The sequence below is a fragment of the Doryrhamphus excisus genome, linkage group LG15, assembly GCF_037039965.1.
Source record: "Doryrhamphus excisus strain RoL-2023G ecotype Guam linkage group LG15, RoL_Dexc_Guam_v1.1, whole genome shotgun sequence".
Taxonomy (NCBI): Eukaryota; Metazoa; Chordata; class Actinopteri; order Syngnathiformes; family Syngnathidae; genus Doryrhamphus; species Doryrhamphus excisus.
Genome location: NC_136371.1, coordinates 5488267 through 6457500, shown reverse-complemented (window position 1 = coordinate 6457500; position 969234 = coordinate 5488267). Strand labels below are relative to the sequence as shown.

Sequence of the window (969234 nt, the reverse complement as noted above, 5' to 3'; positions counted from 1 at the left end):
TCATTGACTAATATTTCAATTTGTTTGATGATCTGAAACATTTAAGTGTGACAAAAAAAAACTAACGTCACTGTATATTATATACACCATATTCCCATGAACAAGCCGCATAACAGGGGCTACTAAAAGTAGAGATGTTCGACTTACTATCCTCTCCAGGGCACGGCATTCCAGGCTGCTCCGGAATACTTGGGAAGACTGTGTCAAGACAACAAGCATGAGTGAGAAGATTATGATTAATTTGCTTTTCCTCTTTATCCACAACAGGTGTACATCATAATAAATATTTACTTTACCCGAGCTAGATTGGATGTAAATTGTGTGATGCTAATATCTGATGCTAATAAAATGACAAAAAGGAATGCTAAAATACCATGCAGCAGCAGTCCAGATCTTTTTGTTCGGTTGTATATACGAAACGCCTCCTCCAGCTCCATCTGAGATGATATGGTACAAGGGTCTCCTGCAGACATACAAAGACACTTAAATCCTGTAAATTATGATTGATGTAAAAAGGTCATTCATAATTTGTTTGCTTAATCACTTCAAACTTGGGGAGTCGCAAGCATCTTTGTTTATACTGTATGTGATGTAAAAGGGCAAACCTGTATGCCATGCAGCCTTTTTGGAGGGAAACAGCCCATGGCGGATTATCACAGTAGAGATATAAACAGAGATGCCATGCTGAGGTGTGAAAACTGGAGAAACCAGATTATTTCAATAATCGGACTAATTTAGAGCATGGAAACGTACTGAGTGACTTTCAACCATGAACGCTATTTTCCTGTGAGGCACACACCCACCTTCATCATCAATCCACTTGAGTGTGATGGGCTGTTGTTTGGTAAGACAGCACATCGTTCTCACCTCCTCGCAAAGCTCGGCGAAGGTTAAAGTGGAAGTCAGGTCTGTGATCAACATGTCTCTGAATATGGACACACACACACAATGGACTATATCAAGGTTGGGTCACTTGGTTGAATGGAGCAGAACCAACAAAGCTTGAACTTCAAGTAATCTTCCCGTATTCTGCATTATATATTTTTTGACACTGTAAGTTATATATCAAATAAACCAATTTAGAATACAGTGGAACCTTGAGTTTGGTGACTGTTCTCTTTAAGAACTATGGGAAAAGTCTAACAATTTCCACTAAAAGGTGGGCAGGAGTAACAATATGACCCTTGCACTGTTTGTTGACTCTACTGTATTTAAGGGTGTGCAGCACTCAAAGATATTTGTCATGCATAAGGATGTTATGGATCTTTGATCCCTGCAATCCAAATATTTCTTTTACTTTGAGCTCAACCAGTGCCGATTCACATAGAACGCTACGAGTCACTCACTACAGCAGAAACACAGCAGCACTGCACAGAATACCAACAACTGTTTTAAAACCAGAATAATAAAAGTCAACATATTGACTTGACATTCAAATCTCTGCTCGGATCTCTGTGTGAAGTATACTTGTTGTCCCTTTCATTACATGGCTTTTCTCCGGGTATGCCCTTTTCCTACCACAGTGCAATAATCCATCCATCCATTTGCTATGCCGCTTCTCCTCACTAGGGTATTATGCTGGAGCCTATCCCAGCTGTCTTCAGCTGAGAGGTGGGATACACCCTGGTGGTTAGCATGCTGGCCACACAGTCAGGAGATTGGGAAAAAAACATTTGTTTAATTGTTAGTTTAATTGGCGACTCCAAATTGTCCATAGGTATGAATGTGAGTGTGAATGGTTGTTTGTCTATATGTGCCCTGTGATTGGCTGGCGACCAGTCCAGGGTGTACCCCGCCTCTCGCCCAAAAGACAGCTGGGATGGGCTCCAGCAGCCCTCGTGGGGAAAAAGCGGTAGAAAATGAATGACTGAATGAATGTTAGCTTAATCGGTGACTCCAAATTGTCCATAAGTATGAATATGAGTTTGAATGGTTGTTTGTCTATATGTGCCTTGTGATTGGCTGGCAAGCAATCAATGGTGTACCCCACCTCTTGCTCAGAGACAGTTGGGATAGTCTCCAGTATACATTATTTATATATTTTACATTCTGTCTATCTATTACAATACGTGGACTCAGTGGTGTTTCTGGCCAGAATTACAAGATTTGAACTCTCGACCTTCTGACTGTGTGAAGTACATGCTAACCACCTGTCCACCATACAACCTTTGCAGCAGTGGTTACTAATCTTTGTTGTGGCACGAATATCTTAAGTTATATTGAAAAAAACTAAATAATATACTAATATATTGATGGCGGTACCAATGGCAATGCACTTCCTGAATTGGGACAGCTTCATTTCCTGTATTGATGGTTCACTCCTTTGTGTGCACCTCTGATGAAAGTATAGTGCATCACTGAAACAAATATAAATAAATATAAATGGGTTCCTGTCATTCATGTATGGAAAACAGCAAGTGAGTGATGAAAATATTGTGAGGCAAAGATGCTGCACTAATAATGAAGATCAAATATGATCTGTGATGTATGACAACTGCAATACAGTACAGTATTTCTTTCCACTACAGTAGTATGCTACTGTATATAGTTTTATACAATTCTAAAGTTCCCGCAGCATGCTTGTAATGTGTGTGTTTAGAGCAAAGTAGCAACTCACAGGCAATGACACAGCAAAAAGAAGAAGCTCAAAAGAAAGTTTATAAGTAATCCGACCCTTGAATCCACATAACAATTGTGGGGAGGGAATAACAGCGCCTCTACACACGGCCTGCCACCACTGTGTGTTAAACAGGTGTCCTACTATTGTTCCTGTACCACTAAATCATGGATGTTGTTATTTTTCTTACCGATTTATTTCGTATTGCTACTTACCCGCAGTAGTGCGCTTTAATTTTCACCAACTCCGACTCCAGGTCCATTACGGATCCGTTGGACTCTAGCATATGCATAGTACAGCTTTGACACCCTCCCAGAAGACTTATTCGATACTCTCTCAGTCCCAAATTAACAGTCCGGTAGCTTTCGGCGGTGAACAGCCGTTCTAATGACACGTCGGGAAGAAAACTTATCGCACGACTTGGAAGTTTCTTGTGTTGAGATAACATTGGGAGTTTCTCAGGAGTCGGCGTCAAGTTTCTCTGAATTAGTAAAACAACTTCCGCTTTTGCCTTTCAAACTAAAAACACACTCAGTGTGAATTTTGAATTTTAAACCATTGGCAAAACTTTTAATTTGTAGAACTACTTGAATGTTTCATCATTACTCGATCTGCTGAAAATAACTTGACAATTTCTTACAGCTCACTATGGTTACCAGACAGAAATCACCTGCCCCTTTTTTTTTACTCCAAGCAAAGCCTACAACAGGTATTCACTAGTGGTTAAAGTAAGTATTTGAGGCGTTCGTGCACAGACAAATCACTTTATTTCACAATAATAATAATACAGGTCCAGTGTTCAATGTTAATCATACAAGATATATATTTTAATCAAGGCTGCCTTCCCACTTCATAATTTAATATTTTAAAAGGCAAACATTAAAAAAAAACAATCAGTGGTATGGCATGGTATTTAAAAAAGGGGCACTTAAAACAGGCAAAGTTAACAAAACATACTAGTACAGGTGTACTAGTCCTGGCCCTCAAAAAACAAAACAACAAACAAAACAAAAAAACACTGAACTAAATGAACTAAATAAAAAAATAAAATCCTAATGTTAAAGTTGAAATATTAGTTACCAAAGTATGTATTTTTTTTAAAATATAAAAAATATATAACATGACAAAATTAGGTTAGGAAAAACTCATGATATAACAATATTATGAAATTATTATTCCTTGAATTGAAGGGTGTTTCTCACCTCAATAACCCAAAATCAAGCAAAAAAAAAAGGTGCTCATGCAACAAAGCCGTTTTTTGAAAAACCCATTAAAAACACATTTGGACTGAAGTGTGCAATAATAACACATCAAGAATGGTGGCGTGCATTCTAAACAGACAAATATTCTAACCAGGGCGACCACTAACCAAGGTTCCACTGTACTGTATATCTCAGGAGTTGAATCAAAGCACTGGAGGAGAGCTAAAACATCAAGAAAATCAAGCGAGTCCGGTTACTGTGATTCAACTCTTCAGACAAACAAAATTCAATTCACCCAAGACCATTCCATGGAAGAGTGTGACTTGATGTCAAGTTCCTTTGTCTTTGACAGTTTGAATCACAGAGCTAAGAGACATTACAACATGGTGGCAGTCTAATTCTGTGGGGAATAGAGCATCAGTTAGATTACAAAATGCAGCTCGCTCATATTTCAGTGAAAGAAAAGTATGTTTCTAGGTCAATTGTTTTTCATTTCTGAAATAAGAATACAGTAAGAAAGCCGAGATACATAAAAAACTGAACGCACATGTGAAAATGATCCCTGTGCGATTACGATTTTCTCCACATACGGCATCAGCTGATGCAGTTCCTGGTGTTATCACACAGAGCTTTTTGGATTCACAACTGGAATCATAGATGGGGACAACACATTATAGAGATTGTGTTGTACCAAATCAGGAGTATGACATGAAGCTTCACTTACTTTGTGTGTGGCTGACATGTTGTAAGTGTTCCATTTGAAAAGCTTTGACCAGCACAGTCTGAGCATTCAGTGTCTGCAAGGGCTGTTCCTGTAAAAGTAAATCAATCACGCTGTTTGAATGAAAAATAGAAGTGGTAACAGTAACAGTTAGTCATAAAAAATCTACGCTGGTGAATAACTGCTTCATAACCCTGAAGTCACTGTTGGAATATAACCTTTTTGGCTGATGTATTGTCCTGGTAGACAATCTGTATGTTTCCGTGCTTCTTGACAACCATTCTCAACAGGGTCCAGACAGTAGAATCCCTCAAGTGGTTCACACTCTGTGTCTGAGATCCTGGTGCACATCTTCTTTATCTGGAGACCAGAAACTAGAAATACAGTAAACAATGTTACACAGGTAAAGCAAAAACACACGTGACTGTACCAGGATCAGCGGTGGTTCTACAGTAAATGAAGAGTGTTTATTGTGCTCTCAGACATGAAAGTACCAAAAGATGAAGCAGTTAAATGAATTACATTGCTAAAGTCCAACGCAATGTCATAATCGCATACATACAAAATGATCCAACACTGGCGGACGTAACCATCTGAATTAAATAGTCCCCTATACTCTGCAACCATACACAACAGGAAAAGGAAATAGTGAAATAAGTCTCAAACAAGAAGTCATGGTAGAAAAAAAGGCGGATATATCCAAAGTTCCAAAGTTCTCTTTGCTATAGAACCAAATGAGTGTTATTGATGTAAATGGATGGGAAGTGTAGGTGCACCTCCTAGACTCTGGAAGACTCTGGAATGCCATGCATTATAATGAATGTTTCATCGTTATATTATTGGCAATATGCTGGCAGACATCATGAACCAATTTAGTGCCGTCACTTTTCTTGGGTTTTTGCTTTGTATTTGACCAGGAAATGTGCAAATTCAGTAATTTTTACTTCAGAAAATGATAAAAATGATTGGAATCATACAGAAGACGAAGGCAAAGTCAATTAAATTGGATTCCTAACAAGTCAAACTGTGACCACTATTTAGTGTCTCCCAAATAAAATGCCAATTTAACAATGTAACAATCTATTACATTTAACAATACAATTAATGCATTTTGAATAGTAAGAAATAAAATAAGACCTTTGTGACGTGACTTAGTCACAGAAAAAGAGTGCTGACAAGATTAATTAGCGCACAGAAATGTGATCCACTTAAACCTCTTCTTAAACCTGAAGGGAAAATATGTTGACTTGCTGGAAATTTCATAATAACAATTGAATATATGAATACTTTGAATGGGGGAACATTTCACTCAACACATTTCAAGCCATCAGACTAAATTCTGAGTCAATGACCATCTGAATTAAATAGTCCCCTATACTCTGCAACCATACACAACAGGAAAAGGAAATAGTGAAATAAGTCTCAAACAAGAAGTCATGGTAGAAAAAAAGGCGGATATATCCAAAGTTCCAAAGTTCTCTTTGCTATAGAACCAAATGAGTGTTATTGATGTAAATGGATGGGAAGTGTAGGTGCACCTCCTTTTTCCGATTTTTCCTAAAATTTTCAATCAGATTAAAATCTGGGCTCTGTCTGAGCCACTTATGTATATGCAGAGTTGTCACTCCTTTGAGATCTTGCCTGCGTGCTTAGGATTGTTGTTCTGCTGAAAGTGGGGTTCGGCAGTAGTCCAGAAGTCCTCAGGAGCGCTCGGGAGTTTGAGCAATCACATCAGAGCAGAGGTGCCCGGAGGCGGGCCCTGGGTGGAATAAATGTTGGAAGCCAAGGAAATAAGTGTAGATTCTGGAAGATCTAGAAAGCTGTCTGTGCTGATTATTGGGTGTAGCTGCTCTATAGAGGTCCACTGAAAGGTTTGCATAATAGGTCCCCTTTAAGATATATTTTTATTGATATTGTGAACTACTCTACATTTCCGAGATACTGATTTGGGGGTTTTCATTACCTGTAAGCATCATCAGCAAACAAACCTTTAACCGGTTACAGAAACATGTTGAAAGACAAACAGCATCATCTGCTGGGTGGATAGCAACACATGCAGCCCCACCCATAGACAGAATTTATCAATCCACAAGGGAAATGACTTGGTTGGAGTAGCTCCATTGCTGAAGAAGAATGAACGCACTTGTGAATAAAATACCACAAAATAGAAAGAATATATTAGATGTGCATATTTCCAAAAAGTAAATAAAAGTAAACTATATACAACGGAGTACAGAAAGTACAGCGTAACAATGTGAATGAATAATGAATAACACAGGATTATCTTACAGACAGGTTAGGTATTGTACATGGGTGACATGTGGACTGAATGAAGTCCTGTAGTGTTCACTGCAGGACAGAGGGAGTCTGTTGGAGAATAAAAGCTCTGCTGCCCCCCCCCTTTATTGTTTCTATGGTCCACTACTGCCACCCCCAGGTCCTGAATGGTGATGGGCTCAGCTGAGTCATCTGAGACTGAAAGTCCATCATCAACTCTTTGGTATTATCCACATTCAGGTGCATGTGGTCTGCAAGTGACGTGGTGAGGCACTGACTTCTTTGCAGTTATTTGATAATACATTAAGATTAATTAATTTGGAGGATGAAGAAAAAGAAATAATTAATACAAAAAATATCTAAACTAAAAATATGTGTTTTTCTACTTTTTGTCTGTTGTCCGTCTCCACTCGCTTTGACTTCAGCACGTACTACAAGTGCCTCCCATATGACATTTCTCTGTATTTTATTGGCCGATTAGCAATAGTAATGATGTTAGACTTACATTAAAAAAGACATTACATAGACTCTGGAATGCCATGCATTATAATGAATGTTTCATCGTTATATTATTGGCAATATGCTGGCAGACATCATGAACCAATTTAGTGCCGTCACTTTTCTTGGGTTTTTGCTTTTTATTTGACCAGGAAATGTGCAAATTCAGTAATTTTTACTTCAGAAAATGATAAAAATGATTGGAATCATACAGAAGACGAAGGCAAAGTCAATTAAATTGGATTCCTAACAAGTCAAACTGTGACCACTATTTAGTGTCTCCCAAATAAAATGCCAATTTAACAATGTAACAATCTATTAAATTTAACAATACAATTAATGCATTTTGAATAGTAAGAAATAAAATAAGACCTTTGTGACGTGACTTAGTCACAGAAAAAGAGTGCTGACAAGATTAATTAGCGCACAGAAATGTGATCCACTTAAACCTCTTCTTAAACCTGAAGGGAAAATATGTTGACTTGCTGGAAATTTCATAATAACAATTGAATATATGAATACTTTGAATGGGGGAACATTTCACTCAACACATTTCAAGTCATCAGACTAAATTCTGAGTCAATGTCCAAGTCGAGTTGCAAGTATTTGGAGAGTTAAGTCAAACCAAAGTCATCAAAATTGTGACTTGAGTCTGACTTATGTCCACACCTGAAATACTGTATATGTAAAAAATATATATGTGGTTTACCTGCATGGCAAATTGTGCACGGAAAACACTTTTTTTGCCCAGTTGGTATATGCATGTAGGTTCCCTTCACGCAGGCCCTGCAAGTTGTGCCGCTGATTTTGGTGCAATCATCCCTAACATGACTTCCTGTTGGAGAAAAAAAACTAAAGTTGTACAGTCCACTACAATGAATACGTCACTAACATTCATTTACTATACTGCTTATCCTCACGAGGGTTGCGGGCATGCTGGAGCCTATCCCAGCTGTCTTCAGGCGGGGTACACACTGGACTGGTCGCCAGCCAATCACAGGGCACATACAGTATAGACAAACAACCATTCACACTCACATTCATACCTACGGACAATTTGGAGTCGCCAATTAACCTAACATGAAATAGTGCATTAGCATTAAAAAATAGTCACTCAAAAACTATGGTATTTCCTGAAATAGCACCCAGGGCCATATGTGTGTGCAAACTATTTATTAAAAAATGGATTCACAGCTAGACAAAGCCAGTCTAAGATGCCTGTATTTTTGTCTGTGCTGGATTACAATATTTTTTTTTATAAATTACTCCTGCATCTTCCAGTCTTACCAGGCAAACACTTGGGACAACATTGCTCCCCTATCAGGTACTCAGTGGGATGGCATTGTAGTGCATGTCCTCTGAAGACATGAAGTACAATCACCTGCACAGAGAAGACAACGTGAATGGTAGTGTGGACTCACCAACACAGCAATTAACCAGTCATAACCTTCTTTTTATTGTTTTCATTTGATAAGCAGTCGACCTTTAGAACTTGGATCGTCAAAGCAAAGCATCCGGGAAGTGACATGCATGCACTTAAGGATGATATCACATCCATTTGTGTCTTTCTGATCCACTACTGTCATGTCCATTACCCTGACCTGAAAGTAGGGCCTGGGCTTTGGTCTCTTGCATGGCCCCCACGTTAGCACTTCTTGAGGACACGTCTGGCATCCGGACTCTCCTGGTGAGCATTTCTAGGTCACTTTTGCCAAGCCTCCTAACCTGTTCACATTGGCCCTGAAGTCTGGTCACTTATCCATTAGAGTAGTGAATCCAGTCCTGTACTCTTTGTTACTAACCAGAGTTACCATGCTCTAATGCAGAGCTGTTTGGACCCCCATTCAGGCATGTACCCCAAATGGAAAACATGGAATTGTTTCAAAAAAGAAACAAAACCTATGCAAAGCAGTCTTAACGACACCAACACTTCAATTAGCCAACAACAGGACAAATATAATGTGAAAATGAGGACATGTCTCACACCTTGCCTACACTGTTTAACTGTGCAGCTCATACTGTATAGTTGAAGCGCCACTCAGTGGAACTGCGGAGTACTGCAGGTGTTAAAAAACGAAAGCGGAAGCACAACTGTTATGTGTAACTGTACTATGTTAAAATAAATACCACGTGAATTACGTTATAACAAAATGTGTCATATTAACAAATATGAATTCGTTTTGGTTTTGTTATTTGTTTTACCAGCAAATGATGAGTTGTCAGCGGGTAATTTCCGAACATCATCCTGTTTGGACAGCTGGATATGTAGTGGGATTATGGCGACATATTTCATCGGTGGAGATGCGCGTTCAAAATCATTGGAATAATACCTACAAAGAAGAGAAACTTTTTGCAAAGTGTACTTTTCACTTAGAAACATTTTAGCATAGAAACGGGATTAGATTGAAATTATAATCTTAATTTAAAATAGTGTGCATGAGAAAGGCTGATTATTATCACCTAATTAATAATATAATTTGCTACTTTCAATAATAAAGTTTGAGGATTCAGTCCAATCAATGCACGGCCAGTACCTGAACTGGACCAATCAGTAAATCAGATATAACGAAGTCCAAGACTTGCCTGTTGCTGCTGAGTCACGTGACGGTAAACTGTAAACACAAGAAAGGGAGGGGAAACATGAAGCCCAGGTATCGATCTTTTTACATTGGTATCGATCAATATTGATACAAATGTTGGGATCCATATTTACATCGATCCGGCCACCACCGCCATGCAGTTTAGTTATGCATATAATATATGATTATTCACATACCATGCTTGTATGACTGGTCACTGTATAAAAGATCCATGACGTCTGTTGACTTGAAATACTGTACTGAATTGCTGAAGTTCACTGTAAAAAAAAGCGTTGTCACAAATAAGAAAAAAAAACCATATAGTTTTCTGAAAATGTTTCCGTTACACTATCAGCCTCGTAAAAGCGGAGTGTATACAGATAGTTTATTTCGATTCGATGTTTTGTCGTTGTACCTAAATTTTTAAGGTGCACTGACTGTTTTCGACCGGGGATACTCTTCTAAGGCAGTTAACATGACTACGGTAGGTTTCCGTAACTCCTCACTGACTTTTTTGTGGCTCCGGGTTATGTTTTCTTATAAGACAGCTAATGTACTGCGTTTCTTCTACAACATATCCTAACAAGGAAGCCATTTCTCCTCCACTCAAGAACAGCTGCGTTGTGCTCATGTTTTCGACGGTTATTTCTTTTTAAGACAGTTAACACGACTAAGCTTCCTCTTTAAACAAACAAAACGTATACTCAGAGCAACAAAGATACTTACTTGTTTTTGTTGAGCAAAAATGAATGAAAGAATTAACATTTTGTCCGTTAACCACCCTGTCGAGTCATATTTACTTTCACTTTAGGCTACTGCTACCAGTCTAGCGTGACGTGCTAGCAGCAACTGTTGATAGGAAGGGAAAATGTAAATTAAATTAAATTATTATATTATCTAAACGGCTTCAAGTGCCTCGTATATCTATAAAAGTACAGCTGTTTTTACTGTGACATAATTAAGCGTAGGTATTTAACAGGAAACACTCTTAATTTGGGAAAATCCAAATTCAAACAAGCAAAGAGAGGTGACGGTAGAATGCAGCTCAAAAAAGTTTAATTTAAAAAACTGGGGAAACCCCCCCAAAAGTAAAACTATACATTTATTAATTTAAAAAAGTACAGTATGTGTAGGAGACAGGTTAGGTGGTCACGTGACAGGTTTAGGCGGCTGTCCTTAGAGAGGTGGAGAGCGTGGTCACGTGGTCACTGGTACGCGTCATCATAATTTTATATTCTCAGTTTTCCCCAGGTATCATACCTGGTCTCAACCAATAAATCATTAGAAAGCTTTCTAGACTTTACGTCTCTGCTGAGCTCAAACACGTAGGATAGAAAAAGAAAGTGTGACATAATTTCATATTACCACGCTCACATACGTATAACACATAACTTAAAAACACCAGACACAATACACTCTGTCGTGTTTATTTGTTTGTGTTGACGTAATGCGTTGATAGAAACACAAAGCCAACATTTCTTTCAGCATCACAACTGCCATCTCTTCCAATATGGAAGATAATGTTCACAATTCACAAACTTTAGTTTAGAATAGAATATCTACTAATAGACGCATGATAAAATACAATAATGCAGAACAACCAGTGCATTCAGTATAAAAATGAAACCATCCATCCATCAATTTTCTATGCCGCTTATCCTCATCAGAGTCACGGGGTATGCTGGAGCCTATCCCAGCTGACTTAGCATGAATAAAAATGAAACATTTATATGAAAAAACAGTTTAAAAATACAATAAACACATGCATATTGCTATTTCAATCAATAATACAAAAATCCTGATTGTAAAAACAGTCTCACAGATTGTAACACAGTATCAGTTCTCTAATGAAAAAATATCATTCTTACCTTGAGGTCAATGCAAAATAAACTGTGAGGTTAGAGTTGTTGCAAAGTTTTAACTAACTTGCTTATACTGAGGATTTAGGCCTGTGATGATCATTTTGCTGGTTGATAATTGTGCTACAAAATATTTATACCATGCTGCACGGTGTGCAAGTGGTTAGCGCGGAGGCCGAACAGCTAGGAGACCCGAGTTCAATTCCACTCTCAGCCATCTCTGTGTGGCGTTTGCATGTTCTCCCCGTGCATGCATGGGTTTTCTCCAGGTACTCCGGTTTCCTCCCACATTCCAAAAACATGCTAGGTTAATTAACGACTCCAAATTGTCCATAGGTATGAATGTGAGTGTGAATGGTTGTTTGTCTATATGTGCCCTGTGATTGGCTGGCGACCAGTCCACAGTGTACCCCGCCTCTTGCCCGAAGACAGCTGGGATAGGCTCCAGTACATACTATATATATATATATATCAATTTATCGAGGTCATCATAATTATCGACCAGTTTTTTTTGTTGGTTTATCATGACAGGCCCAGGCATGTTTTATGCATGGCACTTCCTGAATATCGTTTCACTCTTGAACTCAGCAGGTATAGCATACAGTAACGATTAAAGATATGTTTTGTTTCCTTTCCTGTACTCCACCACCTGTTCCACAGGAGTCCATTCCAACGGGGTTTTTTCATCTGGATATGAATATAAGAAGTGCGATGAGGAAGAGGCTGAAGGAGAGTTTTGTTGTGCTGTTCTTCAGTAGGACCTCGACAGGATAATGGTCACTGACCATGAGTGCCTGAATGCAACAGAAACACTTCAGAACAAGTATGTGGTAGTTTCGCTTTCAATTTCTGTCAATTGGAAACCACCAACAGGACTAGAGAGGAACTGCATCAACTATAACTCATAACTAAGAGTGTAACTGTACATGCGCTCCTTTCTTCCCCAGAAAGAGCTTTTCCTTATTTCTGTCATCAAGTCCTTGCTCATGTGGGGTTCAGTTGGTTTCTCTTATTTATTAGGAGCATGACCATAGATCAACCTCATGTGTAAAGCGCCTTGAGATAATTTTTGTTATGATTTTTGCTCTATAAATAACATAGTATTGAAAATTTAACTGACTTGAGTGAAATTCTTGTTGTAATTTTGACATTAGCTCAAAGGCCGACTTGTATTTCCACGTAGAAACATGCATCATGTTACCTGCTCCTCTGTGAGTTGGTATTCCAATTGGAAGTCAAATGGCTTGGCAGAAAATGGCACAACTGCATTGACGAATGCATCACCGTGCACGACGATCCTGGTGAAACACAAACGAAAGACACATAAACAAAAGTAAACATTTGCATCACAAAACCGTTGATAACAAAATAGTCAGACTTCTCAGTCACTCAGTGTCTTTGTTCCTATCACTACACACTCTCATCTGTCCATTGTTGTGTATGTGTTCCGCAATGTTTACATGCATTTGACTGACACAATTTATATTCTGGTAATTTTTGAATAATAAGCAATACATACAGCAATTTCATGCACTCATGGTAATTACCTGTCATAAGTGCATGAGGTGGTTGAACGAACAGTAGTGTCGGTCTTATCTTTAATCAGCCAGGACAGACTCTTATCTGTAAGCAAGCGCAACTTCTCCCGGTTCCTCTTGGATAGGTAGGCACAATCGGCATTGAAGTCCCCAAGAAGCATTATATTCTGTTGCAGTGGACAATGTAAACAATATTCAATGGGCTACACATCTTGATTGATTGTTGACATTATGTCAAATGTGTTACTTGCATATTGACATTCATTCATTCATTCATATTCTACTATTATATTTCTTTAATTAATATTAATAATATTTGTATGATGATCTGACACATTTAAGTGTGACAAATATGCAATCAAATAATAAGTCAGGAAGTGGGCAAACACTTTTACTGTAACAACATTAACACTGTTACTCAATCCTGTCAGTGACGCTGTTCAAAACACTGCAATAGCAGTCATAGGTGCAAAAAATGTTTTTACCTCCGTTTTCCACATCTTTCTCACATGTTGCAAAACATCATACAGTGCGTCAAGCTCTTTAGTCGTGTTAGCTGGACTGGTGTGTTGCGGGATGAGAACAAACTCTTTAAGAGCTGAAGATAAAAGAAGGGAATGGGTGTCGTACGCATAAAGACACTTTGTGATACCACATGAATTTGATCAAGATGTTCCAAGAGTTGGAAGAGTTTAGGAAGACAGACCTGTCTTTGGAGCTTTGAAGCGGACAACAAACGGCTCTCTGGAGAATGCATCGACATCTCCTGGCCTGTTGTCAGGGTACTGATACTGGCCTGTGACTGATACTGTATCGGTCCTGCATAGAGTACGTCACACATTTGGAACATTACACTGTATATGATCATTATAGGTTATCACATGGTTTGTCTGGTATCAGGCCAGGTATCATGCCCCTGCGTGCCAGTATCAGCCCGAGACCGAAGGGCCTGATACCAGACAAACCATGTGATGATCTTATTATCACATACTATTTAATCATGAGCTTATTATCACATACTATTTAATCAAAAGACCATTTTGTTTCCAGAAAATGTTCAGTTTATTACATGTATTATATCTAAACAGTGTAAACACAATAATTGCAAAAATATTTCAACAATAATATTTTATCAACGGTCTTATCTTATCAATGTCTGACAATTAAAGTTCCATTTATCAAGTTTGGGTTTTTTGGTGACTGGAGAAGCACTAGGAATATTTATAGTTACAGTGACATTTCCTGTCACATGCGCAGAGTTTAGAAAGTTAAGCCCAGGAGCCCGCTTCATGACCTGGGAGTTTTGTTGGGCATAGTTGCAGACAGGAGACTTTCCTCCTCATTAATGGTGATAAAACGTTCCATTTCTAATATTCTGTTTGCTATTTTCCCTATTTGTCTTTCGCCGGGAGTGTCAACCACTGACATGTTGACAGAGCACAGACGGCAGCAAAACAAACGCTGTGTGTTCGCGCTTGTGCGCTGTTCTCTGATTGGTTGTTTCACGGGCACGATACTGTATCATTCATGGGCAGTTTCTAGGGTACAGGGCCAATTAATACTGTAGTATGTGATAAGAAATGATATCATATTTATTGCTTACCTGTAGACAAACACGTACTGCTCCTGGTATGTTTCAGATCGACCTAGTCTCTCACTCGCCACAGCGGCATACTTGTGATAATTATCATACCTGAATATTGAGGAAAAAAACGGTTTCATCCAAGTAGAACGTATGTGTATTTGTGTGTGTGTGTAAAAGTTTTTAATCACTTGTTAAGACGCTCAAGCAATTGGGGTAAAGCTTTTTGTTTGCTATCTCTCACTTCCTGAAGTAGACACACGTCACATCGGGTGATGATCTGAAAGAGACGGCAACACACAGCCTAGTAAATACCAAACTTACAAACAGGATACTTTGGACATGCGTTATTGGGACACAGAGGATGATCATTATAGGTTATCACATGATGTTATTATCACATACTATTTAATCAAAAGACCATTTCGTTTCCAGAAAATGTTCAGTTTATTACATGTATTATATCTAAACAGTGTAAACACAATAATTGCAAAAAATATTTCAACAATAATATTTTATCAACAGTCTTATCTTATCAATGTCTGACAATTAAAGTTCCATTAATCAAAGTTTGGGTTTTTTGGTGACTGGAGAAGCACTAGGAATATTTATAGTGTGTGTTCACGCTTGTGCGCTGTTCTCTGATTGGTTGTTTCACGAGCACGATACTAGAGCAGCGCGGGGGGCTGATACTGGACATGGTTAAACTCTATATTTTATCAGTATCACTGCCCTGGGCTTTGACACTGTATCATTTCAGCCTTTTCCCGTATCATTCATGGGCGGTTTCTAGGGTACAGGGCCAATTAATACTGTAGATAATTTGACAGTTTGGTGGCTTACTAAATGGCACGTCCATACTTTGGATGATACTGGGACTTGAACTCGACATCATGCGGACCACAAGCCACGTTCTTTAGTCGCCTCTGGATGCCTTACCTTGGCAAGTGTATGCATGACATCTTCTTTCTTGGCTTTGGATTCCCCAAAATGTTGAAGGTTGAAGGCACAGATCTTAAACTCTGAAGCCCCCCGAACACCACACACCCCGATATAGGCGAGCAGGAGTTGAAGTAGGAAAGGGTGCCTCATTTCCACTGCTGTAAGAGATCGTAATCATGTTACAGTTGTAAAACACAAAGTTGATCTCACATATTTAATCATGTTGTGAACAATGTGATTGTGACTGGGCTCCACCTTAAATATAGAACTTGTGCTGGGTGATGTCAGCCACATCAATACATGCATTACATTGTCTGGAATGAATAACAAAATGTAGACGAAATGCAACACCGACATCACACACACAACCAGAGGAAGCAGGGAAAACAAGCAAGGAAGCTCACAGCAGCGTTGAAGCTACTATGAGGTAACATCCCAGAGGATCCTTGTTTTTCTCATTTAAAATGGGCATATTTCAGACAGTTGCTAATGGTGATTAATCATGATTAATTAGTTAAAATGGTGATTAATCCGATTTAAAAAAAATTACTCGGCTGCACGGCGGTCGAGTGGTTAGCGCGCAGACCTCACAGAGAGGAGACCAGGGTTCAATTCCACCCTCGGCCATCTCTGTGTGGAGTTTGCATGTTCTCCCCGTGCATGCGTGGGTTTTCTCCGGGTACTCCGGTTTCCTCCCACATTCCAAAAACATGCTAGGTTAATTAGCGACTCCAAATTGTCCATAGGTATGAATGTGAGTGTGAATGGTTGTTTGTCTATATGTGCCCTGTGATTGGCTGCCGACCAGTCCAGGGTGTACCCCGCCTCTTGCCCAAAGACAGCTGGGATAGGAACCAGCACCCCCGTGACACTCGTGAGGATAAGCGGTAGAAAATGAATGAATGAAATTGTTACTCTTTAGACAGCCTTAATTTTAGTGTTTTGTTGCCCATTCAATTAACGACCTTGGATTTTCTATGCCCTTGTTTACCGGCTATACGTCTTCCACTATTCCCCCTCCATGGGCACACCACCCCTCCATGAGGGGCACCAGATGCCAGCATCTGTCTCTCAAAGTCGATCTTCTGACTATGACATATCTCTAGAGAGTCAGTATATACAGTATATAGAATACTGTATGCATAGCAGTTTTAATAATCGTTATTCTACACCATACATGGTGACTGTATGTAAACAATGATATCCTTATTTGTTATCAGTGTGGGCACAGAAATTCCATTTGGTCTATTCTTAGTCTGGGTTAGGGCCATAATATGACAGATATTCACCAACATTAGACTAAGAGTACTGTTTAACAAACAGTCATAATGAGTTTATTCACAGGTCAATATCTGTTAAGGTAGATGCCTATATAGTTGTCATATGGCACACAAACATTAACAAATGGAACAGTTGTGAGACAGTTCATGCTAATACTGAGCTGACTATTTTTATACACCCAATTCTTGTTTGAACTGTTCTCCAATGTCTCTACCAACCACACACACACATATATTCAGAAATTCCCTGGTGTGAATTTACCAGTTTTTCTATGAATCCTACAACAAAAGTAGTTTAAAACAGCAGCTTACCAGCTTGTTCTTTGACCCGCCCGCTTGTGTTTTTTCTGACTGCTTCCTCTTTTGTGAAATATGACGCCAGACCAGCTGACTGTTTCCTGTGGGAGGGACTTCCTGCTGCATGTCAAGTCTAAATAGGGATACAGATGACTTGTTTCTGTGACTGTGGGGAGGAGCTCGGTAGTTTTCTCTCCCCCCACGTCCATTTTAATTTAGTGAGGTATTTTCCAGCAAAGTTTGTAAAAGCAAGTCATTCGTGACAGCATAATTAATTTACATTTGCATATAAATTCTGAAATGCAAATGAAAAAGTTTATAGGATTTACCAGAAAATAGGGGATGGGAGCAAATGGGTGAGTCACTATTGATGCACTACACTGCTGATGGGGATGTCATACAAGTTCATTTTAAAAAAAATCCAAACTATCCCTTTAAGCCCCCAGGAGAGGGACACACGCAATGTACTCGACTTAAACCGGTCGAACAATATCACACTGTTCATTTTCTTATGTCAACCAATTATGTTGTAAACACGGACAGTTTCACTCAAGTTTCTTTAGTAAAACACAAAAATTCAAGATCCAAGACACACAGCAGCAAAATTAATTTCCACTCTCTCCACAATGTGATTATAATAAACAGTATAGGAAGAGATTTTTTTTAATGTAGTAGGGGAAATATCTTTGTGGATTCCACACACATCAAATGTTATTTAAAGGGTTATTAATTTAGGATATTCTAATTCTATTTCTTTGACGGTCAATGAATGCACCATTTATGTTGTGACATGCATAGATTGGTGTATTTTTGATGTATTTAGATGTATTTTCCCACCTTTTTCTTTCACCTGTTATTCATTAGAGTTGTTTTGTAGAAATGTGTGCCAGAGGTGCACTGCCAAAGAGCGCGGATAGGAGGCAGCAGAGCATGAAACAGACTGCAACAGTTGTGTATTAATTGTAAATCAACTATTTACAATGAAACAAAACATTACACAACCCAGTACAAGTTAAAATGTGCAAAACTAAAAGAAAAACAGCATCCAGGTAACAATTTTTGCTAGTCTTTCATTAAGATTGGTAGTTTCAGAAAAACAGAAACAGAACACGAACAGAAAGGTGACCAGTAAAAACGACGTTCACTTCAAAGATCCGCCTCCAAGAGCTGTTTCATTCACAATGACTAGTTTACTAGTATTTACAATATGTAGTCAAGTCAGGTTTAGTTACTTTATATAGCCCTTCGTCACAAAAGAGCCTCGAAGGGCTTAACAAGGAGGCAACAGAAGATAAACTACATCCAAGCTAGGATGGCGGTTCATATGTACAATGAACACAAAATTGTGCAAACACTACAAATGTGTAAAATATGGAATAGATACAAGAGTATGAGGTAGATAGAACTATTATGCTTTTTCCACTTTTCTGACATACGTATAAATGTTAGAATGTTGTATTCTCGTAAAAAAAACAAAAAAAATACAGCTGAATAGGTGCAGATTCTGGAAGAACTAGAACGCTTTCCATGCTGGTTATCGTGTGTGCTCTATAGGAGTCCACAACTCAATACAAAGGGCCATAAAAATTAGCATAATAGGTCCCCTTGAACGCCAAAATCAAGGACAAAAAAAGAAAAAGTTTTTAACGTCCGACAAATAACAAAAAGTGCATTATCTTAAAATTGGCATCATAGCTGCTGCTTGCTAACTTGCCAAACCTGAAGGCACTTTTTTGAGCAGGACTGCATTTCTTCCGGTTACTGTGACAGTTTGTGTGAGTAGAAGAAAAACACTGATGTGTTTTTTTTGGCCCCGCTGTTGGTTAGCATGTAAAACTATCAACCCTGAAAAATATTTTTTTTTATTTTTTTTCTGTGGGGAAAAAAAAATTCTAATACCCGGGTAAATCTGCTACTTCTGCTTTTTGATCTAAATTGCTCCTAATGGATACCGTATAACTCATTCATTCATTCATTTTCTACCGCTTTTTCCTCACAAGGGTCGCGGGGGGTGCTGGAGCCTATCCCAGCTGTCTTCGGACGAGAGGCGGGTTTGGACTGGTTGCCAGCCAATCACAGGGCAAACAACCATTCACACTCACATTCATACCTATGGACAAGTTACCAGTTAACCTAGCATGTTTTTTGGAATGTGGGAGGAAACCGGAGTACCCGGAGAAAACCCCACGCATGCACGGGGAGAACATGCGAACTCCACACAGAGATGGCCGAGGGTGGAATTGAACCCAGGTCTCCGAACTGTGAGGTCTGCGCGCTAACCACTAGAACGCCGTGCCGCCCTACCGTATAACTGTCTTACCCAAATCATATTGGTGAACACACACAAAGTACATATATCTGATACTACAGTACCTCATGGCTGTTACATATTTATGAAATGCAGTACAATGGTTATGAATGAACTTATTTTAACAAATGTTTGACATTGGTTTTGACTCATACAGGTCAACCTGTTGAGAATTGTTAATAAATATTCTATTAAATATCGGAGAAAGATGATTGACTTAGGTCAAAGTAATGGGAATCCTTATCCCACAAGATAAGTAGCCATTTTTTTTTACTCGGGTCTATCATTGACCGGCGGACTACATGCACACTCCTTGCAGAAGGGTTTGTCTTCAGTGTTTGCCGGAGCTAACAGGTGATCTTGATCAGCCTCTTCATCTACGGTGGTCTGGTAGGTGCATCTAGCAGACAGTTTACTGTCAAATATCCTGGAAAGATTGACATAGAGGAGTTAGTGCTACTCACTGCACATATACGTACTATATGGCTTATAGATATATTTTGGTATTGACAACTAGGCTATCATTACTGATTAATTGATTCATATCCAGTATGTCCGTTTATACTATGCAATATTTTATTTAATGTGTGTTTCTACAAAGGCTGCAGGCTACCTTATTGGTACGATCGTCAGGGTGGACATAATGCTGGAGAGCATTAGCACAAAACCAGGAAACCAACTGAGAGTCTGCTGGTAAATCTTGGCGTAGAGAAGGTTTGAACCCGCACTGGAGACTTTCAAAGAAATCTGCAGTGAGGTGAGGACTTTACCTGGAAAATGAAAGCAACCAAGATGATTATTAATAAACATTATGTTCAACTTTAGAATTTAGTAAAGGAACGCTAACTTTTTGCAACGTCATTATCAGTTCCATTAGCCAATAAATAAGTTTAATGTGACAAATATTTATAAAATGTGTATTTTTTTTCATATAACTGAACTCACCGTATGAAGAACTGTGCACCTGCTGGGACAGTTGAGAACAGATCAGGACAACGGGCATCAGAGAGAAGAGGGTCAGAGCACGGGCTAAAGAGAACGTGATATTAACATTTTGGCATCCCAATATTTTTGGCCATCTATAATGCTATTTAACAAAAACAAATCAACCAGATTAAAAAAAAAAAATTACCCAAGAAGAACATGTATGTAGTGGTGACGAAGGCCATGAGAAGCATGCCAGCTGCATTGGAGATCAGGCCGATGGTGATGAGCGTGCGATCGCTGAACCACCTTGATAAGATCACCGTACTCAGGAAGCTTGACAGCATAACAAGGAAGCCAGCGGCATTCCCATAGCCAACCTGAAGGAGTCAAAAAAAAAGGCATCATTACAATGTTGTTACATCATAACATAAAGCATGGTGGTCTGACTTTAATGGTTCTAACATTTTTAGGTTATCCAAGATTTTGGTTTTCATTCATCGCAAACCACTTTGAATGACCTTGTTTACCAATTGGGCTCAAAATGTACTTGCTTTTGTCTTATTTTTATCCTCTTCTGTCTTTCTTTCCTGCCCCACCCTCATGTGAGTCACCTTTGTCTACTTTTGTTTTGTCTCTCGCCTTTTGTACTTGCTTTGTCATTGCCACATCTCCTCCATTTCTTGGCTCCTTGTGTTTATCATTTGGAGTTAAATAATTGGGTCTATAATTGCTATTGTTTTGTACTTTTTTCCACTAATTCCAACTCAAAACTAAAACAAACAGCCAAAATGGAAAAATCACTAACGAGTGGTTAGCACGCAGACCTCACAGCTAGGAGACCTGAGTTCAATTCCACCCTCGGCCATCTCTGTGTGGAGTTTGCATGTTCTCCCCGTGCATGTGTGGGTTTTCTCCGGTTTCCTCCCACATTCCAAAAACATGCTAGGTTAATTAGTGACTCCAAATTGTCCATAGGTATGAATGTGAGTGTGAATGGTTGTTTGTCTATATGTGCCCTGTGATTGGCTGGCGACCAGTCCAGGGTGTACCCCGCCGCTCGCCCGAAGACAGCTGGGATAGTCTCCAGCAGCCACCCCCCCCCCCACGACCCTCATGAGGATAAGCGGTAGAAAATGAATGAATTATTAATGAATGAAAAGCCAAAATATTAAGAGGAAAGAGTCATAATTTTACAAGAATGAACATCTTAGTAGCATGAAGTTGAAATATTGCGGAAAATGTTTGGAGACCCTTGCACTATAATATATATATATATATATATATATATATATATATATATATATATATATATATATCCAGCAATTAATATATATCATTACTTGCTGGGGTTACTTCTTAGGATGGACATAACATTCGATTTATTGAATTCCTATGTTTCCCTATGGGATTCACACTCCATCCATGCAGACCTCATATTCTGCCATCCAACTAGAGGCATTACATTTATTTTTTTAATTGTCCACATAATTGAGAAAATGTAGTCAAAATAACATGGCTAGTGACGTGATCACAGTTTGTTGACATTTAACTCGTAAAATTAGTTTGAATGCTTCGGGCTCTGTCCCACCTCACCTTTAATGAAGGAATCATATCTACCAAAAGGCAGAGAGCACTTGCTGTTCTAAACATTAAAAATTCAGAAATAGGGATGTCCGGATTCCAATATTTATACATTTCTGTGGCTTTTTTTTTTCTTTTTTGCTGTTTGATACTCAGGTGGAATTTTACTGCTTTTTACACATTTTTACAGCCTAAAAATGACACAATGGGTACTATAGTAACTGTCAATATAAATATCACTATGGTACTCATTATGTCATTGTATGGTCATATCACCTTGTACTTCGGTACGAGGTGCATTATTAAAAAAACAAACAAAAAAAAACCTTAAACTGTATTATGGAAAGCAGGAAGTGAACAAATGTAACAATTACTGATTGTAAAAGTACCAGATGGAGGGGTAGGATTTAATAAGCTTTGCTTCTTCCTACTCCTTTTGGACATGTGGAACTGTGAACTGATTATGTGATGCATTCAATTGTAATCTGACGCATGTTCAAATGAAATAAAACCCTTACCATAAAGTGGGTGGCTATAGTAAAGTACGTTACAGGAAGTGACATCTACTTGGGGTAGCCGACTGTGACAGACGGTTATCAGCTTGATTCTCTTGAGTGGAAACTGACTGTCTGCTACCGTGGGTGACAAAGGTGGTATGCGCTTGTGTTCGTGACTGGGATGGGCTGAAAGAAGAGGTGTGCGTGTGATTGTAGTGTTCCACACAGTAATGTTGGTACAGTCCAGTGTTTATATCACCAGACGTGACCAGACTTTCTGGTTTGCCGTAAGGAAAAAAAATCTTTATGAACGGTTCAAAAGGTCTGACATTCGTATATTATGAAAACAGAGGGCCGATGCTATCTTTGTTTAATGTGACCGTGTATTTACCGACGGTACACAAGTGGCAAAAACAGCTTTGATTTAATTTGATAAAATCTATGTAAAATCTTCTGTTGGCCTAGTAGTTAATATATATTTGGTGGAAGTATTTACATCCTTCAAACGTCCCTGGGCCATGCACTCATGGCGCTATTCTTGTGTTCAGGTTGTGTAAAAATGCGTTTACTTGTGCAAATGTATGCCGAGGTTTCGCTTATAAAGGGTCATCTCTACTCTATAACATCAATAGTATCTTAGTAGACTCGTGTTTTCTGTTGAGCAGGTAAATTCAAGTTAATCCTCAGGTTTAAAAAAAAAAAAAAATCATTCAGAACAAATGAACATCTTGCAGAGTCTTCGTACCGATGTTGGGTCTAAGTTGCTAGCTGCTATCTTTCAGTCTGTCCTGTTTTGTTGATAACTTATGGAATCTCAAACTATTCATCTTTTTGCCACAACCTTCAACAATATGAGACTTCTAACCTAGCGTTAACTTTTCAAAACTAACAATACAGTACATTAAGCGCCAAAGAACCCATGTCCCAATAACGTTCAATCCCCCTGCTTTGTGTAAAATGACTCACCTGGGTCACATTCCAGTGGAGAGGCTCCATCAGCTGAAACAAGACCAGAATGTTCCTTGTCGAGGAATCCACAGCATTGTAGAGGATCCCCGCCACCCATAGAAGAACTATGTTGGCGATGTGTGGATGGGCAGATGGGCTGGCGTTGCTGAGTTTTTGCAAGCTTTCCGTGTCACACAGTGCTTTTACCTGTGTGGAATACATATACATACTATGTATTAGTGATAACTGAAACAAGTACAAGCAGAAGGTATCCTGTGTAGTACGTTTATATTAAAAGCAATTAAACTGTTACATTCTGGCCAAATGCGGCCCGCAGGACACTAGTTTGAGGCCCCCGCCTTGATATGAAAGTTTAATGTTAGTGCGGCCCGCGCAAGTTTGATATGGATGCTGTATGGTATCATGTACCCAGAAAAAATTAATACGTTTGATTAATGTTCATGTTAAAGGTTAAATAACTGTTAATAGTTATCCTCCCTATCCGTGTGGAAGTGGTAAGTTTTTGGATATTTAAGTTTAAAGGAAATAACTTGAAGGCTAGGGCGGCACGGCGGTCTAGTGGTTAGTGCGCAGACCTCACAGCTAGGGTTCAATTCCCACCCTCGGCCATCTCTGTGTGGAGTTTGCATGTTCTCCCCGTGCATGCGTGGGTTTTCTCCGGGTACTCCGGTTTCCTCCCACATTCCAAAAACATGCTAGGTTAATTGGCCTCTCCAAATTGTCCATGAATGTGAGTGTGAATGGTTGTTTGTCTATATGTGCCCCGCCTCTCGCCCGAAGACAGCTGGGATAGGCTCCAGTACCCCCCGCGACCCTCGTGAGGAAAAAGCGGTAGAAAATGAATGAATGAATGAACTTGAAGGCTACCGTTTAGGTCGCTAGCTCTCTAGTTTGCGAGTTTGCGTGTGTCTCAAGACCCTGCAGTTGCGCAATATGTTGTAAATAAAAAAAGTATAAATGTGACTATAGTCGTGTTTTGTCATGTCTACAGGGCTCTAATAATGCTTTGTTCATTTTAATCTGAAAAAAATAATTTTTATGTGGTTTCTTGAGTTTTTATTATTTGGTGTTTTATTATTATTATATTTATTACTGATTGATTTTCTTTATTCTTGATTTGTTTATTTTTCATCTTATTTTGTGTAGAGAAATAAAAATTAAGATATTTGTGAACAGTGGGAAAACAATGAGAAAAGTTTATTAATTTTTCTGTGTTTTTCTGGGGGGAAAACCTGATGCGTCCCAGCCCCGCCCTGACCCTAGCTCCAGTGGCCCCCCAAGTAAATTGAGTTTGAGACCCCTGCCCTAGAGTGTGCTGACTGTTTCAACTGTACATTATTCCTGCTCACCCAGAAAGTTTGCTCACTTTGTCATCAAGGAGTTTATTTGCTCCGATTGGGCTCGTAACAAGGCCCTTCCATCAGGCCCCTGGGGGGGGGCCGCTCCATCCCATGCCCATTCTATTGCACCAATGGTCCCATGTTGCTTTGGACTATTTTACTTATGACATATATATGTGGTATATCATATATTGCTGATATGGTGCCAAATCGGGGGTTGCTTTTTCTACCCTTCACTACTTTGCTCAGAGCTAATTTTGCTAACTTTATTGGCAAGTGTCACTAAATAAGCGCAACTAAGCGTCAGCTAAATATTGACAGCCTTCTCTGCACATGGTTTTGCACCAGCAGCTATTTATATTGTACTTTCAGTTTTCTTGTAGACACTGCATGTTTTTCCTCTTCACCGTTGTCAATTTTGTCACTGTAACAGAAACTTAAACATAAACCCTCACCTTCCAATATTACATTTTTGGAGCAAAATATGTCAGTTTCAACATAGCCTATTATCTGTCATGTCATGTGTCTGTTAATTGTCATTTGTTTATATACGGTTCCATCATTAGAGCTGTCAGGTCTCAAAGCTGAGGCATCATACAGGAGTGTCTTTGTGTTGACTGAAATGTTATGTCATTACCATTGACTCAAAGTTGTGTTGTTGTAAGTTGTGAATGCCAAATATCCAGTACATTACATCAGAGTCGGTGTAGCAATAATTTTACAGTGTAAGCTCGGTAGGGTTCAACCCCATCAGTGAACTTGCCACCTTAAAAAAATTCTGAAGTCCTAAAGTTGCTGAAATAATCAACGATTTATAAATGGTTCAAGGTTACAAATCTAAGCTACGGTAATGATATTGAATAAAAAAAACTCACCTGCAAGAAGAAGATAATGTAGACCATGCAGAAGGCATGAAGCAGCAAACACACCAGCAAGGTAATGGCACCTGGCCTCAGGGTCGGACTGGATAAATCATACAAGTGTCCACCTGTCATACAGCCAACAACACCAGATATTCCATTGATAAGTTCTGCTCTCATTAAAAGTTTGGACCGATCCTGTCCTGTGGAGCTCAGAGACAACAATGTCATGATTCCACTCCAGAACACAGTGGAACCGCCACACAACGCAGTGATGATGACCTCCACCCACAAGACCTCGAGAGGCCAGTCCAGTATCAACATGAGCAGCAGCACAAGCCTGGACAGAATGAGACCCAGCAGTGGGACCGCAATGGGGCTTTTCCTCCAGCCCATGTCGCCAAGCCATGCTAGAAAAAAGCCTGGAAGGATGGGAACCAGTTGACTCAGCACCCTGTAAGTCATGAAGAAGCTGGACACGGAGATCTGCCAGTTGTCCTCCATCTGTGTGGCGTTGGAAGCTATGATGTATCGCTCCTTAACTACTATTGGAAGAACAGTCAAGAAGAAAGAGTTCCCCAGTTGAACACCAGTTGCCACCAGTTGAATTCCCCATAGCGAGTGGTCGCAGTGCATATTGATGACTCTGTGAGCGATGGCTGTCAGGTGCAGCCTTTATCCACCCCCCCATGTACAGTGAACTTGGGCTGTCAGGTTCCGCTCCTCCCTCCAACACCTGTGGCGTAGCATAACCACGCCTTTTTTCTCCTACGGCAGGTATGTACAGTGCATAAGATAATGATGTTCACTTCTGCTAATGACTTTTTCCATCCTCTTTAAACGCAATGACATTTTCGAACTCTTCTTAGAGCATCTTTAAGATCCAAAAGTATGATTAATAAATGAAGTGTGCTTTTGTGGTCATTGCCTCTTTGTGATTTTATCTTATTTGCTTGTATCTATACCTTTATAGCATGAAGTTTTGTTTATTTTTAGTATTATATGTTCAAACACTTCCAGGGTAATAGTTTCCTGTGGCGGTCTGCGACGGCAGAGGTCTCACAAGCATAGATCTGCAGCTAGACCAGGGGTCTCAAACACGCGGCCCGCAGGACACTAGTTTGAGGCCCCCGCCTTGATATGAAAGTTTAATGTCAGTGCAGTCCGCGCAAGTTTGATATGGATGCTGTATGGTATCATGTACCCAGAATTTTTTTTTTACGTTTGATTAATGTTCATGTTAAAGGTTAAATAACTGTTAATAGTTATCCTCCTTATCTGTGTGGAAGTGGTACGTTTTTGGCTATTTAAGTTTAAAGGAAATAACTTGAAGGCTACCGTTTAGGTCGCTAGCTCTCTAGTTTGCGAGTTAGCATGTGTCTCAAGACCCTGCAGTTGCGCAATATGTTGTAAATAAAAAAAATGTAAAAAAAAAAGTATAAATGTGACTATAGTGGTGTTTTGTCATGTCTACAGGGTTCTAATAATCCTTTAATTTTAATCTGAAAAAAATAATTGTCTACCCACCAACTATGTGGTTTCTTAAGTTATTATTTGCCGTTTTATATTATATTTATTACTGATTTTCTTTATTTTTCATCTTATTTTGTGCAGGAAAAATAAAAATTAAGATATTTGAGAACAGTGGAATGTTTTAGCAGAGCTTTTATTGTAGAAAATTGGAACCAAAGCACTGAAAAAGTTTGTATATTTTTCTGTTTTTAATAAAAATTTTTTTTTTTTTTGGAAAACCTGATGCGGCCCAGCCTTGCTCAGACCCTAGCTCCAATGGCCCTCAGGTAAATTGAGTTTGAGACCCCTGAGCTAGTCTCATTTGTGTGTGCCTTAGGCCAATGATATACGAGCCAGAGGCTGCAGGCGGCCCCCGTGGGCAACTGAGCAAACCTCCATTTTGTTTGTGGCATTTCTAACAGTTGGTTTCATTTGAAACGACAGGCCAAAATGTGTCATGTGCATTCAGATCCTCGCAAATGAAACCAATGCTTAATTAACTGTTAGGAAAACAGAATTCGGGCCTGTTGACTTAAGGGCACAAAGCAGTCACCTAAGAAACGGCCCTGATTGAGACTCGGCACGACTCATGTCCTCAAACTGTCCGCATACAGTACTCACCCTCGTGACTTGCTTCTTGTGGTAGTACATCCTGTCATCTGTCATCCACTCATCTGGTTCCAATGACAACGCATCATGTCCTCGGGATTCTGGAATTTCCTCGTTAAAGTTTCCTGGAATAATCAATGCTCTGAACCTTACTATAGTATATGTACACTAATGGTATTGCCTTTGTGCCTGGCCTTATGCGATCACACTTGTATGACCTATGGGTTGACAAGGTAGACATGCAAGACATTCATTTTATCAGAGATGTGTCCTCCACCTCAAAGGAATGACTTGTGGGAGAATTGTGAATGTTCACCATTATCCAACCTGTACTGTTCTCATGCACACATCTGGCATTACCACTTTCCCTTAATTACAGCAAGTCTCTGCATTACCATATTTAATTGGAAATATGACAATTATAAGTGATTCAGATTCGACTAAGTCTCAACTTGTATTTTCATGCAATATTTGTGTTCCATTTCCTAGTCTTCTATTCACCTGACAAATTAAGATCCCCTCCAATCAACTATTTGTGATTAGTGAATAGACGGGACACAGTATTAATGAAAGCCACTTTGTATTGTATTGTTTGTAGTCATTGAGAGGCTACAGACACTACACAGCATGGAGGGCCTTCCAGCGAGAGAGGGGGCCTTTACTGGGGATGTATTTCACCCCACAACCATCAGGAATGACGCGCTTCTCAGCCATCATGTCATCAAAGTCGCATGCGTTGAACTTGGTGAAGCCATACTTCTTGGAGATATGGATCTGAAAGGGGAAATTAAAACATGGCCGTAATGCTTGCATGATTGCACAATGTGAGAAGGTTGAATTAAAATTAATTAAATTCTGATGTTTCATTGGTCCCTTAATGAACTCAGCACCTCACAGCTGAGGACATACACACCAAAGAATTCATGTCTGCAGCTTTTGCACACTAGAAACACACGGCAGCAAAACTAGTCGGCTTAATAAGCTGCAAAGCTCTAATGAATGCATGCATTGTAGATCAGTCGAAGATGCTTCCTGTACAATAAAAAAAGGGACATGTACCTTCTGGCGTCCAGGGAACTTGAACTTGGCTCTACGCAGGGCCTCGACCACATGCTCCTTGTTCTGGGCCTTGGTACGCACAGACATGATCACCTGGCCAATGTGCACACGGGCCACGGTGCCCTGTGGCTTGCCAAAAGCACCACGCATTCCGGTCTGGAGCCTAAGAACCGGGTGAGAGGACCATTTAGTTTTGAGGTGATTTGGGCGGCTTGGAATACGACAAGGCACACTCACCTATCAGCTCCGGCACACGATAACATTTTGTTGATGCGGATGACATGGAAGGGATGCAGACGCATGCGGATGTGGAAACCATCTTTTCCGCAGGTCTTCACCATGTACTTGTTAGCACAAATACGGGCTGCCTCCAGAGCTGCACAAATAGCCCAGGTGATACTTCATAGCCTCATGAATGGTATGCATTAAAACAACAACCCCCCCCCTCCTTTTCCTCACTTTGTTTCGAATAAAAAGATGAATTAAACAGCAACACAATTTGTAGATATGTGATATAGTTTGTAAACAGTTGGACTTTCACAGGGTATCCATGTGGCACAGACTTCTTTTGGGCCAGATGCAGAAGTACACTTTGGATAAAACCGTAAATAAACCTATTTAAGTGATTTTTCACATTTTTGGATAGAGTGGGGTAGAGTGCAGGTGATTGGTATCAGAATCCAATATAGAATTACATTCTGGACATTCCGGACTGTGTAAGTGTACTTACAATATTCTTTGCCCACAACATACAGCCATACTAGTGTAACACTTGTTTATTTTTTAAGTGCTAAGGCGTCTCTTTACAAGTAACAGAGAAACGTGACAGAGTGACAAAGTAAATAAGGCATGACCATTTCGTACCTTCCGAGGACAGCTGCTCGTATTCATCAGAGACCATGTGGCCACACAGAGGGAACTCATCTACTTTGGCCTTCTTCCTGCCCAAGTCGAAGATCCTGATCTTGGGATCTTAAACAAAAAATGTTACAGAATTACAAAAAAGCTACAAAAAACTTGTCACATTTGGTGATTACACAAACATGTCTTAGTGGTCCCTTAAAAGAACTCAGCACTTCGCAGCTGAGGTCATACACAACCAAAACATTTATGTCTGCAGCCTTTGCACACCAGAAATGCACTGCAGCAAGACTAGTCGGCTTAATAGACTGCAGGATGGTCAGCTAAAGGGATAATTTAGATAATTCAGACAAACTAAGACTACTTTTGACACCAAAACCAACTCTTTAGGAAAGCGAAAAACACTCACCAGGCACACCTCTACAGAAGCGGGACTTTGGGTAGGGTTTATTCTTGCAGTATCGGTAGCTGTGGAGAAGACATTTTTACGCATGTCATTGCAGTTAATAAAATTGTATTGTAGTAATCCTCAGGCCCAAAGCAAAAAAAAAAAAACTAGTTCATTTGATTCTTTATTCATGTGACATTTACTCCAATGGAATTTCCTAAAAGCATTTATTACTACTGTCAACTTGTCAAACGTAGCCACCAAACTACTATATACTTTTCCTACTGCTGTAGTTCCACACTTAATCTTTTCCACTGGCTAGTGGAACAGCAATCACGCCTGTAGCATGTATGTAGTAATGTTACAAAACCCATATTTTAGCAATCTTTTCCACTGGTTAGTGGTACAGCAATTACGCCTGTAGCATGTATGTAGTAATGTTACAAAACCCATATTTTAGCAATCAAAAAAATATGACTGAGCATGCACACCCTATAAGGAAAGTCCTTAATCTTTTTTTACTGTCCACGTCAGAATGAGAGTTTATAATTAGCCTTAATGTAAACCATTACTAAACTATTACTCAAGCAAGTTAGGTACATTTCAGAAAACTTACTCCTTACTGAAACGTACTTAAAGTGAACTTAATTTGAGCTTCTATAGTTTTTGACGCACACCTTGTTCTCTAACATAAGCTGTGTATATCTCTAACTTTGAGCGAGTAGTACAAGAGCTTTTACCGTCACCGGTATGCTAAGCTAGTACTAGCTTTGAGCTAATGGCGTTAGTCAAAGGGCGTCAAGCACTAAAGCAATGTACAGTGATATAGTAGCATGACTAACAACAAAATATAACAGCCTAAAAATTCCGAGAAATGTAGCAAAACAAAGTTAATGCTAATTTGTCAAAGGCCCTGCTCGATAGTACAGCCCGCATGTTACGGGATGGAGGCTGCTGCCATTTTACTCTGCCTCGAAACAACTTGGCAGGATTAAATAAGATAACTTACCAGCGGGCTGGTCGGCGGCCCATGGTTGCAATCTGTAAATTAACAAACAAACAAGCGTTAGATGAATTAGAGTTGTTTCTGTGTTTTAAAAAACGACATTAAATCACACAATTTTATCTCGCGTCAAAGAAAATGTGGCAGACCACGCACTCACCGAATGGAGGAAAGGAAGTTGTAGGCACTTCCGCTTCGTTATGTCGACACTAGAGGTGCGGCTATTTAATCTTCTTTTTGACAAAAACGTTATTTTCTGATATAAAATCACCCGTATTGTGAGGAAATTGGATAAAAATGTGCTCAAAAAATAATGTGTTGTATGAAACGTATGTCGCTTTGTTTTAATGGACGTCTGGGTAATGTAGTTTGGCGTAGACCGGATGACGTCCGCCATATTTATTCATAGTGACGTCAGTAGTCAATACCAGATTTGGCTCTTCTAAAACTGCAGTTTTAGAAATGCACGATCACAGCAGATACTGACTGTTTTTTGAACACACCCGAACTACCTTAATACAGTTAAACCGCACATTTTGAAGGAGCCTTTTATTGTGGCCCCGCCTATATACAATAAATATGCTGTCTCATCAGCATCCACCGTTTGAGGTGGATAGATTAAAAATAATGAACACAAATTCAGACAGATGTATGAACAAAATTTGAGAGAGATGGTCTTTAAAATAAGTTTTGTGTTTATATTTTTGTTGAATGAATTAAAATTATATTGTATGCATCAATCATGGCTACTTTTGGGTTGATAAAACACATAAAAAGTACATGTTTTAATTCCTATTTAGTATTCAATTTTGAATTTCAAGTAAAATGCTATGCATCAAAACTCAAGGACTTGAAAATTGCAGGTTCGTTCTACAGCATGACCACTAGGAGTCACTATTGTACAGTAGTAGAAAGATATTTGTAAGCTTTGATACACAACTTTTTTTTGTGCCCCACATTTCTTGTGCAAAAATGATTTGAATTCGTGGTAACAATAGAGTGCTTCTGAACGGGGAATGCAAGGAATTTGCAACTCTAAAAATAATATCACTCATCAGCCTACCGGTTGTTGCCCCGTGATCCCAGAGAATAGATTATTTTTGCATGCCCAGATGTTGTTTTCTTTCAATGTCTGGTAAGCACAACATGGCTCGATGTCAGTTGTGGAATAACAATTCAGCCTCCAGAGTGAGTCACAACATTTGTTATCTCAATCATAGCGGCCAGTGAACTCTGACTGCGATCCCTGTGAAGCTTCATGTGAAGGTCAGCTATCATCTTCAGGACGCTGCCGTATCTTGTCTATATTCCTGTTTTGTCTGAAACATTCCAGACTTTCCTGTGTCTGAAGGGTAAGGATGACATTAAAAGGAGCCCAAAGACCAAAAATGGTTCTTCAGCGAGTGTTTGTTTTTTGTGACCAATGACACCCACACATGCACACATCAGGGTGTGCCTGCTAACACCTCATGTGAAAGGAAACGCATGCAGTTGGTGAATGTGGTCTGAGCCAGGGTGTGTTATTTGCTTGGAACAATGGGTGGTGGAGTTGGTGGGTCAAGGTCACTTTCAGTATGTGAGTGTCTGTCCACATGGAAACATCTATGACATTTTTTATTTAGTTTTTGCTGTGTTGAAAAAAAATGCATCCACACTGTGGCAGATTAGGAAATACAGTAAACCTCGGATATATCGGATTCAATTGTTCCCACTGGTTTTGTCCGATATAAGCGAAATCCGTTATATGCGTATACTGGAAAATGTCCGTTTTACGCATATATCGGATTTTATTCGTTATAAAAAGGCACTTCCTTGACTATGTTTCCAATGTACCTGGACTGGGCAATGAAAAGAGACGTAAGGTAATGAGAATTTAACTTTATTGGACTCTGAGCATAACAAATTGTTAATTAAGCTAGGCCCTGTTACGCCCGTCAGGCCTACGTTATTTTTAATAGTGAGGTTAAGATCTCATTCACTGCTGTGCTAGTATTATTGACGTCACTCACTTTTATATTTGTCCTAAATCTGGAGCCAGGAGAAAGACACGATGCGGCCATCCGATATATGCGAGGGAAATTGGAACGGGACTGGAGATTTTGTCCGAAATAGGCGAAATCCGTTATAAGAAATCCGATATATGCAATGAATTTTTATTGGAAATGCATTACAGAAAAATTGGTTCTTTTTTATCTGTCCGTTGTGAGCGAATTTCCGATATATCCGAGGTTTACTGTAGTTGCATCCAGACGGGAACAGACCACTGGTAGCTGTGATCCCCATTTTAGTGTTCTTCCACAGATAGACATAGTAAGCTATCTACATGGAAAGAATGACAATGTCATCAACAGATAGAGGAAGTGATGAACAAAAGACCAGACTAGTTTCTGTGCTTTTGCTTGGTTATACAGTCACCCCTCACTACTTTGAGGTTCAACTTTGTCAGTATCGATAATGTTAATGTAAGACACACACACACGAGACTTGATCACCCAAACAACAGGCTTTAATTGCAGGTTTGAATGTGGCTGTGGCTGTAACCCAGGCCAAGCTAAAACGCAACACAACACTACAAACATGAGCATGAGTGTCTTATTTATGTCTTAAATTGCTTATTTTCTGTTATTATGTGTACTATATTGGGTAATACGAGTGTAGAGATGACTATAGGGGTGTTATTTCATGTTTAGAGGGCACTAATAATGTTTTTAAGAAGGTCATAAACAAGTTTTGTATGGTCTAAAAAACGGAACATTTACATACGGTCGGGTCTACAACCAATTGACCGTGATGAATGAGAGATTACTGTATCACTGACTGAGGAGATTTCTATAGGTTTTTGTGGGTTTTACTAACATTATATGCAATGAAAGTCCTTAAGCACACCCACTCATACACTGAGAGCAATAGCAAAGTAGCTGGGAAGTATTGGAATCTGGGTTAACATGATTTTCACTAAAAGAAAAAAAAAACACCAAGTTCAGGTCAAGTCCAGGTTAGAAGTGTCAATCACATAGCTCTGCAGGGGAGGAAGACAAAGAAACATATGGAAGTCATTTAAGTCTTTGTGTCTGTCACTGATTTGGATGACACTGACTTTTTTTTCGGAATAAAAGTATCAATAAGACCAATGTTATTAACAAATGCTGAGTGGACTTTTCTAACCATAACTGTGAATCAGGAAGTGTAGATTCTACTTTACCATGGAAACGTAAGCCCTATGAAAACAAACAAAGGAGTATAACATACTTACTTCTACTATGTTCCTGATTCATGTCATGACGTGGTGCCAAGGCAAATGTAGGGATAATAAAAAGGAGTACAAAATTGCAGTTCTTTTTAAAATGTATGTGAACGCAAAAAATTCTGTCACCATACTATAAAAAAAAAACAGAATCACTGAAGAATGGGGTTGTCAACTGCCCTGTTTTACCGGGACCATCCCTTATATTATCCCTATACTCCAGTACTCCAGTACTCGGGTTGAAACGCGGTCCTTCATTGAATAGAGAAAAAGAAAAGACTGAGATTCAACAGAACCAGGTCTGGTTCACCAGACTCTCAATTCTGTGATGTTATCCCGAACCCTAGCAGAGGACCAGGCCCAAAGCAGGATGTTTTCCACCTCCATGTTGGACATTAAGTCAGTGTTATTGGGGTCATATTCAGCATTTCTTTGCTTCCAAACACAGCAAGTCCAGTTAATGCCAAAGAGCTTAAGTTTGATGTTTTTATTTGTTGATATTGTGTCTTTTTCTGTTCAAATAAACCTACAATAACATTATGGGATGTTCCCATCTTTGTAAGGGGATAAACAAGGGGATTATACCATTATTTGTCCCACTATCAAAGCAACGCTAAGCAAAATTGCAAGAAATACAAAGACACCAAAGAAATTCCATAAAATATAAAATATTATACTACATAACACTATGCTTTGTCCAACCATGTGTCGTGTCCTTGTCTCCCACTGTGCCGGTCTTGTCTCTGCAGGTCCGCACTGAGCTCAACTGCTTTAGTCATGAGATCATATGATGTCATCCTCTTCCTGCTGAACCTTGTGTGAGTGCAGAGAGCGAGGGAACAACTAGTGAGAATTATATAAATATAATTTATGACTGATTGGAAACCACCATTTGTGAAAAGCTCCCTTATAGAATTAGGCTGATTTTTTTCCAGCCAATACAGCATAGAGTAGAACCAAAGTCAGGTTTAACTAATACAATCAATCATTAAAAAAAAGCTAAAAAATTTGTGATGGAGTGTCATATTTGAAGTTTTCACTTTCAAATATAGAAGAAGCCAGCCATTAAAAAAACATGGTAAAAATAGCTGGGCACAGCACAGTTGCTGTGAACTAATGCACCAGTTCCTTTCAATAACAAGGACAAGCCAGTACACTCCCATTGCTGCCTGCCATGCAGAACAGAACACGGGGCAGTGCCACATATTACCAGCATATTCTCCAAGCTTTGTTAGGATTACATATGCTCATATTTTTGATATTTACTGTATAGTTGTGTTTCATAGAATTTGGCAAATGCACAGTATTTATAGGTCAGTGTGAGCAAAGGAATAGTGTCCAACAGAATATTTTGAATGTGGATGGTAATCAAAAATATTTTAAACTAACCTGGGCTAGACCAGCCAATCGTTGGGCACGTAGACAAACAAAGTTTCACATTTATATTCATACCTATAGATAATTTAGAGTAGCCAACTCACCCAACATGCAGGAGAACATGGAAACTGCACACAAGTATGATTTGAACCCAATCTTCAAACATCTGAAATCTGGTAAAAGAAACAGCCCAATTGCTAATAGCTGCCTGGGATCTGTCGGGGTATTGCATACTCTATTCTGGGACCCGGGGCCTGTTTCTCTTTGCGTCTCTATATTGTGGTGTTTCTCCTTGGGCTGCTGTGGTGATGTGTGTGTGTTGCGTGGGGGATGGTTCCTGTTTTTGTGGAGGTCAGGGCTGTCTTGGTCCATGGCGTGTGGCGGCTTTGGGTGGTGTCGTGGGCGCTATCGCCAGTGGGGACTCCTGTGTTGGGGGTTCCGGGGACTAAGACACCCATACTTTGTGGTTTGAATCCATTATTAGAATTGCAAGTAATTCAGACAGTGTGTCAGTGTCAAGTTATATACCACTTTGGTTGCTGTCAGGGCTGCCTGCACACACACACACACACACACACACACACACACACACACACAAACAGACAGTTCATCACATCCAGACGTTTTCACTCCATGCTTCCGTTAATCTCACATGAGGTCATTATGTGTTCCCCTTCATAGAGCTTCCAGTGAATCCAGATGCAAGCAAGACGATTTGGTGTCAACTTACATTTCATCACACACTGCTATGGATGGCCAGACTGTTTCAAAGGTCGTCTGGAAGCACACACACGCTCCAGACACAATGTTCATGTGCAACAGTTGAGTCACACAGGTGTGTTTTGTTTGCACCTCTATTTGTCATCATGTGTGACACACAGTGCACATAAATCACCGTCTCTAATGCATGCAAGCGGAAAGATGCTCACACACACAATTGATGTACCGGTGGGGGTCATGCATGATGTCACTGTGTCTGAAACACTATCCATATGTCGGTCTGTTTACACAGAGCATGTATGACATAAGTGTACTATGCACACACATGTGCTGCACAAATGAACACAACAAAGGAAATGGGCTGATTGTGGAAGAATTGAAACAAGATAGATTCACAGGAGGTGAGAGGAGGGGAGGGAGGGAGGGGTGGCATTAGAGGGAGCTCAGTCATTCATAGCTGCTGTCTGCATTCCTCCCCCCTTAAAAGGACAAAACTACTGAAGCTCATCTCTCCATCCATATCTTGGTGCTCCTCATCATCAATATCAGCCTGTGAGTAAATTGAAGGGTATATATATATATATATATATATACGTAGGTATGTTCTACCCAGGATCCTTACAACACATTATTATTAATTATTAATTATTAATGTCGAGAAACCAGCACAAACCAACATTTTCCATACTATTACATTGACATGATCTCTGTTTGGTCTCTCCTCCGTTCACAGACCTCCTGGTCTACTCGGTTCAACAAGACCCGAGAGGGGCAAGCTGGTCAAGAGGGAATTCAACACTGCTTACTTGGGGAAAGAGCCAAAGACAAGAAAAAAATAAGAAAACACACACACAGGGAAGTGCATGGGGGGGGGTGGGAGTGGGGGTGAAATGAACAGCAAGCAATAGGAGGAAAGACAGGCAAAGAGAGGGGAAGGGAAAGCTTTCCTTAAAAGGCTGTGTTTGTAGATAGAGAAGGGCGTCTCGGTGTTTAAATGTACTTGTGAGTGTGCATTCCCAAGTTATTCTCTAATCGGTTTGTTAACAGGTGGGTGGAGGGCATCAACATCGGATTTGCTTACATGTATTTATATGATTTTTTCCAATTAAGATCATTTCTGTGTTTGGATGTGTTTGGCGTAGCCTGACTACTTCTATTGTACAAACACAAATACGTACATGCACATGTTTGCATAAACACGAACGCATCACGCTGATATATACTCAATGCCTCAACTAAAGTGGGCAGAGATTCAGATTTCTCTCCCTCCCAATTTGTCAACACTCTTGTCCAATCTGTGTGATTTTCTTAATATGGCCAGGAAGCAGTAAGAACCACATGTAAGAGTCCCCTTGTCCCTCTGATCCCCGTCTCTTATTCCAAACAAGAGTCAACGTGTTTATTTAACCTTTGAAATGTAACGTTGAGATGTGAGGTTTTGGTTGATACTAGAAAATATATTGAAAGATGATGCAGTTTTGTCTTTTGCAGTATATATACAGTATAACATGGTACGATCTTTCTTTTTCAATGAGTGTGGAGTGTGTTCATCAACCTTGATCGTATTGTTTTTTGTTATGCACACAAGCTACTGGACGATTAACTCGGGTCTCTTAGCTGTGAGGCCTGCATGCTCACCACTCATCCACTGTGCAGCCCTCAATCAGATATTCATCCATTCATTCATTTTCTACCGCTTTTCCTCACGAGGGTCGCGGGGGGTGCTGGAGCCTATCCCAGCTGTCTTCGGGCGAGAGGTGGGGTACACCCTGGACTGGTCGCCAGCCAATCACAGGGCACATATAGACAAACAACCATTCACACTCACATTCATACCTGAATCCCATAGGGAAACATAGGAATTCAATAAATCGAATGTTATGTCCATCCTAAGAAGTAACCCCAGCAAGTAATGATATATATTAATTGCTGGATATATATATATATGTATATATATATGTATATATATATATATATATATATACAGTGAAGAAAATAAGTATTTGAACACCCTGCTATTTTGCTATTTCTCCCACTTAGAAATCATGGAGGGGTCTGAAATTTTCATCGTAGGTGCATGTCCACTGTGAGAGAGATAAACTAAAAAGAAAAATCCAGAAATCACAATGCATGATTTTTTAACAATTTATTTGTGTGATACAGCTGCAAATAAGTATTTGAACACCTGTGTATCATCTAGAATTCTGACCCTGAAAGACCTGTTAGTCTGCCCATTAGAAGTCCACCTGCACTCCATGTATCATCCTGAATCAGATGCACCTGTTTGAGGTCGTTAGCTGCATAAAGACACCTGTCCACCCCATACAATCAGTAAGACTTTAACTTGTAACATGGCGAAGACCAAAGAGCTGTCCAAAGACACCAGAGACAAAATTGTACACCTCCACAAGGCTGGAAAGGGCTACGGAGCAATTACCAAGCAGCTTGGTGAAAAAAGGTCCACTGTTGGAGCTATCATTAGAAAATGGAAGAAGCTAAACATGACGGTCAATCTCAATCGGAGTGGAGCCCCATGCAAGATATCACCTCGTGGGGTCTCAATGATTCTAAGAAAGGTGAGGAATCAGCCCAGAACTACACGACAGGACTTGGTCAATGACCTGAAAAGAGCTGGGACCACCGTTTCCAAGGTTACTGTAGGTAATACACTAAGACGTCATGATGTGAAATCATGCATGGCACGAAAGGTTCCCCTGCTTAAACCAGCACATGTCAAGGCCCGTCTTAAGTTTGCATATGACCATTTGGATGATACAGAGGAGTCATGGGAGAAAGTTTTATGGTCAGATGAGACCAAAATAGAACTTTTTGGTCATAATTCCAATAAGCGTGTTTGGAGGAAGAAGAATGAAGAGTACAATCCGAAGAACACCATCCCTACTGTGAAGCATGGGGGTGGTAGCATCATGCTTTGGGGGTGTTTTTCTGCACATGGGACAGGACGAGTGCACTGCATTAAAGAGAGGATGACTGGGGCCGTGTATTGTGAGATTTTGGGGAACAACCTCCTTCCCTCTGTCAGAGCATTGAAGATGGGTCGTGGCTGGGTCTTCCAACACGACAACGACCCGAAGCACACAGCCAGGAAAACCAAGGAGTGGCTCCGTAAGAAGCATATCAAGGTTCTAGCATGGCCCAGCCAGTCTCCAGACCTGAACCCAATCGAAAATCTTTGGAGGGAGCTCAAACTCCGTGTTTCTCAGCGACAGCCCAGAAACCTGACTGATCTAGAGAAGATCTGTGTGGAGGAGTGGGCCAAGATCCCTCCTGCAGTGTGTGCAAACCTGGTGAAAAACTACAGGAAACGTTTGACCTCTGTAATAGCAAACAAAGGCTACTGTACCAAATATTAACATTCATTTTCTCAGGTGTTCAAATACTTATTTGCAGCTGTATCACACAAATAAATTGTTAAAAAATCATGCATTGTGATTTCTGGATTTTTCTTTTTAGTTTATCTCTCTCACAGTGGACATGCACCTACGATGAAAATTTCAGACCCCTCCATGATTTCTAAGTGGGAGAAATAGCAAAATAGCAGGGTGTTCAAATACTTATTTTCTTCACTGTATTATAGTGCAAGGGTCTCCAAACATTTTCCGCAATATTTCAACTTCATGCTACTAAGATGTTCATTCTTGTAAAATTATGACTCTTTCCTCTTAATATTTTGGCTTTTCATTCATTAATAATTCATTCATTTTCTACCGCTTATCCTCATGAGGGTCGTGGGGGGGGTGGCTGCTGGAGACTATCCCAGCTGTCTTCGGGCGAGCGCCGGGGTACACCCTGGACTGGTCGCCAGCCAATCACAGGGCACATATAGACAAACAACCATTCACACTCACATTCATACCTATGGACAATTTGGAGTCACTAATTAACCTAGCATGTTTTTGGAATGTGGGAGGAAACCGGAGTACCCGGAGAAAAGCCACGCATGCACGGGGAGAACATGCAAACTCCACACAGAGACGGCTGAGGGTGGAATTGAACTTGGGTTTCCTAGCTGTGAGGCCTGCATGCTCACCACTCATTGACCGTGCAGCCCTCAATCAGATATATTCAAGTATTTTCTAATTGGTTCAGTTCAATAAAATGTCCTCAAGCAAAGGTCCGTGACATCATAATGTCTAAGCTCAGTTCAGACTTGAGTCGTTATACATTCATTTTCTATGGAACCCCCACTGCATCTCTGTGTGGAGTTAGCATGTTCTCCCCGTGCATGCATGGGTTTTCTCCGGGTACTCCGGTTTCCTCCCACATTCCAAAAACATACATGTTAGGCTAATTGGGGAATCCAAATTGTCCATAGGTATGAATGTGAGCATTTGAATGATTGTTTGTCTATATGTGCCCCGTGTTTGGATGGCGACCAGTCAGCTCGAAGTCAGCTGGGATAGGCTCCAGCACACCCCTGCAACCTTAATGAGGATAAGCCTCATATAATATGAATGGATGGAGCTCCCATTGAGAGTAGTTGACTGAAACTGTTGAAAATAAAGTGCAGCTCACACATATGCGCACTGACCACAGTCCACATGAACAAAGTACACAAGGAGGAGATCGGAAGTCTTTAGAAATTGTGACCCAGTCCGAAGGAGACATCAGAAGCTTCTATGTGGTGAGTCACTGTAATTACTGCTCTCACTCTCCTTTAGAATGCTAAATCCTCTTTGCATAGTACCCACTGTTCCTGTGGTAAGAGTTGATATAAAGTTAGCTGAAGGAATGTAGGTGTGGAGGTGAAGTGTGTATTGTGTATTTTGGTTTCACGACAAGGGGTTATTGTTGTATAGCTACAACCTCACAGACCTCACAGCTAGGAGACCAGGGTTCAATTCCCACCCTCGGCCATCTCTGTGTGGAGTTTGCATGTTCTCCCTGTGCATGCGTGGGTTTTCTCCGGGTACTCCGGTTTCCTCCCACATTCCAAAAACATGCTAGGTTAATTGGCCACTCCAAATTGTCCATAGGTATGAATGTGAGTGTGAATGGTTGTTTGTCTATATGTGCCCTGTGATTGGCTGGCGACCACTCGTGAGGAAAAAGCGGTAGAAAATGAATGAATTAACGAATTGTTTGGTTTGTTCAGCATTATACTGACTATCTACTGCTCTGTCATGTCATTTTAATCGTGTAGTGTCAGCCTCATGTCACTAAGGATTTGTGAACTGACAGCACCATTGCAGGCCTTCAGTTTGTGCTGGCACTGCAATCAAAGTGAAAAGAATGCTTTGTCACGGTGGATGCACTAATTCCTTGTTTTCAAAATGTCATGTGATGAGGCAGTGGTTGGCGCAAGAAAAAAAAAAAATACACCTGAGATTCCCTGCTACAAAGCATGCTAAATTAGTGCTGCGTTCACTAAATCAGTAATGACTGATTGATTCATGTTGAGTGCAACTGTCCAAAGGACATTTTAGTCACATGTATACTTGTGTGAAAAGTCTTTCTGTGCACTTATTCAAGTGGCCATAAAACTCCTTTATATTTCACATCTAAAAATGGACCCCACTCTGTTTTTTACGAGTGACATTTTTCCACATTTACTCCAGTTACTTATACGAGATCAAGGTTTGATGGCGTGAGGAGTGCCTTCAACTCTTTGAGTCAGATGGGGTGCTTAGATGAAAGAAAAGCAAGGAAAGAGAAAGTAACACATTGGTTAAAGTGCGTGCATGCAAGAGGATAAATTACAAGCTTGAGTCATATAATGCGCATGTGTGCAGTTTTATGTCATATTTGTGTGCATGACAGTGAACAAGAGGCAGAAAGGCAAAAGGCTGAGGAGCAGTTTAAACAACCTCGTCCATCAACCCAAGTCAAACACTGAACCGCTTTAGTTTCCTTAACAGGCTAAGAGAGAGGGGCTTTGTTTTGGAGCTAAGTTGGAGACATGTTACTATGGCTTTTAACTGACTCTTAAACTGTTAAAACACTGCCATTATGAACAAATCTGCATTTAACTTTCACTGTCTCAAGCTTTATACCCAAGTAATAGTCTATAGGCAAAAAAGAAAGATTAAGATTAAGATATGCCTTTATTCGTCCCTCAGTGGGGAAATTTGCATTGCACAGCAGCAAGAGTACATAAATCAGTTAAGCAGTACAAAAATACACAATATAGAAAAATAAACAATATAAACAACCCAAGTATTAACAAAATCAACAGTTTTTCCCAGAGTTATATACAATACAGTATGTAGATAATATGAAACGAGATGAGATATATGACCAGTCTATACACTGAGATCTTGTTAGAGAGTTAATATGAGACATTATGGAAATACTTCACATAGAACATTCTTACATCACGTTTTACATGTAATAAAGTGCTTTTCCCCCTAAGAGTGGAGTGTCCTTTTAACCTGATTACATCAAAGATGGCTGATATCAAAGCTTTTTGACTGTGGACTGACAGATTTAACTAAAAGTTAAAATTCACATGGCAGCATCGTTGAGCTTTATTTGTTTATTTGAGCCTTTCTGCATGTTCTGCGGTTCTCTGAGGACTCTAAATTGTTCAATGGTGTGAATGTGAATGTCTGGCTCTGTGTGTCTTGTGATTGATCAGCCTAGGGTGTACCCTAGCCCTCTAGCCCAAAGGCAGCTTGGATAGATTAAGAGGTATTGGAGATAAGTGATGTGGATGAACGAATAACCTCACGTCTGGTTGAGATACAGAATTTAGTCTGATAGTCCAGAATGAGGCCTGAGCTATGAATTGCAAATTGAAGATAAAAGTGTTGAAGATAAAGTGTGTATATTAATAAAATACAGGATCAATCCAGTAATTGTTTTGAGTTTCCCTACGCAGATACTGTACACCTGCGTATGTGCCATCATATCTCACAAACCTGAGTAAACCACATTTCAGCAACCAATTTATTACATCATCTCAAGGGACAAAAGAGTGTGCAACTTGGAAAACCAACTAATACGCTAAAATATAGGTGGCCACTCCATCACCTTCACCTTCACCTTCCTCAGCATGCCATGAGTCTCCTTGTTTGGGCTCCTTCAAGTTGGAGGTGAGAACATGCTGGATTTCTTTATGGTAAAATTATCTGTAGTACACTGACTACTACAGCATCACCAAGTTTCATTACTTTAAAACAGTACTTTTATCATGTGATTAAAATGGTTGCTGAAATGTGAGGGATGTTTTCCCTGAGAGGGGTCTCAAACTCAATTTACTTGGGGGCCACTGGAGTTCGGGTCTGGGTGAGACTGGGCCGCATCAGGTTTTCCAAAAAACCCCCCCCCCCAAAAACGCATTTATTAAAAACATTTTTTTTTTTAAATTCGCTTTGGTTCCAATTGTCTACAAGAAAAGCTCTGATAAAACATTCCACTCAAATATCTTACTTTTTATTTTTCTACACAAAATAAGATGAAAAATAAACAAATCAAGAATAAAGAAAATCAATCAATCAGTAATAAATAAATATAATAATAATAAAACGGCAAATAATAAAAACTTAAGAAACCACATATAGTTGGTGGGTAGACAAATTATTTTTTTCAGATTAAAATGAACAAAGCATTATTAGAGCCCTGTAGACATGACAAAACACGACTATAGTCACATTTATACTTTTTTTATTTACAACATATTACGCAACTGCAGGGTCTTGAGACACATGCTAACTCGCAAACTAGAGAGCTAGCGACCTAAACGGTAGCCTTCAATTATTTCCTTTAAACTTAAATAGCCAAAAACGTACCACTTCCACACGGATAGGGAGGATAACTATTAAGAGTTATTTAACCTTTAACATGAACATTAATCAAACGTAATAATTTTTTCTGGGTACATGATACCATACAGCATCCATATCAAACTTGCGCGGGCCGCACTAACATTAAACTTTCATATCAAGGCAGGGGCCTCAAACTAGTGTCCTACAGGCCACATTTGTGTTTGAGACCCCTGTCTTACGGCAATACCGAGGGAGACAGTGGCATATTCTTAGGGACTTGATATTCTGACTTCACATGTGTGCATTTTGATCTTGGTATAGTCATTATATAGATTTCTTTGAGCCATTTTACTATTTGTTAGTATTTCCCGGAAAAAGCCACATCAGTCTGAAAATATTGTGTGTGAGATCTGGTAATGTAACTTCTACCAGCTCCACATGGATGATGTCACTGACCGCCTGGCTCACAAGCCCAACAGCAAACATCTGTCTGTAATTAATACAACACACACACACACACACACACACACACACACACACATGCACACCAAAAAGCTGGTTTATAAGTAGAAGTTTTCATAGCGTTTCCAGAGTCATCAATTCTTTCTCCTTCCTAGTTCTTCTTCTCTTTATCTTTTTTCTTTCATGCTCCATCCGTCCTCTCTTCCTTTCTCCACTCCTCCTCTGCTTCTGTCCTCCCACCACTGATGAATTGTAAGCAGAACATTCTTGCCTCCTGAGCAAGGCACACTCAGCTGGGGGGGGGGGGGGGTTGGGGGTGTCTAGGTCTCTTGCACGCACACACACACACACCACAGGGTCACGATAAAGGTAACGTGTACCGCATGACGCGATGACATCACTCCTTTGAGAGCCTTTAGGCGCGGCTGTGACGTCACTTGCGAAAGAAGAGGCGCGGTACAGAGGAAGAGTTGGAGCAATCGGTCTCGGTCACACCCCCACAGCCCATCTGATGCACCACACGTCCACCAATTAAAGCACTGGACCTCAGAAGAGTGGAGGGACTATTTCTTCGTCTTTGGAGGCCTTTAACTTTTAAACAAGTCCTTATTACCCCCTGCTGAGAGTTCGCGTGGGGAGGAGGACCCGCGAAGGACAGGGGAGACACGTACACACACGTAAGTTTTCCTTTTAAAAACAATTTTTTTGGTCTTGTGTGAATAACTTTACAAACGAGTTGGGGATCGTTGCTTTGAAATTCTGGCGTGAGTCACTGCGACTGTGTGACGCGACCCCAAAACACCAACCCACGCGCAGGTGATCACGGCGTGGATTTCGTTCCCTGCAGGCTGATGCTTTAGGACCGTTCGCGCTCTTGCTACAAGTATATCGTCTCTGCTGCGGTATGTTAACCAGGCTTCATTTATGGCTGCTCACCAAATAAGGTAATCCACGGGCAGTGATCTCGGACGCGCGCTTTTCAGCCTGGTGGTATTAAAAATTGTATGTTGTGCAAATATGCGTAATGTATGACTACAGAGGTCCATATATTTTAAATGCACCATTGTGGATGAAAATGAGCTGGCCTATATGAGTCATAGGTCAGATTAAAGGTGGGTTTCTGCTTAATCTCAGGTATGGGGCTCCTTTTGCAGTAGACACACAATTCATTCATTTTATTACGTGGTTTTCACACATGGGTGGTTTGTTGGACGTGGTTCATCACAGGCATTTGCTGTGTTCATCACTTCTGCTGGCTGTGTGGCAGATTGGGTGTGGTTGGCCCGCTGGCACTTTTTAACTGCATCACAAGGGAAAGGATGTAAGGTATATAAGGACTGAGGAGGTATTTTAAAAAAAATTAACTGTTCAATTATGTGCACTACAGGATCACATATATTGCCTAATGGAACTGAGAAATGTGACCATTGTGTTCAATAATTGACATTTCCACCAAGTTGCACCTTTATGCACACACTTGCTTTCAGAAAGTCAATAAGCCTTGTGGAGAATCTCCTACCCAGATGATCATTTACTGCATTTATTCAATTACAAATCAATTTGTACTGGTAGTAAAGTAGAAGGAAATAGGTATTTCAAAGGAAATATGCTGGATGAAGTCGTCAGTTAAATTTGAGGTATTTGTAATATCTGATAAACTAAGTATAATTGAAATTGTGCCCATTTGTTAGTGTTAGGGCGTATGTTGTATGTCTGTATGTTATATCTTGTTGCATTCATACATCATACTGCTTATAATTTATATAATCTGCAATAGCCATACTCTAGTCACTTCATTGCAATACTGTACATATTACTGTTATTATAAATTGTCACATCCATACTGTGCATACTGTTTATAATCTGCAATAGCCATATTATAGTCATTTATATCTCTGTACATATCCTCACTGTATTATAGTCATAGCCTGTTATAGTTTGTATATAGATCTGTCCATTTTTCTACATTTACTTACTACTAAGGTACTTATAAAATTGCACTTCTGGTTGGATGCTAACTGCATTTTGTTGCCCTGTACCAGTGACATGAGCAATAACAATAAAGTTGAATCTAATCTAATCTAATCTAATGGAGTTAAACACGTTTTGAATGGCAAAATGAGAAGTAGTCACTAGAGGGAGACAAAAACCAAGGCAAATGCTATATAGAGGGCCCTTGCTCCGCCCAGTTTGCTGTTTATTACTAAAATTAATCTGAAAATTAGGTTAAAAACAAGTCACTCTTTGGGGAACGTTTTTTTAAATGTATCTGCAAAATATATTACAGCTTCTTATTCAGTTTGCAATTACAAAACACTGTTTTTGAATCAGTCATTGTGGCAATGAAAGAAAAAGTGAGACTAAACATTCTTGGGCCCCTCTTAATTTGTTTTGGGGTTTTTTTTGTAGTGTGCACACAATAGTATAAAAGGATGGTGTTAGATTATGTGTGCATGTGAGTAATAATACGTGGGTTTTATTGGGCAGTTATTGAGGACGGGGGTGTTGGAGGGGGGGTCCTGTGCAGCTTCTCTGGGATTGTTATGGGGTGAGGGGCATTCCTCAGATTCTCCCTAGACCAGACACACACACACACACACACACACAGACTAAGGCAAAGCATTCTTAATGGCTGAAGGCCACACTGAGCCTGCCAGCATGGAGCTCCTTATTTAGTCAAAAAGCTGCAGTCACATCCCTCCCTGTCTTTACAGCCACTACTGCCTTCTTCCTCAAATATCAATCCAAATACTTGAACTTGTGTGACTACTGTAAGTGTGTTCATAAGGTGTGGGGGGTCTTGCAAGAGTTAGTGCAGAGGCACGACAGGGGGAGTGACACAGAATCTTACATGCCACAGCTTTGATGCACCTTTGAGCGCCAGTGGGTCTAATCTGTCCCAATGCCCACTCTGTCAACTAGTATTAATTTTCAGAGGGCAAACAGCTGATATAGAAATATACTATAGTGTCATCCTGATCAGGTTATACTGTTCTTCTAGTTCAAGTGTGTGTTCCCTTTACAGAAAACAGCGGGGATGGTTGAGGTTGGTGTTGAGTAACCTCTGTAATGTCCCACAACAAAGGTTACATCACATCACACAAACGGACAATTCTGACTGCTGTCACATAAAAATATACATGACTGGACAAGAGAATGAAAGTTGAACCAGATTATTCCGGGTGAACATGCTAATAAATCAGTAGTTCTCAACTGGTTTGACTGCGGGACCCACCATGACCCAAATCAACTATCCATCCATAAATCTTCTTTGCCGCTTATCCTTATTAGGGTCACGGGGGTATGCTGGAGCCTATCCCAGGCGAGGTACAGCCTGGACTGATCGCCAGCCAATCACAGTTGGCACATGTTGACAAATTACCATTCACACTCACATTCATGGACAATGTGGAGTCACCAATTAACCTGACATGTTTTTGAAATGTGGGAGGAAACCGGAGTACCTGGAGAAAACCCACACACGCGAACTCCACAGCAAACTCCAGAGATCCCCAAGATGAGATTCGAACACTGACTGTGTGGCCAACATGCTAACCACCCAACCACCATGCAGCCCAAATCAACTAAAATATGTTATGTTTAATGAAAATAAATTCCGCATGACTTCCACATGATTTAAGTGTGCCAATACAAAGCAAGCTTAATGAACATTTCAGAACACATTTTTTTAATCCACAAATTCTAAATAGGTCAAATGTTTGTGCATGTCTGACGTAACGATCATTTAAAAAAAAATCAGTTTTCATGAGCTGTACATAAAAGGAACAGGGATTATGGCGTCACATAGGTTGCGGAAGTGTGCAATTGTCAATCATGTATGTATGAAGGACAATAATAATAATAATAATAAAGTAGATTTAGCTAGACGTGATTAAAATGTTTTTAGCACGGTTGGCTAGCACACGTTCGTATTTAAATTGTGTATTGGCAAGTGAGAAATCGCGCCTACCTCAATTACAAGTTTTGATTCTTTGATTCTTCTAGGAAGGATGCGTTAGTCACTTGGGGTGGGAAAATGTCAGTTAATCGGGTCACGAATGGCAGCTGTGGATATGAAACTAATAGTCTAATAGGCTTATGTTTCACAGTTAGCTAGCGGGAGAATACGCACCTGGGTTGATAAGGTAGACTGTCATGTTTGCTTGAGGAATTTTAATGTTCGCTGGTGCACTTTCGTCAAGGTAGACTGTCATGTTTGCTTGAGGAATTTTAATGTTCGCTGGTGCACTTTCGTCAAAAATGTTTGTCGTTCGATTTTATAAAATGTGCTCCACGTTATAATAACTCTTCCCTGCGGTGTTCATCGTCTTCAACTTGATTGTTTTCTGTCAAACAGACGAGGCGAGTGGCAGCGAGAAAGAAAAGTTGAAACAGACTCCACCCAGAAACAAGTCAGCGAACCGAGAGACAGCCGACACCATAAAAATGAGTGGTTCCCACCCCCGACTCCACCAGAGCGCCGCGCCCGCTCCCAACGCTCTCTCCACGGATAAGGACGTAGAGATGCCCGCCACGGAGAAAGACCTGGCCGAGGACGCCCCGTGGAAGAAGATCCAGCAAAACACATTCACTCGCTGGTGTAACGAGCACCTGAAATGCGTCAACAAGCGTATTGGCAACTTGCAGACGGACCTCAGCGATGGGCTGCGACTCATCGGACTTCTGGAGGTCCTGTCCCAGAAGAAGATGTTTCGAAAGTACAACCAGAGGCCCACCTTCCGTCAGATGCAGCTGGAGAACGTGTCCGTGGCCTTGGAGTTCCTGGACAAGGAGAACATCAAGTTGGTGTCCATAGGTGGGTCACTTTTTTGCACGTAGGAGCATGTTGGGTACAATGAATGGACAGTACATTTTGTATCTAGTTTTTCAACTTCGCTGAACAGAAATACTTTGATCAGTTTAATGGCAGAAAGTGCAAGTAGATACAGAAAACTAAGTGTCATCGTGCAGGTTAGATGAGGCAACAGCATAGTGTTGGGGGTTCTTAACATATGTCAGTGTTGAGTGAAAAAGCAGGCTTGTGTCTAATCTACAAGTGTGCATTGCATTTGTCCCCTCCTCCTCCTCTCCCATTTGAGGCGCTTTGATTTGAGAAAGAATGGGCCCCGGTTTTTCACTGCCTAGGCTGGGCTCAGGAACTCCCAAGTTCAGTCTGTGTGGTTCAGGATGTAGTTAGACATTTTAGCAGTGAGGAACACAGACACAGGCCTATTGTTTGTGCTCATGTCGTGCAGTGGGCAGGGGTTCCATGGCTCCATAGTAATTAAAACATTAGCTTTGGTGACACCAAACTGTGTTGAATGGGCTTTTCCTGGAAACAAGAGCTAATGGTGCAATATGAGTTGGTGTTGTAACATCACAGAGCGAATACTATTGTTTGATGGCACTTTGAAGGAACAAGATGGCGCACCTCTGAAGACCAGGGGTTGGTACAGTCCCCTCACCTAGCATAGCGGCTAATTTAAATGGGAGAAGTGGAGCAAGAAACAGTATGTAATGACATCACAGAGTGAATACTATTGTTTGATGGCACTTTGAAGGAACAAGATGGCGCACCTCTGAAGGCCAGGAGCTGGTACAGTCCTCTCACCTAGCATAGCGGCTAATTTAAATTTGAGAACTGGAGCAAGAAACACTATGTAATGACTTTTTCTTAATGGCCAAGCCCAATGGTACATTTGGTACTTTCTATACTGTTGCACCCCAGTCCAACAGGTGGCATAAATGCATTTCGTTATTGAAACGGCGTGGTGAGAATGTCTCCAAAGGCGCACTGGTTTGGAGCGGTCAAAGGTATAAGGGGGGTGAGTTCAAGTCAAGCCTCTGTTTGGTGGATTTATTAAGGTTTTATTCTGTGGTACTGTGATAACATACAAGACAAATACACAAATAAATGATAAGTAAAGTAATGTAACTCATATTACATAAACATACCGATGAGCCAAAGGCATATTACATACAGAAATCAATAAGGAACTTCAGTTGGTCATACAGTTAGCTTGAATGCTAATATTAGCACCAATGAATAAAGGAGCCATAATGAACAAAGGAACAAAGTAAATTGTATTTGTCAATGTTCTGGCAAAACAAAGTTATTCACTTTGTATGGCTTGAAAGAAGCTATGAAAACCCATTACAAAAATTGTTAGGTCTCGGACATTTATTTTGTTAATAGCTCTGGATGTTGGAGACTCCTGCTATACATTCAATGGTAGCTAATACTAGCAGCTAAACTTGCCAAATCGCAATCAATAGCTGACAAATATAACTATTTCATGTGTGTTTATTAAATGGAGTGTAGTATATGGACTCATTATGGCTCTTTTAGATATGTAAATTATGGCTCCTTTAGATATATGGGCTTTCTAAAAACTATCTTTTATGAAATTACATTTTTAAGATCTCCCTTCTAACAATATGCTGAAGATGGATGAATGCTTCGTAGTGACATTCACATCATTGTGGTCTGTCCGCAAGCCTTGAAGGTGGTGCTATATTTCATTACAAATTGGTTGACAACGGCCAAAGACAAGCTGGGGTAGGCTCCAGCATAGCCGTGACCCCCAGTGAAAATAAGAGGCATAGAAAATGGATGAATGAATGGGATGGTTGCCAAGTGCCCCACATCTACATGATCAATGAACAGACTTGGATCCTCGATCTGGATTATCGCCACATACTGCACCTTCACAAAGACAAAACATGTTTTTGTGAGTTATGCTAATAAACAAGTGAAAACATGCATCAGGCTTTGTACTTGGCTATGGTAAATATCAGTAGTTTAGTCACCCAAGGTGCGGTTCTGTAGTAGTTCACCTTCCATCTTTTGCTCTGTCTACAGAACATCTGTGGAGAGAGAAAGGCAGGAATAGGTTGGTGACTTGAGCAGCTGTGAATCAGACGCAAGTGACATCCCTGAGGGGAATGTCTGGCTCATGTTGTGGTTTCCATATGCATGTTAACTGTTTCCAGCAGGCAGCAGGTGAGACTGCACGCTCCGAGCCTCAAACCTGGACATAGTCGTTATTTTACCAGCATACCCTTGATGTAAATTTAATTTAAAGAAACCGTTGTTGTTTCTCGCTTTATTCAAAAGGAATCTCACCCACTTGTATTCTACTCACATTTTCCTCCCATACCGTTGGGGGTCACTGGTTGGTTTTTAGGGGCGTTGACTATCAGCTTACTCACCCAAACCCAGTTTCTCCTTTTCTTGACTCGTCTCATCTGAAGATGAGAGAGAACCGTGCTTAGCTCTTGTACTTCCTCCTTTCATTGCAGAAAACGGACACACCCTTCCAGCCACCCTTGGCCACAACTTAGCACAAAACTGCCATCAGAACTCTGCATGATGCTTTTGAGGTCTCTTTCCTTTTCTTCACCACTGTCCTAGTTTTAATCCTGGTGTGCCTTTTTTATCTGTAGGTTATTATGCAGCACTGCCCTTAAGCAAGAGTTGCTCAAACCAAGTCAGTAACACAGGATTATCCAAGTCAATGTGGCTGATCCTACTAACATCAAACATTAGAAATGAAGTCATTGTTTGTCAATATTTATATTTTGCATGCATTACCAATAATTCTGTGCTGTGCAGGATAGCTTAAGATTGAAGGATGAGCAAAATAATAATTTTAAAGGGTCTGTATGGGAGTTTCCCAGGTGCCAGGACGTCACTAATATTTGAATATGCTGCAGTGTTGAAATGAACTGAACATTGAATTAAAATTGAAATGTTATGAACATGAACTATTCATATTTACACTGTGTGAACTGAACTTTGAACTACAGTAGTTCATGAGAACCTTGCACAACACTGATGCTGCGGGCATTAAACATCCCGCCCTTTTCCCGATATGAGTCCGTATACTACACCGCATTTAATAAGCACACATGCAATAGTTATATTTGTCAGCTATTGATTGCGATTTGGCAAGTTTAGCTACTAGTATTAGCTACCATTGAATGTATACAGGAGTCTTTAACATCGAGAGCTATTTTTAACAAAATAAATGGGCGAGACCTAACATTTTTTGTAATGGGTTTTCATAGCTTCTTTCAAACCATACGAAGTGAATAACTTTTTGCCAGAACATTGACAAATATATTTTGTATTAAAACATCAACAAAAAAATCTGTATTTTGTATTCCAGACTGCATTTCTTGGTAGTGCATCAGTTGTTAACTGGAAACCTGAATGAAAACTATGCTCGAGGGGGTCGCCTCGTGGTCATGGGGGGGCTACCTGTTGCTCTGCATTGGCGATCCTTGGCCTATGACTGCAAATTGTTGATTGCCTCTATGGGACTGCTATTATCTATGTGGAAATCGTGAATACCAGCCAGGCGTGACTGATCAATCATCATATTCGGGCCTGTTGACAATTTTTTGGCCAGTCAGTTCTTTGAAACCACTAGTGATAACATACTAACTGGTGGTGGTGGTATTTTTATGGTTGGGAAAAAAATGCAATCTTGAGCTAGCTGCATAGTCTGTTTTTTATTAGAAGAATTGATTGTTGTAGAATTGACTGATTTATTGTGTTTTCAAGTAGTTTGCGGTGTAAATAAGAAATGTGATACCCGTATATATCTGATATGTGGGCTTGAGTTATATCCATGCACTTTTGCTTTAATAGACAACATTTATCTGATATAATATGTGATATTTCATCACTCAATCAAGGAACTGTAATCAAATGCCAACCCCTGATAGGATCGTCTCACTTTGATGTCACAGTGAGCCGGCCTTCCTTATACGGGCGTGCTGGGGTACCAGTTGTAGGCTTCCTGTACTGTTTTGTCAGATTTCATTGTGTTGGCACGGACCAACGACTTCCAGGACATGTCTGAAGGAATGCTAACTTGCCTAAAGAAGCACAAAATGATTGGAGTTGCAAATTCCAGGTCAAGACAAACATATTGGTCTGTTTTGTGAGTACGGCGGAAGCTGACAATACCCCAAACTGTTGAAGTCCAATGCCTTTCCAACATTACCTGACCATTTTGAAGACACCAAAGAGAAGAATTTATCAGTGTCTTAACTGTATTTTGTGTAAGTAAGCGGCTGCCATTATAGAGAGGGAAAATTACAAGCTCATCAATATCTGGTTGACACTCCTACATTAATCTTTGAGTTCATACACGGTAAATCAGGTCTCCAACCAGTAGCTCATGAGCGACCAGTAGCTCCTAACCATTTTTCAAGTAGCTCTCCAAAGATGTATTTATCATGAACTCCTATATCGACAAAATTAGAAAGAGGGTTTGGTAGTTGTCCGGACATTCTTTGGAGCGCTTGGGAATGTTACCAGTCTCAGCGGAGTGGGCATCCCTGTAGGTGGGCCATGGGCGGAATAAATTAAAACAGACCGTTTTGGAAATACATCTGGAATAGGTGCAGATTGAGGCTTGAGTCGAGACATATTTTGATATGTCAAATGATATTTGTCAAACCGAGATTCCGCTGTATTTCTCATCCAAGCATCTGCAAGTTTGGTGCAGTTGGACCTGCTGCCATGACACACACTGTGTGTGTCAGTCTGTGCTGTCCATATTGTCTGGCTACGATATCCTGTGTGCACATTACCACCACCTCATCACACCCATGTTTGACTAAGCTTAATCATTCCCACTCAGGCATCATCCTGCCTGTGTAAGTTAGTTGACTAATTAAATCATAATCACCAATGTGCTGTCTTTGCAAATTTTCTGTCGCCACAATCGTCTCAATTATATATATATTAAAAAAAAACTTGGTAACATTTTATGTGGTTTGGCCTGCATGCAGGATGTGAAATAAACACAAGCGTGGTGTAACTTGGTGACTGGTTGTTCTCTTGTTGATCGCCTCGAGCACAGCGTGCAGGTTGAGACACATGCATGTGTGGCAATAGCCTGCTTGTTTCGCAATGGTGAAATGTGGAGTACATTTCTGAAGTGATGGAAACAATGATACATGTGGTTACTAAAATGTCCATGACATTTTAAAGGGGCTGGGTGCTATTCAAGATGGAGAAATAGGGCGTGGCCTTAAGTGGAAATTTGACTATTTGTTAAAATAATTTGGAGGTCAATAATGCAGTACTTGACAGTATAGTTTTGTATTACGCTCCAGTGTGCTATCTCTTGAAGAATTGAATTATAATTTGCAATAAATAGTTGGCAAATTGTGGTTTATTTATGATCATATGCATAGGGCTGGGCAATATGGACCAAAAACTCATATCCCAATATATTTTCCACAAAGCCAACTATGCTCAACAAGTTGTTTTATTAAAATAATACTTGTGAATCCAGTCTATATCGATATCAACAATATTTTTATCCTGCTTAAAGTAAATATCAATATATCACCAAGCCCTAATAAAGGATATATTCTAACATACTATATTCTGGTAAAATTTGTCACAGCAGAGAAGAATGAGTTTTGCTATTCTAGTCCAAATGGATCACTTCCTGCCAGCTCCTTATCACCGGCGTAGCTTCCTGTCTGCAAAAGTGAAGACGGGGGGGTGGATTGGTCAATGGTGTAGTGAGAATAAGCAAAATGTGTATTCTCCTTTAGAATACATTAGAGTTGGAAACATGCCTACACTCACAAAGGCATTTTTACTGTTATGTCATGTAATCATCTTCTACAGACTCTATGGAACATAAGCAGGGCACTCGGCTGGAAATAATGTTGTGCTTTTTGGGCTCATCAATGACTTTTATTTGCAAACTGTGCTCCTCTGGTTTGCTCAGTGTTCCCAGATGCTTCCATGAAAAACCACCTGATTGAAGACACATGGTATTTATTAAAGCCCCTTGTTCATCATTTTATGCCCCCCCCACCCCGCCTCCGCCTGTTCAGTTCATCTTAGCTAGTTTGCGGCACACTTTTGTCCAAAATCTCACCCTTTTGCCCCCCTAACACAACCTTCCATTTTCCTTTTAGTCTGCCCACTCACTAGAAGGGAACATATCTTGGCTTGTGAAAAAAAAATCCTTCACCGCACTTACTCTACCTTTTTCATCTTTAGACTTTCCTCCCTCTCTGCTTCCCAATCTTCCCAAATCCCTCCTCCCTCCTATGTAACCAGAGCCCAGGGAATGGGAGGGCCGCCAAGATCCAGTTGCTTCTGCCCTTTTAAGGCTATAAAACCAGGGGGAACTTTTTTTCCAGTCAGAGGGAGTGAAGAAAAGGAGAGGGTAGGGAGGGCGGGTGGTAAGAAAGGAAGAGGAGGAAGTGTAGTAGCTCCACTGCGGCTTGTTTAGTCGAGGGAGGTGGAGGGTTGGGGAGGGAAGGAGGGAACGACCTGAGCGAGCAGGTCAAAGCGTGAGGCTGCAAATTACTCTTGTTACACCATATTATACCATAGTGTAACATCACATTTTTTTCCTAAAAGAGCAAATTGTACAATAAATCTATTGTTCACAAATGCAAATTAAACTGCATAAAAATCATCAGGCACTTAAAAGTGCTGCGATTGACTGACAACCACTTGGTAGCACTAGATTCTTTACTTTTACATTAAAAGAACTATGGTTCCCAAGATGCTTAAGAGTGCAGTAAGTAGTGAATTTCAGAAAATCACGTTTTAGTATATCTCATATGCAGAATTCGTGTTTTGATCTGACAAATCTTAAGTAACTTTGATCAAATGTACAATTGCTACGTCTCTGCTTGGACATTAACACAGCGGCAGCAATCTGATTTGGCATCTGGCTGTGCTGACGGCTTTTCTCACTCCACATTTTAATCTCCATCTCATGACACCCCAGTAAAAATCCCTATTGTGCAGTGCCAGCATCAGCTTCTAATGTCAAGTCAAGGACGTCCACTCAGTGAGAGCAGTGTAAGATATGGATGATCTCTTTGTGCAGTACACCAGAATATTATCCAGAACTTTTCATCCTCGCTGCAATTTTCTCCTGCCTCTCCCTTTTGGGTCAGGTCAGACTGGGTCAAGGGTTGCAATGATGTCATTGCTGTGACGCTCGAGTGGAGTCTGCAGAAACAACCCAACCTTGAGTCATGGGAGTTTTTTGGAGTGGTATGGGACGATGATGCACGATCACAAACGCATGCACACAGGGGGGTATGAATCAGCACAGGGGAGCGCGCGGTAGTCTGTGTCCGTATATGGGCTCTGTCTGAACTGGTGTGGTCTGCCGGGAATGCTGGCACATTCCTAGCATGTTTAGTGGAGAGAGAGGTATGTATCAAAGAACAAGGCAGATTAAGGAAAGTGTGATCTGCTTTTACTTAACAAAAGATGGATGATGGTTAATGACAGTTGCATCAAAACACCAAAGCACATGATTTTGATCTGGAGAAAAAACAAGAAATTATTTTTATATAATGGAAACACCTCTTAAGTACTTTGACCAATGAGGTTTTAGTAGTAACATTGAAAGTTTACGGCAAAATTGTTAGTGTACAATATGGCGCTGGTCATACTAATACATTGCGTGAGTCCAAATGTGTATTTTCATTACAAAACATCCTTGTTAGCCTTTTATATACTGTACATCAGGGGTCTCAAACTCAATTTACTTGGGGGCCACTGGAGCTAGGGTCTGGGCGAGACTGGGCCGCATCAGGTTTTCCAAAAAACAAAAAAAATGCATTTATTAAAAACAGAAAATTGAATAAACTTAAATATAATTAAAGCTCTGATAAAACATTCTCCTGTTCTCAAATATCTTACTTTTTATTTTTCTACACAAAATAAGATGAAAAATAAATAAACAAATCAAGAATAAAGAAAATCAATCAGTAATAAATAAATAAATATAATAATAATAAAACGGCAAATAATAAAAACTTAAGAAACCACATATAGTTGGTGGGTAGACAAATTATTTTTTTCAGATTAAAATGAACAAAGCATTATTAGAGCCCTGTAGACATGACAAAACACGACTATAGTCACATTTATACTCTTTTTATTTACAATATATTGCACAACTGCAGGGTCTTGAGACACATGCTAACTCGCACACTCGAAAGCTAGCGACCTAAACGGTAGCCTTCAAGTTATTTCCTTTAAACTTAAATAGCCAAAAACTTACCACTTCCACACAGATAGGGAGGATAACTATGAAGTTATTTAACCTTTAACATGAACATTAATCAAACGTAACATTAAACTTTCATATCAAGGTGGGGGCCTCAAACTAGTGTCCTGCGGGCCACATTTGGCCCGTGGGCCGCATGTTTGAGACCCATGCTGTACACCATTCACACCTATGGACAAATTATAGTCTGCAATTAACCTAAAATGCATTTTTTTGGAATGTGGGAGGAAGCCAAAGTACCTGGAGAAAATCCATGCACATTTGGAAAACATGCAAACTTCACACAGATGCCCAAGAACCTTGATTGTCCTGACCGTGAGGCCAACATGGTAACCACTCGTTTTTTGTTTTTTTTTCTAAATAACTTTAATATGTTGACCCTTGGACGCCTTTATAGTGGTTATGTTTCTGTCTTCTGTCGGAGGTGGTGATGGTGTGACACACTCTTCTTTTGCCTATCAGCATTCCTACTACTTGTTACAACGCGTGGTATACTTTTCTGCACACAACCTTTCATCAGTACAAAGTTTTTCTATTTTTTTTTATGACTGTTCATCACTATTCCATTTTTTTTTTACTTGTGTCATTTTTTTGCCTCTTGGCTTCTGTGTCATCACTTCATGTTTTGTACCACCAGTGAATTTCCACAAGGTTACTATGGCGATCCGCTCATTCAGAGTTCCCATGGTGAAGGCTTACTCAAGCGGGCCTCTTTGTCTAACTCTGCTCTAATTTATCACCATGCCGAGCGTATTTTTCCACTGAGGGAGTTGACTAGGAGTAACTACGCAATTGGTACCTACCTCTGTTTTAAAGTCAAATTTTGTTAATTTTCTGTTCCGTTCCACATTTAATAGGGACAATTATATACATTTTGTGTTGTTGCTGCTGCTAAACTAATTTTTTTCCCCCCTCACAATTTTAGTCATCTGCTGCCATATTTAATTTTATAAACACACAGTTGTCTCATGTCTGTATTAACAGAACTATCTTCTAATAACGTCTGCAGTGGTATCACAACTTGCACTTTAAAACCTTATGTACACCACACTGTGTGATCAACATCATTTCGGACAAACACACACAATGCCCCACCCTTTCCTCAAGGTTTGGCCTAAGTTTTGAGATCAACCCTCCTGATCAAGCTACTCAGCATGTACACACATGTTTCACAAGCGTGTGTGTGTGATTTATATTTCTTTAGCAACATGATTGAGGTTTTAATAAGGGCTGGTGCAACACTTTTACTCTGTGCATGTGGCAAAATGTACAAAAAAGTCAAAATATGTTTTGAGAATGATGTTGTTCTATCTGTGTAACCCTCCTGGATCCGCCAGCCTTGCGTTCCACGCAGGGTGTGAACCTAGGTCAACTAAACAAACGCTTAGAACGCTAGCCGTCGAGCTAAAAGCTTCCACTGTCAACTTGACGTCTTTGCCGTCTCTAGATGTTTTTGTAAAACATGACAAGGATTTGTCAACCAGGACTTATGTTTTGTTTTTATGGATTTCAGACTCCAAAGCCATCGTTGATGGGAATCTGAAGCTCATCCTCGGTCTGATCTGGACCTTGATCCTGCACTACTCCATCTCCATGCCCATGTGGGATGAGGAGGAAGAGGCAGATGACGGCAAGCAAAAGACCCCCAAGCAGAGGTTGTTGGGATGGATTCAGAACAAACTACCCGAGCTTCCCATCACCAATTTCAACCGGGACTGGCAAACTGGTCGGGCTTTGGGAGCTCTGGTTGACAGCTGTGCTCCAGGTGAGTGTGTTGAACCTATTATGTATCAAGTGCCCCGCCTATGAATAGAACACCGAACAACTGGATATGAAGCACATATTAAAATGAACACGTTGAATTGTACTCCTTGTTCGCCTTTTTGTAATGTCGGCCTGTGGCAAGGCGTCATCAGTTGACTCCACATTTTACAGACTATTAGTCATAAGGGACAATGTCTGCTCCTCGTACAGGACACATTGTACTTTTATTTGTACATTGAGTCGTACATGTGCAAGTACATGAAAAATGTACTGTGTCGCAGTGCGGAGCGCTGATGAGCTCTGTAAATGTTTGGGATATTTGGCATACCTACGGATCACTAACAGCCTCAACTTGCAGATAAGGTGTTAATCTTTTTGTTGCCCTGCAGCAAAGAAAAATGGCAAATAACTGACAAATAACCTGCACACCAGGGAATATGTATTCACTTTGTAAAATGTAATAATTAAAATTACTAACCTCTCATCCATATAAGTACATTTGATGCATATACTGCGTGACCTATTGAACCTCTGCTTCTCAACCTCAGGTCTGTGTCCTGACTGGGACCAGTGGGATCAGACCAAACCAGTGGACAATGCTCGTGAGGCCATGCAGCAAGCTGATGATTGGCTGGGTATACCACAGGTAAAGTATAGCCTTGCAAGCTACATGTATTATTTCTCACACACTATTATATGAGCAAGAAAACACACCCTTGCATAATTTGTCGCTGGGGCTACGACTGACTGACTGTTGCATTGTGTTGACTGGCACAGAGCTAGCTACTGGCAAACCTTAGCGTGCTCACATTTGGCTCTGTGGTTCACTGCCATTTCCGCCCACTGCCATGCTTCTGCTAAGAAGAGCCCTTTTGTGTCTAGTCTTTGTAGACTGTCACATAAAAGACAAAAGAGCATGTGTTTGAATGGGTGCCTTCTGGTTTGCATGATAGCATGTTGCAGGTGCTTCCCGCTAAAGTGCAGCTATTTACTTTTGATCAGTGAATCACAACATGTCTAACCCACCACCCCACCCACCCAAACACACTCATTAAGTTGTTTTGTGGCTATACAGGCTTTGATATTCTCACGTCATGGTAAAAACATCTTTTGGTTCCTCTTAGGTTATAACCCCTGAGGAAATTGTGGACCCCAATGTGGACGAGCATTCAGTCATGACCTACCTGTCCCAGTTCCCGAAGGCTAAACTGAAGCCTGGTGCACCACTACGACCCAAACTCAACCCCAAAAAGGCTCGCGCTTATGGGCCAGGTAAATGTGCATATAATGAAGTATACAGTACATGTACTTGATTCCATAACAAAGCTAATGAAGACCACTTCTTTTTTCTGCAGGAATCGAACCAGTTGGCAATGTTGTGATGAAAAAGGCTGTATTCACCGTGGAGACAATCAGTGCAGGAATGGGAGAAGTGTTAGTTTACGTCGAGGACCCTGCAGGACACAGAGAGGAGGTGAGACACTTGTACCTTGAATCACATGACATCATGTGGTTGTGTATTATTTTTGAAGAACCTTTATTATCTTCAACTTCCAGGCCAAAGTGACAGCCAACAATGACAAGAATCGCACATACTCTGTCTTCTATGTCCCTAAAGTCACTGGCACACACAAGGTAAGTTACATTGTTGACGTCGGCAACTTTAATTTTTTATAGCACTTATGTTTGGAGTCACATGGTCTATCCCAGTCACACATACACAACCGGTTTTCCCTATCACAGTCACAGTATTCACATATACTTTTTGCTTTCACACTTCGCAGGTGACCGTGTTGTTTGCAGGACAGCACATCTCCAAGAGCCCCTTCGAGGTGGAGATCGGCATGGCTCAGGGAGACTCCAGCAAAGCGACAGCCCAAGGACCCGGTTTGGAGCCCACAGGGAACATTGCCAACAAGTCCACTTACTTTGACACCTACACGGCAGGTAATAGATAAAACGGACTGGGAGTAACATAGAGTCAGGTGAAGGTTGTGACCTTTTTCCACCCCCGTTCCAACAGGTGCTGGTGTGGGTGAGGTGGAGGTTGTGATCATGGACCCTGCAGGGAAAAAGAACACAGTAACTTGCAACATCGAGGACAAGGGCAACAGTAGCTACCGCTGCACCTACAAACCGACCCAGGAGGGCCAACACACCATCTATGTCACCTTTGCTGGTGGTCAGATCAGTAAAAGTCCCTTCACAGTCAACATTGGGGAAGGTAAGATCCAAAAGTCAAGGCTATACATTACATATCAGTTTTTACACTGTCATCACTATATATTGCTTCAGCATCTTTTGTGATTTGAAATGTTTGTGATCGCTATGCAAGGACTATCATCTGCAACAAATGGAATACATATTCACTCTGCAGTTGTCTCTTTTTTTTCCTGCTTTGCTGTCTCCCTCCTGCTTATGTGCTGGATCTTCCCTGGCCGCTTCTCTCTATTAGAGTCCTGGTGGCATATGTCCTCTCACAGGAGTCGCCCCTTCCTTCTGCTGTCATTTCCTGTTTCCCGGGATGTCTCTGGGGTACTCAAATGTTTCTGTGTGTGTATATGTGTCTTTTTGTATCACTGTTTTTATAAGAAATCAAAATTAAAACAGGACTATTTGACAGAGAAATTGGTCTCAAAGATGACTTAAAAAATTAAGACACTTCAATTGTTAAGGTGCAGGGCACTAAGATAACAATGCTTAATAATGTTGCATGCACGAGTGCTTAAGTTGCATGCGGAATTGCATGTCTTGTCACGTTTTCAATATAAGCTATCTGCCTATAAAGCAAGCTCTAAATTCACTATGGCTCCTTTAACCTTCCTTGAGAGAATTCTACACCTCCATGAGGAAGTACATGCAACAGACTGTCGTTAGTAGGACACTCTCCATTAAACAGTTGGAATTCTATTTGTTCCAGCTCTGTCAGCACTTCACATAATGGCATTAGTCACTGTTATGTACCCACCCTCTAACAAGCCTCTAATCCTTTTCTATCATCTATTTCAAGGTTCAATGCACGTTAGTCCAAAACAAAGGATGTCTTCAAGTATATTGTAATGAATTAAACACACTAGAATTTCCAAGCTATGACTATACTGTGATTATACTGTTGTGTGTACAACCTTGCATGTACAGTCTTGTATCGTCCGAACTGCACAACTATACCAAAACAACTTAAGCAGTGGTCAAGAGATAACTGCATATTGTATATGCGTTCTCCATTATGTTAAACAGATCATCACTATACATAATGAACAACAAGAAGACTCAGTGGAAATATAAACGAGGCTATCTGCTCCTTTTATCATATACAGTAGCTTGACTTCCTGTGGTTTTTCCTCTAATCCCTGGAGAGACATCCGTCTGTGAGTCAGCCGTCATTATTTTGTACATCCCTACGAGATATGAAGGGTGCTCTGTTTCCTGTGTGATGATCAGGAGAGCCGTGGAGGGCGGACAGAAAGAGAAAAGGCACAATTCCAAAGCTTTCCAGCCGCGGGACAGCATTATCAAAACACAGAGGAGGCAGAAATATGTTTTGATGCAAAAGTAAATAAGCCATATCCATATGACACTTAAAAAGGACATGCTGTAAATGTTTTCACAAGGGGGCAAGAGTGAGCGGCGGACAGGAAGTGATGCGTTTCAGGTTGCTGTGGTTTACGGCTGCAATATTGGCCTGTTTTTTGGGTTGTTTTTTTTTGCTCAAGATTTTTAGAAGGGAATATTGTGCATGTAGTGTGGTAATTCAAACCTGCAATAAAATACTATTGTTCCAGCAATCAAGTCTGTCCTGTCCAGCTATTGGGGCAGATAGATTTACTGATATAAATGCCTTTACATGGGAAAAGTGTACCCTACACTTTCCCTGGATTATTATTTGATTTTATTTAATATTTTGTCAGGCAAAGTTGAAGCGGCCGGAGCAGGAGAGGATAGAAAAGAAGAAAAAGGAAATGCAACATCAGCATCTTTTGAATATATCTGTTTGAATACCTTTTTTATTTACTTCATTTAGCCATTTTATGCTTGAAAGTGCTTAAATTAGAGCATCAGATGTGAGACGCTGTCTCTCTCAGTGCGCTCTTGTCCCACAGACGCTTGCAGCTCCCCATCTTTTTGTGAGCCACAAACGGCAAGTCCCCATGCAATGTACTTCCCTTCCTGCTCCAGCTTGATACGATGCCGCCTGTAAACATGGCATGCACTTTACGGCAGCATAGAAAGCAAATAGAAATGAGAACATGAGGTGCATTCACGAACATCGGACAATACCCACTAAAAACAGGTCCTCACCAGTTGAGATTTAAAGTCCTCAAGGGTCTCTGACCTCAGGCAGCCAAGTTATCTTAAATGAGATTGGTAAGTACACTTTCTCACCAACAAACAAACCCAGGAATCCTAAAATACACTAAGATTACTTTAGAATGCAATTTGCAAGAGGTCCAATACAACATTGTCTGAGGTAGCTGAGGTTCAACGTCAAATTGGCATCAGAAAAAATAACCCAATGTTTTTTGTCTAAACAAGACATGGGTCAAAAGTTACATAAAAACATTTATTTAACATCTGTGCTATTTACGGTGTAGTTTTACAGGAATCATGCACTTTTTTTTTTCTCACGGATGCATTCATCTACATCTGTCAGAATACCCAAGAGCTTCTCTCACTTCGTATGTGTGTCTTTGCAGCATGCAACCCCAGCCTCTGCAAAGCTAAGGGCCGTGGTCTGCAGCCGAAGGGCTTGAGGATAAAGGAGACTGCAGACTTTAAAGTTTATACCAAAGGCGCCGGCACTGGAGAACTCAAAGTCACCATTAAGGGTCCCAGTGAGTTGTTGAAAAAACCTTTTAATATACAATTTAAGATGAAGTACTTGTAACTAGTACTGATATCACTTGTTTGCAGAGGGGCTTGAGGAGCCATGTAAAAGGAAAGATTTGGGAGATGGTATTTATGGATTTGAGTATTACCCCACCACTCCTGGAACATATTCTATCACCATCACCTGGGGAGGACAGCACATCCCCCGCAGGTACACATTTGCACTGAAACAAATCCTACTATCGACTGTATGGGATTGAAGATATTTACTAAGATGTTCTGCTCTTCAGTCCCATTGAAGTCAAGATCGGTCCTGAGGCTGGCCAGCAGAAGGTGAGAGCTTGGGGTCCAGGCCTAGAGGGCGGTGTGATTGGCAAGTCTGCTGACTTTGTAGTGGAGGCTGTAGGAGGCAACGTTGGCACACTGGGTATGTTTTTTTTTTTGTTGTTTTTTTTTGCATTTCTGAAAAAGTTCATCACATACTATTTTGGTAGCACTGCTAAACTCTTTTCTTCTATTCAGGTTTCTCTGTGGAGGGTCCATCACAAGCCAAGATTGAATGTGACGACAAGGGCGATGGTTCTTGTGATGTGCGCTACTGGCCCACAGAGCCCGGCGAGTATGCGGTACATGTGCTTTGCAACAATGAGGACATTCAGCACTCCCCGTTCATGGCTGAAATTGTCAACCCACCTGGAAAAGACTTCTATCCTGACAAGGTTAGCATATCTCTGGAGACACAAGCAGATCAATACAATAGTCACCGCTAGAGTTTGTAACTATTTTTACATTACATCCATAGTTTCCCTTCATTTATATTCCTCCTATTCCAGGTTAAAGCGTATGGTCCAGGTCTTCAGAGCAGTGGTTTGGCTGTTGGTAAGCCTACTGAGTTCACAGTGGATGCCAAGCAGGGTGGAAAAGCTCCTTTGAAGATTGTGGCACAGGTAGAGGTGCATCATGTTGTAATGCTGCCTAAAGGACGTAAATATTGAAACGTATGTTTTTGTTTGTTCTCTGCAGGATGGGGAAGGCACTCCTCTGGATGTGCATGTTAAAGATAATGGCAACGGCACTTACACCTGTACTTACACACCACGGAAACCTTTGAAACACACCGTCATGGTCTCCTGGGGCGGCGTGAACATCCCCGACAGCCCTTTTAGGGTAAGTACACATATTATGTATAACAATTTCCATTGATTTCTTCAAAAGACTCACAAAATGGTCTCCTTTCCTTTGCACTGGTCAACAGATGAACGTTGGGGCAGGCTGTCACCCAAACAAGGTCAAGGTATCAGGACCTGGGGTGGCTAAGACCGGTCTCAAGGCCTTTGAACCAACATATTTCACCGTTGACTGTGCCGAGGCTGGGCAAGGTAAGATTGGACATCTTCCACAAGACTAATTTGAGGATAAGAATGTCATCATTTCATACATTCTGTTATCTGTAGGTGACATAAGCATAGGAATTAAGTGCGCCCCTGGCGTGGTGGGACCTGCAGAAGCTGACATTGACTTTGACATTATTCGGAATGATAATGATACATTCACTGTCAAATATACTCCTCCTGGAGCCGGGAGCTACACCATCATGGTTCTCTTTGCTGATCAAGTGAGTTGCATTCACACATTTAAGATAGAGTAAGAAGTATCACTATGTGACTATACTGACTTTATTCCGCTTCATGTTTTTACTTTTCAGGCTATTCCAATGACGCCAATCAGGGTAAAGGTGGATCCTGCTCATGATGCCAGTAAAGTCAAGGCAGAAGGACCAGGACTCAGCCGCAGTGGTAAGAGACCATTTCATTTCAATGTGCTGTTAATTAATTTTCCATTAGATTTTGTGGATTAACTAAATAATACATATATGGTCTGAAATTTGTATTATGCATTAATGTATGCTTTTGCATGTTGCAAACATTGCCCACTAACTGATGTTTATCTAAAGGGACCAAATGTTTCAATAGTGAATATTGATGTGTATTTATTTCTAATTCATATCTATAAATAGCATTTCCATTAACAGAATTGTTATCTGGTTGCACTTTCTGCTGCTTTTGTAGGTGTTGAATTACACAAGCCCACCCATTTCACCGTGAACACTAAAGGAGCAGGAAAAGCAAACCTGGACTGCAACTTCAGCGGTCCCATCAAAGCAGAGGCTGTGAAAGATTTTGAAATTATCAACAACCACGACAACACACACACTGTGAAATACACTCCTGTGCAGCAGGTAAGGCATGACAAATAATATGCACAACCATTCAAAACATTAGGAAACAAATCTGGTTCATAACCAAGCCAAATAAGAAATGATTTAATTGTAATTATTTCATTACATAGCTCTTACACTGTATCTCAATTCCCTCCTGACATCAGGGTCCTCTGGGGCTTGCTGTGACCTATGGTGGTGATCATATACCCAAGAGTCCCTTCAATGTTGCTGTGGCACCTTCACTGGACCTCAGCAAGATCAATGTCACAGGCCTGGGGGATAGTATGTGATAAGCCGTACTAAAAAAAAAAAATCACACAGCTGAAAATTGTTTCTACACAGCATTGTTTACATTTACTCTCAATATGCTTGTGGTGTTTGTAGAGATGACTGTAGGCAAAGACCAAGAGGTGAATGTAAAATCAAAGGGCGCTGGAGGTCAGGGAAAAGTGGCGGCCAAGGTGACCGCACCCTCAGGAAAACCAGTGGCCAGCAAGGTGGAGCACATTATTATTATTATTACAATAAAATATAATCTCTTGTTATTGTATGTACATACTGCAGAGTTAGTGTTGGTTTATAAAATCATGTGTCCTAACTCAGGTGGAGCCCGGGCTAAGCCCAGAAACCAGTCAAGTGAAGTTTATCCCACGAGAGGCAGGGCCGTACCAGGTTGAACTGACTTATGATGGCGTCCAGATCCCTGGATCACCTTTCACCCCCATAGCTTACCCTTCCACCGACCCATCCAAGGTACACCTGATATCTACACAGGTTTTAAAAGCGAGTGCCTTTTGTTGTGATATGATAGTGAACAAAAACATTCTTCTGTCAGGTACGCTGCTCTGGCCCAGGCTTGGAGCGTGCCAAGGTTGGGGAGACCGGGGAATTCATCGTGGACTGTACCAATGCTGGCCCAGCTGAACTGACTATAGAGATTATTTCTGACAGTGGAACAGAGGCTGAAGTTCATATTCAGGATAACGGCGATGGCACTTACACCATCACTTACATTCCCCTCTATCCCGGATCATACACTCTGACCATCCGCTACGGTGGCCAGGATGTGCCCAACTTCCCAGCTCGGCTCACTGTGGAACCAGCCATCGATGCCAGTGGAGTCCGTGTGTTTGGACCAGGAGTGGAAGGCAAAGGTGAAATTTAATGTCTTATATTGACATTGTTGTTCTTTTGTTTATTGCGTGTGTGTCTGTGTGTATCTACAGTGAATGTCGTCACATTTATCCAATAGATAATCGCGCTTTTTGGCCAGAGGTTTTGAAAACCTTTGTTTTTAGTGCCAAATATCTCTGTGTGTGTGTGTGTGTGTGTGTGTGTGTGTGTGTGTGTGTGTGTGTGTGTGTGTGTGTGTGTGTGTGTGTGTGTGTGTGTGTGGAAAAATCGTGGAAAAAATAACTTATGATATACCCGCCTAGGTGTTACTACTACTACTACTACAGTTACATAAACAGTAATTCATAGATTAGATTGGTTTGGCAGGCTTGCATTGCTGAAATCGCTCAGTTTAAAAATGAGCTCTGCATTTTCTGGTTGTCTCATCCCTACAGCCGCAGATTTCCTTCTTACCACTTACATTTTTGAATAAGAATAACGGAAAAACAGTTTGACTCTCCAGTGATGTAATTATCTGACCACATTTTTTCCCTTTGGCCCCTTTTTTGAAGTAAGTGGAGTAACCACTAACTGCCATAGATGAGCATACTGAGTCATTCGGTCGAGGAGGTTGGGGGGGGGGGGCGGGGGTGGTTACTTAGCAAGGACCCTGGTACAAAAAAGACATAGCATCAAGTAGTGTACTGTCATTGACTTGCATGTAACTTATATATCTGCAGTGTATCATCAGGGAATTACAACATTGAATTTAAAACATGCAAATAATTACACCCACTGTGCTGTTTTTTTGTTTTTTTTTTTAAGGTATTTTCCGTGAAGCAACCACAGACTTCACGGTAGATGCTCGAGCTCTCACTCTGTCCGGAGGTGATCACATCAAAACTGTCATCAGCAACCCATCTGGCAGCCACACTGACAGCCTGATCACTGACCTTGGGGATGGAACCTACAATGTAGAGTACACTCCCTATGAGGAGGGTGAGTATCAAATGCCCAATTTGGTGATGCAGTGCATATTTGTGGTACACAAGGTTTTGAACCTGCTTCCATGTCTATGCTTCAGGCCCGCACAGTGTTGAGGTCTGCTATGACGGCACTCCAGTGCCCAAGAGTCCATTCCATGTTGCCGTCACCGAAGGGTGTGATCCTGCCCGAGTGCGCGTTCATGGTCCTGGTCTGAAGAGCGGCACTACCAACAAACCCAATAAGTTCACAGTGGAGACACGGTAAACGAGAAGTTGCTCAAGATCTCAGCAAGCACACAGCTAAATAGTAAAGGTTCTCATTGTTTTCTATTGTTACTTACAGTGGAGCAGGTACTGGTGGTCTTGGGTTGGCGATGGAAGGTCCTTCAGAGGCCAAAATGTCCTGCACTGATAACAAAGACGGTAGCTGCAGTGTTGAGTACGTGCCCTATGAGCCAGGGACGTACAACCTCAACATAACTTATGGAGGACAGCCCATCAACGGTAATCATTTTGTGAACTTTAACGTCCAACCAAGTGTTATTGTGGCAATGCTGTTTGTAGGTTGAGACTTGGAAGATACACTGCGAAGCACAATGAGGCCCCCGACCACTCTTGACCCTCATTAAGAGAACATAAAAAATGGTTCAAATAAATAAATGAATTAATTTTGCTTGTAATGTAACTGCAGTTATCCTAGCAGGTTTGAAAAGGGGGTTATTTCTCCCAAGCGGCTGTGCTCTCCTGATGCTTCCTCCCTTATGGGAAGCTTGTCAGACCGCCAGTCTAAACCAACGTTTTCTTGGCAGGAAGTCCTTTCTCTGTGCCAGTCAACGACACCGTGGACAGTTCCAAGGTGAAATGCCAAGGTCCAGGGCTGGGTAATAATGTCAGGGCCAATATTCCTCAGGCCTTCACAGTGGATGCGTCCAAAGCTGGAGTGGCTCCACTGCAGGTTCGCGTGCAGGGACCCAAAGGTGTGTTCTCAAGTGTACATGAATTGTTAACACTTTGCTTGAATTATAATGTTTTGCGGTTATGCTTGTTAGGTGTGGTGGAACCTGCAGAAATTTTGGATAATGGTGACCAAACTCATACAGTCAACTATATTCCTACTAGAGAGGGTCCATATTCCATTAATGTCTTATATGCGGATGAAGAGATCCCACGCAGGTACGACACATGCACACAGCCTGTAATTACATTGGTTGACATTGCATGACACCAAAATATATTGTCAGCCCCTATAAGGTCAAGGTGCTTCCCACCCACGATGCCAGTAAAGTGCGTGCTAGTGGACCTGGTCTTAACACCACGGGTGTTCCTGCCTCTCTGCCTGTGGAGTTCACCATCGATGCCAAAGACGCAGGAGAGGGACTACTAGCTGTCCAGATCACCGTGAGTCTCTCAGCATGCAAGGTATATTGTCTAATTAAACTAAACCCTATTTAATGAAAAACAACTGAGTTCAGGACCCAGAAGGAAAGCTAAAGAAGGCCAACATCCGTGACAACCATGACGGAACCTACCTGGTGTCCTATGTTCCGGACATGACTGGCCGATACACTATCTTGATTAAGTATGGGGGAGACGAGATCCCATATTCACCGTATCGCATCCGGGCCCTACCCACCGGAGATGCCAGCAAATGCACTGTCACAGGTATGCACTGGACGGTGACCCTCATGCTTGTATTTGGAGTTTAAACCTCCCTGCAAATATGTGAACCACACATACCAAATTCCCCCCATACGAAACACAATTTTTGGTACTGTCTTTCAAACTCATTTTTTTAAATTCAATGCTGTATTTTCCCCAGAAATACACCTTTTCTTGACAAGTGCTACTGTTAAAGGAAGACATGTGAATTACATGACAGTACGCATCACTTCATCTTAATCTGTGGTAAAGGTCACTAACTGGGGGCATGAGATTACTCAGAAAAGTAGTTCCCACCATAAAATGGCTGGTTTGGACCGTTGCTCCCTGCTACTGTGTATTTTCATCACCAAAAAAATGGGACCAGAGCCACAGAATTTTGTTTTAACCTCTTTGAGATTTGAATCAGCATATGAATTCCGCTTATCGTCATCTTTTACATGCTCACTCTAAAAACCTCTTGGATTTAAGTGAAACTCAGTTCTGCTGCTGTTTTTTATTTTATTTTTGAACTTTCTCAGCATTGATTTGCCGTGTTCCTGTCACTGTGCTCTAGTTACACCCCTCCTTGGTTCATTCCCTGCTCCACACATACACATTGCCATGCACACACACACACACACACACACACACACACACGCCACTCTGCCCTGCTTCACATGGCACCATCACTGTTTTGTTTTTCATTCGTGTTTTTTGGAGCACACAGATTTTGCCTTCTACCACCCGCACCCCCACCTGACTATCTTGTGTTTGTCACTTTTGTCTCTTGTTCATCCTGTCCCTTGTCACCGCTCCTACTATCAGTGTCAATCGGCGGTCACGGTTTAGGTAAGCCCACTGAACTGAACTGTGTGTCTTTGAGCATGGACCAGAGTGGCACCTGCTTTAAACCTGGGTTCTAATTCGCTCTCCTTTTTAACTTTGATGTGTTATTGCCCACAGAGCAAAACCTCCTTTGTATTTTGCCCACATGTTCATTTGGATACACTAATACTAACTAAAACAAGAGGACAGCATGCTGGAATGGTACTTTGGCTAATCAGGCTTCCAGTTCTATAAATAATAACAAATGGTGGGCAAGTACTGTAGATTCCTGATTTAACATGATTAGATTTTATCTTTAACTCGTGCTCTTGGTTGTGGAATGTGCATGCTAAATGTGTATAGTAATAGTACCTCCTGAAATCTATAAATCCTTTTTATCTAATTGGCAACGTTTAAATTCCGTAGGTGCAGGTGTTGGCCCAACCATCCAGATCGGCGAACAGACGGTCATTACAGTGGATGCAAAAGCTGCTGGGAAAGGCAAGGTCACCTGCAGCGTTTGCACGCCAGAGGGAGCAGAACTGGACGTAGACGTTGTAGAAAATGAGGACGGAACATTCGACATTTTTTACACCGCACCACAGCCTGGCGAGTATGTCATCTGCGTCCGTTTTGGAGGCGAGCACATCCCCAACAGTCCCTTCCAAGTCACGGTGAGTACATTTGCAGGCTGAGTAAACGGTGTAAGGTTTTATGTAAGCACAACAAATTGCTGATTAAATTAGACTGTGGAGGTTGGTTGAGAGCACAATGCACACAATGTTAGTCAGTAAACTCCACAGTATAGTTTGGAGGCAAAAGTGCCTAATGTGTCCCCCAGAAAGAAGAGATAAACTCAACAGTTTCTCTCTCCAGAAACTTCAACATTGGATCCTGCTGGTGTCACGCAATGTTTCATTTCCCTACAACTTGTCTATTTTTTCCCCCAACCTCTCGCCCCCTCAGGCACTGGAGGGAGCTCCATCAGACCAACTCATGCAGCAGAGCCAAATGCCCCAGTACTACGCTCAACAGCCCTGGGTACCTAAAAACTCTGCGTCCCACATTTTTCTCATGTTTTCCCCCAATTTGTCTCCTTTCTTTCATTTGCTCGGCACCGTCAAACATGGCCTGCATCAGTGTTTGCGTTCTCATTACAGGTGTTTCACCTCTGAGAGGACTTTCTCTCCTTTTTCCTTCATTTCATTAACAGGGTTCCTCACATGGACAATGCAAATAAAGCTGCTCAGTAACAAAAAGGCTAGTGCGTATAGTAAAAAGTTAACAATCAATTTATGTAATGATGGGGTCCAATTCATAGAATATAAAATATTGCATTTCCCAAGGCTCTTTGACAACTTACTGTGCGGACAAATGATCTGTGTTGACAATCATCCATGTGGGCGTGTTTGCTGAATGACTTGTTCTTAGACCTTCCAGTGTTTGTCTTCATCTCATTCTAACAGTTTGTGTTGGTGTCATCATCATCATCATGACCATCATTGTCTTGTCAGTCATCTCATTGTCTCAAAAGTTTGCCTCTCTTGTATTGTGTTCTGGTAGTATCGTTACTATGCTGCGTCTTCCAGTACTGTGTAGTAGAACTGTGCACTCTGTCTCCTAGGCAACAGACAGGCCATTGGGAATGAATGGTCTAGATGTGACAGGGCTCAGGCCGTTTGACCTAGTCATCCCGTTCACCATTCAGAAGGGAGAGATCACAGGTATGAAAGGCTGTAAAGGTTGTCTGGGGATGACCTTTGGGTTCTGTGTAACTCATCGTGTGCTCTTTTTTCTAAACTTGAAGGCGAGGTCAGAATGCCATCGGGCAAAGTTGCCAAACCTGACATCACAGACAACAAAGACGGCACAGTTACTGTCAAGTACGCTCCAATTGAGGCGGGGCTACATGAGATGGACATTAAATATGATGGCATTCACATCCCTGGTATGACTTTTGTCTTTGAGGCATTACATCACATGAGTGAGAAGATAGTGCTTTAATTCTTCTACCATCTGGTCTTTATTGATATTCATAGGGAGTCCCTTACAGTTTTATGTGGACTACATGAACAGTGGGAATGTCAGCGCCTATGGTCCTGGCCTCATTCATGGCACTGTCAACAAGCCTGCTGTCTTCACTGTCAACACCAAAGATGCTGGAGAGGGTATGTGGTTCACATTGTGTAAAACAGGGGTCTCAAACACGCGGGCCAAATGTGGCCCGCAGGTCACTAGTTTGAGGCCCCCGCCTTGATATGAAAGTTTAATGTTAGTGCGGCCCGCGCAAGTTTGATATGGATGCTGTATGGTATCGTGTACCCAGAAAAAATTATTACGTTTGATTAATGTTCATGTTAAAGGTTAAATAACTGTTAATAGTTATCCTCCCTATCCGTGTGGAAGTGGTAAGTTTTTGGCTATTTTAAGTTTAAAGGAAATAACTTGAAGGCTACCTTTTATTCTTGATTTGTTTGTTTATTTTTCATCTTACTTTTTATTTTTCTACACAAAATAAGATGTTTGAGAACAGTGGAATGTTTTATCAGAGCTTTTCTTGTAGAAAATTGAAACCAAAGCAAAGTTTATTCATTCTGTTTTTAATAAATGCGTTTTTTTATTTTTTGGAAAACCTGATGTGGCCCAGTCTCGCCCAGACCCTAGCTCCAGTGGCCCCCAAGTAAATTGAGTTTGAGACCCCTGGTGTAAAAGAAAAGCTACAGGGCTAGTCTATCAAAATGGGTGCTTCCCATATGGAGAGTCTATTAAAAATAGTCTTTCTTTATCTAGGTGGGCTCTCTCTGGCTATTGAGGGGCCATCCAAGGCGGACATCAGCTGTGTGGACAACCAGGATGGGACATGCACTGTGTCCTACCTGCCTGTTCTGCCTGGAGACTACAGCATCCTCGTCAAATATAATGACAAGCATATTCCTGGCAGCCCCTTCTCTGCTAGGATTACTGGTAAAGTATCATGACTCATGAATATGTTAGTCAATTTTGGTTTGGACTGGTATCCCAGAATCTTAAATTTTCATCCTATCAAGACATTTTTGACAATTCTGAGCCTCAACTTTGTGGGAAGAGTTAAGGTTGTTGGGGGGGATCAACTGGAAATAGCGAAAGATAAATCCTTCAATAAAATAAATTCTACATATGTTATTATTTACTGAGGTACCGTTTGTAGAGGTGTGCACCCTAATAATCCTCTTCCTGTCTCCAGGCGACGACTCCATGAGAATGTCCCATCTGAAGGTTGGCTCGGCTGCTGACATTCCTTTGGACATTGGAGAGTTTGACCTGAGCCAGCTGACGGCCTCACTCACCACGCCTTGTGGTCGTGAGGAACCTTGCCTCCTTAAGATGCTGCGGAATGGCCACGTCGGTGAGTGTGATAGATGTCAAAAGATCCAAGATTTGAATCTCCTGACTTAGTGGATTGGTATGTCTTTGTTGCAGGCATCTCATTTGTTCCAAAGGAGATTGGAGAGCATTTAGTGAACATCAAGAAGAATGGGCGCCACATTCCCAGCAGCCCCATCGCTGTCATGATTACGCAATCAGAGATCGGAGACGCCAGTCGCGTTCATGTTAGCGGGCAGGGGCTGAGTGAGGCAAGGACCTTTGAGCCTGCGGAGTTCATCATTGACACTCGGGATGCAGGTAGATGCTGGATTCAATGACTCTTGTTCTTATCTCAGTCCTCAAGAAAGGAACCACTCACATATTTGGTCTATGTAGGCTACGGTGGCTTAAGCTTATCCATTGAGGGACCCAGTAAAGTTGACATCAACACAGAGGACCAGGAAGACGGCACCTGTAAAGTCACATACTGCCCCACTGAACCTGGAAATTACATCATAAACATCAAATTTGCTGACCAACACATTCCAGGTATTTATCTGAAAGTAGCGGCCACGACCACAACAGGGATTTTGGAAATTAAGAAATCTTGTTTTTTTTTGTGTACAGGGAGCGCATTCACAGTGAAGGTTACAGGTGAGGGCAGGATGAAGGAGAGCATTACCAGGAAGAAGAGAGCAGCATCAGTGGCCAATGTTGGCAGCCAGTGTGACCTCAGTCTTAAGATCCCAGGTGACAAAAGAATACTGTACTTTGCTTGTGTCTTGTTTTTTATTGGTAACCACTTTTCCCATCACTGAATAAATGTGTTTTGCCATTCATTCCAACACTCCAACTCCATGTTTCTTCAGAGATCAGCATCGCTGATATGACCGCACAGGTGACCAGCCCCTCTGGTCAGGTTCACCAGGCCGACATAATGGAAGGAGAGAACAACACCTATTGCATCCGTTTCATCCCCACCGAGACGGGTGTCCACACCGTATGTGTAAAATACAACGGTATGCACGTACCCGGCAGCCCGTTCCAGTTTACTGTTGGACCCCTTGGAGAGGGTGGGGCACATAAGGTCCGTGCTGGAGGGCCTGGACTGGAGAGAGCAGAGGCTGGCGTGCCAGGTAGGTGTGGTGGCTGTGTGATTTGTTTATGCTGAGATAATGCGACATCTTTAACTCGGCGTGTCTTCATATGAAGCTGAATTCAGCATCTGGACAAGGGAGGCTGGCGCTGGAGGGCTCAGTATTGCCGTAGAGGGTCCGAGCAAGGCTGAAATTGCGTTTGAGGACCGTAAGGATGGATCCAGTGGAGTGTCTTATATAGTGCAAGAACCAGGTGAGACGGGAGATGCTATATTTGCATGTTATTTTTACATAACAGCATCTGGATGAGGTTAAAAGTCTCAACTGGATCAGAGTAGGATGATATGCATCACACAGTTCCTCCCCAAGCAACAGATGTACACTAAAAAATGGTTGGTTCTTGATTGATTAAAATCAAATGTCTAGATGATGCAAACACTGTCATATCAACAATGTATGTATCAACAATATGTGTTTTCCTTTTTCAATGCAAATCTTTTCTGTGTGTGTACAGGAGACTATGAGGTGTCGATTCGTTTCAATGACGAGCACATCCCCGACAGCCCCTTCATCGTTCCAGTGGCCTCGCCATCAGATGACGCCCGACGCCTCACTGTTGCCAGTCTTCAGGTGAGGCTCTGAGACATACACACATGTCCGTGCGCAAGCACCCACCAGGCCGCAGTTCACTGCCCAAAATGCAGCTGTTTGTAGATTGTAAACTTTTATAAAATAGTGCTTTAAGGTAAGGATTTCATAAGTGTGTGTAACAGGAAAATGCAACATTTTTGAGTTTTGTTATTTAGCAAAATTGTACTTCTTATCATGGATAAAGTACAGCTGGATACTTACAAGTTGATACAAGGGTAGATGAAATTGTGAGCAGCTGCTGCATTGTTGGGCAGTGCAAGGGCTTCTGGCATACAAGAGGATTGTGTGTGTTTCTCGTGCCTCATTCTAAAGGCTCCCAACAGCCTCCCCTCTCTAAAGTCATGTGAGGGGCTAATGGGTTAAAGAGGTCTGACATGGGCTGTTTTTTTTCCTCTCTGTTCACGTACAGTACAGTACAGTACATTACACAACAAGCAGTATACTGTACATGACTGTACTATGTTTCAGAATGGAATATACATACATAAATACAGGTGGTACGTACGTGCTCACGTAAATGAATCCAAAAAAAAATTTTTCGTCTGTAATACTCTCTCTGAAAAACCAACACTAAGCAACATTAAGGATAAAATCGTATTTGTAACCTCTACCTGGATGTTGTAAGAATATGATGATGAGGTGGTTGATCTCTATACAAAAAAGACGCTACTTTCGGACGCATCCATGCCAAACCAATCAGGAAACTCAACTCAAAGCAGATGTCAAGCATGCATACACATAGACTCGTGTCACGTTTGAATCTAAACACTACACGTAACTAACAGGTCACTACAGTATCCTTCAGCAAGTTAAAGTATCAGCCACTATAAACCTTGCAATCCAAATTACTTTGGTGTTCCCATCAGACTTCAGCTTTGTCAGATGAAAATGTGATTGATGCATATGACCTCTGGCAAAACAGGATACTTTGGGAAATTTAGTATACCCTGGAATCAATCTGTAATCTACTATGTGTTGTTTCGTAACTACACATTAACATAAATAAGTAGCATCGAAGTGCTGTCACTGTGTACGTCACTTGGCTAAATTTTAAAAGGTTTGTTTGTCCAGTCCTACATTTTGTCATTTTTTAAAATAATGTTAAACTATCTAGTTTCTGATCCCGGTACTGTTTCGTCAAATCCCTGCTTTTTTTGCATTTGTACTATACAGCCCTCCTCTTTAGCCTTGTTAGCGACCTCCAGGTAAGGTAGAGTATTTATGTAAATATCTATATATATCAATATATGTTTTATATATACGTATATATTATACAACATATATATGTTGTATAATGTTTACGAAGGTTTACAAAATACACTGAATTGAGTGTGTGAGTGTGATTTGTCGAGCAGGAATCAGGCTTGAAGGTGAACCAGCCGGCATCATTTGCAGTCAGCCTGAATGGAGCAAAGGGTGTGATCGATGCAAAGGTTCACAGCCCCTCGGGGGCTCTGGAGGAGTGTTGCGTTACTGAAATTGACCAAGGTAACTGCAAAAATGATACCTGAACAACTTGCAGCGATGGAGTCTGAATTTGGGGGAAAAGTCTTACTTGATTTTTTTTTTTTACTTTTGTCTAGATAAATACGCAGTGCGCTTCATCCCAAGAGAAAATGGTCTCTATTTAATTGATGTTAAGTTCAATGGAAGTCACATCCCAGGTAGTCCATTTAAGATCCGTGTTGGAGAGACGGGGCAGGCTGGAGACCCTGGCATGGTGTCGGCCTATGGACCAGGGTTAGAAGGAGGCAACACCGGTAACATTCTGATTCGTCTTTCATCATACCCAAATAATTATTCATTATAACCTTATTTGTTTTCATTTCCTTCCCTGTAGGAACGGCTTGTGAATTTGTGGTCAACACAAGCAATGCAGGCCCAGGTGCTTTGGCTGTGACCATCGACGGTCCCTCCAAGGTGAAGATGGACTGTGTTGAGTGCTCTGAGGGCTACAAGGTCACATACACCCCTATGGCACCTGGCAGTTATCTCATATCTATTAAATACGGTGGACCCTACCACATTGTGGGAAGCCCCTTCAAGGCAAAGATCACTGGTGAGAAAGACCAGTAGCAAACCCTGTACTATGAAAACATGATGCTGGAGTGTAGCTAACATTGTCCTACCCTGCTCCAGGTTCCAAGCTCGTTTCCAGCCACAGTATGCACGAAACCTCCTCTGTCATGGTTGACCCTGTGACCCGTGCCATCAGCTCCACACAGCAGGCTGCTCCTACCAAATCAGATGCCAGTAAGGTGGCGGCTAAAGGCCTGGGGCTCACCAAAGGCTTTGTTGGTCAGAAGAACAGCTTCACTGTTGACTGCAGCAAAGCAGGTGTGTAACATTAATATGTCTTTAACATAAGAGATGATTATCCTCTCTCCCAAACATCCACCATATATTATTTTTCTAGTTTTCAGACTGCTTTGGTCATCAAGAACAGTGGATCCAATTGTAACTCCACTTAACAGTACAAACAGTACAATATATGAATATTTACATTGAAAGCAATGACGACGATAAGAAAAACACTCCCAAACGTCAGTAGGCAGTATATGCCAATCAATGTCAAGCCACACTTTGACATCACAGACACAACAAGCCCTAAGCCAGGGGTCTAATTTACCTGGGGGCCACTGGAGCTAGGGTCTGGGCAAGGCTGGGCTGCATCAGGTTTTCAAAAAAAAAAAAACGCATCTATTAAAAACAGAAAAATATACAAACTTTTTCAGTGCTTTGGTTACGATTTTCTACAATAAAAGCTCTGATAAAACATTCCACTGTTCTCAAATATCTTAATTTTTATTTTTCTGCACAAAATAAGATGAAAAATAAATTAAAAAATCAAGAATAAAGACAATCAATCAGTAATAAATAAATATAATAATGATAATAAAACGGCAAATAATAAAAAAACTTTTAAACCACATATAGTTGGTGGGTAGACAAATGATTTTTTTCAGATTAAAATTACCAAAGCATTATTAGAGCCCTGTAGACATGACAAAACACGACTATAGTCACAAGTATACTTTTTTTTTTTTTTTTTTTTTTTACAACATATTGCGCAACTGCAGGGTCTTGAGACACATTCTCAAACTAGAGAGCTAGCGACCTAAACGATAGCCTTCAAGTTATTTCCTTTAAACTTAAATAGCCAAAAACTTACCACTTCCACACGGATAGGGAGGATAACTATTAACAGTTATTCAACCTTTAACATGAACATTAATCAAACGTAATAATTTTTTACGGGTACATGATACCATACAGCATCCATATCAAACTTGCGCGGGCCGCACTAACATTAAACTTTCATATCAAGGCGGGGGCCTCAAACTACCTGCGGGCCACATTTGGCCCAAGGGCCGCGTGTTTGAGACCCCTGCCCTAAGCCTTAGTTTAGACTGATACGTTTACATGTGTGTCCTCAGGTCGTAACATGTTGCTGGTCGGGGTTGACGGCCCCAAAGTCCCCTGTGAGGAGATCCTGGTGAAACATTTGGGCAACCGCCTGTATAACGTCAGCTACCAGCTCAAAGACAAGGGAGAGTACATCCTGGTGGTGAAATGGGGGAATGATCACATTCCCGGCAGCCCCTTCCATGTCATTGTCTAAGAAAAAAAAAAAAAAATCTGCTCCACATTCAGCAACTTCTCTTACCACTGTTGTAATTGTTTACAGCTCCAAGTCCCATGCACGTTATACATTGCTGTTTTTCTTTTGTTTTTTTTTTATGTTTGCACCAACTACAAAGCAAACGCTGACATTTTTCATTCTGATATTAGATTATCCATAACCATCTCCCAAAGATGCAAATATTCCTCTGTTTTCAGCAGTGGAATCCATGTTCTCGTATATTTCAAATAAGCAACAAGTCTCGGGAGGAGGATAACGCACCTTTTGTAATGATTGTAAACCAGCCGTGAATTTAGCCTTGTGATTTTGCATTTTTCAAGCATGGGGGGATACATGGGTTAAGTCCTATCCAGTACGTTACGGACCCCCTCCAGGCCAAACTATATGGAAATTGAGCATTTATATGTCAGGAAACATGTAACACATGTCACCTTTTTGGCGTATAAAATGTAAATTAGCTCAGCTAGATAATAAACGGGGTTATTTGTAGCAGTGGTGATTGGCAAATGCCTCTTCCACTTAATATGTGTTGTCCATGATGCTTTTTGACTAACACGGTTGTTTTACCTGCTGATAGTGTGACTTCGTAAAATTGTTATGCGCGTTAGACTAGATAATTAATATCGAATAAAAAGCAGGGGCAGGATTACGTGAACGGTTAACACGCTTGGCTGTAGTTAACTTGTCACATGCTTGCGAACGACACCAACGCTTTTCTGTGTGTGTTTTTTTTTTCATGTGTGATGTTGGATTCTCTCTAAAACACACCCCAACCCGACGTGGTCTTTGTGTTGGGACACGTGAGCATTTCTTTTCAAAAGGGAAGTTTATAAAACGATGCTGGACAAAAGGGCTAAAGATGTTGTGGTTCAACACATCTTTCCAAGAGCGACCAAAAATACAAAAAGAACATGTTGCTTTTCTTCTCAGTGTTTGTATTTCACCATTTTTGAACTGCCTCCCATTCCATCCCTTTTTTTTTCTCTCAGCATCTACAAAAAAATATCTTGTCCGAAATAAAATGCTTTAAATGTGTTTGTAAGACAGTATTTTGATACACAATAAATGTTGTCTAATATTTTTCTGTTACGGCTTTGTGTTATTTATCCAATGCAAAAAGAACCTGGTTGAACACTCATAATTGTAGTCGGTACAGCTTGTATGTACCTCACAGTGAACATGTCAAAATTGTGTTCAAAGTCCTAATTTGTGATCACCATTGGTACGTCGTATTGCCTTAATCCTCTTGGGCATACCAGAGCTGCACATGTGATCCTCTACTCCCATTTATGACGACACTGATGAATGTCCTACCCAGCTTTGTGCTCTTCACCATGTTGGAGAACTGCCACGCCGTCAGGATCATGCTCTGCTGCACAATGTCGCAGTATATGTTGGAATTCATGTCTCAGCAAAAGCTCACCAGTGCCGGTAGCACTCATGCAGCCCCAGAATATGATGCTACCACTACTGTGCATGTCACAATCGTCTTGATGCCGGCTATGACAATGTTGTTTTCAGGGGATGATATGTAAAAATACACTGCTATGCAAGCTGTGCATATACGAAATATAGATAGTAAATCTACACTGCTATGCAAGCTGTACATATACTAAATATAGATAGTAAATCTACACTGCTATGCAAGCTGTACATATACTAAATATAGATAGTAAATCTACACTGCTATGCAAGCTGTGCGTATAGTAAATATATAAACACTGCTATCCAAACTGCTATCCACCAACCCCAAAACATTCATTTTCTACTGCTTTTCCTTACGACAGTTGCGGGGTGTGCTGGAGCCTATCCCAGCTGTCTTTGGGCGAGAGGCGGGGTACACACTGGATTGGTCGCCGGCCAATCACAGGGCACATATAGAAAAACAACCATTCACACTCACATTCATACCTATGGACAATGTGGAGTCGCCAATTAACCTAGCATGTTTTTGGAATGTGGGAGGAAACCGGAGTACCTGGAGAAAACCCACGCATGCATGAGGAGAACATGCAAACTCCACACAGAAAGGTCAAGAGTGGAATTGAACTCGGATCTCCTGTGAGGCCTGCGTGCTAACCACTTATTGCGCCGTGCACCCCAAAACATTATTCAGATTGGGGAAATTACAACATAATCAACCCTTTTAATACCATATAGTACAATTTATAAGCCGTCTTTTCTTGGTTCCATAAATGATTTTACGTTTGTATCGTATGTAGCTGCTCTTTTGGAACAAAGGGCCGAAAATGAGCATAATAGGTCCCCTGACACACAGCCAGGTTGCATCTTGAACGAAACCCCTGCAATCGGACATGAAACAACTGAAGCCCAAGTATCGAGGTTTTCCCCCGTTGATATCGATAATGTCGATATTTGGGTCGATCCGCCCGCCACTAGGTGACGCCCTCTTTTCCAAGTCTTTCAACGAACTTGACCGGACGCTTTTTTTTTTGTACAACCCGGAAGTCTTTCCTGTATCAAATGTAAGTTTGAATCTTTTCATGTGGGTTTCTAATACGTTGTTTTTGTTTCTTTCGCGTCTCTTCGAGCTTCTAAACTCGACTGTTTACGCGTAACTCTCTGTTTACACATCTATCTACACAGATGTCTTTGAGTAGAAAAAGTGACGAAGAGCTCAGCAAGATGCTCTCCGACTACGGAATTAAACACGGACCTATAGTTGGTGAGAAATACAAATACATTCAACTCAAACTCGTTAGTTATTACCTGTTTTTTTGCTAGCCAGAACCTCTGTATTCATGTTTAAGAAATTGAATACTAAAAATGGCATTGTTGTAAACGAATGGCATAGTTTCATACTACGTCACGTGTTATGCCCATATAATTCAACTTCATTGCATAGTTAGGTTGCAGAGTGATGGGTCTTCGTGGAGATGAACTTTTCTGGTGATAATGTGACCATAGACTCCACTCGTAAGCTGTATCTAAAGAAGCTTGAGAAGGCCATGGGACAACACCCAGGACAAGCCTCCTCTGATAGGACTTACTACAGGGAGGAAGGTAGGATGCTTCACTTTTATTTCCTGCCTACGACACCCATAATAGGTCATTTCAATTCCATGGGGGGATTTATGTGTTGAGATCTTGGCTTTGCATGTTCCGCTTGTGTGGGAGGCTTCATCCCAATTTCCAGTTTGTTTGTATGATTAAACCTCCTCCAGGCTATGGTCGCTTTTATCAAAGTGTTTAGTCTTTTATACTGCAGATATACCTGTAGATTTGTTACAATACTAAACTGTGATATAAACAGCAATTGACCTGAAGACAGCTGGGATAGGCTCCAGCATGCCCACAACCCTTGTGAGGATCAGCTGTACTGAAAATGGATGGATGGACTTATTTATACACTTGTTTGACAGTTAATACAACAATATCTCCATAGTTGACAAAGGTTCTATTATCAATGCGACAATTTAACACTGCAACGGGTTACAGTGGAATGAATAAATAGGTGATAATACAGGTAAAATGTACAGTACACATGTACCACTGCTGAAAGAGCCCACTTTTTTACATGTTTTTGTCTTCATGCTTCATCCATCATGTTTTTTTTTTTTAATCAAGTAGCGATATCTCGTGCTTTGTTTGGCCGTCCTTGAAAAACTATTCATATTTGCTGTGAGACGCGCAAGCCTGCGTCTTTGATTCACCTCTTCTAACCATCATCATTATCATTTATTTACGGTGAGTACTGATACATTTTAGCATTTTAAATGTGTTTCATGAGGCATATTTAGGGCGATTTCAGAGATAATCTAATCTACTTTAATAGGTTGCTATTATTGCAAATGAGGATCCAAAATCGGAGCGGAACATCAACATCTAGGTAGCAGAAAGGCGTGCATGGCCGTGCGTTAAAAAGAGTGTGACTTAATTTTTGTCAAGTACTGACAGGCGTGGAAAAGCGGGAATATACTACACTCCTATTTTTATTATTCCCTACAAGAAGAATTGAGAACAAACTGTCCTAGAATTGAGTCATGAAGTTATATGTGAGAATGTATGTGTTGCAAAATACTAAATATTTAGTATTTATTTTGCTTTGTTCATAGCCATTATATTTACTGAAATAGTATTCCAATACTATACTTTCTACAATTCACAGTTTGTTATTAGTGTTATATCACATTAACACAGTTTTTGCTGCGTTTAACACAAAATCTAAACTTGAAATTGTAGAAAGAGAGACCATGTTGATGTACACTATAAGTATTACATGTTCCAAATAAACATGTGACTTAAATAAATATTGTATAAAAATCTCCAAACACAGCCAGAAAAGCAGTGAAGTGTACTTATCAGTTTTGTGTCTTTACAGAAGAAGAAATTACGTACATAACGTACCACAACCCGGTGAGTATTTGGTTCTCACTTTAAACGGAGCCTAAAGACTTATTTACAAAGGCCTTTTGTTAGCCTTTTTAAAATATATATATACCTTTTGTTGTGTTGTTTTATCGCTTCACTGTAGGTTTTATGCTTTCTTTGTAGCACTTTGAGATTTCTGTAATGTAAAGTACAATATAAATAAAATGTATTATTATTATTATCACTTTTCTGCTTAAAGTAAATCATCTCTCATTCCATCCTGCTTTCATTTTCTCAGGTCAAACATGAAGGTTACACAAACACGTGAGTGCAATGTTCCTACACATGTGACATTTGTAGTAGTAGTTATCACATAGTTATTACGACCACTTATTGTCTACTACTTTGGCTATATTACCGGGCTTTGGACTAAGTGAAGTATTTCTCTACCCAGGCTGATGAGGAGACGTGACCCTGCCAATGAAGATGAGGAGTCAGATGAAGAGATACAGTGAGTGTGTCATCTTGTCTTATAAAAAAAACAAAAGAAATGTATCCAAACATGGTACTCCCTTCTGGAATCAAGGCCCATCCAGTGTGGTGTAAGAGCCGGTAACCAGAACGCAGTATATTCCAAGGAGGGGGCCAAGTCTGGATGCAGCATGTGGAGAGCCATAAAGATACTACTCCTGATAGCAGTGTTAGCAGCTGCATACTACATGTATTGTCAAATCGTCAACAAGGACGAAAATCCTTTCAGGCTGGATTAACGTGTAGGATAACACGTTGATATTTTTCTACGGTCTTTAAATTTTGTGAATGCTGTATGCAAAGCCAAATAAAAGATGTACTGATATAGTAGTACAAAGTGGGACGTTTCAACACTATGAGAGATTTGCTTTAGTAAAGTGAACATCCACTAACTAAATGTCATGTACTTCGAGGGTTGCCAACTGAAAAAAACAAAAGCCTAAAAAGGACCTTCTACGTATGTCCCTTATTAGTTGGAGAATGTTGCTTTATATGAAACTTTATAGCAGAAGTACCTGCCTTTTGTGGAACACTAAATCATCATGTTTTACTGTAGCGACCCTATTATAGTCTACTAGTTACTTTTCAGTCAAACAACATACATCTAATTAAATCCAGGTTAGGGTTACTCAAATAGTATAAAAATCAGGGTGTGGAATCAGATTTTATATTTAAGGGAGTTGGCAATCCTATTCCAGACTCAGTATGACCACAAATTAAGAACCCTGTGTGAAACTGTGCAATTTACAAACATACTGAGCCTTTAAGGAAATATTGCTTGTGTTTTTTCTTAGCTTTCTTGCACATGCTAATCATTTTTAGATAAAGGTGTTCATCATTGCTTTTTTTTTTTGCTGGATTTCACGGTTTGATTTCCGTACTTTTTAATGCATGTTTCCGTTCATTATGTATATGATGATGGAATAGGAAATATGAATGTTTTTTTTTTAAATAAATACTTTGATATACATCCAAATGTGCCTCCTTGTTCACGTCAAACCAAACACTCAATTTTTTTCTGCATGAATGGACACAAACAAAGATATTGTAGAAACTCTTACCAGGGGAGACCAACTATATTTGTTTCATATAGTCTCCTAGAATATTGCAATGAAGTTAACATTGAAGATTACAAAAGATATAAGTGAGTATAGAAACATTTGGAATAAAGCCATATAAAGTAGTACTATACTGTATATATTTACATGTATAAAATTATAAATAACATAGTATGTGCAAACATTGCATTCAACATGACATGAAAATGCAGCATCATCACACTTAAAAAGTGCCATAAGTCAATGCAGTGAACATGCAAGACTGTACAATGGAACACTTGGAGATAACGTTCACTGCCGACTTAAAGGCCAGTTATGTTGAGGTCAGCAGGCTGAGTGGATGTATGACGTGCTGCTTCTAACATCATGGGCTCAGCGGCTGACCTTAGAACATAAGAACAAACTAGTTAGCCTTTTAAAATCCCCTTTCATGTTCTGTGTAAACGGCACCGACACAGAATGGGTGGAATTTGAAGCGAGATGCATGCAGTCCGTTTTAGATGCTATAATGTTGAAGTACGACATCGTGTGCATTTATTTACCTGACAGCATGACCCTCAAAGCCCATCGCTGTGATGAAGATGTTAATGAGGACGGTGAAGAAGACGAACACCGTCGCCATATTGTTCATCCTGTTCAGTTTGCCGTGTTTACGCACGTCATTCAGATCATACTTTACTGTTGGAGCAGAAACAAAAGAAAAACATGATTTATGATTTTACGATATATAATAATATAACATACACCAACTAAGATGCTCTAACCCAGGGGTCTCAAACACGTGGCCCGTGGGCCAAATGTGGCCCGCAGGACACTAGTTTGAGGCCCCCGCTTTGATATGAAAGTTTAATGTTAGTGTGGCCCGCGCAAGTTTGATATGGATGCTGTATGGTATCATGTACCCAGAAAAAATTATTACTTTTGATTAATGTTCATGTTAAAGGTTAAATAACTTAATAGCTATCCTCCCTATCCGTGTGGAAGTGGTAAGTTTTTGGCTATTTAAGTTTAAAGGAAATAACTTGGAGGCTACTGTTTAGGTCGCTAGCGCCCACCAACTATATGTGGTTTCTTAAGTTTTTATTATTTGCCGTTTTATTATTATTATTATTATATTTATTTATTACTGATTGATTGATTTTTTTTATTCTTGATGAGTTTATTTATTTTTCATCTTATTTTGTGCAGAAAAATAAAAATTAAGATATTTGAGAACAGTGGAATGTTTTATCAGAGCTTTTATTGTAGAAAATCGGAACCAAAGCACTGAAAAGGTTTGTATATTTTTCTGTTTTTAATAAATGCGTTTTTTTTTTTTTTTGGAAAACCTGATGCGGCCCAGCCTTGCCCAGACCCTAGCTCCAGTGGCCCCCAGGTAAATTGAGTTTGAGACCCCTGCTCTAACCTTTTCCAACATCAAGTGTGACTACCGATGTTTGACTGGTTTGACTGGTTTTTATTAGTACTCCGAAATAAATCTATTCATTGGTAATTATGACGTGGAGAAAAACAATTTTTCTTTTTGGACTTTAGAAACAGTTTGTTCCCACACTGTAAAAAAGTGTCAAGGGGACTAAACTTGTAGGATATACTTCAGCCACTTGCCTATAAAGACAAGTAGTAGACCCACGATGACTTGCAGTGTAATGGACACGGACAGTAAGACAATGAGGGGGATGTAGAAACGGTACTGCGGCCCCACATAGAGAACCGTCTTTAGCTGCGACGAGTTGGCCATCAGCAAAGCGACGTCCAGCATGCTCTGAGCCGCGCTCTTCTTGGTGGCATAGTGGTTGATGTTGATGGGCCGATACACTTTGCCTGAGGGTGACGTCATTGCCTATTGGAAGACACAAGAGGTTACACCGTAAACAGTATTTTTTTCTTTGCTTTGTTTACAGGTAAATGAAGGGTAACTAGGAAGACTGGGAAGAAAAATTAACAATTTTTTTTGCCAAACACGTGCTGCAAGGTATGCTGGGAAGTATGCCCAGCAAAGCTACAATATGTAATATTTGTAAATGTATGTTTTCTATTTTATATTCCCATATTTACAAGCACAAGGCTATTGACCCTATATAAAAATGTATTTTTCCTCCATACTTTAAAGTTTTAAATCACGTTTTCCTTCACAGACCTGCTAAGCCTTGGGAACCCCCATCCCAAACCACAGAGATGTGTTTGTTTGTTTTGTCACTAGGCACTCAGGTGTGTCAAGAGAAAGGAGTGTCAGTGACTCACCTGGTCATAGAGACAGATTTCAACGTGTTGCCACATTAGTAGTTTCACCATAACTCCAGACAAAGTACCGCTAAATATTCAACATGAGGGTTTTTTTTTTGCATGCTAGAGTGACAATAGCAGTGCAGAAAAGGTGTAAGGTTTAGTTATGTTGTCTTTTCTGTACATCACATCTTCCAAAAATCCAGTTCCACAAGTAGGTGAGAGATGACACTTACACTGCAACTCTTGAGTAACAAAGCTCTCATTCATGTCTGTTTGAACACGTGTATCACCGGCATTCTTTTTAAAAAAAACATAGTTTTCATATAATATCTATATCAGTGTGGCCTTACCTCTATATCGGAGGGTTTATTATTCAGAGCGATGTCCTCTCTGTAGAGTGTGTTCCCTCGGTCCATATTTTGTTCCTTCTTGCTGTTGTTTCCTTACGTCTGATGAGAGGCGGTGTCAGAAGTACACTCCCGGGCTCCTCAGAGAAAGCCGAGGGGGATAGACAGGAATAACAAGTCAGGAAACTGGAGTTACACTGACAAGAGAGATACCCCTCCCACTGTGTGGCTCACAGGATGACAACATAAAATGTACCATATGTTTCAGTCCTTCCTCCCGGGATGTGACTCCTCCTCATTTTGTTGGTCCAAACATAATAATTATATGTCTTCATAGTTCCTGCTCTATGCAAAATGATTTCTTGGGGGGGGAAATTTTATAATAAGCACCTGATTGTCAGAGGTTGTCCATACCATCCCCAACTAGTGAATCCTGGTTGTCAGAAAGCCCATACTCCACTCTAGCAGCACCTACACAATGCAAGAATAATATGCATATAAGAATAATATGTCCTATTGTCCATTATATTATCCATTATTATCTAAATTGAAAAGGAATCTCCTTAAAAGATTATCCAATCCAATGATTAAGTATGCGAATATGGGATTTTATATATATATTTTAAATACATTCTGTAACTAAATCCAATTAGTGTCATTTGAGGTATAGTGCAAGGGGCAACCGCCGACCAGCAGGTGGCGGTGTTTCTTCCTGGTGGCAACTCAACGTCAAATATGCCACTTTACTACTTCCGCCGCCCTCACCTCGTTTAATCATGGCGGTCCACTACAACTTTGGCTCCATGTTTCTACGCGGGGCGCTGCGTGGAGCCTTTCGTTTCCACAATTGGACACCAGGATCCTCAGCTGCCGTTGTAGGTCGAAGGGCCGTTTGTGACACGGTACCGAAAGACACTAATGCGGTAATAGAAGAGTCAACTGAAGAATATACCTTTGTCGAGCGTCTCATCCCGCCGACACGGGTCCCCTCTCCGCCCAAGCACGCAGGGCCAACCCCGTCTGGATGGATACCTCCGGCACAGTTACCACCGTCTCTTCCTTACATGATTCGCCGCTCCCGCATGCACAACATACCGGTCTACACGGACCTGACCCACGGAAACCGGAAGATGACATTGGTCCGGAAGGTCGAGGGTGACATCTGGGCTTTGGAGAAAGACGTCAAACAGTACTTGAAGGACGTGACTGGCAAAGACCTGCCCACTCAGGTCAATGAGGTGACGATGACCCTGAAGGTGAAAGGTCATTTTGATAAGGAGCTGAAGGAGTGGTTCACTACAAAAGGCTTCTGAAGGAGGCAGACTCCAGAACTCTTTCTGACACCAAACATACTGTGTGGAGTCTATGGACTTTATCAAGCGTGTCTACATTTATATATATATAACATCAGCATTGTCAAATATTCAATCCCAGCCTACTAGCAATTGCTATTTTCCTGTTTGTTCATTTCCACACATGTATATACATGTATAACTCTCATTACTTGTGTCCAGTACACTGAGTAGAGATGATGTTGCTGCATTGTTGTGGCTTCATAAAGATACTGCATAGAGTCAAGTATGTAGGACTATTAATCTTTAATTTCAAAATAATAAATACAGTACAGAGTAGAATAAGTTTGTTGAAAAAGAACAAACCGATTTCATGATGCAGTCAGTGTGATAGTATGAATTAATTTGAGGGTGTGCACCAATATGCACAATAGCACTGAATATAGTAGTATTACAACATGGTATCAACATTTAAGACCAAATATAAAGGTGAAAGGAAAAACTGTAAAAATACAGTATAGTGGTGTGGAAGAAAGTTGGCCCACGCAATGTTTTTATTTTTTTAGCCATCTTTTTTGTCAAAAGTGTTGGCTCTGCAGAATTAGCTAGCTGACTATTTCATTAAAAGGAGGGAAGTTTACTTCTTCACTTCTCAATAACACGCATTATCCAGTAATGGCATTTTGGTGTCTTACCAGGAAAAAAAACTGCTTTTCCTTGATGAAATACTGCATAATGAAACCGGTTTAATCTTTTTCAATAAGCCTGCATGACATGAGGATGGAGCCATTTATTGGTGTATCGTTTGCTGCATTGGCTGCACCGAGGAATGAAGGCGGGAGACAAAATCTTTGTAGCGCCTGGTTAGTTCATCCAGTTGCTCAGCTAGGAAACAGAAGGGGGAAAAAGCAATGCATGAGACTGCCGCCTGATTCATTCCAGTGTAAAGTTGTGTCTCGTAAATAGACAATGATATGATCATAACTGTCTTAATCTACAGTTAAGTACACAATTATTATATACTACATTAAAGTATATGTATAGTATTTGGTGAATGAGTATCAGATAAAAAAAATATTCGCCCAAAACTGGGAGTATCCCTAGTTACTCTCCAATTTACGTACCATGGGTACCACAAAATGTCATAACTCAGAACGCCGTGGACCACCTGTATATATATTCAAATATGTTTAACATTAATATTTCCTTCCAGAAGATACCCATTCAACAAATGATTAACAAAAACAACTGTAAATTTGTTAAGAGGACGTAGAAGCAGAATAAGAGAGCAGGGACTCACATAGATTGCTTTTCTTTCCCTGACTCCCACAGCAGAGTTTTGTTTGCAGCTGGCTTACTTGGTCGCTCATACATGCTGATGCATCAGACACTTCCTTTAGCATTTCCAACTCCTGCACAATGAGACACAAGCAGTTGTAGCCTGGTGTGTTCACATAGCTCTACAAACAATAAGTGTGTCAGTGTATGAATGTACTGTATTGCAGGCCAGCAGCAGATCGTATACTCTCTGGAAGACTTCGGTCTCTGTGCTAAAACCCGGTGGCTCTCGCGTGCAGCAAGCACTCAGGTCTGTCTCATACACGTGGCAGAAAGTAGTCATCAACTGCTGGAGGTCGCCAATTGCCAAATTCAGTGCGCTGGGAGTGAAGACACCGGCACTCGGCACCTCATTTTTCAGGAACTCGCACTTAAGCAGAGCAGACCACACTTTTTAGCATTCTGGGAAACATATATTAAGTTATATTGAGTAAAATATTGCTAGTATAACTAGTTGACTAAATGTCACACCTCAGACTGTAGCTTCTCCAGCACGGTGCGAGTAGACTGAACAAGGGCAGCAATGTTCTCAGCATCGTCTCTTCTTGGCTTGTGATTTGATTTGGCACTGTTGTGTAAACCCCTGTGATAAAGAAGTGGAGGGTGAAGAAAATGTACTAAAAGACCAACAGAGTTGGGTTTTGGGGGGAAAGTGTATAACATACATGTTTGAAGGCCACGGGTCCAGGGAGGGTGTGAGCATTTGAGTGAGATGAGGCAGACTCTCAGCAGCAAATAGCGTGTTCAGCAGCATCTCTGCACCATGCTCAGTGGTCGCACTGGAATCTAGAACCACGGCGAGAAGTTGCTCGAAAAACTGAAGCTGCTGCCGGCAATTTGCATCCCCCTTGACGGAATAATAATAATAGAGACTATCAACAATGGATGGTTTGAGTGGCTGGCTAATACTGTGTATATTAGATGCCCTCTAGTGGGCAAGACTAAGGACAGCCTAACTCTGAAAGGTACTGTTGGCTATAGCTTTGACCCAGTGTTAGCAGTTATACGTATCTATTCCAATACCACTTATGCATCATTCTACCTTTATCAAGTCCAGGTTGTCTCCTTTGCACAGCATCAAGTCCCGGCCAAGTGCAGCAATCCCTGTTTAAATCGACAAAATAGAACCACATCTGTGCATTGCATCCACCACAATTTATATTACCACAACTGTATCAACTTGAGGCTTGAACACATGACTATTTCAACAATTGTCCCCTCAGACTCCCCATAACAATCCATTAAAAGATGTATTACCTTTTATCAAAATATCTGGGTTGCTGATCTTCGATGCCTTCTCTTTCAAACTGGCAAAGTGTGGGTCTATACTGCAAGCAGGAAAAATGTGGTCCTTTTAATACATGTTTATATTGAACTTGCTGCATGCTGTGTATGAGTCTGCTTATTCCAAACCTGCAGCAGATCCAGGTCAGTATGTCAGTGCGAAATTGGGATGGAGTGCATAGGAGCTGCAGCATGTCCTCAGAATCCTGCAAGCACCCATCTTCTAACAAGGGACAGTGTGCAGCCTAAAGACAAATATTTCATAAAGTCAGCTATGTTGAGTTTTAGTACTAATGCAAAAACAGCAATACAGAACTTGGGCTTGTAATGAAACTGCCTTTGTGTCTAAGTAGAATAATGATTGAAACAGTGACTTAATTTTCAAAACACCGTGATGGTATTCTTCTTATATTATCAACATGTACTGTATCTCGCTTCACCTTTCCATTCCAAAAATTCTCAGTGTCCAACTTACATCCTATAATAATTGGAAAGCTGTGATATAGTACTCTTATTCATTGGCGATAAAGCTTAAAACTATTTTTGGCCCAGACATTGCTACTTTAAACGGAACTGAAATATTACCGCCTTAACTAAAGAAACGGAAGACAGGAAGTGATAAACAAACAAACACGGTATTTTGTTTGTTTAACAAACAATTAAATTAAATAACACAATACTACCAGAAGACTTGTATAAATGCGATGGGCGACCACTGTATCATTTGAAGCATCCGCCATTTTCTTCTTCTTCTGTTGACAGTGCCACAGAGGCGGCAACTTTCTTCTTCTTGTCTTTAATGGCGGATGCAGACTATATTAGTGATTTACCGCCACCCTCCGGATGTAAATGGTTTTACGCTATACATTCGCTCTGTACATTCTTTTGGAGTATTACAATTTATATTACCAATTGACAAAGTAACGGAATAATGGTCACTTCCTATTGTTGTATCTTTAACGACTTCCAATATAATATTTTCTGCTATTGTCTGAGATACCAAGGTCAAGTTTATACTGACTGCACTGTCAAACCTATTCTCATGGATGTGCGGCAACTGTTGTTACTTTCGGGAGAATTTGTGGGATTTTAAAATATAAAAATAAAAAAAACATTTCCTAATACGTACAATATCTTATTCATTTCACTTATTCCCCTGCTTCTAAAATAAACTACAATCTATGGCCACTAGGTGGCGACATTGAGGTATAGAGTTCATAATGTACCATAAATTAAAAAGAAGAAAAAGAAAATACATTTCCGGCCGAGGTCTTTCCGCTCCTTGGAAAATAGCTGAAAGTTTGTAACCTCTGATCGCTTTTCATTCTCGTTTAAAACAGCATTTGCAATCCTCGGTTGAGTTCTTGCCATTTAAATGAATTACTGAATTATCTACACGACCGCCGCACACCTATTTTGTCTTTAAAATGAAGAAGAAGGGCTCCGTGAAGACGCGCCATGTGGTAGCATGGATCAACAAAGCTGAGTGGGATCAAGTACGGGAATATCTGTACTCCAAAGATTCCGCCTTACAGAGGAATGCTCTTCATAGGATATCGGCGTGGAAAGCCAGGTATGCTAACAGCACTCCTGTGGCAATGGACTGCACCGCGGACCTGGTGAGGTGTCAGGTTCTGGATCGGTCCGGGAAGCTGGACTCTCACGATCTGGTTCTGCTTTACGGCGCGGCTTTGGTCAGGTTTACTAACTTGATCACCGAACGCCAGCAGGGCAAAATTGCCCGTCCCTTGAGGGCACTTGCTGGAAACTTGAACATCCCTGAATGGATCATTGATTTGCGGCATGACGTCACTCACCGTAGACTCCCTACCTTGAAATTGTGCAGAAAGGGATGTGATGTGGTTCTGGAGTGGCTCCAGCACGAATATTGGTCCAGACAATTGGGAGGAGGTCTGAGTGAGGACTGGGAGTCAGATGCAGAGGATGGGGAGGTAGACCAGAAGCAAAAAGACGAAGAACTCATTGCAAGGCAAAAAGAAATGGAAGCTTACAAGAACGGAAGGGAACTTCTGATATCGTTTGAAAAGGAACAGTACCTCATTTATGGGGGGCTACATGATGAAAATCTTGAGAACTCATGTCCAGACCCTTTGGCTAATATGAACTGGATACTCGGTGAGATTAAGCAGTTTTCTGTGGAGTGGAGTGATTTGCTGATTGAGATCCTCCTAGAAGATGGCTTCCTAATTCCAACAGCTGAACAACTGTCATCATTAGGCTGTGACACATCTGACAATGTTTACCTTTCACTCATCGAACCAAAACTCCCTCAAAGTTTCCTGCTGTTTTGGCTTCCGCTCCTGAAGGTACTTAACTCCCCATCTCTTATTCATCTCTTACTGGAGAAACTTTTTGCTGAATTGAAGCTGCTCTCCGCGGAGCCGTGTAAACACAGGCTGTACTACATTTCTGCTTGGATCTCAGAAGTCATGCTCTGTAACAGTACCAAATGTGACTACCACTACGAAACAAAACAACAGAAGAAAGCCAGACTGAAGGACAGGATATTTTCCAATCGCATCCAGTTCCGGTGGCAGCAACTGCTTTCGGCTTGTTTGGATGCACCATGTGTCAGCACCCGATATCTGCTCTATTTAATCCTGGAGGACATGGAGCATCCGCTTCCTCTGGAAACCCAGCAAAGCCTGTTGAAGCTCTGCACCATCTACACTCAAGCAGAACGCTCCGAGTCGCACCCAGAACAGAAACGACAGCCTATTTACACACTGGAGAGTTTGCACGACAAGCTGCAGCGTTCAAAGCATCACGTCCGTTCATCTGTGCTTCAATCCGACAGGAGCAACTCGTCGGAGAACAAATTATCAGGTGCTGATGCTGAGAAAGCTAACATGCTCCAAGGTTCCTCCTGGCAGGTGTGCCCCGATAAGGTTTTGTGGAAGAATTACCCCCTTGGCAGAGTCCCCGGCCAGTCAGATGACCCATCGTGCCTCCTGGTGGACAACTACACACCGATGACTGTGTTTGACCAGCCAGTGGAGATGGAGAGCAGCACACAGCACAAGGTTTCTGGTCCGTCTGCTTCCACAAAGACGGCAGAAGGCTTTCTTTGGAGTCACAGTGACTTCAACAAGCTCAAGTGTGGACTGCAACTTTTTTGAGTCTGTATAAAAATGTATAAAATATACGAGCTTGTTGTTGAATGCACATTGTTTAGTGGACAAAACAGTCTTGTCTGTTTAATAGAATCAGCATTCATCACATTTTAATGGGGATAAGTATGAACATGAAGTCTGAAAAGAATGAAATCTGCCAGAAGCAACAATGCGATCAGTCAAAGATTACAGTCTAAAGTAAAGTTTAACGATCACAAAAATACACTTTTCATTTAAGGCACTTTTTGCAATGACAAAATGACAAGGAAATGTGTGGTAACATTTGCTGTTATACTATTATGCTCAATAAAACTTCTGAATATATTATGGTATTTGTTGCCGTAGCACTCATGGGGGGTATTGTGCAAAACTAGTTTAGTGGGTTGTACTTCTGTGTTCAGCAAAGGTAGCTCTTTTAAAGCTGTATCGCCATGGCAACTTAAAAATACAAGATAAAACAACAAAAGCAGCAAAATTAAAAGAATATATAAATACACCAAGTTGAATCAAACATAGAGGGAAATACATGTACATTACGCCATGTTAAATGTATTAATTGCATCATGCATAAGCAAACATATTTGATATTATTATGCTAATTATTGCACACATTCTCCGAAACACATAATTGTATTGTGTCAATGGAGCATTGTTGTGAGCAATTTTTGCCCAGCATACTCCTTGAGTTGGAGTCTATTCGTAGCAATTTTTTAAACTTCAGTTTGTATCTTGCATTATGTGTCTCTGTGTTTGCGCTTTTGCATTTGGACGCTGTTTTGCGTTTGCTCTTATCCGCCACTGTTATGGCTGTAGCACACGCAATAAAGTAACCACGTACAAATAAGCACCCGATTTACATATACATTGTCGTAAAATCGTATATTTTCATCTTGTGGTTAACAACACACCAAACAACGTCATTAGAAAAAGTAAAAAGAATACAAATATCAAACAGTTTAACCACCATCGCTTCCGCTTTATAGCTGGAAAATCCGCCATCTTGACAGTTGAGGTGGTCCACTTCCGAGATTGCCCGCACAGTATCCCCGCTACGCCTGTTTGCAGGTTGTAGGCTGCTAAAGGAATATCGTGACGTCGTGGAATTTCTGTCCTGTCCACCGTCGCCACTCGTGTTAGTTCGCTGTACCTTTCACTTTTCAGCAGCGTGGTAAGTTGACTTTAGAGTTATTTGAAATTGTTACGTCATACTGACTGTAGCTCATAACGCTGTTAGCTAGCTTTAGTAAACGTTAACGAACAATGCGCGCTGGAAGCAAACTAACTGTTTCAAAGATCCTTTAGATAGTGTTATATGTATCATGTAACTAAGCAATTGACGAAAATATATATGTAGGTACAATTTCAAGTCACTTTACTGGCCTCTTAACGACATTCTGTGGTCTGGGCCTTGTTAGCAAGGCTACAGGCGCCTCGTGATTAGTGTACGACAAACACACATATTTTAAGATTATATTTCCACGGAAAAAAAATCCACAGCACTAACAACTTTTTGTTTCTGATCATTTACATTGTCTAAAGCGGTTTGTGTGCTAATGCAATAAGTTCCGGTCAAAGTTCAGGGAGACGTTGGTGAGACGTTAGTCTGTCAAGATGGTGGATACTCATAAAAGCTAGCATAGCGTCACTGCACTGTTGTGGAACACGTTTGTGTTTTTGTTTTGTTTTCTTAGTAATTGAGAACCACTGCCCTACCACACAATTATTTTGACACCTACATTGCATTTAAAAGAAAATGGGATCAAATTATTTACATTGTCATAACGTGATGCATCCCAAAAATCTTGTGATCTATGCTAAGGTCCATATCGCCCAACCCTGTTGAATAAACGTCTATAATAGATAAACTACAACAGTACATTGTTTACCTTTTGGGTAAGATTCAGCAACTGTCCCGTCAGCAATAATTATGTTCTTTTTGCTTCAATATCCATGCAATCTTTAGTAAAGATCAATTTGCATGTTGCTGTGATGTAAATTAATATGCTATGACTATTTTAGGTTTTTCATACTGGTTGCTACAGTTTACACGAGACTGCGGTTTGGCACTGGATTAATTTTTGGTCTTTTTACATATAAATGTTAGGTTTTGTACCTTTTGAGCAAGCTGTGTTTCTTTTAGATTAATTCTATTAGACAGCATAGGAAATGGATGGATGACGTGTCCCCCTGCAAGTAAACAGACTATTTCATTGACTCATTTTCAGTGACAACACTTTTTTTTGTCACGTTAACTGCAATAGCTGACGTTGTGATTGTGTGAAAAATGTCTGTCCCTTGTGGCCACATGATGGACAGTAATTGAGAAGCACAGTATTACCATTTTCTGTATGACTCTGTTCATGCTGTTCGGTGGAACCAATGCTGAAACTGATGCACAGAGTGAACTCTCTTCCTGCCTGAGTGCCTGAGACGAGACTTTTTTTTTTTTTCGTGTATGAGAAATGGTGTCACATTTTAATCTTGGCTATTTAGTGACATATCATCTTGTGACACTCCTATTACAAAGCACAGTGTTTTTACCAAACTGAGAAGTTGCTTCACAATGAAACACTAAATATCTACTTTGTTCCTCTTCACAGGAGTAAGTTCCACATCGTTTGGAACCTCACTCTCAGCCAACACAATGATCACCAGAAGAAGAGGCCTCTGCAATACTGAGCTGAAATCCCTAGAGGTCGAAGTGAGCAGTGCTGTGAAGACTATAGAAGATTTCCCAAATCTCCCCGAGGATTTCCCAGCCGATGACTTTGACAGTGCTGGAATCGAGCTGGATGACTTGTTTGCAATTGAAGGCCTAAAATGGACTCTTGAGCGAGACACAACCCCCCCCCTCTTTGACACAGAGCTCGGTGAGTACAGTGGCAAGAAACAAGATTGTGGAGCTGAAGTCTCAACTGCCTCCTCTCCAGAGAGCGTGTCGTCTGCCTTGAAGATGAGGAACAAGCAGCAGCATTCCCTCAATCTTATAAACAAAAACGCCATTGCCGCTAGGTTGAATCGCCTCAAAAAGAAGGAGTATGTTAACAGCCTGGAAAAGAAAGTGGGTATGATGTCCACAGAAAACAACATGCTCAAAGTGGAAAACTCTCAGTTGACCAAAAGAGTGGAGGAACTAGAAGATGAGACCAGGTACCTGCGAGCTGTGCTGGCCAATGAGAGCATGTTAGCTCAGCTGTTGTCACGGCTGAGCGGTGTGAGTGGCATGAAATTATCCTCCTCACTTTTCCAGGGCGCCGACTCAAACGAGCACGACTACGCGCTCCCAAGGAAACGTGTGAAAGTGGAGGAGAAAGAGACATCGGGCGGCGTGTGCCTCCATGTGGACAAGAACCATGTGTCAGTGGAGTTCTGCACTAAGTGTGCAGAGAGTGCAAGCACATCTCTTAAAATGTAGGGTCAAGTACTTAACTGTTTTCAACTATTGAGACAGAACTTGATATGTGGCTCAATGTACTGACCATCTTGATGGTGGAGCAAGACTGTTAATGAATGTTTATACATAAGAACTTGCTGACTGTGCATGTATTTAATGGCAAAATGGTTTTGAGTGATCGTTACTGCTAAACCTTGTTGACAGTTTCTTCTAGGTAATGGTTGATCTACAATGAAGGATGAGTGGCTTTCTGAACACCTTAACCTGCTTGACTCCATGGTAAGGATCAGACTAGACCGTGCTCATTTTTCTTGCCCCATAAGATTTAAGACATCCAGCATTGACAACGCTACTTTTACTTTAAAAATAATTTTGGTATGACAACAGTTTGAGCATGAATTATTTTTGGTAGCTTTTTTTTTTTTTTTTTTTTTAGAGTTTGGTTATAGCTAAAGTGTAAAAGCTATTTGAGTGAAATAAACTTCAAAGCAATGGCTTTGGTAGAAGATTTAAAAATGGCGGTGAAGGTCCACACAGAGTCGTATTTAATTGGCTTTTAAAACACAACATATGAGTAATCCAAATTGAATGTTTACTTTTGCTACAGGATCTCTTTGTGAACCAGCACCATTATAAGTAAGAATACTTTGATTTAGCGCCACTTGTTTTTCTTTATTGCTAAAGTGGAGTCTGCTGTTGGAGGTTGAAGAGACTGGACAAGCTGCTTCCAACGTGGCCTGGTATTTTTAATTTTTTTTTTTTTTTTTAAAGGTAGTATCGGTAACAATGGTATATGTGACTTTATTTACCTGTTCACCACTATTTCTTTGGATGTTGTCTGCGTTTTGTTGTGCACTTCAGACAAAAGTTTTTGGGCGTTCAGTACAGCCGCACCAATACTTTTTTTCCTCCATTTGAGTTCATTGGATTATTGCATCCAGAATTACCTACTTTAGGAAATTACCGATTGCCATCAAGTGTAATGAAAAGTAAATGTGTACATAACATGGAATATGTGTCTTTTGACCATTGTTGGACAAATAAATCTTATTTTTAATGGTTTCATTTGTAAATGTGCTTTGGACCTGTTGATATTAATGCATCTCTCTTTTTCTTTCTAAACAGCAAGCTCTCTGCTGATAAAGATCTTACTTTTCCTCAACATTTGGGTCAAGTCTGGTAAAGGTTGGCTGTACAAAGCACACAGTGAAAAAAGGCCGTCACAGGTTATTTCCTTAAATAGTAACTGCCCCTTTCTATACATACAATAGAGCCGTACTATTTGTGGGGTTACTTTCCAAGACCACCCACAGATTGCGAAAATATGCAAGTAATTGAGACACAACACCCACCGGACCCCCAAAACCATCCTGATACAGAGCCATGTCAAAAGTTTTCAGAGAACCAAATTTAAACTAAGCCAAAAAATGGTTTGGAAAGTTCACTGCATGCACAATGAACCTAGAAAAATTGATTTTACAGAAGAAGATGAACTTTTGCACAACTTTTAAATATATTTATTTTTTTTACATCGCTCTGTAGCTAGATGTTCAAGTTCTCTGATTTCGGATGAACATTTGCAGAAGAGGCTGGAGAATTTTTTTTATTCTGTTTTTAATGTTTTTTTTTTTTTTTTTAAACCTGATGCGGCCCAGCCTCAAACAGACCCTAGCTCCAGTGGCCCCCAGGTAAATTGAGTTTGAGACCCCTGTCTTATTTGGAATCCAAACAAAGAAGCCCAGACCTCCCTCTCTCCAGTCTCCTGAGACCGTGTCCTGGGTCTTTCTCAGGTGTCCGACAAGTCTTATTACCTCCCTCACAAGCCTAGTGTTTGAGCATGAACTGATTAGAGCAGTGATTCTTAACCATAGGGCCGCCCTCAAGCGCCACCTATCGGGCCACAAAAACTTTAGAATTGTCCACCATTGAGACTGTGTAGTAGGTTATCAACTGAAGACTCCATAGGTAGGCTAGCCGCTATGTTATCCGCTAGACGCTCAGTTGCAGTGCAGCTTCCGACCACATGGTGGTGGTAATGTGTCAGTCAGTTTAACAAGCTCACAGATGATCAGAAGAAGACATTCTACTACAGCTAGCAATGGAGAAGTTTTTAAAATGGAAAAAAATGAAGATAAAAGTGGTGCCAGTCCCCCCCAAAAGACTCGTTTTTTACGTAAGTACAATACTGACTTCACGTACGGCTTTTAAAATGGAGGAAGCGAGGCTGAGCCTCGAGCCCAGTGTGTGTAGTCTGACGCTATCTAACGCTTAAAAGTAAAATCTAAATATTGGTCTTTTTTTAATTAATAAGCCCGACTTAACCCGTCACATTTTTCTTGCTTTATTTGTTCCATGAATTGTTAGCAAAAGTTAAGTTAGGTTTAATAAAAATCTTTGTGATGACCACATTTTATCATGTCATATTATTATTCATTAAACTTTATTCAGGTTTTAGCTTGTTAAGCTGTGAGTGGATTTGAATTATTATTGAAAACAAATTAATGAGATCAATTCAACGTCAAAAAGGCTAAGAACACCTGGATTAGAGAACCTGAACAGTCCAGCAATTAAAAGTTATCAGCGTGTTCTGCTATGGCATGAAATGGCGGACAATGGTGTGCTTTGGCATGAACTACATTGCTCCTAAACAACTTATTTACCAAAACCTCCAGAGTGTTTGTGAATGAGGCCCAGTCCATGCTACTGTGGAGTGAACAAACAACACAGGACCACACAGACTTTGTCAAAGTTATTATTGTAGAATACTTTGATGTATTTTTTTTTCTCTTTCATACAGACAAAAGGTGTTGGACTTAATTCCCGATAAATTATCTTAGATTTCCATACAGTTTTAGTCTACAGTATACAGGTGTGTTCTTTCTCATATATAGATATTTATTCGTTTAAATAACAGGCAGGTAACTCTTTAATATATTCAAGTCTTTATGTTTTTTTTTTTTTGGTCTTTTTTTTCATTTCAGCACAGTTCAGGCTGTATTTTCTGTCGGCAGAATAGTTCTGCAGTGTGCAAGAAAGGGAGGAGGGGGGGACCAGTCCACGCACAAAATATACAACATGTATAATGAATAATGTAAAAGCCTCCATTTCTCCCCGGCCCTGAATACTTGCAGATCTAAAAGCGCAGCCTAAACAATGCACACGATGCATTGCACTTCTGCAGTCTCTAGCTCTGTGCCACCCTCCAAGTCGTCCGGCCTCGTTTTTTTTATCCAGTCCTTCATCTCATAATGAGGTACGTTTGTATCTCCTGTTTGTCTATTTACAGAGTCACGTTTCAGGTCTTTAAAGAGACTGAACTGCACACTTCAGGGGCTGTTCCATGGACAGAAAACACAGCCCTCAGAATATGCTCAGGAGAATGTGCAACGTCTTGTTTTCCATCAGTGGGAGCACCGGTGGAGAAAACCAGTAACCATAGTAATATACAAGTGCTTCCATTTTCTTGTTCCTCCTTAGAAAAAGCAAAAGGACTAAAAGAAAAGAACAGCATAAAAAAAGTAACAGGAACATAGTACCTGTAAATTAAAATTGCGCGTGTGCACATTTTGGGGCGATCTGTACAGTTTGGATGCAGTCGTACAAGTTTCTAATTTTGGATAAATATATTCTTTGTCACATTCTGCTTTGCCTTCCGTTAAAAGTATCTCACAACATTATGATGTAACATGGCTGGACGGATGGACAGAGATGCCTGGAACTGGACCGTCTAATTTACAACACTGTAAGATTCATCAGGATGTCTTTTTCTTCTTTTTGTGTACTGTAAGAGAGCTGTGCTACGAGGCGTTGAAATAGACAAGGTTAGACTTGAACAGGAGTGTGTGTGTGTGTGTGTGTGTGTGTGAGAGACAGAGCTAACGTGGAGAGTTCATAGCACACAGTCGTGACAGTAGCCTAAATGATTCACCTACACATAAAGAGTGACATTAATGATACCAAAATGCATGCTTCCAAACAGACAGAGCAACACAATGCTACCACCCGGGTGTCGGTGGCGGCCATGATGATGATGAGCATTCAAGAAGACAAAGAGTTCTGTACAGTTAAGGATGTTCCCAGAGAGCCTTGCGCCCATCCTGAAACAGAACTCACAGGACACGCGTGTTCCTGCGCTGTTTTTGCATGAGTTAGCATCCCTGTTACACTGCATTTCTAATCTGGGTTTACACGCGATGACATGTCAAGTCAGTTGCATATTATCCACCCTTTCCTGTTTCCTGTGATGGGGTCCGGTCAGGAAGTCAACAGGAGAAAACTGCGGTAGGGGTCCGTGTGTGTGGGAGAGAGAGAGAGGGGGGGGGGGGGGGTAGGCGGGGTGATGCTGGAGGACGATGGTGTTTTGGAGGGCAGGGGGCGGCGAGATTGTTGATTTGCATCACGTTGCAGTCGCGCTCCGAGGCGACATGAAGTCAGCAGTTCACGCACACACCCGCCGTAACGTGGGACACTCTCCTGTGTTGGCACGATGGATGTGGAGGAACGTGATGCCGACAGCTCACATGGCGCCCACTGTTATTCCGTCAAAACTTGTGCTCATGCGGCTCTGCCCCTGAACGTTACATCTTCAAACACTTCATGAGGTGATTAATAGGGCAAACTAAGGGCGTGTTATTCAGTTTTTGTATCATGCAAAAGAAGAAAAAAAGAAGCACTCCATAAGCCTGGTGGTGTAATGGTACAGCTGCTGCCTTTTTGCCTTTTGCATGGATTCTGATTTTTTTTCCATATAACAAGTGCATAAGAGTCACACTGGACATAAATTAGACTTTTGGCTCAACGGTTAGTGCACTGAACTCTTCCGTGGAACCCGGAGGTACCTACTTTTATTTTTAGTCTTAGTCTGTAGTGTGACTCTACTCTTTGTTTGCAACAATTATGGAGCAAGGAACCATATTTGGTACCATCCACCGAGTTAACAATGGACTACCAGGCAGTATAATCACATATCATGTCCTCAATGCCCTTGGTTTGCCCTATAGCACTATCAACTGCTTCTTTAGCTTTTCAACATGATGACAGTGAATGCATCGCCATCGACATGACATGATGTGTATCTAACACTGTAGGTAACGCGAAGCCTTGTGGCAACCAACCAATCAACTCAACCATGTATCTACACCACATCATTGGAGGGGGTGTTGGTCTGGTTCGTGATGGGAGACGAGCCGATGTCATGTGAGCAGGAGCAGGTTTGAGGTGAGTGCATGTTTGGTCTTAAAGGGCCATAGTCTGTGCATTGTGACCTGATGCCATTTAAAGGGATAATGCTTCACAAGCATTCAGCTTTTTTCCTCTCAAAAAAGGAAAGAAGATTAGGGAAAGCGAGGCAAAGCAACGAGTGGGATGACGAGCCAAGAGAGAGAATATCATATAGAGACATATGCCATACATCAGTTCATTATTTGCATGGGCCCAGTGTACTGTGTGTGTGTGTGTGTGTGAATTCCCCCCCACCCCCCCACACACACACGCACACAACATAGCATTCGGGCAGCATTCAAGGATTGGCGACTTGATGGCAAGTTCAGTGTTGTCGCTTCCCAATTATTCCAAAAATAACATATATATATATATATTCATATATACATATGTATATACTGTATAGCCTTCATTTACTATTAGGCTTCAATGAATAGTATTTGTTGGAATTTTTGTTACAATTTTGTTTTTTTTTCTCCCCCCAAGAAGAGACAAGACACTACACACACACACGCACATTGCGAGAGGGGTGGGGTGAGGAGATAACAGGAAGTCAAATAAAAAAAAAAAAAACAACATGCGGGAGGAGAACCGAAGCAGTGTGAGAAACAATGAGCACCGTTATGTTGAGAAATGGCAAGTTAAAGCTTGAAAGATGAGACGGTAAGCCAAATGGGGGTGGGGGGGGTTGGAGAAGCAGAGTGGGGTCAAGGGGGGGCGGGTCGTAGTTTGAGGGCTTGAAGTGAGTGGAGCTAGAAGTAGCAATCTGGGGCCATTGTCCTATCTTCTGCATGCCCCCCCCCCCCCCCTCCGATGACAAGAGAGACTGGATGAAAATGTCACATGTGCGTCCTCAAGCTCTCTCCTCCGCTCCCGTCCCCCCCCCCCACCTACTCAGTCATAAGGTGGTCTCCACACAGTAGAGGTGGGCTAGGTGAGGGGTCGGGGGTTTCCCCAGCCGGTCCCTGGTGTGATGGTTGCAGTGTTGATGATGGTGATGATGGAGATGGTGGTTGTCGGGGGTAACAGCGATGATGCTTTCGATGTCGTCAGGGGCGAGTGATGAAGTGCTGCTGCTGCTGTTGTTGTTATTTCGGTTGCACTGGGTGACCGGGAGGCTATACTGGCGGTATGGGCGGGTGGGACGGGTGCGGGATGTGGCCTGGGGCTGAGCGGGAGGGGGTGGAGGCTTGCGAAGGGCTGGGTGCACGTGCTGGTATCTGCTGAGCTCGGATTCGTCATCCACATCGGTGTCATCAATCAGCGGGATGTTGTGGATGAGGTCATTGATGAGGAACTCCGGGTGGGCCATGAAGTTGTGGATGGAGTTGCGGGATTCTGGTTTCTCCCGGCCCTCGTACAGCGAACTACGGAATGCTTTCACCACTCGCATCTGCCGGATGAGAGGGAAGGTGTGGGGGGGGGGGACCACAAGAAAAAGAGAAGAGGAAGTCAGCCACAAGAAATGGAAAACAGCCAAGGGAAACCCATGGAGACGGACTCGTCTCCTCCAGAAGACAGACAGACACAAAGAGACAAGCACTCAGGGCCAGGTGGCTTCATGGGAACTGCTAATGACTTTAGCTTTAACAAATCGGTTAAGTGACTCTCAGCCTTATGAGAAGCAGTCATGAATTTAGGACCTTTGCAAAATGGGGCTTTAAGACGCCATCTTCCCGCTTTTAACTGCTCTATTTCTCTAATGTGCATTACACCAGCCGCTAAGCTACACAACATCATCGGACGTTGACATCCAAATAAAAGTAATGAGGCTCCGTTAAGGAGGGAGCGATGTTAAAGACACGGGCAAGACCTTCAATCTTAGCCACTTAAGGGACGACTGCAGAACATCACTCTGACTAATTGATGCTGGACGCTTATCTCTGTACGTTTTTCAAGTGACAACATTAAACACGTCATATTATTGTCAAATATTGGCATAAAAATGACAAATCAGATAATATCGGTAGTGCTTTTTTCTGATCAACGACAAGCTAATTATCAACGTATGTGGAATTACTTCCTAGTTGTAACTAAAGTCTTTAGATTAACTGGTGCCACACCTGACAGCGACAAGTAGGATTCCTTATTTATAAACTGAATATTTTCATATTTTCATAGTTAGAGCAAAGAAAACCTCTTCATTTTTAGCATTACGAGAGCCCTCAAGACATAAAATAACACCCCTATATCATATTTACACTTGTATTACCCAATATAGTAGACATAATAAATGTAAAACTCATGCTTGAGTATGTTTCTGTAAATATTTTCCGGTGCTATGTGAACTGAGTGGCGAACAGGAAGTGGCGTCAGAGGTTCAGAGTTGAGTTTTAGCTTCCCGTGATTTACGGCTATAACAGTAGCCTGTGATGGGGATTATTGCGCCTGTTGTGAGATAATTCAAACCTACCATAAAAGCCTGCTATTCCCGCAATCAACGTTTTAGCTTGTTGATGGAATTAGCGCTATTATATTATTATATGTTGCATGATCACAGCATGTATATAAAACCATGATAGGTGTGTCTCAATGATGTGCATTGTTAGCTAGCTCATATTAACTAATTCCCTGGTGTTATAATGCACAGAAAAGGATTGTGAATGATGGGCAAAATTTAAAAAAAAGTGCAGTTCCTCTTTAAATGTGCACGTATTTTGATTATTAATAGGCTGTATTCAACTATGTTTATTATGGTAGAGTTCCATCCATCCATCATTTTTTTTTATACCGCTTATCCTCACGAGGGTTGTACAAAAACGGTTGTTTTAAAAAAGGGGCCTTTTTTTTGGTAATAATTCTAATCTCCCACCTTGAGAAGAATCACTCTTGGAACTTAACACTTGTTATTTTGCATTGAGAGTACAAAGGAAGTACAAAGGCTGTCCACCTGATCTCGTGTGCCGTCAAATGATTTAAAAAACAAAACAAAAAAAAGGTTGAAATGAGTTTGTTATTGACACACAGTTATGTCAGTTCTTACACACCAAACAGACTTTGCAGCATCCACATAGACCACAGAAGCGGCAGACACCTCACTCAATACACACCTGACATGTGTATGTGTATGTGTGTGCATGTACATATGTGTATGTGTGTGTGATCCAACACTCGCACCGCCGGCATGCACACACACACACACACACACACAGGTGAAGCTGGTTGTCAGGCACAGATGGAGAAAAAGCAGGAGTAGTAAGTTGAATGTACAAGTTACATAAGAAAACACAACGTGACCTCGCTTGGACGCACACACACACACACACACACACACACACACGAAAACATGCAGAAGCCGTTGTAACAGTCAGATTTCTCCATGTAGTTTTGGACATCTGCATGCATTGTAAAGTTAGGCACTGTGAGCTGTGAGTCAGTCAGTTAGCATCTCCACACACACACACACACACACACACACACACACACACACACACACACACACACACACACACACACACATACAGTTGCTACATGTCCTGCAGCCATGCAACAGTGAGAAGTGGAGAGTGGAATCAGGATGATGCTGATGAGAAAGGTTGCTGCGGGACATAAAAAAAAAAATCAAGAGTTGCAAAAAAAAAAAAACCACATCACAGCGAATCAGCAGGTTAGAAGAGCAACGTGATTGGTTAGATTATTTCAAACAAGAGGTGACTGGTTCAAAGTCAGCCCTGTCACACATAGACAGGCAGTTGGGTCATGCTGAATCAGATCTTTGTCACTCACAGTCTGTCTCTCTCTCTCTCTCACACACACACACACACACACACACACACCAGAGTGTTCATTATGCAGTGTATGGTGTTATGCGTGCAGAAAGACATTCCTTTGCCATGGCAGTTGTTCCATGCACCCTTCCCTCAAGACCAAAACAGAGGAAAAAGCAGTATGAGCTCAAAGAAAAAGGAGACACTTCAATGCAAAAAAAGTACAGACAGGCACAGGCAGACAGAGACTTACATAGAGACAGTTTGGCCAAAAGGCACTAAGTCAACTGCAACACCGACTGCGCTTTTCAAAGGTGCACAATCAAGACAGCTGAGAATGGTGGTGGTGGTGGTGGTGGTGGCGTGGCACGATGCTGCAGTTGGCCAAACTAGGACGAGTCTCTACACATGACTCTGGCGTATACGTATGTGACAGAAGGACAGACAGACAAACGAACAGACAGACAGACGGTCAAGCAGTAGGTTCAGTGCTTATCTGTTTTTCCAAAGAGCCTGTCCGACAGCAGAAAAACACTTCATGCAGACTGAGAAGGTTTCAAAAAATGTTACTTTCTCACTTTTGGCAGCATTTTGGTTTGTTTTCATTTTTCATCCCCATATAGGTTGAGTAAACGTTCGAGTATATGTCGCCCCCACAGTGTGACCTGAGAGGCCTTCGAGGGTTAGGGCACTGCTGGGTTTGTTACTGCTACCCTCTTTCCTTCCTTCCTTCCTTCCTTCCTCACTTCCTTCATCCCTCCCTGCGGCTCACTCAGTAGCGCTTGATAAAAAAACGATGACGATTAAAAGTACAAGGATAGAGGCGCTTGAAGGTTGAGATTGCTGTGTGAAAAAAAAAAACAAACAAAAAACTGATGGGAAGAAACTGCAACATAAATACAGAAGAGCTATGAGGTACATGACTTGGTTTTATATAGCAAAAAATAATAGAACACCGTCCTTTTTAGCAGGCTTCGTTCCAATTAAATCTCATTTTATCTCTACGCAGAAAATGAAGGCTAACAAGTAACAAGTCAAATATGCAAGAACACAAAAAACAATTGAGGAGGAGCAACTTCCCTGACTTTTTTGTCTGTAATTTGGTGTATCGATGGAACCGGTCTAGCATGAAATGAAAACAAACTGGATCCACAGGGATCACCAAGGTCCAGCACAGCTCAGGTGGATGAAAGCATGGAACACAAACACATCTTATACATCTAGTATCTCGCAAATTTGTTGGTTGAAAGGTTGTTTTGGTTTTCTAGCACAAGTACCAAGAAGAATATGTCTGAATTTGTCAATATATTTCATGGCTTTCTATCGCATTGGAAATGTGGTCGTCTATGTCACAATTTTTATAGTCTACTCAAAGCTCCAGCTTGGACCACAGACTTTCACTTTCACTATCCCAGCATTAAACAAGTGATAAAAAGATGGCCGACGCAGTGATACGAAAGGTGACAAAACAGCGCACCACTTTACTTTTGTGACTCCACCAACTAAGTTCTCTAACACCAAAACCAGACCAGGACACTGTTCACATCACTGTTGATGCACTACACCGCAAATGGGGATGTCATACAACTTCATGGTAAAAAAAAAATCAAACTACTCTGAATGATGTTGTAATGTAGAGGTTTGGTGTTATTAATTTTACATGATCTGGAATTAACATCTTACTGATTTTCTTTATATCATTTGCCAGCATAACAGTTTTTTAATAGATAATTGACACAAACATAAAACTAAATACTATGGTATTGTCACACAGTAAAGGTATCACAGTTCTGATGCAGGCATACCAAATTACCCTGAAATTACTTAATTTAAAAATAAATAATTAATAAAAATAATTATTAATAATTAATACAAAAATTAATAATAATAAATAATAACATAAAATAAGTTTTAAATTACCCTTTTAAAAATATAAATAATTCAATAGATGAAATTACTTAATTAAAAAATAAATAATTAATAAAAAATTGTAATAATTAATAATAAAAATAAATAATAAAATAAAATAATTTTAAAATTACCTTTTAAAAAAAATATAAATAATTCAATAGATAAACAGGCAAAGATTGGTAGACCAAAAGTTACGACCATCCAGAAACGGAAGTGGTGTGTTTCATACTACTGTAGTTCGTATGTGTTGAAATAACAGGTAATAAATGGCAGCCAGGTCATTGCACACAGCTTCATGTTTTTCTGGGCCTTGGCTTGATGCAATACAATTTCATGATATATCGCAATCATGACGGAAAGACAGATGCTTTCCTAAAGAAAAAGACAACTCAGGGAAGTCCTGGTGTCGGGAAAAGGAAAACGACTACAGTCAACAAAGCGGCGTGGGCAGCGCAGCCTCTCTATATCGCTATTACCTACATCACAACAGGTGATGGAGCAAAATGGAGAAGGAGGCGGGACTTAAAAAGGGGGGGGCATGAGGGAAGGAGCAAGGTAGGAAAGGAGAAGCAACTGAGAAGACTAATGATGAGACAGCACAGGCATGCACACACACACACACACAGACACGTCAAAGCACTGGTGCACGCATTGCCATATGCACAAGTGCACTCTTACACACACACACACACACACACACTTACACACACACACAGACTGAGAAACAGGGATACATACATCACGGCTCCAGGATACGTCAGCAAGAACACACACAAACACAGACGCTCGCAGAACTGACATACAGGGAAATCAAGAGGAAACATGAGGGGGGGGGGTGGCGCTACCCTCTACAACAGATGGGACAATGACAAAAAAAGGGGGGATGAAGTCCAGGACAAAGTAAATGACAAAAAAAAAAAAATGAGGAGAAAATCTAAAGAAATCTTATCAATTATTCTATAGAACAAGAGCCTGTATTTAGATCTTGTATAATCCAAATACATAAAAAAAAAATCACAACTCTACTTATAAATGAATTAGTGTACATTTAAGTGAACGTTGAGCAAACAGGAAACCTGTAATGTCTCAGAAATACACAGAAAAGAGAGAGAGAGCCGCATTGGAGAAAGAGAGAGAGTTAACAAAGGGAGAGAAAGCACAACTTTTCGGAGATCTCAAACGTGACGTTGGGAGCTGGAAGTGTTGGAAGGAATAATCAAACAACAAAAAAATACTGAACAAAAATGAGTATAAGGCGGCAAGAAGGGAAGGGAGGGGAGAGGCGGGGCGGGGGGAGGCAAGGATACTTCACATAGAACGTCAGGTTAGGAAACAGCAGTGTGATTTTGGGGCTTTTATACTCGAAGGTTTACAGTTTATGAAGCATTTTTGGCTCAAAAAACACAATTTGTAGCTTTTTTCAAGAATATGACTTAGTGGATTATTGTTACAGGTTTTTTTTTTTGAACACAGTAACCTCGCTTGACCTCATTGACAAAACAGGAAGTAACACATGGTGCAGCAGGAGCCGGTCTTTTAACTGTCAACTTTTAATCCTTTAAGCCTTCTGCCCGGAATCATGAATAATAATCACTTGAATTTGTTTTTTTTTTTTTAAATTAGCCTTTCCTTTTTCCCAGATGGAACGCTAAGCAACCTCCTGCACCACATCGACACTCAACACAATTATACCAAACAGACTCTGGACTGGCACCAGACCTGGATTTGGACCAGACCAGATCAGACCAGAATTGCACAGCTGGTCAGGACCGGGTGCTGTTTGAAAGGGAGAATAAGAGAAAAGAATAGAGGATACATTGTACACGAACGAGCAGCGAGCGAGCTGGAGGGGGGTACAACCATAGACAGTAAAATACTGCAAGTCCACGTGCCGTGCAGCAGTGTGTGTTTGTGCATGTATGTGTATTGTGTGTGTGTGTATGTAAGACTGTGTGTGCATGCTTTCGGCGGACTCACTCCCGGGGGCTGGGCTGGTATTGGCTGTTGCGGTGGATAGAGCTACGTGAGAGGGGGTAGATATTGTGTTTACGTCGTGGAGCTGACTGAGCACGGAGGAGCGCCTTCTCACTGCTCCTTGAAACGAGCCGCTTCGCTTGAATGTGCTCACTACCTCCATCTGTAGGACAGAGATAAAACAGCAGCGCTCAGTGACGACAAGAGGTCAGACTGAGTGCGGAACCCCCCTGTAAGTGGCGATTGGACACAAAAATGAACGACAGGGACGACCTTACTTTGCCTTGTCTGGTCTGCACACTTAGCACACAATTTAGCAACCGAGACAGACATCGTATTTTCTGTAACGCAGCTTTGAGTCTGTTAATATTGCTCAAATATAATAATAACCAATGATGATGTTTCTAATCTTAATCACAAAGCCAAGAACCGTTGAAGAGATGAAAACTGCTTGGTGCAAAATAGAAAAGAAAACACAGAGTGAGAAAATGAGACATATAATCTTGAGAGGGGGGAGGGGGGGCGGGGTTTAGACTGTGAGTTCGTCGAATAAACAGTACCTGAGTCTGGATGCGGTTGAGGCCTCTGAACCAGAGGATCTGTCCGCGACGCAACTCCCTCTCAGCACAGTCAATCTCCTCTTCATCCTCTGCAAGCTCCTCCCCTTCCTCTTCCCCTGGCTCCAGACCAAGCCCCGCCTCCTTCAGGCACGGCAGCCGCTCCGCCGGCACGGTGGCAATTACCTGCACGGAAGGTTCGGTGTGCATTTCCCTGACAATCAGCTCGTACTTGTACTGCACTACACATTGAAAAAAGGCACATTTTCACATTCAAGTCGGAAACAACAGTGTCACCCATGGTTCCACCTCATGGGAAATTCCACCTGTTTGGACTCAACAAGCTGAAGAGGTGCTTACCTGACCCCAGAGCAGCTCTCCGACTCCCACAAACAGACACCAAAGCCACTGCTCCATGTTGAGCGGTGCACAGCTGAACGGCTTCCCTCCCCACTGCACAATCACTATCTGCGGTGGAGATGCACAAAAAGGACTTTACTGGATGACCGTCACACACTACATGCACCGGTAAAAAAAAAAAAAAACAAAAAAAAACACAAGCGTGTCAAGAACTCTTATCTAAATGCTAGTTGTGACAAAACAGAAGGTCTCCTATATCAAGTGGAGAGAGTAACGTAAAGGAATCATCTGAAGGTTGTGACGTCTGTCCTATAAGCAACAACAAATGTCCTGATATGACCTTTGCAACATCACACAATAAGAGCCAGGACTTCCAAAAGCCTATAAAAGTCATCCTAACAGCAAAGTCTACTCTAAATTATATTCCTACAAAAAGTTATCTTCCGCTTCCATGCCTTTTCTTGTCAAAAGCTACGACCTTTCTCTTATAATCCTACGGTTTTGCCACACTAAATCATTCTGAACTGGTGGGTAAAGACCCAAAAGTGAATTTTTTTAAATTTCTGAAATTATCTTCCTCATTGGTTGTATTTAATTTTTAATTTTTAATTTTTAATTTTTAATTTTTAATTTTTAATTTTTAATTTTGTGTGTCTTCTACTCTGTTTACTTGCTTTTATTCAACTGCATTCTTCTGTAAAGTGTCTTTCAGTATTTTGAAAAGCGCTATACAAATAAAATGTATTATTATTATTATTATTATTATTATATACAAATTGCATTATTTGTATGCATGCAGTTAACATTCATTCATTCATTCATTTTCTACCGCTTATCCTCACAAGGGTTGCGGGGGGTGCTGGAGCCTATCCCAGCTGTCTTCAGGCGAAAGGCGAGGTACACCCTGGACTGGTCGCCAGCCAATCACAGGGCACATATAGACAAACAACCATTCACACTCACATTCTTACCTATGGACAATTTGGAGTCGCTAATTAACCTAGCATGTTTTTGGAATGTGGGAGGAAACGGAGTCCCCCGAGAAAACAAAATCCACGCATGCACGGGGAGAACATGCAAACTCCACAAAGATGGCCGAGGGTGGAATTGAACTCGGGTCTCCCAGCTGTGTGGCCCGCACGCTAACCACTTAGTTAATGTTCCTCCTTATTTCCTGACTAAAATAATTTCCTCTAAAATGCACTTTGAATGTGTGATTATGCGTATTCATGTTTCAAAATACGACATAGGTGATTTGCTTGGTTTAACTCCAATAAAGATGGGTCAGGACTTAACTATTATTGGAAAAACTGGGGGACCCGGTTTGAAACCATGAGAGAACCATAGCTCTAATAATCATTGCCACATCCCTCCACTCACTTGCTCATTTCCTGCTTCTCCTGGGAGAGCCAATAAGCGGTGGAGCGTTTTGTAAAATACCCTACTTACTCACTCAACCTCTCGCTTTGTCTTCTTCATTTGCACATGAACGAGCATCTGACAAAGCGCAAGACTGAAATGGCCAAGAAAACACAGGATCTGAGAAAGCAGGGAAGGATCCAAGATACTTAGGAATGCCGACTGATACATTTCCATCAAGCTAAATGGCGGTTACAAAGATGATGACGCTTTCAAGAAGGATCTAGAACAGGTGTCTCAAACACGCGGCCCGCGGCCCAAATGTGGCCTGCAGGACACTAGTTTGAGGCCCCCGCCTTGATATGAAAGTTTAATGTTAGTGCGGCCCGCGCAAGTTTGATATGGATGCTGTATGGTATCATGTACCCAGAAAACATTATTACTTTTGATTAATGTTCATGTTAAAGGTTAAATAACTGGTAATAGCTATCCTCCCTATCCGTGTGGAAGTGGTAAGTTTTTGGCTATTTAAGTTTAAAGGAAATAACTTGAAGGCTACCGTTTAGGTCGCTAGCTCTCTAGTTTGCGAGTTAGCATGTGTCTCAAGACCCTGCAGTTGCGCAATATGTTGTAAATAAAAAAAGTATAAATGTGACTATAGTCATGTTTTGTCATGTCTACAGGGCTCTAATAATGCTTTGTTCATTTTAATCTGAAAAAATAATTTGTCTACCCACCAACTATATGTGGCTTCTTAAGTTTTTATTATTTGCCCTTTTATTATTATTATTATATTTATTTATTACTGATTGATTGATTTTCTTTATTCTTGATTTGTTTATTTATTTTTCATCTTATTTTGTGTAGAAAAATAAAAAATAAGATATTTGAGAACAGTGGAATGTTTTATCAGAGCTTTTATTATATAAAATATAATAATATATATAATATATATAATATATATATTATTTATTATTCATTATAGTGAATTTTTTTGTTTTTAATAAATGCGTTGTTTTTTTGTTTGGAAAACCTGATGCGGCCCAGTCTCACCCAGATCCGAGCTCCAGTGGCCCCTAAGTAAATTGAGTTTGAGACCCCTGATCTAGAAGAATAAAAATGGGAGCGTGTGCATATTGCTAACGATGTGGATAAAGCATATGGACTTATATGAAGCTCTATGATAAGAACTGTCCATGGACAGAAATGTCTAATAAGCAATGGAAAAATATGGGAATAAAAAGGGACTAAAAAAGCCTGTAAGAAGAAGAACAACAACAAAAAACATCAAATGTATATCAATAAGTTGATACTGGTTATAAATGAGTATCCGTTACAGATAATGCATTTTTTACTCATACATGAGTATGAAACGAGTACATTTTGTCATTATCCATATTCGTGTTTAAGTGGTTAAATGATCATTATGTATTCACTCGTTACCCTCTGTGATTGGCTAGTCAACTCAAGCCAGCTGTATTACAGTCGTTTTTTTTTACATAGAAAGTAGCACACTTTCTATGTGCTAATGTGTGTCTAAGATGTATTATTTTTCTTATTATATCAACTATATTGCGTAATATGAGTTTAAGAGTGACTATAGGGATGTTATTTAATGTCCAGAGGGCTCTAATAATGCTAAAAACTTGTTTTAGAAGGTCATAAGCAGGTTTTCTATGCTCTAACGATGAAAATATTCCATTTATAAATAAGGAAGTCAACTTTTCACCACTTTTCCCCACAAAGCTCTCCTGTATTTTTCATAATGTATTTTGACATATGAGTTATTTTTTCCCTTATGTGGAGTTATGACCTTTTTTTTTTAAGATTTCTTATTTTTCTTTCATACAGTTTTTTTTTAGAACCTTCTATTTTTATACCCTGTTTTGCACCGTCGACCTCTGTTTTTGTATTTTTATTTTTTAACAAGCGCCATTTTTGTATGCTGTTGGCTTTTTTTCCCCCATTGCTGTGAATATTAAAATACCTTTTTTTTCAGAACTGGGACTTTAGCTCTGCATATGGGACCCACACAGGATTAAACGTGACAGTGGACCTTTTTAAATAATTCACCTCAAATTACTCTGCTGCTCAAGTATGATTTATTAATAAGCAAACTCATTATGATGCTACATTTTTTTTCCCCACCATGCACAATAACACTGAAGTTAGTGTGAACTGTTTCTGGTCTATATATACGTATATAATACCACCAACGTCTATCTTAAATAACATAAAACTGAAATATGTATCATAAGTTTACACACCATATATAAAAGAGTTTATCGTACCTGCACTGCAAAGGTCCCCAGAACGATGGAGCAAAAGATGGGGTTGGAAAATATGCCATCAAAGACGTTTCTCTCCCCGTGGATCTTGCGTGCGTTGATCTCATTGAACAGCTGCATGAGGACAAATGTGTTGAAGATGATGGTGTAGTGCTCGGACGGCGGAGAGTGGAGCGGAGCGTTGCGGCCGCTGTCGATGTTGAACATGCGCTCGCCTGGAAAACAGGGAAGAGAAGAAGACATGAGCATCCTGATGTGCTCACTGGTGCGTGCTCATGTTACGTTGTACAACCTAAACGTATGAAACGTATGAAAAAAGCACCTATGAAGAGCAGCGTGAAGATGATGACGAGTTGGTACACGCCGTGGCCCAGGATGTTTTTCATCATGGTGAGCGAAATGAGCGGGTTGTTACGACCGTAAGGTTTCCTTAGCAACAGTGCCTCAGTTGGGGGCTCGGTGGCCAGAGCCAGAGAAGCAAACGTGTCCATGATGAGGTTCACCCACAGCATTTGCACTGCCTTCAGAGGTGAGTCCTGCACACAAATACACAGCAATCACAATGATTACTGTTATTCTTATATAAAAACATGGTACCCTACTGTACTACAACCACAATGTATCCCAACCGACATCATCCTGGTGTACCTGAGTGATGCAGGCCCCGGTGAAAGCCACGATGACGGCCACCACGTTCACCGTGAGCTGGAACTGCAGGAACTTGGAGATGCTATCGTAGACGTTTCGTCCCCACATCACCGCCTTGACAATGCTGCTGAAGTTGTCATCAGTCAGGATGATGTCAGATGCCTCTTTAGCCACGTCTGTCCCCGCGATGCCCTGGGAAAAGATCAAGACCGTGAGGAGGACATGCACAGAGTCACGGCAGGGATGCTCGGATTCATCGGCCACCAATCAAAAACGATCGTCACGTGTGCTGTCTCAGGTAAGATTTATTATTATGAGTGTTGAATTTGCTGGTGAATACCATATAAATACATTGGAAAAGCAAATGTTAATCCATGTGATCACTCATGGATGATTGGAATCGGGAGCATGAAACCCTAATTAGAATAATTTGAGTTATCGCCTCAATGCTATGTTGTCCTCCTTCAAATCTTCGAAGCGGGCATGAGTAAAAGAAAAATGCACGCTACTCCAACTAAGATTTTTAGGCATGCCCACGTCTTGCCAACCATTGTGGATAATAAGGCTGAGTCATTGTGGGTCACATTAATTCAATGACATACAGGTATCACAGTTTAGTAGAATTTAATACATAAACTCCAAAGATTAATTCCTGTTACCATGGCAAAGCCAACATCAGCCTTCTTCAAAGCTGGTCCGTCATTGGTCCCATCGCCGGTGACTGCGACCACTTGCCTCTGTTCTATAATGCTACTGTCAATGATACCTAAGGGAGGACAGAGACTGAAGGTTAAATTCTGCATTAATGTGTGTTTGTTTCGTAGACTTATAACTCACCTTTAACAAGAGTATGTTTGTCTGTCGGTGAAGACCGAGCCAACACACGCAGTTTGGGCCAAATTTTATCAATCCGTTCTTGTTCAATCTGCATACAGAGGAAAAAAAAAAACAAAAAACCAGAATGACTAATGACTCCTACTATCAACTCAACTCTATAGGGCTCTTGAAAAATAATGACTTGAACCGAATGTAGTGAAAAGAGCGCAAATCAGACTCTGTTCCGCCCATTATGATTGTGCTAAGCTGTAGCCTTTCAAAGAACACACTTGGGTGAATATTGCTATTTCCGAGGTAGCGTGACATTGGTCTATTCAAATAATAAATGGAAGGACGTTCAACATCTGAACACACTGTGGCATTGTGCAGTTAATAGAAACATAATGGTCAGGTGAAGGAAATTAATAATTGTGTGGTCTTTTGTGGTTTTGTGACAAGTGGAGGTGGGTTAAATACCGGGTACATTTGTTCCAATGAACAGAACAGGATGCACCATTAATTCCTTTCAAAAGGTCGTACAAAAATCAATCAATCAATGTCCGAACACTCAAAAATATTGATGACATATGGGTGGAACTTATTGTTGACTTTCTGGAAATCCTTGTGAGATCAAAATTAATAGTTTTTCTCATCTTTTTGTCAAATTTCTGGTGCTTGCAACTTTATTTGACTCCATGGAAGGCTAGCAGTAGCACTCAATAAACAAATACATAGGGTGGTTTGTTTAGCTGAATGAAACTATACAGGACAAACTGACTTGTTTTGTGCAATACTGTATGAAAAACTATCCAATATTTTAACAAAACATTTCCAATAAAAACCAAACTAGGGTGTCCAAAAACCGAAGTTTGATACCAGTGACGACTACGTTACTGATGTTAGGTGTATCGTACGTACTGTATGTGCTAAACCTGAACAAAAGTCTTCATCAATACAATGTCGTTTTCAGTAAATCTTGCAGAATAAAACTCATTGTAATTGTGAATGTATTATTCTACATTGGCCACTAGATGTCAGTAATTGTTTGGTGAGACAGGCAGTGTTGAGCATTCATTCATTCATTTTCTACCGCTTTTTCCTCACAAGGGTAGCAGGGGTGCTGGAGCCTATCCCAGCTGTCTTCGGGCGAGAGGCGGGGTACACCCTGGACTGGTCGCCAGCCAATCACAGGGCACATATAGACAAACAAGTGATGGCTGAGGGTGGAATCGAACCCTGGTCAGTGTTGAGCATGTTACTTTAAAAAAGTAATTACTTATAGTAACTAGTTACGTCTCCAAGGTTACTCCACTACAAAAGTAATTAGTTACCAGTAAAAGTAACTATTGCATTACTCACCCCTGGTTTGAATTTATTGTAGTCGACATGTTTTTCTGTGGATTTGAGTTGCTCACAAAAAACGTGGACAATTTATTTTTTTTTTCGGGAACATAATATACATTTTACCTTTGACATCAAGGACGTTAAAGTAGTATAGTAGTATGCTGTCTTCTCACTAGAGTCGTCCTCGCTCGCTAACTCTCGCTATGCTGTATATTTGGATGTGCTCTAAACACCCGCCCACCCAAGTTCTCTGATTGGCTGAGGACACAATCTTACTAAACTTTAGCCAATCCTCATTGCTTATGTGGTTATCTCATTCTGCAACACTCTCACACTGCAGATTAGTTATGAAGCTGGTGATATATTTTTAGGCGGCTAACCGGGTGTCGAAAATGGTAACGGAGTTATGCTAACAGTAAAAGTAATTAGTTAGATTACCCGTTACTAAAAAAAAGTAAGAATCTTAGTAATGCTGTTTATTTAAAAGCCGTTATTCCCATCACTGGAGACAGGAAATAGAGACATGCTAGCTACAGTGAGGCAGTGAGAGCCAGGAAAAATGTGTAAACAAAGATGCCAGGAAATACAATGGGAATGGAATATTCCTGGCATAGATAAGCTTCACAATGTGACACTTATCACACTGGTTCTGGAATTAATTAAGAAGACTGCATTCATATTCCACACGTGAGACCCCCCCTTGGACTCACCTCTCCTTTCTCGTTCCTGATTCTTCGGTTGAAGTCTTTGCCCTCGAGACAGATAAAGTCATCCCCAGGGTGGATGATTCCACATTTGGCAGCGATGGCCCTGGCTGTGTTAATGTTATCACCGGTCACCATCCGCACAGTTATTCCCGCCCGCTGACACTTTCGGATGGCATCAGGTACCTTGGAAAAAAAATTGGTTTCCACAGGAACAATGAGGGTTTATCTCTTTAAAAAATGCATTTTTATTCACTTCCTGCATTACAGGGTCACTCATGCTACCTCAGGTCGTACTGGATCTTCAATCCCAACCACAGTGATGCAGGTCAACTCTGTCACTATTTCTGCCTCGTTATCCCAGTCTGGCTCTGGATTGGAAGGCAGGTCACGATAGGCGATGCAGATGGTCCTCAGTCCCTCACATGCCATCGGCTCAATCACCTGTAATTCATCATTAGTTTTAATCAGGAAGAAGCACACAAAAAAATTTGTACCAATTCTTTGTCTGTTGACCTTTTGAATATTTTGCAGGGATTCATTCTGATAACGCTAAAGGGAAAAGCCCCCCCCCCCCCCCCCCACACCCCATGCAGCATGGTTTGGACAGCAACATGATGAAGAGCAGAGGTGGCATAAAGCTGCCACAATGCAAGCGGAATAAGTGAGCCGGAATACAGTTGTGTAAGGAGAAGAGCTATTTTTCCTCATGGCATAAGCTGAGGTCGCCATGAGGCAGATTTAGGTCAGTCAGCCTGTCAGTCAAGGAAGGGCTCCGCTCACACTGCATAAACAAATCTGTTTGTGGAGCAAATAGTTGCGCTTGACTGGTGAATGCTTTTTGACTGATGTAGCAATTGTGCTGCAACTATAACAAATTGGATAAATGCTGATGGCAACATTCGCATTCCAGCCTCTGTAATACGTGTCATGTTTAATGTGATTACAGCGGCGTCGCTTATCTTTGATGGCAATTGGGCGGATATTATTTCAGGTGAAAGTAGCCATCAGCAGACATTTGTCTTGGTGTATTGGTAGATTTGATAATAATGTTATTAAAGCTAAGCTGGCACAGCATAGCTGCAGACAGGACAGCTTCGGGATGTGACAGTGGGAATTTTGCAATGATTTTTTTTCTTCTCTTCTTTGTACTCTTGTATTTTCTCCTCTGCGTAATGTGCAAATGTGGTTATTTTTGTCCTTAAATTTGATCTATTATGCTCATTTTCTTCAATTCCACCCTCGGCCATCTCTGTGTGGAGTTTGCATGTTCTCCCCGTGCATGCAAGGGTTTTCTCCGGGTACTCCGGTTTCCTCCCACATTCCAAAAACATGCTAGGCAACCACCAGGCGCTCGCCTGCGTGCCCCTCCCCCGGGCCTGGCTCCAAGGTGAGGCCCCAGTTATCCCACATCCGGGAAAGGTACGGTTCCTCTTGTTTTTCTTCATAAGGGTATTCTGAAGTTCTTGTCCGGATGCCTCCCGGACGCCTCCCTGGTGACGTGTTCCGGGCATGCCCAGCCGGGTAAAGGCCCCGGGGCAGACCTAGGACACGCTGGAGGGATTATGTCTCACAGCTGGCCTGGGAACGCCTTGGTGTCCTCCCGGTGGAGCTGGAGGAGGTGGCCGGGGACCGGGAAGTCTGGGCTTCCCTACTAAGACTGCTGTCCCGCGACCCGGACCCGGATAAGCGGAGGAAAATGGATGGGTGGATGGACTCCTATAGAGCAGCTACTGTACTGTACCCGCCTCCAGGCACGCCCACTCTGCTGTGATTGGTCACACTCCCAAGCGCTCCCGAGGACTTCCAGATACGTAGGTTCGCATTTACTGAATGCAGGCAATCTGCAGGGCTCACTTCCAAATGATCAAACCTCTTTATCTGTCGCTATGGCATCATTTAACACAAAAATACAACATTTATAGGTCAGAAAAAAACCTTAAAAACAGACTTTTTAGAAAACGTACCCAAATCACTTGAACCCATGAGGTGAAACCAACCCTTTGCACGTACAGTACGCAACATGTCCACCTACTTGACTCACTAAAGCCATGAGCCCACGTCAGGTTCCCGATTCACTTGTCAGCCCCCCCATGCCACCGTTGGAAAGTGAGTCTGACGAGTGTAGCTTTGTCAGTGCCTGGATTTTTCGATTGCTCAGCTCGGACAGGAACAGTATGTGGAAAGGGGAGTTGATTTATGGCAAGGATTATGTCTGTTTTTGTTTTTATCCAAGGGATTAATACATTTATACAAAATCTATAGTAGCTTTTTCAGCCTTCTGATTGGTCAAAATGCACAAAGCAAAATGATACTGGCCTTGGAATTACAGACTCAAAATCATAAATAGGGTCAGTCAGGCTGTTTAATACGGAGAATGCTGCCTTGAATAATAATAAAAAAAACTGTTCCAGCATTTGCTGTTGAGTTTCCCTCAAGAGCAAAGATTTGTTATCACAAGCCTCGAGCGTGATAACAACAGCGTGAGGAATTGAGTCTGCAATTACAAACTGTGCAAGATTCTATTAATACTGTATATATACGTGGAGCTGTAAAATTGATTCCACTCTAAATTGTAACATGAAACATTCAATTTAAACTGTATGCATGTTCAAAATAAATTCAACAATAACCATTGCCATAAATATGAAAACATGTTTACACGTTTTCACAAAATCTCTCACCTGTTTGACCATCTCATCTCTGTCACGTGGGCGGAAACTCCGAGATTCTCCATTGGCATCGAGTATGTAAGAACACCTAGGGGGGGAGAAAACGGATACCAAATTGGATCACAGGAAATCAAAATTCCGGTCTATAAGCCGCTACTTTTTTTCCCAAACTTTCAACCCTGCGGCTTATTCAGTGATGCGGCCAATTTATGTAATTTTTCTAACGGCCGCCAGGGGCTCTCGAGTAGAAAAGGTAAGATTAAGACCGGTGGAATATATGCGTCGAGGAAGACTGCAACTTCTTGTCTTGTGCATAAATGAAATTAGCGTGAACATACCCTCGTCGTGGACAATGCAAAAAGAAAGGCATATATGACGCAGCTTTCAAGCTAAAAGCAATCGAGCTGTCCAATAAAGAATGATGACTTTGATGGCTTCAGTTCAAAGGAGGAAGATGAAGACCGCTTACCGTGATTTTTACCAGTATGTTCTTTTTACCAGACCTGTTATACTGTGTTGCTATTGTGTTGCTAGCGTGTTGTTACCATGTTGCTACCGTTTTACTGCCGCGTCACAGGCACCGTTTGTGAAGAAAGTTATATTATTATTATTATTATTGTTAAGTTATATTATTAAAACTTTGAAAACTCTCTCTGTGTACCGTCTTTCTTTGTAAATATGTCTACATGTTTTAATGTAGTGTGTATGTACAAAATCGGTTTTCCTCTAAAAATGTAATGGGTGAGGCTTATAATCAGGTGCGCGCTATAGTCTAGGAAATTACGGTAATTATTGACAAATACATTCCAGTGTTAGTTATTATTTCCTGGTTTGGGTTACCTTCCCTTCCACTCACTTTTTCAGCATGATCTCCGAGGCTCCCTTGCTGTAGAGACGGAACGAACCATCCGGCAACTTGATCACTGTGCTCATGGATTTACGCACTGAGTTGAAGGTATACACCTGAGGAAAAAAAGGAGGAGTCTTATTGTCAAAGGTGGACAGATGCAAAATTATAACACTTTCCGTTAAAGCAATAGGGAGCAAAGGCGCTATTTAGTGGTATAAAGTATCCTAAATTCATGGTTAGGATAAATGAAAACAAGGAAATTAGAGCACCTAGTAAAATAATAGATATGCTTCCCTACCTTGTAGAGTCTTTCCTCAGGGATCTGCTCTCTGACCGGGGTGTAGTCTTGTTGCAGGTCTAACACGAATCCAAGCAGGCCGCACTCGGTCTTGTTCCCCACCTGCTTAGCCAGACCTCCCTCCACATCTGGTGGCTGAAAGACAAGCAGATATTATTATTGTCTGAAAAGGGATCACGGAAGTATGTGGGAAAAGTCAGTGTTATTCCGCAAAACAATTCCATCTCTATCAATAGATGACTCACTAAGATCTTGGAGGTGTAGGCACTGTTGATGGCGATAGCGTTGACTAATAGATCCAGTGTCCGGGGGTTGATCTGACCAGGGTCTGGGATCACACGGTGGTGTACATCACCTAGGCAACAACATATGAACACATGATTAAAAAACGCTGGCGTGTAGACGACAACAACAGCGTATGCCAGTAGCTTCCTATTGTATTTTGCACATCACTCACCTACATAAGCCTGTACTACGGTCATTCGGTTGGTGGTGAGGGTGCCGGTCTTGTCAGAGCAGATGGCTGTAGCGTTGCCCATGGTCTCACATGCATCCAGGTGGCGGACGAGGTTGTTGTCCTTCATCATTTTCTACATAAGATCATGGATTAAAGCACAGGTTTATGTTTAATTCCCCATTCCCTTTCGAACATTCATTCATTCATTTTCTACCGCTTATCCTCACGAGGGTCGTGGGGGTGCTGGAGCCTATCCCTGCTGTCTTCGGGCCAGAGGCGGGGTACACCCTGGACTGGCCGCCAGCCAATCACAGGGCACATATAGACAAACAACCATTCACACTCACATTCATACCTATGGACAATTTGGAGTCACCAATTAACCTAGCATGTTTTTGGAATGTGGGAGGAAACCGGAGTACCCGGAGAAAACCCACGCATGCACGGGGAGAACATGCAAACTCCACACAGAGATGGTCGAGGGTGGAATTGAACCCTGGTCTCCTCGCTGTGAGGTCTGCGCGCTAACCACTAGACCACCCCGTTTCGAACATGTGTATGTTTATATGTACATAGTATTTTTATTGTGTTGATTTATGTTTGGTTTGTTGTGCTTTGGATGATGTTCGAAATAAAGAAGTAAAAAAATAAATATATATAATAATAATAATAATTGCCGATTAATAATACATTGTAGGGCGGCACGGCGGTCTTGTGGTTAGTATGGAGTTTGCATGTTCTCCCCGTGCATGCGTGGGTTTTCTCCGGGTACTCCGGTTTCCTCCCACATTCCAAAAACATGCTAGGTTAATTGGCGACTCCAAATTGTCCATAGGTATGAATGTGAGTGTGAATGGTTGTTTGTCTATACGTGCCCTGTGATTGGCTGGCGACCAGTCCAGAGACAGCTGGGATAGGCTCCAGCACCCCCGCGAATGAATAATAACACATTGTACACTGTTTGATGCAAACATCAAAAACTGATTCATTTGACGTGAAACCACATAAATAAAACCAGTATGTGTCCTTTGGGATCGGTATCACCTGATCGTACTGCTTCACAGTGAGGCTATTTTGGCAAAAGTAAAATTGAGTGATGCAAGCCATGCTAACCCTTAAAATATAACTCTCACGCCAATGTCAGTCATGGACATTTACAATCGTTATCACCTTGACTTGGGCACTCTTTCCATAAAAGTCCATTTATGGCGCAGCCTACCTTGACGGAGTAAGCCAGAGAGATGGTGACAGCGAGAGGTAAACCCTCCGGTACAGCTACCACCAACACAGTGACTCCAATGATGAAGAACTTGACAAAGTATTGAATGTAGACCGGAGTGCATTCTGTCACCCATGCATGACCTGCGACAAAAAAAACACACCACACAACATGATGAGCAACCAGTTTTATGACTTGTTTCTCAACTCTTGACCCGATGTAGTCTGACAAGATTCACACACACACACTGACCTTCGACGACAAAGGTGTCGATGACAAAGTAGAGCACCAAGATGATGACAGTGATGGCAGACATCACTAAACCTGTAGAGGGATGAAAAAAAAATGACAATTTGTTCAGATTTCCTAAATAGTATCAGAAGCACTGACCTACATTTACTTCAATTTTAGTTCTTGTCTAATTATATTTGGGCCATGAAACGTTCTTCATTTATTCCCAACAGCTTAGGAAGTATTATCTAGCGTTTTTTCTTTCCTGCACTACCTCCAGTAAGATGTTCAAAGTTTTTTATCCAATCAGTTTGCAGCTCAAAGTAATTGTGCCTTCAGAATCAGTAGTGCTGGCCCCATGTCACATACACACTATTTGCAATGTGGTTGTTTCCTTAACCAATCAGATGTCAGATTCCTCTCACAGGGTCAGCTAGCAGGTGTATGATGACGTCAGCATTTTTTATTCTCTGATTTTTATCGTTATATAACGTTATATATAACGCACGGCGGTCTAGTGGTTAAGCGCGCAGACCTCACAGCTAGGAGACCAGGGTTCAATTCCACCCTCGGGCATCTCTGTGTGGAGTTTGCATGTTCTCCCCGGTTTTCTCCGGGTACTCCGGTTTCCTCCCACATTCCAAAAACATGCTAGGTTAACTGACGACTCCAAATTGTCCATAGGTATGAATGTGAGTGTGAATGGTTGTTTGTCTATATGTGCCCTGTGATTGGCTAGCGACCAGTCCAGGGTGTACCCCGCCTCTCGCCCCAAGACAGCTGGGATAGGCTCCAGCAACCCCCGCGACCCTTCGTGAGGAAAAACCGGTAGAAAATGAATGAATGAATGAATAACATTATACAAATAAACAAGTGAGTTCTTATAGTTTATATGCAAGTCAACCCAGGAAAAGGTTTTGTTGGCCACTTCCAAAGGAAGTCTTCCAGACCAGTGCTTACCAATGAGTGGTGAGTGTGATGCATTTTATTTAATTTATTATGTTTTTATCATGTTATTAGATAAATATTGATTGTGAACTGCTCCAGATGATGTTGTACTGTAGCGGTGTGTAGTTAGGAGTTGTTTAGAGACAATGTATTTGATGATAAAGTGTAAACTGGTTATTTGATTTCATAATAATGGTGTTCATTGTCAATTATGTAATGGCACATATTGTTATGTTGTGTTTTTTGTATATTATTGATGGTTTGTATAATTGTGACATGACAGTGGTGGTATTAAGAGGTGGATTGGGTTCTTTAGAAGTTCTTTAGAATATTTGAGGACAAATGGTATTAAAACGCTTGACAAAACCCACAAATTGTTTTTCATGTACCTGCTTTCCCAATTTGAACGGCCAGTTTGGTGAGCTTGCCCTGCAAGACACTCTTCTCCTTCTTCGGTACGTTGGTCTTCTTCTTCTCTCTGTCCTCCACTTCTCCTCCCTCTGCGCTCTTTAAGGGCTGCATCTCCATGGCGACACCCCCATCCTGTTTCTTGGCTAAATCATGCACACAAAATCAGCTCCCGCATTTGCAAATCGAAGCTCTGGCAGACCTCAAACAAATCAAAGTTTTTACCTTTGTTCTGGTTGTTCTCCACAGCGCCATCGGGTTGTTTTCCTGTGGAAAAGAACAAAGAAGATGAATTACGTGTCACTCTTATGTTTACAGGCACAGCCAACAGCACAATTCCAACCCACAAAGAAACAATATGGAAAGGGAAGAGTGATAAAGACACATGTTGTCCAACACTGGTTGAAAAAGACACTATTACAGTATGTCCTTCATTGAGCACGGACACGGTCACACCACTCTCCACTGGGCAGGGCAGGACAGACAACTGTGTGCTCACATACCATTGGTGACTGTGCTGTAACTTGCATCTGTGGTGATGAGCAACTGAGTACTGTCCTCTGTTTGGGGATTTATGTGGGGAAAGAAGGTTTTGAGGATGCATGAGAGAAAAAAGGGGGGAAAAACAAAAGAGAGCAAAAAGGGAAGGATAATAAAGCTCAAATGGAATCAAGAATGAGTCTGTCTGTAGATTAAATTTAACTCCCAAAAAGTGCTTGAATAAAACATAAACATGAGCAACGAAAAGGCAAAAGCATGAAGAAAAAAACAAAACAATTCAGGTTATGAAATTTAATAAATAATACATTAGCTCCAGTAAATTGCTGCCTGAATGGTCGGAGCAGCAACAGCCGCTGTCACATCACAGCCAGCAAACACAATCACACAACAAATCGTTAGCTTCCATTGTTGCTGTCCATGAATCCATTCCACAGCCAGTATTTTCCAATGCTAATTCCTTTGCAGAACTGAAAACAGCACTTTCTGAAGTATGGATAAAGATAAGGAGTAATGACTCTATTGCGGGGTCTCAAACTCAATTTACTTGGGGGCCACTGGAGCTAGGGTCTGGGCGAGACTGGGCCGCATAAAAAAAAACCCAACAAAAAATGCATTTATTAAAAACAGAAAAATGAATAAACTTGGCTCTGGTTTCGATTTTCTACAAGAAAAGCTCTAAAATATTCCACTGTTCTCAAATATCTTACTTTTTATTTTTCTACACAAAATAAGATGAAAAATAAATAAACAAATCAAGAATAAAGAAAATCAATCAATCAGTAATAAATAAATAAATATAACAATAATAATAAAACACCAAATAATAAAAACTTAAGAAACCACATATAGTTGGTGGGTAGACAAATTATTTTTTTCAGATTAAAATGAACAAAGCATTATTAGAGCCCTGTAGACATGACAAAACACGACTATAGTCACATTTATACTTTTATTTACAACATATTGCGCAACTGCAGGGTCTTGAGACACATGCTAACTCGCAAACTAGAGCGCTATCGACCTAAACGGTAGCCTTCAAGTTATTTCCTTTAAACTTAAATAGCCAAAAACTTACCACTTCCACACGGATAGGGAGGATAACTATTAACAGTTATTTAACCTTTAACATGAACATTAATCAAACCTAATAAAAAAAAATAGCCAAAAACTTACCACTTCCACACGGATAGGGAGGATAACAGTTATTTAATCTTTAACATGAACATTAATCAAAAGTAATAATTTTTTCTGGGTACATGATACCATACAGCATCCATATCAAACTTGCGCGGGCCGCACTAACATTAAACTTTCATATCAAGGCGGGGGCCTCAAACTAGTGTCCTGCGGGCCACATTTGGCCCGCGGGCCGCGTGTTTGAGACCCCCTGCTCTACTGAATGCTTCTGAAAGTATGTGTAGCCTCTGCCGGCCTGCCTATACGCAACAAATTTGCTTCACTTCTTGACCAACATAACACTCTTCCCTGAGTGTCTCTGGCTCGCTCTGCTCTTCACTGCTCCTTGAATAATTGATTCAATCTACAGCCTTTCTCTTGGATTAGGGGAGGCAAGCAGGGGAGAAAGTGAAAGAGGGTAGGAGTGGTGGTAAACAAGTAAGAGCAAGTAAGAGTTATAGAGAAAGATGGATAAGCAGCGAGAAAGGGCATGACGACGTGATGGCAGCAAAGAGGGAAAAGAGGGAGTGGAGAGGATGTGGGCTAAATTATCTATGAGGTCAAACGGGTGTGTTTCCTGTTGAAGCTCTTATCTGAAATCAGCTACGCATCTTCCTTAGTCTTTCTCGCTCTCTCACACACACACACACACACACAAGCACACGCAATGAGATTCAGACCAGGTTTAAGTATTCATACATGCAGACCGAGTAACTGTTACATCAGTCGTCTACCAGTCGGCAGATAACCAGAATACTTTCTTTTTCCACATACCTTTCTTTTCTTTACCATCTTCCTCCACATCTCCAGCCCCGAGCAGAGTAAAGATGATGCCTGTTTGCGAGTTGACGCCGACAGCCGTCACCAACATGCGGCCTGAACCCTCCATCACGTGGGTACCTACATAGCCAAAGATAGCATCCTCAATCTCTCTCTTGATTCCGACACAATTTCATCCGGTGCTGTGGAGCCGACACGCCCATTCAAGGTGTTCCTTTACGACACTTTATAAATAGCACATTTTTCATTGAATAACAAGTCGGAAAACCAACCTGAAAGTAGCATGGGGTCCTTGTCCACAGATTTGCGTACGTGGTCAGACTCTCCTGTTAGAGAGCTCTCGTCTATCTTCAGATCGTTAGCCTGGACTAAGATACCATCGGCTGGTAGCAGGTCCCCTGCACAGAAACAAGCACCCATCATTTGTACTTGCTTGGGCCTTTTGTATTTTTATATTTTTGTTGAGTTAGCCTTGGTGAGCTCAGGCACTTTTAGTGAAATCGGTTTTGGATAATAAAGACCTTTAAGACAGCTGGCACGGCACGGCGGTCTAGTGGTTAGCGCGCAGACCTCACAGCTAGGAGACCAGGGTTCAATTCCACCCTCGGCCATCTCTGTGTGGAGTTTGCATGTTCTCCCCGTGCATGTGTGGGTTTTCTCCGGGTACTCCGGTTTCCTCCCACATTCCAAAAACATGCTAGGTTAATTGATGACTCCAAATTGTCCATAGGTATGAATGTGAGTGTGAATGGTTGTTTGTCTATATGTGCCCTGTGATTGGCTGGCGACCAGGGTGTACCCCATCTCTCGCCCGAAGACAGCTGGGATAGGCTCCAGCACCCTTTGCGACCCTCTTGAGGAAAAAGCGGTAGAAAATGAATGAATGAAAGACAGCTGGCAGAATGGTCCAGCTATATATTAACCCTGCAAAGACAGTTCGGACTTGTTTTTTGGAAATGGCTGCCTGGAGCCAGAAGCTGGGTGAAGTAAATGAGGCTTGGGTCTACCAGAAACTGCAGTCTGGTCGCCGTCGCCCTCCGGTGGCTCCTACGACCAAAGCTAAAGCCTGTGTTGCCTTCAACTCCTGCTGAGATCCACCTTAAGGTGAGTCGCTTACATGCAGATATTTTCTGGAGTTAACCCGGTGCTGATTATTTTTTATTATTATTAGTTGGTGACTATTTAGTTCAGCTGGTGCCTCTGGCTAGTTTCCAGTTACTCGGTTAAGGCTTTAACTCAGGGGTCTCAAAGTCAATTTACTTGGGGGCCACTGGAGCTAGGGTCTGGGCGAGACTGGGCCGCATCAGGTTTTCCAAAAAACAAAAACAAAAAAAAAAAACGCATTTATTAAAAACTGAAAAATGAATAAACTTTGCTTTGGTTTTGATTTTCTACAAGAAAAGCTCTGATAAAACATTCCACTGTTCTCAAATATCTTATTTTTTATTTTTCTACACAAAATAAGATGAAAAATAAATAAACAAATCAAGAACAAAGAAAATCAATCAATCAGTAATAAATAAATATCATAATAATAATAAAACTAACTAACTAACTAACTAATTAACTGTTTTCCTGGACTTGTTTGGGCACAAACTCAGTGAAATACAGTAAAACTATTATGTTTTACTGTATTTCACTGATAGAATCAGTTGTCTGCCTTAACTTCAAGAAATGCAGTTTCAATGAATATAACACTGACAATTCCGTCTTCAAGTTTCTTACCGTATTTGACCTGGGCCATGTCCCCGACCACCATGTCAGCCACAGGAATCTGGATGACATTTCCTTTCCGTACCACGGTGAACTTTTGTTCTTGCTCGATTCGACTCTGTAGACCCCGGAACTGCTTCTCTTTGGACCAGTCATTGAATGCCGTCACCAGGACAACACAGGCAACTGACAGCAGAATGGCAGCACCCTCGATCCAATTGGCCTCTCCCTCGCCTTCATCCTCTGTTCCCGCTGACACGTTGCCACATGCTGAGGAGAGGAAATACGTGGTTTATTGGAGAGGTGGAAATCAAACAACGGGTGCGTATACTAACCTTACATGAGCTGTGACGGACAAACCTCAGTGTGTATGTGCTACTGTTGTGTGTGTTGCATTAAAAACTGGTTCTTTGGAATATTTTCCAGAAGACCCGAGGTGAGCTCATGCATCATGAGCAGTGATGTCATTGCCAGAAACCGAGCCCAGTGAGATCTTGATATAGTCTCTGTTATTATATAGTACATATGCTATGATATTTTTTTTTTCTTCCAATTATGTTATACGCTACATATGAAATAGTACCCATCTTGTAATATGACACAGTGATAACATCCACTAATTAAATTTTCCTGTCATCCTGACCTTGGCACCATAACCTCCATTTTGCTGTCATCCTGACCTTGGCAAAGAAAGTGTTGGACCCTATTAACACACATGTATCCCGTCCCGTTCCGTTCCATCCCTCCCCCAACCACCAACGATCCCCTTCTTCTTACACTCGGTTTCGTCTCCAGGAGGCTGGTAGAAAGAGAGGGCGAGGGAGATGATGGCAGCAATCTCCAAAATGATAAGCGTGACATCTTGCAGGGCCTCCCACACAAGCTCAAGAAAGGTCTTGGGCTTCTTTGGGGGAATAAAGTTTTGGCCGTAGGTCTGACCGCGACGCTCCAAGTCTGCAGGGTCCCCGCTGAGACCTGACAGAGGAAGAGAGGGGAAAGTTTATTTTTCACTCCTAAATCTATATAAAATCCCATATGATGTGGTTTAGCATACACTAATTGGGTCACACAGTAATATTCATTCATTCATTCATTTTCTACCGCTTTTTCCTCACGAGGGTTGTCGGGGGTACACCCTGGACTGGTGGCCAGCCAATCACAGGGCACATATAGACAAACAACCATTCACACTCACATTCATACCTATGGACAATTTGGAGTCGCCAATTAACCTAGCATGTTTTTGGATTGTGGGAGCAAACCGGAGTACCCGGAGAAAACCCACGCATGCACGGGGAGAACATGCAAACTCCACACAGTGTGTAGAGCCGAGGGTGGAATTGAACCCTACAACGCCCTGAACGCCCTACAATGTGTTATTAATCGGCAATTATTATTATTCATTCATTCATTCATTCATTTTCTACCGCTTATCCTCACGAGGGTCGCGGGGGTGCTGGAGCCTATCCCAGCTGTCTTCGGGCGAGAGGCGGGGTACACCCTGGACTGGTCGCCAGCCAATCACAGGGCACATATAGACAAACAACCATTCACACTCACATTCATACATATGGACAATTTGGAGTCGCTAATTAATGGGGAGAACATGCAAACTCCACACAGAGATGACCGAGGGTGGAATTGAACCCTGGTCTCCTAGCTGTGAGGTCTGCACGCTTATCCACTACACCACCGTGCCGCCCACACAGTAATAATCATTAAAAAAATATTTTGGTGAAACTTTTCTACTTTTAAAACAACCATTTCAAGTCTACAGTACTTTCCCTTCATCAAACTTTCAAATCATCATCACACTCCTCTCCACTTCAAACTCCCACCTAAATGATGCAGTTTCCATGGTGATCAGGATATCAGGTCCAGGGCTTCCTGTCTCTAACAGGTTCCTGCCCAGCAACAGGTGATGTCATTCCTCCAGTGTGCAACGTTTGGATGTTTTTTTTTTTTTTTGGTGCGTGCTGTATTTTTTGATTGGCTGTCAGGGAAAGAGAACAGCAATGTGCCTGCAGTGGTTGGCTTAAAATGGTTACACTCTTTATGTACGTGCGCTGTTTGCAGATAGTGTGCGCTTGCTGCAGCGACTGTTGCTCCCGGCCTCACACACAAATGCGTGACAATATGACATCCAACAGGGTTCAGGCCAAGGCGACATACAGGAAGAGAGAGAGAGAGAGAGAAAACAGGTGATGCTGAGTAATGGTAGCATAGCCCGTATTCTCCTTCGCTGTGGTCTATCCCTCCACCTCTCTCTTTTTCTTTCACATCTATCCCTCCATCCCTCTCTTCCAACACAACCTCTCTTTCCTCCCTCTCTCAATATCCCCTTGATGTGTCCTTGACAATGCGGCAAGCTGTTCTAGCTTTCTCTCCGCACCCCCCCCCCTCTCGCACACACGCTTCTTTCTCTCCCTGTTTTTTCCATAATTGCGCCTCATCCTTCTCGTGCTCTTTTCAGCGTGGATATAATGGTCTCATACTGCAGTGCTCTGTGTCCATATCAGAGAGAGAGAGAGAGCGTGTGTGTGTGTGTTTAACCCCCCCACTCTGCTCTTCCTTTCTGGTTCATATTACAGATGATGTTGTGAATCATAATGTATACATGCAAGGATATCCTCACCCTCTGGCTGCAAATGCAAATGTTTTCATGTTCAGATCCATTTAGTCATCTATTATACAGGTAATTGGATGATTCCTAATTCCTTTCTGTGATTGATGCTATTGTGGCCATTTCCGTTTCAGTTTCAGAGTAAGATCTGGAATGAAAAAAACTGATTTAGCTGAATGGTTGGTTTGAAGTTTGTGCGTACATAATGTACATGCATGTGACAATAAAGCAGATATACACTTTTCGCCAGAGAATGCCACAAAAAATGCCGGTAATTGATTAAACGCCAGTAAAAATGTTGCTTCTCTGCTTTGAAATCCAGATCCAAGCTCAAATTTTGCAACATTTGCAATAAAATCGCTACTGCTACAATTAGGAGTGTGACAATATGGCGAAAAGGCATTATATCGTGATGTTTTATCTCTTGATCGATTATTGATATGCGCCTGTATAGTATTAATACTTTTGATTTACATATGGGAGCAGTGGGAAAGTCCGCAGGTGAAAAAGATACATAAAACTGGACCCAGTTTTCCTGGGTTCAGTTCTGCACTTGGGTATCTCTGTGTAGAGTTTGCATGTTCTCCCCGTGCGTCCCCGTTTGTCCGGGACTTCCAAAAAAATGCATGTTAGGTTAATTGGCGAATAGGCTACCCCTGCAACCCTAAATGGAACAATTCTGTCCCTTAGGGGGCCATGATAGAAAATGACCCTGGTTTTTAATCTGACCAGGCTTTTCAGTATCATGGGTGTTGGTCCATGTCCCATACGTTACAAACACTATTAGCAATAGGGATGTTTTTGGGGTTTTTTTGCCAATCAGACTTCAAATTCACTTCTCACAGTGACATCTGGTTAATCAGAGCAAAAATATGCAAGCCAAATTACACCCACAATTGTGTGGAGAAGGATGGTAATTTTGCAAGGCACTTAACATGTTCAACCGTGAATTGGGCTTTTTGTCAATCAGTGTCCAGGTATCAAATGCACCGCCTTCACTGTGCCAGTAATGTTACTTTGATGACACAGTGGCCACCACAGGAATGACTCTACACTTATCATAGTTGGATCCGGAACTACCGTAATTAACCACGGTAAATGAGGGATTACCGGACGGGGTTCTGCTGCTCTCCAGGCCGCTGGGTCATCACGGCTAGCTGTCGTTGAAAGGATTTCTTAAAACCGCGTCTACATAATTGACACTGCTTGTCTGTTGTAATTCCACTAACGACTTATGACCATGTATTAACATGTATACACCTCGCTGTACATCACATTAGTACTTCACACCACTCCTGGAGGAATTGACTGACCAAAACCCATACATCAACTGGAACCATAACAAAAAAAATGTCCCAAAGCTATATTGATGACAACTGATTAAAAAGAGAAAGGGGAGGAAACGTCATTGATGGTTGTCAGGAGAAGTCCTGAGTTGGACATCATAAAATGGTGTGACAGCAAAGCAGTGATGATGGTGTCTACTGCACATGGGAAAAATACTGAAGATGTCTGCACCAGATTTTCAAAAAATTGTTTTGGTCAGACAATCGCAGCAAAGTAGTGACTGTACGATGACACTATGGTAGGTGTGGACCTCTGTGACGACATTTTGAGCATCTATTGCATGACAAGCAGAGCCGGATGTCCTGAAATCAAAGTTACAAGGGCAAAACATACACACGTGATAAACCCCACTATTTGAGAAGTACTGAGTTAGAGTAGTGAATACTGCAGGCTGGTCCAAACAATGTAGACCACCAGAGACCACTGCACATCAGATACACATATTTAATTGATTGAGACCCCTCTGGACAAATAATAATACAAAAGACACACCTCCCACAAACCTAAACTCTTCTTCCTTCTTTCATCCATCATCCATCCTCTCCTTTTTCATCTCACACTTCATTTTTGTTTCTGTCTTTCTGACTTTCCAAGCCGGCTTGGTTCTGCGGTTGTGTTGCTAGGCTACAAACTAGTTGAAGAAGTGTAGGCGTACCCAGTGGCGGTTCTAGCTTCAACAGCGCCCCCCCCCCCCCCCCCTCCTTTCTCCCCAGGACACTGCCGTATTGCACCCTCTCTTTGAAATAGTTATTATGGATATTTTGCTGACACTCGTCTTCTTCTCTCACCGTCGACACCTCAACTAGCAGTCAGTCAAGGCTAAACAAATTTATATTGACTCACAATGTGCCTGTTTTGGTTATTTTTGCAGTAAAATAACATGTTTGATAATACACAGATTGTCAGCAACACAGTTCGGAGATCTGGAATTTTCTCCACGAAATCCGGTTACCTTACATCAGGAGTGCTCACACTTTTTCAGCATGCGAGCTACTTTTAAAATGACCGAGTCAAAATGATCTACCCACTACAAAAATGCAAAACATTTATTTATTTTCAAATGTATTGAGGATTATTTGTACGTACAATGTATGTTGATGTACCTTACATAACCAAATGAGCCAATATTGCAAAACACACATAATTAACTATTAACATTTTTTGTAATTACCTGAGTTTACTTTGATGACTTGCACTGAATTGAATCAGCCAGGGATGCATAGTCCGGACAGTAGCTGCTGATAGCCATGTTAGCCAGGCAAACGCACTTCGAAAAAGACATTTTGAAAAAAAAAGTCCACCTCCCATTCCGTATGGAAGTGATATGTTTTTGCCTTTTTACTTGGTCCAGCTACTTCACTCATTTTAGTGACCATAAACTTTAGCGAGGGCTTAAAATCTGACGCGATTCGCCGACTAGCTTAGCACTTTGCATTGTTGTTTACGCATGAGCGGTGACCCAAAGGTCAAAATTCAGTTGTCATCTGACTGGTTGTCCTGTATGTCAATCAAGTAACGGGGATGGATGATAGGCTGACATCGTAAGTTCTGCTGCACTTAGAGACGTTGTTTGATATGATTGGTCACCCGAAGGGCAACATTCAGTTGTCATCTGAATGGCTCCCCTGTATATCAATCAAGTGACGGCATTGATGCTAGGATGATATTTTTTTAATGTCACGCCGCGATCGACCAGCGATCGACCAGTACCACCTCCGCGATTGACCGGTAGATCGCGATCGACTTAATGAGCACCTCTGCCTTACATATTCCCAAAAGGCGAATGTTAGGTTAATTGGTGACTAAATTGATATAAATGTGAGTGGTTGTTTGTCTATATGTGCTCCGTGTACCCCTCCTCTTGTCCAAAGTTAGCTGGGATAGGCTCCAGCATACCCCCATAACCCTAGTGAGGGTGACCGGCATAGAAGATTGATGGTTACATGGACGGATAGATGCGATATTTCAATAGTTATGACATAGAAACCCTGTTTAGGATCTCCTAAGTATGGTTTGTAACGGTATTAGAGCCCTCTAAACATGAAATAACACCCCTATAGTTAACTTTATATTTGTACAACCAAATATTGTAGATATGATCACCAAAAGTAAGACATATTAGAAATAAATCACATAACATAAACCTATATATTAGCAGTTCCTTGTTGTTTTTTTTCTGGACAACGTAGTTCCTGCGATGGCTATGGTTTCATCAGTTGTAATGGCAGCTTTAAACAGCTTTAAAACCCTCTCTCACACACACACAAATCTATCTAAATCTGTTATTGAGCGTTCATCATTGATCAGCCTCACAGCATGATTTTTGCACAGGCGTGAGGTAGGTTTGTCACAGTAAAAGTTCACTCCAAAATGTGCAGTTCAGCTATATTGGAGGTGGTCCGGAGGGGTCCGAAAACCAGTCAGTATCTACTGTGACCACCATTTAGCTGTAAAACTGTAGACTTCCATCCAGACCATCCCAAACATCCTATATGGCTGACATATCGGTTGAGTACACTGGTACATGCAAGTACCGGGATGTTTTCAGCTTCCAGGGGGATCCCTGCAACATGGGGGCCGTGCAATGGGTCTCATCACAGTATCTCTATGCATCCAAATGACATCAATACAGTAAAAAGCACCTCCAGTGTGGATGGTATGGTCCATGGGAGCAGTGGGGTCATGGTATGGGCAGGGGCGTTTGTTATGGACAACAAAAAACTGGTACATTTTACAGCATTGATGGCATTTTGAAGTTAGCGGGCATGTTTGAAATGGTGGTTGCTGGTTTTAGGACCCCTCGGACCACCCCCAATACAGTTGAAGTGCACATTTCGGAGTGGCCAGGCAGCTCTCTCAGAAGTTGCAGGTCATTACTCAATATAGCGTCATACAGCTTCATCTTAGACCGAATGCTAAAATCATCACACAGTAACTTAACACTATAAGGATGGCCAGCTGCCGACTCTGCTGGCACAAAATGCATTACCGGATGAAGTTAAACTATTTTTTTTTAATTTTGGTACTTGTCTTGTATATTTCTTAGGTATATATTTTGAGTGTATTGACCTCCTGCGACATCTGATGGATATCATGGATAAGGGGAAGCAACCAGAGTACCCAGAGTAGACAAGAAGAACACACAATAACAGCTATTGGAATTCATACAGGTAAAAATCAGTAACGTCCTCCGACAATTGCAGACGTGAAATCCGAGCAGTGGCGCTCCCTCACTGCACACTCTCACTTCTCCATTTATTGATTTAGTCGATCAGCTTTCCATTACTAAAAACCCCTTCATCCATTCATCACTCCATGCGCTCTCAGTGTGTCCTCTGCGCATCCGACTCAGCTAAAGCTGCTTTCTCTTGTCTGGATTACTCTGTCAGTGTGATGAGGTGTTTTGATTATTTTATTATGGTGTTTTCATTCACCATGTGTTTATCTGTACATTTGTAATAATGGGTTTTCAATGGCTCCAAAGACCATATTTCACCAAGCATCTGGTAGGATAAGAACACTTTCCACTGGAATTGTTGTTTTTTTTTTTTACTTTGACACATTTGATTTTAAAGGGAACATCTTATGGAAAAGTGACTTTTTAATTTCTTGTATACACATTCAATATTTAGATGTCTGGAGTGCCTGACATTACACAACCAAGTCATATTTGTTAGCCACTTTCATCAAGCCCTTCAGATTTTTGGCCCGAGTGTGATGTAACATTCAGGGCTAATTTACATAAGAGCACGATCACACCAAGTTTTTTCGGAAATTACTTGTGTGAAACAAGTACACTAACCACTCTCTCGTCAAAAAGATCAATATATTGCAATGTTGTTGGATGCACAGATTGTATGTGAGTAAAATGGATGACTTTTATATACACTCTAAAAATTAATTCAGAGTATCTGTTGACACCACTTGATTTAATACATAAATGCAATGTAAAAAATGTAATTAATTATTATTTTTTTTAAGTTATGTTCAAATAATAATGTTGGCTATTACATGAACTTAATTTAGCATGTATAAATTTTATTGTTGGTAAGCTTAGAACAAAATTCAAGTTGCTTAATAAGTGACTTAATAAAATTAGCTTTGTAACAATTTTTCTCAACATTAACCTTTCCATTTGTAAGTTCCATCTCCTACAAGACAAGACAAGTGCAGGAGGCTGAAGCAACATTTCACGGTGAGTCAAATGTATTTCTATTTGTTCTACTGAAGTGATGGGTTTAAATTAGTCACATTAGACTTTCATTGAGATTTCTGAAATTTAGCTTGTTTAACCATGTGACTGCCAGCTTCTACATAGCACTGTTACCACATGTTCGTTGTATATTCTTCCCCTGTGTAACTGGTACCTACAGTAGCATTAAGTTAGTGCTACTTAAAAAGCTGTGTGCATTGTTATTATTATAATTAAGTAGACTACAAATTAAACTACTTTGAATAAAATGATTAAGTCAGTTGACTTAACATATTTTTTTGAGTTACGAACTTAAAAACTTGTCCCTATGACAACAATTATTCAGTAAGCATTACTTAAAATAAGCGTTGAGTGAAGAGGAAAAGATAATTCGTGCAATGCAATATTGTTTGTTGGTTCAAAGCAATTTCAAATTAAGTTGTCATAACTAAGAAAGACTAATGGAAATTGTTGCATTGATTTTTTTTGTTGAGGCTAAACATTTATTTTTTGAGTGTATACGATTGCTGGTGGCACCTGTTGGGGCTACTGACAAAAAAGGCCTGTTTGGAGACGGTTTTGGACTTTCATCATATTTTGGACATGTGATAAAGAACCATCCAGCTCTTTTCATACCTTTACCTCCATTCATACTTCACCAGTACAGCAGCCCATTCAAACCGTGTGTTGTCCATGTCTACTCACCGTCAGTTGTGCTGGACTGTAGTCTCTGGCAGAGCCCCTCTGTGTCTCCGTAGCTGTCCTGGATTTTTTGCAGGGCATCAGCCCCCCTGAGCTCCATCAGCTCCCTCAGTTCCTTCACCGTAACCCCAAAGTCTCCGGCTCCGTGGCTGCCATCCTCCCTTCCTCCTCCCCGATTTCCTTTGGGGTAAAACTCCACTGCGCTGTTTGCCATTTCGCCCATTGTCGCTGTTGTTGACATGACACAAGGTTGACGTATGTTGTGTTCCTCCTTCCCCACCTCCTTCCTTGTCTGTCCTCAACTCAGTGACCCGCTCGTGTGCTCCCTGACAGCTTGTTCATGTGCTCAACAGCACTGTCTCACCCCTTCTTTGATATCTTATTCAAAAACCGTATAATTATTCTCATACACTTCAACAGCCTTTTGTTGAACAAAAGTGGCGCTGGTTGTGTTTTCTCCTCGTCTCAGTCTAGCCTTCCTCTGCTCCTTCACTTCTCCATCACTGGAGGAGGAGGAGGAGGGTGAGGGGGATGAAAAACAGTGAGCAGCAGCACTTCAGAAGCGTGATATCTGAACCAATCCAGCTTTGTTCGCCTTCGTCTCGCCTGTCCCCCCTCCCTCCAGGTTCACAGCCAGTCCATGGATGGCAGGCTGATGCGCAAGTGGGCGGGACTAAAACGATGATTGACAGATGGAGAGGGGGATGTCAGCTGATAGACACAGGGAGTGGATGCAGATCCAAGGTAGCTGGTGCTACTACTCCACGGTGACCTGGGGAGAAAAGAAGGGAAAATACATTAATAACAAAAACTCACTCAGCATCTCTAATTATAGCTCAGATATGTTAAAATGCTGGATGATGACCTTTTAAACATTAAGCAGCATGAAGATGAATGAAGACAAAATAAGCTTCAGTCTGTGACTATCTGTAGTGATAATAACACTTTGCCACTTGAGGGCAGTGTAAACTAATGGCATTGACACCATTTTAAAATTGTACTTGATAATCTTTAGACAATTATGATTATTACAGTATACATTATTAGAATTAAAAAAACAATTCTATAACACAGTTCATCAGTGATTATTATATAATGTTCATTACTATGAGAAATCATCAGGCAAGTGGGTTCCTTTATGAACACCCACTGAAGTCATTTTAAAACAAGTTGAAAAATTGCAAACATTAAGAAGGAAAAGTACACTTTGGGGGGAATTTTGGAATTCAGCATTCCGGGAAAATGGGCATGTTAGGAAAAGTGGGAAATTTGGTGCTCAGCACGAATGTCCTGACTTTGTTGAATGAGTTGATGTTGGAATGAGGTCAATCGGATTAGAAATGTAGAAGTAGTACCGTTCCTTAAGAGGTAGTTGGGTTTTTCGTAATTAGCTTTTTTTTTGTTGCAATTTTGGGAAACTAGGAAAATAGGTAGACTTAAGGTCTGGATTGTGTTGAACAATTTGATGTTGGAATTGTTTGAAATATGTACGATGTAGTTAATAAAGATTGAAGGAAAAATTAGTGTTTGGCAAAAGTGGGAATGTCGGGAAGATTTAGAACTTTTCCAATGTGAAAAATTGTTATATTTGATGCCCCGGATGTGTGGAATGTTTCATGGTAGAATTGTATGAATTGATTGAGAAACGTTTAAATGGTTTGAAAAATGGCCCATTCATTTTCAATGAGAAAAATCTAGTATCTGGGAATTGGGAACTCTGGGAATTTTATAAAAATCTGTATAGATAGCACACTGTTCCCAAATGAGCAGAACAATTTGATGCTTGAATGGTTTGAATCGGTTGAAAAATGAAATAAAATGAAAATGAATAATACATTGATGAAAAATGGCAAAAATGGCAAAATGGATTTTTGAGGTGCTTTCAGAAGGATTTATAGGCGTGCATTCTTAGCTGCCTCTTTTTTGCCTGTTTTTATATCTTTAGAACGCACAGAGAAAGACGTGTGTTCACGTTTCACATCGGAATTGTGGATGACGCGCAAAATTCCAATAAAAGAGAGCAGCTTTCCTTTAAGGAAAGTGTTCAAAATGCAAAAAGAAGAAATGGTAGTCAAACAAAAACAATTATTTGCAAACAAACTGAAATAGGCTGTGCTGCAACTGATCAAAAGTTTAAGTCCATAGCACAAAAAAACCCTAATCCCTCCTAAAATAGAAATAACGACTCAGAGTAGCCGCACCATTCTTGTTATCACCCTAAAATTGTTGACTTGATGCCACTGTTTCCAGGATGCGAGTGGTAACGTTCTAGCTGGTGAAGATGGCTTCACGGAGGGCGTCCATTGTCTGGAACTGATGTCCAATTTAGTAAACTTCCCTTACCATCCATCCTCAAATGTTCCCAGTTGGATTTAAATCAGAGTAACACACAAATAGTCTAATACTCTCAAATAGTAACATTATTCCTCTGGAAGAGGTCGTTTGTCAGGCGGGATGTACTCTGCCGTTTGACGCCCATGCACAACCTGAAGCTCAATTGTTCCACTGAAGGACCATGATCACTGTTGCCGTCAAGCTCCAATGCAAAATCTCAATTCTTTAACACAGGGGTGGGCAAACTTTTTTGATATGACAAAATTTCCGGGGGGGGGGGGGGGGGGGGCAGGCTATATATTTTACACGTAACAGTCCACCTGGTATTATTGTATCTGTAAAATTGTCATGCAATCTGCTATTATTATTTATTATTTTATATTTATATTTAAATATTTTAAAAATAATAAAATATTATAATAATTACAATAAAATTTAAATAATAATAATTATATTATTATTATGTAAAATATGCAAATATAAAAATAATATTATATATAATTAATATAATAATTAGCATTAATATAATAATTATAATAATCATAATAGTTCTAATAATAATTATAATAATCTAATAATAAGAATAAGAATAATTATTATTATTATTATGTGCTTGTGTCCCTTTTTTCAGGAGCACTTTGTAAACAACAGACCATGTCAAAAAACAAAATTGATAAAACCATCAAAAGGTTGGCTCAGGCCATGATGCCAGGTTGTATGTTGAGTTTAAATGAAATACTTTGGAAAGATTGGGTGGGCCGTATTCAAACACTTGGCGGGCCGGATGTGGCCCCCGGGCCGTAGTTTGCCCACCCCTGGTCTAACATGTACTGCTATATGGATTAGAATAAAGACTTCCGGCTGTTTAGATGGACACAAATATTAGAATGGAAAATTCTTCATTCCAGCCACTGAGCAGCCTCCAAGCATCCATCCATCCATTTGGGGCCGTGTTATTCCCATGGGACTACTATGGGTCCAAAAAACATCTATGCAATTACACCATGTATCACCATAATCACAGGTTGGTCACTAATATTGTCAGGTGGTTCTTGTTATCGCACTGAGCTTGCATGCATTTGGTTTTTAGAACTCCCTGCTGTACCTAACAACACTGAGCAGAGCACTAAAAGGCAAATCAAAACAGTAATGCTGCACACTCATAAGAAACATTGGAAATGCAGTATTCTCAAAAGTAAATACATATACTTAACAAAAAAGTATGCAACACAAAATTCAACACTTTTTCAATGAGCTGAACTCAAAGATATAAAACATCTGTGTACACAAAATCCCTAGCTCTCCCAAACATTTTTCATAAATCTGTCTGAATCTGTGTTAGTGAGCATTCATAATTAATCACCACACAGATTATATGCATGATTATTGCACAGGTGTGCCTTAGGTTGGACACAATTAAAGGCCACTCCATTATGTGCCCTTTAACTGCAATGGGAGGAGGTTCGGGGGGGGGGGGGGGGGGGATACGCATTGCAACGATCCTTGCAACATGGGACCGTGCATTATATGTGCTGTCAAAATGTCATCAATGAAAACAATAGTAATTCATTAATTTTCTACCGCTTATCCTCACGAGGGTTGCGGGGGTGCTGGAGCCAACCCCAGCTGTCTTCGGGCGTGAGGCGAGGTACACCCTGGACTGGTCGCCAGCCAATCACAGGGCACATATAGACAAACAACCATTCACACTCACATTCATACCTATGGACAATTTGGAGTCGCCAATTAACCTAGCATGTTTTTGGAATGTGGGAGGAAACCGGAGTACCCGGAGAAAACCCACGCATGCACGGGGAGAACATGCAAACTCCACACAGAGATGGCCAAGGGTGGAATTGAACCCTGGTCTCGTAGCTGTGAGGTCTGTGCGCTAACCACTAGACCGCCGTGCAGCCCAACAATAGTAATGTGTTTATTGAGTGTACTTATAAAGTACAATAAATGATCAGCTTATTCATTTTATAGTGTTCATCCTGCATGTTCAGGGTCATGAACTGGAGCTTATCCCAGTTGACTAAAAGCAAGAGGTGGGGTAGGCTCTGGACTGCTCACCAGTCAATTTACAGGACACTTATAGAAAAACAACTTTTTCATTATTATTATCAAATGTCTTCACTGATTGGCTGGGAGAATTAACAGAATTTTACTACTTTATAGTGAGATGAGTCTGCATGGTGGTGGTTAGCATGCAGGCCTCACAGCTAGGAGACCCGAGTTAAATTCCACCCTCGGCCATCTCTGTGTGGAGTTTGCATGTTCTCCCCGTGCATGTGTGGGTTTTCTCCCTGTACTACGGTTTCCTCCCACATTCCAAAAAACATGCTAGGTTAATTGACATAAACATAGACTTTCTTTACTGTCATTGCACAATAACACAGCAGCGAAATTGCCAACGAAATGTCATTGCCTGGCTCCTGTGTAATAATAAATAATAAATAATAATGTGGAGAATAAATAGATTACATCAAATATGAACAATAATGCACAGCGTAAACAGTAATTTGTACAAATAATTTAAATAATTTAGAATAAATAACAATAATTTAAAGTTTTTGGTTGTGCGAATGGTTGTTTGTCTATATGTGCCCTGTGATTGGCTGGTGATGAGATGAATGTGCTTCAAACACATGGTTCTTTTGTCGGTGCATGTATATTGCAGTTGTGGATATTATACAGTATAATAGATTAATATTGCTTGAAACAGCTTTTGTATGACAGGGTGTGTCCACTTTCTATGAACTTTACGAAGCCTTGCAAAGGAGCAATGCTTCTGACGCAAGCAGCTCTCGTTGAACCCGCTTTACATAATTTCCTAATTGCGGAATTCATGTTCATGTTTCAAACCATCTCTGGAGATGATTTAATTAAAATAAATCTGACATCAACAGTGTCTGCAGCAGCAGCAGCAGCCCTGGAGCTTGCATTGCTTCTAGTATCCTGAAACCCGCTTCCATCCCACGTGAGCAATTAACGCAGGCTGTGACTGTACTGAATACTGTCAGCATCACACAAGAAAGACACATATTATACTATTACATACTATTCTGATGAGGCTAGATGATACCAGGAGGAGTATAAAAGGCAAAAAAACACATAATTCATTCTCTGTATCCTCCATCCTTTCCACTCCTGCATCTCCTCGTTTCCTCCCTGCCCTGCTATGCCTCCATCCTGACTGTGAGTGTTAGTTTATGACTGAGTCACTCTGCTCTCTTATCCACGCTTCCTCTCTTACAGTACCTGCTCCTGCTTACGCACATATATGCGCATCAATCTATAGTACATAGCTTACTCATCTCTTCGTTTGAATTCCTCCTTTCTCCTCCCGCGACCCCCAGCCCCATCTATGCGGCGCCTGCCATTGCAATCATTTATTTACTCAGCCTGTCACACTCTTTCTTTCCAGCCTGCTCTCTTACTCACTGATTCTGTCAGATTTTATGAAGCTCACAAAAGAAAAGGAGCTCCGGCTGCAGCTATCGCCAACCGCAGTTTTCCGTTGGGCGCACTCTGAGCTTTGACATGCGTAATTGCACATGTACAGTATGTACATGTGCACACATCAAGGACCCCAGGAAGAAAAAAAAAAAAAAAAAAAAAAAGACAAAACATACACAATATTGTTGCTCATGCTTCGCTTTCAAATTGTGGTTGCACGCACACAGCCCATTTCACTTATGCAACTGCATGCATCACCGCTATACACACTCATGCCCGGAGACATCGCTTACACTATCTCTGTCATCACACATACACACTAATGTGTCTTACACCGCAGACCTTTCACAATAAGAGACAAGGGAGAAAAAGACAAGCGAGAACCTCTGTGGCTAAAAATGTGTTTGAACACAAAAAGTGAAAAACATTCCGCCACCCAGTTATTCTGATCATACATCTTTCGCTAACACAGTCACAGCAAATTACTTAGACATGAAATTTCACCCCAGGAATTGTTGTCATATAAATATTTTAGGAAGCTACTACAGAATTGGAATAATTATTTGATTAATAATGACATACCAGTATAATGGTATAAAGCAGGGGTCTCAAACACGCGGTTTTGAGGCCCCCGCCTTGATATGAAAGTTTAATGTTAGTGCGGCCCGCGCAAGTTTGATATGGATGCTGTATGGTATCATGTACCCAGAAAAAATTATTATGTTTGAATAATGTTCATGTTAAAGGTTAAATAACTGTTCATAGATATCCTCCCTATCCGTGTGGAAGTGGTAAGTTTTTGGCTATTTAAGTTTAAAGGAAAATAACTTGAAGGCTACCGTTTAGGTCGCTAGCTCTCTAGTTTGCGAGTTAGCGTGTGTCTCAAGACCCTGCAGTTGCGCAATATGTTGTAAATAAAAAGAGTATAAATGTGACTATAGTTGTTTTGTCATGTCTACAGGGCTCTAATAATGCTTTGTTCATTTTAATCTGAAAAAAATAATTTGTCTACCCAGCAACTATATGTGGTTTCTTAAGTTTTTATTATTTGCCGTTTTATTATTATTATATTTATTTATTACTGATTGATTGATTTTCTTTATTCTTGATTTGTTTATTTATTTTTCATCTTATTTTGCGCAGAAAAATTAAGATATTTGAGAACGGTGGAATGTTTTATCAGAGCTTTTATTGTAGAAAATCAGAATCAAAGCACTGAAAAAAATTGTATATTTTTCTGGGGTTTTTTTTGTTGTTTTTTGGAAAACCTGATGCGGCCCAGCCTTGCCCAGACCCTAGCTCCAGTGGCCCCCAGGTAAATTGAGTTTGAGACCCCTGGTATAAAGTAAACACATGACTTAGTGTTCCTATCCATATAGAATGACAACACTTATTTCTCTTCCACACAGGCTTGTTGATGCATGAGAGAGGAGAAGGTTCTCATGGGATTTAATCCCAGCCCAGTAGGGCTCTATGATAGTGTGTGTGTGTGTGTGTGCATCACACGGGTCAATCCAGGCTACATACACACATACCTGAGCACATGTGACTAAACAAATGTGCGTGCATACTCTATCCTGCGCGTCGTTTCTTGCAGTGTTTTTTTTTTTTTCCAATTTGTGTTGCTTTCTGATTCTCCTGAAGTGACCTCTTAGCGTCACATTTGTCCCAGTTTGTACACACATGTCAGTCACGTGTGTGTGTGTGGGTTTTTTTTAAAGGTCGCACTAATTCCTTTTTGGAGATAAATACATATTTTTAAAAGCAATGCTGCATGCCACATGTGAAGTTTGTGACCGATACATGAAGGGGTCACCTCTGATTTGACCCACACGCACACACACACACCTCGAAGCCCACATATTGCAGACATTAAGGATGAGTTGACACAAAAAGCTGCATGACTGTGTTGGGATTGAAACTGTTTTGTGGGCATTCATTCCCATACAGTGTAAACACTCATTGTCACTGCAGTGAGTAACTTAGGTTACCCTACAGGGGGTCAAGCCAGATAGTTTAAAAGATACACACACACACACACACATAAAGACAATACACAAACAGCCTACATCCTATTTTTTCCTCTGCACGTGACTCCCTGTCCACCTCCATCCAATGACACACACTCTAAAAAACACACTTAATACTTGCAAATGCTCAAGTCGACTACATGCTCTTTTGTGCAGCAATACTCCAATTCAATACACAAAATGACCTTTGCTGGTCACCTTCAGACGTGCCTGAGCATCATCATCATCATCCTGTGGCTGCTGCTACTGCTACTGCTGCTGCTGCTCCACATTCTCACTACATGAATATAAAAGTACCACATTAACCGTGTCCTATATAGCCACCTTCAAATTCAACCTGATGGGCTAAAGGCGCGCCACTAACCTACGCCTCCCCCTGCAAGGTTACTTGGTCCGGCCAGACCAGTGGCTACCGGCCAGAGATCATTACTGGATCGAACCCACACCCCCGTGGCCGTGGGTGGACGCAGCAGGTGCGACGCGCAGTGGAAAAAACAAGACGAAGGAAGGATGAAGGGGATGGAGGAGGGATGCTGGTGCTCATAGTGCAGCACAGAGGGTTAGCTCGTCTCCGTTCGGACTGCATCCGCGGAAGGATGTGATGTGCATCAGCGTGGGGCTCCGCACACACACACACACACACACACACACACGCACTCACAATGTCATATGGCTGTTTATCAGGATACTACGGTATGTCCTTTACTGTAAAGGCTATTACTGTAGTTCTGCTTGGCCCGCGATGCTACACCAGGCCCAAGCTCCTTTTTTTTTTTAAACCATAAAATAACAAAACCTCCACGCCTGTTCGTACACAATCACAGCACGAGACACACGCGCGGGGTAAACAGGAGTCACGCACCCATGCACGCACGCCAAACACGGCGACTCACCGTGCAGGCCGAGCTCAAGGACATCAGCATCAGTGGGCGGTCGGGCGCGGAGCCACAATCCCCAGTTAATCTTGCGTGTGCGTGGAGCGGAGAATGTCCCGGCCCGGATGAGAGAGGATGCACAGGAGGGCGGGAGGAGAGAAGGGGTCGTGGCGGCTGTGGAGGAGGAGGAGGAGGAGGTGCTGGTGAAGGACCGTGCGCGGGCTGCTGCAGCAGCCTACAGTCCGATGGAGGAAAGGGGATGAAAGACGAGGACGGTGCTGATGAATATTCCACTCCGCGCTGTCACCTGACCGTGGGTCGGCCGAGTTCTGCGGCTGAAGCAGGGAGAGAGAGAGAGAGAGAGAGAGAGAGAGAGAGAGAGGGAGAGAGAGAGAGAGAATGCGCCGGTTGAGGTTTAAACACCTCTCCTGCAGAAGGGAGGCATCGGCGGGGGGAGGGTGGGGGTGGGGAGGGGGGGGTGCAGTCCACGCCGGTGCTTACCGCCTGTGATGACGATGAGGCTGCTGATGCTGATGCTTAAAATGACGGGGCCCAATGCGGTAAAGTGTCAAAGAAAAGAAAAGGAGCAAAGAAAGGCCGCGCTGACAGGAGATGCTCCTGCGACATCTCTGGAGGAGGAGCCCGCGCGCGCACAGGAACCTGCTCGCAGCATCCAGGCAAGAGGAGGAGGAGGAAGGGTGCATACGTCACTCCACCCCCCCTCCTCTTTCAACAACACTCCTCTGCGTGGTGACGACAGCGGACACACCGCAGCACAGTGAAGGGTATTGCCGGTTAGGGCCATCTTTTTTGTTTTATTATTATTTTTTTTTAAATCAACACCCACAACAAAAGCATGATGTGCGCCTCTTCCTCAGTATTCCATCCTTCTGATGGTGCATGCATACATTTCATGTTGTTTTCAAGTCAGGGCATGACAAATATGATTGTTACCACATGTTATATATTAGTGGTGACCCCATATACAGATATTATCAATATTTTATACCCATTACCAAATGGTCAAGGACTTTTGGCCAACTACGTCCTGCACATGTTCCTCTGAAGACATTTTCCTTCAAGGCAGCCATGTTTTTCAACCAATGTTGCACAAATTTGTCGAGTGGTTAGGGTTCAATTCCACCCTCGGCCATCTCCCCGTGGGTTTTCTCCAGGTACTCCGGTTTCCTCCCACATTCCAAAAACATGCTAGGTTAATTGGCGACTCCAAATTGTCCATAGGTATGAATGTGAGTGTGAATGGTTGTTTGTCTATATGTGCCCTGTGATTGGCTGGCCACCAGTCCAGGGTGTACCCCGCCTCTCGCCCAAAGACAGCTGGGCTCTGCAGGAGGAAAAGCGGTAGAAAATGAATGAATGAATGTTGCACAAATTTTACAGACATCCTTCAAGGTTAGGGTTGGCTGTGTACCAAATTTTGATGAGTCGCCTAAACACCCTAACAACCCGAGCTGTGTGTGAAATGTAATCACCATCATGTCATATTTGCCAGAATAAAATGATCTCACAGGCAACTCAGGAGCAGCCATACATTTGTGGAGAGAGATTTTGGTTTGGAGGTTGGGGCTCACCGGCTGGGGGCTCAGTGGCGGTGCACCGCTGCAGCGCAGTGGGTCCTCTGCCTACCTGTTGTTTGGTGGGCCCCTGAGTTGCGGTATTCTGGCCTGGGCCGTAGAAAGCCCCCAGTGCAGATGGCAGCGCTTCCTGATCTGGTTCCTCTGTAACTCAGGCAAACAAACATCATGTATGTGTGTCTTGTTGTTTTTTTAACATATAAAGCACTTTGTGCTACATTTTATGCATGAAAAGTGTTCTACAAATAAAGTTTGAATGATTGATTGATTTGGGTCTGGTTGCATGGTTCTGACTGATGCAGAGCCTTCCTCCTTCTCGGTGCAATTTAACAAAGCAGGGGCCCAAGGCACTGTTAATAGCATTGAAAGCCAGTGCACGCTATTGCTGAAAGTCAAGGAACCGACATTTACTCCTTTCATACTTACCCGACTCCCATCCCCCCCACTAATACACACATTGACGAACAACTAACCCCCCCCCCCCCACCATGTATGGCGATACTGAACTAGACACTGTCAAAGCTTATAATGCAGTGAAAAGAAAGTGGAGACATGTATTTATAGATGAATCAGATGAACTTATAAATAGATATCCTCTCCTCAGGACCACACACACACACACACACACATCTTGATGAAAAGCTTTGTTGCTGATTTGATCTTTCCCTCGTCTTATCTTTAGCTGCGCGGCATCGTCATCCCAGCGGCGGACTAAAATGTCTGACTGACATACTTTCATTACCAATGAGCATTCATCAGTTTCAATAGTTCCGTAAATAAGAACAAAAAAGTCTTATGTTTCCTTCTTATGGAGTAAAAGGTGGAATCTTGAGATAATATACTTTAAGTTGCACATGATGGTAAAATTACATGCAGTAGATTCAAATTACAAGCTCAACAATGTCTGGAGTTGCTAGTATCCTTTTTACACCCCAAAAAGTATTTTTAAACACGGGTAGTCCCGCAAAAGATATGTAATAACCACATTGTGTAAAGATTGTCTGCAGGCAGTAAAGGCGGACCTACGTTACCGTTCTTTTGAGTTTATACATGGAAAGTTAGGGGTCTCCAACCAGTAGCTCATGAGCTACAGGCTCCTAACCACTTTAAGTAGCTCTCCAAAGGATTTATTTATTTATTATCAACTCCTATTGTGACAATATTGAGACAAAATTAGAAAGTGGGGTGCGGCAGTAGTCTCGAAGTCCTCTGGAGCATTTTGTAATGGGACCAATCACAGTGGAGTGGGTGTACCTGGAGGCGGGCCATAGATGGGATAAATTAAAACAGATGGAAAACGTTTTGGCAATTTAAGGAAATACAGCTGAATAAGTGCAGATCCTGGAAGAACTAAAAAGCTTTCTGTGCTGTTATTGTGTGTAGCTGCTTTATAAGAGTCCACAACTTAATACTAAGGGCCAAAAAATTTGCATTTCAACTCACTGCATGTGAAGTATTGGATGACATTTTTAGGTAATTGGTTATTTTTAGCCTTATGCATTATTTTAGCTGTTTGAAGATGAACTATATCAGCAAGTTTAAGTATTTGTGATTTTAGAAATAAGGAGTTAGTATGTTCTCTGTAGGCGGCATTATGAATTACCCTTACTGACCTTTTTTGCAGTACATTTAGCGAGTGGAGATTGCTTTTATAGTGATTACCCCACATTTCCACACAATAAGTAAGATATGGTAGAACCAGAGAGCAATAAAGAGTGTGGAGTGATTTCTGATTGAGAACAAATTTTGCTTTGTTCAATACTGAAATATTTCTGGCCACCTTATGTTGTATATTTGTAATATGAGGTTCATCATTTACCCTATATAGTTAATTGGTTCCAGACCTGACCGAGAAGCAAATTCCCACAAAGTATGATTCCTCATTTTGAATTTTTTTCATAACATAAAAACGGGTTAGACATGAAAACATAAAAACGTAAGCATAAAAACCCGCTTACAGCCTGCTGAATACGTTTTTTAACATAGAGCCCTCCAGACATCTTAGTAAACCTTTACATTCACATAACCAAATATAGTAGACATAATAACAGAAAATAAGCCATTAGACTCGTTACAATGTTTGTCAGACTGTCTCTTAAATCTACTGCGTATGAGGCATTTCTAATGTTTAGAGGAAACTTGGTCAGTGTCTGTCTATCATGCTGCAGTGCTTTTATAAGCTCAAGGGCATTCTGCTGTTAAGACTGCAGCCCTGATGCAACATTAACATGCTAAACTGTCATTTTAACATAACACACACACACAATGCTGTGTGCAACTTTTTGACTTGCCCGCATGCCCCGAATACAAGACTGGAAGTTATGTGTGAGTGGAGTTAAGCATCCACCACAGATGACTGGCTGCCTATGTGTGATACAAAGACTAAACCTCCCGCTTTTACTCATCTTTTCCCCTCTCAAACGTTTTCTTCACCTCTTTCTTAACGCCCTATAAAGCCCATCCATTCATATCACTGTTTCCTTCCCTGCTCCTGACTCCCCCCCCCAGTTCTCCTTCCCATCTGATGGTTAATTCATGGAGTCTGGCTGAACATGCTTCCTCTCCATTATTAATATAACATTAGGGAGACAAGAGGGAGGAGGAGAGAGGAAGAAGAGGCCGGAAATGGGGTGGCCAGGAACACAAGGAATATGGAGAAGGACAAGTGATAAAAAAAAGAGAGATAGGGCATCTGGAACAGCAAGGTGGACAGATGAGAAGGTAGGGAATATACTGAGAAGAGGAATGGAATACTGTGTGGCTCGTGATGTTGGCTCGTGATGTGACTGCAAGACACGCAATGTCTACTGTCCCATGAAGACAAGCTCAAAGCATGTGGAGGACAATGGGAGAAGGGAGAATTTGACAAAAAAAAACTTGGTTCTTTTCTCATACATGCACACGTGTATAAGGGAAATGTTTTTTGAAAGATAAATACAGAAAGGTGTAAATAGTTTTTGTGTGTTTGTCACACTAAAATGTTTCATATCATCAGAAACAATTATTGGTCAATGACAACACAACAGAAGACAAAATGCAGTTTTTGAATAATCTTCTTTAGCATTAAGGGAGAAAAAAAATCCCAAACATTCATGGACCTGTATGAAAAGGTAACCCCCCCTGTTAACTGAGAGTAAGTGAGAGCTATCAGTCTAGAAAAGGTTATAAAGCCATTTCTAAAGGTTTTGTACTCCAGCAAACCACAGCGAGAGCCATTATCCACATATGACAAAAACACAAAAGTCCCCAAGAACACATTGACGACTCAACCAAGGGGTCCCAAAAGCCCCACAACAACATCCAAAAACTGCAGGCCTCTCCTGCCTCAGTTAAGGTCAGTGTTCATGAAGGGGTAAACATTTCTTCACACCACTGTATACTGTACATGTACATATCAGTAAAATAATGCCTTTGCCAGTGTGTCAGTACTCTCAACAAAAGCCATGGCACACAACAGGAGGGCTTACACTTGAGATTCTGTGTATTTTCCCCTAACATGCAGAGTAGAGTATCCTCGAGTAACCTGCATGCTGACATCATCCTCACACTCCACTCATTTGACTGTTGAGTGTGAGGGAGGACCACTCCAGGCTACAGCCCTGGAGCACACAGCATAGTGTACAAATGCATTTCATCTTTGCAAGTGAAGCATAGCATTTTATTTAAATTTTTTACCAACAACTCCCTTGGTAAAAAAAAATAAATAAATCTTGAAATCATGTCAAGACATTTATTTCCCAAATCATGCCCAAGTATTTTCATGCCCAGATCATTTTTACTGCATATTTTAATTGTAATTGGAGTTGTAGTTTGCAGCACTGCAAGTGTTTTCGAATCAAATTACAGCCTTTAATTGACATCATGACAGGCACAGAAGTGCCATTCTTTTCTTAGAAGCACCATTGGAGGTTAATAAAAAAAATTGCATGCTGTCACCATAGAGGGTCAGCGATTATATCTGGTTAAAAAAGTAGATTTGGATCTGTTAAAAGTTCTGGAGGTCAGTCATTCGAGCACTCAAGTAAGTGGAGGCCTTTTATTATTGTTTAAATGGACAATTAAATACAAAGATCAAACTTTGCATTATCTTTGTAAGTAAACAATGAAGCACATGAATAGTTTGTTTGGTGCCAATGATACCAATCCGCAAAGCTTGTTTGCTGCAGAGCCAGTGATCTGCAACCAGGAAGCAGGAAATGAAGAAATGTCTCCCCAGGGTGTTGAGCCTAGGTAGTGCAGTTGTCTCAGCTAGTCTCTCTCTCAAACACACAACACACACACACACACACACACACACAGACAGTACAAATTCCCTTACGCACACATGCACACATACACACTGTTACCGGCAGAAATGACACACTTGTGATCACAAATACGCAGCTGAATCATCAACTGTGCGCAAGCCTGGCGTGAGTGTCCTCAGATACACTTGGCCTCCATGTCGTACAGTTGTAGAAGGTCCGAGATCACAGCATCTATGTCCGCTTTGGTCACATCCTCGCAAAGCACCTGCACACACAGGCACACACGGGCTCAAACAATGGACTTCAAACGACTACGATTTGAATGCCTTGAGTGCTAAAGTTGAAACCATAACAAATCCTGACTTTTTTTAAGAATTTGCATTTGAATAGAATGTCTTGTGAAGCAGAGTTTCAACAAAAGAGACATCATTAGTCAACTTGCTTGACAATGGAAAAATGACTAGTGCACCATCCTTCAATTAAAACAAGAGATTTGAACACTTTGAAGACTACCGGAGCTAGATACTGTAGGTAGGTGGTAATGCCACTTATAAGTCCAGTTTCAATCATGTCTAGCCTCCAGATATTTTACCCCTGCATCACAACACTAGTGCATCATACCATCATATATCTAGTAGTCAATGCTCAAATGAGTAAAAACCCACATTCACACACAGATTCAAAAGTTACAGCTGCTCTCTCCACTTCTGTGCCCTAACTGTCTATATAAATATTTTTGCAGGAATGGCCGGGATACGGGTGGGCGTGGTGCATCCTCCAAAATACAGGAAAAAGCCGGCTTTCTTTGCAAGTTGTATTTAAAGGAGCCTTCAAATCAAGGTGTGTTAAAATGCTGGATTAATGTTGTTTTGGTGGTATGCCGATAAAAACTTGACAATGTTTAGATATGAGCACAATGTATCTCACTGGACATTTCGAATGACTATGAATTGGGCTCAAAATGCATTGGAAATCATGCTAGCATGTATATACCGTAGTTTCCTAATTATACTTTGTAATAGTTTGGCTGGTCCTGCAACTTAAATATCAACATATAGATCATAATTTAAACCGTGATAACTGTCAATAGTCACGAGAGGGCGCTATAGTCTAGCGATACCAAGGATGAAGATTTCGATGGTCTCGGTGATGTCAAATGAGATCGAGAGCTTGGTGAACTTTCATCCTAGTTCAGCCACTTCTTTATGTTACCGTGAAGCTGAATAACTGTTGACATACCGGACACCTATGTAGCCTATTGTTGTGTGTGCTCTTCTTGTGCAGTTGAATAACTTGTCTTTCCAGATAAAATGTCTGTTCTTAGCCTTGAATTTTGTGACAAATTCTAAATGACTTACAGACCAGTGTGACTTGTGTTTTTTCTTCTTCATGATGCATTTTTTAAAAAGATGTTACTTGTGCTTAGACAATAAAAAACAATGCAAAAGAGGAATGACGTTTCTGTAAAAAAAAATCTGTATAAATACAAGAGTACATACACACCTGCCACCACTGTTTCTCCCCAACAGGGAGCTCCACACCATAGCTGTTCAGAGCCAAGTACAGTGTCGCTATAGCGATGTGCTGGGGCATGTGGCGGATACACATGGCCCCATGGTAGCTGTCTCTAAGCAATGCCCAGGAAGTCTCAGCCACAGGGCATCGAGACCAAGCGTGGCGGTTCACCAGCGACTTCACAGACAACAAGTAGTGGAGTAGATACTGGAAAAAAAGGAGACCCATAATGCGTGCATTAAAGATACAACTTCATGTATAGGTTTAGCTAGGAGAAGTAAATAGTCAAGAGATTTCTGCACATGAAACGGTTCTATCTGGACTGTAACTATGCACACAAACATTCTGGGACAAGCGTGACAACATCTCACAATGTCAAAGCAAGACGGTTGGATGCTAATTAGGAGAGACATGATTACTCACTCCAAGACAGACACACAGACACAAACACACACACCTTGTGTGGGTGTTCATAGGAGACATGGAAGTTCAGCTGCCGCAGGATGAGGAGCTCACACTGCACCACACTGTCCCTCAGGTCCCAGAACTCCTTGTCACATTCTAATGGGGCACTGCCACTGTTGAAGTACCTGGAAGGCGGGACAGCATTAATCAACTGTGACTTAAATATGTACGATTTATATTTGTTGCACTGATGCAAGCTCCTCTTTAAATCTGTACAAAAATTAAAGCATTGTACTGGACAACTATAATATATATATATTTTCAATCTTGCAGGAATGTAGACTGGGTAGAAAGTACTTTGTTAAGCTAAGGTTTTTAATTAAAATTGCATAAGGTCAGTTAATGCAATTTTTTCACAGCGAAGGTCCAGATGTGGATTTTGTCCGACAGACTAGCTCATATGAATATCAAATGTAATTAAATCTGGCGCGGCGAACAATCTAAATTGTCATACTCAGCATGCAATTTGAATACGCTTATTTTTAAGTTCAATGAAACTACACCGGTTTCTCTGAAGAATTAATTGATTAATTAATTAATTGAATAAGTGTCTCTAACAGAAAAGCTGCAACAGTACCTTACCTTTGGGTAGGATCTCTGCAGCAGAACACTCCCGTCAGCAAAAGATGTTGTTGTTTTGCTCCAATATCCATACAATCCTAAGTGAAGACTCATTTGCACGTTGCTGTGCTGTAAATTAATGTGCTACTGAAACTGGGTTTCAGAGCAAGTGAGAGACAGTGCTTTGGCACTGGATCCTGGAAGAATGAACTTTCACTTTTAAATATTCGTTTTTCTTGATAAACATCTTTTTGAAGATTAGCACCATAGTGCAAGTAAAGCAAGTAAAGAAACAATTTCATTGGCTCATTTTGAGTGACGTTGCTGCATCTGCTGTTGCTTTTACCGTAATAACTGAAGTAATTAAGCCCGCAAACAGCAGCTGCAATCGGTCCGTGAGCATGAGCATATGTTATTGTATTTACAATTCAGTTTCATTGGTCACAGGTCCGTAAAGGGCCATCACTGGGTCCAGATCCAGACCAAGGTCCGCCATTTCGTGATGGCTATAGAACATCAACAGCCTGCAAAATGTCTTGTTTCATTCGATATGTGCAGCAATGTACTGTATACAAAACAATTTCACAAACAAAACTTACCTATGGCTTACATTGATGATATCACGGGTCCTTATGTGCTGCTCCTCCACTTTGCCGGCCAGGTACACACAGCTCATGGCCACCAGGTAAGGCTCATATGCACAAATGCTGACACGTTTCATGAAGTTGTGGTACAAAACACAAGCTGTAGCCACTGGCACAGAGCGCATTCCCAGCTTCACTCCTAAGCAAGACATGTGATAGAACATATTTTTACATACTTCACTCATTTATTGTGTTTATTACTCAAAGCATAGCCCAACATGCCTCAGACTAATACAAAACATTTATTTAAATGGAAAGAAACTGATTTAGGTTTGACACGGTGCACAAAAGTGTGTCAGTATTGCCTATACGTTCATTTATCTGTGGTGGCCGACCATTAATGAATTCTAACCGCTACAGGTTGCTAAGGATTAAGAATTATTTTGAAACATTTCTCTTTGAAAGGGTAGCTTCTGTTTCTAGTTTTCGTGTGAGGTACAATTGGCAATGCTATTTTGAATTCCACAAATAAAGTTGCTGAGTCCCCCCATAGATAAATATATAGGCACGTGGCAAATTATGCAAATTATACAATGAGGTCATCTCCACCATATGATACAGTCTTATGGGAAACAGTTGTGTCCGTTCAGGACCTGAGAGATGAGCTGTTAAGTTACCTGTTTCCATAATGAAGCGACACACACGAAAGTGTGTTTTCGTGTCCCGGGAAAGGTTTGCCTCTCCATCCCCAACAGACGTTGTCTTGTTGGCCGGAGCTAGTGGCTCACCCTGGGTATCAGGGCGAGAGGACGGACCCTCCATGCGTTCTAGAGCATTAGCACAGCATTAGCTTACTAATAATTAGCTTTATACATTTTACGAGCGATTACAAGAGCGAGAGGGGAAAAGAAAAACTTTGTTGCAACATGTCGCGCAGTTAGTCTATGCTAATATAGTGAACAGGAAACCAATGAAGAATAAACGCTTAGACAAGCTAACACCAAGCTACAGCTACTAGTCACGGGACGTAAATACTTTCCGGAAGTAAATAATATTACGTCCGGAAAACGCCGAGGAAGTTAACGTATTAACTTATGCTTTGTCAATTATATTAGATACTGGAGGGTCATATTTCTATTAAAGAACTAGTGTCTTTTACTACAAGAATAACAGCGTATCTTTATGCCGACGTGTTTTTTCTTAAAACGTCAACCTAACATAAGTCACGTGACTGGGTTGCTATGCAACGAGCGAGTCAAACACAGGCTGTAAACTAGAAATATGTCCTTCAGTTTCTCAGCGAACCAAGTAAATATCGGTAGTTTGACAATGAATTTTACTTTTTTGGATGTACATTGTGACAATTGTTTCCATTCTTTAGTATGACGATGCTTTCAAGCCAAAGAGGCTGCAGAACTGGTGTAAGCCGAAGCAAATCACCAACCAGGTCCGTAACGTTTTATCTATTTTATGCATCATGCATGTCTTGTCGTATTTTTACTGGCAAAAAATGTGCGCCCTCTCTCTCTCTGTTAAGTCACCCAAAGCACAAAAGGGCCACACCACCTTTGTTGCAGATAACAGAGGACATCTACTTCCTGGAGTTGTGAAGGTAAACTCCTAAAAAAATGTTTTTTTGAGTATGTTTCCGAAACATCACCTCCAGTCCCTTTATGTTTGTCATATTCCAGAAAGGCAGTGCTTGGCCTGACTTTAAAGGGACCTGGGATCTCCCTGCTTGTGTACCACCTCGAAACCCTCAAAACACAGGCACATGTGAGCCACCAAGAGGCAGCAAAAACCCTGATGGAAGACATGATGCTGGAAAACAGGTTAGGATCACTCACACGCCTCATGTTTGGTTACTTTGAGTTTAATATTTAGCCACTGCTATCTTCCTTTACTATCCACATACCAGATGGCATTATTAAAATGAATGTAAAAACAATAAATCATAAAAAATCAAAAGACATTGGTCAGTCATTAACACACACAACCTTTGGGCTCTGCACATAATTTGAAAGACTTATGGATAATATGGATAAACAGTATGATCACTCAGCTCTAATAATACACAAAGTAATGTCCGGAGAGTATATTTAGCCACAATAAAATAATAAATAAAAATCCCCATAATGAGCATGGCACAAGAAGCTAAACTCTATGGGCTCTATTTTCGTGACGCAGTGCAGCGCACCCGGTGCAGTGGAAATTTCATCCAGCACGCCACTGTACGCTGCGAATTTGGTAATCTGGTAGACCCTTTTTGCAACTCGTTCCGATGGGACGGACAAAACAATCGCACATTTAGAGTTTACTGCTTCCTTTGAACTATTCCAATGTCTATTCAAATCATTCATTTTCTACCGCTTTTCCTCACAAGGGTTGTGGGGGTGCTGGAGCCTATCCCAGCGTACACCCTGGACTGGTCGCCAGCCAATCACAGGGCACATATAGACAAACAACCATTCACACTCACATTCATACCTATGGACAATTTGGAGTCGCCAATTAACCTAGCATGTATTTTGGAATGTGGGAGGAAACCGGAGTACCCGGAGAAAACCCACGCATGCACGGGAAGAACATGCAAGCTCCACACAGAGATGGCCGAGGGTGGAATTGAACCCGGATCTCCTAGTTGTGAGGTCTGCGCGCTAACCATTAGACCGCCGTGCCGCCCCTGTTCAAATCAGAGTTTCTATATACTTTATATATATACTTCATTTCAGAACACTGGGGATGTACAGCGAGACTATGCTGTCTCACCCCCCCTGCCCGGCGCAGAATCCCGGCCAGCATCCCAGAACCGCCCCATTTCTGCAGATGACAAAACCGGAAGCCAGAACAAGGACACGCGGGTGGATGAGGCATCATCTGTCACTTTGCCTGCAGGTGAAGGACAAACTCCTGGGGAGACTGTGATGAGCAGGCCGCAAAGCCAGAGAGAGTCAGCTTTAACGTCCTTGACAGGAGAGGGAGCCAGTACAAGGCCAAATACCGGCAACACTAATTCAACAAGCCCCTCATTATCAAGACAGGTATAAAAGAAAGAAAAGTATATAGATAACTTATTCTCTGCATGATTGTACTGAAGCACCAAATTAGACACAAATCAAAATATGGCTTTGTAAGGACACAAAAGTATTGTTGCACCAAAACTATTACCAGTATATTGTCTTGCATGTCAAATGTAGTACATCCTAATTCAGCACAACAAAAATAAATTGCGACATCTAAGAACACTTTTTTTTTCTTCTGTGGCTGAAGAATTAGCAGTTTTCTGTGGTGACATCTACAGTTGCAAAAAGGAAACATTGACTAGCTGCGAGGCCCTCTGTGTTGACCTACTTGTGTATTTGAGTGCACCGTGTTTCACAATAAATCCATCTTAAAGAACTTTGAGAAAAACAGAACAATCCCCTCAGCACAGATTGGCTCCAACCCATGACTTGTGACTCAACTCTAAAAAACCTCATGAAGCCCGCTGAGTCACTACAGCTTCACCATTATCCAGATTTACAACTACATTTTTTATGGTAGCTGTAATGATTATTAGACAATTCCAACAGATTGTGGTTGTTTTTTTTTTAAGATTGCAATAGAAAACTGCTGTATAAAAGAGCTTGCTCAATACACTATCTGTAGAGATATCGGGGGGATTTTTTTTTTTTGTGGTTGTGACGCCAGAAGAGGAACCTTTAGAGAACATCCTCAGCTGCTGTCAGAAATCCCCGGGTGAAGGGTGCTACCGCTGGCGATACAACCAGGTCCTGAGAACCATAGCGAATGCTATCTGCAGTGGAATCAGCCTCAGCAAGAGTCTTCGCCCAGTAAATAACACCAACGATTTTGTCAGAGCTTGGGAAGGAGCCTGTTGCAGAACTGAAAGTTGATCTGGAGAAGTAGCTAAAGGTCCCAGTAGCAGTTGCTACAACAACACTGAGCCCAGATATCGTGCCCACTTCGGCAGCATCCGAGGGTTTACGGGTCAAGACGCTGGGTAGGACCATCAAATTGGCCACCTACGCAGCAGAAGTGACATCAAAGTGGTTGCGGATCAACCCCGGCTGGGTCGCCTTGGGAATAGGGTCTGTTTTTTGAAAGACCCAAAACCCCTACATGATCCTATGTTACATGATGTATCTAAAAAGCCCCAAAAGTCCCCAAAAGATGGTGCAGCTGAATACAAAATTTGCCATGTACGAGTTCCCGTTGTGGCATAGAACCAGGAAAATACGACCAACCTCATCGCAGCGTGGGGATGGAAGCTAACAAAAAAACCTCTGGCTCAATCAACCAACCAATGCTGAATGGCAATCTGTGAGAATGCAGAGAGTAATTAGCTAAAAAGGACAAGGCAGGGCAATTTATTGCATTTGATAGGCCAGTTTATTGTGTTTGATGGAAAGTAGCTTGAACACTTTGTGCCTTGGGAGTCGCTACATTACGCTTAGCCGATGACACTTTTCCAAACATCCCATGTCTTGGTCAACAAACGTGGGTGTCTAGCATTGTTGCGGCAGAATAGAATCATCTGGATCAGTCCACAAAAATGCAAACATATGCAAATATAGTTAAAGTATTTTGCGCCTGAGTCTTCTGGCAATCCCCAGGTAAAGCATCCATGAAAAAATATCCTGATATGAAAATGTTTCACTGTTAAGGTGCGCTTGGCTTTGTTGAGATCCTAATTTTATTAATTATCACCCACTCCTTCTGCCCCGCAGTGACTCGTATTCTCAGGCATGAAGAGGCGTCGCCATAGTTTTTGTCTATCTGCTGCTTCTCAAACCTACCATTCTCAATAGAGCCCACCATATGGAAATTCTTGCAGGTTTTCTCCTTGTCCGCTGTGGTGATCACACCGTGTCCTATTTCCACCAGTGCTGAGCCCAACATGTCTTTGCCCTCTCTCCCGGTCTCTACGGATATTCCCGCCACCACTCTGGGTTCTGTGAACACCACAGTCAAATAGTTGCCTTCCACGGGGGAGCGACCCCAGAAGAATCCCTCCCCGGCATTCCAAGCCAGCTTGGGAAAGTATTTCTCATAGGAAGACATATCGGAGTAAACATCAGCTGCAGGATTTGTGTCGAAACTCTCCCGAAAGTCCTTATCTTTTAGCTTGTTATAAGTCCCTTGGAATGACGAGAAGGTCCCCATGTGCTGGAATAGCGAAGGCTTGAAAAGGATAGGCTCCTTCTGAGTCAACAGCAATCGGAAGTGAGACATTAACCAGTCGCAGGGCATTTCTTGATAGAAGAGGAAGAGAAATCGAGCTAGAAGAGGGAGGTTAGCCGAGTTGTAGAGTTTCCCGATGTAGCCGAGGCTGGAAAATTCCAGCATTGCCCAGGTTGTCTTTTTAGCTTCTTGCTTGTCAACATGCCTCTTGATTGTGGTTAGAAAATTCTTTGCAGACAAGACATCATCCTCCAGCTGAAGGTAGTATCTACCAAGGCCTGAGCTGTAGTGCATCAGGAAAGCGTAATCCAAGTTTTGCTTGGAGCGGAATGACACTCTTTCTGGAGGATCATTGTAGTTCCTCTTCAGACCTGTGGGGAGACAAAGAGACAGAAAGCAATTTGAGTTGAAGTGTGACTCAATTGTACCAAATCCCTGAGCAGTAGATGCTTCAATGGTACTTTAGCGATGCTTTCAAAGCAATACTCCATACTCCAGTACTAGTTCCAGCTGATAAAATAATGTATTTGTGCATGAAGGCAGCTCATGTTTGCGCTTTACCTGTAACAGGTGGATACCATTCCTCAGGGACATGAATGACCAACAGGTGACCTTGCTCTAGCTCGGAAGAGAATCCCGTTTTGATGTTCATCACTGTGGTCATTCTCCAGCTGACATCAAAATCTGCAAGCAGCACTACAACCACCATGGAAGAGAGTTCTTCAGGTGACGACTGCTGGAAGAGGGACTCTAATGTGGAGATCAGATAGCTGCCCTTCTTCCTCTTCACTGATGATAGTCCAATGGATAAATACCCTGTTATGGGAAGGGCCGGGGAAAAAAGTTACTGTATGTGCTTTGAGGCTATTTCAAATCAAATCAACTTTATTTGTATAGCACTTTTTCTGCAAAGACATGCAACACAAAGTGCTTTACAGAATTAAAACAATTACCACAATTAAAAGGAAAAAACAAAGAAAAAAAAAAAAGCCCCTCCTTCCCACCCTCCATACTAGACACACACACAGTAGGGAGACATGGCATGGCACTGGGTATCAAGGAAACGCCACATTTGGGGCTGTCCACACTGGGAGGAGCCGCAGGCCATGCCATCGGGGGACCAGCACCACCCGGCCCCCCCGATTCCGACAGACAAGCGGACCCCCACATTAAAAGGGAGGAACCCCCAGTCGGCCGGGTCGAAGGGACCCAAGGATGGCACCCCCTCAGCAGACCCGACACAGCCGCCAGTGTGGAGGGCCCCCCCCTGAGGAAACACTGGAGTTAAAAGCTATAAGACTAAAAGCATAAAATAGGACTAAAAAGATAAAAACATAACACTGGAGTTAAAAGCTGAAGACTAAGAGCATAAAATAGGACTAAAAAGATAAAAACATAAGAAAAGTTGAAAAATATTATTTTTATTTATACTATTTACTGATGTCCTTGCTAAACCCATTTCCATGTTTCATCTGTGCTCTTGTTGCTTCAAAATACTATATACAAATAAGTAGCAGTCATGTGGTCTCAATATTCTTCAAGATATTAGACGGACATACTTGATTGAGTGGATGGTACCCCTGCAAGCACCTGATAGGTGACATTGAGGGGCAGGTAATCTCCCTGGTCCAACCAGGACTCCGTACTGACAGACCTTCCTCCCATCCATTTTATATCCATCAACACTGGATCCTCTGACTCTTTCCAGCCCTACACAACAAATATCCATTTTATTTCTATTCAAGTTGGACAATAACTATAACATTATTTTATCTGAGTGGCTAAAATATCAATTCACTCACAGTGATGTGTTTGACGGAATGGCTAATGAAGTAGATGCCACCAGAAAGAAGCAGTAATAGCAACACTGCATGTTTCTTCTTTGTATGACGTCGCATTCCGTGTAATATACCTATAAACAAACACACAAGCAAAAAAAAAACAAAAACACACAGTCATTGTCCAGATGTGATGCTCTGTCAGCACAACAGTGAATAATTCAGCTACTAGTCAATGAATGTTTCAGAGGGCTCAGAGGCAAACGCTGTGCTAAAAACAAGCTGCCTGTGTATTTTCACTTCAAAAATAACACACAGTCCATGTCAATGGACAAAGACAAGGTGCGCTATACTTACTGTACTTCCTCCGTGTTGTCTTGTACTGGATTAAACCAACAACAGCCTCATAAATACATTTAAAATCAAAAGAAAATCATGTAGTATCGTATTAAACACATGGGGGGGTGAATTCAGTGTGCAAATGTGTCTTTAACTGTCCCTTGGTTACACCCCTCAGATCTGTTTACCCTCACCGACAACTGTTTTATATATATAGTCCAGGAATCCTGTTTACATGAGCTCCAGATAACTACACACGTGAAATACAAATGGAGCTCAAATGGAGCACAGTAGAAAAGACATGTACGAGTAAATACAAATAGGGGGATCATGTGCTGGAAACTTCATATTACAAATATATACTGCAAAAAAAGATCAGTAATAATAATCCATAATGCCACCTGTAGAGAACATACAAACTCCTTCTAAAATCACAAATACTAGCACTTGCTGATATAGCTAAAATAATTCATAAAGCTAAGATTTGATTTAAAACTGACACACACACAGGTTCATTGAGTTCAATAAAAAAAACATTCACAGCGTCCATAGGTATGAATGTGAGTGTGAATGGTTGTTTGTCTATATGTGCCCTGTGATTGGCTGGCCACCAGTCTAGGGTGTACCCCGCCTCTCGCCCGAAGACCGCTAGGATAGGCTCCAGCACCCCCCCCCCCCCGTGAGGAAAAAGCGGTAGAAAATGAATGAATGAATAAATGAATATAATATTTTACACTTCACTCAGTAATATTGAATACATTGTAATACATTGTAAATTATTGTCCGCCTAGCCCCGCCCACCGCTCAATCAGTTCCATTCATTTCCGGTAAATATACCGTCCTATTTAACTCTAGTGTCCTTGGCCGACACTAAAACGTAAAAGGTAATTAAAGCAGTTAAAGCAAAACAGAAACAAAGAGTTAATAATTTAACAAAATAGTTAACATAATTCTAGCGCCAGTTGACACGTTAAGGTAAATGGCTTAAGTTGTTTAATTTAGCACATAAATGTATGACTATGTATAGCTCAAAATGAGTATCTATATGTATTATTTCTTCTGTACCCTCATTGGAACAACGAATACTTAAGAAAAACTTAAGTAAACCGTCAATTCCAGACCTTAATTTCAACAGAGCCGATATAGTTGCGTAAAATGAGACTTTAGAATCATGCTGAATCGAAACTACACCCTGTTCATAATGAATTGGAAATAAGCACAACGAGACAACGAGGCGAGGGGATGCCCACAGGTGATATTGACGAGACATAATCCATTGTAGACGTTCGTCTGCAACAAAATAAAAAGTTAAGTGGATATGCAAATACGGTCACCTGTGTCGTGGCGTGTTTTTCAAGCAGGAGAAAAGACGAGCAGGCGAGAACTTGACTGTGACATTCTCCTCATGTCATTTCATGGGGAGTGATCGGCATCAGGAAGCACGCTTGACACCCACTCTTGTTTCCACTGGAAGACACCCACTTTGACTCCTCATTAAAACGTCCACACCACTCCCAAGGCTTTCCTGCACTTTTATTAATTGTGTGTCTTACTATTGAGTGTCTTCCACTCAATAGTTTGAAGATAATTCTCATACCGCCCAGAATAGGTGTAAACTTTGTCACAGGTGAGCATGCATATTGTGCAGCGCCCCCGTCAGGCCAGCAATAGTAACACAACCTTCTGATGGTAGCTCCCAGCATCTTTTTCAGGAACTCCGTGGGGGAAAATGTGTGCTGATGTTGTATATTTACACGGTCTCGGAGGACAGTGTGTGGAGTATAGTAGTGAGTATGGAGAGAAACCCCCCAAGAGCGTTGGCATCTCTCGGTTTCTGCTTTAAAGTCACTTTTATGGCCTTTGTGTGTCTAGTTTTCCTTGCCAACTCGCTGTTGTTCCTCTGTGCCAATGTGGCTTTTTCTTCTACCGCGGTTTCATTTGCATTCTCTGTATCTCCGGTGCTATCATATGCCCCTCCTTCCTCATTTGTCTCTCCGGTATAGAGCAGCTCTGCCAGGATGAGCGTACTGCGGGGAGTGACTGCAACGTGCGTGTACAGGTAGACCCTCCAGGGGAGCACGTGGGGCGGCGTGAAGGCCAGCGTCTGGATGTTGAGCAGCTGCATTGCAGCCTGAAAGCTTTGTGGCAAAATGTGAGTCACATCTGGACATTGGATGTGTTCTGTCTTGCACATATAATCCTTATTCTCCTCCTCAGCATGCTCAGCACCTAATAGCAAAAAAAAAAAGAATGAAAAACAGGTTCTACACTAAAAATGGAAATTATATAACATTGTGGAAAAAATGGGATTTGTTCTGAGTGCAGACTTGTTCAACAAATAACAGCCATAACATCAGGTGTACCTGTTCTATCTTTCATTAAAGATTGACAGAGGGACCGAGGTGCCACAAACAAAAGGTTGGCTCATCTGAAACTCAATCCTACAAGCTGATGATTAACTCGGGTTATGAGATTTCACCATGGAGTTAAGAGTTATTATACACTTCTTGTGTTACCTTGCAGCCACAAACGCTCAAAGTCCTCTGGGCTGAGAGTCGGGAACAAACTAAGAGGGACAACTGCACTGGTCGCCAAGGCGTCTGTCGGTGTTTGTGGACACTCACCACCACTGTCTGGAGGACACATATAATCAGAGAGGAGAGGAGGGGCTGGATAGAGACAATATGGAGCCATTGAATGCAACATATACTCTAAGTCAGTGTTTTTCAACCTTTTTTGAGCCACGGCACGTTTGTTACGTTGGAAAAATTTTGCGGCACACCAATAACCAACGTTATTTGCTTCTTTCAGCTTTTTCCTGATTACGGACTCGCCACAGCAGATCCTTCTGATCCGCATACTAATTTAACCAACAATGTTACAAAATGTCACCACTACTTCTCACGTGCATCACTAAGTCTATTAGAGGAATGAGGCAATCAGCTACGTGTTGCCACACGGACAAATATTACATTACTCTGCCAGTCTTTACACCAATGACACGCGACAATGACATAATATTTGAAGAAAATGATTAATACATGTTAATTAAAAAAAGTAATATTGAATAATTCCTCACGGCACACTTGTGTGCCGCGGCACAATTGTTGAAAATCACTGCTATAAGTAGTAGGCAATGAGATTTCGAAACCATATAATCCCTATTTTTGAAAAAAAAATCCACAGTTCTTCATATTTCTGCCCTGTAAAGCATCACTGCAACCAATCAGTCGAGTTGCCCCCTAGTGGTTGGTTACAAAACAGGCCATACTAATAATAGAGGATTGAGTGATTTGTTTTGGCATTAAAACCACTACAATATATATTATATTATGTTTTAAACTCACCTGTCAAAACACTTTCAACCTGACATGAGTTCAGAGTTTCCGAGAGGTCAGAGGTGGGGTCAGACACTTTGTGTTCAAGGTTGTCGCTGTTGACCGATTCGGTCTCTGCGGGGTTCTGCCAGAGAGGCTTCAGTGTGTTGAAACTGTGAGCCCACTGGCTTACAGGCTCTGCGGAACGGCCGATAAGAACCCCTAAGGACGGGTCTGACCTCCGACCTTGGAGGACCTTGCGTGTCTCGTCCACCCCGCATTGTAAAAGGCGGTAGTAGAGAAGCGCTTGATCACGTACACACATATCTGTCTCCTCGCCTGTAAAAACAAAACTGATTATAATATATTAATTATAAAAATATATTTCTGTATAAGATGAATAAGATTTCATCTTTCTGTCTGTTGCAGACAGGCAAACACACCTATACAGTAGTGCAGCAGTCTACCGAGCATGTCCTGAGTCTCGGCAGGGCTACACAAAAACAATCTCAAAGAAGCAGTCAGTAGCTCCATCTTGACTCTTGAAGAGTTCTCACACCTCACACCGTCAATGAATACCTCCAATGTGTAGGGGGCGCTGGAGACTCTATCACCATATGCTCCCAGGAACCACAGCAAAGCCTGCTTGCCCTGGTAGTGGAAAGAGAGCAACACAAATATTTAGGTGGTCATTCTTTACACTGAAGTCCTTTAAGAGACGACCACTAAGTCATTGGTGCAGACATATGGATAAGAACCAAACTAACACACACACAGTAGAGGCCTCACTCATTTTGCACCAGTTTTCTTGTCAGTAGTAAGTGGCTGGACAGCAGTCTCAGACTCACCTGGCTGTCCTGGAGTATCTCCTCACACCCTTCCAAAGCAGAACACACTGTTTCACTACACTGAGGACACACCCAGACAAGATCACGCATCGTCTGCACCACAGCTGCACACAGTGGGGTAAGGGAGGGGACCATAGATGGAGATAATAAGTTGCATAATGTGACAGACATGATAGAAATCCTAAATAAGGATATAAATATTACCAGACGTGATGTGCTCTTGTTTGAGCCCAAGCAGGTCAGTAAGGATTTTTAGACATCTGTCACTGTAGCTCCTCCCAATACGACCTGTGAGGTACCACAACTTGGGTCAGAGTGTCCTGCAATTGTTTATAATGCTGTATATTTCTTTGGATTACAAACAATGTTTAAAAACACCTACCCGGCCTGCACACAGAGGGGATACATTAATTTATTATGAGTTAAGATGGGCTAATTTTTGTCAAGCAACAAAGACAGCAGTGTAAACAAACCGTTTAAAGCCAATGTGAACGTTACACAGTCAACAGCATTAACGTTGGCAAGCTAATGCTAACAGAGACACTTACTATGGTACCCATTATGTCATTGGATGGTCATATCACCTCGTACTTCGGTACGAGATGCATTATTAAAAAAAAGAAACCTTAAACTGTATTATGGAAAGCAGGAAGTGAACAAATGTAACAGTTACTGATTGTAAAAGTACCAGATGGAGGGGTAGGATTTGATAAGCTTTGCTTCTTCCTACTCCTTTTGGACATGTGGAACTGTGACCTAATTATGGGATGCATTCAATTGTAATCTGATGCATGTTCAAATGAAATAAAACCATTACCATGTACTGAGACTATACAATAGGTCTTTACCAATTGATGATATCGCAGCCTGGGCAGTGTCAGTGTTGACATCAGTGCAGTATTCCTTCAGCTCATCTAGTATCATTGCTACATTCTCATCATTTACCAGCTCTACCAGCACCTGCAAACACAACGGTACTCATATTACTGTTATCAAAGGTCTGCCTCGCATACATGAAATAGTATCCTGAGCAGCGACATAAAAGAGAAACAAACATTTGTAGACAGACATGCATCAAAGTCACCTGCATCTTCCTCTGCTTGATAAAGGCCGGCTCGGCATAGCCACAGAAGAAACGTTTGTAGTGTGCCCCCATCATGCCAGGGACTGACCGTAGCAGCAACTGCATGGTAAATAAATTGCAACAATGACATCATGTAAATAACTGATGAAATTAATCGTAACGTAGCTCATACAAAGGATTACATATATGTATATTTCCCCAAAACACGCTCACCTGGATGTGGCATAACGCAGTGAACCTCATCTCTCTGGACGGACTGCCACAGGCGGCCAGTAGGGGACCCTGTACTCGTTCCAGAGCTGCCAAGCTGACTGCAGGCAAGGCAGAGCAGAGACTGAGGAAAAGGCTCAGCGTGGCAGCCATGATTGGAGGGTGGGTGCTAACTAAGGAGGCGTCCAGCAGGGAGAGGATGTCAAAGAGCTCATCGTCAGAATGAGGTTGGTAGCGCTGGAGGATCTTCAGGACTTCACTCTGACCCCACACATCACATTCCTTCAGCCTATATTGACACAAGCAAAGAAGTTGAACAACACAAGTTCACAAAACATAGGTAGGGAGCTTTTTTATGAGCAATAAAGAAATTCATTCATTCATTTTTTACCACTTTTCCTCACAAGGGTCGTGGGGGGTGCTGGAGCCTATCCCAGCTGTCTTCGGGCGAGAGGCGGGGTACACCCTGGACTGGTCGCCAGCCAATCACAGGGCACATATAGACAAACAACCATTCACACTCACATTCATACCTATGGACAATTTGGAGTGGCCAATTAACCTAGCATGTTTTTGGAATGTAGGAGGAAACCGGAGTACCCGGAGAAAACCCACGCATGCACGGGGAGAACATGCAAACTCCACACAGAGATGGCTGAGGGTGGAATTGAACCCTGGTCTCCTAGCTGTGAGGTCTGCGCGCTAACCACTAGACCGCCATGCCGCCCCCACTAAATATTAAAGAAATAGAAATATTAAAACATTTTCTATATTATACTTTATCTGTTCAAAGTCACAGGAGAGACTGGGATCCTAGCTCCCTATAAGGGAGACCTTATAATACCTGTTGAGGAGGTGATGAGCAATGGGTTTGTTGATGGTGACCCCTCCTTCCTCCTTAAGGATCTCCTCCAGAGCACGAAGGCAGTTGACCATCACAACCGGATCTGGGTCCCTGAGAAGGCTGTACAGCTCATTCACCACTTTCACATCTGCAAAATTTTAAAAATAAAGCATTCGCTGGTTGATCTTGACAAGAACAAATTGTATTCATATACTGTATGCTGGTGGCTGTTGTATTACAAATAGATAGATGAGATGAGATCTCAGCCACTCACCTATCTCAGAATTCGGTTGAAGATTGTGCAGTTTAGCCCAGCCGAGGACAGCGACCCGTCGCACACAAGCAGCTCTGTCCCTCAGTCCTGCTGTCAGAGGCTGCTCCACGTACTCCATCAAACTGGGTAACCTGGAACACAGACGCATCGTCAAACCCAGAAGGTAAAGGTTTAGAAGATCATCGCACCGACAACTAAAGTGTGAACGGGTTACCTCAGGTTGGTCATGTTCCTCAACGCCAGGCTGCGCACCATGGGGTTTGGATCCTGACAGTCTTTCCTCAGTGTGTTGATAACCAGCAGAGACAACTCTGGGTTTAAAGCGGCGTAGGAGCACAAGAAGACATAGACCAGCTTCTTCTGGACAATGTCTACTGTGGCACACGCTTTGACCATCTCGCTGAACAGGCTCGATACATCTACACCCTGTGACATCAGCCTGAGACAAGTGTTTAGAAGACGAATGGGGAAAAGAGGTGACAAATTTAATATTCAGTTGACTGGCAATTTATGGAACATTTGATTAGTGTGGACTGTAGATGAAATGTAAAACTTTGTAAATTAGGTATATATAGTATGCCTACCTGATCACTTTGAGGATGATGTTCCTGTAACGAAGATGATCAGACTGGACATGAGGGTTGGACAGAGCTCTCCTCAGGTCCTTCACAATGTCTTCATTGCCTAGATATGGCATGGTGGTTACTCTGCCAAATACCGTCATAAATACAGTATATAGTTAAGTTCATATTTCATACATACATTTCATATTTATTTGGTAGATATTGTAATTACAATGCTCCAAACATCTATTTTCCATACCGTTTCTCCTCACAAGGGTCGCGGGTATGCTGGAGCCTATTCCAGGTGTCTTGCTAAACCCTGGACTGGTGCAGGCGACACACATAAAAATATCTTTTATTTATTCAATTAATCGAGTGTCATATTTAATCTAAATCCTATCCGCTATAACGCTTCAGTTGAGACGCTATTGTAGGTGGTCTCTCACACGGTATTTGTCCACTCCTTGGATGACAAGTTATATTTACTTTCTCATCAACACCATCACTTCCGGGTCTCTTCTTCGGTATTTAGACGTGTGCTGCCCCTAGTGGTAGGAGGACAAATTGTTTAGCCACAAGCGTTATCAATCTCAGTTTACCTATTTAAAACGTGATTATTGTGGCTGTGATACAGTGGAACTGCATCATACCGAGTGATATACAAAACTGTACGTTTGTGACTGTATTTATTGGTAAAATACGAGCATTTTGTTGATGACTGAGTGCCAGTCGACTAGCAAGGCGTTGTGTCAGTCCACCAGATACAATAACAATTTAGCTGTAGCTTGGTTAATATACAATTCAGCTATGTCTGTTGTTAGCTAGCTCAAACTAATTTTTATTTAGCTAAAACACACGGGAAAAATTAAATAGGTGTGCTGTTTTACATTACGATTGTGAATGACAAAGTTGTTCCTTAAAATGTATTATTTGCTAGTAAATGTGTGTGACTGATTCAAATATATTGACATGTGGTATCTGCAGGACAAACTGTTTCTGGGTACCAAATGCGATGTATATATCTATTGAGTGAAGGCTCAAAAACAGACATTGCACACAAAATTTATGTTTTTTTTAATTGTGTGATAAACAGGAAATCTACTGCTTTAGCCATCCAGCAAGCCAAGTCCATACCCCTCCCAAGAAAAACATCGACTCCACCTGGCCCCATTTGCAGGGGTTTATCGGGTGGAGCTTCATAAAGTGGAAGACATAAGTGACTTGGAGCTGGATGACCAATCAGCTAATACAGATCATCTGGAAACAGTAATTTGTCCAGAGGAAGCTGCTCAAAACCTTCCTCTGGACTGAACTGAGCCAGATGCAACAATGAACTATTGGATTTCCATGGTATAAAGTCATTCACACATCATCTCCTTTCCAAATGCAGACAACAAAACAGGGCAGGCCCAGTCACCTTCACATACACACCTACTGAATTTGTAGCAGAATTAGGGATGACTCATTTGGAATGTTTTCCTCTTCACAGTATAGTACTCGGTCACTCAATCTGCACTTTTTGTTTATTACGTTATATTTGTTGAAGAATTAGAGTCAAGCATTACAGCCTAAAATCTAACAAGGTGAATTTCATTAGAAAGCCTTTGTTTAGGTAACCAACAGGACAACACACACACACACACACCCCAATGAAACAAGTCTATGACAAATTGGGGAGAGGCACAGGGCTTGCTGAGCTGTTCTCCCGGTTGGTTACTTGGCTTCCTCGTGGTGGAACTTCGATGATGCGGGGCTTGTCGATGATGCGAGCATGGCGGTCTCCTTTCTCTACAATTCCAATGATCCAGGCACCCTGACCTCCGAGCCCCGAGCCTTGGCTCTTCATCTCAGAACAGAACTTGGCGGCCTGCTCTCTGGGCAGACAAACCAAGAGTCCACCTGAAGAGAGAGCAAGAAGATGTCATGACGACGCTTTCATTTTTCCCTATCGCGTCTTTATTGTGCAGCAGTTTTCATTGACAAAAATGAAACTATGAGTTTTTTTGTGTGTAAATTGTCCTACCTGATGTCTCTGATGATGTGCCCTGAACAAGATTGAATATGTTTCCGCATGCTTTACTGACGGCAGTCATCTTGGCTATAATTGGCAAGTTGTGAATAACAAAGGCCACCTCGTTGCGTTGTTGTCCTGCCAGGTTATTGGCGTGCCCCAACAGACCGAAGCCTGTCACGTCAGTTGCTGCATGGGCTTGGAACTTGTGCATGAGTCCTGCCGCTGGGAGTGGGGGCACAAGCATAATTACCAGATAAGCTTGTATTCAGATACACACACACATAACATAAAGCCCACAAATGTGAAGGATGCGCTCAGAATATTGTCTGACTGTCAACCAAGGGTGTGTTGCATACCTGTTCGGTTTAGTGTTGCCATGGAGAACATAGCTTCCTGATAGGCCTCTTTAACTTCCTGCTTGGTAATGACAAGCTTGATCTTGTTCCAACGATCAGGCTAATCAGGCCGTCAAAATGAGTAGGGAGGGAAAAAAAAAAGTGTTTGTCGAGGGCTCCAAATCGCACTGGAGTGTACACAATGGCAGTCACTGACCTGTTCGAGCCACTGGTGAGCATTGACAGCCACCTGTGTTCCCAGAGGTTTGGTTAGGACCAAGACATCTCCTGGAACAGCTCCATCCGGCCTGGAGAAAATAAAAAGAAAGTTAAAATTAAGAAAAAAATGAGTTGAAGTACTCATAAAACTTACATGATGAACTCGCTGGGCTGGCAGACGACTGTGGCCACTCCTCCTATAATAATCCACGGATTGATCACCGTCTGGCCACCTGTAACCGAAGTCCCTCCCTCCTCGGCAGCATCACGAAAACCTTGAATCATTAGTGGCATGACACGCTCGCGATCCTGTGACGTGATTATATAAGAATCCCACTTAGATCATCTCAAAGACCGTTTAACACACAAATGATAAATATTACCTTCTCATTCATCTTCTGACTGACACTGAGCAGCATCAACATGTTGTCACACTCAGTGATACCCATGGCATAAAGGTCACTGAGGACATTAGCACATGCTATCTTGCCCTAGGAGACAATGAGAAGACAGTAATAACTCACACAGTAAAGATAACAAGGCGTGTCATGAGACACTCGGTTCACTAGATGATAAATATGACTGGATGTATGACAGTATAACAAAAAAAGTCTGAACTCCTGACGTCCACCATTGAGTCTGTTCTCCTACAAGGTATACCGTATAAAATTGCTTTTCTCTGATATTAGGTAATATGAATGTAAATGTGACTATTCGGGTGTTATTTTGTGTCAAGGTGGATCCATTGATGGTACAAAATGGATTTAGAAGATCATAAAGAGGCTTTATATGCCATAAATACAAAAATATTAAATGTATAAAGGAATCCTGCATTGCGGAAATGCACTTAGGTGTCCAGTCTAATGTTATTTTCTTGCAAATCCAGCTGTGTCAATGATCACTTGAAGGGAGACAGAGCTGTTCCTCACCATCATGTAAGGATCCTCCACCAGGGGGTAGAAAAAGTCTGTTGTCTGGACTAATGAGAGCCCTCCGTGCCTCAGAGGGATCACACAGCAGTCCATTCCCACTCCTGGAAGAACACAGTCAAAATAAATGTGATCACGGCATTTTTTCATAATCTGTCGTTACTTTCCATGTTACTCCCAGGAGAAAATAAAACGCATGATGCAGAGCAACTTTTGCCTTCAAAGCCTCAAGATATGCTGAATCATACTACATTGTGATTTGTTGTAAGCGTTCCCAAGTCTGTTTTTTCCTGTTTAATTTAATTTAGTTATTGTCTTAGCGCTTGGGTAAATGTCAAGGGTTATGAAGAAATGCATATTCATTCATACATGCTTGGGATTATTTGTGACAGCGGCTGTCATAACAACACGCGTTAGCTAGCAGTTTAGCAACCCTTGCTAACAACGCCGGGCGTCAGCTAGCTTGCCAAGACAACACAAATATTTTCCCTACCAAGCCGAGGGCCGGGCAACTGTTGCGTGAACTCAGGTGCGTGGTCTCCGTCCTTCCCTGGACCGTCGGTTCGGTCTGGCTCAAGTCCCGCCAGGAGTTTGAGCAGAGCCTCCTGCGGGACTTTGCAGCCTCATCCTTTCATGTCCGAGTAGGACGTGAGACGAAACCCGCGCTCCAGGCCATGTTCCTCGGGGTTGAAAGGCTTGTACCCAGGGGGAAAACACCCCTCAGTTCCCACCGCTTCTGTTTGGGAAGGCGGAGAGGTTGAGTCCGACATGGCTGCGAGGGGGAGCCTTCAAGAGGACAACGCGGGAGAAAACACCACACTGCCTGAAGAGAAAGCTCGACGTTGAATGGAGTCCTCAGCCGGAGCTGCTCTAAATAGGAAACGCTACACTTTTGACCCTGCCAAAATAAAACAAACGCGGCCTGAACCTGAGCAGTTTTACTGTTTTGTGTTTCAAAAGTATCATTATGTTTCTCATAATTCGTAGACAAAACAAATTTAGTGGCATATAGCAAGATAAGTTGGCGTAGTCTTGTTCATTTTGTTTACATTACCTTTATTTTGAATATAACGTGTGTAATTTCCTATTTCTGTCTTTGAGCCAACCACCAATGCATTGGCGTCACAACTACTACAAACTATGTTGCCAGGTCTGCTTATAATTTCATAAAGATTGCGATAATTCTATTGTTTAACTGGCGAGACATGGCAACGTACAAATACAAATAACACCCCCATAATAAATTCTCAACAATTAATGTCGTCAAACGTGGGCAGGGGATATGTGATTTATTTCGGAACGCGTCAACAGATTTAAACAATTTTCTTTGCACCAACAGAGCAGCCATTATTACAGACAATAATCACACAAACGTTGACCTCAATGTTCTTACATTCATAATAATAGCTACAGGAAGTACGCAATAAAGGGCCTCAGTGATAAAGCACTGCAGTGACGTAGTATACACAGACACAGAACACAGAGAATGGTTACTTTGTTCAATAAGAGTAAAACCATCTCTAATACATACTGTAAGTTTTGAGGTAATGTAGACTTGCAACATTTATGTCCAAATATTTGAATATACATTTTATTATTTAAAGCTCACTAGGGTATTTTCCCACTTTTAGGGAAATCGGAATACCATTACATGTTTTTCTTAATTTTTTTTCAGAATATATCATAGGTCCAAAAATTAACTACTGTTACAAACAGTGGAATATGCAATCAAAGACTACGTTCTCATTCCAAAGTTCAGCCATTCCCTAACTTATACCACTATCTTTGCAGAGTAGAGGGACAAGTAAAAAAACACAGATCATTGATTGTGTACAAAGTCTGACAAAATGCACATATTTTTGCCATGACATAGGAAAATATGAAATATGAAAAAGGTGGCTCTCGGGAAAGCAACAAAAAAAGGAAAAGGAACTTTAGAATGGTACAGCTACAGCAGAAAGTGAGTCGGTGGATCAGGTCAAGAGGAATAGTCTTTCATTTGCAAAAAGTCCTTGATTCCATCATAATCACTTTAATCCCCATGTTATGCTTACTTAATCGTGAATGTGTGTGCAAGTAAGATGCAACTACAAAAAAAACTTTTTCTTAACTGTGTACAGAGCTGAGTGCAGACACCCTGACTACACTGATCAGCCATACCACTATAATCTCCTTAATACTGTATAGGAACTATAACAGCTCTGACATGGGACTCCACAAGACCTCTGACTTGAGTGTTGGGCTATCTGACACCAAAGTGTAAACATTAGACCCATGAAGTCATGAGATTGGGTTGCCCCCCCCATGACATTGGCTCTAAATGTAAATTAGATTGAAATGTATAGACTTTGGAGATTGTTATACACTAAAGATCCCACATGTCTGTAGTGTGGTAATTCACATTGGCCCGCTGAAAGGGGGCCATTGTCCCGAAGCAATATTGTCTCCAAAAAAGGATATACTTTGTGTGCAAATCATTCTGTAGGGTACAATTGCCAAATGACAATCATATAAATGACAAAACCCCGGAATTGCATTTTTTTAAAAAGCATCACAATGCAGATATTAACCGGTTTTTGTAAGAGAAAACAAGACTCATCACAACATTGTCTAGTTCTGAAGCTGACTACTGGAGGCACTTTGGACCATCAACTACGCTGTCAACCGTTCTGACCCCCCCATTCACTATTAGAACCAGCGTGAACTTTATTGTAGGAATTTATGCTTCAGCACCCTTCTGGGGATTCCAACAACATGGGAAATTAGCTGCTGCCAAGATATCAATTACCCTTATCAACCATTATTACCCTGTTGTTGCATCACTGGTTGTCCTTCTCTTGCACAGATCCACTTTGAAGAAAAAGTGTTAATTGTAAAAAATGTCATTCAATTCACCTACAAAGGATTATAATGATACGGCTGGTCAGTGTATGTGTATTGTGGTTTCATGGCAAGATGAACTCTGCATCGGTTACTGTATACAGTCCATGACATGAATTTGCAGGGTGTCCATATCTGGAGCCTGGTACTGGCACTTTGGACAACATAAATCTGGCAGATCCTCAACTCCTGCTGCTCCTTGATCACCGACCTGCACCAAAGCTTGACTGCGGTACAATGATGGAGGGGGTGCCGTATTGAAAGCTCCAGCAGAAAATCCACCTGAGAAAAGGTTAAATGATGGTAATGGTTTTATTTTAGTTGAAAATGCGTATGAGTTTCAAAGAAATACTTCACACAATTCGATTCACAGTTCCACATGTCCAAAGGGAGTAGGAAGTAGGAATCTGTTGCAGTACATCTATTCACTTCCTGTTGTCCATATGCGATTTTTTTTTAATACATAGAAAAGTGATAGCCTATTCCAGCTGTCTTCGGGCAAGAGGCGGGGTACACCCTGGACTGGTCGCCAGCCAATCACAGGGCACATATAGACAATAACCATTCACACTCACATTTGTGCCTATGGACAATTTGGAGTCGCCAATTAACCTAGCATGTTTTTAGAATATGGGAGGAAACCCTGAGAAAACCCACGCATGCACGGGGAGAACATGGCCGAAGGTGGAATTGAACTCGGGTCTCCTAGCTGTAAGGCCTGCGCGCTAATCACTCGTCTACCGTGCAGCCGGAAATATTAATTAATTTTGTGGCCTTTGTATATCCTCTACACGCGGCATTATGCATTATCCTCACTGATCTGTTTTTAGCAGTACATTTAGCAAGTGCAGATTGCTTTTCCAATTATTACTCTATATCTACGTAAAACCAAAGAGCAGTAAAAAGTATGAAGTGATTTTTGATCAAGAACAAACTTTGCTTAATTCAATATTGAAGTGTTTCTCGCCACCTTATGCTGTATATTTATAATGTTCTGATTTGCAGAAATATATTTTTTCATTCACCATGTCAATGTTCACTGCGTCTATTTGTTTTTGCTTATATGGCTCCTTTCTATTATTGCTAAATAGTTGCTTTACTTAGGTTCAAATACACATTACATTTTCTCTATTAAAGCAAACCACCATTGTCAAGTGCTAAAATGTGTGAAAAGCAACTAAACTTTTTTTTAGTTCACCCTCTGTTAGCATACCATAGCTTGTCAGTGATGTACCTTGTGGAGGTGGAATATGTGAGACTCGTGCCGTAAAGTCCTCCTGGTGTCTTAGCTTCATTTGCTCCATACGTGCCCTGAAACAGTTCAAGATTCTTCATGAATTTGCTTAAATGCCAATTTGCCAATCAAATATTTCTTTTTCAACATAACAGGGCCAGATCTAATCTTGACTATGTACCAAGATGCCTGCTTGGCCGCTGCTGTAAACATCATCTCTCCTCCAGATTCTGGTACAACATCATATTAATTCAGGCCACAGGGACAACATCTGGATCACTAACAATCATAAAGGAAGATCCTTGACTTCCTCAAATGGAATTTGTATACAGTCACTGCTTACAGGGCGACAACTGTCTCCTCCTCATGACCAGATTCACAGAGGAGTTAAGCAGACTTTATGCATTTGACTATATGATATTGGAAGAGCAAATTTTTTATAAAAAACATTTACCGGGATGTTGCTTCCTGTTTGAGCCTGTCAATCTCAGCCACGGCTTGAGTTAACTGATCCTGCAGTTCCTCTTTTTTCTGGTTCAGCTTTTCCCTTGCTTCTCGTTCTGCTAGAAAGTCTGCCTTGTAGATCTCAGCCTGAAAACAAAAGCAATGACAAGTGACTCACATACGACAGGTTTAGGGTTAGAAAAGTGGAAAAAGTATAATAGGCCCACACTTGCATTTTTTCTTATTTCCTTACACAAGTATTTAGAAATGTAAGGTTGTCTCATGTTGACCAGCAATCGTGTTCAGACTGATAACCACACAAAGTATAGTATAGCTACTTCAGTATACAACAGAATCACTGCCAAATATCTTCATTACAGGAAGTCAATAGATGAAGTCAATGTGTTGCATTCTGTTGCACTTTTAATGAACTGATGAAGAACCCCATCCGAAGTAAAGTAACATTTGCATTTGATAGCTTATAACAATGTGTCGAATCAGTGAAAACAATGCAGTCATGTGTGACACACTTACAGGAATGCAAAACTAACCGATCATTTATAGTAATATGATCGTTGAGTTGTGCACAGACTGCATGTCTGCTCAGTTGATGAGACAAACATTGCAGGAAGCAGTTTGTATTTTTGATCCTCATGTCACCCAGCAACCATACCTGTGCAGTGAGGACAGGAACGGTTTCCAGTGAGCCTTTTTGTTGCTCTGCCTCCTCTTTCAGCTTGTCAATCAGGTCCTGCTTTAGGGCGAGTGCTCTCTCTGCTTCCTCTAGTCGGCTGCACAAATCTCCTCCCTGAAAACAGGAACCCCATAAAAGTTAAGTTACGAACCTGTTTGGGTGGGAGTTAATCAGTCATTAAATGTATTTTTACCTCACTCTTCAGTTTAGAATCATAGTCTCTAAAGAGACACGTGTAGGCATGCTGAAGCTGTGTCAGTTTTTTTCTAAGAAATAAGAATGGAAACAAAAGGGCACTATTGAGTGAATTATACCAAAGTAATCATTCAGTAACAATTTATATAAATAACAGAATTGGTCACAAAATAGTCATAGCTCACCATAGTAATAACAATAATCGTACTTGTAAATTAGCAATAAAGGCAGTTTTCATAACCGTGAGTTAGATGAAAAAGAAACACATTATAATGAATTCTCCTAGTAACAATAGTGAAGACGTGTGTGTGTGTGTTGCCCCACTTTTCCTCTGTGACAACATGTCTCTCGGCCTTCAGTGCTTGCTCCAAGCTCTGAATCTGCAACAGAAGTTTGTCCATATTCACGTGATGCTGACTCCTCTGCTGCTCCAGTTCTTGTTCTGCCACCTGCAGGGCTTTCACCTTACTACACAGCCTACACACAGGTACAGAAAAGTAACATAAATAAGCACATGGAGACTCATTTTTAAATACAGTGGAACCTCGGATAGCATCCGTCCCCCACTTACCATGTTTTTTTTTTTTTAAGGTTGAAAACTTGCACCTTTGTTTGTATGCATTCTCTGGTTCAATATGTACAATATGGCAAGCGTCTTAATACACCGCGTCCAGCTATATTCCTAATTTTTTTTTTCATTCAGAAAAAAACCCCTTCTTTATTAAAGGGATAGTTCAGATTTTTTTTAACATGAAATTGTATGGGGCGGCACTGTGATCAAGTGGTTAGCGTGCAGACCTCACAGCAAGGAGACCAGGGTTCAATTCCACCCTCGGCCATCTCTGTGTGGAGTTTGCATGTTTCCCCGTGCATGCGTGGGTTTTATTCCGGGTACTTCGGTTTCCTGCCACATTCCAAAAACATGCTAGGTTAATTGGCGACTCCAAATTGTCCATAGGTATGAATGTGAGTGTGAATGGTTGTTTGTCTATATGTGCCCTGTGATTGACTGGCGACCAGTCCAGGGTGTACCCCGCCTCTCGCCCGAAGACAGCTGGGATAGGTTGAATGAAATTGTATGAAACCCAGCAACTCAATACCTACTTCCTGCGCCGAGTTCTGGTCGGATTTCTATGCTGAGGTAGTTTCATAGTCATGTTTACTTTCACTATCCCATCAGTAAACACTGAAACTGGTGAAGTGAATGTGCGAATGAAAGGTCTAAATGGACACTTAATGTTACTTTTGCATTCATTTGAAGACTGCTGTGTCAGGAAGGTGGTGGTGATGGTTGATCTTGCTGTCACATTGTGTCTTTGGGGAGAATCCTCAAGAATCACGTATTGAATGAAAGTAAAAGTAAACTTAAATGTTCATTTATCCCTTTCATTCGTCCTTTATAAGTATCTGTTGCCATTTTTTAATAGTTTTCTGCATGTCAAACTATACTTGTGAAACTACAAAAACATGTTTTGTGTTAACACCTTTGGCTTTCTGGAACAAGTTAATTGGATTTACATTATTTCTTATGGGAAAAATTTAGTCGGTTAGCGTATGTCTCGGTTATAGGCAGACCTTCTAGAACAAATTAAATACGCTAACCAAGATTCCACTGTATCATTTTTAGGCAGTGGATACTTACTTGTCCTCTAGCATTTTGCGTTCATGCTCGCTTTTGTCGAGGGAGCTCTGCCGCTCATTCAGTTCTGCTAAAAGGGAAGTTGCCTGAGCTTTCAGAGCCTCACAGTCCTTGTCTTTTTGCTTGAGAAGGGCCTCAGTTCTGTCTCGCTGAGCAGAACTCTTCTGCAGGTAGTCAAGTTTCTCCTCCAGCTCACGATACCTATCAATTAAAGACAGACTTGTGATTAATTTGGAATAATTCTGTATAATAAAGCCTTTTTGTTTAAAGGAGCTCTATTACGCTTTTTCCACTTTTACCATGCATCCATTTTCTATATGGCTAATCCTCTGACCTATAAATGTAATTGGAAATATTTGTTCAGGTTTGAAGGACAGCTAACTTGCCTAAAGAAGTGGTTGGAGTTGCAGATTCCAGGTGAAGAGAAAAATATAGGGCTGTTTTGTGAACATGGGCAAAGCTGGACTATCCGCCAAACTGTTATTGAAGGCTGATGGCTTTCCAACGTTATTTGGTCATGTTGAAGAGTCAGAAGCGCAGGCTGTCAGTAACAATTCATCAGTGTCCTAACTGTGTTTATTTTGTGTAAGCAAGCAGATGTCTGTGTAGCATTACAGAGTATGCATACAAGGAGCGTCTTACCTGTATGCATGCAAAGTACAAGCTCACAGATGTCTGGAATTGCTAATGGCTTTCTCACCACAAACGGTGTATCAGTTTTTTTTAAACATGTGTAGTCCGGTAGTCATTTCTTATCAGCTCGTATACGATAAAATTACAAAACTGGGGCTCAGCAGGAGTCTGGAAGTCCTTGGGAGCACTTTGGAGTGGGACTGTCACTACGCAATCCCAACATTTTAGATATGTAATACACGCCTTATACACACAGCAATATTTACCCCGCCAAGATTTGAGAAATTACAACATAATCGACCAATTTAATACCATCTCTATAGTACAGTTTATAAGCCCTCTTTTCTCGGTTCCATAAATTATTTTACGTTTGTATCGTGTGTAGCTGCTCTTTAGAACTCCCCAACAAACGGACGAAATGAGCGTAATAGGTCCCCTTTAACAACTAAATATATTTTTCACAACTACTGTACACCACATTGGCAAAAAACAGACAAAAGAGGTTATAGGCAAGTCATGTCAGCAACAGCCACAGTACTGAACAGAGAGGATATTAGTGAAAGAAAGAAAAGCCACACAGAGCTGTGGGCTCACCTGCCCTGTGTGGCCTGAAGCTGTTCTGTGAGTTTAGCCAAGCTAGAGCTGGAAAAGGGAACAAAGAAGAAGAAGGAGAGAGATGGAAATACAAAATAAGGCTGTGATTGGGAGAAGAAGACCTCTCTCTAAGCCTAAAGGCTGGGTTATACTTTCTGCAAGAACAAACCACGCAGAAATCAGCTTGAGAGTCCGTGTGTCTTTCTACTCTGTGCAGTATCTGCTCCCAAACTGCATCTACTATGGTACTATGCTAGAGCGGAAGAAGTTTGCCATTGTTTACTCCACTTTCAGAATAGCAATATTTGCCTGTTTACATCTTGAAGAAGAGTAATTGTGTTGTATTTATTTGTTGTTGCAGCAGAAAAGGAAGAAAAGGTGGTGCACTCGTCATTAGAAGAGAGCTATTCGTCATTCTTCCCACCACAAGGACTTGTACCCTGGCAGGAGAATGTGCTCACAACCTTGCGGATGCGTTTTAAGATGACAGGCTTAAGAAGACAATGCATCTATAGTGAGATAATTTAACAGCGTTACTTAGTCATGCTGCAGTTGACACACTGGGAATTTAGTAGTGTTAGCAGTCCAACAATGGAAATTTGAGAGAGCGGACAATATGTTATACCAGTCAGATGAATGCTGGGCCTCAGAACGATGTTGACCAACCTCCTCCGGAGCATTGCTTGCCTATCAAAGAGATTCATGTCAGCCTTTTGGATGACACGATCCATCAAACAATTGTGTCAATTACCTACCTGTGCCTGGGCCAGTTTAGCCCACAGCTGGTCAATGCAGCGACGCATTCGCTCTCTGTCTTTTTCACCCTCATCCCTCTCCCTCTCCAGCTCTTCATTCTTTTTTTTCAACTCCTGCATACCTTCTTCCAGCTTTTCTTTGTGGCTGTTCAGTATTTGCAGGAAGTCGTTTCCACCCTCGGCGGGCTGTGGGGAGAGGTGTACAATGTGACCGTGTGAGGAAATATTACTAAAGAACAAAAATGGAGGATTATCTAAATACAATATTATATTATGTGGTTCGATTCTCCATGGGAAGTTTGCATGTTCTCCCTGTGCGTGTGTGTTGGTTTACTCCTGGTACTCTGGTTTCCTCCCACATTCCAAAAACATGCATGTTCGGTTCTTTGGCGACGCCATTGGCGTTCATTGTTCATTGGCAAAATTGTCCATAGGTATGAATGTGAGCTCCAAATTGTCCATAGGTATGATTGTGAGTGTGAATGGTTGTTTGTCTATATGTGCCCCGTGATTGACTGGCGACCAGTCCAGGGTGTATCCCGCCTCTCGCCCAAAGACAGCTGGGATAGGCTCCAGCAAACATACCCACAACCCTAGTGAGGATAAGCGGTATAGAAGACGGATGGATGTGTTCTATACTGTACATTAGAATAACATTGCATGCCGCTGGTGTCAATATCTACAATTAAACCTTACCAAGCTGCGCGGCGGAGTTGTCTGTGTGTGCTGATCTGCTTCTTCTGCTCTCTTCCTGTCCCGCTGGTCCACTGTCTGAAAATCATACAACAAATTCACATGTTGCTTGTTTATATTCTAAATATTGTAGCATTCCATAGCATGGTTGGGTTGCTTTAGTTTCTATTTATTCACTGTCTCTGAGGTACAGCAGGCAGGGAACTTGTGTCAGCCCTCTATGGCCATCCCTTGGCAATGTATGCCATAGATACTGCATTTAATTAGCATTAGTAAGATATTGCAGGGGTTCCCTCGAGGTAAGCTGAACCAATGATGCATGCATGTAATTCAGGTGATGATTTTCAGTTCAGTTAATGAACCAACCAACCTGCGATGCATCTAGGGGTCCATTCTTGGTTGGAATAGGCCCTTCGGTCTGATTGGAGCTACAGCAGTGGTTAGATAAGGAAGGTGGCCCATTCACCAGGCCCTGTAGAGAGTGGTTCTCCTGAGCCAACCTCTCTACGAGGGCCCGGGCTTCCTGGAAACGACAGCTAAGAAATTCTCTCTCTTCCCGTGTCTTTCGCTGCCAGCCCTCCATCTCTTCACAGCGCTGACGCAAGGCTAGGTTGCTCCGCCGCAAGGCCTCTGGGTGAAGAGAAAAAAGGGGCAAGTTGTCAAACAAATGTACACAAACTCATTTTTACAATAAAAGGTGAGAGGTCAACACATCAATTCCTTAAAGACATTAAATAAATAATAAAATCCAGTATGCTGGTCTAAGTTGCATGTTCATTTTTTTCATGGTTTTACAGGAATACAATTAAAACTGGTGAAAATTGATGTAATTTTACTGTCCCTATTGTCTGGTGATATGACAGATTATAATACAAGCAGGCCATCTGCCACAATAATGATTAATTATGTGTACATCTTTTGTAATCCACTATACACACACACACAAGTACACAGTACCTCTGAGTTGCTGATTGTCTCCGAGCAACCGGGTCACCACTTCATTGCCTGCCAGCTCCGGTGGGACCCTGAGGGCCCCCCCACTGTCCTCTCCTGACATGTCCCACTGCAGTGGACTGTCAGGCTGGGGCTGCACCATCCCTGGAAGCACATGTATATGAGTACATATACATAAACACACACTAACAGTAGATACATGCACACACACAATATGCGCCTATCTCCTTCATACAAACAAAGGACGTTACCCGACACAAGCATGTTCGTTTAGTTTCATTTGAAACCTTCGATGACAACGGTTCCGTCCATGAGTGCCATACCTTTGTGCCACTAACATCTGTACCACACGAACATGGATAGAACCTCGTAGGTTACTGCAGGAAAACATTACGTCATCCAAAAAGGATGGGTCTAAACGCGGGACGTACGATGTGAAAATGCCTGTTCACATTATTATTATTATTATTATTGTTATTATTTTCAAGCATGTTAATCGCGTAAAATGTATTTAACACAGTCGACATTTTCACTGTCTATTGAATACGAGAATTAGTCGTGTTTTGTTATACAGCTCGATATTTATCATGCTTCCACACGGTACTGATACAATGTACAAACAATTAACAAACCAAAATCAAATGTATTATACCTTTTATAAGCAGATATGAAATACAGTGTTACCTTTTATTATTTTCCAGTGTTGTTATCCGGACAAACGGGCAGCCAAGCAGTCGCTGGCTAACAACCTGAGAGTGAACCCAGCTAGGTAGCCACTTACACAGGCTAATGCTCCACAGCTAGCAACTTAGCTTGGTCAGCTAGCTAGAAAATGATTATTTGGGCTCTCACAAGCACTTGTTGACAACCATAGATATTGACAGCGTCAACCTTGAATACTTCAGCGACTGGGTTGTTCCTATATTTTCAGGTTTTCCTGAAACGTTATGCGTGGGTTGAAGTTAACTGTCAAATCCATGACGAAGAGAGTGTTGTTAGCATGTTACGAACACGTAAACCCCGTGTTTACGCTCTCAGGCAGAAGGTCCTAAATTCAATAATAACAATAAAGCTATCAAACATATCTGGGATTAACAAAAGCAATTATGATAAAGCAGATGCTCTGAAATACTCAAACAAATCTGTCAAAAGCCAATTTATTATTTGTTTTTTTATTCATGAAATATTAATTTTGTTTGTGCTTCCCTGACGAAATTCCTGCCAATGTCACACATTCCATATTGTTATTGTTAGCATTAATAACACACAACTGTTTTGCAGTGCGCAATGTGATGTTTTCTAATACATATGGTTGTTTTTACAAACATTAAAATTTAATTATTTAGAACCCTGCTCCTCATCGACTTTGATACAATTCAAGAGAGACAAAACTCAGGGGAAAATTAAAAGCAAACTGTATACAGGAAATCCCCATCCCTTTTCCGCATTGGGTGATGACGTCGCTTGGTCACAGCTACAGTGGCGCTGTGTACTTTTAGCTAATGTGTGGTAGGTAGTGGAAGAGGCTTCAATATGCTGGTCATCCCAACAGCTGGCGTTATTTTGATAGCAGTTTGTATTCATTCAAGTTACGCACTCTACTTCCACATAGGAGAGACTGAGAAAAAATGCTTGATTGAAGAAATTCCAGACGACACCAGAGTTGTCGGTAAGCAGTGCAGGGCAAATTACTTTCAAAAAGTAGTTACAGAACGGAATTACCTCTTCTTATATATATATAGGTTATCAGGAAAAGTAATCATGTTATTGTGAAAAACATTCAAATATACGTGTGCCGTTGAGCGCTTACAGTATCAGTTAATATAGGAAGGATTTGTCTTCACTGTTGCCAACTCCTCAGTAAGTGTTGATGACGTCATCAGCGGTGGTAGAAGTCGGTAGATGACGTCATCGGTTAATTTGCATATGACATAAGAAATGCTGTAGGGAAAAAAAAACCTAACCTCCTCGGAGAGACAAAAAAGTGAGTAAAAACACCTTTATTATGTTTACAACTATACATAAACTTGATTATTGGTCTAAACTTGATTTTTTTTTATTTTAAATTGGCCAACAACAATTAAATTATTTTAATATTTTATCCCGGCGACTACCTCTTAAAGTATTGCTAAGTATTGCTAATTTCCAACGTAAAAATTACATCCGGACTCGCCTCCACCCTTTATCTTTAGGACTACTTGTTAAACTTTTAACACATTACTCCATCGCATGTTCTGACACACTGGCAGGTAGGTAACGGAGTCCGATTGAGGCTTCATTGTGATGATTAGTCATTTAATGACGATTAAGACAAATTTCTGTTTTAGATTCCGCTCTATAAAACCAGAATGTTGCCAGATTTAGCTACAAAGTCGCCAAGTTGGCAACACTGTCTGTGTTTTGTGATGTTTGGATTTCCAAAGCCCATGAATACACCTCATCTGGGTTTGATCGGTGGAACTGTTGTCATGTGAGTATGGGGAGGAAGCGGCCATTCTACTACACTATAATGACTTTTGCCTCTTTACAGGTCAGTACAGAACTCAGCTTTGGAACAAACCAACCAACTCTTTTCTCCAGTCCGCCCCCAGTATTGGAATGCATGTTGAAATTAAGGATACCGATTCAAAGGTACAGTGAAGAAAATAAGTATTTGAACACCCTGCTATTTTGCTATTTCTCCCACTTAGAAATCATGGAGGGGTCTGAAAATTTCATCGTAGGTGCATGTCCACTGTGAGAGAGATAAACTAAAAAGAAAAATCCAGAAATCACAATGCATGATTTTTTAACAATTTATTTGTGTGATACAGCTGCAAATAAGTATTTGAACACCTGAGAAAATGAATGTTAATATTTGGTACAGTAGCCTTTGTTTGCTATTACAGAGGTCAAACGTTTCCTGTAGTTTTTCACCAGGTTTGCACACACTGCAGGAGGGATCTTGGCCCACTCCTCCACACAGATCTTCTCTAGATCAGTCAGGTTTCTGGGCTGTCGCTGAGAAACACGGAGTTTGAGCTCCCTCCAAAGATTTTCGATTGGGTTCAGGTCTGGAGACTGGCTGGGCCATGCTAGAACCTTGATATGCTTCTTACGGAGCCACTCCTTGGTTTTCCTGGCTGTGTGCTTCGGGTCGTTGTCGTGTTGGAAGACCCAGCCACGACCCATCTTCAATGCTCTGACAGAGGGAAGGAGGTTGTTCCCCAAAATCTCACAATACACGGCCCCAGTCATCCTCTCTTTAATGCAGTGCACTCGTCCTGTCCCATGTGCAGAAAAACACCCCCAAAGCATGATGCTACCACCCCCATGCTTCACAGTAGGGATGGTGTTCTTCGTATTGTACTCTTCATTCTTCTTCCTCCAAACACGCTTATTGGAATTATGACCAAAAAGTTCTATTTTGGTCTCATCTGACCATAAAACTTTCTCCCATGACTCCTCTGTATCATCCAAATGGTCATATGCAAACTTAAGACGGGCCTTGACATGTGCTGGTTTAAGCAGGGGAACCTTTCGTGCCATGCATGATTTCACATCATGACGTCTTAGTGTATTACCTACAGTAACCTTGGAAACGGTGGTCCCAGCTCTTTTCAGGTCATTGACCAAGTCCTGTCGTGTAGTTCTGGGCTGATTCCTCACCTTTCTTAGAATCATTGAGACCCCACGAGGTGATATCTTGCATGGGGCTCCACTCCGATTGAGATTGACCGCCATGTTTAGCTTCTTCCATTTTCTAATGATAGCTCCAACAGTGGACCTTTTTTCACCAAGCTGCTTGGTAATTGCTCCGTAGCCCTTTCCAGCCTTGTGGAGGTGTACAATTTTGTCTCTGGTGTCTTTGGACAGCTCTTTGGTCTTCGCCATGTTACAAGTTAAAGTCTTACTGATTGTATGGGGTGGACAGGTGTCTTTATGCAGCTAACGACCTCAAACAGGTGCATCTGATTCAGGATGATACATGGAGTGCAGGTGGACTTCTAATGGGCAGACTAACAGGTCTTTCAGGGTCAGAATTCTAGATGATACACAGGTGTTCAAATACTTATTAGCAGCTGTATCACACAAATAAATTGTTAAAAAATCATGCATTGTGATTTCTGGATTTTTCTTTTTAGTTTATCTCTCTCACAGTGGACATGCACCTACGATGAAAATTTCAGACCCCTCCATGATTTCTAAGTGGGAGAAATATCAAAATAGCAGGGTGTTCAAATACTTATTTTCTTCACTGTATGTATGAAATGCTTAAACAGGAGATGTGGCTGTCAAACACAGCTCCAGTACATACAGTATAGAGAAAATCTAAGGATTTGACTTTCTCTGGCCCTTTCAGGTCATCCTGTCTCGTCAGTATGGATCTGATGGCCGGTTCATCTTCACATCTCATACTCCTGGAGAACACAACATCTGTCTGCACTCTAATGCTACAAAGACAGAACTCTTTTCTGGAGGGAAACTGGTAGGACCTTAGTTGCTGGCATAGGGGTACTGATAAAGCAATTATAAATGATGCTAATGATAAAGCAAAGCTGCCAGACCTGACTTTTGTCACTAAGGCATAAACAATGACATACAATATACACCAACTTTGATTGATTGGATATTCCATACCATTTAGTTGGACGAGACTGACCATTTGATCTGTCAGGTTAAATGTAGATACCATTGCCATTACTCCCCTCACTGCACTTAGTTTGACATAGTTTTATTTAGTGGTCTATGCACCTTTTATTTACTGGGAATCACATCGACAGGGCAAATCTAACCTCTTCACATACATTGCAGTCACACTGGCAGATGTAAATGTTGAAGTTTTGTCCACACTCTCAGGTCGGATTTTTTTAAATCTAATTCCAAGTAGAAGTATTTCAGCATTTCAATAGTTTCAGTCTCTATGGTTGTTTGTGAGCATGAGGTGGCTGAATGTAATGTTGCATTTACAATGGGAAATATACAGTATCATTTTGCCTTAGCAGACACAGTAGTACAATAATCAAAGTGTACTGATGTGAATATGTCCAGCACAAGTCCACATTCAGCCCTTGAACCACCTGCTTGCCTGCTATGTTGCAGAGACTGCACCTGGATATTCAGGTTGGAGAACATACCAATAACTACACAAATATTGCAGCCGTGGACAATCTGACTGAGCTGCAGCTGCATGTAAGACAGCTTCGGGATCAGGTAGAACAGATCCAGAAGGAGCAAAATTACCAGAGGGTGAGTAACACTTAAAAACTGCATTCTTTTGTGCTACGGTGGCTGAATGTTGTCTTTTCCTAGTTTCGAGAGAAGCACTTCCGTATGATCAGCGAGAGCACCAACCAACGCGTCCGCTGGTGGTCCATCACCCTGATCTTGTGGTCCATCGCACAGATGCTAACTCTCATCATCACAGACGTATGGCTGAAAAAACACCAGAAAAGTGTCTTTGAAGATGAGGAACAGGTTTATTTTATTAATATTGATTCTCCAAATGACTATTAACGTCATGTGGCAATAGAATCTAAAGGCAAGGGCAACACAAACGAGGTTTCCAAGATTAGATTGTCAGCAATCTCACTTGGTCATTTTTCCTGCCTATTCAGAAATGTATAAATGATTGCTGTTTCGTGGTAGACTGTGGTCTATTATTACTCATATCCTCAGTACATATTTAACTGGAAATCATTACACATTACAACATTTATTTCAGTAATGACATTGCTAATACATTTGATAGACTATAGTCTAAATCATTCTTATCATTGACTTGCCATGAATTCAACTAATCACCCAGATAAACAAATTTTAAGCTGTGATGTTTGGTAGTCCCAAACCATATGCACTTTAAGCAACTTTAAACAGTGCTATTAATCTATGTTGTTAAGACACATACCTGTGCTTGTTTTGGGGGGAATCTGAAAAAAGATAAATCCAGGTCTTTTGAATCGTTTATTAGAGCAATTACAATTTACAATGTATTGTTTCTGGATCTTGCTCACCATCATGGCGGCCAAACCTGCGCGGGTCATAATACGGAAGTCATTGTAACTCTAGACTCCTTGGTTTCAACATACCTGTCAACCCCGCTTTTGGACTCTCAGGCAGAACTTCCTCAAACCCAAAACAAGCATGGGATGAACTACTACAAAAATATTGACCAATCTGATAGTTTTGAGGTCTTGACCGTGGATTTGATTGTAATGTATTTTTTTAAAGAAGCAATTTATGATTTCATTTGTATTTATCAAAATTATATTTTCATACTATGTATTACACAAGCCATTTTATTAATTTCTAGCATTGATATAACAGTTTTTTGCAATGTACATTGTGATATTTACGAATACATAAAGTTGTTTTCAATAAAAGATATTGTTTTGAATATTCGATGTTCTCGTCGACTTTGATACAACTTGGGAGATACAAAAATCAGGGCGAAATTAGACTCTACAACTCTTCCTTGTTTCGCATTGGGTGATGACGTTGCTTGGTCATAGCTACACTGACTGTGCTTTTGGCTAATTTGGAGGAAGCCTCATGATGCTATCTGTCGCTACAGCTGGAGTAATTTTGCTAGCAGTGTGTATTTATCCAGGTTACGCACTCTACTTTCACATAGGAGAGACTGAGAAAAAATGTTTCATTGAAGAAATTCCAGACGAGACCATGGTTATCGGTAAGACGTCGGCACGTTAGCTTAAGAAAGCTAGCTAGCTATATACGCTGTCAGCCGGTTCCATTCAAGGCGTCGAATATCTCCCATTTTCCCATTTCACAGTTTAAAGAACGGAATACAAACTATCCGTTCCACTACATTTCATTTTAGAGACGTGAATTATCAATCTGACGTATATTAAGTAAAACGCTGTAAACGCGGTGCTGCTCAGTATTACTCATACTTCAATATGTCAGAAAAATGTTTACTTTTGGTACTTGTTGAAACTAACTAAGTTGTAGAGTCAAAGAAATATATGCTGTAGGCATATATTAAAAGTATAGGTTATGTTCGATAATAACACGGTTGAGTTTGCAGCAGCTACAGTGTAATATTTCCACAGTGAAATGAAATGAGGAAACTCTATAACCAGCAATTATAAAGTAAGGGTATTTTCTGTAGAAAAGTTAATTTTATTAAAAACGCGACAGGATATTTCTTTACCCCTCATTACTTTGTACAGCATCTTTATGTCCCAAAAAGTACTGTTGCTCTTATTAATATGCAGTGGCAGTTATTTATGTCATCATCGGTTTATATTGTAATAACTTGTGTCTCTTTACAGGAAAGTACAAAACTCAGCTTTGGGACAAACAGACCAATTCCTTCCTCCCGTCCACTCCTGGTCTTGGAATGCATGTTGAAATCAAGGATCCAGATGCAAGGGTGTGTATGGAATGCCGTGGCTCTAAAAATACGTTCCAGTACATATAGAGAAAATGTAAAGACTTGCTTTTCTTTGACACTTTCAGGTCATCCTGTCTCGTCAATACGGATCTGATGGCCGGTTCACCTTCACATCTCATACACCTGGAGAACATCAGATTTGTCTGCACTCCAACTCTACGAAGATGGCTCTGTTTGCTGGAGGGAAACTGGTAGGACCTTAGTTGTCGGAATACGGGGCACTTTGATAAAGCAAGGATGCCAGACCTGTTTTTTTTTTGTTTGTTTTTACCGTGTGCTCACATTATTGTAGACAATAAATAATCTACACCAGTACATTCACACATTCATCCCTTGAAATGCCTGATTTGCAATGTTGCAGAGAGTGCACCTGGATATCCAGGTTGGAGAACACACCAATAATTACCCTGAAATTGCAGCAAAGGACAAACTGACTGAGTTGCAGCTTCGTGCCAGACAGCTTCTGGATCAGGTGGAACAAATCCAGAAGGAACAAAATTACCAGAGGGTGAGTAACATTTAAAAGTGTACTTTCTGCGGGCCCAAGTAGCTGAACGTTGTCTTTGCGTAGTATCGAGAGGAACGCTTCCGTATGACCAGCGAGAGCACCAACCAACGCGTCCTCTGGTGGTCCATCGCCCAGACGATTATTCTCATCATGACGGGCATATGGCAGATGAAGCACCTCAAGAGCTTTTTTGAAGCTAAGAAACTGGTTTAACCGGAGTGTGGAGAGGAGACAGACAGACTTGAATGACTGGAACGAAGCCTTGCCCCCCCCCCCCCTCCACCTCCCTCCAAGAATTCAGGTGACTTTTTGTCGGCCATGGATGATGAAGGGAGTTTTAGTACAACATCCCAGTTGCCTTTCTCGTTTGTTGTATTTGCCTGACATCCGTGCACATCTTTTGGTTGTACAGCAGCAGATACGCAACACAATGACACCCATCTTTCATTTCGAGTGGGGTTTCGTCACTGGTAACCATTGGCTTCACCATTGCCAACACGTCGTCCCTTATTTAGACACTAAATGAATGATAAGTTTATAATTTTATAGAATGTTTGTTCACACATAGCCACACCCCGTGATTCTTGTAGTTGCAAGAACATTGGAGATTTTTTTTCCAATATTGTAACAATATTTATAAATGTCAAAGAACTGTGAGATTTTTCTTATTGTATTGCTTTATTGGAGCTAGCATTCATTTACTTGGTGTTCATGAGGTTTTTCGTGATGTGATATAAGGGGCTTTAAACATGGATGTTTGGGTGCCAGGCTTTATTTATTATTGGAATGTGACCATATTCTGTATACAAGTACAGTTCATCCAGTTTAATACTGAAGGCTTCAGTCATGCATGTATGGGTTGTTGATTGAGATTTTTCTCTTATTTTGTGAAAATGTCCGCTTCTTGATGCACTACTGTCAGACATTATCTTCATGAAGAAATGTGGAATTGCCATAAAATGTTCCAGCATTGATGTCGTGTGGATGTCACCTCCCTGAGCTTTGTAAAGACAATTGCTTCCATCTTTTTTTAAGTCACTACATCATACCCAGCAACTCCAGGTATTTTACAGTTCAGAGCAAGACGCTAAATATTGAAAGTCTATGACATTTTTTGTGGAGACTTGCAGAAATTTAGCATAGACTGCCTTTCATCTCCACATCATCTCATTCTATAATTCACTCTTGGCTAAGGAGGCAGAGAACGGAGAAGAGTACCACAAAAAACAAACACTAATTGCATGAAAAGTCCTCATAAACGCTAAGTGATTTATTAAATCAAGTATTTGTTTCACCTGCACAACAAAAAGGTACGTTGACGTGAGACAGTCAAGCACGTTGGGTTAGACTGATAAAAAAAAAAAGTACAACGCGACAAATTACCTGAAATGGTTGGTCTATCTTGTAGCACAGCTCAAAGTACCAAAGGTTAGCAACACCTGTTAAATGGAACTATTTTTTTTAGTGACTAAAAGACCCCCCCACCCCAAAAAAAAAAATGATTCCACTTGTGTGAGGAGTCTTCTGTACCGCTGTTACTTTCACAAGATGAAAAGTTTCATTATTTCTCTTACGAATGTAGCAGATGAGAGTTGTTAGTGTTCAGATACTGTGAGGTGCTGCATTTTCTTGGCGGCCTCTTCTGACACCAGTTTGGAGGTTTTCTCAGGGCTGGGAGCGGGACTGGGAACTGGAGTGTTTGCTGCGCTGTTGGGATATTCCCTATTGCCGAAGATGATGCTTCCCACGCGCACGTTAGTGGACCCCACCTCGATCTGCAACACAGCAGCACTGCAATGTAGCAAACTTCCTACTACGTTTGTTTTTGCAAACAACAAAACAAAGAGATTGTTCATTCATTCATTCATTTTCTACCGCTTATTCCTCATGAGGGTCACGGGGGTGCTGGAGCCTATCCCAGCTGTCTTCGAGCAAGAGGCGGGGTACACCCTGGACTGGTTGCCAGCCAATCACAGGGCACATATAGACAAACAACCATTCACACTCACATTCATACCTATCAACCACATAATATCTTTACCATTAATAATAATCGGTAGCATGGCTGTGCTTATGCTACACAAAGTATTTCCATTCTAACTCGTCCTCAAGCAAGTCTAATGTTTACGATCCTTATTATACTCATTTTTCTGCCTGTGTGTTGAGTTGTGGACTCCTATAGAGCCGCTACACACAATAACCAGCAAAGAAAGCTTTCTAGATCTTCCAGAACCTGCACCTATTCCAGCTATATTTCTTTGGATTTCGTGCTTCCCGCGAACACGGTCTGTTTTAATTTCTTCCACCCATGCCCACCCCTCATCAAAGCACGCCCACTCAAATTTCTACTTGATTGCATATCTTGTGGCGGCTCTTGGGAGTGCTTTGACGCAGCGTTAAAATGCTATTACACGACAAGACATCAAGCAAAAAGAGTTTGCTACTCACCGCATGTTCGAAGTCTGTGGACATACCCATGCTTAGCTCCACCTCCTGCAGTGGCAGCTTCAGACCATCACAAACCTCCTGCCGCTGAGTCAGAAGCATCTACATGGAAGTAAACATACTTTAGTGCAGTGTTTTTCAACCTTTTTTGACCCACGGCACGGGCACACCACTAACCAAAAATGTTACAAAATGTCACCACAACCTCACACGTGCATCAATAAGTCTATGGGAGGAACAAGGTAGGTGTTGCCACACGGACCAATATTACATTGCTCTGCCAGTCTTTACGCCACAGACACTCCACAGTAGCCACGTTTTTACATGACCACTTTTTCTCTTTCCGAATGACCTTTCAGGAAACAATGGTATCCATAGAAAGGAATATTCCAATCTCTTGTCTACATGCGCCGTGAAAATCAAACAGAATAGTCGATAGGGCATGCCCAGTAAAACGTAAACATCAACATCACGTGATACCGGCTTCCCCGAGTTTTTCTTTCACTTGTTGGAATAACTCCATATTGCCAGTTTTTCGTCTGTCCAGTCTTGAAATTTAGTTTGAATCAAAAACAAACTTTAGTATAGAAAAAATAAAGTATAGAAGGGTTTAAATTCTGTTTCACAGATGGCAGTAATGCACACGAAAGTTGCTTGCCAACCGCCAATAAACAACAGAAGAAAAAAAACACCACGAAGAAGGCGGCACCCTGACAACTTTCTGTTTGAGCGGGCACAAGATACCTCAATCGGATTGGTTAAAGGAATATTCCATCCCTGTTCAATTCTTTCCGTTTGAGCAAATAAACCAAATGCAATTGGAATATTTGGGTCCATGTATACTATTGACATAATATTTGCAAATGATGATTATTCATTCATTCATTTTCTACCGCTCACCCCTCGCGAGGGTCGCGGGGGGTGCTGGAGCCTATCCTAGCTGTCTTTCGGGCGAGAGGCGGGGTACACCCTGGACTGGTCGCCAGCCAAATCACAGGGCACATATAGGCAAACAACCATTCACACTCACATTCATACCTATGGACAATTTGGAGTCGCCAATTAACCTAGCATGTTTTTGGAATGTGGGAGGAAACCGGAGTACCCGGAGGAAAACCCACACATGCACAGGGAGAACATGCAAACTCCACACAGAGATGGCCGAGGGTGGAATTGAACCCTGGTCTCCTAGCTGTGAGGTCTGCGCGCTAACCACTCGACCGCTGTGGATTTAATCCTAACAAGATTCTAAACAGCCTGAAAAAAAATCATAATGTTTGTTTGTACCTGGAAGTCTGGATTTGGGCCCAGGGTGAGGTTGTAGCCGTAGCGCCCAATGGTCATAAGTCCTGAGAACTGCAGGGCGGAGCATTTAGACATGATGTGCTTCACAGTGTCGACGGTCTCCTCCGGCGGGAGGCCGTGTTTACCTACAGTTTGCATGTAAAACAGCGTGTGAACACACACTATTCAAATCTGGTTCGAAAATGCAACGCTGGAGTCAACACAAACTCTGTTCGCCGCTGGTGTTGAGCTGCACCATGATCTTTAACCTCTGTGTGCTCGCTCCTCTGATGCGCTGCCAAGAGTTGTTGACCTTATCGGCTAGTTTGGCCGAATCGACCGTCTCCACCAGGAACAAGTTGGGCACGCCTGGGGAGAGGAAGAAGACCAAACCTGGTGTACCTTTCTAAACATGTGGTTGTTAGCAGGCCAGCTTGCACTGACTCACCCAAAAGTTTGTTGACATTATTCTTCTGTAGATGACCGATGAAATGCCACTTGATTTCTGGGCATGATTCTAAAATCTAAAAGAAAGATGATTTATAAATTATTATTTCTGATGTCTTGGCTTTTGCTAACATTGAACAAATTTGCAAACAACAAAACAAAGAGATTGTTCATCAACCACATAATATTATCTTTACCATTAATAATAATAATCGGTAGCATGGCTGTGCTTATGCTACACAAAGTATTTCCATTCTAACTTGTCCTCAAGCAAGTCTCATGTTTATTAAATTATGCTCATTTTTCTGCCTTTGTGTTGAGTTGTGGACTCCTATAGAGCAGCTACACACAATAACCAGCAAAGCAAGCATTCTAGATCTTCCAGAATCTGCACCTATTCCAGCTATATTTCTTTGGATTTCGTGCTTCCTGCGAACGCGGTCTGTTTTAATTTCTTCCACCCTTGCCCACCCCTCATCAAGGCATGCTCACTCAAATTTCGACTTGATTGCCATCTTGTGGCAATTCTTCTGTAGATGACCGATGAAATGCCACTTGATTTCTGGGCATGATTCTAAAATCTAAAAGGAAGATGATTTATAAAACAGGAAGACAGTATTTGCCCTTTTTCTGATGTCTTGGTTTTTGATAACATTGAACAAATTTGAATATTAGTCAATGTCAAAATACTTACTACGTTAAAAAGCCATAGCATTTCAGTATGTGGAATCAAACTATGGAATGGATTGAGTAAGGACCTCAAACAATGCACAACGATGAGCCAATTCAAGAAACAATACAAGCAGTTGATGTTTGCTAAATACAAGGATGAAGAGTCTTGAACCAGTCATGATGTGCTATATATATCACTATATTGACACTTACTATGGTACCCATTATGTCATTGGATGGTCATATCACCTTGTACTTCGGTACGAGGTGCATTATAAAAAAAAACAAAAAAAAAACCTTAAACTGTATTATGGACAGCAGGAAGTGAACAAATGTAACAGTTACTGATTGTAAAAGTACCAGATGGTGGGGTAGGATTTAATAAGCTTTGCTTCTTCCTACTCCTTTTGGACATGTGGAACTGTGAACTGATTATGTGATGCATTCAATTGTAATCTGATGCATGTTCAAATGAAATAAAACCATAACCAAAACAACTGAACAAAGTTGAACCATCACACTACCTCCACCATATTTTACTGTTAGACATGATGTTTTGTAGTTTTGTTGTCATTGACTTTTGATGATCTGAACATTTGAGCGGGAGAATATATCAGGAAACAGACAAACCCTTTAACCACCCCACTGTAGAAAACGTGTCAACTCACCACAGGATCTGAAGCTTTGTCCAGAAGTTCATTAACCTGGTGTTGAGACACAAGCATGTAGTTTACACCAGGGAGATTTTGAGATGCGGTGATCGCATCATTTCCCCACATGAACTCTTCCTAACCAATCAAATTTGACCCTGAGCAGTGCCGAAATGGGCATGTCAACTCCCTAACCAATCACCTGCATCCTCACTTCCTTGTTGACATTGACAGGGATGTCTTTGATAACCTCCTGTATTAGAGAAACATCAGCACACATACAATATACTCACATAATTTTCCCCAAAGTTACGCTGTCCTTGTCTGTAAGCTTCCACCACCATCTCTGGAGGTTTGGTTTTGCTGACTGCGACCAGGCGGGGCGGCACATCTGGTAATGTCTGAAAGAAAAACAACATCCTGTCATTTTTTTGTCATATCAATTAATAGAATCCAATATAACAACAACTCCTGAATCAGACTTGACAAAGATCATAATAGTCATTATTAACTGTCACTGTCAGAAGGTTTGTGATTGAACAATGTGTTTATTTTATGTATAAAGATTGCATTGTGTGATAATATTAGAAGCACCATGCTTTGGCCAGAAATAGCACACTTGATGAGAAGAGGGAACAGCATGGTGAAATGTTGTTGTGTTCCAGACATAGTAAATAGTAGCCTACAAATACACAAACGTGCACGATATTACGATGCATGCAGACACAGCATAAAGGAGCCAGGAATAGACCACGCATTATGTTATGAGACCCACTCTCTCGCATCCAAAGGTTGCCTGTTTGACAACCTTACATAACAGATCGTGTTTCAAACGCACCACGTTCAACACCGGCGTCCGAGGCTTTACATCAGCGGTGTTTTGGGGCAGAAGTCCCCGTGTTCTAACCTTACCTTGGGCCGCCGTGACGCCGCCTGGTTCACTCGCTCCACCACGGACTGTAGCGCCTTGCCTACCTCCTCCGACATTGCTACTCTCCACATATTAAGTCAAGAGGCTGCAGCGTGCTACGTCTCATGTGACGACAATCACCTTTCAAAATAAAATACAATCGGAACGGGAAGCTGGTTTCCGGTTAAACTACAATTCATTCACACCAATATAACAATAATCTATTTTATGTAATACAACAGAAAAATAATTGACGCAGAAAGTTATGCAGAAGGATTAGGCAATGAAAATAATTATAGTTCAGTCAACTAAAATATCGACACTTTAGATATCAACTCTTCACAACATAAAATTAGGCCTGGGTGATAAACAGTTACTAAAATGTACAACAATAACCAACGTAATTTTACCCATGTCGATGAAAAAAAAGAAAATGTATTTTTGTGTGCCGGTATGCTATGTTCTTTCCCCTTTAAGACCAGATACAGCATGGGTAGTCACGTGACTCTAACCACCCAATCTGAACAAAAAGGGAAGTAGACAACGAGGAAATTAAGCGGCTATAGTATGCTAGCACTGTATATTACTGTATTTCACGCGTAGAAATACAAGCTCCTGTAAGTCCATATCATAAGTAAATATAAAATGAATTAAATTTCAGGAACATTTTGGCGCCTTGCCTTGTATATAAATCTACAAGGAAAACGATTGGACACAAAACTTCTAAATGGGATACACTTGGCTTTTGTATCAGCTTCATAGGAATTCTACATACATTTCATTTGATACAATCACTTTTAAATGCAGTGATCCGGCTAGAACGCTGGATTTACGAGAATTAGCTGTAGCACATCCTGATCCATGAGAAATGCATTTTTGTTCCTGACAAAGTGAACATGGATGAAAACAAATACAGATTTAAGCGAAAATATACTACACTACAGTCATGGCAAGGTAAAATTAAATTACTATGCGAAGAAGCGAGGCAAGTTAACTGACAATTCAACACTAGCACACATAGTACAAATGAATGTTTTTATTCACAAACAAGCCTTTCCTTTTACACAAAACAGTCATTTTACTTGTTGAACAAAAAGTATAAAAAAACCCATTAGAATCAAAACAGACAGGCCCTCCTGTTTCATCTCAGACTCTCTCCAAGGCCTCTAACATGATGATGCTGTTGCCTCTGATGACCTACAACATAAAAACAAACAATTTAGCTCTCCAACAGTAATCTTTTTTCAAGAAGTATTGTAGTCATCCTTGAAGGAACTCCCCTTTTACTGATACTCCAGGTTAGCCTCTTAAAAAAACAGCACAGCAACATTTTATTACCATTGTACTGTACCAGGGTGAGAGTCACAGAGTTAAAGCATGCAAATATGGTTTTGGTTCTAATGGTGATAGCTAATTTAACACTTAACAGTGAAAGATATACTGACCACCATGCCGATGGTATGCTGTTGTCCCCCTGGTCCCATTTCCAGACAGTCATCCACCACAAGATTCATAAAGGGGTCAAATCCTCGAAGGATGCCTTGCACGTGTCTGCCTCCGTTCAACTTTACTAAAGGCAACATATAAAAACACCATTGTTATTATTCTACAGCGATACAGTGTAATTGGGTTCGTATTAGTGCATAATCAGTTGTGGCTGTTGAAGTAAAAGCGACGGTGAGTACTCACATGAAAGCTTCTTGTCCATGAACCTGTAATAAAAACATAATTGAATAGTTATATTAAGATCTCAGAGATTACAGATGCTAAGACAACGTATAGGCTAACAACTGCTAGCTTGTTTCAGGGTAACTGAAAACAACGTGCGCGCGATACGGCCATTGTTAGCCAATTACAAACACACCCGTGTGGCAAAATGAGATGTGAATGTTGCTTTTGAAATAACTTACTTTTTCAGCTCTGGGGGGTGTGCTTTGCTCATTTTTTCTTTTGATTCTTCACCGCTAAATACGGACGATCGTTGCCTTTTCGTTAGACAGACCCGCCGAAGGAAACGTGTAGTGAGGAACCGGAAGTTCTTGTTTCTTCTTCTAAATTCAATTTGAATGGCTGCCCCCTACTGGATTTAATCGAGCACTACCTTACCTCGCTATAGCTGACGCAGTTGGGGAAATAGTCAAACGAGAGCATACTATTAACTGCTTGTTCACATTTCCCGTTCATTTCATACTTAACAAGTTTATGTTAGTGAATATAATATTACTGCACAATACATTTCAAGGTAAAGTAAAAGCTAAGCATATTAGCTATTATCCCATTCGAAAATAATTATACAACAAGAGTCTTTTCAGGCTGTTTAATTATGCCTTCTTTGAACAACCCAAACATGTATAAATCACTTTAGAAAATCAAATGGAAGTTTCAAAAGTGTAGAAAAACAATTCACAGCAGATTTTGTTTTAAAAAAACTAGCAGAAAAATAAAGAAAAACTCACATCAAAATTTGAAGTGGCCAACCACACTTGTACAAAGTTACTGATGAGTTCATAAAAAGGCATGTATTTGGGTAGGACTATCGAAAGATGCAAGGGGACATGTTGAAACCCTAATTTGTATTACCCTATATGTGTCAGATGTCTAATCTTACAGTTCAAGTGTAAGAAATAAACACGATTTTCCACTCGCTGACACACAAAATGTGTCGTTTTGGTGAGCTAGGCAAATGAGATTCTGCTGGCCATGCTAGTCCTCCTCCTCTTCCCTGGTTTCCAGGTGCTTCTGACAGTGTTCCAAGAAGGAATCCAGTGTGGAGAAGCCCTCCTGGCAGGGAACACAGTGGTAGAACCTCTGCCTTTTCGAAGCCGGCCACTTGAAAGTGTGCATCTCTTCTGTGCAAACGCTGCACTCTCTGCTCACCTCGGAGGAGTCGTGGAGCTCCATGTGCTCCCTCAGCTGGGACTGCAGGGAAAAAACCTCCGTACACGAGGGGCAGGGGAATTCTCCCTCCGTATCCACCTTGTCCTCCTCTTCTTCTTTCATAGGCCTCCCTGGGCCAGCTCGGACGGTCTTGCCTTGTGCCAGGCTGGTCTTCACTTTCTCATTTGGTCTGTGCTCTGGTGACTGGGGATCTTTGGTGGCACTTCCTGTGACTTTACCTTTTTTGAATGCACCGAGACATGAAGGTCCAGTGTAGTGTGCATTCAGAGAGAGATGATGTAGAAAGAGCTTGCCACAGTTTCGACATGGGTACACATTTTTTTGCCTGCGCTTGTCCGCCACAGGCTGGCTCTCACTGACAAATTTTCTCTTTGTGTGCGATTTTATGCTTTGCTTCTCTTTGCGGTGCATACACAGCTTGGAGGTGTGCCTAAAGACCATGCCGCTGGAAGCACCGCCCACTGTCTGTTTTTTGGACTTGATTAGCTGATTTGTAGCAAGACTCCTTCCCCTTTGGGCCTTCAACAGCTCCTTTCCGTGACTGTACTTCATATGGCGTTGCACCCCTACTTGTGTGTGGAAGGTTCTTGAACAGATCTGACACACAAGATTAGGTATCCCGGGTCCTGAGACAAAGTGCTTCATGTTAGCCTCACAAACTGGTGGTGAAAGGACTAATAGGCTAGCATACAATATACCTGAACGAGATGGCTAATTGAAGTGATGCTAATGCATCAGTGCCTGAGTATGGGTAAAACATCTCCAACAATTCTGTAGGTTAGCATCTACAAGGGAAGGATGGCCATGGGGCGACTGTGGCTTCACTGGGGGGGGGGGTTGAACATGGAAATGGAAATAAAGTCTGATGCACTTGTGTAGCTGCAGAGACGAACCAAGGGAAGGTGAACTTCCTGGTGGATCAGCAGTTCTGTGGCATCATTGAAGCTTAGGCCACATTCTTCACAAACACAATGAGCGAACAAGCCTTCACTTTGTTACTGGCGAATGACCCCCGGGCCTTTGTTGTGCTCCAGCTGATTCCATCCATGCTTCGTCCACAGCGTCTCTCCTGCTGCGATATAGCATCACCAAAGCATAAGAAACCAATAAAATGATTTGGTAGCCATAAAATTAAAGTTACACTAGTTTAGCACATTTGCAAGCTTCAGTTTTTCCCTAATGTATATCACTTAATTAACATAAAAATTAGCAAATCCAGTGGAAAAGTATAAAATGCCTCAACCACTATCGGGAAGTTTAAGCAACTGCCGCTGACATCGCGGCTGCTAACACTAGCGCGTGGCTAACGCTAGCAAAACAAACACGTTGGGATTAACACAGTCTTCCTTTAAAAAAACACATAAATAAAACACCCTACCTTGCCACCTAAACACACGTTATTCGACAGTTGTGTGGTCAGATAGAAGAGCTCATTCTGAAAGTCCAAAACACGGCTATTGGCTGGCGAAAACAACCACTTCTCCTTCCCCTTAAATGAACGCAAACTTTAAGGGGGCGTTTCTAGTGCGGACAGCTTCCGTGACGCCAATATCTAACAACCAATCAGCTTTGGGCGTTTCTAGTGCGGACAGCTTCCGTGACGTCATTATCCAACAACCAATCAGCTTTGGGTTTTTCTAGTGCGGACAGCTTCCGCAACCAATCAGCTTTTGAGATTCCCATATCTTACTTACGTACGCTCACCTGTACAGATCCAATCAAATGTTTGGGCGCTTTCTCACTGAAAAACACGACAAACTGTGTCTCACAAACGTTCGACTGTAACTGTTCATTGTCACCTGTAATGCATTTTTATTTATGACCTCTAACATATCAAGACAACCACATGAAATGAAATGAAAACCACAGACAACATGATTGCCCAAAAAAAAATTATCGTTTAATATAAACAAACATAATATACAGCAGATACTGTAATAATTAAAACACTCCCTTTAAGGCTGAAGTAACTGTCTACAGACTTATTCTAAACCAGCTTGCATTGGCCCAAAGAAAGATTTGGCATATATTGATTAAACAACAACACACATTCATTAGTACGTTTTTTTTAGTAATCAGGTAAAACAACACCATGTATTGAATAAGTACGAAAAAACAAATAAATGTGGAAATAACACAGAGGCATGAGTGAAACTGCACCTGAATGAAGAAGCAAGGAAATATACTACCACATATATAAACAAAAGAAAACTGACAAAATAAAAACATTGATGGACAACAAAGCAGATTTTTTTCTGCTCCAAATTAGGTACATGGTAGTACCTAATATCAGCACCTTATTTACTATAAATACTGTACTCTATCAGTAGCTATGCCTTATTATGGATGAAGTGATATTTTAGAATAAAATAAAATGAATCCTGCACATCAATTTTGTTATATAGCTGCCATACAAGCCAGGCATGAGATACATACACAGCATGCCATAGCATTCAGTTGCTCTACATTACTATTACCTGCTCCCATTTATGGAAAATATCATTATCATCATTAAGTTTATGATTGTCAAATCTTCCAATTGTAAAATGTTTCATTTCATGTTTCTTGTCATAAGATTAAATGGGAGATTGCTCCCTTATACCAATCACCATATCTCATTCGTTATTTCCAATGTTGCAAATACGAATCAAACAAAGACATAAAAAGCGGAGCTGATGACGAAGCATTTATGTTACATCGTAAAAGACAGGAGCACATCTTCACAAAGGCATAATCATATACTTTTTTAGCTGCGATGCTTGTACAGGACTGTCTGACATACTTTGAATTGAATTAAAATACTCACCATTGTCCTTCAATACCACTGACTAAATCATGAAGTACATAGAACACGCTTTACACAGTCAATACTGTTGGAGCAAAACTAATCTAGTAATGACTATAAATTATTTATCTGTGTATCAAATCAAGGATCAGAACTCTGAAATACCAACTCCTGAAGTAATCACATGAGCTATATCTTGACCTTAACTGAAATATTAAAATATTCAATTTAAACCAATTGGTGTGACGTCTATAATAAAATAAGCTCAATATGAGTTCTAAAGCTACATTGACCTGGTGAGCCATTTCTCCTCAAGCTGTGGGACACTACAAGTCACCTCCTAACATTAACAAGCTTAATCTTTTTGCTACTTTTTGTACTTCTCTGAAAACACAATGAAATAAAGTAGGGGGTTCAGCATAATCCATAAACTATTGAGATTAAGTGGACCTTTCTCTGGAGCAGAGTAGTCTGATTGGCTGATTGTGCGGTGCGGGGCATTCTAATTACATCTGGCAACTTGTGTCTAAAGGGAGGGGACGCAGGTTTTACTTTATTTGTGGTACAGCTTTAAACTGTTAAAACTACATCCACGTACTGTATTGTACTTCTCCGTGTCCTTGCAGCTCCTTAAAAACAACTTCAAAATCAATAAAAATAAACTATGTTTAACCAGGATGATCTCACAGACATTCATCATCCCTTTAAATCACAAAATGTTCTTCTGAAAATACATTAGACAGGAGAAACAATCACTTGCATGACTGGAGCAAGATGGCATAGGCATGTGCTTTATAGTGTAACAGTCCAGTCCAGTCCAAACGGTCCTTATTCACTGTGTGGACCTCCGTACTCCAGTGTGACCTTCATCATGAGGTTCCTTATCACAGGACTGTCTTAGTAGGCTAATTCGAAGGCTCAGAGACAACACTGTCTTTGAGGGAACGTCTAAGACGTAGAGAGTTCAAGTGAGTTGAAGAATCAAGTCCACATCTTTAAGCACAGAATGCCTATCTCTTGTAGTGACTGGGCGCATCTGCAAACATGTACTTCAGTCTATAAGCTTCAGCCAACAGGAGGCCTACTTCTTCATTACCCCAGTGGATTGTGGGAAGGTTCTGCAGTAGTATAAGAAGGCCCTGAAGAGCAAAGGAAAATCAATCCCCAACAAGGAACACTGATGTGAAAGTCAGTTAGAAAGATCCTGCTGGGCATTCAAAGTCCTGGTGGTTAAAAGGACAGTACCCAATGGGATCCCTAATATGAGCCAGCTAACAATGCACGTCATTGGGACGCACCTATTTTGACTCTGAAACTCCTCTTACAGCGTTTTATCATTTTATATACATGCTGTGTCCATGTAAGAACGAGTACATTGATGGACTTGTACTCACACTCCGCTGTGATTAGTCACAATCTTAAGCTCTCCTGAGGACTTCAGGGTACGGAGGTTTGCGTTTACTGAGTGCAGGCAATCTGCCACTGCTTGAAGTATGATCACAACACGAGCCTAAAAAACTTACCGCACCCTGCCAAGTGCTCGCCACCCCGAATGCTGCACCAATCTAAAGCTCTTTAACGCGCCACCCCGATGAGATATTTTTTGTGGCAGGTTTTGCAGGGTGCAAAACTTGCTAAACTGTGTGTGAAAATCGAATAAACCAATAAAAAGGATATTGTATTACATGTGGTTACTAAATTTTACTTAAGTAAATTTACTTAAGTCATGCACGATTAATAGGTCAGTTGGTCTACAGGGAAGCCTAGAAAAATCCCATAAATAAGCAATGCCAGGAAGACCAAGGCTTGTTTACTGTAAATCAGCCTTGGTGTTTGGGGTTCAAAATGAACATATTATCAAGTATGGTGACTAAGACTATGACTATGCATACCTGAAAGTCGATCATAGACAGAATTTCTTTGCGCCATTCAATGAGGAATGCGGCGCAGACGTATAAGTGAAAGTGGGAGAATCCTTCTGCTTCAGCCTGTGAAAAGACAAATGAAGCATAATGAACCCAATACAACACAAACATAGTTCCAAAGTTTGAACTAAACATACCAAAACAACAAAAAAAACATTTGCGCATTCTTGGGTAATTTTGCTCCTATTCAAGACTCTATATACTTAAGTCTGGAACATGGTGCATACGCCACCTGGTAGGTGTCCCAGAGACGGATCGTGCAACGCAGTGGAAGCTCCCTCATCAACAGATTGTTCATCCAGCGGAAAGCAAACTGTAGGTACTCCACCTCATACTTTTTGAAATGATTGTGAATGTCCTCTGGAGACAGAAACACGTACACACCAAAAAATCCAAAATGTGTTCTTTCACTTTCTGCATGAATTAGCTTCTATATGAAGAATGGGATTTCTGGGTATGTTTTAAAGTCAGTGGATGAACAAAGGACAGGCTTACCATCGATCCGACTGACAAGCTCCTCTAAAGCTTTGACTTTGTTCTGGATTCCCGGCTGAGCAAAGGTGTAATTGTCCTAAAATAACAGTAGTTTCACAAACCCAGCACATTTTAAGAATATTAGTCATGCATACAGTATATGCATACAGACCTGTATTCCATCCAGCAGCTTGCTCATACACCAGAAACTGTCAGCCTCAATGTTTCTTTGAGTGTCCAGCGGCAGGGCAGCTACCTCAAAGTTCTCCATGTCCTCCACTGGAAGAGCAAATAACTAAGTGAGAGTGTAACACTGGGAATGATGACATCAACTGACAATGGATAAAGAAATACAAATATATATATATATGTATACTTGTCTGATTTTCCCACTAGCAACTTACTGACAAACTCGGAGAGGAAGACAACAAAAAAGGGTGTGACTAGATCATTGATTCCCTGGACATAACCACTGGCCGGGTGTCGAATTGCCCAGATGAAGAGAATACGTTCGAACACCTAAAAGGAAGAGACAACAACACTACTTTTAAGTAACATCTAAATAACATCCACGTCAAACTTATAAAAAGGTATGTGTTTAAAATAAAAAATCACTGGTTTACTGAGTGTTAGGAGTTGGTGTATACACTCTGGTTTACACTCCGGTTGTGTATAAAAAGGAAGTGTGTGATATCTGTCACTGTTTTGCTTGAACTATAGATGAAACGGATCAGAGAAGTTATTGTATTGCTTATTCAGCTGTTACCTCTTGCACAACGGGCTGCTGAAACAATGGAATGAGAGGGTTGGTCCTTGGAATGTCGATGTGAATCTACAGAAAAGGGACAATTAATGCCCAAGCTTCCTTTTTAGATCATATTACGGTGTCAACTGTAAAATCACCTGTCGGTATGTGTCTTTGTAGTGTTCATCTGTTCTGGAGTGATAATATTGCACAATGAAGCCGAAGTATTCCTCTCGCTTCCTTTTGAGTACTAGCTCCCTGCGCTCCTTATTGGCTGGCAGGTAGCCCTGATGGGGAGCAGAGAGGAGAGGTGATGGAGGGTATGAGGAAAGCAACGAGCTACACAGACTCAGTTAAAGTAAATTATGGAGTAGAACTTCAGAACTGTGTATAATGAAACTTACAGAGAGAAGCCTCCATGTGATTGGACGGACTTCCCTTGGTATACCTGACCAGCTGTGCTTCCGGAGCTCCTCTGAAATCCATGAGAATGTGCACAATTAGTACCATCACAACTAGTACTTACAAAATGTACATATACATATATGTACATGTACATATATGTGCTGTGTCCTACCAAGGTCAGTATTGGCACTAGCCAGCAGCTGCTTGAATTTGTCCAGCCGGCTCTTCTCCCTCACTGTCATGGGAGGGGCTCCTGACGCGTTCTGGTCTGAAATGCGCGCCACAAGTGGGATGATGGGTCGAACCGGGAGAGACTTCTGCTTCTGCAGTGTGGAGCGAACTGTCGAAGGCCAGACAAGCAAATGGAAAACATCCAAGATGATTGGTCGGATATTGCGATGTGGTATCAGAGGTGGGACATTTTAAGCATAGCTCAGTTAACTTGATACATCTTAATCAAGAGTCAATCGATACAGCTCGATAGCATTGCAGAACTGGGACATGCATTGTAGGAAAATATTAAACAAACATTTTAAACCTGTGTGACAATTAAGAAGAGAAAATTTGGTTAAATGGGGGCAAATCACCTTATTATTTGACCTAATATTGGTCATAACAATGTTTTGAGTGGTTTAGCGTTTTTACTAGAGCTGTCAATGAATTAAAATATTTAATCACAATTAATTATAGTTTGTCCATAGTTAACTAGTTAATTGATCACAGATAAAGAAGATGGTATCTATATAAGTGTACCTTTGAAAGTTTTTTTATAAACCTATCAACATGAGATTGGATAACATGTTTTTGTTTATTAAACAATCTGTTTTTTTTAAGCATTGCAACACAAAATGGACCTTCATGTATAAAAAAAAAAAACACATCAAGAGGAACCAGTTGAGGTGGCTCGGGTATGTAGTCTACTTTGGGAACCAATCATCTATTGTATAGACTCAAAATAAGATGCTAGATGTAATCCTAACAACCTCAAATCTATAATTACCTTTCCCATGAGCCACTTCATAAGATGCTCAATGGTTAGTCACGCAGTAGGACCTTCAGCACGATATTAGTCTCCTACCTGAGGACGTGCAGAGGTGGACCTCGCTGTTTGACTTGACAACTTTGCCATTGATGTGCTTGTGCTCCGTGTCCTCCTCTGTTGAGTGTGACATTCCACTATGTGTGACCCCAGTCATGCCTTGCTGCTCAGCAGAAAAGAAGCAGCGTATCACTTAAATTTCTTTATTTGGTCACTGAAAATTGTTGTTCATATGTTGCGACTGCTCTAAATGCTCTCCACATTATTATTATTATTATACAGGAGACAGGTAACGACATTTTGTTGGCAATTTCACTGCTGTGTTATTGTGTAATGACAATAAAGGAAGTCTATCGATCTAAATGAAATCACATCAAGCTTCTTCTTAGTAGTTACCTGCTTTTGAGTGAACACAGAGTGTGGGCCAGACGGCAGGGAAGAACAGAGGGCGGGCCCGCCAAGGAAATCGTCATCTCCCTCATCGTCATCAATGTCCCAAGCATCGTTTGTGCTGCGAGCAAACTCATGAAAGCTTGACGTCTTTTTAGACTTGAGATTGTTGAACTTCAGCTTTGCGTCTTTGGGATATCTGCATCAGCAAAGGCAGGAAACCAACAAGAAACAAACCATTCGTTTTTTTTATTGAGGGGTGGTGTGGGTAGTATACAATCATACAATACAACATAAATGTGGGAAAAATAATGTGGGAAACGATCTGGCTGCACACCAAATCAAACTGAAGGAAATGAAAGGCATCCATGCAGACAACATGATTGCATGCAGTCCACAGCCTGTGAGCACTTACAGGCGTCGCAGTCGCGGGTCCAGGGGAGGATGCTGTGCTCCATAAACAGGCTGCACACTGAAGAAGACCACATGTGAACTACATATGCCTACAAATACATCACTACCTTTTCTTCTCTGTGCATTCTATGAGTCATGGGTGAGGGCTTTCATTATTATTATTTAAAAAATGCCCAACCAGTGGTTTTGACAGACGTGGTCTGCTGTCACTGTAAGGATGACAAGTTTGTTCCTGTCGTTTGCATAAGTCAACTGAAAGGATAAAGTTGTTGCCTCGGAACTGGGCTGGCTCATTATCTAACCACACCAGAGTCTGTCAGACTTGTTTTATCAGGAGCAAGTCAAGAACAGGCAAGATGCTGGTGTCCCCTTTCAAACATACAGTAACGTAGAGCTGCAACTAGTGATTACTTTCATAATTGATTAATCTGAAAGTTGTTGCTTTGCTTAGTCAATCAACCAGGCCCTGGACAGACCACATCAACATGAAGCAGTCTGGTCCACAGCGTATCAGAAAAGAGTCGTTTGAAGATGTTTGCTTTTAGATTTAACTGTCAAAACGACTTCTTTCTTCTTCCTCTTCTTCCATGTCCATTATGTCATTCCAGTTTGTTTTTGATTGGAAACTACTAAAGTAAAACAACAATAAAATTGCCTTCCATGATATAACCATGTCAATGATACTTAGCTTTCAAGATTATTTAAAAAGGTCTGGGTCAGGGGTGTGGAAAGTGCAGCCTGGGGGCCATTTTCAGCCTTCACCTTGTTGTTTTACTGACTCTTAGCATATTGTAAATTAAAATTATTAGAAAGATTATTAATTTGATAAACTCCAGTTCACAGCTAACCTGGGTTGAGAATGGTAACATTACCAATATACAAGGTACACGTTGTTGTGTTATTTGTAATGAATCTGAAACCAAATGCAGATGGTTTCATTTTGGCTACTTCTATCACTAAATGGTGCTACATACTTGTGTTGTGAGTTCAACTGACATGCCATTACAATGACATTCATACGTAGCCACTATTAGGAGGCAAGTGCTATTGGGCTTATGCTAATTAGCAGAACTACTTAGCCAGAGTCGGTTAGCCTTTGCTAGCACTCCACCCGCCAGCACAAGCAGCATATGGCGGGGCTACATGCGAGTACTAACAGATGCCTATCTGGGCGTCTAACAACGAAACCCAGGAATATATATTCACTATTATCAGACAAATATGTAAACATATGTAAAAAAATAAAAAATAAAAATCCACAACTATGACAGCTCATTTGCTGCCACACTGAGCCAGATAACTCACCTTACATGTTATGTTCAAGGTCTGGTACAAGGTCTTCCAGACAACATCAAGACTATCAGTAAAAGCTAGCAGGGGAAGTCCTACCTTCCGGGAACCTTTGCGCTTCTCCTCCAAAAATTTATCCTGTTTTCAGTGGCCATACTCGGATATGACAGCACTCCCTCAGGCCGACACTAAGACCGGTTCCCTGCACAGAACAACCATGAGGAAACGGCTTATGCCAGTCATTCGAGTCCATTCAGGTCAGGTCCTGTTGACTCTGTCTGTTTCCCGCCTTGGCATGAGTTTATACTACCAATAGAAACACTGTTTATCGTTTAAAAGCAACCGCAGAGATAATACGAGTCGATGGAAGTCGCCATCTTGAGACACACTGAATCCAAGAATGTGATTGGTGAAAAGGACAAACAGGTGCAGGGGGAGTAGCCAATAGGGGGAGCGCGAGGGAGGGTCCTGGATGTCGTTATAAACGCGCAGCGCGGAGACGTTAGAAACTTTGTTGTTGTTGGAAACTTTGTTGTTTCCCTGTTTTTGGCTCACTTTCACACTGTTCAACGGCCTGCTGCGTTGTTTATATGTGCCTTCAAAATTTACCAGGTAGGAATCACAAACTTTTAAAAAAAAGGAGAGCAACCAAAACCCACAAACAAATTAACTTTGTTGACCACAACTAGATCCATACGCTTAATAGCCAATTTGGAATATTAGAGCTGAAACACGATCATAAAAGGAAGGAAATGAAAACAAAATTAATGCATTGTTAAAGTTGACTCACAAAATAATTCGTAAATCAAAACATTTCTTCTGCATTTGGACCTTTTATCTGATGAGCATAGTACTTCTCTTTTTTGTGCTGTATTTAAAGCCTCCTTTCACTAGAGGGCAGACTTTCTTCTTTCTCAATGAAACCTGTTAAGCCACCCATTATTTACTGTAAATACTCTATATGTTGCATGTCTTAAGATCATAAGCAAGCAAATAAAACTGAAAGTAATTTAAAACAATATGACTCAGTCCAGTTGAAGACACACTGACAATTTCTATGTATTCAAATGCTGGCAAATGGGATGTGACTTTTCATGGTGTGCCTGTGTTTGAATTGCAGGTGCTCTCGTCTTTGTTTATTTAGTGAAATCACTGCAACACCTGTCTTCACATAGTCCAGTAGCCAACGAACTTTAACTGACAACATCCAGGTGAGTGTTGATATTTGGGACTCAATTCCCATTCACTCTTAACAGAGGATAGCTCCATTCACTCATTTTGTTGGACGCACCATAGCTTAGTGGTAAAAAAGAGATTTTCAACATGGCCTTAAGATGACCTTGTGTGCTGTGCTGTGCTGTGAAGTGGTCACTTCAGAGAAAACAAGAGCTGGCTGAGAGGGGATACATGAAGACAAGTCACACAGCAGGACGATGCTGAACTCTCCGTAAACCGCTAGAATGGCTCCACGCATAACATTTTACCAAACAAGATCCTGCATTGACTTTGAACTTTTTCCTAGCTGTTGGACAACTATCAAGGAGATTCCTCTTCTCAGCAGATTCACTTTAAACCTGACCTTGTCCAGTAATATTTCTGTCCCTAGTGTGTACAGAAGAGACTAGGTTTGTATGTCAACATGGTACATACTCAGTGTAGTTAAGGCCAGCGGTTATTTTATATTTTGCTGAATGTATAGCATTATAGTTTAAAAAAAAAAGTGAAGATGAACCTCTGCTTTGTGACCTTGTCATCTTGAGATCTTTTTTCATCTTTTGTGTTATAGTTACATAGGATTTTGCACTTTGATGTTGTTTGCGTGAATGAATACAAAAATCGTTCAAATAATGCTAATTTTTAGTTTTTCTCCAGGCATATGGTGATGTATGAAGGCAGCGGGTCACCAATCACCTTTCTACCACTCTTTTATTGTGATCAGGCCATGAAGGATTGCCAGTTTTTTGAGAAAGGTAAGAAAGCAACACTGCACTATAGCTGGAAATGAACTTGTGTTGTTTTGTTGTGGGCCTGTGACTATATTGCAAATGGGAAATATATGTTGTCAATTATGTCAGTTTATTTCATAACACAGAATCCTTCCTGCATATGCTTATTTCTTATTCTTATATCTTATGAACCCTATAGATTGACATCAATTGCATATTAAAGAGACTGTATGCAACCGGATGCTCAAGATTACAATTATGTCAACCACTACCAGCAAGCACATGTTCCCAATAGTGGTTGAAAATAGATTGTACAAAATTTTCTGTTTGACCGAATTAAAAACAGTAGAATGTTAGTGCCCTCAAGGCAGCTGGGCAACCCGTTGCAAACTGTCCCTTTAAATCAGTGCTTCTCAAATAGTGGGGCGGGGCCACCTGGGGGAGAGTGGGGGGAGGCGTGGTTAATGGAGTGCCTAGAGCAGGGGTCTCAAACTCAATTTACCTGGGGGCCACTGGAGCTAGGGTCTGGGCAAGGCTGGGCCGCATCAGGTTTTCCAAAAAAAAAAACACATTTATTAAACACCAAAAAATATACAAACTTTTTCAGTGCTTTGGTTCCGATTTTCTACAAGAAAAGCTCTGATAAAACATTCCACTGTTCTCAAATATCTTAATTTTTATTTTTATGCACAAAATAAGATGAAAAATAAATAAACAAATCAAGATTAAAGAAAATTAATCAACCAGTAATAATAAATATAATAATAATAAAACGGCAAATAATTAAAAATTAAGAAACCACATATAGTTGGTGGGTAGACAAATTATTTTTTTCAGATTAAAATTAACAAAGCATTATTAGAGCCCTGTAGACATGACAAAACACGACTATAGTCACATTTATACTCTTTATTTACAACATATTGTGCAACTGCAGGGTCTTGAGACACATGCTAACTCGCAAACTAGAGAGCTAGCGACCTAAAAGGTAGCTTTCAAGTTATTTTCTTTAAACTTAAATAGCCAAAAACTTACCACTTCCACACGGATAGAGAGGATAACTATTAACAGTTATTTAACCTTTAACATGAACATTAATCAAACATAATAATTTTTTCTGGGTACATGATACCATACAGCATCCATATCAAACTTTCAACTTTCATTAAACTTTCATATCAAGGCGGGGGCCTCAAACTAGTGTCCTGCGGGCCACATTTGGCCCGCGGGCCGCGTGTTTGAGACCCCTGACCTAATGTTACTGCAGACAAACATGTTCACGTTGTGAATTTGATTCCCGGTCAGTGAGCACTTGGAACTCTCCAATGACAAGCCCTAATTATTATTTTTTTTTTTACTTTACTTTTTATTATTTTTTTAAGTTAAGATAAGTAACATTTATTCATAACAAATCCTTTTTAATGTGTGCATATTCTGCTGCCATGCACAGTGCATGCAGAGTGTAGCTTCAATATCCTTTCACTAATTTGTGACGGGGAGATGCATATGGCAATGTAGAAAGTCACAATAAATTTGCAATAAATCATCAAGCATATGCCGCAAGATGTTAGTCCGAGTTAGCAAATTTTCCAGTTGTGTTAATGACTGTTAACGCCCATAAATTATTACCATAACTTTTAATTAGTCAACATTTCCACTCCATCTGCAAATCAGCGCACTGATCAATAGCTTGGTAATAACACTAACTGTCAAAGATGAAGCCAGTAAATAACAGTGTTAGTGTCACAATACTGGCAACATATTAGCTTTACATGTGAGGGAATGGGTTATCATTGGGGATATCCTTTGTAGAATACTCTTTTGTGATGTGCATGGATAGATATTTAGATAATATTGTCTTGTGGGTATGAAGATGAAAGTGTCATCTTTGACCGACAGTCAATAGACTTCTACTTATAGAAGGGTTGTAATCATACCTTGCATGTGGATTTATTGCTGACTTATGCTTATTTATTTATTATCATGTCATGAAAACCTGGTGTCATGGGAAAAAAACTAAATAAAGAAATAATAATACACAGTGTGCCACTGTATAGTAGAGTAGCAGTGGTGATTTTGAAGCAAATATTCATCTTTACCTTTTACCTCTGTGACATTATCATGATTAGCATCTTTATAACCATCCTAGTTTACATGCTCGGTTTAACTTTGTGAGAGGTTGTGTGCAATTGTAATGTCAACGCCGAGTGTGTGCCCGGGTAGATTGACTTATGAGCGTGAATGGAGTGAGTTGTATTTGACCATGTGCATTGTGTTTTATGAGATGAACAGGCTTTAATGACTCTGTCACCAGTAAATGGGCTCTGATTTGTAGCGCAGCTGTCGCCCCTGCACCATGATCAACTCGGCCTTCTGGAAAAAAAACAAGCACATATTTTCATACTAAACCATGCACAGCGCAAGCTAACGTAGATTGGTATTCTGCCACAAATTGTCTCATTAAAGTGTGCTATTGATACAGAGAGTAATTGCAATTTGAAGTCTAATCAGAGAGAAATCACAGCTGTTCAGATGCAGGTGCCAGTTAGACCCTACATTTTACATCCAATCAATGTACCTATTCCTCTGAGATCCCCGCTTTTCTATTATTTTATATTGGTAATGTGGATTTGGTCCCATTCATGTGAATGCCATGCAGATGGAGTTAGGAGTGTTATTCATTAACCAACTGTGCAGATGCAGCAGGGAGATTCTGGTATATAGGGGCACTGGAATGGTGCATGGAGGGACCTTTCAGTTAGACTATCATCTTTATTTAGCTATACACAGCATGTCTACCCTATTAATATACACAAGAGGCCTTGGGGCAGCAATTATATATCACTGTGCAAAACGATTAATGTATAACATTTATGAAATATCACACATAACCAAAATGTGTTCGCTTAACGCTGTCTATCTGTTTGTGCAGTTGTAGTTTTGACCAGCAGATGTCACTGTTGCAGAGGATTCACGTTTGTTGCAATTGCACTTCACCAACTTGAATACATACAAATCTTTTTGGCATTTGTGTTATTTTTAATAACGATTGTCACTGCAACTTGATTATGTTTGAAATGATTTCCTATTAGGACCTTCTCCGGGTCGTTTGTGGTTTTGTGTTGTCTACTCCTCTCTGCTCATTTCTAGTTATTATCCTCAGCAGCCTTTCCACTCATGTGTGCTGCACCTTGTTGACTTTAGCCTCATTAGAGGGCCAAATGAATATGACAAGTTGTGACATTAGGCTACAGCTGGAACGAATGTGCCAGCCCCTCAGTCTCCTGCATGTCTAATTTTTCTCTCCTGGCTTCCCACTCACACATTCATTTGTTGCTTACTTATTTTTACGGCGAAGGGTATGTCGGTGTTGATTTGTTTGTGGCAATATGGGTATGTGTTTTGAATTGGATTGCACGCTTTGATGCAGCGATAGATTGTAAACTGTGATTTTATTAAATCCTTCATTAGGATTCATCAGCAAGATTGAATCAGAGAAAGGTCACTGTGCAGATGCACCCCCCACCCCTCTCCTTATGCGCCCTTGTTTACTCCAACTCCCCCCTCCTTCCACTTGGTACAGCAAAGTGGACTGCATGGTTCTCAAACATCATTCTCCCTCATGCGCTCTTGAGCACACTCTTCTCTTGGTGGCCCTTGCCTGTGAAACACATTTGCGATGAAATTGGGTAAAAATGATCATCATGGACCTGCTAGAGAAACACAAGGTGAAAGGGACATTAGTGTCCCCCTCAACACCCACCCATCCCCACCGTGAACGTCCACACGCATCTTCAGACTCACCGAGGCTGGCGCCATGTGGGACGCCTATGCCACAAATCATTTGTATACTCTCATTTCTGCAAGCGGCCCGTGATGTTGCTTACTGCTTAGTGAGCAGATGACTTTCAGAAAGAGGAGAGAATTGGAAGAGATGGGGACACGAGGAACGAGAATAGGGCGGGGGGGGGGGGGGGGGACTGATGAAGGGAGGTGTGGCAATTTGCCGGCATGTGAGGAGTGGGATCTGACATTGAGAGAGAAAATGTGTGCACCATATGTCAAGTTCTGGAAAAAAAGACATTCATTGTGCACCTATTCTTCAAGTGTCCTGGCACCATTTTTACTTTTCACAATAAAAGCATTTTAGTTGTTTATTGAATCCTATTTACTAAACCCACATTCCGGCAATGATCATTGCGGCCCCCCCTTAAAACAAGAAATCTGGAGAACATATTGTCTGTAGCTAGTGTTTGGTCATCTTTGTCTCCCTCACATGTACACACACACACACACACACACCCTTCCCCCACCCGTGCCCAGTGTGAGACATCATGATTCTTCTGGTACGCTGAATACATTCTTCATGCAGGCTGAGCATTGGTCCATGCAGGTGAACATGTGACATTATATGAAAAGATTATTTCACCTCCACACACACACACACACACACACACACACACACACACACACACACACACACACACACACACATGAAGCACCAGGTTCATAAAATAACCATAATTATTTATCAGGACATACATACATACATACCACATGCGCCCACCCCCACGTGCACTTAAATGCATACACAGAGATTTGCACATAAATATGCGCATACACACATACATATGTACATATATATACAAACATCTTTCTGCATACAAATGCTCTTTTATTCCACGACCGCCCCCCCACCCCACTACACACGCCTACACGCGCACATGGATAGACAGGTTGATGTCGAGTAAATATAGCGCAGAGACACTTTGGCACAGTGACCTGCAGAGGAACCCACACACTGAGTTTGCTAGTTCCACAGGGCTTTGTGTTTTCAGGAAATCCATGAAGTATTCATGGCCCAGTCACAGGAATCTGTAAGGCAGGATATTAGAAACCGCACCGTAGTGCAAGTCCACGCCGAGCGGCTCAGTGGGACGCTTTTAGTGTTAAACAAGACACTCTGGATTTGTTTTTTTTTGTGTGAACCTACATACGCTATTATCTTACCCACGTTCCTTTTACTCTGTTATTGTGTTTCTGTAGTATTTTTTGCTATGTCACTAGGGTAGGGTTACATGCTGAGGGTGCTAATGGTCATGCTTGACTACACGCTTTGAGAAATAAGTCTTTTTTTCGTCATTATATGAATGCCGTCTGAGACTTGACTGTCTTGAGTACACACACACACATTCTCTTGCACACACTCACACACAAAGCTCTATGTGACCCACATTTATTAGGGCCTCCAGGGAGTTCCAGGGGTGGGGTGCCCCCATCACGGTGCATCATGGCTGGCTCTTGATTGTGAACTTTGCAACCCCTGAAGTGTAGATTTTCCATCCTTTACAGCAGGGTTACAGCTAGCTTATATATTTTGGAAGGTATCTCTTGGCATGCCTTCCTCTGACAGTCTGACAATGGATCTTTATATTTATATTAAGTTTGTGTTTATGTGACATGAGCCAACACCTCTGATTCCAAAGGCCTTGGACAGATTATATTGATATGGCAACACATTGAAGCTGAAATCTGATTGGACCAAAAAAAAAAAAACATACACAGATGACTTACTGGAAGCACCGCAGCCAAGAAACAAGCTACAAAATGACTGTTTGGGATAAATCAATACAATGTAATGGAACACATTTAAGTTTAAAATGTTGGTCAGAAAAGGAAAATGTGAAGCTCAGGACGTGGTCTCCTTGCGTTTGAATTTTATGCTGCCAAAATTTGGAACAGTCTTCCTAAAGATGTGCGACAATCATCAAAATTGGTAATGTTGAAATCCAGTTCTGTATCTGCATTCTTCATTTTGAATTCATTTTGAATATTCTGGTTTTATTGAATGATTTTAGGGCTGCACGGTGGTCTAGTGATTAGCACGCAAACCTCACAGCTAGGAGACCAGGGTTCAATTCCACCCTTGGCCATCTCTGTGTGGAGTTTGCATGTTCTCCCCGTGCATGCGTGGGTTTTCTCCGGGTACTCCGGTTTCCTCCCACATTCCAAAAACATGCTAGGTTAATTGGTGACTCCAAATTGTCCATAGGTATGAATGTGAGTGTGAATGGTTGTTTGTCTATATGTGCCCTGTGATTGGCTGGCGACCAGTCCAGGGTGTACCCTGCCTCTCGCTTGAAGACAGCTGGGATAGGCTCCAGCACCCCGCGACCCTTGTGAAGAAAAAGCGGTAGAAAATGAATGAATGAATGAATGAATGAATGATTTTAGGGCTGCACGGCAGATGAGTGGTTAGCGCGCAGACCTCACAACTAGGAGACCAGGGTTCAATTCCACCCTCGGTCATCTCTGTGTGGAGTTTGCATGTTCTCCCTGTGCATGCGTGGGTTTTCTCCGGGTACTCCGGTTTCCTCCCACATTCCAAAAACATGCTAGGTTAATTAGCGACTCCAAATTGTCCATAGGTATGAATGTGAGTGTGAATGGTTGTTTGTCTATATGTGCTCTGTGATTGGCTGGCGACCAGTCCAGGGTGTACCCTGCCTCTCGCTTGAAGACAGCTGGGATAGGCTCCAGCACCCCCATGACCTTCGAGAGGAAAAAGCGGTAGAAAATGAATGGATGAATGAATGTTGGTCAGTCCTTGTAATAGTTAGGCCCGCAGTTAAGGCCTTGCTGGCCCTGACTGCACACCGCTGATCCAGATACAGCCCCGAAAATCATAACATTACCCACTGTTATATGTGATCTTCCATAAATCTAGTAGTAGGCTCCTCTGCTCCTCTGCAGAAGTGTCTCAAGAGGTCTTTAACTGTGTCCCTAACTGGTCTGGGAGCGCCTTGAGATCAGCCGGGAAGAGCTGGACTAAGTAGCTGAGGTGATGGATGTCTGGGCTTCTCTGGTCCTCGGATAAGCGACCTCATCTCTTTTCACCCTGTTAAAAATACTATCTGAACCTGTTTATATTAAATAGTGTTTTTTCACAGTACAAATAAAGTACATTTGCATTTGAGTGAGTTAACAAGTCATTTTAAAAACTGATGACAGTTGGTGTGATTGAGGCAGGTTTGTCATGAAAAGCTTACTGCCTGCACAGGAACTGTTTACACCAAGTAACAGAGTTTCACTGAGTGACAGGTTAGTGTAGCGCCTCGATGTGAAAAGCATCGCCCACCAGCACACAAAGTTGACTTGTTTGCACATCAACAGAGCACCGTTTGTGACAAACTGCAAACTTTTCAAAACCAAATTGGAGAATAGACACTATGATACACAGAGCTTTAGTTTGGCTTCTTCCTTTCTCAGGCCAGGTGGGTAAAGTTTTGGGTAGTAACTCACAAACGGGATGGCTTTGAAAAGCAACCCTGACTTTAATAGACAGTGTGCTCTTCAGTCTTCATGAATAATTCTGCAGTGTTGCTTTTCACTGTTGCTGTTGCTGTCAGCCGTGGTGTCACTCCTGTCTGAGAGAGGCAGTGGAGACAGATGACTCTTTACACTTCAGTCTCCTCTGCACTTCCTTTCATTCAGAGGCACAGGAAGAGAGCAGGAGAGAGAGGGAAGTCATGTCTCCCCCCGTCTGGCATAATGGCCTGTTTGTGCCCTTGGTAGTGAGGAGGGGCAGCCGAGGCAGGCAAACAGAGCGCAGCGGAAGTCGGCACTAAGTTCAAGCTATCCAAAAAAACTTAACAAAAGAAAATGGCACCTGCCAAAGTCACAACAGTCAATACCGGGTCGACTTTCTCTCTTCTCAGACTAGCCACGTATACATGGACCCAAATACTCTAATTGCATTTGGTTTATTTGCTCAAAAGGAAAGAATTTAACACTTCATTCCGAAAGAAAAGTGCCAGTCCGAATGAATAATCGGATTCACAGGGGTGGAATATTCCTAATCCTTTACCCGCTCAAATGGAAAGTTGTCATGGTGCGTTCTTCTTCATTGTGTTTTTCTTCGGTGTGCATTACCGCCATCTGTGGAACAGAATCTAAACCCTTCTATACTTTATTCACGTTTGTCCAGTTTGTCTTTAAAAAGAAAATATATATCTATATAAAACATATCCCAAATTTAATTATTCATTTTCTACCGCTTTTCCTCACAAGGGTCACGGGGGTGATGGAGCCTATCCCAGCTGTCTTTGGGCGAGAGGCAGGGTACACCCTGGACTGGTCGCCAGCCAATCACAGGGCACATATAGACAAACAACCATTCACACTCACATTCATACCTATGGACAATTTGGAGTCGCCAATTAATCCAGCATGTTTTTGGAATGTGGGAGGAAACCGGAGTACCCGGAGAAAACCCACACATGCACGGGGAGAACATGCAAACTGAGATGGCCGAGGGTGGAATTGAACCCTGGTCTCCTAGCTGTGAGGTCTGCGCGCTAACCACTCGACCGCCGTGCCACCCTAATTATAAAATATTAGCAATATTATCTTTTCCTGTTTAAATGTATCCCGGGTGCGCTCTTTCATTCTTTTCATTCTTTTTTTATGACGTAACACACAGCTCGAGACGTTCTCAATAGTTCTCTCAAAAGTTTGTTTTTGATCCAAATTAAAATTTCAATACTGGACAAACAAAAAACTCACAATACGGAGTTATTCCAACAAGTGAAAGAAAAACTCGGGGAAGTTGGTATCACATGATGTTGATGTTTACTCTTTACTGCGCATGCCCCATTGACTCTTCTGTTTGATTATAGCGGTGCATGTAGACTAGAGACTGGAATATTCCTTTCCATGTATACCATGTTTTCGGAAAAGTCATTCGGAAAGAGGAAAAACTTCTGGCTAATGACATAATTTCATTCACAAGAATCCGTTTTCATTGGCCAATTCCGTGATTCCGTTAATGCAGAAAGCCCTATACCCTCCGTATGCCAATACAGCAACATCCAATACCAATCTGTTTTGCTTACTTCATTTTTCTTCATTTTTCTTTATTCAATCAATGTCCCTCACAAAGGCCCTTTTGCCCTTCCTTCCCGAATCCACTTATTCTCCTCTTCTCCCTCACAAACACTATCTCCCTTACTGCCCACCCCAATTCTTCCAGCCGTCTCTATCTTCTCCATCTTTCTATGCACTTTGCCTCGCATCCTCTGCTATTTCCCATAACTCTGTTTTACGTCCACCCTATCCTTCCCCTCCCCCTCTATTCTCTTCTTCGATTTCCCCGGTGGACTCTTACAGTAAACTGCCTTGTGTAATTTAAATGCAGGGCCTTCTTTCAAATAGATGGCGTGGAGGACGTAGGGATAGGAGAAAAATAGCACAAAGGGGAAGGGCTCGGAATGAATCCATTATCACCAGTGTTGGAAAGACTCAGAAAGACAGCACTCAGTATACTAAGTATATAGAACGTGGTTGGATGTCCTGCTGCTTAACATTTAAAGGATAGGCAAGGCTCAATACGTACACAAGGTATTTCATTCTAAAATCATTAATTCATTCATTCATTCATTTTCTACCACTTATCCTCACGAGGGTCGCGAGGGGTGCTGGAGCCTATCCCAGCTGTCTTTGGGCATGAGAGGCGGGGTACACCCCGGACTGGTGGCCAGTCAATCACACTCACATTCATACCTATGGACAATTTGGAGTCGCCAATTAACCTAGCATGTTTTTGGAATGTGGGAGGAAACCGGAGTACCCGGAGAAAACCCACGCATGCACGGGGAGAACATGCAAACTCCACACAGAGATGGCTGAGGGTGGAATTGAACCCTGGTCTCCTAGCTGTGAGTTCTGCGCGCTAACCACTCGTTCGCCGTGCAGCCCTAAAATCATTACAATAAAACCAAAACATTCAAAATGAAATCAAAGTGAAGAATGCAGATACAGAACTGGATTTCAACATTACCAATTTTGATGATTGTCACACATCTTTAGGAAGACTGTTCCAAATTTTGGCAGCATAAAATTCAAACGCAAGGAGACCACGCCCTGAGCTTCTTAAGAGCCTTTGCTCCATTTCCCTTTTCTGTGCCGTGACCGAGTATTCTTTTCTCCACGAGGCCTTTTACCTACTTGGAACCACTCTAACCAATGGCATCCACAACACTTTATGTTGAAGAGTTCAACAGGTCATCAAAGTGAGAACACATTGCCGTGACCTCCTCTCCAGACCGGCTGCACACATTGAAATAGCTCTTACTGGCATAAATTGAACTTTATGCAAGTGTTTGTGAGCCGGTCTGCATTTCCCATTGATCTCAACTCTCAATCTCGTCTCTCTGTTTCTGTTTTGCCTTTGACATAAACTCTGCTGGTCTTTTGAAGCACTTTTCTATTTATCGTAACTAAATGAATTCTGTTATTGCCCCACTCAAAGTCATTTAGCTACTGTCTTGTAATTGTTTCACTTTTCAGTTGTCTATATTGTATTGGTGCAGGATCATTAATTTTCCTTTCTCAATGTGTTTTTCGTCCCTTAAGGACTAATTAGTCTACTTGTACTCGCAACTGCAGGGCTTATAAAACATACAGTATAGCGTACACACATTATTTATGCTACCAGGCGCTCAACATTTGCAAAATATTTATTCATCAATGGAACTATGGATTCAGAATGATACCTTTCTATACAACAAGTGCAGAGGAAATTTACCACAGATTTAGCTTGTAACCTTCAAGGCTTTTTTTGACATTGGATTAGCATCTTTTAGCATAACGTTTTAATGTTTTAGTATGTTATCTTTTTTTTTTTTTCCCTTTCTGACCTTAATACTATGTAGCTTTGAGGAAAATTACAACCTGCATGGTGCCTGAGAGGAAATGTTAAATTGATGATAGATAATGTAATTCAAGTAGTGCATTAATGATGATTGAATTACATTACATTAAATTGTATGTCATATTTTGAAAACCTGTTTAGGAATTTGGGAAAAAAAATGGCAGACATCTTTGATTCATTTCAGTTCAATTCACAGTTAATAAATTCCAACATTAGTTCAGTTCAGTTTGACTATCTTCTCAGAAATTCTTCAAACAACAGGATGGTGTTAAGCCTGGCTATGTGTGTTTTGGTCAATACGAGCTGCTCCTTTTAAAATACACATGGTCAACTTGTCTATGGTGACATATGATCGATATGGCAAATAAGATGTGTGTGTTCGCTTTTCTTCACTGTACATCAGGGGTCTCAAACTCAATTTACTTGGGGGCCACTGGAGCTCGGGTCTGGGTGAGACTGGGCCGCATCAGGTTTTAAAAAAAAAAAATGTAAAAAACTTCGCTTTGGTTCCAATTTTCTACAAGAAAAGCTCTGATAAAACATTCCACTGTAATCAAATATCTTACTTTTTATTTTTCTACACAAAATAAGATGAAAAATAAATAAACAAATCAAGAATAAAGAAAATCAATCAGTAATAAATAAATAAATATAATAATAATAAAACGGCAAATAATAAAAACTTAAGAAACCACATATAGTTGGTGGGTAGACAAATTATGTTTTTCAGATTAAAATGAACAAAGCATTATTAGAGCCCTGTAGACATGACAAAACACGACTATAGTCACATTTATACTCTTTTTATTTACAACATATTGCGCAACTGCAGGGTCTTGAGACACATGCTAACTCGCAAACTAGAGAGCTAGCGACCTAAACGGTAGCCTTCAAGTTATTTCCTTTAAACTTAAATAGCCAAAAACTTACCACTTCCACACGGATAGGGAGGATAACTATTAACAGTTATTTAACCTTTAACATGAACATTAATCAAACGTAATAATTTTTTCTGGGTACATGATACCATACAGCATCCATATCAAACTTGCGCGGGCCGCACTAACATTAAACTTTCATATCAAAGCGGGGGCCTCAAACTCGTGTCATGCGGGCCACATTTGGCCCGCGGGCCGCGTGTTTGAGACCCCTGCTATACATACATTTAATTTTTTTGTCTTGTTTACAGTGGTGTGAAATAAGATCAGGTTAGGTCTGATGATTTCTATGGTATCATTTAAAGTGACAATGGTAATATTGTTAGAATGTGTAACTGGAGTACTTATAACAGTGTTTTCAAAACCGAGTGTATTTATTCTGTATTCAGGCCACTAAAAGGGTTGATCCTGAAAGGGGCTTAACAGTATGTCGGTTGAAATGCCTCCTGATGGCATTATTGCATGGACATATTGGACTGACGGTATGGGGTCTGCTCCCCTCATGTGGTTTGAGTAAGCAAGAGTTCCAGTAAGTATGAAAAGGTTTGTGTGTGAGTGTCAGGGTTTGTGTGTGTGTGCTCTGCTTCATCTCATTAGTGTTAGTTACTATCTATTTTTATAATAATAAAAATATAGAAAGTGACGTATATTACAATTGTGCTAACTAAAAAAACTGTTGAGTCTCACAAGCCGGATCCATCCACTAGCTCTGTGTTACGTTGGTGTGTATTCTCTCCTGACACCTCATCATTACCAGAAGGACTGACCTACTTAAATTGTAGTATTTCTTCCATTTAAATTGCATAAATGTATTCCCAACAGTATTATCTTCATTTTGTCGCTTGTTGTTTGGTTGGAGTGCTTCCACTAGTGTATGTGTATGGTTTTTCTGTCCAATCAGATTTTAGCTTCTATGCGTTGTTGCCATATCAATGTATTCTGCCCAGGGCCTTCAGTATATATTAGAAGTGTTGTCCTTATAGGTTATCACATGGTTTGTCTTAGCTTATTATCACGTACTATTTAATCAGAAGACCATTTTGTTTCCAGAAAATTTTCAGTTTATTACATGTATTATATCTAAACAGTGTAAACACAGGAAGTTTAGCTTTCGTTTTTCCATCAGGTAACAGGCTCGTATTCACCCCCATTTTCTTTTCTGATTGATAAAATAAACATAGACACGTATTTGTCTAACTCAGGCGGGGGAATACTTTCTACCAGTCCTCGTTCGTTCTTGCAGTTGATGAGCCATTCAGAAAAAAGCTCGAGGTCGCTATATTTTATCAGTATCACTGCCCTGGGCTTTGACACAGTATCATTTCGGCCTTTTCCCGTATCATTCATGGGCTGTTTCTAGGGTACAGGGCCAATTAATACTGTAGTAGGTGATAATTATAGGTTATGGTTTGTCTGGTATCAGGCCAGGTATCATGCCCCCAAGTGTCCTTTGGTCTCGGGCTGATACTGGCACGCAGGGGGCATGATACTGGGCCTGATACCAGACAAACCATGTGATGATCTTATTATCACATACTATTTAATCATGATCTTATTATCACGTACTATTTAATCAAAAGACCATTTTGTTTCCAGAAAATGTTCAGTTTATTACATGTATTATATCTAAACAGTGTAAACACAATAATTGCAAAAATATTTCAACAATAATATTTTATCAACAGTCTTATCTTATCAATGTCTGACAATTAAAGTTCCATTAATCAAGTTTGGGTTTTTTGGTGACTGGAGAAGCACTAGGCACTAAGCACTTGTGTGCTGTTCTCTGATTGGTTGTTTCACGGGCACGATACCAGAGCAGCGCGCTCTGAGTGGACAGCTACAGGGGCTGATACTGGACATGGTTAAACTCTATATTTTATCAGTATCACTGCCCTGGGCTTTGACACAGTATCATTTCGGCCTTTTCCCGTATCATTCATGGGCGGTTTCTAGAGTACAGGGCCAATTAATACTGTAGTATGTGATAACCTGTCATATTGTCTGTTTTCTTTAACCAATCAGACTTCTAAGTTGTTTTTCAGGGCCGCAAAATTCTGATTGGTTGATCACTACAAAGAGGCAGGTCCCCAGTCCTGATTGGTTGATCAGAGCAAAACTGTTAGACGATGTCGGTACCCCATTCAGGAGAAGGATCCGTATGCAAACCACTGTTGCCCCAACATGCCATATGGTCGAATCCTAATCTGAGCCTCATCCTGCTGATAGCACAGTGATTGACTTCTGTAACTAAATCTCATCTTTGTCACATTGAGAGAGACAATGATGGGCTGCAAGTAGATTTTAACCAAGTTAAAGTCAAAAGCACAAATACAATTTGAGCACATTTCTATCACAACCTGATGTATTAAGTGAAATTTGATGCCACAGTCAAATGCAAGTCGTCACATGACAAGCACATTATTGGATGAGTCCCGCTAATGACTTCTCACTAAGATCTAATATTCGAATTCCAAATTGCTGCACAGCAGTAAACCTTTCCTCTCACCTGTCAAGACCGCAGAGTAAGCTCTGCCTGCCCTCTAGCCATTTTTTCATTGTGTCTTCACCTTGATTGTTCCTCCATCTTTACAACCTCTGCAGTGAATAGCGGCACTAGTTATTGCCGTTGCACTCCAGGGGGCTTTTCTCATTTCTCTACTGCCTGCATTTAGATCAAAACTTCTGACACACTCTTTGTCAGTCATTCTGGATTCCTTATTTGTGGTCCTGTGTATGGTGCTCTTCTCTTTCTTCCTCTCATCCCACTCAACTAAATTCTTATTAAAATTGTGTGTGTGTACAGTGGCACTGCACCAGTTTGACCATATAAACAAATTTTACTTGATAGGGGTTGCTTTTTCTTCAAACAGAGCTTGTCTCATATGCCTGCTTCTCTTTTTCGGTGCACCAAGGGTGGGTGAGGAGACTTAGAATGACACTTGAGCTGTATCCATGTGTGTGTGTGTGTGTGTGTGTGTGTGTGTTTCAGGGTATGATATGCTGCGGACCATGTCAAAAGTCACTTCACCCCTGGGGTCTTCCTTACAGCAATCCCTTGCGTCCTTCTGCTAGTTTTGGGTGTGCGATGGTGCATGCGCTTGTGCATTGTCTCAAGCCAACTCTTCATTTCTCTCTGCGTTTGAGAGATAACGACCCCTGGGCTGTAAAACCATACACACACACCAAACATACACACACAGAGATGCACATAAAGTTCCCAGCAACGATTAACAAAAAAAAAAAAAAACCCAACCCAAATCTTTCAGAGTTGGACCTAAAAAAGAGTTGCAGCCTGTGACACTTGTCTTTATAGCACTTTGCGGTTGTGCAAGTGTCCCTCTTTCCTAATCTCCGGGGTATTGTCCAGAAAGACATCACAGATTCTCTAATACAATCAGCAGAACCACAGCTGCACAACTACCATGCTTAATTGCATCATGGAGTCAGTGATAAAGTCTGGAGTGGCCTGCTGTTGTTTCTGGGAGGTTGAGTTGCCGGTTATGGCCTCGAAGCTTTTCTTGTTTTTTAAAAAAAAGATATCTTTGAAGATGAAGCGGGAAAGCCATTAATGGATTTATTGTGTGGGTTCTCTCCGGACAGGAAGTCATTGGGCAATCAATGTTTTTTCTCCGGAAATAATGAACTATGTCATCCTTAGGTTAAGAGTAAGGCATCTAAGTAATGAAGTAAAATAGTACAGGAAAGAGTATGAAACTACACTTTTTGTATAGTTACACTATTATGTACACTATTATGTTTCCTTTGTTCACATTTTCAACACTTTAATTGGTAATGGTAATGGTTTTATTTCATTTGAACATGCATCAGATTACAATTGAGTGCATCCCATAATCAGTTCACAGTTCCACATGTCCAAAAGGAGTAGGAAGAAGCAAAGCTTATTAAATCCTACCCCTCCATCTGGTACTTTTACAATCAGTAACTGTTACATTTGTTCACTTCCTGCTTTCCGTAATACAGTTTAAGGTTTTTTTTGTTTTTTTTTTAATAATGTACATTTAATAATGTACCGAAGTACGAGGTGATATGACCATACAATGACATAATGGGTACCATAGTAAGTGTCAATATAGTGATATATATAGCACATTTGTTTGGTTGTTTTTAGCCTTTTGCATTATTTTAGCTGTTTGAAGATGAACTATATCAGCAAACAGCTAAAATTATCCAACAAAAGGTAAAAACAATAAAAAGCTATTCTTACATTGTATGTTTAAGTTTTTTTTTGAAAGCCAATTAAGTCATTTCAACTCATGAGCTTAGATACTAAATATTATCACTAATGGATCAAATAGCCCATCATTTTAAAGCATACTGGAAGATTTCACCACATTGAGGGACATATGAACAGATTTATTTGCCATAGATTTCTTAGGACTTGATGTATTGTTATACATACATATTTCATAATTGGTAAGAGCACATGTTGAATACAAGAAGTGAACAGAAGAGGTAGGATTAAATAAGCCTTGCTTCTTCTTACTCCTTTTTGCACACGAGGAATTGGGAATTTGTAATATGTGATGTACTCAGTGGCGGAGCTACATGGTGGCCAGGGTGGCCGTGACCACCCTTGGTCATTCTCTGGCCGCTCCAGTCGCTACCCCCAGAGCTGCGGGACAATTGTGAAAACCACAGCTCTGTGGTTTGAAAACATTAGTTCAGTCTAACTGCCATTTCCGAGTTGGACACATTTCACTGTAGCACACAACTTTCCGTGAGAGAGAGCAGAAGAGAGCTGCCTATTTTGTAGAGGAGCTGTCAATAAAACCGTATCTTGCATGAACGGCAAGCGGTAGGTAAGTTTTCTATGATTTCTTGGTCAATTACGAGTTTTCTCACGACGTTGACTTTGACTGAAATTGTGAAGCATGATCCAGCACATAAATCTGTTTAACATTGGAAGCTCTCTGTAGCTGCATGAGGCAGTGGCAGAGCTATGGGGTGGCAGTGGCCACCCCTGGCCACTCTCCGCCTATCCCACTGGCCTTCTAGACATTTCAGGTATCAACTTATTGCCACCCCTATGTCAGTAATGGTCTCACCGTGGCCACCCTAATCAAACATTTCTGATTCTATTCTCTTCCACTGTATACTACTACAGTAAACCTCGGATATATCGGACTCGGATATATCGGAAATTTGCTCACAACGGACAGATAAAAAAGAACCAATTTTTCTGTAATGCATTTCCAATAAAAATTCATTGCATATATCGGATTTTTTATAACGGAGTTCGCCTATTTCGGACAAAATCTCCAGTCCCGTTCCAATTTCCCTCGCATATATCAGATGGCTGCATCGTGTCTTTCTCCTGGCTCCAGATTTAGGACAAATATAAAAGTGAGTGACGTCAATAATACTAGCACAGCAGTGAATGAGATCTTAACCTCACTATTGGAAATAACGTAGGCCTGACGGGCATAACAGGGCCTAGCTTAATTAACAATTTGTTATGCTCAGACGCCAATAAAGTTAAATTCTCATTACCTTACGTCTCTTTTCATTGCCCAGTCCAGGTACATTGGAAACATAGTCAAGGAAGTGCCTTTTTATAACGGATAAAATCCGATTTACGCATATACCGGATATAAATCCGATATATGCGTAAAACGGACATTTTCCGGTATACGCATATAACGGATTTCGCTTATATCGGACAAAACCAGTGGGAACTATTGAATCCGATATATCCGAGGTTTACTGTATTATTTTCTTTATGGGTGCATGTATTTTGAAATCCTGCAAAAAGGACATCCTACTGTAAATATGGAAGGATGAAACATTGCAGTGACAATGAAAAGTGGAGGAGCTGAGCTTCTCACTGACTCTTCCCGTGCATAGAGATGGAGTGAGTGGTATCCTACATGATGATATTCCATACTGAGAGGATTTTTCCTTCCAAGCAACTGGAGGCTAAAAGGCCAGATCAAATCAGGAGATGTATTGATTTGGTCAGCAGGGACACGATCTGGTGTCTTTGTAATCATTGATGAAGCTCTCTTGGCTATGGAATTTCTAATAGGGGAGAAGGACCAATCGAAGAGGGCACTGCCTCATATGAAATTCATCTTTAATCCTTATGAATTATGAATTGAACACTTGGTTTTGGGGGGGAAAGTACATTTACATAACCCTTTTGACCAACAGTGTTTTATGTGTGTGCTTATCATTCCTCACGTTGGATTTCACAACAAATAAATCATTTCTCCATATTTATCCAATTTGTAAACAGATTCAATGCTAAACTATTTTTTCAAAAAGGTGCTTCATTTTTGAGAGTGGGGTTAATACGGAGACCCCACACATCCGTGGAGGTTTTCATTCCTCCCCCTCCAACTCTTCCATATCTTTACTCTTCCCTGCTTTCTCTCTCGCCCTCTCTTCTTATCAACCTTTTCAAAACATATCTATATTCTCACGCCAGGCTCTAGGGGCATGTTGTCATGTTGCTATGCTGCCTGAATGTCAAGCAGAATGTCAGAGTGATGGCAATGTGAATGTACAATAAAGATGAAGGTTCTCCTGACCACAGTGCCAGGCATCGGACAAAGTAGGAGAGGAGATGGTGTCTATCCTGCAAACTGAACATCCTGTTCAGAGACACACCCGCCACCTTATATTGTGCTATTATCTCATTTCATTTATTCCATTAAATTCTAACACAAGGTCATGTGAACGCTGATGAGAGAGATATTCATTACTCTGACATTAATGCTCATAATTATTATCACCGCTGTTACTTATTCCTTTTATTTCATTCTCTATACAAACCCAGTTATACGGCAAGAGCTTACGACTATGACCAACATTTCATTGGAATTAATTGAAAAGTTACAGTTACCTGCAGCCTTTATAGTCATTACAGTAGTTGCATTGGTGATCAGAGATGCCGGGTGATTGAAAGCATTCTGTCACACTGACCTCTTCCAGGCTTCTGACATACTGTAAGGTCAGGCTGTGCTGCAGAATCAGCTTTAGTGTATGGAAGTATGCTTCCATAAACAATGTAGAAGTAGTGTATATCTTGTAGCGCTGCAGGCAGGTTTTACATTTCACAATTTTATAGGAGTAGAACCATGCATAATAAAGTATAATGAAGTCCAGGGTGAATACGTACAGCTCACCCAGAGGCGTTTTTTTTAAGACACAGAGGGCTCATTTCATAGCTATTTGCCACATTCTATGCATTATCTGTATGTGACAACATGGGCTGTTAATCAATGGAAAATATTTCATTGTGATTAATGGCATTTTGTCAGATAACCAAAATAAAAGAAAAAAATAAAGACGCGAGATTACCCATGGGTGGGTTAATACGAGCAAATCATAGCATACATTTTTTGTGACATGCTTCAAATGTCTCCAGAATGGAAGACATTTTGCCAAATGCTCTGCAGACATTCTGCAATGAGGGGAAAAAAAAAGCGTCAACACATTAACCCTTATCAGCCACCTGAAATTCCAGCATCGCTACGTCGCCCGGGCCTTGTTCCTATTGCTGCAACTATTGAAAAATGCAGTAAAATTTGTGAAAATTTTGTGAAAATAGATATAAAAAATTACCATATCGGATTGCAAAAATAATTATTGTGCACTGTCAAAAATTAGGAAGTTACGGTAATTTTTCTAAATGAAGTTTCAGCCTAGTGGATTTTTACAGTAGGCCTGCACGTTGACTAGAGATTCAGACTGATGGAGATAAAAGTGGGAGAGAGTTGACGAGAGAAGGTCTGTCAGTTAAAATGAAAAAGATGGAGGAGATATTGGCTTTAAGGTTGGGTGTGGGGTAGCCTTCTGTAGAGTGATACTGTGTTGAGATGGCTGTTGTTCATTTTCGAGAATGTATGGGGAAAAAAAAAAAATATGGAAGGAGTGGATGAGGATTCGATTTTATATAGCACTTTTCAAGGTAGTGAACTTGCTATTCATTCACTCATCAGTCACACACTGGTAGTAATCTACATCTGCGTTTGCTGCCGATTCACACCTACGGCCTCTCGGACCTACACCAAACATTCAGTCATATTCATACACCAGTGTGGGCAGCACCGGAAGACAATGAGTGGAGTGTACAGTGTCCAGTTTTTGGACAACCTGCTTTACCTCCCAACATCCAAAATAGGATGCCTTTCTAGACACCGCATTCCCATACAGACAAACTTATTGAGACTTTTGCTTATTGATTTTTGACATTGTGGCTTAAAGATCCCCAACTTTGTCACCCGCAGCTAAATGGAACCCATATACAGTAGATTGCATTTGAATGGCGTACGGCTGCACTTCAGTCATGCTGTAATTCGTCGAAGCAAAGAAGAGAAACCTGCAAAGTGAATTCATCACACCATTATTCACACTCAGCATTACATACGCTCGCTGTAGGCTTCACTAGTTGCATTAAATTGTAGGAGGATTGGATTGAAAACCGATTCTCCCTCTTATCTCAAGCTAATTATCAACACTTCATGTCATGGAAAAATTACATATTCCCCCCACCTCCGAAAACCCTCCATTCATGTCTTGCTTTTCCTTCCATTTTATTTTGTTTTATGTAGCATCAAGGACCTCAATCTCATTTTCTGCTCCGAATTACAGAGTAATGAATGTATGGTTTTGGATTTGCAGACAAGCACACTAGTTAATGGGTTTGTTAGTTTGTTGAGTAGCATACCACTCACATTATTGCTTTCAGTGCTTCGATTAGCTTGATTTGCAGGGCAAATCCATCAAATCACACAATTTAATTCGCTATTACTGCAGTTTGTACGAAAGAGACATGACGTTAAGACATAGACAACTCCTGATTTAATTAAATGCAGAAGGGCTAAGTGAAATGCATCATTATAGTAATGTTAGCCACCAATTAATTAAAAGGAAATAAAAACAAAAAACAATGGTATTCTAAGAAGATTTCAACTCCAGGATATACATACTGCTTGTTATTATTCATTCATTTTTTACCGCTTTTCCTCACGAGGGTCACGGGGGGTGCTGGAGCCTATCCCAGCTGTCTTTGGACGAGAGGCCAATTAACCTAGCATGTTTTTAGAATGTGGGAGGAAACCGGAGTACCCGGAGAAAACCCACGCATGCACGGGGAGAACATGCAAACTCCACACAGAGATGGCCGAGAGTGGAATTGAACCCTGGTCTCCTAGCTGTGAGGTCTGCACGCTAACCACTCGACCGCCGTGCCGCCACTGCTTGTTATTATTCCAATTAAAATATTCGACTGATGTGAGAATGTTATGCAAAACAAAGACTTGCGAGCCATTTATAGTAGGCCTTGTGGAATCATCCTTTGTGGATGAAGAGAAACATCAGTCAGAGGTGAGATATGAGCAAACCAGAGGCTGAAGTCATATTCGGTGTTCGTCAGTGTGTTGTTGCTTAGGGAGGATATAGTGTTACTGTTACCAGCACACTGTCAGCCACCATGATGGAAGCAGCTTCTTAATGTTATCTACTGAGAAGAAACGATGATGCGGTGTTTCAGTCATCCCTTTTCATCTTTAGATGTCTGAGGGAGGTCCCTAAATGTCGCCTTAATGGTGTCACCGTGGTGATTACCAACCATCCTTGCTTCTTTGCCAAGCTTCAGGCTGTCACCGGAAATGTCAGATGTATCCCATGTTAGGAGTCATCAAATGAGTTGTGGGACCGAGCACAGCTGTGGAGTGCTGTCTTTAAGAATAGCCATCTGGACCAAGTCACTGTCTGCCTCTGCACAAATAGTGTTGTTTGTGAGACTACCTGAGACCCGACCGCCATACACTGCTAAGGTCAAAGGTCATGGCATATTGCATATCTAACTCACAAGCTTCCATATGAATTTGCATATCCCATATGTTTAGTGCTGGCTGCAAATATGTAAAGGAGATGACATCAGAACATCCTGATTGGGTGGAGTGAGAAGGTGGTCCCAAGATGTATAATGCCTGACATCATTGCTGAGACATTGATTATTCATGTAACACTAAAGTGCTTCAGTCATTTGGTCACTGACAGTATATTGCAGCTATCGCTATCCTGCCTCCAGAATGAACCTTGTGTCCATTGTTCCTTACTGTGGGCGGGGTTGGTGTTGATGACTGAGGTTCTTGAGGTTCTGTTACATTGCCACATCATGAAAAACCTGTAAACAGATAACTGTACAATGTTCATTCATTCATTCATTTTCTACCGCTTTTCCTCACGAGGGTCGCGGGGGTGCTGGAGCCTATCCCAGCTGTCTTTGGGCGCCAGCCAATCACAGGGCACATATAGACAAACAACCATTCACACTCACATTCATACCTATGGACAATTTGGAGTCGCCAATTAACCTAGCATGTTTTTGGAATGTGGGAGGAAACCGGAGTACCCGGAGAAAACCCACGCATGCACATGCAAACTCCACACAGAGATGGCCGAGGGTGGAATTGAACCCTGGTCTCCTAGCTGTGAGGTTTGCGCGCTAACCACTCGTCCGCCATGCCGCCCCTGTACAATGTTATGTCATGAAATATATTGGCAAATAAAACCTCACACCCACCAAAATATACAGCAATATAACAGTTGTGATGGTTTGGACACCAAATTAGTTTTAGATTCAATATCAATGCATAATTAACATTTTGGCACGGCGGTCGAGTGGTTAGCGCGCAGACCTCACAGCTAGGAGACCAGGGTTCAATTCCACCCTCGGCCATCTCTGTGTGGAGTTTGCATGTTCTCCCCGTGCATGCGTGGCTTTTCTCCGGGTACTCTGGTTTCCTCCCACATTCCAAAAACATGCTAGGTTAATTGGCGACTCCAAATTGTCCATAGGTATGAATGTGAGTGTGAATGGTTGTTTGTCTATATGTGCCCTGTGATTGGGTGGCGATCAGTCCAGGGTGTACCGCCTCGCCTGAAGACAGCTGGGATAGGCTCCAGCACCCCCGCGACTGGAATGAATGAATTATGTTGTGCTGGAAGACACAGCCATCCCAATGACAGCGGACATCGGAAGTGTTGTAGCTGTTTCTATGCTGTTGCTGATGGACTTGTATGTGAATATCAGTGTGCATAGGAAATATGTTTTAAATCATCAAAATATGGTAAAATAATATAAGATAAGATGAAATGGTAAGATAATATTACATGTTATCATCAATGTACTTATTAATGCCTGATCACAGCATGTGAGGAAAAAGCGGTAGAAAATGAATAAATGAATGAATTAACATTTTGCACTTTATTGTTAATATTTGCCGGCCAAATGCCTCACTGCACGACACTTCCCATACTACTGTACTTATCGTTCGTGATGTGGCAGGCACGAAAAATAAAAAAAAGATGGATCCACCTTGAATTGATCACCCGTCAGTCACAGGCCTGAAAACCATTCACACTCACATTTACACCTACGGACAATTAAGAGTCTTCAGTGAACCTATACAGCATATCGAATTAGACTGGGGGAGGAAGTACACATGTACAAATGAGCTGACACCCACACACACACACACACACACAGCTTTGTACTCTTGTATTATTAACGTCATCTATGGTAGGTCAAAGGTTGTACAATGTCCTTTTCAGTACACTAATGGTTTTACTTACTGCAAAGCAATGTTTGTTTGGCATTGACTGCTTCTGCTACAGTCTCTTTTTTTCTGAATTCAAGTAGATAATTACTTTTACTAAAATTATTTATGAATCATATATGTGTTCCTTTCCCTGTGTTCATTAGTAAAACATGACATCCATCACGCACAACACACATACACAACAAAACCTGCAGCACTTTGTGAGTCTACAGCAGTCATTGTTGACGGCTGGACATGCTAATAAGTCAACACCCTCTTCGACACAGCGACCACAGCCTCAACACCTGCCTGCTTGAAGTACATGAAGGTCACATGGAGGGTGATGTGCGTCAGTGTGACAGTATAAATACAATCTTTGTCATGTCAGGATTTGCCTATGATTCCCAAATGATTCGGATACCTTAATGCTCCCCACAAATGTAAGTTTTAAGCAAGTCAAGTAGCTTTTCTTTCTCAACCTGTCACCTTTCATTCGACTAAGCATCGCAACTCTGACCTTGTTTGTCTTTGAAAGGGTTGCTGTGCTTTGTTTGTGTGTGCGTGTGTATGTGTGTGTCATTCAGGGGCCGGGGCCCGCCTCGCCCTAATGATGTGGCTGTGAAATCAGGCCGGAGCCCAGCGCCGTCTCTCATTATGGCCCTCCAAATTCATTTTCTACATTGGTTCTGCCTGCTCATGCATGCGATGCACGCCGCCTGCCCATGTGCTTTCACTTGTACCTGCTGTTTGTCTACAACGCATACAGAAGCCAGAACGCTCCATCAGACATGGGCACGGGCAGAAGTGCATGGTTAATCACCTGTATATTGTTGTTGATCAGTCAAATTAAGCACATGGATTGATGACTGTGTGCGTCTATTCATTCATTCATTCATTTTCTACCGCTTTTTCCTTACAAGGGTCGCTGGGGTGTACTGGAGCCTATCCCAGCTGTCTTTGGGCGAGAGGCGGGGTACACCCTGGACTGGTGGCCAGCCAATCACAGGGCACATATAGACAAAACACCATTCACACTCACATTCATTCCTATGGACAATTTGGAGTTGCCAATTAACCTAGCATGTTTTTGGAATGTTGGAGGAAGCCGGAGTACCCGGAGAAAACCCAGGAGCCAATGATTAATCATGATTCAATGAGATGAATTGTGATTAATCACGTTTACCGCAGACTAAATTAATCGTGATTAATCACAATTTGCAACCATGTCTAACTAAAAACATCTGAAAATGCATTTACCCAGTAATGTTACCTTAATAGTAGCAAAACATTTGAATCACACTTTAACTGTGTTATTATGAGCAATGAGGGCTTTTATTCAAACACACGTCATTTCGGCAAGATGTCATTTAACTTGAATTCATAAGTTTTAAGTGTGTTGTCTGGGATTTCCGAGCATACTTAAATGCAGCAAATTGTACGTCCGCGTTAAGAGTTACAAAGCACTAACAAGAATATTCACTTAATTATATTATTTGTATTGCTGTTTATTTAGACCACACATACACGAGAGGCGGGGTACACCCTGGACTGGTGGCCAGCCAATCACAGAGCACATATAGACAAACAACCATTCACACTCACGTTCATACCTATGGACAATTTGGAGTCGCCAATTAACCTAGCATGTTTTTGGAATGTGGGAGGAAACCGGAGTACCCGGAGAAAACCCATGCATGCACGGGGAGAACATGCAAACTCCACACAGAGATGGCCGAGGGTGGAATTGAACCCTGGTCTCCTAGCTGTGAGGTCTGTGCGCTAACCACTCGTCCACCGTGCTGCCTTGTGTGCTTCTACAACTGCAAAAAATATACATTTTGTCTTTTAACAGTAACAAAAGTTATTGCATATTCCAACTCAGGGCTCGACAATAACAATGTACCGATGGCCCGGGTGAAAGTTAAAACAAAATTCGGGCAAGTAAATCCAATCAGTGATATTCCCGTCGGGCAAGTGCACTTTGGCATGCCATACTGCCAAGAGTTTTTTTAAAAGCGGTTCTTGTTGGGTGTTGGTAAAACACGGACTGCGTAATTCCGGTGGTCATTTGCAAACCAATCTTTGCAAATCTTGAAATGGACCAATCAGAATCGTTTATTTAGACCGCGGTCCGCGTTTTACCCACACCCGTTCTTGTTCGCGATCAACCAATCAGCGATCCTTCGACTACGAAAACAGCTATCATGGCGTCCCTGCCAACATGGTCTAATTCTTCAACAACTTCTGAAGGAAAACAGCAAAAAGTGATGAACCAGTGCCTCCAAAACGAGTATTTTATTAGCGGCAGCAAATCAAAGGATGGCACAGGTGAGTGAATCACATTGCTGTGACAATTTGAAGTGGTCATAATGAAACACCACCGATTAGATCCAATACCAAGTGCTGATTTTGCACAAGCTACAAAACCTAGCGCTTCCATTTCTCTCTGTATTTTTTTATAAATTATTGTTTGACCATTGAGCATTTTTTTTCTGGATTAAAAACACTTTACTAGTACACAAATGTGTCTATTCAATAATGTTTCATTGTGGTGCACAACTTATAAATATCACAGCGACTACGATGTGTAAGGTAGTATGGCATGTCATGTTAACATACGTTTCAGACATTCCTCCAAATACAATGCATCAGTACTATTATCTGATGAATTATCAGCATATATTGATATATGATATCATTATGGCAGTCTTTTCATTTTACATGAGGCAAGTTCGGGCAAGTAGTTCTCACCTTAAGGATTCCCCATGGGCAAGTCATTTTGGTTTTTAACGTAGAGCCCTGCATACGTTTCAGATATTCCTCCAAATACAATGCGTCAGTACTATTATCTGATGAATTATCAGCATATATTGATATATGATATCATTATGGCAGTCTTCATTTTACATGGGGCAAGTTCGGACAAGTACTTCTCACCTTAAGGGTTCCCCATGGGCAAGTCATTTTTGTTTTTAATGTAGAGCCCTGCAACTATACACTGCCCAGAGCATTTGTTCAGAAGGAAAATGTACAATGATGATTGAACCCACCAATTGCGCCCTGTGTGAATGTGTACCTCTAAAGCACATTTGGTCACAGCCCCCATCTCCTATGTGTCATGTCATATATGACTCATGTGCTGGCCACAAGAGCAGATGACAAAGGTGTAGAAATAGTGGTTAGGGTGAGGCTCCGTCCTTGTCTAGATGGGGGAGGGGGATTGGCAGGCATCCGCATCAAGCATCTTCTCTTATGACCTTGACAGCCGCAGTGTTCTTCTCACTAAGTGCAGTATGTAGCCTTTGAACGGCAAAGGCAACTGTTCAATGCCGACCCTCCTTTTTGATCCTGAGAGGCAAAGCCGCCTGCAGCGTAACAATCACCTTTACTCAACATTTAGCATGCACCAGGACCGCAAGGTCCAGTTTTACACACACGGGGTACACTTGGCAAATGTCATAGGTTCTCTCTCCCTCTCTGCATGTTATCTGATCTGCCATCACGTGCACACCCCTGTGTTCAAATGTGCGCTGCGTCTGCCATTGCAGCAAGCAGATGGTATCATAATGACATCATTGCACACTGGGGTTATGTTCTCTGATGCTCGGAGCAGGAGGAAGAAATTAGGAAGAGTGATGAGTGTTTGTCAATTAATCTAAAACACACACACACACACACACACATATGCACATGCGCACACCCTGCAGACCCAGAGAGCATCAGAACATTTAGCTTCAGTTTGCCCTACTAAACGCCAACCTGCCTTTTAACAAATGTCACTGCTCCCTGTTAGCTGGACTTGAAATGGGTCTGCCTCTTCTCTCTGTCATGTTCTCCTTCATTTGCAGAGAGAGCCCTGAGCACCTGAGTTTCTTTTTAAGATCATCTCCTTTCTTCCCCTTCCTCCTCTGTTCTTGAGATCTCTCATCTCACTGAGCCGGGAGTAACCTGTCACCACACAACATTAGTATGCTCTTTTCATATCTGTGCCTCTTGTGTCTTTTTTTTTTCTTCTCTCCTTTTCTTCCCTGTCCTTTTCCCCCACTTCTTTTTTTCCTGTGTACATAAAAATAGTTTACGCCTCTGACAAGAAAATGCCTCTAATCCCGAGGTTTGTTGGATAGTAAACAGACACAATTGGCCACTTATTATTCTGCATAGAATTTTCTTTGTGGGGTGTTTGTGGTATCCGTGGCAACAAAGTAGGGTGCCCATACCCCCCCCCCCTGTCAAGGAGCAGAATGGGAGGGTGGAGGATGAAATGAGATGATAAAATAACACACTGAGATACACAAGGCAAGAATAGAACTCCTGTTCAGTAGATGGTGTGTATGTGTATCACTTTCGAGCGTGTGATGATATTTGCACTTCAGAAAGGAATTTCTCTGATTATAACTTTGTTTGTAATGTCTGTATATGCAAGAGAAAGAGACAGGTGTACGTACATTTGCGTCATAATGCATGCAGATCCACATATTGTATAGCTTCAGGTGTCATTATAACCAAAGTGGCTCTCCAGCCGAGTCAGATGGCATGTGTGTGTGTGTGTGTGTGTGTCACAGGAAGATAATCATCGCTCTAACAAGTCTTTCACACTGGCACCTTCTCTTCATTGGTCCAAACGGACCCAAGCACTGTGAAAATGCATGGAAATCAATGTGAGAGCGTCACATTGGTATGACCACTAAGCTGTGCTCAAAATGCCATCAAAATGAAAGGACAGAGAGACTGTGGTGTAGGTGTGAGGGCGGGGGGGGGGGGGGGGGGTTTGCAATGTGACTATAGTATGACACATTTACTGCACTGAAGGGAAGACATTCTGTTTACAACTGTCAGTTTATTGAAATATACCTTGTAGTATTGCGTTATACATCATTTTCTTCCATAATATCATTCAAGTTTGCATGTTCTCCCCGTGTGTGCGTGGGTTTCCTCCCCAGGACAAGAGTGGACCAACACCAGCAGATGACATAGCACCCCAGATCATAACAGATAAAATTATTCCAGCTGGATGAACTCCAAAGCTGGTGAACAGACAATGTGTCATTAATTAATTAATCCATTCATTCATTAATTTTCTACCGCTTATCCTCACAAGGGTTGCGGGGGTGCTGGAGCCTATCCCAGCTGTCTTCGGGCGAGAGGTGGGGTACACCCTGGACTGGTCGCCAGCCAATCACAGGGCACATATAGACAAACAACCATTCACACTCACATTCATACCTATGGACAATTTGGGGTGCATGTTTTTGGAATGTGGGAGGAAACCGGAGTACCCGGAGAAAACCCACACATGCACGGGGAGAACATGCAAACTCCACACAAAGATGGCCGAGGGTGGAATTAAACTCGGGTGTCCTAGCTGTGAGGCCTGCGTGCTAACCACTCGTCCATCATGCAGCCCCAGACAGTGTTTCTTTCCACTGTTTAAATGAATGGATCAAACATGAACAAGTCCACACAGATTTAGTTTTCAGCTACTTCCCTCATATCAGGGCTGCAATCAGCGTGCACATCACATAGCCTTTGAGCGTGGAGTGTGACATTGTGAAAAGTCAGATGGCAATGTTGTGTTGACACTCCCAGGTGATTTCTCCAGCTGTGCCTCTTCTCCAGGAACCGCACAGCACGTTCCTCTGTTTCTGCTTGTTCCATTCTTTTCTGGCTATCATCCTTTTTTTTCCTGAAAAGGAGATGAATGGAGGCATAATCATTGGGACCAAGTGACCAATTTTATAATGCTCTCTGTTCATGCCCGTTTTAGAGCCTGACTGATGATAAGGAACTGCTGCTGATACAATATCATGTATATACAGGGTATATACTGAACATGAATATATATTCTTATAAGACCCCCTAACAAACAGAAAACTAAAAGTCACTGGAAAGTGAAAAGCACATGTCACATCATACTTTAATCGGCACCCTGCAGAGCAGATATAAACAGAGCAACTCAAAATAAACCACACAAATCAGAAAGCTGCAGTAACAGAATGATGAATACACTTTCACTGTTACATGGTACATGAAGCAATTTCAAATTTGTCTTTTAAAGGCAGTAAAAATTTATCCTCATTTCTGCAAACCTTGGTAGCTCAGAGACCCGAAAAGATGGTTGGTAATTACCATTGTGTTATGCTAACTACTAACACAATAACCAGCCAGATTTATTTATTTTTTTACTACTCTTGGTGTTGTTTAACGTGTCAATGAAGATTAACAAAAAGTTTTAAAAATCACTTTTTAATGAACATTTGTGCATGGTCTTTATGACACTATTCATTACACTTTTAATATATTGCATACATAATTATAAATATTATTATGTTAATTATTATTAACATTAATTATTATTAATTATTATTTCTTACTAAATGTTTAAATGGGGGTCCTAAAAGTTTGGCTCACCTGCAAAATTTACATCTGGTGGTCCCGTGCCCTTGTTTTCACCCCTGCATGTAACCCAGAGCCCCCCCCCATTAAAGCTGTGAAGTTTCCTGCAACACAGTACATGAATCAATAAGTGAATTACACTCCACTTTTAGCTTCCTCTCGAGCCAGCCGGCCCCAAAACCAGCTGCCCCAGATAATGAGCCTGTGTGGGGGCGGGGGGCAGTGAGGGTGGAGGACGCAAGTGGGGACAAAGAGGCTTTAAGGTGCTGTGATATATACTGCTGTGCCACATTGTCCTGCTGAGAACACAAAGCCATAACACGACTGCAGCGACTCGTTAGAACAAACTGAAATGCTCGCCAAGGTGCTTTATGTCATCATTGAATTCAATTGATATAGTACTATAGTGATCTGTACCGTGGTCTTCACACATTAAATACTACCAACTGATACCCACCCGCCTCATGGACGCTGTTTCACTGTAGACCAGGGGTCTCAAACACGTGGCCCGCGGGCCATATGTGGCCCGCAGGACACTAGTTTATTACGTTTGATTAATGTTCATGTTAAAGGTTAAATAACTGTTAATAGTTATCCTCCCTATCCGTGTGGAAGTGGTAAGTTTTTGGCTATTTAAGTCTAAAGGAAATAACTTGAAGGCTACCGTTAGGTCACTAGCTCTCTAGTTTGCGAGTTAGCATGTGTCTCAAGACCCTGCAGTTGCGCAATATGTTGTAAATAAAAAGAGTATAAATGTGACTATAGTCGTGTTTTGTCATGTCTACAGGGCTCTAATAATGCTTTGTTCATTTTAATCTGAAAAAAATAATTTGTCTACCCACCAACTATATGTGGTTTCTTAAGTTTTTATTATTTGCCATTTTATTATTATTATTATATTTATTTATTACTGATTGATTGATTTTCTTTATTCTTGATTTGTTTATTTATTTATCATCTTATTTTGTGCAGAAAAATAAAAATCAAGATATTTGAGAACAGTAGAATGTTTTATCAGAGCTTTAATTGTAGAAAATCGAAACCAAAGCAAAGTTCATTCATTTTTCTGTTTTTAATAAATGCGTTTTTTTTTTTTTTTGGAAAACCTGATGCGGCCCTAGCTCCAGTGGCCCCCAAGTAAATTGAGTTTGAGACCCCTGCTGTAGACTTAAAATAAACTTAAAATAGTGGACTGTGTGGAGTTTGCATGTTCTACCCGTGCATGCGTGGGTTTTCTCCAGGTTCTCCGGTTTCCTCCCACATTCCAAAAACATGCTAGGTTAATTGGCCACTCCAAATTGTCCATAGGTATGAATGTGAGTGTGAATAGTTGTTTGTCTATATGTGCCCTGTGATTGCCTGGCGACCAATCCAAGGTGTAATCCGCCCCTCATGAGGATAAGCAGTAGAAAATGAATAATTAAACATGAGATGTCATTTCATCTTCCTGTATATTTTTGACAAAGAGCAAAATCACATATACACCTCCATTCAAGCTTGTAGGCAGTGTGATCTGAGAAAATATTTGTATGATACAAAACAGGAACATCACACTGTAGAATGACTCAATACATGTTGTGTTCTCGTTCGAATGTCGTGTTTTTGTGTGTAGCGCTTTGAAAAGTTTTTGTTACCTGATTTGAGGTCTCACGTTCACAGAGTTCTGTCAATAAATAAATATCACCTTATGTTCCAAAATCCAAACTATCCCAGTTAGTGTGCTAAGTAATAGTCTGTGAGTATTTCAAGGATGTGCTCCTCATAGCCTCCTCCGTCTTGGCGGCCTGATGTGGTTATTCTAACGTGACTGACAGCATTAACGGAGTTCTCCATAGCAAAATCAAAAGCGAAAATAAAAAGTCAAGTACTGAACCATTGATGAAAAAAAATCCTGAATCTTGCCTGTCGTCTGGAACATTTCTAACTTGAACCGTGTGTTAGAGCCATGCTGCTTCCTCGGGTTGGCAGTTGCCTGGCTGTGTTTGTGCCACGCTCTTAGCAGGGGTGTGATGTCATACCACAGCGCCATGCTCTGATGCCACAATGGTGCATCTGCTGTTTGATACCCCTCATTGTAAGGTTTCTAGAAACTGGATCCACTTGCCCTGAGACTTATATTTTTTTGGTGCACGTTGTAGCTGACATAAATGAGATGTGCTTTACACTTCACACCTATAAGAAACTAGCACGCTAAAGAACAAAGTATGAACCCAAATTCACACTTTTGCATAAGACCAGACAGAAAAACAGTTGGTTCATCCCTGAGTAGTTTCTTCTGTGTTTTCAGGCATTTTAGTGACTTTCAATTTTAAGAATACACAAAACAAACCCACCTGTTTTTGTTTTGATTCTTCTTAGGCAGACAGCCCCCAAGTCACGCCAAGATTTCCCTTCCGCTTTTATAATTTACCGGTGTAATTAGGCAGTGTGCTTTGTCTCCGTTTTTTTGGCTTGTAAACTTTGCTTCCCGAGGAGCAGCAGGCTGTGGCAAAAGTACAGCTAGATAGCATACTTGTTCTCTTTCATCCCCTCAGTCAGTTTATTTTTTTTTTCTGACTTCAGAGCGAAAAGATATAAGCCTCAGCGTGGCTGACATTTCACAACATGCAAAACCGCTGATGATTTTCTTGTGATCTCTTGAGCAACACATGCACAACCAGGAGAGGAGGCATCAGTGAATAAATGGAGATGAGCCTGCAGCGAGAGAGCAGTGGGCTCTGCACTGCGTTCATTTGCGTCAAGTATTTCTCAACTACATGCGCCTTGATGTTGTTGTATGTATGAATTATATACCGTATAAAGGTAGTCTTGACGGTGAAAATTGCAGAAAGTCATCATACGGTACATCCCTTCCCCCACGTCACACCTGTCAGATTTCACTTGAACTCATCCTTCAGCTCTATCGACAAAAGATACTACACCGAACCTACTTACTGTTTAACACGAGGCTACACTACTTTTATTTTCTTTCTGCTCTCTCTTGTGTGAATTGGCATGCAGAGTTTGTTTATTCTTGTTATGTGCACACAAGATTGTGAAGAAATGTTAATTTAGTGTTTGTATTGTGAGATAATTACGTCTCCCATATATTTACTTGTGCATGTTTGTACAAACATAATGTATGTTTGGTGTGGAAAAAGCAAGTACAGTATTAATGTGTACAATATGTGATATTTGGGGATTTGTATGCGTACTTATGGCTTCAGTATTTTTCTGTTGCTGTCCCTGAACCTATCATTCTTTATCTGCAACCCTGTGTTTGTGTAGTATTGTAATAGTTGAGATTTTGATAGATAGTTTGATAGACACAGCAACCGGCACTCTCAGCACCATGATAAATAAATAAATAAATGGAAATCATCCTTTCAAGCAGCAAATGCTTTCAGATTTTGAACGTTTTGCTTCACCGGAGTGCAAGTGAAGCACACAGCAGCACCTTTTTTTTTTTGGGCTGGACGTAAATGCCTACAAACTCAGAAGTGAGATGGTATTAGGGATGGGCACTGAAATTCGGTACTGAGGTAAACGGTTGTAATCATTAATAGTACCTCATTTTAGTACTAAATGAATAGTATTCAATTAGTACCACTAAAATGAGGTATTCCGCGAGTAAACAGTTGTGACAATAGTTTTCAACTTGTGTACCTGAACTGATCCATCCATCCCCACGTCCAGCCCTGGGCTGAACAAAGTACCACAGAATGAGATTTAAGTGCGCTAGCTGTCGAGCCAAAAGTCCTGGACTATCAACTCAACGTCCAGCATTCGGCCCTGGGCTCAAACCAAGTTCCTCAGAACAAGAAGTGAGGTTTACTAACGTACATTTGCACAGCCACACTGACCCCCCCCTACCAACTGAACCCCCCCACCGACCACCAAACCTCCCTCTCATTTAGGTTATGGCACCAATGTAATCTATCTGATTCAGCCAGCCTTTCCGTCTGCCTTGGTTTCAAACCTACATCTGCAGACTGAGAATTGATAGTAGTAGCTGTTGAGCCTGTTAACTCGATGTCTAGCGTAACTTTGAAACCTGAGGTAGTGAGGTTTACCAATGTACGTTTGCACATTGAAGGTGAGCATCTTCATCCAGACCAAAACACTCCAATGTTTGGTTGTACTGAAAAGTGATTATAGTAAACATTGTAGTAGTAGTAGGAGTAGTGGTAGCAGCGCGTGTTAGGGAGAAGTAGTACAGTTTGAGAAGATGTTTTCTCAAAATACCTGAAACCACAGGCATTAATATTAGTGGTAGTATTAGGATTGTTGTGGAAGTGGTACAGTAAAAAAAGAGTACTAATGGCAAACTCCAATGTTTGGTTGTACTTCACATAAATAATGGAGACAGCCATCTGCATAATGTGCTTATATTGTGTTCAATGTTCAATTTGCATGTCAAATGTAAAAAGTGATTATAGTAAACATTGTAGTAGTAGTAGTAGGAGTAGTGGTAGCAGCGCGTGTAAGGGAGAAGTAGTACAGTTTTAGAAGATGTTTTTCTCAAAATACCTGAAACCACTGGCATTGATATTAGTGGTAGTATTAGGATTGTTGTGGAAGTGGTACAGTAAAAAAGAGTACTAATGGCAAACTCCAATGTTTGGTTGTACTTCACATAAATAATGGAGACAGCCATCTGCATAATGTGCTTATATTGTGTTCAATGTTCAATTTGCATGTCAAATGTATTTTTTTCCTTATTCTAGTACTCTTCGGGCTCGGTTTCAAAAGTTCTGATGACTCTGGTATTATATAATATGTAAACATTACGTATCCAGTTTTGATCTGGCTCAACTAGTTCAATTAGTAAACACGGTTGAAAAGAATGATCATTTGAAAATAGTTGGCAAAATGGTCGGGTCAATGAGAAAACAAGTATTTTTTTTCTAATTTGTATGCAGGAGCCTTTCAGCTCCTTAAACTTTCAATCTTTCCAGTTGAGATCTCAATGCACATACTTGGCAGACAAGAGACAAGCTCCGAGGAATACCAAGTGGCTTTGCATGTTCATATTAGCACACAATGTATATATAATATATACACACACACACACTCGCACAAATCATCCCCAAGCTCTTGCCACTTACGCACAAATCACACACTTCTACACACATACATCCATTACACAACCGGTTGTCACTCACAAACACACATATTAACATTCATGCTCACACCAAGCTCCCCTCTCACATAATCACTCGAATGCACAAACATACATGCATTCGAACATAAACAGATGCAAATTCCTCCTTCAATCTCACAAAGGCAGATAGATATCATAAACATTAACTATTCAAACATGAGGAAGAAAGAATGAATCTTAAAGATACATAGAAATGCACTTTTTTTTTTGTCCTAATCTCGGACACACAATACGTCCTTTGTATGTTTTTGTATCAGGTGCACAAACACACCGGTGCAAACAGAGACGTGTATTCTACTAAATGCTTCCTTCTCCTCGATGCTTATGAATAATACAATCATCTCTCGGGAACTTTTTGCTTCACATAAATAAGAATCCAGATAGAATTAAATTATTAATCTGAGGCTTATGGTGTAAAGATTCCATACTGTCTTGAAGAAACTGGTGGCTGATGTCTAACTGACATCATCTATCTCATCGATAATCATGGCAGTAATCATAAGAGTGCTGTAATAATGGCTGTCGTCGTAGTAACAATAATAACGGTAGCAGTGATAAAAGTTGTGAACATAGAAAGTAATAGTAGCCGTATACTTAGATATTAGCAACTGTTGTAGTATTTCTAGAGATGGTGGAAGTATTTTAGTTGTAGTAGTAGTAGTGATAGAAGTCATATTTGGTTGGTATTTAGTAAATGTATTTTCTCTGTTAATTTACGGAGAACGCCTTCATGTATACATTGTGTGAACGAGAATAACAGCACATTTGTAGTAGCTGAAAAGTGATTATAGTAAACATTGTAGTAGTAGTAGGAGTAGTGGTAGCAGTGGGAGTAAGGGAGAAGTAGTACAGTTTTAGATGTTTTCTCAAAATACCTGAAACCACTGGCATTAATATTAGTGGTAGTATTAGGATTATTGTGGAAGTGGTACAGTAAAAAAAAAGTACTATGGTTTTATTTCATTTTTTTACTGTCTTTTTTTACTTAATACTTCCACTGTTTAGTTTTACTGGTGCAACATTAACATGTACTTATGTTTTAACAATGTGTGTGTGTCTTTTGTACTAAAAATGATGTTCTCACAGCACTCACAACAAGAGTGTTCCGCAGAGAGGTGCAAATGATGTTAACATGAGGTGTGAATGGACCCTGGCGATGGATGTGTGGGCAAACAAAAGAACAACCTGTGTTTGTGCTGACAACGGATGCTCCTCAAAAGAATTGCTGTCTAACTAAACACTTCAGATGTTAGTCGGAATTTCATTTTTATGATAGATTTTCAGGATTACACAAGTGTTGTTGGGAATTGCAGCACAATCTCTTCAAACATTGTTGACTTCTTCTCGACTGTAACTGGTCCTTGTCAAAGATTCCACCGTGTGTCTTCTGTCTTTCCATCTTTACTCGAACCCCCCCTCCACTCATTGGATGAATTTAGATGAAAAAAAGCCATTTGTGTGGCCTTGCTACTCAGGGGCCGCTATAAAGAACCTGTCACTGAAGTGTCTCTATTTATATGCCTCGTGTGAGTGCTGTCACACTTTTACGGCTGTCAGTCCCATCTACACATAAAACCCAACTGCCTTGATACTTATTGAAATGCATGTGGTTGAACACACTGCAGTGGATTTGTCTTCCTATTTGTGCATGTGTCAAAGAGAAAAAGAAAAAAAACAATAATGACCAAATAGGAAATGGTTTCACCTTACGGAACAGCCTTTCTCCGTGCATAAGCAGTAAACCCTCGTTTATCACTGTTAATAGGTTCCAGACCCAACTGTGATAAGTGAATTTCCTCAAAGCAGAATTCTTTATTCATAAATTGAATATTTTCATTACTAGAGCATAGAAAATCTGTTTTTGACCTTCAAAATAATTTTTTTTAACATTTTTAGAGCCCTCACGACATAAAATAAAACTCCTATAGTCACCTTTACACTCCTATTACAGAATATACGTAGTAGCTACAATAACAGTAATAACACTTTTCAGAGAGAAGAGAGAAGAAATATTTTCAACTAAAATCCCTGCAATTTACAGCCTTTAATTTCTTTCTATAATATTAGGCTCTAATTTATTAGGCCAGCACACCTTGCAATTTTGCAGAATTCTTTATTCATAAATTGAATATTTTCATTACTAGAGCATAGAAAATCTGTTTTTGACCTTCAAAATAATTTTTTAACATTATTAGAGCCCTCAGGACATAAAATAAAACTCCTATAGTCACCTTTACACTCCTATTACAGAATATACGTAGTAGCTATAATAACAGTAATAACAATTTTCAGAGAGAACAGAAGAGAGAAGAAATATTTTAAACTAAAATCCCTGCAATTTACAGCCTTTAATTTCTTTCTATAATATTAGGCTTTAATTTATTAGGCCAGCGTACTTTGCAACTTTTGTGAGCAGCGCAGTCTGGCGCAGCGTAGTCTGGCGCAGCGTAGTCCGGCGCAGCGCAGTCCGGCGCAGCGCAGTCCGGCACAGCGCAGTCCGAGTCCGGCGCAGTCCGAGTCGGGTGCAGCGCAGTCCGGCGCAGCGCAGTCCGGCGCATCGAGGCGCACCCACGCCTCCCACCAGCGCAAGTGGCAAAAATGGAGGAGAGAAGGAGTGACAGGGTCTCATAGATCTCATAGATCCCATCTTATGTATCAGCCTGTATCTGGGGACACTCCAGATAGGCGATAGTATGCTTTAATTAAAAGTCCGGTGCAGCGCAGTCCGGCGCACCCACGCCTCCCACCAGCGCAAGTGGCAAAAATGGAGGAGAGAAGGAGTGACAGGGTCTCCTAGATCTCGTAGATCCCATTTTATGTATCATCCCGTATCTGGGGACACCCCAGATAGGCGGTAGTGTGCTTTAATTAAAATAATCGACTCAAGGTTGCAAAAGCAAAAGTGAAAAAAGACACTCAATAAACAGACACAAAACAACAACACATTTATGAATAATTCAGTTGACCACACTGTAATCCAGTATCCACTTCCAGATACAATTGGGTTAGTTTTGATATATACGCTTCCTCATTCGTGAACTTTGTCTCCTTTTTTTTTCTGCCCTTCACACGATGAGGCTTTCAAGCACACTGCGTAACTTTGAGTGTTAGGCACTAATATACAAGTAGTCACGCTGTTTTTACATAGCTTTACATACTCCCATTACACTTTGTGTTTCAGTATAAATAAATCTCTTTGATGAACTCCCATTTGGCCCGGTAATCTGTGACTAGGATGTAGTGGGGACAGAAATGAACAAGCTACAAGTAGAAATATTTTATGACTAGACCATATTTATTTTATAATAATCTGGCATGAAATAATTTTGAATATTTATCTTTCCCTTATGTACATGGTCACTGCTGAAATGTTGCCATGGAAACAGAGTCGTTTGCAGTCAAATTAGATCGTGGAAGGAGTTGAATGTAATACTTTGCAGTGAGTAGTATTCTGCAGTACAAAGTAGAGGAATTCAGTGATTGAATGTGACTTTTCTCACATGTCGGAATGCTCCTCTTTCTTCTCCAATCCCCTCTGCTGGTGGCCCGTTTGTTTAACACTCTGGTCATATAGGCCCTCCTCGCTTGGCTACGTATTGGCTGGACAGGGTTCTGCTATTTTATGTCTGAAATTGTTGTGCGATATCGAGGAGTGAGAGATTATGCTGTTAAAAGAGTCGATATTGCCTAGTGGTTTTGTCATTGAAACTAACAGAAGAGTGACTACATAAAAATGCATGTTGCATCAAACTGCAAGGCAGATATGATGAATTATAATGATCCAAATGTTATGATCCAGTAACTGTTTCATCTTAAAAATGTTTTAGAAGATTCACAGATAAACACAATACCTACACAAAGTGAACATGAGGGGGTTGTGGTATGTCTTATTCATAGACACAAAGCCTTCGGCAGGTGCTCCCTCCCTGTCTGTCTTTACCGCTTTGTGCTGTTTATTTGTTCTACACATATAGGGAATTGTCCTCTCCTTAGGCTTTAGGCCACTGCACCCTGGAATGGAAAGGACAGGTGTTCCATGGACGGGAAAACTGGAGGCCAACTTTTCCATCCTTGTAATAAACTGTTAAGAAGTATGAGTTCTTAACATGAACCAAATATGCAAATTACCACTACAATTTTTTTTAAGAATATTCAAATTAAGACAATGGGAGATGGGGCGGCACGGCGGTCGAGTGGTTAGTGCAAAGACCTCACAGCTAGGAGACCAGGGTTCAATTCCACCCTCAGCCATCTCTGTGTGGAGTTTGCATGTTCTCCCCGTGCATGCGTGGGTTTTCTCCGGGTACTCCGGTTTCCTCCCACATTCCAAAAACATGCTAGGTTAATTGGTGACTCCAAATTGTCCATAGGTATGAATGTGAGTGTGAATGGTTGTTTGTCTATATGTGCCCTGTGATTGGCTGGTGACCAGTCCAGGGTGTACCCCGCCACTCGCCCAAAGACAGCTGGGATAGACACCCCCGCGACCCTCGTGAGGAAAAGCGGTAAAAAATGAATGAATGAACAATGGCAGATGAAGAGGACAAGTAAAAAGCAAAAGCAATAGTACATGCAATCCACAAAAGTTTCAGAAACTTCCCCAAAAGCTCCTGAATCCTGTCCGGAACTATAGACTGGAAAAGCGGTTTCTTCAAGCCGCCGCTCAATGTTTTTACAGCATCTGTAACATTTATTGTTTGTTTGCGGGAGTACCAGTGTTTAAAAAACTTGGGTGGAGCCATTGATTGGTGTGGGAAACAGCTATTAACAACCCCGCTTCCTGTATGCACACTCTATAATGCTACACATACTTTTGCTCCATGACTTACACAAAATAAACACAGGACACTGATAAACTGTTACTTACTGCTTGCTCTTGTGACTCTTCCACACGACCAAGTAACGTTGGAAAGGCGTCAGCCTTCAGCAGCAGTTTGTCGGCTAGTCCAACTGCATACTGGCCCATGCTCACGAAACAGTCCATTGTGAAATGTCATTGACAGATTAAAATACATTTATTTTGCTGGTAGGAAATTGTCTTTAGGAATCGTAAACAAATACAGTAAAGTCTCGTTATATCGATATCGGTTATAACGAATTACTGCTTATTACGATACTATTTAATTTCCCGGCAAATTTCTAGTCTTTTATGATATAATTAGTTCTGTTAATACGATACCCGGTTATTATGATAATCCGGTTACTACGATGCCCTTTTCATCTCCCGCCAGCCAATTTGGTCTGCTTATATCGATACAAAAGCAGCTTAAATCAATCTTTGCTTAAGGATTTCAATACCAAAAAAGAACACGGCAAACGGCTGCTTCCAGTCAACTTTATTTTTCACACTTCCACCACCAGAGCGCAGCACACACACCGATTCCCGCACTTCCTGGTTCACAGGTCATGCTCAACCCGCCCCACATAGCTGGCCAAACACATGCCTGCAACAGAAGAACCAACTGACATAGCATACACACCTATTCCAACGAAGACACAAGCGTACAAATACATGTATTTAATTGTGTTGTATTCAGATATCTTTTTATCGCTTGCAATAATCGCTGTTTTTCATATGTACATGCTGGCGTTCGTGGTTTGTATAGAATCTATACACACGAGAGAAACCACAAACGCAGTTGGTTCTTCTGTTGCAGGCATGTGTTTGGCCAGCTATGTGGGGCGGGTTGAGCATGACCTGTGAACCAGGAAGTGCGGGAATCGGTGTGTGTGCTGTACTCGGATATATCGACAGTCCGGTTATATCGATATTTTTTCCGACTCCCGACAATATCGATATAACGAGACTTTACTGTATGTCTTTCCCTTACATCCTAAGAAACACTTTAGGAATGTAAACACAGAAGCAAAGCTTGGGGGAGGCCAGAAAGTGTATCTGGCCTGCAGCCAAGCCTGCTCCTCTGTGACATCACAAAGGAACAGTTTTGCAACGTCCTCTGAAACTGAGCCATTTGAAACTTCTTTCAGGGCTCATTTCCAAATGTGCAGACCTCGTTATCTAAAACTTTACGTTTAACACGAGAATACAACATTCTAAGGACATTTATAGATCAGAAAAGTGGAAAAAGCATAATAGGTCCTCTTTACCTTTATCAATGGTATTCTTGTCATAATCGTTCTTGTTTTTATTTTTTGGGTAGTTTTCTCTTTTTGTTTGTCTTGTGTGGCTTTCTGTCCCTTTGGGTGTTTTGGAGCTGGACTGGCGTGAAGCTGGGGTTGTTGTTTCCTTTTTTTGTCTTTTGTTAATTAAGTAAATAAATGTTTTTTGTTTTTTTTTAAAGAATGTATGAACATTACTTGCACCCTCGTTTGCATGATATCATACTGTTGCAAATGCTGCACTGAGCGGACTAGTCTTTTTTATGAAGTTACTTTTTATCTGCTTCTTCTTCCCAGGAGAATCGGAATGATAGTCCTGGTTCCCATGGATGCTCGAGACTCAATGCCCAACCCTCATTATTAGTATCAACATCTCAGCTTTTTCTTCTTCACATTTTATGTGGTTTAATTTTACTTCTACAATGTACCCCAGACTCGTTTTGGTATTACATCACTTTTGTTTATGTTTGTCCCTGGAAGGTGTTTTGGTGTTAAAACACCTTGGCTAATTATTGAAAAAATCAGCACTTGTGATTTAACACATGGACCAGAATGATATTTCTGACATTAGAGCCTTGTCAATACGGACTAATACACCCAGGATCAATACTTGGTCAATATTTGTTTTCTTGAAATGCATTTGTGTGTGTGTGTTCGACTGTTGGTGTGAGAGGGCTGCCTGCCAGCTGTGCAATCTGTTCAGTAATCTCAGGTCTGGTCTGTGCACACACTCCACAATCTGCTCCAGTAAAAACTGGCTCTGCACTCACACACACATACATAAACATACACATACACGCACATATGTATATTCCAATGTGGGCCATAATATTTTCAATTAAAGATAAAAGAATAAGTATGCACACAGAGTTATATTCTGTATTCTAATTCAGCACTTATGTGAAGCGAGAAAAAAATGGCAGATCATTATTTTCTTTTTCCTCTTTTGATGTGAGTGCTGTCGTTCTCAAAGATATGTCAAGAATATAAAAATCACTGTTTCTCCCTGCACACAGATACTTCTCAGACCCCTAGTCTTCCAGAATCACAATATACCTATCAGCCCAATTTCCCTTCTCTCTTCCCTTGACCAATTTTAACATGACGCCCTGTTTGTTGTTTAAATGGAAGGCAGAGAAAATTGGCCATTTTTGCTGTTCAGAAACTCCTGCAGCTGCTGGTAATTGCTGCTTGTGTGTGTGTGTGTGTGAGCTTGGTAATGTGCAGTTACCACAGTAGGGGTATATGAAGCAGGGGGTGTGGAGAGTCGGGTCATGGCGTTTTAAAAAAGCGCTGTTAGGAGAAAATGATAGGCCAGTCCCTGAAAACTCCATTACACACCAAACCCTTACAAGAGTGGATGCACTTTATTCCGGGGCAACATGAACCATGTAGCACTCACACACACAAGCAACTGGCCTCTCTGTGCAGCCCACTCTCTCCCCCAGCACACAGCCTTCTGTTTAAACTGGAGGATGGCCAGACAAGCCAGGGTGCAAGGGAGCTGAAGAGGATTCTTCGTTGCCTCTGGGCCAAGCCCATTTGCCTCAGGTCTGACAAACAAGTGGAGAACAGAGAGGAGCAAAGAACAGAAAATAAGTGGCGGCGAGAGAGCGGCAGATGAGATTTGAAGTAGCTGAAGTAGGGCTAGAGGAAATACAAGAAGAAGTAAAGGAAAGGGGGGGGGGCAGTTAAGGGAAGGAGATGAGACGAGGGAAGATGAGAAATTGAAGAGTATGAAGAGATATGAAAAAGCGATTAAAGGAAAATTGCACTTTGTTTGGAATTTTGCCCACCATCCTTATGGTAAACATGAACACATATTTATTTCTCTTTTCTGTGCATTCTAACGAAAGAAAACAAATTAATATGGGAGGTAACTATTTCAACTATGAAGCCCTTTAACAACGTTGTATTGTTTGATATACAGGCTGTGATCAGGCATTAATAAGTACATTGATGATAACATGTAATATTAACTTACCATTTTATCTTATCTTATATTATCTTACCATATTTTGATTATTATTCCCTATGCACATTGATATTCACATACAAGTCCGTAAGCAACAGCATAGAAACAGCTACAACACTTCCGATGTCCGCTTTCATTGGGATGGCTGTGTCTTCCAGCACATCATTCATTCATTCATTCATTTTCTACCGCTTTCTACCGGTTGTGGGGGGTGCTGGATCCCAGCTGTCTTTGGGCAAGAGGCGGGGTACACCCTGGACTGGTCGCCAGCCAATCACAGGGCACATATAGACAAACAACCATTCACACTCACACTCATACCTATGGACAACCAATTAATCAATTAACCTAGCATGTTTTTGGAATGTGGGAGGAAACCCGGAGTAAACCCACGCATGCACAGGGAGAACATGCAAACCCCACACAGAGATGGCCAAGGGTGGAATTGAACCCTGGTCTCCTAGCTGTGAGGTCTGCGTGCTAACCACTTGACCACCCCTAGCACAACACCATTCCTCAGGAAAAAATACTGACGGCAAACAAGCATCTTGAGTCTTCATAATTTTGTAATTGAAACCTAGGTATTCCACTCTTGCCATTTTTTCCATTTTCTCTCGATAGAACGAGCAGTAAAGCGAAATAACTATGCGTTCATGTTTCACATAACGATTGTGAATGATCGACAAAATTCCAGTTTTCTTTTAAATTTGGGTGAGGAAGAATGGGGGAGATATAAAAACCAGTGGCATGTTGGGGCATGCAGTCATCCATAATGGGAAATAATGAAAATGTTCTTTATGTGTGTGTGTGTGTGTTGCCATGTGTCACTTTGTAAATAAAGGAAGCTTGATTGTGTGGCAAGCATGTCTGTGCACGCTTGTATGCATGGAGAGCATGTGCTTGCTATTATTATGCATGTGTGTGAAGTGAACATTTGGTTTTTTGTGTCGTGTGTGTGTGTGTGTGTGTGTGTGTGTGCGGTGTGTGTGCATGCGTCACAGTAAGGTGCCAGTGAGCTACGAGCCAGACCCATGGCACAGCATGACACAGCGTCCCGATATGTGTTATGACTGCTTCAATTACCCATCAGTCTGATGCAGAGGAGTGTGTGTAAATATAATAGAGTATAACATATGCTAATATATAACAGCTTTAAGTTTGCAGTAACATAACAAAGTAATGGCTTCTTATAGATGAAATCATTTAAGCCCACTTTATTGGATGACAATTTCACAACTTGCCGTGGACTGTCAATCAACACAGTGTATGTGAACAACCGATAGAACTGGAATGGAAGGGGTCAGCCATCTTGGATAATAAATGTATTGTTTTGAGCAGATGATTGACATTAACTGGCAGTGATTAATGCATTCTGTGAAGATTGTAGCTATTTAGCTATTTTAGTGGAAATTATTATTTTGTTTTCACTCATATTGACAACTTGAATATGTCAAACAACTCATCAAAACACTCAAAAGGGTCATTTGTCCCAGTCCAACATTAATATCAGTAATCTAAAATGTTTGATATCCGCACCCCGATACAAGCAGTCCATTCCAGACTCCTCTCCAGCACTTCTAATCCACCACGTGATCACGTGCTAACGATCTAGCTAGAGCGTCATCACTGAGTGCAAAACCCGCCATGCACAAGCCCGGCACGATAGCACAGAACTATGAAAGTTCAACACGACCGACTCCATCGCACCACAAAAAAATAGCATGAGCATTCTCACATGACCATGACCAAACAAAAACAAACCTCCGGCCCTCCTCAAACCATCAAAAGTGTCCGAAAAGCGTGACAAAATGAATTGTTGATTATTCTCTGTTTGAGTGACATTGCTTGATTAAGCCTTTTTTAACCTTGCACACAACAAACGGTTCAGTCAAATACAGCTTTTGTTTACAAGAACTTCCTGTATACAAGGCGAGTTATCGGGTGAACCTCTGCCAGTGTGAACGGCACTTTGCAGCAACCCGGACTGGATCAGTAACGAAGCCGCAATTGATTAATTGTAACATTGTGGCAGCATGACTTGCTGCATGAGCCGACAAAAGCTATGCGTTCAAGACTGGTTTCCCATTCACGAATGGTATGTGATGGACAGTTGTAGAAAGCTTATTAACATGTTATTAACATATTATTGTATCTCAGAAATTCATGTTTATTTCTAGCAAAGCGCACAAAAAAAAATCACAGAAATACGACACCACAACTTAGTTTCTATATTTTTTGCAAATAAGCAAGACTAACTAGAACTACATTTCACACCTGTCATTTCAACTTTGCCCTTTTCCTTTTTTTGAGTCCAAGTTATTGTTAGCGTGGCATTGTCATATAAGACATCTGCAAAGCAGTCACTGGAAAAGTTAATTTATGCTATTCAGGATCTGGATCTTCCCACACTAGTTTGACTCACAGAACACACGGGAAGTTATTTGCCATTTGCTGAGATTTGTTAGATAATTTCCTTGGTTTTAAGGTCAATTTTCGTATTGACTTTATAGTATATCCTTCATTTTAGAATGAGTGATTACTTTTTGTTTAGTTTAGTTCAGAAGTGTTAAAATTAAGCAAATCATGAACAATATCAGATTTTCTAGAGCAACTTGGTATTGTAGGCGGCACGGCGGTCTAGTGGTTAGCGCGCAGACCTCACAGCTAGGAGACCAGGGTTCAATTCCCACCCTCGGCCATCTCTGTGTGGAGTTTGCGGGCATCTCTGTATGCGCATGGGTTTTCTCCGGGTACTCCGGTTTCCTCCCACATTCCAAAAACATGCTAGGTTAATTGGCGACTCCAAATTGTCCATAGGTATGAATGTGAGTGTGAATGGTTATTTGTCTATATGTGCCCTGTGATTGGCTGGCGACCAGTACCCCCGTCTCGCCCGAAGACAGCTGGGATAGGCTCCAGCACCCCCGCGACCCCCGTGAGGAAAAAGCGGTAGAAAATGAATGAATGAACTTGGTATTGTGTGTCAAGAAAATAAATATTGATGATGGAGCGGCGGTAGAATGATTGCCTCCCAACCTGAAATTTTTGGGTTTGATCCTCCTGTCGCGCTGCACGGCGGTCTAGTGGTTAGCGTGCAGACCTCACAGCTAGGAGACCCGAGTTCAATCCCACCCTCGGCCATCTCTGTGTGGAGTTTGCATGTTCTCCCCGTGCATGTTTTCTCCGGGTACTCCGGTTTCCTCCCACATTCCAAAAACATGCTAGGTTAATTGGCGACTCCAAATTGTCCATAGATATGAATGTGAGTGTGAATGGTTGTTTGTCTATATGTGCCCTGTGATTGGCTGGCGACCAGTCCAGGGTGTACCCCGCCTCTTGCCCAAAGACAGCTGGGATAGGCTCCAGCACCCCCCACGACCCTCGTGAGGAAAAAGCGGTAGAAAATGAATGAATGAATGTTGGTCAGTCCTTGTAATAGTTAGGCCCGCAGGTAAGGCCTTGCTGGCCCTGACTGCACACCGCTGATCCAGATATAGCCCCCAAAATCATAACATTACCCACTGTTATATGTGATCTTCCATAAATCTAGAAGTAGGCTCCTCTGCTCCTCTGCAGAAGTGGCTCAAGAGGTCTTTAACTGTGTCCCTAACTGGTCTGGGAGCGCCTCGAGATCAGCCGGGAAGAGCTGGACTAAGTAGCTGAGGTGATGGATGTCCAAATTGTCCATAGGTATGAATGTGAGTGTGAATGGTTGTTTGTCTATATGTGCCTTGTGATTGGCTGGCGACCAGTTCAGTGTGTACACCGCCTCTCACCCAAAGACAGCTGGGATAGGCTCCAGCACCCCCGTGGCCCTTGTAAGTAAAAAGCGGTAGAAAATGAAAGAATGAATGAATGATCCTCCTGTTATCATGTGGAAGTACAGTAACTTTGGCCAAGATAGTGAAGCCTCAGTTGGTCCTGATGCTGCGTCATGTCATCAGTAGGTAAATGTGCAAGGCACCTTAAGTGCCATTTACCACCTTATCTACCATCTTATCAATGCTTTGGTTGCTTTGGTTTTAATGCTTTGAGGAGCTATTTGTGGCTTGTTCACATGTGGCAACCTCATCTTAGGTTTTACTTGATCAAGATCAGTAAAAGCTATTCTTTCTGTTTCGCTTTATTCATTTATTCAGCTGAACATAACAATGTCTTGAAAGAATGAGATGTTCCTTTATTGATCTTGTCACTTCTACACAAGTACAGCAAACTTGTACAATCATCCATCCATACATACACAACATAGTATACAGTGAGACAAGGGGTGGACAGTACAGTCTGATTGGGCGATGAAGGAGGGGGAATAAGGGGAACAACAAGAGGAGAGGGAAGGGAAAAAAAATGCAATTCCAAACTAGACTCCTAATGAAGGAGCACAGTGTGGGACTGTTAAAAAACCTCGGCATACATAATGCATTTGACATGTTGCTGACTCTAGCTGATGCTACTGTGTGTGTATTTCAATAAGGTTAAAAAAAACCCCTGGTGCTGGCTTTTCCTGTCTGTAGAAGAATGTCAGCTACAAACACCTTCCGATTCACGCACGCCCCCGCTCCTTCATGGTGAGGTAGTAACTCCACAACTTGGAACACCTATAATAATTATCATAGGCAGTTAGGGTAAGGCTTGATCAACATCTATTTCTGCAGAACAGCCATTTTGAAGTCCCTGAAACAGACCTTCTTGCATTATTTTCAAATACTGTACACATTATTATTATTATTGGGCCGAGTAGTTAGCACGCAGGCCTCACAGCTAGAAGACCCGAGTTCAATTCCAACCTCGGGCATCTCTGTGTGGAGTTTGCATGTTCTCCCCGTGCATGCGCGTGGGTTTTCTTTGGGTACTCCGGCTTCCTCCCACATTCCAAAAACATGCTCCGAAGTGTCCATAGTCATGAATGTGAGTGTGAATGGTTGTTTGTCTATATGTGCCCTGTGATTGGCTGGTGACCAGTCCAGAGTGTACCCCGCCGCTCGCTCGAAGATGGCTGGGATAGGCTCCAGCACCCCCACGACCCTAGTCAGGATAAGCGGTAGAAAATGAATGAATGAATTTTTTTTTTTGATAACCTTCTCTTTTTTTTTTAGCCTTTTTAGCCACTTACCTTTTTTACCATTTCAGGACTTGAACGACTTGAATTTTGATGAATAACAAACCTGTCTGCACTTTAATGGTAGGTGATGGTAGGCTCAGTTTGCGTACTTAAGTGAGAGGAGAGACTTGCTCCAGCCTTGCTTTACATTTCTCCCCTGTATTTCATCAGGATATGTGAAAATTCAGCAATGTTATCTTAATAAAATGTTTAAAATGATTTCAGTCATACAGAAAATAAATGTATAAAACCGTCCAATGGACATATATTAATATTTTATGTTATTGTTATTCATTTTTTATTTCTGCCTCACCATCTATCAACATCACCACATGTCACTTATTTGTACCTACCCCAGGGCCTTTGAGTGACTTTTTGCTTGAACATGTCACTGTCTTCCTGATTGAGTAAAACAAGCACACATCTGGAGAAAAGGACACAAGATGACAGCATTACTGACTTGGGTTACTTGGTTGCTATGGATACCATACATATATGCACTCACTCCTGACACACACAGTCCTTCAGTCTGACCTCCTTCAGCATTGCCTTCACTATCATAGCATCAGTCACCCACTCTCAAGCCTTCTCTCCAGCAGCGTAATGATATTTGCATACAGATGTCTTACTTGCTTTGGTAATGCATGCAACACTTAAATATATATTCATATATGTGTGTGTTGAATCTATTCTAAGAAAATAAACTTATTGGCACCATCTGCTGTATGCTACGCCAGCAACTTTTAGGGCGTCTTTGCAGAAAAGTGACAGGTTTGGGTGAATTTAGTGTACTGGAACAAGAGTGCCTGTCAGAATGAAGTAAAAATGGTGTTTTGAGTTGAACTCACCATCGCTCCATTCCAAAAGTGTCGCCCCTGCCCCCCACCGTCACACTTTTCCTTCTTTTTCTCGTAAGCGTTTTCTTCTCGAGCCTCATGAAACAAGCCACCTACACTTTAGGACATCTGCTAAGCTGATTTTCTGGGGCTTAGCAGCACCACAGTGGTATCAAAGAGATTAGGTGAAACAACATCCAACTCTGGCTTTGTGCGCTGTTTCTATAACTCAGCCCTCTGCAAATGTGTATGTGTGTGTGTTTGACTCCAGTGAGCTTTCAGCTGTGCACAAGCTGTGTCTGTGCGTGGGTGCGTGTATTATGCTGCGTGTTACAGTGCCGTAGAGTCACAGAGCTGGTGTAATACCGCTGGATCTGGAGTGTGAGTGCTTCTTTGCAAACAAGAAAATCAGAATGCATAAACACGGAGCGGCTTCAGAGTATCTTGCAGCCTTTGCTTTTAAGCCAAACCTATTTTCACTAGAAAAAAAAAAAAAGACTACTATCCTCTATAACCAATATCGCTGTTAAAGTGTACTTATTTCCTTTATTTTTCTCACTTTCTATTGGCTGGGCAGCAGTTATTTTGCTTTTCAGCATGACACTTCATAAAGGGCACTTTATGAAGGGTACTTTATGAAGCGAAGTGACTATATCTTGCCATATTATGCATGCATGCTGGTTAACGCTCAGTAACTATCCACACAGATAATTAAGTAGTGAAATGTAATAATGTAATTTATCCCTGTAGGTTAAGGGTTTGAATAATTGCTGCAGTCAGCCTTCTGTGTGTGTGTGTGTGTGTGTGTGTGTGTGTGTGTGTGTGACCACGACTGCACGCTTGCCTCCATACCCCTTGTGCGAGATCAAGAGAGTGAGTCTCATTTGTGTGTGTTTTTTTTTTTTGTTTCTTCTCAACAGCTTTCACTTTTTTGTGCCCGCTAACTAGAGAAAAAAGAAAGGAGAGAAGCGGAGGGAGGGTATTTGAAGGAAGAAAAGAGTGCAATCCAAAGAGCATCGGGTGCTGTATCAGTCTGATATTTTCCATAGTGACAGCTGGGCCCAAAAGCTCAGACCCTTTTCTTCTGGCACACAAAGCCCATTAAGTATGCCACTCGCTCAATGGCCCCCGCAGCCTCTAAATTGCTCCAAGCTCCTCCCAAAAGTGTGGCAGTCTTTGTCATTGTAATCAGGCCTTGTTTGTGAAGTGTTGCCTGTATTTACCGCCGCCATGGGTGCACATTTGCCCAGCCTGCTGCTGCTGCTGCTGTGAGTGCAAGAGGAGAGAGGGGACACACAGTGAAAGTGTGAGAGTTGGGGAGGTGGGAAAAAAAAATATGGAGAATGGAAGAGTGGAAGAAGACTCTGGGGGGGGCAAGTATGGGCAGAGGGTGCGCTAAAACAAAATAAAGAAATCAGGACAGAATTTGACTCTAGAACTTTGCAAGGTGACAATGGTCACAGCAGGAGGGTGAGACCTTACGGCGTCCGTCTGGACCATGGGGTGGAAAAGTAGGGGTTCAACCAGGGTGATGCCACGTGGCTGCAGGCGTGGCCATGCAGATGAAGATATCCATCCACCAAAAAAGTCCACTCAAGCCTTGCTTAACTGACAGACCCACTGACATCACGGTACAGACGATGTAGAGTATTGGGGCCACATGATGCCTTTTGGCAGAGCTGACCCCATTCCACTTGTCACCCTGTTCTCCCCCCCCCCCCAAACCTCACCCCAATCTGTGTATCGGGTGGGGTAAGCAGGAAGGAGAGCCGACAGGGAGGGGTGGGTCTCCAGAGATGATGGTCATCCATAGTGGCATCCAGACCAAACTTTGTCTCTTGGCTTTTCTCCCCCCCCCCCCCCCTTTCACTTTGAGCCTGTGTACACATGCCTGTTAAGAATTCATAAGTCTCACCCATAGAGTTGACGCAGTGTAATAAGTGAGTAATAAAGAGCCAGAGGCACTTTGAGCTTTTATCATATTAAAAAGAGCAGCACTTATTTTTGGAACACGGTTGATGTTACCAGCACACATGGTAACTTGGATGGATATTCAAATGAAAAGCAAAAGTCCAAATCCATACCAAATACATTACTGTGTGAAATGCATTGCTGTGGCTAATGGGAGCTGACAGATATGGGCGATATCATGCTGCATGGATGTGGGGGGAGAGAGTAAGGTTGAGGGTGTGAAAGTGTGTGTGTGTGTGTGTGTGTGTCTTGGTAGGGGGGAGGTATTTGATGTCTAATAGCCATCTGTAGATGAGTTTCACTGGTCTCCAACAAAAAGTCAATTCAAATTTAAGTCTTTTCACTTGTCAACTCCAGTTTCTTTTGCACAAATCCTCAATTTGACTACTTTTTAATAGAATTTAAAAACCCACCAGCTTATTTAAAATCTAATAATATAATGATATAAAGGTTGTCCTTGGTTTATGCCATTTTGTCATTGCATACACATTGGCTGACTGAAGAAGAAGGCTTCGTTCTTTTTGGTTTTTAGGTATAGTTTGGATTTTTTTTAACATGAAGTTGTATGACACTCACAGTTGTATCCCACTTACATACGTTCCATAGAGGAAACAGTGTCAAACGTGGACAGTTCCATCACCTTGGCTGAGGTATCTGGGGTAGTCAAAACGATTCCTAGTGGCGAATCCGCCGATGATGAACGAGTTTTTGCCCTGAATTCCTCAAGACTCTGGATGTTGAGACACTGTCTTGACTGACATCTTCAACATTGCGCGGAAGTTGGGAATAGTATCTCTGGATTGGCTGACCGTGGTGGTTGTGCCCCTTTTCAAGAAGTGTGACCAGAGGGTGTGTTTCAACTATGGGGGGATCCCAGTCCTCAGGGTCCTTGGGAAAGTATTCTACGCTGGAGAGAAGAGTACGATTGTTAGTCGAACCTCTGAAGGTGAAGTGTTGTTTTGTGGAACATTGGACCAGTGACCTACAAGCAGACCAAGGCTATCATTTGTCACAGAATGTGTTCATAATTTTCCTGGACAGCATTTCTAGGCGCAGCCAAGGTATCGAGAGAGTCCAGGTTGCGGGCCTGAGGATCTCATCTCTGCTATTTAGAGACGTTGTCATCGGACTTTGATGTTCAGCCTTTGCATCTGAGTGTGAAGCTTCTGAAATGAGACTCAACAGCTCCAACTCCGAGGCCATGGTTTTCAGTTCTCAGGGATTGCTCCCTGGGTTGGGAATGAGGTTCTTTCCCAGGTGCAGGAGTTCTCGGGATCTTGTTCAACGAGTGAGGGAAGGTTGGAGTGTGATATTACGGCATCTGCAGTAATGCTGTACCGCTTTACTGGACTGTCGTGGCGAAGAGAGAGCTGAACCGGCAAGCAAAGCTCTCAATTTACCGGTCGATCTATGTTTCCACGCTCACCTGAGGTCATTAGCTTTGTGTCGTGCCTGAAAGAACGAGATCGCGGATACAAGTGGCTGAAATGATTTTCCTCCGTAGAGCTACTGGTCCTCAGAGAAACCAGTTGAGGTGGCTTGGGCATGTAGTCCGGACGCCTTCCGGATCACTTGATGGTGAGGTGTTCCGGGCATGCCCAGTCGGGAGAAGTCCTGGGACTGTCACTGTTCATGTACTACACAGCTGTTGGGGATGTCATACTTATTGTAATACAATTACAAGTCGTAAGATCATAAAATCCACATGTCCAGTCCAATCATCCAACCATCATGAAGGATAAAGATGGTATTCTTGAACATGTGAAAGGGTCTGCTGCCATTCACTTTTTTAAACTGTATTTTATTGTATGTGTCTAGTGTGAGTGACGTATGTGTTAATTTAGGTATATCAAACTTATATCAAAACTGGACTTACATAAAAATACAACTTGAACAGAGGACCACCTGCATTTGTCAAGACTTTGGAATAGCAAAGATGATTAAGAGTGAGTGAAATTTTCTTTAATTAGCTCAGACGGGTCATTTTCTCAACAAGGTTTTGTTTTCTACTCTCGAGTGTGTGCATGTGTGTGCATATTTGTTGAAACTTTATTGTCACCCCCGTCTCCAAGACAGCTGGAGCCTGTGTCAGAGTTCAGCTGCCTGCTCTACAGAGCGAAGAATAAAGGGGTTGACATTGGTGGGGGGGGGGGGTTGTCTTTACTATGTGTGTATTCATTTCGGTGTGTTTGCATATGGCTGAACGTGCAGAATGTGTATGCTTGGTCCTCTCTGCCGGCTGGAGCATAAGGGTGCGGCCTGTGGGGGTGAAGAGTGAGAGAGCCGTGATCAGAGGCTGTCTGCCATCCTCAGATAAGCAGTCGATTCATTATTGGTGTTCTTGCTCTCACTTTTTAATGCCAATAAATGTGGAATAGAAATGGCAAGGTGGTGTGTCGGGGATTTGTTTACTAGAACTATCACTGGATACCTGCACCATGTTGCACACATCATACTTAGTAAAAGTGAACTTTCTTTATTAACTTTACCTTTGCTAAGTTCATCTTTCATATTGCGAGATTACGAATACGACCAGAATGCTTGTTTTTGGTCAACTCTTATAAACAAAGAAGTAAATATTCATATACTTTTTTTAAAAGTGAATGAATGGAGATGAAATGAAATGAAGAAAAAAAGCGTTAGGTTGTGAGTTGATGGTGGAATACCCCCCGTTCCATCTTGGTGAGATGAGGATAATGGGAGCAAGCAATGGGAGAGCTCATTATCTGGCCGACCATCTGCTATTGAGAGGGAGGAACTGTCTGTCTGTCCCAGACACACACACACACACACACACATATTGTGAAAAGGCCTGGAGTTAGAGTGAAAATGTTTCTCCAACTTACCCAAATTAGCTGTACATCTGCTACGTGTGGCCTAAAGAGTGGGGTTGAAGCTTATTAGTAAATATAACTTAAAAAAAGTAATAAATACCAAGATAATTAAAATATGTTTGCCATATTTTTTTTTACAAAAATACATAATGAACTCTAGCTTTGGCTGTTATGATATGTTATAATGGACAGCACTTAGGAGAACTTTTTAACATTTAACTTTTTAACTTTTTGTACTAAATTTGAGTCACCGAATTAAGATAATTTTCTGTTTCTCCCAAGTAGAAATGCTCAGATATGCTTTTAATGTTGTGAAATTAAATTGCTGAAGGAGCCAAGTGTGAGAAGTTGTCGGCCATAGCAGATGCTCTTTGTTGCTGTGCAGGCTATTGTTGTTGAAAGCTGAGACTTGTGTGTGTGTGTGTGGGGGGGGGGGGTGATTAGGATGACTGTGTTGTGTGTGTGTGTGTGTGTGTATGTGTTGGGGTGTGGTAAGGGGGGTTTTTCAGGCCCTCGGCCAGCTCCGGGCAGTAAGAACACACGACGTCCTTCCTATTGGCTCTCCTCAGCTGTCAATCACAATCACCCCACCCACCCGGCCCGGCAAGTTGTAGTAAAGTTTGAGCAAGTTTGAGCACCACTAGTTCAAACTTGGCGGCAGCACTTGACGCTCGGGGCAGACACGATGGTCGCAAAGATGAAGCTGTGTCGCACTTTTCTAGGTTCGTATCACTAACCTTTATTCGTTGGCGGCAAACTTTACGAAGATGACAGAACTTGACTCTTTAAACTTTTTCACGTTTGTGTTTGCTGGCTTGAATGAGTTACATTAGCGTATGTCGAACACTTGACGGAATATTTCGTGTTAAGTTTAGTAGAAAGTATGTGTGTTTATGTTTGAAATACCTCTTAATGACGTCACAGAGGGATTAAGTAGAGATTACAGTCGAGCCCCCGTTGTGCAAGTTTAGTGTCAACAATATATGAAGACATTTGAAAATAAACTTTACTCCATCCTATAGTCTCAACGTCCACCCCGTAGTGGAACTTCCCAGACAAAGGACAGTTGATCCCCTAGGGGACCTTGTGGCCCTGTGGTACCGTGGGGACAATGCGAAGCTGCGGACTGATTAGAAACTTTTTTTTTTGTTGAGGTAGTCTGTCGGCTTGTTCCATCTGTCGAGGGCCCATAGGGGCCTCCCCCGGTCCCAACCTTAGCACTCAGTCAGCTGCTGCCCCATGTAATATTTATGCACAATATAGCCACCATGCAACTTCATTCATAAAGTGGAAGGAGGCCTCTGTGCCATCTGCACCTAAACACAGCAGGGAAAGTTTACCATTTTGCATCTAAAATTACAAGTAAACAGTTTACATTTAAATTAGTTTGATCATTTTTGTCATTTTGTCTTCTCCCTAATCTGGATTGAAAAATATTTCACTTATTTAAAAAAATTGAATTACTTTTTAAATTAAAAAACATTATTAATTAATGATGATATTTACAACATCACAACATTTCTTTACAGATGTTTATTTTGTTTTATTGGCTTTGAAAAAAGAAATCATGGAAAAAGCCACACGCCTCACTATGAAGGCCTATGAAGACCAAACAAAGTTCTGAAAAAATATTTACAATTTGAGCTAAACTTCACTGATGATGACCAAATGTAAAAGTGGGGGATTAACTTGAGCTATATTTTGATTACTTTTGTAATCTTTTATGTAGGCGTATACACAAAAGTTCAGCAGCTGCCTCGTCCTTCAGCAACACAGCGAGGAATACTGACATAGGGTTGAAAATGAAATGCTCATTAAGTCTTTTTCTACACTTACTGAGAGAAATACTGAAATTTATGTTACATCCCCAATAATCTCATGCCAGGTAGTGTGCTGCAATGAGAGCTGTCCATGGTTCTGATACATACTTAAAGGGGAACAACTGTGGAGCTCTCCACAAGCTGCATGATCAACCTCAAACTAAAGTAACAAGTTTATTTTAAGGCAGTTGTGTCCAAACTTTATCCACCGAGGACAATGTACAGAAAAATTGAAGTATTTGATACATTATAGATGCTAAAACTAATCCAATGTAAGCCTTGGAGGTATCTGAGTAATCATATTAGCTTTGTGGTGTAGGTGACACATGCAGTATATTAGTGTGATATGAAACAATATATTGCATATTGCATTAGTAATTAATTAATGTGATAGAGTATGTTGGAAATGTGGCATTGACATTTTAAGTTTAAGCTATGAAGTCTTGTTCACTTCCACTAACTTTTCACATAGCCCCCCCCCCCCCCCCGCACCCTCCAGCTGGATCAAGGTTTGGGAGAATTCATAACCCCCCCCCCCCCATTCTTCCCTCCACCCGTCTTGTTTATTTGATTGTTGCCCCTGTGTGAGTCCCCTCTCCTACGCAGGCAGCCATAGTCTGAAATCATACTGATGCGACGTGCACGGCCGGTGATTGATTTCAGCTCCAATGCATAACAATGGGATTGCACAAAAAGAGCCTGCTGCAAGGAGATAAGAATTTAATAGAATTTCTGAAAGCTGAAGGTTGGGCTTTTTGAATATTCCCTGCGTGAGCAGCGTGGAGACAGCAGATAAAGAATGGCATTTGTGGGGACTATTCTCAAATGGCTTGTAATGAATGGTTGTCATTTCCACTAATGGTTTCAAAACAGCCAAGGGAAAAAAAAAACATTTTGGAGTGACTCTAAGTAACACTCTTAAGACTGGTTCTAGGAACTGGCATTATTCTGTCATGTGAGACTTATCAGCACATCTCTTATAAGGCAGTGGTCTCATGGCCAACATGTCATATTATGATTTGAAGCATCATATTTGTAAATGGAGAATTTCATTTATCTGGCAAAGTCCATAACTGCAGGGAAACGAATATAGCTTGAATGAAACATTGGGTCATACCACTATCAAGTAGGCACGGGGGTGGATAATACCTGAAGTATGACTCTACCATAAGTAGTTATGATTTAGTGACACATGTTGATGCTTGTTCTGACTAGCCTTGACATTTGGGAGTGTGGGGGCACTTTCAATGTGTGCTTAAAAATTAAAATGTAATTTTCCTCAGCTTCATTGGCTGGGATGATGCATGTGTTGGGGGGGGGAGAGAGAGAGAGAGACACAGAGAGAGAGAGAGCGAGATGTGGGCGTGTTCATGTACGACGGAGCGCGTCGTGAGGGGTGTGTGGAACTGGGGGTGGGGGTTGTGGGGGTGGTCCTCAAGCCCTGCCCATGTGATGCTCGAGGTTTTACTACAGCTTCCGTGATGTCATGGCAAAGGGCGGAGGGAGGAGAGTGGGGGGGTGGTGGAGGGGAGGTGGGGGCTACAATGGCTCATGAGGGAAAGGTAAGTCAATATTAGGTTTTTTTTTCTCGCTGACAAAGGCAAATGAAGCCATGTTTTTGCTTACAAACAAGTAACATCCCTCACGCCTCGATCCGGGAGCCCCTAGGCCGGTGCTACGCGTGACCGAGGCCGTTCTCTTCCTTACCACATCTGGACCTTTTGGACCGGGATACAAAAAAAATCATCTTTAAGCATTCACTTGGATATTGTTATGATTATAATTACTGCTACTATTATTACCTAAAGAAAACTTCATCTTCAATTCTTAAAACACAACGAGGACGCAGCGACGAAATATTGTTCATTGCAGGTAACGATATTTTTTAATATACATTTTATTTATGACTTCATTTATTTCCTTACATCTATAAATTCAAACTTTCTTGTGTAAAGTCCGCATGTCTTATTACGACGCGTGTGTGTATGTATACACTTCTTATCCTCTATCCTTCATCAGTGTGTATTTGATGTGCGTGTGTTTACAAATAGTACTTCTCTAATACTCCTTTATGGAACTGTGCAGGATACTTAAGGTGTATCCTTCGCTCCGTCCTCTAGTTTCACCTTTGCTATCTTCCAGGAATCGATGCATCCGTTTTACGCAACACCACCGCCAATCAGCGTACATATAGGAGACATATTGTTTTGTTTCCAATGTGCAAAGTGTGTGCAATTCAATGTGCGGAGTTTAGGCTGTAAATCTCGCTGTTGTTGCGATGTGTTTGTGAGGACGGACGGATGGATGAAAAGATGGAGTGAGTGTGTTAAAAGAGGGAGGGGTTGGCCATTTGATCCTCTGCAGCGGAGAAAAATAGAGATGCTCTTTTCAAATGTCAGCCGCCTTTAATGTTGTGGAGATCCTTTTTTTTTTTTAAGTTTTAAAAGCGTACTGGAAAATAACAAGCAGTGTTGAGGAAACAGGCTGCACGTTATTTTTTCATGTCGGATTCTATCCCGCGGTGCATAATGTGGACCTGTGTGTTGTGTTTGCACAATCCTCCCCTCCTTCTCTTTGCTTTGCTTACATGGCCACGAAATGTGCATGTGTGTGTGTGTGTGTGTGTGTGTGCGGCCCTCCGGTCTGTCAATGCACCTGCGTCCTAAGATGGAGGAAAGAGATGAGGGATGTTGATGTTGATGATGATGATGATGAGGCACACTACAACTACTATGTGTCCCTTAGAATCTTTAGTATATGTTGCTATTTACTTCCATTAACTATTTTAAGTTGTGCTACTATTGTTGTGATAGCTTATAGCTTATTTAATGTTTGTTTTCACAGCATATGTGAGTTTCTAAGTCTAGAAACTTTATTTAGTAATTCAAGCATTGTGGTGAGGTCTTTAAAAAAACTTTTATTTTCTAATTTTTAAATTTTTAATTTCTTCTTCTGGCTCTGGAGAGTGGAATGGAATGGAATGGAATGGCCTTTATTATCATTATACAAGATGTACAACGAGATTGGAGAGCTTCTCCTTTCAGTGCAGTAGTCAAGTTTAAAAAAAAAGTATATAAAAGTACAGTAAAAAAGACAATTTAACAAGATATATACAAGATATCCAAAATATACACATAGTATTGCACAGGAGCAGATATATCCAATTTAAACACCTCGAGGAAACGATACTAACTTTCAACTTATGAGAACACTTTTTGTTTCCCTCTGCTGACTTTTCCTGTGAAATATATAGCCCAGATTCGGGGGATTACAGAATTAGGTTATTGGTGCCCTTATGTTGCCACGGAGACTATAGAGCTGAGTTTAGCGTACACCAAGCTTGCTTCATGTTTTTTTAGTTACCTAAATGGCAAACCTTTCTATTTATTAGGGACTGAATAGCCCGCGGCGAGGACAGCAGGTGCCAGAGGAGGGAGCGTAATAAACATGTTGGCGGAGCAGCTGGGGCCAAATTGCACCCTTGTCATTCAAAGCCTATCAGAAATCTAAGCTATACAAGCAAAGGTCAGGGTCCTGGAGGCTTTCAATAGAAAGAGAGACATTTCAAATGAGAGGCCTGGAAATAATGAATTTCATGCCCTGTTTTTGAAAGGAATAAACTTAGATGTATGATGATGATTCTAAACAATACTAAACGTACCAACTTGGACCAGTGCAGCGCCAGTGGGACACACATTTTTTTAAGCAGCAGTGGCACGTTTGTTGTTTCTCAGACGTAGAGGTCAGGGTGGCCCTCAGGGTGAGCTCCTCCAAAAGCTGCTGCTTTGCTTTCCCCTTATTTATTCCCCTCTGCTTCTGCCCCGAAACTATACCAGGCGTTGGTTCTAACCCCTGTTCTCTTTACACAGTATTTAACCTATACTATGTTGCACCTTTTTTTAGAATGCAAATAGAAGTATTCAGTTTAATTTTACTCTCTCTTTAACTCCCAACACTTTTGATTTGTGATTCTCTTGTGTTTGGTTGACCGTCTAATCACATTGCGTTGTGACTAAATCCTTCTTTACAGGAGCTGGAGCCTACAGCTGGCCCAGCTCCGTATGTAAACTTAATACCGTTACAGTCGGCCCACTCTGGTATTTAATCTAACTATGGATTTAGGGCTCTTTGCCCCATTGTCCCAATACAGTAAGCTGCGAGTATAATGGTATTAAGATAGAGCTTCAACTTTTTGTGTATATGTATATATATATATATGTATATAATTGTATTTGTATATACACAGTTCTGGCTTTGCAATAATACTTTTTTGATTGACACTCATTATGTTGCTTAATGCTCGTTATTGTGGTTTTAGATTGCAGTCTAGAGAGCTGTGTCTAGTATTTCTTTCATCCCCTTCATGTTCAAAATGTTAGAAACACCCCTTAAGGAAGCAATACTGTCATTCTGTAACAGTGTCAATCAAAACTGAGCATTATTATTGAAGACTCTTTGATACAGATCTCGTATTGGAATGATTCACAAGCTTGTGTGTGAACCTTTATGAAATGTCAGTGAGTGACGTATTTTGGACAGGAACTGAAGAAAAAAAAATCTTTTTTTTATCCATTCACTTTGCATTAATGTGTTTGCTCGGTAGTCAACAGAGAACAGTAGCTCTGACCTGAGGCCAGAAAGTATCCTTGCAGAAAGCTGTTATATATTTGGCATTTAGGAAGTACTCTCAGCTACTTGGCCTCCAAACTAACAATACAGGACAGATGCTCACTTCACTTCCCTTTTAAAAGAAGGAATGGTGGGAAGGGGGAGGGAAGAAGCAAAAGGAGACAGGAGAGTTTTCATGGATGTTGTATGTGTGGAGACAGCTGAGACAGAGATGCAGACCAACAGTATTGCTGCTGTCATCACTTTTCTTGCTGGGGGGGGGGGGGTAAAAGTTGATAAACAAGCATTTTTCAAAGTGCTGGCTGGGCGTTGGCGGGTTCTGCATGTAATGGGCAAAGTAGAGATGGGAAGTGCAGGGGGGACTTTGGAGGTGAAGAGGTGGGCATGGGCTGTGGTCCAGGATCTCTCAGTTTTTCAAATCTGCTTTTAGTCTGCACTGCAGCTTCAGTCTGAATTTCCAGGTGTGTGTTGACCCAAACCTCGGCCATTTAAGTGTTAACAAATTAATGTGCAATAGGAATCATTTCATAGACAAGACAAGAGATCATCTGCCTTTATAATATCAGGTTTCACCTGATATTCACTATAGGATAAAACCTGATTCTCAGCCTTAGGGCTATAATAAAAAGTACATCTGTTTAGCCTTGAGCACTGATATAAAAAAAAAAAACACCTCGCTCTCCTTATTAATACATCCCTTTAAACATGACAAGTTGTGTTATAGTGTAGGAAGAATCTAGTGGGGATTTAAAATAGACTTAAAGTTTCTCTTGGGTGATCAGGGCAATGAAGTGAGGAGCTATTACCTTAATGAAAAAAAAGGGGGAGAGAAAAAAAGAAGGCTGATTTATGGAAGATTCATTATTTACTGACCATTCATTCCTCTCATCCTCCCCCACTCTCTTCTACATGTGCCCTGAAAAGCTCGATAAAAATGCGCAAATTTGATTGATTCTATTAGTCAACTGACAGAGACCCCAGCTGCAGCACTTAACCGTGTATGTGTGTGTGTTGTTCCTTTAAACATAAAGTAGTAAAGTACCATCACCCCACCCCCTTAATATTCTCCTCTCTAACCACACCCGCTCCTCGAACCACCACCCCTTCACTGGTACTGATTATTCAAAATATTTTTTTTTTTGCCTTAATTTTTGGCTCCTTCTAGCCCCACAAATTGTAAATCCTCACCCCCGCTTCATTTCTTCCTCTGTTCCTTGCACTAGAAAATGAGTTTCGGGGCGAGCTGGTGAACCAGCGGTGGACACGAGGCGAGAGGACCAGCAGCCGCTGTCAGGCCTCCCTGAGACTGCAGAGCCGTCGACCAATCATGGTGAGTGACAGGGCCCTGCAGCAGCAAGCCCCCCACCCCACGGCCCTCAACTCCCCTTCACCACCCCACCAACAACTTCATTCTGCTTCCTGGGCATTTCCTCATTTCATAACTCAGCAGGGACAGTAAGAAAGAAGGGGGCAGTATGAAGGAGAGGTCTGTGTGTGTGTGTGTTGGGTGAGGGAGGGGGGGGGTCAGGTGATGGAAGACTGGAAAACATAATCAAACAGCACATCAAATGTCTTGCAAAGCCCCACCCATCTTCCTCTCTAACCCAGTTCAGCTTATCTGAGTTTAGTTAAGCTCAGCGTTTTGCCTCGGCTGCATTCACTTCTCGCCACAGCATTTTTTTTTATTGTACTGAAACACAATAAAAAAAAAGGATGGTCTTGAGCTGCTCATATTTGTATCAGCAGAAAAGGATACTCCATTTCCAAAACTAACTCCGCTGCTATGATCATTTTTTGAGGTTATTTCTGGAAGCTGAAAACAGTTTGTGCTTTTCCCTTTTTTTTTTTTTGAGGCGACACGCAACAAAGAGATGAGATGAGATGACTGTGGGGTGGGTGGGTGGGGGGGTGAGGACAAGGAGGAGGAGGTGAGTGGGGGTGGGTGGCTTCCCCCATGGGCCCAGTAAAAGTAGTTTTGCTCCCCCCTTGATGGCTCAGGTTCATCTAAGAAGATGACATTTATTGATTTGGGTTGATTTCTACTACTGGGGGCCCCGAGGAGAAACACCCCCCCCTGTATGGCACCTGTCATAATAGAACCTTTTTTATCAGAAGTGGAACATAGATATGCTGTGGTCAAAAACCCATCATTAAGTGTAGAGCCAGGATTTTTATGTTTTTTTTTTTTTTTACTTTTTATTTTACTTTACTTTCACTGTAGGCTTTGGGGGATCTCTGGTTCTGCCAGGTAATTGAACATGTGTAGACCATTAGGAAAACCCACTTAGATTCCAATATGGATCCTTAGGCCATGTAGGGCTAGTTTGGCCTTGGTTAAGGCTTGCTCTTGTGCTCGTCTTGTTCATGTATGTAGAGCGAAAAACACACCTCCCCCTCCTCCCACCTCTCCATGGTACTCCTGTGTGAATTATTAAAATGAAACCATGAATAGGCTTGCCGTGCACACTAATCCAACATGGAGGTTTGCCCGGCGTGGTCAGTCTGCGGAGAGAGGTGTTAAGCCCACCTCTTAATTGGCAGCTGCTGCCTGCAGGTCATTTTCAGGGATGTCAGTCTTCCGTCATTTGCTCCACTGACTCCTTGCAACTTTCTCCCTCGCTTTTGTAAAAACTAAAAATGAATGAAAGCGTCATTAATGTGAGCCAAGAGACGAGGGGTGACCTTCTCTCTGAAGTCAGCGCCCCCCAGCCAGACATTTACATAGAGCTGTCACAATGCACAGCAGCACCCTCCTATACCAAAGCATCACACGTAAAAAAACATAATTGAGAATGTACAACACAGCCCGTAGGGATGAGCTGTGTGCATCCCACCTTTTGCTTTTATTCTTTTTCCCCTCCACCACCATTTCACGTTACATTTCACACTAGTTTAAATCACACACAATACACATTCACGCTGCGAGTGTCACACACTTTTATTCACACATGGACACAATACTAGCACCTCTCTTGTATTGCTAATCATGTGCACACTCCACAAGGAGTCTTGCTTAAAAGACAACAAGTCTGAACATAAATTCCAAGTGCGCCTTTCAAAGAGATTATGAAAATCAGGTGATGGCTTGCCTTTCCGGGTTTGCTTCCACTCGCTGTGACTTTGTGCACATACAAATTTAATGAGTTGGAATTGAGAAAAGGGACAGGAAGAAAGAGAAGGATGTGGTTACCAATTTACAAATGTGTAGCTATGGTTACACAAACATAAAAAAACCCTGTGCTCAAGCTGTAATGTAAGTTTAATTTATATTTACGCGCTCATGTGCCATTTGAGCATGTGCACATTCATACAATTAATTACAGAATTAATTAGCGGGAAAGCATTGTGTACATATATACTCATGTATCTTATTTTGTTTGGGGTCGTACATCATTTGATTCATCATCTGCTTTTAACCTCCATCGCCAAGCCCAGCAAATTGATTGGATGTATATACACACACAGCAAGCCATTAGTGTGAGGGAGCACACTCCTATTCATAGAAAACTCTTCACACTGCACTCTTCTTATATCCACTCAGCTCCACGTTGCAAGTAGAGTGCAGAAGGAGTCGACGACTTCCTTCAGGCAAGGGTACAAAGCTGCGGCTTGTTGCACAACTTCTACACTAACAGAGCCTGATCTAAAGAGTTGCAAAGGCCCGCACACACAGAAAGGGAGGGTCTTTTTCTGCCTGCACCTGTACCTCCGGCCTGACACTAAAGGCTAGTGAATGAAGCGTACGGAAAAAAAAAAGTCCTTATCGACAACAACAACATGCTTCATCTTCCTCTCATCCCTCGTTCTCTCATTCTAAGTCTATTAACAGGAAAGGGACTTTGCCAAAAGAGAGAAGGAAAGGAAAGGGGGGTAAACTAAAAGGAGAAACAGGGGCCTTGTGTTCGAATCCCACTGTGGTGATGCCAGCTTGACTATAGAGAGAACATAAAGCAGTTAAGTGGCTGGGCAAGAAAGCTGTTGGGGTGTGGTGTGGTGTGGGGTCGGGTGGGGCACTTACAGGAGGGAGGAAGTGTGTGAAACATAATGGGAGAAAAAAAAGGGAGAAAGCTGTGATAAAATAAAGTCCAGTAATCAAAGCTAAAAGCTCCATTGTGAAAAGAAAAAAAAAACATCTGATAGCTTTAGAGTGCAGCGCAAAGGAGGCGTGGCCCTGCTTAGTGTGTGTGTGTGTGTGTGTGTGTCTATGAATGAGTGTTGCAGCCAGGTTAACACCTGCTCTTTTGAGGCTCTCCTTTGCCCATACACACACAAATACACACATATGTACATACATATATGTTCGCTTCAAGTGTTGTTACAGCAGCCATTTTAGAGGCCATATGATTTTTCCTCATTATTATAGTATTCAAAGTTATGATTTCCAATCCTTCCTCTCGGTAATGGCTCTGGCTGCTGTACAGCCAGGGCGCATTGCAGCTGTATAATATACAATCATGTTCAACCACTCAGGCACTGCAAATTACAGGTGGTGTAATGGAGGGTGTGGAAGGGGAGGGGATTTTAAAAGCAGCTTGAGCCTCCTCTCCGTAAAGCCCGTCAATTCATGTTGTGAGTCACTACATCAGTATTTGTCATATTTTTTTTTTCTCTGCTATTTTTAAGAGAAAGCGATGGAGGAGGAGGACCTCCATAAACTTTCAGTGTCTCACTTTCTTTGTTTGTCTTCTCTCAGATGAGTGTAGAAAGTGATGACAAGCGGACTCGCACTCGTTCGAAGGGAATCAGAGGTAAGGGAATACATTGTGTCGGGTAATATCCAATTTGCATTGAAAACATGAATGTTTTGCTGTGGAGATCGATGTAGATCAGGGGTCTCAAACTCAATTTACCTGGGGGCCACTGGAGCTAGGGTCTGGGCGAGGCTGGGCCGCATCAGATTTTCAAAAAAAAAAAAAAACGCATTTATTAAAAACAGAAAAATATACAAACTTTTTCAGTGCTTTTGTTCCGATTTTCTACAATAAAAGCATTCCACTGTTCTCAAATATCTTAATTTTTATTTTTCTGCACAAAATAAGATGAAAAATAAATAAACAAATCAAGAATAAGGAAAATCAGTAATAAATAAATATAATAATAATAATAATAAAATGGCAAATAATAAAAACTTAAGAAACCACATATAGTTGGTGGGTAGACAAATTATTTTTTTCAGATTAAAATGAACAAAGCATTATTAGAGCCCTGTAGACATGACAAAACACGACTATAGTCACATTTATACTCTTTTTATTTACAACATATTGCGCAACTGCAGGGTCTTGAGACACATGCTAACTCGCAAACTAGAGAGCTAGTGACCTAAACAGTAGCCTTCAAGTTATTTCCTTCAAACTTAAATAGCCAAAAACATACCACTTCCACACGGATAGGGAGGATAACTATTAACAGTTATTTAACCTTTAACATGAACATTAATCAAACGTAATAATTTTTTCTGGGTAACTGATACCATACAACATCCATATCTAACTTGCGCGGGCCGCACTAACATTAAACTTTCATATCAAGGCAGGGGCCTCAAACTAGTGTCCTGCGGGCCACATTTGCCCCACGGGCCGCATGTTTGAGACCCCTGATGTAGATGATATGGGGTTTTCAGAACCGATACCGGTTATTAGTAGTTAATGAGCCGTTAGTAAGTTAAGAGGTTCAGCAACAGCCCTTGTAAAGTTAGATCATAGCTCTCAGTGTTTTCAACCTTGATCTTAGCATACTTCCCTGCAACAAAACAAGACTCAATTGAATTTCTTTACTCTCACTCACAATCACTCTGCCACTAAGGCTTGCTTAACCAATCAGATGGCGCCGTGGGTGGAGCAATGCTGGAGACAGAAGTCCACAGCAGGGAGTGAAAGAGGCACGGCTGAATCTGAACCGAAATAACCCAGTGTTAAAGCAATTTCTTGATTCTTGACAGATTTATTGCAAATTAGGTCAACCGCTAGTTCTCTCTCCTGTGTTTATTTATTCTCTGAAAAATACAAATCTTTTCACTTGAATTGCATTCATACGTGAAAGGATTAGTGCTACTAGTCAAGTTTTTGTTTCGAAGCAATGTTGCTGATCCGCAGTTGAGATTCATTCCAACTGAGTGATGAAAGAAGAAGAAACCAAGATACTTCTTACACACACACTTTTATGTGCGGTTAGTGTATCTGTGTATCTTGATATGTGGGGGTATGTCTGACATGTGATTAATGCATGAGATATTGGAGCCCTGGCTTGATTCTCCAGGGTTGTATTGTTTTCTCATTTGCTCCAAATGAAAATAGAATATTTCTCCAACTCATTCTGTTGCTAAACTCCCAATCGATGCCAGCCAGCCGGTGGACAGTGATGTGTGTGTGCTGATGGGGGAGCTCAGCTTGATTTATGTTTTTGAGGCAATTACTTTAAGTTGACCCTGGAAAAAAAAAAAAGTGATGCTTTATTCTTAAGGCAGTTGTGCTGTGGATTTAATTTCCCCCCCATGCTAAATAAAGTGTGAGAATTCATCTTGTTTTATTGCTGATGTCTGCATATGATTGTCACCATTATGCTTTTTCCTGTTTTCTCATACGTATTTGTTTTTGTGTGTGTTTATACGTGAACTTGGGGTGTGTAGGTGTTTCCCTCCCGTGCAGTCAGTGGTGTGTAAGCTTCTATTGTGGAAGCCTCATGGGATTTGTTTGCATTTGTGATTTATTGATCTGAATTTCTTTTAGCAGCACCGATTTCAGAACGCTAGCTCACCTTTATTCTCTCCTTTCACCTCCCCCCCTCTTCTCTGTTCTCTCTCAGTTCCCATTGAGCTCATTGGACACGAGTTGAGGTAAGAAAACACCTTCATCTTCATCTCCCATAAAGTTCTTTTATGTGCACCCCCCCCCCTTGACACTTATAGACACGCTATTGGTGCTTCTTTAAGTGAAGCTCAATATTAGTATTTTTTTTTAGTTCCCATCTCTCCTCAGCTTGGGCTCAGTGCCTCAAACTGGGTATTGATTTCACTCAGCCTTTTTCTATTTCCTGCTATGAACACACGCAGGAGATCCGATGTAAGGGGACTATGATATTTTTGCAAAAGAACTGAAGGTTTAAGAAAATCGGGACCGTCCAGGGTCATACAGTCATATACTGTAAATAGTCCATAAAGTCAAATACTCTTTGTAGCTCATTGTGCTTTGTCCATTTCTGACCTGCTTTGTCAGTTCTCGCCCCAAGCACTAATGTGCTCAGAACTGCAAAACCAATAAACAGTAGGAACACATTATGCAAATGCAGCATTTTGGTGAATTGAAATTAATAGTAAGGATAATCAGAGTAATAAAGGGCAATAGGTGAGTAATGTTAATGAGAATGGAAATGAGCTGTCCGTAGGGGTCATAGAAACCTGAATCAGACAAGGCTCGTGAGGAGGACAGAGATAGAGTGAAGTGAGGGGGGGTGTTGGTGCCTGGTGATGATGGTGATGATGACTGTGACGAGAGCGGAGCAGGGGAAATTACAGAAGGTCTTGACTGATCATTATCGCTCATGGTAACAGGATATAGGCCAGGCTTGATGTACGACACACAATATTATATTCTCCCCGGCTTGGTGCCACCTGCATTCAAGCATCATGTGGATACATATCAGCAACCACGTGCGTCTTTGTGCATGTGCTTCTGTGTGAAATGTGTGCTCAATTTGCATGCTTTTCTTTGATTTTTGCTGCGGGCGGCTATTATTTTTGCTTAACTACTGTGCGCCATGTTTGAAACGTTATCTTTAACCTCCATCCATCCCATCCAGCTGCCCCACACCTGGATGCAATGGCTCCGGCCATATCAGTGGGAGATACTCACGACACAGAAGGTAGGGCAGATCAAAAAGCTTCTGTCTGTCCTTCTTTGTCTGTTTGTCTGTCCTTGTCATGTCTTGACCCATACCCATTACGCTTCTTGCAAAATGATTGTTTTTGGAAGAAAACAAGGAAACAAAAGCTCATTTTGGAAGTTATGCCGTCTTGCCGAGAGTTGTGCTTGCATAAATCGCATCATACACAGTCAGGAGTACATTTTCATTCCTCAAAGTACTGTACGCCTTTAGAATTTGTGTTTGTATCCCTAAAGGTATTTTTTTTAATGTATCATAAATAGTAATAAAACTCATAGTATTGTTTACAGTACTCTGGCTTCAAAATTGCATGTGGCATCAATTCAAAACCACGGTTCTCAAACCCTGAGGTCACACTTGAGTAATTATTTGAGCTGCTGAAGGAGCTTATATGCCATAAATCTGAAACCTGAAAAAGGAACACAAAAGCTCCAGCTGGTGTGAAGGGATTTCTTCAGGTTCCATCCAGCAGCTGCCATCCTCCTCGTGTGTGTGGCTCACTCTTAGAGTAAGGCAGCTTACCGGCTTGCGACTCCTCTTTATTGTGTTGCAAACATTAGCTATCTGTTTACATGTGTAGTCATTCAGCAGGCAATTTTCGGATGCACTTTGTTTATAGATCCTCCTTCAATCTCCCTCGCCGTCTCCCAGGTGAGAAGAATAGGGAGTTTATTGGATTTCACTCTCCGTTGCCTCATGTGCCATGCTCTCCATACAAGTTGTTCATTAAACGATCTACTCAATTGGCTGAGATTGGTTGCAATGTTTGAGTGAGCATGGCGCCCTCCTCAGGCTATGGCTCCTTGCACCGTTTCCCTAACACTATAATGAGCACTCGTGTATTTATAAGATGTTCTAGTTTATGCGTGTTGTTTCCGATGATATCCCTCTTTTATTATACACACTTGGGTTCAGTTTTTCCTTTCTTCTCTTGTGTCAGCATTCTGGGCTGCCCCATAGCCAGAAAGCGCCGCCTAGAGGAGGCAGAGGCAGAACAAGAACAGGAGCAGGAAACAGAGCGTCCAGCATCCAAGAGGAAGTCCCATCCCTTGAAACTAGCTCTAGACGAGGGCTTCAGTGCAGAAAGTGATGCCAGTAGTGAGGCTGACGGAGAGGGTGACAGGGATGGAGAGAACGGAGGCCAGACCATGGAAAATGAGGATCTGGATGCTGTTGCAGAGGAAGAGAGGATGACCATGGAAGACCTGATAGATGAAGGACAAATGAATAGAAAGGTAGAAGCGACACAGAGTCAACATAAGACGGAAGAGGAGAGGGAAGAAGAAAGCAATCAGAAGGACATATCTGCATCCGATGAAGGTTAGCCCTTTCTTTTGTTTTCTTTTATCCATCCATTTTCTATAGCGCTTAACCTCATACATGCAAACTCCACACAGAGATGCCCAAGTGGAGATTCGAACCCGGCCTCGGTGCGGCCTAGGTTTTTTTTTTTTTACAGTTTCATTAAATAGATTAATAAATTAAATCACCGCGCAGACCTCACAGCTAGGAGGACCAGGGTTCGATTCCACCCTCGGCCATCTCTGTGTGGAGTTTGCATGTTCTCCCCGTGCATGCGTGGGTTTTCTCCGGGTACTCCGGTTTTCTCCCACATTCCAAAAACATGCTAGGTTAATTGGCCACTCCAAATTGTCCATAGGTATGAATGTGAGTGTGAATGGTTGTTTGTCTATATGTGCCCTGTGATTGGCTGGCGAACAGTCCAGGGTGTACCCCGCCTCTCCGCCCAAAGACAGCTGGGATAGGCTCCAGCACCCCCGCAACCCTCGTGAGGAAAAAGCAGTAGAAAATGAATGAATGAATGAAATTAAATCACCATGACATCATTAGAGTTACTTTTAGTCCTTCAGTCTTCCAAAAGGCTTCCATTCACTATTTCATAATAAACGATAACCTTTATTTCTCACACTGTTTTGGCAGACAGAGTACAGTTGTCTTTGTTTCCACAGAAGAAGAGTGTGTCATCATTGAGCCTCCAGTGACGCAGGAATGTCAGTCCTCTTCTCAGAATGCTGAAGAAGTTGCCAGCTCTCTACTCCATCTCGGCGAAGTCCCTGCTACCAGCAACAACAATGATGCTCCATCTGTGGCTGCCCCGCCACCTGTTGCTATGGAGACTGAGAGGGATGTCACGGTGGCTGCTGAACAGGGTGAAAAAGTAGAGGAGCAGAATGGGGATATGGCGGAAACAGAGGAAGGCGTGGTAGGTCCTGACATGGAAGAGGAAACTGAAGGAGTAGAGGAGGATGACAGAGGAGAGCTTGACGATCTCACCAAGGACGTCCACCATGATCCCATACCAGATGAAGAAGAAGAAGAGACAGCAGTGCCAGCACAGCAGAGGTCGATCACTCCAAAAGAGGAGAAGGATGAGGAGGTGAACCCCAATGTGCCAACTGCTGTCCGCACCATCACCAGCATCACAGCAGCTCAGGGAACACACATCAAGACTGAAGACCACAGGGTCAGTCCTCTGGAGGACTACAACTCCAATGAAGATTATAGCATGACTAGGACCAGTCCACTTGAAATAAATGACTCTCATAAACTCAGCGCACTTCAAAACTACAAGGCCAGCCCTCTTTTAAAATACATCTCCCACATGGTCAGTCCTCTTGAGGACTACTCACCAAACAGCAGAGGTGACAACTTCCAAATTCACAAAATCTCGCCTTCTACGTCTCCTGAAATTATTGAGGTACATTCCGACAAGTCAGAGGAGAAAGACTTTGATGACGTTGACGGCGATGATGAGCGTGACGACGACGACAGCCTCTCCCAACGCTCCACAATCACAGACGAGTCTGAGATGTTCGACATGACACGAGGCAACCTGGGCCTTCTCGAGCAAGCCATTGCCCTCAAAGCAGAGCAAGTGAAGCCGGCCGGGCCCAGGGAGCTGCTGGGTGTGCCCAATATCCAACACCAGAGATACTTCACCATGGAAGACCGGCCCAAGCACCTTGATGTCATCAGAAAGAGCTACTTTAAAGGTAGGACCGAATGCGCAAAGAGAGCGGGAACTTTATTGGACTATAATCTTCCAGTTGAGGTTGTTTGGTTTCATTTGAAGAGGGGACAGACGTAGAGGAAGGTAAGATAGAGTAATAGAGAATAGAAGCAGGCACAGGAAGACTGGCTGGGATTGTAGGGAGACAAATTGGGGTAAAATGCAGCAAGGGATGGTGGGAGCATCCGTTTCATCACCTGGCTGCATCTAGTTATGGACATCGAACGAGAATAGGTCGGAGCAACTGTTTCTTGTTCATAGAAATGACAGGTTATGACAACCATAATACTAATAGACATAATGATAAAGGGTAATAATATTAGTAATAAAGAAATTCATTCATTTTCTACCACTTTTTCCTCACGGGGGTGCTGGAGCCTATCCCAGCTGTCGCCAGCCAATCACAGGGCACATATAGACAAACAACCATTCACACTCACATTCATACCTATGGACAATTTGGAGTTGCCAATTAACCTAGCATGTTTTTGGAATGTGGGAGGAAACCGGAGTACCCGGAGAAAACCCACGCATGCACGGGGAGAACATGCAAACTCCACACAGAGATGGCCGAGGGTGGAATTGAACCCTGGTTTCCTACCTGTGAGGTCTGCGCGCTAACCACTTAAGCGCCGTCTCGCCCAATAAAGAAATTCTGATTTGTATTTTGATAGGAACTATGGTGTTAAAAAAAATTCACGATATATACTTTTTCACACTTTTCCAACTGCTACATACTTGAGTAGACACTATTAGATTATTAAATGCAAAAGTATTTTATATTGAAAAACGGGATTCATGTACACCATGAAAACAGTGTGTCATAAGCTGACTGACCTAGAAGAGCCGCCATGAATCACAACGATCAACCCTGCTCTACTATAAAAAGAAAAGAAAACAAGAAAGGAGTCAGCAGGAGGGAGTACAAGCGAGGCAGCCACATTTCAGCAAGAGAGAAAGTATGATTGTTTGTTTACGTGTTTCTCCATTGGCATGTTGCCTGCTTGTCATGCTCCTCGCACTATCAGCAGTAGTGTGATTACATGCCTGCTCGTGATGCCCTCTCCTTGGCCTCCCCTCCCTCCTGTGGTGACGTTCTTGTTCTTGCTCAACCTTAATTAGGAGATGCATGTCTCATTAACATTCAATTTGAAGGCCAATCGAGCATTGCACCACCTTCTTGCTGCTTTTTTTCCTCTCTACGGCGCCAAATGATGGTGCGCTTTTTTAGCTCCAACAACATTGTGTAATATGTTGTGGAGAGATTGCTACTCTCTCACCGTGCATATTATTAGGTACGCTTTCTCTATTAGGTGCAGGAGATTCTGTACAAGCCATGAATCATAACACATACATGCACTATAAATATACCTTAACATAATAATGCTCACTTTTAGTTCACACTGTGAGAAATCTATCATTTTATTATCATTAGTTTGTATCTGAATTGGTTTACAGTTGTGTACAACGATACTGCAGCATACCTAATGGTGTGTCTAATATTTTAATAATGTATTGAGCAACATGGGAGGTGAAAGATATTATAAGCATCTCTCAGTTTGAGTAACTATGTAATACAATGAGTGTATTGACATAATAACAACTACAGTAAATGATCAAACCATACAAATACATCCATGATATTTCACACACATATCACTATTATGCTATTAAAGACAGTCAAATGTCGCATTTTCTTTTAACACAGCCGTATTAGACAAGAGTAACCGATGCCTTTACACATGGTGCCTTTGCAGTCCAAATACTAAATATGTCTAGATTTCATGCTCAGTCAAGCAGACTGTCTGATGGCATTAACCACTTGCTTTTGTCCTCCTTTCTCTTTCCATCCTCCTTCCTCCTCCCATCTCGCCTTCCCTTTTCCCTGTCACTCCGACCTCCCATCATCTATCTAGAGAGTAGTAGGCCAGAGAAGAGAGAGATCAAGTGTCCCACCCCAGGGTGTGACGGGACAGGTCATGTGACCGGCCTTTACCCCCACCACCGTAGCCTGTCAGGCTGTCCTCACAAGGACAGGATCCCCCCTGAAAGTGAGTTTTCTTCAACATGGAGTGAAATATACAGAACTGGGAACAGTTGTCTTACGTGATTGAAAGACACTTTTCCCAATGTTGACACCGAAGTGTATTTATTTCCAAGTGGGCTTCTCCAGCATTGGTTTTACTTGCAGAGAACAAAATAATTATAAATGATGAATAGATGGAACTTATTGACCCTTTTGTCCCTAAGGTGGCTCATTTAGCAGTCATGAGCCATAGGGTCCTTTCTTTGGCCACTCGATTTTGTGATAAAGTTCAGGGCAAATAGACAAATTTTTACGTGAAATATTGTATGAAAATTTTACAAACAATTTTATTAAAACCAAATTATTTGAAAATTTAGGTTTGACTGTATGTTGTCCCCATCCTATTGTTACTGTATAATATAATACTGTATTTGAAAACTAAATCATAGGTATTCCTGCAATACAAAAGCTCAGCATTATTGCTAGATAGTGGTACATTTCTAACCTCCTCGTGTTATAGCTTGTGTAATATTTTTACACTTACTGGAAATCAGTTCAGAAAGTCATTAGAGCATTTTTTTTGCCCCTCGTTTCCCACTACAATTGTGAAATGTGCTTCTTATTACCCTATATTATCAGATACAATCATCTGGAGAGGTGGGGGAATTAAAATATGGGGAAATGTCCATCCATCCATTATGTATGCTGTCCTAACTTGGGTCGCAAAGTATGCTGGACGCTGCAGCTGACTTGAGCAAGAGGAAAGGGTACTGGTCGCCAGCCAATCACAGGGCACATATAGACAAACAACCATTCACACTCACATTCATACCTATGGACAATTTGGAGTGTCTAATTAACCTAACATGTTTTTGGAATTTGGGAGGAGTACGCAGAGAAAACACGCACACACAGAAAACATGCAAACTCCACACAGAGATGCCCAAATGGAGATTTGAACACAGATCTTGCAAGTCTGCTGACTGTGTGGCCAAAATGCTAACCACTAAATCACCGTGCAGCCCTAAAAATGAAGCCTTTTCATGTTTCATTGTGCATGTGTGCTTATATCTCCTCAGTTCTGGCCATGCATGAGAATGTGCTGAAGTGTCCAACTCCTGGCTGCACCGGTCAGGGCCATGTTAACAGCAACCGTAACACACACCGCAGGTATGCATACATAACAACACAATTTGTGTGTGTGTGTGTGTCTGTTTTGGTTCCACACGGGCCATTTTTTTCTGCTTTTCTGATATTTGCAAGCTCATATATTTATGTATGCAGAACAGCAGTTGTGTCAGTCCACATCAGTGTGCTGCACATTTCCACGGTCAGCAGACTCTCCCTAAATATGCCTCTTTCTTCTTTCTGCTCCTCCGACTTCTCAAGTCTTTCGGGATGTCCCATTGCGGCGGCGGAGAAGCTGTCCAAGAACCATGACAAGCAGCTCTCTCAACCTGGCAGCGACCTCCTCAAAGGCAGTCCCAATGACAGAGTGTTGAGGTGTGTGGTTTATAGTTTATTTTCAAGTAAATGGTACACTTAATCTTATTATACAAGACCTTTATGACGATGTCGAACTACACTGATTTACACTGCATCTTACAAAATAATATACTCAATGTTAAAATTCATTCATTCATTTTCTACCGCTTTTTCCTCACGAGGGTCGCGGGGGTGCTGGAGCCTATCCCAGCTGTCTTTGGGCGAGAGGCGGGGTACACCCTGGACTGGTCGCCAGCCAATCACAGGGCACATATAGACAAACAACCATTCACACTCACATTCATACCTATGGACAATTTGGAGTCACCAATTAACCTAGCATGTTTTTGGAATGTGGGAGGAAACCGGAGTACCCGGAGAAAACCCACGCATGCACGGGGAGAACATGCAAACTCCACACAGAGATGTGCCCAGGGTGGAATTGAACCCTGGTCTCCTAGCTGTGAGGTCTGTGCGCTAACCACTCCACCGCCGTGCTTCCCAATGTTAAAATTGTGTGTTATTATTTTTTGTAAAGACGACAACAATCATGAGGTTGGTTGTTGTGATCCTAAAAACCTCCGGAGCTAGCTTGTGGATTGTTGAATGCACGAAACTCTTGAAGCATCCACTCTGGTGGTCTAATCATTAGCGTCAGTCTGTTAACATGCACGTCTCTTTCTCGCCATTAATCTCCCCAGCTGGCCAGGCACCCTCATTATGGCCCAAAGAATGATAATTAGCACAAATGAGACATCTGTATTATGCTAAGTCTGTGCACTTCCTCATTGGTATTTTAATTAATAATACAGCAACGACGCTAATTATTCAAGCTAAAGGGGGCATTGTTGGGGTCACATTAAAGTCTCGTCTTCCTTTGGTGTGAAGAGAGTATACGTGGAACTGAAGAATCCACGTTCTTATGGATCCCATGTTAAATGTATAAAAAGGATAAATATGTCATGAAACATTTTACACGTGAAAAGCATTTTGTACAGCAGGTCATCTTTGTTAATTAGCATATGATGCCAGACCACAGACTGATTATGGAATGGAGATGAAGAGGCAAAGAGGGGGGCTTGGCCAAAGGGGGGAAAGAAAAAAAAAAACGATGAGGAAGGTGACCCCCACCCCCACAGTGCGTCCCTCCCACTTCCCCCGACCACCTCCTCCTTTTCTTTCCTCATCTCCCTTTCTCCTTACCCTTCCGCTTCTTTCTGCTCTATCAGTGGATTTACGCCAGCAGGTCTGACAAAAGCGCTGGCTCTTTAGGAAAACGAGAGGGCTTAAAGCTCATAAATTCCATGCTGTACAACATGCAAATGTGCCCTCTGCTGATAAGAGAGCTTTTAATCCTGCAGCACTCCTGCTAAGTACACTGTTGCCCCTATCTTTACTCTTTTACTGTCACTCTATATTTCCATCTCTTGTGCTGTTATTCATTTAATCATTTGTTTATTCTATGTACTGATTGTGTGGCACTTTAACTTCATCTCCTCGTCTGTTCTGACGTTTATGTTCACCCTGACACACGCTCCCTGTCATCCTCGCAGGCCCATGTGCTTCGTGAAACAGCTGGAGGTGCCCCAGTATGGCTACAAGCCTAACGTGGCACCAACGACACCCCGTGCCAATCTGGCCAAGGAGCTGGAGAAGTATTCCAAGGTGTCTTTTGATTATGCAAGCTTTGACGCTCAAGTGTTCGGGAAGCGCATGCTTGCGCCGAAGATGCCTTCCAGCGAAACCTCACCCAAAGCCTTCAAAAGTAAGAGAGGATGTACTTTTCACGGTCACAACATGAACAACACCAACACGGATAACAAATAAGATCCAACACACATGCTGTAATAAAATGTTTGTTACACTCCTAAAGTTTTTCAATGTTAAAAAAAAGTTAAGATATTTAAATAAGATACAGTCGGGTTTTGTGACTGCTAAATAACCCACCATGGGGCCAAAGAAAGGTGCAAGTGCAGGCAATTTGATATAGGTGAGAAACATTATTAAATTCAATCTCACCACAATGTACAGGAAGTCTGCATCAGCAATAATTTCCATCCATTTTTCAATAAGAATTATTTTTGCATTATTTTCTAATTTTTGAACTTATTAATGATGAAATTCAGGGTCCCACTGCTTTCCTCTGACTTTCTGACTTATTGCTTGCAGCTAAGCCGTCATTCCCCAGGTCATCATCGCCCACCCTCACACTCCATGGTTACGGCAAGCCCTCCTCCATGGCCTATGACTACTCCCATGATGCTGAGGCCGCCCACATGGCTGCTACCGCTATCCTCAACCTGTCTACACGGTGCTGGGAGAAGCCCGAGAACCTTAGCACCAAACTGCAAACCAAGGTATGTTCACTAGCTATTCCACTCATTTAAGTCAAGAATCCAAAAATAAACCAATATGAGCAACTCATGTCATCATTGTAACAATGACTCCTTTGATCTCCAACTTAACGCTCAGAAATGATGAATGCATTGTAGCACAAGGCATAGCAAGGGGCACAACAGTCTCCTCTTCATATTTCTGCCCTCCCACCATTTGTGTATCACGGAATCAGGCACTGACTCACAGCAACAGGCTGCGGTTGAGATGCACTTGCATCACCTATCCCGCTCTCTTTCATCCTTACATCCCACACACTTTTCATGTTGTTATTGAATTTGGTGCACAGCCAGTTCCATGGATTACTTCTCCACCACCAGGAAGCCTTTTTTTTATTAAATAATCTGTAGGACAGATCTTCCACACTTTTTTTTCCCTTAATTTTCCCTTTTTATTCTCTCTTCTGTTTACCATCTCCACTCTGCCAATACTCCGTAATGTTCTTTTCCTCTCTGAGGGACCAGGAGGCGTAATTGGAACACCACTTTGGCCCATATTGTGATTCTTAAAAGCCATTTTTCCTTCACAGGAGGGGGAGAATGACTGCTTTATCATTTTTCAATTTCCTGACATGGTTTTAGGAGGATGTATTGTAAGAAAATGAATGTCCAGAGAGACACGGCAGATCAGGGTGTTTTTCCTCATTGTCATGTGACCTCGCCGTGTAGTACAATGGGGCACATTAAGTGGGATCAAGAGGCTGATCCAGCTCAAATCCAATATTGAAACACTGGAACAATGAGATCATCAACCTCGGACATTTTTGGGGAACGGTTCCCATTTCTCTCCTCTTAAATACTCTTAAAAATTTACTTCACATTTTCACCATCGAGAACCACGAAAGAACACAGCTCAAGAACAGTGAGACCCAAAGTTGGAGTCACTTGTCCAAACAAAGTGAAAGTATTACTTCACAAAGTATATCTTGTAATGCAGGGGTGCACAAATGTTGAAAAGTTAATTTTGCATATTGAAAAGTTAATTTCTTCTTTACTTGCAGCCTTCTCTACTCAGTTGGATGACAATAAGACCATAATAATGATATATTTACTCTAAAATGATGCATTTCTCCGCAGGAAATGGATATTGAGGTAGATGAGAATGGTACTCTGGACCTGAGTATGAAGAAGCCCATCAAACGTGAAGGCAGCCTGTCTGGCACCAGCCCAGGGGTTCGGTCCCCAGACCCGTCTTCTTCCTCCTCTTCCTCTTTGCATCACAGTGGAAGCAGCGGGATGACATCACCAAACTTACAGAACTACAAGCAGGAGGAGTGGGAGGGGCCTCTGGATTTCACCAAACACAACCGCCAAAGGGAGGAGGAAATGGATGAGGTCAGTATGCTGCCGTCGTGCAAAAAAACACAAACAAACAACAAGTGGTATTTCCTGTGTTGTGATCACAGAGGAGCTGTTGCAAAATAATGAATTCCCTGAAGACGGTTGAACAAAAAAATTCGGGTTGTTTATTTCCCGTAGCACTTTACACTTTCTATTATTCATTTATGTCACAGAAATGAGGAAGTTACGGCACAGTTAAAACATGGCACTGAGAAACAGAGGTGGTGTGTCAGGTGCATTGCACCATCCTGCCGTATGCTAATCCCTACTCCTTTGAACTTTTTCAAAAGAAATATAAAGGGCCTGGAATGTTATTTTTTTATGACAATACTCTGCAATGAGGGGAAAAAAATCCTGTTGGAAAAAAGGAATCCAAGTTCAATCTGTGGACTCCCAACGATTTGTTAACTTTAACAGAAGGGATTTTTGCATGCAACTTTAAGATGACTTTAGACCAGGGATATTCAAAGAGGGCCACAGTTTCACAAACATCATTATGCTAACTTGGCATTTGTAACCTTTTTTTATGACTTACAAATATAGCAAAATAAATTGCATCACCCCAGTATTTTAAGTAAAATGTCTAGTAAAGGGTTTCTCAACTGATCTTGTCCCGGGACTCACATTTTCCCATGGCCATTAAATGGATACCCACTTTTACAAAGTTAAAAGCAAGGTTGTTTATTTTTTTAACTAAAAAAAATACCCTTCACAACACATGGATGTCATATTTTTGAACCAAAATACTCACAAAATTAAAACTAAAATGACTCGAGGGCACAAGGCCTGGGGCCATAATAAATGAATTAATTCATCACACAGCAAATGAAAATGAACTTGATCATTTTGCCGGCTTCAATAAATTACCACATGCATGTGTGTTTGTTTTCTTTATCTCCTGCTTCCAAACAGAAGACAGAGAGAGAGTTCAGTCTGTGCACTGGTTTCAGCATCTTGGTGTATTTGTTCTATAGAACAACGGCATGATTGGAGTGAGCCCTTTTGTCAGTCACACACTCTTTTTGTCTCGGTGGATGGAGGCAGTGTTGCTAGCATATGTACAGTGCAGAAGAGTATATTGAAGTAGAAATTAAGCATTTTATTTTTGAAATTTGTTCATTGTAGTTATAAATATTTTAATCTAATTTTGTGCCTTTTTTTTCTTTAGAGGTGATTTAAATGAAAGTTGTTTTCTACTCAGGGGCGGCACGACCATGGTTCAATTCCACCCTCGGGCATCTCTGTGTGGAGTTTGCATGTTCTCCCCGTTTTCTCCGGGTACTCCGGTTTCCTCTCACATTCCAAAAACATGCTAGGTTAATTGGCGACTCCAAATTGTCCATAGGTATGAATGTGAGTGTGAATGGTTGTTTGTCTATATGTGCCCCGTGATTGGCTGGCGACCAGTCCAGGGTGTACCCCGCCTCTCGCCCGAAGACGGCTGGGATAGGCTCCAGCACCCCCCGTGACACTTGTGAGAAAAACCGGTAGAAAATGAATGAATGAATGTTTTCTAAATCCACAGCTGCTTCATTGTGACAATACACCTCGCTGCTGCTCCCTGCAGAACGGTGGAAGTACTGCATGAATGAGCACCTCTAGTTTGACTGAATGGTTTCATTATTTGGGTGATGTTTGGCGGGCCAAATGTGGCCCACAGGTTTATAATTCTCCCAAATCTATATCTCACCAGTATTCAAACTGATGAATTGTTGGTGGTTTCGTTGTGGTTGAAAGTGACTGCAAGCAATACAAAACAATATCTAACAGTGGATGAAAGTTGAATAAAACACAGATTACTACTACTATTACAGCTTACTTCTGCCAAAAGTTGCCATGTTGTCATTTTAGTTAGGATGCAAGAATATTATCTGGAGGGGAACTATTTTAAAATATGCACTTTGTCCGCATTTTCCAGATGGATCACGCCGGACAGTCATACGTGTCATCTGACCCAGAGGACAGCGACATGATGCAGGACTGTATGGAGGACAGGAAGTACCCTGGAGAAGTCACAACCCCAAGCTTCAAGGTCAAATTCCAGCCCAAGGACACCAAGAAGGAGCTGCTATCGTAAGTAGCAAGTGGGGCATCACCATATTGCTATGAGAAGCAGAATCAGCTTTATTTACCATTTGACTCCATTCAACATCACTCTCTATTACAACAATTGTCAATACGTTTATATTTAAGGAGAAACACTATCATACGCACAATGGCAACACTTTTCCACGTTACGCTGTTTTCTATTCTGTTTGCAACGCTTTTTTAAGTCTCTTTTTTGCCTGTTCATTCTGTGCAGATGCCCAACACCTGGCTGTGATGGCAGTGGTCACATCACCGGGAACTATGCATCCCATCGCAGGTATACATTTGTGCAGTGTGTACACTTTACCTGTGCCCCAAGAAACGATATATGTTCATTTAAATTTAAATAATAAGGTATTTCAAATTTCTCATCCAACTGCAGTGGTAAAATTGTTGAAAAAAAATCTACTTAGAATTCTAAATGGCAGATGGTGGCCAGGAAGTGCAAAAAAACAAACACTTTTAGATAACGAACACAAATCAAAACATTCATCCATCCATTATCTATACCGCTTATCCTCATTAGGGTGGCGGGGGTGGGTGCTGGAGCCTATCCCAGCTGACTTTGGGCGACAGGTCGCCATCCAATCACAGGGCACATATACTCAAACAACCATTCACACTCACATTCATACCTATGGACAATTTGGAGTCACCAATTAACCTAGCATGTTTTTGGAATGTGGGAGGAAAACGAAATACCCGGAGAACATGCAAACTCCACACGGAGATGTTTTGCACTTCCTGACCATCACAGTGGCTCCTTGTTGCTAGGCAGAATGTGTGCGGACCCATTTATCCCAGAAGACACAAAAAACAAACAAAAAACAACAAACTATGGACCAGAGCACCATAAAGAAAATGGGTGGTTGTATTATACAAATTTGTATTAAATACATAAAGCGGAATTCACACTTACATGCATTTTGCCTCCACGTTGTCCCGCAATTTGCCATGATAATGTGTGTCATTTATTGACTACTTTTGCGCATTCTTTGCGTTCTTTTTACATAGAACTAACACACTTGGCATGCAATTTGTGACTGAAAATGGTGCGCATTGGCATTAAAAGATGCAAATTATTTACACTAAGTATTATTTATATCTAATGCTTAACAATAGTAGGTGCAATGTGCATTATTCCCGCCTGGGTGTGAATTTTCACCACCACTTCCCGCTCTGTGAAGTAGTTGTGGCTTTATTCGGTCCTGATGCGGCGTTACCACCAAAGACATTGATATGCATCAGTGATTTACTTCTTGCAGACTGTCCTCTTTTTTCCTAAATGACCTTGGTATGCCTTGCGATCTTGATTCCCCTTCACTCATGTCCTTTTCCTCTCACTTCCTTCTGTCTTCATCCTCTTCTTCTGCCTGTCCTTCACTGGCTCTCCCCCTTCAGTCTATCTGGGTGTCCTCTTGCTGATAAGAGTCTCCGGTCCCTCATGGCGGCCCACACCCCTGAACTCAAGTATGTCTGCGCTACACTTTCTCACAGCATTGTTACTGGTACACCCAACGCCACACGGCTTTTGATTCTGCTTGTCTTTTGTTGCTTGCTGCTGCTTCTGCTCAATTTGGGGGTTTTCCTGTATCTGGGCTTGGACTATGCTTACTTTGATTGAATTTATGACTCATTAAATAGGGATGATGAAATGGCAGCAAACTCTAAAAAAGTGTGGATGACATTGTACATGATGCATTTGAAGCAGTTCCTCTTGTTTTCTTGTCTAACGTTGTTGTATTTTTTTTTTTCTGAAGATGTCCCACCCCAGGATGTGACGGCTCAGGTCATATCACAGGAAACTACGCCTCCCATAGAAGGTAACACACAAACAAAAAAAAGGCTCACGCAAACATGTGCACAGACATGATCACGCACACACGCAGTCAGTCAGAGAGGCTCAGTGAGAGTTCATAGTGGAATTAGACAGAGACGACACACACACACACACACACACACACATTGCCACAATTCCATGATTTCGTCCATTTTTGGCGTTTGAGTGAAATTGGTTTGTGATTTGGTTGAAGAACCTCTGTGAAATTGTTCTCTCTCTGGTGACCACGCCTTTCTCAACCTTATGTTATCAACTCCATACTTTCTGTTTTCAGTCTCTCTGGGTGCCCACGTGCCAAGAAAAGTGGAATTAAAACTCCTACCAAGGACAACCAGGAGGACTCGGAGCTTTTAAAGTTCGTACCGCTCAGAAAGCCTTAATGTCTGCTTTTAGCAAGACTGACGGTAAACGTAAAAAAATGCAATAAAGAGAGAGCGAGGAAAAGTCACTGTGAATCATATCCAGAGGTAGCGACCTGTCCACGTGACTGTTATCAGTCAGGCCCCCGACTCATGGGGGAAAAGACACTGAGCTGCACATACTGACTGTGAAAGTCAAATAATGTAGCCTAGATTCAGTATGAAATACATGAGCTTCATGTTGCATTTGCACACAAAACCGTAAAGTCAACATGATGATGAGTAGCTCATCTGTCCAGTAGTCTTATTGTTTGCATGCTATAATGTAAATGACTGATCTAAGTAATGCATTTTCGCCCTAGGAGAGTGTGTAACCTCAATCTTCTCAACGATGCCTTCCCTTTGTCTAACCTTCGTGCCCTCTTTTCTTCTTCTCTCTTCCTCCAATTCTCTCTTTCTTCCTTCTTGTTCCTCCTGTTTAATCCATACAGATGTCCCGTGCCGGGCTGTGACAGCCTGGGCCACATTAGCGGCAAGTACGCCACGCACCGTAGCGCCTACGGGTGCCCGCTGGCAGCCCGAAGGCAGAAAGAGGGTCTCCTTAATGGAACACCCTTCAATTGGAAAGCCTTCAAGACAGAGGGACCCACATGTCCGACTCCAGGCTGTGACGGTTCTGGACACGCTAACGGCAGCTTCCTCACACATCGAAGGTAGTATGAAAACAGACTTTTTTTATACATATATAAAAAGTGTATAATCACTTCACACACGTGTGGTGCACCACAGTACTTAACTTATGATGCATTTACAGCCTCTCAGGATGCCCCAGAGCTTTGTATGCCAAGAAAAAGGCCAAGTTTCCCACAGAGGACTATCTCAGCGCCAAGTTCAGAGCCAGTGATGGTAAGACATCTTGGAAAAACACAAGAATGTACACAAACAATACACTTTCTTTATAGAGCGATTCTCAGTGGAAATCAGTAATGTGCTCTAAAAAGAAAAAAAATATATATATATATATCGTGCTGTTAAGAGATTAAAAAAGAGAGATTAATTAATTATAATCTGTCATTAATTGATTGAATTCATGTCTATTAATCCCACCTAAAAATTGCTGAGAAAAGAGTTAATTTTTCCTTAAAATTGACTACATTATTGTAGCAGATGAAAGAGTACAACTACATGCTTGATGTTGATGTGGCGGCTAAACTCGAGCTGCTTCAGTGGTAAACAAACTCCTTACAACGAAGGCGTATCACTCTGCCTTTACCAACTGCATTTTTCAGTCATTGGACTGACAACTCTCACGTGCGCGTCCATTTTCACGTCTCCTCTCCGCTCCTCACCTTGCCCTCCCAACTACAACGGGAGCCTATGCTAAACAAGCCCAAATGAGTCACTATATTGACAGTTACTATGGTACTCATTATGTCATCGTATGATCATATCACCTCGTACTTTGGTATGTGACAAAAAATAAATAAAAATACAAAAAAAATAATAATAAAATAAAAAAAAAATACAATAAAAATACAAAAATAATAATAATAAAATTTTAAAAAATACAAAAAAAACTTTATCATTAAACTATATTATGGAAAGCAGGAAGTGAACAAATGTAACAGTTACTGATTGTAAAAGTACCAGATGGAGGGGTTAGGATTTAATAAGCTTTGCTTCTTCCTACTCCTTTTGGACATGTGGAACTGTGAACTGATTATGTGATGCATTCAATTGTAATCTGATGCATGTTCAAATGAAATAAAACCATTACCATTACCATAACCAAATACAATGACAATCAATCAATTTCCACTTCACCGTATACATACAGAAACTGTAAAGTTAGAGAATAAAAATAAGATCACGCAGTAAACATGACTGTAATGAATTGTTTCACTCAAAACAAAAAACTAGCTAGCATATGTTACCATGTGTACGTACTACTCAGAAAAGCTACCAACAATTAGCTATATAGTAATATAGCTATATAGTAAGATGGCACGCCAATTATAATACCAAACAAGGACAGACCTTTAATATTCGTTCACTGAAGTGTTAGAATGTGGTGGTAGCATTGGTGGACCAGCCAGGCCACCATTATTACTTAATGTTTCTTTAAGTGTTGTTTTAACCAAAAAAAAAAAAATGTAACCAACTATGGAAGGCGGATGGATGATGGATGTTGTTTTCATGTTCAGTTCTTGACAGCGACGAGGACATCAAGCAGCTCAACAAAGAGATTAATGACCTCAATGAGTCCAACAACGAAATGGAAGCCGACATGGTCAACCTGCAGACTCAGGTGTGTGCGTGTGACTGTTTTTATGAGTTTCTAGGTTAGTTTTCTAGATATTTATCAAACAAGTGTGAAATAGCTTTTTTTGTATGGATGCTTTTATTAGTACCTACACAGTTCATAACAATATTTCCCTTCATATCAATACAATAAAACACTCCAATCCAACAGCAATGAGTAATATATGACCAACAGCTGATATGACGCTGTTTGTTTTACAGATCACCTCAATGGAGAAGAACCTGAAGAGCATCGAGCATGAGAACAAGATGATCGAGGAGCAGAACGAGGCTCTGTTCATGGAGCTGTCCGGTCTCAGTCGGGCCCTGATCCGCAGCTTAGCCAACATACGCCTGCCGCACTTGGTGAGTTCTCGTCCACATCTGCCCGGGCGTGGATTTTCTTGTTTCGAGAATTTAGCTGTTGCGTCATCTCGCTAGTTTTCCCTCAGTCTCAGTCGAGATTGGTTGTTGTTTGCATCACAGCAGGAGCCCATCACGGAGCAGAACTTCGACAGCTACGTGAGCACCTTGACTGACATGTACACCAACAAAGACCGCTTCCAGAGCCCTGAGAACAAGGCTCTACTGGAGAGCATCAACAAAGCTGTGAAGGGCATCAAAGTCTGAAACACAAAAGAAGAGTGAAAGCTGTCCTAAAAAAAAAAAGCATGACAAGAGTCGCAGGGATGTTGAAATACATATTATACATGTAATTCAAAAACAACAAAAAAAAAGGGAATTCAGGTTATTTTAATACACACAACCCAGGGAGCAATCTGTCAGAAGAAAAAAGTGACGCGGACCAAAACCCCCCATCATGCTGCTTCTTGGGATCAGTGAGGATGTATGAAGAAGAAAGAAGTGGATATAAAGACGACGGATGATTTTTTTTTTTCCTTTTTCACCTTATTGGAGGATGACACACTTGGACAAAAAAAAAGGAAGACGCTGAGCGTTAGTTCTGTAGCATTCACTGTGGCTAGTGCGTGTGTGTGTTCACCAGCTCTTAACAACCCTGCGACCACACACACACACACACACGTACACACACACACACACACCCCAGCAATATGAAGCATGCACTAAACGGAATGTGTTTGCTTTGCAAAAGTCAACGGCGCAATTTTTTTGTGTAAAATGGCGAGCTCATCCAGGACCAGCAGAGGGTTGTGTTCATCCGGATTCCATGTTTTTTGAAAACGCAAGCGGATAAACCTTTTTTTTTGTTTTGTTTATTGACAGACATGCACCTCGTCATAGTGTGCACACTTGAGTTAGTCATATCAATAGTATTTATATCCACATAGGAATTGCACTTGCTTTCAAAGAATAGTTTTGTGGTACAATAATTGTTATATATGAATTATTTAAATTTGTGAACATTTCAATTGTAACTTATTGACATTTATGTTATTGAGGTTTATTTATTTGAAACAATTTATTTATTGACTTTGTAACACACACACACAAATGCATCTTTACTGATTTAATATGGAAACAATTCATATGTTGAGATTCTATATTGTATTTTCCTTTTTGAGTACTTTTTAAAACAAATGTTTTATAAAAAAAAAAAAATTGGGGGATATTTTTTGCAAATGCGCTTGTTTTTTTTGTTTTTTTTGTGACTGGTACGGTTAAAAACTCACTACTGAAAAAAAAGTAAGAAAATGTGTATTTATTATTTATTTAATATGAAAGAAATTGACTGATGGCTGTATATTTATTTTGTTATTTATGTGCGTGATGTGACGATGATGAGTCTGAGTAGTCTTAAAAGATCCACTGCTAATATTTAAATAAAGAAGATCAGCACAGATATTGTTTTGATTACTTAGGCCAATATGCATAGTTCTACCAGCAGCTGATTGGAAAGACTGAAAGCAATCACTGTTGTGTTGCGACATTTTCTTCTCTGTATTGTTTAATCCAGCTCATGTTTGCTCTGTGGCAGAAAAAAAACCAAGGAAATTCAACAAAAAAGTGACCTCCCCCAAGCATAGTGTAGCAAACCTCTGTAATGTATTTCATTTGTATTTATATTTTTATTTCCAGTCCAATGATACATTTATGGGGCTTAACTATTCAGTTGGCTTTCAAACACACACACACACACACACATGCATGCATACACAAACTGTAGGATGGCTTCGTTTGACAAAAACACACACCCTTGTAGCCTTACTGTAGAAATTTAATTTTTTGATGCACAAAGTGCCACTAAAAACAAAGGAAAAAAAACTCTCTTTATTTCCTGATTCTTGGCATTTCTGCAATGTTCCAATGTCTGGTCCCGGGAAGACCACAGCATCAAGAGAGTGGTGATTGTTTCAGATGCCTTTATTTCTCTGCCAAGATGGCCATAAGTACACTATATATTCATTCTGTATAAATAGATTTTAAAGATACTATATATAAGAATATAAACATACATATATTTTTCCAGTGTAATTGTGGACTTGCTCTTCTAACTCCTTATCAAAAGCATCGCTAGTCTTAGAAGGGATGCGAGGGCTGTTACCAATCGGAGGCAGTTACACTAAGACCTGCTCAACTGTGGCTTTAAAACAGAAGGCAAGTAGGCAAATGTTAAATGCTACATTCACTGTTTTATTTCATTTGTTTGTCCTTAATGCAGAAATCCCAATACATCAATCTGAGATGCTTGGCTCTTTATTTGTAAGTGTCATGTGAGTTACCGTAGAGTTAAAAAAAGACTGAAAAATATGAAAAAAAAAACCAAAAACGATGATGGCTCTGAATAATGTTCTGCACATCGTGTTTGGCTACATTGTGCAGTTATATTGTATTGTTACTGCTCAACACCAGCTGGTCCTCTTCACTCAATTAGGAGACTTTAAGTGTTCAAACCTGCCTTTTGAGTGGCTACTGTGGTGTCGAGTTTGATCCCCGTGTGTAATTCTAATGTCCAAGGCATGTTGTCTGTGTGCTTCTTATGAAACTTCTTATGTGCACTTTCTTTAAAAAACATTGAAAATGCCAGCATAAGGAGAGTCCTCCTTGATTTTGTGGCCTGTTCTGTCAAAAAAAGCCCCCCCCTCTAAAAAAAATAAAATAAACAATAATAGAAATAGAGATTGGCAGCTAACAGGTCAGCGGTCGGCTGAATTGTGTGTGGGAGTTGGACATTGATTTGCCAGTCTACACAATCTCTCTTGGAAGTGTTGCATAAATATATGTCCATCACTCCAAAGAATGTCAAAAAGCGTTTTTTCGAGTACTCCTTCCATGCCCCCCCTGCCCCCCTCCTCCCCTCCCCACGTCTTGTGTAACCTTTCCTCAGGAAAGCATTTGGTTAACAAAGTAGCATATTCTCTCTCTCTTTCTTTCTCTTTTGAAATGCACGACAACACCATCCAAGACTGTGAATATTCTCCTAACTTATTTGATATGGCATGACCCCTTTTAAACTGCTTGATGAAAATGTCTAGCGAGATATGTAAATGATTATCACAGAGGCCGTAAAAGCGGAGCATTTTCCAAAAAAAAAAATGTCAGAACGGTAGCCTAAGGGTGATGCTTCTGTGCCCACACTGTGTTTTCTTATTTACATAAAATGGCCAAGTGATGGGAGTCAGGAGCTGCATTATTCTTATTGTTGTAAATGTGGGAAAAGTCATTATAAAAAAACATTAAATTAAAACGCAGTCGGGACCCAGCATTTCCCATATGGAATTTATTTGACACTATTTGTGTCATTTTCAGGGAAAACCAGCCCGCACCAAAATCCAGAAGAAATAAAAGGGCACACTTTTGCATCCCGGTTTGATGTGTGTCAATTTCCATCAAGCTGACTAAAACCAAAAGACACCAACCCCCCCGCATCCCAACTCCAACGCTGTAGTTTCAAGCTGTGTGGTCTTATATCATGTGTGCCTTTCTCATGCCACTCATTCAAAAAAAAAAAAAAAAAAAAAAAAAGATGCTATGTTTACACTGCTTCAAAAACAGTTTGGACTGGAGAGGAAGTACTACTATAACATGAGTTTGGGGAAATAAGACTCTTTTTCTTAAAGAGATACAAACAGGCAACAAAGAAACTGTGATTTCATTCAGTTGATTCAGGTACCAAACTGCATGGACATTCTCTGTGAAGGGAAAAGAAAAAAAAAAATAAAGAAAAAAAATACCCCCCCTCCCCGCCCCCCTAGATACTGCATCAATGTGCAGGGCATTATTTTGAAAGTCTCTGTACATATTTCTATTAAGAGCAAACAGTGTTCTAGTTGTTGTATTGAAGACTATTTGAAAATGGTTTTAAAAACAAAAGAAAATGCATCCACAGCCAAGGTTTGTCCTGCTAACGCATTTTTACAGAGATGAGCTATTTTTACTGCTGATTTTCTAGGCATTGATATTGATATCCTTTTAAAAATAAGTGCAAAACTTCCAAACTTACAATCACTTCCACAATGATAGATTGTATGGTATTTTTTGTTACTTTTGTAGATGTGGTTGTTCCTTTGCTACTGCACCATTTTTGTAAAGCGGGACAGGCCTTGGCTGTGTGTCCTCGGGTCTTTTTTTTTTTTTTTTTTTCTTTATTGTCTCAACAATATGATTGCCTTTTATTTATTTTTTTTGGAAAGTAAGACGCTGTAGTTTGGCCGAATTTGTGACTGTGTGTTTGTGTACTCGTGTACATGTTCCCCTGTTCCTGTGTCAGTGTTCTAACCCAGAGAAGTGATGTCAGTTATTGTGGGCGTATGAATCCTTTCAATGTTCTCTATGAAACACGCAAATAAAGAATCATAGACAAGGACTATTCCGTCCTAGCAGTGGTTTTTGAGTGCTTGTGTTGGTATTTGACGAAGGCATATGTTTTTTAGTCGTTTTGGACTTTGGTCATTCGTTTTTTAGTTGCTACTTTCCCCAAAATAGATGAAATATTAGACGACTTCTCGAGAAAATGTCAGACTTTTCATGCAGACAATGTTCGTCAGACTCACATGCCCAAACACAAACGTTTTCATGTGCAAGGACATATTATAGGTTAATCATACATGGAAGTGGACTTGTTTTGGAGACAAGAGGCCTCAAGCCAGATATATAGAAACCTATAGAAACCGGATATTGATAGCAAATCAGTGTAACAATGTATATCTTAGCAGAAATATAAAAAAAAACTAATGCAATTATATATACAAAAACGTTTAATAAGTGCAATAACAAACCATTGTTTATATGTTTCATACGCACCATGACAACAGTTTGAAAACAATAAGCAACCATTACTGTAGATGTTAAAAAACAGTCATCCCTTGACACCGTTTGACGCCCCTGCACCACATGAAGCTCCAGTGTTCCACTGATGCATGAAAAATCCCCCCAGATCATCATTATGCTGGGGAGAACACCTAAGTTGGGATCTCCTTGTCATGCCAGAAACGTTGGAAGCCATCTGGCTTTTCCATCCATCCATCCATTTTCCTCCGCTTATCCGGGTCCGGGTCGCGGGGGCAGCAGACTTAGTAGGGAAGCCCAGACTTCCCGGTCCCCGGCCACCTCCTCCAGCTCCACCGGGAGGACACCAAGGCGTTCCCAGGCCAGCTGTGAGACATAATCCCTCCAGCGTGTCCTAGGTCTGCCCCGGGGCCTTTTCCCGACTGGGCATGCCCGGAACACCTCACCAGGGAGGCGTCCGGGACCAGGGAGGTGTCCGGGTATCTGGCTTTTCTCAAAACTTTATTCCACCTTTCAATGTCCCATGTTTGATGCTCCCTGGCAAAGTCTCAACCGGCGGTTTTGTGGTTTTGTGACCCTTTTCCAGCAGATGACGTCTGGTGGTTATTGCACTGCAATTGGCACTGGTAAGGGCTTTAATTGGGCTTGATAGACAGCCAATCGGATCCTCCGGCTCACCTTGTGTACATGAACTGCCTTCTTCCATGACAACATGGTGTTCACAGACCATCAAGCAGTAAGACAAAGGACACTGTCCTCAACAAAATGGGGGACTTCCATGCAGCTTTTATGTTGAACACTACTGACCTCTGCTGGAAAATAAACTAAAAAAAAAAGGCAAACAGTGACAATTTATCATAACAAAGGGCATGCCAGCAAGCCGAGAGGTCAGCCACAGACAATCAGTCAAATTCTACATACTTAAAGGTCATTATTTATATAAAAATATTATGTTATTCATAGAAAAAGACACACAACAAATACACATTTCCACTCATGGGTGACAACATTGATCCAATTAATGTTATAACCCTGTCTTATGATCCCTTTGGTGTTGTTTTTGGAATCATTCATTAGTATGTGGCTGTTTAACTTCCTGTCTCTGTCGGGTTCTCTATCCAGGGGCGCCGTTTTATTGTTTTTGTTCCCATGCATTCATTGCATCAGCTCACTCTGTAGAGCTTAATGGTTTCATTTGATTTAACATGCATCAAGTTATAATGGAATATGTCCAAAAGCTTATTAAATCCCCCATCTGTTTCTATTGCAATACATTTTTTTTTACATTTATCCACTTCCTGTATTCCAGATGTGATTTTTGTAATATACAAAGAAGTGATAAGGTAGTGTTACCATATGTAATACTTACTATACTTAATAATGGTCATAAATATTAGAATAAAATAGTCAACTGCTGGTATTGTTTGTTGAATTCGCTAATCGCAGTGCATTGTTTAAGTTCCTCACTCGATCCGTTACATAGATTGATTCCACTTGTGGCTTTTTAACGTTGTTCTCATTTAAGAGTGTTTTAAGTTAGTGGTTGTTAGCTGTTGTACACCCCCGTGTCACGTCCTAGCACTCCTCCTTATATCCTTGCCTGGTTTTCAACCCCTTCTGCTGCCTGCTGTTTTTGATATTGTTGTCTTATTGGATTGACTTCCTGTGTACCGACCCCTGCTAATGTATGGAAACTTACCTTATGAGGTGCCTGACAACTCTGAGTCCTCCTCCACGCGTCGAGTTTTGACAAATAGTGCAGCAGAGCGGTGTGAAGGCAAGCCTCAAGTTTGTACATGGGAACGCCCATATAAGGAAGTCCAGCTCACTGTGACATCACAGGGAGACAATGTTAGAAAAAACACTGTGAAACCAGAGCGTCTGAAACGTCTTTCAGGGTTCACATCCAAATTGCAACATTGTTACATTTAAGTGTATTTTGTGTGTCTTGCTAACACATTGTTTTTGTTTAGTTAGCACACAGATTTTAACAAATGCTAACAAATGCTAAACAAATGCTAACAAATATACAACATATTTAAATAATATAAATATATAATAACAAATGAAAAAGGAATAGAAGGATTAGATTTAGACATAAATAAAGTACAGGGAAAAAATATAAAATGTAAATAAATAAATAAAAAGAAAATGTTCTTAATATTTCAATTTAGGCATATTGCTAGGGGTTTTCCATGAGATTAAATCTTGAGGAATTTCACAGCAATCTTTCTTTTTCATGGTGTAGATCCTCCCAAAGGGCATAACTGTACATACATTGGTAGAATATGTGCTCTGTAGTTTCTACAAATTGGCTACAGAATGAGTAATTATTGCATTCAAATCCAAATCGTTTGCATAGAAAATTAGCAGATGGGTATATTCCAGAGAATTTTAAAATTATTCACTTTGGCTTTTGGTGGAATGGGAAATTTGTATTGTGGATACAGTGTTTTGTAAAATGTATATAGAATAACAAAGTTGTGTATTTTACAATCACCAGTCTCCCCTGCTGGTAGAGAATTTGTTTCCGTGTATTGTAATGTCCCCCTCTGATTGGCCACATCACACACATGTGACTTGTTCACGTGACTCATGCAACGCCTACAACCTCTAGCTAACCCGGATTTAATAGAGTAGTGAAATGGACAGAAAACACATACTCGACCGTGATTAGTGCTGTTTAACTATGAAACTAGAAAGGAGGAACAAAGGAATTGTACTACTGACGCGAGTGGCTGCCAATCACGAGCAAAAGGAATGCGCTTAAACGGGCGCTGCTTGAGACGTTAAATCCGGAAACGTCTGAGCTGTACGTGCTGTACGTATGACGTCACGGCGTCAGCTGGCCCAATGTTTACATCCGGCAGTGGTGTGTTACTGACTGGATCCCCGAAAAAAACAAGAGGCTGGTCACAAAGGAAACCACTGCCACAGACGAGATCCATCAGCGGTTCGTTAAGGTATACTCTAACATGCTTTGTCATTTCACACCACCATATTGTGCTTGTTCGTGTTTCTCACCTTCTTTCTCGCTGGGTTACTTCTTTTGTAATTCTCATTGAAATGCAGTCTGTTGTGGAGATTATTTGTGCTGTTCAACCTGTGTGGTTTGGTTACAGAGAGCTTCGTTGTAAATGTGGTCTTAGATTAACTGCGGCGGAGGTCGTACATGTGAAAATAAAGCCCAGTTAAAAAAAAACAGTGCGTTAATTAGGACCTATTCATGAGAAATGTAAATGAAGGACGCAAATGGTATGGAGTTTTACAGGAAGTGGTTCTCCTACTAGCCTACTAAACCAAATATTGTGCTAGCGAAATGTGACACAGCGCCTCCTAGTGGCCTCTCCAATAATATAATATTACAGGAGTTTCTCAACGCTGCAGTCTATAAATGGATACCAGATGAAGGATGCTTATCCTGCCGTTTTCAGCATCTACTACATATACGTGGAATCAACAGGAGAGCATGTTTATTCCCATGTGTGTTGTTTCTTTTTACGGCATTGATCTTTGTCCTGTTGTCCAGGCCTCTGCTGCTGTTTTTAACACCACTGGGAACCACAAAGGCTGCATTCACACCTAGCTGGGCTGCCAAAAGCAGGATTTCAACAGCCCCAGATTAAAAGCACCACATTTGTTAACTACAGAAAAGCAACAAAGCACTGTTAAGAGTGAGAAACCACTTTACTCAAGTTAGAGACCCTGTTAAGTTTGGACAGTAAACTACAATAATTTGGTTTCTCTCCATCTTTAAGCATCATGGGTGGAGCTGTCAGTGCCGGGGAGGACAATGATGATTTGATTGACAACCTGAAGGAGGCTTATTACATCCGCTCAGACCTGGTAGAGCGGGCTTTCCGTGCCATTGACCGTGCGGACTATTACCTGGATGAATACAGGGAGAACGCCTACAAGGTGAGAAATGCAATGTCATGGTATCATTGTAGGGTCATGTTTGTACACATAAGTGGGAAGATGGAGGTGTCTTGTTATCTAAATGGTGTGACTACATTACATTACATTAGTAGAAAAACTCAGAGAGCGCAGAAACATGTTGTGATTCACACCAAAGTAATAACTCTAACCTAACATGCATGTTTTTGGAATGTGGGAGGAAACCGGACTACCCAGAGAAAACACACACACACACAGATTTTGGTAATGGTAATGGTTTTATTTCATTTGAACATGCATCAAATTACAATTGAATGCATCCCATAATCAGTTCACAGTTCCACATGTCCAAAAGGAGTAGGAAGAAGCAAAGCTTATTAAATCCTACCCCTCCATCTGGTACTTTTACAATCAGTAACTGTTACATTTGTTCACTTCCTGCTTTCCATAATACAGTTTAAGGTTTTTTTTGTTTTTTTAATAATGCACTTCGTACCAAAGTACGAGGTGATATGACCATCCAATGACATAATGGGTACCATAGTAACCATCAATATAGTGATATATATAGCACATCATGACTGGTTCAAGACTCTTCATCCTTGTATTTAGCAAACATCAACTGCTTGTTTCTTGAATTGGCTCATCGTTGTGCATTGTTTGAGGTCCTTACTCAATCCATTCCATAGTTTGATTCCACATACTGAAATGCTATGGCTTTTTAGCATATAAGTGTTTCACATTTACTTCTTAAGTTCTGAGATCATATTTCTCCTCTCTTGTAGAGAAGTATTGGATGACATTTTTAGGTAATTGGTTGTTTTTAGCCTTATGAATTATTTTAGCTGTTTGAAGATGAACTATATCAGCAAGTTTAAGTATTTGTAATTTTAGCATTGAAAGTTTAAAAAGTTTAAAAAATATTAAAATATGACTTACTTATATACTCTTTATGGGCGTGGCCAAAGCGATCCAACTGAGACTTGGTGTGATTGAAAAGAAAATGATTCTTACTTATGTTTTGTTGGTATTAGGACTTGGCCTGGCGACATGGGAACATTCACCTATCAGCTCCATGTATCTACTCAGAGGTGATGGAGGCCTTGGACCTCCACCCTCGTCTCTCATTCCTTAACCTTGGCAGCGGGACCGGCTATCTGAGCACCATGGTTGGCCTCATACTGGGTAGGTGCTTAGGAACATTTTCCTGAATGAACAAGAAGGATGAAGATATGACATTTTCTTGGGATTGAGGTTGTGCACCAAACAATATATGAACTCGAACTGGAACAATACAGTATTAATAACCGTGGGAGAAAGTTCAAGGACCAAAGCTGTGGGATTTCTAACTATATCTTATTATTTCATTAAAATAATGTAATATAATGCCTTGAACGTTTCCGTGTGGACTGTGTGGCTTTAATGTAGTGTGTTGATTATTCCAGGACCATTTGGAGTGAATCATGGTGTGGAGTTACATGCTGATGTCATAGAATACGCCTACCAGAAGCTTGACTCTTTCATCAAAACGAGTGACAGTTTTGACAAGTGGGTATCTAACCGTGTGTGTATACTAGTTGACCTGTGTACAAGGGTTTTTTTTATATTGTTATTGTTGTGCCTTTGAGCAGATTTGAGTTCTGCGAGCCATCCTTTGTGGTGGGCAACTGTCTGGAGATCCCGCCGGAGAGCCGCCAGTATGACAGAGTGTACTGTGGGGCAGGGGTGCAGAAGGACCATGAGGAATATATGAAGAACCTGATCAAGGTTGGGGGCATTCTGGTGATGCCTCTTGAGGAAAAGGTTAGTGAAGTTATTCCATATGGATTACAGCAAATTAAATGAAGTGGTTGAAGGAAAGTTCATCTTCCTTTATTTTCTGCAGTTGACCAAGATCACTCGTACAGGACCAAACAGCTGGGAGACCAAAAAGATCATTTCAGTATCCTTTGCTCCTCTAGTGCTGCCCAAACTCAACATGAATGGCAAACCCAAAGCTGTCCCGTTACGTGAGTCTAACTTTTATTCTCTTTATTGACACAAATAACACGGGAGGAGACATTAAAAAAAAAAAGAGGTTAGAATGATGTGGTTGTGTTCTGTGTAATTAAATCCAATCCTCAAACTGTGGTACAAGTCCCACTGGTGGTATCAATGTTCCATTTAGTAGTACTACATTAAAAAAAACAAGATTGTACTGAAAACATACACATGTATTAATCAAAGAAAACACCAATTAATTAAGCCAATTATTCATTCATTCTGGAGCCTATCCCAGCTGTCTTCAGGCGAGAGGCGGGGTACACCCTGGACTGGTCGCCAGCCAATCACAGGGCACATATAGACAAACAACCATTCACACTCACATTCATACCTATGGACAATTTGGAGTCGCCAATTAACCTAGCATGTTTTTGGAATGTGGGAGGAAACCCACGCATGCACGGGGAGAACATGCAAACTCCACACAGAGATGGCCGAAGGTGGGATTGAACCCTGGTCTAAGCCAATTATCAGTAGGGAAAAAATCTTTCCTGAACTATGTACACAGAACACATAAAAGACACTTGTAATATGACAATTCCAAGTATAAATAGTAATAAAAAGAGTAAAACTCCTTACTTTCCTCTCTGTGGTCTTACAGGCCTTTCTACTTTCTTAAAATGTCTGCAAAGATGACTGCAAGATCTCTTTGTAGTAGCGCACTGAATCCATGACCCCTCTAATATTTGATATCGCCAGAATGTACAGGAAGTCCGCATCAACAATGAATTAATGGTTAAAACCGAGGGTCCATTGTACTTTGGTTACCGTCCTTACTTCCTGTCTTTGCTCTGTTTTGTTCTTCAACTTTACAGCAAAGTATGAAGTGCAGACATTACAGGAGCTCGCTCGCTTCTGCATCCGACACACTCTGCAAGTGACCACAGATCGAGAAAACCAATCCCAGACCCGTGGCTCCTCCTTCAGCGTGGGCAGGGGTCTGGCTGTGGCCGGGCTACACAAGTACGGCCCTCGCTTCAAACGCCGCCGCGTTCATCGACGCCGCTGCAACGCCCTCGTCTTGGCCACCCGTCAGGTCGTTGGCAGCAGTATGAGCCCTGCATCTCTGGACAGCAACAATAACCAAGGAGGCAGGATGGAAGATGAAGAGGAGGCGAGGAGAGAAATTAGGGGGAGCAGGAGGGTGGCTAGAGCATCACGAGGGGTGATGGTGGAGGAAGAGATGGTGGAAGAAGAGGTTGAAGAGCAGGAGGAGGAGAAAGAGACGGGAGAGCTTCTTCGAGTCCAGCCTGCGATTAATGTGCTGAGAGAGAGGATCTTGGGCCTGCCGTTGCCCGAGCCTCTGAAGAGGTTCCTCTTGTACTACAGAAACAAGTGATCTGATCCTGAGTCAGCGCAAACAAGCCAGCAGAGACTGAAGCATCCCTCCCACTTATAGAAGGTAGGACAACATGTCTTCACTTCACCTGTCTGCCTGATGGATCTATGTGTAGATTATTCCTATATCCAACATGTTTGATCATTGTGAAGTTGTGATTTGCTGCTGAATGTATATAATCATGGACATTTTGTATGAAGCATCAAGCTTTGGTGTGAATAAATAGTGTTTTTTTTGTAAATTGATCGGTATTATTGACTGCTGTAATAAAATGGATAATACTAAAGACAGTCCAGCAAAAGTGACTATTTTCATTGTTGAAGTCTGCAATTATATGCAAGTATATGAAATTATGGACCAGTGATGAAGACAAACTCACCGTTTTATTTTGACATTCATTTATGTTTTCATTGCCAGCATACAAAATACATTTGAGCTTATACCAAAATCAAAATTATGCAGTATTAAGTAAAGTGACACAAGCAAAGGCTTGCAGGAAGCTAACCTCGATATTGTTACATCTTCGTGTTTACATAACAACTACATTACAATCTCTCAATTACAGAGCCATGTATCCAGCTCTGTTGGAATGTCTGGAGGAATATTAGAGCGGGAAAAGCTTAACATAACACGGGAATCAGCAGTCTCAATTTATTGCTTCTGAAATATCCTTTTTAAAGAACTCAACCACACTGCAGAGCAGAGATCTAGAATGGAAATCGAATAATATATGTGTAGCGTTCTCGGTTTTGTGTGTTGTTTGTCATTGGAAGCTTCATTGCAGGCCATTTAGCTGGATTGCATGGTAATGTTAGTATTTAAACATATATAAAGTGAATGTACACTGAGCAGCCATGTTGTTATAACCACAGATAAAGTAAATAACTTTTATCATCTTATTACAATTACACCTGTCAATGCACAGCAAGTGAATTATATCCGCTTAAGTTGCAGTTATGAAAAAAAAATAACAAAGAAATGATGATTTGCCTGCTGGACAACTGGGTGACAACATCTACTAAAAGTGTAGGTCAGCCGTGGCTGGTACCTACTGAAAGTAGTCTGAGGTAGGACAACTAGTGACGAGCGCTAAGCCTCACTAATGTGTGCAGGAAGTTAAGGCGATGCTGTGTTGATGGATCCCACACGTTCCTGAAAATGTTGGTTGCTTGTAGTACAAAGGTGACAGAAAGTGCATCACAGCTTGGGGGAGGCCATCCTATCAACAGCTATAGGTGCAACTGGGAAACCTTTGGTCCATATTTGAATGTATGCTCGTTACTTTGACATGCAAACGATGTTGCAGACAAAGTACACACCTCCATGGCCGCTTTCAGCGTGATTAACTTTGTAGGTGTTGATTTTGCCTCCATGCTCTCCATCTAAGTCTAATTCAATGATCTTTGTAATGTTCTGGACAGGGCTCCACATTAGAGTGGTTTTGGTGTCCTGTGGACCTGTACATTATTTAGGTAGGTCGGGCTTTTAGCTCTTATACCTGATTGGTGTATGTTCTGTACGCATTAAGAACATTATAACATACAATATGGTGTGTGTGCATATACTATATATATATATATATGTATCTTTATTATATAACATACAGTGAAGAAAATAAGTATTTGAACACCCTGCTATTTTGCTATTTCTCCCACTTAGAAATCATGGAGGGGTCTGAAATTTTCATCGTAGGTGCATGTCCACTGTGAGAGAGATAAACTAAAAAGAAAAATCCAGAAATCACAATGCATGATTTTTTAACAATTTATTTGTGTGATACAGCTGCAAATAAGTATTTGAACACCTGAGAAAATGAAGGTTAATATTTGGTACAGTAGCCTTTGTTTGCTATTACAGAGGTCAAACGTTTCCTGTAGTTTTTCACCAGGTTTGCACACACTGCAGGAGGGATCTTGGCCCACTCCTCCACACAGATCTTCTCTAGATCAGTCAGGTTTCTGGGCTGTCGCTGAGAAACACGGAGTTTGAGCTCCCTCCAAAGATTTTCGATTGGGTTCAGGTCTGGAGACTGGCTGGGCCATGCTAGAACCTTGATATGCTTCTTACGGAGCCACTCCTTGGTTTTCCTGGCTGTGTGCTTCGGGTCGTTGTCGTGTTGGAAGACCCAGCCACGACCCATCTTCAATGCTCTGACAGAGGGAAGGAGGTTGTTCCCCAAAATCTCACAATACACGGCCCCAGTCATCCTCTCTTTAATGCAGTGCACTCGTCCTGTCCCATGTGCAGAAAAACACCCCCAAAGCATGATGCTACCACCCCCATGCTTCACAGTAGGGATGGTGTTCTTCGGATTGTACTCTTCATTCTTCTTCCTCCAAACACGCTTATTGGAATTATGACCAAAAAGTTCTATTTTGGTCTCATCTGACCATAAAACTTTCTCCCATGACTCCTCTGTATCATCCAAATGGTCATATGCAAACTTAAGACGGGCCTTGACATGTGCTGGTTTAAGCAGGGGAACCTTTCGTGCCATGCATGATTTCACATCATGACGTCTTAGTGTATTACCTACAGTAACCTTGGAAACGGTGGTCCCAGCTCTTTTCAGGTCATTGACCAAGTCCTGTCGTGTAGTTCTGGGCTGATTCCTCACCTTTCTTAGAATCATTGAGACCCCACGAGGTGATATCTTGCATGGGGCTCCACTCCGATTGAGATTGACCGTCATGTTTAGCTTCTTCCATTTTCTAATGATAGCTCCAACAGTGGACCTTTTTTCACCAAGCTGCTTGGTAATTGCTCCGTAGCCCTTTCCAGCCTTGTGGAGGTGTACAATTTTGTCTCTGGTGTCTTTGGACAGCTCTTTGGTCTTCGCCATGTTACAAGTTAAAGTCTTACTGATTGTATGGGGTGGACAGGTGTCTTTATGCAGCTAACGACCTCAAACAGGTGCATCTGATTCAGGATGATACATGGAGTGCAGGTGGACTTCTAATGGGCAGACTAACAGGTCTTTCAGGGTCAGAATTCTAGATGATACACAGGTGTTCAAATACTTATTTGCAGCTGTATCACACAAATAAATTGTTAAAAAATCATGCATTGTGATTTCTGGATTTTTCTTTTTAGTTTATCTCTCTCACAGTGGACATGCACCTACGATGAAAATTTCAGACCCCTCCATGATTTCTAAGTGGGAGAAATAGCAAAATAGCAGGGTGTTCAAATACTTATTTTCTTCACTGTAATGTCAGCCAAATTCAAAAGAATGAGTGCTAAGTGACATGAGTCATGATAAAGGTGCCTGAAGTATACTCTTAAGAAAGCACCTGACAGTAGCAAATAGTGCGAATTAAAATAATTCATTGTATTTCTACAAAGCAGCATTAAGCCTTACAATTTATTTTGCCTTTTGCAGATCTTGTGAAGTCTTGGGCAAAATAAGAGTAGAACTCCAGCTTGGGAAGGTGCACAGGGACGATGTTGTTGGCAGATTGCAGCTTTCACTTGGGCACCAGCCCGCGGGATTGTGGGTACATAGGGGTTGCTGGATTGTGAGCACTGAATGAAGACGTCCAAGTGTTTGATTGCTTGCTTGTTCTTGGTCGCCTGAATGATCAACACACATACAAAACAATTAAAATGCAACGCAGTGGACTGAAGCGGAGCAAAAGAGGGCTCTTGTTTGTTTCACTTACCCAGACTTTGGTTTCCTGAGGCTGCCGCTGGCACTGGCTAGAGGTGCAAAGCTGCCATTAAATCCTGACGCATCTACTTGAAGATCATCCTCATTCTTTAGTGCATCCTCCAGAGCTGCTGCTACCTTTGGGGCGATAACCGGCCGCTGATAGTCTTTGGTGGTCCGAGACGGCATTTCCATACCAAGAAGCAGGATGTTCTCAGCCTGGTGGGCGTGACAAAGACCAGCCAGGTAGTATAAATGTTTTGTGCAAAAACATCCTTATTCCATTACAGTTTTTGAATTGCAATTTTCGTTAAAATCCAAAGAGGGCGGCACGGCGGTCGAGTGGTTAGCACGCAGACCTCACAGCTAGGACACCAGGGTTCAATTCCACCCTCGGCCATCCCTGTGTGGAGTTTGCATGTTCTCCCCGTGCATGCGTGGGTTTTCTCCGGGTACTCCGGTTTCCTCCCACATTCCAAAAAACATGCTAGGTTAATTGGCGACTCCAAATTGTCCATAGGTATGAATGTGAGTGTGAATGGTTGTTTGTCTATATGTGCCCTGTGATTGGCTGGCGACCAGTCCAGAGTGTACCCCGCCTCTCGCCCCAAGACAGCTGGGATAGGCTCCAGCACCCCCGCGACCCTTGTGAGGAAAAAGTGGTAGAACATGAATGAATGAATTAAAATCCAACGAATGAATAGATAACTTCTACTGCCTCAAGCATCTTCAATCTCATCCCATCCGCTCATAAAGCATAAAAATACTATTCATACTTGAAATTTTACTTGTGATTTTACTTTACTTTTGTTTTAATAAACAAAAGAGCATGAAGAAAAAGTACAACTTACTTTGTATCTCATGTCAGGACTATCTTTCATGGCCGTGCGGGCATGGTTGCTGAGAGGCCTTCTGAATCCGATGGCAGACTGAGGCCTGCTCATCATTTGATGATCACTGAGCACAAAAAACATACACAATGTGAGATTATGTATTGCGCAGGGCAAATGGGCTGTTCTACATGTTTAATCTTTTTTTGTACAATCTTTTCTTTTACACCGCTAATGGGAACATATGCTAGCCGGTGGTGGTGTTCTTATATTTTTGCGTAGTCTAAAAATAAAAAGGAAAAAGAAATGTAGTGCCACTTGCATACAGTCCTGTTAGAAGTGTATTCACACAGTGCGACACTTACTCCTCTATGTGTGTGATGGGCCTCATTTTCCAATATTCATCCTCCTCGTCGAAATAAGCTCTGTTGACTATTTTGCTCTTCTCTTCCGAAGGAATGAAATTCTCAATAATGAGATGCCTACAAGACAAAGGTTAGACACGGACACTGTCAGCATGTGCGTTACAAAAGGAGCACCAGGAAACAAGGGCCAAATATGGATAGCATTTTTTCTAATAAGTGTGTACATTCGTGTTAGAAAACAATACAAAAACATGCTGTTTGTAGCAGCACACAGTGTGAGCCAATAGTTCATTTACCAAAGATTTCATAATAATGACTAATGAACTTGATTGAGCAGATAGGAAACAGCATGCAGTCATTGTTTGGGGTCGGTGGCGTGATGTGCAAGATGCATACTTTAGCTTAAGGTCTCTGGTGAGCTCATTCTGGGTCTGTTCCAGCTCCTGGCGCTCATTGATGTGCGCTTCCTGGATGTCATGAATTTCAGCCTTCACTGCCTGCAGTTTGGCAAACAACTAGAGAAGAGAAACATAAGGGGAGAAGGGAATGAGGCTGCTTGTTTAAGAGTGCATACAAAAAAAACTAATAAAAACTCAAATGTTATGGCCAATTAAATTGAATAGGAAATTTAATGACATATAATCATGTTACGGTTAACGTGACTGCAAAAACGATGATGTCACCCATTATGAGCCAATGAAATTGTTTACTGCTCCATCCTTCCATTTCATATGCCGCTAGTCTTCAAATGGAACCACGGCTCAGAAGTAAGAATTTGATTAGAAAAGCCAACATTTAAAAGTGCAAGACGGACCAAAATGTGTTCATTGACTGAAAACAGGAAAAAGCAACAAAATGGAGAGTTGTGAAGCACACAAGCATATTCAAAAGTCAGCTTGCATGTTGAGTAAATGTCTACATGTTGGCTGGTCTAATAATAATAATCATGAATGCATTGATTTGAGGAAAGAGCTGAATGTCAATATCGGTATTAGCTTATATTGGTATTGGTAATAAAGTACAGGACAATATCGGTACATTGTATATGAGTAGGGCGGCACGGCGGTCGAGTGGTTAGCGTGCAGACCTCACAGCTAGGAGACCAGGGTTCAATTCCACCCTCGGCCATCTCTGTGTGGAGTTTGCATGTTCTCTCCGTGCATGTGTGGGTTTTCTCCGGCTACTCCGGTTTCCTCCCACATTCCAAAAACATGCTAGGTTAATTGGCGACTCCAAATTGTCCATAGGTATGAATGTGAGTGTGAATGGTTGTTTGCCCGAAGACAGCTGGAATAAGCTCAAGCACCCCCCGCAACCCTCGTGAGGAAAAGCGGTAGAAAATGAATGAATTAATTAATGTATATGAGTCGCTCTCTTGTCGCTACCTTTTTCAATTTCTTGGTTTTAATGTCTACTTCCTGTTGTAGAGAACTGTAGGTCTCCTTCAGCTCCAGGGTCTCTTCATCACGACACTCCATTTGCTGTTGCATCTCTCGCTCTCTCCTTTTCTAGAAACACAAAAACATCAGGACCAAATGTAGACATCTTGGATTTTAAGACGGCAGTGGATCACATGATGCAGTGAATGATTACAGCACTCAAATGATCAGGAGTCATGAGATGTTTTGTGATATTCAAGGTCATAAATATAAAAATGTCCAATAGGTTTCTCATGAAATCTAAGCTTTATGGAGACAGGCACTGTGAAAGGAACCCCTGAGTTATAAACGGATTATTAGCCCATTAACAGTACAGAGATTTAGTACCTGTTCAGCAATTTCATGCCTTTTCTGCTCCAGCATCTTCTGCTGCTCGTTGGTATGATCCACAATGTTCTTCCCCCCAACTAGAAGTTTACTCTCCATTGCCTGGAAAGAGATGAAACAGAAGATACAGCTTAGTTAAAGCCCTCACGTACTGTATGCGCTGTGATTCGCTCTGCCGCTCACCTTAACTTTGGCTGCCAACATTTCTCCAGCCTCCTGCTCCTTCTTCAGGTCTTCCATTTTCCTCTCCTTCTCCTGAAGGAGTTGAGCTTTCTCATCAGCCACCAGGCTGTGGTCCTCCATGATAGCTCTCCTCTCTCTCTCTAGCTTCTCTTGCTGCTCCCTCCAATAATCAACTCTGTTGTCGCCGTCTTCATCGTCCTCGCTCCCGTCATCCCAACCATCCCCATTGCTACAATCCCCGGCCCTCCTCCTTTGCCTCCTCTTATTTTTCTTTCCTGTACGCTTCTCCAGCTGCGCCTTCAGCTTGGCAATCTCCTCCTGAAACTTCCTGAGTAGAGCATCCTTGGGGTCCTCATTCACACGAGGCTTATTTTTTATGTTCTTCGCTCTGTTGGAGTATCGCAGCGTCGTTAAAGTCTCTTCGACATTGTAAGATGCCGGGCCAATGTTAGCCACCATGACAGTGCGGGCATTGCCCCCAAGAGAGTCCTGTAAAAGGCGTGTCAGTTTCGAATCTCTGTAAGGGATATGACTGCTCCTGCCATCCACCAGAGCGGATATGACATTCCCCAACGCAGAAAGTGACAGATTGATTTTAGTCGCTTCTTTCAGTCTCTCGCCCTGAGCTCCCGTCTTGGTTTGCCTTTCACTGCCAGCTAGATCCACCAGATTGAGTTTGCCAACTCGGATATGGTTCTCGCCATCCACCCCGAGTTCGCTGCATTCTACAGTGATTACAAAGATAGCATGAGAGCGAGAGCTGTGTTCATTCATGTTGGTGGCGCCCACTGAACGATTCTGATTGCCCACATTCATAACATTTTCAATTTCCCGCACACTCTTGGTGACAAATGATGACAGGTCCTTAACATAAACACCCGTGTCCGGCCTCTCTCTCAGCTCAAGACGACGCAATTGGTCCTTAGAGAGTAAATCTCTGATCTCCTCCTGATAAATTTCTAAATAAGACGCTCGGACTAGGTACTGCTGATTCTGAGACCTTGAAATATGAGTGAAGATGTGGTCAAAAGAGTTGGGGATAACGCCTCTCCTCTCTGGGTCATTCTTTACACCCTCCATGGTGTATGTTTTCCCTGTGCCTGTTTGTCCATATGCAAAGATGGTTCCGTTAAATCCTTGAAGAACTGAATCCACAAGTGGCCTAAAGGTTTCATCGTATAGATCTATTTGCTTTGAGTTCCAGTCATACACCGAATCAAATGTGAAAACTTTGGGGAGTTCACCAGCAGAAGCTTCCCTAGGGTTCCTGACAATAATTTGTCCAAATTTGACATCAACAGACACCACACACTCGAATGCGGCTGCCCGTTCCTTCTCATTCATAGGACGACAACGGACCACTACTTTCACTGACTCGGAGCTCTTGCTTTTGGACATGTTGTGGACCGGAGGCTTACACACATACAGTTTGACAAGAGGTGCTCTCCAACCGGGGATTCAAGGAAAACCTACAAACAGAACCACCCACATCAGAACCTGCTGGAGAAAAAAAACAATTAATTAAGAACCAATACAATTAACATACAAGTGCATCACCCATAATAGAAGACAATAAATGGTTCATTTTGTTTCTGGTTTGATTTCCCAGGTTGTTGCATGTAGAATCATTTCTAGTGCCATAGAAGACCATCGCAGCATACAGTAACCATTGATGATGGTTAAAGTTAGGTTGTAAAGTCAATAGCATTGATAGTTAAACTACAATCAGCCTCTAAAACACCGACCACTTGCTAGCTACAGTAATCCCTTAATGTTGGACCTGCGGGTTAAGAAGTCGTCGGCGTTAAGATAACCAGCATTCACAGCACGTTATTAAATGTTACTTTGATTGTATCGATTTGTGGTTGGCAACATTGCATCAATATTCCCGGATGACTGAAATAATCTAAATCCCACAACGAGACCACAACATTGAACAATCAACAGCAAACACACTGGTAACCAAGGCTACAAGTATTATAGCATATTCTACCTGGCTAACCTTAGTTACGAGGCTTCAAATGAAATCACGATAGCACCAAACACCTTTTTAAAATGTACAGTGCGTATGTCAAATGTGTTACATACGTACCTATTCATAAGACATCCAGCAAACTGGATAAAATGTAGCGTCGAACATTAGCTAATCCGACACTCAGCTAACCACTGGCTCATCGCTACAACGGTGCGGCTCCGGGACTGAGTTGCCAGATTGTATATTTACATCCCCCATCTGAAGAAAGGGAACATTGTCAACTGTAGGTGAATTATACAGTTGTAATCGGGGAACTTTGTTCCACGTTTGCATCCAGATGCAAATCAGCATTATTGATAAAAATGTCGTAAATTCGTATTTCCGAGGAAAATATTAATCCATATTAATAACAAAGTTGTTTTTCTCTATTTGGCAACTAGGTATGAGCAGACTGTCAGCTGGTTTTGTCTGCGTCCGGGAAACGAAAAAAAAAGGCCAACAGTCTCAGACTCCTGTTACTTAAAATACCAATGTTATGCACTGAACATCACAACAGAGGCATGGAGACAAAAATACACATGAAAATCGAATTCAAATTCCACAGAGGAACTGTGATGTATTTTTTATGATGTTACCTACAGATGTCACACTGTACAGACATTGTTCTCTATTTGGACTTTGTTTCTTTTGGCTTTTTCCTGATTACGGAGTCGCCACATATGATACTTAAATCACAACTGATTACAAATACACGAAATTGCACAAAAAATCACCCAAGCATGTGCAAAATGTGTCATTTTCTAAAACATCCACACATCCATCCTTTTGCTATATTGCTTGTCCTCATTCAGGTCCTAGCTGAGCAGGAGTCTACCCCAGCGGACATCTTCTGCGTTAGGCGTGGGGTACACCCTGTAGTGATCACCGCTAAATCAAAAGACACCAACCTAAAATCGGCTTTTAATGAAAGTAATAAGAATTGGCAGCGGCAATAGCAACCCAAGACTGTTTTGGATTGATACCAAAATCAGCAGTATCACCCAATCAGTGCGTTCAATATCGGTGTGGGCGGGACTCGAACCGGAAGTGAATTACGACCCATACAATATTTTCTGAACTATTGTATTTAGCGCCGGGCTCTTATGTCAGCATCGATGAGTAACTTAACCAAACATTGAGGAATGACGTTTTGTTACAATGAAAGACAGACGTCAGAAACACCCACGTTAACATTTTAAACGGTCTTTTAATTTGGACTAATGAATGCAGCCGAACAACATATCACACAAGGCAATGGGGTCACGTGGGTGACTGGCTCTACTACGTAGACAGTGTTTGGTTTTTCGCCGGGTGAAATGTAAGTTTCAAGTTTTGTGATCATGAATTTTGGCACGACGTCGAGTAAACAAGTGTACCAAAAATTTGACACGACGTCGAGTAAACAAGTGTACCGAAAATGGCAGGTAAGCACAAGCCAATGTTAGTTAACTAGCATAATTCATAGCATACAGTACGTGGTTACAGGTTACATTGCTATTGTTAACTAGAAAAGCATCCGACAATGCTGACATAGAAAGCTACATGCACATTTCCCTCAACTTTTTTTTTACTGAATAATTAAATTTAATTCGAAACCAACGGTGGAATACTTCTATTTGACACTACGCTGTGTAAATGGGCCAATCTCGCCAAGTGGTGCAAAACAACAAACTTGCATGTATATGAAAAAGTACGTTCAGTGAGGGTAAAAAAAAGTTTTTTAAAAAAAGAGGCGTTACATGTCTTTGGACACACCTGTTAACATGTTATATGACACAGGAAGAAGTTTTATTTATTTTTATTCATTTCTCCAACAGGTTCTGCGCTGTGCATTCAGTTGGTGAAGCATTACTAGAAAGGTCATCCTAGCCTGAACAAAATGTCCAGTAACTGTGAGTCTATAAAGGTTGTGGTCCGTTGTCGTCCTATGAATGAGAAGGAACGGGCAGCCACATTTGAGAGTGTGGTCTCAGTTGATGTGAAGTTGGGACAAATTATTGTCAGGAACCCTAGGGATCCTTCAACCTCAAAAGTTTTCACATTTGATTCAGTGTATGACTGGAAGTCAAAGCAAATTGAGCTTTACAATGAAAGCTTTAGACCCCTTGTGGATTCAGTTCTTCGAGGATTTAACGGAACCATCTTTGCATATGGACAAACAGGCACAGGGAAAACATACACCATGGAGGGTGTAAGAAACAACCCCGAGAGGAGAGGCGTTATCCCCAACTCTTTTGACCACATCTTTGGTCACATTTCAAGATCTCAAAATCAGCAGTACATGGTGAGAGCATCATATCTAGAAATTTATCAAGAGGAAATGAGAGATTTACTCTCTAAGGACCAATCACGTCCTCTCGAGCTGCGAGAAAGGCCGGACACTGGTGTTTACGTTAAAAATCTGTCATCGTTTGTCACTCGAAGTAAAGAGGAGATTGAAAATGTTATGAATGTGGGCAATCAGAATCGTTCAGTGGGCGCCACCAACATGAATGAACACAGCTCTCGCTCTCATGCTATCTTTGTAATCACTGTAGAATGCAGCGAACAGAAGGTGGATGGCGAGAACCATATCCGAGTTGGCAAACTCAATCTGGTGGATCTAGCTGGCAGTGAAAGGCAAACCAAGACGGGAGCTCAGGGCGAGAGACTGAAAGAAGCGACTAAAATCAATCTGTCACTTTCTGCGTTGGGGAATGTTATATCGGCTCTGGTGGATGGCAGGAGCAGTCATATCCCTTACAGAGATTCGAAACTGACACGCCTTTTACAGGACTCTCTTGGGGGCAATGCCCGCACTGTCATGGTGGCCAACATTGGCCCGGCATCTTACAATGTCGAAGAGACTTTAACGACGCTGCAGTATTCCAACCGAGCTAAGAACATCCAGAATACACCGTGCGTCAATGAGGACCCCAAAGATGCCCAGCTTAGGCGGTTTCAGGAGGAGATTGCCAGGCTGAAGGAACAGCTGGAGAAGCGTTTAGGAAAGAAAAACAAAAGGAGGGAAAGAAGGAGAGCCGGGGATTGTAGCAAAGATGATGGTCAGGAAGAAGAAAGTGATGATGAAGGTGAGGACAACAAAGACAATTATTGGAGGGAGCAGACGGAGAAATTGGAAAGAGAGAGGAGAGCCATCATGGAGGATCACAGCCTGGTGGCCGAGGAAAAAGCTCAACTTCTTCTCGAGAAGGAGAGGAAAATGGGAGACCTGAGGAAGGAGCAGAAAGAGGGAGAGCTACTGGCAGCCAAAATTAAGGTAATCACCACCCCGGCAGTATGATTTATTGTAGTATTACAACACTATGATGTAAAGATACAATGATAATCATTGATAAATAATGTGACAGTAAGAACAAAGCAGACAGTGGTCTCGTATTTTTTTCTATTTCACTGTAGAGATGTACCTCTTATTTCCCCACTGCAGACAATGGAGAGTAAACTTCTAGTTGGGGGGAAGAACATTGTGGATCACACCAACGAGCAGCAGAAGATGCTGGAGCAAAAAAGACAAGAAATTGCTGAGCAGGTACGACTGAGTGGTTAGAAGATTGTAGGTAAAATCCCAAGGTCTTGTGTTAAAGAGGCTTTGCAAGTGTTTGGATGCGGTTGGGTATCTTGTATTGTAGCATCAATTAGTGTATTTCCTGTTTCTATATTGTTGCAAATCACTGACTTGTTTTGCATTTATAGTTCAGTTTGAGGTGATTAAGCAATCACGTTGTCCTTCCAGAAATGTCGAGAGCGAGAGATGCGACAACAGATGGAGTGTCAAGATGAAGAGACTCTAGAACTAAAGGGGACCTACAGTTCACTGCAGCAGGAAGTCGATGTTAAAACCAAGAAAGTCAATAAGGTAATTAAATCATTGTGATGCTAGCACTGGCTGATCTCATAATTTTGGTGAAGTGGAGTTTCTTTGTGTTAATTTTTCTTCTTCGTTTTCTAGTTGTTTGCCAAACTGGAGGCGGTAAAGGCAGAAATCCATGACGTACAAGAGGCACACATCAGTTCACGGCAGGAATTAGAACAGACCCAGAACGAACTCACCAAGGATCTTAAACTCAAGTATGATGCCTGCCTACTAAAGTCAAGTATTTCACCCTAAAAAGACTGATGTGATCACGTTATCGATTGTGTGCATGATTTCATCTGAATATTGTCTGAATATAACACCAATTGACTCACATTTACTTACATTCATTGGTTCATCATACTGATCAATCCATCCATCCATTTACCCATACCGCTCAAGCTGGAGCCTATGACAGCTGGCTTTGGGCAAGAGGCATGGTACACCCTGGACTGGTCGCCAGCCAGTCACAGAGCACATGTAGTCAAACAACCATTCAAACTCAATTTAGAGTCTCCAATGACCCTAACATGCAAATTTTTGGGATGTCAGAGAGATGACCAAACAGCTCGCTCATCATGCTATTATTATTTCATTTTGGAGGTTGGTATGCTGTCATATTTATTTTAATCCAACAGACTCTGTTAAATAAAATAACTCATTGAGGCATGTTGTGCACATTTCACATTCTCACTTTTAGTTGTTGTTCTTTTTTTAGGTCTCTGCTGATTGACAATTTTATTCCGTTGGAAGACAAGAAAAAAATTGTGAACAGGGCTTATTTTGACGAGAAGGATGAATGCTGGAACATGAGGCCCATTACACGTATTGAGACGTAAGTCCAATGTTTTTATGGTACTTGGACTGCCTTACTCGAGGGTACCTTGGCAGTGGTCAGAAAGCAGACAAGAAACTCTTGTAATTTTCAGTTTCTATCCAGCAATACCACAATGGTGCTTCAGCAGATGGAGAAATTAGATTTTCTTTGTCATTCTGAGGCCGTTCTGTGCATATTTTCTCATGTGTTCAGTGATCGTGAGGTGCTGAGCAGGCCTCAGTCAGCTATTGGATTCAGACGGCCTCTCAGTCATCATGCTCGCATGGCCATGATGATTAGTCTTGACATGAGATACAAAGTAAGCTGGATTGATTCAGAATTAGATACCATTGTTTTGCAGGTTAGCTCTGCTCTTATGATGTGAATAGTTTCAGAGTTCAAACTAAATATTTACCTGTTTTGGTTCTCAGGCAGAAAACCTCCTGTTGTTGGACATGGACCTTCCATCTCGGACCACCAAAAACTATCAGCAGCCAGTTATCGCTCCAAAGGTTGTGGCAGCTCTGAAGGATGCTCTTAAGGATGAGGAGGATCTTGAGGTTGATGCGTCAGAATTTAATGATTGCTTTGCACAACTAACCAGTACCAGTGGCAGTCTGAAGAAACAAAAGTCATGGTAAGTTTTAACAAACTGTACTTCACTTAAACACACTTATGTTGAAGTGCAGATGCTGGTTTGGTTTGGCTGTAGTCAAAATATCAGAATTCTTTTAATTGTTTGTCATGGATTTTATCATTCAGTCGGTCAAGAACAGACAAGCAGTCCCGCACCGCTTCATGCAGCCCTCATAATCTTACTTCCCCAATTTACCCACAATCCCGTGGGCTGGTGCCCAAGTGAAAGGTTCTATGAAAGCATATTTTGGGGACTGAAATATGTGCCAGGAGAGACTGAAATTGTATGCACATTAATAATATGTTAATATGTTTTTTTAGAATGTGTAAACATGTTTGAACATTCTCTGTGAATATCTCATGTGTCGAATTACATTGCTAAATGCTGTAACTGCCACATACATTTGAACTATGTATTATAATATAGTAAAATAATTCACTTGTGAATTTTACATGTTTTTTCTTAGATGTATTTGTAATAAAAAAAACTTGGGGCTTAGTGGTTTCCATTCATGTTTTATTTTATTTCGCCACGAGGGGGCAGAGTTGTGTCGTAGAAATGTTACTTGAAACAGGCGCAAGGCTGCCAAAAAACACTTCTATTGGGAGCGGCATATTTTTCTCGTTATAATTTAATTCTTTAATTTGTAAACCAAACAAAAAACCAATCAAACCATTTCTACAAATCCTAAAAATCTACAACTTTCTTTCTCTTTGCCCCTACATGCCATCATCAGTAGATGTTGACGCGTGACAGTTTATCATAAAAGAAATGAACACAATGGATTTAAAACATCTGGGGGTGTAGATGGAGAAACCCAATACCCAAAACACTTCAAACCTTTACAGCCATCTCAGCCCTGAAGCATGAATCACTTTAACATCTTTAACAGCCAACTAATCAGAGCCAATTTGTGTGTGAAACACTCCCAAGATTCTGTTGTGTGATTTTTCTAACCATTTATCTCATTTACAAGACAGGGTGGCTGTTTTATTGTTGCCTCCCTGGCCGATAGGGACTGCCTTGAAGTCTCGGAGAAATTGAATTAAGGGTATTTTTGTTTTGGTGTGTTTATGACTGCATGTACAGCATTGTTTTGTGAAATTTGACAGGATTTGGAGTGAAAGTATGGCCTGTAATGTGTCATTTCCTGTGACTGTTGATATCCTTTTTGCCAGGGTCATAATGTTATGGCGTACCTTGAGAATTGCTTTTGTTTTTATTTTGTTTCCTTTATCGGCACAATCATTCATATAAAAAAAGGCAAATATTAATTTTTTTCTCCTTTGCTCTTCTGTTTTGAATTGTCAGTAGGTTACATGACTGTTCACTGATAACACAAATACTAGTAAGTACCTTTTGAAGGAAATGGGATTATACTGTACTTTCAACAATGACACTGAAGATGTGGTGAGAAGGTATTGCATTGTATTGAGGAACATGCGGGATGGTCCAAAAGAGTGATGTTATTCTCCCTGAAGAAGTCCTTGATGACACCAGTATTGTGAACTGCAGCGTTGTCCTGTTACAAAACCCAGCTGTTACTACACAGATGAGGGCCCTCAGTCATGAGGGATGCCCTGCTGCAACATCTGCACGTAATCAGCTGCCGTTTGACGACCCTGCACCACCTGAAACCCCAGTGTTCCACTGAATGAAAAAGGAACCCACATCACGATGGACCCCTCTCTTCTATGCCGGGTAGAAAACATCTAAGGTGGGATCTCCTTGTCATGCCATCTGGATTGTCAAGGTTTTCCACCTTTCAATGTCCCATGTTTGATGCTCCCTGGCAAAGTCTAAAGAGCCATTTTTGTGGCGTTGTAGGAAACGAGGTCTTAGAATTTGTTTTATGTTTTTGAAACCGTTTTCCTGCAGATGCCGTTTGATGGTTATTGCGCTACAGTCGGCACCAGTAAGGGTCTTCATTTGGGTCGAGGACCGCCCTGTGTCTTGACAGCCAATCGGATCTTCCGGCTCAGGGTAAGTGTCATTTTTTTTGGGTCCACCACTTAACTTTTTTGTTCTGTAATGCTCAGGATCTTTCAAAAAATGTAGAATGAGTCATTTGTCTGTTCAAAATGTTTTTGTCTTGTTTTTGCATATTGTAGCTCTACTTAAAATCTCAAAAATGCACTAGCAATTGCAATGTAGCCATTTTTCTTAAGATTTTGATAATGGCTGTACATTTCCATGTTTGTCTTCCAGAGGTTTGAGGTAGTTTCTGGGCCTGTCTGTGTAGATATGTTATGCCGGAGGAGAAAAGCAGGAAACAGAAGAGGAACTGGATGCGGGAGTGGCGATCGATGGGTAAGTCAACAGGATGATGAGGTTGCGGAGGACCTCATGTTGCCGCATATCAACCTTCTTTGTCACTCATGTACTGGTCAAATCCTTACTGGTGATGTCCATGCTAGGAAAGCTTACAGACATTACACTGATATTACAAGCTGCTAAGGGCGGCGCTGGGTGGTTAAGAATGTGTCTGATCACCAAAGGGCCATAGGCTTGGTTACCCTGAGCAGCACTTGGATATGGGTGGAGGGAGCATGAGCATGGCCCACCCAAATTGCTGCTTGTGTGAACAAATGCAAAAAGTCATGAAGTAACGCAAAGTTAACTTTTTTGTTGCACATTTTACTTATTGGAAATATTTTTGTTGCGCATGGGATTGTTGGTGTTAAGTATATTCAAATTACTGTAGTTAATGATGTTATTGTGGCCTCCTCCTAATAGGAGACCTATTATGCTCATTTTCAAACTCCTATAGAGCAGCTACACAAGATAACCCGCACAGGAAGCTTTCCAGTTCTTACAGATTCTGCACCTCTTTCTGCAGTGTTTTTCTGTGGACTTCCTGCTTCCGACCCAAACGGTCTGTTTAATTTGCTCCACCCCCGGCCTTCTAGGTATGCCCACTCCGCTGACTTCTGGCAGGCAATCGGTTAGCCCATATAAGGATGCCTGGATTACATTGACATCAGTAGAACTCAGTGTTAGAAAAATCTCACTCTCTAATATTTTCTATGTTAGAAAAATCTCACTCTCTAATATTTTCTATGCCGCATGCCCTTATGAAAGTCGTGGACTGGTCACCAGCCTATCGCAGGAGAGTGGTACTAAAAAACTTTTTTCTAAATAACCATAAATGCCTAAACTGAACTTGTCAAATGCTGTTAATTAATAGTGACTTGTGCAATACTTCCTTCAGAAGTTGCAAATGAAAAGAAGGGACCACACCCCCACAAAAAGTCATATATGTATATATATACTGCTTATGCTAAGAGTCCACTGGGCCGGCGCCAGTTGGTGCTAGTGTCGCCAATAAGGTGCCTAGTGGCGTGCAGTGGCTCAAACTGCCTCCCAACTGCTAACTACGGCGGCAAAAATTGAGTTTGGCGGCAAGAAAATTTCAAAATGTTTAAAATCTTTGTCCACCAAGTGAAACCAAATTTCACAAACAATCCACCTATTGGAATCCACTGGAATGTAATGGCTCGAGCCAAGGTGCGCCAATGATATTTGGCGCGAACTGGCACCAACTGGTGCCAGCCCAGTGGACTCCTAGCATTAGATGAGCAAAATCTCTAATTCATGTTTTTGGCAAATAAACCTTTACAAACTAGATATAAAACAATGAAATTAGAACTGGGTTCTCAGACACCATTTTGATGTGTTTCATATGGTTGCTTTGTTCGACTCCATGCAGGCCTGAAAAAAAAAACAACAAAAAACAGCAACAAGCCAGCAGTGGTTCCAGATGTGGTCTGCCAGAAGGTCAGGATAGAACATCTGTGTGAACATAAGTTGTGAACACCCAGCACGGAATGCCTGTAACACACCAGACATCAACTATTGCCATTTTCTGCTGGTGTAGCACAATCGGCCAGGTGCTACAGCACGTTATTTTCAATTTTGTTGCTTTCAAAAGAAAAAAAAACACTTCTAGTGCGTGTAACGTAGTGGGTGATTCATAGTAGTCTGCCTGTGTGACTCATCATTCGAGGGACGCACAAAGCCAGGCAGAGTGTTGTGTATGTCGTCATGAGCTTTTACAGGCCTCTCAACCATGTACACTACATAGGGAGGCACTTCCTGTTTACCAGTGTAACTCAAGAAAACAAATCCACTTAGTGAGCTCTGGGCTTTTTCATGGTTTAAAAAAAGTCTGTATTTGATGTGAAGCCTTGAAGCATGAGAGATACAGGGTGTGTTTGAAGATTGCTCTTCTGCATTGAGCGCCACATAAGGCATCATTGTCCAATGACTGCATCTGCTGAGATTTTCATTGGCCTTAAGCCTTCGTATGCATCATATGCATTCCTATTATGTTGAAACATACTTAGTTCTCCCCAATTGCACACGCTTGCTTTCCCTGAGACCCCCGCCCAAAAAAAATCACAAAATCCTACGATCGATTCCCACATTTAACCCACGTTAACTACAGTATATGACCAGTAAATGATCCGTTTTGCCTGAAAGGTTTGTTGTGATCCAAACTGTATTCATGGCTATAAAAAGTTTCCATAGAGGAAACTCAGCAAGGACGCACACTTTATCTTTTGGACTCACGCTGAATATGATGGGAGGAAGCAGGGACAGTTGGACTGAGGGTAAACGGTCTAACTGAAAATGGGTGTGAACAGAGCACAGAGAGAGAGAGAGAGACAAAAAGAGAGAGAGTGAGAGCGGGGGGGGATAAAAAGACCTGCACGACACAAGGAAGACTTTATCCAACTTTGTCTGTCCCACTTACTCAGACCTCACAGGAAACTCCCAACTCCCTGCCCATTCACTCACTCAGCCTCACTGCAGCACACCTCCTTCAGCACGCGCTCCCATCTTGTTTGACCATGTGGAGGATGAACAGCATGGCTTTAGTCCTGGTGCTCTGCACATTGTTGCTACGCAGTAAGTTACCAATTATATGGTATATTTTGAAATGCGACTTGTTATTCTAAATGTTATTCTCTTTTGTCTGTTTGGGTTTGTTATTCATGCATGTGGAGCTGGGGCTCCTTCTAGAAGGTGTGTAAAAAAGAAAATGAAGTTGTTCTTAAAGTGTGCACAGTAATTGAGGCAGGGTCACAGGTTAAAGACCAGCTGCAAAGAGTAAAACTTGGAAACTTGAAATTGGGACTTGTTGCAGGAGAGGGTGGTATGATTCCACTAAGAACAAAATCTCCAAACTGTCTGATACATACCCTCAAAGTTTAAAGACTAAGTCTATAAGTGTAAAGTATAAAAGAGGTTGGGGGGGTGAAATGACGACTTTTGACGGCATAGTAGCCTGAGACAAAAGGTCTGTTCAGGAATGGAAAGTTGCAGTGGAGAATAATTCTGTGCTTTTGTGTGTGTGTGTGTGTTTGTCAGACCTAATCATAATTATGTGGTGATAATGCATGGCTTTGGCTCAGCTGCCGCCCCCAAAGTTGGACTTGTCCTCATTAAGGCCCAGATCAGTGACTTGTGGAGAGTAACATTTGTCGTGACCTTGACCAGTGCGCCAGACTGATGAAAATAGCTCAAGAGTCAATGTTGAAAGGAGAAAAGATCAGGAGATGATAGAGCATGCCGCGCGTTTGCAGAATAATGAGGGGTACTGTTTACATTCTATTCACATGGAAATCCAGATACTGTTACCACTTCCCGACACAATGTAGTAGTCGATATCAGACGTGCTTTTACTGCATATGACATGCAGGTTCCATGTGTCTGTTTGCAAAAAGTTAATGAGGGATTGCCTGCTTGTAACAAGTGCACATCCTTTTTTTTCAACTACAGATGACTTTCAGAGGCCAGTCCCTGTTCTTTAGTGGCACATGATCACACAGACCTGCCACATTGTTCACACTTGAGTTTATCAGGCAATGTGCATATACATACAGTTGCAGACTATAATGTATCAAAGCCAGCGTGATGTTTGAGGTTACAGGTGAATGTGAAGTGAAAGGCATTTATGATGCATCCTCATCATGTCCTTAACTCCAATATGTGACTTGTCTTGGTACTTTCTCTTGGCATGGAAATGATGATCAGGAGTAATCTTTGTTGTATTCACGCAAAAAGGCGCAGAATATGCAATTCCCAAACTGAATGAACCACTAAGTACATTCAGAAATTCAAGTAACAGTCCACACATCTTGGTTTAGTACAGCGACAGACAAATGTAAGAAAGCGTCCCAGGGGTCACAGGGTGGGACACGGGGCAAGTGCCTTTTCAGACTACTGTGTTTTACTAGCACAAACATGGCTGCAATGCAAGAACAGGCCAATCACAACTATATGTAGCACTACAAGGGCAATTGACTGTTGGGTGATGTCATTCAACACCTCCTTGAGAAGTTTTGTCACACTTAATTTTTTTTAGGGGGGTGGGAGGGTGTCAAAACTTTTTGGCACTAAGAGGGGGGAGGTTATGTCTACCCTCCCACTGTTCGTAATCTACAATGACTTCTCTGTGATGAAGTCAAGGCCTTAGGCAGCTGTGACAATGAGTGGTAGAAAGAACCACACAACACCAAGATATCGCCTCGTGGGTAAGGGAGATTCCAAAATTTGTAGTTCATGTGATTCTGTGAGGACCCTTGCCAGTGTTCACTATGTCCTTTGTCCATGGAATGTCTGCCATGTGATGCAGGGATGATGATGATGATAGTATAAACTATGCAGACTTAGATACATGAAAACAGAAGGAAATGAGCCTCTTTAGTGGAATTTACTCGGAAACTGTAACTCTCATGACACGTGTATGCAAAACAGAAAGTGAAATGACTGGTACCAACACCGAAACACACAAAGCCATCTGACAAAAAAAGGCATTAGAACACATTTGGGAAAAAAATTGTAAGGTGACTTAATGAGCCTTTGTCTCTGTCACACCCATTAGGGATGAAGATCAGCATGTAGAGGAGTCAGCGACAGTATGAGAGCTGTCTCTTGCTGAAGTCAATGAGTGGGAACTTCCGATAAAACTGCTGCTTTGTCAGTGCAAAGTTCTCACATTGTTCAGTTATTTTGCATTTTGAGTTTTAACCACACAATTGAGGCATGGGATTGTTTTTGCAGTAAACATCATTACTATGTATTATTTCCCTTTTTGTGTTTTCATGTCAGTACACCACTATTGAAGACAAATGTGTAACATTTTGAGTCTGATTCAGTCTCTTCCAAAACCATAAACATGAGCAGAATCCTTTTCTTCTGCTATTGACCAACATTCTTTAGGCCTCAAGTTTTGATTAACTTGTATTCACGGCAGCTTCTCGAGGGTGTGGGTCTGTTATGTAAGGCCTGGCAGCTGGCAGTCTTAGGTCAGGCCAGGGTGTGGGTTCACTTGAGCCCAAAGTTATGGTAATTTTGCTAAGTAATTAAACTTGGAGCCTGCACTCTTGCAATGTGCCAATTTGCTGCTATAAGAGTGAACTGAACGCATTAAGCAAAAACAATAAAATAAACATGGCCTACCATCAAATGTCTACTCTTTACTTAATCTACCAGCCCTCACAGACAAAGGGGTGGACGTGGAGAAGTAAATAATTTAGTAACAACATTTACCCAGTGAAACAAGCCTAATTAATAGCAGACCAATGCGATAACGTTTAAACCTTCCTGTTCTAATTACTGCTGTTCTGGTGGACTTCATTGTTCTTTGTTTTCCAAGCACCCTGCAGCACAACCATGGGATTGAAATAGTTTATAATAATACAAAAGAAAACAACACTCTTTCCTTAACCTTCCAAAGACAATTTGATGGGCCAGGCAGCGTTTGGACTGAGCTCACAATCAGCCGCAGATAATGAGCAGCATAAAATCCAAAACATGAACTTGGAAGTGTGTCATTCCCACTTCACATTGACTTCATCTGCGGTTACATCAGCCACTTCACTGATTTCATTCATTTGGACAAACAGGAAGGGTCAAAAGAAAGTGTTCTGGGGTGAAAACCCCAGGATATACGTATTTGTTCTGTGAATGCATTTTGTCTAAACCATACTTAGTGCTTCCTAGTCGCTTTCCCAAAGATGGCTCTTGTATTAGCTTGACATCCACAGTCATATCACAGCCTGACCGTTACCAAGACTACAGGTCTTTGCTTTACCTCCACCACCCACATCAACTCAGTTTCGTGTAAGAACAGCAGCTGGAATCGGTCACATCTGCTGCCTCTGACAAAGCTGGCGTTTCCACTTTCTTGTCCTCTAACAAAGTGGACAGGCTATTTTGGAAACACTGGTTTTGAATTCCACCACCATCCTGAAACTATTTGAATGAGTGAATTAGGGGTTGAGTAAAAACATTGGTCACTTTACGTTCACCAACTTTTAATTTTAGCAGTTTTTTGTTGAATTTCCAAATGCAAAGCAATATTATTAGCAGTTATTTTCTAGTAGTGGAAGAAAAAAGTAAAGTAGTTGGCTACAAAACTACAGTATTGTGTCTAAATTTTCCAACACTTCCTAGCCTAACAGTGTTTTTTTGTAATTATTTTTCTGTTTGTCCAGGCACTTGTTGCTAGGCAGAATGAATGGCCCACAATTATCTGTGCCTGAAAACCATCCAAAATTTGACATCCCAATTCTGAATGGCAGGGGGCTGAAGTCTGCCCTAAGTCAGACGTTAACAAAGGGATGTTCATGCAGTACTATATTGTAAATGAAAGAAATTTATTTCTACACATTCATTTCACATTTGAGTAAATGTTGTCCATTAAAACTAATATAGGTGGGCCACTGTCCCAAATGCCTGTGAGTGTTATCTGTGGTCCGCACTGTTCACCTCTGCAGGTCAATACAACTTGGCTGTGTGCCCACAGCTGTGACAGACACATCCTGTCGAAGGATGTGCATGTAATACATTCCAAATCCAGTTGTTGGTAATTCCTTTCATTTTTTTCTCCACTCCAAATTGTCTTGTGTTTGGTTTAAAAACACTAAGGGTGTGGACTGGGTGGAAAAAGTCAACTTTTACTATCCTTCTACGAGGGAACAAAAATAGTTGTCAAATACATGCACGTAAACTAAGGAAGCAGTAGTGTCGATCTTTTAATTTCTTCCTACAACTCCAAGACGTTGGTCAGTGTGATATTTATAGAGCGTAATGGGACCACAAAGGCCACCTTAGAAATGGTGCCTCTATTAAGGTACCTGAGCATATAGCAATAATTGCAGCAGTAATTGCTGGTTAGGTGGTTCTTGAGGTCTTTCTCAGACAGCGCTCTGTTACTTCCATCATCATGAACTATTGAAAAGAAATTCAGAAATAGTGCAGATTATTTTTTCTACTACGAAAAAAGTTGCTTAAAGGGGAACTGCAATTTTTTTTCCCATTTTGCCCATCCACAATCCTTATGTGAAACATGAACACATATTTCTTTCCCTTTTCTCTGCATTCTAGCATGAGAAAAGTAGTCAATATGAGCTAGCTAACAACGGACATCATGGTAAATACCTATTTTAAAGCCCTCACAAAAAAACAACAACAGTGTTCCATTTACATAACTGACTTAAAGCTACAACGATATTATAATAGCAGCTAACATGAAAAACTATGTTTATCTGGCGGACTAACATGACACCTTGCTAGCCGCTAGCCTCAGCATCATTCACAGACCGAAGAGTGGATACCTAGCTCTCAATTTTGAGTCCAAAGACTCTATAAGATGCTTGTTTGCTGTCAGCATTTTTTTAAACTGAGGACTAGAGCACACGTCTTGTGCTGGAAGACACAGCCATCCCGATGAGTCGAGATCATAAGTGTGGTCACTGTATCTATGCTGCTGTTACTGACAGAACTAGCATAAATATGTGTAAGACGTTTCGGTAGTGTTTTAAATAATCAAAATATGGCAAGAAACTGCAACTATTACATGTTATCATCACTGTGCGTGCTAATGCATGATCATGGCATGTATATCGCTGTTAAAGGTTTTTTTAGACGGCTTCAAAGTCAGAATAGGTGTGTCCCAATGATGTGCATTGTTTGCTAGATCATATTAACTAGTTTTCTTATCTTATAATGCACAAAAAGGGAAAAATATGTGTTCATGTTTCACATAAGGATTCTGAATGATGGGCAACATTTAAAAAAAATGAAGTTCCCCTTTAAACCCTTTTGACAAATTAATTTTCGCCTGTAAAAAAAAAAAACAAATAAAAAACAAATAATATACAGTATCTGTTCAGTATGTGTGGAACATTTTCATTATGAAAGCAAGCTGAAAGGAACAATAAAAGCATTGGAGGACCGAATGAGCCAAAATACAACATCAAGGAACTTGGCAAATATTGAAGATGACATCATTTGATGACAAGGAAATTAAAGTCTCAACTCAGCGTCTTCAAGTCAACAACAATCGACAATAACAACCCTCCAGTAACAAACGTTATACCAAATTCAACAATACTATTGTTGATTATCACCAAAGTCGTTGCTCAATTTATGAATGGAAATATATGTAAGCATATCTAAATTATAAAATCAAGAGATGAAGAGTTCTGACTTAAAATTTCTGACTTAAAAAAGTATTTTTCCAGAGCCAGGAATTTTTCTAATGTTTGATGATCCTCAGAGGACATCGGGAATTGACTCAACTGACAGGACACAGTTGTTCAGCCTGGACGGAGGTCTGCACTGCCTCAACCATAACACAACATAGCACTTGTAGAACAGACACAACAACAACTACTTGCAGCAAAGCCAGAAGATTTGACTTTGGAACTCTGTTTAAGTGGTCAAACTTGTTGTGTTCTGAGCTGACAGAAAGCTAAGCAACCAACATTGTGGGTACTTGGACCTTTGTTGAGAGTCAAGTTGTATAAGAGCTAACCATGTACGTAGTGGCCGCAGCCTCTAAAATTGGATGGGTCAAAGGAGTTGGACACTTTGATTCCACGTCTGCTTGTCTTGTCATTTAAACGAGGACGTCATTGCAGACATCGCTTTTTTTGTGTGTGTTTTGTTCAGTTATTTGATACTTTAAAAAGACAAGATGAAGGGATGACCAAAGTGACCTTGAGGGTTTGTCTAATTGGTTCCTGACTTTCATGATGAGGTATTCACAAATAAGGAAGGAAGGTCGACTTAAGGGTCTTCTCTGGACATCTGGAAGTAACACGGGTGTGGCACAGACTGAGAGCCAGGGCGTTGTCTCTATATGGTCTGGGTGGAGGTCAAACACAAATGCTTACGGCTGCTGCTGAAGCTTCCCCCTCCAGAATGATGTCACAGCTTTCACATCTTCCTGACAATCCAACTGACGTGAAAGAGGAGCGACAGCTGCACCACCTCCCCCCCACCCCGCCCCCCTGTACTCGAACCTCCTTGCACCACCCCCGAGAGAGGAAGCTGGCTTCCTCTGTTTAACACCACCACTGCCGGTGTCCCCTGGTCAAACTTTCTGGCTGTGACCGTTTAATCAGGTGTGACAGTGTTTGCTTTTGCTGGAATTTCCGTGAGGTTTCCCACCCTGGATCCAAACACTGGCATTGCAGTGTGAGGATGCTAGTTGTACCCCTTTTGTTGAAGAATAGAAAGGGATTGGTGGAACGCTGATTAAAAATGCAAACTGACAATCCATCTTCAACAACACATATCGATTCCATTTGCTTTGCATTGTATTGCTTTTCATAAATCCTATAGCCATGTGGCCATACGACAGGGTGAACTAGAGAAGCTCAGACCACCACCAAGCGCCATAAGATCAGTCTTTGATGGTCTGTAGAACCTGTTGGGAACTTATCCTGTATTTTTCTTTCCAAGTACGCTGACCATTTTTTGTGGCATTAAATGCCAATAATTGTCCTATGTAATATGTCCTATGTTAAACAATATGTTTCAAAAATTCCTGGATCCAGGCGGTGATCCGGATCACCCCCCAACATGTAATCATTTCTTCCATATCCCATTTCCGACAATTTCATCCAAATCTATCCAGAACTTTTCAAGTTATTTTGAACACAAACAAACAACATCGACCCTGGCAATAGACCACCATCCATCCATCTGTTTTCTATGCCGCTTATCCTCACCAGTCTGACCCTAGACTGATCAGTAAATAGACACATACACATATATCAATATATATATCATATATATCATATACATCAACAATGTGGATGACATATGTTATACATGCACTCTTCAGACAAAACTATACAGTGAGTTTGAGTTTTACAAGGATCTGATTAACGACAGGCACATTAAACAGTGTGTAGGAACAACACGTCTGACTCAGGGCCCACACACGGCAGCTTTGTTTAGTCCTGTTGCACTGAACCCTATAGAGTTTATCCCACTGGCACAGTCCACTCGGGTGACTGTGAATGCATGAACTATACCATCATTCAGTATGTTTTTGTCCAGACAAAGTAAAAACACGCAATATGTAGCCCTCCACACGCCATCATGGATCCATTCTTTATTCTGTCTTCTACTTATGGTCTGTGGTGTGCCACATTAAAGAACGGAACATCAGGCTTTGAGCTCCGTGGCACTCATGCCGGAAATCTGCTCCGTGTTTCCAGTAGGGAAGAGAAGAGAAGAGGAGGTTACATGATGAATCTGCAGCATCCACCCTTTTCTCTCCATGCCCAATACTGGCCAGTGTTTTGTTTACATGGAGTAGAAAGTGTTAATTCATTTAATTGAATGTGCCTGACATTGTATGATGAGTGTGTGCATTCACAGGAAGGAAATATTTGTGTGACTTTTGTCATTATTAACATGTTTAAACACTATAAGCATGCTTACCAATCCTAAAAGTATTAAATAAAACAATTTGAGGTGCTGGCACCATTTTGCACTGGTGAAAATAACAATTCCCCCACGTTATTGCACTATTAAACCACTAAGACAATTATCTTAAGACTATAATAGCCCCGTTAAACCATTTATGCCCACTTAAACCTGTTTGCATGCAGTTAGGCTACATCTGATTCAGCTGGTTAAACCCAGATTGAAAAGGCTACTTATTACTATGATGCAGTAGTAGCCTTCTGATACAGTCACACATTTTTCAATGTTTTACAGTTTTACTTTGATGGTTCATATCCAGTATGCATGTCCAATCTGGGGGGAAAATAGTTTGGAGTTGGGATTTTATTGCAGTGATTTAGCCTTTGTGAACATTTCATTTGAGTATATTTATGAGAAAGTTCCACTTTATGGCTCCTTAGCTGGCTGTGTTTATGTTTGTGCAAAGGACAACCGAAACCTAAATTGCCAGCCCTATAACTTTTCTAGACTGAACATTCCTTGTGGATGGGATTCGCTCGTCACTAAAGCAAATGTGAAGGGGCAGCACAGTGGTTGGTGTTGTTTTGCATATTCTCCCTGTGTTTGTGTAGGTTTTGTCTTATTACCACAGTCCAAAACACATCTATATTTAGCATTATTGGTGTGAATGTTGTTTGTCTCTGTTTCAGTACAGGCTGTACTCCGAATTACATTCTAAATTAACTGGAATAGACTCCAGCTTCCTTGTAACCTTAAAAGGTATGAGCAGTAGATAGAAAATGCATTGAAGATCTGGAATAGGTGCAGATTGTGGAAGATCTAGAAAGCTTCCTGTGTGGGTTATGTGTAGCTGCTCTATATGGGTCCACAACTCAATACAAAAGGGTTGAAAATGAGCATAAAAGGTTCCCTTTGACATTAATGTGGTGACTCGGTATTGCAGTACTGCACAGTCAAAATGTCATACCGAGTTTTAAAGTTGATTTCCATTTGCAGATGGTGTGATGGGCCAAGATGATGACACAGCTACTGATGCACCGGCAGGTGATGCAGCCAATGAAGGTAGACAAATCTTGTTGTTATTGTTAAGATACTTGACTTATTACTGAAAAATATGCATGTTTAATGAAATTATACACATTTTAGGCCAGAATTAAGCATTTTTAAGCACGGAAATTACTGAATGAAAGAAAATATACAATTGTCAAAAGACAACCTAAACAGTCCAGTTACGATTGATTCAGTGTCCTGAGTATACAATGACTTGGATATTATGGATAATATTAACTGGCATATATTGGCTAATATGAGTGTATAAGTCACTATAGGGGTGTTATTTAATATCCAGAAAGCTCTAATAATGTTGAAAACTGTATTTAGAAGGCCGTTTACAGGTTTTCTATGCTCAAACTGTGAAACGGTGGATTAATTAATCCAATTGCAACTACATGTCCATCTCCTTCATATTCTGTATGAAGGTTTGTGTGGTTTTGCATGATGAACATGCATTTAATAATCTTCATCTCTGAACTTTCAGTGACTCCCACTGTGATAGTCCTGGATTCCCAGCAGGACACCACCAATGCACCAGATTCTGGAGCCTCTCCAGGGGCTGGAGGAGATTCTGACACACCTTCTGAAATGACCACCCCTTCCGTGACGGGCTCACCCAATCACAACCAGGACGGTGACACCGCAGGGACCACTGCTGGCCCTAGTGGTCTTGGTGACGATGGCGCCGTGGTTGTGGATCATTCCAACACCGTTAAAACAAAGGTGGAGAATATATTTATTGAAGAGATTGTAATTACTGATCATTTTTGTATTGTGCTCTAAATCTGATGTCATTTCCTGTCCCTACAGCCCTTGGTGGAATGCGTCGGGAAGGAGGAGATTGAGGAGAGTAATGCTGTCAAGGCTGTGGTCACCACAACTAACTGTGTGGGTACCCGACACTCATCTTTTATGCAATTTGACAAAACCACAAGTGTACTGTACGTATGACTCAGTTTTACTTGACCGACATTAGTGGGATGGAACAGGGGCCCGTAGCACAAAACTAGGCTAAGGGAGGAAGCCGGGATATCTTGGTTATCCTGGCTCGATTTATGTAGGATACACAGAAGTGAGATAATGGAAAGAGGGATATGTTTTGACATAAGTTACCATGAAGATTTATTCTGTGGATTTAGCCTGCTCCGGATCAGGCTAAGGTCAAGGATCTATTTAATCTTATCCCGTATAAACCAATAATTATTGGTTTACAACAAACAGTCATTTTCTACCGCTTATCCTCACGAGGGGGTGCTGGAGCCTATCCCAGATGTCTTCCAGCGAGAGGCGGGGTACACCCTGTACATGTTGCCAGCCAATCACAGGGCACATATAGACAAACAACCACTCACATTCATACCTATGGACAATTTGGAGTCACCAATTTTGGAATGTGGGAGGAAACCGGAGTACCCGGAAAAAACCCACGTATGCACGGGGAGAACATGCAAACGCCACACAGAAATGGCCGAGGGTGGGATTGAACTAGGGTCTCCTAGCTGTGAGGTCTGCGCGCTAACCACTTGGTCGCCGTGCAGCCCTAGCAACAAACATAACATTATTTATTTATACATATATATTGTAGTACAAATTATCTTTGTAATACTTTGCCATGCTTTCTGTCTTTGTTTTGGTGTTGCCTTTCTTTTTTTTATTTGCTCTTATGCGTCTTTTGTTTGACTATTTCACAGTATGTCTCAGATAGCGATGCTTACTGTAAAAACAGACACTTTTGTAAAGCATCTCTGAAATTCCTCAAACATTGTAAATCATTGGCAAAAAGGGACTAATATCTCTTGTCTTTGTCATAAGTCAAAAGGGGAAGAACATGGGTGCGGCTCATTTTGGGTGTTTAATCTCCGCCAAAAATGTGTTGTTTTGTTTGTCATAGTAACACACTTAATAAGTAATTGTATCTGAACAGAGTAATGAGGCGGCCGTTAACCTGAAAATAATATAAAGAGTCATATGACACCTGAAAATACTGAGTTATTTAAATAAATGGCGGGTTTCTGATGGGTCCAGGTGCACAGAGCTGAACATGTGAACCCCACTTGGGTCTTTACTGTAACATTAACAAAGCCAGAGGACCATCTGAAGAAGTCATCTGCTGCACTCAACCTAAAGCTACACATGAACTGAGCTGCCAGAGAAGAGGGATTGTTTGGAATTACTTGCACAAAAACGTTGAAATCCTGCTCTGAACTATGAATCATCTCTATAGCACATAGCACAACGGCAAATTCCTTATCAGTCGCACGTCCAAGAAGCCACATGAGCCAATCTGCGTCCTTTAGACATGTGATGCTTCACATGTGACACAAGCAGATGGAGCAGAGCATGGCTTCCAAGGGAGTGAGTACATATCACAAATTCAGCCCTCATGAGTTTTTTTTTTTTTGTCCTCCCCGCCTCAAAAAATCTGGATTGTGCAGCTGCAGGCTCCATCCCAATTAGCTGTGATTCAGGGTTTGCTCACAAGGATCTCCTGGGAACAGAGAGAGACGTCTGGATCACATTATAGAAAATGAAGAGTGATCCCAAGTCAGAAAGTCTTCAGTTGTGCAATGAGGTGATATCATAGTTCAGTATTAAGGCGGAGGAAAGTCAGCAAGAATTCCATACAGCTGCGGTCTGCGTCCATTACGCACACAAAGGCATTCGTGCACTGAGAACATTCCGGAACTCACATTTGTTTTTTGGGCCTCAAACCCCACCCAGGGCGGCAAATGTTTTTGAAAAGTATTCTTTGCATAAATCAGGGAGTGAATGTTGTGCAAAGTTGTGTTGGTTACCCAAGCCAGTTAAATACATGTCCGCATATCAGAAAGGAATCTGTCATTTCAAATATTCTCCATTTACAGGAAGACACTAAAGCACACATTCAGGGCAGCAGCGTCCTGTGGTGCCACACTGAAAACTGTCGTATCAAAGTCTACCAGGAGGGAAACAACATAAGGATGGTCAGGGATGATGGTGGGTACCGATTGTGTTGCGTTTGAACACACACAGTTCATTGTTGGTGTTTGGGTATTATTTATGATTTCTACATTCTGTTTCCCCTACATGCAGCTAAACAGCATACTCTGGCTGATGCCCTCAAGGGTGAATTAAAGGATAAGGTAAGCGATCAATATACACTAAGGGTGTGGAAAATAATTGATATTAATCGATACATTGATGTGCATGCGCTCATTCACTGGGTATGGATGCAGTTGACGGGGGAAATCGAGATTCATCGCGATGCAAGCGCCGTTTTATTAATGTTCACTGTGTACTTCTTCACTCCATATGCTGTTCCCCAGGTGCTATGAATGCACCATCATTATTTCACGTTTCGTATTGAATAGTGACGTATCGACGTTCGCACGTAAGCAGCAGCGAGGAAGTTTCTATATTTAACCCACCCACAACTTTTAAATAGTATGTTTGGAAACACTACGGATTCTCAAAGAACGGCGGAAAGCTTGACAAAATGTCCGTCATTTGCAAAGAATGCCGTACAACGGCAGAACTACAAACATGCAGACTCCCCCCTTAAAAAGTCTCAGCCACCTTCCCGTCTAGTTCCTCGTCGGACACCGGGGGAAGAACCAAGCAAAAAACAGGTTCAGCACAGCAGGTGACATTAGAACAGCAGAGCAGTCGGCTTCTTCCTGAATTTTGAAAGAATTTTAAAAGGGTATAAGTTGTTTTCCACTTTCTGCTCCCCACTACTGTATTAGCCAACCTCCTAGTGCATTCATATTGGCAGTATGTTTTAAAGACAGGAATATAAACAAAATGCATTGATTGCACTGTTGAAAGTGTCACTTTAACTTTGCTGTACTGTATTTTATACAGCAGTAATTATTGTTTAATTGTTTTTACTCCAAGTGTGAGGAACGTTGTTTTTGAAAAGTTGTTGCTGTTTTAATATGGCAAAAAGAATGATCAAAAAGTGGTGCATAGTAAAAAAGACAAACAGCACTTTAGTTGAATTTACTGCCAAGTGCCAAAAAGGAATAAAAGCCAAATCCTTTTTGTAGGACCATACTGAATTCCATTTTTTCCCTTTGCTTATTTGCATCATGTTGAATTGCACCATAATATATCGGATTGCATTGATTTGAACTAAATGATTATCTCATTGTATTGTGAAGAGGGTGAATCGTATCATATCGTATCACCAGAAAATTCCATGTATCGTATTGTATCATGTGTATCCAATCGTCCTCAGTGCTGAGATTCACACCCCAATAGACACTATAAGAGGACCAGGACTTTTAAACTGATTAAACTGCATTATCTTCCATTGCATGTTTATGTATGATTTCACAGACATTCTTACGCCAGGTTGTGTTTTTATAGGTGACATACTTTGCATCAAAAACGGCATACGCAGCTTTTCGCCACCGTTTTGTGTGTATACAAGCTTTATAGCTGAGGCCCCAGGACTTGTTAAAGAGACTTCCTAGGATTTGGTCCTTAAGTAACGGATGCCAGCCTGGTGTGGTTGTGCGAGTGTACGTTAGTAAACCTCACTCGGTGTACTTTATAAGAGTCGTGCTGGGCATTGAACCGACTGTCTGGCATTTAGCGGAAATATAGCGGAAATAAAGCACTCTTGGCTCTCATTGCAATGGGTTCGAACCAGGCAGGTCACACTTATCCACAACAGGTTAAGATCCCTGGTGCTTTGGTAATGGTAATGGTAATGGTTTTATTTCATTTGAACATGCATCAGATTACAATTGAATGCATCACATAATCAGTTCACAGTTCCACATGTCCAAAAGGAGTAGGAAGAAGCAAAGCTTATTAAATCCTACCCCTCCATCTGGTACTTTTACAATCAGTAACTGTTACATTTGTTCACTTCCTGCTTTCCATAATACAGTTTTTAAAAAGTTTTTTTTTTTTTTTTTAATAATGCACCTCGCACCGAAGTACAAGGTGATATGACCATCCAATGACATAATGTGTACCATAGTAAGTGTCAATATAGTGATATATATAGCACATCATGACTGGTTCAAGACTCTTCATCCTTGTATTTAGCAAACATCAACTGCTTGTATTGTTTCTTGAATTGGCTCATCGTTGTGCATTGTTTGAGGGCCTTACTCAATCCATTCCATAGTTTGATTCCACATACTGAAATGCTATGGCTAGCATAACGTAGTCCTAGCATATAAGTGTTTCAAATTTTGTTCTTCCCTGAGATCATATTTCTCCTCTCTTGTAGAGAAGTATTGGATGACATTTTTAGGGAATTGGTTATTTTTGAATCATTTTTTACAGTTTTCAAACCACATATTATATCTGTTTGTTAGAGCAGTCATAACAAATTTTCCATGCTGCATATTTTTTAATTTGACACTCTACTTCGACTCCAGTGTCTCATCTGCGATTTACACTTCTGTGTTTGCAGCTGGGTGTGGCAAATGTGGAGGCTCCATCCTCTTCATCATCCTCAAACCGTTCTGTATTTGTGGGGATCCTGATCACCGGTCTGCTGGTTGCAGCCGCCATTGTTGCTGCTTACTGCAAATGCCAGCGCCGAACTGACAGCAAAGGAGTGAAACTGGTGAGCAGTTTGTGACATTTTCCCTATGGATATATATACCCCACAGCAAATGCATGTGACCCACTCTCACAACAGACCAATTTAATAGATTTGGACTACATAGCTAGAAATGACATCACATGTATGATTTATCTAAATGCTAAATCGACTGATTGATTATCTGTCCAGAGTGTAGCCAAAAGATGCAGAAAGTCTCTGAAGAATATAAAGCATTGAAATAGGGCGTGTCTGTTTTTAAATCCTTTAGAGCTGAGTCATATCCAGTTCATGTTGTCTGAATCAGATGACTTTGTTGACGGGTACATGAAAGACATTTCTTATTAACATAATCTGCAAGGAAATCGGTTTCACAAGAATCTTAAATGAGAATTGGTTATTTGTGTTCCTGACAGACAAACTTTGGAACAAGTATTATAGTGTGGTATCAAATCTGGATAACGATAGATTTCTAGACATTGGTGGTTGCAGATGTAATATAATTGAGCGCTGCAAAAAAATGACAAATACTGAAATATGTAATGCAATGTAATGTGGTTAGCGCGTAGACCTCACAGCTAGGAGACCAGGGTTCAATTCCATGCATGTTCTCCCCATGCATGCGTGGGTTTTCTCCGGGTACTCCGGTTTCCTCCCACATTCCAAAAACATGCTAGGTTAATTAGCGACTCCAAATTGTCCATAGGTATGAATGTGAGTGTGAATGGTTGTTTGTCTATATGTGCCCTGTGATTGGCTGGCGACCAGTTCAGGGTGTACCCCGCCTCTCGCCCGAAGACAGCTGGGATAGGCTCCAGCACCCCCGTGACCCTCGTGAGGAAAAAGCAGTAGAAAATGAATGAATGAATGAATGAAATATGTAATGCAATAAAATGTGGTTAGCGCGTAGACCTCACAGCTAGGAGACCAGGGTTCAATTCCACCCTTGGGCATCTCTGTGTGGAGTTTGCATGTTCTCCCCGTTCATGCGTGGGTTTTCTCCGGGTACTCCAGTTTCCTCCCACATTCCAAAAACATGCTAGGTTAATTGGCCACTCCAAATTGTCCATAGGTATGAATGTGAGTGTGAATGGTTGTTTGTCTATATGTGCCCTGTGATTGGCTGGCCACCAGTCCAGGGTGTACCCCGCCTCTCGCCTGAAGACAGCTGGGATAGGCTCCAGCACCCCCTCTACCCTTGTGAGGAAAAAGCAGTAGAAAATGAATGAATGTAATGCATAAGAAATTATATATGATAGAAAAGGGCCATATTTATTTTAAACATTGTGTCTCAAAAAAAGGACCAGAAGTCAACTAAACATGTAACATGTAAGACAAACTAAAATCCCAAAAAGTGGATGCGGGTAACTATAGATTTTAAAAAATGTAATATTTCCATGTGGCACAAACATTTGTATAAGAACAAAGTACAGTTTATGTCTTGCAAAAAAAATCTTTCTTAGCGTACTCTTACACAGATGTGCATGTTTCTCCCTTGTATTTGATATGTTCAGCATGTGTTTATGCTCCGCTTGCAGGCAGAGGAAGCTTATCCAGTGGATCAGGAGAACCAGGGGAACACCCTTGTGTCTGTGGCCCCCCTAAACCCCCCGGCAGAAACCCAGGAGAAACCCAATGTGAACGGGGAGTCTCCTGAAGCTGCCAAAACTGAGCCGACTCCGCCCACCAACGGTCACTCCGCCACCAAGACTGCAGACACCGAGCTGTGAACCCCTTTCACACAAACACACACATGCATGCACACACACACACACACACCACACACACATAGTCATCAGGGACAAAAAGAATATCCCTCATGGACACGACTGTGGCTCACTTGCTCCTCTCGCTCCCATTCTTTGGCTTCATGCTGAAACATCAGGAAAACTAGTCGGATCATGATGATGACGATGATGAAGGTGTCCATGGTGTATGTTAACGACGGCTCATTCCCTGACTTGTTGACTGCACTCGAGCTGGAGATGGGAGGTGTGCGCTTTTGGGTGGGAAGAAAATATATTTCAGCATGACTCACCCATGATGGGGTCCCATAAGGGCCGCAGCGGCTCCAAACCGTCAACACCCATCAGCCTGAGTCCCATGTCATCAGGTTCAGCGCTCCACCCTTCTTGATAGAACATACGACACTTGCACATGTTCCACAGTCGGTAGAAAAGCTCTGTCCACTTGAATTGTGAAAGTGCGCATGTATCCCTCCTGCAGGCTTCTTCTGTATGCATGACTTTGTGTGATTTTTTTTTTTTTTTTTACCACTAAAAATGCAAAATTGTACATTTTTCCATCATCACAAGGAAGCTGAAGTTCAACCATCACCGAAGTGCCTTCAAAGTGCCGGGCTGAAGACCATCTAACTCAGCAGTGCTACCCATCAGTGTTATTTGCTTCATTATACTGTGTATGCTATTTTATATTAGTATTCTATTGAGCTGTGTGTTATTTTTTTTCTTGTTATGTATCAAATTTGTGTTGCTTTGCTTAGATGTGCCACAGTTTTGTGTCGGACTAACATATGAACTCTGTGGCACTTTTTTACAGAGCAAGAAAAGTACACAGTGGTGCAAATGTGTGATACTTTTTATTTTTGTTTGTTTTGAGTAGCAAAGACATTCAACACAAAGAAACTACTGTTAAAATGCTAAACTGGAACCCAATATGACCGGATTGAATTTTTGTATCACGTTATTACTCACATTCCACGGGGACTGTTTATGTTTTTCAAGCAGTCAAACATTCAAACATCAAAATGATCAAATAAAAATGATTTTTTTTTGTACAATCTTGTGTTTTTCATATTTTTTCATGTGTTAAGATGGTCTGTTGATTAAAGGTTCTCCTTGCGCTCCACTGAGTCGAGTGAAAATTGTCTTGAAGAGGAGCACTAAGACTACCCGACTCGTTCACTAACTGCCCGCATGATACATACAAGGCAACCCTCCAGTCCAAGGTCATTGCTTAATGTGGATGTAAAGAGTACCTTCACCCCTGAAACATGGAAAGACGTGTACTCATTGCTGATCAATGCTCTAACACACTTGGTATTTAAAGCCCATACAGCCCATAAGGTTCCCAGCTGCCTTGCATAACTGATGACATCACTTCGCGCTCGTTTGTTAGGGCGGGGCAGCGGCAACATCCACCAGCTGTGTTTTCTACATACACACGTGACGTGTTCACTTCAGCCCTTACTTATAGTTTCCTTATTTACTATCGCCTTGCTTTGTGGACATGCTGCCCCTGTGGCAACAATCTGACAACGTGAATTCCAGCCCTTCGACGCCCCTCACAATAACTATACCACCAGCACAAGAAGCACGTTCAGATAAATATGTGCATCTATAGTCTGCAGTGATCAGATGCCACAGCGGTCATGTTTAAACGGTGTAAATCTCCTGTGGACCTTAATGTATTTGGAGTACAGCATGTGACCTTGACTTCTGACGGATATGGTCCCGACTCCGCCCATGTCGAGAGTTTGTGTCGCATTCCACTTTAGGTCTCCCCCCCTCAAACTGACACAAATGACATTACACCCCAATGGCGACTGGCCAAGCACAGCATTGAACCCTTAATGGTAATGGTAATGGTTTTATTTCATTTGAACATGCATCAGATTACAATTGAATGCATCACATAATCAGTTCACAGTTCCACATGTCCAAAAGGAGTAGGGAGAAGCAAAGCTTATTAAATCCTACCCCTCCATTTTGTACTTTTACAATCAGTAACTGTTACATTTGTTCACTTCCTGCTTTCCATAATTTTTTTCATAATTTTTTTTTTAACATTTTGGGTTTTTTTTTAAAACATTTTGGTATCTTTCGTACAGCTGAGTGTTTCAATGATTACGTTTTTGCAAAAACGTGCCTCATTTTTCATACACTCAGTTTTTGTACAGTATTGCACGCAAATATCCTACACTTTACTGTACATTTAGTTTTGGAGTGCAACTGCTAATAACTTGCCATGGGGCCAAAGAAAGTTGTTGCTAACTATTTGAAGATGATCAACACTATTTAATTTGATCTCGCAAGGATGTCAACACAAAGTTACATTCATGTGTCAGTTATTATGTGCATAGTTTTATGCCATTTTTTAAAATATTATTTATTGTATTATTATTACAGGCTGCACGGTGGTTGTGTGGTTAGCGCGCGGAGACCAGAGTTCAATCCCACCCTCGGCCATCTCTGTTTGGAGTTTGCATGTTCTCCCCGTGCATGCGTGGGCTTTCTCCGGGTACTCCGGTTTCCTCCCACATTCCAAAAACATGCTAGGTTAATTGGCCACTCCAAATTGTCCATAGGTATGAATGTGAGTGTGAATGGTTGTTTGTCTATATGTGCCCTGTGATTGGCTGGCGACCAGTCCAGGGTGTACCCAAAGACAGCTGGGATAGGCTCCAGCACGCCCGCAACCCTCGTGAGGATAAGCGGTAGAAAATGAATGAATGAATGAATATTATTATTACAGATTACAGATCTGATATGTGATATAACTTCATGTCTTATGTTAGACGAGTAATTCATTCAAATCTTATCACTTCACCAGTTTTTCTTCCAAGTCACAAAGGTCCCACAAGTCAGTCCTCCCTGGGACGCCGCCCTGCTCCCTCACTCCACCCCTCCACTTCGTATGCGGAGTGGAATCTGGGATTATCAACAAAACTCAGCTGGTTCTTTTTTTTCTTTTCTTTGTTTTAGTGTGTCCTGCCCCTTAGCGTAGCAACAGCTGCCAAATGCGTCATGTTTTTCTTCCATGTGCCAAAACACCCCCCCCCCCCCACCCCCTTCCTTCTTAACGCATCTCTATGGTAAGATAATATTGGCGGAGGATGTAGTCCAAGCGGGACCTTGAGGTCAAAAGGCGGGGGACCATTTTTTGAGTCTCTGATGAAAATCAAAAGCTGAAACAAAAATGCAGTTCATGCAAAGGTTATATGAATGTCACTTGGTATGGGCTTTACTTTTTGGGCGTCTATCCCAGTTGATTTCGTGCAAGAATGCGGGGTACACCCTGGAATGGTCACTAGCCAATCACAGGGCACATATACACTAAAAAAAATTTTTTTTGCCCTGTAATTATTACCTCAAATATTAATTTAAGGATTTTTTTATTCACTTCTTTTACTCTAAAATCTCAATCTTTATTTAATGCCTTATTTGATGATTGCCTAGAATATTGTATCCTCACATTTATATGTAAATTTGATCATTGACACCAAGTAATATTTACATAACTAATGTATTTTAACCAATAATCATCATCTTCCTAGACACTGTAGTACTTTTTCCATGGTTGATATTCCCATGTGTTTCCTGCACATTGCTTCATGATGCCATTGTGTATTTCATAACAGGAGGAAACAATCTGGAAGGCATTGTGTCTTTCCAGCTTTTACTGTCCAAATCACATCATAACCTGGACTCCATTCAGCTCCACTCACACTAATGATTACCGTTTACAATAGCTGCTCAAAAATGAAATAAAAAATTCTGAACAAATGATAGTAGACAGATCCCGAATGAAGACGAGTATGCGAACAACAGGATGGTTGGGTTGACGGACCATGTGACCCATCTGTCGCCAGATGTTTGGAGAGAATGAAGTCATAATGGGTCTGCTTACAAAGCAACAGCGGCCTCTAGTGCTAATCTACGGCAATACAGGCAATAAGCAAAGTTGGATGGAGGGATGCTAGGACGCCCCCTGCTGTTGGTGGTGGTCAAAATTGAGGCCCTCAGACGTTCAGCAAATAGAAAATGTTGAAGGTGTGTGAGGTTCCCACTGTGTTATTGACCAGAGAAGTGCATTAGAGGACGTTGAAAAAAAACGGACAAAAAAGACATACTGACCCCTTACGATTTTTGTCAAAAATAACTGCCCTCAAACACAGGCATTTTGTACCCATTTTGGACGCTTCTGGGTCCCCTGTTGAGTGTGTGTGATGTTTCCCCTGTTCTTTTGACCAGAAAAGTGCATTAGAAGCAAGTTGAAAAAACAGAAAAAAACGACATACATTTTTTTCAAAAATCACCAAATTCAAAATCTGGCATTTTATGCCGTTTTTGGGTGCTTCTGGGGCCCCTGTTGAGTGTGTGTGATGTTTCCCCTGTTCTTTTGACCAGAAAAGTGCATTAGAAGCAAGTTGAAAAACAAAAAAACCCGGCATACTAACTTAACTTTGACAGCCTTAGTTTTCATGTTATTTTTTAAACGTGTACAAATGATATGCAGTACTGCATCGTTTAAGCAATTACACATTTGAACCACATTTATGCTCTGTTTGCACAAACTTGATATATAAGTATTGATTGTACATAATATAGATTCAGCAGAAGGCTGTATTTTTTTACATTTTCTTTCTTGCATTCACGTTTTTATTATTATTTTCCTTTTACTTTGTATTTGAATATTTGTTGTACAATGCTGTCAGTACATGTGGCTGCTTTAGCAAAGTAATATCAAAGCGTAGCTATTGCTAAATCAATAGTCCGTTCACCTTTAATTCCAAGATTCTTTGACCCAAACAAAGAGCCGGAAGTCAATGTCGAGCAGAGCAAAAGCGGAAGTGAGCTAGAGTGAACCGTTCGCTCCATTTTCATCTTTGTGGTGCTCCCGCCAGCACTGCGCCTGTTTGTAAACATTTACGTCAAAAGCACGTGACAGCGGCGACGCATTTCGTCTCAAGGTCCAATCAGAAAGCGGAGGTGTGTTCCTCTGGGCGTGGCCTGCTGGTGTTGCCGTGAAAATGTCGTTGCGTGGACTTTTTCGTCGAGGCAGGGAGCCACAGTGGAGTCGCTTGGAGCCGGATGGCAGCTTCTGGAATCCATGTCGTAATACTTGGTAAGTCGCCCTGTTTGAAAAGAAGAACGATGCGTCCATTTATAACACCCATTGTCAAAATGTGAACTTATTTGGCGGCCAGAAAGCTATTTAGATGTTTTCAATTGACGGTATTATACTCGATAAATATGACGCCATAAGACGTTCACTTGTAGCATTTACTTTAAATTGTCCTAATATGTGTTATGAAAGCGTAACCCATATTCCTCATGGCCCATACAGCGAAGTGCGCAGTTCCCCCCCCCCCCCCCCCCCCAGCCTTCTTACCCGGAAAATAATGTAACATATTCGCGCTCAGCTGTTTGCCTTAAAACATGTAAGCAGATTAGTTCCCTTTGGAGGCTGAGAGGAGGAGCAGGTTGAGATGAGGAGGTGATAGATGCTTGCTGCAGGAGGATGTTGCGCACTTGTATTTACTTCAGGAGTGGAGAAGGTTGGTGAACCCTGCGGCACTGCGTAATGATTTAATTGCTGATGCTGATTCGTGTCTTTATTGAATTTTACCAATGAACTTAAAAATACAAAATGGCGTTTGAGTTTCAATAAAAAAATGACACCCTGAAGGTTAGTTTTCAGGAATATCTGTTTGTGATTCAATGACACCTGTCCCAGTGTGGTATTGTTTGTGTCATTTTATAAAGATACAAACATGCTATAGATCAGGTTCCAAAGCATATGCTATTGTATTAAATTGACTTTGAGTGACTATATATGGTTATGAAAGATTTTCCCCCACACTTACTCGGATTAATTACTCCCAAAGTTGTTATTTTATGTTGTATTCCCCGTCCCCCGTGGGCGATTTTGGTTGTGGATAAACCTAAAAACTGCAGTGTCCGGGCCTTGGCTGGACTCCACGCATCCATCCAGACGTTTCTATGTCATACGCACTTTTTATTCCTGATGTAAACAAACCCCCCTCGTGTGCAGTACCTCTAATGAACACAGGACGGCACTGTTCAGCATTCGCTTTGAACACAGCCCGAATCTGTTTGAAATGAGTCTTATTATTTTATTGGTTAGGATTAGGAAGTTTGAAAAATATGTATGACGTCATAACCCGAAGTCATGCCAATAAGTCGACAACTCCACACAGTAACAATGAAAAAAAATCATTATTAAATAATTATGCTCGATTATGAGTCTGTTTCTCACCACTTTTTTTAAAAAAAATTTGAGCTAGACTAAAGGTGGTATTGATGCTAAATATGAATTAAGTGCAAGCACCTCATTTTCAAAGCCGACAATGCTCTTGTATCAAGAAAAGTTTTGCTTTGAGGCCACAAGGTGCTAAGCTGTGAAGAAATGTTGGAATCCATTGCACAGTGTTTTGACACGTCTTGCAATAATAACCGGGTTTTCCTCTGGAATCTGCTCAGGGGTTGAGGGTGAGTTGGGGAAAGGGGGGGGAGGGGGGTACTATACCTGTTTTTCATCCACAGTGTGAGCATAAAAATTGGAATTAAATTCCCAACCAGAATAAGGTAATAGCATTTTTTGTTGTTGTTTTAAGACCTTCTGGTCATCCAATGTTGTTGATTGAAATATGCTGCTTGTATGTCTTTTAGTAAATGGGCCTGGTCACTGGGTGTGGAGTGGAGTGGCATTGGCACAGCTGATGGATGGATGACGTGGCTCAAGCTAATGCAACGTGCACTGAATGGAGAGGAAAACTCAAAACAGGTAGAAAGCTGTGCCTTAAAAAAAAAACAAACTTTTATAATTTCCAGAAAATCCTGATGATTAATCACCTCCCACCCCCTCACCACCATCATTACCGTTTGTCCTTACTGTTGTTTTGCCATATGGAGGTTTCCTGTCAGCGTATGGGTTGCTGGGGGAACAGGCTCTCTAACAGAGGGAAGTGTAACATGCTAGCTGATATAAATCTATTAAATAGAGCACAGCTCGGCTTTGGAAACACCTTCTGCTGTGTCAAGCTCGTCTCAACTCACCATAAGGTATGATTTGATGCAATTTTTCATTGTATATAATTCCCATAATATATTGTTTCTTTCTTCTCTTTGTGTAGGTGACAGGAGGAATCAGCTGTCTTTGGTATGTGGATAATATGATCAAACTGCACATAACATCAACATTCACTCCCGAACCTGTTCATATACATTTCATTGCGTCTATTCTACAAAAACAAGAAAAGCAGCATGTAGGGTTGCATGGAGAGCAGAGCAGAGCAGAGCGGCGGTGGGAAGCATGTCATTAACAAATACAGAAATAGATAAGAATCACACAAGGCCATATTGAGCAAGCGCATAGATTAGTAGAATGACACATTTAAAGAGGCAAACGTACACGTCTAAGTCCAGCCGGTAATGTCTCTTTAAAAGCAGCCTGCTGTCAGGTGATGGAGTCGGCTCAGCTTTACTTCCGAGTCGGATTGTGTCTCTTGCAACATGAGGGAGAGGGAGACAATTCTAATGTGGTGAAGGGGGGGAGAAATGGGGACAGCTAAAAGTATGGCAAATGTGATGCTTGGGTCCGCTTTCAGGCCCTCTGCTCCTTTCACCGCTAGCGATTTTTGTCTTAGCTTGGTGGAGAGGCTAAGAGTGATACAGAAGCACAGTGAATTAAATGCTGCGTCACACTCAGGAAGAAGAACAGCGTGAGCGTGCGCAAGGCCGTGCGTGCACGCACGCGCGCACGCATCTGTGTGGGGTCTGATCACTTTCTGTGTATTTGTACTGGAAGTGGCAGGCTAATAGCAGTCGGGTTGTTTGCGAGCGGATGAAAATAGAGCCAGCAGAGACGGCGAGGGAGTGAGATGCAATGGAGGGAGGGCGAGCAAGTCAGACACAGGAGAGAGATTTTTTTTTTGGATTAGTTGCTACGTCACTTTTTCATGTCCGGACACAACAAAAAAAAAGCTGAGCGCCCACAGTCATGGAGTTTGCCTCCTGAAGTGGACACTGTGGTTTCGGACAGCAGAGGCTTCCTCATCTTCTTCCTACTTGGTAGTTGTCATTTGCTCTTCCTGTCAGTAGCTACTAAACAAGCCTGCATATATATATATATATATATATATGTGTGTGTGTGTGTGTGTGTGTGTGTGCGCACATTGGTCTGTGTGTGTGTGCTTTGCAGCTGCAACTGGCCGACCAAAAGGAGCTTCAACATGGATGCAGAAGATGCACCACAGTTGTTATGATAAGATGATGAGGTGCGACCCAAGGGTTAACGACACTATTCTGGAAGGTTCTTATACGGTGGCGAAGCCTGATCTGTGACGTTTTGTCGAGCATTGTCGAGGTGTTGGAGCGGCATCATCCGAAAAGGATGCATACGGTCATATATGACACCTGGCTGCCTTTGGTGAAGCCATATTTGTTTACGCCACCATCGTGTGGGCGTGTCTGGCGAGAGTGGAAGGGCAGAGGGAGTCAAGCATGTGTGACGACAGACGCTTGTTGGGGTCCAGCTGTGCAATTAAGAGAATAGTTTGCCGTCTGTGGTCATGTGATGTGTTTCCACCCTGCGGGCCCGCTGAGATTTGGCCAAATTCTCCTTAAGACATTCACTCCTGCGTAGTTAGGAGAGGCAGAGGTGGTGACGCAGTTCTTTCTGGGCTGGACTTCTCGTCACCTCGTTTTGATCTCTCCCACTTCCTCTCTCTCGCTCTCGCTCTCTCTCTCTCTCTCTGTGTCATGGAGAGAAGGAGCAGTGGGAGGGGCTAAATGTCACAGGATGAGAGCGACAGGACAGGAGATAAGCAAAAGAGAGGGAGGTTGTTTGCTCCCCTGGTCACTCTGCGTTGGCTCCACTCCAGTTTACTTCCACTGGACTTCAAGTTGCTGCATCACACGCCATCGTGCCAAATGGTGTTCTTATTAAATGGGAGGAGCTATACTGGCTTCCCAAGATACATAGCGCAAACTGATTGGCTGGCAACTGGAGCTCAGGAGCTCATTGGTCCGGGAATCAGTCGGTCTTTGGAAGAAGGGAGAGATGCCTCCTGGTGCTGTCGTTGTTATAATTGCTTATTTGGGCTAACGTGTTGTTTCTCTTTGGGTTTTGTAGTCAAAAGTCAAACTTAAAGGAGCATCTATTCCTTTTTCTGTTACAGTATTACATCATCCACACATACAGGGAACATCCCTTTCTGTCCACAGAACCAAAAGTCACAACTAGCTTTGCTGTTGAAGGCTTTGGCAGTGTAGTGGTTCACATAGCTGGCCTTGGATGAGAATGGTGCTCTTTCCTCCGTGGAGATGCTTTTCTAGGCTTGAGTTGCCTTAACTGTACGTGTAGGGCGGGGGTGGGCAAACACTTTCACTTGCAGGCTGCATTGGGTTAAACCATTTGGCGGAGGGGCCGTCTATATATAGGTGGCGTCAACTCGAACTACTTGCTCACGTTGCAACGAAACAAAAACAACAGTTTGACCTGTTCCTAGCGAGATGAACGCCCATCACTTCATGGAGGACAGTGTTTTTAAAAAGCAGGCTTCGCTACATGTCTTAAAGCCTAGATCTCCGCTATCTATCTGTCTCTCAGCTACAAATGTGGGGGCTTTATGTTTTGTTTTTCTGCAAAGAATATGTGATATATGGCATATATACGTAAAAACTCACAAAAAAACCTTACATGCATTAAAGCTACGTACAAAGTGTTTTTATACAACCTAAAATTCGACCTATTGTGGACCTCCGAGATGAAAAATAGAACACAATAGTGTTGCTAATTGTGTTGCTGATGCTGCTACACTGAATGTGGTTGGTGATTGTCCTCCCGACATTCTATCCACCGTTTGTCCATCTGTCTTTGGAAGATGTGTATGTTGGATCTAATCACAGTACATCCATACTCTTACAGTTACCGATCATTTTTCCTGTTTTAAGTACACATTCATACTATTATGTCACACGTTCATTCATCCAAACATAATTCCCTATTTGTGCACATCCAGGAATGTCAATATGCAAATGAGGACTGTAGATTTCGAGTGGCGGTTAATAAGTGAACACCCCTTTTCATGATGTAATGACTTCATCTAAATGCAGGAGGTGTGCACCCCCACCTCCGTTACAGAATGACTGCTATCCCTAACAGGACCTAACTGACCTGTTATTTCTACACTATTGGACTTGAACCTGAATTTTGTTAGTTGTTTTGGAATAGTATGAGGAAACAAATTGTTCAATTGCCTTAAAAGGCAGCAGCTGTACCATGACACCAATTCAAAATTAAGAGAATAGTTTGAACTGGTTCATTGCTTGACTATGTTGCCTTTGGGTTTAATTCTGCATGTAGAGATGGACGGCCCTATGTACACCTTAGAAAATACAAATGTTAGAATTTTTTTTGTTTAGCTTTAGCGGTCAAGACGCTCATCTGCGATTCAATGGCAAAGTTGACAACACGACACATAAATATTGCACAAGGGATAGAAAGAAACTGGTGTCGGCTTAACAGAGTGATTTGCCTCGACATTTATCATTCAGAAGCTTTGCCGTTTGCCATAATCTTAATTTCACTCATGCCCAAAAGAACAGAAACGAAGGGTACAGTAATTACTGACTTGCAACTAAGAGAGGTTAAGGACTTGTTAAAAAAAAAGACTGCCTTTGCCCATCAATATATAGTACATATACAATGTACATATATATATATATATATATATATATATATATATATATATATATATTCGTTTCTATCCCATTCTTATTGGCTGCTCTTAAGAAGGCCTGCTGTCCCTTTAAATGTTTTATAAGCGTTACACAACAGGTCCAGTGGCACACAAACAGCAAGCTGGAAGAGAGAACAAGGTAGTCGTGTCGAGCCACCCTTACGGACATTAAAGCCGTCTAATCTGAAGTGTCTGTGGCAATTGTGTAAACACAAGTACATGACCTCACACTTTCAACTCATACCAAAAAAAAAAAAAATCCTGATTCGCGGTCGTTTATCAAAGATATTTGAACACTCGCAAACAAGAAAACGCAGGCATGTGGGAGAGTGGTGTGTTGTGGAGGGATTTATCCAATAGTGCTTGTGGAGAGTTGAGTTGATTTCCACTTGGCAGCCAGTCAGAGTGCTTATGTTACCTGTCCTGCCCCCCCCCCTGCGTCTTAGCTAACTATTGCCAGCCATTGATTTTCTACTTCCTTGTGATCAAGTGCCTGGAGACTTTCCCTTGTTGGTCTTTGACTCACTACAGACTAATGGACACGTGACGCACAGTGTTTTGTTTTTGCTGCGTGTTGTTTGGGCCTTTGCATGACTTGGACCCAGTTTTGGTGTGTAAGATGTGGGTGTGTTACACCAGTGGGAGGTGTTCTGGTGCCTTCTCAGTAGTTCTCCATGCCACCTCTCTCTCTCTCTCTCTCTTTATCCCCCTGACGCTGCCTCTTGACTAGAACTACGATGGTGAATCACGGCACCCCTCCCTTTCCAACCGTAACATAACGTGGTACAGTATACCCTGATAAACAATAGCTGGAAGGTGTTTCACATTTTGGTTCATCTATTTATGAACATGACAGGAACATCTTGGAATATAACATTCTTTGTGTCCAAGGAGTCAGATATTACAGAAGGTACACAAAGTATCATTATGGTCTAGCTAAGAAGCAGCAGCAGCAGGCGGTGCATTTCATGGGGACTTAAGCTACCTAATCCACCCCCTAATACCACCAGTATCATGTCACAATTACACAAACCATTAAAAAAACTGCAATATAACAACAATGCATGGCATTACAGAATTGGGGATGAATATCATTAGTCTTTAAACAGCTCCCCCTTATTTAGGTGGATGTTGCTCCCCTTGCCCTAGCGTAATGCCGGACCCGATGTTTATTCTTAACGTGATGTGAAAAGATGGGAGTAAATGCAAAGAGGATGAGGAGATCCCGACCACATACCATCAAAGGTTCTCCTATTTGGTGACGACAAGCACGATGCCTGGATTAGCCTGCTGCTGTGTTTAAGCTGACTGTCAGGAACAGAGGTGGTCTACATGGTGATGTGCATCGTGGCCTCTGATGTGCAGTCCAGTGGGCCCTGTGTATTTAAAGGCAATGCGAGGTGTTAATTTGATTTGTTATGATTGCACTCTGCTGTGTTAAGCCCTCTTTGCCTATTTTCCAACAGTCGGAGTGATGGAGGCGCGGGTGAGCTGCTCACAAAAATTGCAAAGTGCGCTGGCCACACCCCGTTGGCACGGCGCAGGCGCAATGCAGGGCAGGTGTGCCAACCAATCGCAATCATGTCGCCTCCCACGTGTGGCGCCCACCACAGTTCAGTCCTAACAATCAAGGAAGATTACCTCCGCAAATACCTGAGATCTACAGAACGTTGCTTTATCTAATTCTGTCCTCTTATTCTATAGGAATTCCCACCCACACCTCCAAAAGTATATTTTGCGAGATTCTGTAATTTCAGAATTTCCCCTCCTCCCAGCAAGCCAACAAGAAATAGCCCCCTTTGGAAGCTGGTTTCAGATGGTGGCTTAGAGTATCGTCATCTATCTAGCACCATTTGAAATCAGTGTTCTTGGGGTGGGAGGTATGAGACTCACCTGCCAGTAAACTGCAACGCTGGAGGAAGTCCCGGCCAATGTTCCGCTCCATCATCATCATCATCATCATCTACAAGTGGCTGGTGGTGTTTTGTCCTTTCTCCAAGGTTGACCGATTTCTTCTGGCGCTCAGAGTCTGCTTGTATTTCTAGCACCATTTGAAATCGGTTACAGTGAAGGACGTATCTCATCTGACCAGTCATTGGAATCTGCTACTCAGAAAAGTGATTAAGTGTGAGATTTGCAGAACGTGGATTAAACGACAAATTGAGACACATTCAGTAGGCTTAGGTATGAAGCAGTTAGCGACCCTCCCACAAGGGGGTGCTCTGGTAACCTATAAAGGGAACGTGTTTTACTTTTATAGGTTTTATGAATGTAATTAAAGTCTTTCAAATGAACAACTAAATGTCAGTCTTATCAAACACTAACGTCCCAGTAATTTCCTCAATGCATTTGTTTTCTCAGGTTTGTATGGGTCATTGTGATAAATGCTGATACATTGTTTTAAAGCCTACCTTGCAATGAAAACAATGTGATTATTTTAGATTAAAACTGTGACTCCATCCAATCAAGATTGTATCAAAAAAGACGTGTTACTGCAATAGGCAACTTTTCTAAATAATAGTGAACAAAGTGCATACGCTTAATTTTTATTTCATTGTTTAGCTTAAAAAACAAACAGTGCAATGCAAAAGTATGCTGATCCATTTACCAGGCCAGCAGCATGACTAACATGACACACATTCAATATGCAGAGCCTCCTATTGGCACTCCAGCAGTGACAAAGAATGCTGGCATACAAACCCCCACCAACACTTCTATTGCCCGCTAAGCTGCCTGCAGGCACACAAATCAACCAACAGACATTAAATATGATTTTTTTTTTTTAAAGCAAAAAGTGCAGGTCATATGTTACACTGCATGGTGCACATATTCAACCATGAAGAAACAAAGCATGTTTCTTAGATTATTTCTTTACATTCAAGATGTATATGTAAAGGGATATCATTAAATTATTTTCATGAATATTTGTGGGTTCACAATAATGCAATCTTGGTAAAAAAAAACAAACAAACAAAAAAAAAAAACCACAAGCTAATACACAAAGTGCATGAATACAAATGGTACCACCTCCTCAGAGATCTCATTGAAGCTCTGCTAAGTAAAGCAAAATCTTCTAACCAGAAGCACGAGGCCACTGGCTGCAAAGCCCTTCTAATTAAATATGAGCATGAGAGTTCCATCAGCGGCCGCTCAGTCTAGATAGAAGGACTAGGACTTTGGAAACAAAGGGTCTTCGTTGACATAACTAATTGTTGTTGAGATGCTCGCTTCCTGAGGTGCTCGAGAGCAAGCCACTTAAACCCCCCCCCATCCCCAACCTTAGCTCCAAGACAAACCTGTTTGGGTGGCCCATCAGTGGGACATCATTCCTGCATGTGTGTGGTGTGCCACAGAGTGGAAATAGAATTTATCTTGAGGACATACAACCAGTATAATTAAATTAAAATGAGATGACTTCTGTATGCAAGTGAAGAAAAAAAATGGCAGCTAGAAAGAATCAGAGTGAGGAAAATTGTACTGAAATGCCTTACAGCTTGAAGCCCAGACACGAGGAATCTCTCGATAGCAGATGCTCCTCCAAGCATAGGTGAGATTTACTGAACTATCAAAGAGTCTCACAAGACCCTCAGATGTGTAGTCCACGTAGGGGTCTAGCGGAAAAGAGGGGGGGGAGTGCACTGGTCACTAGACACCAGTTAAGAGTCCTCTTCCCGTTTCTAGTAATGCTGCTCCAACAGGACGGCCACACTCACTGTGAGAAAAGGAAAACGATACATTTCAATGACAACATTTGAAACATGGGTGTGCAGCCCTGTGAAAAAGGAGCAATAAACAATGTTTTATCAGGGACAAAACATGAAAGTGTACGAGGGGAGAGATACTAATATTGCACATTCATTTGGAATAAACAAGTTCTCCACACCTAGCTTCTTACCGACAGCACCACTCCCTCCCCATCTTTGGTAGCCTCATTGTTGGAGTGACCCTTCCGATAGCTGTAATCCATAAGCGTGTAGGTGTGAGCAGGCAGACAAGAAGCCCGCAAAATAATAACAATAATAATAATAATAATGGGCCTCACAGGCCTCTATTGACAGACAGCACATAGCAAACTATGTCATAGCCACCATCACCAATTAGTAGTGTGGACAGAAATGCTAATAGGCCTGCAGAAAGCTGACAAAAACCATGCATAGCAAGCTCGAGAGCACACAGTATGAAGAATGCACAGCCACTGTGGATTGCTGCTGCCTTTTCCGGCTTCTGATTGGCTAATAGTGCTCAGCAGCTTGCAATGCATACGCTACACAACTTTTATAATGTTCTCTTAGGGAATTGAATGAATGGCAACTGGACTATTCAGGTTGTGTTCGAAAATGTTCTTTACATGTTCATGCTCAAAAGACTGGGTAGGACAGCTCTGTCCTATCTAGTCAGACTCAAGCTGTCCTAACTAGTCATTGTGCATGAACAGAGGAGCGGAACAGTTCAGCTGCGATCCATTCAATGCCCTGAGAATACAAAAAACTGGATGAATGAGAATTCATCATAGGCATGTTTTAATATGTTCCAACATCCATTTGGAACATCAAACTTTTAGCAAAACAACCCTGGACCAAAAAGGCACACAACACCACCATGCAATGTTTAAACTATTCAGTCAACACACTGTCAACTAAAAAGCACCAAAATGTAAAAAGCAAGGTAAAGCTGTGGCATAGTTGGAGAAAAAGTCTCGAATTCCATGAGAAGAAGAAAGTCCCTGATGGTGTCTGCACAGTTTACCCATTTGTTTTCTTTTTGCTGATGAAGGAGAATCCTCCGAAGTGATAGCATGCAGCAATAATGACAGCTATTGCAATGATAACTATGGTGAGAGAGGGAGAAAACAATCATCAATAAAAAGGAGGTGGGGGGGATACAGTATATGTAACTAAATGTGATGATTTCTCACAGGACTACAACAGTACAGTGGAACCTCAGTTTTCAGTTTTAACCCATTCCATTCATTCATTTTCTACCGCTTATCCTCACTAGGGTGGCAGGGGGTGCTGGAGCCTATCCCAGTTGTCTTCAGGCGAGAGGTGGGGTACACCCTGGACTGGTCGCCAGCCAATCACAGGGCACATATAGACAAACAACCATTCACACTCACATTCATACCTATGGACAATTTGGAGTCACCAATTAACCTAGCATGTTTTTGGAATGTGGGAGGAAGCCGCAGTCCCTGGAGAAAACCCAAGCATGCACGGGGAGAACATGCAAACTCCACACAGACATGGCTGAGGGTGGAATTGAACTCAGGTCTCCAAGCTGTGAGGTCTGCGCGCTAAGACACACAAGACATTTTATAGAGATTTTTCAATAAAACAATTTCCCCAGCAACCTGTGCAAGATGTGTAACATTCAGAAAAACGCAAATGGTCTTGAGCACAGATACGGAGTTGTTCACCATTCTGTGTGCATTCTATAAGTAACACATGCACACGCATAATAAAGATGATTTCAGGATTCCCTGACCGGAATCTGTCTACAGCGTCCCAAATCCAAAACAACCACTGTCTATTCTTGACAGGGACTCGTGGACACGTGGATGCTTTGTTTGGGCACTTGACTAGTTCTTAGGCGCATTGTTTGACCGTACCACCCCCCCCCCCCCAAAATGTTTTCATCCAAAACAGAGGTTCCACTATACTGTATATGCCTTTCCCTCAAAGAATGAACGATAGGCAACTGATTTATTCTGGCTTTGTCCACAAATACAACTCTTCAGATGAAGAGAAACTGTTGAAATGTTGTGCTATGTTTTAAAAGAAGGTATATGCTTATGATTATGATGGCATCATAGAAAATAAGAGAATATTCAACTATGCATGGTTGACACACAAATGAGTTGCTATGCCCATACCATAACAACAATCAATACAGATAACTACAATGTCACACAGTGGCAGGTACACTTTCATTAAAAAAGGTGAACAAACATTTTGGAGAGCTGAGCCGGGTTTGTTCCATATGTTTGTTAGCCAGCAGCTACTTCCTAGATCATTAAGGACAATGACCAATGAGCACTGCCAATGCTGTACTATTTCTGGGACATTGGACATTTTCAATTCCTTTATCTACGTCTTTAGTTTTACTCTTCTGAGACTGCGCTACAAAGTTTTGTGAAAACCAATCTGGAATCAGCACACTAGTGGTGAGCTAGAAAAAAAAATTGCACAGTACTATATCATATTGAATGGTTAATCGATATGTCATCAAACACTGTGAGGATATCTAATTTAACAGAAGTGGCATGTCACACTGAAGACTGATCAAGGATGAAAAGGACACCTACCCGCAACAGCGATGCCCACAGACATCCACACGTTATTCCCACTATTTTCTAAAAGAAACAAAGCATTGTGTCAGAAGTGTCAAAGGAAATTGATCATTTCTTCTTTTCTACTTAAATATTTCCATTCATACTTAAAAGGGATTACTTACGATTATTGTCGTCTGGTGTAGGAGAGGCTAAAACAGATCAATGATGCATGTTACACAAAAGATAAACTCCTCGAGCATTGTTATTGAAAAATGTATTTGGGGCATGTCTAAATAGTGGCTGGAATTTAGAGCATTATATTGAACAAAACGAAACATAACATGACTGTTGTTGTATGACTGATTTATTATTAAAATGGGTTCAACATACCTGTTGGTGTCTCCTTGTCCTGAGATGGCGTGGTTTGTTTTCCTGTAGGATCATAAATAGGGTAGAATTTTTTAAATCACACAACCCCTTTAATCATGTCACTACCCCTTTAACACTGCATACTGCACACAGAACATATTCATTCATTTCTTATGCCGTTTAATTCAATATTCATTCTTAGAATTAAAGGAAACAGTAATTAAAAAAAAGGACAAAAGCTAAAAAAAACACTGTGCTTTTTAGTTGTTACTGTCACTTTCATAGGAGCAGATTCTTTAACATGCTCACGGACACTGTAGTGACCCGGCAGTTATGTGTAGTGTTAGAGTTTAGTGATTCTGGACTGTTTGTACAACGACAGGTGAGTTTGCTGATGTTTTGCCAAGACCGCATCCATTTTTATTCATGTTTTCAAACACGTCTACTTTCAGAGATCGTTTTAAATATTTCGATTTTTTGGCTCCAAAACTACGACATTGTCACATGAACAAACATCAAACAACAAGCAAATAAACATTGAGAATCTGAGATGAACAGTTGAATACTGCACCCAATTGCATACATTCATAACAATGGTTGTGCTGTTAATGAAGGCCCACATGGAGCTGAAGTGCAACTGTAGTGTATCAACCGTAAATATAGAACTAAGTTTACCTAAAACACAAGCAGCTAGATGGTTTGCTAGAACAGCAGCAATTGAATGAGAAAATAACTTCATGCCAGGTAATAGCCAGAATGGAATAACAACTGAAGGACTTACGCTCACAACGTGGAGGTTCTGGTGACCAGCGACTGTTGATGTCACATGTCAGGGAGGCAGAGCCAATCATCGTGTATCCAGATACGCACTGCAATGTCACCGATGCCCTGTATCCATATGGGGGTCTTGAACCTCCTACCCATTCAAGAATATCAGATGTGATTTCTGGGCAGTTAACCTCTGCAGGAAAGATGAAAAAAGACAAAATCAGATTATGAAGTCATGAGGAAGACCGGTGAGTAGGTGGTAGCAAGGAGATACTTACTGACACAAACTGGAGGATCAGGTTGGAATTTTGCATTTTCTGAGCATGACAATATAGTGGATCCGTTGAGAGTATAATCTTTTTGACAGCTGTACTGTACCGCAGCTCTATAGTCATAGATTTCTAAGACAGGACTGAAGAAGCCGTTTTCCAGTTGCGATGGAGGCTCGCAGGTCACAACTGCAAACAAAAATGGCCAAGAGTAAAAAGTCACTGGCACTTCTAATTTAGGCTATGTTCACACCGCAGGTCAATTCCAATTTATTTGCCCATATGCAACCTGTATCTGATTTTTTCATGTCAGTGATTGTGTCCTTTGTCCTTAAATCACCCCACTACCTCGGTATACATTAGGGTTTAAAATACATCAATTAGTGACTATGATGTATTGTATTCCTTATGCTATGATTTGAAACACTGTACACTACTTTTTAAAATTTAACAAAGACGTTAAATGAATTTGCACAAAGAACTGGATCGGTACCGCCAATACTAGTCAAAATTTTTACCATGTATCGACTCGGAAATGAAATCAATTGTATCGCATATCACTGTTTACCTCCGTAAACACACAGCAAGGTGAGTGATGTCGTGCTTTTGCGCATTCATGTCACTTTTCAGACGCTTTGCGTTCATATTAGCATGTCTGATGTGTGGTAATGTGAACGACCACAAAAAAAATCAGAATTGTGAATCATACCCTGCAGTGTGAACATAGCCTTAAGTCATGTGTTGCTTGTCAACCAACCAAGGTTACCGACCTTCACATGATGGCAAGCGGCCCATCCACCCATTGGCCCCACAATAGAGTTCATTTTTACCAACCAATATGTAACTAATAAAGAGAAGAAAATGTGAATTACATGAGTTTGTCCTGAAGAAACTTGTGCATGACACAAGTCATTTGCAGTATTATGGTCAGTAGACATCAGCAGTGGTACACTGATAAGACATTACATTAACGTAACACGGAATGGAAGTAAACCATGGCATGTCTGACATGACAGAGTGGGGAAAAAAAGTTTTCCTCCCATTTTTTGGCTTCTTACTTTGTCCTTCCTCACTCCATTTGAAACACTTTTAGAACAAATAAATTGGAGTCTAGTCGTTGGCTTGGTAGCTTGCCATATGCTACAAGCGACGGCTGTTTGTTTTGTCCCTGCAGTGATCCCATGGCCTGCGCATTAAGTGTTACGCAATGTGGTGTAAACAAAGAATGACCGGTAGGTAAACGTGCACATACTACAAACTACAAAACTATGTACTATGTACAAACTACATAAATATTATTATTATTATATTATATATTATTATATCTACTGTGACAAACTTTCCACAGCTAGCCACTCTGCTACCATGCTGTCCACAAAGTACTAACCAGGCCATTTACTGCTTAGCTTCCGAAACCAAAAAAAGATGGGTTCTATGTCCACAAGACAGACAGATAACAAATGGATGCTAATCATCACAGTACTCAAAAGCCATTCTTACCCTTTGTTGCAAGTGATATATATCTTATCACCAAATTCAATCCCTTCTGGAAAATGAATTTGTCCATTCGCCACATCTCCCGGTGAGCCACAGCTCTTCCCTACAAAAAAAAATCATATTGGTTAATAACTACACATGATCAGAATAGACTAAAATACAGAGCAATTGTCCCTTGCCAAATTGTGGTTCCAATTTAATGGATTCACTCCAAGTTTTGTCAGAAATATATTAATAAATCATGGTGTTTCATGGTTGAATGTGGCCTCTTAAGTCATAACGTGCATATTTAAGAAGATGTTACATTTCTCTAAGCATTATCAATCACAGAACTGGCTAAATTAACTAAAATATAAATAAGGCATTCAAAAGATTATTCATTCATTTATTCATAGAGAGCATATGTAATATTCTCCACTGGTCACTAGGTGTCAGTAATGATCCTGCAATGTTTGGGTCAGACCTTTTATTGCAGGCTTAAATTATTTGCCAACCGGCCCAAGAATTATAATAACAACAACACAAGCTATTGTTGCAGATTCACATACGTATCACGGTCAAGTCTAGAGACAATTAACCACAATAAACGGAGCATCACTACATAATAATACTATTATGAATTGAATTCAAATATGAAAGGCTTACGCTTGCATTTCAGCGTCAGAGGGCTCCAGGTGCCAGCTGTACATGTGACGGTTGGAACCCCTTCTGCCCGACTGTAACCAATGTTACAAACAAAAGTAGCTTTGCTCCCATCTGGAAATGTCTCTTGAAGAATATCTGCGTCACTCAAACCCATGTTGGCACCTCCAGTCGGTTTCGAACAGTCTTGAGCTGTCATGGAAAATAAAAGATAAGATGACTTCATCAATGTATTACATCAACTGCCTTCCAGGTCTCTGCAACTCACCTTGAGCAATCATGGCAAGTCCAAAACAGCTTAGTAGCAGAAATAAAGAGATGTCCATGGCAGGGTCAGGATGGCGCTGATGAATGCGGTATCTGGTAAAAATATTTATATTTTTTTAACTCAACAAGGTCTGAATATACAGTGATAAGAATATTCACAGGCATGTGTTTATGTGGTTTTAGATCATTTCTGTGTTTGGACTTTGCCATGCATTTGCCCCTTTCCGCTACCATAAAAAAACGCCAAGTTGAACTTTAGAAACACAATAGCGGAATTAAAAGGAACTTGCATCAATACTTATTTTATTGTGTAGGAAAAATACAGAATATACCTCCTAAAAAACATCTTTCAAACAATCAATAAAATAAAATATTATAAAAAGGACAAATAGACTAAAATTTTCAAACATTAATCCCATTGTTTTAAATAAAATGCTGCTTAAATGTCAACAGCAACAAATTGAAGTCAAACCAAAATGTAAATGAACATTGGTCCATGCACCAGTGTTTTATTATGTTGATTATACGTTATCAAACACGGCATACACAACTAATCGTAGGGGTAAACTAGACATTTATGAACCAAGTCCAAACAACCTGTCCCTTTTGACTGGCGAGCATTTTATTGCTTGGATACCACAAGCAATAGCGTTATTTCATAGAAAAACTCAATAGAAACACAGTTTCAAGTCAGTTTTGTTATTAAATGTAAACTTACAAGATTACAATCAAGATTACAAACCTTTTAACTTGCTAAACTAGCGACTGTTGCTGACCATTTCAACTGCTAAGATAAGGAACTTTTGACAAAAAGACGTGTACTTACTGTAAATGATGATACTAAACGTCACTTCGTTACGTACGAGATTATCTTTTAATCACATACGAAGTTAGTTTGTGTTAGCTAGCTAACAGTAACAATCGTTGAAGCTTGTGGGCGCCATATTACTGCGGTATGTTCAGCAACGATGCCGGAAATGTATTTAACAACAGAGTTTTGCTAAATGGAAAGTGAAACGACTTTTAACTCACCTTTAAATAATAAACGGAATGAAACGTCCCAGTACGAAATGCTGCTTCCAATATTGTGAATTTAAAACTGGAAGTTGTTTGACAGGAAGAGGCGTGGCTACCATGATCACCACGTGACTCAACTCACTTGACTTCGCCCCTTACCCTTGGAACTTATGACTTCCCGCAATCTCAATATACCTCATTATTTGATTATTTGATTCTTTATGCTGGCATAGAAAATAAATTAATTAATAAACAAATAAATGTATTATTTATGCTATGATTTGCAATGCAATACGTAAAAAAATGTTCCAGACACATTAGGTATATCGGTATCAGATCGATTTTGATATCGCTGATATCAGCCAAACGCACGTCACTAATTTTTTCCCTCTGTTGTAAATAAATGCTGAGGTACGCCTGAAGGCTAATCTACAACATGACACGTAACCAATATAACACCATATTGTCTAATATAAATACACACCCTTTTAATCTGTGACTGAGGAGTGATTAGCTGCCCCAAACCAAGAAAGGCTGGAGCCAGTTTCCTGGATCCTAACAAATGTTTACAGTTCACAACCATCACACCAACTCTTTGACAAAGGTTATATAAGAAATAATCTCTCTCTCTCTCGATTGTTTATATCTACTCCTGTTTCAACTCAACTGTAAACTGTCCTTGAAACTCCCAGACTCATTTAACAAGAATTAGGGTGGATTAGGGTGGATTTTCACCCTGTAAAAAGGCCGGTTGGATGAGAAAGAATAAATATTGTGTCAAAACAGATTAAAAAAAGATTAACAATAATACTGTAGTGTTTGATAAACTCTCCAATGTGATAGGCTGATCAACAATTTGTAGTTAGTCATACATTATGACCTGGTTGTTATCTAGGAAGCATTATAAACTATAAAACCAAACCAGGGTCACAACGGCTAATTCCATAGAATTAAACTTATTATATTGTATTTTATTATTGTATTTGAGCATGGTATAAAAATGATACCAAAGAGGAGCGACCAACAGGATGTGTCACTCTGTGCCAACTCATTTAGGGTAGGGCAGAGGGTTACAAAAAAAGTTATTGCACCGTGTAAATTGCAAAGATTGCTCAATATCCTCAACTCACTACAGCAAACATGATTTTGTTTAGAATTTCAACACAGTGTAGTCATATAAGAAGAACATAACCATGCAATGTAACCCCTTTCAGTAAATATTCCAGATACGTCCAACTGATTGAAAACATCTGAGATATTTAGGGCTTGACGAGTTGAAAGTGACTCAAAGAAACAAGATTTCCCGTACAGCTTTGCAAATTATGCAAGCAGACAGTTTATTTTTAGCGTTTCAACCTCACCTCCCTGGTTGTAGCACAGATCTAGCACTAGATGTCGCCAAAGTGATGTACTGCATACACAATCAATGTGAAGCCTTTTTAAAAAGAATCAGTATAGTGGTCAAGCGTATTTACCCAGCACATAACCCTTTCAACTCAAGAATCATCATTAAGTGTGGCAGTCATTTTCACACATGCAATGTTTTGAAATTAACATTCAATATTACATTAATATTGCATTGCATTAAACTTGAGCTTTTAGCTCAATTCTTAGTACTCTTGACTCTCATGCGATGCACATGGGTGGACCAGAAGGGTGACACTAATACATCAATCACTAAAGAAGACATAAAAATGATGCCTACAAATGTTTGAAAGAGGAGTGACAAGAAAAATGGAAACAATGACAATGAACACCACATGCACTGCATATGGAGACAAATCTAAAGTGAACTAAAATAGTTGAAAGTTGGAAGGCAGTTGAAAAGGATGACAATAGAGAAAGATTCACCAAAGTCATGTATAAACATTTGAACTTTTCAAAGCATGTCTACAGGCAGACTTTGTAACTCCCCCTTTCCGGTGAAAACCACAACTCAAACCTAACGCATATCTGAAGAGTTCAAAGTGACATTATCTTTATACGAAAGGAATAATATGTACAACTGTGTATTTATGCAAGCACTATCACAACCCCCCCCCCCACACGTGTCATTAAACGTTACATAAGCAGTTATAAATATTTTATTTATTACAGTGGTTTGCGAGTGATTAGATTTCAAATGTTTATATAAGCTATAACATACACACAACAAATATATAAACACTGTCAGTTGCTCCCAGAGCGAAAACTTTATTCTATGTACAGGCCTGATGAAAATCTTAAGTAGCTAGTAGCTAGTATTTACCATTTCCTTGTACATTCTTACGTAATGACAATCAAAGCTTTCTATTCAATTGCATTGTAAAACATGAGATTGGGGCCTCGTCATGTGGTCAAGTTTGACAAAAATCTCAACATTCAACACACGCGACGCCAACTGCAACTGACTTTAGGACCCAGTGAGAGATACGCACAGAACATGTGAACTTCCTCGTTTTCTCACCATAGTTCCTTGATGTGATAATTGCAATACAGAAGTGCAGCAGAGACAGTGGGCCTGAGTCCTCACTTAATGTCCCTAGTTTTGGACATGTAGATTGGGACCCGGGTGTCCTGACATGAAAGGTAACCTGTTCAGAACGGAGAGCACCCAGCCATGGAGCAACAACAGGCCGGCATTGTGAGGAACTTGCTGACTCAGCTAGAGAGACAAGATACAGAGGACAAGGAGGTGCAACACAGCATTCATGGGGAGTTTATGGTGAGCAAGACAATAAATTGTACTTGTATTACTTTAACATGGCAGCCAGATAGCAAAGTAACGTGAATGACTTCAGGGAAGTAACTATTGTAGATACTACTGGGCTCTTCCTGTTCATATTGATGCTTGTCAGAGAAGGATGTGCCGGAATACCACCATGTTTTCATGTTTCGTAACAACATTTACTAAATGACAAATAAAAAAGATACTTGTTGAACGTTGGGATCATATTTCATGCCAGACAATAAATGAATGAAATATATTGTCAGATATGAAAGTGGTAACAAAAAGGAAAGCCCAGAAGCCTTTCAAAAGTAGATTTTAGGGTAGACCTAATACTTATACCTAATACATAGAATAGACATCCACAAAGCGCAGCATGCAAAGAAAAAAAACAAACTCCCTCTGAAGAGTCAAAAGATGACGTAATTGGTGAGCTGTTGCCCTGACAACAAGTGACATGCCAGAGTCGGAGGATGTCACGACCGCTCCGTAGAAAAGGGCTACATTATTAAATCCTTCCTTTTGTGAGTTCAATCCTAAACCTGCAGACTGTGGAAGTGAAACGGCTACCCGACTAGGACAGTGACTTTTCAAATCTCTCAGAAACATGATCCTTCTCGCGAAATGTGAAACAGTTTAGAATTTCTGCCAGAGATTGCTTTCTTACCAATACCAATATTGACAGTCATTAGAAACTTTGATGTAGAAATGTACAGTATGTACTATATTTGTACTCATAGGAGGGTTGTAATTATACCTTGTGGATTAATTGATGACTTAGTGCTCACGTAGTTGAGATAATATTGAGTTGTCATGTTGTCACAGTTGCATATGAGTTGCAAAGGGGCCTATATATTAAGGCCCAAAAAAGGCCAGCATTGTTAATCCAGTGAACGGCATCATGCTACATCTATTATGTGAATCTCTGGGCACTGGGTATGAGCTAGAGTGATAGATTTCGGTGTGCCAGTCATATAGCAAGGGAAACACCCGTGAAGAACAACACCCGGGTCAACAATAACTGTGTTTGCCAGGTGCCAATGTTAGATTTATGTTTCTGTATGTTTAGGGCTTCAAAATAATTATGTTGAAAAATATGGTCTCAAAGTTTGTATTGACTGCCAGTGTACAATAAACTATAGTCAATGAAATTACAGTAATCCCTACATTATCTCCCTCATCTTATGCAGCGGGGCGGCACGGCGGTCCAGTGGTTAGCGCGCAGACCTCACAGCTAGGAGACCAGGGTTCAATTCCACCCTCGGCCATCTCTGTGTGGAGTTTGCATGTTCTCCCCGTGCATTTCCTCCCACATTCCAAAAACATGCGAGGTTAATTGGCGACTCCAAATTGTCCATAGGTATAAATGTGAGTGTGAATGGTTGTTTGTCTATATGTGCCCTGTGATTGGCTGGCCACCAGTCCAGGGTGTACCCCACCTCTCGCCCAAAGACATCTGGGATAGGCTCCAGCACCCCCCGCGACCCTCGTGAGGAAAAAGCGGTAGAAAATGAATGAATGAATGAATCTTATGCAGTGTTTTTTTTGTTTTTTTTTTACAGAGGTTGAAAAACCAATCAATTAGGTATCGCAATGATAAGACATACCCCACCAAATCAGCAGAAACTCAGGAAAACATCAAGAAGAACAGATACAAGGACATTCTTCCATGTAAGCTTCACTTAAGGAACATTTGTGAATCCTTAGTCTGACTAAATTGATTCTATGTTGACATTTTCTAGACAAAGGTAAAAGTGCCTAAAGATGTGAATTTGACTGGATTGTTACGGCATCAGAAAAGTTGTATGATTTTGTTCAATATCGTCCCGATACTTTTCCAGTTGATCACACCAGAGTGAAGCTCACACTCACCACCTCTAAAGCTGACACTGACTACATTAATGCCAATTTCATAAAGGTAAACAATGTTCTCATTATGTGGATTGTATTTAGCAGCAAAGACGCAACCCCTATATGACGCTGCTGTTTTGTGTGCAGGGAGTGACAGGCTCCCAGGCCTACATTGCTACTCAGGGGCCACTTCATCACACAGTACTGGACTTCCTGAGAATGCTATGGGAGTATGAGATACATGTATGAGTTGCTTATTATCTGTCGACACAGCAATATCAATATCATGATTGGATTTTTGTTATTGTCGATTGTTGTTGACTTCCAAGTCTTTGCGTCTTATGTCTCCTTGGAGACCTTGGAGTTCCTTGTCATTAATATTTGTCCCCTTTATCTACTTTGACTTCCTCTGATACGCCATTTAACTTGATGTATATTTGCTTGTATATTTGAAGTTTGCTTTCTTAGCGATATTGGCTTTCCATTTTTTCAGATTAGAATGGTAAAGACTACGACCAAATCCGATGTCGGACCGTTTGAGTTTTATCCAATCATGTAATTCCAGGGCGATCCTGTTCCACTCCAGTCCTATAGGTGGCAGAAATCTGCATTTCAAAGTCGGTTACAACTGACTTTTTTATGGTAGTTCTCTCTGGTGGCAGTGGTTGGTCACTGCCACAGTGGGCCCCGATGCAAGTGGAACCCTATACTATGTTACAGGCATCACACTTTAAACTATTGTAGAATTTTCATGCTTGGTGGAGGTAATACTCACACCAATAACCAGCATACCTACTCTTTTTCCTTAGGTCATAGTCATGGCTTGCCGGGAATTTGAAATGGGAAAGGTAAAGAACAAAAAAAAAATCTCAATGATCAACAAACATTTATCATTCAACCAACACACATATACCCATTTTCCAATCTTTGTAGAAAAAGTGTGAGCGCTACTGGCCGCAGAAGGAGGAAGAGCCATTTGTATGTGGACCTTTTATTGTTCATTGTGTGAGTATTTTTCCCACTATTTACTGGTCCCTAAAAAATAATAGTTTTCTTTCTTATTTCACCCAACAAAAAGAAAAAACTCTTGCTTTTTGCACAGGACTGTGAGGAGGATAAAGGAGCCTATCTGACAAGGACATTAAAACTGACGTATGACAATGTAAGACATTGATGACAAACAATGGTAATCAGAAAGACTAGATATCAGTGTCTTCTCCCTAAAATCCAAGTGGTTTACCTGGTAAATACAACCCTGATATGCTCTACATTGTGGATTGCAATGTTTTTTGTCTTCTGTCTTAACTTTCTCCAGTGTTGCCGAACTATAAAGCAGCTGCATTATGTTAACTGGCCAGACCATGGAGTACCCAATTTCATCCTCCCCATTTTAGACATGATGGAGGAGATGCGTACCTATCAGTCTCATGATGACATCCCCATCTGCATCCACTGCAGGTCCATTTTTTTTTAACTTCTACAACCCTATTCTCGAGAAATGTATTATAGTTGTAATGTAAATAAGAGTTATGAAGATTGAACTGAACTAATGAGCTAATGAGGTCTAAAAACGGAACTTGATCAACTCTTGATCAACCCTTTAATAACAGGTTGTATGTCCTTGTAGGTCTTCAATTATGAGAATCCTATTATGTAGGTTACATGGTGCCCTATTGTCTCAGACTCAGAGGTAAAGAACCTCCAGGAAGTATGCATAGGCAAGAAGTCAACAACCCACTAGGTTTCCCCTCAGGTGTTTCCACATTACTGCTTACAGCATAGATCCGATATCGTCCAGCACTTCATTTGCAATACCGATACAGACAGCAGATTTTCAATATTATATACAAAGTAAAGTCAAAGCTAAAACATTATTTGTCAGACACAAAGTTCATAGCTGAAATGCCATGCTGTGGTTTCAGTGCTGGATGTGGTAGAACAGGAGCCCTTTGTGTCATCGATTATACTTGGAATCTACTCAGGAAACAGGTGAGAAATGTCCCATATCTTTATTTATTTCATCATTACAGAACTGAACTGGTGGAAATTTTTTTTTTTTTTTAGTTGATCACTTCAGATTTCAATGTCTGTGACATAGTTCACACCATGAGAACCCAACGACCCTCTGTAGTGCAAACCAAGGTAGCATCCCGTGTTTCTTTCTTATGCATAAGTCTTCCTTTGAAAGTTTGAATATGAATTTACATTTTCACACAGCAGCTATCTTGATTTTGTTATCAGGAACAATATGAGCTGGTCTACAGCATCATCAGGTTACTGTTCCAGAGATACCTGCAGTCCATGAATGTGCAGAACTGCTCAAACCAGGTGATCAACATCTAACAGAGTTTACATTATTTTCAGCCTTATTTCTGACTTACGGTATATCCTTCTGTCAAATTACCAAGGGGAAAATTGGTACATCAACGACAGAGCAAGAGGATCAAAGTGAGAAGTCACAGCTACTTCAGCACATCTGTGATGAGGAAATGAACACCCTAACACAGGACCAGAAAACACTGCCATCTGGTCTTGTTGCATCCAAGACAGACGAGGAGAAAGGGCTCCATAGCAGCCAAGAAGTGGCTGCAGTAGAGGGAATACAGCAGGGTGATGATGCATTGACATCTGCAGATTCAACTATTGCTGCAGAAGACATCTGTTTCGCCGTGGAGGATCCCTACTTTCACACCGGCCTATTTGACAATCTACCACGAGCGAACAAGCGATGGACAGTTGGTCCAATCATCAGCAGCAAGTCCTCATTGTCTCCGTATGACAATGACCACACAATGGAGTCTCACTCTTCTCTCGTCACAGGTGAGTGTTCAAATCCTCTTTAAGTCTCACATGAATCCACGTAGACAACACGGGATGTTGACCCAGTCCACAAGTCCACTATTGGGGGCCTGTCAGCATCCTATTGGTTGCTATGCTCAACCCATCTTGAAAGGATTACAGGCGGTCCTCGCTATATCGTGTTTCTATCTATCACTCCCTCACTATACTATGGTTTTCCAAAAAATAATAAATGATCACTGTTTAGTGGTTGACTGTGGCATATTATTAGTCACGGTTAAATCTGTGCCAGGGTTCCAATGTTATAAATGTGAATAGCAGGGGAACCTATTAAAGCGCAAACCTATTTAAAGGGGACCTATTATGCTGTTTACACTTTTCTGACCTATAAATGTAGTTAGAATGTTGTATTATTGTGTTTAACAATGCCAAAGTTTCAGATAATGAGGTTTGCGCATTTGGATGTGAGCCCTGAAAGAAGTTTGGGATGGCTCAAAACGCTCTGTTTCAGAGGGCGTTGCAAAAGTGTGCCTTTGTGATGTCACAGATGAGCGAGTTTCCTTATGGGCATGTCTGTATGTGCTATACACTCTCTGCCCTAACCCAAGCTCCGCTTCTCTGTTTCTGAGGCAAACTCAGGCAGAAATTATTGGAGCTACATAAAAATATTTTCATCTATCAACAACATTTCACACGGGACTGTTTTTGTGAACATGAACGTCAAAAGTGTCACTCAAGCTAGAAGCAGCGCACTCTCGCCTGGAAAGGGGCATTAATATCGAACACACTGTGCATCCACAGAGGTTTGAGAGAACCACAGTGCTCACTGTCTGGAACACGATAGTCCTGCCAAAAACATGTAATGACCACATTTCCTTTAGCGGTGTTGTGTTCCACGGCACGGCGCAGTGGTGCATTTGACAAAGTGTGTCCGACAATGAGTGCTGGATGTGCTAGACGCACACAGCTATATATAGCAGCCACCATGAAGTTCGTGTGGGCACATCAACACTCGGGGCTAAACAGTTAGAGTGACATCAACTCCCGAAGCTAGCAGCTACAGCGGCGCGTTCAGGTACCCGATTAAACCAGAACAGAACAGGGTATAACAAGGAGTCTTTTGTACAATACCAGTGGTCTCTCTAGTACAATCACCTTGCATGATATCATGTATGTCACATAGGTATCAAACACGTCAATTTTGCATCATATTTGTATTAGAGATTTGAAAGACGTGCATTTTTAGCATCATAATCGGCTTTAGAATTGTCATACTATTTGATGAAAACAAGTAGATACAATAACAATATTTTCTCAAATAGTCAAATTTACTATCACATCGTCCACAGATTACTTCAATCATTTCTGCCTGAGTCACAGTATCTTGTGACTCCTTTGTTAGGTTCAAAAGGAGCACATACTGATGTGGACACACCTCCTCCTCTACCTGAACGAACCCCTGAATCCTATCAACTGGCCGTTGATACAGGTTGGTATCAGCTTTCCAAAGATCATCATCCTATGGATAATTCAGTGTGTATGTTTTTGGACTGTGGGGGGTAACCAGAATATCCAAAGGAGGAAATGAAATGGAATCATCTTATGAAATTCTTATAAGCGTTACTAAAAATCTAAACAATAATTTGTGTGGGTCCTAGGCAGTCCTGTGTCACCCATCCCATCGCTTCCAGATAGAACCCCAGAATCGTACGAGATGGCCGTTTATCAAGGTGAGCATCACGAAACATCTGTTGGATAAATACATAAAATAGCATTGGATTCCTGTTTTAAATGATGAATTTCTCATGGGCGTTGCAGCGCCTGCCGACAGTCAGCGAGAGGTCACACCGACAGTGAAGTGGAACAAAATCGGGATGTCTTCAGAGTGGTCAGGCACCTCAAAGCAAGTCTGCGCCGCTCATGAGCGAGAAACAAAACCATGGGTGAGAAGTAAGGTAAGTGGCTTACGAGTTTGACTGAGATTGAATAGTTTACAAATATTTTACACACAAATCACTCTTAATGCCTTTTGTTGTTTTTTTTTTTTGCAGAGTCTGAGATCAAAAATGACCTTCACAGGTAAACTTGTGGTTGAAGTCCTCCACACTGGTGATGTTAGCATTGCATAGGCGTGTTGATTTTGTGTCTTTTATGTAAAATCAACAGAGGTAGCAGGATAGCAAAGGTTTTTCAGAAGCTTTTCCTCACATCGCAAGTCCTTCCTCAGCTTGTTAGCATCACCGAGTACTTCATGGCTAGAGTATACTTATTATACTTGGTGTTCTCCATCAAGTTTATATTGTCCGTCATTTTTGCCCATCATAATGTAAAACATGGGGGATAGGGTATCCCACCCTGATTAAATAAGCTCTGCCTCTTCCTGCCCCTCCGTGAGGAAAACCCATTTTAATGTAACTTGTTAAGCTGTCCGTCATAAATAAAATAAAAAGTAACAGGTAGTGTTTTGTCTACAGAGCCACTGACTCCATTGTGGCTGCCCTCTCCACCTCCTGTTGCTGAAGGAGGAAGTGGTGAGTACAGCCTCAGCCTTAAAGGGACTGCACACCAGACTGCAGTCACCTGTAACAATACCACATTGAGTTTTTATGACAGCATCCCAACATAATACTAAATAAATGCATGTAGAAATAAAAAAGCTTAATGTAATCAATGTAATTTACTTTGTTTCTGCAGCATCAGCAGAAGTGAGTAGCATGTGTGATGGAAACCAAAAGGCCTCCCTCTCTGACTGTGGGGCGTCAGGAGACAAAGCGGACAAAAATGACGACAAGCCACCATCCAGAAAAAAGGTATCAGATGTTTCTATACCAAAGCATGGATTCTGACTCAACGTGAATATTTTTGTCTCCGTCAGAGTCTGAATTTTTTCAGAGACAAACAGAAATGTGAGTCATGCTCTTTCCTGTCCTCATTTTCCTGTCCATACAAGAAAGACTAACATGTCAAAAATATGTCTCCAGTAAAGCCAAGGACTGCTGCTCTTCCTACGTTGTCCCCATCCTCCAATGGGGTCTTAATGTCGTTGTTCAAATTTGGTAATCATCTGTACACTTAACTCATCAGCACATCTTTGGCTCAATTCAAATCATGCAAATTGTGTTGTACTCTGTTTTCCACAGGATTTGGGAACAGGATAGGAAAGCCAAAAGGACCCAGGAATTACCCACAAAATTGGTTCTAAAAATGTATGTCTCCAGATTTGAACGGAAGATTTATCATCTCATAAAGATCTTCTATCACTAGTGGTTGCTTAGAGCCTCCTTGTGGACGTATGCTGAACTTCACCTCACAAAGCCATAACATGGAAGCTCTACTGTCAATTTCTACTCTACTGTAAATCAGTAGCCGCTGAGGGCCTTTTAATCCCTTTGATACTTTGATGTTTATTTATTTTGTAAAAATAGTCAGAAGATCCGGGTTTTGGAGCATGTATTGTTTGCATGTTCCAAAAATATCACCTAATGAGGATAAATCATATAGAATATGGATGGATGGCATTTTCTCCTTATGATGTGCTTTTTTGTTTAATTTTTCCAATTTTGGTTTAATTTTATTTTTACAATGTTACATTCATTCATTTTCTACCGCGGTCTGCACTTTGAACACCAATGCCCTAAATGAAGGAATTGGGATGTTCATTGTTAATAACATAGATTTGTACACACTGATTTAAGAACATTACATTATGTAACCTGATGGCAAAGTTACAATCTGTTGTAGTATTTCTTTTGTCCTTTCAACCAGAGATTTTTGATCTGTCTACATCCAAGATGGTTAAGATGACAGAAATCAACGGTTACGCCATTGGCAGATTTTCTTTTTCAACTCTTTGTTCTTTGCCACGATTTTGTAATAAAAAGTAAACATCAATGTCGCAGAGCTGGGAGTGTACGTAGAGGATGCCTTCCCTTCTCAGCCGGTTAAGCTTGGTGTCATCAACATTCACTAATTAAGATTCCTGTCACATCAAAACATCACCTCATTATGACAAAGTAATTGTAGGTCCTACTTGAAAACTACCTGAGATACCGGAGGCTCGTACAGATCCAGCTGCAGTTGTTGGATAACCTTATTGAAGTCACCAGCATGGAAACACACAACCCGTGGTTGATTAGTCCTGTTGAAGAGAATAAGACAAAATTGACCTGTCAATCCTCAGCAAAAAGCCTACACATGATCATAAAGCTACCAGCTACCTAGTATTCTCCAAAGTGAACAGCCTTCAGCACTCCCACAGCAGCAGTCAGACCTCTGGCCCACGTGGTCAGCATGGGCCTTGGTGCGGTCCTCAAACAAAACCACATGGGGTTCGCTTGCCCTTGGCAGGTAGTGCAGATTTTTTATGTCAATCATGGACCTGCATGAAAAAATGTACAGAATATCACATATAAAAATGATGGTAATATCACGTTCCACTGTGGCAGAACTGTTGACTCCCCACCATAGTTGGGCCCACACCACACACATGTACTAGCTGCTGGATTGTACCTGCGATGTTTCAAAGTGGAACTGGAACAATTTGCATTTGGCACTATTTGTTCTCCTGGTCGCACCCACATGATGGGCCCGTCATCATTCTAAGAGTGACATTCCAGCTTCAGAATGGACAGGCTTCCCCATGGCAGGGTCCTCCAACATGTCCAGGAATTCTGTGAAATAATCTCCAACTTCCTCATCCACAGCTCCAACCAAGCTAATTTGCAACCCGATAAGTTCCGGAACATTATGTGCAGTTCACCTGTGGAAGTGACTGAATGTTCTGCATGTCTGTGTCCATGTCCACTTGGCCCCGCCTCTCACCTGAAGTCAGCTGGGACTCCAGCATACCCCGTGAGGATAATCTACATAGAAAAGTGAAAGTAAAAGTGAAAATGGCAGGTGTTTCGGAAAACAAGCGTCCTTGATGAAGACAAGAATGAGGGGGCAGGTTCTTCTTGGTGAGACTGTGGCTGCGATGATGATGATGATAATGGTGTTGGAGGTGATGTAGCTTCACTTTCTTCTCTGTGGCAAATCCCTCTTCTTTTTTCTCACACTTCACACAGCAATGGAGAAAACTGGTCCACCATATTTCCAGCTACTTTGAGTGGAAGTGATTCGGCTGGTTGTGCCATATTAGCATGTATTTAAAGCACCTGGCGGGGTCACAGTTGAAGTCCTGTCGTCAGTTAACTCCTTCAAGTCCACCGGTTGTTGTTCTTTGCGCATGCGTGGCACGCGCATCTTTGGGCTGTTGTAGTCTAGTGAAATGCATCACGGGAGTTGGCGTTTCCACTCAATTGCCTGCGTGCTGTCGCTCACGTTCGCACTAAGATGACGTCATTTTGAGAAGGAAGAGGGGAAAAATCCTCTCCGGTGTAGTGTTGTACAGTAAGTACTTTTGGCGACACCTGGTGGCCACAATAATTCTTCCTACTGCTGGCCATAACATACTGGACAACTTTTGTTACTCAGTACTTTCTAATACGCTTGTTTTGTGTTTGTGATTTGAAATTTCACACATTGAAACACACGCTCGTGTTTATTCAGTAAACCTTTATTTATCAGTGCATGATCAGAATGCAAGATTATTTATTTTCACCAATTTTCATGTCAGTTCCCTTAATAAAAAAATAATGAAACAATTTACAGAGGATTGTTTTTCTGCATGAATATTTATACAGGTGCTGTACAAGTTGGAAACATTTACAACTAACTGTGATGTTAAAACTACACATTTTGTCATACGTTTTGGAACAATGCAAGGCCACAGTATCATACATGATAATGGAATGCACAGTAAACAGTACAGTGGTCAATCATATCAACAATAAAGTGGACAAAAAAAAAATAGCAAGCGATGTCTCGAGAGAGACAGTTTCTTCTGTACATACTTCGACAGGCAGTCTGATGCTTCACATGGAAACAAGCGTGTGAATAAAGGACATTACTGTGCTCTACAACAGCAATATCAGTGCAGGTCTAATGTCATCCCAAAAAAGTCCAAAAATAGGTTATTTTAAAAAATAGGGGCTATGAATGACTTCATTTATGACACCCAGTCATTTTTATACAAAAACATTGGAGTCCCCAAACCGCCAACACCTTATTGAATTGTAATCAACCCGATTTTGTGATAATAAATATTATTTTAAAATACACCGATAAGGGCAATGAAGTCCTCTACAAAATAGAAATATGCATTTAACCAAATACAGTAATTTTTTATCCTAACCCCTCAAATGTAACTGTAATGTTGTCCCCACCGTTTGATGCCAGTGAGGAATAGCAACAGATAATACGTCGTGGTATCTGAGGCCATGGAGCTCACAAATACTGTAAGTCAACATCCACAGGGCATTTATGAATATGGTAAAAAAAAAAAAACAATGACTGCATACTTATTTCACCTTTGAGCACACACACCACTGTGTATTTGTGTCAAATATTCTTAGACTTTTTGGAACATCAGACCTATCAATTTGATGTGAACTTTGACCTGAGATACCTCTAAGGGCTTTTGACAGATATCACTGACATGAAAAGGATGCTTAGTCAGAATCTGAATCCCAATTATTGTCATTTTGAGGACTGGTAGAGCAAAATCAAAGATATGAGAATCATGAGATATATTTTTTTGGGGAGGGGGGTGATAAAAATATAAGCATCTTTTTAAGAATGCTGAAGGCTCTCACATCTTACAATCAACGTCCCATCTGAAGTCTGTGTCAATATATACGCTTTGATAAGTAATGCTCAGATTGAGTATATTAAGTCAATGCTACAGCAATATGAAACAGCACACAATAGCCACATGACTTAAAACACAGAGCTGTATAAGCGGACCATCACAGACCACAAAATCATAGAAATAGAGTGTATAGATTGTGCAGTTCTTACAGTGGCAGGACCTTCAGAGCTGCATCCGAGGCATTCAATCAGTTCAATCCACTTTCATGACATTTAGAAGAGGATACGCCAAGGAAACCCCTCAAATGTAGGCAGCTCTACCAAGTATAGATATTTTTTCCATTGCTAAGGCTTTTTGCTGTTGATGAACTGTGACGTTATCTACACATTCTCTTTCTATCTTTAAGACATGACGCATGAAATGCGTATCTACAACTGACAGTTATAATTTCAATAAATTACATTATTATTGTTATTATTATTAACACAAACACAATAACAATAAGCACAAGTGTCCGGTCTGCTGAGTGGTGTGTCAAAAGCTCCACGACATGCTGATAAGATCATGAGAGTCGAAATCTCAGCTCATGAATCTGAATATGTTGTGTAAAAAAAAAAAAAAAAAAAAAAAAAAAAAAATCAAATGATCTATCCAAGGACATGAACACGTCTTCAACAGACAAACATTCCATGAATGTGCCTCAAACCTTCACAGTGAAAAAAAATCAGCTCCTTCATCCAAGTCTCACAGTGAATGGTGTTCCTTCAAATCGGAGTCACACGCGGCATCAAACATCAAACACAGCCTGACGGAGCGACACGACAGCTCCCTGCCTATCTGAACCGGGCAAACTTGGTGAAAAGAAATCAAACAAAGAATATTACGACTTATGCATTCTATACTGTGTCCACCTGGGACTGAATCTTACTAGAACTGGGAACCTTCCATGGGCCAGGTGTGATGGGGGCCTTCTTGCTGGTGGAGTTTGCATTGTGGCCGGGGTCCTGGATGCTACTGCTGGACCCCCTGGGGTCCTTTTTATTCACATCTTCAGGAATCCTGTGGGACCTACTGTCCTTCTCTCTTGCGCTCCGTCGGCCCAATGTGTCAGCGTCGGACCCTGACCTCTCCCTTTGCACGTGCACTTGTGTGTCTTGTTCCGTCCATTTTCCTTTCTTGTGACGATCGCTCTCTGCAACGGCTCTGTAATAAGCGTCTTCATCCTTGTGTCGTCTCCCTTCTGCAGGGGGCTGCTGGCCTGCTGGGCGTCTCGGGCTTTGGGGCTCCTCTTGTTCCCTCTTGGAGCTCTTCCTGGGGCTGGAGGAGCGACGGTCTCTCTGCCCTTCTTGCTTCCTATCCCTGCTCATATCCTCTGATGATCCCCGCTCTTTCTTTCTGGGGCTCTGGGAGCTATCGACATGATCTGCCTTGTTTTCAGTGGCTCTCTTGGGACTGGTAGCCTTGGAGTCACTCTTGCTGGTGGTGCGCTTGGTGGAAACCTGCTGCCCTCTTACTCTGTTTGGTTGACGTGCACGCTCCGGACCAGTGCTCGGTGATCCAACAGACCCGACTACAGTGGAGAATTCATCAGGGGTGGTTACCAGGGGTGACGCGGGGGACATTTCCGAGGTAGAGATGGAGACAGAAGATGGAGAGGCTGGAGGTAACAATGGCCCATCAGTTACAGAATGCTTGGGGAAGCTTGAGGTTGGAATGGTTACTTTGTCCTTAGAACCTAGGAAACAAGCAGTGAAGAGTCAGGAAGCTGCTAAGCTAACATGATCCTTTACTGTGGGTATTTTGCACATTAAATTGAAAATAAACATGCAGTATCCTCGATGCTTGTTTTTTTTGTACGGCACTAATGTTTAGCTTTGTAGAGATAAGTACTGCATATTATCACATACTACAGTATTAATTGGCCCTGTACCCTAGAAACCGTCCATGAATGATACGGGAAAAGGCCGAAATGATACTGTGTCAAAGCCCAGGGCAGTGATACTGATAAAATATAGAGTTTAACCATGTCCAGTATCAGCCCCCGTAGCTGTCCACTCAGAGCGCGCTGCTCTGGTATCGTGCCCGTGAAACAACCAATCAGAGAACAGCACACGAGTGCTTAGTGCCTAGTGCTTCTCCAGTCACCAAAAAACCCAAACTTTGATTAATGGAACTTTAATTGTCAGACATTGATAAGATAAGACTGTTGATAAAATATTATTGTTGAAATATTTTTGCAATTATTGTGTTTACACTGTTTAGATATAATACATGTAATAAAATGAACATTTTCTGGAAACAAAATCTTTTGATTAAATAGTATGTGATAAGGGAGATCAGGGTTCAATTCCACCCTTGGGCATCTCTGTGTGGAGTTTGCATGTTGCGTGGGTTTTCTCCGGGTACTCCGGTTTCCTCCCACATTCCAAAAACATGCTAGGTTAATTGGCCACTCCAAATTGTCCATAGGTATGAATGTGAGTGTGAATGGTTGTTTGTCTATATGTTTTGTCTATATGTGCCCTGTGATTGGCTGCCGCCCAAAGACAGCTAGGACCCCCGCGACCCTCGTGAGGAAAAAGCGGTAGAAAATGAATGAATGAATGAGTACGTGATAATAATCTCATGATTAAATAGTATGTGATAATAAGATCATCACATGGTTTGTCTGGTATCAGGCCCACCTTCGTTCTCGGGCTGATACTGACACTTGGGGGCATGATACCTGGCCTGATACCAGACAAACCATGTGATAACCTATAAGTACAGCATCATAGCTAGCTTTGGCCACTTCAGGTTTGCTTTAAGTTGATAACATAAGTGCGGTTATGCACGCAGCAGAGAGAAAAGCCGTTATTAGATTTCTAGAACAAGTCATAGAAAGTGATCCTTATTTGATTTTGTGGCAAGAGGTCAATGCCAGTGAACACACACACACACACACACAAGGGAGAGACAGCTAGGTGTTTTATAAGCTAAGAAAGAGCCCGTAAAGTTTGGTGTGTATGTATATAGATAAAAGGTTTGCACAATACATCTGTTGTTCTACTTAAACCACAAAAGTAGCCTTATATATACGTATATAAAGACATTATATTTCATCCTAATCGCCGTTTCTTACAACTGTATTCCCCCTCCAGGGCAAGGCATGTGTTCAGTGGCATCCGAAATAACAACTTCATAACTCCTGCAGGTCTGTTTTGTTCTTCTAGGACTCACTGCTTTGGTTTAGCCCTCCTCAAGTACTCAAACTAATTACATGTGCTGTCACCGGTCTACCATTTTGATAGTTGGGTGATAGGAAAGAGCGGAAAACAACACTTAAATCTGACAGCAGATGGATCACTTGGAAAAAGAAGGAGAGGAGCACAAGGTTTTACCACAGTTATTTAGGGACAGACCAAGAAAAGCAGTGAGGCCTTTAGTGATGCTCTGGTTTCATGTAGAAGCACAGGGTGGAAGAAGAGCTCAGACCTATAGGAGGAAGAGATAAATAGAAACAGACAGCCGTGCCGATGCAGAAAACAGAGAAGGCAAGTCAGATAAGAGCATGAGAGATAGAGAGAGAGAGAGAACTCAAGATATAAGAGCTGAGAGAGAAAAGCTTGCAACACATGCATGAGGACACACAAAGCTTATGGCAACTGAACACTACATATATCGTATGTGCATGTTTGGGTGTGTGCAAGTGCTTCTCCGGAGTCACTCACTGTGATCGGGAACCAAACCCTGGCCGGGTCGGAGCAACAAATGAACTTTATTGCCACCCGCTTGGATCAGCTCGATGGCTCGTGTGTGAGTGATGCCCTGGGTGGCCTCGCCGTTTATCTCGACGATCTGATCGCCGACCTGCCAAGCATATTAAACGCATTTACAGTAAAGTCTCGTTATATCGATATTCTCGGGAGTCGGAAAAAATACCGATATAACCGGACTATCCATATATCCGATCCTGCGCCGAACTGCATTAAAAGTGGGCGGATCTTTGATATGGCATGTAATTTTCTTCTTGAGTTCATGGATTGCGTATCTAGCATGCTTTTGTACTACAATACATTTTGTACTACAGTAAATAAAAATAAACTTACGCTGTAGTGATTACTGGTTACCGGGACATAATTCACCCCGGAACTATCGATAGGGAAGGTGTTGCCACCCGGAGGGGTAGGCTCGAGGGACGGGTGTTTTCTGCTGTGTGTGCTGCACTCTGGTGGTGGAAGTGTGAAAAGTTGACTGGAAGCAGCCGTTCGCCGTGTTCTTTTTTGGTATTGAAATCCTTAAGCAAAGATTGATTTAAGCTGCTTTTGTATCGATATAAGCAGACCAAATTGGCTGGCGGGAGATGAAAAGGGCATCGTAGTAACCGGATTATCATAATAACCGTGTATCGTACTAACGGAGCTAATTATATCATAAAAGACTAGAAATTTGCCGGGAAATGAAAATAGTATCGTAATAAGTAGTAATTCGTTTTAACCGATATCGATATAATGAGACTTTACTGTAGTTTGGTCTGATGGCAGAATTTACAAATGGCAAAAACTCACGTGTATCCGTCCGTCTTTAAGTGCGGGCCCGTCCTCAGCCAGGCGCAGAATGAACAAGCCCATGTTGTACTCTTTTCCTCCCCTCAGACTGAAGCCAAAGCCCCTCTGGCTACGGTCCAGCTCCACCACAAAACAGTCCTTTAGAAAACAGATTGGAACAACAACAGGCTTCAAAATGGATGACAGGTATCCAAGAAATAGTTGTTTTCAACAAAAAAAAAGTAGACAACAATGCAAATAATCACAAAGGCACTCTTACATGTTTGAGGACCGATGGGCTGAGTATTCCCATGTCACCATTCCTGATCCAGACAAGAGAATAAAAAACATTAAAATATGACATTAAACATACAAGTAGTTATTCTTGGAGTATTGTCATGAAGTATTACACTTTCATCAAAATGATTGAAGTGTTATGTATACAGTTTAGTCACAAGTTTCTCTCCATTAACAACATGAGGAAGTACTCCATATAAGGCACCTATCAACCATCTGGTTCGTAAAAGGACCATCATTTTATTATGGGTGCACCCTAATAGATTTTTTTCCCACTCTGCAGTCCAGAGAGAGCTGATATAGACAAAATTATACATGCAAACCAAGTGAGGACAAGTAGTATAGAAAACGGATGGATTTCTATATTTCTATTGTTTTTTTGTTTATTTTTTTTGGTACAACCTGCAATACCACAGATCACCACTAGAGGTTCCTCTAATTCCATTTTAGAAACTGACTGAACACTTTCCCCTCTGTTACATAATAGAAATAAGAACATTGATGATCCTGTTGTTGTAAGTATAAAGCCTTTATTATATACACATGTAAATTGTGATGTCAAAGTTCAATTAAATGCTCCAAAGGGCTGTACTAGTTTATTAGTCCAGTGCTTAATTTCAGTGCAGTGTGACTTGTCTTGTTTTGCAGATGTTGTTGTGATGATTTGATTAACTATAAACGGTGTAGACTTTTCTTAGTGGTGTTGGTGGAGAGTTTAAAGGGTAGAAATTGAGTGCTTAGCAAGTGAGGTGGAGAGGAAGGAGAAGAGAGGATTAAAAAGTGCCACATGAAAAGAAGCCTGACTGTTTTGTAATCTTTTTTTTCTTTGCTCCACCATTCAAGTAGTGACTGCAGGGGATTTTCCTTATATATATGTGTGTGTGTGTGTGTGTGTGTGACCACAATGTAGCTGATCTCAGAAGAGTGGACCTAATTGGGATGAATTTTCCTGCAATGGTGTGTACCTGTCGGCATAGTTGGGAGGCTGCTGGCCAACAGCTCGATGCTGCATTGATGGACTCTGCTTGGCTGAGTTTGTTGTGGACGGAGGTGCACTGTCTGTAAGAGCAAAGGTCACATTCATGTTCAATATTCCACAAATAACGTCGTCAGTGCTGAATTTTGCTGAAATGCACAAACATACCATCTTCAGGTACAACAGTGAGTGTAACAGATGTTCCGGCTTCCTTGATGAGCTGGACAATGTCGTTGTGTGACAGCTCCATGATGGACTGACCGTTGACCGCAGAGATTCGATCACCCACCTTCATCTGACCCATACGGTCTGTGGGGCTGCCTTCAATGATGCGGCCAATCTTGTGAGGTATTACTGCAATGAACAACATCCAGTTGTTAATAGCATTAAAACAATTACAATAATTATCACATTGATTCACAGCTATCTTAGCTCAGATTGACCCCTACAGATGTGTGAGCCGCTACGCTCATCTAGCCAACCAAAGCATGCTGCTGTTTCCTTTCCTTCGCCTAAAAAAAGCATGATAATCTAACCTCCAGGTGGGGGCTTGTTCTTAGAGGTGAGAATGACAAAGCCGAAGCCTTCGTTGTCTTTGCGCTGAAGTGTGACATCAAAGGATTCCTGACGAGAGGGATGGGCGGCCTTCAGTGGTTCACCTCGGGGTGTCTTAGGGGAGCTGCTGACAACTGCTGATGCTACCTGCAGGGGCTGCTGCCCGCCCTCCTCCTCCCTTCCACCGCCAACGTCTGACACGTATACAAACACATGCTTAGAAACACGCTTGGGCTAGTTTACACTTTGAATATATTGACAATTTGCGGTGGTAAAAACACAATGTGCTTCTCCTTAAAGGAGACCTTAAAATTATACTGTATCCCAGTGGGACACTATATGAATAATAATAATAATACATTTTATTTGTATAGCACTTTTCAAAATACTCAAAGACACTTTACAGAAGAATGAAGTTGAATAAAGCAAGTAAACGGAATAGAAGACACACCAAAATACAACATTCATTGGTTAATACACAGTTAAAACATAGTAAAAGTGGGGCGGGGCACAGCAGTTAGATATAAAAGGTTAGACATTAAAAACAGATTTAAAGAGGCGGGTTTTGAGTTGTTTTTTGAAGGTGGGAAGGTCAGGGCAAGCACGGAGTGAATGGGGCAAAGAGTTCCAGACGGGGGCAGCGATGGAGAAGGCTCTGTCTCCCCAGGTTCGTAGTTCATAGTGGGGTTCGTTTTAAAAGTTCCTTTTAATAAAATACTCCATAAATCTCAAATTGTGTGCATGCTAAATCTACATCATCCATCTGCACATTTGGAAGTGAGCCCTGAAAGAAGTTTGGGATGGCTCAAAACACTCGGTTTCAGAAGGCGTGGTACAACTGCCCCTTTGTGATGTCACAGAGGAAAGGACTTCCTTATATGGGCATGGCTGTAAGCTAGATAAGCTCTTGGCCATCCCCCGTGCTCTGCTACTCTGTTTACAAACAAGCTAGAAGTTATTGTATTTGGTGATTCCCAGCAAGGGAAAAATATTTTCATCTGTCAACGGCATTTCAAAGAGGACTGTTTTTGTGAACATTAATGGGGCGGGGAGGGGGGGGCGTGAATGGAATAAATTAAAACAGACCGTTTTGACGGGTAGCACAAATCCAAGGGAATACAGCTGGAATAGGTGCATATTCTGGAAGATCTAGAAGGTTTTCTGTGTCGGTTATTGTGTATAGCTGCTCTATAGGAGTCAACAACTTAATTCAAAGGGGTGAAAAATTAGCACAGTAGGTCCCCTTTAAAGTAGTTGACATAAAAATCGACTTTTCGAGCTGATGCACGACTTTGTTTGCCTGCTATGCTATTTGTTAGTGCAATTACAGGAAATACAATTTTGATACTTCCAGTTGATTTAAAGCGACAGAGACAAAGTTGTTTAACAATAACAATAAACCTTCTCTTGTCCATAATAATTGGCAGAAATATGTCTCAGAATGCACTTCATGACCCACCTGAATGTGTCAATTTCCTGCGGACTGTGAGCATAACCTGGCCGTTGCGGGCAGCGTTTGTCATCAATTCTAGTACTTGTTTGTGGGATTTGCCCTTGACTGGCACACCATCTATGCACAGAAGCTCATCACCCGCCCGCAGGCGTCCATCCTTCTCAGCTGCACCCAGCGGGACGATGGCGCCAATGTACACCTACGGACAAAAGACAAATTATTACAAAGATGAATACATGCATGTTTCCCTTTCAACCTGCAGAAAATGGGACACATGGGACAAACACTAATTTGTCATGATATGTTTTTTCATAATACTCTACACCAAGTACAGGAAGGTCTTGCTTAAGCTCCTGCTTACCGGTTGCTCTGGTCCCTCGCCTCCAAGGACACGGAAGCCAAAACCTGACTCTTGATTTCTCTTAATGAAGACATCCAGGTCCTTGGTGTTTGCAGCTGCAAATAATTATACTCAAAATAAGTTTTATGACAGAAACTCACAGATCTAAATCAACCACAAAACATAACACTTCACAACAATGTATTTGTTGCTTCTTTATCTGATATGAAAAAGGTTATATGGCACAGTCCGTACAGTAATTATACAATGGGAAGCTTTGCTTGTTGACACCTGATTTCAGAGGGTATCAATTTTCCAGGAATGTAGCAAATACAATAGATAATATCTGAATATTATCTAAGTACCCAGTTTTGAGTTTGTAATTCCGGAATATTAGCGTTAATCCTCAAAATTGGGTATCTCTTGCTTGAGTAGTGTTCATGTTATTGAAGTTAAAACGTTACCGTAGAACATTATACGTAGACAAGGAGATTTAAATGGCCTTTAAATAATTACTAGATGTAACAAAAGATAATTGCACACGTACGCTGGCTATCCAACATGGCCTTGGACTTGAGGTAGAGTTCCGAAGCGTCCGGTTTGGGAGAAGATGAGCGCATGGTGTTGGCAGGAAAGGAGAGCGGATTGGGAGGCACCTCTGCATGGCCGAGGGCCTCAACGCTGTTGTTTAGCTCTGGTTGCTGCAATGGTGTGACAGGGGAAGAGTGGCTATGGTGGGTGTGGTGAGGTGTGTGCTGGGACGCGGGCTGGGACGCAGGCTGGGATGCAGGTGGGAATATTGGTTGCGATGCATGCTGGGAAGCAGGCTGAGACGTTGGCGCCGTGCACTGGAACAGAGGAATGAGATAGGATTGTTTTAAATAAAGTGTGTATAACATACATGATCTAACAATGTGCTCTATGTCAACAGTAGGAAGAACCAGTAACTTACACACCAAAGTGCAAACAAACCTTTTACACTGAATCACGAAACCAGTATGAAAAAAAGCCTGTTGCTGCTTCAGCTGCTGCTATTTTAAGAGTGCAGCACAGAGGAGCAATGCAGGAGCAAGCTGTTAAATAAGGCATATCCTCTTGAATAGCTGAGCACGGGGGATGCTAAAATCGCTGTTTGTCAGAAAGCAGCATACTTCTTTGTAAACCAGAGCTCAGAGTTTTGAGCTCACTGCGTGAATAATAAAGCGGACACCTTTCACATCCGCTGACTGTTGCTTGTAGCAAGTGTACTCTTTATTTAAGCCCCCCGGCCTTGAGCTTGCCAGATAAAGACATATAAAAAATAAATACATGTGTGCATCTGCAAGGTCTACGTGGATGATCTTCATCCTAGAAATCAATCATGACATACGCTGCTTGATTGTTTCGACATTTATCCAAGAAAGTGTTTGTGTTTTGAACTTTCTTCTATTTTATGAAAATAAGTTTGGTTGAGCGTTTAGAGAACATTTTACCAGTTACATGGACGTCCATCTCTCTGCGGTGCCACTTATCCTCACTAGGGTCACAAGGTATGCAACAGGTGGGGTACCCCCTGGACTGGCCAGCCAATCACAGAGCACATATAGACAAACAACCATTCACACTCACATTCATACCTATGGGCAATTTCATTCATTCATTCATTTTCTGCCGCTTTTCCTCACGAGGGTCGCGGGGGTTGCTGGAGCCTATCCCAGCTGTCTTTGGGCGAGAGGCGGGGTACACCCTGGACTGGTCGCCAGCCAATCACAGGGCACATATAGACAAACAACCATTCACACTCACATTCATACCTATGTGCAATTTAGAGTGGCCAATTAACCTAGCATGTTTTTGGAATGTGAGTACCCCGACACAACCAACGCACGGGGAGACCATTCAAGCACCACACAAACGGGGATTCAAACCCAAATCTTCCTCATCTCCTGACTGTGTGGCCAACTTTCTAACCACTAGCCCAGGGGTGGGCAAACTTTTTGACTCGCGGGCCGCATTGATTTAAAAAAAATTGGGGGGGGGGGGCAGACTATATGTAAAGTATATGTGTAAAGTACATGTGTAAAGTGTGTTATAAATTAAATGTATTATTATTATTCATTAATTTTCTACCGCTTTTTCCTCACGAGGGTCGCTGGAGCCTATCCCAGCTGTCTTTGGGCGAGAGGCGGGGTACACCCTGGACTGGTCGCCAGCCAATCACAGGGCACATATAGACAAACAACCATTCACACTCACATTCACATTGGAATTGAACCCAGGTCTCCTAGCTGTGAGGTCTGCGCAATAACCACTCGACCTCCATGCCATTATTATAATTATTATTATTATGTGCTTGTGTCCCTTTTTTCAGGAGCACTTTGTAAACAACAGACCACATCAAATAACAACATTTATAATACTTTGGAAAGAACGGGCGGGCCGTATTCAAACACTTAGCGGGCCGGATGTGGCCCCCGGGCCGTAGTTTGCCCACCCCTGCACTAGGCCAATGTCTGACCCATTATGCGGACGTGGTGAATGTAAATAATGATACGAGCGTCATAGCAGTTACCATGGAAACACAAATGCAACCACAATGTGGGTTTGTCAAAGTAATTTATCATTTATTTTCTTCAGCATGACTTTCTGACTAAACACACGTGTTTTGACTTACCGGTTTCAATGATTTCACAGGTGATGTCTGACCTAGAAGCAGAAAGAAAAAAGGTAAATACTTTTGATAATTACAGCAGTGCTACTGTATTTGTATTCACAATGTCTTGTTGTCTTTTTGACAAGTGCATCTTTACTGTAAAGCCATTTTGGAGGGAAATTGGTTGAGAATTTGAACCTCTGACAAAGACAGAACCTTCAACTAATCGGTTGATAACTGTGGCCTTCATGTGATAAAACCAGTAGGAGGCAGTATTAGGCAAGGTGTCTCTACAGCATGTGGAAATATGTCCCCCCCCCCCCAAGAACCTAACCTACTAGCGTTGTTTCTCCAGCTTCCACTATCACAAGACAAGCTGCTCAATAATTGAAGTAGAAACTTGCATTCAACTACTGTACTACGTGTACTATGTGTAGAACTGATCTATTGAATCCTCACTATGCACAGCCTGAATGACGGACCACTTTTGCATCATACGTAGTGAGTAGAAGGTTCAAATTCCCCAATGGCTGACCAGTCTTTCTATTGAGCAGCAAATGAATAACAGTGAGCACCACCTTTGTGCGGCGTCACACTACAGCTCACTGTGTGACCAAGCATGACTTACTCCTTGCATGGACGCTTCATTGTCACATGTTGCAGTGCAAGTCAGCTTGTTTCCAACAGACTCCATGATATGTCTATCTTCTTCTATCTTCACTGTCTCGGACTTATTTTCCCCTTTCAAAGCTATATGATATTCTGTGATTCTTTACTGGAAGAGGTGGTTCTTTTGATGGTCAATAAGGTTCTCCTTATTTCTAAAATCACAAATACTTAAACTTGCTCATATAGTTAATCTTCAAACAGCTAAAATAATGCATAAGGCTAAAAATAACCAATTACCTAAAAATGTCATCCAATACTCTACAAGAGAGGAGAAATATGATCTCAGGGAAGAACTACATTTGAAACACTTATATGCTAGGACTACGTTAAAAAGCCATAGCATTTCAGTATGTGGAATCAAACTATGGAATGGATTGAGTAAGGACCTCAAACAATGCACAACGATGAGCCAATTCAAGAAACAATACAAGCAGTTGATGTTTGCTAAATACAAGGATGAAGAGTCTTGAACCAGTCATGATGTGCTATACATATCACTATATTGACACTTACTATGGTACCCATTATGTCATTGGATGGTCATATCACCTCGTACTTCGGTACGTAACAAAAAAAAAAAAAAAATAACCTCAAACTATATTAGGAAAGCAGGAAGTGAACAAATGTAACAGTTACTGATTGTAAAAGTACCAGATGGAGGGGTAGGATTTAATAAGCTTTGCTTCTTCCTACTCCTTTTGGACATGTGGAACTGTGAACTGATTATGTGATGCATTCAATTGTAATCTGATGCATGTTCAAATGAAATAAAACCATTACCATTATTACCAATCAATACTGCATATTTGCAATTTAATACAGAGCAGTATTTGAATCATATCAATATTGTGTATTGATTGTGTATTCATCCGTGGAGAGTAATTGATGTTAGTGTGTGGCTGGTGTTTGCCACTTATTTCAATGAGCTTCGGGGCATAATAAACTTGATTTATGTTGGTTTATCACAAAAATGATGTGTTGTCTTTGTCACTTATTTATACCGTGGATGGAAGCAAAATGGGGATTTAAATATCATACAGCGGCATTTATTTTCCCAGATTCGTAGCCAACTGTTTTTTTTTCATTCAGCAATGCCACTGGTCAACTCACCTCCACGGAGCACCAGCACGTTGACCTCGCTGCCTACTGGCAAGTCTTTGAGGATGTCCACCACCTGAGAGTGACTCAACATCTGTACATTCTGTCTGTTAATCTCCTTAATGACATCCCCCTTCAGCAAGCCACGGCACCACTGCGCGTCGAGAATCATCTTCACCTTTTGGCCCAGTGGGCAGTCAGCAATGGCGAAACCGAAACCTCCTGGTCCTTTCACTAAGGGCACGCTTATTAGCTCAGGTTGGAGCAGCGTGGGATCTGGGCCATCCTGGTTGTGGGAGTGAGAAGCGGGTTGGTGATGGTGGTGTGATTGATGATAGTGGTAATGGCGCCCCCCATTTGCCATGGGAGGTACAGCAGCAGTCTGCCTGGGTAGAGTTCCTACATCCTGGACCTTGTGATAAGGGTCCTGAGGCGTTGACGCAGCAGGAGAAGAGCTTGTGTCCTTTGATGTATCTTCGCCGCTTCCAGAGTCTTCAGGTAGCGGGTAACCACGGCACAGGACCATGTCGACATACTGGTTGATAGGGATGGACTGGAACATCTGCACCACATCAGCATGAGTCTTCCCCAGCACACACGTCCTGTTGATGTCAACAATAACATCACCTGGAAGAGAGAATTCAAAAGAATGCTAAAAACATCACGTCAGGTTCTTCAAGGGGGTGGGAGGAGAGCTGACTCATTGGTTCGGCGCTCCAGCTTTTTCACTGACTCACTAGCCTCGAACTGCCCACGCAATCAATACTATTCTCTGGCAACCACAGATCAGGTTTTCCCTATCAAAGCAGGTTCAATAGCCCCAGGGATCCGTTATGACGCTGCAAGTATACATACTGTATAAATACTGCGAGTTTGACTTCCTTAAAATGAAAATCAGCTTTACAACCAAATTAAAACCTTTATTCATTTTCTACGTCCTATACAGTTAAGGATCAAGAGCGAGCTGGAGCCTATCCCAGATGACGAGAGACGGGGTACACCCCAGAATGGTTACTCTTCAGTGAAACACAGACAACCATTCACACATACAGTATAATAGAAGTAATAATAATAATTATTATTTTATAATGAACTTTTCACGTACACACTTTTATGCATTTTTCAGTGTTAAAATGCTATTTTTAGATCTGCTCCACACAACGTTTGTCCTCTCGTTATCATACAATGTGACTTTCACAGCAAATACGTTTGTTTGTGTGTACTCAGGGTACATAAACCTGCCTTGTGAATGTGAACGCTGATGCCAAACTGAGTGGCACGCAAAACAGCCTGCATGTCACTCAGAATACAATACAATATACAATACAGTATATAATACAGTATATAAACACAACTAAACAGCTATGGCACGATAATATACAGGCTGATCAGACAGATTAAACAAGGAGTTGATCATGTGACTGAGGTAAGACCTTTGGCACCAGCCACTTCAAGCATCTTCATTCACAAGGGTCGCAAGGATGCTGGAGCCTATCCCAGCTGTCTTCGGGCGAGAGGCGGGGTACACCCTGGACTGGTCGCCAGCCAATCACAGGGCACATATAGACAAACAACCATTCACACTCACATTCATACCTATGGACAATTTGGAGTCGCGAATTAACCTAGCATGTTTTTGGAATGTGGGAGGAAACCGGAGTACCTGGAGAAAACCCACGCATGCACGGGGAGAACATGCAAACTCCACACAGAGATGGCCATCACTTAGATGTAGAACTATAAAAAGAGGTAGTAACCATGTTGTACCACAACAACAAAGCAACAGGTTATACTATCAGGTCTGTTGCTGTAATATCGAATATCAGCAGAGGTTTTTAAAAAAAACTGCAGTGTCATATGGGAGGACTCTTACCTGAGGCAATCTTCTTGTCGTGTGCGGCGGGCCCATCAGGCAGGACATTTTTGACCTGAAGAAACTCGTCTGGGCGATCTCCTCCGATGATGGTGAAGCCAAAGCCCTGGGGGCTTTTTCGAAGTGCGGTCTGAAGGAGGGAGCCCTGTAGCTGCGATGGGTCTCGTGTGAAGCCCCGTACTCCCTGTACAGATTCCTCTGCAACAGGAACAACATTTTCTAGTCTCTTTCTCTCTCTATATAGAAGTTATAGATAAGATTATTCAGCAAGGGGAAAGCAATGGCTTCTTACACGATGGCCCTGAATCTAGCCATGAAAAGAAGTGAGAGAGGTGGCTGATACACCCAAATCATGTTTACATGGTGGAAATTAAAATATGGGCCTCGGAGGTACAGTCTCTCGGGTGAAGTCATTATATAAAATGTCAGACAGGATTGTCAGTGGTATAATTATGGCGGAGTGGAGTGTTGTTTTGCCTGATAAGTCAGGTTTGGCTGTCCTGCCAGAAAACGGTTTGGAAGCCACTTTACTTTCACGAGCACGCTACTTATTATTCATTCTCATTAACAAGGGCAGGAAGGTGGATGTGTGAAAGCAGGGGTTGGATACTGGATGTTATTTCATCTACAGACTACAGAGACAGAGGCTACTTAGAGTACTGGAATACTTAATGTTTCATGTGCGCAGAGATAATAAGCATTTGCATTCATATCACAAAAACACCCTTCAGATTGTCACATCGAGCAGCAGCATTCACTTATGGCGGCAAATGAAGAGATAATCCACTGGAAATACAATTTATGATCATCCATCACTTAACTGCTGGGACTCAAATTGGGACTACGTAAAAACAAGCCCTCGGAATTTCGTATCTGCCTGCCAAGATGAATTCTGCCACGCCATGCAGAGCTACTGTATTATTGAAATTGACATCTCATATTTTGCCGTGCTATCAGCAGCCTGTGCACTAAGAGATGAAGAAACAGTGAGAGTACAGTGCATGGATAACCATATTTTGGATTCTAACATTCACAGGCATACCATGTTAAAGCAATATAACCTGTTGATGGCATTGAAAAAAAAGTCATGAATTTACCATCAAATCAACAATCATAGGTGTGCTCACCTGATGGTGTGGCTGTTGCCGAGGATACTGCAGTTGGCATCTCAACGCTCACCTTCCTTTTTGCTTCCATCACCGGATTCTCAAACTGAGTCTTCTGGTTGATGTGGCTGGAAGATGGTACAAAAACTAATAGTAACTGACATTGCATGGTTGAAAAATGTTTCTTCCAATTTGTCCTCATGGAGGCAGCACATAACTAATATTGCTACCATTGTAGGCGTTTGGACCTTTTTTTTTTTTTTGCCTGTCATGCAAACTGATGTTTTGTCTTGTCTCAGTGGGTACAATTGAACATGCAACTGTTGTGGCACTACAACACTGAAGCCACACCTGTGTGTTTACACATATAACACTTGCACATCGACATGAATTATGACGGCAGATTCAAATGACTGTTCAACGCATGTCATGGTAAACAGTCTCCTAACTTGCCACTTGGGAAGTAACAAACTGTAAGAGACGTCGAATCAGATCTGCAGCTGACTGACTTCAGGGTGACAAGCGCTCCAGACTAACTTTTTTTTATTATGGGCTTGCTCAGTAATGCAAGCCCCATAGACTATGGGGCTTGCATTACTGAGCAAGCCCCATGCGCGTAATGCGGCCAAAACCGCAAAAAGGACCCCTACACATGTTACACCGTCGGAATCGTGAGGCTCGGGACTACAGCGGTATTTATTTTTTGGAATGTTTTGTGTAACTATGGCGACGCTATAAACCAAAACGTTCAAAAATGGGCCACTAGATTAGGTACAACTGTTCTATTTTTAGAACAGCACATTCCAGAGAAATCGAGAATTTACAGACTTTTCACAGCCTTGTAGCTCAGCAATACGGCCATGATTTACGGCTCATTTTTTAGATAAACTTCTCAACTCTCTCTGTGGCTAAATGCTAATTGCTAGCATGTTAGCATGTTAGCATCTAAGCTACTTTACGCATGTCTAAAGGCAAATACACACATGGCATGATGTAGGGAAGTTATAGGACAACCTTGGCACTTTCTAAACTTGAGGCCCTATTGCTAGGTGCTAGCATGATGACTGTTAGCATGTTAGCATGTAAGCTAATTTACTCATGTCTAAAGGCAAATGCACACATGGCATGATATAGGGAAGTTATAGGACAACCTTGGCACTTTCTAAACTTGAGGCCCTCTTGCTAGGTGCTAGCATGATGACTGTTAGCATGTTAGCATGTAAGCTAATTTACTCATGTCTAAAGGCAAATACACACATGGCATGATGTAGGGAAGTTATAGGACAACCTTGGTACTTTCTAAACTTGAGGCCCTCTTGCTAGGTGCTAGCATGATGACTGTTAGCATGTTAGCATTTAAGCTAATTTATTCATGTCTAAAGGCAAATACACACGTGGCATGATGTGGAGACACTATGGGACTGCCCCAAACTTTTCATGACCTGAGGCTGTCTTGCTAGGTGCTAGCTTGGTAGCCGTTAGCATGCTAGCATTTAAGCTAATTTACTAATGTCTAAATGCAAATAGACACATGGCATGATGTGGGGACACGATGGGACTGCATCTACCTTTTCCGTACTTGAGGTGTTCTTGCTAGGTGCTAGCATGGTAACCAAGCATGGTTTGCACACCGGGCCCGAGGTTCACAGCACAGGTGGCAAGCCCATCAAAATTTCCGCTGGAATTTTCTAGTTGTAACTTAAAATTTAAGGAGCGCAAACAGAAAAATTGCTACCCTTTCTGTCAAGGCCCCTCACTTCCTCCTCCATTATCTTCCCTCACTCCCTTTCCACCATCACTGCATCACTCCCATTTGAAAATGATGAGATGTCACATAGTTGACTAACAAAGCGGCAGAGAAATGGGAGATGCAGCCTCTCATTGACCCTCTTGCATAAACAAGACACACCGATCCTCCCCCTACATCCCTTTGTCCGCTGTAATGGGAGCAAAATAAAACATTGAGGTCTATTTGTATTCTTGATCAAAAAGGAACCTCGCCTTTGTTTCCCATGCAGGGCCCCCAACACTTTAATTGCCTCTTGTATTTGCTGCTTTGAGGGGCTGTGGGAAACAACAGTACAGGCTATAGCCTCGCGTCACATCTTCTACATGAGAGCCAACATGTCTGTGACTTTGTCGTTATCGTAAAAATAAGTGTTCTAAATATTGCTGATAATTATAGTCTTTGACTTTATCAAATCCCGTTTTTTTAATAGCCCCTCTGGGTGTCTCTTTCACCTAGATGTTTACTCACTCTACATAGTAGGTGCCGTACTGCGGGTCCTCAATCCTCTCCCAGCCGTAGGGCAGCTCTAGGGGGGGGGAAGGAAACAGATAAATTCACTCCAAAGGAACAAAAATGTGCTCTTCTTGAGAATTGATGGGTTGTTTTATTTGCTGTGTCTTCAATTGAGAGATGAAGTAAGGACTGACGGGAGGAGAGAAATGCTGACTTGTTACACAGCTTGAAAAATAATAGACTTGGTTTCAGCTCGTGCGTACGTGAGCTCCATCACAAGATCCTGCTCACAGATGCAAGAGAGGCCTTGGAGATATTGTCTGGTGTTATATGGCGCATTAATATGCCCTTTGGATGTATTCCACATGTGAAACATGCTCAGCTATTCATTCACTGTCTATTTAGCCGGCTCACCCATCAGCAAGGCAAGCGAGTGGATGGTTTGGAGCCAAGGTGAAGCCTAAAGAATTAAAAGTCACCTGCCAAATAATGTCTCACCTCCTTCCTCGCATTTCTCAGGAGCTTTGGCCTTCTTGGCGAGCCGTGGGTCCAGCCAGGTTGTGGTTTTGCTGTTATGGCTGTGCAAAGACAAATTTGACTTTAGGAAGGCTCATTGTAGAACATTAATTTTGATGAAAATAAATCTTTAAGGAAGGATGACGAAAGTGAGTGAAAGAACGTTGCTATATGAGGTGCTCCCACGCCAGTTAAGAGACATAGTCTCTCCAACGCATCCTGGATCTTCCCTTAGGCCTCCGACTGGTTGAACATGCCAAGAACAGTTCCTGGAGGCATTAGATGCCCGAGCCACCTTTTCTGGCTCCTCTCAATCCGGAGGAATAGTGGTTTTACTCCGAATTTTTGTCCACACTACACAATGCCCATGACCATAGATGAGGTATTTATTTTCCTATTTCATAATTTGTTTTTGTAGCAATCTGTTCCATGTTGACCATATAAAAAAGCCATATAAATAGTAAATAATGTAATTATTTTATATTATGTAATTATTTATATGGGGCTGCACGGTGGTCGAGTGGTTAGCGTGCAGGCCTCACAGCTAGGAGACCAGGGTTCAATTCCACCCTCGGCCATCTCTGTGTGGACTTTGCATGTTCTCCCCGTGCATGCGTGGGTTTTCTCCGGGTACTCCGGTTTCCTCCCACATTCCAAAAACATGCTAGGTTAATTAGCGACTCCAAATTGTCCATAGGTATGAATGTGAGTGTGAATGGTTGTTTGTCTATATGTGCCCTGTGATTGGCTGGCGACCAGTCCAGGGTGTACCCCGCCTCTCGCCCAAAGAAAGCTGGGATCGGCTCCAGCCCCCCCCCGCAATTCTTGTGAGGAAAAGCGGTAGAAAATGAATGAATAATTATTTATATATATTTATATTACAAATTAATTTGACATATATTTTGTTCATAAATCAATTTAAGCAACAGAAAAATCTGAAGAGCCTAGAGGTCCAAGACCAGCTTTCTTAAACGAGGCAACATTCCCATCGCTAATTCAAAATACAGTTGTGATTCTAAACTCCCTAGACACTTCCAGGCACAAGTGAAAGAGCAGAGGGAAAGAAGTGGAGTGGGGGGGGGGGGGGGCAAAGTATAGTTCACCTTTTGTCGATTGAAAAGTGATGCACGCCTGCTGCATTTAGCACCAGCCAAAAAAAAAACCTCCACAGACTTCCACCACAGGGCAAATAAAATAAAAACAGAACTGCTGAGCCTGCAGATACCTTCAGCGGTTTGATACAGGAGTGTTTTGGCCAGAACTCCAATGGCTTATTGTGTTGTAAATAAAGTACTGAGTGAGTACCGGGAGAACAATTGAGAAGAATTAGGAGAGGATAAGTTAGGAGTCAGGAGACTGCTGGTGGGGGCTCATGCGATGGGAGAGTAAGTGGACCAAAAACCAGGCAGTGTTAAGTCTACTCACTCTATAAAATAGACCATGCCGGTCTCTGTGTAGGCCATCTCCCAGTTCTTTGGAAGGGGCTCCTGATTTTCGTCCTGTGTCATTGCGCTCCATGCTCTCGGGTCCATGGCCCCGGCTGACTGGTTGTAGCTGGGCACCGTCCTCCTCCATTCCGCCTTGTCCATGTGGTCTGCTGCAACCCGGCATGCCGCCAGGGACACAGGTACAGAGACAGAGATGGGAATGGGTTGGGTATAAGGGTATGGGAGGTGGTAGAAAGAGAAGGAGACAGGAGGTGAGAACGTGGAACCATTGGACCTTCTATGGGCTCCCTGCATGGTGCCCTGATGCTGCTTGAGTTGCTCTTCCTTTTCACAACTGGCTGGACGGTTTCATCCAAGCAAAAGAGGAAAGCGTAGAGAGAGCGAGAGAGGGCGAGAGAAGGAGGAGGCAGAGGGAGTACACAGAGAAGAGCGTAGCAATTGCCATAGAATTTACATGTCAGCAGTGATATACTGGGATCTGCCTTGCGGGGCAATGGCAGATCGGACCAATGCTTCAGCCCAGCCGTCAGCGCCACATCCCAACTCTGTTAGTATCATGTGTGAGTGAGGATCTTATCCCCAGGTTTTCATCTGTGCGGCTTCATTCGGTCATTGATTGCTCAGTTTGCTTATCGGCATCTTTCATAGAGATGTAATATGACAAGACAAGCGTTATGCTGACATTTGGGCCTCATTTTTAAACAAAACACATAGAAACGTCTACGCTCACAGTCTCAATAAATGACGTATACTCATTGACCTGAGACTGGAATAGAATCTGCATTCTTACTAATGATGTTTTTTTATTACTGAATGAGCTCAACATTACCTTCTTTACCACCCTCTGATAATGTATAACTTGCAAAATAGAATGACCAGCTTCATGCTCAATTAACTTTGCTTATACCAGCAGCAAACCTCCTAAACAGGGCTTGCCTCAGTATCTTCCATGGTGTGTCATCATTTCCTTGATACTGCATTACTATCAAAAACTCTCCAATTCAAACACTGGGTAAGGATTCGACACTTTACATGAGGGGTGTGTCCAGACCTTTTTCCAGCAAAGGCCGCATACATAAAAAAAACTAAAAGGATGCAGGGAGGCCAATTTGATGTGATTTGTGGCTCACCAGCTTGTCCATTCACCATTGGCGGCCTCTCATCCTCCTCCTCCTCTTCTGGGGCTGCACTATCCTTCCTGTCCATCTTACTGACTGAGGTTGTGCGCTTTCGTTGGACTTCGGTGTCAAATTCTTCATCAAACAAGACTTGGTCCACCAAGTCCGGCTGCACGGGACTCGGTTCTGCAGGTGGTTTCGGCGTCCCATAGTAGTTACCTTAAAAGAACAGACAGATAAACATACACATGTAAAACTTGGATTCTCGTGTTTAAGTCTAGTCACAGTAACCTCACTTACAGAGACACTCTTTCCACATTTAGACAAACGTGTCATTTCGTGACTCACGTTTCACAATAAGTGCCTGCTGTGCTCTGCCGTGCCGTGCCCAATTCCCAAAACCTAAAACTGTTGACCTTATTCCTCCATCGCTACATTTATAAGGTATTTAAAAGGGTATCGTTCCAGTTTATTATGAACAAAACTCAACAAAGTATAATGCAGAAGAGCAATGTTTATTAAAAAGTTCTCAAAGCATGTGATCTCCACTTTAAGTCCATCAAGCCTTTGCTGTCATATTGTTGCCCAAGGCAGCACGCAGCTAACTGCACGGAGCGAGTGTGCACTGTGCAGCAAGAGCTCCACTCATTTTCATCCTTCCTCAACTATAGGAGGGGATTGATAAGATGAGATGAGGACTCAGAAAGATAAAAGGATGGAGGATATAGTATTGACCAGTGGGTACAAAAATGTGAAGACAGCTTTTTAATATATTTATTATTTCAGTGCCATTTTAATGATATCTCTTATTAAGTCAACAATAGATGCATATAGCTATCAAAGAGACAAGTGAATTGGACTGCTGTAACATCATTAGTCTCCGCGTAAATTGTAGCTTTATGATGTCTTCGAGGAAAGTCGCTAAATCATACTCTCTTTTACAATAAAAAAAAAAGGACCACAGTAGAGATGCTGCGGGGCAGTTGTTTTTAGTGATTTAATGAGCGCACAGTGTCTGTTTTGTTAAATTTGCTAATTCCACAGGGCCTCTGTGTTTTGTGTGGCTTTCAGATAGTTCACTCATGGCCTCGACAAGTTTTACAATATCATATCCGCCTCATATGGCATATTATCTATATTATATTATAAATATAATACAGTGAAATATACTCCTGTCCAAAAGTTGTACATTACTCCTGCTAATTTGCAGTTAAAATTTCACAAATTTCAATTTTTTTTCAGAAAAAAATGTATGAATTATAGCTGTTTCGGAGTAGTAATATGAAGTTAGAATGTTGTACTATTGTGTTAAACAATGCCAAAGTTTCAGATAGTGAGTTTTAGTGAAGGCTCATTGTGAGTCCTCATATGGGCATGCCTGGGCACAAGCTGTACAAACTGAGACCAATCACAGCGGAGTGGCTGTGCCCAGAGACGGGCTAAGGGTGGAATAAATTAAAACCAGACGGTTTTCCAGCTGGAATAGGTGCAGATTCTGGAAGATCTAGACAGTTTTCTGTGTGGGTTATTGTGTGTAGCTGCGCTACAGGAGTCCAAAATTCAATACAAAGGGCCCAAAATGAGCATAATAGGTCCACTTTAAGCACTTTCAAACATAAAAATTGCTACAGGAACAAAAATACAAATAGAAGGCATTCAGAAACGCATTCAATCATGTGATATATAGCATATATATATGTATGTATATATAGTATTCCATATATAGTATTCCATACTGTACGTATGTCCAATATTTCTTATTTTGCTGATATTACTGTGTACAATATTAGGCAATACATGTGTAAAGGTGACTACTAAGTGTTATTTAATGTCTAGAGGGCTCTCATAAAATGAAATACTGCATTTAAAGGCTTATTCCATTAATAAAAAGTAATCCTAATTTGCGCGAGTCTGTTAACATGCTGTTAAAATTCTGTTCTGGCGATATTCATAGCCCCATCTTCTTCACACTTTTAGGAGTCATTACATCACAAAGCACACCACTTAATCTTCAAAGCTTTTCAGTCATTATTTCAGCACGTCAGTAAAAAAAAGGTCTATATTGATTGGGATTATATTAGACATAAGACGGTTTTAGTCATTGCCAGTTTAGATCATTTTTCCTCAGGACTGAACATGTTGAAGGAAACCAGCAGAGAAAGCCAATTTAAACTGTTTCCACATGGTTATCACACGCCATTTTCGCAGCTCTCTGACTGTGGTGCTAGTGAAACGCGTCATATGAATAACACACTGGGAGTCCATTGTACTGCTGTTCATTTAGTTAGCTTTGATACCAGTTTGGAGTGAAGCAGCATTTTAAAGGCCATAACTCATGTAAAGCAGAGACGAAATCACAAATAATCACATTGACCAAGAACCATTCTGAAATTAGGTCCTCAAAGTGAATGTGCTTGGCCTTGTATGTGGATGTCAACGGATTGATTGTCATGGTCACGGTCATGTGATTGTCAACTGATCATCACTACAGACAGTATTCTCTCACCTGCTGTGATACACTACACTCCAACTTCAATGTCACCTTGAACCGGATAAGTGGTAGAGAAAATAGACAAAAGGACAGCTCAGGTCTCACAAAGTATTCTTTCATTCGTTCATTTTCTACCGCTTTTCCTCACAAGGGTTGCGGGGGGTGCTGGAGCCTATCCCAGCTGTCTTTGGGCAAGAGGCCGGGTACACCCTGAACTGGTCGCCAGCCAATCACAGGGCACATATAGACAAACAACCATTCACACTCACATTCATACCTATGGACAATTTGGAGTCGCCAATTAACCTAGCATGTTTTTGGAATGTGGGAGGAAACCAGAGTACCCGGAGAAAACCCACACATGCACAGGGAGAACATGCAAACTGAGGGTGGAATTGAACCCTGGTCTCCTAGCTGTGAGGTCTGCGTGCTAACCACTCGTCCACCGTGCAGCCCTCCCTCTCAGAACTATGGAACACATTGGTTTCATATTGTTCTGGTGCATTTTGTGTGGATTTTCAATTATCGAACACCAGAACAGACAAAGCAAGCCTGTTCACATTCCCAAAAGACGCCATTCACAGCGTCAGGCTCTTCAACATGATGTCATCAGCCATCAAAGATGGCCGAGGGTGGAATCGAACCCTGGTCTCCTAGCTGTGAGGTCTGCGCGCTAACCACTAGAACGCCGTGCCGCCTCTCACAAAGTATTTTCTCACTATTTGGAACCAACCAGTAAAACTCTAAAATGGATATAGTATACTGTATATATTATGTAGTATACTGTATATTGAAGCCACATATTAAAACAAAGCCATTTGTGAAATTAACCATTATGAAAATCAATGAACGGTAATGTTTCAACCATAAATACAATAATGTTCACTGAAGGGTTTATGCATCCATCCAAGCCAGTGACCCCCATTAATCACTGAGAATGGGCCTCCAATACATAGTGTGTGACTCCCATAGCCTCTTGTGTGAACTCCAGCTTTGGAACAGAGCTGTTTGGCATGAACGGACACAATCAAGAGCAACCCTTGCGTTCCTCCCTCCAATCAAAAGAGAGACATCTCATTAAAAGTCCTTCATTCGACACTTTATTTTCTTCTTCATTTAGCAAGCATCATAATCTTTGAGAATCCATTTTGTCGTCTCAAAGCAGACAGTGTTTGCCAAGAAGTGCACCTCCGCACCCTCCTAAGTCTGTGACTTCTGGCTCGCTGCCCCATCACTATCTAATAAACAGCCAAGCAGCTTTGCCTCGCTGGTCCTACTTAGAAATAGTTGTGGGCTTTGCAGCCCAGCAAAAAAAAAAAAAAACGTGGGTGTGGAAAATTGCAATTTCATTTCCAGTGAAGTCCATGATTGTCAGGGGGAGGATGAATTCTGTGTTTTTGCGCAAACAAAGGGGATTTCATAATCTTCATTTACTGACTGTCCCCTTGCAGACAACATAAGCATGGATTGTTGGTTCGCCCAAAAATAATCTCTGCTTTAGCTGCCATTCTACTTGGATAGGGTATAGTATAGAATTTAACATTTAGGAACTTTATGTCCACCGTATCATACATACAGTCATATGCTGTCTATATATTATGTCTGTCACAATAATGTAACCGTACGACAAAGACAATTAATTAAGACAATCAGAAATATGACATCAATACATTTGGGGAACTATTTTATTGTTGTAATAAACTAAAGTTTATTACAAGGGCTGTACAGTGGTCTAGTGGTTAGCACGCAGGCTCCACAGCTAGGAGACCCAAGTTCGATTCCACCCTCGGCCATCTCTGTGTGGAGTTTGCATGTTCTCTGTGTGGGTTTTCCCCGGGTACTCCGGTTTCCTCCCACATTCCAAAAACATGCTAGGTTAATTGGCGACTCCAAATTGTGAGTGTGAATGGTTGTTTGCCTATATGTGCCCTGTGATTGGCTGGCGACCAGTCCAGGGTGTACCCCGCCTCTCGCCTGAAGACAGCTGGGATAGGCTTCAACACCTATGTGACCCTTGTGAGAATAAGCAGTAGAAAATTAAAGAATATCATTACATTTGTGAAAAATAGTCTGAAAATAATGTTGACAATAATATTGTTTATCAGCAATAACTTGTAGGACAATTATGGTCCTGTTATTGTGAACTGTCAATGCAATGTGTACACTACATGTACTTGATATGTAACTTTGTTTACAATAATAAAACATGGTTGTTTTTCTGTAGTGCTGATTTTTAAGGTTATATGACTTAATTACTTGTTCCTTGTTTTGCTTTTGTATTTTTATTCCTCTGATATTATATAGTATATATACTGTACCATTGTACTGGAGGACAATGGTAGGATAGAAGTAAAAAAAGACATTCATTCATTCAGACATTCATTCATTCATTCAGACATTCAGAATTATGCTAATCCACGTCAGCTCCACCTCTGTCATGAATGACTCATACAACCGCACGGGACAAAGAATTGGTTATGACCTGATTCACATACGTGCACACATCTAAATCCACAGAGATTCTCCCTGCATAGCATTGTTCTATAAAACCCAAAACAGGTGGAGTCTTTCTCTATTCCTTTCTGTATAGTTACTGGGTCATTTCATTCATTTTGCAAAACAGAGAAAATGTAATTAACTCATTAACTATGCAGAGTGATCTACATACTACTACTCATACTTCCCGAAAATCTACTGCAAAATATGTGTATTATTCCTGAGAATTATTAAAGTCCATCCATCAACCTCTCATTTGTATGCATTTGGATAACCTCTGGCAACCTCTGGCTCAAGTGGCTCTTTGAGATACTTTTAGCTTGTGTTAAGATGTAGAAAAGTACACGCTTTGACCATTTTCTGTTCTTTTCTGGTGGACTGAATGAACAAGCATCACAAACATTCACTGTGAGGCTCAGACATGAGGTCAATGACTCACCTAACATAGTCAATTATGAATATATATAGTATATACATATATATACCTTTTCTTTTGTGCTGCTTTAGCAGAATATGCAGTAGTGCATGTTTGGCAAGTCAGAATGTCAGAAGTCTGGACATTCATAATTAAGCCTCTGGGAGGTTGCGTATTTGTGCTATCAATATAGAAAGGAATCGCTGTGCTGCATTATGAAGGGCAGGGCAGAACGACTCCATTACTCATCTTGCTGACTGGTTTATGACTCCAAGGTTGAAGGGCCGGTCACCTGGGGCCCATCCGGGGGAGACAGTTGGCGACAGTGCTCTTACACACATGTTGCATGCACAAGGCAACCAAATCAACCGGGAGCAAATTAACTTGGCTTCTTTCACATTTAAAGTAGATGTAGAATGACCGTGTTTTGACTTCACCTGAAGACCTTAATGATACACAGGGCAGGAGAACTAAAATCCAAGGCTGTAATCTTGTTCACGGGTGCGAGAGTGATCTGGTGGGATAGCCTTATACACTACTATATACTATAATTTATTCATAGATTGGTTGATGACTCTATGTATCTATCCTAAGTTACCTCAGCAGTTTTATCTCTAGCATTGTGCTTGATGAAGATTCCTTATAAGAAATACTATAAATATGGAATATTTAAATTCCTTCTAAAGGTCATATGCTGTATTCATTCATTCATTTTCTACCGCTTTTTCCTCACGAGGGTCGCGGGGGATGCTGGAGCCTATCCCAGCTGTCTATGGGCGAGAGGCGGGGTACACCCTGGATGGGTCGCCAGCCAATCACAGGGCACATATAGACAAACAACCATTCACACTCACATTCATACCTATGGACAATTTGGAGTGGCCAATTAGCCTAGCATGTTTTTGGAATGTGGCAGGAAACCGGAGTACCCGGAGAAAACCCACGCATGCACGGGGAGAACATGCAAACTCCACACAGAGATGGCCGAGGGTGGAATTGAACCCTGGTCTCCTAGCTGTGAGGTCTGCGCACTAACCACTAGAGCGCCGTGCCGCCCGTCATATGCTGTAATTTCTGGACTATAAGTCGCTCCGGAGTATAAGTTGCACAATGCTAAAAATTCATAATTAGGTAAAAAAAAACATACATAAGTATAAGTCGCATTTTTTGCGGGTTATTTATTTTACAAACTACTTGACCAAAACAGACATGACATCCTTTTGGAAGGCAAGTTCTAACAATAAAAGAATAGAGAACAGGCTGAATAGGTGTAAGATATGCTAACACAATGGTTATTCAGCTAATGTAACATTAACAGTTTTTGCATTTATAAGTCGCTCTGGAGTATAAGTCACAGGAACAGCCAACCTATTGAAAAAAAGTGCGACTTATAGTCTGGAAAATACGGTAATTAGAAATTCAAGCCAAGTTCTCGGGTGGTCAAACTGTCACTGACATGGCAGTGTACCTCACGGGTGAAGAGTATGTGGTGAAAACATATGAAAAGCACAATATTACTGTTGACACTGGCCTTTTTGTGTCAGATAATATCACTGAATAGCGTAGTTGTTCTTACAAAAATAATAAAAAACGTACTCCCATGTAGAACCATGCCGTCTCGAGTCTTTGCAGGGGTATGTGGGAAACTTAAACGCTAATTGCCCATGAGTCACTGACTATTTGTTGAATGATATTTATACTGTATCTGTATGTAGTTATCAAAGTGTCCTTGAAAAGAAGAGCATGAATCCACATTCCTAAATATACTCATACACTCATAATGTAGTGTTTGCACAAATACCATCATAGGTTCCACTCTCTAGCAGGAGTCCACATTCTTCAAGGTTACGAAACTCTTCCACGCTGATAAAGTTGTAATCCACTCCAGGAACCTCCCCCTCTCTCGGTTGCCGAGTGGTACCTGCCAACAATGACACACTTTAAGAAGAGAGAACATCTTTACACAGGTGGGAATACTCTGTGACCCTGCAGCCAACACACTTTCAGTCATATGATATCCACTATGGAATGTCGGTGCTTATAGAATAAATAGTTAACAAAATTAAGGCATAAATATAACGGCCCATAAAATGCAGACAATTACAATTGCACACTTTCTTTACTGAAATATGATCAAAAACATATAGGGTATAACACTTTTTCCGTGTTTACATGGACAAGAAAAGCTACAAACATTCAGGAAAATATATTCACACTTGTCTGTCAAAGTTTTGGGAGTAAAAAAAAAAAAAGTCTCTCTCAAGTGAATGCCAGCGGCTGATAACGTGAAACAATGTTGAAGCAACTGTTCAAAGCAAAGACTCCCAACCCCCCCCCTCCTAAAATAACTTCCTCAACCTACAATACAAGGTGTTGTTTCTAGTCCCGCGCTTTAAGATTCCCTTTAGTTCTACTTTCATAAAACATCGATGCTCCCAAACTGCTGTATCTCGTTAAGAAAAATGCCATGTTTTTGCCTTCTTGCTGGTGCTCTCATCTGTGAGATGCTGGAAAACACATTGTTATGGAAAAGACTTCACGCTCCTTAACGCGCCAACTCTGCTTAGCATCATCTTAGCTGTAATCAGGGCTTTTACAGAGCCTCAGCCGAGTCGCTCTGCTATCTGGCTGCTCCGCACACGCTAGGGATTTTAACTTTTAACTAAACTAACATTAGGTGTTTAATGTCCCCATTTTTTCATTTTCTTTCAGGGTGTCCTCCTGTCTTCCTAATTTATTTTTTATTTCCGTTATCTACATCAAAGTCCATGTCATTCGGTGTATTTTCACTTCACATCATACTTCAGCCTGTTATGATAATGGATATATCAATTTATCAAACATTCATTCATTTTCTAACGCTTTTTCCTCACGATGGTCGCAGGGGTGCTGGAGCCTATCCCAGCTGTCTTCGGATGAGAGGCGGGGGTACACCCTAGACTGGTCGCCAGCCAGCCAATCACAGGGCACATATAGACAAACAACCATTCACACTCACATTCATACCTATGGACAATTAAGTCACCAATTAACCTGGAGTACCTGGAGAAAACACACGCATGCACGGGGAGAACATGCAAACTCCACACAAGAGATGGCCGAGGATGGAATTGAACCCTGGTCTGCTAGCTGTGAGGTCTGCGCGTTAACCACTCGATCACCGTGCCGCCCGGATTTATCGAAAACAATAAAAAAAAAAGGTTGGTAATTATGAGCCCTCGATAAATTGACACAAGTGTATGTCCATCTTTCTGTGGTACACAGGCTGGATGAGAAGAGACTTCTTCACACAGCATGTGTCTGTTAGCATTGGCTCTATATAAAATGAACATAAAAGAGACTTAGCATCCTCTCAAGTAGTGCACGGAACATCCAGAACAAAATTTGAAGTGCATCTTTATCCGGGTTCTATACTTCACTGCTCCACAAGGTTTCTGGAACATCGGCTGTGTGGATTTTGTGCAACCGTAACCTCACAAATAAACAAAAATCCAAACAAAACAGCAAACAAAACAATGCCCCCCTTATTTTTGTGCTTGCCTGAGGTAAAAATGACCACAAAAGCGCCACTGCTGAATACTGTTGCTTTGCACTGAGGTATTTTGAAGAATTTTTGTGTCGGTTTATAGCATGTATGCCAACAGTATCCCACTCACATACGTTTTATAGTCGACATCTGACAATTAAGAAACAATGTATTCACCACAGTAAGCTTGTCTTTGTCTCTGTGGTGGTAAGTGTGACTTAATGGTTAAATGTTGAACTGTGTCATTGCAAGACTACATTCCTGCAGAGTGCTGCAGCTTGGAAACTTAAAAAGGGGGCTGTCGTCTCTATAAGAAGACCAGTTTCCAGGATTAAAAACCTGGGGCTCCATTTTAACATTTCTGCTACTTCTCTTCATCCCTTATCTTTCAGTGAGACGTGCTGATGCCACCGCCCGTGATGGATATATAATGCCTGAAAATGGGAAGATGGGGTTGGCTCTGAGGGTGGGGTTTGGGATTCAGCCAAGATGTTATGGATTACCTGGTGCCCCGGACCACTGGCACTGTTGAGCTCCTGTCATCTTTTACAGGAGGCAAGTACAGCATTTATTTAGGCTTCAGTGTGGCTGTCGGTAGTGAAAAAGTCAAGCTCTACCAGAGCAGAGATGGGACTACTCAAGCCAGACTGACAGATTTTTTGGCGTTAAAATTGCAAAAAAATCTGCACAGACTGTCTTTATCTATAGATTATATGTGGAAAATTATTGTTTGAGAAGGTTGGTCCTGGCTGATCCAGAAGTGATGTAGGCGATGGCCAGGGGAACAGATACTATTCTTCTTTTTACAAGCAAGTACAATCAATATAATGCAGATTTCAAAGGAATAAATATTCATGTTATAATCATTCATTCATTCATTTTCTACCGCTTTTTCCTCACGAGGGTTGCTGGAGCCTATCCCAGCTGTCTTCGGGCGAGAGGCGGGGTACACCCTGGACTGGTCGCCAGCCAATCACAGGGCACATATAGACAAACAACCATTCACACTCACATTCATACCTATGGACAATTTGGAGTCGCCGATTAACCTAGCATGTTTTTGGAATGTGGGAGGAAACCGGAGAAAACCCACGCATGCACGGGGAGAACATGCAAACTCCACAAAGAGATGGCCGAGAGTGGAATTGAACCTTGGTCTCCTAGCTGTCTGCGCGCTAACCACTCGACCGCCGTGCCGCCCTAATGTTATAATATTAATTATAATTATTAATATTAATATCTATGCCTTACAACCCCAAGAAAAATTCTGCACCCCCAACAAAAGTAACAACTCATATGTTGGCACGTTTCAAAATGAAACATACAAATATGTCTTCAAACAAAACATAATTTTTGAATGTCATCAAAATCAAATAAAAATGATCAAATTTAAGTCATGTGATTAAGCGAAACATTTTGATAATTTCAAAATTGCCAAATAAGAAGCATCGATTCACAAATGACTGAGCAGCAAAGTGTGAAATTCTCATTATAGGACATTTTTTCTTTATCTATGCCCTGTATAAATTAAAGCGGTATTGCTGCAGTAATGGAAATACTCACAGGGAATGGTGCGCAGGTACAAGTTGTCCCTGATCACCTGCTGGAGCTTGTGGTCCAGAGAACCCTTTTGGAATTGCAGACTGAGGTAGTGATGCAAATCAGCATTCAGGACCTTCCCTAAGTGAAGAAAGACAAAGGGTATGGATGTTAAATTAACTGTAGCTTCAAAATTGCTCATGGGTGTCAATGTAAGTGTGTCTGTCTACAGTATCAAAATATTTGATAGATGCAGGAATAAAATGCGTGATTGCAGTAGGAGTTCAAATTCAAATAAAAACCAGAAATAACAAAAGTAATGTTTCATAGTCAACATGTTCTCAGACATGTGATACTCACATTTCATTTTGACTTTTAACCAAATTGTGCGTCTCTGCTCTTAACTGTGCAATAACTGCTCTATGACCGGTGCAACAGACACACAACTCACTGTTATGCAACTCTGTGGACTTTTAACCAGAACAATGCGAGTGAGGAATTTAGGTCAAGGGAATAAAAGCTGGGTCTCGATTCACATTGCACATCACAAGCCACAAAGCTGCGGTCTGTGTTCCCAGAAGCAGAGATCTGGAGAACAAATATTCTAACAAACATTGCAGACTATAGCCCCACTTCAGAGACGTTCTTATTTACCCTGGTAGTTTGAAAATACTGCGTTTCCACCCAAATCTACCTGGGTAAAAAGATTGTGGTTGAAAAAGTACTTCCTGGTCACTAAGTTCTTTTGGAAAAGGATTATGGGGAGCTTCAGGAGAAAGAAAGGTTTTTCTTCACTGTGGACATGTTTACAGACACTTGGACTAAAAGGGCGGGACCAGAGACCCACTGACAATGGCACTGCGACCAACTTTTGAGTCGCGACCCACCAGTTGACAATCATTCATCAATGTAGAAATAAACCAGTCCCCCAAATATCATCAGCCTGTTTTGAATAAATTACCCTAAACTTTCAAATGTGGTGGAAACACAAACCACACAGTGCCACAGGAACCTTTTAGTTCCAGGAACTAAACTTCCCACTTACCAGAAATAAAAAACATCCAGAATTTTTGCGGTGAAAAGTGGCTAATTAAGGTTATTAATTGCCACCACCACAAGATTACACAGAGTAGACGTCCCATAGTATGGACAAATGTATTCACAAACACATGCAAATCACCTCCCTTGTCTAAAGCAAACTCCCACTGTGGTGCATAGAACAGGGCAGTCTTTGTGGCCTGCCTGTCAGGTTGGGTTAGCACACCACATCATATCTCCATAGACGAGGACAGGCAGAGAAAAAAAGAAAAAGGGAGGGAGCGGTACCTCAGCTTCCCGCTAGCTTACAAGGCAAGCACATCACTAGCCTGCCAGGGTCATAGTTTGAGGCATGTGGGACACAATGGGTGTCTTTGTGCGTTGTCATTTGGCTATTAGACACATACAGTGAGAGTGTGAGGGGTGCACTTTAGGATAGAGAATCATTAAAAACTGAGGGAGCGCAGGGAGCAGAGAGTTTTGTTGCACAGAGGAGTAATGATGACGCATGGAAGCGTACATGAAAACATGGCCAGTCCAGCGATTCGTCTCATCATTACTCCATCGCTTCATCTCTGGCTGCGGAGATTTATTGTCCTTGGCGGATCCCCACAGGGGCTGCTCGCACCTCTGTTTGAGATCACTTTCAGGAATATCTATCAAGCACATCTCACCTCTCTTCTGCATTTTCTTCGACTGCACATGACCCCGATTTCTCTCGAATTAAAGGTCTCAGCTCCTAGGTGGCATGAGAATCTAACTTTTACTGCCCCCGTGAGGAGGATGTATGAGCAAGCAAACTCTTGCTTTGAAAACAAAACTTATAAACACTGACCTCAAACAAATTAGATATTAGATATCATTCAAAAGGGGGCGGCGCGGTGGGCGAGTGGTTAGCGCGCAGACCTCACAGCTAGGAGACCAGGGTTCAATCCCACCCTCGGCCATCTCTGTGTGGAATTTACATGTTCTCCTCGTGCATGCATGGGTTTTCTCCGGGTACTTCGGTTAATTGGTGACTCCAAATTGTCCATAGGTATGAATGTGAGTGTGAATGGTTGTTTGTCTATATGTGCCCTGTGATTGGCTGGCGACCAGTCCAGGGTGTACCCCGCCTCTCGCCCAAAGACAGCTGGGATAGGTAGAAAATGAATGAATGAATATCATTCACACTTGGTGGGTATGACAGAAATAGATTCACTGGAATTAAGTTGCTATCCATGCCAATGTTTCTCTTAGGTTACACTGCATGCACAGCCACATAACGCAAATGAACATAGTTAGGGCGTTGCAAAGACACAAAGCTTTTCCTAATGATAGAGTAAGCAAAACAGACAGCAGTGGGTGTCTAATCAGGTGTTCCTCTCATTCTGGCACCTGTGGTAACGAGAATGCCTCAGCCATCTGCCAATTACCACCTTATTAGGCTTATTTGGCAAGTCAAGGCTGCAGGAAATGTCGCCTCATTCCGTCTCCGGGGTACACAGGCAGATAATTAGGTTATTGGAATTCAAAGGACGACCAGTTTTCACTTTTTTTAAAAAAAATTGGGAAGTTTTGCTTCCATAAAAAGGAGCAGATACAGGAAGATTCCCCACAATCAACAGGATTCATTCATTCATTCATTTTCTACCGCTTAACGGGGGTGCTGGAGCCTACCCCAGCTGTCTTTGGGCGAGAGGCGGGGTACACCCTGGAATGGTCGGCAGCCAATCACAGGGCACATATAGACAAACAACCATTCACACTCACATTCATACCTATGGACAATTTGGAGTCGCCAATTAACCTAGCATGTTTTTGGAATGTGGGAGGAAACCGGAGTACCCGGAGAAAACCCACGCATGCACAGGGAGAACATGCAAACTCCACACAGAGATGGCAGAGGGTGGGATTGAACTCTGGTCTCCTAGCTGTGAGGTCTGCACGCTAACCACTAGACCGCTGTGCAGCCATCAGTAAAATTCATTCATTCATTTTCTACCGCTTTTCCTCACAAGGGTCACAGGGGGTGCTGGAGCCTATCCCAGCTGTCTTTGGGCGAGAGGCGGGGTATACCCTGGACTGGTTAGCAGCCAATCACAGGGCACATATAGACAAACAACCATTCACACTCACATTCATACCTATGAATGTGGGAAAAAAACAGCGCAAGAGGACTCCACACAGAGATGGCCGAGGGTGGGATTGAACTCTGGTCTCCTAGCTGTGAGGTCTGCACGCTAACCACTCGTCCACCGTGCAGCCATCAGTAAAATCATTAATCAATTATTCTGCCAGTCTGAATATCTGGATTTGAATAATTTGCATGTTCTCCCCATGATTGTGTGGGTTTACACCGCATACTCCAGCTTCCTCCTTCATCCCAAAAACATGCATCCATTAGTGTGCATAAAATTGTCAATGGCTAGTTGTCTATATGTGTCCTGTGAATGAGTGGTGACCAGTCAAGGGTGTATTCGTCCTGCTCGAAATCAGCTAAAGTAGGCTCCAGCTCACTTTTGACTCTAATAAGAACAAGTGGTACAGAAAATGGATGGATGGATGAATGGATCCATGTCTAGTTCATAGAAAATGAAAAATGTCTAGAGGATCTTTCCAATACTCTGTAGGGTTTTCCTGGCCACACGGGCACTGACATTATTCATGTACCCTTGGCAGAACTGCACTGTCAACTCATTCAGGAGATAATTGAACACAGTGGGATTTCTGTGTTTTGTACACAGCCCTTAATGTTGCATACTGTCTCTCAGGCCAACTTTTGGCTGACTGTTCAGGATGATGGTTATTAGTCTCACTCATGTATTGGCTTATTGGCTTGCACCTTTCAAGAACCCAATAAGGTGATTGTATCACATATCACAGCATCACACATGCAAGGATCACAAAAAAAGAGATACGTATGACTTTGACAGGCATCCTCTCTAATCCTATTGTGACTTGGCCATTGAACTAAATGAAATGATACTAAACTTGTCCTATCTTGGCTGTCCCTCACGGAGGTGATGGCCACCTTGTGGTCATCCCGAGGAGGCCGTCCATCCGTGGATTAGACACAGACTGGCCTGATACCATTCCCAATCAATACTCTGCCGCTAGAGAAAAACTATGTTGCTTCTACAAAATAACAATTTAACAAGCATCTAGTTTAGTTTACTTCAAGTGGTGTTTTGTCTTGTCAGGCCACCTGTAAGATTGTTCCAGATTGAGATGTCAACATCTATGCAGAGAAAAACATTTCACTGCAGTCTTTTCTCTTTGTGATGCTGAGAGCAGCTATGACACTAAATGCTTCTGATTCTATAAAGGAGCGCTGATAATTCACTGCGAAGAAAAATGTGTTCATACATGTCCTGAGCAGCTGTGTGGTATATTTTATTTTGCATTGCAGAGGGTTCCTTATGGAAGTCGCAATTGCGGGTGCACTGGCAAAGACATGCACCCAGTAGTAGTCACCATATTGCTGACATTGTGCTTTAAAACGATACAGATACCTTTGATTTTAAATCATTTATTATGAACAAGAATTTATCAAGTTCTATTGAAGCTTTAGTAAGTTTCACATCCAGATCGCAAAAAAACAAAACAAAACAGTGGCTTAATCCCTGGCAAAGGCACACAACTAGAGGAAAGTAACGAGCAAATTAAAAAGGGCGGCAGCGTGATTATTTTTGTTTGTGCTTTGGCATGAGCCCATCAGCCATGTTTCCTTTCTGCTCCATTGTTCATCTGTTGGGTTGGAGGCCGTCTGGATGTGACATAAAAAGAGAAGATCCATTGTGCACTGTGTATCATCCAAAGCCTTCTGTTGTTTGCTGTAGTTGTGCCTTGAGAAGCCTCCGTCTGTCTTGTTTATTTTATTTTAAACCCATCTGGAAGCTGTCATTTTTATATAAAGTAAAATGAAATCATTCATAATATGTTGTAAAATGTTTCACTGAAGAGCTGGGTTTGAATCTTCTAGTTTACTCGCACATTCCAAAAACATGCATGTAAGGTTAATTTGTGACTCCAAATTGTCCATAGGTATGAATGTGAGTGTGAATGGTTGTTTGTCTATATGTGCCCTGTGATTGGCTGCTAACCAGTCCAGGGTGTACCCCTCCTATCGGCGGCATAGAACATTGATGGATGGATGTTTCAGTGAAGATCCCTGCACAACAAAGTGTCTAGTCAAGGTTAATTTTGTGTTGCTGTCACTCCTGAATGTAATTCTCCTTCACCTCAGGTCAGACTATTACTGACTAGTCCACAACATATTTACCAGCTCTTGAAATATGTTGTTCATATGTATATGACTCTACAACTGCAATGTTGCGCTTCGAGAAAGAACCTCTTTTTTGTTTACGTCGTCTCATATCAATTATTTATATCTTACCATTAGCAATTCCCACATGCACTTTATTGGTCTGCCTTTCGAATATCTATTTATTACTGGAAGACAAACACACGTATACCGCAGAAACACCCACTCATATTTCCCCTCCCATCCACATACATATACACAAAAGAGACTGAGATCAGAGAAAAGACCGTGTTCCATCACGGATACGCAACAGAACGTGATCTTTACATCCACTGTCACAGGTGGATCACACACAATGCAAAGGCATAGAGTACGGCGAAATCAATGTGCCTTCAAGGATTCTGGGAGATACAGCCTGAGATAAAATACACTTTGCTGCACTGCATCCATAAATAGTCAATCACATTTCAAACAGAGCTTGACTGCTCATTCACTGAATGCCCAGATGGTGACACAATGGATGAATAATACAGTGGTCTCAAAACTATTCGGATGTGTATCACCTCAAAAAAAAAAAAAAAAAAAAAAAGACTTAAAAGGAGTACTAAGCATTCAGTGATGTTTTAAGCATGCGTTCTAATAATATGCACAACTGAGCAGAAGCATTGTCGGAAAGCACACCCGGGAGAGCTGCTGTTGCTCATTTGTATGTGATGACCCATATGCTGGCTCACTCACCAGCTCTCCCATCTTCACGTTGCATCACAGGATTAGCATGCATTAAGGCAAAATTCACCTATAAGTCTGTGAGCTAAACTGAACTAATTAAAAGACTAATCGTTACATTGTTTATTAATTTCATATTTTATTGTGTGAGCGAGCAAGATGTAGTCCGAGTCTCACTAAGTAGCAGAAATCCATGTAACTGTATTTGTGGAATGAAGAGATGCAGTAGCAACCAAAGGGATTGTTGTCACATGCATGTGGTGGTGGAGCATAAACATTAATATCCCCCACACCCCACAGTCACACAGTGTGGTCGGGTGATCTGACAGTGGGGTCGTTAGCAGCTCTCCTACCGACCCACTGCTGTGGCACATTTTCCTTGTGGGATTATGTTAAAGACAAAGTTTATGTTCCGCCACTTCCAGCTAATATGGATGACATGAAAGATCGAATAACAGCTGCAATCAACACGGTGGACGGCGACATCCTGAGGCGTATTTGGGAAGAATTCTCATATCGGCTTGATGTTGGTGGCCACATTTAGCTCTAGTAAAACATGAAATAAAAACTTGTATGCACAACACATGTCCAAGAGGTTGGGCACGTGTCCACCTTTTTATTTTTTAATAATTAACAATTTTTGGGGCCATTGACCTGAATTATTGTTTTAATAAATAGAAAATTATCCAGTAAATCAATGTGATTGGCCGATCTCAGTAATAGAACCAGCGCCATAAAACCCTGATTGACGCACCCCTAATAATTATATGTGCAGCATTGTCATTGTCATTGTAGAGCCTATGACTAAGTCCTACATTTCAGGTAGCCTATCAGCGCATCGACCTTGGGCGAAGCCAACAAAGCATGACCACAATCTAGTAAACAATGAAGTCGCTCAACACAAACATTTCATAACACAATCCATCCATCGTCTGTCCCATGCAAGCCAAAATAACATTGCATCTATTCATCATATGCAGATACACAGTATCAGCTCCTAAGCCTGACGACTGCCGTCCATCCTACTCAAGTTGAATTCAGTTTGAACAAACCCACAGTTTAATTATATAGTTCCCTTGAAGACAATCAGACGTGAGATAGAAATACAGTGTAGTCTGCAGTTTGATCTCCCATATATACACACATATCACGTTCATGCAAGACTGCTGTCCTTTAGAGAATCGACATTTCAGGAAACTCGTAGTGGCACAAATGGGTAAAGCTGTCTGGTCAGGCTTTGTTATTGTTTTACTTCTACCCACACACACGTCTAATATTGGATTGCCCGCAAGCAGATGGTCTCCCAACACTTTGGAGTCCTTTTCAAGGTTTCTTTCCTTGGCATGCTGGTTCATCTGAGGACTTGACTTGTCTTTTATTTACTATTTGATATGATAAGTACCTTTGTTGTCATTTGGCACTATAACAGTTACAATAATGGACCCAATTTTATTTTTGTAACTCTGCAAATACTGGACATAAAACTGCCTCCTTTTGAATTGCATTGCTGTTTCAAAAAGGAGGTCTAATGGACAAAGTAGGAATTTGTTAAATCCAAAGCCAAATGTCAAAATGATCCAGCAAATATTGAAAATATGTGTTTTTTTTTCTTCCTCTGGGGGAATAAAGAGCATGTGGCAAAAGCGTGGAGGAAGCAACATTCAGCCTGCGAAGGTGAGTCATACTGTTGTGTTGCTCAGAAACCGATGTAGGCAGAGCAGAGTCTTCTCCCTGATGATACGTATGTCTTTGCCATCACCACAAGAGATGACTCGCTGGAGGTTTACATGCAAAAGTGTGAGAATGTGCGAGTCTGAGTAGTTCAGAACAAACAAGATGAAGATGAAGAGTGCCTGAAATGTATCAAAGCCATAAAATGTTGTTATTTAATCTCACAATAACATTGTAAGAATACTTTGGATGCTACACTGACTAAATTTATAAATATTAAAGTTCATCATCTCTAACAAGTGTGAATATGAAAACAAATCTTCCATTACCTAAACTAGATAAAGTCCTTCAAATCCTCATGAGAGATTATTACTACCTAACAAGTAAATCATCTCAACAATTTTACTGTAATTGATAAAAACATGAAGTAACATTTAATATAATCTACCACTTTGTGATGAAAAGCATCACTCTCAGCTTCTGCTCTAGAACTACTGCATTCTCTGGGAATTAGGTTTAATTACTCAATCAGGTCATATTTTTTTTATTAGAGCACAAACAATGGAACATGTAATTAACTACAGATACAACTAACTGTATGTGACCGTGCTCCAAAATCCGCTTTCCCTAAGAATGTTTCTAAACTGGATCAACAATGGGCGTGTTGATGCTAGAGGCTGCTGTTCTGCCTGGTAGAAGGGAATTCATTGAAGGAAGCTGGCCTATTTAAGGACAACAGTAACAATGTTTCCCCTACCATTATATTATGGGGGTCGCAACACCCCCAAATGGCACCCAGAAGTTCATTTTATTCCAAATTTAATGTTATTTTCGATATCCATTTCATTCATTCATTCATTTTCTACCGCTTTTCCTCACGTTGCGGGGGGTGCTGGAGCCTATCCCAGCTGTCTTCGGGGGAGAGGCGGGGTACACCCTGGACTGGTCGCCAGCCAAACACAGGGCACATATAGACAAACAACCATTCACACTCACATTCATACCTATGGACAATTTAGAGTGGCCAATTAACCTAGCATGTTTTTGGAATGTGGGAGGAAACCGGAGTACCTGGAGAAAACCCACACAGAGAACATGCAAACCTCACACAGAGATGGCTGAGGGTGGAATCGAACTCGGGATATTTGTGGCCGATACTGCTTTTGCTCCCTCAATGAAAATGAAAAAGAAGGGCTTGTGATTCACCGCTCTTGCAGTGGGAGAGGGATACCGCGACTGCATGTGTTGCAGTGTCTTCCGGCAACACAAAGCTGCCCGGCGGATGCCTGTCTGTAAATTATGCGGAGGAAAAATACATCGGCAAACCCAGGCGCGTATCGGCCGATACTGATTCAAGTAAAGAACGCAAATATCGGCCTGATATATCGGCCGACCGATGTATCGGTCGATCCTTAGTCTGGAGTCTTTAATCCCAAGTCTCAAGTGAAAACATGCAAGTCGTGTTTTCATTCATTCATTCATTCATTTTCTACCGCTTTTTCCTCACGAGGGTCGCGGTGCGCGGTACACCCTGGACTGGTCGCCAGCCAATCACAGGGCACATATAGACAAACAACCATTCACACTCATATTCATACCTATGGACAATTTGGAGTGGCCAATTAACCTAGCATGTTTTTGGAATGTGGGAGGAAACCGGAGTACCCGGAGAAAACCCACACATGCACGGGGAGAACATGCAAACTCCACACAGAGATGGCCGAGGGTGGAATTGAACCCTGGTCTCCTAGCTGTGAGGTCTGCGCGCTTACCACTCGATCGCCGTGCTCGTTATCCATTATATTTGTTATTATAATGGAGTCTTTCTGTTGTTCTCCATTGTGAAACGTAACAGCGGAGGAGTGATTGCATTAGGTTTGCTATGCTACGCATACATGCACATCAACACGTCCTGATGTGTGAACTCCAAATTTAATTATAGAGAAACCTTAGCATTAAATTTGGTTCTGCTTTGAGTGCGGCATGTGTCCTTGTCCGTCAACCAATTGTGAGACACCAATAACCCCTCACTATTAAACTAATACCAAAACAAAGAATTGTACCAGCAGGATCATATCCAGTATAATTGCCCACATATTAAACCCTTGTTCAAATTCCCTCATCTTCATGATGGAAGTGTGGAGGCAAGGCTGCCACACTTGTACTATATGTTCCCGAGAGTGGTGCCTGCATGTAAATGCTGCCCTTTCTCTGTGTAACGGAGATTAAATAGCATCGCTGGAGACAGAATGATGTCAATCACAGTGCTGGTGTTTTTTGCAGATGTACACCTCAAGGAATGATGCTGCAACATTGCTGGAGTGTGACTGACACAGGTGGAAGCAATAATGCGGGGCTGATGAAGAATGTGCATCATTTTTTAATTACTTGAGTGGACTGAAGCCAACTACTGGGTGGCATCTGTGATAACGAACCGTTAAAAGATGTGAGAGAACGGCACAAAACCTAGTGTAGTTCAACTCCCAGCTTGACCATGTACTTGTTTGGTCAAAGGCAGCAAAGTACTGGAATCCATGGAAAAAAAGACCAATTGAGGCAACTTACAAAGTAAACTCTCAGAAGTCAAACTTGTGAGGGTTTTTTTTTTTTCCCCTCAATCCTTTCCCTTGTCCGTAGAACCAATTTCCTAAGGGAAGGAAATGAAGGAGAGCTGAGAGAAGGCACTAATTTGAACACATAAATTAATTTTCAATTAGCCAGCTGAGAAGATAGCATTACGCAGCAGTTTTTACCAAGTTCCCTGGCTCACATTTAATCATTGTTGTGTTTTAATTAATGACCTCCTGTCCACAGGGTTGCTTTGACTTTGCACCCTGAGATCTAACGGACATAAAAAAAAAACACAAAGTTAGTGTATATGTACGATGTACAGGTGGTATAATACTGCAAATCCCCATACAAAACATTCATTGTTTATCTGGGTAATCTGCATTGATTAATGAAGTACATGAAGTATGTACATAAGTACTGTATGTATCTATGTTTTAACATAACATATAGCGAGCTGGGCCAGTGTAATGATGATTGTACCTGCTGCTGAAGTTCACAATAAAGTTAAAGCGATCATATAAAGCAAAATTATTTTCTTTTTTGTCAAGTAAACAAAGCAAATGTAAATAAAAGATCATTTTCAAAATAGAGCTATGGAGATACCATCAAATTACGCCATATGCTATATGCCATATGCTTTCTGAAAAATGATCAAAAGCCGAATTTGGGTCTTTGGATGAATGAGACAAAAGAGACAAGAGCGAGAGAGAGAGGGTAAGGAGAAATCTGTAATTGAATTCTGCAAGAATAAATGTTGAATACAGGCCCGTATTAGAGGCAGCTTACCGTCTGGTCGTTCTAAATTAAAATGATAATGAAGAAGAATGAAACACAGACAAAAGTAGGGAGGCAGGAGGAAGCAAATCAATGAATGGTATGTGCAGGACGATGGCTCAATGCATCAAAACGAGCGTACATGCACGGTTAAATTCAATCAAACCTCGACAGTGGTTTACACATGGTGTTCAGCTGCCTGGCATGCCATCCCCCCCATCACAGTCCTGATATCAGTAGTATGCGAACACTGTACAAGGACTGAACTGTGCTGCAAAACTACCCGAACAAAGGCTGATGTCAAGTCATCAGAATAGCAGAACCAACCATTTGTTCTTTTTTTTTTGCCAAACCTCTGATGTGCTTGATGTGTTGCAGTGAGGTTGTGATTTAAATGAACGTCATAGGAAATTACGACAATACTCAAGTAACACCAAAATTCATGTGAATGTTTGGCCATTGTGGGTATGATCGCTAACATCAATATGGTTCTCCATTTTCTGTAAGAGTTACAACAGCACTCAAAATTATTCAAAGATGACTATATTAATTTATTATGTCAGCAAGCTTTGTCTGTCCTTTATTATAGTCCTATTAAAAAAATAAAACAATAGTTACATTGTTAAAATGACATTTTATTTGGTAAACACAAAACACGACTTGGGCGGCACGGCGGTCTAGTGATTAGCGCACAGACCTCACAGCTAGGAGGACCAGGGTTCAATTCCCACCCTCGGCCATCTCTGTGTGGAGTTTGCATGTTCTCCCCGTGCATGCGTGGGCTTTTCTCCGGGTACGCCGGTTTCCTCCCACATTCCAAAAACATGCTAGGTTAATTGGCCACTCCAAATTGTCCATAGGTATGAATGTGAGTGTGAATGGTTGTTTGTCTATATGTGCCCTGTGATTGGCTGGCGACCAGTCCAGGGTGTACCGCGCACCGCGACCCTCGTGAGGAAAAAGCGGTAGAAAATGAATGAATGAATGAAAACACGACTTGCATGTTTTCACTTGAGACTTGGGATTAAAGACTCCAGACTAAGGATCGACCGATACATCGGCCGGCCGATATATCAGGCCGATATTTGCGTTCTTTACTTGAATCAGTATCAGCCGATACGTGCATGCGTTCACCGATGTATTTTTCCTCCGCATAATTTACAGACAGGCATCCGCCGGGCAGCTTTGTGTTGCCGGAAGACCCTGCAACACATGCAGTCGCGGTATCCCTCTCCCACTGCAAGAGCGGTGAATCACAAGCCCTTCTTTTTCATGTAAATTGAGGGAGCAAAAGCAGTATCGACCACAAATATGGGCCTAAGCTAAATCGCCATCGGCTAAGGGTGATGGGAAAAAAATTGGTTTGAATGTGAGTGTGAATGGTTGTTTGTCTATATGTGCCCTGTGATTGGCTGGCGACCAGTCCAGGGTGTACCCCGCCTCTCGCCCGAAGACAGCTGGGATAGGCTCCAGCACCCTCGTGAGGAAAAAGCGGTAGAAAATGAATGAATGAATGAATGAAAACACGACTTGCATGTTTTCACTTGAGACTTGGGATTAAAGATTCCAGACTAAGGATCGACCGATACATCGGTCGGCCGATACGTATATCAGGCCGATATTTGCGTTCTTTACTTGAATCAGTATCAGCCGATACGCGCATGCGTTCACCGATGTATTTTTCCTCCGCATAATTTACAGACAGGCATCCGCCGGGCAGCTTTGTGTTGCCAGAAGACCCTGCAACACATGCAGTCGCGGTATCCCTCTCCCACTGCAAGAGCGGTGAATCACAAGCCCTTCTTTTTCATGTAAATTGAGGGAGCAAAAGCAGTATCGACCACAAATATCGGCCTAAGCTAAATCGGCCATCGGCTAAGGGTGATGGGAAAAAAATTGTTTTCGGCTCGAAAAAAAAAACATATCGGTCGATCTCTACTCCAGACTTATTTGAAAAACTGACTTTCTCATTTTCTCTTTCACATTTTGACCACTGAGTACGCCAGGATGCTTTGCTGCTCTCCAGTCACGCCACCCACACGCAACCGCAAGCAAAAGAAATTGTGGTTGTAATGTGCATAAACTGGAAGGAGGACTATCAGTGGTACAGCATATCGGAGGTAACGTTCCAGAATTACACTGGCAAACGCACAAAATCTGAAAGTAATGGAGAAGCCCATAAAATGTTTATTTATGACACACAAGGCAAGGAATGCGGGGCACGGTGGTCGAGTGGTTAGTGCACAGACCTCACAGCTAGGAGGACCAGGGTTCGATTCCACCCTCGGCCATCTCTGTGTGGATTTTGCATGTTCTCCCCGTGCATGTGTGGGTTTTCTCCGGGTACTCCGGTTTCCTCCCACATTCCAAAAACATGCTAGGTTAATTGGCGACTCCAAATTGTCCATAGGTATGAATGTGAGTGTGAATGGTTGTTTGTCTATATGTGCCCTGTGATTGGCTGGCGACCAGTCCAGGGTGTGCCCAGCTCCAGCACCCCCGCGACCCTCGTGAGGAAAAAGCGGTAGAAAATTAATGAATGAATGAAGGCAAGGAATGCTGAATTGTGAAGTGCGGGGAACCACTTTATAAAATTTCGGTTATTAACTTACAATATGTGTAATTCATCTGTATAAGAGATGGATCTCATGCACAAAAAATATTGAATGTTGAACTTTTTTTAGATGCACCTGTACTGTTAAAAGAATAGAAACCTATTACCATTAAAGTAGTTCCATGCCTGTTCACAGGTGCGACTGTTTTATTGGCCTTATCTGCACTCAGCTAGTCACATACTTTCCCAGACCATGACTGGTGACCTACAGTTCTGTATGTCTGCAGCTGGCAACTTTTAATCCACAAATCTGTCATCATGCAATTTGGCTTTTGTCAATTTTCAGCAGATAGAAAAAAAAGAGGCCATCTGTGCCAAAAGACTGTGGCGTTTGTGTAGACTTTGTCTAGGAGTGGACAGCTCCAAACAATCACTCAGGTTGTAGACAGCCTTTTCTTTGCAATTACTTTCTCTGAGAGAGTCTCCGCTTTCAACCAGCGGGAGTTCTCGGTACATACACTTGTCTCAGAGCTCTTGCTCGCACCCATCCATCTGCTGACCATCCTTCACACCCATTAATTCTGCCGTCTCCAGGTGGCGGCTAGTTGCAGAAGTGTCATTAAGCTTAAATGAATCAACAAGCATAAATAGAAGCATGAGCCTCTCATGAGTAAGCTGGGGCCAGTTAAGAGGGGGAATGCTGACAGATGTTTCTATCACAGTGTAAGACATTGCAGTGGCGGACAAGATTGATGAATGAAAAATGAATGGGGAGAACACTTTGACAGACACCAGTGTCCTCAGCAGGCAGGAAATATCATGGATCCCCGCATTGTCGGGATTCAGAATTCAGGGCCCTGCAAATTCCCACATTTTTGGTGCAAATTTTTTTTACTCTAAAAATGGGCAGTTTTTACCACACAACACACATCTCATTCATCCTAAGACAATAATAACTGCCAAATTCCCACATTTTTTATGCAATTTTTTTTTCCTCTAAAAATGGGCAGTTTTTACCACACAAAACACACATCTCATTCATCCTAAGACAATAATAACTGCCAAATTCCCACATTTTTGGTGCAATTTTTTTTCCTCTAAAAATGGGCAGTTTTTACCACACAAAACACATCTCATTCATCCTAAGACAATAATAACTGCCAAATTCCCACATTTTTTATGCAATTTTTTTTCCTCTAAAAATGGGCAGTTTTTACCACACAAAACACATCTCATTCATCCTAAGACAATAATAACTGCCAAATTCCCACATTTTTGGTGCAAATTTTTTTTTTCCTCTAAAAATGGGCAGTTTTTACCACACAAAACACATCTCATTCATCCTAAGACAATAATAACTGCCAAATTCCCACATTTTTGGTGCAAATTTTTTTTTCCTCTAAAAATGGGCAGTTTTTACCACACAAAACACATCTCATTCATCCTAAGACAATAATAACTGCCAAATTCCCACATTTTTGGTGCAAATTTTTTTTTTCCTCTAAAAATGGGCAGTTTTTACCACACAAAACACATCTCATTCATCCTAAGACAATAATAACTGCCATAACAAAAACATCAAATGACGGCAAATAAAATTTCATGGTACAGGGAAGTTGAAGCTTACACCTTTCCTGACACAGAGCAAATCTGTTTAGCATGTAAGGGCATTTAGATCAACAATACTATCTACCTCAATGGCTGGACGGGATAAATAAATAAATAAATAAAAATTAAAATAAATAAATACATTTAAATAAAATAAATTTAAATAAATAAAACAAAATAAATTAAATTAAAATACATTTAATTAAATTAAAATAAAATATAAGACAATAATAACTTAAACACACAAGAGTAAAGCATAACATGTACATGAAATACAGAACACGTATGCTGAATTAAAACATGTGATATCATTCTAAGAAGGCGACGCTGTTCATGTGTGTGTGGCTTCAGCAAGATTAGCTTGTGCAGTGAACTTCCTGAAAACCTGCAGCAAGGTGAACACAAGTTAATATATGACTGGAACTACACCAGGCAGGCAGTATGGACACGGCTTAGGAGTGTGCTCCTTAAGAGGAAATTTGGACAAAAGCATCAAAAATTCTTGTGATGTAATGTAACCATGTAAGCGACAGTAGAACGGAGTGCAAGTGCAACACATAGAAGTGCCAAATTATGTAAGCCAAAACCTGCAAATGTGTGTCAGTTGATACGTGTGAAGTCATTAACATGGAATTCCTCTGGACTTCAACACATAGTCTATAATGACATGTGGACAAACATGTTCTGGATAAACATTGATACCAAACCTGTCAAAATCCTGTTTTTCTGAGCTATTTCTCACTGATAGCTGCTACTGAAGCACACTCCAACCGAGGTCCTTTTTTTTTACTGAGACTGCTCGACTTTCAAAAGCCTGTCGATTGCTCGTGTGACTCAGACAAGCTGTCAGCACGGCCAATGGGAGCACACATACTGCACATGTGATGAAAATGCTATCAAGATAAGCCATCTGTCCTGTGGACTACAAACTGTATGCATCTATAAAGCAAGGAAGGGATATTGCTTAAAAGCTGCAATGCTATGCATTCCTACCAATCACATACAGAGAACTCATCTCTCCACTGAGGTTTTTAGCTGAATGCATCCCACTTTGGTGCCATTCTTTCAGGCGATCCAAACACCCGCTAGTAAAAACAGATTCACATAGAGTCATCCCTGATTTATCACGGTTAATTGGTTCCAGACCTGACTGTGATAAGTGAATTTCTGCAAAGTAGAATTCAAAAATAATAAATTGAATATTTTCGTACAGTTACAGCATAGAAAACCTGTTTATGACTTTCTAAAAGCGTTGTTTTACCATTATTACAGCTCTGTGGATGTGAAATAACACCCCTAAAGTCACATGTACACTTGTATTACCTAATAAATTGACATAATAATGAAAAATGGGCCACCTTAAACATAAATAAATAAGATAGACCAGGGGTCTCAAACTCAATTTACCTGGGGGCCACTGGAGCTAGGGTCTGGGCAAGGCTGGGCCGCATCAGGTTTTACAAAAAAAAAATGTATTTATTAAAACCAGAAAAATATACAAACTTTTTCAGTGCTTTGGTTACGATTTTCTACAATAAAAGCTCTGATAAAACATTCCACTGTTCTCAAATATCTTAATTTTTATTTTTCTGCACAAAATAAAATGAAAAAAATAAACAAATCAAGAATAAAGAAAATCAATCAATCAGTAATAAATAAATATAATAATAATAATAAAACGGCAAATAATAAAAACTTAAGAAACCACATATAGTTGGTTGGTAGACAAATTATTTTTTTCTGATTAAAATTAACAAAGCATTATTAGAGCCCTGTAGACATGACAAAACACGACTATAGTCACATTTATACTTTTTTTATTTACAACATATTGCGCAACTGCAGGGTCTTGAGACACATGCTAACTCGCAAACTAGAGAGCTAGCGACCTAAACAGTAGCCTTCAAGTTATTTCCTTTAAACTTAAATAGCCAAAAATTCACCACTTCCACACGAATAGGGAGGATAACTATTAACAGTTATTTAACCTTTAACATGAACATTAATCAAACGTAATAATTTTTTTCTGGGTACATGATACAATACAGCATCCATATCAAACTTGCGTGTAATTAACAAAATTATTTTAATTAACTCAATTAACAAGGGACAAAAGTATTTGTAAACAACACTCTCATGAACCAATATTCTCCCAATCAGATCTGTATTATCTGTGTCTATGAATAATATATATGAATCTGTATATAACTAAACCAAAGCTTTTTATCCTTTTGTGCTTCTCTGTCAAACCACAAATATATTTCTGACAATATAAATATAGTAGGTCACAAACTGCCTGTGAATTGCCCCCTGTGCACTCACATGCAATATGCATTGTTAATAATATTGGTTGTGCATTGCAATTAATCTCGGAAGCTGAACGCTAACGTGGTCACAGAAACAAATGGATCGTAGACCCACAATGCATTACCAGATACATATCCTCTGATGGAATCCATTATTGCGCTCCCAAGTCTCAAAACGTTGTCATGATTTTTAATTTAAAATAAATCGCACAAAGCTATGACGTGTGTCCTTGTAAGAAAGCACTACAGTCGTATTGTTTATGCCTCTGTGGTCGTATATGAAACCCAAACAACAAAATTGCATGCACAAAACTGGGGCAGAACATCCCGGCTGGCCTCTCAACCCACGCACACGCTCAAAAACCATGACCTGTAGGTATCAGGAAGCACATTCCAGCGCTTGTGCAAATCTATGCGGCACAAATTCTGCAATAAATCATATGGGAGGTCGGGACATTTACTTTACAGACCTTATTTATGCCAGCATGCCTGTCCTCTGCACATCCGAGCTCAGAAGCAGAAAAACACAGCCCGCATAATGTGCACATATTTATTTTGTTTGTTTTTTTGTTTTTTTTTTAAATCTGAGGAGGCAGGAGGGCTCATAACATTTCACCCCAGTGCTCGCACTTCTTAGCTTCTTGACTTAAACAGCATGCTAAATAGGTGGTGATGAATACCAGCAATTACAACACATCATTAATCACACCTCTTTTTCTGCACTGATGGGAACACAGCAGATCTGGACGCAATAGAGCTCATAACCAAATGCAGCACAAAACGTATAATAAATGCTACTTTCATAAACAATACATTTTGTAGTGCTGAAACAAAAAGCATGATTCTGTTCTCAACACTTAAGCGTGCTTCCAACACTTCTGCCACAGAGGAGGTGTGCGTGCCACTTTATTTTTGTATGCTGTGCAGTCGAGGGGTTGGTGTGATGGGAGGTGGGAGGATAAAAAAAAAAGATCTTGCTGTGTTTTTCTTCTTCAAGCACTTTTTCTTAAAAAAAGGTTTGGTATAGGATCATGCTCTGTGCTCATGCTCATTAAAGAAAGCCAACAGATTCCCCCATGAGCTACAACAGATCCCTGAGACAGAAAGAAACCTGGCTCAGTGTGGTGGTGCAGCCAATGGGCTTGCCTGGTTGGTGTTAAGACATCAAATCATCATAATGCCGGCTGTAAATATATAACTATAAATATTACAAATACTACAAATTATAATAATGATGACACATGTAATGATATTAGCTCTGCAGGCAGGAGCACCTACCCATTCAGTTAATAAAATAAAAGCTGTACAGATGACTGTATTACAACTCAGAGTAATTAGTGTCAAGAATCTATTTAATGACAGTCAGTATTCTGCAGTTCTGCACATCATTAGGCTGTTTGTACTTTGGGAGAGAGAGGAGCAGAGCAAAGAGCAAGACACGGGGGTGTTTGTTCATGGACAAACGGCAAAGTTTGACCTTTTTAAAAAAAACCTTGATCAGCTTGGCTGTTGATATGAGCAAGAGATTGATGCCACCATGTTGATTTATACTTCTTTACCATGGAGTTGTTTTTGCAAGGTCGGATTCGTGGCAAATAGGCAGAATGATATGCGTGTTCAACTTTTTGGTGGCCAAGTGGTTAACATGTTGGCCACACAGTCAGAAGATCGAGAAAGACCTGGGTTTGAATCATAATGTTAATGAATGTTAGTTTAATTGGCGACTCCAAATTGTCCATAGGTATGAATGTGAGTGTGAATGGTTGTTTGTACATATGTGCCCTGTGATTGGCTGGTGACCTGTGCAGGGTGTACCCTGCTTTTAACCCAAAGACAGCTGGAATAGGCTCCATCATACCCCCAAAAACATATTTTGCACAAATTTATTGGACCCAAAATGATTGAGTCCCTCAGTATTGATCATAAATTACAAAGGCAACCACATACAGTATATTATACTACTCTACATATGCAGTATGAGGACTTATTATATGTATAATACGTCACATACAGTATATGTGATGCATCATGCATCATATTCTGAGTAACCTAAAAAGTCGCAACACTGAAATACATAAAAAAGGTTACATTTCCATCCTCTCATTGGTGGTCTTTAAAATGGAACGGAAGACTATTTGGAGGTGATTAATTGACGATTAGTGCAGCAACCATGGCGTTCGTAAGGAGGGCTGTGCGATACAAATACATTTTCCAGTGACATTTTACCATGACTATCAGGAGCAGAAGTAAATTTGCTTATTGAGTCCTTAAGTGTTTTTTAATTAATTGTCGAGTATCCCTATTTAGCTAATGAATGACTACAGACGCCGTCATTAAGCAAGTTGCAGCTCTGGTCAGCCAAGGAGGCTACAATTCGACATATTCCTGTCAGAGTGGTTATTAATACAACCTGATGGTTCTTCACATGTGTGCTACAATTTTCCGGTTCCATAAACAAATGTTTATAATGTGGTTTTTGATGCCGTTTCACCGACATTGTAACAAGGTTTTTTTTTTTTTTTTTGGCTAACCTTGGTTAGCATTAATCTGAAGGTCCGACTCTAACCGAAACATACACTAACTAATAATATTTTTCAGATTATTAATACGAAATAATGTTATTTTCCAAATGCTAGCATTTGTCTCCATTGTGGGTTATTGTGACTTATGACGTAACTGTGTTACTTAGCAAAAGAACTACAGAGTCAACTGTTGATGACATCATAGACAAGCGACAGAGGTGATTTAGGGTTGCTGTTTCATCTGTTAGCAAGCTAACTGGCTGCTAGCAAGGCAATACGGGCAAAATAGGCTAATACAGTTGAATTCAGGCAGTGTCACCACATGATGCTCAACATATTGTACGCAAACTGGAAAATGTACGCAAACGGAGGCAAAATATGGGCGTGTTTAAAATTAACCATAGAAAACGCTAACCCGGCCTTTGCTAACCTAGCTTCCATGTCATTTTTGTTTAGCAATTCACATCAATAAAGTTAAATTAAGACCTTATAATATTCTCAGAGACCTTTTTACAGAGATTATTCCAAGTAAAGGTCACTTTTTTCCCGTGTATTCTTTAGTTCACATTGTTCTATGCCTCTGGTATAGCATAAATAAATAAAGGGTAATATTCTCTTGCAGAGGTGAAAAGGTCACTGGAATTGGACAGCATTTGATCCATAGTCTAATTAATTGCCTGGTTTAATTAAAGGGTGGCTGCTTCATAAAGTAGTGGTTTCTTGATAATTAATGGCTCGCCTTGGAAGGAATCAGTGACTGTAGATGTGATTGAGGTTGTCTGACTCAATATATAATCTGAAGTATGTTTCAACGGAACAGGAAAAAAAAAAAAAAAAAAAGAACAGCGGTCGGAAAAAATAATACTCGTAATATCCCTTTCCTCAGCTCATGTAACCACACACAAACACTCTCATGTACACAAGTGGTGCCGAGGAGACTTCACTAACTTCTGAGTGGCATTTGAGATGGCTCGCTCCCCCCCCCCACTCCCCAAGACCACATTTCTGAGCTGAGGCGCTTCCTTTCCTTCAGGACATCAAACCTTGCATTCCAGTCCCAATATGAAATGATAATGGAATATTTATATGACCAGCATGGGATGTCTGAAGTCACATGTTGAGGTTGCTGGCGATGGCAACTGGAAAATTCCATAGATTTACTCACAACACAGATATGTTAAAATAAATAAAATGCATATCAGAGCAATTTGATGAATAAAGCATTGAATAATAAAGCATTGCTTGAAGCGCTGGGGGCAATAGCATAACTGTGCTGATTGATAACGCCTTAGATCAGGGGTCTCAAACTCAATTTATCTGGGGGCCACTGGAGCTCAGGTCTGGGTGAGGCTGGGGCGCAGCAGGTCTTCCAAAAAAAATTAAATAAAACGCATTTATTAAAAACAGAAAAATAAGTAAACTTTGCTTTGGTTTTGATTTTCTACAATTAAAGCTCTGATAAAACATTCCACTGTTCTCAAATATCTTAATTTTTATTTTTCTACACAAAATAAGATGAAAAATAAATCAAGAATAAAAAAAATCAATCAATCAGTAATAAATAAATAAATATAATAATAATAATAAAACGGCAAACAATAACAACTTAAGAAACCACATATAGTTGGTGGGTAGACAAATTATTTTTTTCAGATTAAAATGAACAAAGCATTATTAGAGCCCTGTAGACATGACAAAACACGACTATAGTCACATTTATACTCTTTTTATTTAACATATTGCGCAACTGCAGGGTCAGGAGACACATGCTAACTTGCAAACTAGAGAGCTAGCGACCTAAACGGTAGCCTCCATGTTATTTCCTTTAAAATTAAAAAGCCAAAAACTTACCACTTCCACATGGATAGGGAGGATAACTATGAACAGTTATTTAACCTTTAACATGAACATTAATCAAACGTAATAATTTTTTCTGGGTACATGATACCATACAGCATCCATATCAAACTTGCGCGGGCCGCACTAACATTAAACTTTCATATCAAGGCGGGGGCCTCAAACTAGCATCCTGCGGGCCACATTTGCCCCGTGGGACGCGTGTTTGAGACCCCTGCCTTAGATAAAGATTGTTTATTTAGCAGCTCTTTTACAACTGGCAGGAAACTGAATATCTGTACAAATGTAATTGTTTCTACAAATATGAATGATTTCCAGCTGCTTTTTCCCCCTTTGGCAACATGATAAGTCATTACAATTCCCTTATTAAAACCATGAACCACATGGTTACCATTTCTAAACCCAAATGCGGTCAGCCAAAGCCGTTTCGATTGCTGCTCTGACACATAGTTGGAAAGTGTAATCATCCTGTTTACATCACATGTTGGAGAAACTGGGTTGTTTGTTGTCACCTATTTTGAAAGTGTAGCTACTTTAACATTGCGCCCACATTCCTGACTCTACATAGCAGAACAAAATCCAAGTTTTGTTTTTCCCTGCAGCGAGCCAACACAGCGATTGTCACCTTTCCGACTGCCTGTGCCACAAGGCCTCTTGGGCGGCCTCATTTGGCATCATCTGAATATTTACGAATGCTGTTGAGCAGCCACATTCCATTAACAAGAATAGCTCCCACATCTAGCCCCTGCTGTCTGCTTGACGTTTCATCCAAGCTCTCCCTGTTTTTCAGCACAAAATATCTTTCACCACGCTGCATTTGAGGTAGGAAAAGAGGCAAAAAAAAAAACATAACCTCATGATTGGCAGGTGGTGAGCATCCATTCATCCATGCTATGCAGAGTCACATGACATTACTATCACTCTCAGATTAGCAGGAACTGCACAGCACATTTAAAAGAAACATGCTATACACGAGAAACACAATGTAGTTTATAATACAGACCAGAACCGCCTCACCCGTCAATAATCGGAGCTTTTGGAAGAATAGACTGCCTGAAAGTTGTGCCTCCCTTTACATGTGTACTTGATATAATGTGTACAGCAGGGGTCTCAAACACGTGGCCAAATGTGGCCCGCAGGCCCCCGCCTTGATATGAAAGTTTAATGTTAGTGCGGCCCGTGCAAGTTTGATATGGATGCTGTATGGTATCATGTACCCAGAAAAAATTATTACGTTTGATTAATGTTCATGTTAAAGGTTAAATAACTGTTAATAGTTATCCTCCCTGTCCGTGTGGAAGTGGTACGTTTTTGGCTGTTTAAGTTTAAAGGAAATAACTTGAAGGCTACCGTTTAGGTCGCTAGCTCTCTAGTTTGCGAGTTAGCATGTGTCTCAAGACCCTGCAGTTGCGCAATATGTTGTAAATAAAAAGAGTATAAATGTGACTATAGTCGTGTTTTGTCATGTCTACAGGGCTCTAATAATGCTTTGTTCATTTTAATCTGAAAAAATAATTTGTCTACCCACCAACTGTATGTGGTTTCTTAAGTTTTTATTATTTGCTGTTTTATTATTATAATTATATTTATTTATTTATTACTGATTGATTTTCTTTATTCTTGTTTTGTTTATTTATTTTTCATCTTATTTTGTGTAGAAAAATAAAAAGTAAGATATTTGAATGTTTTATCAGAGCTTTTCTTGTAGAAAATTGGATAAATGCGTTTTTTTTTTTGTTTTTTTTTTTGTAAAAACCTGATGCGGCCCAGTCTCACCCAGACCCTAGCTCCAGTGGCCCCCAAGTAAATTGAGTTTGAGACCCCTGCTGTACAGCATACAAACACTTGCTCTGACACATATCGACAGAATGGAATGAAGCTCAAGAATGGCAAAGCAGTCATCTTGACACTTGGTTGCCTGGACCCTACCTGAGGGCTCTCAGGAGCTGTGTTTAATTGGTGTACAAAGACTCAGCAGTGCATGACACAGCATGGCCTTTCACTGTGTGTCACTCGCCTTTGTTTGGACTCTTTGAGGAATGACCTTCCCTGAAAATGCCACAACTGTCTGATGAGCCCTTGTGCCAAAGTGAGATACGACATAACAATGTGGTAATGAATGTTTCAAGTGAGGCAGATGTGGGGAGAATTTTTTTACCATATACAAAGGGCAGGGGGATGTTAGTGGAGGTGATGTTTGCAGAGAAGAACCTCAAAGACAAGACAAAAGACCAGAATGTAGGCAGATGTCTAACTAGGCTGTGTCAAATGTATGTATTTATGCCATGGCACTGCAGCTTTAAATACAACGCCTCACTGATACTCAATCAAAAACCCTTAGCAGTTAGGGTCAGAGAGACTACCTGCTGTGAAGGTCTTTCTCCTCCTCGACTTCTATGTCTTTGAGAACAAATTTGAGAAGCACAGAGATGTTGCACCAGGACTCTTCTGCAGTATGCGGCACTGCTGACTCAGATGGGAACGATCAAAGAGGCTCACTGCCTGTATGTCAGCGTGTGGAGACGGCAACAAGGCTCTTCGCCATCTCTCGTTCCTTCCCCGAGAGTCAGGTTATTTATGTAAAGCCCCATGGCAACACTCTGCCCCGCTCGCTAGAGAGGAGATAATATACAGTATATTATCCTGCTCAAAGGAGAACCCCCCCCCCCTCTTAATTAGTTTGATGCGATATGCGTTTCTTTCTCCATATTTTGTTGCTTTGATTTTCATTCCATGTGTCATCCACCAGCAGCAGCCATTCTACTTTCATTCATTCATTCATTTTCTACCGCTTTTCCTCACGAGGGTCGCGGGGGGTGCTGGAGCGAGAGGCGGGGTACACCCTGGACTGGTTGCCAGCCAATCACAGGGCACATATAGACAAACAACCATTCACACTCACATTCATACCTATGGATAATTTGGAGTCGCCAATTAACCTAGCATGTTTTTTTGGAATGTGGGAGGAAACCGGAGTACCCGGAGAAAACCCACGCATGCACGGGGAGAAGATGCAAACTCCACACAGAAATGGCTGAGGGTGGAATTGAACCCTGGTCTCCTAGCTGTGAGGTCTGCGCGCTAACCACTCGACCGCCGTGCCGCCCCCATTCTACTTTTGACTTCATAAATGCAACTAATTGGCAGGAGAGTTTAGACCTGCCATTGAAACAAACACGTGGATTTGAGTCCCAGTAGTGAAAAATTGTGAAGGCGGGGCGACGGGTTTACAGGGTGGAAGGCGTGGAAATCAAGGGAGGAATGTGAAGCACAGATGCTGAGTGTAATTAACAAAAGGTTGCCATGACACAGAAAGACATTGAAACCATTTCCGCATGGATGAAATTAAACATTGGCTGTGATTAGAAGCACACCAGCCGTCATATAGTAAATCTGATAACAGAGTACTTAAAAAGCCTACAGAGATTCATGCAAGTGCAGGAGCCACGTCATTATTTCAGTCAAGTTAATCATGTCAATAAATGTGTTTTCATTTATTTCAGTCATATCGGTATCAGTAAAGAATTACCCTTCTTACATCACCATTGTGTCACTTGTCGAGTGCTGGCTGCCTGATTACATTATATTAGATGGAAGTGTCATGAACAGGCCCCCGGTTTTGAGGTGACGACAAAAGTGCTGTCAAATGTGTCTGCGTGTGGTCAAAAAGGACAATGTGTCACATGAGATTAATTAAAAGAACATATCCTAATGGATTTATTGGGGGATTAGGCCAATTTCCTTACAAAACGCCAATAATCCCTTGGGGGTACGCAGATTTTAAGCCGTTTGGAGGCTGCACAGACACAATCTGGTCAACATCACTTCCCCATCTGTGGTTCGGCCTCGTCTACAAGCTGGAAGCTCCAACATGATTCACAAAGAGACAACAAGAGCAGATGCAAGCTGGGCAGACTTTACAACACATCTGCTGTTGCCTGTATTGTTATGCTTTATGTCCTTTTTGCCTGCAAGAGCATCAAGAGACATACAGTACACCACACCATTGATGCTTGTTTAGTGTGATGCCCAACATGTATTATTGGCAGATGGCTTCATAGTGACCAGTACATGATGATTAGGGATGGGGCATAATAATCAAGTAATTGGTCATTAAGAGTTAATTAAATGTGTAAAAGGCATTGATTCATCTTAATCAGGGTAAACTATTTATCGCGCTTGCCAACTACTCAGGGATGCTTCGATCGGGCTTTTATGCTGCCGATTCCGATATCAACCATTCTTGAGTGATATCATCCGAAAAGGATACCAATCATATAGATTAACTGTACATTCATTCATTCATTTTCTACCGCTTATCCTCACAAGGGTCGCGGCGGTGCTGGAGCCTATCCCAGCTGTCTTCGGGCCAGAGGCGGGGTACACCCTGGACTGGTGGCCAGCCAATCACAGGGCACATATAGACAAACAACCATTCACACTCACATTCATACCTATGGACAATTTGGAGTCGCCAATTAATGTTTTTGGAATGTGGGAGGAATAACTGTACATTTTTCAATTTATTTATGATGAGTGCTATTGGGCCCTGTGATTGGCTGGCCACCAGTCCAGGGTGTACCCCGCCTCTCGCCCAAAGACAGCTGGGATAGGCTCCAGCACCCCCCGCGACCCTCGTGAGGAAAAGCGGTAGAAAATGAATTAATGAGTGCTATTGGTCAGGGACACCATACAAATATTAAAATGTTTTTGTAATATTTAAACAAACTGAATTTAAAGAAGATTTCCTTCACTCAGTAAACATGGACCTACGTATTCAGAATTCATCGGGAGTGCTTGGGAATGTGACCAATAACATCAGTGGAGTAAATTATAGACATTGTTTGGGTAGGAAGCAGGAAATCAAACAAAACACTGCAGAAAGAGGTACAGAATATGGAAGATCTAGAAAGCTTTCTGTGCGGGTTATTGTGTGTAGCTACTCTATAGGTGTCGACAGCTCCATACAAAGGGCCAAGAATTTGCATAATACGTCCCTTTAATGGTGAGCACCTATAAATTGAATCATTTAAATTATAATAAATACAAGGATTAGGCATTTAGCTTGTTAGCATCCATAAACAATGGCAATTTAAGGGTTCTCATCTGAATCTAATCTAACAATTCCAGTCATTTTTATTGCAAAATGACATCAATAAATATTTTCAAGTTACTCACAAGTTTCAACAGTCCCCGGTAGGCTGAGAACATAAAAAAAAGCAAAGCTCTACTGTCTTAACAACAACATGATATCATCTTTGTAAACCTCTGCTATGGTATAAAATCCTCCTTAATCAGTCCACAAAATGATGTTGAATAGCCATTCTGAACAGTTCCACTCTCATCATCGATAATTGTCTAAATTTTTCTGTCACCACAGATCGGCAACACTGACCACCCATGCCTCATTTGGATTCTTGGCATCGATACTAGATTATAATCATCACCCACCTACATTCATTTCAGTGATGCAGCAGCACAATGATTTTGCATGCTTAATAGGGACATTTGACTTCACAGTGCATCCACCTGATCACTATTTTGGGTATAATGAAGGCTGTAAACGTGACAAATCCCAAGTTAACAGCCTGGTCAAATTTCGAGTTAAACATTTTGCTAAGAAATATTCATAGAAAAAATATTGCAAATAATGTAATATGTTGGCCGCAGGGTGGGATTTAGCATGCAGGCCACATAGTCAGGAGATCAGGAAGACCAGGTACTACAGTTTCCTCCCACATTCCAAAAACATGCTAGGTTAATTGGCGACTCCAAATTGTCCATAGGTATGAATGTGAGTGTGAATGGTTGTTTGTCTATATGTGCCCTGTGATTGGCTGGCGACCAGTCCAGGGTGTACCGTCTTCGCCCTAAGTCAGCTGGGATAGGCTCCAGCATACCCGCGACCCTCGTGAGAATAAGAGGTAGAAAATGAATGAATGAAAGGATGTAAACTGTTTTGCACTGACACATTGTGTAGTGAGGAGGGGGAACAAGAGAGAAAAATGTTTTTCTGAAAAAGTTATAAACCAACATTTGCTTGCTTTTAAGTTAATTCAATAAGGATGTGCCATTTATTGACAGATCAATTTGTAAAGATTTTTTTTCTCTGGCAAAATAATTATGAATCCCCTTCATTCCAGCTTGACAGTAAGGAACATTTTTCCTGTTATATACGTAAATAAAAATATATAAAACAATGAAACATCTCGACAGACTATGATGGCTTCAAACAGATTTGATACATAACATTTGCTCATATCCTGCACAGGACATGGCAGCTCTACATCCAAATAAGATAAACCATGCTTAAAGCCTCACATCTTCAAACACACATGGAAGGTAACTGTTCAATACATCATCGATGTAGCCTCCTCTGATGGACCGCTAATGGGCACACGTAACCCAATCCCCCCCACCCTGACGTCCAGTAGGTCACCTGCTGGAAGCATCCTGTTGATGAGGTCAGAGAGGATGCACTCAGCTGTCAGACCTCTCGCGCTGTCAGTCCTCTCTCATCACTGGTATAAAGATAAGAAAAGGCCAGGAGCATGGAATGATGGGTAATTGCTTTGTTTTGACTTTTCAATCTCTGACTTCTTTCTATCGCTCCTTTCCCTAAATTATATGCCATTCACTTCCTACTCTTCGGCATTTCGCTCACCTTTTGGCTCAGGCAACACCATCTCTGACATTGTTTACACTGCGTCTTCCACCTTGCCCCAAAGTACGTCCCTCACACGTGTTCCACATATGTTGTAGATGACGTGTGCTTCCAGTGCCATAATAAAGGCTTCATCAAGTCATACTGCATGATGGAAGAGCAGTGATTGTGGTGTGTGCTGTTTGTGTTCTGTGACCTTAAAGTCTGCAGTGTTGACCTTCATGTGGTGCAGATAGCAGAGATATATTATCTCTCACTCGGAAGCTCCCTCTATTGTTCCCAAAGCGGGGTACAGATTACCGTAGGGGGTACGTGAATACAAATTAAAAACAGCTTGACTACATGAAACAACTTCTTTAAGGAGATTTTGGACGTGAGAGTACATTGTTGGAGAACGAACAGGACTTCCAGGCAGCACGAAGGTAGGTTCCAAATGAGAGAGAGCAGTCGGTGAACCCGGTGTCATCCATCAATGACACAGGCTGCTCATCTCGACTAATGAATTCAATTATTTTAAGTTATTTGCTTAGCCTTCTGACTGTCACAGGCAAGTGTTGTCCAGCATATTAGCTGCCTTAGCTGCTGTTTGACTGATGGTCAAGACGGTCAGTCTCGAAAACTCACTATACTTTGCTAAGTGTTTGTTTTTCAAATGCCATTTTAAACTACATAGTTTTCGTGACATGTGTTGGCACGTAAGTTCTACACAGCAGACATGAAAGTGAGAGGAGGATCCAAGAAACGACACTGCATGTGGTATCACTACAGGCTGTAATAGTACGAGCCACAGGTGATCTGCATTGAAGGAAATTATCAGCATATTTACCAGCAGTGGTCCTCAACAGCTTTTCATTTGGCCCGCTAAACATTACCCGAATAATATAAACCATTCAGTTTAACTAGAAAAGTGCTCATTCATGCAGTACTTCCTCCACTCTGCAGGGGGCAACAGCGAGGCAGCAGTACAAGACTGCTGGCATTTAAACAAACACAAAGCTGTCAACGGTAAAAAAAAAGAAAAGAAAAGAAAGGTAGACACTGACTTTCAACTGCGACTAGACAAACTACAAACTATGTCTGAGTGAACTTTAAAAGACAATGTGAAGACCTGAGTTGTATGTATATTTGTGCTGATGCTGCCTTCACCTCGCTACTATTGCTATACTTATAGGTTATGATACTGGGCATGATACTGGGCCTGATACCAGACAAACCATGTGATGATCTTATTATCACATACTATTTAATCATGAGCTTACTATCACGTACTATTTAATCAAAAGACCATTTTGTTTCCAGAAAATGTTCAGTTTATTACATGTATTATATCTAAACAGTGTAAAGACAACAATTGCAAAAATATTTCAACAATAATATTTTATCAACAGTCTTATCTTATCAATGTCTGACAATTAAAGTTCCATTAATCAAAGTTTGGGTTTTTTGGTGACTGGAGAAGCACTAGGCACTAAGCACTCGTGCGCTGTTCTCTGATTGGTTGTTTCACGGGCACGATACCTGAATGGACAGCTACGGGGGGCTGATACTGGACATGGTTAAACTCTATATTTTATCAGTATCACTGCCCTGGGCTTTGACACAGTATCATTTCGGCCTTTTGCCGTATCATTCATGGACGGTTTCTAGGGTACAGGGCCAATTAATACTGTAGTATGTGATAATATTATATACATAGCTGCTGTGAACATCTCATGACAAGCAGAGCCTACTGAAACTCTGCATGGGACATCGAAACCATACAAGCAACTTTTGTTGATTGGCACATTTGATTGTTGGGGAAGTGGAGGCTGGGGGTAAAGGAGACAGCTCTGGAAATTGGCTGTCAAAATAAAAGGCTGCCATAACTTTGGCTGCTGGCTTGTATCTGAATAAACCTTCAATCAGGTTGATTACACAAGTCACGTAGATCCATTTGTCGGCAAACGCACACACAAATGCTGGGCGACATTGGCGGGGGGCACTCACGACTACCGCTATAAGGGTTTGTGACAACACCTAACTGACTGAGTGGAGTCTGAGTGGGAATAAGAGTGGTTGGGATAGTCAGGGAATGTGGAAATGGTTGAATCAGGGAAAATGGCAGGACTGCTGATTTACTGAAGGGGTAAGTATGTGTGAATGTAATCGATTCAAAAGGTTCCAGTATTATACAAATGAATATAAAGCGATGGTATAGCTGGTATACAAATGAGGTGATACACTTTTATAATCTTTATTTCCTTGATTTGCATGAAAAAAAAATCAATCAAATGCATGTGGCCCTTACTTTAGCCAGCAACTGTATTTGCATTTTACTGGCATCAAAGGCCAGCTTGCAAATGAGTTTGCACTCATTACAATACACTTGAAAAGCACTGAAAAATCAATGGTGGCTGTGTTACATTCTGAATGACTTATTATATTCTAGATATGTTGGTCTTGCTTAAAAATGCATGCATAAAATTGTATTCAGTGTAAATAAATATTATATGACTCTCACGGTCATACAGCTTATAATACATGTCTTTTAATGGCCCAACCCCTGCTATAACTGTTCAGTGGTCACATTGTAAGAGTCGGTAAGCTTAGACAATCATGGCATGTCATCACAAGAATTCTAAAAGCCTCTCCCAGTCATTGTTACACATTTTGTCTCTCCAGCAGAATGAGCAAAGAGCTGCAAGGTTGATATCCAATCAGGACAGAAGCTTGACAGAGGAAGCTGTCTGTGCTAAAGCTTGGGCTATAAAACCTGCTGCACGGTTACATAAAGCAGGCAGGCAGGCAGCAGACGGACCAAACAAACAATATTGGGCTACATGCAATTCATGGAGCATTTGTCTGATTTTTAGGTGCTAAATAAACATGAATGAATATTAACAAGGCGATTAGATTAAAGGCAAGTTTTTTCTGCAAGCATAATTCTCGAGCTCTGGAGTGGAATGCCGTTTATAAGGATTGGACACAATTTAAAAAACATTGGACAACAATATTCATTCATTCATTCATTCATTCATTTTCTACTGCTTTTCCTCACGAGGGTCGCGGGGGGTGATGGGCACATATAGACAAACAACCATTCACACTCACATTCATACCTATGGACAATTTGGAGTCACCAATTAACCTAGCATGTTTTTGGAATGTGGGAGGAAACCGGAGTACCCGGAGAAAACCCACGCATGCACGGGGAGAACATGCAAACTCCACACAAAGATGGCCGAGGGTGGATTGACAACAATATAAGAGGATTTATTTATATGAAAATTTAAAAAAAAGTCAACCATCAACATTCATATGGACTATAACAAATGCTCCATGGAAACTCACTATGACATACACATTTATATTTTCATGTTTGACAGCAGATGACTGATGAGCCCGAGTTGATATATGATCGCCTCCCTGGTTGAGGTGTGTGCACACAACGTGTCAACATTGGACTGCAGCATTTTTTTTTGATACACCCCAAGAGAGGGAGCACATCTGGCACCTCGAAAAACGCTGACTGAATCCACAACAGTCATGAAGAGAGAATGCAATATGTAACTCTTGATAACCTCTGTTCCTGTTCACATCTTTACTAAAACTCAATGGAGAATCTGATGTGCATACAAAGAGGAAGAGGAAAAGCAGATGGTGATGGGGATGAACAACAAATGAGTGCCTCTGATGTGAAAAAAAATATTATGCTGTTATGTTGCTCAGATGAAGGAAAGTTGGAATAGTGGTCGACCAAATGATTAAAACAAATTTATTGTGTTGAAATGACCTCAAAGTTTAAATCCAGAGTTAAACACATCACTGGGGATGATAATTAAACATCAAGATGATCATAGTTCAAAACTAACAACTCTCTTGCTATTACTCTGTAGCAGCCAGGGAATGGCAGGGAATGACACAGCACTGAGGCATGCATGGAAAAAAAAGGCCTTGAAATTGGAGGCCTACAATAAATCTGGCTGGTTTTAAAACTACTTGAAATGTTGAGATGTTTCATTGTCTGCAGCTGTCTCTTCGAAACATGTACAAGTGGATCATAACTGAATGATGCAGCAGAACCAGAACCGATCAGGCGCACACACACCTACTGTTGCATTGAGATAGAGTCAAAATACCCTCTGTGGCCTTTATTGGATTGCAAGGCAGCAGGAAAAATGAAGCAGTGAGATAAGAGACGAAAACAGACAGGGAGCAGAGAGCGTGCATCCAACGTGAACGCTTGGCTTCACAAACGAGGGTCCGACTTGAAACATGCAGACACAAGGCTGCTCACAGGAGCAGGAAATCCCAACAAATAGACGCAAGTGCGTGTCTACTCACACACTAATCCATAGTTCACTTAACAATGACTTGGCACTGTGCTCAGTGAACTACAAAATGAGTGAGCATGTGCATGTTCTGCATGTGTGTGCTTGTGTATTCATAATGCCTCAGCTGGGTTCCAGAAGAGTTCAGCAAAAACACCCCTTGTTGTTCTACTGACTCTCAAGATGAGGCTCGGCAAGGAACACCAGCTCCTGACAAAACCCCCAAGCTGTCACAGTGTACACACATACACCCCCTCTTCCCCCCTGAATATACACACAAACACGCCCCTGAAGTGCCTTCTCTCTCCCAGAAGTCTAAATATGGAGAATATCATGAGAACAATGGCTCTATTAGCACACCCCTCAAGTCCTTCTCTATCTCCGGAGCGATATTTCTTGCAGTTGAGTAATGATTCCAAATGAATGATACCACTCCTGAGAACTACGAGCGGTGTAACTTCACCTCAGGGGAGAGATGTTGCCCAGAGGCTGCAGCGATAGTGGTTTTGGCTGGTGAGAGACACACACACACACACACACATCTCTTGGCTTGTGTAAAGTCTTCATATCATTAGGATGGTACTGCAAGCATGGCAGGTAAAAACCTTTTCAATGTAAAAGTTTTCTTCTTAATCTTACACATTTGTCCAGAATGAGATATTATTACAAAATTCATTCATTCATTCATTCATTTTCTACCGCTTATCCTCACAAGGGTCGTGGGGGGGGTGCTGGAGCCTATCCCAGCTGTCTTTGGGCGAGAGGCGGGGTACACCCTGGACTGGTCGCCAGCCAATCACAGGGCACATATAGACAAACAACCATTCACACTCACATTCATACATACCTATGGACAATTTGGAGTCGCCAATTAACCTAGCATGTTTTTGGAATGTGGGAGGAAAACCGGAGTACCCGGAGAAATATTACAAAATTGCTTTTTTTTTAAATTTCAGAGTTATTCAAACACAGACAGTTCCATCACTGTGGCTGAGGTACATATCTGGGGTGGTCAAATTGCTCCTCAGTGGCTATAGGAGGAATCACACTCCCTGGAAAAGTATATTCCAGGGTACGACCGGTGGTCGAACAAGCCTCTGCTACAACAGATTCAATGCGGTTTTCATCCCAATCGTGAAAGACTCTCGCAAAAGGTGCTGGAGGGTGCGTGGGAGTTTGCTCAACTGGTCTACATGTACTTTGTGGACTTGGAAAAAAGCATCCGGCCGTGTCCCTTTCTGCATTTTTTGGGGGGGTGCTCCGGGAGTTTGGGATTGGTGACGTGGTACTACGTGCCATTTGGTCCTTGTACAACCGGTGCAGGAGCTTGGTATGAATTGTCAGCAGTAAGTCCAGACTTGGCGGCACGGCGGTCTAGTGGTTAGCGCACAGACCTCACAGCTAGGAGATTCCACCCTCGGCCATCTCTGTGTGGAGTTTGCATGTTCTCCCCGTGCATGCGTGGGTTTTCTCCGGGTACTCCGGTTTCCTCCCACATTCCAAAAACATGCTAGGTTAATTGGTATGAATGTGAGTGTGAATGGTTGTTTGTCTATATGTGCCCTGTGATTGGCTGGCGACCGGTCCAGGGTGTACCCTGCCTCTCGCCCGAAGACAGCTGGGATAGGCTCCAGCACCCCCGCAACCCTTGTGAGGAAAAGCGGTAGAAAATGAATGAATGAATGAAAGTCCAAGGCTGTAATTTGTCACGGATTCTGTTTTCATGCACAGAGTTTCTAGTTTCTAGGCGTTGAGGGAGTCCTGGAGGAGATGGCTGGGGACCGGGAAGTCTGAGCTTCCCTACTGAGACTGCTGCCCCCGCAAACCGTACCCGGATAAGCGGAGGATAATGGAATGAAACATGTTAAAATAGAATTTCAAATCAAAATCAAATGAAACAAGAACTAATTGCATTGACAGGCATACGTATGTTTTCAAGAAGAGGCCATTGTTGGCTTTGGCATCGAGTCGACACAAACTGAAGCACAATGCAAAGCATGTGACCCGCACACATGGAGCGCATGTCCTAAACCATCACATGCTTAATATTTGCCTGGCCAGTCAGAGGTAATCTGGTAGGATTGTCAGACACATCAAATTGTATCTGTGCTTTAAAATCACATGCTGCTATGGTGCAGGCTAATCCCAAAACCACTGATGCCAAACAGGAGGTTGGCTCTCTAGCAGATGAGGGAAGCATACCCCCCCCAAAGGAATGTGAAAGAAAATACTGTACAAATCATGTATATTATCAACACCACTTACATAGCAAGTGGCACGAAGACACAACCGCAACTGCAGTTACGAAAACTGATTTCAAATGAAGCTTCTAGAATGACTACAGTTCATAATGAAAATAGGCCGCTAAGCACCTGGCATGACACTAATCAACACACAATTGTTGTGACATTTATGACACCCTATTATCTACAATTGGCCATAATTCAGTAGCGCTATTGATTAGGTAATTTACTCCTCCCCACAAATGATCCTCCGACCAATGTACAGCTTGGCTCATCTCTTCCCAGACAGGGTACAGGGCTTAACACGGAACTCCTTTCCTCCTAATCCGCACCTTTTTTTTTGCTCTTTCTCCCTCTGTCTGGCTGTCCGAAACTCAGCGAAACACAGAATTAGACGTCCTCACTGAGTGTCTGCAGCTATATTGTTAACTAACATTAATATGCCACTTTTGTAAACAAACAAACTATAATACATAAATATAAGGTAGGTAAATGTAAATATATGTCTACATTTTTAGAAGTGTAAAATGTTACAGGGCGTAGTGCAGGCGCAACTACCCTGCGCCACACCAACGGGGTGCACTTTTGTGAGCGGCGCAGTCCGGCGCAGTCCGGCGCAGTCCGGCGCAGTGCACCTACGCCTAACAGTAAAATAAAATATCCTGCGGTCAGATTTAACCAAACCAAAACCAAATTTGCATTCATCTTTGTTTTTAGTTATTGTTTTCTTAACTCTCTTACTCTCCCCTCCCAAGTAAAAAAGGCCCCCAACATTGAAAGCTTTAAGTCTCGTCTTAGAAGCCACTTTTATTCTCTGGCTTTTAACTCGGAGTGAGTCGTATGGTGCTGTGTCTTTTAGTTCTTCGTTTTTATTGTAATTGTTTTTATTTTTTATACTTGTATTGCTTTGTTTCTTGTTTTTAATATTTTAATATCTATTTTACTATTTTATTTCTTAAATGATCTTTTAGTTTTGGATTATTGCTTTTAAATTTTACTAGTCTGTGCAGCACTTTGGAAACTCTGTTTATAAAATGTGCTATATAAATAAAGTGGATTGGATTGGTTTAGTTGCGCTGCAGATTGTGGCTCATTTGCATACTAACAGTGATTGGATGTTTATTGAGGGGAGGGGAGGGGCGATCTGGGCTGTGAAGAAGCACAGCCACAGAGATGACCGATGAATGGCGCTGTCTTGTGCTTTTTCTGGCGGACTTTTCACTTCTAAAATGTTGATTTGGGCGGGGGTAAGCCATTAATTTAATGTGTAGAGCCGACCCCGGTTGGGATCATACTTTCAGCTGCCGTCAGGTTGAGTTTCCATTATGCGTGACATCTTTGACATCTTCTGTATCAAAGAAGAGAGACTTTTTGTGAGACTGTACACAAGGAGCACAACTGTCTGGGTATGCGTATGGCACTTCTACATAGATACTATACACCTACCAAATCACATAAACTGACATCTTCGATAAGAGTAGCTATGTTGGAATGGGAGCAAACGAACTAAGGATGCCAAAGTTCTCACCGAGACCTGACAAGTCATCACACAATGAAAAACTGAAAGCGTTAGGGTTGCTTCATTTGACAGAATGACATCGCTTGCTGCACCCAGCTTGTGTGCACGATGCCGCAGTGCTGCATTGCCAGTGCTCTTCTTGCAAAGAGATCCCCTGTAGGGCGCGGGATCAAGGAATCAACTAATTGGTCTCACTGCAGCGTCTTCCGCGTCTATTCTTGAACACTAGTGCACACACACACCGTCAAAATGTCTCATCCTGCGTGCGCCAAGAACTTTTCCCCCTTATCTGCGCTTGCTTGCAGGATCACGTTGAGAATGCTGAATGTACCTGCACGAGCTGCTCTCGTGAAAGTTTAAACGAGAGAAAGAAAATACCCTTTCAGCAAGTGTAAATCGATAGCGTCTGGTAGCTGGGCACCAGGGTGCCATATTTTCATCCATTATGGTGTCCTAGACAGCAGTGGTGGTAAAACGAAACAGCTACGTATCTTTCAATCAACTGGAAGTGCAACAACAAACATCGTCTTTCATGCTGGAAATACAATCCAATCTAGAAACTCCATCGAAACCAACAAACAAGTGTGGCGGGTTTTTACGAGCGCTGCGTGACAAAGGCATTTCGGTGAAGAGGTTAACCTGGGCCCTTCTTATTGAGGCCTGATATGAATTGTTAATAACAATGTTGTTTCATTTCTTTGTCTCCAGAATTGACCCTCTTTTCTAATGATGCAATGAATAGAACCTGCTCCACTTTACCCGTATCTTATCCGGAGATAAGTGAGAGGAAGACATAAAGGGAAGAAGAGGGATAAGGTGCTTTTGACAGAGGGAAAAGCGGCGCCTATTTTGCGCTCTGTCGATTTGCATTACCACACAGCCAATGATGCCTGAATAGGCAGGAGCGTAGAAGTAAATTTGTAACCAGGCTAGATCATTAGATGAGTCTCTACAGGCATTTAGGGAATCATCTGAGTAAATATGTAATAATATATCAAGTTGGTTTTGTTTCTTCTGGGAATGAAGCATTGATAACGCTGGAAAACGGGGAGAAAACTGCAACTGCAACACTTAACTTCTCGGTCATGTCAGATGTTAGGCTCACGCTGCTATTTGCTTGCGATAACGCTGGTTATAAATTGTCATGTTGTGGCAACAGCTCACGCTGTAGCACCGTGATAAAATGGACAATAAAGTGGGTTAAACAAACAGATGGCTTGGTACAAACGGAGCACCGAGACAACACAGAGAAGGAGAAGGGACCTGCCGAGTCTGATGAACATGCTGTGTTTTTTCATAAAAGGTTTGAAAAATTAATCATCCTGCTTTAATTTTTGGATATAGTGTAGTTAGTCAGTGTGTGGTATCTGACTCAAAAAGATAAACATCAAAAAAGTTTATTTGGTGTTGTGATATTCATTTATTCATTCATTCATTTTCTACCGCTTTTTCCTCACAAGGGTCGCGGGGGTGCTGGAGCCTATCCCAGCTGTCTTTGTGCAAGAGGCGGGGTACACTCTGGACTGGTCGCCAGCCAATCACAGGGCACATATAGACAAACAACCATTCACACTCACATTCATACCTATGGACAATTTGGAGTCGCCAGGGAGGGAGGAAACCGGAGTACCCGGAGAAAACCCACGCATGCACGGGGAGAACATGCAAACTCCACACAGAGATGGCCGAGGGTGGAATTGAACCCTAGTCTCCTTGCTGTGAGGTCTGCACGCTAACCACTCGACCACCGTGTTGTGATATTACATCATAAATACAAAGCAATGCAGCATAGACTCATAGAATGATGTACGCATGAAAGCAGTGTGAAAATCAAACTGATTATACGCTTGTGTTTTTGAAGGTGGCGTGTTTCTGGTTTCAGTGACATGATGAAAGAAGATTACAAGCTGCAAGCTGAGAGTTCCACTAAGGCAGAATGCCGGGGAGTTAGTACAAAGGACAAAGATTCATTGGTATGTGACTCACAGCCGAGGTTAATAAGTCATCGAATGCATCACTCGAAAGCCACAGTAAGCTTTTTAAGAGGCAACAACACCGCGATTGTTTATGTGACTGAATGTCTGTGTATGATTTTAAAATTTAGATGATTGGCACCTTTCCTTTATGTTTAATTGATCTTTAGAAAAAATGATCAGTGTTGCATATGGTTGCTGGTTAATTTTGCTTTGGAATTACAATGGAGTACGACGCACACTGGGATCATTTTCACACATAATGTCAACAGTGTATCCAAATTGTTCACATTATTTTTTTTATTGCTGTTGAGTGAGTCACAACACCATGTGCAACTGCTGGTCGTGCAACAAGACTACACTTTTAAGTCTAGACCAGGGGTGGGCAAACTACGGCCCGGGGGCCACGTGCGGCCCACTAAGCGATTGAATCCTGCCCGCCTGTTGCTTTTTAAGTATTTCAAATTTTAACATACAATCTCGCAACATAACTTGCAAGTCGGACGTCTTATTTAGTAAAAAAAAACCAAAAAAATTACAAATTAAATGAAAATAAATAACAAGAAAAAATATATATATTAACAATATATATATATAAATAAATGTATGATATATTAAATGACTGATGTTTAAAGTGCTCCTGAAAAAGTTTTACAGATAAAATTAGACCAAAAAAATCTAGAAAAATTATAAGTATAAAATAGTGTGTATGTTAAATATATGTTATGGCCCCCCCGGACAATTTTGTTAACTCAATGCGGCCCACCAGTCAAAATATTTGCCCACCCCTGGTCTAGACTGACAATAACAAGAGCAATCTATAAAGTATATCTCGCCAAGCGTAGCATATACTGCACTCAATTCAGGTTAAATCCTTGCCTGCTGCAGTGTTCACAGTCGGAAACGTCAGTGACAATTCCTTTGGATTTTACATGATATTTTGTACCCTGCTTCTCATTTATCATTCACATTCATATTATGCCTGGCGCTTTAGACCATGCACTATGAATTCCTAAACAAAAGGACTACTACCTCAACTACAAAAGTCAAGCAAACTCAGCTACTGTGATTGATTATTTATAGCAACATTTGAATCCAATAGAGACGTCATTATATTATCTTATGCCAGAACCACATGTGTAAAAAAAAAAAAAAACACAACATAACACACGCATGTTGTGACATTGTCGCCACGAGACAGCAGATCTTTTTATTCTGGCTCCCATATGTCCACTCTTTGAGCCATCTCGTGCTTCACTACTGTGAGTGGGGGGGGGGGGGTCATGTAGGTCAACCGACATGCGCGTGTGCGAGAGTGTGTTCACTCTTGCGCTTGTAAACAGAACTGTTGAATTAGAGTGAGCTGCACGACTCAGCCAGTTTCTAAAGAGCCCCCTGACGCAGGCTTACAGGCTGCCTGGGCATGCAGACGGCAGCGATCCACTGTTGTCCCAGTCCGGCTCTGCAAAGCCCCGTGGCAGTCAAGTGAAAGTCTGATGTCATGAAAGCCAGATAAGCTGTTTCGCACCCGACCAACTCGAGGGAACTCAAATCAACAGATTGGAATGTTTTTTTTTTAGTACATAATCTGTAAAGAAACTGGGGACGGGTATAACAAACCCACTGCTTGATTATTGATTTTATGATGCTTATATTCATGTTATGAGCGCTCATGACATCACACAATATTTTGCTGCACAAAATAACCTTGAAAGGCATATGTCCTGTGTTGGTACCCTTTTTCTAGTAGGCATCACTGAAAAACAATCGCGCCAGAAACTGGAGAAGAATAAGGAGGACGTGACGTCACTTTGTGAAAACTCCCTCTCAGAACTCTTTCATTCATTCATTTTCTACTGCTTATCCTCACGAGGGGTGCTGGAGCCTATCCCAGCCGTCTTCGGGCGGGAGGCGCGGTACTGGACTGGTTCGCCAGCCAATCACAGGGCACATATAGACAAACAACCATTCACACTCACATTCATACCTATGGACAATTTGGAATCGCCAATTAACCTAGCATGTTTTTGGAATGTGGGAGGAAACCGGAAGGGGTACCCGGAGAAAAACCACGCATGCACTGGGAGAACATGCAAACTCCACACACAGATAGCCGAGGGTGGAATTGAACCCTGGTCTCCTAGCTAACCACTCGACCGCCATGCAGCCCTCCCTCTCAGAACTATGCATGGAATACATTAGTTTCATATTGTTCTGGTGCATTTTGTGTGGATTTTCAATTATCGAACAGACGGAGCGAGCCTGTTCACATTCCCAAAAAACGCCATTCGCAGCGTCAGGCTCTTCAACATGATGTCATCAGCACTTTCAAGTTATGTTTTTCACTTAACACATCTTGAAGCAATGGAAGAATTGGAATCGGTGGATTTAACTACTTAGTTGCAACCAGCAGAGGATGCAAATCATTCAGGTCCAACTCGTTAGCTCCCTGCTGACAAAATCAAAAGATACTGTAAAGTGCATGTTCTGTCATGGCAGAGCAACTACTGCATGTTATAAACATAAAAACAATCAAGTTTGTAGTAAATAGTGCAACACTCGATATACCTAAAATGCAAAGCATTAAATGAACATACTTTAAATACCAAACATGTTTGTTTTCAGTTTCATCTGTACCACCTTATTCCTATTAAACTGCTTTATAATCACACTGGAATGATTTTCCCCAATGTAATCATCAGATACAGAAAACATTTTCCAATTAAATTAGACTGTTTTAAATTAGCTTTATTAAAAAGGGGACCTATTATGCTAATTTTAGGCGGTTTGTATCGAGTTGTGAACCCTATAGAGCAGCTACTCATAATAACCTGCACAGAAAGCTTCCTGGATCTTCCAGATTCTGCACCTCTTTATGCTGTTTTTCCATGGACTTCCTGCTTCCGACCCAAACGGTCTGTTTAATTTACACCACCCACGGCCCTCCTCTTTATTAGGTACGCCTAATCTGCTGTGATTGGTCACACTTTGACATCTTTTAAACCGAGAATACCAACATTGTAACAAGATATATATGTCAGAAAAGTGAAAAAAAGCATAATAGGCTCCCTTTAAGTTTTTACAATACAAAAATTCATTCATTCATTCATTTTCTAGCGCTTTTTCCTCACAAGGGTCGCAGGGGGTGCTGGAGCCTATCCCGGCTGTCTTCGGGCGAGAGGCGGGGTACACCCTGGACTGATGGCCAGCCAATCACAGGGCACATATAGACAAACAACCATTCACACTCACATTCATACCTATGGACAATTTGGAGTCGCCAATTAACCTAGCATGTTTTTGGAATGTGGGAGGAAACCGGAGTACCCAGAGAAAACCCACGCATGCACGGGGAGAACATGCAAACTCCACACAGAGATGTGCCGAGGGTGGAATTGAACTATGGTCTCCGAGCTGTCAATACAAAAATATACCTTTTTATATACATAGAAGCTGTGTTAAATAAAGCACAACATGTGATAAATCAAAATCTATGAACATATTGGCTTAGGCGAAGTAACATAGCTTTACTTTACATAACACCACATTTTGCAAAGTTTAACTCCGCCAGCTGCTTAGAAGACGCTGACACCGAATTACAAGCCATGAACTAGTGAACTAGCCAGTGATAGTTGCCTTATATTTTTTGGCTTGTAAAAATTGTATTGTATACAGTAACTTTATATTACTCTGTGATATATTGTCCGGACACACTTTCCCATGCTATTGAATGAGAAACTGAACAGAAACTGTTACTTAGTGAAAGAATGAGAACTAACTCCCTTAAGCAGCACCTGTTGGCAACAATACACTGTTGGAGTTGTGCAGCCAGTCTCGTTCTGCTCAATGAATCCAAAATAACTGCATTCCACACATTGTTCTAATTCCCACATGGATACTCAAAGCATTCACAAAGGAGCCACGGAGTGACAGGTGAGTAACTTGTAAAGGCGCTGCTACATGACTCATGAAATGTTTGAAACCGACCGGTGGCCCTTGCAGGTCACATGAATCAGATTTTTAAAAACACGCATAAAATCGCGCAACACAATGAATGAATGAATATTGATTTTATCGATTTGTTGTTGCGGCACTGTGATCAACTAATCAAAAGTTTAAGACCATAGCCTTTAAAAGCTAAAATCTGTTGTGTGATGAACACAATACATGACATGGAACTGTTAATACACAGATTGAGGACTGAATAAGACATATGTGGAGAAAAATGGGTAAAATGGACACTGTTCACGGACAAAAATCACGGAAATTACTCGAATTGCACCATGACAGGGAATGTGGGATAACCAAATTGTGTGCTGTGTATGTCCAGTGCCCCCTTTTTGTTTTTGATTGTGTTTGTATTGCTGTTTATGTTTTGTTTAGAAAAATATAAAAAATAAATAAAAATAAAGTATTAAAAAAAAAAAAAAAAAAGCTAAAATCTGGGCAAAATGGAGATTCACAGTGTCGGGAAAATTGATAGTTCCGTAGTATTCTTTACCATTTCTGCTGATATTGGACTTCTTCAGAGATTCTTAGGATTATGGAACAAAAAAGTCAAGTGGTAGACCCAAAAACATGTCACTGCCAAGTATTGGATGATCCGATTGGCTGTCCGTCAAGACAAAGGATGACGCTTGTCCCAAATGAAGGTTGTTACTGGCGTAGAGGGCAGTCCAATAACAATCAGATGACATCTCCAAGATAAGGGTTTCCCAGTATTTGGATTTCTTAAAAATACAGTAGGGAAGCCTTTGTCTTTACTTTGTAACAAAGTAAACGCAGTTTCAAAGGATTATAACCCACGGAGGCACTTCCAGACGAAACATCTCAGTCCATCCTCACCCATCTCCAGCCGCTCTCCATCCTTTTCTTAAATTATTATTTATATTCTATGTTTTAACTACACCATTTTGGCCCTCGGGGTCTGCCAAGAAAAAATGCTGGCCCGTGGACAAATGGAATTGAGGTCCTCGGTTTTACACCGTGTCAACATGAGCGCTCGACTCATTCAGCAATAAAACCGGATACATATTGAAGAGCTTTGTTCATTCGGCTGAACAAAAGAGGAGATGAGATCCAAAAGATGAAAGTTAAAACCACTAGAAAAAGATGTACTGATAATCCAGTCAGAGAGACGTGACAATGAAAGAGTTGTATGACTCGAACTAAGGAAGGATCCTTCACTGATTGTACTATGATGACGTACGGATTGCTGGAGTGACATTTCCTCCCGCTCACTTGAAACAGTGACTAATAAACATGTGATCTTCTGTGTCAATTTGTTCAAAGTCCTCTGGGAGCTGGCGACGAGCTGGCTGCTATCAAAGCCTCGGGACAAAGTCATTCTGTGTGTGTATGTGTGTGTGTGTGTGTGTGTCACCTTTAAAATTAAATAACAGGAGTCACTTCCCCAAGTGACGGGCATGATAGTTTTGGGAATGGCTTGATTAATACCAAATGAGAAAGTTGGTTGCTAGTTGCCAGTCAATGTGATCTCATTTCCACACTCCACATCTGCAAGATGTCAGTGATGTAAAAGTCAAAACAAAATGGCCTTGTGGCTTCCTTGCTTTTCTCCTCAGGCTCGCCTCACATTGGACGCGACGGCGGACTTCAACAGGGGTGAGATTGAACGTGATCAATAACCTGTTAGTGACACTCAGAGGCAAAACAAGCTCAATTGGCCATAGTGAGGTCTTACTCTCATGAATTCTAATGAGGCCACTCAGGAGCCTCATTTCCAGCAAGCATGACGTGTCGCCATTGAAGAGGGGCAGACTTTGCATTCATATTATGCAGAGGAAAAAATAGCTGCAACCTATTTCTCCCAACAGAACAATGTGGCTTGGATCGGCTTTGTGGTCGTAAAAAATACAGTCATCCCTCGTTTATTGCGGTAAAATGGTTCCAGACACGGCCACGATAAGTTTAAGTTTAAGTGCATCTTCTATTTCTGTCCCAGCAGGGGGGCAACAGTTCATTTTCCTCCAATAGGCAGCAACAGCTTTGCTATAAGACATTCATTCATTCATTCATTTTCTACCGCTTTTTCCTCACGAGGGTCGTGGGGGGTGCTGGAGCCTATCCCAGCTGTCTTCAGGCGAGAGGCGGGGTACACCCTGGACTGGTCGCCAGCCAATCACAAGGCACATATAGACAAACAACCATTCACACTCACATTCATACCTATGGACAATTTGTAGTCGCCAATTAACCTAGCATGTTTTTGGAATGTGGAAACCGGAGAACCCGGAGAAAACCCACACATGCACGGGGCGAACATGCAAACTCCACACAGAGATGGCCGAGGGTGGAATTGAACCCTAGTCTCCTAGCTGTGAGGTCTGCACGCTAACCACTAGACCACCGTGCCGCCCCGGATATAAGACAGAAATTGTTAAATTGCGTGCTGACAGAGGGAAATGGCGACGAATCTAGCACGGACAAAACTTTCTTTGGCTATGGATCTGTTGCGATCGCAAAGGATATGACATTGGTGATGCCGTTGTTGTTGATCATCTATAAATAGTTACCATACACACACACACACACACGTTTAGTATACACACATGCAAACATCTGTAAATAGATGATTATTTTGTTGTTTTGTGTTATGTTCTAAATCTGTGAATAAATGTAGTTATTTTGTCATCAAATTCTTTTTTCCTGTGTTGTTTTTGTGGTCGAGACTGCACGGCGGGCCCAGTGGCGCGAGAAAACCCAAGTTCGATTCCACACTCGGCCATCTCTTTGTGGAGTTTGTATGTTCTCCCTGTACTCTGGCTTCCTCCCACATTCCAAAAACATGCTAGGTTAATTAACGACTCCAAATTGTCCATCGGTATGAATGTGAGTGTGAATGGTTGTTTGTCTATATGTGCCCTGTGATTGGCTGGCCACCAGTCCAGGGTGTAGAGGATAAGCAGTAGACAATGAATGAATGTTTTTGTTGTTTCATAAAATTAAACAACTGTTCAAGTGCTTGAGGTGTCACTCAAACAAAAAATATGTCACCGTTCTGCTTGAATTTGATTCTCTGCTGAAAAAAATAATTTTCTCTGATTTTTGGTCAAAATCAGGTGTTTTCACTTAAACCACCATATGTTCTACTGTTGTGACGATAAAGACCCACAAAGGCTAGAAACAAAGTATTTCCTTCTGATGAAAGAAGAGAGTCTAAAGTTTCTTTATGTAGTTTAAATCTTTATGTAGTCCTAAAACTCAATACTCTGTGGGTCGGTCGTGTGGCATAAAAAAGAAAAACAGGAAAACATTGACCTGGTGTTTGGCGGCCAAATCTGGTTCTTGGGAAAGTGCCGGGGAAACATTTTGCTTCAATGCAATGTTTCCTATTGCATTCAATTAGCGGAGGAACCCCCAGTTCTCATCTTCTATCTGCATTATGCATGTTACATCTCAATTACGTGCATTAAGACTGTTGACTTTATTTGAGTACTATTAGAAGTAGGAAAAATTGCATGACATTTACTCATTGACTCTGCTTTGTCATTACCACCCCCATCCCATACAATATTTAATTTACAAGCAAGAAATGTAACTTGAGAAAGTCCAAAACGGGAAGGAACAACAACTATTTTTTTATTACTCACAATGACAACTAAGCATTTATACTACACAGCAGTATCAGACATAAGTCACTTGACAGCATTATTTTCATTAGTTTTGACCTTAAGATTGTTTCAGAGACAGACGACGAGTAACAGTAAATATTTGGACAGTCCTTTCAGACAATGACAGCGAAGCCTCAGTCGTATTATCATGATTAATGGCAGCATAATCGCCCCCAGTTCTGAGATTAATACTGCTCTCTGTCATCTACTATGAGCTTTTTATAACTCTTCTCCGTATCACATTACTCAGTACATCCTCGACAAGGGAATCATTCTGCAGGAACAGCGCTCGTTTGGTTATTGCCTCTGCCAGACTGAGACCACCCGGCCCAAAAAAAAAAAAAAACGAAGACACCAGATTGGCTCACATGGGTGTACCGTGACTGTGCTTCCGCGTAAAACTCAGTTCAATCTGCTGTAAGATTGCCTCAGGCCTCTATCCACATATGCACCTATGTATTGAATCATAACACTTCATTTACATAAATACATCTCTGTATTCCGCTTTTAAGTGCACCGGTCCATTGAAACAACTCACACACTTTATTTAGAGATTCACACTGAACTACAAAGTATGCCACTGGTGAAAACAGTTGATGGTAGAATATCGGCGTTAAAAAAATGACAACACATTTCACTTAAAACTACAAAGAGAGAAAACTAAGACAAAAAAGACTGCAACCTTAAATTTAATACAAGTAGTATTTCTTTCTGGCAGAAACTTGGACATGAGCAAAAACACGCTGCGCAATTAATGCTCTCTCCCTAACTTTGCAACGTTTACTTCCTCGGCAGGCGGCTATCATCTGATCCTCCCATCAGCCACCTCATCTCGGCACCGGGCAGCTATAAATGATAGATGAGGCTTGAATTAATTATGAGAAAGGAGATATAAACACAGTGAGGGCCCCCCCCCCCACTAGGGAACACAGAAACCCATATGAACATGTCAAAGTAGAGTTATAGCGCTGATTAACCATCCCCGCATGTGACCACGTATGAATACAAAAGGACTCAAGTGTTATCCCTTATCAAATATTCCACAACCTGTGATTGTGTGCACAGATTTTTTTTTTCATCGACCAGTCCAGGGGGTACCTCGCCTCTCGCCGGAAGACAGCTGGGATAGGCTCCAGTATCCCCCGCGACCCTCGTGAGGAAAAGCGGTAGAAAATTAATGAATAAATTTGAGCTGTGTGATGACTTCACAATAAAGTTTAAATGTTGCACAAATGGGCGGCACGGCGGTCCAGTGGTTAGCGCGCAGACCTCACAGCGAGGAGACCATGGTTCAATTCCACTCTCGGCCATCTCTGTGTGGAGTTTGCATGTTCTCCCCATGCATGCGTGGGTTTTCTCCGGGTACTCCGGTTTCCTCCCACATTCCAAAAACATGCTAGGTTAATTGGCGACTCCAAATTGTCCATAGGTATGAATGTGAGTGTGAATGGTTGTTTGTCTATATGTGCCCTGTGATTGGCTGGCAACCAGTCCAGGGTGTACCCCGCCTCTCGCCCGAAGACAGCTGGGATAGGCTCCTGGGGTAGAAAATGAATGAATGTTCCACAAATGAAGCCTGTATTTACGGGCCTACCTTTAAAGTTTTAATTTACAAAATGTAAACAAACACAACAGCATCCCTAATATCAGCCCGATGCATTGCAACAACGCACACCTGTTTGAAACCTTAACAACAATCACTAGAAACTAGAAACACATCCTGTACCCGGAGACACAAACAAGCGTCAAGACGCCAAAACATGTGACCATGGTTGCATCCTGCAAGAAGCTGGAATGTGGGGCTGACTGGTTGGTTTAGATTTTGGATTCGCCTCAGCGCTACTACTCTGTCGCACAACACTGACCAGGCAAAGAAACTGAAACGCGCTTACTTTATCTACTTGTGAGGAAATCAATGCAGCAGATGATCAAAAAAAAAAAGTGAGTTGTACTGACTAATTTTCTCACATGTTAATTGACAACTCCAAATTGTCCATAGGTATGAATGTGAGTGTGAATGGTTGTTTGTCTATATGTGCCCTGTGATTGGCTGGCGACCAGTCCAGGGTGTATCCCGCCTCTGGCCCGAAGACAGCAGGGATAGGCTCCAGCACCCCCGCGACCCTCGTGAGGATAAGCGGTAGAAAATGAATGAATGTTTTTGTTGTTTCATAGAATTAAACTGTTCAAGTGCTTGAGGTGTCACTCAAACAAAAAAATATGTCACCGTTCTGCTTGAATTTGATTCTCTGCAGAAAAAAAATAATTTTCTCTGATTTTTGGTCAAAATCAGGTGTTTTCACTTGAAATTTTGTCATCAAATTCTTTTTTACTGTGTTGTTTTTGTGGTGGAGGCTGCACGGCAGGCCCAGTGGCGCTAAAAAACCCAAGTTCGATTCCACCCTCGGCCATCTCTTTGTGGAGTTTGTATGTTCTCCCTGTACTCCGGTTTCCTCCCACATTCCAAAAACATGCTAGGTTAATTGGTGACTCCAAATTGTCCATAGGTATGAATGTGAGTGTGAATGGTTGTTTGTCTATATGTGCCCTGTGATTGGCTGGCGACCAGTCCAGGGTGTACCCCGCCTCTGGCCCGAAAACAGCAGGGATAGGCTCCAGCACCCCCCGATCCTCGTGAGGATAAGCAGTAGAAAATGAATTAATGTTTTTGTTGTTCAAGTGCTTGAGGTGAAAAAAATATGTAAATACGTTCTGCTTGAATTTGATTCTCTGCAGAAAAAAATACATTTTTTTGGTCAAAATCAGGTGTTTTCACTTAAACCACCATATGTTCTACTGTTGATTTATAAAGACCCACAAAAGGTTAGAAACAAAGTATTTCTTTCTGATGAAAGAAGAGAGTCTAAAGTTTCTTTATATAGTTTAAATCTTTATGTAGTCCTAAAACTCAACACTCTGTGGGTCTTGAAAGTTCAGAATGTGGGTCGGTCGCATTGCATTAAAAAGGAAAAACAGGAAACTAATTTTCTCACATGTATCAAAACACACAAATAAACTGTGTGAGTTAGACAATGTGTGTATGATTGTATCCCTATACAACAACCCTTAATAGCCTCTATGACAATACTGATGCATGTATGCAAAGAAGATTACAAAATGAGTTCAGACAAAGGGCGGCATGAGGATGTTGCAGTGCATCCAGATGTGGCCTCAAACTCATGCAGCCACACACACGCTTGCGTTTGGCTGGAGGGTACTGCAGCAAAACCAGAGGCTGAAAACATTGAACTGACGTTTGCCTTCAAAACACACACACACACACACACAGCAGGACAGCTCTTATGCATGATGCACCTATGTAGGCGTGTTTTCAAGTTCTAAATGTGTGTGGGAATAGAAGAGTTTGGGGGTACACACCTGGTTTGACAGTCTTCAGGCGAATGGGTTCTCGGAAGTGGCGGATGACAGCCAGCGAGTCCCGGTGCGTCAGTCCACTCACCGGAGTGCTGTTGACTTCCAGCAGGACGTCACCGCTGCTGGGGAGCCTCCCGGCGTGGCAGACCAGCGCCTCGGCTACTATATGCCCGAGATAAGGGAACTCCCCCTGCTCTGCGCCGCCTAGTAGCTCAACTACAGTGACCAGGTCCCCGGAACCCCCCCACGACACGGCGCACTCCTGGACTTTAGCGGACCAGTGCTTCTTCTTTTTGAGGGTCTTGGACATTGTTGGAGGCTCTTTTTTTGTAGTACGAACGCGATCGTCCTTCAAGCCGAGGGCGGCTTGTGGGTGCTAAGACGCAGTGACGCACAGGCGAATCATTGCAGATTGTCCCAAGTCTTATGTCATGATCCACTACGCCTCCGATGGTGGTGGTGGTGGTGGTGGTGGTCGGTCGTCCCAATGGATTCAGTCGCGCATCACCCCTGCACACTGAGATGCGAGGCCAAAGTGGCTGCGTCAGTGTCGCATAGAGACGGAACGTGTCGTTTCTGATGCTGGGGCGTCTCGACCCCACAGCCCTCCGTGTGCACTCCCACGACTTAACTAAGCCTTCTTCTTTTTTTTAAACACTTAAACTCCTACCAAACAGCACAGGAGCTACTTGACCAACACCAGATGGGCTTCTTAGGGTGTAATGCTATGTTCATGTCCCAAAAGGAACGTAGGAATCCTCAGCCCGGTTGACTAAACTGTGTCCAAAACACTTTCGACAAAAGAATCTCCTCGCATTTCTGCTGTTTGCTCCACAGCTTGATCCAAACAGACTGGATAGGCAACTTTACGCTGCACACCTGTCCTTGCGTGGCGCCCTCCTCCGTGGTGACATCAGCAATCCAGCCCTTGGAAACGGAAAAACATACATTTCCCTCCACGGAGAACAACGGCGGATTCTGATCTTTTCCTCTTTCCACGGCGTCCTGTTGCTTCTCTTTGATCGGCGGGCAATCGCACGACTTCTCCGCACGTTGTGTACTAAAGCAAATACACGCAGCAACACACACGGGTCATGATCCGATTAGACTTCATAACTTTTTTTCCCATCTTGTTCCGTGTTGCTTTGTTGATTGAAGAAGCTTCTGTCCAATCGGTGATTAAGAGGCGGGGGTTAAACCGTATGAATTTAACCAATCAGAAGCCACAAGGGGAGGGCCTTGTGTGATTTACAAGCTAGGTTCTTATTGCTACCGTTTGTCAACGGAGGAATGGATTTGTTTTTTACGTCGGATATGGTGCAAGCAAAGTTAAGTTAAAATTTACCAACTTCATGGTGACTTAATGGATTCTTTCCTGACACACACAATAGTGCACAGTATTATTTTTGAACATATATGTACAAAGGCAACGGCTTGAATGTCTTTTTAGCTTTTCCTGGGCGCGTGTGCCCTCTAGTGGTTATAAGTTGTAAAGTCAATCCAAGTACTTACTACGGTTTCACTGATGCTAAAACAGCACAGCGATTGGCTGGCGACCTGTCCAGGGTGTACCCCTCAAATATTGACACCTCATTAAAATGTTGTCTCGGATTGACTCTGACTACTTACAAGTCATGTTGCCTGCTTAAAGTTTAAAATATTACATTTTAAATACTTTGGAAAGCCCTTGGGGGCCTAGAAGACCCTAAAAAAATCAAACTTTTACTGTGACAGGTCACATGACACTGAACACATTCCATTTTGTCTCTTTATTTTCACAAATGTAGTGACACACTGCAAAAGGAAATATTTGTATTGCAATTAGAATGTTTTTTTCAGTAGTTCTCTTCAAATAACTACAAATGTACTCCTTGCATACTCCCACATAAAACTAAAATATATGCAAACATTTACATTGTATTCTATATGTAAGTCGCTGTACTCGGCAGATTGCTGCTATTATGCTGTTTAATCAACACAAACAAGGTCAACAAAAAAGTTGCATTGTCAGTATCTGACCTGGGCTACATGGTGGGTGTTGTGCAATAAATAAACTGTAACAAAATCTTGGAGAGAACCATGGCTTGCAGACAGCCCCCCCCCCCCCTCCCCTAAAAAAGGTTACATGGTGTTCTGTTTGTGGTGAATGAACCTGCAGCTTGAAGCAGTCTGGAAGAGTTCATCTTTGTTCATCTTTGTCCTACTTTTACACTTTACTGCTCCAAAGAGATGTTGGGAACAAAATGTAAGAGACGGACCACAGCAGGTAGTACACACAGGCAGGGGCGAAGGATGAGCAGAACAGCATGAGAACTCCTGAAAGGAAACGTTTAAAGCGTGAGAAAGAAAATCTGTTTTGTTTAAAGTGATTGTCAAAGCAAAAACTCTTGTATTTTGAACAATGCCTGACACAAGCTGTTATATTATACTTTGCATATTCCACTGCAGTGTGTGATGGTAACATTCAGTTCAGTTGTGACTCAACGTTAGCAGCAGGGGGCAGTGCCGTGCCACCTCCAGTAGATTATTTTTTTTCTTATTTTCAATAGGATTTTTAAAATAATTAATACAGAGCAGCCTATCAATGGCAAACAAGGAAGTTGTTATAATGTTTGTTTCTTTACTCCTGTCAGCAAACTTCCATCCATCTATTTTCTATGCCGCTTATCCTCACTTGATATGCTGGAGCCTATCCCAGCTGTCTTCGGGCGAGAGGCGGGGTACACCCTGGACTGGTCGCCAACCAATCACAGGGCACATATAGACAAACAACCATTCACACTCACATTCATACCTACGGACAATTTGGCAATTAACCTAGCATGTTTTTGGAATGTGAGAGGAAACCAAAGTAGGGATGCCAAGCGGAGAATCAAACCCAGGTCTTCCAGATCTCCGGAATGTGTGTATCCCATAGTATTACGTCTTTAAAAGACTTTGGTACTCTTTGGTTTGTTGTGATACATTTTTTCCTCGTTAGAATGCAACTTTTTCTCTTAATATTTTGATTTTATTCTTATGAGGGTGTGTTTTTTTATACCTATTTCAACTATTTTCTTGTAAATGTTTTTCTCAAAATTTTGACTTTATTCTCCAAATATTTTTACTTTATTCTTGGAACATTAGAACTTTTTACGCAACCTAATTTTCCAAAAATTATTACTTCATTTATTGTTTTGTTTGTCTCTCATAGTATGACTATTTTTTATTTAATATTTCAACTTTATGCTACTAAAATTGTTATTTTTCCTCATAATATTACAGCGTTACGTATCTTAACATTACTGCTGATTTTTTTATTTTTTTATTCATTCATTTTCTACCGCTTTTCCTCACAAGAGTCGTGGGGGTGCTGGAGCCTATCCCAGCTGTTTTCGGGCGAGAGGCGGAGTACACCCTGGACTGGTCGCCAACCAATCACAGGGCACATATAGACAAACAACCATTCACACTCACATTCATACCTATGGACAATTTGGAGTCGCCAATTAACCGAACAAGAGAGAAAACCCACGCATGCACGGGGAGAACATCCAAACTCCACACAGAGATGGCTGAATTGAACCCTGGTCTCCTATAGCTGTGAGGTCTGCGCGCTAACCACTCGACCGCCATGCAGCCCCATTTGTAAATAACCCCCATAGGCTGCACTTTGGACCCCCACTGCTCTAAAGGTCTCCCATCAAGCGTTATTGTTTTAAAGCACTTGTATGTCACAACTGCAGAGCAACACTGTTGGGTATTCCAAGGTTTCTTTCATAAATCTCTGATACAGAATCTAACAATTCTGGTGTAAACACCCTGAAAATGGGACTAGTGGAGTCAAGATGCAAGACACAAAATTTCCTCTGGTAACATTTGTAATGAATGAAAGGAGGAAGTGACCCTGGTGTAGCTCAAAAGTGCTACGTAAGTAAAGTGACTGAAAATAATATGTATGCCTGGCCATATCATAAGTACATTTACTGATGGTGTTTTGAATGCACAGCAATACTGTGCCTATCGGCCATGTTGCGTGGAACTGTGCACCGACTTTAAATTATATGACAAGACGATGGCATTACCCCCCACATAGACAACTTTCTTCCAGGCCTGGGACTCCAACACTCGGTCATGGGGGTAGAAATTCTGCCGGATCATAAAGAGTATCATGGCCACAGCGATGACTCGCAGCACGGCCGTGTTTCCGCTCGACAGCAGCGAGGCACTGGCTAGGATGGCCGAGGAGTAGATGCAGGGCAGGCCGCGATACATGAACGGGATCCCTGAAGAACCGAGATAGATGACTATACAGAAACTTTGTATTTTTGTGCATTTTAGGGACTCACCGCTTGAAAAGAAACAGAGACGAACAAACACAGAGAGAGCATAACACATGCACAGGATGTTATCCAGCATGTCAGGTGTCCTAAGGAGTAGAGATGTGGCAATCCCAAAGGTCGTGAAATCTGCAAAGTCATCCAGCTTTGCACCTTGGGAATGAAAAGAAAAAGTAAAAAAAAATGTACTGGTGGCTTTGGATGGAATGTTCTGCATGGTCAAGCCTAACATGACACACAAGAGACAAGTGGGAATTTCAGCGTCAGCGGCCATTCAACAAACAACATTCTCCACTGCTGTGTCTCTTTATCCCTTAGAGGCGGTGAGTGTGCATTCAGCACATGAGGAAGAGTTGGGTCGGGCAACACAGCTGGAATGAACGAGGTGGCATTCCAAAGCCCAAGGTCAACCATTTTAGCAATTTCAGATATGCAGAGACCAAAGCAACGGGATCAAATAGACAATTGAGAGGTGATCCCGTGGAATTAGTCCGCTTAATCAACAAAGTTCATTTGACAAAATACATGAGGGGCACAACAACATCCACCTGCAAAGTCATGCAGAAAAATACAAGGGGCGGCACAAGGGCCTCTAACATGGGGCCAACAATGGATGATGCACATCTGAGCTATTTTGGGCTTTTGAGAAAAACAGAGCTTTAAAAATGCAAAAACTGCCAGAAAAATCAAAGCAGTTACTTAAAGGAAAACTGCACTTAAAAAAATATGTTATTAAATGCTAAAGCCCTAACAAAAAACCTCACTTGTGTATTAACCAAGCTAGCAAGATATTGCTATTGTCGCAGCTAATACGAAAAACTACATTTATCTCACTTGCCACTGGTCTCCATGTCAATCACAGACCGAACAAACAGAAAAGTAGATACCTCGCTCTCAATATCGCTACGTTTGCAGTCAGCATTTTTTTTTTTTACCTGAAACACGTCATGTGCTGGAAGACACAGCCATCCCAATGAGAGCGGATATTGACATTGTTGTCGCTGTTTCTATGCTGCTGTTGATGACAGAAGTAGCGTGAGCTCCTGGCCTAAATCAATGCGCCTAGGAAAGAAGTTTCCGTCATGTTTTAAATCATCAAAATACAGCAAAAATACTGTAAGTATTACACGTTATCGTCAGTGTACTTGTTAGTGCATGATCACAAACGTTGTAAAAGGTTTTTCTAAAGGGCTTCACAGTCGGAATAAGTACCTCCCAATGAGGTGCATTGTTAGCTAGCTCATACTAACTTGTTTTCTTTCGTTGGAACGCACAAAAAAGTGCAGTTTTCCTTTAAGATCAGTTGAAAATGAAACCATTAACCAAAAAAAAAGATGCCAACTTGGCCCCGGACTGAATAAAATGTTGCCAGATAGTAATGTGATCAGACATGCATCACTGGTGGTAAGGGTGACATAAACATAAACATATACCGAGGTAGGGATGCCAAGCGGAGAATCAAACCCAGGTCTTCCCGATCTCCGGAATGTGTGTATCCCATAGTATTACGACTTTAAAACACTTTGGTACTCTTTGGTTTGTTGTGATACATTTTTTCCTCGTTAGAATGCAACTTTTTCTCTTAATATTTTGATTTTATTCTTATGAGGGTGTGTTTTTTTATACCTATTTCAACTATTTTCTTGTAAATGTTTTTCTCAAAATTTTGACTTTATTCTACAAATATTTTTACTTTATTCTTGGAACATTAGAACTTTTTACACAACGTAATTTTCCAAAAATTATAACTTCATTCATTGTTTTGTTTGTCTCTCATAGTATGACTATTTTTTCTTTAATATTTCAACTTTATGCTATTAAAATCATAATCATAAAGACATAATCTCGTAAACACATACATGTCCATAGCGCATGCATATACTCCGAAACAGTCTCATTCTGTTGTTACAATTATTTAAAAACTCATCTGAAAAGCATATATATATTTATATCGTATATACGATTTTGTGACACAATCCACGTTAAACTAAAAGTCTTCTTTTCACAAAGGAGTTTTATGGAAGGCCAAATTGGAAATACCGACAAAACACCGACCAGAGAGCCCAGCCAATGCCCCCATTTCAAGTTGATCTTTGGCAGGGCTATCGACCACAACGCTCCACTTACCCAGGGCAGAACAGGCATCTAGTCGCCTGGCAACAGCTCCGTCTGCCAAATCTAGCAGGTAGCCAATGAGAACCAGCCAACATGCAGCATGATTGTGCCTGAACAAAAACACGTCAACGTAGCAAAGATGACATTTGAATGTTCGGTAAACTTTCTGTCTGTCTTGAATGTTTATTGACATTGTTTATTTGGGGTCTGTGACATGGACCCATCAATAATTTAATAAATTCATAATATTTTTTTTTCCGGTCATTAGCATAATGCAGAGGTGCAATATTCCATCACTGCCTCTGTTACTACCTCAATCATATTTATTTATTTAACAACCCAATACAATACACTCATATGAGACTTTACTCATCTGTATACACCAGTTATTATTTGCACTATGACCCATTTATCATTGCACTAAAATTAATACTCCTGCATATGCTCCTGTGCAATACTATGAGTATACAGTAAAGTCTCGTTATATCGATATCGGTTATAACGAATTACTGCTTATTACGATACTATTTTCATTTCCCGGCAAATTCCCGGTCTTTTATGATATAATTAGTTTCGTTAGTACGATACTCGGTTATTATGATAATCCGGTTACTACAGTGCCCTTTTCATCTCCCGCCAGCCAATTTGGTCTGCTTATATCGATACAAAAGCAGCTTAAATCAATCTTTGCTTAAGGATTTCAATACCAAAAAAGAACACGGCGAACGGCTGCTTCCAGTCAACTTTATTTTTCACATTTTCCCCACATAGCTGGCCAAACACATGCCTGCAACAGAAGAACCAACTGACATAGCATACACACCTATTCCAACGAATACACAAGCGTACAAATACATGTATTTAATTGTGTTGTATTCAGATATCTTTTTATCGCTTGCAATAATCACTGTTTTTCATATGTACATGCTGGTGTTCGTTGGTTCTTCTGTTGCAGGCATGTGTTTGGCCAGCTATGTGGGGCGGGTTGAGCATGACCTGTGAACCAGGAAGTGCGGGAATCGGTGTGTGTGCTGCGCTCTGGTGGTGGAAGTGTGAAAAATAAAGTTGACTGGAAGCAGCCGTTCGCCGTGTTCTTTTTTGGTATTGAAATCCTTAAGCAAAGATTGATTTAAGCTGCTCGACATTGTTCTATACTATAGAACAATGTCGAGTGCATTATTGCCCACTTTTAATGCAGTTCGGCGCAGGATCGGATATATCGACAGTCCGGTTATATCGATATTTTTTATGATTCCCGACAATATCGATATAACGAGACTTTACTGTATTTTGGATACCTTGTATATATCTTGTTAAATTGTCTTTTTTACTCTACTTTTATATACTTTTTTTTAAAAAACTTGACTACTGCAATGAAAGGAGAAGCTCTCCAATCTCGTTGTACATTTTGTATAATGACAATAAAGGCCATTCCATTCCATTCCATAAACGCACAAACCCACATTTCTGTCATTGATATGCACTAATAATGAAATGCTTGTGAACAGCTGATTCCAGAATGGGTTGTTCACTCAACCAATCAAATTCGGGGGCCGATCTTCACCGCCTGACCCTGCGTGACTCTGACAAAACCTCATCTGCATTTTACCCATTCATCTAAAATCTGATTTGGATCGGCCAGCAAATGCATCCATTTTATTGGAGGATTTTGCTAATGCATAGTTATGATTGAAAATGGGCCTACAGATGACAGGTTCAGGGGCAATAAAAAAAAAGCCAAACTGGAAGGGTTGTGTTGTGTTTGTGACCACCATATAATGTTTGAATGGGATGGTACTTTTTCCAGTGGAGTTGTGATAATTTCATTCTCACCAGGAACTAAATTACCAGGAACTGAATTTTGAAGTCCACGTAAATACAGTAAGAATGGACTTTGATGGTATCTGTTATACTGTATATAATCTGTATAATAGTAAAAACCCACTGAGCACTTGAAATTGAGTCATTTTTCTTTCAAAACTGCTACATCTATCTTATGAAAGCTGTTCTTCCATAGTGACGAAAGAGATCAAAATCCTGACTCACCCATCAAGACTGCTGAGGATGGAGGCCATGCCCATGACCATGTTGGCAACAGACAGCACGTTTGCAGCATTTCTACGTGCAAACTCCTTAATCTGGAGTCCTGTGGTTTGATCACTGAGAAAGAGCTTGTTGGTGCACCGGAAAAGACCTGAGACCACATAACAGTAGAAGTTGGTAGCCATTTGGGTGAACTGCGATCATACTAGATGACCTTCGGTTTCCTAAATGGGAACCGTTGGATCATTTTATTCCAGTCAAATCTTGGCTTGAATACATTAATAACATTTCTGCATGACTTCCAAATACACATTGTAGAAAGTACATGAAACTGAAGAAACATCACGTTTACGAGACAGACACAGACTTTACGTACTCATCCATCACTAGAACGCATACACTCATACATTCATGTGTCATGTGCAGCCGACAGCATGCATCATTAAAGTGCCCCCCCCACCAGCTACTCTTACATCAAGTCTCATTATATTCATTTCATTATTAGCATTACATGCAAAGAAGTATTTGTGAAACATGATCACATTGGGGTCAAACACACACACACACAGTGCTGGTGTGGGGGGTGGGGTTGGGGGGGGGGGTGGACCAACAATAGACATTTAACACATATGAAAAGTGTGAGCTGCACCAACTGCATTGACACATACCAGACGTGAGATCAATTTGTCTGCTAGCGCCAATCAAAAAGCGGTGACCTACAAACAAGGACGTGGCAGCACCCAACAGTTGCAATCTATTGACGCCACTCTAGCATGGACATTATGGTAAATGCAAATAGTCATTGCTTTAGACCAGGAGTGTCCAAAGTCCAGCCCGGGGGCCGTTTGCCCCCCCCCCCCTTTGATGTTATTTTTTTAAGTACATTCTCAAAAAAATAATTTAACAACAACAAAACATGGAGAAAAAAAACAGCAGTAACTTTATGAGTCAATGAAAATATCGAGAGAAAAGCAATTTTACGATGATAAAAAAAATTTAAGTAGCACAAAGTTGAAATATTTAACAAAAACATTTTGAAAAGTCAAAATGTTATGAAAAACAGTGAAAATAGTGTGGAAATAAAGTAACTCACGAGAAGAAAATTGACTAGAATTATGTTGTAATATGTGGAAACTTTAATCAACCACTGATGACATCATAGACTGGTGACGTAACTTCCGTTTCTGGTTGCTGTGTTGTTTACGTCGTTAATATGTGTGATTTAAAAAAAATACATTAATAACACAACAAGACGTGTGCCGTATTATGACAAAATTGTGGCGGAAATTTTCAACCGAAAGACATTACTAACTGGGGCGAACGAGAAACCACTTTCTGTATCACAACGTTGGGATGAATTTGTCTTGCACAGCTACATGTGTTGGTTTATAAAAATATTAAAGTGGAAAATGTTTGGACACCCCTGCTTCAGACTTTCAATATTATTATTATTATTTTAAAGGGAAAACTACAACACTAATTAGTCAGCAAGAGTACAGTAAAGTCTCGTTATATCGATATTGTCGGGAGTCGGAAAAAATATCGATATAACCGGACTGTCGATATATCCGATCCTGCGCCGAACTGCATTAAAAGTGGGCAATAATGCACCCGACATTGTTCTATACACACGAGAGAAACCACGAACGCCAGCATGTACATATGAAAAACAGCGATTATTGCAAGCGATAAAAAGATATCTGAATACAACACAATTAAATACATGTATTTGTGTTGCTTGTGTTTTCGTTGGAATAGGTGTGTATGCTATGTCAGTTAGTTCTTCTGTTGCAGGCATGTGTTTGGCCAGCTATGTGGGGCGGGTTGAGCATGACCTGTGAACCAGGAAGTGCGGGAATCGGTGTGTGTGCTGCGCTCTGGTGGTGGAAGTGTGAAAAATAAAGTTGACTGGAAGCAGCCGTTCGCCGTGTTCTTTTTTGGTATTGAAATCCTTAAGCAAAGATTGATTTAAGCTGCTTTTGTATCGATATAAGCAGACCAAATTGGCTGGCGGGAGATGAAAAGGGCATCGTAGTAACCGGATTATCATAATAACCGGATATCGTATATAATGGAACTAATTATATCATAAAAGACTAGAAATTTGCCGGGAAATGAAAATAGTATCGTAATAAGCAGTACTTCGATATAACCGATATCGATATAACGAGACTTTACTGTATAACAGAAGCTGACCGCAGCCTGCTCTAGTGAAAATATATATATATATATAATAATAACTGCCTCTGCCCACAACAAATAAGTCATTTACATCCAATTTTTTTTTAAATCCTGCTTTCTCTCATGTCATAGTACCGTCCAAGACAGTGTGCTCAGATAATAACCTTCAAAAAGTTACAGTAGATTTAAATGTTGAATGTTGCAGAATAGCAACCCAACCCTTTAAGTGTTTTTCACCCTGAACTTCCCGAGATTCCAAAGCCAGAGCAGTTCAAGAGATTCTTCATCTGAAAAAAAACAGTGGATGAGACAAGAGCACACAGCCAAGAACAATTGTCATATTTTTTTTTAAACTTTAAACTTAAAAGCATGCTTTTTGTTTTAATTCTTATCCTATTTTGGGCACACATGTGGCAGTCTGAATGAATGATTTCTTTGAATGATGAGGCATATTCATCCACATGCAGCTCATACCTGTGGGCTCCTTTAGTTGAGACAATAGTCACTAAAAATAAATGGTTGACTCCAAAACCATGCAGATCGGTCCATTTCAAGCAGGTGAATTGCTGTCTAATGGACACGAAGCATGATGGGAAATCCCATGTTACATAATACACTGCTATGTTACCTACTAAAGACTAAAAGACCCAATTGAGAAGTGAGAAAAACAACAAAAATAAACAGAGGGAAGACAATTACATTTACAGTTAAACAACAGGAACATAAAAACGCCTTCTACAATATCTCATATATACAATTCTTGCTGGTTATAATAATAACATCCTCCCATTAAGCCAGTCTAACCTACACAGTTCCCCAGACTGAACAGAAAGGTGCACGTTAATCCAGATTAGAAAATTAATCATCACTGGACCTACCGGAGGAGGGCGTCAACAAAATCATGATGGTCTCTGGATCACAACAGCTGAAAGACAATGTGACAATGGATGAGTTAAAAAAATATAATTGGTATAGTGCAGCATATGCTACAAAATATCATATAAAATGAATATTTAATGAAACCCCTAGTCTTTGTTTTGGCTTGAATGAAACCATTCACTGATTAAATACTGTATTAAAAATGTGAATCAGTTTCATGTCTCCACAATTGACGATTTGAGATGATGGCAGAGGTTAGGCAACCAATGTGCCATTTGTATTTTTTTTTTTAATTCCAAAAAATTGATTTGTCGCTTGTTTATCTCATGAGACATGAAATAACATTTCTAAAGTCACCTTTACACTCCTATTTATGTACATTTATGTCACTTGTACAACAAGCTACCACACTAACTGGTTAGCCACTCCAATAAACTTCAGAAATGCAAAGGAAGTTTAAAAAAATTACCACTTCCACACAAATTGGGAGAACCCTTTTTTTTACTCCAACATGTTATCTTAAAAAGTCACAAATGAAGTGGGGAAGAATGGCAAAGTAAGAAGCCAAAAACCTACCACTTCCACACTGAATGGGAGGAGAACCCTTTTTTACGCTAACATGTGTTCTTAAAGGTCACAGTGAGTGAAGAAGAAGGAGGCGTACCACTTCCACAAGAATGAGAGGAAAAGCCTTTTTTACTCTCACATGTCAAATTAAATGGTCTCAAGTGGGTGGGGAAGGAGGGCAAAGTAAGAAGCCAAAAACCTACCACTTCCACACGAAATGGGAGGAGAACCCCTTTTTCACTCTAACATGTAAACTAATAGGGTTTCAAATGGAGTGGGAGAGAATGGCAAAGTAAGAAGCCAAAAATGTACCACTTCCACACAAAATGGGAGGATAACCCTTTATTAATCTAACATGTAAACTTAAAGGGTTTCAAATGTAGAGGGGAAGGAGGACATAGTAAGAAGCCAAAAACCCACCACTTCCACACGAAATGGGAGGAGAACCCTTTTTTACTCTCACATGTAAACTTAAAGGGTTTTAAATGGAGTGGAGGAAATTGTCAAAATGAGAAGACACAAATTTACCACTTCCACACGAAATGGGAGAAGCTGTTTTTTTCATAGTGACCAGAATACTACATGACTTTTTTTTCCAATATTTTTTTTTTGTTTTTTTTTTTTACCAATAGTAGTCGATAATCAACCAGAAACACCAACTATCAAGTTTTGATACAGTGATAGAGTGATGAAGTACTGGACGATTGTACTTGAAAAAATAAAATAAAAATGGAATTTATTGTTTCAAACAAAAAAAACAAAAGAATAATTATTTTTAAAATACACACATCACGCAGGTGCACCTCAATAAATTAGAAATTACGCATAAAATTACAATTTCAGCAGTTTCATTCACCAATTCACATCATTTGACGATTGGATGAAGTAGCACTTTTCAAGACAACTTTTCAACAATTTTATGAGATGCTGAATATGTTTTTTTAATTAGCTATAATCATTAAAATTGGTAATTTAAGAAATATTTATGAACTACTGAAATTAATGTAAGATAACATAATATACCATAACTACATAAATGTAAATGTAAAACTAACCCCTGGAATTATTTGTTTTATTTTCACAATTTGATGGTTGCCTGTTTGGCGCAGCGCTGCACCCTCGCACTAGTGATCTTGCGCACACTTGAGGACGTGCAGGAACCAGCAGGTGCATGCATAAACTATATAATATATGTAATCTAATGCACCAGTGAGAGATCTGAATTATCTGAATCAAATCGGAATCGAATCAGATAAGAGTTTGATCAATCTGAAGCGGCAAAAGTGCGTCATAAAAAGTAGAGCGCCTGTTTCCCGAAGACATTAGACTTCTAAAAAGTGCGTCTCTTACCTGAAGTGAGCTCCACAGATTAAAAGGACCCAAATAAAAAGATGGAGATGCCTTTTAAAAAAATATATATATATATAATAAACGGGAACCTTTCACCAAATGGAACTTTTCTTAATGTTAAATAATATTATTTATTCCAGCTATGTGACGCTTTAATATGTCATCATCATCACCATCATCATCTGCAGCACGTTTGCCTGTCAACGTTGCTGTCGCTTTCCCAAAGCGGGCTTTTAAAGAGAAAGGATAAATCCACTGGAATATTCAACCGGAAGTGACGCAGACGCGGCTTCTACTGGTTTCCCTCATGAAGTGGTCAGATGGATCCCTCACGGACAAAGCGTGCAAGAATGCGTGTGGACCACGCATTATACGCAACACATTCGTAACATACGTGCGCACAACACGGTTTATATAAATGGATCAACAAATCTGTTCCCCCAATATTGCTAATATATATACATATATTATAAATTATATATTATAAATAGGGTATCCTGGAGCCTTCAATAAAAAATACAACACAATCCATTCATTTGTAATTGCTTTACTACTTACCGTGGTGAAGTTAGTTTTACGTTGGACGTTGGATATTCGCCTCCCTAGAAACGCCGGTCGTTGCCCTCACTGTACCTGGCTGCTCTCTCCTGCTGCGGGGAGCGCCTTGTTCTGACTAGGGACCGTCAATAAATTTCCATTCATTTCTATTCCATTGACGAGAGTTTGCTAAAAAAAAAAATTAAATCACACCATAAATTGATCCACAACCGTGTCAAATAATTAGTCATACCCTAAAAACATTTGACACGCCCATTTTTAGAAGTGACATTTTAACATGAAAAAATTTAAAGATTTTGTATTATAGCATGCAGGCCATGCGACCTTGGCACTTCAAATCATTTTATGTTAATCACTTTATATTAGTATTACAATGCATACCTTAAACTGTTGGTGAGCTATAACAGATTAATTATTTGAGTGGTGTTCTCGCTGCTTTAGGGAAAAGACTGTCACGGTCGGTCTCGAGAGCTTTACGGTTCAACCCCAGGATGCAGAGAACAGGACCAAGTGCAGGTAAATAATATTTACCTGCAATAAAAACGGCGAAGCAGCAGGCGTCCAAGCCAGAGCCTCTCCATCTGCTCCAGCAAGCCCTGCTCCTCGTCTTGCAGGTGGAGTGGGCTGTGCCTCCTCACTCCCCCAGCAGGTGGCGCCATCCTCCCTTTCCATTGGCGGACTGGGCTGTGCTTCCAGCATAGCCCAGCAGGTGGTACTAGCCCCCCCTCTCGAAGGCGGATCCCAGACGCCGTCATCAGAGGGAGCCGAAACCAGGGAAGGGAGGAGGGAGGCTTGGAGGAGGGTCACTGGCTCCTCCAGGTCAGCAGTTACTTACAATAAATCAATTTCATATGAAAAATGGCCTCGTAGTACTATGCACACCTTTTTGTTTTTCAAATAATGTTGAATCTGATTTAATATGAATTTGTTACACAAGTCATTATAAATACTGTCCAGGTCATATGACCTTTGACCTCCCAACCACCTTGTATCAGTAGGAATTGTCTGCTAGTACCATACATGCCTTATTGCTTTGCTACTCAACTTTGCTAGAATTTTATATAATTTTTTTACACAAATCATTACCAATAACTTCCAGGTCATGTGACCTTTGACCTCTGAACCACTTTGTATCAGTAGGACTTGTTTGCTAGTGCTATACACACCTTTTTGCTTTGTTGCTCAACTTTGCTGGGATTTTATATAATTTTTGTAAATGAACTATGATCAATAGCTTCCAGGTCATGTGACCTTTGACATTCAAACTACTTTGTATCAGTGGGCTTTGTCTGCTCGTACTATACACGTCTTTTTGCTTTGCTACTTAACTTTGCTAGGATTTTTGATGAATTTTTTACACAAATCATTACCAATATTTTCCAGATCATGTGACCTTTGACCTCCAAACCACCTTGTATCAGTAGGAATTGTCTGCTAGTACCATACACATCTTTTTGCTTTTCTACTTAACTTTGCTAGGATTTTATATGATTTTTTTTACACAAATCATTACCAATAGCTTCTAGGTCATGTGACCTTTGACCTCCAAACCACTTTGTATCAGTAGGACTTGTCTGCTAGTGCTATACACGCCCTATTGCTTTGTTACTCAACTTTGCTGGGATTTTATATAATTTTTTTAAATGAACTACGATCAATAGCTTCCAGGTCATGTGAACTTTGACCTCCAAACTACTTTGTATCAGTGGGCCTTGTCTGCTAGTACTATACACGTCTTTTTGCTTTGCTACTTAACTTTGCTAGGATTTTTGATGATTTTTTTACACAAATCATTACCAATATTTTCCAGGTCATGTGACCTTTGACCTCCAAACCACCTTGTATCAGTAGGAATTGTCTGCTAGTACCCTACACGTCTTTTTGCTCTTCTACTTAACTTTGCTCGGATTTTATATGATTTTTTTACACAAATCATTACCAATAGCTTCTAGGTCATGTGACCTTTGACCTCCAAACCACTTTGTATCAGTAGGACTTGTCTGCTAGTGCTATACACACTTTATTGCTTTGTTACTCAACTTGCTGGGATTTTATATAATTTTTTTAAATGAACTACAATCAATAGCTTCCAGGTCATGTGACCTTTGACCTCCAAACTACTTTGTATCAGTGGGCCTTGTCTGCTAGTACTATACACATCTTTTTGCTTTGCTACTTAACTTTGCTAGGACTTTTGATGAATTTTTTACACAAATCATTACCAATATTTTCCAGGTCATGTGACCTTTGACCTCCAAACAAAGGATACAGGCTGTCGACCAGTCTGGTGGCCCTGGAGCAAAGAGACCAGTGTCTTTTCCCTGAAGGCAGCAAGGGGAAATAATAATTGTCTCAGGTATTGTGTGATGTGGTGTGGTGTAGATGATACTCTCTGGAAGTTTTTTCCGAGCAATTATACCTGCTGTGTTCAACACAGCCTTACTGCAGCGAGAACACCACTCAAATAATCCATCTGTTATAACTGCGCTAATGGTACGGTTATAGCTCACCTACAGTATAAGGTATGCATCGTAATATTAATATAAAGTGATTTGAAGTGCCAAGGTAGCATGACCTGCATGCTATAATACAAAATCTTTCATTTTTTCATGTTAAAAGGTCATATGAAGCCCAATAAAATATAAAAAAATTAAAAATCGGCGTGCCAAATGTTTTTAGGGTATGCCTAATTATTTAACACCTTTATGGATCAATTTATGGTGTGATTTTTATTTTTTTTAAGCAAACACTCTTCAATTCAATAGAAATGAATGGAAATTTATTGACGGTCCCTAATCCGAACAAGCAGTTCAGAGGGCGAAACTTCGTGTGAGCTCCCCGCACGAGAGAGCAGCCCGGTACAGTGAGGGCAACGACCGCCGTTCTACGGAGGCGAATATCCAACGTAAACTTCCCCACGGTTTACTACTTACCATTTGGCCAGTAATAATTAGTTTTGCATGCATTAAAGGTCAAACACAATGACATACTTATAGAGACAACCCACAATGATAAAATGTCTGTAAAGCATCACAATTATGATCTTATGTAATATTGAAGATGCATGACCACTGCTTCACACAGAGCAGAAGGATGGCGGGCAGGTGAATCGGACCTTGTAGTCCTGACATTGTCTCCCACCGGGCTGTCCATCATTCACGCAGGCAAAACCCACAGTGGCGTCATACCTGGGAAATATATTGTGTGTAAGTAACAGTACATTGCAACAAACATGCACGCTTGGGATCTCTGATGTCACATCTAACTGACAATTGCAACTACTGTCGAATTTTGAACTCTATCACATAAAAAAAAAATTAATTATGGGCATGCACTGCAATGCAGGCCCCCACTGACAGCTGTTTAGTTTTGGATTTATCTATGTCAGAAGGAGGTGTGCTCCGGGCCAAAATCCAGACTGAAAAAAAAAAATAATAATTTTGCAAACAATTTATTTTCTTGGCCACACCGTTTTAGCTAGCTTGATTTCTTTTGGTGAAAACGTAGCATTCTTCATCCTCTTTCCAAAAATGTCCTACTTATGGCTGAGAGATGTACGGATTGCCTTCTGTGGCCCCTAGAAGCCACAAAGCCTAAAAATTCTCCCATTGACTCCCATGTTAAAGATGTCGTCTCGTGTTTCTCTTTAATTGTCTATGTTTTCGACTTGTCCTCTTGCGGTCATTTCTCAACCTAGCATGATATCTGTTAGCATGTTAACACTTTAGATTATTTGACATTATTAAAAAAAGTCACAAAAAATATATTTTTCAGGCCAAACTCAAAAGATACTGAATGTTTTTTAAATTAACTCTAATCATCCAAATTGTTAACAATGTAATACAGTCTTGAAATATTTCATGATATAATGACATAAATAGCATAGCATAGCATAGCATAGCATAGCATAGCATAGCATAGCATAGCATAGCATAGCATAGCATAGCATAGCATAGCATAGCATAGCAACATAAACATAAAAATAAAACTAGCCAATGTAATTATTTGTTTAAAGGGGACCTATTACGCCAGGCCTGCAGCACATGCCCATATAAGGACTGTGATGTCACAAACAGCCAGTGTTAGAAAAAACTCTCAGAAATCAAGCGTTGAGACCCATCCCAAACTTTTTTTCATGGCTCACTTCCAAATGCACTAACCAAATTATCTGAAACTTTGCCAAAACTACATTTATTGGCAACATAATTGGAAAAATACTAATAGATCCCCTTTAATGTTTAATAATATTATTTAGATAGATAGACTCACATTTGAAAGATGTCTCCAGTCTGGAGTGCCGGGATGCCAGACACAGTCATGGCTTCCACTGCCACAGGCTGAGGGCAGACCTCCTTAGTGTATACCAGCTGCAGGTGGAAGAGGGTTTCATAGTCACCCCCCCTGGTGGGATCATCTAGGTCAAACCAGCGAGTCCTGCAACCTGTCCCATGTATACATGTGAATGGAGACACCAACATCTTTTGACAACACTCACTCTCATTGCAAAACTCACTGTGACAGAAATCTGAGGGGCACGTCAGCATGACTTCATAATCCTCACATTGTTTACTCTGTTGCTGTTTGTTGATGCATGCCAAACCAAACGTAGCATCATAGCTGGAAATGAAAATAAGAGAAAAACAAGATGATTAATGATAGTTTACACACATTGGTATAGTGCAGCATATGCCACAAAATATCATATAAAATGAATATTTAATGAAGTCTCTAGTGTTTGTTTTGGCTTGAATGAAACCATTCACTGATTAAATACTGTATTAAAAACGTAAATGTAAATTTACCACTTCCACACAAATTGGGAGAACCCTTATTTTACTCCGCCATGTTATCTTAAAAAGTCACAAATGAAGTGGGAAAGAATGGCAAAGTAAGAAGCCAAAAACCTACCCACTTCCACACTGAATGGGAGAACCCTTTTTTACGCTAACATGTGTTCTTAAAGGTGAGTTCTCCACAGTGAGTGGAGAAGAAGGACAAAGAAGCCAAAAGGCGTACCACTTCCTCAAGAATGAGAGGAAAAGCCTTTTTTACTCTCACATGTCAAATTAAACGGTCTCATGTGGGTGGGGAAGGAGGGCAACGTAAGAAGCTAAAAACCTACCACTTCCACACGAAATGGGAGGAGAACCCTTTATTACTCTAACATGTAAACTTAAAGGGTTTCAAATGGAGAGGGGAAGGAGGACATAGTAAGAAGCCAAAAACCCACCACTTCCACACAAAATGGGAGGATAACCCCTCTTTACTCTAACATGTAAACTAATAGGGTTTCAAATGGAGTGGGAGAGAAGGGCAAAGTAAGAAGCCAAAAATGTACCACTTCCACACAAAATGGGAGGATAACCCTTTATTACTCTAACATGTAAACGAATAGGGTTTCAAATGGAGTGGGAGAGAAGGGCAAAGTAAGAAGCCAAAAATGTACCACTTCCACACAAAATGGGAGGATAACCCTTTATTACTCTAACATGTAAACTTAAAGGGTTTCAAATAGAGAGGGGAAGGAGGACATAGTAAGAAGCCAAAAACCCACCACTTCCACACGAAATGGGAGGATACCCCCTTTTTACTCTAACATGTAAACTTAAAGGGTTTCAAATGGAGTGGGGGAAAATGTCAAAATGAGAAGCCCAAAATTTACCACTTCCACACGAAATAGGAGGATAACCCCTTTTTTTACTCTAACATGAAAACTTAAAGGGTCGCAAATGGAGTGGGGAAGGTGGACAAAGTAAGAAGCCATAAATGTACCACTTCCACATGAAATGGGAGAACCTGTTTTTTTTTTCATAATGACCAGAATACTACATGACTTTTTTTTCAATATTGTTTTTTTTTTACCAATAGTAGTTGATAATCAACCAGAAACACCAACCATTTAATCATTCATTAAGCTTTGATACAGTGATAGAGTGATGAAGTACTGGACGATTGCACTTGAAAAATACAATTAAAATGGAATTCATCGTTTTAAACAAAACAAAACAAAAGAAGAATTATTTCAAAAATAGACACATCATGCAGGTGCACCTCAATGTACCACTTCCACACAAAATGGGAGGATAACCCTTTATTACTCTAACATGTAAACTTAAAGGGTTTCAAATGGAGAGGGGAAGGAGGACATAGTAAGAAGCCAAAAACCCACCACTTCCACACTCAATTTGCGTCTATGAGGGCACAGTCAATGCCGTCATGGACTCACACAAGAAAGATGTCTGCAGTGAGCATGGAAGGCAATCCACTCGTTGTCCTGGCCTCAATTCCGATCGGATTTCTGCAGACCTGACCGGGATATAAGTTCAGGAGGCGAGGTATGGACTCCACATCACCGTTTTCTGACGGGTTATCGCAATTGAACCACTGTGTGCGACACTCCTGCGACACTAGGCCATGAACAGACGACAGCCGGCTGCTTAAAATCAGCAAGATTAACAGACAAGAATCCTATTATAATTTCTTATTGTTGAATTCACAAACTGGTCCAAATGACGTACCTTGACAGAACTCTTCAGGACATGTAAACCTGACTTTGTAATCTTCACAGCTCCCATCTTTCTGATCTGCATTCGAACAAGCAAACCCATATGTGGTGTCGAGGCTGTGAAGAAGAGAAGCAGAATCAAACCAACGTTCATTCGTTTTACCGCCCACCTGTCAATTATCTCACTTCAAAAATGTCTCAGATGTACTGAAGGCGGGATCTCCTGAAATAGTCTGAACTTCGATGGCAATCGGATGATGGCATAGCTGTCCCGGGTACTTATGGAGGAGGTCACTGAGATTCTCAAAATCTCCATTTCCTTCAGGGTTGTCTTGATTAAGCCAACCCGTTCGACACGCTGAGTGAATCAGAGTCACAACTTCAAAATGGAGGATCTGACATGATTTGTTTGTGTTGGTTACAGCACATACATGAGCAGAAGTCTCCTGCACAGGTGAACTGGACCTTATAGTCCGCACAAGGGGTCTCCGGCTGTTGCTCTGCATTGAGGCATGCCAGGCCCTCTGATGCACTGTGGCTGAAAGAACACATAACCCAACGCTGATCAATTCTCTTTGACCCTAACCTCAAAAACATTGGAGACAACTTGACATGAGTTTTAGGAAAGGTCACGCTATTGGTTGATTAAAAAATATTTTTACTTTTATTCTCATAAAATGATAGCAGTTTTTAGTATTTGTGCTGCTGCTGCTGTTGTTTTTAATTTGCCAATTATTTCACGTTTCTTCTAGTAAATTTTCTTCCTGTAGTTCCTCGTGTTACTCCCAGAATATTTTGACTTTATTCTTGTGAAAGCTAATTTTCCCCAAATTATGTAAAACTTTGTTTGTTGTTTTGTTTGTTTCTCGTAATATGACAACAAAAACATTTGTCTTTAATATTTGAACCTTTACGCTACTAAAATGATAATTTTTCATATTTATGACATTCATTCATTCATTCATTTTCTACTGCTTTTTCCTCACGAGGGTCGCGGGGGTGCTGGAGCCTATCCCAGCTGTCTTTGGGCAAGAGGCTGGTGGCCAGCCAATCACAGGGCACATATAGACAAACAACCATTCACACTCACATTCATACCTATGGACAATTTGGAGTTGCTAATTAACCTAGCATGTTTTTGGAATGTGGGAGGAAACCGGAGTACCCGGAGAAAACCCACGCATGCACGGGGAGAACATGCAAACTCCACACAGAGATGGCCGAGGGTGGAATTGAACCCTGTTCTCCTAGCTGTGAGGTCTGCGCGCTAACCACTTGACTGCCGTGTCGCCCTATTTATGACATTATTCTTGTAAAATTCTGACTTTTTCAGCATTTTTGACTTCATTCTTGTAAAATGATCAAACCATTTTGCAGGTTTTTCTTTTTTTTCTGAAATATTTGGACACCCGTGTTGTATACTCCAAACCAAAAAAAACCTTTACAAATCGATGTTTTCAGGTTAAAAATGCTTCCACACTAAAATGTGTCAGTTGCCGTTTTATAGGTATTGGTAATAAAGTATCAGATATCAGATATCAGAAAAAAAAAAACAATATCATACGTGTGGAAGACATTCCTTGTGTTCTGTGACTTCATCCCGGCAATCGTCTGAGCCGTCATGTCTACTGGATCGGAACAGATCCTGTTCTGATGCTTCCTTCTCAAGTCAGCCAAGAGCTCGGAGTCACCTTCTCCTGATGCATCTCCATCATCAAACCAGGCGGTCTGACACGCTGAGGGGCGCAACCGCAAAAAATGATGATTCCATTGAATGAACATGATTCCGTAGTCATTTAGCATGGATACATTACTGGATACATACTTTCACTTGCGTGAATGCCAAATAAGTCTGCAAGGAAATCACAGTGGTCAATTCAAAACTTTCATTCAGTTGTTATTTTGTATCAATTTGTAATTGTATTATTACCTGAGACAATAAAACAATAAACTGCAAATCTCTGAAAAAAAAGTTACATCAATTCACAAGCAAATAGAAAAGATAAAGGCAATAAGGAAGGAAAAAAGTGAGTCAAATTACCTGAAAGGAAGTCATGACTGATGATCTTAAAAAGAGGAGATGACACACATTGACTTTTAAAAGTGAAACAAACAAAAAAAGAATCATTTGGTGTTTACTCACTCTGTCCTTACTGCGTGTAACAAACACGGTCATTCATGCTAGATAATCATATCCACGTCTTGATTCCTTACCTGGCCAATCGACTTGCTCCTCTGGGACTCTGTGGAGGGCGTGCGCTGCGTTTTGTGTTACTGCACTTCCCACAAAGGGTTGACTCTCACTTTTGAAAGAAAAACAATGTTGTCGTTTTGGGTTTGAGCAACTTTCCATAGGATTAAATCATTCATTCATTTATTTTCTAAATAAACCGGGGGGTGCTGGAGCCTATCCCAGCTGTCTTCGGGCGAGAAACGGGGTACACCCTGGACTGGTCGCCAGCCAATCACAGGGCACATATAGACAAACAACCATTCACACTCACATTCATACCTATGGACAATTTGGAGTCGCCAATTAACCTAGCATGTTTTTGGAATGTGGGAGGAAACCGGAGTACCCGGAGAAAACCCACGCATGCACGGGGAGAACATGCAATCTCCACACAGAAATGGCCGAGGGCGGAATTGAACTCGGGTCTCCTCGCTGGCAAAATAGAAATTAAGGGGGAAAATTATATTAATAAATCATTAATATTAATGAGCAAGGTGAGCCCATCATCATGAATGACGAACAATGGATTTAAAAAAAAAATGGTAGCAACATAAAAGACAACAAAAACAAATTTGCCCATCTCAAACAAACCCACCCAATCCAGTTTTCCCATCTGGGATAAAAACTATACATGCAGATGTAAAGCCTTTGTTTGGTTCCAGTAACTGAAAGGTTGATGGTTCGGTCCTCGCTCGGTCCACCCAATCACTGTTGCTACAAATGTTCAACAGTACCACTTCCACAACTTTACAGAGTGAAAGAAAAAAATAAATTGTAATATTATTATAATATTATTGTAAAACATAAAAAAGGAAATGTTGCATTATTATTATATATTATTATATTATTATTATATTATTATTATTATTATTATTTTATTTTATTTTATTTTATTTTATTTTATTTTATTTTATTTTATTTTATTTTATTTTATTTTATTTTATTTTATTTTATTTTATTTTATTTTATTTTATTTTATTTTATTTTATTTTATTTTATTTTGTATTACATTATATTACATTACATTACATTATTGTGTGGCCTGCTCCCATTTCCGAAAGATGCCATTTGCTACATGAGATTCTTCTGCATTATTTTTTGGCACATTTCAAGAACATCATCCAGCACGCTATAGGAGAGGCATCAGCCCTGTAATCTTATGTAAGTTAATCTTGATAATCACATTGTTTGCTCAAACGCTTCATGAATGACATCTCTTTCAGCGCAAGTTGACCTGCTGGCTTTTCTTTATTTGGGATGCGAGTGTAGTTCTTTCATCTAATAACAATGCAACACAATGACGTGTGGCAAGATGAGCCAAGTGAATTGGGTGTAACCTGGAACGTAACACTGGAGGACACTACTTAAATACGCTTTATAATGAACTTTCCCCCGTATCACTCTCACTCGACGTAAAGCATCCATTTGGGAACGATGATGGGTTGTCTGTAGAATGCTTGAAGGGGACCTATTATGCTCATTTTTCAACACTTTGTATTAAGTTGTGGACTCCTATAGAGCAGCTACACACAATAACCCGCACAGAAAACTTTCTAGATCTTCCAGAATCTGCACCTATTCCAGCTGCTGTGATTGGTCACATTACACAAGAGCTCCTAAATACTGTAATTCCGAACTACTGCCAAACCCCACTTTCTAATTTTGTGGGTACAGGAAATTGATAATAAATGAAGTCTTTGGACTCGAACAGTGGTTAGGAGCTACTAGTAGCTCATAAGCTACTGGCTAGAAAGAGTGGTAACGTAGGTCCGTGTTTAGTGAGTGCAGATGTCCGACATTAATGCATCTTTCCCGGCAAGAGCATGCTGCTTCTGGCTTCAGCTACAATTTGGCGGATACTTCAGGTTCAAGTTCACAAAAACAGTCCTGTTTGAAATGGGAATCACCAATTCCAACCACTTTTTTCCTGAGATTGCCTCATAGAAATATTTCCTGCGAGCCATAGCTAAAAACCGCAAACAGAGAGAAGCAGCGCTGTGGGGAGGGCTTATCTGGTTTACAGCATATGCCCATATAAGGAAGTTCGGCTCCCTGTGACATCACAAACAGACAGTGTTAGAAAAAACTCACTGAAACCAAGCTTTCTTCCAAATGAGCTAAAACTTTGGCATCATTTAACACAAGACTGCAACATTTATAGGTCAGAAAAGTGGAAAAAGCATAATAGGCCCCCTTTAAAAAAAAACATGGTAGTAACAAAATAAAACCCACAACATTACAAATAGCACATGAATTTTGTTTTTATTAAAGAAACACAAATGGTAAGGGCATGTCGCTCCAATGTTGGGTCATCAGTTTTTCCTGACATAGACTATAATTCAGTCGGGTTCAATTTAATCCATAGAGAGAAAAAAATCCATCATGACTAAAAGTGCACTTTTTTTTATAGAGAGTTCATACCAATATGCTGATTTACAAACCAAACACATCTCAATTGACAGCGTACATATTTAGATCCTGTTTCAGAACATTTTAAACCGGATCGTGGTCTTGACTCTCCAATTACGTCTTCACATTCAAACATGGCGGAAATCTATGTATCGAATTCGCTGCCTGATAATAGGAGGAACTTTTATGGGTGTGTTCAACCTCAAGAGGGGATGATACACAAGAGGAGGGGGGGGGGGGCAGAAAGACAATGCAGAGCAAAGGAAGGTAAAGAGATTTAGAATAAATAAGAATGAAGCATGGTGGCCGTCTAAACATTATAAGCAAAAGAAAAGTGTTTTGTCAAAAAGTGGGCAAACATTGCTTGATGGGTGTCACACAGCTGGTCACAGCAACTCCAGACGACACACAGACATTTTGGTGCTGAAGGGTCCACCTCAGAACCACACAGTCCATGACAGAAGAAGACTAATAACAAACATCTCAAGGCACCTAAATGACCCGCCCCCCCCACCTTTGTGAGGCCAACGCATCTCTCACAAGCACACACAAGCCACCGTTGGCATCTAATCCTAGTGGCTTCAAACTGCTGAGCTAGGCAAAAAATATATATATTGATTTTTGAGATCTACTCATTCAAATAAAGCTGTGGCGCCAACATATCATAATCACATCATCTCATTGACGGGCGATCAATGAATACGCATTTACTTTCCAACGCTTATCCTTAGCTGGAGCCTATCCCAGGTATGCCCTGTCAATCAAAAAAATCAAAATAAAGAAACAACAATACATGCTGTGTAGGAATCAATCCCATGCTGACTGTGCTAATGTCAAGCATGTGTTAGGTTAGACTGTGTTACCGGGAGCCAAAGCAGCCGCAGCTGTATAGGGCGCCGCCATCTTGAAAAAAAAAAAAAAAAGTGTATCACTACACCACCGGAAAAGCTGTTTAATGATAATAAACTAAATTCTGAAGGCACATTTACTTACTGGATAGCTGACATTAGCTTGCCAGATAACTTGCCAGATTTATTCAAAACAAATAGAAATAGCATGCTTGCTTTCCTGGAAGGTTGCCACCATTATACATGATATCATTTTTTTAAAATTCATAATCGAATTAAAACTGTACCCTCGTGATTGATAATATTTAGCACCAGTTCATACCAAAAAGAACAAAAAATAAAAATAAAAAGACACAAAACACAACTGCAAAGGCATCAAAACAAATAATTTTGTTGTTGTTGATGACTGAAGTTGCATGCGACTGTGTGTGCCCCCCCCCCGAAAAAAAAAAAAAGCAAGCGTACATGCACCCGACACAAGCGAAGGAAAAGATGGAAAGTCATTAAAGTGTGAAAAAAACCTGTGAAAACGCTCCGTTAGATGCCAGAATCATTTCTAGGAAGTGCACTGATGGTTAGTTAGCAAGTTTATACCTCCCACAAATATCATATTCATATGCATATAAATAAAATTCAGTGCTGTAAAAACGTCTCCTTCTCCATAGGATCTGACTTATCGCGACAAAAAACTACTGCTGCGAGTATGTAAACTGCACATGTTCTCTCCTTCATCCAGAATAAAACACCAAGGAGAAGAAGAAATGTTAATGGTTTTTTTTTGTTTTGGTTTCACCGCACCAAGATGTTGTATCGTTCGTTTTTTTGGTAGCAGCCAAGCACCAAGTTTGTGTAAGTTTCCGTTGTCAGTCTCTCGGGGAAGTGTGTATGTCGATGAAATCACTCCACATTCTTTGCGTGTGTGTATGTGTGCATGTGTACGGGGTCTATAATGTGCAAGGCTGCACGTTGACGCTGTGAGCCGCGTGGGCTTGCAAGTCGACAATCTGCGCCGCTTCATCATCTCCAGGCCGGGCGTTCATCAGGGATAGGTTCCTCACGCATCCCGTCATTCCAGAGGAAAACTTCCCTCCTGTCATGGCTGCCATATCTGGAGCTCCACCTGTCACACACAAAAAAATACATATTTGATTAATTTCCTCTACCATCACTTTTATGGAAGACACCGCGCAGGTCCACCCACCCAGGTAAAGGTGGCCTTTTGTGTTGACCATAATGCTTTTGCCCTTTGACTGTCCATGGAGAGCAGCTCCTTCATCAATCTGAATGTAGCCGTCTTTTCCAGTCCTGCAAGTAAAAAAAAAAAACACAACACATAATGTATGTTGAAATATTATATTTAACTAAAATAAAGCAAAATTACATTCTGGCTCATCAATAAAAAACCTTCCATGTACACAAGAGTACCCTTTCAAGGTTGTAGAACTTTATAGTCCATTGTTCTGTAACCGGGCGGTCTAGTGGTTAGTGTGCAGACCTCACAGCTAGGAGACCAGGGTTCAATTCCACCCTCGGCCATCTCTGTGTGGAGTTTGCATGTTTTCCCCGTGCATGCGTGGGTTTTCTCTGGGTACTCTGTTTTTTTAGCAAAAACATGCTAGGTTAATTAGCGACTCCAAATTGTCCATAGGTATGAATGTGAGTGTGAATGGTTGTTTGTCTATATGTGCCCTGTGATTGGCTGGCGACCAGTCCAGGGTGTACCCCGCCTCTCGCCCAAAGCTGGGATAGGCTCCAGCACCCAATTGCGACCCTCGTGAGGAAAAAGAGGTAGAAAATGAATGAATGAATGAATGGTTTTGTTCCTAATTTTTCACCAGTTTTTCCTTTTTTTTGAGGTGATTGGTCGGGGCACAAACATGGAGGCGCGCCCATGTGAGTGCAGGCCAGAGGTTGATCACCTTAATTGGTCTCTCCCAAGTTGTTATGTGTAATTGAGTGTTTAAATGTATACAGGAAGTGACACTTCAGTGTGGGACTCTTGAAGGACTTTTGTAATATAAAATAGGGTAAATAGGGTACCTTTTAGACGTATTGCCTCACCCTCTCATTGGGAACTATGGTTGGCCCTTAACGGGTGAAAGGGGGCTGGGTGAATTGTTTAGGAGAGGCCTGTTGTGTGTGCTGGGGGGAAATGCTGGTGCACGGTTTGGCAAAATAAACTTGAAGAGCTCTCAAGCCCATGTCTGGTGTGCATTTCAGCTGCACTTCGGCCAACCAAAAATCATGTTCCACGAACCCGAGTTTTTACCTCAACCCATAATTTGGGTTCTGGAAGCAAACACCTTAACTCTAAAACTATGGATAGTGTAAATGCCGTGTTACCTGACTGCTGTAACTTTGTGCCATTTCCCGTCATTGATGGTCCTCTTTGACATGATTGCTGCTTCTCCGCTGCCCAACTGGTAACTGAGAGAGATCAAATAAAGCGTCAGTATGGCTTGGTATAAAAGTACTCGCCTAAAGGAAATATGCAGAACTACGAGACTCAACCTGAAAACCAGGTGTCCGTTGCGAAGGCCCAGGCTGATGAAATCCTTGCCTTTGCCATGTTCTCCACGCTCCTGGAAGTTGGTGTATTTAGTTTAGCGGGTGCAATATGTAATAAAAGTAACTTAATATAATAATAATTAATTATTTAATTATTATATTAATTATATATTATTGGTAAATAATTATTATTATTAATAATAATTAATTATAAATAATAATGATAATAATACATTGTTTAATTATTATATTAATTATTTATTATTATTATTAAATTATTATTAAATATTAATATTATTAAATAATTAATTATTATTATTTTATTTTAATATTATTTTTAATAATTAATATGTAATAAAATTACAAAATGCAAGAATTTTATTACAGGGTGTCAGGGTGCCAAATTTTGACCAACTGCTTAAAAACCAAGTGTTTTTTCAGTCCTCAAGGACAATAATGGAATAAATATTACGCCACCTCATAAACATTGTGCCAATCATGCAAACATATATGTGATGATATGATCATATTAGTATGACAACAGTAAACATGCCAAATAAGATCGTGTCTGGTGGAGTGGATCAGAGTGGATACCTTTTTACTAGCATGCACCTTTCGCACATTGAGTGTGCCATTGGTCTCCTAGGGGACATGGGAGGCGGAGTTAGAGAAGCAACATGCATTAACTGAAACACAGCATGCCCATCAACGGCACGGTCAACAGCAGTGAGGTGATGAAAGTGACAATCATGATGTTAAAATGTACTAGGTTCTTCAATGGTGATATTAAAGCGAAGAAAAGGCGACGGGGTAAGTAATTCAAACCCGGATTTGGATGTCAGGACTTACAACTCCTTGCCACAGGACCAGACCCTCAGAGGAGAAGGTGTTGATCTCCAGTTCAATGGTCTCTGGAGAGTCATGAGCGCTAAAGCGTGTCAAAATATAATATTAATCAATCATAAATCGAGAAAAAACATGAAATAATTACAATTATAATAACAATTACCTTCTTTGGAAGCTGGACTTAGGAAGGGCAACGTATCCATCGTTGTTAAAATGAGCTGCATACTGATAAGGGGAATCTACAAGCAATAGAAAAACCCAAATTAATACTTCACATTTGTACTGCTATGGCGCCCTCCAGTGGCAAACACTGGGAAACAAATTTTTTGGTGAAAGTCTTATTTTTTTTACTTGTGTGTCACATTATTTGGTGATGGAGGCGATTAGAAGCATTTGCAAATAACAAATAATATCAAATGTTATATGCATGACAATACAAATCTGCAATTATTGATGCTTCTTATCTCTGACCACCAAAAGAACTGCGACTCCATGCAAAAAATGGCATATTCAGCACAGAGTACATGACATCACTCTGCGCTTTAATGTCGTTAATAGAAGTGCAAACGTGGAGGACATTGAAGGTTTGGACTTGGACGGCTTGAGGAGGGACACAACATGTATTTGCAGCTTTAGTTGTTGTCAAAAAGCGGAACAATAATGTGAGTCATCATATCATATGAACTGACGCAACCAAAGGGAAAAATAGGAGAATTCCACTTGGAGCGTTGGATACCAGTTCTTAGTACGGATGTAGAACCCCCCCCTTTTCACCCGGTTTCAATGCAGGCATATGTTTGGTATGTTGAGGGGTTATGGGGCCTCCCGACTTCAGATGGGTCCCTGTTAGTCATGGTCAGGTCAGACTCAATACGTATATACTGTACCATTGGCCTCGCTGGCCTCTGAATTCCACTTGGCCTCTGGGAAGATGGTGACACGGCCTGTGAGTGCAGGATATATAGCCATGAGAGGGCGGGGGGTAAGACATATTGAATCATTGAGGGGGGGTTGTCTCCCAGCATGCATACTGTGCAGTATGCCAAAGAAAGGCATCCGATCCTGTTATTTGAATCATATGTTCTTATTTCTGACTGAGTATCATGTACACTTACACTGTGTCATGACAAGCCAACAAAAAGTATTTATATATATAAAAAGTATTTTCTATGTCGTTAACCTGACAGCGAGGTCATCATTTCACACTCACTTTCTTCACAGTTGAGGCCAGTGAAGCCCGACTGGCACACGCACTGTCCACCGATACAGTTGCCGCCATTTTGGCATTGAAGGTCGCTCTGGCAGACGTCTTTCATGATCTCACAATGCTCGCCTGAAGGGTCACATGACAATAACAGGTGAAAGCATGGACACATCCTCCGTAGTATGTCACCAAAGATAATGATAATAATAATAATAATAATAATAATAATAATATTTATTATTATTATTATTATTATTATTATTATTATTATTATTATTATTATTATTATTATTATTATTATTATTATTATTATTATTATTATCATTATTATTATTTTTATTAGTAATAATATTATTTTTTAATATTATTTTATTAGTTTATTATTATTTTTTATTATTATTATTATTATTATTTATGTAGTCATATTTAGTTATTCAGTTATTTTTTGCATTATCATAATATTATTCTTATTGTTATTAATTATTTTTATATTTAATAATAATAACAATAATTATTATAATAATAATAATATCATAATATTATCATAATAATCACAATAATCATAATAATCACAGTAATCATAATAATCATAATAATCATGATAATCATAAGCTAGGAGACCAGGGTTCAATCCCACCCTCGGCCATCTCTGTGTGGAGTTTGCATGTTCTCCCCGTGCATGTGTGGGTTTTGAATGAATGAATGCATGAATAATAATAATAATAATAATAATAATAATAATAATAATAATAATAATAACTAGTTTTAATATAATATAGACAAAAAACATTCGCAGCTATGGACAGTTTGGAGCCCACACACATATGGGGAGAACACACCAACTCCACAGAGATGCCCTAACCACCAATCACTTGACTGTGAGGCTAACATGCTAACCACTTTTCCACCGTCCAACCCATTAACAATTACAAACTTCCATTATACTAGACTGTATTCGCACAAACCTTCAAATCCATCCTTGCAGAGGCACTGGTACTCATACTCAGCATTGGGCATGCAGTGGCCCCCATGCAGGCAGGGCCTGCGGTCACATGGGCTGGTGTCCACACACTTGCGGATGGCCCTGCTTTCTGTAAAGCTGTAGGACAGATCTACCTTCTTGTTGTTTATCAGGACCTACACAGAAAATGTGGAAAAGTGGACAAGACGACATTTAGAAAATGACTCGCACTTTCTTGGCTCCTGCATAAAGAAAACTCACCTCTCCTATGCAGCCCTCAAACATATTGCTGACATTTGCAGGCTTGGGCAGGATGTCCATGTTGGCGACGCCTCCTAGGAACATGGGCGTGTGGATATTGAGGCCCTGGGCTTTTCCTGGAGACGCCCTCTTTTCCACTGGACCATGGTCAACTCTAAGGTGACCGTCCCGCTTGTTCCGCTCAGCCACTAGTCGATGCCACTGGCCCAGAGAGACCGGTTCTTGACTGCGAAGTACTGCCTGACCTGAAAATGAAAATGCAGGCGTATTCATTTATGTTCATGTATGTAGAACATACATATCTAGTACATAAAAAATCATTCATTCATTCATTTTCTACCGCTTTCTCCTCACGAGGGTTGCGGGGGGTGCTGGAGCCTATCCCAGCTGTCTTTGGGCGAGAGGCGGGGTACACCCTGGACTGGTCGCCAGCCAATCACAGGGCACATATAGACAAACAACCATTCACACTCACATTCATACCTATGGACAATTTGGAGTCGCCAATTAACCTAGCATGTTTTTGGAATGTGGGAGGAAACCGGAGTACCCGGAGAAAACCCACACATGCACGGGGAGAACATGCAAACTCCACACAGAGATGGCCAAGGGTGGAATTGAACCCTGGTCTCCTAGCTGTGAGGTCTGCGCGCTAACCACTCGACCCTCTAGAAAAATCAATAACTTGAAATAGCCTTGGCATAAAAGTGTTCAAATTTTACCTGTGCCCAGTTCGTATTTGAACTCGACATGCCCTTCCGCCATGGAGATGGCCACAAAGTCCTCAACCCTCATCTTCTTCCCTCCGCAGAAGAACATCAGACCATCTCTCTGAAGGGGTTTAAACTCCAGTTCAACCCGCAGGTCATCATGGACATTGGTCAGAGGAGGGTAGGAGATGTATGAGTCCTCTCCGTCAAACAGTGGAGTGGTTACCAATTCCCCTTGAGGGAATGGGAAAATACATCAGCTTTTTCATTTTTTTCCCAAATAGGAAAAATAGTAACCAAAAAAGGGCGTAGGCGGCTTCCTGTCTTACCATCCATGCATTTGTTCCCAAACTTTCCGAGGTGGCAGCGACAATCATAACCCAGGCCGCTTTGGCGATTAATGCAAGTAGCGTCTGGTCCGCAAGCGTCTGTGAGTGCACATGTCACCAAAGGTCAGAGTACTTTCTCGTTATCGTACTCAGCGGCGTTAGCACTCATCTGTTGCATGTACCCGAGTGGCAGTGAAGGGATGAGTGATGCTGGCAGTTGCTGCCAGTAAATCCTCTGGGGCAGCTACACTTATACAAGCTAGCGTCCGAGTCCTCGCACCTCCCTCCGTTCTAAAAAAGGAAGTAAACACAATAAAAACATGTACACGGGAGAAGAATTTGAAGGTATGGAAGCTGCTGACCTGGCATGGGTGATCTTTGCAAGTGGGACAGTTTGTAACACCGGTGGAGCTGCGATCCAAATCCTTGAAGATGACCTCATCACCTTGGATGACAAGCTGGCGAATGCAACCTGGATATGTCCGAATAATAGTAGATGAATAACAGAAAAAAAAATGTCCCATATTTCTCCTAGGGTGTGTCTAGTCATACCAACAAACCCGGTCTTGATTCCAGCAGTTTTGGCCAAAGCCGTATAGTTAGGGTAACCACCCACATGCAGCTCCTCATTCAGATCCAAGCCCTTGAACTTGCCCTGAGGAACGAAGCTGTAAAACACTAGCAGCACATATGCAGCATTGAAAGACTTACTTGTGAGCTGCCATTAATGGGCTCTCCCCCATCCACTATGATGTAGCCAAGGGTGTGGTTCCGATACAGCTTGACTGTGTGAAATTCTCCAAGTTTAATAGGGTTAGGGTCACGAATGGTGGCCATGCCAGAACCCACATCAAACCTGTGACGACACAATGAATGCTTTTGAATGACAGATGAATTTATGACGCAAACGTTTAACAGTATAAAACTGACCTGAACTCTAAACGGCCGCCCACGAGACCAAGAGAAATGAAGTCGGCTCCAGTGGTCCTCCTCTGGCCATTGTAAAGGATCATACCTGCAGAGCAAAAACAATGTTAGTTTGTATTCAAGCTAATCAAAACTGCATAAAAATACCCAAAATAAATATTTACATTCATGCAGCAATTGCAAAGAAATTGACTCAGTCACACTTATGAGGTACATACAGTACCATCACTTAAAATTAAGGCTTATAGTAAGTTGTCTCTATGCATTGATGCTTTCACTTTTAAGTTGTGCTTTCACTTTTACGTCCCCCAAAACCAGAAAACTTTCCAATGATGTCAGAAAAAGTAACTAGTTGCTTTTGAGAAACATGCAGGAGAACATGCCCGAGTGGCGAATCGAACCCAGATCGCCTGTGCGGTAACCACTCGTCCACCGTGCATTGAGGCTATAAAAAAATAAGACTGCAATTTCGTCAGTTTTTAGTTGAAATGATTTGATAATGTCCTAGATTACGTTTATTAAATCCCGAGGATCCGATCTGTACATGCGATGATTGCGACCAAAAATTCGAAGTGGAGCATGCACATGAAATACTATGTGATGGCATGGAAAAATTTGAAAACAAGTTGGTAGACAGGAATTTTACATCATACATTTACTGTGAAGTTAGAACAACACGGAAATCTTCGGGAAATACCACACACAAAATAAATATTTACATTCATGCAGTAATTGCAAAGAAATTGACTCAGTCACACTTATGAGGTACATACAGTACCATTACTTAAAATTAAGGCTTATAGTAAGTCGTCTCTATGCATTGATGCTTTCACTTTTAAGTCTCCCAAAACCAGAAAACTTTTCCAATGATGTCAGAAAAAGTAACTAGTTGCTTTTGAGTAACATGCAGAAGAACATGCCCAATTGGAGAATCGAACCCAGATCGCCTGCGCGCTAACCACTCATCCACCGTGCATTGAGGCAATAAAAAAATAAGACTGCAATTTCGTCAGTTTTTAGTTGAAATGATTTATTTATGTCTTCCATTACGTTTATTAAATCCCGAGGATCCGATGACTGCAACCAAAAATTCGAAGTGGAGCGTAAAAAAAAATTGGAAAAAATTGAAAACAAGGTGATAGACGGGAATTTTACATCATACATTTACTGTGAGGTGATGTTAACTTAGAACAACACGGAAATCTCCGGGAAATACCACACGCAAACCAATGAAAAGCACGCTTTTGGGGGCTAGACCTCCAACGAAAGCTGGTACCGGTGAAGCGGACCTGTGGGTTGCATTAAGTAATGGCAATGACTGTATACTATGACATTCATTCATATTGCATACTCTGAAAGCTGGATGGTAATAGCGGCATGCAAGTGGAAAGCCAACCAAAAGCCTGGTTATGATGACATGGTACATTCCATTGTAACCAGTCACATGATGAGCATCTCCACATGCCAGGCACATGCCATTATCCGTGGGGATATGGTCACATCTTTTGCAAATGTCTGCCTCAAGCATCACTGATGCTTTATTGTAGTAGAATACTGTATTTAAGTTCCATGTCAGTTTCCAAGTAAGAGTTGAGCTCGTGAGCTAGTGAGTTTGGCGATTGTGACTGAAAAGCCAGCACAAGAACCAAGCTCCATACATCATGTTTGCGTCACTATGATGGCCGATAAACCAGCTCTGGATGCAGCATCAACATTCCTGCACATTCAAGCACTGAGACTCACCAGCATACAATATGAGACCTTCCCATAGAGGTGGTCAAGGAGGAGAAAGGGACGAAGATGCAGTGACATTACACATGAGTCATAAACAACACTGTTGATGTTGCAATATTTGTGTAAAATATATAACACTATACTCACTCACCATCAACATTATCAGGCCTGAAGTTGATTTTGATGCTGAAAGCCTTGTAGGCGTTTTTGATGGTGGGCAAGGTGAGATAGGACAATGGCTCCTGGGCAAAGTATGGCATCACTCTCTCTGGAACGGTACATCATCTCACAGTTAGACACAAACAAAAAACACATTTACAATCACACCTGAGATGGCCCACATGGCAGACTAACCATGAACATCCAGTCTGGTGAAGGCTTCCACTTTGCCATGTTTGTTATAGGCGGTGCACACGTATGTCCCCGAGTCGCTATCTGTGACTCGGGGAACCGTCAGCACGTTGACTTCCTGGAAGCACTTTGCAGGAAGCTCACCTTCAACCTACAAGTGGAAGAGACAGATACACAAACAGAGCGTATAGATGGGAACTACTTGGGGTTAATATTTCCCTCAAACAGAAGGCATCACTCTTGGAACGTAGTAATGACAAAAACATATCTTCAAGATTATTAAAAAAAAACAAAACACTTAAACTGTATTATGGAAAGCAGGAAGTGAACAAATGTAACAGTTACTGATTGTAAAAGTACCAGATGGAGGGGTAGGATTTAATAAGCTTTGCTTCTTCCTAGGGCGGCACGGCGGACTAGTGGTTAGCGCACAGACCTCACAGCTAGGAGACCAGGGTTCAATTCCACCCTCGGCCATCTCTGTGTGGAGTTTACATGTTCTCCCTGTGCGAGCATGGGTTTCCTCCCACATTCCAAAAACATGCTAGGTTAATTGGTCACTCCAAATTGTCCATAGGTATGAATGTGAGTGTGAATGGTTGTTTGTCTATATGTGCCCTGTGATTGGCTGGCGACCAGTCCAGGGTGTACTCCGCCTCTTGCCTAAAGACAGTTGGGATAGGCTCCAGCACCCCTGCGACCCTCGTGAGGATAAAGCGGTAGAAAATGAATGAATGCTTCTTCCTACTCCTTTTGGACATGTGGAACTGTGAACTGATTATGTGATGCATTCGATTGTAATTTGATGCATGTTCAAATGAAATAATACCATTACCATTACCATTACCATTACCAGATTCAACATCTGACCCAGTTACCCTAAGAAAAACCTAAAAACAACTCTATCTTGGATACCTTGGACCATCTGATGTCAGGCACAGGATATCCCGATGCCACACAAGGCAAGACAGCATCAGATCCAACAGTCACCTCCTTCCTTTCAGGGAGGGCAGAAATTTGAGGAAGTGCTATTGGGTGGAAAAAGGGTGGATGGTGGTAACAGATTAGACACAAGGACCATCAGAGGAAACTGCATTTAGGGCAAGCGCCCCATCAGGTTTGCTTTTCTTTATTTTTCATATAGATTTCATGGAGATCACTGCTATTGTAACAATAATGTTTATTGGGACTGTCCATTGGCTAATAGGTAGAAATGAGATATGTTTTTTTTCCAAAAACCAGCCAGCAGCCGGACTAAATGATTTGTTACAGAACAACCCACCATGTATGATAAGTATATGTACTCACACTGGACATTAAGGACCACTTGGGACTGTACCGAGCCCACGTCATTGGTGGCTGTGCAGCGATACTGCCCTGCGTCAGCCTCCGTCACTCGTTCAATCTTCAACATGCCGCCCATCACCACAATGTGTGCGGGCAGGTTGCCACCCACTTTGCTCCATTTGACTGTGGGCTCCGGGTCGCCAATGGCCTGGCATTCAAACTCTACAGAGTTCCCGATCATGACGGTCTGCACTGAGGTGCGCACGTTGATCATCACCTTGGGCAGTGCTGCAGAAAAGTTAGAGGTCATGCGTGTACGACATTTGTAAAGAATATAGTGTATGCCAAATGTAACAAACCTTGAATGGTTAGCCTGGCTGCATCCTGAGCCTGACCGTACACACTGCTTGCTCGGCAGATATAAACACCTTCATTGCTTTGCTCAAGGTTCTCGATTCTGAGGAGGAGCATACAGATAAGCTACGGCTCATTTTTAGTACCAAATATTTACAAAACTAAATTTGTGGCCAGAGTGCTGTAAGCCCTTTTAAGGACAGGTTTAGGTTATTATGCAATGATACAATGGAGAAAATTATCTTGTATGTTGACTTACTGCTGCTATAAATGACTGTATGTACTATAACATATTTCAGACTGTTTAAAAACACATGGGCTTGAGTTGGCGGAATTTTGTATAAACTGTAATAAATATTTTTCTGAAGTAGATGCAGGAAAGCATGCTAGCAGATATGGAGGTTTTTTGTTTGTTTTTTTTTTCCTTTATTTGGGCAAATATATGAAACACTACAGTGCACCTCCCACATCAATCAAAATATAACTTTCCATTATTTACATTTGTATTCAACTATCTGATCACAAGCCCAAAAGGAGTAGGCTGAAGCAAAAGCTTATAAATGCCTACCCCTTTTTGCAAGATATAATCATGTTCATGCCACTGGCTTATTATTATCATTATCGTTATAATCTTTATCATTATTACCATCATTATAATCATTATTAATATGACCATTTTCATCATTATAGTTAACAATTTTTTCATTTTTAATTATTTAATTTTACAGACTTCATCACTGCACAGGTCTACACAAGCTGTCTATCATTGCAAGGGCTCAGCTGCAAAGTCATTAAATAGGCATCGTTATCTGTTGGCTGTGTGTCACCTGAGCACGCCATCCTTGACATGGTGGTTCGGGGGCAGAGCACCCCCCTCCTTCAGCCACTCAATTTTAGTTTCTACTCCCCCGGCTGCTGAACATGTGAACTCTACAGCGCTGCCCTGAGCCTTCACCTCCACTTGAGGTGACACACGGACAGCCAGTGGAGCTACAAAGAGGAACATCAGTGAGCAGTATGGTGTTAGTAGTGTTCCAACAGCCTATTATGATCAGTTTTTAGTAATTCCGAGGTTTTCTAGAATTAATACTACGTAAAATGTATTCCTTAAACTTACATCTGACTGCAACTTTAGCCACGACTTCACTGTGGCCAACTTTGTTGCTGGCCACACACTTGTAGCTGCCAGCGTCTTCGGTGGTCGCCAGATTGATCTGAAGATCCCCGTCGCTGACCTGGGCCCTCGAGGGCAGCCCACCATCCAGCTTGGTCCAAGTGTAGGCCAAAGGAGGAGTGCCATGCGCCAGGCACTGCAAGCGGATCACTTCCCCGACACGCACTGCCACATTGTCGGGCACAGACGTAGCATATGGAGGGGCTGCCAAAAAAACGTGTATCAGTACATGAGCAAAAAACACAAGAAATATTCTAAACATTAAAATAGTGTATTTGCATGCATATTTAAAATGATATTCAAACATGGTTAAGGTTCACACTTATTGAAAACCGTTTTTCAAACTGTTATTTTAACAATAAAGGTATACAAATAAAAACCTGTTACTAACTTTCCACATCAAGTGTAACAGTGACTTCAGTAGTGCCCATGGTGTTGGTGGCGGTGCAAATATATTCCCCAGAGTCCTGCCGACCCACGTTGGGCAGTACTAGGTTGTTCTCCACCACCTTATGTCGCCAAGGCAGAGGTGACCGCAATTTGGACCATGTGACAATTGGAGGGGGGAAACCTTGAACAGCAAAAGGGAGAACATGCATAGATTTACATTTTTACTAGTATATGTGCCTTACAGTCACATGACACAGGAGAGTGAGTTTGACTACCATGAGCTTCACAACGTAGGGTGGCGGTATGACCTTCCACCACAACCATCAGCGGTTCGGGAACAAAAGCTCTTGGTGCTGAGGGCAACTGGGAGCCTTCCTCCACAATGACCTCCACCCTGGTCTCGGTGCTGCCTTCGTTGTTGCGTGCCGTGCACACATACGTGCCATTATCTTCTAGACGAGCCACAAGAATCTGAAGCATAGAAGGAAAGATATATCATAATCTTCAGGAATAACGTGGTAACAAAAACAAATGCTGCCCTAATGTAGAGATCGTGATAGTTTTTGGAAACCTGCATGACTGCATTGGACTCCACTGGAACGGGGCTGCTAAGCATGACCTTGCGGTTGCTATCCAACCTGTGCCATGACACGGAAGGTCGAGGATCTCCGGAAGCCTGGCACTCCAGATTAATGGGTTCGCCTACCCTGATGCGCACTGGCCCAACAGGGGTGACGATGGCCACAGGGGATTCTGTGTACACACACACACACAACCAGCATGGCTGTATATCTGAGACACCACAAGAGGAGGAAGTCCTCAAGAAAGTATTATGTAGCGCTTGTAAATAGAGCAGGCATAAAAAACCCGTTACTAACTTTCCACATTAAGTGTAATGGTGACTTCGGTAGTGCCCATGGTGTTGGTGGCGGTGCAAATATATTCCCCAGAGTCCTGGCGACCCACGTTGTGCAGTACTAGGTGGTTCTCCACCACTTTATGTTGCCAAGGTAGAGATGACCGCAATTTGGACCATGTGACAATTGGAGGGGGGGAACCTTGAACAGCCAAACAGAAAACATGTTTACATCAGTACCTTATTTACATATGTCCCTTTCAGCTTACAGTCACATGACACAGGAGAGCAGTGTAAATGAGTTTGACTACCATGAGCTTCACAACGTAGGGTGGCGGTATGACCTTCCACCACAACCATCAGCGGTTCGGGAACAAACGCTCTTGGTGCTGAGGGCAACTGGGAGCCTTCCTCTACAATGACCTCCACCCTGGTCTCGGTGCTGCCTTCGTTGTTGCGTGCCGTGCACACATACGTGCCGCTATCTTCTGGACGAGCAACATGAATCTGAATCATAGAAAGAAAGATATGTAATAATCTTTAGGAATAACGTGGTAACAAAAACAAATACAGCGTAAACAGCATGATTAGATTTTGGCAACCTGCATGACTGCATTGGACTCCACTGGAACGGGGCTGCTAAACATGACCTTGCGGTTCCTGTCCAACCTGTGCCATGACACGGAAGGTCGAGGCTCTCCCGAAGCCTGGCACTCCAGGTTAATGGGTTCGCCTACCCTGATGCGCACTGGCCCAACAGGGGTGACGATGGCCACAGGGGATTCTGTGCACACACACAAAACCAGCATGGCTGTATATCTGACACACCACTAGGGGGAGCTCTCAAGAATGTGCAAACTCATAGGGCACAAGGACACGAGTGGTTACCGTGCAGGCCTCACAGCTAGGAGACCCGGGTTCAATTCCACCCTGGGTAATGTTTAGCAACTAACATTAGATATCATTGAATTTATAATAATAACACAATAATTACATTAGTAATATCATCATCGTAATCATAACTATCTGTTTAATACTTGCTTTTATAGTCACTATAGTTACTCCAGATCCCATTCACTGTGCAATATCTGATCAACCTCCATGTGCAATATTAAGGGCTCAAGTGTGAAGTATTTCCATAATGCCTCATATTAACTCTCTAACAAGATCTCAGTGTATAGACTGGTCATATATCTCATCTGGTTTCATATTATCTACATACTGTATTGTATATAATTCTGGGAAAAACTGTTGATTTTGTTAATACTTGGGTTGTTTATATTGTTTATTTTTCTATATTGTGTATTTTGTACTGCTTAACTGACTCTGTACTCTTGCTGTTGTGCAATACAAATTTCCCCACTGAGGGACGAATAAAGGCATATCTTAATCTTAATCTTAATATCGTTGGCTATTGTTGACCTAAAATTGACCCCTGAACCTCAATGAGTTTAAAATGTATTGCTATTGTTATTTATTGTTAATCAATGAATAAAATGAGTGACCATCTGGAATGTGAAGAGTTGTTGAGCAAATACTGCGTACATTGCGGTATGACATTCTTTTACCTTTCACAATCAAGGACACAAAAGTGTGTGTGATGCCAAATGGGTTGCTGGCCACACAGCGGTAAGCGCCATGATTGACTGGTTTTGCATTTGAAATGGTAATAACGGAACCATCAGGGCCAATCTGGACATTGTCTGTGGACAAGAGTTACAAACAAATCATTAGCGTAATGCTAGTTAAAAGGAAACACAATCAAAACAATGGTCAAAGAAAAAAAAAATCATCCTTCAAGTCTATATGAGACATAACTTTGAGGGGAAAAAAAAGTCATTAAAAAGTCATTAAACAAAGACAGATGTACTTCATGGGGGATGCTTGCTGTAATTATAATGACATCATAAAACCGGTAAGGTGAACATTTATGCTGTGTGTGAAAAAGCGAGAGAGAGTGTGTGTGTGTGTTTGCATAGTACCTGGCAACGGTTGGTTATTGGATAGTTTCCACTCCAGCCTGACAGGTTGGGCTCCGCTATACACTTTGCACCTAAAGCTGGCCGACTCCCCCACACGTATTGCAGCGCTGTGGGGTTCGATGGCTATGATGGGACTTTGAAGACCTGTGAAAGAGACAAGCGTTTTTTTTTGCCCCCCAGGAATATTCCTATGTTGCATCTCACTGACTTATCAATAACATTGATAGCATACGTCGGCACAGGTTCAAATCCAGAAAGAGAAACCGAGATCATTAAATTTGGACATGGAAAGCTCATTCACAAAGTGAGGTGTTTTAGTGCTGTCATTTCCTTTTCTTGCTGAAATGTAATTTAATCAATGAACAAGTTCATCTCTGAGAGGCCCTAAGCATGCTTACGTGAGGAGGATGAAGTGACCGAAACAAAGACAGTGGCCCGTTGGATGTGAGATCCAGGGATGCTCTGCACTTGACATATGTACTCTCCTGAATCCTCTGGAGTAGCCGACAGGATACGGAGCTGACTACCAACAACCTGTAATCAGAATAGTAGTAGTAATATGAAACATGCACAGTGGGAATGCCCAACTGTAGAATCGAACCCATGTCCCAAGCATATACAGTCTTTGTGTAAACATTATGTTCATACACAGTCATGTTTTTAAGTCTACCTGGTGGTTAGAAGACAGCCTTCCACCAGCTCTTGTCCAGGTGATTTGAGGAGGAGGATTACCAGAGGCCACGCAGTTCAAGGACAAGTCTTCACCCTCGTGGACGTCTGCTGCCGATGGCAGGATTTTGACGTTTGAGGTTTGATCGGCTGCATAAACACAAACATAACACTGATGGGCAAAGTTCGAGTCCATTACCAAACCATCTTGTCGCAAGAGTTGAACAGCTCACCTTTCAACACCGTAACATGGATGGGGGCGCTGTTGGAGCCCACATTGTTGCTGCCTACGCACATGTATGTGCCCGAATCAGATACCTTTACATTTGGGATGAGTAGAGTACCGATATCGGTGCGATCCATGCTGACCTAGAAAGGAAGTGAGTACATCAGAAAAGCTTGCCAAACACTATTCTTGAACCTTTTGACTCACAAGTGACACCATACCAACAAACGTTAGACGCACACTTACCTGAACGAGTCCTTTGCAACAAACACAAATATAACACACGTTGACATCACTAGCTAGTGCAAAACAAAAGCGCTACATTTGATAGAGACAAGAACAGACACTTCTACAGAATTTTGTTCCTAATTTCTACGTCATGTTTGAGAATGATTGCTGGTGTTATGATTTGTTAATGTCACTGTCAGTGATGATTACACCCCGCTGATTGGATTCAATGATGGATACGTTAGGGGCTGTTAGAACGGAGAGCTTGCGAGAAATAACGGCTGTGTGATTAAGTCTTACAAAATACTGTAAAAAATAAGTCCCCGAATGAATCAGAAATAAAGTGCCAGGATCAAAATCCACACAACTGAATGCTAACATCTGAATTTGGACTCTGTAGACTATGTAGTTTTAAGGCTGAAAATGAGCTTTTTTTAAAGATAAGATAAGATAAGATATGCCTTTATTCGTCCCTCAGTGGGGAAATTTGCATTGCACATCAGCAAGAGTACAGAATCAGTTAAGCAGTACAAAATACACAATATAGAAAAATAAACAATACAAAACATCCCAGTTTTTCCCAGAGTTATATACAATACAGTATGTACAGCTGTACAACCAGCACCGCTCCCAATAGACTTGTACACCACTATGTACATCTGTGTAATACTTTGTTTCTATACTCAGTATAGTTACTCCAGACCCCATTCACTGTGCAATATGTGATCAACCTCCATGTGCAATATCAAGGGCTCTAAATGCAATATACTAAGTTCTATGTGAAGTATTTCCATAATGCCTCATATTAACTCTCTAACAAGATCTCAGTGTATAGACTGGTCATATATCTCATCTCGTTTCATATTATCTACATACTGTATTGTATATAACTCTGGGAAAAACTGTTGATTTTGTTAATACTTGTTTATATTGTTTATTTTTCTATATTGTGTATTTTGTACTGCTTAACTGATTCTGTACTCTTGCTGCTGTGCAATACAAATTCCCCCACTGAGGGACGAATGAAGGCATATCTTAATCTTAATCTTAATATGAAACGAGATGAGATATACGTATGACCAGTCTATACACTGAGATCTTGCTAGTGAGTTAATATGAGGCATTATGGAAATACTTCACATAAAAGTATACTTCACTTAATATATTGCATTTAGAGCCCTTAATATTGCACATCTCATCTCATAGGGAGCGTTCTGGTAAGGCATTCCCATATCCGGAGCTGCTTAGCTGCAGCTTGTCCAAGTGTACTGTAATCTAAGCTAAACTGAGCATCTACGAGTGCAGGCGCTGATGGGTTCACAAAGCAAGTTGTTTGCAAGAATATAGAATTTCTGGATGGTTGCAAGACTCATCCCGACTCACAAAAGGAGTCGCATAACTGAACAAGCCTGAGAAGTTTCTCTCAGCTCCTGGAGCTTGGTGCAGGACTCAAGTACAAAAAAAAAAAAAAACGCAAGCAAAATATGCTTCTAGTGCCTCCTGTATGCTTTGTCCTGCAGTCAAATCAGTGCCGTGAGCCCAATTATGTACATGAGCGATGGTATGATGCGGACGATACAAAACGAAGGACAATGGATCATCAATAGGAGACAACATAAAAGTGAGTGCTGCATGCAAGTACATTAAGAAGCCAATTGGATCCAGAAGGTTGCTTTTAATGTGTGTTGGCACCATCACTAAAAGGACTCTGCAAGTAGCTTAGGGGAATTAATAGCTCCTAAAAGGCGTGAATCAAGGACATATTGGATCATGCACTTAGTTAACAATGTGTGAAGACAGGGTCAGTAGAGGACAATGGATGTGATCTACACACAATAAGACGGACAGACAGCGGACAGATGGACAGACCTGCGTCTCCTCAATACGTCTGTGTAACACATCGACACTGTTGCTTTTAAACTGATGGAAACCATGAGAGGGAATGGCCTGAGTAAACGTCAGAACAAGGGGGGGATACCAAAACAAAAAAAAAGGGTAGGGGATAGGGGAGGAGACAAAGGAAAAAAAGGAAAAAATAAAGGTACAAGGTCAAAATGCAGAAACAGTCACAGTGTGGTTATCAACCTTTGGGGCCGGAATTGCCTGTGAGGATATTTGTTGTTGTTTGTGAGTACGCTGTCAGTCATGTTAGCATCATCTTACATTAGTTATTATGGAGTTATCTCACCTGGGACGGGATTTGTCCTCCATTTTTCAGCCAGGTGAGTTCAGGGGTTGGTGATCCTGTTGCACGACAGTACAACCTCAAGGTGTCCCCTTCATGAGCACGGATATTTTGGGGACTGACTTGGACTTGGGGCTGGGTGCCAAAGCCGTTGGGGTTGGATTCTTCCAAATAAAAAAACATGGTAAGGATTCCTGACATAACATTTTTTGTAGATGCTTAATTATTTTTTATCAAAGTAATCTCATATTAATTTTTTCCCTTTATTTGGGCAAACACATGAAACATTACAGTGCATTTCTTACATCAATCAAAATATAACTTTCCATAATTTATATTTGTATTCAAGTATCTGATAACAAGCCCAAAAGGAGTAGGCTGAAGCAAAAGCTTATAAATGCCTCCCCCTTTTTGCAAGATATAATCATGTTCATGCCACTGTCTTGTTTTCCCCTGTTATTATTATCATTGTAATATTATTATTATTATTATCATTATCATTATTGTTATAATCTTTATCATTATTATCATCATTATAATCATCATTAATATTACCATTTTCATCATTATAGTTAACAATTTTTGTATTTTTTTATTTTTAATTATTTAATTTTACAGTTTTAGTGGTCATTAAATTGTAGGCTACTTCTATTGCTGGGTTGCAACCTTCTGATCTACAGGATGTCACTTAAATCCAGCCTCCATTCAGTTATCACAGAGATGGGTGGATGTCGGAGTATTATCTGCAAAAAAAAATAGCTAAACAGTTTTCAAGAACTACCGAAGTATTGAGACATATCAGATTCATCAACTATTGTTCTTGACGTGTCGTGATGACTACGGTTCTTTGCACCATCACCTGCACCTGCAACTGGACGTGACGTCACATGCAATCCAGCAGTTACCGATTATGGAAGATATACTGCTTCACAGCTTAATGGCTCTCCTTTGGCCCATTTGTTGATGGTGGAATTTGTTTAGTATTTTTTGTGTACAGAAGTCTTGTCCTGCTGTACAATTTACTGTTTATTATCTAAAGTGTTTCACTTTGACAATCTGCGATCCAATAAGTAAGAGAGGTTTTCATATCCCAGAAGTCCAACCAATTCAGTGCACAATTGGGCTATTCATTCTTTCAAAGTATCCAACATTAAAGTTGTTAAATGAACAAATAATGATTGGATTGGCGCTGCAGTCATTTTTCAAAAAGTGTGATTCTTGCAACGGTGGCCAAAATGTGGTGAACAAGCCTTCTTTGATCCAAAATGTTTGTATTAAAATTGGTAAGAGTGCACTAAAACAGTATGGAGCCCCTGATATGACGTAGTGTCACCTTTCCTAAAAAAAAAAAAAAAAGTATCAGATATGATGCACAGAGAGAGCATACTTTTCACAAAGAGGGAAACCCATGCTGTGTGTTCTCCGTGGGTATTCAGAGCTTTGCAGGCATACTCGCCCTCATCCGCCTGATCCACTGCTGTGAAGGTCAACAAGTTTCCTCTTATCACAGCCCTGGGACTCATTCTGTTCCCGGGGCCCCCTGTAACAATCACAATTGCACTCTGTCACCCCCCCAACAGTGAAGAAATAATAAATCTGCATGAACTCCAGCCTGTCGTACCGATCCATTCAACGGCAGGAGTTGGGTTCCCGGTCACAGTGCAGCGAAACTCGGCTCTATGCCCCCGCTGGACAGTCAGCGAAGAAGGGTTGATGGTGGCCACAGGCTGTGCCCCCTCCGCAGCTACAGAAGACAAAACAGTCAGAATGGATAAACCGATGGAATGTGTGATTAAGCGCCATAGTTGAGCCTCTATGGTACTTTTGGGTAGTCTTGCTCTTCAGAGTCGATGGAGGAAAAGAGAAGTGGCATGAAGCCCTTGGTTTGGCCTCAGGGCATATTGCTTGCCTTTAAGACTTTGGCAGGCTGCAAATCCTGTAAGCTGCCAAAGCAAAAGAAAGGCCTCTTTCAGCAAGGCTGGAGTAGTTTAGGCAGCCAAGCCAAAAACCTCTGGGACTGTTGCAGCAATGACACTCTGCCCTGAGTGACAACAACAGTTCAGAGAGGCTTGATGGGAAGAAGAACAAATGGGGGAAACATGGTGGGGTTGACCTAAATAGTTTTGACCTTCAATTTAAATTATCTCAAATGTGTTTTTGTATCTCGGGTTTTCAAGGATGAATTACTCAGAAAAGTTGCTCTGCAGTGACTAAAAAGTGATCCGATCAATAACTTCTTGTTTGTCTCATGTGTGCCTAATCTTCACCGTTAGACCGGCATTCAAATTTGTGTCAGCAGGGAAACACGACGACAATGAATCAATCATCTTCAGAGTTTCTGGCAAAAATAAAAGAAATGATTGCCAAATTCGAAGAGTCTTCACAAGTCATTGATGAAAAGTGACGTGATATTTAAGTACGACTCCCTGCGGATTTAAACTTAACACTCTTGTTGGTGTGGAAAACAGAAGAGTACAAATGAACTCTATAGAAATCACAACAGTAAATAATGTCTAAATTTGTACTGCCATCTGAGTAGAATACTGCATCTTAAATAGGCTACATGGTACATTTAGCTATTATGCAAGATGTTGTGATGGGATGTATTAAGCACAGTATGATGTTTGAAGCCCAGATGAGAGCACTTTCCTGGCTCAGCATGTTTCTTGAAAAGATGGAAGAAAAAAGGGGGGGGGGGGAAGGAAATTGAGTAGGGACAGCTCCCATGCCTGAATGTGGAGACACTGTTGCTTTAATGGTTTTGGCCATTTTTATGTTTTTTTTAATAGTGCTTAAAACTGCAGTGGACCCTTGGAATGCAAATGCAAAAATCAAAAGTTAATCCAAAAGAAAATAGGGCGCAAATTGTACTGTGCTACTTGGTTGCTACTCCTCCACAGGATGAGTGCCATGTTTATGGAGGACGGGGCTAAACATGATGTCAGGCTGACACACAGCTGCAGATATCTGCTGGAGAAAAGCATACTATAAAGAGAAAGACACCGTCTCGTTCTGTGGGGGAATTCCACCCACAATTACGACTGTTCATGTTAAAGTGTGAATGTTAGTCGACATTGCAAATGTGATATTTCGATACGTTCATTCATTCATTCATTTTCTACCGCTTTTTCCTCACGAGGGTCGCGGGGGGGTGCTGGAGCCTATCCCAACTGTCTTCGGGCGAGAGGCGGGGTACACCCTGGACTGGTCGCCAGCCAATCACAGGGCACATATAGACAAACAACCATTCACACTCACATTCATACCTATGGACAATTTGGAGTCGCCAATTAACCTAGCATGTTTTTGGAATGTGGGAGGAGAAAACCCACGCATGCACGGGGAGAACATGCAAACTCCACACAGAGATGGCCGAGGGTGGAATTGAACCCTGGTCTCCTAGCTGTGAGGTCTGCGTGCTAACCACTCACTCGCCGTGCCGCCTATTTCGATACGTGATATTTATATTTACAGATATAACATATATAGCTAGGATATAAGTTTGATGTGAAACATTTGGGTCGCCGCTTATCATTGAGTGGTGTTGATGGGTCCTTGCAACCCTCACAAAACAGATCGTTTGAATACCAAGGGGTCCACCGTAGTCTCATAAAAAAATGTGTTTCATTTAGTAAACTTTGCATTATCCACTCTTCATGTGGAGTGGTGATGTTTACGCTACACGTTCCAATGTTTTCAAAGGCCTTACATTTATAGCCTCACCCAATGAGTGAAGGTGCACTCAACATTCATGAGGAGTTGTCCGTAAGACTGAACGTGTGTACTTTTCCCTGCAGAAACGAACCCCTATAAACCAAAGAGTGGGAGCCAGCAATGCTCATGTACAACCTAGAACATGTTACGGACTGAAACAAAGAGCCCACTTGATCGTACATGGGCGCTACCGGACCATAACCACATCCATGCTGTGGAAGATGAGTGCATGCAGACGTCAAGAGAGGCAAGAGGCGAGTGTTCTTCTGAAAAGAGAGAGAGAGGATACCATGCCCATGCTGACTTACGCTTTCTGTGTCCTTCAAACATTTCATAGGCTGTGTAAAACATCTGTGTCTGTGAGGCCTCTAGAGATGGGGGAGGAAGAGGGAGGAAGCGACAGGTAGACTGTCAGGTCAGTTCTCTCATGGGAAACACTTGTTTTAATCCCGTCTCTCCCAGAGACATTATCCACCGTGAGGCCATTCTGGTGTCGCTGGAATCGGTACCATTGAGTGCTAAACTGAACTGAACTCAATTGGCATGGAAAGTACCAAAAGTAGATTCTCTGAGGGGTTAACATCAGCTTTGGTAAAGTATATGGTCATGTAACAGGCTTGTCTAAAGAGGCCCTCTCCAACATAAAACAGATGTATTATGTGGTAACTATTGAAGGTTTTGGGGTGTGAAGGCCATTTTTCACTTGCCCTGTCCTCTTTTCCATGAATGTTTTGTCACAGTTTGCCTCCAGAGAGGGCAAAACCATGGTCATGAGAAAACAATGTGCATTCAAAGACATAATACTTGAATTCAAAATGCAAAGCACAAACTCAGTGCATCCAATCAGGTAGTTCATGATCAGGTTCAGCTTTCTTTTCGATGACATTGAATCTCTGCATGTTCTGCATGTGAATTGCTTGAGTATAAAAGTGTCATTGTTGTATTGCCATATTACATGAACATATACTAAACACACATCATAAAACAAACTTTAAGGGGAGATGTTTGTGCCTTGGAATTCATACTCACATGCAATCAAATTTCAGTCTTACCTCATATATATACTCAATGAAAATTTAATGCAACAGACTTGAATCATGCCTATGTCACCCCAGGACGGAAAATGGGTAAAATTGCATAACAAAAACAATTTCTCACAATGCTATATATACGTAGACACACACAGGGTATGACAATGAAGGGGGGTATGCAGGTACGCAGCATGGCCACACATGCAGGTTAGTAGCAGCAAGCCATTTCAGATACATCAAACCACACTATGGGGTTGCATTACAGCTTGGGGGTCATTTTGTATTTATGTCAAAGATAACATGAGATCTGTTCATATAGTATTCACAGTCATGATAAATAGGTATTACAACTTTGAAACAACACATACAACTTGGTGTGTGAACATTACATGAGTTAAATACAAGCACCTTTGGGTATACAGTATTTGGAAATGTTACCACATAGTCAATAAATGGGCACCAATGACAAATATAGAAAAAAAAGCAAAGAAAATGTGACCTGCTAAGTCCGAGAGCCAGGATAAAAGCATACAAATCATTTTTTTGGTAAAACAATTCCTCTTAATTCTTGAACATTATTTGCAGTTACATTAGCAGTAACATTTCTGCAACCGATTTCAGTCAAAGATTTGTCAACAAAACTGTGAATAGGAAGATTATAGCAAGTCAGACCTGAAATAAGCAAGTTACTTGCTCAGAAAAGTGACTTCTGTCGTCACTCAGGCAACAAAAGCTATTGCAGGAAGACGTTAAAAAGTCAACCACAGGTTTGGCCAACAGCACCGATTCATCTGAAATATCACAGCGAATTCTTGAAGGAATACTGGGCTTCTTTTCTTTGCTCCTTAAAGAAGTCCTCGTTGATTGTCAGTCACTAAGCACCTTTTAGGGCATCCACGTTCCTCCTCACTACTGCACTCTACAGCTCGGGGAGGGGAGGACACCAAAGAGCCCAAAGTTCAAGAATCCCACACCCTGCGAGCAGAACCTCTAGCCCGAGTAATCATCAACAAGTCATCAATAAGCCAATAAACCACCACCGATTTATTCAACCCGTGTGGAAAAGAAGTAGAAAAAATATAAGCGCTCTCAGAAAAGAGTGAGTGCCCGTTAGTAATCACAAAATGCATCATAACTGATTCCTTAGTCGATTCCAAAGATGTCATTTTTTAAAAACCCACAAGCTGTATCCCTGGAGGTAGAGCAGAAAGAAGGAGTAGAATATGCAGCTGGATGGGCTGATTGCCATTCATTATGAGAACCAGGCTTCAATGTTTAGATGCAGAAAGCCAAAAAAAACATTGTGAGTCAGGGCTGCAAGCGTATGAAGTCGTTAGCCGGTCGCCAAGTGTTCACAGAGCACAAAAAGCAAACAAGCATGCGCCGTCTCAAACTGAAGCAGGAATAAGGGTGGGTGGAGTGGGTGGGGGAGTCAGAGCTGGTAGGGTGGTGGAGGATGCTAACGGTGCCAAGGATCACGAACCTGGCACATAGAGGATGGCATTGCCCTCGTCCATAGCGTACATGTTGGAGCCTGTGCAGACGTAGATGCCCGCGTCTTCTGGCTGGACATTCTGAATGGTCAAGATGCCGTTAAAGTCCATGGCCCGGTTGGGCAGCTTCCCGTTACCCTGCCGAGTCCATACCAGCGTGTAAGCTGGTGACTGTGAAAGAACACAGAAGATTGAATCACCCAAGATTAAAGAGTTCTTCATTTGTGATGTTGCAATCAGTAAAGTGCTAATGGTACCAAAGATTTGAGAGGCCTTAGCTCTGTTATTTATCTTAAAGATACTAAAAAGGTAAAATAGACTTTATGAATGGTGAGTTCAACAAAGCGATAGGCGATGTTACCTTGCTCTTTGCTGTACAGATGAAGTTTACAGTTGATCCCACGCGAATTGTTTGGGCTTTGGGTTCCTCAACCGTCACTTCTATGGGTTTGGTCGGGACACCTAGTGAAATGATGTGAAATTTAAACACTGCAATTGATAACCACAAAGTACTGTTGTTCCTGTTCCTTGAAAAGACCCCCACACACTTGTGACAACAATTTCTGCCCGGCTCCTGTTGCTGCTGCGCTGGTCCCGGCAGGTACAGACGTAAACACCAGCATCACTTGGCTGGACATTGTGGAAGTGTAGTTCTGCTCCTGCACACAAAGACAAAGATGTTATAGTTGTTGTCGCAGATGTACAGCAAATCCTATCAATGATATTCTGAGTTTATAGCATATGTATGAGACCTTGTCTGCGTCTGTCAGCGCTGCTTGAGATGGGCCGTCCGTCCTCTCTGGACCAGTAAATGTAGTGTGGTGGCGAGCCAGAAACTTGACATCGCAAAATGACTGATCCACCCTGAGTTGTCAGAACCCTCTCTGGATACACCTTCACCACCAGTGATGCCGCAGCTGCAAAGTAATAGGTCAAAACAACCCGACAACCCATGTCTGACTTTTTGTTCCATGTAAAGAACACAAGGTAAAATGACTGAGGAGGCTAAAAAAACATTAGTTATGATCATGTGCAAGAGATACAGTATTTAAGTACACAAAATTAAACTAGTTAATGAACCTCGCTAAGACTAACCACTACTCATTAGTTACGAGTTTATGGCAGAGTGGTTAGCATGTTGGCCACACAGTCAGGAGATAGGGAAGACTTGGATTGGGTGGCGACCAGTCCAGAGTGTATCCCACCTCTCGCCTGGAGTCAGCTGGGATAGGCTCCAGCATACCCCAGGATAAAAAATAGATGGATGTATAGTTCATCAGAAATTACTCTAAACTTCTTAGTTCCTCTGTATTTTAGTGTACCTTATTGTAAAGTGACAGTGATATTTATGCCAACAGTGAGAAATTAGTTTTGCAAAAAAAAAACAGTGTTCCTGTGTGTGTGAACGCACCCCAACTGTCCCCTTACCATCGTATGGACGACACTTCTGTCTCTCTTGTGGGTTGCCAACATAACCAGGAGCACAACTGTCAATTAAAAAGATAAAACAGTCAGAACCCAATTGTTAACAAAATAGCAAAATATTGACTAATTTTGTAGCTTTTTTTTGCAGTTTGGCCCTGATGACAAGATGCTTACCGCTCGCAGTACTGGCCTGTGTATCCAGGCTGACAGGCAGTACACTGGTAGCCCCCGTTACCAAGGCTCTCGCAGGTAGGGGAGAACCTGTTGTAAAGAAGACACTGAAATACCAAATCTCTCTCACATTTCAACTTACTTCTGCACTGTCCTTTCCTTATGCTGCCTTAATGGTGTTTATAGATTACAGTTACAGTACAAAAGGCCACCAATAGCTTTGTTGTTTTACTGACCTTTTCATTGTAGTCATTTTGACAGAGTAAAACCGGAAGTAGTTGATCAGACAAAGGTGTTAGGTGTTGTATCTCATATGTTTTCCTTTTTTAAAATACTGATTTGGGCACCATTTAAGCACTGGCATCGTTTCATGGAAACAGTACCCATCCCTACTGTGGAGGAGTTTTATTTTCTGGTTGAATTCTAGCAAGACTGGAAAAGTTGTGTTCCTGAATGAGATCATTCGCACAGCTCATAAATTCCCAGCAAGTATGTTGTTGCGGAGAAAAATTCTGATTTGTTAAAAGATGTACTTGGATAGTTTGGTTTGCCATAAAGAATACTGGCTACAGGACTGAGCCACCCTCCAGATTTTACAGGATTGTTGCATTTGCTGTCAACAAAAGCATGTGAGCGATACAAGGCTTGGACTATAAATAGAGGAAGAATGTGCAGTCCAAAAATCTGTGCCAGGACTCACTGGTTGTCCAGGTCAGTGTGAGGGCAGGCGCAGGGTTGGCAGTCCTCTGGTGTGCCAACAGTGGGGTCACCAAAGAAGCCAGGGGCACACTGCTCACAAAGTTCACCCTGAGTGTTGTGCAGGCAGCTCTGGAAGGAAAAATATGTTTTAATATTGCTCCTTCACTATATAAAAGGTATGTTTTGGTAGTTTTGCGCTTCCTACTGTGCAGACGCCAGTCTCTGGGTGGCAGGAGTCAGAGTGGCCATTGCATTCACAAAGCTCACAGTGACCCAGGTACAAGCCTCCACCGGTGCGAGTATAACCAGCCGCACAGTCCTGAAATAGAAAGTCTGTCATTTAGAATATGATAAGACCATTTTATTGTATTTTTTTATCCAGGAAAAAATATAACCTGGCAGGAAAGTCCGAGGTAACCGGGTGGGCAGCGGCACTGCTCCACCTCGAGTGCCTGCGCCAGGCCGCTGTAATTGGGCACGGCTACTTCCATGCTGATGTCAGAGATACTGGAGGAGCGCATCTCACTGTAGTAGGACGCTCGGATCAGGATGTCGTCTAGATCAGCCAGAACCATCAGCAAGTGCTCTCGTGTGGCAGGCATGCCGTCAGGGCGACGCCAGTGTTCCTAGAAGGGACAAAGATAAGGAAGTGTATCTACTCTTCAGTCCGTTTCAGATAAAACCATCCATTAGCTAACATTTTATTAGTTACAGAAGTGATTTCTGGGCAATTTTGTGTAGTCTGAGAACAGGCGTGGGTAAACTACGGCCTGGGGGTTACATCCGAACATATGAGCTGGCAACATGACTTAGAAGTAGTCAGAGTCAGTCAATTTCATTCAGCCTTTTAATGGTTTAAATAGCTTTCCACATGCAGCGGTCCAGACAACTAGATTTAGATTTAGTATGATAACTCAAACATGGGGATGCAGGATGGCTTCTACGTATTTGAATTGACAAGCTGGAAACAGTGAATTGCCAACGGGCAATGTCCGCCACTTCAGCACAGCTTGCAGTCTGTTTGACCGTTTCGCTCACCTCCGTGAAGATGACCTCAAACTGTCGAGTCTCTCTGCTGCCGTGCTGCCTTCTCTGCCAGGACTGTCCAGCAACCAGAGTTATGTCATTACCCTGCGGAAACAACAATCCACAACCTGGAGGTGAGAAAAAGATCTGCATAAAATGTGAATAAGAACAGAGGGAGCACTTACGATAATCTGCACATCGGCGTCTTCAAGTACGGTTCCTCTTGCACCAGCCACATAGGAGATGGTATATTTGAGTTTGCCACCGTATGAGCCCACCTGAAATATATTGAACAGGAATTAGCATATTTTAAGATGCTTTGATGCTAAACAGATGTAAATGCAATAAAAATATACAAGATTTAACTAGCATTCCTCAGCATACTGTATACTTTCATCAGCTAATGTACACTGGAAACATTATCAATATATTTATGTCATAGTCTGTTTTTATATACCTTTATCAATTGAATTATACAGCACATACCACCTGAGGCCCTCCTCTGGCAGTTTAACCATAGAGGATTCATATGTGTGTGTGTGTGTGTGTGAGGACCCTTTCCAGTAAATGGAAAACAAGCAGACTGGGATAAAGGAAAGTTCCTAGGCTGCTGGGAGGTCAAGTTCAGGGATTTAACCTAGAGTTTTCAGTTACCTTATCCCCTGTGAACTGTGCAGGGAGCTGCCAGTAGAGCAGATCATCCTGGTGCAAGCTGAAACCTTTGTAGACCAGAGAGTACTGGGAGGCAAGGAGTGAGGGAAGCAAAGGAGATTGAGACACAGACATGGAGAAAGTCGAGTGAGCAGAGAGGAAGTCTGGGAGGAGGAATGTGTGGCATACAGCAGAACTCTTTGTAAGTATATGCTCTGAAGCGCTGTTAAACCGTCCATTGTGCTACCGACTGTCCCGCTCTGACAACTTCCACTCACAGTAATGTGAAAATGACAGCTTACGGCATTTGAGGCCAATTTTAAACAAGACATCATGAAAGTGAAACCAAAGTTGCTTTTAAGACGCCCGTCTCTTTTCTAAATCATTCACATTTCAGTTGAGCTGCTGTCATCTACCTCGCTTTTGGCTCCAGAGGGTCGGCCATTCGTCTTGCTCACTGTGTTCTTGCTCTGTTGATTCATAGCAAAACCACATTCCAAGACAAGATAAGTCCCCATAGTAACGAAAAAGCTAAAGGCCCAACAACGTCACAACAATCTCCGACTGAGGGTACCTGCAGGTGAGGCGCATGGCCTGGGGAGTACGGTTGGGGTCTGGTTGGTCTAACTGAGGAGGAGATGCCAGACGGACGAGGAGGCGGGCTCCAATTTCGCAAAGACCATTGAGAGGAAGAGTGTGAAGATGTTGGAAAACGAACAGAGGAGGAAGTGGAAAGTGGAGATCGTTGAAAGGAGAAGTTTGAGAGGAGTGCCCAGACCTCATCATCCAGCTGTCTGACATCTTCACCCTGACAGTGGGGATATACAGAGGATACATAATGATGCTGAGGCAGGGGTTTGGCGTTCTCCCATCATGTACACTGATGTACGTCACTGCAAGGAGCAATCATGCTGAATCATGCTTTTTAGACTGTAAGAGTATGCACAAGTTTGACTGTTGATGTTTTCTCACTCCAACACTGACACCAGCAACACCTTTCAGTACTTGAAGATTCATTGCTTTTAACTGTGGTCCCCCTGTAACTGACTACCTCTTTTTGTTCTGTGGGTGCCCTTATTCTCAGAGGTTATTCGGTTTCAAATGGAAGCATCTTTCCTTCGCTGCTTCTCTGCCAAAATTTGCGCCACTCTCTTGATGTGGACATAACGTGTTTTGACTTTGATCATCTTCCTTATGACTGAACGGATGGTATTTGGTATTGTTTTGGCGGTGTTATTCAAGCAAAGTTAAAATGTATGAAGCTCTTTAATGGTCCATTAATGATTCTTCTATTTGCATGGCTTGCATTATTTCAAGCAGAATGCAATTCCATGTGCAGTAGGCGGTGCAAGCTCTCCAAAAATGAGTTGAAATATCATGGAGCTCAACATACAATCACAGATTAGAGCAAAACAAAACAACTTTTCAATGTATAGATGCTCAAAATACAAACATGACTAAACGACACTTAGCCTCTGTCTGACAGTTTCATACCTGCTCGGCTCGTTTGATACGAGTCAAGGACCGGTCGTTCTATAAGCATAACAGATCAGATAAAACAAGAAAAAAAAAATTAAAACATCAAATTGAGTGATTGAAAACCAATGGTTTTACCAGACTACACACAAATGCAGCTGTATGTAGAAAAGATAGACAGATAAAAGACGAGCAGAGGTTTTAAAGAAGAAAAGCGAAACTTGTAAGAGGAAAAGTGGTCTACAGGTTCCCGGTGCACAACAGGGTTCTCTGCTCAAACCTCCTTAAAGTACTGACCTTGTCCCCCTGGAAGACCCCCGGAAGCTGCCAGTAGTGGGGCTCTTGTCCAAGGTAGTCAAAGTTGCTGTAGGACAACTGAGTGCCCTCGGTGGAAATCTCCACTGTGAAACCAGTGGAGATACGGTTGGTGCGTTGGCGGTTCACCAGTGCGAATCCTTGGAAGTTCCCTGGATAAAATGTTGAGGACACCTACAGGAATGCATTTACAAACACAATAAAAAAAAGGGCACAACAATCAAAGCAACAAAAAACAGTAAGGCTTTCATTTACAGCATTTTTCCTCATAAAACCAAACTGACTGACACAAACAGTTAGAAAATTGCTGCTGTATAAAACCAGAATAAATAGAGTTTGGTTTCCCAAGGTGGAAACCAACAAAACCACAAGGCCTTTTGCCATGCAAGGCCTCACCCTTCACTTTCCTCAGACGTACTGTTGGCTTCAGTGACAAATGGCGGACAGGCTATTTTGATTCTGGTTTATTTTCCTTCATTGCAACAGGCATACACAAATGGCAAGAGTAGTTCAGCAGTGGTGCTACTTGATTGACAGTTTAATCTTTCTTTCCCTGTAAGTCCAAAAATTATATTTCAAGTGGGAAACGCTGCCCTATAGCTGGACCGTGTCTACCTTACCAGGTCTCTGTAGTAGTTAGAGCTGGAGCACTGCTGTGTGACGCCCATACAGAAACAGGACAGGCAGCCATCTTTGTTTTGCTGGCTCAGATGGAAGGTTCCAGCCTTGCATGTGGCACAGGATGGACTTTCAACATTCATCTAGAAGACAGTGGCGTGTGATCATGGGGTGCATAATGCCATTCCTTTTGAAATTATATGCAGAAGAATTGAAACCAAACATGACAAAAGTATTTTGTTATGATTACTTTGCAGCGACAAGAACCGCCATGGCAGCCTTCGCTTCCTCTTGGGTCACAGTTGTAGCAGTTACCTAGAAAGGGACGATGGACCGGATAGTTTAAGTCTGTGGAGATCAGTTAAAAATAATATTGATGTGTTTCTAAGCTCAGCATTTACCATTGACTTCGTTACCAGCAGTGCACCTCTGTCCAAGTAGTGGGTTGCCGGTGTATCCTGGTGCACATCTGGATTAAACAAAAAAAGACAGCATTATTGCGATGTACATCTTTTGGAAAACAGACAATCACTAATAGATCACTTAATGTACATGGGATTTTTTATGGTATTCACTTCTGTAAAATAAGTAATAACTAATATTTCCATTTGACACAAAAAAGCTTTCCCAAAAAGCTTTTTTGATTGCTTGCCACAGAAAGGCATAAAGCACAGCCACAGAAAAGGTATTCAACATCTCTCTGATGAAGTGAGTACACCCCTCACATTTCAGAAACCCTTGTATTAAATCTTCTCAAGGGACACTAAAATAGAAATGAAACTTCATTCATTCATTTTCTACCGCTTATCCTCATGAGGGTCGCAAGGGTGCTGGAGCCTATCCCAGCTGTCTTCGGGCGAGAGGCGGGGTACCCAGTCCAGGGTGGTCGGCAGCCAATCACAGGACACATAAAGACAAACAACCATTCACACTCACATTCATACCTATGGACAATTTGGAACTCGCCAATTAAACTAGTATGTTTTTGAGGAAACCGGAGTACCCGGAGAAAAACCCACGTATGCACAGGGAGAACTTACAAACTCCACACAGACATGGCGGAGGATGGAATCGAACTCCGGTCTCCAAGCTGTGTGGCCTGCGCGCTAACCAAGCCCGAGTAATGAAACTTTATAATGGAATTTCATAAAATGAGTAGTCAGTGTACATCTGGCAAAACATGATACATTTACTCATCTCTGAAAAAAAGCCCAATTCATAAATTTTCCATTAGCCTTATCCTCATTGGTATAGTTTCTGGAGTATGCTGGAGCCTATCCCAGCTGACCTCAAGTTTAAGCTTAACTTGCCAATTGCACCGTGTATATACGTAATATACATATTTCCAATGACATCCATCGTTAGCTTGCTCATATTAACGCACGCTCATATTTACTCACGCTAAAGGCACAGTAAAGGGAAAGAAATACCAAAGAAATTAATGTTTCACATTAGAATTGTGAATGATGGACACAAAGTTCCAAAAAAAGTGCAGATTACTATGTTATACACTGACTACTGTCCCTGTAATAGAAATATTTCCTGAAATTTGAGGGGTATACATTTTATACACACAATACCAAAAAATACATGAACAGAAATATTGGACAGGTAATATGCTCAGTTGGAGAACGAGATGAAAGTTAAGACAATGTGCCATCCACCCCACCCAGCAGCAAAGCACTACCACCAGAGGAAAGGCTGATCCAAGTACAGACTAAGCAGGTCGCCTGGAGTCTTACCTCACCTGTCCTACGGCAGCTCCGAAGGTCAACTGTCAACAAACTGCTTCCATGTTGGGAAACTATTCTAACTTTTGAGACACGCTGTAGATTCCCAATTTTTTTACTAACAGAAGATTCTAGTAATGCATTTATTTGATATCGACATGTACCTGACAGATGCCAATGTTGAAATGTCACCCTGTGAGTAGTCCAGTCAAGAGTAGGCCAACAGCTTTCAACAATGTCTACATCAAATTGACTGCAAAGTATGCATCGTTGTTCTTGTCATTTTTAGTGAACCCCAAACCATCCTTTCTTTTACAAGAAACCCAACCTGTGCCAATCACACTTAGTTTTCCATCGACAGACTAATCATAGTCTGAATCCACACCACTGCTCCACTGGCAAAACTCTTGTTAGATAAAATACATTTAGTAATAATACAACTGACAGGACTGTCATCAGCTTTGAAATAATAAGTATCCCCATGTGCTATGTTTAAAAGGATTCAAATGTAACATCTGCAGACCAAATGTTTCCCTTTTATGGCAAGTAAAGGGATACATTTTAATAGTTCTTGATGCTCAGTTTTAAAATGACACAGAAAAGCATTTTGTATCTTTATTTTAAGATCTAAAATCACCCTCAGTATATACAGGCTACATGCCGGCATGGAACTAACTAATAAAATGACTGGAGTCACTATAAAAACGTGATAGGCATGACCTTTTCAAAATGAGCAAGCCAATAAATGGTGCAAAGCCTGAGGTAGTAAAGTTAAAAAACAAACCAAAAAAAAAAAAATCATCAAATAAGAGGTACTAACGCTAAGCTGTCTCCTGACTGTACGACTTCTGTGCAACGACTTTCAAAGATGTAGCCATGAATCAGATCACAAACTCAAAAGTAATACATCATACGTACAGTGTCATACATTCAAACCCTTCATCGAGTTCCCTACATATGGTTATATTCAACATAAATAAAGAGCCAATGGTTATAAAGTCAGTGAGAAAATAATAGAAATAGTACAATATGCACTAGTCATCAGGGATAATCCTTATAGGGATGGCCAGCCTTCCCAGAACAACATGAAGAGAACCATCGTTGTGATTTTTCTGCTTTGTCGATGTTTGCCCTCCTTTCAATAACCTCAGTAGTTCCAAAATTCCAGATTTAGTATTTGTCTTGTCTTTCTGTCGTGTTTTCTTTCCTGCCTTCACTGCAGGGTTAGCTTTAGCTTTTGCTTTAGCTTTAGCTTTAGATGATGGTGTTTTTACCGATGACTTCTTTACAGTAGTCGGTGCTTTTGTTCCAGGGCGTGTCAATGTAGATTTTGTTGGTTTATTTGACTTCTTTGTGGTTCTAGGAGGGGCAAGTCTTGCTTTTGTTGTTGTGTTCAGCTTTTTTGCAGACGTCACTTTGGATCTTACAGGATTTAATATCGTTGTCGATGTGATTTTGGTTGAAGCTGAAGAAGAAGCCAGTGTTGTTGTTGTTGTTGTTGTTGTTGTTGTTGGGTTAGGCCTGATTTTTGCCCTCACAACCTTGGTAGGATTCTCTGTTTTCTCTGCATCCTTTTGGTCATTCTTTTTAAGTGGTTCATCTGACCTAAATGCTTTGTTATGCCCACGGTTAGTGGGGGTCCTTGCCGGGGTTTCACTGTGAGATGGTGGCTCCAGTTGAAATTTAGTGATTGCTCCCTCAGCTTGAACGTGCTTTAGTCGTTTAGTGTGGTTTGATTGGGGGACATGTTTAGCTGTCACGTTAGGCTTCTCCTCAGACTTTGCAGTAGTTGTAAATCGAGGTTGAGCTTCATTGTTAACATTTTCTTTTGCCTTCAGTGTAGAATTAGAGACATGTTTACTTTTCCGAGGTGAACGAGTGGGTTTACTATTAGGGAGATTTGGGGTAGGTATGATTTGGGGTACTGCGGCTTGATGGATGAGTGGTCTCTTTGTTTGTGTTCTTCTGCCTGGAGGCTGAGGTGTTGAGTACGTTGGTGGTAGAAGCACAGTGCTCAGTGAGGGCAGGGCCAACCTTTCCTCTGGCGAACGGGAAGTGTGTCTTGAACGTTTCATCTTGTTCATCTCCTGAGCGAGGGCCGTGAAGCCATCAATGAGGATCTCCAGTCTTCCCTCGAGTCTACTCAAACGGGCCTCCATATCTGTGTAGCTCTTTTCTAGCTCACTCACCCTCTTGGTCTTTTCCGTTGTTGCCTGAACAGCAATAAGCTCCTTCAACTGGGAGCTGAGATCACTCTGTTGATCTTCCATTCTACGGATGCTTTCTCTCATATCAAGTGTGTTGCTTTCTAGCATGCTGAGACGCTGGTTAAAGGTGTTCAGATGAATCCGGAGGAGGTGCTGAAAGCTGGAGTGCCTAGTGTCTTGGTCAGGCATGAAGCGTGGTGGAAGTCTGGTTGCTATTGACCTATTGTGAGTGACTGAAGCACTGCCCGTCACAATTTTTGGAACAGAAAGCGTGGTGCGACGGTGAGCAGGAGTAGAAAGTATTTTCCTGCTTGGGAGGACGGTTGTTTGTGCAGTAGTTTCAGGCCAAAGGTAGTCATCGTCATCACTATCACCACTTCCAAAGGGTCTAATCACTTTATCCAGGCTGTAATTTAATACAGCTTCAGCTCCACATCCCAAAGGGAGATAGCCATCTAGCATCTTCTCTTGGAAAGGGTCCCCACAACTGTCTGCAGATGGCATCTCCTCTCTTAATGTCAAAACAGCACAATGAGGATGGTTGCTGGTATATACATGTTTAAATATTAAATTATATGACAGTTGTATTTTCAACTTGTCATCTTTGCCGTCAAAGCAGCAAAGATTCTTTTTCAGCCTCATAAATGCCTCAGCTACATTTATGTTAAAGAGACCCAGAAAATCCATTTGCTGTGTGCACAGACAGATCACAAGAGCCAACATAGCCTTTAAATGTATGCAACCAGCATAGCACAAAGCTGAAGCAGGAAGCAACCATTGAGAAGACAAAATGTACAAAACAAAGCAAAAAGTCCATCAACCAACAAACTGAAGGTTACCAGAAGACATCAAGCACTAGCCTACTTGCACAAACCATTTTTCAACATATAATAAAATCATGGTCGACACCAGAAAAGAACAAGTAATCCCTGATGAAGATGTGTCTATCCCAAAGCATATGAAATCAAAGTTGGCTTATATTTAAAATCTCCACAAGCACAGTTAAAGCTAATTGGAGAATGGGTCTCCCATTCCTCCACTGCCAATGAAAAACCACGCATAAAACTAAAGTGAACCACCAACATGCATACATCCCATTCGAATGAAGATGCTAGTGCCTATTAACAGTGCTACTGGCCCACCCAGTTATCCCAAACCCTGAGCGGTGTCCAAATGGCCCTGAGCAGAAGATGTAGGGGAAACGGAATCTAGAAAGAGAATGGTGTACCTTTCGCAGCGTCTGCCAGTGTACCCAGGGGGACAGCTGTCACAAGTTGGTTGACCGTCAGATTCAAGATAACAGGTTCGGGAGAATCTGTTTAAAGAGTATGTGAAGTAAAAATTATGTGAGGTTTCTGCAAACAATCATTCATGGTCGACCATGATCCATGACCATGAACAATCTGAGCTTATAATAGCTTTTAACCCATTCTGAACATCAGTTTAGACTTCAACTTACTGGTTGTTGGATGCAGTTCCTGGACAGGGGCAAGGCTGACATGCCTGAGCACCTCCTGTTGTTGGGTTTCCATAGTAACCAGTCTCACACAGCTCACACCTTGGTCCAGTAGTTTTGTGGAGACATTGCTGTTGGTCAGGACAGACACATACAAAAAAAAAGAGAGATGCAATTCACTGAGAGGTTGATGCAAAGTGCACAAGGCTTGTTTTGTATTTATCCAAAATAACATTATTGCATTCCAGTGCAGATATGATTTAGCAAGTTGAACAGTGAACAATAACTAAGAGATGAAAAGTATTATAAGACCTACAAGACACCTGCCGCTCTCTGGATCACAACTGCTGGCATGCCCATTGCAGTCACACCTCTCACAGGTGCCCAGGTAAAGACCAGAGGTGGTTCGAGTGTAACCTTCTTCACAGTCCTGCAATACCAAGCCATAACATCTCAGGTGAGAAAAAAAATGTCAACAAAGGAGAAATATGGTATCTGCAAATTCCCCATAAATAAATATTTAGATTCATTCATTCAGAAAACAAGTGAAACGTTATACCTGGCAAGATGGTCCTCTATAACCTTGAAGGCACGCACACTCTTCCACCTCCAGGGCACGTTCATTCCCAGTTGAGCGAGGAACAGCGATATCCATCTTGATGTCTGATATACTGTACAGGGAAATTTGCCATTAAGTGCAGCCATTTTTAAATGACTTAAATTGGCTTAAACGTGGACCTCCCATCATACCTGCTCTCTGCCATGTTGTCCGCATATGTGGCCCTAATAAGCAAGGCGCTGACATCGGCCAAAGCCATGAGGAGGTGTTCCCGCGTACACGACTGCCCATCAGTGCGACGCCATTCAGACTACCAGAAAACAGAGAAAATGTAATCCAACTATTATTTTGGGGTACATTAAGTAACAAGATAGACCCTGAGAGTGACACAAACCTCTCTGAATGTCACCGTGACCGTTTGTGAGACACGAGGGAGGATTTTGGTCCGCGTGTAATGCTCCAGAGAGATGCCATTGCCCTGGAGAACTACATCTGGCTGACCATCAATCGTCAGTGAACGCTGAAATTGCTCAAATCGTACAGTGTAGCGAAGTTCCCCACCATATGCTGTCACCTGGTGGCAAGATAGTAAACGGAAAAGCTCATGTAAACAAAGAAAAATATGTATAAGCAACAATGTGTTGTTGTCTGCAAGTTGCAATTGGTATGGCGCAAAAAAATGTATGACCTCAGATACCTCATGTACTGTGTATTTCATATGATTTAAATCAGTGAGGTTCATTCTTAACAAACAAAAAATGTGCTTACAATAATGAGTCAATCAGTTCTACCGTTGACGTCAGCTAGCTCAGCTTTCATTAAAAAAATGGGATGTAATCTCTAAGATATGAAGGAGAACTGTGTTGTGGATGCAGCAGATTGAGGCTAAATCCTGAGTGGTTTTGTTGTCTTGCCAAGACAAAAACTATTTTCTTAAGCTAATGGTGGAAAGGTATTTACCCGCCCAGGCTATGATAGTGAGGGAGAAGTCACAAGACATCTGTGCTTCACTGTGAATTTAAGGTTCAAAGGAGCTCTGCTGTACAGGCAGGTCCAGGTCCAACATGTTGAGGCATGATTGTGTGTGACGGAAAGGGCAGAGAAATGGAGCTAAATGAAACACCCAATTTATGTTTTCCTTCCTTTCCCCTTGCGTGCACTGTACTTTGTTGATTTGCCTCACCTTATCTCCTCTGAAACTGTCAGGCATGACCCAGTAGTAGATGTCGTCTGGGATACTGGTAATGTAGCGGTAGACAACCTCCGAGGGGCCCCTCTGAGAGATGCCCTCGGTAATAGTTCTCGTATTTCCACTGTTGGTGAGTTTAAAAAGCTGCCCATTTACTCCTCCTCGCACCTAAAAAACACATTACCTGAGATGTAACTTAAAATATTCACCACAAATACTATTCACTCTCTCTTTGTCTCCCTCCATGCGGTGCCTGCAAGGATGTGCTGATCCAGCAAGAGTGCAAAAATAAAAGAATGTACCCCTCCCTTTACTATTCATGTCTGCTGTACCTGATCTCGACTCCAAGTAGAGCTGGCACACTGTTTGGTGACGCCCATGCAGAAACAACGCAGACAGCCCTCGGGGTTGTTCTCTGATAGGTGAAAGAAGCCAGACTTGCACTCATCACATTGAGCGCCTGCCACATTGTTCTGCAACGTAAATAAAAACAGATCATATTGCTCGGGTGGCTCATTTCTTTTAAAAAAAAAACATGATATGAAAGAACTACACAATTAACAATAAATGTAAACCTTGCAGGTGCATGGCCTGCTGCTTGAGCTGATGCTTCCTCTGTTATCACACTTGGTTTCTGCAGCGGAGGGGGATGAGGAAAGATGGAGACATATAGAGGGGAAGGTTCATATGGGAGTGTTCCAGAAATGCTGCATACACATTTTACTGCCAACACTACTGTGAGGCAAAAATCCTAGAAATTTTAGAAAAAGGCACTCACGCTGAGGAACGCATTTTCCGTTTGGCAGAAGAGGGTTACCCTGGTAACCAGGAGCACATCTAAAAAAAATAGAGATAGTTGCGACCAATGTGCAATACAGTGCAATCCTATTTTAACAGACACTAATCTGGACTTTGCTCTAGTTAAGTTAAATTGTGTTTCTCACCTATGTTATCAAAGTTATGTAACCTTTTTTTGAAGCTGTCCTGAATAAAAAATTCCTATATGTACTGCCCAGTGCTTGTAAGGAGGACGGAAGGAGACAGATACAGAGTTGTTCATCGTTGCGTGTGTGTATGAACACCACCCACAAACTCATAATAATAATAATAATAATGATAATAATGATGATGAAAGGATTCCCTTTGCTGAAATCAGTCTCTATATTGTCCTGTGAGAACTGGGGAGCATAAAAGAGTCCCACTCTACATTTACTGTCATTTGCTCACTTTTCACAGCGTCTTCCTGTGTAGCCAGTCCTACAGGCATCACACGTTGGCTGTTGGTCAGAATCAAGGAAGCAGGTATCAGAGAACCTGCAGTGACAAAGAGCCAGAGGTGAACATTTACAGTGGTGGGTTAATAAGTAGCATGTGGAATGAATGCACCATTGTGTTCAAATATATCCGACTGAGCATGGCTTACCGGCGGGTGGTTTCATAGTATGGACAGGGGCAGGGCTTGCAGTCATCGGGCCGGCCTCGTCTTGGGTCACCAAAGTAACCGGTGCGACACTTGTCACACTGAGGGCCCTCTGTGTTGTGCTGGCAGCTCTGCAGTAGAGAATCGGTAGAAACAAAGTTAATCAGCAGCAGGGTGGGAGGGCGTATCCCTTTAAACCATCATAAAAATCACTATTGGTGTTTACCAGACAGTGTCCACTGATTGGATCACAGGCGCTGGCGTGTCCATTACAGTTACAACCGGCACAGGTGCCCAGATAGGAGCCACCAGGGACACGCTCGAAGCCAGAGGAGCACATCTGACAGGACAGGCCCGTATATCCAGGAGGACATCTGGGAACCATAAATGTGATCATGAGAAAGCAAAAGCCCACACCAGATGTCTCAACACGATGTTATGCAGAATGACACCACCAGCTTTGATATTATTAATAGATATTGTCATTTAAATAACAACTTGTTTTTCTTACCTGCACTCTTCAACATCTTTAGCGTGACCCCGAGTGCTGAACTCTACAGTGGTGGTATCCATGACGATATCACTGAGTGCCACGCTGACCATGTGGTTGTCATAAATTGTGCGGATGCTGATGCTGTCCAGGTTAGCCAGTGTCATCATTAGTTCCTCACGGCTTACCTGCCGGCCGCTGGAGTGTTGCCAGTTATCCTTCATAATCACAAAATGTTTCCATTCATGAAAGCATATCAGTGATTATTTAGTATACATATGTTGTCTATTCCTTTTAAGACAGTACATACTTCAGTGAATTTGATTTCTCTCTGGTTGACCACACCAGAAGGTAAGGCACTGCTTCTACGGTATATGAGCCTTCGTCCATTTCCAACAAGGATTACATCTGGCTTCTCCACAGGCTCAGACAGACCTCGAGCTAATATGTAGCGCACCTTGTACTTCAGGGATCCTCCATAGGAGTCAATCTATAAAAAGACAGATTATTTTTTAAATGGACCTTAAGTCAAGAAAAAAAAATGAAGATTCTCTCAGTGGTTATACCTTATTGCCAAGAAACTGGCGAGGCAAGGTCCAGAAAGAATCCAGATTGAGAAAACGACGTGACAGATCAACTAGTTGGAATTCTTCCATCTCAGGGTTGATGAGGAGCTGAGTAGAGGAAAGAGGAGGAGTGCCTGGCCGAGATGGATAGCTGACATTCACTCCTGAGAGGTGCAAAACAGACATATTTAAAGTAAATTCCGAGAATGATGTAAATGCTTCTGTATTTTGGTGTCAGTTTGAATTTGATTCAATTGAATCCGTTTCATCTGTACCTTTAAAGTCTTCCTCCTCAGTGAAACGCAGACTGATCTGATTGCGGTAGCGTCCAGTGCTCTTGCAATTCTTGGTGATTCCAGCGCAGAAGCAGGAAACACAACGACCTTCCACACTAAAGTGACCATCTGGGCAGTTTCCTGGCAAGATCAAGACCGTTTCTCTGCTTACCTGAACTTGAATTCAAGCATGGCTTGCAATGAAAACCGTCCAGTGTTTGCTCAAGTGTACCTGGGTTGGGATTCGATGTAAGGGTTAGCACTCCATCAGGAATACCAAACACCAGACCTTTGGCATTGATGGCCTCGCAAGTGTAGGCCCCCTGATCGGCCTCCTTCACGTCACGTATGGTGAGGGTGCCACGGCCATTCTCACTGGTCATGGAGATTCTGGTATCATACGGACACAACACATTTACATTGGTACATATTGTGCAAAATTACATCTGTTGATGATGACACAGCAGTGATACATCAAACATGTCGGTCCTTAAGAATAATGTCTAAATGGGATTATGAGAGAGCACTGAAATATCGCTCTAAAATAGCTCCTGACAAGTTTGTAGCCGCTTTGTGACTCATAAAGCGTTGATGAGAAACCTCAGCAGACTGGGGCTGAATGATACCTAAACCAAATAACCTAGAATAATCTGTAATGACAGTGCTAATGATGGTTTCCAGCAAACCCACCTGCCGCTGATAGGAATGTGTCCCCAGTTCAGTCTCCAGGTGATGATGGGTGTTGGCACTCCAACAGCCTGACAGGTGAATGTCACAGTAGCTCCTCTTGCAGCTTGAATGGATTCTTCTGGCGGGCTCGTCACCGAGGGAGGGGCTGTGAAGTGTTTAAAAAAACAAAGACAGGACCTTCGTTAAGTTCAGTAGAGCTCAGAAGCAGGAGCTCGGAGGCAGACAAATGTAGTACACTACAGAGAAAAACACAAGAGGGGTGCGGACTTACTGCAACCGTATTCATCCGAGCGGTCGGGGCAATCTGGCTCTTCATCACATTGGTAACTAGCTGGGATGCAAGTGCGATCGCTGAGGCATTCAAACTGCTCTGGAGCACACCTGTCATCGGGACCCTTGGTGGCTGCAGTGGACACAATTTGCTGATTCATTCATCATTTGCATAATTTCTGAGCTGGCACTTGAGCCAATTGCTAGTGGACATTTTTTAAGTTTACAGAGACTCAGTAGCTCATAAGCCAGGGTTATAGTATCAAAATATTGTGGCTATCCAGACAAAGCCTGCAAGGTGTGCAAAAAGAACAAAGATGTATTTGACTGTTGGTCTGATATTCAATGTCATTCAAAATTATAGAATTCAGGTTGAGAAATTAGAAGTAAAAGCTGTCAAAGTCTCCAGACAAAGGTAACCTTCCCACAGCAAACTTCCTTATTGAAAAAATATTTGTTATAGTTATGAACATCATGACCACATCACTCCGGATGCATGTCAGAACAGTGCCTTAGATGGAGACTCACGGCAGTCTAGCTCATCAGAGTTATCCTCACAGTCATTGTCTCCATCACAACGCCATAGCTTGAGGGCGCAACGACCGTTTTTACACTTGAACTCATTTGGTTCACACGGGGACGGAGTTCCTGTAAAGACAAGAAGTAAGTGCCAATACTGCTCTAAGGGTGTGCACGCACACGAAAGTGTACAACCACTGACCACATCGGAATTCGTCACTTCCGTCTGAGCAGTCTCTTTCTCCATCACAGATGTAGTCTCGAGGGATACACTCTCCACTTTGGCATTTTGCTTGATCCGCCCTGCACAGTCCTGGAATGACGGGTGGCTGCGGAGGTTTAACGATGGTGGTTGTGGTGGCACGGGTGGGTACGGTTGGGATAACGGGCCTTATCAAATCTGCAACAGATCTCTGGTTAAATTTAGCAACTGTGGTGATGAGACACATGGCACAATGTCAGTTCATGCCGGGGCCAACCATGCTACAACCTGCCAGCCGGTCAGCCTAAAGCAACTCACCACAATTGTTCTCATCACTCATATCACGGCAATCTGGTCGGTTGTCACACAGGTATTCCAACAGGATACAAGTCCCGTCACCACACCTGTGCTCATCCGGCATGCAGGGTCTGATGACGGGGGGTACTAAGAAAGATGCAGATGGGGAGGAGGAGGGATGTGTTGAAGGATCAACATGCAAGCCAACACTTCAGGACAACCAATGCACTGCATCACGTCACAACACATATTAAGCAACTAACAGCCAGTTGATGGTAAAAGGACCACTTGATTTGTACTTTATTGTGTACCAGATTATTATTATCACAGTGAAGAGGTTCCAGATGCAACCGCAAAAGTCGGAAGTAGGATTCAATATGAATAAACAAAATATTTCCGTAACTGGAGTATAGAAAACATGTTTCTAAATACAAATTTTAACACTGCTAGAGATCAGTAGGCATTAATTAACACCCCAATTGCCACTTTTACAGTCCAATTATTCGTTGTTTACATCACATTGCACAGACTACGGAATCACTGCCATCTGCGTTGTCAAATCTCAAATATTTACCACTTCCACACTAATTGAGAGGAAAACGTTTTTTTGTCGTTTTTCACCTACTGTGTGCAAACCACTTTCTCAAGTTTAGAATAAGTAAATCGGTGTCTAACGAGTTGGCTCAGTAGCTTGCTATGCTAGCGGCGGCCATCTGTGTTGTCACAACACAAATTTTTACCACTTCCACACGGATTGAGAGGAAAACTTTTTTTGTCATTCTTCACCTACTCCGTCCGAAGCACTTTCTTGGTATGTTTTTACCACATCCTCCTGAATTGAGAAGAAAAAAGTTTTCTCCCCCCACACAATTTCAGCCATGGCATGCCGGCTCAGCTCTGCTGGCTCAGTAGCCAGTCTTTGTGTAGTGGGAAAAATTTTTTTTTTGAAAAAATGTAATACAGTAACGGAGCAAAATTCTAACCGTATATCGCGAGGGATAACTGTATTATTTTTGACGCGTCAAACAACAATACGTAATTGAAATAACATATGAAAATGTAATGTTTTTGTCACAGCTTTACAGATGCCATAGCTGCCTCGCAACATTTAAACGTAAATATGTCATCGCTGCACTACACTTACAAAAAACACACAAATTGTGTGTATCAGATACATAGATAGGTGGAGCAATAATAATAAAAGTCATGCCATGCGAGAGTCCTCTTTTTATTACTGTGCAATGCTATTTTTCATTGATGTTCCATGCAAAACATTCAGGGGACCACGTGAGTTTGCACTTTGCACGTGTCATCAAAGGCTCTTCTTAAAGCCACTACGTTACAGCCATCCTAATGCTTCTATGGCTCAGTCAGCTCAGTCGCCATGCAGAGCTACGTAACAAAATACAAACCTGGCACCGCTATGGGCTTCACTGAGGGCAGAGGTTGAACTAGAAACCAGAAGGAAATATTAGCAGCCCCGCTTTACCACGTATGGTGGCTTCTATTTTGTTGCAACCTCCTGCGTCAATGAGTCTGTCAGCTAGCAGCTCCGGTGTGTGATCCTTACCTTCCCCAAGCTGTCTGAACTGAAAGCCCTCCACTGATGTGACATAGGAGGCGATTTCGCCATGCTGCACTACGCTGTACAGCACACTTCGTATTTGTTCGCTGTTGCTGTTGTAGTCAGAGCCCACGTCCAGTTCCACAAATACGTCAACGCCGTTCTCTCTAACCACCTTCCTGTAAGAGCATAGTTGATGCGTTACAGTTGATGAGTTACAAATGGCAGTCCTTCACCACCTTGTGTGGTGTGGAAAAAGGAAAGAAATCAGTGGCTCTGGCACACAGCTACAGGGACTCTACTTAAGGTGTCACAATGCTTGACTTAAAGCATTTGAGTACATACTTAACAAGGACCACGCTGACTGTCTGGACACCTGAAATCCTGTTGTACTCTGACTCCAGCTGGGGAGAAAAAAAATCAAATATAAGCATATTTACCAAAGTCTTAAATCACACACACACACACAAGCCTTATAAGGTAGCAGTCTGGCGTCTGAGCGCAGTTAAGAAAAAGTATTGAAGACATACCGTGTCAACCACAGCTTCTGAGATTTCATTAAAGGCAGGGGAGAAGATGTCCTCCAGCTCTGAGCTGTAGACGATGGAGTTGGTGAAGTTGACTAGAGCTCTGTAATAAACTAGATTCAGAGAGTGTGAATAAGAATCTATGAGCAAAAAACACGCAATATACAGCAACCACACACTGGATTTGAATTCAAACTTCGGATATTAAGCCGACATGAAATGCCGAAGCCCACTAACGTAGTGGATACTGGATATTTCCTCTCAAAAACGTGGATGGAGCCGCCTGAGGCTTAAAGGAGAACCGCAGTCCAATTATGGGATCTATTTTCATATCTCAATTGTGGTTGGGTTTTCACTAAAGCCACGAGCTGCCGTGTTGCTCTTCCCAGGCACACGCTTTGACAGGCGTGTTCTTAACCCACACTGTCAAATATAACTGTGAAATTACAACATGCCTTTCCCTATACCCTTGTCGTCCTGTGAAATATGCTGACAGTCAAAAATACCTAAAATTGTTCTAATATAAAATGAAGTGTAAGTGCTTCTGTTTGAACAGTTATTAATTATTATTAATTATACAGGTTGACTAGTTGGGGGGTGCACTCACAGAGGGCTGAATGAATTTTACAACAGGCAATTAATGCATCAATTGAGGTTAGTACACTAGGTTACGCAACCATAGGTTGGGTGAATTACTGTCTATTCTATTAGTCCTTATGTATTGACATATATAATACACACTGGTGGTTTATATGAGTGACTCAAGTACAATGTCAACACCATTATTATATTTCCTGTGTCACATACATAGCCCATGAAGCTAAAATAGTCCAGGCCTGCAGGGTGCCCTCTTCTCACATTGCTGCCAACACTTTGTTAGGAAGAGTCTGCCAGCCTCAGTCAGGCTGCCAGTGCGGTTCAGGAAGGAAGTCAATATTTGAACAGTTTCTTGCAGCCTTGTGCTACTTGCCATGCACAAAGGAAAGGGTCATGTTCTGGAGTGCTCCCTATTTTAAAGGCCTGTAGAGAGACTGATGGTATTAAAAGACATGCATCCTGAATGTGCTGGTTTAGCTGATAATAAATTGAGGACTGCCTATAAAAACTCACAGCGAGGTGAACTACATTATCTTCAGGCTTGAGTGCAGCCTGGCAGGGTGCCGAACTTCATGTGCTCATGGTTTCTGTTGAACTGAACATGAATAATTGTCAAATTGCCTAAATGTGTAACATCAAAGTTCCCCATCAAAGCGCTTCATTTGACCCGGATCTAATCGCATCACTTGAGTGGGCACCCGTCGTTAGGTCAGCTCCCTGCTCGCGTTAACTTTACAGGCTAACGAGTGTGGGAGTGCCGCCGCTTGAGATCTTTTGATGAGAGTGCTGCTAACGAGCAAAACCCATTCTCCCTATGTCGCTCACTGGTTCCAGTGGAGGAAATCCCCAACAGCAGCTCCACTATGTCAAGGGTGATGAAACAGGGAGTATTAGTCCAGACATGGAAGCAAAAGAAGTCCGGGGAAAAAAAACATTCCGCACACTTGATTGAAAAACTTATTCGGCTATTAAAGCTGCTCAGCAGAACTGTAGCGGCTTTGTGCCTTGGGCTCCCGCCAAAGACAAAGACTTGATTGAGGGCTGAGCCCAGCCTGGCCTTTAAAGCCCAGTCGCTTTGTGCTTGACCTTCAACCCCGGAGGCAGCACCCACGGCAATGGTCTACTACTACCCGGGCCAGAGGAAAAAAGAGGATGATCAAAATATACATAACATGCATTAAACCATTCAAAATCACATTTGGGTATTTTTTTATTACATCTGTTAAATGACAGTGGCGGGCAGTCAAGGCCAGCAATACCCTCTCTGATGGCCTAAGCACAATCAAAACCTACATTTACAACTTAAATGCTCGTATGTGTTCCATTCAATTGTATTAATTTATTGCCATTTATTGCCTATTATCTCCATGCTGTAGCGTGTATGTTTGATTTTTTTTTTTTGTCCAATTAGATTTGAGCTGTGTTGCCATGTCAATGTAAATTGCCCGGGGCCAGTGCTGGTGGATGTCACATAAACCCTATCAGAAATAGGGCTGTTAAATCCCAGTCAAGGTGATATCGTATCTCTTTAAAAGATAGTGGCTTTCACACCAACAAAAATTCTGGCCCACGGCCAAATGTAATTGAGGACCCCTGCTGTAATTGTAAGCTATTTACTGTATATTGTCTTTTTGCATATTGGTGGTTTGTATAACAATGATGTGATAGTGGTGGTATTAAAAGGTGGATTAAGTCAATTAAGTCTAAATTGAAGGGCCAGGTACCAAATGCACCGCCCACAATTGTTAAAGACACAAGCGTGGATTAAATATAAAAACTGTGAGGCCAAGTTTGTGCATGTGGGGTATAGCCGTGATTCTCGACTGGTGGGTCGGAGCAGTTTTTTGCCAAAACACTTTTGTTTAAATGTTTTTTTTAATTTGTGTATAAAAAACTGATCATGAAACTTTTTGTGTTGACACACATTAATTTGCACAACCGCAAATTCAAACTGTACTTTAATGTGTTTACATTAAAGGGACTGTTTACAACTGGCTCAAAATTACACCTCCACCATTTAACAAAGGCTCCTGTGCATGTTTCCTTAGAGCGCTCTCGGCAGACACTTAGCTGTTGCAAACATTCAAATGTAAAATATGAATAAATATATAATATATTTGAAGTTTGCATTCAAAAATTTGTGCAATCACAGCTTGTTATTTCTTTTTCCCTCCCAACATGTCCGGTTTTTCTCTTATGAGAACGTGTGGCATTCAGTTGAGGCTTTGCTGTTAGTTTGGCAGTAGTTCTCACAGTGTGTATGATATGATACATGCAGCAGAATGTCCATTAGACAGTCTGTGTTGCAGTGTAAAACAGCTGTTTCATTTCATCATCCCCATCCCCACACTATACAGCATGCAAGGTTGAATGCCCATTAGGACAACTATGTCATCCTTCAACAAAAATGTTTTGGGAAAGTGCTGTCATCCAATCATAATTACCATGTTCCTATAATCCATGATTTTTCCATTGCCATGTGGAAAAAATGAGCGACAGTGGAAAAAAAACAGCATTTCCATACACAATGGTGGCATGCCCAAGCTGAGTCTTTCTTGGAATGTTATCTGCAAGTGTCTTTAGAAATGAGAGTGAATAACTGAGCAGAGCAGATGGCGGGAGAGAGCGTTAAAGGAATGACACAAATAAAAAGAAATCACGGCTGGAGGACTTACTGTAGGATGGCTCAACTGAGTTCTTTATGTTCCCCACATAGGAAGAGTCCAACCAGTACTCTACAATAAGCAATGTTGGGTGGGGAGCAAAGGAGCGAGAGACACAAGGAGGAGACGTGGCGAACAAAAAAAGGGAACAAACATGTCAACGATCATACAAGAAAAGCGACACAGCGAGAGGTTGGATTTAGCCAGGCAGGCCCAAAGAGGTTATTGGACATCAGGGGAGTTAGAAAATGATTGGAAGTGGAGAGAAAATAGAAAGGTTTTATTATTTTACATAAACACACACACATACAAAGATGTTTCATGGTTGAAATCCATGAAACACTGGTGAAAACACATAAAGCCCTGGAGAAGAATTAAGCCAACTAAAAAATATACATATATGTCAGCCATTCCATTCCAGTGTTTGTTGAATTCCTCTACTATATACCTGCATACCCGCCACATTGTCTCGCACCTACTGTGAAATTTAGCAACTGATCTGTGATCCTACAGCAGTGCTAGAATCTGGCAGATTTGTCTTTGTGAAGGAAGCATGAATCAAGCCCTGTACAGAATTGTTATGGAAGTCAATATTCTCTGTGCTCGAACAATGTTCTCTAACTCTTGAGGACTGTTTGTCCACGCCGCACAAAGTCAGGTCATTGAAGCTACACGCCTGAATCCCAATGAAAACCTCTGAAGTGTGATCAAGAGAAACATGGTCACCATAAAAAAACAAACAAAAACCCCCAGAACTGCTTGAATCTTGAAGCTAGGAGTGGCATAAAGTAAATGGGAAAAACTGGTCTGGAGCATACCAAGAAGTCTACAAATCAGGGTTATCGCATTAAGTATTTAGAATAAACAAAAAAAGAGTGTTGTCTGGTTGATGAATATGAACTTGGGTTATTTGTATCATTTAATCTGAAAACGATTATTTTGTTTTGACCAGTTGTGACCTTGTCCGAATAGATGCTCCAAATCAGTGGTTCTCAACTGGTTTGGCTGCGGGAACCAGCACCACCAGTGGTGATCCAAATTGCCGACATTTTACAACTCAGAATTCTCAAATATTTTATATTCAAACTACTTGCAACACAATGTACGCATCTGTCTCTTTATAACATGCTCTACAAAAAAATCAATGTGAGGTGCATTCACGGACATCGGGTGGTTTCATTTTTTTCCAGAGGAAAAGACCCGCAACACACTGAAAACGGCTCTGCCACCCACCAGTTGAGAATCACAGCTCTAAATTACTATATTTGTAATTTTAGACAAACACAAAGTGTTTATTTACTTCAAGTGTTATTTTACGGCTTAAAACACATACTGTACCTAGAACTCATAAAACAAGAGAAACTTGGCAAAAGTATGTCAGTCCCCCATAAAGCCATCACACAACTGAAAACTGTAACCTTACAAGTATCACCACCGTTTTAACTTTTAAGACCGGTTAAAAATAGATCAGATATCTAAATATCAGCATCTAAACGTTTCCCTCTGCATATAAAAGGCCTATTTCTCTCAAACATTGTTCACAAATAACAGAGTCTGCGTTGGTGAGCATTCATAAATCATCCACATATGGATGGCAAAACGCCCAAACGTGCAGTTTAACTGTACTCAAATCTGTGTCAAGTCCGGTTGCTTTGCATGACTGTCCACCATGTAACTGCAATCCATGTATTATGATTAGGTCATGGCATAAAGGATGTTGGGAGCTTAACACATCTGGAGACAAACGAGGAAGTCTGCTGGCCCGATGGCGTCAAGGATGAAAGAGTCAGAGGGCATCCCTTTAGAGATGACAGCTCTTTAGTCCAACAAAGAGGATATCCTCCTAACTAGATAAATACACCCACTGCCGTTCACATCTTTGTTGTCTAAAACACATATCCACTGATGCCGGGAGGAGCTGCTTCCTGTTTTGCCTCACTATATGGAAATAACCGACCCCCAATGCAATCATCGCAAAAGTTAAGCCCTTGGACTGGCATCAGTGTGAGTGTCAGCTCTGATTTATGTTGACTCATTTTCCATCGCTTTGAATGGAGCCTACAGCTTAGGGCATGAAATGTCAGACGATGCGCTTTATAAAAAGAACCCTTGTGTGAAGATTTACTCTCTAAGTCCGATCCAGATCTGGTATGAATCCACTCCATAAACTGTAACACAGTACTGCACTTTAACAATCAAGTGACTGTGGTGGATCCAGCTGTTTTTCAGTCACACACTTGAGACAACTGTGAGATTTGGGAAAACGTGGGTGTTGAATCTCGTTGTGGGTGCAGCCAAAGATGTTTACTGGGATAAAAAGTGCAAACTGTTTTTTCCAGGGAAAATAATTAGGGTTTGATGTCCAGCCAGGAAACATTTGACAGAAGTCTCTAATTTCCATCCAAGCTAATTAAACCTGAAGGAGTATCCACTGCTTTGAATCTGAAGCTCTAATCCTGGTCAGGATGGGTATCGAGTCCTGAGAGAAGGATGGATATTACTGTATCAGAACATGTTACTTTTTGGTTTTGAGGCTTATTATGGTTGTTGTCCCGAGTCCTATTTGAATGTTCAGGATTTATATCTGGCATCATATAAGGGCTCAGTTTCAATTCAGTTTCCTTAGAATCACTCCCCCCTGATCAGTAATTCCCAGTGAAATCATCACAGTTATGAAGTCATGAGGTATTTCTGGGTTATAGGGAGTACAAGAGTGGTCAGAGGTTAGAGTGAACCTGACTTTTGACCACCAAAATTCTAAGGAAACTCCTTAAATGCATTGCTGCAACTGGAGGACAGACATACAGGCACAACCAGAAATGTTCTTTTTCAAGGCCATGCTCGGAGGCATAATCCCCAAGAGAGATATTATGTTCCGAATATGCACACTCGTTTTAAGCCAGGAAACCACTGGTCATCAGGGGGCTTTGTCCAAATCTCCAAACTATAGAAGAAGAGACAACATGGATGATAAACACTAATTTAATTCACATGCAGGATTTCTCCAATCTGTGTTCTCGTCTCTGCAAGCTCACATGATTACAAAGGTAAAGATTGTTAAGATAAACAATCAAACCCTATCTCCGTGCACTGCCCGAGGGGGGGGAAAGGTATTTTTAAACAGCAACACAGTCTCTTTCACTGAATTGCTTTCCTTAGGAGGAGCGGTACAGGTCAGTTCTCCAAGGCAACACGTTTGTTTTTGGTACAACAATGTTTAATCGTTGGCTTGAAGTGCCACAATGTGATCCTCCAGCAGGAGTCATCAACATAAATGGCCAATGTGTGTTAAACTGACGGACAACTATTTGCTAACGAGGACCATCTTTTAACAGTAACACATCCTATCTTCTGTTTATCAAAGAAAGGAAAATTATCGGATTATGATCTTAAGTCTCTCCTGAACCGTCCTATTTTTTTTTCTCTTTTGTTTTATGCTCTCATGAGCCCCCTTCAGGGCCCACAGTGGCCAAACAAACAAAGAGCTCTAAAATAACCACAGCTGCCAGCACTCATCCCCCTCTGTACATAATGACCCAGCAGACTGAGGGCAAACTTATAGTATCTCACCCACTGCATCAAGAAAAACGTGGCGGCCGACAGCAAGTATGTTTACGTTTTGTCATCGCCACTGAGCGAAATCTGATAAGCAATAAGAAAAATCAGTTTAACTTAAAATATAAACGCTTACCCGCAAAATAGTCAGGCTCCACTGTGACCACCATTCGCCTCAAATACTATTGTTGTGTTTGACAAGTCCAGACAGTATCCTGGCTATTTAAGAACTGTGGTGTATCAAGCTTCCAGGAATTACGTATGTACAGATCCTTCCAACATGGGGCCATACATGATCATGCTACATGACATGATGATGCCCATAACATAACAACGCCACCGCCATGGGCCACTTGAGCCACAACAGAGCATTTTATTGACTATTGGTCCGGACTGGAACCAGGAAATATGGTCATGTTGTTCCAATACTCGGGTATCTGCACTGACATACTGTCACTAGGAGAATCTACTTTAAAACAGGCGGAAAACACTTCGACTTCAACTGTGCATTTGACAACTGGAAGTATTTTATCTGCATTCTTCATTTTTATTTGTGTGTTTTATGGAATGATTTTATATATTGATTTTACCCTTCTTTACTGTACAGCACTTTGAATTACCTTGTGTACGAATTCTGCTCTCTAAATAAACTTGCCTTGACTTGAAAGTACCGTTTCAAGCACCTTTTAATAGGGTTTGATCGATTCTGGTTCCTAATAATGTTTGATTCAGATTGTTTCTAGAGGTAGGGTCGTAAAAAGTTTGCATGGTCCCTCGTATTTGAGGGGTAACTACGTAGCGACAGCGTTGCCGTTGTTATGCCACCGTGTATCAAATTACTAATGTGAAATTAACAGCGATTGAGATCAATATCCAATGTTCAACGTGCAACAAGCTTGACCACGCTAAACAAGTAAGTTGAATCAAGTATCACTTAACGCAGGGTCTGGTCAACTTCCTGGTTAAAGACATGTTACAAAAAATTAGCTGGATATTTGAATTGTCCACCGTATTCGCAGTATAAAGTATCATTTGCTTCAACATTGGCATAAGACCCACGTCAATTACGTGCTTATTGGTTGGAAGAAGTTGGACATAGCGCGTCACTCTCTGTACACTGTGAATCCAGAGGTGTTTCATCCTGTGAGTGGTGCATCCACCTTTGCACAAGCCTCCTTTTTTTGCACAATTTCAACCACTGTACACGGTTGAAATGGATGAACACAAACACTTCCAAATGCATCTTCTTGTTTGACAGAACGTAGGCACTGGACGTTTTAAAAAAATAATGATTCCAGAAGAATCGGAATGTCAGAACCAGTTCCCATCCATGGTCGATACCCAACCCTACCGTTTAAGCACCAGCACTGTTTCAAAAGTACCGATGTTGGCACCAGTACAATATGTACGGTAAATGATACCTGATGCTAGTGTTGCATACAATTCTAAACTATCTCCCTTTTTGCATTGTGCTTTAAAGACATCACTGATGATGATATGATGAGATGTGAGGAACTGTGTAACTCAACTTTTATAATAATAGAAATCATTACTGGGAAGAACGTAACCCGAGCAGCCCCACGCCCTTTTTACTCAATGGTAACCTTTATTTCTAAATGAAGTAGCCAACATCTCGGGTGCAGTGGGAATTGGCTGTGAAGCTATAAAAATATCTCACACGAGATAAAATGGATTTTGTGTACCAGAGCTCTCTTGGAATTCTCTTAGGGGACCAGAGTGCACAGATCAAGAAGAGAGGTTATAAGGACATGGGACTCCATCTCTCTCTGGAAATACCATTAAATGCGGAAGATGGACAACAATGGACAAACAATGCTCAAAATAACATTGTTCCTGCAGCAATGCACAGTCCAGATGGTCAATACTGGTGCCAATGATCAGCATAAGTCAGGATCTTTCACCTTACAACAGGAAAGAAGGAGTAATGAGAGCAACAGGGGTACTGATAGCCATAGAAACGGAAGGAAGGCTTGGGTCTGGACAGAGACATTCAGCAAAGCCTATAGAATTCACTACAGGAAACTACATTTCCTTCCCAACACTGTACTCAGATCTATGTATGGCATTCGTCTGCCTCATTCAAATCATATCTCCATGATCATTTCACTGCAGAACCTGGAGGATCTTTCCTGAGGGAAAACCATTGTAGGGAGGAAAATTAAGGCTTAACAGCATTTTGATAATGTTTTGGTAAAACAAGCATATTGGCATCTTTAGGGGAAAATAAATATTTCTAAATGATCTTGCATTTTCCGGTAAAATTTTTTTCACTGTACTTTTCTTAAAATTCTTGTTAAAATCTTGTCTGGTTCTTTTGACACCCCTACCCAAAACCAATGATTAGTCCAGGCAATATCAATGGTAACATTTTGTATTTTTATTATTTACCATTGTTTACTTTTATGGTATCACAAAACTCAAGCTTTCAAGGTGCCACGTTGTTCCGTGTACTGCATTTGTTCTGTGTGCATGTATGGATTATTCCAGTTAATGTAAACATGTAACGAATGCCGGTGTAGCTGTGTGAAAGGAACAATTGGTAAAGTGCTCAACGGGTTACGGTTAGGGCTAAAAATGAACGTACTCACACTTTTGTCAATATATGAAATACAAGTAAAATGAAGTAGTGATTTTGACATGACGCCCCAACGCCGTCTTGATCTGTGATGTCAGAATCAGAACAAGTTCCGGGAATCAGATACAAACTCATGCAGCTATGAACTCACAGCTAGAAAATGAAATATTCACAACGATAACGCAATAATAACATTGACTGATATTGTGTTGTGATGAGTGTGATATACACAGACAGCTATATGTTACTGCTATACTGTTATTTTAAGATTTGTAGAAGTACTACAGTAATTATAAAAAAAGGAATTACTTTACTGACAGATCGACTGCTTTACGTCGAGAAGTACGGGTGACACAAACAAGAACAGCCATGAACGCACACGAAGAAAGTGACATCCAGCAATAACATTCCCTAATATTGTCTTGTGAGGCGTATGATATGTTTTACTGTCAGCTGTCAGCAAGCTCTATGGACAATGTGCACAGCTAAAAACGAGCGGCATCAAATCCCATTGTTATCATTTTAAGATTCGTAGTGACGCTGCAATCAAAGAGGTTTTCCTTGCTTTCGGAGATCTTAACTGTATCGTCACCTCTGCCGGTAAGCGAGAGGATGAAAGAGATGTTTATGTCTCAGAGACAAAGCTGAAATGCAGTGTTATGACCTGACTGGCGGCTTGAAGCAGGATGTGAGGCCGTCATGGCATACATGAACAGACGTCAACACACAGATGTGGGAACATTAAAGTGAGCGGTCTTCCACACACACACACACAGAGAGAGAACTTCAACACAACTTATACAGTATTTACTGGTCTCTTACTTGAAACTGGGGGCCATGGTGTACTTCCGTCATCCTCACCACTTGGCAAATCTATGGGCACATTGTAAGACCTTCAATGACTTTATCTACAAGGCTTAATCCCTGCCATTTAACATTTATGAGAATTACATTCAGCAAGTATGTCCTTATATACATATGTATGTGTATATATATATATGTATATATAACAGGGCAAAATCTCTTCCATTTTGGCATGTGCATATAAACGCAAGTAAACACAACTGATGTGGTTGCGTTTGGTCCAGCCCACCTCCTGAGGCTTCATCAGCGACAAAGTCCTCATCGTCCCCCAGTAAGCTCGGTGCCGCCTGGACATCCTTCTGCTCCACTAAGTCGTCTGGCAGCGGGACTTCGCCCCACACCTTGGAGGCCTGTGTCACCTGAGACAAACAGAAAGATTAATAAGGGTCGAAGTCTCCATGGTGCAGGGTTACACCCAGTGATATGCATGGACCCTGGAAGGGTGGAGGGAAAACAAAGGCAGCGGCAGGAAACAAAGCATTGAGATGTGTTTACTTTCAAAGTTTATTATCTCGTTGAGGCCTCATCAAGAGTTCACATGCAAATAAAAGTTTGTGGACACTTTACGTGACGTCTACGCCTTCACAAGACTGCCTCAAATACAGCTACACAAACAAAGAAGATACTCAGGCAGAGATTGGAATGCCACAACAACACCGTTGTGTATTCCAGGTGAATATGTGTTACATCTATTTCTAAACTGCTTATGCTGGTCAGTATTGTGGCGAATTGTGGAGTCTATACAACTTACTTCACCCTGGACTGAACTGATCAATCACAAGGCACATACAATTTTGTAAAATCTGATAAAGTAAGACTTCAACTTTAATTTGATACCCCATTCGCTTCTGTGCCCCAAATATTAAAGAAGTTAGAGCAGATTTTATACCAGAAAATTGTGCCTTTTGGTCTCCACTGAGTAAAGACAAAAGCTGTGATCTTTAGCAAGTGCAACCGTACTACAAAATATAGAACTTGGGCTTTGAAAATCAGTCTTAAAAGTCAACAGGGTAGCTATTTACCTTTTTTTTGATCATCAAAAAGTCCAGGGAAGAAAGTCAATTGTTATATTTTTCATGTACTATATACCCCACACATGCTAGTTTGCTAGCAAAAAAGTACTGTGTGCTGAAAGATTTAAGCATCTTTTCATTATTTCTTCAAATGACGTTGTCTTATAGTGTATTCAAATTTAAAATGAACTTCATCTACAAGTAATTATAATACAAGTCAATACTTTACAAAGATGTTGGAGGTCAATGAGGAGCACCCTCCTCTTGTCTCTACCTGATATATCTACACGACTTCACAGAGGAGTCTCAAAGTGAGCCAGACATCCTTGTATCTGATCATCTTGATAGAGCTAACCCTTTTGGAGAGGCACCGCTTTCCCAAACTCAGCAGCCAAGCTGCTCAGACGCGGGCTAGAAGTTTAGATACGACTCTGGCAGGATGACAGCGTTGGCATTTCCAGCTGGCATGGCCCGCCAGTTCCTATTTCCACCCAACTCTGTCATGGTAGTTTCCCTTTAAAATGGCTCTAGATAATAAATAACTACATCTATCCCCTCAAATCCTCTCTCCCCTGACTGAACACCCTTACAACAACAATCCTGGGCCATTTTCAAAAGCAAAGCGCTGACCAAACAAATTCCTTTCAGTGGTGCCGACCAGTCAACCATTAGTATGATCTTCTATTACGTCCCCCTGCTCCCTGGGGATGGGACATCGTGTGGTTGTGGGCACTGTGTGGCATCTGGGCAAAAACCTACACAAATGTACACAAGCATCGACAAATGCGCTAATATTAAAGCCAATAAGCTATGTGTGCATAAATAAGAGCTTCATTTGAGTCATGTCCTCATTCGGGTCACGGGAAGCTTGAACCTATTCCAGCTGACTTTGGGCAGGCTACAACCTGGTCTGGTCGCCAGCCAATTACAGGGCACATAGACAAATAACCATACCCACTCACATTCACACCTGTGGACAGTTTATCATATTTTTGGTTTCCCTGTAAGATTTTTAGTATTATCTCATGAAATTAAGTGAAGTCGGTACAACTTTGTTGTGTCATATTCAGTTTTTCCATCCTGACTCGTTCTTGCTGGATCTCTGCTATTGCTGAGTCATTTGAATATAATATTTTGAGGATATGAATTCATGATCTCATAGATAATTAAATCCATCACGTTATTATATTCACAGCACAACCTTTAATATATTTTCGAATACGAGTATAAGAGTGGCGGCACGGGGAACAAGTGGTTAGCGCGCAGACCTCACAGCTAGGAGACCAGGGTTCAATTCCACCCTCGGCCATCTCTGTGTGGAGTTTGCATGTTCTCCCCGTGCATGCGTGGGTTTTCTCCGGGTACTCCGGTTTCCTCCCACATTGCAAAAACATGCTAGGTTAATTGGCGACTCCAAATTGTCCATAGGTATGAATGTGAGTGTGAATGGTTGTTTGTCTATATGTGCCCTGTGATTGGCTGGCGACCAGTCCAGGGTGTACCCTGCCCGAAGACAGCTGGGATAGGCTCCAGCAAAGGAAAAAGCGGTAGAAAATGAATGAATGAATGAGTATAAGAGTGGTGGTATTGTTACTCAAAGGCCAAATCTAAAAGTCTGGTGTTGTTGTCCACAGTGTTCCCATCCTAGGGACCATCGGGGGACTTTACGGAAGCTCCCATGTTGATAATAAAGCAAGTCATGCAGCTGCAGGACAAACTGTGGGAAACGTGTTTCATAGAGAATAAGCACGTTAGCACTGACGGATGTAACAAAGGTGTAGCAAATACCCATAGTTCAAGCACGCTGGGATTTGAAGTGGCACGAAATCTAAACTGCATGAGGTGACACATTGACGACCGGGGCTCAATGAGCACCACCAGGCACCAGCAAGACCTGGGCTCGGTTTCTATTTGAGAGGTAGAAGTGTTGCATAAAATGGACAACTTTTAGCACCACATCCTTAAAAATGTGTTTTCTCGTGGATACATGGAAAAGGACTTTAGATATGACAATTGTTGCAACAAAGCAGCTTTGTGCTGCCTGGAATGGCGGGTGAACTGACAAACTGCCACTCACGACACTAAACCTCTAACCTGGGCCCCTCCTGAATAAAAGGCCTGATGAGTGAGGTCCTGGAGCTCCATGCAGCTCCTTTGACGTTTCCACAGGGTTTAATCTAAAGTGATTGGACGGGAGAGGAAGTGGAAAGAGGTTCTTCATTCAACAGACAAACACTCTTTGACAGGTGCAGGGATTGTCTTCCCAAAGTGTTCCATGACTAACAGGATGGGCGCAACAAACATGCTTAGGGGGGGGGGAAGGGAGGGAGAAGAGAGGCATTTGGAGTGAACAGTGTTGCTTTTTGAGAACACACTTGAAGTCTTCTTCTCCAAGGTCATCCAGTCAGTCTCCCACACAACACACATACCATGCTTGGTCTGCTGCTTCAAAGCAGCCCTGACATTTCCTTTCGGTCACTCCCATCCTGAAGATTTGGCAAAAAATTGAAGTTTAAAGTTTAAATAATAACTGCAACTATATACTGACAGCAGCATATATACAATGGCACAATCTTGTTCTACATAACACTCTCAAAAAGAACCAAATGTTGAAAAAAAAACATTGCAATAATGCACAAAGCCATTATACCGCTGGTAGAGCAGTGAAAACAAATGTGTTGGCTCAAGATACTCCGACAATCCATAGAGAATGAATGCAAAATCACTATGATTCCTTTGAAACTAATAAGGAAAAGACTCAAAATCTTAGAATCTGTTCTGTAAGGAACACTGAAAGGAACACCTTTGGTTCACTTTGCTATCCTGCAACATGAAAACCAACAACAGGCACCCAGTGTTTTATCCTAGTTTCTACGTACATGTACAGAATCGCTGAATTGGCCAATAAAAACTGAATTTACTGATAAAAATTGAATCTTGTGGAAATTGACATAATATGAATGCAATGTTGTGACTGTGAGCAGAAGGATGTCCATGTGGGGAAGTCTTTCCCCGGCAAAGTTTAGCAGAGCATGCTAGTGCGGCTGAGTGTGTGACTCAAACTGGATGAGTGCTGTGTTTTACAGCTTTAATGTAAGGAGCGTTTTACAATGTCGCATTTTGTAGTAATATATGCAGAGGCTGACATCCATGTTTTGCTGGTAGAATAAGTGTAAAATGTCAAAAACTAAATTCTAAAAAATGGAAAGGGAAAAAATGAATTTGCAAAAAAATTAAACAGATTTCATAATTTCAGAATATCATAAGTGCCATGCTGTGTCTATCCTTTCTACTCAGGCACTGATTTGCTGTCATGCCACCCCAGGGGGCAGAAATATTTTCAGTTTTGAGAAACTGATAATAACTATTTATTATGTAGAGAAAAATACAAGCGTAATCAAGAGTCCAATTGCATTTTGAGTACAATAAATGTGTACATGTTGGCAGGTCAGCACTAATATTGAAAGTCCTCCCTGCCTGTCACCCCCTCCATCCCCCCACAAAGTTCACCATGCCACCCCAGCGGCACCTTCCCCACTATTTGAAAAGCACTGGTCTACAGGAACAACAGCTGAACAACCTTGTTAGACTAACATTTTCACCATGTGCAGGCTGTGAAAATAGAAGTCAAGTTTCCTTCTCTGGTGAGCAGAGTCTGCAGCACATATTGTATGGAGGCCTGTTGAAAGAAGAGCATCGAGCCTGTGTGGACTTGTTTGAATACGGAAAGATGATGCCCACAAGGCGATAATTTAAGTGTACTTACATGTACTGTAACGCAACGGATGTACACTTTTCACATGGTCGCTTAAAAGCATGTTTACATTTATCTCACTTACATTCGAATCCCCTTTAAATCACAGCCTTTAAAGACCACAAGGCCTGAAGAACCGCAACCATTTCCACCAATTTTACATTTGTTTTTCAGACTGTATGGTCAATAATAGGGCTGCAAGTAAAGACTATTTTCTTAATCGATGAATCTGAAGCTTGTTGTTGCAAACTGAAAAATCAAAGGATGCAGGGCCACTTTTATATTTTTTCAACCAACACATGTGGATATGCTGACACAATTTTTAAAATATATTTCAACTATTTTTCTCTTAATTTTCCGACTTCATTGTCCTAATATTTTGCCTTTGTTCTTGAAATAAATACAGATTTTTTCCTTCTTTTCTATCCCCTCCTGCTCCATTTGTCCGCTACAAATTTACATCACAAAAAACATAAAATAAAGCCAAACAATATGCCATATAACAGGGAAGATGTAGCTTACACTTTTCCCTCGCAGAGCAAATCTGTTTAGTATGTAAAAGCATTTAGATCAATAATACTATCTACCCCAATGGTGGGACAGGACAATTTTTTTCCCATTTTTGTTAGTTCTCTTGTTTAATTTTATTTTTAAAATGGTTCAAGGTCCAATAAAAAGAAAACAGCTATGGGCCGTAAATGCTTGTTTTCCGTCAGCATTTGCCATCAGGACTGGAGTACACGTCTTGTGCTGGAAGACACAGCCACCCCAATGAGAGGAGACATCGTAAGTCATGTTTCACATAGTAAGGATTGTGAATGATTCCCCAAAAAGTCCAGGTCCCCTTTAAGTCGGGCTGGGGTGATTATGTACATTTCCGTGAGATTCCGCATTAAACAGTAAATTTGTGTTTTATTGGCTTATTCCGCAATTCCATTCACAATTCCATTAACAAGGAAATGATCGTGCTTGACCTGTATTCATATAATATCATACAATATTGCTTTTGGATAGTAAAACCTGCAGGAGACCGAAAATGTCCGCCCCAATATTAAGGCCAAAGGTCACAGTCCGGCGACACAAGAGCCATATAGCTTGTATGTTTAAATGGCTGTTGAAATCTGACACTTGACAGTCACCCAGACGCTCCCTGATGGGCTTTCTTATTGTAAAGACAGCAGACCACTATGCCGCGTTTTCTCAAGCTACATTAAAGACAACCCACTCAAGGTTATTTTAGTGGTGGTACTGTAATTTATTGTCACTGTGGGTGGGATGTCGCATTCTACCCAAATGTCCCCAAGAATGAAAGCCCTAAGAAGCCAGCCTTGTCAAGTATCACCTCAGCAGGGGCCCCCAACAGGACCCGTCATCGACAGACCACCTAGAATCTCCAAAACTGAGAACCCTCACCAGCAATGAAGAAAAGACCTCCCAAAGACGCTTATTTACTCATGCAGCTTTTAATACTTGAGCACACGTGGACATAAATGTAAAATAAAACACACCGGCTAAGAAGGCACACTTATCAAATGGCTGTTCTCGTCAGGAATGAGCCTGCTCCGTTTAATAGGCGGTCTGTGGAGAAGGGCAATTTTGTGGATGGGAGTTTAGCTCTTAATAAAACCACTGGAGTGCTTGTTGATAGAAAAATATCCCAATTAATGTTTAGACTCACAGTGAAAACAAGTCAAAGCTAAAATATTTAGAGCAGATTCAAAGAAATACATATTTTTCTTACTAGACCTGAATAAAACATCCAAAATAAAACCACGTGAGAGCGGTCTGTTGGTCTATATTTAGTGTTCATGTTTCCAGTAACATTTTTGAGAGTCATGGGTTGGCTGAGAGACCAGCTCCAGTTGCTCCAGATGACAGCTGCGTGCCCGGCGTGGTACGGAGACTGGCAGCCACTTGGAAGGGAGGAGCAGTGCCAACGTGGCCATCTGAGACCTGTTTATTTATAACGGAAATATATACCATAAAAACACTAATGTGTCCCTTAGAGGTCTAGTCTGCTTCTTGCGGGCCAAATGCCAAATAGCTGACGCAGCTGAGCAGTGCCACCACGGTGAGCTAAGTTGACGTGTATGACGGCATAATACCATCCAGCACTTTTTTGCACAATGGAGTCAATATCATTAAACATCAATAGCATTCCACATACTCTGAAAAAATGCCTCCTCATGCAATGCTCTTTAATTTGAAAAAACTCAAAACCCATCCATCCATTCATTCATTCATTTTCTACCGCTACAGGCGGTGTACACCCTGGACTGGTTGGCAGCCAATCACAGGGCACATATAGACAAACAACCATTCACACTCACATTCATACCTATGGATGAATGGACTTAGACTAGACTTAGAATAGACTCAAATTGTAAAGCACGTGTATTTATTGGTAACAAACTGGCTAACTTTTCTATTGGGATGTCAGCCTCTGCAGACATAGATAATAAATCTTCAACTAAATGTAACACCAGTGCTTGTGATTAAGGAAGATGTAGTCGCCCATGCGACTGCAAGATGCAATTACAACTGCAAGATATTTTTTATGACATATAATATTGTTTACGCAACCTGCAAATGCATTCTTATTTTCAATTTACAGACCTTTCACAGCCTTGTAGCTCAGCCATATGGCCACATAGAAACGTGATTAATGACTCATTTTTTAGACAAACTTCTCAACTTTCTCTGTGGCTGATTAGTTGTTTTATTGGATGTTTAGTTTTGGCTCTATCTTCGTCAGAAGAAGGTGTGCACAGGGCAAAAATCCACCTCGGTTCTCACTCCAACGCTACAGCATCAGAGGCTGAAAAATAACCGTTTTTTTGCAAACAACTCCTCGTCCTGGCCACACCATTTTAGCTAGCTTGATTTCTTTGGATGAAAATGCAGAAATCTTCGTCCCTTTTCCAAAAATGTCCCTCTTATGGCTGAGCTATGTACGGATTGCCCTCTGTGGCCCCTAGAAGCGACAAAAGCTTAAAAATTCTCCCATTGACTCCCATGTTAAAGATGTCGTCTTTTGTTTCTCCAACTCTTCAATCTCGATGTTTTCGACTCGTCCTTTTGTGGTCATTTCTCGACCTAGCATAATATTTGTTAGCATGTATTACTCACATCTAAAGGCTAATACAGACATGGCGTGATGCAGAGATATTGTAGGTTTCGCTATAGAATGTCATCTCGCTAGTTGCTAGCGTGCTAACAGTTAGCATGTTTGCTTTTTTGCTAAATTCCTGATGTAATGTACGCACAGCATTGCTAGGCAGTGTGGCACAGTAGACACCGGGCCCATAAAAATTTGTTTATGTTTATGTTTTAAGTCATTTTATTTTGATTGGAAGAATCTATACTGGTATTCCGGTATTCAAAAAATGCAGGATGAACAGGTTGGTATACACATGAAACTTGTACAAATGTACAAAGGAAAAACTGAGCAATATAAAATGATTCTTGTGCGTAACAGTGAACAACCCTCTGTTGTTGACAACATTTGAAATCTTTTTATAACAATAACAGCTCATCCTGCATTGGTTTTTGGAGAAGAGAGCTGTGGTTTGAGCCCTGGTTTTCCCCCAAACTGATGTCAACAGCAACAGACTCACCCTCCTCCCTTTCTTTTGCACTCATTCCTGCCTCAGGACCAAATAATTGGACACCACCTGTTGACTTGGCCCCACTCGTGTTGTCCCACATAATGGCAAGCCAGAAGTCATTCATGACCCCCTCGTGTAACACACTCCATTAGCTCATCTCTCCTGGAGGAATAAAGACAAGCTAAAGCTGATGCAACCTTGATTGCAATTGAGGGAGGTTATGTGCCCCCACACCCCTCCCTGTATTTTGCATCTATTAATACATGAGAATGAGTGATGGTATTGTGAGTGGAAAAATAATCAATTGAATTATTCAGGAAAATAAGATTAAGGTTAATTAACTGGGATTTGTGGAGGTACCATGGTGACTCTTTGGAAACCCAAAGCAGTTCCAGCAGTTTTGCAAGCCAAGATGTAGCTTAGAACATCACAACAGAGCCTGCTATTCAACCCAGAAGAACACGTTCAAAGACCGTAGTCATTCCCGCTTTTCACACAACTTTGGTAGAGCTGTGCAAAAAGTGACAAAAGGAAAGTTAACTAAAGCGAGGAGATGTGAGAATGAGAATATTCCTTCTCAGATGTTGACGTCACTGGTATAAATACGGTTGCTATAGCAACAATGACAGATGTGCACCTCTCCTGCACTGCACATCCCCAATGGAAAGTACCTAACCACTGTTGTTGCTAAGCAGTCTACAATGGGACAGCTCAATGTGGGAGTGAGGAAGCAGAAATGAGAGCCTGTCTGGCATCATTTGCCTCCGTTGCTTCAAGACACAAGCGAAAAACCTACGAAAAAACCAAGCCATGTTGAACACATCGGTCTAAACAGGGCATGCTAACAAACAACAATGAAGAAAAGAACAAGGAGTGTTTTGTGATTGTTGGCCACAGTAAGGAGATTTTATTCAAGGAGAGACTGAGGGCAGCTGAAAACCGACTATGAGACTGGAGACTGTGGCTTATAATAATAATAATATAATAATAATAATAATACTGCAGTACCAAGCGCTAAGACACAGCAGCAGGGTAAGCTATCATTAGCATATTTCTTTTTTTAGTTGTTTATCTTCTAGAAATAGTACCTTGTATAATGTTCTGAATCAGTTGAATTTCAGTGATTCTGGTTCCTAACGAGTCTTAATTTAGATTTTTTTTTCACAGGTAGGTTCATAAAAAGTTAGCATGGTTGAAAGGAGGGTGCTAACTCAAGTTATTAATGATATTATGTTGACGTCAAAGTTGGTGTCGGCTGCTGCCGTTTTCCGTCAATGTAAAGGCTTTTGTATTACTACAATAGTAGATCATGTGAAAATAAAACATGACAAAATTTCTCATTTCAAAAAGATTTTAAAAAAATCTGTCACAATAATAAACCAATAAATTAATCACATGATAAGTTCATTCATTCATTCATTTTCTACTGCTTATCCTCACGAGGGTCGCGGGGGTGCTGGAGCCTATACCAGCTGTCTTTGGGCGAGAGGCGGGGTACACCCTGGACTGGTCGCCAGCCAATCACAGTGCACATATAGACAAACAACCATTCACACTCACATTCATACCTATGGACAATTTGGACTCGCCAATTAACCTAGCATGTTTTTGGAATGTGGGAGGAAATCGGAGTACCCGGAGAAAACCCACACATGCACGGGGAGAACATGCAAACTCCACACAGAGATGGCTGAGGGTGGGATTGAACCTGGGTCTCCTAGCTGTGAGGTCTGCGCGCTAACCACTCGTGCGCCGTGCAGCCCCTCACAGGATAAATGAACTTCATAATTTTGCCGGTTTCCATATATTGCCATGCATATGCTTTTCTTGTCTCTGTCTATTGGTTCAGCACCCAGATGCTTCATTGAACAAAAGAGAACAGAGTGAGACATCTTGTTGGCCATGCAATCGGGAAAAAGTTGTCATATAGTGCACACATCAGCGGAGACAGAAGAAGAAATATGTTTTGAAGAATTCTGCTGTTCCACCACCCCAGGTAAGAAGTAGCTATACTAGCTAATTAAATGGTGCCCATGAGCACATTGTTTGTGGCTTTTTCGTGTAGGGATAAAAAAGGCATTGTGATGCAAATGTATTACTCTAGAACTATTTTCCTCAACACCGAAAACTGACCAGAATTTGCCTATTTGCCTGAGTCAAATAATTCACAGAGTTAGATGTGTTTAGACGGGAGAGGTGGAATTTTAGAGGGAGATAAAAATACCTCAGAAGCCATGTAGCTGCAGGTGTTATTTCACCCTTGCACCAGCGTTCCTGCAACCTTAATGTGTGTAAGACAGAATATACTGAAGGTGCCTGTGTCCAAACAAATAAATGCAATAAAAACTAATATATATATATAATATCATAAAAACTAATATATATTAATTCATTCATTCATTTTCTACCGCTTTTCCTCACGAGGGTCGCAGGGGGGGGGGGTTGCTGGAGCCTATCCTAGCTGTCTTTGGGCGAGAGGCTGGGTACACCCTGGACTCGTTGCCAGCCAATCACAGGGCACATATAGACAAACAACCATTCACACTCACATTCATACCTATGGACAATTTGGAGTCGCCAATTAACCTAGCATGTTTTTGGAATGTGGGAGGAAACCGGAGTACCCGGAGAAAACCCACGCATGCACGGGGAGAACATGCAAACTCCACACAGAGATGGCCGAGGGTGGAATTGAACCCTGGTCTCCTAGCTGTGAGGTTGTTTGTCTAAAACAGAGGTTTTTAACTAGTTTTAGCCCCATCATCAAATAAAACATTTTCAGAAGCTCTAAATCTCCACAAGACCAGCCAAGGCTGCATTCAAAACAGACTTCACGGTCGTACATAACGCATTAATATAGACTTGATTGCATTAGAATATGTGTTAAGATGTTCTTTTGAGAGGGATTCAGTCCAGTGTGCTGTCTGCCGCTGTGGTCTGCAACCCTTCCCCCACCTTCTAATTTGAGGTTGGCCTTGGACAAGAACCAATAAACACAGAAGAAAGTGGCGGCAGGCACAACCAACTACTAATCGCTGACTGACACGCCCGCATTTGACCTAAGATGTCATTCACCTAGGTGCGAAGAAGAACCTCCAGTCTAAAATGTTACAGTGTATAGACTAGAAATCTGGATGGCCGCTACCCAAACAAGTCAAAAGTCACACATATATGTTTTTTTTCCCAGCGATTGCATTGAAGAAACTGCTGCGGCTACTGCCTGTTACATTTTTAATGACTAAAAATAGACTTGCATGTTATGAATCAAACCCAGCTTCACTGCGGGAAGCATAGCTGTGACATTAAGCTTGGGCCTAAAAAGGGACTTCCCAGCAGGTTGTCTCTTTTGTTTGGTGAAGGAAGTCATTTATCCCCCCCCCAAACCCAGGATCAAGGCAAATCTTAACCATTCACCGACCCCCAAAAAAGCCAGTAAGCTTTACTGCTTTAACTATTTACCCTAAAGCAGAGAGCAGTGAACATTCCTGAAACCAATTACGGGGTTTCAGCATGTGAGAAGGGTCAGGTGCCCACTTTGTCTGCCTTCTTTCTGATTGGCTCACACCCTCTCCATTCAGATCCCCTCTGTCACCTTGTGACAAAGGATCAAGAGGCGGGACACTTGCTTATCTTACGACGGCTATCTCAGGCAGAAGGATTTAGGGCAGAGGTCTCAAACTCGCGGCCCACGGGCCAAATACGGTCCGCGATACGCTAGTTTGAGGCCCCCACCTTGATACCAAAGTTTAATGTTGAAATGACAGCTTAAAGCTGTGTGCACACCGGACACAATTAATATGATTTTGCCCCGCCCATACTGTTACCCTACCCTGTTACCCCGCCCTGTTTTGCTTTGGATTAGCAATGAAGCTAATAAAGGCTTATGACGCTGGGTACAAATAAATGCAGGAAATGATTTGGAATAAAACGGGTAAAATACACATCAAGATAAAGCATCTCATCAAACATGTTGTTAAAGTTACGACGCTGCTCCCAGATGGAAGTGAGTACGATGCTAACTTGCTAATTGGGTAAAATTATTAAGTTTCATTAATGTTCATGTTAAACATTTGAATCTGAAAAAAATAATTTCTCTACCAACTGTATGTGGTTTCTTACGTTTTTCTTATTTGCTGTTTTATTATTATTTTACTTATTTATTGCTGATTAATTGATTTATTGTCTTTATTCTTAATTTGTTTATTTTTTTATCTTATTTTGTGTATAGAAAAATAAAAATGAAGATATTTGAGAACAGTGGAATGTTTTATCAGATATTTTGGTATGGAAAACCGCAACCAAAGTACTGAAAAAGTGTAGGGTATAGCAGAAGCAAAAGCATTGAAAATTTTGAAGATTTCCAGTTTTTAATAAATACGTTTTGGTTTTTGGTTTTTTTAAACCTGATGCGGCCCGGCTTCACCCAGAACCTATCTCTGGTGGCCCCCAGGTAAATTGAGTTTGAGACCCTTGACTTAGGGAATCCCAGTAATGCAAAGCTTGGTCAGTTTAAAAACAGCAACCGGGTAAGTTCCCCTTTTTCCCCTTAAAAAAAGTTCTACATCTTTTTTACACCTACAAATGCCCCTCCCGAGTCATTGTCGAATCCCGCATTTGTTTGTGATAACAGGAACTTCCATCGTTAATGAGTTGAAACAAAAAAAACACTCTGTTAAACTTTTAACAAGATCAGACAGCCGCTGTTTCACAGTTGAGCACTCGCCTGAGGTGTTCCTTTGCGCTTCTAGTGCATCCATGTTTAGAAATAAGTGTGTAAATCCAAGACAAATAAGTGCAGACCTTGAAGGATAGAGATATGGCAATAAATGACGGTTACAGAAAATTCTGTTACTACTTTTACGAGTAGCTTGCAGTATAGCAATGGACAAATACATGAACAGTCACGTTCCTTGGGCGCACTGCAATTGTTTTATCGTTTATGAGTCTTCAAAGCATGTGTGATTGTGGATATGTGTTTATTGACAGTATGGACCGAGTGACTTCATGAAGTTTATTAACTCACCTCCTGATTCATCCTGTCTAGACTTTAAGCCTGCAGGGATTCTTCTCGCTTTTTTTTTGTATCAGACATACTGACAAGAAGCTTATGTTGTGGTATATAAATATAAGATTTAACGCCAGCAGATGTGCAACGTGTGTCAGAAATCACAGATCAGAGAAAGAGTTAATAGCATCAGCACACTGACATTCACGTATTACATATATGCAGTCAAATGCCTATGCTGGAAATGTTTATACTAGCTTTGACCTAGTTGACCGGTTGTAAACATCCTTAAGATCAAATCAGAGCTTCGGAGAGGGAATTTCTCCCTAAAATGGCCGTGTCAACACGGTACATAAAAGGCCGAAAAAAATCCTTGAGCTGAATTAAAACTCGTCTCTCACTTTAATTTACCCTTCCAATGAACTACCGTAATTTCCGGACTATAGAGCGCACCTGATTATAAGCCTCACCCAGAAAAACCGATTTTGTACATACACAAGCCGCACCTGTATATGAAGAGCTTGCAACCAAAAGGCGCTAAATCCAATTTTCACTAAGTTGCATGTTTTTCACGAGTTTAATAGACCTCTGTCATGTGTATCCAAATCACATATTTTGGTCTTGAAATCATTTTAAAAAATATGAAAAAAAGTGATATGAAATTTATGCTTTCAACCAAAAGGCGCTATTTCCATTTCAGATTTCAACCAAAAAGAGCTAAATCCCTTTCTTTATTCTGATTGGCCCAAGTTTCCCATCTATTGATAATCTGACCAATCAGAGAGAAGAATACAATTGGCACTGCACATACAGAAAGCCAGTATCAGTGCGCATCCTGTTTTGTTTGTGTACATTAAGTACACGTATGATAGTTACAGTATGTTATGCAATTCAGGAGAACACAAATTGTATTTTTACAGTATTCTGTAACATGGAAGTTTTTTTTACGCCATAAAAGGCATGTCTCTACCTTGACACATCCAACTTTCATGAGAAACATTATTTTACTTGTACTAAAAAACATACAATGTAAAGAGTTTGTAATGAGATGATTTTTGTCGAAATCCATCATTTCAGCCAAAAGGCGCTAAATCCGAAAAAAAAATTAATAAAAAAAAATATATAAAATACATGGTGTGTGCAGGATTTTTATAGCATGCATTTTTATGACCTATATTGATAGCTCTTTCATTTGCAATATAGACTTGATGACCAAATAGATTGATATGTGCGTAATTAATCATTAATCATTGATTTTCTCGAAATCAGTCAAAATGGATTTAGCGCCTTTTGGTTGCAAGCTCTTCATATAAGCCCACATTAAAACATGTAAACATATTTACACAAGAAAGATGGCTTTTATGACCTCTGAAAGCTTTTTTTCGTCTTTTTACATTGCTCCAGTTCTTCCCGCTCGATTGCTTTTAGCTTGAAAGCTGCGTCATATATGCCTTTCTTTTTGCATTTTCCACGACGAGGGTATGTTCACGCTAATTTCATTTATGCACAAGACAAGAAGTTGCAGTCTTCCTCGACGCATATATTCCACCGGTCTTAATCTTACCTTTTCTACTCGAGAGCCCCCTGGCGGCCGTTAGAAAAATTACATAAATTGTCCGCATCACTGAATAAGCCGCAGGGTTGAAAGTTTGGGGAAAAAAGTAGCGGCTTATAGTCCGGAATTTACAGTACTGTTGTCTAGAATTGGCATTGGTTTGTTTCTCAGGGAAGTTCTGTTTATAAGTAATTGATTTTCCAGCATCACATGGTGCCGAAGTCGTTCTGATTGAATCATAATATTGTTTTTATATGATTGTTTCTCTGCTAATGACCGCCAACCCCAGCGTCCCTGCTGCTAATTGGAAGTCTACAATTTATTGAAGCTAATCGTTGCTGCTGTTCAGCTTGGAAAAAAAAGGGCTATTTAACGAGTGTGTTCTGTAAAATGCTAAAATGTAGCCGGGAGCTAGAAATAAAAGTCAGTCGTTCAAAAAAAAAAAAAAAAAAAGAGGTGAAGTAACTGACCAGAAGGTCTTTTTCATAGGATTACTGAAGGTATTGGATACAATTGAATGAATCAGTTTGTCATTAAGACACCAAACGCACGTGGTTTGTATGTCGCCGTTTTACAAGTCGCTTTTCCAAATGCATCAAGGCTAATCAGGGCCAGGTGGAGTCCAAACAACATCAGAGCTGCTTTGATTTCCCTTATTTTATTGCAAGCAGGGCGTTCTGGCCAACTGAAACAGGTCTAGAGCTAAGCGAGCCCAGGGGGCCCCAACACAAGACATCCCTTAAACAGAGCCTGCACGGGAATATCAAGCTCACAGCAGCTGACAGATAAATTTCACCTGTCCTCATAACTCACAAACGGGGCCTTAATTTGAAGGTGTGCTCACACACCCCAAAAACATCTGTTAACCAGGAGTTGATGCAGTTAATACAAGAAAGCCGCACGGCCAAACCTGCCCTTTCATTGGAAGCAGATGTCAAGGGGTCCGTTTCCTTCTGTAATAAGATGTAATTATAGGCAAAGGGGGACTCTGTGGGCCTGTGTGAAAACACACCACCGAGGTCTGGTGGTTAATCAGCAATGAAGACGACAAGAGACAGTGAAAATCACTTCGACCTTGGGCTCTAACAGACAAGCCAGAACAAGCGAGTTGGGAGCTTCCAGCAGGAAATGAGCAAAAGAAATTATTGCATGACACCTCTTTGATGACATTTTTTTTTATCACTCTGTTGCTCTTTTTCTTTGAATACTTTTTTTTTCTGACATCACAGAAGTGCACCAGTGATGCAAAAGAGAAAACATGTGATGAAGACCATAAACGTGATTAGTGTGATGGGTTCCAAGCCGTGAGAGACCGTATACAGATCAGCCCTGACTCCTATTCTTCTTCTTCTATTATAAGGCTGACATCTACTGTATTTGACAGTAGTCTTAAGCTCCTCTGTCCCACAGTCAGACCCCCCCCCCCACCCCCACCTGTACCCAACACAAGGTCACGGCAGAGCCTGAGCAGGGTGCTTATGTTGAACTTGCATGAAGTATTAGCAAGAAGCATTTAATTACGTACGCCTTTTAAAGTCCTAATTCACCCACAAGGCTGGAGGATTTGATATTTTGATAAATAAACAACCTTTATATGATGCAAATTGAAATAAAAACACACTTGTGGATGTCAGACATAACCAAATATCTGCAATAGCCATACTCTAGTCACTTCATTGCAATACTGTACATATTACTGTTATTATATATTGTCACATTCATACTGTGCATACTGTTTATAATCTGTATAATCTACAATAGCCATATTATAGTCATTTATATCCCTGTACATATCCTCACTGTATTATAGTCATAGCCTGTTATAGTTTTTTACATAGATCTGTCCATTTTTTTCTACATTTACTTACTACTAAGGTACTTATAAATTGCACTTCTGGTTGGATGCTAACTACATTTTGCTGCCCTGTACCAGTGACATGAGCAATAACAAGAAAGTTGAATCTAATCTAATCTAATATCAGTCATCTGCTGTCTTGTGGCATGGTGCAGGCACTGTTGGTCAGACTTAAAAGTAAATTATCACAAGTGAATACGCAGTCTGACTCATATTTCCACAAAGGTTCCTGATTTTTCAAGTGTATGATTATACAAACAGATGACCTGAGCATCCCTTGGACCTCTGTAAGCACCATCATACATGCACACTGTATTATAACACCTGTCCAAAACCTGAGAACTGAAGTCGTCCGACTAGTATGTATATGTGTGGGTTCAAAAGGCAAGGCATATTGTTCATAATTTTACGTTAATGTTCCATTTATTTTCTTTTTTACCATTTATTTTGTTAATTATGTATACTTTAGGGCTGCACGGTGGACGAGTGGTTAGCACGCAGGCCTCACAGCTACAGTTTACATGAGTTTACATGTTCTCCCCGTGCATGCGTGGGTTTTCTCCAGGGACTCCGGTTTTATCATGTGAAGGGCTGCATGGCGATCTAGTGGTTAGCACGCAGACCTCACAGCTAGGAGACCAGGGTTCAATTCCACCCTCGGCCATCTCTGTGTGGAGTTTGCATGTTCTCCCCGTGCACGCGTGGGTTTTCTCCGGGTACTCCGGTTTCCTCCCACATTCCAAAAACATGCTAGGTTAATTGGCGACTCCAAATTGTCCATAGGTATGAATGTGAGTGTGAATGGTTGTTTGTCTATATGTGCCCTGTGATTGGCTGGCGACCAGTCCAGGGTGTACCCCGCCTCTCGCCTGAAGACAGCTGGGATAGGCTCCAGCACCCCCCGACCCTCGTGAGGATAAGAAAATGAATGAATGTATACTTTAATTCCCTTGGATCTTGTTACTGATTCTTGTCCTCTGCCAAATGCTACAGAGTGAACTGTTTTGTATGTTATTTACTTTATTTGGTGCGTTTCATAGATTTTGTCGCCTGTGCACCTGTAAGGGAACATTGGTCATCGCTGCTTTGCAACAAGAAACTCGACAAAAACCACGTCACCAAGTGTTTATATACTGTTAATAGTGTCCCACCTTGAGAGCTGGCTACTATTCACCACTATGCAAACATTTGCCTGCTCATTATACATGACCGTTACGGTAGTGTGAAATGTAACAACAACAAAAAGCACACAGCCATTCATTTTTTACACAAAGACTTGAGACAGCATTCCACCTATATACAGTATGGGGGCTACTGCAACAAGCGCTGACATCGACATAGTCGTTGCAGAGTTGACAGCAGTTTACTACGTGTAAAAGTCAAGAAGTCGGACAAAAGCCATTACCTCACACGAAACATACTGACTCATGAACACCAAAACTTTTTGCCCGGTGTCACATTTTGACCAAGTATGGGCTTTTTTTTTTTGTTTTGTCACATCAATAAATGTCCTGCCACTCAAGGGAAACGTGCTTCTGCAAGAGGTCAGGAGAACTTGGGTCACAAAGCAAAAAGTACATTTTATTTATTATACCTATTGATTGCTTAGAGAGATTGAGGTAATAACCACTTGGGGTGTTCAGTGCCTTGCTGCATGGCACTACTGCATTGTTCAGGATAAAAAGATGTTCCCACTCTTCTTTTGTTGTTTTGTCTTATGTAAGATTCTGTGATTATATGCGTGGAAAAAAAATCACTTATTGAATTGGTAACTGCTATGGCGTGGAGAAGGGGTAGGATTTAATAAGCTTTGCTTCTTCCTGCTCCTTTTCAGACATGTGTAGTAATGAGCTGTTGTGTGTATGCATGTATGTGTATATATATATATATATATACACAGTAAAGTCTCGTTATATCGATATCGGTTAAAACGAATTACTACTTATTACGATACTATTTTCATTTCCCGGCAAATTTCTAGTCTTTTATGATATAATTAGCTCCGTTAATATCCGTACACGGTTATTATGATAATCCGGTTACTACAATGCCCTTTTCATCTCCCGCCAGCCAATTTGGTCTGCTTATATCGATACAAAAGCAGCTTAAATCAATCTTTGCTTATGGATTTCAATACCAAAAAAGAACACGGCGAACGGCTGCTTCCAGTCAACTTTATTTTTCACACTTCCACCACCAGAGCGCAGCACACACAGCGGAAAACACCCGTCCCTCGCGCCTACCCCTCCGGGTGGCAACACCTTCCCTATCGATAGTTCCGGGGTGAATTATGTCCCGGTAACCGGTAATCACTACAGTGTAAGTTTATTTTTATTTACTGTAGTACAAAATGTATTGTAGTACAAAAGCATGCTAGATACGCAATCCATGAACTCAAGGAGAAAATTACATGCCATATCAAAGATCCGCCCACTTTTAATGCAGTTCGGCGCAGGATCGGATATATGGATAGTCCGGTTATATCGGTATTTTTTCCGACTCCCGAGAATATCGATATAACGAGACTTTACTGTATATGTGTATATATGTGTGTATGTATATGTGTGTATATATATATATATATATATGTGTATATATATATATGTGTATATATATATAAATAGATATTGTAAGTGTATCGTATTGTAAGTGTATATGTGAGAAAGAATAATGTAACATAGTATGCATGTCTGAAATAAATTAAGAAAGAAGAAAGAAGAATAAAAACTGATATACAAAGTACCATACTGTCCGAAACTACAAAAAATAACTATTAAAAGGGGAACTTTTCCACTTTTCTGACCTATAAATGTAGTTAGAATTTTGTATTCTGGTGTTAACCGATGCAAAAGTTTCAGATAATGAGGTTTGCGCATTTGGAAGTGGAAGTTTGGGATGGCACAAAACGTTCGGTTTCAAAAGGCGTGGTTAAACTGCTCCTTTGTGATGTCACAGAGCGGTGGACTTCCTTATATGGTTCATATATTGGGCGTGTGACTAATCATAATGGAGTGGGTGGAATAAATTAATTTGATTTGTCAGGAAATCCAAGGAAATACAGCTGGAATAGGTGCAGATTCTACTAAATCCAAAAAAAGTTTTCTATGCGAGTTATTGTGTGTAGCTGCTCTATAGGAGCCAGGCTATGTATGATACATTAATATTTGTGGACCACAGTCCAAGTATCACTAACTTTGTACCCTTCATCTTCAGACTTGCAAGCTCCTAATGCGTCCAGTCTTTGGATTTATTTTGAATAAGTCAAAATGAGCTGAGATAAAATCTGAAATCCCCCCCCCCTCTCAGCTTCTCCCTGATAACAATCTGGTAGAGCTAGAGGAGTTTAAACCCGATCAGAATGTGGCCATAATTTCCAGAAGCTCCAATTTTAATCTTGTTAAAGATTTCACCACATTCCAATCTTATCCATGGCTTAAACATGAAAATGCTATACCTTTATGCTCGATATTGCCATGACTTCCTCTACTAGGTTTCTTTAAACAATGCACTGTCCTGAAATGTTGCTTGACATTGTAGTTCATAAGTACCAAACTTGTAAAGGAAACTTTCTAACCAATGTACTACAGAAAATGTAAGAAGCAGAGCTTGCACAAATAGGCTGCGGGGGAATTCATCATCCATAATTCAAGTAGGTTAATTTAATAATGCTGCTTTAAGCCGGCACAAAATTGATTCCGGTTGGGAAAAAAAAAAAAAACACCATACGGCAGGCATATTTGACTCAGCATATACTGTACTCAGCAGGACATTCGAACGACATACAGGAAAAGCCTGAATAAACTTTGCTTCAGGGGAAATGGGGGGGGGGGCTCTTGGCACGAAGATAACACCAGGTTTTATTTCCCCAACAGGAAGGTGACTCAGCAGAGGTCAAAGGTTTCACATCATCACAAGCTGATGCATCTGAACAATAGATAACTGCGAACATTTCCCTCTGATAGGCTGATAGTGCTCACATGTATAAATACACATATAGACAAACAACCATTCACACTCACATTCATACCTATGGACAATTTGGAGTCGCCAATTAACCTAGCATGTTTTTCTCCCCGGAGAAAACCTACGCATGCACGGGGAGAACATGCAAACTCCACACAGAAATAGCCGAGGGTGGAATTGAACTCTGGTTTCCTAGCTGTGAGGCCTGCGTGCTAACCACTCGTCCTACTTTTGCTACTTTGCAAAACAATATATGTATAATTTATTTTTATTTTTGTACTAGTAAATAAAAGTATAGTATTCCGAAGTATTCCGAAGGGGTTCAGCATGTGCAATGCAATTCACTGGATCAAGATCTGGAAAGCGTGTCCATAACTCAATACAAAAGTGCCCAAAAATTAGCATAATAGATCCCCTTTGAATTGGGACGGGGACTGTAACTGAGTTAACACATACTGTAACAATGTCTCTAATCACCACAATTTGGACACCTTGGCAAGAAGCGCTTTTAGCTACTGGGCTGACTGAGGGTATGCCATGTTTGTTATTTTTCTTACAGTTATCGTATGTATTTGAATGTGAAGTGGCTGAAACTACATTTCTATGCGTCAAACCATTCATTCTGAAGTTTTCTCCAGGTACTCCGACTTCCTCTCACATTCCAAAAATATGCATGTTAGGTTAATTTAAGATTCTAAATTGTCCATAGGTATGAATGTGAGTGTGAATAGTTGTTTGTCTATATGTGCTCTGTGATTGGCTGGCGACCAGTCCAGGGCGTACACCGCCTATCGCCTGAAGACAGCTGGGATAGGCTCCAGCACCTCTGCGACCCCCGTGAGGATAACCGAGTTTGGGATAGTCTCAGGCTTAACTGGGACTGATTTTCAGCAAATTATTTTCACCCCAGTTTACTCGATATATTGTGTTTGTGTGTGTGTCTACTGTTGTGTTTAGTTGGGATGGCGGTTCAAATTTGTGCAGGTCCTCCTGGGAAACTCTGCAGCAAGAAGCTAAGACCAGAAACACTTCTCGATTAACTTTTGTTATTGTGCGAGGACTACATTTACGCTGTAAACATAAACATATACAGCTGCTTTAGGGATCCTAGGTATCCTAAGGTCTTATCATCTGTTGCAAATTAATTACAAGGAAACTGAAAGAGGGAGGCAAGCATTTGCGTGTGTTTCCTTTTCTTTGAGTCATTATACCCTGAAGCTTGCACAAATCCACTTACCGAAATCCCTCTGTGGATTTTAATTCATGAGCAGAAGCTCCAGATAAAATTCTTACAATGGATTCACAGGTAGAGACTTGTTGCACAGTAAGACACCATGGTACTTTTTGCCCAAGTTATAAAACGTAAGAGACACAGAGTTTTTTAAAAACGACTACTTGGGTGAAAAGGGTCATGGCGGGCTACCATATAAGACAAAGCAGCAGCTCTGCCAAAAAGTGGCTTCACATCACAATGCCATTAGGAAAGACAATGGTTGACTACATAGCAGCTTCAAGGGGAAACATGACCATCAACTTAGCATTTCAATGAGTCAACAAGCCTGGTGGTCCCTTCTAGAAATGCAAAAAGCTATGTCGGATAGAAACTGATGGCAAACTCATTCCTGTTGAGTCAGAGCAAATTCCAACGGACAAGGCAGGATTTTTTTTTTTTTTTTTTTTTTTACAACCTACACAAATAAGTCAAGTTCTGATTTGCTACACGCAAATACTTTCTGACCATTAGCTGGTTTTTATTGCTCTTTATTGCTTGTTCGTGTCCTCGAGTCATCTGCGACCTGACTATGAACTCTTTTGGGTTTACTGCACCTGCAGCTTCATAACACAGGAATGAAGAGTGATATATACTTTCAGTACACACGGAGAAAATGGGCAGATGTTTAAGACTTTGACTGCTGGAAAATGTCATGCAAGCATGCTGTTTTTTCTGATGTATACACGGGTGCCACTGTATATGTATAAAAAGAAAATATATGATGTGCTTTTTTTCGGTTACAGCATTGCTACAACTATGTGTCTGCCACAAATCCTGTTCAGGCTCTAAGTGGATGGACAATATGGACAATTTGGAGTGGCCATTTAACCTAGCATGTTTTTGGAATGTTTTTGGAATGTCCAAATGACCAATTAACCTAGCATGTTTTTGGAATGTCCAAAAACATTCCAAAACATTCCATGCTAGGTTAATTGACGACTCCAAATTGTCCATAGGTATGAATGTGAGTGTGAATGGTTGTTTGTCTATATGTGCCCTGTGATTGGCTGGTGACCAGTCCAGGGTGTACCCCGCCTCTCCAGCACAAACATAAGCGGTAGAAAATGAATTAATGAATGTATTGGATCTCATTAGAGTATCATTATGCAAATAAATATGCAAATGCAATATACTAAGTTCTATGTGAAGTACGTATTTCCATAATGCCTCATATTAACTCTCTAACAAGATCTCAGTGTATAGACTGGTCATATATCTCATCTCGTTTCATATTATCTACATACTGTATTGTATATAACTCTGGGAAAAACTGTTGATTTTGTTAATACTTGGGTTGTTTATATTGTTTATTTTTCTATATTGTGTATTTTGTACTGCTTAACTGACTCTGTACTCTTGCTGCTGTGCAATACAAATTTCCCCACTGAGGGACGAATAAAGGCATATCTTAATCTTAATCAGTCACAGAGTGGTGGGGGAACACCCTGGACTCAACGCCGGTTTCATCGCCATTTCAAAAATCCATGTGTTCCAGGTGAGCCTTGCATCGACTGTATATTTACAGAACAGCGTCATTCCTCCAGCATGAGCACTACATAGGAAAAAAAAAAACCTAAAGGTGTGAATGGAAAGAGTGGGGCTCCAGTTACAATGAGAAGTACTGGAGAGTATGTGCGTGCATGTCGGCACATGCACGGCGTTGCCGCGGCACTAGCTGAGGTGCAGCTGTGTTTGGAGTCTGCGGCTTAGACGTGTATGGATGCAGCGCTATGCACAAAAAGCGAGGCGTGACAATCTGATGGAGACGACCGACATTTGTTTGTCAGGGGGCAAACATTTCCATAGAACTTTATGGAGGGTTGTGACATGGGTTCAAGACCAAACCATTGTACAGCCAGAGTATTTAAATTCAACATAGTTAAAAACATGCTAGGTTAATTGGCGACTCCAAATTGTCCATAGGTATAAATGTGAGTGTGAATCAGGGGTCTCAAACACGCGGCCCGCAGGCCAAATGTGGCCCGGAGGACACTAGTTTGAGGCCCCCGCCTTGATATGAAAGTTTAATGTTAGTGCGGCCCGCGCAAGTTTGATATGGATGCTGTATGGTATCATGTACCCAGAAAAAATTATTACGTTTGATTAATGTTCATGTTAAAGGTTAAATAACTGTTAATAGTTATCCTCCCTATCCGTGTGGAAGTGGTACGTTTTTGGCTATTTAAGTTTAATGGAAATAACTTGAAGGCTACCGTTTAGGTCGCTAGCTCTCTAGTTTGCGAGTTAGCATGTGTCTCAAGACCCTGCAGTTGCGCAATATGTTGTAAATAAAAAGAGTATAAATGTGACTATAGTCGTGTTTTGTCATGTCTACAGGGCTCTAATAATGCTTTGTTCATTTTAATCTGAAAAAAATAATTTGTCTACCCACCAACTATATGTGGTTTCTTAAGTTTTTATTATTTGCCATTTTATTATTATTATTATATTTATTTATTTATTTATTGCTGATTGATTTTCTTTATTCTTGATTTGTTTATTTATTTTTCATCTTATTTTGTGTAAAAAAATAAAAAGTAAGATATTTGAGAACAGTGGAATGTTTTATCAGAGCTTTTCTTGTAGAAAATTGGAACCAAAGCGAAGTTTTGTTAATTTTTTGTTTTTAATAAATGCGTTTTTGTTTTTTTGGAAAACCTGATGCGGCCCAGTCTCACCCAGACCCGAGCTCCAGTGGCCCCCAAGTAAATTGAGTTTGAGACCCCTGGTGTGAATGGTTGTTTGTCTACATGTGCCCTGTGATTGGCTGGCCACCAGCCCAAAGACAGCTGGGATAGGCTCCAGCACCCCCGCGACCCTTGTGAGGAAAAGCAGTAGAAAATGAATGAATGAATGAATAATTAAAAATCAGATCTTCTGCTTCGTCTGTTCTCAAACTGACTATGCATCAAACTTCTGCAGACTGCTTCATCGCTTTTCTGCGGCATTAAATTATCTACCACAACACGGCCTTGGCAGAGGTGTACGCTCTGTTGAGTGCCAATCTAGTTTTAGCTGTAAATGAACCCTTGAGAAACCACCGATGAATCACCAAAAAACCACCTCACACTTCCACAGAGAGGCAACAACCGTCCATACGTGCCAGTGTGCTGCCTCGTGCCACCCGCCAAGATGGCCTCCCTCCTGCCGCTATAACTCAACAATGCAATGTTTACTGAACCCAGTCTTCAAGTAATTATGTGGAAGGGTCTAGTGTGGGTGCGTGGGTGTGTGTGAGGGGGGGGTTCCCTTCTGTCCAAACAATGGAGTGCAGTTGGTGTTTGCCCTGCTGTGCTCGCAAGTCCTCATCCACTGTGAATGGGAATTAAACACCAGGTAGTCTGAATCAACAAAGCGCCACACTCGAGCGTCCGCATATTACTGAGCAAAATAAATCAAGAGATTAAGTTGTCACATTGAAATACTTTTCTGCGCATGACGCGGTTAGGTTACACAGACCGGAGAACAAAATTATTGCCACCAATGACACATGCAAGATATATACCGTCAAAGGAATTCAGGCCACCCCCGCCCCCACCCCAACCCTCGTCCACCATGAAGTCAGGGGACACTTGTGTCACTCTATCCTGGGAGACAACGCAGATCCAAAAGTGTTCTTAGAGATGATATAAACATGTAAAAAAATACAAACTACTGCTGTCATTTGGGATGCAAAAACTACCCATTGAGACTTTGATTTTTTTCTGTTTTGATGTGCATGACCCCAACATTCCAGCATGGTGGGAGGGGTTGGAGGGGGGCCTGTGGCAACAGCAGCGCAGACGCTTAATTGAATCATGTGACAGTGAAAATTTGCCGCCGTAGTTCAAAGTCACCATATAGAAAACAGATGCTTGCGGTTCCACGTAATTCAATTATGTTTTGGTATGTTTGGGGCCTGGTAATCAATCAAGGCTGCGGGTTAGGACTCATCTTGATGCCTTCCAGTGTCATTACTGGTTAAAGACTGTCTTACAGCACATCGCCACTCGATGATCAAAATACGTTCAGCACAACGATACGTCTTCTAAATGCTGCAGGTGGAAGATGTATGCCGTGGCTGGATCCTCATCGTTCATAACTTCCTCGGATCAAATCAGAGGACTGATATCTAAGCAATGACAGCTACAAGACACCCAGACACAAGATCTACAGGGTGTTGGTGGGGGGGTGCAGGCAAGCCTCTTAAACAGTTCAGACATAGACATATCAAGAAATAGTCACTGATGCACGGTGGTCGAGTGGTTAGCGCGCAGACCTCACAGCGAGGAGACCTGAGTTCGATTCCACCCTCGGCTATCTCTGTGTGGAGTTTGCATGTTCCCCCCCCCCCCCCCCGTGCATGCGTGGGTACTCCGGTTTCCTCCCACATTCCAAAAACATGCTAGGTTCATTGGTGACTCCAAATTGTCCATAGATATGAATGTGAGTGTGAATGGTTGTTTGTCTATATGTGTTGCTGATGTTAATGACGTCTTCCATATCTTACCATTTAACTGACTTGGGAAGCATTGGGAAGCATGTCACACACCCAACAATCACTTTTTCCACACATGGAAAAACAGGTGTGATGTCATTGACCCAATATTACATTGCTTTGATTATCTGAAACAATTAAGTATGACAGGATGCAGTGGTTAGCATGCATGCCTCACAGCTTGTACACTCGAGTTCGATTCCACCCTCAGTTATCTCTGTGTGGAGTTTGCATGTTCTCCCCCCGTGAATGCGTGGGTTTTCTCCGGGTACTCCGGTTTCCTCCCACATTCCAAAAACATGCTAGGTTAATCGGCGACTCCAAATTGTCCATAGGTATGAATGTGAGTGTGAATGGTTGTTTGTCTATATGTGCCCTGTGATTGGCTGGCGACCAGTCCAGGGTGTACCCCGCGTCACGCCCGAAGACAGCTGGGATAGGCTCCAGCAAAGTAAAATGTAAATGAATGAATGACATTATGAAGTTCAATAGAAGTGAAAATGGAGCCGGAATAAAAGCCAAATATGCAATCACAACACGGTATAATGTAAACACAAGTGCATACTTGGTTTACATTAGTTTAGATATTTATCAACAAGTTTGACACTGGAGCTTTTGGTGCATCCATGAGTGCTTTGAGGGGCGAAGGCCATGCAGGTTGGACTATGAATAGCTTGTTTCTGTGGACAAACTTAGAGCAGGTCTAGTTTTCTACAGCTAGTTTGTCATCTTTACATGCTGTAACACCAAAACAGTTCACTGAACATATATGGCAACATCAGGATATAAGATATAATGTTCTTATTTATGGATTTGACCTTTCAGGAGGTGAGTGCAGGGGAAAGTTTAAAAGTCATTCCAAATCTTACTTACAGTAACCAGCTGGCATGAGAGTAGCAAAGAGAGGAGAAGTCCACGGATCCAAGCGCCCATTTTCCTCCAACCCAGCACAGGCTGCAAACCGCTGGGGGAAAGGGAAAAACAACAAGGTCCTTCTTTCCTCTTGCCCACCGGGACTGGACCCACTCCCGCACCCTCTTCACGCGTTATGTCCCGGGGAACAAATCAAACGTCTCTCCTGCGTCCCGGACCCCGTCGGGACTTCATCAACAGGTGGTGGGGGGCGAAGATTTAAATTGAAAAGGAGATCCACTCCGGTTTTGGCTTTGTGCGTTAGGCGATCTACTCCTAAAACGTGCGCGCTGGGCCGTGCGCTCCAACACTCTGAAGTGGCTGAGGGTTGAATGCATGCACTCTTTTGCAAGTCACAGGGAAGTCCTGTGTGGGACGGAAGAGAGCTGCTGGAAAAGTAAAAGGCGGAATGGAATTCAGGGAGCCAGTGGGCTAATCTCTGTGCGGACAGCCGCCAACTAGCAGACTCTTAACCGGCGCGCTGCGTAACTGCGCACACATATTCCAAAGCTACTCTCAAAACAATCAATATGGCGCAATGTTGTTCGACATTAATCGTGTTGGTGCTTGTTTTATTTATTTGAGGCTTGATGTAACTTTTAACTTTGTTTTCATAACTCTTTCTGATCATACAAAGATTGGCAATACTTGCATATTATTGTACATTTTCTAAACCTTACACGATTCTATAAATACGTATTAATGTACTTATTCTGCTACATGCAATTAACAGCCCTGCAAACCTTTAATTGCGCCTTATAGTTCGGATTATTACAACGTATATAGTGCCCTCTAGTGGAGAAAGAAAATAACACAAGAACCAGTCCTTATTGTGGTAATCTTCCAATGTGAGATTAAAAATAATGACTAATAACTAACTGTGCCATTATATGGTCCAGTCTTAGTCCACGTACAAGGCTGTATGAATCCACTCTTTCTGTCTGGGAGCAACTGGAGCAGCGAGAGATTTGTCACAACAGCTGCTTTCCAATTAAAGGCTGAAGTCTGGATAGAAATAGAAAAGAGCTGCGCTTATGTGCTCATCAAAACGTTTGTTAAATACACCTATCAATAACACAGTACAGGATTGGGTGTCGCATTTTTTAAAACGCCTTTTAAGTCAGTATAGCCTCCAGCCTTTTACCAAAAAGTAATGGAAAAGTTGTCTCAACCATGTTGGGGGGGAAAAAAAACAAACCATTATTATAGGTCCCAAAAACCAAAGTACACTGAAACAGACTGTTTGGGATTCTTCTGCTGAACACTCTGACTCACATTTCGATTTCACTCATTATACACTTGCACGCTCCAGTACACATAAATGTAAAACTGTTAAGCTTGACTTACATTGTAAGTGAGATATCATAAGCGCAGTAGTTCCCAATGCAATAGTTTTTTTTTTATTCAAAACACTACCTTAAACTTATTTTCTCTGCATATTGATACTTCCAGCTAGTTCCAGCAACAACAGCAGCATAGATACAGCGACAACACTTACGATGTCCGCTCTCATTGGGATGGCTGTGTCTTCCAGCACATGACGTGTGCTCCAGGTAAAAAATGATAACAGAAAACAAGCATCTTTTTGACTTTTTGTCACGAAATTGAGAATTTTCATGTTTGTCACACTTTAATTCATATATTCATATTCTACCGCTTATCCTCACGAGGGTCGCGGGGGTGATGGAGCCTATCCCAGCTGTCTGGGACTGGTCGCCAGCCAATCACAGGACACATATAGACAAACCACCATTCACACTCACATTCATACCTACAGTATGGACAATTTGGAGTCGCCAATTAACCTAGCATGTTTTTGGAATGAGGGAGGAAATCGGAGTACCCGGAGAAAACCCACACATGCACGGGGAGAACATGCAAACTCCACACAGAGATAACTGAGGGTGTAATCGAACTCGAGTGTCCAAGCTGTGAGGCATGCATGCTAACCACTGCAGCCTGTCATACTTAATTGTTTCAGATAATCAAAGCAATGTAATATTGGGTCAATTACATCACACTTGTTTTTCCTTGTGTGGGAAAAGTGATTGTTGGGTGGGTGGGTGGGTGGGTGACCTGCTTCCCAATGCTTCCCAAGTCAGTTAAATGGTAAGATATGGAAGACGTCACCGGCCGCTTCTGTGCATTAACATCAGCAAACACTGTGCATGTCGTGGTAGAGTTCAACTTGAGCTGCAGCTGCAGGAAGCAGCTGTGATAAATGAGCAAGACATCGGCCAAGTTACGGTCAACGCCCTTTTCAGCTGGACACACTTTAGGACCCCAGTGAGAGACAGAAGGACTATTCATTTCGAGAAAAATCTGATGGGATTTTGAACAACTTGAAATAATTGAAATGGCATATGCTTATCTTGCTCATGTCCAGTTTATAACCAGCCAATAATTACCAAAGTACAACAAAGCCAAACAGTGGAGTGGATCAAGGACTTTGTCTTCTGTACTCAATTTGACACAAACACCTTTTAAAATGAGTTATACTGTCAGAAAATACACAGAAATATTTCAATTCATTTGTGCCGGAGTCTATCCTAGCTGTCTTTGGGCGAGACATCCTGAACTGGTCGCCAGCCAATCACAGGGCACATATAGACAAACAACCATTCACACTCACATTCATACCTATGGACAATTTGGAGCGGCCAATTAACCTAGCATGTTTTTGGAATGTGGGAGGAAACCGGAGTACCCGTAGAAAACCCATGCATGCACGGGGAGAACATGCAAACTCCACACAGAGATGTCTGAGGGTGGAATCGAACTTGAGTCTCCTAGCCGTGTAGCCTACGCGCTAACCACTAAAACAATGCAGCCCACACATAAATATGTTGTTTTTAATTAAACATTCACCTGTATCCTCATGTGACACTCCCCTTATATGGCACATAAAACCTTGCTCACATATAATTAAAATATTCTTGATAATCTTGATAATGCTGAATAAGCGCTCAGGGTACTAAGAATCAGTAGTATTTCACATTTGGGAGGACACACAACATTTCAAAGAGGAGGTTGGCACCTGTCAGGGCAGTGTTTCCTGTCAGGGGAAAAACAAACAATTAGGTAAAACCACATCAATTATCTTTAATGCTACATGGTGGCAGTGTGTAGAGTAGGTAAAAGTACCTGTTGTATCATAGGGCGGAGACACCTCAACCAGATCACATCCCACAAGGCTTAGTCCACGGCAGCCTCGAATGATCTCCACACCCTCAATTCACACAACACATTAAATATGGCTTTAAGAAAACCTGATTACTGATATGTTGTTTAATGGACAACGAGTACCTGTATAGGAGTGAGCCCAGCAATCTCTGGTGTTCCGGTTCCAGGGGCAAAACCCGGGTCCAGAGCATCAATGTCAAAACTGAGGTACACAGGGCCGGTGCTGACTTGACCCCTGACCTCAGCCATGAGAGGTGCCAGTGATTTGAACCAGCATTCCTCCGCTTGTATCACCCGAAACCCCTGAAAAAAAAAACAACTCTTGCTTATTTCAGATGTCATTCAAAATCATTCATTCATTCATTTTCCAACGCTTTTTCCTCACGAGGGTCGCAGGGAATGCTGGAGCCTATCCCAGCTGTCTATATGGGCGAGAGGCGGGGTACACCCTGGACTGGTTGCCAGCCAATCACAGGGCACATATAGACAAACAACCATTCACACTCACATTCATACCTATGGACAATTTGGAGTCGCCAATTAACCTAGCATGTTTTTGGAACGCGGGAGGAAACCGGAGAACCCGCAGAAAACCCACGCGTGCACGGGGGAGAACATGCAAACTCCACACAGAGATGGCCGAGGGTGGAATTGAACCCTGGTCTGCGCGCTAACCACTAGACCGCCGTGCCGCCCTCATTCAAAATCAATAAACTGGAAAATACATACATACATTAACATTCAAAAACATGAACAATATTTGTCCGTATTATATTGTATTATATTGAACAGTTATCAAGCTGTGTACCTGTGCCCGACTCCATTCGTACGAGTCAGCTGAGTAGCCTGAACCTCGCAGGCCGATCTGTATCACTCTCTTGCAGTCCAGCAGGCCCTCCTCAACGCATCGCCGGAACGGGGTCCCATGGCCAATCTTTTCCCCCAAGACCACATTGCTTGTGTCAGAGTGAGCATCCACATGGATCAGCCCAACCGGGCCATACCTGTTTGTACACAGTAGAATAGTAACTACAGTATACCTGTATAAGTGTATGTTAGGCATTTATCACTATGCTCTTCATGCAAATAGTAGCCTTATTGGTCATTTTTAGAAATATACACAGCATCCTTTATGTAGATATGCAGTTTCTAACAATGCTTACTTCTCAGCAACAGCTTGCAAGATTGGATATGTAATTGTGTGATCACCACCTGTGACATAAACAAAACAAAACAATGTTTGGTCAATAGACCATGATATTTGACAAGAAGGTCATACAGCATTTATGCAGACAAATTATAAACTTCCTGAATGATATGTCAGTAGTGGTATTGTAATGTTCGGTGACATAGCCAAACGCTAGACTTGATTGCCAGAACAACAGGCATTAATTGCAGGTTTGAATTATCAGGCACATATTATTATTCATTCATTCATTCATTTTCTACCGCTTTTCCTCACGAGGGTCGCAGGGGTTGTTGGACCCTATCCCAGCTGTCTTTGGACTGGTCGCCAGCCAATCACAGGGCACATATAGACAAACAACCACTCACACTCACATTCATACCTATGGACAATTTGGAGTCGCCAATTAACCTAGCATGTTTTTTGGAATGTGGGAGGAAACCGGAGTACCCGGAGAAAAGCCACGCATGCACGGGGAGAACATGCAAACTCCACACAGAGATGGCCTAGGATGGAATTGAACCCTGGTCTCCTAGCTGTGAGGTCTGCACACTAACCACTCGACCACCGTGCCGCCCATTATATTATTATATTATTATATTATTATATTATTATATTATTATATTATTATATTATTATATTATTATATTATTATATTATTATATTATTATATTATTATATTATTATATAACTAACATTAAGTTACATTAAGACAAACAGTTTTCTGCTTACTGCACTTCTTACTGTACTGGGATCTTCAGGTGCCTCACAGTTTTCATACTTTGAAAACCACTGTAGTAAACTTTACGTCTGACAGGAGGACCCCCACTTTTGGTTTGTTATTAATTCAACTCACCCATAGTCAGAGGAATGCAGCCAAAGGCCATAATCTTTTGATAGGCCTCCCTGATGCGTCTGCATGTGTCCTTCAGGTCATACATGTTCACATTTACATCCCCGATGTCAGCCACCACCAGAGAGCCGCCTTGGTGCCACTGTTATATGCTCTCAGCATGGCTGATTCCACTCTGATCTGCCGGGGACCAAACCTGAGAAAGTGGACAGTCAGAGAAAGTCTGTTATTAATTAGCATTTTCGAACTTGATTCAAAATATTATAACTTTTAAAATAATATTCGATATACTGCAATACATCACTGGGGAAGGTACTTTTTGAAGTTTTAGTTTTCACACAATACTTGAGGAAGGGGGGGGCAGATCAATGCAAATATTTACGTTATCTATACCAAGGGAAGTTAGGTAATGGTAATTTTTAATAGGCATACTACATTAACATTAAAGGCAGCCAATTATGCTAATTTTTCAACTCTTTGTATTGAGTTGTGGACTCCTATAGAACAGCTACACACAATAACCAGTGCAGAAAGCGTTCTAGTTCTTCCAGAATCTGCACCTATTCATTCATATATCTTTGTATTTCGTGGCTCCCGCAAAAACAACTCTTTGTATTGACTAGTGGACTCCTATAGAACAGCTACACGCAATAACCAGCACAAAAAGCGTTCTAGTTCTTCCAGAATCTGCACCTATTCATTCATATATCTTTGTATTTCGTGGCTCCCGCAAAAACAACTCTTTGTATTGACTAGTGGACTCCTATAGAACAGCTACACGCAATAACCAGCACAGAAAGCGTTCTAGTTCTTCCAGAATCTGCACCTATTCATTCATATATCTTTGTATTTCGTGGCACCCGCAAATACAACTCTTTGTATTGACTAGTGGACTCCTATAGAACAGCTACACGCAATAACCAGCACAGAAAGCATTCTAGTTCTTCCAGAATCTGCACCTATTCATTCATATATCTTTGTATTTCGTGCCTCCAGCAAATACAACTCTTTGTATTGACTAGTGGACTCCTATAGAACAGCTACACGCAATAACCAGCACAGAAAGCATTCTAGTTCTTCCAGAATCTGCACCTATTCATTCATATATCTTTGTATTTCGTGCCTCCAGCAAATACAACTCTTTGTATTGACTAGTGGACTCCTATAGAACAGCTACACGCAATAACCAGCACAGAAAGCATTCTAGTTCTTCCAGAATCTGCACCTATTCATTCATATATCTTTGTATTTCGTGCCTCCAGCAAATACAACTCTTTGTATTGACTAGTGGACTCCTATAGAACAGCTACACGCAATAACCAGCACAGAAAGCATTCTAGTTCTTCCAGAAACTGCACCTATTCATTTATATCTTTGTATTTCGTGGCACCCGCAAATACAACTCTTTGTATTGACTAGTGGACTCCTATAGAACAGCTACACGCAATAACCAGCACAGAAAGCATTCTAGTTCTTCCAGAATCTGCACCTATTCATTCATATATCTTTGTATTTCATGGCTCCCGCAAAAAAACATCTGTTTTAATGTATTCCACCCACGACCAGCCTCCAGGTAGGCCCACTCTGATGTATTTGGTCACACTACAGAGTGCATAAAAATACTTCCGGTTTATGTCGCCAATATTATTTGTTTACTTGGTGTCTGATGGATCAAAAATAGCAGTATAGCCCACCCAGCTAAAAGTAGCTGCACGCCTGCAACTAATGTAAAAGTTAGCAAAGTGCAGTTGTCTACAATCAATTAATAAAATACACCTGTTGCGTTTTAGAGGTGAATGAAAAAATAACAGTTTCGCCATGGCTGTTGTAATCATTAGACAATATGGTAAGAGCACCTCGCTCCGGGTCGGTTGGAGGTCCCCGTATCAATCGGTACGCCAATGAAGGCTGCATCCAGGCCGTCCGCGCTGTCCCGGTAAGGTAGTTTGGCCATCGTGGGGATTCCGGACACTCTCGCAACAAACTCGGCGCTTGGTGGAACATTTAAGAGTTCCCCGGAGTATTTTCTGTTGAGACTATTACTTAAAACTCCACATCCCGGAGCACCAACAGACCGTCCCGAGAAGGTACGTGCAGAAGACCAAGTGGAAAATACAAGATTGTAACGACTGGCAGTTGTCAACATGATTCTTCACGGCTGCTCAACCCCACAGTGCAGTGACCCGAGTGTGTGTGGGCTCTTTTAAAAACATATGGTACGCGTTTATTACATATAAATTAACTGTATTTTGTAAATTAGATATTGCTAGTATTATTAATATTTAATGCGATTAATATTAATAATAGTAATTATTTAATATTGTAGTCTGAATCATTAATTTAGTTTTTGTCAATAAAGTTTATTTAAAACGGTTACTGCGGCAAAGGAGGCGTGGTTTTGATTACGTCACCAGCTAAGGGCTGGATGAGCGGGTCAGTAAGCCGGCAGGATTCAGACGAAGCACACTTGGTTTATTGCCTCAGAGTAACTACAACAACCAATCATGGTAAGCCCATTTTTTAATTATTATTTGCCTCACAAGTTGTCTTGACATAGTTTTTTTTAGATATCTGAGTGTATTAAAGACGAGTGAGTTTTATTAGAGCGTTACAGTTTCAAGAGGTCTTATTGTTCCTCCTCGAGCGGGAAATAGTCACATTTTCATCATGGCGTCGATCCGCTAGTCAAACGGTTTTATGTGATGCAGAACGTTATCCCGGACCACCATACTCGCTATTAAAATCATCTAGGGTGCTTAGTCATTTTGATTTTCTTACTGGTTTTGCTACACTGTCGCACTGTGTAGAAAATGGATGTATGGCAAATCTGAATGACCCGCACCCCCCCTTCCTCCAAAATGTCTGCCCTAGACTAATCCTACTCTACAGTAATCCCAAATACGCAGTTTGGCATTGCAGCAAGCCTGCAGCAAAGACCAATAAATCCCATCTGAACGAGATGGGAGTTTCCTAATGAATTGATGACATTTTTTCCTGTTAAACTGCAAAATGTTTTAATATTTAGTATAATTAATGGAGGTTTTTTTCTGATTGAAAAAACGGTTTTAGGAAAAAATAACCAGGCATGTTGTATTCTAAGTCATGTTATTTGAGATTTCACGAGGTTTTTGCTCCCCACTCCGCAGCGTGAGTGTATCTCCATCCACGTCGGTCAGGCCGGTGTCCAGATTGGCAACGCCTGCTGGGAGCTGTACTGTCTGGAACATGGGATCCAGCCGGATGGACAGATGCCCAGTGACAAGACAATTGGGGGTGGAGATGATTCCTTCAACACCTTTTTCAGTGAGACCGGAGCTGGAAAACATGTTCCCAGAGCTGTTTTTGTGGACCTGGAGCCCACAGTCATCGGTAAAACTACTAGCTCAAATAAACCCATTTTTTCCCCTGGTCTGTAATAGTCTTAATCATATTGGCTGACTGTCTTCTTAAAGATGAGGTGCGTACTGGGACCTACCGCCAGCTGTTCCACCCCGAGCAGCTGATCACTGGCAAGGAGGATGCTGCCAACAACTACGCCCGTGGACACTACACCATCGGCAAAGAGATAATTGATCTAGTGCTGGACAGGATCCGCAAACTGGTGCGTAACTTCATAAGTTTTGGCCGAATAAGCATTGTTTTACTAGAATCCCTTAAGTGAATCTGTATCTTTTCTCCATATGGTCAGGCCGACCAGTGCACTGGTCTACAGGGTTTCTTGGTGTTTCACAGCTTCGGAGGTGGCACTGGCTCCGGATTCACTTCCCTTCTGATGGAACGTCTCTCTGTAGACTACGGAAAGAAGTCCAAACTGGAGTTCTCCATCTACCCAGCTCCCCAAGTGTCCACTGCTGTGGTGGAGCCCTATAATTCTATCCTGACTACACACACCACTTTAGAGCACTCCGACTGTGCCTTCATGGTAGATAATGAGGCCATCTATGATATCTGCCGTAGGAATCTTGATATCGAACGGCCTACTTACACCAACTTAAACAGGCTGATCAGTCAGATTGTGTCCTCTATTACGGCTTCTCTTCGTTTCGATGGTGCCCTCAATGTTGATCTTACAGAGTTCCAGACCAATTTGGTGCCGTATCCTCGCATCCACTTCCCCCTGGCCACCTATGCGCCAGTCATTTCAGCCGAGAAGGCATATCACGAGCAGCTCTCTGTGGCCGAAATTACAAACGCCTGCTTCGAACCCGCCAATCAGATGGTCAAGTGCGACCCTCGCCACGGCAAGTACATGGCGTGCTGCCTTTTGTACCGTGGCGATGTGGTGCCCAAAGATGTCAATGCTGCCATCGCCACCATCAAAACCAAGCGCTCCATCCAGTTTGTGGACTGGTGCCCAACTGGTTTTAAGGTGGGCATTAACTACCAGCCACCTACTGTGGTTCCTGGCGGTGACCTGGCGAAGGTGCAGAGGGCGGTGTGCATGCTGAGTAACACCACTGCTGTCGCAGAGGCCTGGGCTCGACTCGACCACAAGTTCGACTTAATGTACGCTAAGCGTGCCTTTGTTCACTGGTACGTAGGGGAAGGTATGGAGGAGGGGGAGTTCTCTGAGGCCAGAGAGGATATGGCCGCCCTGGAGAAGGATTATGAGGAGGTTGGAGTCGACTCAATTGAGGGCGAAGATGAGGAGGAAGGAGAGGAGTATTAAAAAGTGAAATGCTTTGTTCCAGATGTACTTCAAAATAAACTCCTGTTCTAAAGTCCTGTAACATGTGGGATATATGTTAAAGACATTGATGCTATAGTTTCGCTTTGTTTATGGTATATTTCTCTGGAAATGGGGCTGAAATAAAACAGGTTTATGGTATGAATGTGAGTGTGAATGGTTGTTTGCCTATATGTGCCCTGCGATTGGCTGGTGACCAGTCCAGGGATTACCCTGCCTCGCCCGAAGACAGCCGGGATAGGCTCCAGCACCCCCGCGACCCTCGTGAGGAAAAGCAGTAGAAAATGAATGAATGAATAAAACAGGTTTATCAGGGAAAAACATTCTCAATTCATACATTCCAAGCTAAAAGTGTTTCTTTACATTATATTGCATGGTTACTGCCTACTGACTGATAAATCATTATTGGCATCGGTGATCCAACTCAATACCCGTGTATTTATGATCCGTTTTCAATAATCTCGTTGATCCAAGGCAAATAGTTCCTCACTTTGGTGTAGACTCCTGGGTAGCGGGGGTTGGCGCAGCTGATACCCCATGACACTATTCCCTCCAGGTAGCCATTACAGATGAGGGGACCACCTGAGTCACCCTGTGGATGACCCACACAAAAGCAATGTGACAACTGCGTTTGAGGATACAATCATATATATATATACAACAAATTTTTACTTTACCTGGCAAGAATCTTTTCCTCCCGTTGGTGATCCAGCACATAACATATTTGAGGTGATCATACCCCAGTAGTAATAGGAGCAGTAAGTTATGACATTGATGTCCACAGATCGTAGCACAGGAGAAAGGGCGAAGCTGTGCGCTGCCTTCGCACCCCAGCCGCTCACCGTGCAGACGTCACCGTTGAGCAGAGGCCGGTTTACATCTGGCAACTTGGCTGGTTGAACGTTAGCGTTAAGATGTGCAGGTTCGCTTAGCTGGATCAGACAATACACCGAGTTAGCTAGCTATAGTATATCTCCATGGACCGTACCATTGTGTTCAAGCATCTACTTCATGTGCACCTTGAGGAGCATGATGTCATTGTCAAACGTCCGGTAGCTAAAACTGTTGTAATATATCATGGATACGTTGAAGATCTGTTCAAATCCATCTGTTGTAGTCAGGTTGTGTTCACTTAACACCACCGTCATTATTAGTCTCCTTGAGGTCCAAAGCAGACACAAAGTATGCTACTTTATATCAAGATGCGGTTTTAATATTTGCATATTTGTGACTAGTGTCAGTACTTACGGTCTCCAGCAGTGGGCAGCAGACACCACCCATTGAGGGTGCACCAGTGTTCCTGCACAGTAGTGCTTCCCTTTGGTCTGAAGAGAAGCCTGATACTTGATGGAGTATGGCTCGACCTCATGACCCCCAACAATCCTATCTGCGTATGTCTCTAGAGACCGTGGATTTTTTTTTTATTATTCAAATGTTGCATTTGCGTGCATGTGTGGCTTTTCTCCGGGTACTCCAGTTTCCTCCCACATTCCAAAAACATTTATTCATTCATTCATTTTGTACTGCTTTTTCCTCACGAGGGTTGCGGGGGGTGCTGGAGCCTATCCCAGCTGTCTTCGGGCGAGAGGCGGGGCACACCCTGGACTGGTGGCCAGCCAATCACAGGGCACATATAGACAAACAACCATTCACACTCACATTCATACCTATGGACAATTTGGAGTGGCCAGTTAACCTAGCATGTTTTTGGAATGTCCAAATGGCCAATTAACCTAGCATATTTTTGGAATGTTTTTGGAATGTCCAAATGCCCAATTAACCTAGCATGTTTTTGGAATGTCCAAAATCATTCCAAAAACATGCTAGGTTAATTGACAACTCCAAATTGTCCATAGGTATGAATGTGAGTGTGAATGGTTGTTTGCCTATATGTGCCCTGTGATTGGCTGGCGACCAGTCCAGGGTGTACCCCGCCTCTCATCCGAAGACAGCTGGGATAGGCTCCAGCACAAGCATAAGCGGTAGAAAATGAATTAATGAATGAATTGGATCTCATTAGAGTATCATTATGCAAATATACTATGCAAATAAATATGCAAATGCAATATACTAAGTTCTATGTGAAGTATTTCCATAATGCCTCATATTAACTCTCTAACAAGATCTCAGTGTATAGACTGGTCATATATCTCATCTCGTTTCATATTATCTACATACTGTATTGTATATAACTCTGGGAAAAACTGTTGATTTTATTAATACTTGGGTTGTTTATATTGTTTATTTTTCTATATTGTGTATTTTGTACTGCTTAACTGATTCTGTACTCTTGCTGCTGTGCAATGCAAATTTCCCCACTGAGGGACGAATAAAGGCATATCTTATATTATCTTATTATTACCATATTGAATATAATTATATCAGCTACTTTGATTACTTGTAAATTCTGAAAATGTAAATGTAATTTATAGAAAGAGGTACATCATTTTGACATTTTGAAAATGTGTTTGCTGTCCTGATTTCTATGTATAACAGGCCTAAATAATTACTCATATATTTTCATAACTAGACCTCTGGTCTAGGATGACATATTTACAGTCAAACTGGCAATTTAAAACTATTTACAACTATTCCGCTTGAGAGCAAACAGAACTTACCTGTTAAAAAGAAAACCAAAAGTAACAACACCGATCTTCTCAGCGGAACCATCTTTTATTACTCACCTGTAAAAACACAAATAGACCATTATCACCTTCATTGGACAGTTAATCTACCATGTATCCATGGTATCCAATCAACAATCCAATTCATGATGACTTGGAAGACTTTGCTAATACGCTCATGACTGATGACTTTCAAGCCTATGTTACAATATTAAACATTCGCATATTGTCAGTAATAGCGTTATTCTTAAATAAAATGGTTGCATCTTGACATTGCGTTGGAAATATCACTCACCCGGAAACTTAAACACAGCAACGTTCCACGTTTCTCCAACAAATGAGGCCACATCTCTGGTGTTGCCTCTTATAGTGTCACCTTCATCCCGTATTTCTGATAAGACGATAAACACAACAATGACACTGACCTACTTGTTGACCTACTTGTTGGATACTCCATTGAATAGACGTTCTAGTTTTTTTTTCTGCTTGTACTCTGGGATGTGAATGTCGTCATGGTGGCACCACCTTCTACACAGAATGCATCCATCCATCCATCCATTTTCAAAACCACTTATCCCCAGTCGGGCAGCGGGGGCATGCTGGAGCCTATCCCAGATGACTTTTGGTGAGAGGCAAGGTACACACTGAACTGGTTGTCTGCACAAAACAAGCTCACATACACATAGTAGTTGGTTAATATTCTGCATTATACGTTGGTAGTGTCTTGGGGAAATTTGTATTGCACAGCAGCAAGAGTACAGAGTCAGTTAAGCAGTACAAAATACACAATATAGAAAAATAAACAATATAAACAACCCAAGTATTAACAAAATCAACAGTTTTTCCCAGAGTTATATACAATACAGTATGTAGATAATATGAAACGAGATGATATATATGACCAGTCTATACACTGAGATCTTGTTAGAGTTAATATGAGGCATTATGGAAATACTTCACATAGAACTTAGTATATTGCATTTAGAGCCCTTAGTATTGCACATGGACTTAACTAACATCTACATCTAAAATAAACACAATGTGGTTTCATCTTTATTGTCAATGTGCTCATATTTGCAGTCACTCAAATGAGCCATAAAAAAAACAGTGTTTATTTCTTTCCGTGCAGAAGGTTGTGCCACCATGACATGAAAACTAGAACGTCTGTTCAATAGCGTATCCGTGTCAACAAGTAGGTCAGTTTCATTCTTGTGTGTTTATTGTCTTATCAACAATAAGGAGTGAAGGTGACACTAGAAAAGGCAACAACAGAGAAGTGGTCACATTTGTTGGAGAAACGTGGAAGATGTATTATTTCTAACACAATGTCAGGATGCAACCGTTTTCAGGAATATTGCTGCTACTGACAATATGCAAATGTTTAATACAAACCAGTTGAAAAATAGCAAGAATTTGGATCTTAATGAGGTGCCGGGTAGAAAAGGTCAAGGTTACATTTGTTCTCATCAGAGAATAAAACTTTTTTCCACCTTTCAATGTCCCATGTTTAATGCAGCTTTGTAGCGTTGAAGGAGACAAGGTCTTTGAATTTATTTTTTGTTTTTTGAAACCCTTTTCCTGCAGATTCCATCTGATGGATATTGCGCTGCATCGGCACCAGTAAGGGCCTTCATTAGGATCAACAATAGACAGGATCCGGATTTTCCGGCTCAGTGCAGGTGTATTTTTTGGGGGTCTACCACTTGACTTTTTTGTTCCGTAATGCTCAGTATCGTTCGAAAAATGTTTTAGGCCGTTTCTATTGAGTCGTGGACCCCTATAGAGCAGCTACACACAATAATCCACAAAGAAAAATTTCCAGAATCTGCACCTACTCCATCTGTATTTCATTTGGATTTCCAAGGTCTGGTTTAATTGATTCCATCAATGAAATAAAAAGCAAAAGATTTAGGCGTCATATATGCCAGATGTTTGAAAATTGGATTTTGTCATATTGTACAGATAACTGCACAAGACTAGACACACACAAACTAATAAACACGTCTAAAAACCTCAGGTAGGGTTTAACAAGAAGAAACTGATGTTTGGGTTGGTCACCTGTCCAGACACAGTCTCAAGTTCTTGTTTTTTAATGCATAAGATTAGACACATGCAATCCAGAAAATAAGTAAATGTCACAAAAAAGTGGGCTAATAAATTGACACACAAAGACTGTAGATTTCTGAAAATAACAGATGAAATTTCAACACTCTACAAGAAGCAATGAAGTCTGTAAAATTAAATAATTAAAAATAAAAAATCACAAAATTTTCAACTACAATGATGAAAATGGTAATATTAATGATGATAATAATGATACAGATTATAACAATAATGATAATAATAATAATATTACAATGATAATAATAACAGGGAAAACAAGACAGTGGCAATAACATGATTATATCTTGCAAAAAGGGGTAGGCATTTATAAGCTTTTGCTTCAGCCTACTCCTTTTGGGCTTGTGATCAGATAGTTGAATACAAATGTAAATAATGGAAAGTTATATTTTGATTGATGTAAGAAATGCACTGTTATGATTCATATATTTGCCCAAATAAAGGAAAAAAAAAACAAAAAAAACTTTTCAAAAAGCCTATAAGAGTAGAAAAACGAAAGTGGTTGAAAAGAAGAAAGAGTCCAGCAAAGAAGCTGACAGAGGCCACCTGAGGTTGAGTACCAGTATCAGAGACCTTCCCTGACTACAAAGATGATCTATCGGCATCTTCCGTCAAGATGATCATCTTTGAAGAGCTTCAACCTCAGCTCAATGGTGTCAAATGACTCAGAAGGTGACATCAATGGTGTTACATAAACCAAAAAGGACCGTCTGACAATACATTTTAGTATATACCATCCACTTGTCCTTTCATTTGAAGCCCCCCCCCCACCCATCCCAGCATGGGTAGGTCACAGAAGAGGCACCGAGGGAGTTCAATTACTGTATATATCAGTTCGTCACATAGAGGTGACCATGGAAACTGAAATCGGAACTACAAGAAACTCGAGAGTGTTGGTACGATGCTGTCACATTGACTGAATACAGGTAGAAGTCAAGTCTTTCCCACTGTGTCTGACGATGGACTTTATGTTTATATTACTCTGCATTCTGATGGACGTCCTAACCGGCAGCTGTAAGTACCGCCATCTTTATATTCCCTTTTGACAAATGAATGATTCTTTGATTGATTCCAGCTCAGCCATGTAAAAAGCAGATACCCACTTTCAAAGTGAAAAGGTCAATACGAACGACAAATGAAAGTGCAGAGCAGCATTACGATAAGTAATCAACGCCAAATAACGTCGGTTATGTCACAAAGACCCAATGTAAAACGAGACCGATAACCATTGTGAGGTAATTGAGCATCTATTTAGTGAACACAAGAGCTTGAATGCATTTAAAACAATGCTTGACTGATGAAAGTCTATTCAGACATGAACATTTCAGCAGATACGGTTCAACCTGGGAGCCAATTCTGGATTGTGGATTACACACGATAACCGCACACAGAAAGCCTTTCTAGATCTTCCAGAATCTGCACCTATTCCAGCTGTTTTAATGTATTCCACTCAAAGACCGCCTCCAGGCACGCCCACTCCATTGTGATTGGTCACACTCTCAAGCCTTTCCAAAGACTTACTTGAAAGAGTTACTTGAAAAGTGGTTTGGACCGTGAGTGATAACGTAGGTCCGCATTTACAAAGTATTTTAGCACAACATCGGTTATGGAAATATGTTTTTTTATATTATTCGTTTTTTTTTTTTTTGCAGAACTGAAAAAAAAGCACAATAGGTCCCCTTTAATTAATGTTTTTAAAAAAATACAATAAAGTGAGGGGTCGATGTTCGATATTCGACTGTACATGGAAAGAGGATCCCGAAGTCCTCTTGTCTATGATGTCATCAGTGGTTGACTGTAGTTTTTAGCTAACTGACACAGTTACACCACAAGTCTAAAAAATGAACACAAAACCTGCTTTGATAGTTTTCTAATTATAGATTTACATGCAAACTATTACTAAATAGTGATTTGGACTCACAAAGTATGTCAATAGCACATGCGTCATGGGTTATGACAATCGAAAAAGTGTATGCCAAGCAAGTGAAAATTTTAGGGTACATATTCCATGCTCACCGAGGTTTTGCAAAAGGCCCCGTTATTAATATTCGGTTAAATTCAAGGAAAACACACAGTTGCATCTCAAAGATTGCCACCATAGGTCTCACTCAAAATGACTCATTCAAGATTCAAGTACATAGCGTGCCTTTTTTATGTAACATATAGCCGCGTGAAAACACAATAAAGATTCTTGATTCATACTCGAGAAATGATTGGCCTGCGGTTTTTACGTGAATGGCATAGCAAAACTGCCCGGGGAATGAATGAGCAGAACCCCATTGACATAATGTGGCTGAACATACATCTGAGAAACCCCGATGGTCTCATCACTCTGGAAGAGGGTCAGTCTGGACTCATTAAGGACAACATTACGATTATTCCACAGTCCAATATGTTTCCTTACAAATTGATTTAGTAATAAGTAGAGATGCTGGATATTGTTTTTTTTTTCTAGATATCCCAATATCTACAAAATCTGTAGTAATATATTTTGTAAGGGATACACAGTTTTCCGTTTTTTTGTATGTGAAAATGCTCTTCTATTTTCTCACCTCATTTCTTCCCCAGAAGTCCAATACTATCCATCCCGCGTTTAATAATGCATGAAACAGTTGTCAACTCTCTTTTAGTTGTTCAAGCAATGTCCTTGTCACACTTTCTGATCAAATGGTACCGAGACCTTCAGGGTTCTACTCTAAGGGATTACATAACGCGCTTTCAGTATGTGTAAATGTGTTCTTCTGAAACACACCGCGTGGACACACAGAGGTCACGGTCTTGTGTTACCACTTTACTGATGACTTGCACCTTTTGGTGCTCAGCAGCAGCAACTTAATGCTTATTGTCTCTGGCAGTGTTAAAGTCATAGTAAGAAAAGCCTTTAGGTCAGTTAAAAAAAAGCATGGAGCGGCGATTAGTATTTTCTGTTCACATTTTCAAAGTTTACAGGTAATAAAATCATTTTAAATAATTATATTCAACATGACAATAAAGATAATTTCACATAATTCCACAATAATTGTGTGTTGTTTTATATCAATGTACATTATATCAATGTATCGATAATAAATAGCTACAAAGCGTCCATTAGGATAGTAAACTGATGGCTACCGACCATCTTTTTCCTTCTTGGGTTCATTATTGCTAATTTGTCAAAGAACAACGCTATCAGAATGGATCCAAGACCTCAAGAGCCAAATAACGTCAGCACGACTCACTTAATCAGAATCCCTCCCAGGTGAGATTGTGTTTCATCAATCTCGTCAATCCTAAACAGTCACGTCCCTTTGGTGACGTTTATCGTGCTGATAAGACAAAAGCAGAAAAAAAAGTCACATAGTGCGTTCAATGCTGTGGTGTCATTTTTTTTTTCTTTCTGTGTGTGTGTCAAAGGTCAAGTCTTCCAACAGGGACGCATTGTGGGAGGATACGCACCAGTTCCACATTCAATCAAGTACATTGTATCGATACAGACGACAGACCGTCGACACGTTTGTGGGGGTTCCTTGATCGCTCGGGATTGGGTCATCACAGCAGCACACTGTGATATCGGGTGAGCTGCTTTATTAATGGTTCTTGATTGGGAATACTGGGAAATATCAAGCTAGATGTAGTTTTTATTAATTTCAAGAGTAAGGTTATTACCCAATACCGGTGCCAAATCAGTACTTTTTACGTTGTGCTGGTACTTAAATGATGGCCAAACCCCAGTTGCTTGAGGCTACATCAGGGGTCTCAAACACGCGGCCCGCGGGCCAAATGCAGCCCACAGGACACTAGTTTGAGGCCCCTGCCTTGATATGAAAGTTTAATGTTAAGTTTGATATAGATGCTGTATGGTATCATGTACCCAGAAAAAATTATTACGTTTGATTAATGTTCATGTTAAAGGTTAAATAACTGTTAATAGTTATCCTCCCTATCCGTGTGGAAGTGGTAAGTTTTTGGCTATTTAAGTTTAAAGGAAATAACTTGAAGGCTACCGTTTAGGTCGCTAGCTCTCTAGTTTGTGCGTTAGCATGTGTCTCAAGACCCTGCAGTTGCGCAATATGTTGTAAATAAAAAGAGTATAAATGTGACTATAGTCGTGTTTTGTCATGTCTACAGGGCTCTAATAATGCTTTGTTCATTTTAATCTGAAAAAAATAATTTGTCTACCCACCAACTATATGTGGTTTTTATTTGCCGTTTTATTATTATTATTATAATATTTATTTATTACTGATTGATTTTCTTTATTCTTGATTTGTTTATTTATTTTTCATCTTATTTTGTGCAGAAAAATAAAAATTAAGATATTTGAGAACAGTGGAATGTTTTATCAGAGCTTTTATTGTAGAAAATCGAAACCAAAGCAAAGTTTATTCATTTTTCTGCTTTTAATAAATGCGTTTTTTTGGTTTTTTTTTTTGGAAAACCTGATGCGGCCCAGTCTCGCCCAGACGCTAGCTCCAGTGGCCCCCAAGTAAATTGAGTTTGAGACCCCTGATCTACATTAACTTAACACTTAAATGAAGTACTGATAGCTACTTAGTTTTTCAGTCCAGTTAAGCTTGACTATACTTGTTCTAAACTGCCGTCAAATACAGTCGTCCCTCGCTCTATTGTGGTTTTTCAAAAATGAATGACTGAAAAAATGAATAAATGATCGCTGTTTTGTGGTTGTTTAGAGCCTATTATTAGTCAACAAATTTTGCAAGACTATTCACATGTAGTATTCTGCTCACTAGCTGTCAGTCATGTTACATTGATGGAATATTACCTTAGAGTACATAACCTTAAGGGTGCATGTAGATGAAAACTGTTCTCCTCCTATTCCGTGTGGAAGTGGTAAGTTCTTCTTACCCAGTCTGTTTAAAATATAATAATATGAACTCAAAGAACTCGGGCATCTAGTCCAGATCCCTCCCAGACGCCTCCCTGGTAATGCGTTCTGGGCATGCCCACCTGGGAAAAGGAACCGGGGGAGACATAGGACACGCTGTAGGGATTATGTCTCACAGCTGGCCTGGGAATGCCTTGGTGTCCTCTCGGTGGAGCTGGAGGAGGTGGCCGGGGACCGGGAAGTCTGGACTTCCCTAGGACTGGGATAGGCTCCAGCATGAATGGATGAATGGATGGATGAACTCAAAGGATGATGATGATTTTTTTTAATAATGACTGATGATTTGACTGACAGATTGACAGTTTTTTAACGTTGGCAGGGTGGATAAAATGACAATAGTGGCTGGAGATTACTCTCTGATCATCTATGAAGGGACAGAGCAGGAAATCGTACCCAAGCTATTGGTGCCTCATCCCAAGTACAGCAGCTCAACCAATAACAATGACATCATGCTCATAAAAGTTAGGTGACACCAAACCGGCCAATATGAACATACAGATAAGGAGCTCTTCATCCAGGTATTCACTCTCTCTCTCTCTACAGCTGAGTTCCCCGGTGGATTTGAACAACTTTGTGTCCATCACATTACTGCCCGGTCAGAGTGCCTCCATTGCTGAGGGTAGGCTGTGCCGGGTGTCTGGGTGGGGATACACAAAACCAAAAGGGGGCCAGATCCCCTCCACGCTGCGCACGGTCAAGCTGCCCATCATCGATTCAAATAAATGCAACACCAGTGACTCTTTCAATGGCAGCATCACAGAAAATATGCTCTGTGCCGGCTACAGTATCGGCGGGAAGGACGCCTGTCAGGTAAGAACTTTTAACTCGGATTTTACTTCACATAACTAACATGGAATGCCCGCTGAGTTCACAGGGGGATTCTGGGGGTCCACTGGTATGCGATGGACTTCTCTACGGCTTGGTGTCCTGGGGTAATGGGTGCGCTGATGCCCAATTTCCTGGAGTCTATACCGCTGTATCCAAGTACCGCAGGTGGATAGACGATACGATACTTAGCCACCAGAGCAGATGTACCAATTAGAAACTATCAGGATCTCTGCTTGCCCGTCATTGTGGACAAAATATGACTTAACTTGATACAGGTCGGTTATCTGAATGTATTTAACTCTTTTCCAATCAAACTTCAGACCTTCACACCCTTCTGTTAAACTGTTTGAATTATTGTCAAATCAAATCAACTTTATTTGTATAGCACTTTTCCTGCAAAGACATGCAACACAAAGTGCTCTACAGAATTAAAACAATTACCACAATTAAAAGGAAAAAACAAAGAAACAAAAGAAAGCCCCTCCTTCCCACCCTCCATACTAGACCCCCCCCCCCCCACACACACACACACAAACACAAACAATCACACACAATAGGGAGACATGGCATGGCACTGAGGAACAAGGAAACGCCACCTTTGGGGCCGTCCACACTGGGAGGAGCTGCAGGCCGTGCCATCTGAGGACCAGCACCCGGACCCCCCCGACTCCAACAGACGGGCGAACCCCCACATTAAAAGGGAGGAACCCCCAGCCGGCCGGGTCGAAGGGACCCAAGGATGGCACCCCCTCAGCAGACCCGACACAGCCCCCAGTGTGGAGGACCCCCCCTTGAGGAAACACTGGAGTTAAAAGCTGAAGACTAAGAGCATAAAAAAGGACTAAAAAGATAAAAACAAAACACTGGAGTTAAAAGCTGAAGACTAAAAGCATAAAATAGGACTAAAAAGATAAAAACAAAACACTGGAGTTAAAAGCTGAAGACTAAAATCATAAAATAGGACTAAAAAGATAAAAACATAATACTGGAGTTAAAAGCTGAAGACTAAAATCATAAAATAGGACTAAAAAGATAAAAACAAAACACTGGAGTTAAAAGCTGAAGACTAAGAGCATAAAATAGGACTAAAAAGATAAAAACAAAACACTGGAGTTAAAAGCTGAAGACTAAAATCATAAAATAGGACTAAAAAGATAACAACAAAACACTGGAGTTAAAAGCTGAAGACTAAAATCATAAAATAGGACTAAAAAGATAAAAACAAAACACTGGAGTTAAAAGCTGAAGACTAAAATCATAAAATAGGACTAAAAAGATAAAAACAAAACACTGGAGTTAAAAGCTGAAGACTAAAATCATAAAATAGGACTAAAAAGATAAAAACAAAACACTGGAGTTAAAAGCTGAAGACTAAGAGCATTAAAATAGGACTAAAAAGATAAAAACATAAGAAAAGTTTAAAAATATTAGTTGAAAGCCTGATTAAAAAGGTGTGTCTTTAATCTTTTTTAAAAAAATATCAACAGTCTCCGCAGTCCTGAGGCTCTCCGGCAGGCTGTTCCACAGGTGGGGGCCATAGTGGCTAAATGCTGCCTCACCGTGAGTTTTGTCATGTGCATTGTCAAATAGTTCCAGAAAAAACTAATATTAACAACAACAATGAGGTGCCATATTGTTGTGCATTATTTAGTGTTCAATTGCTGCGGGTGTGCTAGTGTGCAAATGCAAAAATGACATATCATGTGATCATTTGTGCACAAGTGACAGCAACATTGTGACGATTGCATTAAAAAAAAAACATCAAAGCACTGCAAAACAATGAATAAAATGTCTTCTAGTCATGCATACATGCCACAATATATTCTCCTATCAGTTTGAGTGCATCGTGTGTGTGAGACGACTTTTGTTTTGTTTTGTTTTTTTCAACATGATTGATTTTTACTGCCTGAGTTGCAGTTGAGGACTGGCTCCGCTATAAACATTGCTTAAGGCACCTTATAATGAGAACAATAAGAATATGCATAGACTAGAGATGTGGTTATGTTAGAAAACAATGATTGTCATATCATACATTTAAATAAAATTACCCATCATCACAAATCCAACTGATACAAATATGAAAAGATAACACTTCTGAATGTTAGTCCTGGTCACTGGCAGCTGCTGAAATTGTAATGGTCTTATGAAATATGTATGCAATCTGTCATTTCCTCTTAGCAATCTGTTTAATGGCTGCAAGGCCATTAAAACATGAAGACGTTAGCCTTAGCTGACATGGATGTAAATCAATAAAATCTCACCTTAAAATAAGCCCTTATTTGGCTAATAGAGTGGCAATGGCAAAATCTGATTTGCTGCATTTGTGGTCCAACATTGGTGGAGGAATAGATAGCTTCTTGTTAAAGTATAAACGGGAAGCCGCATGGACGCCTAACCAATCACTGCAGCTTACTCTTTTATGCATGTTTTTTTTTTCCAATGGACAATTGTTAAATCTTCTACTAATACTACTAAAAGTGCCTCAGAATGGTGAATAATAGCTGACAAGTACTGGCGCACTGTCATGAGTCCATGACCTGGTTTCAGTCAGTGGGTGTGACGGGGGCCTCATCTGATTTGACACCTTTTCTGATTTTACAAGATCAATTTACATGACAGAGGAGGTCTCTTGTTTCAGGACAATAAGCTTCACTTCACTATTCTCTGGGAAATCATGACTCTACGCCCTACAAATAACCATTCTTCCTTGAATGTCGACTCCCAATAGTATTAACCCAGACACTATTAAGCACTAGGTCACGTTGAGCCTTTATTAATAGAATGTAATACTGTATAATACTGTACTGTATAGGGTTGCCACTACCTCAAAAATAAATCAGCCGACCCGATTACCTTTACTTATTTTTATTTGTGGGAAACAACCTTTATACTTATATTTTACTTGATCCAGAATTTAATTCGATGGAGTAAATTTTTTCAATATTATAGTATATGTATAATAATGATGATGTTACGCTAGGTGGCACTGGTAGATAGATAGATAGACTTCCTTTATTGTCATTGCACAATAATACAGCAGTGAAATTGTGGGGGCTGCACGGTGGACAAGTGGTTAGTGTGCAGACCTCACAGCTAGGAGACCAGGGTTCAATTCCACCCTCGGCCATCTCTGTGTGGAGTTTGCATGTTCTCCCTGTGAATGCGTGGGTTTTCTCCGGGTACTCCGGTTTCCTCCCACATTCCAAAAACATGCTAGGTTAATTAGCGACTCCAAATTGTCCATAGGTATGAATGTGAGTGTGAATGGTTGTTTGTCTATATGTGCCCTGTGATTGGCTGGCGATTGGCTGTACCCCGCCTCTTGCCTGAAGACAGCTGGGATAGGCTCCAGCACCCCCACGACCCTCGTGAGGAAAAGCGGTAGAAAATTAACAAATGAATAATAATGGGGAGAATAAATAGATCACCAAAATTGCACAAATAATTTCAATAATTTTGGATAAATAATATTAAGTGGCAAAGTGTTGAGGACCCCAGAGCAGAGACCGAGGCAAATGTAGTAAAAAGTATTAAATAATAAACAAAGGGCGCTCAGAAAGGAGGAAAAACAAAGTACAACAAAAGACGAGTATGAAGTAGCAAATAAGGATTACAAAGTGGCTCAACTACTCACTTAAAGTAGGCAGAAAATACAAGTTACAGGGCAGAGAGACAAAAGGTCAGGAGCTAAAATGAAGCGTGCAATGTGCAGGCGGGACGAGGCATGACAAGGCAACGATCTGACAGGGGAACAATGGGAACGTAGTGGGATAAGAAGGACGAATGGCCAATGGGCAACAGGTGTGCAGACCAGGAGAACAAGGCAGGAGTGACAGATAATAGTGGGTGTGTTATGTTCATTTTTTTGTCATTTATCCACTATTACCAACGTTGCTGTTGCTTTAACCAATCAAATTTCAGACTCAGCCAGCAGGCCCACAATAAGGTCAGCGTGGTTTGTACAATAGCGATGTGATAGTGGTGGCATTTAGAAGTAGATTCAATTTGTCCCGGCTCAATGAAGTCCCCACTGAAGGCTCAGGTACCGAATGAACAGCCCAGAACTGAATTTGACAGATTGACTGACACCGACCTGAGATGTTCAGGGTTTACTTAAACATGGGAAATCCCTCATGGTCACTTCATGGGGGGTAAAAGTTCAAATGTAACATGGGAATTAAAATACACATGACTTATTTGAGCCACAAGGGAGCATTTAGTCATAGAGCATAAATAATAAGAGCATAGCAGATGAGGAACTGCCTCGTTTTCTCCCTTAAAAGCCAATAAAATAAATAAAAATGAGACCAGTGAGAGAAGGAGGTCAAGGCTGGGACTTTTATGTGTCCACTTTGATACTCCAAGGCAGGACAGATGCTTTATGGAAACGTGACTCGGTTAGTGTTTTGTCCTCCAAACCAAAGAGCCATTCAATTTCCCAGACAAGCTTTTTTTTTTTTTTTTTTTAGCTGTACACTTCCTCTCTTTTGCTCCTCCTGGCCCTGCAGAGATGCATTTACTTTGTTAGTGATTTCTCATCCTAATTTGTTATCATGACTTCAGCCAGGAGGCATTTTTAACTGAATCTGGGACAGCAGGTCTGCCTGTTAAAAAAGGAACAAATATGTTGCAATGTCATCTTTTACCAGAACTATATTAATATTGTCTGTTAGAAATATTTCTTTTTTTTAACATGCTCTTTAGTTGATTTTCATGGCAAGATTTGTTTACTATTGTAGACACAACAGTGGTAAATGGGAACTTAATATTATCTGTTAACTTAACTTGAAAAAATTCATTCATTTTCTACTGCTTATCTTCACGAGGGTTGCGGGGGTTTTTTCGGGCAAGAGACGGGGTACACCTTAGACTGGTGGCCAGCCAATCACAGGGCACATATAGACAAACAACCATTCACACTCACATTCATACCTATGGACAATTTGGAGGAGAGGAAACATTTTAATTGTAAATCCAAGAATGTAGACCAAGTTGTGCAGAACCCAGAAGGTTCCCTTCACACAGTCACTCTTGTCCACACTTCACCCACTTTGCCCCCCCAGTGCTGCCCACAATGGTGTATGTATGTGAATGAATATTTGGTGGTCGTAAGCACGAATTGGAATATGTCACAATACCCCAGGGCAGCTGTAGCTACAGATGTAGATTACCACTGCGCGACTGAGGACTGAATGAATAATGGGTTTACTTCACTTCACTAATCCATTATTCATTCCATTACATTCGAACCCACTTTCAATGCCAGCTGTGAATGTTGATCACATACACAATTACACAAATTACCATATATATATATATATATATATATATATATATATATATATATATATATATATATATATATATATATATATATATATATATATATATATATATATATAAATAATATAGGGGTAGGCATTTATAAGCTTTTTATAAGCTTTTGCTTCAGCCTACTCCTTTTGGGCTTGTTATCAGATAGTTGAATACAAATGTAAATAATGGCAAGTTATATTTTGATTGATGTAAGAAATGCACTGTAATGTTTCATATATTTGCCCAAATAAAGGGAAAAAAAAATATATATATATATCATCTTATATATATATATAAGATGATTATATCTTTTTGCAAGATATAATCATGTTCATGCCACTGTCTTGTTATATATATAATATATATAATATAATATAACCATATAATTGATCTGTAAATTAAAAAATACAAAACGAGTAAAGTACTCACACAATCCTCTCTTCCCTCTTTGCTACTTGCGCCAGTGGGAGGGATGGAGGCGTGGGTGCGCTGTGCTGTGCTGCACCAGACTGCGCTCATCACGGAATTTGCAAAGCGGGTGCGTCGCGCCTCTGCCTGGTCTACGAAATTAGAGCCCAAAGTGTAACTGTAACTGCCCTGTGTTTCAGAAATACAGTAGCTAACATTCCAACGCTGTGGTGAAACATCAACTTATCATATTAAGGGGAAAGTTTGTTTTGGTGCACAACTATGATTCATCATGAGCAGAAAACATTGGAAAAAGCTCAGGTCTTGCCGGCTTGTATGCGAAACACTCATAAATTAAAAAACCACCAACACATCTGGAGTCAATAATGTGGACGCCTGGAGCAGCTGGTGTAATGCAACCAAGCTACATGCAATCATACTTGCTACTGTGCAGTACTTCGCTGAATAATAAATGATGAGTTGGAGAGTGAGCACGGAGCATTGTCTGTCATAGTACAAGACCCGTGTGCTTTAGTCAGGGGGCTGGTAAGGGGGGCCTTGTCACTGTTTAGGTTCCATCGAAATGTAAGTAAGTGATGCCAATACTAATTCCAAATAACAGTGCATCAGTTCTGTGACGCCTACACAACAGACAACAGGAAAGATGAGAATTTTATGTACCCAAGTCATCAAAAGGTGAAGTCACCACAGGTTTAACGCGTTAACGTGCAACAAGAAGGGATGTCAAACTACATTTTTGAAAAGCAGCTCTCATCCCTTCTTTTCGTCCTTTCTCTTACTCAGTAGATTTATCACATTTCCCCCTGAGAGAATTGGCAGAAAGTAGAGCACTTTAATCATGTTTCCCCTCCATAGGGTTGCCATCAAAGGGAGCCCGTGCTTTGTTCTGTGGACTAGCTATTGCTGATAAGCCCCGCGGCTGCCCACTTTTGTAAGGCGGATGGATTTTGTCTCAACAAGTCAGAAGTACAAATGTTCACGTCTATTCTAATTGACTTCCTGTATTACCCTTCTGTTTCCTCTGACAAACACACGGATGAGTGCAATAAAAATGAAAACTGCAAGCAGTGATGAGCGGGCTCGAGCACCCCTACGCGCTCGGGGGTACGCGGACACGCCGTACAAAAAACCAGGGTGATTGGATAAGTTGTAAGGGAGTTACGGGACCTACAATTCTACCATGAGGGGGCGACACTGGTGACAAGGCGGGTAAAAACACAGTGGAAACCTCACACACACTCAACAGGGGCCCCAGAAGCACCCAAAAATGGCATAAAATGCCAGTGTTTGAATTTGGTGAATTCTGACAAAAAACGTAAGGGGTTAGTATGTCGTTTTTTTCAGTTTTTTCAACTTGCTTCTAATGCACTTTTCTGGTCAAAAACACAGTGGAAACCTCACACACACTCAACAGGGGCCCCAAAAGCACCCAAAAATGGCATGAAATGCCAGAGTTTGAATTTTGCAAATTTTGACAAAAAACGTAAGGGGGGGGGGGGGATCGTTTTTTTTCAGGTTTTTTCAACTTGCTTCTAATGCACTTTTCTGGTCAAAAACACAGTGGAAACCTCACACACACTCAACGGGGGCCCCAGAAGCACCCAAAAATTGCAGTGTTAGAATTTGGTGATTTTTGACAAAAAACGTAAGGGGTTAGTATGTCGTTTTTTTCAGTTTTTTCAACTTGCTTCTAATGCACTTTTCTGGTCAAAAACACAGTGGAAACCTCACACACACTCAACAGGGGCCCCAAAAGCACCCAAAAATGTCATAAAATGCCAGAGTTTGAATTTTGCAAATTTTGACAAAAAACGTAAGGGGGGGGGGTATCGTTTTTTTTTCAGGTTTTTTCAACTTGCTTCTAATGCACTTTTCTGGTCAAAAACACAGTGGAAACCTCAAACAAACTCAAGAGGGGCCCCAGAAGCACCCAAAAATGGCATAAAATGCCAGAGTTTGAAGTTTGCGATTTTTGACAAAAAACATAAGGGAAGGGGGGTGTATGTTTTTTTTTCAACTTGCTTCTAATGCACTATTCTGGTCAAAAACACAGTGGAAACTTCACACACACTCAACAGGGGCCCCAGAAACACCAAAAAATGGCATAAAATTCCACAGTTTGAATTTTGCGATTTTTGACAAAAAACCTAAAGGGGGAGTGTATTGTTTTTTTCATTTTTTTTCAACTTGCTTCTAATGCACTTTTCTGGTCAAAAACACAGTGGAAACCTCACACACACTCAACAGGGGCCCCAGAAGCATCGAAAAATGGCATAAAATTCCAGCGTTTGAATTTTGTGATTTTTGACAAAAAACGTAAGGGGTTAGTATGTTGTTTTTTTCAGTTTTTTCAACTTGCTTCTAATGCACTTTTCTGGTCAAAAACACAGTGGAAACCTCACACACACTCAACGGGGGCCCCAGGAACACCCAAAAATTTCATAAAATGCCAGTGTTTGAATTTGGTGATTTCTGACAAAAAACGTAAGGGGTTAGTATGTTGGTTTTTTTCAGTTTTTTCAACTTGCTTCTAATGCACTTTTCTGGTAAAAAAAAAAAAAAAAAAAAGTGGAAACCTCACACACACTCAATAGGGGCCCCAGAAGCATCCAAAAATGGCATAAAATTCCAGAGTTTGAATTTTGCAAATTTTGACAAAAAACGTAAGGGGGGGGCGGGGGTATCGTTTTTTTCTGTTTTTTTCAACTTGCTTCTAATGCACTTTTCTGGTCAAAAACACAGTGGAAACTTCACACACACTCAACAGGGGCCCCAAAAGCACCCAAAAATGGCATAAAATGCCAGAGTTTGAATTTTGCAAATTTTGACAAAAAACGTAAGGGGGGGGGGGGTCGTTTTTTTTCAGTTTTTTTCAACTTGCTTCTAATGCACTTTTCTGGTCAAAAACACAGTAGAAACCTCACACACACCCAACAGGGGCCCCAGAAGCACCCAAAAAATTGCATAAAATGCCAGACGGGCGGACCCCCACATTAAAAGGGAGGAACCCCCAGCCGGCCGGGTCGAAGGAACCCAAGGATGGCACCCCCTTAGCAGACCCGACACAACCTCCACTGTGGAGGACTAAAAAGATAAAAACACAAGAAAGTTTAAAAATATTAGTTAAAAGCCTGATTAAAAAGGTGTGTCTTTAAAGACTTTGACATTGATAGGTGTGTGTGTGTGTGTGTGTGTGTTTGATGTGGAAAAACTCACAATCTCTTTGAAGTCAGCCAGCATCTTAAACCCTCCAACATTCCTAATCTTTAGTGGATTTTGGTTAAGTACATCTAAATCTCAAACACGTTCCTTTAATCCTTGAAGGACTATCGTATAAATATTTTCACGCTACCACAGAATAATACACTTAATAGAATGAATTTCTGCATGCTAATTATTATTTACAAATAGGATGCAATGGTGACTTAATTGCTGGCCTTCTTATCTCGGTAATAGTTAACCAAGACCTCATATAGGAAACTAAAAGAGATGTTCTCTTTTTGAGATTGTCCATCTTATGTTTCAATCAATCACACTGTAAAATAAATTGTCAAACAGCAAATCTGACATTGACAGAACACACACACACACACACACACACACACGGCATGTGAAGAAGCATCACGGCCTTCAGTGATTATTGCAACTTGAAAGTGAGAAAACTTGAGAGCTTTAGTTGCTAAGCAATGGGATGGCACCTTCTCTTCAAGGGGTAAGAGCGATGATATATTGTACCAGTGCCTGAGAGGTTTCACAAGAGAACCATAACTGAGCCCGCACGGTGTGTAAGTGGTTGGCCATACAGTCAGGAGAGCTGGAAGATCTGCATTCAAATCTGTCTTAGGGCATCTCTGTGTGGCTGTTTTCGTGTTCTCCATGTTTGTCGCCACATGTCCAAAAACATGCATATTAATTTAATAAGTCCAAGGTGGGGCGGCACGGCGTTCTAGTGGTTAGCGCGCAGACCTCACAGCTAGGAGACCAGGGTTCAATTCCACCCTCGGGCATCTCTGTGTGGAGTTTGCATGTTCTCCCCATTCATTTCCTCCCACATTCCAAAAACATGCTAGGTTAATTAGACACTCCAAATTGTCCATAGGTATGAATGTGAGTGTGAATGGTTGTTTGTCTTAATGTGCCCTGTGATTGGCTGGCGACCAGTCCAGCTGTCTTTTCGCCCAAAGACAGCTGGGGTAGGCTCCAGCACCCCCGCGACCCTCGGTAGAAAATGAATGAATGAATGAAAGTCCAAGGTGTATCCCCGCCTCTCGCCCAAAGTTAGCTGGGATAGGCTCCAGCATACCCCGGCGACCCTTATGAGGATTAAGTGGCATATAAAAAGAATGAATGAATGAACCATAACTGAACATAACAGAGTCAATTTCTGCTCCTGCCTCCCAGGGGTTCAAGTCCACACTTTTAAGCTGGACACATTAGATCTCATCTGCATGCACAGTGCAAGAACAGCCGTCCTCGGTCTTCTCCTCGAGCCAGTGATTAGTCGGCGCAAAGAGGGAGGGCAACAAAATCAATATGGAGGAAAAAGCAAGAGATTGGACCCAAAAGTACACAGGTCTGAGCTAAAGAGATTCACTTTAATGCTTGCCAATAACAAACTAAGGTAGGTGTAATGCAGAGCCCCCGGGGTCTTACGTAATGGTATTTCTAGAAAAGCAGAAAAAAAACAACAAACTCATGATAACAACCACATCAATAAAAAAAATACTATTGATGCAGGCAAGCTAAGTACTACTATCATAGTATGCCCTGCACAGGTTTGGTCGCCATGATGGGAAGATCCGAAAACATTGTATTGTGAACATGTACTCCACTCTAAATAGTCCATAGGTATGAATGTGAGTGTCAATACTTCTATCTTGTTGTATTTTGACGATTTAAAACACTACCGAACACGACACCTCGCTAACCACTCGCCTCAGCGTCATTCACAGACGGTAGAGTGGCTACGTACGTCTCCATTTTACTACAAAGACTCAACAAGATTCTCGTTTGCCGTCAACTTCGGAACACGCGTCTTGTGCTGGAAGACACAGCCATCCCAATGAGAGCGGTAAGTGTTGTCGCCGCTGTTGTTTTTGACAGAACTAGGGGTCTCAAACACGCTCTGATAACACCCCTGCTATAAACCTTTTTCATAAAACAACAATGAAGTAGAATACAAATATAAGGCATCCAGGAGACGCATAAAATTTATATAGCTAAGAAGATGTAATCTTCCATCCATCCATTTTCGGCGGGGTACACCCTGGACTAGTAGCCAGCTAATGTCAGGGCACGGATGTGATTTGCTCTCACAAATATCACACATTATGATTATTATTATTATTATAAGTATGATTATGACTGAGATACAAAGTGCAGGGGTGTCCACATGTTTGGTAAAGGTTCGTTAATCCTCATCAGTGGCCTTCAACTAATGATGTGATCGCCAGAAGCATTCTGGGCTGCTAATTACCAGCGTGACCCAACATTAATTCACTTTTTATTTGTTAATGACTTATTCATTTATATTTTATTTGTTTCTATTGGGAGATAATTATTTCGTTCAGAAGGCTCAGTCTATTTAACTTTCACTGATATCCAGTTCATATGTGCTCACATGCAAACCAATCGCAAATTCATGAGTGACACATTTCAATGAGGACTTTTGAAGCTGCAGGAACAAGGACATGTGTTTGTCTTGGGAGGCCTGAAGGCGGAGTATTTGTGTGGAGAAGCCAAAATGCGAATAAATAATATAACATGATCTTGGCAGTGAATGTGCATGAGGCCCGAAAGTCACTTCATTATTTAATCATCAAGTCAAACATAATACCGGTTCATCGTTAAATTGGAGATGGAAGTATTTATATAGCTGTGTTAATAATGATGACCTAGAATTGGAATAAGATTATGATGATTTTAGAAGTCAGCACAGCATTGGGAGTTTTTTCCCTCTTCGTCTTCATGCAGCTCATGTCGGACAACAGCTGTCACTTTTGAGGGCAAAGCAAGGTGAATGAAAAGAACCCAGACGTGATTCACATGCAAACTACTAACCATGCAGATTAATATCCTATAATATCACCATTCCAATAAAATGGTACCACAAACAATAGAAGACATCAGCATAGAGATATGAGTATGTTTACATATTTTGTGCTAATAGTCGACTGGGCCGACGCCAGGTTTGACCAGAACTGTGGTGCCAGTTCACGGCAATGCAATTTGCTGTGGCTCCTAGTGTCACCAATAAGGTGCCTAGTGGCATGCAGTGGCTCAAACTGCCTCCCAATTGAGTTTGGCAGCAAATTTCAAAATGTTTAAAATCTTCGTTGCGCCACAATCGGCGCGAAGTGTCTACCAAGTGGAACCAAATGTCGCAAACCTATTGGAATCCACTGGATTGTAATGGTGCGAGCCAAGTTGCGGCAATGATGCTAGGAGTCCACTGGGCCGGTGCCAGTTGGTGCCAAAGATTATGTGATTGGCACATAGTGGCTCTCTGTAGCGCCGAATAACTGCAACATGGCAACATTCAGAGCGAACATTAAAACTAACAAAGCATTATTAGAGCCCTGTAGACATGACAAAACACGACTATAGTCACATTTATACTTTTTTTATTTACAACATATTGCGCAACTCCAGGGTCTTGAGACACATGCTAACTCGCAAACTAGAGAGTTAGCGACCTAAACGGTAGCCTTCAAGTTATTTCCTTTAAACTTACCACTTCCACACGGATAGGGAGGATAACTATTAACAGTTATTTAACCTTTAACATGAACATTAATCAAACGTAATAATTTTTTCTGGGTACATGATACCATACACCATCCATATCAAACTTGCGCGGGCCGCACTAACATTAAGCTTTCATATCAAGGCGGGGGCCTCAAATTAGTGTCCTGCGGGCCGCATTTGGCCCGCGGGCCGCGTGTTTGAGACCCCTGGTTTATAGGAAGGACACTATAATTTATACTCGATACAGAGCCTTTACTGCCCGCTGCCCTCATAACATCATTAAGTGGAGAACCAAGGTTTTCCTCAGGGAGCGTCCATAAATTCATCACATCCTTTCATCATATCTGCGGTCGCCGTGTTTACTCTTTAGTGTTTCTTCATACTGTACGTCCTCCCAGGCGAAAAGCTTCATATAACTAGCAACAAATCCCGCAGAGCAACCTCTGACAACTTAACTCATCCCGGCCGCAAGGAGCTACCTCCTTCTGGTCTCTGTCCTTTTAATTTGAAAGAGCTGTCTGGTGGGCAGTAGCTGCAGTAGCTCTTTTTAATTGCTTCTTGTGCTGGTTCACTAAAGTTGGTCGCAATATTGCTGCTTCAGCCTCTAAAGTCCCCGGTGGATGTTCTCAAAAGCCTTGATAGTCTCTTAATCTGCTTTCTTGTAGAAATGTCCTGGAATAGACCGAGCAAATGGATTGAACCTAAAAGAAATAAAAAGCCGACTCTTACAGATAATGTTTTACTTGTAATACATTAATATGTTTTCCTTGTTTTTACTGTGGGATATAGATGATGGCACAAGCAGCAGATGTGTTGATGCATGAACATTGGAAAACACAAACCAATGAGGTGGGAGGCCACAAATACATGAGGAGGATCATAAAGTGTACTTGAAGACCAAACAGAGCACCGGTTAGGCTATTAATCCACCAATTGTCCAGTTTCACTGGGTGGACTTCTTATTAAAACGCAGCAGCTGGAAAATGAGGAATCATGAGCGAGGGAGCCCAAGTGAGACATTAACGCTGAAGGTGGAGAAGAGAAATGCTTTGCAATTTTCTTCCTTCACCTACTGCATGACACACACACACACACACATACACAAACAACACAAACCCTACTGTCAGCTAGTCCAGCTGCATAGTGGCCCATGATCACAAACAATCCAGTGTGAAACACCGTTGACAAATTCAAACGCATGGTCGGGAATCGGGAACTCCAACCACTTGTGCCTGATGGTGGCATCTTTAGGAATTGTAAACAAACGTGGCGTTCCCTTTCGAGGCTTTGCTAGCAAGTAAACAGTGGAGCAATGCTTTATTTTTCCTCACTCGTGGGACCAACACTTTGATGATGTGGAGCGTGCCTGGTAGAGCACCAACGAAAACATGCATCAAACTCACTGCTGACCTCAAAAACTCCAAACAACAATAGGTCCCATACAATGACATACAATAATCGACCTCTCTGAATATGCATAGATCATATGTACAACTGGTCAGTATGGTCTATATCAGGGGTCTCAAACACGCAGCCCGTGGGCCAAATGTGGTCCACAGGACACTAGTTTGAGGCCCCCGCCTTGATATGAAAGTTTAATGTTAGTGCGGCCCGCAAAAGTTTGATATGGATGCTGTATGGTATCATGTACCCACGTACATTTGATTAATGTTACGTTTGATTAATGTTCATGTTAAAGGTTAAATAACTGTTAATAGTTATCCTCCCTATCCGTGTGGAAGTGGTAAGTTTTTGGTTATTTAAGTTTAAAGGAAATAACTTGAAGGCTACCGTTTAGGTCGCTAGCTCTCTAGTTTGCGAGTTAGCATGTGTCTCAAGACCCTGCAGTTGCGCAATATGTTGTAAAAAAAAAAAAAGTATAAATGTGACTATAGTCGTGTTTTGTCATGTCTACAGGGCTCTAATAATGCTTTGTTCATTTTAATCTGAAAAAAATAATTTGTCTACCCACCAACTATATGTGGTTTCTTAAGTTTTTATTATTTGCCGTTTTATTATTAGTATTATTATATTTATTTGTTACTGATTGATTGATTTTCTTTATTCTTGATTTGTTTATTTATTTTTCATCTTATTTTGTGCAGAAAAATAAAAATTAAGATATTTGAGAACAGTGGAATGTTTTATCAGAGCTTTTATTGTAGAAAATCGGAACCAAAGCACTGAAAAAGTTTGTATATTTTTCTGTGCCTGATGTGGCCCCGCCTTGCCCAGACCCTAGCTCCAGTGGCCCCCAAGTAAATTGAGTTTGAGACCCCTGGTCTATATCCTTTACAGTATAAACACGGATGAAGAGTTTATCTTGGATATAATGGAATTCCAAGTGGGCCATCCATCCATCCATTTTCTGTACTGGAATTGTACAGAATTCTGAAATGGAATTGTGGACATATGAGAGCTTTCTAGATCTTTCAGATTCTGTGCCTCTTCTACAGTGTTTCCGAACCAAATGATCTGTTTGATTTACCCCAGCCCTCCTCCAGGTACGATTGGTCACACTCCCTACAATTTCCGCTAACCCAATCTGCAGCCCATATAAGGAATTCCAGGTTGCAATGACGTCAGCAGAATCTATTATCGAACACAAATACAACATTGTATCAACATTTACATGTCAAAAAAGTAGAAAAGGCATAATAGATCCTCTTTAAATGAATTGATGTTGCCATGAAGAGCTGCAGCTTAACTTGAATCCCAAAGGAGGTTTATCTATCACAGCTCGGTCCCAGAAAGCTGATGCGGCTTTACTGTAACGAAGGCTCTGACCTCCCGCTGCTTATTACGCTCACACTTACGTGTGTGTGTGTGTGTGTGTGTGTGTGTGACTGGGATTGTGGTGTGAGTCGACTCAATAAAGCAGTCTTCATCAAAATAACCAGGAGGAACATGAATACATAATTCTGCTATGGGATTCCTTTTCTAGATATTTCTACAAGAGTTCTCTGAGGAGTGACTCCCAAATGAAAGTCGTCTATTCCTGACCTATTTTCTTTTTATGTCACATTGTGACTCTCTAAACCGCTTTCTAAATTGTACTTTTATGTCTATTCTTTTCTTTTCTTATTGTTGTGGTACCCGCATCCCCATTCAATCATGTGGAAAAAGCTTGGTTTCACATTATCATCTGTTTGGGATGAGGTTTCCGAGTTTGTCACTTGTGCATCCTGTGACTTGTGTAGCAATACGGAATGTGCAATCTTCATGAAGAATGAAAGTCAGCTGGGTATTCCATAGAGAGCTGGACTAGAACTTCTTATTTCTCTTTGGGCTTTTCCCTTCAGGGGTCGCCACAGCAAATCAATCTCCTCCATCCAACCCTGTCTTCTCACACCAACTACCCTCATGTCCTCCTTCACTACATCCATAAACCTCCTCTTTGGTCTTCCAGCTCTAAACGTAGCATCCTTCTACCAAATATACATATGGCCATGTCCCAACCATCTCAGTCTGGCCTCTCTGACTTTATTTCCAAGGTCTCTAACAAGTAATGTCACTCCGATGTCTTGATCCTATCCATCCTGGTCACTCCCATTGAGAACCTCAGCATTGGGATTGACTAGAGAACTAGACAAGAGCTGGAGTTCCAAAATACTGGCTTAAAATATTCAAGTAAACACAACAATGGGGATATGTGGCCTTATTTTGAGGTGGGTATAATCTGCATTCAGACAGAGCTCAAACCTAATTATGTCATCGAAATAGAACTCGCCATATGCGTGTGGGCACACCCGCGACTGCTTTTTGTTTTACAGTCGTTTCATCCACTTGTCTCATGCGGAACACTGACGAGTGGGTGGCTATTTACGGACGTCAATGAGAGCTTCCTGATGAACTGTGGGAGTGTGGGAGGTAAAGCTTTCACATTCTGGTGGATTTACACCATCTATGGCTTACTCTCGTCTGATTTGTCAAATGGCTTTGTTGTCTAAGCAGGCATTATGATGGAGCAAATGATTTATGTATTTAAATATATTCCAGACATATGTTCCTGAAAGTACCGCCTAACCTGCAAAAAAGAAAAAAAAAACACCAGCGGGGTTCGTAATGAAACATAGTAGTGAAACATCAGTTTGCGTATGTTATTTTTTAAAGCTGAAAGTGATGTTCAATGTTAATTGATCAATTTTATTCATCATTTATTATTATTTCACATTGTTTTCTGCACGTAAAACTGTAAGGATTCTCTATAAATTGTATTTTTATGAATATTTTTAGCTGTCTGAAACAGATACTGTACTCGTTTTGGTTTTGTCTGACCTTGAGGAATTAATTAATAATGAGAAATAAGGCACTGCTTTATATTATAATGATAATAATCTCAATAGGCCTACCTTCCATTGAACTTTCGGAAACAATTATTTTTTTTAACCATAATTAAAGAGCCAATTCCGGGGACTCCAAATTGTCCATAGGTATGATTGTGAGTGTGAATGGTTGTTTGTCTATATGTGCCCTGTGATTGGCTGGCGACCAGTCCAGGGTGTACCCCGTTACTCGCCCAAAGACAGCTGGGATAGGCTCCAGCACGCCCGCAACCCTCGTGAGGAAAAAGCGGTAGAAAATGAATGAATGAATAATTAAAGAGCCAATTACGGCGACTCCAAATTGTCCATAGGTACGAATGTGAGTGTGAATGGTTGTTTGTCTATATGTGCCCTGTGATTGGCTGGCAACCAGTCCAGGGTGTACCCCGTTTCTCGCCCAAAGACAGCTGGGATAGGCTCCAGCATGCCCGCGACCCTCGTGAGGATAAGCGGTATCGAAAATGGATTGATGGGAGGAGCCAATTCCCATGTTATAGACTATGTGCTAATGTTAATTCTAACTACTCAGTGTTTGTTCGTTAAAAAAGACAATTAAATAGCATTTACTCACAGGAACCAGATGCTACTGTAAACAAGTGTGTGAAGCAAGTGAGATGAAAAAACCTTCTGCACCTCAGAATCATTTGTGTGAACAAGAAAAACAAATAAGACGATTGATAAGACATTTCAAATGAAGCCAGATTCCACTCCCGTCCCAGAAGAGGAGAGGAGTGATGCTGGAGAATTTGTCGTTCAAAGACTGGGTTTCGCCCGTTGGGCTTGGCAGGCCCACCGCATTGTTTAAAGCTTCATGAGATTAGTTGAGCTTCGACTGCTGCCAGTGTTCTGATACGACGGCTGGCGAATTTACGGCAGCACCACCAAATTGATGTTGGCTCAGCCTCTCCGGAGAGAGAACCTTTGGCCGGGATGGGCAGCCTATTGCTGTGGAGAAGCTTGTCAGCAACCACTGAAACAGCCTTGAGCTGAGGCAGGGAGAAGGGCACAGGTTATCACCCCCGCCCCCGGGCGATGCCTCCACCTCCAGGCAATTTCATTACCACTGAGCCTCTGCAGTCAGGTACATCGTGAATCATTTGGCTCTAATTTATTCTTGAATGGAGCCTTCCAGAGAAACCTCACCTTCTCGCAGTCACATGAACTGGGAGAACATGCAAACTCCACACAGAGGTGCCCAAGTGGAGATTTTAGTCCTATTTTATGCTCTTAGTCTTCAGCTTTTAACTCTAGTGTTATGTTTTTATCTTTTTAGTCCTATTTTATGCTCTTAGTCTTCAGCTTTTAACTCCAGTGTTTTGTTTTTATCTTTTTAGTCCTATTTTATGCTCTTAGTCTTCAGCTTTTAACTCCAGTGTTTTGTTTTTATCTTTTTAGTCCTATTTTATGCTCTTAGTCTTCAGCTTTTAACTCTAGTGTTATGTTTTTATCTTTTTAGTCCTATTTTATGCTCTTAGTCTTCAGCTTTTAACTCTAGTGTTATGTTTTTATCTTTTTAGTCCTATTTTATGCTCTTAGTCTTCAGCTTTTAACTCCAGTGTTTTGTTTTTATCTTTTTAGTCCTATTTTATGCTCTTAGTCTTCAGCTTTTAACTCCAGTGTTATGTTTTTATCTTTTTAGTCCTATTTTATGCTCTTAGTCTTCAGCTTTTAACTCCAGTGTTTTGTTTTTATCTTTTTAGTCCTATTTTATGCTCTTAGTCTTCAGCTTTTAACTCCAGTGTTTTGTTTTTATCTTTTTAGTCCTATTTTATGATTTTAGTCTTCAGCTTTTAACTCCAGTGTTATGTTTTTATCTTTTTAGTCCTATTTTATGATTTTAGTCTTCAGCTTTTAACTCCAGTGTTATGTTTTTATCTTTTTAGTCCTATTTTATGATTTTAGTCTTCAGCTTTTAACTCCAGTGTTATGTTTTTATCTTTTTAGTCCTATTTTATGATTTTAGTCTACAGCTTTTAACTCCAGTGTTTCCTCAGGGGGGGGTCCTCCACACTGGGGGCTGTGTCGGGTCTGCTGAGGGGGTGCCATCCTTGGGTCCCTTCGACCCAGCCGGCTGGGGGTTCCTCCCTTTTAATGTGGGGGTCTGCCTGGCTGTCGGAGTCGGGGGGCCCGGGTGCTGGGCCTCCTGCAGCTCCTCCCAGTGTGGACGGCCCCAAAGGTGGCGTTTCCTTGTTCCTCAGTGCCATGCCATGTCTCCCTACTGTGTGTGATTGTGTGTGTGTGTGTGCGGGTCTAGTATGGAGGGTGGGAAGGAGGGACTTTCTTTTGTTTTATTTTTTTTCCTTTTAATTGTGGAAATTGTTTTAATTCTGTAAAGCACTTTGCGTTGCATGTCTTTGCAGGAAAAGTGCTATACAAATAAAGTTGATTTGATTTTGATTCGAACCTTAGTTTTTGTGGCCAAGATGCAAATTAGGATTTGGAAAAAAGCGTCTGTTTCATCCTTGCATTGCAAATGAGTAATAAAGTGGAACACTGACATTTTGATGTGCATCTGACAGCTAAGTTTTTCTGGGTTTAAAAACTCTTGCCCTAAAATAACAGTCGCTTAAATGTAGAAACAGCCAGACTTTATGTCCCCGGAATTCTCTCCCCGCAATAAATTATTTGTAGAGCGGCTTAGATTTGGTCTCCAGATTATTTCACAGGCAGTTGCTCGGGCTTTCTGCTTGAGCTTCATACGCTGTCTCACATGCTTAATGTATGTATTGCAGTGTTACCTTATCCACGGTGGTCTAATTTGTGGCTTTATGAGCCGTTCCTCTGAGGTCACTGCGGAGGGTGTAGCCTGCCGAGATATTCCCTCATTAGAACTAGAGCTCTGAATGAAGAGGCTATGAGCATATAATATGATGCATCCTAGTAATAAAGCCTGCCTTGTTCAAAGGTCCACTTAAATAGTTGGACTCCAGCGTGGGTTGAAAACTGTAAAAGTGAAAAGAAAAGTGTTCGTTTGGGTTTTTGTTTGATATTGAAACTGCCTGGTGCTGGCAGACAGTCGGGGGAATGCTGACAATGACTCTCTCCCACCAATGTGTGGGAAGATTAAAAAAAAAAAGCACTATGCAAAGCAAAGTATTCGTCATGCTTAAATGCGGATGATCCCTAGCTCTGCTGAATTGCCTTACAGTTTGTTTGTGATGTGGGGGGGGGGGGGGGGTCCACTGAGGATGTAAACAACGAGGACTGTGACAGAATGAAGAAAGCTCAGGTTTTTAGTAAGCTTTAGTGCAGGGGTGGGCAAACTCTCTTGACATGCTGGCCACAATGGGTTAAAAAAAAATTGTGGCGGGGCCGTCTATATATAGGCGGCATCAAGCAGAATGACATACTTGCTCACAGAGCAACAAAACAAAAACACAACAAATCCACAGCAAATTAACGCATCACGAAAGATAACAACAACATAACGTAACTTAAAAATGTTATTTCCAAATGCCCTCAAGGCATGCTGGGTAGTTCAGCTGCAACAACAACATCAACGATGAACAATAAAACAGCGGCACGGCGGTCGAGTGGTTAGCGCGCAGACCTCATAGCTAGGAGACCAGGGTTCAATTCCACCCTCGGCCATCTCTGTGTGGAGTTTGCATGTTCTCCCCGTGCATGCGTGGGTTTTCTCCGGGTACTCCGGTTTCCTCCCACATTCCAAAAACATGCTAGGTTAATTGGCGACTTCAAATTGTCCATAGGTATGAATGTGAGTGTGAATGGTTGTTTGTCTATATGTGCCTTGTGATTGGCTGGCGACCAGTCCAGGGTGTTAGTATGCTAACTCCACCTTGTTCACTTCTCTGACAACTTCCTCAACATATTTTGCAAACAAGCAAAAATGTGACACAAACAGCAAAATGTTGGGAGAAAAAGCTACCCAGCATGCCTTGCGGTGGGAATATATGGGTGTTTAGTGTGGGAGAAGTTGCCACCGGAGCAATATTATCTCAAGAACAAAATGGCCAAAGTAAAATGATAGTATCCCGGAACCTTGGTTTGTGTCATTAATATGTTCCAGGCGGTCAGATTTAAACCAAATCGGATGTTAACCAAATCAAAATTTCCCATGCAAATGAATCCCATATGTAATTTAATTCATTCATTTTCTACCGCTGAGGGTCGCGGGGTGCCGGAGCCTATCCCAGCTGTCTTCGGACGAGAGGCGGGGTACACCCTGGACTGGTCACCAGCCAATCACAGGGCACATATAGACAAACAACCATTCACACTCACATTCATACCTATGGACAATTTGGAGTCGCCAATTAACCTAGCATGTTTTTGGAATGTGGAAGGAAACCGGAGTACCCGGAGAAAACCCACGCATGCACGGGGAGAACATGCAAACTCCACACAGAGATGGCCGAGGGTGGAATTGAACCCTAGTCTCCTAGCTGTGCGGTCTGCACGCTAACCACTCGTCCGCCGTGCAGCCCCATATGTAATTTCTCTTCCAAAAATCAGCATAAAAAGCATCCACGTTACTATTCTCTGAAATTGCAGAGGCTCTAACTCGTTTATCTCCAAAACTGACAAAAATGACAAATTCCAGGTTCATTGGAGAGAATAAACCAACATATCCATTTAACCTGAAGCAGAGTTTGAAATAGTAGGGAGCTCGGAATTGTCAACAACACGCAGACCCCCTCATTCATCACGCTGAGCATGCTGGCGTTTCCTGTCAGGGTGGCGTGATATTTGGTTGCTTTTGGCAGCACTTGACGACGTGCAAAAAGATGTTAAGGTTGAGGTTCATTAAACATGCAACACATTCCATCACATGGTTGGGATGTGAGGGTAGAACGTTTGATACAACTTCTTGTACCGTCATGTATATTAACCATGTTTCCTTTTCTTTGCCATCTCTACTCATCACTTATTCACCGACAGTGCCTCAGATGAGCAGGACATCCCTGTATGCGTTTTGTCAGTCGCGGCTCGACTCTGAAACTGTTGAAAAGAGCCGGAGGGCAATCCACATAAAACACGCTTTAATGACAATTACCATACAACGGCATCGTCTCCCGTGTCTGGATGAGGAAGACTAATGAACAAAAAAAAACAACAACAAAATATCCCAGAGCTTGGTGCACATGCTGTGCTTGATTTCCTCCTTCATCATGTGCCACAGGGAGAGACTGAATGTGTGTCATTGGCTCCAGCTGTTGTCTTGATTAAGTGCGTGTAGAACTTTGGGTTCAACCCAAGTTTGTAAACGAAGATTTAAAATACAGCCCTGACGCTGTTTATGTTCCTTTTAATATGAAGCAGAAAACAAAATCTATTCAATTCCAAAATTACCCCCTGATGGTAAAGATAATATTGATAGCAGTGAAGTATAGCAGGCGGCACGGCGGTCGAGTGGTTAGCGCGCAGACCTCACAGCTAGGAGACCAGGGTTCAATTCCACCCTCGGCCATCTCTGTGTGGAGTTTCCATGTTCTCCCCGTGCATGCGTGGGTTTTCTCCGGGTACTCCGGTTTCCTCCCACATTCCAAAAACATGCTAGGTTAATTGGCGACTCCAAATTGTCCATAGGTATGAATGTGAGTGTGAATGGTTGTTTGTCTATATGTGCCTTGTGATTGGCTGGCGACCAGTCCAGGGTGTACCCCGCCTCTCGCCCGAGGACAGCTGGGATAGGCTCCAGCACCCCTCGTGAGGAAAAGCGGTAGAAAATGAATGAATGAAGTATAGCATTAAGTTGGGAGTCTTAAAGGGACAGACCCCACCATTGCATTCATGTGTATGTGATGAAGACGCTAACATTTTCCTTCACATACATAATGACAGCAGCGCTCCGTCTCGGAAGTGGATGCAAGCGTCTTTGTCATATACGCTACATGGACAGGCGGCAGACAAAGTGCTATTACAACACGTATGTACATATCTCCAACTCACAACCATATCTAAATAAATCAACAGAAAGGCCGCGTATTCTCCTCATGCATCAATAGCTGTTAATATAATATTTTTTTTGTCATTCCATGTTCATTTTAGGCTGCATGGTGGACTAGTGTTTAGCGCACAGGCCACACAGCTTGGAGACCTGGGTTCGATTCCGGCCTGCGTGCGAGGGTTTCCCTCCCACATAGTTATGAATGTGAGTGTGAATGGTTGTTTGTCTATATGTGCCCTGTGATTGTCTGGCGACCAGTCCAGGGTGTACTCCGCCTCTCGTCCGAAGACAGCTGGGATAGGCTCCAGCACCCCCTGCGACCCATAATGAGGATTCATTCATTCATTCATTTTCTACTGCTTTTCGTCACGAGGGTCGCGGGGGTGCTGGAGCCTATCCCAGCTGTCTTCGGACGAGAGGCGGGGTACACCCTGGACTAACCACTCGAACACCGTGCAGCCCCCATAATGAGGATAAGCGGTAAAAAATTAAATTCAAATTAATGAATGAATAATGTGTATTTGTTTTTTTGTCATTCCATGTTTTAATTTAAGGCTGCACGTTGATAGTGGTTAGTGCGCAGGCCACACAGGTAGAAAAGCTGAGTTCAATTCCGGCCTGTTCTCCCTGTGCGTGGGTTTCCTCCCACATTCCAAAAAGTTCATATTGTCCATAGGTATGAGTGTTCAAATGTCACTGGTATTATAGAATATTCTCGTCATGCATCATGCATGGGAAGTCGGCATGGTCTCTCTCTGCAAAATATGTCAAAGCTACGTCATACCTGTTTCATATTACTGTATTCATATTATTTAACATATTAGTTAGATAGGTAGGAAGGAAGGATGCAGACATTACTGTTTGTTTTGGTACATTCAGTGCCGTCCGAACATGTGCCAGCCCACTCACATGCCATCCGAGTCCACCCACTCCACTGCCCCCTTTCTCCACCTGCCACTCTTTATCGCTCATCAAATTGAAAGAGACTGAAAAAAAACCCTCTTATCCTTGCTAACTACCTAAATGTAGTGCCTCCCAGCTGTGTGTGTGTGTGTGTGTGTCTTGGCCCTGATTCTTTCATGGCCACGTGTACCTTTATAAAAGTTCTTTCTGTCACCAGATGACCTGCGGCCTGGCAAGTGGCGACAACCAGATGTTGGACTGCGTGGCTCTTTTCTGTCAAACAAAAACATGAGGGTTCATTGCGAGAGCCTGCATAATCATAACAGCCAAGGAGACGTCAGCGGTGTTTAATAAGAGTGTTTTAGCTGTGAGCCACAACATCACTGCAACGTTGTTAACCGCGTGAGGTGTTTGCTCTTTAATTCAAATTCCTCTTAATTGGCTCTGCAGGTTGTGCATAAACATGAAAAGATTCTTCAATTCTTCACTTTAACCCGAGTATGCAATAATTCCCTGCTCTTTGCATATTTTTTCTCTTATAAGTCAGAGAACAGCACCTTTTTATGTTTTCATGCCAGGAGGCCTGAAAACGCTACAAACCCAGCATGCACCTTGCAGCCTCCATCTGCTCCCTCTCTCCTTAATGCTTAACGAGACTCATGTAAAGTGCCGATGTATTTTAAGGGGGAGGAAAACAGACACGCACAAGAAAGAAGTAAACACACAAAGGCACGAAGAGGGAAATAAAGTGTCTTGTGATGACAGCAGGTGTGACCAATACCATTCATGCATACTGGAAATGTACTGTACACCTCTTGGAAACCTTCTGAGAGAAGGTGACCTCCATTTATTGAAATAAAATGGAATCAACACATCAACAGCAGCGCGGTTCCAACACCATATATTTATCTTCAACTCACAAAAAGCATTTGCTTATTGTCAGGAGACGGCCGTGAGATGCATTCATGGACACCTAAAAAAATCACAATAATGTCCTAATTATGCATGGGTGTATGGTCTAAATCAGGGGTCTCAAACTCAATTTACTTGGGGGCCACTGGAGCTCGGGTCTGAGTGAGACTGGGCCGCATCAGGTTTTCCAAAAAAAAAGAAAACGCATTTATTAAAAACAAAAAAAATTTTAAATACTTCGCTTTGGTTCCAATTTTCTACAAGAAAAGCTCTGATAAAACATTCCACTGTTCTCAAATATCTTAATTTTCATTTTTCTACACAAAATAAGATGAAAAATAAATAAACAAATCAAGAATAAAGAAAATCTATCAATCAGTAATAAATAAATATATTAATAATAATAAAACGGCAAATAAAAACTTAAGAAACCACATATAGTTGGTGGGTAGACAAATTATTTTTTTCAGATTAAAATGAACAAAGCATTATTAGAGCCCTGTAGACATGACAAAACACGACTATAGTCACATTTATACTCTTTTTATTTACAACATATTGCACAACTGCAGGGTCTTGAGACACATGCTAACTCGCAAACTAGAGAGCTCGCAACCTAAACGGTAGCCTTCAAGCTATTTCCTTTAAACTTAAATAGCCAAAGACTTACCACTTCCACACGGATAGGGAGGATAACTATTAACAGTTATTTAACCTTTAACATAAACATTAATCAAACTTTCATATCAAGGCGGGGGCCTCAAACTCGTGTCCTGCGGGCTACATTTGGCCCACAGGCCGCATGTTTGAGACCCCTGGTCTAAATAAACAGAAAGACAAAGAAAAAACATTCATTCATTTTCTACCACTTATCCTCATGAGAGTCGTGGGGGTGCTGGAGCCTATACCAGCTCTCTTCAGGCGAGAGGCGGGGTACACCCTGGACTGGTCGCCAGCCAATCACAGGGCACATATAGACAAACAACCATTCACACTCACATTCATACCTATGGACAATTTGGAGTCACTAATTAACCTAGCATGTTTTTGGAATGTGGGAGGAAACTACACATGCACGGGGAGAACATGCAAACTCCACACAGAGATGGTCAAGGGTGGAATTGAACTCGGGTGTCCTTGCTGTGAGGCCACTTGTCTGCCGTGCAGGCCAAAAAAAAAGTGGATATTCTTATCACTCACAAACCTAACTATTGCAGAATTACAATTTGATGCATTTAAGTATGCTGGGAAACCCAAAATGTGAATTCAACTAAAATGACTTAGTGTCTTTGAAAACTCTTCAAAGCTCATATAACATAGTTAACATGTGATTCAAATGTTGTGTTACCATTCAGGAGACTAGCCGATTTACATTACTCCCTAGAAACGAGTATCCCTTACGGATAATGCATTTTTTGTCGGATACGAGTCATGAAACAAGTCAAAATGATCATTATGTATTCAGTCTATTCAAACCAAGGTTTTCATTGGACAGAACACTACAGTGCTCAATTCCACGTCTGGCCTTGCATGCACACTAAACTATTATCAGCCTGCAGATAATCTCCACGAAGTTGCTGTGTAATCAAGAAGTCTGCAAAAATTCTCCTGACTTTTAGTGAGATGGTCGTCATGGAAACACAGGCCTCGGTCTTTAAGTGCACCCTGGCGACGTCAGAGGACAATTATATGAAGGGTTGATAACAGTTAAACGCACCAGTGTGGGTTTTATGAAGTGGAACGTGTTCCTGTCTTTGGAACAAGAAGTCACCTTTTTCCCCCCAATCTAATTCCGGTTGATGGCGGAGTAGTGCCAGAAAGGTCGGGGAACATTTTGTGTGACTCATTTTCAATAAGGCGGCAGCAGAAATGTGAAATGTAGCCTATGTAACTAAGCTCCTGTGGCATTTTTATCGGACCATTTTATCACATTTGTGTCTGCTTTGGTACCTAAATCGGGAATATCCCATGGATCTGATCCTCATCAATAAGCAAACTCTGGTTTCAGGCTGCTGGCTGGCACTCAAGCTCAAACAGAACATTCTGACAACAACTTTAATAAGTTCCTACCTGCTATTTTCTGGATTGCAACTCAACACAAAGTATTTTAGTTTATCATAAAAAACAATTCGCATATTGATGCAGCAGTGCGCTTTGTGCTATTTGTGCCAAAAGAGATCATCATACACCTGAACGGTATTTTTGGCAGTCTTGCTGAGCAGCAAAAAAACACAGCCCATCTCATTTGCAAGTTGCCAGGTAAGCAGCTCTTTTCTCGGAAGACCGAATGAGATACTGTATGCATGAAACAGAAAGTGCTACTGCTTGATGGCACAATCAAAAAAATGTAAGCAAATGGTGTGGGGATGAGATAGTTGGTGGATTTTCTGCACTGGTAGACAAATGCACACATGTTTTTACATGGGGACGCCGCCTTTGCACCACTCTAACATCACTTTTCCAAACAAAACAGCCATTTTCTTTGTGTGCTGTTTAGACAATTTAGCATTCCAGTTTTACACATCGACTAAGTAATTAATGACCTGCAACTGTTTTTGGCCCTCTGTTACGTCTGCCAAAAATTTAGACTCAAGGGTCAAGACAGTCGCTGTTGAAAACTAAGCAGGAAAAAAGTACAGTAAACCTCGGATATATCGGATTCAATTGTTCCCACTGGTTTTGTCCGATATAAGCGAAATCCGTTATATGCGTATACCGGAAAATGTCAGTTTTACGCATATATCGGATTTATATCCGGTATATGCGTAAATCGGATTTTATCCGTTATGAAAAGGCACTTCCTTGACTATGTTTCCAATGTACCTGGACTGGGCAATGAAAAGAGACGTAAGGTAATGAGAATTTAACTTTATTGGACTCTGAGCATAACAAATTGTTAATTAAGCTAGGCCCTGTTACGCCCGTCAGGCCTACGTTATTTCCAATAGTGAGGTTAAGATCTCATTCACTGCTGTGCTAGTATTATTGACGTCACTCACTTTTATATTTGTCCTAAATCTGGAGCCAGGAGAAAGACACGATGCGGCCATCCGATATATGCGAGGGAAATTGGAACGGGACTGGAGATTTTGTCCGAAATAGGCGAAATCCGTTATAAAAAATCCGATATATGCAATGAATTTTTATTGGAAATGCATTACAGAAAAATTGGTTATTTTTTATCTGTCCGTTGTGAGCAAATTTCCAATATATCCGAGTCCGATATATCCGAGGTTTACTGTAACAATTGCTGAAAACCAAGCAGGTAGTTAGCAAATGCTAGCAAAATCCAATGCCGGAAGACAGCAAGCAGGGAAAAACTTACAAAACTTACAAAAAACAGGGATAATGACCAGAAAGTAGCAAAACACGGAGAAATGCATGAGGCTGGAAGGAGCGAATAGAAGGTAGCCGGGAAGCAGGGAAAAATCTGGCAACTAGTGCAGTCCACAATTCAGCTTAAAACGGGAACTTTTGGGGGGAATTTTTTTATCCTTATGTGAAACATTAACACATATTTCCTTTTTCTGTGCATTATAACACAAGAAAACTAGTAAATTTAAGCTAGTTTACAATGCTGTCATTGGGATACACCTATTTCAACTATGAATCCCTCAAAAAAAACATTGCATGGTTTGATATACACGGTCTGATTATGCATTAACACAAGATCCCAGGACAAAGCCAGAGCACACAATCACCTCCGGGGGCCAAAACATCATCCCCAAAAAAGCTCCCGAATGCATCCGTCCAATGCCAAGCATCCCAGCAACCGCCCTCCAACAAAGACCCACAAGGATGTATGATCCATAGCCAGACTAACAGTTTTGATGGTTGCTGTCCCTCGTTATTTTAGAGCAGCAAGCCATGCAAAAGCACCGAAACGTCAAATATCCCCACACACACACACAGAAGCTTGGGGAAGGCAAAAAAAAAAAAACACATCTCTGCATATATGCATGGGTTGGTTTAAGAAATGTGGATAGAGATTTACACCACTAACAATATTTGTCCGTGTTATAACATTGTGTTTTGATCCGTCTTTATTAAAATATAATTGCCCTTGAAGTAGCACCTCTATTTGCTTTTATTCATGTCACTTGATTGAAACACATTTACTCACGGGGAGTAAATGAGCTGCCACTTCCTATGGTGCCGTCACTCATCTTCTTGTACTTGGAAGCACTGTGAGCTGTTTCTAAAATGACACAGTATGCGTTTTGATTTTTTTGTGATTTTTTTTTTTTTTTTGAATGCATCATAGAATTGATTCCAGTTCCCCTTGTGGCGGACAGTGTGACATGGGTTGTAGGTTTCAAGTGCTTGTTATTATGCAGGGTGATGGTGATAAAGCCCAGCATGCACCTTGCCGCTGCCATCTGCTCCTTGGTTAGTAAGCCTCGATAGAACTGTTGACATAAAAGCACTGTTGCTGTTCTGTGTTAACACAGCATGGGAAATGGACACGCTCTTGTAGGGGACTCGGACAAATGATGGAAATGCATGGGCAGTAAACAAGGCCTCATATTATATTTTGCTGTATATTATTACTAGAAAAATAATTATATTGATCGCTAAGGTAAACCTCTCAGGCAGACCATTTATTTTTAAAATATTTTGATTTTTTTATTAGATATTTTAAAATGTTTACACTAAAGCTATAGAAATTTAAATTCTTGTTAATTTACAAAAAGACAACAATCGGGCTGCTAAATATTCAAACCCGTGCACGCTTACGCTTAACACCAGACATGTTCCGCACATGCAAGATTCCAGTAAAAGGGTAAAAAGGTGTCGTCATCGATAAAAATGGCTGATGTTTGGGTGAGTCACTGCCTCTGTTTTGGAGTAGTGGCTGATGTCAGAGCCTGACAGCCTTACCGCTGTGGCAGGTTCTTTATGTTCTCACTCCAAACAATTCAATCTGCTGATTAATTGCCCCCCTCTCCTCTCAACGTGAGCAACTGGGATGTCGGCAAGGGCCAGCGGGGAAACCATCAACCTACATTCAAATGGGGCTTGACTTCCAATTTAAAAGTGACAGTGTTAGTTTTTTTATTATTTCATGTGACTACTTAATAGGTCAGGAAATACAATATGCAGGAGTGTATAACTGGATATGGTGTGTTCAGGGTCCCTAAAGTGTTGCTTTGACATATTTTTCACATCTGAAACATGCAAATGCTGAGTTTCATTTGAAGAATCCCTTTGATAGCAAACCCGCATTCTAAGAATCACCAAGGAATCATAGAGAAGTTGATTTTTATTCAACGTGGTTTGAAAATAAATATTCTAGATGCTTCATTTCATGGAATTAAACACACTGTCTAGATTTACTCAGTAGCCCCAGTCATTTGCCAAACAATTCTATTCAAATTGTCAGCCTTTTGTGGCAGGTTACATAAGAGGAGACGTGGCACAAAAACAACAACACTGAAATTTGCCTCAAAAATAGGTTTGGTGTCCAAAATGCATCACATAAATTATACACCCACGTATTCATCCCTGCTCACAAATGTATCACAGTGTTCTCTTTGAAGGTGTCACATGATAAAAGACAAACTCTAAACGTGAAAGGTTACAGCCGACATGTCATGCATAAATGATAAGCGTGGTAACAAATGGTCGTAATTAAACACATCCCCTCAATGGCTTGCATCCTAATCCATCGCATAATAAAACAACAACATTGGTGAGGATTGTCACAGTAGAAAAAACTACACAAACATACAAACGGGCTTTTAAAAAAAAAAAAAGTCCAATCAAAAATGTCCTGACGTGAAATATGACCTGTTTAGTGGTCAATAAATGGCCTAATAAATCGTGTTACCTAAAAGCGATGTTCGTCATTGTGCTCGTAAGCGTGTGCATCAGCAGTCTGCCTTGTAAACATTCCCGAGTCGCTACAGTCAATCTGGCACACCGGCACCAGAGCCATCTGGCCAGAACACAAAGTGCCCCCTCAGAAGACCAGCCAGCCGACAGATGCTGGTGAATACATTTCACGGAGGGAGAAGAAGGAGGAAGCCTTCGTGGGCTGCATCGGTGAAGGACGGAGACACGGATTTAAGTCCCAAGTGATGTTGTGTTTCGCAGTCACACCAGCGAGGTTATAAATGTGAAGGTGTTGTTGTTGCTGTCGCTGACAAAGTTGATTTGGCACTGCTCCAGTCCGGCAATATCCCCGAGGTCCAACTGGGACAACAACTGAGTCGGGTCTGTGTTTGTCGTTAAAACTTTCTGCTTCCTTTTGGGTTCCATCTTTTGCTGGGGTGCCGCTTTCTCCTCATCCTCCTCCTCCTCTTCTTCCTCTGTGATGGAGCAGAGGCGGGTAGCACTACCCGGCGTATCCGCGGGCGGTCTGTAGTGGCACTGCCCATTGAGGAGCCGTCTTAGGGGCATGAGGGGTACCGCCTCCTCCCCCAGTAACTGCTGTTGGCAATGCCGGAAGTCACTCTGACGCTTCAGACGTTTAAACTCGCTGAAGGCAGACGTGGCGTGCTTGTAGAGGCTTTGCGCAATGGCCTGGGCCTTCTCCGATTTGCTTACCAGGACGGCGTGACATCGAAGGACGATCGCCATGTTCTTGATTTGGTGCCGGTAAATCCAAGCCAAGATCTTAGGCCGGCATGGGTCGGCGGCGCAATACGTGATCCTGCTCAGAGAGTAAAGATGAATGGGACTTTTTTTCCCAGATTTGTCGGCACTCATGCGGATGCCTTGCGGGCCCACCGTCAGCCTCATCTTGACGCTCTGATCCCCGTAGTTGCTCTTCGTCCAGATCTTGGCCACCGCTTCCTGTGTGCAGCCTTCGCCCTTCGCCGTGATGGTGACCACACTCCCCAGATAGCGCACATTGTAAACTGGCTCCTCTTTGTTCAATTCCACTTTCTGACGTTTGGTGTGGAAGATGCTTCCCACCCAGTCGAAGGGGCAGTCAGGCAGCAGGTCAGGACAGGAGCGTAGCAGAGAGGAGAGGATGGAGTGGTAGGTCAGTCCTGTCCCCAGACTCTTGGATTTCATCTTATTCTCATCCTCCACAAGAACAAACTTATTCCTCCTCCAGGGCAGCATAGTGTCGCAGCAGGAAGAGCTCCCGTGCTTCCGGGTGCCTTCTTAAGCTAAGCTCAGGCTACAAAGTTATGGATCAGTGTCGCTTCGGGGAGACTATGGACAGAGAGAAGGTGCTTTGCCAAGCACGGAAGAGCGAATGAGACCGGCGAAAACTCCAGTCCGTCTGCTTGCCTGCTTGCTCCTCCTTCCTCTCCTCCTCTTTCTCCTCTACCGGCTGCATCGTGATGCGCCGAGCTGAGCGTTCGTAGCGTTCTCACCCCTCCCTGCTTCTTTGTTTGGCTTCCAAATGGTTCCCTTCTGAAGCATTACTTATCTGTCCAGCTGAAATGAGGTATCGCTGAATTTACGATTCTTATAAAGCTGAGGCGGAGAATTCATCACCCACAGCAAGTCTCATGGGGGGGTTACATGACTGCTCTGCAACTACTCCTACAGTAAAAGTAATTCCATTGTTGATAGAAAATGGAACACAAATGGAACAAGGATATATATCCAGAAATAATTTCTTGTGCACAATAACATCTTCCGTTTCTTTCAGCTAATGACTCAAACGATAACATGGTGGGCGGTACATTTGGTATACCTGGGCCTTCAGTGGGGAATTAACCAGCCAGAATGGTTAAATATAATAACAGTGATAAACATAATGTGTATATAGCTGCACATTGTCATGCACATCAACTGCTATTTAAACCCCAGTCCCCTGTGCCTAGCATCCATACCTACTGTGCCATGCAGGCGCTTACATAATTGCTCAACTCTAACTCTATACATAACTGCCAGGTTGCTACAATTATTAGTCAAGATACCCACTTAACTCTCTATCTTCCAATGCTTCAATATGCCACAAAACATAAAACATAACAAAACACAAGAGTGCCAGTCTTATTTATGTCTTAAATGACTTATTTTCCATTTTAATGTCAACTATACAGGTGACTATGGGGTGTTATTTCATGTTTAGAAGGCTCTAATAATGTTAAAAAAAAACATCTTTATAAGATTGTAGATAGACTCTCTGAGCTCTAACAATGAAAATATTCAATTTATACGGTAAATAAGGAATCCTACATTGCGTAAATTCACTTATTATGGTTGGGTTTGGAACCAATTAACCACGATAAAGGAGGGATTACTGTAAGTCAGCCATTGTGGGGATAAATTGGCTTGTTGAACAGTTTGCTCTGGTCAACCAATCAGAGGGCAAAAAAAAAAATGCTGACATTATTGTAAGCCAGCTAGCTGGCCTTGCAATCTAAAATCTGAATCAGATTCAATCTACCAAGCTAAATATTCATCTTCTATTCCACGTGTTGGCAGCCAAACAACCATTCACACTAACATTCATACCTATGGACAATTTAGAGTCGTCAATTAAGCTTACATGTACATTTTTTGGAATGTGGGGGAGAAAGCCGGATCAAGCATTCTGCATGTATGGCTGGCATAAGCGGCTCAAATATTACACTCCTGTCAGTACATTGCACTATGCACGTTGCAATCGTAAACCTGTTTCATAAAATACGAAGTCTCTTTAACTAGATAGCAGGCACGATCGTGCATCAGTCACTGACAGTGTTTGTTTTTTTTTTTTCGTTTGCTTTTAGTCGGAAAACTACTTGTATTCGTGAAAACGGAAAAATACAGTCAACAAAGCTCACAGATTTCCCTCTTTGCCATGTTTGCATAAATCAGCAACTTCACACAGCTCATTCAAAATAACAAAGGAATAAAGTCTCAGGGATCAATTCTATTCAATCCGAATGCACAGGATGATCCCCTTAAAAATATCTTTGAAATGGGGTGGGTGAAGAAGGACAAAATAAGACATACCACTTCCACACTGAATAGGAGAATTTTTTTTCCTACTGTCATGTGAGTATAAAGGACCCATGACTGCAAGTTAATATGTATTAACTTGTCTTTCAATATTTACTATACTATACTTGTAATAGGTCATAGTCTACCACAAAACAATAATTAATTCATTAACCGCAAGGGGGAGGGATTACTGTATAACCCCCGGAAGTTGTAAATGTAAGTGTTTAAAGCAGCAGAGGAGGCTATGCTGGCCCTCACTACACACCATTTATTAATTTATTCAGGACAATGTATATTGATGAACATCAGCAAGCAATAAAGATGTAAATATGCCAGATTATGGCACAACTGCAAATTTTTGTTTTCCTAATATAAATATAAAGTCAAATGCCTGACTAAACCAGTTGGTGCCAATCAATGCAAAGGATTAATGAGACACCACACTTAGGGCTGTATTTGTTTATCGAGAAGACAACTGACGTGAGGCAGTGGTACTTCCTCTCTCTTACTTTTAATGTGTACCACATGGGAAATCAGTATGTGCCATTACACACCTAGTTGTTTCAGGCTGGACCAAAGTGGCAGTAAATACAGCAAGCAATTATGTTTATGAAGGTCTCTTCCAAAATGTGTCTTTTCACTGAATTCCCTCAGCATGTGTCGATCTGTGTGTTACTTTTCTCTCCAGTACGTATATGCAGCAGCATTGAATCAGACACTTCATCATCCGAGTGTGTGATGTAATCAATGAAAGGGGCCTCGTGAAAGAAGGACCCTAGCTCTGGAAAGGCTGATTTATGTTAGATGTGAGGGTGGCGGTGGGGAGACAGCAACGAGACAATATTAAAAAGAAACCCATTCCAAATTAAGGAGCGGAGAGATTTTTGTGGAGAGGTTTGTAGCAAAAAAATAAATTACAAGCCACACTGGAAGGGAATCAATATGATCTCGAACAGGCTCTTGCTGTCCATTAATCAGGAGACAGATACTGTATGTGTACGATTACGCCCTCTCAATTACTGGGTTCCTCCAAGAGCAGGAGAGTGCTGCACCACATTGAGGGATTCATTAGTGCGCTTGTAAAGTCAAATAAAAACAAAAGCCACCAATTAACCAACAATAATGAGGACTAAGGCTTTCACATGACGTCAGGGAGCTTCGAAGCAAGTTCAATAATTTTTGGTACACTAAATTGTTACTCTAAAATTATAACGTGCCTCATATCAGCTACTGCTTTTGATGCTACTCCATGATGAAGAGCATCTAAAATTAGCCTCATCTCACCGTTCAGTTCAGTGCAGGAATACTACTACTACAACTGCTACTACCTTAAAGGGTACCTATTATGCTCATTTTTCGGCCCTTTGTATTAAGTTGTGGACTCCGATAGAGCAGCTATACACAATAACCCGCACAGAAAACGTTCTAGAGCTTCCAGAAGCTGCACCTATTCCTGCTATAAGATAAGATAAAATAAGATAGGCATTTATTAGTCCCACGAGGAACATTTTCAGGTTTGCAGCAGCAAAAGTACAGTAGCACACTAGAGTATAGTACAAAGCACGCAAGAGCAGATAAAGAGCTCTTGCCCTGCAAATTGACATGATGATGAGTTCAACATGAGTTCAACTGACAGATGCGGTAAAATGTATCCAAGTGAACATATTTTAAAAAGCTGTCAAAGAACTTTGACACTTAAACAACACACCCACACACTTCATAAGGAGGCGATGTTCAACTATTACAAAGTAGAAGGTGGACCACTGATGCTGCATAAAAAAAAAGGCCTGCAGAGGTATGTATGGTCACAAACAATTTCACACCACTTCCTGTCAGAAGCAATCTCAAAGGTCTAATCATTCACATGTCAGGTTGATCATGTCACAGTGTTTTAGCCAACGGAGATGTGAAAACTTTGGGTCAAACGTGGGTTATGCACTCTTTGCTTGCTCTTTGGATTGCTGCTGCAGCAAACCATGAGAATGTTAAATAGGTTGTACATTAACTACAGCTATGTAGCACTTTAAGATTTATTTGAAAAGAAAAGTGCACAACAAATAAAATGTATTATTACTAATATCACTATCATTATTATTAATATTATTTTACTACATCATTTTGCTCAGCTGAAAAATTTCAATACTGTTCATTTTTGTTGCCTTTTTTCATGGTGAATGCCTGTCAAAATCATACAAACTGAAAGTAGGTAACAGGGCTGATTAACCAGGTGATGCATGACAACAGTGACACCTGCCGGTGAAAAAACTGAAGTACCCGAACTCGGTTGCAACGTTTTACAGCATTAAACGTTAAAATTTTTTATAGTAAATGACAAAGCTGTGTAATCAGAAAATATATTCCAAATTTGTTTCTAATGAATTAGCCAATATTGTGGAACGCGAATACGTAGTAGTTGACCCTTTTCTCTCTCCGTACTGTCATGGCTGGAAATCGTCATAAGTATCCGGCAACGCCATGACGTCAGTCGTTGATGTTGTTTTGACAAAGCTTCTTTGACTGTAGGCCACCGTGACCTCATGCGGGACACACAAGCGGTTCGTACCGACAATTTGTTTATACTCTGGCATTAATTGCTAAATTAGTTTGTATTTAGTTAACTTAGGTCGTTGTAGTTAGCGGAAGCAACGCTGGCAACCTGCTGATGCAAACTATTAGCATGTATGCTACCAAACCCGTTCCAGGGAGCGTTTCACAAAGTGAAAGCGTTTTGTAACTTTGCTCCTACTGGCAGTAGAGGTAAGGGGCCCCGGTCGGTTCACTTGCAACAAGCTAATGTAGGTTTTGAGTTTAACACACCTAACATCGAGGATGGATGAATAGCAGAGGGAAACAAAAATGTCAACTACATGTTTATCATTATCCTCTGTCCTGACAGCATCATGGACTGGAATCCCTCAGTTGCACAAGTCGGTCTGTTGGTCACCAGTTCAGCCCTGACCGGCATCTTCTACACGGTGTACAGAAGTCGAGCAGCAACAGTGACCAGATTGAAGGTCTCCCCACTTGAGGCACACACTCCCCTCCATCACCACAGTGAAAAACAAGTGTGACACAACAAACTTTTTTGCAAAATTTTGCAGGAAGCCAAGAAAGTTCCCATTGACCAGGATTTAAAAACTATCTTGTCTGAAACACCTGGAAGATGTTTCCCTTATGCCGTCGTGGAGGGTAAGTGATCCACATGTGTTCGTACTCATGCTGCTTCCATCCATTGTGCTGTTAGTTTAGGCCAAAACGTGTTCATCTGCTTATTTGAGGTACTAAACTTATATTCTAATAAAATGTACTTCTCCAGGATTTATTAGTACTTAGCATTACAAAATTTATCAAAATCATACAAGTATTTTGACACCAAAATTCAGTTCCTTGTTTGAATGTGGAGTAATTTATTGATGGCTCATAATTAGCAACCTTTTTTATCATTCGATAAATCTATGTATTATCATGGCAGACCTAGCTGAAACAATAAAATACTTTGCTGTGTAGAGAGTTAAAATGTGCCATTCCTATCTGTCACTTCTTGAAGGTGTTGTGAAGTCCGTGAAGGAAACTCTTAACAGCCAATTTCTTGACAATTGCAAAGGTGTCATTGAGAGACTGACTTTGAAGGAGGAAAAAATGGTGTGGAATCGCACCACTCACCTTTGGTAAGGTAGCGACAAACATGTTCTGAGATAAGATTAGGTTTCATTGAAGTTTCAAATTTGCAGGAACAACACTGAGAAAGTCATCCACCAGCGCACCAATACAGTGCCGTTTGCACTCAGCCCTCACGATGACGACATCACTGCCACAGTACTCATCATGCGACCGCTTGAAGCCACAGAGTTGAACCTGGAGACCACATATGAGAACTTTCACCCTGCAGTACAGTCCCTGTCCAGCGCTATCGGCAACTTCATAAGTGGTGAGCGACCTAAAGGCATTCATGAAATGGAGGAGATGTTGCGTGTGGGCGACACCGTCACAGGTGTGGGCGAGTTGGTGCTGGATAACAACATCATTAAGCTTCAGCCTCCCAAGCAAGGCTTCTCCTACTTCCTCACACGCCTGGACTATGATACCCTCCTGAGGAAGCAGGAAAGAGACGTCAGGCTGTGGAGGATTCTGACTGTGGTCTTTGGGATTGCTGCCTGTTCCGCCTTCTTCTACATCCTGTGGAAGCAGTATGCACACCACAGACAGAGGAGGCGCGTGAGGCGCATGCTTGAAGAGTTCCAGGAGCAAGAGAAGAAACACATGGAAGACCAGAATTTGGAGGAAAGCAGTGTGCAGGCCAGTAGGTGCACAGTGTGCCTTTGTCAGAAGCGCTCCTGTGTCTTTCTAGAGTGTGGTCACGTGTGCACATGCACGCGGTGCTATGAAGCTCTGCCAGAGCCAAAGAAATGTCCCATCTGCAGGGCAGCTATAGCCAGGATGGTGCTCATCTACAACATCTGATGATAAACACAGGCACATTTGCGTCGCACTGATCTTAACACTTAGGATGACAGGGATATACATATTAAGGATAGCCATTTGACTAAATTTCTTCTGGCTAAATGTGGGAATCTGGCTCATCTATACATAGCTAATGTGTTCTTCAGACTATAAACTAGTTCAGACACAACAGTGCCTCTGCTAGTTGCAGTCAAGTGCACCGGGTTTTGCCTCATTTCTGTTAGACACGGTTACTGTCATTTTGGTGGAACGGTGTTACACAAATTAATCTCATCGATTCCATAAAATTATAATATTCCTATAACAAACTTTGCATATCTTAGCCAATCAGAATGGTGGACTCTAACACCCTCTCACTAGACAAAGCCAAAACAATGCAAACATTGTGTATATCGTCTTATCTTTTCTGTTCATAATCGTGTTTCAAATAAAGACACATTTAGATCTTTGTCCATTGTTTGGGTCTATAAAGAAAACTAGGCCTGCAACGACCACATTTTTTTTTGCTTGTTTAAAGAAAATACATTTCACAAGAAAAAAAATTAAAGTAATGAAGGACCAATTGGTTGAATTATTCAAGCATTTTATTTCTTAAATGGATATTGTGCATAGTATTAGTGGTTTAGGGCTTTATATACTACATGCAATCTGACTGCACACAGAAGACTTGTTGAGGGAATCTAATTGGTTTGGATGAAGCAGGCAAACAGATATGGTTGTAATAAAATGCTTTGGAAAAGGTGTATATGGAACAAAATACAGTATAACAAAACCACAGCTTTTACTTAAGTTGTTGAGTATAAGGGTTTTTTATGGAAAAGGGAACCAAAACAATACTTTCATGGGGAGTGAATGTTAGTAAAAGGGTTAGTAAAAGATCATTAGTTCAGTTCAGGGATTAGCAACCATTAAAGATACAATAGACAATTATTTAAAATAAAATAACAGCCTAAATGAAGGTAACAACAAAAACTTAAGCAAATGACAACTCTAGTCACGCAATAATCAACAAACAAGTTCATGATAAAAAAAAATGGCGTTCTTGGCACGAACGGTGCAACCAAACTACACAACATACAACACAGCGGCTTCAAATACGAAGAGTGGCAACTGTGAAAGGTGTGTACATCTTACCGCAAAGTTGTTTTTATCCACCAACAAACGCCGGGATTTCATTGTTGGTGCGCGACGGCGAAGTGCGGCGTTAAAACTCGTCACGGTGTTCCAATTGCTGTTTTACTTCTTGTCTTTCATTGTCCTGCCACTTTTAGTCGCTTCAATCTTCCCGCGTCTTCCCCCACTTCCTTCTTCCGCCTCTGCGTGTATGACGTAGGCACTCGGTGACGTAAGCGATTCTCATTTTAAATTTGAGGTGCAGGGATCTTATTGGTTGGAAGCTTTCATTCAGTCCTCATGTAGCACAACAGCGGCGAAGTGACAACCGTCACCATTTGCACGTTTGTGACAAAATGTGTTGGTCAAACACTGTCCATTGTCCAAGTAGACATTTGTAAGTTTTTTGTCATCAACTTAAGTCTTGTCATTACTTTGGCAACAGTTTGTGCAACAGTGCATGTGGTTACCAAACTACTAGCCTGAATCAGACATTATGCTAATTATGCTAATGTTTGAAGTAGTCATCAAACTGTCAAAATAGTTTTTATTAAATTGACAAAAACATTACATTTATTGTGAAAACACACATTACGACAAAAATACACACCACCACTTTAACCTTTAACAAAAACCGTCCTAAGTGGAATACTTTATTCTACAAGCTGTGCCTGTCAATAGCATCATGGTAGTCTGATCTGACTTACAATAGTCAATGCTATACTGTATTTTATTCTTTCTATCTTTGTTAAAATAGTTTTTGTTTTTTTAATGTTATTTTAGCAGTCGTGTCGTGGTGAAAAGAGCTGAGCTGGAAGGCAAAGCTCTCAAATTTACTGGTCCATCTATGTTCCTCTCACCCTCACCGATATGGTCATGAGCTTTGGGTCATGGACGAAATGGGTTGTTGGACTCATCCATAGGGTGAAGATCTCAGTCAGCCAGGAGGGGCTCAGTAGATCCGCTTCTTCACATCGAGAGGAGCCAGTTGATGTGGCTCGGGCATCTACTCCGGGAGGGGCATGCCCAGCCGGGAGAAGGCCCCGAGGCAGACCTCGGACACGCTAGACGCATCATGTCTCACAGCTGGCCTGGAAATGCATTGTGTCCTCACGGTGGAGCTGGAAGTGGCCGGGTCTGGGCTTTCATACTGAGACTGCTGCCTATCAGATCAACGTTGCACCCCTCTTAAAAAGGACACATTTAAAAAAAATTAAATTTACAGGCATTGTGTGGATGACTGTCTTTTCAGGCAGTGGGTAGTATAGCCCCACATTTGTCAAAAGGCACATTTTCAACCAATTAAGCAGTCCATCATCACGGTTGTTTTTGGCTATTTTTGGATGGAAGGGGGTGGTAGTATCGATCCTCTCTTTTTGCTAGCACTTGTGATTCATGGCTTCACATGTGGCGAACACTGACTACGATGCTGCCACCGAAAACCAGGGTCTTCAGTGGGGAGCGGTACATGACGTGAGCTTGTCAACTTGCTGCTTGACGAAGTAGGGACGTAGTCAGATGATTTCACGATCTGTACACGTCCAGATGCTTGGTGGATAAATTGTGGGTCAGCACCAAGGGTGTACCATACAGCACACCTGTAGGGGGGCGTAGGGTTCAGTTTGTTTTAAGCACAGTTGATCATTAGACACTGAAGTTCTCACCTGTTGGTTGGGGTGTGGCAGTGCCTTGGTGAGACGTTGTTTTCCAAGCCTGCAAGGCTGTGAGCATCCTCCATATTCCTTTCACACAGGAGAGAAGATTTTGGTGCTTTTCAAGGATACTACATTCTGCAAACTGCTCTTTGTTGGATTTTGTTGCCCATGAACAATCCTTATGTCTGACACAAGTGTTTCCTTTTTCTGTGCGTTCTAAGAGAAAAAATAACTAGCATGAGGCAGCTAACAATGCACGTAATAGGAAGCACCAAGTTCAACTACAAAGCCTTTAAAAAATTCAGAAATGCACCAGCAATGTTCCATTTACATAACATGACTTGCGTAGGTGCTAACATCAAAGAACGACTTTTCCGGGAGTAGTGACATAACATTTCACACCACTACTGAGCGCTAACGTAAGCAACTGGAGTTGCTGCACCGCCTGGGAGTTTGAATTGAATTTACCAGCTCAACAGGGAGCACAAGCCTTGTGCTGGAAGATACGGACATCCATCAGTCGGCAATCCCGGTGAGAGCAGACATTGTCATTTATTTGGTCAATGAAACATTGGATCAACATTGGAGCTGCACGTCACCCGGTAACATTAATTCTCTGATAGTACAAGCAGGTTCTCACAAAGTCTGCCATGATTAGTGACAGCGAATCCAATTACATCACAATATTAGCTGCCTTGTGCTTGCAGTTTTCCGGTAGAAAACAAGAGATGGGTGTCTCACCCAAGGATTGTAGATGATCCCCTCCCCCAAAAGTCAATTTTTCATTGAAATCCATCTCACCTCTGGCGCCTTTCCCTGTTACTCTGCTTGGAGTCTAAAATACAGCAGGCGATTAACAGTATGGACATGATGAGAATTATGGCAATGCTTACAACGGAAGCCGTAACAGCCACAGAGAAGCCAGTATCCTGGACAATAGACACCCCTGCAGAGTGAAGAGGAGATTTTTTAAGATGACTTGAAACTTTGGATCGCTTGAGCTCTCCCATATCAAAACCAACTTTCATGTAAGAGCCATTACTTTGATGTGAGATGTCATGTTTGATGTGAGACGAACAAAAAGACGTCTGACTTTGCATGCAAAGTAGAAATGACTTCTCCCCAGAGCTTTTCTTCCTGTCACACACCAGTGACCTGGCGACTAGAGACTAACTCAAAAGAGTCAAAACACTGAGCAGGTTAGCAAACAACATAGGAGGAGTTATGACGCCAATTGTAAGATAATACTGATCATTGTTATCAATTCTAGTTTTCGTTCTAAAACTCTTATATTCTAGTCAACACAATACAATAATCTCTCATTTACTGTAGTTAATTGGTTGGATAAGTGAATTACTGCACATTAGGATCCCTTATTTACAGTAAGTGAATATTTCCATCATTCATACATGAACATTAGAGACATCTAGACTTGAAATAACACCCCTATACTCGCCTTTACATAAACACACAAAGACTTGTGCGCGTTGCTGTATGTGTTCCGGTGGTGAGAACAAGAAATGACATTGGGGGGTTCAAGTCTGGTGCTTGTGTGTGTCACTGAACATTACAGTAACATTACCGTAACTACTGTCTCTGTTCATTCAGCCATTTTTATGCTTGAATATGCCTATAATTCAGGCACACAATATTTTCAAATTTGCTTCACCACATGACTGTGCTAGTTCAAAGATTTGAGAACTTAGCATTACCACTAAGATGCTAAAAATACACATCTTTTAACTTTGATATATTTGATTAGATTTCCAGTATTTCACATTCTGACTGCACCTTGTATAGTTCCTGTTTTCGACAGAAGAGCAGACATCCGGGAGAAGTATTCAGATCCACTCCCCTTCTGTTAAAATTGCTTTATTTTCATCTAATATGGCACATTTTTAAAGATAATATTGTCAGGATGCAAACACAAGTTATGCAAAATGTACATCAACAACTTAAGACTTTTGTTTGTTTGTTTTTGGAGAATATACATATGCATGTTACTCGGAAATATTACACACATTACAATAACACAAAGTGAGTATACTTAACATTTTAAAGTAAATATGCTAAAACATAATAATAGTAATACTAATGTCACTTACCCAGGTTGTCCTGCTTGGTTCCGTTATCAAGATGAATGCGGGACGTATGTTTAGAATCTACGCTGAAAGACATGATGATTGCGCCTGCGGACCAGAAATGACAACAAGAGACCCGCCGCCCGCTGGAGAGAGTTTATCACGTGACGTCACCACACACATATACTTCGGTTTGGAACGGAGGCGCCTTGTGAGCACGTGTCACGTCAAGCACGCGCCACAGTTCATGAGATTCTTACAAAAAGACACGAGAATCCATCCAAACATATCGACGTCTTTGGCCGTCATCTCATGTCTTGATTATCGAGCAGGGGAACAGGAAACGCGGTTGGTGTAACCACGGAAACGAAGACGTTTCTCGAACAGGTGCCGTTTTGTACAGTTTAGCACCTCTGAAGGTTTCATAATATGTTACCTTTTTCTATGGCTGACATTGTTCTTATACAATTGATACTTAAAACGGGACATTAAGATTCAAAGAATGCTTTGAACCCACTTTGAGATTGTAGCAATATGTCCGCTCCTTTTGTCTTTTTAAATGACAAAAAAAAAAGTCAAGTATCAACATGTGCACTACTGTAACCATATCCTTTATACAACTTGTCGAAACAAATAAACCATTAACATTAATTCACTTAAAAAGGCAAGGCTACATTAAAAACATGTTATTTTTTCCCCACATTTATCTTTTATGATGTGGGAGAAAGCTTAAGTCTTCTGTTTCGGCTATTTCCTGATTATGAAGTCACCATTGCAGATCAAAAACCGCAGATTTCCGTTATCTCCACTATTAAGGATTATTGGTATTCGTCAGGGGTGGCACAGTGGCCTAGTGGTTAGCGCACAGACCTCACAGCTAGGAGACCGGGGTTCAATTCCACCCTCGGCCATCTCTGTGTGGAGTTTGCATGTTCGTGGGTTTTCTCCGGGAACTCCGGTTTCCTCCCACATTCCAAAAACATGCTAGGTTAATTGTCCATAGGTATGAATGTGAGTGTGAATGGTTGTTTGTCTATATGTGCCCTGTGATTGGCTGGCGACCAGTCCAGGGTGTACCCCGCCTCTCGCCGAAGACAGCCTCTCGCCCGCGACTCTCGTGAGGAAAAAGCGGTAGAAAATGAATGAATGAATGGTATTCCTCAGGAAAGGCACCCGGAATATAATCAGTATGTGGATCTGTGGCGACTCCGAAATCAGGAAAATGCCGAAAGAAACAAAATACTGATTTCCAGAAGCACTTCCTGACGAATAACTAAGATGCTTACTTGTGGAGAACACTAACCACTACACCACTACACGCACCTCGACAAAACCAATGCACGCACGGAAAGACCACAAAAACAGGGATTTAAACGACATGAATTTCCACGACACCATGTTGCCCATTCAAAGCATGCAGAACAATTTCATCCCTAATGTGAATACTTGCTTTGCTATTGTAACGATGTGTGTATGTAAAATATGTATGGTTTTTAATTCACTTTCCAGAAAGTTCAAGTCTCCTTAATCAGACATTATTAAGGGTTGTTTTTAAAGAGTTGTTTTCAGGATTGACAAGAATGGCCGCACTTCTATGTAAATTTGTAATGCAAAAATCCCCCAAATCCCACTCCACCAAAGACACGGGTCATCGGGGGTGTGATTTGGAAATGTGAAATGATTTTTGGGCCACACAGATGCGTACACACACACACACAAACACACACACACACGATGTCAGTCTAAAGCCAACATCTGGTAAGAGGATTACGCTTGAATGGTAAATGGCCATTTTCCCATTACACCCATTCTGTTCAGCTGTGGTGGGAGAGCATACACTCCCTCTCATCTGTAACTTGAACAAGTAAAGTTAAACTCAACTGTACTTGTACACAAATACAACAGTAATACAGTAATTTACTAGTTTTTACCGTGCAACAGAAAATATCTAAAACAGCCATTATTTGCATGGTTTATGCGGCTTTACTCCAGTATTAAAAACTGTCAACACCATGTATGGTGAGGATGCTGACCTCGACTCAAGATGTTGTTCGAAGACCTTCTTTATCCCACTAACACGTCTTTCAATGAGGAAGCAGTGCCTGGGGGTTCCATGGTGGGCTCTCAAATATCTGGGGCTGAGGTTGCCAGTAGTGGTCAAAAAGCTCCTTGGTGGCAGTGCCCCAGAGGTGGATGAGATCCAGCCGGAGCTCTTTAAGGCCCTGGGTGCTGTAGGGGTGTCATGGTTGACATTGCATGGACATTGGCAGTGGTGCCTCTGGATTGGCAGTGACACCTGACAACTATGGTGGTATCACACCCAACCTTCCTGGTAAGGTCTACTCAGGGGTTATTCAAGGCTGACCATCAGTCAGGGAGTTCTGGGGATCCAGTCTATAGTGGTTGCAGGATTGGGTCAAATAATGTGGTCCTGCTTGTTTCATCGGGCCTTCATCTTTAACTTTCAATGGATCAATGTGCAGCCAAGAGAAGCGTCCTCCAAGTCCATGGTTCTCTGGGTTGCGGATGAGGTCCTGTTGAGGAGTTTTAGTACCTCTGGTTCTTGTTCATGTGTGAGGGAAGCATGGAACGTGAGATTGGCAGTCAGGTGTGACGTCTTGCAATCATGTAGACTCTGCATTGGTCCATTGTGGTGAAGAGGTAGCTGAGCCGATACTTATCTTGAGCTTTGGAAAGCGACTGCAAGGACAAGGTTGCGGGTGCAAGCAGCCAAAATGAGTTTTTGCCATAGGGTGGCTGGGTTCTCTCTGAGAGAACCAATGCTTCCGCATTGACAGGAACCAGATGAGATGGCTGGAGCATCTGGTCAGGATGCTTTCCGGATGCCTCTCTGGGGATATGTTCAGGACACCTCCGACTGGTAGTCCTCTAGTGTGTCTCTGCAGACTGAAATCTGAGCAAAAGTTTGCCTTGACCCATGCCACAAATTAATTAGTCAAGTTGTTCAAGGCTGTTTTCATAACACATTGCTTTTTCCGTGTCTAATCATTCTGCAATGTGATGATCCGACCTGGATATAAAGTTGTCTGGTCCAGTTCTACATCCAGCCAAGCTATAGCTAAGACTTCAAGCTATAAGAGAACCTAATGTAAAAATCAGTGACCGTTGCGTTACACACAAAACAAAACTGACATGTTGTTGGGACAGTGTGGTACTTCAGTCACCACATTGTTTATTATTGATATGCTTTACTGATTTATGGGTGACTTTACATGCAAGAGGAGACCGATGTTGTCTTTTCATTGCTACTTTATCTTAAAGGCTGGTGCTGATAGCAGGGTAGAGAAGGGAAGGCATAAGAACAGTCTAAAAGTACAGTACTTCATCTCCATCACATCACCCGAGGGTGAGTAGCAGGTGTTGCTGAGACAAAAAACACAAAAATGAGTCATGTGGAATGTCTACAACTGGAGATAATGAGGACCAAGAATCACCTGGTTAAGTTTAAATAAAAATACTTCATCGGGAAAGTAATATTGCATGGGATACAGAGAGGTGTGGTGATAGGATTTGTTAAAAGGTGAGCATAAGGTGGCCAGCCACAAGTGTACACATCTCAGTGTTTTGTTTTTTTTTTTTAACTTAAAATGTATTTTTTCTTAATACATCACACTCTGGTATACATACTGTACAATAATACCTACTGTGTCCCAGCAACAACAGAAATGTGGCGCAGGTTTATGACACTTAACATTCAATTGCTTCATATACACAGGAGGGCGCACATGTTCTGACACACACACACACACGCACACACACTTTCACATAATGGAAAAAAAAAAACACCAAGACTTAAATGTTTTTCAAAGATAATGTACAAAGAACTTGTTCTTTTAAAAAAACATCACATGGGAACCTTCCATTATAGTACAAATAAAAGACAAGTTCTTCAAAGGTTCCTCCAAACGTGTCCACCTGTGGTTATGGTGGCAAGGGAGAGTCGTGGAAGTGAGGATGAGGCTGAAGTGGCATACAGGAAGGACAGCATGGTCCTGTCCAGGGAGCAAAAAAGTGCCAAGGTAAAGCAAATTCAAGTAATACACAGGGAAAGGTTAGGGCCCATTGCGGTAAAAGGGGACAGCGAGCCCTGCGTCCACTACTGGCTCTTCCTGTGTTCAGTCAGATTTGTCAAGACCTCCGCTGACGTTTCTCCTCGAGCTGCTTTTGAGAGGAGCTCCACCCACTTGGCTTGGAGTTCTGCATCTTGCACACTTAGGAGCAAAGTTTGCTGACCGTGACTGAGTCGGACTGCGTGTTTGATGTCTGACTTATCACTTGCGGATGGCGACACCGCAGTCACCTCAAACCCTAAGAGAGGAATGGCCCGTGCACCTTTGAGCTCCTGTGGAAAAAAAAGAGTTTGATCAATTAAGCAGCATAATGTATGGTTTGGTTTTAAAGTCAAGTTTGGTACAGTCAGGGAAATAAATGCAAAATCTAGCTTTTGTGTTTTTTTATGCATGGAAAAGGAAAAACTGCTAAATGCATACCTGCCCACTACTTTGCAGGTAAAGCATAAGTGGCTCCGCCTTAGTGACAGCCACCCACATCTTGGTCCAACTCTTCCCTTTCTCCTGCACTTGCATGTGCCCACACAACAGGCAGTTCTCCCCCGTCAGTGATGTTTGCCTCTAAAGGAGATCACACAGTATGAGTTGAGTCCAGATACATCAAATCATTCATTCATTCATTTTCTACTGCTTTTCCTCACGAGGGTCGCGGTGGGTGCTGGAGCCTATCCCAGCTGTCTTCGGGCGAGAGGCGGGGTACACCCTGGACTGGTCGCCAGCCAATCACAGGGCACATATAGACAAACAACCATTCACACTCATATTCATACCTATGGACAATTTGGAGTGGCCAATTAACCTAGCATGTTTTTGGAATGTGGGAGGAAACCGGAGTGGAACAGGGTGGAATCGAACCCTGGTCCTCCTAGCTGTGAGGTCTGCGCGCTAACCACTCGACCACCATACCGCCCAAATCAAATCAAATTTATTTGTATAGCACTTTTCCTGCAAAAGACATGCAACACACCCATACACACACACACAATCACACACAGTAGGGAAACATGGCATGGTATCAATGAGTATCAATGAAACGCCACCTTTGGGGCCGTCCACACTGGGAGGAGCTGTGCCATCGGGGGACCAGCACCCGGGCCCCCCTCCCTGACACCGACAGACGGGCGGGCGGACCCCCACATTAAAAGGGAGGAACCCCAAGCCGGCCGGGTCGAAGGGACCCAAGGATGGCACCCATTCAACAGACTCGACAGCCCCCAGTGTGGAGGACCCCCCCCTCTGAGGAAACACTGGATTTAAAAGCTATAAGACTAAAAGCATGAAATAGGGCTAAAAATAGGACTCATTGGGAGTGACCAGGATGGATAGGATCAGGAACAAGTACATCAGAGGGACATTACATGTTAGAGGCCTTGGAGATAAAGTCATAAAGGCCAGACTTAGCATAAGCATAAAGCATAAAATAGGACTAAAAAGATAAAAACATAACACTGGAGTTAAAAGCTGAGTTAAAAGCTTAAAAACATTAGAACACATCAATACAACCATGCCAATTGAGGCTTTTGTTTTAGTATTTGCAGGTATCATATTTATATTTCTCTTATATCACCTCAGGTGCTGCTTTCTTCTTCTGTTCAACGCCACCGAGATTCTCCAAACTGAGACTGGCTTCAAAACACTCAGGACACATTCGACTTGTTTTGTTGTCCAACGTTTTGGAACACTTTGCACAGATGGCCTGCAGGATAGCACAGGAAGTGAGTTGTGGCACCGGTGTACACTGTTCTATTTCTGCATTACACCATAATCCCATCCGTGCTTACCCCTCCGCAGGACTTGCAGTGATGTTTGCGCTTGGTGAAATTGAAACTTTCATTGCAGCCTTTACAGGTCTGTTTCTCTTTGTCCTTTTTTCTTGAACTCTTCTGCAGAAAGAAAAAAAACACAAGTTTCCATCCAGTTCTGGACAACATAACAAACCAAGTGTGAATGGTGATATATCCTACCCTCTCGTGAAGTCTTTCACCATCTGAATCGATGGATGTGTTGGACCAGGGACTCTGGAGATGACAAAGCACATTGTGAGTATCTTCCCCTTGCAGTGATACATCTCTACCACCAGGTGTCAGGATAAACACAAAAAGAGCCCCACTCCACATAAAGTAGGTCAAAGCACATCCATAGGAACTATGACTTGGGCTCTCCTTATAAGGTCACAGGAGAGAGTTGTGGTGGACTAGGCCTGAAAGAACCTCTTTAAGTGTGTTGTGTTAATGATTCATAACCATACATGGAAATTATGATAAATATGGGTGACCATATGACCTATCTTCCGAGGACATGTTCTGTTTTCATGTGAAAGTGATGATTGAGCCATTCATTCCTTCATTCATTTTGTACTGATTATCCACACGAGTGTTGCGGGTGTGCTGGAGCCTATCCCAGCTATGTTCGGGCGAGAGACAAAGTACACCATGGACTGGTCGCCAGCCAATCACAAACAACCATTCACTTTCATACCCATGGACATTTTGGAGTCGGCACATGTTTTTGGAATGTGGGAGGAAAACCGGAGTACATACAAAATCCACACAGAGATGCCCGAGCGGGGAAATTAAACCCGGGTCTCCAAGCTAATCACTCGACGATCACTGATCAATCATACAATTGAAGGGAACTTACAGGCGATTCTGGAGCGTGGTCATCCTCCCGTGAGAAGGAATTGTTGAAAGCCTTGTTGAAGGTTTCGCTGTTTTGCTTGTGTCGATCGATTGTGGCTCGGATCACCTGAAGATAAGAGGAGCAGATGATGATGATGATGAAAAATGTATCTGTTTAGATCTGTACCAACAATCCTTATGACACAGTCAGAGATGGATTTACCAATAGGTTATTATAGATTATTATTATAGATTAATTGGCTTCCCTTCCACTGTCAGCTTTCTTGATTAGTTTCAACTGACCCCTCTTTGGAAAAAAGACCACCTCCTCATCAAAAGCCTGTGAAACCCATAATCAGCTTCCCCTGCTATAATGAGCTAAATGGGCCATTATAGAGGGGCTCTAGCAGGGAGTATAATTCCCAAACACAGTGTGGGTGGGCAGGAATCCTTTTCTAATTGCATTCTCTTAATTAAGTCCGAATTCTAAACGGGACAGACCCCAAATTTACGAGCAAAATCATTTTCCTTTTCCACACCCACACACACACACATATTGTGCAAGAGCATTCACCATCATGTTGCTTTGTTTGAATACACAAAATGTTGACGTCATGCTGTTAGTTACTTCCATCAATGCAATACGAAATATTATAATACACAGCACAGTGTAATATCCCAGCTGCACCGTTGCACACGGTATTTGCGGTGTGATGCTACCATGGAAATAAGCCCCGTTTTAATAAGAAGTATTATGCTTACCTGAATCCAGTCTTCTTTCTCCTCAGCTGTCCTACGAGGAAAAACAAAATCATGAAATTATTTTGCAGGTTATTATCAACACAATGATATCTGCACTCAAAATGTGTTTTTTGGGCTTTTGGATTTCTATGTTGAGCAATTCATCTGTCGACCAGAGCATTTCGACATGGACTACCTATTTTATTTTTGATTAAATTGTTGTTGTTAATGCAGATTAACATTTTTTACCTGGCTTGAAGCTCAAGTGAACGCTGTTTGCCAATAATTGCAAAAGTGTGAGGAAGATTTTGCTTCACATTCTCCTGCACCTGAGGCCAAAACACAGACAATATAGTTTGAATTCCCAATTACTTAAAAAGAAATTTAATTAAAAAAAAAAAAAAAAAAAACACCTCCATGCCAGCAATGTCAATCCTCTCCCTGACGCTGAACTTCTGCCCCATCAGTCTTAATTTAGGCACACAGTATAGCACCATGTTGTTAAACTGTAAGGGAGAGAAAAACAACAGTTGACAAACAGTTCCCGTATCATCCACGGACATCCGTTTAACATTCCACTCACCAAATAGAGGTATCGGTCTTGTGCTGTTCCGTTTTTGGCTGACATCTTCTTGATATGTCCTTCCTTGATGAACTCATTGGCAGGGTTCACAATATCCTCCTCTCCTCCCAGCCTCTCATAAACCTCAAGCAGCTTGTGCATCTTCTCCTGCAAAAAACAAACCACCAGAGGGTGCTATTGTATCAAAACACAGGTGGGCTCTGAGATGAGGCAAAAAAACCCAACAGATATTACATTTCCTTTATTGATCATTTGACCACATTTGGTGGATTCAGGGAAGTAAGAAATACGAGTCAGACAGAGGAAAGCGATGAAGACGATGAGTGTTACAGAAAGACAAGTCAGATATCCGCAGGCAGGAAACAGCAACTTCCTGTCTGAGCTAACTTCACTCCCTCAGATCAGCACTTGCACCAACAGTGCAGCACCAGCGGTGCATCACATGAGTATTCCATAATATATAAATAAAAAGTCTTACCATTTTCTTAATTGCTGCATTGGAGTGATTTGCTGCAGTAGATATTAACTCCAATGCCTCTGTTGAAAAAAAGAAGGCATCAAATTAATAAACTAACAGAAGTTGCCAGCAACACTGCTGTGATGAACTACACAGGAATGTGGCGCTGATGGCTGAAACCCTATAAACGACATAAACAAAGGGCTGAACTTTGTAACAGGACACTAGGATGCAAGAATGAGTTGACCTTCCCGGAAGACTCAAGACCGCTGCGCCCATTTTCTCCCAGGCGCCTGAAACTAAAGGACAAACTCACTTTCAGCGTCCTTTCGGTCAAGATCATCATCAGGCAGCTTCTTCAGGTAGTCTTTGAGCAAGAGCTCATAGCGAGGAATCCTTTGGACCGGCTCCAGCATGTGGTGCTGCAGTGTCAAGTTCCCGCATACGTCCTGTTTCTGTTTGAAACGTAAAAAAAAAAACAGTGACTTTGTAGCACTTACTCATTCATTCATTCATTTTCTACCACTTTTCCTCAAAACGGTCACGGGGGTGCTGGAGCCTATCCCAGCTGTCTTCAAGACTGGTCGCCAGCCAATCACAGGGCACATATAGACAAACAACCATTCACACTCACATTCATACCTATGGACAATTTGGAGTGGCCAATTAACCTAGCATGTTTTTGGAATGTGGGAGGAAACCGGAGTACCCGGAGAAAACCCACGCATGCACGGAGAGAACACACAGAGATGGCCGAGGGTGGAATTGAACCCTGGTCTCCTCGCTGTGAGGTCTGCGCGCTAAACACTCGACCGTTGTGCCGCCCGTTGTAGCACTTACTTTTCATAGTAAAATTCAGTGATGTGATTAACAGTGATGTGATGGTTTATGCTAAATATAATACCCAATTACCTGTATATTCTGGACTACGCTCTTGAACTGGGAAGACCGCTGAGTCCACGTGTTGACCAAGTCCATCGCTCGATCAAAGTTCTTCACGTACTCTCCGTACATCTTCATGAAAGGTGCCAGTTTCTGGAGGATGTCCCCGATACGAGGATTGGAGTTCCTGTGGGGGGAAAAAAACACATTTAAAGGTTGATTAAAAAAACATTAACCAGGATTATATCGGCATGGCATTGATCAAAATATGGCATGCCACTGTTCAACTAGCCATATTACATGCACTGTTCAGAAGAAAAAAAACAATTATTTTCTCCTTAAACCTGCTGGGTATGGCTAATATACCAGTCAATCAGATATAATATAAAGTATAGTGTAATGAATAATGAAGTAGCGTTCAAGGGACGACGGTTCCTTCCACACCATTCATCAGTGATGCGTGTCTTGAGCTCAGGAAGCAGGAACTTGTCATGGAAGCAGTAGATGGAGGAGATGTTAGAGAAGATCCCTGTAATGACGTCCTGAGGGATTCCAGCTTCTGTGAGCTTAGTGCAAAATTCCTGCAGGAAAAAAACACACACACAAAAAAAAATAGGATGTTAGCACACACGTGGGTGCTGACACCTCATGAGAAGTGTCCTGGCTGGTCCACTCATAATTATAGGCCACTAAAAGCAAGGTTGTAATGTGGTATACAAGCTAGTATTGCATTGTTATGATTGTGAAGCTGACAATGACAAGGACATGCTGACCTGTAAATCAGGGGTGGGCAAATGTTTTGGGGAGACAGAACCTTTTCCATTGCTGCCCCCACCCTCTGGAACTCTTTGCCCCATTCACTCCATGCTTGCCCCGACCTTCCCTCCTTCAAAAAACAACTCAAAACCCACCCGTTTAAATCCAATTAAAAAAATATATATAATATGTATATTTTATGTATTTAGAATTGTTATAGAATTAAAATATATACATTTTACCCACTTTACCATAATTTAATATATATTTCATATATAATATAATGTATAATTCATTTTTTAAACGTGTCTGCTCATGCCATTCCAGTGTCCCGTAAATCCGTTTTTAATGTCTAACTTTTTATACCCGACTGCTGCACCCCGCCCCGCTTTTAGCCTTGTTTTAGCTCTGAATGAATGCTTATATATTGTATTTTAATGCATCGTTTACTCTGTTATTACTCAACTCTATTTTTATTTATTTTTCACCACTCTAAAGCGTCTTTGAGTACTCTGAAAAGCGCTATACAAATAAAAATTATTATTATAATAAATTATTATTATTATTATTTTGTGTCCCTTTTTTTCAGGAGCACTTTGTAAAAAGCAGACCACATCAAATAACAAAATTGATAAAAAAAAAAAAAATACTTAAACCATCAAAATTAAATTAAATACTTTGGAAAGAACGGGCGGGTCGTATTCAAACACTTGACGGGCCATATGTGGCCCCCCGGGGCCGTAGTTTGCCCACCCTTGCTGTAAATTCAAGCTCAGATTAGGAATACATCTGCTTTGTTTAATTACTTTCAGAACCTTGTATTTGCATGGCCAGAGGCACAGTAATGGATCTGCACAAACATTTCCATGGAAACCAATCAATGTCACATGAATGTGGCGTGACCACTGCAAGCGGGAACGCTAGGAAGTACCGTGGCCGCATGGTGACAGGGTCGTAACTAAGTATATACAGATTAGAAAGGACAAAAGCTCTGATCACGAACATGTGAAGGTCGGCAAACATGTCAAAATCTCAACCTGGGTGGGGTCAAAAGTATGACTAAAGGGTATAACTAATTTCTGACATTTTTAATTTAATTTTTAATAATTTACAATAATTAATTTTAAATTTAATAATAATTTAATTTTAAATTTAATAATAATAATTTAATTTTTTTTATTTAATAATAATTTAATTTTTTAGAAATGCCTATGTTGAACTTACTTCCTACACATGATTTGTCCAAATTGTACATTTGGTTCATGCTAAAAATCTGTTATAAAGACACATTTTATTCCAAGTGACCAGTGTTCTCCTAATGTGCCTTTTAATAGCATGGAAATAAACGTTGCTTCTCATCATCCGTCACTAGACACCATTGTCTCTTTTTTTTTGCCTTCTAATTATAAACCCTGCTAACATTCAAGAGACACAAATCTTTAATCCATCATTAATCTAGGGATTTGCACACATTTGTACATGTCTACATGTATCTCACATGTATCACTTAGCTTGGATTTACGGCGACGGTGTACAATTACATGCATGGTCAGACATCAGTCCGTTTTTTCTCTCACGGCTTTGACTTACACACAATAATTCATAAAGGAATGTTGTTGTCCTACGGATCACGGAGCACTTATTTAATCCGGCTCAAGCCTGATCTCAATCGCTAAGACAGTTGGCACGGTTAGGATATTGAAATTTGGACCGAAAGGCACCAAAACACACCATGATGTTTACAACAGCAACATCTGGGAGAAACGAGACTTCCGTCCTTTACCTGGTCGAGGAGGTTCAGCCTTTTGACGTAGGCTTCTTCAGTGTGGAGAAGTTCTTTGGCAATGTTCAGCAGCCTCTGCGCCTCTGAGCACTGATGGATACGACACACACAAACACATATAAACACTTGTCTCGACAACAGACATGCACACTCACAAATTGTGTGTAGACCAGGGGTCTCAAACACGCGGCCCGCGGGCCAAATGTGGCCCGCAGGACACTAGTTTGAGGCCCCCGCCTTGATATGAAAGTTTAATGTTAGTGCGGCCCGCGCAAGTTTGATATGGATGCTGTATGGTATCATGTACCCAGAAAAAATTATTACGTTTGATTAATGTTCATGTTAAAGGTTAAATAACTGTTAATAGTTATCCTCCCTATCCGTGTGGAAGTGGTAAGTTTTTGGCTATTTAAATTTCAAGGAAATAACTTGAAGGCTACCGTTTAGGTCGCTAGCTCTCTAGTTTGCGAGTTAGCATGTGTCTCAAGACCCTGCAGTTGCGCAATATGTTGTAAATAAAAAGAGTATAAATGTGACTATAGTCGTGTTTTGTCATGTCTACAGGGCTCTAATAATGCTTTGTTCATTTTAATCTGAAAAAAATAATTTGTCTACCCACCAACTATATGTGGTTTCTTAAGTTTTTATTATTATTATATTTATTTATTACTGATTGATTTTCTTTATTCTTGATTTGTTTATTTATTTTTCATCTTATTTTGTGCAGAAAAATAAAAATTAAGATATTTGAGAACAGTGGAATGTTTTATGAGAGCTTTTCTTGTTGAAAATCGGAACCAAAGCAAAGTTTATTCATTTTTCTGTTTTTAATAAATGTGTTTTTTTTGGAAAACCTGATGCGGCCTAGTCCCTAGCTCCAGTGGCCCCCAGGTAAATTGAGTTTGAGACCCCTCGTGTAGACTATTAGAAATGACAAGTTCTATTTTCTGCACCTTTAAATGCAGGAAACCTTGATGCTGATGATGCCCTACATCCTCTTATATCTTTCACTTTTGTGCTCCTAACTAAAATGATAACTTTCCTTTTTCTACCCTGAATATCGAGTCTCATTTTTAAACCCTGAGCATCCCCAAACTGTCTCAGGGAAGGCAATACCAACACACATTCTGATAAGCAGTCCAATTGTTTCATTGTGCAAAACACATCACTAACCAAAGCCACATCCTCCACAATGTCAGCCGTAGCTTCACAAAAATATGGTCACACCCATCCTCGGAAACGTCGAGAGATGAACACAATCGCTTTAAGCTTTGTCTAACCTCACCGTCCTTATGCAATACACCCGATGCAAGTGTTTTGTTTACGATCAATAGCGGAGCTGAAGGACAAGAGAAAAGTGAAACTTCAGCTCAGATGCAGGGAGTCTTTCATACAGCGTCCATCACAAAGCTCCTATTACTGCTTTGGGGCAGGTATTCATCTCTTTATGTAACAGCGGAGCTGCTTTTAGAGTCGAGTCGATCGGCAAACTGAGGCTGTCATAATGTATAACGTTTCATGAGAAGTATTCTTTGAAGATGTCTATTCAGGCTGGGATAATATAATATATAATATAATATAAAATTTTCCGGGTACTCCGGTTTCCTCCCACATTCCAAAAACATGCTAGGTTAATTGGCGACTCCAAATTGTCCATAGGTATGAATGTGAGTGTGAATGGTTGTTTGTCTATATGTGTCCTGTGATTGGGTGTACCCCGCCTCACGCCCGAAGACAGCTGGGATAGGCTCCAACACCCCCGCGACCCTCGTGAGGAAAAAGGTTCCAACTAATGAGACTGAAATATGGAATGTCGATACTCACTTTGTGGGCCTCCGAGTGTGCGTCCGCCAGATAACCGCTTTGTGTGTCAGTCAGAGAATTGACCTCTCCGCCACTGCCCTCGTCTAAGTCACTGTCCTCATCCTGAGTCGAGTCTCGTTTGTTGCTCAGGGTAACACAACAGGACACGCTTTCCGTTTCCGTGACACTATCGTAATGATCCTCCTCATCGATGGCGTCCTCATTAGGGAACGCTTCGCCTTCTGCGGCGCACGACGGGCTGTCAATACCACTGTCCCGGTTTGGAATCTTCATCTGCTCGGAGGAGTCCGGATTGTCTAAGAGCTCGTGAGAGGAGACGTCGTCAAGGCAACCATCGCCGTGCGTGATGTCGACCTCCACATCCAAAGGTGTGTCATCGGAGCCGTCGATGTGCATGGATGCCAGGCAGGACAGTTCGGTTGCATCATCTGATCCTTCAGAGGTACATGGTCCAAGTTTTTCCACAGGGCAAGGGTCTTCCAGAACCTTCATCGAGGTGTCCTGGCCACAGGTGGAGGTGATGTCAGATGCAGTGTCCATTCTAAGACCCAGGTGCAGGTGGGGGCGGGGGTGGACCCCCAAGATGGGGACCCTAAGAAGAAATAAATAACATACAATAAGACAGGATGCAAAACAATGTTATTTATCATTTCATACATTTTTTAATTCTCACCTTGAATTTTCAAACCTTTCGATGAGCAGCCCCACTTTCTGAACCTCCCGCTGTGGCTGTGCTGCCCCCAGAATAGGTGGCACAGCACTGGGCTTGGGTTTAGGTGATATAGGAGGTGCTGGCAAAGGCCTACAGGGTGCTGGAGGTATCCTCTTGGGTTTCTTGTCTTGCCCGAGAGCGAGCAGATGTGCAGGTTTAGGGGGCACTAGAGAAGCATCCGTCGAAAAATAAAGCAAAACAAGCACAGCGAGTGACTCACAAACTTGACGTTGCAGGCGTGGATTATTAAAAATCAGATTGAGAAAATTTCCATGGTCTTATCCATAAGATCCACACGTGAGCTGGAACACTCACAAATAATAGCAGTGTCGAACTACAGCGAGTTTCAGCAGTCTGACGACTTCCTTATTTCAGAACAGGATACTGGTGTGTGTGTGTGTGTGTGTGTGTGTGTGTGTGTGTGTGCAGCACCACAGTTCCTCAAGAGTTGTAGTCCAGTGTAGTCCACTGAAAACGATGCAGACTGTACTATGTAAAGCATGTGTACGGTGCTAATGCTTCTCTATACACACTTATATATATATTACATATATTTGCATATGCTGTATTTATGTTGTTGCTGACAAAGTGTATTTGTAAATGTAAAAAAAAAAAAAGCAACATTTTTTTTACCAATGCGGTAACTTGCTTCTCAAGACCGATGCGATACTGATAACTTTTGATATTATTTTTTACATTTAGGTTTAACTGTATGTTAAAAGTTGGATTTAACAAACTGTACTTGTACTGATCATGACATCACAATGGTTAACAAAATATTAAAAATAATAACGTCAGTTCTGAAGTACAAACCGTGGCGACAAAAGTCCCTATCTTTAAAAATGGTCGTCTCTAGCAAAAGTTTTTTGGGAGTTTTCAAACACAGAAGCGATAGGAACAAGCCCCGGACATCATTGCGATGCTGGAGCTTCAGGTGGCCCGAAATTGTTTGATTGTTTGAATAAATGTCCTACACAATCGACAGCATGTTTTTTGTTTTTTTTTTTATCAGTGAGCTCAGGGGAAGTTACGACAGGAAGTTTGCAGCAGGTCAGAGAAAAGGAGCGCTTGATTTGCTCAAAGTACGAGTAATCTCACTTTACTGGAACTTTTTTTTTACGGTTATCGGAGCTATTTTTTAATATTATTGGATTTATCGGTATTATGTCATAATTCCTGTGCCCTGTGATTGGCTGGCGACCAGTTCAGGGTGTACCCCGCCTCTCGCCCAAAGACAGCTGGGATAGGCTCCAGCACCCCCTGCGACCCTCGTGAGGAAAAGCGGTAGAAAATGAATGAATGAATGTCATAATTCCACATATTGGCCCTTTGGAGTTTTCAAACACGGAAGCGATAGGAACAAGCCCCGGACATCATTGCGATGCTGGAGTTTCAGGTGGCCCGAAATTGTTTGATTGTTTGAATAAATGTCCTACACAATCGACAGCATTTTTTTTTTTTTTTTTATCAGTGAGCTCAGGGGAAGTTACGACAGGAAGTTTGCAGCAGGTCAGAGAAAAGAAGCGCTTGATTTGCTCACAGTACGCGTAATCTCACTTTTTTTCCGGTTATCGAAGCTATGTTTTAATGTTATTGCATTTATCGGTATTATGTCATAAGTCCTGTGCCCTGTGATTGGCTGGCGACCAGTCCAGGGTGTACCCCGCCTCTCGCCCAAAGACAGCTGGGATAGGCTCCAGCACCCCCGCGACCCTCGTGAGGAAAAGCGGTAGAAAATGAATGAATGAATGTCATAATTCCACATATTGGCCCTTTGGAGTTTCAAACACGGCAGCGATAGGAACAAGCCCCGGACATCATTGCGATGCTGGAGTTTCAGGTGGCCCGAAATTGTTTGATTGTTTGAATAAATGTCCTACACAATCGACAGCATTTTTTTTTTTTAATCAGTGAGCTCAGGGGAAGTTACGACAGGAAGTTTGCAGCAGGTCAGAGAAAAGGAGCGCTTGATTTGCTCACAGTATGAGTAATCTCACTTTTTTTTTGGTTATCAAAGCTATGTTTTAATGTTATTGCATTTATCGGTATTATGTCATAATTCCTGTGCCCTGTGATTGGCTGGCGACCAGTCCAGGGTGTACCCCGCCTCTCGCCCAAAGACAGCTGGGATAGGCTCCAGCACCCCCTGCGACCCTCGTGAGGAAAAGTGGTAGAAAATGAATGAATGAATGTCATAATTCCACATATTGGCTCGTCAATCACTTGGAACTAAATAAAATAAATTTCCACCAATTTTAGTCATGCTAAATTTGCTAACATATCATTAAGCAAGCCATGTATGAATTATGGGCCGCTACAATATGGAGCCCAATACTACAGCGCTACTCTGGTTCTCCCAAAATTCCCCCAACACAACACATGTTCATAATTAGCATTCATCAAAGATGCCGCAACACAATCCCCAAGGAGCCTCTGGCCTGCTTTTTAAAGCAGCAGCTTGAGAGGAGGCGACCTAGTGAGCAATTTGAGTGACAGCATGAGGGCAGTGAGCTGACATGTACTTTTTTTTTTTTTTTTAAATCACATGACAGAGTGTGTCAGAGAAGAATAAATGACAACACAGGATCAGGCTGTAAAATGGCGGTGTGCAATAATAGGAGCAGCCTTGATACCTTGAGGTTTCTGTGCTGCCGACGGCCTGGGCGATGTGGACGGCTGGTGCCACGGCTTGATGGCAGGCTTTTCGTGACATAGTCCCTTTTTTAGCAGCCGTGGAGAACACAGGGAGTCCGCTGACCCACACTGGTACTGTTGGGAGGCTGGAGCAAGGTCTGAGATGGAACATGAAGAATGATAGAGATGAGTTTCATCTTAACAAAGCACGCACAACCCTTCTCAACACTATGACAATACAGGAAGTGCATGACCTTGGGCTGAGTGTGTGTTTTGGGGATTATGCTGAGCGGAGAGTCACTGCATCGATCGTGTCAATCGGCCTGAGGCAGCGGACCGAGCTCCAGATTGGTATCTGATTGACGATATTTTAATCTTCTCAGACTGAGTTTGCGTGAGAGAGGGTTAGATGGCAACAGTAACATTTTTAAAGAAGTAGCCAGGCATCCAAAGGTCATTTCCCGAGCCCTGTGAGTGAGTAACAGAGCCGAGACACCCCACTACAGGATGTGCAATTACAGGAAGTGAAAAGCGGACAAAAAAACAGAACTTAGGACTGAATGAAACTACAAATGTTTTGTGTTTTATAGTCATCATATTTAATGTTTGCATGTGAAAATGAACCTAATACAGGTGGAAAATATCTAGATTAATATAAAGGGATAAATGAATAGCATCACCAATGATAGTGATAGCAGTACAGTGCAAAATTAATCAACAGGACTCCTGCTACCACTACTTATTATGAGACCAGGGTTCAATTCCACCCTCGGCCATGTCTGTGTGGAGTTTGCATGTTCTCCCCGTGCATGCGTGGGTTTTCTCTGGGTACTCCGGTTTCCTCCCACATTCCAAAAACATGCTAGGTTAATTGGCGACTCCAAATTGTCCATAGGTATGAATGTGAGTGTGAATGGTTGTTTGTCTATATGTGTCCTGTGATTGGCTGGCGACCAGTCCAGGGTGTACCCCGCCTCTCGCCCCAAGACAGCTGGGATAGGCTCCAGCACCCCCACGACCCTCGTGAGGAAAAGCGGTACAAAATGAATGAATGAATGAATGAATGAATGACTCCTGCTACCACTACTTAATATGAGACCAGGGTTCAATTCCACCCTCGGCCATCTCTGTGTAGAGTTTGCATGTTCTCCTCGTGCATGCGTGGGTTTTCTCTGGGTACTCCGGATTCCTCCCACATTCCAAAAACATGCTAGGTTAATTGGCAACTCCAAATTGTCCATAGGTATGAATGTGAGTGTGAATGGTTGTTTGTCTATATGTGCCCTGTGATTGGCTGGCCACCAGTCCAGATTGTACCCCGCCTCTCGCCCCAAGACAGCTGGGATAGGCTCCAGCACCCCCGCGACGCTCGTGAGGATAAGCGGTAGAAAATGAATGAATTAATATATTAGTTATTGGGCGGCATGGCGGACCGAGTGGTTAGCACGCAGGTCTCACAGCTAGGAAACCCGAGTTCAATTCCACCCTCAGCCTACATGTGTGGAGTTTGCATGTTCTCCCCGTGCATGCATGGGTTTTCTCCGGGTACTCCGGCTTCCTTCTAAAAACATGCCAGGCAAATTGTCCATAGGTATGGATGTGAGTGTGAATGGTTGTTTGTCTACAGGACTCCTGCTATCACTACTTATTATATTTTTGTGTTGTGCACTGCAGCTCTCCAAACAAGGAGCAGCAAAAAAAGAAAATAATCTGCACACTAGTCACGCATATGACCCCCCCCAGCAACACACAACATTATTAGCACACTGTTAATCAGAGACCTCTGGTAAATTGAGTCAGACGCTAACTTTGACTTCAAGTCAACTTTCATGCCTAACCAAGTACTCTGTGACCTAGGAAGGTCTGGGGGGTCATGCCTGGGAAAAACAAACAAGTGTGCATGGTGGTAGCATGTCTGCTGGTACCTATGGAAACTCTTGTGGAGCCACGGAAACAAAAGTCTGGCCGCCATATCAAAACACTTTACAGGAACAGGATTGTTTTGAGTTAAAACTTGTAAATCATGGCTTTAACATTTAACAAGTGCATGTAATTGTACAAAGGACAATGCCTGAATGAATGAATTAATTAATTAGTCAAAGGAAATTGTCGGGAAAAAACATGAGAATTGAGTCAACAAAAAATGACAAAACTGAGAAGTCCTTCAACAGCATTTGTCCTTTCCCTGGTGTGAATACCTGCCAAACCTGATTCCAGGTTGCTCCTCCTGGGACAACAGAGAAACGTGATTGTGCAGCTCAGACACTACAGGTACATCTTTACCAGTAGAATAACAGTATTCATACTGGGAACCAACAGATGTGACCGACAAAACAAGTGTGTGATTATTAAGAGTGATTTTGTTAACGACACACAAGAGAATAAAGACTCATTATTAATTTGCTTTGCTCAGCCCCCCCCCACCGTTATTGAGAGATGGATGAATGGGGCAATTAAGCAGGAATTACACTTCTGAGGACCGTTATTGGCAGCAGGCTCTACTGGCTCCACATCACCATGACAACCATCCACTGCTCCAATTATCTAATCCACATTTTTTCACTGTATGTTAATTCATTCATTCATTCATTTTCTACCGCTTTTTCCTCACGAGGGTCGCAGGGGGATGCTGGAGCCTATCCCAGCTGTCTTTGGCCGAGAGGCTGGGTACACCCTGGACTGGTCGCCAGCCAATCACAGGGCACATATAGACAAACAACCATTCACACTCACATTCATACCTATGGACAATTTGGAGTCACCAATTAACCTAGCATGTTTTTGGAATGTGGGAGGAAACCGGAGTACCCGGAGAAAACCCACGCATGCACGGGGAGAATATGCAAACTCCACACAAAGATGGCCGAGGGTGGAATTGAACCCCGGTCTCCTAGCTGTGAGGTCTGCGCGCTGTATGTTAATTCAATAGCAATAAAAATGTGTAACGTTATTAGCCATGTCATGATTGTTTCTGTCTCTGAGGAAATATTCCGATACTTTCAGCTATTTGACCCTCAAGAAAGTCACTTCAAGTGAGACAACACCCCCCCCCCCGTCCTCTGTTTGCCCCACATTTCACTTGACTGACTTTTTAATGGTAAAGGCTTCATTTCAGAACAAACCCCAGAGACACATACAGCTCAAGGTGATGCACAAGCCTCACGAGCCGTCTGTCACTGTCAACCCGAAGGCGACATCCCCCCCCCACCCCCCCACCCCCTTTTTGAGTCATTTATCACACATCATCCCTTGAGTCCTGTTAGGTAGACAGATCACTCACAGTCAAGCACAGTTTCTTCTACAGTCAGACCAATAGTCAATCAGGTCGACCCCCACAAAAAAAAAAAACCACTATGCCCAGCCAAGACCTCCTTTTTCTGTGCGTGACACCTCATTATCCCCATATGAGTATCGTATTTCCCAGCGCCACTGGATGCATTACAACTTCTGTTGTTCCATTCTGCCTCTCTGAGCTGGCTCATATTGACTTTCTAACCACAGTCTCACACTAAAAAAACGACAATGAGAAGTAAGCTACAGGCAACACAGACACATACGTGTGGTCATGATAGCGTGATGAAACACTAATGACATGTAAAAAAAAAAAAGGGCAGCTCGTTTGAATAAGCCCACCAATGCAGCTTAAATGACCACATACTAAATAAATGGAAGCATCCAAATTGTCCATAAGTATTAATGTGAGTGTGAATGGTTGTTTGTCTATATGTGCCCTGTGATTGGCTGGCGACCGGTCCAGGGTGTACCCCGCCTCTCGTCCGAAGACAGTTGGAATAGGCTCCAGCACCCCCCGCAACCCTCGTGAGGAAAAAGCGGTAGAAAATGAATGAATGAATGAATGAATCTTCAGTATAGCTTAAGATGAAGGGGTGAGTGCTAGAGGTTGGAAAGAGAACATGGTGGTACCAGATGGCTGAGAATGGAGTAAAAACAAACAAAGGACTGTACAGTAGTTGACTGGAGCACCAGTGACAAAAATCACACAACATTGCCAAGTGGTATTTAAGAAGCAATAATGTTAGTAAGGGGGGGGGGGGGGAAACCCAGTCATGTCTGCTTTTACTTCCGGTAGGAAACGTGAAATAGAATGTTGGCAATATCCACGCTGAAAAAAGTACTAATTCAACTTCATAGAACAGAGATGTTTTTGCAATTGCTTGGTGCACATCCAAACAAAACTCCACAATGGTCGCCGTCTTGATAACGACAGAAACCGATTTGTCTAAGTGGATCGATTCCTTTCGATTCTGAACCAAATGCAATGTAGTCCAATATAGTGTAATATGGTATTTGTATTCTTTTTAATGGTTTTATTTCATTTGAACATGCATCAGATTACAATTGAATGCATCACATAATGCAACTGTTACATTTGTTCACCTCCTGCTTTCCCAATATAGTTCAAGGGGTTTTTTTTGTGTTTTTTTTTTTGTCCCATACCGAAGCACGAGGCGACACGACCACACCATGACACCATGGTACCCATTATGTCATTGTATGGTCACACCACCTCGCACCTCGGTATGGGAAATAAATAAATTAATAACCTTAAACTATATCAGGAAAGCAGGAAGTGAACAAATGCAACAGCTACTGATTGTGTTTTTGTGTTTAAAAGTTGGGTAAAAAAATGTATAAAGTTCATTATAGGAGATATGTAGTTGTGCAGCTACTTAACATTAAAGCTCCAGACACACAAAAACGACGACTTGCATCAAGGTTCCTTTTGGCCAACACGCTTCTAATACATTATTTTATTTTTTATTTTTTTGTATTGTCTTGCAAGATGCTTAAAATGACACAGCCATCACACACACACACACACACAACGTAGGAGTTGCCTGATTACGGCATTAATACAAAGATCTTTGGGAATCATCATTGTACACAAGCTTGCATTCATTACTGCTAAAATGGATTAATTAAAATACATACTTATATATTCTGTAAATACAGCCACAAACCAAATGGACATTCAAACAGAATGCACAACAGCTATTACCAAGGAAATGCTGATGATCTATATTGTTAATACAGTAAGTCGGTCGACATAAATAAGTGAAAAACAGCTTAGTAGAGGCACATAAATCAACAAGCACCTAGTCTGTTGCCCTTTACGGAGCAGAGCGGTAACAACAACTGCAAATCAGGTCAAGAAGCAGTCTTTATTTACCTCTTTATGCGCTTGTGTCCTTGCTGCCTGCACAGAAGAGAGACGGGATGGGTTGTGACACACTCACTGACCTGAGACCTTTTTCCAACTGCATGACTCAAGGCCCCTAGGAGTCAGCCGCCACACGCAGGACCGGTCAGAGTTTACAGTAACAATCACAACAGCAGACAACACTGATTAACAACTGAATATGTTCGAAATTTCAGCGCATCTGATACAAAGTTTTGCAAAAAGGGATCTGTTTTTTTTTCTGTCTGCACTGAGCTGTAGCAGGCCAGAGCAATGTAAAAGGACGGAGACACACATTAGCAATTACAGAAGACAAACAAGAGAACAAGAGGGTTTACGGACTGTGGTGGAGAACGCTCAACTGTCCCAGAAACTACTGAAGCCTAATGTAAGTGACTGTCAATGGAGGCTTTCACTAAGCAATGCTCAAACCTAACTGGTCATTTAGCACAGAATTCAGGATGAAGCTCCATGGGTGCCTGTCAGACCATACTCCCAACTATTTCCATTGCCATCGGGGGTGGGGGGTCATGACAAACACAGGTCTATTCTATGAGTCAACAGCAGCCGAAGCCTGAAATAGCATTTTCAAAACAAATCACAATCATCCACTGTCCTAAAATGGCCGTATTATAATGAGGATGATATCCTGAAGGTCTTTGAAGCCTTCACTACTCCAGTTGGAGGAACTAAAACCAGGGGTCTCAAACACGCGGCCTGCGGGCCAAATGTGGCCCGCAGGACACTAGTTTGAGGCCCCCGCCTTGATATGAAAGTTTAATGTTAGTGCGGCCCGCGCAAGTTTGATATGGATGCTGTATGGTATCATGTACCCAGAAAAAATTATTACGTTTGATTAATGTTCATGTTAAAGGTTAAATAACTGTTAATAGTTATCCTCCCTATCCGTGTGGAAGTGGTAAGTTTTTGGCTATTTAAGTTAAAAGGAAAATAACTTGAAGGCTACCATTTAGGTCGCTAGCTCTCTAGTTTGCGAGTTAGCATGTGTCTCAAGACCCTGCAGTTGCGCAATATGTTGTAAATAAAAAGAGTATAAATGTGACTATAGTCGTGTTTTGTCATGTCTACAGGGCTCTAATAATGCTTTGTTCATTTTAATCTGAAAAAAATAATTTGTCTACCCACCAACTATATGTGGTTTCCGTTTTATTATTATTATTATAATATTTATTTATTACTGATTGATTGATTTTCTTTATTCTTGATTTGTTTATTTATTTTTCATCTTATTTTGTGCAGAAAAATAAAAATTAAGATATTTGAGAACAGTGGAATGTTTTATCAGAGCTTTTCTTGTAGAAAATCGAAACCAAAGCACTGAAAAAGTTTGTATATTTTTCTGTTTTTAATAAATGCATTTTTTTTTTTTTTTTGAAAACCTGATGCGGCCCGGCCTTGAGACCCCTGAACTAAACTATTACTTTGTCAGAGAAAAGTAGTCTAAATCTCAGTGTGGGTTTGACTGGACAATCACTAAATTGATGACATGAATGTTAAAGGAAACTGAGGACAACAATTTTGCCACACATGGCAAACACATGCATATGCATACATAACGCAGAGTGGATAAAACCCAGATGCAGACCAAACCCTGTAATTACTTTGACACCGTTCAATGTGCTACTGTGACGACAGCAGCTATCAAAAGCAATGCCAAGCAAAACACTGTCGACAAAGCGAGACAAGTGTTGAGGATGAAGCCCGTCCAGCTTTTGCAGCACATTCAGGAAATAAATAAAATCAACAATATCCATTGTATTTAAATAGAAACAGCCTGGGGTTTATATTTTTGCTGTTGGGCACCTGTGCTAACCGCTAAGTCTGCCAAGATAGAATTATTCAGAAATATTTGACACCTCCCTTGGCCCCCGTTCTTGTGGTGTGTGCTCGCACTCGAACGGAGGAAGTGCCCACTTGCACCACCCTGCATCTGTTCCAGGCAGGCAGGATGGATGTCAGCATGTGGAGGGGAGCGTCTGTGAGCCTGCTGACAGCCAAAGTGTCCCAGAGCATGTGAGCCCAACCCAGTAGAGGTCAAAAATGTCAGTCCGTGCAAAACGGGACTGGGCGCCTAAGGAAGCTCGGAGGTAAGGGTGAGGAACTGGGGAGTATCTGCCCATTGTCGCTATTGAACTGTACTGCTACATAACGGGACAAAAGATCACCGCACACTCTTTGGGGTTCTTGACGTCACAATCGGTTTCAAAGTGTCACTTGGATGCTGAAAAGCCGTGTCAGCATTGAGCTCGCCAAACTCAAATAATGAACAAAGCTTGGCAAAAACTTCATGCTATTCAAGCTTGAAGAAATAATTTGGATTAGGAATACTGTAGTTATGAACGGAGTTCTTAAATCGCAGTACACACGAACATACACAAATTAGTGTACAAGGAGATGCCTGTTATAGAATCCAGGTGGACGCTAGACAGGCTAATAAAGGCTTCAATTTCCTCCCAAATGGCTCCACTGTTGCCCCTTACAGCATTGGAGTCCTTGGGGTCCTTCTCGGCTACTCAACAGTAGAAGCTTGTCTGAAAGAACTACTGTGTTGAGTAGAGTTAGTGTGTTTACACATTCATCATTTATTTAAAAACTCAACTTTTTCCTCTGGATTTTTTAAAACTTTCTCACACTGGAGGTGAAAATATACCTGCAAAAAAAACAGGAAGTGTACAAGCTTTAAATTTGGGCAAAATTTTGGAATGAGTACCACCTCAGTATGGATTCAGGAGCATGCAGACACTATGTAGCACTTTTAGTGCAGGAGGAACTGTGCCTAAAATGGGCATTGTGCACACCGATATTTGATCTACTCTCTGAGCGCAGAACAAGGTTTTCAGTTTATAATGTGAGAAGACTATAAATAAATGCATTGTGAAATACAAAGTGTGTATTTAGGTAATGTTCTGGTAAAACAAGCATATTGGCTTTGTTTGGCTATGAAAATAAATGTTACCAAAATGAGTAGCTCTTGGCCATTTTTGTTTTGTAAAAGTAGCTCTCACAAGAAAAAAAAAATCGATATTGGTATCAGTATCGGTCTAAGTCACTCGTGAATTATTGGGATCGTATCGGCAGCATAAAACTCTGATCGGAACATTCATTCATTTTCTACCGCTTTTTCCTCATGAGGGTCACGGAGGATGCTGGAGCCTATCCCAGCTGTCTTTGGGCGATAGGCGGGGTACACCCTGGACTGGTCGCCAGCCAATCACAGGGCACATATAGACAAACAACCATTCACACTCACATTCATACCTATGGACAATTTGGAGTCGCCAATTAACCTAGCATGTTTTTGGAATGTGGGAGGAAACCGGAGTACCCGGAGAAAACCCACGCATGCACGGGGAGAACATGCAAACTCCACACAGAGATGACCGAGGGTGGAATTGAACCCTGGTCTCCTAGCTGTGAGGTCTGCGCGCAAACCACTCGACCGCCGTGCCGCCCCTGATCGGAACATCCCTAATATAAAAACATTCTTATTGTTCTTAAAATTACACAACAAATAGTATTCTAACGGTCATAATTGCAGAGTCTGGGACTAGAGTATTTTGATATCTAGTTTATTGGACTTAACATCGAAATATCCTCCTCTCATCTTCAAATTTCCAAGTCTTAAAGCAATCAAGCCAAGATTGGTCAACATGTGGTGCACAAGTTGATAGCGGTCAAGTAAAATCAGTACATTGTCACTCCTTTATCTTGAATTCTAACATTTTCGGTCATATGTCAGACTGTGTGGTACAAGTCAGCATACAAAGCGAACAAACTGAAAAATAAGAGGAATGAACTAGCAAACGGCTAAAGTAGCAAACAAAAGATCACCAGGAGCAGCTTTCCGTCTAGAAATTCACCATGTATGGTAGTCTGTGAAAAGCAGCTCCATGTGTTCACAGGTACTGAGATTCCATTTTACAAGGATGCAATAAAGCCCCCCCCACACACCCCGATGGGAATATAGCAAGAACTGACTCTCCAGTCAAACATCCCTAAAGTAGGAATACTGTAAGAACCATAAAAAACACACATTACACACATGCACTCACTTTTGGTCCTGCAGTAAAAACTCTTGAATTATCCGTTTACTGCACGGAGCCATTCCTCATCGTTCTCGGTTGTCTGACTAGACGTTTGTCATGTTTCTGTGTGTGTTTGCGTGTGATTCCTCCATTTTTCCTGTCGGACGCCAAAGTCCCATTCAAAGACAAACACACATGCTTCAATGGAGACAAGAGGGCTCCTAACACTTTCTGACTGACTGCTCACAACAAATGGGAAAAGCAAAGGGCGCATGCATGCAGGCGCATGCACGCAAAGGACACACAATACTGGGGAAAACACGGCACTTGTGTCTTCTTACTGTTCAATCGACATATTAAAAAGGGGGCTGCTGGTCAAGAATGCGGCTGCAGAAGATGCTGGTCCATTATTATCCGATCACTTGACCTCTTTTTTTGAATGCTCGTTCCTGTAATTATCATGCCAACGCTGCAGGAAATACCATCAACTACTGTAAGAGGAGGACCCAGGTGCTGTGGGTAAAGAGGAAGCCATGGGTATAATTACCATGGTGACTGAATAACGCAGATGGTAGGTGAGTCAAAAAGCAGAATAAAGACATTTTTGTCTCCCCGGGCTGTGCATACAGTGCACAAAATCAGAAGTTAGACACAATTATAAACACAAGTCATGTTCTGCCTATTTCTACTATATCATAGACCGCTAATTCTGTTCTTAAATATATACAAACTGTTGCACTCCATGCAGTATTGTTGCTTTAAGGCTTCTTTCCACATCACCACCAGCAGCTTTAACCAAAATGACTTTTACTTGATTCAGCCAAGGAATGAAGACAAAAAAACCACTGGAATGACTTTCATGAGCTTCTAATTACAGGGAGTGGACGAAATAATAAAAATAAACACCTTCACGATAAATGTGACGCTAACTAACTCACACAGAGCGTCCACTCCAGGATAGGCTGCATCACTGTTTCACCCCATGTATTGAAATAGTTTTGTGTGATACACATCCCCTACTTTGGCTCGGTCTAAAAGTCAACCTGTCCAGACTTTGAAAGGAGGGTGGTGATACATGATGTAATACTTTTTTTTTCCACTTCTCAGGAGTTCTTGGGACTTTTCACACAAGCCTACTGTGTGCATCTTTGTTCGTAGCCTTGACGACAAGCGGCTGATACATGACAGTGTTGGCATTAATACGTACTTATGGTGTTTATGGAGCGCTTGATGGCTCAGGAGGTACTGGACTCATTTAATCATAATCAGTTCTGGTACTTTTACAATCAGTAACTGTTACATTTGTTCACTTCCTGCTTTTCCATAATACAGTTTAAGGTTTTTTTTGTTTTTTTTTTGCAATAATGCACCTCGTACCGAAGTACAAGGTGATATCACCATACAATGACATAATGGGTACCATAGTAAGTGTCAATATAGTGATATATATAGCACATCATGACTGGTTCAAGACTCTTCATCCTTGTATTAAGCAAACATCAACTGCTTGTATTGTTTCTTGAATTCACTCATCGTTGTGCATTGTTTGAGGTCCAACGATGAGCGAATTCAATAAACAGGAGTTTCTTGACAATAACATTTGATGGGGTATGTTTTTAAAGTCCCTTTTCATGTTCTGCTTGCCGATTTTGTCTATCCATTGTGCATGCAAAATTAGCCCATTTCAAGTATAGCAAGGAATTCTGTCAAGTACTCAAGTCACAGTTTAATTACACTTAAATCCATCCAATGAATGGACTTGATTATGTTGATACATGAGAGGCCTGTTGCTACACTGCTGAGATCACCGATCCGAGAGGATCAACCGCGATCATGTAAGCGGGCCAAAGCTGCTCAACATTGGGGTCCCGCTCCAGAATGTATGTCAACCAGACCCTACAGATGCTCAGCTCAGCATCATCCCATTGATTTGGGTCAAAAGGTCAGCGATTAAGACAGTCGTCACCGTCTCTAGGCAATGCCACAGTGTCTTCCACACACTCAGCCTCAGTGGAGCTCACACAGCTGCTGCCGGTCGTCATGGAAACATTCACAGTCCCGTCTCCTTAAGCAGACTCACCAGTTATAAATTACAATGCACAATATGACGCTAAAAATATACCAGAGGTGATTAATGTAGATGTATTATCACACAGCTATATACCGTTATTGTTATGGGGAAAATGCCTGCCTGCTGTCTTATGAGACTACATGAAGAGGTAAGGAAACCAAAAAAAAAACCCTTGGTATCGCTCACCTTTCACAACAATTCTCAGCACACTTCACTACCAAGGAGCCAGAGGGCTCAACTCGTACTCCCAATTACCCGGTGTGGTCCAGATTAAAGAGGAAACTCTGCCACCCAGAATTTCCATGGAAAAAAAACACTGCAGGCAAGAATCAAGGCAGCAGAAAATTGCCCCCAATGTACGTCCTTAATAAAAAATGCAGACTGGCATGTATATTTCAGAGGGCAGTGGGAATTATTCTGCATTCAGCAGACTGTGTGGAGCCCACACACCCAAACACAACCCAGTCGGCGGTTTGCTTCCCAGGCATGCATAGTGAAAAAGCACCTGCCACAGACTCATGGCATATATACAAATGGGCACAAATACAAAATAGAAAGGGAATGTAAGGCTCACCAGCTAAACTCAATTAAGAATCCAGATCTGATCCACTCTGTAGATCCAGCAGAGAAACAAGACCGGTCCAGTCCAGCACGGTGTCACGAGGAGCATGGATGCTGGAGTAGTGTACTCACGGAGCGAGCATGAATGTGCTACTGCCACTTCTCCTGTGCCCTCATTGACTCACTCAAAGCACTACGCTTCCTGCCTCTCTTTCTCTCGTCCCTCCTCTGTCGCCTCCTCCTCCTCCTCCTCGATCCCTTCCTCTACAAATTCAGAGACAGCGGCAGAAAAAAAAATTGCACTCCTGTCTTCTTCTCCTCCCCTTTTCCTTTCCCAGCACCATTCACAGCAGAGGACCAAACAATGCCTGGGCCGCCGCCACTCTGAAAGGAACCCAGGAGCCGTTCTCAGCCAGCAATAATGCCTCCCAACTGTCACCATGGAAACTAATGACGGGGCCTGGGCTGGCGGGAGGAGGGAGGCTGAGGGGCGATGGCAAGGGAGGGGAGAGTGAAGTGAGAGAGGGGAAGAAGTGGTTGAATGCGGGATGGGGGAAGTGTGTATTCGCATCAGTGAGTATGCATGTGCATTTGTTGCATGATAGTGTCTGGACTAGAGACCGACCGATATGGGATTTTGGGGACCGATGCAGATACCGATATTGAAGGTTGAAAGAAAGCCAGATACCGATACTTTGGCCGAATTATATTAATAAAGTGTATGGATATACACAGGATACATATTGTACATGAAAATTCAAATTCAAAAAACAATTCAATGCAAAGCAGAAGGAAAAAAGGAAGTCAAATTAGTAACTGACTGAACATAAGGGCATGCCTCTGTCATTTACTTTTAGGTGTGGCCACAAATATGTACTGTACGTATTGTTAGAATCTTCTATTATCATGTTAAATGATACCAGGTCTTATTACTAACACCGCCATTGTGACATCACAGTGAGCTTTGTGAGAGAAGTCACTGGCATCCCGGGGTACAAGCTGTAACCATGCAAACTGAGTGGGACCAATCACAGTGGAGTGGGCGTGGCTAGAGGGAGGCCGTGGGTGTCTGGAATAGGTGCAGATTCTGCAAGACCTAGAAAGCTTTTGGTGGTAGCTGCTCCAGGAGTCCACAACTCAAAAAAATGGGTCGAAAATGGGCATAATAGGTCTCCTTTAATATGACTAATCATGTGATTAATCAAGTAGCAGTTTTTAATTTTTTCTTAATTCAAGTAAGATTTTGGTTGCTTGAAACATTAACTCAAAAATGCCACAACAAATGTCATAATATCAGACTGCTTGTTAGGTGTCGTATAATGGAGGTTGCTCCATCCCCGGGGGGGGGGGGGGGGGGGGGGGGCAGTTTGGGAAAATTCCCAAGGGAGTACCATCCGTGTCTCTGGGCCGCTTCCCCCCAACAAACACAGATCGCACCACCAAGCTGAGCCGACCCGCTTCTTATGCACACATAATTACAAGCAGCCTGCCTGCTCCGTATCTCCATTTACCAAGCTTTGTAACCCTCACCCCCCCATCTTGATGTCGGCCTGGAAGAGAGGGTGACATCACCTGAAACCAGCATTGAACCAACCGTCTAATACCGCTGATAACCATGGTAACAGCACAGAAACACCCAAAACGATAACAGGATTTTAAATGTGGGTGTGAGAAGACGACGCAGCCGATTGGGGGACGGGGGGGGGATGGGTGGCTATTTTACATTCAGAAAAGGAAAGCTTTGGGAGTGGGTTGAATATGGACTCTGAATGACCTAAAAGTTGAGACAATTACAACACTCAGCTTGGCTACATCTTATAGCAATGCAGTGAATTCTGCATGACTTTTGGACGGCGGTGCGTACTGGATCTGTGCACCTGCAGACATGAAGATCTAACATGAAGATGGGGAGTCTTCGTGCACCAGGCTTCTTTGGGGCTTGTTTCTTCTCGGAAACAAGACCCACCCTGGACTATGTGGGCCAGTGCACCCTCTTACACTAAAGAGAGGAATGTGAGCTGTGCTTTAGAGAGGAATGTTGAACCTCTCACCACAGTGTTACTTCTTATGCAAGACTGCTATTGCTGTACATTGACTTCCATCTATACATTTTATAGACTGGAAAGGAACGAATGGACTCTGTGACTTGACTGGAAGAAAAGTATATGTTAATGGGTCAATACTATACCACATTTCTAAAAACAAAACAGTAAACATCTTCTGTCTGATTCGATATATTTATATTATAACCATAATAAAATCAATACACCTGCACTCATGTTGATAAATGGCAGCATTTTCACAAAAGTCACATTCTTCAAACCTGCTGACTAAAAAACTGAAAAGTTCTAATAATCAAAAAGCTGCACTGTTCAATCACAAATAGTGGCAAATAAAACCATGCACTCACTAAAATATCGGTGATAACAACCGTGATGATATGGACACCACATGATTTTTTTTAGATATCAATGCATAACAACACATGGAATAATTTGCCCGCAAATTTGGTTATAACAGCAAAACGGAAAGGTGCTGACGATGTGCTTCCCATGCTAATTAACGGGCGTGACGACGGCAAACACAAAATGTAACAATTGTTTTTAGATTTCCAAAGTTCCTGTAGAATTCGACCCTAACTTAACCTGCTTGTGTGGCAGCTGTGGTTCTGGTTTTTAAATGTCCTGAAAGGGAGAAGAGACGACAAGCAATTTCATCCCCCCAATGCGATTAACATGGACGTTGCCATAGCAGCAGAACTGGAGCTTCTTTAATAAAAAGCGTAAAAAAAAAAAAAAAATTTAATGAAGAGACACTGGCTGCTTGTCAAGTTAGTACTATGTATTGAACTTGTTGAGCTGATTGGCCCCTAATGGATGTGACAGGCGGAGTGTATTTTCTCCGAAATACCATTGCTATTCCAAATAACCTCTAGTTGCCCTTACTCAGATAATATACCACTGATAATAATATAATAATATACCACTCAGTGTCTGGTCATCTTGAATGAGGACACATTATGACAACACAATGTTTACATTTTCATTCAAACATCCCAGAAGGTCTCTTAAGAGGCAGCAAGACCAAATATACCGTTTAAGCAGTCACCAAGAGGTCAAGCAAAGTGCGGTTACTATGGTTACTGACATACATTCATTTGGATTCATGCACTGAACTGTTCGATACACATTTGAAAAGATGTTCCATTCCGAGCAAACCAGTGATTTTTAATGCTAACACTAAACTGCCATTGAATATAAAAGTATTTTTGACCCATCCGTTCCCTGACGAGAACCCTCTTGACATTAAGCAAATAAAATCAGAGACATCTTTTAAAATTATACTAACAAGCCCGTTATCATATTCCCTCCCTACGGAGTCAAAGCTCCTCTTTAAAGAAGAATCATTAATATTTCAGCCACAAGAGAATCCTTCAATTTATTATTAATACCTGCGGCAGGAAGAAGGTCTTATATCTGCATTACAAAAAAGGTTGGCGCCGTGCGATGATCAATCTACAGTCAGCCTCGGGTTTTAAAAAGGAGCTCCTGCTGTCGCCGAGTGGGCTTGGGAAATGTATTCCTACATCGACCCCCATGCTAACTGAATGTGGGGGTGCTCAAGGCACGGATGTGATGGGAGGATAATACAGAAGAAAATGTGTCAATAAATTCATTACAGATCGAGTCTTAGTCAGAAAAGAACTAATAATGCAAAAGGTAGAATCTAACCTTCTACCGTGTGAAGCACATTCGCTTCCTTTGCTTGCCCTTGAAAGGTGCAGTGATGCAGGTGGAGGTCTGCCCCCCCCAATGAGGTCCATACGTGTGAGCGTGTAAGCACGTGCATGCACATGAGGATGCGTCCACCCATAGTGGGTCTGGTCATCTGATGAGCTGCAGGCTCATCTCCGCCTGCAGCGCCCAGATGGCCTGCGATTACGCACGGCTCAGCAGAGATTAGTGCGCAGCAGAGAGGGAAATAGAAACATAGAGGGTAGACATAAATAGTTCAAATGAGGAGAAAGTTGGAACCATATTAAATGAAAACATGCAGGTGTGCACGTTCAAGAGCAACAACCTTAATACTCATCTTTTATGTTAGCGTCAATGACAACTGCATCCAAAATGGAAAACCGGGTGCTGTGAAAGACTGATTGTGAAACCTTCACATATGTGAGTGTTTTTCATAAAAAAAGACACGAGGGGATTTGTCACTACCAGCAACGAGACATGATGGAACATCCATTTCAAGTAAAGTACACCCAAAAGAGCTGGGAGGAAAACGCCTTTGCTTGTGTGACCCTTTAAAGGGGACCTATTACTATTAAAGGTTGTTAGAATGTTGTATTCTCAATGTTAAAGCTCATTTAATGAGTTTTTCACAGCTTACTGTGACATCACAGTGAGCCAGACTTCCTTATATGGGCGTTCCTGGGTACAAGCTGTAGGCTTAGCTCTGTGAATTAGCTCCGTGTTAGCACAGAGCTAATTCTAACGGCTTCCAGGTAAGGGATTGGAAGTTCAGGTTTGAACTTGCCTACAGAGGCAAGCATCAGGCAGAAGTGGTTGGAGTTGCAGTCATTCATTTTCTACCACTTTTCCTCACAAGGGTCGGGGGGTCCTGGAGCCTATCCCAACTGAGGCGGGGTACACCCTGGACTGGTCGCCAGCCAATCACAGGGCACATATAGACAAACAACCATTCACACTCACATTCATACCTATGGACAATTTGGAGTCGCCAATTAACCTAGCATGTTTTTGGAATGTGGGAGGAAGCTGAAGAAAACCCACGCATGCACGGGGAGAACATGTAAACTCCACACAAGTGGAATCAAACTCAGGTCTCCTAGCTGTGTGGCTTGCGTGCAAACCACTCATCCACCGTGCAGCCCCAAAAGAATATTCATTCATTCATTTTCTACCGCTTTTTCCTCACGAGAGTCGCGGGGGGTGCTGGAGCCTATCCCAGCCGTCTTCGGGCGAGAGGCGGGGTACACCCTGGACTGGTCGCCAGCCGATCACAGGGCACATATAGACAAACAACCATTCACACTCACATTCATACCTATGGACAATTTGGAGTCGCCAATTAACCTAGCATGTTTTTGGAATGTGGGAGGAAGCTGGAGAAAACCCACGCATGCACGGGGAGAACATGTAAACTCCACACAAGTGGAATCGAACTCGGGTCTCCTTGCTGTGTGGCTTGCGTGCAAACCACTCGTCCACCGTGCAGCCCCAAAAGAATATATATTATCTGCCAAACTGTTGCTGAAGCCTGATGTCTTTCCAATGTTACTTGGTCATCAACACAGTCAGAAGGGAAAGCTGTTAAGTAACAATTTAATATATCTGTGTCTTAACTTAAGCAGTTAAGAGTGTGCACGCAGATAATAGCCAGTTAAAGGAATTACAGTGTAAGCACTTAATATATTTCACAAGATGTTTGGGAAGCCAATTTATGACAAGAATTTAGCTTTGGGCATGTAAGTAGCAGACAAATGTTGACATGGTCATCCAGTAAAAGGCAGATGCCAAGCAACCCGAGGCAGTTTGTTGTTGTATTATTTGTAACCTCCTTTCAGGATCATATAATCAGATGAAGTGCTTGTTAGTGATGAGAGAGAGAGGGGGGGGCTGAAAGCCTGAAATAACTGAGGAAGATAATCCACTGTGGGCCAGAGGAACAGGATCCATCTGTGTGGATGTAGCTCTCATCTCCTCATTAGGCTCGGGCTCTTATGACTGTCCAGTGATGAGAGCTGTGGCGGGTGCAATATGGCACAGGGGAGAGTGCCAAAATGAATACTACAGACAGGATGGAGAAGAGATTTGGTGACTGATAAGATGATGGGAGTAAATGAGATTCCTATTCACACTACATATATCTAGATCTGGTAACTCTTGGGACGCTAGAAATGACCAATGCCGTTACTTCATAGGCTTTCAAAATACAGGAAGTCATTGTTCTCCAACAAGTGTCTTTTTTAATAAGGTGTTTTTGTTATTGTTAAGTGGCATTTTGACCTCCAGACATTACGGTGCCCAATGAGGATGACGGGTACAGAGGTGACATTTTAAACGGGATCGCGGTTGAAGTGAAACCACATCTAACTGGTCACGTCAACTTTTCCGTGCTCTGCTGCCTGCAGCCATTTAAGCACAGATTTAATGCACATTAAACGGTGCTATCATGTTTCAGAAAGTCATTACAGGAGAGAGCGGTATTTCATGATAAATGGCTGCCGGGTACTAGTGCAAACTATTATAGGAGGACGGAGACAAGGAGAGTGAGTCTGGTGTTGCTAAAGTGACCTTTAAATTTACAGTGACATCCCTCGAGGTCACCCGAAGAGAGACTAGAACTGCCTGAATAAAGCTAGAAGCATGAAGCTGTGGACAAACTGCACAAAATGACTCAAATGCATGTTCCTATGGAGTATGGGTAAATTAATTAACAAGGATTCTTGGACCAGAGAGGTTGCAACAGAAAAATACAACAAAAATGAAACCACACTGCCCTCTACTGATAGAGTACCAGTTATACACTATCAGTATTTGCCATATTGTAAAATGTTACATTGAAATGCATAGATTGGCAGTTCTAACTTAGTTTGCCACAATACTCTATGCATGTTTACACAACGCTATACTTCTTCTACACTCATAATTGTAGCAAAATGTAAAAAGGAGAACACATGGAGGTGTAAAACACAGGCCGTTTGTGTTAGCTACAATCCGCCACACTGGGACAACATTTACAAAATGCTTTATGACCCCCATCAGGTGACTGAATGGGGGCTTGTATGATGATTACACAACACACAACAAGCAGAGTTCTAAATTAAACTGAGAAACGAGTCCCTCGTCCCTTCCTCTGTGTGTCCAGTTGACTTTCATACAGATGTCCAACAATCCATGCAGGAAAATAAACATCCGGATATTTGTTTTTCATTTTAGTAAGCAGACGGAAATACATGTCAATGCATGAGCTTGTATGAAATGGGAATGTTTGGAAAAACGGTGTTCTTGGAGGTTATTCTAGGAAAATCCCTCTGCCTAGATTGGAGTAATTTATTTACCAGTGACATACAGAATTTAAATAAAGAATAAACCACTATGGTGAAAACTGACAATGACCATGAATATGTTAAGATTAAGATTAAGATATGCCTTTATTCGTCCCTCAGTAGGGAAATTTGTATTGCACAGCAGCAAGAGTACAGAGTCAGTTAAGCAGTACAAAATACACATTATAGAAAAATAAACAATATAAACAACCCAAGTATTAACAAAATCAACAGTTTTTCCCAGAGTTATATACAATACAGTATGTAGATAATATGAAACGAGATGAGATATATGACCAGTCTATACACTGAGATCTTGTTAGAGAGTTAATATGAGGCATTATGGAAATACTTCACATAGAACTTAGTATATTGCATTAGAGCCCTTAATATTGCACATGGAGGTTGATCAGATATTGCACAGTGAATGGGGTCTGGAGTAACTATGCTGAGTATAAGAACAAAGTATTACACAGATGTACATAGTGGTGTAGAAGTCTATTGGGTTACCCCTCTAAAAACTGGAACCAGTATTACTATATCCACTAGAAAAATGTATAATTTATATATGTCAACTCATGAAGAGCATCAGTTATTCCCAAAAAGGATAAAGTTGACTGGATTGTTCACTTTGTGTTGGATGCAATTTCAAGCCATTTTCATTAATTAATTTTCTATGCCACTTAATTCCATTTACAGTCGCTGGGGTATGCTGGAGCCTATCCCAGCCGACTTTAGGTGAGAGGCAGGGTACACCCCTGGACTGATTGCCAGCCAATCCGCAGGGCACATGTAGACAGAGTCACCAATGAACCTACGTCCAATGGGGATTCAAACCCAGGTCTACCAGATCTCCTGACCATGTGGCCAACTATGTGAATCTGAGAGAAGATGGAAAAAAATCAATCTCTGGCATTTTCCATGTCATTTAAAATGTGCTTATAACAGTAAACTAAATCCTGTGATGTCACTTAAGGACACCAACTCACCAATGAAAAGATGAGCTATTTAAAGAATTGCTAATGTAAGCCTTCCACGCACAAACAAATGTCCCAAATGAAGCTTGAGCAACACTACACTGACAACTGCTCGCCATCTGGTACCTACAAGTGACCTCGACCTTTATGTGCCCCCCCATGACCCACCCCGCAGTCTACAGGAAGCATGTTTCCACCGTTTTGGAAGAGTTCAACTCATAAAATATCAACACACTTTCACAATAGCCAAGAAATAGGAATGGACATGCGTTTACTATTAGGGCTGTTTTTTTCCGTATGACTTTCCCAGGAAAATCCCCCTCATCTGGGAAAGGTTCAGTCCAGGCAGGCGGACAGACAGAAGACTGTGTGGATAGATACACTGTGACCAAGACACAAAGACATACTTTTTAAAGGCCTCTGAAATGTGTTATAACTTTTATCGGGTCTTCGCTATCGTTTTCACATCCCCCACAGCCAAGGATAATTTATATTTGCATGTGCATAACATACAGTGGATCAATACACACAACTATTACTTTATTCTAACAATCAACATCTGACATATAAGTCAGTCACTGGGTGACACACAGTCAGTCTGTCTTCAACAGTTGGTACCATTTAGGAAAACTAGGTCACTTCCTCCTTCTGTATGTGTGAAGGAGAGTGTTGTGTGCCTCTGGTAGACCCTACAATAAAGCCAAGAGACCTCCAGCATAAACACATTGTGCAGGAAGGACTGCTCGTCCGAGCAGAAACATCCTCAAACCAAACATGTCTCCTCTCTTCAAGTGTTGAAACTATTTAGCCTTCTCATGAGTCAACGTTCCGTGGGCGCTGAAAGTGTCAGTGAAGGTGGAATATTATATGGCAGCTCTTGATTGTTATTGCGGGGCTGTCGCTTTAGATCTACAAACTTCGGAACGTTTGGTCAGACTTGTGGAAAGATGAGGCAGAAGCTCAAGGCTACAGTATTTTCAATGGGTGACACATTATATTACATTACAGCTAAATAAAATCCCCAAATAATTGATAAGCCCATAATAATGTTTATTTTTCACTCACAGTAACGCTTACCCCTCTAACTCTCCTGCAAGCTTGACAATGTTCTCTAATTTCGGATCAGCATTTGTAATAAAAGTGACTGAATTATTCGATTAAATGCACCTGCATAACAACACTCTCTTCAATTGCCATTGTTCATTAGCCATGAAAGCTAACTTATCTGTAATCTGTTTTTAATGTCTAACTTTTTTATACAGTAAACCTCGGATATATCGGAAATTCGCTCACAATGGACAGATAAAAAAGAACCAATTTTTCTGTAATGCATTTCCAATAAAAATTCATTGCATATATCGGATTTTTTATAACGGATTTCGCCTATTTCGGACAAAATCTCCAGTCCCGTTCCAATTTCCCTCGCATATATCGGATGGCTGCATCGTGGCCTTTGATCCATCTTTGATCCATGTTCACAGCCAAAGATGAAGATTATAATATCTTTGTATGAATTACAGACATGTACATGAGCATGTACAACGAAATAAAAAAATTCTCAAATCTGTAGAAATGCCTTCTTGTTGCTATTAGCGAGGTTTAGAAACCAAACGATAAACGCAAGTGCAAACGATAATGACATCACATGCTATTGAAATGTATGGGAACTTGCCAATAAAGTTAAATTCTCATTACCTTACGTCTCTTTTCATTGCCCAGTCCAGGTACATTGGAAACATAGTCAAGGAAGTGCCTTTTTATAACGGATAAAATCCGATTTACGCATATACCGGATATAAATCCGATATATGCGGAAAACGGACATTTTTTGGTATACGCATATAACGGATTTCGCTTATATCGGACAAAACCAGTGGGAACAATTGAATCCGATATATCCGAGGTTTACTGTATCTGACTGCTGTCCCCCACCCGGCTTTTACTCATGTTTTAACTGTGTATTAACCAATGAATGTTGTATTTTGGTGTGTCTTCTATTCTGTTTACTTGCTTTATTCAACTTCACTCTTCTGTATAGTGTCTGAGTATTTTGAAAAGCGCAATACAAATAAAATGTATTATTATTAATATTATTATTATGTCTGTTGCAGTGCCGGCTCCACCACACTTGGGCGGTACAGTACCCCCCCGCCCCACTACTAGAATTGCATTTGACTGCAACTGTACAACCAACAATTCCAAAAACACCTGTCACAGAAGCGTGTCTTCAAATGAGTCAAGAACCAGTCAAACAGGCGCGTACCTGCAATACGTTCTCTGTGCCGCACGCGATTGGATACACCTGTACATAAAAAAAATGCACCGCGCAGCTCTGCAATGCTGAGTTTGAGCAGTAACAAGTACAACACATGTTTATAATCAAGCCTGCAGCAGGCTGCGGTTTTGTGTGTGTGTGTGTATCGAGTTGAATGGCATTTGTGAGGAAGCTAAACTATTAGGAACATCTCTTGGAACTTGACAAATGTGATCTGTTTTTAACCTCGTACATATGTTTAGGAATACTCAAGGCTGTTGCTTTGGCTCTAGTTTGAGACAGAAAGTTACACATCTCGAGCATAATCTATGTAAAAAAAAAAAAAAAAGTCAATTTTAGTCTGTTCACACTGCTCACTTGTAATGTTAACCCAGCAAACGATTACCTACAGCACATTAAACACTATAATAACTTTTGACACACATTTATGATCCATGAAGCTAGGTCAAGCGCTTTAGATTGAGATAACAAAAAAAAAAAAGAAATAGAAAAATGCCCTGTCAGAGAAGTGATCCATCACATTGCAGGAGTCACACATGACGCCCATTAGGAAAATCAATGTGACACTCAGGCAAGCGTGGAAAGAGCCTTCAGCTTCTGGATGGCCTGGGAAGTGACTCATGCTGTCTCACTCGTGTAACGTGAATGACAGGAAGATGGAGTATAGTGCATGTGTGGGTATTGTTGTGGCCGATGGGATGTTGGCAATTGGCACTCATGAGTGACCGGCTTGCTTAAAACTAAATAGATACGGTAGGTATTCAGATATTTATGATTATATGTTTATTCAGCAGGAGCTGAGCTACACAAAGCTATTGATATCTTCCTCTGCGAGCTCAATTGCTTTGCCAAAACTGGAATCAAAACGGTATGCCGACTGTTCAGCAATAAAAAGATTCACTGACGGTTCCGAGTTCCTGTGGTGGGGTCCTTCTAAATGTAACACACACACTGTCAGAGTTTTCATTTAATTAGCCGAATAATTGTTTTTAAACTTTTCAATTTTAGACGGAGCTACAGTGATTAGATCTCAACTACTCTCATAAAAAGAGAAATTAAATAAATAATCATTGCATCGATTCCGTCACAATTCAGCTGACTTATATGCAATGTGTTCCCCAGGTGCCCAGAGGGCGCCAACATTCACATGTGTTCCAAGCATTATATGCAGCCCTCTTCCTGCTTTGTAAAGAACACCAGACATCTGACTGGGACTCATACACGCCCTACTCCTGCACACTTCAATAACATAAACCTCAACATCTTTGATATATTGAATTGGTATTATTACGTAGATGATATTCATTCATTTTCTACCGCTTATCCTCACGAGGGTCGGGGGGTCCTGGAGCGTATCCCAGCCGACTTTGGGCAAGAGGGATACACCCTGGACTTTTTGCTAGGGCATATATAGAAAACTCACACATGCAAACACACAGAGCACATGGTTGGTTAAGCAGTTGGTTAATATTCTGTATTATACGTTGGTAGTGTATCATCTGTTTTTATAAACCTATGAAGTTTTTTTTTTTTACAACAGGAGGCGGAATTGTGTGTGATTCATAGCTAATATAGTATAGTGAAAAGTGAATGTTAGTGATACATGGAAAAAAAATATGACGAAAGTATTTAAGTAGTTCATTCATTCATTTTCAACCGCTTTTTTCCTCACGAGGGTCCTGGAGCCTATCCCAGCTGACTTTGGGCGAGAGGCGGGGATACACCCTGGACTTTTTGCTAGGGCATATATAGAAAACTCACACATGCAAACACACAGAGCACATGGTTGGTTAAGCAGTTGGTTAATATTCTGTATTATACGTTGGTAGTGTATCATCTGTTTTTATAAACCTATGAAGTTTTTTTTTTGACAACAGGAGTCAGTGTGTGATTTATAGCTAATATGGTATAGTAAAAAGTGAATGTTAGTGATACACGAAAAAAAAGTATTTTAAGTAGTTCAGTTTGTCATTATTTCCACACTTATTTCAGGCTACATGAACCTGCCATGAGTTAGAGAATTGATGTCTGAAAGAAAACTGCAGTGCAGCACTTAAGGTTCAATGCTCTCTTGATATTGTGCTCGCTCGTTATTTAGATCTATCTTCAAGGGCAAAGCAGTTATGTGTATTATATCCAATACGTTCAATCAGAACAGGTAGAAAAGTCAACACATCACCCAAGGAACATCTAAAGAAATATTTGCTGCAGTTCTGATAAAACTGCTATTATGATTTAAGTCCATGCTGTGAACCTTATCAAGATGACATACCTGCACGCTCACAAGATTAGAACCAAGCATCTGTATAGATACACATGTGTGTCTGTCCTCATATCTCACCAGTTAACATGACCTCAAGTCAAGTTTATGGCCGGGAGTGCACGGGGGGCCAAATGCTCAAAAAAAAAAAACGAAGGGAAGCTGGGTAGATTATATTCTCACCGTCCTGTTCATTTTCCTCCTGCTCACTGTTTATCTCACACAGAGAGGAGATGTTTACATTGGCTTGGTTAAACACAGACAGTCCCACATAGTTTTTGTTAATAATAAATAACCTAAACAGTGAGCCAGGACGTGCATCCTCAAGCTCAGTGAGAAGCACAATTGACTGTGAAATGTCACACATAAATTGGGACTATTTGCTGTATGTTCATGGTTCATAAGAGATTTGCAAATGAAGCTTTATAACTCATGTGACCCTGCAGTGGCCAACACAAAAATAGGCCACAGAGTGCACACACTGACTGCCTGGGTTCCCATGTGGAAGAAATAAGCAACATGAGAATACAAGGGAGGGAAAAAGTAGATATTTCATCTGATGGCGGCTGTAGTGAGACATCTGTGTGTGTGTGGCGGAGGTGTGGGTGGGCAGTGTGATGAAGAAGGGAGGGGAATTACAAAAAAAAGAGGTGGGGAATGGCCTTGAATGAGTATGTAGGAGAAAAATGCCTGGAGGGCAACTTCATTGGGGGGGGGAGTAATTGTACCGGTTATTCTTTTTTTTTGCGTATATAAATCTGACAAGGGAGTCAAAATTTAACAGGCACTCAAAACTTGCTATTTCTTGCATCATAAAAACTATACGACTGTATAAAACCTTGCACTCATCAAAATATATATCAGTGATAATCAATTCTAAATACAATTCATTTGGACACCATATGACTTTTACATATAACTATAACATATAACCAACTATTAGATGCAAAACTGAAAGGGGCTCGAGACGCTTCCCATGCTAATTGAAATTAGCAAATTAGCAAATCGTTTTACAGGATGCAACTTGAAAATAGTGAAAAAAAAATAACGCAGCTTACAGCAGCAGAAAATCGGCGAATGTAAAGGCTGGGTTATACTTTTCGCACGAACGCGCCACGCGGAAATTGAGAGATCGCGCGTGTCTTTACACTCATCTACGTGGGGCGGTGTATCAAAAACACGCGTCAACCACAATACCGAACTAGAGCAGAAAAAATGTTTGCTATTGTTTATTCAACTTCCAACATAGCGACACTTGCCCGTCTACTTCTTGAAGAGGAATTTTAGTTATTTGCTGCTATGCCAGATTGCTGCTACGCCAGATATGGAAGAGTAAGTGGTCCACTCGTGCTTTTTTTAAAATAGGAGTACCACACAGCTTGTCGTTCTGTGGGTATGAAAATGTCGTCATTTGTCCACACGAAGCCGCATGGACCCATAAACCCACTGACTACCGGGCTGAGTACTCACACAAGGACTCCTGTGACATATAATATTGCTGTTCTGCAATATATCTGAGTATTTAAGCAGGGAATGCTAGCAAATCAGCATGATCTGGAAGCATCGACTCGCATCCTAGTGCTGCCCTGAATTATTCTTGCTCCCATTTCAACCGAGTTTCTTCACAGCCATTTTGAAGATCAAAGTTACCATAGTGACATAGCTGCTTTGAAAGAGAGCTACCTACTTTAACTGTAGTTTACACCCAAGTCATCTCACTAAACTCCCTTTGCAGTCTAGCCCCAAGGTTAGCATGTGTGTTTATTTTTGTTATTTCTAGCCTCAAATGTTCCAATAGCAGATCAAAATTGACCTACTTTCGATATAATCGCTTGACAGACCGTATCCGTTTGGGTTAAATAACTACATACAGTAATAATTATTTGGCAGGATCTTAACTATTAGCTTAACTAGCTCTTAATTACCAGGCAATGTACAATAGCATCACAGGTTGCATCAATTCCTCACCATTCAAAACTCTTATTGTCTGCACAGCAACGCTTCACTTTCTTGTGTTCATTGTAGGGTTTTACACTCATTCATTCGAATAAAAGACAGCAGTGAAGACATGACACACCATCTACACCTCATTTAGACCGGAAGTAGTGACCCCTGTTTATGGCAGCAGTGCATCATGCCGGTCCATCACATACACAGAGACACCAATTGTCAACACCTCTCTTATCTATAGAGCAAACAGTTCGAAAGGTATGCCCAGTCACCATTATCACAATCACAAAAGTCGACTTAACGCAGAAGTCTGAACAAAACGCTCCGATTTTGTCATGTCAGCTTTCTTGCTGGTCGGTGAGGACAATAAGTAACACGACTCGAAGCCGACGTGGAGCCGACAAAAGCTAGCAGCTGTCCCGCTGACAGCTGGCAACAACAACACAAACAAGCAAAAAAAAAAGCGTTTGTGGACTTGTAATCGGAGCTGTCGAGCAACTGTTCTATTCAATGGGAGTTTTGAAAATAAGCAACACCAAGACGCGTTCACGGTCTGTGTGGACTTACCAGTAGTTGGAACACCCTGCATCTTGTATAAAGTTGATCTCTTGTCCGAAAAAGGGGGGGGAAAAACTCACACACTACGGATACTTCATGGTGTCCTGGTGGATACAACCGACTTTAATCGGGTCATCGTGTGTGTGTGTTATTTTCAGTCAAAGCGCCCTGGTCCTGCGTGGCTCCTTCTTCCTCCTCCTCCTTCAGCACATAAAGAACTCTGTCCTCCCAACTGCTGGAAACATGGAAATGCGCACTCCCGACGAGAGGCGCGCTCACGCAAACCCCCATTCACACTGGTGTCATATAAAATGATGCATCTTTTGATCATGTCATATGCTTTGCAACGATCAACTTCAAAATGTTCCTCGGTGTTTTAACTTTTTTATGCAAATTAAAAATACTTATTGTTGACTTTTCACAATCTGGGACGAGGGGTACTTAAAACACATGCTGTATGTATTTTGAAAAAAAAAAACATGAATGGCAACAAGGTCCATGCTGGCTTTGTTCTGCTGTGCAGTCAGCTGAGGGGTCCTCTGCCTTTATGAGTCATAAACACGTGATAGGAGGGTGTACACGTCATAGGAGACATGGGAAGTAGTTGGCAGCTTTTATGGCTGAGTTGCACTTATGACGTCATCATTTGTGTACGTCCGTTCGTTTTCTACCGCCTAACCTGTCCAGGGCACACGTGGGCACTGCTTGAGTTTAGGGATTTGCAGTTAAAACAAATGTATTTCCACTCCAGACCTCTAGGTGGCGGTAATGAACATGACAGTATGATTGCCAAACATGAAAATAAACACATTTTCCACGATAAAATAATATTACAATAGTATTTTATTCTATTTCAAGCTAACATACACCTCACCGGTAAGGTAAGCAATAAGTTTACTGATTTTAAAGAAGAACCAACTCAAAATGGTAGCAGCTAGTATATGTGAAATAAACACATTTCCCAAGATAAAATAATATTACAATAGTATTTTATTCTATTTCAAGTTAACATACACCTCACCGGTAAGGTAAGCAAGAAGTTTACCGATTTTAAAGAAGAACCAACTCAAAATGGTGGCAGCTATATGTGAAATAAACACATTTTCCACAATAAAATAATATTACAATAGTATTTTGTTCTATTTCAAGCTAACATACACCTCACCGGTAAGGTAAGCAAGAAGTTTACCGATTTTAAAGAAGAACCAACTCAAAATGGTGGCAGCTATATGTGAAATAAACACATTTTCCACGATAAAATAATATTACAATAGTATTTTATTCTATTTCAAGCTAACATACACCTCACCGGGAAGGTAAGCAAGAAGTTACTGATTTTAAAGAAGAACCAACTCAAAATGGTGGCAGCTATATGTGAAATAAACACATTTTCCATGATAAAATAATATTAAAATAGTATTTTATTCTATTTCAAGCTAACATACACCTCACCGGGAAGGTAAGCAAGAACCTTACTGATTTTAAAGAAGAACCAATTCAAAATGGTTGCAGCTATATGTGAAATTAATGTGTTGGTACTTATGTTTGTCATAAAATCCCAACTTTTTGTAGCTTAAGTAAAACTCTACAACTCACAGTGGACACGGTTCCCAAGCTCCCACTCTGATGCTTTTGTTGCTACAAAAAATATCATTTAACTAAATGGAAAAAGGGGTATCTAGGTTCCAGGTAGGTGTTTGCAAAAGCTTCAAGTGAAGCTTTTGTTTCCCGTTTCCTCACCTTTCAAGCAAGCTGGAAAGGTGTGTAAACCCTGCCCCCTTCTGCTAAGTGTTAACACATACAGCACCACACATTTTGTAAAACCACCATCGCAGCATGACAGTAGCATCTCACCCGTTATAGCAAAACATGACTCCTGTATTTGAAGTAAAAAAAGGACACTGGAGATTAATTGTTATGCTATCTCTGCAGGATCTGAAAGGCGGAGAGAGTTGAGTGAATGGCTGAACTCGTGTTTTAAATAGACTAGAGGCCGGCCAGCACAGAGGGATGCCTGTCAGGCCAGTACTGTACAAAAAGCCAAACCAGCGTACAAACAGCCCCTCTGGGATCCATTCTCATTCTCTGCTCGCTTTGTGGGCTGCCACCACTCAGAACCACAGAGCACGGAGAAATAGCAACATTCACAGGCAGAGATGGGGGAGGTAAGATGGAGGCACACAGTTGTTAGGCAATTAAGCCGGTGTGAAAATCGACACAGATAAGTGTGACTTGATACCTGCTTGTTCTATGACACATCTCTGAGTGGAGGTTCGGTCACAACCCAGACGCCATTGTTTCTCTTTTGGAGGTGAAAAAAAAACCAAAAAGCCACATCCTGATTGAATCAACACCTCATTTAGCACTACAACAGGAGCAATATTAGGCACACCTCCATAGTCTAATGAATTGGGTCAATGGGCAAATCAGCATTAGTAGTCCACCCTATTCACCCTGATAATCATCTGTAAGTATGTGATAATATAGCATTAATATAGCATTGCAATCATCTATAAAGATGCTGTCAGTGACATGACTGAACAGTAATTTTGAAACCGTTTGTAATGGAATGTCTCCAAGTGCAAATATGTTAATTGCAGATACAAGTCAAGTGAGTATTGAGTGTTAAATCCCGTCACGAGGCTAACATCACATCCCACCGGTCATGCATTTGTTGTCACCATCAACGGTCTTATCCCTGCTCCAGTGGAGCTCCTCTGGAAATGTGCATGTGCATCTGTGAGGTTGTACTAAGGAGCTCCGCGTGAGTCTGGTGTGTTTGTATCTTCTTTCAAAGCAGCTGATCGTGGCTCACTGCCCCTTCAGGCTCCCACATTGAATCTATCACATGGTTAAAAGCACATAAAGGGGACTCTTTGTAGGCAAGTACAGCACATGCTCTCAAAAAGGCCTCAAAAGCAACTTGACTGAATAGCGGCACCCAGTGGTCGTTTTTCAGTATGCATACAGTAAATATTTTTGGAGCAATGGGAGTAGTCCCACTGACCCACATTACGTTTGCTACAACGGTGACCTCATGTCGTCTAATACAATGATTTTCAACCACTGTGCCGCGAGAAATTATCCAATATCATAAAAAACATTAATTTTCTACAAATATGATGTCATTGTCGAGTGTCTGTGGTGTAAAGACTGGCAGAGCAATGTAATATTCGTCCGTGTGGCAACACGTAGCTGATTGCCTCGTTCCTCCAATAGACTTAGTGATGCACTTGAGGTGGTTAGTGGTTTTTTTTCCAATAAAAAAACGTGCAGTGGCTCAAAAAAGGTTGAAAAACACTGGTCTAATGCCTTGTTATCACAAAGTGTGAAACACATAAGCTGTGTGTGTCAGTTATTAATAACTGGCAAGTATGTGTTGAAAAATATACGTACATGCCAAACAATAACAAAGTATGTCTTGCAGTTTGGAGTTCACAGTTGGAGCCTGTCCCAGTTTTAGCGTCTGTTAGTCGATGCAAATGGGACCCAGTATCACTCCCAGTAATCTGAAACACGACAGTACATTTGTTCAAACAAAAATATGAGTATATGATTTGTACTAATTGTCAACTATATGGAGTTGAACACAACTCAACAACAGCTGCATGAGGTTATGCAGAATGCCTGCCTCTAGGGCTTGGACAGGAAGTGTTGAGTCCACCAAAGGTCACAGGAAACTCACTGGGATGAATGCGTGGGCGTATCTCTTGAGGGTGGCGAGGAAGGCGGGAAGCAGGAGAGAAATGGAGGAAAGGCGAGAAGGGGAGAAGATTGTGGGAGTGTTTCAGTGCATTGTGTGAAATGTGATCCTGGAAGCCCTCCACAGCTGGGAAGGTCTCCCGTGCACGGGGTCCGTCTGGGAATGCTCAAGCTGCTGCTGTGGGGGAGCTATGTACACACACATACACAACACAAACCCAACGCAGACACAATCTGCAACTTAAGTCACGTTTATTGATTTTAGTCAGCATGACTACCTTTACACAGTTCAGCCCACACCCTTACTGGAAAACAAACCAAAACGCTTTTTCACGGGATTAGTTTCAGCAGTATTTCATTTCACTTCATTTCAATCAAAATTTATTTCCAACACCCTAAAAAGTTCACCTGTTTGTTTTCACTGCTGTGTAAAGGTCCCATATCTGAGAAACATGCATATGACATTTAGCTGTAATCCATATTACTAATCATAATGCACATTATTGATAAGAATACAGTACTGCATGACAAGTCAAATAAATACCAACGTACAGGTGAAGTAGTTATTTCATATAAAGATATCAAACTCTCATTATGGATCAATACTGAAACACAATATAACAGTATAAAGTTTGCACAGCTAGTTTAATTATCACAATGCTGTCGCTTCCAGCAAACAGAAAACATCTTTTTCTCTTGAACAGTATCAGAATTGCACTTTTTTTTTGTTAGGATCACTTCCGTATTAGTAACTTTTGACGCCTCAACAAACGAGTACTGGCGAGCATGGCACTATTCACGCTTGTTGATGCCAATTTCGTTTTCTGTTTCCTGAAAACAAATTGCTTAAGATGTAAAAAAAAAAAAAAAAACTCAAAATAATAATAATAAAAAACAAAAAACAGACCAAAAGTAAGATAAAATGCGCTCTCTGCACATTTTTGTTTTTGCAATAATACTATTGATATCTCATGACCATCACCAAACAAAGCCTGTAGTTTCCAACAGCACACCCAGCTACACAAACACACTAAAGATGCTTGGAGCTGTTCGTTCAACAACAGGAGGCCAAAGGGACTTCTTTTGGTTCCCAAAAGTGTGATTAAAAAACACATTTTCTTAATACCCCTGAATTTGATGAAAGGATCACTGACCTGCAGAATTCAAAACAATGCTTGATTTATTGAGCTAATTTCTCACTCAATGCAGAAAGGGGCGGAATTCCCTTTTGCGTTTATTGCTGCTCACAGTCATTTTCAGTCCCAAACCCTCCCCCGGAAAGCCAAAAAAAAACATAAAACGCCAGTCTAAAATTCTCCCTTGAAACAATGAAAGGCACTACTGGTCAGAAATAAAGAACTAATCTATGTAAAAATAAAAAAGAAACAAGCCCCCGGCCAAAAATCGACACCTTTCGCAGTGGCCGCTTGTTTGTCCGACCTTAAATGGTGTACCAAGATTTGGCACGATAAACCAAGAGAGAATAAAACAATTCCAATTTGGAATTTAATGGTCGCTTTTTGCAGAGAATTCTGAACATCAGTGATCCCGTTTCAGTGGAACGCCCTCGGTAAGAAGCTAGGAAAAGCCGTATCGCTCAATTTTTCCCAAGACTCAGCTTACCGATTTGGTGGGAGAGCGTTGTCAAGTTTCATTGAGTTAGTTTGAACTATTCCTAGGAATAATAAATACATGAAAAACCCCAGAATTGGATCACCCTGGATTTTTTGTAGAGAACATGGCAGTAGAACGAACATAACGTATAAATATAACAGCACAACATATGATAAAAAAATGACACACTGATGTAAAAACTCTTTAGGATTATGCAGAAATTGTAGATCTGTGGTTTGTGAAGTACATATTTCCTTTGGAGGACACTCATAACTTGGACTATACTGAATATCTCACAAACCATAGTACTACCACACGTTCCTACAGGTTAATATTAGTCTGTTATAATCCTATATTATGAAAGTGCACAGATTAAAAAAAAAAAAAGTAAAGAAAAAAACATTTACATGGAGCAATAAGCCCACCTCCTCTGGTTTCCCATTTGTGGATGGAATCAGTCAATCCAAATCAATGTATTGGCCGTATTGTGTGTAATGTTAACACCACACAACATGGAAACTGAACCAGAGGACATGATGCTTTTTCATACACGTTAATGAGTAATACGTTTAACATGCATGTCGTGAAACGTAAAGGTGAAGTGGTAGGAGGTAGGAGGAGCCTACAAGGTGACACGCTATTATGACACCGCGTAAGCTGGACGCCAATTCTGATGAAGCAAAGGCAGGTATAGGAAATCAAAAAAGGGGAGGTTCTAGTAAAGATCACATCCTGAGGCTCAGATTCCACTGAGCCTTTACAAGAACGTGGAACTCAAACAAGAAAGTCTCCCCATCGGCTAAACATATTTTTCTCTTCTTCTCCCTCTTCTCCATTAAAGCAAACAGATTGAAACTGAGATATGGGAATTGTCAACTTAAAAGTGACTTTATCTTTTTTTTTTTTGTTCTCCGTCGCCATGCTGTGAGCGGTCGCTAACCAATGCACACTCAAGCAGGGTTGACCACTGACAAGCGCCCCTTCTCTTTGACATTTAAGAGGAGCGGAATACTGTACCGGGATCCTGCAAGATCGGTACCTGAACAAGATCGTGTTAACAATATAGAGTTTCCATATATATATATTGGTAGAAAAAAAGAATTGCAAAGTTTGCTGAATCTTGCAGGAATCCCTCATATCAACCCTGCTTTTTGCATCATAAAGCTAATGTGTCTATGATCCACAAGCAGTACATAAGAGTATTAAACACAAGCCCCCACTTCTATTGGAATTATTTGTCTAACACAAAGCTCCGTGAGGTGATAAAGCTATTCCGGCTACCAAGATTTGCTTTGTCCTCACACGCCAAACAAAGAAAAACATCAGGTTTAACACACACAGGGGCCAGACGTACACGAGTAAGGACACTATCAGACGCATTTTGGGGATGCTGGCAAAATATGAGAGAGGAGGTTGTCATGGCGACACAGCATCAAGACAACAACTGAAGACAGGAGGGACAAAGATAAGGACAAGGGAAAGTAGGACACAAGGGCAGGGCTTCAGATCGACAGATAAATATATCAAGCGTTTGGGTTATCAGGCACTTTTGCCAAGCAGTTTTGGAGAGTTAATACCCAGGTTTGAATTTTTAGAATTTGTGCTCTTTTGTAATTAAAAAAAAAAAAAAAAGACGCCTTCTTAGTCAAAACTATAATGTAGCTCTTCTCACAGTAGTCAATAAATGTATTTCTGCCAGAAGGTAGAACCTGAGGCACCTATGCTGAAGCGCACTTATTTTGGGTTTTGGAGATTTGTCAAATGGTCCGTCTCCCTCCTTATATGGCTCTAATTTAGTGCCCTGTGGTACACCCGACAACAGAAAAGCACTTAAAAAAAGCTCCTACAGCTGCAAAGCCATGCGTTTCTATTGCGCCTGAGCCTTTAACTTGAAAGAATAAACAGCTGCGGTCACAGGTGCTCCTTTACAGCCATTATTTAAAAAAAGTTCAGATTTTTTTGTGTCGATGTAACCAGTGCTCCCCCTGACAGGAAGACCAGGTGGAGATTGCATATTTTAGTTCAATCTTCTTGTAAACATGGATCAGCTGTTTAGCTGAGCTTGGATTTTTTTGTCGAAAAGGAGCACCCGTGCCATCAAATGGAGCAAAGGATATCATATTTGGACATCATCATCCGCCATCATCTCCATCATGTGCTACTGTTGCCAAGCAACACAATCAGGAGGCATAGGACCGAAGCACAAAGACCACCTTGCGCTTCATATGTACAGCACACAGACTGCGGAAAGAATAGACAAACCCACAAAGTCCCCTGATGATGGGGCCCTAACATCCACATGCCAAGTATGTCTACTACAGTCCAAACGTACTGTACATCCAACCTGTGCTTTCCCAAGCCTTTACACTAGCACACACAAGCAGATGGTTAGTCACACAGTAGTCCCTAGAGGAGCGCAGGCTGGCCAGGGAGCAAAGCGAGCAAGTGGGGCTCTTTTAACACTATGGCAGGGGGGGTCAGCCCCCTCCCTCCCGTCTGTACACAGCAGTCCCATGCGGACTTTGCAGCAGCTTCAGTCGCAGTAGATCTTGTATTTCTCGCTGCAGAAGACACTGGGTCCTCCAAGAATGCCACTGGGCATGGCGTTGGTGTGCTCACCTTGGCCCGAGCCAGCGCAGGTGAGACCCTGACTTACGTTGGGGTTGCTGCTAACGCCGACTGAGGCCTTGACGCGGGTCTTGGAACGAACGCCGCTGCCCGTGCGACGCGTCTGCTCGTGGTCGAACTCCAGGTCCTCCAAGCGCTGTGTCAGGGCAAGCTTCTGCTGGATGGCCATCCTCAGAAGGGAGTTGAGGGTCTTCTTCTCATCCTCTGCTGCAGCTAGCTGTCTCTGCATCTCCTCCAGCTGGGTGACATACTCGTCACAACTACAGGGGGGAACATAGACTGATTCAATGGGAGCAAGGGGGTAATGCATATTTGACTTCTTATACCTGTACTGAAAAATGCACCCTATTGGCTGACTATATTTTAATTGACCAAAAACAAGACACTCCGCCCACAACGAGAAGGAATGAAAATGAAAAGGTCCTTCATAGAAACACCGATGGCACACAGCACTCCAAATTACTTCCCAGCAGTGGTCGTTCTGTCACCACCAGGGGGAGCCATTAAGCCATTAGTATATACAACTCTCCTGCATTGTCAGACATTTTTCCCTTTTTCTGACTGAAGTATGTACATTTTGATATCTGCAGTGTATCATGGGACTTTTTGTCCATTCTTTAAAGTTACACCTGCCTTCCAAGTCCCAAACCTGTGCAACCATAACTTTATTTACCATGCTACTATGGTAAACTACTAGGTTACTATGGTACCGATTATCATTACATTGTATGGTCATATCACCTCGTACTTCGGTACGTGACAAAAAAATAATAATAATAAAAAATAAACTTTAACTATATTAGGAAAGCAGGAAGTGAACAAATGGAACAGTTAATGATTGTAAAAGTACAAGATGGAGGGGTAGGATTTAATAAGATTTGCTTCTTCCTACTCCTTTTGGACATTTGGAACTGTGAACTGATTATGTGATCACCCAATTGTAATCTGATGCATGTTCAAAACCATTACCACACTAAAACAGAAAAGAACCCAACTCCCAAACAAGTCCCACCAATGTGACGCAGCAGACTGTATGTTTCCAATTAAGAACCAATGACGAACTTCTCAACCGTGAGGACAACACTTCAATCAGAACTTAGCTGAAGACACAAAACTAAAGATGTTGTTTACCACTAAGTGGCGTAACTCCTCACATCTCATCTTAACTTTTGAAATGGAAGTGAGAACATATTACTGGTCACACTTTACCATACATGTGCAAAAAAAAACACACAACAACTATCCCGTGTGACTGCATCTTGTATTATATATGCTAATGTCATAGTTGTTGTATTTTTATCATTGCTATCTTTGTACTGTTTTCAGTGCTGCTAACCACGTATTAATTACATTTGCACAAAAGGATGCTGTTGTTTTAAACTGAAAAAAAAACATTGAGATCAATATGTCCTGATGTTTCTGCGGCGTGTGTGTTGCACGTGTTTGAAAGTGTGAATCTGACACACATAACCTTGGCCCCTCCCCTCTTGTGTGCTCAGTTTGATTCCCAATGGGACACACACCCAAACAAAGGGATTAGTGCTGCTTCATTAAAGCTAGCGATGATGTGGTTGGGTGGTGGCAGGAGGAGTTGACCCCAGTTAAGGAGGGGGAGGGGGGAGTGATGTTTTTTTTTTCCCGGGAAAAACTGAGGAGTCTATTCTTGGGACAGCCTTTTGTGTTTGTGACGTAGCGTGAAGAACAACGATGGAGGGATGGCTAGCTATCACATTCTTGACAAACTTTTTCGCATCATGTGATGATCTACTCATTACACCATCCCTCAAGTATTGCATCAGCTATGCAGACGTGATTCAGGATCACAGGAATACACACACACACACACACACACAGGCAGTCGTGTTGTCTGGAGTTGGATTGGTCACGGTGGGTTAGATTGCCCTCAAAGAGCAGGAGTGGAGGAGGAGGTTTAATTGAATGAGAGCGAGAAGAACAAGGCTGACAAAAGCGGCAGCAGGTCTTCACTGAGGTTGACTAAAATGGAAAGACTGTTCATCAGTGGGAGCCTGTACTGACAACACATCTGAGGAATGTTAAGACGCACGGGGTAACAGGATACCAGCTGCAAAGGCATGTCCAAACACTTGAAACCAAAAATATACACTTTTTTTCCCCATTTCTCAAAGACAATTTGTACAATTTCACCCTCGGAATATGCCCTGACAAAGTTTACCACATGGTGAAAACAACAACAACGAAGGCCTCTTTCCTTCCTTTTCTTCTCTATGGGGGGAATTAAAAGGGTGTTTGATGGTGAGGAAGTACGGAAGGGGGCGACGGGAACACAATAGAGAGGAGTGTGGGAAACCCCCCAATGTCAATTCACGCTGTATAGGACAGAATTTACATACCAATATAAGCAGCACGTAAACAGAGTATAATTCATGCATAGGAAACAGACCACTGGGAGAGAACCGGAGATTAGGGTGGGTTCTTTGGAGACAAAGATTTTGCTAACTTTGGTTCAGAGTTCCATAGACATGTCGCTGCCATCTGCCGACAGTCACACCGACAGATACGAAACTGTAACTAATGAAACTTCATTCAATAATTAAGGGTCTTAAATGTGAAACAGAAAGCTGTCTCATCATCTAGGTCAGGAAGTGCACACAAGACTCCCCAGTCATCTAAAATCACCTAAAATGGTATAAGTTTAAAGTACTCAGATGTGAAAATGATGGGCGGCACGGAGATCTAGTGGTTAGCGCGCAGACCTCACAGCTAGGAGACCAGGGTTCAATTCCACCCTCGGCCATCTCTGTGTGGAGTTTGCATGTTCTCCCCGTGCATGCGTGGGTTTTCTCCGGGTACTCCGGTTAATTGGCGACTCTAAATTGTCCATAGGTATGAATGTGAGTGTGAATGGTTGTTTGTCTATATGTGCCCTGTGATTGGCTGGTGACCAGTCCAGGGTGTACCCCGCCTCTCGCCCGAAGACAGCTGGGATAGGCTCCAGCACCCCCGCGACCCTCGTGAGGAAAAAGCGGTAGAAAATGAATGAATGAATGTAAAAATGATGTAAATAAACAGAGCAGAAGTACTCGGAGTAGAGTGGGACTAAGAGTAATCCAGACCAAACTGAGGTGGGATTATACACAGAACCTTTGACCGGCTTCTCTTAGGAATCTGAAAAGATTAGTGAGTGCAATGAACCGTCTGAGGCCCTCCTTACACACACACACACACACACACACACACACACACACACACACAGATCAAAAACAAAACATGAATGACATATTGACGATTTCCAGATTAGATACCTTCTGTTCTCCATAGTGCATGTTTACATCATGTATCATCAACAAGCAGCATCCTTCTTAATCACTGATAGCCAGGATAACGTCACAAACAAGGATTACACCTTCATTATATCTCAATTGTGGATGGTTGTTGTACTGAAGCTAATTTTTTAACAATGATTGTGTCTTATTACCGTGTGGCAAACATGGCTCGGAGGGAGGAAAAGGTGGCTGCGTCTTCCTTCAGGGCTTTCAGCTCATTCCTCAGTTTCATCATGGTCTCGGTCACCATGGCCTTCTCGTTTTCGTACTTGCTCTTCAGGTTGGCCAGAGCCACTTCAGCTGTCTGCGGGCAGCAAAAAAAAAAAAAAAAATCAGTGTGGTCAGAGTGCTTACACCAGGGGTCTCAAACATACGGCCCATGGGCCAAATGTGGCCCGCAGGACACTAGTTTGAGGCCCCCGCTTTGATATGAAAGTTTAATGTTAGTGCGGCCCGCGCAAGTTTGATATGGATGCTGTATGGTATCATGTACCCAGAAAAAATTATTACGTTTGATTTATGTTCATGTTAAAGGTTAAATAACTGTTAATAGTTATCCTCTCTATCCATGTGGAAGTGGTAAGTTTTTGGCTTTTTAAGTTTTAAAGGAAATAACTTGGAGGCTACCGTTTAGGTCGCTAGGTTGCTAGCTCTCTAGTTTGCGAGTTAGCATGTGTCTCAAGACCCTGCAGTTGCGCAATATGTTGTAAATAAAAAGAGTATAAATGTGACTATAGTCGTGTTTTGTCATGTCTACAGGGCTCTAATAATGCTTTGTTCATTTTAATCTGAAAAAAATTATTTGTCTACCCACCAACTATATGTGGTTTCTTAAGTTTTTATTATTTGCCGTTTTATTATTATTATTATATTTATTTATTTATTACTGATTGATTGATTTTCTTTATTCTTGGTTTGTTTATTTATTTTTCATCTTATTTTGTGTAGAAAAATAAAAAGTAAGATATTTGAGAACAGTGGAATGTTTTATCAGAGCTTTTATTGTAGAAAATCGGAACCTAAACAAAGTTTATTTATTTTTCTGTTTGTTTTTTGGAAAACCTGCTACGGCCCAGCCTCACCCAGACCCCTAGCTCCAGTGGCCCCCAGGTAAATTGAGTTTTAGACCCCTGGCTTATACAGTATACGTGATATTCTGCCGTGTGTAAATGATGAGTGATGCTTTTTTCGGTGGTTAAGAAATAAGAGTATTTGCTTTCTTTGCTGGGACTGAAACGCATTAAAAAGGTACAGCATGGTGACTTTATATCCAGTTCCAGTTTTATGTGTAAATGACACCACAAGACTGTTGCCCCTCATCTGCTGTGCATTTTCTCAAACAGCTGAAAAGCCTTGAAATAGCCGTCACCCCTCATGTCCTGTTTCAAGGCACACTAACACATGTTTGAAATCTTTTGAAAACAGACTCACTGACCTGCTTGTTGGCCTTGAGGACAGTCCTCAGAGTTGCTATCTGCTCCCTCTTTGTGCTGAGGAGGGACTTGAGTTTGAGGATCTCCTCCATGCAGGCCTCCTTGTCTTTGTCGGCTACGGTGCCGAGCTCCAAAGAGGCGACCCTCTGCCGTGACAACTCGGTGGTGCGGTCGACGGCCAACTGCAAGTGCTTGATTTGGTCCCTGATGATGGCCACCAGGTTGTAGATGTTCATGGGCTCGCGGCGGTGGTCAGACACAGGAGAAGGCAGCGAGGAACCAGGGGATAGAGTGCCGTCGTTCAGCTCGGTCTTTACAGGCTCTGGGAAGAGGCCCTTAGTGAGCAGGATGGGAGAGCGGCGTCCGCGTCCCTCTGGGCTGCTGCGTCCACCTTTACCCTCCTTGTAGAAATCGAGCATGACGCGGTTGGGGGTCTCGTTGTTGCACATGCACACATGGTTGTAGAGGGTCGCTAGTTCTTCGCTGAAGGTGACCAGCTCATCCTGAGCCACACTCAGACTGCCCTGAGATTCACCGGCCACGTCACTCAGCTGACGACAAAGTGACAGAAATGCATTAATGAGAAGAATAAACATCTCCAAAACCTCCAAACAATCAACAGGAAGTCAGTTTTAACGAACCTTGCGGAGCTCCTTCTCCAGCTTGACCTTCTCCTCCTTCTCTAGACCGCTCGTCTTCTCCAAGGTGGCCAGTTTCTCTCCAAGTGCAGTGACATCATTCTCCAGCCGTGTGCGCTCCTCTTCATAACGTGACTGACACGCCTGGTATTCTGTCTTTAGAGTCTTCAGTTCCTCCTTCAGCTCCCCAGCTTCTGAAACAGCAACCTAAAAGGACAAAGATGCTAACTAGACCAGGCCTTAAGTTCTTCTGTCTTACCGCTTCACATTCAAGGTACCTTGTATTTGCATTCCAGGATCTCCGGTCCATTGATGTCCACCTCATAGTAGTCTCCATCTTCATTGCTGTCACGTTCTTTCTCATTGTCCAGGGCAGACTGGCGCTCCTTGCTGGCCTGAAGCTTGCGGATGGTGTTGAGATTCTCCGTCAGGCGGTTTACCTTCTCCTGGTGCTCTGACAGAGCACCGTTCACCTGCTCTAGTTGTTTCTGTGAATCCTGCAAAGTGGATAGCAGGTTGACCTTCTCACGCTCCATCTGGGGAAAAAAAACAAAAACACCCCCACAAAAACCCAATTATTATATACAGCATATATATATAACAGTGTAATTACAATTAAGGTCCCTAACATTATTGTGAAGTAGTTTGTTTTAATTATAGGATGTTTGACAAAAGGAGAGGTGGGGAAAAAAACACGGCAAAACAAATAGATTCCTCCTGGTAACCATGGTAACCACTCAGGCATAGTGTTGGATTCATTTAGTGGCAATGAAGCAGATGGCAGGTCCACTGGTGCCACACCACCCACTGTCTCAACAGTCTGGTGTGTGTGTGTGTGTGTGTGTGTGTGTGTGTGTAAGAGATTGTGATATAGCTGAACATCACAAACAACAATTCATTTATCTTGGATGGTCAGAACTAGGGATCGACCGATAGGTTTTTTTTGGGGCCGATGCCGATACCGATTTTTTTTCCATCACCCTCAGCCGATGGTCGATTTTGCTTGAGCCGATATTTGTGGCCGATACTGCTTTTGATTCCTCAATTTACATGAAAAAATGACTGTGATAATAAATATTAAAGGTCTCATGTTTAAACAAATATTTAAACATGAGACCTGTAATAGTCCGAACGCTAACCTGCATCAGCTGCTGCTTGAGCTTCTGGATCTCAGAGATGTTGAGTTCGCTGAGCAGGTCGTCCACAAGGCTGGGTGCTGGATGGAACAGCTCTTCCTTCTTGAACATGCGGTTGTCGTCATTGGGTAGCTTTCTGAAGCCATTATCGTATCCATGCAGAGCGTCGTCATTGTTTGGTTCAGTGGTGGCGTCATCGCAGAACTTAAGTCCGTCCAGAGAGATGCTAAGAGGACTGCGGTGGGGAAAAAAAAACAAAAAAAAATGGTGGCGTGAGAACATGACAATTAGAATTCATTCAGAGAATGGCGTCTTGTTGCGCTTCGCTTACCTGTTGTAGAGCGTGTCTCCGATGTTCATGTAGTGGGACAGCTCCTTCCTCAGGGATGCTTTCAGCTCACGCTCAGTCTTGATGGTCTCGAGGGCTTCACCCAGCTGACGCTCAGCAATCTCTTTCAGGCGGATGGCATCCTCCAGTTGGCTGTTCAGGAACTGTGTATCTTCTTCCAGGCGACGGATTTCATGCTTCAAACCCTCAAACTCCACCTGGGAAATGACCACATGAGAAGTAAGCGAGTAGAACAGAGTTGCAGTGTTGAAACATGAACATGAAAGCCCTTCTTCTTACCTGGCTCTGTTTTAGCCCCGAGACCTGCTTCTGCAGTGAGATGTTTTCCTCCTCCAGCTCGGTGTAGTCCTGCAGCAAACGAGCCTCCCGGAACTTGTACTCCTTGATGTCATCACGCAACTGATTCCTCTGGAGCTCCACCATCTGGCTGTTCTGTAGCGCCGGGGGCAAAGGAAAGAGGAAGTATTGTCACTAACAATCTTTCTGATCTCGTTTGACTGAGCAAAGGAGGGGATGCTGATTAATTTGATAATGTTGCTCGTGTCAGACTGTCTTGTTAACGGGTCCAAATCTTGAAAGGGCCTCCATCTGGTCGTACCTGACATGCGTGCGAGTGAGTGATGATGCGGGGTGCCAGATGTCTTCTAGCTGATGCCACCAAGAGACACTTAAACCTATTTGCCGAGTATTCAGTGGCAAGGCAGCACTCTAATAGTCAGTCACAACTGTAGAGTTCTTGATGAATTTTAATCAATTCAATGATGTTGTGAAAAAGGAGAGAAATACATTTTGGGTAACACATCCTTGTAAAAGTGCAGCTCGCCGTTTTGTGTGAGAGGAAACCGAAAGCAAACCTGAATACTAAAGTGCCATGAGCGCCACTGAACCATCCCTTGTCTCAAAGTAATGGCCGATATAAGCTCAGTCGTCAAGCCGTCGCTACGTCACTATGAGCTGCTAAAAACAAAACACGTGTGATCAGGTGATGCGGGAAAAGGAGATGTAAAGCACATGTGATCACACACAGCTAACGGTGTCATCGCCTGAGCCATGTTGCGGAGCACGTGGAGCTTTTGCGTGTGTGCATGCGTATGTCATTCAGCAAAGCTGGTAGAGATAACCTAATAGCGGAGGCATAATTAGCCTACCCAATCCTTTTACCAGGTGGCCCCTTCCACCCATGTGTCTGCCGTCTAACTGGTGCTGACAAGCTGACCAAATAATAGTGAATAGACGTCCTATTTGATGCAAATATCTGCTAAAATTGGACAAAAATCGGACAGCCCGGTGTCTTCAACGGATTCTCACACACATACAGGCGAGGTTTATCCAGCGTTTTGGTTGCAATAACTCAAGTCGCCTTTTTTGATTCATTGGAGCATCCCTAGAAGAAACATAATGTGTTCATTCCTTTCATGAGACGTGATCTGACATTTAGGGAAGAGTTGCCGCCATTATCAGAATTAAAGTGCAAGGCAATATTGGTGGAATAAAGCCTAATTTTAACTATTTATCATTACTCAACACTTTATCATTTCCACTAAAATGGTTTATTTATGAACAAAACAACAAAACATCACCAACATGCCTCAGGAGATATTCAATCTATGCAGTAATACCACGGAGTGTAATTAGAATGGTTTTGCTTCCAGTGAAGACAACAACACGTTTGATGTCTGCCGCATGAAATGATTAATAACAATGTGCCACAAGAGAGCTGCTGCAGATATTTCAAGTCTACTTAATATTTAGGATGGGACTGCACATGTCTAATGACATAAAATTTAACAACTGACAAAAAAAAAAAGATTATTGTTTTTATATGTTTACCACAAAGGGTAGGAAAATTGGCCTGGGCTTCTGGTTGGCCTTGGTACAAAGTAATTTGAAAATTAAATTTTACGATTTTTCATGAAAAACACCTTCTTGGAAAAATAATCTCAGATAAAGTGATAAACAAAAACAAGCAAAAAGAGAAGAAAAAAAAACCCAACTGACAACAATTCATGAGGGCTGTGAAAAATTCTGCATTAACGGCTGTAACCAATTTATTTAATAAAGTACGTAAATTTGTACGTAAATGGAGCCTATCACAGCTGTCTTTGGGCGAGAGACAGGGTACACCCTGGACTGGTCGCCAGCCAATCACAGGGCACATATAGACAAACAACCATTCACACTCACATTCATACCTATGGACAATTTGGAGTCCCCAATTAACCTAGCATGTTTTTGGAATGTGGGAGGAAACCGGAGTACCCGGAGAAAACCCACGCATGCACGGGGAGAACATGCAAACTCCACACAGAGATGGCAGAGGGTGGAATTGAAGCTGTGAGGCCTGCACACTCACCACTCATCCACCTTGCAGCCACGTTAATTTATTTTAGCATAATTAATACAGTAGAGAAACAACCAAATGTCCGTCCCCAGTCCAGATGGTGATCTATCCAGTTTTATAGAAGCAGATGTTGTAAACCTTATTCAGGTCTCTTCAGGGTGATATGTCACTGGTCTCAGCTGGAGCGTCAGTGCTGTTCATTTCATATGAATACAAACCACAAGTGAACCTGATTAAAAGCCGTCCTCAGCCTGATTACATTGTATGTCAAGGTCGGGACCTTTAACATGAACTCCACATCCTGTGACACACAGAACCCCCTTACACGCTGAGGGGGGGGGGTGTAGATGGCCCTGCTTCCGGACAGAAGGCCAGTTAAGTAAGCAGAGAGGCCTTTTGTGTTGTTGTTGTTGGGAATGGACAAGAGGCAAGGAAGAATGATCAGCATGTGGTGCTGATTAGATAGCGAGGTGGTCTATAGGTTTATACGCCATAACAGGTGATGTTTTGGCAGCTGCTCACATACCACACACATACTGACAAATGTGCCACTTACAACCACACCCTCCATTCCAAAGCAGTGGTCAAGGAAACAGTATTTACAATAGATTCTAGCCATGGAAGCCATGTTTGATGGAACTCTGTTATACGGTATAGTGCTTATTTATGCATGATAAAGCAGCTGGGTCATTCTGAGACTCTTTCTAGGCCACAGAGTGCTGCAAAATGTCTCTCAAAATCCTTTTACTGGTGAGGGCTTTTAAAAGTAGCGTCTGACTGAGCTGCAGCGCTGTCAAGCGCACCAATAAACCCCATCATAGTGTGATAATGCTCGGCTTGCTTAAATCACCCCAAAGCGTTAGCGTTATTTCTCAATGTGTTTAAGCGGCTATAGGCAAAACGTCAATGGGAAATAGCTCAGTTGCTCACATGCGACTGTGGCAAAGTATTAGGATTAGCATGAGTGTAGATTAGGAACATTTTAGTGCTTTACAAGCTGTGTTAAAAAGTCTATATTCAATAGCATGCTATTGCTATGCTCTTGATTGGCTCCAAAGAAAAGTGCCGTATTATTGCTATAATAAACACTTAGAGTGTATTTAGAAATGGTCTATACATCTCTGCATCCATGCTGATTTTGCACTCCACAAAAGCACCGCTGCTCTCATTTCATCTTGTTAGCATCTCAGATGACCTTCAGCCCAGTAGGAAACACTCAAAGTGAAGCTCACCCAACTCAAGTATCATAATATTATGAAGATAATGAAGCTCAAAAGGCTGAAAAGCAGATGTACTTTCATATTTCTCTCCACTATCATGTAACCTTTCTCTATTTTGACCATATGAGACAATGTCACAAAACATGCCTTGTACTTTTCGCATTGTGTACCCGCTAAAAAGCGATGTGTCTTCATGCAATCAAATGTGTTTGTAGGTCATTTGGACAAAAGTCAAGAGACACAAACAAGTGTCCATTAGTGAATATGTCAGCCTATTAAGAGTGTGTGCTGTTGATTAGGATCCATTGATGCAGCACAGAAGAAACACCCCTTTTGTCATTCAGCCCCTCAGGCTTCAATCAAACCTGACACTTTGGTTTCTTTGTGAAAGCTGACAAAAGACGAGACATCTTTTGGAGTTAATGGTACATTCTGCCAGATATAGTATATTTGTGTGACTCTGTCTGGGCTTTAAAAGATAGCAGATAAAGAAAGCAGATTTAGCAGAGCTGGACTAAATGATGTTGACTATCAGCCAACCCACATAACATCTGGAGGGTTTAGTTTCAAGGTTATTACATTGTTACGATATATGTACCTGCAAGAAGTTATTATATGCAATTTTGTATATAATACCTTTTACCAAGCAATTTTCTCTTGCTATAATTTTTAAACTCATACTCTATTGTCGTACCCGCCAATGGCCCCTAGGCTCCCACAAGACAGGAGGTGATCCGTCATCGACTCTAATGTCACAAGAAATAATAAGACAGAGGACTTCAAAACCCCAAAGCCCTTGAGGAGTCCTGTTACATTTGCTTTACGTCGGATAATAGCAAGCGAGAACAAAGAATGGTTCATTATAAGAACTCTACTGTGACCTTTTGACAGTGAAGGTAACACACGCAATGTGAAATTCAGCATTTGACAATTGAAATCCAGAGAACCTTGTTCCAATGGTCTGCAGATTACCCTTAATCATTAATCTATCCTTGATCCCTTTGCCTTGCTCAACCTTCCACAAGTCAAATCCATGTCAAATCAATCGTGCTTGACATTTGAATGGCTTTCTCATTATGCTGATTGACAGAAGGTGTGCGATGTTAATAGTGCATAGAGTGATGCCACTATCGAAAGGACGCACTGAACACACGGTATCAACTGAAAATAACATTGACAGTTCTCCTCTGAGCAACATTTGCAATATGAGGCAGGCAATGTAAATCCCCTCATCACTGTAGGCATAGTCATCTTGTAGCATGCAAATTAATTTAATGAAGTCATGCTTATTAGGGTGCGCCTCCCTACAACGATCCTCGCTCTTTGTGAGGGTTTAATCTTATCGACGGTACCGTAGCGAAGAAATGTGTCTTCTTGGCACTTGGAGGATAATATTGGATGTCTTGGCATCAGAAACTGCCTGAGATTTATATGTCATGTGTGTAACGTGTGAATATTCAAGCTCTTTCCCTTTTTTATTCTATAATAATTTTGAGTTATTCAGTGATGACATTCTGTCAAATGGTAGACCACCATACACCATTGGAAACAATGCAGTCTCATTTAGCACGGATCCTTTGCTAAAAGACTCATTCCCTTTCTATTGTACCATTTCATCTCCTTTCTTTCTCGCTTCAGCTTCGAGGCTAATTTAAAACCATGGAGACAAAAGCCTCTTTCAGGTTTGGTTACAATGCCAAACTTGGTGCCCATGCCGCTTCCGTTTGCCTGCCACACAAAACTCTGCCAAGCACCCGCAGAATCACCATTACAAGGGTCATTATCTGCCATCGATGGGGCGACTTACAGCTTCAGACACTAACATGTACTCAATTGGAATTGGCTGTGGTTTATGGACAATCATGCTGCACAATGGCCGACATGCTGGCCACCAGCAGAGCACTTGTTGGCTGTCTTGTGCTCTGTAATTAATGATTTGTATTGCGATACAGGCTGATGCATTCAAAAGCAAACATTGTGTCTTTGACACATTTGTATGAAGTCTTGTAGATCTTATTGATTTGGACTACATTGTCAGACACCAATGTGTTTGAAAAAAAAACACAGTTTGGTGAAGCACATCTGTTTCTGCAATGGCCAACATGCACCAACTTGGATGCAAGGCTCAGCAGCAGTTGACCTAATTATAGGGGGACTCAAAAGCTTTTCGGAACTTAAGTCTATGAGAGAGACATGCCATTTTTAAGTCTATCCCTAAGCTGAGTAAGAAACACTGCTGACATCTGTCTCAAGCTAGGAATCGCAGAAAACAGCAGTGATTCCCTGCAGCTTTAAGTACACTAAGTTTGTTGGAGTTTTTTTTTTGTTGGTTTTTTTTAACTCTATCTGCAGCTTACATTGGAATTATCAGTTTGACCTTAAGCATCTGCTCCACTTAAAGATGTGGAATAGTGATGCATTTAAGTAGCACATAGTGACAGGAATGTAGGAGAGTAGAAGGTCATCTTGATGAAACATACTAATGCTTTAAAACTTGATATACGTTGATACTTGGACATCAGAGGAACACTCTAAAGGTGAACACCATCTTCTGCTCTCCTCTTGAGTTTCTTTCTCTTTCTCCTTTCATCCCTTCAGATGTGCCATTCATCACCAACATCATCACACCAAAGACATGCAAGCCTCTGCATTTGCTCTCTTGTCTACTCTAATGAGGTCAGTTGTGAGAGCAAGTAAAGGAAGCGATGACGGGGGTCACACATTGTCCAAAGTTGGGCACACACAATAACGGTATGCATCTTTAACTCATTCACTACCGCAGACGTACACTATGTTACCGTTTTTTTTCCCACCCAAATAAGTATTTATCCATCGTTTACGTTATTTTGTGCAAGACGCAAAAAGAGGTCATGATGTAACTGTACAATAGAAGAGATCATGTTTGGTGCGGTTTTAAACCATAAAAACAGCCACAAGGTGACAGAAGTACATTTTATAAGAACTCGGCAGGAGGTCAAAAAGCATATAGTCATGTAGCGCGCACACAGGTACGCATTGAAGGGACATTTTCATGCACGCACGTGTACATACGTGTGCACACACACAGTTCACTTCCGAATGTGAGAATTAGAAAATGTAAATAAACTATTATTTTCATGTAAGACAATAATTTTGTGTCTTGTTTATGTCATGGCATAGTTGATGACATATTTTGGTACTACTGCTACCCTTTCATGACCTCAGTGATTTCCCTCAATATGTAATTTGAACTCCACCCTGGGTGGACAATAAAGGGAGAGAACATCACAAAAAGCCCTAGAAGGCAAATTGTTCCTTCAAGCCAGCTCAGTCTACAACGAACAATTAGTCTAGCTCTAGTTTGACAATAGCAATAGACAAGGTTATGCAATCTAACCTTAGCTCCTTGTGGCATGGATGACACTGAAAGAATCCGAGAAATGATTGAATCTGGCACTCGTGCATCACTGTCAATCTAGTGCAGAGTTGCAATTAAATGAAAAACTCACCTTTTGAATATTTTGCTATGTTTCATGGCAGATTCTGACACAGAAAAGCGCAGGTCAACATGCACCATTTCAACAAACCCAAAGAAATATCAGATATTACATAGAAATGGTTGTCACCTCTCTCATCTCTTGCGAGATGATGCCCAGGCGTTCATTCTCAGACTGGGTGTTGGTGAGAATGTTGCGGGTTTGACGGATCTCATTCTGCAACTCAAGGACTCTTTGCTCGTAGTAGGCCTCCTTCCACGCCGACTCCTGGATAAGAGACTCCTCACGGCTCTCCCCATCCGCTGCCACTTTCCTATGGTTGGAGTGGGCTTGTCCGAAGGCCTGGAAGGTAAAATGACATTTTTAACATTTGAATATATTACTGATCTTCACTATGGCTAAGCTGTGTGTGTGGGGGGGGGGGGATCACATCACCCTGGAAAGATAATCGGTCCAGCACCATCTGGGCTGCATCATACTGTCCCCACCCCCCCATACCTCACCCCTGCACGTGCACTGTGGTGACAAGACTAATGGGAAAGCGCACGGGAAAAGTAGAGCAGTGGGTCTAAAGACTGGGCGACCATAAGCATTAATGCTCTTAATACCTCAGGAGGGATATCATAGCGGAGTTGGGGAAGGTCGCTAGATATTTGAATTTTATACAGATTAAGTCACTAAACAGGGGCACGTAGGGAAAAGTCCACCTTCTGTTGGGATTATATTATCTTCTGAGAACCTGGAAACCGTTCATTTTGATTTGAATGTTTTGCTCAGAGCAGAATCTAGGTTAGGCTATTCCCTGTCATCATAATCACCTCCTCCCATTTTTAATTCTCCTACTCTGTCATCAGCAGTGATCCAAATCCAAATTCAAGTGCATCACGTAATCTAGAATCACCTGAGCAGGAATCTGACTTTGTTTTGCAGCCACTTACAGCACTCTGCTACTGAGCGACCTTCCAGTCGCACGTGCGCACGTGAGGGATTTTCTCCATTTGACAGAAGACTATTGCATTAATCCCCATAATTCTATCAGAGAAAGAGAAATCTGGGAAAATGATATACAAGTCAGACTGACCTACTTTTGAGACTTTGCAGACAAACGTGAGAATGTGTGCTACTGGTTTACTGGGTTATTGTACAGTGCAAGGATTTGTACGATAAACTGTTGGATTTTGGTTTATGAGATCTTAAGAGCTTTATAGTCAACCAAAATGCCTCATTCATATTCATACTATCTACAATTTGAGAGTGTAGTAGCAGGTTTTTAACCTAGTGGATCAGTATGTTTGTAAATATGGGTCACATGTCTGAAGTGAAACCAGTTTGTCAATTCAAATCACCAAGACTATATGTTGATTTCATTTGAATGGGGTCTTCCTAAGGCATTCTGTTAGAAAATTAGGTGGAAATAAGCAATGTGGTGTTGGACTAATCCTTCTATCAGACAGACAAATCAACACTGGCCAAAACAACCTCCTTCCGCCAATGAAAATAATGGATTAGTCTTGGAAGGCTATTGCAAGGAAGAGCTTTTCTCCTTAAGTCATGCTGGCGACTACCTGGCCAATGGGAATTTGGTCAAAACAGGAGCCTAATCAACCAGTCAACTGACCAAAGGACATTGGAATTGGCAACAACATATAGCACAAGCAGGAGCTATTTGCATTTATACAAAAGAAACAGCAGAAAATGTCCAATTATGTGAGCCATTATGGATTTACCGTTAAGGGTTATCCACACAAAAATGACCGTCTCGTCGTTTCCGTATCCACTGCTGTTTTAAAACAATGACGTCAGCGACCCATCACTGTCACATGACCAGAAGTGAGCTTTGACGACAAGCCAACATAATATGTGAATAGTTTGAGTGTCATAGTAGACATTCCGTTTTTTGTGTATTTTTTCGTCTCCAATTCCCAAAATGCCCCACATGGAATTCCACTTTGCCGTAAGTCTAAACAAGCCTTGGCAAATGGAAGACGTTGACTTATGTGCGTGTCATGTCTGTTCACAGCGCCACATGTTGGTGTGCCTTCTGTATTATATCATGTGGACTTAAACACAAACCTCTGCTTTGAGGAGAAACCTCAAATCAATCAGCAGGAGATTTTTGGAAATTATGTCCCATGGATTAAACAAATCAAGGAAATCCCATCCGTATATTGCTGTTGCATGTGGATACCGAGTGAACATGTGAGCTCCCCAAGACAAAAACCTACTTACCCCGAGGCCTCTAATCTCAGCACCCAAGCATGGGTTTAGGTTAGGGAGGGTAACTTTGGGACGCACGCCACCAAGCCTCTAATCTCACAGAGAGCTGCCTCCCCAATTTAATATTCATCTTTATCTTGCCATATGCTACAGTTTTACATTGGACATGTGAGTATGGATTATTAATCCCTTGTAAAGCTAATCAACGGCCGCTGTGTAGTCTAGTCCGGATTTCCCCTCAAAGAATACCACATCAAACATAATGACCCTACGGAACAGACGGTCATATCCCCTCGACACAAACTCATGTCTGATTCCAGATGAGTGCATACATCATGGGGTGAGGTTAGATGCCCTGCTGGGCTGGTTTTTACATAAATAGCGATTCTAACCAAAAAAACAGAACTAAAAAAGCCTTTTGGTTATAGGTAGAAAAAGTCCAGTATCCTTTAATTCATCGTTTTGTGGATTACCGTGAACTGGATGACTGGGAATGCACATAGAGGGCAGGTTTCAATTGTCTGCATTGTTAAAGTAGCGCGTGATAAATACGTGCTGTACTTTGTCGTTTAATTCAAACAGCAACCCATAGGTTGCTACAACAGCGATGGTCAATTCTTCAAATTTACAAAGGCGTATTGTTCAGAACATGTTGGAACAAGTTCTGGAGGTGGTGGCTCCGTAATGAACATGAGCTGAGACCATCTAATACCGTGACCAAATAATTGCGAGACATTCCCGAGGTTCAATACCTAACGTAAAGAGGGAGGGAAATAATGCTGAGGGAATACAGTATACAGTGTCAATCCTCCTCTAATCCACTGACTTGTAAGTATAAGGGAGTTGGACCTTGGGTCTCACCCTGCATCAATAATGCGGTCAAATTAAAATATATTCAATATATAAATATTTTAATTCCTCTTCCACTGGTAACCTGGAGTAAAGGCGTGAAGTGGGGGGCAGAATGTCTCCAGAGTTATAATTACTGAAGGCCCTTTGAAGAGGAGACCAATACTAGCTTGCATGTGCAATAAAAAGGCTTGGGTTTGAACAAGACGTACAGAGAATTTCAATCAATACAACAGCAGCATTCGCACATTTTCTACCACTTATCCTAACAAGGGTCGCAGGGCTGCTGGAGCCTATCCCTGCTGTCTTCGGGCGAGAGGCGGGGTACACCTTAGACTGGTCGCCAGCCAATCACATAGCACATATAGACAAACAACCATTCACACTCACATTCATACCTATGGAAAATTTGGAGGCGCCAATTAACCTAGCATGTTTTTGGAATGTGGGAGGAAACCAGAGTACCCGGAGAAAACCCACGCATGCACGGGGAGAACATGCAAACATATAGACTGAGGGTGGAATTGAACTCGGGTTTCCTAGCTGTGAGACCTGCGTGCTAACTACTCGGCCCGCCATGCAGCCCAATAACTAATATATTAATTCATTAATTTTCTACTGCTTATCCTCACGAGGGTCAAGGGCGATGCTGGAGCCTATCCCAGCTGTCTTCCGGTGAGAGGCGGGGTACACCCCAGACTGGTCGCCAGCCAATCACAGTGCACATATAGACAAACAACCATTCACACTCACAATCATTCATTCATTCATTCATTCATTCATTCATTCATTTTCTACCGCTTTTTCCTCACGAGGTCGCGGGGGTGCTGGAGCCTATCCCAGCTGTCTTTGGGCGAGAGGTGGGGTACACCCTGGACTGGTGGCCTGCCAATCACAGGGCACATATAGACAAACAACCATTCACACTCACATTCATACCTATGGAACATTTGGAGTCGCCAATTAACCTAGCATGTTTTTGGAATGTGGGAGAAAACCCACCAATGCACGAAGAGAACATGCAAACTCCACACAGAGATGGCCGAGGGTGGAATTGAACTCGGGTTTCCTAGCTGTGAGGCCTTTGCGCTAACCACTGCGTTCGGCTGCTGTGCTGAAGATTATTATCATTTATATGGCAAATAATATATATATATATTGCAATATTGATTGTAGGCCCTATCACCCATTCCTAATGTCCACAAAGCAAACTGCACAAGTAACGGCAATAACAGAAAACCAGTGAGTGTAAAGGTGTTAAATTAAAGACAATAAATGTGAAAAAGCCCATTTAGTGTGTTTTGTGATGGAGAAAAATAACATGTTGGACACAGACTGATCAAAAACTAAGATGTCTTGGTGGCTCCTGCCACCAGAGAAAAATGAAATACCCAAGCCTTTGAGATGTAGACATGTGATACCACAATAGACATGACCAGACTCGGCATGAGTATGAGAGGGTTTTGCTTTCTTGCGACATTCATCTTGCTATGACATCAAGTCATTTTGACATTTACATAGTGAGACCACTCTGTGCTATAGTAGTTTTTCAGTGAATACTAAGGGACAGAATTGGGTGCTTCACTGAATGAGGCTGTGGAGGAAGAACAGCGGAGCAGGAAGGAAGGGGAAAAAAATAGGCACAACACTGAATGGAATCTCCTGCCTCGTGAATCACAGCTCACGTGGAGTCTGAATTTGTGATGATAAACAGGAACGCCAGCGTCCTCCCACTTTCTTCCTGTGTCTCCAATTCCACTCACGGGCCAATGAACATCACTGCTCCAAGATATGTGGCATTTTTACGTTTAGCTGACCAATGGTGCATTACACAGTTCTTTTATGGGCACATGGTTAAAAGGCATCCGGAGAAGTGGTGCATTCTTACAACACACACCCATGACCCAGCACTGCAGGCTGACTATGTATTGTTATTATTGTGACAACATGGTTTTGCAAGGAATGCACACCATGTCACGTGCTGCCGTGTGCGGGCAGGAGTTAACTCAATTTACTCCCAGTTACTGATTAGTGCATGCAATGCCAAGACCAATGACACTCCTCTAATGAGTAACAGAGAAGCTAATGATTGCTTTAGACTTTACTCTTCAGTAGCCATCTGCAGAGATAGTTTCATGAAGTAGAATAAAAATAAAAAAAAAAAGAAAAATGGAGGTAAAAATGAGAGAGCCTGAGATATTAGCTGCTCCCTGACAAAGCACCACTGTGAATTACTGCAGAGCCCAGAACTGCAGGGCTATGATTCACACATCACACATGCGCATACACGTATATCCCATTTTCAGTTTCCTAGTGTGCTCTGCAGTCAACCAGACTGCAGCACCTGGCGCTCAGACTATGTTAAGACTTGCTCTCATTTTTATACGGAAGAGTTCTACTTGAAAGCAACTCATTTTGTCAACAAATCGAGTGGAAAAACAGTAAGTTTTAAGATTTATGCTTCCTTGAAAGCAAAAAACGGAGTTCCTCTGGACTAGGAAAAAGAGAAAGCCATAAGAAATGGTGTACGTATGAGTACGTTTACATGCCTGCCTCAAAAGGTAAAAAAACGTCAAGCATTTCTGGTCTTTAATCATCCAATATTTAAATACATACATAGCTAAATACAAGGATGAAGAGTCTTGAACCAGTCATGATGTGCTATATAATTCACTATATTGACACTTACTATGGTACCCATTATGTCATTGTATGGTCATATCACCTCGTACTTCGGTACGAGGTATATTATTAAAAAAAAACAAATAAAAAAACCTTAAACTGTATTATGGAAAGCAGGAAGTGAACAAATGTAACAGTTACTGATTGTAAAAGTACCAGATAGAGGGGTAGGATTTAATAAGCTTTGCTTCTTCCTAGGGTGGCACAGTGGTCGAGTGGTTAGCGCGCAGACCTCACAGCTAGGAGACCAGGGTTCAATTCCACCCTCGGCCATCTCTGTGTGGAGTTTGCATGTTCTCCCCGTGCATGCGTGGGTTTTCTCCGGGTACTCTGGTTTCCTCCCACATTCCAAAAACATGCTAGGTTAATTGGCGACTCCAAATTGTCCATAGGTATGAATGTGAGTGTGAATGGTTGTTTGTCTATATGTGGTGCATGTTCAAATTAAATAAAACCATTACCATTAAGGCATACAAAACAATAGCCCTTTTTTTGGGGATTGATTTCTTAGCTTCGGTTCATGTCTTTTCAGCAAGTGTGGTATATTGGATAGTCAACAGACATCGTTGGCAAAGCCAATTAAATATGAATGAAACACTGAGAAGGGATGAAATTACAGTACAAGGAAGAGCAGAGCTCCTTTGAAACCAGTGTGCCCAGTGATTGACGACCAATGTGCTCAGATTAGAACTCCATACGAATTTAAAAAAATAAAAATGATTCATTTTTACACATGTCAAAAAAAGCTCTTAGTAATTTAACCTTGATCAGAAAATACTTCAATGTATTTATCACAATGGTGTAAAATGGACTCCACAACTGTAACCCCTCGACGGCATCTTAGGCATTTGTGTTCACGTGTGCGATAAATCTGTATTTGTCACACGTGTGTGAGGAAGATATTCAAAGCCATTACAGAGTCTGAGTCAGCCTGAAAGATGTGACATGTGTGTTCACGGCTTAGCTCCTCTGTCATTACGATGTAAAAACAGTCATTATAATTCAAGACCTATGGATCTGAGGGGTTTATTTACCTTCAACTGCATAGTGTTTAAGTTGATGATAACTCGTAAATGTATACATAAACTTGTGTTTCTTGTTTCCAATGTCTTATGATATGATAATGAGCCAAGCTTTTCTATTATTTCATCACTAGGGCCAAGCTTTATTTTATTTATTCATTATTTTATCACTAGGAAGCATGTGTTTGTGTTTTTTTGTATTGATAGTATATCGGTGCATGCCAGTATCTCAATCATTTGCCATGCAAAATCTGCCTTATCTCATCTGCTTCAGTTTTGTTCTTATGGGAATACCCGGGTTCACGCACCCAAACCCCAGGGGAACTACCGTCGCCATGGCTGCTACGCCAATTACAATGACAGAGTGAGAGGCGGTCAGGACAGGGAGGTGGTGACGGGTGCACAGATGGCTGTTTTTAGGGCTCAGCTTCATGCAGATTCCGTTCCTTCCGTTGTTCTTGCAAACATCTACACTCCATCTATACTGATATTTAAACAAAGAACATTCAGACACCCATTCCGTTTAGAATAAGTAAACTGGAGAGGTGAACTAGTACAAAAAAATAAAGATATGTTCGGTTCCCTTGAAAGCACCAGTCAAGCCAGCTGATGGAGAAACCATTGTTCTGTACTCTGAAAAAGCTGTTTCCCACGGGAGCCCCCCCCGCATTGAGTGGCGCCCTTCCATTCCACACATCATCCACCTCATTCTGTCTACAATCGCCATTTCTGAAGAACCCCTGAGGGTCTGGCAACGATCCATCTAAAAACCCCTCCACTCATTCATCTCTCAATCCAAAAACTTGTTTTTACTGTGAAACCAAAAGTTCCCCTCCCTTAACATTTTTAGGATGTCAATTTTTCCCATGAGTTGGGGTTTCAAAGCACAGGCTACATGTGTCTTGGGAACAACATGCTGTGATAACAGAACCAGACTCAATGGTCTATTTATAAAACAGGAGTCTGGGGAAAGGAAGGAAGGTAGCACTGGGAGAGAATGGAGATACCACTGTTCTCTAATTGTATGATGGTGTAAAAGGGGCAACCCTTTGAATTAAAAATTAAAAAAAACACATGTATTTCTAACTATAAAATAGAATTGTCTATATTGCACTCAATAAAAGTTTAAGTAAGTTCACAGTGGTATTGCATTAGCGGTCCTGTAAACAAAGGAAGTGTATCAAAATGGGTGTTGACTTCCTCCATGTTGTGGAGGTGACTTCACCGCTACATTTCATGTGATCATTTCCTGTGATCCATTTGAAGATATCCAACATGATTCACATGAGACCTTCCACATAAACAGGATGTGGTTTAAGGAGCAAGGGGCAAAGTGGAAACAATATTTCAAAATAAGCCCCTCTACCTGCCCACACGCCCAACCAAAACTTTAAATTATTGTTATTTATTCTAAATTATTTGTACAAATTACTGTTTACGCTGTACATTGTTCATATTTGATGTCATTTATTTATTCTCCACATTATTATATATTATTTATTATTACACGGGAGCCAGGCAACGACATTTTGTTGGCAATTTCACTGCTGTGTTATTGTGCAATGACAATAAAGTCTATGTCTACTTTGCTTGACAAGAAGATTGTTGTTCTAATTTGTATGTATAATATAAACATATTTCTGTCCTCCTACTGTAATAGGTGCTTCCATACCCAGAGCGAATTATTATCAATAGGGCACTACACAAATAAAAATGACTTGATACTAAAAGAAGCTAAAATACGGGTCAGAAGATAATACATCACACACACAAGGCTGCCATCATTTCTGACTGCATACAGTGGCAAAAGAAATAAAAGCCACATTTCTTCTGCAGATCTTAGTAATAATGGAGGCGAGGTTCAAAACACTCAGATAAAAGCATGTGCTCTTCCCACATTCCAGGCTGATTCATCTGTTTATATAAGACACAAACTTATGACTTAACATAGCCTAAACTGAACTAGGAAAGATAAGAAAACATAAAGAAAAACATCTTTCATCTCACTGTTGTGTAACATTCCGAGTTATAAAATAAGAGAACATACTGTGATGTGAAAATAACATACTGTACATCGGACACAAAGCATCTCTTTGATTCTTTGGCTCGGTCACATGTCTGACAGGGAAATGTATTGTAGCACAGCCTTTTTGATGACCTCATCGCCTGCTTTTAGACCTCACTAGTCTGTGGTAATTGGATTACGCACCGGTTGAACCATCCTCCACTGTTATTGTTTCTGTACTTCTCAAAATTGACTTCTGGAAAAATGCATTCAATGACAAGAGAATGTGACATTTCAGGATTTAACAGTGCCGAAGAAGAAATTTGGCATTATGGGTTGGCATTCGAGTTGACCAAATGTAAAATTCATTTTGGATTAGATCAAATATTTAGACAAAATATTTAGTGTGACAATTTGACAAAGCATTTCTTCTTAATAGGAGACAAATAATATCTAGGAAATACCATGTTTCATTTAGGGAAACCATGTTTATTCTAGGGCTGCTAACCCATGACTATTTGAAAACCGATTAATCAGTCAATTATTTTTAGATTAATCGATAAAACTGAGTTTTTAAATTCCACCTTTTTATTCAGAAATATAATATTTGCACAAACACCAGGTTACCACTTAAAATAATGTTAAATAATTTAAAAAACTAAATGTATAACATATCAAAAAATGCAAAGGAGGCAAAAAAGCCCATCAGTCTTTTCCAAAGTCACAGCTGAAATGTATGAATATCTTATTTTGGCTAAAACACAAAGATAATCGGTCAGCTTTCATGGATGACTGAGGAAATGTAAAAATGTTCACATTTGAGAGGCTGCAAATTGACATATTTAAATGAAAAAAACATTGAATCAATTACCAACATAGTTGTTGATAATTGGGTAATGATTAACCATCGATTAATCCATTAACTGTTTTTGCTGGAGTTTATTCCTTTATGTTTACAATTAACTTTTTCATTTCCTATCCAACATTGCAGCCTTGAATATTGGTACACATATGAAGCCCGTGTCTGAACTGTAGACGGGTGCTGATGGTATTTTATTTATCAGCATTAAAGACAAAAGCTCTTAAAATCATTAAGGATTAGCGGTGGGTCATTTTACCTAAAATGGGCGGAATGATTCCCTCATTACTTTGCAATAACATATGGTTGCCTGTCCATGATGCAGAAGCTAGTGGTATTGCGGATTGAAACACCCCCCCCCAGAAGGAAATTCAGACTTAGACCGAATCAGGTTGAACACAATATATGGGTAGTCCTGATGATGATTCCGAAAACTTTATTGAAGCTGGTGAGCAGAAGGATTTGTTTACAGGATTTGTTTTTGTCTGGGCAGGGAAAAAACGTCCTGGCATTGCCTTTACAAGTCACCTCTCTGCAGCACGCTGGAGGTTGCGGAGACCGGGTGGGCCTGGCAGATGCCCAGTCCCCAGTAAACCCTGCATAGTAGTGGGGATTCATCCTCTTATGCCCCGAGGGGGGGGGGATTTGGTTCTTTATTTAGTGCCATTTAGAATAGATTACCCCTAAAGTGCAGACTTGTGGTCCAGAATGGATAAAAGGGATAACCAAAATACCCAAAACAATACTGAAAGTTCTAGCACTTCCTAGGACTACATATTGAAAGGCTAGAGAAACACTGAGATTGTTTGCGACAAGCTAAAAAAAAAAAGGTAAACTAATCAGATGCACCACATTGCCTTGATATTTATGACACCAGATGAGTTTTATGTCCATATGTGGTATTATCGACATCCAAATCACAATGAAAATCCGAATCAGAGACCTGAGAGTCACACTAGATATCATTGTTCAAGAACAATGACGTATGTGTTGGAATCCTTTCAAATCTACACACAATGGGTCGCCGCTTTCAACCTCTTGCTTTGTCATAAACTGTTCTGCTGGCATTGAACGCGCTTCTACATCCGTGACACCCAAGACCTGTTAACCCCGTAGAGCTCACACAAACACAAAAAGGCCACAGGGCTGAGCACATAACCTCAACATTTACCGAGCTGAGCAATGTTTAGGGTCCTGATTGTCCACTTAAATTCCACAATGCAGTGCCCAGCTGTTGCCACACTGACAAAGAGGGACAAATAGGATGAACAAGGGTCTCTCTCTGCTTGTGACTGAACAAAGTCAGCATTCCATTGACTTTCTATTGGAGATTAATAAAGTATCAATCTATATTGAGAGGTTGACAGCCTCATCTACTGAACAACATGACGGTTTTGATGTCTTGATCAATAATTGGTTCTACCTGTGCATACTGGACCTACTGCTATAAGGTGCGTATACGCCTAACATGGTGATAAATGGCTGACCAGAATAATGATGCAAAATATATATCCAAATATGTTAAGTTGAAACTCATGCATATCTACTTTTCTGTCTGCCAATGATAAGATCCCTTGACACTCGCCAATCAACACTCTACTAAGCAATGTGGACGCTCATGTTCAGGCAATAGCACTGTGCTGTTACTAAGCAACGCCACGGTACAGAATTCCTCCAATGCCCAGCCTGGGGAGTAGTGTAAATGTGGGGGTGGAAATATTAGCACGTTATCTACAGAAGATAAGAACGCACAAACCAACTTGATGGAAATGGATATTTGCATGCTGTCAGAAGAATTATACCCCAAAAAATAGAGAGAAGAGTACATCTTGGTTGTTGGGTCTCTGGGAATAAAATAAATGAATGATGATAAGGTATTTGTGGCAATTTATGCATGCCATCAAGCAAGAAGAGGGGTGCTTGGGAACAGTAGTAAGTAGTAAATACCAAAAAAAATGATGTTAACATATGTCAAACACCATGCTTGGTGATGTTATTGCTTGTGTTTGCTCATTATTGTCTCTGGTTCGTCAACAAACGTTGACGAATGTCAAGTAGGATAGGCGAGGACTGTATGTGTATTTGTTGGGCGATAACATCACTTGTGTCCTTCATACAGGCCGCTGCTGCTAGGCTTGTGGGTGGAGGATGGAGTAGTTGTGGAAATAAAGGACAGACATCTGATTAGTACGGTAATCTGCCATCAGCAGCTCTGGCTAACTGTTGACTTTATAATTGTTGGCTCGGATATATTAATTGTTCGGCATGGATATTTTGCATGTAAAAACACAGCAAAGAGAAAAAGCATGGAGGAGTGTAGCATGCAGACTGTTATATTTGTAAATATATTGCTATTTTTATGTGAAACAACCGTTTTTTGTGTTGTTTATATTCTGGTATAGAGTAGTTGTTGAGATGTTTGAGCTGTCACAAAAGCAAAACAAATTGTGTCAAAGTCAAGGTTATGCTTGAAATTTATCTTTTCATTTTAAAAAAAAGCAGTTTTTCTCCTTTTTTTGTTGGGAAATGATATTTTCTTGAAACCTACCTATGTTCTACTGCTGGAAAAGGGTACAAACTTTTTCTTTCTGATGAAAAACAAGAGTTCTAATCTTTCTTTTGGTATGGTCTATGCATTTTTATATAGCCATAGAACAAAAATAATACAGTGTGTGCCTTGAAAAATCAGTCAAAATTGTGTAAAATAGCCGGTACTGAAGGAGCTGGGATTGAATGAGTTAATTTTGAATTTGCAGATTTGTTTTTTTGGATTCAAACTAAAATGTTTCAGCACAAAAACTCGACAGATGATCGGATTTTTGTTTTTACCATTGAACCATCTGTCAGTAGTCTGGTATGACTGTGCAGTAAAAGCAGGATATGACAACCACAAACTACCCTGAGTCAGTGCCAGGAATGTGCATGTTTTCCACTCTAAAGTAACATTTTGTGTCTCCACAATTGAATAAAGTGCAGACAATTGGACACAGTGTGAAGAGAAGGGTGGGAGTTAGTCCGGCCACTGTTCAGAAACAGACACCTCCTTTATGGCTCTCCCTATAGCTAAACTCCAGCTGTCACATTCTTCCCATTCCCGAAGGATTGTAACGAAAACTGTCTTCCTCTAGTCTCCTCTTCCTCATTCTGTTCTCTTCTGGGCGGGAAGTTTTCAAAATTCAAAACTTACTCCGCCTCCTTGCAACAGAAACCGGTCATTCTTGTTACCAGAACAACTTTTTTGTTGTATTTGTGTTATCGTTTTAAACAAATCTGAAATACGGTGCTGACAACACATGAAAATAGGGCACAAAACACACACAAGCACAAGGCCTTGGCTCGCCATGACCAACATGTCAAGAAGAAGAGACATGAATTAATAAAGGTGGCAGTGCAATGGGGATACCCTGCATAAGGGGGGGGGGGGTTGGGTGTGGAGAAGCCCATCCTCATCCTGACCTTGCAGCATCAGAGATATGATGGTTGAAATGCCATATTTATCGAATACACATTAGTGTTTTAAAAAAGCAAATGTACATTGTCTTATAAGATATATATATATAGTAGGGACATGATTACGTTCAATTCGATGCTAGTTGACTAAAATCATTAAATATACAAAATGTGTGGTGTTTTTACCTCTTTGAGTTGGTCGAGCTCCTGTCTTACGCCTTCATACTCAATCTCCAGGTCATCGAACTGCTGTTTGAGCTGCTGCTTTTCCTCCAGCACCGCAAGCCCATACTCAGCCGCTTGGATCTTCTCGTTGGTGGTCTCGCTCAGCTCCCGGGAGAGGCGCTCGATCTCGGCCCGCATCCACTCCGGACCGGCCTGGAGAAGAAGTAAACGATCGGGGTAGCCCTGGTCTTCCACGGACATTGTCGCTACAGATGAAGCCGACGAGCCGACCAAGCTGGTCTGAGTCAAGAGGGATGCGGTGCGTCTTCAAGAAATGTAACCTTGAAGAACAGGAGCTTGCTCAAATTCGTCTGTATTTGAATTGCATGATTGTTACGTTTGGCTTTTTTTTGTTGCTGGTCTTGCGTCTTTGGTCATGTAGATGACTTCTTTCAAATCCTTCAAAGGATGTACGCGGTAGCCTCTTAGAATATCTTCATCGTTTTTTTGGTCTGAGGCTTGCTTCGCCCCCTCCGCCGGCTTGTAAAAGCTATTGCGCGAAGTAGGAGGGTACAAATTGTGACGACACGGAAAACGGATAAACTATTTATTTGGCTTACTTTCAAAATAAAGTACACGTAAATATAATATATTATTTTGCTGCTTGTCTGTGGCCACATTTGATTTTTTTAGATATTACAATAATAACTGAATGTGAATAATATGTACAGTGCAAACATGTATTATTCAATTATCGAAATGAAAACGATATAATTTTATTTTGAAGACACAAATGACGAACTTCCGCCATCTGCTTGAAATTCGGAGTGGCTTCAATGAAACAGCTGAACCGGCTCTTTCTGACGCTCCACGTTACCAGCTGGTCCGCCCCCTAGAACTGCAGCAGTGCATCTTGGGAGACATAGTACTACAGCGTATAAAATAGGCAGCTGATTCATTGCAAAGAACTCATATCCCATTACGCTTTTCGACTTTGCTTATGTGGAACCCGGAAACGTCTGTCGGCGCCGGTTGTCAAGCAACTGACAACTAACGGCTCTCTCTGCCATATGCCTGCCTGCTGCCATCTGTTGGAAGATATTATGAAAAAGATCACTAGTTATGTACGCCATGTTTATACTTTATACGGATAAGATTTATACGACACTATATATGCTTTGCGTTACTATATTGTTGTTCTATACTTTATTATACTACAGCATACTTCTACATGTTGAGAATTTGAATATATTGGAATTTTTCTGAATTTGGGCAGCTTCCTGCGGCTGGCGGCCAGTCCAGGGTGACCCTGCCTCTCACCCCAAGTCAGCTGGGTTAGGAGGGAGGACAAAGTGGCAAAGAAAAAGAATGGATAATGAGCCGCTTTTTTCCTTTTCAATGGGTTTATTGGCTTTTTTCCAAATCCTGTACACTTCTTCACACTCACCTAAACCCTAACCAGCTTTACTAAGATGTACTTGGTAAGCCACTCAGAATGTATCCACTTGCTGTGTCACCAAGTTGCAGCTATTTGTAGAACATGACAATATCAGAACTCTCACAAATATTTCTATGGAAAAATGGATATGGAATGTGTTTATAAATGAAGCAATTTACTTTTAGAAAAATAAACTAGAATATATTAGTAGATGATTGCAGATCCAAGCACGGCAGCAGAAGGCAACGCTGACATGACCATGCATGACTTTAGTTGAGGAGTGGGTACTCTTTTATACAGTGCACTAATAAGATTAGTTGTCTAATCCAAGAGAAGACAGGAATAGTCCAACGCTCCCCCCTCTGCCTCTGAATTAAATGTAAAACCTGAGAAAAGATTTTTTTTTTTTTACACCGCACGCATCTGTGCTACTTTTAAAAACGATCTTCATTCCTGCACTGGACCCATCATAACAAGGTAGACATTTTTGACAGACCACAATATCCTGGTGGACAGCCCCACCCTAACAAGAGAGAGATAATCTGAGGCAAATCAAATCAAGCAAGGCCAAAGGATTGACTTTCTACAGAGCTGAAGACAGAGAGACAACAGCAGAGCTCTGCAGGTTGATGTCACTTATGTAGGCAGCTACGGTGCATGTGTGCTTTGAGATGGCGCTCACCTGAGAGTAACGTACGACAGGTAAATCATCCTTTTGTAAAATAATGTTTGTCTGTAATTTTTGCTTGTGATTTTTACATTGTTGACGTGGAATTCTGGGCCCCATATAGAACAAAAAAAAATATTGGGCCCTCTCTTGCTGTTGTCACTCCATACGACACCTCTGCTTAAGTGTATGTACATGTATGTGTACACTCTAAAAAGTAATTCAGAGTATCTGTTGACACCACTTGATTTAATACATAAATGCAATGTAAAAAAATTTAATTAATTGATTTAGATAAACTTTCTCAGTTGCTAACTTTATTTTTTAAGTTATGTTCAAATAATAATGTTGGCTATTACATGAACTTAATTTAGAATGTCATATACACTCAAATTTTATTGTTGGTAAGCTTAAAACAAAATTCAAGTTGCCATGACTTAATAAAATTAGCTTGGTAACATAATACACACACACACACACACACACACATATATAGCATATATATTAGGTTTCTGCTACTTAAAAAGCTGTGTGCATTGTTATTATAATTAAGTAGACAACAAATTAAACTACTTTGAATAAAATGATTAAGTCAGTTGACTTACCATATTTCTTTGAGTTACGAACTTAAAAACTTGTCCCTATGACAACAATTATTCAGTAAGCATTACTTAAAATAAGCTTTGAGTGAAGAGGAAAAGCTAATTTGTGCAATGCAATATTGTTTGTTGGTTCAAAGCAATTTCAAATTAAGTTGTCGTAACTAAGAAAGACTAATGGAAACTGTTGTGTTGATTTTTATTTTTAAACATTTATTTTTTGAGTGTATGTCCAGGCTCTGCTATGACTGTGGATGACCCAAAGTGGAGGTTCCTATGGCACTCCATGAAAAGTCAAGTGGTGGTGCTCTGATGGAATTCAGTAAGTTATTCTAATAGCCAGGGAGGAAGTTTGCATGGCGCATAAAGGTTTTATTACAATACGTTTTAAATGTGCTGTCGGAGTAACTATTTTTGCTGATGACAGACATGGAATGCCAGACAAGGATTAGTTGCTGCTAATGATCTTAATCACATATAGTAGGTGTTTTAGATAATTAATAATTTAATGTTCCATCAATGAGTTTGTAATGGTTGATGTTGTAAATGCTTCAGTTTGTTTAATGTTACTCCTTTCATCTGCAGTCAGAGCTCCCCGGGCAAATTACACTATAATTGGAGAGGCGATACGCTATGTCATACCGCCACAAATGCAATGTTCTATTGGTTGTGGAGGTCAAAGCTGCAAGTACGACAACCCAAATTACTGGCGTGAGGACCAGCAGGCTATTAAAGGCCTCTACTCATCATGGTACCACTTCTATATATCACTGTCGAGTCTTTTTAGGTCACCGTTATTACTGCTTTTTAATATCTTTTAGGGTGACAGATCATCTCCTTGCTATGTCCAGACCCTCAACTGAGATCATTGAAAAATATAACATTATTGAGCAATTCAGAAGGTACACAATATAGCACTCAGTTACGATGTATTAGTATGAGCTAACAGCATTTGCTCACCAAGTGTCTGTGCTTATTTCAAGCAACGGTATTAAAACCGTGATCAACCTACAGATACCCGGTGAGCATGCCAGCTGCGGAAACCCTCTCGAACCGGAGAGTGGGTTCTCTTACAATCCAGAGGCCTTCATGAAAAATAACAGTAAGCACTATATTACTACTTCAAATATATGTACAGTAAAGTCTCGTTATATTGATATTCTCGGGAGTCGGAAAAAATACCGATATAACCGGACTATCCATATTTCCGATCCTGCTCTGAACCAGGAAGTGCGGGAATAGGTGTGTGTGCTGCGCTCTGGTGGTGGAAGTGTGAAAAATAAAGTTGACTGGAAGCAGCCGTTCGCCGTGTTCTTTTTTGGTATTGAAATCTTTAAGCAAAGATTGATTTAAGCTGCTTTTGTATCGATATAAGCAGACCAAATTGGCTGGCGGGAGATGAAGAGGGCATCGTAGTAACCGGATTATCATAATAACCGGATATCGTACTAACGGAACTAATTATAACATAAAAGACTAGAAATTTGCCGGGAAATGAAAATAGTATCGTAATAAGTAGTAATTCGTTATAACCGATATCGATTTTACTGTATATGAACTTATTGGTTCATATAATGCACTCAGAACTATGTTGTTTCTTTTCTTCATGCTGGAACAAGCTTTGTTTATAATGATGCATTCAAACCATACTGGTAACTTTGAGAGTTCGGGAATAGACTTCTGAATGAACAAATCATTGTTTAAAAAAACAGCTCCATTGCTAATAGTGCGCATGTGACATGGGCCAGCACTACTGATTCTGAAGGCCCAGGGTAGATTACATTAACATGGCAAAACGTAGAAGCTGAAATCTCATTGGACAACAAAAATCTTAACATACAAGTACTGAAGTACAATATAATTTCATGGAAGAAATACTAGAATTTAAGGTGTAAATATACTGTAGGTCAGTACTTCTAAGAAAAGACATGTCTTTATTTGTCCCTCGGTGAAGAAATTTGCAATGGCATTTAGGTTAGCTTATAGTGATTTTTGCGTGTATGCTTTTTCTCAGTTTATTTCTACAACTTTGGCTGGAGTGACTACGGAGTAGCCAACCTTACTACCGTGCTGGACATATTAAAGGTCATGGCCTTTTCACTGCAGGAGGGAAAAGTATCTGTCCACTGCCATGCCGGTCTTGGAAGAACAGGTAGACTTCCACCAGGAATGTTCCAAGACAGTTTGACCTAGCGCCTCGTCTCACAGTGAAACTTGTCTCCTTTCCCCATAGGTGTCCTTTTGGCATGTTTCTTGGCCTACACCACCAGGATGACAGCCAACCAGGCTATCTTATATGTCAGGGCTAAACGCCCTGGTTCCATCCAGACAAGGTGTCAGCTGAGCTGTGTGCGGGAATTCGTCCAGTTCCTCTGCCCTTTGAGATGTGTGTTTTCCCGTGCTGCGCCTCGATGCGAACCCATCACGTTGACCGAGTATCTCAACCGCCAGAGACACATCCTGCATGGCCATGAGCGTAAAGAACTGAAACACCTACCAAAAATAGTCCAACTTGTATCGCGGCTGCTGTTGGACATTGCAGAGAACCGACAAGTGATTGAAGAGGACATTTTGGAAGCACCGGATATCCATGATATTGAGATGACAATGAGCATCATTGAAAAGCTTGGACCTGACTTTTGCGCAAAGGAGCCTCGATTACCAGGTTCCCCGACCTTACCGAGACATTTTAATGAGCCACCCATCTTCTACCATCGTAAAAGTCTGAGTTACAGTGAGTCTGATTTAAAACGTCTGGGCTCACAGCTTAACCTCCTCAGGGAACCGTTGGGCTCACTCTCACAGGGAAATGTGGCCAGGTCCATTTCCTCTTCAGACAACGCTCTACCTGCAGCTAATTGCCAAAGCTGGAGTTGTAACGCATCTGAAATCTCTTACACCTCCAGCGGATCACTATGGCAAGTCAAGAATGTTGAAAAGGATGGATCCATTCTGTTGAAGAAAATGAAGAAAAAACCCATCCAACGCTGTGAGTCCATGCGAAACAATGGACCTCTACAACAAGGTAGCATGCTGTCCAGACTAAAGGCAGAGCAGAGGGAAGCGTTAGCAGAAAATGAGAGGAACTCCCTGTGTCAAGAGGAGGAGCAGTCAGAGGTGCCCTTCATCACCCTGCAGTCCGAGTTGTGTTTGGAAGCACGGAGGCTGCTGGTGGCACAGGCCCTGGCGGTAGATCTTTTCTTGGATGGGGAGGAAGAGCACAGGAACAAAGTGTTAGCATGGCAGGTAACTGATCCAGTGTGTAGTTCTTTGTCCAGCGATTACAATCACTTTATGTTGTCCTCTGTGGAGCCCTTTAGAGCAGGGGTCTCAAACGCAATTTACTTGGGGGCCACTGGAGCTCGGGTCTGGGTGAGACTGGGCCGCATCAGGTTTTCAAAAAAAAAAAAATGCATTTATTAAAAACAAAAAAATTTTTGGTTCCAATTTTCTACAATAAAAGCGCTGATAAAACATTCCACTGTTCTCAAATATCTTACTTTTTATTTTTCTACACAAAATAAGATGAAAAATAAATAAACAAATCAAGAATAAAGAAAATAAATCAATCAGTAATAAATAAATAATAATAATAAAACGGCAAATAATAAAAACTTAAGAAACCACATATAGTTGGTGGGTAGACAAATTATTTTTTTCAGATTAAAATGAACAAAGTATTATTAGAGCCCTGTAGACATGACAAAACACGACTATAGTCACATTTATACGCTTTTTATTTACAACATATTGCGCAACTGCAGGGTCTTGAGACACATGCTAACTCGCAAACTAGAGAGCTAGCGACCTAAACGGTAGCCTTCAAGTTATTTCCTTTAAACTTAAATAGCCAAAAACTTACCACTTCCACACGGATAGGGAGGATAACTATTAACCTTAACCTTAACCCTAACCCTAACCTTAAATTAACCTTTAATATGAACATTAATTAAATGTAATAATTTTTTGTGGGTACATGACACCATACAGCATCCATATCAAACTTTTGCGGGCCGCACTAACATTAAACTTTCATATCAAGGCGGGGGCCTCAAACTAGTGTCCTGCGGCCGTGGGCCGCGTGTTTGAGACCCCTGCTTTAGAGGGACACAGAGGGGGCGCCACAGCAGATGGAGGCACCATTATAGCGTTGCTCTCACAACCAGGCTAAAGGCTAGAACCTCCATCTGTTCCATCTATCATCTTTCATTATCATTCATTAGTTACATTTTATTTTATTATACATTTTATCATTTAAAATGCACTTAATACCATTACCCAATGTCCTACTGGGCCTCTTTCGAGGGCGATAAAAGTGGCACCGCAGCAGATGGAAGCACCATTATTATTATCATTAAAATGCATTTAATAAGTGCATAAGTCATAATTATAGCATCGAGCTTCCTTGAAGAAAGATGCTGGTTATTAAATCTAATATCTGCATGAATGTGTTTGCAGGCTGAGCTCAATCAAGGTGGTGCATGGGAGAGGCTGTGCATGGAGCGGGATCCCTTCATCCTCACAGGTCTGATGTGGGCATGGTTGGAGCAGCTTAAGGAGCCAGTCATCTGCCTCCAGGATGTTAAAAACCTGAAGCCTGAAAACAGCGATGCTCAAACTGTCCTGGACGCACTTGGCCAGGTGAGACCTTGCTAGTCATTCTCACCTTCCAGGATAAACCTACACTATATTTTCCTTCTCTCTCTCTCTCTCTCTAGGCACCTAAAGAAACATTAAAGTGCATACTAGACTGTATGGCGCATTTACTGACAGTACCAGAGGAGGTTGAAGATGCCTTTCTAAATCGTACCATCAAAGCTTTTACTTGGGTAAGAAGACATTCAAATTGCTCAATTCCAGTCCCAAACCTTGTCAACAGTATAAAGATGATGGTCACCTTTCAACAGATGGAAAACAATGAAGAACAAGTGTACGAGTCCATGACTACCGTCTTAAGATGTGTCCTTGAGGACATGAGATGTGTTGCCACCAAATCAGAAGAGCCAACAGAGTCTTCTTCCTCTTTAGTGTAAATACCGCAGAGACACCGAGTGCCTTTTGATGAAGATATTTATTATGCAATTGCTGATGTTGCGAGATGAATACAAATAGTGAGGTACCCCAAAGAAGAACAGTCTTTTTATGTAACGTTCTGCCTTAATAACCAAGGAACCTCATAATAAAAGCACGCATGATGTATACAGTGAATGCCACACCTCATGATGTGAACGTATAAGCTTTTAAAACGTCTTTGCCATCTTTCCCTTGAACTGAACCAACAATGCTGGAGTAGTCACAGGAGACGTGGCTGAACCCTCTAAAACACAGAACCATAAGGTTAAATCCAATATTGATACAATGATATTTCATATTGAAACACACCTGGACATAGAGTGAGAACCTCCTAATAGGTGGTATCGACTATCCAAGGTCAACCCCTGATCTCTGTCATGTCTCCATGTCAGCACACGTAAGGAGAGGTCCTGGGACGCCGTTACCACACGAAAGCTATCCTGTAAATCAACACCACTAATCACTTTCACATACATGCTAACTGTTGTTTTATGATATATATATATATATTTTTTTATTTTTTTACCACGCATATAGAAGTAATTGGCATGATGTGCTCTTCAAAGCTGGCAAGCAAGATGCCTTTCAGAGAGTACACCCACAGATGATGGTCAGCTGCCATAACAATGCAGTTGCTGTCTTTTGCCTCAAGAAGAATGTCGGAGGAGGTGATATTCAGTGGCAAGAGGAAGGACTCCACCTGCTGGACTAGAGTCAAACTTCAGTTTAAATTTTGCCTTTTGCCAAAACGATTTTCATACTAAAAAATGTAAAAAAAATGCAAGAGCTGCTTTGATGTTTTGTACACCAAATACTCTATGTAGATATGTTATATATATTTCAAGAAATTACATTTATTCCTATAATACCTTAACTAAATTCCCACAATTTTTATTTCACATTTCAACTATATGAAATTATATATCTGCACGGCGGATGAGTGGTTAGCACGCAGATCTCACAGCTAGGAGACCCAAGTTCAATCCCACCTTCAGACACCTCTCTGTGTGGAGTTTGCATGTTCTCCGCATGTGTGGGTTTTTTTCCGGTTTCCTCCCACATTCCAAAAACATGCCAGGTTAAAGGCGACTCCAAATTGTCCATAGGTATGAATGTGAGTGTGAATGGTTGTTTGTCTATATGTGCCCTGTGATTGGCTGGCGACCAGTCCAGGGTGTACCCCACCTCTCGCACGAAGAAAGCTGGGATAGGCTCCAGCACCCCCGCGACCCTCGTGAGGATAAGTGGTCGAAAATGAATAAATGAATGAATTTCAACTATATGTTACTGAAATATTGATAATAAATAATATTGATTATTGTCATTAGAATATGATGGTTTCTCTTAGCATTTTGAGTTTATCCATTTCTGATGTTGTTATTCTTGTAAAATTTTCTTCCAGTAATTATGACTCTATTCTCATAACTTCTTCCACTACAATTACAACTTCATGCGTTTTGATTGTTTCACATAATATTCCTTTAATATTCCAACTTTATGCAACTAAAATGACTGCATTTTTCATCGTAATATGACAACATTATTCTCAGAAAATTATGTCACATTTTATCTGTTTATATTTTCACTTAATTGCTTTAAAATTACTGCAGATTTTTTTGCTGTTTTTTAAGTTTTCTTGTGAAATTATGTTTTTAGAAAGTGCTGTATGACATGGGTCAGCCAAATGTCTCCCAGGTCGCATTGCGCATTGTTGAAAGTCAATCTTGTAATTTCAAATACTCACTACAGTGGACATCTGACGCAGGTATTTACATTTGTAAAATGTCCTTACTCACCTTGGATCTGGGACTTGTACTTTGACTTTTTAACGCTGACATCGAAGACAGTGAGGGCTTTGTTGACGGTCCGCTCTTTGCGGTGGACCGTGGCCAGTCTGGCAGACTGTGTGGGGATGAAAACAGCAGCATGGCATCCCGTGACCGGTACTAACTGACACAGGGGATCTTCGTCCTCACTTGGAGAGGTCAAACTCTCAGTGTAAATCACCTGGCAACAAAAGCACCCAACAAAAAAAAAACCCTGAATACACAGAAAGTTATATTGCAATTAGTCCAAAAAAAACGATATACCTTTGGACTTAAATCAACCATGTCCTTGGATCCAGCCGCGATCCATTTCTTGTCAGGTGACACCAGGACTATGTTGACCTTAAAACTGTCACATACCATTATACTGGATCTTTTTGTCAGAGCCAATCCAGCTAGTGTACACAGCGATCCCTGATTTGTCCCAACCTAGATAGAAATATTTGTAATGATACAAGCTAACAAAGCAAACAAAGAAATGTAAAGATACTTACTGATAGAAACCAATCATTCTCCTTATTGTATTGCACTAACGTACAGTGCGTGAATGCAGAAGAATAGGACGCCACCTCCTGCCCAGTTTGACCTTGCCAGACCTTGATGAGACCGGTGGAGTCTGCTGTGATGACAAAATCACTCCGCTCATCACGTATGATGCTTGATAAAGGTGACTGTTTGCCACTGCACCACAGTAGTTCACCCTGAGAGGAAATAAACCCAAATTAGCTGAACGGGTTTGTTTATGTTGAACTTATACATGCAATGGATGTTAATAGGAAATAAATAAAATGAACGATAAATATATATTGTATGTAGAAATACTGGTGAGTGTTCACTGACATTTTGGATGTTCCACGCTCGGACTGTACCATCAGTAGAAGCACTGCAGACTGTGGTGGATGTGCTCCACAGATCAGGATTAACAGGTGAGTTCCCCTTCAGGTAAACCAAGCCCACGACGCCCCCTAGTGGAAGACATGAATCAAGACTGAACTCGGTTCTATACGCTTAAAAAGCAGACCAATTCAGACCTGTGTGGCCTCGAAGACTTTTGCAGGTATATCCCCCAGTTCGCCCTTCCTTCATTTTCGTCTCCAAATGAGACCGTCGAAGGAAGTATGTCTTCCAAGAGTGATTGACGAGTGGGCTAGCCAACACAGCCTGGCTGCAAAACCCCCATCGCTGTAGGCACATCTTCCTGGTAAGAACAAAAGATAAACTTCGTTTTTTTTTTTTTAGTTTCTTGAAATCCAAGAACATTGAAGAAACCTACCTCCATAACCACTGAGCCTCGGCAGCATGGTGCCAGTGCTGGAAAACAGAACAAACTTCATGTTGTGCTGTCAAAGCTACTTCCGCCTTTTGGAGACTCCTATTTACCTTGCACACACCGGAAGCGCTGATCAGATCTTCCTCCTGGAGAAAGGTAAAAATATGAATGAGACAGTCGCTTATAAGGCTCTGTGGGTTCATGCTGACGTTGTAATATCACCACTCGTAACTCAAAAGCGTCATAAAGTGTCAAGATTACGCAACACGCAGGAAGAATGCAGGAGCGTCACCTGCATATCATTCATCCTACCGCTAGGTGTCGCCATAATAAAGACAAACCGACCCAGAAGCGTGTAACCAGTGTGTAATTGTGTAGCACAGTCGCAATAATGTATTGACAAAGATAAAATACGTTAGAAATAATAATAATAATAATAATAATAATAAATAGAAATAGTGAAATTAGCTGTGTATTAAATCGTAGTAATAGTAATAAAAATATATTGAATTGAAACATTTTGCAGCAATCAATGTTGTGTAGTTAAATTGAAGATTTGATGTCTTATTATTTGAAAATCAACCGTCAACAAGCCCAGAAGATGCATCATGGCCGAGATAACTACTAACTACTGTAAATACAGTAGTTATCCATCTGCATTGTGTATTATTGTTTTTCAATTCCAAAATCCAAACATAGTTTGTGTCAGTGGTGACAAAGAGAGTAGCATTCATAATCATATTTCGTAATGCTATAGTGCTGTTTTTGTTGTGATCCCCCAAACATGTCTGATTTGTCTTGCTTTATTTTCCCGCCACATATATAACCTATTCTGTGCTCTGTTTGACTGTTCTAGGTTGTCATTTTTTTTATATATTTAAACACCCCTTCCTCTTATATAGATTGTCAATTTTGCAATATGAAGTTCAGAAGTTTTGAAATGTGTCGTTATCAAAGCCCCGGAACATGAATCCAACACCTGAATGCAGAGTTTCTAAAGAGAGGGAGAGACAAGATTCTTTCCGTGGGGCCCCAAGTCTCCCGTGGCCACGCCCCACGGAGATGAGCGCGATATAAAGCAGAGACCTGCGGGTGGTACAAGAACTGTGAGAAGCGGACCATCGCACCTTCTGAGAGTTACCTGCGTGGTGACGTCATCCTCGCAATGACAACAGGGTCCGGCGACCAGGGGGCCACCTAAAGGGAATTTGGCTCGACCTGGCAATTTATAAAGAAGTGGGGAGAGAAGTTTTTTTTTTTTTTTTTTTTGAATGTTTTTCTTGCTTGTGGAGTTTCCTTTGGAGTTACCTGAGCTGTGATCGATCGGGGAAATAAGCGTATTGAGTTCTTCCTCAGCTGCAACTCCTGGTTGCATGACAGTGAGGCCGCGATGAGTCGGAGAACACGACGTTGGATTTTAAGAGTTTTACTTTGTTTGGGGATTGTTTACCTGAAAATTGGGTGAGTTGCGCTTGCTTGGATTCGTTAACTGACACAACTCCAAGTAACTTACCAAAACAAAACGCTATGCTTTGTTGTTTCAATAAGTGAATATGGCAATCAAATTGCACCTGATCTACATTTCATCAAGATAAAACTAATCATTCCGGTATATCTTTTTTTCTCCACAGGGGCTTCTCCTCGGTGGTGGCCCTTGGAGCGAGTATTATCTGTAACAAAATCCCCGGTTTGGCCCCCAGACAGCGGACTATTTGCCAGAGTCGCCCGGATGCCATTATCGTCATCGGAGAGGGCGCGCAAATGGGCATCAACGAGTGTCAGTTCCAGTTCAAAAACGGGCGCTGGAACTGCTCGGCCCTGGGCGAGAGGACCGTCTTCGGAAAAGAGTTGAAAGTGGGTATGTTGCTATCTGTTCATGTTTGTTAACAATTGGAAAACAGAGTCAGTTAGCTGGGTGCGTAATTGTGTGCCCTGTGCGTAAAAGTGCATTCCATATCCAAGAAAACAAATACTATTTTACAATTAACATATAGTTGCGTTACATGAACGCACCTGCCCGTTTACTGAATCATTTTTTCTTTGTTTTTATTTTGAAATAGAATAAAAAAAAAATAATTTACAATACTTGCTTTGGTTGGACATGAAATACATTTTAAACCGTGTGAGACCTTTTTCTATAAAAGGTATCTGGAGCCAACACTGTAACAAAGCTCCTGTGAATAGTCGCAGCCTTTCTTTTCATCCCAGGCTGAGTCTCATGAGACACATTTTCACTGGTCTTCATTATCCTGTCTGCTGATGGGTGCTTCAGCTTCCACTGTAAGGACCCTAGATCTTACCACGGGTATAAGTTACAGTGTAACGAGTCGGACATGAACGTGTCCTACACAGATTGGATCACTGTTTTTTTTTTTAGTATGGTGTGTAATAAGGTGCTTTTGCATTTTTGTCCATTTCAGGGTAACCCCCCCCCCCAAAATCCTATTCAGTGCAAACAAAACCTCCTAAACCCCTTTTTACACAATGCTTAGTATAGCTCGCACCAGCTGTTTGACGCCATTTCTCCCGCCGTAAATGCAAAGAAAGGCTGATCCCGGTCATGCTGTCAGAAACTAAAACAGCAGCATTTGACAAGCTGAGTTGTTTTTTTGGCACATCAGGATTTTTTTTGGTGTGCACCATGCAGGTCCACGGCTTGGACAACCATAGTAAATAGATTGGTTTCACCGATCAGATTAGCTCAGAAGCCAAGTGGTTGCAAATGGATGCCATTGTTGATGCATCAACCCGAGTAGCGGGGGTTTGCTCTTTTAAGCAACGAGGGAATGCCAAGTTTATGGGTAAGTGCATGGGTAGCTTGAGGAGAGGCTGAGAGCATAAATATCAGTTCACCCATCAGTCATTACACTCTTATGAAGGGCTCATATCTGGAGGGCTTGTGCACAAAAAAAAAAAATTGTAGGGTAGAAAAAAAATGAACCACACTGCGCTCAGATGTGACTGAGTGCACCGACACACCTTGTTTTTTTGGCCCGGAGCCCGTTTAGTCTGTGAAAACGTCTACATAGTTTATGCCTCGATATGAGTTTTTTTTTTTTCTTTCTTTCAAAGTTAGAAATACAGCACACAGTGTGTTGATGAACTGGGTGGCCCAAGGAAGAATAAAGTGATGCTGTCAACAAACAGCAACAAGAGGAGTTTATTTACACACGGATATGATGGATATAATCAGCTGTTTCCTGTTTGCGCCATAATGAAAGGGGTCAAAATATATATACGGCTGTGATGTTTTACACAGCTCCTTTCTTTGCAGTATTTCATATTTCACCCCGGAGCTATTTGTCACACTCCGTTTAAGAGTCCTGTCAGATTAACCTTTAGTTAATTGTCAATATTTCCGCATGTGTAAATGATTTGTTCACCGGACTCGATGGAGATAACGGCCAGGATGGAGATGCTCGTGTCTTATACGTTTGCACAGAGTGTGTCACTTCCAAGTGGATCAATAGCTTGTTCCCTTTTTGACAGCCCTCTTATTCATGCTGCTTTGTTGACTAAACTACCAGCAGCCATTTTGGTTCACAGACGGGACAGTTTCCGGGGTCAGGTTTCAAAACACTTGGAGCCGTTTAGTAATTTGTCACTGAAACGATGATACATATCAGAGTTGTTTATAAAGTGACTTCGACAACTTCTGAACATGTGTTTGTTTTTTGAATACATTTCTGCTTGTGGAAAAGGCGGCACGGTGGTTGAGTGTTTAGCGCGCAGACCTCACAGCTAGGAGACCAGGGTTCAATTCCACCCTCGGCCACCTCTCTGTGTGGAGTTTGCATGTTCTCCCTGTGCATGCGTGGGTTTTCTCCGGGTACTCCGGTTTCCTCCCACATTCCAAAAACATGCTAGGTTAATTGGCGACTCCAAATTGTCCATAGGTATGAATGTGAGTGTGAATGGTTGTTTGTCTATATGTGCCCTGTGGTTGGCTGGCGACCAGTCCAGGGTGTACCCCGCCTCTCACCCGAAGACAGCCGGGATAAGCTCAAGCATACCCGTGACCCTCGTGAGGATAAGCAGTAGAAAATGAATGAATTATGTGAAATTATGTGAAATTCTCTCTATATATTTTTTTATAGGAGCTGAGCCTATCAATGCAGCATGTGTGGTCGCTCATCACACATCACACAACAGCTAGCTACCGAGCTAGTCCAACGCCTAACCTCTGATTTTCGGACTCCAAATTTAACTTTTTCAAAATAGTGGCATTTTGTCTTTAACGCATAAAAGCAATGTGGTTAGTTTGGAGCTCGTTTTTGCCCCATGCGGAAGGTACGAGTACGTACTTTGGGTATGGGATAATTTACCTTTTTAAAGTGTTGCTTAAGAATCATTATAATAATAACAAAGGCCCCAAAAAACTGAGAAAATTAGCTTTTTCTGCAGAGAAGCAAATTCAAGCAGATATTTTTTTGTTTTAGTGACACCTTAAGGTTCTTTACTTCTATGAAAGAACAAAAGCAACATGCCCGTAAATGTTCTGGTTGCATTCCTAAAATTTTAAGAAAGGGCCTATGTGCTCTTCTTCTTCTTCTTCTTCTTCTTCTTCTTTCTCTTTGGGCTTTTTCCCTTCAGGGCTCGCCACAGCAAATCAATCTCCTCCATCCAACCCTGTCTTCTCACACCAACTACCCTCATGTCCTCCTTCACTACATCCATAAACCTCCTCTTTGGTCTACGTCTACGCCTCCTACCCAGCAGCTCTAACGCAGCATCCTTCTACCAATATATTCACTATCTCTCCTCTGGACATGTCCGAACCATCTCAGTCTGGCCTCTATGACTTTATCTCCAAGGCCTCTAAGCCTGTGTGCCCATAGAATAAAAAAGTTAGTCTGAAGCCCTGCAGTGGTACCTTGGTTTTCATGATTAATCCGTTCCAAAGTGTCTATCTAAAACCGACTCATGGGAAAATTTAGGGTTTTTCCAAGTAAATCCAATTCATCTGTTCCACACACCCAAAAATGCTAACACAAAACACTTAAAAACACTTTTTTAAAAATAATATTTAATATAACAGCTCAGGGACTTCTTACTGTTTCAGAGGATGACATTTCGCCAGATGCTGCAAAATGATCTGCAAACATTCCATGATGAGAGAAAAAACATAGAGCTTGAACACAGCATCAGTATAGTGCCCAGGGCTTGTTACTATTGCTGCAGCATTTGAGAAATGCGTTCTGTAATTTCATCATGGAAATCATGGTGGTTCTAGCAAACCATTCCTTTACCATCATCGAATTACCGGATTTCCTCAGCTAGTAAACCACTTGGGGTCATGGTTTGTACTTCTGAGCTGATGATATTTATAGTTGATAGTTTTGTTCATGCCAGTGATGTCATATTGGTTAAGGACGAATCTAACTGTTCAGGTGTGCAGATCTATAAGTACGATATCAAAAGATTGTCACACTGCGGATTAGTGGTTAGCATGTAGGCCACATAGTCAGGAGATCTGGAAGATCTGGATTTGAATCTCTGTTTGCATGTTCTTCTCTTGCTTGCAGGAGTTTTCTCCAGGTACTCTGGCTTCCTCTACACATTGCAAAAATATATTTCTCACCTTCATCCTCACTCTTCTTCGATTGCTGGCACTTGCATCTTTGTTTGGTCCCATGGTGGGTTATTTTGCAGTTACGATCGATAAAAAAAGATGTGTGTAACTGCGTTAGAGCTACAGGGTGATGAGGGTGTCTTAGCTGGGGGGTCAATGACTTCCATGTGGGAGTTGAGAGCTTGCTCAAAGGCACATTACAAACACAGAGTGGACAAGATTGAGTCACCAATGTGTAGAATTCTTTGTTTGGGTATTCGAGTCCATGGACTGATAAGCGGGCAAATGGACTAGTTTTTACAGGAAGTAAGACATGATGTGTTGTCGGGTGTGCCGTCCAAGATGGAGGAGTAAACAAGCCATCCACATTCAACGTGCCAAATGGCTCAATGCTCAAACGCTGATCGATTTCATTCTTTTCTTTTCAAGGAAGTAAAGAAGCGGCCTTTACATACGCCATCATTGCGGCCGGGGTGGCCCACGCCATCACCGCTGCCTGCACGCAGGGTAACCTGAGCGACTGCAGCTGCGACAAAGAGAAGCAAGGTTTCTACAGCAGGGACCAAGGCTGGAAGTGGGGAGGCTGCTCGGCGGACATCAGCTACGGACTCAGCTTCTCCAAAGTATTTATCGACGCCCGGGAGGTTAAACAGAATGCCAGGACGCTCATGAACCTCCATAATAACGAGGTGGGACGCAAGGTAGGTTGCATCCATCCTCAAAGTCACTGCTCTTATTTGCGGGGGCCTGATAAACGCGGTGACCTGGCAGCTTCTAGGACCAGGCTGTTGCCAAAGATCTGCTTAGGTTGAACAAGCAGCAGGATAAAGGTGGCTTTTAGGGAAAGAGCAGGAAGGATTGATTACAACCCAGATGAGAGAACACATTGGCATTGGCCAAAAAAAGGCAGTCTCTGTTGTGCTGCACCGGTGGGACATTATCCAGTTACTTTTGTGCTAAATGTTCCTGTAATATCATAAATTGGTTATGTTCCTTTTTGTGCATCACGGAGCTACAGTGATGACTGGAAATCAATGCACTCTTTCAGTTCACATTCAATCATTGAATGTAATCTAATCCAATTCATTGTTATTCACAGACATGAGAAAAATAACAATATACTTTCATTTCCTGCAAGAAACAACCCAAATTTGCAGCGTAGAACACCCCAAGACAGACAACAATTGTGCGACGGGATACAAAGAGGACAAACATACCGTTCTCCTGCTCTTTTCAGCAGGCCAACGCAGTGGTGACAATGAGACTCCATTCGGTCTAAGAGGTTAAAGACCAAGTGGAGTGACGTGCCAAAAAGCCGAAGCGGACTTGGTGAAGAATAAAGAGCTCTGCTTTTTTTTTTTTTTTTTTTTTTGCCAAGTTAACTCATATCCCCTCTACCTCTCGCCCGGTGCCAGAAAAGCCTGATTCACACAACCAACACGTCCATCGCCTCAACGTCTGAAAGGCTTCACAATCACCCCGGAGCGGATCATTTTCTATATGTGCGCGTCCAAATTGGCTTTTCTGGACAGCAAATTTGTCTTCCAAGAAACTTTGAGCAGTTGTTTTTTGTCCTTTTTGCTAATAAAGGAGCTCTCTGTTTTGATAGCAACCCCTCCCCCACTTTATTTATGCTAATCAAACGCAGTCACAATGAGCTGGAGCTCCCCTTGGTCCAATCATCCGCACAAAGGCTGTCACAAGTGTTGGTCACACAGCAACTGATGGATTAGGGGCCGTCGAAGCCAACAGCTTCATGAAGTGATTTGGGTTTTTTTCATGGCACAAAATGGCATCCCAGAGATATCCCATATGAACACTAAACTCCCAACATTTACATGAGAAAACTCCCGAGTTCACACTGTTTGGGAGGAAAATTCCTGTTCCTGCCATTGGTGCTGCTTCATTGTGTCATCATGTCGGGCTTTAGCAGTAATCCCAGTCACTCTACGCCTCCGACGTCTCAGTCTTGACATTTGTGTGTTGTGTGTGTTGACTACACACACACACACACACACAGGGGCTGACATCTGATACGTTATTTTGGCTTCTGTGTGTACGCTATCATGCAGCGACGTGATGACACTTGTCACGCCGTTATTCATTAAATTCTGTTTGAAATGTATTATCATGAACCTCTCCGCTTTAATTACATTTAGGTTCACCCGGAATTCTATTTGTCTCCTTTAGAATGTTTAGAAGGTCAGCATCACCAAGATCATAAATAAGAAAAAAACGTCTCGGACAATCATGTGGAGTTGATGTATTTATAGATTTCACAGGGGGCATGCTTATTCACACTTTTATTCAAGTTTTTGTTGAGAATAAAAAAAACAACTTCAGCTCAATTTTCCACTCCTGCACGGCGTCCTGTTATTTTGTGTTTCATATTGAAACTCTGTTTTCAGTTCTTTTGTTAACAAATAAACAAAAAAGGGTCAAAGATGTAGAAATAAAGGATAAGTTTGAGTGTCAAAAAAAAAAAAAAAGCTAAGCTGTTTTTTTTTTATGTTTCCAGGTCCTAGAGAAGAACATGCGACTGGAATGCAAATGTCATGGAGTGTCGGGCTCCTGCACCACAAAAACCTGCTGGACTACACTTCCCAAGTTCCGCGAGCTGGGTTACATTCTCAAGGAGAAATATTCCCAGGCGCTGCACGTGGAACCGGTCAAAGCCAGCCGCAACAAGCGGCCTAAATTCCTAAAGATCAAGAAGCCATACTCCTACCGGAAGCCCATGGATACAGACTTGGTGTACATAGACAAGTCGCCAAACTACTGCGAGGCGGACGCTGTCACGGGCAGCCTGGGGACGCAAGGGCGGGTGTGCAACAAGACTATGATGCAGCACATCAGCGGCTGCGACTTGATGTGCTGCGGCCGCGGTTACAACACGCACCAGTACTCTCGAGTGTGGCAGTGCAACTGCAAGTTTTTGTGGTGCTGCTACGTGAAGTGCAACACGTGCAGCGAAAGGACAGAGGTGTACACGTGCAAATGAGAATATTTATTGGACGGTGCCGGTGTGTGTTTCTTTTCCGTCATAGTCACGGACAAACTGGATCCATGCTGCACAAGGAGCTACTACTGAGACGTACGTCGGATATGTCGGAAGACTTGAAGCTACATGGAATACGGGATGGCTGCGCCGTTCACATTGCTGTCTGTCACATAGGGAATGACTCAGCCATGTGGAATATTTAACATACTGTGTTTTAGAGAATGGAGATAATTAATATTAATTTATTTGATAAGAACTACTGATTTTGTCTGTTGTGGGTCAAAAAAAAATAACTAAATGTTGGGAGGGCTTAGTTTATCAAAGGGATCAGAAACTGTTAACACGGTGGATTTATTCACTCCGCCTGCTGTTTAACTGGTGTCGGCTCCTCATATTAACTTGTGACCCGCTTATGTCTTCCCTTTTTTTTTTGCTGCTAGTCCCGAGATTCCCATTTGTTTAGGTCCAAGCTTCCAAAACACTGGCACATTTTCCATTTTTTTTGGTAAATATTGGTTCATAGAGTATATTTTGTAAGAGCCTATTTTTGTATGGATGTCTTATTTATATCTGTTGCATAATATTCAATGTCAAGGTCTGACAACTGTCTGTAAAAAAAAAAAAAAAAAGGCTGATATGTTAGATGCCCCCCCGCCCCCTCTGCTGTCAAGTCACTGCCATGGTTGTGTAGTGTGAGTAATAGAAGCTGTTCTATGTCTGTTGTTTACTGCATTTCATGACTACTACTGATGGAATACAGGAACAGAGTAACACAAACTATGCATGATTTCCTTTGTGTTTCCGCTCACATCCTTAAAGCACTAATATGTGTCTTAAATATCATATTGAAGGTACAGTGGCTTGAAATAATAGGATGTCATACTTTAGTGATGTTGCTGGACCAGCCAGGACCAGCATACAGTGTTAAGTAGAGATGCTCGATATTGGCTTTCTTACCAATATTGTCCGACACTTCATTCAATATCATGTATGTATCTATTTTTTTTTCTAAATTAAGCATTTTCAAGCATAAAAATGACTAAATGAACTAAAATACAAATACAAGACATTCAGAAGACGCATTCAAATACATGTTTTTGATGTGTAGTATTCTACACTGGTCACTAGGTGTCAGTACCGTTACTGAAACATATTGCGACAGCCACAAAAATATATAACAAACTCAACTTTGAACCCCCGACGTCAATTCCTGTCCTCCCTGCACTTAGCAACATATATGATTACAAGTCTTATGAAATCATAAATGGCTATTTTTATTTTATTAGCTGTATTATATTGGGTAATATGAGTGCAAAAGTGACAATAAAGGTGTCATTTAATATCTAATAATGTTACAAAGCACATTTAAAAGGTTGTAAATAGATTTTCTATTCTGTAAGAAGATTTGAAAAAAATGTTTGGAACCAATTATAAAGCAGTTATAAATGAGGGATTACCGAAAACACTTTTGGAAAATAAGACAAATACTGCGATATGCAGTAGCAAACACTACATGTTACTAGAAGTAGGTTACAATTATCCATCCATTTTCTACCGGTTATCCTCACGAGGGTCGCGGGTATGCTGGAGCCTATCCCGGCTGTCTTCAGGCGAGAGGCGGGGTACACCCTGGACTGGTCGCCAGCCAATCACAGGGCACATATAGACAAACAACCATTCACACTCACATTCATACCTATGGACAATTTGGAGTCGTCAATTAACCTAGCATGTTTTTGGAATGTGGGAGGAAAGCGGAGTACCCGGAGAAAACCAACGCGTACACGGGGAGAACACAGAGATTCCCGAGAGTGGAATCGAACCTGTGTCTCCTAGCTGTATGGCCTTCACGCTATCCATCCAATTTCACTCCTGAATGATCGGTATGGGAATGTTGTGCATATTTGGACTTTAGTTTAGGCTTTCCTTAGTTTTTTTGTTGTGTCCTCATATTTTGTTTTTCTGTTTCCTGTTGCAGTGACACGGCGGTCGAGTGGTTAGCGCTCAGACCTCACAGCTAGGAGACCAGGGTTCAATTCCACCCTCGGCCATCTCTGTGTGGAGTTTGCATGTTCTCCCCGTGCATGCGTGGGTTTTCTCCGGGTACTCCGGTTTCCTCCCACATTCCAAAAACATGCTAGGTTAATTGGCCACTCCAAATTGTCCATAGGTATGAATGTGAGTGTGAATGGTTGTTTGTCTATATGTGCCAATGTTACTCACTTCAATTCTTTACTGCTGCTTTAAGTAGAGAAGCAATGATACATAAATGACATAAAAACCCTAACTACTCATTAAGTCGTGATCAATTGATCATTAGTCATTAGTCGAACTTTCAGATGATGACATAGCTTAATTATTAATAGCAGCTGACAGATTTCAGCATGGTGATAAATCATTGTATCCCGCTTGTGTCCAATGCATACAATGGTGACAGAAGTACAAGAGATGTTCAGTGAGAGGGGAACGTTATTAAAGCTTTAATTGAGGGCCCTCTCGCAGACTGGGAAGTGGTTGAAGGTGTCGAAGGAGAAAGAAGCGTTCTCTAATAGCAGGGTACCGGCGTAATTGATGAGACGAGTTGGGCTGACTGTGACGATGATGGCTTGCTCAGTCGTGGGAGTGGGAGCTGTCAGGTGATAGATGACTCGCACATCTGCTTCATTCACTTCTGGGCCGCTCGTTGCTACAACAACCTCAATGTTGCTCAGAAAATGCGGGGCAGTCTCCAAGAGAGGCCGGACGACGTGTCAGGGAAATGTTAACGATGCCGAAGCCCTCAGTCGTTACAGATTCCACTCTCATCGGCATGGGAGTGGAGCAAAGGGACTCATGGTGCTGACTTAAAAAACTCCTGGTCTTCTTTGGGGACTGTTTAGGGTTTAGATTTTCACCTGTGCTCCATTTCGCTGTAATTTCCTCAGGTTAATTAACAGTATTGTAGCCATATCATGTGTCTTTGTCAGGAGGATAATCTGCCCAGGAGGAAGAAAAAAAAATCCAGCCATGGGAACAATAAGGAAGGCTTGTCACGTCTGACAAAAGCTTTTCATGATATTGACACAAAAGGTTCATGGAAGACTATAGGCGGCCGCTCAGAAAGCTCAGGCTAAACCCAAACAATTTTTGGTGCATCATATTACCTCACGGTTTGCGTTTCAAATTTTGCAGCTTCATTCAATCCTGGTTGTTCATAACATTATTAATAAATCAGCACTGTTTTGTGGTTGACTATGGCCTATTATTTGTCAAAAATATACATATTTAACATTTTCAAGCATAAAAGCATGTGTGAGTCTATGTCATATCTTATTAATGTCTTTTCAGTGTGCTATAATTGGGTAATATAGTAAAGCAAAAATAACTATGGAGGTGTTATTTTATGTCTAGAGGGCTTTAATACCATTAAAAGGTGTATTTTGAAGGTTGTAAACAGAAAACACATGAAAAAATTTTTAATTCTGATTCCAAGAGCATAATTTATGAGAATAAAGTTTTAAATTGATGAGAAAAAAAGTTGGAACTTTCACATAAGTGCCCCCATAAGGCAATAATGGAATAAATTAAAACAGACCGTTTTGACAGAAAGTACAAAATACAGCTGGAATAGGTGCTGATTCTGGAAGATCTCGAACGCTTTCTGTGTGGGTTATTGTGTGTAGCTGCTCTATAGGAGTCCACAACTCCATACAAATGAGCATCATAGGTCCCCTTTAATATTTATAACCAACATGTTTTCCTGCCAATAGGAATATGCAATATAGAGATGATCTAACTAAATAAATATAACAATTTTTAATCAAAATACAACAATTTGCTGTTCATTTTTAAAACACAACCCGATAAAAGAATTTTAATGTTTTGGTTTCTGGTTTCCTTGCTTCCTCGTGCTGCGTTAGCACCTATGCTAGGTGCTTTCAAATATCCGATATGAAACTGGTATCTTATTTAGAAAGAAAATAGTATGTATTAAAGGGGACCTATTATGCTCATTTTTCAGGCCCTTTTTATTGAGTTGTGGAGTCCTATAGAGCAGCTACACACAATAACCTGCACAGAAAGCTTTCTAGATCTTCAAGAATCTGCACCTATTCCAACGGTATTTCTAAAACAGTGTGTTTTAATTTATTCCACCCACAGCCCGTCTCACTCCACTGTGATTGGTCACACTCCCAAGCGCTCTCAAAGACTTCCGGACTACTGCCGAACCCCACTTTCTAATTTTGTCGGATTTGATAATAAATGAATAAACCCTTTGGAGATCTACTTGACAAGTGGTTAGGAGCTACTGGAAGCTCATGAAGACACTTGCCTTATCGTGTATGAACTCAGAGTGGTAACGTAGGTCTTTATTGAGTGTTGACAATTTTGCCGTAAATTTGGTCATTAAATGTTTTAAAAACTCGGGTAGATCCACCTGTTATTGAGGAAAAGGCATTGGTGAGCTTGTAATTTGCATGCATGCAACTAAGACATGCCCTGTATGCATATTCTATAATGCTACACAGACAACCGCTTACTTACTTACACAGAATAAATACAGTTATGACACTGATTATTGAAATTGTTCCTTATAGCTTGCCTTCAACATGACCAAGTAAGATTGGAAAGACATTAAGCTTCTCCCATGTTTACAAATATTTTGCTCTTACTGGTCAGGAATCGTAAACTCCAACCACTTCTGTCTGATGCTTGCCTCTTTAGTAATATTTCCCTGGAAGCCATTAGAGTTAGCTCTGTGCTAACACTGTAAAATCTTTGACAAATACAGGAAGTCCTTTAAAAAAACTCTCTGAAACGGAGCATTCAGAGCCATCCCAACCTTCTTTCAGGGCTAACTTCCAAATGTGCAAACCTCATTATCTGAAAGTTTGGCATCATTCAATACAAGAATACAACATCAGGTCAGAAAAGTAGAAAAAGCATAATAGGTCATTTTTAAAATACACACAGTCCTGTAAAAAAGTCACACCTAATATCTAACTACTCTGTTAAAAAAAAATGTACCTTGCTTATCTGGAATGTGGTTGCAACTTCAAATTCTTCTAACCCTAAACCCTAAATAATGTTAATTCACACCGTCAAACCTTCATCCAGGTTAAACAAAAACAAACACATCGCCCGCCAATGATCCACCTGTTGTGTTTTCCAGCTGCACAAAAAAAAAAAAAAACAACCCACACAAGCCACATAAAGGCTCCAGCGGCTTAACCCCCACAAAATACCACCTTCTTTGATGTCAGACGTTCTGCGCGATCACTGAGATGCTAATTATACCGTGAACACTGTTTTTCCACCAACAGGACCGCGTCCATGCCAAGGTGCTCTTGGGTGTTAATATGTTGCTGTGAGGTTTGCATGCATTCTCCTTTGGTGTTTTTGTTTGTCAAAACACACTAAATCATCACACAAAGTTGTTGGAAGTGGTCTGCTCGGTTTGGCTGTGAGCTTCCACTTGGTTGGTTAAGCTATAAAAAAAAAAAAAAACAGCAAAGTTGCTCTGATTTTATTCTGCTTCCATTGTAACTGACCCCACAGATTTCACTCAATCAAGTGGACGGCGTTAAAGACAATAATTGGAACGAAGGAGGTGGAGCGATAAAAAGGTGGCCTCCCATTTTCTCTCTCCCCCCCTTCGCTCTCCCTGGCCGTAAATCTTATGACACATGATTATGTCAGTCATACTTTTGTCTTCCCTCTGGTTGAGACATGCACAAGCACCTGAGCAGTGCACAGTAAATTGCAGAGCACAAAGTTGTCTTTATGTGATTCCAGAGATACTGCGAGAGGAGCTGCAGGAGCTTTTCATTCATGCACTCTCTTAACAGCGTGGCGTTTGAACGGCGGCCATGGAAGGCCCAGATAGCACACAATCTGTGCTTCCCAACAAGGGAGATCCACAAGGCCTCACAAAAGTCTATCTGACTTCCCATGTGCTATCTGATTTTTTTGCAGGTAAACATAGCTTCAAGGTATTGTCAGTGGCATTAAGGTACTCACAAAGAACTCTCCAGGGGGGGGGGGATTTTATGATGATTTTGAAAGCCTTTCAAAAGCCCTGCAAAGAAGCATTTTTCCTTTTAAGAAATGACATGAGAGATTGGACCGTGTTAAAGTCACCTTTGATGGCATATCTTTAAATGGCGGTGTGATATATCGTTCCCTTTTATTAGTTATAAACGGGCCCTCATACGGGGCCAACGCCTCCCCTCCTAAGCTTACAGTAATCCTCCAACGTCTCAGGCGTCATGACACGGGGTGTTTAGAATAAAAACACTAAAGTCACTACAAACCCCCGTAGATGCTTAGGCAACATCACTGATCGTCATCTTGCACGGGGAACAACCGCCCACCCACATTCCTGGATTCGTGGCCATGATCCCTGGCCTTCCACAGCATGAACCTGTGCAATATGATGTATTTGATGATGTATTTGAGTAGTATTATTCTCGGAAAAAACATGAAAACAAGTCAAAGCTACAAAGTCATTAAAAAGAACATGTTAGTTCTTTACTGACTGAATTTGTTTTCTGGCCGAGCTGCATCACTAACTCAAGGGTTCTCCATGAAGACTCGAGTTTCACTGGCCCACAGGTTGATGAAGTCGAGAGTTTTACCGACTCATGGGTACTCGACGAAGACTCAAGTTTTACTGACTCATGGGTTGACGGAGTCTTGAGCTTTACTGACTCACGGGTACTGGGAAAAGACTCGCGTTTTACTGACTCACAGGTTGAAGAAGTCGTGAGTTTTACTGACTCCCGGGTTGACAAAGTCGTGAGTTTTACTGACTCACGGGTACTCGGCGAAGACTCAAGTTTTACTGACTCACGGGTTGATGAAGTTCCGAGTTTTACTGACTCACAGGTACTCGGCGAAGACTCAAGTTTTACTGACTCATGGGTTGACGAAGTCTAGAGCTTTACTGACTCACGGGTACTTGGCAAAGACTCAGTTTTACTGACTCACGTGTTGACAAAGTCTTGACTTTTACTGACTAACCGGTACCCCACAAAAACTCAAGTTTTACTGACTCACGGGTCAACAAAGTCTTGAGTTGTACTGACCCACAGGTTGATGAAGTCGAGAGTTTTACCGACTCATGGGTACTCGACGAACACTCAAGTTTTACTGACTCATGGGTTGATGGAGTCTTGAGCTTTACTGACTCACGGGTACTGGGAAAAGACTCGCGTTTTACTGACTCACAGGTTGAAGAAGTCGTGAGTTTTACTGACTCACGGGTTGACGAAGTCGTGAGTTTTACTGACTCACAGGTACTCGGCGAAGACTCAAGTTTTACTGACTTACGGGTTGACGAAGTTGCAAGTTTTACTGACTCACAAGTACTCGGCGAAGACTCAAGTTTTACTGACTCTTGGGTTGAAGAAGTCACAGGTTTTACTGACTCATGGGTACTTGGCAAAGACTCAGCTTTACTGACTCACGTGTTGACAAAGTCTTGACTTTTACTGACTAACCGGTACCCCGCGAAAACTCAAGTTTTACTGACTCACGGGTCAACAAAGTCTTGAGTTGTACTGACTCATGGGTTGACGAAGTCTTGAGCTTTACTGACTCACTGGTACTGGGCAAAGATTGAAGTTTTACTGCCTCACAGGTACTCGGCGAAGACTCAAGTTTTACTGACTCACGGGTTGACCAAGTCTAGAGCTTTACTGACTCACAGGTACTTGGCAAAGATTGAAGTTTTTCTGACTCACAGGTTGACGAAGTTGCAAGCTTTACTGACTCACAGGTACTTGGCGAAGATTCAAGTTTTACTGACTCTTGGGTACTTGGCAAAGACTCGGTTTTACTGATTTACGTGTTGACGAAGTCTTGACTTTTACTGACTCAAAGGTACCCCGCGAAAACTCAAGTTTTACTGACTCACGGGTCGACAAAGTCTTGAGTTTTACTGACTCATGGGTTGACGAAGTCTTGAGCTTTACTGACTCACGGCTACTCGATGAAAACTCAAGTTTTACTAACTCACGGGTTGACAAAGTCTTGGGTTTTACTGACTCACAGGTACTTGGCAAAGACTCAAGTTTTACTGACTCACGGATTGACGAAGTCACAGGTTTTACTGACTCATGGGTACTTGGTGAAGATTCAGTTTTATTGACTCACGTGTTGACTAAGTCTTGAGTTTTACTGACTCACAGGTACTCGATGAAAACTCAAGTTTTACTGACTCACAAGTTGAAGTCTTGAGTTTTACTGACTGACGAGTACTCGGCGTAGACTTAAGTTTTACTGACTCACGGGTTGACGAAGTCACAGGTCTTACTGACTCACAGGTACTCCGCGAAAACTCAAGTTTTACTAACTCACAGGTTGACAAAGTCTTGGGTTTTACTGACTCACAGGTACTCAGCGAAGACTCAAGTTTTACTGACTCACGGGTTGACGATGTCTTGAGCTTTACTGTCTCACGGGTACTCGGCAAAGACTGAAGTTTTACTCACTCACGGGTTGACAAAGTCTTGTGTTTTACTGACTCACAGGTACTCGGCAAAGACTCAAGTTGTACTGATTCACGGGTTGACGATGTCTTGAGCTTTACTGACTGGCGGGTAGTTTCACTGACATAGCTTGTTGCACATGCCGGAGTGTCCGTGCATGCATTCTGCGAGAGGTGGCTCGAGGGAATTGAGTACTCGATAGAGGTCAGTAAAAAGAATTGAGTTTCCCATCACTACTAGAAGGATATACTGCACATGTTTATAAATAATGCACAAAAATGCAAAAATGCAAAATGCAAAAACATAATAATCAACGGATGGGTTACTTGAGTGCAGATTGTACCCTGATTTTTGCTTTTTCACCCGGATCCCTGACAGCGTGGTACGCTCAGTGCTGCAGGAACTAAACAGTCAACAATGGAAAGGCTGGCAAACAAGTGTCTGGGATGTAAACACTTGCGTGTACTTTCCTGATGGTGTCATTGCTTCCAAAGTCTGTGAACGGGCTGAGGAGTTCAGGGGGGAGTTGCAATGAATTCTCTCCTCTTAGAATCTTTCAGCCTGTCCGGACATGCTCCAAATGTATCATTGCAGAAAGCCATGAAACAATTTGAGCTGGTGCTGCCAGTTTAAATAACTAAACCATGTGGTCAGAGCTATTATATCATTAATCTTCTCTTCTTCTCTCCACTCATGCTTTGCCAAGATGTGGGAACACCCTCACTTTCAACCCAAAGAGGTAAAGAGATACCTGAAAGTGCTTCTTTTGATATGTATCCCACAATGCTGGTGACCAAAGTGTTTTGAAGTTAGTGCCACAGACCTTTTCCAAGCATGTTATCATCCTTTTATTCTCTGATGCTGCAAGTACACAGAAAATGTGTTCTGTTCAAGTACCTGGGGGCACAAAACTATTGTATCGTTTTGTATTGGCTATAAAAAAAAAAATGTCGGACAGGTAATATCTCAGGTCATTTAAAACTAATTTCCATATTTTGCTTTGCTGCAAATAATGAAGTTCTCATAGGAAATGCAATGAGCGGTATAGTGTAATGTGCCCTGAATGACCTCTGAGTCACTGAGGTCATTGGGTGACAGTTGCAGATGAGGACGTGACAGTGCTAGATGATCCTGCAGTTCAACACCGGGGCAAGGGTTTGTCTGTAGGGCAGTTGCTCACAGCTGGATACTTTGCTCCGAGGTCAGCCTCAGTGATGGTAATGAGATAAAGAATAGCACAAAAGGGAAATGGGATAAAGAGAGCAACAAAATGGAGAGAAGCTCACTTTCACTCTGTCTTTAATGATTTTACAGAGCCTTTACACATACAGTATGTTGATTTATGGTTATTGTTGAGTTCTATTCCCATGAAATGGCATTATGCAAGACATTCATTAGCGAGTGTCTCCTCTTGGTGTCATTAAATCAAAAACAAACAGCAAGAAAGTGTTCCGTTCTGGATGCACCTGCAAAACAAAAAAGTACAACGAGAAGATGGTTACGTGAGGTCAATGGGTTAATGAAGCTAAACAAATTCTGGACTTCTTCTCCCATGACTCATGGAAACCAAACAAAGCCAATTGAAGAGTTTTCTTCATAAATCACAGCTCCTCTATAGGACTCCAGTCAGGTGCATGAAAGGGACCACAAACTCACATCCTCATCCTCTATGGAGGAAACAACTGAAAACCATCTTACACTCGTTAGACATTTTAAACTAAAGTTTTGGAAGTCTAAAGTTCTTGCAGAGACCTCCACAAGAATCTTCTTTTCTATGTACGTATATTTTGAAATTGTTGACGTGCTGTTTGCAAATGGACAAAGTACAGGGACCCAATAAATCCCGTAAAAATATTTTTTTTTACTCACGTCTTGAGTGTCAGCCTTTGCTTATTTCTTCGTTTTCCTCTTTTCATGATCTTAATTTGTAGTTCTTCCTGTTTCAGTGTTTCTGTTGCCTTTACTTCCTGATGACGCACACCTGTGGCTAACTTGAGTTTACCTGTATTTAGTTAAAGGAGACCAATTGTGCTTATTTTTCAACCCCTTGTATCGAGTTGTGGACTTCTATAGAGCAGCTACACACAATAACAAGCACAGAACGCTTTCCAGTTCTTCCAGAATCTGCACCTAATCAGCTGTATTTCTTAATGTAGTCCACCCACGGCCCGCCTCCAGGGACTCCCGAGTGCTTAGGACTTTTACTCTGTGCCGCTAGCTGCACGGTATAGGTATGTTGGGTTTTAATATATCCCGGGCTGCACGGGTTAGCACACAGGCCTCACAGCTAGGAGACCCGAGTTCAATTCTGTGTGGAGTTTGCATGTTCTCCCCGTGCATGCGTGGGTTTTCCTCCCACATTCCAAAAACATGCTAGGTTAATTGGCGACTCCAAATTGTCCATAGGTATGAATGTGAGTGTGAATGGTTGTTTGTACCCCGCCTCTCGCCCGAAGACAGCTGGGATAGGCTCCAGCACCCCCGCGACCCTCATGAGGAAAAAGCGGTAGAAAATGAATGAATGAATGAATGAGACCTATTGTGCTTATTTTTCAACCCTTTGTATTGAGTTGTGGACTTCTATAGAGCAGCTACACACAATAACAAGCACAGAACGCTTTCCAGTTCTTCCAGAATCTGCACCTAATCAGCTGTATTTCTTAATGTAGTCCACCCACGGCCCGCCTCCAGGCACTCCCGAGTGCGTAGGACTTCTACTCTGTGCCGCTACCTGAACGGTATAGGAGTTGATAATAAACAGAGATGTATCTTTTTAAAATGTTGGGTTTTAATATATCCCAGGCTGCACGGGTTAACACACAGGCCTCACAGCTAGGAGACCCGAGTTGTGTTGAGCGGTTATGCAATATCAATGCGGACTGCAGAGATATCCAGCAGAACTGTTGCCCATAAATTGAATGTTAATTTCCCTACCATCCACCCTCTGCCATCTCTGTGTGGAGTTTGCATGTTCTCCCCGTGCATGCGTGGGTTTTCTCCCACATTCCAAAAACATGCTAGGTTAATTGGCGACTCCAAATTGTCCATAGGTATAAATGTGAGTGTGAATTATTGTTTGTACCCCGCCTCTCGCCCGAAGACAGCTGGGATAGGCTCCAGCACTCCCTGCGACCCTTGTGAGGATAAGCGGTAGAAAATGAATGAATGAATTAATATATCCCGAATTCGATCCAGAAGTAGAGACTGGACAGTCCGAAGTTCCTCAAGAAATGAGGTGGACCAGGCACAAAGCTGGGATGACTGGAGACAACTTGGAGCCCCAATGTACAAGAAGATATGATGTATTGATATCTAAAACCCATGGAAGGAAATCAGAGTGAGAAGGTGACAGGTTTGTCAGTGGCCTAATGACAGGTTTATCTTGAACGGGAGACAAACATTACCTCAGTGCTGCTGCAGACTTGCCATGCACACCAAAGACAGTTTCATTTCACCATGTCTGTACTGATCTGTCCTCAGGGAAATTCCTTTGTCCCTCTCTGAACAGATTGTAGTTGTCAGTGTTGGGTCGTACCATCATTTATATTTGTGTAGTCTAGTAATGGGCATAATTCCGTTATCATTTACACAGCAGTGCTTGAAAGACAGCAACGTTGAGGAATAAATATACTAAGACAATATAGTGAATTGATATGGAACTGCTAGCGAGTTCTACTGTACATGATAGGAAAAAAACTCCTCTCACAAGCTGTCTCAGATCAAGTCGGGCAGGTTTGCCGCACGCAGTTACGTGAAAAACGGCTTCAGTCGCTCAAGGGGTTTTTAGACACATTTCACACACAGAAAACGTTCATGTACGAGAGTGTTTATGTGTGCAAATAGATCGGTATTGGAAAATAATAACAATACTATATCACCCGCCAATATGACATGCGGAATAAAAACAGCAGGTGTCCTGCTACTTCCAAGATGCACGCCATCGCCATCAGCGCTGAGCACCTTTTTTGCGGTTCATCGTCAAAGTCTTTCATGAGTCGTTTTAAATTGTGAAAGATTCCAACCTAAATCCTTGTGATCGATCAAAAGCTTTCAAAAACAAGCCCCAAGGGCGACACGGCTCAGGAAAACCCCCTGCTGTTCTCCAGCGGAGCAGCAGATGTTGAAGAGGATCCTCCTCTCTTCTCTGAACAGATCCAAGTTTAGTCAGTAACATTAGGAATTTATCCCGTTCACGCAGTAAGCTCATTCAAACCCACAATATGCGCTAAAATTGGCGATAATCAGGGAACGGGCTGAGGCTGTCGGTGCTTTGATAGATTCGGGTGAGAGCACGATCTGTCTGGAGCCCAGAGGCCTGCCAGATGCTTCTGTATCAACACCTCTTTTATCACCTGAAGAGAGTCATCAAGCCAGCTATGACAGTAATTCTATCTGAGAGAGCCACACTGACAGAGTGGCTACATTTCGGTAACGTGCATTTTTTTTTTTCTCTATAGATTTCTCCTGGGCACCGATGGCAAATGTTTGGATTCTGCACTTAAAAAAACTGCACATTCTTTCATCGACGTGTGTAAACCTACTTAACTCTATTTGAGTTAACATTAACACCCATTAATGCAGGTAAAGAAAATGTAAGGAAAAAGTCATCCATAAGCCTCTGGCTTAGGTAAACAATATTTACTGGTCGGGTTAGACATGGTGTCAAATACATGTACAGTCAAGAACCGTATACCGTATAACCGTATAATCAAACAATTAACATGCATATCATTCATTTGTAAATACCGTGTATTTGGTGTAATTGCATGTGTGCTGCTAGACCAACACGTGTTTTATAACCAGAACTGCTAATTAGGCACCTTTACTTACCTAGTTTTCATTGTTCATGTGCATGTCTCACGTTAAATGGCTTTCCAATTATTTCAAATCAAATCAACTTTATTTGTATAGCACTTTTCCTGCAAAAGACATGCAACACAAAGTGCTTTACAGAATTAAAACAATTTCCACAATTAAAAGGAAAAAACAAAGGAACAAAAGAAAGACCCTCCTTCCCACCCTCCATACTAGACACACACACGCACACACACACACACAATCACATAATCACACAATCACACACAGTAGGGAGACATGGCATGGCACTGAGGAACAAGGAAACGCCACCTTTGGGGCTGTCCACACTGGGAGGAGCTGCAGGCCGTGCCATCTGAGGACCAGCACCCGGGCCCCCTGACTCCGACAGACGGGCGGACCCCCACATTAAAAGGGAGGAACCCCCAGCCGGCCGGGTCGAAGGGACCCAAGGATGGCACCCCCTCAGCAGACCCGACACAGCCTCCAGTGTGGAGGACCCCCCCTGAGGAAACACTGGAGTTAAAAGCTGAAGACCAAGAGCATAAAAAAGGACTAAAAAGATAAAAAGAAAACACTGGAGTTAAAAGCTGAAGACTAAAAGCATAAAATAGGACTAAAAAAATAAAAACATAACACTGGAGTTAAAAGCTGAAGACCAAGAGCAAAAAAAAAAAAAAAAGGACAAAGGACTTAAAAGATAAAAACACAACACTGGAGTTAAAAGCTGAAGACCAAGAGCAAAAAAATAATAAAAAAATAGGACTAAAAAGATAAAAACAAAACATTGGAGCTGAAGACTAAGAGCATAAAATAGGACTAAAAAGATAAAAACATAAAAAAAGTTTAAAAATATTAGTTAAAAGCCTGATTTCGTCTTACGTCTTTAATCTTTTTTTTTTTTAATATCAACATTCCAAATAGCTTCTGGTTAAATTTAATATAAAGTTAATTTATTGTCAGTGGAGGTTTCCACAATGGATGACTTAAATACTCTCATCGATCTTTCAGTCTGAAAAAAAAAAAAAGGCTCGTATTGTATTATACGTATTGGTCAAAAAGTGTACAATTGCTGCCCTTCTCACAAACTGGCAGCCTTATGGGAATCCCGAGAACAAATCCCAAACATGCCGCAGCACAGTCTGCAGCCATACGATGATCACAGCGTGAAACGGAAAAATGTGTTTTGAAATAACAAACAAGCCAACTCATTTACTTGGATGACATTGTTTCTTCCCCAGCAAGCCTCAACTCTTCAGTCTTTTTTCTCATTGTACAACTCATTGCCCATTGCTCACCCGCAGAAAATGTACTGAGACGCTTACAGTATATCCGCTAAGAGCAATAGACAACAACACAACAACAATCTACTACTACTAATGACAAGATGTTGATGATAGCTTCATAAATCGGGCTTGGTCACATGGTTTTAGATTCGATTGGAATCAGACGTTATCCCCGGATACTATATACATATATATGTATATAGTTAGCTTGCTAATGTGGTGAGTGAGACCAGCCATGTTGTTTGGTAGAGAGACAATGCCACTGAGGAAAAGACAGGAAGTAGAACTGGAGGTAGCAGAGATGAGGATGCTGAGGTTCTCATTCAAATCAAATCAAATCAATTTTATTTGTATAGCACTTTTCCTGCAAATACATGCAACATAAAGTGCTTTACAGAGTTAAAAACAATTACTACAATTAAAAGGAAAACAAATACTAAGAAAGCCCCTCCCTCCCACCCTACATACTAGACGCACACACACACACACACCCACCCACACTTACACACAATCACACACAATCACACACAGTAGGGAGACATGGCATGGCACTGAGGATCAAGGAAACGCCACCTTTGGGGCCGTCCACACTGTGCTATTGGGGGACCAGCACCCAGGCCCCCCGACTGCCACATTAAAGGGCAGAACCCCCAGCCGGCCGGGTCGAAGGGACCCAAGGATGACACCCCCTCAGCAGACCCGACACAGCCCCCAGTGTGGAGGACCCCCCCCCCGAAAAAACACGAGTTAAAAGCTAAAGACTAAAAGCATAAAATAGCACTAAAAATAGGACTCATTGGGAGTGACCAGGATGGATAGGATCAGGAACAAGTACATCAGAGGGACATTACATGTTAGAGGCCTTGGAGATAAAGTCATAGAGGCCAGACTTAGATGATTCTGACATTTCCAGAGGAGAGATAGTGAATATATCGGTAGAATGATATTATGATATATATGATATGATATGATATATGAATACTTATGTGCTTTCTAATCTGCTGTACAAAATAATATATTATAGTACATCTTGCCAAGAAGTCTGTGGTCTTTCCTTGGCACATCCCAACGCTCAAGTCATGTCAATAACAGATTTAATGTTTACCATGTTCACGGTATAATTCTTAAAGAATGTTTGCATTTCTCACTTGGCAAGGGATACAGTACAGCATGGGCCTGTAGCAAAACACTAAATAATGAAGTAGACGTTCCAGTGAGAGGTGTTAAAATTAGTCCTGTGGTTACAATTAATGACTGTACATGTTGGCACCCTACCTGCCATTGGGAGAAAAACATAACCGCAAACTAAAATGAAATCTCACTACAGTAAGTACCGTTCATTTGTTACACTCAACAAAGATAAGACAATCAACGCTTCCATCTTAGGTGAGCACATCTGTGTCAAATCTTTACCAAAATGTGCAGTTTTACTGTATAGTGAGGGGACATACATGCAGTACATACTCTACTTCATTTGCATAGAGTTGACTCGGTTGTGGATTGTGGTGTGTGGAATGCAAAGTTGCTGGATAACAACAGAAATTGATACACAATGTTGTGTTTGCTGAATGGAGCATCCAAAAAATCCTTAATGGGTGACCAGTGAGGGTAACCAGAATGCTGGCCGTGCAAGAACTGGGATGGATTCAGCTTCCAGGAACGCCTGCCCATATCAAACCCCACAGCCATCATGGTCCACTCCATCTCACCCACACGACACCTTTCTCACTGTCTGTCATCCGCCATGTACAGTGAAAACCAAGATTTATTCCTGAAGATAATGCCTCTCCAAAGTGCCGGATGCCAATAAATGATAGCTTTGCCCACAAGCATGAAGATGAACTTCCCTGAGATGCTTTCTGACAATTTGTGCAAATGTTCTTTGGTTATGCAAACCATTAGCTGCTGGATGTAGATGTCCGATATTAGTGTGGTTACATGTGGTTGAGGAAGTTGGATGCACTGCCAAATTATTTGAAATGCCTTAAGAGACAGCGTATGGTAGGGAAATTCATCCATTCATTCATTTTCCAACGCTTTTTCCTCACGAGGGTCGCGGGCGTGCTGGAGCCTATCCCAGCTGTCTTCGGGCGAGAGGCGGGGTACACCCTGGACTGGTCGCCAGCCAATCACAGGGCACATATAGACAAACAACCATTCACACTCACATTCATACCTATGGTATGGGATGGTAGGGAAATTAACATTCAATTTATGGGCAACAGTTCTGCTGGATATCTCTGCAGTCCGCATTGATATTGCATAACCGCTCAACACATGCAGTTTAGCTCATGAAAAACGGGAGTGCTGTATTTTATAGTTTTGTCAAATGTACTAATTGGCTTACCAGGCTTATTCACACAGCACAGCACAGTGAAAACTGTATTTTACTCATCTGATATTAAAACTGGTTTAATATGGTACAGTATTATAATGGTTGACTGGCAGCATGGGATGAATTCCCACTCCGTGAAATTTAGTTCAACATGTCTGAATGTGTACGAGACAAGGCACCTGTCTGTGATCAGCAGAATGGATGATGGCGCTGGCCCCTTCTGCAGGCCCGTATTTTCCATGTTTGCAACACTTTGTGTTTGAAGTTTGATTTGAGTCTTTAGGCAAAATAAAAATAAAAAAAAATCAAATACAGTCATTTGACACCACAAAGATCTGCATTCTCATCATGCACCTTTGAAATGATTTTGAGTCACCAGCTCCTGTGGGAACAAGTCTGGAGATAACCCATTCAGGAAGCCCATATTGGAGTCAATGAGGCAGAGGGGGAGAAAACACGGGGAAAACTGCAGCCCTGCAGGTAAAAGTCCTGATGGCTCCTGGATTAATAGGCTGCTGATGTCTTGTCATCCAGCAAAAATAGAAGGAAAATGCAAATGTGATCTGGATTATGACTCATGATGAGCAAATTAAGAGACAGACATAAAAATTGCTTCAATCAGACCAAAGAATTGACACACAGGAGTGAATCACACATTTTTTTTTAAAGGGCCACACACCACCAAAGTAAAAATAAGCAAACCAGCATCACATTCAAACATCTAACCCAGGGGTCGGGAACCTTTTTGGCGAAGAGAGCCATGAAGGCCAGATATTTTAAAATGTGTATCTGTGAGAGCCATATACATTTTTTTAAACATTGAATGCAATAAAATTTGTGCATTTTTATGTGGAGCCAGCAGTTTTAAATATAATGGGCTCTAATTACGTAGACCAGGCACACTACCCCACGCCAATGGGGTGTGGCCAGCACACTTTCATGAGCAGCGCAGTGTCTAATAATAAATCAAATACTTGTTGCCATTAATACAACTTCTGCTGCTGCATAGTTTTGCACCATACTCCGTAGACGTATTTCATTCTTTTGGCCATCTTCGTCAGAAGGCTTGATTCTGCAGCTTTAGCTATTTGACTAAAGAAGGAAAGTTTATATTTACATGTTTTTTTGACATCTCAATGACCGAGGTAGACTACAGCATTACTCAGTAATAATCAAGTTTTGGTGTTTGACCTTGAAAATATCATCAGGAAAGATAGATATGGTTGGCCGTATTGCAGCAGAATATAGATGAACGAATTAAAATGCATAAGAAAGTTGTTGATTTTGAATATTATTTTTAACAGTCATTTCTGTGATGGTTTACTTTAAAATGTCAGCAAAAATAAATTTTTATTGTGGTAAGAAATGCTTGAGAGCCAGATACAGTCATCAAAAGAGCCCTACCTGGCTCCCGAGCCATAGGTTCCCTACCTCTGATCTAACCTCTATCCCCATTTGATTCATATTCTCCACAAGGGGGAGTCCTCCCCTGTTGTCTGATCAGGAGTCACCAAAATGACAGTCAGGGTCACCAACAGGAGAGGAAGCTGACAGGAGGGACGCATCAGATACAGTTCTACAATTAGCATGATGACTCCATAAATCAGGGGTCTCCAATTAAAATCCATTTTTTTTCACAGCGATGGTCAGAACCTTATTTTGATCAGTCATTCATTTTCTACCACTTATCCACCTATCCTAGCTGTCTTCAGACGAGAGGCGGGGTACACCCCGGACTGGTCGTCAGCCAATCACAGTGCACATATAGACAAACAACCATTCACACTCACATTCATACCTATGGACAATTTGGAGTCGCCAATTAACCTAGCATGTTTTTGGAATGTGGGAGGAAACCGGAGTACCCGGAGAAAACCCACGCATGCACGGGGAGAACATGCAAACTCCACACAGAGATGGCCGAGGGAGGAATCTCCTAGCTGTGCGGCCTGTGTGCTAACCACTCACCCACCGTGCAGCCTATTTTGATCATATGAATATCAAATGCAATGAAAACCTGCACATCAAACAAACCAGTGCTTCTCAAAATAGTGGGGCAGCCACCCCCCCCCCTCCCCACTCCCTATGCAGGGGGGCGTGATGTGGGGAGGACTTTGAATATTAAGGCAGACTTGAATTTATTGTACACAGCATGCAATTAGTATATGCTGTATATGACGGGCACAGAAGTCCAACAACAAAACTCTGCTTGAGTTCAGATCGGTGTGGGGGTGGGGGTGGTTGGGGGGGGGGTATAATTCCAATCACACCTCTCCAGCACTCTCCAGTACTCCCTCAAGGAACTAATATTAAAGTCACCCATGAGTACAATATTGTCTGCGTGGGTCGGTAGAGAAGTGCCAGGAAAAATGTCAATCGTAAAACAAGGACCTAAAACGTTAATCTGAGCAAGTACTAAGGTTAAGAACGTATTCATGGATTTTCCTATTAGAATGTGCAACCTGCGAACTCATAAAATTGGGGGGGAGGATGCCTCATTAAGTGACATAAAATCATTTGGTTTCAACCGGGTCTTGCAAAGGCCGATTATATTAAGTCTATATATTCTCTTATGAGATCATTAACGAGCACAGAGCCATCTAATATGCATAAGGCCAGTTTTCATTAAAGTGGGGCTGTTTGAGTCCCCAGAGAATTCATAGTAATAATATTAATAAGATTGCTTCGTCTAGAATATGTCATATTTTCGATTTGTTGCACGCGTGATGAGAAGTTAATTCCATAAAGGTCAAAAAGCTATTTTTCAATTTATCGAAATGGGAGTTTCAAGTTTGTCACCGAGCGCTACCTCATTGTGTGGACAAGGGATATAGGAATTGAACCACACGAGGGTCACATGACTGCCTGCACTTTTGCAGCCCTATAGTCGTGGTGAACAAATGCCTCCTGCTCATCTCTGATCGACTAAATGCATGAAAGAAAGAAAAAAGATGAGACCTTTTGATTAGACTCTTTTAAATCAGGCAGAAAGGAATGCATACTGACTCTCAGCTCGCCTTGGGGCCTCAGCCTGAACCAAACATGTTTTTCGAGTGGAGAAAAGCTCTGCTTAGCTGCTCTTGAGGCTTGGATACGTACGTATATATATATACCATAAGCTCCTATTGTGGAACAATTCCATGTTCTCATAGTGTTATATACGTAGAAATGATTCATGACTTGCAATGAGTACAGCATTGAACATTATTAAAAAAAAGTGTGTAGTTGCGTTAATATTTTAGACTTAAATAATACCATTTATTTCCTATGTGCCAAATCTCTCGTGTGAAAGTTGACTCTTGTAATCCCATAATGGACCCATCTTCACGATTTTTGAAGACAAAACTACTGTCATCCCATTGTTTTGTGTGTGTGTGTGTGTGTGTGTGTGTGTGAGTACACACTCATACAAGTGGAGGCATGAGTGTGTCTCTGCACACTTTCATGAACGTGTCAGCCAAAATCCTGGCCTACCGAGAAGATATAACAACATAAATCAGGGATCATCTACGCCTTTGACAAAACACTCATACTTCTTTTGATTCTCTTGCAAAATGGAAGACACGGCATGAACTTGGGACTAAAACTAAAACATTGGTGGGGGGGGGGGACCGCCCTCAGGTGCCGAGGGACTACGGCATCTGTTTGATCAAACTAACAGCCATAGCCTATAGCTGCAGGTGCCTTCTAAAAAGTCCTTTTCCAATTCAAAGGGGACCAAAAACTGTATCTCCAACCCACTCCAGGCTTCTGAATCGCTCCTTTGAGTACCCATACTGGACTTTTTTTTTTTTTTTTTCCCCTTTCAGGCGTCTCAACAAATGCTGCTGTTGTAGTTCTGCACTGTTTTCCAACCAGGGAGGTGTGAAATGTAACCGTGAAGGCATCTGATAGATTGTGTTTAGATTGATTGTACAGCTGATTGCGTTCTCGGGGCATTGTGGGATATAAAAGAGAAAGCAGAGCGAGACACAGTGAAAGGTGGTGTAGCTCTGTGATTCTGAGAAGCATAGTAGATGACTGATAACCAAGGTGTGGTGTTGTGTAAGTGTGTGTGTGTGTGTGTGTGTGATGTGAATGACTGCACAACAAAGACTCCGAATAGATTTGAGTCCAAGCTCAAATGCTGATGACGCTGCATTCCGAGAACTTTATGATGTGAAACACCAAAGGAAAAGAAAACAATGATGGCATTCATAGGATGTCATTTTCTTTAACTTTTATCTCTGGAATTTCTCCAGTGTTCCTCCTCTTTCTATAACGTCATGTGTGCACCTTGTCCAAAGTGGGCCCTGAAAGCCGGATCGCTGCAATAATGGCTCACCAAAAGTATCGGGACATATTGCTTTTACGACTACAGGAAGAGAAACCGGAAGAAAATATTGCATTAAAGCTTCTAAGAAGAGTGGGTTATGTTTTTCCAGAAGAACGCAGAAATATTTATTATACACTCTGACTTATTGATTCTTTTTAATTGGACAATAAAATACCAATAAATTTAGCGCGCAGACCTCACAGCGAGGAGACCAGGGTTCAATTCCACCCTCGGCCATCTCTGTGTGGAGTACTCCGGTTTCCTCCCACATTCCAAAAACATGCTAGGTTAATTAGCGATTCCAAATTGTCCATAGGTATGAATGTGAGTGTGAATGGTTGTTTGTCTATATGTGCCCTGTGATTGGCTGGCGACCAGTCCAGGGTGTACCCCGCCTCTCACCCGAAGACAGCTGGGATAGGCTCCAGCACCCCCCCCTGCGACCCTCGTGAGGATAAGCGGTAGAAAATGAATGAATGAATACCAATAAATGTCTGTGGTGGCGGCATGTGTGAGCTGGAAGGTGCTTGTCACTGCCGTCCTTCCATAGAGAGGAAAAGAGTTTTTTTGTTGTTGATGGAAAAAAGAAAGTCAAAAGGTAAGGCTACACAGGTTTTTTAAAAAAATGAAATAATAAATAAATGGGACTAAGAAATATTTGAAAACTACATTTTGAACAAAAGTGAGTTTTTTCTTGTCATCTTAATGGGCGACCTGTATTATTATATTATTATATTATTGTGAGGGGTCGTCACATTAAATCAATCTCCTCCATCCAACCCTGTCTCTCTCACACCAACTACCCTCATGTCCTCCTTCACTACATCCTCTTTGGTCTTCCTCTACGCCTCCTACCTGGCAGCTCTAAACGCAGCATCCTTCTACCAATATATTCACTATCTCTCCTCTGGACATGTCCCAACCATCTCAGTCTGGCCTCTCTGACTTTATCTCCAAGGCCTCAAACATGTAATGTCCCTCTGATGCACTCGTTCTTGATCCTATCCATCATGGTCACTCCCAAGGAGAACCTCAGCTTCCTCATCTCTGCTATTTCCAGTTTTGCTTCCTGTCTTTTCCTTTGTGGCACCGTCTCTAGAGCAAACAACATGGCTGGTCTGACCACAGTTTTGTATATCTTTCCTTTCATTTCAGCTGAAACTTGAAGCATTTTAAATATTTTTTACATAGACCAGTTTGCTTATATAATGTAGTATTAGGTGTGTGCCACCCTGTATTGATTGATGTATGAAGTGTTGTCATGAATTGTGCATAGGACATCTGCTGTGTGTAGTTTATTGGTGTCAATACAGTGTGTGGTAATGTGGTGTCGAAAAAATCAAGGCGGTAGACTTACAGCTTATTTGACAAGGAAGATTCAAACTTGTGATAAAACACTAAAAACAAAACATTTAGTTGACAGTATCAAGAAAAATTACATGAATTATCAAACAAAAAAAACTGAGCAAAGAAACCTGTATGTGGTTTCAGCAACACTAACCTTCCCCAAAGAAGTCCCAGGTGCTTCTTTATAGGGTTCTCAATCTGCCCAGAATGTCCCATTCCAGCCCATAGGTTGGTCTACCAACCACATCCATTATTATAACTGGATTTCAAACAGTGCTATTTTATGTGGCACCAATGTCGCTACAAATCTCATAAAACATTCATGCATACAAATATTTCCCTCCCCTAACCTTAAATTAAATCCCCATAAAACCTCCAACCCCCCCTCCCTCACCCCCAGTACATGGTACGGACTGATGATGTGGTGACCTCATTGGGAAGTGTCCACATTTACGATAAACTCTGTACACCTGTTCCTAATAAATCCAAATACTAAACACCTGTTGAATTAGGTGGAAATTAAACCAGTATTGATATGAAACAATGAAATAATATAATATTCATTAATTCATTTTCTACCGCTTTTTCCTCACGAGGGTCGCGGTAATATTGTAACGTCGTTGCCGACGCTATGGAAAGGACACGACTGTGATCGCTAACAAGCTTTTATTTACACAACAATAATGGCTACTGTCGGTCGTAACCACGCCAGCAACACAACAGTGCTTTCTCAACACGACACGCCCCCACCCCTGGTGCATTCACAGTCACCCGGAACAGTCAGACACTCAAGAGTCAGGGTCGCTACAATATTCATTCATTCATTTATTTGCTACCGCTTTTCCTCACGAGGGTCGCGGGGGGTGCTGGAGCCTATCCCAGCTGTCTTCGGGCGAGAGGCGGGGTACACCCTGGACTGGTCGCCAGCCAATCACAGGGCACATATAGACAAACAACCATTCACACTCACATTCATACCTATGGACAATTTAGAGTGGCCAATTAACCTAGCATGGTTTTGGAATGTGGGAGGAAACCGGAGTACCCGGAGAAAACCCACGCATGCACGGGGAAAACATGCAAACTCCACACAGAGATGGCTAAGGGTGGAATTGAACTTGGCTCTCCTAGCCGTGCGGCCTGCATGCTAACCACTCGTCCGTCGTGCAGCCTATTTTGATCATATGAATATCATTCACTCATTCACTCATTCATTCATTTTCTACCGCTTATCCTCTCGAGGGTGCCTATCCTAAGGGTGGAATCGAACTCTGGTCCTCCTAGCTGTGAGGTCTGCGCGCTAACCACTTGACCGCCGTGCCGCCCTCGCTACAGTATAATAATAATAATAATAATAATAATAATAATAATAATAATAATAATAATAATAATAATAATAATAATAATAATAATAATAATAATACATTTTATTTGTATAGTGCTTTTCAAAATACTCAAAGACACTTTACAGAAGAATGGAGTTGAATAAAGCAAGTAAACAGAGTAGAAGACACACCAAAATACAACATTCATTCGTTAATACAAAGTTAAAACATGAGTAAAAGCGGGGCGGGGCACAGCAGTCAGATATAAAAAAAAAATTAAAAATATATATTCTAGACCTTAAAGGGCCAGTGTATTTCTAATATACACACGCCAAATTACTTCTTCTTGAAAAAAGCCCATGCACGGACGGGTAGAACATTCAAACTCCACCCACAGATGCTGTTGATGCATTCAGGGCAGCCCTAATCTGAATGTCTTTTTTTTTTTGAGTGGATTGAGATTCCCTGATATCAGACATAGTCCTTACTTGTCTGAACAGCAAGCATCGTCAAAATCAATTTTCGAAGTCTGTGGAAAGACCCCACATTTTATCAGATCGTCTTGAAACATAAAAAAAAAACCCTACCAAATAATTGTCGAGTACACCATCACCTGACCACAGATCTGACAGGACTCTCTGAGCATTCTCCATCAAGTCACACTGTTTCAACATGATGAGAATTCCCCCCCCCCCCCTTTTTTTGCCTTGATGCTTCACTTTGTGTCAGCCAGAAAAATGACTACATGTCAGTTGGAGTTGTTTTGGAGAATGGATCAGGAAATACCTTCACTGTGCTCCAGTGCAAACGTGCGTCCATACACTTCCTTGGGCTACTTTGGGACTTATTGGGAAGAGTCTGGGAAATTTCCCACTGTTACCAGACCATTATCTGGGCGTGTTGCTTGTGAGTCATAAGTTTGTGCATTAGTGACAAGTTAGACAATTACACAGAAATAACAACAAATCAAACCTGTCATTAAAAAAAAATATCTTTTGAAGCGTATATAAAAATGATTTATGCTCATTGCTGCTTGTGTTTTTGGGGATGAGAATATCAAGCAGCTGTCAGTCATCGTCCAAATTTCTTAGTGCCAAATGCAATGGGATATACCATACACCAAATATCCACATGGCATCAAACTGTGTCAACAAAACACAAGCAGCCGACCCCAGCAAACAGCATTTTTTTCAGTTTTAACTTTTCAGAAATGGAAGATCAGTCAAGCTTTGGGTTTAAACCCACACAAACAAATGTACATACTCCACAAGTTTGGAGGTGTATTTTGTCTTTTTTTTTTTTTTTTGGAAGGAGAACAGAGTGCATTCTAAACTGGTGCCGCAGGGTGCAAAGATAAAGAGAGTAATAGTTAGACTGCGGTCACATTGGAATGCAGACAGTCATGAAAGCAAAGCAGTACCTGTTGCATCTTGCAAATTCATTTGCTAAATATTGTGAAATTTCACAGCTTAAATTTAGAACCCCCCCCCCCCCCACCCCCACCCCTTGGTCTTTTTTTAAATGACAGCTTTGAGGGATGAGCAGCAAATATGTGTGAAAGGCACCAGCAAACAGGAAAGGATGTTCAATTAGAATGCTGAGTGGATGTATAAAGGGGCATCAATCACTATGTGCAACTCTTTCTCTTACTACAAAAACACTTTTAAGGTGTATTGCGGATCCACAGACGATTGAATTGAGTGTGAACGTACACTGTTAGAAATTTTCCTAAAAAACGGTAAAAAACTGGCAGCAGGGTTGCCATTATGTTACTGTAAAATTAACATCTTTTTTACTGTACCTGAAATTTACGGTTTTATACACATTCATTCATTTTCTACCGCTTTTCCTCACGAGGGTCGCGGGGGTGCTGGAGCCTATGCCAGCTGTCTTCGGGCGAGAGGCGGGGTACACCCTGAACTGGTCGCCAGCCAATCACAGGGCACATATAGACAAACAACCATTCACACTCACATTCAAACGTATGGACAATTTGGAGTCACCAATTAACCTAGCATGTTTTTGGAATGTGGGAGGAAACCGGAGTACCCGGAGAAAACCCACCCACGCATGCACGGGGAGATGGCCAAGGGTGGAATCGAACCTGGTCCTCCCAGCTGTGAGGTCTGCGCGCTAACCACTCGACCGCCGTGCCAGTATTTTACAATTAAATGTTTGTATTTGTTTGTATTATTTATACATTTTAATAAACTATTTTAAATTTTTTAATTAATTAAGACATAAACAGTCATATCATTATATACAATTAAAGGCATTTTTGTTAAGAAAACATGTTAATAGAACCTCACTGGTTGTAGGTTTCACAAAATCTCTTTTTCAACCTGGCTACATGCACATAAGGCAAACCATAATAAAATGTCCTTTGTGAAAGAAAAAGATAATAATTGATTTTTCAATCTGTGATTACAGTGTAAGAGAAAACTACTCAGCGTCTTATTGCACTTTACTTTTGTTAATGTAAAGTTCAAAACATGCAGAACAAATGCGTTTCAAACAACTACTGACAAAACACTCGGAGTCAAAAATATTGACTTGATCAACTTTATACTGTATTGAACATACTGTATTACCCAGCCTTAAGGCATAACAGTTGTAAAAAAATAAAACAAAGAATGTTAAATTATCTTAATGAATGTTCTTATCTTAATGAAAAAAATTTCAAAAATGTCAAAATGTGTTAAAATAAAATTGCTACTCACCAAATAATTAGTAAGATGGACATGGATCAGGAAAGGAGAGTATCTAGCTTCACATGTGCAGCTCAGTTGATGCATTTCCCAGAATGCAACACATACTGCATGATACAGTTAGTATCATGGTAGAGATAATGGTAGAGTGCTGTTTTTTTTTTAGGAATACATTACAGTTCTGTTAAAAAAACAGGGTGTAATTTGGGTGTAACAGGGTGTAATTTAACAGATTTTCTTTAGTATTAACAGTAATGTACTGTATTTAAAAAAAAACACCATAATACTGTTGAAATCCTGCTGTAAATTTACAGCAATTATTTACAGTGTACATATACTTCCAGGGAAATTAAATCAGCGTCCATATGTGTGGTTACCGCACATGCCACACAGCTAGGAGACCCGAGTTCGATTCCACTCTTGGGCACTTCCGTGTGGAGTTTACATGTGGGTTTTCTCTCACATTCCAAAAAAAACATGCATGCTAGGTTAATTAGCGACTCCAAGTTGTCCATAGAATGTAATGGAATAGCCTTTATTGTCATTATACAAGATGTACAACGAGATTGGAGAGCTTCTCCTTTCAGTGCAGTAGTCAAGTTTAAAAAAAAAAAGGGGGCTGGGATAGGCTCCAGCATGCCCCCGACCCTCCTGAGGATAAACGGTAGAAAATGAATGAATGAATATGTCATTCAACATAAAACATCTTAACCATGTTATTGACTCATGCACACCAGTGACTCACCAGTTGCAGCATTCAAAAGCAATGACAAAGCAAAATTAGCGGCATAGTTGACCTTGATGATGGTTACCTCCGAATCCCCTTCTGATCACTTACCTGAAGTCTGGCATCATTTCAGTACAGTATATCTTCTCAACGGACAATATTAGAAGAATGAAATTTTAGAGTAGTCAGTGAACAGCTTACACAGCAGTTATAGGTTCACTATCCACTTGAAAAATGACTCAAACACACAATCATTCTTGTCTGCGTAGCTGTCAACACGAGTTAGTGTTGATGAATGTGTCTAGCCTCGAGTCAAATGTGGTGGTGGTAGTGTCATGGTCCTAGACTGCGTGCGTAGGTAGGTGCTTGCGGTTCACTGAGGGAAACATGCATTCTGACATGTACTGTCAAATTATGGAGCAGTTTTTTTCTCAAATGATAACAAGCCCAAACGCACCTCCAAGGTGATGGTTGTGGAGTGGTCTGCAAGACCTGAGGCAATTGAGCACCTGCGGGCATCCTTGAGCAGAAGCAAGGAGTCTAACATCCGTCGTTGATTATCAGTTATGTAAAAATAAAAAATATCCAAGTCTAGACAGTGCATTAATCATGTTTTGACACACTAACAGGTAACATTTAGGTTGTAGGGAGATGTCCACGATGTACACGACACGAAGAACTCCGCTATGTTCTCAATGTGCCGCGGAAGCTGACTGCACACTGACCCCGCTTTACCAGAAAACTCCCCAAAAACACCAGAAAAAGATGTCGCTAGTTGCTTTTGAAGAAAATTTATGTTGTGAATGTTAGGAATGTTGCCAGATTTAGCATCAAATTCTCCCGAGTTGGCAACCCTGCCACTCATTTTAACCAATGCCCTCAACAGAAAACAAGACAAGGAAACTAAAGTGTTCAACCCAGTGGAGCAAACATTAGCATGTCATAACCTGCAAAGAATCCGGGACCTATCGATCAAATAAACAAATTACTGGATACCTAAGTTAAAAAAAAAATGTTTGAACTGTAGTTGACCTTGAGGAAAGGTCAACAGGTTACCAACACCTCTGGGATGCAACCTCTTGACACTATGAGTGTCTATGCTAAGCTGATTGACAATCTATCACACTTGTTGTCGGGCTCCATAACCTAGTTTAGATGCCATAACAGATCTAAATGTACTTATATATGTATATATGTATATATATAAATGTACTTATATATATATATATACCAAGAATACCAAGAATCAAGTTTTTTGTCATTCTAAATGTAATGATGGTGTATTTACTCAATTGTTTTGAGTATTCTTTTTTCCGACAACCTTTTTTACAACATCATATGAAAATATGAAAATTATATGCAAATTAGACGATGATGTTATTTAGCGACTTCTAACAGCGAGCCGAAGAAAACCTCATAAAATGGCGGCATTGCGACAAACGCAGACATGTTTTCAACTTCCCAATTGCACTGTGTACATCAGGGGTCTCAAACTCGCGGCCCGCGGGCCAAATGTGGCCCAATGGACGCTAGTTTAGGCCCCCGCCTTGATATGAAAGTTTAATGTTAGTGCGACCCGCGCAAGTTTGATATGGATGCTGTATGGTATCATGTACCCAGAAAAAATTATTACGTTTGATTAATGTTCATGTTAAAGGTTAAATAACTGTTAACTTAAGTACTTAAGTTTTTATTTGCCGTTTTATTATCATATTTATTTATTACTGATTGATTGATTTTCTTTATTCTTGATTTGTTTATTTATTTTTCATCTTATTTTGTGTAGAAAAATAATAATTAAGATATTTGAGAACAGTGGAATGTTTTATCAGAGCTTTTCTTGTAGAAAATCGGAACCAAAGCAAAGTTTATTCATTTTTCATGTTTTTAATAAATGCTTTTTTTTTTTTCTTTTTGGAAAACCTGATGCGGCCCAGTCTCACGCAGACCCTAGCTCCAGTGGCCCCCAAGTAAATTGAGTTTGAGACCCCTGGTGTACATGAATGAGGCACCACTGAGCTCCCCTGTGGCCAATCACAGAGTTCCATACTCGTATCTGGCAAAATGCAGGTAGAGCACGAGGCAGGGAGGAGCAGGAATCTGGAGACAATCTGGCATAGAAGAGTCCAAACAGCACAGCATAATTGGCTGCAGTTGAATCATAAATGGTTCATCATAAATATTACCCAATAATCAATTTTAGAGCATAAAGATTTGGTATCGCAAGTATTGATATTTGAGTATGGACACTTTTTTCAACACAATGCCATCTTGTGGATATTGAGTGACATTGCGGCCCTTGTTTTTAATGCAGAATCACCACTCCATGTACAGTTTAGCTGACATATAAAGTATTTCATGTCACATTTTTAGCTGCTTTTTACAGTCATCTTGATTGAGTTCGAAAACATGGTTTGTGGTGTCAAAAAGTCTCACATACCGAGGATGTCTGGCATTACACGTTGTCAAAATGGAAGTTAAAAAGGCAACGCGTGGACTGTGGTGCCCCTCCCGTTGGTCAGTGAACACGTTGCCAAGGTGTCGACCTGTGATTAGAACTCCAGTAAATCATCCCACCCAGGGAGCCTTGGGGAGGTGCTTTCCCCCGAGGTCAATGCGCCGCTGCAGGGATGCGCCTCCCTTTCCTCCCTGTCTGCCCTCAGGAATAAATCGCATGTTTTGACCTGGATCTCCTTCACCTGCCCTCCTAACAGGCCACAATAAAAGCAAACTGTCATATTTTCTTTTCTCTCCCTGACTTACGTTTGCACACAGTGTCATTCATTTCATTTGCAGCAGCATAATGTTAGGAATATGTTGAAATATGTGCTGAAATGTGATCAGATGAAACCGAGGTTGAGCTATCAGGCGCCTCAAAGTGACAGACAACCTTGCATACCTTTTTTCATTTTCCTCTCGGGCAAATTCCTCACACACTATCTCACTTTCTGTGTTGATTTGCTTTTTTTTTTCCATTTAGGACGATCATACTCATCACACACATACACATACATAGTATATAATATATATACATATTCTACATTAGGGATGTCTTTTTTGACCATAATATTGTCCCACTCTCAATTTCTGATTTCGATATCTGATTTGTGTAACATCACATATTCATTCATTCATTCATTTTCTACCGCTTTTCTTCACGAGGGTCGCGGGTGGTGCTGGAGCCTATCACAGCTGTCTCTGGGCAAGAGGCAGGGTACACCCTGGACTGGTCGCCAGCCAATCACAAGGCACATATAGACAAACAACCATTCACACTCACATTCATACCTATGGACAATTTGGAGTCACCAACATCACATATATTTTTCTCAATTATCTCAATTATTTTCCATCATTTCTGTCCAATGGACAGACATTTTTTCCACCCCCGTCCATGTTGAGTACTATAAATGTGTACCTGTTGGTAGGTCTACATTCAAATGAAAGCTTCTCATGCACCCGCCGATAATTATTCATTCATTCATTTTCTACCGCTTATCCTCACGAGGGTCACGGGGGGTGCTGGAGCCTATCCCAGGCGGGGTACACCCTGGACTGGTCGCCAGCCAATCACAGTGCACATATAGACAAACAACCATTCACACTCACATTCATACCTATGGACAATTTGGAGTCGCCAATTAACCTAGCATGTTTTTGGAATGTGGGAGGAAACCGGAGTACCCGGAGAAAACCCGCGCATGCACGGGGAGAACATGCAAACTCCACACAGAGATGGCCGAGGGTGGCATTGAACCCTGGTGTCCTAGCTGTGAGGTCTGCGCGCTAACCACTCGAGTGCCGTGCAGCCCCGGCAATAATTATTAACATGATATTAGCTAGCATCGGGATATTTTTTTTTGTATTTTGAAAAATACAGCAAAAGGCATAATGTAATTAGAAAAAGGTAAAATGTTGATACCAAAATCTAAGAAAAACACAAAGATTTGACTTCTAATATACAGTATATTTCATTTTTTTCATTATAAATATCAAAGGACATATTAAGTATCAAATCAACTACAAGTATTTTTCCGATTACTCGATTAATTAATTGTTTTTTATGGTAGTGCTTTAATTACTTAAAAAAAAAACTACACAAAAATGACATGGGCGGCACAGCGGTCGAGTGGTTAGCGCGCAGACCTCACAGCTAGGAGACCAGGGTTCAATTCCACCCTCGGCCATCTCTGTGTGGAGTTTGCATGTTCTCCCTGTGCATGCGTGGGTTTTCTCCGTGTTCCAAAACCATGCTAGGTTAATTGGCGACTCCAAATTGTCCATAGGTATGAATGTGAGTGTGAATGGTTGTTTGTCTATATGTGCCCTGTGATTGGCTGGCGACCAGTCCAGGGTGTACCCCGCCTCTCGTCCAAAGACAGCTGGGATAGGCTCCAGCACCCCCGCGACCCTCGTGAGGAAAAGCGGTAGAAAATGAATGAATGAAAAATGACATGTTTTTGTTTAATAAGTAAAAAAAAATTGTTATCGTCATGTAATGCAACCCTATTTTATCACCTATAGAGTTCCTGGTAGTTACTACTTAAATCATGCTCTTCTATTGCCTCACTGAAGCATGCAGGGTCCATCCAACACCCCCTTGCGTTACCAAATATGGCTCCCTTCTGGTTAAGCTTATGTAAACACTTTAAGTCAAATCTCTATGTGGTAAAATTCCAAGTTAGAAATCTCTCAGGTGTGCAGAGGTCAGAGGTTATGCTACTGGAAGAAGTCCATTGCTGATATAGTCAGGTTCCATGTACTATTAATACATACTTCCCGCTGCTTGTGGCAGATGAGGTGCTAGCCCATGCTTGTCTGCTCCTCAGAATGCCCATTAACACTTGCTTCCCCCCTCAGGTGATGACCACCTGAGCTATCAAAGACAATTGTGTCTATGACTCCGCCTACTCCGACTCACTCTCATTGCTACGGTCCATCTTCACCCCGCCTTACTCCCACCTCCACATAAATATTGCTTTTTTTTCCCCCTCTTGACCTTTTAACCGAATACATCAAAAACACATTTTCCATGCTCAGTAATGGTTCCATTTATCCCAGCAACTCGAAACGACCCCAGACCATCACACTACCACCACCATATTTTACTTCTGGTATGATGTTCTTTTTCTGAAATGCGACGTTAGTTTTACACCTTTTCCCAAATGTTTTCTGGCAAAATTGATACAAGCCTTAATGTTCTTTAGTGGTTTTTGTTTGGACCCTTCCATGCTGGCCGGTTGTGTCCTTAACGTGCAGTTCTTTAGATGTTGTTGTGGGGTCTTTTGTGACCTCTCGGTTGAGTCGTCTCTGTGCACTTGGGGTAATTTTGACTGGGAAGGTTCACCACTGGGCTGCATGGTGGTCGAGTGGTTAGTGCACAGGCCTCACAGCTAGGAGACCCGAGTTCAATCCCACCCTTGGCCATCTCTGTGTGGAGTTTGCGTGTTCTCCCCGTGCATGTTAATTGGTGACTCCAAATTGTCCATAGTCATGAATGTGAGTGTGAATGGTTGTTTGTCTATATGTGCCCTATGATTGGCCCCAGTCCAGGGTGTACCCCGCCTCTCCGCCTCTCGCCCGAAGACAGCTGGGATAGGCTCCAGCACCCCCCCCCGCGACCCTTATGAGGATAAACGGTAGAAAATTAATGAATGAAAGGTTCACCACTGTGTTCTGTTTTTGCCATTTGTGGATGATGACTCTCACTGTGGTTTGCTGAAGCCCTAAAAAAATTATCAATAACCTTTCCAGAATAATATATTTCAATTCAACTCGGGGGGGGGGGGGTCAGTCACTTTTTTGCACACTTTTTCATACTCAGTGCTTCTCAAGTAGCGGGAAACAGGGTAGACTTTCATTATCAGTGTCTTCGTGCTCAACTATACTAGTTAATGTCAGGTTAAAAGCATATGAAAATGCTGTTTACACATCATTCATTGTGTTTATGTCAGAATATTATGTAAAAATGTTACATGGAATCATATTATTGTAATTGCGGAAACATACACTTAGGTCAACTGTCATGCAGGTCATTTCCAAACTTCCTGTCAGTGTCCTAAAGCCATAATGGATGTATGTATCTTCCTGTCAGGGATGTGTGATTCACTGTCCCTGGAACACAGCACCACCTAATCTTGGAGAGCAGATAAAGCTAATTAGGGGAAAGAGATGTCAGTCATCATACATGAGAGACTGGCTACGCGTTCTACATACCACCAGTGGCATCTCAGTCACTGAAAGCTGCAGTCAGTAATGCACACACGGCTATTAGCGTGAGTTATGCCAGGGGGAAGATGTCAAACTCAGGAGCCGCATTGATTGCTTTTGTGCTACCCGTGCAGCCGAGCAGCTGTTACCGTTCCCAAAAACTAAAATTAGGGCTGAAATGACACAAATCAGTATCTTTTGTTGGAATGACCTTTGCTGTTATAACTCATCCGAAATAGCAGAAAACTGGCAAGCGGCTCTGTTTGGATGTGCAACATGCATCAGCGCTGCTGTCACATAGACACACACACCTTTTCCGATGATTACAGGAGGTCTGGGAAGTTCAGTGAACTCAGTCAGCCGTACAAGAGCAGTACAGTACTGTACAGTCCCAGTTTGCGCTTTGAATTTTGTTGCTTCGATCTGTAATGCTTTTTCAGAATAAGTTAACAAATTAATGTGGTTGACTACGGCCAAAAAAAGCATACTTAAAGGGGACCTATTATGCTCATTTTTAGACCGTTTGTATTAAATTGTGGTTTCCTATAGAGCAACTACACACAATAACCCACACCCGTTTTAGATCTTCCAGAATATGCACCTATTCCAGTTGTATTTCTTTTGATTTGTGCTTCCTGGTTTAATTTATTCCACATGCCCACCCCTCTGTGATTGGAGTCAAGTGTTTCCTAACTATGAACCATATAAGGAAGTCCGCCCCTCTGTGACATCACAAAGGGGCAGTTTTGCCACGCCTTTTGAGCCATCCCAAACTTCTTACAGGGCTCACTTCCACATGCGCAAATCTCATTATCTGACACTTTGGCATCATTTAACACAAGAATACAACATGCTAACTTAACATTTATAGGTCAAAAAGGTGGAAAAAGCATAATAGGTCCCCTTTAAGAAAATGTTACATTTTTGCCTAAATTAAGCATTGAAATTAAGCATAAAAATGGCTAAATGAAATAAAATACAAATATAAGCCATTCAAAAGATGCAAAATATGTATTTTTGATGTGTGATATTCTATACTCATAATTAGGTGTCAGTAATGTTAAAGTTGATGAGATAATAGCCACTGCAGGTAGTACTTGGTGTGATTCTTTCTTTTTCGTCTACTATGTTGGATAGTGCCATTGTCAATGTGACTATAGGGGTGTTATAACATGTCAAGAGGGCTCTAATAATGTTAAATCCCCTATTTTAAAGGGTGTTAACTGGTTTTCTATGCTCTAGCTAGAAATTATTTAGTAAAGAGTTCTATTTAGCTGAAATTCACAACACGGCCAAGTCTGGAACTGGTTAACGGCGATAAACAAGGGATGACTGTATTCGTATTTGCATACATGCAGAATACAGTAGTATATTGTAAAAGTTCAAGTCAAGGTATTTAATATGCAATTGCTGGGTTTATACATGTCAGTATGATGCAGACTACACCTTGGAACTACAAACACAGTATATTTTGTACAGCAGTGGAGCGATACCGCAATGTGCCTGTAGGTGGAAGTGTAACTCTGGATACTATTTAACACAAATATGAATCTAATCAATCACTGTGATAACAATGGTCTGCTTGTGGATAAATGCATTGTCATTTTGTAGAATGTTCACTAAAAGTGGCCAGAAAATAATAAATCATACTTTATCAAGTGTAATCCTACTTCAATTAATAGGATTGTCATACACGACGTACACAAACATACACAAGAATCTCAACATGTACTTTTTATCCTAATAAATATATATATGGTCAAAACGTAAGCAAGTACATACACTAAAATACTTTGCAGTTTATGTATTTAGTACAAAATTATCATACATCCATTCTTATACATACATCATAATACCTTCCATCATACAGGGATACAATAGTTCACTACATGGATTAACATTAAATTAGTTTAGAAAAATACTTCAAAAACAAAAGTAATGCAGTAATGCAGCAGTGCGGCTTGAAAGGATAGTCTTAGGTGTCTGTTCAGGTACAGAAATATTAGAACAGATGTTTTTTATTTTAATTCATAAGAGAAATGGAAAATATTAAGATACAATAACAGTATTGTCTGTTGTTGAGTGAGTGAATGACCTTTTGGCTGGATGGAAGAACAGGATAATACACAATGGTATATTTATGAACTTGTACTGAAACTGTCATTTCACTTGAGGTCCATATAGTCCTACGGTGGAGCTCCATCTCTTACACCGAGTTGGCTGTGATGAAGACGTAAATCTTGGCATGGAACGTGGTGAACGTCCCCTGTCTCCAAAGCTTCATCTCTACATTAATCAGAAAGTCCCTCGGGCCCTCAACCTGTCTGTGTAAGTACACGGCCCCCGTGTAGGCATTCAGCTTGCGGGTGCTGAAGTAGTTTTCCTCATTTCCTTCTGTGATGCTAACTATGACGTTGTCCCCGGAGTAGGCGGGCGATGGTCCGATGCGGAAGATCTGAGCAGGGATGACGATGTTGGACTGGAAACTGAGGTAGTAGTAGGTGATTCTCAGAGGTGAGTTTTGGCACTCCAGGTAGTTGGGACAGCTGATCCGCTCACAGCGCCTACAAATGACATTGGATCCTTATCTATCTTGAAACTATTTGTTACATGTGAAATTTCAATTAACTTATTTTAATATACAATGATGGACGTGATTTGCAGCTTCCCCTGGACCGTCTGCGCCCACCAAAAGGAGTGACTCCATTGGTGAGAAGGACCCAGCAGCAACGTCCCAATCAGTGCCACGAGCTACTCTCAATCTGGTCATTTATTTTTATAGGAAAACCAAAATTACGACTTACGTGTCAGATACTTTTCGGTAGTTTGGTGGACAGCTGAGAGACAAGCAGCGGTAGCCTCCCTGGATGTTGTAGCAAGTCTCGGCTAGAGAACAATTATGACCCCCTGTGGTGCACTCGTCAATATCTACAAGGAAATTAAAGCGAGAAAAGTATTATATTTCATATTTACCGTTCCCTTCCACAGCATTGATATAAAAGCATGTTTTAACCTCTGCAGGAGCGTCCATTCGGAGACATGGTGTATCCATATTCAGGACACGCACACTGGTAACTACCAGGAACGTTCACACACTTATATGTGCACAGATGGCCGATGCTTTGTGAGCACTCGTCGATATCTGGAAAACACAGGAGATGAATCGTTTGAAAATGATATCCGAAGGTATAAACACGCCATTGTGAAGGTGAATTCGCCACACCTTCACAGCTGTGCCCATCCTCACGCAGGAAGTATCCCTGCCTACAGTAGCACTGGTAAGAGCCGTAGATGTTGGCGCACTCCTGACTGCAAGGGCTCGACAAACACTCGTTCACATCTGGAGATGAGAGGTTAGAGCTAATTATTGTCTCAATCCACCTGATCAAAGCCTTTTCAGTGTTTCTACACTAACATATAAAAAGGGTGATGTTGTTATTAAGCCAATAACGTTTTTATTGGCACATGCTCCAAGGCAGGGCCTGGTGAAAGCAATGCCATCACCCACAACCTGCTGTTCTCTGGAGCTAAACCAGAAATATAACAAGTCCTGCCCACAAAAAAGGCATGTTTTCACACTTTAAAGCCAGAAATATACAACAATAACATGCACAGACAGGACGAAATTGATGCACACACACGCCTGCTTTAGCAGCCATTAATGCACACACCTTCACAGTTATTGCCATCACTGGATAAACGGAAGCCGGTGGTGCACGAACACTGATAGGAGCCAGGAGTATTCTCACAGGTCTGTGCACACAAACGACCCGGGTAGTGCCAACACTCATTTACATCTGTGGGGGAAAAAAAAAAGAGTTGGCGTTGGAAGTATGTGATGAAAAAGTAGCTGGATAATAAAGATAGAGTTTATTAATACAACATACCCACACACATGCGTCTGAAGGAGTCGTACTGGTAACCAGTCTGACATTCACAGCGATAGGACCCGGGAAGATTGTGGCACAGTTGGCCTTCTCCGCATTGATGTGCACCAGTCTGACACTCATCCACGTCTACAAGACACACAGGGACGTTACAGAGAGGGTTGGGTTGCAGGGACATTCTATAGGAATGGTATTATTTCATTTGAACATGCATCAGATTACAATTGAATGCATCACATAATCTGTTCACAGTTCCACAAGGAGTAGGAAGAAGCAAAGCTTATTAAATCCTACCCCTCCATCTGGTACTTTTACAATCAGTAACTGTTACATTTGTTCACTTCCTGCTTTCCTAATATAGTTTAATTTTATTTTTTTTTTTTGTCACATACCGAAGTACGAGGTGATATGACATAATGGGTACAATAGTAACTGTCAATATAGTGATATATATATATAGCACATCATGACTGGTTCAATACATTCTACTCAGTGCTCTACAAGTCTCTAATTGGACCTGTCTTAAAAACATCTCAAGGAAATGTCCTCTATTGCAAACCAGGAAGATATTGATTTTGATATCAGACACAATGTGCTTATGATAGCTGAGGGCAAACATCTAATCTGGATGTGCATGCTCCTTGTCAGTGTTCTAATGAGTACAGTTTCCGAAATCAGATAATGGTGTTGAATATTAATGGACAGATGACACAGTCGCGGTGCTCATGTTCCATTAGGGTTCTACGCTAGTCTTCCGACTGTCAGTGATGACCTTTATGTGTGAACACGAATTCAATCAGGTCTTACTGGCTACATTCACACTTGTAGGACCTTTACAGAAGATAGTCCTTACGGAATGCAGTTCACATGTAATGGTAATGGTTTTATTTCATTTGAACATGCATCAGATTACAATTGAGTGCATCACATAATCAGTTCACAGTTCCACATGTCCAAAAGGAGTAGGAAGAAGCAAAGCTTATTAAATCCTACCCCTCCATCTGGTACTTTTACAATCAGTAACTGTTACATTTGTTCACTTCCTGCTTTCCATAATGCAGTTTAAGGTTTTTTTGGTTGTTTTTTTTTAAATAATGTACCTTGTACCGAAGTACAAGGTGATATGACCATCCAATGACATAATGGGTACCATAGTAAGTGTCAATATAGTGATATATATAGCACATCATGACTGGTTCAAGACTCTTCATCCTTGTATTTAGCAAACATCAACTGCTTGTATTGTTTCTTGAATTGGCTCATCGTTGTGCATTGTTTGAGGTCCTTACTCAATCCATTCCATAGTTTGATTCCACATACTGAAATGCTATGGCTTTTTAACGTAGTCCTAGCATATAAGTGTTTCAAATTTAATTCTTCCCTGAGATCATATTTCTTGCCACCTTATGTTGTATATTTGTAATATGAGGTTTCCAGCTCATATTTTCATCTATTGTGATCCCCAGAAATGTATTTTCCTTCACCCTTCATATGTATTTTTGTCATGGGAACAAAACACTTTTGTGACTTATGTTATGACCAAAATGTTGCCTACTGGCTTGAATGTCATTTTTTTCTATTTTATCCAGACTAAAATGAGCACCACCTTGACATAACTCAAAATATTCCAAAAGAGTTCATCTGCAAGCGGACCAATACCCATCTTTCGGTCTGCTTGTTCGGTGCATACCAAGGTTGGGATGATCTTCACCCTTGAACAAACGATGCGTACTAATGTGGACGTACCCTAAGATTCAACTGTTTTCTGACAGCCTCTCAATATTCCTGATTCCACACAGCATTGACACAGTATGCCTGATGCCAAATCTTACCAATACACCTGCTTCCATCAGGACTGGTATGATAGCCTCGGCTGCATATCATTTTCCTCTGACACGTGTAGGACCCCACTGTGTTGATGCAGTTAAAACCTGAACCACACGGTCGGGTGCCACATTCATCACTGTCTGTTGGAGAGACGAAAATATCAATGCATTGGAGAAATAAACGCTGTTTTTTTTTTTTACCCAATTCTCAGAGCATTTCTTCTACTTCTTTTACAGTGTCGTCGGCTGCCTTGACATGCCCCAGTTCCTGCCCCTCGGGGCTAATTCCACAGCATCAGTTTGTACTGTGGTAGGACACAGGATTTCTTTTTATCCGCCCCCTCTGCACCCCCCCCCCAAAAGCAGTCTCTGATCTCCTGCTTGTGTGGCATTTAACCCCTGTGTCCCTGCAGCCTGCTACTCATTCACCTGCGTGACACATCACGCCATCACCAAGGGCCGGGAGTCACCTGCTGGCAAATGCTCTTCATGACTTGGATGATCTGGATTGGAAACGTTAAATTCCTTCCATTATATATTGCCAACTAACGCACATGAGCGCCTTCCTTCAAATTAAAGGTGTTCATCTTTAAAATCACCTGCTTTTGTGATCGGGTGGAACAAAAACCTGCATTGTTTTGGCTATCTCCACACTTCTTTCATTTTCAACAACCCTTGTGCAACTTTCAGCATTATTGTTGCATATACTGCACAAACCTCACTCCCAGATGCCTCAAGAGCTGCGCTGGATAACGTGTTGTTCGCCAGTCTGACTAATACTCTTACGTGAAAAACCAAAATGATACATTTGACAGGCATATTACAGAGCAAACACATTCAGTAAGAAAGATTTACCCTACCGATACAGTTGCCATCTGCGTCCCGTTCAAAGCCAAGAGAGCAGCGAGGTTTGGGGTTGCATCTGAACGAGCCTTCTGTATTTACACACTCATTCTCGGTTCTGCAATTATGGATGCCTTGCATACACTCGTTGATATCTGTGAAGGAGTGTAAACACACAGGTTGCTGATAGTGAGCGTGATTAATTGCAAACAGAACACAGATCAAACATTATTAGTTTCAGTCAAGTAATCCATTGGACATGATAAATGCAGTGCAAAACCATACATGTACAGTAGTGACAAAGGTCTCCACTAGATGGCAGTATGGCTTAACGGCAGACGGTACTTCTGATACCATGTCTGTTCAATTCTTCTAACTAAAAGGTTAAAGGATTGTATTACATATGAGTCTTGCTCATCATTCATAATTGGGTAAATGATGGTTTTTCTCATTTTAACGATACCAATCTGCCTCCTTGGCTAGTTTTTGACTCCACATCTGTTCATAGAAAGGGGCATATTCCTCAAGAGTCCTCTCACACCTGTCGTCCAAGGGATTTACCTCCTGTCAATCAAACCATCTGTTCCCACAGTAAGACCCGGCACTCCAGGGGAATCACAACCTCAAAGAATTACAAATTGAGGTGCATGTGTGTGTGAGAGCATAATGTCAATCAGTGACAAGCATTTTCAAGCAATTCCAGCTGGAGTTCACGACAGTAATTGCAACACTGAGCCAAAAGCAGCCTATAGGCAGCCCCGTGGATACACGGGTGACATGTCTCGACGAAAAGCGACGCATGTGGAGTAACTTGTCCGTGTTATTCACCTCCGAACCGTAATAAAGGCGACCATTTCCTTCTCAACAGAGAAGGAAATGTTACCGGTTGCTTCCAATCAACTTTTTATTTTAACGTCTCAACACAGTGGTATTCCACACCGTCTTTCTTCTCTCGCGACTCTTCCTGGTTCAAAGGTCATACAAGCTCACGGCCTCACGCTTCATAGCTGTCCAAGGCAATGCCTGTAACAACGGGAAGAGGACTGACAGCGACCGCTGTCATGATTGATTTTTGTCTCTATAGCAATCATATTTTGCGACTTCAATTTATTAAATGTATTGTTTCTGACGGAATCTGTCTGAAAATAGTACTTCTACAGCACAATTTATCAAACATTTTCTGTATATTGTTTTGTACCTTCTGCAAGTAGGCTACAGGCACAAAAGGCATCTAGTGAAAATAGACAGTGGATCTGAACATTCAAACGCTGACATCATTGTGGTCTAGATGGCCCTGTGTGTGCAGCCAATCTGAAATCTGACAAAAAAAAAAAAAAAAAAACAGGCCCTTCGCTAATAGTGTGATATCAGTCAAGCCTACGGATTCTGACCCCCTTGGGCAGATTCGATTAACATGGCAGCACATGGAAGCTGAAATCTGAAAAAAAAAAAAAACTCGACTATACACTTACTGGAAGCAGTGCAGCCAAGAGACAAAATGAAGATAAAATGAAGACTGGTGGAATTAATGCAATTTCATAGAACAAAAGCTACAATACAAGAAATACCAAACTGAGTGGTTATTGCAATTGTTTGAGGTTGATTGCTGTATTTATAATAATTGTATTTATCATTTAAATTTGTAATTTGTTAAGCATGTAAATCGGTTGACATCTTATGAGTGAAAGATAATGGTAAATTCCATCCTTCTATCCATCCATCTTCTACCGCTTATCAGAAAATGGGTCACGGGGGCAGCAGGCTAAGTAGTGAAGCCCAGACTTGGATCCCGAGGACTTCCCAGGCCAGTTGAGGGAAATACAGTAGTTTTCCCAACATATCCCGAGCCCTAATAGTAATTTGTCTTTTTGCTATTTGTTTAATTTTGTAAAAGTATGTAAATTGGCAATGAAGGGTGGCACTGGCACCATAAAATCCATATTGGATAGGACCGTTTCTAGCCAGCAGAGAAGGCCTTGCTGGCCCTGATGTTCCAACACTGCAGTCTCGTAATTCATGGCCTATATAGTAGCTGCTTCTGTGTAATATCGTTTCTTGTTAAATGCTCATTTTGCTTGATTGAACACTCTTTACACTTACATGGGAGTCTCCTTGACTGAGTCCACAGAAAGCCTGCAGAGGTAAGCAGCATTTCCAGCACATCTAATAGTCATCTGTGGGAGCTATTCCTCCTGACGCCACTGCTGCTGCTGCTTTACGAATGAGACCTCTGCACAGCCCAAATTTATGGTGCATGGAAATAATGAGACGTATTGGAAAGGTGACTGCTGCATCTCAAAATTGGACACCACCGCTACGTGGATATGCATGGCAGGTCTTCACTATGAGATGAAACTGCAAGCAAACTGTAAAGAAGGTAGGGTGTTGCTTCTTATCGTTTAATTTTGGCTCTATGGTCACGCTGTCGTCAGCACCTTATCTTCAATGTGCGCCATTCCCACTGCAAAGTTATCCAAACACTGTCTTGACTCTGCTGCATTTTTTGTGCTATCTCTTGCTAATAAAAGTGTGGCGCACCTTCACAAATGTCTCTGTTGATCTGGTACCCTTGGGGACAAGTGATCAGTCTCTGGCAGACGTAGCTCCCTGCAGTATTCATGCAGCGCTCGTTCAACTGGCAATCATGCGCCAAGATACACTCATTAATATCTGCAACAGAAGAAATAGAACAAACAAGAAATGTGTCAGTGTGAGGAAAGTGAACGTAAAGTGCACAAAATAAGAAGACGGGGGGGCTGTGGAGGCAGATTAAAGAGAGCGGGTATGAAAAGGCAACTAATTCTTGCATATGCATGACGAAAGTGAGCTGCTCTCTATGTGTTTTTAAGCAGGGGACAGAGCAGTATAAAATGCTACAATAACAATATAACGTAAACAGTCTATCAGATGTATATGATGTGTGTAAGAATAACATGCTGGTGTTAAATCCCCCTGATGGAAACTCATTTGAGGGATGATATTTTAAAATGATGCCAATCAGTGTTTTTGTCTAGATCACAGTGTGTTGCCAGGAGTAAAAAAGATTAAAGCTGTATCTCCTCTGCACATCTTGAGGTGCTGATGAGGGAGCGAGATAAATCAGTAAGAGGCATTCCAAGAATCTCCCTCTCGCCTCAACTGGAGCCAAACTGCTCCAAAATTGAGATGTGAAATTACACACCACATTTCACCGAGATTGTGTCCAAACCTCTGTGTGCAACCCTGGTCAGAAAATATTTCCAGTGTTATATCTGCCTTGCCTTCACAGGAATGTTCATCAGCCATGAGGGAGAATCCTGGGAAACAGGAGCAGAGTGGCCTTCCACCCTCCGGGATGCAATGCTGGTCACAGGGGCCATTTCCTGCATGTATTAAATCAAGGTCACATGAAATGTACCATGGAAAACAACAACCTTGTAAGCCCGTGGAGCAGACAGAACCTTGTTTTTCACATTTTATTTTATTTTTTCAGGTTAGTCACTAACCTCATCATATTGCTTGCGTGTTCGATCAATCAAGCAATCTTTCTGTTTGGTCTTTTTTGGGGTTATCCTCTTCATGAACAACCCGTATTAACATTACAAAAAATTATTAATCAAATTCCAAATAGTTGTTGATAAGATAATCAGCGATTCTTTATTAACTGTTGCAGCTCTGTTGTCGTTAACAATATGGGGCTCTAATTTCGTGAAGTAGTACAGGGTGGCGCAGCGGGGTGCAGCCCATCCATCCATTTTTCTCCGCTTATCCGGGTCCGGGTCGCGGGGGCAGCAGTCTTAGTAGGGAAGCCTAGACTTCCCGGTCCCCGGCCAACTCCTCCAGCTCCACCGGGAGGACACCAAGGCGTTCCCAGGCCAGCTGTGAGACAGGCGCAGCCCATGCAGTGGTAATTTGTTCCAGCGCAGCATTGTGCGCAGCCAATTTGGTAGACTGGACTGCGCCGACATGGACGTGGTGGCACACTAGGGGAGGTGTCCACATTTTAAGCTTTGCGCAGTGATAAATTTGTGACATGGTCTATTCATGGCGCAGGCGAAGCGCACCATGCGTCACCAAAACCTCACAGGCATGTTTCAGTGGAATGAACAATCACAGCAACCACTATTTAATGTAACTGTCTGAACCGGCATGTACATTTTTGTTTTAATTGTCCCATCAAATATGTCACCCATAATGGGAACTCAACCGGGGCCGGCCTTGCACCGCGGACGAGGGGGGAAATGTCCCCCTAAATAAATATCAGGTTCATTTGATTGGTTAAGATTACGCTCGGTTGTGTTATACTCTCTCATGCCTTCTCTCCTCCCTTTTTGCTACTTGCGCCGGTTGTAGGGACAAGGGCGTGGGTGCGCCGTGCTGCGCCTGACCACACTCACGAAAATTGCACTGGCCATATCCTGTTGACACCTGCACCTGGCCAAGAAATTAGAGCCCATGGTTTAAAGAGTGAGAACCATCTCACCTTAACCTTTTTCCAAGTACTTGAAACAATGGAATGTCAACTGGCTTCTCTTTCTGTCATATTCAATTACATCATGATGCGTGTTTCACGAATTCGCTCTTTTAAAGTCTTGAGTCGCCCTCTCCTCTTATGAAGCTGTCTAACCTTCACAGGGGTTGAGTGGCACAGAGGGTTGGGTGGGGGGTGGAAAAGACAAGGTGGGCTCCACCCCCTGACTGTCATCCTCCTTCAGTCTGTTCTCCTCATCCACCGTCTCTGCAGAAACATGAATAATCTCATCACAGGCACGAGGGATTACACTGTAATCAAGAAGTCTGCCTTGCCTACTGCTGCCTTAGTTAAAGGCTTACACATATTCCACTTTTCCATTTGACAATATGAAGCTGGCGGGCAGAGGAAAATATATAAAAGCATGGAGGTGCGGCAGGAAAAAGCATTGCCTAGAGACAAACATTTGGGTTTATTGGCAAGCCCCATCCCTCACTGTAATTTGCCGGGTGCTCTGACATTAGCGTCCTGTTGAGGCAGGTTTGTGTGAGGCGAAAGTGTTGTGTTGATTAAGTCTGGTGTGCTCAAGCAAAGTCACTGTTATCTTCAAATACCTCTCGTTCTGAACATGCGAGCCTCCTGTTTTCAGGTTGTGCAAGATTTTCCAATCGGTGAAAATATTTTTCATATAAGACCGCAAAAAAAGGCTTTTTGTCAGCAGGAGAGACATAATTTGTGATGCGCGGCTGTCAGTCCAGGAAAGGGATGTTAGCATGTGATTAAAATAGCTATTATTAGGTGGTATCGAGGCTTGCAGGCAGGAAGGAACTCAGCCAGGGCAGGAAAATAACATGCAGACCAATTACATCAAATGTTGTCTCCCTGACTAAAATGCTGCCTGTAAATGTTATGACGGTGGGACACTTTCCTGCACATTGGCATCACTGGAAATGTCTGCTAACACCACATAAAGCTTTACCTTGTGCACAAGTGAAAGCATCCTCTTGCAGCACGTATCCCGGGAAGCACTCACAGCGGAAAGAGCCTAGTGTGTTTACACATCTGTGGTGGCAGATGTTGCCCTCGTAGATCAGGCACTCATCCATGTCCTCCACCTCAATAGGCCCCTCCGCCGCGTTCTCCCCGTGCCTCTCTTTGCCGATGGAGAAGGCCTCGTTCGGGTAAAGGCTGTCGGACACTGCAGCACACACATTTGTTTTTACACTTTATGCAAAATACACACTAAATAAAAGAACAATAAATTGATATTTTATGTATAAAATAAAAAAAAACAGTAACATTGTCTTGCTATTGATCTGTAGGCTTTAACTTCCCTGCGACTCTGAACAGGATAAGTGGTAAAAATTGATTGCTGAATGGGTGGGTGGGTTGCTCTTTTATATGTGGGACTATAAAAAGGTCTGTATTTCTACAATGAATTCAAATTAACTAACAAGCCACAAAACAAGTCAAATACCCCATCATCCATCAACAGGCAGACCAATTCCAATTTACAACTATCTGGATTTCAAATGAACCGATCCGCAGGGGTTTGAAACAAGGCAACTGGGCTGTTCTTGTTTCAAGACGTTTCAAAAAGCTTCTTCAGAAGGATTTTTTTTTTTTCCAAGCATAACATACCAATGCACTTCAAACCCACCGACACCCTCAGACAAAAAGCTGGTTCACCCCAAGGACAAAATACTGAGAAGAAAAAACTCAGCTATGTTGTTCATGCAGTGCAGCGTAGCGAGGGGTGCGATGACCTCAACATTGGAGAGACCAGACAACCGTTACAGCATCAGCATGTCATTTGCATCTCAACATGAAAGGACATTCATTGTGGATTGGGAAGACCACTAGTTTAATAGAAGCCGTCTAAGTCAAACTAGAAAAACAGCAAACTGAAGAATCCTTTTGGATGAAAATATCAATTCCAATACCCGTCTTCAACAAATTAGAAGAGTCCAGTTGCCTCGATTCAACCGCAACAGATTTATTTAGTTTCTGTGACTAAGAATCTACACAAAATATCAGAGTTTTCCAGCTAGATGACATAAACAAAACAAAGCAAAACTTGGACGAGCAGAGCAAAGAGCAAAACAAGTAAATGTCAGGCAGGTGCTCCATCTCTTAGAATTAACCAGAAGGGTTGAACAAGACTGTTACACTTTGTTCTTGGAGGCCAACGAACCATTTTTCAGCCGTGCTGGGGGACCTGTTTCTTTTAAATGCCAAGAAAACAGATTAGCTTTGGTTCAGAGCTATACTTTTTCCTGGCAGTGCATCGATTGATGCCCTCACCTCTTGGGATGATGATGCATTCAATGTGTTAGTAATTTGGTTTCGGGCTGGTTATGTCTGCATTTCCCATCAATACCTTTTTTTGGTGGTGAAGTGGCATCGAGAGCAGGTTTTTCTTTGATGGCGTGCCAGATGACACGACTCTGGTCCCATATGTCCTCACCCTCGCAACACATGAGGAAGGCATGTCTGCAGTGGAGGCCCATGTGTCGGTGGGCTTTGCAGTCGTGACCCTCACTGCGGAACTTCAGCCCCACTGAGCAGCAGTCACAGCACTCCTGGAGGTCATAATCAATACAATAATCAAACAATATGTGGCTTATTTGTTGTTGGACAATCTGTGTTAAACATTCTGGAGCCTATCCCAGTTGTCCAGGGTACACCCTGGACTGGTCACCAGCCAATCACAGGGCACATATAGACAAACAACCATTCACACTCACATTCAATTTGGAATCTCCAATTAACCTAACATGCAAACTTCATACAGAGATGTCCAAGCGAAGCCGGGTCTTTCCGATCTCCAGACTCTGTGGCTTAAATGTCTAAAGTCTCCCACTGCCATATTATTCCTTCCATTTCCTGAACATGCTTCTGCAATTACAAAGAGGTCAAACAGCTGTTGCTCGAGTCCCCTTTGAAGATAGCAAAGCTTTGGTCAGTGGGAATCTTTAACTGTAATTGAGTCATTTGTCTAAATGAAATAAGGCGATCGACCAAGTATGCACCCGCAGCAGTAATCATCAAAGGAGAAGTCTATATTTAATAAAAAAAAAAAAGTTCTTCTTCGACTAATGCAATTGGCTCCTAACTGGTAAATTTCAATTTTGACCGTGAACCCAGTGAACTATGTTTGCCTTATGCTGTCGCATCTGGCCATAGCTACTTGCCATATAGGAACTGAGCCCACACGTATCGCTGGCATCCTCCTCACACATATCCCCGTCTCTGGCTGCACTCATTCCAGCCAGACATCGTCTTTCTCTCAGGGAACCGAGGCAGCACTGTTGCTGAGACGTCCTGGCAAAGAAAAAAAAAAAGCACAAAGGAAAAAGGAGCTCTTGGGGCAAACAGAGTGTGACTGTGGCCCTGCAGTCATGTGTGGGCTGCCCGTTTTTCCCATGGTTGCCGCTGCTAAAGTACAGGAGTTGACTGATGAGATTTAAAAGCTTGAAAAGGAATGAGATGTCTGCAGTGAATTGATCTTGGAATCATATACCAGTCAAGACCATGAAGAGCCGATGATTAAAGATAAACACTAGAGGGGATGCAGATCCTGATGAAAAGTTCATTTTGTCCTTGGGTCATCAAAGCTACAGTTTCGCCTGTATTGGTGATCAAACGTTTGTTAATTCACTTATGGGTCTGATAGAAGCTACTCACTGAATTTCAACATTATTAGTTCCAAATTTGTTGAGTTATATCTGCAACTGCAACTAATGATTAATTTCTTAATCAATTAATCTGAAGCTTGTTGTTGCGATTAATGGAGACGGACCAAAACAAGTCAGTCACTGTTTTCCAAAGTCAAAGCCAATTTGTGGGAATATCTTGTTTTGCCTAAAACACAAATATAATAGATGTGGATGATGATCATCATGGATGATTACATTTTTTTATTTAAAAAAGGGTTAAACCAAGACTAAAATAGTTGTCGATTAATTGAACAGTCTAGCACAGGGGTGGGCAAACTTTTTGACTCGCATTATATTATTGATATGACAAAATTTACGGGGGGGGGCAGACTATATATTTTACACGTAACAGTCCACCTGGTATTATTGTATCTGTAAAATTGTCATGCAATCTGCTATTATTATTTATTATTTTATATTTATATTTAAATATTTTAAAAATAATAAAATATTATAATAATTACAATAAAATTAAAATAATAATTATTATATTATTATTATGTAAAATATGCAAATATAACAATAATATTATATATAATTAATATAATTAGCATTAATATAATAATTATAATAGTTCTAATAATAATTATAATAACCTAATAATCTAATAATAATAATTATTATTATTATTATTATTATGTGCTTGTGTCCCTTTTTTCAGGAGCACTTTGTAAACAACAGACCATGTCAAAAAACGAAATTGATAAAACCATCAAAAGGTTGGCTCAGGCCATGATGCCAGGTTGTATGTTGAGTTTAAATGAAATACTTTGGAAAGATTGGGCGGGCCGTATTCAAACACTTGGCGGGCCGGATGTGGCCCCCGGGCCGTAGTTTGCCCACCCCTGGTCTAGCACTATGACAAGATCTCAACATCATTTAAGGTGAAAAAAAATAGCTTTCGTTAAAAGATGTCATGTTCTCACCAGCAGATGGACTGCCTATCTCTAGTGGGTGGTTCCATGCTGTTGCAGTGACCATTAACCGAAGCCCATTTTGCACCAGTCTCACAGCAAGTGTCCACCAGCTCCATGACTGACACTGTAATGAAACACAAACACAAACACAAACGTATCCACATTTGCTTCATATTCCAGACATAATATAGGCTACAATTTGAATGAATTCAGCCGAAACAGAATGTCTAATAACTTAGAATGGCATCAGTGAAATGATTCATATTATATTATAAAGACACAAATGTGTTTTTTGGAGAGGCAACAACTTTGTTCTCAAACTTCTTGACCCTACCCTCACGTTCACTTGGCAGGGAGAAGCATGAAACCAGCTGAAATTACATTCAGATAAAATTATCCTTTTTTTTTTTTTTAAACATCTGGGCTAATCAGCGCTTGGGCTGAGGAAAAAGTAACACATTAGCACTTCCTTTCAAACTGGGTCAAGGAGCAGACGGAGTAAAAACACATTATGCAGTTTACCGGGAAAAAAAATGCTTTAACATGGCAGTGCATTCCAGCTTTGAGCTGAGCCGCACTAGTACCTTTCACAGGCAACATATATGGAATTTATTCCTCTTAAATATAAAAACAGTATATAAAGACTAGTAATTACTCATAAAGGTCCAGGGTGTATCCTGCCAGCTGGGATAGGCTCCAGCATACCCCCACAACCCTCATGAGAATAAGCGGCGTCGAAGATGGATTAATGGATGCATAGATGGGTTCCTTCAAATTTTTTGACATGAAGTTGCATGACACTCCCATCAGCAGTGTAGTACATAAACGGTGATTTATACTCCTTTTCATCCGGTGAGACAAATTCTGGTCGGCTTTCGGTGATGAGTGAACAACTGTTTCTAATATTTTGACCCTCTCATGTAGCTAATGAGGTAACAGAATTTAAACACAAGCAAATCTAAATCATTGTCCCAAACACTAGTATAATATTTTGAAGGTCGAGGAATTCCCAAGCACCGGTCCTATCATGGCATGAGTGTGCGCACAGTATATTTCTGTCCGGCAACAATGTTATGTTAAGAACACAGACATTGACGGTTGTAAAACTTTGGTGGAGGTATGTGTTGTATCAACAATCTTTCTTAGAAGTTATGCTGCGGTACATAGTCACCTCGTTAATTGACGGCGGTGTGAACTATAACCATGAACTAATGAACTAACCATGACAAATCAGAGAAACTCACATAAAACTAGTCTGGATAAGGTTATAAAGCCATTTTTAAAGCTTTGGGACTCCAGCAAACCACAGTGAGAGCCTTTACCTACAAAAGCAAAAATATGAAACTCATAAGCCCACTATAAGCCCACTTTGTACCTGTAATTCTGATGCCAGATAGGTCATTTACTGTGTTGTAATGTGTCATAGTAATGGTAATGGTAATGGTTTTATTTCATTTGAACATGCATCAGATTACAATTGAATGGATCACATAATGGCCAGCCAACCAAAATTATCCGAAAAGCAGTCGTCCAAGAGATCCCAAACGACCCCACAACAACATCCAAAGAACTACAGACCTCACTTGCCTCAGTTAAGGCCTGCATTCATGACTCCACCATAAGAAAAACACTTGGCAAAAACAGCCTTCATGGCAGAGTTCCAAGACGAAAACCAGTGCTGAACAAAAAGAACATTAAGGCTTATATCAATTTTGCCGGAAAACATCTTAAGCGGGGCGGCACGGTGGTCTAGAGGTTAGCGCGCGGACCTCACAGCTAGGAGACCAGGGCTCAATTCCACCCACGGCCATCTCTGTGTGCAGTTTGCATGTTCTCCCCGTGCATGCGTGGATTTTCTCCGGGTACTCCGGTTTCCTCCCACATTCCAAAAACATGCTAGGTTAATTGGCGACTCCAAATTGTCCATAGGTATGAATTTGAGCGTGAATGGTTGTTTGTCTATATTGTTTGTCTGTGATTGGCTGGCGACCAGTCCAGGGTGTACCCCGCCTCTCGTCCGAAGACAGCTGGGATAGGCTCCAGCACCCCCGCGACCCTTGTGAGGAAAAGCGGTAGAAAATGAATGAATGAACATCTTAAGCGTACCGTACTAACTATACCAGCAGTAAAATATGGTGGTGGTAGTGTGATGGTCTGGGGCTGTTTGCATTCTGCTATCTACCAAAAGATCCTGAAGGAGAATGTTGGTGACCTCAAGCTAAAACCAACTTGGGTTCTGCAGCAGGACAATGATCCAAAACACACCAGCAAATCCACTGGAAAAAAAATACAATGAAGAGTTGCTGACTCAGAGTCATATTGTCTGTTTCTCCTTACTTCATGCCTTTTGCTCTATTTTTAAACTTTTTGTTCTGATGCCTTTTCTGACTACCTTGTTTATACCATAAGAGACTCCAAAAACACTCAGAACCTGTGATTGTGCATAATTTAAAGATTTGGAATAGAGAAATAAAAATAACCTTTATGGTTACAAGTTTTCAAGTTTTCTACAGACATATGGAACTCTCTAATTGTGTTTTATCCATGTGTTAAAAATATATACAAATGATGCCTTTGAAGAGTCCTGAAGAATCGAACTGAAACGATGGGTGGACACACAATAATAAACCATGTCCAATAGTTAGCTGTGTTTATTTCAATGTGGTTTTGAGAGGGGTCTCAGGAGCACCCTTTGGCTAGAGGTCTGTCATTATATTTGTCTATTAGTACAAAATGCACCACATACTTTGTTCTCGTCCAAATCCAAACCTGTGACATCACTCCTTTGGAAAATATGTAGGTAGAATAACAACAGGTACGGCTCTCAACATGCCTGGAGGTGTCATAAATCCACATTCTGCCACTAATCAAGGCTTGTGTGTCTTGTCTTATGTAGCTTTAGAGGTGATGTAATATACAAGCAAACTGGGCAGTTGACTAAACTTATGGCATTTCATCTTCATAGATGATTGTTGGTAAAAGCTGTAAAGTATTGTGTATAAATTGCGTATATAGACATTGTGTGTTCACAGTGCTGTGTTCGTCTTGAGAGGATGACACCATGTCCTTCTCACCTTCAACATGAGTACTTACAGCGATATAATACCTTCTGAAGCACATACTCACCGACCGACAACAGCTGGCTGTGACATAATAGGCAGAACTCCCCTGCAGTCAGGATGACTTCATTTCTACTACAAGTCTTGAATGACAAGTTTTGTCTTAATCCCCGTTGAGACTCTTGGCCAGTAATCGTGTCATTCATCTTTTTTTTAATTACAGTGCTAAAATAAGTTGAGGTAAGCAATTTCGTGGTCGCCTCGGGCTTTGATGGGTGCACGCGGTAACCCCCAATCCTATTACACCTCCTTGCGGTTAGTTACCCTCCATCCATCTGCAGCATAGAGAATATGACGAGGCTGAACTGTCATTCTTGGTTACTGTATTTGTTGTGCTGCAAAAAATGTTCTAACAGTCTAACAATGCTGCTTTTGGAGTCTTCTTCTTCTTTCTCCTTCGGCAAATCAATCTCCTCCATCTAACAATGTCTTCTCACACCAACTACCCTCATGTCCTCCTTCACTTCCTCTACGCCTCCTACCTGGCAGCTCTAAACGCAGCACCCTTCTACCAATATATTCACTACCCAACCATCTCAGTCTGGCCTCGATGACTTTATCTCCGAGGTCTCTAACATGTAATGTCCCTCAGATGTACCTGTTCCTGATCCTATCCATCCTGGTCCCTCCCAATGAGAACCTCCAGTTCTGCTTCCTGTGTTTTCCTGCTACACACAAATTTCCCTGACTGTGTATTATTTATGTCTTATTTTGTGGTGTTCTGATAATTTCTATTTCTTATTTCTGATTATTATAATGTGGCAGCAGTTTTTATTATTTATAATTACTTCAGCAATGATTGCATTAATTAAATTACAAACGTGAAAGTATTCGCAGACATAGGAGTTGGCTTTTGGATCATTTGGAGTCTTTGTATTTCATTCATTCATTTTCTCCAGCTTTTTCCTCACGAGGGTCGCGGGGGTATCCCAACTGTCTTCGGGCGAGAGGCGGGGTACACCCTGGACTGGTCGCCAGCCAATCACAGGGCACATATAGACAAACAACCATTCACACTCACATTCATACCTATGGACAATTTGGAGTCGCCAATTAACCTAGCATGTTTTTGGAATGTGGGAGGAAACCGGAGTACCCACGCATGCAAACATGCAAACTCCACACAGCGATGGCCGAGGGTGGGAATTGAACCCTGGTCTCCTAGCTGTGAGGTCTGCGCGCTAACCACTAGACCGCCGTGCCGCCCCATGAATAACTTGCGAGAGGGATCACATGGCAGACCATACTCACCAAATATGTTGGTCTTTATTTGTGAAGTGGACCCAAGAAGGGTCTAATTGGCTTTGGATATGTTTGTTGACAATAACACATTGTTAAGATAATAGACGTGACTACCTGCTCACCTCGCTATAGGAAAGGCAAACAAACTGTTAACAGATGCTAGCAGATTGCTAAAAGATGCATCAGCTGCCAGGAGCCCACACTTTTGACACAAGCGCCTCTTAAAGCTAAATGAAAACCTATTAGACGCTGTAAGGACTAATGGTGCACTGAATTCTTGCAGCCAGTCCTTGGTTGTGCTTCTCAAACACACAGGTTGAATTCATTTTCTACAGACTGAATATTCAATTGGTTTAGTATGTTCAGCGGCAATATTCCTGTTATTCAAGCTTGCTTCCCTTTTCATTTGTATTCTCAAGGTCTGTTCCCAACCCAGAAAGCAGGAAAGACTCATTCAAAGCACCAGATGTCTTGATTTTTGGCCTAGATGGAGCCAAAAGGATGTGTGTTATTAATTATTCTACCAATATAACACAAACATGAATAGGACGTTTGTCTTATATTGTAATATTTTTGTGTAATTTGTATCTTCACTTTACTTGCATGTGTAGTTTATGACTGTATTTCTGCATTTGGAGCAATTTCTTCTCACAGCGTAATACAGCTACATGACATGTGCATAAGACATGCTTCCAGGCAGGACATTTTGTGGACGGCAGATTCACTGGAATTCTTGTAAACCTGGAAGGCACCCTTGGATCAACTAGAGCTATCTTCTTCATTGATATTTCCAGCGGTGATACATCGGAAAAGGCTGGAAATCTGGAATCCACCTTGGATTTCATACTTTGGGGAATAGATCTGTTGATGTCACGCTCACGTGCAGCACGTTGTGACAATGCTACTGACAGAAACTCATTGTTTTGTCCGCAACACCTCAGAGATATAATAGTGTTGCATCAGCCATGCTCTGGCTGAGCTGAACATGGTGGCTGGGGTTGTACTATAAGAAAGCGAACACATATGGAGGTGTGCTTCAGATGAGCTGATAACTGGGAAGATTGGGAAGCCAACAGGGGATACAAGTAATCACACCGGCTCTGGAAGGAGCAGTGTGTAGCGTCTGGCAATCAAGTCGCAACAGTGGCCTCATTCATCACACGTGTCCTATGCCACTCACAGGTACAACCACCACCCCCCACACACAAGAAATCCTATACTAAGTCCAGCCCAGCATCAGAACACATGAACAATCCCATCCCCCTCCCCTCCGGAGCACATTCTGCATCTGTTTGGACAGACAGAACAAATGAGCTGGAGTCACTGACTTGAGAGCAGAAAGCATTTATTTTGGAACATGCTCCTGCAGCAAAGGTGTGTTCGGTTAAAAAATGGATGTGTGGCCTCTGTCAAGTACAATGAATGAGCGGGGGGGGGGCATATAGTTGGTCTCGATGGACATTTCTTAATGTCTAAGAATACAGTATAGTAGTCCATCTGTGTGAATAAAGTATCTACATTATTTGTGCAGCGTGAGAACGGGAGAAGGTGTGTTCAAGGGCGGCCAAAGAAAGTGGGACAAATCGCCGCAAAAACTGGGGGATTTCTAATTCTAATTCTTTAAGTCACCATCTACCAGTACGAGGCTGAACTTGGCCTTTCACAGAGGTTGTGTACAGAACAAATATACACATTAGTACTATAAGGTAATCAAATCTTACCGTTGCATGCATTCCACATATAGTATCAGCATTTGGGACCAAATGTGATGTGAAAGAAAAAGGTTAAAAATACAATATGGTAGTAGTAGTAGTTGCATTCAGGAGTGGGACAAAACATTTATTCTAAATTATTTAAATTATTTGTATAAATTACTGTTTACGTTGTACATTACGTTACATTACGTTTACGTTGTACATTTTTCATATTTGATGTCATCTATTTATTCTCCACGTTATTATTTATTATTACACGGGAGCCAGGCAACGACATTTCGTTGGCAATTTCACTACTGTGTTATTGTGCAATGGCAATAAAGAAAGTCTATGTCTATTAAAAAAAAATTTAATCCTTGATTAAATAAGATTAATTGTGAGTTAATTATGGACTGGGTGTGATTAATCGCAATTAACTATTTTAATCGTTTGACAGCCCTAATAAAAATATATGTATATATATGGACATTAATCCATATAGTCACATTTAAACTTATATGACCCAATAAAGTAGATCAATTCAGAGAAAATATAAGCCACTGTGTGGCTTATTTGACTGTGTGGGAGCTTGTAGAAGCTTCATGTTAGCCTAACATGCATGTTTTGGGGGCTGTGGGGGTCAAAAATCCACACAAGCACAGGGAGAACATGCAAACTCAGACTGTGAGGCTGTCGAACTAATATTTCTCCAAAAATCAAAACGACACCATCCATCCATTCACATTCACAGCGTACATTAGCCTCCATCATTGAGGAAGTAACCAACCAATACCGTTCATCTGCACAAAATTGGGATCTAAAAATTAAGAAGACCCAACTACCAATACGCTGCGCCATAATAGCTGTTGCTCAATTAAAAATGCTCAATTAAAAAATGCTCAGTTAAAATGTCAAAAGGGTAGTTTCCTTAGGAAAACAAGTATTGACAGGTATGCAGATATAGTATTTACGTTTTTATGTTCTCTTTCAAGCAACACATCTTCTGCTATACAGGCGTTACTGAACACCATTATGTAGAGGGGTTTTCCTTACTATGCATTAACATGCCACTGCACTGAAGATTTGTTTGGCCAACTGAATTCCACAGTTATGTCCTGTACTTTAACAGACATGTCTACAAGGTCAAAATATGTTACTTTTTAAAAACCATTCACTTGTAGCAAGCTGAATTTCATCTCCATAGATGTAATGAAAAACACCTGAATCAGGCTTAATGTGGCCTGCAGCGTTCCCAAAGAAACATTTCTCACCTCCAGTCTTCAACTTTACACCTAAGAACAAGCTTGACACATACATCTGGGAGTTCACCCCCCCCCCCCCCCCCCCCCCAGAAATACCTCAGAAAAGCATTCAGCATATATTATGCATACCTACGGAGGCCAGGTGCTGAAAGAAAAGCAGATCCGACAGGCCTGGACAAAAATCCGACCGCTTAGGTTATAGTAGGACGTCGGTTAAGTAGTAAATAGCAAAACTCATTAGTTTACGCACAAAATGTGTGTGCTAAATGTGTCCATTACAACATATGAAAGGTTCATTTGTAATATGATCACACGTTTGCTCATCGTTTGCAATAATGGTGGTGCTGGTTTTCCAGTGAACTCCATCACTCGGTACTCATCATCTCAGTTCCTGCTGTAAGCAAGCTGACGTGTTGGAGAATGTGAAGGACACGCATCACAGTTTGACAAAATTTTTGTTGTAATTTCTTCAGAAAGAGACAAAAATGTAGGAAAATTGAACCAATTTTTCCAGTGTGAAATCCAATTACCATCGAAAAATACATTTTATAGAGAAGTACTACAGTGTTACATGACAAAAATGCAATGGACAAAGATACACCATCTTCGTACTTTACGATGAGTTCTGTCTTGAATCCTTTATCAAACTGCTACAACGTTTTTCGCCCAACGGGAAGCTAGTTAGCAGATGCACCAACGCGTCGTGTGCTTTGTTCGGGCACTGAGGAATGATACAGCACAGAACAAAGGTACAATTTTGTTACCATCCAAAAAACCAAAGTCTTTGGGTTCTGGTGCGAGTATGCTTGCGAAGCTGAAACTTAAAGGAATTAACAAAAGGGCACCACCACCATCAAGAGGGTAGCCTGCAGCTAAATTTAACACAACAAAGGAAACCACACCCAGCCTGGACACAGAAAGAGGATTGATCGTGAGTTCTTGGACAGTTGACACAAATTTCTGCAAAAAAATTAACGGGATATTCGAAAATCGAGGTTATATTATTTTCACTATGCTATCTGGGGACAGCACACTTTCCATGCACAATTGTAACGTTTATGCTGGACTTCTGCCTGATTGAATGCAGCGATTACGAATTCCTCCTCAAAAGACAGGATGTGAGACAAAGCGGTGTCACGTGAATATGTCATAATAGTAGCAACCCTACATTGTCTTTGCTGGGGCTCCAAATGAGCACATTGTATATGGATGTAAGTGGTAATTTAACACACTTCAAATTTGTCAGCACACAAAGCGAAAGAAAAAAGTCTCTTACCGTCTGCATCTCCATCGACATCCTTAGACTGGTAATTGGAGAGGTTCTGTGGTTGTCTCGAGGACTGCTGTTCATCCTCCCTCATCCTGACTGGAGTCATGTTGGGTGGCTGGAACTGGACCGAGGGGTACGAGCCAAGTTTCTCTTTATCAGGAGTTTGCCTGTGGTCTTGTTTATTACGGCTGCCAGAATGGAGTAAACCACGATTCCTAGCACGACTACCTCGACTGTGACTCGATTTGTGATGGCCAAAGTTCCTCTGTCGAGTGTCGTCCCGTTCTTCGCTTTCCTGTTGCGGTCTGTCATTCTCCAACGTCACTTTCTGTGTTGTTATTGTTTGTTGTGTTGATGTTTCTTGTTCAACAACGGTGCTTGTTGGTTCAAGGTTCTGCATGACATCATCGTCGCTGCTCTTTTCAGCATCAAAGCTTTTTTGCACATCACTCAGCTCACTTCTGTCATCATTCGAGGTGGAGCTTGAATTAGGGTAAGCGAGTGGAACTGTAGTTGGTTGGGCCAGATTGTGGATATGGGAAGAAGTGGGTTCAGGCTGTGAGTAGTCATAATCCTCTGTGCCAAAACTGGGTGGATCTGGCTTGTAAAGCGGTAGAGTGTTTCCCAGCACTAATTCGGTTTCGGAAGGTTGGCTGCTAGTCACTTTCGAATAGTCAGTTTTCTCAGTGGTTGCGACCCCTGTAGGCTTATTAACACTACGGATGTCACAGCCAGGAACGGGTGAGCACATTAACTTCCCGCCATCGTTTGGACAGTAGCAAACCTGACAGTTATCTAAATGAAAGGTGTGTCCTGCCTCAAATTTCTGGTTGCCATGGGTACAACCAATACGCCCACATTGCGGACATCCATCTGCAGGCTGTAAAATGTCAATGCAGTTGTGGGAAATTTCAGGGCACTCGATAAAATGGCAACTTATCTTCCCTCCTCCTTTGGGACATGCACATTCCGTGCTTCCGAAATCCACAAAATAAGATTCCCCCTGTGGGACTTTCCCTTTGCGGAAACCTGCTTGGACACAGTCATAGTACTGGTAACCTTCACAGGCGCAGCCAGTTTGTGTACAGGTGGGACAGCAGGCGCCTGTCTCCAGAACGGTTTCAATGCAGTTCTCCAGAAGTGGGCATTCCACACCTGTGCAGTCCTTCTGGCTTAGACCAGTGTGCAGGCGCAGAACCACCCAACACAAACACAACACAAGTCTTTGTGCGTTCATTTTGTGTGTGGAAGACAACATAAGTTTTCCAGTTGCATTCCAGATGAAGTCTTTCTGTTAGCCGGTGGAAATAAAAAAGGATTAGTGACATATTTACAGCTCACAGATACAGTCATGCCTGCTTTAATTTGACAGCCTGCCAAATGCGTCTGTGGTTGGGTGGGTTTATACATCAAAATAACAATCCAAAATGTCAGTTACTTGGAAGAAAACTGTTTTGTCATAAATTCAGGGACTGTTTAATAATTGAACTGCTTTCTCGTAAAAAAAAAAAAACATGCATGTGATGGATGTCTGAGATGTGCACTGTATGGAGGCAGGCTACCAGCACCAAGTTAGAAACGAGAGTAAGCAATGTGACCAGGTGTTTTCTATTTTTCTTTTCCTGTATTTTCCTTTGCGGTTGCTATTTCCACTTCACAATCAAATATGCACTTCATCAGCGTTATTAAATAGCCGGTGATATTCCTGCTTTGAAATGTTTTAAGCAGCACCATGTCTGATTTCACAAGTTCTCGGTCCCCCACGGAAACCAGAGCTTTATGAAGGTAGTAACACATAGTTGAGAAATGTCTATTGATCTTGGAAGCGTGGCCGTGCATAACAACAACCCTCAACATGTAAAAAGCATGGACAAACATGACATGTTGTGTATTTTTTTCATGTCATTAAAATATATATCTAACATCTGTTGCTGCCTTAAACCACAGAGGAACACAAAAGCTGCAGCTCCATTTAGTGAATCAATGATGTCTTTGTGTGCAGAGGGTACAAAATTATTTTACCAGATCGTTCTTGCTCTGCTGTGGCGCCTTAGTGTGGTGAAATAAGATCTAAAGGCACCCGCAAAAAAAATTCTAAGTTGTTATTTTCTTTGAGACAGTCAGGTGGGACGAGCATTGAATTGTAATTTAAAGTGGGTTGGGTGTTTGGCTTTCTCTGCCTGGGGGTTAAAAGCTGACCCTTAACCCTTGTATAGGCACGCGCACACGTGTAAACCTTGTTTTGCTTTTTTTAAGTGCTCCAGTGCACACGTTGACACAAGATATTAACAAAAACACACATTTCTTCAGGCAGAAATAACCAAATGTGACTTTTAGAGTACAAAATACTAATTAAGTTGATAACCAAACATACAATGCTTAAAATAACACAATAAATAATAGCCTGTGTATATTCCACAGGGATTGGACCTGCAGTATTTTTTATTTCTCCTTACCTTGATTGCCTTGATTCCCTTACCCTGAAGCGTCTCTGTGCTGCTGCAACAAACTTGTGCGTAAAAATGTGAGTGAGCTCCACTGGCTGGCTGGGAGCGCCCTCTCCTTTTTTTTTTTTTTTTTTTTTTATTAAGGGAGGAGAGGGGAACAGAGGGGAGGGACACAACCCAAGCTCAGCCCAAGAGTTCTACTACTGGCAACTCATTCCACTATGTATGCCCTGCACACGTGGATATTTGCTACTAATAATGAAGGAAGACTATTTAACATGATTGCACTTGCACTCTCAATACAGTCAAAAAGGGGTTAATGTGTGCTAAATTGGTGAGTTCACCAGTGATTGAAGTGATATATTATGTCACCTTTCAACCATTTAAATACCCCTTGTTTTCTTGTTTGATCTTTAAGGTCATGCAAGTGACTTAAATAGACAAGAGTGGGAGAATGGGCATGCAGATCAGATGACAGAGGCAGAGCTCACTTTGTGTGTTTGGCCCCTTACTAATCATAGTGGCCTCTTTCTGTACCTGGAATGTTCTTTGTTGTGATCAGCAAACCTGCAAGGCTCACACCTGGTTATTCCTTACTTGTAGTCAATCTTAATGTTGTGTATACAGGGGTGTATTTAGTAAGTTGGGGGGAAAGACAAACCTAGTCACCGGGGCCGTCCACATCCTTCCTTTTTTTATGTTTACAAAATGTGAGTATGTAATTTAGGCCACTTTTTTCCTGCTTTTGGAATGACAGTTATCTGTCAGTTTAAGAAAACAAGCCATGCTTATACACCCCCTCCAATCAAAATGATTTGAAATATTAATCTTTGGAATGTAATGTTAATTTATAGAAGAAAACTAGATAACATATGTAAAAAAAAACACCTGGGGGATTATTATTACCGAACAAGTGAATCATCTCAATGCTTTTACTGTCATTGATAAGAACATTAAGCAACATTTCAATTCACTCCCGATCTAATTTTTAAGACCAGTTGAAAACATTGTGCACTTTGGATTTCACATTTAGTTGGAGTACAGATAAAACTTCATAATTATAAGATAAAAAGATGAAATTATGAGATAAGAAAGTCAAAATTATGAGATAAAAAGATGAAATTATGAGATAAGAAAGTCAAAATTATGAGATAAAAAGTCGAAATTATAAGATAAAAAGTCATGATTATGGGATAAAAATCATAATTATGAAATAAAAAGTCAAAATTATGAGATCAACATTCATAATTATGAGATAAAATGTTGAAATCAAAAGTCATAAAAGATAATAAGAATTACTGATTAATTATGAGATAAAAGGATGAAATTATGAGAAAAAAGTCATAACTATGGGATAAAAATCACAATTATGAAATAAAAAGTCAAAATTATGAGATAAACATTCATAATTATTAGATAAACATTCATAATTATGAGATAAAATGGTGAAATTAAAAGTCATAAAAGATCACAAGAATTAGTGATTAATTATGAGATAAAAAGTCGAAATTATGAGATAAGAAAGTCAAAATTATGAGATAAAAAGTCATAATTATGAGATAAAAAGTCAAAATTATAAGATTAAAAAGTCAAAATTATGAGATTAGAAAACTGAAGTTATGAGTTAAAAAACCATAACTATGAGAAAAAAGTATAAATTATGAGATAAAAAGTAATAATTATGACATAAAAAGTTGAAATTATGAAATTAAAAGGTCATAATTATGACATAAAAAGTTGAAATTATGAAATTAAAAAGTCATAATTATGAGATACAAACTGTGCATGTGCCACAGGTGGACCACTCTTAAACTTTGCTTCTGTGTCACGGAGCTGGCAGAAGAATTGCCAGCTTGCTCCTCACCCTCTGAAGCCTCCAGCAGAGCATCACATACGCTTAAAAAAATCCTCAAGCTGCAGCGACACTGACCGTTAAGGCTGTGATTGGTCGGCTTGTTTTACATGAGTTCCTGTCTGTGAACGACTCATTCATACGGAGGACAGCCCACCTCTGCGAACACCTTATCCTCCAGTTTTGGATCTAATAACTTTTGTCACGCACTCAATATTTCCAGCTGCAGTAACACTTCCCTTCTCTCTTTAATTACCATCATTCGCTTTCTAAGGCCACCCACAGTAAGACAAAGTATAACGATCCCTTGTCCAATAACTATGCATGCATCACAGTTACAAATTGTACATTAAAATGTAAATCTTCTATCGTTACATAAAGCGAGTGACCGCTTAAACTGAAGGTTAAGAACATTTGAGGCCCTCTGACTCCAAATGGATGTCCTCTTGTTGCAGGCAGAACCAAATGTAATTGTCCTCTCACAGTAGTTAGCCTCCCCTTTTTTGTGTCGGGGCAAGAAACCCCCCCAAGCGCTGTAATGGCTCTCAGCCCACGAGATAATATCATCTGACACACGCTGCTTTGGGAGACGTAATTTCACCCCACACTGTTGTAATTTCTCATTCATGCATGCTTGAATGGTGACTTGCGCCGCTTCTAATTGCCCGAGCGCAGCAACATTAACTCTTCCTTGCAATAATCCTCCTAATGGGCTTTATTTCTACTTTGGATATTAAATTACATTTTTACTTTTAAAAGACCGTGTTTATTGTTGGTTCTCAACGCGTAGCGAGGTGACCTTTGCGTCACTTTGTGTCTGACGTCTGTGGTCGTGACATCATTGTCTCTACTTGTCCCCCATAATGCATCAGGCATGAATGTTATCTATGCATTGTAAAGTACATTGTCCTTCTTTTCTTTGTTTATACAGGTGTACCACGTCATCTTGAAATGGCCACTTTAGTCCAAATTAGTATGCCTAATTAGTAATTATTCATCTAAAAAGACCTGATATCTTTACATAATATACTATAACTCATACTGTATGACCAGGGGATGTTGTCATATCTCTTAAGAGATGAGAAAAGAGCCTCTGGAGTAAAGCAGCACAGGCAATGTGTTTCTCTGCTGGGAGCTAGCGCCACCACAGGAAATTAAGACCCATATGCAATGTGAACCCCCCCCCCCCAATAGCTGTGTCTTGTAAAGTGCTTTCCAAGCTGCAGTTAAATGACATGCCTGCTGAAGTTTATATTTTATACTGTATAAATATACAGTGGAACAGTATAAAAATATCGTTCTCGGCTGTAAATTCACTTAATCCCAACATGCCAGTGTAAAAGAACCGTTAATATAATTCTGTTGGAATTTAATCCTTTTAAAGCTCTACTGCTGCTGATCAGTGAGGCATAAATTCAACAACTCAACTCTATTGACCTAATCCTAATGGACGTTGTATGGGACATCAACAATTTAATACTTTTCAATGTTTTATTTTAGTGATTTTAGACGTTGCCTTCATTCATCTAATTTATGTTTTAATCATGTGACAACTCCGTTACTTCAGTACCTTCTCTTTCATTGGCTTGTCAACCAACCCATTAGAAATCACAGGGGGTCATTATTCAATGGTGTCGCTAAAATCATCACACAGTAACTTAACACTCAAAAAGTAGCTAAGAAATATACAATACATGCTTTGCTGGGCTGAAATGCATGATGGGAAGACATGAAACATTTTAGGCTTCTAATACAATTTTGCAGAGCTTAATCCATTTAAAAAAAATAAGACAAGTGGTTAGCACGCAGGCCACACAGCTAGAAGACCCGAGTTCGATTCCACAATCGGGCATCTCTGTGTGGAATTTGCATGTTCTCCTCGTGCCTGCTCGGTTAATTGGCGACTCCAAATTGTCCATAGGTATGAATGTGAGTGTGAATGGTTGTTTGTCTATATGTGCCCTGTGATTGGCTGGCGACCAGTCCAGGGTGTACCCCGCCTCTTGCCTGAAGACAGCTGGGATAGGCTCCAGCATGCCGGCGACCTTAGTATTGTATTGATTTCTTTAAAAATGGTCCATTATAAACCAGGTCACGAATGCAAGGAAAGTTTTGTTTTACAGTTTTTTTTTTTTTCCCCGGAAATATTAATTTGGTCGTGAGCACCTACTTTGTTGATTTAAAAGGTGGAACTCATATAAAAAATGAATTCAAGGTTCAGACACAGCTCGACTATCAGTTTTCCCTTTGAATGCGTTCAGTCTGAGCTTTGTGTCGATAACGCAGCTTCCATGTGAAGTGTTGATGGGGTGCTCATGTAAGCTCATGTTTATGAAATCCTCAGACATTATGTCACTCCATCGTCACATTAATTATACGCACAGTACCCACGGATCAAGTGCATACTTAGATTAAATGAAATGTAGGAGTGAAGCCCAATCATAACGGCCTTGTCAAAATAAATTAAAATTCTTCCTCGCTTTCATTCTTCAGCCACATCGCTGTGTTCGTGAAAGATTTCAGACATTCATCCAAGTAGGGCCCCACACTCGTCCCTCAGTGTCAACACGCCTCATATGCGTAGATTGTTATGATTATATATAAAATCATTATCTAAGGCAGTAATGGCTTTTTTTTGCTTGTGTAATCTGACTCATACAAAGGTTTATGTCAACACTGTGAAACACTTCAACAGTACAGTGTATCCCTTAATCAAGCCATGCATCTCGCTAAAGGAGAAAACCACAAAGTGGGAGGCGCATGACTGCACTTACTTCAAAGCAGAGGAGCGGATGGTACGTTGAATTCAGGACGGATAATTAGAATTTATGTATTGGTGTGTCATCTAAGGACTAGTCTAAATGTCAGAGAAACTGTGTAGTGCAGGAACTATGTTTGTTTACACGTTTCTTCTATGATTTCATAAAATGTATGCGCTTGCCACTAAATACTGAAAAACTAAAAATATCGAGTATTGGAACATACCCGTCAACTCTCACATTTCCCCTGTGGAGCTCCCTTATTTTTGTCCATCTTTTATGTTGCTCTCCTATTTAATTGTCCTACAGGCGACAACTGCGATGGTATTCACACTTAAGCAAGGTATGTCTTCACAATTTTGGAAAACATTCAAACGTTATGGAAAAAACTTTATGGATTGTATACTGTATAAACAACGTCCTCTGTGAATGGCTGGCCTCTCGCTCAATGTCAGCTGGGATAGGCTCCAGCACACACTCAGGACGCTCGTGAAAACAAGCAGCATAGAGAATGGATAGATGGATAAACAACTTAACCATCCCAACTTTTAGCTGGAGACCGATATTGTTCAGAATGCGTTTGTACTGCCCCCTAGCGAGAGATAACACTTTTACAACAAGTGTGTCACTTTACAATACTGCATTTCGAGTACCAAAAATTGGGTACGGGTACTGCGGTTTTCTCTCACATTCCAAAAACATGCTAGGTTAATTGGTGACTCCATATTGTCCATAGGTATGAATGTGAGTGTGAATGGTTGTTTGTCTATATGTGCCCTGTGATTGGCTGGCGACCAGTCCAGGGTGTATGCCGCCTCTATGCAAAGTCAGCTGGGATAGGCTCCAGCATAATGAGAATAAGTGGCATAAAAATGGATGGATGGAAAAATCCAGGGGAATCTGGTGGTTTAACATGTATTAGCAGTGTTTGACATATAAACAATTGTTTTTGCAACATTCAATGCATGACCTGTTTAAAAATGAATGAGTCGCATTTAGTGTGTCTTACTTATTTTCAAGTATTGTAAAACAAAAAACTTAGTTTCTTCAGTCAAATTACTCCTTTTGAATAAGAAAAATATTTGACTTTATATCACCTGGCTTAAAAAAAAAAGAAGTGCTTGTCGCTTTAAGAAAACGCGTCATTCTTCCTGTAGTGTGACGTGACCTCACTCCCGGCATGCTCCTATCAAGTCCAATAGTTGCTAATGGCGGGTACTCGGCATGTATTTTGCTAGGTTTACGTGTGTTGTGTTTTTGAGTTTGACAATCGAGTTCAGTATTGGTCTCTTCACTACAGGGACCCCCAGCTCCGCCAGTATTGTAAGAATAGTAATGTTTTAGTGAGACGGAATAAGTTCACAAGTTACGGTTTCTACCCTTTAGTTGCCCTATCAACAAATGTCCTTATTTCACTGAGCGGAAATGGTTACACTTAAAGACTTCGCGTTAGTGTGTTTGACATTAATAAGCGTGTTTCAGACCACTTGGGCTTCCAGGCTAAATATGCCCAAAGTGTTGCTGCCGCTTGCCAGGGGTACAAGAATTAACTTCACACTGGAAACCACCGACGGCTGCTACAAATGGTGAGTAGATGGTAAGCACATGCTCGCAGAGGAAGTGTCATATTACATCCTGCATGCAAGTGCTCTCAATGTGTGTGTGCCTGAAAATAGCATGAAAAACATCTCTTGTCAGCATTACTTTCTTTTTGCCTTTATCTGAACATTTGCAGTATTCCATCTTATCATCTATTTTAGTTTCTTTAGATAATATACAGACATCCCCATAATCAGGAAGTAACCTTCAGTGAGAGAGTCATGGAAGGCTCCAATATCCCTTGGAGATGCATAGGTAGATCCTTGGATAAATCCCAGAGAGGAGAAACATTCATACAGACTACACACATGCACAATCAGGGGTGTTGGTGTCATTATTAAGGCTTGAAGAATTTTTCCTAACCTTGAAAGGTTGAGATTGCATTGCTACAGAGGAAAAACCTGTCAAGCAGCCACCTCCAATTTTACAGGGGGCAAACGGTGCAGCAAAGTCCAAACGCTCCACAGTACAGTAAGCATCTAAAGCCAAAAGCAAACACACTAAAATAAATGCAGAATGAGAAACTTTGCAAGTTCAAAGAGCACAGATGAACTTTGCCTGGCTACTAGGTAGGGTTGGGTGTTTTTTAAATACAGTATTCTCTGATACCAATGCCAAATTGTTACTTCACAAATTTTGCAAGTACTTCAACAGTGCCCCAACTGGTACTTTAAAAATGGAAAAATAGAAAAATTTGTTTTTTTCTTTTATAATTAAATTTAAGACATGCCAGATGAACATAATAGTAATTTTAAATTTCTTCCATAATCAAACTAAAATGATAACCAAGTAATAAGTTCATCAATATGAAAAAAAATGAATAAATTGTCATGAATATCACAGCAAAACCAGCAACTTCACAGAAAATTATCAGCATTTTAGGTAAGTGGAGCCATTTGTATCCCACAACATATTTTTTCATTGGCCCGTGGCACATAATATAATAATTTAACATAAAACCCCCATAAAAATGGTTCATATCTCATTCCGTGTGCTGTGTTGTAATGTTGATGTTCTGAATTCCTACGTTCATGATTGCACCATAAGGAGGAAGTGTTATGTGTTGGTGTGGATAGCGACGGATAAACATGCAAGTTGATACTGTTGGAATTGAGCACTACTGTTGGCATATTAAGGTCTGCAATAAAGTTTAATAGTGTCACTATGCCTGTCACGTTAACAAATTTTGCTGGTCAATAATTGGGCTGTTAATTATCATTTTTTTACAGGCCTAAGTGTCATAATCTTTGCCTATGTTGGGACGTTGCATTACTTACAAGACATTACTTGCACAATATCATCTTCAAACACTTGTTGCAGGTAGCTCAGGCTATATATATTTAGCACCAAAATGAGGTACTGGCCATCAGCATATATTTTCATACGGCTCCCTATTTCTAGCAGTGCCAGTCCCATGCTATGCTAACATTAGCTACATAAATTGGTTGCTGTATAATACTGTCAAATTCCCAGCCACCATACTATTTCCATAATATGGCACATACTGTATAATGAGGCACAGTCGGGAGATCCAGGTTTGAATTTCTGCCATAATAGACCGAGTGATATAGAAAATGGATTTATTAATGGATTTTTTACTTTATTGCTGTGTCTAGGATGCTACTATTGTGGAGAGAACAGTACTGTCGGTTGAACAGACAGTCCAAGACCAGTAGAGAGAAGAGGCAGGATTATTATATTAACATGAAATAACAGGACAGTATAGAAGGAGCTTTGTGTCTCTTGGGAAATTCCCATATAGTCAAGTTCTTCAGTGTATAGTTTTAATCCCAAATGTTTGAAATTAAGGATGACTAAAGATATTTTACCAGTATAATCATGTCATGTTCTTCCAGGACTTCAACACGACCAGAGGTGGCAAGCGTCCAGCCTTTGGATGAAGAGATTGGGCGGGGCTGCTCCAGGAGAGCTGTTCTCCAGGCTCTGTCCACCCAGCCCTCCAGATTGACCAGCATCATTCTGGCTGAAGATGTTGGTAAGTGTCAAAAAGACATCAATCAAGACATCCATCAATCCATGCCTATGTGGTGTAGCTTTTAAATTTATTTTTCCTATCTGGCTGGGTGATGACCTCAAATCATCTGAAAAAAAAATGCAGGAAATACTAATTAATTGCTTTTTGTTGATTTCTTCATCAACTGGGACACATTACTTTCAATGAAATATAATGCATGTAATGTGACGCAATCTATTTCGCCTATAAAGCCATCTGAAAAAAAACTCAAAAAGCGCCAACAAGGCCCCATTTACATAATGTGCTTTGCATGGTTATGACAGTTTTCATACTCACTTAGCATCACTTTGCTCGACATCATCTTTGTGGAACCCAAAATAAATCTCCCTGGGACTGTGGTCCACAAGTATGAATAAATCATACATACACTGGAATTCTACATCCTATACACACATGTAATAAGCTACACATACTGTCACATAAGTTGATGGGCATCACTTCACATGCAATTATATTACTAATGGCCACTTATCACACGGCGTCGATATCAACCCCACTTACCACAATCATAATAATACCATTTATAAATATAATGACTTTCTATTTTAAAAAAAAATAATTACATCCTTTTTCAAAAACATGGTCTCCTGTGTCCAACCAGATCTTACCTAGATACAGTTCAAGTACATTTCTATGTTTATGCTGTTGTCAGCTTTAACCTTCTTGCGTTTGTCCAGTACTTATTGTATCTTCTCCATTCTCAGTGACAGGACAGGTACTGCGCTGTGATGCAATCGTTGACGTCATCAGTGACATCCAGATTGTGTCCACCACCAGGGAGCTCCACCTGGAGGATTCGCCCCTTGCACTTGAAATTCATGCACTGGACTCTGAAGGTGTTGACAAGATAAGGCTCTTCTCATTATTATAGCTGCTGGTGATTGTTAAATACTCCCTTATAATCAAGAGAAGAATAATTAGCAAACCCCAGCTCGTCCTGACCTATATACCGGACGTGTACTATTTACAGTACATGTCTTTGTGTTCATACACATAGTCACTCCTCTATTGTGTATTTGTTCTTCTTAAAAAATGTAAAAGCAATGTCTTATGCCCTCCAGGTAAGGTTTTCTCTCCATCCCTGACCTGATTTTGTTTATTTTTTATCCACTAGTTCCATTAAAGGGAAAGACACTTAACTAAACGAGCTGTGGCTCCAGTTGGATGCTTTCTGTTTAAGACTCCAGGGTATCATGTTTTATGTTTTGCCGACTTTGGCCTTTAGATTAATTATTTGGAGTACATTGTAAAAGGATGTTGAGGAGCCTGCAATCAAATGCCTATTGGTTTTTGTTCTAACTAATTTAGCTGTCAGGAGCTGTCAGGCGAATGTGTTCAGAATCCATTATGTCCAGATGCATATTGATCTGAGAAACAAATAAATGCAGATATCCCCCTTTCCATTCTTAGTTATCTCCTCGTTTAATCCGCTATCTATTGTTTGTGCATTTATTTATTATTTTTTTCCCCTATCTATTACAGGAAACACATTCAGCACTCTTGCAGGTCTGATGTTTGACTGGACTTTAGTAAAGGATGTGGATGTAAATGGATTCTCTGATTCTTACAACTCTTTACGGTAGGTACTTCCTTTACTATTTGCAATGTCTACAATAGGGGTCACCAACCCGTCGATCACAAGCTACTAGTTGGCACTTGGCCGGTTGATCACTTGAATATTAGGGACCAAAAAAAAAGATTATTAAATTTGAATAAATCAGTATTTTATATTGACCTCCTTCCAGTAAAATGCAAAGGACTGCTAAAGTAACATAGCATTCCTTGTGTGTGTGTTTGTATTTGTCCACAAGGGTTCTGAAGTTTTCAGAGTCGACATACACACCTCCTGGATACATATCGGAAATGGAACGTGTTGGCAAACAGGGCAATATCATTTTGGTGTCGGGCCTGAAAACAGGACATGCAAAAGTGAAAGCCAAAATACAAGAACCACTATATCAGGTAAGATAATGTTCCAGCATTCAGAGCAAAAAAAATATTTTAATAAATGTGTGCCAGTCCCCAACAGCCTCCAGGTTTTCCTCGTCTGTTAGAAGACAAGACGATTTTAAATTGTGGCCTCTGTGTGACCGCAAACCTCTAGCGATTTAGAGATCTAAAAATAGTAAGAAGGGTTAAAGTTTCATCCCAAACTGAATTGGAATTTCAGAATTCCATGTCCACTGTATGACAATCATCAAAAGAAAGATAACTTGAATTTAAAAAAAGGTGCCGATACACTTGGCTAAAAAAAAAATATGTGTTATGTTGGGAGTTACAGATTAGTTTGGAATATATTTAATTTAATGCATTCTAGAGTTTTTAATTTAGCACAACATATTTTGTTGCGTAAAATGATACAGAAACATGTATCCATTGATTTTCTCAAGCCATGTCATATAGCAAATTCACTTACACAATGCCATCTCAGTCTGGAAGCTTATACTCTGTTGCTATGACATCCTGTGCTGCAGGATGTGCATCCAGCTGAGGTGAAACTACTAATTTTAGAGAATATCTTGTTGAGCCCTGCTTATGATGTCTACCTGCTGGCCGGAACGTCTATCCGATACCAAGTCCTGAAGATAAGACAGGGCTCGATAACAGGTAAGACTGTTGAATATGGCTCTCAGTATGTACATTTAGCTCTTATACTAACGTGTGCCCTGTTTTTTTTTTCTTTTTCCAAGAGCTCTCGATGCCATGTGATCAGTATGAGCTGCACCTTCAAAACAGTGTGATTGACCCAAGCGGAAACCCAGATATTGCCGTTGCCCGTCTGGATCAAAGAACCTCTACAGTTACTGCACTTCAACAGGGACACATCAATGTGGTGCTCGACCATAAAAGTATCCGTCTGAAATATTCTCGCTTGGCTCAGTTGGAGGCTTAATAATGTGCTAATGGGCTGTACTAGACCATAACCTCTTTTGCTATTAATGTACAGTCTCACTTGTGTCGTTGAACTGTGCCGAGGATGATGTTTGGTTTTCAAGGTGCTAATCTGATTGAAATGATAACAAGGAGAAGTATTGATATTTACAGTGTCTGGTTTTATTTTCCTTACAAGTATCTATTTAGGTCTTCGAATGCAAGGAGTCTTTCGCCTTCCGAACAGCACTCTGTTTGTTGTTGACCCCGGTTACCTCGGTTGGTTGCTTCACTCCCATTTCTCTCTTTACAGGAAAAGTCATTTTTAATAGAATGTTTATGGTGTTGTTTTTAAAAATCTCTGTTCTGTTTTATTTAGGTTTTAAAATTCATCCAGGAGATAGTTGGGTTTTGGAAACGGGCCAAGAGTATGATATCCTGATTGAAGTGTTTGATAAATCTGGAAACAAAATGTACCTCTCTGATGTAAGTAAGACTGGATAAAAAAACGTAATTTTCACTGTACAAGTAGATTATTTACATGTTTTAAAATACGAATAAAATTAATAATAAAATAAAATACTAACAATACCCCGATACCCATTTGTTTAAAAGTGGTTGCTGTGCACAGAGGGATGGGTACCAAAAACAGTACTTTTATAGGTCCAACAAATTTGTCTGTACTGCAGAATACAGATTTAATGTAAAATCAAAACCATGTTTTGTTGTGTCATGGCGCCAATCAAACGGATTAAAAATAAGAATTACAAAAAAACTACCACTTCCACACTGAATGAGAGGAGAGCATGGCTGGCTACGTGCAGTGTGAAGGTAATGTCATGTCTCATTAGTGTAGCTGATGCCTAGTAACCACAATACTACATATAACTTCCATCCATCCATTTTCTGTGCTACTTATCCTCACTAGTGACGCGGGTGCATATAATTTGTTTTTCAAAATCTATGACAAATAGGCCATAGTCAAACATGAAATGGCGATCACAATTTATTTTGTCTTCCTTTCACCTTGAGATTCTCAAGAGCACCAAAATCTCACGAACCAAAGCAGATTTCTGCAAGGAAAACTTTTTAAAAATGTAGCTGCTGCTTCTATACACAGTGATTCAATGACCACAATCGTCCCTTGGTGTTGGGAGTAGTGTAGGTCACAGCAAAGAAGTTTGTACCAGTACCGTATCAGTTCAAATATGAATGATACCCATCCCTATTTGCTCACATATTGCACATTTTGGATTCCAGATGGCATCTTTTCAGCTGTTTTCTGTAATTCAGTGTAGCTTGAAGCACAACTGATTTTCTTTTTTTTTCTTTTTGCCAGAATATCCGTATTGACTCTGTTTTCCCGCTGGAACACTTTGAAATCCTGCACTCTTCCCTCAATGGATCATTTCATCATGTCAAAGCTGTAAAAGAAGGTCTTACCCTTTTTGATGCCACCTTAAGAGCTGTGGTGGATGAAGTGAGTGGGTCACTCAACTGCAGTATCGCAATCATTCTGTCCACTTCCGCCAATTCAGCAAAAGCCTGTGATCATTTTCTATGTCCTATGTTTTGTTTTAGAGAGGTGGGGTCCACCCACTTGTCACCCCGATCCACAATGAACAGGATGTGGAAATTTATAAACCCATAGTTCTTAGTCCCAGTATTCTCACATTTCCATGGCAACCCAAGGTCGGCGCTTATCAGTACACAATTAAGGTACAGTTCATTAGTATGTGTGAGATGCATGCTTCAATGGCCTTTTAACGAGTTGAGAACGGAAGTGTTACCCTTCATCCTGTCCTATGAGTAGTCAATGTCAATGACGGGTACATATTTGACTGTTTTTGTTGATCTTCTGGTTAGGCAACAGGCGGGAGTGGAAATTTCAGCTGGTCTTCCTCCAACACAGCTGTGGCCACAGTGACTGTCAAGGGTGTGATGACCACAGTCAGTGACATCGGTGTTAGTGTTGTTTTTGCTCATGATCTCCGCAATCCGCTCCACTTTGGACAGATGAAGGTATGATGACTAGGCAGAACAGCGTCATTCACAGATATCAAGCTCTCAATTTTGCCACAAAGACTCATTTGCACAAACACAAAAATAAGTAAAATCACATCAATAAAAGAAAACAACATCTGCACAACAGATGATGACACAGATTAGTATTACAGTACATGTTACTTGGCCGTGGTACTGCTTATGTGAAAAAACAAACAAATCATGGCAAATTATTAAGACTTAGAAAGTCTTTATTCTAGTCAAATGTGCCGTGGAGAGTTCCCCCTCATCAACTGGGTAACTTTCTTAATTACAAGGGAGCAGGGTTATATTAATGGAGATATTAAATTGTGTTTCCTTATATTAAAGCAAAACAGACTTTTCACTTTTGGGAGTTCATACCCAATTTTTGCAGTGTACTTGTAGCTTTGTTGTGAGCTGTTTTCGAAATGCACCTTCTACCTATTTCTTTGAATGTGTATTATAGCATTTATTTATAAAATTGTATAATTTCACATATGAAAGCAAGTTAGTGCAAGTAGTCCTTAATATAAAATATATATATTTTTGTAGGTATATGTTGTTGAACCTGTGGCAATGGACTTTGCTCCCTGCCAAGTGGAAGCCCGTGTGGGCCTGACTCTGGAGCTACCCCTCAGGATATTTGGCCTCCTCGAGGAAGAGGGGATGGAGCACGTCATGCTGAGTGACTGTTCCCACTTTGACCTGAAGGTTGATGAGGAGAGCCCTGGCATCTTTCAGCAACTGGAAGGTAAGTCCACAAACACATTGTGTTGTGTAGCGGCTGCTGACCTGTGTAAAGAGTAGCACCTCCTCCTGTCATGTTGCAGGCTCCTCCGCTTACAGGAGGATTGGCTTTATGTGAAGGTCACTAACCAGTAGACGCTCACTCAAGGAGTCATTCATTGATCATTCTGTTTTGTACAGCTTGTCGATGTGAGTTACAACTGGTCACAGTGCCTCACGGATTAAATGCCAGCTGGGACTGAGAGGGCCTATTTAGGTTTTGTTGTTAGAGTTTAAATGTGGGATTTATTTTGTTGTTTTTCGTATTCATTTGCTGCTTCTGATAGTACAACCAGCAATAAAGCAAAAGCAAGAAAATTACAACATTTTCCCAATTCACAGAATTTGGATGGAAAATAAGTGTTGCATCATATTTTTGTTAATTATTGATTTCATTTCTTATTAGTAGAAGAAAAAAAAAATTAATTATACATATAAATGGACGGATTCCACCCCTGGGCATCCGGGTGTGGAGTTTGCATATGTTCTCCCCGTGCATATGTGGGTTTTCTCTGGGGACTCCGGTTTCCTCCCACATTCCAAAAACATGCTAGGCTAATTGGTGACTCCAAATTGTCCATAAGTATGAACGGTTGTTTGTCTATATGTGCCCTGTGATTGGCTGGCGACCAGTCCAGGGTGTAACCCACCTCTCGCCCGAAGACAGCTGGGATAGGCTCCAGCATGCCTGTGACCGTAGTGAGGATAAGCGGTAGAAAATGAATAAATATTAATGGACAGAGTTAGACCTTGTCATGCACAGTTAGCGGGTGCATGTTCTCCTCATGCTTATGTAGGTTTACTCCAGCTTCCTCTCACATTAATTGGTGTGAATGTGCGAGCGAATGATTGTCTATACCAGGGGTCGGCAACCTTTACTATCAAAAGAGCCATTTTACCCCCTCGCTCACTGAAGAAAAATAGAATGGAGCCGCAAAACATAATTTAACAGCAGAATATAGGGGCTGCATAGCGGTCGAGTGGGTAGCGCGCAGACCTCACAGCAAGGACACCCGAGTTCAATCCCACCCTCGGCTATCTCTGTGTGGAGTTTGCATGTTCTCCCTATGCACGCCTTAAGAAATGTGTAGCAACATGCTCACATCCAGAGCAATTTGCTAGTCTCCCAAGATTTTGATTGAGGGAATTTTGGGATATCACAGTAGAGAAAAAGTGGAGTTGATCAAGTACTCTTGCTAGTATACGGCCTCACAGAAAGTCGGATTTTGTTCAAAAGATGCATATTTTCCTCATTTGGGTGTTAAAACAAATATTTGAGCATTGCAAAGGGAGCCACAACAAAGAGGCTGAAGAGCCACATGCGGCTCTGGAGCCGTAGGTTGCTGACCCCTGGTCTATACAGTATCTGTCGGGTAATTGACTGGTGACCAGTGTACCCCTCTTGTGGAGGAATTAACTAACCATCCATCCATTTTCTCTGTCGCTTATCCTCACTAGTGTTGCGGGTATGCTGGAGCCTACCCCAGCAGTCTTTAGGCGAGAGGCAGGGTACACCCTGGACTGGGGAATCAACCATATGAAATTAAAAAATAAAATATTTGTAGCCCTTTTATTTAATTAAAACTGCTACTTTTGTGTCCCCTAATGCTTATTTTTCTGTTATGCAGGTCGACTAGCTCCAGGCCTGGGGCACTGCAGTGGAGTGAGAGCCAAAGCCCTTGCCCCTGGCTACACCACACTCTTGGTCAGCTACATCCATGGCAACGTTCACCTCAATGCCAAGATCACCATTGCAGCCTATGTTCCCCTCACTGTGAGTGTCAAGCATTTATCATTTTAATCACGTTTGCACATATTGAATTTGTTCATCTAACAGGAATCTCGAGTCCCTTGAATGCTACTGTACGCTGACGGGGTCTAGCAATCGCAAACCTCAACTGCAACTATTGTTTTGATTCGGTGTTATTCTTCCCTTAAAGAGGCAATTAGCCTTTGTCCTCTCAGGCAGCAAAGCCTCTTGTGCACGCACCTACACATTCATGCAACAAACAGCCTGCCCTCACAATCAAGACAGAAATGCGATCATCAGCGAATGTTCAAATCCTCCCTTCTTGGATTTCTTCCAGGCTCTATGCATTTTAATTATGCATTATACGCTTGCTAGTCTGATTTATACGTGCACGACTCTCTACCGCATAGGAATGAGACAGAGTTTTTAACAGTTGTTGAGGAATGCAGAATTCAACAGTAGGACATGTTATGATGAGGTGACAAATGTCCCATTGTGGGATGTTCCAATACTCCCGGAGTGCACACGTTTGTTCCTCCTGAATATTACATCCAGGCTACATCATGTGTTTTGATTGTTCACCTGTATTTGCTTTAATTGGTTGTATTCATTATGTCCTTTGGCAGGCGATTGACCCTGTATCTGTGGCTGTAGTGAGTCTTGGTTCCTCCAAAGATATGCTGTTTGAAGGTGGGCCTCGGCCCTGGGTTCTCGAGCCCTCCAAATTCTTCTGCACCATGGAAGCAGAGGATGAAGAAAGTGTGAGCCTTACTCTGACCAGCCCATCATCCCATAATTACAACCAGCACTGGGTCAGAACAACCTGCAGGGTCCTGGGAGAGCAGGTGAGATCTTTATACTCCTTAAATAATGTAATACTGGGTAGTGTGCATAATTTAGCCAAATTCAGCCATTCATTATGCTTTAAATTTTTTGAAAGACACTGTGGTGTCCCTTTGTCATGAGCTTTGTATTTATCATAATCTGTTATCATAATTGTACAGCTGCTGGACGTGAGGGTGGGGAACAAAGCCAGTGTGACCAACCCTTATCCCGCTGTGGAGCTGACATCTGTAAAGTTTATTTGCACTACCCCGTCCCGACTCACTCTGGTCCCAGTGTACGCCGTTCCACCACTGGACCTGCCTTGCCCTTTACTGCAGCAGAACAAACAAGTGGTACGCATGTGGTTTCCTCTTCAGTATTGTAATGATGTTGTTTTTGTAAAATGGTGTCATATTTATAATAATGGCGTCATTATATATGTGTTGCTTTGAAGGTACCCGTTTCAAATCACCGTAACACCGTTTTGGACCTTGCAGCTTTTGATCAACAAGGACGGAAGTTTGACAATTTTAGCTCACTGAACATGGTGTGGGAATCAACTAAAGTGTCCCTGGCCAGTATTGAGCCCATTTTTCCCATGACTCTTCAACTTTTTGAGGATGAAAACAAACAAAAGAAACTGCATGGTAAAACTTATTTTAAATTATAAGCAACTTGTTGTAAGCTTCAATTTCTCATTAGAATCTTTTTTTTTCCTCGGAGTGTATCCTTTTCATTTCTGTCCATTTCAGTGATGTCATATTGCATATTGATTGCTTTTTGTGTAGCAATTATTATTCTTTGTCATCTGTGGCAGGACGACAGACTGTTGTTGTGCATCATCAGTCAGGGATTTCTGCCGTCACAGTGACAGCACTGGATTACCAGCTTTCACATATCAAAGCGGCGAAGGTTCACAGTCGAGTAAGTGTCCTAAATTATATTTTGTCTGATCAGTTTGGTCCCAGCTGTGGCAGTGGCCTGCTGGCGCATGCAAGGGGGTGAATGGCGTTAACTCTTTGTGGTACATATCCACAGTAGAACGGTAGCAAGTACCCAAAGTGTGATTTCTTGATTATAAGTAATATCCTTTATAATGCCTTGAGCCACAGTCTTCAGATAGATGAGGAAAGGCACAAGTTAAATGTTGTGAAGGGCTATGTGGCTGCCATGCGACACTGTGACAAAAGACATGCTATAAACCTTGCAATCCTACCTCCGCTCAAATGTTCCCATCTTTCATTAGCTTTGATGAGACGTGAGGCGCTTCTTTTCATCAGTGTTTAACATCTGCCACAGTCCAAACAAGCTATAGGAGTTCTACACTTGATCAAACTTACTTAAGATTTGTCAGATTAAATCCTGGTGGCTGCATATAACTTTAATACGAGATATTAGCATTCACTTCACTTGTCCAATTCACTACTTCCTGAAGCTACTCTCGGAGCATCATGGGAACTGTCATTCTTTTAAGCCATAAATTAGACACATCACTGTTTAAGGCACAAGGTTCAAAGCATGAGAAAAAAGTAGAGGCAGAAATCCTGGTAATTACAATCAAAGAAAATTTGCACAAATTCCACATGTCGCATTTTTGAGTGTTAATGCTAAATAACCCGCCATGGGGCCATAACCAACACTTTAATAAAGATGAGAAACGCGATTGCATTTGATTTTACCAGGATGTTTGGGACATTTGCAACAGTTGGCATTTATAATTATTTTTGCGTCATTTTCTGCATATAAAACTGTATTATTTTCTCTAAAATGCAACTATGCCTAAAAATAAGCCTGAGTTTCTGTGTGACTTTGCAAGGATGCTACACTGTGCCTCTGTGTGGCGTGGCTTGCCGTGATCCATGTGTGTTAATTACACTAAAATATTTGATGTAATTAATTAAAGAAATTAGTTACCACCATTAATGCACTATTTTTGACAGCCCTACTTTATATATGAATATTTATATGTATTCATTCTGTTTCTTCTGAGTAGCAAGACCCTTTGACGCCCGTCTCAGCAACATTGGAGCTCATGTTAGTAGATGATGTGAATGTTTTCCCGGACACCTTGATCATATACAACCACCCAGATGTGCGGGTAAGGGATGACCATGATGTCAATAGGTTTTATTCCACTGCTACATGAATGTCTGTTTTGAATAATCATCATTCTCAACAACAACTTCTTTGGAACTCTGGCTTCCTCCCACAGTCCCAAATCATGCACGTAAGGTTATTTGGAGGTTCTAAATTGATAGGTGTGAATTTGACTTGTTTGTTTAAATGGGCCCTGTTATTGACTGGTGACCAGTGGAGGGATTATCCATTCTCTCACTCAAAGTCAGTTGGGATAGCTTACTCATGACCCTGAAATGGAAAAGTGGTAAGAAAAAAAACCCCCAAACAGATTGACGATAATGTTTGACCCTGCTCACTCTTCTCAGTGGGCACCTCTTGTGCTTTAATCCTCGATAATAAAAGAGACCTGTTAATCAGGTGTTGGGATTAACAGCCAATTAAGGATTTTGGTTTACACATGGGGTCAGTGACTTGTAGAGCATGCACAAATATGCAGATGAACTTGAATTGTTAAACATTTGGTTTCATTTGACGCCCCATTAGCATCCATTCCAGCGAATGCTCGTCCTCCTGGGGTCCACCATTGAAAAGACAAATTACATCAGATCACACTGCCATAACAGTTTGAACGGAAATGGGAAAATTAAATCCGACCTGCCAAAGTTATATACACAATGTATCACAATATGTTCGGAAAGGTATGTTTTTTGTGGGGGGTTCTTTTCGGGTGACCTATTAAAGCACAAATGATTATGTAATTGATTTGGAGACTTCAGTTGTTTACCAGAGAGAATCACTTATTTCTTGATGAATTATAGTCCCATGACAATTGACCGACGATGCAATGCTTTAAATTGTGTCTTTTTTGTTTTTTTGCAGGCTAAATTGGCCTTGAGAGAGGGGTCTGGTCACTTTTTTATGAATACCAGTGCTAAAGGGATTGCAGATGTGGAATTCCACGAGGCCCAAAGAACAGCCCAGGTAAGGGGTAATATCTGGAATAAAATTTAAGTAATGAATGAGAGGTGAAAATAAATCAGTGATCCAGAGTGCTTCTGCTGCCAATTATAATCTCTCTGCTGGATTTCTTCATGTCCCCAGATTGCTCCGGTTCACCCAGGGGTGGTGCAAGTGATGGTTCATGACCTCTGTTTGGCATTCTCATCACCAGTCAAAGCCTCAGTGCATGTTTCTGACATACTAGAAGTGAATGTGAGAGTGGTCGACAAGGTCAGTTTCCAGTCTGATAATCCTTCATTGCAGTTCCTGCTGTATTATCAGAAACCCTCATTCCATACGTGCCTCAGTGATATTTGAGCACTTAATATGTTTGTACTGGTCCTTAACGTAGCTTTGGCTTGCCCTTCCTGTGAACCGATTTTTTTTTTTTCCCCAAATGTCTGGCCTCATTTGTCTCATTTACAGGTGGAGATTGGTAAATCAGTACGTTGTTACGTCAGAGTGTTGGATGATAACAAGAGGCCCTTCCCAGCCAGCTATTTCCAATTCATGAATTTGAAAGTCAAGGCAGCCTCTTCAATAGTTTCACTAATGTAAGTGAAAATGTGATATGTTGTTGTGGAGAATATGTAAAGCTTCCTGTATTATTGTCTCTCTTTATAGACCAGTGGCAGAGTCCACAGAACACGACACTGCGGTTTTCCTAGTAAAAGGTGTTTCCATTGGCCAGACCAGTTTGTCTGCTGTCATAGTGGATAAAACTGAGCGAAAAATATCATCTGCTCCTCAACAAATTGAGGTATTGTGAATGTTACTATTGTCTTTATTGTGACTGACAACAAGTGCCATCACACAAACTGCAAAGTATCTTTTTCTTAATAGGTATTTCCACCATTCAAGCTCATTCCCAGGAAAATGACACTACTGATTGGAGCAATGATGCAGGTGTGTGTGCTACTGTTGCTTGTGCTGGCAGCGGCCAGCCTCACTTTAACGTGCCAGAAGAGTTCATCTGGTCCGCAGTCAATCTTCCAAAAGGGACCTTTTGCCAGAGTCTATCTGGAAGACAGCGCTGGCCTCCTTGCTGTCCTTTCGAGGGCCTCTTTAACTGAATTGCTGCTGTCATTAAAAAGCACTGCCATCTAATCAGGAAGCCATCTAATTACCTAACATTACATTGGGTAATATGCGCAAGTTATGTACCACTTCAGAAAGTTCATATTATGAGTTTTGTTGGCAGTTATGTCGCAGTAAACTTAACTATGAGAACTGTTCTTAAATAATGGTACTACATTCCAAAATATCTGTTGAGGGAGTCTATTGTTTTCATTTTCCTGTCTGTCAAACTACCTTTGCTTGTAGATTACGTCAGAGGGTGGCCCTCAGCCTCAGTCCAATATTCTGTTTTCCATCTCCGATGAGGATATTGCCTCTGTAAACGGCATCGGTCATGTCAGGGGTGTGACCATCGGTAATGTCACTGTGACAGGACTGGTTCAAGCTGTTGATGCCGAAACTGGAAAACTAGTTGTTGTGTCTAAGGTAAATGGAATGATGGGGTGATGCAGGTGAGTTTGTTGGTCACTTTAAGTAATAATGCGTGTCCTCAGGATCAAGTAGACGTTGAGGTAGTGCGTCTGACAGCCATTCGAATCAGGGCTCCCATCACGCGACTCAAGACAGGAGCGCAGGTACACAACTTGTACATCAAATAGCCTGTTTACGCCGAAACATGTGTTTTGTAATGGTTTCTTATCTCCTTCTACAGATGCCTGTATATGTGATGGGTTTAACCAATAGTCAAACACCTTTTACTTTTGGTAATGCTGTGCCAGGCCTCACCTTCCACTGGTACACCAACAAGAGGGACATCCTAGATGTCCAGACAAGACACGCTGAGGTATGTTACTCTCTAACACTGTTTCTAACACTGAAGCATTGCTTTTCTTGGCTATCATTTATCAGATTAGCTTCCAACTTTGAGTATTTAATTAAATCCAACTTAAATCACAGTAACATGAGAAGATACATTATTTGCAGCACTTGTGACCTTTATGACTAATTAATATTGATTAAATCCACCAAACTGGTAAATATAAAGACATGACAACAACTTTCATTACATACTACTTATACACTTGAGTTCTTAATTGTTGAAAAAAAAAAATACTTGGCAGAGTGCAAACAATAGGTGTTTTTTTTCCATTGACTTGATGCTCTAAAAAGAACAGTTTCCTTGTCGTTCCTGCTTCACCATTGCTGTTGTCTTCCAAACCCTCAGGCTAATGTGGAGCTCAGCTCCAAGCACAACTTCGGCATGAGTGTGACCGGAAGAACAAGAGGCCGGACAGGGCTCAAGGTGGTCCTCAAAGTCGTGGACCCAGTCATTGGTCAAATTGCTGGTAATCTTCCAGAGCTCAAAGATGAGATTCAAATCCAGGTACAACTCTTAAAAAAACATTACCTAATATTCTGTGTGCTGTGCTTGAATGAAACACCCCCCACTTTCCCCAAGTTGTTAGCTTTGTGAGTGATAAGATGATAAAAGATGATTGCACCCAATGTCACAATGTATCGGAGTGTGACATCACTTCAAAAGCTCTCTAGGTTTGCTAATAATAGTGCGCTCCTTTGATTAAGGTCTATGACAAGCTGCACATGGTTAATCCCAAAATTGAGTCCGGAGAGATACTGATTGCTCCAAACTCGATACTCAAACTCGAAACTAACAGGTGAGTTCCACATCCCTTTCCTGTCAGGTTTCATTTGGAAAAGCATCACAGTGATTTTGTCCTAGAAATAATGCCCCCCTTTGGAGTCGTGTGTAATTTGAATTGTGTTGATGATGTCTTAGGGATGGAATGGGGGCACTCTCTTATCGGATGCTGGATTGCACAGACCGCCAGCTTGTTATCGCACAAGTTGACGATAAGGGCTTCCTCTTCTCTGGCTCGGTCACTGGCATTTCATCGCTGTTGGTCACCTCACAAGAGTCCTTTGGTGTCAATCAAACTCTCACCATTGCAGTAAAGGTCAGTTCGAGAGGCTTCCTGTCTGGCTTTTTTTTCCTCCTGTTGTTCATCAAATGACCTATCAATCTGCTTATTAGGTTTAATATATATCTTACGTATTAAGTTTCATACATGTCTTGCCTCTGACCTCACATACAGCCAATATTCATTCACAGTCACAATTACTTGCTACATCTCCTACTATGTGTTGACGTGACATTATCCCTGAGTACAATGCAACCTTTATTTTCCTCTGTCAGGTGGTGCCTGTGTCCTATGTGCGCTTTAGCACCAGTCCAATGTTGCACACATACACCAGAGAAAGCCTGAAAGCCCTCCCCTTGGGCATAGTCCTCACCTTCATTGTTCATTTTCACGCCAGCACTGGAGAGGCCCTCCACAGCTCCAATAGCCATCTCACCTTCTCCACTAACAGGTCAGTTCAGTCACCACTCTACCTCCACGTCTTATCAAACCTTCAGTGGTTTTTACTGATGTGTGAGGTGCCAAAGCTACTGAAACACAGTTGAGTTTAATGTCAAGAACATCATTTTGTGTGTAATATATATCTGTAATATTGTCATTTTTATCAACCTTTAGGTTTTAACATTTGCTCAATGAAACACTGGTCTGTCATTCATAGTATTGGTTATGCCTTTTTAAAATGTTCACATTTCAAAGTTCTGCTTGCTATAAATTGTTTGTCAGGGATGATCTGGTGCAGGTGTGGTCCGGGCCTGGTAACCACACCTTGACTGTCAGGACGGTCAACGTGGGCCTCACGCTGCTGGCAGTGTTTGACAGTGAAAACAGTGCAGTGGCAGACTATATTCCGCTTCTTGTGGAGCATGCCATCGATCCGACAGAGGCCCAGAAACTAGTAGTGGGAGATGTCATTTGCTTCGGTGCACACCTGGCCAGTCAAGAAGGTAAGAAGTATGGACTCATGTCAAATCAGTCAATTTATGAGTGATGCTGTAAGGTCTTACGCATTTCCATCAGTTTTAGTTCATCACCTTGCATGAATCTCCTGTTCAGGTGGCCACGGTACTTGGAGCTCCTCAGCTGATGGTGTGCTCCAGGTGGACCCCAAAACTGGTGCAGCTGTAGCCAGAGACTATGGGACAGCTACTGTGTACTACGAGATACCCGGTGTTTTAAAAACATACAGAGAGGTATACTGTTTGGATAGACGTGCATCGCTGCAAGGATTCACTGATGCTTAGTGATAAATGAGCTTTATTAGTTTACTCCTGGCAGCCATACTTTTGATGAATGAGTCGCAAAAAACTGATTGTGTTCTAATTATGTAAATTGAAGTCCCGGTTGCTTTTTGACTGTCAACACCTGTCCCTTCCCGAGAGATTTTGATTGCTTCTGCTTCCCGTTTACCCGCATCAATCCTGAGCAATATACCACAATGAGATCAGAAGTAGAACAGGAGTGTAGTCACCCCCTGCCGGGCATAGACTGATTGAGTTGAATGTGTGTGTGTGTGCATGACACATGAGCATCTTTGGGATGCTCACACATGAAGTAGGGAGAAGATGAATTGGTTAGATTTGTGCATTAGCATACCTCCATCTCCTTAGCTGAATACAAGCTGTACATTTATACGGATATCTCCTTTGTAGATGTGAAAATGGAATATTGCTGATATCTATATGCTCGAGGACATTAATCCGTCTGTAAAGTTAAGATTTAATGAAATTGTATCACAGACTATAGCAAAGCTTTAAATTAGATGAGTTCCAGCATACATCTTAAACTATAATTTCTTTGTCTTTTGTTAAGGTTGTGGTAGAGGCAGCTACAAAGACTGCAGCAATGGCACAGGCTTCACCTGTCAGAGTTGGAAAGGAAAATAAAGTCCTGCTTACCACCAGAGAGCAAGGAAATAACCTCATTGGTAAAGTTTCTCTTCTAAAATATTTATTAAAAGTTTCCATCCTCTTACTATAAATTCTAGTAAGTATAAGAAACAACCACAATATTTTCACTTTTTCACTACCTGGAAAGTTCTGAAGAGAAAATTTTTGATAGACGAGTATTGCATGCAGTGCCTTTTTTACCTCTACATTATCTAATTTAGTCTTGATTACTTCTGCTGTTTTGTGTTGTACCCTGCAGGAACCTGCTCCTCTATCCAGACAGAAGCTATTGCACAACTCCAGCCAGAAACTTCTGTCACCTGCCACCTCAGTTTTACAAGCGATGCCGTTGATTTTCCTGCCAGCAGCGTCTTTAAATCATACACAAGCTTTGACCCCATTATTGGTATGTCTTTCCCGGATTCACATTCATACGGGGAGAATATTATGCACCACAGTAGATCATATTTAGCAGGGCTGTCAAAAGTACAGCCTTTTTATTTTATTATTATTGGCCGCAGCACATTCTAAAAATATAATTTAACAAAAACAAAACTGTAAAATAATGAGAAATTTTGCAGAATAAGAATAAAGGGTTGTAACATAATGACACACAATTCAAACTAAAGTTGTAATTTTTGGAAATTTAAGTTAGGAAAAATGGTTCATACTATTTATTGTCACCTATATCACAAAGCTAAGATGCAGTTTTTCTCGAAATATATGTAACTTCTTAATATGAGTGGATAGTGTGCAGGACACGCAGCAAGGCGGCCTGGGTTTGATTCCCCCCTCGGCCATCTCTGTGTGGAGTTTGCATGTTCCCTCCATGCATGGGTACTCCTACTTCTCCGGGTACTCCGGTTTCCTCCCACATTCCAAAAACTTTCACAAAACTGGTGACTCCACAATAGTGTGAATGGTTGTTTGTCTATATGTGCCCTGTGATTGGCTGGCGACCAGTCCAGGGTGTATCCCGCCTCTCGCCCGAAGACAGCTGGGATAGGCTCCAGCATGCCCACGACCCTCATGGGGATAAGCGGTAGAAAATGAATGTTGTTTACAAAATATCAAAGTGGCCCTTGCGTCTTTTTCCTGATGTATAGAATCATATTGTGTTAATAGTGTTTGAGTCTATGTTTGTGTAGAACAAGGAATGTCCTGAACAAAACTTAGGCCTAGTTGCCATGTGTATGCTTCAGGTAAATACTAGTTACAGGCCACAATCAATATATGTGTTGCCAAAAGGAGTGTATTTAACAGAGGCCATAAAAGGTGACAGCTTGATGTATTGAACTGCAGAGACTCCCTGATGCCTGAAAGCTTGTCTAATTGTGTTTGGGACTTCACTCTAGTCACTGGCTTATCTCTGAGGGAATCCACAACATGTTCAAGGCTGCAACCTCTCCGCTAATTCCAACTGAGGTCTTAACAGGAGCATGTGACTGTGCAAATGACCTTTCACCTACAAATTTAGAGATTAGAGCAGAGTGGGAGTTGACTCTTACTTGCTAATGTATCGGGTAGAAATCGGGATTATAGTGCTTAGCTTTTGATTGTCACGTTATTTTGGAAAACTGACAAGTTGTTTCCCTTCCTCATGCTCCACTTTCTGTTTATCTTTTGTCTTTGCCATAGGCTTCTACACGTGTTCCATGACCTTGCAGCCAATGGCGGACCAGCTGACCAGAGTTCTCAGCATGTCAATGACCAACCTGCTGGTGAAGGCTGGCCTGGAGGGCAGTGCCTTCTCTGGGGAACAGGTCAGCGCCAGACTCCCGATAGAGCCCGGTCTCTACTCGGACCTGACTGAGCTGCTGCTCTCAAACCTGCATTCATCAGCGGAGCTCACAGTTTTTGGTCCAGCTGCTGCACTAGCAGACGTGGAGGTCAGAGACAAATTTTCCTTCTTATGTTTAAAAAGGGAAAGAGTAAGGCAGTGTGTGTGTGTTTTTTTTTGTGGGTGTTTTAGGTGGTGTCCAGTTCTCCCGTTATTAGCATTCAAGAGAGTGAGGTGCACAGCGGCTTCACTAGTTTTTCAAAGTACACCATCAGTGCTGTGGATCTCCAAGCAGCTGGCTCTGCCTCCATTTCTATCAGTAGCGCCTCCCTGGGTCAGAGTCTCATCATCCCGGTCACTTTGATACATGTGACTGATCCAGTTGCTAACATACAAGGTCAGTTGTCCTCTCTGCCAAGTCGCAATTTGATGCCTCCTAAAATATTGAGAGTGGTGGTTCCCAAACTTTTCACAGTACCATACCCGTTCAGACATTTGACCTGAAGCCATGTACCTCCTACCGTTACACACTTAAACACAAACCACAATAAGCACACAATAAAGCATGTTTGTTGATATATGTAATTATTATATGAATATATAGTAAATCATTATATGAATATATGATTTTTTTAGGAAACAAAAGTTTGTTTATGGTTGGCTGAAGGGAAATGATTGAAAATATTAATCATAAAAACAAGGCAATAAATGTTACACAAGTATCATTTTGAAAACAATGGCAGATGAAGTACAGAAATAAATAAGGAAATTAAAAACACAATAAGAGGCTTTTTGTTGAGCAAAATGGACATAAGAGCATGAGATTATGCACCAAATAAATATGCACACTAGCACTCAGCACACACAGCACATTATTATTAAAGCTGACGTCTATGCATTTACACACAGCATTAACATTTGTGAACAAGGACAAAGTGAAAAGGAAGAAGAGAAAATGCATGTCTCTCTGTGGAGCACCAGAGAAAGTCATACACATTAGGCTCAATCTGCGTCACACAGAACACAACTATGGTACATCTAGGTACCACCAGACAAAGTGGCCGCAATGGCCAAAAAAGACACATTATGTGTGAAGCATGAAGAACATGAACATGCAAAACTGTGGGCTTCCTAACATAGTCAGAACATCCAAGAAACAAAATGACTAAATTGGTCACAGCACCATGTACCACGACCATTTCTCATTTAGCACACAATATAGCTTCCATCTTCAAGATCTTAGGGGCCTGTTCTCTCGTTTGGACTTAAGCATATCTCTGTTATTCATATTCTGAATATGTACATATAGATTAGTATGTGCCAAACTTCAGGTGCAGTATCATGTTTCACCCTCCTGGGGTGCTGGACTTGGAAACGTCGGGAGCACTTGGGAGTGTGATCAATCACAGCAGAGTGGGCTTATCGGAAGTCCATGGAAACGCTGCAGGATGAGGTGCAGAATCTGGAAGATCTAGAAAGCTTTCTGTTCAGGATACTGTTTATATGAGTCCATAACTCAATACAAAGGGCCGAAAATTATTATAATGGGGTCATCTTTAAGTTGAGGGAAGAATGAGCGCAAGGCTATGTAGCTGGTATCTCCGCTCTATGCGCCTTTTCCCCGATGCACATGGGAGAATAGTCCCTTTAATGCACAACATTATCATCAAACATACGTATTTGGTCATATAATACACATTCCTTTATTCTGCACTGTGCAGGGCTGTTGACGTGAGATGTTCAAGCACATTAACTAACTCTGTTAAACGCTAATGTAATCAGTCTGTTTTAAATTTGTACTCATGTACCCCCCCCCCCCTCCATTACCTCAATTTGTTCTGATTCCAATGTGACCCACATAAGGAAAATCTGTGGTACATTGTACACGCCGCTTCGTAGTGACAGGCTGCTATTGTAAAGCTTTTTGCGGCAGCAAGCATCATCATGACAGTCGTCATGTCGGGAGGATTTTACAAAACAAGTCACAGCAACAAGCACGAGGCTGTCATTAAACATTAAAGACCACAGGTATTGTTCCATTTTCCATTTGTGTGGCTAGTTTTACCAAAACAATCCTCTCTCTCCATTCAAATTTCATTGCTGTATTGACACACTTTTTCTTCTCTTTGCTGTAATTAATAAATGATACGGTGTTGTACATATTCCCAGCTTTTGGCCCAGGCTGTTTTCTCATCCTGTGCTCTCTCCCAGCAGCTGCTGCAACACTTGTTAACATGGAGGGGGGCCTCCCGCTACCCGACTTTAAGAACTGTTACCAGATGATGCTGTTCACCCTGTTCGCCCTGCTTGCCGGAACAGCTATCGTTATCATCGGTAGGGTGCCGGTGCCTAATGTGTTCCTTGTCATGTTCATTGTATCCTACCAGGATATAGCGCTTTTACAGTTAATTTGGATTGATTGCTCTGGTCATCAATGTAATTTTATTACATACACATGTTTCCCAGAGGAGGATGTCCGATGGGATCCATTGTGGTTGTCTTCACCCACACCATTTTAGTGAACGGTTTCCGGCTTTGCACGTGATGCTGTTTTGATTGTCTGAAGCTTTTCAATGATGTCATGTATTGTCTCCTGCAGTTCTCCACACAGTGTTCTCTCCCAAGCAACAAACATACCCCTCTTCTTTCATCCAGAGGACGCCTATCACTGGTACGACACAGTCCCTGAGGTGCCTCCTGTCAGAAAAATAATGTGTGAAAGACATTTGAATGAATACAAATTTGTCCAAAATGTCAGTCAGCTTCTTCCCTCGCATCAATCACTGAGGATTGCTTTTCAGTGCCACTTTTACAGACTCCAATTAAACAGAACATCTGACTCTTACTCACAAGTAGTCTGAGAAAAGTGTTCGGTTTATATAACACCAACTGTTTTCTCACATTCTATATTCATGACCTTTGATTTTTCTTTTACTCTCACACCCCAGATTCTCCAGCAAAGAACTCCTTCAACCACTCCATACCTACAGCGGATCCAAACAGCAGCCCCCGGTTACGTCTCTATTCTCTGGACTACATGTCCTGACGAAACCCTCATCGGGGTCCCTCCGCTCCCACCACATCACTCAATGTGCCTCATCCACCTCAGGATGAATGCTGTAGGGTGTGACTGCAAATACTTTTGTTAAGACCACTCCATTGTTAAGTGAATATGTTTTGTCGCTTGTCTTATAATAACCGTGTTGCTTGTTTGTGAAGCTTTTATTACATATCACTGTCCATCCACACACAACGGGAACCACGTTCTTTTGTGAAAATAATTACAAGAGCAAATATTATTTTGTTGTAGCTTAAACAGGTACTGTAAAACTGTCCACTGAATACAGTCCCACATGTGACGCATCCTCGAAATGTGCATCGGTTATTTTAAAAATGTGGGAGTTGCCTTTTTAGAGGTTTGAGCCACGTTACTTGCAGCTTTGTTTCATTCAATAATGTGAAATGTGTGAAGTGTTCTTCAATACAAAAGCATCTAATGTGACAGCCTTTTTTTTGGTCAGTGTGGAAAATGCCAACTGTGAATTGATGGCTTAAATTTCTGTAAGCGGAATACTGTATGCATCAATATGATGGCTAAACGGCTTCAAACAATGCTTTTTTTTGGGGGGGCTTGCATTGTGTGCTTGTGTAAATATGCTCCTGCTTGGCAAATAAATGGGATTGATTTAAATTCAGCTGATCACGTTCTACCAGACATCAAATAGAAATCTGATCCTACATGCACATTTCACAATTTTGAATCTACCCATCTCTTTTTATTATAAAAATTTAAAAAGCAACAATAAAGTCAAAATATCATGAACAATTTGCAACTTTACAGGATCAACAATCCAGTTAAAAATTACATTTTAGCAGCAGAAAGTTGAAATATTGAAGTAAATATTGTGGAAATTTTTATTTTCTACAATGTCATTTAACATTATGAAAATAAAGCAGTAATTATGCAAATTTACACAAGGAAAGTTAAAAATAAAGCCAAAATATTGGAGACAAAAGCCAGAATTTTGATGAGAAAATAGTTGCAATGCAGAGTTAAAATATTGAAAGACACAAAACATATATGAAGTTGTGATTTTTGGAAAATGAGGTTATAAGTACACTCATGAAGTTTAATTATAAAGAAAGTTGGAATACTTAAAATAAGTAAGAAAGATGGTACTGGTGATATAAATATCACCTAGCTGAGATATACAAGAGGGCTGCAGCTGAGAATTATTTTAATTGATTAATCTGATGATTATTTTATCGATTAATCTGATTAAGAAATTTAATTTCTTTAATTCATATTGTGTTATCGTCATATGTAAACATGAACGAATGCTTTTACGTCTTTAGGGTCATATAGTTCTATTATCTTTGGTGTATGTGTGCTTATAGTAAACCCTTACCGTCATTACCGCCTCCTGATGGTTTTAACACAAGGGGAAGTGGTGTTAAGGTGGCTAAATTCTATCTACCGCCAGTTGACTTGACTCCAGTGTAGATAAACAAGAGGGATTAGGGTGAGCTCCTTTGTCTCTGTCACCCTGCAGGGTTGGTAAAGGCCTGAAACCCATTGATCAAATATCTCCCATCAGTCTATGACGCCGCTCTGGACCGCCGTTGTGGGTCCCAGCCACTTAGCTCATTTGTATGCCCACGGTATACTGCTACACGTCAGCAAGTGCCACACAATCTTGAGTTGGTGTTTATACCGCATGCCATATGTGATTTATTTGACTAGTTTTTAATTTTTGTTTATTGTCAATTGGTCTTCAGGCCACTGATTCTAAAAGGTGGATGTTTCCACACAAATTTGTTCCACACCAGATATGTTGTTTTGCATTATTTGCCTCTTATTTCTCAGGGGAAGTATGAAGCAGAAAGAGCCTCCACTCATGCATGGGAAGGCCGTTTATGTGGAAGTTCAGCCATGTAGCGCTTGTACAGTCGGAGAGACCCAGGGGGATTTGGAAAGTGTTGGCTGAATAAACAAGATGTTACATGTATATTACATTATGTATGAAGACAGACCTGTTTGTAATATCAGCCCTCCTCCAGCAGCTTCTTGCATGCTTTTGATTGACTAGATCCACTAGGATATGGGAGGGGGGGCACTCTGATAATTGACATTTTCTAGACCAGCCCATGTCGATATGCTAACAAGACAAAAAACAGTCTGCATCTCAGTTTATAAAATGATTGCTCTTTTTGTCATGTACTGTTGTGCTGCTTTGCTGCCGCCTGTCTGTTTCTGATTGTAGTACACCCGTGAGTGTCATGGGAGGAGCTCCCGGAGCACACCTGCAGCCAATTACCTTGTGTACTACTTAAGCTGTGCAATGTGGACTGTTGTTGCCAGATGGTCTCCCGTGCCTTTTTTTTTTTTTCCCTAGTTGTGCTTTCTGGTTGTATTGTGAGTACCTTGTCGGCTTCTGCGACTGCATATTGTATCTCGTCTACTACTTAAGCTGTTCAATGTGGACTGTTGTTGCCAGATGGTCTCCCATGCCTTTTTTTTTTCCTAGTTGTGCTTTCTGGTTGTATTGTGAGTACTTTGTCGGCTTCTGCAGCTGCATATAGTATCTCGTCTACTACTTAAACTGTGCAATGTGGACTGTTGTTGCCAGATGGTCTCCCGTGCCTTTTTTTTTTTCCTAGTTGTGCTTTCTGGTTGTATTGTGAGTACCTTGTTGGCTTCTGCGGCTGCATATAGTATCTCGTCTACTACTTAAGCTGTGCAATGTGGACTGTTGTTGCCAGATGATCTCCCGTGCCTTTTTTTTTTCCTAGTTGTGCTTTCTGGTTATATTGTTAGTACCTTCTCGGCTTCTGCGACTGCATTTAGTATCTCGTCTACTACTTTTAAATGACCGCCATCACACGAGAGCGGCGAGTTGTCGAGTGCAGCCCAGACTCATTAAGGCAGTCACCCCTGCAAAGCTAAAATGACACTCAATTTATTCCCTGTGCTAAGACACACGGTTTGCATGAAGCCCACCTGTCACACTGTCCAAGTGGGAGCCACGGTATTGTATTGTGGGTGATGTCTGTTCCAATGTGACAGTGGGGATCAACGAGGTAGTCTCTGAATGAGACCTGACGGGAATGGCAAGGCTGCTCTCACAGGATGGTGCCAGATGGTTTGCTTTGGGAAGCTATTTCTCTGTTGCTTGCTGTTTTGAGTCCACTTGGGGCATTTTGTGAGTAGAGCAGTTAGTTTTTTTTTTACTCTGTGGTGAAAAACACAACACAAGTTTCTTACAGTATTTACTTTAAAAAATGGCAAGTCGCTTCCCTCTGCTGATGTTTGCTTTGGAAGCTGACTTGCCAGATGGTTTAAACCACAGGAAAAAGCTCATACTCTGGAAAGTGTTGAGAAAATCTGCAGAATTTAATGCAATGCAATGCACAGTAGCATTTCCAACCCCAGTGTGTGATAATCAGGGTCAGTAGAGGAACAGCAGTGGCAGAGCTGGCCGGGATTTAGGTCTCAGCCAAGGGCACTTGAACCTACTAAAAGGGTCAGTAACATGTGGAGATGAATGCGGACCTTCCAGATGATGGATGGATGGTGTGGGCCCTTGCCAGTACAAATAAAGTCCAATATTTTGACATGTTTGACATACACCATCACTCCCGTCGTCTGACAGAACTCTGCAGATCGTGATAAAGAACAACCGAGTATGTTGCCCTTTGATTTCGAGTTCAACATTTGCAATAAAAGTGATTGTTGTAACGATAAAATTAGATTCAGCTACAGAACACTCCCCTTCTCTCTTTAATTGCTATTGTTCACACACAAGGACCCAAAACAATGAATGCATAAAGCTCAATCCAGGTTTAAGCTCATGCTAGGTTTGGTTCTTGTGTAAACAAACCAGGAACTAACAGCTCAGACATTGACATCAGTCAGGAGATTTTTACTGATCTTTCAATGGACACAGAATATTGTGTTTTATGGCTATATAAATCTATCAAAAAAAGATGAATTATCATCTTTCACAAGAAAACAAATATTTTTTCCATTCTTATTATCAGCAGTAGAAGTAAGTTTCAGGAAAATATCAGTCCTTGATTAGAAAAGGGAGAAAATAAGCTTTTTAGAAAAGGGTACATTTCAAGCATAACCCTGCTACTGGCTGGAGAACCCAGACTTGGGTGGTAACAAAATGTGGTTGTTACACGTTCTTTTCAGGACTACCCTCAGGTAAACCCACCGATTGGGGTGAAAAACGCTATTAGCAAACTCCAGACATCAGTGGGCTTGTAGTTTGCACCCCATTCCCTGTATGCACACGCTATAATGCTACACAAACAACCGCTTACTTACACAAAATAAACACAGTTACTTTTAAATAGTTACTTACAGCTTGGGGGTTTTCAAACTGGGGGCGCGGCTCCTAGGGGGTGCGCGGCGTTCCAATGAACATGTTTCATTATTAACCTTTTAGGCGCCTGACTTTTTTCCAGACAATATTCAATTTTGATATTACTATTTCAAAAAGTTACTACTGTAAATGAGAAAAATCATCAGTATCACCCAAAGTTATCACCCATACCCAACAAGCTCATCAAAATGTCTGATCCACTTGTCATAGTCTCTCACGCAAACATGGGAATCATCATCATTTACCGTCATTATCACATGTGAAATATTATTTAGCATAAAGGCGAGGCCGTAAAGTTGCATTCCCAGGGTGCAGCAGATGGGAATGAAATGCCTTGGAATAAAATCTGGTGGGTTTATTTCCCATTGCAGTTCAGCCGTTTGCTCTCACAAGCCCAGAGGGAGGATGACACTGCTGCCTTCGGCCTCACTTGCACATGTGATGCTGGCACACATGCCTCCAGTCTGCCATTGTGTGCATACATATAGTACACCTCATTGTCTATTTTGAACCGATGTATGGAATTGTGAGTGTATGTGAGTGAATACTTGGTCAATTTTGTGGACCCCCAAGAGACGCCGCTATTTAAATGATTGTAACAAGACACCACTGGTATGTAATAACTAAGATACTCTACAAATGTGGTTATTCTGAGTCGTAATTTCATGCTATCCGTCTTTCATTCAAAGGTTATCAACCTAACCTGCCAAGCTCCTGTAAATAGTTGAAGTGTGAAATACAACTCAAGAAAATCTACTGAAATTGAGTTGATCAAGCGTCCTCTATGATCTTCTCAGCTTTTTCAAGTGCAGGCTGGCTTAAATCCAAAAGGGCTTGAAGTTGATAACCACAGGGCAGTGGCTGGATGGAAACGAAATTCCTTGATGAAGTCAAACTTCTGATGAAACCAGAAACCATTAAAAATAGAGGATTAATCAACAAAACATCCATCCTCATTAGGGTCGCGGGGTCTTTTGTGACCTCTTGGATGAGTTGTCGCTGCGTTCTTGGGGTCATTTTGGTTGGCCGGCAACTTTTGGGACAACTGTTGCATTACCAAATGGTGGATAATGGGGCTTCACGGCGGTTGAGTGGTTGGCGCGCAGACCTCACAGCTAGGAGACCAGGGTTCAATTCCACCCTCGGCCATCTCTGTGTGGAGTTTGCATGTTCTCCCCGTGCATGTGTGGGTTTTCTCCGGGTAATCCGGTTTCCTCCCACATTCCAAAAACATGCTATGTTAATTGGCGCCCCCGAATTAGGTATGAATGTGAGTGTGAATGGTTGTTTGTCTATATGTGCCCTGTGATTGGCTGGCGACCAGTATGCCCCACAACCCTCGTGAGGAAAAGCGGTAGAAAATGAATGAATGAATGATGGATAATGGCTGGAGCCCCAAAGCTTTAGATGGCTTTATACCCTTTTCATACCCTTTTTCACTGGCTCATTGTGATGTCACAGAGTGCCGGGCTTCCTTATATGGTTGTGCGCTGTAAGTTACATACGCTTTCTGCCCTCCCCCAACCAAAGTATTTCTTCGGGTGTGAGGGACAGCTACATTTCTTTACACTTCCTAACGAGGCAAACATCAGGCAGAAGTGGTTGGAGTTCTGGGATTCAACACATATGGCTAAAAGCGAACATTTAAAATAATCGCTGTTTATTATCAACTCTAATACCATTTATCAACTCCTATGAATTTGGGTTTCGGCAGGTATCGGAAGTCCTCGTGAGCACTAGGGAGACATATATGAGTCCACAACTCAATACTAAGGGCTGAAATATAGGCATAATAGGTCTCCATTTGACAAAACCCAGCACTGACATTGTCAAGACATTAAGTGGCTTAAGGAAGCAGTGGAAATTTGAAGGCAATGACTATTAAGGCAAATGGAGGACGAGGGAAGCCAAAGTGCTTGTTGTCAAAGACATCAAAAGACCGGAACAGTACAGAAGTTGACATCTGGACTTCAAGGAAATAAAAGACACAACACACAGACACGCTGCAATTTGTTGATATTGTTGAATTGTTGTATTTATATGCAGTACTGTTCAATTTCTCATGATCAACAAGTTCAAGGCAAACGTTACAAAATGATTTAATGTCTCAAATGGTAATGGTTTTATTTCATTTGAACATGCATCAGATTACAATTGAATGCATCACATAATCAGTTCATAGTTCCACATGTCCAAAAGGAGTAGGAAGAAGCAAAGCTTATTAAATCCTACCCCTCCATCTGGTGCTTTTACAATAAGTAACTGTTACATTTGTTCACTTCCTGCTTTCCATAGTACAGTTTAAGTTTTTTTTTTTTAATAATGCACCTCATACCGAAGTACGAGGTGATATGACCATCCAATGACATAATGTGTACCATAGTAAGTGTCAATATAGTGATATATATAGCACATCATGACTGGTTCAAGACTCTTCATCCTTGTATTTAGCAAACATCAACTGCTTGTATTGTTTCTTGAATTGGCTCATCGTTGTGCATTGTTTGAGGTCCTTACTCAATCCATTCCATAGTTTGATTCCACATACTGAAATGCTATGGCTTTTTAACGTAGTCCTAGCATATAAGTGTTTCAAATGTAGTTCTTCCCTGAGATCATATTTCTCCTCTCTTGTAGAGAAGTATTGGATGACATTTTTAGGTAATTAGGTTATTTTTAGATGTTTGGAAATTAACTATATCAGCAAGTATTTGTGATTTTAGAAATAAGGAGGCGGCATTATGAATTATCCTTACTGGCCTTTTTTGCAGCACATTTAGCGAGTGAATATAAAATGGATTTGGTGATTTGACTATGGGCTAAATTGTAGAGAAAAACACAAAAATATACTTTAAAAAGTACTGCTTCTGTGATGAATATTGTGTCTGTCGAACTTCCTGATCCTGAGAGATCTCCCTGTCCAAGGAAGCAAGGCAACAGACAAATAAAAATGTCATGTAACACACACAGAGCCTCCTCCGTGGAAAAAAAAAAAAAGTTCTCTTGCAGCTGTCATGAAATATGCACGCGTGTACAGGAAGAGCATATTTGCGCGTCGCATGTGACGATATATTGAGCTAAATGTGGGTCAGCGTGTAATCTGGCTTCAGCCATAATGCGCTCAACGCGACCTGCTGTCAGATTCATAAAACTTGTAAACTCCGCCCACTTGACAGCCGGCGTCTGTTTGCAGAAAGTCACGGCAGCGGCGTGGTCGTGGTCGTGGACATGTCCGCCTCTGGGGAGCTGGATCATCGGGTCCGTGTAAAGCTTGTGTCACATGTGGCTGTTCTCTCTTTGTGACGTCAACGCTTCAAACGTGACGGACAACCGACGGTTTTAGTGTCCGAAAAAGGCTCATATACAAACGGGAGCGTTCGGGAATCGGCTGTCAGAAGCAATGGCGAGGCGTAAAAGGCGCAACCCGGCCGAGCTTTATTGCGCTTGTTGAAGCCCACAACAGCCTCGGAGGGTTCGTAACAACTCGCTTTCCTGCGCCACGACGACATGGAGATCTCGGGTACCGAGAACCCTGCCAGGGCTGCGGAGTATTTAAAAGAGCTCAACAAGATCATCGAGACTCAGCAGGAGTTACTGGAGAGGCAGCGGGTTCGGATCGAGGAGCTGGAGCGGCAAGTGTGTGACTTGTGCACGGAGAACGGCTGCCTGAAGGAGCGATACCAGCGGCACCTGACGAGCTGCAGGCTGCTGCAGGGCGCCGACAGCCCGCACTCGCTGGGGGCCATCCAGGAGCATTTCACACATGACAAGTAAGCGTCTTTGCAACGTCACAGCAGCCCAGGGGTGCAACGGTGGAAGCCAAACTTACCTGTGCTTGGGCTTTGTTTTGTCTGCTTGCTCATGGACGTTATAGCCGGGCTTGGCAAACAGCAACTTCTCCGGTCCTAGTTTGGGACTTTGGGAATGACATCCCAAAAACATCCTGCATAACAATTTACAACCACAGTTGCTCACACTTTAATAAAGGAACATCAGCATTATTCGGACTCATCAGGTTTTATAACTTGATGGGACTGCAGACTAAATGCCATAAAAGCCAGAGGCGGTCCTAAAAGTGTAATTCACATGCGTGGTCAGCCATATTAATCCGTGATATACGGAAAGCAATGGCTGCAACCTCCTGGGGGGGGGGGGGGGGGCATTCTCAGCTAAGATCTATTATGTAACCAACAGGGCATTAGGAGAGTGCAAATCTCTGCCAAGGTCCATGTAATAGCCTCTGTGAAACTAATGAAAATGTCCTCATCTGACCCAAAAACGGGCACTCCTACTCCACCCCCTTCAACAAGTAGACTTTTAATAACAAACAAAAAAAATAATTCACCCCCCCTATCCGGTCAGGATCATTGCTGTGAAGCGTACTGTAGTTTGTTTATCGAAATCCGGAAATGAAGATGTAGCCACCTATGCCATTCCAACTTTTTGCATTAACAAGCATTAAAACACAACACGTTATAAACACACTCATACAGCCTGATTCGCACAAATAGAGTTTTGAATCAGAATCAGAAAAGGGTTTATTGCCAGGTATGATCAAACACATACTAGGAATTTGTTTTGGTATATTAGGTGCAGACACATCTATTAAAAAAGAATGAAAAATACAAAATATACAGAATAACAGTATAAATATATGTACACAGTCTGTTTTTTTTTGTTTGTTATTCCGGAAGTGCAGTCTTGATTGTTTTTAAGTCCAAACTGGGCGTTAATGTAACGCATCTAGTCAAAGTGTCAACTTTCGCCTTTTTTTTTTTAAAGGGGACCTATGCTGTTTTTTTTTCTGCCCTTTTGTATTGAGTTGTAAACACATGATAACCACCACGGAAAGCTTTTCCAGATCTTCCAGAATCTGCACCTATTCCAGCTGTATTTCTAGATGCGAAAACGGTCTGTTTTAATTTATTCCACCCGCCGTGGTTGGTCATACTCCCAAGTGCTCACGAGGACTTCCTTGATAAACGGTTAAACGGCATATGAGTGGATAGTAAAGGGTGATTTATCTTTTAAAATGTATGCTATAATGCTAAACAGACAAAAACACATTGTTATTTACTGCTTGGTCTTCTTACTCTTTGACACAACCAAGTAACGTTGGCAAGGCATCGGGCTTCAGCAACAGTTTGTCGGCTAGTCCAGTCGAAAACTGGACCACTAGTCCACTGTGGAATGCCGTTGACGGATTAAAATCGTTTTACTTTTTCCTGATGTTTGCCTTATTAGGAACTGTAAAAAAAAATTAGCTTTCCCTCCCGGAAAAGAGACAATGCTAACACCGTAAACAGAGAAGCAGAGCTTGGGGGAGGGCAGAGAGCGTATCTGGCCTATCATACAAGCTCAAATAAGCATGCCCGGTACTCTGTGATGTCACAGAAAGCCAGTGTTAGAAAAAACGATCAGAAACTGAGCATTAAGAACCATCCCAAACCTCTTTCGGGGCTCATTTTGGCATCGTTTAACATGAGAATACAACATTCTAACTGCATTTATAGGTCAAAAAAGTGGAAAAAGCATCATAGTTCCGCTTTAAAATTAGTTATGTTTTCCATGACTCAACTGGGATAGACTCCACGTTCCATGGATGGACAGACTAGAGTGTTGGGCTGCATACTTTGTAATGTGGAGTGGATATGATAATGTCTTCAGACTGTCAAAAATGTGAATGAAAACACATCCTCTCCGGTGGAAGTACGGTTGTTCTGGTGGTCGTGTCTGCAGGCAGCACAGCCGCAGATAAGACTTGGCCACACACTGTCAAGAGTAAATCGTCCCTTAGCTGAACTTCACTCTTGCAGAAGGAAAGCTTCAGCATGCAGACATTTAACTTCCGCTTTTGACAGTCTGCTGGTTTACGTGATGGCGCTTTGACCTTTTGTAGCTAGGAGAACGAACCTGTGGCAGCAAATCGATGGGGATGACTCGTGTACAATATGTCTTTGCCAGCTGATCATATTAGACTCACAAGATTAAAAGATCATTTAACTCTGGCCTTTATATTTGATTTTAGGGTCATATTGCATATTTCTGTCTGATGCTTCTCATTTGATGTCCCACCTGTCAGTACTGTATCTGAACGCTAATTCAGTTCAGGGTATCAAATAGACAGTGATGCCTTCAGTGAACCTGATCAAATATGACAGCTGTTAACGTAAAGTGCGGTTGAGAGGCCGATATAGGACATTAGTGCTCCTTAAATACTTGCAGTGCAGGCAGTGGTGAAAGCAATTCAGGTATGCATGATAAATTAGCTTTGAAACTGTGTATAATTGGAATTTTTTTGTAGGGACATGTCAGTATCAGCTCAGTTCCATGCTTTTCTAAATTGACAGAAAAGTCTAGGCTATGCTTCTAGGAGTTAATCAGCTGCACTCTGCGTATCTTGCAACAGAAATATCTGCACAGCTTGTGATAAACGGCAGGGCGGTGTACTGGCACCATGACGTTAAACAGTACACATTAGTGAACATGTCCAAATTGTGAGCACTATTACTGTGTAGCATAGCATTGACCGGAGCTGTACAGGTATATTTTAACTCATTCTATTAAAATCCCAAGCATAAGTGCTCATTAGATAAGATAGTAAATAATCACTTTTATTGTGTTTTTCCACCCCCAAGACACTCAAAGCAAATTTACTTACTGATGACGCAGCATCAGGACCAACTGGGGTTTCACCATCTTGGCCAAATATTTATTCCCTTCCTTGAAGCAGAATACCAAGTTGCTCCATAAGCATCCGCACTGTAGAATCTTATAACAAGATTTCATTTGTTGGGAAAACCAAAAATAACTAACTGTAAATAAACATTAGAAACCAGGCAAATGATCTAACATGTCTAGAAATATCATTTTAAGTCTTTGCAAGTGGAAAAATAATTTGTAGTGCACCATCACCATGCTAAAATGTCGACAAAACACAATTATCGACAAGAGTTTTAGTCTGATCCTCTCGTGACCTTTAATTATATTTAACATTGAAATAAAATGGTCTATCAAAACAACAGCATCAAAAATAATCTGCTGTTATTTATTGGAACAGCCATGGCTTTTATGCAAGGCTTTTATGTAACATAAAAAGGTACAGCTGGTTAAAAATAATTTCAAGGTTAGGATGTTTTTCCCCCCTCTTACTAATTTCTCTAAGACCACAAGCAGGTCGGTCATTCATCTTGGAATAGTTATACATTTTAATGCATTAGTTTAATTGCTTTCAATCCAATAAGTAAATGAATCAATAGGACTGTCATGTCTGTAGCCTAATTATCAGGACTGCCGATGGGGAAATGGATAGCTTAAGCTACTCCAGTGTTGGTTAGCCAAAATAACATTCACCTCTAATTAACATTTTATCAGCACGAGTTCACGGATTTGCCCTTTTTTTTTTGTTGGTCCTGAAGGCAAAATAAGACAGGATGCATCTTGCTGTGAGGCATTCACTGTGACTTCATGTAGAGTGTTGTGTTAGGTAAACGGAAAGCTTATCAATGTGCAGACACAAAAAAAGCTGAAACTGTGCATTTTGCATTCTTGTGTATGATTTTGACTTTGTTCATTGGTCCTTGAACGCACCATAGTTTCTGTGAGATGTGAGCAAAAGTGGAGGCTATGTAGTCGAATTTTTTATTTTGCGGCTTCACTCTGTCAAAAAAAAAAAAAATCAGATGTCACATAGTTATTCTCCCATTCTGTGTGGAAGTGGTACATTTTTGGCTTCTTTTTTTGTCCTTCTTACCCACTCAGTTTCCAGAGTTGTTGTGTAAACACACAAGTTTATGTGGTGTAAACAAAGCTAGCAGTACTGTCAGAGTGTAATTCAAGGCATCATATTGATGTCAGGGTGGCACGGCGGTCGAGTGGTTAGCGTGCAGACCTCACAGCTAGGAGACCAGCTGTGGACTAGGATCAATTCCAGCCTCGGCCATCTCTGTGTGGAGTTTGCATGTTCGCCCCGTGAATGCGTGGGTTTTCTCTGGGTACTCCGGATACCTCCCACATTCCAAAAACATGCTAGGTTAATTGGCGACTCCAAATTGTCCATAGGTATGAATGTGAGTGTGAATGGTTGTTTGTCTATATGTGCCCTGTGATTGGCTGGCGACCAGTCCAGGGTGTACCCCACCTCTCGCTCCAATACAGCTGGGATAGGCTCCAGCAACCCCCGCGACCCTTGTGAGGAAAAAGCGGTAGACAATGAATGAATGAATGAATATTAATGTCAGATGGCTGCTGTAAATCAATCAATTGGCAAATGTCATATTGAGGAAGAACTGTTAGTTATGTCTTAATATCACATAATATCATAAACAGGTTTTCAATGCTGTTTATGTGATGATATGTAGCGCTCTACACTGGTTACTAGGTGTGATATGCTAACTACTCTAACTACAATAATATTCCATTTATAAATAAGGAAATTCACTTATCACCGATCCGATTAACTGAGATAAATAAAAACAAAACTAATTTTAAAGGGGAACTATTATGCTTTCATTTAGCTTGTTAGCTTCCATCACAAGTGAACCACAGCACTTGAACAAAGAGGGTTCTTTTTTGTTGTAAAAAGAGAAATCAATACTATTTCTACTTGAGTGATGGTGAACGTTGCATATTGGCTCGACACTTTTTTTTTTTTTTTCCTCTGCCATGTCGTATGTTGGCTTTTCCCTGCGCCCTTCTTTTGGAACAAAGTGCATCGGACAGGAAATGTGATGCACCACTCATGTGAATCCTGTGATGCAGAGTCAACAGATTTCCCAGTGAATTCTGCAGAACAGGCATCCTGGGAATATTGTTGGTCAGGAATTGTGAATGTCCAAGTGATGCATCGTTTCGGTCTGCAGTGACCCCCCCCCCCCCCCCCAGTGTGTTTACACCAGCCATTGCTATAAGTTGTGATGTGTGAAAATTTTCCTTCTAAGTCGGGGGTCTCAAACACGCGGCCCGCGGGCCAAATGTGGCCCGCAGGACACTAGTTTGAGGCCCCTGCCTTGATATGAAAGTTTAATGTTAGTGCGGCCCGCGCAAGTTTGATTGGTTGCTGTATGGTATCATGTACCCAGAAAAAATATTACGTTACGTTAGTTATCCTCCCTATCCGTGTGGAAGTGGTAAGTTTTTGGCTATTTGAGTTTAAAGGAAATAACTTGAAGGCTACCGTTTAGGTCGCTAGCTCTCTAGTTTGCGAGTTAGCATGTGTCTCAAGACCCTGCAGTTGTGCAATATGTTGTAAATAAACAAAGTATAAATGTGACTATAGTCGTGTTTTGTCATGTCTACAGGGCTCTAATAATGCTTTGTTCATTTTAATCTGAAAAAAATAATTTGTCTACCCACCAACTATATGTGGTTTCTTAAGTTTTTATTATTTGCCGTTTTATTATTATTATAATATTTATTTATTTATTACTGATTGATTGATTTTCTTTATTCTTGATTTATTTTGTGTAGAAAAATAAAAATTAAGATATTTGAGAACAGTGGAATGTTTTATCAGAGCTTTTCTTGTAGAAAACCGAAACCAAAGCAAAGTTTATTCATTTTTCTGTTTTTAATTTTTTTTTTTTTTTTGGAAAACCTGATGCGACCCAGCCTCGCCCAGACCCTAGCTCCAGTGGCCCCCAAGTAAATTGAGTTTGAGACCCCTGTTCTAAGTACTTCTAAGGACTTCCAAGTAAAGCTTATGTCAATGGAAAGTTGTAAGAATTGGAAATCACCTGCCTATCGGGTTTCCTGATAGTTGAGTGCCATGTCAGCCTGGGTCTAACGCTATTTATGCTGACCCCTTGCAATTTTCTCTCTTAATGGTGTTTGTTTTCACAGCCTACTACACCGCTGACTGCATTGCTGGCGTTCACTTTAGAATTAACTGAAAGGCAACACCAGATAAGCCTGCACATTCTTGCCCCAAACGCTGGTGATGAATGGCATTTTGTTGCAGTCTGCCACCCACACACACACACACACACACACACACACTTCCTGGTCGCAGACACTGTAATGTGATCCCAGGTCACAAATGCTAAGACATTTGTTTTGATGCATGGTTTTGATGAATGTTTGTTATTTTGCATGATGCACCGGAAGAAGGTGGTTTAATCAGAGTTGCACCGCAGCGATCTGAAGCTGTCCACTGGGATTTAGAGTAGGGGAATAGCATCTGAATGTACTTTGATTTCTTATCGTGATGCTGGTGGATGCATCTGTTTACGTGTGTTTTGCATTCAAACCCCGTCCCAGGCCTGGAGCCAGAGCCAGACGGGTGAAAGTAATATTTGGCATGTGGATGTGGTGACTGGACCAATGATGAGCTGATGTGACACCTGATTTTTACCTTTTAGCTTGGAGAGCACCCAAATATTTCATCAATCAATATTCATTTATTTATTTGACTTGATTTTTCTGGTGTTTTGAATATGATGATGATGGTTTGGTTGGTGATGGTAGCTGATAATCAGCATTAATATGCAATCTGTGATGTCCGATGTCCAATTTATCATAAATAACTATATGTAGAAGAATCTTAGTTAGAAACTTAATTGACGAAAATGATGGAATGCTTCTGTGGATACTCAAACACTATATAAGTTTTCGGATCAGGTATATCGAATATTTGTGTCTGTAAATTGTCTGTAGTAAATAACGACAGTTGGCATTCCAATATTGATGGATGTCATGGCAAATCAGTGCAAAGGGCAAACCTGCCATTGTTAATGCTGTTAAGACAAACGCCATGGTATGTGTGTGTGCTGTGTGCTCATTAGTTAGTCAGAAAATGGGGTTAAATGAAAACAGTATAAGTGACAATTATTTTTTGGAGCAGTGCAGCGATATCATTGTCGAAAAAAAATTCTTTTTCACTATTTGGATCAATAAGGCATGAAAGGAGAAGCTGAGCTCCCAATCCAAACAGCATGTGTAGACTACTGTGTGTTGTCCTCATGAACCAGGAAGCAGCCTGCTTCTATTTATGTTTATTAATGCAGGTTGCTTCCTGGTTCATGTAGCGTGATGAAGAGACTGGTAGTGTAACGTTATTGTTGGTGAAAATGATCACTATGTCCCACCTATGTAAATTATGCTTTGGATTTTTATGTAATTTTGATAACGGAAAGTGTCAGGTTGAAAGATATTTTCAAAACTAGCACTCAGCTTTTTTTGTTAGGGAGCGATTTCGGAACTAATACAGTACGTTGAGCAGAGAAAACAATCAATACATTCAAGTAGGGTTGCTCCAATTGATCGACCACCGATCAGTATGGGACGATTTCCGTCAAAAATCATGTGATCATCAGGCGCCGATAAACACCTGATCAACGCTGATCACAAAAGCCAATCACCCCTGACACCCATTATAAATAATCTGAAAAATGCATAATGGACAAGTGGTTAGCACGCAGGCCACACAGCTAGGAGACCCGAGTTCAATTCCACCCTCGGTCATCTCTGTGTGGAGTTCTCCCCGTGCATGCGTGGGTTTTCTCCAGGGAGAAAAAACATGCTAGGTTAATTGGCGACTCCAAATTGTCCATAGGTATGAATGTGAGTGTGAATGGTTGGTTGTCTATATGTGCCCTGTGATTGGCTGGCGACCAGTCCAGGGTGTACCCCGCCTCTCGCACAAAGACAGATAGGATAGACTCCAGCTCCCCTGCGATCCTTGTGAGGATAAGCGGTAGAAAATGAATGAATGAATAATCCATGTGATCGGTTTCAGTACTGGGTGATCATATCATAAACCATATTTTTAAGAAACATCGTGATATATGCTGAGGTCCATATCACCCAATCCTACTAAACTTATTGGATAGGTGTTGATTAAATGGATGATGTTTGAAAATGGAGTACAACTAACGTCTAGTTCACGCCATCATATTGAATGTTTTTCTAGAGTGTCATTGAACTAATCATGTTAAAAGTGCATTGATATTCTTGAACATTGAGTGTTTTTGGCTACCAACCATCTACTGTAAAGTCACTGTTGCTTTTGCTGCCGTGTCTGCATCTTGGCTCCCCTTGCTCCCTAAGATGAAACTCCGTTTTGGGAAGTTTGCATGTAGTTCATACCAAGCCGGGTAACTGCTTCAGCATGTTTTGGGCCCCCATGGCAGTAAATGATAGCATGATGGAGTAGGCTGTTTCTTGCGGCCCGGCGGCATCCACTCATTTAGCCCGTGATCTGCTGAACAATCAGTGTGCCAAACCATATTTACGAGCTTATGAACTCTCTCGCAGAGGAAGCCCCCCCCCCTCTAATGAAATACTCCTGCTAGATTAATGTCTACACTGGGATGATTTGCATTCAGCTCCTATGAATAAATCCAAAGCAATGGACAAAGACGGTTTTCTTCTTGCACTCCAAACCGACTGCAAGCAGTCTGAATCGGTAGTGTGCCACATTTTCCTGACCTCTTACTACTCTAATCAAGCCTATTAAGTCGCCGTCTGGTGGGCTTTCATTGGCTGGTTGTCCCCCCCCCCGAGAGGATAGTCATGATTTTAATGAGCACCGTTAACCTCATCTGATGACTCTACTGGTAAAGGCCGCTACACCAAGGTACGACACTGACCTCGCTTCGGTTTATGTCACCGCACTCAAGGTAGAGCCATTGTCTGTGTAACTTCTAATGAGCAGGAGAGGAAGGAGATGGCTGTGTCAGTAATTATGCTCCCTTGGAAACATCAAGGCTACGTCGACTTTGGCCTCAGTCGTCTGTGTCCACTGCAGTGTTTTCATGTCGGACGCAGTTTTATACAGTTGAACCTCGGATTTCAACATTATGGGTTCCAATTGGGGCTGCACGGCGGACAAGTGGTTAGCACGCAGGCCTCACAGCTAGGAGACCCCAGTTCAATTCCGCCCTCAGCAATGTCTGTGTGGTGTTTGCATGTTCTCCCCGTGCATGCGTGGGTTTTCTCCGGATACTTCCTCCCAAATTCCAAAAACATGCTAGGTTAATTGGTGACATAAGTATGAATGTGAGTGTGAATGGTTGTTTGTCTATATGTGCCCTGTGATTGGCTGGCGACCAGTCCATGGTGTACCCCGCCTCTCGCCCAAAGACAGCTGGGATAGGCCCCAGCACGCCTGAGAATGTGAATGGTTGTTTGTGTATATGTGCCCTGTGATTGGCTGGCGACCAGTCCTGGGTGTACCCCAAATCTCGCCCGAAGGCAGCTGGGATAGGCTCCAGCATGCCTGAGAATGTGAGTGTTAATGGTTGTCTATATGTGCCCTGTGATTGGCTGGCGACCAGTCCATGGTGTACCCCGCCTCTCACCCGAAGACAGCTGGGATAGGCTCCAGCACGGCTGAGAATGTGAGTGTTAATGGTTGTTTGTCTATATGTGCCCTGTGATTGGCTGGTGACCAGTCCATCGTGTACCCCAACTCTCGCCTGAAGACAGCTGGGATAGTCTCCAGCACGCCTGAGAATGTGAGTGTTAATGGTTGTCTATATGTGCCCTGTGATTGGCTGGCGACCAGTCCTTGGTGTACCCCGCCTCTCGCCCGAAGACAGTTGGGATAGGCTCCAGCACGCCTGAGAATGTGAGTGTTAATAGTTGTTTGTCTATATGTGCCCTGTGATTGGCTAGCGACCAGTCCATGGTGTGCCCCAACTCTCGCCTGAAGACAGCTGGGATAGGCTCCAGCACGCCTGAGAATGTGAGTGTTAATAGTTGTTTGTCTATATGTGCCCTGTGATTGGCTGGCGACAAGTTCATGGCGTACCCCGACTCTTGCCCGAAGACAGCTGGGATAGGCTCCAGCACTATGTTTCTTCATAGTCCAAGTTTGTCTACAAGTTCTATTAAGTAGTGTTTCTCACCTCAGAAATAAACAGTGCGATTGAGCATGTATTTGGCGCAGTGCAACAGTGCTCAATATCATAATATCATTCATTAATACATTTTGGTCCTCTTTTGCGCTGCCAGACCGACTGAGCAGAAAGATTAAAGAACCACAATCCACTTACCACTAAAAAGATAAAAGAACCACTATAATTATTCACAGAGTATATGGATGCTTTGTTTCGCTCTACGGTTATTGACACTTTTTGGCAATAATGTTCAATTGTCATATACTAGCATATATACAGACTGAAATACTACCTAGCCAAGGTGTTTTATTCAAGGAACATGCATGTTGTTTTTCTTTTTTACTTTCCATCCTAAAAGTAGAACACTTGGTGGGGGGTCAGGAGCCTAAAGCTGCCTTTCAATGTTTTTTTTTTTATTTTTTTTTTACCTCTGTCCAATTATTCACCTCACATCTGTCAACACGAGCTGATGGTGCAGCTAAATTGGACACAATCTGCAGCACGCTACCTGCCGAGAGACTCATGAAAGGCTGCTGCTCGTTTTCTGCCAGGTGGGAAAGTACTGTGTGTGCGTGTGTGTGTGTGTGTGTGTGTGTGTGTGTGTCGACAGCTGAACACACAAACACAGATGAAGAGCTGATGGTCACACATCTTGCTCAGCGTGGACGGATGTCCAACACGCTTCCCTCTGAGCCAGTGTGGCCACTGACAACCAATATTTGGGGCTTTTTTGGCATTTTCTGAGATGCAGATGAACTGAAGAGAGTCGTTTGAATCGTAAACACTTCACATAAGTGGCTCAGAGGAGCGTCTGACTGCATTTTTGGTCCATCTTTTTCATGTGCACATAAATGACGAGTATAGCGCTACAATGGCGTGCATATTTACGAGTGATGAGTTATGTTGGGAAAATTTTGACATGGCTTAGTTTAATGAACCAAATCAGGCTGTTTGATTTAAGAACCTGCTTGGTTAGATGAGGGATGGACATTTGACAAAACTTTCTTGATCAATTTCTTTGTTTATATTTGTTTTTGTGGAAGTCCGTGCAGATAAAGCTACCTCTTCTTTACATCGAAACAAACCGTTCCGCTGCTGGTTGAAGCCAAGAAGTGCATTTCATTTTGCCTCCAGCTGTGATGAATCAATAATCAATCACACCTTTTTTACCAATTATAACCAATTATTGTGACCACTTGTGGTTTGAATTTTCCCTTTTTTTTCATCTGTGGATACCTCTAATTTTTTCACTTTTGTCTTCTTTAAAGGGGACGACGATGATGATATGATGATAACATGTAATAGTTGCAGTATCTTGCCGTATTTTGATGATTTAAAACACTACCAATACTTCTTTCCTATGCGCATTGCTACACATACTTATGCTAGTTCCGTTAGCAACAGCAGCATAGATACAGCGACAACACTTACTTTCTCATTGGGATGGCTGTGTCTTCCAGCACAAGAGGTGTGCTCCAGTGCTCAGGTAAAGAAAAATGGTGACGGCAAACGAGCATCTTGTTGAGTCTTTGTAGCGAAATCGAGAGCTTGGTATTATGTTGGTCCGCCTGATAAATATTTTTTCATGTTTGTCGCTACAATAGCAATATCGCTATAGCATGGTTAATATAAGTCAGTTATGTAAATCAGGGGTCTCAAACACGCGGCCCGCGGGCCAAATGTGGCCCGCAGGACACTAGTTTGAGGCCCCCGCCTTGATATGAAAGTTTAATGTTAGTGCGGCCTTCGCAAGTTTGATATGGATGCTGTATGGTATCATGTACCCAGAAAAAATGATTACGTTTGATTAATGTTCATGTTAAAGGTTAAATAACTGTTAATAGTTATCCTCTCTATCCATGTGGAAGTGGTAAGTTTTTGGCTATTTAAATTTCAAGGAAATAACTTGAAGGCTACCGTTTAGGTTGCTAGCTCTCTAGTTTGCGAGTTAGCATGTGTCTCAAGACCCTGCAGTTGCGCAATATGTTGTAAATAAAAAAAGTATAAATGTGACTATAGTCGTGTTTTGTCATGTCTACAGGGCTCTAATAATGCTTTGTTCATTTTAATCTGAAAAAAATCATTTGTCTACCCACCAACTATATGTGCTTTCTTAAGTTTTTATTATTTGCCCTTTTATTATTATTATATTTATTTATTATTGATTGATTGATTTTCTTTATTATTGATTTGTTTATTAATTTTTCATCTTATTTTGTGTAGAAAAATCAAAAGTAAGATATTTGAGAACAGTGGAATGTTTTATCAGAGCTTTTCTTGTAGAAAATCGTAACCAAAGCAAAGTTTATTCATTTTTCTGTTTTTAATAAATGCGTTTTTTTTTTTTTGTTTTTTTTTGGGAAAACCTGATGTGGCCCAGCCTTGCCCAGACCCTAGCTCCAGTGGCCCCTAGGTAAATTGAGTTTGAGACCCCTGATGTAAATGGAACACTGTTGGTGTTTCAAAATAGGTATTTCCCATGATGTCCTTTGTTAGCTAGCTCATATTAAGTGGTTTTCCTGTGCTAGATTGCACAAAAAAGGGAAAGGAATATATGTTAAGGATTCCAAAAAGTGCACTTCCCCTTTAAGAACCAATTTGTTATTTCCATAGAGGACAATGTTTCCATTTCTGTTAGCAGTAAGGCATTTTTTTTTCACAATGTGTGGGCTGTCTCAATTGGCTGAAAACATCAGGTCAATTTCTGGTCCAACAAAGCATCCATCTATCCACATCCATTCTTCTGCTATGTGCCGATCTAGGGAGAAAAAAGTCAGATTTTCTCTATTATGCTTTTTCAGGCCAGGATCATGTTGGGAGTCAAAGTTGAAATAACTATTCAATCCCTATTGTTTGTATCACTACTTTAAAGTGACTCATAACTTTTCTCGGTTTGAGGCGGGAAAAAAAAAAAAAAAAAGTCATTACCACCCAACTGTGCCCTCAGCTTTAGTGCAGCATTTAGAGCAGGTGTCACCAACACGGTGCCCGCGGGCACCCGGTCGCCCGCAAGGACCACATGAGTCGCCCGCGGGCCGTTTCCAAAAATAGCACATCTCATAGAGAGCTGCGTCTAAAAATTAATTTTGTTCTGTTGCTATTATTTTTTTAATCACACTTGTATGTATATAGATTTAAAAAATACTATCTTAAAAATACTTTAAGGTTAACGCGCACAATATTTACCTATGGGCAGTAAAGTAGAGCTTGTGGGATGTGGAGAGTAAGCTAGCGGGCGCTGTATGCACTTTCGTACCCCAAAAACATGGCAGAAAAAAGAAAGAAAACGTATCTCTTTCACAGTGAATGGGAAGAGGAGTTCTTTTTTACGACTGTAAAAGAAACCTGCGTGTGTCTGATTTGCGGGACGACCGTGGCGACAGCAAAACGGCACAATGTGGAGAGACATTTCAATACGTGTCACAAAAGCTACCATGATAAATATCCACCTGCAAGCGCCCTACGGGCAGAAAAAGCCTGTGAGCTAAAGACCGCTCTGGGTAAGCAACAGTCTTTTTTTACGAGGCCGGCCAAAAACTCACAAAAAGCAACCGAAGCCTCGTTTAGAGCTACACATTTTCTGATCAAGAAAAAAAAGGCATTTACAGATGGAGAAGTTGTCAAAGAAGCGATGTTATTAATTGCTAACACTGTATTTAAAGACGAGAAAAATGGAAGCGACCTAATCTCCACTCTTTCCGACGTCCAACTGGGGGCATCTACGATGGCAAGACGAGTATCAGCTATGTCCAGTAACTTGGTCGATCAGTTGGAGCAGGATCTGGCGAAGTGCAAGTGGTTTAGCCTCCAGTGCGATGAGTCCGTGGACAGCAGCAGTACAGCGCAGTTATTGGTTTTTATCCGGATGGTGTTTAATGATTTCTCCACAAAAGAAGAACTCCTGACACTACTGCCCTTAAAGACAACTACGAGAGGAGTTGACATTTATAACACGGTGAAGGAGTTTTTCGTGCAGAAAAAGGTGCCATTGGAAAAGCTGGTAGCGGTGACAACAGACGGGGCTCCTGCTATGGTCGGCCGACAGACAGGTTTCATCGCTCACTGTAAACGTGACCCAGACTTCCCCAAATTTCTGCATTACCATTGCATCATTCACCAGCAGGCGTTGTGTGCGAAAGTGATCGGCTTTGGGCACGTGATGACTCTCGTTGTGAAAATCATAAACAACATCCGCTCCAAAGCAAAGCAGCACAGGATTTTCAAGGTACTATTAGAGGAGATGTCAGCAGAATATGGGGACCTACTGCTACACACAGAAATCAGATGGCTCAGCAGAGGACGAGTTTTGCATCGTTTTTTGTCTCTTTTGCGTGAAATCAAAGAGTTCATGCAGTCCAAAGGCGAAGATGTCTCACTGCTAGAGGACACAGAGTGGACACTTGACCTTGCATTTTTGGTGGACATTACTGGGAAACTAAACCTCCTGAACTGCCAGCTGCAAGGCAAAGGTAAGACTGTTGTCGATATGATAAGTGCTTTAAATGCATTTAAAGCCAAAATGAATGCATTCTCTGCAGATTTACAGAGAAAAAAAGTTCTGCACTTTCCCTCTGTGCAGTCAGTGCTGAAAGACAATGCTTCTGCATCTGAGACATTTGAAAAAGTGGCAGAAAAGTACATTGAAGTAATAAACAGACTTGGGCAAGAGTTTGAGAATAGGTTTTGTGACCTTCATCAGCTTGAACCATGTGTGTTCTTCATTTCCAACCCTTTCATGAATGGGGACACAGCATGCTTTGCTGAGCAGTTAAGTGCAACGTTCAACTTGGATGCTGGACAGGTGGAGATTGAAATTATAACATTGCAAAATGATCTCCATCTCAAAGCCTACCAGGCTGCACCAAACTTTTGGCGCCTTGTTGACACAGAGAAGTACAGTGGAGTATGCACAGCAGCCATGAAGGTTGCCAGCCTGTTTGGCTCAACCTATCTCTGTGAATCAGCATTTTCTGACATGAACTTCATCAAAAACAAACACAGAACACGCCTCACTGATGCACATCTGAGAGACTCACTCACAGTTGCAGTGTCAAGTTACACACCAGATTACAACACACTGGTGAACAGCATGCAATGCCAGTCTTCCCACTAACCAAGGACGGATACCAGATGTAGTCAGTGACAACATGGTAGTGCCATGGCAAAGTTGAATTAAAATATTGAAGAATTGTGTTCAATTTAAAAGTGTGTTCATGACATTTAAAAGTTATAATTTTGTTAAACATAACACAGACTTGGCCACTAGTTCAAAATGTGAAATAAAAAATGTATTACATATTTAAAAATATGTAAGTTGATTTTGTTTAACATTACATAATTGTTAACTTTTTGAAACATGTTGCAACATAGTTCATGATTTGTTAACAGGGCATGTCAGTGGCTTGTGCAAATGGGATATTTTTTGCTAAAATGTAGTGATGTAAGTGATCATCTGAAAATGTAACAAATACTGTGATTAATAGAGATAAAGTGTTGAATATTGATATCTGTTTCCCACCTTGTTGTCATTTTTGATAATCATTGTTAGAAATCATTAACATGATCAGTGTCTTTACATAGGTGAGTATTACTAATCATTATAAATAATGTATAACTAAAGGCAAACTGAGCAAATTTGTTATTTCAGAAGAGCGTATCAAACTGGTAGCCCTTCGTATGATTCAGTAACCGTGAAGTAGCTCTCAGTTTCAAAAAGGTTGGTGACCCCTGATTTAGAGAGTTTCAGCTCATTGTTTAGCTGTGTCATGGTCGCTGAGCACATAGTGTTGTTTTCAGCTTAGAGCAGGAAGCAGACACAGTGAGTGACCTGCTGGTGAACACGGGCCCCTTCACCATACAGGAAATAACCCAGCGAGCAGAAAACACAAGATAGGGTTGGAGTCCTCAATTGGACTGAAATGGGATTTAAGGTAATGAATCTGATAGGTGAAGCTTCTGCTGAGAAATATGTAATTCGTTGACTGGCTGGTAAGTAGCAAAAATGACACAAGATGATGATTATGATAACTTGTAATCAATCAAATCTGGTGGCACATTGACTCCCATGCCCAAACCTTGCCGGGATGGAATTTTTGGTTATTGTGGCAAGCATAGTAGTTTATATAACATTCTCATTTGAATTTCCCAGATGAATAAGCCTTACAGGATCCCAACGTATTGTATAAACAAAGTTATTGTGAGATTAGGTGCTGGGTGTGTGACCCAAGATGGCTGAATAAACAAACAATGATGGGAATATTATTGTTATCTACATCTTATTATTACTTAAACTCCTCTATGGCAACTGTTGGTATCAGATTCATTCTATACATGCATTCATACAAGGTCAGACACATTCATTCATTCATTTTCTACCCAGCTGTCTTTGGGCAAGAGGCGGGGTACACCCCTGGACTGGTCGCCAGCCAATCACAGGGCACATATAGACAAACAACCATTCACACTCACATTCATACCTATGGACAATTGAACCCTGGTCTCCTAGCTGTGAGTTCTGCGCGTTAACCACTCGACCTCGGTGCCGCCAGGTCAGACACATTTGTAGGTTAAATAAAAGGTAAATAAAGTAAAGAAACAAAAAAGTTTTTATTTTCGAAAAGTACATATAATGCCATTTTGTTTCATTATGTTTTAAAAATTAAATCAGTTCTGGTGGTGTGAGGTCGACCAGTTGATTTTCGTTTCAATGCAGATCCAGTAGCTCTGAAGTCGGTAACCCATAACAAGATCGTGTTTCGAGCTGATGCGGGATCATGTCTACCAAGATTGAAGTGCAAACGGAACGCTCGTTATGGTACAGTTACAGATTTGTTTGTTTTGATAAACATTTCCACAATTAAAGCACGATGCTCAACTGTTCAATTCATGGCATCAACTGAAAAACAACAAAAACAATGGCATTATGTGTACTTTTTGAAATAAAAACACTTTTTTGTTTCTTTATTTGCCTTTTATTTAACCTACAAATATGTCAGATCATTTTGCCTGACCCTGTACCTGACGTCATTCAGTTTAATAATCCCCAACAGTTTAAAGTTCAGTTGAAACTTTGCTCATTCCAGATACTTTGACCACCAATTTATTGTAAGTAGCTGTAGTAGAAGTTTATTTTACGTAGTGTGTGAGTGCCACATTACTTCACAAAAGCAGCCGGGAGATCATACATCAGAAACACATTAACGATACATCATTTTCACACCGTAAACCGTAACGTTAGGACTTGATGAACTCATTAAAGCTGCTTAACCACACACATTTCTTGCTGTAATTTGCTGCTGATTAATAAAGATCATTTACATCGCCAAGGAACCTTACACATGATGAATGTACTCCATTTATGCAGTGGACTGAAACGCAGACATACGGAGGCACACGTGCATGCATCTCATCGAGAGAGGCAAAGTGTTTTTTACTCGACAGCAGCCTTCTGGTTCTTATAAAATACTGACGATAAACATGAAATACTCAGCCAGAACGTTGAGCTTCGCAGTGCTTCTCGGATGAAGCTGTCAAATGTGAGTGAGCTGTTATAGCTGACCACAGCTTCAAGTCGTTGGATGTTGGTGACACGCCTGTGGAGAGGAGGCATGAGGTACAAAAAGTTTGGACGGAGATTTATTCCGATTCATCACGATTCATCGCAATGCTAGACATGTTTGCCTCTTTTGTGATATGTTGCGGACCAAACCACTAACTGTTTGTGTTTGGTTCATATTGATTTACTCCGACTAGGGCACGGGTTGGCAACCTTTACTATCAAAAGACCAAGTAAAGAAAAATAGTCTGGAGCTGCAAAACATCCCAGAACTTTTGACCTTTTATAGGTTTTCTTCATTTTCTGCCGCCTTTTCCTCACGAGGGTCGCGGGGGTGCTGGAGCCTATCCCAGCTGTCTTTGGGCGAGAGGTGGGGTACACTCTGGACTGGTCACCAGCCAATCACAGGACAAACAACCATTCACACTCACATTCATACCTATGGACAATTTGGAGTCACCAATTAACCTAGCATGTTTTTGGAAGGGAAACCAGAGTACCCGGAGAAAACCCATGCATGCACGGGGAGAACATGCAAACTCCACACAGAGATGGCCGAGGGTGGAATTGACCCCTGGTCTCCTAGCTGTGAGGTCTGCGTGCTAACCACTCCCATAGCCTGCGTATGTAAACAAAAAGTTATAGTAGTGTAAAGGTGACTAATGGCGTGTTATTTCATGTGTACATGATTCGAATAATAGTAAAAAAAACATATTTAGAAAGTAATAAACATGTTTTCTTTGCTCTAACTATGAAAATATTCCATATATTAACAGTGAATCGTGCTTTAGTGAAATTCATTCACTGCGGTCCAGTTTGGAACCAGTTAACCACAATAAACGAGGGACAATTGTATGGAAGCAGAAGCATAACATTTGATCAAAGTTACTTAAGACTTGTCAGATTAAAACATATCATATCATCATAGTCGCGTCTTTTTGTTAATTCACCACTTCTCGGTACCGCACCCTAAGCATCTTGGGAACTGTAATTCTTTTAGTGTAAACAAGCTACACATCAACATAAATGATAGTAGTAGCAGGTACAACTCTTGTCATTATTTTAACTTATTTTATTTTAGCCATAGTTTTCCGTTGCACCAAGTTGAATTTTGCATGCTATGCAGCTGCGGCTTAGCAGTGAGCCTGCGTATTAGCAATGTAGTGTAAACAAAAAGTAATAGTAGTGTAAAGGTGACTAATGGAGTATTATTTCATGTCTACATGATTCCAATAATAGTAAAAAAAACATATTTAGAAAGTAATAAACTGACGATTATATGGAAGTGGCAGTGCGCAAGGCAGGATTGGAAACCTCCTATTATGTGCTTCACACACTGTAAACCTTGCAATGCTCCTGGCATTCCCAATGTCACTCGTTCTGTCCAAACAGAACATTTGATGAAAGTTACTTAAGATTTGTCAGATTAAAACCTCATCGCTTCTATCATGATAGTAGCGTCTTTTTGTTAATTCACCACTTCTCGGTACCGCACCCTAAGCATCTTGGGAACTGTAATTCTTTTAGTGTAAACAAGCTACACATCAACATAAATGATAGTAGTAGCAGGTACAACTCTTGTCATTATTTTTACTTATTTTATTTTAGCCATAGTTTACCGTTGAATTAAGTTGAATTTTATGTAATGGACATTACAAAAGAGGACAAATGTTAGTCTTCTTCTTGTAGAAGTGTGTTATCACATAATCAAACAGTATATTATATCACAATTTCCTCTTAACTGCAGCAAAGCAAATAGCCGCACATGCATTTCATTTAGTGTCTGAGCCATCTGCTTTTTTTATTTATGTAATAATAAAGAAGGAAAGTGACTCCTCCAGGCTCAAAACTCTTCACAAACAGCGGGATTGTAATTGTAACGAAGCAGGCCTTCCCTTGTGGTAAAAAGGCTTAAGCGAGGGAGCGTGTGAGCCTCCATGGGCAGTGAGTGGCTGCACAGTAGATACTGTTCCAGTTCATTTGAAGCAAGGCAGGCGGCTATGATTAAATGAGCAGACTTGTGCATTATGGCACTCGTGTCCAGTTGCACTTACTCTTGCAGAAACGCAGATTGATAAACTCTGAGTCAGCAGCTTTCCGGGGGCTGGGTGTGTGCTCTGTCCATTTCCTCCCCCCCCCCCCCTTTTCTCAATAGGAAACAACCTGTCCTCCGTACGGCAGACTCAGGGAAAAAAAGGCAGTAGCATCAATGCATGCAGAACAAAACAGAGCATGACATGTCGTTGGAGAAAGACCTAACGTTTTGTTAGGTAGATGTGCCTCGATAAACTAGCGGAGGACCTTGAATCTTGTGGTGTGATACCTCCCTGGGATTTGGCATTTACTGCATTATTAAAATTGCTTTGGGAATACATCGGATTGAATCGCGGCAGCCAGTATCTGTGCGCAAAGGAAAGAAGTTTAACTTGCTCACAGATATCCATCATCCTGCGAATAGTTGACGCCATGAAATATGGGAATCATTTATTTTATGGCTGCACAAATGAGTTTTGTCTCCACTACAGGAGTGTTTTATGAATATGTACTACAACTGTGGAGGACTTTTTTTTTTTTTTTAACGGTGTGACCGGTGTACCGCAAATCCAATGGACTCAACTTTGTAAATTGCTGTCAGTCAGTTACATCGATCCAACTTCACGTGTGTTACAGCTTTCAAGGGACGTGAAAAGACGGTGGCTCAGGCCGAGAAGACGTTAAGTGATGTTGTCTGGCGTGACCACAAAAATTAGTTGCAGTAATTTGCAGTGGGGCGGAGAAGGAGGAGCTGTCCAGGGTCCTGCGCGCTTTTGCCCTCCTTTGAAACATCGAGCAGAAGGCAATCCAAAAAGACAGACACGTATCATTCTGCAAAATATATGTGAGAAATGGTTCTGGTGTGGCCATTTATTCTTTTCTGTGATGCATTGTATACACAGCAATCGATAGCTTCAGTAATTGGCATTGGCTCCGGACTCTGGCTTGTGTGTCAATGAATCTCATTGCGTTATATTGACCCAGCTCTAGTTTTCAACCTCAGCCCCGACTGCACACTAGTAATGGGGCTGGCTCTGAAGAGAACGCCACAGTCTGATGTACGCTTTATGTAATAATTAGGACACTTTTGTTCATATTTGCTGAACAGACAATCAGAATTGGATCATTTGCTGTTACAGAATTCTGGGTCAAGAGGAGGTTCGCAAAGGCAGACAAAAACACATAATGTAACAAAGAATAATGAGAAAGGAAGGAAAGAAATCCTTCAGCCAATTGAGAATTGGCTGCAGCTTGACACGGAACGGAAGTTTATTAACTTGACAAAAGAGCTGAGCATCTTCACTACTTTAATGGTTTCCAAGGCAAGTCCTTTCATCATGAAAAAAGGAAAATGTGTAAAAACGCTAAGGAGCGAATATACTGTCTATACTGTTCTCTAAGGAAGCCTTGCGTTTCAAATATATTGTTTATATTTAAGAAACAAATATGCGCACGGCGGTCGAGTGGTTAGCACGCCGACCTCACAGCTAGGAGACCCAAGTTCAATCCCACCATCTCTGTGTGGCGTTTGTATGTTCTCCCCGTGCATGTGTGGGTTTTCTCCAGGTACTCCGGTTTTCTCCCACATTCCAAAAACATGCTAGGTTAATTGGTGACATAGGTATGAATGTGATTGGCCCGGTGATTGGCTGGCGATTAGTCCAGAGTGTACCCCGCCTCTCGCCCGAAGACAGCTGGGATAGGCTCCAGCACCCCCCTGCGACCCTCGTGAGGATAAGCGGTAGAAAATGAATGAATAAATATGCGTTACCCCTTTAAATATACCAAACTTGAATCTGACATGTATTTGCATATTTATATATAGGACATATATATTTAATTGGCGACTCCAAATTGTCCATAGGTATGAATGTGAGTGTGAATGGTTGTTTGTCTATATGTGCCCTGTGATTGGCTGGCTATCAGTGCTGGGTGTACCCCGCCTCTCGCCTGAAGACAGCTGGGATAGGCTCCACCACCCCCCTGCGACCCTCATGAGGATAAGCGGTAGAAAATGAATGAATATGCGTTACCCCTTTAAATATACCGAACTTGAATCTGACATTTATTTGCATATTGCATATTTATATATAGGACATATATATTTTTCACTCACAACAAGCCAGCCAGCAGAGTTGTATTCGGCGATGTGGCGCCTTTGTTCCCGCATATCTGTTCATAATGTCCATGTTTAATGTTGCTGCTGGGTCACAGAAGCCTTGGCGGCTGTTGCCATGGAGAAGAAGCAGGATACTTTATGTTTGCACACATCCACTACATTCTCTGCAGTCTTATCCTGCAATATCTGCTTTTATTAATGTCCACTGCTGATCATCATGCCTTGGATTGTTCCTTTAACACATGTTACAGTACTGAGTCTGGATTTGATTGGGTTTATATGATTAAGTTACTGCTGCACAATGAGATAACACAATATGAGAAGCACCCATGCAGTTGATTGATTGTTGATGATGGTGGTGTGTGTTGGGTGTTTTTTTTTTTTGATGATTTGATTTATTCTGTCCTGCGACCCTAGTGAGGACAAGCAGTGTAGAAAATGGTTGTATGGAAAGAATAGGGTAGGATTTTTCATGAAAATAAAAAATTAATGTGAAAGAAATGAATGGATAGCAGCGTAGCCGTGGCTGTTTTTCTGTTTTATTCTGTTGGTTTGCAGTCGGGATGGTCTCCAGATGAACACAAAAAAAAAGCATTATAGAAAATGAATGGATGGATGCTGTCAGTTGCTTTTTCCTCTCTACAAAGTGCTGTGGTTTCTTTTGTCAGACATTTGAACAAACGTAACGGTTACTGATTGTAAAAGTACCAGATGGAGGGATAGATTTACTCCTTTTGGACATGTGGAACTGTGAACTGATTATGTGATGCATTCAATTGTAATCCGATGCATGTTCAAATGAAATAAAACCATTACCATTACATTTCACATTCAATATTACAAAACTTACCAACTAGCACATCTGTAGCTTGCTTAATTTCGCCTCATGACCTTGGCGTACGTTGTTAGAAATGGACATTAGCTTTTTGATTCTGGGATTTAAAAAAAATACACTATAGACTGGATGCGTGTGCATTGTTTTCCAGAAACGTAACATAAAAAGCATCCTGTAAACATTGTTTTGACAAGACTTTAAAGAAGTAGCATTCATTTTCAGTATAGTTCTATTCTCTGACAGTTAGCTAAACCTGCCTGGTTCAGTGTTGCTGATTCAAGTAATGCTGGTAAATAAGTCATTTTATGATACTGGCATGTCTGGAACATCCTGTTTTCTACAAGCTCAACGGAAATGACTCAGTCACTCCATTTTTTTGTCTTTCAGGTCTGATGCGGACACATCATCCAGGATGGTCAGGTATGTCCAGTTACTTCTAATATTGTATTGTTTTGTACAGTATTCATTGAATTATAAGTCGGTTTTTGATGTACAAGTTAGTCAAGGCAGCTATTTATTACTTTCTTATTGTTTATGTGCATCTATGGATGTTCATCTTATGTTTGTAGCTTGCTGTTTGCTCCATTGTTTACACTCCGGAGCAGCTGTTAGCTTTGAGCACCCCTTCGCTATGTGGAGTGCTTGGAGATCCCCGCAGAGATACAAAGGAGGAGAGGCTGCATAGCGGGAGTGAAGAGCAAAAAGTCGGTGTAAAGGTTGCCGTATAAAGACGGTATCAACCATGTTTACCGTTTGATTGCACTGAAGATTGAAGATTGGATTAACTTTTTATATATTTATTTAAAGATAATATTCTATTTTATTTCAGTGGCTATTGTTTACATTTTAATAAAACTTTGCACGCATATTTGGCTTTGACTTTTGTCACTTTGTGGAAAAAATATGGGGATATATATGGTATATCGATATTCAACTAGACTCGGCAGCAGATTCCCTTTTAAATTCCTGTGACGTGTACACACAGCAGAGACCTGTTGTCATGACATCCATCACCGTGCTTATATCACCCATCACATAGTGACACACAAGTCAGCCTGCCTGCTTTAACATTTTGAGCTGTACATGCCTTGGTAGATTTCATTAACATTAATAATGAAAAAGCCTGTGAACTTGGCACAGGCACCATAAATAAAGAAATAAAAATGATCTCCCAAAGGATCAGGGGTTTCATTCAAGTGTGTGCGTTTCGGGAGAGCAAGACGGCCATGGCCGATAATGGCGGATTACTCTCATACACACTCGCTAGTGAGAGAGGAATAACAACAAGGCGGTGTTTAATTGGTGTGCTGTTCTGTAATCAGGATGGATGGCTTCATTCAGATGTGATTAGAATCAAGGCGGGGGTGGTAGACAGGCTCTTGAAAGCCTCACTGACCCGCTTGTATTGGATTGTTCTTCAGAGAACGTCGTGTGATCGACATGCTCTTCAAATCCTTCATCTTTTTGCAGCCTGTCATTCACAAAGTCAGAAGAGACAACATTATTATTATTATTATTATTGTTGTTGTTATTATTATTATTATTATTATTCATTTCCTCCGCTTTTTCCTCACGAGGGTCGCGGGGGTGCTGGAGCCTATCCCAGCTGTCTTTGGGCGAGAGGCGGGGTACACCCTGGACTGGTGGCCAGCCAATCACAGGGCACATATAGACAAACAACCATTCACACTCACATTCATACCTATGGACAATTTGGAGTCGCCAATTAACCTAGCATGTTTTTGGAATGTGATGACAGAGATGGCCTAGGGTGGAATTGAACCCTGGTCTCCTAGCTGTGAGGCCTGCGCGCTAACCACTTGACCGCCATGCCGCCCATTTTTATTTTTATTTTTATTTTTATTTTTATTTTTATTTTTATTTTTATTTTTATTTTTATTTTTATTTTTATTTTTATTTTTATTTTTATTTTTATTTTTATTTTTATTTTTATTTTTATTTTTATTTTTATTTTATTATGACACTGATTTCAATGGACACTCTCCTAAGGTCTGCTTTATTTTAATGTGTGCCAGTTGAAAGGCTAATTAAATGTCCCAAAAGGTTGAGATGATTTATGTCTGATTGTGTAGCCTTTCAGTGTTGCATAGTCTCTCATTTCCTGCAGTTGATTACCTTTGTTTGGTCCCATGGACATGGTATCATGGGTCATCATACCAGAGGAGCTAAATGTGTTTCTTTGCTTGTCAACCTATTAACAATTTGTATGTACCACACTGACTTACGACTTTAAGGGGGATCCAGGGAACAGAAAACACAACCATTTTTATGACTGCTTTGTGTTTAACACTGAAGACAGCATCAAGTGGAGATGTCATTCACGGGCAAGTTAAGCCCTGCAAAGGATGCCCCCAATGCGGTCCAGTGACACATCAGGACAGTTCAGGGACAAGATGTGACAGTATCCTTCCAGTTTGTTCTCCCACCCTGCTCTCCTTAGCTGAAGTTCCCCCAGAGGGAGCGCACTATCCCAGCCTAATCGCTCGGTTGCCATGGAGAGTGATGCTCATCCTTGTTTTATTCACGTCCCCCTTTAACCCACCGGAATGGATTTCAGCTCTCACCAATCAGGCATTGTTCTGTAGATGCCATGCAGTAATGAAAGAACATGTTACACGAGTGTGCAGATCGAAGAAGGTACAATAGAACCTACTAGTGCTGGTGTACCGTTGTTGCATGGAAACAGTGTACTGAGAGCCTCCATTTCTTTTCAGTTGAATTGGAAAAAAAAGTTTTTGTGCTTGCATAGCTGTCTTTGGCTTCCTATCATATCCCCTAACCATGCATGGCTAAAATGATCCATAGTTGTGAATGTGAGCACGAGTGGCAATCAGTCTAGTGTGTACCCCATCTCTCATCCAAAGTCAGCCTCCACCTCACCCGTGACCCTATTGAGGACAAGTGATATAGAAAAGAGATGGATGGATCGATTTGACAGCACCATAAGTCTGTCCACTCTTTTGGCTGTAGGCCATACTCTCCAAGCCTATTTTACTGTAGTAGTTGATTGCAATAAAGTGCTTACTCAAACTTTCTTCGGTCTCACTCACATTTTAAAGCTCTACTTTACTTAGAACCTCCTTAAAATCCAACAGCGCAAAAAGTTTGTACAATTTTGATCAGGAGTGTATACAAGAGAATAGACGATAGAAACAAATATAACATTAGGTGATGAGGCCAAAGAAGAATTAAATCGTTAACATAATGGGCCCTAATTTCGTAGACAAAGCGCAGCTCGGCGCACCCTCTGCGCACACATTCAGATGCTTCCATTAAATAGTTGTAGCTGTCATTGTTTTTTGCACTGAAATGTGTGTGACACTCTGAAAAATCTGTCTGGTTTTGGTGACGTATGTCCAATTGCGTCTGTCAGCCAATTTACCACTGCGCTTGCCGCGCTTCTCCTGTGCCAAGAATAGACTAGGTCAGAGATGGCGAGCTGTAGGGCACCGTTCGTGCGCTGTTTTGTCATGAAATTGTCACTGCGCTAAACTGAAAATGTGGACACCTAGCCCCGGTTTACCAAATTGCCTGCTCACATTGGTGCGCTGGATGAAATTACCACTGAGTGGGGTGCGCCATGGTGCGCCACACTACACAATAAGAGTAGGTGATTAACTCATTCAGTACCAAAGACGTATTTGTATCTTTTTTCATAAACCCCAATGCCTGGGGCCGGCCCTCATGGGGTTGGGCACTAGTAACTGTCAGGGGATGCGCAAGAGCCTCTCATTATAATGCAGAACTACCAACATGTACAAATTCATAGTATTCAACATGGATTTTGACTTTTCGATACGCTTGCACTCCATTTTGTTGCATTTTCTTGGTTTCACTTTCACGGTCAGTCTGTACAGTACAGATAAATTAATGACTATTATCACTTTCTCTAGTATTTCTAATCAGGGGTCGCCAATTAACCTAGCATATTTTTGGAATGTGGGAGTACCCGGAGAAAACCCACGCATGCACAGGGAGAACATGCAAACTCCACACAGAGATGCTTAAGCGGAGAAACAGCAGGTCCTCTATAAGTAGGTTAAACAATATCATACACACACACGCTGGCGTCTACCACAATTAACAATTCTAATTGAAATCCTGTCATTTTGTGGCAAAATGTCACTCAGGCACGGAAAATGCTAAAAAAAATAAATAAATAAATGAACTCCTCAGAACAGTCAGTGTAATTATTTCATGGCAGGAAACTAATTCAAGTCTTTCTCCCATTGTAGCGTCAGAGGAGTGAAAGGTGGCATTAGCAGTTCTGAAATTAATAATTCGTTATGCCAAAACAACAGCAAATGCTGGCAGCTGTGACATACTTACTCAATGATATTACTGAGGGCTTCAGTGCAGCATTCATCAAATATAGTGAGCTGCACCAAAGGAAACTCACGCAACACACATGGAGAATTTGTAAAAAAAATAGAGATTTTCATCAAACCAGATGCCGCTTTATGTTTTTATATATACTATACTCTATGTACCAAAAAAAGATATAATTTTCCAGAAGAACAACCGGCAATTTGTTGGTGTTTGATTGTATGTTGGCAGCTGAAGAAACATCTCTGCCTTGTGTTTGATGGGTTCACGGCTCAGTGAAAGCTTGAGCCCACAGTAGTGTCTTTGTGGAAATGGTGTCCAGTCAAAGAAGATGACAAATGTCACAGCTACTGTATAATCAGTCGAGCGCATAACTGCTTTCGCCATACCGCAAGGAACAGAATAGGAAAAACACTACAGTTGTCCCTCGCCATTTTGCAGTTTGAAATGTGTAGCTTCACTCTATTAGTTAAAAAAAATATTAAAATATATAATCTACTATTATATATATTTTATATTATTTTATTATTATAATAAAATACTTTTTTTCTTTTTTATGATTTATTTTATTATATGTTTAATTGTTTTTATTATTATATTTATATTTTTTATTATAATATATATTAAAAGACCTATAAATGTAGTTAGAATATTGTATTCTCACGTTAAATGATGCCAAAGTTTCAGATAATGAGGTTTGCGTATTTGGATGTGAGCCCTGAAAGAAGTTTAGGATGGCTCAAAAAACGCTCTGTTTCAGAAAGCCTTTTCTAACTCTGGCTGTATGTGATGTCACAGAGAGCCGTGCTTTCTTATATTCTTTATTGTCGGCGCTTCAGTCTGTTTGCAGTTGTTTGCTATGTCTCAGAGGAAATATTTCTACGAGGCAAGCTCAGGCAGAAGTGGTTGGAGTTGGTGATGCCCGGCAAGAGAAAACAATTTTCATTTGACAGCAGTATTTCCCACAGGACTGTTTTTAGGAAATGATGCGAAGGTGAAATATCCACCAAACTGTTGCTGAAGCAAGATGCATTGCTATCGAACACGCTATGCTGCTGCTGTGCGTCCACAGCATTGGCCAGGAGAAGCTACCCGCTCTCACCAGGAAATATGCTTTAATGTCGGACACCCTGTGCCTCCAAACAGCAAGGAAGAGAGGGAGGGAGGAAGAGAGTGAGGGAGGGAGAGAAATATGCTAAGGTCCATATCGCCCAACCCTAGTAGATATAGATAGATAGCTCTAAATATGTATGTATATATATATAGATACTGATATTACACCAATTTGCTTTGCAATGACCTACAGTGGATTGGTTTCAGCATCTTTAATGCATTATACCATATATGTATCATATATAATCCAATAATACCAAATTCTGCATGCAAAAAGATTTTGGACACCCCTGTACTATAAAGTCACACTGACATTTTTTTTTTTTTACTATTTATTTATATAATGAACATGGATGAGGAAATGAGTGGTGTCGACAATACGGGGGAACTGCTGTTGTAATGTGTTTTTTTTTTTGTGTGTGTTCAGCACTTCCCAACAACATTGTGTTCATTGCTATTCATAAGACACGGCAATGCAACAGGTTTGCAACAAACCCTCGCTCCTGGCGGAGATCTTAATTTCTATCTGCAGAAGTCAACATCAGAAGGAACGTAGTCAGTTGCGTACTCACTTGTCAAATCCTGTCAGTTGTGATGAAATCTGATTGAAGTCCAAAACCACATCTTTTAGAGTGTGTGTTCCGATCGATCGGCCACAGATTTGTATCAGACGATATATCGGTGGAAAAAGGATGGTATCGAGATCGATCGCATTCTCTGTTTATTTTAATACAATATTATAAGTGCATTCATTTGTATGACTTTATGTGTACAGCTAAATGTCTTTAAAGTACAAAAACCCTTACTACTACATTAGAGTTAATGAACTGAGTAACACAGTAGTATGCAAAAAGTGCAAGAATAGAGGTTAAAGCAGCCCCTATAGCCACAGTGTACAACCAAGAAGGGGTAAATTGATGATGGGTGGATGAGGCAGAGTCACATTGCCGAGCTGCTTTTTATAGCTGCCCTTACATGTCCACTGTTTAGCCGTTGTGCTTTATTGTAACATGCTTTGTCCTCCTACAGGAGACATGCCTCACTTCCTGTCCAAGTCACCGAGAATCAAGGGAGCTTAGTGTCCGCTGACAACCGAGGAGCCATCCCGTGTCGCAAGTGGAAGTCTGCTTCCTTTGGGTACAGTAAGATGTTTCTTTCATGATCACCTGTGTTCACCTTTTAACCTCTGAAAGTCATCGTTAATCAATCAATGCGCTGATAATTAGTCTTTGTGTGGCTGAGAGCTGAATCCGAGTCAGAGTCGGCCCCAGCTGTTGTGCGTCTTTTTTTTTTTTTTTTTTTATGACCCAGCAAATTCAGTGTTGCAATGTTCTTTTGCTGCTCTTTGTGTGGCCAAATGCACAGCAAGCAGAGCTCATTAAGCTCGGTCTTAATGAAATATGATGCTCCTATCTACTGTATGTGCCTTCAGCTCTCCTCGCCCATTAGCCTGAGACGAGCGGCCGGCGAGCTTTTGAGAGCAGCGAGCTTTTGAGAGAGTCTCACGAGCGAGCGCTGGGAAGTAAGTGCAGGCGGCAGGCGGCGGCGGCGGCATCAGCGGGACAGACTTAGGGGGGCTTCAAAAGACTGGAGAGCGTTTTCAAAGACGCCTCCCAGGGCCGCCGTGCTTCGTCATCAAACATCCAGTGCCTAATCCATAACCCACTTTTAGCTTGTGCGCAGCCGACAAATAAATCCCAGTGTATATAATAGGAGCTTGTTCTATTTTTAAAGAGTGGTGCTCTGAAGTTTCTGATGTGTAAGATCACGGGTGGGTTGTTTTTGGTGACAGAGCAACAACAACGGCTGCTATTTCTGGCTCGTACCTCACTCATTTGTCTTCCTTCTATTTGAGACCTTTCGGTTTTGGATTGTTGCTAAGTAAGCAACACTAAACGCTTCATGCTTTTAAGTTTAATTTGCCCTCTGCAGCTTTTTCCTCTTCTTCTGAGACTCATGGTTTTGACCCTGCAAAGTTCAACCATATCACACTATAGTAATGGAAGCAATACACCAAAACAAGACAGCATAATTGTGTTTGCCTCAACAACAGAGCTTTTGGCATGTTTCCTTTCATTCAGGTGAAGAGGTCATGGAACATATTATGGAATGAGAAAACTGCTGTTTTGGAAGGTCTGACAAAATAATTAATCGGTGCCATCATGGCTTTTGCCTTGTTCAGTTCTGGACCTTGATAAAAAGGCAACATTCATAATCTGATAATAGAATAGCCAGCATGTTGGTAATGTCTGGAATGCTACATACACTGCATTCCATACATGGAACTTCTTTTTATTTCGGCTTTTCCCTCCATGGGTCGCCGCAGCAAATCAATCTCCTCCATCCAACCCTGTCTCTCTCACACCAACTACCCTCATGTCCATCCATAAACCTTCTCTTTGGTTTTCCTCTACGCCTTCTACCTGGCAGCTCTAAACGCAGCATCCTTCTACCAATATATTCACTATCTCTCCTCTGGACATGTCCCAACCATCTCAGTCTGGCCTCTCTGACTTTATCTCCAAGGCCTCTAACATGTAATGTCCCTCTGATGTACTCGGTCCTGATCCTATCCATCCTGGTCACTCCCAATATGAACCTCAGCATCCTCATCTCTTTATTTTTTACATTTGGCACACTGAAATTCAACACAGATTGACTGTAGTTCAAAAATTGTGATATTATTAGTATTATAGTCATATTATCATGTACTGTGTAATGTTACTTTATTGATACACAACAACTTATGCTTTTATTACCACAAGCAAAGTCCTTCCATGCTGACACAAACACACAATTTCTTATGCTTTTGAAATTGATGCTTTCAGATGGTTGTTTTATCATGATAGCCTAAGGATATATTTTTTTTCAGCGCAGGGTTTATTTGTTTTGATATTTGATAAAACCAAATTATAGCGTGCAATGAGAGGGTTGAAGCAGTTGCCAGCATTGTTTCAATTGATAGGAAGTAGGGTTGGGTGATATGGACCTTAGCATCACGGCGCGTCACAACGCATCACAATGCGTCACAACGCCTCAGGCCACTGCCAAAGAGTAAAAGCTCCATATCGGAGCTGTTTTTATTTTTGAGTTTGGAAACGTTAATGTTAGATGTAGGCATTCGTTGCAACGCACCCAGGAAGGAAGTTCCAGTAATTGTACCTGTTACTACATGGTTCCAGCATGTATAAAAACATATATAAAATCTTGTCCGAGGTTTTTCTAGGGATTTTAAAGGCAGTAGGCAGCATAGGTGTGTCTTTTTTAATATCTTTACAACACACAGAAAAGTCAAACGTGTGGATGATGTGCAAAATCCCCCCAAAAAGCAAAACAAGTCTACTGAGTAATATTGTGAAATGTAATAAGTTATCACTGCTGTCCCTCAGTCAGATGTCTGCAAGCTGTTTCTTATGTAACTTAAAGTATGAGCGGGAAACGGCTGGGAAGCTCGTATGGAACAAATGTTTCTGATGAGGATCGTTTTCACGGGGGAGGTTTATTCCAACATTTTTTGGCCCGGTAACATAGAATGTCAACAATGGCACTCTGCTCAGACTGTGAACAATGATACCAGGGTGTGGTAGATTAGAGCTGGGCCATATGGCCTAAAAAGAAAATCTGATTTTTTTTTCATAAATAAATCATAAATAATATGAATTAAAGTTTAAAGTATAAATAAATAAAATATTCTAACAAATTTAGCTTCAGCAACGGAACAAAAGTAAGCTTGTGGAATGAAAGTGCCAGCTGGAGACAAACTTGTTTACATTCTCATTGAAACCCGCCGCATTTCCATGCACTAAAATGGCTGTATTACCAAAATAGTTTGCTTTCTCCATTTTTACGCACAACCCGACTGTCTGTACTGTACTGTCTCAAATGTGGTTATTGTATAGTACTGTGGGGAGAGGAAGAGGAAGGTCACTAACTGATAATACACTACTTATTTTTATTGCCTTATTGTCAATGGTGTGTATTATTCTATGTATTCTATAGACCAGTGATTTTCAACCACTGTGCCGCGGCACACTAGTGTACCTTGAGAAACTGTCAGGTGTGCCGTGAGGAATTACCCAATATCACTTTTTATAACTAACATTTATTTATCATCATTTGCAAATATTATGTCAATAGCCATTATGTCAATAGTATACATGGACCCAAATATTCCAATTGCATTTGGTTTATTTGCGCAAACGGAAAGAATTGAACGGGGATGGAATATTCCTTTAACCAATCCGATTGAGGTATTTTGTGCCCGCTCAAACGGAAATTTGTCAGGGTGTCTTCTTCTTCGTGGTGTTTTTCTTCTGTTGTTTTATTGGCGGTTGGCAAGCAGCTTTCGTGCGCATTAGCGCCATCTGTGGAACAGAGTCTAAACCAGGGGTGGGCAAACTACGGCCCGGGGGCCACATCCGGCCCGCCAAGTGTTTGAATACGGCCCGCCCAATCTTTCCAAAGTATTTCATTTAAACTCAACATACAACCTGGCATCATGGCCTGAGCCAACCTTTTGATGGTTTTATCAATTTCGTTTTTTGACATGGTCTGTTGTTTACAAAGTGCTCCTGAAAAAAGGAACACAAGCACATAATAATAATAATAATAATGATAATTATTATTATTATTAGATTATTAGATTATTATAATTATTATTAGAACTATTATGATTATTATAATTATTATATTAATGCTAATTATTATATTAATGCTAATTATTATATTAATTATATATAATATTATTGTTATATTTGCATATTTTACATAATAATAATATAATAATTATTATTTTCATTTTATTTTAATTATTATAATATTTTATTATTTTTAAAATATTTAAATATAAATATAAAATAATAAATAATAATAGCAGATTGCATGACAATTTTACAGATACAGTAATACCAGGTAGACTGTTACGTGTAAAATATATAGTCTGCCCCCCCCGTAAATTTTGTCATATCAATGCGGCCCGCGAGTCAAAAAGTTTGCCCACCCCTGGTCTAAACCCTTCTATTCTTTATTCACAAGTTCAGTTTTATTAAAAAAGAAAATATATATCTATATTTAAAACATGTCCTGAGTTTAATTATAGAATATTAGCAACATTGAATTTGATCTTTTCCTGTTTAAATTTATCCCGGGTGCGTTCTTTCAGCGCATGCTCAGATATGACGTAACACGCAGATCCAGACGTTCTTCAGTGTTAAAAATGGAGGCCAGCAATCGGCACTGGACTAAGCAAAGTTTGTTTTTGATTCAAACTAAATTTCAAGACTGGATAAGACGAAAAACTGGCAATACGCAGTTTATTCCAACAAGTGAAAGAAAAACTTGAGGAAGCCGGTATCACGTGATGTTGATGTTTACGTTTTACTGGGCATGCCCTACTGACTATTCTGGTTGACTTTCACGGCGCATTTTTGGTTAGTGGTGTGCCACAAGATTGCCGTGGCTCAAAAAAGGTTGAAAAACACTGACTTAGACAAGAATCATCATCATCATCATTTATTTGTTAGCAGGCCTCTACTAGTTTCCTTAACTTTTTGTCGACTTGTATTTAAAGTTACAGGATGTAGTATTAATGCAGCAACATTGAGGTCCTGTATGGCGTTGACGCGATCTCAAGGGATGGCCTATCACCTTAATTGCGAGCAGAGGAGCTACAAAACTGAAATAGAAGTAGAAATAGAAGTGGATGCTTTCTCCCACAGGGCTGACTTACTGTAAGTCTTTGCTTCTGCTTTATAGTGCCCCCCCCCCCCTCAGTATCACTTACCTATTCTTCTTTTGCAGTCACTAGTTCCTTTCTCCCGTTTCCATATAGTTGCGTTACATCTGCATTAGTTCTGCATGGGCGCCATCGTTCCAGTTTATTTTCTGTGCTTATTTGAGTTGAGTGAAAATTGCTAACCTAATTGTTGCGCAACTGATGCTGCTGATGCCTGCGGTGAGTTTGGACTCACTCAGAGCTAAAAGAGTCATTCATCATTTATGCACTGATGTGGAGAACTAAAGGAACAAGGCTAGGTTAGTCCAGATTATTCCTGTTCTCCATAGGAAGCGTTAAACAGCTTTATATGCTACGGTCATATTAGAGAACAACAAAATCTAAATCTGTAAGATTCCTATATTATTTACAACAATTAGCTTTCAGAAACAATAAGCAACTTATGAATTAATTTGCATATTTGCACTTATTTGCATTTGACTACCGCCTACATTATTCCTGCATCGGTGCACTTTTCTGAAAAATGCAGAGTGACCCACTCCAACGTTATTAGCTGAGGTTGTTGTGTTGACCCAGCACCAGTAGAGCTGAAAGCACCGCAAGATTAACGTCAAAGACAATTACCTGATAATCCACTATGGGCATCATGCCAATGTGGAGTAGTGAGAGGCTGCGTTGTACTGGAAGGATTAGTTTCTAAACAATAATATGATACACAGGCATGTTAAAGTACATTCTCACTCTCCCATTTGTAGTATTCTGAAAACAAAAAAAATGTGTGGCTTGTCCAAAACATATAAAAATGATATTTTTGCCTTTAAAAGGATGAAACTATATACAGCATAAATGAAGAAAGGATGTACAGAGATGACTTACAGTATGTTGGTGTTTGTTCATTTTTTGCCTAAATAAAGTATTTTCAAGCATAAAAATGGCTAAATAAACAAAAATACAAAAATGAGGCTTTCAGAAGACGCTGCTCAACAATGGTCACGAGGTGAGACACACAAGCACCAGACTCGATTGCCAAAACAACAGGCTTTTATTGCAGGTTTGACGTCCACTCAGCTCTCCTAGCACATGTACCAAAACACACAAGACTTACTTTTGTCTTCTATTTCTTATTTTATATCTACTATAATGGGTAATACAAGTAAAAAAGGTGACAATTGGGGTGTGAGTTAATCTCTAAAGGGCTCCCGGCTTCGAGCTCCAATCTTAAAAATTGTATTTATAAGCTTGTAGACAGTTTTTCTGTGCTATAACTCCAAAAATATTCAATTTATTATAGTTTGTTCAGAGAATGCCACTTGACACTTCATTTGGCTCCATTGTGTGTTATTTTTTAAAGCAAAAAAAACCACTTAGCCAGTGGTGGACCGTGTACATTTTAGTGTGCATAAAAGAGAATGTTTCTTGAAATGTGGAGGATTTTGGTTATGCGGTAGCGTCTGTGTTCATTGCCTGCAGCCAGGCTACAAATAAAGTTAAACACATCATTGGAAGCAGATTCTTTCCTCTTGTTTCCTTCATCCATTATTTCCCGTCAATCTGTCTTCTGGACAGAGGTGACAGGGGGGGCTCGAAAGAGCTAAAGGTGAGGTTAGGTGGTCACAATGAGATGTAAATATCTCTGCAAATGCTTAACTTGCACTTATGGAAAGGTTATGAAACTTCTAATATCGAGAGCCACGGTCTTTTATTTGGGTTTCAACTGCCCAGCTCAATTTTACTTCACAATCATTCACAGTGCTCATTTGGTGAACGACTACTTCAGAATCTTTGATTACCTCCAGGCCGTCTAATAAGACTACAGAGTCTATTGATTTTAGGGAGAGGACCCCAAAGTGTGCCTCCTACACATGACTTTAGGGAGGAAAACAACACTATTGGCGTATTCATGAGCAATGTTCCCATGTAAGCTCATGGGTAAGTGGTAAAATGAGTTGAATCAAATGAGTCAAGTGCCCACCAAGCTTTAGTACCGTTTGAATCAGGCCTGGATTTTCACAGTGAGGTACAAAGGATGCCACATAAATAGTGAGAAATGATTGCAAAAGCAAAGCATGAAACTCGTCCATGAATGCAGCAAAGCAAGATAAACTGTGCTGTGGGCTGACATTATCTGTGACAAGTGACAGAAATGATGTATTTTTTTTCTCTCTCCATTGCTATCATTAGTATATTTTTTTTAAGGTGCTTTATGTTTTCTACAGTCACATTCTTACATTTGATTCATTTGAACTGTGCTATAGTTAGTTAGTAGGCTTGGATGCTACAAATTCTATATAAATGAATAGAAATAAATTTATATAAATGAAGAACGCTGATAACTAGGATAGTAAGTTAATTTTACACGTATGAAAGTTAAGCATTTTTCCTTCATAACCTGAGATTAGGCGGCACGGCGGTCATGTGGTTAGCGCGTAGACCTCACAGCTAGGAGACCAGGGTTCAATTCCACCCTCGGCACATCTCTGTGTGGAGTTTGCATGTTCTCCCCGTGCATGCGTGGGTTTTCTCCCACATTCCAAAAACATGCTAGGTTAATTAGCGACTCCAAATTGTCCATAGGTATGAATGTGAGTGTGAATGGTTGTTTGTCTATATGTGCCCTGTGATTGGCTGGCAACCAGTCCAGGGTGTACCCCGCCTCTCGCGTGAAGACAGCTGGGATAGGCTCCAGCACCCCCGCGACCCACGTGAGGAAAAAGCGGTAGAAAATTAATGAATATCAATGCATAATTTTGCATGCATTTTGGCACGGCGGTCAAGTGGTTAGTGCGCAGACCTCACAGCTAGGAGACCAGGGTTCAGTTCCACCCTCAGCCATCTCTGTGTGGAGTTTGCATGTTCTCCCTGTGCATCCGTAGGATTTGTCCGGGTACTCCGGTTTCCTCCCACATTCCAAAAACATGGCGACTCCAAATTGTCCATAGGTATGAATGTGAGTGTGAATGGTTGTTTGTCTATATGTGCCCTGTGATTGGCTGGCGACCAGTCCAGGGTGTACCCCGCCTTTCGCCCAAAGACAGCTGGGATAGGCTCCAGCAATCCCCCGCGACCCTCGTGGTGAGAAAGCGGTAGAAAATGAATTAATGAATGAACCTGAGATTGGACGGCACAGCGGTCGTGTGGTTAGCGCACAGACCTCACAGCTAGGAGACCAGGGTTCAATTCCACCCTCGGCCATCTCTGTGTTGAGTTTGCATGTTCTCCCCGTGCATGCGTGGGGTTTCTCCGGGTACTCCGGTTTCCTCCCACATTCCAAAAACATGGCGACTCCAAATTGTCCATAGGTATGAATGTGAGTGTGAATGGTTGTTTGTCTATTTGTGCCCTGTGATTGGCTGGCTGGCGACCAGTCCAGGGTGTACCCCGCCTTTCGCCCAAAGACAGCTGGGATAGGCTCCAGCATCCCCCTGCGACCCTCGTGAGGAAATAGCGGTAGAAAATGAATGAATGAATGAACCTGAGATTGTGAAGTATTGTATTCCGCTTTAAAGGTTTCACTTTTCCATGGCCATAGAGATGCCGGAATGCTCACTGTCATTCAGTCTGTTGGTTCTGGCCTGCATTGTGAACAGTAAGTCATTGCACATAGCAGCAAACACTGCTGTGTGTGTGGAGGAGTTACAGAGGAAGCAATAAAAGGGCCCTTCCGCTTTATTTGGATGCGGTCTTTGTTGGTCCTTTTCATTTTACTGCTGTTTGTATTGTTTTGACTCCTCCAGATGGGAACATCCAATGCTTTTAATAAACCAATGCAACAGAGGTCTCATCACCATGATGTGTTGAAACGTTGGTAAAACCTCTCAGTTGTCTTCGCCGCTTCTGTTTCATCATTTTCCAGTTAATTACAGCCCCGGCTGGAGTGCAGAGTTTTGATTGCAGGGTACAAACGGTCATGTGGCTCGCGAGAAAAGTTGCTTTGGCGAAGAAAAAGAGAAGAATGTGACTCTCTTTGAGCCCTTCCCTTCCCGTTCTGCTGCTGAGCTTTTTGGCCGGGAGACAAAGGGAGGGATGTGTACTGTATATTTTCTGTGCGCTCTTCCTGTGCCTCCATTGTTTTGCACTTAAGCTGCTGCAGCACACACAGTGAAAAAGTGCTTGCCCCTTTTCTGATACATATATTAGTCAATGACAACGCAACTGAACATAAAATGCAGTTTTTATTAATAAGAGGGGGGGAATCCATTGTTTTTTTTGAATGCAACATATGGCAGGGTAAGCTAACACCTCACAGCTGACACGCTTACATAAATAGTCAAGCCCTATACATAGATATGCTTCATCCTTATGTAAGGTCCAATAATAGTTGGCCATACGTCAACATTGTAATCCACTTGTTGTGTTGCTGTGTATCTACGTTGTGCGCTGTAAACCAAGCGCCAATATTGTAGTCAATTCATGTGTCTCTACTGCCATACTATTACTTAACCAGTCAGTCTGAAAACTAACCAAACTGCACTCAAGTACGCACCAATTAAGTACTGGACTACAAATGTTAATGCAGCCTTATTGATGGATGCAATGCAGAATGCCATTCATTTTCTATACCACTTATATTCACTAGGGTATGCTGGAGCCTATCCCAGCTGTCTTTGGGTGAGAGGCGCGGTACAATGTTAGTGTTGTTAAAATGGCATTTTATTTAGGAGACACGAAAGAGTGTTACAATTCAGGCTGCATGGTGGTCGAGTGTTTAGCTTGAAGGCCTCAGAGCTAGGAGACCCAAGTTCAATTCCACCCTCAGCCATCTCTGTGTGGAGTTTGCATGTTCTTCCCGTGCATGCGTGGGTTTTCTCTGGATTTTCCGGTTTCCTCCCATATTCCCAAAACATTCTAGGTTAATTGGCAACTCCAAATTGTCCATAGGTATGAATGTGAGTGTGAATGGTTGTTTGTCTATATGTGCCCTGTGATTGGCTGGCGACCAGTCCAGGGTGTACCCCGCCTCACGCCGGAAGACAGCTGGGATAGGCTCCAGCACCCCCTTGTGAGGATAAGCAGTAGAAAATGAATGAATGAATGTTACAATTCACAATTCCCATGTCTGAAAAGGAGTAGGAAGAAGCAGATGTTATTGAATTCTACCCCCTTTTTTATTTATTACATCAATTGCTAATACATATGTCTACTTTCTGTATTCAACATACAATTCACTATGTATTTACTCTTCCATACAATATTATAGATAATATTATTATTATATTTCACTATTTTCATCCTTCTCAGTACCAGTCATTTTTGATTTGATTGACTTGATTTTTCAATGCACACAGAATAATGTGTTCTAATGGTATATAAACATGGTACATACCAAGAAAAAGATTGGACTCTCATCTTACATAAGAAAAAGAGGTTTGTTTCTGTTCTTTAGTATTCATAAGTAGAACACGGGTAGAAGTTTCAGATACTTTATTGATCTCCGTTTCCAGCAACTCTTCAAAAATGTCCTAATGAACTTAATCTTAATCACAAAATACAATAAAATGCACTTTTGCCACTTTGTGGCAGTTTTTACGGCTTAAAAATCAATAAATGATCTCTTCGATTGTGCGGTTGCATCATCACCTCTTTTTTCGTTGCTGAAAAAAAAGGTATAAGACGTACAGTATTAATACGATTGCAGTACCAATCGTCTGAATCCGCACCCCTCGCCTACCCAGGTTAAAACTGAGACAGTCAGCAACTGTTGTGGTCTTGTGTTCGATGTGTGATGCGGTCATGACTGAAGATAGTAAACACAATTTTTGCTCTACATTATGCCTCTTCCTTGTAAGAATAGTAGGAATTTATAGTTTGTTTCTGTCAAGGTTGGAAGAGCTCAGCGCGCCTTTTAGTCAATTCCTCCCTCCAGCGGTAATGGAAGCCATGCAGATGTCTGCCAGTGGAGCCCAGGTGTTACATTTCCTCACAAAATCATGTGTGACATCGGTGTGATGTTTGAGCCTTCAGGTGTAACAAACGCTGCTCATGTGTTAAAAACATGCGGGAGCATTCTTTTTTTTCTCTCGCCCTACGCTTTTCTTTCACTCTACTACACGTTGACACTTAAAATAAATTAGATATAGTAAGAGATTAGTGATACTGTGTGACTCTCATGTGTCTTATCCTTTCATCAGTTCCCTGCCCCCCTGAGGTAATATCAGCCAAACTGGGCTCGGAGCGCCTCAAATCTATCGGCCAGGACTGATAGGATGCATTTGTAATTCCATGCATCAGGCGTCAGATCAAGCCAAGAGGCTGAGGCCTTGTTTTTCGGAGAGCTGAGGTGACTGGTGCATATTTCTCCAGACGGGGGAAAAAAAAAAAAAAAAAAACACCGGAGAGTGTGATGGCTTGTTCCCGGCTGCTTTTATGACTCTACTGCTCAAGTGGAGGGATTTGGCTTGTGTATGCCGGCGAATTATTAACAAGACGCCGGCGTGGGTCGGATACGACTTGTGGGAGAGCAGATTACAGGATTAGATGAATGTGAGACTGAATAATGTTTTTGATGCGATAAGTGCTCAATCGTTTTCTTATTCATTTTTGACCCATGATTTATGTTTAATAAATTATTAAATGAATGCATTAAATTAATGCACCTCGTACTTTGGTACGTGGTGCATTATTAAAAAAAATCAAACAAACAAAAAAAAAAACTTAAACTGTATTATGGAAAGCAGGAAGTGAACAAATGTAACACTTACTGATTGTAAAAGTACCAGATGGAGGCGTAGGATTTAATAAGCTTTGCTTCTTCCTACTCCTTTTGGACATGTGAACTGATTATATGATGCATTCAATTGTAATCTGATGCATGTTCAAATGAAATAATTTCTTGTTTTGTACTCTTATGCAGTACATCAAGCAGTGGTACCAGTTTCTCATTACTTGTCTCCTTCTTGGTTTACTACCAATACTGATATGTTCTTATTTTTGTGCCAATATCACCCGATTTGTCAACAATAATTTCCAGGCTGTGGTTTTCTGATATATTTTTTTTTGCGGATTTTGAGTTGTCTTTTGCATTTAGTACAGAATTTTTCTGCCTGCCACTCCCGCCTGCCGGTTCACTTGAATGCCCATCCCTAATTATCTGTATGTGAGAGAGTGGTATTTAAGAGAGGAAAGTAAAAGACTGTAAATCCACCTAAGGACGATGCTAACAAGAGGATTGTTTGTGTTGATCACTCGTAGTCTGTTGCAGCGAGTAGTGATGTCATATGAATCTGATTTTTGATCCTAGCTCTTGTCAAGGGTTCCTTCGTAAAATCATCATATATGTGTGTGTGTGTGTGTGTGTGTGTGAGGGTGGCTAAGAGATGGCTCCTTCTCGATGGAACGGTTAGTATCTACGTATGAGACAGCTCTTTGTTGGGCCTCCATTGAATGACTCGTCTGTCTTTTTCCCTCTCATGTTCTCCGGCTCGAGGCCAAATCGATGACAGCAGGAACCTTCACAGTGAGCTGCGCTGTGCCCTCTTTTGCAGCAAGCTGCAGGGTTGCTGCATGACGTTTTTGCAAAGAATAACAGTACAAGAAACAACACAACCTCTCGTTTTTCATCTCTGTTGTGCTTGGTGTGGAGGTCGCCATCCCATTGGAGGATTTCTGGATGGTGTTACTGGATTAAATACTGTATGTGATGGAGAGTGTGTGCAAACACACGACATGGAGATGTACCAGAGCAAGTGGACAAAAGTGTTGACCTTAATCTACAGCAGTTTTTAGGGACAGACATATTTTTTTCCCATCCCATAATATGAGAAACTCATCATATTTATTCATTTATCTGTATTGTATAGACCAGGGGTGTCATACTCAATTTACTTGGGGGGCCACTGGAGCTAGGGTCTGGGTGAGACTGGGCCGCATCAGGTTTCCCCCCCCCCCCAAAAAACGCATTTATTAAAAACAAAAAAATTTAAAAAACTTTGCTTTGGTTCCAATTTTCTACAAGAAAAGCTCTGATAAAACATTCCACTGATCTCAAATATCTTAATTTTTATTTTTCTACACAAAATAAGATGAAAAATAAATAAACAAATCTAGAATAAAGAAAATCAATCAATCAGTAATAAATAAATAAATATAATAATAATAATAAAACGGCAAATAATAAAAACTTAAGAAACCACATATAGTTGGTGGGTAGACAAATTATTTTTTTCAAATTAAAATGAACAAAGCATTATTAGAGCCCTGTAGACATGACAAAACACGACTATAGTCACATTTATACTTTTTTTTATTTACAACATATTGCGCAACTGCAGGGTCTTGAGACACATGCTAACTCGCAAACTAGAGAGCTAGCGACCTAAACGGTAGCCTTCAAGTTATTTCCTTTAAAGTTAAATAGCCAAAAACGTACCACTTCCACACGGATAGGGAGGATAACTATTAACAGTTATTTAACCTTTAACATGAACATTAATCAAACGTAATAATTTTTTCTGGGTACATGATACCATACAGCATCCATATCAAACTTGCGTGGGCCGCACTAGCATTAAACTTTCATATCAAGGCGGGGGCCTCAAACTAGTGTCCTGCGGGCCACATTTGGCCCGCGGGCCGCGTGTTTGAGACCCCTGGTATAGACTAAACTTAAAAATGAAACCAGGAAAATACAACAAATTGGAGAGCATGCAAGCATATTCAAGAGTCAAATTGCCTTTCGCAAACCCCCCAGGGGGGACCCGTCCCGCTATTTGAGAAGCACTGATCTACAGGAAGCAATAATAACAGTTTCTACTATTCTGAAAAGACATTGTTTGCTTCCTCATCACCCTCGTTCAACCATTACCTTTGTCCACTGGGGGACAATCAAGCTGGAAAAGAACTGAGCCTTATTGGAAGTTGGTAGAAAAGAACTGTATAATATAGAATGAATTCATATTCATAAGCTCAGGCCTTCTCAGTACACCTTCTGCTTTATTTACATTATGAAAAAGTTAAGTGCTTTTTCCTCGCTGCTCTGCAAACTGCAATCTGAAGGACACGTTCTCCTAACATTGACCCTGAACGCATCAGGCCTGTTTACTCAGCTGAGGTGATGCACTGCCACCTTGTGGTTGGTGACTTGTAGCACTCAAGTGGCTGTTGTCACGGCGACACTGTGTCTCCTGAGCATGATCCGGTCTCCCTGTGGAGCAGCCCCCGGGAGAAGATAAGGCTTGTGACTCAGACTATTCCAGCAGGGCTCTTGTTCATACACACTGTGCAAAGGCATGCATGTCACACTGCAGCGTGTCTTGTCTCAGCTTGATAAGAAAGATCCCGTTAAGCTGGCTGACCCTAAACAAGGGCAAAAAAAAAAAAAAAAAAAAAAAGCGACATGTTGGGTTTACGAAACAGAAGTTGCTGTTGCTATCTGGATTCAAGCAATTCAGCAGAGACTGGCAGCCACTTTAGCGATGCCAAGTGGTATCAGGGCATCCATCCATCTATCCATTTGCTGTACCACTTATCCTGCTCAGGGTCACACAGAAGCCGCCGTCTATCGCAGCTGACAGCAAAAGGTGGACTTCACCCGAGATTGAGCACCTGTCAATCATACTGTAGGAGATTTTGAGGACTGAAAGTCGGCTACTTTGTTTTACGACATTTTGTGCTCCGAACGCCCTCCCGTGAATTAGTTGGGAACTTAATTTTGGTAAATATAAGATTCGTTGGTGGTTTGCATGCAGGCCTCACAGCTAGGAGACCCGAGTTTGATTTCACCCTCGACCATCTCTGTGTTGAGTTTGCATGTTCTCCCCGTGCATGTGTGGGTTTTCTCCAGGTACTCCGGTTTCCTCCCACATTCCAAAAACATGCTAGGTTAATGTGAATGTGAGTGTGAATGGTTGTTTGTCTATATGTGCCCTGTGATTGGATGGCGACCAGTCCAGGGTGTGCCCCGCCTTTTAGCCCAAAATCAGCTGGGATAGGCTCCCCGTATCAAGGGCATCACATAAACTGTGATGTAATACACTGGCCAGGGGGATTCAAACCCAGGGCACTTTTGTCATGGGCTGCACACTTTTTCCACTCGGATGCTTATTTTGAAATTCTATCTTCGGACTATGTGCCCTGTGATTGGCTGTACCCCACCATTTTCACCAAAATCAGCTGGGATAGGCTCCCCGTATCAAGGGCGTCACATAAACTGTGATATAATACACTGGTCACAGGATTCAAACCCAGGGCACTTTTGTCATGGGCTGCACACTTTTCCACTCGGCTCCTCTTATTTTGAAATTCCATCTTCAGACACCTAGAATATTGTTTCAGGTACATACACATCACTGAAGCAGGAAAACAACATGTAAATAATAAATGTGCGGGAATGATATCCCTCATTTTAACCTTCAAGGGTCTCATTCATGAGCATCAGGAGCGACTGGAGATAAACAAAACTAACAAGGAACCTGCAAGAGTTTCAACTTAAACTCAAACTGACAGGAAGTAAAACGGACGAATAAAGGCATATCTTAATCTTAATCTTAATCTTAACCACTTCTGAACCATTTTAAAATGAAGCCCTATATGAACACTACTGGTCTGGGAATGTTGAACTGTATAGAACAGGGGTCGATGACCTAACGACAAATTCTTGGCACTTGGTGACCCAACCAATGGAACGCCACCATCGAGAGAAGAAATACATGATAATGGTAGCGCTCATAATTTGTGCATTCAGTGCACATTCCTCTGTTTATGCAAGTAAAGCAGCACATAGGTTAAAGCAAGCATATGGTGGTAGGGTGAACATGAGGTCATTGTAGGTAAAGATGTGTACATCTAAAAAGGCCACATCCGCCCTGTGTTGGGGTACCCTTGGGTAGAAAATATGATGACATGTTAAATTTGTCCCGTGCTTGTGTGTTTTATATACACATGCCTCCGAGCGTGTACATTCGGGTTTCACTCAAACCATGCACATAACGCTCTTTGTCGATTTGAAACGGCATCTTAGCTCACAGCTCTTCGCTGTCTGTGTGCCCCGACTGCTAACTCACCCAGCTAACGGTGTCCAAACGTGAGCCCCTCCCCCACAGACTTACCTTGCTAGACTGAACATACAGTACCTAGCGGAGAGCACAACTCGTCAGATGCATCGTTAAATCCATGTGGGTTTACTGGATCCACAGATGCCAAATAAAATAAGAATAATTCATATTTTTTAGTACTTTTATCTCCTCTTTGGAATGTTCTTGTCTCCTGTTTCTATTTAATTGTTAATAATCAATTCATTTATCCTTATTGCCACCCTGATTGACAACTACCGCATGCATCATCTTGAACATTTTTGTTGTTTTTCTAGCATGGCTCACAAAAATAATTGACTCCAAGTCAACCACACAGGGTAGAGCACCTTACTGCTCTGAGAATGATGGCATGTGAAAACACTGCTCGGAAGTACCTTTCCTTCCTTTTGGCGCTGTTATAAGTTGTGTGATATTGGATCAGGATTCCTGAGACCTACATTCAAACTGCCGACTAAGCATTTTCCATATAAATACCCATTTGAGAACTAAGTGTGACCTTACCGATTCTTTTCTAAGAAAGGCTACATGGTAATAATGTTGTAGGTCATCCGGCTGAATCTAATGTATTAACCTTGCTGGTCTGTTGCAATATAACTCCCAGGACCGAATGTATCATTAAAACCGTGAATAGAGGAATGAAAAGCCGTGTTTCCGCCAAGAAGTAAAGTTCAGTTTAGGTTGTCATGTTTGGAATAGCAAAAACCTCATTGACCTTTTCCATCCATTGCAGTCTGCTGAACCAGCGACTTAAACAATGTGATGTCATCCTAGTGTGACACAGTGGAATCTTTGTACCTGTTACCAGTTTTGACATTAGAAATAGAACCTTGGCTATGACAGGGGGTAGGCAAACGACAGCCCAGTGGCCACATCAGGCCAATTAATCTCAGTTAAGTTATGTTTTAAAATCATGCCAAAAATCAAATCCATTGTGTAGGAACGTATTGTCGGTATCAGATAATGGCTCTCACTGTGGTGTGCTGGAGTCCCAAAGCTTTAGAAATGACTTTATATCATGTTCCTGACTGATAGATCAATTAATCTCAGTTAAGTTATGTTTTAAAAATCATGCCAAAAATCAAATCCATTGTGTAGGAACGTATTGTTGGTATCAGATAATGGCTCTCACTGTGGTGTGCTGGAGTCCCAAAGCTTTAGAAATGACTTTATATCATGTTCCTGACTGATAGATGAATTAATCTCAGTTAAGGTATGTTTTAAAAATCATGCCAAAAATCAAATCCATTGTGTAGGAACGTATTGTTGGTATCAAACAGCTATGCACTACACGCATGCATCAGTGTACGTCAGAAATGGAGGGATCAACACTCATCCTCGATAATTACAAGGAACACAAACGGTGTAATTGCACTCAGATGACATCCATGCGCAATTAGCAACGACACAGGTTCATTAAGAAAACAGCAAAGGTCTGAAAAGATGTGTCGCCTCAGCTTCAGTTCTCTTCCTCACACATCGAGTGACTTCAAATCCGCCCCGATGTAATGCATCCTCCCTCAGAGACTGTGAGATCAGCAGCAGTGTGTCTCAAAATGTCCTAGTCCCTTTACTCTATTGGTGACTTTTCTGTCCTGCCCTCCTTGTTTTCTTATGTTCTGTGGGATCTTGGATGATGTCTTAGTGTGACATTATTTCAGACATCAGAGTTTTGGTATCCGTTCTATAAGCCACTATGTACAAACTGATAATTGGTTATGATTTACCATAATTCCAGGCTGTATTTGTCACATTTTCATCATTTTGCTTATTGGTCTATTTGTGTTGCTCTGCAGACTACATTAACTGCATCCATGCAGCATCTTCGCATCTGCCCTCATTGGGTTGGACAGCCTCGTCTGTTTTGAATGACACCACATTGGTCTCATAACTGGGAAAGATGAGAAGGATGAGTGGAGATTTTTTTGGGTGGGTATGCGAGAAGACAAGAAATGAGAAGAAAAAGCATATAATGAGGAGAATAGAGAGAGAGGGAGTGAAAACAAAATGGGTGGTGGTAAGAGAAAAAGCATGATAATGAGCCTTACCTCTGACACATCCTCCTGTTTCTATGGAGACCAAGGAGCCAATCGGGTGGCCTTGATGAGGACTTTACTACTGACAGGATATAAGAGGGAGGGAAGGGGTGTACCTTGATGCATGTAAGAGGCAATAAATCTTCCCTTAGTTCCCATGCAGGTTTCGGAGAGGCTGCCTCCCTGGGTACCGCCTCACATCATCCAACATGCTTTAAAGCTCCACTTTCATCAGATCCTGTCAGTCAGTCTACAACACACCCCTCCTCCTCCGCCAGCATCACTAGAGCCTCACCCCCCCCTCTCAGCTGCCTCTTGGATGCTCCTCATTACATCACGCACACTGCTCCCTGGCAGCCTGTGTTTGTGACTGGCCGAGTGAGAGCGAGAGTGAATGTGAGTGAGCCTCGTGTGTGTGCACGCCGTCCCACCGTTGAGTCCCATTGACCAGCATACAGGCAGGATGGACAAGCCGAGCGTGTGGCGCGCTGTGGTGAGCAGCACGGACCCCCGACGGGCAAGAGACTCGGGGTCCCACCCAAGTAGACCAGGCTCCGCCATCGGATACCGGTTGTATGACATGTGAGTAGCATATTCAACACAACGCCAGCCGCCTGGTGGAGTGGTCATTCATGGAGGCGTGAGGCGGTGGTGGGGGGGGGGGGGGCTTGTGGTGGAAGCTACATCCTGTCTGTAGTGTCAGTGCTGAGTCACGTACGGCATCCAGACCTTGCTCTGTCCTCTCACGTTCCCTCTCGGTGTGCTTGGTAAACAACGTCTCCTGTCCTGGGGAAGGGCAGCGAGCTGGAATGATTGCATGCGTGAGTGAGTGAAATGCAAAGATTGGAGAATTAAATGATACCATGTGTGGTTTTGTGTTGACTTCCGTCATGCAGACGACTGTTTTTGAGCGTCGGATTGCTGCGGTAAATGACTCATTTGTAGATTGACGCTTCGTTTTTGGGCACATGGGTTCCTTGCAGCTTTTTTTTTTTTTTTAAATACTGGTTCTCTTGCATGAGTGCCACATAAAGTAGTATGTGATATTGCATTGTTGTGTGTTGCCAACGCACATCTGAGAACATCTCTACATGCAATTGTGTTTGTTTTGGAGTTTTGTGAGTTATGTTTCAATGTCCCTGTGTACAAACTCTCCTTGCTTTTTATAGCGCACAACGCCTGTAATATTAACTTGCACCTTGCAGTCTACAGCTGACATTCGTGTGGACTTTTCAACAGCCATGTAGCGTGTATGTGACCATTTGTAAAATGTTCACATTCATATTTATCAGCCCTATTACCCTAACCCCGTTATGTCGTAATCTAATCGCATAGGTGGGAATCAGTCAACCAAATGAATATATGAGACCTTCACGGGTCTCCACTGAGTTCTTCACAGTTAATACAGTTTGCTGGTTTGAATCTCCCATGTTTCCATGTGTGCAGTCATGCAGGCTTTAATTGCATGCTTGATTAGAAAGATCATTCTTGCTTATTTTATTTTATTTATTTTTTTATCTGCTACGCCTGACAGAAAAGGTTATGTTGTCTCCTGTTTGTTTGTTACCAGCCAACTACTTGACTATAATCCATCAACCAGGAAGTGACATTTTAGACACTTTGTATTCCAGTCAACTCCAGGACCGGATGGGAATATTCTTGACTAAACTTACATAACAAAGATCAGCGCTCCAATGAATGCCTGAATTTTTTTCACCATTTGGTTTGCATGCTGCAACCCTGAAAGAGTAACGTGACCAGGCCTAGTTTAGACAGGTGGAAATTGATGACTTTGTGAAACATCTTCTGTTGTTCAAGGACAGGGGGGGCACAAGCTGCAGATGGACACTAATGTGTTGGCTTGACATCTCATCAAGCAGACCGCTGCTCTATATGTTGGACCAGTACTCCTTTTAATGAGGACTGGGAGCAGAAATGGGCCTGATCTGTTCTAAATGTCATTTTGTCTTCTCTGGTCAGCTCCTGGTGGAATTCTAATATTGAGTCCGCAGCGCTGAGAGGCTAAGAGCAGAAGTCTAGGGCTTAGCTGAAGGCTGCCTTTGCCTTTAAACATGCTTCACTAGTTTAGCCTGAAGGGAGGCAGACACTGCCTCGGGTTGTACTGTAAAATATGACAGGATGGGAGGCGTCTTTGAGTTTTTATAGCAACCATTGTTGAGTTTTCTTGCTCTAACAATGCACACTGCATTGCGAGTTGGAAAAAGTCTTAACAAAGCAGTCAATTAATTTGGTGAGGACGTACAATTTGGTCAATTGGTCAGTCACCTACAGATATTACAAATCTTTTGTTTGCATAAAAACAAAAACAAAAAAGTTGAGTTAACATTGTACAATCATTGTCAAATTAACATATGTACTGTAGATATTAGACTCGTGATAGTGTTCTGGCTAGTCCACACAAGTAAGTGTAAGTAACCATATTGTCCTAATTATACGTCGCTAGTATCAGACACATAAGTCGAAAAAAAAACAACAAAAAAAAAACACATTTATCACACTGGACTATTGAGTTGCATTTATTGAAGGAGGCTTAATTAACATAACAAACCAGTGAGTCCAACTAATAAGTTAACGGTAAGCAAGTTCACCGAGCTCCCAATCTCTTTCCATATCATTCAATCCATTGGATTCTTCATCAACATACAGTTGTCACAAGTCAAGAGAGGCCTCTCGCTGCCTTTTTTGTTTTTTTGTTTGGTCAGTCAGTATGAACTATTTAAAAACATATTAAACTATATTTATATATTTTGATATATATAGCGCTGTCAAAACAATATGATGTATTCAGACACATGATCCGGGGTCATGATGACAAGCTTGCAACAGAATAAGCAAAGGATACTGTAAGTATAGGAAATGGATGGATGGAAGTCTATATTGTTATGTTAGATGTTGCTTTGTGTTCAATTCCACCCTCAACCATCTCTGTGTCTAGTTTGCATGTTCTCCCCGTACATGCGTGGGTTTCCTCCCACATTCCAAAAACATGCTAGGTTAATTGGCGACTCCAAATTGTCCATAGGTATAAATGTGAGTGTGAATGGTTGTTTGTCTATATGTGCCCTGTGATTGGCTGGCGACCAGTCCAGGGTGTACTGAAGACGCTCGTGGGGATTAGTGGTAGAAAATGAATGAATGGATAAATTAATGTTGCTTTGTTGACCAATACATTATGACACAGAGATTTATTTAATCTGTAAACTGATGAATGACATAATTTTGTGAACACATTCATTGACATTATTAGATTGTATTCGTGCTGAGAAGGCGCTACAACAGGAATGCTGAGCTTAGAGCATCTTAATGCTGCGCTCCTTGCTCAAATGACGACAGTGCTGATGAAATAGCAAGTACGTCACCACAGCTGACAGCACATTCTCCTGAATTGATACCAGAACCTTTTTTACAGGGGAAGCACAAAGCGTAATCACTGCAGAAAAAAAAAAATAAAAATGCTGTGAATAAACCTCCACAATGCCAAGTGCTCTTGCATAGGGCTCCAACTGCACTTCATTGCATTGCCCGCATACACGGGGCTGGCACAGAGCCTCCTGTCAGCTCACATGGCATCAGTGCATGTTGTGAAAATCCCATGGCAAAATTCTGCAGAGCTGGAAGTGAATCATTTGTTGAAGCGTGGAAACATGCTGTGTATGTACAGCTCTTGCCATCATAACAACCTCTTTGATTTTTCACTTGTCTTCGAGCTGCTCTGACAGCTCACTGCTCAACGTGACTACAGCTGACATGGATGCTGCACATATAGTATAGTGCCGTAATGATGATCATTCAGCATGCACATCGCTGTTTGTTTAGTCGAGGATTTGATTATGTTGTAATTTACATTCACTTCACCAAAAAAAAAAAAAAAAAAAAACATTTTGGTCTTTTCTGCTCTTAAATCTTCTTTTAATTGGGAGTAAATGCAATGTTGATTTATACTGAAGGGATTTTTACACGTCTTCAGTAACTGTAAGAATTTATTGAATTTAATTAATGAATCCCAATCACTATAACTTCACACCCCCTTTTTTTTTTACTGTTATTACTCAGAGCTCATTTGTTTTTATTGAATTTGACAAATTTGCAGACATTTGACCGCATAACAAATAACATAACAAAGTCAAAGAAAATATCCTGTTTATGGAGTCAATCTCAGCTAAATTAATGTGAGAGTTGGGGGGAGGGGGTGCACCTTGGATTGATAGGCTGTCAATCACAAGAATGACAATTTACAGTAATCCCTTGTTACTTTGCGCATCGATTGTTTTGAAGATTGTTTTCTTTAGTGGTTGAATACAGCATTACTAAGAAATATGCCTATTTAAGCAGATTTTACATTTTATATTAAGCATTTTCAATTACAAAAATGGCTGAATACATACATAAGATAATATGTAGTAGGTGTCAGTAATGTTACATTGATGATACCATAGCTACCGCAGGAAGTAGAAAAAAGATGAAGAATGCTTGTGTCGTGTATGTCTTATTTTCTCTTATGATTTTTGCTGTATTGGGTAAAACAAGCATAAAGGTGACTATGGGGTGTTATTTCAGGTCTAGAGGGCTGTAAAAATGTTAAAAACCTGTGTACTGTATAAGGTCATAAACAGGTTTTATATGCTCTGTGCAAATATTCCATTTATAAATAAAATTAAAGGTCGGGTCTGGAATCAATTAACCTTGATAAACAAAAGATGACTGTATATTGTATTTTCTGGTCTTATCTGGCTACTCAACAGCATATAAACAAACATGTTGCATTGACTAAATTAACATAACAAGCCAGCGAGTCCAACACGCAAGTTACAGGTAAGCCAGTTCTCCGAGCTCTCGATCTCATTTCACGTCACTGAACCCAGGCCAACCCATGACCAGCCAAACTATGGAGGGAAAAAAAACAAATACAGGTTTTGCAATGACGTTTACAAAAAAAAGAGCTTACAGACTACAAACTCAACTGGATCAATTTTGAACACTTCTCCACTGTGCGGCCTCACGGTTACACCACATAGCAATGAGGTCCTAAGCATGTTAGATAGGATCACAGAAGGATCAAGAGGCTTTCTGCTGAGATAGAAAACCAGCGTCACTCAGTCTAGCAACCTGTAGTCTGCCACCCCTTCTAACGTGACAGTGGCTTTTTGGCATTTACCAAAATAGCTTAGGCTTTGGCTCCGGCTCACACAGCGTGTCGTCTGCACACCAAAGCATCAACAGCTGGACATCGGCAGCCTCTCACCGAGTGTTGGGCAGCTGACTTACAAAACGATCAAGCCGACTACTTGTGCTGGCTTTTCAAGGGCAGTGAGTTAAAGTTTCTGATGCATCCCAAGCTTGAAACAGCCCATAATAAGACACTGTCTTTGCCAAGAACAGGAGAGAGCATCACAAACAGATGCATCTTTCTCCAGAACAATCTGTTCCTTCGGCGTGGAAGAAGCAGATATATTTATCAGCAGCCATGTTGTGTCATATTACCTCGACGTCGCTCATCATGTTATTCTGTCTGCATGTGCTGTAGTTGCTTACTTCACACTATGTGTGTTGATCCCTACCATAGATGTACACTTGTGAACCGACATGCGAGAGACAGTCCTTGACAGGGATGACATCATTCTCCTTCCGTTGTATCCCTCAGCCTGAGGGTGTGAGAGGCCTTCAGACATATTGCAGTTGGCTGGGACTGCACAGAATGGTCCATCCAACCAGCTAGATTAAGGTGGAGGTGTTTATTCCATTCTTATATAACCCTTTTTTGTTATTCTGGCCTCTCGTCCTTTTGCTGCATGCTACTCTACACCTTCATATTTGGACACGTTCCTGTTTTTGATTTTAAGTGAAGAAGTAAAAGGACAACCACACTGAAGACCTTTATATTTAGTTTTATCTGCTTATAGTTGACTCCAAATTGTCCATAGGTATGAATGTGAGTGTGAATGGTTGTTTGTCTATATGTGCCCTGTGATTGGCTGGCCACCAGTACAGGGTGTACCCCGCCTCTCGCTCGAAAACAGCTGGGATAGGCTCCAGCACCCCCACGACCCTCGTGAGGAAAAGCGGTAGAAAATGAATGAATGAATGAATGAATGAATGCTTATAGTTGACTCCAAATTGTCCATAGGTATGAATGTGAGTGTGAATGGTTGTTTGTCTATATGTGCCCTGTGATTGGCTGGTGACCAGTCCAGGGTGTACCCCGCCTCTCGCTCAAAAACAGCTGGGATAGGCTCCTGCACCCCCTCCCCCACAACCCTCGTGCGGATAAGCAGTAGAAAATGAATGAATGAATGAATGAATGCTTATAGTTGACTCTAAATTGTCCATAGGTATGAATGTGAGTGTGAATGGTTGTTTGTCTATATGTGCCCTGTGATTGGCTGGCGACCAGTCCAGGGTGTACCCCGCCTCTCGCCCGAAGACAGCTGGGATAGGCTCCAGCACCCCCCTGCGACCCTCCAGAGGATAAGCAGTAGAAAATGAAAATAAATGCTGATAGTTGTGGACGATACCTCAATGCGCCACCAGGGGGAGAACTTTTCCAACACATCCTATCAGGCCAGCTGTCCTTCACACAAGCTTCATTTTGAGTTCATGTGTCCAGGATTTGTTGGGTATTCTTTGTCAAAATATTCCATTTCCCTCCCCTCTATTTTTCTCTTTCACTTCTATCAGATTTCAAAGATGGCATTTAATTAATTTCATGGCTAGTCACATTGATTAAATCTCCTTGCAATGCTGTAAACATTTGCACGCTGGTGTTATCTTATCAACTCTGTGGTGAACAACCTGAATCCTCCTTGAGAAATAGCAATGACAAGATAATTCTCTGCAGATGGCCATTTTCTATTCAAGTGTTTATGGACTGCACATCACTCGGGGAAGGTCATGGCCGCATCCTTTAGGGCAGTTTATCACTGATTGACTGGGTCAGTCCCAGGGAGAAGCGGGGTCCCGGCGCTGCAGTGCTCAATATCGGCCCATGTCAAGAGTGCTGCAGTTTAATGCCGCAGCGGTAGCATAGAGACAATAAGAGCCTGTCATGCAGCTCTTAACCAGGATTAACTACACAGCTAGTGCCTTTATGGCCTTTAGATCTGTGATATGTTCAGCGTGGATATTGATTAACACCAAGGTAAGCATGGTGGATTTTGTTCTACTGTTGGATGATGCCCATGGTCAACCAAGACACTAAATACTGTATTTTTTATGACTGACCGCCACCCCAAGACCGAAATATTCCCACATTAAGGCTTATAATCCATTCCTTTAGCGCAGGGGTCTCAAACTCAATTTACTTGGGGGCCACTGGAGCTTGGGTCTGGGTTTGGGCATTTATTAAAACGCATTTATTAAAAAATGAAAAAAAATGAAAAAAAACTTTGCTTTGGTTCCAATTTTCTACAATAAAAGCTCTGATAAAACATTCCACTGTTCTCAAATATCTTACTTTTTATTTTTCTACACAAAATAAGATGAAAAATAAATAAACAAATCAAAAATAAAGAAAATCAATCAATCAGTAATAAATAAATAAATATAATAATATTAAAACGGCAAATAATAAAAACTTAAGAAACCACATATAGTTGGTGGGTCGACAAATTATGTTTTTCAGATTAAAATGAACAAAGCATTATTAGAGCCCTGTAGACATGACAAAACACGACTATAGTCACATTTATACTCTTTTTATTTACAACATATTGCGCAACTGCAGGGTCTTGAGACACATGCTAACTCGCAAACTAGAGAGCTAGCGACCTAAACGGTAGCCTTCAAGTTATTTCCTTTAAACTTAAATAGCCAAAAACTTACCACTTCCACACGGATAGGGAGGATAACTATTAACAGTTATTTAACCTTTAACATGAACATTAATCAAACTTAATAATTTTTTCTGGGTACATGATACCATACAGCATCCATATCAAACTTGCGCGGGCCGCACTAACATTAAACTTTCATATCAACGCAGGGGGCCTCAAACGGGCCGCATGTTTGAGACCCCTGCTTTAGCGCCTTCATTCATGTACAGCGTTTGCTGCAGCACTCTCTGCGTGCCCCGCCTCCACCCGCTGGGACAAAGAGACTGAATGACTGACAGGAGGGTTTACTCACTCCGTTCATTCCATTATACAACCAACACACTCAGGTGCTGAGATAGATGTATAGAGTGAATCCGTTTGGTGTTTGGTACACGTCAATATATCGAGGCCAGCAAAATGATTGGGTTTGTTTTTATTTATCGTGCAGTTTATTGATTATGGCAACGGGCCTAATTGTGGCGCAAGCAGGCAGGCAACGAAAATAAATTCCATTAACAAAAGTCATAAAATGTGTCGGTATGTTCGTTAGTAGGCTACTTCATGAGGAAATTATGAAGTAAATAAAAGTTGGATTGTAAAACAAGATTTTCTATACTATCCTCATTAGGGTCGCAGGGGTATGCTGGAGCCTATAATGGTTAATTTTCCTGTAAAAAAATAAAATAAAATAATAATAATAATAATTTGCTAAATAGTACTTTAAATGTGCCCTGTCCAGTTTTTTTTATTTTATTTATTTATTTTTTATTTTTCTTGCCTCTCCAATATTCAGTACATGCATACTGAATCACATCCTTTTTGCGTCCATTTCCCACGCACCACCCTGCACGGTATCAACCTAATAAAAGCCTATAATTTGTATTTGAGGGCCATTTTTTCACGCCACCTAATCACTCCTCCTGATAGGTAGCAGTTTTTCACCCCCCACCCTTGCCACCAAATTAAATTTTCCATTTTTTAAGAAGTATCTTGGAGTATATGATATATATGCTTCACATTACTTCACATTATTATTAACATAGTCAAATATGTGGGGGGGGTATGTAGAATAGAAGCTAGTCCATTTTCTGTGAGGCGCGTGTAAATTAGGAGGTGTGAATTGTGAGAAAATGGCTGATGAATGGGTGTGTAGATTAATTAATTCCTTTGTGTGTCCCCGCCGTCATTCAGGCTTTTATGTGCAGCCCTTGTGACACCCGGGCTCCTTCTTTATTTTGTTAGGATGTGGGCGGCGGGGGGGGGGGCAGGAAAGTCGAAACCATTCCAGTTAGTCTGCTAACATGTAAATATGCATGTTTATTTGCATGTTCTGATTTCAGTACAGGGGTTTGCTTGTTTGTGTAAATATGCATTACGCTGAGTGTTTGTGTGCTTGGACCCGGCCGGAGGCTGCATATTGATGAGAGGCCATCTTTCCTGTGCTGGGACGGGGTTGAACTACTGCAGAGAAAGAACAAAACTGCATTTGTTCAATGCAAATTAATCCTGATGGGAAAATGCTGTTATTTTTTTTCCACGTTGATTATATTCTATATATAAATCTACCTCATTAACCTAATATTTCATTATTAATATAATTTTAGGAATCATTCTGCTATTTCTCCCCCATGACCTCAACAAATGAAACCTTTTTTATTTGTTTGTTTTTGACACATGCATGACATGTGGTCATACAACATTGCCGCAGCCCCTCCTATCTGATAAGCCAGCCAATTAAATGCGTCCCTGCTGGGCTTCCTTTTGAAGCTTCGCTAGTACTCTAGTGTTGCCCAGCAACCGCAATCGGCACATTTCTGGGAGGTCCTGTGCGGACGGCGGTGCCTGTGAGACGGAGACAAGGATGAGGAGAAAGGGGCAGATATAGGAAGAGGAGAGGAGAAGTGGAATAACGGTGGAAAGTTTAAAGAGCAGCATTCCTCCTTCCTCCGCATTCCGTACCTGTGCCTGCCGGAGCCATGCAGAGATCGGGTTCTCAGTGGATCCTGGGCTGACGCACTGTGTGGAACCCCTCGCCACAGAGGACACACACACACACACACCGCCTGACCTGGATCGCTGCTAAACACAGCCCTCGCTGCTAATACAGAGCTTCTTTTGGGACCTGGACCCTGAGCATCACTATGTGGTCCAATTAAGTCCCACTCTTCCGGTTGTTGTATTGTGACTGAGACCGGTCCAGGATTGGCGTGGCTGTTCCTGGCAAGGTTACAGCAACTCAGGCTGTCATCCAGTAGCTGTGGTTGTGCTCCAGAGGAGAGGATAAATCCAGGACATCCACGCCAGACATTCACTGGCTGAAGAAATGAGCGGGGTCGTGTTTATTTACCACCATGTTGTTTTTTAACGGTGTTGGATCACATCGCTGCTTTGCCCCCTGGAACATCTGAGCCCCCACGATGTGGAAGTTTAAAGCGTTTTGCCTGGATTACTGGCATGTGCTGTGCTTGCACCCTCAGAACAACTTTTATAAAAGGTAGGTTTGAAGATGTTAAAGTTGACGGCCGTGTGTGTGTGTGTGTGTGTGTGTGTGTCGCCTTGGCGCCAAATCAATACATTTGGAGATACTTCCTCAAGTCTGTGTGTTTGTGTGCAAAGGTGCTGCGATGCTCAAGAGGAGGACATTAGTTTAGTTGAACTATTGATTTTTCTGACCAAACTAGGTCCTGTCTGTCATCTCGCAGAATCACTTTATTTAGTGACTTTGTACGCTCTTGTTTATGTCTGTTTAGCGTTTACTTTTCTGAAAAGAATGCGATGGCTGAATGTATTCATGCGTGGTCCCACTGGGAAGCTGCTCTGTTCACCTTTCACCTCCCGCATAATCTATACCTCATTAGCCAGGCCGGTTTTGCACCTCGAATCAAGCGTACCCAGGGAATGTTTACTTTGAATATTTCACCTAAACATTCCAGTCCTGTCATGCGATTAGATGCAATTGTTTGTTTTGTTTCTGTTTTTGAGTCGTATACCAATTTATTAATGCTACGTGCTTGCAAGTGTGCCAGAAAGACACCACCCCCCCCCTCCCCTGTATAAATTTACACCCCCCCATCCCCCTGCTGCTGCGTTGAAACCATAAAGATGCCCTTGTGTCATTTACTGCCGTTAATGACATAGGCCTCAGATGCTCCTTTTACCCAACAATCAAGATCCAGCTGCTGAAACAGAAAAGCAGCTGAGCCAATTTCTGCATAATTGACCACTTTATGTCGATCCTTATGAAGTAGTGTGCACCTTTTTAGTCTATTTTGGACTCATGGGGAAAAGAACCACTAATAACATTGAATAAAATTACAGTGGTGTGTCGGTTTTCATTATTTAATAATAACAAAAATACATTTTATAGACAATAATTATACTAATGTGCAGAAAATAGTACATCACTTTATTAGGGGCAATATTTTATATTAACCCAGACAGTGTACAAGAACCGTCATAGAGGGGGGGTTCATAAATGGAGGTTTAACTGTATTGGTGCGGTCATGCAGCTTTGTTTACAGTCGTGTTTGATGTTTGCATCACAAAGCGTGAAAGAAGCACATCTTATATGCTAATATCTTCACACATATGAATAACGAACACATTAATAATGCATCACACATTTAGCAGGCGACATCGCTGAATGGGATTTCCCTTGGCTATAAAGCACGCTTTATAACGATCAAAATCATTGTGTTGGGTTTTAGTAGAAGTAGCATAGAGGCTATACGTCCTCTCGGATGGGAAGTGACCTTCTGGTGAGCTAATTAGTTAGCATGGTCGGGATCCACTTGTCATTGTATCAACATTACTAGTTCATTCATTCATTTATTTTCTACCGCTTTTTCCTCACGAGGGTCGCGGGGGGTGCTGGAGCCTATCCCAGCTGACTTTGGGATACACCCTGGACTGGTCGTCAGCCAATCACAGACATTACTAGTTATTAAACTGTAAAAAAAAAAAAAAAATGTGTGTTTTGGTCTGGCACTTTTCATCAAAACAAAAGAAAGATTCATTCATTCATTCATTTTCTACCGCTTTTTCCTCACAAGGGTCGCGGGGGGTGCTGGAGCCTATCCTAGCTGACTTTGGGATACACCCTGGACTGGTCGCCAGCCAATCACAGACTTCACTAGTTATTAAACTGTAAAAATACATATAAAATTGTGTGTTTTGGTCTGGCACCTCTCATCAAAACAAAAGAAAGATTCATTCATTCATTTTCTACCGCTTTTTCCTCACAAGGGTCGCGGGGGTTAATGGAGCCTATCCCAGCTGTCTTCGGGGTACACCCTGGACTGGTCGCCAGCCAATCACAGACATTACTAGTTATTAAACTGTAAAAAAAAAAAAAAAAAAAAAAAAAGGTGTGTTTTGGTCTGACACCTCTCATCAAAACAAAACAAAAGATTGAGAAAATAATTGTCCAGTTAGCACTAGGTACCATTAATAAACACATGATAACTTTTACTATACTTGTTGTGTATATAACATATACAGGATGCCTGCTTGCTGTTGGATGCCAATGTACAGGGCTCGACAATAACGATGTCCGGATGGCCCGGGGCAAGTTAAAACAAAATTCGGGCAAGTAAATCCAATCAGTGATATTCCCGTCGGGCAAGTGCACTTTGGCATGCCATACTGCCAAGAGTTTTTTTTTAAAGCGGTTCTTTTGGGTGTTGGTAAAACACGGACTGCGTAATTCCGGTGGTAATTTGCAAACCAAATCTTGAAATGGACCAATCAGAATCGTTTATACACCAAAAACTGATGAAACAATCACATTACCCAATAACTTGTGTTGTCATTTATTATTTAATAAGCACAATGTTTATTCAATCATGAATGTACTTTTATTTATCAAGGCAAAGTGCCTAGAAGTCTCTTGACAATCCAGATTTCCATGCAACGTCATGATCTATGTAGGAAAACAACCAAAAGAAATTACAATCATTTAATCTTTATTTGAGATTCTGAAATAAAGCCACAAAAATTAGATGATATCATTATGGCAGTCTTTTCATTTTACATGGGGCAAGTTCGGCCAAGTAGTTCTCACCTTAAGGATTCCCCATGGGCAAGTCATTTTTGTTTTTAATGAGTCCTGAATGTATGACAGTCACATTTATGAATCAAAATATTCTGTAACTCACATTAAGTGTCATTGTGGAAATGTGGTCATATTTATCTTGGTAGTCTTTTTATAGCTGTCCTTTTAAACGTGTAAAAAGTCTTGTATGTGTCGGCCTTATGATTGGCTGGTCATCTGTCAAAGCTGTACCCCACCCAGTGCCGGCTAGGTTTGATTCCTTCTCCTTGTGGTAATGACGGACATGAAGGAAGTATATTCACAGCTGTGTGTATAATTCAGTGGTATTTTTTTTTCATTGGAATATTCCAATCATCGGGTGTAACGCATTACATCTTGCATGCATGCATATTGTACCCATGACTGTGTTGTTTCAATAGAATGATTAGAGTCATTCAAAACAGCTTCTCCCAGCTGCTGAACTGGGATTCACCCTCCCCGAGTGCGGACTTCCCATTGAGAGCAATGTGATTGTTGGACTCGAGCCCAACTTTTACGAGGACCACATCTTTATCTCTTTGGTTCCCTTCTCGTTCTCGGATTGAAACCAAAAGCAGAGGCCCTGCCCATCACTGTCAGGGATCACATGAGTAGACGATGGCTCCTAAAAGACCTAACAAAGAGGAAGCGGAGTGCAGAGAGCAGAAGGAGTTGTAGTGGGTGGAGTGCTTTTGTTCAGAAGAGGGGTGATTCTTCTTCTGCTATACATACAGGGTTGTTACCTTACTTGGTCATCAGGCGTCAGCTGGCGAGGGCAGCGACTTGGAGTGGGACTCAAACCTAAAAGCAGAGAAAAAGAATCTCTTTGTGGGATATTGCATGGAAAGGGAAGGATGAGGGTTGTAATTTGTGGTGGAAGGGAGTGAACTCCAACTCGATTTCCTTTGGTCAGTTCTCTACAGTGTTTTTTTTTTTGGAGTTTTTTTTTTTTGGAAAAACACCCAACCATGCACATTTTTGGGGGGTATGTCTGAGGTCTCCGGTGATGTCACTACAGTGTGGAATGCAATGTGGAAGTACTGCATTTCCAGCAGAACTATAAGGTAGGGGACCATCTGGCGTGTGGACCCGTGGGCTTGTTATTTTCTGACTGACCGCAGCAGTTCTGACGAATACGATGCATTTAAAAACCGCTGGAATGCAAGGATGTTCGGAAACTGCACTTCTTATTTTATTGACACATGTATTTCAGTATAGAATATTGCTTGTCTTCCACAGCATTTGGCATCATACACTCATTCTGTTTCCTGTATATCTCCCATTTTCTTTTAATACATGTTAATGTTAATTGTTGATTTTGTTTGAACATGCATACAAGTTAAAATAGAACACATCACATAATTCATATCACAGTTCCACATGTCTAGAAGGAATAAAAAAATAAGCGCATCTTATTTAATTCATTCCACATCTGTTGCAGTACATTTATTCACTTCCTGTTCACGTGTTAGCCGAGTACTACTAATACAAAAAACATGAGCGCACAGTGACTTTCCGAACACCTTGTATATCATATAAGATGTGCAGAGAACAGTTAAGACATTGTCAAGGTCTTTTGGGACAGTCTACCTTATCAAACATGTGGTTGATAAAACGCCTTGAGAATAATCAGTTCCCTTAAGCCTTATTATCTTTTTTTTTTTTTTTTTACCTTTCACTTGGGGTCACATTGTGCAGATTAAATGAATGACAAAATCCAAAACAAAACCTTTGAAAAATTATTTCACATATTTATGCAACTTGCACAATTTATTTGTAGTTTTGTGGTACATTTAATTTTCTTTCATGATATATCAAACACTTTGTTTGTCATGTTCCTGTGGCAATAATGGTATATTACATCATGCGGTGGAGCTCGCTGGTCTTTATCCATCATGTTAGTTGGAGGTATAGTCAAAAATGATGATGGTTGAAGACAATAACCACTTTGGATACAGCTTATACAATAATTCTAAATTATGGCCTTAAAATGTGTCAAATTCTTTGATATACCATATATGTATGTGTGTGTGTATCTCTTGTATTTTTTACACAAAACTGTGGTGAGACCAGCCATGTTGACAGGAATCAGAACTGGAGGTAGCAGAGATGCGAATGCTGAGGTTCTCATTGGGAGTGACCAGGAGGGATAGGATCAGGAACGAGTACATCAGAGGGACATTACATGTTAGCGGCCTTGGAGATAAAGTCAGTGAGGCCAGACTGAGATGGTTTGGACATAGTTTGGAGATAGTGAATATATTGGTAGAAGGATGCTGCGTTTAGAGCTGCCAGGTAGGAGGCGTAGACGAAGACCAAAAAGGAGGTTTATGGATGTAGTGAAGAAGGACATGAGGGGAGATTGATTTACTGCGGCAACCCCTGAAGGGAAAAGCTGAAAGAGAAAGAAGAAAAATTGTGTGTGTGTGTATTAGGGCTGTCAATCAATGAAAATATTAGATTTTGATTAATCACATTTTTGTCCATAGTTAACTGAATTAATCGCACATATATATTTTTATATATAATAAGTAAGGAGTAGGGCGGCACGACGGTTGAGTGGTTAGCGCGCAGACCTCACAGCTAGGAGACCAGGGTTCAATTCCACCCTCGGCCATCTCTGTGTGGAGTTTGCATGTTCTCCCCGTGCATGTGTGGGTTTTCTCCGGGTACTCCGATTTCCTCCCACATTCCAAAAACATGCTAGGTTAATTGGCGACTCCAAATTGTCCATAGGTATGAGTGTGAATGGTTGTTTGTCTATATGTGCCCTGTGATTGGCTGGCGACCAGTCCAGGGTGTACCCCGCCTCTCGCCCAAAGACAGCTGGGATAGGCTCCAGCAACCCCCACGACCCTCGTGAGGAAAAGCGGTAGAAAATGAATGAATGAAAGTAAGGAGTAATTCTGTTATTAATATAATAATAAACACAATTTGGCATACTATTATTGAATGAAATGATGTGTTCAAATGTCGGACTAGTACAGTATGTTTATATGCCATTGGCATAACCATTCAGTTAAAACTCACTTGCTAACATCAAGTTTTGACCCAGACAGGACTCTAACTGAAACAGCGCACCACCTGATCCATCTGTCATTCGAGTGTGTCAGACCGCATTACTTATTTACGATATGGCTCTCGAGCTGGTCAGCCGTGCCACCTTATCCCACAGTGAACATATCAGGGACCGGACTATTGCAGGACTAAGTCGTATCTAGGAAGTTTGGAACACCTGACCAATCAGGACTGCTTCATAGGTAAACCGATTACAAGACTTTTAATACTGGGATGTATTGATGATTTGGAGAAGACACCGGCCCCCCGTGGTTTGTTGCTTTGGCTGGATCAGACTTTTTTTGGAGGGATATGGGGGAGGGGCTGGGAAAGAGGAAGTGCTAGTCATGGAAACACGGTGATCTGCCAAGGCGTGCTTGCATTTCCACTGCGGTGAGAGAAAAATATTCTTTTTGGGTGGAAAAGCTTAGACGTCGCTCGCATGGAAGATAAAATGTTGTGATGTGAAGCAGCCATAATGGTGGTTCTTGAGTTGGTGTGGCTTCCAAATCTTACTAATATATCTTTGTAATTATAGTATTTATATGTTGAGGGGAACCACAATGGTGAGAAACCAAATGTGTACTCTTGGTATCCAGTGAGACTTTTTGTTCTGAATTGTAGAATTTGCAAGTGCTTATCTGGTGGAAAATAGGTTTACATTGGGAATCCTCCGTCTGTTTCCATGGTTTCTTCCAGAGTGGGATGCACCAGTTTGCATCTTTTAATTTATTTAGTCTGCCATTTGCTGTTACCCTCTGCAGTTTTTTATTCTTTCTTTCTGGAGACACGACCTTGTTCAAGACCAGGGGTGGGCAAACTACGGCCCGGGGGCCACATCCGGCCCGCCAAGTGTTTGAATACGGCCCGCCCAATCTTTCCAAAGTATTTCATTTAAACTCAACATACAACCTGGCATCATGGCCTGAGCCAACCTTTTGATGGTTTTATCAATTTCGTTCTTTGACATGGTCTGTTGTTTACAAAGTGCTCCTGAAAAAAGGGACACAAGCACATAATAATAATAATAATAATAATAATTATTATTATTAGATTATTATTAGATTATTAGATTATTATAATTATTATTAGAACTATTGTGATTATTATAATTATCATATTAATGCTAATTATTATATTAATTATATATAATATTATTATATTTGCATATTTTACATAATAATAATATAATAAATATTATTGTAATTTTATTGTAATTATTATAATATTTTATTATTTTTAAAATATTTAAATATAAATATAAAATAATAAATAATAATAGCAGATTGCATGACAATTTTACAGATACAATAATACCAGGTGGACTGTTACGTGTAAAATATATAGTCTGCCCCCCCCCCCGTATATTTTGTCATCAATGCGGCCCGCGAGTCAAAAACTTTGCCCACCCCTGTTCAAGACAGTAGCTCTACCTAGTATACAAACTAAGAAGTAAAAAAAAACAGTGAAGTACATGTTTTATGCAGGCTACAGTGCTTTGTATTTTTAGACAAGCCTTTATTTTGGCTGCCCCGTCCCTCTGGAACTCCTTTCCTGCACCCGCCCATCACTTCACTGACCTGTCCACCTTTAAGACTCATCTGTTCAAACTTGCTTATAATATTCAGTACTCCCATCTCACTGAGTGCTTTGCTGTATCAGGGCGTAAAGAGTAAGTCCATGCTAGTAAATGATGTTCTTCATTGTTGTCTTTGTGGAAAATGCTTCCTCTTCTTTTGCTTATTATCTTTTTCCTTCCTATCGTGCTGAAATGTGATAAATGCTTTAATGACCATGTAGGCCAGCTTGAGAACCAAACACAGTCAGTCTCCCATGGCTGCAGGTTTCCTTTCTACGAGAACTTTGCTGCAGTAGCTACACATCTCACGTTGAGCTGAACACCGTTTGAAATGCTAATCATCTGAGGATGCCAGTTTGTTTTTGTTTAAGACAGATGCCCCCCCCTTTATGTTTCCAAGCGTATGGTGAGAAAGAGAATGCAAACCACAATTAAAATGGTTCAGTATTTAAAACAAGAAAACGCTTGTGTGTGTGTCATTACTGTAAAATGTCCACGTATGCTGTGTTTTTTTTTTGTTTGTTTGTTTTTATGGGCGTGTGGTTTGAAAACATGAAAACAGCCTTCTTGGGCTTTTTTGTGCTGTTATACTACTTTCGATGACATATTCCCTTGCATCTCCTCGCGGCGCCTGCCTGCAGAATAATGAGGGTGTGTGCTGCATTAACTTATGTAATGGTGAGCGAGGGGAGAGGAGGGGCGCAGAGGGATGGGTGTGGGGGGGGCTAGGGGTGGGTTAGTGAGGTAGGATTGGGGGGTGAGTTACAGAGGGAGAAGTGCGATGAGCTCATGCTTGCTGCACTGCAGCTCTTATATGTACACAGTGCCCCTTGTGGTCTTTTTGCCAAACTGCACTATTTTTTGCACCGTTAATGAATAATTTACTCTCAACTGAGCTCCCCCTCCTTCAAATGGAAAAGGTGCCTTCTGTGGGACCTTTTGTTATGCTGTTGAATACATTGATGCACTATTGTTATGCCATGCAAGCATTAGAATAACCCGCACGGTCTGGAGCGCCACTTTGACAGGAAGCACTATGGATGTTGTTGACATTGTAAAAACTATTGGTGCTGTGATTTAGTGAAAATGGCGCATGTCGCTGCATGAAATTAGGACATGTTGGAGGCATCTGGGAGCCTGCTTGATAAACAGTCATTAAACTTAAATGTTTATCCTGATTGTGCTAATTGCTGTGTGTGTGTGTGTGTGTTTGTGTAATTGCCGGCAGCAACACTTCTATATCTTCTTAGGCTTGGATTTTCTTTTTTTGACCAGCCTCAGCCGTTGCCTTGACAACTGGCCTCTGAGGTCTGTGCACGTGCATGCAATTGTGATAAATCCTACTTTCAATATTCGTGTCGTCCTCCGTACAGACACATCTATTGTCCGCATCACTCAAGCGTCCTTTACCTGGAACTTCTTATTGTTGTTTGTCATGATATCATTAACCGAGGCTCTTTCATATAATGACTATTCATTGATTTTTTTTTTTTTTTAGGCCACAATTAACAACAGAGGATGACTCAGTAGTTGACAGGACTTGAAGTATTGATTCCTGCACCCTACACCGGGTGTCAAGGATCTTTTCACGGGCCCTGTCCAAATAAGAGGCAGTTAAAGCTGACATTGGCTGACAGAAGAGAGATAACGCTGTGCATTTGGACACAAATATGTCCGCCTGCAGTTGAAAGGAGCGCCTAGAGATGATAAAGTTGCTCTAATCCTTTCTTTCTCCCTTGCTGGAGTACAAAACAATAGTAGTACATGTGTCCTTTACCTGTTCTTCATATAGAAACAGGCTTTCTATCAGTCTTGTAGCACCTCCATTCTTGCTCTGAAATGCATGACCAGTACACCAGCACCATCTGTTGGTTGATTCAGGTGTTAAAAAAAAAAAATTCTCTTGGGTCTGCCCCCCCCCTTGGCAGACCCAAGTCCGATGTTAAACTCCCTCGCACAGCAGGGCCAGCTCTTTTACTTTCTAGTAAAAGAGGTTTGAAAGTTAGTCGTCAAACTTGTCTTAACTGCTAATGGCCGCCCGCTCGATGGATTTGAAGGGCTCCACTGTGAGGAAGTCAAGGGCGGAGAGCTGAGAAATTAAACAGTCAAACAAATGATCAAGACTGTGAGCAAAGACAAATGGAGGCAGTTGGGGGTGCTTTCACCTCGTCAGGATGGACTGGAGCCTTATCGGAGACGCTTTAGAGCGGCGGTAGGCAATTATCTTGACCTGCGAGTTAAAAAAATGAAATGCTTTGTATATATATACGGTCGCCCCTCGCCACATTGCGGTTCGAATTTTGCTGCTTTAATGTAGCACGGTTTATCAGAAATATATCCTACTGTTTCATAGTTGGGCTGCACGGTGGTGGAGTGGTTAGCGCGCAGACCTCACAGCTAGGAGACCAGGGTTCAATTCCACCCTCGGCCATCTCTGTGTGGAGTTTGCATGTTCTCCCCGTGCATGCGTGGGTTTTCTCCGGGTACTCCGGTTTCCTCCCACATTCCAAAAACATGCTAGGTTAATTGGCGACTCCAAATTGTCCATAGGTATGAATGTGAGTGTGAATGGTTGTTTGTGATTGGCTGGCAACCAGTCCGGGGTGTGCCCCGCCTCTCGGCCGAGGACAGCTGGGATGGGCTCCAGCACCCCCGCGACCCTCGTGAGGAAAAAGCAGTAGAAAATAAATGAATGAATGAATGAATGAATGTTTCATAGTTGACTAAGGCCTATTTGTTTTTAGTAAAGGTATCTTTAAGCAAAGAATACAATTTTCAAACATAAAAACGGCTAAATTAGCTTAAATAATGGACAGTGGAGTGGTCAGCATGTTGGCCACACAGTCAGGAGATCGGAAAGACCTGGGCTTGAATCCCTGCTCAGGCATCTCTGTATGGAGTTTCCGGTTTCCTCCCACATTCCAAAAACATGCTAGGTTAATTGGCGACTCCAAATTGTCCATAGGTATGAATGTGAGCTAAAATACAAATACTGTTTGAAGACGCATTCAAAGAACATTGTGATGAAATGTAGTATCCTACACTGGTCACTAGGTGTCACTAATGTTACTTTAATGTTAGGTGAACCATACCAGTAGCCATGTTTAGTTTTTTTTAGTTTAGTTTTTCTCTTTCCGAATTGAATCTTTCCGAATGACCTTTCCGAAAACAATGGTATACATGGACAGGAATATTCCAATCTCTTGTGTACATGTGCCTTTTTAATCAAACAGAATAGTTAATAAGGCATGCACAGTAAAACGAGAATATTAATATCATGTGATACCGACTTCCCCGAGTTTTTCTTTCACTTACAATAACTCTGTATTGAGAGTTTTTCGTTTGTCCAGTCTTGAAATTAGTTTGGATCAAAAACAAAATTTCCGCAGCAGTCCAGTGCCGATTGCTGGCCTCCATTTTTAAAACTGAAGAACGTCTCGAGCTACGTGTTACATCATGTTTGAGCATGCGCTGAAAGAACGCACCCGAAATACATTTAAACAGGAAAATATTAAATTCAATCTTGCTAATATTTTTTTATTAAAATCGGGACATGTTTTATATAGATATATATTTTCTATTTTAATAAAACTGGACTTGTGAATAAAGTATAGAAGTGTTTACATTCCCGTTCCACAGGTGGTGGTAATGCATACGAAAGCTGCTTGTCAACCGCCAATAAACAACAGAAGAAGAAAAACACGACGACGAAGAACGCACCCTGATAACTTTCCGTTTGAGCGGGTACAAGATACCTCAATTGGATTGGGAAAAGGATTAATTCGGATTGGCACTTTTATTTCGGAATGAGGTGTATACAAAGGTTAGGTTCTTTCCGAGCAAATAAACTGAATGCAATTGGAATATTTGGGTCCATGTAAACGTGGATATTGTCAGACTTCTTACTTTGTGGAAAAATTAATTTACCACAGTCAGGTCTGGAACCAATTAACTGAGGTAGAAGAGAGATTACAGTATATGCACACACTTGCTACGCATTATTATTATTATATTCATTATTATTATTATTATGGCGACCAGTCCTGATTGTACCCTGCCTCTCGCCCGAAGACAGCTGGGATAGGCTCCAGCAGCCCCGCGACCCTCGTGAGGAAAAGCGGTAGAAAATTAATGAATTTTTATTTTTATTTTTATTTTTATTTTTATTTTTATTTTTATTTTTATTTTTATTTTTATTTTTATTTTTATTTTTATTTTTATTTTTATTTTTATTTTTATTTTTATTTTTATTATAGCACACCGTTCATGTTTTTGTAGCTGTAAAAGTCATACAATCTGCAGTGTGTGTACTTGGGTACGTTTTTCCAATATTACAATATTAACTACAAAACAATGAATATCATGCATATATGAAGGTCCCTTGTTTATTTCCCCGAAAACCTCCTCATGTTTTGTTTCATGGCAAAAATGCGACACATATGGCGAAACATGACACCCAAATGTCTGATAAATTATCACCTTTTTGCAGAACTGTCAAAAAAACACCTTCTTCCGTGTCTCCCTCCGTCACGATTCTCACATGCTACCTCCTTTGTAAACACACCCCCAGCCACTCGGCTTCATATCATTGCCTTGTCTTTCTGCCGCAGTCCCTATGATTACCATAATGACCAGTATATCACACCAGGAATCCACACTATCAAATGTAGACATGTTTTGTTTAGGGCGGCTAACCGTACCCAGCTGGTTCGAGCCGGTCAATATGTGGGCTGGTCTATGAAATGCCACAATCCACATTATTTTATTAGTTCTGGTGCTTAGATGTTGTCCGACCACATCTACTGTGGTTTTCCATCAGCTTGTAAAAAGGGCTCAGATTCGCCCCCCCCCCCCCCCCTCTTGGCACCACGTGTCCTGAGGAGCGAGAAAGAAATACTCGCACACATACTCACAATTGTTGACCTTGCAGAGCCATTGCCGCTGCATGCAGACTCTGTGTGGACGTGTCCTACACTCAAAGCACATAAATCAAGACAGCTGCTGAATAAATGAGCAGGAAGCTTCAAAAGAATGGATGGGTAGCTCGGATCCAGAGACACAGCTGAGCCCAATGGAGAGTCAGGAAAGTGGAGGGGGGGTAGCACTCTTTTCATTGACGTTTAGGAGAATGTGCTGATTAGTGCAGTACAAACCAGTCAAACGTTGCTGGTCGGTGGTGGTGGTGGTGCATGGCGTAGCTCTCCTCTAACCACAGTCACTTTGGTCTAGTCTGGTCTGGAACTGGTAGCAATTTGTCATCCTGGCCCAGATCAGGTTGCAGACATACGGTCCAACCAGGAGACAGCTGAGGTAGGTGGAATCTCTCCTATGTGTGTGTGGGGGGGGGGGGGGGGGGGGTTAAAAGCAGTAGACTGTGTTGTCTGACCATGCGAATATATGCTTGCATGACCATCAACTTCATTTTTGCTACATTTTTACTATTTAGCATGTTTTAGTCATTTTAACTATACACAAATAAAAAAGGACATGGGAAGTTTTACATTTACAGGATCAACCACATGTCATAATCATTTGTATTATGGAAGTACGAGATGATTAGACTGTTAAGACTATCATGTTAATGCTTGTGTATGCTCCCAGCAATCAGTGTTAGGAATTCTCACCATAGTTCAACTTCCTAACTCAGCGTGGCATGATGATAACCTGCTTTCGTGCATGCTAAAAAGTCTTCACACTAGCACTTTAGGTTGAATATAAATTGCAATGCACCTCATCTCTCGTGCAAAAGTCCTTAGCGGCCTGTTAGCTTTGACTTTCTGTTATTCCAGTGTCTGTCAACCTTAATTTCCCAAAACACATTCCTCTTGATTATCCCGCTCCTGTGAGGCATCCTGTTGACATCTTTTTTTTTTTTTTTTTTACAATAAAAACCAACGCAGTATAGACACATGATGACCACAGATTTTGTTTGCAGCAATTGTTTACTGAAATCTCGCTCCAACTGAACCTACTCTAATTAGAGTAGCAACAGAATGGAGTGCTCAGCAAGGCAGTCATTAGAGCCAATTAGATGCAAAGAGCGTGAGACTGACTGTATTGCATGCATGCGTGAACTTTTCTTTGGCTGGGCTCGCCTCTGTGCTGTTTTATTTTAATGATGCAACATGTTGGTTATGTGGGGTACACCAATGTGCCTTTTGGAACACTTAAACACAGTGCAGCAACTCATTTGTATAAGAGTCAATAGGTTCTGGTCTTTCATGGAAATGTTGGCGTTTGCAACTTTCTTTGGCACCATGGTGGGTTATTTTGAAGGAGTGAAGCAGGGACTTTGCAAAGATCCACAGAGTCAACCTTTTGGTTTCGCTTTCCATTGCATGCTAATAGTTTTGTGATAAAAATGCCTGTTTACAACTTCTAAATACATGTCTTGACATTACTTTAAACATAAAATAACACCCGGTAGTCATCTTTACGACGCCAAGAAAGAAGAATTTTGTGTCAATCAAAGATGGCCACATGGGTGAGACAGACACTCCATATAACCTTTTGTTTGACAGCAGGAATCCTTGGGATGGTTGATTGTAATGACAGAATAAGGCCAATGCATTCAGCGCCAAAGAGCCACCCTTGAGTTGACTGTTTTGTAGGAGAGAAATAGGCACCTTCCACGAGTGGTTCGCATTTTGGCTAAGACCTGGGTTCGAATCTCTGTGTGGAGTTTGCATATTCTTCCTGTGCGTCGTTGGGTTTTCTCCACATAGTCCAGTTTCCTCCCACATTCAAAAAAAAAACATTGTCCATAGGTATGAATGTGAGTGTGAATGATTGTTTGGCAACCCTAGTGAGGATAAGCGGCATAGAAAATGGTAATAGTAAAGTAAGCCGATTCCCTGGGGAACTATCCTGCTGGCTGAGAGAACGGGGGCGCTCGTATAAGTAATTGAAGGGTCTACAAATCGATGGCCCATGCAGCAAAGACCTGGATTATACTTTTGGGTCAATAATATAGAAAGCTTTGTGGAGCAAGCAACTGCTGCACTACATTTCAAGCCCATTTATCTTTAATGACAACAATTGGCCTGTTCCAGGTAAGGTGCGCATGTACATCTATGACATGGATGACTATCATAGACTATCATTACCAAGTTGGCCCCTGGAGAACTCATGTGCTTGCTTGGAATGTCCAATCATTTTCGGTTTCATGTGAATTAATGTATTAGCCGCGGTTTGTTGTTTTTCATAGAACTTTAATCTATAGATTGATGGAATTGAACTTGTGTGGCTTTCTTGTGTTGATCTGGTTTGCTAAAGCCCTGCCTCACATCCTTCCTCTTTGCATTATGTTGAAATATATATAACATCTGCTGAATTGCAGAGGCCGGGTTTTGTGGAAATGTGGTATGAATGGAACTTGCTCACTCAGGATATATTGTTCCACTGGAATACGTGTCTGAATCCATTCCTCAGCAGTCAGCTCGTGACCTGCAAAAGGAAAAAAAAAAAAGGAGTTCCTCCTTCCTGTGCTTTGTTCCTGTGCATTAAGGTGGATTGGGTCGAGTGCTTTATCTTTACTTTGCTCTTCAGGAAAAAAACAAGGGAAGCAGTATTTCAACCTGTAATATTTAGAGCAGGGGCCTCAAACTAGTGTCCTGCGGGCCACATTTGGCCCGCGGGCCGCATGCCTTGATATGAAAGTTTACTGTTAGTGCGGCCCGCGCAAGTTTGATATGGATGCTGTATGGTATCATGTACCCAGAAAAAATTATTACGTTTGATTAATGTTCATGTTAAAGGTTAAATAACTGTTAATAGTTATCCTCCCTATCCGTGTGGAAGTGGTAAGTTTTTGGCTATTTAAGTTTAAAGGAAATAACTTGAAGGCTACCGTTTAGGTCGCTAGCTCTCTAGTTTGCGAGTTAGCATGTGTCTCAAGACCCTGCAGTTGCGCAATATGTTGTAAATAAAAAGAGTATAAATGTGACTATAGTCGTGTTTTGTCATGTCTACAGGGCTCTAATAATGCTTTGTTCATTTTAATCTGAAAAAAATAATTTGTCTACCCACCAACTATATGTGGTTCCTTAAGTTTTTTGTTTTTGCTGTTTTATTGTTATTATTATATTTATTTATTTATTACTGATTGATTGATTTTCTTTATTCTTGATTTGTTTATTTATTTTTCATCTTATTTTGTGTAGAAAAATAAAAATTAAGATATTTGAGAACAGTGGAATGTTTTATCAGAGCTTTTATTGTAGAAAATCGAAACCAAAGCAAAGTTTATTCATTTTTCCATTTTTAATAAATGCGTTTTTTGGTTTTTTTTTTTAAAACCTGATGCGGCCCAGTCTCACCCAGACCCTAGCTCCAGTGGCCCCCAAGTAAATTGAGTTTGAGACCCCTGATTTAGAGGGAGGAAAGTGTCTAGGTTCTAGAGATAACCTTAGCATTGCACTTGTGACCTTAAGCAAGGCATCAAAAATCGGTTGCTTAGGTTGTTAATCTACCAAACCTTAAATGTATAGACAACACCCCTATTACAAACATGGGAGGAAATAAACAGGAAAGCTGAGAATCATAATTTTCTCACTAATTCTACTTCCTTTGTGAAGGTGCCGTCAACTGTGGCATTCAATGAATATTTAAATAGAGCTGATTAAATCCGCATTACAGCAGGTGGAGTTACTCATCAATATTTCATTGATGCACTGTTTTTTGGCAACTCGTGAGTGACAGTTGCAGACCAATTTATTGTATCCCAACAGAGGGGAACCTAAAGAATACTTTTTGGACTCATAGATGCATCTTCAACCACAGTAAACTTCAGTCTTCTGTATAGATGGCAATGTCATTATCGCCAAATTAAATATATTAAATTGCAAGTAATAATATTAATAGCTAGTAATTTACAACTTTTGACCACCTGTTTAATTATCTGTTTGTGTTCAGCTTGGGCCTCATCTTAATATACACACAACAAAAATATAAACGCTTTACTTTTTGCTCCCATTTTTCATGAGATGGACTCATTCCAGATAAACAATATTACCATTTCTTTCAAATGTTCACAAATCTGTCTAAATGTTTGATAGTGAGCACTTAATAATCCATCCCACCTCACAGGTGTGCCACATCAAGATTCTGCACAGGTGTACCTTATACTGGCCACAATAAAAGGCCACTCTGATATGTGCAATTTTGTCTCACGGCAAAATGCTACAGATGTTGCAAGCATTGAGGGAGCGTGTAATTGGCATTCTGGACCCCAGGAATATCAACCAGATCTGTTTCTCGTGCATTCAATTCATTTCCCAGTTCCCATTGATATCCAGCAACTTTGCACAGCCATTGAAGAGAAGTGGACCAACATTCCACAGGCCACAATTGACAATTTCTTTCAAATGTTGATCACAAATCTGTCTAAATATTTGATAGTGAGCACTTAATAATCCATCCCACCTCACAGGTGTGCCACATCAAGATTCAGATCTGACATCCATGATAACGGCACAGGTGTACCTTATACTGGCCACAATAAAAGGCCACTCTGATATATGCAATTTTGTCTCACGGCGAAATGCTACAGATGTTGCAAGCATTGAGGGAGCGTGTAATTGGCATTCTGGACACCAGGAATTTCAACCAGATCTGTCGCTCGTGCATTGAATTCATTTCCCAGTTCCCATTGATATCCAGCAACTTTGCGCAGCCATTGAAGAGAAGTGGACCAACATTCCACAGGCCACGATTGACAATTTCTTTCAAATGTTGATCACAAATCTGTCTAAATATTTGATAGTGAGCACTTAATAATCCATCCCACCTCACATGTGTGCCACATCAAGATTCAGATCTGACATCCATAATAACGGCACAGGTGTACCTTATACTGGCCACAATAAAAGGCCACTCTGATATATGCAATTTTGTCTCATGGCGAAATGCTACAGATGTTGCAAGCACTGAGGGAGCGTGTAATTGGCATTCTGGACACCAGGAATTTCAACCAGATCTGTCGCTCGTGCATTGAATTCAGTTCCCATTGATATCCAGCAACTTTGCACAGCCATTGAAGAGAAGTGGACCAACATTCCACAGGCCACAATTGACAATTTCTTTCAAATGTTGATCACAAATCTGTCTAAATATTTGATAGTGAGCATTTAATAATCCATCCCACCTCACAGGTGTGCCACATCAAGATTCAGATCTGACATCCATGATAACGGCACAGGTGTACCTTTTACTGGCCACAATAAAAGGCCACTCTGATATATGCAATTTTGTCTCACGGCGAAATGCTACAGATGTTGCAAGCATTGAGGGAGCGTGTAATTGGACACCAGGAATTTCAACCAGATCTGTTGCTCGTGCATTCAATTCATTTCCCAGTTCCCACTGATATCCAGCAACTTTGCACAGCCATAGAAGAGAAGTGGACCAACAAGCTGATAAACTCTATGCGAAGACGATGTGTTGGACTCAATAGACGTAATGTTTCCTTTATGAGCTGATGACATGCCACAAAAGAGGCGATGGTTTTGGTTGGCTTAGGAGTCAAGTGTGGGAAAACTGTCTACGTTAACGTCCATGCCAATATGTGCAAGACATGCAAAACATGCAGCAGTCAGTAACACTACGTCATACTTGGCTGACAATTAAATCTTGTAAGGGATTTAGCACTGAATGAGCAGCAGCAACACATTCCACATCATCTACTATTTATCTGATCCCCGGTGAAGTAGGCAGTGAATGCAATTTGATTGGAACAGCAGTTATTCTCCTTGTAAGCCTTCCAGTCAATGTACCCGGGCTCATTGATGTGACTTAACTCATGGCTCGGAATTGATTGCATTTCCAGGCGGACACACACTCAATCAAACAAAGGAAGAGATAATTCCGACAGGAACACACTGTGATATGTTTATTTTTTTTTTAATTGTGTGGGATTTTGCTGATGGGTGGTGACTAGAAATCAGTACAGCAGAGGGGGCCAGATTGGGTTGGTGCTAATCATTTTGGGAGACGTCTGATGGTTGATTGGCCACCACGGTGCTTTTAGTTTGGGGACCAGATGGTGGCTCTTTTGGATTTTTTATTTTTTTTTGCTATGATGTGCGTCATCGGTCTTTCAAACAACTTTAAAGGGATGATCATATTTTAATGTTTCCTAGATTATGCATTTTTATTTATCCATTAGTGCTGACTCATGATAATGTATTCTTCCATCTGCAGGTTTTTTATAGACTTTTATAGAACCAAATACTTAATTGTAATTTGTGTGTCTATTTTTCAAAAACCTAAAACTATTGCTTAGCCAAGTGTCTCAATTTGTAGATCAGGACCCAAAAGTGCGTCACAGACTCTTTCTGTTGGGGGCATCGACAGCTTATCAAATGTTGTCAATGACAACTGGATTGTTCAGGTTGTCTTAGAAGATGTTTCACCTCTCATCTGACCCCTCTTCATCAGTTCAGGCTCTAGGACAGTTCTAGTCTAGAGCTCCAGACTAGAGTCTAAGATGGGATTCCATGACTGTGAGGTTTGTTAGGAAGTCATTTGTGCACATAAATTAGCTACTATAGCCCCAGTCTGGAGCTCTAGATGAGACCTGTCCTTTCTAGTCTTTGAGCACCAGACTGGAGTGGTCCCCCTACACAGTCTCAGGGTTATTTGAAATATGTAATATAATGTGCCCTAAAATGCACTTAGCATATATAAGCATGTATAGTAATGTTAAATAAATGTGTTTTTGACTGCAATATTTAGGAATTTTTTTTTTTGCTGGAAATATAATTGCTTCTAATTCATTGCTTATGACTTGCATTGTCACGAAACAAACATGCCAAGGTGCTGAAACCAAAGCACAGAATGAGTTCCTGTCTTCCTGCCTGATTGGAGGCTGAAAATTAGGAAAACATACACACATGCGAATGTAATGTATTGAAGCTGGCAAAATAATCAAGTTAATTTTAATTTATAGTGTGATTAATTAATTTCTTATCATCTCGGGCCTAGTGCCCATGAAATGTTTATGATTCAAAGCTCAACACGTTTGTTTATGTTCCCTTTTTGGGCTTTAGTTTCTCTTTGGACGCTCATTTCCCTGTGTTGCTATTATCACCCACACATGTTCCTAATTTGTGTTGTGTCGATTTAATTCAGGTGTGTGCTTCTCCATTCGTGGGATTGTTCTCATTTGTGTGCTCAGTTGCTGTTTTCCGGCCGTTGCACAGCAAAATCTTTATGAAAAAAATAAACTTTTTACTTGCACTTCATCATTGAGAGCGTCTCATTTAAATTGCTGCCCACTTCCTGCCTCACAAATACACACCAGCCTCAAACAAATGTCCTTTGTGCTGTCATTGTTTCCTGCCCTTTTTGCTATTTGCTGCACTCCTACGCTCGCGTAAGGATTTCCGTGTAGATTGATGGAATGGAAGGGAAGTTCCAAGAATAGCCAAACTGCCAAATAAATTATCTGACTTAATCATGTGTGCCACATATTATTTACACCATGGTTTTTGTAAACAGAGTGAAACAGGTGTGACCCCCCCCCAAAAATAGAGCATTGCACCCACCCCCACACATATCCATCTCCCCTCCAGAAAAAAGCTGCTCATTTCACATGCTGGCGTCTATGAATAACCCAGCCACCCTCCCAGTCTGCCACTATTCTAAGTACGCCTGACCAAATGACATCATCAACATACAGTATTTTCTCTTCCTGTATCTAAAATGCTTGTAGTTTGACTTTCTGACCAGTGTGTGGCACTGTTTCCCCTGGTGGCCAGTTGTATGACTGTTTCACATCCCTGTGGGGCCTTTTTTTGTCATTCTGGCTCCAGTGCCACACTCCTATAACCACTTTAGTTATTTATACCCGCTGTGGTCTTTATCGCATTTCCAGACAAGGCTGCAATGACTGAAAGCCACAGAAGGTACTGTACTGTTACTGTGGAGACGTTGCAGTGACGAGATGACATCAGCAATTTATTCATGTGTTAATCTCGCTCATAGAGTGGACTAGATCAACTCGGCATGGGTCTATTTTTAGATCAGGCAGTTGTGCTCTAGTGTGTTTCTGTGTTGGGGCGGGGCTTGGGGGGTAATAAGCTTCTGAGTAATTTGCTTGCTGGCAAGCAAGGGAAACCAAGAGGAAATTGCAGCAAAAGGACAAATAGTACCGACTCCTAATAACGGTACACCATACATAACCTCCAGATGTCTTTTATAGAGTGAGACAGATAGCATATGTATGCAATCGGGGGGGCGCAGCTTTGCCACCGTTCCAAAGCACCAACACATGGTAATGTTTTAATGCAGGGGTCTCAAACTTGCGGCCCGCGGGCCAAATGCGGCCCGTGAGACGCTAGTTTGAGGCCCCTACCTTGATACCAAAGTTTAATGTTGAAATGACAGCTTAAAGCTGTGTGCACAACGGACACAATTAAACATGATTTTGCCCCGCCCGTACTGTTACCCTACCCTGTTACCCCGCCCTGTTTTGCTTTGGATTAGCAATGAAGCTAAAGGCTTATGATGCTGGGTACAAAACGGAAAATACACGTCAAGATAAAGCATCTCATCAAACATGTTGTTAAAGTTACGACGCTGCTCCCAGATGGAACTGAGTACGATGCTAACTTGCTAATTGGGTAAAATGATTAAGTTTCATTAATGTTCATGTTAAAGGTTAAATAACTGTTGATACTGTACATTTGAATCTGAAAAAAATAATTTCTCAACCAACTGTATGTGGTTTCTTATGTTTTTCTTATTTGCTGTTTTATTATTATTTTACTTATTTATTACTGATTGATTGATTTATTGTCTTTATATAGAAAAATAAAAATGAAGATATTTGAGAACAGTGGAATGTTTTATCAGATATTTTGGTATGGAAAACCGGAACCAAAGTACTGAAAAAGTGTAGGGTATAGCAGAAGCAAAAGCATTGAAGATAGTTTTTTTTATTGATTTTTTTCCCAGTTTTTAATAAATGCGTTTTGTTTTTTTTTGAAAACCTGATGCGGCCCGGCTTCACCCAGAACCTAGCTCCGGTGGCCCCCAGGTAAATTGGGTTTGGGACCCCTGTTCTAATGTAACTCAGCTTTGTACTCACAAGATGCAAACAGTCCTTAAACAGGAAAGATCATTCCTTGTTCAAAAGGCACTATCTTTGAGCTGAACCCCACCTGACCGGCATATGTGTTCGGAATGTCAGCGGAAAACCAGAACAAACCCTCTCAGATACAACATGCACTAAATTCCACACCGGAAAAACTGGTGAACTTAACGTGGATCCAGTTTTGGAGTTAGCCAGGTCACGTTTCATCACTGTGAGAAGATGCTTGTGTTGTGGTTTGGCCCGTGAATACTTCACAGATGTTTGATACCGCTTACAATCATGACGGTTATTGAAAAGGAACAAAGAGCTTGTGATTCTGAACTTTTGTGATGCGTCTGCTAAACCTGGAAGATGTTAAAACAATCCATGCGTTACGCTAAAGCGTAGATTTGCAAGCAGCAATTACCTTCTGATCTAAGGCTTTTTGTTGGCAAGCTCCGAAACCTCTCGCTGACTTTTTTCTATGAGACTTATTTTCAGTTCACTCAATCCATGTTCTCATGTGGCGCGAACAGGAGAGAAAGCTCTCAGACATCACATGCTATCGATGAGCTTTGATCGGTCCCTTTTGGATCCCAACAGGCAGCTCATCTACACAAGCCTCGCTGTCGGGTGGCCTTGCCGTCGTCTATCCTTTAATTACTCTCATTTCAGCTCTATTTTTAATGCATATCTGCTGCCACATGCTGTTTATGCACATGTAGTCTTTGTTCTCCAGGATAAGAATGATGGTTTTCTTCCTGCTATACGGTCGTCTGAGCATGCTTTTGTATCAAACTATGACATCAGGCATTCTAATTGTTTCCAGACCAGGCGAGGCCTAAGTTTTCCTATTTATTTTCCATTCCTTAGCACAGGTCCCAGACAGATAATGTTAAAGGGGGGGGGCATGATCTCATGTCGACAGTTTAAGAAGTGCCAAACTCTTTTTGTGACCCAAGTTTCCAGGAAGCTACGTGCTTCCGCTGCCATTTCCTGTTATCTTTTGCTGCACCGTTTGATTTAATTCTCTTTGCACTCTTGATATATTATAGAGTTGCATCTCTTTACTCATAGCTGACCTTCATGTGCCTCCTTCATTTGGTGCCAGGAGTACTCGTTTACTTCATGAAGGAAAAGAAGGGAGGACTCTCCATCATATGGAAGTGTGGGCTGGGGGGCAGGGCGAAGGGGGGTGAAACGGGAACAAAAATGCAGAGCGACCATATGTATTGAGTTTTCAGAAATGCTGTTTTATGAGCGAGGGCCTCTGCTTGGAATTTTCAGTGACATCATTCCATAGCCGAGAAGTATGGATTCAGAACCCAGGAGATGGAGTTCGCCTTTTCCAGATGGGATGACTAGACATGGTTGGAAGACGGAGAATTCCACTGCAGTAGTCGCTAACAATCCAATACATCGGATTTACCTTCAATTTTATCCTTGTTGCAGAGCTCTCCGGACATCCAACCCTCACTGAAACATTCATAACAGGGGCGGGGCTTAAAAAAGTCAAAATGACGCTCTGATATTTCTTGTTATTGCTGGTTTTCTGATCCTAGTTGTCTTTTAAGATAAGATATGCCTTTATTTTGTCCCTCACTGGGGAAATTTGCATTGCACAGCAGCAAACAAAAAATAACAATCTAAAAATAAACAATATAAACAACCTAAAAGTATTAACAATTTTCCCAGGATTATATACAAATACAGTTTAAGATAATATGAACTGTATGAAATATATGACCAGTATATACTGTATTTTCTGGACTATAAGTCGACTTGAAGTATAAGTTGCATAAGGCTAAAAATGCATAATGAGGTAGAAAAAAAACATACATAAGTCACACTGGAGTATAAGTCGCATTTTTTGCAGGTAATTTATTTTACAAACTACTTGACCAAAACAGACATTACATCATCTTGGAAGGCAAGTTATAACATTAATGACATTAACATTAATTAACATAAAAAAATGTCATTTATAAGTCGCTCTGGAGTATAAGTCGCAGGAACAGCCAACCTATGAAAACTTATAGTCCGTAAAATACGATACATTATGAGATTTTGCTAGTGAATTGAATATGAAATATGAGGCATTAGTATGAATATATTGCACATGGAACTTCATCAGTGTTTTTATATTCTATTGGGTAATGTTGTTTACAGACTTTTGGAGTAAAGAGATTGGGAGTCAAGGGGTTTTGTGAGTAGCAAGATCTGTAAGTTGACTCTTCGGGGGCTTTAGAGGGTTGAGATCCGAAAAGAAAATGGACGTCTCAGCCACGTAGTGCACATCATCACCATGACTCCTTTCGACTAACCTGTTCAAGTGTTTTGAAGTTGCCCACTAATTACACAAGCATAAACCGGTGCTCCTATAAACTTCCAGTTTCCTGTGCCTGTTGTCATTAGATGGAAAATACTTCAGGGGGGCAGTTTGCCCCCAACCCCCCTCTATCCCCCTCTCTCTCTCTCTCTCTCTCTCTCAGGGGTGATTAGTCTTCAGCTCTGTCTCCATAACAGAGTCTGTCAAAGGGGTCAACCGCCAGCGTGAATGTGGACGGACATTCTTGGGATCTTTGCAGAGATGCATGGTGTGTGAAATTGGGAACAAATGAAAAAAGAATAAAGTGCTACTCCACTCTTTTTTTTATTTCATATTTTTGGAGATAAAAGACACTAAAGCCACTCTAGTTCTTTTCTTAGTTCTCATCACCGTTCAGCCTTGAGAGGCTCTATTAATAGAGCGACGTGCTTCAATCTCTACCCAATAAGATCAGCTAGCACATCACTTTATATGTTGTCTTTTTATTTAGTATCCCGTTTATCCCGCTCTTCTTTTCCCAGTTTTCCCATTCTTTGATAACATTCCGGAAAATGGTGATTGTCTTGCATCCTTTTTTGCCTCCGGGTCATTTGCGTGTGTGTCCCTTCCCTTCAGGATGAGGGTTAGTTTTTTTTTTCTCGTTCTACCCAGCTACACTCACACCCCCCTTGTCCTGTCCCGTGCTCTACTCCGCCCTCTTCCATAGCACTCAGGGGTCTGGCAAGAAACCCACACTCCCCCGGCGTCCCGAGCCTCCGCCCCCACACTCCTCACTGCCCGGCGTGACGAGGACACAGAGGAAGAAAGAGCAAATGAAAAGTGCTCTGTCAGTCAGATATTAGCGACTGTCACTTACTGTAACACCGACCATGTCCGCCTACCTTCCACTGGGAGCAGTTTTTTCCTATCCGAGGGATGACTATGTCTGTACGGAGCGTGGAGCTACAGCCAGTAATAGCAGATGGCACTTTGGAGATGTGTTTGTCCAGTAGAGAAAGCTTCTAGGCGGCAATCAGGACTGTTGAGGCGCTGATGTTTGGTATCCGCCAGCCATGTGGTGTTTGCAGTGTAACTCTGAGAAGACGCAGTCCCTGCTGGAACTGGAACTGAATGGCTGGTAAGAGAACTAGGAGTCAAATAGGAACCTGTTTTGTTTTTGCTGTAGTCTGGATGTTTGTGTGTGTGTGGGTGTCGTGTTGTCACTGGATGACTTTGACCTCGTAAAGTCCTGTTTATTAAACAGCAGTGTGTTCTCCATTATCTACAATAATCTGACTTTTGTTCAAATAAATTGACCATTTCACTTTGAATGGCTTTTCTGAGTCACTAGATGTCGTCATGATGTGTTTAGTGTCACTGTACTGACTCCATATGCAAGTTGTGGATTGTTCTCCCTGCTCGCTCTGAAGGGCATTCCTGTGGCGTGTCGCGTCCCTCCCGCTTCCTGGACATGACTGTGTGCTTTAAAAAAAAAAAATTGTTATATCCTCAAGGGCAGGTGCTGAGTACACATGGAGAATGGTTTCATTATTCCACACTGGGAGATCATGACATCGACGACTGTTGTTGTTGTTGTTGTTGTTGTTGAGTCTTGACAGGAGGGAGGAGGAGGCCTGCCTTGATGCAGACAGAATGAGGTCTGGTTCTTAATTAGGGAGCAATATGGATATGCGATAACCTGTAGTAACAGGACAGCCCACTTTTTACAGATTTTCTCCACAATGCTTTCATTTCATGATAGAACACTCTGGGCAAAATCAGAACCACCCACAGACAGTTCTTGGACTTCTCAAGTAAACAGTGATGTCATATCTGTCAATGAACGGCGCTATTTTTGGCATCTTTAGTTTTGTTTGTGTTTTTTTTTCTGTCTTGCAACTGTTTGGGGAGGATTACTTGAATAACACAGATGTTTGCTAATCTTGGTGGAGGGATGTTGTAATGCTGGAGAAAGGAACTAAGGAATTTGTATGCCCATCATGAAGGTTTATGCCAATATTGGAATAAAAACTAATATCGGACCATGTCGCTGCTTAGCTTTTGGATGACTTTTGCTTAAATTCTGAATCGGGTGACCTCAGTGAGTTTAGAGGTTGTAGAACAGGGGTGGGCAAACTTTTTGACTCACGGGCCGCATTGATATGACAAAATTTACGGGGGGGGGGCAGACTATATATTTTACACGTAACAGTCCACCTGGTATTATTGTATCTGTAAAATTGTCATGCAATCTGCTATTATTATTTATTATTTTATATTTATATTTAAATATTTAAAAAATAATAAAATATTATAATAATTACAATAAAATTAAAATAACAATTATTATGTTATTATTATGTAAAATATGCAAATATAACAATATTATATATAATTAATATAATAATTAGCATTAATATAATAATTATAATAATCATAATAGTTCTAATAATAATTATAATAATCTAATCTAATAATCATAATAATAATAATTATTATTATTATTATGTGCTTGTGTCCCTTTTTTCAGGAGCACTTTGTAAACAACAGACCATGTCAAAAAACGAAATTGATAAAACCATCAAAAGGTTGGCTCAGGCCATGATGCCAGGTTGTATGTTGAGTTTAAATGAAATACTTTGGAAAGATTGGGCGGGCCGTATTCAAACACTTGGCGGGCCGGATGTGGCCCCCGGGCCGTAGTTTGCCCACCCCTGTTGTAGAAAGACCTTTTCAACACACCAAAAAATTTAATTAAATTAGTTCAAAAACTACCTTAACAATTTTCACAAACTGTAAAAACTTTTTTTTTTTTAAGAAATTGGTGTTCTGACACCAAAAGATTCCTTATGTTATTAGTAAAATGCCACATCTGGACCGCGTTCAGAGCCATTTGATATTAAACATCTGCATATACACATATTTAAGTGGAACACATCAAAAACATGAGTTATTAAAGGCAGTCCTGTAATGTACTTGAGAGTTGTGTAGCTCTGCAACACATTAAGAATTCAAAACCTTCCTGTTTAATGGTTGAGGCTGACATTCATTCAAGATGCTTGTCAGTTTCGGATTTGTGGAGGTACCCAAAGTTTTTTGCACTCCAGTCAACTTTGTTACAGTTCATTTTTTAAGCATCCCAGTTTGGATCACGAGAGACTTGCTTTTCCTTTTATAGCCATTGCAAAGTAAGCTGTTGTGAATCTGTACCTACCAGCCTGGTTAGCATGTTGTGCGGTCTCGTACCCTCTCCACCTGAGGAGCAAATTCCCCTTACGTGTGCTTGTGAGGGCCGCTGCAATGCATTTTTATTTATGAGCTCTCTGCAGAGAATGAACATCTGCTTTTGTTGTCTTTGGAAGGCACAAGTCGTCTGCGTGTGTCGGTCAAGAATTGGGATTTTGAAGTATTGCCAAGTGTCATGGAAAAAAAAAAGTTCTTGTGTGAGTAGACAGACCAGGGCAGGGAACCTGGATTGCGTTTGTACAGTTATTTTCAAGTTATCATTTTTTAAGGGGACCTATTTTCTTACATAATTAGAATGTTGTGTTCTCGTGTTAAACGATGCCAAAGTTTCAGATAGTGACGTTTCCGCATTTGGAAGTGAACCCTGAAAAAAGTTTGGAATGTCTCTGAAAGCTCGGTTACAGAGGGCGATTGTGATGTCACAGATTGCCGGGCTTCCTTATACACTCTTTGCCCGCGTCTAAGCTCTGCTTCTCTGTTTACATTGTTAGCAATGTCTCCCAGGAAGTGTTTCTTCGGATGTACATTTGTTTACAATTCCTAACAAGTAAAACATCAGGTCCAAGTGGTTGGAGTTCCTGATTCCCTACCAGCAAAAGTAAAATATTTTAATCTATCAACAGCATTTGACACTGGACTGTTTTATGAACATGGGCCGGTATGCAGTTGGACTAGCCGACAAACTTGTTGAAGCCTGACTCCTTTTCAACGTCACTTGGTCGTGTCAAAGTGTACTATTTATCAGTTTTAAATTGTATTTATTAAGTAATGGAACAAAAGCAATGGTCTGCGTAGCAGTATAGAGTGTGCATACAGGGAGTGGGGTGCAAATTACAAGCTCACAGTCTGGAGTTGCTAGCAGACACTTCCCACCAAAATCAGTGGCTCGATGCTTTCGAAAGCTACTTCCCATTTAGAGACGTCTTGAAGTCACCTCTTTTCTTGAGAAGCTTCGGACTGTCCAGTCTATACATCCAGAAGCGGACATTTTAAATTTAAATTCGATCAACTCATATACCGTTGATCGATTCCTATAAAAATTGGGTTCAGCAGCTATCTGCACAACACCAGAGTGTGGCCAACCACAGCAGAGTGGGCGTGCCTGGAATAAATTAAAACAGACCGTTTTCACGGGAAGCACCAAATCCAAAGAAATACATCTGGAATAAGTGCAGATTCTGGAAGTTCTAGAAAGCTTTTTGTGCTTGTTACCGTGTGTAGCTGTTCCACAACTCAATACAAAGCATAATAGGTCCCCTTTTAAGCTCATCCAGCAGTGCATGAAGCATATGTACTTCCCCTGCAACCTCACCTCAAAACGCCACTTTAAAGTCTTCTCTGGACACACACACATTCCTAATTTCATGAGCCAGATATTAAAATGCATGGCCAATTATGCTACAGTCTTCATTTCTGTCACATAAAAGCATGAAGTTAACTGCAATTTCCTTGATCCTGGCAAAAAGGCTGCTCGACTTCCTGTTTAGAAAAGGGTTTCCGAGATGCAATTATCGCAGTAAATGAATAGCAATCATCCAGCCGACACATTGTATCAGGCTGCATATTGAATGATATTTAGTAGTGAGTCAAGTGGGGGGGGGGGGTTCAACTAATTCAAGCCTCTGCTACTTCATTTGAGAGGCAGCAGCTCATACTTCCTCTGTAGCTGCAAGCCTGCTCTTCATTAACCTTCCTTTATTCCCAGGCCTCCTGTAGATGTGACTCCTCTTTTCCGGGATGGAGGAATGTTTCTCCCTCAGGTCCAACTGAGGGAATTGGCTGAGGCCTGGGCAAGGGGTCTGAGCCTATTTATTGAGAGGAGAGGGGGGGAAAAACTGCCCGCCCAGATCGCTCATTCTTCCCGTTGCTGCAAATCACTGCCAGGCGAGCTACTTATCCATACCGACATCGGAACTAACACGAGCTTGGGGTGGATGAAAAAAGCCAGTAGAGGGACACACACCACTGCTTGCTGATGGAGGGGGTTTGTTAGGAGACATTTCTCTCACATTTATTGCTTTAAAGTATTCCATTACTTTTTTCCGAAGCGTATGGAATCTCCAGAAATGCCGCCCTACTCCTCTGCTGTTGTTCCCCACCCTCTTTTCCCCTCCACATCCATTTCAGTCAAAAGCACGCTCACACATGCATGCTGCATACGTTTCCATTTATTTCTCCCCGTTTTCCATAGCTATAAGAAACTGACCTCATCGAGTAGGCTCAGACCCTTCAGCAAAGATATTTAGTGCCGCTTTCCCGACAGAACACAAATAATATATATTATATATGTATCTAATATTCTGAATGAAACTCGCCCTCTCACTGACATTTTATTGCTAAAGTGAACCTATTATGCTTTTTGAGCCCTGTGAGTGAGCCCTGCAACGAGTTTGGGATGGCTCAGATATTTTTTTGTGTAACAATGGCTCTCTGTGATGTCACTGGGATCCAGACTACAGGCGTGTCAGGGTACCATGGACAAATACATGCAAATGTGAGCAAAATCTTAGGCTTGCCCCGATGCAACTTATTCTCTTCTAATATCCTACCAATATGCAAATGAGCCACGAATCAATTGGTATAATGCGAGTGTTAGAAAAGTAGTCGGAATAGGTACCTCCCAGTGACGTGCATTGCAATAATATTGACTTGCCTCATTGTAAATACATAAAATGCAGTGTTTTCATTGTTCCCTTTTGCTTGAACAAGACAGTTTTATAATCCCCATTATCCCTTAAACAGTATGTCATACAATTGAGTCTTGTTTGTTTGAGTCTCTATACCGCCTCTGTGCACCTGCTGTTCTTGGTCGCTCTATTTAGGTCAGGAATCAATTCATAATGAAGATATAATACCAGAAATTACCAGAAACTGCACTGTGGTGCTGTGATAGCACGCAATGTGTGTGTGTGTGTGTGTGTGTGTGTGGGTCGTCGCTCTGCATTTCACTATGAGAAATGGCTTGGGTGTTTTGTTTTTTTTTTCTCACCCACTTGCGATTATTGGTTGTTGCACAGGGATGTGTTGGTGCAGCTGTATTAAAGCTGTGGTTCTGTGCTAATATGCACACTCAACTTTACATGTACTGTACCTACTAGTGATTAATGTTAAACCTGTTGGAGTCTTCGCCATCCAAGGCACTAATGCAGGACAAATAAGGCCTGTGCTACTTGACGGTAGCACACTTGATATTATTGTCTTGTATTCGTCTTCTCTTATTGCCTCAGCTTTGGTTACTGTTTAGCCTGTCATGATAAACAATAAATAAATTAGCCACGCAATGAATAAAAATGAACTTGATAATTTTGTCAGCCTTGATATATTGTCATTTCCTCCTCTCATCAAGAAAGAAACACAGAAGAAAGTTGGCGGAAAACCTTTTTCGGAGCGTGAAAGGAAGCTAGCTGGGTTAGCTTAGTTTAGCAGAGCATGCTGGTGCAGCTGTGTGGGTGGCACCCGGGACTCTAAGAGTGTTTACAACGTGTCCTTTACCATTTGAAATAAGGCTCATCTTAACCGTTATTGCGCATTCTCAACACATACAGTAGTACACGTACGGCCTTCAAAATAAGAGCACCACATCCTGTGTAATTGGCATTGCAATTTGTTGAGGATTTAGTAGGAATGCTTGCAATGGCTGACATCCCATTAGGAAAGTTAGCCAAGCTCATCAGCTTCGGGCATGGATTGCATCAAGGCAGTGTATATGTAAATGAGCTGATGTCTGCTTATTTCTGGGTCATTTTGACAATAAAATTGATTATCTGCAATAATGTATAGAACAATTGTCGTCATGCCAAATTTGCTATGGTGACAGGCCTCGACACCGTTGACAGCAGGCTGCTGTTGCAGCATGTCGATGCTGACTAATGAAGGAAGTGGACTGTGTACACTGTAGGGGTGTGTCGACTCACAGCTCAAACACATTCTCTCCCAAACAGGCACGGCACTGTACCACGCAGCAGGAGAAATGCAAAGCCAAGAGTTATTGGGCAGACGGTTGCTGCATTTTTTCGGAGCGGCCGCTGATGTTGTATTTGCTATTTGTTATTCTATTTGGAACTGGACTTTGGGACGATCGCTTGAACAGTGTGGCAGCGCTCTGGCAAACATCACGCAACTCCTCAGAGTCACTGATTGGCTCTTCGGGTGGGATAAAGGGTTGTTTCCTGGAGGAGCCCGTGTACTCTGGACCTGACTTGACTTGACTAAAAAAAAAAAATGGTGGACAAGATATGGAGGAAGAGTTGGCAGTTCATAGAAAATAGAAGGTCCTTTCGCAATAAACAGTCACGTTGTAATTCCGCTGAATGTAAGAGTGAGTGAGTAACCGCTTGTTTTTTCTTCACTTTATCTCTTCTTGTGTTGTCCAATGAGATCGCAGCTGACTGGATGTTCTTTTTGGGAGAACGCACGAGTGACACTAATCTTGTTTCTGAATGTAAAAATTGAAATGAACTGAATATCAGGTTGTAGAATCAGAATTGCTCCCATCAGTCTTTCTGTGTTTAAAATCCAAAATTGTCATTATTTGTGAACATATACAATCAGGAAGTTACATTCTCTTACATATTTGTTGATATATCCCTTATATTTATCAATTTCCGAGCCGATATTAAAGATAATTTTTTAAAGGTATTGATTTAGCACAGGCGGCACGGTGGTTGAGTGGTTAGCGCGCAGACCTCACAGCTAGGAGACCAGGGTTCAATTCCACCCTCGGCCATCTCTGTGTGGAGTCCATTGAAATCAGTGTAAATAAAAATAAAAATAAAATAATGGAGGACATGGAGGTCGAGTGGTTAGCGCGCAGACCTCACAGCTAGAAGACCAGGGTTCAATTCCACCCTCGGCCATCTCTGTGTGGAGTTTGCATGTTCTCCCCGTGCATGCGTGGGTTTTCTCCGGGTACTCTGGTTTCCTCCCACATTCCAAAAACATGCTAGGTTAATTGGCGACTCCAAATTGTCCATAGGTATGAATGAGAGTGTGAATGGTTGTTTGTCTATATGTGCCCTGTGATTGGCTGGCCACCAGTCCAGGGTGTACCCCGCCTCTCGCCAGAAAGACAGCTGGTATAGGCTCCAGCACCCCCTGTGACCCTCGTGAGGATAAGTGGTAGAAAATGAATGAATGAATGATTTAGCCAAAAGATAAAATCCTTCAATCCTTTCGCTTTCTGTTTGCAGTGTGGAAGGGGACGGACGGTCCAATGAGAGCGGCCCATCCCTGGATGCAGGAGCCAGCTATGGCCAGGGCCCGGTGACCCATGGGTTGGCCATCAGCCCAGACCGATTTGATAGCTCTCTCTACAGCCACGGGATTCAACCTGGGCCTCAGAGACCTCGCCGGCCCAAGCTCCAACACTCTCAGTCCATTCTCCGGAAGCAGGCGGAGGAAGAGGCCATCAAGCGCTCTCGTTCGCTCTCTGAAAGCTATGAGCTCTCTGCTGACCTCCAGGACAAACAGGTATAGTCAGAAAGGATTTGAACTGGTTGAACAATTTATGAGAACATCTTTAGCACCGTTGTCTGTCTTTTCTCTAGGTGGAGATGCTCGAGCGCAAATATGGTGGACGATTCATAACACGGCATGCGGCTCGCACGATCCAAACTGCCTTCCGCCAGTATCAGATGAACAAGAACTTTGAACGTCTCAGGAGCTCCATGTCTGAGAACCGTATGTCCAGACGCATTGTTCTCTCCAACATGAGAATGCAGCTGTCGTTTGAGGGCGCTGAGAAAGTACACAGCTCCTATTTTGAAGGGAGACAGGTGTCCATGACGGAGGACGGCGCCCCGTTGTCAATGATGCAGTCTGAATGTGGAGATATACAGGTCCATCAGCAGGCCAATATGGCATCTCATCCGCCTCCACAGGGTGATCTGACAGACGCTATCACGGAATTAGAGGACGCCTTTTCCAGGCAGGTCAAATCTCTGGCAGAGTCGATAGACGATGCACTGAACTGCCGTAGCCTTCAAGGGGATGAGGGCCCGGATCCCGAGGTGGGCAGGGAGGTACCGTATCAGGTGAAATCTCATCGCAGGGCAGCCGGACACATTCATGATGACACAATGGCATCTTATAGTGATGTCACTCTGTTCATCGACGAGGACGACATGTCACCGCCCATTGCTCTGTCGAGGTCGGGGGATCATCCCCCTGGTACGGAATCGGACCTGCGTTTGCGATCAGTCAACTCCTCCCAGGACTACTGGCCTATTGACTCTAAAGATGAGGGTCGTGACACGGATACGAGCTGTCGCAGCACTCCTTCCCTGGAGTGCCAAGAACAGCGTCTTAGAATGGACCATCTTCCTTTGCTGACCATCGAACCTCCTAGCGACAGTTCCGCGGAGCTAAGCGATCGCTCTGACCGGGGTTCGGTCAAACGGCCGCCTGTGTACGAGCCGCACGGTCACATAGTAACATCATCCCAAGCGAGTCCCAAACATATTTCCCACGGACCCCCACCGCGTGCACCGTCCCGGGACGATGACGCCCCTCTTCGTCACCGCCACCGTCAGCTGGAGAGCCACCTTGCTATCAACGGCTCAGCGAACCGGCAGAGCAAGTCGGAGTCTGACTTTTCTGACGGGGACAACGACAGCATCAACAGCACGTCCAACTCCAACGACACCATCAACTGCAGCTCCGAGTCCTCGTCGAGGGACAGCCTGCGAGAGCAAACGCTCAGCAAGCAGACTTACCACAAAGAGACACGCAACAGTTGGGATTCGCCCATTTTCAGCAATGATGTGATTCGCAAGAGACACTACCGCATTGGCCTAAATCTCTTTAACAAGTAAGAACATGTAAGACCAGTCTTAGGGTCACTTAATCCAACCTTAATCCAATCGGACCTAGACTAGCACAGTACTTTCAGACTACCTAATGGAGTTTTGATGTATTTTTTTGTGGTATTCATCAGGAAACCAGAGAAGGGCATCCAGTACTTGACCGAGCGAGGATTCATCCCCGACACACCTGTTGGTGTAGCTCACTTCCTGCTTCAGAGGAAGGGCCTGAGCCGGCAAATGATCGGAGAGTTCCTCGGAAACCGACAGAAACAGTTCAACAGAGATGTTTTGGAGTGAGTAGGACACTATACGTCAGCACGTGGGGGGGATCTGCTCGATGGAATTCACCCACCCAAGTATGGCCTGGTCACCTGGGACATGACTTGACTACCGTTAACACTCACGGTCACATCAACGGATGATCTAGAGCAGGGGTCTCAAAGTCAATTTACCTGGGGGCCACTGGAGCTAGGGTCTGGGCAAGGCTGGGTCGCATCAGGTTTTCCCCCCCAAAAAAAATTATTTATTAAAAACATACAAACTTATACAAAAATATACAAACTTTTTCAGTGCTTTGGTTCCGATTTTCTACAATAAAAGCTCTGATAAAACATTCCACTGTTCTCAAATATCTTCATTTTTATTTTTCTGCACAAAATAAGATGAAAAATAAATAAACAAATCAAGAATAAAAAAAATCAATCAATCAGTAATAAATAAATATTATAATAATAATAATAATAAAACAGCAAATAATAAAAACTTAAGAAACCACATATAGTTGGTGGTAGACAAATTATTTTTTTCAGATTAAAATGAACAAAGCATTATTAGAGCCCTGTAGACATGACAAAACATGACTATAGTCACATTTATACTCTTTTTATTTACAACATATTGCGCAACTGCAGGGTCTTGAGACACATGCTAACTCGCAAACTAGAGAGCTAGCGACCTAAACGGTAGCCTTCGAGTTATTTCCTTTAAACTTAAATAGCCAAAAACTTACCACTTCCACACGGATAGGGAGGATAACTATTAACAGTTATTTAACCTTTAACATGAACATAAATCAAACGTAATATTTTTTTCTGGGTACATGATACCATACAGCAATCATATCAAACTTGCGCGGGCCACACTAACATTAAACTTTCATATCAAGGCGGGGGCCTCAAACTAGTGTCCTGTGGGCCACATTTGGCCCGCGGGCCGCATGTTTGAGACCCCTGATCTAGAGTCTTAATTTAGCACACATGTTGGGTTGTGGTTTAGAAGGCAAAGATGAGACATCACTGTGCAGTGTAGTAAGTTAAAAGTTAGTCAAGCCAGCAGTGTGACTTGAGTAACTCATTGATGAAGTCATGCTCGCATAATGATGACCCAAGATATCATTTAGTTGCATTAGATGACAATACCATGGTTGTTTTGTATTGGTTTTGAGTGTTTTACTCATTACCTCTTTCTACTTGTGTGTGGGCTCTGTATAGCTGTGTGGTCGACGAAATGGACTTCCAGAGCATGGAGCTGGACGAGGCCCTCAGGAAATTTCAGAACCACATCCGTGTACAGGGAGAAGCCCAGAAGGTGGAGCGGCTCATTGAAGCCTTCAGGTACACTCAGATGTTCTGCTCATTAGAATCAATGATACCCAGTGGCTGAGTTTTTATGAGGACATTAAGCCCACAGAACTTCGGCTTGTTTGTATTCATAACACTGTGATAAATGCTTATTGACCCATTGCCACCGGTGTTCCTCCTGATGAGTATTGGCATGAAAAAGGAACCATTTGCATCATGCACACTTCCCGTTCCTTTCAGCAATATGGAGCACATTTCCTCACTATTCACACAATTTCCTCATGTATTATATCATCAAGGCTCTTACACCGTGTCATGTATCCTGTCTCCAGTCAGCGGTACTGCATATGCAACCCCACGGTGGTGCGGCAGTTTAGGAACCCTGACACTATCTTCATCCTGGCGTTCGCCATCATCCTCCTCAACACAGACATGTACAGTCCCAACGTCAAACCTGAGAGGAAGATGAAGCTGGAGGATTTCATCAAGAACTTGCGGGGTTAGTATTACATGCATTGAATGCGTATTATTGTCGTCATAAACAATTCACTTATCACGGTGTGGAACAAATTCAACGCAATCCACCTTTAATAACCAAAAATAACCAATTACCTAAAAATGTCATTCAATACTTTTAATACTCTACAAGAGAGGAGAAATATGATCTCAGGGGAGAACTTGAAATTTGAATAAATTTATTAATTAAATTTGAAACACTTATATGCTAGGACTACGTTAAAAAGCCATAGCATTTCAGTATGTGGAATCAAACTATGGAATGGATTGAGTAAGGACCTCAAACAATGCACAACGATGAGCCAATTCAAGAAACAATACAAGCAGTTGATGTTATTATTATGTTATTATTATTTTTAAAAAAAAACAAAAAAAACCTTAAACTGTATTACGGAAAGCAGGAAGTGAACAAATGTAACAGTTACTGATTGTAAAAGTACCAGATGGAGGGGTAGGATTTAATAAGCTTTGCTTCTTCCTACTCCTTTTGGACATGTGGAACTGTGAACTGATTATGTGATGCATTCAATTGTAATCTGATGCATGTTCAAATGAAATAAAACCATTACCATTACCATTACATTAAAGGAACCATCTCCGCGTCCTGGTTCGCATAACCGGGTTCTTCTTTGTGTGACAGGTGTGGACGATGGTGAAGATATACCCAGAGAGACACTGGTTGGAATCTACGAAAGGATCCGTAAGCGGGAGCTCAAGACCAATGAAGACCATGTGTCACAAGTCCAAAAGGTTGAGAAGCTCATTGTGGGAAAGAAACCCGTAAGTAACATTGTTGTCGGTATTTAAGGTACTGACATTAAAGATGGCTCGGTCACCTTGAAACTTGTGGACGTGCATCCTCGATTCACACCTTTACTTCCAAAGCCCTCCAGAGTTGTCATCCAAGTGCTTTTGTCCAATTAAATCCTGTACACCTTATCCTACCTTGAGGAAAGAACCATTTTAACTTAAAAAAAATAATAAAATACTGCAGTGCCCTTAGTGCAGAATCCAACTGACTCACCAGCCATTTGTCATTTTGTTTCTGTGTATTCATTATCAAAGCTTCCACCCTGAGGTTGCATTTCCAAAATGTCTGTTGCATGCGTCAAGGTTAACAGTGTGAATAAATATTCAGCCTCTGGGAGTGATTTGGCTTTCACCATCACTCAGTTTCCAGCGGGATGGACTCCGCTTCACTAGTAACAAGTGGATGAGCTCAATCCAATCCCTCATCACACTTAGCGGTGGAATTAAAGTCCCAGGAGCACACTGGCATACTCTGGAATCTCTAATACAATAATACGATAGTCATCAAGTACTGCTCTCACTTTGTGTCTGGGGGGTTGTTTTGTTTTGCCGCCAACATTATTTCACACTCTACCAGCTATAAGCATGATTATAGTTTGAAATTGAAAATTGAGCTAAAGGATTATTACATTTTTATGTTTGAAGAGGTATAAACACCATTTTTTTTTCTTCTTTTAGATTGGATCACTCCATCATGGGCTGGGATGTGTAAGTTGCATAAATATTTCATGAACTGTAATTGTATTTGCAAATCAACATGTGGGAATGTGGGAGGAAATCGGAGTACCCGTAGAAAACCCACGCATGCAACATGGAAAAAAATGGAACCCAGGTCTTCCCGATCGTCTGACTGTGTGGCTAACATGCTAACCACTAATGCAGATGGCAGTTTTTCTTATTCCAAAGAACACAAAAAGCACCTATTATTTCTGTGGTATACCCAAAATACTCGTTAAAACCGTCAGCAGCGTCAATAAAACTACATGTTTTAATAAGGGAGGATTTTGTCACCTAGCAACAGCCTAGCAACATTACTGTGAATGTGGCATACTGTACATACAGAGTAGTAGGACAAAAATGAGTCAGCATTTGTGACCATTTTGTGACCACGGATTCAAACATCTGTTCCATCTTTCTTCTGGAAGGTTCTATCGCTGCCCCATCGTCGCTTGGTGTGTTACTGCCGCCTCTTTGAAGTGCCAGATCCAAACAAGCTCCAGAAGCTAGGCCTGCATCAGCGGGAGATCTTCCTCTTCAATGACCTTCTAGTGGTAAATGTCACCTTCTCTTTATATATTCCCGTTTTTCTCCCAAACGTTTCCTGCTGGAGACCAATTCTCTTCTCGCGATTCAGGTGACAAAGATTTTTCAGAAGAAGAAGAACTCTGTGACGTACAGCTTCAGGCAGTCCTTTTCGCTCTATGGGATGCAAGTTCTGCTGTTTGAAAATCAATGTAAGTTGCACAACAAAATGTGGTTGGTTCCTCAAAGTGGAAACTTTTATTAAATAATTAGGGCTGTCAAATGATTAAACATTTTAATCATATTTTTTATTGGAACTGGAGGTAGCAAATATGCTCAGGTTCACATTGGGAGTGACCAGGATGGATAGGATCAGGAAGGAGTACATCAGAGGAACATTACATGTTAGAGGCCTTGGAGATAAAGTCAGAGAGGCCTGACTGAGATGGTTTGGACATATAGTGAATACTTTGGTAGAAGGATGCTGCGTTTAGAGCTACCGGATAGGAGGCGTAGACGTAGACCAGAGAGGAAGTTTATGAATGTAGTGAAGGAGGACATGAGGAAGACAGGGTTGGATGGAGGCGATTGTTTTGCTGTGGCGACCCCTTAAAGGAAAAAGCCCAAAGAGAAAGAAGAAGAAGAAATGATTAAACATTTTAATGATATCACGTCATAATGAAGTTATAAAAGAGCATCAGACTCTTGTGTGACTGTAAGGGGACGCTCCACTGCGCTTTTGTCTGATGTCATAACACAGAGGCGTGCTTGCCCTGGTGAGCGTGTTTTGATTACACACAAAAAATTAACATAATTAATTATATTACTTACCGCCGTAAACACATCATTTTTAACAGCCTTATAAATAATTGTTATTCACCTTCTATGAGAGCCTCCTTGGGGGTCCGCCATTATTTACAAACGCTAATTGACAGTAATGCATATTACAATGTGCCAAACAAACAAAATAATTCCTTCCGGGATGCTAATTTTCTCAATACTAATTAGAATATTCCCATATCGCTCTATCTGTGCCAAGATATTTTTTTTTCTCTTTGCTCATAACACATACCTCCACAAGTGGTGCAAGCTGCTACTGTACAAAAACACTGAGATTTGTTCCTCACGGGGGTAATAAACCATGACTTTTTCCCAAACTTTCTCTCTCTCAGTGGCTTTCAACTTCATTTTGACCAAGTGCCGATGTGTTCATGTCTCTTGTCTGTCTAGATTACCCAAATGGAATCAGACTTACATCAGCCATCCCAGGTGCAGACATCAAAGTCCTCATCAACTTTAACGCGCCCAACCCCCAGGACCGCAAAAAGTTCACAGACGACCTGCGAGAGTCCATTGCTGAGGTCCAGGAAATGGAGAAATACAGAATAGAATGTGAGCTGCTGTTTTTTTTTTTCCCTCTACCAGCCTCTTCTCTTTCTCACACACACACACACACATTGGGCATGGCGCTCATTATTCCGCTGCAGTTCTACAGTTCACAAGATGGCTACCAGTCTGCGTTTCCATTATGACTAAATAATGCTTTTTTTCAAAAATATATCCCAGAGAGATTTTGCTCATTACTGGCAATGAGATGTGAGCAGTGAAGCCACCAGCACTTACCTCACTCCTTCCTTGGATGCTTTCCACAGCCGAGCTGGAGAAGCAGAAAGGGGTGGTGAGGCCCAGCATGTCACAGAGCTCCGGCCTCAAAAAGGAAGCCGGAAATGGCAGCATGAATCGTGCAAGTCTGGACGACACGTACGCCATGGGCGAAGGTCTGAAGCGGAGCGCCCTCAGCAGCTCCTTGCGAGACCTCTCTGAAGCAGGTACGACCACGACAGCTTTGTCTTTTTCCAGAAGATTACTTAGCGGGAAAAAGAGCTCCTCTGTCATGTACTTATTCGTGATAGCAAAATGTTCTTTCACTGCACGCTACATCGACTGTCCGAGACCTTCCCTTTAAATCCACTCCCCCACCCATTGGATTTTTTTGGTTTACAAAGTTTGTCTTTTAAAGTGTGACTGAAAGTGGAAACAAGCACTTTCGTTTTTCTTTATCTTATCATTATGAAGTAAAGGTTGGTTGCACCGTGTTTTCAATGGGAACCTGAAACGGTTTTGACTGAAACCCTAAAGTAGCTAGATAGTTAAAATGAGAACATTTAGGTGTCTGAAGGTTTGTGCATTTATTGCAACAACATAAGAGGCTACTGTCGGCTGAACCGTGCCAAAACAACATTAGCAAACTCAACTGTCCTTTCTTTGTGTGCGTGTGTGGGTTTTTTCCGGGTGGTCCGGTATTCTCACACATACATGCTAGGTTAATTGGCAACTCTAAATTGCCCAGGTAATAATGTGTGTGTGAATGGTTGTTTATATGTGCTCTGTGATTGGCTGGCGACCAATCCAGGACCCGGCCTCTCACTCAAAGGTCAGCTGGGATAGGCTGGATTTCCCAAATATGAATCATTTGTTTAGGATATTGACATACAGAAAGAAAAATCTAACACGTCTGGCATTGAATCATGTGGGCTGCTGATCCGGGTGTTCTGACGGGTGTTTAACATCGCTGTATGACTGGCACGGCGAAACCGATCCCACTGGTTTTGCAACTGGACGTAGCAATCCTGGTCAGGAGTTGGTACTCTCTCTCTCTCTCTCTCTCTCTCTCGCCCTGGATGCGGTTTATCGTTTGTGGCGTTCATGCAGGTTTCTGATTGCGAGTTAGGAACACCCCATACACCTGACTAACCGACTTCCAACATACCCATTGCTCGGTGGCGTTTTTCATACAGTACGATAGACGTGGCTTGATGCCGTTCACTGAACTAACAATACTGGCCTTTTATGTAGGACTCCAAAACATTTCACAGATGTGGCAAATTAGTCCAAATTATTTGCGCCATTTATAGGAACTGTAGTCAGGGATGAAGGTAGGAGCAAGATCTGAAAGGACTATTCAGAGACTTCTGTGAAGTACACATTCAGCCCATGAATGCAATGGAAGCGATCCCATAAGTCATATTCTGTAGCCATAACAATATACTCCAGTCAGCCTGCTTCATAATGATACGTTAAAGCAAAAAAAAAAAAAAAAAAAAAGTTCCAACCACTGAGCTGCTTGAGAGGAGGTTAGATGTTAAGATCTGTTTTCTCCGTAATGAATGAAATTGACTCACCACTGGCCATTCATGTTCATTTTTTTTTTATGAATTAAACTTTTACATTCTTACATTTTCTTTCATCCAAACACATTATCATAATAGTTTTATCAGCAGTCATGTCCCATTTCCTTCCATATTTGTGACGTACACCAGTCTCGCATTGATAGGTTCCAACTGTCCGACCGCAGCAAGTAGATTTAGTTCCAGGCTTGGTGTTGGCGACCATTTCCCCCATCCATGAATAATAACAACCGCTGTGTCTTTGAAGCAACAATACATTTCTTCCATTAAAGATGTAAAGAGACGTTATCAAGTCATTTGACTTTGATAAGAAAATGAAATCCAGTCAAAGGGTCTGTCTCACTGCCGCTTATGCTCTCACCAGTTGATGGAAAGCGATAGGTCAGTCCATGTAGAAGTGTGTTCCTTTCACTCTTTTGTTTTGTTTGCTGGGGTTCATTTATTTTCCTTTCCCGCCATACCCCCATCCCATGTGTATTTCCCGTTATTTCCATATGCATCAGGTATTTTCCTGTTTATGTGTAATTACCGGTTCATGTATCACTGGCTGAGTGCGCCGAACAACGGCCCTTAGACCTTTATATGCCTGTACATCCCATGTGTAACAGCCACTGTTTTGCTTTTGATGTCCCCCCCTCCCCCCCTCCTTTGTGACTGTCACTGAGGCAGTTTTTGACCATTTGGCGTTAAAAAGTTGGGGGAAAATGTTGGTAATCTTGAATAATCTTTACTATGGATCTGTTGGTCTAGGACAGGGGTGGGCAAACTTTTTGACTCGCGGGCCGCATTGATATGACAAAATTTACGGGGGGGGGGGGGGGTAGACTATATATTTTACACGTAACAGTCCACCTGGTATTATTGTATCTGTAAAATTGTCATGCAATCTGCTATTATTATTTATTATTTTATATTTACATTTAAATATTTTTAAAATAATAAAATAGTATAATAATTACAATAAAATTAAAATAATAATTATTACATTATTATTATGTAAAATATGCAAATATAACAATAATATTATATATAATTAATATAATAATTAGCATTAATATAATAATTATAATAATCATAATAGTTCTAATAATAATTATAATAATCTAATAATAATAATAATTATTATTATTATTATGTGCTTGTGTCCCTTTTTTCAGGAGCACTTTGTAAACAACAGACCATGTCAAAAAACGAAATTGATAAAACCATCAAAAGGTTGGCTCAGGCCATGATGCCAGGTTGTATGTTGAGTTTAAATGAAATACTTTGGAAAGATTGGGCGGGCCGTATTCAAACACTTGGCGGGCCGGATGTGGCCCCCGGGCCGTAGTTTGCCCACCCCTGGTCTAGGACTTCCATCCATTGGGGTTGCAATTCAATCATTTGACTCTAGTTAGAAATGCGCTTTAAATTCTAACCCGTGTGGGGATGCTACTTTTCCGTAAAGATAGCCAGTGGCTGTTTCTCAATACCACAAAAACTTACTGACAGGTCAGTAGCACCAAGGACATTTTAGGATAGATAGCACCATTGAATTATTTGAGTTCACAAAATGAGGTAATAATACATATTGAGAAACAGCCAGTGTACATCCCGCCCATATTGCTGGGTTGCACGTGACGTTCACGTCTGCTTGCAATTGACACAGGCTACCTCGACCAATATGGAAGGCAAACCAGCAGAAACGGAGCGAGACATCAAGTGCATGTATTCATTCAAATAGAGATTTCAGGGGGAAAAAAATCAAACACAGTTCCCTAAAATCGTCCATCTTAGAGCCAAAGCTAAAATATTGTTAGATGAGAACTGAGGTTTGCCTCCCAACAAAAATCTATAAACCCTCTTTATATAACGGTTGTCAACATCAAAGCTAATTTTCCATTTAAATTGTCTGCAAAGACTTATAATCAACTCTTTGACAAGAAAATGGAAGCAAAACATCCAATAAATCTTTCGCAAAACATTATTGGACAACTAAACATTGAGGCAAAACATGAAAAAAGTATGTGCAGATGTCGAATTATAGATGACAGCAACATATACGGAAAAAGTCATAAACATGCATCCCGATAAATGAAGATCTCCATCAATAAATAAATCCAACATTGTCTTTCATGGCAATTCCAAGCAGACTTAAGAGTGTATTTATCTACCCTTCGCATAATATCTGACTTATATATTCCGCTCTAAACCTTTCCTAATGTGCAACATCTGCGCAGCCGGTAATCGAACATTGGCCACATTAGAATGCTTGCCCACCATGTGGAAAAACCGGAAGCGAGGCAAGACTGCTTCTCGGGTCACGTGGTTGCAACCCAGCACTTCGGGCCTTGCTCACAGTCACAATCTGCTACACCGCCCCCTATGGGGAGCGGCAGGCAGCTTAAAACGTCTGTAGTTGCTCCAGGAGTTGCTGTCGATCTCTAATCTGTGGTATTGCATGTCTCGGGCAGGCAAGCGGGGGCGTCGCAGCAGTGCAGGATCACTAGACAGCAATATGGAAGTAAGTTGGAAGCAGCTGGTCTCCAAGCTACTCTTCATGTGATGATGTGCACTGTGATATAAACACCATTTCTTTTTTTTTTTTTTGGTCTGACACCTTTGCTTCATAGACTCAGTCCATTTTGTTTGGATCATGTTTTTTTTTTTTTTTCTACCTGGGATGCCTTATTGAACTGCTTGCCTCAGTTTAGTGTGCATGAATGGGTTGCCTGCTTCTGATCCGACCTCCCAACCCCCCGTTTTTGGAAGCCAGACAGCTCCTGTTTTGGTCATTATGTCACATGACCAAAAAGACATGATATCTTCAACCAAGCATGACTTACTAATTCCTTCCTTGTCGCCTGTCTCTGTCTTTCATTCACTCCCATCCCAAGTGGTTTTGGTTGCTCTTTTTCCTCAGCTGCTAGCTCAGTATAAGACACGCACAAGACTTTTGTAGACTTTCTCTCTGTCCAGGGCTCTCTTTCTTTAGCCACAGCTTCTCTTTAAAGGCAGTACAGTTAGGAAGGCTAGAAAAAAAATGGGGCTTTTACTTGCTGGGCAGACTACTAAAAGATGTGGATTTCATTCATGGATCTCTCACTCTTCACACGTCATTCGTCCATGTGTTGCTTTCAAGTCTGGGATCCTGAAAAAAAAGTCATTCTGCTTTCAAAGGCAACATGCGGTCTACTCGAGTCCTCGAGTCTTAGCTAAAAAGCATGAGCGACCAGAGGAAGAGACGTCATGCGTGGATAATAAGAATAGGGTTGAACTCGGAGCAGACAAGCCTGTTGTGAAGTCTTTTTATTCGAATGAGGAGTTTGCCTGTCACGTCCTCTGCATGCGGAAAGCGGTGACCTCAATTTAACAAAGTTGCATGTGTGACTCTGCCACACGTATTCTTATTATATTGCCACATTGTGTGTGATATTTCCTCATGATGTAGTTTCCCCCAAGCTTTTGGAATTGGTGCAAGCATACCATGAAGACATTTTAGTTTCCATTTGCATGCCCTATACAACATTTTGCTACTTGAAATAAGAACAGTTTTGCACACAGCTGCCGTGCGTCAAGTCTGATGGACATGCTGTTACCTTTTTCCCTCCGCAGGGGTCCATCATTAGCAGCCCCCACACGCGCCGAAGAGCCACCACCCCACGTGAGGGCGCACCTCGCGAACATCCCTCCCTTCCCAACTCGGCGTCCACCTCCATTCTCGGCTCCCTGTTTGGCGGCAAAAGAGGCAAACCATCCGGCCAGATCCACGGCCCCATCCCCCCGCCTGGCCACCCGACCCTCATATCCCACAAGCCTCACCCGACCAACCTGCATCACACGGCACAGGTGGTGCACTCCGTGCAGGTTCAGCACCACGGACACCACCCGCAGTACTGCCAAGTCCCGCAGAACCCGCCCCCTTACCACCACCACCACCATTACCACCCCCCGCCTCACACGCAGTACCACAAGCACCCCGCCTACTCCTCACACGCGCTCCAACACGGCCACACGCAGCACGGCCACTACAGCCAGCATTCCCATCACGCCTCCCACCCCCAGCACGCCCCCCACCACCACAGCACCCAGCAGGCGGGCGCAGCACCCGGCGGACCCAAACCCAAACACAGTGGCATCAGCACTGTAGTCTGATGACGCTGCCGACATGGCGAGGACGGCACCACAACGGAGAGGACTGTTTCTGACACCAAAGGGACTGACAGCGCGACTCTTATGGCCTGTCCACTGTGTTTTACTGCTGCTGCCATGGAAACCACCTGCAGGCACTGTTTCACCTCCACGTCCAACCAGTTAGCAGGATGGACTTTTGGACTCCAGTTTCCCACCAGGGGCCTTTTATTTCTAGTTTGTCTGATTCTGGGCTGCCCGGGCCTTTCTCTCCTTTCAGCAGGGTTCCAGAGGACGGCTGGGTCTGTACAGGAAGATGCCCGATGTTCTCCACACACACACACAAACCGCCGGGCTGCCGCCCTCCTATAATCGGGAGGAAATACAACCACGCACGACAATGGCGTACATTGTTCTGCACAGCTTTTTCGGTTTGCAAGTCACATAGATGCTATTGGTCCTTGCCTCCGATAGAGCTCACCTGTAGTAAAAATATAATCATTTGACTTCAAATCTGAGGAGTCCTATTAGTTCTAGTGCTGTATTTACTGTAGATGACAGCTGTACGTGTTGTCTCCTAGCGCTCATACATAAATGTGCCAATTATTAATGCATAATCTATTTAGTCAAAGACTTCCTGTACAGTATATTGTGCGTAAAGTCATTTGTAAGATTATACTTACAATTATTATTATCAGCAAAAACATTCATCAGTATTATACTGACTCTGGGGTAGCAGGATGTGGACACGGTGAAATCGAACTTAAGTTTGGCCTTTCCGCGAAGTCGTCTGGAGTTGGCAACTGTTGCATTTATACAACGTCCAAATTAGTCGTTATAGTCGAATATTAGTCGAATATTTTTTGAAGTGGAGGTGAAGCGTTGATTGCACAGCACACAATAAGCAACAGCTGCCTTCTCCACTCATTAATCCCCAACTAATCCTGCTTTAACTCACCAATATGTTATTGCGAGTGACTCAAATCAGTTCTTACAGAGTGAAGTATTTCTTTTTCATTTCTTTATCATATGTGCAATATCTTTGTACTGATTAGGAACAAGCAAGGCGCCCCTCTTATTTATTTATCTTGAGTTTCCTTGGCCCCCCTCTGTTGAAATTAATGTTAATGCTCGCTGCAGGCTCGGAGCCCGGTGGAATGTCTAGTAAGTGATTTTTGCATGTACTGTTATTGATGTGAGGCTATCCTCTGCACATTGTATAACAAATCAGTGTTACCATAGCGAGTTTAAGTGCAATCATGTTCCCAAACGCTGACTTGTACTGAGAGTGGAAGTCTTGTTGTCCAGGATGAGATTCAGGTGATAGATCAATTTTTTTTTTCCATTTAGGAATACATATATATATAAATACTTACAAGGTGAAGAAAGAGAGGAATGTGTGTATATATTTTAATAAAGGAATATACTTCTTCTTGGACTGAACAGAAATATTTTGCTGGATAAGCACATATTAAAAAAAAATTTTTTTTTTTTTTCAAGAAATGCAGTTATACCGCAGAAATGTAAACTGAACTGGGAATATGTAAAGAATAACTTTATACATTCTACAAATAAGAGTCTATTCTAGTGTGCACATTGGTGACTGTAGGCAATTTGTTCCAATATTCAGGTTGTACATGTATTTTAAGAGTCACAAAGAAAAATCCATGGCCATCAATCAGGCTTCCAGCTTTCTCCTCATGTGGAAGGTTCTCACATATCACATGTAGGACATGAATGTGTCTTTTTGTTGACTTCTATGTTTTTCCTATAAGTCGGACCCTCGAGTCCCGTTCATGTTTTGATACGTGTTGTCTCCAGTCGTTTCTATGTGAGAGGGAACCCCCCCCAACAATGCACTGCATGGATCTGATGCATCACATGTCCTATTCACTGTGAGCTGATGGGAAAAAATGAAAAAAGTCAAACTATTTTTTTTTTTTATTATTGTTTCATTTTTTTTATGGTTTGGAGTTTGCCAATGTTGCTGTGTTCTTGCTGTGTTTTTGGTGTCAGGCTGGTTAATATTGAAGCTCAGCATGCATTTCATCAACAAAGCCATTGTGTACATGACAAACAAAGAACATTGCACTTCCTTCGCTGAGGGCTTTCATTGTGTAAACATGAGATGTGGATGTGCAAACTGCTCGGAAGGAGGATTTATCTGTACGGACGGTGTAAAGGGACCAAAATGGCGGTGAAAAAGAAAGCTGTACATAGTGTGAATATGATCCATGCTCTCGTATTCTGATCAAGATGTACAGACATCACCTCATGGAGTGAGTGAGAGCTGAACATATCAACTGCCATTTGCTGTAGACATCAAAAAGCAGACTGTTAGAAAAGTTAGCTGCCACTGACGTCATGCTCCTTACATAAACACACACACATTGTGCACTCAGACATATGCATCTCACTGCAAGCTCAGTCTGTCGTGAGACTCATTAAAAGAAAAAAAACTAAAAAAGGAAACCACAAGAATGGCCTCATTTATGTGTGCATTCTGTTTGTACAGTGAGTAGTGAGTCAGTAAGACCCCAGTTATTGTAAAACTTTCAACTGTGACAATGTTGAGAACGCAAAATAAACAAATATATGACTTATGGTAGGAATCTTGTCTTTTTTTTTTAACCTACACACTTGTGACGCAAGGATCCATGACGTAAAATCTGAAATCATCCCTCATTTATTGCGGTTAATTGGTTACAAATCTGACCGAACAACATCACTTTTCACTTACAAAAATGTATATGAACTCAACTTTGAATTCATTCATTCATTTTCTACCGCTTTTCCTCGCGGGGGTGCTGGAGCCTATCCCAGCTGTCTTCAGGCGTGAGGCGGGGTACACCCTGGACTGGTCGCCAGCCAATCACAGGGCACATATAGACAAACAACCATTCACACTCACATTCATACCTATGGACAATTTGGAGTGGCCAATTAACCTAGCATGTTTTTGGAATGTAGGAGGAAACCGGAGTACCCGGAGAAAACCCACGCATGCACGGGGAGAACATGCAAACTCCACACAGAGATGGCCGAGGGTGGAATTGAACCCTGGTCCTCCTAGCTGTGAGGTCTGCGTGCTAACCACTAGACCGCCGTGCTGCCTCAACTTTGAATTTTCAACATTAAAATGGTGAACTATTCAAATGTAAACTCTGTGAATTGAACTTTGATCCAGTTCATGGGAACAATGAACTGATTAGAGTCCCCTAGACATGAAATAACACCCCTATAGTCACCTTTACACTCATATTGTCCAATATAATAGATATATTAAAATAAGAGATAATATAGACTGTCATTGGGAGATTTCCTTGTTTCTTTTAATGTTTTATTGCCAACATGAACGCCAATATGCGTGCTCCATTCCAACACAGAACACCGTTAAGGTCACTTTAGCAGTGAGGTGCATTCATGAACATCAGTGTGAGGGACCTGCCAATCCTCTCTCACTGATCAGGTGTGTGCCCCACCTACACACTGTCATGTTTAGTCGTTAGTACTTTAATTATATTTGTTTACCATTTAAGTTGTTTAATTGCCAATTTAGTTGGTTAGTTTTTCATATAGAAGTCATTGCTTTTGTTTCTCATCGGTTTCTCCTTTCTTTGAGGTGATTGGTCGGGGCACAAGCATGGAGGCGGGCCCATGTGAGTGCAGGCCAGAGGCATACAATCACCTTGATTGGACTCTCCCAAGTGTCACCTGGAAAAGGGGGGTGGGTTAACCGGGTAGTTTCTGGATAAAGGTAGTTAAATGTAATATAGTGGTTAAAATGTATACAGAAATTGGAACTTAAGTGTGGTAATATTGAAAGGCTTTTGTAACCTAAAGGAAGGGTGTTGAAAGTGTAAATATGGTACTTTTTAGATAAATTGCCTCACCCTCTCATTGGGGAATTATGGTTGGCCTTTCACTGGTAAAAAGGGGCTGGGTCAATTGTTGTTCAGGGGGCCTTTTGTGTGTGCTGGGGGAAGTATTGTTGGACTGTCTGGTGAACTAAACTTGGCACTTGGTGTGTGTTTCAGAGGCTATGGCTATCCTGATCCTATATTATTTAATCTATTATAATAATAATATTTGGTAATGGCAATGGTTTTATTTCATTTGAACATGCATCAGATTACAATTGAATGCATCCCATAATCAGTTCACAGTTCCACATGTCCAAAAGGAGTAGGAAGAAGCAAAGCTTATTAAATCCTACCCCTCCATCTGGTACTTTTACAATCAGTAACTGTTACATTTGTTCACTTCCTGCTTTCCATAATACAGTTTAAGGGGTTTTTGTTTTTTTTTTAATAATGCACCTCGTACCGCAGTACAAGGTGATATGACCATCCAATTACATAATGGGTACCATAGTAACCATAGTAAGTGTCAATATAGTGATATATATAGCACATCATGACTGGTACATGGTGTGTATTTTAAGATATTATTAGTAGAATATTTTAAGTTTGTATTTGAAGTCCATATTTTATTTTAGTGTTTGTTTTTTTTTTTACCTATTTATCTTGTTGAGATTTAATTTTTGCAGTCTAGTATAATGAAATGCTTATATCCACTAGAGGGCGGTGCTAGTACGCCCCCTGTAGGTGAAAACCACAACCACAAGGACTCTGTGTGTTTATTGAATTACTCTTGTCTACCTTCATAACTTCCCATATTACAATTTCCATAATGATAAATTTAGAAGTTTCATAGCTTGCTTTATACTTGTATTTAAATTCAAATTAAGTATCAAGTATGTTGCCGTGTCCGTGTAGTAAGTGGAGGTCAAAGTCACTAATATATCACATAGTGACTGTGACTTGGGTATGAGTCCTTCTCATTGGCCCTCCTACTGTTTTTCAGAGATAGCTACTTATCTCATCCAAGCAGAGGGTTTCCCTTCATCGTTGAGCACTCATCACACTGCTGTTGTGTCAATAACGTTCATTAGCGTTGAATACTCCATAGATCAATGTAACACTGGACCCTAATGATAAATATAGGAGGATAATTCAAGGATGACCACCGGGATAATGAGTAACCTCACTGGTAATTTCACTCTAAAAGGTTTGTTACTTTTGGCTTGAAGTTAGTTTTATGCTTATTTTTAATACAATTGTTTCTCTTTATTATATACATATATACGTATATGCGCTATAGAATTGCTATAGAATCTTGTATAATTCTTTGAACACCTTAATACCAATACCTGCTGTTTTGACGTTTCAACCTACTGCTATACAAAGATATAGTGCTATCTACTACTTTGTTTACCCAAGTGTGATGCATGTCAAAGCTGGGTAGTATAATCTTTGTGAAGAAGTATATATTTTTTAAAATATCATCTTATTATTTCATAATGTGTGCATTTCTGCAAATGCCTTCCCCGGTTGGTGTGTGTGTGTCATGCAAACACGTTTTTGTCATCTTTCAGGATGCTCTCTGGTGCAGGATTAGCTCTCCTCCTGCTCTGGGCCACAATCACTATACCCTCTCTTGGTCAGGCCTGTCTGTGCACGAGTCTCCCGCCAACTGGTCTGCGAGTCAACTGCACCTCTCGTGACCTCGCGGCGTTGCCTCCTCTGCCGTCAGACACCACAGAACTCCTCATGCAGGACAACGGCCTCACCACCGTCCCCTCGGGCCTTTTCGACGGACTGGCGGGCCTCCAAAGAGTCTCTCTCTCTGGTAACCTTTTCCACTGTGACTGCGGCATTGAGTATTTGAGGAACTGGCTGCTAAGGAACAAGGCTGTGGTCTCTCAGGAGCCCACCTGCTCCAGTCCCACCTCTGTGGCTCAGAAAGCTATCAGTGAACTCACTGATGACTACTTTACCCAGTGCGCCCTGAGAGGATGCTATAGTAGCACTTACGTCATCGTCATGGGATTGTTGCTCTGCTGCCTCGTGGTTTTACTTGTTTGGAGCCTGAGACTTGCAAAAAACTGCACCTTTACGCTGCACATTGAGCAAAATCACCCGGTGCTCCATGCTGACTCTTTTAGTCCACTGAGGGGGAGACATGCGAGGATGCTGTCTGTCAGTGCAGATCGTCATCTTTGTACTGAGGATCTGGAAAGGTCTCCTGTCAACATGGAGTTGCTACCGCAAGTGTTGGACGTACTACACAAAAAACACAATATCAAGATAAAAGTTATCTGAGGGACCTATTACAACTCATGTCATGATAACACTACACAAATGCAACGTATTTATTATCCAAGGTTCACTTTGATGGAATAAAAGCTTATTTTGGCAATAAATGCAATGTTAAAGGACCATTCAAGAATCATCTTTAACATTATTTATCATCCCGTCCCCAAAATGCCCATACCTTCACACCACTCAATAATTATATAGATACACGTATGATAAAACACAACAACACACAAATGTTTGCAGTAATTCTTTATATTTTCTTGACTTACAGTATTTACAATGAGTGAAACACTACATGTGGTCAAATAGAGCATTAAAAGCTTGCTTTTTGCAAAATACAAAAATAAAATTGGAGTAAGCATGTGGTATGTAACAACATACAACGAAATAATGGCATGTTGGGAAAATGGTCACAATAAACACGAATACTGGTCAAGTGTTTTACAACTATGCACAATGCAGTACTGATTGAAGACTACTGTATATTGCACAGCCAATAGTTTGTTCATACAGTACAAATACTCTCATTCATGCATAGATTTTTCAAGGGAAAAACACATAAACAATTGAAACACTATAAAGGTGGCCTCCAAAGAACAAGGTCCACCATTTGAAAAGCTTTATAAAACCAGTGGGGGGGGGGACTTGTAACAAATACAGAATGACCTCACGTTTCTGCACGCCAATATGGTCTAAAAATATTTAACAGGGTAACATAAGGCAGTTTGAAAAAATAAAAACAAGCGCCTCACAAAAGCAATATAAAAGATCAGCTGACTGTCACATAAACTGGGCATTTTTTTTTCCAATTTCAATGTTTAGAAGACTAAAAGCCCTAAAAGGGGGGGGGGGGGGGGGGTTGAACAGGACGCACAGTGTATCAAGAGAAGAGTCCATCCTCCCTCCGTTTCTACTGAGGCACAAACTTTTCTTGCTCGAAAACGAGCTCGACAGCCTCGGCCACATCGTGCACAATATGACCTGGTTCCACCAGTGCGGGGTCGAAGCGGAAGTCCCGGTGGCCATGGAACACTGTTTCCTTGATGCAGCGGCTGGCGTCAGACGGCACCTCTGCTTTGGGGTTGTAGACGCCTGTGCACACAAGGACCGATTTACAGGAGGTGGCGGCGGGTAATGCCAGCTCGCTCTCCCACAGGTTGTCCACCTCCTCTTCTGTGGGCACTGTGGTGGTGGAGCCGGTGGCGGCTGCCAGCTTGGCAATGGCTTTGGGGTTCTTTCTCGCGCTTCTCTCCTCCAGGTAGCGATTGTACAGGTTAGCTCCGTAGATGTCAGTCATGAGGTTATCCCTGGGAGCAATAGACAGAAATCAGTCCACCAATGGGATAACAGTAATTTCATTCATTCATTCATTCATTTTCTACCGCTTTTTCCTCACGAGGGTCGCGGGGGTGCTGGTGCCTATCCCAGCTATCTTCGGGCGAGAGGCGGGGTACACCCTGGACTGGTCGCCAGCCAATCACAGGGCACATATAGACAAACAACCATTCACACTCACATTCATACCTATGGACAATTTGGAGTCAATTAACCTAGCATGTTTTTGGAATGTGGGAAAACCCACGCATGCACGGGGAGAACATGCAAACTCCACACAGAGATGGCAGAGGGTGGAATCGAACAAATCCAACCCTGGTCCTCCTAGCTATGAGGTCTGCGTGCTAACCACTCGACCGCCGTGCCGCCCGACAGTAATTTCAATATAATTTAAATATACTTTTTTGTTGTAATTCAGCCACAGTGGAGGCTTTTCCAGGATGAAGCACCTTTTTAATATGGAATAATGACAAAATGTGTTTACATGAGTGCCTGTAGGCTGTTTAAAAGCACTTGTCTGGATTTGTCACTAAAAACATGTACAAGATAGTTTGTCTTACCCTATAGCATAGAGCGAAGTGATGGGACATTCCCATTGCCTCTGCAAGGCCTGCCCACGAATGAGGTACTCAGCAAAATGGTAGGTCAGCTCACTTGGTTTTCCCATCAGAGCCTCATACTTGAGGTCTTTCCCGGTTATCTTCTTGTAGATATTCTCTAAGCACACCAGAAAAGTGCCATGTCCAAACCTGAGATAAAATGTGGAGAGGAAATGATGAATGTTGCAACTTTTGCCGCTTATATGTGAGCGGCATCGCCACTTTACCGTGGAGAATGTGCCTCGGCCATCCACATCAGGTCCATATTGCAGGCCAGTAAGGGTAGGTGAGGTGTGTTTTGGGTCTTGTGAACGCTACTGAGATTGCCGTTGGTCATTAAAACGTCAATGATGAGCTGCAGATTGGTCTCCCATCGAATCGGCTCCCCAAAGAGAACCACAGCTGTGGATGGCATTGGATCAATTTAAACACTCTAATGGTGTATATACCAAGAAATTTCACTATCATGCAACAGGCCAATTAAAGGCTCACTGGGTTTTTTATTTCATGTGCTGATGAGGGTGTGTATAAAAAATGTATGATATAGAGCCTTTTTAATTTTACAATATGTTTACAAGAGTCAATATAAATAAAAATATATTCTAATTTATTGCGCTGCACCTGTGCGTACATAGGCTTTTTCCTCAGAGAAGAGTACTCACCTTCAACCTTGGGAAGGTTGCCTACAGGATTGGACTGCAATGAAAGGAATGAAACATGTTCTTTTCAGCAACACTTATACGAGCAACTACTTGCAGTTACTGCCGTGCAGTTTTGACTTGCCTAAACCTGATTTGTAATTCATACATACAGAATTTATAAGGACTGTTTACAGATTCCCCTAGAGTTGTGTAATGCAGTGGTCCGCCATTATTTTTGTCAGACAGACCATTTTTCTCCCTCCCCACAATTTGTAATACTATCGAGAACCTGTAATGTTAGTTCTGAGACAACATTGTTCTCCCTAATATAAACCAGTGTAGCATCAACATGGTCTCACCGGTAGTTTGGGTCTCCTGTTGTGGTCCACCATGTCCAGAAGTGGGAATGATTCCCTCAGCATGTCAACACTTATGACGTTATTGAAACCAAGACTGGAAAAGAGGGTGTTAATTAAGGATCATGCAATTGAAATGAGACCTATTTAAATAATTTACAAGCAAAAGAAGAATGAAGGATACTTTTTAGCAATTTCCAAAACTGGTCCTTGTCCTGACACAAGCACACACTTGTCATGGAACTTCTTGAACATCCTCAAAGGGCTATGGGACATGATGACTTGATCTTGAGTGATCTATAACATAGATGTTTAACATCTATAAATGGATTACACTAACACACACTAAGTTTAATTTACACATAACAACTCACCGGTACTCCGAGGATGTGCGAGAGCTGGTCTGCTTTCTTTTGTCTGAGGCAATTTCCTGCATTTGTCACAAAAACTACTGGCACCACAAACTGTCCCCGAGAATCCACCAATTTCTCAAAGGCCTTTTTGGCAGCTGGGATTGGCATCCTTCCCCGGACAAGCACGCCATCAATGTCGAACAACAAGCCGAACTTTGGCTGGGGCTGAGGGAAAAAGATGGATACAATTTTGACCACTAAACAAAAGATAACGGACTCAAACAAGACACATATTCATAGATATGTTGCCACATAGTTGTAAAACACCAGCTTTAGGGAGGGGATTTAACTGTACTTAAGTTGTGTAAATATGAATAAGACACTACAAAATCACAACACCCCCATATTAAACTCATTAGCGGTAACTAGCAATGTGAGGTTTACATATTATATCACCATTTAATACTGCATATCAGCATATTTAGTCAGGGAATGTGGTCAAGAATATGTGTGTGTAAACATGTCTGACTTAGTGACTGCAGCTTACTCTATTTATTGTTATCAATGTATTATTATTAGTAACTGAAGAAGAATGACACATTTATTGTGCATGTTGTCAAATAACTTGAATATCCCATTGGCCTTTTGTTGGTGTGTGGGAAAGATGCAATGAAAGCAAACTGTGAATAAATAACACTCTTGTTTATCCCATCGGGGGGGAAAACAGGCTGTGACATGGTGGCCCCTTTTGTGTGACCATCATGCAGATTTTAAACAATGAACGCAGAGTCATTTTGACACTGAAGGAATTGAACACATAATCCCAGAAGTGCCTTGACAACAAGGGAATTGTTTTCCTATACTGAGCCCAGCTCAACAGCCCCTCCAACCGTACCTTGCTATTAGTTCCGCAAAACCCACACCGAGAACCGACAACCGCAGAGGTTGTCCTGATGTGCCGGCTTCCCCCGGAGCACAGGCCCCGGTACAACGGAAGGAGTCCCCTCATTTTAGCGACGCCTCCGCGACCAAAAGGAATAACCGAGCCCCGAATGAGCCGGCTGGCTCCGGCCGATTGTTTTCTCGACTGATGTTCTCTGCCTGGTCTCTGTGACTGGGCGAGACAACGTGACGTCACGTGACGCTACGTAATGACGTCAGAGAAGGAGGGTCCACCGCTGCAGCTGCAAAACTGAAAGCCCCGCTGCCATTTTAAGACACCCAGGCAAGATTACATTTCTTGCTATTAAAGCAACTCAATATATGACACGATAGTGTAGCGTAAAAAGTCCCTGCTTACCAAAACATTCGACTGCCACGGCCAACGCTTATTTACCACTGCAGAATTCATATTTAGCAACTGCCTTTAATAGCCATCCCTCGCGACCAAGGTTCTCCATTTTACTGCTTCTCGTTTGCCGCAGGGAAGCAGATGGAATTTGACTGGTAACCCGAGTCGTTTGCGTCGATGCTGCAGGGTCCACTTACATGCTCTATGGAGCATCCTGCCTGTACAAAAGCGGTTGACAGCGTGTGTACAAACACTGCTGGTTTGAATACTAAACTAATGCATAAACGGTGGTTCTTAGGGTCTAGTGAAAGTGACCTACATGGATATTTTATCTGGTATAGACTACACTTTCAGCTAATACATCAAAGTAGGCCAAATACTTCCAAGTATTCAAATGACATTTCTCACACAACACCAACCACAATTTCAATATTCAGCTCTTAGACTGCAAAAAATAATGCACTCGTGTGACAATTAATTCAGACAATGTTCTCCCCGTGCTCCTCCAGCTTTATTGATAGTTTAAAATTACATTTCTATTTTCTAGGACATCAGTTGCACTTTCCTTCCGACTTAAAAACTGAGTACAAGCAAATGGTATTTATACAGTAGTCTAAGTGATATTGTACAAAAATAACATTTTGATTTCTGTGAAAACATCTCATTCCGAAATAACTCCAAATTCTGCTGATCTTACGACTAGACATGGTGTTTTAATTTTGCCAAGGTAAAAAGAAAAATAATTCCAAAGCCATTTTTAAAGGAAATATCTACCTTGGACAACCAAGTGACTTTTAAATTGTAAACAGATTTTCTATAAAAGAAGTTGTTTCTTTTAATACCTCCAAAATGTTGTATCTTCACAAGAGAACATGTCGTTTGTAGGTGCCCACTTTGCTGCGTGTAGGGCTGAAATGTATCATGATATGAACTGTTTCCACGTCGTTCTCCCTTGGCCAACTCATCGCACTAAAACCAAAATAACCATACATGGAAGTTCGGTTTCCATTTACTCCCTTCTTTTATCTCTTGACAAGAGACTCACTTCCACAAGCTCAGAGGTCCTATAGATTCCCATGTTTAGTCCCATTTCTTCTCTGATCACCAGTGGCTTGGAAAGGGGGGTTCTTTAACAAAGCATTATACATAACACCGCTACCAAACTAAAACATTTTTGTATTGAATGCAGAAAGATTTTTTTTCACCCCTTTCATTGTATTACATGTCGAGAGGCTCACTGGCCTGGGACTAGCCTCTGTTAGCCAACCGTTGGCCAGTGAAGAGGATTCAGAGAAAATAATACAACCAACCATCAATCTGAAAAAAGGAGGGGCAACAGAGGGCACTGATTATGCGGTGGCTTCGATGGTGCACTCTTTTGCCAGGTGGCCTGCCTTTCCACAGTTGTAGCAGTTGGTCTCGCTGGATTTGCTGCAATGCACTGCGACGTGACCAATCTCACCACACCTGCGGGCGACAACCGCTGCATTAGAGTCGAGTGAAAGTTAAAATAAGACCGGCAACAGGACAGGTAGCCAACACTTACCTGTAACATTTCACCTTGTCACAAAGCTTCTGGATGTGGCCAAAGCCGCCGCAGGAGTAGCACTTCTGCTCGTTGGCGTGGTCGCAGTCACGGGCCATGTGACCAGCCTTACCGCAGGTGTAGCACAGCTGCTCCCTCTCCTTTTTGGGCTCCTTGCAGTCACGAGAAATGTGGCCACTCCTGTGGCAGTTGTAGCATGCTGAGGAGGCAGGGGACGAGGGGAAAAAAAAGGTAAAAAGTGCTTCCCAAATGTTGACTTTTGTGGAGCTTCTGCATGTCAAAAGCTAAGAAGCAATGCTCACCATCCTCAGTTTGCTCACATTCCCTTGCTATGTGTCCTTGGTCTCCACACCGATAGCAGAACGTCTCTGTAGCGACATATACAGATGAGTAAGAGGATACTAACCTGCAAGATCCATCTACTTTTGTTAACTTTTAACAGTAGCAAAGACACCTGGTCAGGTTAAAAATGTAATTCAAATCTGATGCTGGGTGTGGCCTAGATAGTATGTAGTACCCTTGCCTCGTCCCCTGCCTCGGGCACGTCCCCGTGGACCAGCGGCATTGGGGCAATGTTTAATCCAGTGCCCTGAACGGCCACATCCAAAGCACTCGCTGTTGCTGCTCATCTCCATTACCTGGAGAAGACATTGTGTCAATAATATCACTGCATACAGACACGCCAGGTTTACACAAAGGTTAATGTGGTTAAAATCTAGTAACATGTTACCCATTTTGATTGTAGAAATTGGCCAGTTTTGAATATAATACACAGAAGTGCAATACGAGTGCAGCACCTTGGGAAAATCTGTTTTAAGTTAGACCTTACATATTTACTCTTAATAAAAGCTATTGCTTTCCAAGCCGACTTTTAAACAGATGGTTTGAGTGACTTAAAAAGCTGGAAACATCCAACATAAAACCTACAGGACTGCTGATGTCCAACTACAACCATCATTATCAGGGAGCAAACAGCAACTGAGCGTCTGGCATGCTACATAGATTGGGTATGGGTTTTCTAATTTACTATCTAACCAAGGATGTAGTATTTTAGGATGAGGGCTTTGTCGGCATCTACAACTATTAAAACTAACTTACATAATGTTCTCAATGGAATCATGTGGTGATCGTCATTGGCCAAACTTCAGCTTGCTGACGGCGCTGAAGACATCAATTCAGGAAGAATGTAAGTTAATATGTAATCAAGCTCCTCATTTTAAGTACCTAAATGCTGACATTCGTTAAATGACGAGCGACCACGCTTTCACCGTCTTTTGTTGTCAAAGAGCAATGATGAACTTGTTGCGTCAAACTCCTCAGTTATGATACAGCGACCCTACTTAAACGTCACAAATGTAGCAACCATCAATTTACAGCCTCTATTATTTTCCAATGCTTGATGACGTGCGCTGCAAACTGCTACGACCAGCATGTCGTGGTCGAGTATTAAACGTGGACTGAAATATGAAAGTCGACGACATATCGGGACTAAAGTTGACTTGTTCACTTTTTAAAGCATCTGCGTGTCAGTTTGAACCATGAAAACAAGGCACTCGCGTTGGGCTAGAATTAAATACCAAAGGTTGAAGCTACGCTAACGTCGGCCTAGTCACGTTGATGTTGCTGCGCAGTCGCGAGACACCATAGCTTCATGCTAACCCACGCTAGCAAACCAGCGCACGATCACGACCAAGATGCACGATTCAGTCGACGATGGCACTCCAGTCTTCAATAAGAACAATGTTCCCACGACACAAATAGTAACAAGCCGCGATAACAAACAATTTTCATTTGGAATTTGTGGGAATATATAACTAAGAGGAAATTTCCCGCGCAGGGCAAACACACCAAAGTCGTTGGGACGGCCTACTATTAGCAGGCCCGAGGTCCCGATGCTCCATTGCTAAACTCAAACTAAACCGAGTGAACTGACAAAAAACAGCCTAATGTAGAAAAGTATCCCAGTCAATTACTTCTCATGCGTTGTACTTTCGACATCCGTTTGTACCCAATGTCTAGAAAAAATGCTTTATTGCTTACCTCGCTAGCTGTGAAGCACTGTGTGTGTGAGTGTGTGTTTACGCCTCCTTCTATGCGCTACATGCGGTGCGAGCAAGATTTCCTGAATTGTCATTCACAGTAACCAGTAAAAACCTGTGCAGTAATTGGTCGCCAGCTCAGGCCCCAACCAATCACATATGAGAATATCTGGACACCGCCTCTATGAATGAACCAATCACCGACCCAGAACTGCCCTTTCTTCCTTAAATTGACCAGCCTTGGTAACCTGTTTCATTTGAACTTAAAAAACGATGATGAAGTACATTGTAACTAACACATTTGCTCTGAATTTGTCACACTTCCTTAATATTGCAGACCCCATATTTATTGACAATATATTTCCTTATATATTTCCTTTATGAACAAAAAAATCCTGATAATAATAATAATGAGGTAATAAGTTAGTAAAAGGTGATGTCATTAAATTATGCCCATAATAGTGGTAGTGAGGTAAATAATGCATTTATATTTAACTGTCAAATAAAAAAAGTGCTTATTATATTATCTGCAACTGTTATAATACAATCCAATGAGGGCAGCCTGCATGCATCCATGCTAACTGGCCTGAGTGCTTAGTCAAAATCAATAAGAGGGAAAGATGCCTTCTGCTCCACTGTTAAGGTGGAATCGTCTACAATGCTCAGAGATGGGAATTACTATTTCACATGGCCTGTATATTCTCATTGAACCCATATTACACAATGAAACATATCATGTACTGCATAACCCAAAATGATTTTGGGATGCCTATATAAGTTTCTACTATAGGAGAAATAGTGGTACAAGTACTGTATATCCAGGATGGAGTACCTTAAAATATTCCATTCTATGACAAAGCCCAGCCCTCATCTTCACAGGGTATTAGATAGCTATAGGTGGAATGAAAGTACAGTAAACATTAAGTCCTCCTATCATAGTCTGTGTTTGCTGCTCAACAAGATAATGAATACTGGACCAATGAAGACATAGACTGACTGACTGGGATTGTGTCAACTCTCGGACCCAGAACCGGATACTTCAGACATGATAAACACATGGTGAGTGTACACCAAGGTCATTTTGCAGCCGTTTATGGTTGGGTAAAATATATCCACCATTACAAAACAATGTTTCCATCAACTTTACCTTTATTAATTAAATGATTGATTTATTCTTCATTGCTCAATAAGCTGTCTAAAGCTCTAATACACATCTTTTATAATTTTTCTTCACTAAGAGGAACACAACTGTTGCATATTGAACACAGAATTAGTCAACAAACACAGGGAAGTTAGCACTATTAAATACGCTTTGCTTCATTCTACACTTTTTCAGACATTAAAATTATTACCATTGCTATTTCCAATCTCAGGGCAAACAATCATTCACACTCATATTTATACCGCCGCATTAATTATTAATCATTAAATAATTGATTATCCACTTAATCATCAACAACTTTGGCATTCCGTATGTTTATTACAATTGTAAGTTTTGTAATTTCAGCCTCTCAAATGTGAATATTTTTTAAATCACCTCAACACAGGGGTGCGCTAAAAGTGCAGCCTGTGGACCGTGTTTTTGTTTTTTTTTTTGCCCCTTGGCACCTGGCGAAACTAACAAGTAAACTAAAAACAACAGCAAACATGGAAAAAACTAGCAATTATTTTTTAATCAAGTCTAAATTCTGGGAGGCAGCCGGACAGTATCCTTTAAATACCTCAACTGGCTCCTCTCAATGTGAAGGAGCAGCGACTGTACTCTCTATGTCTTAGAGTCCGGCCACCATACTAGCTTTCAACCCAAAGCTCATGACTATAGGTGAGGGTGGGAACATAGATCGACCGGTAAATTGAGAGCTTTGCCTTCCAGCTGAGCCTTTCAGCTCAACACGACGGTCCGATACAGTGACTGCATTACTGCAGATGCTGCAGCAATCCACCAGTCGACCTCAAGCTCCAACCTTCCCTCACTTGTGAACAAGACCCTGAGATACTTGAACTCCTCCACCTGGGGCAGGACATCATTCCCAACCCACTCAATCCCACTCTACCCTTTTCCGACTGAGAACCATTGCCTCGGATTTGGATGTACCAAGTCTCATCCCAGGAGCTTCACACTCACTCAGCTGCAATCTGAAGGTCAAATCGCAATGAGGCCATTAGGACCACATTGTCTGCAAATAGCAGAATTGATGTCCTTAGGCCCCCCAACCTGGACTCCCTCAACGCCTTGGCTGCACCTACAAATTCTGTCCATGAAAATGATTAACAGAATCTGTGATAAAGGGCAGCCTTGGCGAAGGCCAACTTTTTGAGGTCAGGTCGTGGGGCAGTAGCCAAAACAGTGATGCCCAGACTTCCCTCTACCCAGCTACTTAGTCCAGCCCATCCTGGCAGACCCTAAGGCATTCCCAGGCCACTTTAATCTGTCCAACGTGTCTTGGGTCTTCCCCGAGGACTCCTACCGGCCAGACATGCTCAGAACACCTCCCCAGGGAGGTTTCCAGAAGGAATCTTGACCAGATGTACGGGCCACTGCTCCTCCCATATGGAGATGCAACAGTTCTACTCTGGGTTTCTACCAGATGACAGCTTCTCTCCCTTCGGTCACTACCCAAAGCTCATGACTATATAGGAACGTGGCTCAACTGGTTAATTGAGAGCTTTGGCTTTCGACTCAGGTCCCTTTTCACCACAATGATCCGATGCAGAGACCACATCTCTCACATCACCGCAGACGCTTCTCAAACTATTAAGGAAATTATTAAATATGTTATTGAAATATTTCATTCTGCATGTAGTGAATCCAGTGTTGCTATATAGGGTGTAAAGGTCAAATAAGGTCAAGGGCCAAATAAGACACAAATTAAATAAAAAACTTCAAATATAACTGAGATGCACACCTTTTTATGGCTAAAAGTATAGACTCCTCAGTGATACCATTGTGATAATCCTGTTTTTCTGTTTATATTATATTATATTATATTATATTATATTATATTATATTATATTATATTATATTATATTATATTATATTATATTATATTATATTATATAGAGAAAATGTAGGAAATGAATACATCTAAAATCAGGAAATACAGCTGATGTGTCATGAAGATCACATTGCACTGCACTACAGTCTCCAGATGATGGCGCACTTACTTTCCCTTGCGCTGCTGCAAGCAAAGCCTTTCCTCCAAACCGGTAGTGAGTTGCTTTTTGTTGGTTTTCAAAAGATATATTATTTACTAAAGTACTGTATTCTTTGGAATAGAACGCAGCATGCGAAAATTGAAACTGACTTCTTTGGTCCTGTCTGCAATATGAGTGGTTATAAGTATGGAAATAAGATTAGTACTAGATTGTGATAGATAGATGCCGCCTGTGTGTGAAATCGTTAGGCGATATTAAGGGGCAAAAACATGGTGGTTAGAGTGGGAGGGCTTTAGTCCAGTGTGACTGATGCTAGCCGCTCGTTGTGACTGCGAGCTCTTGTTTCAAACGCTGTCGTCAGACAGACGCAAGACACGAAGTCAAACCTTTTCACCTTCTACCGTCCAAACGTAAATATTGATTGTCAGACGACGCGGTAGTCCGCAATGGAGCCGGATTTTATTTTAAAACCGCCCCTTTCGAGCTAGAAGACGAACCCGCGTCGTGTCACTTTTTTGTGGCGGCCGACCGATTTCAACCTTCTCTTGTTCGCCTTTAGAGATCAAACTTTTCCTCGCTTGTTTTTGAAGCAACCAGCCTGTGACCTTCACGTCGTCCACTCTTAGTGAGTATTGGGGAATCTTTTGTATGCCAAAGGCAAGACGATCCGCCGAACTTTTCGCCTTTTCTTTGAATTCGTTGCAAATATGATGATGTCATCGACGCCACTTTTTCCTCAAGTTATGGCGGAGCACAACTTTCCCGACTTCTCTTGGTAAGCTTATACATACATGCACACAAACTTACACAAACATAGCACCATTTGCTGCCTTATAGCACAAGCACTGTGGTAGTTATGTGGAAACACGGCTAACCATAAATAACTCTAGATGCGTAAACCGCTTCTCTGGAGAAATGTGTGAGAATAGTGTTTTAAAGCGCTTGTTGCTGTTGGGTTGTGGTTGTGTGGGGGGGCTATACCAACTTCCACCTTAATGGTTTTAACTGTTTTACTAACTCTTTTGTTTCACATTCTTTTGTTGTCATTTATTGGAGCAAGATGGCCCAACTTGATATGAATATATTTCAGCTACCTTACATTTATAATTTTATTACCTAAGTCAGGATTCTAAATCTGTCTGCTTTCTGTAGACTGACCACAAATGACCAAAGCTAAAAAGGTGGACTTATTTTGACTTCCACATTTTTCCTGGTGGATAAAATATGCTTCATAATTTGATCTTTTCTGGGAAAGTTTACACAAAGCATTCCTTGAACTAGTTTGGTGATTGTAGTGGCTCTTTGGGGTGGGTTCACTCACCAGAATCCCAACAACAGTCCAGAATCCAATGGCCTGGACTAAGACCACCTGAGAGATGGGTCTAGGTTCTCCTGCCACCAGGTTCTTCTAGTCCAGAGTGTGGAAAGTGTGAATGCTGACAGAAGCAACTGACCACAAACATTGGGCATGATGTCAACAAACATCACCCTACGCAAACAAAAACCTGAGTGAAAGTAATCAAAATAGAAAGAGACCAGAAGCTAATTATAGTCATAAAACATAACTGGCTCTTTTCAACAAAGGGATCGGGTTGGTTATATAAGTTTATATATAGTATATATAAGTGTGTATATATATATAGTGTGTGTATATATATATATAAGTATCTCATAAGTAAAGGTCTACAAGTGTGAACACAATGTGTATGTGTACTATAAGGACAGTTGTGTAAGCTTACATAATTTATATTATGTAAAAATATTTTGTGTTGTAAAAGCTTGGAAATATGATTTTGGATTTTCTATCTAAACATATATTAAATATCAGTATTACATCCTACGTTAACCTACCAAAAAGATGATTATTACCTCCTACAAGGGAGTTATTTGTTAACCTACCTTATCTATTTGCTTGAGCTAACTTTCATTGAACATGGTGAAAGGGGCACAGGGTAATCGAATTTAATATGGAGGCAATATTGTTAAAAATATATCTGACTCTGGTTGAGATTGATACACGTCTCCCCCCTCCCCAGGATAAAGGAGAAATTGGCCTCTATAGTAATAAGTAAGAGAAACACCCCCACATGTAGTCTTTAGTGGACAAAGTAAGTGTGACCTCTGTCTTCACTTACTGTTTTCAGTGAGGTGAAGCAGAGCATTTGGTGTGTACACTGCAAAGCCGTGCACGTTAGCGAGCGATTTGGTTTCTTTGAGACGGATCATTTTACATTCTCGATGCAACCTAGCACTTAAAGCTCTCCCTCGCAACCCGGCTGGAGACACCAAATTACCTCATGCAAAATAATCCAACATCGTCTGTTTCCATTTGGATTATATATTCCAGTATTTAAAATGAGGCATCTGTGATTGCTTAGCGAGGATGTATCTGGATATTGTTATTCTTTACTGTTGTATACATGCCAGAAGGGAGAGTTTCTGTTTGTTCCAATTGTGCCAGTGGTGCTGTAGTTTTAGAAGAATTTGTGCTTTAGTTGAGATTTTCTGTCGCACACGAGGAAGGCTTGCCATGGTGCCTAGGCATAGGTTCCCTACCTGTGGTAGAGGGACTTCTGGGGGAGACAAAAGAGCTATGAGTTGCAGTAGTTGATGCGCAGCGTTACCAGACTGAACAACGTTGGAGGCAGCGTGGACAGTGAGTAATGGGCAGAGTCAGTTATTGTTGCGCCGGTAAAAATAAGTCGAATGGGTGATGTTGTTGATCTGGGATTGGGACTAGTGTACTACTCAAGATGAAACTCAGACCCTGAGGGAAGGGGAAATGTCAATGGTGTTGATAGTGATGATTTTGTACCAATAAGGATAAATTGTTTATGTCAGTGTTTAGTTTTAAGAACTTTTTCAGGTAAGGTGAAGGAGGAAGAATGGACTATGGCGTTTGTTTGGTGGAGATGCCAAGCTGGGTGTCGTCAGTGAAACAGTAGGAATTGGATGTTGAATTTGCGAAAGATGGAGGGGATGAAGGTAGTTAACGAAGAAAAAGGGCCCTCGAACAGAGCCCTGGGGCACACTGTTACTTGAAAGATTTCAACTGTATGAACTGACGGCTTGTGAGATAGGAATGAAACCAGTCAAGGCGGGTGTTAATGATGCCAATGGATGATAATCCATTGAAGAGGAAGGGGTGTGAGATGGTGTCAAAGGCCAGACTTGGAGGGTTTACGTCAAATATTATGCTGTAGTGCAAGTTTCTTGTAGCATCTGGAGGCAGCAACACTGATAGGAGTATAGGTCATGAATGCGTAGAAAAATGGACAACTGTGTCTACCATTACTGGCTATTAAAGACAATTAAGTACAATACATATGAATGGAGAAAGCCGAATGGTTGTATTTGGTGATGGGAAAAAAGTAGTTTAATGTTTTTGTGCAAACTGCTAGCCATCTGGGTGAAGATGCTCATCATAAATTCAATAGAGACCAACAGTTGCCTGGCAGGTAATATATTTGCATAATCACTTCTGGCTCTTAGAATTCCTTCTTATGCAAATTTGCAGGTGAGACACAGAGACATGTTGCCAAGTCTCGCAAGAGAAACAAGCGACAAGCTCTCAGAGCAAGACCAAACTGGGGAACTTGGGAATTTGCAAAAACGAGCACAAACCAACAGGAAAGCTGAGATGCTTTGTTTATATGTTGGAATTCTGCTGTTGATGCCCTAAAACACACACACAACCAAATTTGCAGATAAAACTGTCACCACACAATTAAACACAACACTTTGCAAACACAGTGCTAATGGCCTGTGTAATGTATTGTTATTTTGCGGACAGGAAGCTGTTTATGCTGTTACTGCCGCACAATAAAATATGAATTCTAAACATATTAATTTCTGCAAGTATTTATCAGTAATGCTGTGAAAATGTGAATATTTACTTTGCAAGTCGATTTGTGTGCACCCCTATATTTTCTGCTTGTGCCCTCAATTTTTAAGTTAGTGGCTACTTACTATGCACCTGATTTAAAAAAAAAACAAAACAAAACTCTGGTGTACAGTTGCAAACATTCAGATTCTACTGGGATCGTGAAAAATTTCAATCGCAACCAAAAGAAATAGGCATAAATACCAACAAAAACTGCAAAAAGGTTTGGCTTAACTTCATAAATCACAGTGCTCAGCTCAGTACAACACAATGATATCATGCAAAGGAGGGTGTACGACCAAACTGATGTTCACACATGAATGGTGTAGAAATAACAAGAGTATATCGTCTTTAATGCACGACATCAGATACAATACAGATTTGGCTCTAATAAACGCTATAATGTTGTATTGACAAAATCAGGGTCACAAAACACATTGAAGCAGCAATCAAAGTACGTATACTACAATGACTGTAAGAGCAGCATCATCACTCAACGGATCCCTCCTAATCGTACTCAGGCTAAATAATTAAAATACTGAGCTATTTCTTCGTGAACAGGTACAATCATTCTTATCAGTTAATTTTTTGGTCTGAGCCAAATTATGCCTTAGTTGCTGTTGCTGACATGTTTTTCTTCAGACCAAAAAACTTTGTTGAGACTGAATCGACAGGCTACTTGCTGGTTGCACCTAAATAGTGGACTTCATTCTGCATCGGTTTCTTCAAGACTCAATTAACCAACATGCCACCATGCATGCAGTCATGCATATCTAATCAGATTGCTCAAATTGTGACCCTGCTCACTTTATGTATTTGCTTTGTAACTGGTTTGGTATGCCTTTTTTTGGGTCATTTCAGCTTACATTGTTTCTCATTGTTCACACTTTTTTTTGCTGTGTAAAAATCAATTCAAGATTGCTTTTAAAATCAGAAGAAATGTGCACCCCCTGCTTCCTTCTGTGAAGCAAATTTGAGTCTCTTGATTGACCAAAGGAGTGTGACTGGTTTTCTTGGTGTGTAGACCCAAGATCAGAACCAGATCTGTCCAGGATCTACCTTACCCTCTCACCCAATGCCGCCTTCTACCCTTCAGTCGATAAGCATTACAGATAATTTGGGGTTGCGTTTTTGACATTGTGTATACTTTTGAGAGGTAAATATAAAATATGCAACAATCTCACAATGGTAGTTTTGGGTGCAACTGTGGAATGTTGTGAAGCAGCAATGTTCTATAAAAATAGCTGTAAAAATCTGCAGCAACTGTAAAATGTTATCTGTCAGTAGCAGCCAACATCTCTAGAATGTTTCCACTTCCTTGAATGTTGGCCGTGAACATTTAAGGCTAGAAAAATGTTAGTCTTTGAAGTCATTACTAACCGATGAAATGTGACAGCAATCTAAAAATAGACTCAGTAGAGCTTATTACATTTATCCTAATTAAAATATCTATCACTTTCATTTTGCTGGTTATTTTAATACACATTGATATTGAGTCTTTGGGCAGCTTCCCTGCCATCCAGAAGACAAGACAACTAATGTAGTATTGATTGAGTCAGCTGATGATGTGAGCTTTTAAAGCATGCAAGTTTGCGTATGGTTCATTTTTTCCAGACCATTGAGAGCACTTGGCTTTACTAATGGAGCACCTCCAGGGAGCGTGGAAGACCCTGAGCAACGGCTTTGGAATGAAGGACTCTGCTTTCGAAGGTCCGTGCCTTTCACCGACTATGGTCCAGGGATTTTCCTGCCAGCGTCACTCCTCAGATGACAGTAAGATACCCGACTCAAAGGCGAGCAGCACCATCCGTGTCTACCTCCCAAACCAGCAGCGTACTGTGGTGAGCTGATTTCTATCATGTATATAAGGCATATTGGTTTTCGATTAAGGTTGCTGGAGCACTGACTGGCGTCCTTTTTAATTCAAGCGGAGCCATGCTGTCAGACTAAAGAATGAACAAGTACTTTGTCTTCCGTAGGTAAATGTACGGCCAGGTATGACTTTGCAAAGCTGCTTGATTAAAGCGCTCATGGTGCGAGGCCTGCAGCCTCAGTGTTGTGCCGTTTTCAGACTCCATTCTGGACAGAGGAGGTGAGACATTTTTTTTATGGAATTGTGGAATCATCCACAATCCTTATGTGGGACATGAACACATATGTCTTGCTCTTTTGTGCACATTCTTAAAAATATAAAAAGAAAAAGCTCACGTAATGGGAACAATATGTAAACAACTATAAAGGCTTCTGAAAAAGCTACCACATTGCTCAATTTGCAAATAATGAGACGTGCATATTAACCAAGCTACAGTGACATTATTATTTTTAACATTGTTATGACAATTAAACTATGACACTTCACCTCACTGCATCAGACTACTACCAAAAAGGTAAGGCTACATGTTGGAGCTGTGTTTTTATTTTTTCGTTTGGAAAAGTTAACTCTAGTTGTTGGTGTTTGTTTCTATTTTGCTATGTGAAATCAATGTGCATAAAAGGACCAAAATACGGCTAAATACTGTAAGCATGTTATCATTAATGTACCAGTGGTTTGTAGGCAGCATACTGTAGGTCATGTGCGGTAATGAGCTGTCTGTTTTTATCTGTTTGTGTATCTTTACAATGCTCAGAAAATAGAAAGGCATGTATTCATGTCTCACATAAGGATTGTGGATGATGGGCAAAATTTATAAGAAAGTACAGTTTTCTTTTAAGTACTGCAGTTATCATACTCAACTTCTTTCATGACAATAAAGTGTTGTTTTTCCTTTTTCATAACAGTAAAAAACTACGGATGGATTGGAATACTGACTCCACCTCCCTGATCGGGGAAGAGTTGCTGGTGGAGGTTTTAGATCATGTCCCTCTGACCACGCATAATTTTGTGAGTGCCTGAAGTGTCTACGTTCACTTTCAAATAAGTATCCCTGACCAAAAATGACAAATCTTAATTCTTCCTTATTTTTCAGGTCCGGAAAACATATCTGAAGCTAGCGTTCTGTGACATTTGCCAGAAGTTTCTTTTGAACGGTTTCCGTTGCCAAACGTGTGGCTACAAGTTCCATGAGCATTGCAGCACCAAAGTACCCACAATGTGTGTGGACTGGAGTAATATTCGGCAACTCCTGTAAGATTCCCCATTACATTACAACTAAACCATGTTTGTATGAAAGGATGAATTTATTTAAAGTTGAGTCACTCTTTGTCTCTCTTCACTCAGTCTGTATCCAACACCTGGCGAGAGTGGCGCCCCATCACTTCCCCCTTTGACGTCTCGGAGAATGAGAGAATCCCTTACTCGCTTTCCAAGGTATGTCTGCTTAAAATGTAAACTACCATTTCTGTTGTTGTCTGTTGATTCCAGCTTAAATGCAAGCCCTTTGTCCATATTGATGATATTGATAGGCGTCATGTTTTTCTTCTAAACCGGTATAGTCGTGTTCTGATTTACAAAGCGCCTTAATTGTAATTGAATTAAATCCTGTTTTTAATTACATCCTCAGCTTTACGGGGGCTTACCAGTCCAAGGGCTGATGTAACAAGAGATGTGAAAAGAGCCTGTTGTTTCAGCAGCACTTCAAATTGTTTAAAAGCACTCTCAGCTGCCAAATTAGCACATTCACAGTAAAGTCTTTCCATGTAGAGCAAGTGCTGTATTGAAACTCTGTTTATTCCGCCTAGTAGTGAATTCCATGTTGTCCGATTTTCTGTTTCAAATGTGACATGTCATCAGACATGCTGGTTGCAGGCCTCACAACGGACAGATGGGTGGATCAGATGTTGTGCAAGCACATCTGCAACATACTAACCTTAGGTTTCTAAACAAAGATGAATAAATGACATTGCTCTTCCTTATGACCGCAGAATCCAATATTTCTAGTTTTCCCCATAACTGTAAAAAGTATTTATGGAGCAAACTATAGGGGGTTAATTGTTGAGCATCAGAAAGTAAACGCAGATTTTTTCAGACTGTTTCAGCCCCACAAACATTTCTGAAGACAAGCCAACCATCAGTCAAACACACCTAGAAGTGGATAGTCCAGTTGTAATGTGTACACAAAAGACTGCCGACACTGCAACACTCTGATCAAACTAAGGCACAGTTTACACAACAGAAGTCTAGCAACTATGCATAAGTTGAACAACACATTTTATTTGCCTTTATGTTTCCAGCATGCGATTACAAACTATTTCATTTTGAATCTTAATATGCCATTCTCTCTCTCTCTCCCGCATAGCTCTGCCCACCGATATTCTACACCCCATGCCTTCAACTATGTCACGCCTTACTCACCCACGGGGGGCGGTCTCTCCCAGAGGCAACGCTCGACTTCTACTCCAAACGTCCATGTGGTTAGCACAACTCTGCCTGTAGACAGCAGCATGATTGAGGTAACTACACACCATGCGGTCCTCTTGGTGCTCCTGTAGGTGCAGTTAGCCACCCCTAAAATATCTCCCGGCTCCTCCCCGTATACATCTCAGGCATTCAAACTATCCAAGCCTTGCTCTTTTCTACTTCTTATATATTGTCTGTGTAAACTAACCTGGATGAGGCAAACCCTGTTTTGTGGTATTCACCACATGGCGTCTTGTTTAAATAATTGAGAGCTCAACATCCCCATTGTTGTTGTAGTTTCTTATTTTTCACACTACCTGCTTCTGTATTATTTCAAACATTTCCCTTTTATTCTCTTTAGTTACAAACTTCAGCATCCCTCCTGTTTTATTTCTTGTTATGCCCCTCCTTACTTTCTTTTCTTCATTTTCTGTCCCCGTTGACTGTTGTTGTCCCCTCCTGGGGAGTAGCTAGACTGCCTGAATACCTTCCCCACCTCCTGGTGCCATAGATTCTGGCTGAAGAGGAAAGTAGGTATTGTCCACTTCTCCCAGTCTTTTGTTGAGACCTCATCTGAGAGTCCAGAAAAGGTTAGAGAGCAGAGCATGTGTGTGCAGTCTGCATGGCCTGGCATCTTCCCAGGCAAACTGTTTTCACATCTTTGTTGCAAACCTGAACCTTTTTGTCCGTTCTAGGATGCAATGCGGGATCATGACTCGGGTAAGTTTTCTTTTATCCTGGACTGCCACATTGTTTCTGCTGTGTTGTTTACATTTCTACTTTAATTTAGTCAACTTTAAGAAAGCTTTATGAGGTAGCCATAAACTCTTAATTCTATTTCTTTGTCCTCCTACAGCTGGTAGTTCCCCCAACCAGAGTCCTACAGGCTGGTCCCAAACCAAAGCACCTGCACCAGCTCAGCGGGAGCGGTCGACGTCCTTTAATACTCAGGAAAAGAATAAAATTGTAATTTTTCCCGGCTTTGTTGTCTGTGTGTGTATAGTCAATGATGTTTGTCTTGTTTACTAACATTTGCACCTTTTTGGTTTTGTGTTAATCCAGAGGCCTCGGGACAAACGTGACTCTAGTTACTACTGGGAGATTGAAGCCAGTGAGGTGTATCTGCACTCCCGCATTGGTTCAGGCTCCTTTGGAACTGTATACAAAGGGAAATGGCATGGTAGGAATGATGGGGGCAGAAGGGGCAGGACACGTTCTGATGCAACAACTAACATGCTTACATTTCCCCTTGTTGCTCCTTGCTTTACATCTCAGCAAATTCAAGTCCTATATTGTTTTGGATTTTTATAGGTGATGTAGCAGTGAAGATTTTAAAGGTGACTTACCCCACGCCAGAGCAATTTCAGGCATTTAGAAATGAAGTAGCTGTTCTAAGGTAAGAAATGATTCCAATAAATATTATAGTCCTTGAAATGTTGTTGTCGCTTGTTTGGTCTACAGTGACTCATCTGTTAGAAACTTTATCTTCTTTTCTTGGCCACATCTGCTCACAGAAAGACACGGCATGTCAACATCCTGTTGTTTATGGGCTACATGACAAAAGACAACCTGGCCATTGTGACCCAGTGGTGTGAGGGCAGCAGCCTCTACAAACACATTCATGTCTTGGAGACCAACTTCAAGATGATCCAGCTTATAGACATTGCAAGGCAGACGGCTCAGGGCATGGAGTAGGTCATAAACAATGATCCTTGTCTGACTCTGAATATCTAACCTATTCTTCTCTTTCAGCTATCTGCATGCGAAGAACATCATTCATCGTGACATGAAGTCCAACAGTATCCTTCTCATCAGTGCTCTTGAAAAAGTGCTCTAACTATGCATCTTTTACTGATGTGCTTTTATTATGATGGCCGGACTTACAGGGAGCGTTAAGCTGAGTTTGCCCGAGTGTTGCTGAACAGGCCGGGAGGTGGTTGTTTTTTTGTACTTTTATGCAAAAGTAAACATATGGCATCAATTTCAAGTAAATTTACGGAATGATATAGTGCCAGAACAGGCTGCTGCGAAACAGAAAGGAAATATGGAAACTTTTAAAATATACATAATTAACAAAATAAACATTAAACAAGGAAAGAAGTGGAAAAATGAATTATACACAAGGGGTAACTTACAATATTCACATTGTTAACTGGATGAGGTTGCCAATAAAGCTGTAGTGTGAAATATATCTTTCCGTTTGTTTGAACTCCCACATATACATTTGCACAGGTGAGTTACTACAGTGTGTCTTGTCAGTATTTCAGTTATGAGTCTTTGACAACAGGGAAGATATATTTTTGCATGAGGGGCTGACCGTCAAAATTGGCGACTTTGGTCTCGCAACCGTAAAGGCCAGGTGGAGTGGTTCGCACCAGGTGGAGCAGCCTTCTGGCTCCATTCTCTGGATGGTTTGTGAACAAGCTTTAACATTGGTACAGAAATGATATATGAAAAATACCCTTGTGATATAAAAATGGTCTCTGTCTCTTCAAAGGCTCCTGAAGTTATACGGATGCAGGACAACAATCCCTACAGCTTCCAATCAGATGTCTATTCCTATGGAATTGTTCTTTTTGAGCTCATGACTGGGGAGCTCCCGTACTCCCAGATAGCAAACAGAGACCAGGTATGAAGCAGTCTTTAAACACGGTACTTCTGTAAGGTAGCATTTTCTAAATCAAGTTTATCTTAGCTGGGGTTCATGATGATCAACTCACACTTTGCTGACCTGCACCAGCAACTTGAGAGCCATTATTCTTCATAGTCTGCAATTTCTGTGACATCCCTGACTAGACTAGAATCACAGCCTAAGCTGCCCAATATCTGTCAGGCTATCTGTGAGTTTTCATACCCCCATGCAGCAATCCACACACGTATGATCATTATGATGTTCTCCACCACCGTAAATATCCTGGTAGCTTCCCTGTTACAAGTGAAATTTCTCAACATGTGGCTGAATTCCTCCCTTTACCACTGCGGCTTTTTAACTCGGATTCACCCACTTTGCCAAACTGTCTCATTTGGTGGACAATTCAGTTGCCTTCACTCCAAAGGTGTCCTTGGAGCAAGTGTGCTGTGTATATTTGATCTTGGCTCTTAGGTGGCTCTATAGGAGTAGATGTTAAATAGTACCTGGCAAAAGTGGTGTGTTGTTGTGTCTTTGGAGAAGCAGCAACCATTGGCCTAACTTTAGAAACACACCCGTAAATGTGTGTGTGGTTTGATGTCCCTTTTCAGGTCACATGGCCTGACCTGGCTTGTGTCTGGGTCCTTGCTAACTGCTATATTGTCTCTAAATTCAAATTAGATTTGCCCATGTGGAATTTTCCCATATACAGTAAAGTGTCGTTATATCGATATTGTCGGGAGTCGGAAAAAATATCGACATAACCGGACTGTCGGTATATCCGATCCTGCGCCGAACTGCATTAAAAGTGGGCAATAATGCACTCGACATTGTTCTATACACACGAGAGAAACCACGAACGCCAGCATGTACATATGAAAAACAGCGATCATTGCAAGCGATAAAAAGATATCTGAATACAACACAATTAAATACATGTATTTGTACGCTTGTGTTTTCGTTGGAATAGGTGTGTATGCTATGTCAGTTGGTTCTTCTGTTGCAGTCATGTGTTTGGCCAGCTATGTGGGGCGGGTTGAGCATGACCTGTGAACCAGGAAGTGTGGGAATCGGTGTGTGTGCTGCACTCTGGTGGTGGAAGTGTGAAAAATAAAGTTGACTGGAAGCAGCCGTCGCCGTGTTCTTTTTTGGTATTGAAATCCTTAAGCAAAGATTGATTTAAGCTGCTTTTGTATCGATATAAGCAGACCAAATTGGCTGGCGGGAGATGAAAAGGGCATCGTAGTAACCGGATTATGATAATAACCGGGTATCGTACTAACGGAACTAATTATATCATAAAAGACTAGAAATTTGCCGGGAAATGAAAATAGTATCGTAATAAGCAGTACTTCGTTATAACCGATATCGATATAACGAGACTTTACTGTATTATCCTTTTATGCTAAAGCATGGTGAGCATGCATCATGCCATCATAATAGCCTACGTGTGTTCTCGGACATTCAGGCCAGTTGATAGGGTGTCCTGTGATGCCAAATACAAATCAACTTTCTCCCTGTGCTGTCAGATTATCTTTATGGTGGGACGTGGCTATCTGTCACCTGACCTCAGCAAGCTGTACAAGAACTGCCCCAAAGCCATGAAAAGGTTGGTTGCTGACTGCATCAAGAAGTCCAAGGATGAGAGGCCGCTCTTCCCACAGGTGAGCTTGTTTGCGTCTGTCTGGTGAGTTTCATGGTCGTGCTAATTCTTATTTCTGTTCTTTTTGTAGATCCTGTCCTCTATTGAGCTTCTACAGCATGCCCTGCCTAAAATAAACCACAGTGCCTCTGAACCGTCCCTGCACAGAGCCTCTCACACTGAGGATATCAATGCTTGTACTCTGACCTCCACAAAGCTGCCTATTTTTTAAAGGATCAGACAGCTCCTCCTCCTTCTCCTCTCCTTATGCAGCCCCTTCTCTCAAATTCACCCAGCAGTTCAATACTCTGAGCACACAAACCCTTTGCATATTAAAACAATAATACTTCAAAGCAGTACTCATCACTATACTATGGAGGGAAGAGGAACGAGGGAAGGGCAGAGTGGAGAGATAGACATTGGATGGAGTGGTGCAGTAGGATGTACAAATGAAAAGGGTGTAGGCAGAGCCCGGCCCATTGCATCGCTGCACGTTCAAAGAAGTATACAGTGCCTCTTTGTAAATATATGCACAGACAATTTACCTACATCGACAGTGACAAGTAGACATTGAAGGAGGCGTGAAGAATTGCTTCTCTTGGCTCTGTGAAGTGAAGCACATGCAACTATTTTGCCGCCCTTTTTTTTTTTCTTTTTTTTTGAACAGGACCTTTTTTTCCAGTAGGAAACTCTGCTGCCTTAAGAGGAAACACACAAAGCTCCTGCACAAGATCACCTCTGGCAAACACAGCTGCTGGATGTAGTCCATTCAGTTGTGGCTTCATTTTGCATTGTCTTAAGTGCTAAAAGGACTGGATATGGGGAATATTTTTTTTTAATTGTCTTTGACAGCATTAAATTTTGATTTCAAGTCATGTCAGCGTAACTGAAGCCTGTCAAATGATGAGCACGGGTAACAATGGAAGTTGATGAATTTGCACATTTTGGCAAAAAGCAGTAGTTTTCTTTTTACAGTCTACACAGAAGCTTGTAGCTGATCTGTCCGCACGATATAAATAGGCTGGACGTTTAGGCCGTTGTCTTAAATATTTAAAGTGATTTGAAACTAATTTGTTTTATCGGGTCTCATTTAGGAGATCAAATGTTTTAATGTCAACTTGGTGAGAAAGTTGCCTATTTACTATTTTAATAAAATTAAGATAAATTCTTTGCCAAACAAGCTGTGAATTTATTTACTCATAGGCGACATGCTTTTAACGTGATAAGTACAGTGGAACCTTGGTTAGCGTCATTCATTCTTTCCAGAAGGTTTGACTCAAACCGAAACGGATGTTAACCAAATCAACTTTACACACAAACGGATCCAGTTAATCCATTCCAGAATGCTAATAATGTTTTATAAAGTGGAACCTTGGTTAGCGTCATTCATTCTTTTCAGAAGGTCTGACTTAAACCGAAACGGATGTTAACCAAATCAACTTTTCACACAAACAGATCCAGTTAATCCATTCCAGAATGCTAATAATGTTTTATAAAGTGGAACCTTGGTTAGCGTCATTCATTCTTTCCAGGTCTGACTCAAACCGAAACGGATGTTAACCAAATCAACTTTTCATACAAACAGACCCAGTTAATCCATTCCACAATACTAATAATGTTTTATAAAAAAAATCATAGTTTTATATGCATATAACAATTCAAATTGCACATAAATACATGTAAATGATGAATAAAAAAGGGAAACTGGGGCATTTAACATCACTTTTACCTTCACTGAAGGTGGTTGTGATTTATTTTGCTGCCATATTGTGACATCTAAACTAAATTATAGTAAAACTACAAAAGTGTTAACTATTTTGAGAGTCAACTGCTGACATTATAGGCGAGCAATAACTTCCTTTTCCGTTTGGACTGCCACTTAACCGAAAAACAAGGTCACCGGGGCAGACGTTGCACTGTATTATTATTTTTTTTTTGGGTTCGGTGACGGTACAATCCCACACACGTGTAAGTCTTAGAGGTGGGTTGTGATGTTTACTGTAGCGGTGGCAAAGTAGTGTGACCTTTTGGATGATCTAGCCCAGACACGCCACGGGGGATTCCACTGTTGGTGATGCCTCTGTGGAGTAAACACAGTAAAGAGTGGCAAACTCACAGTGGACAATAACAATGAGATAGCATGCTAGGTGTATGTTATGGCATACAGGGTAGACATCTTAATATTTAAAGGTTGTATCTGGAAGTATACCTCTTTTTTTAACTCTTGAGCCCTGCTGAAGTCGATAAACATGATGGACTTTCCAAAAAGGTCCATCATACGTTGAAATAGGCCTGATGTCATGCAAGGTGGCGCAACACAGCGACTGTAGATCAAACTGGCTATCTGCCATGTGGTTTGCTCTATTGGTTAATGTTCTATTTCTGCTTATTGAGGAGCCACATAGACTGGCCAAAGTGAAATCAGCTGAGGCCAAATGTTCTATATAAGCCCCATCTAGTCAGGGTTGCTTTTTATACCGTGCAGACTGTCTTTAGTTGCATGTTCTTGCACAGCTCCAAAACATCTAAGTTGCATACATCTACATTTCTCAAACTGCACAGATTTTTCCTGCTTTTCTTTCACCTCATATTTGGTGTGATTTTAATTTTATGTTCATGTCTTACATGTATTACACAATACATAATAACTATAATCACTATAAAGTACTGTAACCTACGGAGCATGTGCGACAATCATGTCAAACCGGATATCCGGTCGCATTGGTTTATCGTTCACAACCCCAAGCGAATTACAGAAAATACATTGGAAAAAAAATCTAACACAACCTCAAAAGTATCCATACCGAATTTTGAAAGGTAATATATCATATTGAGAAGAATATTAATAGGACTCAAGTTGTATTACATGCATGTATACACAGCATCTTTGATTTTTACCTGCCCCTTTTGCAGCCTGGCAGCCACTACTGACCCAGTAAGTGACTCACAATAAATCACATGTCGTTATTCACCCTGGCTATAAAGTATAAAACAGCAATAAGCAATAATTTTCCTCCTATATTATTATTACCAATAGCTTAGTTATGTAACCCTGCTGTTCCAGTTCTCTTATGGCTCATTTGTACCAGCAGGTGGCAGCAAGGCTCTCTTGTTTTCTAGGGAGTTAAATGTATGTCGATTGAATACTATACTGTACATAAAGGTGTTCTTCTGAAACCAAGAAAATCATAAAAATGCATGCTGGTTATTCTAAATAATGATTAGACACACTAAAAGTGTAAATTGCAGATTAGAATTGTGAATAATCATAATGAGTAGCTATCAGTGTGATTTAAGTGACACATATCAAACCCCGAAAAAGTAATGGTTTAATTCATTTTGAACATGCACAAAAGTTATGCTGGATAACATTTCCATGGTGATTATTATTATTATTATTATTTCTCTGGAAGAAGTACTTGCATTGTGGCATTGTGAACTGCAGTGTCGTCCTTTTGAAAAAGCTAGTCATTACCACAGCGAGGGCCATCAGACGAGGCATGCCCCCTGCATCCACATAACCATCCTCCATTTGACGCCCCTGCGCAACCAGAAGCCCCATTCTTCCATTTACTGTCAAGGTAAGTTTTTTTTCTCATCAGAGAATAAATCTTTGTATACGCAGCTTTCAATGTCTCATGTTTGGCGCTTCAATGCAAATTCCAAACAGGCAATTTTGTGGTGTGGAAGGATGTTTTTGTTCTCCAAACCCTTAAACCCAATCTGATTGGGTTATTGGACTACACCTGGCACCAGGAACAACCTTCATTTGGGCTGAGGATCGTCCCGTGTCTTGACGAACAGCGAATTGGATCCTCACGTTCAAGGCCGGTGATTATTTTTTTCTTGGCATTTTTGTTCCATAGCTAATAAATATGAATTTATCAACTTTTACTATGAATTTCCGACAGGACTATTTTAATAGAGTATATAAATAACAAACCATTCAACTTAAATATAAATGTAGGACACTTTTGAAAAGTAGTATAGTTTGTTTGCTGCTTCAATGTATTTTTGCAGTGGAGTATTCTGATCTTGGTTCCATT

The 969234-nt window shown here is 41.4% G+C and overlaps 53 protein-coding genes, 3 long non-coding RNA genes and 2 other non-coding genes across 128 annotated transcripts in view; 23 read left to right on the top strand and 35 right to left on the bottom strand.

Moving 5' to 3' along the window:
• Window positions 1–3081, bottom strand: part of prkcz (protein kinase C, zeta) — a 54741-nt gene extending 51660 nt beyond the window's left edge. Inside the window, exons 1-4 of the mRNA XM_058052314.2 lie at window positions 2833–3081; window positions 804–925; window positions 374–463; window positions 148–198 (exon numbers count right to left, since the gene is read on the bottom strand). Coding sequence (XP_057908297.2) covers window positions 148–198; window positions 374–463; window positions 804–925; window positions 2833–3065 — 496 coding nt within the window. The 5' untranslated portion in view covers window positions 3066–3081. The remainder of the gene's footprint in view (window positions 1–147; window positions 199–373; window positions 464–803; window positions 926–2832) is intronic.
• Window positions 3082–4289: 1208 nt separating this feature from the next.
• Window positions 4290–10733, bottom strand: LOC144894408 (tumor necrosis factor receptor superfamily member 14-like). Of its 4 annotated transcripts, none has more exons than XM_078796898.1 (9): window positions 10621–10733; window positions 10092–10172; window positions 9899–9927; window positions 9518–9645; window positions 8603–8696; window positions 8025–8150; window positions 4759–4914; window positions 4544–4631; window positions 4290–4464 (listed from the first exon to the last, which is right to left on the bottom strand). In XM_078796898.1, the coding sequence occupies exons 4-9, from the start codon at window positions 9557–9559 to the stop codon at window positions 4293–4295; spliced, it is 678 nt and encodes a 225-aa protein (XP_078653024.1). In that variant the 5' UTR covers window positions 9560–9645; window positions 9899–9927; window positions 10092–10172; window positions 10621–10733; the 3' UTR covers window positions 4290–4292. The 4 variants fall into 4 exon arrangements, with proteins under 4 accessions (XP_078653024.1, XP_078653025.1, XP_078653026.1 ...); XM_078796899.1 differs by having other exon boundaries at window positions 9518–9572; XM_078796900.1 differs by lacking the exon at window positions 10092–10172 and having other exon boundaries at window positions 10621–10732.
• A 1481-nt stretch (window positions 10734–12214) lies between these two features.
• Window positions 12215–17445, bottom strand: dnase1l1 (deoxyribonuclease I-like 1). The gene is made up of 9 exons (XM_058052624.2): window positions 17408–17445; window positions 15813–15973; window positions 15065–15153; window positions 14895–14984; window positions 13998–14110; window positions 13777–13889; window positions 13301–13458; window positions 12955–13051; window positions 12215–12547 (listed from the first exon to the last, which is right to left on the bottom strand). Exons 2-9 carry the CDS (start codon window positions 15963–15965, stop codon window positions 12437–12439), a joined length of 924 nt encoding a protein of 307 aa, XP_057908607.2. The 5' UTR covers window positions 15966–15973; window positions 17408–17445; the 3' UTR covers window positions 12215–12436.
• Window positions 17446–19819: 2374 nt separating this feature from the next.
• Window positions 19820–26636, bottom strand: LOC131104924 (solute carrier family 46 member 2-like). Its single transcript, XM_058052620.2, has 6 exons — window positions 25890–26636; window positions 23672–23860; window positions 20833–21004; window positions 20646–20729; window positions 20314–20470; window positions 19820–20127 (listed from the first exon to the last, which is right to left on the bottom strand). Exons 1-6 carry the CDS (start codon window positions 26508–26510, stop codon window positions 19971–19973), a joined length of 1380 nt encoding a protein of 459 aa, XP_057908603.2. The 5' UTR covers window positions 26511–26636; the 3' UTR covers window positions 19820–19970.
• A 1922-nt stretch (window positions 26637–28558) lies between these two features.
• Window positions 28559–31455, bottom strand: rpl10 (ribosomal protein L10). Its single transcript, XM_058052626.2, has 6 exons — window positions 31313–31455; window positions 30325–30383; window positions 29919–30026; window positions 29292–29430; window positions 29055–29217; window positions 28559–28769 (listed from the first exon to the last, which is right to left on the bottom strand). The coding sequence occupies exons 1-6, from the start codon at window positions 31333–31335 to the stop codon at window positions 28614–28616; spliced, it is 648 nt and encodes a 215-aa protein (XP_057908609.1). The 5' UTR covers window positions 31336–31455; the 3' UTR covers window positions 28559–28613.
• On the bottom strand, window positions 28852–28983 carry LOC131104971 (small nucleolar RNA SNORA70). Its single transcript, XR_009119860.1, has one exon. It is a non-coding gene; the product is annotated as a small nucleolar RNA SNORA70 (small nucleolar RNA).
• On the bottom strand, window positions 30096–30229 carry LOC131104970 (small nucleolar RNA SNORA70). Its single transcript, XR_009119859.2, has one exon. It is a non-coding gene; the product is annotated as a small nucleolar RNA SNORA70 (small nucleolar RNA).
• Window positions 31456–44590: 13135 nt separating the features above from the next.
• LOC131104927 (uncharacterized) lies at window positions 44591–49956 on the bottom strand. Its single transcript, XR_009119847.2, has 3 exons — window positions 48807–49956; window positions 46019–46136; window positions 44591–45455 (listed from the first exon to the last, which is right to left on the bottom strand). It is a non-coding gene; the product is annotated as an uncharacterized LOC131104927 (long non-coding RNA).
• On the top strand, window positions 45315–81120 carry flna (filamin A, alpha (actin binding protein 280)). 5 transcript variants are annotated; one of them, XM_078796883.1, is made up of 49 exons: window positions 45315–45513; window positions 49194–49652; window positions 59432–59683; window positions 60231–60328; window positions 60807–60954; window positions 61038–61156; window positions 61240–61317; window positions 61467–61629; window positions 61706–61906; window positions 64377–64514; window positions 64594–64720; window positions 64800–64936; window positions 65032–65228; window positions 65343–65456; window positions 65533–65676; window positions 65765–65888; window positions 65964–66124; window positions 66215–66305; window positions 66579–66748; window positions 66895–67012; window positions 67115–67227; window positions 67334–67483; window positions 67566–67884; window positions 68669–68842; window positions 68928–69090; window positions 69173–69333; window positions 69639–69806; window positions 69879–70002; window positions 70071–70227; window positions 70302–70491; window positions 71296–71319; window positions 71722–71969; window positions 72262–72336; window positions 72920–73019; window positions 73103–73243; window positions 73335–73463; window positions 74086–74259; window positions 74519–74680; window positions 74755–74958; window positions 75037–75189; window positions 75268–75390; window positions 75510–75776; window positions 75853–75990; window positions 76252–76367; window positions 77744–77876; window positions 77972–78148; window positions 78229–78447; window positions 78528–78725; window positions 79826–81120. In XM_078796883.1, exons 2-49 carry the CDS (start codon window positions 49283–49285, stop codon window positions 80008–80010), a joined length of 7635 nt encoding a protein of 2544 aa, XP_078653009.1. In that variant the 5' UTR covers window positions 45315–45513; window positions 49194–49282; the 3' UTR covers window positions 80011–81120. The 5 variants fall into 5 exon arrangements, with proteins under 5 accessions (XP_078653009.1, XP_078653010.1, XP_078653011.1 ...); XM_078796884.1 differs by lacking the exon at window positions 71296–71319; XM_078796885.1 differs by lacking the exon at window positions 72262–72336.
• A 1305-nt stretch (window positions 81121–82425) lies between these two features.
• On the top strand, window positions 82426–85861 carry emd (emerin). The gene is made up of 7 exons (XM_058052266.2): window positions 82426–82517; window positions 82639–82717; window positions 82960–83055; window positions 84374–84408; window positions 84662–84687; window positions 84818–84874; window positions 84950–85861. The coding sequence occupies exons 2-7, from the start codon at window positions 82639–82641 to the stop codon at window positions 85131–85133; spliced, it is 477 nt and encodes a 158-aa protein (XP_057908249.2). The 5' UTR covers window positions 82426–82517; the 3' UTR covers window positions 85134–85861.
• A 209-nt stretch (window positions 85862–86070) lies between these two features.
• LOC131104761 (ninjurin-1) lies at window positions 86071–89737 on the bottom strand. The gene is made up of 6 exons (XM_078796672.1): window positions 89291–89737; window positions 88917–88996; window positions 88529–88677; window positions 87558–87792; window positions 86495–86630; window positions 86071–86336 (listed from the first exon to the last, which is right to left on the bottom strand). Exons 3-6 carry the CDS (start codon window positions 88592–88594, stop codon window positions 86255–86257), a joined length of 519 nt encoding a protein of 172 aa, XP_078652798.1. The 5' UTR covers window positions 88595–88677; window positions 88917–88996; window positions 89291–89737; the 3' UTR covers window positions 86071–86254.
• mrpl49 (mitochondrial ribosomal protein L49) lies at window positions 89269–90463 on the top strand. The gene has a single exon (XM_058052263.2). The coding sequence runs from the start codon at window positions 89302–89304 to the stop codon at window positions 89836–89838; it is 537 nt and encodes a 178-aa protein (XP_057908246.2). The 5' UTR covers window positions 89269–89301; the 3' UTR covers window positions 89839–90463.
• Window positions 90185–93552, bottom strand: haus7 (HAUS augmin-like complex, subunit 7). 2 transcript variants are annotated; one of them, XM_078796671.1, is made up of 9 exons: window positions 93123–93552; window positions 92569–92684; window positions 92413–92483; window positions 92198–92259; window positions 91821–92002; window positions 91627–91723; window positions 91313–91525; window positions 91118–91229; window positions 90185–90702 (listed from the first exon to the last, which is right to left on the bottom strand). In XM_078796671.1, the coding sequence occupies exons 1-9, from the start codon at window positions 93177–93179 to the stop codon at window positions 90608–90610; spliced, it is 1005 nt and encodes a 334-aa protein (XP_078652797.1). In that variant the 5' UTR covers window positions 93180–93552; the 3' UTR covers window positions 90185–90607. The 2 variants fall into 2 exon arrangements, with proteins under 2 accessions (XP_078652797.1, XP_057908245.2); XM_058052262.2 differs by having other exon boundaries at window positions 90186–90702; window positions 91627–91738; window positions 93123–93551.
• A 124-nt stretch (window positions 93553–93676) lies between these two features.
• Window positions 93677–95912, top strand: las1l (LAS1 like ribosome biogenesis factor). The gene has a single exon (XM_058050521.2). It carries the CDS (start codon window positions 93867–93869, stop codon window positions 95577–95579), a length of 1713 nt encoding a protein of 570 aa, XP_057906504.2. The 5' UTR covers window positions 93677–93866; the 3' UTR covers window positions 95580–95912.
• Window positions 95913–96569: 657 nt separating this feature from the next.
• Window positions 96570–100029, top strand: crebzf (CREB/ATF bZIP transcription factor). 4 transcript variants are annotated; one of them, XM_078796692.1, is made up of 5 exons: window positions 96572–96741; window positions 98174–98443; window positions 98504–98723; window positions 98824–99246; window positions 99652–100029. In XM_078796692.1, exons 2-4 carry the CDS (start codon window positions 98218–98220, stop codon window positions 98870–98872), a joined length of 495 nt encoding a protein of 164 aa, XP_078652818.1. In that variant the 5' UTR covers window positions 96572–96741; window positions 98174–98217; the 3' UTR covers window positions 98873–99246; window positions 99652–100029. The 4 variants fall into 4 exon arrangements, with proteins under 4 accessions (XP_078652815.1, XP_078652818.1, XP_078652817.1 ...); XM_078796691.1 differs by having other exon boundaries at window positions 96573–96741; window positions 98174–98723; window positions 98824–98984; window positions 99172–99246; XM_078796690.1 differs by having other exon boundaries at window positions 96573–96741; window positions 98174–98723.
• A 5036-nt stretch (window positions 100030–105065) lies between these two features.
• atp2b3b (ATPase plasma membrane Ca2+ transporting 3b) lies at window positions 105066–149336 on the bottom strand. Of its 6 annotated transcripts, XM_058050517.2 has the most exons (29): window positions 149172–149336; window positions 148689–149005; window positions 139976–140744; window positions 131886–132083; window positions 131121–131378; window positions 129668–129793; window positions 129390–129515; window positions 127442–127498; window positions 127164–127205; window positions 126920–127084; window positions 125604–125675; window positions 125352–125494; window positions 124133–124265; window positions 123921–124030; window positions 123676–123810; window positions 123384–123490; window positions 122540–122615; window positions 120141–120299; window positions 119862–120041; window positions 117829–117916; window positions 117651–117757; window positions 116992–117183; window positions 116666–116879; window positions 116347–116558; window positions 112697–112804; window positions 112340–112522; window positions 111783–111942; window positions 111525–111581; window positions 105412–105580 (listed from the first exon to the last, which is right to left on the bottom strand). In XM_058050517.2, exons 3-29 carry the CDS (start codon window positions 140211–140213, stop codon window positions 105555–105557), a joined length of 3672 nt encoding a protein of 1223 aa, XP_057906500.1. In that variant the 5' UTR covers window positions 140214–140744; window positions 148689–149005; window positions 149172–149336; the 3' UTR covers window positions 105412–105554. The 6 variants fall into 6 exon arrangements, with proteins under 6 accessions (XP_057906497.2, XP_078652814.1, XP_057906498.2 ...); XM_058050519.2 differs by lacking the exon at window positions 111525–111581; XM_058050518.2 differs by lacking the exon at window positions 127442–127498 and having other exon boundaries at window positions 149172–149335.
• A 5205-nt stretch (window positions 149337–154541) lies between these two features.
• On the bottom strand, window positions 154542–158768 carry ccnq (cyclin Q). Its single transcript, XM_058052421.2, has 5 exons — window positions 158315–158768; window positions 157653–157836; window positions 156485–156617; window positions 156016–156234; window positions 154542–154777 (listed from the first exon to the last, which is right to left on the bottom strand). The coding sequence occupies exons 1-5, from the start codon at window positions 158457–158459 to the stop codon at window positions 154688–154690; spliced, it is 771 nt and encodes a 256-aa protein (XP_057908404.2). The 5' UTR covers window positions 158460–158768; the 3' UTR covers window positions 154542–154687.
• On the top strand, window positions 158269–161470 carry cfap126 (cilia and flagella associated protein 126). The gene is made up of 5 exons (XM_058052422.2): window positions 158269–158945; window positions 159019–159084; window positions 159175–159249; window positions 159329–159469; window positions 160370–161470. Exons 1-5 carry the CDS (start codon window positions 158919–158921, stop codon window positions 160682–160684), a joined length of 624 nt encoding a protein of 207 aa, XP_057908405.2. The 5' UTR covers window positions 158269–158918; the 3' UTR covers window positions 160685–161470.
• Window positions 161471–162020: 550 nt separating this feature from the next.
• Window positions 162021–166419, bottom strand: LOC131104752 (alpha-1,3-mannosyl-glycoprotein 4-beta-N-acetylglucosaminyltransferase C). Of its 2 annotated transcripts, none has more exons than XM_058052255.2 (5): window positions 166273–166419; window positions 164624–164733; window positions 164381–164531; window positions 163383–163637; window positions 162021–163192 (listed from the first exon to the last, which is right to left on the bottom strand). In XM_058052255.2, the coding sequence occupies exons 2-5, from the start codon at window positions 164717–164719 to the stop codon at window positions 162300–162302; spliced, it is 1395 nt and encodes a 464-aa protein (XP_057908238.2). In that variant the 5' UTR covers window positions 164720–164733; window positions 166273–166419; the 3' UTR covers window positions 162021–162299. The 2 variants fall into 2 exon arrangements, with proteins under 2 accessions (XP_057908238.2, XP_057908239.2); XM_058052256.2 differs by lacking the exon at window positions 166273–166419 and adding an exon at window positions 164957–165507.
• A 269-nt stretch (window positions 166420–166688) lies between these two features.
• On the bottom strand, window positions 166689–172616 carry ap4b1 (adaptor related protein complex 4 subunit beta 1). The gene is made up of 14 exons (XM_058052254.2): window positions 172338–172616; window positions 172100–172222; window positions 171730–171954; window positions 171516–171646; window positions 171242–171389; window positions 170401–170686; window positions 170188–170286; window positions 169952–170063; window positions 169308–169391; window positions 169104–169207; window positions 168699–168906; window positions 168286–168594; window positions 167455–167571; window positions 166689–167167 (listed from the first exon to the last, which is right to left on the bottom strand). Exons 2-14 carry the CDS (start codon window positions 172210–172212, stop codon window positions 166689–166691), a joined length of 2415 nt encoding a protein of 804 aa, XP_057908237.2. The 5' UTR covers window positions 172213–172222; window positions 172338–172616.
• Window positions 172617–173137: 521 nt separating this feature from the next.
• Window positions 173138–176436, bottom strand: sephs3 (selenophosphate synthetase 3). The gene is made up of 8 exons (XM_058051367.2): window positions 176069–176436; window positions 175576–175679; window positions 175030–175137; window positions 174801–174955; window positions 174645–174735; window positions 174449–174548; window positions 174102–174314; window positions 173138–173977 (listed from the first exon to the last, which is right to left on the bottom strand). The coding sequence occupies exons 1-8, from the start codon at window positions 176343–176345 to the stop codon at window positions 173739–173741; spliced, it is 1287 nt and encodes a 428-aa protein (XP_057907350.2). The 5' UTR covers window positions 176346–176436; the 3' UTR covers window positions 173138–173738.
• A 1979-nt stretch (window positions 176437–178415) lies between these two features.
• Window positions 178416–187321, bottom strand: ikbkg (inhibitor of nuclear factor kappa B kinase regulatory subunit gamma). 4 transcript variants are annotated; one of them, XM_078796529.1, is made up of 14 exons: window positions 186975–187321; window positions 186294–186434; window positions 185707–185966; window positions 185340–185414; window positions 184644–184829; window positions 184514–184575; window positions 183889–183936; window positions 182665–182862; window positions 181347–181499; window positions 181021–181093; window positions 180807–180941; window positions 180144–180280; window positions 179690–179766; window positions 178416–178737 (listed from the first exon to the last, which is right to left on the bottom strand). In XM_078796529.1, the coding sequence occupies exons 2-14, from the start codon at window positions 186430–186432 to the stop codon at window positions 178547–178549; spliced, it is 1734 nt and encodes a 577-aa protein (XP_078652655.1). In that variant the 5' UTR covers window positions 186433–186434; window positions 186975–187321; the 3' UTR covers window positions 178416–178546. The 4 variants fall into 4 exon arrangements, with proteins under 4 accessions (XP_078652655.1, XP_078652656.1, XP_057907410.2 ...); XM_078796530.1 differs by lacking the exon at window positions 186975–187321 and adding an exon at window positions 186614–186693; XM_058051427.2 differs by lacking the exon at window positions 186975–187321 and adding an exon at window positions 186542–186684.
• Window positions 187322–187740: 419 nt separating this feature from the next.
• LOC131104354 (transmembrane emp24 domain-containing protein 4-like) lies at window positions 187741–192647 on the top strand. The gene is made up of 5 exons (XM_058051431.2): window positions 187741–187959; window positions 188821–188921; window positions 190633–190758; window positions 191373–191519; window positions 191583–192647. The coding sequence occupies exons 1-5, from the start codon at window positions 187824–187826 to the stop codon at window positions 191784–191786; spliced, it is 714 nt and encodes a 237-aa protein (XP_057907414.2). The 5' UTR covers window positions 187741–187823; the 3' UTR covers window positions 191787–192647.
• A 112-nt stretch (window positions 192648–192759) lies between these two features.
• Window positions 192760–195168, top strand: tmed4 (transmembrane p24 trafficking protein 4). The gene is made up of 5 exons (XM_058051432.2): window positions 192760–192960; window positions 193565–193665; window positions 193752–193877; window positions 194048–194194; window positions 194258–195168. The coding sequence occupies exons 1-5, from the start codon at window positions 192822–192824 to the stop codon at window positions 194405–194407; spliced, it is 663 nt and encodes a 220-aa protein (XP_057907415.2). The 5' UTR covers window positions 192760–192821; the 3' UTR covers window positions 194408–195168.
• Window positions 195169–195431: 263 nt separating this feature from the next.
• plpbp (pyridoxal phosphate binding protein) lies at window positions 195432–200753 on the bottom strand. Its single transcript, XM_078796633.1, has 8 exons — window positions 200605–200753; window positions 199986–200093; window positions 199711–199746; window positions 198372–198447; window positions 198152–198292; window positions 197927–198069; window positions 196643–196741; window positions 195432–195969 (listed from the first exon to the last, which is right to left on the bottom strand). The coding sequence occupies exons 1-8, from the start codon at window positions 200692–200694 to the stop codon at window positions 195790–195792; spliced, it is 873 nt and encodes a 290-aa protein (XP_078652759.1). The 5' UTR covers window positions 200695–200753; the 3' UTR covers window positions 195432–195789.
• Window positions 200754–201623: 870 nt separating this feature from the next.
• snrpg (small nuclear ribonucleoprotein polypeptide G) lies at window positions 201624–202662 on the bottom strand. The gene is made up of 4 exons (XM_058051713.2): window positions 202513–202662; window positions 202292–202314; window positions 202048–202172; window positions 201624–201799 (listed from the first exon to the last, which is right to left on the bottom strand). Exons 1-4 carry the CDS (start codon window positions 202542–202544, stop codon window positions 201749–201751), a joined length of 231 nt encoding a protein of 76 aa, XP_057907696.1. The 5' UTR covers window positions 202545–202662; the 3' UTR covers window positions 201624–201748.
• A 2722-nt stretch (window positions 202663–205384) lies between these two features.
• Window positions 205385–213369, bottom strand: tbc1d22b (TBC1 domain family, member 22B). The gene is made up of 14 exons (XM_058052340.2): window positions 213067–213369; window positions 211679–211735; window positions 211270–211462; window positions 210913–211036; window positions 210007–210174; window positions 209834–209904; window positions 209588–209716; window positions 209451–209516; window positions 209089–209203; window positions 208857–208963; window positions 208706–208781; window positions 208443–208570; window positions 208178–208273; window positions 205385–207424 (listed from the first exon to the last, which is right to left on the bottom strand). Exons 1-14 carry the CDS (start codon window positions 213120–213122, stop codon window positions 207296–207298), a joined length of 1515 nt encoding a protein of 504 aa, XP_057908323.2. The 5' UTR covers window positions 213123–213369; the 3' UTR covers window positions 205385–207295.
• Window positions 213370–213459: 90 nt separating this feature from the next.
• LOC131104023 (myelin transcription factor 1-like) lies at window positions 213460–302547 on the top strand. 9 transcript variants are annotated; one of them, XM_058050701.2, is made up of 25 exons: window positions 213460–213579; window positions 214088–214178; window positions 214840–214937; window positions 276181–276287; window positions 279651–279705; window positions 281762–281792; window positions 282755–282817; window positions 283779–284158; window positions 284809–285852; window positions 287786–287920; window positions 288975–289065; window positions 289285–289398; window positions 290934–291145; window positions 291550–291737; window positions 292851–293108; window positions 295033–295187; window positions 295417–295479; window positions 296604–296672; window positions 296963–297025; window positions 297317–297397; window positions 297893–298114; window positions 298216–298307; window positions 299606–299709; window positions 299925–300068; window positions 300192–302547. In XM_058050701.2, exons 3-25 carry the CDS (start codon window positions 214844–214846, stop codon window positions 300330–300332), a joined length of 3906 nt encoding a protein of 1301 aa, XP_057906684.2. In that variant the 5' UTR covers window positions 213460–213579; window positions 214088–214178; window positions 214840–214843; the 3' UTR covers window positions 300333–302547. The 9 variants fall into 9 exon arrangements, with proteins under 9 accessions (XP_057906684.2, XP_057906683.2, XP_057906686.2 ...); XM_058050700.2 differs by having other exon boundaries at window positions 300189–302547; XM_058050703.2 differs by lacking the exon at window positions 282755–282817 and having other exon boundaries at window positions 300189–302547.
• Window positions 261949–263889, bottom strand: LOC144901778 (uncharacterized). 2 transcript variants are annotated; one of them, XR_013629872.1, is made up of 4 exons: window positions 263716–263889; window positions 263221–263291; window positions 262880–263024; window positions 261949–262791 (listed from the first exon to the last, which is right to left on the bottom strand). It is a non-coding gene; the product is annotated as an uncharacterized LOC144901778 (long non-coding RNA). The 2 variants fall into 2 exon arrangements; XR_013629871.1 differs by having other exon boundaries at window positions 261949–263024.
• Window positions 302548–307519: 4972 nt separating the features above from the next.
• Window positions 307520–312506, top strand: LOC131104025 (protein-L-isoaspartate O-methyltransferase domain-containing protein 2). Of its 2 annotated transcripts, XM_078796719.1 has the most exons (8): window positions 307521–307873; window positions 308440–308584; window positions 308669–308828; window positions 309842–309992; window positions 310253–310355; window positions 310439–310610; window positions 310693–310816; window positions 311666–312505. In XM_078796719.1, the coding sequence occupies exons 3-8, from the start codon at window positions 308673–308675 to the stop codon at window positions 312187–312189; spliced, it is 1230 nt and encodes a 409-aa protein (XP_078652845.1). In that variant the 5' UTR covers window positions 307521–307873; window positions 308440–308584; window positions 308669–308672; the 3' UTR covers window positions 312190–312505. The 2 variants fall into 2 exon arrangements, with proteins under 2 accessions (XP_078652846.1, XP_078652845.1); XM_078796720.1 differs by lacking the exon at window positions 308440–308584 and having other exon boundaries at window positions 307520–307874; window positions 311666–312506.
• Window positions 312507–315404: 2898 nt separating this feature from the next.
• kif3b (kinesin family member 3B) lies at window positions 315405–321239 on the bottom strand. Of its 2 annotated transcripts, none has more exons than XM_058050711.2 (9): window positions 321075–321239; window positions 318983–320479; window positions 318800–318901; window positions 318419–318541; window positions 317430–317548; window positions 317034–317150; window positions 316690–316795; window positions 315852–316057; window positions 315405–315762 (listed from the first exon to the last, which is right to left on the bottom strand). In XM_058050711.2, exons 2-9 carry the CDS (start codon window positions 320378–320380, stop codon window positions 315657–315659), a joined length of 2277 nt encoding a protein of 758 aa, XP_057906694.2. In that variant the 5' UTR covers window positions 320381–320479; window positions 321075–321239; the 3' UTR covers window positions 315405–315656. The 2 variants fall into 2 exon arrangements, with proteins under 2 accessions (XP_057906694.2, XP_057906693.2); XM_058050710.2 differs by having other exon boundaries at window positions 318983–320482; window positions 321075–321205.
• An 835-nt stretch (window positions 321240–322074) lies between these two features.
• On the top strand, window positions 322075–327996 carry LOC131104206 (kinesin-like protein KIF3B). Of its 3 annotated transcripts, none has more exons than XM_058051145.2 (9): window positions 322075–322314; window positions 322814–324255; window positions 324424–324525; window positions 324730–324852; window positions 324946–325064; window positions 325568–325684; window positions 325880–325985; window positions 326098–326303; window positions 326429–327996. In XM_058051145.2, exons 2-9 carry the CDS (start codon window positions 322876–322878, stop codon window positions 326526–326528), a joined length of 2253 nt encoding a protein of 750 aa, XP_057907128.2. In that variant the 5' UTR covers window positions 322075–322314; window positions 322814–322875; the 3' UTR covers window positions 326529–327996. The 3 variants fall into 3 exon arrangements, 2 of the variants coding, with proteins under 2 accessions (XP_057907128.2, XP_057907127.2); XM_058051144.2 differs by having other exon boundaries at window positions 322075–322420; XR_009119746.2 differs by lacking the exon at window positions 325880–325985 and having other exon boundaries at window positions 322075–322420.
• A 146-nt stretch (window positions 327997–328142) lies between these two features.
• On the top strand, window positions 328143–348436 carry cd34 (CD34 molecule). 2 transcript variants are annotated; one of them, XM_078796569.1, is made up of 9 exons: window positions 328143–328286; window positions 328512–328613; window positions 340035–340100; window positions 340576–340814; window positions 340902–340979; window positions 342956–343067; window positions 343164–343213; window positions 345505–345660; window positions 347175–348436. In XM_078796569.1, the coding sequence occupies exons 2-9, from the start codon at window positions 328553–328555 to the stop codon at window positions 347364–347366; spliced, it is 954 nt and encodes a 317-aa protein (XP_078652695.1). In that variant the 5' UTR covers window positions 328143–328286; window positions 328512–328552; the 3' UTR covers window positions 347367–348436. The 2 variants fall into 2 exon arrangements, with proteins under 2 accessions (XP_078652695.1, XP_057908209.2); XM_058052226.2 differs by lacking the exons at window positions 328143–328286; window positions 328512–328613 and adding an exon at window positions 331002–331214.
• A 3910-nt stretch (window positions 348437–352346) lies between these two features.
• LOC144901734 (uncharacterized) lies at window positions 352347–354949 on the top strand. The gene is made up of 3 exons (XR_013629817.1): window positions 352347–352503; window positions 354072–354464; window positions 354536–354949. It is a non-coding gene; the product is annotated as an uncharacterized LOC144901734 (long non-coding RNA).
• Window positions 354950–360678: 5729 nt separating this feature from the next.
• On the bottom strand, window positions 360679–369360 carry LOC131104443 (C4b-binding protein alpha chain-like). Of its 8 annotated transcripts, none has more exons than XM_058051615.2 (13): window positions 369260–369360; window positions 368229–368320; window positions 367964–368152; window positions 367322–367421; window positions 366592–366665; window positions 365831–366010; window positions 365566–365745; window positions 364806–364847; window positions 364598–364624; window positions 364449–364496; window positions 362891–362972; window positions 362028–362100; window positions 360679–361856 (listed from the first exon to the last, which is right to left on the bottom strand). In XM_058051615.2, the coding sequence occupies exons 2-12, from the start codon at window positions 368284–368286 to the stop codon at window positions 362028–362030; spliced, it is 1053 nt and encodes a 350-aa protein (XP_057907598.2). In that variant the 5' UTR covers window positions 368287–368320; window positions 369260–369360; the 3' UTR covers window positions 360679–361856. The 8 variants fall into 8 exon arrangements, with proteins under 8 accessions (XP_057907598.2, XP_057907601.2, XP_057907599.2 ...); XM_058051618.2 differs by having other exon boundaries at window positions 362040–362100; XM_058051616.2 differs by lacking the exon at window positions 369260–369360 and adding an exon at window positions 369054–369211.
• A 2166-nt stretch (window positions 369361–371526) lies between these two features.
• Window positions 371527–379864, top strand: ptpn22 (protein tyrosine phosphatase non-receptor type 22). Its single transcript, XM_058052608.2, has 21 exons — window positions 371527–371948; window positions 373514–373622; window positions 373793–373869; window positions 373950–374045; window positions 374612–374650; window positions 374736–374807; window positions 374905–374964; window positions 375118–375260; window positions 375725–375791; window positions 375867–375944; window positions 376044–376130; window positions 376211–376622; window positions 378004–378090; window positions 378260–378331; window positions 378420–378556; window positions 378653–378680; window positions 379076–379132; window positions 379296–379411; window positions 379477–379507; window positions 379583–379657; window positions 379742–379864. The coding sequence occupies exons 1-21, from the start codon at window positions 371844–371846 to the stop codon at window positions 379801–379803; spliced, it is 2010 nt and encodes a 669-aa protein (XP_057908591.2). The 5' UTR covers window positions 371527–371843; the 3' UTR covers window positions 379804–379864.
• A 4039-nt stretch (window positions 379865–383903) lies between these two features.
• Window positions 383904–465344, bottom strand: magi3a (membrane associated guanylate kinase, WW and PDZ domain containing 3a). 4 transcript variants are annotated; one of them, XM_058052605.2, is made up of 22 exons: window positions 464203–465344; window positions 414633–414749; window positions 411345–411464; window positions 404154–404360; window positions 403001–403172; window positions 401558–401637; window positions 401075–401132; window positions 398839–398945; window positions 397712–397909; window positions 395851–396465; window positions 394093–394124; window positions 391987–392287; window positions 391461–391555; window positions 391106–391298; window positions 389628–389840; window positions 389260–389445; window positions 389081–389174; window positions 388099–388141; window positions 387840–387977; window positions 387003–387141; window positions 386694–386766; window positions 384880–385027 (listed from the first exon to the last, which is right to left on the bottom strand). In XM_058052605.2, the coding sequence occupies exons 1-21, from the start codon at window positions 464507–464509 to the stop codon at window positions 386714–386716; spliced, it is 3468 nt and encodes a 1155-aa protein (XP_057908588.2). In that variant the 5' UTR covers window positions 464510–465344; the 3' UTR covers window positions 384880–385027; window positions 386694–386713. The 4 variants fall into 4 exon arrangements, with proteins under 4 accessions (XP_057908584.2, XP_057908585.2, XP_057908588.2 ...); XM_058052607.2 differs by having other exon boundaries at window positions 403001–403169; XM_058052601.2 differs by lacking the exon at window positions 386694–386766 and having other exon boundaries at window positions 383904–385027.
• Window positions 465345–465942: 598 nt separating this feature from the next.
• tmem269 (transmembrane protein 269) lies at window positions 465943–478260 on the bottom strand. 9 transcript variants are annotated; one of them, XM_058052488.2, is made up of 8 exons: window positions 477654–477881; window positions 475736–475782; window positions 475077–475144; window positions 472680–472827; window positions 470646–470743; window positions 468528–468671; window positions 468264–468464; window positions 465945–466515 (listed from the first exon to the last, which is right to left on the bottom strand). In XM_058052488.2, exons 4-8 carry the CDS (start codon window positions 472718–472720, stop codon window positions 466406–466408), a joined length of 594 nt encoding a protein of 197 aa, XP_057908471.2. In that variant the 5' UTR covers window positions 472721–472827; window positions 475077–475144; window positions 475736–475782; window positions 477654–477881; the 3' UTR covers window positions 465945–466405. The 9 variants fall into 9 exon arrangements, with proteins under 9 accessions (XP_057908467.2, XP_078652852.1, XP_057908465.2 ...); XM_078796726.1 differs by lacking the exons at window positions 475077–475144; window positions 477654–477881 and adding an exon at window positions 478212–478260 and having other exon boundaries at window positions 465944–466515; XM_058052482.2 differs by lacking the exon at window positions 475077–475144 and having other exon boundaries at window positions 465944–466515; window positions 477851–477886.
• Window positions 478261–489192: 10932 nt separating this feature from the next.
• hspg2 (heparan sulfate proteoglycan 2) lies at window positions 489193–574026 on the bottom strand. The gene is made up of 90 exons (XM_058050694.2): window positions 573620–574026; window positions 546473–546602; window positions 546202–546252; window positions 535972–536081; window positions 535787–535845; window positions 535448–535620; window positions 535290–535328; window positions 533899–534024; window positions 533581–533778; window positions 533388–533507; window positions 532861–532992; window positions 532590–532734; window positions 532132–532289; window positions 531900–532040; window positions 531625–531788; window positions 531369–531548; window positions 531080–531276; window positions 530795–530942; window positions 530572–530699; window positions 530376–530462; window positions 529927–529985; window positions 529724–529782; window positions 529481–529621; window positions 529143–529316; window positions 528354–528533; window positions 528151–528269; window positions 527960–528071; window positions 527717–527830; window positions 527404–527531; window positions 527173–527259; window positions 522409–522476; window positions 522258–522322; window positions 522010–522150; window positions 521372–521563; window positions 520173–520406; window positions 520015–520068; window positions 519602–519685; window positions 519133–519225; window positions 518960–519052; window positions 518317–518547; window positions 518127–518240; window positions 517923–518050; window positions 517226–517312; window positions 517055–517113; window positions 516379–516543; window positions 516175–516285; window positions 515988–516088; window positions 515617–515797; window positions 513411–513470; window positions 511010–511132; window positions 510776–510928; window positions 509392–509552; window positions 509073–509150; window positions 506983–507118; window positions 506751–506899; window positions 506479–506614; window positions 506081–506224; window positions 505667–505801; window positions 504701–504882; window positions 504410–504605; window positions 504121–504300; window positions 503814–503995; window positions 503518–503713; window positions 503244–503423; window positions 502796–503056; window positions 502506–502668; window positions 501684–501781; window positions 501346–501612; window positions 500953–501065; window positions 500041–500188; window positions 499838–499954; window positions 499696–499713; window positions 497956–498040; window positions 497737–497881; window positions 497578–497680; window positions 497388–497497; window positions 497208–497316; window positions 497026–497124; window positions 496709–496930; window positions 495987–496231; window positions 495730–495901; window positions 494771–494893; window positions 494448–494504; window positions 493724–493799; window positions 493564–493642; window positions 493309–493356; window positions 492718–492788; window positions 492550–492633; window positions 491408–491511; window positions 489193–491326 (listed from the first exon to the last, which is right to left on the bottom strand). The coding sequence occupies exons 1-90, from the start codon at window positions 573677–573679 to the stop codon at window positions 491151–491153; spliced, it is 11604 nt and encodes a 3867-aa protein (XP_057906677.2). The 5' UTR covers window positions 573680–574026; the 3' UTR covers window positions 489193–491150.
• A 2459-nt stretch (window positions 574027–576485) lies between these two features.
• agmat (agmatinase (putative)) lies at window positions 576486–581056 on the bottom strand. The gene is given in 8 exon segments (XM_058050549.2): window positions 576486–576713; window positions 576803–576887; window positions 576965–577144; window positions 577650–577845; window positions 578005–578053; window positions 578884–579009; window positions 579012–579076; window positions 580737–581056. Coding segments are annotated over 8 exon segments (1065 nt in total). The 5' UTR covers window positions 581027–581056; the 3' UTR covers window positions 576486–576639.
• A 170-nt stretch (window positions 581057–581226) lies between these two features.
• LOC131103959 (tubulin alpha-1B chain-like) lies at window positions 581227–583610 on the top strand. The gene is made up of 4 exons (XM_058050547.2): window positions 581227–581387; window positions 582027–582249; window positions 582333–582481; window positions 582569–583610. Exons 1-4 carry the CDS (start codon window positions 581385–581387, stop codon window positions 583547–583549), a joined length of 1356 nt encoding a protein of 451 aa, XP_057906530.1. The 5' UTR covers window positions 581227–581384; the 3' UTR covers window positions 583550–583610.
• Window positions 583611–583855: 245 nt separating this feature from the next.
• LOC131103963 (trypsin-3) lies at window positions 583856–586582 on the bottom strand. The gene is made up of 6 exons (XM_058050553.2): window positions 586487–586582; window positions 586186–586251; window positions 584816–584966; window positions 584587–584725; window positions 584245–584499; window positions 583856–584159 (listed from the first exon to the last, which is right to left on the bottom strand). Exons 2-6 carry the CDS (start codon window positions 586235–586237, stop codon window positions 584007–584009), a joined length of 750 nt encoding a protein of 249 aa, XP_057906536.2. The 5' UTR covers window positions 586238–586251; window positions 586487–586582; the 3' UTR covers window positions 583856–584006.
• Window positions 586583–589271: 2689 nt separating this feature from the next.
• LOC131103964 (trypsin-3) lies at window positions 589272–594239 on the top strand. The gene is made up of 5 exons (XM_058050555.2): window positions 589272–589326; window positions 591706–591865; window positions 593517–593658; window positions 593741–594007; window positions 594072–594239. Exons 1-5 carry the CDS (start codon window positions 589272–589274, stop codon window positions 594237–594239), a joined length of 792 nt encoding a protein of 263 aa, XP_057906538.2.
• A 29435-nt stretch (window positions 594240–623674) lies between these two features.
• Window positions 623675–625952, bottom strand: fam43b (family with sequence similarity 43 member B). The gene has a single exon (XM_058050552.2). It carries the CDS (start codon window positions 625640–625642, stop codon window positions 624665–624667), a length of 978 nt encoding a protein of 325 aa, XP_057906535.1. The 5' UTR covers window positions 625643–625952; the 3' UTR covers window positions 623675–624664.
• A 3917-nt stretch (window positions 625953–629869) lies between these two features.
• mul1 (mitochondrial E3 ubiquitin protein ligase 1) lies at window positions 629870–632397 on the top strand. 2 transcript variants are annotated; one of them, XM_058050550.2, is made up of 5 exons: window positions 629870–630018; window positions 630360–630477; window positions 630565–630652; window positions 631011–631131; window positions 631195–632396. In XM_058050550.2, exons 2-5 carry the CDS (start codon window positions 630364–630366, stop codon window positions 631922–631924), a joined length of 1053 nt encoding a protein of 350 aa, XP_057906533.2. In that variant the 5' UTR covers window positions 629870–630018; window positions 630360–630363; the 3' UTR covers window positions 631925–632396. The 2 variants fall into 2 exon arrangements, with proteins under 2 accessions (XP_057906533.2, XP_057906534.2); XM_058050551.2 differs by lacking the exon at window positions 629870–630018 and adding an exon at window positions 630025–630220 and having other exon boundaries at window positions 631195–632397.
• Window positions 632398–634246: 1849 nt separating this feature from the next.
• Window positions 634247–637279, bottom strand: LOC144901743 (uncharacterized). Of its 2 annotated transcripts, XM_078796578.1 has the most exons (6): window positions 637034–637279; window positions 636798–636959; window positions 635586–635638; window positions 635494–635527; window positions 634702–634779; window positions 634247–634635 (listed from the first exon to the last, which is right to left on the bottom strand). In XM_078796578.1, exons 2-6 carry the CDS (start codon window positions 636868–636870, stop codon window positions 634562–634564), a joined length of 312 nt encoding a protein of 103 aa, XP_078652704.1. In that variant the 5' UTR covers window positions 636871–636959; window positions 637034–637279; the 3' UTR covers window positions 634247–634561. The 2 variants fall into 2 exon arrangements, with proteins under 2 accessions (XP_078652704.1, XP_078652703.1); XM_078796577.1 differs by lacking the exon at window positions 637034–637279 and having other exon boundaries at window positions 635494–635638; window positions 636798–636974.
• Window positions 637280–639929: 2650 nt separating this feature from the next.
• On the bottom strand, window positions 639930–681066 carry fgd (faciogenital dysplasia). Its single transcript, XM_058052291.2, has 19 exons — window positions 680837–681066; window positions 653854–654012; window positions 651182–651386; window positions 650509–651100; window positions 648685–648774; window positions 646590–646726; window positions 646176–646332; window positions 645580–645718; window positions 645285–645343; window positions 644807–644953; window positions 644637–644729; window positions 644473–644552; window positions 644245–644275; window positions 643505–643609; window positions 642829–642882; window positions 642646–642747; window positions 642432–642560; window positions 641285–641425; window positions 639930–641136 (listed from the first exon to the last, which is right to left on the bottom strand). Exons 1-19 carry the CDS (start codon window positions 680856–680858, stop codon window positions 640891–640893), a joined length of 2688 nt encoding a protein of 895 aa, XP_057908274.2. The 5' UTR covers window positions 680859–681066; the 3' UTR covers window positions 639930–640890.
• Window positions 681067–684764: 3698 nt separating this feature from the next.
• Window positions 684765–716481, bottom strand: LOC131104778 (protein bicaudal D homolog 2-like). The gene is made up of 10 exons (XM_058052292.2): window positions 715940–716481; window positions 702799–703011; window positions 695912–696064; window positions 695615–695829; window positions 695287–695518; window positions 694426–694683; window positions 694151–694354; window positions 693512–694060; window positions 692229–692380; window positions 684765–689031 (listed from the first exon to the last, which is right to left on the bottom strand). The coding sequence occupies exons 1-10, from the start codon at window positions 716177–716179 to the stop codon at window positions 688677–688679; spliced, it is 2571 nt and encodes an 856-aa protein (XP_057908275.2). The 5' UTR covers window positions 716180–716481; the 3' UTR covers window positions 684765–688676.
• Window positions 716482–716975: 494 nt separating this feature from the next.
• ptpdc1b (protein tyrosine phosphatase domain containing 1b) lies at window positions 716976–724887 on the top strand. Of its 3 annotated transcripts, none has more exons than XM_058052293.2 (9): window positions 716976–718058; window positions 718859–718944; window positions 719208–719373; window positions 719444–719524; window positions 719606–719724; window positions 720637–720774; window positions 720856–721868; window positions 723081–723263; window positions 723341–724887. In XM_058052293.2, the coding sequence occupies exons 2-9, from the start codon at window positions 718899–718901 to the stop codon at window positions 723653–723655; spliced, it is 2061 nt and encodes a 686-aa protein (XP_057908276.2). In that variant the 5' UTR covers window positions 716976–718058; window positions 718859–718898; the 3' UTR covers window positions 723656–724887. The 3 variants fall into 3 exon arrangements, with proteins under 3 accessions (XP_057908276.2, XP_057908277.2, XP_078652765.1); XM_058052294.2 differs by having other exon boundaries at window positions 718848–718944; XM_078796639.1 differs by having other exon boundaries at window positions 716980–718944; window positions 723341–723451; window positions 723530–724884.
• Window positions 723675–727046, bottom strand: fbxw12 (F-box and WD repeat domain containing 12). 3 transcript variants are annotated; one of them, XM_078796641.1, is made up of 10 exons: window positions 726902–727046; window positions 726795–726832; window positions 726553–726719; window positions 726362–726486; window positions 726016–726222; window positions 725786–725950; window positions 725492–725702; window positions 724222–724403; window positions 724005–724135; window positions 723675–723939 (listed from the first exon to the last, which is right to left on the bottom strand). In XM_078796641.1, the coding sequence occupies exons 1-10, from the start codon at window positions 726992–726994 to the stop codon at window positions 723840–723842; spliced, it is 1419 nt and encodes a 472-aa protein (XP_078652767.1). In that variant the 5' UTR covers window positions 726995–727046; the 3' UTR covers window positions 723675–723839. The 3 variants fall into 3 exon arrangements, with proteins under 3 accessions (XP_078652767.1, XP_057908285.2, XP_078652766.1); XM_058052302.2 differs by having other exon boundaries at window positions 726913–727019; XM_078796640.1 differs by having other exon boundaries at window positions 726795–727009.
• An 852-nt stretch (window positions 727047–727898) lies between these two features.
• On the top strand, window positions 727899–736229 carry wnt7ab (wingless-type MMTV integration site family, member 7Ab). Its single transcript, XM_058052304.2, has 4 exons — window positions 727899–728252; window positions 728423–728649; window positions 732793–733064; window positions 734882–736229. The coding sequence occupies exons 1-4, from the start codon at window positions 728182–728184 to the stop codon at window positions 735362–735364; spliced, it is 1053 nt and encodes a 350-aa protein (XP_057908287.1). The 5' UTR covers window positions 727899–728181; the 3' UTR covers window positions 735365–736229.
• A 33992-nt stretch (window positions 736230–770221) lies between these two features.
• fbln2 (fibulin 2) lies at window positions 770222–795694 on the bottom strand. The gene is made up of 17 exons (XM_058051907.2): window positions 795589–795694; window positions 793139–794423; window positions 784555–784669; window positions 783104–783233; window positions 782290–782491; window positions 780889–781107; window positions 780066–780176; window positions 778720–778821; window positions 777998–778129; window positions 775477–775614; window positions 774623–774757; window positions 772791–772919; window positions 772575–772700; window positions 772127–772243; window positions 771917–772045; window positions 771708–771831; window positions 770222–771467 (listed from the first exon to the last, which is right to left on the bottom strand). Exons 2-17 carry the CDS (start codon window positions 794388–794390, stop codon window positions 771110–771112), a joined length of 3519 nt encoding a protein of 1172 aa, XP_057907890.2. The 5' UTR covers window positions 794391–794423; window positions 795589–795694; the 3' UTR covers window positions 770222–771109.
• A 5669-nt stretch (window positions 795695–801363) lies between these two features.
• On the top strand, window positions 801364–825473 carry nup210 (nucleoporin 210). 2 transcript variants are annotated; one of them, XM_058052136.2, is made up of 40 exons: window positions 801364–801776; window positions 803646–803785; window positions 804529–804660; window positions 805307–805403; window positions 805636–805786; window positions 806299–806431; window positions 806515–806673; window positions 806906–806974; window positions 807075–807181; window positions 808035–808175; window positions 808277–808414; window positions 808562–808717; window positions 809273–809471; window positions 811135–811280; window positions 811883–812101; window positions 812261–812434; window positions 812536–812728; window positions 812899–813005; window positions 814075–814179; window positions 815040–815141; window positions 815262–815390; window positions 815586–815713; window positions 815784–815919; window positions 816003–816065; window positions 816483–816662; window positions 816731–816811; window positions 816889–817020; window positions 817402–817560; window positions 817761–817852; window positions 817975–818152; window positions 818392–818567; window positions 818840–819060; window positions 819170–819306; window positions 819926–820040; window positions 820262–820408; window positions 821641–821891; window positions 821975–822179; window positions 823997–824116; window positions 824382–824453; window positions 824731–825473. In XM_058052136.2, the coding sequence occupies exons 1-40, from the start codon at window positions 801616–801618 to the stop codon at window positions 824826–824828; spliced, it is 5649 nt and encodes a 1882-aa protein (XP_057908119.2). In that variant the 5' UTR covers window positions 801364–801615; the 3' UTR covers window positions 824829–825473. The 2 variants fall into 2 exon arrangements, with proteins under 2 accessions (XP_057908119.2, XP_057908118.2); XM_058052135.2 differs by having other exon boundaries at window positions 823994–824116.
• Window positions 825474–832300: 6827 nt separating this feature from the next.
• LOC131104650 (IQ motif and SEC7 domain-containing protein 1-like) lies at window positions 832301–937070 on the top strand. Of its 6 annotated transcripts, XM_058052050.2 has the most exons (16): window positions 832301–832943; window positions 855942–855974; window positions 862044–862151; window positions 922162–922441; window positions 922519–923780; window positions 923907–924068; window positions 925266–925388; window positions 925688–925854; window positions 926512–926651; window positions 927360–927389; window positions 927827–927952; window positions 928036–928135; window positions 929154–929315; window positions 929576–929752; window positions 933565–933614; window positions 934706–937070. In XM_058052050.2, the coding sequence occupies exons 1-16, from the start codon at window positions 832681–832683 to the stop codon at window positions 935243–935245; spliced, it is 3723 nt and encodes a 1240-aa protein (XP_057908033.2). In that variant the 5' UTR covers window positions 832301–832680; the 3' UTR covers window positions 935246–937070. The 6 variants fall into 6 exon arrangements, with proteins under 6 accessions (XP_057908033.2, XP_078652792.1, XP_057908032.2 ...); XM_078796666.1 differs by lacking the exon at window positions 933565–933614 and having other exon boundaries at window positions 832308–832943; window positions 934706–934863; XM_058052049.2 differs by lacking the exons at window positions 832301–832943; window positions 855942–855974; window positions 862044–862151 and adding an exon at window positions 879603–880390.
• A 3065-nt stretch (window positions 937071–940135) lies between these two features.
• On the top strand, window positions 940136–941498 carry gp9 (glycoprotein IX platelet). The gene is made up of 2 exons (XM_058051900.2): window positions 940136–940291; window positions 940659–941498. The coding sequence occupies exon 2, from the start codon at window positions 940660–940662 to the stop codon at window positions 941383–941385; it is 726 nt and encodes a 241-aa protein (XP_057907883.2). The 5' UTR covers window positions 940136–940291; window position 940659; the 3' UTR covers window positions 941386–941498.
• Window positions 941499–942239: 741 nt separating this feature from the next.
• LOC131104350 (haloacid dehalogenase-like hydrolase domain-containing 5) lies at window positions 942240–945795 on the bottom strand. Its single transcript, XM_058051421.2, has 8 exons — window positions 945562–945795; window positions 944688–944891; window positions 944498–944610; window positions 944317–944410; window positions 943979–944012; window positions 943544–943718; window positions 943278–943466; window positions 942240–942689 (listed from the first exon to the last, which is right to left on the bottom strand). The coding sequence occupies exons 1-8, from the start codon at window positions 945673–945675 to the stop codon at window positions 942293–942295; spliced, it is 1320 nt and encodes a 439-aa protein (XP_057907404.2). The 5' UTR covers window positions 945676–945795; the 3' UTR covers window positions 942240–942292.
• A 640-nt stretch (window positions 945796–946435) lies between these two features.
• Window positions 946436–949692, bottom strand: cnbpa (CCHC-type zinc finger, nucleic acid binding protein a). 6 transcript variants are annotated; one of them, XM_058051439.2, is made up of 6 exons: window positions 949544–949638; window positions 948602–948664; window positions 948021–948141; window positions 947806–947871; window positions 947504–947702; window positions 946436–947424 (listed from the first exon to the last, which is right to left on the bottom strand). In XM_058051439.2, exons 3-6 carry the CDS (start codon window positions 948136–948138, stop codon window positions 947307–947309), a joined length of 501 nt encoding a protein of 166 aa, XP_057907422.1. In that variant the 5' UTR covers window positions 948139–948141; window positions 948602–948664; window positions 949544–949638; the 3' UTR covers window positions 946436–947306. The 6 variants fall into 6 exon arrangements, with proteins under 6 accessions (XP_057907422.1, XP_057907425.1, XP_057907421.1 ...); XM_058051442.2 differs by having other exon boundaries at window positions 948027–948141; XM_058051438.2 differs by lacking the exon at window positions 948602–948664 and having other exon boundaries at window positions 949544–949692.
• Window positions 949693–952794: 3102 nt separating this feature from the next.
• Window positions 952795–966376, top strand: raf1a (Raf-1 proto-oncogene, serine/threonine kinase a). 2 transcript variants are annotated; one of them, XM_058051434.2, is made up of 17 exons: window positions 952795–953473; window positions 958196–958422; window positions 958561–958673; window positions 959360–959462; window positions 959548–959705; window positions 959799–959888; window positions 960817–960970; window positions 961613–961637; window positions 961774–961883; window positions 961980–962097; window positions 962229–962313; window positions 962432–962608; window positions 962670–962716; window positions 963210–963328; window positions 963415–963546; window positions 965076–965210; window positions 965280–966375. In XM_058051434.2, exons 2-17 carry the CDS (start codon window positions 958222–958224, stop codon window positions 965418–965420), a joined length of 1908 nt encoding a protein of 635 aa, XP_057907417.1. In that variant the 5' UTR covers window positions 952795–953473; window positions 958196–958221; the 3' UTR covers window positions 965421–966375. The 2 variants fall into 2 exon arrangements, with proteins under 2 accessions (XP_057907417.1, XP_057907420.1); XM_058051437.2 differs by lacking the exon at window positions 952795–953473 and adding an exon at window positions 961388–961507 and having other exon boundaries at window positions 958207–958422; window positions 965280–966376.
• The last annotated feature ends 2858 nt before the right edge of the window (window positions 966377–969234 follow it).

Excerpts from the sequence above, each read along its gene's own strand:
- LOC144894408 (XM_078796898.1), bottom strand. The coding sequence starts at position 9,559 with ATGATGTTCGGAAATTACCCGCTGACAACTCATCATTTGCTG. Across the intron at positions 8,151-8,602 it reads TTGTCCCAAGTGTTTGCCTG|GAAGTCATGTTAGGGATGAT; the intron begins GTAAGACTGGAA and ends TTTCTCCAACAG. Across the intron at positions 4,915-8,024 it reads GTGCACAATTTGCCATGCAG|TTTCTGGTCTCCAGATAAAG; the intron begins GTAAACCACATA and ends CTGTATTTCTAG.
- dnase1l1 (XM_058052624.2), bottom strand. The coding sequence starts at position 15,965 with ATGAGGCACCCTTTCCTACTTCAACTCCTGCTCGCCTATATCGGGGTG. Across the intron at positions 14,985-15,064 it reads TTGCTTGAGCGTCTTAACAA|GTATGATAATTATCACAAGT; the intron begins GTGATTAAAAAC and ends CTCAATATTCAG. Across the intron at positions 14,111-14,894 it reads CAGTACGTGTTTGTCTACAG|GACCGATACAGTATCAGTCA; the intron begins GTAAGCAATAAA and ends TACTCTATGCAG.
- LOC131104924 (XM_058052620.2), bottom strand. The coding sequence starts at position 26,510 with ATGCACTGCGACCACTCGCTATGGGGAATTCAACTGGTGGCAACTGGT. Across the intron at positions 23,861-25,889 it reads ACATTATCTTCTTCTTGCAG|GTAAAAGCACTGTGTGACAC; the intron begins GTGAGTTTTTTT and ends TATTCCACACAG. Across the intron at positions 20,471-20,645 it reads GGTGCACAGTTCTTCATACG|GTAAAGTCCTCACCTCACTG; the intron begins GTGAGTTCAGTT and ends TTCATTTTCCAG.
- rpl10 (XM_058052626.2), bottom strand. The coding sequence starts at position 31,335 with ATGGGCCGCCGACCAGCCCGCTG. Across the intron at positions 30,027-30,324 it reads CTTCTGTAGAGGTGTGCCTG|ATCCCAAGATCAGGATCTTC; the intron begins GTGAGTGTTTTT and ends TTTTTGTTTAAG. Across the intron at positions 29,218-29,291 it reads TCGTGTGCCGGAGCTGATAG|GCTCCAGACCGGAATGCGTG; the intron begins GTGAGTGTGCCT and ends CCCGGTTCTTAG.
- flna (XM_078796882.1), top strand. The coding sequence starts at position 49,283 with ATGAGTGGTTCCCACCCCCGACTCCACCAGAGCGCCGCGCCCGCTCCC. Across the intron at positions 49,653-59,431 it reads CATCAAGTTGGTGTCCATAG|ACTCCAAAGCCATCGTTGAT; the intron begins GTGGGTCACTTT and ends TATGGATTTCAG. Across the intron at positions 64,937-65,031 it reads AGGCAACGTTGGCACACTGG|GTTTCTCTGTGGAGGGTCCA; the intron begins GTATGTTTTTTT and ends TCTTCTATTCAG.
- emd (XM_058052266.2), top strand. The coding sequence starts at position 82,639 with ATGTCTTTGAGTAGAAAAAGTGACGAAGAGCTCAGCAAGATGCTCTCC. Across the intron at positions 83,056-84,373 it reads GACTTACTACAGGGAGGAAG|AAGAAGAAATTACGTACATA; the intron begins GTAGGATGCTTC and ends GTGTCTTTACAG. Across the intron at positions 84,409-84,661 it reads ACATAACGTACCACAACCCG|GTCAAACATGAAGGTTACAC; the intron begins GTGAGTATTTGG and ends TCATTTTCTCAG.
- LOC131104761 (XM_078796672.1), bottom strand. The coding sequence starts at position 88,594 with ATGGACCGAGGGAACACACTCTACAGAGAGGACATCGCTCTGAATAAT. Across the intron at positions 87,793-88,528 it reads ATAAACCCTCCGATATAGAG|GCAATGACGTCACCCTCAGG; the intron begins GTAAGGCCACAC and ends GTCTTCCAATAG. Across the intron at positions 86,631-87,557 it reads TCTACTACTTGTCTTTATAG|TAAAGTATGATCTGAATGAC; the intron begins GCAAGTGGCTGA and ends CTGCTCCAACAG.
- mrpl49 (XM_058052263.2), top strand. The coding sequence starts at position 89,302 with ATGGCGGTCCACTACAACTTTGGCTCCATGTTTCTACGCGGGGCGCTG.
- haus7 (XM_058052262.2), bottom strand. The coding sequence starts at position 93,179 with ATGGCGGATGCTTCAAATGATACAGTGGTCGCCCATCGCATTTATACA. Across the intron at positions 92,003-92,197 it reads ACAACCTGGACTTGATAAAG|GGGGATGCAAATTGCCGGCA; the intron begins GTAGAATGATGC and ends TATTCCGTCAAG. Across the intron at positions 90,703-91,117 it reads GGGAAAGAAAAGCAATCTAT|CTGAGCAACTGGATGAACTA; the intron begins GTGAGTCCCTGC and ends TCTGTTTCCTAG.
- las1l (XM_058050521.2), top strand. The coding sequence starts at position 93,867 with ATGAAGAAGAAGGGCTCCGTGAAGACGCGCCATGTGGTAGCATGGATC.
- crebzf (XM_078796689.1), top strand. The coding sequence starts at position 98,218 with ATGATCACCAGAAGAAGAGGCCTCTGCAATACTGAGCTGAAATCCCTA.
- atp2b3b (XM_078796688.1), bottom strand. The coding sequence starts at position 140,213 with ATGTCAACAACAGCGACAATGGGCGAAATGGCAAACAGCGCAGTGGAG. Across the intron at positions 127,085-127,163 it reads GGAGAACAACCAGAACAAAG|CCAAGAAACAGGATGGGGGT; the intron begins GTAAAAACTTTG and ends TGCATGATTTAG. Across the intron at positions 125,495-125,603 it reads CGACACCTTTGTCGTCGAAG|GTCATGCATGGGTGACAGAA; the intron begins GTCAGTGTGTGT and ends TTTTTGTCGCAG.
- ccnq (XM_058052421.2), bottom strand. The coding sequence starts at position 158,459 with ATGGAGGGTCCGTCCTCTCGCCCTGATACCCAGGGTGAGCCACTAGCT. Across the intron at positions 157,837-158,314 it reads TCGCTTCATTATGGAAACAG|GAGTGAAGCTGGGAATGCGC; the intron begins GTAACTTAACAG and ends TGTCTTGCTTAG. Across the intron at positions 156,235-156,484 it reads CCTATGAACACCCACACAAG|TATCTACTCCACTACTTGTT; the intron begins GTGTGTGTGTTT and ends CTTTTTTTCCAG.
- cfap126 (XM_058052422.2), top strand. The coding sequence starts at position 158,919 with ATGTCCTTCAGTTTCTCAGCGAACCAA. Across the intron at positions 159,085-159,174 it reads CGAAGCAAATCACCAACCAG|TCACCCAAAGCACAAAAGGG; the intron begins GTCCGTAACGTT and ends CTCTCTGTTAAG. Across the intron at positions 159,250-159,328 it reads TACTTCCTGGAGTTGTGAAG|AAAGGCAGTGCTTGGCCTGA; the intron begins GTAAACTCCTAA and ends GTCATATTCCAG.
- LOC131104752 (XM_058052255.2), bottom strand. The coding sequence starts at position 164,719 with ATGCGACGTCATACAAAGAAGAAACATGCAGTGTTGCTATTACTGCTT. Across the intron at positions 163,638-164,380 it reads GGTACCATCCACTCAATCAA|GGTATTTATCCATTGGACTA; the intron begins GTATGTCCGTCT and ends TTCCCATAACAG. Across the intron at positions 163,193-163,382 it reads ATGGTATCCACCTGTTACAG|GTCTGAAGAGGAACTACAAT; the intron begins GTAAAGCGCAAA and ends GTCTCCCCACAG.
- ap4b1 (XM_058052254.2), bottom strand. The coding sequence starts at position 172,212 with ATGCCATATCTAGGCAATGAAGACATTGTGAAGGACCTGAGGAGAGCT. Across the intron at positions 171,647-171,729 it reads AGGAACATGACCAACCTGAG|GTTACCCAGTTTGATGGAGT; the intron begins GTAACCCGTTCA and ends TCTGTGTTCCAG. Across the intron at positions 170,064-170,187 it reads TCAAGCAGAGGAAGATGCAG|GTGCTGGTAGAGCTGGTAAA; the intron begins GTGACTTTGATG and ends TTGTGTTTGCAG.
- ikbkg (XM_058051427.2), bottom strand. Across the intron at positions 182,863-183,888 it reads CTTCAGGCCACACAGGGCAG|GTATCGTGAGCTGGAGGAGA; the intron begins GTGAGCCCACAG and ends TTTAATTGATAG. Across the intron at positions 181,500-182,664 it reads CGCAAAATGCTAGAGGACAA|GCTGTGTAGTAAGGTGAAAG; the intron begins GTAAGTATCCAC and ends ACCTGTGTGTAG.
- LOC131104354 (XM_058051431.2), top strand. The coding sequence starts at position 187,824 with ATGCTGGTCATCCCAACAGCTGGCGTTATTTTGATAGCAGTTTGTATT. Across the intron at positions 187,960-188,820 it reads AGACGACACCAGAGTTGTCG|GTCAGTACAGAACTCAGCTT; the intron begins GTAAGCAGTGCA and ends GCCTCTTTACAG. Across the intron at positions 188,922-190,632 it reads TTAAGGATACCGATTCAAAG|GTCATCCTGTCTCGTCAGTA; the intron begins GTACAGTGAAGA and ends TGGCCCTTTCAG.
- tmed4 (XM_058051432.2), top strand. The coding sequence starts at position 192,822 with ATGATGCTATCTGTCGCTACAGCTGGAGTAATTTTGCTAGCAGTGTGT. Across the intron at positions 192,961-193,564 it reads AGACGAGACCATGGTTATCG|GAAAGTACAAAACTCAGCTT; the intron begins GTAAGACGTCGG and ends GTCTCTTTACAG. Across the intron at positions 194,195-194,257 it reads AGGAACAAAATTACCAGAGG|TATCGAGAGGAACGCTTCCG; the intron begins GTGAGTAACATT and ends GTCTTTGCGTAG.
- plpbp (XM_078796633.1), bottom strand. The coding sequence starts at position 200,694 with ATGTGGAGAGTAGCAATGTCGGAGGAGGTAGGCAAGGCGCTACAGTCC. Across the intron at positions 200,094-200,604 it reads CGGCGTCACGGCGGCCCAAG|ACATTACCAGATGTGCCGCC; the intron begins GTAAGGTTAGAA and ends TTTTTCTTTCAG. Across the intron at positions 198,448-199,710 it reads ACAAAGCTTCAGATCCTGTG|ATTTTAGAATCATGCCCAGA; the intron begins GTGAGTTGACAC and ends TCTTTCTTTTAG.
- snrpg (XM_058051713.2), bottom strand. The coding sequence starts at position 202,544 with ATGAGCAAAGCACACCCCCCAGAGCTGAAAAA. Across the intron at positions 202,315-202,512 it reads CACCCCCCAGAGCTGAAAAA|GTTCATGGACAAGAAGCTTT; the intron begins GTAAGTTATTTC and ends TTTTTATTACAG. Across the intron at positions 202,173-202,291 it reads CATGGACAAGAAGCTTTCAT|TAAAGTTGAACGGAGGCAGA; the intron begins GTGAGTACTCAC and ends TGTTGCCTTTAG.
- tbc1d22b (XM_058052340.2), bottom strand. The coding sequence starts at position 213,122 with ATGGCCACTGAAAACAGGATAAATTTTTGGAGGAGAAGCGCAAAGGTT. Across the intron at positions 209,517-209,587 it reads ACAAAGACACATACCGACAG|ATTCACATCGACATTCCAAG; the intron begins GTGATTTTACAG and ends CCTTTTCTGTAG. Across the intron at positions 208,274-208,442 it reads GTCTCTGGGACACCTACCAG|GCTGAAGCAGAAGGATTCTC; the intron begins GTGGCGTATGCA and ends GTCTTTTCACAG.
- LOC131104023 (XM_058050700.2), top strand. The coding sequence starts at position 214,844 with ATGGTGATGTATGAAGGCAGCGGGTCACCAATCACCTTTCTACCACTC. Across the intron at positions 276,288-279,650 it reads AGAGCCGTCGACCAATCATG|ATGAGTGTAGAAAGTGATGA; the intron begins GTGAGTGACAGG and ends GTCTTCTCTCAG. Across the intron at positions 287,921-288,974 it reads GGACAGGATCCCCCCTGAAA|TTCTGGCCATGCATGAGAAT; the intron begins GTGAGTTTTCTT and ends ATATCTCCTCAG.
- LOC131104025 (XM_078796720.1), top strand. The coding sequence starts at position 308,673 with ATGGGTGGAGCTGTCAGTGCCGGGGAGGACAATGATGATTTGATTGAC. Across the intron at positions 308,829-309,841 it reads ACAGGGAGAACGCCTACAAG|GACTTGGCCTGGCGACATGG; the intron begins GTGAGAAATGCA and ends TGTTGGTATTAG. Across the intron at positions 310,817-311,665 it reads ACCCAAAGCTGTCCCGTTAC|CAAAGTATGAAGTGCAGACA; the intron begins GTGAGTCTAACT and ends TCAACTTTACAG.
- kif3b (XM_058050711.2), bottom strand. The coding sequence starts at position 320,380 with ATGTCCAAAAGCAAGAGCTCCGAGTCAGTGAAAGTAGTGGTCCGTTGT. Across the intron at positions 317,151-317,429 it reads ACCAGAGACCTTAAGCTAAA|GCATCTCATTATTGAGAATT; the intron begins GTATGCATCTTG and ends TTTGTCTTGTAG. Across the intron at positions 316,058-316,689 it reads GTCCTGACATGAGATACAAA|GCTGAGAACATCCTGCTTCT; the intron begins GTAAGTTGTACT and ends CACGCCCACCAG.
- LOC131104206 (XM_058051145.2), top strand. The coding sequence starts at position 322,876 with ATGTCCAGTAACTGTGAGTCTATAAAGGTTGTGGTCCGTTGTCGTCCT. Across the intron at positions 324,526-324,729 it reads GACAAGAAATTGCTGAGCAG|AAATGTCGAGAGCGAGAGAT; the intron begins GTACGACTGAGT and ends TTGTCCTTCCAG. Across the intron at positions 325,065-325,567 it reads ACCAAGGATCTTAAACTCAA|GTCTCTGCTGATTGACAATT; the intron begins GTATGATGCCTG and ends TTCTTTTTTTAG.
- cd34 (XM_078796569.1), top strand. The coding sequence starts at position 328,553 with ATGCCGGAGGAGAAAAGCAGGAAACAGAAGAGGAACTGGATGCGGGAG. Across the intron at positions 340,101-340,575 it reads AGGTGATGCAGCCAATGAAG|TGACTCCCACTGTGATAGTC; the intron begins GTAGACAAATCT and ends CTGAACTTTCAG. Across the intron at positions 345,661-347,174 it reads ACAGCAAAGGAGTGAAACTG|GCAGAGGAAGCTTATCCAGT; the intron begins GTGAGCAGTTTG and ends CTCCGCTTGCAG.
- LOC131104443 (XM_058051615.2), bottom strand. The coding sequence starts at position 368,286 with ATGGACATCTCTTTATTTCTGCTACTAAGCTGTTTTGGACTTGCCATG. Across the intron at positions 366,011-366,591 it reads CCGCTTGCCATCATGTGAAG|TTGTGACCTGCGAGCCTCCA; the intron begins GTCGGTAACCTT and ends TTTTGTTTGCAG. Across the intron at positions 364,497-364,597 it reads TACACCAGACGACAATAATC|AAAATAGTGGGAATAACGTG; the intron begins GTAAGTAATCCC and ends TGTTTCTTTTAG.
- ptpn22 (XM_058052608.2), top strand. The coding sequence starts at position 371,844 with ATGGAGCAACAACAGGCCGGCATTGTGAGGAACTTGCTGACTCAGCTA. Across the intron at positions 374,965-375,117 it reads TAAAACTGACGTATGACAAT|TGTTGCCGAACTATAAAGCA; the intron begins GTAAGACATTGA and ends AACTTTCTCCAG. Across the intron at positions 375,261-375,724 it reads CCCATCTGCATCCACTGCAG|TGCTGGATGTGGTAGAACAG; the intron begins GTCCATTTTTTT and ends CTGTGGTTTCAG.
- magi3a (XM_058052601.2), bottom strand. The coding sequence starts at position 464,509 with ATGTCCAAGACCCTCAAAAAGAAGAAGCACTGGTCCGCTAAAGTCCAG. Across the intron at positions 411,465-414,632 it reads GTACCTGCGCACCATTCCCT|GTACCACTCGGCAACCGAGA; the intron begins GTGAGTATTTCC and ends CATTGTTGGCAG. Across the intron at positions 389,446-389,627 it reads GAACAAGCCCCCACCTGGAG|TAATACCTCACAAGATTGGC; the intron begins GTTAGATTATCA and ends TGTTCATTGCAG.
- tmem269 (XM_078796724.1), bottom strand. The coding sequence starts at position 472,861 with ATGGCTACCAACTTCTACTGTTATGTGGTCTCAGGTCTTTTCCGGTGC. Across the intron at positions 470,744-472,679 it reads ATCCTCAGCAGTCTTGATGG|GCACAATCATGCTGCATGTT; the intron begins GTGAGTCAGGAT and ends GTTTTTGTTCAG. Across the intron at positions 468,465-468,527 it reads TCTCTGTTTCTTTTCAAGCG|GGATCCCGTTCATGTATCGC; the intron begins GTGAGTCCCTAA and ends TCGGTTCTTCAG.
- hspg2 (XM_058050694.2), bottom strand. The coding sequence starts at position 573,679 with ATGGGCGCTTGGATCCGTGGACTTCTCCTCTCTTTGCTACTCTCATGC. Across the intron at positions 527,831-527,959 it reads ATAGAGGACCATCTTGCCAG|GACTGTGAAGAAGGTTACAC; the intron begins GTATAACGTTTC and ends TTGGTATTGCAG. Across the intron at positions 522,477-527,172 it reads ACTGGCAGACGCTGCGAAAG|ATGTGCACCAGGATACACCG; the intron begins GTACACCATTCT and ends TGTTTAATCCAG.
- LOC131103959 (XM_058050547.2), top strand. Across the intron at positions 582,250-582,332 it reads CCTGGAGCCCACAGTCATCG|ATGAGGTGCGTACTGGGACC; the intron begins GTAAAACTACTA and ends GTCTTCTTAAAG. Across the intron at positions 582,482-582,568 it reads TGGACAGGATCCGCAAACTG|GCCGACCAGTGCACTGGTCT; the intron begins GTGCGTAACTTC and ends CCATATGGTCAG.
- LOC131103963 (XM_058050553.2), bottom strand. The coding sequence starts at position 586,237 with ATGGTTCCGCTGAGAAGATCGGTGTTGTTACTTTTGGTTTTCTTTTTA. Across the intron at positions 584,967-586,185 it reads TTTGGTTTTCTTTTTAACAG|AGACATACGCAGATAGGATT; the intron begins GTAAGTTCTGTT and ends CACGGTCTCTAG. Across the intron at positions 584,500-584,586 it reads ATGACATCATGCTCCTCAAG|CTAAGCGAACCTGCACATCT; the intron begins GTGCACATGAAG and ends TGTCTGATCCAG.
- LOC131103964 (XM_058050555.2), top strand. The coding sequence starts at position 589,272 with ATGGACTTTATGTTTATATTACTCTGCATTCTGATGGACGTCCTAACC. Across the intron at positions 591,866-593,516 it reads GCAGCACACTGTGATATCGG|GGTGGATAAAATGACAATAG; the intron begins GTGAGCTGCTTT and ends TAACGTTGGCAG. Across the intron at positions 594,008-594,071 it reads GCGGGAAGGACGCCTGTCAG|GGGGATTCTGGGGGTCCACT; the intron begins GTAAGAACTTTT and ends CTGAGTTCACAG.
- fam43b (XM_058050552.2), bottom strand. The coding sequence starts at position 625,642 with ATGCTGCCCTGGAGGAGGAATAAGTTTGTTCTTGTGGAGGATGAGAAT.
- mul1 (XM_058050551.2), top strand. The coding sequence starts at position 630,364 with ATGGACTGGAATCCCTCAGTTGCACAAGTCGGTCTGTTGGTCACCAGT. Across the intron at positions 630,478-630,564 it reads CAACAGTGACCAGATTGAAG|GAAGCCAAGAAAGTTCCCAT; the intron begins GTCTCCCCACTT and ends AAAATTTTGCAG. Across the intron at positions 631,132-631,194 it reads AATCGCACCACTCACCTTTG|GAACAACACTGAGAAAGTCA; the intron begins GTAAGGTAGCGA and ends TCAAATTTGCAG.
- LOC144901743 (XM_078796577.1), bottom strand. The coding sequence starts at position 636,870 with ATGTCTTTCAGCGTAGATTCTAAACATACGTCCCGCATTCATCTTGAT. Across the intron at positions 634,780-635,493 it reads AACAGGGAAAGGCGCCAGAG|GAATATGGAGGATGCTCACA; the intron begins GTGAGATGGATT and ends CCTGTGTGAAAG. Across the intron at positions 634,636-634,701 it reads TGCCACACCCCAACCAACAG|GTGTGCTGTATGGTACACCC; the intron begins GTGAGAACTTCA and ends GCCCCCCTACAG.
- fgd (XM_058052291.2), bottom strand. The coding sequence starts at position 680,858 with ATGCAGGGTGTTCCAACTACTG. Across the intron at positions 646,333-646,589 it reads ACACGCATCACTGATGAATG|GAACTCCAATCCTCGTATCG; the intron begins GTGTGGAAGGAA and ends TTCCCCCCACAG. Across the intron at positions 644,730-644,806 it reads AAGACCGATACCTCTATTTG|TTTAACAACATGGTGCTATA; the intron begins GTGAGTGGAATG and ends TCTCCCTTACAG.
- LOC131104778 (XM_058052292.2), bottom strand. The coding sequence starts at position 716,179 with ATGTCCGTGGAAGACCAGGGCTACCCCGATCGTTTACTTCTTCTCCAG. Across the intron at positions 694,684-695,286 it reads TCAAGCAGCAGCTGATGCAG|ATGGAGCGTGAGAAGGTCAA; the intron begins GTTAGCGTTCGG and ends TTTTTTCCCCAG. Across the intron at positions 694,355-694,425 it reads TCCTGGAATGCAAATACAAG|GTTGCTGTTTCAGAAGCTGG; the intron begins GTACCTTGAATG and ends TTGTCCTTTTAG.
- ptpdc1b (XM_058052293.2), top strand. The coding sequence starts at position 718,899 with ATGGCACTCCATGAAAAGTCAAGTGGTGGTGCTCTGATGGAATTCA. Across the intron at positions 718,945-719,207 it reads TGGTGCTCTGATGGAATTCA|TCAGAGCTCCCCGGGCAAAT; the intron begins GTAAGTTATTCT and ends TTTCATCTGCAG. Across the intron at positions 721,869-723,080 it reads ACAAAGTGTTAGCATGGCAG|GCTGAGCTCAATCAAGGTGG; the intron begins GTAACTGATCCA and ends ATGTGTTTGCAG.
- fbxw12 (XM_078796640.1), bottom strand. The coding sequence starts at position 726,994 with ATGAACCCACAGAGCCTTATAAGCGACTGTCTCATTCATATTTTTACC. Across the intron at positions 724,136-724,221 it reads CAATTACTTCTATATGCGTG|GATAGCTTTCGTGTGGTAAC; the intron begins GTAAAAAAATAA and ends GTTGATTTACAG. Across the intron at positions 723,940-724,004 it reads GGTTCTCACTCTATGTCCAG|AGGGTTCAGCCACGTCTCCT; the intron begins GTGTGTTTCAAT and ends TCTGTGTTTTAG.
- wnt7ab (XM_058052304.2), top strand. The coding sequence starts at position 728,182 with ATGAGTCGGAGAACACGACGTTGGATTTTAAGAGTTTTACTTTGTTTG. Across the intron at positions 728,253-728,422 it reads ATTGTTTACCTGAAAATTGG|GGGCTTCTCCTCGGTGGTGG; the intron begins GTGAGTTGCGCT and ends TTTTCTCCACAG. Across the intron at positions 728,650-732,792 it reads CGGAAAAGAGTTGAAAGTGG|GAAGTAAAGAAGCGGCCTTT; the intron begins GTATGTTGCTAT and ends TTTCTTTTCAAG.
- fbln2 (XM_058051907.2), bottom strand. The coding sequence starts at position 794,390 with ATGTTGTCTTCCACACACAAAATGAACGCACAAAGACTTGTGTTGTGT. Across the intron at positions 775,615-777,997 it reads CAACAGAGACATTTGTGAAG|ATATCAACGAGTGTATGCAA; the intron begins GTGCGCCACACT and ends ACTCCTTCACAG. Across the intron at positions 774,758-775,476 it reads CGCAGATGGCAACTGTATCG|ACAGTGATGAATGTGGCACC; the intron begins GTAGGGTAAATC and ends TCTCTCCAACAG.
- nup210 (XM_058052135.2), top strand. The coding sequence starts at position 801,616 with ATGGTTACACTTAAAGACTTCGCGTTAGTGTGTTTGACATTAATAAGC. Across the intron at positions 805,404-805,635 it reads GATTCTTACAACTCTTTACG|GGTTCTGAAGTTTTCAGAGT; the intron begins GTAGGTACTTCC and ends TTTGTCCACAAG. Across the intron at positions 809,472-811,134 it reads CATCTTTCAGCAACTGGAAG|GTCGACTAGCTCCAGGCCTG; the intron begins GTAAGTCCACAA and ends TCTGTTATGCAG.
- LOC131104650 (XM_058052050.2), top strand. The coding sequence starts at position 832,681 with ATGGAGATCTCGGGTACCGAGAACCCTGCCAGGGCTGCGGAGTATTTA. Across the intron at positions 832,944-855,941 it reads GAGCATTTCACACATGACAA|GTCTGATGCGGACACATCAT; the intron begins GTAAGCGTCTTT and ends TTTGTCTTTCAG. Across the intron at positions 929,753-933,564 it reads GCGAGACCTCTCTGAAGCAG|GCAAGCGGGGGCGTCGCAGC; the intron begins GTACGACCACGA and ends TGTCTCGGGCAG.
- gp9 (XM_058051900.2), top strand. The coding sequence starts at position 940,660 with ATGCTCTCTGGTGCAGGATTAGCTCTCCTCCTGCTCTGGGCCACAATC.
- LOC131104350 (XM_058051421.2), bottom strand. The coding sequence starts at position 945,675 with ATGAGGGGACTCCTTCCGTTGTACCGGGGCCTGTGCTCCGGGGGAAGC. Across the intron at positions 944,411-944,497 it reads GTTTTGGAAATTGCTAAAAA|TCTTGGTTTCAATAACGTCA; the intron begins GTATCCTTCATT and ends CCTCTTTTCCAG. Across the intron at positions 944,013-944,316 it reads ACAGGAGACCCAAACTACCG|TCCAATCCTGTAGGCAACCT; the intron begins GTGAGACCATGT and ends CTTTCATTGCAG.
- cnbpa (XM_058051438.2), bottom strand. The coding sequence starts at position 948,138 with ATGGAGATGAGCAGCAACAGCGAGTGCTTTGGATGTGGCCGTTCAGGG. Across the intron at positions 947,872-948,020 it reads AGGCAGGGGACGAGGCAAGG|AGACGTTCTGCTATCGGTGT; the intron begins GTACTACATACT and ends ATGTCGCTACAG. Across the intron at positions 947,425-947,503 it reads GACAAGGTGAAATGTTACAG|GTGTGGTGAGATTGGTCACG; the intron begins GTAAGTGTTGGC and ends TGTCGCCCGCAG.
- raf1a (XM_058051437.2), top strand. The coding sequence starts at position 958,222 with ATGGAGCACCTCCAGGGAGCGTGGAAGACCCTGAGCAACGGCTTTGGA. Across the intron at positions 962,717-963,209 it reads TCGTGACATGAAGTCCAACA|ATATATTTTTGCATGAGGGG; the intron begins GTATCCTTCTCA and ends ACAACAGGGAAG. Across the intron at positions 963,329-963,414 it reads CTGGCTCCATTCTCTGGATG|GCTCCTGAAGTTATACGGAT; the intron begins GTTTGTGAACAA and ends GTCTCTTCAAAG.